General features: G+C 43.4%; 5 protein-coding genes, 1 long non-coding RNA gene and 1 pseudogene across 48 annotated transcripts; 4 read left to right on the top strand and 3 right to left on the bottom strand.

The window, feature by feature from the left end:
- The first annotated feature begins 2,498 nt into the window (after window positions 1–2,498).
- Window positions 2,499–56,007, top strand: TXNDC8 (thioredoxin domain containing 8). 7 transcript variants are annotated; one of them, XM_084978053.1, is made up of 8 exons: window positions 2,499–2,534; window positions 4,976–5,116; window positions 20,319–20,478; window positions 31,876–31,980; window positions 36,066–36,125; window positions 41,439–41,504; window positions 54,463–54,528; window positions 55,847–55,954. In XM_084978053.1, exons 3-8 carry the CDS (start codon window positions 20,476–20,478, stop codon window positions 55,907–55,909), a joined length of 363 nt encoding a protein of 120 aa, XP_084834179.1. In that variant the 5' UTR covers window positions 2,499–2,534; window positions 4,976–5,116; window positions 20,319–20,475; the 3' UTR covers window positions 55,910–55,954. The 7 variants fall into 7 exon arrangements, with proteins under 7 accessions (XP_084834179.1, XP_084834291.1, XP_084834225.1 ...); XM_084978165.1 differs by lacking the exon at window positions 20,319–20,478; NM_001416050.1 differs by lacking the exons at window positions 2,499–2,534; window positions 4,976–5,116; window positions 20,319–20,478 and adding an exon at window positions 27,034–27,143 and having other exon boundaries at window positions 55,847–56,007.
- Window positions 56,008–71,669: 15,662 nt separating this feature from the next.
- On the bottom strand, window positions 71,670–72,310 carry LOC110259655 (ADP-sugar pyrophosphatase pseudogene; annotated as a pseudogene).
- Window positions 72,311–90,472: 18,162 nt separating this feature from the next.
- TXN (thioredoxin) lies at window positions 90,473–103,699 on the top strand. The gene is made up of 5 exons (NM_214313.3): window positions 90,473–90,559; window positions 95,132–95,236; window positions 95,434–95,493; window positions 102,810–102,875; window positions 103,438–103,699. Exons 1-5 carry the CDS (start codon window positions 90,536–90,538, stop codon window positions 103,498–103,500), a joined length of 318 nt encoding a protein of 105 aa, NP_999478.1. The 5' UTR covers window positions 90,473–90,535; the 3' UTR covers window positions 103,501–103,699.
- On the bottom strand, window positions 94,971–149,647 carry LOC110256047 (uncharacterized). Of its 4 annotated transcripts, XR_014825636.1 has the most exons (4): window positions 149,541–149,647; window positions 128,516–128,782; window positions 97,550–97,690; window positions 94,971–95,300 (listed from the first exon to the last, which is right to left on the bottom strand). It is a non-coding gene; the product is annotated as an uncharacterized LOC110256047 (long non-coding RNA). The 4 variants fall into 4 exon arrangements; XR_014825638.1 differs by lacking the exon at window positions 128,516–128,782 and having other exon boundaries at window positions 149,532–149,647; XR_002337260.2 differs by lacking the exon at window positions 128,516–128,782.
- On the top strand, window positions 149,632–156,944 carry C1H9orf152 (chromosome 1 C9orf152 homolog). Its single transcript, XM_003122069.5, has 2 exons — window positions 149,632–149,951; window positions 154,890–156,944. The coding sequence occupies exons 1-2, from the start codon at window positions 149,759–149,761 to the stop codon at window positions 155,414–155,416; spliced, it is 720 nt and encodes a 239-aa protein (XP_003122117.1). The 5' UTR covers window positions 149,632–149,758; the 3' UTR covers window positions 155,417–156,944.
- Window positions 156,945–177,639: 20,695 nt separating this feature from the next.
- PALM2AKAP2 (PALM2 and AKAP2 fusion) lies at window positions 177,640–686,424 on the bottom strand. Of its 27 annotated transcripts, XM_085013412.1 has the most exons (13): window positions 686,343–686,424; window positions 542,879–542,924; window positions 466,978–467,058; window positions 455,606–455,736; window positions 417,299–417,413; window positions 416,063–416,084; window positions 410,575–410,676; window positions 399,643–400,338; window positions 331,797–331,882; window positions 210,850–213,268; window positions 193,569–193,747; window positions 188,212–188,250; window positions 177,665–181,711 (listed from the first exon to the last, which is right to left on the bottom strand). In XM_085013412.1, exons 1-13 carry the CDS (start codon window positions 686,345–686,347, stop codon window positions 181,613–181,615), a joined length of 4,020 nt encoding a protein of 1,339 aa, XP_084869538.1. In that variant the 5' UTR covers window positions 686,348–686,424; the 3' UTR covers window positions 177,665–181,612.
- A 141,798-nt stretch (window positions 686,425–828,222) lies between these two features.
- On the top strand, window positions 828,223–951,015 carry PTPN3 (protein tyrosine phosphatase non-receptor type 3). Of its 8 annotated transcripts, none has more exons than XR_014825168.1 (26): window positions 828,223–828,284; window positions 867,985–868,139; window positions 873,697–873,804; window positions 873,881–873,923; window positions 875,658–875,736; window positions 880,813–880,857; window positions 884,534–884,586; window positions 891,464–891,584; window positions 892,951–893,038; window positions 895,947–896,035; window positions 897,457–897,520; window positions 899,665–899,837; window positions 903,691–903,825; window positions 906,242–906,418; window positions 915,895–916,081; window positions 916,231–916,305; window positions 917,343–917,399; window positions 918,728–918,884; window positions 922,043–922,203; window positions 933,410–933,500; window positions 933,800–933,861; window positions 936,109–936,255; window positions 943,256–943,384; window positions 944,602–944,747; window positions 945,231–946,297; window positions 946,734–948,831. XR_014825168.1 is itself a non-coding variant. In XM_021067339.2 (26 exons), the coding sequence occupies exons 2-26, from the start codon at window positions 868,002–868,004 to the stop codon at window positions 947,482–947,484; spliced, it is 2,739 nt and encodes a 912-aa protein (XP_020922998.2). In that variant the 5' UTR covers window positions 828,223–828,284; window positions 867,985–868,001; the 3' UTR covers window positions 947,485–951,015. The 8 variants fall into 8 exon arrangements, 6 of the variants coding, with proteins under 6 accessions (XP_020922998.2, XP_084848222.1, XP_084848203.1 ...); XR_014825171.1 differs by having other exon boundaries at window positions 945,231–945,931; window positions 946,291–947,628; XM_021067339.2 differs by having other exon boundaries at window positions 945,231–945,366; window positions 947,407–951,015.
- The last annotated feature ends 1,354 nt before the right edge of the window (window positions 951,016–952,369 follow it).

The following is a 952,369-nucleotide window of genomic DNA, read 5'->3' as shown; positions in this document are numbered from 1 at the left end:
TACCACATTTTCTTTATGCATTCATCTGTCAATGGATATTTAGGTTGTTCCATATTTTGACTATTGTAAATAGGCTGCTATGAACATAGGAGTGCATGTATATTTTCAAATTATAATTTTTTCTAGAGTTTATATGTCCAGGAGTAGAATTGCTGGATTATATGGCGACTCTATTTTTTAACTCTATTTTGAGGAACCTCCATAATGTTTTCCATAGTGTTTGTACAAATTTACAGAAGAATGTTATTTTTTTTATGTCTTCAGTACTAAATATATTCACAATGAATTCTTAACATTTCTAAAAAAGAAGGGTATTTGTCCAGCATACGAAAGCATATCTGTGTCTAGCCAACTATAATCAGTTCTATAGTGAACTATTAAATGCTTCTCTATAAATCAGAAACAAAGCAAAAAGGCTATCTAGTTAACCTTGAACTTTATTCTGTGACTTCTAGCCAAAGTAATAAGATATAAACTCTTAAATAAAAGGTATAAAAATGAGAAAATTAAGAGTCACAATTTTCATTCTAGCAGAAGATAGTGGTTTACCTTGTAAGATAAAAACCCAAAGTCAAGAAAAAACTATTAGAAACACTCGGTCTACTAAGCTATATAGTTACAAGATACATACACAAAAATAAAGAGCTTTCCTGCATGTCATTTTTAAATAGAAAATATAATGAAAAAGATTCCATTCACAATATATATACATATATAAATAAGAAGTCATATGGTCTCAAAGAAGAATATTATACAGTTATATCTATAAACATTCATCAAATAATGAAAAGCATGGCATTTTCTGGATAAGAAGACAGTATGTCCTGAAGACATTGATTTTTTTTCCAAAATGAAATTATAATTTCAATCATACTTGATATATTAGATTTTTTTTTTTGGTAGGCAGACATGACCAAATTATTTATTCTAATGTTCATTAAGGAACAAGAAAAGGAAAACGAAAATATTTTAAAGAAAAATAATAAAAAGGATCATCTTTATTAAAACAAAAACATAAAAAGAATTAAAATGGTGCATGTGTGAATCAAGAATCATGAAAGCATCAGTGTGAACTTCTATACCTGTAAGTTGAAATATTTATTTAAAAACTCATAAATCAGGGTTCCCATTGTGGTGCAGTGGAAATGAATCTGACTAGTACCCCGTGAGGATTTGGGTTGGATCCCTGACCTCACTCAGTGGGTCAGGGACCCTGCGTTGAGGTGAGTTATGGTGTAGGTCGCAGACTCAGCTCAGATCCCTCTGCTGCTATTGCTGTGGTGTAGGCTGGCAGCTACAGCTCTGATTAGACCCTAGCCTGGGAACTTCTGTATGTGGTGGGTGTGGCCCTAAGAAGAAAAAAATACTCCTAAATCACCAATAAAACATCAACAGTCAGTGAAATTTTTGTTGTAAAATATTAAATATTTTCTAAAATATTAGAAAATATTGATTGACTGGCATTAGACAATCGGTAAAAATCTGAAACTCTTTTACCTTGTATTCTTACCACATAAAATAAATTTAAGGTAGATTGGGGGTTAAATATTGATATTAAAACCATAAAAACAATTTTTAGAAATTTTCTCAAATTTGTATGCTTAAAAGAAACTTCGAAACCCAGAAGTTACCAATTTGGCAAAGGTTTTGGTGGTGGTGATGGTAGTGGTTGGGTTTGTTTTAATGACAATATGCAGTTCACTATTAGATGAAATTATTTTATTGAACATCTATAGCAAATATAAACTAGGACAACCTTTCTCCAAAACAATCGGCAATTTGTATCAAGAACCTTTAAAATATGCATGCATACATTTTACTTCAATAGTACCTGACTGAGATGCAATCTCATTTTTTAAAAAACTGACCCAGAGGCAAATATTTATGCTTAAAGATAATTACAACAGCATTTTTAATATTAAAAATCAGCAACAATTTATATGGCTAAAAATCCTGAAATTGGTGATGGAATTCATGGTTTATTTATAGAATTAAATATTAGAAAGTCACTAAATATTGCAGTTGTGGTGCTCCATTGGGGCTCATCAGTAATGAACCCAGCTAGTACCAATAAAGACTCAGGTTCAATCTCTGGCCCATTCAGTGGTTTAAGGATCCAGCGTTGCTGTGAGCTGTCATGTAGGTCGCAGTCTTGGCTCAGATCCCGAGTTGCTGTGGCTGTGGCATAAGCTGGCTGCTGCAGCTCTGATTCAACCCCTAGCCTGGGAATTTCTATATGCCATGAGTACAGCCCTAAATTAAAAAAAAAAAAAATTACAGTTAAAAGGAGTTTTAATAACACAAAAAATATCATTATGGTATAATGCTCAGTAGAAAACTGTATAGAAAATGTGTTTATAATGTGCTCTCAATTGCCTAGCATATGCATATGCAATATTCACAGGAAGAGATTTGCCAAACTTTGTTAATAGTTATTTTCCCAAAGGCATGGAACTATGGGTGTTTTTAATCTCATCCAAATTTTTCCTTTATTTCCAGCTTATCTTCAATGAGACTATATTACTTTTGCATTCGTAAGTATGCTTTCATATTCATCTAAAATAATCCAAAATTCATAAAAAATGAATTTAAGTAAAAGCCCAAATTGATGAGTATATCTCCTTTCAGTACCCTAATTGATCCACCATATGCATTGACATGTATAAGTTTAAAGATTGTGCCTCCATATAGTTTTGTTTAAACACTCCTTCTGGAAACTTTAGAGAAGAGTTGATCACTAATTTAATGTAAACACAGAAACTGTTACCAAGAGGAAATATCCATAAATTGTGAGCTACTTGGATACACAGAAGGAAAATATTTGCTGATGATCAGATTAAGGAACTAAATTAATGATTGAAACTCTGTATTTTATACAGTATATCCTGTGCTGTATGCTCCAGTAGATATAAGAAATGGACATGTAACAATACCTCAAATTTAAAAGCCAAGTTACCTCAGAGCTACTTTTTTATGCTGCTTTAACAACCAACATAGCAGCAGCAGTACTTTTTTGTTTGAAGGTATTATAACCGATTACTCAGTATTCCCTCTTAACTCTGACGTTAAAGCAGTGACAGCAACATCCAGCCTTTATTTTTTTTTTCCCCGAATTATCTCATACACCAGCCATTCAAGGTCACCTGGGCCCAAAGTGTAGCATTGGATGGAACCTGAGAGTAATGCGCTCTTTTGAAAATAATAAAAAGCTGAAAGCATGTTATAAGGCCACATATATTCAGCTGGTACAACAGCTACATCTTCCAGCTGCAGTAATCATCAGGCAAAGTCACTTAAAAATATATCATCCTTGGTGAAATGTTTCTGGGCTGTAAAGTTTTGCAAACGCAGCCAAGCTGCTTTGAAGAGACACATAGATCAAGGCCCTTGGGGTGTCTCTAAATGTTATAGTACAGACTGCTGACCCCTCCTCTTTGGAGGAAATGCTGATCACACCCACTCCTCATAGGAGCCCTTCTCTAGTGAGTCTGCTCCACCCACATGAGTCCTGACCTGTCTAATGACACACCTGATCCTCGCCCCTCTGAGTCATTAAGATTCCTCCTTTCATTTTGTCCACTGGATCTTTTACTTTTCCCAGAAGTGTTCAAGTTCTTTTATGCTTCTCTAAGTTAAAGTGTACTAGATCAGCAAAGGTAATAAAGACTAATGGACAAACTGGAAAAACCTGAAAGAATGGATTAAGGTAAGGACCACAAAAAGGTAGCAAAAAACTGCATTTCTCAGTTGTACCAGTCTTCAAAAACACCTGGATCCTTTATTGAGAATCTGTGAAATAGATGTTCAAAGGGGAAATATTTCCAAAGTCTTTTTTGCACACCTTTGTATTCTGCTTTGTGATTTAAAATGTATTTTCTCCTACATTATCTCATAAAGTGGGAGACTTTAAAGTCACATGGCTGCCTGACATTTTGCAGTGGCTGGGTAAATATCCATATCCTTCCAGCTTCTCGGCCCCTCACTAGCCCATCTCAGCTAATTCTGCAAAGCTCCCTCTTTGCACTTAAGAAAACTGAGGCAGAAAACAAAGTGTACAAGATCTAGAAATCACTGCCTACCACCTGAAGTTCAAGGCTAAGGTTCAGAGCAACCAGCCACAGCACAGTTTCTAGAAAACAAATCTTAGCTAGAATATGGCTGGCATTCTCACCTCCCAGTGAGTTTGTAACTATGGTACTTTATTATTACAACCTGTATTTCTGAGGTTTGCAAACAAAAATGTTCCTAATCATAAAGCAGCCTTGGTTTTTGTCAGAGCCCCACCAAATAACTCCAGGCTGTGTTTAAAGGACAGCCCGAAAGGTTCCATAAGTCATAATTGCAACACTGAGAAGATTTCATGACGAATGGCTTACATTTCTCTGAGTATCCACGGACTCATCTCGAGGCCTTTGCATAAATCATCTCCTTTACCCTAGTCACTTTCCTCTACTCCCAGTTAGTGCTCCCCTGACCCCACCATTGTAATCACCACTTGTTTTTGAGTCCTCAGATGCTGTTGACTTTGTTCTAAACCCCTCTGCCTCCACCCCAAGGTCAACTTACATAGAAGTGAGCTCTGCCCTTTCTCATTCCAAGATTCCTTCCAGTCAACAGTGCTAATGAGTAGAACAGATAAATGCACATGGTTATTCGAGCATGGAATGAATATACTCTGGGAGAGTGTGTGTGGGTGTGATAGAGAAATGTTTTAAGATTCAGAAGAAGAAACAACAGGTCAGATTTATCCAGAAGCTGTATCACACACACACACACATTTTAATCCCTATCAAAATAGTTCAGGATCTGGGTCTTAAATCACTGCCCAGCTTGCTACACTGGAATCCCAGAAGCCTGTGAGAAGGGTATCATGGGAATATGCATGTTTTAATAGAGTAGACTCAAATGCCAAGGCATCTCCTACCAAAACAAAAGAGAACAGGCACTGAGCTCTGGTGAATTCCTCACTATACAGGCTGCCAAGATGATCAAACTCATAACCCCAACAAGTGGAACAAGGGAGGCAACAGGAAGGCCCACCCACCCACTCATTTGTATTCTTGGTTTCATGGACATCGTTATATGAATATTCAGCCAGTTCTACAGTAAACTGAAGGTAAAGCAAATCAACCCAAGTCTAGTCACAGTTGTCCTGCCCCTAAGAAGCAGAACCAAGCTTTGTCTTTTCTCTCCTAATTTCACCTTCCGATATATAACACACTTTACTAACTCAACTCCTTTTATGTATACTGCTAAACCTGATGCCTTTCCCCCTCCTGTAGAGTAGACTTGCCTTCTTTTTATCACCCCTGACCAATAGTTGCCCCCCCCACTATGGTTCCAAGGTTAACCCATAACAAATAGTTATCATTTGCCTGCCTCCCTCCCTCCATGAAAACAGAGATGAGGAGTTCCCGTTATGGCGCAGTGGTTAACGAATCCGACTAGGAACCATGAGGTTGCGGGTTCGGTCCCTGCCCTTGCTCAGTGGGTTAACGATCCGGCGTTGCCGTGAGCTGTGGTGTAGGTTGCAGACGCGGCTCGGATCCCGCGTTGCTGTGGCTCTGGTGTAGGCCGGTGGCTACAGCTCAGATTAGACCCCTAGCCTGGGAACCTCCATATGCCGCGGGAGCGGCCCAAGAAATAGCTAAAAAAAAAAAAACAGAGATGATATCTTACCAGTATATCCTTGGTGATGTTTGCCATATAGTAGGTCCTTAATAAATACCAAGGAAAGATTGAAATTGTAAAGACTAGTGGGGAGAAAAAGCTTTCATACAAGATAGCAGAAATGTATTTAGTTGAGTCCTGGAATATAGTATCATAAAAATAATATTGTTTTAAATTTTTATTATAGTTGATTTACAATGTTCTATCAATTTCTGCCGTACAGCAAAGTGACCCCGTTACACATACATACATTATTTTTCTCATACTATCTTCTATCATGTTCTATCACAAGTGGTAGGATATAGTTCCCTGTGCTATACAGAAGGACATTATTGCTTATCCATTCTAAATGTAATTGTTTATATCTACTAATCCCAAAATCCCAGTCCATCACATTCCCTCCCCTCTCGCCCTTGGCAACCACAAGACTGTTTTCCATGTCTGTGAGTCTGTTTCTGTTCTGTAGATAGGTTCATCTGTGCCATACTTTAGATTCCACGTATAGGTGATGTCATATGGTATTTGTCTTTATCTTTCTGACTCAACTCGCTTAGTATAAGACTCTCTAGTTCCATCCATGTTGTTACAAATATCATTATTTTGTTCTTTTTATGGCTGAGTATTATTTCACTGTGTATGTGTATCATATCTTTTTAATCCATTCCTCTGTCAATGGGCATTTAGGTTGTTTTCATGTCTTGGCCGTTGTGAATAGTGCTGCAATGAACATAGGAGTGCATGTATCTTTTTCAGTGAAAGTTTTGTCTGGATATATGCCCAGGGATGGAATTGCTGGATCTTGTGGTAGTTCTATCGTTAGTTTTCTGAGGAACCTCCCTACTGTTTTCCATAGTGGTTGTACCAACTTACATTCCCACCAACAGTGTAGGAGGCTCCCTTTTCTCCACACCCTCTCCAGCATTTGCTATTTGTAGACCTATTAATAATGACCATTCTGACCAGTGCAAGGTGGTACCTCATTGTAGTTTTGATTTGCATTTCTCTGATAATTAATGATGTTGAGTATTTTTTCATGTGCCTATTGGCTATCCATATGTCTTTTTGGAGAAAAGTCTATTATGATTTTTTTAGATAATATATGTTATATTTGTGTACATACATATACATATATATATACACACATACTCATATACATATGCACATATATATATATATATATATGATTTTTCCTCAGAAGCAAACAACTGAATTTCTCAATTCAGTTTTTCAGAATTTGCCTCTCAAAAGTCAGAGATGAAAGAAAACTGGAGTTCCCATTGTGGCTCAATGGGTTAAGAATCCAGATAGTGTCTGTGAGGACGCAGATTTGATCCCTGGCTTCACTGAGTGGGTTAAGAATCCAGCATTGCCATGAGCTATGGTGTAGGTTACAGATGTGGCTTGGATCTCATCTGGCTGCGGCTGTGGTGTAGCCAGCAGCTACAGCTCTGATTCGACCCCTAGCCTAGGAACTTCCATATGCTGCAGGTGCGGCCCCTCCTCCCCCCAGAAAAGACAAAAACAAAACAAAGAAGAAACCTAAAAGATGAAGATAATAATAATTACCTTGATGGCTGGATTACTTCAGAGGGTCAGCATGTAACTACAATTGGTGAACTGATGAGGTTTTGGAAGACATTTGCTAGTGGGAATTTACTTTGATCAAAGAAAAAGAATAAAACAGCATTCAAGAGTTACCTGCCCAGCCTTCTTTTGCAAAGTGAGCATCCTGTTCCTTAGCATCTGTGGGTTCTCACAGCCCCCTCCCCGCTCCTCTAAGGTACATCCCTTAGCTCATGCCATTTTATTTCCATCATTGCTGGGTGTTTGTTTTTCAGTCCACTTTGTGGCTTTACCCTTATAAAGCCATACTCTCCATGTGATCTATAAAAATTTTTCATTTTGTTTTGATTTCCTAGCAACCTAATGTGCTCCTTAGAAAGGTTTTGTGGCTTTGAAAATGTTCCAGAATACAATGAAGAGGGAAAACTACCTCTATTCTGCTCAAAATAAGTGAAAGTTCTTCCATTAAAAGCATGTTTAGTCATCAGGAAAAATTAGACATAAGCTGGAAATTAGGTGAATATTTGGCATTATTGTTAATGTCATTGGTTGGCATAATGGCATTTTGATTATTTTTTGAGGCTTGGTAGTTTAGATAGTCACACCAGAGGATTTACTATATGCATGCTTTGATTTGCTTTCAAATGCTCCTGGAAAAATAGCCAGGGAAAGGATAGTCAATTATAACTAAAACATGAACAGCAGAAGGTTGATTATAGCTGAAGCTGAGTGAGGGAAGCTTAGGAGCTCATTATACTCTCCTGTCTACTTTTGTGTGTGTTTGAAATTTTCAACAATAAAAAAAAATGTGTCTACATCACACTTGGTGGCTGTTATCTGAACCTCGTGTTGGATATTCAGGAGACTTGGAGTAAATGCATTGTGGTTCAATCTGCAAACAGGCAAACGCATGGTAGTTTGGAAACCTATGGTCTGAAACCATAGAACAAAAAGATGTGTCAATTCTTGGGGAAAAAAAATGTAGCTGATTCATTCTCAGGTTCAGCTTTCTTATTAATATGTAAGATGCATTGACTTAATCACTTCATTCTCTGGGTTCCATAGCATTTCATACACATGTCTGTGAAGTCACTTTTTTCTTTTTATCAGAGCTAATTTATGTCTGAATTTCCTAATGGCAAGATATATTTCTTATTTATGGGCCATGATTAAAAGCACAAGCTCTGGAATTCAGCTACCCACATTCAATGCAGGCCCCTTCCTTTATGAGCTACTTGAGTTGGACAAGGTGCCTCACTTTCCTCATCTGCATAATGAAAGTGATAATAAGACCTACTCCAGGAGTTCCCATTGTGGCTCAGTTGTAACAAACCTGACTAGGAACCATGAGGTTGCAGGTTCGATCCCTGGCCTCCCTCAGTGGGTTAAGGATCCAGCGTAGCTGTGAGCTGTGGTATAGGTCGCAGATGCGGCTTAGATCTGGTGTTGCTGTGACTGTGGCATAGGCTGGAAGCCACAGCTCCAATTTGATTTGACTCCTAGCCTGGGAACCTCCAAATGCTGTGGGTGCAACCCTAAAAAGCAAAACAAACAAAAAAAAGTCCTACTCCAGTTGTTAGGAAGATTGAGTATTTAGTCTTGTTTAAGTAGCTCCTTACACAATTTGCCAAGTCAGTCCATTTTTCTCAATCAAGTACATTTACTTGTGAGTTTCATTACTATACTAATAGGCTATCAGTCCACAGGACTGTAATCCAGGCTCTTTTATCTCCTAATCCCCACATTCTGTCTGGGCAGTTGGGCCAGATGAGAAGAAACATCACAATAATATGGAAAGCTGATGGAACTGGAGTTGAAAAGAACTCTTATCCTTGGTCTGTCCTGCTGTGCTATCAATTTGCCAAGACAATCAATTTTCCTATTACCACCCAGCGCCCCTGCTACCAGCCCACCAGCAGTGTCCCTCCCCATTTAGTTCTACCAGCTTGGTGTTCAGGATTCTGACCCAGGTATCCTAATAAGGCCTTAGGATTAACAAACCCTTGACCAGAGTTACCTCACCACATCCCTAGAGAGTGTAATAGTGTTTGGGTAGGAGTTAAAGTTAGACTTAAACACAACATGTTGAGATAAACATGCTTCATTTATCCAAAATATATTTTCTTAACATTTTGAAATAGGAATGTCTCTTACAGTGGCATTGCATGGTACAATTGTAAGTTTAATAGTATATCTTGCCATTGTTGTATCTTAGATTCAATAAGTAATCAAATGAAATCTTCAGCTCCTGGTGTTATATCAATATCATGTCTAACATGTGGAAACTTACAGGCATGGGTGAATTAGTGCCCAAAGCTCTAGAGGTACTTCCTGGTCCTTTGAAAAGCCTTATTGAGTCTCTGTGTTCTCTAAACCCTGCTATTTTTTAAGAAAGAAAGAAAGAAAGAAAGAAAGAAAGAAAGAAAGAAAGAAAGAAAGAAAGAAAGAAAGAAAGAAAGAAAGAAAGAAAGAAAGAAAGAAAGAAAGAAAGAAAGAAAGAAAGAGAGAGAGAAAGAAATAAAGGAAAGAAGGAAGGAAGGAAGGAAGGAAGGAAAAAAAACACATAAATTCTTTGAAACCCTGAACTTTGATTTGAGAAAGCCTCCTTCCTTCCTCAGCATTATTGTTTCTGTTCATATGAGTCATTGTAGAAGGTCTCCCTACATCCTGAATCCCCCACCATTCCAGCCCCCCAACTATCCTGTTGGTTTCCCCTAACAGCTGACCAGAGACTTTGGGGAGAAAAGAGTTAGCTAAATCCACCTTCTTTCCCCTCTAAGATGCCATTTATAATATTCCTTTCACATACTTAGAGTAGCTTCTCCACCCACTGTCAGCCTTGTCATCAAATTCCTGGGTGATTCATATAAGGCTGCACTAAGGGCTCGCTGGTCTGTTTGGCAGTAGTATCTGGGCTACGCCCCTACACCTTAAGTAGCAACACTGAGTCTTCCAATTGCTGATAGGATTGTTTTCCCCTTTGCTTGGTGTGCTGACCTTCAGCATCATATCCCTCTTTCCCAGATAATGTGCCTTTCCTTAAATCAGCTTCTGCGGTATCAGCCATAGCCATTCAGTCCTCTTGACAGCATAATTCTCTGCAATGTTAGTATAACCAGAAGAGATAAGGGCTCTAGTCAAGTTCTTAAGGTCCTGAGGGTCCAGGGACTCTATGTTCAGATTTTTTAAATGGAGCTCAGGGATGAGGGACTCACCCAGGACGACAGCATCCCTGGCCATAGAGTGAGGACTGGAACCATGACCACTGCCATGAGGGAATAGCACCTCCTCCCCCCTTTAGATTTTCTTGGCTGCAGTCTTAAGAAGAGCACGTACTTTGCAGCCCTAGGTAGCTGTCATCCTCTTCAGACTCTTTCTGGATGTAATAAAAGGGCATGAGAATGCACTGAGCATCACTATTATTGCCCAGACTGTAGTGGCTTTATAGGTGCAGTGAAGTGGTTGGAAAATGGAGCTTGACTTACATATGATTTTATTTAAGGTCAAGAGAGAATTAGGAGTTCCCATTGTGGCACAGTAGAAACGAATCCAACTAGTATCCATGAGGATGTGAGTTCAATCCCTGGACTCACTCAGTGGGTTAAGGATCCTGTACTGCTGTGAGCTGTGGTGTAGGTCACAGATGTGGCTTGGAAATGGCATTGGTATGGCTGTGGCATAGGCGGCAGATGTAGCTCCAATTTGACCCCTAGCCTGGGAACGTCCATATGCCTCAAGTGCGATCATAAAAAGCAAGAAGAAAAGAAAAGAAAAGAAAGAAGCAATTGTCCACATCAAAGAGAGGATGGAATGTGGAGAGGGTTAAAACACATCCCACATTGTCCTTGACACCCTCACCTCAACCAGGCACTAGGTCCCTAAACTTTGATCCCTTCAATACTGTCTCCATTCGAGGATCTTCCCTGGCTGGATTCATTCATCATCATTCTTTCATTACAGTAAAATTCTATGATGTGGACTTGGAGATGTATTCTCCTCCCTATGCTATTGAAGAACTTGGCTACGTTCCCTCTTGAGCAAAAACACACAAGCACGCACACACATACACACATGATCCAAAGAAGTTTCTGTCCTCTTTGTCTCAAATAAAGGTGATGAAATAAAAGCTTAACAGACTGGTGATAAGAGATAGAGGGAAAAAGAATCAGGCACTGTCTCTCTTAGCCTAGATATCTGGCCCCCTTGACCTAGAGAACTGTAAGACCTCCCTACCCAGACTTCCATGGTGTCCCCTTTTAGATGTCCCCTAACACGGTGGAGAATGGCCCAGTCCCAACCTTCTCTTCTCTCCTCTCTCAATTCTTTCAGCATTTCTTTGCTCCAGAAGTTCCATCTCCCCTGTCCCCCTTGCCAGACACCACCCCTTCTCCAGAAGTGGGGAAGTCTCAAGACTCTTCATGTGTATCTGAATTTTCACAGTCCCCAGCTTAGCTGTTTTCTCCTCCATCTTTTAAAATTGTTGTGTAAAGCAGGAGGGGAAGCTTTTAGTGGAGCTTTCAGCTGAAGTCTAAGTAGAGGAGGAGGGCATCTGGATGAAAAGTACAGTTTCCTTTGCTTTTGCTTTTTCTCTGCATTGCCCTTGGACTACTTGCAAAGATCAACGCCCTGCTAAATAGCATAGATGCGGAAAAGGTGATAAATCTGATCTTACTCTCTCTGGCCAAAATAAGAGAAACAATTTAGCCTGGTGGCATTAAGCAAAAAAGCCTCCTCTGAGGCCACGCTGGGTCCACCTTCTCTGTTTTCTGGAAGCACGTGAAGTATGAACTCTGCCACAGCTCCTCTAGATTGTAGATGTTTTTTCTACCAAGCATTATGCTCTTATAAAACCTACAGCTCTCTTCTCCCTAATGTATTCTCAGCCATCTCTGGGGGTCCTGAAATTGTCTTACAGTTGTTTTTTTTTTTTTCTAAATCAGTAACACCTGTCATTCTTTATCTCTTGGGCTCTGGTTTGTTGAAATGAGACATTTTTGGAATGTACATGGGAAGTTCCTTCCAGAACTTGCTGCTCTTTTCCTTCCCATCACCAAGTATCCATAGCCCCCGAAGCTGACCTGTGTCCATCACACTGGCTTGTGATAAATTTGCTAAAGAGGAAAAATCCCTTTTCCCACACACCCATTGTTGTAAGAATCTACCATGGGGATTGCCAAATGGCCTTGCTCACATTTCTAACATCTTATGAAGACTGTGTGTGCAATCCAGTTCTCTTGTGACAAAATTCCCCAGCGTAGGCCAGAGGACCATTCTCTGAGATTTTGTTCCCCAAATCTTCCTGTCTCTCTACTCCCAGTTACCCCTAACCTCCTTCCATACCTTCCCTAATTAGTGCAATTCAATGAAGTCATGTGTTTCATTTTGAAACTTTTAATTTGTATAGTTTAAAATTTTTGAAGAGTTCCCTGGTGGTGTTGTGGTTTAAGGATTTGATGTTGTTACAGCTGTGACATGGGTTCAGTCCCTGGCCTGGGAACCTCCACATGCTGTGGGCACAGCCAAAAAAATTTTTTTTGAAAGTGGTAATATAATCTTCTAGGCCTGTTGGCATTGGCTTTACTCTTTGTTTTGGCTTTATCTCTTGGGGGAAGAGGATGGAGGAAAGAAAGGAAGCCATCCAGGGAGAGTGTGAAAAGTGCTGATCAAGCACCAAACTGTTTTCAAGCGACAACAGTGGATGGTTAAGTAAATCTAGCAGCAACAGGAGGCTCTTACATGGTGTTTTGTCCAAGAATTGTTCATATCGGGAAAGCTAGAAATTACAGACCATGTGCCGTTCCTACATCCTGCAGAACATGTAGCTCAGTGCGGTAGAGCTCTCAAATGAGATCATGACATATGTTAAATAAGCATCATTGAAAAGAACGACAGTGGGAAAGGTCTGCAGAGTCACAAGTCATCGAACTGTGTACCTGACCATCCAATAGCTTCTAGGAAAAGGAGCACACATACCTGAAATCTACCTCTTCTATGCCCTGCACATGCTCTTTTTGTCTGCCACATTGCAAGTACAAAAGCATGGTTTGAAACAAAAGAGAGAGACAGAGACAGAGTGGGGCGGGGTGAGGGGGAGGAAGGAAGGAAGGAAGGAGGAAGGAAGGGAAGAAAGAAGGAAAGGGAGGGAGAGAGCGAGGGAAGGGGAGAAGGGAAGAAGGGAGAGAAAGAGAGAGGAGATAACTTAAGTAACTGGATGCTCCAAATCATCTACTTGAGTTATTTTGTTTCAATAGTGAAAGAACATTATCAAAATCCAGAAGAGGATTTTGCCCAAACAGGCCAAAGAGAAACTTCCATAAATTTCCATAAATTTAAGTTCTATGTAACTTCTATGTCAGTCATCTTTATGCCCCGGTACAGGTGCCCAGTGACTGTTTGCTCAGTGTTAAATGAATGGCAATAGCAATTGCATGGATTGTGGAGCAGTTCATAGCTTCCAAGCCAGTTTCCACATAAAATCTCATCTGATCCTCACAACTCAGCAAGGTAGGCAGACCAAGTCATCCTAGCCTCGTTTTATAGATCAGCAGTTCTCAAACTTTTGTAGGTTTGGAGAAATCAGAGGTCATGGTGCCCTCTGAGTAACTAACTAATTAACTAACCAACTAAATAAATAAATATAAATTACAGAGTAACTAACTGTAGATTCTGGGCAGGCAGTATCCAACTGTAAGTCAGGCAAAAGCCATGTGGGCTGTTGGTGGGGTAGGTGATTAGAGCTGGAGCTAGAGTAGGTGGGGGTAAAAGCAGAATGGAACCAGAAGGCAAAAGCAGAGACTTTTCAACAGTGGTGATTTGAAGGCTTTTTAGAGATAAATTCAAGGAACAAGATGAGGAACCTAAACCAAGCAATGCAAGAGGCTCAGAGTAATGGACAGGAAAACATAGAGAAAGGTGGGAGAAGGCTGAATATTTGGACCATAAACAGGGCTGGGGCCCCTTGGTTTCTGCTGGTTTCATGACAGTCAAACAGAGAACAAAATTAGCCAAAACACTGAAACCAAAATGCTGAAGTGAGGTCAGTGTTAGTCAGTTAGTCAGTGATGAGATAGGCTGGTTCTTCCTGGAGGGCTCATTTCTAAGACCGAGATGGAGAATAAGGGAGGGGTGACCCTTTTTTTCCTTCCACATAAGGTGATGATAGGGACCTCCCATATGAAGATCCCCCATAGGAGTTGTCCTACATGGGACGTGGGGAGATGGAGGGAAGCTAAAACCACCCCTAAGTCAGAGCACATGAATGATAATCACAACTGGACTCCCCATCCAAGGACTGATGGGAAACAAAACAAAACCAGGAATGTTTGGATTCCCCTTGGGAGTTATTTTAGAGAAAACTGATGAGGACAGAGTGTCTAATGGGTTAGTTATGGTGAGCCTAGTGGACAGGAGTATCCAGTAGTCCACACAGTAGGAGAAAATGTTCCCATTTTGATCAGTGGTATTACTCTTTCTTCTAGAACAAGGCTCATGACAGTAGCATTTGCTGACTCTTTCTTGTCCCTTATAGACCTAGAGTATATAGAAACTTGACAAATATCTATTGAGCCAATGCCATCATTTCTGTTATATGTATGGAGAAAATATTGCCTTCTGCTCCATTGCCACTCTTGCAAAATTCCTCATTCTCTCAGAGATGAATTTCTGTAGGTCTCAACATGCATCTCTGAATAAGTACCTCTGCCTCCAGCCTGTGTAGCATTAGCATGCTAACCCTTCCTAAAGCATGCCTTTCCCCCATCCCTGTCCTGGCTCAGGAACCCTAATGTTCCTTCTTAATTGCTTATTAGCATCAAACTCCTCTTTTTAAAGTCCCTCCATAATCCAACCCCAGTCTATTTATCCAATCTTAGATTTTTTACACCTCATCTCAAACCTGCCCTACATAAGAGGATTCAGTGTTCAAACATTCAACTTTCATACAACTCACATTTCCGTATGTCATGTACTAACACTCTATTGTCCACCTTGTGCAAAAGATATTTTTTATATAACTTGACCAGCACTGATTTTTTTCCATAGCTCTTTTTTTCTTTTTATTGAAGTACAATTAATTTACAATATTGTGTTAGTTTCAGGGTGCAGCAAAATAACTCTGTTTCTTACATACATATATGCATGTGTGTTTGTATATCTGTGTATATATGCTTTTCATATTCTTTTCCATTATAGGTTATTACACATATCAAAATATAATTTCCCATACTATAGAGTAGGTCCTTGTTGTTTATCTTTTTCATATATAGTAGTATGTATCTGTTAATCCCAAACTCTTAATTTACCCCTCCCCCCTTTTTTCACAGGTAAGAAAAATAGACAAGTAATATTAGCTTTATATTTTAATTAAATATGTAATAAAGAAATATGCGTCCTGGTGCAAGAATAAACACATAAATCACTGGGAGAAAAACAAATGCTTAAATAGGCCCTGTCAGCTAAGACCTCAGTAGGTTGTATAGGGAATATCACAAAGTAATAAAGAAAGATTGACATTCAGTAAATGGAATCAAGGAAAATGTACATATATCCTCATCTTTTCCCTCAACAACAAAATAAATAGTGAAAGTATTAAAGAGTAAAATGTACATGGATACAATGAGGGAGGAATATATGTAATATTTGTTAATGAGTGGAGACATCCTTCTTCCTTCAGGTATTTTAATTGTCCCAGGTTTTTATAATAAATATTTCAATCATTACCAAAAAATTTTATTGTAAACACTAAAATTATTTTTGTTATGAGAAAAAATATGAATATACACTAATAACCACAGAAGGAATTTGTCTCTTCAAATATATAATCAACAGAAAAAGGACAAAAGACATGATCAGTAGATTTGACTAAAAAATTAATTTCTGTACCTAAAAAAACCTTAATTATCAAAAACCTTAAAATATAAAGAGCCTCTCAAAAATAAAAAGTCAGACCTCTTAATAAAAAATTAAATACTAAATAGTTTTACATAAAAAATAGTAATAATTTCAACCACACTAGTAGTCTAAGAAATACAAATTAAAATTATAATGATATAACATCTTTCCTATCAGTTTAACAAAAAATAATTAAAGTCATAGTAACCAATATTAGTGCTGGTGATGGTATGATGAGATGAGCAAGTTTGCAGATGTGCTGGTGTATGTAAATTGGTGCAGGCACTCAAGAAGGAAGTTTGGCATTACACATCAAGATCACTAAAAATAGTACATTCCATACTACCCAAAGCAATCTACAGAGTCAATGCAATCCCTATCAAATTACCCAGGACATTTTTCACAGAACTAGAACAAACAATCCAAAAATTTATATGGAATAGCAAAAGACCCAGAATTTCCAAAGCAATCCTGAGAAACAAAAACCAAGCAGGAGGCATAACTTTCCCAGACTTCAAGAAATATTACAAAGCCACAGTCATCAAAACAGTGTGGTACTAGTATCAAAACAGACAGACAGACCAATGGAACAGAATAGAGAACCCAGAAATAAACCCTGACACCTATGGTCAATTAATCTTTGACAAGGGGGGCAAGAACATAAAATGGGAAGAAGAAAGTCTATTCAGCAAGCATTGCTGGGAAACCTGGACAGCTGCATGCAAAGCAATGAAATTAGAACACACCCTCACACCATGTACAAAAATAAACTCCAAATGGCTGAAAGACTTAAATATAAGACAAGACACCATCAAACTCATCGAAGAGATCATAGGCGAAACACTCTCTGACATCCACCTCATGAATATTTTCTCAGGTCAGTTGCCCAAGGCAACAGAAATAAGAACAAAAATAAACCAATGGGACCTAATCAAACTGAAAAACTTTTGCACAGCAAGGGAAACCAAAAAGAAAACAAAAAGACAACTTACGGAATGGCAGAAAATAGTTTCAAACAATGCAACGGGCAAGGGCTTAATCTCCAGACTATATAAGCAATTTATACGACTCAACAGCAAAGAGCCAGTCAACCAATGGAAAAATGGGCAAAAGACCTGAATAGACTGTCCTCCAAGGAAGATATACAGATGGCCAACAAACACATGAAAAAATGCTCAACATCCCTTATTATAAGAGAAATGCAAATCAAAACTACAACAAGATACCACTTCACACCAGTCAGAATGGCCATCATTAATAAGTCCACAAATAACAAGTGCTGGAGGGGCTGTGGAGAAAAGGGAACCCTCCTGCACTGTTGGTGGGAATGTAACTGGTACAGCCACTATGGAGAACAGTTTGGAGATACCTTAGAAATCTATACATAAAACTTCCATATGACCCCACAATCCCACTCTTGGGCATATATCCGGACAAAACTCTACTTAAAAGAGACATATGCACCCGCATGTTCACTGCAGCACTATTCACAATAGCTAGGACATGGAAACAACCCAAATGTCCATAAACAGATGATTGGATTCGGAAGATGTGGTATATATACACAATGGAATACTACTCAGCCATAAAAAAGAATGACATAACGCCATTTGCAGCACCATAGATGGAACTAGAGACTCTCATACTGAGTGAAATAAGTCAGAAAGACAAAGACAAATACCATATGATATCACTTATAACTGGAATCTAATATAGGGCACAAATGAACCTTTCCACAGAAAAGAAAATCATGGACTTGGAGAATAGACTTGTGGCTGCCTGACGGGAGAGGGAGAGAGTGGGAGGGATCGGGAGCTTGGACTTATCAGACACAACTTAGAATAGATTTACAAGGAGATCCTGCTGAGTAGCATTGAAAACTATGTCTAGATACTCATGTTGCAACAGAACAAAGGGTGGGAAAAAATGTATACATATAAGAGTAACTTGATCACCATACTGTATAGCAGGAAAAAAAATAGTATATTCCTATGAAATTACTCACGGAAAATAAGTTTCCACAATTACTTATTATAAAAACGCTCATTAGTTTTATGTGATATTGTTTTTAATTGTAAGTTTGTAGAGAACATAAGAAAAGTCAATTAAAACATAACACACCCAGATAGAATGGTATGCAACAATTAAAAACTGTGTGATCTGAGTACATTAGTCAATGGGAAAATGCCCCTGGCATCATATTAAGGGAGACAGCAGAATGCAAAATCACATAGTAACAAAAATGGTGATTTAATTACATATGTATGTACATATAACACCAAAATATAAACATGGTAATATTAATACAATCTTGGAGATACCATCCCAGTTAATTATTTTTCTACTTTCCTGCTTTCAGTATTTTGAAATTATTTTATGTAAAAGCGATCAGGAAAATATAATTAACTACAGATTTTTTACAAGAAGCTTTGGAGGCTTTTAGACTGTAAGCCACCTGCAGTCGTGGGAGAGGGCCACCTGGCAAAGAGGTGAAGACTCCAGTGTTCTCTCATAGAAAGAAAACAAAGGGATCTCTCAGTAGGATAGAAGCAAAGATAAGGTTTTAGTCAATATTTTTCCTTGACGATGCCCTGTGCCTCAGTTTATCCAAGGGCACACTGAGGTCCTTTTCTATTCCTACAGAACAAGTTTGCTGATTCAGTTTACATTTTCTAAACTGATTCACATGTAACATCTCCCTCACTCCAAGTGACATGACCTCTGTCCATGTTCTAGCTCTTTCCATGCCTGAAGGAAAATCCAAGGACTTTAAGGATCCAAATCTAAGAAGGCTGGGGTAATGATGTACAGTCTCTTCTTATAATTACCATAGTTTCTACATACCTCCTGGGCATTCACGGCAGCTACAGCCCACAAAAGCCAGAGGCATGAGTTTGCCCCAAGCTGGCAGAAATCACCCTGTGATGATTATAATTACCATAATACTAAATAACTCACTTTCGTGAACACTTTACCCTTGGACGTTTTTGACAATGAAATAACATACAATTGCATTCAATTCTGTGAAGGCACATTGCAGGGGTTGGGTGACACATGAGAATGGCCATTTTTTGTCTTGGTCTTTCAGTGAGTCCTTTGCCTCTTGCCTTTTTCTCCCCACTATCCAGAGATGTGTGCTGTTCATATGACCAGCCATTGTGACTCCTGCCCCATAACCTTGAGCCAATGTCAAGTATCTTCCAAATAATATAACTCCTTCCTGCTTTGTCCCATAGACTAGCCATCAGCCCAGGAACCTAACAGGGATTTGCTTCCTACAAATAAATGGATCCCTGAAGATTACATTCCCATCTCAATGCTGAAACTCCAAGCAAATGTGCTTGTTCATTTATTTATTTTTTGCTTTTTATGGCTGCACTTATGGCATATGTAACTTCCCAGGCTAGGGGCTGAATCAGAGCTGCAGCTGCCAGCCACAGCCACAGCCAGCCACAGCAATGCAGGATCCTTAACCCACTGAGTGAAACCAGGGATCGAATCCTCATCCTCATGGATACTAGTCGAGTTCGTTACCACCGAGCAGAAACGGGAATTCCTGCGCTTGTTTGTTTTGAATTAACATTTTCCCTGGTAAACAACTCACTTCTGAACGTTACCATTGCCCTTGATGTCCAGGGAGAATGAGTGTTGAATTTTTCAGCAATATCAAAAGGCTGATCTTTAGCTGGTATGTGCAGGAATGGCCGGATGAACCGGTTGTTAAATTATTGGAATGTATAGTGGCTAAGAGGTAGCCTCTGCTTCCAGGGCCCACCTTGCTGAGGCTATCCAAGTCCCTTCCCTTGGACACCCTGGATCTCCCCCAATCCAGCAACTGAAAGGGTTAATACCTACAGAGCACCCAGTTGAGCTGATGCACAGCTCTTGTCTGTTTGGATTGGCCCAAGTCACTCAGGGTGCAAGATATTTTAAGTGATACTCTTGCATCATTATGGTGTTGGAGACATGATAGACCAACATGATCATTTGTTATCAAAAACAGAAAAAAGAATTGCCTAGGGGTTCTCCATCTTAAGCACCCAGCAGAATCACCTGGCAGCTAGTGCAAACAGACATCTGGGCCCCACCCTCAGGGATTCTGATTCAGCTGATCCAGGGTGGGTCCTGAGAATCTGCATTTCTCACAATTCCCAGGCATCGCTGATGCTAATACTCTGGGGTCCTCTATTCCACAGACAGCTCCCTGATAGAAATGGATCTCTAGGGCAATGCTTCTCAAAGACCAGTGTGCCTAAGATTCATCTGGGGAGTCTTCTAATACAGAATCTTATTCAGTGCATCTGGGATGGAGGCCCTGAACTTCTGCTTGTCTATCAGCTCCCAGGTGCTGCCATGGTCTGTATGATCTTGAGTACTGAGGTCTTAGAGCAAACTCATACTTCACATCCACACAATGAAAAGTTCCGCTCATAAATCCTCTATCTTCTCTGTACACTATCCTCCTTCTGTCACTTATTATTCTTTGTTGTTGTTTCTGTAGCTTCTTTCTTTTTTTACAGCAATTCCCAGGTGGTGATGCTGATACTGTTAGTCTGTGAACAATAAGACTCTTTAGCAGCTCTGAAATGGAACCACTTCTGACCCAACCTAAACCCAGATTAGGATTTGAAGCCTTTTTTTTTTTTTTTTAATTAGAATCACTCACTTGGTGTCTGGGCTTACTGAGGATTCAGGTGAGAGACAAAGTGATAGGCAAGAAATAGATATATTAAGATAGGTTGCTTGTGAGGAATACAAGCAGGCAGGCAAGAAGGCCCTGCCCTGAGGATAGGTGGGCTATATTTTTATAGTCCAAGGAACATGGGGGAGGAGAAAGACCAACTTCTTCCTCATTCTTCGAGTAGATGTCAGGCTTCCATCATTAGCTCCTCCTTCATATCAGGTAAGAGAGTATTTGATCCTGTGACCAAACTAGGACCATCACAGTGCTCGTTCAAATCAGCAGAAGGGTGTTTAACATCTGCTAAAAGATGTGGAATCATCTCAGGTTTCTGTATAACGAGGGTCTCCTACTTTGGATGTCATCTTTCCCTTAAATTCCTCTCCTTTGTCCTAAGGATCATCATCTTGCTGAACTTGAATGCAGGCCTCCTTTTATCTTTGACTTAGTGACCTGAGGCATATCTCAGTCACTATGGTTTTATAGTTAAGCAAGCCTGCTTCATTCCAGGACATTCTGATAGCTTTCTTGAGTGATCGTAACTTACAGGGATCTTCCAAAATTCCCTACATTCCCCTCTCTATCCATGGTCCCCTACTGGGACTTCTGCGACCACCTGTGTAACTACCTTACTCCATCCCTATCAGCACCAATTCTATACCTTGGCTGAAGAGCACTTTAAAACAGCCCTTCCATCTTTCTCTCTTAACATAGCCTTGGGTTCCTCCTTCTCACCACTCCACTAAAGGCTAAACTGATAGAAAGGGGAAGATATTACTGGAGACTTTGATAAGAGAGAATGAACTGGCTTTTTTCCCCCCTTAGGATAAGGCTAATAATGATCTGAGTTTTGTTTGTTTTTTTCTTTTTAGGGCCACATCTGCAGCATGTGGAAGTTCCCAGGCTAGGGGATGAATTGGAGCTGTAGCTGCCAGCCTATACCACAGCCACAGCAACATGGGATTTGAGCTGCATCTGCGACCTACACCACATCTCACAGCCAGATCCTTTAACCCACTGAGCAGGGTCAAGGATTGAACCCACATCCTCATGGACACTAGTTGGGTTCACTACTGCTGAGTAACAATGGGAACTCCATGATCTGAATTTTATATCAGTTAGTCCTCTATCTGCTCCGGTGGTCCTTCCCACTTTGGTGTGTCTAAGTTCTCAGGTGGATGACAAGTAATGTATGGGAGTGGTTCATCTCTTCATTCTTATTTTTTATTTTTCCTGAATTTTTTTCACTTTGCCCTCTTGTGCTCTTCCTCTCCCTCTTTTCCTCTCACCAGCCTTCTTTTCTCCCTTCTCTCTTTACTTCTTTTCTTCCCACTCTCTGTTTTTTTCTAGTCGGGTTTTCAAGATTTCATATTCCCAAACCACTCTCGGGATTCCATCCCTGGATAAGTTTTTTTTTTTTTTTTAATGCAACCCTGACTCCTCAAAAAGGAACTCCACCCAGACTGTCTGGGAGTTTCATGATTCTAACAATGAGGTCAGAAATGAGTCTAGGAAAATACACGTGGGTGCATGTCCAGGAAACAAAGAAGGCAGTCAAGTGCAAAGGGAAAGGCTGGAGTGCTTTTTTCTAGAAAATACTTGACCAGGAGCTTTTTTTTTTTCCCCAGGACTAGAAATTGGCCCTGCTTACCAACAAAAAAATTTCTCTGCAAAACATTTAAAAAAAAAAAAAGATGTCCATTCTTATGGATTCAGTCATTTCCTGGATTTTAATTGTGCTTAATTCTAGTTGAGAATAAACAGACCTCTGTGATCCATTAGCTTGTACTGGATAAGCTGCTTGGACTGGATAAGCTGCTTTGTGGTGAATTCTGTGGAAAAGTCTACCAGCCCTAGCGCTCAAAGGCAGAAGTCTTGGTCCAGACTTGTGCCACTTCCGGGAACCCAGGGACATGGCAGGTGTTTGTTGGTTTAGTAGCTGTGCCTGAGAGTTAATTCTGTACCATCTCCTTTCCAAATGCAGTGGAGAGAAGTTCAAGAGGAGGTAATTCTATAAGCAGAAGCATGGTATACATAGTAGATGTCTTCTTGGTGCAGAAAAGAGGGAATTCATCCAGGGCTAGGTAGGTTTCCAAGGGACCTGCAGATTATAGCTGACCCTGTGTTCCTTACTATCTGATGGGTGACCCAGACTTAAATCCTATATTAATTGTGGCTAGGATAAGTTGTCTAAGCTTTCTGCACCTTGATAATCTCACCTGTAGCGTGGACACAATCACCTTAACTAACAGGGTATTTGCAAAATAACATAAAAGAAAGCGATGCCAAGAACAGAGCCCACACTTTCAAACAGTGGTTCTCAACTGGGGGCTTGGAAGAGATTCAGTATGTTAGAAATATCTATCTTCCCTTTGAGAATGAAAAAGAAAGAAGGTGAGGTGATGATAGGATCTTCAGTGTATAACCGTGAATAAAAATTCCTGGCTATGATGGTAGAAGCATCAAAATTGGGAATCTTGAACTCAAATGATGATAGAAGCCAGGCAAGTAATATCAATAAGCAGAGCACCCCAAGCACAAAGAAAAAAGAATAAAACAGACAATGGACTGAGACATTAGAAACACTTCAGATACTTACTATTGTAGGTAATTACATAGACAAATAGCCACAGACCCACAACAAAAATGTCATCTTGCAGGAGTTCCATTGTGGCTCAGTGGTAATGAATCTGACAGTATCTATGAGGATGTGGGTTAAGTCCTTGGCCTTGCTCAGTGGGTTAAGTATCTGGAGTTGCTGTGCCCTGTGGTGTAAGTTACAGATGTGTCTCAGAGCCCGTGTTCGACCCCAGCCTGGGAACTTACATATGCCAGATGTTGCCCTAAAAATACGAGAAAAAAAAAAAAAAGGCATCTGGCCACTCTATCTAGAGTTCTCCAAGCAATACAAGATGGCAGGGACAGGGCTCATCTAGAAAGAGCACACCTCCTTCAGAAGGACAGCCACTGCTGTCCTCCTGACAGTTATCATGCAACACAGGGCAAAAGGCCCAGTGTTGCCAGATCTTATGAATCTTTGCAAGATGAGTAAGAGGCTTTGTTTATTCCTAAAATATTCTCACTTATAAATGTTGGCCAATCCCATAGTATGGCCATCATCTTGGGCTGTCAAAGGCTTGGGGACATTAGGTTATAAGCTGTGTTGCCTCTCCTTTTTAGAGTTCTTCCAGCTAGAAGGGAGAACATTGACTTCTGTTTGCTTTCTGTTCTCTGAGAGGTAAGAAAATGAGCTTGGTACTGTATACATGTCACTAGACTTTTTTTTTTTTTTTTGGCCTTTATCTCACCTTTTTCTTGCCTTTATATCCCTAGGAGGTGAGATCTCCTTTTCACAGATGAGGAAATAGAAGCTCAGATAAGCAATCATTTGCTTGAGCACTCGCAATAGTGGCACTCAGGCTTGAAACCAAGTTGTCTAATGCAAGTTTAGTGCCTCATATACTTTGAAGTGGAAAAAATAACATTTGTCTGTGTCTAGAGCTTACTTTCCTTCCACGTTCTCCCTTGATAAGAGGAGGCTCAGAAGAAACTTAGAATGCCGGTTGGTCAATTGTTATTTCAGAGAATTAATGAATATTTTGGGTCTGGACATATTGGAGGCCAGAAATTAGATTCCTCCACCCTTAAGTTAGATTTTGCTTTTATATTGTGTACCTTGTGTGAGGAATTTTTAAACAGTAATGATGTTGAGTCATAGTTCTTGCAGTTTGACCCAAATGGAGAGATTTTTATAATACTGTTTCTAAGTGTTTTCCAGGTAAGTGGCAGAAACTCCAACTTAATTCAATTTCAACTGTAATGAAAATTCCAGATGTAGATTACACTTGCAGCAACATTTCACCCAATGGATCAAGAAGCCAAAAAATCCAGGTTTTATCTCTGTTATCTCACTACCTTCAGAGCCATTGGCCTTAAATAAAGACTGGGTTCCTGTGTGTTTTATATAGCTGCCAGCCAGTGTCTTGTGTACATCCAGATAAAAGAACAAGGAAATTTCAGTAACTGTCACAAGTGCTAGGAATTGCTTTCTCTTGCTTTCTGGTTCTCTTTTATTAACCCTTGGCCTAAAGATAGGATTGTGGGTTAGATTAAAATAATCAGGAGTTCCAATCATGGTGCAAGAGAAATGAATCAGACTAGGAACCATTAGGTTGCAGGGTTAAGCATCCAGTGTTGCCATGAGCTGTGGTGTAGGTTGAACACGCAGCTCTGATCCCATATTGCTGTGGCTGTGGGGTAGGCCAGTAGCTGCAGCTCCAATTCAGCCCTTAGCCTGGGAACCTCCATATGCTGCAGATGTGGTCCTAAAAAAAAAAAAGAAAAGAAAAGGTAATCAGAGTTGAGGTGTTCCCTTTTGGCTCAGCAGGTTAAGGATCCAGCATTGTCACTGCTCTGGTTCAGGTCACTACCGTGGCATAGGTTCAATCCCTGGCCTAGGAACTTCCAAATGCCATGTGCATGGCCAAAAAAAAAAAAAAATCAGGGTCAAACCCTGGATTTAGGGTTAGATTAATCCCATACAAATTGCATAGCTGCTATAAAACAGAGAAGGGATAAATTTGCCCACAGAAAAATCAGTGGGATTTTTCAGTAGAAAGTAGAAGAAACAGGTGCTGGGAAGCAACTGACAAATATCTGCTGTAAAAGACATGACCAGGGAGTTCCCGTCATGGCGCAGTGGTTAACGAATCCGACTAGGAACCATGAGGTTGCAGGTTGGATCCCTGCCCTTGCTAAGTGGGTTAACGATCTGGCGTTGCCATGAGCTGTGGTGTAGGTCACAGACGCGGCTCGGATCCCGTGTTGCTGTGGCTCCATTTCGACCCCTAAACTGGGAACCTCCATATGCTGCGGGAGTGGCCCAAGAAATGGCAAAAAGACAAACAAAAAACAAAAAACAAAAAAAAAACCATGACCAGAGTTCCCACTGTGGCACAGCAGGTTAAGAATCTGGCATTATCACTGTAGTGGTTCAAGTCATTGCTGTGGCACAGATTCAATCCCTGGACTGGGGGAACTTCCACATGCTGCAGGCAAGGCCAAAAAGAAAAAGAAAAAAATCTGATCAAGGCTATACAAGAAATATTCATAGTTCCTCATCTACATAAAAGGCATACAAAAAAGAAAGTTAGATGACTCATTCCTGAGATACCTGAATAGAGGAATGGAAAAACCAGAAAGGAGGATTTTTCTGGTTTTTACTATAGAATTCTACTTCTCACTTTGTGGTGGTTGTTATTTTGCTCTGAAGAAGATTTGAGGAACATTGGTCAGTGCTATATTTGGGGTGTTTTCTGACATTAAATTCTGAAAAATGATGAATCATCATGTACAGGCCTTGGCAAGCTGCTGCTATTTTTGCACATCCCAGCAGCTCAAAATGTTTACATTTTTAAAAGATTGTAAAACCAAACAATATTAATCAAAGACAGTGTGTGGTCCATAAAGCCCCGAATATTATCTGGTTCTTGACAAAAAGTATGCCAACACCTGGTCCGGTCTATAAAAGTGAAGCTTCATTACCTCCTCAGTAATTAGAACAAAACAACAAAGTTTAGGGGAACTCTGATTCATAAAACCAAATTTACAAGAAACATTAGTATGGGAAGAAGGCGTCAGTATTTTTTTTTTTTTTTTCCTTTTAGGACCCCACCTGCGGCATATGGAAGTTCCCAGGCGGCTAGGAGTCAATCAGAGCTGTAGCTGCTGGCCTATGCCACAGCCAGAGCAATGCAAGATCCAAGCCACATCCACCCCCTACACCACAGCTCACAGTAACACCAAATCCCTGACCCACTAAGTGAGACCAGGGATCAAACCTGCATCTTCATGGATACCAGTAGGATTCATTTCTGCTGCGCCACAATGGGAACTCCAACTTTAGTATCTTTGTCAACTACAAAATAATCCCATTGGAATCCTAAATGAAAATAGCTTTCATATATTTAATATCACCATGTTTATTTCTCATTCAGGGGTGGCAGTGGCTGGGAAAGGGAAGGGCACATGAAAATAGGTAGTAGAAGGTTGAAAAGAGACAGACACTTTATTGATTCTGTACACAAGGCTATCAGTTGGCTAGTTCTTGGCTGACCACACACTAACTAGTCATAGCAGAAAAAAATGAAATTAGCTCCGAGTCTGCCAAAATTCCAGGTTCTAGGATGTCATGTTCAATGATGTCATAGAGAAGATACCCTTATATTCCAGCTGGGATCCTATAATTAATGAGACAGCTACTGTGAGCCAACTGAATCAACAAGAAAGTATCATCAGAGATTCCCAGGTGTAAATCATGGTGCAGAATATCAGAGACATGGCAAGTATTCATTTGGCTCCAAGGAATATTTCAAAAGAGATCATCTTGAGGACAGAGTTGATAAACTTTAAGTATTTTTTTTTTGTTTTTGTCTTTGCTATTTCTTTGGGCCGCTCCCATGGCATATGGAGGTTCCCAGTTTAGGGGTTGAATCGGAGCTGTAGCCACTGGCCTACGCCAGAGCCACAGCAACTCGGGATCCGAGCGAGTCTGCAACCTACGCCACAGCTCACGGCAACGCCAGATCGTTAACCCACTGAGCAAGGGCAGGGACTGAACCCTCAACCTCATGGTTCCTAGTCAGATTCGTTAACCACTGCACCATGACGGGAACTCCAACTTTAAGTATTACTTCCTCCATTTACTTTGTAGCAAGGGGAGATTTTTTTTTTTTTTTCTTTTTAATGCTTGCTCTTGGTGTTGGTTCTTTCTAGCTTTTTTTTTTTTTTTTTTCCCGGGCCTCACTCGAAGCATATGAAATTTCCCAGGTTAGGGGGTCACATCAGAGCTCTAGCTGCTGGCCTACACCACAGCCACGGCAATATGGGATCCGAGACTTATCTGTGACACCACAGCTCATGGCAACACTGGATCCTAAACCCACTGAGTGAGGCCAGGGATTGAACCCAAGTCCTCATGGATACTCGTAGGGCTCGTTATAGCTGAGCCACGTAGGGAACTCCCTTGATGTTGTTTCCTCAGGGAAGGCACTCTCTAGAGAGGATCCAAGAGAAAAAAGTGATGCAAAAGAGTTTTGTGCCTTCCTGACTCTCACTTCTGGCTTTGACTCTAGCTAGATCCAGGCTGGCTCCTAATACATCCCATCCAGTACCTGATCCCACGAATTTCACCTTTGTTGTACCTGGAAATTTTATGGAAGTATAATAGTCCATGCATTTCTCTTATCCTGGGAAAGAGACCAGAACTCTCAGATATGCATGGGCCCGGGGCATTAACAATTCCTTAGGTGGTATTTCATAAAGCCACTTTCTATCTATCATCCAGTGATACTTCACAGCAAATCTAATTATGTATATGAGCCAGGGATAACTATTTATAAGGAAGAAAATTCCCTCTAAAAATTAGAGACCTACATTATTTAGGATTAGAGCAGCCATTATCATCCAGACATTCTGATACCAATGTCATTACAGGAGGGCCAGGAGCTAGAAGGTAGGGGGACACATGGGCCAGGGACTTCCCTCCACCAGCACCCTCAGACTTAGACTTTTGACACTTTCCCCAAATTTTCCTATATATAAAGTCACAAATATGATATTGACCAGATTGACAGAAGGCATTACAACCTAACTTTGATAAAATAGCACACACTTGATAATGATTTCGGTAATTCTCTCTTGATTGCTCTCTCTCTCACTCTGTCTCTCTTATTTATTTATTTATTTATTTATTTATTGGGAGGGTCTGGGAATCTCATAGAATGAGTTCCTAACTTTGATAAAATAGCACACACTTGATAATGATTTCGGTAATTCTCTCTTGATTGCTCTCTCTCTCACTCTGTCTCTCTTATTTATTTATTTATTTATTTATTTATTGGGAGGGTCTGGGAATCTCATAGAATGAGTTCCTAACTTTGATAAAATAGCACACACTTGATAATGATTTTGGTAATTCTCTCTTGATTGCTCTCTCTCTCACTCTGTCTCATTTATTTATTTATCTATTTATTTATTTATGGGGGGGTCTGGGAATCTCATAGAATGAGTTGGGGTCTCACTCATCCTCTGAAAAGCCTTCTTCTCCTCAGAGAAGAGACCTATCCTGAGGGTCTATTGTCGTCTGTTTCCTTTTTGTCTTTATTCAAATGTCATATCAATGTCATATCAAGATTACATATCAATTGTAATCTAGCCCCCATTCTTATTTTCTGCTTTACTTTTTTCCTTTTCTCTTTATTAGCAATGATCACTAATTTACTATACATATTACTTTCTAGTCTTACTGTTGGCTTCCCCCTAAATGGAGGCTCCATGAAAGCAGGAGATGGAATGTTTTATCTTTTCATCCACAGCTATATCCTAGAAGTGTGTCCACTGTCTGGTATAGAGCAGGCCTCAGTAGGTACATGTGGGATGCTACGCATACCATGACAATACCCCCCTCAGAGAACTTAGCCAAGTCAAATTTGTGGGACCAACTAGGCCAGTTTACACCTAACACCTACTGGGAAGTGAGGAGTTGTAAAGATGGTATCTACCTTATAACTTCAGAAGCAAGTGAGAAAAGGAGGCTTGGCATGGTCTCTGAGAAGTTAATTACCCCTTTCTTAGAGAAATATTGGTAAAGGAAGACAGTGTCTTCTTTGAGTCATCAGTTTCACCTCTTTATTTCTTTTTATTTTTTTTATTTATTTTTTTGTCTTTTTAGGGCCACACCCATGGCATATGGATGTTCCCAGGCTAGGGGTCAAATCAGAGCTGTAGGGGCCGGCCTACACCACAGCCACAGCAATGTGAGATCTGAGCCATGTCTGCAAACTTCACTACAGTTCATGGCAACACCGGTTCCTTAACCCACTGAGCAAGGATGGAGCCTGCATCTTCATGGATGCTAGTCAGATTTGTTTCTGCTGCTCCATGACAGAAACTCCAGTTTCGCCTCTTTAAAGTAAACCAAATGGCAATGTAATTGTCAAGACTCCCCTGTTATAAAATGTAGGCCACCTTAGAGTTCCCATCATGGCACAGTGGAAACAAATTCAACTAGGAGCCATGTGGTTGCAGGTTCAATCTCTGGCCTCTCTCAGTGGGTTAAGGATCTGGTGCTGTCATGATCGGTGGTGTAGGTCACAAATGCGGCTGGGATCCTGCATTGTTGTGACTGTGGTGTAGGCCGGCATCTGTAACTCCAATTTGACCCCTCACCTGGTAACCATCATATGCCTTAGGTTGGGCCCTAAAAAGCAGAAAAAAAAAGTGTAGCCCATCTATATGGAATAAACCCCATCTGTATTTCCAGTGATAGGCCCTGGATTGACTTAACTCAATTAGCAATCCTTCCTTCCATCTTTTTTTTCTTTTTATGGCCACATCTGAAGCATATGGAAGTTCCCAGACCAGGCATCAACTCAGAGCTGCAGCTTCCAGCCTACACTACAGCCACAGCAAGACCAAATCTGAGCCACATCTGTGACCTATGCCACACAGCTTCCAGCAACGCTGGATCCCTTAAACCACTGAATGAGGCCAAGGATCGAACTGCATCTTCATGGACACTATGTCAGGTTCTTTTTTTTCCTTTTTTTTTTTTTTTTTTTTTTTTTGGTCTTTTTTGGGATGCAGCCGCAGCATATGGAAGTTCCCAGGCTAGGGGTCTAATCAGAGCTGTAGCCACTGGCCTACGCCAGAGCCACAGCAACACCAGATCCGAGCCATGTCTACAACCTACACCACAGCTCACAGCAACGCCGGATCCTTAACCCACTGATCAAGGCCAGGGATCTAACCTGCAAACTCATGGTTCCTAGTCAGATTCGTTTCTGCTGTGCCACAACAGGAACTCCCTATGTCAGGTTCTTAACCCACTGAGCCACAGTGAGAACTCCCCATCCCTCCATCTTAATTAATAGTCCAGAGATGAGCTCATGATGGCATTTGAGCAAGAGAAAGGGAGAGTGATCCTTGTATAAAGAACTCAGGAGATGATTTTGTGTAGTAGTAAAGGAAATGGACTCCAGAGTCATGCTTTCTAAGTTAGTTATCCTAGCCACACCCCTCACCAGCTGATTGACCATGCAAGTTAATAAACATTAGTTTTTTCATCTGTAAAATGGGGATAGTTCTAACAATACCCACTCCATAGGGTGGTTGTAAAGATTAAGGAAGAAAATACCAGGAACAGAGTAAATTAGGTACGATTATTGCAATTCCAGTGAGAAAAGGAAAATACAAATCTTGAATAGAACACTGTATATTAGCAGATTATTCATTCAGCAGCTCCATGAGCACTTACATTTGCCAGTTAGGGGTCATGAAAGCACAGGAGCGAATAGGAATTGAGTTCTATAGGGACTTTTTGGAAAGACAAGCCATACATGAAATAAGTAGCTTAGGACATTATTCATAAGGCCATCAGGTGTAGATACAGTGACCTGAGGTCCCAGGAAGTGATCTACAGAATGATATACAGATCATTTTCTATCAACTAACTAGATGATTGTGAGTCAATAGACAAATCACTTAAGACATTCACCAAGAAGCATTTTTTTATCCTTAAATGTATGGTTTTAAGTATAGCTTTAATAATGGTAAGCCCCCCCCCCACACAAACCAAACCAAACCAAAGAAAGAAATGATTCAAGGTGTTAAATTGGTTCTCCTTTTAAACTTGTCTGTTAATGTATGTTTGGGTCCTTGTTTAAAAAATCAAATATAGATTCCACCTTGAATACCCATTCACCACCAGCCTCCACCCTTCATCTCTCACTGGCCAGTCTCAGTCTGTCCCCAGGGGAGGCCCACCATTACCAACCACCATTACCAACCCATTTGGATGCTAATCTTTTTACACACACACACACACACACACACACACACACACACACACACACACACACACACACACCAGCCCTCAGGAACATTTAGGAAAAGATAGGACTCCTGGAGAACAATAGAGTGGGGCACCCTATATAAGCTGTCATTTTATTCTCTGCAAGACTTTATGAGAGTCAGTGATTGTGCACATTTCCTCATTTATGTTCTCATCTCAGGATGAACTAAAAACCTTTTTGAGAAGTGCCGGAAACAAACTTGTGGTAGTTGAATTTTCAGCAACATGGTGTGGTCCTTGCAAAAGGATTTATCCTCTTTTTCATGTAAGTATCATCAGCATCTATTTCACAGTTTTAGAAGGAATTAAAGTGCCCAAATATTTTTTCCTGTAAGTCATAAAAGTTTGGCCCTTATGAGTCATGATGAAATCATAGTTTTGTTTGGTTTTTCCCATTTGTGCCTACTTCTTCATTTTATTTATTTATAATTTTGGGGTCTTTTTTTGGTCTTTTTTAGGGCTGCACCCACAGCATATGGAGGTTTCAAGGACAGGGGTCCAGTGGAAACTATAGCCGCCAGCCTATGCCAGAGCCACAGCCATGCGGGATCCGAACCATGTCTATGACCTACACCACAGCTCATGGCAATGCCAGATCCTTAACACACTGAGTGAGGCCAGGGATCGAACCAGCATCCTCATGGATGCTAGTCAGGTTCACTAACCACTGAGCCATGACAGGAACTCTGCTTATTTTAAATTTTTTAAATTTTGTTGAAGTATAGTTGATTGACAATGTTTGTTTCACGCATATAGCACAGTGATTCAGAATATATATACACACACATACACACACACACACATATATATATATTCTTTTTCAGATTCTTTTCCCTTGGAAATTGTTAGAAAATACTGAGTACAGTTTCCTGTGTTATATAGCAGGTGCTTGTTGATAATTTATGTACGGTAGTGTGTATGTGTTAATCCCAACCTCCTAATTCATCCCTCCTCAACCTTTCCCCTTTATTAACCATAAATTGTTTTAAAATGACTATACTAACCAAAACAATTTGTAGATTCAATTCAATCCACATCAAATTTCCAATGGCATTTTTCATAGAACTAGAACAAAAAAATTTTTAATTGGTGTGGAAACACAAAAGACCCTGAAGAGCCAAGGCAATCTTGAGAAAGAAAATGGAGCTGGAAGAATCAGGCTTCCTGACTTCACACTGTACTACAAAGCTAATCAAAAGAGTGTAATACTGGCACAAAAACAGGAATATGAAACAACAATGGAACAGGATAGAAATCCCAGAAATGAACCCATGCAACTATGGTCAATTAATGTATGACAAAGGAAGCAAGAATGTACAATGGAAAAAAGATAATTTCTTCAATAAGTAGTGCTGGGAAAAACTAGACAGGCATATGTAAAAAAAATAAAATTAGAACATTCTTTAACACCATATATATAAATGAATTCAAAATGGATTAAAGACCTAAATGTATGATCAGACACTATAAAACCCCCAGAAGAAAACATAGGCAAAACACTCTTGGACATAAATCACAGGAATATCTTTTTAGATTCATCTCCTCGACTAATGGAAATAAAGACAAAAATAAACAAATGGTATCTAATTAAACTTAAAAGCTTTTGCACAGAATCATAATTTTTTGAAGCAGTCCAGGAGTTAGAACTAGAATCTGGAAGATGAAAGACCAGGAAGCTGGTGCCAGGACCTGGATCCCTGAGTGTGGCACCGGCATCTGCCTCCGGTAAAATTACCTTCCAACACCTACAGTCTTGCTTCCTAGAAGGAGTCTCCAAAGATAAAAATAAAGTAGCTCTGTCTCCTCTCTGCCCTCCAAGTCTCACCTGCAAGCATCTAATAGGTGAAACCAATTTGCATCCAGAACTCTAACTGCAAGGAAATCAGAGAAATCTTCCCCTTTTCCCTTTTTTTTTGGTCATTTTTTTTTAGGGCCACACCCACGCATATGGAAGTTTGTTCCCAGGCTAGGGATCAAATTGGAGTTGGAGTTGTGAGCCTACACCACAGCCACAGCAACGTGGGATCTTAGCCCATCTGCAGCCTACACCATAGCTCAGGGCAATGCCGATCCTTAACCCACTGAGCAAAGCCAGGGATCTAACCTGCATCCTCATGGATACTAATCGGGTTTGTTACCACTGAGCCACGACAGGAATTCCTCCCCTTTCCCTTTTCCAGGCTCTGTTGGAAGGTGGAATGAAAAGTAGCTGGCTAAGCCACTATGCCCAGTGGGGAAGAATTCAAGACATTTTCAGATACACAAAAGCTAAATTTAACTACACACAGTGTCTCAGCTAAAAAAATGTATTGAAACAATAAAAAATAAATCATAAGCAAATGTGGGTTTTTTAAAGTGATTTAAATTTTAAGTCTTGAGTGAATTCCGAAGTTCTTTGATCTGGGCCTTGATAACTGAGTGCAGGAGTCAGCGAACTTTTCTGTAAAGGACAAGATAGTATTTTCAAGTCTGCAGACCATATGGTTTCTGTCATATATATTCATCATTGTTGTTGCAGCGCAAAAACAGGCAATGGAAATACACAAATGAATGTGCAAATACTTTCCAATAAAACTTTATTTACAAGACCATGTGGAGAGCTGGATTTGGTCTACGGGGTGTAGTTTGCTGACTCTGCGCTAAGAGGATCACCAGGCATAGAACCCTAAAAAGAGCATCTCTGGAGAAGGAGAGGTTATAAATTTGTTGAGAAATTGCACGGGGCAGTCATAGAATATCAAGTACTCTGTGGGGGCTAACTGACAATGTACACAATGGAAGTGCAAAAAATTTCTCTTGAAAAGAAAGCTGAGCCCAAATGGAGAAAGCCCTTGTGTTATGACTTCATGAATTGCTGTAGAGAGTCAAAATAGAAGAGTAATAAAAAGATTCTGCCATGACAAATTATGGGTTTTAGAAAATGCTTTTGACAGTGTTGTATAAACATGGGTTGGAAAGATGGAGGCAGGTAACCCAAGGTGAACAACAATGATGGGTTTACCAAAACTAAGGCAGTTGTTTGGGGAGGAAAAAGGAAATATCAAATTCAGGAGACTTTTTAGAGTTAAGAGCGACAGAGTAGGTGACCAGATGATTACAGACTGTATGTGCAGAGGGAAGAGTTGTTGTTGAGGGCAGAGGAGGGTCCTGAGTGGATGGAGAGGGATAGTGAGGGAAGGCAATGTTCACAAAGGAACCTAAGCCTAGCAAGGAACCCATAGTTGAGCCATGTCTTCCAGCTACTACTCGATACAAAAATGGTGACTGTCATAACTCTGTCTATTACCTGTCAGACTTGGGAGGCTCTGAAAGCTTCATAAATCAAATCTGACCCTGGAATCAGAGGTCCACATAGGTCAAACCCATTCCCCTGACTCCTACTGGGAACATCCACATATCTTGAGACTTGAAAAGTGCAAGTCAATTTCCCCAAAGTTCATGGGCCACACCATCTTCCTGCCAGGCATGGAGATGCTGCTGACCAAAATCAGCATCTTTTTTTGTCTGAAAAGCACGCTAAAATACCAAAGGTCTTTGTGCTTATTATCCAAGCGTTTTCCGCTCAATTTCCCCATCTTGTTGAGCCACTAAGAAAGAACTCCCACTTGGGTCATGTTCCAGGGACAAACAACCAAAAAGAATCCCTGCAAGAGAACCCTGCACCTAATGTCTGCTAATCAGCCCACGCCATGCTTCTTGGAGCAGCCCCCAGTGACAGCCCCATCTGTAGTTTCCATGCGGACAAGTTCTGGACACTTCGTGTCACCATCAAAGAGAGGTTTCATTTGAAACAGGTCACTGGAAATGCTTGAGATATGATGTTAACACAAAGAAATATGCTATGAAGAGTCTTTAAAGTATGAGCACAACTATCTGAAAAAACAAAACCAACAAACCCAGGAGCTGACATTTACAGGCTTCTGCTGCATCTGCTACACCCACGCCCATTCCCACACCATTGTCACTGCCAGGGTCAAAGATACTTCTGGAACAAATTGGAGCAAGAAAGGGTTGTTTTTCCCTCCTCTCACTTCCCATTTTCCTTGTTTCTGTGGATGCTTCCCATTGGCAGAAACCAACTGGAAGATAGCTGGAAGAGGAGTCTGTAAAATCTAGTTTTGACACGTAGCAAAACTTTAGACTCTGGTTTCTGCCCCTGATATTTGCTTGACTTTGGCAAGATCCAACCTTTGACTTCAGCACTTGAGAGTCTAGGCAATTAATAGAACAATGCCAGAACGATGCTTAGCTCTCAACATTTTTGTCTTGTTTTTACCAAAAGACACCACTAGAATGTGAATTAATAGTAACATGAAGCTAACAGGGAATTTTTATTCTTTTGCTTTGAAGGCAATGTCTCTGCAGTACCGAAACGTAATGTTTGCCAATGTAGATGTGGACAGTGCTCGGGTAAGAATCTTACATCCTTCCTTGTAGATATGTAAAAATCTGGTGTGATGTCATTGAAAATGCTATCTCAGTGAGTCTATAAGCAATTTAAAGTCAAAAAATTTCACAATTTTTTTGTGATGAACTTTAGTAAACTCTCTCATAATGTTCTGACATGTTTCATAATTTTTTTAAGACAGTAAATATGTGGCTCTCCTGCTGCCCCCTCCCTTCCCATACTATGGGAAAATTCACTGATCAAGCCCAACATTCTTCACAGCTTGCTCTGGACTTTGCCCCACAATCCTGCTCAGCAGAGTTGCTCTAGACAGACAATACCAGTTCTTTGGAATCAGGCTCAAGTGTAAAATGGGTTTCACCCCTGTAATAGATTATCAGTAAATTTCTAAAACCTGACTCCATGCATTGCAGACACTTTAACATACTCTGCCTTCCCCTTGCTACAGTTTGTGTTTTTTGTGGGCTTTTTTAAACATCACAGAGAATTCTAGGAAATCCTTGCCTTATATCCTAGAGCTTCTCTTCCTCACCCGACCCCTTTAAAAAGAATCAGTTTCATGTCTTTAATCAAAATGTGCTTATCAATACATGCCATGTGTCTAAAAAAAAATTATTCTTCCTAACATTCATTTATTTATAATGGGGAAAAGTAACAATAACAAGTGTCTTGTGCATACATTGCATTGAACTTGAGCTCTAGAGAAAAACAAATGTCTATTATTCATTCATTCTGCCCTTTAATAGTTTTGTTACATCTTACCATTTAACCTCTATAAATTTCAGTTTCTCCATATGAAAGCAAGGTAATAATAACAGAATATGAAAAGATAACGTACACAAGCTGTATGACATACTACCCAGAACACGATATAAGTTCCATTTTTCCATTTCCTTGAAGTTTCATTAAAATATGAGTGTTTAATTGTCCTTTAAGCTGAATCATATACTATGCATTCAGAATACACAACTAGGGTTATCATCTCTCTGCCTTTCCTACATTCACAAAGTTGTGCAACTGCCATTACAATCAATTTTAGAACGTTTTCTATTTTCGCAACTGCAGAAATAAACACCGTTCCCTTTAGCCATCTCCCCCAGTTCCTTCCACCCACCACTTCAACCCTAGGCAACCACAGGTCTGCATTGTCTGTATATTTGTTTATTCTGGCCATTTCATATAAACAGGATTATAGAATACATGGTCTTTTGTGACTTGCTTCTTTCACTTAACATAAATTTGCAAGATTCATCCATGATATAGCATGTATCTGTACTCCATTCTCTTCCATTGCTGAGTAATATACCACCTTTTGTTTATCCATTCATCCTTTGATGAACACTTGGGTCGTTTGCAACTTTCAGCTATTAGGACTAATACTGGTGTAAATGTTTATGGATCTACTTTCATTTCTCTTGGCTTTCTATCCAGGAGTGGAATTGTTGGGTCATATGGTAACTCTATAGTTAATTTATTGAGGAACTGGCAAATTGCCTTCTAAGCTACTGTCATTCCCACCAGCAATATATGTGGGTTCTGATTTTTCCACACCCTCACCAACATGTATTATTGTTTTCCTTTTTGATTATAGCTCTTTCTCTTTTAAGGTGAAACAAAATACACAATTTTCTAATAGTAATTATTATTGTCATTGCTATGGTCATGAAAATTATAAGTGTGTGTGTGTGTGTGTGTCTGTGTCTCTGTGTCTGAGAGAGAAAGAGTATGGTTAGCAGGGGAGAGATTTGTTTTGATCCTGTGGGTGGATAATTTTCTTTTGACTCTTAAATGAGAGAAAAAATGACATTTGAAGTTAAATTGTAGTAGATTAAAACAATTGGACGTGTTTTCTTGTGTCTTGGCCTCCAAATCTTTTCACAAAGATGGGAAGTGAAGAGGAATAAAGTTTAGAAGAAAGAAATGTGTAGGCCTTACCTAAAAATGCAAGATCTTCTATTACCCATGTTTCAAGTGTGAGTTATCAAGAAATTTTTACTCATTCTTATTCTTTGAAATATTCTCTTTCCGTATTGTGTTCTACTGGGGCCCTTCTGCAATCTTTCACAACTTCTTTGAAATAGAGCTCATTTCATCATATCTGTTCAGCTGTTCGGTTCATTCTGTTTTGGCCTCCATCTCTCAACTGCCTCCTAGAGCTCTTCCATGAGAAAACTCAGGAATACTAGAGACATTTTCTTTTTAAAAAAATGTTTATTATGATTGATTTATAATGTTCTGTCAATTTCTGCTGCACAGAAAAATTGACCCAGTCATATGTATGTATATACATTCTTTTTCTCACATTAACCTCCATCATGTTCCATAACAAGCAATTAGATATATAGTCCCCTGTGCTATGCAGCAGGATCTTATTGACTGTCCACTCCACACACAACAGTTTTCATCCTCTAACCCCAGACTCCCAATCCATCCCATACCCTCCCCCTCCCCCCGGCAAACACAAGTCTGTCCTATAAGTCCATGATCTTTTCTGTTTTGTAGATAAATCATTTGTGCCATATTTTAGACTCCACATATAAGTGATATCATATGGTATCTATCTTTCTCTTTTCTGACTTACTTCACTCAATATGAGAGTCTCTAGTTCCATCCATGTGGCTTTAAATGGCATTATTTTGTACTTTTTATGACTGAGTAGAATTCCCTTGTATATATGTGCCATATCTTCCTAATCCATTCATCTGTCAACAGGAATTTAGGTTGTTTCTATATCTTGGTTATTGTGAATAGTGTTGCAATGAAGATATGTGTGCATGTATCTTTTTCAATGAAAGTTTTGTCTAGATATATGCCCAGGAGTGGGATTTCTAGATCATATGGTAGTTCTATATTTAGTTTTCTGAGGTAGTTCCATACTGTTTTCCATAGTGATTGTACCAATTTTCATTCCTACCAACAGTGTAGGAGAGTTCCCTTTTCTCCACATCCTCTCCAGCATTTGTTATTTGTTGACTCATTAATGATGGCCACTCTAACTGGTGTGAGGTGGCACCTCATTGTAGTTTTGATTTGCATTTCTCTAATAATTAGCGATGTTGAACATTTTTTCATGTGCCTGATAGTCATCTGTATGTCTTCTTTGGAGAAATGTCTATTTAGGTCTACTGCCCATTTTTCAATTGGGTAATTTTTGTTGTTGTTGTTGTTGTTCTTGAGTTGTGTGAGTTTTTTTTTATATTTTGGAGATTAAACCTTTGTCCATTGAGTCATTTGCAAAAATTTTCTCCCATTCTGTGGGTTGTCTTTTTGGTTTTTTTATATGATTTCCTTTGCTGTGCAGAAGCTTTTGAGTTTAATTAGGTCCCAATATTGTGTCTTTATTGTCTTTATTCCAGAGGTGGATCAAATAAGATGTTGCTGTGATCTATGTCAAAGAGCATTCTGCCTATGTTTTCCTCTAGGAGTTTTATAGTATCTGGCCTTACATTTAGGTCTTTAATCCATTTTGAGTTTATTTTTGTGTATGGTATTAGAAAATGTTCTAAATTCATTCTCTTATGTGCAATTGTCCAGTTTTCCTAGAACCATTTATTGAAGAGACTATCTTTCCACCACTGTATGTTCTTGCCTCCTTTGTCATAGATTAATTGACCATAGGTGTTTGGGTTTATTTCTGGGCTTTCTATCCTGTTCCATGGATCAATAGGTGTCAGTACCATACTGTTTTGATGGCTGTAGCTTTGTAGTAGAGTCTAAAGTCAGAGAGTCTGATTCCTCTACTTCCGTTTTTTTCTTTTCAATATTGCTTTGGCTATTCAAGGTCTTTCGTGGTTTCATACAAAGTTTAAAATAGTTTATTTTAGTTCTGTAAAGAATGTCATTGGTAATTTGATAGGGATTGCATTGATCTGTAGATTACCTTAGGTAGTATTGTCATTTTGACTGTATTTATTATTCCAATCCAAGAGCATGGTATATTTTTCCATCTATTTGTGTCTTTTTTTATTTCTTTCATTGGCGTCTTATAGTTTTCAGAGTACAAGTCATTTTTCTCTTTAGGTGGGTTTATTCCTCAGTATTTGCTCTTTTTGGTGTAATGGTAAATGGGATGGTTTCTCTAATTTCTCTTTCTGAACTTTCATTTTTAGTATATAGAAATGCAATTGATTCCTGTGCATTAAATTTGTATCCTGCAACTTTATCAAATTAATTGATCTCTAACAGTTTTCTGATAATTTCTTTAGGATTTTCCTAGGTATAAAATTATGTCATCTGAAAGCAGTGATAGTTTTACTTCTTCTTTTCCAATTTGGATTCCATTTATTTCTTTCTCTTCTCTAATTGCCATGGCTAGGATTTCCAAGACTATGTTGAATAACATTGGTTAAAGAGGACATCCTTCTCTTGTTTCTGATCTGTAGAAGGAAAGAAATCATAAAGACTAGAGCAGAAATTAGTAACAAAGAAAACAATTGAGAAGATCAGTGAAACCAAAAGTTTGTTCTTTGAAAAGATCAACAAAATTGATAAACCATTAGCCAGACTCACCAAGAAAAAAAAAGGAGAGGATTCAAATCAATAAAGTTAGAAATGAAAAAAGAGAAGTTCAACTGACACTGCAGAAATACAAAGGATTATGAAAGACTACTATGAGCAACTGTATGCCAATAAAATGGAAAACTTAGAAGAAATGGATAGATTCTTACAAAGGTACAACCTACCAAGACTGAACCAGGAAGAAATAGAAAATATGAATAGACCAATCACAAGTGCTGAAAATGAAAATGTAATTAAAAACATCCAAAAAACAAAAGTCCTGGACCTGGTGGCTTAACAGCTGAGTTCTACCAAACATTCAGAAAAAGAGTTAACATCTCTTCTTCTGAAGCTTTTCCAGAAAATTGCAGAGGAAGGAACACTCCCAAGCTCATTCTATGAAGCCACTATTACCCTGATACCAAAACTAAACAAAGATACCACAAAAAAAGAAAATTACAAGCCAATATCACTGGTGAACATAGGTGCAAAAATCCTCAAGAAAATATTAGCAAATCACATACAAACACATTAAAAAGATCATACACCATGATCAAGTAGGATTTATCCCAGGGATGCAAGGATTCTTCAATATCCGCAAATTTATTAATGTGATACACAGCATTAGCAGTCATTTTCTATTTTAACATTCCTGGAGTCTTTGAGGATATGTTAGAAAAGTTCCTGGCAGAAGAATCTGGAAAGTATCAGCTGTCCCTGGGGTCTCAAACATAACTCCTGAGGCATCATCAAGTACCATGCCTGCTGGAGAGAGAGAATACCAAAATTTCACCTTCACGCCATTTCTTCTTTTCCAGGAGTTGGCCAGAACTTATCACATCAATGCAATACCCACATTTCAGATGTTCAAGCAAACCCAAAAGGTATGTTTCCATGGTAACTGGCAGACGGAAATAGATCACAGAACCATCAGAGTCTTAGGGGGGGAAAAATGCCTGGGGTATCCTGGATGGATGAAACAACTATATTTATTTTTAATCTTAGCAATGTAGTTCTTGGTTTCTGAACTTTACATATTGGCAAGGGGGTAAAGAAAAAAGTATGAATGAATTATGATAAATCTCCCCATTCAGACAGTTCAAGTTGTCCAAATCCAAACGAAATACTGCAGTTTTATCCCTCTCTGGGGAAGAACCATCAACGAAGAATCTTACAACAAAGGGCATGATGACATTCTTGCACAAACATACGCAAGTTTTTAATGACACTTCAGCCAGTGTTAATCAAAAAGTATCTCCAGGTAATGCAGCCTAGTGGATGAGCACTCAGGTTCTAAATTTCTGTGGTTCAAAAACCAGTTCTTCTACCTCCTAACAGTTGACTTAACCTCTTGGTATCTTAGTTTCCGTATCTGTAAGAACACAGATGAAAACAAGTCTCCCCCGCCCCCACACACAGGGTTGTGAAAATGAAGTGAATTAATATAACTAAAAAATGTAGACCCTTCCTGACACACATGGGTATGTAATGCTGTTATCCCGAAGGTGTTTATGGAATGAAATATCTCAGATACTTGGTATGTGAAGAAATCAGTAATTCTATCAGTAATTCCAATGCTGGGAGCATTGACACTTTTGCCCACCTTATAAAAGGGGATTTTGCAGCCTACTTAAGAGGAACAAACTGTTCATTTCCTTTCATACATGATCCATTCTTAAGAACTTTGGCTAAAGAAATAACTTCATGGAAAAATAAACAGCTAAGTGTAGAGTAATTATAGCACTCTTTCTAACAAATTGTCTTTTATTTAAAGTAGAGTAAGCCACTTTACACCTACTCTATGAAACAGTATGCAATTGAAAAGGATTGTGATAGAAGCAGACTCAGAGATAAAGAGAACAAAGTAGTGGTTACCAATGAGGAGTGGGGAAGGGCAACATAGAGGTGGAGCAGTAGGAGGTACAAACTATTGGGTGTGACATAGGCTCAAAGGTGTATTGTTTGACATGAGGAATATAGCAGTATTTTGTAATAACTGTAAGTGGAAAGTAATCTTTCAAAATTGTATTAAAATTTTTAAAAACATCTTAATGATTGAACTTTAAAAAAATGAATTAAAAATAGGAGTTATGAATAATCTGTGTAAAGTAAAAAAAATTGGATTTAAACTTTGTGAGGATTATGTCTGCAGTATAGAGAATGAGGGCATTTGATATACTAGCTGTGAAATTTTATCTTCAGTTTCTCTTTATTTGTATGTATTTGCTGTAATATAGCTGAAGCAATAGACTTAAATAATTTTTCCAAAAAAAAAAAAAAATAACACTACCCATTCCCTTTCTTGTGTTTGTACTTGAAAGTTGAAACTGGTTATATACATCCTCAACTCCCCCCACCTTATATTGTCACATTCTTTATGTGTCATCTCTTATTATCTCCCCCCTCTCTTCCATCTCAGAGATGATGATGCTTCCTCCTTTGAAGTCAGTTCCAATCATCTCTTGATTGCATCCCTCCCTTCTGCCAGGTTTTTAATCCATCAGTTAACCTTTTTCAAACTTCGTGTATGGATCTTTGTTATGTTTGCCACTCGACTACCCTTCTCCATTCCCTAGTAACAGTTCTCTGATTTTCCTCCAGGAAACTAAGACCTTTCCCCTGCTTAGTCCATGTGCTTCCTCAGGGCTCCATCTCCAGGGCTAGACTAATCAGTGAATTCCATCAGTGAATGGGCCCTTCACTTCAGTCAAGCCAACCCAAGACCAGCCGGAACTAATTTCAGGACTTTGCTTAAGGAGCTTTCTTTTCTTGATTGTATTGCATTTGAATTTGGAAAGATATGTGGCTGAAGCTATTACAGCTAGCTTGCCACCAAAGGGAACCTAAAAATGAAGTCACTAAACAGAGGAAAGCCGTGTCAGGCCAAGAAGCACCAACGGCATGGATTGAACCCTGAGTCTATCCATACCTGATGCCTCAACTACTCCCATACATTCTTCAGTTATGTGAACTTTGGGTTGCTTTTTCTGGCATTTGCAACTAAAACGTTTCTTATGAATATATCTGATGTTCTCTCAGACTATTCTCCTTTATTTCATGGTCTAATTCTTGAAAGAATAGAATATATTTCCTGCTTTCAATTCTCATTTCCCACTCATTCCCTCATCTACTCTCTTGAAAGACACCAGGGCTCTCCCAGCACCTAGTTTAAATAGCCATTTCTTAATCCTGCTATTCCTTGATTACACAAAAACATCTTTAACTAATCAGTGTCTCTCTCCTGGAAACTTCTTCCTCTTTTGGCATCTCTCACTGGTTCCTCCCCAAGTTCTCCTCTAGTTTCTTTGTCTCCTGCTGTTCTCAAATAGAAGCGTTTCCCTAGATTCTTTTTTCCATTCTACCTCTCTCCATTAGTAATTTCATCCCCATTGCTAGTTCTAGATGTAAATACCTTTAACTTAATTTCAGGAGTTACAATTGTGGCTCAGCAGGTTAAGGGCCTGACATTGTCTCTGTCAGGATGCGGGTTCGATCCCTGGCCTCAATCAGTTGAGAATCCAGTGTTGCAGCAAGCTGAAGCATAGGTCGCTGGTGCAACTCTCCCCCTGGCCCAGGAACTTCCACATGCCACAGGTGCAGCCATTAAAACAACAAAAAAAATTGCAATAGCCCTCCTCACCCCCAAGTGCACACCAAAGCTCCGTTCTCTTTCCCAAATAGATTCTTACACAGCTCCCTGTATTTCATGTTATTTAAAATTTGATATCCTTCCCCCTCCATTGCCTATAAAATCAAGACTAGACTCTTGTATTCAAGTCTGACTTTCAAACTTCTCCATAATGTTGGCCCAGTCTACCTTTAAAAGTCCATTTTTGTTTGACTCAGATCTTAACTTCATGTATTTTTCTCATGCTATTCCAAGCACTTGGAATTGTTCATGTATGATTTGAAACCCCAGTGCCTAGGAGAAAGACAATCACACCTCCCCAGATAGAAGATACTCATTTGGGGGTTGATTAATAAGTGGGTGGGCAGATGAATGAATGAATGAGTAAGCAAGTGAATCCTGTTGTCTTTCCCACCACCAGCTTTGCCTCCCATCCTGGTTTTGTCCTCTTATTAATCTGACTCAGAGAAGATTTCTCTCCAGCTCAGAGCAGCTTTCTTTTTTTTTGTTTGTTTTTTTTAGGTCCGCACCCTTGGCATATGGAGGTTCCCAGGCTAGGGGTAGCTGTGGCCTATGCCTATGCAATGCAGGATCCAAGTGCATCTGCGACCTACACCACAGCTCACAGCAACACCATATCTTTAACCCACTGAGCAGGGCCAGGGATCGAACCCACATCCTCATGGATGCTAGTCAGATTCGTTTCTGCTGAGCCACACAGGAACTCCCAGAACAGCTTTCTGATTTCATTTCTGCAGATAATGTTGCTTCATAGCTCAACAATTTCCTCTCTGTTTCATGAAACAAACTTGGGGTTGTCAATTTGATAATGTGCCTAGGCTCTTGAGCAAATCCATAACTAGGCTTTTGAGGAAATCTTGGCCCTGCTTGGTCTTAGTTCTGTATGGAGGTGGAAGAGCCCCCCCCCACCTTGGCAGGAGAGGGACCTCTTATAATCAAGTATTTCTTAACTGGGGTCTACAGGATCCCTTTCGAATTAATGGAACAAAATGAATTAATGGAACAAAATTCCTATATTCTAGGGATCATTAGGGATCTCAAATTTTAATTTTAGGCCAATTAGCCAATGGAAAATAAAATCAGGAGCACCCGCTGTGGCTCAGCGGTAATGAACCCTACTAGTATCTATAAAGATATGGGTACAATCTGTGGCCCTGCTCAGTGGGTTAAGGATTCAGCATTGCCATGAGCTCTGGTGTAGGCCGGTGGCTATAGCTCAGGTTCAACCCCTAGCCTGGGAACTTCCATATGCCTTGGGTACAACCCTAAAAAGACAAAAAAGAAAAAAGAAAAAGGAAAATAAAATCAACTGAATTGATGACTCTCCCTGTTATGCTGACCTGCCTCCCTGTATTCTAATTCCAGAGTCATCTAGCAAGCCTCTGATTACAGTATGGATACCCAGGTCCCAAGAAATTTTCTTGAGAATGGAATTTCTCACTGAATAGTACTAATTTAGCATGCTAGTTATGGAGGTTTAAAAAAAAAAAAAAAAAAAAAAACCTTCAGATGATTTATGTCATAATATCAAATGTCTCCTAAATTTTTTTGTATTTATATATAATCATATCTACAGAAAGTTTCATACCTGGATCAATTTAGATATCATTTGAAAACTTGTGGAAAAGATTTGTAATGCTGGCTCCATTTGACAAAGAATATCAATCTTCTGTGCAAAAGACAAAGGTGCAAAAGAGGAGGGAGGTGATAACAAAGACACAGAATTACAAATCTTTTACCTCTTTTGACTCAACCTCCAGCATATGGTATCTGAGCAGCCCTATAGGGCTTCTGCAAAGACCCCACTTTTTTTTTTTTTTTTTTTTTTACTTTTTAGGGCCACACCTGCGGCATATGGAGGTTCCCAGGCTAGGGGTCTAATTGGAGCTACAGCTGCCTGCCTACGCCACAGCCACAGCAACAGCAACACCAGATCTGAGCCAAATCTGCGACGTACACCACAGCTCGCAGCAATGCTGAATCCTTAACCCACTGAATGAGTGCAGGGATCAAACTGGCAACCTCATGGCTCCTGGTCAGGTTTGTTTCTGCTGCACCACGATGGGAATTCTACAAAGTCCCCACTTCTAACCATTGCCTCGATAGCTGCAGGCAAACCATGACATCTCTGAAATTCCCTCCAGGCTCTGTGTTGTAGTGGTCCACACAGGAAAATCCTTAGAAACAGAGGAAGTTTAAGGTGGCCAGGCAAAAAAGATCCATGCTCGTGAATTCCCTCCTCCCTCAATAGAATTGACAGTGACAATGAACAGTTTTCCTGGAGGTAGAGAAAAATGAAATTCACTTCTTTGAGAACACTTCCAAAAATGTGCTCCTCTCTTTCTTCTGGGATGATGCAACTGAAAATTGACTTCTTGAAGCCATTAAGAACTCTTTATCTAAAAAAAAAAAAAAACCTAGAATCTAGCTTCTATGAAGAACTGTTATAAGAAAGGTCTTTACATTTCTGGTAAAACAGCTGGCAAAGAGCCACTGTCCATTAATGCCTTTTAAAATGTGCATTGTATAAAAAGCCTCTTAATAATTTCTCATGGAACATTAGAGTTTGGAGAATATTCACTTCCCTTCGAAATATGATCTGCTTCCTTGCATTACATCAGAAGACTTAGGGAATCCCTTGGGTTTCTTTATTTCCATTGCTGCCAAAAATCTCAAGATTACCTCTTCTTCTCGAATACATTACCCTCCCTTACCTTCAGCTTCCTGGCATTTCCTAACTGCCATCACCACACTGGATCATCCTTTAACAGTTTTGTTATTTTATCTTGCCCTTGAATCTGGCTTGTTTCCAGTATTTTCAAAATCCATAGAATATAAACAAAATAAAACTTTAAAAAAATTAAAACAAATGAAGTTGCATACCAGTGACCTAAATCATGGTAGATAATGGGCCTTCCCTGGTGCTGGAAGGTTTCATGCAGAGGCTAGATGAACATCTGGCTGGAATGCACTATAAACAATAGCTGGCATTTTTTCCACAACTTTAGGGTAAAGGCCAGCCAAAGCAAATTTCAGGTAATAAGTAAGGTGAGCGTGTTCCTTCCTGCTATATTCTACGGTGTTTTCATCTAGGACATCATAGCATGTTCCAGTAAGATAACTGTGGTTGAAAAGAAGAAGAAGGAAGAGGGGAAGGAAGAGTTAACAAAGAGTGTATCCCTGTGTTGTCTTTCAGATGATACATCAAAAACCTTGGCTGATTTTTGTAACAAGAATATTACACTATATTCTATTATAGGTAGATCATAAATTTGGTTTAGAGACCCCCTTAAAATCCAGCAAAGACCATATTCTCTCCAAAAAAAATACACATATGCATGTAGACTGAAATGTGCGTTTAGTGCTAGGGTACTCAATGACATTCTGAAGCCCATCAGTAGATCCCCCTGGTTAATAACATTGCTTCCAGACCAAAGTCAGTGTTAAGTGTATGAAGTAGAGGAAAGGAAGAGTAACAACAATTTAGCAAGTCTTGGGCAACTGCTTAAAAATAGGCCAAGTATTAAAAGCTGGCTCCATCTTTCATTTTTCAGTATAAGAGTAAAATGTTTTCCCAAAGCACTTAGAAAAGATGAGAACAATGGGATCTGGGTACATAGATGCTAGCGAATGAGTGATTCACAAATGAATAATTCAGAAGAACTGAACTCTCGCATTAAGTGAGAGGAAGCTATTGTCCTTATGTGCGTAAACCGCAGGGTTCCAGATAAGGTCATGGAAGACATTTCCAGCAAGCATTCTCCTTGAAGTAGGTACAGAGAATAAAAGAATTCCAGGTAGCACCTTCATGGGCTAGAAAGAGGACAGGATTGGAAGCAGGGATCACACGCAGTGTCTTCAAGAGTCAGGCAGGGACAACAGGTGAGACAGTGAAAGTGAGGAAGACGGGGGTCCCTGGAGAACCACCCTCCCAAATGCTCATTGTTCAAGTTTATAAAAAATAGTATCTGACCCACCCCTTTAAAGAGTGTCTGTGGCTAGCTTTTGCCAACACTGAACTCAGATGATTATAGGTTGAATTCCAAGTTTGCTTCATGTTAGTGGGGGACCTTAGGAAAGTGCCTTAACCACCTTAAGGCACCATTTCATTCTTTGTGCTGTAGAGATAGTCTCACGTGTCTTTGAATTATGGTCATGAAAATTGTCGATAGTGTAAATAAAATGCCTAGCACTAGACCTGATACACCCTATAAAATGTAGCTATTATTAGAACTCCAGGATCTAGTTGATACACCTATCTCCCTGAAAACGTATAGATAAATAGAAATTTAGAAATAAAGGTTACAAGAGACCTCTGCAACTCTTTGAGTAACTACAATATTCATTTATGCTAAGTCATCTTACCATTCAGAAATTAATTACGCAACATATTCAGCCTTAATGGATTGTGTTAGTTACAGAGGGATTCTGCGTGAGTGGGAAAAGAAGAGAACTTTCATGGGGTCTTCAGGGCTCTGAGGGGTGTAGATTCCCTAAAAGGGGTTACATGTCAGCCTCATAAGTAGCAGATACATTGGCAGAGATTAATTGATTAGATGAGTTAGGAGCTTTGTGACATGAAGGGAAAGTCAGAGAAGTATGACAACTATTTATCACCCTTTTAACAACTTTTAGCACCATTGCTAAAGATAAGGCTCTCAACTTTAGCAACTTAAAGGCAGTAATTACTTGTCACAGGGCAGGGATCTGGGTGAGGCAAGTGAGGCAAGATATTGCACATGTAGTGTAGAAACTTGTCTTTATTTGGATTTTTGAGTTTTGTTTATCATGGGTTTTTTGAATTAAATTTTAATACTTCGAAAGATATTTATTGACGTTCCCACTGTGGTGCAATGGGATTGGCAGTGTCTCTACAGTGCTAGGATGCAGGTTCAATCCCCGGCCTGACACAGCAGGTTAAAGATCTGGCATTGCCACAGCTGTGTGTAGCTCGCAACCGTGGTTTGGATCCGATCCCTGGCCTGGGAACTCCATATGCCTCAGGGCAACCAAAAAAGAAAAAAGGTGTGTGTGTGTGTACACACACATTTATGTAAATGTATATATGAGTTCCCCTGTGGCAGCAGCTTGGGTGGCTGCTGTGGTGCAGGTTCAATCCCTGGTCCAGGAACTTCCACATGCTACGAGCATGGCCAAAAAATATATATTTATTAAGATATTATTTATCTTGATGACTAAGTTTTTAGTGCTCCTTAAATTTTCCACCCTAGTCCCAGCCCTTATTCTTCTGTAAATTTTAGATTATTGAAATATAGGGATGTTTCATTCAGTGATTCACCAGAGGAATTTACAAGGCTCAATAGCATATTTATAACTAAGATCTATTACAGAAAAAATACAGAGTTAAAGGATCAGGGGGAAAAGATATGCATTGTTGGAGCCTAGAAAGGTTTAGCAGAAACTTCTAATGTTCTTCCTCATCCAAGGATACTTAGGAGAGTGTTCCCCCTAGCAATGAACTTGAAGGCCATGTGTAGAGTGTCTCTGCCTAGGGATTTGAGTCTCTGAGTATTTTTATGTGGGGACTGGTCACAGACATATCTGGTTAAAACAACCATTGCTACACAGCCAGCCATGACAATGGAAACTAAGAACCCCAACAATAAAACCAAGTGCATGCCATCATTATTGATATTCGTACAAAGCAATTTGATAAGCCAACATGACATAGTCCACTACTCCAGCTTTATAGAACCCAAGGAACACTTGAAGGACCACATTCCTAGCCACAGAAGGAGGAAGCAACAAGACCTACTGCCTCTTTTCTCACATGGATTCATGTGGAAAATCAGATTGTCACCTTTGTTAAAAGCAGCGGTAATGCTAAATCATGGCAGTAGAAGAACATGTCTTGGACCCATATCAAAAGACTTCCTACCAATCCCTGGAACCTAGACCTTGAGGTGACCCACCTATAGGAGAATCTGGGGCTGCAGAGGAGAAACTTACTTACCCAGGTGGAGAAAATACTGCTGCTTTTCACAGCTATTGAGCCCCCAAAGTGAGGACAGAGGGTGATAACTCTCCAGAGCTATCTGTAGAAGGCAGATGTTAGACTCTCTTCAGATATGCTTTCCCTAAAGGAAAACAGACCTGTCCACTGAGCAAACACTCCCAAAGAGGGAGAGGAGGAGAGGCATGAACTCACGTCTTTGTCTAGGCTCAATTGATAAGCTCACCTTTGAACTTGAGAAGTAAGTGAAGGGATAGAGGAAACAGGTATGTTTTCCCAATAGTGAACAGTTGAGCAGATTGTTAAATGGAAACATGAGAACAAGAGTATAGGCCATTGAAAGGAATGGCTCCAATCCTATTTTTATCCCTGAGAACAAAATTCCATCCCACATTGGCAGTAACAGGCAGGATGACATCTACCCTGGCCAGGATTTAAAATCCCTTGTCCTATTCTCAGTGAGATGAGTTCCCACAACACTAGACTCATGCCTCTTTTTCCCTTTATCAGAAATCCACATTGTTTTGAGTGACTATCTTGTAGCAGCTTCAGTTGATGGCATAGACCAGGGGTGGCCAACTATGACCCCAGGGCCAAGTCGGACCCTCCACCAGATTTTGTAAATAAAATTTTACCTGGAGACAGCAATGCCCATTTGTTTAAACATTGTCTATAGCTACCTTTGCACCACAATAGCTGATTTGATAGGTTTTTTGTACAAGGAAGTTTATTGCCACATTATCATTATCAAAAATGAACTATACTTTTATATTATATAATTGTTATATTTTTATAGAAAAAATTTAAATTTATATAAAATTTGCATATAGTACAGAAAGTTGATTTGAGCCATTTTGATAGAGACCATATGCCTGGCAAGGCCTAAAATAGTTATCAGGTCCCTTACCAAAAAAGTTTGCCAACTCCTAGCATAGAAAGATGAAAAACACTTTAGACATTATTTTTGCCACCAGTGCACTAAGAAACAAATGCACAGGCAGTTTCTAAATCTGCTACAGTAAAATGAAAGTGAATTAGTATGTTACTGAAATCTCACTATTGGAACAAATTGAGAAAAAGGCCAGTATATATCAGGGAAAAATTAGTGAATAGATTGTTTTATATGCTCTTTTCTTGATTTTATGTGCCTTTAAATCCAAACTGTTTGAAATAGACTATTTTGAAGAGGCTGTGTCTTCTTAGTTGGCTTTTGCTCAACTCTCAAAGCCTTAATTGACCAGCTGGCATTTTCAGGGCCTGCTCAGGGTGTTGTGAAAGTCAAAGAGGAAGTGTAAAAACACCTGCAGTTTGAGGCAGGTGGTTCTGGGGAAAGAATGGGTGTAGGTGGAGTCAGAGAAAGAAGCCAAGATAGGATCAAATGGTAATTAACACTGTTCACCTCTCAATAGAAGGTTCTTTTAAAGGTTCCCTTGTTGGCCATATCCTTTTCATGTTATTAATCAGGTTCAATGTCTTAATAAACCCTTCCTAAAGTGAAAGAACATCATACTATTTCAATATTTCTATAGCCATCCCCCCCCAAAGTATCTTGTGTAGGTTGATTGGTTGGGCTTTTTTGTGTTGTTATTTGCTGCTATGGCTTTGAGAACTTTGTTTCTGCTGCTGCTGTTGTTGTTGTTAACTCACTACAGACGTCTGAAAATTGTTGAGCTTTCATACAGCTGGTCCAAACATAACTTCAGTGTTCACTCAACCAAACTGCATATCAACTGGCCAAAGCATTTTAGAATTATCCTGTGAGTACATCACCAGCCAGTCTCCTTAATTTATGTTTTCAGAAGTCACTGTCCCTCTGGCCCCTTTGCATTTTCCCAGTGATAGGACTAGACTCTTTGTAGGTGATTGAATGTTTTTGATTTTACCCAAGTGGTGGATAAATAGGGGGATCCACTTTATTATTCTGTTTTTGTGTATGTTTGAAAATGTCCATGATAAAAGTTTGGAGATTTTTTCCCTGACTGTTGGACTTGGGTGGTTCTGTTATGCCTGTACAACCATCCTGTATCCATCCCACTGGCCTTTGCAAATTGGAGCTTATCATTTTCATTAGCAGTCATTAGCGTAGCAACTATAGATGAAAAGTGCAGGCATTGACAAGAATGAGGTAAACCCACTTCCTCATGCTTCAGAGTGGAGTGTGCCTTTGAGGGGTACAGCTAAATATTCAGGTTAAAATTAGAAAACATTTGCAGCAGAAATTATATGCTAGTGGCCTTGCATATATATATCCCTTCAAAAGAAAGCTACTTATGAAATAACCTCTTATCAGTAAGCTACTCCTCATTCACTAACTACATTCATTAAAATCTTGTACGCAAAGCCTCACATTAGACAGGGAGACAAAAATATAACATTTGCCTTCAGCAAACTGGATAAAGAAAGAATAAAAGAGGTAGCACCTAATCTTTGATACTTACAACACAGTCTTGGACCTCAATCACCAGAAGTCAGCTTAGCTCAACTCATTTCAGCCTAACACCATTAATAGAGCCCCTACTCTGAGTAGGTTGTGGGCAAGATAGTTTTAGTATCTAAAACTAAAACTACAGAGGGAAAAATAGAGTCCCCACCCTTAGTCTAGTAGGGAAGACAGATAATAAGATCAACTCTTTAACAGTGAACTGCACTGGGTACAATGAGAAGACCAAGAAAGACTTTGGGGACGTCTTCATGAGTTGTATCTTAGAGAATAGTTAGGATTAGCAAGCAATTAAATATAGGAAAAAGCAGAGGGTTATAAAATGTCACAGGCATGGGTCAGGAGTTACTTGATAATCACACACCAGTAGTATAAGATTATACAATTATCACCAGACGGGGTGCTTGTCTTGTTTTGTTTACTATATGTCCTGCTCATGGTAGGCACTCATTTAGTATTTATTAAATGAATAAATAGGTCCGACTCTCAAGTGTTGCGAGAGTTCATAGTTTACTGTAGAGAGCAACAGTAGAGGTAGAAAGGACAAAATCAAGGACTCCCTGTAAGAAGCATGGATTTTATGATGATGGAGAAACCCTGAAGAATTTTACAAAGAAGGGGATAGCATGACAGGATTTCTGTTTTTGAGCTTCCAAGGGGGAGAAGAGACCTAATGGGTATGAGACTGGAGAAAGAGAAACAGTGTAAGCTGTTGCTAGAATCCAGGTGGAAGCAGATGGGGTAAAATCTACCGAATTCAGAAACAAATTTAATGTCACCTAAAGCCTCCCGAATGGCCAGCATGAAAAAGACTGGCCATGTCAAGTGCTGTCAGGCATGTGGAACAAACAAAACATTCATCCCCTGCTGGTGGAGTGAACACTGATGTAACGTCGTGTATCTCTTCCTGAAGCTGAATTCAGTAATCCCCCTTTCAGATAAACAATAGAACCCAACCAAAATGTGTGCTCAGATGCCCCCCCAAAGAGGCCCCCACAAGATTGTGGAAAAGAAGGTTCCCAGCAGCACTGGTGGTCATAGCCAAAATGGATAAACTGTGTTATAGTCATGCAATGAGTATGAACAAGCACACTGAAAAATGGCCATGACGCAGATAAATCTCGTAAGCATCACTTTGAATGAAAGAAGCCAAACACAAAAGAATACATACTACGTACAGCAGAATTCCATTCATAAAAGTTCAAAAACAGTCTAAGGTGATTCGAGATGAAAAACCCAGAATAGTGTTTGGCTTTGGGCACAGGGTAATGACTGGGAGTGAGATGCCATAGCTCTATCTACATCTCGATGGGGACGTGATTACATAGGTGGGCTCTTTTTTGTAATAACTCCCCAAAGTGTGCGGAATTTATGTAATGTTCTGAATGTATATGAATAGTTTAAGTGGCCTCAGTTTCCCAGCTCAGGTAACAGGGTGGGTGATGGGTGCCCTGGACTAGGATCAATGTATCTAGAAGGAAGAGAAGTCAAATTCCATGGCAGCCAAGGCTCTTAGGGCACTTGTGGCTTCTGGCTGCCCTTGGTGGGCACAGGCATGCCATAACCCCATGGTCATGAAAATCACCTCTCCCTGGAAATCTCCATTCATGTCCTCGAGGCACCATCCAGCTGCCACTGACCCTTGGGGAAGAGACTTTTGCAGATCCTTTCTGGCACCTTCCTCCCCTGATAGCCAAGGCCCAAGAGAACTATTTATAGAGGAGATGGCTACAAACCAGACAACCCAGATAAATCATGAAATTCTGCACCCACACTTAGGTAAACCTATTCTCAAGAATCAAAAGAGCAATTTGCTGTTATGGAAGTGGATCCCTGAGCACACCGGTAAGTGATATGGGATCAAGACAGAGTCACGAGAGTGGGGTTTACTTTCAAGGAATAGAATGAACCATGATGCCCACGGGTACCATACTGCTACCCAGGGAAGGAGAACCATTAGATGGGGGCACAGTTACTTCTCTGGTGCACACTGAGCACTAAGTTAGTTGTAAAGTAGAAACCCCTGCCCACAAAGTCCTAACACTATTTTTGGGCTGCTGAAACCTCCCTCATTGGAAACTCAAGTCTTCCCTCAATCTCAGCCTCAGTTTACCCACACTCTTCCTTCTCTTCAAATGCTTTATTTGGTTGGTACCAAACTATCATAAACTTCCATGTTTTATCAAATGTAAGATGCTTATTGACAGATGCACCATTATTTTATCTCCCACTGAAAAAAAATGTTTCAAATATACTATCCACTGTGGAATTGCATCTTGATTCAGAGATGTGATTTTGAAAAGAAAACGTGCTTCAGGGAGTTCCCATTGCAGCGCAGCAGAAACAAATCCGACTAGTATCCATGAGGCTGCAGGTTCAATCCCTGGCCTCACTCTGTGGGTTAAGGATCCAGCGTTGCCATGAGCTGTGGCATAGGTCACAGACATGGCATGGATCCAGTGTCGATGCATCTGTGGCGTAGGCTGGCAGCTATAGCTCCAAATTGACCCCTGACCTAGGAACTTGCGTATGCCACTGGTGCAGCCCTAAACAGCAGAGAGAGAGAGAGAGAGAGAGAGGGGAAGGAAGGAAGGAAGGAAGGAAGGAAGGAAGGAAGGAAGGAAGGAAGGAAGAGAGAGAGAGAGAGAGAGAGAAAGAAAAGAAAGAAAGAAAGAAAGAGAAAGAAAGAAAGAAAAAGAGAAAGAAAAGAAAAGAGAAAAAAAGCACTTCTGAGAATCAATTGATTAAGATACTATTACTTGGGCTAAAGTCAAGGCATGGGAAATCACAAGCCATTCAAATTCAGGGGATCATGTATATGAATTAACAAGCCCTCAAGATCAGTATATAATGCTCTGAGAAGTTTCAATGACCGGGTTTCCTCATTTCCAACAACACAATATGTTTTAGATCTTAGTGCGGAAGAATATTATGAAGAATTATATAAATCTGGCAAAACATGAGCAAAACAGTTTTGGAAAGATGACAAATAATTACAATGTAAGAAATTTAATATGTTTAATGTGTATTTATATTTAAAGTATCTTGCAGATGATGGAAATGAGAGGATAAATTGACAAACAGGAACAAAATTCCTCAAAGCTTCTTCATCTTTGCCATATTTGAACCAATAAATATTTCACCTTTGTGTATTTGTGAACAGATTTTTGAATTTTGTGGAGCTGATGTTAAAAAACTGGAAGAAAAGATTCAAGAACTCATGTAAGCTGATCTCCACGGCAAAATACACTTGCAACGTTTTCAAAGACCACAGTGAATGCGTTTGTATTTTTATTTCCAGTAAACATTGTAGGGTTCTATTGATCTCTCTCCTAATGCTTTACAGGTTGAATTCAATATGCAATCTCACTGCAAAAATTGCTGAAAATTCTTGCACTATCAGAGACGATGCCCATTTCCATTCTCTACCTTGGTCTTCCCACTTAGTCTGAGTACATTTATTAGGTAATGACCTTCACAGCAGAGGCTCTGCACAGCTGAGTTATACCAGATCAATGAGAAGGTTTTCTAGAAATTGTGAAAGACAGAATCCATCACAGCCATTAAGAAACAAATAAATGTCTTATTGGCCTGGTGCCCTCCAAATACATATAGGCCTCTTCTCAACTGAGCCATTGTTTGTGACACACAATTCTTTTCTCGTATATCACCTTATAATAGAACAGTGTCATTGGATAAAAGCATGCATGTACAGCTATGCTCACATATATAAATACTTATTATGTGCTAGGCCATGTACCAAGCCCTTTGTATTCAGCACCTCATTTAACCTTTGCAACCCTCCTAAAAGTAGCCATGTTCTAGTAAATGTTAAACTGGCTCGCTGGGAGGAAAAAGTTCCAGTTTGTAGTGATTGCCAATTTCCGTGGTGTAAATACTTGGTAAATTTCAAGCTGCTGACATGACATCACTGAACATGGAGTTGGGACAAAATGTACATAATAATGGGCTCCTGAGAACTGCTTAAGATTTAGTTCCAACACACTACTACCTAACAGTGAAGTACTACTTTTATCCCTATTTTCTTTCAGAAAATAAAATAGACACAGTCTAGTTAAATGAGTTGCCCAAGTTCACCCAACGCTTTGAAATTTCCTTCCTCTTTTCTAAGGGACGTATAGAATTTCTTCTACCTTCAGGTGCACTGTCCCAGCATGTGGTGAGATGTCTCGTTTTCATGTATCTCAGTAGCAAAATATAATGTAATTTCATTTGCCTGCAAATGTCCTCCTTTCCTGGGTCCAGCACTCCTTTCACTAGGGTGCTGCATTCCAAGAAAATAGGGACTCCATCAATGACTAGCCCCTTCATTTAGTCCCAAGTTACATCTTCCTGCTATGTGTTCAGACCTTTCTGCATCCATAGTAACTTTTCATTCCAATGCTGACAGTGTTTTCTTTTAAAAGATCTTTTAAACTGCAGTTAAACTCAACCTGTAGGGCATCACCAACGCTCCTAAATTGATCCAAGTGACCATACGTGAACAGCCCTGGATGAATCTGTGCACACACAGGCACTGACAACCTTGTCAAACCTGCCACCTGGTCCACCACGATAGTGAGATGCCACTCATGGTGAGATGCATCTGGATTTCAAAGATGTTAATATGTGGAAAGAAATATCCACCTAGAGTATGTAGGCTCCTTGATCTCCCAATTAAATGTTAGCTCAATAGCAAAAGATTAAAAAAGAGCAATCTGACACCAAAAAAAAGGCTGTTGTGTGTGTTCTGAATGATAAATGTATCTCTGTCCGTTGGAATGCAAGTATCAGTTAATCACTGTTTGCTTCATAAGGAAAGGACAAACCAAAGGAGGACTCTGGCAGGGAGCGTGGGTACCAGTGCTTTTGACATCTGTTTAGCCTTAAGTCGCTCTTATCCTGACCCATAGGATGTTTAGGCTGAAACACTCCCATAGGGTGAGAGTGTGTTCTCTTACTCATCTCTAAAGCTCTGGTACCCGGCCCAGTGCATAGACCAGAGGAGACTCATGAAACCAAGTGAAACCAACCACATCAGGAAAAGGACATGTGTGGGAAAAATGGTGACATGCAAATAAAATCTGGAGTTTAGCCCACAGTACTTACCAGGGTTGGTGTCTTAGTTTTGACATATACCATGGTCATTTATTAACATCAGGAATCAGGTGAGAAGTATACGGGAACTCTCTTTAGTATCTCCGCAACTTTTTGTGAATCCAAAATTACTCCAAAATTAAAAGTTTGTTAAAAAGAAAAAAAAAAAAAAAAAAGCCTCCCTGACAGGGCTACGGAGGAAGAGAAGCATTAGTGTTGTGAACACGTGACATCCTGTTTGACCTAGATTTGACCTAGGCCAGAAGTTAGGGCATGCTTCCTGATGAAATGACTGTTGACCTGAGGTTTTAAAGATGAGGAAACATTTTATGAAAATTACAGGTCACACAGTTAAACAGACTGGGACTTGGAAATGACAAGAGCAGTTTGCTTCCAAGAAAGTTTTTTTTTTTCCTTTGGTTATGAAAGTCTTCATTATTGCTAGTGATGTCTTAGGCAGATAGAGTATGGGGTCCCCTAAGAAAAAGAACTTTCTGACATTAGAGAAGTCATTTTAGGCCTAAATGATTCTGTCATCTAAGCCTGGTTATAATGCTTGCCCTTGAACAGATCTCAGTAATTAATGATCCTAAGGGAACAAAGGAAGGAAAGGCAGTCAAGAAGCAATAGTTCAGAGATAAAACACAGTTCTAATTCCTCAAGGAATATGTATATCAAGGAATGTACATAACAATTCGATACATGTCTTTGAGTTCTACTAGAACTAAGGCTCCCAACCCAGATAGAGGACAGCCACTACAAGCTGAGACCACATAAGGAATAATGATATTGATTTTTCTGACCCTCCTGACTTCAGTCAACTAAAGCCTGGACTCTGTCAACCTTTGCCCCAATTTCCCATTGAATTCTCTTCTGCTCAAGACCCATCATGAATAGGCAAGTGCCCTTAGCTTAAAACTTTCCCAATTTTGAGGTTCTGGGAGACACTGCTTTGAGAACAATCTCCGGCGTTCTCTTTACTTGCAAGTAAGAAATGCTTCCTTCCTCTGCCCTTCGGCTTGGTTGTGTCTTGGCAGAGAACCCAGTTTTTCAGGTAACAATGCTGCCACTTTCTAACCCAGACCCCTGCCTCAGTGGGGCAGATGGAAGCCTTTATAGAGTAGGGGGACTGTGCCTTGTTTTGATGGAATCTGAGTGTTTGCCTGCCTGCACAAAATCAGGTCTGGTGTTTCTCTTTCCCATTAGGCTGCCCTCACCATCTAAGAAAGGATGGAAGGTTTTATGGCCCCTAATCTTTAAATCTTTGGGCCCAGATGTACCAGGACAGAGGAAAAAGAGTTCCTTTATCCACCAAAGCAAGAGCCCATTGGGCCCTGAACCTGTCACTCTGCCGCATTTCCCAGGCATCCCGTTCTGTGGAGCCCTGGTGATATCTGAGTAAGGCTTAGACAGAGGCTGGGCCAGACAAGATTCCCAGGCCAGAGCTGGTTGCTCTAGAGGAATAGTCAAAGAATGTGGCCAGGGTGCTATGGGCTAGACTGAGAGCCTTGGGCCTAGACCAGGACTGGCACTAGTATAGGGGAGTGAATATGTCCATAACCAGCCTGGGTCCCTGGACTCTTTAATCAGCAGAAATCTATTAGAGGCCAGATGAGAAATTCAGGCAAGGCTTTGTTGGGACTTGTGCTACAGCACTAGAAAGTGAAAACAAGAAACAAGTGCCCTTGCTCACTCTCTGAGTTGGGGGCTTAAATGGGTTGAGAGTAGGGGTGAATTGGTGGGTTGAGAGTAGGGGTGAATTGGTGGGTTGGGCAAGAGGCGTAGCTTAGGTGGTCTGCCCACCCCCTTGGTGGTGCTGTATACATGGCCACACCCATTACTCTGCTTTTGCTCTTGGCACCTCAGAAATGGCAGTTGGTTTGTGGCCTTTTGTGTATTATGGTTCATAAATTCCCCAATTGCACATGCATGCAGTTATTTTTAATCCCTTATAGTTTTTTGTATTCTGTTGCTCCAGGAGACTTTTGTCCAGGTGCAAGCACTCCAGTAAAAGGTCCCAAATCCCAAGTCCCAGCCTATCTCATCCCCATCACCTTGGCTAAGGCCTCCACCCATTCCCCAGGGCACAGGCCACTGTAAAGAAGATGGCTAGCAAATCACTATATGGCTGGTGGCAATGAAAATATGGCGTTCTGCACATGAACTTGGAATGTGTACACATTAGACCAATGAAAATCAGGGACCACCTATAAACACTCAACTCACATAAGTCACTGACCTCTGGAAAGAACATCCTCAAAAATGTCTTTGGAGAAGAGGAGCAGGGTGGAGAGTGAATACCATGCCCAGATGTGCCATGGATGGAATCACCCACTCAGCCTCCAGGGTTTTACATTCTGTAGCGTCTCTCTACATGTTGGAGCAAGAAGGTATTTCATTTTCTTCATTGTTATTTCAGGCCTACCTTCCATGTCAACAGTAAAAGGATACATGTCAGAGTCCCAGAGAATTCCCTGGAAACCGAAGTCGTCTTCATCTTGCTTTGAGCAATCAAGATCTCAACATGATTTCTCTTGCCTACGAGTAGAAGGAGGGTCTGCACTTCGATGGTGGCCTTTCTATTTTGAAAGGAATAGAAAATGAGATCACTTCCTTTTTGGCCATGTTGTCTAATGCTGAATTGTGCATTTTCACCAAGGCAGTATTTATTTATCAAGCACTAACAGTGTTTGCTAACTGAGATAGAACCCATAAAATGCACTATAGTGGGTCAACACTTTCTTTTTTTTTTTTTTTTTTCTTTTTTTTTGCTATTTCTTGGGCCGCTCCCGCGGCATATGGAGGTTCCCAGGCTAGGGGTCGAATCGGAGCTGTAGCCGCCAGCCTACGCCAGAGCCACAGCAACGCGGGATCCGAGCCGCGTCTGCAACCTACACCACAGCTCACGGCAACGCCGGATCGTTAACCCACTGAGCAAGCGCAGGGACCGAACCGGCAACCTCATGGTTCCTAGTCGGATTCGTTAACGACTGCGCCACAATGGGAACTCCAGCACTTTCTTAAAACATAAAATATTGGAGTGCATTTACTGCAGTAATGATAAGTATTATTTCATGAAACACAGGCATATGTATGTTTATACTAGGGTCACAATGTAAAATATATTTCTCACCATGGGTTCTGGCAAGTCATGACTGAAAGCATTGCCATAAGGGTTTTATTTCTGTTAGGGATGATCTCATAGAGGGATTCTCAAAGGGAGGTTCTGGGACCAAGAGCATAACCTGGGAACTTGTTGGAAATGCATATTCTCAGATACCCCCCACCTGCAGTCACCCCAAATCAGAAGTGATGTGGGTTGGGGAAAGTCATGGGAGGAATCCAGATTATTCGGATACACACTTACATTTGAGCACCACTGATAAAGTCCATCAAAAAACTGATTAAAAACATTGGTGAGGCATTAGAACCAAAGAAGAATGGCAAAAACAATTTGGAACTCTTTTTAGCAATAATGAGGCTGGTGAATTTCATATACTATCTCATTTAATCCTTGGTATCAATGGAAGATTAATTCCAGCACCTACTTTGGATACAAAAATCTGTGGATGCTCAAATATATGGTATAGAATCTGTGTATAACCTAGAATCTGTGTATAACATCCTCCTGGATACTCTAAATCATCTCTGATTACTTGTAATACCTAAAACAATATGAGTATCATGTAAATAGGTGTAAGTACAATGTAAATGCAATGTAAATAGTTGCCTCCATGTGGCAAATTCAAGTTTTGTTTTTTGGGACTTTCTGGAATTTTTTTTTAATATTTTCAATCTGCAACTGGTTCCATCTGTGGATGCAGAAGCCAGGAATATGAAGTGCCAGCTATACTGGATTTCTATAAAGCCATTGTTCCCCAAGGTGAGCTTATTCATTCTCCTAAAAACAATGGGGCTTTTCTCCAGAAAACTCCTCCATCAGTGCTGAAAAGCCTGGGTGGGAACTTGCCACCAGGTAGGACTGCAACCTCAGCCAGAATTCCTGAGCCCTGAATTTTCCAAGCTTTAACCATTTTCCTGCCACTTTTATTATCATATACTTCATCTATTGTATATATTCTTGAATAGAATATATCATATACTATTCACTTGTTATATATGAATATTTTTCTTTTAAAACAAATTTTTATCAACACACCTTCATAAAAAATGTTATTGAAGCATAGTTTATTTACAGTGTGTTAGTTTTGAGTGTACAGCAAAGAGATTCAGTTGCATATATATATATACACATTTTAGTCTCTTCCATTATAGGTAATTATAAGATCAAGTATAGTTCCCTGTACTATACAGTAAGTCTTGTTGGTTATCTATTTTATAACATAATAGTGTGTGTGTGTGTGTGTGTATTTTTTTTTTTTTTTTTTTTTAGGGCCACATCTGCGGCATGTGGAGGTTCCTAGGCTAGGGGTCAAATTGGAGCTGTAACCGCCAGCCTCCACCACAGCCACAGCAAAGCGGGATCCAAGCTGCATCTACAACCTACACCACAGCTCATGGCAACCCCAGATCCTGAACCCACTCAGCGAGGTCAGGGATTGAACTCATAACCTCATGGTTACTAGTCGGGTTTGTTATCCACTGAGCCACGATGGGAATTCCAATAGTGTATATGTTTTAATCCCAAACTCCTAATTTATCCCTCCCCCCCTTTCCCGTTTGGTAACCATAAGTTTGTTTTCTATGTCTGTGAGTCTCTTTCTGTTTTGTAAATGAGTTCATTTGTATCATTTTTTTAGATTACACGTATCAACGGTATCATATGGTATTTGTCCTTCTCTGTCCGACTTACTCACTTAGCATGATAATCTCTAGGTTCATCCATGTTACTGCAAATGGCATGATTTCATTTTTTATGGCTGAGTAGTTTTCCATAGTATATATGTACCACATCTACTCTATCTATTCCTCTGTTGATGTCAACATACCTTAAATAGAAGACTAGTACTGTTCTCAGAAGTAAAAGAAGACTTGGTAAGCAAATATATTGAAACAAAATCATTCAGTGACGAAACGTGGGATGTGGCTTGTCAAAGACTCAAAGCCTGAATGCCTCCCCTCCCCTCCCCTCTCCTCTTCTCTTTTCTCTCTCTCTTCCAACAGGATGAATAACTATTAGAGAGGTGTTAAAGATAGAATAGCATCAAATTAAGGCTTTCTTCTTGGAATTCCCTGGTGGCCTAGTGGTTAGGGATCCAGTGTTGCCATGGCTGTGGATCCAGTCTCTGCTATGGTGCAGGTTTGATCCCTGGCCTAGGAACTTCTGCATGCCTTAAGCACAGAAAGAAAAAGACTATATTCTTGGATAATCAGTATTGAAAGAAAATAAAAAAGGAATCAAAAGGGAATATATGGAAACTCTCTGTACCTTCTGCTCAATGTCAAACCTAAAACTCTCAAAAATAAAGCCTATGCATTTTTGTAAGTATACCTCTAAAAATAAAATGAAGAATTTTAATTTGACAAAAAAGAATTAACATTCTCCCTGCACGATTCTCCATGCAAGACTATTTAATGCTGCATTCCCCAAACTACCCCCAAATCATCAGAAATTACTACTTGAAATTACCTCTCATGGTCATATTGGTTCCTGGCTGACATTTTGTAAAAATATAGCTGAAGTCTGATTGTGTGAAAAAAATATTAGAGATGGGATGGTTTCCTATTGATGGCAGAATGAAGTTGTGAATCATTCCTCTTTCTGCCAAAGCTCTTCATGATCTGGCCCTCATGGTCACATTTGCCCTCCTCCCACTGCCCATGGACCCAGGCTTATCTCAAACTCTATACTCTTTCCCACATCTCCAGTTTCCTCCCTACATCTCTGCCTGTCAAATCTTAAGATCACCCAGAAAACCCACCCTTCCTTCAAATTGGCCCACACAATCATGTGAAGCTTCCCTTGGCTGTCCCAGACATGGGGGAGCATTTCTTCTTTCATGTATCTATGAAGCCACGTGTGCACAGCCATTAGAACCAACGTCTTTTGAGGGGTGTAGTGGATTGTGATATCTGCAGTGTACCTAGGGTACCAGATAAAATGCACAGTACCTAGTAAAAATTCAAATTTCAGGTAAACAAAGAATACTTTTTTAGTGTAAGTATGTCCCATGCAATTTTTTTTTGGTTGCGCCCATGGTATGCAAAAGTTCCCGAGACAGAGAACAAACCCAAGCCACAGCAGTGACAATGCTGAATCCTTAACTGGTAGGCCACCAGGGAACTTCTGTCCCATGCAATACTTAACTGGGTGTCCCGCATTTTTTATCTGCTAAATCTGGTAAACCTGCATCTGTCTCCACTAAGACTTAGCTTCCTAAGACAAAGGTTGTGTGTCTTTCCATCCTTGTGCATCCATTACCAAGGACATTATCAAGCACTTATAGAAGGTTGATAACTATTGGATGGAGTAATGGCAGCTTGACTTCTGCCAAGACTCATACAGAAAACTCTAAGATTTCAGCTAAGACCAGGAAGACATTTCTATTGCTACCTAGACATGCAGGGTTGCAAGGGGGAAAGATAACATACTTATCACATTCATAATCTACAAACTAGGAGCAAAGCTGTCTACATTATCCTCTAGCTTGTCTTTAACACATATAATAACAAGTCACAGGCTGCATGGCTTCTATAGACTTTACAAGTCTACAATCAGCTTCCACACAAATCACATTATGAGGGTGAGAACTTGGTCTACTGAGTTCAAAGCCAGGCATGATAAATAGCAGCCACAGCCGAGAGCAAATCTGCTCCAAGTTGGAGCCAGTTCTGTCCCTATTAATCAGGTAGGCAATAAATCACCATGTTTTGCTTCCAAGCCTTCCTGGGAGGGTAGTTTGCAGTGATGGAAGAAATCACAGGTTCTAAAGTCAGATAAACCTGGATTTGCAGTTATGACTCGGCCACAGCCAAGCAGAGACTTCTCTAGGGCTGAGTTTTGTCATCTATAAACCAGGCCATACCTCTAAAAGGTATTTGTGAGTATTAAATGGAGCAATATACATGAACTATTTTGTACGGGACCTGTCTCCAGCAAGTGTTCCAGTGATGATGAGAATAAGAATGATTATGTCTTTATTTCTACTGTTCCAACTAGAATATAATTTCTATGAACAAACAAACTGATTTATTTAAGTTCTTTTGTATCCTCCAACAGTCTCTAGTACCATATACAATAAAGATTTTTCATCCTAAGGACATCCAAAGAGACTGGAGTTTTTCAAATATTCAGTGTTTCAGTGCTTTTCAGAAAGTGACAGTATTTAACCACAGTAGAATAGAGTAGGGCCAAAAATTAACCTTCATAGGTTACTCATGGATTGCACACTCTCTTTCATAAATTCTTTATAGACTAATTTGGGACAGATAAGAAATACTAGAGAAATAGAGAGTCAGGCTCTGCCTTTTTAGAATAGTAAAGAACAGTTTTAAACAACCTAAGTGTTGATCAACAGATGGATGAAAAAAGAAAGTGTGGCAGGCGTATGCACACACACACACACACACACAATGAAATACTACTCAGCTGTAGGAAAAAAAGGCACGAAATAATGCTATTTTCAGCAACATTGATGGACCTAGAGAGTATCATACTAAGTGAAGTAAGTCAAACAAAGAAAAATGTCATATGATATCACTTATATGTGGAATCTAAAATATAACACAAATGAAATATCTATGAAACAGAAACAGATTCACCAACATAGAGAACAGATTTCCAGTTGCTAAACGGAGGGGGAGGGGTGGACTGGGAGTTTGGGGTTAGCAGATGCTAACTAGTACATAGGATGGATAAACAAGGCTATACTATACAGCACAGGGAACTATTCACTATCCTGAGATAAACTATAATGGAAAAGAATAGAAAAAAGATAGTGTATATATGTATAACTGAATTCACTTTGCTGTACAGCAGAAATTAACACAACATGGTAAATCGACTATACCTCAATTTTAAAAAAGAACAGGAGTTCCCGTCGTGGCTCAGCAGAAACGAATCTGATTAGCATCCATGAGGATGCAGGTTCAATCCCCAGCCTTGCTCAGTGGTGTAGTTCGTAGACATGGCTCAAGTCTGGTGTTGTTGCGGCTCTGGTATAGGCCACCAGCTACAGCTCTGATTTGACCCCTGGCCTGGGAACCTCCATATGCCTAAAAAAGACAAAAACAAACAAAGGAACAAACAAAAAACCAATTTTGGGAGTTCCAATTGTGGCTCAGTGGTCACAAACCCGACTAGGATCCACGAGGACATGGGCTCGATCCCTGGCCTCGCTCAGTAGGTTAAGGATCTGGCATTGCTATAAGCTGTGGTGTAGTTTGCAGATGAGGCTTGGATCTGGCATGGCTGTGGGTGTGGCATAGGCCAGCAGCTGCCGCTCTGATTCAGCCCCTAGCCTGGGAACTTCCACATGCCAAAGGAGCTGCCCTAAAAACACACATTCCAAATAAGAACAGTTTTGACATAAAAATTCCTCTTCCCACATTTTCTGCCAAGATGTTCCATTGGATGTGCGCCCTACTCATAGGCCCCCACCATTGGGAACACATCACCATGAGATAGTGTTTGGCCTTCTCACACCCCCATGATGTAGTGTTTGGACTACTCAAGAACAAGTTCAGAATGATTGATAATCTAGTTTGTGCAAATAAATACTCACTATTTAGAAAGTCAGTGTTTGTCTGTTTGGTCGGTTTTTTTTGTCTTTTTAGGGCCCTACCTGAGACATATGGAAGTTCCCAGCCTACGGGTCAAATCGGAGCTGCAGCTGCTGGCCTACATCACAGCCACAGCTACGCCAGATCCGAGCCACATCTGCAACCTACATACATCACAGCTCACGTAAGGCCGGATCCTTAACCTACTGAGCAAGACCAGGGATGGAACCTGCGTCCTCATGGATACTAGTCAGGTTGGTTACCACTAAGCCATGAACAGGAACTCTAGGCCTTCTCCAATATTAATCCTTATTAGTTCCTAGTTTCATTGAACTACAGCTATCATTAAATACGTTTTTCCATATTAAGTCAAGATACCTTGACTTAAACATAGCAAAGTCCTCATTGGCACCTGCATTTTATAACCACGTGACACGCACACACACACACACACCAGCAAATCATCTTGAAACTCTGCGGCTTTGAACAATTTACCTACCATAGGATTTTTTTCACCTGTATGATGAGAAAGTTGAACTTGTGTGGTCTCTAAGTCTCCTTTCAGCTGCATATCCTTAGGATCTTGTGCTGTTTTCTCCAGAGTCCCACCCATGCTAAGTCTTAAGTTTATGAAAGAATGCATTAGTCAATTTTTGTCTGTTTTTTTGTTTGTTTGTTTGTTTGGGCCGTACCCAAGGCATGCAGAAGTTCCCAGGCCAGGGACCAAACCTGAGCCACAACAGTGACAATGCCGGGTCCTTAACCCACTAGGCCACCAGGGAAATCCAAGTTTGTTTGTTTTATTTTTCTCATCATTTTAGCATTAATTTCTAGGTCAGCTTTAATGTGTACCCAAGCTGATCCAGGTTAAAAAAAAGGATTCCCAAGATTGAGATTTAGCTCTTATTCACCAGAAAATCCATTGACAACTTTTTTAACAAGGCTTGGGGATTGTAAGGACCTGACATCTAGAAAATAGTAACTGTTGGTTGTGTCATTGTCTTTCCTGTTGTTATCACTGCAGTGAGGAAAATTCATACATTGGAATTATCCCAACCTTGTCTGTACCCTTGACAGAGCATAGGAATGCTCACCCAGCTGTTCCTTTGTGCAGAGAAAGCCAAAATACAGCAAGGGAGAGGGAGAATTAGCTAAGACTAACAGCTTAGATTGATGAGAACAGAATTAGATTTTTTTCCAACTTTTCTGTTTTCTTTTTCAGTTACCTCATGTGCATAGTTTGCATGAGGAGCTCGTCCTTATTGAATGGTTTAAAGGATTACAGATGCCAACAATAAAAAATTTTTTAAATTAAAGAAAGAAAGAAAAAAAGAAAGGATTACAGATGCCTTAAATTATACCCATAGTTATTCATTTCCTTATGGTAAATGGTAGCCTCTCCTAGTAGTCTTTATTTTTTTTTAATTTTTATTGAAATATAGTTGATTTACGATGTGTTAATTTCAGATCTACAGCGCTATGATTCAGTTATATAATAATATATATATTATTTGTTACATTCTCTTCCATTATAGGTTATTACAAGATATTAAATAATAGTTCCCTGTGCTATATAGTAGGTCCTTGTTGCTTATGTGTTTTATATATAGTACTGTGTATACTTTAACCCCAAACTCCTCATCTCAGTGGTCTTTAAAATGCAGACATACCCAGGTGATAATACATCAACTCCCTAATGTTTTTTAAGTAAGTTCTTTGGGAATAGGGGAGAAAGAAACACCCTGAGAACAGTTCAGAGTTTGAGATCGGGTAGAAGAAGAGTGGTGGTGAAGAGGGTAAGAGAAAAGAATGCTAGGATGGGGTACATGATTCTAGAAAGGTGGGGCAGGGGACAGAGAAGATATACCCACCTAATTTATGGTTTCACCCCTGGGTTACTCCACCCTCCCCCCAAATATTAGGCATCCTTGGAGTCCTTTGGGAGTTAGATCTATCACACAGAGATCAGAAGAGCTCCGTGTCTGTGGCATGTGTGGCCTCTAACAGCGTTTGGTTGCCCAGTCCTTGGGAGCCTTGGAAGAAACAGCCTTAGGACCCTCGATCATAAGTCTAATTTAAGGGTATGCTGAAGACTTGTAGATAACATGGTAACAGGATAATGATTATTCTCCTTGAGAGTAGCTGGTTTTTACTTTGTGGGCCCTATGAACCGTGAGGCTGAGTGGGAATCCTATAGTGGATGCTGTAATGTCCCTCAGATCCCCTACAACAACTGGAGGCCCCCAAACCCCAGTTGTGTGGGTATTGACTGATAATGGCTCCTAGCTGCCTGCCTTGTCCTAAAAATTATCCTCGGTGATGGGAGCCCTTTCCCCTTTGCCCAGGAGGTGGTGAGGCAACCCATAGTCAATGACTAATTTGGGAGTAAAACTATGGTAAGGCTTATGCTTCAGAGCCCTCTTCTTGTAGGTCAACCAGAGGCTAGTCCTGACCTAAGACTTTGCCTGGCTCTGTCCCTTTTCCTCCCCTGCTTCACTCCCTCTCTTACAGGCTTTTGTGAAAGATCACCCTCAATAGATTGTACAAGCCCCCATACCTATCTTAGTCTCTTTCCAGGAACCTGTAGCCTTTACTTCATTGCATTTGTAAGGTTCAATGATAAGGTTATTAGGTATCACCAAGAAAGAAAAAAAATGCTGACAATTAATATGTGACATGCTTCAGTTCTAAGATAGACTCTAATTTCAGTGAACAAAAATGCATCTTTGAATTCATTGAGGGTGGTATAATTAATATGTATGATCTCATTCCATTGCATACATCTCTCTAGGCCACATGTTTACGTATAGGCAAATAAGCTTTGTTTCAACTATCTGTTTATATATAATAATTTATAAATCTAGAGAACTATTGCTGTGGTCTGAATGTCTGTATCTCTAACCCTGAGAAGTAGTGATAGTAGTTTGGGCCTCTGGGGGGGTGATTAGGTTCTGAGGGTGGGACCCTCAAGAAAGGGATTAGTGCATTAATGGAAAATATCCCACAGAGCTTCCTTTTGACAGGTGAGGATATAAGAAGTCTGCAACGGGGAAAAGGTCCCTCAGCTGACCGTGTCTGCATGCTGATCTTGGACTTCCAGCACCCAGCACAGTGAGAAAGAAATTTCTGCTGTTTGTAAGTGACCTAGCTGTGGTATTTTGTTATAGCAGCCCCCAAAGACTGAGACAACCATATCACCATGTCGAAATTTAGGGGTTTTTTACTGTGAATTTTTTATTAGAGTATAGTTAATCTACAGTTTTTTGTCAATTTCTGCTGTGCAGCATAGTGATCCAGTTTTATACACACACACACACACACACACACACACACATACACACACACACACACTGCAGCCACACTCTGGGTTCTTTCTTGTCTGGGAAGGTGCTAATGCCTTTCTCACCACAATGGCTTTTTCACAGGCCATTTCCCCTTTCTGAGACACTCCCCTCATCCTCCTTGCCTACTTACTTTTAGCTCAAGCCTCCTCTGATACCCCAGCTAATAAAAGGACCCTTCATTTCATTTTAATAGCACTGTATAATTCTTCATTGCCACACAGTTACAGCTTTACAGTTATTCCCGTTGTTACGTGATTAAGAGCTATTAAGGCATGTGCCCTGAGTTCTTTCTTACCCCTGGACCTGTCTCCAGTGTATGGGGCACTTGATGAATCAGCTGGTTGGCTAATTGAGCAAATTAGGCTGAATAACCTTCCTCAGTGAACTGCATGCACACTAAGAAGAATGTAGTATGATGGTTAACTGAGTGTTTAGACTCGGGATAAAATCCTGGCTCTGCCACTTGCTAGCTATGGTGTTTGGAGCAAGTGAATTCACATTATTGTGTCTCAGCTTTCTCAGCTGAGAAATTCTGTATCTTATCAAGCCCAATGTGCCCTTTTTATTTGGCTGCACCTGTGGCACACAAAAGTTCCTGAGCTAGGAATCAAACATGTGCCACAGAAGTGATGATGTTGGATCCTTAACCCCTAGGCCAACAGGGAACTCCTAGTCCAAGATACTCTTGATCTTGGACTAAGAAAAGGAAATATAAATCTACCAATTCAACCATGCTTTCTTAAACCTGTGGATTTTTCCATACTAAACCACCCTCTGTTCCATCAATAGGATTAGACGAGCAGCATTTCCCAAAGAAGCACTCCACTACTCATGACTCCCCCAGCTCTATCAGGAAATTTTCTTCCATGCCACTGGCACCCATCCCGCAACACAATCTTACCAGCAGGTGTCAACAGGTTTCAAACAAGAAGCAGGAAAACATTATAAACAACAAATAGAACAACACATGCAGTATCAAAAATGCTTATAACTCAAGTGAAATGCTGAAAACCTGAACATGCATGCCCAGGCATGATATTGTGGGCAATTTATCCATCACCACACTGCCCTGCTGACAGAACTTTGGAGAGACCTTGGCTTCTAAAACACCCCTCAACTTCAGAGAAATTAATACGTGGAAGTAAGTGCATCGGCTATTTATTTATTTATTTCCATTCTATATAGCTTTTAGTTTATGAAAAAACTTGTTTAAAAATCTACATGAGGAGTTTCCATCATGGCTCAGTGGTAAGCCAAACCAACTAGCATCCATGGGGACACAGGTTCCATCCCTGGCCTCACTCAGTGGGTTAGGGATCCGGCATTGCCTTGAGCTGTGGTGTAGGTCGCAGATGCAGCTCAGATCCCCCGTTGCTGTAGGGATCAGCTCTGCATAGGCCAATGGCTCCAATTGGACCCCTAGCCTGGGAACCTCTATATGCCGTGGATGCAGCCCTAAAAAGACAAAAAGACCAAAAAATTTTTTAAAAAATTAAAAAATCTACATGAAACTGGATTCCCATTGTGGCTCAGTGGTAATGAAACTGACTAGTATCCATGAAGATACAGGTTCCATTCCTGGCCTCACTCAGTGGGTTAAGCATCCGGCATTGTTGTGAGCTGTGGTGTAGGCCGCAGACACAGCTTGGATCCTGTGTTGCTGTGGCTGTGGCTTAGGCTGGAAACTAAAGTTCTGATTTGACCTCTAGCCTGGGAACTTCCACATGCTGTGGGTACAGCCCTAAAAACACACACACACAAAAATAAAGTGAAATCTATATAAAACTAAGCAGAATACAAAGTCTTGGTGAAGAAGACCTGGTGGTCTCATTTATAAGGCTATAAGGCCACTATCCTTTGGCCTTATAGTTTCAGAAAGGGCACTTCAGACGGCTCCACGTATGCATGTCTCAGTGCCAGAGCCCAGGACATGACTCCGGTCTCCACTCTCAAATGTTCTTAGCCACTGGAGTGTCAAGTCTGTTCAGCAGGTGGTTCTTTGGTAGAGAAATGACTTCTGCGATTCTATAGCCGCTGGCTTTGGCTTATGTCTTACACTTTCAGCATCATCTCCATTAATAGTTACCATCATAATATGTGTGGTACACTTTGACAAGCCTGGACGCAGATGTTCAATGGGAGAACATTCAGCAACATCAACTTTAAAGCCAGTCTCTTACTCACGCTCCCAAAGATCAGGTGCCTCCAGGCTTTCCTTACCATCCATGACACCTGCAGAGAATCTAGGTAGAAGCCTCCCATTGGTGGTTGGAACTGCTCCACCAGGATAATGTGCTTAGAAGAGTTCTTTGCAGTTCAGCAAAAACTGCCACTGTCCTTTCCCAGTTGAATGAGTCACAATTTCCCAAGCTCCTGTTTTCTCAGCAGAATCCACGTAAGTTTTTTCTCAAGCTTGACCCATTTTTTTCCTTCTGAAATTAATCCTCCAAAATAACAGACTCTTTGGCAGTTTGAGAAGACTCTATTGGTTCTTGGTTTTCCATTTACTTGCTTGCTTGCTTTTTTTTCCTTTCTTTTTTTTTTCCCGATGGCCACACCTTTGGCACATGGAAGTTCCTAAGCTAGGGGTTGAATCAGAGCTGCAGCTGAGGGCTAGGCCACAGTCACAGCAATGCAAGATCTGAGCCACATCTGTGACCTACACCACAACTTGCAGCAACACTGGATCCTTAACCCACTGAGCAAGGCCAGGGATTGAACCTGCATCCTCATAGATACAACATAAGTTCCTTTACCCATTGAGCCATAATGGGAACTCAGGTTTTCCATTCCCAAACTAGTTAGTCTTTACAGACCTCAAGCAAGAAGTTTATGTCCAAGATATGAAGTGAAGGGAAGGGTACACCTTTGGGAAGGGAGACAAAAGAAAAGAAGGCAGCAGTCTCAGGAGATGTGATGCTACTTCTTTTAGATCTCAGGTTGTTGTGAGAATTAAGTGTGTTCAAAAATTCAGAGTGCATGGTTTATTCAACTGCAATCCTGGGCTCACAGCAATGAAATATCTTTATCTCCCAGAAGATATATGGTCACCTCTGCCAGGCAGCCTTTAGCCACAGTGTCCCTCCCTTGGCTATGTCTGGGGACAGGAACTGGGAGAAATTCAGACTTTTTCAACTGTGCACCTGGGGAATTATAGCACCCACTGGAGTGCCAGCACCATGAGGGCCAGGATTTTCATCTGCATACTCACCACCATCATCCCAGGGCCTCAGACATTACTGGGTACCCAGAAGGTACTTAACACGCTTAGTGGAATGAATGGGTGAATAACTCCGTAGATACTTACAAGAGTTAATACTACTGAGATGAGACAATTCACACCATGGAGAAGATATCTCACAGCTGAGTCAAATGTGAAAAAGGCTTTAGTCCTATAGTCTCCCTTTTCGAGAGCAGCTTTTAAAAGATCCCGGTTTTATGGGGCATTTTAATGGAAAGAAATTAATGAGTTAAAGTTATGTAATTAGTTTTACTCAGCTTCCATCATGATTACTTATTGATCCAAGGCCGCTCATGGAGCACCTGGCAGCAGTGAAAGAAAAACAGTAGCAGGTGTTTGGACTTCGTTTGTACTTGCTAACTAATTAGATGAGGATTTTTTTCCCCCTGGAAACCCAAGCAGTTTTTATTTGGCTCCAAAATTGAGAGTCTGACCCCCAGGGGCTTCAGCCAGCTCTGTTTCTCTCTCTTGCTTCTAGACGGGAAGACATTCTAGCATTAAGATGCTTTGCATGTAAACAATGTTATTCATTCGAAGTCGATTTTCTCGTTTAAGTCTCAGCATTCTGATGATGCCAGATTTTACACAGAGAACGGACTGGAGTCAGATTGTCACAGTTTGAATCGCAGTTCTGCACATACTAACTGTATGACCTTGAGCATGTTACTTAATTTTTCTGTGCTCCAGTTTCAAAATCTGTAAAATAGGGATAATGGTGGTATTTACATCACTAGATTACAATGGTTAAACAAACAGTGTCTTAGACACAGTAAGTGCTATATGTCATCCTTTTGTCATAAAAATACTTGAATTTCCAATACTTCAGTTGCTAGTAAAGTTTTTGCTAGTAATCTATTATCTGATATTTTGCACATGTGGTTGACACAGTTATAAACAGGTTTTACGTTTATAAATGTAAGTCCTGGCGATCCCGCTGTGGCATACTGGGTTAAGAATCAAACTGCAGTGGCTTGGGTCACTGAAGGGACATGGGTTTGATCCCTGACTGGGCACAGTGGATTAAAGGATCTGGCATTGCCGCAGCTGCTGCATAGGTTGCCTGTTCTTTTGATTTTTATTTTTTTATTTCTTTGCTTTTTAGGGCCACACCTGTGGCATATGGAAGTTCCCAGGCTAGGGTGTGAATTGGAGCTGCAGCTGCTGGCCTATGCCACAGCCACAGCAATGCAGGAACAGAACTGCATCTGCGACCTACACCACAGTTAATGATAATACCAGATATCCGACCCACTGAGTAAGGCCAGGGGTAAAACCCGCATCTTCTTTGATACTAGTCAGATTAATTTCCACTATGCCGCAATGGGAATTCCTGCTGCATAGACTGCAGCTGCGGCTCAGATTCAATCCCTGGTCCAGGAACTTCCATAGGCCACGGGTGTGACCTTAAAACAAAACCAAACAAAAAAATGTAAGTCCTAAATGAAAGCTTGGTCAGGTTCAAGGATTGCTTAGGTGGAGAGTGTCAGCTAAGGTTTGGGGCAGACTCCAAGAGAAATTTGGGCAGCCACTGGCTACCTTTTGCAAAGCCACTGGAGAGACTCCCAGAGAATCAAGCCCCAGGAAGGACAAGAGCCAGGCATTTCCAGGGGATCTCAGGAGCAAGAACCCATGGAGGGACTAGGAATGACTCTGATGATTTTCCTCCTTGCATCACTCCTCCAGAGAGCTGAGTTCTTCCAAGAGAGTTTGACTGGCCTGAAGTCATCAGCCCACCCTTGGGCCTAGTAGTAGGGGCCAGTGTGGTACCTGGATGGCTGGTCCCAACTGGATTACAGGGCATGGAGGAGAGGGAGTTATTCAAAGGATGAGCAGGGTGTTTTACCCAAGAAATGAGCAGGGTTGCTGGACAGGCCAAAGCAGCAGCTGTCCAGGAAGAAGGAGGGAGGGCAAAGTTTTCTAAAATACTGTTTATGTTTGTCCTGTAGGCCTTTCTAGGAATTTAAATGTGTCTCTCTCCCTGAGAGGCTGGCTCGTCCTCTCGGGGCTTGCAAGAATCTGGCAATAATCATAAACTGCTTCTTTCCCTGGCCTAATGAAGCAGATCTCTAGTTGTTTGTGTTGCATTCATTTAAATACTAATCTTTCCCTCATAGGTTCATAAGAGCAGCGATTCCTAGTTCAATCAAAACACATTATGCTGAACTTTCAAGATTCAACACATGATAAGCTTACAGAAATGGTGGCTCACATATTCATGAATCCTTTTCTCAGTTGGGTTGTTTTTGGCTGTAAGGGCCAGAACATCCAACTCCAAGTTGCTTAAGCAAACAGAAATGTATTGATGCACATAACTGAATGTCCAAATGCAGGAGAGGTGGAGGGGGATGTATTCACCCAAGTGGTTCCAGCCCTTCTCCTCTGCAATTACCATAATGCTTTCTGCCCTGTTTTCTCTCTCTGTTCTTCATCTCAGGCTGGAAGCAAGACAGCTCAGAATTTCCAGGCCTCGCGACAATGCACAACCGTATCTGGAGGAAAATGAGATCATTTCTTCGTGAAGATCTCAGGAATAAGGTAACGTTTCCCTGAATCTTCTAGCAAACCTTCCACTCATGTCCTTGGCCCAGAATGGGTCACATACCTAATCCAGAAACATCCCTGGTAAAATATCATCCACTAACTGGCTTAGACCTGGATTCTTGAACCAGCCAAACAAGCAGAGAGAATTATATGATCATGCCTGGTTTCCAACTCACAGGCCACTGGGCAGCAAAAAAAAGAAGACACATATGGGAGTTTCTGTTGTGGCTTAGTGGCTTAAGAACCCAACACAGTGTCCATGAGGATGCAGGTTCGATCCCTGGCCTCGCTCAGTGGGTTAAGGATCCAGTATTGCCACAAGCTGTGGCTCCAGCGTTGCTGTGGCATAGGCCTGCAGCTGTGGCTTGGATTTGACCCTAGCCAGAAAGCTTCTGTGTGCCAAGGTGCTGCCATAAAATTTTTTTTAATAAATAAAAATAAGGAAAATATGTTGAGAAAATAGGGTAGGCATTTATTTTTTTTTCCTCCACAATATCTGAATTCCAACCACTTCTATGTCTGAGAAATGTAAGATGTAGTAGAAGACAGAGGCCACTTTGCATTAATGATGGAGACACCGTCAGCTTTCTGACTCCCGCTCAGCAAGGTCAGGGACATGTAACTGACACTCCACTGGTCACATATGACTGTCTCAGTCAGGTTCTTTTTTTTTTTTGGCTGCACCCACAGCATGCGAAAGTTCCTGAGCCAAGGATCAAACCCACACAACAACAGTAGCAGTGCCAGATCCTTAACCCTCTGAGCCACCAGTCAGGTTCTTTTTAGAAGCCATGATGCAGAAGAGTCAGGAACCTCCTGGAATATCCATTTGAGTGGCAGGTAGTAGCTGGCTTCCAAGGACATCAGTGGCACCAGCAATGTTACATCAAGTGTAGGGCTGCCAGATTTAGCAAATAAAAACACAAGAGACCCAGTTCAATTCAAATTTCAGATTAAAAAATAAACAATTTTTAGTATAAATATTTTAGTATAACTATGTCTCAAATAATGCACGGGATGTACTTATACTTTTTAAATGATATACTGTTTATTTAAAATTGAACTTTGGTGTCCTACATTGTATCCCACAACCCTAATCCAATGGCATCTGGTTTCCAGGGGCAACCAAGTATTCAGTGGCAATGGCAGAAGGGTCCTCACCAGACTGGTTTGTGCCTTGTTTGGGGTTGTAGTCCAGCCTGCTATCTCCCTCGCTGGCTCCTGCTCAGTTTCCAAGCCCAGTTCGGCATTATTACCAGAAATTCTGTGCAAGTAAATCATACAATGTAAGCTGAGGTTGCCTGCAACTCTGAACCCTGAGCATACAAACCTCAACATCCACTACAAAAATGTGAACCTGCCCTTTCAGCATTGATATCAGTACAAAACACAAAAGGAGGAAAGAACATTTTTTTTTCTCTCTTTTTAGGGCCAACCTGCAGCACACGGAAGTTCCCAGGCTAGTGGTTGAGTCAGAGCCACAGTTGCCAGCCTACAACACAGCCACACCAGATCCAAGCAGCATCTGAGACCTTCACCACAGCTCATGGCAACGCCAGATCCTTAACCCACTGAGTGAGGCCACGGATCAAACCTGCATCCTCATGGATACTAGTCAGGTTCTTATCCCACTGAGCCACAACAGGAACTCCAGGAAAGGAATACTTTTAAAGCATAAGTAGCATGGCACTGCCTTTTGAGGTCTGGGCCTTCTTAGACTAGGGTTCTTTGCAAGCTTCTTTTTGTCAGTGGCTTAAGGAATTTCCCAACAATGCCTCTTACTTCAATTAACCCAAGTGTAACATGGAAACATTTCTGGAAGGTTCGATGACTTAATAATTAGGATTGGAAAATTGTGGCATAAGCAGACAAAGGTCCCTTACTAGGACTTTTCCTTTTCTTTAGTCTGTCTGGACTAATAAACCTAAACTCTTTTCAGGGAGGGAGATATTTTCATATATCATAACTTCACTGCTACTATGTTTTGCAATGTGAATATTATGAACACCTGTAGCATGAAGAATGTAATTAATACCTTGGGGCTCCTAAGTTAAACTGTATTCCTATTAACCTTCTTACATTCCCAGAATAATATATACATATACATGGCCTGAATTCTGTTTGGATGGTGGCTGATGCTAATTTTCCTATTGTCCTTGGGTAGTCCAATGAAGCAATTGAATTACACTAATAGTTAAAGACTGGAAACCCTGCCCTTCTTTCTCCTCTAGATCATGGAAGAAGCATCTTGGTTCTAGATGGTGAAATTTGCTACCCTGCACATATGCCAGGGGATACTGGATCGCTTGAGCTACTGGCTTATTCGGTGATGATAAACATGGTTGGCTGAGGATGAACATAGTATTTATAAGCTGGGCACAGTCTCTTCAGGCTTTTCTAGTTTCGCTCCCTCATAGCTAGGACAGCTGGAATTTGGCTCTGGAAGCCAAATGCAAAGCAAAGATTCTCTTAACCATTGACAATTCTGAACATGAACAGGCTATTAAAACATAGGGTTGGTGGATGTCCCACTGTGATGCAGTGAGTTAAGAATCCTACTGCAGCAGCTTGGGTCTCTGCAGAGATGAGGTTTCAATCCCTAGCTGGGTCCAGTGGGTTAAAGTTTGGCCTTGCTATAGCTCAGATTCAATCCCTGGCCCGGGAACTTCCAGGGAACTTTCGTATGCTGCAGGTATGGCCATAAAATACAAAAACCGAAAAAAAAAAAACAAAAAAAAACCATACGTGTGGTGGATTTTTTTTTTTTTTTTTTTTTTTGTCCTTTATCTCTTTAGGGCCACACCCAGGGCATAGGGAGATTCCCAGGTTAGGAGTTGAATCAGAGCTACACCACACCCACAGCAACAAGGGATCCAAGCTGTGTCTGCACCCTACACCACAGTTCACGGCAACGCCAGATCCTTAACCCACTGAGCGAGGGCAGGGCTCAAACGTGCGTCCTCATGGATGCTAGTCAGGTTCATTAACCTCTGAGCCACAACAGGAACTCTGTGGTGAATTTTTTTTCCCCCACCCGGCAGCCATTCCTTTTTTTCTCACATCCTCTGATTTTTGCAGAGAAAAGTATCGCTCCCACACTATGTGAAATCTAAGAGAGACAGTGAAACCAAAGCCTGCCATTCTACTGAAGAAACTGAGGGGTCCCTTAAGGCTCCTTTTAAAGAGTCCTGCTTCTAACTGTCCCATCCTAGGCCCAGTGGTGGTAGAGCATGTGACCTCAGCCTGGCCAGATACGTGGCCATGTTGACTGGTCCACTTAATCAGAGCCAATAGGACACAGCAAAACCTGGACTGGTGGAGTTCCCGTCGTGGCGCAGTGGTTAACGAATCCGACTAGGAACCATGAGGTTGCGGGTTCGGTCCCTGCCCTTGCTCAGTGGGTTAACGATCCGGCGTTGCCGTGAGCTGTGGTGTAGGTTGCAGACGCGGCTCGGATCCTGCGTTGCTGTGGCTCTGGCGTGGGCTGGTGGCTACAGCTCCGATTGAACCCCTAGCCTGGGAACCTCCATATGCCGCGGGAGCGGCCCAAGAAATAGCAACAACAACAAAAGACAAAAAGACAAAAAAAAAAAAAAAAAAAAAAAACCTGGACTGGGACTCTTGAGAAAAAAACATTTTGGTTTTTTTTTCACTGGATTCAAAGTTGTAGAAAGTTAGGTTTGGAATTAACAGTTTGCAACCCAGCTGTTACCACAGTGAAGAGGCTTGTCTGAAAACAGGGCAAATCAGGGCCTGGAGAACCAAAAGATAAAAGAGAAACTAGGTCCTGGCGACATCACTTGACTTTCATCAAGTCACGACTGAAGTTAGACCTACCCCTGGAATTGCCCTTTTCTAGTCAGTGTGGTTCCTGTCACATGGGACAGAGATCAAGTGATACAACTGGTTTGCCCGCCAACACACACGTGCAAGTGTGAGACTGTCCATAGTGAAGACTAGTCACAGCCAGGCCTCAGACCAAGGGCTTGGACCTCTGGATCGCTGTAGGGCAGAGTCTCACCCAGGGTTTCCTGCTGTAATTTCAGGCAAATCACCTCCCCTGTCTCTGTCTCCACCCCATCAAAGTTAAGTTCCTACTGGTCAAGGAGACTCACGCTGCCATTGTGGGGACAGCAGTATGGAAGGAGCCAATACAAAAAAAGGTACTTGGCTTCAGTATTGTTCTGTTATAATACAATAGTATTGTTTTTTTCTTTCTAAGCAATCTGGGAAATTTTACCAAAAGAAACAATTCTGGAACCATACATTGTGCTTTTCTTTTCCCTCAAGGGCATAGAGGAAATTCCAAAATCAGAGAGTTTGTAAGATCAATTGCCTTTTAATTCAGTTACCTTGCAATTTTTTTGTTTTTGTTTTTTGGGTTTTTTGGTTTTGTTTTGTTTTGTTTTGTTTTTTGCTTCGTATTTAAGTATTTGGTGGTGGTCAGATTACATTTCTGCTAAAAGCCCATGGCTTGTTTTCAGGTGGGAATGGCTGAAAGTTAAATATAGTTGTATCCTGTTTGAGGTCTGTGAATAATTTTGATAAAATGTTCAGAAAATATTATTTCACAAAACCCTGCCCTCAAAGCAGGATTAAATGGAATCGACATACTGGTTTGTTTGGTTTGGAGGCTGGGGATGTGGGGGTGTGGTGGATTATTAAGTTCCAGTTATCAGCCTTCTCTAGAAAAATGAATGACCTTTCTAAATACGTTTCCTGAGAAAAATGACTAAACGTTGAGTAACACTGCAATAAGCCTGTAAACTGCAAAACGGATACATCAAAGGGGAGAAAAAGTTCAGGATCTCTACAATCGTCTGAGAAATGTATTAACATGGAAATTGGTACCATAAAACATGCTATTTTGGGTAGTTCCCAGGAACTTCTGCATCCCGTGGATATAGCTCCCCCCAAAAATGCCATTTTTGCTGTAAGCCAGAGTATTTACTAGCTTCAGCAATCCTGGCATGCATACACACACACACACACACACACACACACACACACACACACGTACATGAATGTTCATTGCAGCATTTTTCTTAAAAGCAAAAATGTAGAAACAACCCAAATGTCCATCAGTTGATGAATGGGCAACAAAACGTGGGATAGTCACAAAGGAATATTATTTGTCCACAAAATGGAATGAAATTATGATACATGTCGCAATATAGATAAATCTTAAAAACATGCTAAGTAAAAGCAGCCAAACAGAAAAAGCCATGTATTATATGAATCCATTTACCTGCTGGGTATATATCTAGGATCTAGAATTACTAGATCATATGGTAACTATATGTTTAATTTGTTAAGGATGGCCAAATTGTTTTGCACAGCAGCTGCACCATTTTGCATTTCCAGCAGCAATGTATCAGCATTCCAATTTCTCCACACCCTCACCAACGTTTGCTGTTGTCTTATTATAGCCATCTTAGTAGATGTAAAGTAATATCTCCTTATGGTTCTGATTTGCATTTCCATAATGAGTAATGATGTTGAACATGCTTTCATGTACTGTTGGCCATTTGTCTACCTGCTTTGGAGAAATGTCTATTCAGATCCTTTGTCAATTTTTTTAAATGAGTTGTCTTTTTACTGTTGAGTTGTAAGAGTTTTTTATGTATTCTAGATACAAGTCCATATCAAATATGTGATTTACCAAGATTTTTTTTCCCAGTATGTGTCTTTTCCCTCTTTCTTTTTTTCTTTTCTTGGGCAGCATGTGCAGCATATGGAAGGGGGTCAAATCGGAGCCCTGTAGCCACCAGTCTATGTCACAGCCACAGCAATGCGGGATCTGAGCCTAGTCTGCGACCTATACCACAGCTCATGGAAATGCCAGATTCTTAACCCACTGAGCACAACTAGGAATTGAACCCGCATCCTCATGGATACTAGTCGGGTTTGTTACTGCTGAGCCACGATGGGAACCCAAATCTTTTCACTTTCTTTTTAATCATTTTTTAATTTTTATTTTATATCGGAGTATAATTGATTTACAATATTGTGTTAATTTTAGGTGTACAGAAAAGTGATTCAGATATACATATATCCATTCTTCCTCAGATTCTTTTCCCGTATAGGTTATTACAGAATATTGAGTAGTGTTCCCTGTGCTATACTGTAGGTCCTTATTGGTTACCTATTTTATAAATAGTAGTGTGTATATCTTAATCTCAAACTCCCTTTTTTTTTTTTTTTTTTTTTTTTGGCTTTTTAGGGCCACATCTGTGGCATGTGGAAGTTCCCAGGCTAGGGGCTGAGTCAGAGCTGTAGCCGCTGGCCTGCACCACAGGCACAGCAATGTGGGATCTGAGCCGTGTGTGTGACCTACACCATAGCTCACTGCAACGCCAGATCCTTAACCCACTGAATGAGGCCAGGGATCGAACCTGCATCCTCATGGATACTAGTCAGATGCATTTCCACTGAGCCACAATGGGAACTCCATCAAACTCCTAATTTACCCCTCCATCTTTTCCCTTTGTTAACCATAAGTTTGTTTTAGAAGTCTGTGAGTCTGTTTCTGTTTTGTGAATAAGTTCTTTTGTATCATTTTTTTAGACTCCACATATAAGAGATATCATGTGATATTTGTCTTTCTTTGTCTGACCTACTTCACTTAGTATGATAATCTCTTGGTCCATTCATGTTGCTGCAAATGACATTATCTCATGCTTTTTATGGCTGAGTAATATTCCATTGTACATGTGTGTGTGTGTGTGTGTGTGTGTGTATACACATACATATATATCCCATCTTCTTTATGTTGTTTTTCTGTTGATGGACATTTAGGTTGCTTCCAGGTCTTGACTATCGTAAATAGTGCTGCAATAAGCATTGGAGTGCAAATATCTTTTCATGCTATGGTTTTCTCTGGATATATGCCCAGGAGTGGGACTGCTGGATCATATGGCAATTCTATTTTTAGTTTTTTGAGGAACTTCCATACTGTTCCCCATAGTGGCTGTACCAATTTACATTCCCAGCAACAGTGTAGGAGGGTTCTCTTTTCTCCACACCCTCTCCAGCATTTGTTATTTGTAGACTTTTTTATGGGCCATTCTGACCAGTGCGAGGTAATAGCTCATTGTAGTTTTGATTTGCTTTTCTCTAATAATTAGTGATGTTGAGAATCTTTTCATGTGCTTTTTGGCCATCTATATGTCTTCCTTAGAGAAGTGTCCATTTAGATCTTCTGCCCATTTTTTTGATTGGGTTGTTTGTTTTGTTTTGTTTTGTTTTTATATCAAGCTGCATGAGATATTTGTGTATTTCTGGAGATTAATTCCATGTTGGTTGTTTTGTTTACAAAGATTTTCTCCCATCTGTGGTTTTTTTCCTTTTGTTTATGATTTCATTTGCTGTGCAAAATCTTTTAAGTTTTATACAGTCTCATTTGTTTGTTTTTGTTTTTATTTTGGTTATTCTAGGACAAAAAGATATTGGTGCATTTTATGTCAAAGAGTGTTTGGCCTATGTTTTCCTTTAAGAGTTTTATAATATCCACACTTACATTTAGATCTTTAATCCATTTTGAGTTTATTTTTGTGGATGGTTTTAGAGAATATTCTAATTTTATTCTTTTACATTTAGCTGTCCAGTTTCCCCAGAACTGCTTATTGAAGAGATTGTCCTTTATCCACTGTATAGCCTTGCCTCCTTTGTCTTAGATTAATTGGCCATAGATGTGTGATTTTATTTCTGGGCTTTCTATCCTGTTCCATTGGGTTATAGTTCTGTTTGTGCCAGTACCATACTGTTTGTTAACAGTAGCTTTGTAGTATAGTCTGAAGTCAGGAAGCCTATTCCTCCTGCTCTGTTTTTCTTTCTCAAGATTGCTTTGGCTATTCAGGGTCTTTTGTATTTCCATACAAATTTTAAATTTTTTCTTTTCACTTCTTGATGGTATGCTTTGGAGCAAAAAAAAAATATTTAATTCTGATGTCCACTTTATCTATTTTTTTATTTGGTTGCTTGTTCTTTTGGTGCCATATCTAAGGAATCATTGCCTAATCCAAGGCCATGGAAATGTATAGCTGTGTTTCCTTCTAAGCATTTAGTAGTTTTAGCTCTTACATTTAAGTCTTTAATGCATCTTCAGTTCATTTTTATAAATGGTGTAAGGTATGGGTCCAACGTCATTCTTGTGCCTGGGGATATCCAGTTGCCCCAGCGCCATTTGTTGTAGATACTATACTTTCCCCACAATGGTCTGGTACCCTTTTTGAAAATCACTGATCATAGATGTGTAGATTTATTTCTAAACTCTCAATTTTATCCTAATGCTTTATATGTCTATCCTTATGCTGATATGACACTGTTTTGGATAACTGCAGTTTTGTGAGAAGTTTTGAAATTAGAAAGCATGAATGCTCCAGCTTTGCTTTTTCCTTTAAAGATTTTTTTAGCTATTCTGTGTTTCCTTCTCATTTCTATATCAATTTCAGGATCAGCGTGTCAACTCTAGACAAAAATAAAATCACCTGAGATTTTGATAGAGATTATACTGAATCTATAGATCAATTGGGAAGTATTGACATCTTAACAATACTGTCTTCCAATCAATGAACATAAGTTGTCTCTTCATTTAACTCTTTAATTTTTTCAATGAGATTTTGCAGTTTTCACTGTACAATTCTCTCACTTATTTTATTAAATTTGTATCCAATTAATTATTTTTTAATTTTATCTGTTGAGCCTATATCCTGCATCCTTGTTATACATGCTGATTCCAGTAGCTTTTCAGATCTTTAGGATTTTCAATATACAATATCATATCATTTGCAAATAGAGATAGTTTCAGTTCTTTCCAACCTGGATGCTTTTTTCTTTTTCTTACCTAATTTCTCTGGCTATAACTGCAGTGCAATATTGACTAGAAGTGATGAGAGCAGACATCCTTGTTTTTTACCTCATTTGAGGGTGTGAAGATTCTTACCCTATCTTTCTCAACCATTTGCTTTCTCAAATTCTCCCCAGGTGGTCCTTTTTAAAGAGGCTATCTGGTTCTATGTACTCGTATATTTTTCCCTTATTGAGTCTTCAGGTCTCTGAATTTAGAGTAAGGAGGGCAGGTCATCCAATTAGATTGTATATGTTTAACATCTTATATCTTATATATATAAGCTATTTTAGCTATAAAAGGAATATCTACTTTTGCATGCATTGTCCTTGAGTTAGCCATACTTAAAACTTATGTGGCCCAAATTAGAGCACTGCCTAAATGTTTCAGTTTAACCCTTCTCTTCTGCTTTGTGTTTCAATGTCTTAAGGACAGCTTCTGTGACCAGAAAGGATCATTCAGATACCACATTTTTTGCTGTTTAAATCAAGTTTATCGGGGGTATAATCTGCACCCATAAGAAATAAAATGTGCCCATCTTTAGTGCATTGTTTCATGAATTACAAAAGTGTATAGATCTAGGAGTTTCCATTGTGGCTCAGCAATAACAAACTCAACTAGTATCTATAAGGACACAAGTTCCATTCCTGGACTCACTCAGTGGGATCTGGGTGTTTGCGTGAACTGTGGTGTAGGTTGCAGATGTGGCTAGGATCTGGCATTGCTGTGTCTGTGGTATAGGCCAGCTGCTACAGCTCTGACTCAACGCCTAGCCTGGGAACTTCCATATGCCACAGGTGCAGCCCTAAAAAGACCAAAATAAATGAATAAATAAATAAATAAATAATCACCAAAAAGTTTCTCTATGCCTTCCTGTAACCCTCTCAGCCCAGCATCATGAAACCACTGACTTGTTTTCTGTCACTATAGATTACTCTAACCCATTGGCACTACAGAACAGTGATTTCTGTTACTATAGATAAATCTTAGAACTTAACATGAACAGATTCTTATAATACATAGTCTTTCATGTCTGGCTTCTTCCATTCAACAGTGTTTTTGAAATTCATGCATATTATTATGTATATAAGTAGTTTGTTGTTGTTGTTGCTGAGAAATATTCCATCGTAAGATATATCACTTCAATTAGCAATATTGGTGGTAGTTTTCACCTGTTGGTGAACATTTGGGTTTAGCTTAGTTCGGGACTATTATGAATAAAGTTGCTGTGAACATTCATAAGCAAGTCTTTGTGCAGATCTGTGTTTTAAGTTCTTTTGTGCAAATATCTAGAAGTGGAATTACTGGACCCTATGTTAAATGCTTAACTATATATATATAGTATATATAGTTTTATATATATATATATATTTAAAGCAAAACAGAACAAACTTATCAAACTGTTTTCCAAAGCAGATGAACAGTTTTACACTCCTATCAGCAATACATCAAAGTTATTTCTGGTTAATCTACAACCTCACCAAGATTCGGTGTTATCACCGAATCTTTTAAATTTCACCAGTCTAGTGGGTGTGAAGTGGTTTGAATCATTGTGGTTTGAATTTCCTTGATGATCATTAATGTCAAGCATCTATCTGTTTGTGTACTTACTAGTCACTCAGATATCTTGAGAAGGGTGTGTTCCAATCACAGCCATGTTTTATGTTTTTGTTTTTTTACCTTGATGATCATTAATGTTGAGCATCTGTTTGTGTACTTACTAGTCACTCAGATATCTTCTTTTGAGAAGGGTGTGTTCCAGTCACAGCCATGTTTATTGGTTTTTTTTACCAGTTATTTAATGCTGTTTTTCAAAGAACAGACACCTCAAATTTTAATGAAGTCAAATCGATTAGGTTTTTCTTTTATAATTAGCAATTTGTGTCCTCCCTAAGAAATATTTGCCCCAAGCTTGCAAAGATTTATCTCCAACGTCTTCTTCCAGAATTTATATAGTAAATTTTGAATTATTTTTTTGTCCAGTGTAAGGTAAGGGTTGGGTTCCCCCAGATTAAGGGATGTAAAGAGCAGTGGTGTGCAGAGTAGGCCACTCACAGGGGTTATTACACTGTTTGAAATTTACATTAAATACTTAGCATTGAAAGTGTGAAATATATTTATATGCATATTAGTTTTTAAAATCTAAACAATTTAACAGTTGAAGTACCCTAATCAGGAGTCCACTCCTGGGGTGTTTAAATCAGCATTTGAAAAACACCCAAATAAGAATTAATGTTCTAGAGGGAGTTTCTGCAAAGTATTCAAATAGCCTACTAGTTAGAGTTTGTAAATTAGCAAAAGGAGTGTTAGATATTTTTCACTGGTGAAATGAGGGATATTTAAGATATGTAAAGGGGAATTTCCATTGTGACTCAGGAGTAACAACTCTGACTAGTATCCATGAGGATGTGGGTTTGATCCCTGGCCTTGTTCAGTGGGTTAAGGATCCGGCGTTGCTGTGAGCTGGCAGCTGTAGTTCCGATTTGACCCCTCGCCTGGGAACTTCCATGTGCCATGGAAAAGGGTTTGCTTTGCTGGCACTTTCTCCACTTTGTGACCAGGGTATAAGAATTTGTGCACACTTGTTGTGACCAGATGACCTCTTTGGGCCTCAGTTTTCTTCTCTGTAAAATGGGAAGAATTCACTCTATCTCCTAGGAGATATTGAGAAAAATGATGCAATATACCCAGCTCTAGGCCTGGCACTGAATGACTATTTCGCACTTGTATTTATTCCCTTTTCTTTGACCATCTTCTTTACCATACATTTTGGGTTCCTAATCTTATATTGCTTACATGTTCTCTGTAGTATTCTCATCTCAGCTCTCTTCCTGGACAAAGTCTTTAAGTTTAGCTAATGCTCACCTCCCTGTGCAGATCCCAGGGCAAAGTTTATGAAATCTTAGTGTACCTAATCGCCTGTGGTGCTGCTTTAAAATGCAGAATCCACCAATCTACCTCCAAAAATTGTGGTTCTGTAAGTCTGCCTGCATGTGGGCCAGGGATCTGCAGTTTCATCAAGTACCTTCAGCTCTGCTGAATGAGGAAGTAGAAGGCCACACTTAGAGAAAGCCATGATCTGAGAAAAGCTTGCTCAGAGCCCTGGAGCTGCATTTTCTTCAAATGCAAACCTGAACAAAGACAGCAAACCTAGTTTTCTAGTTCCCCCAGGGAGCCTCAGACTGAGCTGACCCAGAAACCTAAAGCTAGCTCAACACCCAAGCTACTCATTACTCCTCCTCTTGATGATGTAGAAATACCATTTTTTACCTGTCCAAAATGCATTTCCCTTTTTTCTGGAAAAAACCCTAGATTTTCCTTACTCCTGGTTGAAATAAATGGTTCAAGCAAGGCTGATGCCCTCCCCCACCCCCAGATCAAGTCAGTGAAGGTCAGCCTCCAGGGCACTGACTGTAACCAGGGAGAGGAGTGCTCTTCCTTGGGGATAAAATGATAGGGACCTAAGCCTAGAGGGGCTAGTCAAAGTAGGTGGAGAGTCCACTGAGAATGAACGGATAGTTCTGGAGCTCCTGTGACATCTTAGGCTCCTAGAGTTCCTAGTTGTTTGAGTTGCTAATTCTTTTTGGTTAATTCAGTCTGAGCTGGAATTTCTCTTTGCCACTGAGAGGTCTAATAATACACAGAGCCAAACTCTCAAATGAAAGCCTTTCTATCAACCCTCTCTCAGCTCTTCTCACCCTCTCCTTTCTGCACAAAGGGATCCTCCCTCACTGGGCTGTCCCAAGAATTCCCCTTTACCTCACTTTCCCCAGAAAATGTACCTCCTTGCCACAACTGAAATCCTACAGAGTCGAGTTTCCCAAGTCCCTGTAGACCATCCTCTTTGGGTAGGGCCAAGTCTAGCCCACTTTTTTTTTTTTTTTTTTCACTCTTTGAGGGGGGAAAAAAATCCTCTTCCTTGAGATTCATGTTATTAGGGCTCCCTGTTTATTATGAATTTCCTGACAACTTAATTCACTTAGGCTTGACACCTGTTTTACAGTCTCCCCGTCCACCTCTGCCATCATTCCACAAGGGTGTCACCATTCCATTAATAGTCTGTAATTCATAGTTTATATATCACTTACTGTGTACCAGGCATGATTCTAAGCACTTTGCATATATTTTAGTTCACTTGACCCTTCTAATAGCATGGGGCATTATTATTCCCATTTTATACATGAGGAAATTGAGGCCCAGGAAGTCTATTTAGACTTGAGTTACCCAGCCACTAAGTGGTAGAGTGGGGATGAGGACAGAGAATCTAATTGCAGTGTCTGGACTCTTAATACAAATGGTAGCTTCCCAATTCCCTGTTCCCTATAATCAGAGCATCCCTCATAACCCGCCTCTATATTGGTCCTGGACATTTGGAAGATGCTTGAAGAGATGGCAGCTGAGCGTGGTTTGGATGGCCAATGGAGGTCTGTACCTCTCCTTTCTACAGCTCAATTATTTATCATCTCCCATGTAAAGGTACCAGTAGGCCTAGAAGCTGGGATGTAAGTTGGGCTGAAAACACAGCAGTAGAAAAGCAGATCATAGACTGGGCTCCTGATAACCCATAATGCCTCTTCTCTGTCCTGCTAGTCCTTATTTTCTAAGGGAAGGTTGCTGCATTCAGGCCAACCCATCCTCCTTCTGCCTAGGACTGTCCTTAGAATGTATGCCTTGTCTATACCCTAACCCCTGGCCCTCAACTTTCTAGAAACTTCGTACAATAGGTCCAAAAGAGCAGAGGGAAGGATGCCTAAGACTGAGAGGGGGAAGCCAGGGAGCAGTTTCACCATGGCCGCCAATCACACCTAAATGTAGCTGCAGCCAGAGTGCCCCCACCTGAAAAGTCAGGCTCCACCCTCCTTTTCCCAACATAATCCCACTCCTTTCCAGCCTTCTGGCTGTCATTCCCCTCTCCAGCTCAACAGCTTGCCCACTTCCGGCTGCTGCCCTCCTGGCTTCACCATGCCTGCTTACATACCTTCCACAATCCTCAGTCCTGCCAAAGCCAATCTGTATCAGCACAAATAGCCCATTTTTCTGTTCCAGGCTCTACAGCTGGTAGTAAAAACACACAAGTGTGTGTACCGGTGCCACAATAAAGTCTCCAAGCATGATCCCCACCCCCAACCCCACGACACCAAGCAAGACTAATTAGTACTCACAACAGCTTTAATTATAACTTTTTTTGAGTTTTTACCAGGTGCCAAACACTCCCCCTAACCACTCTACCAGCACTTTATTTAATCCTCAAAACACTACCGCCAGGAGTTAGGAACCATTGTGATTCTCATTTGACAGAAAGGAAAACTGAGGCACCGGAAGGTGGCCTGCTCAGGGTCACAACTGCGTCCCTCTGACCGCACTTACAACCCGCAGGAGCCCAACCAGTCCCCGCCAGTCACTACAGCACTAAACTGCTGTGTCACGCCGAAGCAGCAGGTTCACCAGTGAAAATGAAAGGACTGAAAGGAGGGAAGGAGGGACGACAACCATCGCGGAAAAGTAGGGAAAACGAGGCGGGGGCGCACACGCAGAGAGACTTCCTGGTTATCGTTACTCAGCACTTGTGGGGTTCTCGGAACTGGGGGTGTGACGGTCTGGCGACCCTTTTGAGGAATCCTGAACTGGCCTGGGAGCGTCGGATGATGACCACGCTGGCCCCTACGCAGGTAACCCTGTGATTCTGGAGGTAGCCGTCCGCCTCCTCTCACTGTAGGGTCCCTTGAGGTCGCTCCACGGCCCCCGCGGATCTCCACTTCCAACGCAGGTACAGGTGGGCGGTGCTGAGGGGCGCGGAGGACTCCCTGGAACTCCGCCCAACGCCCGCGCCCCTCCCCGGCTCCGCCCCCGACCGCAGTCCCGCCCCCTCTCCGAGGGCTCCGGGAGGCGGAGCCTACCCCGGCGCCTTGGCGGGAGCAGGATGCCCAAGCGAGCGCGCCCCCGCCACACGCACGCCGCGCGCGCCCGCCCGCCCCGCCCCCACTCCCCCGTTGCTATAAAGGGAAAGCGGGCTGCGCGCTCTCTCTGCTCCGTCCACCGCTTTGGATCCGCTTCCATCTCTTTTACCGTAAGGTCGTTCGTCAGACCCCAGCAGCCAAAATGGTGAAGCAGATTGAGAGCAAGGTATGAGCTCCCGGGGCAGGCCAAGGCGTGACGCCAAGCCCCCGCAGCTGGGGGAGGTGGTGGGCTGGTGGTGGGCAGGCCGGCCCTCCGCATCCCTGGGGGTAGGGGACGCTGCTTCTCGGCCTGGAGCTGCTGGAAGCCCGGGCCTGGGCGCCCCTGAGGCGGTGGAGCACGCCCCAGAGGAAGGGAGGAGTGGGGCAGGGAGCCCTGGAGGGCGGAGCCCGCGTGACCAGTGCGCCCCGGGGCTACAGGCGCGTGGGGAGCGCCCAGGAATCCCCCCACTGCGCCTCCGCCACCTCCCTGCCAGGACATTCTAGTTGGGTGAAGAGGGGAGGGAGTCTGCCCTTGGCCCCCATTTTTACCCGGACACGGGCCGGTTAGGAGATGGAGGGCTCCTTGGAGAAAGCCCGGGCTTGCCCGCCGCCACTCCCTCCCGGGAGAGCGGTGTGATCCACCCGCGCTGGGTGGCGTGCCCTCCCTGGGGAGTGGATCTAGGCCGGAGACCCTCGGCCTTCCCCATCACTGCCTGACTGCAGAGATGATGCGTTCTGCATCCGTGCAGAGGGTGCCGCTCCCAGCAGGAGGCCCCTCCCCACCCCCTTCGCGTGTTACGAGTCAGGCCCTAGGGGCCCAGGTAGCCGCTAGGAAGTGAAGTCCAGGTCGCTCCCTCAGGACTCCTCCTCCTGCGGTTCCGGGCGTGTTTCCGGCAGCGCAGGCTTTGGAATGACTCAGTCCCCAAGGCCGGGCCCAGGGGCCTCCACTGCCCTACCCATCTGTGATTCACCCACGATCGGTGGGTTTCGCTGGAGCCAGGAGTCCCCTGGGAGCGGCCGCGCCCGGCTCTGTGCTCCTGGCATGGTTCTGTCCTTTTAGGACTGCCCAAGACAAAAAGTGTTCCATTTCGAGAGTTACTGCAAACTTAATGCCCTCCTGCTGGGAAAACTCAGCCTAACACCGGGTCTGGTGTACTGTAGCCCCTCAAGAAATGGATGTTAAATGCAGAGTCAGAGAAGTGAGTGTGAGAAAATTGGTGTTGCGCCAACTGTGGCACAAGACCGTTTCCCCTGGATACCCCCTATCTGGGTAAAGCAGAGGAAAGGCCCCGCCTGGAGTGCTTCGACCTGTTAGATGCTGGAGTTGACTTGGAAGTTTCTCTGTTAATAATTCCTTATCTTTTTGTGCCTTTTACAACCAGAAAACGTGAAAATATTGTAGAAATGTGGGAAGCGAGAGATCTATTTCCTAGAAGCAGCCACAAAATAATTGCAATTATTTTTATTTCTGAGATGTGTATTTGTGGTCTAATTTAGCCTGAACACTTTCCATGTAATTAGAAGCTTTTTGTAATCATTTCAGTAACTGAACACATTGTTGGGCATTTAGGCAGTTTTCCATGTTTCTGTGAATGTTTTTGTTTATAACTCTGGGTAATGGAATTCAGGCTGTTTCCTCAGTTTAGGGTCTTGAGTGCAGTGGTTGGGTCAAGTGATGTGAACCTTTTAAGGTTTATTCACACCCTTCTCATTGGTTGAAAAGGGAGATAATTGAGGTATTTGGGGGGGTTGTTTTTGTTTTTTAAACCACATACTTTTATTCAGTATCTACTGAGTAACAAGTAACAATCTATGGGTGTGTTGGAAGTAGTCTTTTGCAGAGTCTGGCCACCTCATCATTAGAACCTGAGAACCCACTAAAGGAATGAGATCTTTGGTCTGTATTAGTTGTCTCAGAATCCATACACTACACCCAGAAAATTGATAGGTTCCTGGCACACACTTTCACTATTTGAGTTGTCATAGTTATGGCCCCCTCCTCCTCTGATCAATGACAAGAGGTACAGGGTGACAGGAAATTCATTACTCAGAGAGCCAAAGGAATCAGTTGATTTTCAGACCCGCAATCCAGAATCAATCAAAAGTTAAGCTAATTTGAATGTTTCTTGTAAATGTTGAGTGCCTGTTAAAGTTGCATCCTGGTGGACAAAGTTGGTGCCATTGGCCATCCATCCAAGACAGCTCTTTTTGGGGTTTGGGTAATTTTGAGCCCCTGGGATTTGTTTCGGATACAGGTGGGATAATGGACTGTAAATGTGAGAAACAATCAACAGTTTTAAGAATGGCTGCTGCCATTTATGCAGCTCCTAACTTCTACACCCAGGCACTTTGCTAAATGCTTTACAAACCACTCTCATGCTTGTTGATTACCTTTGGAATAGGTGTGTTTGGGAAAAGAGATGCTAAACTCTGCTGTTATTTACGCCCCAGATTGGTTGTTTTATTTTCACGATATTTGTCAGTGATGGGCACCTTTATCAATCCGCACTGGTCATTTCTGGAAGCTAGTAATTGTGGTTTGCCACTTACTAGGATAACATTTCTTCAAATTGATAGCTGTTTTAGGCAAACTTAAGTATCTGGAGAATAGAATTTGTCATGGAGTCTTACATATACCTGGCTTGGTGGCTCATGTTCAGTGAAGCCAAAAGTTAACTGCTGAAAGATACTCTAGGTTGAAAGTAACCTTACCAACATTGACTGAAGGCCAACCATGTTGACAAAACCATGCATTCATCTGACCAGACATCATCATTCCTTATTTTCCTGTCTTACTTGTATCTTTCAGTAAAGAATGGCTGGTTTGACACCCCCCCCCAAAAAAAAATCACATTAAGGAAGGCTTTGAAGGAAATTCATCTGGCAAAAATTGATGGTTTGGAAAAATAATTTCTCTACTTCTTACACTCTGTGTGCCCCTCTACCACACCCACACACCTCACCACACCCAAAGGTGTGCTGTGTTTTATGCAGGTTAGTACCTGCATAACTAAAAAGGATACAAAAGTCATGACCTTCTATTCTAGGGAACACCATTTGTGAATTGTTTCCCCCAAAAAAGTAAGGTAGAGATTAGAAATCTAGAGAAGTAACTTCAGAGGAATTCACTTAAGGTTTTTGGGGGCTTTTGGTGTTTTGTTTTGTTTTTAACTGGACCAGATCTGATCTGACTCTCAGCTTTGAAAGGAGGTGGGAGGGGGAGCTAATAAAACCAATGTGACTGGCATTTTATTTTTCCCCTTGAAGAAAACCAAGAATTCAGAGATAGATGTTTGTGTTTTGATTTCTCTTTATGACCTTAGTTTTGGTCAGCACCAGCTGACTAATTGTAGTTAAAATTGAGTCCCTTGTTAACTAGAAGGTTAGGTTGCTAGGGTTACAGTATCAAGACCATTGGTAAATTATTCAGGGAGGTTGGTTCCACCTTCTGCTGGTGGAATTTTATTCAACATGCTTTGCTTACGAAAGTAACTAAAGAAAATTCCCTTCGTGAAGAACTGAAACTCTTTCATTTGGTCAACAGTGAAGGCAGGAATCAACATAGATGAAGAGTAGGATCTCAATTCCAGAAACTCCATTAAAAAGAGTACCAGGACCTGTGTTTGATGTCAAAAATGATTGAGTGTAAGGGGTTTGGAGATTGTTTTACTTGATTTTTTTTTCCTTTTTTCGAACTTTTGGGTGTTCTGCCATACACAGTATTAATCAGAACGTGTTCATTTTTAAAATGTTGCAAAATTCGGTGCCTTTGTGACTTATTCAGTTGAAATGGCCTGGTGGTTAGGATTTGGCCTTCTCAACTCAAGTGTGACCCCTTCTATCAAAGAGCATTTACTCAGTGTCTAATATCTACCCTATACCTAGATTGGATGTGGAAACTTTTTATTTAACTTGTTTTAGAGGCTAATATATTTCTGTTTAGAAGTGTTAGGTCTCATTTGTATTATATTGTATGGCTGTGTTATGTACCATATACTCTCTACCCATCACAGTCAGTCTAGTGTCCCCCTGAGACTCTTTAATTGTATGCTTTAGTTCTTGTTTTAATACACATTTTATTGGAGTATAGTTGACTTAACAATGTTGTTTGTTTCAGGTGTACAGCAAAGTGAATCAGTTCTACATATACATATCTCTCCATCCTCTTTCAGATTCTTTTCCCATGTAGGCTACCTCAGAGTATTGAATAAATTTCCCTGTGCTATACAGAGGTCCTTGTTACTTGTCGATTTTGTGTATAGTAGTGTGTGTGTGCCAGTCCCAACCTCTTAATGTTTCCCTCCCCACACCGCTTCCCCTTTGCCAACCATAAGTTTGGTTTCAAAATCTTTAAGTCTGTCTGTTTTGTGAATAAGTTCTTTGGTATCACTTTTATTAGATGCCACATATCAGTGCGTTCAGACAGTATTTGTCTTTCTCTGACATACTTGATGGGGAGACATTTTTAATGCAAATGTCTTTCCTTTTGTTTGCCAGTTTAGATGTGGATTAACCAATTATTTTATATTTATGAAGACATGAATAGTGATACACTGTATACCTTGTACTTGTTTCATTTTACCAAGTAACATCACACCTTTTTAGGATTTTTTCGAAACAGTTTATTTTCTTTGTTATCACTTTTTAATTAAAAAATAAGCTCTGAAAGCAGGACCTCCAAATTGTGTGTTGTGTCACATTTTATCAAGGCTTTTGGAAATAAATTTAACACATGCTTTTTTCTCCTTTCCCTTCTTAGTACGCTTTTCAGGAAGCCTTGAACAGTGCAGGAGAGAAACTCGTAGTGGTCGATTTCTCAGCCACGTGGTGTGGGCCTTGCAAAATGATCAAGCCTTTCTTCCATGTAAGTATTAACCACCTTCTGCTCTTGTGAAGCTATTTGTGTGGTTGGGTTGGTGGTCACAAAGCTAGGAAAAAGAAGGACAGTTAAAGAAGTATTGATTTGCTGTCGGTGGGTCTTTGGTTTAAAAGTCATAGCATAACAATTTAGGTTTGACACATGCAGCCCATTGAATTTAAATTTTATTTTAAATTTTCCAGTCTCTCTCTGAAAAGTATTCCAATGTCGTGTTCCTTGAAGTAGATGTGGATGACTGTCAGGTACGTGGTTGGACATGTGAAAAAATGCTGAGCTTTTTTTGCATTGTTTTTTTTCTCTGAATTACACATTGCTTGTTCTCATAAGAAAAATACTAGAGCTACAACCCTAGCTAGTTTATTTCAGAACTATGCCAGTTATGAGCTTAATCCTGTATGTCAGGAGCTACGTACATCCCATCCTTAAATGCAATGGTTGAGGCTTCTGTTACCTGTCTTTTATGTGGGCTTTTAGAAAGAGAGGTGACTAGCCTTCTACCTATCATTCTGAGATGCTCAACAAGAGAGCAAGCACCAAGGTGCCTGATAGAGTGCTGAGAGAAGAATTTGGGGGAATTTTCTAAGGTTAATTTAACAAATGCTTGTTTAGCACTTTGTGCCAGACACAGTGTTCTATGTGCCTTACAAGTATGGATTTATTTAATGCTTGGTTCTGTCATCATGCCTGTTTTTCAGGTGAGAAAATACAGAGAAGTTGGGCATGGAGTTACAGTTAGCAAGTAGCCAGGATTTAAATATGTGCAGGCAGGTTCACTTAGCCCCAGCAGGGCGGGAGGGGTTAGGGTATGAAATGGCAACAAAGGTGTTAGACCTGAGTTCCAGTCCTGGCCCTGTGACTTCTATTTTAGGCTCATTCTCCTCTCCCTTAAGCCCTGGGGTCCTTCTGTCTAGGACCTGCTCTTAATACCTGCCCCACCAACCTTGTAAGGTTGCTTATTCACTGAGCAAAGGTCTGTAAAACCAGGTGTGTGGTTTCTAAGCCTGTGATCACCTCCCAATACCAAATTGCTTATTCCCAGCACATTTTTCATCCTTATTGTCTGCTGGTTGACCTCCTAGTCATAAGCATCACATCTTCTCCAGGAATTCTCCTCCTGCTACCTCCTCATAGGCCGAGGTTAATTTCCTTCCTCCATGTCCCCTGGTGTCCTCTGCCCCTCTTTCTCGTGGATTGATGGTTGTGGAATGGGACGATGGTGGCTCTAGACTGCCTTCATTTCCCAGCTCCATCCCTTACTAGCTGTGTGGCCTTGGGAAGGGTAGCCTCTCAGTGAGTGCCTCGGTATGATTCTCCGTAAAGTGACAGTGTTAATCCAGCATCCTAAGGCAGTTGTCAGGGTCACATGAGCTAAGACCTGTGAAGTGCTCAGAGCAGAGCCTGGCGTTTGTTAAGTACACAGTGAGCTTAGCTGCTATGCTAATGATGTCTGTGGCTGTCCTTTAGTTTGTCAGTTTCTTGGGAATCAGGGACCCTGTCTCAATCACCTTTGTTTCTCCTTCACCTAGCACACCTGCCTGGCCTGTAGTAGATGTAGAATGAATAAATCTTTGTGATTGTCAAGGAGTTATTCTTGTGTCCCAGGGTTTTATTTTAAGAGTAGATAGCATGTGTTTCAAACTCTTACTCCTCCTTTTAACCTAACCTAGAGTCTTATTTTTTTCTATCTAGTCACCTTAGCCAGGTGGAGATGGCACCTGGAAGGAATTAGAGAAGCTGGTGCCAACCCTCTGAGATAAAAAATAATGTATCCACTTGCTATCTGGAAGTACTAACCTATGCTAGATGGTGCACAAAGCCCTCTGCCTGCACTGTGTCATTTCACTCAGGTGGTAACCAGGAGAACCAGTTGTGTAAGGACCCCACTGAACAGATAATGGAACTGCAGCACAGGAGGAACAAAGGTGGATTGAGCCATAGTCTCTGGATTTGGCTCCTGTACCATGCTGGGCCCAGGATGGATGCTCTCTGCCTCTATCCAAAACCTTTGGGAAATAGATTCACAGGACAGGCCAAGACATCTAAGTGACAGCTTCTCCTTTAGGTCTGGTTGGCATCCTCTTGGTCACCCTGAAAGTGTCTAGATGTCTGTAGACTGTGAAGTGACCCTCTCACAAGTTGGGGGCCTTTCTCTTTGAGCATAGCCTTTTTCTTCTTTGAATACTTTTAATGACGTGTTACACAACCTAAATAGCCCTTTGCAGCATAAAAAATGGGACTAAATCTGGAACCTTTTGGTCACCCTGTACACATAGCAGCAAGCTCCCAGCTCCTACTCACCTGGACATTCAGCAGACTTATCAGAGCAGGTCATTGAAACAAAAGCATTTCATCCTCAATGAGCTGTTTTTTGGATGACTTGAGAGGATCTTCTGGTTGCTTTGGAACTCTGTAGATTAAGACCATCCCCTCATTTTGGCACTGTAAGAATACAGGCGAGGGATTTAAAAAAAAAAAAAAAAAAAGTACATCAATCTCATTATTTTGAATATTAGGTCATGTCATTAAAATAAATTCAGTCCTAAAAACATCCCTTTTATTTAAAGTTTTTACGTAGATAATTCTTGTCTATGAACTCCAGACCCAGGGTAAAACACTCAGGCCAGAAGAAACTATCTTTTAAATGTGATAGATTTCAATGGACATTTAGGAGGTGTGGACATGAGTGTGGTACACACACAAAACAGTTCTGTATTCATAAAGACTTGTGGATCCTACTCTTGAAAATGATAGACTGAGCTTGTTGCCTTAACACCAGGCTCTACTCCCAACTCTAAAGGGTATGATATTGGAGGTTAAAAGTTAACTTAGACCCCCTTAGTTTTGCAACCTTTTAGAATGCCATGTGTTTCCATTTTGATTAGAACAGCCAGGAGTTCCCATCGTGGCACAGTGGCTAACGAATCCGATAGGAACCATGAGGTTGCGGGTTCGATCCCTGCCCTTGCTCAGTGGGTTAACGATCCGGCGTTGCCATGAGCTGTGGTGTAGGTCACAGACGCGGCTCGGATCCCGCGTTGCTGTGGCTCTGGCGTAGGCCGGTGGCTACAGCTCAGATTGGACCCCCCCTAGCCTGGGAACCTCCATATGCCACGGGAGTGGCCCAAGAAATGGCAAAAAGACCAAAAAAAAAAAGAAAAAAGAACAGGCAGTAAGGTTTTGAAGTTATTTTGGCTATAGAGAGTGCTCAGTTAGAATCCACTGAAAGGAAATGTAATAAGGTAAAACTTAGCCTGTTAGACTTTCTAATAAAAAGCTAATAAAAATGGGAGATTGGGCAAAACCATAAGGATGGAGAACAGGTCAGTAGCTCCCAGGGACTGGGGTGGGGGAGGGTTTGACCACAAAGGAGGAAGTTTGGGGGAGGAAGGAGTTCTGTATCATGATCATGGCTGTGCTTATATGACTATGCACTTGTCAGAACTCACAGAAATTGTATACCCCACCCCCCAAAAGTGAGTTTTACTATGTAATTCTTAAAATTCCAGATTGTTTAAAAGAGGCAGGAAGTAGAGCTGTCGTTAGGGAGTGGCTAGCTTTCTGTTTTTAAAATGAAGGAAGTGATAAACTTAGGATCAAGTATGTGTCTTAATGACACAACACTGTAAATCAATTCTACTAAAAAAAAAAAATGTCTTAAAGCCTCAAAGATAATGGACTTAGAAATTTTTAATTGTGCATACCTTTCAGATCACTGCAGGAACAGGCAAATTGGCCCATAGAACAAGTAATAGAAAACAAGAAAAAAAGGTAAAACATTAACTTAAGGCAATAGAGACCAAGTATTAGTTATAGAACTACTAAATCTGGAGTTCCTATCGTGGCTCAGCAGAAACGAATCTGACTAGTATCTACGAGAACGCAGGTTCAATCCCTTGCCGTGCTCAGGGGGTCAAGGATCCTGCCTTGCTGTGGCATAGGCCAGTGGCTACAGCTCTGATTCGACCCCTAGCCTAGGAACTTCCATATGCCGAGGGTGTGTCCCTAAAAAGACCAAAAAAAAACTACTAAACTTTTACTGGGGTCCATAAAAGATGTTATCAGATGAATATACTGTGTTCCTGAATGTTGACTCATATACTATCAATACTCGCATTTGTCTTAAGTTTACCTCGATCTAATCCAGCATTTTTGGGAAATCTATCATGACATTCTGAAATAATGTGGTCAAGAAAATCCTGGAAAGTTATTTTTAAAAAACTAATTGGAGGAGTTCCCCTTGTGGCGCAGTGGTTAACAAATCCAACTAAGAACCGTGAGGTTGCCCGTTCGATCCCTGGCCTCGTTCAGTGGGTTAAGGATCTGGCGTTGCCAGGAGCTGTGGTGCAGGTCGCAGTCTCAGCTCCGATCCTGTGTTGCTGTGGCGTAGGCCAGCAGCTACAGCTCCAATTAGAGCCCTAGCCTGGGAACCTCCATGTGCCGCAGGTGCAGCCCTAGAAAAAGACAAAAAAAGAAAAAGAAAAAAAAAAAAAAAAACTGGTTGGAAAAGGGAGTCTTTAGGGGATGGAAAAGGACAAGCCCTATAGAGTAGATTAACAGCACCAGTTAAACAAACAATCAGGCATGTAGATTATGGACAGGACTAGAAAGTCCAAAAAAGTAGACTCAAATCTATTTAACCATGTATTTAGTGGTTAACCATTCAGGGTTAAGATGTTGCATCTCTACTTCGTTCTTTATCCCCAAGTATAACCTAGGAGAAAGCCAAACATAATTCTAGAAAATACTGAACATGTAAAATACATTTTGTGCAGCACATTAACTACCCTGTTTCTTATATTCTTAAGAATTTGATTAACTGCTTTTCTTAGTGACCACTCAGGAAATGGGCCTGAACAGTTCACTTGCAGAACTGGAGTCCATTTCTAAATCCATGTAAGCCCATGCTTCCAGTGAATATGGAAGGGCTCGTGGATCTGATTACATGAAAAGTTTTACACTCTGTGTCCAAAATCATGATACACTGATAAATTGACACATTCAAAGGACAAAGTATCGTTATGTGTATCTAGAGCCTTTAAAATGAGTATTTTCTTTTCTCTTAGCAGTGCTTTCGGGGATGGGGATTGAACCAGAGTGTGGAGATGCTTATATATGAAGTTGAAAGTGTTTACATTAGGCAAAAATCAGAGTCTTTTATATATTGGCCAGCAAAGGAGTTAAATGATATATCCATATAGCTTTCAGACTATAAAAAAAGATTGCATACATTTTCATGGGGGAAAAGTCCATCACATGTACACTATAAAACCCATGCTATATACACTGTATGGATTTAGGTGCATAAATAATACATGTTTATAGAAGCAGGTAGAGAGAATGGCTTCCATCTTCCAATTTTTCTGCCTTGAATGTAGATTATACTTACCTGAATAATTAAAAATGACAATGATCTTAAATTCAGCACTTGCATTTTTAGGGTTTTGTTTTTTTGTTTTTTTGCCTTGGGACAAGCCTAAATTTATTCACAAGGATGTGCATAAGCTGCAGACAACCTAAAGCCCCAGTTTTATGATAAGAATCCTGTGTCACCTTTAAAGATCACTTTCACACCCAGAAAGAGGAATTCGTAATGCTTTAACTAAAAATTTACCATATAAAGACTTAGCTGCAATTCTAAGACATAAAACATAGGACCATGATTTTAAAAACACTTTGAGAATCTTTCTCATTGATTGCATTGATGCCACCTCTGAGCATTTATCTTTTTTAGTGACTAATTTTAAGTTAAGCAGTAGTAGCAATGCAAGAATGCTGAGCTCTGGATAGATGGATACATAAGGTATCTGGCATTTCACATCAGTGATTGGACTTTCTCATTTCCATTGACTGGGACCCTCTTTCTGCTCCTAAAACTTTGCTTTTTTCCTCTGGAAGTTGTGATCGGTGTGTAGGTTCTGTTGCAGGTCAGTTGAGCGCCCTGTACGCAGCTGTAACTAGAAGTAGGGTAGAGGGTGGCACACCCTTTACCGACCGCTGCCCTTCCTCTCCTCTGTGGGTATAAAAACAAAACCAACACCCTCCTCCACTGAGGCTTCCGCCGACTGCTTGCATGAGAGATAGTATCCAGCTGGCAGCTTACAAGTGCCAGGAAGAAAGAGAAGGGACTGCAATAAACAGCTGCTCCCCCAGAGCTGGGAGGGGTCAGCTCAGTGTTCCCAAATCCTCAAGTCCAAGAGGTATCTGCAGCCAGGCAAGTAATTCAAAGATTTTTTTTTTTTTAAGCACTTACATAAGCCAATTGACCTATCTGGGCCCAACTGAGTTCCCTGGACGACCAGTTTTGACCTTTTAGCTAAACTAGCCCCTCTACCCTTCCAACTTGTCACCTTCTGATTTCCGGATTCCTCATCCACTGTTTGCCCAGAACCTTGACATGTGCAGCTTATCTTCCTGTCAGCTCACCACCCTGTTGTCCATCCTGGATGCTCACACTGCAAGGGAATTACTGGAGTTGTACATTTGGTGCAATTAAGATGATAGATGGTCTTAGCACAAGTTTTGGGCAATTTCCTTATAACTCTTGCGTTCAGTGAGTGTCAGTGCTTGGAGCCTAGGAGGGAATCATTACGTACTAGCCTTTTTTTATTCCAGCCATTTACTACCCTTGTGCTTTTCCTTGTCCAGCTTTTAAATTAGAAGTAAAGGTTATCTGGTAAGAACTCCTAAACACTAGGGCCTCCCGCCCTTCCTGCCCAAACGTATGCATGCCAATTGACAAAGCCGTGCTTTTCTTCCAGTCTCAGAAGAGGTGAAGCTAGGCTGGTGCGCTCCCATTAATTGGTGGCTCAATCCAAAGCCTGGTGCATTTTTTCCTTTCTGTGCTCCTCACTCCTAAATCCCAAACCAGATGTCGCCACAGTGTGTGTAGCTGAGCTTTCTTTCCTGTGAAAGTTTCCGTGACCTGGTTCTTGGAGTTCTGCCTCCTTGGTTGTTGTCCTTCACAGCTTTTGCTGCTTAGGGCTGTGTGGTTCTTCATTTCTCTCCCAACCCTCTTTGAGTGCCAAACTGACATAGTCAGTCCCCTAATGGACCTCTTCACCTGATACTCTTGTCCAAGCCAAAAACATTTTTCATGGCATTTATTTCCCCCAAAATTAGATATTTGAGAGTGAGGTGCTGCTAAAAAAATAAATAAATAAAAGCAGAAAACTGAGTGTGGAGCTGTCCCTTTAGATTACCATGGCTTTACTTTTGAACAGTTCCTTTGTAAATGAGTAACTTTAGCCTTTATGATCATCTGTGTACCCCACTCCAATAAAACTGGGAATAATTGGATTAAATAACTTGGGTCATTGTACAGTATCTGATGCTAGTATCTCTCAGATGAGAGTATGTATTAGTGAGAATTTTAATTGAGAATGTCACCAGTTTGGCTTTTGCGCTGCCATATTATCATATCAATTTTAATATACTTTTTAAAAAAGGCCTAATGCTGAGTTGTGGGTGCCTAACAAGAAAAAACAATCAGATTTTAGATCAGAACTCAGTGTTAACTCTTGTTCTTAATCCTCTTTTTGTACATTTCTCTTCCCCCCAGGATGTTGCTTCAGAGTGTGAAGTCAAATGCATGCCAACCTTCCAGTTTTTTAAAAAGGGACAGAAGGTAGGTACATCTGCCCTTGAAGGAGAGTGTGGTGTATAAAGGAAGAAACGGAAGCGACTTACCCTTTACATGGGAAAGCACGTACCCACTTCCTCTTTTTAAGAATATTTACATACGGCCTTCATTAAGTGACATCTCCCTGATAACTGATCATTAATAACTGATCTCTGTTAAAGCTAGTCACTAAATACCTGTGATTGTGCTTTGTATCAAAGTGTATTTATCTTTAAGAGATATTTGTGGAGTTCCCGTCATGGCTCAGTGGAAACAAATCTTACTAGCATCTGTGAGGATGCAGGTTTGATCCCTGGCCTCGCTCAGTGGGTTAAATGATCCACTGTTGCCATGAGCTGTGGTGTAGGTCACAGACACAGCTCACATCCCAGACCCCTAGCCTGGGAACCTCCACATGCTACAGATATGGCCCTAAAAATACCAAAAAAAAAAGTGTTTGTGTAAAAAATCTTATGTTTGCTTTTGACTTTTTGAGGCTATTTTTCCCCTTGATAAACAGAATCGGGGTGCAATGCTGTATCTAATGGCAATTCAATATTCTCAACAGGTGGGTGAATTTTCTGGAGCTAACAAGGAAAAACTTGAAGCCACCATTAATGAATTAATCTAATCATGTTTTCTGAAGACATGACCAGCCATTGGCTGTTTAAAACTTGTAATTTTTTATTTACAAAAAGGAAAGATCAAGTATGAAGACTATATACCCAATCACCATCTGATAAGTGATAATAAAATAGTAACTCTACCCTTTTTAAAACCTCCTGGTATCTTTGAATAGTTTTAAATAAATGAAAACTGATCATTTGATATTTTTAGTGTCCTAATTATTTTCATATATTTTTGGTCACTTTTTAGTAACCTTGTAGGACACTGATTCCTTTACAATTTGTAGTATATTTCTAGAAAAATCTTGTTGGGGCAGTACACAGGTGATAGAGCAGTATGTTAAAATTCTGTTATTTTTTGGACCCATATGAACAGAGAAAATGGTTGCCTTTGTTCTAGCAAGCAAATCTGTGCTCTCTGAATGGTCCTATGACCAAAAGTAATACCCACCCATGAAGAATTGTTTTAGTTTGAGACTCCTGTCCCAAAAGTATAGTGAGCTGCCAGTTTTGCTAATGGTAACAGAGTCCTGTTATTGCAATTAGGAATTCTCCATAGGTGGTTCACAGGGGACTTCCAACAAATATTACCATGGGAACTCTGATTCTCAGAGTGTCTATTTCACATTCTTCCTTGTGTTCTAGACACAGCAAAGAGCTGGAAGAATGTTTGAAGAAAGCTTTTAAACTTGTATAATATCATAGAATTTAATCATATGCCCATCAATATCCTTATTTAATCTTGACAATCCTATGAAGTGAGTACCATAATCCCAGTGAGCAAATAGGCAGGGAGGTTAGGAACTTCTTGTCACACTTGTCAGTGGAGGATCTGAGATTTGAACCAAGGGGTCTAGAGCCCAAGTACATATTCTGAACCACTACACTGCCTCTCAGTGGAACAATCCAAATAACTAGTAAAATGATGGGCCCTTACCTGGTTTTCTTTCCACATCTAAAATCAGGATGCTGATAAATTCTCCAAATAATTGAATGTCTATTACATGGCAAGCACTGTGCTAGGCTAGGGAAACAACTGTGTACACCTTTCTCATAGAACCAACATTCTGGAGAGGCAGGCAAAAGAATGTTTAGATTGCAGTACATCCTTTGATGCCAGAAACAAACAAATAGGCACAGTAATCCAGAATTATAGGGAAACCTGCTTGGGAAGGAGTGATTCTGTGAGGTGACTAAGCTAAGATCTGATGATTAAGGGGGAAAAAAAAAAAAAAAGACCAGAAAACAGCCAGGGACTCTTTCCAGCAGAGAAAAGAACATGCAACAAGGTGAAGTCCTGAAAGAACTTGGTACATTATAGACATGAAATAGAGCCAGAGAGTGGCAGCACCCAGTCATCCAAAGCCTTCCTTGTTCTAAGTGCAAAGGGAAGCCATTGAAGGGTAAGCCAGAAGTAATGTGCTTGGATATTAAGAGCTTGTTTTGGCAGCTCTCTGGAAAACGGTTTGGAGAGGGAGGTGAGAAACTGGAAAACAAGTTAGGCTCTGACATTTACCGAGGCCAGAGATGATGACAACTGGAATTGGGGGATGGCAGAGAGGTGGTAGAAAGGGAATAAACTGAGTGTTGACTTTTTAACATCCAAGGAAAGACAATCCAAAGGTTTCTGGAAGTAGCTAGTAGAATTCCTCTTCTAGAGCAGGTACCAGGGTTTTGGTTTGAGCAGCTAGGTAGTTGGGGTGCCATGTAAATGGGGTAAGGATTAGAGGAAGTGGGTCAGGTTCTCTCCGGACATATAAAGACACATGTTGGTGGTGTACATTTAAGATGAATGATGTCATGCAGATGGGTTCTAGTGTAGAATGGAATAGGATGAAAGCCTACAATATAGACGGTTCTTAAGAACAGGGCTGTGTGAGATCACCCAGGAAGAGAATCCAGAGCAAAGAGGGCCCAAGACACCCTGATGAGTGCCCAACATCTAGAGACCAAGGAGAATGGGAACCAACAAAGGAGATGTAAAGGAAGCCAGAGAAGAATGAAAACCAAAAGAGGGTTTTATCCCAAAAGCGAAAAGGACGTTTCAAAAAGGAAGGTATGTCAATTATCAAATGCTGTTATGAGACCAAGATGACAGGAAAACAAAATGGAGGGTGTGACAGAATTCTTATGGAAGGATAGGGATAGAAGCAAGATTAGTGATAACTGAAGAGTTGACCCAAAATCACTTCATACCATCCTAAAGGAAGTATCAATTGTGAAGAAATATGTCCAAAGATGATTGGTACAGAATTACTTACAAAAGAACAAAATTTGATCTCTGTCAATAGAGAAATGATTAAATCCAACATGATAGATCCTTTCTAGGTAATACAGAATAAGGAGCTATTAATACTGAAATAAAATTTCAGTCACTGAGTGAAAAAAGTTACAGAATGTGAACAATTCAGAACAGTACAATTTCATTTGTATTAAACATAAGACATGTTAGGTATCTATAGGTAAATATGTGTGTACATTAGCATAAGAAGATCTTAAAAGAAACATTTTTAACTAGTCACAGCGACTTCTAGTGAGGAGGGTAGGTAGAGATTGATGGTTTTTAGTTTTATTCATATATGTTTGGATTTTTCATAACAAGGTGCTTATGCATTGCTTACCAGTTAAGAATGTTCAAGTAGATAGAATAGAAAGAAAGGGAAGCAGATTCTGTAGAACTCATGCAAAAATTTCTCTGAAGTAGAGCTGAGGAAGGGTTAATGGGCATTTTTTGTGTGAGACAGTGGGTTTTCCAGTATGCTAATGGAAATGATACATAAGTAGGGATGAACTTTATGGGGGAAAGGATACCTGAAAAAGGGAATCCCTTGTGTGGCCAAGAAGGAATGAGATTCAGAGCACACTGGGAGAGACTAGTCCCAGATAAAAGGAAAGTCATGAAGACCTAGATATATAAAGCAACCTTATTTGAGATAAATAAATACAGTGATGCAATAATAGTAGATACCAGACAAATAGAGAGCAGACAAAATACGGCAGCATTAGCCTCTAATGACATATTAGACCAGACAGACCTGACATATGTGTAACATTCCATCCAGCAACAGCATACACATTCCTAAAGGGCACATGGAATATTCTCCAGGATAGACAACATGCTAGGCCACAAAACAAACCTTGGTAAAAATTTAAGACTGAAATATTGAATTTCCCATTGTGGCTCAACAGTAACAAACCCAACTAGTATCCATGAGGATGCAGGTTCCATCCGTGGCCTTGCTCAGTGGATTAAGGATCCAGTGTTGCCTTGAGATCTGGTGCAGGTCATAGATGCAGCTTGGATCCTGCATTGCTATGGTAGTGGTATAGGCCACTGGATACAGCTCAAATTCAACCCCCTAGCCTAGGAACTTCTATATGCTGCAGGTGCAGCCCTAAAAAGACAAAAAACAAAAACAAAACCCTGAACTCCTATCAAGCATCTTTTGACCAAAATGATATGCAACTAATTACTAGAAGAAAACTGGAAAATTCACAAATATCTAGAGATTAAACAACATACATTGACCGCCAATGGAACAGACAAGAAAAAAATACCTTGCAACAAAGGAAAATGGAAATATAACATATAAAATCTTGTGGGATGATGGAAGTCCATAGTGAGAAATGCCCACTTCAAAGAACAAGAAAGGTTTCAAATAACCATATGCCTCAAATAAGGAATACAGTCCAGTGTTAGTAGGGAGAAGAAAATAAAAAGCAGAAATAAAGAGACCAAAAAGACAATAGCAGAAAAAAACCAAGAGCTGGTTCTTTGAAAAGATAAATTGACAAATCTTTATCTAAACACAAAAATCAGTGTAACAACTGATGCCACAGAAATACAAAGGATCACGAGACTGCTATGAATATTATATATAAATTGGACAACCTAGAAAAAATAGATAAATTCCTAGAAATAAAAAACTCTTCCAAGATTGAATCATGGAAATTAATACCAATCCTTCTCAAACGCTCAAAAAAAGTACAAGAGGAGAGAAAATTTTCAAACTAATTTTATGAGTCTAGCATTACCCTGACACTAAAACCAGATAAGGACACCACAAGAAAATTACAGGCCTATATCCCTGATGAACATAGATGCAAAGATCCTCAATGAAATATTGGCAAAACAAGTTCATTGTATCAAAGGACTATACCCCATGATCAAGTGGGATTTATTCCAACAATAGTTGAAGACTTTAACACCTGACTTTAAGACTTTAATATCAATAGACATATTTAAACAGAAAAATCAATAAGGCAACAAAGATCCTAAATGGCACAATAAAACAGATTTAATTGACATTTTCAGGACATTACTCCCCCCCCCAAGAAAACAGAATATACATTCTTTTCAAATGCACATGGGACATTCTTTAGGATTGACAACATACTGGCACACAAAACTAACCTCAACCAATTTAAGAGTACAGAAATTATTTCAATCATCTTCTCTAATCACAATGGAACTAGAAGTCAACCACGGTTGGGGGGGAGGGGAAATGTGAAAAAAACTGACTGCATGGAGACTAAACAACATGCTACTGAAAAACCAATGGGTCAATGAGGAAATGAAAAAGGAAATTAAAAAATACCTTGAGACAAATGACAATGAAAACCATTCAAAATCTATGGGATGCCACAATCATTCAAAATCAATGGGATTCCACAGTTCTTAGAGGGACATTCATAGTGATACAGGTCTTCCTCAAAAAAGAAGAAAAATCTCAAATCAACAAACTAACCTACCACCTAAAAGAATTGGAAAAAGAATAACAAACAAAACCTGAAATCAGCAGAAATCTATTTTTTTCTATTGTTTTTTAATCTGTAATCAATAAAACCAAGAGCTGGTTCTTTGAAAAGTTAAACAAAATTGACAGACCTCTGGCCAGAATCACCAAGAAGAGAGAAGCCAAATAAAATAAGAAATGAAAAAGGAGAAACCTCAATGGTTATTACAGAAATACAAAAAAAAAAAAAAAACACATAAAACTATGAACAATTATACACCAACAAATTTGACACCTAGAAGAAATGGCAAACTTCTAGAAAAATAAAAATACAGCCCATCAATTTAACTGAATCAAAAAGAAGTAGATAATCTGAACAGATCACTAGAAATGAAACTGAACATGCAATTAGGAAAAACAAAAACAAAAACAAAACAACTCCCTACAAATACAAGTCCAGGACTACATGGCTTCACAGGCAAGTTCTACCAAATGTATAAAGAACCTATACCCATCCTTCTTAAACTTTTCCAAAAGATTGAAGAAGGAGCACTCCCAAAGACATTCTATGAAACCACCATCACTGTAATACCAAAACCAAAGATGTTACAAAAAAAGAAAATTATAGGCCAATATCTTCGTGGAATATAGGTGCAAATATTCCCAACAAAACTTTAGCAAACTGAATCCAACAGCACATAAAAAAGATCATACACCAGGACCAAGCAGGATACATCCCAAGTTCACAAGGATGGCTCAATATACTCAAATCAATCAATGTCATACACCACATTAACAAAAGAAAAATTAAAAAACTACATCTCATCTCAATAGATGCAGAAAAATTATTTGACATGATCCAACATCCATTCATGATAAAAACTCTTACCAATGTGGGCATAGAGGGAACATCTCAACAACATAAAAATGATTAATGGCAAACCCACACCCAATATAAAACTCAGAGGCAAAAAGCTGAAAGACTTTCCTCTAAAATATGGAACAAGGAGTTCCTGTTGTGGCGCAGTGGTTAATGAATCCGACTAGGAACCATAAGGTTGCAGGTTCAATCCCTGGCCTTGCTCAGTGGGTTAAGGATCTGGCATTGCCATGAGCTGTGGTGTAGGTTGCAGACATGGCTTGGATCCCACATTGCTGTGGCTCTGATGTAGGCTGCCAGCTACGGCTCCAATTTGACCCCTAGCCTGGGAACCTCCACATGCCCCGGGAGCAGCCCAAGAAATGGCAAAAAATAAAATAAGGCAAAAAATAAAAATAAAAAGACAAAAAAATAAAAATAAAATGTGGAACAAGACAAGTATGCCCACTCTCACCACTTTTATTCAACATAGTATTGGAAGTCCTAGCCACAGCAATCAGACAAACAAAAGAAGTAAAAGGTATCCAAATTGAAAGAGAAATGTGAAATTATTACTCTATGCAGATGACATGATAACTTACACAGAAAACCCTAGGGACTTCACACAAAACTATTCAAACTGATAAATTCAGCAAAATAGCAGGATACAAGATTAACATTCAGAAGTCGGTTGCATTTCTGTATAATAACAATGAAATATTAGAAAAGGAATATTTAAAAAATACCTTTTAAAATCACACCCAAGAAAAATTATATACCTACAGATAAACCTGACCAAGGAGGTGAAAGACTTATACATTGAGAACTATAAAACATTAATCAAGGAAATGAAAGAGGATCCAAAGAAATGCAAAGATATCCCATGCTCCTAACTGGAAAAATTATTAAAATGGCCATACTACTCAAAGCAATTTACAGGTTTAATGCAATCCCTATCAAGTTATCCGTGACATTTTTCCCACAACTAGAATAATCCTGAAATTTATATGGAACCATAAAAGACCCAAAATTGCCAAAGCATTCTGAGGGAGAAAAAAGAAAACAAAAAACAAAGCAGGAGGCATTAACTCTCCCAGACTTTAGACAATATTAGAAAGCTACAATAATTAATAAGACAGTGTGGTACTGGTACAAAACAGACATATGGATCAAGGAACAGAATAGAGAGCCCAGAAATAAACCCAGAATCCTATAGTCAATCAATCTTCAACAAAAGAGGCAAGAATATAAAATGGGAAAAAGTCTCTTCATCAAGTGGTGCAGAGAATACTGGACAGCTCTATGTAGATCAATGAAACTGGAATATGCACACACACCATGCACAAAAATAAACTCAAAATGGCTTAAAGACTTAAACATGACACCATTAAACTCCTAGAAGAGATCATAAGCAAAACATTATCTGACCTAAACTGCACAAATGTTCTTAGGTCAGTTTCCCAAAGCAATAGAATTAAAAATATATAAGCAAATGGGACCTAATCAAACTTAAAAGCTTTGGCACAGCAAAGGAAACCATAAAAAAAGAAATAAATAAGAAAAGACAATCTATGGAATGGGAGAAAATAGTTGCAAATGATGCAGCCAAGAGGGCCTAATCTCCAAAATGAAAAAACAACTCATAGAACTCAATGACAGGAAAAAAAAAATCAAAAAATGGAAAGATGACCTAAACAGACATTTCTCCAAACACATATGGATAACTCATAGGCACATAAAAGGATGCTCAACATCATTAATTATTAGAGAAATGCAAACTTAAACCACAATGAGATACCACCTCACACCAGTCAGAATGGCTATCATTAACAAGTCTACAAATAACAATGCTAGAGAGGGTGTAGAGAAAAGAGGACTCTCCTACACTGTTGGTAGGAATGTAAATTGTAATGACCACTATGGAAAACAGTACAGAGGTACCCCTGAAAATTAAACATAGAATTACCACATGATCCAGCAATCCCACTCTTTGGCATATATCCAGACAAAACTATAAATCAAAAGATACCTGCACTTATGTTCCCAACAGCACTATCCATAATATCCAAGACATAGAAGCAACCAAAATGTCCATTAACAGATGAATGGATTAAGAAGATGTGGTACGTTTATACAATGGAATACTACTCAGCCATAAAAAGATGAAGGAAGGGGATGGAATGGGAGTTTGGAATTAGTAGATGCAAACTATTACATTTAGAATGGATAAGCAATGGGGTCCTACTCTATAGCACAGGGAACTATATCTAGACTCTTGGGGTAGACCATGATGGAGAAATGTAAGAAAGGAAATGTGTGTGTATATATATATGTTTATGTATGACTGGGTCACTTTGCAGTACAGCAGAAATTGGTACAATATTGTAAATCAAGTATACTTTAATAAATAAAAAACCAAAAACATAAAAAAGTGGGATTCCAGGATTGCAAGAATGATTTAATACCTACAAAAATCAATGTGATATACCACATTAACAAAATGAAGATAAAACATATGATCATCAATAAATACAGAAAAAGCATTTAACAATATTCAAGATCCATTTATGATAAAAAAATTCTCCACAAAGTGTAGAGGGAACATACCTCAATATAATAAAGGCTACATAGGACAAAGCCCACTGCTAACATTATACTCTATGGCCAACAGCTGGTCAGGAATAAGACAAGGATGACCCACTCTCACCACTTTTACTCAACATCATACTGGAAGTCTCAGCAAGAATATTTAGGCAAATAAATAAATAGCATCTAAGTTGGAAGGAAAGAAGTAAAACTATCATTATCTGTTTATGACATTATATATAGAAAATCCTAAAGACTCCACTTTAAAAAAACTATTAGAACTTCTGGAGGAGAGTGATGAAGATGGCAGAGGAGTAGGATATGGAACTTATCTCCTCCCACAAATACATCAAAAATACATCTACATGTGAAAAACTCTCACAGAACATCTACTGAACACTGGCAGAAGACCTCAGTCTTCTGAAAGGGCGAGAACATCGCCACATAACTAGATAGTACAAAAGAATAAAGAAAAAAAAATAGAGAAAAGAATCAGGACATGATCTACACCCTGGGAGGGAGCTATAAAAGAGGAAAGGTTCCTGCACACTGGGAAGTCCTCTCACCAGCAGGGAAATCAGCCAGGATGGAGGGGGAGATTTGGGGCCTCTGAAGAGAGCACAACAACCAGTCTGTGGAAGGCAAAACGGAGAAAGATCTGAATAGATGGTTAGTGCTACCACCCTGTGCTCCCCAGTTTGACCGCTGGTGCAAGGCAGGGGCTGGGTGCTGAAGCTTGGGCTTCAGAGGTCCAATCTAGAGATAAGACTGGAGATGGCTGCATGGAGTCAGTCTGAAGGTGCTGCAGTGTGGTGCAGCTGCAACCAAGGTTGTATACAGAAGAACCTGGGCCTGCCAGAGAGGCAAGGAACAATTGTTAGACCGTGGGGGATGTGAGGAAAGGGGCAGGACTGCTGTAGGATCGTCTTTCCCCACGCATGCTCTCTGAAAACAAGACACCACCTACACAAGCTCCAGGGGTGGGCACCAGCCACCATTGCTATTGCAGGCTCCAGAGGTGGGCATAGGTCACTGCCACTGAAAGACTTGCAAGTAGGCACCAATGACTGTTCCCAGCATCCTGTACCCAAGAAGTGTGTATGGGCCACCATATCTGCACACACATATCAAGGAGATAATGGCCAGCACATACTGAGGAAAGAGGTAGAAGGCATCCATACTACAACAGCCCTCACACCAAAAATATTAAACCCACACAAGCTATGCAGGGACACTCCTCCATATAAATAGCTCTCCAAGACTACAGTAGATACTTCTTCAAAATTCACAGAATAAGAGAAATAGAGGTAAATTGAAGAAGCAGAGAGCCCAGTCCTAGGTAAAAGACCAAGAAGATCTCCCTGAAGGCACAATGAAACAAACCTCTTCAGTCCAATAGACACTGAGTTCAAAAGGAGATAATGAAAATACTGACAGAATTAAGAAAGATTTTCAGGAGCTCCCATTGAGGCACAGAAGAAATGAATCTGACTAGTATCCACAAGGATGTGGGTTCACTCTCTGGCCTTGTTCTGTGGGTTGGGGATCCAGCGTTGCCATGAGCTGTGGCGTAGGTCACAAACACGAGTCAGATGCCGTATTGCTGTGGCTATGGCTGTGGCCAGCAGCTGTAGCTCTGATTCGACCCCTAGCCTGGGAACTTCCATATGCCACGGGTGCAGGCCTAAAAATGCAAAAAAAATTAAAATAAAACAAGCTGATTAACAGAAATGCAGACTACTGCAAAAAAAGGAACTAGAAATTATGAGGAGGAGCCAAGAAAAATTGGAAAAATCCATTTGCAGAGATGAAAGCTGAATTAAAGGCAAGAATTGCAAAATGAATAATGCAGAAGAAAGTATAATTGATCTGGAAGACAGAATGGAAATCACCCCATTAGAACAACAGACAAAAACCCAAATTTTAAAAAAAATTTAAGCAATATGAGAGACCCATGAGATAATATAAAGCATGCCAATCTACGCATAATAGGGATCTCAAAAGGAGAAGAAAAAAAGGGGGATTGAAAATGTATTTGCAGAAATTATTGCTGAAAACTTCCTAATCCTAAAGAAGACAGATACCCAGGTACAGGAAGCATAGAGGGTCTCAAATAAGATAAACCCAAAAAGACCTATACCAAGATATATCATAGTAAAAATGGCAAAATTTAAAGATAAGAGATTCTAAAGGCAACCAAAGAAAATTAAAAAGTTATTTATAAGGGAACCCCCATAAGGCTATCAGCTAATTTCTTTACAGAAACTTTGCAGGCCAGAAGGGAGTGGCAAGATGTATTCAAGGTCCTGAAATGGAAAAATCAGCAACCTAAGATTTTCTATGCAGGAATATTATTATTTAGAATAAAAGGAGAGATAAAAAAGGTCTCAAACAAAAACTAAAAATAAATTCATTTGAGTAATAAAAAAAAGATGATGATACACCTACAACTACGGTTTTACTGTATCAAAAATATTTAAACTTTTAAAAGAAAAAAAATAAACCTAACTTACAGGAAATACTGAAAGGTCTTCTATAAATGGAAAAAGTGTCTACCCAATGATCAAGAAATCAATCCAAGAAGATATAACAATTGTAAATATATATGCATCCAACATAGGATCACCTCAATATATAAGGCAGCTGCTAACAACTATAAAGGAAAAATCAACAATAATATAGTAATAGTAGTGTACTTGAACACCTCACTTTCATCAATGGACAGATCATCCAGAAATAAAATCAACAAGAAACACAGCCCTTAAATGATACCTTAGACCAGATAGTCTTAATTGATGTGTATAGACGTTTTCATCTGAAAGCAGCAGAATATACTTTCTTCTCAAGTACACATGGAACATTCTCCAGGATAGATTACAGCTTGGGCCACAAATCAAGCATCAGTAAATTTAATAAAATTGAAATTGTATCAAGCATTTTTTTCAGACCACAATACTATGAGACTAGAAATCAATAACAAGAAAAAAATAAATGGAGGCTAAACAATATGCTACTAAACAACCAGTGGATCACTGAAGAAATCAAAGAGGAAATCAAAGAGAAAAATCAAAAAGTACCTAGGGACAAATGATAATGAAGACACAATGATCCAATCCTATGGGATACAGCAAAAACAATTCTAAGAGGGAAATTTATAGCAATACATTCTCACCTCAGAAAACAAGAAAAATCCCAAATAAACAACCTAACCTTACACCCAAAGCAACTAGAGAAAGAATAAACAAAAGTTAGTAGAAGAAAGAAATTATAAAGGTCAGAATAGAAATAAATAAGGTAGAGACAAAGAAAATAGAAGATCAATGAAACTAAAGGTATTCTTTGAAAAGATAAGCAAAATTGATAAACCATTAGCCAGACTCATCAAGAAAAAAAGGGAGAGGGATCAAATCAATACAATTAGAAATGAAAAAAAGAAATTACAACTGAAAACAAAGAAACACAGAGGATCATAAGAGACTACTATAAGAAACTATATGCCAATAAAATGGACAACCTGGAAGAAATGGATAAATTCTTAGGAAGGGGAGTCCCATCATGGCTCAGTGGTTAACGAATCCAACTAGGAACCAGGAGGTTTCGGGTTCGATCCCTGGCCTTGCTCAGTGGGTTAAGGATCCAGCATTGCCCTGAGCTGTGATGTAGGTTGCAGATGGGGCTTGGATCCTGCGTTGCTGTGGCTGTGGCATAGGCTGGTGGCTACAGCTCCGATTTGACCCCTAGCCTGGGAACCTCCATATGCTGCGGGAGCTGCCCTAGAAAAAAAGACAAAAAAAAAAATTTTTAGGAAGGTAAACTTTTCAAGACTAAATCAGGAAGAAATAGAAAATATGCTTAGACCAATCACAAGTTCTGAAATTGAAACTGTGATTAAAAACTTCCAAAAAACAAAAGTCCAGGACCAGTCAGCTTCACAAGAAAATTCTATCAAACACATAGAGAAGAGTTAACACCTATCCTTCTGACACTCTTCCAAAAATTGTAGAGGAAGAACACTCCCAAGCTCGTTCTATGAGGCCACTATCACCCTGATACCAAAACCAGACAAAGACACCACAAAAGAAGAAAATTAAAGGCCAACATCACTGATGAACATGGACACAAAAATTCTCAACAATACATTAGCAAAATGACCAGTACATTAAACAGATCATACAACATGATCAAGTGGGATTTATCCCAGGGACGCAAAGATTCTTCAATATCCACAAATCAACCAGTGTGATATACCACATCAACAAACTGAATAATAAAAACTATATGATCGTCTCAATAGATGCCAAAAAAAAAAAAAAAGAAAGAAAAGCTTTTGACAAAATTCAAACACCCATTTCTGATTTAAAAAAAAAAAAAAAGACTCCCCCAGAAAGTGGGCAGAGAGAGAACATACCTCAGCATAATGAAGGCCATATATGACAAACCCACAGCTAACATCATTCTCAATGGTGAAAAACTGAAAACATTTCCACTAAGATCAGGTACAAGGCAAGGATATCAAATCTCACCACTATTATTCAACATAGTTTTGGAAGTCCTAGCCATGGTAATCAGAGAGGAAAAAGAAAGAATCCAAACTGGAAAAGAAGTAAACCTGTCATTGGAGACAACATGATACTACATAAAAAATCCTAAACATACCAGAAAACTACTAGAGCTCATCAATGAATTCAGTAAAGTTATAGGATATAAAATTAATGTACTGAAATCTCTCACAGAAAGCTCTCACATTCAAATACACTAAAAACAAAAGATAAGATAAATTAAGGAAACAATCCTGTTTATCATCAAATCAAAAAGAATAAAATAGCTGAGAATAAACCCACAGAAGGAGGAAAAAGACCTGTACTCAGAAAACTGATGCTCATGAAAGAAATCAAAGATGACACAAACAGATAGAAAGATATATCATGTTCTTGGACTGAAAAAAAATCAATATTGTTTAAATGACTGTACTATCCAAGGCAACCTAAAGATTCAGCACAATCCCTATTAAACTTCCAATGCTGTTTTTCACAGAACTAGAAAAAAAAATTTTTATTTGTGTGGAAACACAAAAAAACACCAAATAGCCAAAGCATTTCTGAGAAAGAAAAATGGAGCTGGAAGAATCAGGCTCCCTGGCTTAAGACTATTTTACAAAGTAACAGTCATCAAAACAGTATGATACTGGAACAAAAACAGAAATATAGGTCAGTGGAACAGGGTAGAAAGCCCAGAAATAAACCCAGAAACCTATAGTCAATTAATCTATGACAAAGGAAGCAAATATATATAATGGAGAAAGGATAGTGTCTTTAATAAGTCATGCTGTGAAAACTGGACAGCTACATATGAAAGGATGAGTTTAGAACATTGTCTTCCCAAGGGAGGCAGGAACATCAAATGGGAAAAGGAAAGTCTATTCAGCAAACATTGCTGGGAAACCTGGACAGCTGCATGCAAAGCAATGAAACTAGAACACACCCTCACACCATGCACCAAAATAAACTCCAAATGGCTGAAAGACTTAAATATACGACAGGACACCATCAAACTCCTAGAAGAAAACATAGGCAAAACACTCTCTGACATCAACATCATGAATATTTTCTCAGGGCAGTCTCCCAAAGCAATAGAAATTAGAGCAAAAATAAACCCATGGGACCTCATCAAACTGAAAAGCTTTTGCACAGCAAAGGAAACCAAAAAGAAAACAAAAAGACAACTTACAGAATGGGAGAAAATAGTTTCAAATGATGCAACTGACAAGGGCTTAACCTCTAGAATATACAAGCAACTTATACAACTCAACAGCAAAAAAGCCAATCAATCAATGGAAAAATGGGCAAAAGACCTGAATAGACATTTCTCCAAGGAAGATATACAGATGGCAAACAAACACATGAAAAAATGCTCAACATCGCTGATTATAAGAGAAATGCAAATCAAAACTACCATGAGATACCACCTCACACCAGTCAGAATGGCCATCATTAATAAATCCACAAATAACAAGTGCTGGAGGGGCTGTGGAGAAAAGGGAACCCTCCTGCACTGCTGGTGGGAATGTAAACTGGTACAGCCACTATGGAGAACAGTTTGGAGATACCTTAGAAATCTATACATAGAACTTCCATATGACCCTGCAATCCCACTCTTGGGCATCTATCCGGACAAAGCTCTACTTAAAAGAGACACATGCACCCGCATGTTCATTGCAGCACTATTCACAATAGCCAGGACATGGAAACAATCCAAATGTCCATCGACAGATGATTGGATTCGGAAGATGTGGTATATATACACAATGGAATACTACTCAGCCATAAAAAAGGATGACATAATGCCATTTGCAGCAACATGGATGGAACTAGAGAATCTCATCCTGAGTGAAATGAGCCAGAAAGACAAAGACAAATACCATATGATATCACTTATAACTGGAATCTAATATAGGGCACAAATGAACATCTCCTCAGAAAAGAAAATCATGGACTTGGAGAAGAGACTTGTGGTTGCCTGATGGGAGGGGGAGGGAGTGGGAGGGATCGGGAGCTTGGGCTTATCAGACACAACTTAGAATAGATTTACAAGGAGATCCTGCTGAATAGCATTGAGAACTATGTCTAGATACTCATGTCGCAACAGAAGAAAGGGTGGGGGAAAAAACTGTAACTGCAATGTATACATCTAGGATGACCTGACCCCCTTGCTGTACAGTGGGAAAATAATAAAAAAATAATAAAAAAAAAAGAACATTGTCTTCCACCATCCACAAAAATAAACTCAAAATGGATTAAAGGCCTAAATGTAAGGCCAGATATTATAAAACTCTTAGAGGAAAACATAGGCGGAAAACTCTCATTTTGCAGCATCCTTTTGGATCTATTTCCATCCAGAATCTTTTTGGGTCCACATCCTAGAGTAATGAAAATGAAAACAAAAATAAACAAATGGGACTTAAACTAAAAAGCTTTTGCACAGCAAAGGAAATCATAAATAAAATGAAAAGACAATCCACAGAATGGGAGAATATATTTGCAAATGAAGTGACCAACAAAGGATTAATCTCATACAGCTATGTATAAAAAAAAATCCCAAACAAGCCAAACAAAAAAAATGGGCAGAAGATCTAAACAAATATTTCTCCAAAGAACAGACAGGTGAAAAGAAGACAGATGACAAGATGCTCAACATCACTAATTACTAGAGAATCAACACCACTAATTATCAGAGAAATGAAAATCAAAACTATAATGAGGTATTACCTCACACCGGTCAGAATAGCCACATCAAAAAGTTTACAGGAGCTCCTGTTTGGCGCAGCAGAAATGAAATCAGACTAGTAGCAAAAAGGATGTGGGTTCAATCCCTGGCCTTGCTCAGTGGGTCAGGGATCCAGCATTGACACTAGCTGTGGTGTAGTTTGCAGACACAGCTCAGATACTGCATTGCTGTGGCTGTGGCATGGGCTGGCAGCTACAGCTCTGATTTGACCCCTAGACTGGCAACTTCCATTTGCCGTGGGTATGGCCCTAAAAAGCAAAAAAAAAAAAAAAAGTTTACGAACAATAAATGCTGGAGAGGGTGTGGAGAAAAGGAAATCCTCCTACACTGTTGGTGGGAATGTAAACTGGTACAATGCTACGGAGAACAGTAAAGAGATTCCTCAAAAAACAAACAAAAAACCAACTATAAATAGACCTACTATGTAATCTAGCAACCCTACTCTTGGGCATATATCTGCAGAAAATGATAATATGAACAGATATGTGCATCCCAATGTTCACTGTAGCACTATTTATGATCGCCAAGACATGGAAGCAGTCTAAGTGTCCATCAACAGAAGAATGAATAAAGAAGACGTGGTACATATGTACAATGGAAAAAATAGCCATAAAAAGAATGAAATAATGCCATTTGCAGCAACATGGATGGATCTAGAGATTATCATACTAAACGAAGTCAGAGAAAGAAATATGATATCACATTTATGTGGAATCTAAAAAAGGATAAACAAATTATTTACAAAACAGAAGCAGTCTCACAGATTTTGAAAACAAATTTATGGTTACCAAAGGGAAAATATGAAGAAGAGAGATAAATTATAAGTTTAGTATTAATATATACCTACTACTATCTATAAAATAGTTAATCAACAAGGACCTACTGTATAGCACAGGGAACTCTACTGAATATTCTATAATAACTTACATGGGAAAGAGTCTGAAAAAGAACAGATATACGTATAACTGAATAACTTTGCTGTACACTGAAACTAACACAACATTGTAAATCAAATATACTTCAATAAAAAAGAGAACCCAAATAAAATAAGAAATGAAAAAGGAGAAATATCAACTGATACTACAGAAATACAAAAACTCAGAAAATACTATGATTATATGCCAACAAAATTGACAACCTAAAAGAAACTGACAACTTTCTAGAGACATAAAGCCCCCAATCTGAATCAAGAATACATAATTTGAACAAACTAATCACTAGAAATGAAATTGAATATATAATAATTTTTTAAAAAAACTCCCTGCAAACAGACATCCAGGACTAGATGGCTTCACAGGCAATTTATCAAACATAAAAAGAAAAACTTTTACTGATCATTCTCAAACTCTTCAAAAAGAAAAGGACCTCCTCACCCCCTCCCTGCCAAAGACATTCTATGAAACCACAATCACCCTGATACCAAAACCAGAGATACTATCAAAAAGGAAAATTATAGGCCAGTATCTTTGATGAATATAGGATTAAAAATTCTCAACAAAATATTAACAAACAGAATCCAACAGCACATTAAAAAAGATCTTACATCTGGAGTTCCCGTCGTGGCACAGTGGTTAACGAACCCAACTAGGAACCATGAGGTTGCGGGTTCGATCCCTGACCTTGCTCAGTGAGTTAAGGATCTGGCATTGCCATGAGCTGTGGTGTAGGTCACAGACGCGGCTCAGATCCCGTGTTGCTGTGGCTCTGGCATAGGCCGGTGGCTACAGCTCTGATTCAACCCCTAGCCTGGGAACCTCCATATGCCACGGGAGCAGCCCAAGAAATGGCAAAAAGACTAAAAATATCATACGTCATGACCAAGTTGGAATCATCCCAGGGTCACAAGGGTGGTTCAATATGTACAAATCAATGTGATACACCAACAAAAGAAAAGGCAAGTGTTCCCGTTGTGGTGCAGTGGAAACGAATCCAAGTAGGAAACGAGGTTGTGGGTTTGATCCCTTTCCTCACTCAGTGGGTTAAGAATCCGGCATTGCCGTGAGCTGTGGTGTAAGTTGCAGACGTGGATCAGATCCTGAATTGCTGTGGCTGTGGTGTAGGCCAGCAGCTACAGCTCTGATTAGCCCCTAGTCTGGGAACCTCCATATGCTGTGGGTGTGGTCCTAAAAAGACAAAAAAAAAAAAAAAAAGAAAAAAGAAAAGGCAAAAACCGCATAATCATCTCAATAGATGCAGAAAAATCATTTGACAAAATTGAACATCCATCTATGATTAAAAACTTACCAAAGTGGGTAAACAGAGAAAATCTCTCAACATAATAAAAGCTATTTCTGACACATGCACAGCCAATATAATACTCAATGTTGAAAAGCCTAAAGCCTTCCTACTAAAATATGGAACAAGACAAGAATGCCCACTTTCATCACTTCTATTCAATATAGTATTGGAAATCCTAGCCACTGCAGTCAGACAAGAAAAAAGAAGTAAACATATTCAAATTGGAAGGGAAGAGGCAAAATTGTCATTATATGCAGATGACATGATACTACATATAAAAAACCCTAAAGACTCCATACCAAAATTACTAAAGCTGATAAACAAATTCAGAAAGGTGCAGGATAAAAGATTAACATACAGAAATCAGTGTTGTTAACACTAACAGCAAAATATCAGAAAATTAATGTAAAAAAAAAAGTCTTTTAAAATCACAGCAAAAAAATATTTAGAATAAATCTTACCAAGGAGGTCAAAGATTTATATGCTGAGAACTATAAATTTTAATAAAGGGAGTTCCTATCGTGGCACAGCGGAAACAAATCCGACTAGGAACCATGAGGTTGAAGGTTCGATCCCTGGCCTCGCTCAGTGGGTTAAGGATCCAGCGTTGCCGGGAGCTGTGGTGTAGCTCACAGACATGGCTCAGATCTGTCATTGCTGTGGCTGTGGTGTAGGCCAGCAGCAACAGCTCCAATTATATCCCTAGCCTGGAGACCTCCATATGCCATGGGTGCGGCTCTAAAAGGACAAAACACACACACACACAAAAAAAAAACCCAAAAAACAAAAACCCAAAGTTTAATAAAGGAAATTAAAGATGGTTCAAAGAAATGGAAAGCTATCCCATGCTCTTGGATTGGAAGAATTAATATTGTTAAAATGGCCATATTACCCAATGCAATCTATAGATTTAATGCAACCCCTGTTAAATTACCCATGATATCTTTCACAAAACTAGAACAAATAATCCTAAAATTTATGTGGACCATAAAAGACCCAGAATTGCCAAAGCAATCCTGAGAAGAACAAATCAGGAGGCCTAATCTGATTTCAGACTTTAGATAATACTACAACGTACAGTAATCAAAACAGTGTGGTATTGGCACAAAAACAGATATACATGTCAACAGAACAGAATAGAGAGCCCAGAAATAAACCCACACACCAACAGTCAATTGATCTTTGACAAAAGAGACAAGAAAATACAATGAGAAAAAGACAGTCTCTTCAGCAAATGGTGCTGGGAAAGTTGGATAGCTGTATGTAAATCACTGAAGTTAGTACACCCCCTCACACCAGGCACAAAAATAAACTCAAAATGGCTTAAAGACTTAAACATAATATATGATACCATAAAACTCCTAGAAGAGATCATAGGCAAAAACATTCTCTGACATAAACCCTACCAATCTTTTCTTAGGTCAGTCTCTCAAGGCAATATAAATAAAAACAAAAATAAACAAATGGGACCTAATCAGACTTGAAAGCTTTTGCACAGAAAAGGCAATCATAAACAAAACAAAAAGACAACACCATAATTACAGAAAATATTTGCAAGCAATCCTATCCACAAGGGCTTAATTTCCAAAATATACAAACAACTCATACAATTCAACAACAACAAAAAACAACCCAATTGAAAAACAGGCAGAAGACCTAGACATTTATCTAAAGAAGACATACAGATGGCCAATAGGCACAGGAAAACATGCTCAACATTACTAATTATTAAAGAAATGCAAATCAAAACTATACTGAGGTACCACCTCACACTGGTCAGAATGGTCATCATTAAAATGTCTACAAATAACAAATGCTAGAGAGGGTATGTAGAAAAGGGAGCCCTCCTAGATTGTTGGTATGACTATAAATTGAAAGCGTATGGAGGTTCCTCACAAAAGTAAAAATAGGGAGTTTCTGCCGTGGCTCAGTGGTTAACGAATCTGACTAAGAACCATGAGGTTGCGGGTTTGAGCTCTGGCCTTGCTCAGTGGGTTAATGATCCAGCGTTGCTGTGAGCTGTGGTGTAGGTCGCAGATGCAGCTCAGATTCCGTGTTGTTGTGGCTCTGGCGTAGGCCAGTGGCTACAGCTCTGATTAGACCCCCAGCCTGGGAACCTCCATATGTCATGGGTGTGGCCCTAGAAAAGACAAAAACAAAAAAAACAAAAAACTGAAAATGGAATTATCATATGACTCAGCAATGCCACTCCTGGGCATATATTCAGACAAAACTATAATTCAAAGAGATACATGCACCCCATGTACACGGCAGCACCATTTATAATAACCAAGACATAGAAACAACCTAAATGTCCATCAACAGATGAATAGATTTTTAAACAGAGGTATACACACACAAAAAAATGGAATACTATTCAGCCAAATAATGCCATTTGCAGCAACATGGATGGAACTAGAGATTATCTTACTAAGTCAGTCAGTCAGAAAGAAAAAGACAAATACCTATGATATCACTTATATGTGGAATCTAAAATATGACACAAATTAACTTATCTATGAAACAGAAACAGTTTCACTGACATAGAGAACAGACGTTTGCTTGCCAAGTGGGAGGAATGTGGTGGAGGATCAATTGAGAGTTGGGGTTAGCAGATGCGAACTATTACATATGGAATGGATAAACAAGGACCTACTGTACAGCACAAGGAACTATATTCAATATCCTGAGATAAACCATACTAGAAAAGAAAGAATATACAGCAGAAATTAACACAGCATTGTAACTCTACTACACTTCAATAAGAAATACAACTGTTAAAAGAGATGAACTTGGTAACTCTACAGGATATGAAAACACAGAAATGTACTGCATTTCTGTACACTAACACTAATAAATTATAAAAGAAATTAACAATCCCACTTACAGTTACATCAAATAGAGTGAAATACCTAGAAATAAATTTAACCAAGGAAGCAAAAGATAAGTACGTTGAGAAATATAAGACATCGATGAAAGAAATTAAAGGCACAAATAACTGAAAAGATATTTTGTGCTTATGGGTTGGAATATTGTTCAAATGTCCCTTTTAACACTACCCAAAGCAATCTACAGATTCAATACAATCCCTATCAAAATTCTAATGACATTTTTCACAAAAAAATAGGACAATTCTAAAATTTGCATAGATGTATAAAAAGCCCCCCAACACCAAGAAAATCTTGTAAAGAACAAAGCTGGAGGCATTACACTCCCTGATTTAAACTATATTGCAAAACTATAGTAATCAGAACATCATGGTATTGGCATTAAAAAAAAGATGCATAGATCAGTAGAACACAGCAGAGATCCCAGAAATAAACCTATGCAAAAAAGATGCATGCAGTTTTAAACAGTGTTGTGGTTTTGGAGATAGGAAGATGGAATTTCCATCATATGGTTTCTATTGTTTAAGATGGAAATGGGAGGACAGCAAGTAGGCAATTCTCAGGAAAATATATGAAATAGTAGTCTTCAAAGCAGGGAAGCAGAGCACAGTTTCTGCACAGGGTTGAGTGCCCAATGAGAAGTTTGTTAGAACTTCCAAGCCCTATTCTGTGCACTCCCAGCCACATTCAGCTGCTTCAGTGCAGCCAATCAAAGGTGGAGCATCAGAGTGCAAGCAGGATTGCATCTTAGGCAAGTCCAATAGAGGGAGGATGCAAAGGAGTTGGTAGCATTTTCAAAGGATTGATTATACTGATACAGTATAGAATTAAGACCAGATGAGTAGAGAAGAGAGTCCAGAAAGAAGTGGTAGGTATGGAGGAAAAGTAGTGGATCTGGGGATCAGAGGTCTCAACAAAGTCAAGAAAGACTGGAGTGATTGAGCAAGCAAACTAAAGATGGGAGATGGAAGGCAGAGTGGATTTTTAAGTTATTAGAGATAATGAAGTTTCTAAGGAAGATAAGGGTTAAGGTGACCAGGAGAGGGTAGTGAGTGGGGATAGAGGAAGATGGTCAGAACCCAGTGGATCAAGGATCTGTGACCAGGGGATTAGATGGGTTGCCAAGAACATGGGAATAGGGTTGGAAGGTGTCTTTTGACCTGAACCATCTTCAGTGAAGGATGGAGTTGGAATACAGATAGCAGCAATAAGGAGGGTAAAAACAGCATGAATGAGTTTCAAAGGAGCAGGAGATTTTACAAGAAAAAGTGCTTTGTGTGGGGGTACTGGGAACAAGTGAAAATCTCAAATCACCTCCTGATCTGAGGTGTGTAAGGTGTGAAAGCCTGAGGAGAGAGAACACTTAGGTGGTTTCTATTAAGATGGAGCTGTTTTTTTGTTTTGTTTTGTTTTGTTTTTTTTTTTTTGTCTTTTCTAGGGCCGCCCCTGCGGCATATGGAGGTTCCCAGGCTAGGGATCTAATCAGAGCTGTAGCCGCTGTCCTACACCACCGCTCATGGCGACACCGGACCCTTAACCCACTGAGCAAGGCCAGGGATAGAACCCACAACCTCATCGTTCCTAGTCAGATTCATTAACCACTGAGCCAAGACAGGAACTCATGTTTCAAAAACACACTGAGATGGGTCCTGATCAAGGTTCCAGCAGGGACTCTGAAAGGGACTGGGGGTGTGGGGGGAAGCATGGGGCAGGCGTTGGTCGGATTAGGGGCATGGCTCTCAATTTCAGTAGCACATTGGAATCCACTAGAGAGCTTTAAATAAACAGAATTCTACCCCCAGAGATGTTGTTTTAACTGGTCTTGGGTGTCACCTGGGCACCAGGTGATTGGATATGCAGCCAAGATTGAGAATCACCAGTTGAGGAGATGTACGATACAGCCAGGGGATGAAGCAGACCTGCTGAAGCTCAGATTTCTGACAGTGATTGTGGTCAATGGGTTTCATTCTGATTGTCTGAGCGAGATGGGTAAATATCCAAATTGCTGCAGAAGATCATTAACAGATAATCTTTTAACTTAAGAAACATTTTAGGGGAGAAACACAAATATTTTGATCTTTCTTTCCTCCTACTTACAGAGTTTTAGAGCGCTTTCCTGCCAACCTCTGAAAAAAATTTCATAGTTGTTAAGTTTGGTTGCTTTACTATGGACCAAGCAGTTAAAATAGATGCTTCATAGCTGCAAGTATACATTGTTAACGATTTAAACTATTAAAGCTGTTAGAGTTAATAAAGACCTTACCTTATAAAAAATCTCAGTCATTAGTTGTCACATAAGGTCTTTTCCCCAAAGTGGATAACAAATAAATCTAGAGATAAGGCTAAGTGCTTTACGCTTTTACCAAACTCATGCCATAATGAAAATGAATACAGGATTTACAGTTCCACAGCATAGAGAAAAACTAGGCCATGAAAAGAAGGCAAATGGAGTATTCCATTATGTGGATATACTGTAATTTATATACTGCTCTAGAGTTGCTCATCATCTAGTAGAGGAAAAAGGTCAAAACAGCTAACCATCTGATTTAGGTCATGAAGAGCTATGGAAAAGAAAGAGTTATTATTCTGCTTAGGAATTGAGAAAACCCCTTACAAAGGTGATAGTATGTGACCAAGGCCTAAAGGAAAGAAAAAGGGCAGCCAGAGCATTCCAGAAGTAACCTAAGCTTAGTGGCATGGTGATATCTTTGGAGAAGGGCAAGGAATCCAGCTTGAATTTTAAGCAAAGCAACCAATGAAACCACAAAGGCCGGCTGGGACCTTGAAAGCCTTTGAAAGAATTTGGCTTTAAGGTCTCTGCTTTGCAATGTGTTTTGCTTCACGGTACACACAGCCACCTACACACAAAAACAATATCTGAGCAGCCCACCAGGTTAAAGTGGAAAGGATTTGGGGACATCTATATATGTCTTAGTGAAATACTAATATTTTATTTCAAATCATTGTAATACAAAAACCAAACTATTAGAAAGGATATTAAATACTAAATTATACTTCCACAAAAACCATCCTAGTTTAATGTGAAACTTTAAGCTTGCTTCCATGAACTCTTTAAAGGTTCACTTGTGAAATAAATATGACATATTCAAACATAAATGGAATTATTCTAAATGTATTATTCTGAGATCTGCTCCTTGCACTCAATTTAATGCTTGCTAATGCTATCCATGTTAATATGCATAATTGTAATTCATTTATTTTTCTGACTGTATAGTATTCCACCTTAATTTGTCCACTTCACTCTTATTGAACTAGGGTTAATCACAGTTTTTATTTACAAACAATGCTGCCATGATTGAAGTTCTTCAAGGTAAATGCTTAGAGTGGAATCACTAAATCATAGAGCAGTGCTTCTCAAACATTAGCACATGTATATAGAATCACCTGGAGATCTTGAGATGCTAATTGGTTCAATTAGATCTAAGGCAGGACCTAAGATTCTGTAGTCCTAACAAGCTCACAGGTGATGCCAGTGCTGCTGACCCATGAACCACACCTTGAGCATGAGTTTGCTCAATCTTATTTGATAATGCCAATTTTTCCAGGTACTTCTGGGTAAAAAGAGTTGTTACTCCACATGCTCACCAATGCTTAAGTTTTCTCAAAGTTTTAAATTTGAGTAAATCTGGCTTAGTGGCTGTGCAATCACATTTATTTTGCATCTCAGGGACTCCGAATGATATCTAGCGTTTCAGATATGCTTAATGGCTACTCAGTCTCATGTGAAATACCTGTTCAAGTTTTTCCCCTTTTTCTACTATTCATCCTTTTCTTATTTTTTAGCATTCTTTGCCCATTCTGGATACCAGCCTTTTATTGATTTTATGTTGCAAATATATTTTCAGCTTGTGAACTTCCATTTACTCAAAAACTCTACAAAGTAGGTCACAATTATAATATTGCTGATACCTTGAAGTCTGGTAGATAATTTCAACATTTGGGAACTTTTTTGATAGGTTATGCTACAAACAACAACCCTAATGACGCTTTTGAAAGTTTTCTCTTCATATTATAGCTCATAACCATCAACCAAAAATACCTTAATCACACAAGAAGGTAATACAACTTTATAAACAATGGAACAACCAACATCTGAAACATTATTTGAGAAAACAGCTTTTCCTTCTCTTTCCTTGCACGATATAGTGTTAAGATTTACTGTAATCATGCCAATAAATGTCTAATTTATTTTCATGTCTTCAAACCAAATCTTTCCAAATGGTAATGCAACTTAGAATACACACTCACTGTTGGAGTGTCACCCTGTAGCCATGTAGAGGGTACACCAGCGAATTTCAGGCAAAAGTGTCAAATACACGTGAAGACAGAGATTTGGGGGCTGCCGCGGGCAGCTGGGCCTTTCCCCCAGCCCTGTGCTGCATCGCAACCCTTCCCCAACCAGTGATACCTTGGGGTTGAATTTCTGGAGTGCCTAGGCAGTGTTTCCTTCTGCATCTCCATGGGTACGTCTCTGCAGTCGTCAGTGGTCGACACAGGATGGCGGAGAGGAAGCCAAACTTCATCAGTTCAGGCTACCACCCAAAGAGCTGCAGGAGATGCTACTGGTCCTGAAGCCCACAGTCCCTCGAGCCTCCTCCTTACTGGTGGATTAATGTTGTGTGCCATACCTGTGGTCTGTTTGCCTTCCCTGGGATACAGACTGGGAACCTCTGCTCTAGGAAAGAAGAAAACCCAGAATACTCTAAGTCAGGGTAAAAAAAGACCATGGGAGGCAGCAGATGGGTTAGAATATTCATTCTCGACCCAGCTGCTTAGTTGAATCTACTGGGTTTGCTTTAAAATTATGCTAATAGCTGGATCTCCACCCCCAGAAAGTCTGATTTAATTGCTATAGGTGAAGCTCAGGCATCTGTAAAGTCTTAAACATCTTCCAGGTGATTTGGATGTGCAACTGGTAATGAGGGTTGGTCACATTAGTATGCCCCGGGGTCAGGAAATCAGTGGGGAGTCTGCGCAGTGAGAAAGTGGAGGACTTGGATTGTTCCTATGTGTGGAGTTGAAGAGGAAGTGCTGGTGTAGACCAGTATTTCTGAGAGTGTGATCCTGAGAACTTCTAACAAATGCAAATTCCTGGGCTTCATCTATATAATTAGAAATCCTAGGGGTGGGACCCAGTGAGCTGCATTATAAATAAGCTGGCTCTAGGCAACTCTTAGAACACTGAAGTTTAAGAAGTGATAGATATTTTGGCAGTAGAACCTACAGGATTCTGTCATTACCTACAGATATTATTATAAAGATGAAAAAGCTGGGAGTTCCCTTTGTGGCTCAGTGGAAATGAATCTGACTAGCATCCATGAAGATGCAGGTTCAACCCCTGGCCTTGCTCAGTGGGTTAAGGATCCGGGCATTGCCGTGAGCTGTAATGTGGGTCACAGACGTGGCTCAGATTCTGCGTTGCCATGGCTGTGATGTAGGCTGGCAGCTACAGCTCCAATTGGACCCCCAGCCTGGGAACCTCCATATGCTGCAGGTGTGGCCCTAAAAAGACAAAAAAAAAAAAAAGGATGAAAAAGCTGACTTTAAGAATTAACCAGAGTGTTAAATACCCCCAAAGAAATATGTGCGTCTATCCACCAAAAGACATACATTGCAATGAGTCTCAGTGAAACTCATGAAGAATGTATCTGGCTCCCTTCAGAGAATTACTAAGTCACTGTTCTTGTAAGCATCAGTTCTGTTTCCATGTTTGTTTGTGTTGCCACAAACTAAGAGTTGTGACATTCAGGTCCCTGATGATGTAGGAGATGGATGTTGCTTTAGAGGGCAGAGAGGAACTGGGTGGAATTGGGTGGTAAGAGAAAAAAAATAACATGTATTGACTCTTTTTTTATTGTAGTTGATGTACAATGTTGTATTAGTTTCAGGTGTACTGCAAAGTGATTCAGTTATACACACACACACACACACACACATATATATGCTTTTTCAGATTCTTTTCCATTATAGGTTCTTACAAGGAATTAAATATAAGGCCCCATGCTATACAGTAGGTCTGTGTGGTTTAACTATTTTATATATAGGAGTGCATTTCTGTTATTAACTCATTAATTCTTCTCAACCTTGAAGGAGTTGAGTCTTGCATTACAAGGTATTATCTCTGTAATGCTAGAGAATTCTTCTTGCTTCTCTTTATATTTCAAATCTCAGTTCCTGAGGTACTCACAAAATAGTGTAGTGTTTGCAACAGTTGCACATGGCAACTGAGAAATATTTTATGATATTATGGAATTTATATCGCTCTTGATTTTAGATATAAATATATAAGCCTAGATATAATGTCTGAACTGTGATACTAATGATGATTCTTACCTGGTAAACATGTATATTGCAGATGGACATTGACTTCTAGGATTGAAAAGTTTTATTCTTTATAAAGCTATTTAACAAGATTTATTTTCACAGATTAAATGAAATATTTACCTTCATTGAATAATCTTTATATTTTTCTCCATCACTTTTTGAGGTAATTGTGAATATTTAAAGAGAAAAATAGGAGTTCCCTAGTGAGCTGGTGGTTAAGGATCCAGTGTTGTCACTGCTGTGGCGCAGGTTCAATTCCTGGCCTGGGAACTTCTGCATGCTGTGGGAGGTGGCCAAAAATTTTTTTTCAATAAAGAGAAAAATAATTTTTAAAACAATTCTAATTTTTTGATTTTCTAACATTTAATTTACATTTTAGGTTAAAATATATTCAAATTTTGAATATTTGAAAGCAACTACATGCCATTTTATTTTTTATGCATCATTTTAAAATCATTTAGATCACTGAGATGAATACAAGTCAAGATCATGCTAGAAATAGATAATAATAACAAAAGAGAAAAAACTGAAAGGGATAAATAGAAAATTTCTCAATAAGAAGGCTGCTTATATTTTTAAAAAACTAGCAGCAACAAAGATGAACAGATTTTTATTTAGCATAATCCATGTAAAATTTAGAACTAAAACATTATTATAAAGTATTAATGAAGATTCAATTACTCATAAAAATAATGAAAAATAATGACTGATCCTTATAAAATCCTATATTGAACTTTAAGTTAGATTAAATATTGCAACTTCATATTATTTGAGATATATGTGTGTGTGTGTTCCTTGGTTACTAATTAAAACATTGAGATGGAAAAGAGAATTATTCATGTCAAATGCATGTTTCAGAAGTAACAAAATGTACCTCTGGGCCGCACCTTGCAAGATAAAGAAAATATATTCACGAAACCAGCAAATGTATCAAAAAGGACAAAACCTCTGGAATGCTGCTATGTCACTGTGATGCCAGGTACCAGGTTGGATAATGACAATGGAAAGTGACTCTAACCCTTTTGACAGCATAAACTTATATCTAGCAAAACACAAATGTGCTGTAAATGAATGGTAATGATTTTCCATTAGATAAACAAGGTAGAAAATACAGTATTTCATTAACACCAAGTCTTTCAAACAGAGTGTATTAAGTATGTCTTTTTATTCTGATGTTTTAACATTTGGGGGCTTACTGGCCCTGGAGGGATTGCTCCCTCCAAGGCTGGCCAATGCCTAGAGCTTGTACAGGACGCACCTATGAGCATGCAGGACTTACTGGAGCCCACACAATCCACAGCCTCCTCTATCAGGCTCTCACACTTGGAGCCACTATCCACTTGTCTCCATTACCCCAAAGGCCCCCTGTCGGAGGCATGAATATGCGACGTGACAAAGAATGGAAAGACAAGACTGGTGCCATAAAGTGACTGTAGAGGTCAGTCTATACAAAGTCTTGTGACTCTCTCATGACCCTTGAGGCAAAACGAATGAGAACATCAAAAAAAATGGCATTTTGAAAACAAGATTGCTGAAGCACTGATGTTGCTGAAGGAAAACCTTCAGCTCTGACATTCTTAGGACTGGAGCCTTGGGGGATTTGTGGGAGAGGCCATAGATGTCTTGAAGCAAACAACAAATTATGGCCTGGGAGGGCTAAAACATTTATGATTACTTTATGTGCTTAGGAATGACTGTCCTAGCATATCTTGCTTCCATTGAGTCTGAACTAAAATACTGATGTATCCCCTGCACATACAGGGAAGTAGAAAATAGTAAATAAAAACCATGAGTTGGCTCAGAGGGTTGCTATTGCCTCTTGAAGGCGGTAGCCCCCTGATCCCCACTCTAATTCTGTGTCTCTTTCCTCTTACTTCTGTGGCTCCACTGACTTCAGGACCTGGGTTGACAAGCAGGCCTCGTCAGCCCCCCACTCCCACTGCCACAAAATATCCTATTAAAAATCCATAGTGTGAGTCTCACCATGTGTCACAAGTATGGAAGAGGAAGACTTCCTTGTAATTTCCCAAGCTGTGTCTCCTACCAGCACAACATCTGCTCCTCTAGCATGAAAAATGAATATAGGTGTGTTTCTAAAAGTTGCAATGAAGGGGCCCTGCTACCCAGCTGAACTGAGCCCAGACCTAGGATTCTGAAAATCCAGACCCAAGGCCTGCCATCACTAGGCTGTGATGACAGATACCAGGCACCCAGAGACAGTCCCTTTGCTCCAGAACCCACTGAAATTGCTTAAACTAGCCACCCCTCAGCTGTTTATCCTGCGCCTCCTGTTCCTTCCTGTGGAAACCGCAATGATGCCTCTTGCCCATGTTGCCAAAGTGCCCTTGCACTTTTTGCCTCCTAACCCTGGTGCTTCCCTGCGTGGCCCTTGCATGGCGTGGTGTGTTTCCTCTTCTTGGGAACTCTGAGGAACAAACTGTCTTTTCAACGACAGATATCTGATCTGTTGGCCTCACCATATCTTACTGTAGAAATAATAAAGCCTACATTTTAAAACAGTAAAAACTGGATTTTACAATCAAAGTTCAAAGAATAGCATGCTATTACTCACATTACGTGTTTTACAACCAGCCTCCAGAACTGTTTCTGGTAAATGTTGGTATTTATGATAGTAAACTAGATATTTATTAAAGGGATATGAAGCATCATTTGTGCACAGAAAAATGCACACATGCAATGGCTAGAAATAGAGGGAAAGGTGTGTAAACAGTAAACAAATGACGACATTGAACAAAGTCCCAGCTGACAGAGGACTTGACTCAAAGTTCTTAAAAAAAAAAAAAAAATGAATCAGTGTTAACTAAGCATTTTGTGTCCTGCTTAAGAAATCTTTGTGTAACAGATTGCACAATATCTGCTTAAAACAGGGGCAAGTAGTACACATGAATTTAAAATTTGGTGCTATTGGTGTTGCCACTATGGAAAACAGTATGGAGGTTCCTCAAAAAACTAAAAATAGAGTTGCCACATGATTCAGCAATCCTGGGCATATATCCAGACAAAACTATAATGCAAAAAGATATGTACACCCCAATGTTCATTGTGGCACTATTTACAATAGCCAAGATATGGAAACAACCTAAATGTCCATCGACAGAGGAATGGATAAAGAAGATGTGGTATATATAAACACGATGGAATATTATTCAGCCATTAAAAAGAATGAAATAATGCTACTTGCAGCAACATGGAGGGATATAGAGATTACTATACTAAGCGAAGTAAGTCAGAAAGAGAAAGACAAATATCATGATATCACTAATATGTGGTATCTAAAATACAATACAAACCAACATATCTATGTAACAAAAACAGACTCACAGATAATAGAGAACAGATTTGTGGTTGCCAGGGGTGGGAGTGGTGGAGGAGGGAAGGACTGGGAGTTTGGGATTAGCAGAGGCAATTATATATAGGATGGATAAATAACAAGGTTCTACTGTATAACACAGAGAACTATATCCAATATCTTGTAATAATGGAAAAGAATATGAAAAAGAATAGATACATATAACTGAGTCACTTTGCTATACCGCAGAAATCAACACATTATAAATCAACTATACTTTAAAACATTTTTTTTAAAGTTTGAAAACAAAGTAGAATAAAAAAAAATTTGGTGCTAGAATGGCCAAATAAAAAACAATAAGACAGATGATTATTACCAAAGATGAAGGATTCAAATGGAATTTATAGCTAGAAGAAATGATCATACTTTCAAACAAGAAATTTATATTCAGTTCAATTAGATTGTGGCAGGGACAAATGTCATTTTAACTAACAGTTATTATATGTATTTTGAACTACCAGAAGAAGAAAGTTGAAGTAAATATTTCATTCATTTTATACCTACTGTAAAAAGCTCAGCTATTGACTTCAGTGATGCAAAGACTGAACATTTTCTATAAACTTATTGGCTTTTTTTCTAAGTACCTAAGTCTTTTGATTATTTCTATATTGGATATCTATCTTTTTCTTACTGATCTGTATTTCTTTACATTTTCTAGATATGATTTACTGACTAATATTTGTATATCCATTCTGTAACTTGCATTTTTACTATTTTTTTTTTGTCTTTTGTCTTTTTAGGGCCACACCTTCAGTATATGGAGGTTCCTGGGCTAGGGGTCAAATTGGAACTGTAGCTGCCAGCCTACGCCACAGCCACAGCAACACAGGGTCCGAGACGAATCTGCAACCTACACCACAGCTCACCGCAATGCTGGATCCTTAATCCACTGTGTGAGGCCAGGGATCGAACCTGCAACCTCATGGTTCCTAGTTGGATTCGCTTCCACTGTGTAATGATGGGAACTCTGCATTTTTACTTTTAATGGTATCTCCAATAGGAAATCAAGAATTTCTTAATTTTAATGCAGTCCATTTTATCAACAATATCTTTTATTAGCAGTAATTTTTCCTGTCCCATTTAAACAAACTTTGCCTTCCCCAAGTAAATAAATATTATTTTATGATTTCTTCCAGAAGATTTTTTTTTTTTTACATTTGGACCTATAATTCATTTAGAATTGAGTTTGGGGTATAATGTGAGACAGAGATCAAGATTGATTTTTTCACAGTTCCTGTTGTGGCACAATAGAAATGAATCTGACTAGTGACCACGAGGTTGCAGGTTTGATCACTGGCCTAACTCAGTGGGTTAAGGATCCAGCATTGCCTTGAGCTGTGGTGTAAGTTGTAGACACGGCTCAGATCCCACGTTGCTGTGGCTGAGGGTAGGCTGGCAGCTGTTGCTCTGATTCGACCCCTTGTCTGGGAACTTTCACGTGCTGTGGGTGAGGCCCTAAAAAGCAAAAAAAAAAAAAAAAAAAATTAATTTTTCCCTTAGGCTACCCATTTAATCAAGTACGATTTATTAAAAGAATCATCTCTACCATCCCCACTGCTCTGCAGTGCCTCCTTTGTCATGAACATTTGAAGAGAATTTTAAAGGAATTTTATTTTAAGGGAATTTTCTGTTTTGCTATGTTTGTAGGTAGCTTGAAATCTCTTTAATTTAGGTTTACCTTCTGCTTGAGCCCTTAGGGGAATTCCATAGAGGAACTTTTGGGGGGAATGCAATTGTTGTCGATAAACAGTCAAGGGTTGTCTTCAGGTAGTATGCCAACTAACCTTCCAGGAAAGTACAAATTCTAGTTTCTAGATGGATCAAAAATTTTCTCCAACCTCATCTGCTTCTGCAGATGGCAAGTATGAAGAAGCCAGAGCTGATTCTCTCCCTTACATTTCTGTTTTTAAGCAGAGTCAGTTTCCCTACTACTTTTTTTTTTTTTTTTTTTTTTTTTTTTTTTGTCTTTTTGTCTTTTCTCGGCCCACACCCGTGGCATATGGAGGTTCCCAGGCTAGGGGTCCAATCAGAGCTGTAGCCACTGGCCTACACCACAGCCACAGCAACACCAGATCTGAGCCGTGTCTGTGACCCACACCACAGCTCACGGCAACGCCAGATCCTTAACCCACTGAGCGAGGCCAGGGATCGAACCCACAATTTTATGGTTCCTAGTCGGATTCGTTAATCACTGAGCCAGGAACTCCTCCCTGCTACTTTCATTCTTCCCTGACCATTCAATGGACCTTCCACTCTACTAAAGGAACTGGGCTAAATTTCAGCACACAGAAGCTAAATAGAAGCTCATAAAAGGCTTATTCTTTCATGATTCACCAATGAGGAAGTAGGAAGTCACCCAGACCCATCTCCATCCAGAGTTTCTGCAGCAAAAGAATCAACCCAGGACAAATGGAAAAATAACATTTTTTTTTTTTTTTTTTTTTTTGGCTTTCTTGTGGCATGCCGAAGTTCCTAGGCCAGGGATCAAACTCACACCACAGCAGTAACCCAAGCCACAGCAGAGACACCAGATCTTTAACTGCTAGGGCACTGGGGAACTCCGAAAAATAACTTCTAAAAAGTTGAAGGCCCAGCCCATGTTTAACCTGACTCCAATCCTCAAAAAAGTTTGTGCTCTTGGGATTATTGCCAGATCCACCAAAACACAAAAATAGCCCACTTGAATATCAAAAATCCGAATTAAATGTCAAAAATCAAAAGGAGAATTATGCCAACTTGAGCAGCTCTCACCTGGCCAGTTCCTGTCGGGTGATTTCTGTAAGCCCGGGGCTGTGAACAACGTTTCCTGGGATCCAAAAGACATAGATGCAGCTAAAATCTTTGGACAAAACAAAAGCAGAGAAGGGCGGGGCTTCCTGCGAATGTCCCTGGAGTTTAGTGTACACATCTGGACCCCTGCACAAATGAACATGCTATTCAGATGTCTACAGGGTGGGCAAACAACAGAGGCTGCGACTTGGATAACACAGTCTAAAATAAACAGAGACTCATAGCCTGGGTAACAAGCCAGGGCAAAATTTACAGGTGTGAGTAAAGCCCAGGCTGCAAATCTGTGAAATCAGGTTTGCAATTTCTCTTTGAATGTGTAAGGGGCCAAGAGTCCAGGCAGCAGTGCAGAGGGCTCAGGCCATACCTGTATTAACACGGGGCAGAAAACTCAGGCCTGCACTACATACATTCTTTCATGCCATCCCCCCATCCCACCATAGAAATGCAGTCTGCAAACAGACCTGCCAGGAGTGTGAACCCTAAAAGTTTCTCTAAAACTAGGTAGCTTGACAAATGATCATTTATTTAGTTAGTTATTGTTGGATATATACATATTTTTTATAGCTGTATCCATGGCTTATGAAAGTTCCTGGGCCAGGGATTAAATTTGAGACTCAGCTGCAACCTATGCCATAACTATGGCAACACCCAATCCTTTAACCCACTGACCTTGGCCAAGGATCAAACCTGCACCTTTGCAGCGAACTGAACCCCGCTGCAGTCAGATTCTTTTTTTTTAGGGCCACACTCGAGGCATATGGAAGTTCCCAGGCTAGGGGTCAAATCAGAGCTACAACTGCTGGCCTATACCACAGCCACAGCAACACAGGATCCGAGCCACATCTGCGACCTACACCACAGCTCATGGCAACGCCGGATCCCCAACCCACTGAGTGAAGCCAGGGATAGAACCTGCATCCTCATGGATACTAGTTGGATTTCTGCTGTGCCACAAGGAAAACTCCTGCAGCCAGATTCTTATCCCACAGTGCCACGGAGGGAACGCCTGGATATGTTTATTATCTTTTTATTTCATTTTTAAAAGTTTTTTTGGTGTTGATTTAAAATATTGTGCTAATTTCTGCTGTACAAGGTAATTCAGTTATACATGTACACATATCAATTCTTTTCCAGATTCTTTTCCCATATAAGTTATCACAGAATATTGAGTAGAGTTCCCTGTGCTTTACAGCAGGTCCCCACTGACCAACCATTCCACATACAATAGTGTGCATATGCCAGTCGCAAACCCCCCAATCCACCCATCTACATAGTTCAGTGGTTATTGGCCTCAGCTGCGCCCTAGTAAGTTTTAAAGTTCTGATCCTCAAGCCCTTCCTCCTATGATTTGGATTCAACCTGTGTGGGATGAAGCCCCTGCATAAGTCATTTTTTTAATTTACTCAAGAAATTCTTAATGTGCAGTTAGGGCTGAGAACTCCTGAATTAGCTGAAACATCTTAGGACTGCGGTCATCTGACTATGACTAAAACAGAGAACCATCCCCAAGAATATGGGTCTAAACTGCTGGGGAAGGCTTTTCAATCAAGGATCAGATTCAGAATGAGTTGATCAAGGGAAAACTGAAAGATGACAGAGCAAGAGATCAAACTGTTCCTAGATGTTAACTTATCTTTCAAGCTCGTACAAAGTATTTTTTTTTAATGTGTGATAATTCGCTCAGGGAATTTTATTACATTATTTCAATTAAATAATTGTATGGTGAATTTTAATTCCAGCTATGAAAATCACTGAATGTCATTTTTTTATTGTAATGATTTTTATTTTTTTTCCATTATAGCTGGTTTACAGTGTTCTGTCAACGTTCTACTATACAGCAAGGTGACCCAGTCATACATACATATATACATTCCCTGTTCTCACATTATCATGCTCCATCATAAGTGACTAGATAAATTTTGTATAAAACTGTATAAAATTATAACCTGATTTAAATTCTTTTACCTGTTATTGCTAAAAGGGGGTTTACTAAAATAGACTGTGGGAGAACATCTCATCTCATATCTCCATTTAACTCAGGTTTCAATACCATGGAACGTGGGTCATAAAGTAGTGGAATGAACATGAACTTTGATAGCAAGGTGCCAATTTTGTGCTATTAGCTGTGAGATCTTGGGTAAGTACCTCAACGTCTCTGAGCCCCTAAGACAGACAGAAAAATACTTGTTTCTCAGGAGGTTGCAAAGATGCAAGGGGATGGATAATGAAAGCATCTTTTTTAGGTTAACACTGGAACTACCTGAGTAAAGATGTTCAGGGAAAGTAGGAAAAAGGCAAGTCAGAGCCCCCACCTCGACACTCCTGGGGCTACCGCACCGTCTTCAGTATGGGAGGCAGCCCTGGCTGGTCAATAGTAGGCCTTCTTTGCTTTGATACTCTGCCATCATCAGGGTTCAAATACTTTCCACCTCTTTTCTTTGACTGGGATTCATTGGCTCTGTCTTGATCTGCTTTGAAGGCTGATTAGCTGGGCCTATCACCCTCCTGTATGGGGAGACTTATTTGGTAGAGTTCTTACCCAAGACCACTTCACAGCTGTAGATGGTGCCCAGGGAGGATGGTGAGGTCACACGGCACCAAGCATGCCCAAGGAGGTCCTCTGAAGGAAGTTATGGGTATATGGGGCCAAGGCATCACGAATGACCTTGCTGGATATCCCAGCCAGCAGGAGCTCTTAACAGCTACCAAAACATCCAAAACGCTCAACCCTGAGATAGAACGGATGTGTGTATATGTATAACTGAGACACTTTGTTGTACAGCAGAAATTATTGCAACATTGTAAATCAACTGCACTTCAGGAAAACAAAACAAACCAAACACTCTACCTGAGATTCTCAATTGCTTGTGTGGCTATGACTCAAAGTCCCCTCTAGAGGGCAGGAAACATTAGTTTAAGATGGATTTTTTTTTAAACAGGCGAATAAACTGGATAAATTATAATAATTTTGGAATAATGAATAATCATAGATAACTTTAATTGTGTACATTCTAAGGACAAGAAACTCACCTAAACACTTCATATGCATTATTTATTTATAGTATTCTCTTCACCTAGTTCTTATCGGAAATTGTAATTACACAATTATTTTTTTTTAATTTTTTTTTTATTTTCCCACTGTACAGCAAGGGGATCAAGTTATCCTTACATGTATACATTACAATTACATTTTTTTTCCCACCCTTTGTTCTGTTGCAACATGAGTATCTAGGCAAAGTTCTCAATGCTATTCAGCAGGATCTCCTTGTAAATCTATTCTAGGTTGTGTCTGATAAGCCCAAGCTCCCGATCCCTCCCACTCCCTCCCCCTCCCATCAGGCAGCCACAAGTCTCTTCTCCAAGTCCATGATTTTCTTTTCTGAGGAGATGTTCATTTGTGCTGGATATTAGATTCCAGTTATAAGTGATATCATATGGTATTTGTCTTTGTCTTTCTGGCTCATTTCACTCAGTGTGAGATTCTCTAGTTCCATCCATGTTGCTGCAAATGGCAACATGGTATTTTAATTATCTGGACCAATCTGTGAATTTACACTCAACAAACTTTTATAGTGCAAACTTCATGCCAGGTACTGTCCTAAGGACTTTATATCCTTACAAAGGTGCTCTTATTAGCCCCATTTTACAGGTGGGAAAACTGAGGCACAGAGAGATTAAGAAAGAAGATTTTGCAACTCTTTAGTGGCAAAGCCAGGATTCAAACCAAAATCACTACACTGCCTCTACATTTCACTTAATGATTTTATGTAATCATTACATGAGGTAGTAATTGCGTAAATAACATTGGAGCCCAGGGCATGCTACCCCAAAATATGCCACAATGGGAATTCCTTCATGGCTCAGCAAAAAAAAAGAATATGTATATATACATATATATGTATATGCCACAATGGCATATTATTTTGAATTAAAGTTACTTAAGAAATGGCCAATGCTTACTTCACTCAGTATGAGAGTCTCTAGTTCCATCCATGGCATTATTTTGTTATTTTTTATGGCTGAGTAGTATTCTATTGTGTACATATACCACATCTTCTTGATCCAATTATCTATCAGTGAACATTTGGGTTGATTCCATGTCTTGGCTATTGTGAGTAGTGCTGCAATGAACATGCGGGTGCATGTGTCTTTTTTAAGTAGCATTTTGTCTGGATATATGCCCAAGAATGGGATTGCTGGGTCATATGGTAGTTCTATGTGTTGTTTTCTAAAATACCTCCATACTGTTCTCCATAGTGGTTGTACCAGCTTACATTCACACCAAGAGTGCAGGAGGGTTCCCTTTTCTCCAAACCCCCTCCAGCATTTGTTATTTGTGGACTTATTAATGATGGCCATTCTGACTGGTGTGAGGTGGTATCTCATGGTAGTTTTGATTTGCATTTCTCTAATAATCAGTGATGTTGAATATTGTTTCAAGTGCTTGTTGGCCCTCTGTATATCTTCCTTGGAGAAATGTCTATTCAGGCCCTTTGCCCATCTTTCAGTTTGGACTTGGAGAATAGACTTGTGGTTGCCAAGGGGGAAGGGGAGGGACAGGGAGCTTGGGGTAAATAGATGCAGAATGTTGCCTTCAGGATGGATTAGCAGTGGGATTCTGCTGTGTAGCACTGGGAACTCTGCCTAGTCAATTATGATGGAAGATGTAATGTGAGAAAAAGGAATGTATACATGCATGTGTAACTGGGTCACCATGCTGTGCAGTAGAAAAAATATATATATAAAGAAATAAAATTTAAAAAAAGAAGAAAAAAAGAAAAAAATGGCCAATGCAAGAGGGACACTCTGACTGTCTTTTCTGTCTTCCTGAAAGCAGGAAGTAAATCTCTCATGTGAAAGGTGCAGTCCTTGCATCTGGAGAGAGAAGGACACCCTTGTCACCATATGGGGAATTTGTACCAACAGGCTCATATAATAGAATTTGTTACTGCTTTATATTCCACCCCAAGCCTAAAATCTATTTAGATTCTTCACCAGTCAAGCACCTGAAACCTAAGTTTCTTTGTCCTGTCGATTCCTCACCAAGTGATTGTTTCTTTGTCCAAAAAGTAAAAAATTGCCTGCTTTGGCTACTTCTCAGGTTCCATTCTTATGAGACCTCTCGCTGCACAAATTTCTTTTTCTCTTGTTAATCTTCCTATATCAATTTAATTATTAGTTCAGCCACAAGAACTCAAAAAGGATAGAGGGAAAAATGTCCCCCTCCCTGACAGTAGTGATTCCGATATGTCACAACAAAATACATTTGGGAAAACTTTTATGCATTTTTCACAATGGAGTTTAATCCATTTGAAATAACAGCGTTGGGCAAAGAAGAACAAAGAGATTGGAAGGTATCCTTGTCGGAGTTCCCACTGTGGTGCAGTGGGTTAAAAACCCAACAGCAGCTTCTTGGTTGCTGCAGGGACTCGGGTTCAATCTCTGGCCCAGTGCAGTGGGTTAAAGGATCCAGCACTGTAGCAGCTGCAGCACAGGCTACAGCTTCAGCTCAGATTCAATCTCTGGCCTAGGAATTTCCATATCCTGCAGGTGCAACCATAAGAAAAAAAAAAAAAAAAAGAGAGGTATGCTTAATTTCCCAAATCTTGATTCTAGACAAGGAGTTAGTCATTACATAATGAAAAATTATAAACTATAGCTTCCTTTCCAAACAGTCAAACATGTGAACCAACTAAGCTTCAAAAATTAGCTTGCTGCAGGGCAAAGCTCTTGGTGTATCAACAGAAAAGCCAAAACAGATAACACAATAAAATATTTTAATATCATCAAAATGCAACCTTTTCAGCCAAGGACATTTTGCAATGAAAACAACACGCTACAAGCATATGACTCAGCAATTCTACTCCTAGGTAGAGTACCCAAAAGAACTAAAAAGAGGTATTCAAAGAGAAACCTGTACACCAACATTCATAGAAACACCATTCAAAATTGTGCTATTTACAACAGCCAAAATGTCCATCAACAGATGAATGGATAAGCAAAAGCTGATATAGTCATACAATGGAATATTGTTCAACCATAAAAGGAATGAAGTGCTGATACAGGTTTCAATATAGCCGAAGCTTGAAAACACACTGAGTGAAAGAAGCCAGACACAAAAGGATACATATTGCATGGTTCCATTTATATGAAAAATCCAGGAGAGGAAAATCTGTAGAGACAGAGAGCAGTTAGTGATCAAGACAGACTGGGATCTAGGGGAAGGGAAAGTAATTTCTTAATGGGTATGGAGTTTCTGTTTGGGGTGATGAAATGTTTCATAACTAGACAGAGGTAATAGTTGTACAACATTGTGAATGTACTAAATGCCACTGAATCGTTCATTTTTAAAAAGTTAAAAATGTGAGTTTTATGATATCTGAGTTTTACCCAATAAAAAAAAATACAAATTAGGAATTCCCATTGTGGCTCAGCGGGTTATGAAGCCAACTAGTATCCATGAGGATGTGGGTTTGATCCCTGACATCACTCAGTGGGTTAAGGATCCAGCATTGCCATGACCTGTGGTGTGGGTCGCAGACATGGCTTGGATCTGGCTTTGCTAAGGCTGTGGTGTATGCCAGCAGCAGCAGCTCTGATTCACCCCCTAGCCTGAAAACTTCCATATGCCAAAGGTGCAGCCCTAAAAAAAAAATACAAAGTAAAAAATAAATTTTACCTATATTTCAAGACTATAAAATATTCCATTATATCTGTACCATGATCCCTACCAAGACATCTGCATTCTTTCAGTTAAAATATAACCTAGCATCAAAGCACTATCATTTATTTCAATTGCTCTTTTATTTGCTACAATGACAGCAAAGACCAAAGAACTCTCAGAGGGATATACCTATTCAACTAGATACTGATTTCTTTGAACATTGTAATAATCTACTGTGCCTACCATGTAGTGAATGTGAAAGATGTTCTAGGTGAAGAGAGTCTGAATTATGCAGCATACATTTTAAAAAAAATCTATATTTTGAGTCTTGAAATTGCTTGGTCTTTTGGGAATTAGGATGGGTGGCTAATACTGTGGGTTGCATTTGTCAACATCCATTTCAATTCTCTTTTATCTTATAACATCTGGGACACTTAAAAAAAAAACTACATTTCCCAGACGTTCTTGCAGCTAGGATTCTCTTCACTGAGTATAGGTGCTTTGGGCTCCACTAATCAGATGCACTTCCAAAAATTTTTATGGGGAGAGAGGGATGGGTGGGAGGGACGAATGAAGAGGTGTTGTTTAATGGGTACAGAACTTCTATTCAGAATGATAAAAAGTTCTGAAAATGGAGAGTGGTGATGGTTGTATAATACTGTGAATCTACTCAATGCTACTGAATTGTACACTTAAAATGGTTTGAAGGGTGAACTTCATGTTAGGTATATTTTATCATCATAGAAAAATGTGTATGTACACAGAGTGATTAGCACCTACCTGGCCCATGGTGTTTTGGGCTCAGTAAGTGTTAACTATTGTTTCAATACATCTGGCACACACACTCCTTTTTCAGAGAGGAATCTTTCTAATTATATAAGGCAGAGAACCTTGAACTTAGAAGTTTGTCTGCCCTGGAGCACTCTTCAACATCCTGACTCCTTTCCCATCACACCTGGCTCTCCTACAAACACTGTCTGTCTATGTGGAACCCCAAGTTACAGTCCACTCCATAAGATGAGGCCCCCCCTTCACTGGAACCAGGGAGAAGACCTGCCAGGAAGGCTTCCTATCCTTGGCTATCTTGCCCTTTTGGTCTTTCTAAGGCTACACCACTAAGCTGTAAGGGTGGATAATTTCAGAGTGAATTACTACAGAGAAGAGGAAAAGCTAAACATCAAGGTAGCTTCCACAGAATGGGAGAAAATCTTTGCAAATGATGCAGCTGACCAGGACATAATCTCCAAAAGATACAAACAACTCAAACAACTGAACAACAGGAAAAGAGAAAAAAAAAAGAAAAAATAAAAATGGGCAGAAGACCTAAATACACATTTCTCCAAAGAAGACATACAGATAAGCAATAGGCACATGAAAAGATGCTCAACATCAGGAGTTCCCATCGTGGCTCAGCAGAAATGAATCTGACTAGTACCCATGAGGACACAGGTTCAATCCCTGGTCTAAGTCACTGGGGTAAGAATCTGGTGGTGCTGTAAGCTGTGGTGTAGTTTGCAGATGCAGCTCAGATCTTACGTTGCTGCAGCTGTGGTGTAGGCTGGTGGCTATAGCTCCAATTTGACCCCTAACCTGGGAACCTCCATATGCCATGGGTACTGTTCTAAAAAGCAAAATAAATAAACAAAAATGCAATGAGGTATCACCTCACATCAGTCAGAATGGCCATCATTAACAAGTATACAAATAATAAATGCTAGAGAGGGTGTGGAGAAGAGGGAAACCCCCTTCACTGTTGGTAGGAATGTAAATTGGTACAACCTCTATGGGAAACGGTATGGAAGTTCCTCATAAAACTAAACATAGAACTACCATATGATCCAGCAATCAATTGTTCCATATGATCCAGCAACCCCATAATCTAGCAATCTGGCATATATCCAGACAAACTGTAATTCAAAAAGACACATGCATTCCTATGTTCATTGCAGCACTGTTCACAATAGCCAAGACATGGTAACAATCTAAATGTCCATCAACAGATGAATGAATTAAGAAAACTGGTACATATATATAACGGAATACTACCCAGCCATAAAAAGAATGAAATAATGGCATTTGCAGCAACATGTCTGCAACTAGAGATTTTTATACTAAGTGAAGTCAGAAAGAGAAAGACAAATACCATATGATATCACCGATATGTGAAATCTAAAATACGGCACAAATGAATCTATCTACAAAACAGAAACAAACTCAGACACTGAGAACAGATTTGTGGTTGCCGGGGGGAAGGAGGAGGGAGTGGGATGGACACAGAATTTGGGTATTACATTAGAATGGATAAGCAATGAGATCCTACTGTACAGCACAGGGAACTATATCCAATCTCTTGGGATAGAATATGATGGAAGATAGTATGAGAAAAAGAATGTGTATATGTGTGTGTGTGTGTGTGTGTGTGTGTGTGTGTGTATCTATGCATGATGGGGTCACAATGGTATACAGCAGAAATTGGTACAACACTGTAAATCGACTATAATTTAAAAAAATAAATGAAAAAAATTTAAAGCAAAATCAGAGTATCTTAAGCTTTCCTTGGAGTCTCTAGTGAAAAGGACTCAAAATTTAAGTCCTTCTCCAGGATCCACTCCTGTCTACCACCCACCCCCACATATACCTGGCTCTCTGGGCCTTTGGCTCTCAAACCACCTCCCTACCGGCTCCTTGTTCATGTCTCTGAATGTCTATCTACAAATAACTGGCCTTTGTAGTGCCTCTAGTCTGAGTGATCCTCTCCGGAATGGTATCCTAGTGATGATGACACCCCTGTCACCCCAGCCTTACTGAAGAGCTGAGTCCATTGAACATGGGTGGACTTGAATCCTCTAGGTCTAATTTCCTTTACTGTAAGTTCCCATAATAGCTACAAGGACAGCTGTCCCTATCATTGTGGCCCTTTTAAATTAAACACATGCTTACCTCTCAACACAGACTTTCATTTTCAGGTTCAGTAGAATGTAAACCACATGGAAAAAAAAAAGAAAATATTTCTTCAAATAACATCCCTACTCTGGTTATCTTGAACCCAGAGCAACCTTGAAGTGTATTTCTCACTCCCCCCTGGGGCATCCACCTAAATAATATAGCATGCCCTTTTAGTGGTAACTGTCATGATTTTCCAGGAAGGGTTCCAGCTCAATCTTATTTTTCATTTGTTTCTGAAGACTCTCCAGGATGAGATACTCCTGCCAATTTTTTCTTACACTTTTATTACTGTTATTGCAAATCACGGGGAAAGGAAGTTGATCCAATAAGTTGTATTGTGCAACTGGGCAGTTACCTGGAGGAAAAAAAAATAGCTCGATTCATGCTTTATCTGAAATTCTAACACTAAAATCAATTCCAAATAGATTAAAGGTGTGTTTGTTAAGAGAGAGGAACCATATGAACTAAAAGGAGTTTAAGCTTCTGAAAGGCAGGCAACCAACAGTTGGTAAACCCTCCTAATTCTCATTAGAACACCTACAAAGATGCAACCATAGAAAAAGGTAACTATTCATATTAAAAGATGAAGACTGACAGATGCCAATATATAATCGAAATTGAGTCTAATTATATGGCAGGTGCTGCTGGCCTAGAATGGAGGGGCCCCTCTTGCCTTCAGCTTATGCTGGAGAGACTTCATAATAAAAAGGGATGAAGAAGCTTGGGCTATTTCCTGCCATGTGTCTCTCAACCAGACAGCCAGGGACTCAGAAACGTGGGCAGGTGACTCTCTAGAGCAGTGGGGGAGACTTTAGACCTAGACCAGTCTTTGGAAACCACCCCAGACTATGGGAATTGGAATATTTAGAGGAGGGACCCAAGCACTGATGTTTCTTTAAAAACTCCCAAAGTAGTTTTAGTGTGTAGCCAGACTGAGAACCAGTCTCCTGCATGTATTTCTCAGATGCCATTCACCAGGGCAGGAGGGGTGATTGGGCTATTCTGTCTCCCCCATTTGGGCCACCTGGCTCTTTTGCAACATTTCTTTCCTTCTTTACAGTCTGGGATGCCCTTCTTCACTGGTTCCCCCTATGATTTTGATTTCCCTTTTTCCATTTTCAATATTACCTTCTAATTTCTGCCTGCCCTTTAAATACTGGTCTTGCTAGAGCTTGGTATATTGAAATATCTTCCTAAGTTGGAAATTTCATTCAACTCCAAGACATTCAACTCCAAATATCATTCAGCTCCCACACATGGGCTGAAGACTTTCATTCTTATGAGGTTGGGGTGAATATTTCCACTTCCATAACCATCTTCCAGGAGGGCATACCCTCTCCCCTGATGGAGCCCTATCCAGCCCAAGCCTGGATGTTTGAGGAGGTCTTGAGGAGTTGGGGAAAAGAGAGAAAGACCTTAAAAACAAAAACAAAAATATAATTGCACAGAACTTGTGCTACAGAAGTAGTTTGTAGAAGCACCATCAGCCTAGACCATTCACCCCTCTTTTTATGGCTAGAATATGATGACAGACCAGATGCCAAGAGAAAGAAGTTAGACCCTGGGTCAAGGGCAGAGAAAGAAGAAAGTAGAAGTGCACAGAGGAGACCTCTCTTCTGCTCATCAAAGATGAACTTGAACAAGCTAATGGAAACTGAAAAGGAAAAAGAGTAACTTTGGACCATCTCTCAATTCTTTATATGCGTGACCATCTATTGATAAACCATTTCCAATAATGAATTGTATCATTTTCATAGATGATAACATTTGCATCTCTCTACCAAGTTTCTGACTCCCTTCTGGTGACCCATCAACCATGCTCACCTCAAATATAACATCTAAAACAAATCCATCCTCCTCTCCCTCACCCCAATCTGCTCCACTCTTATGCCACCTCTGTGACTAGAATTACCATTTCCCTACCCAGTGTGGGTTAAATTATGTCCCCACCATGCAAATCTGTATTTTGAAGTCCTAACCACAGTACCTCAGAATGTAACCTTATTTGGAAAAAGGATCATTTGCAGATATAAATAGTTGACTTAAGATGAGGTCACTAGAGTAAGTCGTCATCCAACATGACTAGTGTCTCGATCAAAAGGGGAAGTTTGGGCACAGAGACACACACATGGGGAGACCACCATGTGACAATAAAGGTAGAGGTCAGGTGATGCTTCTACAAGTCAGGGAATGCCAAAGGTTGCCAGCGAGCCACCAGAAGCAAAATGAGAGGCATAGAACAGATACCTTTTCAAATCCCCAGAAGGAACTTAACCTTGCTGACATCTTGATCTTGGACTTGTGGCCTCCAGAATTATAAGACAATGAACTTCTATTGTTTAAGCCAAGCAATCTGTGGTACTTTGTTACAGCAGCACATACCACCGGACGAAGCATACAGCATACATGTGTACGGCATATACCAGCCAACAAAGATTCACCCTCCATCTCTCAAACCACCTCTAACAGCTCAATCCCATCCAGTTACTCTTCAAAATGTCTCTTAAATTCAGCTGCTACTGTTTCCACTGCCTTTGTAGGTATATTGGGTAACTGAGTAATTATGTTAACAGGAGACAGAAAGGAATTTACTTGGCCAGATGGAGCCAGGATAGGTTGAAGCTGGTGTAAGGGAGAAAGGGTTTAGGATTCAAATCTAAGAGGATGTAGAGACGGTGGGGCTGGCAAACCAAGCGGAACAGGAGGGTGCACCTAGCTGTGGGTAAGATAAACACCAATTTGGAAATGTCGAGACTGCAGAGGCTACATCAAATGTCAAAGAGGTGGGGCTGGCTAGAGGCCACGGCTTCCCTGGGTCTGCCCACCCCGCCCCCACCCGGTGACTTTAGGGCTGGGCTTTCTCTTGGATTGCCCCTTAGGGGGTGAGTAGAGGTCTCAGGGGGCACCTTTGCCACTGGGACTCCCTCTGCCCTGGTAGATGTTGGCACACATCCCCAAGACACCAGCTCCTTTTCCAACTGCCAACCAGACAGACAGGTTTACTGACAGGCATCCAGGGTCCAGTCCAAAAGGCATGAGCCAAGCGGGCCCTTGGCATCTCCCCGCACTGGCTCCAGCTTTGCAGGGAAACAGGAGGCTTCACCGTAGCTCTCGGGTTGGATTCTACAGGGTCGGATTCTACACTTGGGATCAAGCAGTGAAGGACTCAGAATAGGACACTCCTTGGATTCCAAAAGGACTTCGAGCTTTTTGTCTTTCTATCCCCAGCTCCTCCCCTCAGCCCGGCCCGTCAAAAGTTCTCACTTTTATTCACTCCCTGCCCCTCCCTCCTCCTGCCCTCCCTTTTCTCCCACCCACTTCATCGGCCACCACTCTTACCTTCTCCCCCCATTCTTCATTCCCTCTTCGCATCCCCTTCCTTCTCTCCGCTCCAGTTTCCCTCCTAGCCACCCTTCCCCTCCGAGTTTTGATTTTTCCTTCTCTTTACCGTCCCTCTCCCCCTCCCTACCTCGTCCTCCTCCCCTCCTTCCTCACTTCCCCTTCCCCCTCCTCCCCCCAGCCCCGCCCATCAGTGTTTGCTTTTCTCCCGGATCCGGATGAAGGGGTTGCCCTGCCCGTGCCCAGCCCTGCCCCACTTCTGGCAGCTGGGGTCTCACTTCATGGCCGAGGGCTCCGGGACCCAGGCCCCCGGCAAAGGGCCCCTGCTCAGTGTCCAGCTCCTGCGAGCCCAGTATGAAGGCCTGAGACGGCAGCAGAAGGCTCAGGCCCACGTGGTGGTGCTCCAGAAAGGTAGGGCTGGGTGGGTGCTGGGGAGGGAAAGAAGGGGAGGAGGGCCTGGCTGTGGGTGGAATGGATGGCTGAGCTGTGGGCAGTGCCAAGGCTCTGCTGACCCTCCTGGTGGGGAAGAGCTGGGAGGCAGGCCCTCCAGAGGCAGAGCCAGAGCAGGGAGGCTGGTTCAGGGCAGCCCTGCTGGGCTCAGGCCCCCTGCCAACTGTGCCAGGGGCCCCCAGGCAGACAGCTGGCAGGCAGCACGCTCTTCCTGGCCTCTGCTCTTAGACTCTAATCTTGCTGAACTGGTCTGCCTGGTGAGCTGGGCTTGGCCACTCTGCAAGGCCAGGTGGGGGGGTGGGAGCTGTGCTTCCTGGCTGGGTCTCACCAAGGAACTGTCAGGAAAGCAGAGAAACTATCCCTGGAGAGTGAAGACAACAGCCCCAGCACAGGCACCAGCCAGAGGAAACACAGGCTCAGGGACCCCAGAGGCACCCAGGATGCCCTCACACCTCAAAGAACAGCCAGGGAGGTTCGATGACACCCAGAAGCCCTTCCCTTCCACCAGGGAAGAAGCCTCTTCCACTTGGCAATTCAGATTTATTCCAGGAAGAAGGTTGGAGCCCAGGGCTCAGCAAGCAATTGTCGCATCTCAGCCCTTCATCCTCCTCTAACCCAGAGAGACAAGAGAGATAGAAAGAACTCCCCCCTGAAGGTCAAGGCTCTACCCTGGGAATTTCTGTGCTTGTTTATACAGTTCAGGACTCATTGAAAAGCCCACCCTGCTCTTGGCCAGGCTGGGAGGGAATCAGGGGCCAGAGGACCACAATGACTAGGACAGGGAGTGTGCTGCCTTGGGCCAAAGACACTCATCTCTCATGCCTTGGGCTGTTTGCCAGCCATTGGGGTCTGTTTGAATTGAACAGACACAGTCAAGTAGTCCCCCATCTCTACAGGGCATAAGCTGCAAGATTCCTAAAGCCCTACCCCATCCTCAAGGGTGTTTATTCATTCTGTCACTCAGCAAGCATTTGTTAAATTAAACCCCTATCAAATGAAAGCAGATTTAACACACTTAGATTCAGACTCACAAACCCATGTGATGGGCATATCCCCAAGACATCTTAAACTCAGCACGCCCCATAGAATTCACCACCCCTGCCCCAGCCTTCCTCCTGGTTCATTCTTCTGCATCCTGTAACTCAGAACTGGCACCTCCATCACCATGTGATGAGTTCCAGCAGGTTAATGCATGGAGGGATGCTCAGGCTCTGCTTCCCCAGGGGAGACTTCTGACCCCCAAGGCTCAGTCGAGATCTTTTAGGGCATTTCTAGCAGTTTGCAAGTCCACCTTCTTGCTCTTACTGTGAGAAGCAGTGCGCTGTCTGATGGCGTGTACCTGTCCTTGGTCTCTGGAGAGAAGGTGAGCCTGAGTGCCAGCTCAGTCATTGACTTGCTCTGTGCAGCTTTGAACAAGTCATGTAAATTACCCCGTGACTCAGTTTCCTCATCTGTCAAGTAGAAATAACCGTAATACCCAAAGTATAGGATTGTATAGGAATTAAATAAATTAATATGTGTCAAGCTCCTCAGGGCTTTCTGTGCTGACTGGCTGAGGACTAGGTCACTATGTCACGGAGGTGGAGGGACATCTAAGCACTTGGACTGGGCGTGAGGAATAAGGTGGTTCTCCAGGGAGAATTCAGAGTAAGATTACAAAAACGTTGGGGGTGGGGGGCAAAAAAGCAATTCTGCCTATACTTTAGCAACAGAGTAGATGGTGGCACCATTCATTGAGCTAGGGGATATAGGAGAAAGAGATTTCTTATAGGGAGAGATGAATTTGTTTGTGAATATGCTGCACCTGAGATAGTTGGCTGTAAAACTTCAAACCAGGCTGGATCTCAGGGGAGAGATTTGGGCTGGAGACATAGATCTGGGGTCACTGACATATAGGTGGTAGCTGAAGCCACCAGCATGGGCAAAGTTGTGGAGGGTCAATTGTGTAATTGATAAGAGGCTGGGATGCCAGTTGGAGTCCTCGAATACTCAAATACTGAGGCACAAGAAGAGAAAGAGAAGTCAGGGAAGATGGACGTCAAAATGGTAACAGATGAATATTAGCCTAAAAAAGGAAGGGAATTCACACATGTTGAATCTTGAACATAGGTGAATCAATCTTGAGGACACTATACTAAGTGAAACAAGCCATTCACAAAAAGACAAATGCCGTAATCTACTTTTAGGAGGGACCTCGCGTAGTCAAATTCGTAGAGATACACAGTAGACTGGGGGTTTGGAATTGGCATATGCACACCGTGGTATATGGAATGACTGGCCAATGGGGACCTGCTGCACAGCACAGGGAACTCTACCCAATAGTCAGTGATAACCTATATGGGAAAAGAATCTGAAGAAAAAAAAAAAAAAAAGGATGTGTGTGTAAGTATAACTGAATCACTTTGTTGTACAGCAGAAATTACCACAACATTGTAAATCAACTCTACTTCAATACAACTTTTTAAAAAATGAAAGAAAAAAAAGAAGAAATGGTAGTTATTAGGGACAGGGGTCGGGGAGGTGGAAAGTTTATGGTTTAACGAGTATAGTGTCAGTCTGGGAAGATGAAAAAGTTCTGGAAATTAGTTGCCCAACAACGTGACTGTCGTAACGCTATTGAACTGGACGCCAAATGATGTATTGGTAAGTTTTATGCTGTGTGTCTTACAAAACAGTTCAGTTTTCTTTTCTTTTTTTTTTTTTTTTGGTCTTTTTGCCATTTCTTTGGGCCGCTCCCGCGGCATATGGAGGTTCCCAGGCTAGGGGTCGAATCGGAGCTGTAGCCACTGGCCTACGCCAGAGCCACAGCAACGCAGGATCCAAGCTGCGTCTGCAACCTACACCACAGCTCACGGCAACGCCGGATCGTTAACCCACTGAGCAAGGGCAGGGACTGAACCCGCAACCTCATGGTTCCTAGTCGGATTCGTTAACCACTGCGCCACGACGGGAACTCCCAGTTCCGTTTTCTTAAGTGGTGGGAGAAAACCAGGAGGTATTAATACCATGAAGCCAAGCAAGTAGATAGAATTTAGAAGACAGAGATCCTCTGTGTCTAGTATGGCAGAGAAACCCAGGAAGACAGAGTGGCTCCCACTAAAACTAGATTTCTGTGTCTCAGGACATTGAGTTGTATCTGGAAGGGCAGGTATCCTGGAAGCTGCTTAATGGAAGGAAGAGCTCTGGAACTAGCTTTCTTCATCTTGTCTTAGCATTATGGGACGGATCTAGGTTCTAGAAATGGAGTGGCAGGTGTTTTGGATTCCCAGTACTAGAGTTCAAGGGCTTCCTTCTGGCTTTATTCCTTCAACACCATCTCTCCACTCTCACCGTATACTCTGTCACTTACAGGGCCTCCTGCAGTGACAAAGGTCAGAATGCTCAAGGGAGCTTCACGGATATTTCAGAGGATTCTATAGGAAAGTGCCTTTCAGTCATTCTGCCAACCCTCGTTGCTATCAAGAGTTGATGAGAAATGATCACATTCCACAAAGTGGTAAAAACATGTCCCTGAGAAAGAAAGGAGGAGTTCCTGCTGTGGCTCTCAGCACATTAAGGACCCAATATAGTCTCTTCAAGGATTCAGGTTCTATCCCTGGCCTCGCTCAGTGGGTTAAGGATCTGGCATTGCCACAAGCTGTGGTGTAGGTCACAGATGAGGCTCAGATCTGACACTGCTGTGGCTGTGATGTAGGCCAGTAGCTGGAGCTCCAATTCAAGACCTAGCCTGGGAACTTGCATATGCCGCAGGTGCAGCTCTAAAAAGAAGAAGAAAAACAGAAATGGGAGACACCTGCCTGCCTCCTTACCCCTGAAGCCAGTTCAGGGAAGCAATAGATGTTGCAAACATGTTCCCAGAACAGTGTCCATGGGACAAAAGGATAAAGACCAGGCCTCCAAGAAGGGCTGCTTCAGAACACAGCTGCCCCCTCCTCTGCCTTGGGTGGGAATCCCATTACTAGAATCCCACGGCACAAGACCCAGTAAGTGAGGAATAACCTCTTCCACTGGCCAATATATGTGAATCCATACCTGGGGGTGAGCACACGGGCGCTTTGCCCCCTGTTATTCTTTCAGCCTGAAATGCAAGTTCCCTCGCTCTTCCTAGGGTCCACTCCCTCACTGCAGTCAAAAACTGAAGTCTAGGAGTCGTGGCTTGGCGGTAACAAACCCAACTAGTATCCATAAGGATGTGGGTTTAATCCCTGGCCCTTCTCATTGGGTTGAGGATCTAGCGTTGTTGGGCGCTGTGGCTTAGGTCGCAGAGGTGGCTTGGATCTGGCATTTCTGTGGCTGTGGCATAGGCCAACAGCAGCAACTCCAATTCAACCCCTAGCCTGGGAACTTCCATATGCCTCGGGTATGGCCCTAAAAAGACAAAAAACAAACAAACAAAAAAACCCTGAAGTCTATTAGTAAATTCTATCTGCTGAATTTTTCCATAGCATTGATTACCACCAGAAACTTTACTATAAATGCATTTGCTTATTCCTGGAACACATCATGAAGGGCTGGATTTTGTCTCTATACAGTAGTGGATTTTTTCACTATAGTATTCCCAGGACCTGGAAGAAATAATGCCTGTCACATTAGAAGTACTTAATAAATATTTGTTGAATGAATGAATAATTGTGCATGAGTGTGTGTGTGTGTGTGTGTGTGCTAGAAAGAAAAAGCTCATGGGGGTGTGAGTGTGTGGGGGTGTGTGAGTTCATATTCAGTTGGGACTATCCCTCTATATACGGATATACACATGTAATGTACTAGGTATCCGGCCTCTGATGTTTTGGGCATGACCTTCCTCCAGATTGAAAGCTCTGAAACAACCACCCCCCCACAACAAAGAGAGCTGCCCCTGTACCTTCCAGGGGTGACCCTGCTGGTGCTTTGTTTTCTCAGGAGGGAACATCCCTGCTCCTGCTGAGTCCGTGGTCAGTGCCGTGTGGATTAACAAGGAGAGGAGGCACTCACTATCCCTGGAAGAGGCAGACTCGGAGCCAGAGGGGATGCTAGAGGAGGCCGACAGAGGCAGTCTCTGGACCTCTGAATCTCCATGGCACACACACCTAGAGATGTACCGCCTGGTCCAAACCTTCCGCCAGGAAACCAGTCATCAAGTAAAGCACAAGGATAAGTTTGTGGGGCCTGAGCAAAGGCTCCCTCAGGAAGGAGACACGGGCTTGTCTGAAGACAGTCAGATGACTCAGCAAGGGATCAGGATGCCAGAGGCAGCCCAGCCTGAAGGTCAGGTGGGTGATACCCAAACAGAGGCAAGGGGATCCAGCTTAAACATTGGCACTCAGCGCCCCCTTTCCATAAAGAACCCACATAGGTCTGGAAAACCAGCTCACTATCCATTTCCCCGGAAGAAAACTCCCAGGATCTCCCAAGCAGCCCGGAATCTGGGCTTATATGGCCCAGCCTGAAGCTTTCTCCTCAAAAATCTCAACCTTGAGGCTGTCTACACCCTCTTCGAAGCATCCCGGGGTCAGAGACACCAGAGCCTCTAGCTGACTGCAGAACTAGATTAAATCAATTGAGTGGGAAATGAACTTAACAGTGCACACATGGTCCTGTCATTAAAAATAAAGAGAGTGGGCCCAGACCAGAGTCGCTCATAGTTTAGGATGAAAAAAGCACTGTCTGATCATAGCAGCCTCATTCTGCTTCTATTAAGAAGACGCTGCTATGGACGTCGGCTCCATCCTTAGAACTAGAGAATTTTGAAACATGAAACAGAGACACTAGCCAATGGATACCTTAGCAGTGCTCTAGAGTCAACAGGCCCGGGCAATCTTGTTTTCAGCATCTTCTGAAGGTTTCTCACATGTTCTGGAGAAGAGTTGTTCTGAGAATTGTCTTTTTCTCGTTGCCACGTCTGGAGGCCAGCTGACTGAGAAGTCACTATGTGCATTGGTAGTGACCACCTCGTTTCAGCTTGAGCCTCCCCAGGTATGGTCACCCTGGGTCAGAACAATGCTACCTACTGCTTTGTGTGTTTAAGGGTTAGTCTCATTGAGATTGCACATTCTCGTCTGATTACAAATTTATTTCCCTCCACCCCATCCTTTCCTCCCTTCTTTCCTTCTCTCTCTCTCTCTCTCTCTCGCTCTCTTTTTTTTTTTTTTTTTTTAAGGGCTGCACCCAAGGCATATGGCGATTCCCTGGCTAGGGGTCGAATTGGAGCTACACCTGCTGGTATACACCATAGCCAAGGCAACACAGGATCCTTAACCCACTGAGCAAGGCCAGGGATCAAACCTGCGTCCTCATGGATGATAGATTCGTTTCTGCTGAGCTGACGGAAATTCCTTCTTTACTTCTATCCTTCCTTCTTTCATGTTTATCTTCTCTCTCCCTCCTTTCTTCAATCCCTCCCTCCCTCTCTCTCCAAATTAAACACTGTCCATCATTGAAGGTATATGGTAATAGCACCCTAAGAGAAGACAGCAAAGAGATGTTCCTGCTTGGAAAGTATGTATTCCTCAAAAATTGCTCCCTTTTCAGCAGGGTTTGAATCACTCAGATTCCTCCTGGTATATTTTAAACCAAAGACAAAGTGAAGCAGGTGTTACTTGGGTGACGGGGAAGAAAGTATCGTAATGTGGCTAATGTTTAACTTGAATAATGATACTTAAACACTTCTAAGGTGCCTTTATCACCTGCCAGATTCTTTCTTGGTAAAGTTTTACCCACATCTTCCCTTTTTGCCCATGGTGATCCAGTCTCACCCACCCATATCTGGAGGTATTAACTAGGAGTGTCATTACCTATCAGAAATATGTATGTGCCTTCTCCTTGGGCCACCCTGAATTTGGGGATTCATGGTGATTCCTTTTATGAATAATTAATAAGAGTCTGTTGTTAATTTTTTATAGTCTAATGAAAAACAAGAAAATTCTCTGAAAAAACTTTGTCCTTTGCTTTTGTTTTAAAGAGAATTCCCACAAGTAACTCCTCTTTCTACAGTGTATTATTCAGGACAGGCTATGTTTTGCCGAGTAACAAACAATCCCCAAATCTCACAACAGAAACTTTTTTTTCCACTCATGAAAATTCTGCTGTGGGTTTGGGCAGATGTCCAGGGCAGCTCTCCTACCAACAATTCAGGCTGCTTCAATACTGGTTTCTCTAATCACTGGAACTGGAAAAGAAAGTGCATTGATTGTCACATACTGACTCTCAAATCACTTTGCTTATGTTGCACTGGCCAAAGTACATAACATGGGTATATCTCCGCTTCAAGGGTATGAGGAAGTGCATTCCTTTCATGTGCCCAGAAAGAAGAAAGGGAAATATTGTTGAGCAGAACTAATGACTAACATGAATAGACAGGAGCCAGGTCATCCTACAATATTAGATTTTATTCTGAATACAGTAAGTAGCCATTGAGAGATTTACACTGAGACTAAAGTTTGACCAGACGACTCTGGTTGTTCTATGGAGATTGGTCATGTTAGAATGTAATGTCAGGGGAAAAAAAATGGCTAGGGCAAGTTCAGTGAGGAAGATGCTGTTAGCTCAAGCAAAAGTGGGAGCAGACGGGGAAAAAAATAGATACATTTGATATATACGTGTATTTTGGAGATGGAGTCAACGGGATTTACCAATGAAAAATTACAAGTTCTATTTGAAGGGTACTGAGTTTGAGATGCTCAGAGACACACAAATGAAGGTATCAAATAGGCAACTGGATACATGAGTCTAGAATTATGGGAAAGATGTAAGAATTGAACTGTCATGAGTATATAGAGGTACTTTTTTTTTTCTTTTTTTTTTTTTTTCTTTTTAGGGCCGCACCCATGGCATATGGAGGTTCCCAGGCTAGGAGTCGAATCGGAGCTGTTGCCAATGACCTACGCCAGAGCCACAGCAACACCAGATCTGAGCCACATCTGCGACCTATACCACAGCTCACGGCAATGCCAGATCCTTAACCCACTGAGCGAGGCCAGGGATCAAACCCACAACCTCGTGGTTCCTAGTTGGATTCGTTTCCACTGTCCCACGGGAACTTCCTTTTTTTTCTTTTCTTTTTACGGCTGCACTCATGGCATATGGAAGTGGAGGTTCCCAGGCTAGGAGCCAAATTGGAGTATACAGAGGTATATACAGAGAAATATATGTATATGTATCTGTATATGTATACAGAGTATATAGAGAAAGCATGGGCTTATCTATGCAGAGTGTAGCCAGGAGAGAGTCCAGAAGGACTCTTGAAAACTCCTAGTTTACTTAGTTGGAAAATCACTAAGGACTTTTCCAATCCTTACTCAGAAGAGGAGAGTAGAGGGAGGAGGAGACACCTGAAGAGGTGTGACCTGGAGAAGAGGACAGCCTAGAGTGAGACGTCTCAGACCTCAGAGACAAGAGACAGTGCAAGACTTCACACAGGTCCCTCCCCTAACTGCAAACCTTCCCCAGCCCCCCATTTTTCTAGAGTCCACAGTCTTCCATTCAGAGTCGCTTTTCCTTGGGCTCCGGTTTAAGAGGCCAAAGTCCAAGAGGCAATGCCTAATATGGGAAAACTTTTCAGCCAAGGGCAGACCAGGTCAGTGTTAGCAAGTTCAAGTCAGAGTCAACTGAGGGCCCCCCAGGCTGGTCTGAGAGGGTCTTTGCCCCAGAGGCATGGCTTTCTCCCAGGATGGGGCCATCCTCCTGCCTGGGGTGGAGCTGAGGATTAAGAGTTCCCTGTGATAGAGCTTGAAGGGAGAGGAGCAAGGGGAAGGATGGATTTGAACCCTTCCTCTCCTTTCTCTCAAGGCTGCTTCTGCCAAACACCCGCACACTGCTCCCAACCCAGAGATGCTTAAACGTGCTGGGGCAAAGGGCTCTGATTATGTCTGGGCTGTCACACTCTCTGCTCTGATTGCGCCTCCTCTGCTGGTCAGGACCAGAGCTAAATATCCTTTCCCACCTTCTCCCCAGTGTTAGCAGATAAGGTTTTCCTAAACTTGAGAAGAGCCAGCTTACCTTGTAAATCCTGTCTTGGGCAGATTACCTTAGGGTCACCCAGCCTTCAGCCCACAGGGAGGGCTCCCCGCAACTCCACCTCCCCCCACCCCCACTCCCCTCACCAGGGGCTGCTGCGAGACAGGCTTCCATCTTCCAGGGCTTGGCGGCTGGTGTATCTGGGCTCCAGTCTCAGCACTGCCACTGGTAGTTGTGACCTGATCTGAGTTACTTAACCCTCAGAGCCACAGATTCCCCAGTTGTAAAATGAGGCCATAAGAGCCCCGGGGGGGGTGGGGGGAAATCCTTCTGAGTAGCTGTCAATTCTAATCCACCCTGCCGGCTAGGGGGCAGGCTCCCCCGTGGAAGCCCAGCCTGATTCCTGAACGTTCCAGGTGCCTTCCATCATTAAAGCTTTCACTCCAGTTGTAAAGACTTGAAACAATTCAAATGTCTATTTCATAGTCAAGTCAGATCCCACCAACCTCCCCACCCCCAAGCAAAGCCTTGATTTTCACCTGTAAGATTGGGGGGGGTGGGGGGCATGGCCTTCTTGCTCACCCGCCCCTCCCCTTTCTATGCACACAGCCTCTTGGCTTTAGAGTAAAGGGACACGGGCACCGAAGACCCTTTGTGTGAATGGCTGTGGTGTAGTTTTGGTCTCTTTTCCCTTGACATCGTTTTCACTGACCTGCAGATTAGGGTCTGCGGGTTTGGGGTGAAAAGGCGGTGGCCCCTAGCGGCTTCTGCTGATGAAAACCACGGCAACAGCTCCCTTAACCTGGGGGTCCCTTGTGAGAATGGTTATGCTAGCCGCTCCCCACCCCCACCAGCCCCCCACAATTGCATTGGAAGTCCACCTCTCCTTCCCCTCTGTTCCAGCCTCATCTACTTCTGCTGGCCCAACTTGAGCCTGTGGACAAGAGTAGGAGTGTAGGGTATTTTCTGCCCTTATGTGTTGTGATCACCCTTACACCCCACCTTCCGGGCTGTCCTATATGGTCACTTTCCCACTGAAGTCTCTCCATCTCACCAGGCAAGACTGCATGCCCAGCAGCCATCCAGTTGGGGAATAATATGTGGCCTGGCCCTTTTCTTGCAGATGTTAGCAACTTAAACAAAACAAAACACATTCCATGGCCTCTCTGCCTCTCACCTTTCTGTGAACAGGGGAAGAGGGAATGGCCGCTACACAAATATTGACGGTCCCATCAAAGACCAACAAAGCAGAATACTGGTTAAAGTGGAAAGCACAGATTTGCATCACTAGTATGCCACTGCAATAGGGAAGTGGACACTTGTGTGTCCAGAGGTGAGTGGGTGATCTCAAGGGAGAAAGGGGGAGTAGGGAGGAGGGCAAGCAGGAGCTCAGAAGTCAGGGAAATGAAAAATTACAGAAAGAAAGGGTAGGGTTGGTCCATATGAACCTGTCTTAGCAGAGTTCAGTTCCTACCCTCCCACAGAGACTAGGAGACAAGGACCCTACCTATCTTCCTGCAGGTGTTGGCTAGAATGAAAAAGTAAATTGTTTTGGCATGGGTGCAATTTCTCAGGCAGGCACTTTAAGGGGGGATGGGTTCACCCTGGGAATGTTGCCTTTGTTAGTGCCCAAGGGCAGTGTCCTGCCAGCCTTAAGTCACTGAAGACAAAGGGTTGTGCCCATTCTGACAAAACGGCATCTGTCTCTCAGCCAGCTCCAGGGTGTGCTTCTCAAATGTTGATGGGCATCAGAGTCACCCAGAGGGCTTGTTAAAACCACTGATGGCTGGTCCTGCCCCCACAGTGTCCCATTCAGCACTTGTGAAGGGGCGGGGCAAGAATGCGCATTTCTAACAGGATCCTAGGGGATGCTGATGCTGATGCTGATGCTGATGCTGATTCTGATGCTGATGCTGATGCTGCTGGCGTGGGGAACACACTTTGGGAACCACAGCTCTCAGGACTACGGCTGGCCTACAGACCTATCCTTTCTTAAAATGTGGGGAGTCCTTTGTGCTTTTCCTTTTCAATTGTGGATTATATACATCATTTGGGGGAAAAGAAGGAAGATTCCATGGGCATCACAACTCTCCTATGATAATCACTATTTGATGGTATCACCCCCACTTTCTCCACCCCCGGCAGGACTAGACTGAGGGGGCTGTGGACCGAGAGAGAAGCTTCTGTCCCCATCCTCCCTGTGTCTCAGCTGGGTAAGAGGACTCTGTTGCTGCTTTTGGGTAGGAAATTAATCCTGCAGTAGAACTCCCCAGGCAGAAGGGAGGGAAATATCAAAATCCCCAGCCATTTTCCAAGTCCAGAACTTCCCAGGCATCTGGATTTCAGGTCTACTCCTGGGGAATACTGCATCCTGCCTGTGGCTCCATCCTGGCTCTCTTATTAAGCCTTCAGGCTCCTTCATAGCCACCTCCAGCCCTCCTGCTGCAACAACAGACACCAACTAAGCCACTGGCTGGGAAAGGGCTTCTGCCATGGTCCCCTGCTCTCCCATCAACTACGGCTCTGTTAGCACCTGTGTATACAGGAAGGCGTCTCCCCCACAGTGGTTGATGGAGGAAGTTGGTGGATATGGTAGGGGGAAGGGCCCTAAGAGGCCAATTCCTACCCTCCTTAGAGAGCTAAAGTCAAGTTCTCCCTCTGAATGTCACACCTACCCACCACCTGCCTCCCAGAAGCATTGCCATGACCACTACCTAATACTTTACGTCCAGTCTCTTTTTTGATCTTATATATTATACGGAAAAACAATTTTTTTTTACTTGGTTTTCTTGCATTTTGAGAGAGGCATTTGAAAGTTTTTTCAGCTTCTGGAAAAATTAGGACTATTCTGTGGTGGTACCTCCAGGCTCAGGTCCTTCCTACAGGGATCCTTCTCCTTTGGGGTGACTGTCCTATTCATTTAAGATCTCTGCAGCCCAACTTGTGAGTGTGGTACCCCAAATTTAAGGCCCATAATCCCGACACGGTTATATACCTTGTTCAAGGTGACACAGCAAATCGCAAAAGGAGACCCAAACTCAGGCAGCCACACTTCAGAACCGTGCTCTAAACACTTAACATCTGTTAAGTTCATTAAACAAGGAGGCCCATTTGACTGAGGTGGCTCTCCTGCCCTGGGTGGCCTTTGGTAGCAAACCAAAACCTACTTTCATAAATGCCTCGAGGTTATGAAATCAAAACCTAAGGACAACCAATCACAAGCAGCCAACTGGGCTTTAAGCTACAGTCAATTTCCTTACTGTGCTTCTGAGTCCTTTCTATATAAAAGTCTCTCCCCAGCTCCTGTTGATGGCGTGTTCCTAACCATTTCTGGTTTGGTGCAGCTCAACTGGAACCATGTTTTGCTCAAATAAACTCTTTTTTTTTTTTTTTTTAAATCTTTTTGCCATTTCTTGGGCCACTCCTGTGGCATATGGAGGTTCCCAGGCTAGGGGTCTAATCGGAGCAGTAGTCACCGGCCTACACCAGAGCCACAGCAACCTGGGATCTGAGCCATGTCTGTGACCTACACCACAGCTCACGGCAACACCGGATCCTTAACCCACTGAATAAGGCCAGGGATCAAACCCACAACCTCATGGTTCCTAGTCGGATTTGTTAACCACTGAGCCATGACAGGAACTTCTCAAACTCTTAAAATGTTTAATGTGCCTTTGTTTATCTTTTACCACCAGTAAGTTAAACCACCTGCTTCTGACTCCGTCCCCTCACTTATTTCTATAGCAGCATAGTCCTCCTCAAGTGCTGATGGTGAAACTGGTACTTTCATCTGGATGCCAGAGAACCATTTGATTTCTTTTTTCTAAATACTGCTTCCTGAAATTAAACTTTCCCCAGCCCTGTGGCATTGGTTATCCCTACTCTGCACAAACATCCTTCTAGGTCACTTCCTTATTGTCAAGAACCAACTCATCTATTCCCAACATTTTCCATCTGACATACATTCCTGAAGATGTTTTACTGGCTGCAATTGTGCTTCTCCTCCAGCTAATGAACAACAGGTTTCCTAGAATCCGTGTTCAAGGGACTGAACTTTTCATTTGAGTTGAATTTCTTGGCCTTATGACTTGTGCCAATTACATTAAGTTTTCCCCTCAACTTCCATCCAGAAAGCTGATATACCCTCTATGTATTAGGAATTTTTTTCTCTCTCCTTTATCTATTCATTGATGAATCCACCCCCTGAATTCCCAAGTCCAGGATAATAACCAAGACTTGGCAGCTATGTGATCTAGCAATCCCACTCCTGGGCATAAATCAGGATAAAACTAGAATTCCAAAGATATATGCCCCTTTATGTTCATAGCAGCACTATTTATAATAGCCAAGACATGGAAACAACCTAAATGTCCATGGACAGATGAAAGGATAAAGAAAATGTGGTATACGTACACAATGGAATATTATTCAGCCAGAAAAAAGAATGAAATCATGCCATTTGTAGCAACATGGATAGACTTAGAGATTATCATGCTAAGTTAAGCCAGAAAGAGAAAAATAAATATCAGATGATATCCCTTATACATGGAATCTAAAATATGACACAAATGAACTTATCTACAAAACAGAAATGGACTCACATGGAAAATAGACTTGTGGTTGCCGGGGTGGGGGCAGGAGAGTGACATTTGGGATTAGCAGATGCAAACTATTATGTATAAGATGAATAGAGAATAGGATCCTACTGAATAGCACAGGGAACTATATTTGATATCCTGTAGTAAACCATAACGGAAAAGAAAAAAATTAATTAAAAAAAGACTCAGCAACATGTCAACTCTCTATAGGAGAAATAGATGCAGGAAAAATCTTGTGGTGGCAAAACTGCATCTCCTACCAACCTGCCTCCAACTGGTTTTAAGGGAGGCCTGAGGGGCCCTCAATATCAATATCAGGTCCAAATCCAGGTTAGCAAGTCTCTGAGAGCTGGCCCTGCACTCCTTCCCAAGAAATGCAGGTGCTCTTGTGTGGGAGGGTCCTGAGTGTCAACCAAAATAATAATAATAAAAATGCAGGTGCCTGAAATGAGTTTACTTGGATTCTTAAGAATTGCTATTGGGGAGACAGATATAAGAAAGAGTCAGGGCTGACAAAGACAAAAAGCCACAGGGTTGTTATAAGTTGCCTGGTGAGAACTGTGATTTGATTCTGACATGAACCAGAAGATATTTGTCCTTAAGGAAATCACAAGTTGTTTTAGGGTAGGGGGTTCTATAAGTGGATGGACTGTCAGGAGTTAGGGTAGGGTACGTTTCTGGCAGGTGTTCTGCATAACTTCATCAGGTCAAAAGGTAAGAGTCCATCCAGGCTGAAACAAGCCCAAGTTGCACTCCCTTAAGGGCCTCCAAGCTCCACTTTAACAAGCTCTCTTGGCAATACTGACCCCATTTTGATGTTCCTTTCCCACAAGAGATCCCTACCCAGCTCCTGCCCCAGCCATGGATTCCTGCACCTGCCAGACTCAGACGCCACCTGCCAGATTATCCAGAGCCTTTCTCTCCTCTTAAAGTATTGCCCACAACACATGTAGTTACACTGGCAACCTGAAGCCTGAGGCTAATTGCCGCCCCCCCAAATCACAGGCTCCTCTCTGCTGCCAGAGAAAGTCAGACAGAGAAAGACGCATGCACCCATATGTTCACAGCAGCAATATTCACAACAGCCAAGACATGGAAGCAACCTAAATGTCCATCAGCAGATGAATGGATGAAGAAGATATGGTACATGTATACAGTGGAATACTACTCAGCCATAAAAAAGAAGGAAATCATGCCATTTGCAGTGACATGGATGAACCTAGAGATTATCATAGTAAGTGAAATAAACTATACAGAGAAAGACAAATATTATATGGTACCACTTATATCTGGAATCTAAAAAACAAAACAAAAGAACTTATTCACAAAACAGAAACAGGCTCAAAGACTTAGGGAAAAAAAAACAAAAAACAAAAACATCTTACATTTGCCAAAGGGGAAAGGAGGGGAGGGATAAATTAGGAGTATGAGATTAACAGATAAACACTGCTATATGTAAAACAGATAAATGACAAGGATTTTCTGTATAGCATGGGGGAGGGGGTGGGAGAAGGACGTTTGGGAGTAACAGATACAAACTCTTATGTGTAGGACGGATACACAACAAGTCCTGCTGTATAGCACAGGGAACTATATTCAGTATCTTGTGATAACCTATAATGGAAAAGAACCTGAAAAAATATGTATAATGGGTCATTTTGGTGTACACTAGAACCTAACACAATATTGTAAATCAATTATACTTCAATTAAAAACAAATTTTTTAAAAGCATAACAAAAAGAAGTTCCTGAAAACCCTCTCTATGGTATTTAGCCAGAAGTGAAGAGGGTGGGCAAAGAGTGTTTTTAAGACACTTAAACAATTTCAGAGTGGTCTGAGGTCGCCAGGGGCCGCCCAGCCCGTCTCCTCTAGGCTAGCTCAGCAGCTCTCAAAGTCTGTTCTGTCGGCCCCCAGCATCAGCATCACCTGGAAACGGGTCAGAAAAGAAAATCCTCTGGCCCCGCCCACACCCTCTGACGCAGGAAGGCTGGGGGTGGGGCCAGCGGTCTGGTTGTGCGAGTCCTCCAGGTGAATCTGACGCAGGCTCAAGCCTGAGACCCAGTGGTCAGGACACAGGTTGCCCCCTGCCTTCATGCCTGATCAGGAAGCATGGGGCACATTGGGTACATTTCCTCTTGCAAGTTTGTTTTAAGTGAAAAAATATTCCATTGTGTCCCAAGCACGCGCACAGAGAGGTGGAGAATGGTTCACTTGTTTTGGAGACACTATGGCATTTTAACAAGTTTCACTTGGCAACTTCTGGCCCCATTTTCCTATTCTGACCTAAAGAAAGGCAGTCCTGTTAGCCTCTGCTGAAGCGGGAAGGGGTGATCCCCCCCCACGCCATGTGCCCCATAGGAAGGGCACAGAGGCCCCACCCCCGAGGTACAGGAGGCCCCAGCTGATGGCTGCAGACCCTGCCCTGTGTTCCCTTGATGAGTCGGGGCTGCTGTGCAGTGATAAGCAAGCAAGCAGTCTGCTAACAGAGCACACCTCCAGACTCTGAACGTCTCCCACAAGCCAGACTCTGTGCTGGGACAAAAGAGACAGGTATAGAGGAAAGTCACGTGCTTCGTTCTTAAGGTACAAAAGTAACATGCCTGAAATGCACTGAACAGGCTCGACTCTTGGGAGATGGTCACACACGACTTTGCTTTTGCCTTCCGCAGCCGCGGATGAAACACACAGCTAGCCTGTGACTTTTCTGGTCTCTCACAGAATTGGAACGCATTCCCGACCCCTCTGAGTCACAAAACAAAATTTCATTGCAGAACTGAAGACATCCTGTCTGGCGTAATTTACAAAAGAAAACAAAAACTTCTCACTTCCTTCAAAGGTAGTAACGCTTCTTCCTCCCAAGTCCCTGCCGCTGGATGTCCACGGTGGGAGAGGGGTGGGAAGCTCGGTGAGCTCTTTGCTCACCTGGGGCTCTAAGCTCCTGTCCCCAAATTCCTTAGAGAGTGTCCCTCCTCTCTAGGGTTGGAAGTGAGTAGGGGCTGGGATGGAGGAAGGTGAGGGAGTTCCTTAACCTTGACTAATAGGGTTGTGAGATGGGCAGAGTAGGAATTAAACACTTTGCCTTTCCTGGTTTGGGAGACTCACCCTCTCAGCCCAGCCTCTTCTTTTGCCCTGGAGGCTGCAGCCACCTGCAGCTCCCGCGCAGGCACAGCTCAACCTCCAGCTTCTTTCTGCTGCCGTCCCTTCTCCAGGCCACCCCTTGGGTATGGGATCCAAGAAAACCACAAGCCATCCCTCTGGAATGAGGGGCCCATCTCTGCTCCAGGGGAAACAGGCACTGGGCTTTGTGCCCACAGTCCAGGAGATGGGGCGGAACTCACACAGCCCCTTTCTTGGCTGTGCTGTTAGGGAAGCGGCCAGCACAACCGGAGGCTGCTGGGGTTCACAGGTGTGCCACATCCCAGTTCCCTGTTTCCATCTTCAGAGAACGTTTCACCTGCCGCTGGAGGGCTCCTTTAAATCCCCTCTTCCCCAGGTTCCCGGGAACAGGCTCCTCCTACTCATCCCTCTTGAGGGGGTGGGCCTCTGAATTCTCCAACAACCCTCTACTAATCCCCAATTTCTAAGGTGGGTGTGGTTAGAAGTGAGTATGAATACAACGGAATACTACTCAGCCATAAAAAGAATGAAATCATGCCCCTTGCAACAACATGGATGGGCCTAGAGACGATCATGCTAAGTGAAGTTAAATCAGAAAGAGAAACAATTACATGATACTGCTTGTATGAGGCAACTAAAAAAAGGCTACAAATGAACTTACTTACAAAACAGAAATAGACCCACAGACATAGGAAACTGAGGTGGGGAGGGATAGATCAGGATTTGGGGATTAACATATACACACTATTATATATAAAATAGATGAACAAGGACCTACTGTGTAGCACAGGGAACTCTACTCAATATTTTGTAATAGCCTAGATGGGAAAATAATCTAAATACATATGGGTGTATATATGTGTGTATGTTATGACTGATACATATGTGTGTATATATATATAACTGAATCACTGTGCTGTACACCTGAAACTAACACATTGTAAATCAACTATATTTCAATCAAAAAAGAAAAAAGTTATGAATGAAGGGAAGCAGATTTACCATATGACCCTGCAATTCCACCCCTAAAGTGTGTGCCCCTAAATAAGTGGAAACAAACTCAAACAGGTGTGTGGACCCGCCCATTCGGAGCAGCCCTGTTCACAAAAGCCCAATGCTGGCAATAGTTCACATGGCTACCAGTGGATGGATGGAGAAACTAAAGGGGATCCGTCCATACAATTCACTATTCATCAGGAAAGAGATGCTGATACACGCGACCGTGTGGATGAACCTTGGAAACATGATGCTAAGCAAGGCTGCCGGGCATAAAACGCCACATATTGTATGGTTCCATTTCTATGAAACGTCCGGAACAGGCAAATCCATAGATCAGAGGTTGCCCAGGGCTGGGGGGCGTGGGGAGCGACTGTTGAACGATGATGGGGACGGTGTTTCTGCTGGGGACGACGGAAATGCTTTGGAACTAGCCAGAGCTGGGGGTTGCGCAGCCTTGCGACTGTACTAAGTGTCCTGACTTACTCACTTTAAAACGGTTCATTGCTTGCTATGTGAATTTCACCTCAATGAATGATTCTTTTTGTGGGTTTGGGTTGGAAATGCTCTAAAATTTGGTTGTGATGATTGTTGTACACCTATAAATGTAATAAAATTCATTAACTAAAAAAAATAAATGCTTCTTTTTAAAAAACTTAAGTATACTTGCCCAGCTACCCCCTCTGGTTCCCTTTTGACCTCTCTGACCACATCCTCTGTCTCATCCCCATGGCTCTGTCTTGGGCACTCACCCCTTTCCACAGCTGCCTTCCTCCACCGATAGCTGGTCCATCCCCCACCCTCGTCACTTCTCTGCACGTGGTTGAGTCTCTGAGGGATATCCAGCCTTGCTCACTCACTGATCAGCCTCCTGGAATTAGATCCATTAGAGTGGAAGTGTATGCTCTAGTCTGAGACTAGAACCATCTCTGCGCTCTTGCCCCCCAGGTTTACTCTTCCTCCACTTTGGATATAGATGCAGGTGGACCTGGGGCTTGAACAGAGACGTTCTAGGGTCTGGCTGGAGTGAGCTTTGTGCTTCTACACTCACTGGCAAGTAAAGAGGATCCCCTGAATTCTTTTTGGTAACGTTTACAAAGACCAGAGAGTTACTCTTTTGAGCCCCTCCTCGTTCCCCATATAATGAGCCTTTACCTTTCCAAGTCCCCAGACTGACTGCCAAGGACCGTGCTTTGGGTGCCATTAAGATTAGGAATATGAAAGTGCATCAAGAAGATGTGTTAATTACACATGAATTACCTTAAGTGTTTTATTGCTGAAGGGCCTCGGAGTTCAGTTTATATACTCAAACAACTCGTGAACCTGCGGTCAAAGAAGATCATTTATCTCTCATTAATGCATTCTAGCATGTCAGCAAGGGTCACTGGCATGCCCCAGACGCTCTGGAGATAAGCATGAGGTCATTCCAGACCAGACGAGATTAACTCAGACTAAACAACATAGCAGTCGCCAGAATCTTCTTCAGGTTAATCTGTATGGTTTACAACCAGAGTCAGAGAAAACAACACAAGGACAAGCAGCTCTGTGACCCTGAGAAGCTCCAGGAAGCCTTCCTCAGCTGCCCTTGCGTGAGAGGCAGGTAACGTACTGAGGGGTGTCTGAACACCGTCACCTTGTTTGTATCCGTGCGTGAGCGTTCTTGTGGCCTCATAGCCCAGGCTAATCGCCCATTAGTCCCCATTAAGCATGCCAACGCTGCTCCTGTGATGGGCAGGATTTGTGGAACGTGGGTATTCACATATTTGGGTGGCACAAGGAGATATGCGTTATCCTTTGTGCTAAAATACAGGGTATCTCACTCCATCCAGAGGACTTTTCAGGACGAGTGAATGATTCTTTCATGTTCATCTGTCCCAATAACTATTCATCCCACAGTTTATGTCTTCCCATATTTACAATTACACAAACTAGATGTGGAGGGTTTTGTGGGGGAGGATGTGAAAACTTGATCAAGTTTTTTTGGTGGGTTGTTTTTGTCTTTCTGCCATTTCTTGGGCCACTCCTGCAGCATATGGAGATTCCCAGGCTAGGAGTCGAATTGGAGCTGTAGCCGCAGGCCTACTCCAGAGCCACAGCAACACGGGACCTGAGCCGTGTCTGCAACCTACACCACAGCTCACGGCAATGCCAGATCCCTAACCCACTGAGCAAGGCCAGGGACCGAACCCGCAACCTCATGGTTCCTAGTCAGATTCATTAACCACTGAGCCATGACGGGAACTCCCTTGATCAAGTTTTAATAGCTTATTCCTTTGGACTTCATCTAAGTTGTTCCCTTGCCAGCACCTGTGTTTGCAGCAGAAGTCCTGGAATCATTGTTAATCTCTAGAAGCCAGTCCTCTGTCTTAATGCAGGGAAGCCACAGATAATGAGGATCCAGGGAACAGACACCCTTGGTTTTTCAGTAAATGTCTTTACTGCATCTGACCATTTCCTAAGGCTGGACCATCCCCACGACAACAGGTCTGATGGTGACAAGAAACAGGATGGAGAAGATTTGACTCTAAAAGACTGCTTAAAACAGACTACTGGGGTTCTTGTTGTGGCTCAGCAGGTTAAGAATTTGATATAATCTCTGTGAGGATGTGGGTTCAATCCCTGGCCTCGCTTAGTGGGTTAAGGATCCGGCGTTGCTGTGAGCTGTGGTGTAGGTTGCAGACGCAGCTCGGATCCCGCGTTGCTGTGGCTCTGGCGTAGGCCGGCAGCTGTAGCTCTGATTTGACCCCTAGCCCGGGAACTTCCATATGCTGCAGGTATGGCCCTAAAAAGACAAAAATAAACTGTCCTCAGACCTTCTCCCCTTGGACTCTAATGTGAGCGAGAAATAAACTCTTATCTTCTTTCAGTCACTGAATTAATGATTGAGTCCCTTTGTTGAAAGTCTGCCTTTACCTGATACAGCAACAGACACCTAGAGGGGGGGTGATTCCATAGTGTGAAGAGGAGAAGTTGAGGAAAACAGATGCTTCAGGTTGGAAAGCTGGAGATTATTTCTATGATTTCCATAACTCAGAGGGCAGACCACTTGCCTATGAGCTCAGGGAAGCATTTGGAAAGAGCCAGAATTTAGGCTGTGTTGGCGTTCAGTGACAGTGGCTGCACATTTTAACAGAGACTGTCTATGCCCCATTCCCATCCCCATACCTTCACTGCTTTAACAGACAAGCCCAATTTTCAGCTGTCATATTACCATCTCCCCCTTGATACTGGCTGGTGCTGGAGAGAGGCTCTACTAAGAGAAAGTAGAGGTGACCCAAACCTGGAGATGTGTTATTGAATCAAGTCTATGAGAAGGAAAGTTTGGGAGTTCAGAGCACAGGCTGCCTGAGCGGGAATCCTCCACCCACTCACTGCTGGTCTTAGGATGCTTAGCAAGGTATTCGAATTCTCTGCGTGTGAGTTTCCCCATTTGTAAAATGGAGATTATACCAACAGTAGGTGCCTCGAAGGAGTGTTGTAAAAACTGAAGGAAATAATCCTTGTAAACTGCTCAGCACAATGCCTGGTGCAGAGCGAGCCCTTAAGAACTATAGGCCATTAGTGGCGGAAGCATGTGGGTGTCTGCTGCCACCTGGTGGCAACCGTCAGTTTTCCACTGAGGTGTAAGTGAAGAGCCGCATTTGCCCTCCATATCGGACTGTGCAAGTGGTGTTTTCATTGCGGTGTTTTTGGAGTAGCTGTTATGTAAGTCCTAACGGTTTCCTGTCTTGTGTGAAGAGTGGGAACCGTCCTCCTGACTCCCCAGGAAGGCTCTTAGCTGAGGAAGCTGCTTTTACTTTAGCGACCACTGCCACCTAGTGGCCACATTTCATACTCGCAAGCAAAGGGGAGCATCTTGAAGTCAAATGGAAAACAGTGAAAATCGCGAGAGGAACCTCACCCTTCCCGATGAGGTGATTGTGTAGCCTTCATGTTTGTCTTGGAAAGTCCATACCTAAATGTCTGCAAGCTCCTAGCATCCTTTGACTCTCCACTGGTGAGTTCTGGAATCTTTCTGGCTTTTACTTCTATTGCTTAGATCTCTCCCTTGCCCAGATTTATACCACAATTGTATGGGTCCTCCAGGGAGAAGGAAAATTAAAAGCATCTAAGACAGTATAGGCGATCACTGGGTGACTCTATTTAGTAAGCATATGTGGAAACATTACTTGACCTTGGAAGAGCTTCGTTCCTACAGTCCCAATGCTAAGGAAAGCTCCTCCAATCCTAGCTGACGCCATTGTAACCAACCTCATTTTAATTTCTTCTTATATACTCAGCTTGACATAGTAGGCACTTGGTATTTGCTGACTGAATGCAGGGCTTTAAAGGAAGGGAATTCTGCCCTTGTGAGGGAGAGGAATAAACAAGTCGTAGGGATGTAATGTACAAATGATAAATGTAATTAACACTGCTATATATGTTAGGTATGTGAGTTAAGGGAGTAAATTCTAAGGGTTTTCATCACAAGGAAAAAATTTTTTCTTTTATTTTGTATCTGTAGGAGATGATGGGTGTTCTATAAACTTTTTGGGATAATTATTGCATGATGTAAAGTCAAATCATTATGCTGTACACCTTAACATTTACCCATGCTGTATGCAATTAAATCTCAATAAAACTGGAAGAAAACAAATGGAATAAAAAGATAAAAGAAGGGAACTCTGAGCGCATCTGTACTAACCATTCACCAAGCCCCTTATTTAATCTTCATAGCAGCTCCGTAAGTCAGAAATAAGATCTAGAGGTTGCAAATGATCAACTGTTCCACTGAAAGACCCAAACATGAGTTTCCTGCTGGATCCCCAAGGTTGAGAAACATCAGAGAGACACACTAAAAGCGAACTTGCTCATAGACACTGGGCTGATGACTCGTGTCTTCAACATGAACTTGGCTGTTTGACATATTTGGTCTTCCCAACATCTCTTCCTCCCCTTCCTCTGTCACAGACCATGGCAACAGGAGTGGGCACATGACCTAGGCAGGGGGGTTTGGGTATCAAAAAGGGCTAATCATAATCAGCAGAAGAAATGGGCAGAATCCTGAATCTCTGACTGCCACCAGCTGTGACTGTTTCATAAAAGCCATTCCCAGACAACGAAGTCTCTTATTAATTTAGGCTCTAGCTCCACACCTCTAGGTCACCTTGTACGTCTTCTAGTTACAGTAGTTTTGTTCTCTACCAGTTATTGAATATTCAGGAATTTTGAGAGCCAGTTGTTTAAATGTTGGCATCTTGAAGTCAGCCCTCCTAGGAATATTTACACCACGGAAACTGGCAAACACTTATCGGGATAAATGGGAGAAATGGCCACAGCTTTATCTGCTAGAAATAATCTTGTCTTTTTGGCCTTCGTCCACTCTGGCTCTCACTCTGTGTGCACCTGCTATAGGTCAGAGCAGCCTCTGGCGCCCCCTTGTGGCTTTTATCCCTCAGTTGGTCCAAAAGGTTTACCTGCTAGGGCTGCTGTCAGCCAGAGGCTAGAGGCTTCCCAGAGGGAGGAGAGTCCGTTTCAGAGAATAAACAACAAAGCCCCTTTGCAAAGCCCCTCCTTCAGTCACCAACACACGGCTCTGTCTCCTGGGACCAATAAGCTGGGCCAGTTCAGCCCCTCAAGGACCTTTACTCATTTCACTTTGATGTTGCCCCCAAGAGCTTTCTGAAGTGGCTCAGGTCATAATGCAAACACCTTCCTCCACCAGCAAATATTCTTAACTCCTGGATACACATTAGAAACACCTAAGGAGCTGCTAAAGCAGACCCATATTTGGACCCTCATTAGATAAAGTGATCAGAATATCTAGGGATGAGGTCCAATAGCTTAAACAACCGCAATGAATGATGCTAATGTATCCTTAGGACTAGGCAACAGCACCAGCCAGTGATGCTCAAGGCTTACTCCATGTTAGAGCCTGCTGGGGTGCTTTTAATTTATGTGACTACCTGGGCTCCAGCCCACACCAATTGAATGCAAACTTTTTTTTTTTTTTTGTCTTTTTTCTATTTCTTTGGGCCACTCCCGCGGCATATGGAGGTTCCCAGGCTAGGGGTCGAATCGGAGCTGTAGCCACTGGCCTACGCCAGAGCCACAGCAACGCGGTATCTGAGCCGTGTCTGCAACCTACACCACAGCTCACGGCAATGCCGGATCTTTTAACCCACTGAGAAAGGGCAGGGATCGAACCCGCAACCTCATGGTTCCTAGTCGGATTCGTTAACCACTGCGCCATGACGGGAATTCCTGAATGCAAACTTTAAAGCTCTCCAGGTGATAGAAGCGGAGTCAGAATTGAGACATGCTATTCTAGACCAGATCAGAATGACCTCTCACTTTGCAGTTCATCTTTCTTTTGTCTTTTTAGGGCCGCACCCATGGCATGTGGAGGTTCCCAAGCTAGGGGTTGAATCGGAGCTGCAGCTGCCAGCTAACACCACAGCCACAGCAATGCCAGATCCGAGCCTCGTCTGCAACCTACACCACAGCTCACGGCAATGCTGGATCCTTAACCCCCTGAGCGAGGACAGGGATCCAACCTACATCCTCATGGATCCTAGTCAGATTCGTTTCCGCTGAGTGCAGTTCATCTTAAATTATGCAACCATGCTATACAAACAAATGTGTGTTACTGAGCCCCGACATTGCTATCAGCCTGCACGATAAGACCTTCTCCCAAGGCTCTAATGAATGCCCCCTGACGTTAAAGCCTGAACCTAGATACTTTCTTCTTAAATCTGCTCAGCCCTGGTCACAGACCCCTCACCTGAGTGTGGATGAAGTTCAGGTCCCGCTTTACCCAAGACCCACAAACTGGTGAGTTGCTGTGCTCAGCAAACATGTGAAAGCCTCCCCCCCCCCCAAAATATTCAAAGACAGCCCAGAATCACAAGTGACTGTCTCAGCAGCTTATAAACCCTGCACTTCCTCAAGTTTTCAAACATAAGTAGAGGGCCCAGCCCCCGTTCATTACTTACCTTCCAGACCAGCAATTCTCAGAGAGGTCCCTTGAACCAGAAGCAGGATCTCCAGGGAACTAGTTAGAAAATTCTTGGGCTGCACCCCAGCCCTTTTGCACCAGAAACTCTGGGTTTAGTGCTAGGTCAGTGTTTAATAACCCACCCCCCCTTCCCTGCCAAGTGGCAAGGATGTATGTTCAAAAGTTTGGCCGTGTGCCTTAGAGGCAAATCACTGTTACCAGCTGAAGACCAGAGCAGAGGCTGAGTGTTGTCTAAATGGGAAGGCAAGGAAAAGCCTTCACTTCTCTGGGAGACCAGCGGGTCCACTCCAGTTGTTCAGAGTCCCATTGCCTCTGGACTTGGAGCAAAATGTCTGGGTAATTCTCCAATCAAGGTTAACTGACACTGAGATGACTATAGCTTGGTGGAATTTTTTTTGTGTGTCTTTTCTAGGGCCGCACCCGCGGCATATGGAGGTTCCCAGGCTAGGGGTCAAATCAGAGCCACAGCCACCAGCCTATGCTAGAGCCACAGCAATGCAGGATCCAAGCCGTGCCTGTGACCTATGCAATAGCTCAAGGCAATGCCAGATCCTCAACCCACTGAGCAAGGCCAGGGATCGAACCCGCAACCTCATGGTTCCTAGTCGGATTCATTAACCACTGCGCCACGACGGGAACTCCTTGGTGGAATTTTTTGTTTGTTTGTTTTAAGTCTGTATCATGCAAACATTTCTCTTCTCTGAGAAAAAGCATCTGAATGCTTGGGTAACATTTAGAAATTGCTGGTGTAGCACCTCTAGATATTTCCTGAGGCCCCATTCTTTGCCTTGATGTCACTGAAAACCTCTTGAACCTTTCAACTCCCCATTTGTTCTCTGTCCCCCGAGCATTCCAGTTCTGGATTTTGAGTGGGTTGTATGCAGGAAGGGCTATAATCACCACACTCTTGTGGGCCAAGGAGCCCATAACTAAAAGGAGCGATGCTCCAAGGTAACCTCACGCATCATGTGTCCTGCAATAGTTTCTTTGCAGCCAATAAAAATGGGGAGATGAACTGGGGGAAGTGGCCACAGGCCTGCTGCTGCTCCCCACAGAGCAAAAGTCCTGCATACCTGCCCTCTGCTCAAGACAGGTTAATGCCTCCCACTGGTGGGTTTTCAGGAAAAGCCTCCCCAGTAAGAACCACCCCCCGCAAACTCTAGTCTGACTACATCAGACTCCGCCACCCACTCCCTTGCATTAAGCAGCCTGAGTGCCCAGCAGCCCCACCCGCCAAATCTTGGTCCTGTGAAGCTAGACTCACCTGACATTGCGTGATGCCCCAGCTGTGAGCAGGGATGGATGGAAAGAGGACCCGGATGCTGAATCCACACCTGGGCACAACTCAGCTGCTGCTGGCTCCAGAGAGGCACCCGGAGGACAGCAAGCCCTCCTGGTTGGCTGCAGAGCTGGTGGCCGCATGTGGGCCTGACTCCTCTAGTTCCTCTCCACTTGAGGCTGTGCGGTCTCCTGGGTTTCCTTTGCCCTGGACTCTTCTGGTTCCTTTGTTCCCCCATCCCCTTGGGTTTTGCCACAGCTTTGTTGTGGTATAATTTACATACCCTAAAATGTACTCATTTCTAAGTGCACAATTCCGTGATTTCCAGCCAAAGCAAAGTTGTGCCACGCTCACCACAATTTAACTTTAGCACATTTTCATCACCCCATTTGCAGTCGCCTCTGGTTCCCTTTTGACAACAGGGGTGCCTGGGCCGTCTTCTCCCACCCTCTCCTGGGAGAACTAATCCCAAAGCAAAGAGCCCAGAGGGAGTTCATTTGAATAAAAAAACTTCTCTGCTGCTGCCACCCAAACCAGGCTTTCGCCCCAAGACTTGAGCCCTGTCACGGCCTTGGCCTTGGTCTACTAGAGCCCTCCTCCTGGAGAGCACAGTGGGAGGAGATGTGGCAAGGTCCCTCCAACCCACATGCATCTTGAGGTCTACTGGACCTTGAATGTGAAGCTGCTGGTGCATTTTCATGGGGAGAGTAGGTACAAGTGAGGCTTGCATCCAAGCCCAGGTTCAAATTCAAGCGCTGATATTTAGGAGCTACGTGGTATCTGTTCCCTGAAACGTGGAATGGGAATCAAAATAGAACACTGCATGGAGTCGTCGTAAGAAATAGATTACATTCAAGGAAATCATGGAAAGTGTCTGTCACATTCTTAGCGTGTTATAAATGTTACCCTTCATTGTTCAAGTTTGATCAAATTTTCAAAGGGATCTGTCACCACCCCATCTTCCCCTCAAAATTCGGAACTCTTGGCACCCAGAGGTTGGCAGATGCCACAGAGAAGCCCATGGATGCTCAGGACAGGAAGATATGGTTGGATATCCTGGGAGGTACAGGGTGGTGAGGTGGGGGGGGGCATTGGAGGAGATGGTATAAGTGGGAGAGATGGAGAAAGAGGCAGCTGGAATGGAGACCCCAGGAAGCAGAGTGGTGGTAAGGAAGAGCAGGAAACAGAAGGTCTGGGCACAATTAGGTCCAGGGGTTAAGACGTGGAATGGACTGGAGTGGCTGGAGACTGGGGGTTGGGGGAGGTGAGGAAGTGGAGGGAAGGCAGGAGGAAACCGGGGAGGAAGCTTCCCAATTCACCTGTGATCTCATATTCTCTGGAAAGTCTGAAGTTCTCTCTTCTGCAGAGAGCCACATACAGGTGCTGGGAATAGAACAAATAATAAAAATTAGGGCTTAAGAGCCACAGGCAAATCTTGGGTTCTACTGTTGGTCTGACTGCTTGCCCCAACCACCTCTTGGACCTTGGAGTCTACCTACCTCATCGAGAAGCACCTGTCTCCTTTCTGTGGGTCCCGTCGGCATTTCCAGGGTCTGGCCAGGGCGATTGGACATAACATGGCAAAAGGGACATTGAGAACATCCTGTCCCAGGGGTGCCCTGCCAGCTAGTACTGCTCTCTTGGTTCCAAAGGTGCAAGAAACAGATGTTGTCACCCTCGGGCTGCTCAGTCTTCCATCCTCCCCGACAGTCAAAACAAGCAGCCATCAGTTACAAAAACACAACACACACCAGGTTTTAATGAGAAAATAATTGTATACTTGCATCGAATGCCTCACAATCACTATAAAACCGAAGCAGGATAATAACATTTAAGTGGTTAACGTACACAGGAGAGCCAGATACAGAGTAGAATTCTCAAACACAGTATTGCTGCTTTTTGCCCCCCTCCTCCAAAAAGGAAAAAAATTTAAAAAGTCCTTTGGGTAAAGAGCAACACAAAATCAAAATTGGCAGCTCACTCACTGAAGGCTTAAAATTCAGGAAATTGGTTCTGTCACTAAAACTGGATATAGTCACCATCTCTAAACACTTAGGCTATTTTTTTTTTTCAATACATAGTTTAATTACATCCATTCTTTAGTTGGAAAAAAATGTTTGATTTGTCTTCAGAGACAAGAGTCAACACTGTTTTAGTGTTTGTTACGCCTTGTGTGTGCGTGTGTGTGTTGTGTACATGTGTGGACATTGATCTATATACTGTTTATATGTCATTTTTCGGGTGGGCAGCATGCATGGGTGTAAAGAGGCGAGGAAATAGCACTGTGTCATCCATGTAGGACACAGCCCAGCCTCCTGCCACTGACAGACCCTGTTTCCATAATTTCTGGATGAGAAAGCCAAGGAATGTCAGCAGTTAATTCCGGAGGAAAGTGTGCATCTATAAACACTGCAGAATCGAATACTTTCAGGAAAGCTTTTTAACATCTACAGAATCTAAACATTTGTTCTAGTTGAGATTAACAAGCTTGCGTGCTATTTGGGGGCAGGGACGAGCATCGGAGGCCAAGTTGGGGACCAGCCTCTTCTTCTCAATGGAGTAGGTAGAGATGACTTTCCTCCAGGATCTGCTGCCTCTTCACAACGTTAAAGGGGTTCATTTGGGGTCCAAGAGCCTAGCACAGTGCTATGTACACAGCCGTGGCCCAATGTTCCTCCAATGACTAAAAAAAAAAGAAAAGAAAAACACAAAATCTCAAGAGCACAGAGAAAACCTGGCCCTTCTTCCAAGGGGATTAATTTACATTTTAACGGGATTATGAGTGAGTGGAGCAAGGACATTGATGACGGTCATCAGAAGGGAACAAGCAAATGATGGAGATGTAGGGGCCACAGTTAAACGGCTTTGGGACTGTGGGAGGGTCACAGAAACGCTGCATTGGGCCCCTATTTGGAGTGTGGACCAAAGGAGCCCCGCTCTGCAACTCTGTGTCATATGCGTGGCTGGGTCAATCAACTGCAGTCAGACACCACTTGGTCCGCCTCTAAAGCGAGTCCAGGAATTGCATGGCCTCCTAAGCTTTCTTTTCAGCTGCCCGTTCTCTTCTCAAACGTAGGTATAAGGTGCATACACGGTTTCCTTCAAAACAGACCAAAAACTCCAGGGACGTCCTGAAGACGGTGTCCTCTTGCAAAAGATGGGTCGTTCCTCTGTTACCAAGTCCATGGTCACTACCAGACCCAGGGGTGATCCAGAAATCTTGAGCCGTGTCTCATTTTCTTATGCAACCCCTAGAACCATTCTGTTCTCCAAGGTATCCTAGCTGCCCCTGGGCCCCGTGGAGCTGCTGCCCCATCTGGTCCCATTCCTATGCCTGCCTTGGGAACGCTGAAGAACCTTCAGGCAAAGCATACTTCCTGGGTGCCCTCTGTTTCACCTGTCAGGACTCCTCATCTAACACTGATCTCACTTTCCTGGGAAGGTGTGTTCCCACGCCAGCCTCCCCCACCTGCAAATGAATTCCCAACAGTGGGGATCGTATTGTTTCGTATCCCCAGTCTCAATAGCATGTTGTGTTGATTTATTCATTCAGAATGTTCGGGAGAATGAACCATTGAAAGACAGCACCAACTACCCATTTGTAGAATTTGACTTCAAACTGTAGGCTCCCTTGGCAGTTTTAAAGGATCCTTGGAAGCTCTCAGACAGTTCCATTTCTTCTTTATGTCCACCACTTCTTGAGGAATAAACTTCCCTGTAAAGTCGACCCTCGTCTAATGAAAGGAGCAAAAATAATGCGCATGATATCTCTGTACAAGGTGGAACTGCTACTTGTCAGGATAACGTATTAGCACTTACAAAATAATATAAAAACAAAAAAGGATTTTAGTAACGTCTGACTTATTGCTTTTTCAAAACCTATAGTTTTAAAACAAACGGGGAAAAAAGAAGAAGGCTGGTCAATTTTGTTTTTTTTTTCCTCTTCTCCAGAACTGAAAATTTTCTCATCCAGAAATTGAGGGTATGCAAGGATTGAATACCCTTATCATATTGCTTTAAATGACAGAAAGAGTAAAACTGGCATCTTCTAGCGTATACTAAGCAGGAATACGAAGCATGAGAATAAATATGGTACTTTTCTAAATGCCAAACTACAAAACTGCCCAAAACTTTGCCATTGTGACTCATGCGAGTTCACATGAGTTAAGTCAACTTAATATTACAAATACTGCATCTGCTTGAAACCTCTATAGCCTTTTCATAAAAAAGAAATTCTCACTCATTCCTGATGCTGGCAAAGAGCTTCAGAGGAAATAAGTGAACATCCTTGTCCCATGATCATTCTGGAATTTTAATCCTCTCTCTCTCTCACACACACACACACACACACATACACACACACACACACACATACATCCTTACTTGTGAGCACACACATGCTTTATGCAAACCCACAAAGGCATGTGTATACTCACAAATACACAGACGCGCACACAGACATACACCGTCTTTAGAATTTGTAGCTCATCCTAAGCCTGCACTTAAATTTCTATTCTATATTTTCCTCTGTATCATCCTGAAAAACACTGGTTGCTCATCAAAAATAATATCTCTTCCTTCCTTTTACTCCCACTCTCCCTCCTTCCCTTCTTCTCTACCTTTCATGAGCTTTCTTTACTGTTTCCTTTCTGATTGATCCAAAATAGTCTATGATTCTTCCTACTCCCTTGAAGGTCCACTTTATATATAAAATATAGTTATAAACACCTTTTTATGTCTTGTCATCTACCTCTCAAAGGCAGAGTTCGCCTTTTTTTTTTTTTCCAATTACCGCCGCTCTAAAAATACCCCTCCCCTCTTGAACCAAGCTGTCCAATGTTACAGGTTTTATACATGGATATATTCCCCCATCCCATCACAAAAATAGTTGTTGCCCGCTAAATATAGTTTTCATAGGAAGAAACAGAATTGTGAAAATGTATTCTCATAAATTGCAGCTCTGTCAATATCATAAGCAGACAAGATCCTAAAGCTAAAAGAATCCATTTGGTTTGGCTTTCTCCGCCTTTCTCAACCTCCTAATGTAGAACAGATTGTGTCTGCAACGTGAAGAAATATTGTCTTCAAAATATGGATTGTGATCCTTAATTGAGCCCAATTAAAAACACTTAAAGAAGAAACATGGAATCATAACTGCCTCTTCTGGGCAAAAATCAAGAGAGAAACATGATTCATTTTATGGCTGCTGGAGTAAATGGAATTAGCCCAACACCTCTGACGCTGTGATGGGTGGGAAACAGGTGTAGGCGTGGGGAAGTCTCTGCCGGGTGGATGGCACCAGCTCGGTGGCTCTCCAAATGGCTCTGTTACCATGGTTGTCCTCATCACCCAGCGAGGCTGGTCTTGGTTCTGCCCATAGCAACCACGTCGATTTGCTTGTAGCTTCTTTGTCCTTTTGGATCAACTGTGGATCAGTTTAAACCCAGGCGATCCTTTGAGGCCCCCTCCCCCCCCAAAAAAAATCCTTTCTCTTTTGACTCCTGGGAGTTCGAATTGATGGGTGGACTTTTTTCTTTCACTTTATTGTTCATCATTGTACACTGCAGCGTCTGGTCTACACAAGGATTGCTGAGTTTGTTTGCACTTTAATAAATATTGTATTAAAATGCTTCGATGTGTTGATTTCTTGGTTTCTTGGGAACCCAAGCACCAAAGAAGCTTCCTGGGGTGGAAAGAAGTTGATTATTCATTGTCCTCTTCTTCTTGGTTGGCATAGATCCCCGCCTCCCAGCGCAAGGCCAAGGCGCTCTTTCTTCGATTAACACGTGTGGCCTCAAGGACCTGAAGAGAGAGGGAAAGAAATTATGCAGAGTTCATGGATGTTAATTATGCACCCAATCCAACTTCTCTATTGCTTTCCTCCTTTCTCTGTCCATCAGCATCTAATGAGAGGGCAAAGCATCTGGTAAGACTGAGAGACAGGAGACTCATGGAAGTAAAGGGTTGGGGGGTGGGAGGTTCTGGGTTTGCATTCATCTCGTAGCCAAAGTTCCCCTGCTCTGTGACCCATCATTTTCATTACAGAGAAATCCAATTTTCTTGAAATGTTCTGCACATTTCTTTGAACTAGACTTGACTCTGCATCAAGTTTCTAGATAACAAAATGCATCTTTACATGCTATAGGTGGGTACAGCTGGTTGGAAACGTTCTGTATCTGCCCTATCCAATAGGGCAGCCACTAGCCACATGGGGCTATTGAGCACTTGGAATATGGCCAGAGTGGCTGAGAAACGAAATCTTTGCTTTCAATTAATTTTCATTTCAATAGCCTCTTGGAACTAATGGCTACCATATCGGACAGTACAGCTATGGATGGTCTTAGTTTCTTCATAAACAAGCAGATCGGAAAATAATTCCAAACAATTGAACCAGTGTGGATTCATTTCACAAGCTTTGTGGACCCACATAAACTGTGAGCACATTTGTATCATAAAAATCTATTTTGCGGGAGTTCCTGTCGTGGCGCAGTGGTTAACGAATCCGACTAGGAACCACGAGGTTGCGGGTTCAGTCCCTGCCCTTGCTCAGTGAGTTAACGATCTGGCGTTGCCGTGAGCTGTGGTGTAGGTTGCAGACGTGGCTCAGATCCTGTGTTGCTGTGGCTCTGGCGTAGGCTGGTGGCAACGGCTCCGATTAGACCCCTAGCCTGAGAATCTCCATATGCCGCGGGAACGGCCCAAGAAATGGCAAAAAGACCAAAAAAAAAAAAAAAAAATCTATTTTGCTATAATTAAACTTGAAAGAAGGATTAAGTAAAAAGAAAAATAGCTTCTCAGGCCAATAAGAAGCCATCTGAATATTTTGATGTAACTTTGGGGCCACAGGTGCTAATAAAGGAAATGAAGGGTGACACATCAGGGACAAATAGGCTTCCCAACATCAGGGTGAGGCCACTCTCCCCTCCTGCTCCTTAGAAGAGTCTGTGGACACCAGAGAAGACTCCTCAGCCAGTCTGCTCCACTTTGAGTTTGATCCAGATAACATCCAGATAAATGACATTTAGGTTGCCAACACAGCAGAAATGGCTCAATTTCATCATGCACCAAAAGCAAACCCATGCATGCCAACCAGTTATTATTGTGGCATTAGCTTAGGATGTGCAGTTTCTGATTTTTAAGTAACGTCTAGAAGAGCCAACACTGGTTGGTTATCCAACCAACAGGCAATGAATGAAGGTTTTGCTTATTCTAAGAACAAGCATTTCGGCAAGGGACAGAGATGCTAGCAACTCCAGAGAAGGAAGGCAATGTGGGTTTTCCAGGTAGTGATGGGAGCCCAGACATAAACAAATGCTGGGCAGATTAAAGGTCTAGGAGGGAGGAGGGGGGCACCTCAACTTGCTTCTCTGCACCCTTGACAAATGAATGGACTTCCCAGAGCTTCAGTGTTTTTCCTCTGAGAAGCCTCCCCCTGTCCATGGCTGGACAGGACATGTAGGTCACAATTCAGTCATGTCTCCTGAAGGAACGCTCGTCAGGAAACACCTAAGCCATGTCCTAAAGTGTCCTGTGTGTGAGCATACCATGATCAGTCAATACCTAAGAAATCAGTGGAAGGAAAAGCACTCTTCCAAGTCCGGTAGAGAAGTCTTCTGGTCAATGCCTGGTAATATGGTACCAGGAGGCAAAGCAGGATGGGAATTGCAAGTCCTGAGCGTTATTTCCAGCTCTGTGCCTGGGACATGTTGCTGTTGCTCATGGCATCTTGCGTCTCAACTTTATTTATCTGTGAAATGGTCCAGCACCTGCCTTATTTTCGCAGGCTTTCTCAGGCAGGCAGTGCAGACTCTGAAGTCCAGATGGGTCTAAGTCGAAATCCGAGTAACTACATGACCTTGAGAAAGTTGGTTACCCTGCGCCTCAGTTTTCTTATATGTAAAACAGGAATAACAAAACCTACAGAACCGAGCTGGCCTGAGGAATAAGTGATGCAGTGTATACGAAGCATTTAGCATAGTTCCCAGGGCACAGCATTTAGTATAGTTCTCGGGCAATGACCACATACTCCTCTCATCATGTGATGGGGCTTTATAAATGATCAAGTGGTCCTCAAACAGAAGGCTCTTTACAAGGAGCTCTGCATTGTGTAAAATGGTCCCATGTTTGCCTAGTGGACGAGAGATACAAACTGAAAGGTTTATTATCTAAGAGCTAAAAATATATCTAAGGTTCTGAAAAAAATAGTCCCCATTCACTTTGGATGTCCTTTGTCTTGTTATTTAGGCCCTATTTTAATTCTCGATCATCCTGAATAAATTTAATTTACTCTGTTCTCCAGGAACCTGTTTCAATCCATCTATTCATCCATCTTACAGATATTGATCGGGTTCCTGCTAAGTGTCGGGAACAGAGCTTCATGTTAAGGATAGAATAGTTCCTTTCCACAGTTCCCGCTGTGGTGCAGTGGGTTAAGAATCCGACTGCAGCGGCTTAGGTGGCTGCAGAGCTGCAGGTTTGATTCCTGGCCCAGCGCCATGGGTTAAAGGATCTGGCATTGCTATAGCTGCAGTGCAGGATTCAGTCCCTGACCTGGGAACATCCATATGCCATGGGTGCAGCCACTAAAAAAAAAAAAAAAAAAAAAGAAAAAGAAAAGAAAAAAAAAAAAAAGAATAGTCTCTTTCCTCCTGGAGCTTAGTCACAAAAGTATAATGGACAGAGAAATGCTATTTATAATTATGGAAACCTTCAGCACCGCTTGGATTCCAGTACCTACTTGTGGCAGCTCAAATAATTCATATATTCCAATAATAAGTCTTCTGTTCTCCTTTCCTTCCCCTGATTTATACGCCACTTAACGTGATCCTGAATTTCTGATGACATCGAAAGCCTCTAGTAAAGGCACAGTCAAGACCATAAGGGGTCAGTGACTTTGCTATAAAATTGTCTTCAGGTCCACAGGGCTTATGACCTAGGACCTGCTCAGGGGTGAAGCCAGCTTGCAACTGGTCTTGTGAAGATTCAGAAGCCAAGCCCTTGGGGACGGTATGTGGATCAGCATGCCTTCCACAATTGATTCAGAGGGTGTGTGTGTGTGTGTGTGTGCGCGCGCGCGCGCGTGCGCATGCGAGTACATGTATGCGTGTGTGTGAATAAAGCGCTAGCAAATCCAGAACTCTTTGTTAGTTTCATTTCTACATATTAACTTTGTTTCCTTCCCTTTCTGGGCAAAAAGGCCCTTGCCTCCAAGGCTCTGATAATAGGAAACACCTACATCACAGGCATCATGAACCAGCTACTGTTTTTCTCCCCTTGACTGTTCTATGGGATTCAAGCAATTACTCGTTTGCATTTCGCATATGAAGGAACTGAAGCACAGGGAGGTTTCAGTAAGGTGACTAATGTCAGTAGGAGGAAAAGCTAACATTTGAACCCAGAACTCTGGGTGCAGAGTCGATGCTCTGGGCCAGCTCGCTCCACCACTGCTCAGTGGCTGGAAGGAGTCTGCAGGAAGAAGCATCTGAAAAGGTAATAAAACTCTCCACAAGGATGGAGAGAGAAAAACATAGGACACACAACATAAAAGAAAGACCCAACTTAATCCGTGTCACAAATCAGGTTTAGGTCTGGTGGAGGAAAAAGATCAATTGTCTTTGAACAACCTCCCAATATTAACTTTTCTCTCCAATGCTTAGGGATTTCCAGTGAATCGCTTAACTTGGAGTAGCAATCAACCTAGATGATTTTATTTGGCGGATGTGAAACAAATGCCAGATATGCTAAATAATATTTATATCCATATTTTATCCCCATCTCTGCAACTGAAGACAGACAGGGCCCGTTCTTGCCTTCCTTGGATGTATTTGACCAGATTTTCATCAATCTTCCATTAATTCAAAGGGGATGTGGGCTTAGGGCCTAATTCTTTTTCTTTTTTTGTCTTCTTTAGAGCTGCAGCCACAGCACATGGAAATTCCCAGGCCAGGGGTCAAATCAGAGCTGCAGCTGCCAGCCTACGCCACAGCCACAGCAATGTGGGATCTAAGCTGCATCTTCAACCTACACCATAGCTCCTGGCAATGCCAGATCCTTAATCCACTGAGCGAGGCCAGGGATCGAACTCGCGTCCTCATGGATACTAGCCCAGTTCATCACCACTGAGCCATGATGGGAACTCCTAGGGCCTAATTCTTAAACTTCCTTTCCTTAAATGAGAACAACAAGACACTGAGGAAAGTCCATAGAATGATACTTTCAATATTCAGTTTACACTTTGTGAAAGAAAACCACTGAAAATCTTCAGTTCACACCTACAGTTAAATATAATTATATTGCTAAAGATGGAGAGGTAAAACATACATTGTGCTATAAGTTAGCACAGCCAATGTGAAGAATAGTTCGCAATAGGTAACGAAGGTGAGGTTGTATAAGCCCTGGAACCAATATTTTTACTCCTGAATATATTCAGAGACTTTCTTCCATGGGGCACACAAAGAGCTATGTACAATAACATTCACTGAATCATTGTTTGTAATGGCAAAGAAGAGATACAACCTACATTTCCATCACTAGAAGGATGAATAAATATATATATATATATTCATTCAATGGAATACTATACAGCAGTTATAATGAGTGAGCTAGAGCCGTAAGTATCAACATGGACATATCCAAAAACAATGCAGACAGAATAAAGAATACAGGATACTACAATATGATCTATTTATAGAAAGTTCTAAAACATGCAAAACCATAAGATATCATTTATGCATATAGACACATGTAGTATAAGGATAAAAACATGCATGGAAACAATCAACACCAAACTCCAGAAGAGTTACTTCTCAAGAGAGAGAGAAAGAAATGGGAGCTGGGAGAAGTAACAAGAGGGCTTGAGTGGTATTTGCAGTTTTAAACTTCTTTTTAAAATATTAAGCAAATATTATAAAATGATGAGAATGAACAAAGAGGAGTTCCTTCTGTGGCACAATGGAACTGGCAGGGTCTCCAGAGTGATAGGACCCAGGTTCCATCCCTGGCCCAGCAAAATGGATTAAAGGATCTGGCATTGCCTTAGCTGCAGCATAGGTCACAATTGCAGCTTGGATCTGATCTTTGGCCCAGGAACTCCATATGCTGTGGGGCAGCCAAAAAAGGGGGAAAAAAATGAACAGAGCCAGCTAGATAGGCTTTACTATTTTACTGTTATATTATTGGCACATTGGAATGCCAGCTTCATGACATCAGAGACATTGTTCTGTTGACTGCTGTATTCTCTGGACCCAGAAAAATGCCTGATGTGTAGTAGATCCTCCATAGATTGTTAAACAGATGAACAAATAAATGATTGTCTACAATTCGGTATATTTGCAGTAACGCTTTTAAAATAAAAATAATACAAAGCTAAGGAAATAAAAACATAAAAACCTTTATGCTTTCTCATAGAATATATATAAATGAGTAAATATACAGGTGGAAAGAATGGGAAAAATAAGAATATTGTGCTTTTTCGTAGCATAGGTTTGTGAAATCTGTGTGAAAGGAAGTTGTAGGGGAAAGGAGGAGGCTTTGGGGGAAATGCAATGCTTAACAAAGCTTCCAAAACAAAAATACAAGTTTAAAGATGGCAGGGAGGAGGAGTTCCCCTCGTGGCGCAGTGGTTAACGAATCCAACCAGGAACCGTGAGGTTGCAGGCTTGATCCCTGGCCTTGCTCAGTGGGTTAAGAATCAGGCATTGCCATGAGCTGTGGTGTAGGTTGCAGACACGGCTCAGATCCCGCGTTGCTGTGGCTCTGGTGTAGGCCGGCGGCTACAGCTCTGATTAGACCCCTAGCCTGGGAACCTCCATATGCCGTGGGAGCGGCCCTAGAAAAGGCAAAAAGACAAAAACAAAACAAAACAAAACAAAAAGATGGCAGACTGGTTGGTTCACAGTTAAAAAACTTATCCTAAAGTGATGGCATAGAGCTCTCTATATTTATATTAAGGTAAAGAAAGGACTGATCAGCTCAGCCCTTTTAAACTGTATTGTTTTCTAATCAGACCAGAAAAGATTTGCTGTCAGTGTCTGAACAAACAAAAAGCCAAACAGCCCATTGGTTGTGCCCTCTAGTCCAAACATCTTCCAGATCCACGAGCAGGACAAGGTCTTCTCCAACCCAGCACAGAGCACAGCAAAGCACAGCCACGTGTATCACTGATGTATGGCCTCCAACATTTCAAGACAATCACCCCATTCAGAAAAGTCAGGGAGAAAAACCCGTCAGGAAATGGCAAACCACAATAGCATGCACCTGGCTCAGGCATGCAGGAAGACCAAGACAAACAAGTGGAAAAGTACCTCGGAAGTCACCTTGCAAGACAGTAACTTAGAGGTGTACTGGCAGAGAGGGAAAAACCAGGGTTAGTACATGGCAGAGACACACTTACAGAACACCCCCCAGCTGGGAACCAGCACCACACCAGGGGTGGCAGACAGGAGGGGAAGTGACATCAGGAGACCAGGACATACCCACGCCAAGACTTGCTTCATCTGATATTAGTTTATTTAAAAGTCTGTATCTTTTGCAGCAAGTAGAAACTCTATTATTCCTTAATACAAATATCAGATAAGCCATACTTTGTTAATTCAAGATTTGTTGCTTCCATGTTCTGTGCTTTGAATTAACAAGACTCTTCTCCTTCAGGCTGTATACAACCAGCTGTCCATCAACAAGATCCTTAACAGCCATTTTGGATTCACAAGAATCTCTAGCCATCTGTAGCCAAACAACTTTTCCTCTTCTTTTTTTTTCTCATTTGTCTTTTTTCTGTGGTTGGTTTCTAGTTTCATGTCATTGTGGTCAGAAAAGATGCTTGAGATAATTTCTATACTCTTAAATTTGTTAAGGTTTGTTTTGTGTCCTAGTATATGGTCAATTCTGGAGAATGTTCCATAGGCACATTCTGGGTTTTTTTATTTTGTTTTTATTTTTGTTTTAACAGCCTTTCTTCTTTCTGTGGGTTTCTCTGATAGTCTTGGAGTCTGTTGTTGCATAAAAGAGGATCCTAACCACAGACAGGGATTGGTCTGAATGCAAGGTTTGTGGAGGCAGATTCTCTGAAGCTGATCTAAGGGTGGTACTGCCTAGGGAGACCAAGCAGCCTCCCCATCACTACCTTGTGGGTCCTGGATAGGTTTCTGAGAGGGGGTGGTTATGTAGGAACTAAAATGATCCTTAAGTTCCTACAGGAAACTAAAAGTCATGTGAGAGAAGCTCAGGAAAATAATGTCCTGGCTGTGGGTAATGAGTTAGAAAGACCAGCTTTGGACAGCCCCTTCCAGAATTGTGGTCATGACCTTGCATTTACACTGCACAGGACAGTAGAGACACTGATTGGTTTTTGGCATAGTGACCATAGCCTGGATGGGGGGGTGGGATCATATGTCTGTGAAACTACAGACTGTTTCTGAAATGTTGCACTTAAAAATTGTAGTTCTATAATGATCAGGCTGACTGGAAGCTGGTAAATTTGGAGCACTTCTCTCCTTTGCACCTCCCCGGGATGTAAGTGAGAACCCAAGAAAGGCCGGGAGGCACAAAGCGTTGCTGATGGTGGCTGAGCTTCCCTGCAGTGTGGGGGCACTGGAGGCAGGCAGGCTTCCTCCACACACCCAGTGAGAGTCTGGCCACAATTCCCGGATGGTGTCCTGGTCTGAAAGGAAATGTGTGCCAGGAATTCTAGGAAAAGCAGTGACTGCTAGCCTCCAGCTTTGACTTAACCAGGAGACTCAAAGAAGCTTTCTCTTATTCCAAGACAGGCAAGGAAGGCTGAAAGCCCTCTCTATAGTTATTTTGGGGGCAAAAGAGAGAAAGAAAGAACATGGAAAAAACCTACCAAGAGTAGATTCTCTGCTAGGAGGGAAGATGGGCTGAATGCCAAGGAGGCTACACTTTGGACTCAGCCCTGCATCCCTTCAATTAAGAAAGGGAAAGCAAATTCACCAACAAGTTCAAGAGCATCACTGACTCAAGAACCCATTGTCTTCTGAGGCTCAGGTCAGGTGGGGGGAAAAAAAGCCAGAAAAGGTATTGTGTAAATACCAAGGCACCAAGAAACCCTATGGGAAACTATAATTAGTCAGTCCGTGGGGCATGGCATGACTGACCAGAGATGGCATCAGGCCCAGATAAGGGGACATTTCCACATAAGATAACATTTCTGGATAAGAGAAAGCCACACAAAGAGCAGGACGGTTGCCTCTGGGTGGGCAGTTTGTGCACTGCACAAAAGTCTCAGGCTGGGGGGATCAAAGTTCGGTGCCCTCCCCCACCCCATCCCCCTCACCAACCTTGTAGCTGGTTCAGGACCACAACCTCACAGGGTTTTGGAAAGAGGTTTTGCTAATTCTCACACAGGCCCTGTACAGGTTGGTAAACAGCCCAGGGTAAGGGGATGGGGTAGGGTTAACAATCCTCCTACCCTAAATTAGCTCCATTAATAAGTGGAGCCTGGCTGAACCTCAAGCACAGAGACACCCATCCATGACTGTGCCACACAGAACAAGACACCAGCCCAGGCAGATGAAGACTGTCGCTATTGAAGGGACATCTTGCTCACAGTCTGAGCTGGGAACAAGGATGGCCGTTTGTGGGTAACTTTCTCAGAAAAGGGACTTTTTCTGGTTCCTTGTCATTGGCTTTGTTGCCAACTACAAAATGAAGCAAAACATCCACAGATGACTTAACCTCATTGATACAGTGACTCCTGGGCAGCTGTTCATAAAGATGTATGATTTAATGTCCCATTTTCTGTCTTTCTCTGAGACCTCACTTTGCTTACAGCAGGAGAGATGCCAGCTCAAGAACACAGAAAAGACCATTCAATCCTGCACAGCTGCTCCCACCCCACCCCTGGCAAAGGTTCCCTGAGCCAGGGGCCTCCCTCCTGTCCTGCATGTAATTTTTTTTAATGAAATAGGAAAATGTAAAGCTCCTAACTGGGGGCTGGACTCCAGAGACCAGGATGGAAGGATGCTATACCCATTTTGATGATGAGGATGAGTTTTTTTCTCAGATCGGTTAGCAAAAGTTACTCATAGAAACTGTAAGCACAGCTTCGTTTGCATTCTCTCTTTCTCTTTCTTCTGTCCTTCATGCTCATTAATATCACTGTACCCTGAGCATCACCGGGCATACCTCCCAACTACCCTATTTTGTTTTAATGTTTGCCTCTCCAAAGAAGGTGGCTTTCCACTCAATTCCGAAAGAGCTTGCTACTTCCTATGGGTGAATGCCTGGTTGGGTCCTGATCATGTGGGAGGGGCTCATAAACACCGCCAAGTGACTTTGTGGATTGGATATTGGCAGGTGGATGTGCCAGGTGATACTGGACCCATAAGGAGTTAAGTGAGGGTCATAGAAGGTGGAGGATCTAAGAAGCCACAGCTTGCCCTGAAGACAGTATAGGTGGATGGAGTCAGGAGAACACAACTACCAGCTTCTGGGCCAGGAAGAGACAATTAAAGAAGGGGTCATGGCCCCAACTAGGAAAAGAGATGAAAGCTTGTACATTCCTACAGGTAAGTGTCAACATACTCCCCAGTGATTGATGGTGACACAACAGAGAGGTCCCTTGAATCAAAAGGACAAAAATCTAATTGAAAAGACTAACAGGTGGCTCTGAAATCAAATCTCACTGATGATCATGATTTTGGTGGGTTTTTGGTGTGTTGTTTTCTAGATGTGGGCCTCTCAAAAGAGGACTGTAGCAGGTTGGGTAGAGTTTGTTCTATTCTAAAGAATTTTCAACAGCAACAAACTTTGTTCTCTTGTAATGTCAACAGACAGTACAAAAGACTTGGCCTTGAATTTGAGGTCTGGGGATATTAATAGCTTGATGAGTTTGTAGGTTTCCTTCTTATCCGAAATGTTGATTTACTTGAGAAAAACAGAGACAGGAGGCAGTCACTTCACTGTGTAAGTGAAGGGCAATCTGTATGTGGAAAGGGTTGACTCCAAGCAGCTTCCTTTATGCAGAGGAGAAGCCCAGCCTAGTTGGCTTTCATCAGGTGGCTGCCTGAACGTCAGAGTTTGTCAGCCTCCGCCTATGAAATGAATAAGAGTGCACTCTTCACTTCTGTGTTTGGTATTTTTCCCCTAACGCCTGCACTTGAACACCAAAGGTGTGTATGAGAGACACAGAGTGTGCCTCAAAAACACTAGGCTGGGTCACATGCAAAGTGGCTCCACTGGTTCTTTCCCATTCACACATCATGGCTAACTTCCACCGAAGCTGCTGATGGATGGTGTGGAATCACCAGCGGGGAAAAAAAGGTAAACTCCCTATTTTAAGCAGAGCTGCAAAGAAGGGCCAGCTACAGTGACTTCATGAGCACACAAGGTCCTACGGGCTTGGAGAAGAAGCTCCTGCAATGGAAAGGTTTGCAGTTGTCATCCAGGGCCAGGCCCATCCTGCTGTACAACACAGGGAACAGCCCAGAAAGGTTCCAACCCAATAGAGGAGCTGGACCAGGGTTCCAAGCAGTTTAGGTATAAACCCAAGGGAGAGGCTAAGAGACACCAAGGAGGTTATCAGGCTGCTATGGGTGTGTCTGCTTTCTTTCTTGACTGCTAAATTTTTTGAAAGCAATGTTCCCTGTCTGGAGACAACTCCAGAAATCCTTTACCTTGGCCAACCAGGATATGAAAGCCAGTGAATCAGCACAAAATTCCTACTGTGAGCCCCGTCATGTTCAAGGTGACCAAATAATTCATCATTCAAACTGGGGCACTCTTAAGAGGGGAAAGAAGATACCATTAATAATTGTACCAGGACAACAGGCATAAACCAGGACTGTCCAGGCTCAGCTGGGAAGTAACCTCAACCAACCCAAGTTATTTGTCTCACTGAGGTAAGGCAGTGGATACCTCAATAAATGCTAAGAGACGGGGACCAGCAGGCCCCGGGGAGGTTGGCACAAACCCCTGAGGCTGACCCCCCGTCTCCTGGCTGTGCAGGCTGTGGGGAACAACGGCTCTTAAGAAACAAACCACAGAGCAGATGACTTCCTTCATGGTCGATAGGAATGTCACGTGCAAAGATCACGTAGCCTATTGAGGGTAGCAGGGTAGCTATGCGGTTTTTAACTGTCATTTTAAAAGGCTCTTTCCTGCCCAACTGTACACTCGGGCTCGGTATCAGCCCAAAACCTACTTCAGTCTTCCAAGCACTGTGTATGTAACATTTCTGATTGCCCAGAGCAGACGCTGAAGAAGCAGCATGGTCATAGTTCTCTAGCGCAATAAAACCTTTACAGAGCAGGTCAGCAACGCTGGACGTCGGCTCCCTGGTGCCTGCAGGTGATTTCAGGGAGCTTAGGTCTTTCTTCCCCTGTGGCCCCTGCCTGGAATCTCTCTACATACCCCACATCTCATGCACGCACCAAGCCAGTGAGCTCAAACTAGACCTTGGCAGCACAAAGATCCACTCTTTGCCTGATCGGCGTCTTTGAGAAACAAGGCCAAACCGTCAACTCAACTCCAGCTGTGTTAAACCACAGGTTTGACACGCGATGCTGGAACCATGATGCTGGCCAGACAGACAGACAGACAGACAGACAGACACACACACACACCCGTGCCTGAACCGGAGTACCGTCCTCCATGCCGACGTTCACCCTTGGACACGTGAAAAAGGAAAGGAGGAGAAACTTACACTACTATCATCCATTCTCTCGCGCCTTTTAGATTTGTGTGTCTCATAGTCTTCCATGAGGGTCTGCATCAGATTCTTGGGCCGCTGCGTTCCGGCAGCTTCTTCGGGGGCTAAGTCAGGCTGCAAGCTGGGACCTTCAGGTGTGGGGGATGGAGGAGGTTTGACTTTCTCTATTTTCCCTGAAACAACACGAAGAGAACACCCTTTCTAAGCTTGTCTGCTCACGACTGCTTTCGGAAAGAAAACTGGCAAAAAAGCAACCTCTGACATAGGGAGCGGTAGCAGAACAACGGTTAAGTGCAAGTCATTTTATTCCAGGGATCAGAGCGCGTAAGGATAATGTCACAAATCCATCCAACACAGACCTCAAGGAAACCGGTTTTAAAGTCAGTTAGACCAAAGGGGGGCTGTCAGGACCTTTGCCAATATACGTCAGACAGAGAGACAGACAGACAGACAGACACTGGCTCTGGTTGTTTTGGGGACATGGATTCTGTCACAGATGAGAGAATGAGACTGTCAGAGGTGGTGGTGCCTTCAAACCTTAAAGACCCTTTTCTTACAGATGTGGAAAACTGAGGTTCTGCCAAGGGAAGGCTGTGCTGGGTCACCAGGAGCCAGCGACGGTACCCAAGTCTCCTGGTTTCCTTCCTGGGCACTTTCTTCTCTAGCAGAGGTCACCAATGGTCAGATAGCCAACCTGGGTTTTTTGTGGGGACAGCACGAGTGGGAAATGGACAGACAGCCTGATCGTCCCAGTGTTCATTCATTCTTGACCTTACCTGCCACGGTCCTGAGAGCATTAGGGTCTGAGATCCCAGATCTGAAGGAAACAAATGCCAACAACAACAGCTTCAATGTTGTAGAAAAGGGTACAGCAGAGTTGGGAAAGGCGAGGCTTTAGCTTTTGAATTTCCTGAGGAATTCTCAGGAGGAGGGGATCCGGTCCACGGTCACAGTGGGGTGGTGACGCCAGGCACGGTCACTAAGTTCACCTGCACCCGTCCCTCCTAGGAAATGCCTGGCCTTGCCTCGTGGCCCACAAAGGAGTGAGTGTTATTGCCAGAGGCCCCGATGCACCTCTGAAAAGCACCTTCAGGTGTAACAGTCATGATTTTTTCCAACTATGCTCCATGCGGGAGACACAGCTAGGGTCTGCGAACAAGGAATATAGAGAAAATGCACACAAAATACATGGGAGCCATTCAAGCACAAACGTTTGGAAGCCACCAAGGGAGGTTAAAGACCCACTTGACCCCCTCCAGACCCAAGATGAAGGCAGCTAGCTCATCTTTCTTCATCTTACTCCCCAAGCTGCCTGATGCAGCCAGAAGCCCAAGGGAAACCTGGGCTCCATGTCTCTGTGTAAGTGGCTATAGGCCTTTACTATAGCTCCTTGGATGGGATTTGGGAGGCTCCCCCCGGAGTTGAAGAAGCCCACGTTTTAACTTTTACTCTTCCATGAACCAGCCATGAGGTTGGCTGTAGGCAATCATGCACTTCAACCTTGGGCTGATAACTTACATACTCCAAGCGTCAAATTCCCTACCTAGAAACTGAGAATCTGGGGAGACATTGTCTTAGAAGCCCATTCTACCTCAAACATTTTGCTCTTCTATCAAATACATTTGGCAAGAAGATCAACCTTTTATTGATTTAAAGGGAAAAAAAAAGTATGTGGCTGGCACATTTGGCAATGGGGTGGGAAGTGGTTTTAACACAGAGGGCATTCCATCTACAGAGCCACCACTAAGTTAGTGACTTAGTGAAACTCATTGCTTTGACCTCAGTTACCCAGATCACTGATAAAAAGTCTTCTGATATTCATAGTAAGGTTATAAATATTTTAAGGACTTCAAATTCTCCCAGATGGTTTCTATTTTTTATTATGGAAATTAAGGAAAGCTATCATGACACCTCTAGATCAACCAACTACATTAAACATTTATCGAGATTTCACCACCCCTGTTCCATTTACCCTGCCTGTCTTCCTCCCACATTTCCACACTGAAATATTTAAAGCAATCCCAGACCTCAGGCAATATTACCTTGAATACTTAGCATGCATCCTCTGAAAATTCTGATGGACTTTTAAAATGAAGCCTTGAGAAAAGACGGCACAGTGGTGAGCACCAAGCTCTAGAGACAAACTGTCTTGGGTTTGAGTCCATTGCTTAGCAGCCAAATACCCTTGGGCAAGTAATTATTTTTTTTTAAGTTTTTACTTTATTTTATTTTTTGTCTTTTTAGGGCCACAACCATGGCATGTGGAGGTTCCCAGGCTAGGGGTCCAGTCAGAGCTGTAGCCACCAGCCTATGCTAGCTACAGCCACAGCAAGGTCAGATCCAAGCCATGTCTGCAACTTACACCGCAGCTCACAGCAATGCCGGATCCTTAACCCACTGAACGAGGCCAGGGATCGAACCCGCGTCCTCATGGATGCTAGTCGGGTTCACTAACCACTGAGCCATGATGGGAACTCCTTTTTAAAGTTTCTCTATCTAAAGTTTCCTCATTTGTAACACTGGTATGTTGATAAGATGTACCTACCTCATACAGTTGGCACAAGAACTAAGTTAATATTTACAAAGGTAATAATAATTAGAATGGCAAGCATCCACGAAGCCTAGTTACTGTGTTTTTGGAACCTCAAAGAGTGATATGTCCATAGAGTAAAAATGAGCAATTTCATAGGAAATTCTGCATAAGAAATCTGCAACTCTCCTAAAACTAGAAATAAATACCAAATTGGAAATGATCACTTTCCAACTGAGGGTTCAGATCATCTTCCACCTGCCATCAAACTTCTAGAAAGCATATTCTATATCCATTGCCTCTGACTTCACCATTTCATACATACCACAGTGGGACCCCTGCCTATAATACTTTGTTTATACTTCTGTGAAAGCCTTTTTTCACATATTGTATCATATTTGTTTCTGGTTAAGCTTTCCTTTGAGATTAAGCTGTAAAGTCATCTGAAGATAGGAACCATTTCAATCGGCCCTGAACCCCCTTATCTCATTTGAATATAAATTCCATTAGAGCAGGACCTTGTCTGTCCTGGTCACTGTGGATCCCAGCACCATCTGTGGTATTTGACACAAGGCAGGAGTTCGTGGCTGTAGAGTGAACCATGGCTGTTTAAAGTCCTTTGTGAACTATACAGAGCACCCACTTATTAAATGCTTGTGGACTGGGACAGAATTCCCAATACAGAATCTGAGGAAAGAGCTTCAATGTCTTCACCAAAGCATAAGAAAGAAAACAATTTTGGTCTATAGAACCACAGATACAATGGCTTTCAAGTAAAAACCAACCCTTTTATATGGCATTTCAATGATAGGCTTCAGGTCATTTCATCCTTACAACAACCCTATGATGTAGTCAGGGTGTATGTCCTGACACCTCTGAACAGTTTAGACCGTGGAGGCTCAGATGCTAACATCAGTCCCAATTACATGAGTTAAATCTGGAACCCAACTTGTGTTGCTTGCTGCTAAATTATATGATTCGGTGTGTGCTGAAAAAGAATTATAAGGAGAGTGAAAAGTTACTATAAGGAAGCCGTCAGCCATTAACCATTAAAGACATTTCCTGCTTATTTCCTAGCATTCCAGCAAAATGACACCCATCCTCAGAGTAGGTTTTACCAGGTATAGCCACTAGGGGTCACATGAGTAACAGGAACCAAAGGCTGGCTTAGCTGGTCTGGAGCTGAGACTTCCAAAGATGTGACTGAGAGTTCTGGGAGAGAACAAGAGGTTTCAGATAGCCAAGCCTACATCAGAGCCTGGGGAGAAGCTGTCACAGGTGCCTGAAGAAAGGAGACACTGTGTCCCATCCCCAGATTTCTGGTCTGCTTGATATCAGGGGAAGTCAGCTTGGCTGGGCTTCTCTGCTGGGCCCTGTGATCTCCATCCTGCCTCCAATATGATTCCAAACATGCACTGGAATCACACAAGCCATCAGAAAGACTGTTCCACACCCATCACTTTCCTAAGAATCCCTAGTTTGCAGCCTAATCGACTGTTTTCTTCTTGATTAGGATGGTGAAAAAAAATTCTTATATTTTTCCCTAGTAGTAGACTCTGCAGACAATACCACTATAGTGGGCCTTGAGGATAAAGACAAGAATGTGATACAAGAAATCTTTGGCACAGGCCTAGGAAGTCTGTCTCATCCTTGTCTATGGCCTTGGAAGCCCCCTTGAAATTCCTTGGCCCCAAGGACACACCCCATTAGACTCGCCCAACAGTGTTGGTTATCTCTGGCATTTGGCATGCCTCTCACCCAGCACTTCCCCAGTACCCCCAGGTTCCATCCCCACCTGCCCATCAAAACGTATTCTTATATATGTCTATTCACCTGATAAATGACGGAATAGCTGATGGTAGCTGAAAGTGGCCTCTGTTTTCAATGATAAACATCCTGCCCTCTACTTTCCCACCTGGGCTGAACACTACAAAACAGCTCTCTTGAAGGACCCCAGTCAGTGTTCCTGGGAAACATCACCAGTAAGGGTCATGCAGACTTCAGGGCAGACCTGTGTTGGCCTTGGCCAAGGGCTGGTACCTGACATTTAAAGAGCAGGTAGTAGGTGCAATGTGAGCTAGCATATACAGCTGGCATAGGAAGCAACAAAACAGAGCTAGATTGGAATTCAGAGTGGAAGGTAGAAAACATTTTCAAGTTCACTTCACACACATGATTGTGTTTAAACTATTCCATCTAGAGTAATTTGAGACTTAAGTATTTCAAAGTGACTTGGGATAAGCAGTCTCACTTGGCAGGGCTGATTTCAATGCTGTGTTTCTAAAATCATGTCCTATTACCTTAGCTTTGTAAGGTAGTCTTCATTGCTGCAAACAGTAAGAAAATCATGGCTTGAGTAAGTCTGAGAAACTCTTGACTGAAGAAAGCTTTAGAGATAAAAAGAGATCTCTTTACCAGAGGACTTCTTCAAAGTTTTAGTGCTAATATAATTGTGAATTTCTAGTCCAGGAATGGATGTGCAGCCTTTCTCAAATTTATTTAACCAAAGAATCTCATTTCATAGAATCCCTATTAATATCCCAAGGAAAACATTTTGAGAAATACCATTCTCTAGTGTATACCAGTTAACCACTAACCACTAACTTGTGGGCACAAGTTCAGCTAATAATTCAGTATGGGCACAAAGCTTAAGCGCAAGAAATTTCATCATTGCTTGTTTGTTTGTTTTACAAATGAGGCAATTTATTAACCCAGCATCATTTGTTCTAATGATTATTTATAGTTGCATATGTGGAAGCCACCAAAAGTATCTGACTACAGGAAAATAGTTACATTAGTTATGGCTTATTCAGATGATGGGAGTATTATTTAGCCATTATAAATCATGTTTCAATCTCTCAAATTTAGAGTGACAGTTACGGCCATGGAAAAATATTCAAAATACATTAAGGAAAAAAACAGGTTACAAAAGCAGAAATAGTGCAGGCTTCAGAGCTGGACTGCCTAGGTTCAAATCCTAGCTTGCTACTTAGTAGCTGTGTGAAGGAAAACAAAAGTATATACATGGTAAAAACTTAATCAGGATAGGATGAATGGTCTTGTGGGCAGAATAATGGCTTCCACAGAGATGTCCAAGCCCTAATCCCCCTGAGAATATGTTACCTTGCATGGCAAAGGGCTTTGCAGATGTGATTAAACTAAGGGCTTTGAGGAAGTTCCAGTTGTGGCTCATTGGTAACGAACCTGAATAGTATCCATGAGGACTCGGGCTCCGTCTCTGTCTGGCCTTGCTCAGTGGGCTAAGGATCTGGCACTGCCATAAGCTGTGATATAGGTCATGGACACAGCTTGGATCCAGTGTTGCTGTGACTGTGGTGTAGGCCAACAGTTGCAGCTCCAAATTGACCTCATTAACCTGGGAACTTCCATAAGCTGTGAGTGCGGCCCTAAAAAGACCCAAACATTAATTAATTAATTAAGGACTTTGAGATGGGAAGACTATCCTAGACTGTCCAGTTGGGTTTGATGTAATCGTAAGGGTCTTCATAAGAGAGACAGAGGATCAGAGAGGGTCAGAGAGACAGAGAAAGATTAGAAGATGCTATCTATGCTCTTGGCTTTGAAGATGGAGGAAGGGGCTACCAGCCAAGGCCTGCAGGCAGCCACTAGAACTGGAAAAGGGAAGGAAACGTATTTTCCCAAGAGCCTATAGAAGGAACACAGCCCTGTCAATATCTTGATTTTAGTCCAGAAAGACACTCCTAGTCTGTCTGAACTTTCCTAACAAAGTATCACAGATTGGGTGGCTTAAACAACAGAAGTTATTTTCTCACAGTTCTGGAGGCTGGAAGTGTGCAGTCAGGGTGCTGGCATGGTCAGGTTCTGGTGAAAGCCTTCTTCCTATCATGCAGAGGGCTACCTTCCAGCGGTGCTCACACATCACAGAGAGAGAGCTCTCTGGTGCCTTTTCTTATAAGGGCCCTAATCCTGCCATGAGTGCCCCACCCTCATGACCCCATCTAACCCTAATTATCTCCCAAAGGCCTCATCTCCAAATACCATCACACTAGGGGCCTAGGCCTTCAACAACATATTGACTTTCACAGGGACACAATTCAGTCCATAGCTGACACATTTCAGATTTCTGGCCTTGAGAACTGTAAGGTAATGCCTTTATGTTGTTTTAAGTCACTTTATTTGTGGTGATTTGTTACAGCCACGATGGGAAACTAATACACACATAGACCCAATGTTATCGTCCATGCAGGAGAAGAACTAGGCAGATAGTGGTTAGGATTACAAGTCACCTTTACTTTTATCTTTATTCTTTATTTTCCAATTTTTTTTCTGCAATAAGCATGGATTTACTTATTTATTTATTATTATGATTTTTTTTTTTATTGTCTTTTCTAAGGCCACACTCACAGCATATGGAGGTTCCCAGGCTAGGGGTCTAATCGGAGCTGTAGTCATTGGCCTATACCACAGCCACAGCAACTTAGAATCTGAGCTGAGTCTGCGACCTACACCACAGCTCACAGCAACGCCAGATCCTTAACCCATTGAGCGAGGCCACGGATCGAACCTGCAACCTCATGGTTCCTAGTTGGGTTCGTTAACCACTATACCACAATGGGAACTCCCATTTAATTACTTTTATTTATTTATTTATTTATTGGCCACCCCATGGCATGTGCAGCTTCCAGGCCAGGGATCAGACCTGAGCTGCAGTTGCAACCTATGCTGCAGTGGCAATGCTGGATCCTTAACCCAGTATGCTGGGCTAAGGATCAAACCTCCATCCTGGTGCTGCAGAGATGCTGCCAATTCTGTCGTGGGATCTCAGGAACTCCACGAATTAATTTTAAATTATAAAACAAACAAAAAAAAAATGTTTTCTAGTATTACTAGCCATGCTAAGAAAAGTAGATAGAGTTAGGCTTTAATCTTCAAGGACTAGGCAGAGCCACAAGCCTTTCTGTCTCACTGGCAGCATGGGACAGGCCCAGGGGAGCTATGGAGCCAACACCTTCTGGGGGCCTCAGAGAAGCACTGGTCACTTTTCTGGGACACTCATAGGCTGTAACACTGCAAGACAGACTGGGGAGCAGAGGAATTTCACTCCAAATTAGTAAATACCGTCTCCCATCATGAGTGGAAGAGAAAACTAGAACACATGAATTTGTGTTTCCTCTTTGTTTATTATAGTTAGGCCACTTTCTGGTCCAGAGAGAGGAAGCCACGTCCTGACTGCACTTCCAGATTTTCCAAGCAAGACGGAGTTCCCTGCACGTCCTCAGTACCCAGCTGCTGCCCACACCCTCATTCTGTAGGAAGAGGACTAACTTCTAAAAAGCCAAGAGGGTGGATTCCCAAAGTTTAGGAAAACTATTTGGTCAAACATTAGGATTTGGGTGATTATGATATTCCGTATGCATGGCGTCTGACGTCTTAAAAATCAAGGATCCTTTGTTTCTACATTTCTCAAAAGACAAGAAAAAGCCATCACCCACTCTTAGCTAAAAAGCAAACTGAACAAAGACGCCCACCAGACAACATGCCTTGGCCCAAGCCTCCTTCAATGATATCCTTTCTTCAGGGAGCCTTGCGGGAAGCTTGCAAACATCTAAAATGACTCTCAGATCACCAGAAAGAAGTGAGCTCAGACTTGCGTTTTGAATTCCATTTCCTCCCTGTACAAGGGAATATCCTGCCTGTGGGAGCCGGAGTCCATGGGCTTGTGTGGTTCCAGCTGTGACCCACACACCAAGAGCTGGTCCCTGGTCCTTTCATCTCCTCCTTTGAAGGCCCCAGGGGTGGGGGAATGCGATGATATGAATCTTTGGATTATAAGCCCAGTTCACAAATGAGAAATATCCTGCCTGGTGAAATGGGTCTGAGAAACTTGCAAAAATTATTACTTTAAGGTAAGGAGGGATATTGAATGGATTGTTGATATTGGACCATTCGTCTGAATGAAACTAGGAAATGAAAACTGGAGAAGGAAAGAGTTTTGCTTCTCTAAGAGAAGCATAGTTTAAGAAGAAAAACTTAATTAAACAATAAGAATGAAAATCACAGTAAGCAGCAATTCCCCCAGCAAGATCTTTGGGTTAAACACATTTCTAGCAATATGGTGGGCTTGACTCTACAAAGATGATCACCCCTCCCAAAGACAGAAAACATTTTCATGGTCATTTCTAATTTTATTGTCACCCAATAGGCTTCATAACAGCCTTTGTTTTTTAGAATCACAGCTGACTATTGTAAGCTAATTCTTGAACTCAAGATTTTGTAAGAGGAAACTTTAATTCTGAGAAAGTAACTATAAAAAAAATCTCAACTAGGGCTAGAAAGCAACTTTATAAAGCATGTTGTGCCATGTATGTCATGTATGTAGCTGCCAAAGAATAACTCATAAGTAACTCTGCTAAGGTTTTCTAGGTCTTAAAACATAACAATAACTGCAATCTCAAAAACAATAACTCTTATTGGAAGCCTTTTGTGCACCAAACATTGACGGTACTAACTTATTGATGAGGTTGGTACTGTTTTATTCCAATTTTACTGATGAGGAAACTGAGGTTTAGGGAGGTGAAGAAAGCTGGTCATACAGCTAACGAGGAGTCGAATCAGGATTGGAACTTAAGATGGGAATCCAGAGAAATGACTGTCGTGTTTCAGCACATAATAATCCTTGACCAGTTTCTTCACAAATGGTATGAATTTATATTTGAACAATGAAAATAAAAGACAGACTGAGAATACCTGTGATGTCAAGATGCATACCACTTTGGGGGAACAGCTTTGATGTTTACGTTCAAGGTCATGAGAAAGGAAGTACCATTGCATAGAACATGAATGTATTCTCTGGTGCTCTAATGGCCTGTCCTGCACACTCTTCCCACCACCGCCCCCACCCTCCACCCCTGAAGGAGTCAGGAGCTTATTCACAGAGAGGAAATGGATCTGAAATCCCAATCTCCCTAGGGAAGCACGCGGCAAGTCACCACGGTTAGTAAGAAACTGTCATATCCTGCCCTAAACTCCAGTAGTCACAGGGGCCTTCCTGCTCCCAGGCCTGGCTTAGATTAGCTCAATTTCTTTCCAGATACAGAGGAGGAATCTTTCAAGAATTAGGTCCTCTGATTCATCTTTTTGTTCTCAGATCAAGACTGCATCTTTCTTTGCATGTGGCTGAGTCAGATTGTTTTGGAAGCAATTCCCCTAACGTGGAGCATGGAGTAGCCAGGCATGAGTAAAGGGTATGGAACAAGGCCACCACATGGTGTGGCCGACACCCTGGGTCTACCAGAAGGCCCAGCACAATCAGCAGTGCTGGCAGAACCTGTCAGAGAAGGGAATGGCCAGAAGTGTAGTTCTTCTCCACAGTTCTCTGACCCAGAAGCCATGACCATGGGCTTGTCACAGAAGGAGACCAGAGTCTATATCGTCTCAAGAGTGAGGCTGATGGATTTAACCAAGGCAGCTGCCCTTTCCAAACCACTGAAGGGAATGTCCAAAAAGAACTTTGAGAAGTCTTGATCTCATTGCACACTTTTGCCCAAAATGCCAAATGCTACTTCAACCTAACCTTTTCTCACCAATTCTTCCCAAATGGTATGCATTTTTTTTTAAATGAATTTATTTCCTGGGTTCAGATAAATAAAAATACATGGAGTTTCTGGTCCAAGGCAAAAGGAATGACTTTAAAGAGCAAAAAGAGAACAGCACAGCATACTCATGGTATTCAATGACCACCAGATAACTAACTTGGCCAGCTTTGGCCCCACCCCACCAAATGTGTTGAGGTCACAGAGTGAATGCTTATCCTGGCTCATTCCGCAAATTAAGAAATGGATTCTTGGAGTTCCCATTGTGGCTCAGTGGGTTAAGAATCTGCTGTTGTCATTGCTATAGTGTAGGTTTGGTCCTTGGCCCAGGAACTGACATGTGCCATGGATGTGGCCCAAAAAAATGGACTTTGAAGTCAAATGAGCCTGAGCTTGAAGCTGGCTCTCCCACTTCCTGGCTGGGTGACCTTGGGAAAATGACCTAATAATGTCTCTGGGGTCTGGTATTAAAAAGGGAATAATACAGGATCTGGATCCCTTAGGCACCATTCCGAAATCTCAGAAAAGCTCTGAAAACGAAGTTTTACCATAACTTATGTAGCAGCACAACCTGACATGAGCTGGAATGAGGCTCTTCTTGGTCTTTATCATCCCGCTTACCAGAACTAATCCTTCCTAGGTTTCACAGCAGAAATTGAATTTGATGCCAGATGCTCTGTCCCAGATCCCACTGGGTGTGTTAAGCAATAGTACATGCATTGCATTGCTTTTCTAAATAATTGTGTATACACTTGACGGCCTTTCTAAAATCAGAAAGATAATCTGGTCTCAAGAGTTTGGATAATTTGGATTCTATTTTAGGGGGCTACTGGGAGGATTAAATGAGGAAATGAGAAATGAGGAAAATGTGTGCGAACTGACTAGAAGAGCACTCAGCTTTAAGGGCTTGGTAAGTCGCAGCTACCAGGACTAGCCTTGTGTCACCAGAGAATGTTCAGGAACACCAAAAGAAAAATAACCATCTGTAGGATATTCCACATTTGGCTCTAGAACCATCACACAACTAGCTGGACCCATAGGAGCTGCACGATTTACACCTACCAGAGTTCTCATTGTGGCTCAGTGGGTTAAGAACCTGACTAGCATCCATGAGGACACGTGTTTGATCCCTGGCCTCGCTCATTGGGTTAAGGATCTGGTGTTGCCATGAGCTGTGGTGTAGGTCATGGATGCGGCCTGGATCTGATGTGGCTGTGGTTGGGATGTAGGCCGGCAGCTACAGCTTCAATTTAACCCCTAGTTTTGGAACTTGCATATGTCACAGGTGTGGCCCTAAAAAGATTTAAAAAAAAAAAAATTGTACCTGGCCACCAGGAAAGGAAAATACTGTACACTACTGAAGGAGAGCCCTCTCTTACCTGGGCCTGGGAGAGAATCCTTCCATTAGTTACCCACAAAAGGTCTTCTACTGTGGAACAGTGAGGGCCTCTCAAGTGACATTTGGCCTCCTCCCGCTTTAGTTTAGCATGGAGTAAAGCCAACAAGCTCTGCAGTGTGAATATTGTGCTGACATAAATATTTTTTTCTCTCTAGGACTTTTTTTTGTGGTATTGGAAGATAATGAAAGGGAAAAAAACAAGACACAATCAATAAGCTTTACAGTAACATAATGATCACTTCATGTGCCATTGGGGCAGGGGGCAGTGCCCATGGCATGCAGAAATTCCTGGGCCAGGGATCAAATCTGCACCACAGCAATGACAGCACTGGATCCTTACTCCACTGAGCCACCAGAGACTCACTTCGCATGCCATCTCAATTCAAACTGACAACAGAAGAAACCTCTTGGAAATCTAATTTTTATAAGATATATAACTACCATATGGTAAAAGACTTGAACAGATACTCTAAGTTATGGGACTCGATATCCACATTTTCTCTCCATAATGTTCCCCTAAGCAAATAGTCTGACTTGGTAGATGAACTCAACACCTGGCATGAAAATGTAAGCCATTTCAACAAACTAAGCTAAGCATCACCTAACAAACTGGGTTTCTCTGGCAGGCCTAGAAATTGGAAGTGAAACCAGGATATCTAATAATAAGACCTAAGCAATGGTGAGAGAATCATCTGCTGACACCCTTCCTATGAAAAGACCTTCTGAAAAGGTCTAAATTGTAACTTTGGTAAAATGTTTGGGTTTTCCTCCCAAACTCACTCCTCGAGGGCATTTTACAGCCTTGCAGTCGAGCTTGTGCACCTGCTGAAGCGCTTCCTTTATCCTCTACTTCTAAGTACCATTAAGAGAAGGCCCGCATTATCAAGAGTAGGGCTTCGCCCAAAACACGCAGCGTTTGTCAAGGGGGTGGTAGGCCTTTAGGCGCACATAGAAAAGAAGCCCAAGGAAGGGACTCATTAAAGTGGGAAGACTTTTAATCCATCAATTCATGGCAGGACAGCTTTCAGGGGTGTGGAGATAACTGTCCCTTTGAACATGCTTGCTGGCCTCCCACTGACCACAAGACAAAGTCTAAAATCTAAAACTTTCCCCATGATTTACACAGCTCTTCGCTGTCTGGCTCCAGATCAACCCTGTTGTTTTGTTTTAAATCTCCTTCTTTAGCCCACCCCAACTTTATTTAAGCACCTCAAACATGCCACATTCTTTTTCTTTTCCTTTGGGGCCTTTGTAGGTCCTCTTCTTTCTGATGGGAACCATCTCCCCCAACACGGAACCCAACTTCTACTCCTTCAGTTCAAAGCTTAAAAGAGAGTTTCCCAAGAAAAGAAGACTTTCCGTGCTCTGTGCTTTCAGGCTCTCCATGCTTCTCTGTTAGAAAATTGGCACGTTTGTTTGATGTTTCTGTCACTGGACTGTAAGTTCCCTGAGGGCAGGGATTGTATCTGCCTTGTTGGTTTCTGTATGAATAGATGCCACACAAACCCTATTTAAGTGGACTGTCTTCCTTTAAAAATCACTTAAGACCCAAGACGATTAAATTTCCAGAAAATTTTTCCTAAAACTCGGTCTTTGAAAATGATCGTATTCTTTTAAAAATAATAACCCCATCATCCATCATCCTGAAAGGCAAGGAAACCAAAAGCAAGAGCAAGTATCTTTTCAACACCTGGGAAATGGTTGGGAAGAATTTCTCTTTTCTTATCACATCCTAGCTCTCAGTGGATTTTACTTGCCTTCAGGTTTTAGGATTCCAGCATGTCACCAGCACCATTTCTACCAGAGGAGATGTTAAAAATTACATTTTTCATCACCTAATATCAAACTGTCAATGTGAGACATGCAACAAACCAGCTGAGTCACCTCTACTGGCATGAAATGTGGAGTAGTACAGTAGGAACGTAGCAATAACTCCATTCACAGAGCCGAAGGTGGAGCCAGCAGTTTTGACCCTGACCACGAATGGTCCCATTTGGCTGCTCAGAGAGATGCGTCCGCCTCTTTCTGATCACGAACTAGGAAGCTGACTGGCCAAGCATGACTCTAAATGTTTCCAGGCATGGATAGAAAAAAAATTGCATTCGGCATTCAATTTCTTTCAGTCCATGTTGTAATTCTGGGAAGCCCTGCCACCCACTTTCAATGTTCTAGAGATAAACAAGAAGAAATGAGGTGCACACAACGTCATTATCATGACTGTACTCCATGTGACAACCAGACCCAAGCAGTGTGCAGACGTATATGAATGAATTACCACCTTACCTTAGGAGAGAAAAATCAGTCCCATGGGGATGGGATATAGGAAAGGAGATGGACATTAGCAGAGGGAAAGTACAGGGGAAATCAGCCCAGGGCTGCTAGGGTGCTGAGGGCAGACAGGACTCTTGGCTTGTTTTCAGCCTGGCAGGGAACCCTGATAGACCACATCAGGTCAGGGAACTAGGGGAAAGTGCTGAAATGTCTTAATTTTTGGTTGTGTGGTAGAAGTAAGGTGGGGGTGGGATGGGATGGAATATGGTAAGGGGTTCGATTAATGGGTGGAATGAAGAAAACTGAAAATAACTACTGTGCATATGCAGTGTATAGGAGGTTCTGCAATGAAGCAACGCAAAGGGGGGCCAGGTAAGTGGAATCAGCTATAACCGACAGGAAGGTCATGGTACCTGTTTGCCACGTGAGCAAGAAGTTTCTGAGATGCCTGCAGAGGCTTCCTCCACTAGGCAGATGGCAGGCTCTTAAGCAGGCCCTTTACAAACACTTACTTGGTGAAGGAGATTGGGCTGAATTCAAGTGGTAGGAAAAATTTTCCTAGGATACAAAATAGAATGCCTAACTAGCATCTCTGTGCCAAGCCAGCCCACAGCAAGAATTTAAAGTGAACTTGACTAATAAGGATCTTTGGGAAAAGCCACTGTTAAGCTTACACAAAAAGCCTCCCCCGAAAGTTTTCTTTGCCTCAAATGCTTAGCTGGCCACTGTACCCATGACCTGAAGGAATTAAAAACCCTATTAAGAAAGTCACCGTACTATTCCTCTTCCTGGTCCCTTCCCCTTCCTGCCTGAACAATTTAATCCAATTAGGTGGGGCTGAACAGGACGGGAAGGTGGGAGGAGCCACAGTGGCCCAGAGTGGTATGCTGGAGCCTGAGCAGGATGGGCAGAGATGGGTGACCCAGAGCAGGATGTTGGAGCCCAAGCTGCGCGAGGAGGGTGTTGGTGAAGGGAGACAGCAGTGGCCACCCAGAAAGTGATGCTGGAGCCCATGTTTGGTGAGGAAAACACCAGACTGGTTCCATAAGGGGGAGAGGATTGATCAAATTATAAACATATTGAGGATGTTGGGAACCAGGTATCTTGTTGTCAAGGAAGAGGTTACAAATATGGAAAGAGAGAAGATGAACCCTGTGGTATTAGATTAGAATTAAAAGTATTAGAGTAAGGAGTTCCCGTCGTGGTGCAGTGGTTAACGAATCCGACTAGGAACCATGAGGTTGCGGGTTTGGTCCCTGCCCTTGCTCAGTGGGTTAACGATCCAGCGTTGCCGTGAGCTGTGGTGTAGGTTGCAGACTCGGCTCGGATCCCGCGTTGCTGTGGCTCTTACATAGGCTGGAGACTACAGCTCTGATTCGACCCCTAGCCTGGGAACATCCATATGCCATGGGAGCAGCCCAAGAAATAGCAAAAAACCAAAAAAAAAAAAAAAAAAAAAAAAAAAAAAGCATTAGAGTGAGTGCATGGTTTTCAAGATAGGTAGGTATGTAGATAGATAGATCAATAGATCAAATCAAAAGAAAGGAAGGAAGGAGGGGAGGAAGGAAGGAAAGAAGAAAGGAGGGAGGGAGGGAGAGGATGGATATGTATTCTCTAATTCAGACCACCAAGAGTGCCTGGGGGCAGCGCCTATCCAATAGCGATGAGCACACCAAGCACCAGATCTTGGTTTCTAAATACCATTCTCTACTAAAAGGAACAAGTGCCTTTTGGAGAAGGGGCTGATTTTAGAGTTAGGAAAGTATGAGACTGGAGCATCTCATGGTACAAGAAAGTAAAGATCTGCCTAAAGAATAATGAGGACATGTCAAAAGGACATGAAGTCAGCTTCAAAGGGCTCCTATGCACTATATCTGAACCATTAAAGCTAAAAATAATAATATAAATGGATTATAACCCGCTAAATATAACAGGAAACCTTCTGTCATGAATAAATGAATGAATAGATTTAAAGTCTGAAAAGGAGTGGGATGAAAATTATATCATGCCAAAGTACCTCCCCACAAAATATTTGTTAATGATAAAAGGAAAAGGTTACTTTCCTGTGCAGAAGCCTGGCAGACACTCCCTCAATCAAGTGATCAAAATTAGTATCACATGAAAGCGTTAACATCTGTCCCTGTAATGGGACAAACTGACACCATGTACTACCCGATTGGATACAGTGAGAAGAATAAACATCAGTTCTGTGGTACTTCTACCAAAGACGTATAAACTGAATATAACCATGTGAAAATAACAGACAAACCTAACTTGACAGACATTCTATAAAACTGGGAGTCGTCTGAGCATCATTTCAGTAATTTAATCTTAAAATACTGGAAAGCGTTAACTTGTGTCATTACAGGTTTGATGGAAGCCAGGTGTCAAGACGGGATTAAGACCTGGGTGGACCAAGTTAAATGCCAGTAATTATATGTTAAGACAACATTTCTTAAATTATCTCTAGCAAAGGAAGAGTTTTTCCACCCAATTCATTGCAGTCCAATACTTTTTTAAAAAAATACAAAAATCCCACATGTGGGTTTGAGGACAACATCAAATTGCTTCAAGAATTTTCAAATGCTTACTCCCAATGTCTGTACTTATCTCAGCATGGACCAGGAATACTCATGAAAACTCTGAGCAGCCCTTCTCTGTTGTGTGATGTATGGATCCCAAGTGCCATCATACCCAAATGAGACATAAAAATTGCTCATCACACCATTATCCATAATAATAGCAACAATAATTATGACTGAAACTAACATCAACCAATTAATCAACACCTATACAAAGTATTGAAGATAGGGACTGTCCAGGCAGTGGGAGGAGATTAGAGGCTTGTCTGTATGTATAATAACTTAGATTCTCCAAAAGGGTCACCAGATACAAACAGATGAGATCATCTTGATTCCAAAGTAACTGCTTAACAGACTTAACAGGGGACTTCACAGAAGACAAACACAGTCTTACAGAAGATGGACAGACAGCTTTTTGGGGGTCAATCTGTAACACCAACTCTTAACTGTCATTGATGGGAAGAGACGCAGCACCCAGAAGGGGGAAGAAGAAGACATCCTCACCTCATTTAGGTTTGATTTAACTGCAGACACTGAGGGTCAAGCTACTGATACCAAAAGACGAGCTGACTCTGGGTCTGTGCCGCACACAGCCTCTCCCTCGGCCAAGAGGCAGCTCCTTCAAATAAAAGAGAATAATTCTCCGTTCTAAACCGAGACCAGAGCAGAAGGACAAGGAAGGGGCTATTACATCCTCCTGGAAACACCATCCAGGCTCAGGATTCTCCAGAGGACACTGACAGTTCTGTTGCGTGTCTAATACTGAAATCTAGGTGCCAGTGTCCCATGTCCTGCCTCCTGCCACACTGATTTCAGCCACACACACACACACAGGAGGCTCCACACAGAACTCTGAAAGCTGAAACCAACGACGCCCATTTCTGCAGCATCTGTCTCCGGTCTGTGGAACTTCACTTACCTGGAGCAGTTTTGTAGCACGGTGTTGGTGTTCGGGAGGGCAGTGATGGGGCATTCTTTGCCCTGGGGCTTGGGGTACTCTGCAAGACTTGCCTCTGCCTCTTCAGCTCCTCTTCCCTTTCCTGGGCGGCTCGGATCTCTTCTTCAATCATGGACAAAGTCCGCTGCTTCCTGGACCTCAGCTTGAAGGGCCCAACCATCACATCGGACTCTTGAGTGGCCAGGAGCGAGGCTGTGCTTCTTAACTCAGCCGCCTCCGAGTACTTGCTGAAGTAGCTCCCTTCCGGCCTGGTCTCTTCCATGTTTATGGGGCCACTGGGCTGCACTGCCGGCAGTGTCTGGGAGGGCCCCCTTTCCCTGAGCGCCCTGTCTTCAGTAGGCAGAATCTTTGGCAATACATCCCTTTTCTCTTGAACAGGAGAGGACACCTGAGGTGGTTCGAACATGCCCTGAGGCTTCTCTGAGCTGGGAGCCCTGGTTCCAGCTTCCTCTGCACTGGCCTGAGGTCCCTGCTGTTCTGCTCTCCTCTTGTTGGTTTCGGACGCAGCTCTGTCCACCTGCTCGGCGATGGCTTGTTGAATGGCATTCTGCACCAGGAGGCCCGCCTGATATTCCAAGGGGTCATCAACTGAAGGTGAGTCTCCCAGGGTGGACGAAGGGGAATAGAAACCATGATCACTGTACAACTTGGAGACGCCTTCCCCTCGGCCCTCGGATGGGTTGTCAGTTTGGGGAGTCTGGGGCAAAGAAAAATCGGCGAGCGAATTTTCCTGAAGGGCACTGGTTGTCTCATTGGAGGCCCCACTGTCACTGATGTTGTCCATGCTGAAGTCATTGGACAGGGTCTCCAGGACCGTGGTATCCTGGGACCTCACCGACAACTCATCCAAACCAGAGTCAAGCTCCTCTTGGGTCAAAGAGACATTGACTGACCTTGAAAACTGATCCAGAATCCCAGGGTCGTCATCCTTGACCACAGTGAGGACGGCCCGGGCACTCGTAAACTCTCCATCCTCGGCCCACAGTTTGGATAAGGGCCCGCGTTTGGAGGCCTCGCTGTATGGCCCTTCCTTCGCCTGAGGAGCAGTGCTGCCCTGGCCGCCTCCTCCTTCTCCAGAGGACTGGCTCTCCGGGGCACAGTGGGCTTTCTGTCCCTTGGCTGCAGAGGACTCTTCAGGAGGTCCCCCCGAAGAAGCCGGTCTGGAGATGGTTAGCGTCTTGTCTGAGTGGATTGACCCCAGAGGCCTATAGAAGGGCTTGATGGAGAAGAGCCTGGGTGTACTCTGGCCCTTGGCAGCTGTTTGCCTGGAATTCTCCATCAGCTGGAACTGTTTACGGGCCGCAGAGAAATCTATCTGCTCCGTGACGATGTCTTCCTTTGGGTTTTCAGTCATGCTGGAAGGTTCTCGAGAGGATGCAGGGGTGGCACAGGGTGGTGGCTGCTGCTGCTGCTGCTGCTGCTGCTGCTGCATCAGCAATTGCTCCTGCTGTGCCCTCCTCTCCTTGCGCTCCTTGTACTTTTTGTGCGACTCCAGATGTTCCTCGTCCAGCTGCTCCTCAATGGTCTTTTCCTGGGGAGGGTTCCACCACTTTGCTGCGATGCCAGGATTCTTTTTCACAGCCTGACTCCGGATGAGCTCTCTCCTCTCCTTTTCCAGCTCCATCATCTCTTCCGAAGGCCGCACTTTTCTGACGCAGTACTGCTCTTTCTCATTCTCGTCGTCCTCGAAGAGCTTGGAGGGCTTCTTGTCCTCATGGAAGGCACGCAGCTCGAACTTAGCTTCCTTCTTCAGCGTGGTGAGGGTGAACTCCCCATCTCGGGAGGAACCCCGTGAGGTGGTGGAGGAGCTGGGGCTCACGGGCATCTGGAGGCTGTCGCCCGGCAGGTCTCTGGGCTGCTCGGGGGGGTGGCCATTGGCCCTTCCACCCTCTGCCATGGTGTCAGAGTTGCTCTGATGGAGCTCAATGTGAGGTGGCGCCTGCCTGCCAGCCACTCTCTCCGTGGGCTCCGGCTGGAGGGCCGTGTGCGCGGGTGGGCTTGAGCTGCCTGCCAAGACGGCTGCTCCAGGCTCCGGGGAGGAAGTGCCGTTGTAAGTTCCGTCCACAGCAGAATCACAGCAGTTGGCCTCCAGCACCTCGTCTAGATATCGGATCTCTCTGGCCACATCGTTATCCAGAGATTCATGGTGATCAGGGAGGAGGCCATTGTGGGGGGGCGAGTAGAAAGGGGAGGGGTGGTCCAAGGAATGCGGAGTGGAGGTGATTCCGGGCACACTCTTACATTCTGTAACAGAGACCTCAATTTCCATGGTTTTGTGATCTGCAGGAAGAGAGTTGGTGGCAGGCTCCAGGGAGTTGGCACTATAGTTCTCTCTCTCGCTTTTCAGCCGGATATCATCCTCAGACAGCTCAGGAGGCTTCTAGAATAAAGAGAAAACAGAAGTCAGGGTTAGAGACCACGTTTCTTATGGATGTGAACCTGAAAACTCAGCTGATAACTGGAAGGAACATTGAAACAATAAGATCTTTTGAATAGAGGTTTCTCTTCTAAAAATCCTTCATATATTCATGCTGTTGTGGTAACAGGCACCTAAAAGTCTTGATTTTACAGATTCCATTTTATTTCCTGAGTGTCCAGAGAACTTTCCATACATGCTAGTCCCATCTTTAAAGTAAATTTGGGAGCTCCTGTTGTGGCTCAGCAGGTTAAGGACCAGACATTGTCTCTGTGAGGATGCGGGTTTGATCCCTGGCCTCACTCAGTGGGTTAAGGATCCGGAGTTGCTGCAAGCTTTGATGTAAGTTGCAAATGGGGCTCAGATCCAGTGTTACTGTTGCTGTGGTATAGGCCCCAGCTGCAGCGCCAACTTGACTCCTGGTCCAGGAACTACCATGTGCCCCAGGTGTGGCCATAAAAGGAAAAGAAAAAAGTAAATTAGGATTTTGGTTATCTGGTGACATTGCTCAAAAAACCGCTCAAGCAGGAAGAGCTCATAGAGCCATTGTACCCAAATTTTTCAAACTATTACATAGCAGATTTTGGCAGAAATGTATGAGAACTATTTGTATGTCCCCAACTATAAAAAGAAGGTCCTTTTGCAGGAACAAATCTTGAAAACATGATTCTCTGCCAGATGTAATGTAATTCGTAGACAGGAAGCTTTGGGGAAATTTTTTCCAAAATAAAATACTGGAAAACAGTAGATCTCATCAATGGCCCATTAAGAGCTCAGCACCCTACTGCCGTGGCCATAATTGACCATGTGTATTATAAACACAACACCAAAGCCACCGACCGACCACACAGTTCTGTTCTCAGGGAGGATATCAAAACAACACTCCTTAATTAAGGAGTGAATGTTGCTTTGAAAAGCTAGTGGATGGTGGCACCTCCCATTTGGTTCCTATAATGCTTTATATGTGATAGCTCTGACTTTGTGATTAAATAAGACAACTACATTTTCTTAATGTTTTTATCTTAGCTTTTTTTTTTTTTTTTTTTTTGCCTTTTCTAGGGCCGCTCCCGCGGCATATGGAGGTTCCCAGGCTAGGGGTCAAATCCAAGCTGTAGCCACTGGCCTACTCCAGAGCCACAGCAACACAGGATCCGAGCCTTGTCTGGAACCTACACCACAGCTCACGGCAATGCCGGATCCTTAACCCACTGAGCAAGGCCAGGGATCGAACCCGCAACCTCATGGTTCCCAGTCAGATTCGTTAACCACTGAGCCACGATGGGAACTCCTATATTTTCTTAATGTTTTTAAATGCCTATGTTTCATCAATAAGCAATTGCATGTCACTTTATGTGACAGCTGAGATTAATTTTCAAACTCTAAGGTGATTTTTTTTTTTCCAGTACCAAAAGATTCTGGTTTCTCTCAGAAAATTGAGAAGTAAATTGTGAGCTTAACTGAGTTCCCCTCAAAGATTTCACTACCACTTTTGCCAACTTTCTTTCAAGTCTCAAGGCTATAGGGTGCCTGGTATTACTGACATAGTCACAATGCAAAATTGCAATCGGGTATAATTTTCATTTATTTAACATTTTTGAAAGCTGAAAGCATAAGATTAAAACACCACCTTAGGGTGACTCTTAGGGGATTAATTTCAATCTTCTTTCAAGGAAAGTGAACAATTATGGATTTGCTTCTAATACCCAGAAAAACCTGAAAGTTCTTCCTAGGTGTTTTGCATTGCTGTCAGAATGTTGAAAAACCTCATGGTCATGCATGAACTGGAAGGTAATCCATGAACTGGGAGTTTTCTTCACTGTGTTTCCCACCTTTCTCTTTATTTATTTATGTATTTAGTTTTGTCTTTTTGAGGGCTGCACCCAAGACATATGGAGGTTCCCAGGCTAGGGGTCGAGTTGGAGCTACAGCTGCCAGCCTACACCACTGCCACAGCAACATGGGATTCAAGCCGCATCTGCAACCTACACCACAGCTCACAGCAAAAACATCAGATTCTTAACCCACTGAGCGAGGCCAGGGATAGAACCTATGTCCTCACGGATGCTAGTCAGATTCGTTTCCGCTACACCGTAACGGGAACTCCCCACCTTTCTCTTTAGACTTGAATGAGTATTCCTTCTGGTCTCGAAGGGCCTTCCAGTCTTGACCTGGTCTTTGTCAAGTCTGGTACTTAATATTCATGTTCTCTAATACCTTGATTTTATTTTGGACCACCATTAATTAGTAGCTCTTTTATCTTTAGAATAAACTAGCAAGGATGTTGCTACTGTCCTTTAAAAAACATTCACCAAACTTGCTTTTGGTAAGGCAATTGTCTGTAACTTCTATGTCATTTAAGAATTACAGGAAATTTGGGAGTTCCCATTGTGGCTCAGTGGTTAACGAACCCACTAGGAACCATGAGGTTGTGGGTTTGATCCCTGGCCTTGTTCAGTGGGTTAAGGATTTGGCATTGCCATGAGCTGTGGAGTAGGTTGCAGACACGGCGTGGATCTGAAGTTGCCGTGGCTGTGGTGTAGGCTACAGATTAGACCCCTAGCCTGGGAACCTCCACATGCCGCAGGAGTGGCCCTAAAAAAAAAAAAAAAAAAAGAGAGAGAGAGAGAGAGAATTACAGGAAATTTGAATGGCTAAAATGTATTGGCTGCCATTCAAACTTCAAGAACACCTAGGCCAAAATTACTCCAGTCCATGAAGAGTTATTAGTGGCTTAATCTGATCAACAAAATGAGACATGGTTCTACTGTGGTGAGACTCAGACTATTCCAGACCCTCACTGCTCCAGCTTCATTTGGCCAATGAGTCACTAATATTCTTCATGGGAAGAAGTTGAATGTTCCTTCTATCTCTCTTTTTTTTTTTTTTTTTTTTTTTTTGTCTTTTTTTTTTTTGCTATTTCTTTGGACCGCTCCCGCGGCATATGGAGGTTCCCAGGCTAGGGGTCGAGTTGGAGCTCGACCACCGGCCTACGCCAGAGCCACAGCAACGCAGGATCCGAGCCGCGTCTGCAACCTACACCACAGCTCACGGCAACGCCGGTTTGTCAACCCACTGAGCAAGGGCAGGGACCGAACCCGCAACCTCATGGTTCCTAGTCGGATTCGTTAACCACTGCGCCACGACGGGAACTCCCCTTCTATCTCTTTGACTTTTGGTGGGGAAGGGGAGGAGGAGGTAGGAAAAGAGTGGGAAGCTGCTGGGGCCGAAATATAGTTCATAATCACAGCTCTACTGAAACATAAAACACTCTGCAGCAGTTGACATGAGAGGAAAGAGGGCACTGTAACATTAAAAGAAGCTAAAAGGCAAATAATTAGTTCTAGGGTTTATTTAACCATTGATTCAGTCATTAAAAATGCAGGAGGCTACTCAGTAGGGCCATGATGAAATTAGCAGCAGCAGTTAAGTTCCAAGAGACAATAGCTTTTTGTAAAAAATTGAATTTCCCTACCTCCTAGGAAGCTGTAAGTCTACACTGGGGTTTACTTTAGTCTGGTCAGGTGAAGCACAAAATGCCTATCATCTATCATTTGTTGCTGATCCCAGAGATGGGAGTCCCTTAGCCTGTCTCCACAGCATCCCCGAGAACCCTTTGTCAGCATCTTCTCTTTCTCCCAGATGCTCCACTGTTCCAATGTTGGATGGTGGAGGAACAGATGCCCTACCAGGTTTTTTCCTAGAACTTGAAGAATCATATCAACATTTTCCAAGGCATGCTTCCTTTCTGAACCAGCAACGACTGTTCCAATTCAAAAGGTGAAATATCTGAGAACAGCATTTGACATACATTGTTGCGATGGCCCCCAAACTACCTTTAGCTTTGAGTCAGGAAGGAGTCTCCCTAGTTCTGTCTTCTGCAATGTGTCCTACAGATTTTAAAAAAGCTAATTACAGGTTAACCGTCAATGTTGGGGGTCCCAGTGTAAACTGGAGATGATTCCTTTCCAACACCCTTAAAAAAATATCTAGACGCTAGAGGGTGTAAACAGGAAAGAAGCTCTCCTTCCTGTTAGTTTCATGGGGCCCCAGCGCTTTTCCACAAATTCAGACAATTCTTCCTGAGACTCAATTCCATCCACTTCGGGGAGCACCAAATCTAAACCCTAATCAGGGTAGAAGCACTGAAAGAATAAACAAGCCTATGTTACTGCTTCCAATCATGCCTTGGAGTTCCTGAGATTTTGTAAAGTTGGGCAACAATTATAACAAAAGAGCAAGTTCCTGAGTTATAGTCTCAGCAAGAAGAATTTACCTTCTAGCAAGATGGCTTGATGTGATCAAAGCTGCCTGCAGCTATATCAGGTGAAGGGAAGTGGGCTGGAAACCCCCGCCATGCGAGAATTTGGCAGGAGTCTGGGTTTGACGTCATTAAATGATGTCATGTTTAAACCAACAAATGCTCATTGCTCCCTTTGAAGAAAGACCAGAATTTTCTCCATGTTTCAGATACTGTGAACCTGATTCCAGACTCAGATAAGATGCACATTCATTAAATAGGTCTTTTCTGAAATAAACGATGTGTGCCCCAGTGGAAAAGGCAGGAAGACCTGAAGGAACCACCAAACTGGGTTTCTGAAGGTCAGAGAAAAAGCAAGCTGCTCTGCGGCAGGCGGGAGATCCTTGGATGACCCCAGCGAACCTGCAAGGTGGAGCCCTAAAGATCTGACCCGAACTACCTGTTGGCCCCCTGGCTTCCCAGAATAGCTAACCACTGGTCAGGATGTCAACTGTTTTCTTTAAAATACTTGGGCAGACATGATATAATACAGTTGTGTGAGTCTGAAATTAGTTTAAATTACATTCCAGGAGCAGACAGCCGGCCGCGTGGAGAATACAGAATCCAGGAGTGGTCAGCCAGGATCTCATCAGCCATCCCATGTTTCTGAGGTGGCTTCCTTCCTCCGGGAGCTCAGCTTTTGCTAACTGGCATAGTTAAGGTGAGGAATAAGTTTTTCCGTCAGTGAATTGGTAGCTTGTCCATTAGCATAGTGATTGCAAAAGATTGCTCAAATCACTGGGGTTCAAATTGTAAATTCAAGTTATTCTCCAGCCTTTTTCATGAATAGGATATACAGGTAGATTGAGCACTTGTGCCAGTACTTCCTTAAGGATGGTACTTGATATCTGAGAACAGTCCTGTTCCCAGCCTTGGACAAAGGACACTGGTTGTGGTTGGTTGGTTGTTTGTTTTTAATTATAAAACTAAATCTGACATGTAACATTATATTTGCTTAAGGTACACAGTATGTTACTTTAATTTTTTTTTTAATGGCCACCACCTACAGCACATGGAAATTCCTGGACTAGGGGTCTACTTGAAGCTGCAGCTGCAAGCCTATGCCACAGCCATGGCAACACCAGATGGGAGCCACATCTGCAAACTGCTATGCAGCTTGTGGCAATGCTGGTTCCTTAACCCACTGAGCAAGGCCAGGGATAGAACCTGCATCCTCAGGGACACTATGTCGGATTCTTAATCCGCCAAGCCACAATGGGAACTCCTACTTTGATAATTCATATATTGTAATATTATTGCTGATACAGCAAAATTTATCTCATTACATAATTATAGTATAATATTATTGCCTATGTTCAATATACTGTACATATATAGATCTCTATGGCTTATTTACTACTTATTACACATTTTTACCCTTAAACACCCCTACAAACACATGCCCTATCCTCTGCTACCAAGCATTTTACCTTTTTTTTCCATAAGTTCAACTTTTTTTAGGTTCCACTTATAAGTGCCAGCAAACACGACTTTTCTGCTGACTTATCTCACTTAGCATAAAGTGCTCAAGCCCCATCTATGTTGTCACAAATGGGAAGATACCCTCCTTTATCAGGGCTGGATAATATTCCATTTGTTTATATATATCACATCTTTTTTCTTTTTCCCACTCAAGAGGATACTGGTTATTTAATTCCCACTCTTCAGTAACCAAGTCCTGCTTTGGTAAAATTGCCACATCTGTCTTCATGCAAGATGGGGGTCAGAGCATACAGAATCTTAGACAGCTATGACTACTTTGAGGTTACAGATGACGGTTTTATACCTAATTTTACAAATGCTTATTTAATAAATGAGCGCCAGAATTTGGTCCATATTCTGCTTTTATTATAACCTGGTAGCCAAACTGTATCTCAAGCTGCTACTATTTACCAAAAAGTGCCCAATAGTTATGCAAAGCATATTAGTATGGGTTAATTTACAACAGCAGTGCCCGGGTCTCCTGTTAAAGTTCCAAGACAAACGTGGAACGCTTCTGAGAATATAATAACTCCTTGTAGCCAAGGTTCATAACAATATTTCTCAAGTCTGTTTTGAGAGTTAAATGAGATAATATATTTTAAAGTACTAGAAGTTCCCGTCGTGGCTCAGTGGTTAACGAATCCGACTAGGAACCATGAGGTTGCGGGTTCGGTTCCTGGCCTTGCTCAGTGGGTTAAGGATCCTGCATTGCCGTGAGCTGTGGTGTAGTTGCAGAGGCAGCTGGGATCCCACATTGCTGTGGCTCTGGCATAGGCCGGCAGCTACAGCTCTGATTAGACCCCTAGCCTGGAACCTCCATATGCCACGGGTGCAGCTCTAGAAAAGACAAAAACAAAAACAAAATTAAATTAAAGTACTATGTAAACTGTAATAAAACACAATGCAAATATTCATTATCTTTAAGCAATTTTATACTGAAGTGTAAATGACCACTATTAAATTCTTTCTGGAGGTAAATTAACATTCTTTGGTGCTGGGAAAGCAAAGAGTAATGGTGAAGTTTTGATTTCGAGACGAAAAGAAATCAACAAAAGGAAAAAGGTCCAGGAAAGACTAAAAGACAGACACTAAAAATGCCTCAAATCTCCTTATCTCTCCCCACTCCAGATTCCTCAGTGTTAATTTTAGTGGAAGCGAAGCATAATTCCAGAGACACATTTGCCACCGCAGCCAACAGAATAACTGTGTAAAATATCTTTAAAAGTCAAATTCTGAAGATGAAATAGAATGAACAGAGGAGGACCACTCAGACCTGGGGCTCTGGTCACTTGGGAAGCAGAGGTGGCATCACACCTTGGTCTGAACAGAGCCCGTGCCGTCCTCGATACTCTACCAGCTGAGTAAATACACGAGTGAACAGACTGTCCTGCAGGCACACTGAGTGTCACGTCCCCGTTTATTGTCTCCGACACAATCTGAGAGCTTCCTGTCTTCACGGCACAGACAGGATCTCAGCTGACACTCTAACAAACAGGACCCTTTGTGAGATGGCAAAGGCAGTTTGTTACTTTGGTTTTCAAACGTTAGAATAAGAGGCTTAGAGAACTCAAGAGAGTTTCCCAGAATTCCCTGACTAGTTAGTCAGTGGCACAGCCAGGACTTGGAGGCCAGTTCTTCCTAATTCTATCCCAGTCCCTCAACAGGTATTCTTGATGCTTAGAAGCTTCCAGAACGACAGGGAAAATCTTAAGAGGGTGGATGGGTGGATGGGTTGAAAGAGCATTTCCTTGGCTTGCTGGCTGATGGTTTGCACAGTGTGTCTCCAGAAGTCACACTCACAATGTGGCTTCAGAAGTCAAGGGCCCCTTCCCCCTCCTTATTCAGAACCAACCAGAGACAGACTCCCTGGAGAGCTAGTTTCAGGGTCCATGTTCTGCTCTTCCTGCAGGACCCTCTGGCTCAAGATGAGGTTGGGGACCTACTGCTCGGTCTGGGGATCTGGTCTCAGAGGTGGGTCCTCTGCTTCCTCCCGTGACATCCCAGGAGTCAAATTATTAAATCCCACAAAAGGCTGCGACACCTCCCCAGCACCAGCATCAGCAGCACAGTTGAGATTCTAGAAGACTTTTTTTTTCTTTTTAAGGCCGCACCTGCAGCATATGGAAGTTCACGGGCTGGTTGTCGAATCAGAGTTATAGCTGCCAGCCTACACCACAGCCATGCCAGATCCAAGCTGTGCCTGTGACCTACACCACAGCTCCCCACAATGCCGAATCCTTAACCCACTGAGCAAGGCCAGGGATGGAACCCCCATCCTCATGAATACTAGTTGGGTTTGTAATCCACTGAGCCACAATGGGAACTCCCTCGAAGCCTTTTTAATAGGCATAGAAAACACGCCAGGGCCCTGACACCTGCTCGGCTGGGGCGATGGATGGCAGGATGCCCTTTCTTCCCGGGGTTCCCTAGGCCTGGGCACATCATGCACAGAAAGATTCGGAGGGAAAGCCATTTTCCTTAGCAGATCTGGCTGGGCTTGGGGTGGGGGGTGCACCAGAAAGCTGTCCTTCGCTACAAGGACAAGCAGAAGCTTGTACTCACTTCATACATCTGCTCTGTTCACAGCTTCAGCTGCCCCCCCCCAACCCCACCCGGCTCTTGACAATATCTGTCACCAACTTCCCAGGCTCCTAGCCTAAATGCACAGTGTGACCCAAATTATTCAAACATCAGGCGCCTGCTCTACAAGCAGATTTCTCAGCTCTGAGTAACCCAGATTACTTCCTCCTAAAGCCACAATAGTTAAAGTAGAAATGTATTTCCCCAGGTAATAGGTGACCTGATCCTTTAATCCAGTTATTTTTAAGTGCCACCCAAAATGCAAACTCGTTCTTGGCCTAGGAACAGGGGCATGGCTATGAAATAAAACTCCCTTGTATCTCTAACACCAGAGGTCGTCTCTGTTTTCCTTTCTTGTCCTCCCTCGCTTTCCTAAATTGAGCTTTTAGTACACAGGTCACAACTGCTGTGTTCCACGGGCCGCGAGTGACTGTCCCTAGGATGCTTCACGCAGGACTCAACTTTCTGGCTGAATTTCCGCCATGAAGACAACAATGGGAGGAGAGGGTAGCACCTGGCTGGGGGATGATGCCCAGACACCTGCAAGATGTTTGCACGGGTCTGCTAAATTTCATCAGCCTTGGAGAGGCAGGATGGAGCTGTGGTCGGGAGGTCTTGGGAAGATGGATTCCTCAGACTGAGGGAACCTGGGGCGCGTGACCACGGGGCACAGAGGCTGAAGAGGTCCAAGCACTTTACTGCAAGGACAGGTGTGTCCTGCGCACATGTAGAGTGACAAGCCCAGGGCCCGGGCCACAGGAGGTCCCCGGGGCTCTGAGTGGGTCCCCAGGCTACAGCAAGAAGCTTATAGCCTTGGAGGGAGAGAGGACCGACTCACAGAAAGATAGCAAAGAGCACAGGAGGACAGAGGGCTACCGCAATGACAGGAAAGAAGTTCCTCGACCTGGTCAAGGTGGCAGATGTTGCAGGCTGAAGAGAGCAGACGGGGGATGCTGGGCGCACCACGTTCCCCAGCAGATGGCCCGCACTTCCTCGGTCACCCAGCCCCAAACTGGAGAAAGCGCTGGGACCCTGAGTGGCCCCTTCCAGCCACCCCTGTGAAGGCACAGAGTGGGAATGTCTCAGGATGGTTTTGTTTCCTCGGTTGGGCTTCAGGCCTCTGGGGCAGGAAGTGGAGGGGAGCGGCCTGGCTGATAACCTGGGCCACAGTCCAGCCCCAGGAACAATTTCCTCTTCCACCCCCATCCCCGCAGAGCTTCTTCCGGACTCTAGAACCAAAGGCTCGGGGCAATCGTGGGAAGCCGGAAGGCTGGCCACTCCCCAAGGAGGCCAGAGATTCCTCCTGGCTAATGGGAGGCAGACCGAAGGCCCCCAGCCCTCTGGGGCTCAGGGATAATGATATGACCCCTCATCAAGGGGACTCACGCTAACAATGACTCTTGGTTTCCCTCCCTGACCTCATGAAGCCATTCCTGATAAATGTGACTCAGTTCGGAAAAAGCCCAGCCTTTCTTTCTGAGAGCTTCCGTGGCATCGGTCAAGCCAGCAATCACCCTCCTACCACTCTCTCTGGCTAAGGCCTCAGGTACAGGCTTGCCAAAGGGATTAAAAACTCTTCTGGAACCCCCTTCCACTGGAAACAAGGCTGCCCTTGTGTCTTGACTCTCTCAGGCTCCCTGGTGAAGAAGGGGTCCATTTGTAGGGTGAGGAAGTCTCCCCAAGACCACAGATCGCCCTATTAATGGCATCCCCTTAACCCTGCTGAAAAGACATGGGCTCAAATAACAGGCTGCACATCTGGAAAACCTTATGGTGGTGTTTGATTAGCGCATTTACAGCTCGGGCACTCAGTGAAAGAATCTGAACAGGGTGTGTGTGAAGGGGGCGGGGGCGGCGGCTGGGGGTGGAGGGACGGGAAGAGGAAGGAAGCTGTTGCCTTTGCTGCAGCCCCTGGTGAAAGGCTTGTTTCTTTCCATCGCTTGGAAATCCATTTCCTACAAAGGGGCCTGAGAACTGCTGGGAGATTTCAGGGTTTCCCCCAGAATGAAGAGAGAAGAGGCCTCATTTCAGCTCCAAGAAAGGCAAGTTTCGCTTCTTTCTCAACACACTGCATTCGGTGCTCTGTCAAGGAGTCCCCAGATGCTCTCCAGCAAAGGCCCTCTTCACTGTGAAACTATTTTACTGGCCGGTCCCCACCTCCAGAATAAACCAAGATCAAGGTCACAGAAGTAGCTGTGGCTCCTGCAGCCTGCAATTTCTAGGGTTACTGGTTCTTTTGAAAGTAAATACAAGCCTGGCTTCAGTTCTTTATAACTTAGCTGTGTCCTTCTTGGTATTAAAATAGTTCGGGATCTTGGATACATGCCTGGCCAACCAGTAACGGCAGAGAGCAAAAGCCAAGCTCCACTGTGGACCCGGCAAAAAATCCACTCCGTGGAGGCAGAGCCAAGAGAAAAGAGAAGACAGTGCCAGAAGTTTTTGGAAATTAACTCTATGTCCACAGATGAGTCTGTACCCATGAACACAGCTGCTGAGCTTCTCTTCCCATGACCCTGGGAAGGCGCACATTTTCCCCCCCCAAAGCCCCAAATCACTACTTCCTGAATGTGGCAAGTTCTAGTACATGGACTTGTAGATTAAATATATATGAGACAATAACAAGAAAACGCATCACCAGAACCTGTAGGTCACAGATGCAGCTCAGATCTGGCATGGCTGTGGCATAGGCCAGCAGCTACAGGTCTGATTAGACAAAGAGAAAGAAAGAGAGAAAGAGAGAAAGAGAGAAAGAGAGAAAGAGAGAAAGAGAGAAAGAGAGAGAGAAAGAAAGAAAGAAAGAAAGAAAGAAAGAAAGAAAGAAAGAAAGAAAGAAAGAAAGAAAGAAAGGAAGGAAGAAAGAAAGAAAGAAAAAGAGAGAGAGAGAAAGAAAGAAAGAAAGAAAGAAAGAAAGAAAGAAAGAAAGAAAGAAAGAAAGAAAGAGGAGGGGAGGGGAGGGGAGGGGAGGGGAAGGGAAGGGAAGGGAAGGGAAAGGAAAGAAAAGGAAAGAAAAGAAAACCCCATCATCAGAACCACTGCATTGCTTGATTCTGTTCTGGAAAAGGATGGATAAACACAAACACACACACACACACACACACACCATCTTCAAAGCATTATCTGCCACAGATGACATGTGCATCTTTGCCTAGGCTGTCCATGTGGCGCAGGTGCAGAGCTTCCGGTCTGCCCTTACAGCATGAAAGCTGGAAGTTTTACAAGATGAGCAAGAAGAGAAATAGGTCTCCTGTCTGAGCTCAGCTCCCCGCTCCCTCTCCACAGCAGGGCACCACAGTCCCCACTCTGAGTCCCTCCTCCACAGAGACTCTGGCATCCCAAGGGAACCCGCTCTTTCCAGATTATAAAGCAAAGGACCGTTAAGCTCGCTCAGCAGACTTGGCTTACCCGGCCCAGAATGCCTGCCTCACATGGGCCCCTGGCAGAATTGCCTCTTTTTCCAGGCAGTTTCCTGCACACTGGCTCAAGCTGGCCAAATTCCTTCTGAGCCTCCTGATGGAAGGCCCTCCCTCTGCTCCCTCAAAGGCCACTCACACAAAGAGGGACTTTAACCCCCTTCAAAGAGGCCGGGCCCCTCCCTCACTGGCCTGAGCCTGGAGGGCAGCAGCCAGCCAGCCAGCCAGAGGCAGCTCTGTCCATTCCCGGCGCCCAGGGCTGCGAGGGGAGGTGGGAGCTTGGTGATGTTGAGATGAACCGGTTAGGGCTGTCTTCTTGGAAAGTCAGAGATGGGCCTTAGGCAGGCAAGGAATAAATATCCCAGTGATGCTGAGGCAGCAAAAAATCCCTGAAGATCCAGTTAAACCGACTTCATCCAATTAAATGGACCTTTTTAGGATAGTTTATAGATGTGCGTGGGTATAAAATAATAAATGCTCACTGTAGAAAATTTGGAAACGTTATTCACCCTCCCTGCACTCAGAGGAAAACAGTTAATGCTTTATTGCATTCCAGCCAGTCTCCATTTCTAGAAATAGGTATTTCATATAGTTGAGGCCGAGGTACGTGCAATTTTGTAGCCAACGTGTTGTTTTTTGTTTTTTGGTTTTTTGGGGTTTTTTGCACTGCACCCATGGCATATGGAAGTTCCCTGGCCAGGGATCGAATCTGAACCACAGCCGCGACCTACACTACAGCCATGGCAACAGCCAGATCCTCAGCCCATTGTGCCACAGTGGGAACTCCTGTAGCCAACTTTTTTCGCTTGACTTTATCTCACAAGCACTTTCTATGACCTTTCATGGTTGTTATCAAACATAATTGCAATGGCTACATTGTGTCCCATGCTGAAGTGGGACCAAAGTTGAAGTCGGGCGAGAGTACTCTAGTTTTAAGGAATGTCTGGGGGAAGTGGCTCCTCTTTCTCAGGGCCATCCAGTACCTTCTGCCACAAAGAAAACAGACTCAGGTGTGTCTTAGGTAGACCTGTGCCTTGAGGGCTACAGACATAGCCCTCATTCTTTCACCTCAGAGTCAGACCCCTAGCACCACAAACTGAGGTTCATGGCATGTTAATGACTGGCTCCCAGCACTGCTCCCGGGTTCCACCCACCTGGTCCCCCAAATTCTGGGTTGAACTGAAAAGTCTGGTGCATAATTTAGGAGTTTTGCTGATTGGAAAGCCAGTCAGAATTCCAGAGCCATACAGAACTCATTTTATCTTCTCTTTTTTTTTTTTTCTTTTTAGGGCCACACCTGCACCATATGGAATTTCCTGGGCTAGGAGTCATATCAGAGCTGCAGCCGCCAGCCTATGCCAGAGCCACAGCAATGCCAGATCCAAGCCACATCTGTGACCTATGCCATATCCTGTGGCGATGCCAGATCCTTAACCTGCTGAGCGAAGTCAGGGTCTGAACCTGCATCTGCACAGACACTATGTTGGGTTCTTAACCCACCGAGCCACAATGGGAACTCCCAGGACTCATTTTCTTCAGTGAAATTTTAGAAAAGACAAAGAGAACTGAGATTTATAGTAAACTGAATAGGAAGAGGAGGCCAAATACCAAGCATGACGTGAGCCCAGCTATTTGGGGTCAACTTGGGACCAGTCTGCTTTGGTAAAGAAGGAGAGCAGCCCAAAGACGGTGACAGGGTTCCCCTGTGGCCTGCAGGCCACCCAGCATCACAGACCCCCTACGACCCTCCTTTAAACACAAGTCTAGGAAAGAATCATCAGAGCGGATAGAACCCACACAGGCTCTTTTGAAAAGAAAGCTACGTGTATACAATACTCTAAAACTATTTACAATGACTAAGTGACTTTTTTTTTTTTTTTTGGTCTTTTTTTTAGGGCCATATCCACAGCATATAGAGGTTCCCAGGCTAGGGGTCAAATCATAGTTGCAGCTGCTGGCCTACACCACAGCCACAGCAACACAGGATCCAAGCCACTTCTGTGATCTATACCACAGCTCACAGCAACGCTGGTCCTTAACCCACTGAGCAAGACCAGGGATCAAACCCACATCCTCATGGATACTAGTTGCGTTTGTTACCGCTGAGCCATGAGCCATGATGGGAACTCCCTAAGTGACATTTTTAATGAGCTGAAATTTCTTTAGAAATATCCAAAAGCTTCTCAGTGACTGACTGGGTGATACCACATCACCAGGGAGCACCATGCTGTTGGAAACTCTGAATTTATGCCACCTTTTGGAATAACTGGAATGTTATGCTGTCAAGTCAAAGGTATTTCAAGATGCTAATACTTAAGGGTCTGAAGCCAAATGAGGAGGGAAAACTCGCATACCCAGAGTGGCATTGCTCTGCTCGAGAATGACAAAGCAGGGCGGGGCCTCCATGAAAAGGTGCCTTTAAGCCAAAAGTGGTTCCCAGGGCTTGCTATATAACCACCTCTGCCCGCCCCTGCCCCCGCCCCCGCACCCACAAGGTTTGTGCCAAACTCTTTTAAAATCTGCCCTATTTGCAAAAGAGGAAACTATATGTGCTCTTAAAGTATCATACAAGTAGTAGGCACTCTTTTGCCTGGAGTCTGAGATGCCACCTGTTTTTTTGTTTTTTTGTGTGTTTTTTTTTTGGCTTTTTAGGGCTGCACTCACAGCTATGGAGATTCCCAAGATAGGGGCTCTAATCAGAGCAACGCAAGATCCAAGCCACGCCTTCAACCTACACCACAGCTCACGGCTCACAGCAATGCTGGATCCTTAACCCACTGAGCCAGCGGTGCCAGGGATCAAACTTGCAACTTCATGGCTCCTAGTCAGATTTGTTTCTGCTGTAGCACAATGAGAACTCCATGAGACACCACCATTTTTTATACATACGCATGCATGCATGCACACACACATAAATACTCTTATGGGTTGAACTGGGTGCCCTCTTTGCACACCCCCAACTTCACAAGTGGAAGTCCTAACACACTGGACCTCAAAAATGTAACCTGATTTGGAGATAAGGTCTTTACAGAGGTGACTAAGCTAAGTGAGGTCATTCGGCTGGGCCCTAATCCTCTGTGACTAGTGTCTTTATAAAAAGACGAGATGGAGAGACAGACACACCTAGAAGGAACATGATGAGGCCGAGAGAGAGAAGACAGGGGTCCATCAGCCAAGGAGAGGGGCTGGAAGGACCCTTCCCTGCAGCCCTCGGAAGGAGCCAACGGCCCGACACCTTGGCTCGGCACTTCCTATCTCCAAACTGTGCAACCATAAACTTCTGCTGCTTAAGCTGCCCAAGAGGGGGCTGGTGTTGCTGTGGTTCTGGCAGAGGCCAGCAGTGGAAGCTCTGATACGACTCCTAGCCGGGGAAAACCAGTACATACACTCACACACACGTGCACACACCCATACACCTCTCCCTCTGGCTGCAAAAATACAGTGGAATTTGGAAAATCACTCTGTGGCAGAGTCACAGTGAGATGGCTTCAGAAAAATGGTTTATCCTCAGAAGTAGAGGGAGGAATTAAACCTGCAAGGTAGATGGAGGCTGCCTGGAGCAGGGCCAGTGGCGGGGAGGGGGGTCACCCCGGATGGAGCAGAGTAGAAGCCCCCATCGCAGACCTCCCTGCTCATCATCCACCCTCCTCCCTCTTGGCTCAGGCTCTGAGCCTGGAGTGGTTTTTCCGAGTTATAGAAACCACTGTGTACTGCCAGTTTAATTCTCCTGGTGTTTAGCCTGATCTGTTTTCATCTCTGAGGGTGGTGCCTTGCTCTGGGGCGAAGGAAGCCGTTTTCAACATGGACCTGGTTGGCTGGGAAGCAAAAGGGCAATTTGTGAAGACCTAACAGCTGGGGTCAGAAGGTCATCGGTGCTACTAGGATCATCACTCGGGCTGCCCCCCTGGGGACCAGTCTCGGTCATACACCCTCGCATACCTTCTTGGCTCGCCCCTCTCAGCAGCTGCAAGGTGGGTTTGCACTCCTTCCACCAAGGGGCAGGCCCTAGCCTCAGAAGCCACGCCCTCCCCAGGGTCACACATCTGGTCAGGACAGAGGTCTGGCTGGGCTCCATCAATCCCACCCACGGGAGGCGAAGTGGGTAGTTGAGGAGGCAATAGACCCAGGAAGAATGCAAAGGCTCAAAAGGGAAACATTAAAAAGCAAATGCCAGGCAGCAGCAGACTATGTTGGAAACCAGGTGCCCACTTCTCTGAAACTCTGGGAAAGCCAGGCTTCTTGTCTGGGTCTCAATTTTCTGGTCTATGACATAAGAGCCAAACTAAGCGAACTCCCCTCCCCAAATGCACCTCCTTTGTGCTCCTAACCTAGCATGAACCTCAGGCAGAGGTGAAGCCCAGGCTTCTGAGTCTGGTAAGGAGGTGGGCAGGGTGGCGAGGAAGCCAGCTAGCAGATGCGGGCAGCAGCAGCTTCCTTTGAAGCTGCTTAAGACCTTTGCCAAGAGAGATTTCAAGGGTTCCAGGAAGGAGCTCAGCTCCGTCTTAGACATTCCCCTTGTCAGAACTTTATCTCTTTCGTTGAAGGAGTTTATTCTGCTAAATGGAGCCATCCCATTTATGCACCTTTCATGTGATAGAATGTTCCAAAATGGATTTGCTGAGGTCAGGAGGAACAAGATGCAAACCGGCAATGTGGAGGGGCTGGTTTCAAAAATGGTCCTATCCTTTAACACTACATTGTAAATCAAATGTACTTCGATAAAAATACCACATATATGTATTTTTAAATGCTCATACGCAACCTGCTGCCTGGAATTGTAGGGTGGGGGTGGGGTGGGGTGGGGGTCAGCACCGGGAAAGCTCCCTCTCCCTGCTTCTGGAGGTAATAGGAAGAGAGAGGGTTGTGGCTTTTCACATTGCTCTGAGACCTAAAGCTTCCTTGGCACCTCCAGATGACCTATCAAAGAGAGCATGCTTTTTCTTTGTTTGTTTGTTTTGGTTTTGGGTTTTGTTTTGTTTTTTTTTTTTTTTTTTTTTTTTTGGCCATGCCTACAGCATGCAGAAGTTCCCAGGGCAGAAATTGAACCTCAACCACAAGGAAAATCCCAGATGACTTTTCTAAATGGCCATGACTACCTCCTCCTTGCCAGCTACCCTCTCCCCCCACTACCTTTCATTTTTTAAATTTATTTATTTATTTAGAGTTTTTTTAGGGCTGTACCCATGGCATGCGGAGGTTCCCAGGCTAGGGGTCTAATGGGAGCTGTAGCTGCCAGCCTACGCCAGAGCCACAGCAATGAAGGATCCAAGCAGCATCTGCAACCTACACCATGGCTCAGGGCAACACCAGATCCTTAACCCACTGAGTGAGGCCAGGGATCGAACCTACAACCTCATGGTTCCTAGTCAGATTTGTTTCTGCTGTGCCACAATGGGAACTCCCATTTTTTATTTATTTATTTACTTACTTATTTATTTTGTCTTTTTAGGGCTGCACCTGCAGCACATGGAAGTTCCCAGGCTAGGGGGCAAATTGGAGCAGAGATCCAAGCTGCATTTGCAACCTATACCACAGCTCATGGCAACGCCAGATCCTTAATCCACTGAGCAAGGCCAGGGATCGAACCTGCATTCTCATGGATATTAGTGGGGCTTGTTGCCATGACGGGAACTCTTCCCCATCACATTTCAGATAAATCCCTCTGCCAAGTCCCATCTCCAAAAGACTCCACATCTCAGCATGGAGCTAGGTCTTTTAAGCAATTTGCACTTAGATGGGAATTTGATGGGAATATTTAAAATTAAAAATAGGAGCTTGTTTACTCGAAGGAATCTCTAATTGGGATAAAGTGTGGGAAATTGACATACTCAGCCCTTAATTTACTGAGGGAAAGGGATGAAAACAGAACAGAATGGTGACTTCCTTTAAAAGGCTGCAGGAATCTAGACTCAGTAGCACCTTCCTGGTTTTCAGGACCCTGAAAGCAATAGAGCAGGGAGGTGGGAAGAAAACGTGAGGATGCATGGACCTCCCAGCTATGTCACACACATGATCACATTTATTCCTGCAAGAAACATTAGTCTACAGAAAAAGAAATCATTGACCAACTTCCAAGTCCTTCTCCTTCCCATTGCACCCTGCAGTCTCCCAGTGCAGCTTCTGACTGCCTCCAATACTGCTCGAAAAGAAGACTTTAGAAGGGAGCAGAATCTGGAAACGTAATATACCTTCTTTGGTCCAGATGAAGCTAGTTGTGACCTTGTAAGGGAAAGGGGCTGAAAAGTCTAGCTGGCTAATGCAGGGCCCTGATGCAGTGCCTGGGAAACACACCCCTTTTCTGCCCTAAGTCTGGGGTGGGTCCCTACATCAAGGATCTTAGACTCAAAAGCCCCCTCTGCTTGCTACCTCAGACACTATACTCTCATCTTTCCAGGAATATTGGTGCCATTGTGGTGCACCATGGAGGGCAAGGCTTTAGGAGAAATGCATGGATTGCAATCTTGTCTAGAAGAGTAAAAACCTGCGTGCAATGAAAATGTGTAGTCGTAAAAATCAGCATCTGAAAACTACAGTTTGCTTAACTGACGGAATGCTATGCAAGCTTTAGAAAGGATTATTTTCAAAACCGCATGGCAACCTGGAATGAGGCTATATTTAGTATATAGTATATAAATGGGTACAGAGTTCAGAGAAAGAATGGGCTTTGGCATTTGCAGCAACTTGGATGGACCTAGAGATGATCGTACTAAGTGAAGTAAGTCAGAAAGAGAAAGACAAACACCATGACATCACTTATATGTGGAATCTAAAATATAACACAAATGAACTTATCCCCAAAACAGAAACCGACTCAGACATAGAGAACAGACATGTGGTTGCCGGCGGGGGGCCGGCGGGGGAAGGAAGTATTGGGAGTCTGGAATTAGCAAATGCAAACTGTTAGATATAGGATGGATGAACAACAAGGTCCTACTGTATAGAACAGGGAACTATATTCAATATCCTATGATGAGCCCTAATGGAAAAGATTTTAAAAAGAATGTATAAAAGTATCATACTAAGTGAAGTTAGACAGTGAAGGACAAATATCACAGGATGTCTCTTATACATGGATACAAATGAACTTATTTGCAGAACAGAAACAAACCCACAGACTTTGAAAACAAATTTATGGTTACCAAAGGGGAAAGGTTGTGGGGAGAATGGACTGGGGATTAGTGATTGTCAGATGCACACATATATTATTATGTGTGTGTATATATATATATAGCATACATAGACTCTCCCCAAAGAATAAAGGTGAAACTGTTAACAATAGTTTTTCTCTGGAATGGGGTGGACTGGACATCTGAGGTGGTAAATTTCTATTTACTCTCTTTCTTTCGCATTTCCAACCATGTGCCTATATTAACTTGTGAAAAAAATATTAAGTACATAAAAATATAAATAGTGGGACGGTTAGGTAGGTATGAACTAAAAGGAAATATGGTAATTTGATGGGAAATTAAATGTGTCTGATGGCAGAAGGAAAAGCTGAAATAGAACCTAGAATCTTTACTTAAGGTTTGTATTACTGAGCATGTGTTACTTTTACAATAAGAAAAGTAACCATTGAACGTCATCATGCATCAATAAACGTTACAAATTTGAGTTTAAATAACACATACACTTAAAAAAAGACCATCCTGGCTACTTGTTATATATTGCCACACCTCTCAGTCTCCAATTTTCATCTCCAACTTTCATTTCCATGGTGAATAGGGAAGCCTTTACCCAACCGTGATGGACAACTGGGTTTCCAACACGACTTTCCCCTGAGGAAGTAGTACTTTCTTGCTGTCATATATCATACTTGTAGGAGCCGCCGCTTACTCACTCCGTATAACTGTGGGACAATACAATCTTCCCCTTTCATCTAAGACATGTAATTGACTCACTGTTATAGATGGACATTTTCCTTCCACAAGATGCCTATTCCCAGAAAAGTTGTGAAACACTCTGTGAGTAGCCAAATTCCTCTTTGGGAGTCAAATGTCACAGAATGTCATGAACGATGTTCACAGACAGGATATGTCATAGGAAAACCCCATTAAAAAGTTTTCCAAGGTCTGATTAGTCAGGCAGAGAACACGAACTGGAGGCTGACTTGATTTATCACTCTAAACGAGCCATGTGTCGCCCTCCATTCCATTTCATTCTGCAGTGGAGTCAACCTAATAGCCTCCCCATCCACCTAGCAGACAGACAGATGGACGCACACAAACACAAGCAAAGACTTATTGCATTTGAAACAATTTTTTGTTCTGGTAAAGTAGGTCAATGCTTTGAGGCAAGGTTTTAAAATAATATTTTGCATTTGCTAAATCTAGTCTTCCATAAGCCAAAAATACCACACTTCTTATTAATGTTTAAAGTGAGTGCTGGGAAAGTGGGGACAAATGATAATTCTATGAGGCAATCTTGAACCTTGGACCCAAGTGTCATTTCTTTTCTTTTCTTTTTTTTTTTTTTTTTTTTTTTTTGTCTTTTCAGGGCTGTACCCACAGCATTTGGAAGTTCCCAGACTAGGAGTTGAATTGGAGCTGCAGCTGCCGGCCTGCACCACAGCCACAGCAATGCTGGATCCTTAACCCACTGAGCAAGGCCAGGGATTGAACCTGCACCCTCATGGATACTAGTTAGGTTTCTTACCACTGTGCCACCACAGGAACTCCCCCGAGTGCCATTTCTGCCCTGGAACCCCCTCCCTTCTGACAGCCAGTTCCCAGCCCTCAAGATGGGCCTAACAATTGAGTTCCTGAAGAGAACTTGGCACACAGCCGGGTCCTCTTACAGAGTCACCCACCAAGCTCTTCTCTGCTCAAAGGCAAGAAGTGTTCTAGAGAAAGGATTTACTTCCCCAAGATGACACTCAACAATCCTGGAGAGGAAAGGAAAAGCCAACAATCAAAGGTACACTTCGCTTGAAATACTGGTGAGCTCTGAGAAAACTCAACACAATGGTCTGCCACTAACCAACAGAAAAAGGTCTGCTCCTGTTGAAGCAGTACCTATGGATTGCAAGGGAACCGATGGAAAGCTCTAGAAGGTTTAGAGCAGGTCTCATCATCATGGATATCAGTGTCACTATGAACTGCTGCTTACTCTGAAAACTCAGGAAGGGCCTTTTCTTCTCTTTTTCTTTTTCGGCCACCCCCACGGCATGTGGAAGTTCCCAGGCCAGGGAGAGAATCCAAGCCACAGCTATGAACTACACTGCAGCTGCTCCAATACAGCATCCTTAACCCAATATGCCACAGCGACAACTCCAAATGGCCTTAAGTTTCTTCAAAAGCACAAAGTCCTGTGTGAAGGTGGATTATAACTGATCCAATGCACTTCAACTTGCTCAGGCAGGAAGAGAGGCCCCCAGGGAAGTTCAGGGGGTCAGTCTGAAAGCCCTGTTCTGCCAGGACTAAGTACCAATTCTAGAACAGGACATGTACTGGGGACAGTGACTTGATGAGGGGCAGAGCATGGCAGGCAGCCAAAGAGCCAGAGTGAAAGGTTCACGCCAGGCCCACCCAGATCTTCCAACCCACTTCATGCAGCAAACCGAAGCCACTGACCACACAGGATTCCAAGCCTGGTACCAGAGCTGCCTTTGTGGTTAAGACCAAGAGAAACTTGCCCTTGACACTGAGGATCTGTCCCGGGAACTGATTCTACCCCAATCCCGTGCTTTAGCCAGAAATAGGGGGAGCACGTGAAATCACTTCCCTTTTGCCCACAGCTCTGTGCTTTGCCCATCTTGCCTGGGGCCCACTCTGCTGGACCACATTCTGGGAAAAGTTTGGGCAACCTGGTTCTGAGGGTAGCTGAAGGCCAGGCATTTGCTTCTGTCCACTGCTTCTAGGGCACTCAGCGGCAGGAAGGAACACCCATGGGAGAAGGAAAGCATGGAATTTCTCCATCCAGCAAGGTGATGCATGATAAACAATGGCCAGCAGTAAGACAGGGAGCAGGGGGCATCATAGAGGGGGGGTGGCTTTGCACAAAGAAATGAGCTCCTTCTCTTTGCTTAATCCCGAGGAGCCTGACGGCCACTTCAGGTCTTGTTGCTGAGGAATCTCTCTGCTAGGCCATGGAAACCCAGGAGCAAGAACTGCGGTTGAAAGCTAACACTTTATACTAATTATAGGAACAGAGTCAAGTCTGAGAACCACCATCAACAAAAAAAAAAGGCGGGGGGGAAGGTGTGTCATTTGCACAGCCTCTGCTTCACCCTGTTTACCCTCCAGATGCCCCCTCTGATGCAGTGGCCCACTGCTCACCAGTTTGCTGCCATGGTTTTCAGACCCTTATTTTATTCTCCATGTATTTATATGTGGTGAGGTGATCCAATGGGAAGAACACGAGTCTAGAGAAAAGAAGGACAGGGTTTGACTCCTCTGGTGTCACAGACTGACTGTGTGATGCACTTTCTCCTCGCTGAGACTCAGCTTATTCATCTGTTAAAGGGGTATGACAACTACTGCCATGGGTTGAATAGTCTTCTCTTCATAATGCACATCTACAGGGAAGGAACCTCAGAATAGGACCTTATCTGGAAATCGGGTCTTTGGAGATGAAATTGCTGAAGACAATTGGGGTGGGCCCTCAGCCCAGTGACAGGTGTGGTGTCCTGATGAGAAGAAGGGACACACAGATTACACAAAGGAGAACTCCATGTGGATTCAGGGACAGAAATTGAAGTGATTCATCTAGAAGCCAAGACGTGCCGAGAATTGCTGGCAATGCCAGAAGCGAGGAGGCGGCATGAAACAGATTGTGCCTCACCTCCTCCACAAGGAATCGACCCTGTCACCCCTTGTCTTAGACTTCCGGCCTCTTGAAATGGGAGAGAATAAATTTCTATTATTTTAAATAATATTAATATTATTTAATTAATATTCATTAATATTAAATATATTATTATTTAAATATTAATAATACGACCATTACATTTATGGTCATTTGTGACAGTGGCAATGAGAAGCAAACATGACTCCCTTCTAAGGCTGTTACGAAGATTCCCTAAGGACAGCATGTGAAAGTGGCTGGCCTCCTGGCCGGGGCTGGGGTGACCCTCAACACAAGGCAGGTCCCTTGTGCTCTCTCCCCCGGCAACAGGCCAATAGCAGGGTTTCAGGCCTTGTCAGAGGTTGGTGGCCACATGGCCTTTGAGCTTTTAGAACTCATGGACAGGAGTTCCCATTGTGGCTCAGCAGTAATGAACCCGACTAGTACCCACGAGAACCCGGGTTCGATCCCTGGCCTTGTTCAGTGCGTTAAGGATCCGGTGCGACCATGAGCTGTGGTGTAGGCCAGCAGCTGCCACTCTGATTCAACCCCTAGCCTGGGAACTCCCATATGCCACATATGTGGCCCTAAAAAGCAAAACCAACCAACCAACCAAACAATAACTCATGGACAAAAGAGAGAGCAAAGCGGTGCGTGTAGAATCAGGGCATCCCCAGAGAGCACAGCTGCAGGCAGGACATGCATGGATACTGTCAACCAACAAAGCCACTTTGCAAAGACAGAAGCTGCAGCATCTTGAAGCTGACAGTGCATGTGTACTTGTCAAGATGGGGAAAGTAGGCGGGGGCCCAGAGACCTGAGGTTCAAGATCGTATGATCATAACCTTATATTGAGTGTTTATGATATGCCAAGAATTCAACTAAGCAATGTGAAGGCACAATCACACTTATGCCTCAAAACCCACCCAGGAAGTTCTTGTTGTGGCTCAGTGGGTTAAGAACCCAACTAGTATCCATGAGAATGTGGGTTCATTCCCTGGCCTCACTCAGTGGGTTAAGGACCCTGAGTTGCCACAAGCTATGATGTAGTTGCAGATATGACTCAGATCTGGTGTTGCTGCAGCTGTGGCTGTAGGCCGGCAACTGCAGCTCCAATCTGACCCCTAGTCTGGGAATTTCCATATGCCGCAGGTGCAGCTCTAAAAAGAAAAAGAAAAAAAAAAATTCACCCAGGAGGCCAGGACTCTTGAAAGCTCCATGGTATGACTCAGGAAACTGAGACTCAGAGATGTTTAAATGACCTGCCCCAAGACATCCAGCCATGAGTGGTGAAGCTGCCCATCTCAGAGCCTTTTACTACCATGTTGCCTCTTGCAGATACGGCAGCAGAAGCTGGAACAGTCTGACTAACAAGATTAGCCCCAAGAGTCTTTGTCTGCCTTATCACATACTCTAAATGGATCCTCAAACTCTTCCCTTGAGCTGTTACTGTGTGCCGGTTTCCTTTACAGGCAACAGAACTGATATGGGTGATAATTGTCCCAATGATGAATGGACATTACAATGTCTAGGCATTTCATTCTGCCTTTTACCTACATTATCTCAACAGATACACGTAGCAATACCCTGAAGGAGGGTATGATCCCTATTTTGCCGATGGAGGTTCAGAGCTTAAATAACTTGCCCAAGGACACAAAGCGAGTGAGCCACAGAGTGGAGATAGAAGCCCTGGCTTGTCCGCCTCTCCTAAGCCCACTCTAAAGAAGCAAATATTGACATGCTTTTTGTTTCCCCAAGTCACAGGATGAGGATGTAGCTCGGCTCGTTAAATCTCAAGCTTCACATTGGGTTCTTAGGTATGTCTCAGATGTCATCTTAAAAACTGTGCCTACCATCTGGTTCTACTTCAGACGCCTGGATGTCTCCTCTCAAGGCCCAAGGTGAGTGCCTTTCTCTTCAGCTGAGTGGTTGGAATTTTCTAGATAATGTCTGGCCACTCCCAAGAAGGTCTGTTTGTCTGGCACACAGTTTGGACCACAATAGCAGGGATCTGAGAACAGCCGGCCCATTCCGGATGTGGACCCCTCCCCAAGCAAGCGGGGGCCGAAGGTGGAGATCCAAGGACAGGAAATAACAGGGGCTGGGCTTTGTGGGGGGCGGGTACCAATGCTGCAGAAACACAATTAACAAACATCACAAGCTGTGTGTGCGACGCTGGAAGGCTGTTGGAACAAAAAAGTTGCCTGGAGCCAAGATGTTGCTTTGTTGTACTCTACAAACACTCAGCCTCCCATTTTCCCCCTTAGTTTTGCTGAGCACATCTTATGCAAAGTGCAAAAACGTAATGCCAAGCCACGCTCCCTGCGCTGGTGTGATTTCATGCGGAACCTCAGAATCAGTGCAGATGGTTAAAACTCCTATGGCTCGGAGTTCCCATTGTGGCTCAGCGGATTAAGAACCTGACTAGTCTCTGTGAGGATGCGGGTTCGATCCCTGGCCTTGCTCAGTGGATGGAGGATCTGGCATTGCCACAAGCTGCAGCATAGGTCACAGATGTGGTCCAGATCCCACCTGGCTGTGGCTGTGGCGTAGGCCAGCAGCTGCAGTTCCACTTTGACCCCTAGCCTGGGAGCTTCCATATGCCACATGTGCAGCCTTAAAAAAAAAAAAGCAAAACTCCTGTATCTCATCTTGGCAGGGCACATGGCCATTAAGGGGATGGGAAAGGGAGAGGGTACAGGGCTCTGCCTGCAAAAACTGCAGTGGTTCCAGGGCATCTGTTAGCTCCCCACCAATGTCACTGTGCAATGCCAAATGCCTAAGTGAGCTTGTTTTTCTTTCAGCAACGTGATAGAGCCTGTTATGAAAAGTGTTCTTTAAAAGCACTTGATTTCACTCTCCAGTTCGTGTTTAACAAATCATGTTTTAGGCTAATTAATTTCAGAGTTGGGATATCAACACAAAAGAATTTCCTGAGAGAATACAAGATGTTTAAAACATTGAGCCCAATTAGAGTCACATATCCAGCTCGCCTTCCTCTTTACAAGCCTGGCTCCATCATGGCAAAATTTAAGCATTCAGGAACATAAATGCACCACAACAACCACTTCTGGGATCAGAGCCCCTAGAGGCAAAGAAAGTCAGGCGTATGATGCAGAAAGATGCCCCCAGTTTACCTGAACCCTGGCCACACCAGGGAAAGTTCAAGATCAAAGATGCCACTGTGGGAGTTCCCTGGTGGCCTAGTGGGTTAAGAACCTGGTGTGGCCACTGCTGTAACTCAAATGGCTCCCTGGCCTGGGAACTTCCATGTGCTATGGGTGTGCCCCCCCCAAAAAAAAAGTGTCGGGGGGTGCCACTGTGGTTTGCTCTGGCTCTTCCTTCCCCCACCAAACCTTGATACAATCAGGCTTACAATAAATGTCACTTGGACTATTTTCTAATAGAAACTCATGTATCTGGAATTCACACACTGCTACCCTTTTCAAACCTGACCTCTTTCCAAAGTCTATCCCCTCACTGGTGCCTCCACTCTGGCCCTTCCCTCCCTCCCTCCCTCAGCTTTCTGCAAAGCCCAGACCCAACCTGCTTCCCACTCTACCCCAAGCCTCCAGGTATGAGAAATAGCCCAGCAGAATGAACGACCTGGTTACACCTCCACATCCTTCTAGAGGACTTTACCTAGTTATCGTTGGAGCTCCTGGAACTCCTGGAGGGCAGGGTTCCCACCCACCTGAGTTGCAAAGCTCACCATCGATCATTACCAGTCAAGGTCTACTATCTCTGCTCTCAGAGGCTTTTGTGTCCCTTGGAGGGTTTTAATGATCTCGGCCTAAAACAGGACATCTCATTCTCCAAGGTTTCAGTTGTTATAACAAGTCACCCCACTGTTGAAATTTTCCCTCCAAATTACAGCCGTATTTATTGCAAACCCTAAGTAGTATTGAAAAGTTATAGTTTTGGGCTCCCAGGAAAAATAAACTCCACAGTGGAATTCCCATCATGGCTCAGCGGAAACGAATCTGACTAGCATCCATGAGGATGCAGGTTCAATCCCTGGCCTTGCTCTGTGGGTTAATGATCCAGCGTTGCCGTGAGCTGTGGTGTAGGTTGCAGACGCGGTTCAGATCTAGCATTGCTGTGGCTGTGGTGTAGGCCAACGGCCACAGCTCTGACTGGCCCCTAGCCTGGGAACCTCCATATGTCATGGGTGTGACCTTAAAAGAACAAATAAACAAATAAATAAATTCCACAGTAAAAATTTCTCCTGGCATTACAAACTCCAAGAAATCTGTCAGTGCTTTAGTTCTCAAAAAAGAAAAAAAAAAAAAAAAATTGAGGGCATAACTTTTACACACTTTTTTTTTTACTGTGGTAAAATGTATATAACATAAAAGTTGCCATTTTTACCATTTTAAGTGTACAAGCAGTGATGGTTAATTGCATACAATGTTGTGTAACTGTTAACCACTATCCAGTTCTAAAATGTTTTTATCACCCCAAATAGAAACTCTGTACCCATCAAGCACTGGGGGGTATAATTTTTGAAACGTTCTGTGAGGCTAATGAAGCTGGAAGCAGAATGCTGGAAGACAGATTCCATCTTTGCAGCCAAAAAGGGGGCGGGGAGACTAGAAGAAAATAAAATAATTATTGATTATATTGGGATACTGGAGTGACTATTTACTCTCTAAATGTTTGGTAATTAATTTTTGAGAGCCTCTTTTTGGTCTCATAAGCATGCTAGAAAACTAAAGGCACAATGAAAAAATAACAATGAATTGCTTAATTTTTAAACTGACGTTGTTTCTGAAAAGTTGTATGTAAATTAGGAGTTTGTCAGCATGTGAAAATACGGGGTACAGGGGAAGCCTTATTTTGACTTGCAAATGCCAAGCACACAGTTACAGATTTGCTTCATCTGCATTATGCAAAAATCCCCAATATTGCTCATACCATCATAACAATAGATGGTTCTGCTTCTATTTCATAAAAATCCAAAACAACAACAACAAAGCCCCAGCAATTTAATAGTATCAGGACCAATTCTTGAAGGAATTAAAACGGTAGCTTGCTTGGAAAGAAAATTGTGGTCACCACTATCCCAGATGATCAAAGATCCCAGTTTCTAGAGTGACTTTAAAAACAAACCAAATAACTAGAATACTTTTGCACCTGTCTTATATAGGTGGAGATTAAGCCTTGGCGTAAGAATCCATCCCAGGGAGATAATGTCAATCAGTGGTTAACAACTCAAAGATAATCCCTTCTTTGAACAGTCTGTTTTCAGAGGAACCTTCCTGTTGGGTTAATTGATGACTGATCTTCCATTAGAAGCACATCAAAGCATTGTTTGGGAACAGAGCAAAGCAGATGGGAGGGAGGGGGGCTCTTTAACCCTCAGGGCTAATGGCTGGAATTGAAGATTTCCTAATGGAGATAGCAGTTTTTGGTTTAATGAACCAGCCAGCTGTTTGAGAACTGAATGGCCATCAATTTCTGGGCTGTTGATGGATGTCCAGGAGCGCACGTGCTCGAGCACACACACAAAGCAACACAAGCCTTTGTCCTCCCAACCTGTCAAATCCACCCCTGGCTGGCCCACATTCCCCTCTTCCCTAGCCTATCTTGCTGCACCTGTGACCAGTATAGCGGTCCTCTGCCCACCTGTGCCAGGATAGAAACAGCACCGCGCACCCATCACTTCTCTCAGTAACACCCTCCTTCAGCGCATGCCCACCAAAGGACCCTTTTCTTTTTCCCACCAAAGAGAGGTCGAAGCCTTTCACATCCTCCCCCCACCCCAGCAATGATGCAAGGAGGAGTCTTAAGTCAGTTAGACATATACTCTCTCCCACTTCAGCCAGTACCTCACTTCACACTCCCAGAAGCTTCTCTCTTGGGTTTAGAATCTTTCTCCTGCCAGCCCTCTCTGGACTCAGCTCTCAGGACTTAGTTACAAATTCTCATCACCCGGGGATCAGAGTTGTGACCTTACCGGGACCTGGTGTGATTCCACCTGACTCTCCATCCCAGAATAACCTAACCTGATGGGCCTGAGGTTTTCCTCTTTAAAAAATCTAAACCATGTTTGCCAAAGATGCACACTCGTCAATGCAAAAATATGCAATGGAGCCACTTGAGAATTTCTACAATCAGTAAGGCTGTCAGTGACAAGTAATAATTGTGTATTTATATTGTGCCTAATAAGGGTAGGGAGTTTGGATCCAAAAGAAAAAATCTGAAGAGGAAAATAAGAGCTTTAGACTAGAGAGGGATATATCAAAACAAAATAACCTGGACTGCTTTGCTTCATCGAGCAGAGGTCTTTCATTCTGCAAAAAGCTTTGGAATGAAACCACACAGACTATTGTGCAAAATTAATTAACTAGCTTGCAAATCTAAAAGGATCCTTCTAATAAAGTTAGTTCCTTGTGGATTTGCCTGATAAATTTTATGTCCACCCACTTCTTTAAAAAAAAAAAGACCAACTCCCCTACAGTAATGAACCATGAAACATAGCAATACTTATGCATTTCATTAGCTCCAGCATCAATGAACTGGTCAGCATCAGTGAACAGCAAGATACAATGAACAGGGTTAGGGGTTTTTAAAACATATTAATTTGTAGTCACAGAATGTCCCTTATTAAAAATCAACTCCTAATTACTTTTTAATACAGTATGTGCAGCCAAGTGACCAGAGTCCTTGAAAACAACTATCACCTAATGTCAATGACAAAACCTTCCCCAAAACTGTAGAACAAGAAGCAGCTGCTGTCAAGTGCATTGAACTTAATTCCCAGCTGGGAGCTACAAAGCAACCAAATTTTAAGTAGCAACAATATTAACATTTAGATGCTGTAATGGAACCACTAGCAGAGACTATGGCTAAGGCTGAGGCACAGGAGCACAATGCAAGCAATGACAACACAAATTCATTCTGCGAGGCGTTTTCAGGTATAAGTAACCCAACTGCAAGCCAGTCTCGAAGACCCAGGATATGTATGTATTTACGTCTCTGATTTATTAACCTTCAAGGAAAAACTCTTAAGAAAACTAAACCATTTTAAAAGGTATACAAACCCCTGCATGAATTTAGCAGCTAGTCTAGAAGGAAGGGGTGCCAGCCTTGCACCTTGCACCCTCTTTCTCTCTCCTTCTGTAAGACGTGGGTGCTGTGTAGGGTGACACAGTATATCATCTAAGAGATAATATCACTGACCTGGGCAAGGGGATTAATCCACTAAGTTCTCAGTTCGGGGGTTGAGTCATAGAGAGAAAGGGCCCCGAGGCTCCCGGGACCCATACTACACACCTGCCACCATTTTGCACTTTGGATGATACTAGGAAGATACTATCTTTGAAGATCCCAATAGCAGCCTTAGGAACTATTGGAACTACCATCATTCTGTTTCACAGATATAAATACACAAAGATGCATCATTCCAAGGTGCAGAACATTCTAGCATATTACTACTGAGCAGAAGAATAGGGTTTAGAAACGGGTTTCATTCCACACCTGGGAGCCTTGGCAGCTCTCTATCTTGATTCTGCCTTCTTGGAATTCCTAAGCTGAGTCCACTCCACTCATCCCAAGTATTCAGGTCTAAGGCATTTCCAGGCCAATGGAGCTGATAAATTAAGGCCTTACATCAACTGTGGAAACCAGCCTTCAGAACCTGATAAAACGAGGCCTCAGAAGAGTCGATGCTTATTTTTCAAGTCACTGGAACACAAGCAGATTAATTGTTAACTGTTTTTACCAGGAGTATTTACCAGGAGCGCAGAAATTAAAGATTCAAGAACTGCACTTGGGAGCCCTTCAAGTAAGGGACCTTCTGTGCTCTAGGAGGAATCTCAAGCATGACCAGATCTGGACTTGTTTCAATTTAAATCTCAATTTGTTTGGGGCTAAACATCTGAAACCCAAACAAAAATGTGGACAGAATCCAGTTTGAAACTGAAATGAACTTAAGATATAAGACTTTGCTCTAAAAAAAAAAAGCAAATTAAAAAAAATTTAATAAAATCAGAACTCTTGTAAATTTCCTAGGCTGCATTTCTATTACAAGCAAGGAGAAAAAAGGAGAACTGTGACCATGTGACCAAGTAATGGATAGACACACAGTAATATGGGAGCTTCTTGAACCTAATTCAATAGGTTCCATGGTTTGGTGATGGAGACCCTTGACTAGTCCTCCAAGATGATATGACTAGGGCTCCATCAGATGTTCAAAGGATCATGACATAGGTCAGAAAGGAGAGAGGACCTGATGGATCCAAGGTCACGAGGCCAAAATAGAAATCTGAGCAAGAAAGAAAGTAATAAAAATTTAAAAATTGATCTTTTGCCCAAAAGGCAAATCATTTCTCTCCATTCAAAGGGGCTCTGGGAACAAAGGCCTGGCTCTAACCCTAGAGGTTCCTGTGCCTCTACTGACAGCAGAACAAATCTCAAAGACAAACCTGTTAGGATAACTTGTGTATGACACATGGATTCATCAGGGACATTTGCCCTCAAGATAAAAATTCAAGAAAAAGTAGAAAAATCAGCCAGAGGGAAAACCGTAGAACAGTTTCTCTGCAACAGCCATATTCCAGGTTCGAATTGCAAAGCAGAATCTGCACAAGGTGAAAGATCGATGTTTTATTAAAGGCTGTATCTTTGGGGGAGTTCCCATTTCGGTGCAGCAGAAATGAATCTGACTAGCATCCATGAGGATGAGGGTTCAATCCCTGGCCTCACTCAGTGAGTTAAGGATCTAGCATGGCTGTGAGCTGTGGTGTAGGTTGCAGAAGACACAGCTTAGATCCTGAGTTGCTGTGGCTGTGGTGTAGGCCGGCAGCTGCAGCTCCGATTTCGACCCCTAGCCTGGGAACATTCATATGCCTCAAGTGCAGCCCTAAAAAAAAAAAAAAAAAAAAAAAAAAAAAAAAAAAAAAAAAAAAAAGCTGCATCTTTGGAATTGCCTCCTTCTCCCCTCTAAGAGCCTTCCATAGGCTATTTCATCTAGGAATGCTCTAGAAGTCTGGAAACTTGAAGTAAGAAGTGGCAGGCTCTCCTTTTATTTTCTTTTCCATTATGGTTTATTACAGGATATTGAATGTAGTTCACTGTGCTATATACAGTAGGAACATGATTTTTCTATCTACTTTATATGTAATAGTTTGCATCTACTAACCCCAAACTCCTAATTTACCCTTCCCCATCTCCCCTCCTCCTTGGCAACCACAAACCTGTTCTCTATGCCTGTGAGTCTGTTTCTGTTTTGTAGATAAGTTCATTTGTGTTTTTTTTTTTTTGGTCTTTTTAGGGCCGCACCCTTGGCATATGGAGGTTCCCAGGCTAGGGGTCTAATTGGAGCTACAGCTTCTGGCCTATGCACCACAGCAATGCCAGATCCAAGCCACGTCTGCAACCTATACCACAGCTCACAGTAACGCCAGATCCTTAACCCACTAAGCAAGACCAGGGATGGAACCCACAACCTCATGGTTCCTAGCTGGATTTGTTTCCACTGCACCACAACAGGAACTCCTGTGTCATATTTTAAATTTCACATATAAGTGATGTCATATGGTATTTGTCTTTCTCTGCCTGACTTACTTCACTTAGTCGGATACTCTCTGGGTCCATCCGTGTTGCTGAGAACGGTAGGACTTCATTCTTTTTTATGGCTGAAGTGCTTCTTTTCCATTTAACACCCCCAGTAAGACATGGGAGCTGTTCACCTGCCAAGTGTCCCCCGGGTTGCCAGTTGCCCTGAGCAGGAGACCAGGATCCTGTGCTGGGCTTAGCTCTATCCATTCATTTGCTCTGGCAGATGGGTACCTTCTGGGTCTCAGGCACTGGGACACAGGGGGCGAACCAGGCATGGAGCTGTCATCTGGGAATTTATGAGAGTGGGAAAACAAGATGTTTTTCTATCACGGATACATGTGAAGCTGCATCCATGAAGAGGGCTTGGGACAAAAGGCACTGGATGCTCTGACAACCTCTAACAGGGGAATATGAGCAGGTCAGGGGAGGCTTCTGCAAAGAAGCAATAATTGAGTTGCCATCTGAAAGACGAAGAGTTAACTAAGCCATGGAGGTGGGTGGTGGTGGACAGAAGCCTGTTCCAGGCTGGTGAGAATGGCCCTGGGTGGGGGCCAGAGAAGCAAGGACAAGAAATGGCTAATAGTTTGGGTGGCTGGTGAAGGGTAGCAGAACTGCCACCCCAAAGTACGCCCCTTTCGCATAGGATTATCTTGAGCTGCACACAATTGCGAAGCAGCAGTGCAAGAAAAGCTCTTGGCCTTCCCCTCATTTGTCTAGAGGCAGGACATACATTTGCGTAAGTGTCCCCTATTCCTCTGTCCACCAGGAAGGGCAGAAGTTAATCACTAGAGACAACTCTAGACTCTCATCAGTCCAGAGATGGCACCAGGAGGCTACCTAACAATCCTGCCTAAAACTAGCCTTTATCTATCATCAGTCTCCCCATATATTTGTCTTCCCACAACTGGCCAACCCTAGAAGCTCCAGGTCCTTTTCTTTGGTCTCACCACTCCTCAACAAAATTATCATTCCTGGCTAAGATGCTACAGAAAGTCAGGTTCTAACCCCCACTTTGAGTTACTCATCACTATGTACTCCCATGTGTATGTGTCCATGATACATGCATTAAAAACTTGTTGGCTGGGAGTTCCCATTGTGGCTCGGTGGTAACAAACCTGACTGGTATGCATGAGGATGCGGGTTCCATCCCTGGCCTGGATCAGTGGGTTAAAGGATCCCACTGTGGCTGTGATGTAGGCCAGCAGCTGCAGTTCTGACTTGACCCCCTAGCCTAGGAATTTCAATATGCCTCAGGTGCAGCCCTAAAAAAAAAAAAAAAAATGAAAGAAAAAGAAGAGAAAATAAAATAAAATAAAAAACTTGTGTGCTTGTCTCTTGTTATTCTGTCTTTGGTCAGTCTCATTTGCAAGGCCCTAGCCAAGGAACTTGAGTTTAGTAGAGGACAAAGGCCTTTTACCCCCTTTCCCTACAAGGGGATGGAGTAAGGGATTCATGGAAAAGAAGATGCCTGGAGAGGTGGATTGGCCAGACCGTGTAGGATTTCGGTCTTAATTTTGGGTGCCATTGAAAGGATAAAAGCATGAGGGTAAGAGTGCGGAATGACATCCCACTTACATAGCCAGTCTTGGTTTCTTGGTCCTGAGAGTGGCCTGCTGGTCTGGTTAACCCCCAACAAGGCCAGGAGTCTGGTCAGTGGAAAGGAATCCCAGCAGGGGCCTGACTATCCCAGGCCTCCTAGAGGCAGTGGTTCAAGGACTTCAGGATTCCAATTCCGTGGTCCCATAAAACCAATGAGTTTGAAGCCAGGCTTGAAATAATGTGTTTACTGTTGAATGTCTGATTTTTTTTTTTTCCCTTAATCTTTCTGATCCAGCCCTGGAGATAACACAAACAAAAAAATATGTGATGCCAATGAACTCCGGATGGCAAATTTACTCTGTTGGATCAAGTTAAGACTGTAATTCATAATCATAAATCTCTGATTATTTCCAAACACATTGCACCTTTCCAACAGTTCAGTAAACGCTGTCTGGATTACGGACGTCAGCCTGATTCCTTTAGGCACTATCCTGCTAATAAGAATATTCTGACTTTTAGATGGTGCTGCATTAGCAGGTGAGGCTGAAAGGGCTGATACGAAGCAAAGTGCACTACAAAGGGAGAGAGAGTGTGGGGTTCCGCACCAAACAAAAGTCGTGATGAGTTCCCGTTGTGGCTCAGCAGCAACGAACCCAACTAGCATTCATGAGGATGTGAGTTCAATTCCTGGCCTCGCTCAGTGGGTTAAGGATCCGGCGTTGCTGTGAGCTGTGATGTACGTCACAGATATGGCTCAGATCCCGTGTTGCTGTGGCTGTGGCTGTGGCGTAGGCCAGCAGCTGCAGCTCTGGTTTGACTCCTAGCCTGACAACTTCCATATGCCACATGTGCAGCCCTAAAATTAAAAACAAAAATTGTCTTGGATGCTGGTTCTGCACATGCTTGCTGGAGCACATGCCACTGGACCTTTCTGACCCTCAGATCCCTTTTCTGAAAATGGGAGTGCTATTGTGTCAAAGGAGATCCTGTATGTAACATGCCCAGGGGGTGCCAGGCACACAGGGACCATCACTGTGGCAGGAGGGGTGTGGCAGTAGGAGTCACCTGGAGAAGACAGCCACAGCTCTCTGTGGGTCAGCAACCCACCGGGCTGACTAGTAAGCAGCTCATCCATTACATCCCAAAGGAAAGGGGATCATGGAAGGAAAATATTTCATACAGAGGATTTCCCAGCTTAGCCTCAGCCTAAACCCCTTTACTCTCATCTTAAAAGCACGCAAGCAGCTGCAGAGGATTTCAGGCAGGCCCACAGAAGCCAGCTGTGGTCTCGCTCCAGGAGGCAGTGGGAATGATAGCGGCAGCTGCCCGTGGTTTCATGTGGAGAGAGGCTGCCTCCGTTCACATCCCAAAGTGCCCAAGTGCAAGTGTGGCTGCCTGGGTCTGCCTTGCCCTGACCCATGACCTTGAGACACACAGACAGATTTTCCTACCCTCGATTAATGTTTCAGGCAGATCCAGAAGGTGACAGTGAGACAGGATTTGCTCCAGCAGATGTTCGGGACACAGTGAGAGGGGAAGGGGACTCCATTGCTGGACACAGCATCTTGGCCCTTGGGGAGCTTAGAGAGTGGGGTGTGCAGGACCGTGAACTCACTGGAAAGTCTCCCAGGGGCAACTCAGCATCCTGCATACTGTGTGCCTGTCTTTCCTTTTGTTTTTTTTTAAAGATCTTTGCTTGCTTGCTTGCTTGATTGTCTTTTTGTCTTTTCTAGGGCCGCACCCGCAGCATAAGGAGGTTCCCAAGCTAGGGGTCTAATGGGAGCTGTTGCTGCTGGCCTATGCCACAGCCACAGTAACGCCAGATCTGAGCCGGGTCTGCAACCTACACCACAGCTCACGGCAATGCGGGATCCTTAACCCACTGAGCGAGGCCAGGAATCGAACCCACAACCTCATCGTTCCTACTCGGATTTATTAACCACTGAGCCATGACAGGAATTCCTAAAGATCTCTGCTTTAGCATGGTTTGATCCCTACTTTGATAGAAAACTGAAAAGGGGAAAAGACCCACTGGGAAGCCACCCAGTCGCACTGGGGACCTCAGCTGCATGATGGTGGCTTGTTAGCTCTCAAAAGCTTCCCCCACTGGTCTTCGTGGCCTTCCTCCCCATTTCTTCTCTCCTAGATTTCTAGAAAAGTCACCTCCCCAGAAGCCACACTTGGCTCACTCAGGGGAGGCCTTCAGCCTCGTGGAGAATCCTCACACCAGAATCTCCAAGTCACCTGAAGGAATCTGCTCCTTTTCGAGGCTGAAGAGGGCTTGGGCCAGCCTCACATGTTCTGGTCACATGTCCAGTATAAGAACACTGCAGTGTAAGAATATTCCTTGTAGTCATTCAGAAGGATTTCTGAAAAGGTTCCTTGAAACAAATCCTTAAAACCATCCCCTCTTCTGCAAGTGTGCCTGGGTGGCCTGCAAGAGGACAGGGAGCAATGCAGGGTGTCAGCCTATCAGGGGCTAGGTGACAGGGTCCTCTTGCTGTCTTTGGTACCAGGAGCTTTATATGTGGGACACAGTCAAAGAGTGAAAATTAAGCCACCCATTTCCAATGGCCTTTCTCAGGTCCCCCATTCCTGCCTATGGCAACACAGGTCTTTGGTGGAATAGCCCTATTATCTGAACCCAAACCCAAATGAGCCCATTTTTTATTAAAGGATTTTGCAGGATCTTATGATAAGCTGCATCCATTTCCTCCATGTGACCGAGAAGAGACTAGATCCAGAGGCAAAAGCAGAAGCAAGCAGACAGTGACCAGCTTCTCTCTAGGAGGGCAGGGGGCTGCTGCAGAGCCTCGTTTACCACTGTCTCATCTTCCCAAAAGAGCAGCAAGGCAATCTCTGCCTCTCTCTGGGCCCAATCATATGGGGCCGGCTCTTTTATTTTTTTTGTTTTTTGTCTTTTCTAAGGCCACACCCGAGGCATAGGGAGGTTCCCAGGCTAGGGGTCAAATCGGAGCTGTAGCCACTGGCCTATGCCACAGCCACAGCCACGAGGGATCTGAGCCACTTCTGCAACCTACACCACAGCTCACGGCAATGCTGGATCCTTAACCCACCGAGCAAGGCCAGGGATCGAACCTGCAACCTCATGGTTCCTGGTCAGATTCATTAACCACTGAGCCACGGGAACTCCATAGAGCCTGTTCTTTTAAACTTCAGCTTGAGTCAAGGTCAGATGTCTAGCCCTTGGAAAGTCAGGCCCGAGGTTGCTGGCTGAAGGGAAACCCAGTTTTCAGTGCCTTTCTTGATAAAATGCTTAAGTTTTTTTTTTTTTTAAGTGTAGTATGCTATGCATGTGGTTTGGAGGGGGATTTTACCATCCGCTCCCCCTCCACTCTTTTCCTCTGGCTCTCGGCTTTCAGGGCTAAATTATATGCCTCAGAGGCTAGTCTTGGGGGGCGGCGGGGAAACAAGAGAAGGGAGAGGGGAAGGCAAAAGGTTTTTACAACGGGTTTTGCTCCTATGACAAGAAAAGGGAATTCAATGAAAAGCCCTCTCCATCCCCAAAGTGCAAAATTACTATCATTACCAGCTGCCAAGTCAAAGCTGTTTCAGGGCAGACCTCATTTAACTGGGCATCTCGAAGATACAGGCCTATTTTACCATTTTTCATTTTTCCGATTTTGTTTTCTCCAGACTCCCGAACTGATTCATGCAAAGTAAATGACATTTCATAATAGACTCAGGGACAATGCCATCCCCGGGGGGCAAACCTATTCATTAAAAGAGGGGTGAGGTAATGAGCCCATCTGCTAGGAAAAGCTTCGTGCTCTCTGAGCCCTGAAGGAAGAAGAGCTTCAAGCCCATCCTGGCAAAATGTAGGGGCTGAAAGCTGGTCCCTTCTTAGGTTTCCTTCCTAAAGATAGTTGCTCAGGACACTCAGAAAAACATCCCATTCCTAACTGCTTGGAAACCTGAGCCATTTTTTCCTAATCGTAATTTCACTAGTTCCGGGGGAAGTGGCTTTTCTCTTATCCTGAAAACCAGATGTCAGGAGAAGGAAGAAATCCCAGAACAAAGCAGATGGCAGAAGAAGCAGGAGGCTGATGGGAGCCGAAGGCTGCAGGGCAGCTCTGGATCAAAAATGGTTTCTATTACTATATAAGGGATTCTACGGGAAAAGGAAAAAAAAAAAAGCCATTTTATTTCTAAAACACTCTTCTCTTCTTATGCATTCTGGATCTTTAGACTTAGCTGGGCAATCTCAAGAACGAGTCAAGTTTGCTTCACCATGGGGATAAAATGTGTCAGTTTTTGGTAGTGGTGGTAAGTGGGGGTGATTTTTAAATGCTGTCCCTGGCTTGCAATAGGAAACTATATAATTCTTTTTTTCTTTCTTTTTCTTTCTTTCCCTTTTTCTTTTTTTCTCCCTTCCCTCCATTCCTCTCTCCCAATTCTTTTATTCTTTCTTTCTTTTTTTCTTTCTTTTTTTCCTTCCTTCCTTCCTCCCTCCCTTCCTTTCCTTTTCTCCATCTTGCTGCTTCTTCCTTTTTTTTTTAAAAAAAAAGGAAGGTCTAATTCTTAAATGTCAAAAATTGGTTAGCGAAAGCAATAGTTCACTGAGAAACCTAACTGAACAACCTGCATTCTATCTCCAGAGCTGGGGTGCGAAGAATGTTGGCACAGTGTGTATTCACATAGGTGTTTATAATACATTTGCTGAAGTCTTGGAAAGCACAGAGGTATGTAGCAGGTGTGGGGAACCACTGGGAAGAACTGGCAAAGGCAGAAGGTCAAAGGTCACACTACTCTTTCTTAACTGAAGGTCTGGTTCTGCACCAGGACAGAAACTCAGCTTCCAATCTGCACATCGATCTTCATTTCATCCCTGATGGTTTGCAAAGAGCTTGGCTTGTGTGCTGGGAACCTGAGTTCTAGAACCATCTCTGTCACTCACTCACTTTCAGTGAGTCACTTACCCGCTTAGTTTTAAAAGGCAGTGCCTGCTACCTAATAGGTACAAAATTAATTGTCTTTTTAGGACAGTTTCTTTGAGATACAATTCCCAGAACATAAGCTTCACTCTTCTAACGTTTCCAATTCAGGGGTTTTTAGTAATTTCATGGATGGGAACAACCATCACTTCTACTCATTTTTTGATGAATGAATGAATCAGAAGATTAAAGGTCGCATGGCCTTAAGTGTCGGCTGTATTCTGAGTACATTTTGCAAAATAATTTACCAAATCCCCACACCAAATCTATGGAACTGGTCTCATTATTAACCTCACTTTATAGTAAAGTCATCTGAGATGTGTACCCAGGCGGTCAACACTGCAGAGGAAACATTCTTAGCCAGTTTGAAAATTCTGTGTTTCTATTAAAAGAGTCTGACATAGTGAGGTTCCTTGTTTATTACATCATTTATGTTATAAATAAAAATATCAACAGCCTTCCTTTTCATTTTCTGACAAATCTGCCATCCTAAACAAAATATATATATATATATATCTTTTCCAGGCAGGATCAGGAAAATGGCTAGACTGTAAACTCATTGATATAAGGATGCATCTGAGTCATTTTGGGGTCCCTAGCAGCTGGCACTTAGTGGAATTTCAATAAATGACCAACAGGTAGGTAAGGAACATTACCTGCCATGCATTATACATGGACCACCAACAAGTCCCCATTTAGGCTAGCTAGAAGGAAGAGCCAGGTGCCTATAGCTGGCTTAATAACCACATCCAAATCACATCAGCCATCACCAACCCATGCCAGAGGCCTTTGGGACCTGAAATTGGCATTAATGCTATAGGCAGTATTTTTTTGTTTGAGTAGTAAGAATGAATCAGTTTGGGGAAACCAAGGAGAAACACATCACCCCTCATATGCAGAAGGAATTGCATGAAATGGCCCAGCCCTCTCCACTCTAATGGAAAATGTGATTTGAGCATGTAATTTCAGACATCACAGGCTCATTGACTTGGGGGCTTGTTTGAGTAATGCTGTACATTTAAGCTGGCTGCAGGAGGTTGAGGGGAGATTCAGAGATGTGCCAGTTCAATGCCATGCCCAGCCCGTGGTGGTCCTACCCCAGAAGCTCAATTCTTCTTTCTTCTAAGACTCTAACAGCCATGCCTTTGCCACTGCTATGGCTGATGGTTGCGATTCAGCCTTAGAAAAGAAACAAAAGTCCTGATGCCAGTAAATAGCACAAAATGGGGAGAGGGCAATAGAAGGGAAGAATTACATGAATAAACTTTCATGCTTAAGAAAAGGTTTTCTTCCCCCTGCACCACTTGTTTTGAGAAGCTCCCCCAAGAACAAAAGGTTATTCTTGTGCTTGAAGGCAGGCCATATGGGATCCGCTTTCAGAGCTCAGGGTCCATTTGAAATCCCTGGGTTAAAAGAAAACTCAGCAGGAAGCCTGGGGTGGCTGAAGGGAGGGCTGGCTCCTTTCTGTTTCCAAGGCATGCCACCAACCCAAACACAAGCAGCTCTAGTTAAAAGCAGGCCTCCCTCCAGGATTCTCCCTGATGGAACTCACAGCTAGGAAGATTGTGCAAAGAGACTGCCAGCATCCTCTCTGTCTGCAGTATTTAATAACTAGGCTTCCATCCTGCATCATCTATTTGGGATGCCCCACTTAGACAAGGTCCCCCAGGTACACCATTTTCAGAGTTCTCCATGAAGATGTCCTGAGGCTTTCGGACAGCCCCTAGACGTAAGTACCATGAACAGGGGATCTGCTGCCTTACACCGATGCTTGGAAAAAAAGAAAAAAGCTTAGCAGCCCGAACACTGAAGATTCGCTACGTCTATTCTCAGAATTTGTACTTTCTGATTCCTCTTCTTTGCCACCAAATTTTGCCAATCCAGATCCCCATCCATATGGTTGGGAAAAGCATAATGGTCAAAAGTCATAATCACTGGCAGAAATCTTGGCCAGAGACAGCTAAAGGATGTGGCCAGACAAGATATAAAATTGGACGGTGACCTAGGTTGCCCAGAAGAATCGAAAGCAAAGACCCAAATAGAGATTTGTACACTTACATTCACAGCAGTACTAGTCACTACAGCCAGAAGACAGAAAAAACCCAAATGCCCATCAATGGGTGAATGGCTAAAGAAAATGTGGTACACACACATACACACTCTCACCCACACAGGAATATTATTCAGCCATGAAAAGTTACGAAATTTCAACACATGCTCCAATATGGCAAATTTGAAAACATGGTGCTACATGAAAGGAGCCAGACAGAAAAGGATAAACATTGTTTGATTCTATTTGGGATGAAGAAAAAGGTTTGGCAATAGATGGTGATGGTTGCATAACATTGTGAGTGTACTTAATACTGCTGACTTTTGCACTTACAAGTGGTTTAAAATGATGCAATTTTATCTTATGTCTTTTACCACAATTTTTCAAAAAAAAATTAGTTAAGACTCTCAGAAGCTGAGATTCTGGTTTTGCCATCTTTGAATCTCCAACACCTAGGGTATTCCAGCTCAGAGGGGCGGCTTCACAGAAGTCTGCCAAACTGAGCCCCTGTACAGTAGAAAGGTTGTAAAGTTAATCCTGTATCTGTTTACAGGGCACCTCCCCTACCAGGCATCTGATGCCTCGGGATCCACACCACAATTGAGTTTTCATTTCCAGAATGCACAAAATGATCTCATTTGCTGAAGTAAATATTCATCCAGCTCTATTTCTCCAAAGCTTTATGTTCATACAGATTGTATACAGAATCACATAGATTTTATTTCTCTTGCTACAAGGGCTGAGTGTTGGCACTGAAACCTAAGTCATGACTAGTAATATTAAAATGGCTCCAGACACACATCTATTTCTCCCAAGAAGAGACAGCTCTCTCTTGATAAGATTTCAAAGCCATTACTATTTTATAGAAAATGAACAGATTTAGAAATGGTCTTTGGAGTAATTTCCTCCAAGACCCTCAACTGAAGCATAAGGATTAAATTTATTCAACAAATATTCGCTGAGCATCTAATCTCTGCTAGGTGCCCACCATTCAAGGATATGGTGTTTAGTGGATTTTCTCAGACTCTAAATCTGTGCAAATCAATTCAATCTGAACGGCTTGTTCATTTCTAAATCATCCCTAAATGGAAGACATACTACTTAAACAAAAAGTTCTGCTCACCAATTCCAACGTGTCCGTGTAGGTTGGGAGATGGGGTGGTTATCCTACCTGCCCAACACACCCCACGCCCAACAAGCAATTCTCAGACACAAGCAGGCTGTCTTGCAATTCAACTCAATTCTGACACTATCTACCTGGAGTTAGCATCAGATCCCACAGGTTAAGGGCTCAATCCTACAAGACTGCCCCTCCCCCACTTCAGATGCCCGTTGCAAGCCTAAGTTGTTGTTTGTGCTTCTGCCTAACCAGCTACAGATCCAAGGTTCACACACACACCCCCTCCTTGGGCTCAACTAACTTGCTAAAGTGACTCACAGAACTCAGGAAACCTGTTTACTGTTTACTCACTAGATTACTGGTTTAATTTTAAAAAGGGCATAACTCAGAAAGAGGTGGATGGAAGAGATGCACAGGGCAGGGTATGGAAGAGGGCATGGCGCTTCCACCCCTTCTCTGATTGAGCTCTTCACCCAAAACTCCGTGTTCACCAACCAAGAAACTGAACACTTTTGGGTTTTTTAATGGAGGCTTTATTACATCTATATGTGTTGTCTTGATTTGTCTGCCCCCCTGATTCCCCTTAAAGAACTCTTCCTTCTGCCACTACCTCCTTTGGCCCCATGGTCCAGGGAAGCTGACATCCCTTCAACTCCAAGAGGGAGTATGTGACCCAAGCCTGACCAATCAGAACACTGTGCCTTCCTCCCACGCTCTCCCTCTGGAGCCATGATGGACAAGAGAACCATTCCAAGCCAATGAATTCTGAGATGTTGGCTGGAATTGAAAGGAGTTGAGAAAAGAGGATAAAAGACTGGAGTGGCTATCAGTCATCTTGAAACCACAAGGAAAAGGGTCTACAGTAATAGAAGCAACAAAGGAAAACCCAGCTAAATGGGGAAAGAGGAACACCAATGATGTCATCTGAACCCCTGGATTTTGCGTGCCTAAAGCCCATCCCTGTAACTTTCAATGGTCTGAGCTTTTAATCCTCTTCATAAGCCAGTTGGACTTACACCAGCCTTTGCTTATGGCAGCGTTTCCTGTCCCTTAAAACCACACAGAACTAAATATATATAAAAAAAAAAACCTAAGCAGCAAAAACATTAACTTTTTGCATCTTTAGTGTATTACTTTTACTAGTTACAATTTACGTTTGTACATTTTTAGCACAATAATTTCTTCAGTTATTTTTTAATATATTGTACAATAAATTATGCCATTCTTTTTTTCTTTCTTTTTTTTGGATGCACCCTCAGCATGTGGAAGTTCCCAGGCCAGGGAATGAACCCCCGCCACAGAAGCCACCCTAGTGACAGCACTGGATCCTTAAGCCACTGTGCCACAAAGAACTCCCACTGTGCCATTCTAATCTACGAATTGTAAAAGGAGAAAGCAACTAATCAGATTGTGTAATTTTCCTATTTATAACACTTTGAGAAAAGAAACAGCGAATGAGACCTTGCTTCTAACATCTCACTCAACCTTGCATGGAAAGTGTCAGACACCACTGCCATTATCTGTTACAAAATGGTTTGGCTCCATCTTCGGAAATAAGAGTAAACTCTATACCCAAACACGCTAATAGAAATTCTAAACAAAATATATGTGTGGATAATTGGAGCTGTTCTGCACCTTGACTGTGATGATGGGTCTGCAACTCTATGCATTTGGCCAAACTTACAGAGCTATGCAGCAAAAGGGAAGTCTTTTCGTTTGTAAATAAAAAGTGAATAAATCTTAATGCATATATATAACATTAAACGATCTGGGATCAGAAAAGCCGCAAAGATCACCCGCATTAGTTTATCCATCAGCACACACAGAAAGAGTTCTGAAAGTCATTTTTGAGTTAAGCAGATGTTCTATTGATTACAGACATTCCTTGATCTTTGTGACCTTGAAAGAGTTGAAGCATATAACTCCAAGCTTCCTTTCTCTACTTCACTCTCCCTATAGACAAGATATAAACAGGACTGTGCAGTATCTCCCTCCACTGTTTGACCTGAACTAGGAGAAGCACACAAACATAAAAGCTGTCCCCCAGCATGCAGGGTACAGAATGCCTGGCCAGAAGTGGGTCTGAAAAGGACTTCCCATAATAGTTTTCAAATCCTAAGAAGGATAGTCTTCAGCTCTACTCCCTTGCCAACAGGTTCAATGTCAGTGGCAAATAATTTGATCAGATTTGAAAGCAGAGCCTGTATAACTTTCATGCAGTGGCGGTTTACAAGCTGTATGCTAAGATTTCCTGCAGTGCATCAACAATCATTACTAACTAGTTAAGAAATAATTATAGCATTAAATCACCAGGTAAAAATCCCAGAGAACATTCCTACTTAAGCTTTGCCGCCCTGAGAAGAAAAGTGCTATATAAATGGAAGGTCCTAAGGTATTACAGTAATTACTAGAGAAAGAGAAATAATTTACAACGAAATTGGAACCTGAAACCGAAGAGCATTGCTGCAGCCTTAGAGCTGCTCTGCTTTAGCAGACTTCAAAAAAAAAGAAAAAGAAAAAAAGAAAAAAGAGAAAAAGTCCTCCAGAGAAGCACACCATTAGCTGCTTAGAATCTCCAGTGCCTGAAACAGGAGGGGTACATTTTTTTGTTTCTGGACGATGCTAGTGCCTTGAGTTCAGAAAGGCAATTTCCCTGAAGTATGACAGGAAATGTACCTTGATGAGTGTGAGGCACTAAAGGTGTAAGTTGCCCCCACGTCACGCAGCAGAACGTGAGAGTAAAATCCAGCCACGCAGGAGACCTACCTTAAAGAAAGAGAAGAGCATCCAGGTAGCAATCATGACCTGACTTGCCTGCAGTTACAGCCTGTGCTTGGGAACCAGCTGCTCCTAAAGCTTCGCCAGGGTTTCCCTGTCCTTGGTAGGACGTCTGACGTAAGGACACAAACAGGTCACAGCGTTTCAGGTGAAGCGGCCCGGAGCTGGCATCCTGGGCGCAAGCGAACCTGGCGGCCGCCTCCCCAGGAAGTTCACAGCCTGCAACGTGAACCGGCCCAACTTCTCCAGTTCAAAGCTGCAGTTTGGAACCACGTTGTCGCTTTCAAGGGCAAATGAAACAGGAGTCGAGTGTATGTATTTGGACACAGCTACTAATTATCAGATTACATTCGATCAGATTAATTATGATTCAACAAATGCTAGCTGGGAGCTGAAATCAAAGGTAATAGGAGAAGGGAGCCCTGAGGAGTTGGTGGGCAGTTTGCGTTTTGTTTGGTTTTCAGTTCTGGTGACTTACTTTGTAATACAAACACCAGAAAGTGACCTCCAAGACGTTCTCCCTCCTGCAAAGCCACCAGCTCTCCAAATGAGAGTCACTGGACACTGTGTTTACAGTAAAGACAAGTAACTATTGGTTCAGACAAAGGCACCTTTACAAAGAGAGGAAGAAAACCTGTTTAGCAAAGAGGCAGGCGCAAAAAGGGACGAGCCCGTCGTGAAAAGTGATACGACATGAAGTTCAGACACAGATGCTCCTGTTGATGGAACAGAATATAATTCTAGCCTTTTAAGACAAAGCCTTTTAAGAATCAAAATCCTACTTTTATGGAGAACTGTTATTAAGGAGGATTAAAAAAAAAAAAAAAACCAAAACACCACCATCCTGTTTTTAAGAGTTTGGGGGGAAAGACCTGGGAAATTATATTCTTGGCTTCTGTTAGAATAGCTGGCTCCCTCCTTTTAAGGCCAAGAGGCAGCACCATGACCTCACCCACTGGCCACTGGAGTCAACCAGTATTTCTCAGAGTCGGGACTTGCTGGATCCTTGCCTTATTTGTCAATGGAGGTTTTTTTTCCTCAACTGGTTTTTACATGCCTTATATGATCTCCAGAGATCATTTTCATTCTACTTCTAAAAATTTTATCAGACAAATCTAATCTTAACTTCAGCCACAGCAAGTGAAATGAGAGGAGGCAGTTCTTTGAACTATATGTACATACAGGTGCTCTTCTGCAACTAACCTCATTTCCCTTTCTCTCCTGTTTAATCCTAATCGGTGCCTTCTCTCTCCCTGCTCATGGCACTGACCACAATCGCCCCTTCAACACCAATCCATTCCTGCCCCATGGCCTTTGCTCTTGCTGTCCCTCGCCACCGCCTCCCCCCACCCCCAGTATTCTTTCTGTAGGTCGGCTTGGCCTAATGTAATGTTTCTGTGATGATGGAAATGAAATGATCTATATCTGCAGTGTCCAACATGGTGGCCACTAGCCATATGCTGGCTATTGACAACTTGAAATGCAGCCAGTGTGATAAAGGAACTGATTTTTAAATATCGTTTAATTACATGCAAATTTAAACAGCTCCATATGGTCAGTGGCAACCAGATAAGACAGCAGCAGCTACAGCTCTTCCTCTGAGCAGCTTCTTTTCATGATTCAGACCTCAGCACATGGAGGTTCCACTGTGGGGCAACGTGATCAATGGCGTCTCTGCAGCAGGAGGGACGCGGGTTCAATCCTCGGCAGCCGCTTTGCTGCAGCTGCTGCTGTAGGGTAGGCCACAGCTCTGGCTCAGATTCAGTCCCTGGCCTGGGAACTCCATATGTGGAGCAGGGCAGCCAAAAAAGGAACAGACCTCAGCACATATGCTGAGGGGCCCTCTCCTGATTGCCACATCTAAGTAGCCTCATCATCTCACACCCCCCTTTCTTCTCTTCTCAGCACTCATCACTCCTCTTGAAATGACTAGGCCTATTTGCTTTGTATTGTTTGCATCCCTTCTTTATTTTTTGTAATATTATTATTATTTTTTTTAATGGCTGCACCTGAGGCTAAGGATCCAATTGGAGCTACAGCTGCCAGCCTACGCCACAGCCACGGCAACCCCAGATCCAAACTGCATCCGAAACCTACACCACAGCTCATGGCAATGCCGGATCCTTAACCCACTGAGCAAGGCTAGGGATCGAACCCGCAACTTCATGGTTCTTAGTCGGATTCATTTCCACTCTGCCACGACGGGAACGCCACATCCCTCCTTTACAATGTAAGGTCCCCAAGGATAGAAATCCTGTCTCTCTACTCCACTGCTGTCTCCCCAGTACTACCCAGAACAGTGTCTGGCACAGAGAAGACACTGTAAATATTCGTTTGAGTCAACCCATGAATGAGTCAATTCACCTGGCCCAGGTGCTTCCTTGCTGGAAAGAAGAAAGAAGGAAATCCACTCATCTTGGCGAGTGAACTGTGAATTGCTTATATCAGAACTTTGACTCATGGAACCATGTTCCACAGCTCATCCAAACATCCAGCTCTGCATTCAAATGGTAAGGGGGTAAAAGAGCCTCTAACCAGGATCACACGGTTGGAGACCTTGGGATCCTCCAAGAACAGACAGGATGTTCCTCTCACATCGGGGAAGAGCTACCTGTGAAGAAATGACTACAACTCTGAGGACCCACAAGATTAACGCCAGCCGTTGTGGGAGTGAGCTGTGTCAGGGGCTGGGCACAGGGCCATGACCAAGACAGACGAGATCCTCCACCCTCTGGGTGCTCACCTCCTCCGGAAGAGAGGAACACATCAATAGAACGAAGACGATGAACTAGCTCTGAGCCTCTGCAACGGGGGCTTGTACCAGTGCTATGAGAACCCGAAAGGAGATACCTCACTCAGCCTGGGGTAGTCAGGGAAGGCTTCCTGGAGGAAGGGCTGATAGATCTAACCCTTGAAGGGGGATAGAGTTAGGACATGGTGGTGTGGGTTGGGGGCTAGAAGTGACAAGGAGTTAGGGAATGGCTATTCCAGGCAGGAAGAATAGCAAGAGCAACGATACAGAGGCATGAAATGGCAAACTATTCAGATAACGGCAAGTACTGTGGTTTTCCGGGTGCATAAAGAGTGAGGTCTGGAGTGGCATAAAATAAGGCTAGAAAAAAGGCTGGAGGGTGAAATCACAGATCACATAGGCCTTGAATGCCAAGGATTAGGGGTTGTATTCTTAGAGCAATGGGCAAGGGGCTTTAAGAAAGATGAAATGACTATTTGCTCTTTAATGAGCTTCATGATCCCAGAGTAGGCATTGGTGGTGAAGGAACTGGAAAGGGACATAACACTTGAGACAAACATGCCATGTAGGGCAGGGATGGAAAATACCGCCCCTGTGTCCAGAAGCCTGACGGTGTCAACTGGGCCAAAAGTGATACTGCTGCCAAGACAGGCTGATGCGGTCACATCCTTTGGACTGACTCTGCAGTCTAATGAATGTGCCTATACACACACACACGAGCCCCTGGTACAGCAGAAATAATCTGCCACAGCAAGAAACACCGTCTTAGAAGGTCAAGCAATGGTGGCCACGTCACTGGCAGATTTTCGAGGAAGTGCCTCTAAATGGAGCTGGTCACGTGTGCTTGCTTCAGAGGCAAATCCATCCATTTAGATGAACATGGAGCCTACTGTGTGTGTTAGATGCTCTTACAAACATCATCTCCTATGGTAATCACAATAATAAACCCATCTCTTAACAAGATTAAAGATCCCTTATACTGCCCACACAGCTACAGATTGTTTTCCTTTGTGATATGTTAAAATATTTTTAATCATTATTAGATAAAAATGCACAGAGCATGCACATGGTTGTTAAAGATCAAATGGCAGGAGAAGGGTTAAACTATTAAAAAAAAAAGATGTCCCACGGCCTCCATTCCCTTAGTCTTATACCACTTCACCTCTTCGTAGTGACTTCTTATGTTATTTGCCAAGTTTTTCTCTAGAAGGTGTTTATGTTATGTTGCTCCTTATTTATCAGTTTTGAACATTACCCACTGACTGCTCCTGTGCGTGTTCTCCCGACATTTTTATTTACTTCACAAATTTTGGCTAATTCTTCTTCAGTCTTCACATTGTTAAGATCATGTCAATTTTGTACGCTGCTGACCTAAGAAGGACAGTATATTTTCTAGTGTAATTTCATGGTTTTTTTTTTTCTCTAGAGTTAATAAGTACCTCATTTTCCCCAATTCTTAGTTTTCTGTACACATTACTAACTCTTCAGTGTATATTACTAACAATGCCAGAAGGTCTGTAAAAAGCCTCCCAAGCGCATTGTCTAAGTAGTTGAGTTGATCAGAAAGTTTATCATCTGTTCTTTGGGTTCCACAGCCCTTCGTCTCCCTGCTCCTGTCTTCCCTGATTGATCACTAAACTTCACTTTGCAGGATCCCTTGTTTTCTGCAAACAATCTGTCTTTTCTGTTTGCTCCCTCGTTTTGCTGGAGCATGTCCTCTAGCACCTTTCTTCTTCCTTTTCCCACATTCACCTTTATTTTAATTACTATGTTATGAAGGTTATACAGGTACATGATGTAAAGGGCCTGATAGTTCTTTTTTTAAAGAGGTTTTTGTTGTTGTTGTTTTGTGTGTGTGTGCCATGCCTGCAGCATGCAGAAGTTCCCTGGCCGGGGGCCAAACCCACACCACAGCAGTGACAACAGATCTTTAACCACAAGGCCACCAGGGAGCTCCTAAAGTGCCTAAGGGTTCTATGGATTTTATAAAACACAACCTCTTAGCTCCATTCCCTCCCTCCACTTCTTCCCAAGAAGTACTTTAACCTCTTTTAGATGATTTTTATAACAAGTTTCTATTGCTTCTTTGTGATTCCTCACTTGTTGGCACTATTTACTGACTTCTCAATACAGAAAATGAGGATTTCATGATTTTTTCCTCTCTGTGCCCTCACCACACAAGCACACCTTTCCCATGTCCCTATCCTCCCAATATAATTATACTGCCACTTTTCAAGATCAATATTCTTATGACTACATGACACTCCTTGTGGTAAACTATGATGACTTTACGAATATGTTTTCTGCAAAGTTGATGATAATCCTTTTCCCCTTTTACTTAGTATTTTACTTATTTCTCACTAATGCAAGCCCCAGGTTTTAACCATATCTTTAAATCTCTTCTCAAGATACTGAGCTCCAATATCCTATTAATTCCACCTTAGGAAAGAAATCACCTCCTGAGCCTTCTGACACACTTTGGAAGCACAGCTGTCATGCTGGGATTTCCCGCTGTCAGCTCCTTAGAAACTTCGTGGGCCTCTTTCATGTGGGATCTCCTATTTCCTATATTCCCTGAAGTCTTCCTCTTTCCTGATTTTCACCCTTATTTCAGTGGACCACCTCCTCCTGTTGCTTCCTAAAGAAATTGCATGTCTGAAAATGTCATTATTCTATCCTCAGAATTGATTAAGGGTTTGGCTGGATAGAAGTTCCAGCTTTAAATTCATTTGCCTCCAGACTATAGAAGGCATTGCTCCACTGCTTCCTCACCACCAGAGTTGAGGCTGAAACATCAAGACCCATTTGGATTGATTTTTTTCACCCCCTGAAACTTATAGGATCTTCTCTCTGCTATCAATGAAATTTTTACATTCAACTTTGGAAAATGGAAGGCAGACACATAAGAAGTTAAAAAACAAAAACAAAAACCTGTTGTGGTTCAGCAGGTTAGTTGAGAACCTGATGTAGTCTCCATGAAGATGCGGGTTGGATCCCTAGCCTCGCTCAGTGGGTTAGGGACCCTTCATTGCCATGAGCTGCAGTGTAGGTTGCAGACCCAGCTCAGATCTGGCTGTGGCGTCGGCCAGCAGCTGCAGCTCCGATTGGACCCCTAGCCTGGGAACTTCCATATGCTGCAGGTGCAATCTAAAAGACAAAACAAAAAAAAACAAAAAAAAAAACTTCACAGACCTGAACAAACAGGATCCTAAGCTGTCAATGGGGTAGGCTAAGAGCCAACCAATTCATAGAAAAGACAGCAAAAGACTCAGGAATGTTTAGACATTCTCAAAACAGATCGGTCCTCCTTATTTTAACCATCCATCTCCTTCAACTTGGTGCCAAAAATTTTATGCCTATTGTCTCCTTTCCTGTTATCCCCGAGCTTGCAGATGTATGCCTTTACAATAACTCCCTGAAGTGAAAGAAGCCAACCACAAAAGGACAAATACCCAGGAACCCACTTCTCGGAGGAACCTGGAGTAGACGAATCCAGAAAGCGTCCAGAGACAGAAAGGCAACGGTGGCTGACAGGGGCTGGAGGGAGGGAGGAATTGGGGACTGGTAGTTAATGGGTACAGAGTTTCACTTTGAAAAGGTGAAAATGTTCCGGAGAAGGCTGGGAGTGATGGTTGCACAACGATGGGAACATACTACTAAACCGAATACTTTAAAATGGTTAAAATGGTCAATGTCATGTTACACATGCTTTACCACCATAAAACAAAATCAAAAGAAAACCTAAGTTTCATGAGGTTTGGTTTGGTTGGGATAAAAGTAGATGTGTGTGTGTTCTATCCATTCTCTTTATGCAACAGTCTCTCTTTTTTTTTTTTTGGCTGTCCCATGGGACACACAAGAGGTTCCTGGGCCAGGAATCAGATCAGAGCCACAGTTGCTACCAACACCACAGCTGCGGCAACACCAGATCCCAACCCACTGTGCCGGGCCAAGGATCAAACCTGCATCCCAGTGCTCCAGAGACGCCGCTGATCCCGCTGTGCCACAGCAGGAACTCCATGCAAAAGTCTTTTACAGAGAAGGTTTTTTTTTTTTTTTTCCTTTAATTCCATTCTTTAGGTGAGATCAGTAGCTTAAAACCTTACAATAATAAGAATCATTCCAAGGGCTACAGACCTAAAACCATATGTTCTTTCTATAGGTTGTACTTTATGGGTGATTCCAAGGGTAAGTTTCATTTATCACACCACCTTTAGAGGCTGACCCTCCCATGTGAAGATGTTACCTTGGGCTGGATTAACAAAAATGCAAGACTAAGAGCCAGAGAAGTGACATTCCAGACTAGAACACAGGTCCCTTTCTTGATTCCACACATTAAGAAGGTTGAGGTTGGTGGTGAAGGGCTTTGACTATCAAATGAAATCCATATAGAGGAACGGAGACCTAATGAGGAAGGCTGGGGGTGAGTTGGAGGTATGGTGTGAGCAGGAAAACATTCCTTTAAATCTCTAATACCTAAATTGCCCAGACTCAGTGAAACCCCCAACAAGGAAGTACAAGAAGAGAAGCCAGTGTGAGATTCCAATTTGTATAAGGGAGAATTTTCTGTCACCCGGGCACTGTCCAAATATGGACTGGACTGCTACTAAAAAATGAAGATCTAGCTGTCGGCAGAAAGGCCACCTGGGAAGATGATGCTGGGGCTGGACTAGCTGATTTATGTTTTGCATTTTAGGGCCGCACTTGCAGCATATGGAAGTTCCCAGGCTAGGGGTCCAATCAGATGTGCAGCTGCCGGTCTACACCACAGCCACAGCCACAGCCACACAGGATCCAAGCTGCGTCTGTGACCTCCACAGCAGCTCACGGCAATGCCAGATCTTTAACCCACTGAACGAGGCCCAGATCAAACCTACATCCTCATGGATACTATTTGGGTTTGTTACTGCTGAGCCACAATAGAAACTCCCTGGACTAGCTGATCTTTAAGAGCCTTTTGGTCTTAAGACTGTCTGTAAAAAAGTTCTGTCCACAGCACATAAGCCCAAACAGTAAATAAAATGCTGTGTCCTGCCAAGCCGGATAGTAAATGTGGTATCCTCTATTTTAAGAACATAATCCGCTAAGAAAAATAGGTCCCTAAGAAAAGGAATATCTGATTGTAGGCAGCATACAAACTGCAATTCTGGTCCACCCCTGCCTTTCCAAAATTTCTCTTTTTAACAGTGTGAATTCCAAAACACAAACAACAGGAAATCTCAATGAAATACTCTGGTACTAGCTGTGAGTTTTTCCCTGATAAAAGTATCATTGAATTCATTCCTTTTTTTTTTTTTTTTTTTTTTTTTTTTTTGATTTTTATGTTCTCACCTGCAGCATATGGCAGTTCCCTGGCTAGGGATCAAATCGGAACTGCAGCTGCCTACACCACAGCCACAGCAACGCGGGATCCAAGCCACATCAATGACTAGGCCGAAGCTTGCAGCAACACTGCATCTTTAACCCATGAGCTAGGCCAGGGATCAAACCCATGATCTCCTGGATACTAGTCAGGTTCATTACTGCTGAGCCGCGATGGGAACTCCCAGAAACGTAGATTTTCTAGAAAGCTTTGGAAAATTAAGCAAACAGAATGTCAGAAGAATCACCTTCTCTTGTTAAAAGGTGCATAGTCTTTCTGCAACACTCCAGAGCAATTTCCACATGCTACCAAATTGAAGCAGCACATCTTTTTACTTACTGCATTCACTTTAAATATGTACCTTTCATAGCATCTTTGGAAAGAAACAAAACACTTTAACACAAACCAGATTCTTGAAGAATGTCTGTTCATAGGTTCCCTGAGTTCAAACACTTTAAATATTCAGCTTATGCAATTCTTTCTAAATTACCCATGGGCACAGCTTTTAAGATAGAGGGATCAGAAAAACACCCGGGGATGATGCTGTTCTAAGCACAGGCTACCTACATCTAATCATAAACTATGTGTGCTTAGCAGACAGGCTGCACTGTGCTCCCTGTCTCTTGCTCTATCTGACATCACATCTCTAAGTTGTTGAGGTTTTTTGTTTTTGTTTTTGCCTGCAGAAGTTCCTGGGCCAGGGATCGAACTCAAGCTGCAGCAGCGACCTGAGGCACAGAAGTAACAACACCAGATCCTTAACCTGCCGAGCCACCAGGGAACTCCCCACACCTCTACAGTTTTGATTATCTAGAATTGTCAGTCTCTAGAACTGTCAGTCTTCTTGGTAACTTCCATTGACTCTTCTCCTAAAAACATGGAGATGAAAAGTGACGGAATGTATGGCTTCTTCTCCCCCAAAGTTACCTTGCCTGCCAGTTTGCCAAGGACTACCACTGGTCCCCCTCCTGGGATGCAGCCTTCAAATTCCCTTCTGGGATTCAGCAGGAAAACAGTAGTAAGAAATTACATGTTTATATCTCTGGGGCTGCCTCGTGCAGTGCCTTGTACTGCCTAATGGTATGGTCATGAAACTGAATGAAGAGAGGGAGAACAAAGGTACTTTTTTTTTTTTTTTTTTTTTTTGGTCTTTTTTTATGCACCTGTGGCATATGGAAGTTCCCAGGCCAGGGACTGAATCAGAGCTGCAGCCACTGGCCTGCAGCAACACCAGATGCAAGCTGCATCTGCGACCTACCCCACAGCTCAATGCTGTATCCTTAACCCACTGAATGAAGCCAGAGATCGAACCTACGTCATGGATACTAGTCGGGTTTGTTACTGCTGAACCACAACGGGAACTCCCAAAGGTACTTTTAAGATAGGGAACCTCACCCTTCCGTTCCAAGTTTCTGTCTCTCCCGGTCAGCAACAAGGACAGAAAGACAGATGCTTGGTGTGATGCTCTGCATCCCCTGAAGACAATGATGCTGATCTGTTCATTGACCAAATCAGTGATTCTTCCCCCCAAGCCTCTTCCATACATTTCCTTGTGGGAAAAAAACCCAGAGAGGCTGAAGATGAACCTAACATCTCAGCTTGCAGATTAAAATGCGCTGCATGTATTCATTCCCCGCTGTACACCAGGAAAGGTAGATTTGTTCCTTTCAGAGGAAATATTGACCACAGCCAGGGAGATTCTGAGGGACTTCATCAAATTCTACAAATGGGAAATAAGAATTCTTGGCAGGCTGATAGAGAATAATCAGTGAAGGCAACAAAGTACGGATGTGAAGAGAAAACATCTTTCTTCGGCCAAAGTTGAACTGCCCAGGGCAATATTTCAAATTAACTACAAACATGTCCCCACATCGTCCCCACATCAGCTGTCATCGGGGGTTGCTATCACAGGATGCGCTCATGGACAAAATACAACTAAATGTATTTTGGCCTGAGGGTCAAGAGGCCACCACTGTCTTTTCCCACGCCACTAGAAATCCTGAATCGAAGCCCCACACACAGCCACAGGCTGGTGCTTATCTAGGTTACAAAGGGTAGTTGTTTACTTTTCAAAGAACAAGTGTGTCCTCAGCTCTTATGTTTAAAATTATTTGAGTCAACAGTAGTCTGAGAGTGCAAATGAGATTTCTAAGTAAAATAAAAGCTGTCTACATCCCCAAAGAGACTTTTTATTAAAAATTACCCTCAATGCAAAAGAATGAAAATCAAATAGCTGATAGAAAACAAACACTAATAAGACTATCTGGAAAAAAAAAAAAAAAAAAAAAAAAAAAAAAAACGTGTTTTTCATATCCATTTGGGGATAAGAGCTCTTTTTCCAATCTGTTTTTCATGTCATTTCGGAACCACATGTTCCGGAAACAAAACAAAATTTCAAAGTCTTAAGTGCTAAATAAATCAGTAATTTTTTTAAATATAGGAACATATAACTTAGAAAAAGTCTCCATGGGAAAATACCAACTGATAGAAGAAATTCTCAAGCATTTAACAAGCAGTGATAAGACCCTACTAAGTGCCAGGCCTAAGCTACTGGAAGAAGGGTTCAAAGGAAGGTTCTTATGTGGCCAACATAAAAAACTGCAAAAGAGAAGTGCACTGATTATCCAAAGAAGGGTTGATTAAGACAGCCCACCCATGCAGGAGCCAAATCTGGTTGCAACCACATCTAGTAAATACGGTTTTACTGGACCATGGCCACACCCATTCATTTACATATATTGTCTAAGAGGATTTTTCATGTTCCAACTTCAGAGCAAAGTAATTGCAACACAGACCATACAGCAGGCAAAACCTAAAATATGTACTGTCTGTTCTTTACAGAAAACGCTTGCTGATGCCTGGTGTATACCAAGACATCTCCATGGGAAAACCCTGGGGTTCATTCAACATTTGCCCACATAGCTTTGGGCTTCCAGGAACAGAGTTATGCAACAGACAGTGGATCTCAGGAACAGGTGCTTTGACCTGTGAGTGAGAACAGAAATGAATGCCTTGCCTTGCCAAGTCTCGATGATACAGCCTTGGCAGCTCACAGCTCCTCTCTGAGCCTAGAGTTCCCCATCTGTCAAACGGAAGAACGAACACCTGCCTCACCAGCCTCCCAAGATGTGAAAGTGATTTTGCCCCCGCAAGGCACAACCTCAAAGTGGATGAATGGACTGTTACAATGATCATGACAGTTAACACTGAATCGGGGCTCTGAATGCGCTCAGCATCAGGCCAGGAGTTTTTTCTGTGTTATCTCAGCTGGTCTCCACAACTATCATATTAGATGGGTACCACTATGATCCGCCTTTTACACATACAGGAACCCAGGCTCAGAGAGGTAAAAGGACTTGCTCATTGTCACTCAGTAAGTGATAAGCTGAGACTCAAACCCAAGTATCTGTCTCCATAACTTACGCTCTTAAGGACCAAGACGTGGATGCCCAAAACTCTGACTCACGGAGCGCTCTCCACCAATCTACCCACTTCACTCAACAAAGACCTCTTAGCATCGTTTCTGAGACAAGTGCTGGGTGTAGACCTGGCACTGGGGTGGCATGGTCTGTGTGATGGCCTCACTCCTGTGCGAAATGTTAAGAATTGCCCATAAAATAAACATTAAAGCCCTATCTACACAGGTAGTGAAAGGGAACCCCAAGTAAAGATACAGTAACCTTATCTTGACAGGGGCCAAGATCAATTTCAAATTAATAAACAACCCAGAAGCACTGGCTCACCTATATAACTCAGAGGCAGCTCTGGTGACCCTACCTCCTCTACACTTTTAAACATGATGTATGTGTAATTTGTGACCTGGCATTTTTACTTAACACAGCACATCTAACAAAACTATTAGAGAAAACTTTAAAAAACAGTAACTACATAAAATATATTCAGATAGGACTTTATTTTCTATTCCCAGGTTTGAAAAATGGAGGTTCATTTGGCAACCCGTGAGATTTTATTATTGCCATTTGCACCCTTCTGAAAAGCAGTTTGGAAATATGTCTCAAGAGTCTTCAAACCCATGCCAATTTACCCGGGATCTGCACTTCCTAGATTCTATTAGATGAACATAATCAGGGATGTAATTCGAAAAGATACATGCATCCTGATGCTTATTGCAGCAGTATTTTCAATAGCCAAGACATGGAAGCAACCTAAGTGTTCATAGACAGAAGAATGGATAAAGATGCAGTCAGACAAATGAAGATGTGGTTCATAGAGAGGTGGTACATACACACAGTGGAATATTACTCATCCATGAAAAGAATGAAATAATGCCATGTGCAGCCACATGGATGGACCTAGAGATTATCCTACTAAGTGAAGTAAGTCAGATAGAGAAAGCCAAATATATTATGATATCAAATATATTATGTGTGGAGTCTTTAAAAAATGATACAAATGAATTTATTTACAAAACAGAAACAGACTCACAGACTTGGAAGACAAACTTACGGTTACCAAAGGGGAAACGTCGTGGGGAAGAGGGATAAATTAGCAGGTTGGGATTGACATGTACACACAACTACACATAAAATAGATAAGTAACAAAGACCTCTAACAGCACAGGGAACTCTATTCAATATTCTGCGATAACCTATTTGGGAAAAGAATCTGAAAAAGAATGGATATATGTACATATGTATGTGAATCACTTTGCTATACACTTGAAACTTATACAACATTGTAAATCAACTATATTCCGAAATAAAAATAAAAGTTAAATTAAAAAAAAGGAAATAATCAGGAATGCTTTCAAAAGCATAAGGCTGTTCACTACAGTATTATTTATAAAGGCCAACATCTGGAAGCCCCCATCTGCCCAGCTTAAACCGTTACCTGAATAAATTTCAATGGAATATTTTGTAGCTTTTATGACCATGTGTAGAAAACAGACTACTCTACATGGAGGGACATTGCCTCTTTGCTTCACAAATGTCAATGTCAAGAAAAGGGCTGAGGGAGTCCCCACTGAGGCTCAGTGGAAAAGAATCCGACTAGTATCCCTGAGGATGCAGGTTTGATCCCTGGCCTCGATCAGTGGGTCAGGGATCCAGCATTGCTGTGAGCTGTAGTATAGGTCACAGATCCAGCTCAGATCCTGCCTTGCTGTGGCTGCAGCTGTGGCATAGGCAGCCAGCTGTAGCTCCAATTCAGCCCTACTTCCTGTAAGTAGCCTAGGAATTTCACATGACAGGTGCAGCCCACCCCCCCCCCCCCGCCGCCCAAAAGAAAGAAAAGGGCTGAAGATAATAAATACAATGAAAGAAGCATGTTCTGCTAGAAATCCTTAAAGTAGATACAGATGCCTTAACGAAAAGCCTATATCTTTATGCATTTTTTAAAGAACTGTATCTCATTTTAAGCACTGAGGAAATATTAAAATAAAAAATATTTTGTCATGAATTACATCATCATCACTGACCAGCCCTGAAGAAGGATCAGGTGGTAAAGAAGAGCCAACCTAAAAACCTAACATCATCAGTGATGCTGGATCCAAGGAAGATGTGTCAAGAGATGTTGCTGGAGAGGATGTGGAGAAAAGGGAACCCTCCTTCATTGTTGGTGGAAATATAAATTGGTGCAACCACTATGGTAAACAGTATGAAGATTCCTCAGAAAACTTAATATAGAACTACCATATGATCCAGCAATCCCACGCATGGGCATATACCCGGAAAAAACTTTCATCACAAAAGATACTTGCACCCGTTATATTCATCGAAGTACTATTCAGAATAGCCAAGATATGGAAACAACCTAAATGTCCATTGACAGATGAATGGATTAAGAAGATATGGTACATATATGAAATGGAATGCTATTCAGCCTGAAAGGGGACAAAATAATTCCATTTGGAGCGACATGGACGGAACCAGAGACTCTCATACTAAGTGAAGAAAGTCAGAAAGAAAAGGACAGACACCACATGACATATTTATATGTGGAGTCTAAAATACAGCACAAATGACCCAACTACAAAACAGAAACAGATCATGGGCAAGGAGGGCAGACTCGGGTTTGCCAGGGAGTGGGGCGGGAGGGTGGGGGCACTGATGGAGAGTTTGGGGTTGGTAGATACAGACTGTTGCATTTAGAATGGATGGGGAATGCGGTGCTGCTGTACAGCACAGGGAACTGTATCCAGTCTCTTGGGTAAGAACCTGATGGAAAATGGAAAAAAAAAAAAAAAAATGGGTGACTGGGTCACTTTACTGCCCAGCGGGAAATGGAAGGAATGTTGAAAATCAACTATACTTTAATTTTTAAAAATTAGGGGCAAAAAAAGAGACCATGTCATCACAATGGTCCATCCATCACTGTATGTGGGTCAAAGATACTTCCAGGTGCAAAACGGCTTAATTACATTGCTTACCGTGATTAGTTTTGTTTTGCTTTTTTTAATTTCTGAAATATCTTTGATTTTTGTTCTTGTCTAGAAATAAGAGGAGTTGAGAAACTTAGAACACTTTTAGAAACTTTACAGTTTAATATTGTCCATGTTAGCTAGAAGTAATGACATTAAAAAAAACCATAATTTAAGTTACTGAAAGGTGATAACTTTAAGAAGAAATAAATTCAACTATAGACTAATTAATGTTTCAAATACATGTTAGAAAATATATTTTAAAAAGAGAGAAAAGGCTGAAAAACTTTTCTAGATGAAAAGAAGCTAAAGAAACATGACATCTAAATGATCCTGAATTGGATCCTGGTTTTAGGGTTAAAAAATATTGCTGTAGGAGTTCCCGTCGTGGCTCAGGGGTTAACGAATGCGACTAGGAACCATGAGGTTGCGGGTTCGATCCCTGGCCTTGCTCAGTGGGTTAAGGATCCGGCATTGCTGTGAGCTGTGGTGTGGGCTGCAGACAAGGCTCGAATCCCGCGTTGCTGTGGCTCTGGCGTAGGATGGCAGCTACAGCTCCGATTAGACCCCTAGCCTGGGAACCTCCATATGCCGCGGGTGCAGCCCTAGAAAAGGCAAAATGACAAAAAAAATATATATATATATTGCTGTAAAGGGTGTTCTGGAGGAAACTGGCAATCTATGAAAATGTTGTTTATATTAGATATTAGTACTGTATGTCAAATTTCTTGAACTGTAAAACCTTATTATGAGTATGTAAAATAAAAGGGCACGATGACTGCAACTTATTTTTAAATGGATCAGGAAAAAGGAATTAAAATATATAAATATACCTAATACACACATTATATACATATGTACATATATAAATTCACATATACATGAATATGAAGCAAGAGAAAGCAACTATGATAAAATGAACAATTGGTAAAAGCAACATAAAAATTCTTTGTACTACTTCTGCAATTCTTTTATAAATTTAAAATTATGTTAAAATGAAGAGCTTAAAAAGATACCTGAAATTTTGTTAATGGGAAAATGCTTATGCTACAGTGAATAAAAACATTAGGATACAAGACTACTTTCTTGGTATTTAATATTTTGAATTTATAGTAAAAACTATATTCAACATGACATCTCAAGAATGGGGACAGTTTAAAGAACATACATTAGAAAGAAATAAGCCTAAATGTTACCAGGGGCATGTGGTTTCTGAGTGGGGAAATTCTATTTGAACTTTATGTTCTTTGTATTGTTTTTCATATTTTTCGTGCATATACGCTTTTTATATTAAGTGTTTTCCTGAGTATTTTCCTAAGAAAAGTGAAATATTCTATGTAAATTATGCACTTAGATGAATCGCATACACCTCTGATTCACTCTTCAAACACTTTTATGTACTAGCTTAATACTTCTTGTAAGAGGAATTTGAAGATAAGGCATCTAGGCCCTAAATAGATTAAATCCTGTTTACAGCAGCAATATCATGTCAGTAAATTTCACAACATAGTTGAAATTACTTTCCACTCAAATCTCAGAAGAGCAGGTACAGATTGTAGGATCAGTGCATGAAAATGCTGGCACTCCAAGCTTCAGCAAGAATTTTCTCAAGAAAATTCTGATGACAAACATAATTGTCCGCATATTAAAAGAGAATATCCTTCTAATTCACCTCTTAAAAGAATGTCTTTTACCTTTTAAGACTTTGTTAGAATGTGTGTGCATATAATTTTCTTCTAAACCACTGGAGTCAATAGCAAGCATAAAAGTTCATTATTCCTAATAATTCAGCATAAATTTCCTAAAAAATAAAACCATCTTTTAACTTAGCCACTGTTCAGCCCCCAAATCATGCACTTAACATTGACAGAATCCCACCATCTAGACTTCAGACCCCACTCAAATTTCAACAGTTATCCCAATGATGTTAACAATTAAATGATCCAATCCAGGGAGTTCCCTTTGTGGTTCAGCGGAAACAATCTGATTAGCATCCATAAGGACAAAAGATCGATCCCTGGCCTCACTCAGTGGGTTAAGGATCTGGCATTGCCGCACACTGTGGTGTAGGTCTCAGACATGGTTCGGATCCTGCATTGCTGTGGCTGTGGTTTAGGCTGACAGCTACAGCTCTGATCTGACCCTAAGCCTGGGAACCTCCATATGCCAAGGGTGTGGCCCTAAAAAAAACCAAAAAAAAAAAAAAAAAAAAAGATCCAATCCAGGGCTGCATGTGTCATTTAGTTCTCATCCCCTCATATCTCTTTAGTCTCCTTCAATTTGGGGCACTTTCTTGGTCTTTCAAGACTCTGACACTTTAAAAAAAACTACAGATCAGTTATTTTGCTGAATGCTCTTCAATTTGGGGCTATCTGATATTTTCTCATGGTTAGATTCAAGTTCTGAATTTTTGCAGAGGTATCACAGAAGCAATGCCGAAGTGTTTTTCTCTTGCACATCTCATCAGCTGGTGCTCAGTGGCAGTTTGTCCAATTACTGTTGGTGTTAGCTTTGAATCTGTGACTAGGGTGGTGTCCACCAAGCTCCCACTGTAAACTTACTCTGTTTCCTCTGCAATTAATCTGCACTTTGTGGAGAGATGCATGAAGCTATATAAACATCCTGATGGAACAATAAAGCAGTGAACCATTTATGGCAAGGTGCAATCAATTCAGCCTTCAGAACAAAAACACATCTTCATATTTGCTAGTTACATTTAAGAAATAAACTTTGGCTAAAAAAAAAAAAAAATCAGAACCTGCACAAAGAAAAGCCCTTGGGGGTGAATTTTCCATACAGAAGTGATGATGTTTAGATGTGAACTTGATTTCCCTGGAGAAACTAAGAAAACTTTTTTTTTTTCCTTTTTACGGCCACACCTGCCACATGTGGAAGTTCCTAGGTTAGGGGTCAGATTGAACCTGCAGCAGCAGGTCTGTGCCACAGTCACAGCAACACCGGATGCAAACTGCATCTGTGGCCTACACCACAGCTTGTGGCAACACAGGATCCTTAACCCACTGAGACAAGGGATTGAACCTGCATCCTCACACAGACTATGTCAGGTTCTTAACCCACTGAGCCACAATGAGAACTCCTGAAAACTTAGTATTATTTGCCCTTTAGTTAAATCCTTGGAGCTGGCACCTAAAATACATTCTTGACTCATCTGAACTTTCTTGTTGGTTCTTTTAACAAAAGTCTTTTAACTGTGATAAAACGAGCAAGGCTAATAACCAAGACATGAGTCTGGGGCTCACAAAGTCGGTCCTTGTACAACATCCTAGAAAAGCTGTGTCAGTCACAGCAATTCTCAGCCCAGGTCATGAGGCTTGTTCCAAATGTCCCAGGTGAGAAGGTTTCCAGGAACTCCCACGGGAGAACAACCGGTGGTCTTGTTACTCAAACATTTTCCTCCCAAAGCTTTGTGCTTATCCAAAAACACAAGACCTGCGATGACACATTCCTGTTCAGAAAAGAGAACCCATCATTAAGATGGACTGGCAGATAGAAGCTTTGGGGCTTTGCCCAAAAGGCTCATTTTGTGCTTGACAAGTTATGATGTGGGTCTTACAAGAGCAACACAGAATCACTTGTAATTTTCCTTTCTGTACCTGGCGAGCACAGTGGTAGCCACCTTTCCTAAGGTGATACTCAACAGTTTGGATTTGTGGCTGTGTGAATTAATTCCTGGGCCTAAAAATTAACAGTGATGCATTTTTGCTCTCCCTCGTTGCCTCAGACTTCCATCTTCTAAGAATATATCCTCTTTAGAGAATCACAGCAGAGGTGATATGCCAAGTTAAGCAAGGAAGGAAGGAATAAAAAGCCAGTTAGGTGAGACCAAGAAATGGGCTCCTTTGGGGTGTGGACCAAGGTGGAATTGGGGCAGAGTTCAAGAGAGAGAAAAGTGAGTTGAGCAGCCCCCAGTGGGAGAGCAGGGTCCAGAGAAAAGAGTTAATTCATCAGAGAATAGTCTACGAGCTGGCTGCTCTCCAAGGTGGGTTATGTGCAGAGGCCGGCTGCTTTCAAAGGGCAAGAATCACATGCGTAGATTATGTCTCCTTGTGGTCCATATACGTCTAGAGCATTTATGCTACATAACCACTGCTCCCCTAAACAAGACATGACTCCGCACCGAAGGCCAACTGTGTCCTAAAAATCTCTCTCCACCAAAGTCTTCCCCATCCGCATCCCCTTCTCCTCCTTCAAACCCTTCCTCCCATTCTCAGACCATACAGGACCCAGGACAAGTCTTTTCTCCCAGATCCACCTTCTCTTGTTCTTCCTTTTCCCCAAATGACACCATAGGCAAATTCTATCACCTACATGATTCTAGAAAGTTCTAAGTTGAGCAGCAGGCAATTTGGGGAGACTTCAGGGACTGCCCCGTTCTATCTGGCCACCTGCCACGCAAGCTGTGGAGCTGGTGCAGGGTGAACCCACCATCCCAAACCATCCCAGGACAGCTGTGGGGTATCTTGAGAGACTTCTTGGGCCCTCATAGTCCCCTCTCAGCCCTCTTCTATCCTTCACACAAGGGCAGAAAGCACTGTGTCCCCATGAGCCCTGCTTTGGTGTTGGCAGCCTGGTCCATGGCTGGACATCCCATCCTGTTTCTCTTCCGTGCCACCCTGGCTGATGGGTTACTGTTTACGAGAAGTAAGAATTCACTTGGTGAATTCCCAGAGCATAAGCGAAGTGCCAGATCTTGAAAGGCTGCCGTGGAATCCTGCCCTCACAGAGGAGAAAAAGACAAAAGCAGGAAGGATGGGAAGGGAGCCAAGGAGGGGGTCGCATAAAAGGTCAGGGAAGAATAAACGTGCCTCTTCTTTGTTGTCCCCACCACCCCTGCCCTCAGAGGTGCTCACTGAACTCGGATCCTTGCAGCCACCTCCAAATCCATTCTCTAGGGGCCACTTGGGACATCTAACTAAACAATAAAACTTTTTTTAAAAGTTTGGATGTTGGAATTCCCTTGTGGCACAGCAGGTTAAGGATCCTGCATTGTCACTGCAGCAGCTTGGGTTGCTGCTGTAGCACAGGTTCAATCCCTGGCCCAGGCATTTCTGCACGCCAGAAAAAAAAAAGTTTGAATGTTATTATCTCAGATCAATCTGGTTTCTTAATAAGGCATCTAAATGCAAAGACTCTAATCCTTTCATACTTCAATATATTACTGATAGTCACTGCCGCACTGGAGGTGATGAAATATATTCATTTATGCAAAATTTTCCCATTTTCTCTCCTTCCTGTTTTTATCTAGATTGCAAGGCTACTAAGAGGCCTAGTGATAAGGCTATGCAGACAAGTAAAACAGATGACACACATCTGCGGTTTTAATGAAACAAGATCAATCTTTTGGAAATGTATGCAGAGTGATATATAGTTCTCCCAGGCACATGAAGTTGTTACATGACTCAAGTTTTACATAAATGTCAGCTTCCTTTTTCTTAATCGTTCAAAAGACAACACACAAAAAAAGTAGAAAATTAGGTTGAATCCTATGGAAAATGATGAAGACCTAAGATTTTCTCACTTTTCTCTTCTGCTTCTCTCTCCCCTACCTCCCCTACTCTGCCCATGTCAACAGTTTGTTTTATAATAACATGTGGTTAAGTTTCTTTTACCAACAGGCTTAAGCAACACAGTTCCCTGGATGTACTGTTACATGGGTTCAGAGAAAATTTCTAAAAAGAAAAAATTGGAAAATCCAATAGAATGAGTTAACAATATGAACTAATGGGAATCACACTTCAGTATTTCCCTAACATTGTCTGCACTATCTATAAATATATAATGCCAAGAAAAAAAAATCACAAACAACCAAATATTTTACTTTCAGAATGATCCTTTAGATCTTGTCTTTTTATACACAAGTCATACAAAGCCTAAGGCAACACATTTGGTTCAGAATATGGTGATGTCCAGAACACGGGTGTTCCCCAAAATCATACCCAAGTTCTCATCACCCACTAATACTGCTTGAGTCTAAGTGAATTCTAGAGTTTCAACCAAAATTTATCCAATAAGAAACTATAATAGTACTAAAAATCCTGAAAGTTTACCCATTTTCTATGCATCTGTGACACCAGGCAGTTACTACACAGAAAAGTTTCTCACTTAAAAATAACTGATCTTCAGTGAAAAAAAACCAGAGGGAGGGGTTACAGAGGACTCATGCCCAGGACCAGTGAAAGAGTTAACTAAGCCATGAACTATTGAAGATGGCAATAGCGGGAACAGGCTCTGAAGGGCCAAGGAGGAGGGCAGGGGTGGATGCTCAAAAAACAAGGCTTTCCCAAGTCAGAGAGCACCCGTAGAATTTAAGCAAATGCAACGCCATCTTCATCTTCCTCATTTCCTTGAGAAAACAGACATTTGGGACCACACTATAATATCCACAAAAGTTATATTTTTTCCCCTATTACAACCCAAAGAGTTACTATATACTGAGGACTGATCAGAGTCTTTTACATCGTAGGTTAAACTATGTGACATTCCCAATACTTGACCATTTTTATCTATAAAAAATGGCAATTTCAGATGGATTCTACCCAACTCATTAGCTCTCATTTCTGATTCTAACCTGGCAAGATGGGAGTTATTATTCCTATTGTAGATGAAGAAAAAGACATAAGGAAGAAGAGTCATGTACCCCAAGGTTACAGAGGCACCAAGAAGCACTGTGACCCCATCCTGGGTTTCTTGGACCCAAAGCCAAGGGTCAGGAGCCTTCCTTTTAACAGCACAACCTGGAGTCACCTGGGTTAGTTTGAGTTGCTAAACATGTTATTTAATAGAATACAGAGCTGAAATAATCATATTTAGTCATTAGGTTTTGAAATATATTTTATACCACTAGCCAGTTTATGTAGCACCTTGACCAGGGCACTTAATGGCACTTGTCTTATGATCTGTAAAAATGAGAGGAATGAACTAGAGGATGGATCGGGTCTTTTTTTTTAATTTTCTTAAATTTGGATAATAATCACAAATATAATAAATGCTTAGTTTTTTTTAAATGATTTATTTAAACAATTATCATCATTCTTTGGAGGCTGTCCAACCAATGCAGAAAAGTTGGAAGTTTCTAGACTGTCCCTTCTCCTCTAATTTTGGTGCTCTGTATCCATCTGGAATTTTTACAAGATCCAAGTGTGAGACCCTAAGCCATTCACTTAGCTCTTCTGAGACTCGGTTTCTTGGTGTGCAAAATGGAAATGGGTGAGGTCAGCTCAGCCTCCTCTCAGGGGAAGATGAATCTATTAAAGCGGGTGAAAGTTTCCGCAATAAGTTGTGTACAAGGTTTTAGCAGGGCTTTGCTGGGAGTCATGATCACATGCCTGGAATGTGCCAGGATCCCCATCAGGTGGGAGGGCCTGCCAACCCTTTTCCTCCCCAGGGCCTCCCCAGTTATGACCAAGCAGCTTCCCCCCTGGTGAGTCAGGACAAACGAGGTTGGGCATCCTTGGTCTAGTTAGATGACATCAGAAAAATGGAAATCGCCACCAGATGATGATTCAACTGGAATAAAAATTCTTATAAAGCCATCTCTGAATCATGTTCGCATCACTCCTGATAAATCAGACCAGGTGGTACTGGTGAGGGTAAGGACCACTGGGGGTCACTACACTGCAGCTGCATCGCTGCTTTACCTGTCTCCCCAAAGACACAGGTTCTATGAAGCCAGTAGACTATTTGGAAGCTGTCATTTCCTTAGTGCCTCCCAGTCATCTTAAGGCTGTAGAATTAAGTCAGTTAGAAAACGCACACATCAGAGTTCCCTTCGTGGCTCAGTGGTTAATGAACCTGACTGACATCCATGAGGATGTGGGTTTGATTCCTGGCCTCGCTCAGTGGGTAAAGGATCCAGTGTTGCGGTGGGCTCTGGTGTAGGCCAAAGATGCAGCTCAGATCCCGCATTGCTGTGGCTATGGTGAAGGCTGGCAGCAATAGCTCCAATTAGACCCCTAGCCTGGGAACCTCCATATGCCCTAAAAAGGCAAAAGACCAAAAAAAAGGAGAAAATGCACATTTCATTTAATCTTAGAGCCAACAAAAACCCACCCACAAGATCTTCTGGTAACTTATAACCCAAGAAAGAACACAGCGGATGAAAACAAGTGAAGGTTCTGTGGCATCAAAAATAAGGAAGAATGGAGAAGAGTTTCCATGGACCACATTAATAAGCTACAAGAAAGATGGGCAGTGGACTTCTGCCAAGAATGCACCTGTCTCATGATCAAAGGATAGTTTTCCTCTATTCCTGGGACAAACAAATGTCTTGAAGTCAACTAAGAGGCCAACACGAATAATAATGGATAGCTGTAGTTTTCAAAACACTTTCACATGGCAGCTTACTTGATCCTAAAAGGTCAAGGGAGGGAAATTTACATTTATTAAAAACTACATTACTGAAAACATGCCGGCCACTTTGGATTGGCTACTGCACTTAATCCTTGACTGCAGCCACTAATCATGGGTATTATTAGCCCCGTTTTGCAGTTTACAAAACGAACTTGACCGGATTGCTCTGAACTCCCCACGCCCACAGTGGGGCTCTTCCGCTACAGCCTCGCCCTCTTAGAGACTGTAACCTTTGATCTGATGAGTCTGTGGATTAGTCTGTGACTTTAGAAAAGGTAACATTTTAGAAGTTAGATCAAGCTGACACTGGAAAAATGTCAACTTCTGCCCTACACTCTGGTCTCACTTCCGAACTGGGAGATCCCTTTTTGATGGACGGCCCTTCACTCTGCCAACCACGGGCTCATTATTTCTGGAAGCCAGAAGTGAGGCCACCAAGAAAGGAGTTAGTCTCACCCACTGGAGAACCACCCCCTAGAGCCACCACTGAAACACAGGTTCCCATATCACTTCATGATTGGGGTGTTATGTTAACAGGCCCACAATATCCTATATATATATAGATAGGCTACTATATATTATATAATATATAATATTGTGTATATATATATGGGCTATTATATATTATATATGGGCTGTTATATATTACATAATGTATAATATATATATGGGCTATTATATATTACATAATGTATAATATATATATGGGCTATTATATATTATATATGGGCTATTATGTAATATGTAATATATATTATGTATGTGGGCTATTATATATTATATAATATTATATATAATATATATGGGCTATTATATATTATGTATTACATATTATATATATATAGGGAATATATATATCAGTAACTACACCATCACCCAAACCCCTTTTGTTCATGCCACTTAGCCACGCCCTTTTAAAGGTGGTAGGACAGAAGTCTGATCAGGAAAACAGGAAAGGAACAAAATGAGCCAAATAAAATCTACTGGAGACTTTGTCCTATTTAACCAACTTGTCATGAAGGTTTATTTGAGTGAAATATACGGGCCCAAAGGATTACACATTCCATGAAATTCTATCTGCCCCAACTTGGGCTGATACTCCAAATTATGGTATTACAGGGAGATAAAAAAAGTTGAGAACATAAACAAATACGATTCTAAACTCAATGTGGGAAACTCTCATTTGCTAAAACCTCCCTTGCTAAAAGGCACCAAAGTATTTCAACTCCCGCTGCCTTACCATTCTCAAGAGATTTTTGGTAAAAAGTCTGAGAATTTAGAGAAAATAAATCTCCAAGCTGGGTTTTTGCTTGTAACGACAAATAGACAGAGACATCTAAAGGCAGCACAGCCTTCCTTTACTTACTCCAGCAGACTGACCAGTGGCCAACACAAATTCTTGATCAGAAAAGCTGATGGAAAGACAACACCAGGATAACGTGGAAGGTATAAAAAGAACTCCAGAGTGGAAGGAGCCTGGGTAGAATTAACCTCAGCAAAGCTCCCCAGGCTGCAAACTGAAGGACAAACTATTCAGCCTTAGCCAGCATTGAGGGTGAAGCCTTCATAAATACTAACAAACAAAAATGCAAAGTGGAATGACAAGGAAAGTTGAGACCTTGAGATTTTTTTCTCTCTCACAATATTAGCTTACAGCTTAGCAAGAACGAGGGTGGAGGAGGAAATTCCTGTGTTCGCACCCACTCCCCTCAAATACCTTCTTTTTTTTTTAGAAAGAAATCTATTGTTGAGGCAAGGGGAGACCAGATGTGTTTTTTTTGTTTTTTTGTTTTTTTTTTTCTCCTAGGTAATAATGGATTCAATTGCCTTGAAGTCAATTTACTGACCCCTGGGTAGGAAATCCCAAGTGGACAAACAGGAATTGAGTGAGTAAGTGTCACAGCCAGATGACGTGTCTTAGACCTACATTCTAGAATACCTGAGGCACCCTTGAATAGAAAAATATTTCATTCAGCAAAACCATCCATTTTAACTTTAAACATTTTTTTTATTTTTTTTTATTTTTGTATTTTTAGGGCTGCACCTGCCCTAAAAAAATGAAAGCTCCCAGGCGAGGGGTTGAATCGGAGGTGCAGCTGCCAGCCTATGCCACAGCCACAGCAATGCCAGACAGATCTGAGCCACATCTGTGACCTACTCATCTGTGACTACTCACTCCTTAACCCAGGGAGCCAGCCCAGGGATCGTTTCCCCTGAGCCACAATGGGAACTCCTAAAAGTTTTCTTGATTCTTACTGGAAAAGAAAGAGTATTTCGATATCTGAGATTAAAATAATCTCAATATGAAATCTTGAGTTGAAGGAACAGCCACGAGAGCACTATCTCCTTGGGCAATGTCATCAGACCTTCAGTATCAAGAGATGGAACCAGCCTTCCTCTCTCTAACGAGCCCAGAGTTCGAGAAAGCCAACTCCCTCGCCAGTTAGATGAAGGTTAGCTACTAACAGTCATCCCCTTCCTCATTCTGCATCTTCCCAGAGATAAGAAAGCCAGGCCATGTCCACTTTTATTATCAATTATCTGATAACAACAGCTTATTCTTGCTGAGTATCTCCAAAGTCGATTACTACACTTGCTAAAACTACCCTCATCTTTTTTTTTTTTCCCCCAGCTTTTTAGGTCTGTACTTGCAGCACATGAAGTTTGAGGCTAGGGGTCGAATCAGAGCTACAGTTGCCAGTCTACACCACAGCCACAGCAACGCCAGATCCTTAACCCATTGAGCGGGGCCAGGCATTGAACCCTCAACCACATGGATACTAGTCAGGTTCGTTTCCACTAAGCCCCAACCGGAACTCCTAAAACGACCATAACCTTAAAGAGAGCTGAAGAGGAAAGACAGAATAGACACCACAAAGTCTTGCCAAGTCGTGGCAAGTGCAGAAACCAACGTTTAGAATCATATTAAGAGAACAAAAACAATATATTAAAAATAACTAAATGGGCTGACATGTAGTGGGTAATACATTGCTTCCTCTCTGTGTTAGCCTTGAATGCTAACCACGTGCCAGGTTCTCAAACTCTATGTCAATGTCTTCTCCTATAATCCCCCCAATAATTCTACAGGTAAAGTACTATTATCCCCATTTTACAGGCGAGAAACCCAAAGCTTAGAAAGCTTCCATAATTCACCCAAAGGGACAAAGCTGAGATCGGGGCTCTGGCTACCTACCTCTGGCATCCACACCATATACTCTAAGCCACGCGTTCTGCAAATCTACATCCACTTCTGACGCTCCTGGACGATGTCTCATTTCATACAACTTTGACAATGTGATTTACTTTTTCCTGTATGTGAACTTTGGCACTTGCTAGAAAAGTGAACTTGAAAGTAGGGACTGGGGAAATATTTGATCTCCTGGGGATCTCGCAGGTGGATCACAACCTTCAACAACAGGGGCGAGACAAAAGGGAGAAGGAGCCCAGGTGTCCACTGATGGATGAACGGATAAACAAGATGTGACATGGGCTGGTCTGGAATATAATTCACCACCATTAAAAAGGACGGAAATTCAAACACCTGCTATGACATGAAGGAAACCTCGAGGACGTTATGCTAAGTGAAATAGACAGTCGCAAAGGAGAAATAGTGTAGAATTCCACTTAGACGAGTTACCCAGAGAAGTCAAACTGAGAGAGGCAGAAAGAAGACAGGGGTTACCAGGGGCTAGAAGGGGAGGGGTCCATGGGGAGTTGGTGTTTAATGGGTAAAGGGTTTCCATTTTACAAGATGGCAAAGTTCTGTGCTTGTAGGGGGTGACGGTCCCACCCATCCAATGTGCGACAATATGAATGTACTTAATATCGCTGAAAATGGTTAGGAGGGTCAATTTCACGTTATGTGTAGTTTACCACAATTAAAATGAAAAAAAAAAAAAAAGAAAAGGGCAGGATTTCCCTTTGTGACTCAGTGGTTAACGAACCTGACTAGGATGCATGAGGATGTGGGTTCCATTGCTAGCCTCACTTAGTGGGTTAAAGATCCGGTGTTGCCATGAGCTGTGGTGCGGGTCACAGAGATGGCTCGGATCCCAAATTGCTGTGGCTGTGGTGTAGGCCGGCTGCTAGACTAGACTCAAACCCTAGCCTGGGAACTTTCATATGCCACAGGTGCAGCTCTTTTAAAAAAAAATAATAATAATAAGCCAACAAGGAGAAGGGCTAGGAGTGCCCATCACAGAAATGCTCCAGCATGCTTGTCAGGGCCGGCAGGCAGAGGGACCCTGCTGTCATAGGTGTCAGGGAGTGGGCCTTCCACCTGGAAGTCACCCTGCTGGGGTGACCTGGAAGCTCGGGGGCAGAGAATAGCCATCCAGGGCGGCCCCCACTGTGTTTGCACAGCTTTGAAACCCATGGCTCACTCTCAGAACGTGCCCTTTCTTTTGTCTTTTGCTTTGTTTTTTCTTTAGGGTAGCACCCACAGCATATGAGATTCTTAGGCTAGGGGTCGAATCAGAGCTATAGCTGCTGGCCTACACCACAGCCACAGCAACACCAGATCTGAGCCACATCTGCGACCTATACCGCAGCTCATGGCAACACCAGATCCTTAACCCACTGAGCAAGGCCAAGGATCGAACCCTCAACCTCACGGTTCCTAGTTAGATTCGTTTCTGCTGCGCCATGACAGGAACTCTGACGTGCCCTTTCTGATAGCTGCGGAAGTGCATGGAAACTGTACACCCCAAGAAAGTGTGTCTTTGAGACCTTGGCAGGAAGCTTTTCCTGCTTCAGAGGCTACCCCTGCGGAGGACCCAGTGCCCCGATGCCAAAGACACGTCCAGGCATCCATCATTTCCCCCATCATGGAGCCACTGGGGGAAAAATAAAGGGGGTGAGGTAGTTTCCACCTTGGACATGGGACAAGCATGAATTAACTTACAGAGGAAACAATATTGAGAATTGGGACAACTTGGGATTCCTCTGATGACAGAGGTGCGATAATGATGGAGTAGCCCTCAACCTAGGGCCAGTGAGCGGCCAGGCAGCAGGAAAACACAATCCACTCACATCCTGCTCTTCCAATCAGTCCTGTGGCTTCCAGTGAGGACACCATTAACCACGAGGGCCCATCCCGCTGAGGGCTCTTCAGGGGAATGGACCGTGTAGACCCTCAAACACTCTCGGAGCCAGTTCACTACTGGGTGTTCAGGACTCACGTCTTCAAGACCAAGGCTGCACTCAGGTCAGATAAGACCCAGCCTTTCCCTCAAAGGAAGTGAGCACACCCATCCCTGGAGGATTCAAGTCTACAGTTGTCCTTTGACTTTCAAAAGATAGTTTTGTAGAGTTCCCGTCATGGCACAGTGGAAACGAATCCGACTAGGAACCATGAGGTTGCAGGTTTGATCCCTGGCCTCGCTCAGTGGGTTAAGGATCCGGCATTGCCGTGAGCTGTGGTGTAGATTGCAGACATGGCTCGGATCTGGTGTTGCTGTGGCTGTGGTGTAGGCCGGCAGCTGTAGCTCTGATTAGACCCCTAGCCTGGGAACATCCACATGCCACGAGTATGGGCCTCAAAAGACAAAAAAGAAAAAGAAAAAAGAAAGAAAAAGTTTTGCATGTTTTTTTTTTTTTTTGATGGTGACATTTATTTTGTATTTCCATCATGTGGATTTATCTTTTGACTTTTTTTTTGTTTTAATGGCCACACATATGGTAGCTCCCCAGGCCAGGGGTTGAACTGGAGCTGTAGCAACACCACAGCATCGCCAGATCTGAGCCGCATCTGTGACCTATGCCCCAGCTTGCGGCAAGGTCAGATCCTTAATCCACTGAGCAAGCAAGGGATCCAACTCGCATCCTCACAGAGACAATGTCGGGTCCTTCACCTGCTGAACCGCAATGGGAATGCTTTTTGACTATTTTTAATAAAAGTCAAAGTTAGTACAAATGAAGCAAAATTTCTATGTTGGTGATTATGTGTTATTGTGGTAAAGTAGACAAACATAAAATTTACCATTTTAACCATTTTTTGGGTACAGTTCAGAGGCATTAAGTGCATTCACACTGTTATGTGTGAATGCACTTAATATGCATTATAATGCACTTAATATGCATTATAATGCACATCATACCACTCACCCAAACAACTTTTTTCAGTTTGCAAAACTGAAACTATAGCCATTTAACATTAAGTCCTCATTCCTCCCAACCCCTAGCCCTGGCAACCATCACACTACTCCATGATTTTTTTTTCTTTTTACGGGCCACACCTGCAGCATACAGCAGTTCCACAGCTTGCTGCATCCTTAACCCATTGAATGAGGCCAGGGATCGAACCCACATCCTCAGAAACAATGTTGGGTCCTTCACCCCTGAGCCACAATGGGAACTCCCATGAATATTTTTGAAATCGTAGTAAATGTCTTCTCCTTTGACTTGTCTTCTCCTTGGGCAGGCAGCCAGGAGAAAGCTTGCTTCAGAGATCTGGTGTTAAGAAGTCAAAGTTCTTCCTGGCTTTTGTAAAAATCTAAACCATTGACAAGATTATACAAGGCGTTCCAGAAGCATCCTTCCTCCCTCCACCTCTAGGTGTTTTGCTCTGCTCCCTGGAAACTCCTGTAAGAGCTGGCAAGACTTCAGAGAGGAGAGACTGCAGGTTCCAAGTTCCCAGACTTGCCAAGGATTCCTGGGCTCCATCCCATGCCCGCATGGACCAGCCAAGAGCTTCACACTTGCCCACGTGGAAATGGTCAAAAGCAATGTAGGAGTTCCATCATGGTACAATGGAAACGAATCTGACTATTATCTATGAGGATGCAGGTTTGATCCCTGGCCTCACTCAGTGGGTCAAGGAACCAGCGTTGCCATGAGCTGTGATGTAGGTCACAGACAAAGCTCAGATCCTGCATTGCTGTGGCTGTGGTGTAGGCCGGCAGCAACAGCTCTGATTCAACCCCTAGTCTGGGAACCTCCATATGCCATGGGTGTGGCCCTAAAAAAAAGCAAAAAAAAAAAAAAAAGCGCTGTAGACATGTGACCAGAAATCACAATTAAAACCAGTGCAGACAGGGGCCTGGATGGTCCCTTCCTCAGAACCTAGCACTGTCTAAAACCTCAGGTCTTGAATGCAATCACAAGGCAGGTGTTTTCCAAAAATAACTGAGATAGAATTTTCCTTTAGCTGGACAGGTTGAAGGCTCGGAGACAAAATTAAGTTAATTTATGTAAGTTATAAAATAAGGGATTTTTCCTTTTTTTTGTTTTTGTTTTGTTTTTTTTGGCAAGCTTTTGCTTATGGACAGAGATTCATACCTTCAACACAGCAGGAGAAGAGGGCAAGCTTAGTTTGTCTTAGGTACTAAGAAGGCAGAATAAGGACGGTAATGATTAAGAGACTATAAAAGCCAGACTATAAAGATTCAAATCCTGGCTGTGCAACTATAGATATGTGCTATAGTCCTAAACCACTGTGCCTCAGTTTCTTCATCTGTACCCAAAATTTATAATAATGGTATCTTCCCAACAGGATATTATGAGGGTTAAAGATGGTGATACATATATGGCACTTAGAAGAAGGCCTGACTTTTCAATAAATATTCATTGTCAGAGGCAGCTTAAATCCACTTGAATCTCAGAGTATCTGCTCTTACAAAAGAAGCTTCATCCCAATTTGTGGATGAAAATGGGCCCATGTTAAACGTTCAAGGTTTTATTCCATTGCACATGCATTGGGTTATGCCTTCCTCTGTCCATATAAACTCTGCCCTCAGTTTGGAGCCACTCTTCTTAAAGCCCCTGTAATTGTTACTTTGTATATGTTCAAGGATTTGCGGTATTCAATTGTGTAATGATTCCTACTGGCGTTTTTTCCAGGCCAATTTTGAAAGACATAATTTATGGCAAAAAGAGTTTCGTGGATCTTGCAAAAGATGGCATATATTATCAGCCCAAGCGCGCCCTTGAGGAGCCCATGAGATGTGACAATACACTTACAGGTGTGGGCTGGAGACAGGAGGGGTACCTCAGGGGACAAAGGCCTGTGCGGTTTTCTTCCTCCCATTTATACTTCATACACCTTTTTTTTGGACTTTTTAGGGCTGTACCCGCAGCATATGGAAGTTCTCAGGCTAGGGGTCTAATCGGAGCTACAGCTGCCGGCCTACACCACAGCCACAGCAACACCAGATCTGGGCCGTGTCTGCAACCTACACCACAGTTCATGGCAACACCAGATCCTTAACCCACCGAGGAGGCCAGGGATGGAACCCGCAACCTCATGGTTCCTAGTCGGACTCGTTTCCACTGCACCGCAACAGGAATTCCTATACGTCTTTATGACTGGTATTAAGGACATAATGGTTTCATACTGATTTTCCAATTATGTTCTCAAAACAATTACTAGGAATCGATTACCAGGTGTCAAATCTCCCCTTTTTTGGTGACATAACTGATAATCCTCCAGAACAATTGATCTCATGTTCTCGGATTTCCACCATTCCCCATAACTTCCCATTTCCCAAAGTAAAGCCCTCAGGAGCGGAGCAGTTGGTCTGCTGGAAAAACACAGGCTTCCTCGCCCTGGGAAGAGTCATTCCACTCTGGCCAGAAGCCCAGCACTCCAGCTTCGCCTGTCCCGGCCTCCGGGTCCAAATGCTGGAGCTGGATGTTCTGCACAGCCTGCCAGTCACTCCCAACCACCCCCCTTCTCATGTGCAAGGGATCGTGGAAGTTATAAAAAGAAGGTACACGGAAGTTGCAAAGAGGTCTTCTTCTCCTTGCAGGGCCTCAGTGAAAAATCCCGTTTGGTTCCAAAACTTGTTGAGAACGATGTACTTCATGGATAATGTTCATGAACAAGTACAAGAAAATGGTTGTTATAACACCAAGAGGGAAAGAAAGCTGGAAAACACACTAGCACCCAGGAAGACCTCTGCTTTCAAATTCTAGAGCTCAAGGAAAAGCAAGTTTAATTAGAGTCAAACAAGAAAATAGGCAGAGACATTTGTCGCCATTCTGAAGGAGACACTCCCAGCTGGAGATGAATGACAGGGATTCTTTGTTGGATAGAATTCCAATTCAAAACTCCCCCCGCCCCAAGATATATTGGGGAGTTCCTATCACGTAGCTCAGGATAATGAAACCAGCTAGTATCCATGAGGATGTGGGTTCGATCCCTGGCCTCGCTTAGTGGGTTAAGGATCTGGCGTTGCCCTGAGCTGAGGCGTAGGCTGGCAGCTGCAGCTCTGCTCAACTTCCAGCCTGGGAACTGCGATAGGCCAAGGGTGCAGTCCTGAAAAGAGACATATTGGGCATGCTGGTTGCACTTCCCAGCGGTGATTCAGGTGGATTTTCAGCTCACAAATGGAAGGTGGAAAGAAAAGGAGGGAGGGAGGCAGAGGGGATGGAGGGCAGACCTGGGCCAGAAAAGAGAGAGGGATTGGAAGAGGGAGAGGGAGGAAGGGAGAAGGATGGGGGGGGGTGGCGAGGTTCTGTAATTAGAGATGCTGAGTGAAAAAAGGGGAAGATGAGTAGATCCCAGGGGCAGGAGGCAAGGTGGCAGGAAGGAGGCTCTGACTCCCTTTATCCGTCTTGCATTTATTCCCTTTCCTCCTCCAGCCTCCAGGTGGCACAGTGGGCCCAACACAGCTTGCTTGGGGGCTCACATGACAAAGGCTAGGGCAAGTTTGGGGAGTAAAACAGAGAAACAAAAGGTGTGGTTGCCAGGCAAGACTGGGGGTGGGGTGGGAAAGTGATCCTCAGTGGGGGCCACTCAGTACAAGGTCAGAAATATTTCCACAGTGTCCTGGGTACCCGAGCCACTCTCGAAACCCTACGGGAACTCTATCATGCTGCAGTTCCACTCTTTCACTCTTTCCAAGTCCCAGTAAAAGGAATCCCCCTTGCATCACAAGACGTAATCAGTACCTCGTTTAAGTGATGCTTGCTAGAGAACCGCATGTATTTGAAGCTCAGAAACACACGTACAGGATATGCATTCTAGATGTGGACAACTAGATGGGGGTTTCTCAACACCAGCACCGTGGAGCCTTGGGGCAGGATAATTCTTTGTTGCAGGGGTGGGACTTCCCATGCATTTTACGATGTTTAGCTGCATCCTGCTAGATTGTAGCTGCATGGGTCCCAGCTCCCAAGTCAGCCTGCAGGTTGCAGTCCTGAGGCTAAACTAGTTTTCTGGGTGGTAACCAGACCTTCCTCCTCCAAGTCCAGAATAGCAGAGCTTCTCACACCCTAAAGTACCTACAAATCCCCTCCCCCTCCCGGGGGATTTTGTTACAAATGCACATTCCATTCAGCAGGTCTGGGATGGGGCTCAGGATTCACAAGTTTCGACAAGCCCCAGAGCGATGCTAACTAATACTTGCAGGTCCCCAGACGGCACTCAGAGCAGGAGGGAGCTGGGGAGGAAAACTGGCTGACCTTGAAGAGCTGTGGGATAATTGGCTGGTTACATAACAACCTCCCAGTGCCTCAGCATCCTCATTTGAAAAATGGTGGTGATTGCATGGATTAAGCAAGACAAGGAAGATAAAGCAACCAGTTTGGCATCTGGCACTCAGAGGATGTGAATTCCCTCCCCCTTTCCTCGTAGCTCCTCCCAGCACCCTGCCTAGGAACCTCAAGAGCAAGGAAACCCTGGGGGTTACAGGGAATTCCCTAGAAGAAAAAACTCAGTTCCATTCTGAGCGGTGGTTGGAGTGGGAGGGATTTCCTCCCTTTTCTCTTCTCATCTTATCCTCTGTCTCTCGCTCCCTATGCTGGTTACACCACAACATCTGTCATCCTTTGGAGGCTGTGAATTGTTTTGGTAATGAAGCATATGATGAAAAGAATATTTAAAAACAATGTACACATTGTGATTTCATGCAAAAGCAATGCCTCCCACTCTCTGGGCCCATCTCAGGGCTGCATTTAACACAGATCTAAGCTTTTCTCAAAAGGAAAAAGGATCTCAAATGAGAATAATTGCAAGAGCTATGGACCAGATCTCAATTTCCAAAACAGTTTATAGATATTCCTTCCCAAATGCATCAATTCTACTCATCTGGAATTGTGTGTCCGGGGAGAATCGCTGCGATCCTTTGCAAGGAGCAAATGTTCTAATGTGAAATACTAATTTGCTAAACTAAATATAGCCCTGGGGTCACACAGCACATGGCACATGGATCTTGACAATAACACACATAACAGAGAGAGCTTTTGAATTCAGGGTTGTGAAGTACTTGGTTTTTCTAGAATATTAACTAAGATGTATTTCGTGGGGAAAATCACTCCTTCAACCCCCTACATGGAAAGAACTAAACAATGGTGTCTTTCTCCATCTGTAGGCTGTATAGGAAAAAAAAAAAAAAAAAGTATGGAGACACCGCTCAAAATAAAGTATGTTTCTGCATTATTCCACTGTGCAAATGACATCATGAGAATCAAAGCCCAGATAGTCAGCTGCACTGAGAGAGGGGCTGAAAGCCAGTTGGTTAACTGCCCACAGGAAGTAGTTTGGCCCCTGTACTTCCCACCTTCACCCAGGTGTGGGGCTCAGGCGCTGCACTGAAGGCCAGCGGATAAGGCTGGGTGGGAAAACGGTCAGGTAGGCGTCCCTCTCCGCCCCCAACTGGGGTTTGGGGCTTTCCAGTCTGCAGGTCTCTGCTTAGGAGGCACCAGCTCCATCCTAGCCCCAGCCCCCCGGGGGGACACCCTGGGAAAAGTCATAGGCATGGGCACCCAAGGAACCTCTCTCTCTTTACAGAACTTGGAGCAGAACAGGTGCCAGCGCCCTACACACCCACTCCTATTAACAAAAGATGAAAGCCCAGGAAGAACTGGCAAAATCCTCCTCTAAACCTCACCAACCCAGGGCCTTCTCAGGCTCACAGAGAACCAGTTGAGCCCCTTTTGACAGCCCCAGAAAAACTGCTCTCCCCACACTCTTTCTCCTTGCCCAGCAATAATCCTTTGCAAGCCTTCCTCGCTAAGGCAGGTGCAAACACCAAGATACATCCTTCCATAGTTCAAAGAGAGGTTAACAGTTCTGGACCAGCTTGACTCAATTGCTCACCAATCCTATACAGCAGATAGGAGCTTAGGCGCCCCCCAGGGCAGAGGGCTCCTAGAGAATCCACAGACCCGGTGACGAAGCCCCGGGACTGCCAGCATCACTGGTGTTGGCATCCACAAACAGAACCAGTTTCAAAGGCGCTATCCAGGTGCCTCCCACTTGAGGGGTGCTAACATCTGGACACTGTCTGTCCCTCTGTGGACACTGGGGCCATTGGCTCCTGTGTCTAGACATGCTGCCCAAGTAAACAGGCAAATTCCTAATGTCAAGGGGACTTTCCTCCAGCAGACTGTGACTAAAAAGGAAACTGCACAAGGGCATCACAAACTGGCTTGGGTGCCACAGTGTTCTGCTTTTTAAATCGTGTTGTTTGTGAATCCCCGACAGCTTATTTTTTTGTTTTTAATGGCCTTAACCCATGGCGGATGGAAGTTCCAGGGCAAATTGGAGCTGCAGTTGCCAGCCTATGCCACCACCACAGCAACACCAGATCCAAGCCACATGTGCCCTATGCTGTAGCTTGTGCCAACGCCAGATCCTTAATCCACAGAGCGAGGCCAGGGATCAAACCCGCATCCTCACAGAGATAACGGTCAGGTCCTTAACCCACTGAGCCACAAGGGAAATTCCCCTAACGGCTTTTTCTAACAGACTTACTTCCTTAAATGTAGAGTCTCAGCCTAGTCCAGCCTCCTGCCAGCCCCCCGCCCCCCCAACCAGTCTGGCTGGCACCAGGTACGTGGTAGAAAGGCTTGGACCAAGAGTGGAGGTTACCTCTCCTATGTGTTTGTTTAAGAGAATCATGGGGACACTTTACAATTAACTCACAATAATGTTTCCTGTGTGTCCACCTCACCCTGGTGCTGCATAAGCATCCATGCAAGGAGCCAACGCTCCTGTCAATCCATGAAAAGTTAAATAACATGATTAAAAAAACAGAATTCACTAGGTTACTCAAGCTCTTCTAGAACCCTTTTTTTATGTTAACCCTCATGGCAAATCTTTACTTCATATATTCGTCCACATTCCTGTCTTAAGACCCAGTCAATTCATACGAGCTGGCAAAGAATCTTGCAATAGGTCCTAAAGTCTCCTTCAGTGACACCCAGGATCAGGGTCCTGAAAACCTGAGTCCGTATTTCCAGAGAGAAGCAATTTCCTTTTTTTTAAATCTAAGTATAATTGATTCACCCTGTTTTTTAATTTGTGCCACACAGCAGAGTGATGGATTCAGCTATACATAAATATACACATTCTTTTTTAAAAAAAATATTCTTTTTGGAGTTCCCATCGTGGCTCAGTGGTTAATGAACCTAACTACTATCTCCGAGGATGCGCGATCCCTGGCCTTGCTCAGTGGGTTAAGGCTCGGGCATTGCCACTGAGCTGAGATGAGGTCTCAGATGCTGTGCTATGGCTGTGGCATAGGCAGGCAGCTACAGCTCTGATTTGACCCCTAGCCTGGGCTCGGGTACGGCCTTAAAATGACCAACAAATAAATAAATAAATAAAATATTCTTTTCCATGATGGTTTTTCAGAGAATATTGCATATAGTTCCCTGTGCTATAACACAGCAGGACGGACCTTATTGTTTATCCATTGTATATATAATATCTTTCACCTGCTAATCCCAACCTCCCATTCCATCCATCTCCAACTCCCTCCTCCTTGTTAACCACAAATCTGTTCCCAATGTCCATGAGTCTGTTTCCTGAATAAGTTCACTTGTGACACTTTTTTTTTTTTTTTTTTTTGGATGGCCCCACAGCATGTGGAAGTTCTCAGCATTTGGAAGTTCAATCCAGGGATCGAACACACACCACAGCAGCAAAGCAAGCCACGGAAGGGACAACACCAGATCCTTTACCAGCTGTGCCACAAGAGAACTCTTGAGTCATATTTTAGATTCTATATATAAGTGATATCATATGGTATTTGTCTTTCTCTTTCTGACTGACTTCACTTAGTATAATAATCTCTAATTATATCCATGTTGCTGCTAATGGCATCATTCCATTCTTTTTTATGGCTGAGTACTATTCCATTGCATGGATAAATATATTCACACCATGTCTTCTTTCTCCATTCATCTGCTGATGGACATTTCAGTTGTTTCCTTACCTTGGCTACTATGAATAGTGCTGAGAAGTAATTTCTGACCCACTCAAAGCATCACGAGGGAGCAAGTAAAGAAAAGAAAAAGCCTTAATACAATACAGCAAGTGCTCTGGAGGGAAGAAGGATGAGAAGGATGCCAGTCAGATTCCCCAAGTTAAAAGGAGGGGGCTGTGGGGTGGGCGTGGAGGTCAGACCTGGAGAACCTCCATGCCCAAAGCTTCTGGATCTGATCAGTGTAAAGGATGAACAATTGATCTGCTACGCAATTGCTGGAATTTTTTAAATTAACTTTAAAAACTGGAGCTCCCATTGTGGCTCAGCAGGTTAAGAACCCAACATAGATGCAGGTTTGATTCCTGGCCTCGCTCAGTGGGTTAAGGATCAGGCATTGCTGCAAACATAGGTTATAGATTCGGCTCAGATCCCGTGTTGCTGTGTCTGCAGCAGAGCAGCTGCAGCTCCGATTCCACCCCTAGCCTAGGAACTTCCATACGCCGCAGGTGCAGCCATAAAAAGAAAAATAAAATAAATAAAACAGAATAAAATAAAAACTGTTTACGTATTTGCAGGTGCCATAAAGATGAAAGACGACTTTGGTTAATTTAAGGAAACATTTAAATAAGTTTGGGAGGAACACGCAGGCAAGGTGCTTCCATATACAACTAATTTAACCCACGTTTTACAATAGGCACGTTTTGGTATCCTCTTCTTTATAGATGAGGGAAGTGAGACTCGGTTTATACCACATACTCTAGATCTTACAGAAAACCTGGCCAAGGCACTAATGAGTTTAGGCCCTATTACAGCTTTGGATAACTGGGGTTTTATCGTATCTGCATATTTGGCTCTGCTCACCCATCTGCTCCAATCAAGCACCAAACCAACCACAAAGTCCCTGCCCAGACCTAAGAAAAAGGGGGCTCAAAGGGCAGTGACATCGCCACCAAGTTCCACAGCTCTCACCCCTTCCCTGGCACCACGACTCCCCAACTTGGACATGAATCCCCCGAGACAAACAAATAAGCCCAACTCCTTACACCCACTTGCGGGAAGTTGCATCATTTCATCCCCATCCCCATTCTCTGCCCGAATGAGGCCACCTGCAGCATTCTACCTCCATGCGGTCATTCTGAGACTCCCACCAAGATGGGAACAAATGTCAGTTCCAGGTCCCTTGATCCTCCTCAAATCTGTCCCCCTCATGGCCTGGTAGCATTGGTGCTCCTGGATTTGAAGGAGAATTACCCGATGGGTCCTCAGATGCCCTCAATCCTTCCACCCATACTGTCTGTCCTCTTCCACGTCTCTGCAGTCTCCGAATTCACTTTGAAAGAAAGAAAAAAAGAAAAACCCTTGTGGAACCCTAGAGAAAGTGCACCCTCTTTTACTATAGGAAGAAGGAAAGGTCTGGATTAACTCATTTTTCTGGCACTCAACTTTCAGAGACTGGGGCAAAGAAAAGAAATGACATTTGTATTGGGATTTTGGTGTTCTCAAAAGCCAACCTCCAGAGTCTGTCCTGGATTGGGTTCTACAATTACACGTCTACACTCTTACCAATCATAATGCTAACTATGCTAACATCACACTGAGACTCCAAAATCCTCAGCTGTCAGTGGAAGGACAACAGTATAGTCACCAGAGGAAATTCACTAAGGCAAGAAGCGGTCAAGGCAAGGCAATCATTTGTGACATCCGAGAGACATCTTCATCAACAACAGGGGAAACAATTTTTAAGACTTTGGTGTAACCTTCCGTTACTATATTAGAGCATCCCGTTCCGTAAGTATCCTAATTAATGGAGTCCTACTTAAATCACACAAGCAAACTCTTTCTTTTGAGCAAAATACAGGTTTGCCTCCCTACCCGAAAGACCATGCCTATGAAACCTTTGGCAAAGGAAATGGCACAAAGCAAAGCTATTCCCCTACTTCCTCTTATAACCGGCACTTTGCTTTTACAAAAGACCTCCGTTAGCATGGTAATGGCTTTTTCATAAAAGCCTTTTAACCAAAAGAATATAGGTCTTTCATAAACGCTAGTGAAACAGTGAAATATAGGTCTCTCATAAAAGCTAAGGGGCAGTAATGTGAATTTTCAGAAAGTGGGGAGGGGGGGACCTATAGTGGATTTTCCTGATGAAATAGAGACATTTCAACTTTTCTATAATAATACATTCCTGGAAAATGTATTTGAAGGGCATAAGTCCAAAACTTAACAGTAGTCTTATACATTCTTAGAAGGTGATTCTCTAACAAAGGCCTCCCTCTCTCCCTCTCTCTCCTTCTCCTTCCCTCCTCTCCTCTCTCTCTCCCTCCCTCACTCTCTCCCTCCATCCCTGTCTGTCTCCCATGACTTGCATGGAAATACTGCCTCCCCTCAGACTCAAGCTACCCAAAATTCTTCTGGATGAGGCCGGTGCTAGTGCAGGGCACCGAACCCTAAGCTTTTTTAGTGTCACAGAAAATCTGCCTCTGGATATCAAGCTAAAAAAAAAAAAAAAAAAAAAGATACAATTTTCTAGGAAACTTATAAAAACTGTTGAACCCAATAAGTATATCAATCAATTATTTGAAATTTCCTAAGGTTTGCACAGGACCTGTGACCAATAATCAAAGCAAGTGGTGATGTGGTGACTGCCACGTTTCTTGACATCAAAGGACAGCCATTCCAGGGGCTGTTTCAAAAGAGATCATGCCAATGTTGAGAAATGTACAAAAATAAAAATGGAACTGACATCATTCCCTTTGTTTTCAGAAGTCAATTTTCAGCGTGCTCCTGTTTTAATCATTAAAATCCCTCAACACGACCTCTATCCAACTTCAATTTCATCTTTATTTGAAACATTTGTCATTACTGTGATAAGTAAGACTTATAAGTGATGACAACCCTGATAGAAATCTGGGACATGGGTGCTTTAAAAGTCCACCAAATCTATAAAGACAGTAGAATCTAGAAAATAATTATACTAATTAATTAGAAAGTCTGGGGTGTTAGCACTTTTTAAAAGTAACATTGAAAATGTAATTTCTATGTTAAAATACCAAAACGTTTAGAAATCAAATAACCAGTGGGTCATTTTCCCCTCACTTGATAACTAAGACAACCTGCTTCACTTTATTAGCCAGAAATCCTGAGGTTAGTGAGTCAGAAGGAGCCACTTATGAAAGTGAAATAAATTCTGACAACACTACCCTGAACTCTGCAGGCAGGAAGCTGTCCAACTGTCATGCCAGAACTATGAGATAATGGGTATTTCAAAATGTTTGTCCCATCTCAAAGCCCAGCCATCCGTCTCACACTAGCATCTCAGCATCCCAGAGATGTCTCTCTCCATTGCCAGAGAAACATCTCGATACTTAACTGAACACTCTGTTAGCTAAGGGATCTGGAGACCTAAGTAGTAGTACTTTCATTTTTCCTGGCTCATGACTAATTTTATTGGTGAAGCTCAGAATGACTGCAGGGCCCACGATGTGCCCACTCAAAGGAGAAGATGCCCTTTAAGCAAAGAGCCTATGGCAAAACTGAGGAGAGAGCTGGATGGGTAACTGTTTAGAAGATGCTCAAGGGCAAGTTTTAATTCTTAAAAGGCTTTATTTAAAGAAACCTAGTAAACTCCTTACTAAATATGCCTCATTTCTAGACATGCCACTCTGAAATTTTATTGATCAAAGTGAAGGAGGCTGCCAGAAGGAGGAGAGTGTTTAGTTAAATTGGGACCATTTCCAGGAAGAAAAGTGTGATGCTTAAATGACCTCTCTTCAGTTAGAACAAAGCCAAGGAAACAAATCGGGGGGGGGGGGGGGATGACAAAGGTGAGTGATGGGTTTGTACTAATTTCTGCCCCTGATAAGATGGAAGGGAGCTTCCTCTGAGAAGCTGTTTGCAGACTCAGAGATATACTATAGAGAGATCTATAGGAGAGACAGAGACACAGGGCGGGGGGAGGAGACAGGGAAGTCTTTTCGAAGACAAATACTTTGGTGGGAGGGTTGGAGGTTCGCCCAAATTAATGGTGCAGCACTTAACTGCTACAGGGAAGAGTGCAAATTTGGCAACGTCTGACCACACAGCCCATCGAAGCCAAACCACTATTGACCCACGCGGGAAACTGGCATTACTGGGTTTAACATCTCTGTAAACGAGTCACTTTCCTCCCAGGCGCCCTCTTTTTGCGGCCTGAGGAGAGATCCCCAAGGCTGGCCATCTCGCATCCATGCACGGAAGCTCAGAAACCAGGTAGCGGGTTCCGCTCCCGTGGGTCCAGCTCCCGCGGGTCCAGCCCGCGGCCTGCCGCCTCCCTCCCCACCACCCACAGCCGCTTTGCCTTCTGCCCTCACCCGCCACCAGCACCACGGCTCCCCCGTCCGTTCCGCCTCCCTCCGCGGACTACCAGGCTGCCGGCTCTCCTGAACTTAATTCAGGCCCCTGTTCTTCACTATGTTTCTCTAGAACTGCTCCGGGCCGCCAGTATCTCCTAGCTCCTATCCCGGGAGGTGCGCCGCCTCGGCGATTACAGAACAGTTTGCCCAGCGCTCACCCACCTCGATCCGCCCCTTCGGCTCTTCACAGTGTCCCCACAAAGGGGCCAAAGAGACAAACCCTCAGGCTTTATCCGGGATAAAACACCAGATCCTAAGAAGTGGGGTCTCAGCCTGAGGCCAAACTTCCAGGCTCAGCTTGGATCCGGATCCCCCTCCTTCCGCGCACAGAACGGCTGCTCCCTCCTTCCTCAGCATCCCCCACCTCCATCCCGATCCCGTTCGGAAGGAGCTCGGGCTGGTCAGGGCAGGGACCCAGCCCTTCTCGGTCCCAATCTCCATGCAGAAGCTCTAGACTTCCAAAAAACGGCCGCAGCGCTGCCACCTAAGGAGTCAAGACCCACGCCTTCACCTCGAACTGGAATGGGTGGCTCCATCCACCGCGGCTCCCGGGTCTGGAAAGGCGGCTACAGCCCTTTGATTTTCTCTGCTTTTCCTCAACAGCCCGGCTCTGTGAGTGTGTGTTGCGGGGGGCGGGGGGAGGAGGGTAATATGCCTAAGTTTATTTTTTAAAGTATATATAAGTGAACAAATACTGATTAAAGGAGCCAAAAGCTGGCCCTCCCCCAAACCTAGGAATTCAAAGCCACATGGCCACATGGCCATAGCCCTTTCCAGCCAGGCCACCCCCTCGCACACGCTCCACTAAGCAAGGGACATAAAAGCCCTTTAAAGTCCACGGTGCTTCCAAGGGCTTCCCAGATCACCAATCCCTCCTGGGCCACCCTTTCCTAGTGTGCGAGGCCCCAACACCAAGAGAGCGCCCCGAGGACTTGGTGTCCGGAGCTGCCCGCGCCCCAGCTTGGACACCCACCTCTGAGCGCCGGATCCCGGGGGCACAGTCCTCGGGCTCTGCTCCAGCGCGGTGCGGCCGCTGCCTCCTCGCTGGGGCGTCCGGGAGACTCCACGCAAAGGCGTTCGGCAGCCCCTGGCTGGGGCGAGCGCATCTGCGGAGAGCTGCTGCCGCGGGGCGTGCTGGAGTGAGCCGAGCGCCGCCCGCCGGCTCCCGGAGCCCGCCCCGTCCCCGCCCCCTTCCCGGCGCCTGGGGCCCCGGTCCGCCCCTCGCCTTTCACATCCCCTCCCCAACCACCCACACCTCTGTCTGGCTTTGGCGGAATCTGTGCACAAACCTAGAAACCAAGAAATGAGTGAATGAATAGACTGGAGGAATGGAGGGATGGGCACGTGCAGCCGAGCGTTTCCTAACTGGGGAGAAGGCTCTGTGGCTGGGTGTATGAACGCGCGTTAGCACACGGGTGGGCGTGTCGGCTTGTGTGCAGGGGATCGTGTGTGTTGGTGTATACATACGTGCATATGAGTGTACAGGAAAGTGTGTGGGTGCGTGTGAGCCCGCACATCGCCACAACTGCTGAGTTCCCATACGAGGGGTCGAGCTCCTCGTCTCTTACCCAGCACCACGACTATGTCCGGGTAAGCGGAACCGCTGGGAGCGGTTGGGAGGTGCGTTTCTGCGACCCGGAGGGCGGTTCAGTGTTTTGGACCTCGCCCTGATGGGGTCCAGAGACTAAGGTGTGGACAGGGAGGTTTCCCAGTTCGTTGACTGGCCAGAGCTGTCATGATGCCCTCCCTAATGTGGCAGCCGGTGGCCTGGTGTCGGGGCGTGCGTGTTAACAAAGCCAGCGATGGGGAAGGAGGCAGCTGTTACACCTCGTGGGGCTCAGTCGAGGGGGTGGCCAGCCACCCCCCACTCCGGAGACGTCTGAAATTTCAGCATGTAATCCCCTCCTCCTCATGAATATTTAAATAATGTTAATGACCCTTTGAAAACGGACCATCTAGAAATCCTGAGAGAGGACACACACACAGAAACACCCTGCCCAGAAAACAGGATTTTAAAAAGCAAGGCGTTCTCTACAGAGGAAATAGAATATAAATACAGCATAAAGTCGGATGTCTCCAACTGTCCACTAGGCATGACCGGTGTTTCCATTTTCCCGGTGATTCTCTCTCTCCAGCTCTGAAAGTCAGAGCCCCTTACTCTCCTTCCAATTTCCGACCTGTGGCCTGCTTTTATCTGAACCAGTGGCCCAAACACGGGGTTCCTCTTCTGAGAGTCAAAGTCTCCTGCCAGGGTTTGGTTCTTTTTTTCCTCATCCACAATGGTCCTTGATTCCCCATACAAGAAATTATAACATGGGGAACTGCCCAGGAAGCCTGTCCAGCTAACGACCTTAAAAATAGCAGCCTCCCAAGAAAAGGCTTATTTCCCATCTGGAGGTTTATTCACACCTTTACTCTAGGGAGGTGGGGGCAGGGGATAAGGGCTACAATGGAGACAACAGCTGTTCTCTTTAGGGTTCCTGCAAGTCTATAGGCTTCTTTTTCTCAGCGTTTAGGAACTGGTTCACCAGCCTTTTTGCATGTTTGTCTCTTACACTACTGAATTTCAATAGAATTTACTGACCAGTGGCCCTAGATTACAGAGTTTCGGCCTCCATCAATTTCCTTCCTCCCTTCCCCCCCTTTCCCTTCTTTCTTTTGCTCCTCATGTCACTGGCTTAAGGAGTTAAATATGTGGGTGCCCCACATAGTGACCTATTTTTAACATTTACTATCAGGTGAAAACTCACATTGAAATGAACACGTTTGCAGACATTTATTTATATGGACCATAGGCCCCTGAAGGAAAGATTCCAAGATGACAGCAGAGGTGAGATTTTTATAAACAGTATTAGGGCAAGTGCATCATCACTCTGTCTTCCTATGTTCCTAAATTAGAATGTATCATTTATGAATCAAGTTTGTTTCATTGTTAGAAAGAGTGCAGACTTCATATGGGCTTTATTCTGAAGTCTTTGCTAAAGCAATGTCAATGTTAATATTAATTTAATATTATTTTAATTATATTTAAATATAATAAATATAGTATTATATTTATTATCTTTAAATATCAATTACTTCTTTGTTAATATTAATTGTAAAGTTCTGGCATATCCTACAGAAAACTACTGAGAATATTAATTTAGGAAAAATATATGTTCAATAGATATTAATTTGCAAGAACATTTCCTTCTCTTTCCTCTTATATTAAAGAGGAAGCCATGATTACCTTATGCTTTTTTAATATAAAAGACTTGGTACATACCAGGGCCCAGAAATATTTGTTTAATTTGTTCCATGCAGTCAAGGCAAGGGTATGAACATCTGCCTGTGAAAGTAAAAACTCCTTTAAATTAACACTTTCTCATTTAGTTCCCCCCTAGGCTGGTGGTCCTCAATTAAGGGTGATTGGAACCCCACCCCCATTACGGGGGGGGGGGGGGCATTTTGGCAAAGTCTGAAGACACTTTTGATTGTCTTCATGGGCATGGGAGTGCTACTGGAATCTGATGGATAGAGGCCAGGGCTGTTGCTAGATATCCGGAAGAGCACCAGTACAGCACCCCAACAGCAAAGGATGACTGCTTCCAAATGTCAAGAGTGCCGAGGTTGAGATATCTTGCCCTGGACCAAAGCTGGGACTAAGGACCACAGATATCAGAACCATGTCTGTGTTTATTAGACATGCATATTCCTGAGCTCCACCTGTCCCTATTCAGTCTGAATCTCTGCAGGGCAGGACCGGGGAAACTCTATTTTAACAGCTCCTAGGTGATTCTTAAGAATCACTGAGAAACACTGGAGATGGGAAAGGCTGGTTTCATTACCCAGGACATGCTATGGGTTCATCACATTGTATGTGTCTTAACATGATAATGTGAAAATGTTAAATGCTTCTTACACCGCTTAGGACACAAAACCTTCTATGGAAAAATTGCTTGGCAGGAGAGGAGATCAGGATTTTTTTTTCCCTATGGCCAAAGTGGACATTTTTGCTTATGGTGTCTCTGCCTTCCTGCCTGCCCACTTTATTTTTATTTTTTATTTTTATTTTATTTTATTTATTTATTATCTTTTTAGGGCTGCACCCTTGGCAAATGGAGGTTCCCAGGCTAGGGGTTGCATCAGAGCTACAGCTGCCAGCTGCCAGCCTACGCCACAGCCACAGCAATGCTGGATCTGATCCACATCTGTGACCTATACCACAGCTCATGGCAATGGTGGATCCTTAACCCACTGAGTGAGGCCAGGAATCAAACCTGAATCCTCATGGATACTAGTTGGGTTTACTAACTGCTGAGCCATGATGGGAACTCCCTGCCCACTTTAAATGGTGCTCTTGAGCAAGAGTGGCCACCAGGGGACCCAAGAAATAGAGAGACACCAAAAGCAAAGGTTGGATTTCTGGGAAAGGAGTCAACCTAGACACAGATTGACAGAGCCTCTTCTTTCTTCCCAAGCTTAGAGAAGAATAGAAGCTGGAAAAAAAAAAAAGACCCACGAGTGACACAGAGAGCTGATCTGAAAACCCAAAGAAGGGGCCATGACTGGTCCATCATAAAAAAAGAATTTGCCATTTCCTCCTCCTTCTAGCAAAGAGAAAGACCAACCAGCATCAGGTGAGTACAATCATTAAGTACTAAGTTTGTCCCACAGAAATTTTTTCTCTGCTAGGAGAAAAAAAAAAAAGAGTAGAATAAGATGGAAAAGCAAACAAAATCAACACCAGAAAAGGCTGGCTCACATCAATAGCCCTAGATCTGGGGAGTGGTGGCCCGAGGGCTTTCTCACCAAGAACCACCATAAGAACACTGGAAAGTTAAGAACAATCCCAGTCCCAAGGGCATTTCCATGGAACCAGATGAACTAAAAAAATCTAAGAGAAGAAACAAGTGGGGGAAATATTTGCAACATATAGAACAATGGGCTACTATCTGTAATACGTAAAGAGTTCTTACAAATCAATATAAAAATAGAAGAAAACTACTGTCTAATTGAAAAAACAAACCAGTCATTTAGAGGTAAATAAGAACAACCACCCATGACATTTAAGAAAAGATGTACAAACTCTTTGTCATTAAAAAATGAAAGTGAAAATACTGGAATAATGTATTTCACCTATGATATCAGGAATACATAAAATACAAATATCTATTACTGATGAGAATAATGAAAGTTAAATATTGTACACTGTTGAAGGGAATATAAACTATTAATAAATTGGTAAATTTGTTAGACAATTGATTATATCTCTCAAAAATTAAAAAAAAAAAAAGTTTATATGGTGTTCCCGTCATGGCTCAGCAGAAACAAATCTGACTAGTATCCGTGAGGTTCAATCCCTGGCCTCGTTGAGTGAGTTAAAGATCCAGCATTGCCGTGAGCTGTGGTGTAGGTCACAAATGCAGCCAGGATCTGGCATTGCTGTGGCTGTGGTGTAGGCCAGCAGCTATAGCTCCAATTTGATGCCTAGCCTGGAAATCTCCATAAGTCCTGGGTGCAGCCCTAAAAAGATTAAAAAAAAAAAAAAGTTTATATACTTGAACTTGCAATTCACTGCTAGGATTCAGAAGCTTATAAATTCTATGAATCAGAAGAAAACTGAAGTGGTAGGGAGGAGTCAGTGAATGAGAAATTCTTGATCACAGAAAAGGCCAAAATAAAGACTATTTAATATAAACTTTTATTAAAGTTGTTTGCTGTGTAATATTGTGACATGAGCACTTCTGGTAACCCCCAGACCTCTGATAATAGCATTTGTTTGGAGAACCAAAGGCAAGGGCTTAGTTATAGTTTGGTAGAGATTGGTTGTCAGGCAAAAAGGATATGTGATTAAGAATTCAGACACGAAGTTCCCAAGAACCTAATCCAACTAGGAACCATGAGGTTGCAGGTTCGATCCCTGGCCTCGCTCAGTGGGCTAAGGATTCGGCATTGCTGTGACTGTGGTGTAGGTCACAGACGTGGCTCAGATCTGGCATTGCTGTGGTTGCGGCATAGGCTGGCGGCTACAGCTCCGAGTAGACCCCTAGCCTGGGAACCTCCATATGCCATGGGTGTGTGGCCCTAAAAAGACAAAAAAAACAAACAAACAAAAAAAAAGAATTCAGACAAAATGGGAAATCAGAACAAAAAGTGACCAGGAGAACTAACTCCATCCCACTTGAGTTAACCACTTGACATAAAAATCCATAAAAATAGTGAGATGGACACTGGAACTATCTCTAACACCTTGTGGGTAAGGGTGCAAATAATTTTAATTTTAATATAAAAGAAACAATTTTCCCCTGCGGGCTGTAGGACCTGCGATGGCCAGCCAACAAACTCCTAGGATTGACACAGATCTTCGGCTTATTTTCTCATTCAGATAGTGGTTTTATGCTATCGTCTAGATGTTGTATGTTTATGGATTTCCCCCTTAAGACATTTCTCCACTGACCTCTGATTCTTATAAAAGGGCAAAAACATCATCTGTAGATAATGTAAGCAATTTTGCTTATATTCCTTGGCTTTTCCATAGAAGAGATGATCTATCTATCCATAGACTGTTTTAACAATCAGTGTTCTGAATGAACAACATATAAGACAATCTATGGACAATTTGTTTTTTTTTTTTTCTTTTTTTTTTTTTTTTCTTTTTGCCATTTCTTGGGCAGCTCCCACGGCATATGGAGGTTCCCAGGCTAGGGGTCTAATCGGAGCTGTAGCCACCAGCCTACACCAGAGCCACAGCAATGCAGGATCCGAACCTCGTCTGTGACCTACACCACAGCTCACGGCAATGCCGGATCGTTAACCCACTGAGCAAGGGCAGGGACCGAACCTGCAACCTCATGGTTCCTAGTCGGATTAGTTAACCACTGTGCCACGACGGGAACTCCAGACAATTTGTTTTGACTTATAGTTGTTTCATCAAAGTAAAAACACCCTTCTCGAGATGTGGTACATATATACAATGGAATACTACTCAGCCATAAAAAAGAACAAAACAATGCTTTTTGCAGCAACATAGATGCAACCAGACATTCTTATACTACGTGAAGTCAGAAAGAGAAAGACAGATACCATGTGATACCACTTATATGTGGAATCTAAAATAAGGCATAGATGAATCTATCTACAAAACAGAAACAGTCTCACAGACATAGAGAACAGACTTGTGGTTGCCGGGGGGTGGGATGGGGAGTGGGAGGTGGAAAGGGGATAGACTGGGAGTTTGGGGGTTAATAGATGCAAACTATTACATTTAGAATGGATAAGCAATGAGGTTGTACCGTATAGCATAGGAAACTGTATCCTGTCTCTTGGGATAGAACGTGGTGGAAGATAATATAAGAAAGGGAATGTATATCTATATGAATGACTACGTCACTTTGCTATACAGCAGAAATTGGCACAACACTGTAAATCAACTATACTTTAAATTTTAAAAAGTATAAAAAAGATGTAATCTAAAAGATAAAACAGAGATCCTGCTATATAGCACAGAGAATTATATCTAATCACTTGTGATGGAACATGATGGAAGATAATATGAAAAAAAGAATGTATATAAATGTATAACTGGGTCACTTTGTTATAAGCAGAAATTGACAGAACATTGTAAATCAACTGTAACAGATAAAAGATAAAATAAATCTAAAGGATAAAAATTAAAAAAAAAAAACAACACCTCAAAACCATCTCTTTTCCAGGGTCAGGCCCAGTTACTGAGTGAGGGTCAGCTCTTAAGCCCTTGCATATTAGTGTTTCCCATGCTAGCCCACATTGAGAGCAGCTGGAAACCAGAAAAAAAAAAAAAAAAGCAAACAAACAAAAAAGCCCTGGGCAAATTTCCCTAGAAGATCTGGAACTGGAACTCAGGAATCCGTATTTGTCTAAGCTTTTCACATGATTCTGGGACACAGCCTGGTTTGGGATCCACTTGCAATGGACACAGTTCTCCTCAGACAAGGGAAGGAGAAAGGAAGCAAACGCAGAGGCAGGGACAGCTGTCACATGACAACACTTGGCTCTCGGACCCTGTTTACTCCCGCTCCTGGCCTAGTTTACCATGGCCAGCCTTCCTTCATTTCCTCTCCAGGGTCTCCGGCTTCCTGTGCCCCAGGAAATTCTTTTCCAGACTATTCCACATTTATTTCCTTTCTCTGCATCCTCTCGCTTGGCCTCTCCTTTGCCAAACCTTCTAACACAAGGAAATGGTGACCTGATGACATTCACCCCAACATTTGAGACTTTCTTCCAGAAGACTTTTAAAAACACTCCAAAAGAAACATTCCAAAACTCAAGCAACTTGGGCCCATGTAATTGCATTCATTTTGTCTCACATTATAGCTGGACTGTGCATCTTCTCCACATAGACAAAGTGACATTGTGTGTTCAGATGGCTCCTCATGATAGACATGTAAATGGTACCATTATAAAGAGCAAGGTAGGAGTTCCCATCGTGGCTCAGTGGTTAACGAATCCAATTAGGAACCATGAGGTTGTGGGTTCGATCCCTGGCCTCACTCAGTGGGTTAAGGATCTGGCGTGGCCCTGAGCTGTGGTGCAGGTTGAAGACACGGCTCAGATCTGGTGTTGCTGTGGGTGTGGTGTAGGCCTGCAGGCTACAGCTCTGGTTGGACCCCTAGCCTGGGAACCTCCATATGTCACAGGTATGGCCCTAGAAAAGACAAAAAAAAAAATAAAAAATAAAAAAAATATATAAAGAGCAATGCATACAGTGCTCCCAACTAAAAGCACCAATGACATGCAGCAACCTGAAAGCTCTGTATTGGAAAGGATGGAGGAAAAAGCCTATTTGTGGAGGGGAAATGCAGGCTGGGGAAGGGACAGAGAGCTTGGAAGACAGTGTCCCCTGTGAGGGAAGGGAGACGAAACAGGTGGGGACCACTATGGGCCTCATGTCCTCTTTCCAGAGGCCTCCAAGCCTTAGGTGTTCATGACAAGAACGCACTCATGTATTTGGTGATTAACAATGAAGCCCAGGGGCCCACATTCTATGTTTTTTGGCTGGGAATTATGTCATTTCACAACTGAAGCATTTAAAAAATCTAGCTTAACACTCCAGAGTTCATGCCCTCATGGAGACACAGCATAAAATAAGGTATTCTTCAAGCTTGGTGCTACAAACCCAGAATCTGCCAAGTATCCTGGAAGGTCCACAGCAGGTTCACAGATGGGACAATGGAAACGGTGCCCCCAGAGTAAAGGGCGGCTTCTGCTGAGTAAACCCAGGGTGCTGGCTTCTCATTACCCAGCTGTGCCTCAAATACACACCTACCTTTCTTTCCCAGGGTACTTAGTTCCTTTCCAATTTTAGGTAAGATAAGAATGATTTTTTAGGAGTTCCCGTTGTGGCTCAGCAGCACATGGGAACATGAGTTCGATCCCTGGCCTCGCTCAGTGGGTTAAGGATTCAGTGTTGCCTTGAGCTGTGGTGTAGGTTGCAGACTCAGCTCAGATCCCTCGTTGCGGTAGCTGTGGTGTAGGCCAGCGGCTACAACTCCAATTGAAGCCCTAGCCTGGGAACCTCCATATGCTGCAGGTACGGCCCTAAAAAGACATTAAAAAAAAAAAAAAAAAAAAAAAAAAAAGAATGAGTTTTTTAGTTTTTCAAAAATGGGACTGTTGCATTTTCCCAGTCATGGTCAAGTGTTTTTCTCAGAACTCCTAAGTACAGGCTGTTAATTTATGGAAAGAACCATCAGGATTTTCAGTTCCGTTTGGGGGAAAAAAAGACAAAACTTGACATTTTCAATTCTAGTAAGTCTGATTATCTCAGAGGGGTGGTCTTTGCAGTAGACTCTGACTAACTGGGCAAGTGTTTTAACATGCAGAACAACCCAGTGAGAAATCAGATTTTCTTCTTTTTTTTTTTTTTTTTTGTCTTTTTTTTTTGCTATTTCTTGGGCCGCTCCCGCGGCATATGGAGGTTTCCAGGCTAGGGGTCGAATTGGAGCTGTAGCTGCCAGCCTATGCCAGAGCCACAGCAACGCAGGATCCGAGCCACGTCTGCAACCTACACCACAGCTCACGGCAACACCGGATCGCTAACCCACTGAGCAAGGCCAGGGATCAAACCCGCAACCTCATGGTTCCTAGTCGGATTCGTTAACCACTGCGCCACGACGGGAACTCCCTAGATTTTCTTCTTTCTCTGGTATTAAACCTATGCAATTACTCACCCGGTAATGCTATGAAGTACGATGAGTTCATAATGCTCTGAAGTACCCAGGTAATGCTATGGGTACGATGGGCAATGCTGTGAAGGCGGACTATCTACACAGAGTGAGTTGATTACTTACCTAAGTCACCACAAAGATTATAAAATGTTAAGACCACTTAGATATGGAGAGTAATAATAAATTCTTCTACAGCATATTAAAAGCCTTGGTTGAGAGGGGACCACGGCCCATGTGAAATCACTTCAGAAACCAGAGTAGTTTATGATAAAGTAGCTAAAGCACACCTGCCCACGGTACCTTTGCAGAGCCTCCAATTCCTGAAATAAAGGCCCTTGTCTTCTCCCCTGATTGGTCTCCTCTCTCTCACTCTTCTTCTTCCTCCCTCCCTCCCTCCTTTTCCTGCCTTTCTTTCCTATATTTCTCCCTCCTTTCTTTCCTCTTCCTTTTTTTTTCCTTTTTTCTTTTTGTCTTTTTGGGGCCACACCAGCAGCATATGGAAGTTCCCAGGCTAGGGGTCAAATAGGAGCTACAGCTGCCAGCCACAGCCATGGCCACGCAGGATCCGGCTCATGGCAACGCCAGATCCTTAACCCGCTGAGCGAGGCTGGAGATCAAACCCACATCTTGGTGGATACTAGTTGGATTCATTTCCACTGCGCTGCAATGGGAATGCCCCTCTTTCCTTTTTTTTTTTTTTTTTTTTTGGCTTTTCGCTATTTCTAGGGCCGCTCCCGCTGCATATGGAGGTTCCCAGGCTAGGGGTCGAATCGGAGCTGCAGCCACCTGCCTACGCCAGAGCCACAGCAACACAGGATCCGAGCTGCGTCTGCAGCCTACACCACAGCTCACGGCAACGCTGGATCCTTAACTCACCGAGCAAGGCCAGGGACCAAACCCGCAACCTCATGGTTCCTAGTCGGATTCGTTAACCACTGAGCCACGATGGGAACTCCTCCTTTTCTTCTTTTTGGACCACAGCCTAGCTAATTTTCAGAGCAGACACTTCAAACTCCGATACATTCTGAAGGCAGACAGATGACATAAATGAGTAAAGCTGCCAGGTATCAGAAGCAGTGTGTGATTCCCGTGAAGGGCTGCTAAGTCATTTATAGACTGGCTGAGATAAGACCGGCCAGCACAGAGAGGCAACGGGGTATTTAGAGGGACGGCTGCCACCACCTGCTCCTGTTTTAGATCAGGCATGTTCCGAACTTGCTTAGGATGGGTGAAGATGTATCGAAACGGCAGAGATAGGAATGGGAACCAGGAGGAATATGATATTCCCCGAGGTGTGTTCCTCATTTCACAGACAGCCAAGTGTCAGTGACATCCAGGGTCTCCGGAGCCAGAGATCAGGGTTCAAATCCTGGCCTGTCGCTTATTAGCTGTGTGAATTGGGGAAGGGTGCTCAGCCCTTCTATCCCTCTGAAGCTTCCTCTGGAAAAGGCAGATCAGGAGACCACCTACCATCTGTGATCGTTGTGAGTGGAAAATTGAGATGATCCTTGTAAAGCTGTAAGCCCAGGGCCAGCGACAATGGCCGTTGTCATCAGTGAAGGCAACTGAATCCTTGATGGGAGGTAGGACTTACACAGACTCACCAGCCACAATGGGGTCAAGGTTAGGACTCAAACCTAGGCCTGCTCACTCCTGGTTCAGGGCTAATGTCTTTGCTGTAACCTTATTTTCCTTGGCATTTTTATTATTTCTAAAGAAAACATTAAATAACAACAATTATGTGGCATGGTGAAAAGAAGCTCTGGTTAATCTGGTTTTAAGGCCAGAGTCATATCTATGGCCCACCTCCAGCAGCCTTGGCAATAAGGCCAAACAAGTGCAAAAGCTGCACTTACCATCAGTATAGGCAGGATGGCTGTGCCATCGACATGGTTACGTGTCCACCATCTCTAGCATAATAGCCTAGAAATGTTTTCCTCTCAGCCTTTTGCCTGGGGTTTTGCTTTGAGTTCTGTTAAAACCTCCAGTTCATTCTCAATAATCTGGCATATTTGCAAACAGGAGATGTTTCCGTGGACCTGACTACCTGAAAGGGGAAGTGAAGGCTTGACATTGACACAGATGTGGTGCTGTGGTTTGTGGTCACTCTCTGAAGGGGGTCCCTATCAGGGACTATCCAGAGGGCCTACTTCCTACAAGAGTGGGGAACCATCCTACCCCCAGGGCAGGGAGAAATGAGCCCCAACTGCCTGCCCCCCTCTTCTTCTAACCTTATGCTTCCATTTTGTCTGGGTTGGGACGACTCAACTGGCTCAGGATCCACCAGCTCTTTCATGCCTTCTACTCAACGCTCTGCTCTTTCCCTGGAAGGCCCTTCTCACCAGTCATGGCTATTGGACTCCTTCCCTTCGAGCCTGCCCCCAAGGCTGCTGTTCCCCGGGGCTCCATCCACCATCTTCTTCCCTTACTCCTATTATCCTGACCAATGCCTCCCACAGAGACTCTCTATCCAGCGCAGCCTAGAGTCTTACCCAGGACTCAGCATCTTCCCTTGAGCACCCCTCAAACACACATGCTCCAACTCAACTCCTTACCAGCCTCCTCCCACTCATCTTCCCTGTATGTCGTGACTCAAGGGTCACCTCTGCCCTCTTCCTCACTGTGGTCAAGTGACTGAGATCCCTCTTACTGTCCCTATCGCTTCTGCCCAGGCCACTCCTTCCTCCTTTCCTACCTGGACTATTCGGTGGTCTCTTAACAGAGCTCTCTGCCCTTGGCCTCTCCCTCATTGCCCACCTTTCACAATTCACCTGAGTTAGCTTCCCAAACAGGTCTCCAATGGCTCCTCTTGCCAAGATGGAAATTCCTTATCATTCAATCACTCATCCACTCAACAGATATTTAATAAGCTTCTCCCAGGGGTGAGGCCCCATTGTCAGTGCTGGGCATGTGGCAGTGAACAAAATCAAATGCCTTCTCTCTCTCATCCTCGAGCCCCTGGGTCTGGAGGTGGGTTGGGTGTTCTCCCTGCTTGTTACCGCTTCCTCCAGACTACGGTCCTCCTTTCTCAATAAAAGCCCCCTTCCTCATTGCCTGAAGATTTTAGCATCTGTCACTCTCTCCAACAATATTCTGTCCAGCAACATTCCAGTTATAAGTCTTAATGATTATGACATCCATGTGGATAAGTGTCCCAATACCTCTTAGATTTTAAATTTTGTTGTAACTATTATTGTTCTCTGATTTCAGTCATCCACTCCCATAGTCCCATCCTAGACCTTGTTATTACCAACAACTGTGCCCTTTAATCTCAGTTTCAAACGTCCTCTTCGCTAACCACCACTATTTCTGCTGCTATGCCAATGCCAATAATTCTCCAACTCCATGACCAAGGCCAATCCGATGATTCTATTAGGCATCGTTGTTCCTCATCCTTCCTGATCCCATTCTCTCTTTATGTCGCTTAGATCCCACACTCCATCCCCTTGTGTACACTCTCAACTCCTTGTCTCTCTCCCTTGGTTATAGTCACCCTGTAATCAGTGACCCTGGCTCCATCCAACACTTCATCCATTCCACATCTGCACTCACATACTGACATGATTAGAGAAAAACACACAACCATCTGGCGAGTCTCGCTTTAAATGACCACTCACTTTAAGTGGTGCCTGGAAATGCTATTCACATTTCCCCAGTCTGTTCATTCACTTGGGATGACTTTGGACACCTTCTCCTTTCCCCTTATGGGCTCCTTGTCCCATGCCACTCTCTTCTGATGACCTGGCCTCCCATCTCACTGAGTAAGTAGGAGCAATGAGATGACCTTCCCTCTTGTGACGCTGAGCACCTGTCCCTGACCCTGGCTAAGGCCATCTCCTGCATTTGCCCTGGAGCCCGTCCCTTCTCACCTCTTCCAGGACATGGCTCCAGCCAAGGGTATCCTCTCCTGCAACACAGATTTTCTCTTGCCTCATCAAATCTGCTGTAATTTCTCCCACTTTAAAAAACTTCTCTTGGAGTTCCCGTCGTGGCACAGTGGTTAACGAATCCGACTAGGAACCATGAGGTTGCGGGTTCGGTCCCTGCCCTTGCTCAGTGGGTTAACGATCCGGCGTTGCCGTGAGCAGTGGTGTAGGTTGCAGACGCAGCTCGGATCCCGCGTTGCTGTGGCTCTGGCGTAGGCCGGTGGCTACAGCTCCGATTCAACCCCTAGCCTGGGAACCTCCATATGCCGCGGGAGCGGCCCAAGAAATAGCAACAACAACAACAACAAAAGACAAAAAGACAAAAAAAAAAAAAAAAAAAAAAAAAAACTTCTCTTAACCCGGCAGCCTTCTGCAGCTACCCCCTCAACTTTCTTTCTCCCTTAGAGTAAATAGACCTAAAAGATATTGCTTCCATTTCCTGCCCCCATGATCCCATTCTTTTGTCCCCATCACCCCACGGACAGAGCATCAGAGTCATCATGACCTCCTGCTGAGCTGCCAAACCCAATGATCATTTCTCAGAACTCATCTTACTCAACCTTTCTGCAGGATTTGACAAAGACGGTCAGACACTTTTTTTTTTCCTTTTTAGGGCTGCACCTGGGCATATGGAAGTTCCCAGGCTAGGGGGCCAATCAGTGCTGCAGCTGCCAGGCTGTACCACAGCCACAGCAATGCCAGATCCAAGCCACATCTGTGACCTACACCACAGTTCACAGCAATGCTGAATCCTTAACCCCCTGAGCAAGGCCAGGGAGCGAACCCGCATCCTCACGGCTACTAGTCAGGTTCCTAACCTGCTGAGTTACAATGGGACCTCCGTCAGTCACTCCTTTTTGAGATACTTCTTCCATTTGGCTTCCCAAATACCCTTCTCTCTTGGTTCTTCTCAGAGCTCACTAGCCATTCCTTCTTGGTTTCCTTTTCTTCCTTGTCTTCCAAATCTTTTATTTAGGCTAATCCAGGGCTTGGGTCTTGTCTCCTTCTTTTCTTCTTTCCCTCTGTGGTCCCATCCCATCTTGTGGCTTTGTACTGATGAATCCCAAATTTCTATCTCAGCCTGCCCTCTCCCCGGAACTTCAGACTCACATATGACCTCTCCACTTGGGTGGCTAGAACTTAACAAGCACCCAGCAAATTCCTAATTTCCTCCTCAATCTGCTCCTCCCATAGTCTTGCCCACTTTATCAAAGACAGAGTCCATCCTTCTAGTCATAGCCATGTCACTCCCATCTGACAACATTCCAATTTACTTTCCTCCAAATCACTTTATCACCTTGATATACTTGCTTGTTTTTGTTTTTGTGTCTTGTCTATCTCTCCTTATTAAAAAGTAATCTGCATGCGTACAGGAGTATAGTCTTCTTTGTTAATTTCCAAATGCCTACAGTTTGGTATGAAGTAGGCTCTAAGGAAGATTTGTTGAATAAATGAAAGAACCCCCCCTACACACACACACACACCCAAAGGCAAATGCCAGATAATACAAAATAAGATAATAGGAAAGAAAATCAAAGGCCAATTGAGGTAAACAACAAGGTCCTACTCTATAGTGCAGGGAACTCTATTAAATACCCTGTGATAAGCCATTAAGGGAAAAGAATATGAAAAAGAATGTATGTAAGAATATGAAAAAGAACATACACACATGTTTAACTGAATTTGTGAACTGAGCACAAATTAACACAACACTGTAAATCTATACTCCAATAAAAAAAGTTTTAAAAGCTCAATGGAATTAATCCACGAGCTATTAGAAATATATTATTATCAGGAGGTGGTAATTGTTAAAAAAAAAAAAAAAAGCAGGGGGAAGACATGGATATTGATGGCAGTGGGGAGTGGATATTATTTTATGTAATACAGTTGAGAAGAGGCACTTTAATGGGGTGATAGTTGAACAGAGAACTGGGAAAAGGGAGTGGGCCATGTGATACTGAAGGGAAAAGCATTCTAGCATAGGGAACAGCAGATTTGGAGACTATGACCAGGAGCTTCCAGGAGGCCTTTACAGGTGAGGACAGGTAGATGAGGGAGGGTGGCATAAATGAGCTCTGAAGGGAAGCAGGCCATGGAGTTCCCATCATGACTCTGGTTAACGAATCCAACTGGAAACCATGAGGTTGCAGGTTCGATCCCTGGCCTTGTTCAGTGGGTTAAGGATCCGGCATTGCCGTGAGCTGTGGTGTAGATTGCAGATGCGGCTTGGATCCCGAGTTGCTGTGGCTCTGGCGTAGGCTGGCAGCTACAGCTCCGATTCGACCCCTAGCCTGGGAACCTCCATATGGCACAGGAGTGGCCCAAGAAATCGCAAAAAAAAAAAAAAAAAAAAAAAAAAAAAAAGAAGGGAAGCAGGCCAGGCCAGATCATGAGGACCCTGTAAGCCTTCATAAGTACTTTGGGTTATTTTTTTCCTGAATGAGATGTGAACCCAATCATTTATTCTATTTTCCTCTTTTTTTGGCTGCAGTGTGCAGTGGCTTGATGTGGGATCTCAGTTCCCAGACCAGGAATTGAACTCGGGCCACAGCGGTGAAAGCACATTGAATCCTAACCACTAGACCACCAGAGAACTCCTGTAATCATTTATTTTAAACAGATAAATAGCTTGATTTAAGTTATTTAAAGATCACTGTAGCAGCTGCTGTATGAGGGCTGTGCTATGGGAGGGTGGGGGGTTGGGGGGGAGAGGGAGGGGAGGGGGAAGGAGTGGTCAGGAAACCACTTAGAAGCTATTGTAGTAATCTGGGCAAGAGGTGACAATGGCTTTAACTAGGATGGTCAGGGTGCAGTGGGGATAGTAATGGTGGGATTAGATTCCAGACATAACTGGAGGAAACAGATGCACCAGGCACATGGCACAAAGCATGGCACTCAGAGGGCCTTTGACACCTATTTATCAGATGCAGGCCCATATACGTCTCATTCTCATTACAATAAAATGTTCTTTTTAAGTTAAAAAAAAAATCCCCATTTGATCATTTTTCTAAGAAATCTCTTTTCAACAAAATACCACCTCACCAAAAACAAAGCTTTTAAAAGTACACTGGGTAAAGTCATTCTTGAAGTTTAGGTTGGAAAAAAAAAATCTGCACTTTGAAAACACTAAACAAACTAGATTTTCCCATAAGACAACTTCCAAGAAGAATTTAGTGTTTCATATGAAAGGATCACACTGACCCTTAAAATTCTAACATTTATCATGGGTGAGTTCAGTTGGCCTTTCTTTTTTCTCTTCTATTATCTGTGGCATTCTTCTCCCTTTAACTCCTTAATTACAAAAACAGCTCTTTTCAGACACGTCACTTGCACAAAGAATGTGTGGCTGGAAAGTTATTGATTCCTCTCCTGAGGAAAGCAGACTCCGTGGCCTTTTCTCTGCTATGGAGCTGAACTCCAAGTGAATGGCTGGTTGTGAAGTTAACTGGCTCAGCATCTCAGCAAGAAAAGGAAGAGCACATATAGGTCACAGGCAAGAGGTGGTCCAGAATCGGGGATGGGAGGACGTGCTCTGGGGGCCAGATCCTCATCCCTAAGTCTGGGTGGGATCTTCCACAGGTTACTTTACCTCCCAGTGCCTCAGTTTCCCAGCCTTTTAAATGGGGATAATTATATAGTGTCTGTATCATGGCTTTGTGATGAGCACTGGTTGAGTCAATGCTTATAGAGGCCAAAGAACATACCATTTAGATTCTCAGTAGAAGGCAGCTATTTGTTATTATTGATCTGTGCTGGTCTGTTGCTCTGAAACTTCCCTGTAGTCAGTCCAAAGAGTCAGAGAGTCTTAGATCAGAAGAATTTTTGACTAATTTTTTTCTCTTAGGGAATTATAGCTATTTTCCTGCCATTAAATTTTTAAAAATTGGGAGTTCCCGTCGTGGCGCAGTGGTTAACGAATCCGACTAGGAACCATGAGGTTGCGGGTTCGATCCCTGCCCTTGCTCAGTGGGTTAACGATCCGGCGTTGCCGTGAGCTGTGGTGGAGGTTGCAGACGCGGCTCGGATCCCGAGTTGCTGTGGCTCTGGCGTAGGCCGGTGGCTACAGCTCCAATTCAACCCCTAGCCTGGGAACCTCCATATGCCGCGGGAGCGGCCCAAGAAATAGCAACAACAACAACAACAAAAGACAAAAAAAAAAAATTTTTTTAAATTGAAGTATAATTGATTTACAATGATTCAGATATATAGCAAAGTGATTCCTGTATATATACAGTTCAGATTCTTTCCCATTACATGTTATTATAAGATATTGAATATAGTTCCCTGTGCTATTATACACTAGGTTATTGCTGTTTATTTTATACAGATATTTTATATATTTTATATCAATTTTATCTATTTTATATAGATTATATCTGTTAATCTCAAATCCCCAATTTATTCCTCCCCACCCTTTCCCTTTTGGTAACAAGTTTGTTTTCTATGCCTGTGAATTTACTTTGTTTTATAAATAAGTTTGTATCTTTTTTTTAGATTCCACATATAAGTGATAGCATAGGATATTTGTCTTTGTCTGTCCTGTCATTAAATTTTAATTAAAATATGGAGTTTCCATCATGGTGCAGCAGAAACGAATCCGACTAGGAACCATGAGGTTGCAGGTTCGATCCCTGGCCTTGCTCAGTGGGTCAAGGATCTGGCATTGCTGTGAGTTGTGGTGTAGGCTGGCAGCTGTAGCTCCAGTTAGATTCCTAGCCTGGGAACCTCCATATGCTATGGGTGCGGCCCTAAAAATAATAATAATAATAATTAAAATAACTTCTCATTTATAAAAGAAATACTCCTTCGTACAAAAAGCAATAACTGTAGGCTCTGGAATGTTATAGACCTAGGACTGAATCCTGGCTCCACTCTTCAGATTTTGTGACTTTGGAAAAGTCACCTTTTCAAAGCAAATAAACAAAATAAGGGTCCCTATTTCATGGTGCAGCTGTGGGTGTTCAATGAAATAGCACAGTCTCTGACCCTTAGTGAATGCTGGGAAAAAGACAGGGAGCGAGTGGAGAGGGAAGGAAAGAAAGAAGGAAAGGAAGAAGGAAAAAGGGAAGAAGAGAAAAAGAGAAGGAAGAAGAGTGAGAGAGGAGAAGAAAATAGGAAGAGTGGGTCAAAGACTATTAAGGATAAGAAAGTTAGGGAGTTCTCACGAATCCGACTAGGAACCATGAGGTTGCGGGTTCGGTCCCTGCCCTTGCTCAGTGGGTTAACGATGTGGCGTTGCCGTGAGCTGTGGTGTAGATTGCAGACTCGGCTCGGATCCCGCGTTGCTGTGGCTCTGGCGTAGGCCGGTGGCTGCAGCTCCGATTGGACCCCTAGCCTGGGAACCTCCATATGCCGCGGGAGCGACCCAAAGAAATAGCAAATAGACAAAAAAAAAAAAAAGTTAGATAAAACCCATATGGAGGAAATAGGTTTATTTTAATAAACTGTCAATTACTATGAAAAATGCTTAGAAACAGGATGCATATTTTTATCTGAAAAAGAAAAAGATTCTTTGCCTCTTTTGCAATGCCGTTTCTCTTAAGAGGGATTTTCCTATGTCACGCAGGGGATAAACTTAATATAAACTTGGAAATTTTCTTCATATTTGGGTTCCGTTAATATTTTCTTTGCAGAAACCAACACATTAAGGATAATAAAAATAATAATTCTTTGTGGATGAATGTTTGTCTATTTCTCAACTTAAATAAGCTTTTATTTTCAAAAATCCAAAGGATTTATTGCCCTTAAGTTGAAAAATCACCCACAGAATTTGAACTTGTTTAAATATGGTATACCACATATAAAAGCATGCAACACAACATTCAATCATGTTTTGTTTTTTTTTTAACCTAAAAGTTAGGAAATGGTATATAACATAGAAATACAGCTATCTTAGGCAAAACTAAAAGAAGAAACTGCCCAAGCTCATGCATGGAAGGTATAGTGAGCGCCTAATAAATATTTCAGGACATCTGTAGGCTAAATTATCTCCAGATTCAAAGAAAGGTCTATTTATTCACTGTAAGCCCAGCTATCCTTATTTATTGAAGAGCCATCAGTTTTTATCATATTCATGAATCACTGCAGCAGAATGATAATGAAAAATGTAATCAGAATGTTGATAGGATGGAAACCCAAGGGCAAGCCTGAAAAACAGCCAAATCTCTGGGATGAAAATCTAATCTTCTCCCACCAGGCAAACTACACTTTTGAATTTGTAGAACAAATGCAAACACAACTGCATAAAAGCTCCCTTATTGATCAGGGGCCGTGAGACCTACTTTATCTGTTTGCATAAGAGCCATCACCACTTTGTTCTACGGGGGAAGCACAGTTGTTAAGAACAAGGGCTGCCTGGTTCAGTCTGGGCTCGGAGCCTTGGCTGTGTGCCCTTGGACAAGATACCTCGTGTCTCTGTTCCTTTTCTTCCCGTGTAAATTGAAGATACTCATAGTACCCCATCCATAGGGTGTGGTCAGAATTAAATGATAGGATACCCTAAGCAGGCAAAGCCTGACACACGGCAAATTCTCAGTTTAGGCTAGCTATTATTCTCATTACTTGTTTTTTCAAAAACTGAAATTCACTAGAAAATTTATCATAAGAGAGATCAAAACGCACAGTCTGAGAATATGAGACTGATCCATTATCCTACCTGCTAGCCCAGATCCCTTTGGGAGAAGGTATGGGGATGGTAAGCTGCTGGTACCTTTTTCTTTTCAGAAATACACATGATAACATTGAGCCAAAATAAATACATCTCCACTGGCTCATTTCTGAAGAAGCAATTGTTGCAGCAGTGGTGAGCTCAAATGACACCCAAACAGCCCAACTCCTGGTGTATAAATCTCTTAGCATTGAACAGCCTGTTTTCCTAGCCAATGAAGCAATCACCTCGTCTGAGCATCATTTTCTTTTTTAAACGTCACTAACACGTGTGTCAGATTTTCTCCATGTTAACTAGTATTTTTCACTGCAGCAAAAAAAAGCAAGGAGGAAGGTTGTTGGAGGATGGGAAGAAGAAAGATACAGAAAAGGCAGGCAATTGATAATTTACTGAGTGGAACACTAGGTGCTCCCTTAAACAATCTTTTACTTTTTTTTGTATTTTATTCTAGGGCTGCTCCAGCAGCATATGGAAGGTCCCAGGCTAGGGGTCGGATAAGAGCTGCACCGGCTGGCCTACGCCACAGCCACAGCAACTCAAGATCCGAGCTGCATCTGCAACCTACACCATAGCTCATGGTGACGCAGGATGCTTAGCCCACTGAGCGAGGCCAGGGATCGACCCTGTGAACTCATGGATACTAGCTGGGTTCATTACCACTGAGCCATGACAGGAATTCCTCACTTAAACAATCTTAAGTGCTTACATAACGAAGCAAGATCTTTTTGCCCATGAATCCAACAGACAGTTCCTGAGAATCATGCTAAAGATGTACGTGATACTGGACGTGTTCGAGAAGAGCAAAGCCTATTGTAAACGGCCACAGGAATAATTTGTTTTTCAAGAATCACTTGGGGCCATTCCAAACCTCCCCAGATGTTAATGATAATTTATTCATAAATTAACTGGACAGGCAACATCTCACCACTAACCAGTCGGCAACCTTCCCAAAGCACCAAAGACTTTTGGTTTCTGCCAGTGGGTTCTGCTTTTGGGCTGCTTGCCTTTGTGCTATGGGAAGTCACAGATTTGGGGAACTGCAAATGAGCCCTGCTTCAAAGCTAAATTAGATTGGGGCAGATCATTCATCAGAAGACAGGCTTATCTGCCAAAGGGCTCTTGTCATCCAGGACAGAGACTATTCCAGAGCTTTGCATCATCAGTTGCTCCCACCCTTGGAACGCTAGAAATGTACATTGGAGGAAATGCACCAGTGTACTCAGGAAATACTTGTGAATGCGTCAGAACTTTTACTGGGAATATCCAGGCCAGTGTCATCTATTTCAGGAGGTGACCACCCAGAGAGAGGAGAAATTTACCAAGCAATAGAGCTGGTAAAAGCACAAGAATATTTCATCAACATTTTAAAACGGGACAATGAAGCTATTGGCAGAAAATGAAACCAGTGATAGCTCAGCTAAAATGACAATCCCTAGAATCGGCTTCAGAAAAATCATAATATGCCCAGATTGAGGAAAAGCTTTTTTTTTTTTTAAGAGAAACCCACCATTCGGAAACAGAGTTTCCCATAGTTTCATTTCATAGAGAAACTAAAGAGGTACAGATCTTAGCATGGGTCATGCTTGGAAGCCTTTATTTCTAGACACACATACACAACATGTGTATCAGGAGAGACCCATTGATAGGTTATCAATATATTGTGTAAACTGAACCCACCTATCTGTCTGATTTAAAGTTTAATATAATAAGCTTAATATAATATATTGTCATGCTGAAATGAATAGTCATAGTAAAATAAAAACAGAAACAAAACAAAAAATCCCAAACCACAGTAATCAAATGCATTAAGCTTTTCCTTTTACCTCCTTTATAATACCCCTCCTGCCTACAGCTGCCAAACTTAGCAAATTAAAATGCAGGACAGCTAGCAAAATCTAAATTTGAATAACCAATAAACAATTTCTTAATAGGTCCCATGCAGTATTTGGAACAGACCACTACTAAAAAAATTTACTCGTTGCTTATCTAAAAAGCAAACCAAACTGGGTGTCCAGTATTTTTATCTGGCAAAACTACTTCTGCCTCCTCATTGGAGCTCCTCTGCTTGGGCTTATAGTAAAGTGAATTTACATTCATCAGTACCCAAACAGAGAGGTTTTAAAGTGTCTCTTCACCAGTTCCAGTGCTCACTTTGCAATCTCAGACAAGTTATTTCACTTTCCTGAGCGACAGTCACCACATCTGCAAAAGAGGATTAATTAGGAGTTCCTCCTTTGCAGGGTAATTTTTTTTTTTTTTTTTTTTTTGTAATTGCTTTTTAGGGCTGCACCTGTGGTACATGGAGGTTTCCAGGTTAGGGGTTGAATTGGAGCCACAGCCATAGCCACACCAGATCCAAGCCATGACTGCAACCCACACCACAGCTCATGGTAATGCTGAGCAAGGCCAGGGATCGAACCTGCAACCTCATGGTTACTAGTTGGATTCATTTCTACTGCGTCACAACGGGAACTCCTACAGGGTCATTCATGCAAGTCTATGAAATGGTACATGTCAGGTCCTAGCACTGTACTCAGCTCATAGCCAATGCTTGAACAATATTACCTATGATTGTTAGGAGGAGAGCAAGATGCATAAGTCAACCAGCAGAGAAGCAGGTACCTGAGATCTTTCATTTGCTGGAATATTCCTTATATATATGTGTATAATGAGAGCTATCAATTGTGACTTCACTTATTTGACCTTCATTTTATCTGACAAATAGAGGGGGTGACACGCAGGACTAATTATAACCAATAGGGGTGCACCATATGACAGTATACACCAGGGCCTTTCACATCCAGTTCCTGGTAGTCATGGAAAAAATGCGTATTTAATAAAGAAAATCAAGACAGTGATTCTCGAAGAGAGGTATGGCAAACATTTAGCCATTTAGTTAGTCCTGGTGTGTCTCCCATCCCCCACTGCCAATCCTCTTAGAGATCCACCACGCCAAACAGTTTCAAGGATTTTAAAAAAGTGCAATAAAATACTTCCTTTGGCGAGGAAGCAAATTTAGAACAGTCTTTGTAGGTACCCAATGTAGAAAGGACTTCTGGTCCCAAATGTGTCTTTTTGTCCAGTGTTCTGCGCAAACAATCCTCGGTGTGTCGTCATCCGCAGACACAAAGGACCACTGGTCAGCACTGCTGGCAACGGGAGGCCCCAGCAGAGTGGCTTTTTTAAAAGCCACTTCCAAAGCAATCTGTAACCTGTGGCCTCTATTCACCACCGGAAGAGTCTAAATGCTTTTCCCCTTTTGTAACTGAGAACATCTGCCCTTCCAGGAGAACAATTCCCCTGCCAGCAGTAAGTTTTACATACAGAGAAGAAACATCCTCTTTTTATGTGGCTTTCCCATGTCCTTAGTTAGGAAATGTGCCCCTTTCAAATGATTTAACAGCCAGAACCTCCAACTTGCCTAACTGCTACCCATCCTGTTGCCTAAGCACAACTGAAAAATATCGTATATGTGGTTAAATCAATTACATAAGGAGGCCATTAGACAGCAGTGGCTCTACTGCCATGGAGACGCCCCCCACCCCCCACCCCCCAGCAAACCAAAGTTTAATCTTTTAAATGCCTAAGGTCACAAAATCAAAATGCTAAAGACAACCAATCACGAATGGCCAATGAGGCTTTAAGTTATCGCCAATTGAACAATTTCTTTTCATTGTTTCCATCTTTTCTGTATAAAAGTCTCTCCACAGCTCCTGTGGGACGAGCACTCCTAACCCCTTCCGCTGGTGCCACCCAATTTGAATGGGGTTTTGCTCAAATACATTCTTTAAAAAAAAAAGTTTGGGGTGCAGAGATCGAATCCAAGCCAAAGCAGTGACAATGCCTGGTGCTTAACCCACTGGGCAAACAGGGAACTCCTCAAATACACTTTTAAATGATTAATATGCTTCAGTTCTTTTTTTCTTTTTTTACGGCCACACTTGCAACATATGGAAGTTCCCAGGTTAGGGGTTGAATGGGAGCTGCAGCTGCCAGCCTATATGACAGCCACAGCAACCCCAGATCGCCACATCTGTGACCTATGCCGCAGCTTGCAGCAATCCTTAACCTGCTGAGCGAGGCCGGAGATCGAGTCCAAATCCTCACAGAGACTTCGTGAGGTTCTTAACCCACCGAGCCACAACGGGAAGTCCCGTTTTATCTTTTAGCAATGTAACTAAGTACAAGGTTTCCTTCTGAGAAAAAAAGAATCCAAAGTATGTACTAGAATTTTCTGTGCTCCTTTTTGCAAATACTTAGTTTTTATCTCTGTATATACAACAAGAGAGTAAGGTAAAGATGACATTTGGGATTTAACTGGTGTATTTAAGATGGCAGCCAAATCCCATTATTTTGGCCCAAGAGATATTTCTTTTAATATAGATTGGCATATTTTTAACATGGATTGATATAGTTGTGTACAGTCATCAAATAAACAGAGTTCAGGACAACAATGCGGACCCAAACAGATGCACTGGGTCTCTAGTGAAGACCCAGTTGAATAAAGGCGATGCTGAGTATCTTTTCATTGCCTTATTGGCCATTGGCCTGAAGCGAATGTTTTAATGGCTTTGCTCCCTTTATTTGCTGCAGGGTGGGTTCTGTTGTTAAATTCTCCACCACACAGAGGTGAAAGAAACATGGATGAACCTCAAGAAAGAAGCCGACATAAAAGACCATAAAAGACCGGACGTTGTATGATTCCATTTACATGAAATACACAGAACAGGCAAATCTGTAGAGAAAGAACTCGCTTAGGACTGGAGGTGAAATGAAGCCTGATAGGACATAAGAAGGATCTTAGGGGAGTGATGAAAATATTACAAAACTGGATTATGGTGCTGGTTGGGAAATTTACTAGAAATTATTGTATACTTAAATGTGTGAACTTTATGGCATGTAAATTATGTACTTCAGTTAAGATTTTTTTTTAAAAAAAGGAATGCTGAAAAAATGAACTGTGACTCAGAGGTTCTAACAGGTAAAAAAAACAAATGAAACACTGAGGAAAGTAGCATAAGAACAGACAACTAGGAATTCCTGTTGTGCCTCAATGGGTAAGGATCGGACTTGTCTCTGTGAGAATGAATGTTTGATCCCCGATCCCTGGCCTCGCTCAGTGGGTTAAGGATCCAGGGTTGCTGCAAGCTGTGGCATAGGCCTCAGCTACAGCTCTAATTCAACCCCTAGCCTGGTAACTTCCATGTGCTATAGGTACAGCCATAAAAAGGAAAAAAAAGATAACCAACAAGAACCTACTGTATATAGCACAGGGAACTATACACAATATCTTGCGGGTTTTTTTTTTTTTTTTTTTTTTTGCTTCTTTTTAGGGCTGCACCCACAGCACATGGAAGTTCCCAGACTAGGGGTTGAATGGAAGCTACAGCTGCCAGCCTACGCCAAGCCACAGCAACATGGGATCCAAGCTGCGACTGTGACCTGCACCACAGCTCATGGCAATGCTGTATCCTTAACCCACTGAGCAGGGCCAGGAGTTGAACTCGCATCCTCATGGATACTAGTTAGACTCCTTTCCGCTGCACTACAAGGGGAACTCCCACAATATCTTGTAACAACCTATAATGGAAAAGAACCTGAAAAAGAAAAATATATATATATACAAACATACATATATAACTGAATCACTGTGCTGTACACCTGAAACTAACACAATATTGTAAATCAACCACAGTTAAATATCAAAGGAAGGAAGGGAGGGAAGGAAGGAAAAGAAAGAGAGAGAAAGAAAGAAGAAAGAGGGAGGGGAAGGGAAGGGAGGGGAAAAGGAAGAAAAGGAGAGGAGGGAGGGAGGGAGAGAGGGAGGGAGGAAAAAAGTAGCATAAGAGAGAGAAGCAGAGAGGGAGGCCTAAAAGACCGGCCCTGGGGTGAGAACTCAGGGAGGAGGTTTGAGGAAGGCCAGGCAACCCGCCCTTCTTAACTGCAGTCTAGATGAAAACTGGCCTTCATTCATTCATCATATATTTGTTCATGAAGCAAACATTGACAATTGCTCAAGGCACGCTGTCCACTCGATTAGGTGCTGGGACGCATGTCCCCATGGAAGTGACATTCCCACAGGGGAGACCAGATCTTGTGCAAGGATGTCGATGGTTATTCTTATTATTCTTATTTTTATTATTACAGTATAGCTGATTAACAATGCTGTGCCAGTTTGATGGTTATTGCTGTGCCTGGCTCTGCAGGACAAGCAAGAACACCACTGGTCAGAAAGTGCTAATATTTGAGCCAAAGGCGTGCATAGAAAGTGGGACCAGCGTGGATGGGACAAAAGGGGAGGAAGAGGAAGGAAGCCTTGAATAAAAGCCATAGGGTGCGCAAACTTCCGGTTATAAGAGAACTCAGTTCTAGGGGTGGGGGAGGGGTGGAATAGGTGAAGGGGATTAAGAGGTACAAACTACCAGTCATAAAATAAATGTCACAGGGATGTAATGTACAGCACAGGGATTATTGTTCATGCGTTATAATAATTTTGTATCCTGTGTAATGTATTAAAAAACTGAATCATTATATTGTACACCTGAAATTACATAATGTCATTAAGTCAACTACACTTCAATAAATAAAAAAATAACTTTTCAAAAGACAAGTTATGGGATATCATATACAGCATGATGACTATAATTAATAATACTCATATTATATGTATATTCAAAAGGTGCTGAGAGAGTAGATCTTAAAAATTCTCATCCCGGAGTTCCCGTCGTGGCACAGTGGTTAACGAATCCGACTAGGAACCATAAGGTTGCGGGTTTGATCCCTGGCCTTGCTCAGTGGGTTGACATCCGGCGTTGCGTGGGCTGTGGTGTAGGTCACAGATGCGGCTTGGATCCCGCGTTGCTGTAGCTCTGGCGTAGGCTGGCAGCTACAGCTCCAATTAGACCCCTAGCCTGGGGACCTCCATATACCTCGAGAGCGGCCCAAGAAATGGCAAAAAGACAAAAAAAAAAAAAAAAAAAAATTCTCATCCCAAGGGGAAAAAATTGTAACTAGGTGAGGTAATGGGTGTTAACTAAATTTACTGTGGTGATCCTTTTGCAATATATACATGTATCAACTCTTTATATTGCACACCTTAAACTTATATAATGTTAGATGTCAATTATATCTCAATAAAACTTTTTAAACATTAAAAAAAAAAAAAGCTATGGGGTTTTGAGTTCCCACTGTGGCTCAGTGGGTTAAAAACCTGACTGCAGCAGCTCGGGTCACTGCAGAGGCGAGGGTTTGATACCCTGCCCAGAGCATTGGGTTAAATGATTCAGTGTTGCCACCGCTGTGGCTCTGATTCAATCCCTGGCCCAGGGAACTTCCACATGCTACAGATGCGGCCATTATAGGGTTTTAAAGGGCACAGTTTCAATGCAACTGGAAAGCTGGCAGGTTTAATCAGAAGGACATTATCAGAGTGATCTTTTTTTTTTTTTTGGTCTTTTTGTCTTTTTTTTTTTGCTTTTTAGGGCCACACCCGTGGCACATGGAGGTTCTCAGGCTAGCCATCTAATCAGAGCTACAGCTGCCAACCCACACCACAGTCACAGCAATGCAGGATCTGAGCTGCGTCTGCGATCTACACCACAGCTCAGGGCAACACTGGATCCCTGACCCACTGAGTGAAGCCAGGGATCAAACCCGCGTCCTCATGGTTCCTAGTCGGATTCCGTTTCTGCTTTGCCACTCCAGGAACTCCATTGTCTTTATTTTTTAATTGAGGTATAGTTGATTTACAATGTTGTGTTAGTTTCAGGTGTATAGCAAAGTGATTTGGTTATACGTATAGAAAGCTATCCTTTTTCAGATCCTTTATAGGTTATTACAAGATATTGAATATAGTTCCCTGTGCTACCAGCAGGCCTTTGTTGGTTATCTATTTTATATATAGTAGTATGTATCTGCTAATCCCAAACTCCTAATTTACCCCCTTTCATAATCATAAATTTGTTTTTTATGTCTATGAGTCTATTTCTGTTTGTACATAAGTTCACTTGTATCATATTTTAGATTCCACATATAAGTGATATCTTATGGTATTTGTCTTTGTCTGACTTACTGCACTTAGTTTGATAATCTCTAGGTCCATTCATGTTGCTGCAAATGGCATTGCTTCATTCCTTTTTATGGTTGAGTAATATTCCATTCTAAATATATACCACATCTTCTTTATCCATTTATCTGTTGATGGACACTAGATTGCTTCCATATCTTGGCTATTGTAAATATTGCTGCTATGAACATAGGGATGCATGCATTTTTTCAAAGTAGAGTTTTATCTGGATGTGCCTAGGAGTGGATTACTGGACCATATGGTAACTCTATTTTCAGTTTTTTGAGGAACCTCCATGATGCTGTCCACAATACCTATACCAATTTACATTCCCACCAACAGTATAGGAGGGTTCCCTTTTCTCCATAACCTCTTCAGCATTTGTTATTTGTAGTTTTTTTTTTATTTTCCCACTGTACAGCAAAGGGATCAAGTTATCCTTACATGTATACATTACATTTTTTCCCCCACCCTTTATTCTGTTGCAACATGAGTATCTAGACATAATTCTCAATGTGTAGATTTTTTTAATGATGGCCATTCTGACTGGTGGCACCTCATTGTCATTTTGACTTGCATTTCTCTAGTAATTGGCAGTAATGAGCATATTTTCATTACAAAGTGATTTAAAATTGCTGAGCTGTCACACATGACACCCCTACCTACATTAGCATATTTAAAGGACGTTTTTAATATAAACGTTCTCAGTGCAACATTTCTCAGGATGACAGAAATTTATGAATGAATTCACTCATCTGAGTCACGTATATTTTTAGAAGCATGACTTTGTCATTTCAAAATAAGACATGCTATTAAAAGGCTACATATAGTAGACAAAACAACATTCAGACTATTATAACATCCTCCAAAAATGTGTGCCTTTTTCAGAAAGAAAACTTCTAAGCACAAAGATAAATACATCTATCACAAGAAGAGTCATATGGAGGAAACCCATCTATTTCAGTGGTTTCTGCTGATGTTTGCCTTGGGAAATGTCAAGGTATCAAGTTTTATTGTAATTTATGTTTTAAGAGAATATTTTGTTTTCCCAGGGCAAAAAGCAGGAAGAACTGCTATTACAAGGATATATGAGGCAGCTATTAGAAACAGGAATAGCTGTCGATACATGAATATATGATGATGAATTTGTAATTAATGAACATCAGGCACTTATAGACCCAGAAAAAAATAATACTTTAAGAGAGACGCCAGAGTAGGATGGATACATAAAGCAGTGTGGGGTGGGAAAGAGCATGATATCAAAGGAAAAGCAGTTATCATTGGGAATCCAACAGGAAAAGATCTACATAGAAGCATTTGCCTAAATGACGTCCACCTACAGGTTTCACAAATCTTTCATTGAGAAGAGACTGGCATCATTAATAGAGGAACTTCAAAAAAAAAAAAAAAAAAAAAAAAAGGAGTTCCCGTCGTGGCGCAGTGGTTAACGAATCCGACTAGGAACCATGAGGTTGCGGGTTCGGTCCTTGCCCTTGCTCAGTGGGTTAACGATCCGGCGTTGCCGTGAGCTGTGGTGTAGGTTGCAGACGCGGCTCAGATCCCGCGTTGCTGTGGCTCTGGCGTAGGCCGGTGGCTACAGCTCCGATTGGACCTCTAGCCTGGGAACCTCCATATGCCCCGGGAGCAGCCCAAAGAAATAGCAAAAAGACAAAAAAAAAAAAAAAAAAAAATAGAGGAACTTCATGATATTTGTAGGAAGTTATTGGAGTACTAAATATATTTGTATTTTGCTTAACTTTTAAAAGTATATAACGTTCTTTCTTCTCAGTGGGTTCAGTTCTTATGAACTAAAAATCCTCTGTTCTTATAAAACATTCCCAGGGATTCATTAAAAGACGACACAAAGAGAGGTTGAGAATGACATCCAAACTGGATAGACCCTGGAGTTCCCTGGTGGCCTAGCAATCAAGGATGTGGCATTGTCACTGCTATGGCTCAGGTCACTGCTGTAGCTCAGATTAAGATCCCTGGCTTGGGAACTTCCATGTACTGTGGGCGCAGTCAAAAAAAAAAAAAAGAATAGGCCCAAATAAAACCTAGTCAAGATCCTGGTACCAAGAAGAAGCACACCATTTAAATAATAATCTTACAAAATGGGACGTGGACAGACTTGTTTCTATCAGGATAAGCCATTTGCTTTTATATAAAACTAACTCTGTAGCTGGCTTAGCAACGCATCTTAGAAAAGAATTCCTAAAATGATGACAGATTCCAAAATAGCACACCTTAATCCATCAAGTTTTACTATGAGCATTCACCCCTCTCTATCCAATGTGGTCAAAGATTTCTCAAACATCTCAGTCTGTGCACTAATAGCCAGTGAAATACCAATATATCATTGCAATATATATTATGGTCTTACAAATTCTGCCAAACATAATTACAAGCAAACTTTTACCACTGAATAATTATTATTTATATTAGTTGACTTTTTTTTTTAACCAAACTGCTTTTCTGTCTTTCAATAAATTTCACCTGTGGTAACTTTGCTTTCTCCAACATTTTAAATATAGATATATAGGTTCAGACATCACATTACAAGGAAAATTTGAATAAATTTATCTGGTATATTCTTTTTTTTTTTTCAGGGCCGCACCCATGGCATATGGAGGTTCCCAGACTAGGAACTGAATCAGAGCTGTAGCCCCTGGCCTACACCACAGCCACAGCAATGCCAGATCCATGCCATATCTGTGACCTACACCACAGCTCAGGGCAACACCCAATCCTTAACGCACTGAGCGAGGCCAGGGATTGAACCTGCATCCTCACGGATGCTAGTCAGATTCGTTTCCACTGAGCTGTGATGGGAACTCCATCATCTGGTATATTCTTTTGTATAATCTTTATTAAAACATCTAGGAATGAAATCTCTAGCGACACCTCAATACAAATATTTTTTGTTTTTCAAAGAAAAAATCATAAGTGGCATCTATTGAAATTCTAATTATTCAAGCAAAAATGTTAGAAAGCCCTCTCACTGCCCCCCTCCCAAGCCTCTGTTAATTGACACGTAAACAGAACTTCAAGAGAGAAGGATGGTTCCTCCGTGTCTATTCCAGTAATAGAAGGGAAGTGGTTGAGTCTGGTATATTTTGCTACAGATTCCTTAATCTAGGCAATGGTTACAAATTCATGCATTTAATTTGAACAGTGATAATGAGGTTGATTTCCAGATGACTCATTTTGTAAACCTTTGGCCATTAGCGCTCCAGCTGGAGTGGGCCATGTGCTGCCTTCCCGCTGACATCAGTGGAAATCTTGAGTCAAGATCAAAGCTACTATATGTCTCTTTGACCTTTCTTCAGAATGCACAGTGGGGCCCAGTTTCCCAGCTCAGAATTTTCAGATTCACCTCGCCATCCCCACGGGGTTACCACTTGCAGACAATCTACGTGCCGATATTCAATGAAGACCCTACAACCCGTCCATTGGAAATCAAAACTCTTGGATTCTAGTTCTCAGGTGGTCACCAAATCTGGATGGTGCATTTCAGACAATTCTTATTCTGGTTGACTCACTAGGGCTTCAGTGAACAGAGAGAGATACCCAGCAGGGGGAGGCGCAGTGCTCATCTAGCCCCCTCCCCCAGAAGCCTGGCCTAGGCTCATTTTCCTCTAGAGATGCACTTCGAGATTTGCACTGGAGAAAGGATGCCTTACCTTGATAGTCATGTCTGCGCTGGATGTTTCTGTGGCTTCGAAGACTATGTCGTCTCCTGTTAACAGCGTACTCTCCCACTGGACTCCTAGGCAAAAAGAAAAAAAGAAAAAACATTGCCATTTAATCCAAGTGCATTCAGCTTGCTTGGATACATGCCTGATTGTTCTGCAGATTCCAATCCTGTGTGCCTTGTTAAGGGAACTGATGATTTTCCAGTGTTTACCTTCCTGGCAGTTACCTGGTCAGTCAGCACCTCTTGTTTTCATCCAGTCTCCAAGTCTGGGGTCACTGTCTAAATCCTATGTGTTACAGATGGTACTACGCTTAGTTCAGAGTGGAGTAGGTGGAATGAACTCCTTCAGAATTCAGGCCTCATACTAAGGTCTACTTTGGGGCTTACAGGCACTCCCGTAACACAGAAAACATGCACCTCTGAATCTAATTCAATACATGTGACTTCCGATTAGTCACTGTCCTAGAGGCCACACACTTTTTGGAAATAACTGAGAGTTTATAGTCACTTAAAAAAAAAAAATCTATATAGGGAGTTCCCCTAGTGGCTCAGCAGTAACGAATCCAACTAGTATTCTTGAGGATATAGGTTTGATCTCTAGCCTTGCTCAGTGGGTTAAGGATCCGGGGTTGTGGTGAGCTTCGGTGTAGGTCGTAGACGCAGCTCAGATCCCACATTGCTGTGGCTCTGGTGTAGGCCGGCAGCTGGAATTCCGATTCATCCCCTAGCCTGGGAACTTCCACATGCTGAGGGTGTGGCCCTAAAAAGCCAAAAAAACAAAAACATAAAAATCTATATAGGCTGCTCTTGCTTTCCGAGATGCACAACATTCTGCCAATAGACTGTGTATCCTTCTAAATAAATTTACTGTGGCTCACTCCTGAATTTTTCCTGATTGAAGCTAAGGATGCTCACTTGGGGCCCATCCCAGTGAATTCCCCAAGACCTGGGCTGTGATCATCCCTGCACTCCCCCTTCCTCCCACAACACCCTGGGCTCAATTATATTTCAATTTGTTTGTTTGGTTTTTGGCTCAGTCCGGGGCATATGGAAGTTCCTGGGCCAGGGATCAAACCTGAGCCATAGCAGCAACCCAAGACACTGCAGTGACAATGCTGGATCCTTAACCTACACCACCACAAGGGAATTCCTACATCTCAATTTTTTAAAAAATGGTACTTGCAAGCTACCTTGAGAACAGTTATAATAGTGAATGGGGGTCACATCCATTTCCTAATGCACCTAAATACATTTTAAAGAACAAGTGAAATGAAAATGTTTCTTAAAATCCTATAAATAAATATTTTAAAAAATAAAATAAAATCTATATATGCTTTCTACCCAAGTCTTAATACATGTTAGTTCTTTTTTTCTTATACTGTCAGAGAGTCCCCAAGAGTGGACATCTGACAAGATACAAGATTTTGTTCTCTCCAATCTCAAAAAAATAAAAATCAGGGGCTGGTGTTCAGAAATACCCATGAACACAATATAGTAAAACTACACTAATTTAGATGCAATTATTGTATGTCAATGAAGGTGGAATGGTCTATAATAGTGAAAAGTTTGAAGTAATGACAAGTATATATACATTTTTTTCCTTTAAGGGGCACACATGGAGCATATGAATGTTCCCAGGCTAGGGGTTAAATTGGAGCTGCAGTTTCTGGCCTACACCACAGCCACACCAATGCAGGATCTGAGCCACAGCTGTGACCTACACCACAGCTCACGGCAATGCGGGATCCTTAACCCACTGAGCAAGGCCAGGGATCAAACCCATATCCTCATGGATACTAGTTGGATTCATTACCGCTGAGCCACGATGGGAACTCTGACAAGTATATTTTTTAAAACAATATTGCAAGTAAAGCTATCTTCTGAAAAGCTAAGAAAGTGATAGAGTTTCTCAGGGTCCATTTTAATAAGCAGATACAAATGCTATCATTGGTAAAACAATTACACACTGGGATATAAGTACTAGAGCCTGAAGCATTGAAAAAGATTGTTTTCTTAAATAGGCTGAAACTATCTCTGTAATATTAATTTACGTTATTGATTTCCTTGCATAATTTTTCCAAAGGATAACTCAAGGCCAATGTTCATGCCAGACCTGTGTGAATCACCCACATTCCATATTTCAACTGTCTAGCAGCACTGCGTTAAATCGGGATTGGCACACTTTTTCTGTTGGCCGTGCAAGTACATATTTTAGGCTCTGCAGTCATGCCACTTCTGTCGCAGCTTCTTAAGCTGCCATTTTAGAAACAAAGCAGTCACAGACAACAAATAAACAAGGGGGCATGGCTGGATTCCAATAAAACTTTATTTACAAAAACAGGTACTGGGCCAGATTTGGCTCCTTCGACATGCTTTACCAGCTTCTGTGTTTAATCAAGAAACCAGAGACATGTCCAGGAAAGACTGTGATAACTCCTGCAGTTTTCCAAGGATCAGCCACTCAAATCAGGTGGTGAAACTAGAACAGTTGTTTGCAATTATGTGACATTTTGAATAAACTAATATGAGATTAAATTTTAATATATTAGCATTGGTTGTGTTGCTTTACTTCATATTCAGAATCCTTGAGAGCCTCATTTCGCAGGAAATATGCCCAGTGGATTACTCAAGATCCATGGGCTATAATTTATTGCAAAGTGCAAATAGCTATATCTTGCTGGGTTAGAGAAATTGGGTCAGAGAAGTTTGGTGGCTTGCCCTACAATTTCCTCTCAAGAAAGTTGTGGGTTTTGCCTTTAATTCGTGTTTTTGGGAAAGAGATCTTTGCTCCCACATGAGTAGATTATTTCTCTGACACAAATTGCGTTTAACTAAAGCCCCTCCTGGTTTAAGACACTGTTAGTGCTTGTTGGATCTGGCTGGCAGAGAGATATAGATGCTGGGCGTGATGGACAAATACGATAGTAGAATTATAATAATTCTTTGATTATTATTAAATATAATAATAATTCTCTTATTATTAAATTATTTGAATTATTAAATATAATCATTATTATCTTATTATTCAATTATTTGAACTATTGCTCAGGAAATATTCTGTCCCCATCTCTCCCACTGTGGGAGAAGTTTTCTTCCCTGTCCTACTTTGGCCAGTAGAATGACCGTGGATATCATGCAAGTAAAGGTCTGAAATGGGCTTTCGTGGTGATACTTGCCCTCTTGCACTACTGCTATAGCATGAGAAGGACATACCCCAGTTGACCTGCAAGGAAATGAGAGTCCTGGGGAGCAGACTTGGACCCAACCTGCATCTTGGAGCTAAACCAGGTCTAGATCAACGCAACTGCATATGCTTGACAATAAAAGCGATTGAGTCTGGGGATGATGTGCCAACCAGCATTACTGCCACAATACCTAGTAGACACAGTCTATAACCCAAATTAGAGATGAACATCCTTTGGGATACTTTTATCTCCAACTATGCAAATATAATTCCCTTTGTTACATAAAGTTCATTTATAAATAGTAATTCCTATCTCTCCCTTACATTATCCCACTTTGGAAAGAATCTTTTCTCTACTATAAATCATTCTTTTCGTAAGCAAGACTATCTTTATTAAAGGATATATGGCCATAAAAAAGAGTTATGAGACATAAATTTATATGTTTTCTCAGAATTTTAGTCTGCAATCAAGAAACCACTTCAAATTAGATGGCCTATCATTCCATGGCAAGTGTGAGAGAAAACTGACCTACCCTTTCAATTTTTAAATGTTATTAATCCCGGTAATAAGTTGTGAGGACAGAAATGTTGTTTTAATAGCTAGAGGCAAAGTTCCTTCTGGCTAAAAAGCGTTTTGGGGAACAAGGCAATTCTACAAACCATTTGAGTATGAAAAGATGAGTCCCACATCATGGAAGAAAAAAAAAAGGAAGAGGTTTCATTTAGAAGAAGGAGATAAGTTGGAAGAAGTTGGGACATGCAAAGTTCCTTCTGGCTAAAAAGCGTTTTGGGGAACAAGGCAATTCTACAAACAATTTGAGTATGAAAAGATGAGTCCCACATCATGGAAGAAAAAAAAAAAGGAAGAGGTTTCATTTAGAAGAAGGAGATAAGTTGGAAGAAGTTGGGACATGAGTTGGCAGTAAGAGATTCCCAGATGGTGATAAATAGGACTTTTGAGAACATCGATGTTTATTTATTTATTTATTTTGCTTTTTAGGGCCACACCTGCAGCATATGGAGGTTCCCAGTCTAGCCATCTAATTAATTGGAGCTACAGTTACCAGCTTACACCACAGCCACAGCAATGCAACATCCAAGCCATGTCTGCGACCTACACCTCAGCTCACGGCAACACTGGATCCTTAACCCACTGAGCGAGGCCAGGGATGGAACCCAGAATCTCATGGTTCCTTGTCAGATTCGTTTCTGCTGAGCCATGATGGGAACGCCTGAGAACAGTGATGTTTAAAAATCAATTTTAATTTATTCATCATGCTGTATCAAGGTGTTATTCTCCCCTCACTCTCATACCTCCAATGGAGATCTGTTTTATACCATTGTCTTCTGGTGTTATTTGGTGGAAAGTAATGAGGTCCCACATTTGGACCTCAGGGTAGAGAGAAGAGAACAGCCATTTGTGCATGGGAGCATCCTCAAAAGTGGAGCCTGGGAAGGACGTAATGATAAGACTCTTGGAGAGGGTACCAGACATACCTAATATACATGATAGGGCTACAGGTCAATTTTCTTTGAAAACAAATGTGCCAGAGATCCTTTCATCTTGAGGACTTGGAGATGTAAGATGACTAACACATATTTATTCGATGATGCTTAGACATGTGGATAAGCCAGTTCCACCTACAGACGGCCAATAGGCACATGAAAAGATGCTCAACATTGCTAATTATTAGAGAAATACAAATCAAAACTACAATGAGGTACCACCTCACCAGTCAGAATGGCCATCATTAAAAAGTCTAAAGTAACAAAAGCTAGAGATGGTGTGGAGAAAAGGGAACACTCCTCCCTGTTGGTGGGAAGGCAAATTGGTGCAGCCACGATGGAAGACAGTATGGAGGTTCATCAAAAAACTGAAAATAGGGTAGGTATATGATCTAGTATTCCCACTCCTGGGCATATTTCCCAAGAAAACTCTACTTCTAAAAGATACATGCACCCCAATGTTCACAGCAACACTATTTACAATAGCCAAGACATGGAAATAACCTAAATGTACATCAACGGATGAATGGATAAAAAGATGTGATACATGTAAACAATAGAATATTATTCAGCCATCAAAAAGCACGAAATAATGCCATTTGCAGCAACATCAATGGACCTAGAGATTATCGCACTAAGTCAGAAGGAGAAAGATAAATACCATATGATATTACTTTTAAGAGGAATCTAAAACAAGACACAGATGAACTGGTTTATAAAAAAACAGAAACAGACTTACAGACATAATAAACACACTTAGGGTTACCAAAGGGGAAATGGGGTGAAGGAAGGATAAATAAGGCATTTGGGATTAGCAGATACAAACTACTCTATATAAAATAAACAACAAGGTCTTACTGTATAAGCATAGGAAACCATATTCAGTATCCTGTAATAAACCATAAAGGAAAAGAATATGAAAAAAGAAAGACTATATATATGTATAACTGAATCACTTGGCTATACACAAGAAGCTAACACAACACTATAAATCAACTATACTTCAATTAAAAAAAAAAAGCCACTTCCATTTCCAAAATGGCAACTTTCCTCCCACCAGCATGTAAGTGCATTATGCCACACTTGGGCAGGGGGTAGCTTAGAATGCTTGAGATTCCTTCAGCTCTAAGATTTTATCAATCACTATCAATATCTGCTTTCACGTCCAAGTTCCTGAGATGAATTTCCCCACAGCTTAGATCCATGATGTATAACTATACACACTTAAACAGTTCTGGTGTAGAATTGCAAAAAAACCAAACATTCCAGAATGATGTATTCCTATTATTAGTTATATAGGAACAATCACCTCTGATTTCAGGAGAAGAACCTATGTAAAGAATTTGACCTAAACTTTTTGATAGTAGTATTTTTATGTATGTGTGTATACACACACATATATATAATATATATACATACACATATGTGTGTTTGTGTATAGGCTATATATATAGTACACATACTATAGTATACTATATGTGTGGGTATAGGCTATATATACTATACATACTATATAGTATACTATATATTATATATGCTATAGTATATATACACTATGTATTTTACATAGAATATGCGATATACATTATTTCATATATTATATTTCTACCTACTGTACTTTCAAATAACTACTTTTCTCTTATATCACTCCTTCTCCCTTTGCTTAAACTCTTACTGTGAGAAGAGAAATCATATTTTATGCTATTCCTACAATCCCTAGCAATACTACTGCTATTTTTATTCCAGTTTTAAAAGACTGGATCAAACCTTCGGGAAGAAATAACTCCTTTCTCCAAAAGAGAAGTTTGCATTTCCCTGTAGTGAGGGAAATTGAGACCTGTCTACTTATAGCCAAGGTATGCTTATAAATACTCCATTAGAGACAGTTTTATAAAGATCTTGCAGGAATAAATCAAGTCAGCCACTATGAATTTGTTGTTATTGCTTCTTTTCACGTACCTCCTCACCTAGCTTCACAGATAAATCCATCCTTTCTTCACCCAAGCGTCCAGGTCCCTGGCACCCACATCCCTGGTCTCTGTTCTAGGGCGCACTCTGCCGATTGGCTTGGTCCCTCTCTCTATTGATTTGTTGCGAAGAACATGTGTGCAGTTGAAAGGATAGTGCCAGCAAAAGGAAGGAGGCTGGGCTCAGACCCAGCTGGCAAAGCCAGGGGCACACACGAGGACCTGCAGGGAGAGAGTTTGGGCTGGGCGTAGGTAGCCACAAGGTCTTGAGCATAGTAACCTGCAGACAAAATGGTCCCATGTGTTTGAACAAAGGCAAGGCAGGACTAGACCGAACAATGAGGAGGGTGAGCAGCTAAGGAGGCTTGGGAAGGAAGCATCCCAGGGAACCCTGGGTGACTTCCTTAGTTCTGACCCTGGCTGGTACTAAAAATAAAAAGAAACAAAGAGCCCACCCAGAGGGAGAGGGTAGCCCTGCCCAGAGGGGGCTGGTTGTACCCAGACCCTCTGGAATCACCATATGTCTTGAGGTGAAAGCAGATTAAGGCAGAGAGAAAGATAAGTCAACTCTGACTCTTCGTTCTAGCCCACCTGTCCACATAGAATATAGACAGATGTCTGGACAAAGTGGGTGGACGTGATGGTCATTAGAGCTGTTCACCATACACTCCCAGTTCCTTCCTCTTCTGGACACACAACAGGACTTCACTTCCCAGCCTCCTTTAGTTGGTGAGGTCATGTGACTAGTTCTGGCTGACTGATGGGTGTGGGTGGCAGTGGTGTGTATCACTTCCAGCTGGAGCATTTAATTGCTGATGCAGGACCCTGCAGTGCACCCTCCCCCTCCATCACGGTGAATGGCAAGTTCCAGACAGAGGTGATTAGGTTAGCTTAAGACCAAGCATGAGGGAAACATAAAGCTCAGACACAGCCAACCCACAATGGCCATGGAAGATGAGGACTAAATCTTTACTATTTTAAGCCATAGGATTGGGCCAGTTTATTACGCTAGCATAAGGTAGCCCGGCCTTAGAAAAGGAAAGAGCCCTTCCAGACCTGCCATCTCTGTCAACCTCCACTTCCCGTTATAGAGGGTTGTTAAGCTAAACCTGTGTTCTATCCTTTGCATAAATTCTACCATTAAAATACGGTCTCTTCAACCAGGTTCTAATGGCTCTTTGTTTCTACTTCTCTGGAGGCCATTCTGATTCGGCAGGGCTCAGTGCTTATCGCACAGGTTGGTGGCATCTCATGAAGAAGTTAGGTTCTAAAGAAAAGAGGCATAAATCTGCATGATCAAAACTTCCCTTGAAAATGCCTTAAATCTCTCTGGTAGTCCAACAGAGCATCATACTTCAGAAAGCCCTACAGAACCACTTTCATTCCAGCTTTGGAGCAAACTGTTTCTCCTGTTAGGTACCAGATTAAGCTTGTACTAAGGATCCTGTTGTTCAAAACACACAGATCTTGAAACTCTAGGATTTCTCCATGTTTGGATATGCTTAGACTATGAGAGAGTGAAGGAGCCGAGACTGACAGCAGGAACAGCAGATCAACAGTCCACCTGTCACCCTCCCCTTGGGGTGTATGATTTACAGGGCTTTTAGCCAAAAGCAATCAAAAGCCTATTTAATAGAGGTTTAAACAACAGAGGATTGACTGGCTCGTATAATAAGTCCCAAGGTAGTTTGGCACTGGAGGTGGTTAATTCAGTGGTTCCATGGCGTCATGGCCTTAGTTTGACCTTTTTGCATTCTTTTGACGTTACCCTGTGGTCCTAGGATGGACACACTAAATATTTCCCTAACTGAATTGGAGTTGGAAGGGGCCCTGGAGCTGCCTAACTTCTTTCTCATCAGGTCAGAAGATTCCTTTACAGTGTCACCTGACGGGTGCCCCTCAGCTTCCACATGGCCATTTCCTGGTCACCCTCCTCACCACCTCACAATGTGGTGCTGCTTGGGCAGCTGGAATGGGCCATCTTTTTTTCTTTTTGTCTTTTTAGGACCACAGGTGCAGCATATGAAAGTTCTCAGGCTAGGGGACAAAGCGGAGCTGCAGCTGCTGGCCTATGTCATAGCCACAGCAATGCAGGATCCGAGCTGTGTCTGTGATCTACACCACAGCTCACAGCAACACCGGATCCTTAACCCACTGAGTGAGGCCAGGGATTGAACCCATGTCCTTATAGACACTAGTCTGGTTCGTTACCACCAAGCCACAATGGAAACTCCTGGAATGGACCATTTTAAGAAGGAAGAACTGAGCCACAGACAGGTTGGGAAGGAAAGATCCCAGTGATACCATATGCAGCCTGGCTGAAGGAAAGAACAGAGGACACAGCAGAGGGACCCTCAATGCCCAGACATGGAATTTTGTTGGCTGGCACCTTGGTGGAGCCTTGTCAGGTGCTTCTAACCTTCTTCCCCATCTTGGTTATTCTCGTCTTCATCACAGCTCTGCCTCAACTCTTATCAGTGCATCAAGGTAGGCACAGCCACAAAACTGTAAAGTTTAGAGCTCAGGCTTTTGTCCGTCAGTGAGGAAACCCATGGTCTGAGATGGAAAGACATGTGTCAAGGCCCACAGAAAGTAGCTGCTAAGGTGGCACTGCCAGAGACATGACTGCCCAATTTCCTAGACCAGGGTTCTTCACGGGGTCCAAATTATAACAACCCCCACTTTAGAGACAACAGACCCACTGTGAAATCATTTTGCTTGATCACAATGACAAGAATGGAGTTAGGGCCTGGGACCCAATGTATCTTAGCTCTTTTCCTCATTCAAGTCTTAGAATTGAGACTTGGCCAGATATTTGGCCTCCTTTTAATTGCCTCTAGCTCTCTTTTGGATTTGAAAAATCTCACTTTGTTCTTGGAGGAGTTCTCAGCACAGGGTCATTAAAACTTAGCGGAACTTCAGAACAATGATTTGCCTCTAAACACTTGGCTTTGGGAAACCCCACCCAAGGGTCAGCTGATGGGACCTGCTTCCTCTGGGCGGGAAGCCCCACCCAGGCACTTGAAGGAGTGGAGCAGGATATAACCTCACCCAGCCCACCCCCAACCCTAACTCTAACCCTAACCATCTTCCAGGTGATAGCTCATCCTTGCCCCTGAGCCCCAGCTTTCTCTTCCTTGGGACAGATGTAAGGGCTGGGCCCTGAGGCTTCTAGGTGCGATGGTGGCAGAGGCATGTTCCCCCTCTCTTGGTTCCTCTCCCTGGGGAGAGCTCACTGGGAAAGAGAAAGGTCCACCATTTGGGCAATGTGTTATTTTTCTCAAACTCACCCTGAGGCCATTGGACCCTCTCCCCCACCTACACCTCCCTGAATAAGGGAAGCTTGTCTGGGTGCCTCTCAGGGGTTCAAGGAGCTCGAAGATGCACAAAGGAAAACCTCAATATCTTGCCAGGTGTGCCCCAGGCCAGCTCCACCTCATTGTTCTCCTACCAGTGTGGCCACAATAATACCAGTCATGACAGCTAAACTCTATGGAGGATGTCCGATGAGTCAAGGGCTTCATGGGGATCATCTAATTCAACCCTCGTACTACAGGTCCATGAGGCAGGTACAGTATCATCCCCACTTTACAGAAGAGAAAACTGAGACTTCAAAAACTTAAAACTGGAGTTACTGTTGTGGCTCGGTAGGTTAAGACATGACATAGTATCCATGGGGATGTGGGATGGATCCCTGGCCTCACTCCCTGGGTTAAGGATCTGGCATTGTCACGAGCTGCGGTGTAAGTCAGTGATGTGGCTCAGACCCCTTCTTGCTGTATCTGTGGCATAGGCCAGCAACTGTAACTTCAATTTGACCCCTAGCCCGGAAACTTCCATATGCTGAGGCTGTAAGAAGAAAGGAAAGAAAGGAAAGAAAGGAAAGGAAGGAAAGGAAGGAAGGAAGGAAGGAAGGAAGGAAAGAGGAAAAAAAGAAAACCCAAAACTTAAAACTGAACTAGAAAGTGATGGAACCAATATTTAATCCAAGCACTCTAACGTCAGAGTCTATCTACTTAACCAGCACACCTGACTATCACCCAAGAGAGCTTACTACCACCCCCAAAGATGAGGATTTCTTTTCGTTTCAGAGATAGGGGAACAGGAAGCTTGAGGACATATTTAAAAAAAAAAAAAAAAAAAGCAGGTTCACAGAGGGGATATTTTCTTCCCAGAGGTTCCCATTCAGGATGGCTTCTGAGCCAATCAAATAAAGGCTTTGTGGTGAGGTCCCTGGAGAGACACAGCACCCAACCCAGGGCAATTCAGCAGACATTTACCAGGGCTTTACAGCGCCTCTTGGTGGCACCTAGGATGGGGGAGGTTCTCCTTTCACACAGGAAGAGTTCCAAGACATGGTCCTATGGGATTTCAAATCTAGTTCTATGGAGGGTGACCTGCGCAGCAGAACTTTGAAAGATGGAAGAGGATGAAGACTATGAAAATACCTAGTGCCTCTGAGGTCCACCTTGGATTTTGACACCCCACAAAAAACCCTGGGACTAACTTGGGGTGATATGAGAGGGAACCACACAGAGGGACGGTGGAAACTTCTAGCACCCTGGACTGGAAAAATGTCTTCAGAGTCCACCTGACTCTCTCCCTGTAAACCTGGGGTAGGAAGGAGGAACCACAACAGTAATAACAGCTATCATTTCTGGAGTGCTTATTATGTGTTCTTCCTCATGCTATATTTAACATACGTGATCTCATGAACAGTTAAAAACCCCACAGGAAGTAGGCACTATGTTTAGCCTCACTTTCTAGAGAGCAAAAAATGAAGCTTAGAGAGGTGAATAAGTTGCCCAAAGTAAGGAGCTGATCTGGGATTGGGATGAAGCTCAAGCCACGCTACGGCTCTTGCTAATCATTTCTGCTAACTAAGGGGCCCATGGTTAGAGGGGCAAGCAGGAGCACCCCTCTTGAGATTGAAACAATATGTGTACACATGTACCTGCCTGCCACATGCATATGCTTTTATGTACACACACACACTCCCATGCAGACATGTGTGTCCATGCTTACGGATGTGTACATAAAAGTATGCACACTTATAGACCCACATTTGCACACATGCATAACCCAAGCACACACCCATGCGTGTACACACACACACACACATACACACAAGTATCTGTCTGTGAAGCTCCAACAGTCTTTCAGCTGCCATTCACTGTTGGCTCTGGAGTATCGGACCTCCTTTTAAGGAGAAAAGAGCCTTTCTCGGTCACAGCATCTGAGAGTGGATGGAAGACTGGGTGTTTCACCTCCTGCTCTACTCCCAAAGAAGCATTTTAAGCACCCTTCTGTCTCTGAAGAGAGAAGCAGGCTCCAAATGCATGAAAATGAGAGCAAAAGAGGATCACAGCAGTGTTGAAAATGAGTTTTACAAGACCCTTGAGACCCAAGCCAATTTTGAAAATGGTTTGTTTTGGCCTACCCAAACCAGTCCTAGGAAATTAGTCTTTTAAGGCAACCGTGCCACTTGCAACAAACTCCAGGGACTGTTCACAAACAGGGTCCCTTCTCAGAGGTTAGAGAATTAACAGCTAAAAACCTGGTTTACTCTCAAGTTAGTTTGCAGATATTACCATCCAGGGGGGCTCCCCACCCCAAGTCCAATTAAACATTCTGTTATAGTCTCTAAAATATCCTAATTATTAGATTTGTCAGCCTGCTCTTACTAGGCTGGAAAGATACTTGATATTTACCCCTAAACATGTGACATAAAATTAAATGAAAACACAAGTCACCATCTTGGATCCAGTTCCTATGCTAGGGAAATGCGATGACCTATTTTTTTTTTTTTTTTTTTTTTTTTTTTTTTGCCTTTTAGAGCTGCACCTGAGGCATATGGAGATTCCCAAGTCGAATCAGAGCTGCATCAGCCAGCCTACACCACAGCCACAGCAACTCAGGATCCAAGCCGTGTCTGCAGCCTACACCACAGCTCACAGCAACACCGGATCCTTACCTGCTGAGTGAGGCCAGGGATCCAACCTACATCCTCATGGATACAGTCAGGTTCGTTAACCTCTGAGCCACAACGGGAACTCCCCATTGGCCTGTTAATGATTAAAACAATGAGTGGTGACAGGGGCCTATTTAGAGCCCTTGAGCTCTTTGGAAGATCAACCACCCAGCTGGTGTGCAGTGACTTTCCCTTTGTTGGCCCTGGAAAGTGTGTCAGCAACAGGAGGAACAGTGGAGAGCATGGCCCTTGAGATGTGAAGAAGCTGAGCTCTGCCAGGCCTTTCCCACCTCCGCCTCCTCTCCAGCCCCACTGCCCATGTACCAGCTCAGGCTTTCAGAGGTCTCCCAACTTAGATCTGTCTTCCCTAGCATTACTACCATTATTGTTCAGAAATGTCATGGTGGTCACATCCCTCCCCTCCTGGGCCTCCTTCCTTACATTTCTGCCCTGTGCCAGGCACTGTGCTTGAGCTGGGGAGAGCCATTTGGAAAGACGCCGTCTGTGCCCTCACGAAGCTGGTCATCTTGGAAAAGATTTTCTCTGGGCAATCCGATTCCAGCACCGGGCCCTTCCCTCATTGTAGGGGCCTTCCCTGGTGAGGCGGCCAGGATGTTGCATTTCCATCCCAAGTTCTGGGCGTTCTGCCAGTGCCTTGGGGTGGGGTAGGGGAGTGTGATGGTGTCAGGTGACCCGTGGGAGCTCACCAAGCCATTCAGAAAACCCAGCCGAATCGAGTAGAAGTATACAGGGGAGAATATTTTGTTTTTAATTCTTGAGAAGTAATTTTTCTTTACTTTATATCATACATAAATATATATAGTTTGTGTTAATTTCTTATTACAGTTGATTTACAGTGTTCTGTCAATTTCTGCTCTACAGCAAAGTGACCCAGTTATGCATACGTATACTTTCTCTTTCTCACACTAGCCTCTGTCATGTTCCATCACAAGTGCCTAGATATAGTTCCCTGTGCTATACAGTAGGATCTCATTGCTTACCCACTCCAAATGCAAGAGTGTGCATCTACTAATCACACTATTTTTAGCAGAACCCTCTGGAAACCTCAGGAAGGTTCTTGGAGTAATCCAGAAGTTACAAATGGTGGTCCTTCTAGTTTGTAGGCATGCTCTGTCTAGTCTCCAAGGCTGTGTTGTTGTTTCAAGCTATTTAGTTGTCAAGATTTAAAAGTCAAGAGATTTACAGAAACATCCAAACAAACATCTAGTTTATCTTGAAGAAAAAAAAAAAATGAGAAGATTTGGCAAAACTAGGCCCCATATCCACTCCTCTGCATGGCAGCAACTGCCAAGACAACCTTTATATACGAGATTTGCCTGCTCTTTATATAGGAGTCTCCACCACACTCTACTGACGTGCCTGTTAGTTGCTATCACTCCCTTAATGGCATCTAAGTTTGCCATCCCAGTGTCCTGCATGAGGAGGCTGAGCAAAGTTGTGAACTAATCCCATTTCAATCTTTTTTTTTGCCATTATAGTTGTTTTACAATGCTGTGTTAGTTTCAGGTGTACAGCAAAGTGATTCAGATATAAATGTAAGTGTACATATCAATATACACACATATATTTCAGATTCTTTTCCATTATAGGTTATTATGAGATATTGACTATAGTTCCCTGTGCTATACAGTGGTCCCTTGAATTCTTTGTTGAAGATGTTTTGAAGTAAATTGAATATTTATTTATTTGCTTACTTATTTATTGTCTTTTGGGGGCACACCCACAGCTTTAAAAATAAATGGCTTCTAGGAATATGTAGTAATACAAATTGTGGTTAAGAAAAGTGTTGCCAGGAGAAAGAGCAGAAACCCAGAGCTAAATCAAAGCTTCTAATATCTTGGGAGTTCCTGTTGTGGTGCAGTGGAAACGAATCTTAACTAGTATCCATGAGGATGCAGGTTGGATCCTTGGCCTCCCTCAATGGATCAGGGATCTGGTGTTGCCGGGAGTTATGGTGTAGGTTGCAGATATGGCTTTGATTCTGCGTTGCTATTGCTGTGGCATGGGCCGGCAGCTGCAGCTCCAATTTGACCCCTAGCCTGGGAACTTCCATATGCCATGGGCATGGCCCTAAAAAAGACCAAAAAAAAAAAAAAAGCTTCTAATGTCTGTATGTGACTGGGATCATAGGATCATAATTAGCACCTCTCCTGGCTTTGACCAGCTAACTTTTTTCTACAAATACTGGTGATGATTTGGTCCCTTCCTTGCCTCACAGATTATCATAGTTCTTAAGCAGAAATTGCTTTAGCCACATGGGAATTCCCGGTTCCCAGTTTTTAGCAGATCTGTAGCCCTGCAGGTGGGGAGTCAGCTAGTCTGTTGTTATGAGCTGAAGGATGTTCCCCTCAAATTCACTATGTTGAAGCCCTAATCCCAAGTTCCTTAGACTGTGACTGTATTTGGAGGTAGGGTCTTTATTTATTTTATTTTTTTGTCTTTTGTCTTTTAAGGGCTGCCCCTGTGGCATATGGAGGTTCCCAGGCTGAAGCCACAGCCACAGCCACACAGGATCCAAGCCAAGTCTTCGACCAACACCACAGCTCATGGCAATGCCAGAGCCTTAACCCACTGAGTGAGGCCAGGGATCGAACCTGCATCCTCATGGATGCTAGTCAGATTCGTTTCCACTGAATCACGACAGGTAGGGTCTTTAAAGAGATGAAATGACAATGAAGCTGTCCAACTGAGCTCTAATTCATCCTGACTGTTGTTCTTCTCAGAAGAGACCTTTGGACTCACAGCGGAACACCAGGGGGGCCTGCACACGGAGGGAGGGCCATGTGAGGACACATGGAGAAAATGGTCACTGCAAGCCAAGCAGAGAGGTCTCAGAAGCAGCTTGATTTTGGACTTAGAGCCTCCAGAACCGTGGAAAAATACACCTATCTATCTATCTATGTATCTATCTATCTATCTATCTTAGTCAGTCTTTTTATGGCTGCATGCATGGCATATGGAAGTTCCCAGGATAGAGGTTCAAATCGGGGCTACAGCTGCCAGCCTATGCCACAGCCACAGCAACCCAGGATCCAAGTTGCATCTGTGACCTACACCACAGCTCACGGCAACATGGGATGCTTAACCCCCTAAGCGAGGCCAGGGATTGAACACACGTCCTCATAGATACTCGTCGGGTTCGTTATCGCTGAGCCGCAACAGGAACTCCGGAACATACATTTGTGTTGTTTAGGCAGTCCTCGCAAATGAATCTACTTAAATAACAGAGGGTCAGGGCAGGAAGCAGGAGAGCCTCTGATTCACAGCCGATGGGTGTGGAACATCAGGCAACTCCCAGAACCGGGTCTGAAGCACGGCTGGGGACCAGAGCCTCCCCTCAGGGTCAGAGAGTGAAGAGGAGCAAGACTAGTGATGAGGGATGGGGAACCAGGAAGCAGTCAGGATGGATTCCAGAGATGCGGCCAAAGCCCTTGGCCAGGGATGTTAAATGCTCTTAACAGGCTGTTTGTGCCTGTGTGTATGTTGCGGGAGGCAGGAGAGGGGAGGGTGGTGGATGGGGTTTGTTTAAAGAGTTTTGAGTCTGAAGTGCTGCTGGGCTGAATGTGCTGAAGGCAGAAGGAAGAGATAGCAATTAATTTTTATATTGTTTTATGACCCTGTGCTGTTTTCCATTCAAGGGTGCCTGTGTAGTTGGAAACAAACAAGCCTCATGTTTCTCAAGTTTAAAAACCCATTTGGGAGTTTGGCTTGATCCACTCACAGAAGTCTGGAAGCAAAAACACAGATACCGTTTGACCAAACTTTTGGGATGCATCCATAACGCTGCATTACGGTATTTATAACCTCAAGTCTCCTTTCTCCAATCATGGGCAAATTTATCTACTGCTTTCTTGGACACAGATGCAAATTTTTAAAGCATCTACAACTCAAAATGACACAGGATCACTCTGGCGATTTAATATGTGATGGGGACAAAATTATTAATGTGAGTTCCTCCTTCCCGCCCCCCCCCCCCAGCTGCTACAAGGAATCCGGTCTTGGCTGGCTCCATTTCTCTTCCTGTCTTGCCCTTAAAGGAGAGATCAGTATTTGCCAGCTCAGAAGCTAGGCATTTATAATTCAGAATTGGGGCAATAACTAGGAAGAGACAAGCTAGAGAGGCAAGAGGAAAAGGGAAGGGAAATCAAAAGAAACGGATGTTAAGCTGCCTAGCTTTTAGACAGAGTAGATCACTAGATTGATAGATTAATCAATCAATCGATCAATAGATAGATATACAGGCAGACGGATGGATGGATGGATGGATAAAATCTAGGCAGCTTAGCATGTTTTTGGTTTTCCCTTCCTTTTTTTTTCCTGCCTTCCCACCATGTCTCTTCCTACTAATTTCCCCCAAATCTATCTGTCTGTCTGTCTGTTGATTGATCAATCAATCAATCAAAAGACACCAGTGGTCTGAGGGAAGGAACAAAGGAATCATACTGGACATTATTGCTTTGTCTTCTCCAACACTGATTCCCTCTTATTATGTAAATAGCACCCCAATTTCCCTTCGTGTGACTCCTGTGGGGCGACCTCCGTTCCTCAGCTTCCTTCCTCAGAGACTAAGCAGAGTCCCTGAGATGAGTTTTGGATAAGCAGGTGACAAAACATGGGGACAGGGTTGGCCCAAAGAGAGCCAGCCCTGGGACTCTCCTGAGAATGCTGAAAAGGAGGACTTTTCCCAATGAGTTTGCTAAACTGCTGAGATTCATCCTGGGACAACTGGTGACCACATGTGAAAAACAGCTTTCCAGAAAACAGAGCCAGTGAAGAGGAATGTAAAACTGAGGAACGGAGTCTAAGTCAAAAGAATGACTCCTGGACTTCATCATTTTTGAGAAAGTCGAAACTTTTTTTGGAAACTACTTTGAATTAGGATTTGGTCATGTATGACTCAAGGAGTGCTGACTAAAACAAAGACTCCAAGAGAAGCAGCGGTGGGGAACAGAAAAAAGGATTGCCACTGATGTTCTTCAAGAATTAAAAGTAAACATTGGATCTTCAAGAATTAAAAGTAAACATTGGATCTCCTTTGAATGATTGGAAGCTGGACTATGTTTCTGTGCATGTGACATTTCACCAAGACCAGACGAAGTGTGGTCCCAGGATTTAGCAGAGCTCTTTCCAACAGGACTTATAGGATTAGGCAATGCCATGGTCGGAAGAAGACACTGGAGAGTCACCTAGTCCTGCTCTCTATAAGCATCTTGAAAGAATCTCTTTAAGCATCTTGAGAAACAACTCATTCTGATTCTATTTGTACACTTCCAGGGATAAAGGACTCACTCCCACAGAGGCAGCTCATTATCGGTTGAATCGTGTTCCCCCAAAAGATATACTGTCATCCTAACCCCCAGGACCTTTGCAGATATAACCAAGTTAAGATGAGGTCATTGGGGTGGGCCCTATTCCAACATGACTGATGCCCTTACAGGAGAGGCAGATGCACAGAGAAGGCCACGTGAAGGCAGAAACAGAGACTCAAGTCATCCAGCCACAAGCCAACAAAAGCCTGGGGCCACCAGAGGCTAGGAGAGGCCAGGAGGGATCTACCTCCCCCCTCCAAAGACTTCAGAGAAAGCAGAGCCTTGACAACACCTTGATCTTGGACTTCTAGCCTCCGACATCATGAGAGGACACATTTCAACCCAGAAAAAAACAGGGTTGTTTTGAAGCCACCCAGTTTGTGGCATTTTGTTATGGCCACTTTGGGAAATGCATACAGCTCATTCCATTTTTAGCAAGTTTCGTATCCAAATGTACTTCTTGATATTGAGCTAAAATTTAACTCCAGGCAACTACTGGCTCCAGCGCAGCCTTCAGAGTCAAACATGTCTATAGTCTCCTCCACAAAACAACCTTCAAGTGTTCCAGGCTGCAGTCACATCCCCACTGAGATATCTGTTCCTTTGTTTCCAGCCATTCATATCCTGGTGTCTCTCAGAGCCTGATATGGGTAAACTCATATTTCAGTGCCTACATGATTCATTGTCAGGGTCTTCATCAAGATGTGAGTTAACAAGGCTCTGGGTTGGACCACAACCCATGACTAGGGGTAGCAGTGGCTACTTCTGAGCACCCTACAAAGTGACACATTTTCATTCATAATTTTATATTAAAAAGATATAAATTAACTTATTTACCAAGCAGAAATAGACTCACAGAAATAGAAAACACACGCATGATTACCAAAGGGGATAGTATTGGGGGAAGGGAGGAGCTAAATTAGGAGTTGGGGATTAATTTACATATGCTACTGTATATAAGATAGGTAAGCAACAAGGACCTTCTGTATAGCACAGGGAACCATGCTCAGTATCTTGTAAGACCCTATAAAGGAAAAGAATCCGAAAAAGAATATACATAATGTATAACTGAATCACTTTGCTGTATCCTTGAAACTAACACAACATGGTAAATTAACTATGCTTCAAAAAATTTTTTTTAAAATCTTGGATTTATTTTCCCAGCCAGAGATACAGGGGTGTCTCTTTTGGAGCCAGGCCCTCCCCTCCCCCCTGCAGTTAGACCTTTAGAGAAGGAAGAATTGCCCTCAGAGAGCCTACAGTCTGGGCCTTAATTTAGAGGAAGTTTCCCCCCCCACACAATAAGATCAAATCCTGCATTCATGAAAAACAAAGAAAATAGCCTCTGAACATATTTTTTTCTTCCAAGAGTATGAGTATTCCTGCAAAATGACAGGATTCTGGGCACATGCTGATCTCACAGTGAACAAAAAGGCAAGGTGTTCTGACAAACGTGCCAGTTTCTGGCAACGTCATTGACTCCGGTTTGCCCTTCCATACTTGGTAGCCTTGGTGAGGCTTCTTGGGTAAAGGGAAGTTGCCTTTGTCCTAATTCACCAACTTTCTTTACTTTTTTTTTTTTTTTTTTTTTGCTATACCTGTGGCATGCAAAAGTTCCTGGGCCAGGATTGAACCCAGGCCACAGCTGAAACCAGAGCCACAGTAGATGCCAGAACGTTAACCCAATGAGCCATGAAAAAACTCCCTTTACTTTTGCTTTAATGGAGGGTTAAAACGGTGGGGGGGCGGGCAGACAAGCATTTTAAAGGTAACTCTTGCAACTCGGACTAAGGAGCTAAAGAGCTGGTTCTGGATTTTCCTTGGGGCCCATTTTGGATTGGGGTCAGTTTAGGATGGCTCATGGAAAGTGCTCTGACAATACCACACGGAAATAAGTGCAGGCCGACACATGGAGGGGCAGCCCTCTGCATCTTCGTATGGGCTTCTTTCAGCCAAACCATTAGGAAACAATGAGGTAAGCAGCAGTGAACAGAAGGAGTCTGTTTCTCCCTAAGTTCTTTCCATCCTGGTATAAGAAGACTTTATGACGTCACCATCTTTTTCCTCCTTTGGTGGATGTTTAGGGAAACCATGCTTAACAGAAGTGGCAGTTCAGCATTTTCATTACAATGGGGCTCTTTGGAGACAGACAAATATGATCTATGCACCCACATGGAGGCAGCCACCTCCAGCAACATGGTGATGCCTCTTGGAACAGGAAAGGATGGACCGAGTTTGGCACAGGGAGAAGCTTGTAGTGTTTCCCTGGGCTGACGTCGATAGAGCAGGGGCAGGACAGAGCTCTCTGTTGACTAACGCATGTCATCCCTGATGGGAGTAGGCACCCCTGCAAAGGGTCCCTTCCTTGAATGTATTGAAAATAACCTCTTTGGAGCAGCAAATTTTAGAGGAGAAGCTGCCATTGTTGTTTTGGTTAGGGTCCTCCACTCTGAAGGCTGTGCCAGTGACAAAGGGGGTAATGATGTGAAAGAAACTTGCCTACCAGCTTGACCACAGGGAGAGGGACTTCTGAGTAGCTGAGGGCAACCAGAGACGAAAAGTGATAAACAGACCGCAACATCCCTCCAGAGGTGGAGAAGATTGATGTATGACCAGCTGCTACTTGTCTTTCCATCATTGTGGGGCAGTATGATGAGACCAACAGACTTGATATTTGGATAAAGGAAGGGTCTGCTACTAGAGAGCCACATGGCACGTCACCAAAGGGGCATTTTTTCCTCCAGACTCATCTGTCCTTCAATCTGAAGCTACCCAGATTCTTTGGGAGTGAATACCTTTCATCCTTTGGTTTTTTCCTTTCTTTTTCCTATTTTTAAACTTTTTTTTTTTTTTTTTTTTTTTTTTTTTTGCTTTTTCTAGGGCCGCTCCCATGGCATATGGAGGCTCCTAGGCTAGGAGTCTAATTGGAGCTATAGCCGCCGGCCTACACCAGAGCCGCAGCAATGCAGGATCCGAGCTGCATCTGTGACCTACACCACAGCTCATGGCAACACCAGATCCTTAACCCACCGAACAAGGCCAGGGATCGAACCCGAAACCTCATGGTTTCCAGTCGGATTTGTTAACCACAGGAATGCCCTATTTTTAAACTTTAATACCCTATAAGGAAAACTTTGCAATAAAGGTTTATGTAGTAGATGTGGTCTCTGACTCAAAAATCATACAGGGATAATGAATGGTGCTAAATGCTCTTGTACAGTTACTATATAAAACTGGTTGCATTGGGGTTTTCAAATTCAATAGATGTGAAATGCTAAAGGAAATGAAAACTGACTGACTCATCCTAAGGAGACTACATGTACCTTGGTTATCCTTAAAGAAACACAAAGCTATTAGATAACTCTTTTTCAGATTCATAATAATAAGTAAAAGTAATAGAAACTTAGCACTGTCAGGGAATGAGCACATTGAGACTTTGCAGGTTGCTGGTGTAAATTGGTATTCTAATCAGACCATTATGTGAGGGAAGTGTAGCAGAAACCATCCTTCCCCTGAAGAACAGAACACATCCGGTCCAGGTGAGCTGCTGTTCACACAGTCCCATGTTTCACTAAATCAGTCATAGAAATCCTATGCTCCTTGCCAGTGACTGGTGTAGGAAAGGCACAGGCCAATAAAGCACTGAATGAACAATGAAACGGAAACCTGATAGGGATCTTTGGGAAATATTTACTTGCTCTTTAAAAAAGACACAGATGAAAGAAACTTCCCTCCCTTCTTCCACTGAACATTTTCAGATAGATGTATGAAGGCTGTGATGCCTAGACTGTGGCAGCCACTTTGTGACCATGAGAATAGCTGATGGATGGCTCTCTCAGGATGGCGGAACAGAAACATGGAAGGAAGCTGAGCCCTTGAGGATGTCACCATGTTGTGAAATTAAATCACTCCAGGCAGCCCCACCACAGGAGTTCTTATGAGCAATTATATCATTTCCTTATTATTTATGCCAATGGAGATGAACTTTTCTGTTACTTGTTGTGAAATCACTCCAGGAAGCTATTAGATTGTTTGTGTTCTTTGACGTAATAATCCATTTTTGGAGAAGATATGCCAAAGTGATGAACAAAAGATTAAAAATTTTTAGCCCAAACTAGAAACTTGCAGAGGCATGTACATGAAAAATGATATTATGAAAAAGAAAAGCAGACCATAAAAGCAGACCTAAATATGCACATGGCTTCTACCAAAGATCAGAAGAAAACCAACTTCATGGTGATAATTTATTGGTAAATGTTCACTAGATTCTGTTTCTAGAAATTATTCCTCCCATCAAAATCTTTCTTTTAAAGTCTCTGAGAAAGGAGATGATCCAGATTCCCAATATGAACTTCTGCATAAAATAAATGGCAGAGAAAGGTCTATTAAGAAGGAGTGGCAGGTGTTTTAGGAAATGCTTCTAGAACAGGTCATTCCACGTCCTGTTCTGGAGTTTCTCTTGATGTGATTACTCATTACAATAATCCAAATGTAAGAAAGATCTTTTCAAAAAATGTCAAACACACAGACTTCAAAGAAGACAAAGGGTAGATTGGAAAGCAGTGAGGAAAGACGACTAAGGAAAAACAGTGCAGGAGACGGGCACCATCTCTTACACAACAGATTTCTGAAAATATGTCATAAGCACAGCCTGAGGCTTGCTTTAATTGGCACAAACACAAGGGAAATAGAAAATCTAAGTCAGAGAGGCTGTCGCACTGAGAAAACTGTCTGCATATTCCTGAACATCAGAGAAAATGTTGAGTAGGAAAAAAACGGACATAAAGGAAACCTATCAAATGCACATCGGATGGACAGGCTCTAGGAATATTTTTGTAGTAGGCAGTTATAGAGCTTTATTTTTGGATGTCTTCGTCTTCTTCTTCTTCTTCTTTTTTTTTTCTTTTGTCTTTTTGCCTTTTCTGGGGCTGCTCCTGTGGCATATGGAGGTCCCTAGGCTAGGGGTCGAATTGGAGCTGTAGCTGCTGGCCTACACCACAGCCACAGCAACTCGGGATCTGAGCCACGTCTGTGACCTACACCACAGCTCACGGCAATGCCAGGTCCTTAACCCACTGAGCAAGGCCAGGGATCGAACCCGCAACCTCATGGTTCCTAGTCAGATTCGTTAACCACAGATTCGTTCGCCACGACGGGAATTCCTTGGACGTCTTCTTTCAAGAGTTCCCACTGAAACTGAGGTCTATTATTCATAGTATTGACAGCTAAATGAAGATAGATCAGAAAATCAAGGCCAAGCAAATCCTTGTCTTCTTGGGAAGTTTGCCGTGAACTGCACCAATTCAGAAACACATTCATTATGTTTCATCGAATGCATTTTCCCCCTCAGCATTCATACAGCTTCCTGTCATTCAACTTTTCCACTCTTGACTCAAGCAACACATTATATCAAGGCTTATTAAATGTTAGCTTTCTTTTGAATTTGAACTGTAGCTTAAGATGCATTGTTTTCAAATCTGGATTTTGGTGTAGGAATCAGATCTATTTTGAATTTGATGAAGTATTACCATTTGAAGCTAGTTTAATGAGGTGAAAGAAATGTCAGGTTAACTAAAAGATGTATATTGGAATTTTTTTTTTAAAGTCAGAACATAAAAGACAATTAAGCATATTTCACATGGAAGAAAAAAGCCTAGACACATTTCACCTCATTAGAGATAGCAAATGTTTAGTGTAGAAATAGTCTGCAGTTGTGCCCTGCTTTCTGAAAAATTAATAAGTATCCAAAATTGCAATGTATTAGTGTTTTTTTAATTCTAAAAGGAGCCATCTTGTATTTATTTATTTATCTAATTATTTATTTGCTTTTTAGGGCTGCACCCAAGGAATATGGAGATTCCCAGGCTAGGGGTTCAACCAGAACTACAGCTGCCGGTCTACACCACAGCCACAGCAACACGGGATCCAAGCCACATCTGCGACTACACCACAGCCCAAGGCAATGCCTTATCCATAACCCACTGAGCGAGGCCAGGGATCGAACTTGCAACCTCATGGTTACTAGTCGGATTCGTTTCCACTGCACCATGATGGGAACTCCCATCTTGTATTGTCTTTATTTACTTATTTATTTATTTTGTCTTTTTGCCTTTTCTAGGGCTGCTCCCTCGGCATATAGAAGTTCCCAGGCTAGGGATCTAATCAGAGCTGTAACCACCGGCCTACGCCAGAGACACAGCAACACAGGATCCAAGCTGCTTCTGCGACCTACACCACAGCTCACGGCAACGCCAGATCCTTAACCCACTGAGCAAGGCCAGGGATCGAATCCGCAACCTCATGGTTCCTAGTCGGATTTGTTAACCACTGTGCCACGATGGGAATTCCTTGTATTGCCTTTAAAAAAAGGCAGTTTCTATGGAAATAGACATTTGATTTGCAATAATTACACATACGAGGAGATTTTCAGGAATAGGTATTACTTAAAAGACTCATTTAAGAGACTGATATACTTCAATATACTGATCTATTTTATATACTCTGCATAGTATTATTAAAAATGCATAAGATTGGGAGTGTTCCTTGTGGCTCAGTGGGCTATGAATCCGACTAGTATTCCTGAGGACATGGGTTCAATCCCTGGCTTTGCTCAGTGGGTTAAGGATCCGGCACTGCCGTGAGCTGTGGTGTAGGTCACAGACGTGACTTGGATCCCAAGCTGCTGTGGCTGTGGTGTAGGCCAGCAGTTGCAGCTCCGGTTCGATCCCTAGCCTGGAAATCTCCATACGGCCCTAAAAAGAAAAAAAAACAAAACAAAAACCATATATATATATATATATATGTATATGGTTATATATATATGGTTATATATATATAAAATTAAGGATCTCAGAGTGAATGGAGAGTTTAGCTCTAAAAAATGGTCAGGACTAATAAGAAGGGTGAAGTCATAGATACATTACATGAATTTTTAGTGTCCCATCAGAACTGTTTCTTCTTAAATGATTCTTCACCCCTTCATATTGACAAAAGACATAAATGAGAGTGATTTAGGAAATAAACTCAAATCTCCTTGATGGCACTAACCACTCTGACTCACAGTTTTACACTGAAATACCTTAAAGAACCTCACAGCCAGGGAGCCGGGCTTTGTATCAAACTGTCAGTGAGGCTCCTGGGAACAGGGGGTGTTTCCTGATTTGGGGTCTCTGACTGTCACACCATAGGGTTTTGATTGGTCCCTAAATGCATTACAGGCACAGGGGATTCCCACAAGAAGGGCTGAACCCACAGTATCTTCTCAGTAAAACGGGCAGAGCTGGAAGCTGGAACAAGTGCATCCACACAATGAAATATTATGCAGCTCTGTGTGTGTGTGTGTGTGTGTGTTTGTGTAAGTTCATGTGTGTTAACATGGAAAACTCTCCAGAATATGTTAAGTAAAAGAAAAAAAGAGGTGCAAAATACTGTATGTAGGATCATACTTTTGGTGTAAGAAAGGGAGAAGAATGGAAAGATATTTTTGAATTTTATTATATTTGCATATAGCAACACATTGACAAAAAAAAATCTACTCAAAGTAGTTCCCTTTTGGAGCTGACAGAGGAAGGAAAAGGAGACATGTATGCAAAATAAGACATCTCAAAATAGATACCTTTCTCTCTCTCTCTCTCTCTCTCTATATATATATATATGTATATATATATATATATATATTTATTTATTTATTTATTTATTTATTTATTTTGCTATTTAGGGCCGCACCCACAGCATATGGAGGTTTCCAGGATAGGAGTCAAATTGGAGCTATAGCTGTCAGCGAATGCCACGGCCACAGCAACGCAGGATCCAAGCCGTGTCTGCGACCTACACCACAGCTCACAGCAATGCTGGATCCTTAACCCACTGAGCAAGGCCAGGGAGCAAATCTGCAACCTCATGGTTACTAGTTGGATTTGTTTCTGCTGTACCACAACTCCTAATATTTTGATTTTGAATCACATGAATATATCAGAGAGTAAAACACAACTCTTTCAATAAGCAACAAACTCAGCAACCCTCTTCCCATACTGCAGTCGGTGGTGATAAATTGTTGAAATATCCTAAGCCTGATTTTCCTGGATGGTAAATTATTTTAAATGCTGTTTTATGCACAGATTACTTTGAGGGCCCCTGAATTAGGCTCAAGAATGTTCTCAGAATCACTTTGCTGTAACCCTGAAACTATGACAGCATTGCAAATCAACTACACTCCAATAAAATCTTTTAAAAAAGAGAATATTCTCAAAATCAAAATGGCCTTTTCCCTACTCACACTGGCTTCGGCATTTTAACAGCCACTTGCTTACGACCTCACAGAATCAACTCTTCATCAGCAATCAATTAAGGCAAAGGACTTTGCCGAAGGGCAGCAACTCAGATGTGAATTTTGGCCACTGAATGTAAAAAACAAATCCAGGCTAGAGCCCTGGAAGCCCCTTCTAAGCTGCATCTATATCATTTGGATCTTATATGTTTTACTTATATTTTGCTATGTTGGTTTCTCCTTCTGCAAGCCTCCTGAAACCATTTGCGGGATACGAGCTTTAAGAAAATAAGGACAGACAGAGTAAGGGAGAGGAGGAGGGAGGGAGAAAAAGGAGAGAAACTATGAATTGAAAGAACACGGAGAGAGCGGGTGAGAAGGCACAGAAATCAGACTTGGGAGAAGAGAAAGAGGAAGGGAAACGGCTTCTATTTTGTGTTCTGTATTTTAAAAAAAACACAACTTGTGTCACCAGGTGTTCAGAGCCATGAACACATTTTTGTCAAAGGAACACATTGAGATTTCCAGGCTGGCCCACCAATGCCTGTTGAACTTGAACGTGGCTAGTCCGAGAGCCAGGGGTTTTATAGAAGAACACCCACTCCCATCAATAGGAAAAGACGCTTTTCTCACCCATTCCTGTGTGCTTGAGGGGTTGCAGGGCAATTCTGACATAGACCTGGCCACTTCCGTGTTGGTGTCTTTCTGCCAGATCTTGCCTCTCCCTCCCCAGGACGAATGGGGTCTGGTTTCAGGAGACTTGAAGACCCTCAAGAGGCTGACAGGTGACCGGCTCTTCCTTGTTTAAAACCGAACCAAATCGGACCAAAACAGAGCAATACAAAAATCCCCCTCTCCATTGCCCTCCCTTGTCTCAGATGTTAGGGAGAAGTTTGCTAGGTTATATTTATGTGTTAATGATTAACTTGTTCAGAAGCACTTCTCTGATTAGAACATCTTTATGGAATGAGCTTTTTTTTGGCTGCCTGCACCACGTTTTTAGCATTCTCAGGCCAGGGATTAGATCTGAGCCACAGTCATGACCAACACCGCCGCTGTGGCATCACTGGATCCTTAACCCACTATGCTGGGCTGGGGATCAAACCTCAGAACATCTTTTTGAAAGCTGTGTGGCTTGTGGGGCCAAGCTAGCGGCTCAGCAGGCTCTGTCCTGTGCTCCTGCTCCCACCTCCCTGGACCAGCTCCTGCCCTTCCAGGCTGCTCTCCACCTACCAGTCCTCTGCCCTCTCCACCTTCAAGCTCATCCCAGCAGCTTAGAGGCAGGTTCAGTGGTCGTTAATAACACCCATTTGCATCCTCCCACGGCATCCTGCCTACACCAGTAAACATTCAATAAATACTTGCCGGTTGACTGGGTTCCAGGCACTTTTACTGCTTTACTTTCAAAGGGGCTTTGAAAAGGAAGCAAAGATTAAGTTCGTGAAAGTCTGGAAGTGAAGCCAGAAGACCCGAGTTGGGGTTGTAGTCTGACCATTCACTGTGAGATACTGCACAAGTCTGCCCTCAGCTTCCTCGTCTGCAAGTAAAGATTTACTAAGCACCTACTCCACGCCAGTCTTTTTTTTTTTCTTTTTCTTTTTTTTTAAATGGCCACACCTGCAGCATATGGACGTCGACCCCCAGGCTAGGGGTCAAATTGAGAGCCACAGCTGCTGGCCTACACCACAGCCACAGCAACACCAAATCCGAGCCAAATCTGTGATCTATGCCACAGCTGTGGCAACACGGGATCCTCAACCCACGGAGCAAGGCCAGGGATCGAACGCGAATCCTCATGGACACTATGTTGGGTTCTTAACCCGCTAAGCCACAACAGGAACTCCCCCTCTTCTATATACTTTATGCATATTGACGTCTTTCCTCTTTATAAAAATGCTACAGGGTGGCATATGATGCTTATACTCCTTCTAGCTCCAGAACTATGTTCTTAAGGACTAGAAGGTTCTGCTTGTCAAGTAAATGAAATAACGCTTAGGAAAGTGCCTTATACATTATAGTAGTGGGTATAGATGCTCCTGAAATGGCAGCGATGAAAACAAGACACAGGCATCAGGAGCAGGTGTAGCAGGATGTGAGCATGCGTGGTGAGGCCTTTCCACTCTTTCAGGAGCATCCAAAGGACACCTGCCTCTTGTCTCTGTCTTTTCAAAAGCAGCCTGCTCCCAGGAGAGGCCTTTGGTTGGTCAGACCTGAAACTGGGTTGACCTCAGGTGAGGGCTATATTCAGCACACAGATCTAAACCATATTCCCTAATCAGCTCCACCCCCAAAAGTTCACTGCGTCTTTTTTTTTTTTTTTTTTTTTTTTTTGTCTTTTTGTCATTTCTTGGGCCGCTCCCGTGGCATATGGAGTTTCCCAGGCTAGGGGTCCAATCGGAGCTGTAGCCGGCAGCCTACACCACAGCCACAGCAACTCGGGATCCAAGCCGTATCTGTGACCTACACCACAGCTCATGGCAACACCGGATCCTTAATCCACTGAGCAAGGCCAGGGATCAAACCCACAACCTCATGGTTCCTAGTCGGATTTGTTAACCACTGAGCCATGACGGGAACTCCTGTGTCTTATTTTTTAATCAATTCTGAATTTAAAGGGGACTTACAAGGTGTTCTTAATTATCATGCCCCAAACGCAGTGATATTACAGGAAACTGGCCAAATAAATGTTGTTCCTACTCCACCCCTTTCCTTTACATTACGAGTAGAGCTGGCACCTGTTAATTACATTTGTGGAGATAGTTCATTTCCTGAACCCCAGCTGTGTCCAAGCACGTGCCAGGCATCGAGGAAACACAGATAACAAAGACCATGACCAGGAGAAAGCTCCTGGGAAGGCAGACACAGAGAACGGCCATGCCAGTGTGGAAAGCCCAAGGATGACGCTGGACAACTTGAAACCTGGTTTACTTTATTTCTGCCAAAGTTGGGGGGGGGGGCGTGATTGACTTCCCCACTGGGACAAGAGAGATGGGTGAGGATGTGTAGCTCCATAGCGCCACACAAAGTTCCTGTAGCTACAACGCCCCTCAGTTTCTTCTTCTGCCTTCATGGCCAGACTCTTAAAATAGGAGACCCAGAGCAGAGGGGCTCATAGAGAAGATCAAAAAGGAAGCAAGGAGCCCAGTGACGCCCGCCTCCTGTCCTCCAGGTCACCACCCACCAGCTCACACTCGGAGAAACGGAGTCCGGTGTGCTCATGGTGACACAGTCAAAGGGCTCAAGAGGACTTGCAAGGATTGGGTTCCTTCTACAAAGGGCTCTGGAAGCACAGCTCAGGATGGCAAGGAGTCCCAGGGAGAATGCCAAGGACGTCAAAAGAAAGGACCAGAAGGGCGGAAAAAGAATCTCTGCTCCAGGATCCAGAGTGGGTGAACAGAAGGCCACTGGGCAGACTAACAGTTCTCCATGAGGGGCCTCTGCCCGGGGGATGCAAGGCGTGGACCCAGAAAGCCTGAGATGGCAGAGGAAGAAAGTCCTTCCGTAGCCTTGTAAGGAGGATGGGGACAAGATGCCTCTTCTCAGGCAGCTTTACAAATAGCTTTGCAAGTGGCTGGCTAAGGGGGGACAAGGTTGGATGTCACCCTAAGGCATTCCAGTTAAATCCCCTGAGTGCAGGCATGTTATCTAACACACAGAGGATGCTCGAAAGTTAGCTGGTGGGTGAAGGAATGAGCGCAGCCAGGAGAGTGCAGGTTTTCTCAACGCATTTGTGACAACCCCGCCCAAGCCCCATGCCTCCTGCTCGGACCCACAGAAATTCCCATCCAACCGCACTGACATCCATGGCATGTCTTAGCCTGCTTTCTAGACTGGGGCTTTCCTGGCTTACCTCTCTCTACCTGCTACAGCCTCCAGCTCAGTTCCCCATACAGAGGAGGTATGCATCCTTCTGTTCACCCACTCACTCACCTGTGGGGTTTTATCTTCCCACCCAGCATCTCCTCCACTGTTCTCTGGGAAATGCACTTTCACTCATTCCAACATCATGGTTTGAGGGAGAATCTAACATCCTCTAAAATACCTGTCCCATCTCATCCCAGATCAGACATAGGTGGACATCCGAAATGGTCCAGAGATGGAGGACTATCCATGCAGCCCACTCAGAACCCTTCCCAGAAGCCAGGGACCTCATCTCCTTGTCTGAGATGGAACTGAAACCAGAACTGGAGAGTCGATGGCAGCCGAGTCCCCACCCCACCCCTGACCCCACCATGTGGTGAGAGCCTGCCTGATAGGAAGCTGCTGACACTCAGAAAGAAGCAGAGGCAGGAGATGCAGGGCAGAGGCCAGGGACATTTGGAGCCTTGGATGGGCACGCCTGCAGCCTAGCTGCACTCTCACCCTTTCTGTGATCAGGCTCTGTGAGTTCAGGAAGTGCCTAACTTTCCCAGACCATCAGTTCAAATTGGATTTTGCCATTTGCCACCCAAGATTCCTGATGAATACTTGGAAGGAATTACTACTTGGTAAAATGTGGCCCCCATGGAGTCCTGAGAACCACTGGGAAACACGTGATGATCATGTGCCTCTTCCCCCACCCCCCCGCCCATGTTGATCATTGGAATCTTTATCTATCCAAGAAGCACATCAGATTTGGAACAGAGGTGGTGAGACATGGGGCTGCCTAATTCTGCAGTAACCCCAGGATGTGGACAGAGCCTTCAAGTCTACATGCACGGAAAGCAATGTTAAGAGTGTGGATAACTAAGCTCAATACAAGCATCCCACAAAAGAAAGGCAACTGGAATAAGAAGAGAGGTTGAAAACGCACCAGTGGGTTGATTCTGATCTATGGACCAAGAAGGAAGAAACATTTTCTCCCAACCGCCTAAGTGTTTGTGTTCCTCAGTGCAGTCTAGGGCAGCAGTGCTATGCTATTGCTGCTTAAAGTCAAGCAGTACAGAGTTCTCAGTCTCTGGTTCCAGGACCAGAAGCAGCAGCATGGCCGGGAACTTAGAAATGCAAATGATTGACTCAGCGCCAGACATGGTCACAAATTAGACTCTCTGGGGGTGGAGCCCAACAATTTATTTTAACAAGCCCTCCAGGTGAGACTCTTATGGACAAGGAAGTTTGAGGAACATGGGCACAGCATTTTGGCTAAGCATGAAGCTCTGGGTGCCAGGTTCTTGGGTTTTGCATGGAGCACAACCTGAACAGGGCCCTGGTGCTGTGCATTGTGGTGCCCCTGGGTTTATGTTGTGGCTCCGCCACTTCACTGTCTAAGCAGCCTCGGGCAAGTTACTCGACCTCTTTGAGCCCCAGACCCTTCATCTGTAAAACAGAAATAAGAGTAAATAGTTCATTTGAGGATTTCAAAAGATAACACTCATCAAGTACTTAGTTCAGTACCTAGCACATAGGAGAAGCACTCCCTAAATGTCAGGTATTATTTTGCTCCAGATTAGGGAAGGGTCTGGGCCTGGGGAAGCCAGAGGGGACCCTTCCAGAGGGTCTCCTCTTCTAAAACATCCCCTCCTGCAGCCTGTATTCATTTTTTTCTGTCCAGCAAACTCCTACTTATCCATCAATACCCTGCTCAAGGTCACCTCCTCTAGGATGGCTTCCGAGAACTCATACTTCCCTCCTCGCAGCCTCCTTCCTCAAAGCCCTCAGACTGCCTGGAGATGACCCCTGGCTCTACCCCTTCCTAGTTGCTCAATTTTGGGAAAGCATTTTCACCTTTCTATGCCTCAGTTTCCTCATCTGAGAAATGGAATGACTAATTGTATCAGGGAGCACAAAAAACTCAGTTCCAATAAAACTTGGAATCATTTCCCCCAAAAAGGTTTCAATAAAACTTTATTTACAAGCATAAGAGGATGGCACATAGCCAGAGTTTGCTCATTTGATTGCATTAAAAGATGATTTGTCTTCAGGACTGAGATATGGGGCATGGGACACAAGGGTTTACTCTGCTCTTTCTTCCCTGGTGGATCCTGAAACTACATCCAGCAACCAGCAAGGTGGAGCTCTTCCTGCTTCCCCATGAATCTCAGTGCAGCAAGAAGGCTGGGGGTGGGGTGGTGTCGGGTTTGGGGGAGGCAATTTCTGCTCCCTGCCCATGGCCTGGGGCTGAGTCAGTCTTCTCTGAATGGGCTCCTGTCTAAACTCCAAAAGAGTCTTTAAAGGGAGTAATAAGTTCAAAGCACATTGCTATCCACCTGCAGTTTTTAGCTCAATTATATATATATATATGTGGGTATATAAAAATTTTACATATTTTTATATATCCACATCCATTCATATGTCTATATAGGCTTGGCTTTGAAATGTTCTAAAAATTTCAAGAATGTATGTGTCCATAACCAAGCTGAAAATAGAGTCACCTCTTTCGAGAACATAAGTGCTCCCTTGGAGTTCCTGTCGTGGCTCAGTGCAAAGATATCTGACTAGTATCCATGGGGACACAGGTTTGATCCCTGGCCTTGCTCAGTGGCTTAAGGATCTGATGTTGCCATGAACTATGGTGTAGGTCACAGACGTGGCTTGGATCCCGCATTGCTGTGGCTGTGGTGTATGCCGGTGGCTACAGCTCGATTTGCCCCCTAGCCTGGGAACCTCCATGTGCCTCAAATGTGGCCCTGAAAAGACAAACACAGAAGTGCTCCCTTTATGATGCCTCCCTCATCCTGAGAAGGACAGTCTGTGGCCAGGCCAGCTTTTGGCTGGGGTTTTGCCTCATTAAGAAGCAGCCTGGTTGGCAGCACACACGCCATCTTTGTTGGAGGGGCCACCGCTTGCTACCTGATAGGTGTGCTTCCAGAGTCAGACCGGGCTCTGAGCCCCATGCTTCTGGACAGAGGCAGCTGGGAGAAGAAAGGGGTTTTTCTTACAATGATGGTACACTTTGCACACCATGGCAGGGGAATTTCTCTCCTTCTCCTTTTAATGACCAGGCCTTGAAAATGGAAGCCGTTTAGGGAAGTGAGAGCCGAGTGTTTGGTTGCTTGGGCCATGTAAGCAACATGTGTCACGGCGCTGATTCAAAGTCAGAGCAAACCTGGGTTTCCCTTTCCCTCTGGGGCCGACATTGAAGTTTCCTGGTCCTCGTGCTTCGTGGTGAGCACGGCTCTGAGTGAGTCCAAGGCAGGACCAAGCCCCAGGAGAGGCTGATAAGGGTTTGGATCAGACACAACCACATCGTCCCGCTATACAGCCACTGCCTTGGCAAGGCCCATAGCAACATGCTGGGCTTGTCTATTGCCCCAGAGCTTCTGGGAGTGCCCTCTGGGGTTTTGTTTGTTTGTTTGTTTGTTTGTTTGTTTTTTGCTTTTTAGGGCTGCACCTGCGGCATATGGAAGTTCCCAGGCTAGGGGTCAGATCAGAGCTACAGCTACCCACCTACACCGCAGCTCACAACAACGCCAGATCCTTAACCCACTGAGCAAGGCCAGGGATCAAACCCAAGTCTTCATGGACACTACTCAGATTCATTTCCACTGCGCCACAATAAGAACTCCCTCGGGTTCTTTTTTTAAAATATTTTTTTAAATTAAAATATCATTGATTTACTATGTCGTGTACCATCTAGAGTTCTGAACTTGAAACTGTCCTTGGCACTCCTCCTGCCAGGCCAGCCCTTCACAAGAGCCATGCCCTCCAGCTCTCAGCTTCCTGACATCAGAGACGTGCCCCCACCCTGGGCTCTCACTGTGCCCTGATCTCCTGGTGGCTGCAGGGACCACCCATGCCTTCCGTCCCACCTGTCTGCCCCTCTTCTCCACTGGACTCCAGACTCCATGGGGGTCTGTTAGCCTCTGTCCTGCACGTCACCATGTTTCCAGTGTCTAGCACCGTGCCTGGCACATAGAGGTACGTAATACATGTTTACTGAGTGACAACACTTTTATGAAAATGAGTTTTCGAGAAGCTTGCCCAGTCCAAGGCTTCCTACACACCCCTGGAACCATCTTCAAGTCAGGAAACCTTGTGCATTGCTGGCTTAGTCCTGGGCAAGTTAGTTAGCCATACCAAGCCTTCATTTTCTATTCTGTAAAATGGGAATAATAATAACTACCTCATAGGACTATTGTGAGATGAAAATTAGCTAGACAGACCATTCTGTTTTGGCACACGGTTATTATTCCCAATTATTTTCTGCCTTCCCAGTAAGAGGATTATATGTCCCAACCCATTACCAAGAGACTTAGCAACGCAGCCCTACATCAGTGATCTACTTCCCTTACCCCACTGATGCAAAGCTTGGTCACATAATCTCTCGTGGCCAATAGAATACAAGCTACACACACCACATCCAAGCATGAACTTTAAGTGGTATCGATGCACTTCCTTTTTCCCTCTGCCGTGAGAATAGCATGTGCTCTATGTAGAGGCTGTTCCATCCTGGGTCCTGGAATGAAGATGCCTGGGGCAGAGCTGTAGCCACCCCACATCCAGTATAAAGCATAAGCAAGAAAGAAACCTTTGTTGGGGTTGCTTGTTACAGAGGCATAATCTAGAGAGGAAGCTGACTGATACACAGTGCCTGGCATAGAGCAGGGGTTTAGGAAACCTTTGTGGGATGGACAAACACATTGGGCTACCTCTACCAGATCGACTGCTCCAGCACTTTGAGTTTGTTTGGGTGTGACATTCAATCACTAGAATACATTCCAGGTGGCATTTTTGTGGCATAAAAGGAAAGCAGATTTAAAAAAAATAGGATGCAAAGCTGACCAGTTCTATGACAGCAAGGCAGTGCCTGCAGCCTAGAAACCTCCACCAGGGTTTTCTTCATGGACTATTCATTCCAACAAGCAGTAGTTGATATTTATTGAGATCTTTTGCTTATGTTTATCACACCATTCTTGGAGAGCGGGGTGCCAAGTGTGGTGTCACACTCTGTAAACATGCTACCTTGTTTAATCCTCACTGTTGTGCTGTGAGATGCAGGCGTGCAAGGAAGGGCTCATGGTGCCTGGGGTGATGTGATGCATGTGAGCCTCCTCTCCCCACCACACCTTGCCAGAATCTGCGAAAATTAGCATCTTTGTGGCACTCCCTAGATGGGCAGCGGTCCTATGTCCCCTCTCAGCTTCCCCTTCCCTCTGCCCCCAGCAGGTGGACGTACCACCATTACCCACATCATACCGATGAGGAAACAGAGGCTTTGAAAAGAGAAAAGGTCATCCAGCCGTGCAGTGACAGACCTGGGAACTAGACACACCTGACTTCAGCGCACTAAGCCCTACACGGGGCCATCTCCTCTGTTCATCCACCAATCATGGTCCCTCTGCCTCCGCTTCCAGATGGAGGAAGCCTCCCCCGATGCTGGCACCATCCATCCGATGGGAGCCCACGGCTGCTCTTACACCATCAGCTTGCTCAGAAAATTCCCAAGACTAAGAAGGAAAGACAAACATAGTATTGGGACACTTGGCACCTACATTTGGCCAAACTGAAGCCTGCTGACCTGACACCTGCAGGTGGCAACCTGCCAACTTCAACCCTGTGAACATTTATTTATGGGCCAGGCCCCGTGTTAAGCACTGATGCCATTCAGAGGGGTCCAAGACGTGGTGCCGCCCTTAAGGATTTCTAAGTTTCCTTAGAAAAGGAGCAGGTGTGCAAACACGTTGCCAGATCATAAGGCCTTCTACAGGAGGAGTCTAGAAAAGAGAAGGACTTGATGCAGAGAGAGCAACTCTGGCTGAATATCAGCAGCAGCTCCCAGGAAGGAGTAGCACCATGGAAGCCTGGCTGGGTAGAACCAGTGACCTTTCAACAGGCAGGCAGGGAAGGGCCTCTGGGCGCCAGAGCAGGCTCAGGGCAGGACAGCACTGCCGGGCAGGAAAGCATGGGGATGGCTCCTTTGCCTAGAAATGCAGGCGGGAACCAGATTCGGAGTCTACTTTCCAAGGCAAGAAGATCTGGTTTTACACGCTGTACACATTTATCTTGAATCTGGTCTTAAAACACCCTGCCCAGGAAGGGTGCCCACCTGAGACCTCAAGGGCTTAAGTCTTTCTTGAATGTGTGGGGCTTTGGAGGCAAAAACCCCAAATGGTCAGAGGCTTAAAAAACATGCTTTGGGCAGGAATCAGTCCAGAGAACAAACAGACCTCCCCTTCCTGTAAACAAGAGTTAAGAATGGGCATGGCACAAAAAGTGTAAATCAACTATACTTTAAGAAAAAAGAGGAGTTCCCATCGTGGCGCAGTGGTTAACGAATCTGACTGGGAACCATGAGGTTGCAGCTTCGGTCCCTGCCCTTGCTCAGTGGGTTAATGATCCGGCGTTGCCGTGAGCTGTGGTATAGGTTGCAGACGTGGCTCGGATCTCACGTTGCTGTGGCTCTGGCGTAGGCTGGTGGCCACAGCTCCAACTAGACCCCTAGCCTGGGAACCTCCATATGCCGCGGGAGCAGCCCAAGAAATAGCAAAAAGACAAAAAAAAAAAAGAATGGGATACATGGGGCTGTCAGAAGCTCAGCGCAGGTTAGAAAACTGATTCAATCGCTGCATGGATATCTACTGAGCACCTGCTATGTGCCAGGCCTGTTCAAGGCATTTGGGAAATGTCAGGGAATGAAAATCTCTGCCCTCCCAAAGTTTTCACTTGAAGGGAACTTTTTTTAATTAAAAAAATATTTCTTTGGCTGTGCTTGAGGCATGTACAAGTTCCCGGGCCAGAGTTTGAATGTGAGCCACAGCAGTGACAACGCCAGATCCTTAACCCACTAGGCCCGCAGAGGACTCCTGAAGGGAACTTAAAAAAAAAATTATTTATTGAGCTACAGTTGATTGACAATTTTGTGTTAGTTTCAAAGTGAAGGCCCTTCCCTGCCTGCCTGTTGAAAGGTCACTGGTTCTACCCAGCCAGGCTTCCATGGCCCTACTCCTTCCTGGGAGCTGCTCCTGATATTCAGCAAAGTGATTCAGATACATGTATGTATGCTTTGTTGGATTCTTTTCCTTTACAGGTTATTATAAGACATTGAATATACTTCCTTGTTCTCTACAGTAGGTCCTTATTGTTTATGAAGGGAACTTTTTAATAACAGCCTTTATTACTATTTGCTAGGCATGACTCTATGTGATCTCCCTCCAGTCTTTTTTTTTTTTTTTTTTTTTTTAGCTTTTTAGGGTCACACCCTTGGCATATAGAAGTTCCCAGGCTAGGGGTCGAATTGGAGCTACCAGAGCAGACCTAAGCCACAGCCACAGCCACATGGGATCCAAGCCACATCTTCAACCTGTGCTGCATGTGGCAGTGCCAAATCCTTAAGCCACTGAATGGGGCCAGGGATCGAACCTGCATGCTCATAGGTACTAGTGGGGTTTGTAATCTGCTGCGCCACAGCAGCAACTCCCCACTCTCCAGTCTTTGCAACCCTATGAAACAGTACTATTATCTGAATTGTACAGATACGTGGCAGAGGCTCAGAGCCGCTAACTCAGCCCAGGTCAAGGCGGTCAGTGGCAGGGCCTGAACACATCAACTGGCAGAGGTGCTGTGCTGCAGAGGCTGGCTCCTGACCCCTACACTGCCTGAATGCCTACAGTGTAAGCAGTTGTAAAAGAAGCTAAATTTTAGTTTCTTGGCTCCCTGGTGAATGGTTGTAGCTTCTTCCAGCTTCTATGGCACCCCTTAAAGAAGCTACACTTGACAAAGCTTCATGTTTTGAGGGCAAGGAGACTCTGTTTCCCCTCCCGAGGGCTCTAAGGCAGCGTTCCTCAAAGCCTGGAGCCACTCATTTGTGCCCTGCCATGGGTGGTTCCCCCCAGTCTGTGAGGAGGACAGTCTGGAAACAGAAAACATTTAAAACTTTTATAGCAATTTGCTGAATCTAATAAGAAAGAAATCAGTACCTATATTCTTGCTGTCCTTTTTTTCCCATTTCATTTTTCTAATAATTATAATTTACAAAAAGCATTATTCTGGGATGAATTGGAAATTTAAAAAGAAGAGAATAAAATCTGATCCATCACATCGGAAAGTTGGAGAAGCATTGTTCTCGGGGAGTTCAAGTGCCTGGGCCTGGGTGGATTGCAGCCCTGAGAACAGAGAGCCCCAATGGCAAGGTCCAGGAAGCACCTGGGTGGTGCTTCCTATGTGTCACTTTCCTTTCCAGGCCTAGCAGGTGCATGGCTTTTGTGCTCTCTTGCTGGGGCAGAGGAGGGATTATGGGAGAAGCTGCTTGTGGTCAGCTGTCCTTCAGATCTTGCCTTTGGAGTGGATAAGCAATGAGATCCTGCTGTACAGCAGAGGGAACTGTATCTAATCACTTGTGATGGAACGTGATGGAGGATAATGTGAGAAAAAGAATATATATATATATATATATATATATATGACTGGGTCACTTTGCTGTACAGCAGAAATTGACAGAACATTGTAAATCAACACTAATACAAAAAATTTAAAAAAGATCTTTTGCAAAAGCAGAAATTCATGAAAGAAATTAAGCTAGATCTGGGCAGGATGGAGGTGGGTACTTTCCTTCAGGAGCTGGAACCAGAGGAGAGGTGGGTTCAGCCGCAGTTGGGGAGGGAAGAAAGACGCAGGAGAGGTTATGGATATTGGGTGCAGGCAGGAAGGCTGGATGCCAAGTCCAAGGGCTCCCAGCCTCTGCCAAGGTTCTCGTCCCTCGGTGTGGCCTGGAAGCCATGCAGACTTTAGTCCCCAAGGGACCATGAGGGCCAGGGTAACAGACAAAAGTGAGGGGCAGGGATGGTGGGCCTACCCCCTGGTAAGCATGGCACCTTCACAGGAGACTGGGTCCAGGGGACTCCCAAGAATGCCTGGGACTGAATACCTGCCAGGCCAGCAGGCCTGCAGCTCAGAGTCGACCAGAATTTGATTTAAAGAAAATAGGTGTTATTTCTTGCCCATGAGTTTTCGGACCCAGCTTTCTACCTGCTACCCTTTGGGAGTGAATTTAGGAGTTGCAATGAGTGAGAAAGATGCTGGAAGATTAGGACGGTGGAGGCGGCGGTGGGGGGAGGTTAGGCAAGAGCAGGCTCGGGGTCCCAGGCATGAGAAAGCAGAAGCTGTGGAGGGAGCCACAAACTGTCCACTTTGGCCCAGACCACAGGGGTGGAGCTGCCCAGCCTTTGCACATGCTGGCCCTACTGCCTGGAATGTTCTTGGCATGGCTACACTTCCAGTTTTTCAGGTGTTAGCTGAGAGGTCCCATCTAGACAAAACTTTTCTGGGAGAAGGGTGTGTGTGTGTGTACATGTGTACACGTGTATGTTAGACCTGTGCACATAGTGTGGTCTGTGTACATGTGTGTGGTGTATGTAGGGGTTGCAGGGAAGAACTGACAGCTCACAGGGCCTTGCAGTCTGCAACCCCACCACTGCTCAGCTGCTTTTATGTCACTATTTTCTCTTAGCCCCTCGTTCCCTAAGGGTCCTTCTGGCTGTGTCCAGCTCCAGAGTTTTGTAGCCAGGACAGGAATTGGGTTGAAGTTCACTCCCTGAAAATCTGGGGCTCCTGTTCTGTCATGAGGAAATCCTGAGATTCTTTTTTTTTTTTTGGTCTTTTTTTTTTTAAGGGCCACTCCCACAGCATACGGAGTTTCAACAGGCTAGAGGTCTAATCAGAGCTATAGATGCCGGCCTACACCACAGCCACAGCCACACAGGATCTGAGCCACAGCTGCGACCTACACCACAGCTCATAGCAGTGCCTGATCACTGACCCCCTGAATGAGGCCAGGGATCAAACCCAAAACCTCATGGTTCCTAGTCAGATTTGTTTCCATTGCACCACAACCGGAACTCTGAAATCCTGAGATTCTCCACGTGAAGACAGAAGGCCGGCCACAGAGAGCCTTTCCTTCTGGGTGTTTGAAAGTGAAACGCAGCTGCCCAGGCAGCCCCAGAATATCACATCTGCATACCCGGCGGGGAGGGCCCTCCCCAGTGCCTCGGCACCGGCCCCGAGTGGCTTCACATGAAGCCCCCAGATTTGGGGGGCGGAGTGGAGCTAGGTGTGAGGGGTAGATGCTGAAGGCCAGATGCAGGATTGGAGGCTCCTCTTTCAGACACCTGTGTTGCCCACTCCAGCCAGGGCACCATCACACCTGCCAGGCTGGCAGAAAGACAAACATCTGTCTTGGCAGGGTCCTGCCCATTTCCTGTTTGCTGATCTGGCTAGAAATCCCCAGAGAAAACCTTTTCCTCAGAGCTTCAGTCCCTTTGGCTCTGCTGAGCCTATAAACAGGAAGTGGACTGAGCTGCTTAGACAGGAGATAGCGTAAGGATCAAAATAGCCACTGTTGATCTTCGTTTTCTCCCGAGAGTCCAGTTTCAGTTTCCATTTAGTGGAAGCCCAGAGGGAGGTTTCCCAGTCAATCCAGGCCCCTAGCCCTGCGGGCACCCAAAGCTGCAGCACAGACCACACCCCTAGGACCACGATTCTCTGAGCACACACAGGAGTCCCTCTCTCCTTGGGAGCTGTGCTCAAACCAGTCCTGGAGTTCACATCATGGCTCAGCAGTAACAAACCTGACTAGTACCCATGAGGATGTGGGGTCAATCCTTGGCCTCATTCAGTGGGTTAAGGATCCCGCATTGCCGTGAGCTGTGGTGTAGGTCGCAGATGCAGCTCAGATCCTGCACTGCTGTGGCTGTGCTATAGGCTGGCAGCTGCAGCTCCAATTTGATCCCTAGCCGGGGAACTTCCATATGCTGCGGGTGCGGCCCTAAGAAGCCAAATAAATAAAAAGAAAAAGGCGATCCAGAATTCGAGACCCCAGAGCTTCGGTCCTAACTCCTTCCGCATTGACTCATTCATTCATTCATTCAATAAATATCTACGGGTCCTCTTTGGGTATCAAGCATAGTGCTGAACCACTGCAGCGAAAAGGGCCAAGTCCCTGCTTTCAGAAAGCTCATCGTCTAGGGCTGGAGATGAGACCCACATGTCCACACGCCCACTGCCTGCTAGGGAAAGAGGCCCACGTGACCACAAAACACCTCAAACCCACAGATTTAAACACAACCGTGTCAGCTTTCCCTGGGACCTCATCCTCAGCTTTCTGGTCTTGCCAGAACTTCCTTAAGCACGTCCCTGTGGGGGTTTTAAGACATGTCTGCAAATCCTTTGTCATTTCTCCCTTCAAGACACAGAGCCTAACTGCCTCTTCTGCATATCGACTAGCTCACTTTTTTTTTTTTTTCCTCTCATTTGGCCACATATGGAGCTCCTGGGCCAAGGACCAGATCCCAGCTGCAGTTGCAACTTACGCCGCAGCTGCAATAACACCGGATTTTTAAGCCGCTGTGCCAGGCCAGGGATCCTACCTGTGTCCTGGCCATGCAGAGATGCCGCCAATCCCTTTTCACCACAATGCAAACCCCTCTATCATATTTTAATGTTTAGACATTCAGTCATTTGGCGCAATCACTCAAAACAGATCTTGGTCACCTGCACCTGTCACAGATCAGTGATGACCACGTGTTTCTTTATCTGATGTGAGATGTGCCTATTCCTTCCCCGGATCTCTTGTTCAACAACAAACAACAATCACTGAATCGGCAGGCACTTTGCTAGGCTCTTTCCTGTACGGGATCTCATTTACCTTTCAGGTCTCCAAAGAAGAGAAACTTTTTACAAGACACAGAAACAAGAGGCTCACAATCAAATGATGTGCATGGGAGCTCCCTGGCCGGTAAACGGTAGAGTTGGGATTGCATCCTGTGTTTTAAATCGAAGACCAGTGTAGCCCTCAGGGACAGAGTTTCTTTTTGTTCAAAAGTACATACTGGGTCACTTATTTTTTTCATTTCTGTTTTGTGGACCCTTTAAGATCTAATCCCTTAGCAACTTTCAGGTCTATAACTACACTTGGATTGTAAACTATATCTATACAAAATATTTAAGTATCATTAATTCTAATCACCTGCTATACTACTTGCTTCTAACAAACAGAAGGTGGCTGAAGTGGAGTTCCTGTTGTGGTTTAGCAGGTTAAGAGCCTGACTAGTATCCATAAGGATGCAGGTTTGATTCCCTGGCCTTGCTCAGTGGCTTAAGGATCTGGCATTGCCGTGGGCTGTGGTATAGGTCACAGACATGGCTGGGATCCCTTGTGGCCGTGGCTGTGGCCGTGACCATCAGCTACAGCTCCAATCGACCCCTAGCATGGGAACCTCTATAGGCCTCAGATGCAGCCATAAAAAGCCAAAAAAAAGAAAAAAAGAAAAGAAAAAAGTAGTCAAAGTGATGCTGGGTGACTTTGGAGGCTAGGCTAGAAAAGGTGACACAGCTCCTGCTTGGCTCTCTCTCGGGACACTTGTTCTTGGAACCCAGCTGCTGGAACCTGAAGAGCACCTTGCCACCTGGAGAAGCCACAGGTAATGTTCTGGCTGACTGACAGCCGCAGCTGAGGTCCCAGGAGACAGCAGCACCAACCACCAGACACAAGAGTCAGGAAGCTCCGCCATGGCTCAAGCCCCTGATACCATCTGATGACCATTCCATGAGAGGTCATGTGCCAGAACTGCACAGCTCCACTGGGAGAGACGATCGTAACAAACAATAGCAATAATAATACATAGCAACAATAATAATAAGAAGAAGAAATAACTTATTTTAGTTTTAAGCTACTAGGTTTGCGTGATTTGTAAAGCAGCAATGGATAACCAGAACGGTACCCTGTCTGGAAGTGTTGATGGACCTTGATTCCTCTACAGCCTTGCTGTTCACAGAGCGGCCCATGAGCCAGCAACATCAGACCTCCTGGGAGCTTGTTAGAAATGCGGCCCCTCGGGCCCCACCCCCTCCCTCCTGAACCCAAACCTGCACTTGAACAAGATGGCCAAATGTTTCCCAAGCATGTGGAAGTTTAAGAAGCCTGGCTCTCCAATATCTTTTTGTTTTTTAAGTATATTGTTTTAAAACGATGTTTTAAAAAATTCAAATACAGCAGATAATGTACAACCCAGATTTAACAGAGGAGAGTAAGCATATATTCTGTACTGAATGTTATATTAATTACTTTATAACGATTAACTCCTTTCGCCTTCATGACAGCCTGGTGAGAGAGAGGCTGCTAGACCATCCATCCCTATGTTATAGATGGGGAAACCAACGCCAGAATGGTTAAGCAATTCACTCAAGTTCATACAACTCAAAAGAAACAGAGCTGGTATCTAAATGCAGGGGGTCTGGCTCCAGGGCGAAGCTATGTTTTTTCTAGACATTGATGGAAACCACAATTTGCCACCACTTCTCTTTCCCTCTGTATCTTAAGTTTATCAAGTCTCCCTTGACATGAGTCTCCAATTCATCCCTTTCTTTCTTTTTTCAGCCATGCCCGCAGCATGAAGAAGTTCCCGAGCCAGGGTTCGAACCCGTGCCATACCAGTAATCCAAGCCACAGCAGTGGATCCTTAAGCCCTAGGCCACCAAGGAAGTTCTTTCCCTTCCATTTTTTTTTTTTTTTTTTGCGTGGCCGTCACCCTGGTTTTTCTAGGACTCCTGCAACGCCAGCTGGCTTTCTGCCTCTCCTGTCACACCTCTCAATCCATTTTATGCTTTGCCCCAGGTGAATCTTTCTACAAACACTGCTCCTGCCATCCTTCCTGCCCAAACATCTTTAGGAACCTCTGTGGCCTGAGAGTTGTTTGCCCTAGTCAGGAGGAGTTCAGGGTATAGGGTTGCCTTCCTAGGAGCTTGGAAGTAGCTGGACAGTTTGCTTTCAGAAGAAAGTGCTGCTTAAGTCCACAGTCTCTGGATCTGAGTCAGCTCAGGTACCATCGGACTCCGTATGATGGGGGCAGATATTTAGGTGGTAGACAGAGGACCAAATTCCCCAGTGTGATAGGAATGAGGGGCTTCCTGGGATGTGAGGATTCAGAACTTAAACCACAAAGTCCCAGGCAAACCAGGGCAAGTTGGCCACCCTAACCTGAAGATCACGGTGGAAAAAAAAATTATTCTTGTATCCGTCTCTTCCTTTCTGGCTTCTATTGGTTTAGACCCCTAACACCCTAGCTGGACGTTCCTCCTGTCAGCAGCCCCCTAACTGGCCTTCCTGCCTCATTGTCTGTCTACAGTTGTTCATTTGGCAAACTGTGACTCTGATCGAAAATCTTTTTTTTTTTTTTTTGTCCTTTTGCCATTTCTTGGGCCACTCCTGCGGCATATGGAGGTTCCCAGGCTGGGGGTTGAATTGGAGCTGTAGCTGCTGGCCTACGCCAGAGCTGCAGCAACGCGGGATCCGAGCCTCATCTGCAACCTACAACACAGCTCATGGCAATGCCAGATCCCTAACCCACTGAGCAAGGCCAGGGATCGAACCCGAAACCTCATGGTTCCTAGTCGGATTTGTTAACCACTGAGCCACAATGGGAACTCCTCTGATCAAACATCTTCAACCGTTTCCCCCATGGACTGCTCAGAGCAACAACCACAGACTCCCTTGCCTACAATGACAGACAGGTCATGTCAATGAGGGACAGAGCTGTGGCATAAGACATTAGGAACCAGTGCAGCCAGGCTCACTCCAAACATTCTGAGCCTGGGAGCAAGTATGCACATGGAGGCCCATATACAATATGTCTCAATACTTAAAAGTTGGAAATCAAGTTCAAAATTATTTTAAAAACTACATTCTCTCCTCCTAAGTTAGCAAACTCATTTCATATTGCTCCTGAAGGTCAAGTTCAAACTGTGTTCTTGGCTTCCTCAGAGCCCCAAGTTGAGACCTGGTGATACTAAGCGAGGTCCTCTGGCTGGTTACCTGTGCCTCTTCTCTTCTCGTTCCTGCCTCTGTCCTGCATCTCCAGGAGCCTTGTAGCCCATGGTGGACACCACCGCCTAAACTTCAAAGCTCTATCCACACACTGAACCCCCAACACAATTTTCTTTCCCTTGGCACACCCCCCAGACTTAGAAGAGAGGCCCATGGATGTCCTGGAAGGGAGCCTGGCCCATTCAGGCAGAGAATTCTGAGTCCTGGCATCTCGAGCACAGGGGTGGGGAACAGGCAGGACCCCATGGCCTGATGATGCCTCACTCCCTGGGAAAGGGTGTGACCAGAGCAAGGCCCCATTGAAGCCCAGGGCCCCGGACAGCAGCTCCCCTGGCTTGGGTTCAAAGTGGTACAGGTCAGGCTCAGAGGAAAGCAGACACCTCATCTAAAGGAGCCTGCTGCCCTCAACTCCTGCTGATTCCTGCCTCCTGGGAGCATCCAGTGTGGCTAGACCTTCTTCTTCAAGAGAAAATAAAATTGTGGAATTTGTTGGTTAAAATTCAAATTCAAGCCAGACCAAAGCAAACACCCTTGCCTAAGTCAATACAATAAAGGCCAAACACAAGACAGCCACAGAACTTTGAACTCCGTTACCACTTCCTGCTTGAGGAACATCCGTCCCTCCACACCACGGCCTCAAGCCACCTCTGCTACTGCCTGTCCTCTGTGGCTTTGGGTTCCTGTGTTCTACCAAGTCAGAGAAGCAGACTGCCCGGGTTTTCCACCTCAGGCCCTTTGATTGACAAGTTCCTTCCAACTGAAATGGCCTTCCAGGTCTCATCCTTGTTTAGTGACAACCACCCTTGTTCTTAAGGGCAACTGCAATCCCAACACCTTCAAGTCACCTGCCCTGATGACTCCTGAAATGCTGGACCAGGACACCAGAGTATGAATCCTGGCTCTGCAATTTTATACAAGTCACAAGTGCTCCGAACTGCCTATGTAAAATGGGGCGACCATTCTATCCACCTGGAAGAGCTACTTCTTGCAAAAGTTAAATAAGATAATACATGTTAAAACATTTAGTACAGTTCAGGGCATTTCATCAGTGCCCGGGAACTGCTAGGAAGAGAGGAAAATGGATTTGTATATCTGGCTTAGGATTTAACCAGGAGCAAGCAAAATTTTTTTTTTTTTTTGTAAAGTACTAGACCATCATTGTTTTAGGCTTGGTGGGCCATATGGCTTCCTTCCCTGGATAATATGCAAACACATGGGCGTAGTTGTCATCGGATAAAAATTTATTTACAAAATTGGCAGTAGGCCAGCTTTGCCCCAAGGGTCAGAATTCCTGACCCCTGCTTCATTCCATTCTTAGAGCTTGTTCTCTGCTTCCAAAAGCTGCAATTACTATTCCTACTAATAGCCAATACTTTAATTCTGCCCATGTTTACCAGGCAGTGTCCAAGACACTTTACAAGTGATTTAATGCCCATCACTATTTTATGTATAGAGAAAAGAGGTACGAATAAGTGGAGGTGAACCTGAGAATCAGAACTCTGAGCCATTGTGCAGTGCAGGTTCAGGCCTGGGGCAGCACCTGCACTGTCTCATGTGAGTTTCTTGATTGATGTTGGATGAACATGATTTTGCAAAGGACTTTAAGCCACCCGTCTCCCACTTGTACCTTGTTAGGACTCAATACAATTACTGACAACACCCAACAGTAAATCTCCTCTGGTGACAACTGTGGGCAGCAGGCAAATGGCACAGGCCAGGAGCCAGCGTCCTCTGTTGAGTCTCTAACTGGCTAATAAGTACTGGGTCTGAGACTATTCTACTTTCTTGCTTTAACGCTTCCTCTTCAGGAGTTCCCATAGTAGCTCAGTGGAAAAAAATTTGACTAGCAATGAGGATGCAGGTTCCATCCCTGGCCTCAATCAGTGGATTAAGGATCTGGTGTTGTTGCTGTGAGCTGTGATGTAGATCACAGACGCAGCTCGGATCCCGTGTTGCTGTGGCTGTGGCTGTGACTGTGGCCATCAGCTACAGCTCCGATTTGACCCCTAGCCTGGGAACTTCCATATGCCACAGGTACGGCTCAAAAAAAAAAAAAAGAATTCTTCCTCTCCATTGAGGGCCCTCAGGAATATGGAACTGAGCATAAATGGCAAATTAAAAAAAAAAAGGAAATGAGGAGTTCCTGTCGTGGCTCAGTGGTAAATGAATCCGACTAGGAACCACGAGGTTGCAGGTTCGACGATCCCTGGCCTTGCTCAGTGGCTTAAGGATCCAGCATTGCTGTGAGCTGTGGTGTAGGTTGCAGATGTGGCTCGGATCCTGCATTGCTGTGGCTGTGGTGTAGGCCAGCGGCTACAGCTCCAATTAGACCCCTAGCCTGGGAACCTCCATGTGCCTCAGGAGCAGCCCCAGAAAAGGCAAAAAGACAACGACAACAACAAAAAAAGGGAAATGATGTGATGGCTGACTCTCCCACAATGCTCTGACTGATGCTTCATATCTGTCACTCTGGGTAAAGGGCTCTTGCTGTGCCCTGAGCACTGGGTCTACATCATGGGGAACTGCCAAAGGATCAATATAAGGAAAGGCCCATCTCAGGGGTGGGGATGGCTGACAAAGCAGAGACACCCATCTGCATGCTGGAGGTAGCATGGCCCAGTGCTTGACCAGCCCCACTGGAAGACTACTGAGAATCAGGCCGGGGAAACATGTGCAAAGTGGGATGGATGGACTCTCTGGTCAGAGAAACCTTCCTAAGTGGCCATTGGTGAAATTTTTTTTTTTTTTTGGTCTTTTTGCCCTTTCTAGGGCCGCTCCAGAGGCACATGGAGGTTCCCACTGAGCGAGGCCAGGGACCGAACCCGAAACCTCATGGTTCCTAGTCGAATTCGTTAACCACTGCACCACGACGGGAACTCCCATTGGTGAATGTTTTGTCCCTGGGCAGTACTGCTCTGTCGGAGAAAGAAGAGCGATTAGCCTTCCACACTTCATCCTGGTTCATGATTTCAGCTCTGACACCATGAAATATTCACCCATACCTTGTGTTTAGTCCCATGCTAGACTTTACTGGAGAAAAGCAAGAAAGAATGGCCTGGTTCCTGGGAGTAGATCTTGGTTATTAGTTCTGAAGAGCTAAAGTCTGTAGTCCTTAGGGTTAAAATCGGTCCTACAACTTGAGATACTATAGCAAGTTTACCACGGGTTTAATGTTCTGTTTGTATATAAGTTTCTGGATGATTTTCATCTGTGTTTCAAAGAACTTACCTACTACCTAAGTGTATACAGTGGGCATGTTGTGCACTACACAACTCTAAGGGCACCATTGACACTATATTCTATGTACATGGAGCCCTCTAGGATTATGCAGTGAGCAACCTGAACAGCCCTGCTGGGAAACTCTAGTCCCATTTCCCATCAGCCAGAACTGGTGTACTTCAGCAACATAATCCTTAGACATCTGGTCACCCTCAGGGTGATTTGGCTGTCTGCTATCTACTTGTCTAGTCACTTCCAAAAAAGTAGTAAGCCCCCACACACTTGTTCAATGAGGCACAGGAAAACTATTTTGTCTATGCTCTGCTGTTAAACTTGCCTAGAACCTGCTGATGGAAATACAAGCTCTCCTCTTGCCAGACAGGAGAAAACCATGGCTCTCAGCACAATATCCGTCCCTTTTTTTTCTGACAAGGAGAGAGAAACAAAAATAGGAGTTCCCTTTTTTTGGCAAGGACTCCTGCCCCATCCTTCCTGTCAAGTCTTGGCATTAAACCTTGATTATGTTTTTAACCCATCGTCTGTAAGTCTGTTTCTCAGGGTGAAATCAACACATTAAGAGAGAAAAGATGCTGATCCAGATCCATTTCTGGAACTAGAAAGTGAGTCTTTCATTATATGAATACAGAAGGCCCAAGTAAAGGCCCCAGCAAAGGAGGACAGCAAGAGTTCAGAAGCCAGGGGAGGGCAGATAAGGAGGGTCTGAGGCAGGTGCAGGGGGCGGAATGAGAGGAAGATCCTCAGCTTGGCTTAACTGGATGACTAAGATGTTCCAATATGTGGGAAGGAAAGCAACTCTTCTAGATATGTCCAAGAGAGCAAGAAGAAAGCTGAATGAATATGGCCAGAGAAGGGTGGGGGTAGGCTCCTTAATTTAAAAAAATGCACATGGGAACTGAAGTTTGGTGGAGAAGGGAGATGGAGGAGATGTGGAAGATGTGGTATATATACACAATGGAATACTACTCAGCCATAAAAAAGAATGACATAATGCCATTTGCAGCAACATGGACGGAACTAGAGAATCTCATACTGAGTGAAATGAGCCAGAAAGACAAAGACAAATACCATATGATATAACTGGAATCTAATATCCAGCACAAATGAACATCTCCTCAGAAAAGAAAATCATGGACTTGTGGCTGCCTGATGGGAGGGGGAGGGAGTGGGAGGGATCGGGAGCTTGGGCTTATCAGACACAACTTAGATTTACAAGGAGATCCTGCTGAGTAGCATTGAGAACTATGTCTAGATACTCATGTTGCAACAGAACAAAGGGTGGGGGAAAAAAAATGTAATGTATACATGTAAGGATAACTTGATCCCCTTGCTGTACAGTGGGAAAATAAAAAACAAAACAAAACAAAAAAACAAATTTTGAATTTCAGAGAGAAGAAAAAAATAAATCTTTTCTTTGAAGATTAATTTTTTTCTTTATCTTGGGCAATTATTAATATTTTCTAAGGACTCAGTTTATTTTGCATAAAATAACCCACTCAAATTTTTCACATATGGCCTGAAGCTCATAGAGACTATGTGACATTCTCCTCATCCTATGTCTTTAAAATCTGCACTCAAGGCATTTCTGGCCTTTATTTAGCTACATAATCATGATCTTTTAGATCTGGAAGCTACTCTGGCCATCAGACCCACTGAATTTGATTTTCTTTTCTTTTCTTTCTTTCTTTCCTTCCTTCTTTCCTTCCTTCCTTCTTTCTTTCTTTTCTTCCTCTTTATTTCTAGGTATAGTTGATTTAAAATGTTGTGCCAGTTTCTGCAGTACGCCAAAGTGACCCAGTCATATAATCATATGCATTCCCCTTCTTATATTATCTTCTGTCATGGTCTATCCCAAGAGATTGGCTATAGTTCCCTGGGCTTTACAGTAAGACATCATGGTTTATCCATTCGAAATGTAATAGTTCACATCTACTAACCCCAAATTCCCAGTGCATCCCACACCCTCCCCCTCCCCCTTGGCAACTACAAGTCTGTTGGAGAAGAGTTGGATCTTGATTCTGGAAGGAAAGAAGAAAGCAGCAATACCTGGTTTTATGAAGTCAGGGGGTGCCTTGGTGGTGACCTGATGAAGGATTCTGCTCTTGCAGCGAAGGATTTCACTACCCAGCTGTGGCTTCAGGAAATACTCTGAGAATTCCCACTTCTCCTTCCAACATTCAGAAAGGGGAATTTTCTGCTAGGAGGTGAGAAGACCCAAAACCCAACTGTCCCCAACCAAGCCTCAGCCGACTAACCACATTCAACTGGGAACTTCCCTGCCTTTTGATCTACTGCTTCTGAAACTCTTTGCATCAATACCAGTTGGCCTGGGCTTAGTTCCCTGTCTGTGGCATGCTGCAGGGCACAAAAGTTAAAAGACACAGAACTGATAAGGAACGGAATTGGTTTATTGATTGCAAGTCCTGTCACATTGGACACTCAGCTATGGGGCACAAGAGGAGGAGCTCGTGTTTTACCCAGAGCAACCACTGTCTGGGAAAGAGAAGCATTGTCCTCCTATTGCTCCAATCCTTGAAGTTCCTTTTTGTATTTTTTATTTTTATTTTTTGCTATTTTAGGGCCACACCCACGGCATATGGAGGTTCCCAGGCTAGGGGTCAAATTGGAGCTGTAGCCGACAGCCTAGACCACAGCCACGCAATGCAGGATCGGTGCCTTGTCCAAGACCTACACCACAGCTCACGGCAACACTGGATCCTTAACTCACTGAGAGAGGCCAGGGATGGAACCCACATCCTCACAGATCCTAGTTGAGTTCATTAACTGCTGAGCCACGAAAGGAACTCCTTGAGGTTCCTTTTTAAAAACACCACCTAGAATAGATGAGCAGTCGTATGTGGCTTCTGCAGTCCCCTCCCAGGAGGCTCTAGGCATGTATTTACCGACCCTCCAGGTCTCTCAGGGTTAAGAAAGAGTGGAGCATGCAGAGGTCAGGCATTAGCCCCTAATAAAGCCAGTCTGTTTATATATTTTATTTATTTATTTATAGAATGAAGGTTACGGCTTTTTATGGTTAAAACAACAGTGTCTGGAAATTCCCAGGCCAGGGAGTGAATCCAAGCTACAGCTGCAACCTATGCCACAGCTTTGGCAAAGCCGGATCCTTTTACTCACTGCCCCCGGGTCAGGGATCAACCCCAAGCCTCCACAGTGACCTGAGCCTCTGCGGTCGAATTCCTAACCCACTGTACCACAGCAGGAACTCCCGATTATGTATTTTATTTAATTAATTAATTTATTTATTTTTTTTGTCTTTTTGCTATTTCTTTGGGCCGCTCCCGCGGCATATGGAGGTTCCCAGGCTAGGGGTCGAATCGGAGCTGTAGCCACCGGCCTATGCCAGAGCCACAGTAACGCGGGATCCGAGCCACGTCTGCAACCTACACCACAGCTCACGGCAACGCCGGATCGTTAACCCACTGAGCAAGGGCAGGGACCGAACCTGCAACCTCATGGTTCCTAGTCGGATTCGTTAACCACTGCGCCACGACGGGAACTCCCCGATTATATATTTTAAAGGAAATTTAAGTTCTTATTTTCAACGATGGTGAACCATAAGTCTTGGTGAGTCAGGAGGCATTTGCCCACTGAATTTCATATCCAGGAAAATGGCCACTGGTTTTGCACTGGGCTTGGAAAGACCCTGGAACAAGGCAGGGATTTGCCCAGGAACTCTTCAGGGCCAGGCCAGGGCCACAGCAGATTGCTTTTGAGTTCGATTTTAAAAGCCAGGGATTTCAGGATATTTTTGGAAAAACACTCCTCAGCCTGCTGTATTTCTTTTTTTAAAAAAAACTATGGAGAAATGACTTTGATGCTGACATCCACCTAGAGTGTCGCTCAGAAGTATCTTAATGGTCATCTAGTAAAATCACTGATTTTATTTTATTTTATTTATTTTTAGGGCTGCACCCGAAGCATACAGAAGTTCCCAAGAGAGGGATCAAATCAGAGTTGCAGCCACCAACCTACATCACAGCCACAGCAACACGGGATTCAAGCCAGGTCTGCAACCTACACCACAGCTCATGGCAACATGGGATCCTTAACCCAATAAGCCAGGCCCGGGATTGAACCTGAATTCTCATGGATACCAGTCAGGCTCATTACCACTGAGCCACAGTGGGAACTCCCCAAATTACTCACTTTAGAATGAGAAAGTTGGGGCCAAGAGAAGCAAAAGGACCTCCTCTAAGTCACACCGTGAATGACCTGCCTGGGACAGAGCCCAGGCCCAGGCCCCCTCACACCCCAAACGCCAATTTTATCATGCCATGTTTTTATTGCTTTTAAAACAGATCCAAGAACTTAGAATTCAGTGGTTTGGTTGATAATGTAAGGTTTTGCTGTACATTTTACAAGCTGAATTGCTCCAACAAATGGGAGAAAGAGACATAAATATTCAGAAACCTATGCTCGATTAAGTCCTCTAGGTTCATCTCATTTTTCTCTTGACTTGATTTCCTTCTCTCTCTCTCTCTCTTTCTTTTTTTTTTTTTTTTTTTTTTTTTTTTTCTTTTTTTGGCTGCATTTTTTCCTACAAGCTTCCTCAAATACTTTTCTTTTGCAGTGGGAGAGAAAGGAAAAGGAAAAGCAGAAAAAAAAAAAAAAAAAAAAAAAAAAAGACTTAAAAACCTTCCTAACAGAAGCCCTACAAGGTAGGGTTTTTGTTTTTGTTTTTGTTTTTAGGGCCCCACTGGCAGCATATGGAAGTTCCCAGGCTAGGGGTCAAATCGGAGCCACAGTTGCCAGCCTACCCCCCCCCCCCCCACCACAACTCGGAATATGAGCTGCATCTTTGACCTTCACCACAGCTCACGGCAACACCGGATCCTTAACCCACTGAGCAGAGCCAAGGATCAAACACATGTCCTCATGGATACTAGTTGGGTTCATTACTGCTGAGCCACAAGGGGAACTCTAAGGTAGATATTATTCTCATTTTATAGAAGAAGAAACTGAGGCTTGGTGAATTGAAATAAATTGCCAAAGATTACTGAGCTGACCAATGACAGACTCAGGACTTGACCTTGGTTCAGACACCAAAGCCTACTTTTTTTTCTTTTTCTTGCTTTGCAGACTTGAGGAAAGGATTTCAGCCTGGATCACTCCTGCCTGCTCTGGGCTCTTCTGTGCTGTGGTTTCTAACTCTAACTGCCCATTAGAATCACTTGGAGCCATTGAATAAATGCCCCCGACCTCACCCATACTGATTAGATCAGTATCTCTGGGGTGAGGCCCTAGTATAATTATATTTTTAAGAAAATGCAAACTATTGCATTTAGAATGGTGAAACAATGAGGTCCTGCTGTAGAGTACAGGGAACTTTTTCCCTTTTGTCTTTTTAGGGCCACATCTGTGACATATGGAAACTCCTAGGCTAGGGGTTGAACCAGAGCTATAGCTGCTGGCCTACACCACAGCCACAGCAACGCGGGATCCAGGGATTGAACCTGCATCCTCATGGTTACTAGTCGAGTTCACTAACACTGAGCCACGCATAATGGGAACTCTTTCCAATCACTTGTGATAGAACATGATGGAAGATAATAGGAGAAAAGAATGTATATATGTATGACTGGGTCACTTTGCTGTACAGCAGAAATGGACAGAACATTGTCAATCAACTATGCCTTAATAATAAAAAGAAAAAAAAAAAGAAAAAGAAAACGTTCCAGATTCGAATGTACACCAAGCAAGAAATGAGAACCAGAGAGAATGTGCTTCCTGGGAGAATTAATGAACTTTCTGAGAAGTACAACTCACCCTACAGGTAGGAGTGCACCACAGGTCAAAAGCAGGCTCATTCGATAGAAAAGAAGAGAGAAGAGAAGAAAGAAGGGACGAGTGAAGAGGGAAAGGAAGGGGATGGGAGAGGAAGGAAAGAGAAGGAAAAGAAATCTTGTGATGTCTCTGAGTGGTTCTGTTTCCATTAAGTTCTGCTTAGTCTCTAGCGCTGAGCCAGTTTGACAGCCTGCATTGACTAAATCCCTGACTCCACAAGACATAACCGAAAGGTCTGCTGAGCACAACTCTCGCTTACTGGAGCTCAGAAGAGATACTGAAGCTGAAGGCGGGAGTGACTTACAGCGGAGGCTGCCATCCGCCTGCATGCTTGTCTATTGCATCACTTTCTTCCTCCATCTGGAAACTCACATCTGATTGTGTAACTTTGCTCAAGTAAGGCAGACGGAGCCCAAATAGATTCGGACTCTACCCGTGAAAAACTGCTTATGCCAGAGACTGCTCTAGCTGGAACAGATGTTACTTTTGTTTGTTTAAATGACGGGCCGATCTTTCCTGGAGAGTTTTAAGTTGGCTGTTGATGTATGCAATTCATTCCTTATGAAAGGAACAGCATGATGGGCACCTGGTGTATCAGAATTTGAAAGCACCCCGACCTGGGTTTGAAGCCCAGTTCTCTGTCTCTAATCTTATTTCCTGTGGCTTTGAGCAATCCAGGTTTGTATTTCTTATCCTAATCGTCAAAATGAGGAGCTGAGCTTTTTAAATGCAATAAAGTTAAGGTAGTGCTTCCAAAATTTTAGGTGTAGATAAGCACAGTATTAAATGTCATGGAGCCACACAGTGAGAGAAGTATTACTGTTTTGATTTTCTTTCATGCCATCTGATTAAAAAGACGGAGGTATACTGTTGACACTTCTCTAACTGGTTAGTCTAAGAATGAAAGAGTTGGTCTCAGGTAACTGTGTGTATTACTAGGAAACTCTGTGCAGCTGGGAATTAATAATGCTGATTTATACTTACAACAGTTACTTTTTCTTTTTACAGCTGCACCTGTGGCATATGGACGCTTCCAGGCTAGGGGTCAAATTGGAGCTGCCCCTGAGGTCTATGCCACAGCCATGGCAGCACTGGATCCAAGCTACATCTTTGACCTATGCTGCATCTTATAGCAATGCTGGACCATTAACGCACTGAGGGAGGCCAGGCATCGAGCCTGCAACCTCAGAGAGACTATGTCAGGTTCTTAACTTGCTGAGCCACAACAGAAACTCCCTCAATAGTTACTTTTATGGCATGTGCTACCTACTTAAGGTAGAGCTATCAAGTTACCTTTTAAGTAAAATAGTTAAAATAGTAAATGATGGTCCACAGGTAATATACACACAGGACAAAAATAATTAAAGTGATACCAAAGTCTAAGTTTAGGAAAAATTGAGTTAAAGTAAGCGACTGAATCTCACATCGGAGACTGAATCTCTGAGTATAGTGAGGATTTAGTTAGCCTTTCAGAGAAAGAAGAAATGACTGAATTGGTCCTTGCCCTCTGTTTTGAAATAAGCTATTGAAGAGCCAGAATTTGATGGGCTATAGCATGGATAATTCACACTGACTGCAGGATTTCTGTCACCTCCAGGTTGTCCTTGGGTTGGCCTGAGAACCCTGGCCTGAAAAGGCTAGGTCTGCTGCTCATATTTTCTATACTCAGTGACTCAGAAATGGGAAAAAACATTGGAACATACAACTAACATCTTAAATTTGATTAGCCTTTAATTAAAATTTTTTAAAAAAGAAAATACCAGATCACATTGATTTTTGATGATAAGTCATAGAAGGAAAAATCCTTATTTCATCAGTTCTTTGAAACATCAAAGTTCTTGCTGAGATAAGGAAGTAAACATTAGAGAATATTACTATTCTGTGACCACGTGACCTCAGGAGCACAATAAGAGGCTAAGGACTAGGAGGGAAGAGAAAAAATCATGCTTAAATTTCAATACATATAGCTTTTGCCTCTTGTTAATTTTCCTAAGAAGGGATATGAAGTCCCAGAACTAGTCAATAGTTGACTACAAAGTCTTTGTTTATTTTTCCAGGAACGCAACTTTCGGCCACAAAACATGATGCCACAAAGTTCTTAAAACATGACATGGTTCATTCAACCTAAGGAGTAGAGAGGAGAATAATCTATATACCGTAAGTTGTTGTAGGAAATGAATTGTTTCTCTCTTGATTTGTCGATGAGCTTAGCAGCCTTGGAATAATCTATCACTGTAAAGTCATGTGGGTTCTTCTGTTAAAAAGCACAAGCATCAAATTCTGATGTTGGTTTTCTGCTTCTGGGCTGTTCAAAATTTTTTTCTTTTTTCTTTTTTTTTTTTTTTTTTTTTTTTGTCTTTTTGCTATTTCTTTGGGCCGCTCCTGCGGCATATGGAGGTTCCCAGTCTAGGGGTCAAATCGGAGCTGTAGCCACCAGCCTATGCCAGAGCCACAGCAACGTGGGATCCGAGCCACGTCTGCAACCTATACCACAGCTCACGGCAACGCTGGATCATTAACCCACTGAGCAAGGGCAGGGACTGAAGCTGCAACCTCATGGTTCCCAGTCAGATTCATTAACCACTGCGCCACGACGGGAACTCCCTGTTCAAAATTTTTGAATGCTTCCATCAAATTCAAACCCAAACCCAGTACAAAGCCTTCTTCTTCCAAAGGAGCTCAAGAGACTTCATCTCTGGCTCTGGCTTTGCCATTGTCTCACTATGAGTAAGTCTCACCTGGGACGCAGCCATAAAATGAGTAGATTATGGTAGATTAGGAGTAAACACTCAAATGCCAACAGGTGCCAGACAGGTCATATAAACAAGGAAGCCGGCCAAGGGGAAAGTAACAGAAAGTGGTGGTGGCGATGTGTGGGTAAGGGAGTATGACTCCTCTAAAGGGGCAGCCATCAGCAGCTCCAGGCACTTGTCAACCAGGAAAACTGGTCCATTGCTGACAGGGCCTCTGAAATGTCAAAGGAAGCTAGAAATCCATCTTTTAAATGACACTTCTCTTATCATTATTGACAGTGAATTTAAAATGATTTGAAAACACAATGCAGGCAAAACTAACATAACCACAGATTAGACTCGGCTGGTTGATAACCATTTTGTGACTTCTGCATTGGAAGATCTCTTTGAGATCTTTTTTTTTTTTTTTTAAATTTTTTTTTTTTAATGGTCACACTCATGGCATATGGAAGTTCCTGGGCCAGGGATTGACTCTGAGCCACAGTTGTGACCTATGCCACAGCTGCAGCAATGCCAGATGCTTTAACCCACTGTCCTGGGCCAGGGATGGAACCTGCACCTCTGCAGCGACCCAAGTCACTGCACACAGATTTTTAACCTGCTGCGCCACAGTGGGAACTCCTCAAGAGATCTTACAGCCTTAACTTCCAAAGAGCAAATCTTGATTTTTTTGTGACGCGCATATAGTGAAGAATTTGACACTGTTTGAGAAAAGCAGAAAAGGAGCTGGGTTGTTAGGGAGACAGTGTGTTCTATTGGGGGCTGCAGAAATGTGATAGATACATCCTAGATCAAGAGGCTCTTGGACGATGCCATAGGGCTCTGTTTCTCTTAGCTCTTATGATGGGCAAAATAATAATAACAATATTAACAACAACAATAATACCATATTTGCTTATTTGGAGATGCACGTGCCATTCCTAGATTTTAAATTCTGTTAAGCCTTTTTATGAATGGGGAAGGAAGAACTGTCAGGAAGAATAACAGGACTCCACAAGAACAGATAAGGGTGACTAGTCCTCTGTTTCTCCTTTGGGAAGGAAGTGATGCAGAGACACCTCCCATCCTCTGGAGGGCAGTGTTATTACAGAGCATTGGCTTGAGTAGATAAAGGTACAAAATAAGAACTGGTGCCATTTTTGTCTTTTTCTCTCTCTTTTTTTGGGGGGGCATAGATGGCTCCATTTTCCAAATATTTCTGTATCATCTCAGCTGTATCCCCACACTGCTTTCGTAACAAGAGCCTTCTGTGTGGAAGACAATAAAGAGAATGGAACTTGAAACTTGTTTCTCAATTCCCACTCCAATTTTTAGCTCTGTTATATTGGACAGCAAGGTACTTACTGTCTCTGTAACTCAATTTCCTCACATATGAAGGAGAATAGTAGTAATGTCTACTTCATAGGGCCAAGGTAAAACTAAAGGAAATCCAGCCTATCCAGGAAGGATTTATTTTAGTTTAGTTTAGTTTAGTTTTATTGTCTTTTGTCTTTTAGGGCTGCACCCACAACATATGGCAGTTCCCAGGCTAGGGGTCTAATTGGAGCTGTCGCTGCTGGCCTACGCCACAGCCACAGCAACGCCAGATCTGAGCCAGGTCTGCGACCTACACCACAGCTCATAGCAATGCCAGATCCTTAACCCACTGAGCAAGGCCAGGGATCGAACCTGCAACCTCATGGTTCCTAGTTGGATTCGTTTCTGCTGTGCCATGATGGGAACTCCAAGAAGTGCCTAGTTTTAAGTTGGCAATATGGAACTATGTCCCCTTGCAAAGTTCTTATTTTCTCATCTAAATTCCTCCTGCTATAATTACAGTTTATCTCTTGCCCTCCCTGATAAGAAATGATTCCCAGAATAGAGCTATGAGATTGAACTATATAGAACTGTCAATATTCAACATTATCAGTGTATTGAATGGAGACTTCGTATGGTTCAATATAATACAAAGGCAGTCACAAACCCAGCAGAGGAAATAGCAGCTTCCCTTTTATACTGGTTCTGGAACACATCTGAACAGCCTATAATCTTTACATTTGGGAAACAGAGACCTTTGTTAGAGGAACACTTTCTCATTAAAGCAAACAAACATTTGTCATCTACTTCCAGCTTACAGAGTGCTTTGTGTAAATATAATGCCCCTTAATACCATAGCAACACTGGCGATAGATGTCAACACACAACTTTACACGTTACTAGTGTGTCATTGTTGGTATGCACAAGAGTTGTAGGACGTATAAAGCTCTTCTACCATGGTTCCAGCCTGCATGCCCACACCCTAAGGAGTATTTCAATGCACAAACAGAATAATGTCAAGAAAGCCCTGCCACTCACTGCATGTGATGAATCAGATAAGACATAGCTCCACAAACACTAGGATCAAGTGTGCAAATCCCCAGGGACCACCCCAGGTCTATTGGTTGAAATGCTTGTTAATTATAGTCCAGCAGTCTGAGTAGTCCAAAAGGTACCATTCAAGTTTCAATCTTTAGTTACCTTCCATGCATAAAGACATTTAAAAAAAATCCTACTATGGAACCCAAACAGACAAGAACTCCTGAACTAATTTCATTTATTTCATATCCTCAAAGAAAACAACTATGACAGCTCTTCAAGTGTCATCATCACACCCGTGTCCTTTGTTCATTCTTTCCGGCAATAATTTTTTAACTTTTCACTGAGTACCTACTATGTGCCAGGCCCTGTTTGAGGCCAGGAGTCAGCAAACTACAAGCCCAAGGGCCAGTTCTGGCCCAGAGTCTGTTTCAGTAAAGAAAGTGTATGGCACGGAGCTACACTCATTCAATTACATGTTGCGCATGGCCGCTTTCTGGCAGAGCTGAGTAGCTGTGGCAGAAATCATGTGACCCACAGAGCCAAAAATATTTATGACCCAGCCATTGACAGGAACAGTTTGCTGACTCGATCTGAGAGAAGGAGGATACAACATTAAAGAAGAGAAACAAAGTCCCCACATGTCTTGAGAGGTTCCTGTTTAGATGGTTGCACTGGATGAGCTCTCACTACTTCAACTAAGGGGCAGATCGAGTTTGACCCACAGGATCACAGTCAATGCCACTGCTGGGGTTTATAAGGAACAAGAAAAGAGATGACAGGTGTGGAGACAGATGTGCAAGAGGGTGTTAGAAGATTGGTTAATGTGGAAACCAGCTGCAAGAGGTGGGCCACAGGGATTCCACCGAAGGGCATCCAAACCCTTGGATAGGTTGGGTACCACGTGTACCAGAATCACCTGGAGACATCAGTTCAACATGCAGGCTCCGGAGCCCCACCAGGAATCTGAATCTGAGTTCCAGAGACGTGGCTGAGCTTCCACATTCTTAGCGGGTGCCCCCAGGGGATTCTGAAGCATGCTTAAATTTGAAAAGCACTGGATTAGTGTTTAGTTTTAGTGAGCATTCCAAGGTGTTCCCCACGAGCTCTGGCCTCAAGTCCACTTGTGGCAGGTGAGAAGGGGAAAGAATCTGGGCACAGACACACAGAGGTAGATGCAGTGAAAAGGCAGTTTATTGTCTATTCATACTGTACAGAGGAACAGAGAGAAGCTACAAGTACAGCCTCGGCTGTCGCTGGCAGTGTTATTTCTGAAGTCGATTTTTGTTTTGTTTTTCATCTGAAGGAGACAGAACAGTCAAAGTACACTTCAGGTTACAAAGTACAGCAGCTAGCCCAGCAAGTCTAATTCAGAGTAAGCACAACAGGCTCCCACCCCACCCCACTCCCACCAACCCCCAAATGGATATATTTACAGAGATGTCACTCATGCCGAGTGAGCTGCTAAAGCTGAACATTCCATCGACAACCTACATTCACTGAAAAGCTGCATCAGACACAACATTTTCTGGAACCCCTGAATGATGTCGACTTAAGTCAGGAGCTGCAAGGAGGAAAGAATATTCCAGAACCCCACCAAGGATAGCTCTCTTTCCACTTGCCAGAATGGGATATCACAGAGTTGGAGTGGGAGCTGCACAAGGTATAGTTCAGATCAGGCATTGCCTGGTAGCCTCTTTGTACATAAAGTCTTGTTGTTGCAAAACCAAGTGACCAGATGCCTCTGACCACCTCTTCTGGAAACTTCGAGGTTCCGAGAATAGCAAGAGGCTAGGGTAAATGGGCTCCCCTGTACCACCCTCAGGCAATCACATAGTTCTTTCATTTCTGGAGTTGTTGCCGTGACACTAAGGTTCACGCCTGCCTGTTAGAAGGATTTTTGATGATCAAGAAATTAAAATGGTATTGTATGCTAGGGTTGTGGGATGGAAATCCTATAAAATTGGATTGTGATGATCATTGTGCAACTATAAATGTAATAAATTCATTGAGTAATAAGAAAATAAATAAAATTTTAAAAAATTTTAAAAAAAGAAATTAAAATGATTTGCATGGGAATCAGAGGGGTTATTTTTCTGGAAATGAAGAGAGAATTTTTGACCTTGTCTTGTTGGAAAAAAGATCCTGGTCTTTTAGGGTGGTAGGAAAAGACCTCATCCTAGGAAAGGATGCTGCCTAGGAGGAGAGTCGAACACGGGAAGAGAGCAGATCTTGAGGCTTGGCCTGCTCTGTCAGACAGAGGAACTGGTTTGGGTGAAGATCTTCATGAACTTGAGTGGGACTGTGATGGGAACTCAAGACATTTGGCATAAAACTGGGGGAAAAATTCAAAAAGTCTGACAATTTGGTATCTCCTTTATGGATGGAAAAGGATAACCCTTTCCAGTCTCTACTTAACTCTGAAAAGAGGATGTAGCCCCATTGATATTTACAAGGCTGATAATACCTGGTAAGTTTTATATTGTTGGTTTCTACATTTATGAATATTGTATATATTAGGTGGATGGCTAATACTAGTTTCTGACTCACCACTTCACTTATATTATTCAAATCCACCATAGTGAGTGATCCCTTAAAATCAAATGTAGCAATTACTCCTTAAATATGTGAAAGGGTTGGAACCTGATAGCTGCTGGCCTTGGCTTTCATTTAAAACAGCTATCTCTTTCCAAAAGATCATTCTATATTATTCAAGGTGTGGCCCAGAGAGCCATCAAGCCATATGATATATTATCTAATGACAGGTATAGAAAGCTTGATTGTACAACCTAGGTCTGCTGAGAAACACTGGATTCCATGCAGTGGTGGTTCTGGGGCAGGTCAAGGGCATGTTCATGCTCCCCAAGGTCTGGGCTAGTGCTATGGAACTCAGCAAAAAGTTGCCTTAATGGAATGGAGAAAGAACTCAGTCGATCAAGGGTGTGTTCAAACTCAGGCTTCATAATGCATATAGATTTCATTATAAAAATATTTTTTTCCTTAAAAAAATACCTAAATGTAAAATATTCCATCTTTACCGCCACTCCTACTCCCATCCATTGTCATGTCACTTGGCTTAGAGTAGAATGAATGGGTGCACCCCTCAGGTCAGGCTCCATTTGAGTCCATCTCTCCCACTTTTGAAGCTATGCCAATTGTGCTTGAAAATAGGCTCCCAGACCTAGGAAGGGGGTCCATGAGTTCGCCTCCCTCAAGGGCAGAAAGACCCCCAGGAGGTCACACGTTCTAGGAGGCACAGCCCAGGCATGTCAGAGTGGGATAGTGCAGGCTTAGCAGGAACACAGGAAATGTTTGGTTGGGAGATGGGCAGAGCCAATGCCCAAGCTCTGCCTACTTTATTCCTTCTGAGCCAGACCTGCAAGGTTATACCTCAGGCTCCTGGGATGAAATTCACAGCTCTAGAGAGGGCTGGGTAGGGGTGGGGAAGAGAATGTTGTGTTTATACAGCTTTGGAATACAACCTGCATTTTTTGAAGGACAGAAAAGAAGAACATAAACAGCGATGCTAAGGCAAACGTTCAAATGGCACATCAGAACACTTTTTTTTTTTTTTTTTTGTCATTCATTAAGTTAACATCACAAGGCAGATACATTCTGTAAACATATATACCATACAGTACATTAATCATAGGGGAAAAAAAAGCCACCCTGTCATTCTTTTCTTTCTGTATTTCTGTTCTTTACTCCAGAAGGACTGCCTGACATCTAGGGGGGATTTTATGGTCTGTGAGATATACCTTTTCTTTTGATAAAAATGCAATGACTTGCAAAAAATAGCCCCAGGCGACTGGTAAGAGGCAAGATGGGGAGAAGATGAACCTGTAGAAACTTAGAAAATAGTCACAAAATATAAAAAAGTCATTCATTTCAGGAAACACTTTGTTTCCCTGCCTAGTAAAAGAGAGCACTGAAAAATTTTTACAAAAGTTAAGGCTGTCCAGATCTTTGATGCAGAAAGTCTGTGGTCCCCAAAATGACATATTTTCACATTGAAAGCAAGTTTTGTTTTGTTTTTTTTTTTTTTGCATGTATGTACTACAGTTCAGACTTTTATATTTTAAACTGGAGTAGGGAGGGGACACAGAGGTCTATTTAAGTCATATAAAAATTAAGGGGTACGGGGTGAGGCTGGTCTAAGGATCCCCAGGGAAATTGCCCTTTGAAACTTTTAGGATGTAATCTTTATTCTAGCCTTTTCTACATTCAAATAATACGTATTTTGGTTTTGGTTAAAATGGGAATTTGCTTAAGGAGGTTGCTGAAGCTATGAAGATATAGACACCTAACAGCACTGTACTCCTCAGGACTTTTCTTGTGCCCTAGAAAATGCAGGGAAGTTTTCCTGATAAGACGAGAAGAGGTTCACACAACAAATGTGAACTGGCAGTAGGAATCCAAGAGGCCACCTTGCTCATTCCCTGGAGCTATTTTGTGATGTATACTCTTACTCCGTCGGACCTGCTGGGTTGTACTATCCAATAGGACGAAAGACACTTTCTGGTTCTATCCTAATCAGCGGAGCCATGTATACCTTGAGTCATAAATTGAGGAGCTTCTAAAAGATTGCATATTCACAAAGTTTCTGAAACTCATCTTTTAGCTATGCCGAGAATTCACGGTTTCAGTAATGAATGTGCATGTTGCCAGGTACAACTGTAAAACTGTTCTCACCTTGGAATGGTTTTCGTTGTAAACAAAGTTACACTGCAGGACATGAGAATATTCCCACAGGGAATGGGCCCTTTGGTGGGTTAAACTCCCCAAGCGAGTCTGGTGATAGACAGAGATGGTTGAGCTTCTAGATTTTAAGTGAGAACAAAAGAAAGTCCTCCGTGCATATTTCATCTATGTTCATCTGTGTTTTGCATGGACAGGGTTAAGTTTTTAGAAAGGAAGGACTGGTTTAGTGCCAGCTGCCATAGTCCCTCCTCTATTGCCATGTTCCCATACTCCCTTCACCTCTTTTGCCACCCATTGGTTTGGTGGCATTAAATAAATGGCCATTGTCAAAGGTGTTCTGTGGTCCCTTGAAATGAAGTTCTGCAGGAAGTGACAAGAAAATAAACTGTTTTCAGACTTGGCCTGAACATTTTATACCAGAGATGAGGTTGTCTCTCTAGGAATTTAGAGAGAGATGTTTTTTCCCCCTTTTATAAAAACTTGACCCTAACCAAAATAAAAGCCTCCTCGCATGTAGAAAAATACACGTTTATCACCAGAAAGCAAAATGGACTGAAGCAGATACACATCATTAACATTTCAGAAAGGAGTCAAATCAAACTCCAGAATCTGAGTTTTCTGAAAGCCTTTGAATAATTTGAAGAAACCATGTTTGGGATTTGGCCAGAAAGGAATACCCTAGCCCCTTATACTCTCCATTACTCGGTATTAAATGACATCACTGGACATTGTCAAGTCACTTTTAGAAGCAACTGATTTTGCTTATATAAGGAACATACCATCATTGTGGATAAAAGAAGCACAAAATAAAACAAGAAAATCCTCTTAGTTTTCTGTCTGGCACTAAAAAAGAAAGTCAAGGGTATACAAGCCATCAAGATTTATCAGAATATGTAAGGTTTAAGTTTATCATGTTAACTCTTAAAGGATCTTTAATTCAAAGCCATTGAGAATCTATTTATAGGCAGATGAAACATCCCCCCTTCCCCTCTTTCTCCTCTTTCCATTTAAAAGGGTTCTGATTACGTGATTTTAAAAGTCCCACGAACCATGAGCTCCAAAATGACCATGGTTTTGCAACTTTATAATTGATTCTCTAATTAGTCTGATGATATAAGTCAATACCCTGTATTTTTAAATGGTGTGATACCACACATGATAACGTTTTTACAGAGAAAACGCCAGTACCAGCCAGGAAAGCAGAATGTTCACAAACACAATTCTGTTTATATTTTCATTATGAAGGGGAGTTCCTTGTCGCCGCAGGTGGGGTTAGAGGTCTTGTCTCATAAAAGTACTGGCTGAGTCTGAATCCCCTGCGATGACAGGAAAACAATGCAAGCTATGCAAATAGATATGCCATATTCAAACACACCTTCGTTTACTGTGGCCACCCGTCATTTTAATAAAAGTAATATATTTTACTTGAAAACCCATTGAAATGATAAGCTTTAGCAGTAAAAGTATAGCGAGAACTCAAATTCATGTAATTTGCTAATCCCTATACTAACTATTGATAAATGAGTTTGCAGATTATCCTTGGTCTTTCAGATTTCACGTGTGGTGTTCTGTAGTGAGAGGTGCAGATCAGTTTCTTGGTGAGAAAATGATTCACTGATGGACGCGAGGTCCTCCCAGGGAATGATCTGTCCTGGAAGATTCTGCTTCTGTTTATCAAACAGCACGCTCAAGGCTAAATTCCATCATTCCACTCACTAACTGTGCTTTTAAAAACTCATGTAGAATAGTTTCAATCCCCAAGTGAGTAAAAAAAAAAAGGATAAACTACAGTAACCTTTTAGATTGTTTCTTTCTAAAGGAATTATTAAAATCAGAGATTGTCCAAAACATGGAAGCTGTTTCCTTTTCTATGTAAATAGGTTTATTGGGCATGTCATTTTCTACAAATGTTTAAATGATGCTTAAATGACCATTTACTGAGGAGCATGAAGCTGAAAGTAGTGAGGTTTATAGGCAGCAGAACCAGTATTATTTCCAGATAATAGAGCAGTTTTATTCAAAAACAGCTGCTTTGGTGAACCTGAGATTTAGGGATCATTCTCTCAGCTGTTCAAAGACAAGGATTCCATGGATGGAATCATCTTAGAAAGTAGAACTTGGCTCGTTATTTTTCCCTCTGAATTTTTAAAAAATTTACTTACTGGTGATAAAATGACTTACTTTGTGCTTGTTAAAGACATAATTTGGGGGGGGAAATTACTTTTGAAAATTAAAAAATATTCTTTTTCCCCTAATTGGAATAAATATAATTTCAAGTCAAGAAATTAAAATAACAAATAGTTAGATTTAGCACTAAGAAAGCTATTTAGGACATATTTAGTTGGTTCTCGAAGAAAATTCTCTCAAGATCATCTTATTTTTCCCTCATTTACTTTCCACAAGAGGTTAAACTTGATATAGTTCATCTTAACATATGTTTTTTGAAACTATGCTCTGTGGAACATGATAATTCTGTAAATTATCTGAAATAATGCTATGGACATTTGGGCAAAAAACTTCAAGATATTTCTGTTTTAAAATCAATGTTACAGCTTTATTTCATTCCTGTATTATTTTACTACATTGCTTCCCTTTGGTTTTATTATATCTGTGGCTGTCTGCTTTAGGGGAATGCTAAGCATTTAAAGAATTGTTCATTGTGTTCTAGATAAAAACATCCTTGATGTTCTGGAATCTCCAGAAGTTGAAGGAACAATGCTTGAAGAAGCTCAGCTATGTGTCACTCAGTCAGTATTTGCTGAACCCATTAAAATACTTAAGGTTGAGAAGATAGGGCTTTCTTAATCTCTCAAACATTTTTTACATTTTAGAGTATAATTTGTGGGGTAGATAAACCTACATGGTGATGATATGGGAAACATTCTCTTTCTTGTGGGGACAGAAAGAAAAGAGTCCAGATGTAAGGCTCTGTAATCAACAGGGCAGGTGAGATGAAGAGTTAACTCAGGTACAGCACCATCCACAGTGGAGCAGAAGCATCACAGCAACCACAGTAGGTCAGAAGAACTGTTTTAGAAATATGGTCACTGCAGAGATACTCCTCAAAATGACCCTTTATTGAAAATAGATTAATGTGATCAGAAAAATCTGTGAAAAAGAAAACTATAAAAATTTACTTTTTTTTTTTTTTTTTTAGAGAATAGAAGCAAGGCTCACGAATTTGCTTAAATTTAGAGATCACGACTGATGCTCAAAACAATGCTTGTTTCATGTCCTTAGAAAGTTAAAAATGGTGCTTCTTATATAAAGGGCCCACCAATTAAGTCATAGAGAGACAGCTGCTAATGGGCAGGTTATGGAATCAGTCCCTACAATTCAGCTGTGACAAGCGCTGGGTTCTTTTCTTTCACATCAACTTCATTTCACTTTTAACAGAAGGAAAGCCATAGATGCACAATACTGTAACCTGGAAGCTTATGTAAGGCAGCAAAAAGCATCACCCTAGATTGGACAGACTAAGTAAGGTCCACTTTTGGCTACACTAGCAACCAGCTAGAGCCCATAGCATTTTGCCACACAAGATATAAAAGCAAAGATCCACAGCAAGGGCGGCAAGTGAGAAATCAGTGACGTGGCGATGTGTGACTACGTGATAGAACACACGACAAAATGAAACCCCGGGTGCCCACGGTTTCAGTTCCATTCAAGTGAATTAAGGCTACTAGATCACTGGCTGATGTGAAGAGTCCATTCCAATTGAGCAGTAAGGAACCGATTCCCTCTTGAAGACACAAGGAAAGGTTTAGAGGAAAAGTGAGTTCTTGGAAAGAATGAAGCACACACATGCATGTTGTCTCTGAGCTGAGGAAACTGGAGAAAAATGAAAGGGAAAAAAATAAGAGGGATCAAAGCAATCCAACTGCAAGGCAAGGCAGGTGTTTGCTTCCAGTTCACAGTATTGCAGTTAGTGGTACAGTGAGGTCTACGTAAGTGGTGGAGAGCACAGAGGCTGCCCAGAAGAAAAGGGAAGAAAGAAGTAGTCACATGACAACACAGCATTGACATCGCTTTTTCTTTTGGGTACCTGGGGCTGGCTCCGTGGCCAGGCTCTCTTCCTTCCCTTCAGGGGATGAGGGCTCTGTGGTGTCTGAGATGAGTCTCCCGGACACCAGCTCGGCTGCATTCCCATCAATAGTGGATACGTCTGTTACTGTCTTCTCCCTCAATGACTTCTCATCATCTTCATCAATGAGGACCAACTCAGCCTTGATGGTTTCATCATAGCCTAGCACCTTCTTAGTCTCCTCTTCATCCTCGATATTTTGGTAGCCCATGAAAATCATGGTGACTGGCTGATCCAAGTTTGCCTCTGGCCCTTCAGTGCTGGGGGCTGGAGCCTGCTGCCCTGGGTTCCCAGAAGAATGATCTTTCCTAGACTTATGGACCATTTCTAACTTGGCTTCTTTGCAGAGCATGTGTTCCTTAGGGTGGCTGAGACTTCCATCTGCAATCACAGTCCTTTCTGACACGTGCCCTCCTCTTAAGCTTGATTGTCCAGCCTTCTGAATAAGCTCTTCTACATCCTTTGAGCTTAATTTATGAACTCCATTTTCTACTATGGTGCTTCCTGAGTGCACCTCATACACTACTTTGGTACCATCATCAAAGACTTTGACTCCTCTCTGATGGACCCCCTCTGGGCCAATGGTGGATGTAGAGAGAATCTTGGTCTCTCCTGTTTGTTTGTCTTTCTCCACATTAATTTCCATGGCGTACACAGCTTGAATGAAAACAAGAGAAAGGAAGTGCATGTTACAACAAAAAAAGCCAGTGAATGGTTAATTGCCAAACAGACAAAAAAAGGTGTTGTGCCCTTTCTGATCTAACTGCCAAGCATCTTGAGTGTTAGAGTGGGTGCACTGCACAGAGGTAGTTATATGTGTTTTTTAACACAGCAGCTAAGTGCACTGGGAAGACACATGTACAGAGTTACCATATATCAATGGAACTCAATGGAATTCATGCTAAGGAAGATGAGCTAAAATAAGGCCACAAGCAACTGTTGAGATCCAGTGTAGCAAATTACAGAGAGGCTGGCGACATGCAAGTTTACCTTGAATGTGAGCATAATTTAGGCTTATAGGCAATTTTAAAGCCCTTGGTCAAGATATAACCTAGCTGCAAAATCTTAAATCTTTTAAAAACTCTTTAACCAAGTGTTCTACCTTTTTTTTTTTTTTTTACATTTTCCTTTCCTGATTAATGGAGATTATGCAAAGCATCTTGCAGGTGGCACATGGCTCTCCTTTACTGTACTATAAAAGAACATACTTGCAAAAGTTGAAAGCCATGAAAGGAGTGAGTCAGATTATATGCTCTGTGAGCTTCAGTCACTTAGCTAGGTTTCTAAGACAAGAATTAGAAAAAGAACAGAATAGAGGTGGCATCATCCCACAACACTGGAATCTGAGGACAATGCTTGCACGAGGCTTCTCCCCCCATCATGTATATATTGCCAAATCCTTGTGATTCTACTCCATACTGTTGTTCTGATCTGTCACCTTTCTGCTCCACTGCCACCAATCTGAGATACTACTTACTTCCTCTCCCCTAGATGATCACAAGAGCATCCTACCTGGTCTTCCCATGTCAGCCTCTCCAATTCTTCCCAAATCCTGCTGTCAGTCTGAGCTCCCTAAGGACCAGCTCCTTCCTATCCTATAGGCTCATGTGACACTCCAGACTCTAAAATCTGCTACCTCAGAGGCTCCCTGCAAGGCACATGTTGTAGAGGGGAGAAAACTAGGCCTCAGACCCATTGAGCCAACTGTCCTCAGGCACCCTTCCCTGAATGACCCATAGATACATCAACCTCTACTGTTTTAAAACTGAATCCACCTTCTCTCAAAACTCCCCCATAAGTCTTGGTATGAAGTAACAGCAGCTCTACTACCTGGACTCTCAAGCAAGAATTCTCAGAATCATAGCTGATATGTCTTTTCTCCCTAATTTTCCATAGTCAAACAACTAATTCTATTTCGGATGTATTTCCTCATGCATGTATCACCTTGCCACAATCCCTATCTTCACTGCCTTAGACCAGGCCCTCTTCTGCTCTCTGCACAAAAGCCTATGTCTGATTTTTAGCCACCACTTCTGTCTTTTCATCACCAAAGGCCAAAAGCAGCTGAGGCCTGATTTTGGATGGTCAGAGGAGGAAGGAATTGTTTTTACATTTTAAAAAATGTTAGGGAAAAAAAGGAAAAAAGGAAAGAAAGAACTTAAGAGAAAAGGAAAGGAAAAGAATATGCCGCAGAGATATTATGTGGTCCACAAAGTCTAAAATATTTACGATCCAGCCATATATAGAAAAAGTCAGCCAAGGCTCCACTTGGCCCACAGAGTTACCTTACTCACAAACCCTCAGTTGGTGCCTCTGTCTGCAGAGGGTAAACACCAAACTCCTGAGTTTGGCATGTAACTCCTTTTGGCATTTGTCTGTGACCTTCCTTTCTTGTCTTGTCTTGCAGCCCCTCTCATTCCACATGCACTCAGGCCATAACCTAAGTTCTCACTATTATGAGGACACCCAATATCCTTTCATGACTGTTTATCCTTGTGCCTGCCTAGCCTCTGCCTAGACTGCCTTTTGTACCTTCTCCACTGGCAGACCACAAGAGTCCTGTGTCACAACTCTACTTGTCATTGCCGTTGAGTCCCTACCTCTTTCTGAAGAGCCCTAAGTTCCTCAACTGTGTTAAGAAGGTCCAAACTATCTTCTCAATCACATGTTCCATTGCTCTTTCCCTCTAGCACAGCCAAAGAACCACATACCATACCTAACATTTCCTGCTTTTGTTAAGATTTCCTTCTCTTTGAAACGTCCTTCTTCCAAGTTTCTGTACCTCCAAATATTACTCATCCATCTATGCCCAGTTTAACTGCCCCCTCTTTTGTGAACCTTCTTTGATTGTCCCATCTCTAAGTCATCTCTCTCTTCTCAAGATGCTCTAAACACTTCTTCTAAACCTCTCTGAAGGCACTTAACACTTTTCACTCAGTAATGTAATTATTTGTAGGAATGTTTTTTATTAGTTCCATAAATTTTTTAAGATCCTTGAAGGCTAGTTTGTTGCCTGACATATTTTTATGATTCCCCTTCCCCATCAACACCTACCTTAGAGCCTTTTGTATAAAAGACACTTGCTATACATACCTGTGAAACAAATGCTACTAATTGAAAAGTCTAATTTGTTGTTTTATCCTAGTCACAAATACTTTATATGACACCAATGACAAGGTACACACAGTGATTAAATTTAAATTGGTTTCAAAAATAGCAATACTATTCTGTCTCTTTGCAAAATAAGATACAATCTGATCATAGTTAATACTTAAATAAAAAGATTTTGAAGCAAAATCCAATGCTGATTTTCATCATGTCTATTTTGAAAGTTCCATTTGCTCAAAACAAAGCTCTTGAGTTTCCTCAGTGATACGGTGGAAGAACAACCAATATTTGCCATAAAGCTACACGGGCTCACAGAATGATGGTATAATCAAGAAAAATATGTCTCTATAGTTCCTTATTTTCCACAAAATGTGTCATCAAAGAAATAGAAGAGGCATTTAAAATGTTGCATGGGCTCCAAAAACCTGTCTTTAAATATTACATTTATATTAAAAGCACAGTTTTGAGTTAAAACATTATATTCTATCACTATTAACACACTCATGGGACATATTCATAAATAAGGAAGGCAAAAAATGATTGTCAGTTGTAGATACAATACCCTAGACATCCAGTAATATGTGAACCAAATGATACACAGACTTTTGATCGATACAGAGTATAGAATAAAACATTTCTATTTTTATATTCATATGTGATAGAATATAAATTATGGACATGGGAATCTTTAGGGATGTCCCTCTCTCTCGGCCCACCAATGAGAATGCTGTCATTGTTGGTCCAATTTTCCTTTCTCCACCATCCTAATCCCCAGCTTCATCTGATCTTTGCCTATTCCTAGAATCAGAGACTAGACAGAAAGGAGGAGAAATTCTTTGCTAGAACGGTTAAGTAAAACCATACCATAAAGAGCTGAGAAAAGGGGAGTTTAATGGTAGGGACAGCAAAAGCTGGAGGGAGATGGATATGGAGGGAATATTCTGTAGTAGTGGATGATGCCTTGGAGAGTTATTCCTGGAAGAAAGAAAAAGGAATATGAGAAGTGCTTCTGTGTGGAGATATGAATTGGATCCCTTTTAACATCCTTGAGAAAAAGTAGGTAAAGAAGAGATTCCCTTTTTGGTTTTTGTCTGTGATTTTAAACTGTATTTTGTTACATGTCTGGGCCTGAACCACATGTGACATGGTTTTATTAGGGTTGCAGATTAATATTTATATTTTCATGTTATACACTGTTCTGGCAATATTTCTAGAATATGAGAGTAGAACATTTAAAACATATTTATAATAAATAAAACCTAGTTATGTTATGCCATAAAATACAACATCCACATGTATTTTTTTTCCTCAGATAAGACATAGGGGCTCAAAGGAACCACAGTTTTTGAGTAGGTTTCTTCAGGTTTGGCTTCACATTCCTCGTGAGACATTCCTGGGTCTCACATGCCTTCACTCTCTTCTCTAGTAAGGTATACAAACACTTTGAGAAAAAGTGAAGCAAACACTTTGAGAAGCTCTGGCTTAACACAAAGGCAATATTTAGACTTCATGGATACACATATGACAATGCTATTAGACATTCAGAAAACTGCACAGGAAGTGTGAATGTTTATCTTAAATGTGTTGTTTGCGAATAAGTATTTATATTTCACCCCAATTCTTAGCTAATAATATCCCAAATGTAAACTAGGGTGGATGTGAACCAGTAGGAAAATAAGACTTACATTTCAAATTCAACATTTTATGGTTTTTTAGGGGTTTTTTGTTTTTGTTTTGTTTTGCCACATCCATGGCATGCAAATGTTCCCAGGCCAGGGATCAAACCTGTGCCACAGCTGTAACCCACGGCAGTGACAAAGCTGAATCCTTAAGCCACTGAGCCAGCAAGGAACTCCTCAACATTTTGTTTTTGATACAGACACACAATTTTTAAAATTCTCCTGCTTTTTACTACTGTCAAGTAGTATATACCAGAGACCTCTCCCTTACATCATCCCCTCAGCTCTAACCACAAAAAACACTCTCTAATATGCCATTTTCCTCCCTCAAACTTCCCCATGCCACAGATACACAATGATGAGGGTTGTAACAGCTTGGCACCTGCTCATCTTACTGAAAAAAAAAAAATGAGGTGGGGTACTGCTTAGGGGAGGAAACTTTCTAGAGATCCCTTGAAAGAGATTTTGAAAGAGCCCCATGGATATAAAGAAAAGCATTTGAGGAAGGACTAGGAGACAGAGGAAAAAAAGAAAGAAGACAGTCTGAGGGGATGACTGGAATCTAGAAGTACGTTGCTATACTGATAGATTCCATTATTGATATCGAAATATTACACACTGATGCCAAAGAAACTGGGGGATACAAAGTGTGTTTGCTCTTCCCGCCAATAATCCAATGAGAAAGCAGAGTAATCTCTCCATTTTGTTAATGACAAATAAGAACCAAAGCGGCTTAGTTTCTACAAAGGGATACAAGTGGATGGGTGCTGAGTTTGGTTTTTTTGGTTCTTCTCCCCAACAGCTCTCTCATCAGTAGAAAAGCTATCTTGAAGAAGCAGAGACCCACTAATGGAGGTTAATAATCTCAGTGTCTAGGTTCTGAAAAGACCCAGGTGTGGGTAAGAGTGAGGGGCCGCTGGGGAAGATACCTGTGCTCATAGGGCCCAGAGAGATGGTCTGAGGAGAGAGAGTCACTGACTCCAGGTCAGACCTCCTGCCCTGGCTCTTTGCACTCTCTTATCCCTGTCACCTTCAGCCTTGGCAAAGAGAGAGCTGGTATAAGGGCTATAAAGAACCCAGGAAAAAAGAAATAAGAGCACCTGACACAAGTAATGGAAGGAGGCCACCATTACAAAAAGAATGGCACGATGCCCTTTCAGAAGCCAAGAGCACACAAAATAGGACTCTGTGCTCCATGAGGATGCAACATTCAATCACCGTTAATTCCTCGACCCTGGCTTCGCCCAGCTCACTTCCTCTGACTCATTGATCCATGGGTGGAGGAATAAGGCTGGGGATCACATGTAAAGAAAAAAAAAGAAAAAAGATGAGCCACACTGTCATCAGTCAATAACATGGGAGGTGTTGTGGGGAGGGAGAAGGTCAGTGAGTCCAAATTCCTATCTCGGTCACATTCCAATTTGAGGCCTCATTTTTCCCATTTGTACAATGAAAGGTATCCATGTGTTTGCTTTTTTAAAATTGAAGTATAGTTGATTTACAATGTTACATTAGTCTCAGGTGTACAGGAAAGTGATCCAGTTATATATGCATATAAATACAAATATAAATATAAATACAGATATGTATATAAAGTATCCAGCTTTAATGGTCCATGGGGCCATGAACAGCCTGTGTGAGTCAGTGATGTGTCAAGCACAAGAGGTCATCAGAAGACAGCCAGACCAGGACCACCACTCAGCAGTAAGATCATCACAATATAATGAGCATCATGTAGGTGCCAGTGTACCTCGCATGTGGAAGAGAAGCAATACATATGCTTGGTTCATTGAATGAACATTTGCAGTCTCACCCCTTTGAACGTATGATGATACATATACATGTATGTTCACCCCCTTCTCTTGGGGGTGGAAATATAAAATTGGCATCACAATGTCAATAACAATGAAAATGAGGACATTCCTTCAGAGTGGATCCCCCCTCTCCTCCCAGAGGGCAATCCCTAACTTCAAGAAACAGTTATCAAGAGTTCCCACTGTGGGTTAAGAATCCAACTGCAGCAACTCAGCACAGGTTCCATCCTCAATCTGGTGCAGTGGGTTAAAGGTTCTGGTGTTGCCACAGCTGTAGTTTGGGTTCAATCCCTGGCCCAGGAACTTCCATGTGCCACAGTTGCAGTCATAAAAAAAAAAAAAAAACAAAAAAAAACCACAGTAATCAAACATTTCTTCAAATCAACTGTTTTCGCAAGACACCTTGATATAAATGAAAATAAGTCAGCAAGGGCACAATGTTGATGGACAAACATAGGCCAAAGCCAATTTCTCATACTGATTTGGCTTTGATCTTTTTGGTCAGGAAGGACAGTTTTCGGTCTGAAACGTGCTGGAAAGAATACTGCCAAGAGGTCATTGAAACGCAGATGAGTAGAGAAGACTGGAAAACAATAAAGCACCTTGAGGTACAAATGCTCTCAGTGCTTTGGGCTGTGAGCTGCAGTTCCCGTGTCGATGAATATGCCTCAAGGATTTTATATACCAAGAAAGGTGCTGGAGAGAGAGACTCAAAAGGTCTGATCTTCAAAAATGAAAAGGGAGGAATTCTCTAAACTACATAGAAACGACTTGACATCGGGGCTGGCTAAGTTCTAGAGTTCATTTTCAAGGAGCAGAAGCAGTTTCAAGGAGCACATGCATCTCATTTTCTGCTTTCTTCAAGGGTTCCAGAGAGATTCAGCAAATGCCAGAGATACAGCATATCTGGATCATCATCAAGTCCCTCACATGCCAATGGACACAACAGAAACACATGCCGTGGGCATTAGGACAACTGCCAGAACTTGTCACTGGTTGAAGGGCCACACCCCATGGATGCCAAGTGAGGATTCCCAATGGCTGGGCCCCTGACTTTGGTTCCCACTGGGTTGTTTTTATCAGTGAAACAATGATAAATAAAGCAAACTTGCTTTTCAGATCTGAAGTGATACTACTTTGAGAGGCAAAGTGAGGGTATCAGGTGCCACGACCATGAGCCATAAAAGCCTGGGCAACAGAGAAGAGAGCTTTCTACTTTCAGAACTGTTAAACCCTTGATTCAAATGAAATCTGACGCAGAAATACAATATGGAAACACAAGCACCTGGGAGCTGCTGGGTTTGAAATGGGAGGCGACATCAGGGTCCTAGGTACCACCTTCCGGAGGCTCCTCAGTGACCCCAGGGGGCCCCAACACTCATGAGGAACTTTAACAAGAAGAAACTGAACAGCCATGTCAAAGCTACGAAGGGCAGACAGGTGCATGGCTCAGCCTTGCTTCTGCCTCTTGAGATGAGACATAAAGGATTTTGCAGGATCTTCTGCACATGAGAGGGTGAAGCAGGATGTGCACAGTGGTGGGGAACAGACCAGACCGCTTACTGCCACTGAAATGATTCTGGAGCAATGACTCCACTGGACAAAGGAAAGGAGGCTGAGCAGTGACACACGTTATACACTTTGGAGGCTTTATCTTAGAGCCTGATGCTGAAAGGCTGTGATGGCATGTGAGTCGCATGGGCTGTGGCATCCAGCTCAGCTCTGCAGGGTGACTTGCTCAGCCCAGAGGGCACAGGGCAGCTCTGAGCCTTACATTTCAGGAAGATGAGCGACAAATCGGGGAGGGTTCAGAGGGGAGGGACAGGTATGGTGGAGGGTGTCAGAGCAACCTCATCATCTTGAGACCTGCCCAAGAGACCAGGGCAGTGGGTATTGAGGGGATGGCAAGTAAAGCCCTGGGAAAAACAGGACATGAGAGTCCCTTTCAAATCCTTACAGGGAAGTCAGAACTTAGGTTTGTTCTGAAGGGTGCCAGGGGTCAGGCTAAGGAACAATGGATGAAAGATGAAGGCAGCAGACTAGCAGTGGCTCCATCAGAGGAAGAACTCCCCACTGTCAGACCAATTATAGACTGAATAGGCCACCTACAGGGAGACTGAACTCCAGTCTCCCAGGGTCCAAGGGGAATGGCTGCTGTCTGAGGCCCTCTTTGCAAAGGGCTCCCACCGCCGGCTTCCATATTTGACTGAGGGGTTGGCATAGAGGCCTTCTGATTCCGAAAAGCAATTATTCTAAGGAAAGGCCCACTTATACAAAATCCAAACCCTCCCAAACTCCAAACCACCGGAATATCTGTCATAATACTGAGTGATGACCAGTGACATTTATTAAATTAAGGGCCCTGAGATTGTTTACATTTCTGAAAGGATATTCCTAAAGCAAGACGGATTCTATCTAGGAGAAAGAATTCCAGGGCAAAGTGCCATTAACTCATATGCTCTCCATGCTCTGCGGAGTCACTGCTAGCCATAACCCATCATTAATCTGGATGCTCTATTGCAAAACCAGCCTGGAAGAAGCAGTTAACCACAGCCAATGCGTATTCTCCCATGACACTACATTTGTATATTTCCATAGTAGATACATGTATGCAAATTAGTTCTTAACTAATAAACCAAAATACATGTCAACTTATTTCTTAGATTTTGATTACATAACACTTTGTTAAAAATGCAGTGGCTACTTGGATCATTATGCTTTTACAGTATCTTCAAAGATGAAGGATGCTAGCTTGTAATAACGTGTGTATTTCTATGCACACAACACTACAATCCCAGGAACCTATTACTCTCCAACTTTACTTTCCTTGACTACCAATCCTTTTCATCTCTCATAAAATTTAACCCCCCACACTGGCCCTACCGCCTCCATGAACTGACCCATTAGTTGGGTCATACTGCCTGTCTTGTGAGGAGCAGAAACATAGAGAAGGGCTGGAAAGCTATTTACCCACAGCTATTGAGAATTACCAACATTCTAGTAACAATAGAAAGATATGTGACTTTTGAATAGCCTATCTCAGAAGTGCACTTTGGAGTATCTGAAAGAATCCACAGCTGAAGTCAATGATTTCTTTGATGCACAAGTGTAAGCTGCAACGTTTGGCTTCTCCTTTTTTCAGGGATATATGGACCTGGCTTGGGTTTGAGCAGACACGATATACAGTTCCCTCTCCGACCCCTCACAACTAAGAACCCTGCAAGTCTCTCTATGAAAGTAATATGCTAAGATGTTTACAGAGACACCCAATAGATATTTAAACTTAGTCAGTGTGTGTGACAATTATGTCAAACTTACTTGCCCTTGTATTTCATTTTTATATTAAAATAAAGAGGCATTATTTGTTTCATAAAATTCAGGTTGGTCTGTATAAAAGATTTCCTCTGCCTTAACAGGTCACGATTTTGTTTCAGAAAAGGTGTCATTATGTGACTTATTTTCAACATAAATTTACCCATCATGTAAAGCAGAATGAGATGTTCATATTCAACTTCATCTACTTTGTCACTAACTGCCCAACCTTGGCAATTCAGTTTTCCTTTTAATCCCTGCTCTAAATGCAATTCTGCACAGAGCAAAAAGATTAGTATAGAGATTTATCATTCATGGCCGCCCAGTTCTGATTTCCAAAGTACCTTCATGCTGAACAGAGCAAAGCATAGCTCTCTATACGCTTTACACTCACAAATGTATTATTTTCTAAAATCATACTTATGCGAAACATGAGCAAGAAACATATGTCCTTTAAATTGCTCCTTTTATTTCCCAGATATACCACAGTGGCTAAGCAATAACTCCAGAAATGGGAAGACTTAGAAATAGATATGTTTCCAATATACAAACAGCTCGATTCCCAAAGGGTTCCAGCAACACACTTGTATGCTTTGAAAATACTTTCCACCCAGCACAGCTCATTTGCTCTTCCACAATTCCAACATAAAAAAAAAATCCATGGAGGCAGTGTACAGGCTAACTTTGAGGATAAGGACAGATATAAAGACCACAAACACGAAAGACAGACTCTTGAAGTAGGAGAGAAAACACTATGATTTTCCCCAATACTCCCTCCCCTTTAGTCCGCAGTCACCCATCACAGCCCAGTAACTGCCCCTCGTGGCCACAGAAAAGTCTACGTCTGAAGCTGAGCTGAGGATGGGGTTTCCACCACCCCATGTAAGGATATCTGGGCCTCCCTCATTAATAAAGTTCAGGGAAACGCAAGCCCCATCATCAGTCCTGGCATCAAAACCAAATAGCTCCCCAGGACTTACCAGCTGCTCTGCTGGTCCCGTCCTGCCCAGGTGATGGTTCTCCTGTTCGTGAACAGAGGGTTGGCAAGTCGGGGAGCTGGGAGGAAATGTAATTTACTGCATCTGGTAGCAGAGAACAGGGAAGACAATTAGGCACAGTGTTGGGAGGCCCAACAGGTTGGCTGCCGAGGCAGCAGCTTGTCTGCCCTACATAATGGACCGCAGAGGCGGCCACTGCATGAGAGGATCAGCATAAACAAAGACCAGCATTTGCCCAGGGACTGGTATTCAGTAGAGTAGCTGAGGTAGGAGGGATCCTGGCCAGAGAGCTCAAGCCCCGGGATGGCTCTATGTATTAAAAGATTGATCAGAAAGCTCTAGATTCCAAGAGTACAATGAGTTTGGGGGATGGGGAAGAGAGATGGACCAATGAGAGCCATTATCAACTTGGTGGCATTGATCAAATATGCAACCTCATACTAGACATGCGCCTTAAACAGACCTGGAAAATAAACTGGGGGCCCTTTCCTTGAACTGCAAATATAGCTTTATGTGCCTGATTCATTCAGAAGACTAATTTCATAGGCATCAAACAAAACTCCAGAATCTATCCACAATTTTAATATCTCTGGCTGATGTTTCAGCTAGGAAATCCTGAGATTTCAAATAACAACACCCAGTGAATTCACCATGAGCTCAGTTGTAGGAAATTAAGCTGCACAAAAGAGGGAGACCAGTGCTGCTTGGGAAAATACCTTGAAAGTCCATTTAGGGAGGTGAGACCCTGGAGGGCTGGCATGCCAATGCATGAGAGGAGAGGAGGAAACCCCTGGGGTGAAACCAGGAGAAGGATCTGTGTGTTCTCCAGGGAGAAATGGAAAGCAAAGGAACATTCTAGAAAGCTGGGCTCTAGGTGATGTGACTTCTTGTGTCACAGTCGCATCCCAGAATCCTGGAATGTCAATCACTTGTCAATGATTACACCTAACTCCTTACTGCCTATTTCCACTGAATATGCCACAATCACCTCAAACTCAACGTGGGCAAAACAGAACTCTCATCTCCGTTCACCCGCTACCTCCCTGTACTGTGTATCTCAGTTCACTGGCACCACAAAGCACTCAGGCTCCTGTGCAGTGCCCTTAACCCCCTGCCTGGGCTCTAGTCTAGCCTCTATCTCCCTCACATCTCTTACATCTGTCCCTTCCTCTGTATCCCCATTGATGCTGCCTTAGTTCTGGCAGGTTTCTTTGTCCTTTTTAAAAATCTCATGCTGGCACTGGATTTTTAAAAATCTCCAGACAGGCACTGGATAGGATTAGGATCAGTTCAGCTTGACACTGAACCAGACCGTCGGTATTTCTGTGAGTCTGAACAATCCAGAATGTACTGATGCTGGACCATCATGTTCTTAGGGCAAAGAACACACTCTATGCGAGCGGATGGCATGGAGTCTCTCTAAGAGAATGGATCTGTCTGCATCAACTCTTGGTGGAGATGGGTCAGGAAGTCAGCAGTAGGCAGGCGGGCCCACAGTTGGAGGGTCTGTCCCCAGGGCCATGTGTGCTGGAGCTTGGGTCCTGAGTCAGGCTGACATGGTTGAAGGCCCTCCCCTGCAAGGAAGGAAGGTGGGCCTTTGAGATGAGGGTGGGCTGGGAGATGGCCATGAAACAGCCTGCAGGAACCTCTGAAGATGTACTTGAATTTGAGACTGGGCCTCTGAGTGTGGCCACAAATTCTACATTGCCCATTATTCTCCATGTTGAACTGCCCTGCTAGGGTTCCTCCAGTCAGGTTACAGACTCTGCGGTCACTGTGGGAGCTGTGGGAAGGGTCTGGGCCCCAAGCCAGCACAAGGCAGGACCAGACAGAGCAGCAGTGTGGGGTGAGCAGGTCCTGTGGGGGTAGGGGAAGAAATTAACAGTGGCCCAGCAAGGAGGGAGCAGCAATGGGAGGGCTAGAGAGACAGAGTAGGGGATAAGAGATGACCAGAGCAGAAATACAGAACTTCCAAATTTCCCTGAAGATTTCTAGGAATCTCTGGAATGGCAATCTTAACAAAGATGACTTCCTGTATGCAAATGAGATGATGGATGCTCAAGTCATGAAGACCAAGTAAGATATGGGTCTGGTACATATAGAATTCCTATATGGTATGTGCTATATAGAGAATTCCTAGATAGCTCTGCATCCTGAAAGTTTTCACAGCTAGAAATAAAAGCCACTCGCAGACAGGGAATCCTGCAGCTGAAAGAGCATGTGATTCTAGTGATTACGTCTCAACCTCCTTCAGGAGACCGCTCCCTGCCAGATGCAAGTAGGTGGTGGAGTTACCTTTGCCCAGCAGTCACTGGTTACAGGCTTGAGGACTACAGCTCTTGGGGGGATAGAGGGCGCAGGGCTGGGGCTCCATAGCTTCTAAGAGACAAGAGGGTCCAAGGAGTGGGGCATAAGGAAGGGGACAGGGCAGCCCCTCAGTCTATCAAGTAGTAAATCCTAGCTTCTGCAGCCAGGAGGGGTCTGATTGACCAACCCAAGGAATAAGCAATAAGACCTCCAAAGCTGCCACAGGGAGAATTTCTTCACATGGCCTCAGGAAACCACTCTCCTCCTGCCAAAATCAGGGCAGTCATGCTTCTTTCCACCATCAAATAAGGTAGGGAACAGTCACTCACAGAGCAGAGAGGTAAGGGTAAGTGCTTCTCATTAGTTCCAGCACTGCTGAAGACTCTACTGTATGAAGAACACACACACCCAAAGCTAGGGAAGTGAAGTTGATGAAAACTCTCCTGAAATCATGACTTCTGGGCAGCTGAAGACACACAGAGATGTCCCAGCAGTTGGTAGGAAGGTATTGATGTGGGAAGGGTTCCAGGCCACCGCAGACAGGGATGGAATGGAAACCTGAGAAAATCAGTCTCCAACAGCAAGGATGAGATGGACCCAGGACAGACATCTTCCTTTGCCCGTTCCAGCAAGGGTTTCACACCAGCTCCACAGTGGAAAAAGAAAAGACGTAGCCCTAGGTAAACGCTACATGACATGTATAGTGACGCAAAACACTGTGCCTATTAGAGGGCAGTAAAAACAACCCACCCGACAGATGGTGACTCCATCGTATAACAAGTGTGTATATGGGGCGGGGAGGAAATGAGGGGGGATCAGAAAGTATGTGGCCAAGAAATTCTACTCAAGACTGGAATATTTTCTCTTGATTGCCAAGGAGACCATGTAATCAAAAACCACTGGTGATCCAGCAAGACAGGACCTTTATTTCCTCTGAAAAGCACAAGGGGACATACACAGGGTACCTGAAATAGGGTCATTTCGCATGCACACACTAGCAGCCATCTCCTTGGCAACTCATTAAACTGCGGATGCTTTTGCTGATGATCTTGGACAGTTATAGAATTTCAGTTGGACCTGGATTCTGTAATCATTGTGTTTTAGAAGTTGAGTATATTTCCTAATTCCTATTTTCCATTATTATTCTGTGATTTTTTTTTAAGTTAGTTCTTAGTATCAACAATTGGTTGATGCAAAGAGGGTTTTGACAACTTTGAAATCAGATAAAATAATCAGGCTTCCCAAAGTCCCTGAACTGGATATGTCTCATGATGCATTTTTACCCTCAGACCACAGAGTGACCTATAAACACTGACCACATTCTTGGAAGGACTTGTTCCCTCTTTCAAACTCTTTTCTTTGCCAATAGATGTGGTGTAATTGAAAGGTCTCCCTAGACTTAGTGAGAACTAGACACGGAAGGATTTATAATCCAGGGTGATGAGTATGGCCTCTGGCCATTTCTTGGGATCCCTGAGACTGTGCATCCTCTTAAGCCTCGGCTTGCCCATCCCGTCAAAAATCAACAGAGGATAGAATCACGAAGGCTGTTTTCTCTGTAGGTTCCCTCCTCAGTCACCATCTGGTGTCTTACATCCATCTGAACTATGTAGATGAACAGATGCAAACACTGGGAAGTATGTAGTCCAGGAGGAAATGAATGTGAGAAGTTCAGGGTCAAAATAAAAGTGTGGAGAGAGTTTATAACATGGCTTCATGGATGCCCATTAACACGTCATAGGCTACGTGAGTCTCTATGTCCCATGTGACCTTCCCTGGAACATGACAAACAGGCTCCATCCCTTCCCTTATCAGAGAGAGGAGTCTAGGAAAGGCTCTGGATTGAGAAAGGAAGAAGTGAAAGCATAAATGGTCGATGTGCACGCTTCCAGTATGTGGCATCTGTGCCTCGATGTCTGACCCTTATTGTGTTACAACACTGCCTCAGGGCAGCCCTAGCATGAGGGGAACCTACTGTCCTTCCCAGGCTGCCACCCCAACTCCCCAAAACAGGCAAGGCTGCCTCCTCAGCCCATGCTCCACCCCCAAAGCACAAGTGCCTTGATTTGGCCACACCAAGGAGAAAGTTCTAGAACTAACATAAACCTTTTTCCTAGAGTTTGTGCTGGCTCGATTCTGACTTGTCTCTGAGCATATGCACTGGGAGCAGGAATTTAATACCTTCCTGAAGATCACCCAGGGAGCCAAAATCCAAATCCTCTGCCTTTTATTTCCTGGGGGAAAAAAGGCTGACCAAACCACAGTTTGTTTGTTGTTTTTGCTGAAGTAAGAATTACCCTATTGCAAGGATCTTTGGTAATCCACAAAAAGGCATTCTCCATCTCTGCATTTTAAACTTTTAAGCACAGATTTCCCAAACACATTGGGAAAACACTAATGCCAGTGCTCTTTCTGCCTTCTGATTGCCTTCCTAGTTTAGAGGTCAGCCTTTTAAGAATCAGGCAAGCAGATGGTATCTGACCCTTCCTGACAAGTTCTGGCATTTTAAGGGCCAGCGTGCAAGTGGGAGTTAAATGTTTTCCATGAGTTTGCAGCTAAAGTTAGAGATGCAAGGTGAAGGCTGAGAAACACACAATCCCAAGTTCATCCCACAGGCCTCCGCGAAGAAGAGAAGAGGGAGGGGCCAGGAAGGGGCGGGAGAGAAGAGGAAGGCCCGCCCCTGCCAGGATGGAGTCAGGAAGCCGAGGCCCGGCTCCCATCTTTCATGTGCTCCCAACCATGCCCCCTACCCTCCTCAGAGGAGGTTCTGCCCAGCCTTGTTTCCCTGGAAGGCTGGAGAAACGGCCGTTTTCTGATTCAGAGTAAAACCAGAGGCCTTAGGAAGGTTTCCTAAACACCAGATAACCAGTTTCTGATGTGTGTCGTAACCTGGAGACCAAACCACCAGTACGAGTGGGCTCATCCCTGCCAGCACGTTTTAAGGAAGAACCAAGCAGTGAACTTTCTTTGGGGATCAAACAGGAAAGAGAAGAAAAGGCGCGGCAGAGAAGACTGGGGGCGTGGCCGGCCTCAGCGCCTGCGCACAGCGCTCCCCTTCTCTCTGACACCCTTAGGAAGCAGCACATCGTGTCTCGCGCTGAACCCACTAAGCTGGCAGATGGAGACATTCAGGTACATGTGGGGAGAAAGCGCTTACACTTACCTCCATCCGTACTGGAGAAGCTCTGTGGAAACAAAAGCAAGACAGAGCGTCACTACACGTGTGGGAAGAGGGCCTCTTGCTCATTTAACCCACCCTTCACCCCCAGAGCCTGACTCTGATGGCCAAACCCAATGCTGTTTCACCTTCTGGGAAATTTGTTTTGGATCTCAAAAAGTAAGGGAAAGGTTTACCCTTCCCACCCTTGACCGAATTTCACCTTATACCGAATTTTTCTACGGAATTTTTTCTTAGGGGTTTATTTCAATTAACCAGCAAAGGCCCTTGGTGGTGTGGGAGAAGTGGTATCAGGAAATCTCCTCTTAATATCAATCTGATTAGATTCCTTTCTATCACTACTGAGTATCTGGGGAAACAGGAGTTATAAAACGGAGGGTGAGGGGGGGTCCTGAGTTATCCAGAGCCTGCGGGCTTTATGAATTCTCTCATTGCTACATAGCACCATCTGTTTTTCCTAGACAGGCATACCTCATTTTATTGCACTTCAATATTGCATTTTTTACAAATGGTAGATTTCTGACAATGCCAAGTCAAGCAGGTCTGTCCTTATTCCAACAGCATTATTTTTAATTAAGGTATTACATTGCTTTTTTTTTTTTTAGACATAATGCTATCACACACTTCATAGACTACAGTCTAGTGTAAACATAATTTTTACATGCACTGGTAAACCAATAAAAATCATGTGACTCACTTTATTGCAGTATTTGCTTAATTTCAGTGGCCTGGAACCAAACCTGCAATATCTCAGAGGTATGCCTGTACAGTGAAATTTCATGGATTGACATTTTGGTTTTGGAATTCATGTCCATTTGATGGGGTTTTACTTCTGGCCTTTAGTGTAAAGGGAAAGACTTCAAGCCACAGGGAGCCTATTTAAATCTGCTTCTTAAGAATTGGCTTTAGAATTCTAGAGTCTAATGGGAGATGCTGTCTCTGGCCTTAGGCATAAAAGGGTTTGGACAGTAGGGAGATGGAGTTGATTTTATGACTTTTCTCTGAGCTTCTGGGCAGGCCAGGTGGTCCTGCATCTGAAGACAGGCCACTCTCAGCTTCAGAGATGGCACTGGTCCTCACTCATCTGCCCTTCATTTCAGAATGTGTGGCTGAGACTTCTCCCCAATACCAACTGGCCTTTTCTCCAACTGGCACCATGTTGCAACAAGCGTGTACTTCCCCATGGGTGTAATTTAGAGAAATCACATTTGTTTTCTTCACCTTCTGAAAGTCCTTGAAGGATTTTTCTGTCTCTTTTAGTTTCTCTAGAATGATTTGCTCTTTGGCAGATATCTGGGATTCTTCACTTTCTAAGGCTTGTATTTCCTGCTCCAGCCTGGAAAACACACAAAACAGAGGACAGGTTACTTTATTGTCCTGCCATCCTTGGGCCAGAGAGCAGCTTCTTCCTGTTGGGTGACTTCCTGGCCGGCTCCGTTTTACATTATGCTGTGGTACCCAGCCAAGGTTTTACTTTACGGAGCATCCTGTGTTTTCAGCTTTGCCACTCAGCAGACATTAGTCAAAGGAAAACAACCCAGAGTTCCTGCCCCAAGTTCACTGCCACCACCTTGCAAGAGGCTTTGATGCCTTCCCCTCAATTCTCTTCAAGTGCACGTCCTTCTTTTTTGCTTTTTAGGGCCGTGCTTGTGGCACATGGATGTTCCTAGCTAGAGGTCAAATCAGAGCTGCAGCTGCTGGCCTATGCCACAGCCACAGCAACGTGGATTCTGAGGTACATCTGTGACCTACACCACAGCTCACGGCAACACCGGATCCTTAATGCTCTGAGCAAGGCCAGGGATCGAACCTGCATCCTCATGGATATTAGTCAGGTTCATTACCTCTGAGCCACAACGGGAACTCCTGCAAGTGCACATTCTTAATCTGGTAGTATATATTCTTACAGAACACAAGCAGACTATCTCAAGGAAAACAGCTTCATATTCTCCTAGCTCAGAATAACTGCTCTTCTGTTAAGTTGGCCAAAGGGTGAAGAGACAGTCTTGCTCAAAGGAAATATGTTGCCAGGAAAGGGCTGGTGGCCAGTACCCTGGGGAGCCTGCTGTCACCTTCCTCAGTGGCCTGACCTCTACTACCAAGAAGAGAGGAGATGAAGGGACTGATACAACTTTCCCTACGCTTCTGGAACTTCCCTCAGTTTTTACGAGCATCCTATATATTTTCAGAAAAGGAAATTTCAAGACAACCAGGAGACTCTGGGAATATTCCAGAATAGCAGCCAAAAAAGGTGATGATTTGGAGGAAGTCTGCGCAGCTATATCCTTTCAGTGAAATTATAGTAATGACCATTTGGCTTTTATTGAGCATTAAATCTGTGCCAAGAACTGAGCTAAGAATCCATGTGGATTATTGTATTACACTTTCCCAATGACCCTATGAGTAGGGAATCCCCATTTTACAGATGAGATCATGAAGGGGTGGTCAGGTTAAGGAACTAGCTTACTGTTGAGGAGCCTTGAAGCAAAGGTTCAAGCCAGGAAATGTGACTCTAGATTTTTCTCTTAATGATTCTGTTAAACTCTTGTCACCTGGGCTCAACAGGACTTCACGAATAGCCAGCCTTGTTTCCCACTGAGTGCCTTGCCATAAATTGGGTGGTGCTATAACGCAGCCATGCCTGTGGGGTTACGAAGGGATGGGTGAATGGTCCCCTGCCTACAGGACTGCAGACTGTTATGCTCTCAGAGCATTTGGGCTGAATTCATTCATCCATTCATTCATCTGAGACTAACACCCAAAATAAAGTGTTCAGAGTGAGATCTTCTGAGGGGTAAGGAGCTCAAAGATACAGGCATGGAGTTACTCAGGGTTGCACTGTGCCCCTCAGAGGCCTTTTCTGTTTCTTCATTTCAAAAAAATGACTTCTGGATGGATGAGGCTTTGCAGCAATCACTCTGGGTTATGAAGACAAACACTGTGTATAACTGCACCCCCCCCGATGAACACAGCTTCAGACATACTGACCATTTCCATCACAGATCTCATCATGACTTAGATGGTCCTACAGCATTTGGCCTCCTAGTTCCTATACAGCCTTCACTCCTACCAATGTGCCTACCTTACTTTATGCTTTAGACAAACAGAGATCATCCTTTTCTGCCCATTTGTGCCCCATGATTCTTTCTTCTCCAAGAAACCCATCTCCAAACCCTAATCATTCTTGAAGTCTTAGTTCACATACCATCTGCCCCATGAAGCTTTCATAGATCCACCACCAGGAAATAAAAAGACCAGTGATCTTATCAAGTCCAGTCAATGTTAGAGCAAAGGTTCTCAACCAAGATGCTTTTATCCCTGAGGACACATTTGGCAATGTCTAGAGATATTGCAGTTGTCCATTGCTCAAGCAGAGTAGAACTGGTGCTACTGGCGTCTAGTGGGTAGCAGTCAGAGATGTTGATAAACATCCTACAAAGCACGGGACAGCTCCTCACAACAATTACTTGCCCTCCACGACAATGACTTGCTTCCCACCCAAAGCCGAAAGTGTTGAGGTTTAGTAACTCTAAACCCTGCATTAGAGAATATATAAATTATTCATTTCCCCTACTAGCATATAAACTCACTATGAGAAAGAGCATAAATGCTCAACATAAGTATGTTGAATGAATGAAAAAAGCTGAACCAAGCTGCAACAAGGCATAGATCAGCCAAGATGAAACCTTCAGGATTTCTGAGACTGGGGTAAATTCTTCAGCAAGCTTTGACTCGAGAGGCTGTGTGTGGGCTGATATGCAAACAGAATCTAGAAGATAGAGGCCAAGCAACGCTGAGATGTATAAAGAGATATAAAGCTCATTTGTTGTTCCGAATGGCCAGCAAGTTTTTGCACACATCTGTGTAAATGACTTTGGGAGGAATCAAGGAAAGGAATATGAGTATGGAATGGCAACAACTCAAATGATCCATAAATGGAACTAATTCAATGGGTAGAGGGGCTCCAGGCTAGAGGTTTCCTGTAGAGATTGGATGATAGTACCAGCCAGGTGAGTTCTGAGCAGATTTCAGAGGAATCTCAAAAAACCAAGTATCTCAGCAGACATTTAGGATGTGGATAGTCTACCACTCTCAAGCAAATTCCCTCCCTTCCCCCTTTACCTCTATTGGAAAAGTATGTACATTCCCAACCCACTGATGTTGGTCTTGGCCACATGACTCTCTTTGGCTTCATGGTGGGTGAGATGTACTTCTGTACCCCTTGCCTTTGTGTTCAACCATGTGACCTGCTTTAGCCAATGGGATGTTAGCAGACATGACATATGCACGCGTGCGCGCACGTGCGCACACACACACACACACACACACAAGCTTGGAATGTGTTTGCCCAATGGGTTTGTCCTCTTGAACCTCTGCTGGCACCAAGAGATGAGCTTCTCTGGTAGCTGCTGTCCCTTCAGCCTGCACTCCAGAAGAACACATGGGGGGTTGTCAGAAGCCTAGAGCCAGAAGCCATGCCCAGTCAGAGCTGCACCTTAAATTAGAGTCACTCAACTAAGCCCAGCCTAGATCCTCGAACCCAGCCTACTCTTCATAGAAGTGTTGGCAAGAATAAATGATTATCGTTTTAAACCACTGAGTTGAGAGTAGTCTGTCATATAGCACTATTATATAAAACACATATATATTTTACATATAAAAAGTAAATACTATTTTATATAATATATATAATTTATATAATATATATGTCCCAATTATATACACACACACATCCCAATAATTCTTGAATCTAAAAGATTTATAAGCTACCCTTTCCTTACTTCCCCCAACCCTCAAAGAAATCTGGAGGGGTCCAGGTCACCCCTTCATGAGGATTAAGATTGAGAAAACAGGAAAATATCAGTGGTAGTTGTCTCTGGGTAAAGGGATGTTGGGTGATTTTCATTATCTTATTTATAATTTGCAATATTTTCCCAATTAAAAAACTCATGTATTCCTTACCTATCAGAATAAAAGCAATACATCACTTTAGAAAAATGCCCCCTTGGACCAAGTGCTGAGAAGGCTGCCCTGCACAGGCTGTGGACTCAAAAAGGAGCCAGGGTCTCAGCTTCTGTGCTGAGCGAGGGGTTAAAATGGGCACACCCCAACCTCAGTTTACACTCAATGCATCCAACACTGACAGAGCCTATTTGCCCAGACTCAGAGTGAGGCACTACAGGGGATTCTAGACTAAAACTGGGTTAAAGAAATGGACTTTAAAAAAAGGCTAACCCTACGTAACTCACTTCTCCTGGTGAAGCAGCCCCAAGTGATTAAGAATTCTCTGTGACCTGATGCCCGTTGCCTGGCCTGGTTGTCTCCACTGCCTGCCCAGGGCCCTATGGGTTTCAAGGCTCTTGGTTATATAGTTCAAGTGCTAAAGATCTGGGTCATGATACTGAGTAACTGAGAAGGAACGGAGAGAGAAAGAGAGAGAGGGAGTGGAAAAAAGTAACAAAACTAGACTTTCATGATAACAACTGAGTTTCATCTAAAGGGAATGAACTTGGGAAACTGAAGGTTTAGAGAAGTCTAAGTGAATCAAAACCCAGTGGCAGATTTCTCTACAAATGCACATGGGTCACTGGACAGCCTGGGTTGCCTTCTTTCCTCGGAAAACCTGAGTCCCAGGGCTGAGGAGCTTCCCAAGAAACCAAGTGTCATGGGGTTAATAAGAGTCACCTCAGCCAGGCTAGAAATACCATTGTTTTGTAGTTTCAAGACCAAAATCAAATGCAGTCTTCCCTGAAGGAGCCAAGGAAGTGTTGCGCTAAAAATAAAGACCAAGCAGGTAGTGTAATTGACACTCAAGGTTAACCAAGGCTCTTCAAGCTAAGACAGGTATGCATAACAGCCTCTGACCGGCTTGCTCAGTTTCTTCCAAGCAAGAAGCAGACTGTAATAGACGGTAAGGAAAGGTGACACACTGCAGCTGTGCAGGTTCAATTTACTGGAGATGAGGTTGCGATCCAGGCCAAATGGTCTTATAAAATCTACCTAACCCCAATAGACCTTCATCATGGGAAAATAAAAAGGACCTATGGCTCTGTGAAGTTCATGGATCATTCTCTCATTTCAAAGTCCATTTATATATCTATCCATCCAACTTAATGCAAGTGCCTTCCTTGTATCAGGCACTGAGCTGAAAATTAGGGACAGAGCACTTAATCAGCCACAGTGTCTGCTCAGGAGAGCTCTTGGTTAAGGAATGAGAACAGCCAGGTAAACACATAAATTGCAATTCAGCCCAAAAAGAACTGGAGGAAAGAACAACAATTTAGAAAAGTGTCAGTTCGGCCAGGGAATGTGGCAGAACTCCAAGTTGCCTGCCCAAAATCCCTTCCCCGTGCTAACAGAATCCTTATTTTGTTGGGGATATGTGTCAAGGTGTCCAGCTTAGAAATTATTCATCCCAGCTTCCTTTGCATAGAAAGGTGGCCACAGGACAGTTCCAGCCAAAGAGAGGTAGGTAAACATTGTTGGGTGGGACTTCTGGGAAAGCTCCTTAAAAGGAAGAGGGTTGACCTAAGCAGCATAGGCCCTTCCTTGGCCTTTCCCTTCTTCCTCTCTGGTACAGGGACCAGGTGCTAGACAGATGTATTAGCTTCCAACTGCTGCTGTAACAAATGACCACACACTTTGTAGATTAAACAATATACTATATTATATTTCTGTGAGTTTGAAGTTTGACATGCATGTCACCAGGCAACAATCAAGGGGTGGTAGAGTTGCGTTGCCTCCCGCAGGCTTTAGAGAAGATTCGTTTCTTTGCTTTTTCCAGGTCTCTGAGGCCACCAATAGTCTGTGCCTCATACCCCACTCCTCCACTGTTAAAGTCAGCAACGCGGCATCTCTGACCATTCTGCCTCAGTCACATCTCCCTCTGACTCTCTTCCACTGCCCCCTCTTCCACTTTTAGGAATCTTTATGATTAGATTGGGCCAACCTAGATAATCCAGGAGATAACTCAGGGTAACCTCTCTATTTTAAAGTTGGCTGTTTGGAGAGCTTAATTCCATCTGTAACTTTAATTCCCCTTTGCCACATAACCTGATATATTCACAGGTTCTGGGGATTAGGACATAGGCATCCTCGGGGGTCCAGTACTCTGCCTACCATCAGGGATGTGATGCAATAGGCAAAGTAGTCATCTTGTGTCCATAGAGGCAAGAGTCTGCTAAGGATGGCTGAGTGTGCAGAAAGAGAGAAACTGTCTGGGTTCTGGCTGGCATCATAGAGTGACTACACCAGCTCTGGAGTGTTTGCTCCAGATTTCTTATTGTGAGTTGAAGCCCCTGTTGTGATCACGTGAGTGCAATTTCCAACAGATACAAAGTGATGAGAAAAACTTGGTGATATGCTAGCCGGGTCTTGGAAGATGCCTTCCCCAGGTGGAAAAGAGAAGAAAACGTGCTAAGCAGAGGACACAGCACAGATCAAGGTGCAGAATATCAAGTATCCCTCCCTCACCCAGGAGCCTGTGGCCTTGGATGGCCTTTGTGTCACTGCATCCTCTACCCTCCAGGGCACATGGCTCAGCAGGGTGCCTCAGAAAAGTCCTCAGTATTCCTGACCCTCATACCCATCACTCATTGTTCTTCTGGGCCTTGGATAGCCCAGAAATACCTGGCCTTCAAGGCCCTGGTGGGGCCCTACCTTTCCTCACCTGCAATGGGAGAAAAAAAGGCTCCAGCAAAGAGAGAAGAAGACATGCAGAGTGAGAGGGACCCTGGGCCATTGCTTCTCTAGCTCCTGCTTCCCATGATCCCCAGCTGCACCCCTGCCCTTCTTACTTACAGAAGCCAATCAATGTTTCTTTTGCATGGGCAGTTGAATCCAATGAGTACAGACTAATATGAACTGGGTTTCCAGTGGTCTTACTGGAAGAAAGCTTTGCCTGTAAACTCACGTCTACTCCCTTTTTCTTTCTCCATCAGTGATGGTGAGAATAATTGCTACAACACTCACAATTCTAACATTGCTTTTGTTAGGCATATATTGCTTGTAGGTGAGGATTACGATGAGGATTTCTGAGTGCTTCCTCTGTGCTGGGTACTGTTCTGTGCACTTTATATGCATCATGAAACTTCATCTTCACAATATCCTATGACATAGGAATTCTTTCACTCCCATTACATAGATGAAGAACTGAGATACAGAGAGCTACTGACTTGCCCCAGGGTCTCAAAGATAATGTGGGGCCAAGATTTGGACCCTGATTTTAGAGAACCTGTAATAGAGAACCAGGACTCCTTGTCACTGCTTTCAACTACCTCACTAGGATCATTTTCTCCTTTTCCTTGCTTCCTCAAGAATGCATAGCATGGGGAGTTCTCGATGTGGCAGAATGGAAACAAATCTGACTAGTAACCATGAGGTTGTGGGTTCGATCCCTGGCCTTGCTCAGTAGGTTGAGGATCCGGCATTGCTGTAGGCTGCAGTGTAGGTCGCAGGCATGGCTCAGATCCTGTGTTGCTGTGGCTGTGCTGTAGGCCGGCAGCTGTAGCCCTGATCAACCCCTAGCCTGGGAACTTCCATATGCCACGGTGTGGCCCTAAAAGAAAAAAAATGCATAGTATGGAGTTCCCGCTGTGGCACAACACAATCTGTGGCATCTCCAAAGCGCCAGGACACAGGTTCAATCCTCAGCCTGGCACAGTGGATTTAAGAACCTGGTGCTGCCACAGCTGCGGCGCAAGTCACAAATGAGACTTGGATCTGATTCCTGGCCTGGGAACTCCATATGCTGAGGGCAGCCAAAAAGAAGGGGGAAAAAAAAAAAAAAGGAATGCATAGTGCATCGCCATGGGTGTTTCACGCTCACAGAACCACAGATCAGGCTGGAAGTGGAAGCCACTTGAACTGATTTCCAGAAACTTGAAGCCCCTGAACTGCTCTTCACCCAGCAGTTATCCTACATTTGCTTGAAATCCCCTGCACATGGGGAACTCACTACCTCCCAAGGCAGCCCTCCCCTCCTCGAACAGTGCTGACCCTCAGAATGCTTGCTCGCGGGTTTAGACATTGTTTGTGTGCCCATAATTTTCACACATGGGCTGAATTCCATCCCTTGGAAGCACAGAGGTCAAGTTTAGCAAACGCCACAACTTGTAGGAGCTGTACTTGGGAAATGGAACTTGTGGCTCAGTGGGGAGCATGGTGACAGGAACAGGGGCCCCATAGTGGGGTGATGGGTGGTGAGAAGAGCAGAAGAGGAGAGGGTGGAGTAACCAGGAAAGGGGGGCTTCTGGGTTTCTTCATGGGCCCAACCCAGCACCCAGTAAAAGTTGAGGTGAGAGGGGCAGTAAAGAAATTGCACAAAATCCTGGGGACCCTAAGTATAGTTCTGGAGGAGCTCTGAGCAGGACTAGTCTATTCCTGGCAATGCCCCTTTACAATGTCCCTCACTATGGGAGGACAATGGCCCAGGTCACACACAGAAACTGTGAACCGGCCAACCACAGCTGCTCAGTTGACATGCGTTAGAGTCTCAGCAAAGCCTCTCAGAATGAAAAGGAGATGCTGACAGACTAGTCGACGGTGCTGAATTCGGACCTGTTCTCTCGCATAGAATGTCCATTTCATAGCTGAGCAGCCAAGCAGTGTATCTGTCTGACCAACCTGCCAAAACAAGCACCTCAGAGAGAGCGTTTGCTTCTCAGAGGAGAGGAAAGCTGTCCACGCTGCTCCTTATGTATCCAGCCCAAGGCAACCTGTCAGAAAGGCTGCTAGCTGTTCACCAATTCCCATCGTCCCCCTCTTTCACAGCACCCTAAGCCCTGAAGGCAAGCTGGGCACACAGAGGAGTGTTCACATTCCTCTCCATCTTTTGTAGCCATGGATAGCATATTCTGGCCAAAGGGATGTAAGGCAAAGTAGCGTAGGGTAGCTTCTAGAACCTTCTTTAGCCTTTTCTTCTTTCAGCCCTCTTTTCACCCCTCTGCCTGAAATGCGCATGTGTGCAGGTGAAGCTCTAACTGCCATCCTGGATTCTGACAAAGACAGGCGAGGGGTAAGCTGGAAGAAGGCTGGGCCCCTGAGGAATTCTCAGCACACAGCCACCAGACAGCTCTTGACTGCCTACCTGTGGATTGTTCCTGGACAGAGAAATAACACATCCTGTTTATTTTATTTATTTATTTTTTCTAGGGCCACACCTGTGGTATATGGAAGTTCCAGGCCAGGAGTTGAATTGGAGCTGCAGCTGCCGTCCTACACCACAGCAACGGCAAATCCTAAGCCCAATGAGCGAGACCAGGGATCAGGGATCGATCCTGCATCCTCATGGATACTAGTCAGGTTCTTAACCCTCTGAGTCACAACAGGAACCTTTAAACGTCTTGTTTAAGCCACTGTTACTGTGGTTCTCTGTTATCTGCAACCACATTTAATCCTAAGTAATGCAAGACATTTACCACATATTATCGAATTTTGAGTGACTGCTCCTTGAACTAAGCTGAGAATATGGGGCCATAGCTAATCACAGCTCAGAGCCTCATTAATGTCTCAGGAGCAACGGAAGGAAAAAAAAAAATAAAGAGCAACTGCACGGTTTGCAATTCATTCCTGCTAATCAACCCTCCCTTATAAAATGGGGCTTGGCTAGATCTGTGCTTCACTCCACTCCGGCCCAAATCCCTGTCCCATCCACATCTCAGCTGGGAAATTCCTACTCTGCACAATAAGCATCCATGTCTTAGCATCTCTGGTGTGCTAGGACTGTGATGTTTGTGGCAGCTTGATGCTCACAGCCCTTGCCAGCTGAATCATGTCAGGAAGAGTCAAGGCTGGACTGTTCATACACTTGAAAGACCTTCCCAACCTTGCAGTACAGTGAGCTAATCAATCATCCCATACATGAGATTCAACAATGATACAGCTGAAACTAACTCAACACTGTAAATCAACTGTACTCCAATAAAAATTTTAAAAAAACCCTCAGCAACATGGAGCTCACCCATGACCCTGGAATTCTGGTTACAGAGTGGGCGCAGAAGACACATTATCTGCGGTCCAGAAGTGAGTGTGGTGAGAGATGCTAAGGTGGGCATTATTAATTTTGCCTGCTCAGGATCCTGCCCCTCCCCTTTGGGGAACAGCATTCAGCTCCTCCACTGGGAAATCATGTCTCTAGAACACCTTGTGGGTTTGGTGAAACTATTGATCAGAGGGGCCCCACATCCCTGGCCAAGAAGTGGAAACACAACTGATTTAGGTCAACTGGACTCTTGTCCAAAAATCTGCATCTTGGAAGGAGTGGCTCTAGAATGGAGAGTATTGGGAGTAGGGGTGGGGATTGGAATCCTTTACAGCAGAATTAAAGACTGCCGCATTAGTTCCTGCTGCCTGGATCCTCAATTCTGCCTGAGAAGTGATTGTCTAATCCCTCCATTTTAAGAATATTTAACTCTATGTATGTATGTATGTGCACATGTATGTATATATCTATCTATTTTTTGATGTTTGAACAAAATAAATATATTACCTATTCTTTTAAAAATTGGAGTAGATTTATAGGGTTGTGTCAATTTCTGCTGTACAGCATATGATCCAGTCATATATATACACACACACACATAGATATACACACATATACATATATTTTAAATTTATCTACCTTTTTTTTTTTTTGCCTTTTGTCTTTTTAGGACTGCACCTGCAGTCCAGTCTAGGGGGTCCGATTGGAGCTATAGCTGCCAGCCTACGCCACAGCCATAGCGATGCAGGATCTGAGCCATGTCTGCTACCTATAACCACAGTTCACGGCAATGCCGGATCCTTAACCCACTGAGCAAGGCCAGGGATCAAACCTTCAACCTCATGGCTACTAATCGGGTTTGTTAGCCACTGAGCCATGACAGGAACTCCTATCTACCTATCTTAATAGCTCTTTCCATATTCCATATTCCATATGTTTCCATATTCCAGGTAGGACCCCAGCACATTACTGGTTTCCTTTCACACAAATAGATGCTACAAACTTCATTTTCCATATTTCAGGAAAACAGTGCATTTGTTTCTATGGAACTCCCCAAATATTTTTCATTTGTGACTCAACTTGCAAGGAAACAGTTTCCTTTTATTTAGATGAGTGTATCTGGAATCACTGCAGATCATTTGGTATTTTATGGTGAAAAAGGTTAATGGCCCTTAAATAAACAGAGGATTTCCACTTCTCCTTGTGAAAGAACAGGGCCTTCCTTGACTGTAAGGTGTCAGTGGAAACTCAAGCCCTTTCTTTTTATTTTTCTACATCATTCCTGAGACAGAAATATGGCAGAGAAGAGAATGGTCCCTTTAAGAATTCCTAAAGTATAGCTCATATCCTTTTCCTTGTTAAAAAGTTGATGGTTCTCCATTACCTCCTTCCTGAATCTGACTGATCTTCCTAGGCTGGAATCTGATTGCACTTAACACCCTCCAGACTCTGCCCTAACCTCTTCTCAGCCTTCCATCTTCTCTGTTCCAGAACGGAGGGCTTGCTGCTCTGTGAAAAAGCCTGAAATGACTGCCGCCACCCCTGCTTCCAACCCCATCTGCTGAAAACACCTCTAATAATCAAAGCCCAAACTGAATTGTTTCCTCAGTTACATTTTCCTTAAATCCCCCCAATCTAATATGTTCATGCTCCCCCAAACACCATACTCTTAGCCTTCGTAGGTAGTCGGTATACCCCAGCTGGTATCAGAGCATTCAAAGTCTATTTACTCTTCTCAAACCTACCTGTACCGTCCCTCTCCTGAGTATAGGCTTATTGAGAAATAGGACAACATTTTACTTTATCACCATACCTTATATTCTTTCCTGTGTATATAGACGTTCAAATAAATATTTGTTGAGTGAATGAAAAGCAAAGCAAAGGAAGAACACACTTTAAAAGGAATCTACAGTGAAACTAACTTGATGGTGTTATTCAAGATTATTTTTAACATCTTGGCTTGGTTTTGCCACTTCCCCCCTCTCCTCAAATATACTAAAATGTGTATATTCATTGAAAAAAATGTACATTGGATTGATTTCTATTTTTACCTTAGTGTATAGCTGGGACATATCAGCACTTTTCACTACTGATGTTGGTACAGGCAAATTTAATCCCAGGTCAATAGGAATGAAAATTTCTCTCTCCATCAGTTTTCCTTAGCCCATGGAAACCAGCCAGTTCTTCTCTTGTGTATTTATTCCATCTGGAATTACATGGCTTTGTACCATCAGAATCTGTACAAGCTGATTTCTGCCACAGAAAATCATTTTTCCCAGCCTCACTGAGCACTGATTTCTTGGGTGTGATTCTTGTTTGAGTCTGTTTCATAGGAAATAAAGAGCTTTGATGACACGAAAGCCGAGATGATCTCCTTTCAAAGCAATACATTTCGCAGCAGCTTAAACCCTTTCTTCCTGAGAAATTTCTCTTTCTACAGGAAGAGAAAAAGTCTCATCCAGCCTTTCGCTTCCAGCCTCTGATTCAGAGACTCTCCGGCCCGTGCTTCTGCCTGTGCACCTGACCTTGTGCAGATTCCCTGGGATGGCACTTTATCAATGCCCCCCCCCCCCCCGCCATCGTAGCTTTAACTTCTCTCCAACATGCCTCCTTCCCTTTGTCCCTTTAGAATACATTCACTCACACCCAAAAGAGATGAACTTCCCTTGACCCCAAGTCCTGTGGCAGTTCCTGCTGAACTGCTCTTCCAGATCTCCTCAATAGCACCTGCCTCTTTTTGCCTCCACTTGCTCACATCCCAACCACCCCGCGACTTATGTCACTCCATCTTGGCACCTGCCCCTCTGTTGTATCTGGTCTTGTTAAAGTCCATGACATCCTAACTGCCATGTCTAATGGATACGATTCCGTGTGAATCTATGATTAACTTCTTCCTTTCATAAATCGCTTCGGACCAACCCTCCTCCCCTTCAGGGGCCATGACACCACATTCTCAACACGGGTCCTCTTCTACATCTTCATTAAATGTTCCCATGGCTCAATGATCTATCCCTGGCTAATCACACCCACCTTCATGTTTTAATTCCCACCTACATGCTGACATCCACCCAACCTGTGTCTTCAGCTTCTCTCCCAAACTCCAGCCTCTATATGCAACTGCAGGTTCAATGTCTCCACCTGGATGGTCCTCAACTTCCTCAAACCCTACATATGCAAGACCAAACTCATCTTCTCCAAAGAGGTGTTCCTCCCTCTTGCCTTCTTTGGTTCACTTGTTGATACTACCACTAACCCATTCTACCTAAGATGGAAACCTGGATGTCACCTTGACCTCTGACTTGTCCCTCCCTGGGAAATATCACACATACATCAGCCACTACGTTCTATCAATTGGCTCCCCAGGTAAATGCTACTTACTAAGAATCTGTTCAGGTATCGTCTCTTTCTGGAAGTCTTCCCTGATCCCTCCCCAGTGCTTGCTTGCTGTCATATCTTATAGATATACTTCCATCACTGATTTTATGCCATTGTATTTTAATCCCTTTTGGTGAATTCGGAGCTCCATCCCCAACTCCCATTGGCAGGTCTCTTGGGGCGAATAGCCATCTCTTCTTTATCTTTGAATATGGCTTCTAGCATCTAACTAGCTTGTGTCTAACAAGGAACTTGGCTCAAGAAAGTTCTCAAGAAATGTTGATTGCATAAATGAAGTTGTTCTCATTGGAAGTAGCCTCAAAACAGGCATGTTGGCTCAACTCCTTTGGTCAAAAATGATTCTTAAAAAAAAAAAATAAAAGCAATGGCAACTCTGGACTTAGTACTAAGAACAATTAAAAAGAAATGTGTCTTATTTGATTTCTCTGAGATAAGATAACACAGAAGGGAGCTTCTGTGTTTTCTAGACCCCAAATGTCTTAAATATATAATTTTACCAGACTCTGTGTGTGTGTGTGTGTGTGTGTGTGTGTGTGTGTGTGTGTGTGTGTTTGTGTGTGAGATATATGGTTTTTATTTACTCTGGGGCTCATCTAAATAAAGCCACAGGTGGAGGACACACAGATGTGCAGAAACTGGGACAGCATGATGAACAGTCTTAGCGTTTACCTCATTCCCCCCTGTGGTTCTCTTTGAGCTCATGCCTTCATGTAGGAAACATATGGGCTTTCATATCGGATTGTAAAAATTGTTTACGTGGCATATTTCTCTTGTCCAAAGCCCTGTTTATTCGCTGTTTGTGCCTAAACCCAGCACTCTGTGATAACCTTCCTGCTGAGTTTGAGTTTCCCATCAGCCTCTGTGTGTGTGTGTGCACATCCACGTGGCTTCAGCCACAGCTTTTATAAGTGCCAACACAGGATCATCAACGCATTTCTGTCTGTTGTACCACATTGGAGGTTACAGTGGAGAGACTGAGAGGGCTTTCGAGATACTTGCGTTGGTATATGAATGAGTCATTCATGGAAAACCATGATTTAGTGTCCAACAGGAGTAGTGGTAAGAACAGCTAACACTGGTTGAGTTACCATGAGCCAGACAACATGCTACATGGTTTATAAGCATTATTCAATTCTCTGCAATCTGCACTGTAACAGCTACTATCATCTGCACTTGGTAGATGGTGGACCAGAGGTGGAGAGAAGTTCAGTAACTTGTGACTGGCCACTAGTGAAGAGTAGAGCTGGGACCTAAACCCATGTCTACCTGCTGCTGGAGCCTAGGATATTTTTTTTCTTTTCTTTAAAAAAAAAATGAAGTATAGCTGGTTTATAATATTGTGTTTGTTTCAGGTATACAGCAAAGCAATTCAGTTATGTATGTGTGTGTGTGTATATATATAATTGTATACATAGGTGTATATATATATAGGTATGTATATGTATATATGTGCATACATTTTGTATGTATTCCATATACATTGTATATATAATGCATTTTTCTACTCTTTTCCATTATAGTTTATTATAAGATATTGCAGAACCTAGGATATTAACTGCTGCCTTGTGCTGCCTCCTTCCAAGAGCAAATGAAATTGTTCCTACACCAAAACTTTCCAGAGTTTCCTCTTTTTGCTGCAGAATTTCCTTTTCCAACATCTTGATCAGGGAGAGATGCTATGGTTGAGGCTTGAGCTGATGGGGAGCCCCTCCCCTCATCTCTGGCCTTGGGTCCGCCTTTCCACAGAATGGAACGTGGCTTGGAAATCAATGCGCTGTGAGGGTGGAAATGGCATCTGTATTGCTCTGACCCCCGCGGTGCTGACAATGCTTTGTACACAGCCAGTGCTCAATCAATGTCTCCTGTAGGCATTTGGTTCTGAAAGGGAACACTGCCACCGCCAGCCACTAACAGCCTGGGCTTCCATGAGCAACCCAACAGGGCACCGAAGGACAAACAGTGCCTCTGGCCTTTGAGCCCTAGAGAGGAGGATGGTCTCCATCTGAAGGCACAGGTGACAGCTCAATTGTGCCTGAGCAGGAAACTCCGAAGGAGGCTGCCCCGGGATGCTGTGGCAGGAGCTGGGAGGTCTGTGAAATCCAAACGGATCTTCCTAAAAGGACTGGTTCTCTCAGGTTTGTTTTTTTTTCTATTTGTGGGTTTGCTTTTTGCTTTTGTCTTTTTAGACATGCACCCGCAGCATATGGAAGTTCCCAGGCTAGGGGTCAAATCAGAGCTACAGCTGCCAGCCTACACCACAGCCACAGCAACAGCAACACAGGATGCGAGCCACATCTACAACCTACAGCACAGCTCACAGCAACGCTGGATCCTTACCCCACTGAGCGAGGCCAGGGATTGAACCCATATCCGCACAGTTATGAGTCAGGTTCATTACCACTGAGCCACAACGGGAACTCCTGGTTTTTTTCTAATCATGTTTTCCATGCTTGACCTGACCAGGTGACAGCTCCTCCACCAAGGAGAAATTTGTCATCTCACTGGGATAATTCCAAAGTTATTCTAAGAGTTCCTGCTCAGAACAAATCAAGCCAATCAGGAAGCACCTCCACTTGGGCTGTGCCTGACTGATTGTTTCCCACTTGGACATTTCCTGCCATTGTTCCCAGGCATGTTCTCAGAGGCACAGCTACAGAGCCCTGCCCCTTCCTCTCCAGAGCTCAGGGCTATACTGGTGCTTTTGGATCATGAGGTATACACCATACTCAGAGATCAGGTATTTGGTTGGGAGGAAAGATAATAAAGGCCGTTCCTGGCCCAGGTGGTTAAAGCAGACAGCAACAGTGTTTGGGTCTCTCTGGGTTACTGAGAGAGGGTGAAATATGCTGGGTCTTTCATGAATTTCTTATTAACCATTTGATAAGCTCTTGAGCTGGTACAGTGATAGTTGCCCAGGCACTACTTTTGAGAATTTCATCTGATAAGGAAGGCAGATGTATAAACAGTGACCAAATAGTGCTCTGGGGAGTTCTAACTGGATGTCCCCAATGCCTTGGGGATGCAAAGAAGAAAGTTGACTAACTCTGTTGAGGAAGTAGGCGGAGCAGGATTCCAGGAGGTTGAGACATTTCAGTAGAACTGGAAGGATGAGAAAAAAATGATCAAGGCAGAGGTGTCTAGAAGGCATTATGGGCCAAGGGGATGGCATGGACAAAGGGGCTCTGAGGCAGAAACGTGCAAGGAGGTTCAAGCACCTGTGTAGCTCAAGTTCACTCAAGCACCTGTGTAGCTCAAGTTCACTCAAGCACCTGTGTAGCTCAAGTTCACTCAAGCACCTGTGTAGCTCAAGTTCACTCATGCAGGGAAGAGAAGGAAGTGGAGGGGAGGGTCCAGGACGTGATGGCTCTTGAACGCCACTGTGAGCAGTTTAGATTGGATCCCAAAGGCAACAGGAAACCATTTGAGCTTCTGGTTTGTCCATCTGTTTTTTCTGTTTGTTTTTGTTTTGCTTTGTCTTTTGTCTTTTGAGGGCCACACCTGCTGCATATGGAGGTTCCTAGGCTAGGGGTCTGATTGGAGCTCTAGCCCCCCAGCCTATGCCACAGGCGCAGCAATGCAGGATCTGAGCTGTGTCCACGACCTACACCACAGCTCACGGCAACGCTGGATCCTTAACCCACTGAGCAAGGCCAGGGATGAACGATTGGGTTCGCTAATCGCTGAACCAGGACGGGAACTCCTTGTTTATCCATCTGTTTTAAAGGAGTGAGCAGATCAGCCGTGTTCCAGAAAGACCACACCCACACCTGCCGCTGGGTGAATGGTAGAGGTGGATATAGGGCAGAGGAGCAGAGTGAAAGCAAAAAAAAAATCAATTAAGGATTTATCCAAGCAGGAAACGAGGTGGCCGTGCAGGGTATGGACTACTATGAGAAGCAAAAGAGTTCCATGGATTGACATTTATACCCTAATAAAACTGAGGACGTCCTAGGTCAACCTCTTTGCACCAGTATGGCCCCACAGGCTGGGCTGCCAAACAAAAATGAGTGACCTTCAATTGCGACACTAACAGCAAACGCAGCTGAGGGAGCCCAGTGGTGTGGAGTTAGCAAGACCCTCGGCTTTCCCTTCTCCCCCAGCACTCTCTCTGCCTGCCGCTGTCCAACGGTTAGAAGTACCGGGGAGCTTCTCTTCTCTGGGCAAGAGGGGCAATACAGCAGCAGCCATCTATGAGCCCTTTGATGGTGTTCGGTAAAGAGCTGGCCAAGATCCGAGTTTGAACCTCGAGACCCTGATTAAAAAACGTTCCAAGGACTGAAACGGTCTCAAACCTATTTCTACCAAGAAAACCAGCCCTCAGCCTGAAATGCTGCATCACCGCCCTCCCGTGGCCTCAGCAGGAAAGAACATGGAGCTAGAGACTAAGGGGTCAGCATGGAGTCTGGGCAGATGCTGAGGCTTCCCCTGGTTCCCTGCAGCGAAGAGACGGAGTCAACACCTAGCACCTGGCACCGTGTCTTCTTTGAGTGTCCTGCATGGGCTGTAGGCACATCGTGGCCCTGCACTATTGGTTTCCCCTTGGCACGTTCAGAGTCTTTCTGCATCTTATTTTTCTATCTTACAGATACAACAGAGACATTTTTCATCTTTGAAATGCCGCGAGAAGGCCTCAGGAGGCCCTTTTCCCGGGGTGCATCTGGTTTTCAGAAGCAGCTACAGCCCCCTGGCTCTAGCTCACGTGTGCCCCCTAGTGGCCTGGAGGCTGCGCAGACTGAGAGAGAATGACCTTGGTGGATGAGCCCCGCCCCTGGCCTGAGCTCTGGGAAACCCAGCTTAGGGCAGCTGAGTGGACCGGTGTCCCACGGAGCCCCTGCAGAAGGTCAGGAAAGTCACACACACCACATTCATTATGCGATTCTGAGACAAAAACTTTCAGAACTACAATAAACTTACACAAATATTTTCTCTGATGAACTTTATCCTGACAGACTTAGCCCTGATTCTGTTTTATGACAGCCAGCTGAGAAGTCCAATGAGAAAGATGTCTATTTTGGGGTTTTCAGATCCCAAAGGAAAACAGAACCTTCCTTCTACCAAGAGTCTGCCAATGAGAACCTCCAGATACAAAATGTTTCACATGTAGAGATCAAAGCCTGGGTCACAAAGCATTATGTAAGCCGAAATAGAGAAGCTCTTAGAAGCAAGACCTGCATCGGGTCCAAAGGAGAAGAATGCCCTTTAAAACGGATCCAGAGGCTTGTGCTTTTAATGGAAGCCTTCTGTCAAAGGGATGATCTGATTTGCCACTTGAAATGGAAACTTTGGGATAAAGAGTACTTTGTGTCCCCAAATAATATATTAAAAAAAAAAAAAAAAAAGCTGCCTCTTCTCAGTGACTTGGCTTGTACAGAACTGGCACAAGCCATCTCTTTATCCAGCTGTGGTCCCACCCCTGGATGTGTCTGTTATTCCTGGATCCGGAGGCTAAGGGAGAATTACCTGTTGAAAGCACAGGAAATCTCACTGCAACACGCAGCTGTAAGAGAGAGCTCAGGGCAGACTAGATTGGGTATTGAAATAGTGCAGGCACTTCAGTGTGGAAGATCTCACACGGGGCACGAATTTGTGTGTGTGTGAATGACTGAAGGATCATAAGCTTCCTAGGCACAGATGAGGGTTCTCGTATTCCCACAAAACCCAAATCATCCCTCAAATATAACAGCAGACGTGTGTGTCATGCTTTACAGCTTACAGAGTCCTTTCACAGCAGTTAGGGATTGTTTTGTTCCTATCTGGGGTTGTTTGTTTTTCCATTACTTTGTTTATTTTTCAATAAAAATTTTTTTTTGGACACCCTATGGAGTTCCCCAACCAGAGATCAGATCCGAGCCGTAGTTGCAACCTATGCCGCAGCTACAGCAACGCTGGATCCTCAACCCACTGTGCCAGGGGTTAAGGCACAGGTATCAAACCTGCGTCCCAGTGCTCCAGAGACATCACCAATCCTCTTACGCAGTAGTGGGAACTCCTATTTATTTATTTTTAAGTTGAAGTATGGTTGGTTTACAATGTTGTGTTAGTTTCAGGGGTATAGCAAAGTGGTTCAGTTATACATATATACATATCTTTTTTTTTTCCAGATTCTTTTCCTTTCTAGGTTATTACAAGATATTGGATATAGTTCCCTGTGCTGTACAGTAAGCCCTTCTTGGTTATCTACTTTATATACAGCAGTGTGTATATGTTAATCCCAAACTCCTAATTTATCCATCCCACCCCATTCCTATGTTATAGATAAGAGAATTGAGATGAAGGAAAAAAAGAGAAATCGGCATCAAAATACCTTTCATGTCAAGATCTGATTTCTTCTAAGTCTCTCCCAATTGTTTCTGTAAGTGAGAGGCAGCAGGATATAGTGCAAAGGAGCCAGGATCAGGAGTTCAATTAGCCTGCCATTTCCTAGAGGAAAATATGAGGAATTGCCTCGATTTTCTAAGTCTTCACTTCCTCGTGTATCAGATGGTTATAAGGATATGGAAGAGCTATTTCTATGCTATGAAGATTAAATGAGTTAATATTTAAACTATCTCAGAGTTATCTCCTGCCATTGAGTAAGCATTATTTAACAGGAATTCTATCTCTTCTGGTGCTTTTTAAAAAACTGAATTCAAAGACCATTTTGTGAGGAGTTCCTGTTGTGGCTCCGCAGTAACAAACCTGACTAGTATCCATGAGGATGCAGGTTCGATTTCTGGTCTTACTCAGTGGGTTAAGGATGTGGTGTTGCGGTAAGCTGTGGTGTAGGTCAGACTCGGCTCAGATCCCACGTGGCTGTGGCTGTGGCTGTGGCTGTGGCTGTGGCTGTGGCTGTGGCTGTGGTGTATGCCAGGAGCTGCAGCTCCTATTGGACCCTAGCCTGGGAACTTCCATATGCTGCAGGTGTGGCCCGAAAAAGCAAACAAAACAAAACAAAATTGTCAGATACTGCATGCACTCCTTTACAAGACAAACCAAAACATATTCAATGGAATAAATTCCAATTCAGCCTCTGAATCATATAGTTCGTGGTTCATAAGATTCAAGAACACCCATAGATGTTATGTTAAAACAGTTTTCCAGAGAATGTAAATAAGCTCATCATCTGAAGGCTGAAAGGAAAATTTAAAAAACTGATTATTGGCCTCAACAATGGTGAATGTTAGCATGTGTGTGTGTGTACATATTTTTAAAAATCCAGAAAATCTAATTCAAATTCTGTGTGAGAGAGGCTTATGTGCGCATGTGGCTCCATCTAGTGGCGAGTAGTGTCCTGTTCCGCCAACGGGGGTAGTATGCTTGGGAATTTACCTAAAGTGTCTGGGAGGAAACCACTGTGCTTTGCATTTGGTATCACGTGGTTATTTGGGACAAGAAAGCTCATCATATCAACATTCGAGTGTCCATCATCCTCAATGCTTTGTTCCCTTGTTCTCAAAGGAACAGTGCACTTGCCGCTAGTGGGTGTGTACAGGAATCTGCAGCCAAACCCTGTGAAGCTAACTTGTTATAGACTCTGTAACAGGGAAAGAAACTGGTTGAGAAGATCTTTAAGGTTTTGGGAGGCAGGGACTGGGAGCATCTGAACCATCTTCATTTCTATAACATCCATGTGATGTAAGACATCATCAGTGGGTTACAGTAAGTCACCCCAAAGGCCGGTGATGAACAACCTAACCAGTGACGTGGTCCAGCAGGGCCAACCTCTGCCAACACCCATGTCCTCTCTACCACTGAAGCTGGTCACTGTGTTGACACAGACCCTAATACCCTCGGCTATCCTCACTTCTGCAAAGCAGCAGCGAGACCCTGCAGGTGTGCAAAGCCCCACCCCCAGCCCTGAGGTTGGCTTGGGGTGTCCCCACCTCTTTGCTTAAGGAGCAGCCCTTTCTCGCATACATCTGGTAATGCAGCCCCTGGAGCCAGTAGCGACATTTGGTTCATGAGGTCAAGCCCAAGATGAAGTTCATGACGTCTGTGAGGTGCCAATTGCAGAGGCCAGGCCACGGTCATCTCAGGAACACCAGCACCCAACCCAAGGACTCGTCAAAAGAGATCCTGGGTCCCTATGGCACTGAATGGGGGCCTGCAGCCCCGCCGCCTGCTCTCCAATGTTCTCCTCTCCTCTCAGCCAGGGAAGGGTTTAGCTGTGTTCCCCCTGGACAGGAAGTTCCTCCCAGAGCCAACAGGTCCACATACATCCTTGGATTTCCAAGTCAACCAGGGACAATGGCAGAGTGCATGTCTGGGGACAGACGAGCAGGCTCTGCAATGAGGCTGTGGCACCTTCTACCCTAAGTGCTAGCTGAGGCATGGCTGAGTAGATCATTAAGTTCACGGATTTGCTCCACCTTTAAGTGAATTGAACAGAATTGGCCCTTATAAAAGAATTCAATGATGACACATCTCACCAGACAGAGGACTATAAGCAGGGCTTCATAAGAGACCCGGGTCCTCTCCTGCTTTAAAAGGAGGCTTTACTTCCACCTTCTCAGGGACCCAGTCAATGTAAAATGAGGGGATGGCTGAATTGACTTCATAATGAAAGAATGTTACTGTTCCAACCACATTCCTCCCTTCAAGTTCTCCCGCTGGCTAGAGAGATACAAGACCCACAGAGGACAAGTTCTGTCCTGTAAGAAGACAAAGACAAAAGGATACGAACCCATTATGTGCTGGGCACAGATTAGCCACCTTATCTGTATTAACTAGGTGAAGCCTCACAAGAACTCAGTGAGATACCCAGTACTGATGCCCGCTTTACAGACAGGTTAAGTAGCTTGCCCAAAGTCCCATGCAATTAATGAGGGGCAGACCTGAAGTTCAAACCAAGGTCAGTTAATGTCAAAGATCATACTCTTTTCCCTGCATCTTGGAATAAGCCCCTGCTCCGCCTTTCAGAAGCAAAGGGAAAGAGGAACCGCTAATTCATGGCAGAACTCCATTCAGGGTCAAGATATTGCTGAGATTGATAATCATAACGAGGAGGGGGAGGAAGAGCAGGAGGGGGAGGGAGAGGGGAGGGAAGGCGGGGGGAGGATGATGCTCTACGTGATGCTTTCTCTGGCTCAAGCATGAAGATCTCGGAATTACTGAGCGATCTGCCCTCTAGCATCCTGGTCCAGCCCAACCCAACCTAAACTAACAGTCTGCGTAGCTGGTTCCCAGTCTACCTTTGACTTGTCTACCTCCCTCTTTCTCTAACTATAGCATTGAATGAGCATCTGAGTTTCACCCCTGGGTTTATTACCGTTCCCCTGCTCTGAAATGTTTAATCATGTTCCACGAGCTTGAGGATCAATTCTAAGTCCCTCAGCTCACGCAAAGCCCTTTAGGATCTGACTCCAACCTGCTATTCTAGTCTTTTCTCCAGAATTGCTTCTATAGTTAGGTCTGTGATCCTCTGGTGTTTAAAGAGATGGCAGATCCTGTGCAGAAGGAACGGCTCACGCTAGCCATGCCTGGACCACTGCTGCTGATAAAGAGAGTGATTCTGTGAGAATAGCAATCAACTGTTTCCCATGCTCACTGTTTCCATGCTCCCCTCCCCACCCCCACCCCCCCAGCTCCAGGCAGGGACAACATGCCAGAGATAGTAACAGCCTCCAAATGGAGTTGGGCCCTCTTCAGCTGTTTACAACAGGTGGCTGAGCTGTGACAAGCCAAATAAGCTTGGTCAGTACAGAGCGTCCATGACAACCAGCAGACCTTGCCAGTTAAGCTTCAATCCAATACGCATGTGGCCAGCATCCTCGCAACTGTATCATCCAGTAAATCAAGACTAGCTCTAGAGCTGGGATCCAACCTGGGGCCTAAAGGGGCCAAGGCCTCACTGAGGCCGAGGAAGGGCCCCCATGGATGATATCCCGGTTTATTTGCTCCATCTCAGTGATAGCCCTTTAGCTCCCATCCCGACATAGCCTTCGTGGTTCATTTTCTCTGAGCCTGGAATTTCCTTCTTATGAATTGAGGCATCTTAAACTTGACTTTGTATCTTTTATTTTTTAGAAGTGGAACCATCACTGCTTTAAAAGCTTCAAGTATTAAAAGTTCAGGGTTGAGGACTTCCTGTTGTGGCTCAGCGGCAACAAACCCAGCTAGTATCCATAAGGATGCGGGTTCGATCCCTGGCCTTACTCAATGGGCTAAGGATCCGGCTTTGCTGTGAGCTGCGGTGTAGGTTGCAGACATGGCTCGGATCCAGTGTTGCTGTGGCTGTGGTGAAGGCCAGCAGCTGTAGCTGTGATTTGACCCCTAGCCTGGGAACTTCCATATGCCATGGGTGCAGCCCTAAAATGCTAAAAACAAACAAACAAACAAAAAAAGTTCTGGGATGGGACCGCAAAGCCCTGTCTGAGGTCAAAGTTAACTTTCTTGGCAGTAAGAAGTACTTCTCAGAAGAAGACCTTCTAACATTAAATGGTAGGACTCATGAGCAACAGAAACATAAGTCCAGAAGGTCCAGGAGATCTCCAATTACCCAAAGTGCAGGGACTTTGAAGAGTGGACTTCCATTGTCATTGAGTGGATCCAGGTCTCTTGAGGGTAGTGACTCTTCCATTTTCATCTCTAACTGAGCTTGGCCTCTATTGTAGCATTTTGATAAATGTTTATTTTTTTAACTCAGTGAATTTTATTATATTTATAGTAGTACAACCATCATCACAACTTCATTTTATAGCATTTCCATCCAAAACTCCGAGCCCATCCCTCCCCCTCCTCCATCCTGTTTCCTTTGGTAATGATAAGTTTTTCAAAGTCTGTAAGTCAGTTTCTATTCTGCAAAGAAGTTCAGTGTATCCTGGTTTTAGATTCCACATATAAATGATAGCATATGATGTTTGCGTCTCACTGTCTGACTAACTTTGCTTGGCATGGTAATTTCTAGGTTTATCCATGGTGCTGCAAATGCTATTATTTCATTCCTTTTTATGGCTGAGTAATATTCCATTGCATATATGTACCACATCTTCTTTATTTACTCCTCTGTTGATGGACATTTAGGTTGCTCCCACGTCTTGGCTATTGTATATAGTGCTGCAATGAACACTGGGTACATGTATCTTTTTGAGTCATGGTTTTCTCTGGATAGATGCCTGGGAGTGGGATTGCTGGATCAAATGTTAATTCCATTTTTAGTTTTCTAAGGAATCTCCATACTGTTTTCCACAGTGGTGGCACCAATTTACATTCCCACCAACAGTGCAATAGCGTTCCCTTTTCTCCACACTCTCTCCAGCATTTACTGTTTGTAGACTTTTTGATGATGGCCATTCTGGCTGGTGTAAGGTGGTACCTCATAATAGTTCTGATTTGCATTTCTCTAATAACTAGCAATGTTGAACATCTTTTCATGTGTTTTTTGGCCACCTGTAGATAAATGTTTGTTGAATGAATGAATACACCTTAGAAAGATTAATCTCAGCCAAATCCCACCAGAGTAGAAGCCCCAATCCCAAGGCCCTCAAGGACCATTCCTTTCTCTGAACTCCTGCTATCTTGAGAACAAGTATGACACCTCCAGCAGCTGTCATATGTATATGCCATCCATCAGATACCTAGACTGTTAGATCCTAAGAGGAGGGGAGAAGACATCAACCTCTTTTGTATAATCCCAACGTCTTGCCCATTGCTATGTGTGACACACCATGACTATCTACTTAATAATCTTGTTCCAAATGGATATTATATCAACCACATCAGGCCAATTAGTTGTGATCATGGCCATTTGCTCATGGCAGTTTTTGTCCACACTTCTATGTAAATGAAAGCCATGCCCAGAAAACAATCTTCTTTAGTTCAGGTCATGATTAAATGTCAATCAAAGGAATGGAGACAAAGGCTCAACATCCAGTAGGAAATGCCTGTCAGAGATAAATCTCACAAGCCTTTATACTTAGAACAACTGTGGGTGTGTCACCTGTGCTACCTTCATTCTGTTCTTCCTCCTTCCAGTAACTGTATAGGAAAGCCCTTGGAGCCAGGCAGTGCGCGAGGCGATGGGAATATAAAAGTGAATACTATACTCTCTTATCCTGTAGGAAGCTGAGGCTGGAGGGATGGAGAGAGGAAAAAACAACAGCTTCATATGTGCTACAATACAGTAAGTTCTAGGCTACAAACACTTCTGGTGGCCATGTATCCAGTGTTCAGGGCTCAGAGAAAGTTGTACCTTAACTAAGGCCTGGAGGATCCATAGGAGGTGGCCAGGTGAAGAGGAGCAGAAGAGTGTTCCCTGCAACAGGAACAGCATGTGCAAAGAACTTGACCCAGCGAGAGCATGGTCTGTGCAGGAAACTGCAGAGAGTGACTTGGGGCGAGGGGGGGGGGTGATTGGAGGCGGAGGAGGAGGCAATTAAGGGAGATAATGTTGGAGAAGTAAGCAGAGGTCCTGTCTTAAATAGGAAGGAGTTCGGACTTTATCTTTCAGTCCAAAGGGCCATGGGGGCAGGTTTTTAAGCTGGAGAGTGGCATAATCAGATCTAAATTTTGGAAGACACTTCTGGTGGCTGGACAGAGTTTGGGTTAGAAGGATACCACCCTAGAGGAAGGAGGACTGTTAAGAGGCTGCTGAAGCAATCCACAGGGAAAGTGATAGCCTGGACTAGGGTCATGGCAGTGGGGGTGGAGAAGAGTGAAAGGATTCTAGAAATGTTTGTGACATAAAGTTAACAAACAAACATAGGGTAGAGAGGGGGAGGTGAATCAAGGACAATGCCCTGGTGTCAGACTTGAGCATGTGGACGCACAGTGGTGCTTTTCAATGACATTCAGAACCAAAGCGAGGGAATTTACTAGAGAAAGTAATGAGTTCAACTTCTGACATGCTGGGGTTTAAGCTTCTGGGTGAGAGCTAAATGGATATGTCCAGGAGAAGCCTGGCTGAATGGACAGCTCTGGAGAGAAAAATCAGGATGAAAGAATGTTTGTGTATCAGAAGCCATGGGAACAAAGGCTATCACTTCGAATATGAAAAGAATAAGGAGCATCAACGTAAGAACCTTAAAGGAACAACATCTCAAGGATGGCCAGAGGAAGAAGAGACAGAATGATGCTGGCATTTCAAGTAAACCAAGGAGGAAGGATGGTTCAAGTAAGAGGGAGCATTCAGGAGTCTCATCTGATACAGAACAGTCAGCTAAGGTGAGGATTAAAAAGTCCCCATCATGCTGAGCCACTGGTGATGTGGCAAGTGCAGGGTCAGAGGGCATGTAGGAGAGTGAACAGAAGGTGAGGGGGTGGAGATGCTGGGCATGGAAGATCGCTCCAGGAAGTGTGGGGCTGAAGGGGAGGAGGGGGAGGGCAGTTAGTGAAGATGGGGTATGGAGTCAGTGGAGTTTGAGGAGGGGGAGAATGTCTTACAGCAAATGGCTCTTCCAAAGTCAGCTATGCATTCATGGGATGTTCACAAGCATCACATTGTTTTTATTAAGACCCCTAACTGGTACCTTCTAGATTGACCTTTCGAAGGTGCAATAATTCAACAAGCAATGGCGAACATGTCCTAATGAAGGAAACAACTGTCAGATCTTATAAATGTGGACATAAACTAGTCCAGGCAAGAGATATTTCCAACATATATCAGAGCAGAAGCATGAATTCAGCACTCTGTGAAATGCTTCAAATGGCTAAAAAAGACAGGACTTTTGAGATCTGTTACCTCACCCATAAAACATTATGGATAGATGCAAACTATTGCATTTAGAATGGATAAGCAACTACTGTATCTCATAGGGAACTATGTCCAGTCTCTTGGGGAAGAACATGATGGAAGAGAGTATGAGAAAAAGAAGATATATATATATATATATATATATATATATATATATATATATATATGTATGTATATATATGTATATGTGTGTATATATATGTGTGTGTATATATATGTGTGTGTGTGTGTGTGTGTGTGTGCATATATATATATATATATATATGAATGACTGGGTCACTTTCCTACACAGCAGAAATTGAAGGAACATTGTAAATCAACTACTTTCAAATAAAAAAATTTAAAAACATTCTGGAGAGAAAATTTTGGAGAATGGGAGTCTGTGTGTATATGCAAAGTTGAAGTAACCTGTATTTGAAGTATTGGGAGTTTGACCTTGATATTGCTATGACCTGGGGCAGGTGTGAAGGGTATAGTTGTTGCTGCAAAGGAAGTAAGGTACCACTGCTTATGTGCTTTTTTTGGTTCAAATTACTGTTATTTTCAAATAAAGGTATACCCAAAATTAATTCTCCTTAGAGAACAGAGACCACCACAAATAGATTTCAAAGGATACTTCAGTAAACTATTTTTTGCCCTATTAAAGTATAAATCCTTCTGATCTGTTAATGTGATTAACCTCATTTAATGCAAATTCCCATACTCCAGTGATTAAAGGATGTTTCATGTGTACAGCAAGTGGGCCCCTCCACACTCCCTGTCTTCCTGAATGAGCTGGTAGCAAACACAGGGGAACTGGGGGGAAAGAACATGAGTACCACAAGGCACAAAGGTCTTTTTGAAAATGGTGATGTACAATCATTCCCACCCCCCCAAAGAAAAAACAACCATATACCTGTACTTACTTATACTGATCAAAGTGAATATGATTTGGAACATAGCTCAGGATTAAATTAAGGTCCCTTCAAATACGTAAATAGTGAAAACTGGTCTGAGGATCATCCCATTTGCTTGAAGCAAACACGGGTTTTGGGTCATGGCAGATAACTAGCAGCTATCTTTGTCAGATGCTATTTTGAGAACTTTACATGTGTTCACTCCTCTCATCCTCTCAACAATCCTCTAAGTATGTACTGTGAGTATTTCCATTTTACAGATGAGGAAACTGAGGCACCATATATGATGTAAGCAGTTCAAGGCCATGAGAGGTGGTGAAGTGAAGATTCGAGTAGAGTGAGAATGCTTGCTCTGGACCTTAAACCATTCATTCCGCCTTCCTCGGAGGATGATGGGTTGGCTTCAGACCTTTCTGCTCACAGGTCAAGTGGCAAATCCACATTTCCTGTTACTAGAATTCTGTGTATAATCTGGAAATCACCTCTAAGGAGTGGCAAAAAAGAACTTGGGACTAATTACTAAGTGAAGCAAAAGATGGCTGGAGAAGATGCCAGGTAGGCCATGTGAAAGCCAGTGGGATCATTCCAAATAGAAGCCCAAGGAGCATCTTAATAATGTTCTTTATCAGCGCTGCATCCGACTCTACCAGACATAGGACATACCTGGAACCTAAGTGTAGCTCTTAGAGATACGAGGTATGAAAGATACATCCTTGAAACAGGAGGATGTCCCTTCTGACTCTCCCCAGTAGTTCTATGGTCTGAGGGTGGCTTCCTCCCTGCCTGGCTCCACGAATACGGTCAAGGCCATGGCAGTGCCGGCCAAAGGAATAGCCACTCAATTGTAGAATCTCCCTCCCCCTTCTTTAGAAATAAGAGGAATGTGCATCACTCTGAAGTGGTGCAAGTGTGGTCCTACCTGAAGGCAGGAGCTGCACACACCGGTTGCCAAGGGTATTTCCAGCTCTCAGATGATTTTCTTAACCATGGAGAGTCTTTCAGATGGTCTCCCAAACCAAATCATCTCTCTGGGCCTCCTGACAAAAATTCCTCGGAGGTCCCCAGGGAGAGAAAATCTTATTCTTATTCCTATTTACAGATTCATCTGGGACATTAACTGATTTTTCTCAAGATCACACACCAAGACATCTGTGTGGTGAATGTTAAAACATCAGTGGCTTAGAGTCCTGTCCTTTTGTTTCACAGAGCAGACCCCAGCACCCTCATATTACCCTGTATGGAAGGCCTGAGATGCCCCCAAGTTCTGCTTGTAAAACAGCTGCTCCTGAGAAAACCATATCATCATCCTGGGCCATTAATTTGGAATTTGTGATTACTCATCAGGGGCCGAGATTTTCTCTTGCATTAGCTATAGGCAAAGATGGAAGCTCTGAGACAGCCTAGGGGACCTGAGTTTCCTTGCAGGAAGATCAATGGCTGGCTGGGGTATTCTGAAAGTCCTGGGGTCTCTCCTGGCCTCAGGTGTGATGGGGTGCTCAGTCTAAAGACTCTGCAAGTATTTCTCTAGATCTAAAGATAAATTGGTGCAAAGAGATGGCAATGACTATCTTTCAACATTTAGGGAAGAACTGTGATCGTGGGAAATACATTCATCTCTCCAGTGTCTGCTCTGCAGCAGTGTGGTCAAGGACTATGGTTTTATCCAACCCATCACAGACCAATGTGACACTCAGCTTATGACATGTGTGACTCACCAAGGGCTGCGGCAACCCAAAAACTACAGTCTGAAAACTAGTCTCAGAGATAGAGCCACTGAGTACCACTTGGTTGTCATGGCAATGCCAAATTGCTACTAACGTTTCCAAACACTCTTCTGGTAGTTTCTGTCCTTATCTTGTTACAGACTGATAACAACTGGTAATAAACAGGTGCCTGACCGGAGACAGTCCATGAACATACTTTAAATAGCACTGGGATTAGCCATTTTTCTGTAGCAAAGCAAGTCCCCTAAGGACCTGAGCAGATCATCACTCTGACAATCTAGATGATTTTTTTTTTTTTTTAGGGCTGCACCAGCAGCATATGGATGTTTCCAGTTTGGAGCTGTAGCTGCTGGCCTACACCACAGCTCCCAGCAACACCAGATCAGATCCCCAAGCCACTGAACTAGGCCAGGGACCGAACCCACATCCTCAAGGATACTAGTCGGGTTCATTAACCGCTGAGCCACAATGGGAACTCCTGATTTTTTAAAAAATAAGTAATTGGAAAGCAGAATGTCCCTTCAAAAAAATAACCTGCTGAGATAACTCCAGCTTCTCACCCGATTTCACCAGGTGTGCCCCACAATTGGCTTGAATTTGTCTAAAATTCATTGATCATGTTGTCCTACTTCTTTTGCCCCCAGAGTTGTTCTTATAACAATTGCAAATATATATGTACCCAACAAAGGAACACCTCAATATATAAGGCAGATGCTGAGCACCATAAAAGGAGAAATCAACGGTAACACGATAATAGCAGAGGACTTTTAACACCCCACTTACATCAACAGACAAATCATCCAGACAGATAATCAATAATGAAACACAGGCCTTAAATGACACATTCTGGATACTTCAAAACCCAATCTACTAACCAATAATGAAGCAACTGAGGGAGCAGGCAAAACCCACGTAAGGCAAGATGCTTGCACAACATCTGGCAGGAGGCTCTTCCATTACTGGCCCTCAGGAAACTCACTCACAATGCAGATAGATGTGTTTGACTGCAATTTCAGAGTGCTTCCTCCCTCACCTGGCCCAGCTTTGTAAGCTGACCCCAATCCAGAAGCATCCAGACTTCAAGGTCTATAAAGAGGGACTTTGCCATGTGGTCCCTGGAGAGTAGAGTGGGGACCAGAGAGCCAGTGGAAATTGGCTTTCATCCCAGGGGAAGATCCTTGTGACAATGAGAGTTGTTCCAGTGTGGACTTGGGTGTTACTTTGTGAGGAAGTGAGTCTCCTGTCACTTTCAGCCTCTGGGGAGAGATTATCTACTGACTTCTACTCACTGGGTTCACGGCAAATTTGAGTATCAGATAAAAGTTGATCCAGATAACACCTCTGTTAGGCATGCTCTAAGATTTCACGGTTTTATGAGCTGTCATAAAAATCGCTGCTTTTGCAAAACAAGCCCAGTATTGGATGCCAGAAAAAAAAAAAGGGCAACCATTACTTTTTACTGCAGAACTGACTTTCATGGCTCAGCGTTTGAGAGACGCCTCCTATTTCAAGCAACTGAAACACTTCATGTCATTCTGCACTGAAAATCATTAATGTTATCTTCATAAATCTTTTTAGGGTTCTGTATTCTGAAGCTACTTGATGGGGTTATTTTTTTTTTATCTTAGTATTAACACTTGTAATTCTGGGCTTTAGAGCAGGGGTTCTCAATTGGGGGCTATTTTGCGTCCCGTAGGAGATACTCAGCCACACTTGAAGACACTTTGATTGTCATTGACTAGAGGTGGAGGGTGGTGCTACTGGCATTTACTTGGTAGAGGCCAGGAAGCTGCTACATATCCTGTAAAGCACAGGACAGCCACCCACAACAAATGATCATCTGGCCCAAAATGTCAATAGTGTTACTCATGGGAACTCTCTCTAAAAGGATAGAGAAAACAATAACAATAGCACTACTCTTACCTCCTGACAGCCTACTGTACTTGGCACTTCACAAATGCACATAATCTCCACATATGACAACAACTCTTCAGAATGGGCATTGCTATCCCCAGCATACGGGTGAGGAAATTCAAGTCCAGAGAGGTTACATGGCTTATCCAGGATCAAACAACCTGTAAATTCAGAACTAGGGCTTGGAATTTAAGGTCAATTAAATTCCAAGGTCCAGGTTCCTAAGCAGTATGCTATGCAGGGAGCCCTTTACTCAACTCTGCATCACTTCCAGCAGAGATTTAAGCTGTCTGTATACAGCCGAGAAAGTGTACTCACAAGCAAAGGGCTTAGTGAGAGAAGGAAAGGAACCAAATCTGAAAAATAGAACCTGTCCTTCCTGAACGAGCCTGAAGGGGGCAGCCTCCCCAGTCATGATGACCACTCACTTTGGATCCAAGCCCAGCACCTGCCAGGTCTCTGCCCATTTGCTTCCTAAAGAGGCATTTATGGGGACTGAGGAGGAAGGAGCATGTTTACCTGTCCATCCACTTAAACCATGAGGTAAACTTTAGTTGATCTCAATGAATATCACAGGTCTCAGAGATTTTTAGCTTTGAATTAGCAACTCTTGGGATTCTGGAGAATATGCTTTGGAGCCAAATGCTGGCTCTTTCACTTCTTAAGGGGGCATTTGGAGCAGCAAATTACTTTATCTCCGAAGCCTCGGTTCTCCCGGCTATAAAATGAGCATCATTATCATCACCATTACTCTGAGGGTACGTGCTGGGGATGAAAGAAGAATATTCAGGAATTTAAGGAGGCCCCAGAGCAAGGTTAGTACCCAGGACAGAGTAAGAGACCAATGAATATTAGATGATCTAGTGCTATCATTATGTCACCATACGGTTTATAGTATATAGAGATTTCTTTCGGAGAACCAAAAAGAATAGGAATGAGATCAGGACTCGCCAAATGTGCTGGAAGGGCACAGATGTGGAAAGCCAATGTGGCATGCTCCATGCCCTGCTGAGAAAGAACAGTGTAGCTGAGTTAAAATTAGCAGGCAAAAAGAACACACTGAATTCTGAGCAAGTGTCCTTGTGATTCCAAGGAACATTGCGGTGGCTGCCTTTTCTAGAAAGGCTATTTGTGGGTGGCTGTCATCTTCTTGGTTGCCAAAATCCCATAAAATAACACACACATGCTTATGCCTGATGTCGCCCGTCTTCTGCTTTGAGCCTCTCAAGAATGTGGAAAATGAAATGAATTCTGGTGTCCATCAGAGACCAACAGAGGCACTCGAAGAACCTTGAGTCGGAAGCAGAGATGAGCCAAACCCCTTGCATCTTGAATTTTCTTTCTAAAAAGCTGCATGGCCCTCTCTGGGTTAGCAACCGAGATGTCAATATTTTATTTAATGAATATTTTGATGTGACATATTTTAGAACTGACGCTGTTCAGATGAATTAGTCACCTCTGGGATGAGTCAGTTACACACAGGGCTTTTGTTTCTAAGAGAACTTAATCTCTTTTCCCGTTTCTGGCCTGTCTCCAAAACTACTTCCTTCTGCAATAGTACATTTCTCTGCACAGGTATATTTGCTCAAAGAGGGCTCCCTAGCCAAATTAGAGCATCCCAGAGTATTGCAGCTGGAAGATCCTGAGAGATGCCTTGCTGAGAAGATGAGGAAACTGAGACCAGAGAGGATGAGAGACTTGCTCAAAGTCACACAGCAAATTACTGGCAGAGCTAGAATCAGCACCTTGGCTTTGCAACAGTTTGTTCTATTTTCATTTACTGCTCTGAGGTCTCTCATCCTCACTGGGGTAATTCCGAGGCAGGGGAGGGGAGAGACAAATTTTCACTGTATTTCTCACCAAAAAAAGTTAAGAGCAAACATTGAAATAAAACCTGGTGAAATTAGAGAATCTTAGAAGGGAAAACCACAAGGTGAGTGATAAGGCTTTTTAATTGGAGAAGACACTACGGAGACAGACTAGTGTGGATCTAATTGCCTAAAATTTCCAAAAGCATCAATGGGAAATCCAGATGTGGTCTTCCAGTGACTCCCAGGGACCCACCACATCCAATGATGGTGTGGACAAATGGTTTATGATGGGCCCAGCCAGAACAATCCTTTGGGTTTTCCCAATATCCCACCCCAATGGGAAATAGAGCACACAGAAGATCAAACATTCAAAATGTTTTAAAAAGAAAAATATCTCATTCAAACTTTGCTTTCAATAATTCCAGCTTTTTTTTTTTTTTGTCCATTTTACTTCTGGTTTCTAGTGAGCCAAGAATATAATCAATGGACAGGGCCATATGGACATTGCCCGTGAAAAGTTGTACAAAGAATCTGACGCTCGATTTATCCATTGTACTGAGTTCTCGTCTTCCTTTCTTGTCACCTTGATGTCATCATTTCAAGGCTACATTGCTCTTAATTTCAGTCAAAAATCTTGAAAAATGGTAGAATTTTCTTGCCTTTGGGAAAATAGCCAGCTGTCTTGACCTGTATCAATTTGAGTCGGATAAACCAAGGCTGTTTCTGATCAAATGAAAGCTTGGCTCCATAGTAGGGCCTAGGGCGAGAGACCTTAGCCCAATGCCAGAGAGACAGCTCTGCTCTCACCTACAGGAATCCCAAAGCAGAGTTTGAGTTTCCTGGAGTCAAAGCACTCAGGCTTCAAATCAGTCTGAAATCAAGGGTCAGGGTTGTCCTTCTTTATCTGTTTACGTGAAATCAATTTTCTTACAAATACTACTTCCTTCTCACTTCCCTTGGGGATTACAGGTATTAAAATGGGATTTCATTTATGATCTATTCTCTTTTCCATTTATAGCAATTGTTCCTGAACTTGACCATGCACAGGAATTACCTGGAGCAGTCTTTGAAATATGTAAATTACTGAACGCTCCACTGCATCCAAATTTCCTGGAATGAGGCCTGGAATTCATATTTTTAAAAAGCTTCTCAAGTGATTCTAATGCCAAATGTAATAGTCTAGTTACATTTCCCTTCCTTCCTTCCTTCTTTCCTCCCTTCCTTTCTTCTTCCCCTATTCCCCTCCTTCCTGTCCTCCCTGTGGGCTGCCCTTAAAATCTAAGCACCACATACAATAGTTTTAAAAGAGAAACAACAGTCTCAATTCCAAACCACCACCAATTTACAAGTAACATTTTGGAAGAAAACATATCTATAAACCTGGAACTTCCTGAGTGGTTCCTGGCAATGGAAAGAATTTTTGAATCAGAATTAGAAAGGTGGTTATATTCTTTCTCTCTGAAGATATCTAGGGAAACAGACATATGTCTCAATGCAAATTCTCATGCTTTAAGTCTTTATCACATTCAGAATGGCCCAGATAAAAGCTAAGGTGTGACTTAAGTCCTACATACACTTGAAATTTTGAGTTAGGCTGCTATCTTGACCTTCTCTTATTCTAAATGAAATGACCCAGCCTTCCCTTAATCTTTCCTTGTAGGCATTCTCCCTGCTCCTTTTTTTTTTTTTTTTTGGCTTTTTAGGGCCACACATGCGACATATGGAAATTCCCAGGCTAGGAGGTCAAATTGAAGCTGCAGCTGCCGGCCCACACCACAGTTACAGCTATGCAGGATCTGAGATGAGTTTTGGATCCTTATGTTTATAATGAGGCTTTACAGCAGTTAAGGTGACTAAAGAGTGTGAGAGAGAGTCCATGCCTGATTTCAGGAAAGTGTCTTAGGTGACTGAGTATCCTTTAGGGGAAGAGAGGGGAGAGTTCCTTTCTTCCCCTGGGACTGGAGCTTAAAGATGCTAAACACTGGGAGTTCCCGTCATGGCGCAGTGGTTAATGAATCCGACTAGGAACCATGAGGTTTCGGGTTCAATCCCTGGCCTAGCTCAGTGGGTTGACGATCCGGCGTTGCCGTGAGCTGTGGTGTAGGTTGCAGACGCAGCTCAGATCCTGCATTGCTGCGGCTCTGGCGTAGGCTGGCAGCTACAGCTCTGATTAGCCCCTAGCCTGGGAACCTCCATATGCCGCAGGAGTGGCCCAGAAATGGCAAAAAAAAAAAAAAGATGCTAAACACTGCAGAGGAGAAGCAAGATGAAGTGAGGTGGAAATTGACATTTAGGGTAGAAAGAAACGCCTCCCTCAGGGGGCCCTAAGGAGCAAATGACGCCCATTAGCAGTCCTGCTTCTACAGAGAAGCAGTTTCAGGGAACACAGCTCATCCCCCAGCAAATGGCCAATGGCTATTTGGCCAATGTCCAGCCAAGCCATGATTATGGCAGAAGAAAACGGCCCATGAATCCAAGCCTAAACACCCTACCCCCACCCCTTTAGGCTGTTATGGTTTCTTTCTTTCTGGCTTGGCAATCTACCATGTAAATGGGCTCTAAGAGATTGCCTGCATGCATTGAGTGAGTTCTTTCTTCTCTTAACTCAAAGGCTAAAAAGAGATCTTCTTTATTTTTCAGAATACAGTCATGCCCACCTGAACCATAAACCAACCTCTAAGTTTTAGATCTCACTCCAGTGATTAATTTACTCAAAACTGAGTCTCGATTTAAGACTCTCTTTCCACGTGTAATGGCTTGTCACAGGAGGAGAGCTACCACCTGTGGGGCCAGAACAACAATATATTTGTATTCAAGCCAAACTGGAACTGCCAGTTTCATTGAAAACCACATTTTCTGATGCCATTTAAGAAAACCAGAAAAGATCATGCAACTAGTTTTATCCTACTTTCCAAATCCTGTCTGCCTTCCGGCTATAATAATACCTACTAGATGAAATGAACATACGTCAGGCTCAGTGAGAAAAATACCCAGGTTTGAAAAAAAAAATTTGAAGTCAAATTTTCTGCCCATCAGTGTGTACAAGTTCTCCCTCCATATCAGATCAGGGCTTGCAATTCTCATCTCTGATTCTCCATCCTGCCTGGAACTCCTTGGCAGCGCAGCACTGCCCCCACTTGAACCTGAACTGCGAGCTTTCCTGTGAACAGACTGTGTCCAGGCCACTTGGTTCCTAGGATTTTGCCAATCTGGATGGGAGACTAATCCCTCGGCCCTCTTCTGCCAGGCAGGGGTCCTTGGATGCACATTGCACCCAGGACCCATCCTTGCATTCAACAAACAGCTATGGAGCATCTGCTTGGTGCCAGACCCATCTGTCATGATTACATAAAAACCAGTAAGAAAGAGATAGGAAAGGAACTGGAGCTTTTAACAATAAAGACAAAGGGATGTCAGATGGGGTCAACTGTGACTGCAGCTGAAAGCCCTGCGGACTTACCACTTTAAGACTTAAAAACAAACCTACGACACCTTTTCTCAGAGCTACCTTTTCTTCTCCAATTTACTGTCAATATTTCAGATAACCCTTGGTTTCCTCATCTTGCCTAAGATGCAGCAAGCAGAGCCACTTCTGAAGAGAGGGAATCCCAGAGGCTCAGGACTCAGAGCTAATTCATCCAGCCCCCTCCCTCTTTCTATCTTCTGAGCTTCAAACAGGAAATCCCTTTCTTTCTTGGGTCCTGGAGGTACTTGTCCTCACAACCTTGAAGTCAGTACTTTCAGGATTAAAATTTCTTTTTCCAATGTCGTGTATGTGAGAGAGAGAGAGAGAGAGTGTGTGTGTAGTTTAGCCTTTCCAGTGTTATACACACACACACATATATTTTAGCCTTTACCCTTTGTATTTTAAGTGTGTGTGTGTGTGTACATGCATGCATGTTTATCTATATGTACGCACACACATCCCATGTATGCTTTTTCCTAGTCACTTTACTCCACAAGCAAAACTTGGCCAGGCTGCTCTGAGAACTATTTAAGAGACATTAGGACCCAAGCAAAGTAGGGACACAGACCTTTGGGGCTTATAATCAGTTTGCATGTCCCTTTGGGGAGGCTACTGGAGTCCCCTATGTACCCTCATTGGCTTCATTCACTTTTGGGTATAAATGACTGGTAGCAAGTTAGCTATTACTCTTCATATATTTTTTCATGGCCACACCCACAGCATATGGAAGTTCTCAGGCCAGGGACTGAACCTGAGCCACAGCTGAGACCTACTCCACAGCTGTGGCAATGCTGGACCCTTTTAACCCACTGTGCCACAGGGGATGGTAACTGTGCCTCCTCAGTGACCTGAGCCTCTGCAGTCAGATTCTTAACCCACTGCACCATCGTAGGAGCTCTATGGATGAAACTCTCCAGGGTGAGATTTCCAGCAGAATTTGGTGGGATAAGGTGGAGGGGGGTGGATTTGGTTCTAAGGCATCGCTTCTCCATCTTCCCCCAACATCCCTCATCTCTGGCTGGGTGTCGTGGGACATGGTGTGGCTATAGTTCCCAAATGGAAACCTGCATTTTTTTGCTTCTGTATGAGCCTAGCCAGACACTGGCCATTGGAAGGTCACTTATCTCCCAGACTGAAATGTTCAGAACCTGCTTGAGGACCACAAAGAAAGCAACTCGCCCTCTGAGCACTGAAACCAGACAATACTACGTTAATTTCTAGAGCTCAGGCACACAGCCCACAGGGGGACCCTCAGTTTCAATTCTAAGACCTTTGGCTACAGTTCTCCCATTTCAAACTGATCAAGTGTAGCAAATTTGAAAACAAACCCACTAATAGCTAACAGCCTGAGCTCATGGAAGAAAAGGACAAAAGCTGCCAGAAGAACTCAAAAAGGGGGCATTCAGCTAAGGGGCAAGCTACCTACCACACCTAGCTGGTCCATGAAGACATCACTGTGCTGTGATGTCTAATACAATACTTAGTACTCGGAGTAACAACTCTGGGTTGTCTGGAAAAGCTGCAGAGGCAACAATGCACATAGTCTGTGTAGGCAACTGATTGTAAAGACCTGGGAAAAAGTGAGGGTGTCAAGAAAGGCCCCCTAGAGGACAGTAGTGGTTACTGCACTGTAAAGCCACAGCCAGGGGCTCTGGGCTGGAGACCACCTACCTCTGAATGTTATCTTCAAGTTGTTTGACTCTGAACTCATCCTCCTCAGACTGCCGCCGCCTGGCTTCCTCCTCTTCGGCAGTTCCAGCGGGTATACCCTGCAGCAGCCATTTTTCCCGAAGCACTTTGGACTGTGAAGCAAACAGAATAGACTAGATGATACCCTTCTGTCCACACCTTCCTCTTCCTCCGCGGTGCCCAGGTTTCAGCTCCGCCCCTCATCAGGGTCCACCTGAATCGCTGCTCACTAACTTGGTCCCCCTACGTGCCTCCTGCCCAAGGCCGGGAGAGCCACCAGAAAGACTGATTTCCACATTTTCTATTATTATAAAATGTGAAAACACAGAGAAACAGACAAAATTGAATGGCAAGTGCCTAAGTAACCTCATCTGGATTTGACGATTATGAACATTTTGCCGTTTTCCCCCCATGGATTTGTTCTTTCCACCAAAGCATTTTTAAGTAAATAATGAACATCATGACATTTCACACATAAATATTTTAGTACAAGTCTCTAAAAAATAAGGATGTTTTTCTACACAACTACAGTTCCATTATAAAATATCTTAAGATCATTTAAGATTCAGTCCATCTTAAAGTGTTCTTTTAAAAAAGATTAATCTATGTCATGCATTTTCTTAAAAACTCTTTAATGACTCTCAACCATCCTCAGCAGTGGTCTTTAAATGGTATTAAGATCATGCACCCCTTCTGTGCCAATGTCCTAATATAATCGTGGAGTAAAATGAGAAGTTTTTGTGTTTTGGGTCAATAGTTGGGAGGGAGAGATGGACTGGTGCTTGGAGAAGGGAGATGAAAACAGCTCAAGAGAAAGGCATGCTGAAACTTCCTAAAATGAAGAGCAAAACACAGAAAGTGCCCTGGGAGAGGATTTCTGATTTGGGTCCCATTGCATGGCCCCTAGATGGAAGATGGCTACTGGGGTGTCTGCAGAGGCTGAACCCTGGGCATCATGGCTGAGTGTCCCTGTGGGCAGGTCGGTGGTCAAGGGAATGGACCACTATGAAGACACATCATCAGTTCTGCCAAAAGAAGTGTGCATGACCAGTTCTTCCCAGCAAGGGCAGGAATAATGGCCATAAAGCCAGTCGACATAGAGCAAGTGCTAGGTTCTCTGGCTCCTTGTCATCTGCTCTATCAGAACTGTGTTTGATCTCATTAGGTAGGGTAAGGAGGTGGAAGAAAGGGAGCTGTCATGATGACTAAGAACTGGGTCATGCATGGTTTTGGACCAATTAAACATTGTAGAAATGTGAGAACGGACTGTCTCTAACATTGTGGACACAACTTCAGACTATTAGAGTTTCCTTTCAAAGGCTCTTAGAAGCAAAAGCTACATTATGCCATAGACTCTCATTTTATATGGGATTAAGGGCTATTTATTATGCACCTATAAAATGAGATACTAATGATTACTAACATTTAGGAATAATAAATTAGAATTTCTTAATGGTTCTGATTCACCATTCTACTGAGAAGTCCAGTAACCATTCAGCACTGTGGAGATACAACTGTTTGTACAGAAGCAAGTTCTGCTGGCTGGAATTCCTGAACTTCTGGAGGGACCTCTGGTTAGCAACGCACCATCCATGTGGTGTCCAGCTATCCATGGTTTTTACTGGGTTCTTGTTCCTTTTTCATGACAAATCATCATTGGTGAGATCTGTTCCATCATTCTTAGAGTACATAGAGAGGCATATTTATAGCACTTGACCTGTAGCTTTCCACTAATTAAAGACAGGACTTTGTTCACATATAAGCAATTCCTAACAGCACTGCTAAAGTGGTTGCAAACAGGAACCACCCCCTCACCTCAATGTGCTTCAACAGTTAGTTACACATCGTTGCTAACATGTTGCCAGTGAACCTGTTGTATATAAATAGCTTGTGACAACTACTAAGGAAAGTGTGAGAAAGTACTTAAAAAACTTACAGGGCATTGTTTAATAATACAAAGCCATGTGCAAAAGCTTAGTGTACAATTTGTGTATATTGGTAGCTCTCTTATGAATTGAATTGTGTTGTCCCCAAATTCATATGTTGAAGTCCCAACCCTCACTACTGCAGAATGTGACTGCATTTAGAAATAGCGTTTTTAAAGAGGTAATTCAGGTAAAATGAGGTCATTGGGATGGGTTGTAATCCAACATGACTGGTGTGTTTATAAAAAGAGGAGATTAGGATGCAGACATGGATGGAAAGAAGATCATGTAAAGACACTCGAGGAAGATGTCCATCTACAAGAGGGCACTGGAAGAAACCAACCTTGCTGACACCTTGATCTTGAACTTCTAGCCTCCAGAATTGTTAGAAAATACATTTCTCTTGTTTAGAATATCCAGTCTGTGCTATTTGTTATAGCAGCCCTAACAAATGACTACATTCTCCAGAGCTTTAATCACAGAGACTTTTTTTATTGGAAAGTAGGAATGGGTGTGGTGAATTGCTTGCTCTTCCTAGGTGAGTTATAAAAGGAAAAAATTCAGAACTGTTCTCAAGTCACTCAAAATTCCCCAGGAAGATCATGCTGGCCTAGGGCAAGAGGGAAGAGTGATTAACAGGCTGGATTCTGGAGCTAGTTAGACCGTCACTAGCTGTGTAACCTTGGACAGGCCCTTAGCCTCACTGAGCCTCAGTTTTCTCATCTATAAAATGGACACAACAACAGTGCTCATCTCAGAGGCGTGTCATGAGGATTTAAGTGAGTTCATAAATTAACAGTGCTGGGTCCATACTTAGTACTATAGGAAAGTTTATTATTGTTGTTCATCCTGTTGTCTGGGTCTCTCCTCTTTGTACCTGAAAAAGAGCAGGTAAAATGCCACCCAAGACTTCCTCCACTTCTCCTGGAAGAATCAAGGTCTTCTGTAGTGGAGAACATTTTCTAGAGCAGTATTGTATTGTGTTGTATTGCATTGTGGCCACGTCCATGGCATGCATAAGTCTCCGGGCCAGGGATTGCACCTGTGCCACAGCAGCAAACTGAGCCAAAGCAGTGACAACGCTGGATCCTTAACTTGCTGAGACACCACTGAACTCCTAAACATTCTTCAGACTGCTCCCAAATTATTTCTTTTTACACCTGTCCCCCCTCTAGACTCTCAGTTCCCCAAAGGCTGGGATCAATCCTTTTTTTTTTTTTTTTTTTTTTTCTTGGCCACAGCCATGGCATATGGAAGTTCCCGGGCCAGGGTTCGAATCCAAGCTGCAGCTGTGACCTATGCTATAGGTGCAGCAATGCAGGATCCTTAACCCACTTCACTGGGCCAGAGATTGAACCCATGTTACCACAGAGACCGCCAGATTCTTAACCTGCTGCACCACTGCAGGAACTCCTCCTCACTCACCTTCGCATCTCATCATCTCACCTGATTCAGTCACAGCCAATGAATGAGTGAGTTGGAAAATTTTCAATTTTCTTTCATTCTAATTACTAGGGAAGAGGGTGTCACCCTTTCAGAGAGCTTTCTGTGCTAAAATATTTGACATTAAACTAGTTCAACCCATAGAAAGTAAAAACCTCATTAGGATTTTGGGAGATAGATGTGCTGGCAACCTTGGACTTGGTGTGTAGACCCTTCTGGAAGGACAGCCATGGACAGGCCCAGTCTTCTGTGCCCAGCAGCAGAAACTCTGCAGGCCAGGGCTGCTCTTGCAAATGTTCTCTCTGCTCTTCTCTACATAGTGTCTCCTGCCACCAAAGGAAGGGTCTAACCCCATCCCCCATTTCTGGCCAGTTTAGCCCCAGCCATCAGTCGGTACCTCTGACAAAAGCAGCCTGGTGACCAAGAACACCAAAAGCACATGTGTACCCAGATCTGTCTCTTCTCTGGATACAGCAGTGATATCACCAAAACATCCCCAACAGCTGAAGCCAAGAAGAAGGGATCTAACAGAACAAGACCGGAGGCCTGGTCTCAGGGAAGTCTGTTTCACAAAGGTGTTTTGTCCTTACAAAAAGAAAAAAAAAAGTATAGTTGATTTTTCACTTGCCCCCAAAGTAATGCTGTTAGCGAAAACCACCAATTCAAATACATTTGCCTCTAAAGGCTTCCTCAACCTACTTCAAATTCCTTCATCTTGCCTGAGAGGCAACTGTGTTCAGGCCTCAGATAAGATCATGCAGGCCTATCAAAACACCCTTTTCCCTCTATTGATCTGGCTCTCATTGGCCACCTGAGGGTCTCAGAATTTAGCGACAAGCAAAGCCCAGCAGAAGTGAAAACTCAAACTGAAAAGTTTTTATTTTTAATACCCTTATTGTCCAAAAAACATACATCCCCCCCCCTCAAAAAAAAGTTTCAAATCTTGCAGGTGCAAAGAACTGTCAAAACTTCACTTTTGTCAAGTGGAGGCAACCGTGAAGACAAGAAGCAGACAGACAGCTGGCAGGGGACACACGGAGGAGCCTTGACAGGGCTCCCGAAAGGCTGAGGGAGAGAGCCCGTGAAGTAAATCTGGTTCTTGCTCTGTGAGGCAGTACAACTTTGGAAAACAAAACTAGCGCAGAGCCTTCAAACGTCAGTCTGCATAGGGATCCCCAGCAGGGCTTCCTAAGACATAGATTCCAGGGCCCCACTCCAGAAATGTTGATACTGTGAGTCTGAGACAGTGCCTGGGGATTTGAATTCTATCATGTTCCCAGGTGATGCTATCACTGGTGCTGCTGGATGGAGGACCACAGTTTGAGTAGTGCTACATGAGGATCTGTGACCATCCAAATGCCTGAAGGATGCATACGCTTTCCCTCTGGCTAGCCAAAAGGAACTACTCATCCTCTCATAAAACTATCTCCCCTCCTGCACCCCCATCACCTGAGCAGCGGGGTCCCCATGCATTCTCTCTATGCCAGGTACTCTGCCAGGTCCTGAAGGCACCACTCGGAAGGACAGGCAAGTCCCCACTCTAAGTCTTCATCCCAACAAATAAGGTTGCGAGATCATGCCTGACTATGATCAGTGCATGACAGGAGGTGGGCAGGATGATGTGACAAAAAGGGATGGAGGAAGGACACTTTAGGTGGGTAAGAGTGGAAAGTGTGAGATGAACAAGTGTCTTGATATTTTTTTCTGCTTATCTGTCATTTTCATGAAGTCATATCTAGAAATATGTTTTACCTTAGAGTTCTGGCTTTGGAGAAATAATTAGCTAAGACTTTCTCATTCTAAGACTCATTATTATTATTATTTTGCCTCTTCTTGTCTTTTCTAGGGCCATACACATGGCATATGGAGGCTGCCAGGCTATGGGTCCAATCGGAGCTGTAGCTACTGGCCTATGCCACAGCCACAGCAACGCAGGATCCGAGCCACGTCTGCGACCTACACCACAGCTCATGGCAGCGCTGGATCCTTAACCCACTGAGCAAGGGCAGGGATTGAACCTTCAACCTCATGGTTCCTACTTAGATTCGTTAACCACTGAGCCATGACGGGAACTCATTCTAAGACCTATTTACCAGTGATTTCTTCTTATACAGTTGTGATTTTACTTTTTACACCATCCAAATGCCTGAAGGATGCATAAGCTTTCCCTCTGGCTAGCCAAAAGGAATTACTCATTCTCTCACAAAACTATCTCCCCTCCTGCACCCCCATCACCTGAGCAGTGGGGTCCCTATCCATTCCCTCTGTGCCAGGCACTTCCCCCCTCCCTGGATCACTTCCCTTCCTTCCCATTGACTCCCAAAAAGATCCTGGTTTAGTTTTGCAGGTTTGTTACATACTTCATTCCACACCGAGGCTGATTCAAGTCCCTGATAGAAAAAACAAAAACAAAAACAAAAACAAAAACAAAAAAACCCAGGTTTTTTAACTTCCACTCAAGCTCTGTTTACAGGTCCAGGGGAGATATGATGCGGAAAAGGATGAGATGTAAAATTCCTTTACAATGGATACCCTTCCTGCCTGGTCAACATTTTATGTTTTTTGTTTGTTCTGTTTTGTTTTGTTTTAGGGCCACCCCCATGGCATATGGACGTTCTCAGGCTAGGGGTTAAATCAGAGCTGCAGCTGCGGGCCTACATCACAGCCACAGCAACACAGGATCTGAGCCGTGACTGTGACTCACACCACAGCTCATGGCAACGCCAGCTCCTTAGCCCCTGAGTGAGGCCAGGAATCAAACCCGCATCCTCATGGATACTAGTCAGGTTCATTTCTGCTGAGCCATGAGAACCCCCCTGTCAGTATTTTAAAAGTTGAACTTGGCCTTTCACACAGACTAGTAACCAAGAAAGGTCTAAAATTGGTTTGAAAGGTTCACAGTCGTGAGAGACACTGCTATGACTTTGCAAGCAAGGCTCCTCATACCCTAGCAAATGACCTTGCTGGATGGACAATAAATATCTCACAGGGTCACAAATCAGTCTTCGCTTTTTTTTTTTTTTTTTCCATTCAGTCTTCTGGAGAGAAAAGGCTCTGGTTTTTAAAATGTAATAACAATGTTCATAACTTGGATTAGAAGAAAACTCCAGTCAGGTTTCCTGCTCATGAATAAATAATTCAAAGGCAGCTTATGTCCTAAAGCTGTGGTATTAGCAATTGGATTCTGACTGTGCTGACTCTGTCATACAAACCTTTCTAAATGTGACAGTCCCAAAGGGATTCATGTGGCAATACGTACTGAGTGGCTACTCTTGCTGGGACAAGTAAAAGAGAGAGAGCTCTGCCAATTCAACCAAGAGGCAAAAGGGAATATTAAATTCAGTCTGCCTGGTATAATACAATAGTTGATTTATGTTTTTAACTCACATGATCACAAGTCACATAATAAAAAGAATAAAAATAAGTAATTGTTTCCATGGAATTAAAAGCCAAGACAATTTTTCAAAAAAAGAATAATGATGGCTCTTGCGTTATGAAATATAATAATATATTAAAAAGCTCGAGGGGTGAAAAAGAATAGTATGGGCACAGCAATGGCAGATTAATGGAATAAAAAGAATCCATGAAGGGAGGACTGGAGCATAAGTGAGAAATATGTATATGATAAAGAAGACATCTAAATCGGTGGGGAAAAGAACAAATTAATCAATAAATCCTGTTGAGACAACTGGCTCACCATCAGTGAAAAGAGAAGTTATTCTTGTCTTATACCTTATAGGAAAATAAGCTCTATATTTTAATCCAAAAAATACCGAAGGGTAAGAATCATGATAGGTAAGGGTTTAAGATGGATCTGTTCCTTCCAAGGACAACATCAAGGTCAGAAACCATAAAGTGAATGAATGTTAGATGTAGTTTCATAAAAATTATGGGTTTGTGTGAGAATTTAAATGAACCCATATACAAAAATCAAAGAGAGACAAAGACTAAAGTATTTTTGGATACTAATGTTAATTTCACTTTACTCAAAGGCTGATGAGACCTATAATAAGTGTTACATATCTTAATCTATAAAAATATATTGAGTTCTACTTGGGTGGTGAGCATATAATTGATATTTTAAAATATATTTTCCTGTACTTTTGAATTTCACTATTGCCAAGATCATACATTCCTTCCTTTTATAATCAGCAAAAAACAATACAGCTCTTAAAATTGCTTACTGGTCTCATAAGTGAACATTTCTTGGCAATTCTTACATCACAAATATTAGATACTCAACATAACTAAGGATCTTGTAAAAAGAAATCTGAGATTAATTTGGCCAGGGCTTCAAAGTATCTGGAGGTTTCCTAATCATGGGTGTAGCAGCTAATATTTCAACATTTCATAGTTTGGTCCTTCATTGCCTTAGAGAATTTGTTTATCATCCATATAAAAAGTAATAATACTCCATTTTGTGCAGTTACTGCGTAGCCGTAAACATTGCAACTAGTGAGTGTATTAATCAAATATTCAAGTAGCAACATGACTGCCTTGCACTCTATTTATTTGCTTTGACAAGAGACCAGTGAATCTAAATAATTCATATCCCATTACATGAGAATAAGTATCCACAGAGTGATAATGAGAATTATATCTTAATAAACGTGAAATCACTATCGAAAGCTTTGCCAGTTAACTTTGCACTGAGAATTTTTTTCCCTTAGAGTGCATCTGGGATTTTGAAAAGGGGTGAACTAAATACTAATTATTGACATATTTCTCTTTTTAAATGATGTATAGTTGATTTACAATGTTGTGTTTCAGGTGTACAGCAAAGTGATTGTGTGTGTGTGTGTGTGTGTGTGTGTGTGTGTGTACACACATGCATATATTCTTTTTCAGATTCTTCTTCCATATAGGTTATTACAAAATATAGTGTATAGTTCCCTGTGCTATAAAGAAGGTCCTATTGGTTATCTATTTTATATATAGTTATATGCTAATTACAAATGCCTAATATATCCATATCCCTCACCCCAACATATTTCTTTTCCTTTTTTTTTGGCCATGCCTGCAGCATGCATAAGTTCCCAGGCCAAGGATCAAACCCAAGCCACAGCAGTAACCCAAGCCATAGCAGTGGCAATGCCAAGTCCTTAGTCTTTAGGCAACCAGGGAGCTCTGACATATTCTTAATGTTACTACAAAGCACTACCAATAATCACTATGGCACATCTCCACGTAGTCCAAACTTTCCAGAGCCCATGAAAATATACTTAGAGTAAAAGAGACTGTGATAACAGTAGTTGACATCTCTCTAGACAAATCATTTCATTGGAAGAAAACAGCATCCTGGAAACAGCATGGTAATGGAGATAGTCCCGGGGTTCAGTAGTCTCTGTGTTCTTGGGCAAATTACCTGATCTCACCAGTTTGTTTCCTCACCTGTAAGATGGGGAGTGGTCATGATTGACAGGATGTATTTAAAATATCAGGCACATGTAGGCACTGAAAAAAATGATGACAATTATTGAAGATGGACAAGGGGATGACATGGCTGCTGTGCTGCCAGGAGGAAGCTGGCTGGGTCTCCACCAAGAGCTCACAGGGGAACTGGAACATCAATGAATTTACTACCATCCAGGGGTGAGACTGCCAAGCTCAAAACTGAATGATCACAGAGCAGATGATTCAAGCTATTCAAGGTCAGTCACCGGTTAACTGCTGTGAAGAACATATTCCCTTCTGGTGCCTGAAGTGTCAGATCTCTCAGCCAGGCACCGCCTTCCTGATATCTAATGACTCAACTGTTTGGAGAAGGATGAACTCAGAACAAAGAGAGGCAGAGTCATGCGGGAAGTTTCACCTGTGCCTCTGAAGACAGATGACTGTCCTCGCCTTACTGCAGACCCCATCTCCCTGGGGCAGAGACACTTGGTACCTCAAAGAGCTGGGATCTCTATTCAGGGTCTCTCTCCAATAAACCACCTTTGAGACCTCTGCGCGTTCCTTTTTTTGTTGATCAAGGCTAGTGGTCCATCCTCGTTCTATTATACAGGTCTTCCCCAGAGAAAGAAAATTACAATGCATTGGTCTCCACCCTGCTAAAATGTCATCATGTCCAATCCTTTTTTCCCCAGGTATAGCAAGGTTACCTTGGTGAAAGTGCCTTAGTCAATCTCACGTAGTGTGTGAGGATTTTACCAGGATAACCATAAAGAACTATCTTGTTTCTAAATGTTTGAGAGAATCTCACTGCTTCCTCAAGCAGTACTCAGTCAGTTCTACTGTTGTTTCTGTTGATTTGATGGATGGATGGATGGATGGATGGATGGATGGATAATAGACAGGTGGAGTAAGAAAAGAATACTGTAACACTGGACTGTATCAGCAATAATTAAGTCCTTGGTTATCTTCTTTGATACCCAGAAAGATGAGACCAAAGAAACTGGATCCTCTGCCAGATGTTTCTTGCCTGACTTTTGACTCGAAGAATGCAAAAGCAAAGAACCACACTGAGCTGAAAGAGAAGAGTCTGTCTAGTCAAAAACAGTCTCTCATTCATTTAGTCTTCTTCGTCAAAAGTTGACCTTTAAGCAAGAATTCGCTGAGGTTTTAGTACATTTTGGTCTCTTATAAGAAGTGAGCTGACTGTCCTCTGAGCCAGAGACCTAGCTCTGTCCAGATTGACCTTGAACAATTCACTGGGTTCTATTAAGTGTGTTTAAGCCCCCTTCTCTTTAGGAATGTGGGAAGGAAAGAGTAGCAGCATGAGAGATAGATGCAAGCTCCTAGAAAGAAAGGTCCCCAAATGGATCTGCATGATGAGCGGACAGAAGCATATCATGCCACCTTTCTTCCTTTTAAACACCTTTTCCAGTGAAAGTTGATGGTGGACTGATAAATATGCAAAGCAGATTTAGGTCATGCTGCTATTTAAAATCTGGAGCTTGCTTGCTCACGATTTCATTCTGAACACTCATTTTAGCACAATCTCCTCTTCTAGAAAAGAATGGGAAATGCAACCCTAAATATGAACCTAAAAAGATTCACATTTTAAGAAAATCTGAATAATCCACACTATCATCACCATGAAAGTCAGTCCCACCTTCCCAATCCACCCTCTGAGCAATGCAGTTCTGTCCATGCAATGTCACAACAACTTGGGTTGAGCAGGCAAAGCTTTTCCTAAAAAAGCCCAGGAGCAGTGAAAAGCAAGCAGCAACTCCCAGCTGGCTACTGGTCACACTATTCTCTGAGCCTGCAGAAAGCAACATTCTGCACAGAGTGGAGTCCTTGTGACAGTGACAGAGCTTGCTCCTGGGCTGCAATCAATTATGATGCTTAAGTGCATTATGTTTTAAAGAAAAATAAATAAGCATATCTATCCCCCCGTCCCTCTCTCTCTCTCTCTCTCTGCAATGGAAACCAACCAGGGCAAATAATTTCAATTCTGTCTTTTGACCAGCTGCTCATTCTAACAGAACACTTTCAAAATTGTTAAAGTACAAATAAAACACATGCATCATCTGAATGCACAGCATTACTCTTTTCTCAGACCATACTGCTCTTACCTCCCTTTCCTCCAAATCAGAAAGACAAGATTAATACTTCTAATTTAATAAAAAGCATTATATTAAATGTATCTTTGGGAACCTCTACCTATACACATACACACATGCACACACACAGCACCTATGCATTGGAGACACAGTCCTGGAACACTGCCTCACCCACCATGTGGAAATTCTCCTCCAATTTCTATATATAACCACTACTGTTCACAGGCACACGCCACCCCGCAAACGCATCCACAGGCACCCCATCGTAGCAAAATGCTTGCAGAAACTGGAATGCTATAACAATGTCTTAAATTTGAGAAATGCACGAGAAAAGCCCAGAGACGGTTTCCTGACTGAATGAAAAAGGGCTGGTTCAGCCCGCGGCAGCGCCTTCACACCAGGGCAGGCTCTGCCCAGCTCTCTGGAGTGTGATCTGCATGCCTAATAATGGACCAGGTTCGTGGGATCAGCCGCTTACCTTAGAATGCTGCAACAGAAGTATCTGCTCGTCAAGCTCTTGGCGCTTGCCTTCTATTTCCGTCTGCCTCTTTCTTTTTTCCTTGAAAATAAAGAGAGAGAGCCTGTAAGTGTGGGTGGGTGTTGGCTCCAGGAATTTGAAGGCAGGAAGACGCAGCAGCAGCAGCCCACATCTGTCGAGACCCTTGCAGAGAGGCTGGGCGCACACGCTGTGTCACCTGCCCCTCCGTGTCTGGGTGTGTTGTGAGCAGCATCATTCTCCTAACATGTCTGCTGTGGGCTCGGTGAGTGGGAGAAATTCTCCTCACTCAGCCAAGCTGCAACAATTTAATCCAGAAGAAAAGGCAGCTTCTACACTCACACACACACACACACACACAGAGTCGTGGTCTGTGCAGTGATAATTTAGAGACAGGGAATAAAAATGTCCCAGTTGGTAAAGACAGAGGTTGTTACAAACTGCAACAATGACAGAATACAACAGTGGGAAATTCTGGGGTTCAATTCCAGAATTGTCAAAATCCCACACACAAAGATTCCAATGCAATTTCAACTTCCGGAGGACAGATCATCCAGTTGGACCTACTGAACAATGCAAATTAGAGGGATGATCTTTGCTTAAGCTAGTTTGGGAAGGAGCATGTCATGGGGGTGGGGGTGGGGGGGCATGTTCACTGCAGTTCTATGAAGTCTGGACTCCATCTTCCTGAGTCCAAGTCTCACCTTTACCATCTGCTACCTGCTTGACCTCTGACAAATTCTTTTATCTCCCTGGATTTAAGTCTTCTCTCACATAAAGAAGAGATAAGAATAGCACCTAAACCATATGACTGGGGCATGGATTAAATGAGATGATATATGCAAAGGACCTAGAACAATGGCCTGGCACATAGTAAATGCTCAATAAACATTATTGGCCACCACACTTACTGTCACATGTTTACTTCTACACAATGTCTAAAAACTGGATTTCAAGGGTTGTATTTCTTTTGTATTCTGAGCATATCTGCTCCATTGGAATGTACCCTTCATACTTTTCTTCTCTATGTATCCCAAATATAGACAATAAACATCATATAAACGTGATCAATTGAAGAGCAGAAAGGCCTGCCCTTACGATAGCTTACTTGTTCAATGTTCTGTTTCCAAAGTGCATAAGGGGATGATTTACCGCGACATTTTCTACTCTGGATTATTTCCCTTTATTCACATATGCAGGGAGAAACTTGGTAGACAAGACATAATGGAATTTCACAAAACAGCAGCCAAATCCTGGAGAAGACAATAATGCACAAATCTGGCTGTTGAGGCTCTGTGTTAAGGGAAGCTTTTATTTCATGCAGTTGCTCTATTTCTGGGGATGTGCGTGTACCACTGCTATTCGAATCACCTTGGTGATCATTTGTTTTATAGCCAACTTCTGCGCCACGCACAGACATTTAAGAAATAGCAGCTTATAATCTCAAACCACTGGGACATATTATCCAAGTCAGGGACATAACCTCCGTGCCAAAATGAGGCCTGGGAATATTTTAGGAATTCACCATTTACCAAAGAACTCCAATCAGTGGTGCATCACTGATGCTCTTAATCCCAGAGGAGGTACGAGCATACACAATGTATAGCAGGAGGTGGGAAAGGTGAGGCCTAGCGAGGAGAGCCCACACGATATTCGGCATCTCAGAGCATCTCAGAGGTACCACATGATAAAGCAAGGACTTCCAGAACCAGCCACTCTCTCTCTACTCTAGGATTTCTCAAGAGTAGGTTTATCGGACTTCATCTTTCATCTGCACCAGCTATTAAGGTATGTAGTTGTGCTACCTTTAAGACCAGAACCAAAAACACAGTGTCATGGGTACCCAATGCTGAAGACTCGGAACTCCCATAAATGTTAACTGAGTGCTATGTGTGCTACAGACTGAATTCTTGTGTCCTCCCCCACAATTATACGTTGGAACCAAGTCCCCAAGCTGATGATGGTATGAGGAGGTGGGCCCTTTGGGAGGAGATTAGGTGATGAGGATGGAGCTCATGAATGGGACCAGTGCTCTTATAGAGAGACCCTAGAGAGCTCTTTCACCCCCTCCACCATATGAGGACGCATCAAGAAGACAGCTGCCTAGGAACCTGAAAGCAAGTCCCTGCTAGACACCAAATCGGTGGGCACCTTGATCTTAAGACTTCCCAGCCTCCAGAGCTGGGAGCAATAAATTTTCTCTTGGTTATAAGCCATCCTGTCTATGGCATTTTGTTAGAGAAGCCTGGATGGATGAAGACAATGCTCTAATGACCTAGCTGGTCCTTTGCAAATCTTTCCTAAGCTTTCCTACCTCTGTGCCTTTGTTCATATGCCCTCACTATGTAAGTTTCCCTCCACTATATTGGGGAACCATGCCTTGAACAGAAGAAATAGCACCAGATGGTACAAGCAGTAACCTTTACATGAGGAGACTCATTAGGTCAGTGTGAACAGATCTGATCATGAAAGACGCAGATTTTAAACTAGTTCTTCGACAAAGTAACTAAGGCAGAAATTGTATAGATACAGATTAATGGGCAGACATCCCAGGTAAAGGGAACCATGTGAGCAAGCGTAGAAATACACAGCATATTCCAGGGATGATGGAGAGGGAATTAAAACTAAGGTACAGGGCTTGCTGTTAGGAATAGGAATCAATGATTCAAAAGACTGGACAGGACCAGACCTTTGACAGTCTTGGATGCCAGGCCAAGAAGCTTGGATTCTTGGAAATAAACCCTGACACCTATGGTCAATTAATCTTTGACAAGGGAGGCAAGAACATCAAATGGGAAAAGGAAAGTCTATTCAGCAAGCATTGCTGGGAAACCTGGACAGCTGCGTGCAAAGCAATGAAACTAGAACACACCCTCACACCATGCACAAAAATAAACTCCAAATGGCTGAAAGACTTAAATATACGACAGGACACCATCAAACTCCTAGAAGAAAACATAGGCAAAACACTCTCTGACATCAACCTCATGAATATTTTCTCAGGTCAGTCTCCCAAAGCAATAGAAATTAGAGCAAAAATAAACCCATGGGACCTCATCAAACTGAAAAGCTTTTGCACAGCAAAGGAAACCCAAAAGAAAACAAAAAGACAACTTACAGAATGGGAGAAAATAGTTTCAAATGATGCAACTGACAAGGGCTTAATCTCTAAAATATATAAGCAACTTATACAACTCAACAGCAAAAAAACCAATCAATCAATGGAAAAATGGGCAAAAGACCTGAATAGACATTTCTCCAAAGAAGACATACAGATGGCCAACAAACACATGAAAAAATGCTCAACATCACTGATTATAAGAGAAATGCAGATCAAAACTACCATGAGATACCACCTCACACCAGTCAGAATGGCCATCATTAATAAATCCACAAATAACAAGTGCTGGAGGGGCTGTGGAGAAAAGGGAACCCTCCTGCACTGTTGGTGGGAATGTAAGCTGGTACAGCCACTATGGAGAACAGTTTGGAGATACCTTAGAAATCTATACATAGAACTTCCATATGACCCTGCAATCCCACTCTTGGGCATCTATCCGGACAAAGCTCTACTTAAAAGAGACACATGCACCCGCATGTTCATTGCAGCACTATTCACAATAGCCAGGACATGGAAACAATCCAAATGTCCATCAACTGATGATTGGATTCGGAAGAGGTGGTATATATACACAATGGAATACTACTCAGCCATAAAAAAGGATGACATCATGCCATTTGCAGCAACATGGATGGAACTAGAGAATCTCATCCTGAGTGAAATGAGCCAGAAAGACAAAGACAAATACCATATGATATCACTTATAACTGGAATCTAATATTCAGCACAAATGAACATCTCCTCAGAAAAGAAAATCATGGACTTGGAGAAGAGACTTGTGGTTGCCTGATGGGAGGGGGAGGGAGTGGGAGGGATGGGGAGCTTGGGCTTATCAGACACAACTTAGAATAGATTTACAAGGAGATCCTGCTGAATAGCATTGAGAACTATGTCTAAATACTCATGTTGCAACAGAAGAAAGAGTGGGGGAAAAACTGTAATTGCAATGTATACATGTAAGGATAACCTGACTCCCTTGCTGTACAGTGGGAAAATAAAAAAAAAAAAAAAAGAAGAAGCTTGGATTCTATTATACAGATGATGTAACATCATTGTAGGGTTCTAAGCAGAGAGTATTAAGGTGAAATTGAATTTTAGGAACATTAATCTAGCACTGGTGTATAGGATGGATTAATAGGAGTTAGGAGGAGTTCCCTCCATGGCACAGTGGATTAAGAATCTAACCACAACAGCTCAGGTCGCTGCGGAGGTATGGGTTTGAACCCCAGCCTGGCACAGTGGGTAAAGGATCTGACATTTCCACAGCTGCAGTGTGGGTTGCAGCCACAGCTTGGATTCAGTTCTTGATCTGAGAACTTCCATGAGTCACACTTGTAGCCATAAAAAATTTAAAATTAAAAAAAGGAGTTGGGATACTAATAAATCTACTTTTTGCTTAAGTTACTTCAAGTGGTGTTTCTGTCACTTGCAACTCAAAGAGTTCTCACAAGTACAGAAGGCTTTTTCTGCTCCTTCCAAACAGAATTCATCACTTCTTCCTTCTTTCTTCCCTTCATGGGCTATGGAACTTTCTACATTAGGACCTTCAGCACTTTAGGACTTTATTCACTTAACTTTGCACTTAACTGTGTACAAATCTCTACCAAACTCTGGGCTCCTTGAGGACAAAGATCCTGGCTTACTCATATCTCCAAAGTCTAGAGTGTTGTACGATGAAGACAGACACTCAGTAAGTATCTCTGAATGAGATACTCTTCTCCTCCCATCATGTTTCTGTTTGTCCAGATCTCTCACTCAAATGCACCGTGAATGTGCCACTCATGATCTCAGTGGCAGTAAAATAGCTCATTGAAAACACATTAGCCGTAAGTCCACCAAACTGGAAGTATCTTTCAGTTGAAGACATCAGGCCACGAAGAATAGAGCCTTATTGCTCTGCATGTGAGAAAAGAGTTGAAAAAGCTCATTCTGGGAAAGAATCGTGGAAGGCTCATTCTGGGGAGAAAGGCTGGGGGAAGTAGAAATTGCAGGGAAAGCATAATGAGCTGACAGTAGCAAGCTATTCAAGGGAAATATGCCCCAAGAGACATTTGGAATGAAGTGATCTCAGTCCATCAGGAAGATTTCCAGATCCCTCCACGAACTGGGAGGCCTAGCAGGCCACTTTGATCATCTTTCTGTAAATTATATCTTTTCCTAGCAAGTATTTTCTGGAAGTATGGCAACATTATGAAATGGCAAACTCTTCATGTAGTAAGGCACTCTCCCCTCACCCAGTCCACCCCTACCCCAAACTGTACAGGACACTCCGTTCAAGGCTGGTTAATAGGTATTATGGGATTAGAAGTAGGTAGGAAGGCCATGTCCACCCCAGGGCGGCTTCAGGAAGAGACCCTGCCAGCTGTGCTGTAAGCCAAGCTTTGGGAAACGCAAGGGGGTAGCTGGGGGGAGGGGTCCCTACTTAGTCTCTGAGATACAGTGCGAGAGGAAAGAGGTTGAGCAGGAAAGGCTGTGAGAGGCAGAGAGATGTTGCTCCCTTCCCCCTGCTGAAGCCCACTCTGACTTGGGCTAAAACCTAGAGCCCCAGGATACAGCAGTGGGAAGGAACTAGAAGGTCTACTCAAGGCAATATTGCTGCTGACATACCCCAGAATTTAGATGAGAGGGATAAAAAAGAAAATATATTAAAATTGAAATGTTGCAACCTCTCCTCTTTCTACTGCTAAATAAATCAAATTCAGTGTTGACTCCTTGTATTGTGAGCTTAAGGCAATGGTGTGTCCTTCCCCATTACACAGGCTTGTAAGTGACTTTGGGCCTGCCAGTTTCTCAGCCTTGGCAATGCAGAACCAGAGATAGAAGTAGTGTGCTGGAAAAGTACACAAACCAGACTATTTTAAGTAGTGTGCCCTTGGAAAGGGAAGAGGGTACTCTAGATATCAGGAAAACTGAAGATGGACAGAAAGGATGACAAAAAAAGAGCTGAAAGGGTTTGGGGCTAGTTTTGCAGTTTAAAAATTTAAAAATAAAGAGACTGACATTGTGGAAAGCAGTAGGGAAGATCTTCAAAATACTGAAAACAGAGTTGCCATATGACCCAGCAATGCTATTCCCGGACATACATCCAGAAAAAAGTATAATTTGAAGAGATATACCCCGATGTTCACAGAAGCACTATTTACAATAGCCAAGACATGGAAACGATTTAAAGTCCATTGACACAGGAATGGATAAAGAAGATGTACTACATACAGACAATGGAATATTATTCAGCCATAAAAAGGATGAAATAATGCCATTTGCAGCAACATGGATGCAACTCGATGTTGTCATACTAAGTCAAGTAAGTCAGAAAAAGATTAATACCATATGATATCACATTATGCAAAACAAGTTTAATATGAAACTAAAATATGACAAAATGAACTTATCTATGAAATAAAAATAGACTCATAAAGAACAGACTTGTGGTTGCCAAGGGGGAGAGGGAAAGGGGGAAGCATGGACTGGGAGTTTGAGATCAGCATATGCAAACTAGTATATATAAGGATGGATAAACAACAAGGTCCTACCTATAGCACAAGGAACTATATTCAATATCCTATAATAAACCATAATGGAAAGAGAAAAAAATACTCTAGTCAAATGGTTGAGGAGATTCTTGGAGATTTACAATGCATACTAATTATTCTGAGGAAAATCTTTACTTAAAAAACATCTCTTTGGGGAGTTCCCGTCGTGGCTCAGTGGTTAATGAACCAAGTAGTATCCATGAGAATGTGGGTTCGATCCCTGGCCTCACTCAGAGGGTTAAGGATCGGTGTTGCTGTGAGCTATGGTATAGGTTGCAGACGTGGCTCGGATCCTGCATTGCTGTGGCTGTGGTGTGGCTGGAGGCTACAGCTCAAATTGGACCCCTAGCCTGGGAACCTCCACCTGTCACAGGTGCAACCCTAAAAAAAGGCAAAAAATAAATAAATAAAAACTGACAACTTGAGTGATCAGGTATAAAACAATTAAGGAGGGGTCCACTTAGCGTAGTCCAACCTCCTGTTCGGCTAACTTGAATGTTGTGTGTGCTCAGCCAGACACATCTCTATTAGAGATCACTTACCTGATCTCAGTGCTATTACATATTAAGACCCTCTCCCTGGCTCTAACCTCAAAGTCACCAACTACGATTTTGATTTCATTCAGGCTTTGAAAGTAGTTACCTAAATAGAATGATAACCCTTGTTAAGCTCCCTGTAATGTCCACCTGCCATAAAATAAATAACCTGGCACTTGGGTTCATAGTCAAGTGTACTGACAGCTAAATTGGTATGTGGTTTTCTGATCTCACAAACTAAGTAATAGAATCTAGAGTCAACATAAAAGTTTTGGTCAAAAGGACAAGTAAACTGGATTTCTTGTAATTACACTGTGCTGCCTTGCCATGTACCCATCAACCTTCCACATCATCATATGAAGTAGGGATTCTACAAGTCTATTCATTCCTCATGGCTTAGTTTTGATCAGCATTTCCACTTAGATAACATCTGTTTTATTCACCTGGTTTCAAGTACAGGCTCTGCCACTAACCCCTAGGTGACTTAGACAAGTCCCTTATTGGTTCTAGGCCTTAGATTTGACATTTAATGTGAGCAAGTTGGACAGGACTCGCTCTACAGTTCCTCCCATCTCTACGACTCCACGATGCTAAGGAGACTAACTTCATGTGCTAGACAACCTACAAAATGCAAGAAAATATTTGCATATGACACGGCTGGCAAGGGGTGAATATCGAAAACATATGAACAGCTCATACAACTCAATATCAATAAATAAAAATGGGCAAAAATTCTAAATAGACATTTCTTCAAAGATGACATAAAGATGGCCAATAGGCTCATGAAAAGATGTTCGAAGTCACTAACTATTAGAGAAATGCAAATCCAAATTACGGTGAGGTACTACCTCGCACGGGCCAAATGATCATCATATAAAAAATCTACATATAATAAATGCTGGAGAGGGTGTGGAGAAAAGGGAACCATCCTATACTGTTGGTGGGGATGTAAACTGGTACAACCACTATGGAAAACAGTATAGAGGTTCCTTAAGAAACTAAAAACAGAGCTACCACATGATCCAGCAATCCCGCTCCTGGGCATCTACCAAGAGAGCAGATACATCTACCTCAATGTTTACAGCAGCACTATTTACAATAGCCAAGACATGGAAACAATCCAAGAGCCCAGAAAGAGATGATTGGCTTAAGAAGACATGGTATCTATATCTACAATGGACTATTACTCAGCCATAAAAAAGAATGAAATATTGCCATTTGCAGCAACATGGATGGATCTAGAGATTATCATACTGAACGAAGTCAGACAGAGAAAGACAAAGATTTTATGATTCACTTATATGTGGAATTTAAATAATAACACAACTCAATCTATATAAAACAGAAGCAGACTCATATAGAAAATTTATAGTTACCAAAGGGGAAATGGAGTAGGGGAGGGATAAACTAAGAATATGGGATTCATAGATACAAAATACTATACATAAAATAGAGAAGCAGCAAGGATTTACTGTATAGCACAGGGAAGTATATTCAGTATCTTATAATCATTTACAATGGAAAATAACCTAAATATATACATATACACAAACACACATATTTATACAAAACTGAATCACCTTCCTGTACATGTGAAACTATCGCAATATTGTAAAGCATCTATACTTCAATAAAATTTAAAAAACAATGATAATAATAATAATGGCAACTAAGTCTATTGACTACTGGCTATGGGCCAGGCATTGGTCTAAGGATTTCCCTTAAGTTTTTCATTTAATCCTCAAGAATATTTTGAGGGGAGCTCCAGCCTTGGCTCAACTGTAATGAACCTGACTAGTATCCATGAGGATTCAAGTTCGATCCCTGGCCTCGCTCAGTGGGTTAAGGATCCAGCACTGCTGTGAGCTATGGCACAGGCTGAGAGCTGCAGCTCTGATTTGACCCCTAGCCTGGGAACCTCCATATGCCACAAGTGTGGCTCTAAAAAGACAAAAAAAAAAAAAAATACTTTGAGGTATGTACCTTTAATATTCTTGATTTTATGAATGAGGATAGTCAAACCCTGGCAAGGATGTCTAAATTTGTTCAAGGTAATGAGCCAAGAAGTAACCAAGCAAAGGGTGAAACTGAGACAGTCTGACTCCAGGACCCTTTATCATGGCAGAGATATGTTTTGGCTGCTAAGATTTGTTTAGCTTTGAGTGAACTCCACCCAAGACACACGAAACATATTATTTCACCACCTTCCTGCTTATGAACCAGAACTTTTCAGAACAAATGAGATGTTGAAAATGCAAAACACTCTGATGTCAAATCCCTCCACTCCTAAAACAGGAGCCCACTTACAAAATCCAAGAGCATTTCCCAATTCCAAACAAAGAGGCTGAGGCTGGGTTGGAACCTTCAGCAATGCCTGGTGAACTAATAAATTTGTTTACTTAACTCTCCATGGGAGACATTTCTGGGGGACTGAAATATCTGATAAAGAGAGAAAATGAAAAATATTTCTCTCCCATTTGGACTTTTCATTGAAGAGGCAGCAGCTAGGAAAATTCTCAGTTGACCATGTTGGGCTCATGAGTGCAGAAAACTCTGAATCCGGGCTTCTGGATATCAGAATCTATCTCCCTCAGGTTAGACGGCAGGAAGAGTAAGGAGCAGAGGCATCCACCAAGTTGAAGGTTCCCTCCTAGGAAGATGCTGCAAGGTCTGTCCAGGGAAGAAACATCTCTGGACAGGAAGCAGGAGTGGACACTGCCTGGACCTTGAAATAAGCAGCTTTCCCATGGGCTTCTTGCAGGTCTCAGAGCAACAGCCCACAGGACAGTGGAGGAGCTGTGGCGAAACTGAACACAGCTGTGCTGGTTGGAAATACAAAACAGTGTGCACAAAACTAGAAAGAGACACAATGCACAGAATCCTGTTGTCAACAAAGGACCACAAACTCCCAGAGATGAGCCTAATTCCAAAAACATACACACCTTTTCTGACTTTGGCCAATCACGTTTTTATTCGTTTCTTTAGATGTCAAAATCAGGTGAATATCTATATCTGTCTCTATATTTATATTGCCCAGATTAAATAGAGCATTTAAAAATATATTAGGAATCAAGAGTTCCTGGTGCGGTGAGGTGGTCTGAGATCCAGCATTGCCTCTGTGGCAGCATGTGTTTGATTCCCAGCCCCGTAAAATGGGATAAGGATCCAGTGTTGCCACAGATGCCCTGTAGGTTGCAGCTAGGTCTCAGATTTGATCCCTGACTGGGGGAGTTCCATGTGCCACAGGTGTGCCCAAAAATAAATGAAATAAAATAAAATGTATGAAAAGTGAAAATGTTGGTTAGAAACTAGCCTTTAAAAAATAAATAGGGGAGTTCCCTTCGTGGCTCAGTGGTTAAGGAACCCGACTAAGATCCAAAAGGATGTAGGTTCGATCCCTGGCCTCACTCTGTGGGTCAAGGATCCGTTGTTGTTGTGAGCTGTGGTGAAGTTCACAGATGTGGCTCGGATCCCACACTTCTGTGGCTCTGGCGTAGGTCTGCAGCTACAGCTCCAATTGGATCCCTAGCCTGGGAACCTCCATATGCCGTGGGTATGGCCCTAAAAAGACAAAGAGCCCTAAATAAATAAATAAATAAATAAATAAATAAATAAATAAATAGGAGTTCCTGTTGTGGCTCAGTGGGTTAAGAACCCAACTAGTATCCATGAGGATGCAGGTTCAATCCCTGGCCTCGCTCAGTGGATTAAAATCCCACTATGCAAACTGCACATCCAGTGTGGCTGTGGTGTAGGCCAGCAGCTACAGCTCTGATTCAACACCTAGCCTGGGAACTTCCACATGCCACAGGAGTGGTCCCAAAAATAAAAAAATAAAAATAAAAAAAAAACATAATAGGAATCTAACTAATAGATGTGCATGGCGAGAAAATACAAATACACAAAGAAACTATATGGAGAGTGGAATCTCCCTTTACCCCACCTCTGTCAATTACATTCCTTTAGGTTTTGTACATATTTTACTATGGAAAAAAAAAATGAATGTACCAACATATTATCCATATGGGTCTTTTTTTTTTTTTTTTTTTTTTTACTTCACCCACAGCACACAGAAGCTCCCAGGCCAGGGATCAAACCTGCACCAGAGCAGCGACCCAAGAAACAGCAGGGACAATGCTGGTTCCTTAACCCACTGAGCCACCAGGGAACTCCCACATGGATCTTTTATTATTTACATGAAATCAATCACACCATAGACTTCCTGCTTTTTGTCTTACTTCTTAATCATATATCTTTGAGATTCTTCTATGATAGCAGAGGTCCCCCTCACTCTTTGTAACTGCTGCATGGTAGTTCACAAGTGTCCTTTAACCTATTTTTCCAGTCTGCTGAGGATAGATTATTTAGGTGGTTCCCAGGGTTTTATATGCTATTATAAACAGGGCTGCAATGCATCTTCCTCTGTATACATCTTAGAGGTACTTTCGTGGCTATGTCTATAAGGTAAATTTCCAGCAGTAGAACTGCTAGATCAAAGGATTTGAGCCCTTAAAATTTTAATAGCGCAAGTTGCCCTCCCTAAAATACTTCTCTGTGTTTGATGTGATGTAAACCTGATTTGAAAATAAAACTCAAGAAACTAATACAAGTTTTGATGGTTTTCCCCCTTATTAGCCATATCCTTGGTGACCCGGGGGATTTTATGTGGAAGAAAATATCTACCACCTTGTTAGTAACTGTAAGCTGTTTTAAAAACATACGAGTGATATGTCCTTATCATAGACTATTACTCTGTTTTCAGGTTAAAAAAAGATAATTTTTTTAATCTCATGAACAGAGGTCTATTATGACTCTAACAGTTTTCTGGAAGGAATAAAATCTGTATCTCTTCCCACACTGTTAATGTTAGAGTTATCCCATAGCCAAGTTGTGCACACTTGTCCATTATGAAAGAGGGTCTATTATTTCTGCTGTTGTTGCTGTCCTCCTTGGTTTAAAAGCACAAAATTTGCCATCCACCAAAATAATGTCTAGATGGACTCAGGCAATGTAAAAACTGAAAACATGAGAAAAGAGAGTGACTCTCTGATTTTAGGATGGGAAAGGACTTTATAGAAAGCTTAGAAAGAAATGACTAAGTTCGACACTGATAAACTTCATTACATAAAACTTAAAACTTTGGTTTTTATGGTACCAACCATATATAATAACTCAAAGGCAAGGGCCAATCTAAGAAAAAATATTTGCAACATATACATCAAAAGGCTAAGACCGCCAGTAAATAAAGAGTTCTTACAAATCAATATGATTTTATAAGGAAATATATAAACACTTTGATACAAAAAAAGGAAAAATATAGGGAAAATTTTCAACATTATTAATAACCAAAGAAATGCAAATTAAGCACTGAGATACCATTTTCCATCTATGAAATGTACTCTTCCCCATGTGTTCTGTGTTGGGGAGGGTGTGAGAAAAAAGACCCTTTCTTTGATTGCTGTCAGAATTATATATAATAATTATAAAAGTATCATTATAAACATATACTTTTCAGAGTTATAAATTGTCTTTCCAGAAGGCTATTTCAAAAGTTTTGATGGACTTTGTGAGAGTTTATCCAGAGAAAATTATCTTCAGTAGGTTCAAAGACTTTTGTAAAGAATATTCAATACAAAGATATATGTCAACATCAAAAAAAAAAAATCAAACAGCAAATAATTGGTCAAATAAGATGGCATCTTATAAACCACCAAACAACTTCCTTTGTCACTTGGAATAAATTCAAAACGAGCCCATCCACGGTCCGCATTTACATCTCACACTGTCCCTCTCTACTCCTCACTTCCCACTCCAGCCACATTGGCCTTAACCTGAGATCTGCCACAGGAGGCAGGGAGGGCAGGCAGGTGGGGTCTATACTAACTCTGGCTCAAAATCAAGGGGTACTTTGCATTCCTTTGTCATTTGCCTCCATATGCGTATCTTTCTGGGGAATGGTCCAGAATTATCATTGCAATCTGAGGTAAGATTCAAGAGTTACAGGTTATTAATACCACGTAAGTGGTGCCTCGAGCTCATTATTTCTGATATCTGGCTTCCAGTCTCATCCAGGTCTTGCCATGCATGAGCCAGCTGGATGCCTCCACACCTTGACCTTAATTCTCCCCACAATGTACAACCCCAGATGACCATTAACATCACCTGAGGAACACTGCAAAAGACCAAGCCCAGGCCCCACCTCCAGAGACTTTGACCTTATTGGTCTGGGCACTAGAGGATGTAAATGCTCCCAGGTAGGTTTAACATTGGCCAAAGTGGAAAATCATTGCTGAGCATGTGGCAATCTCATGGTCCAGGCTGATAAGCAAATTCCTATGCTTAAGCTGATTTGAATTCTTTCTCCATCAGTCTGAAATAAGCTATTTGGTTAAAGTTTGATAGAAGACAGCACTGGCTTGGTCATTTTTCTATTTTTGTAGTTAAATCTTTGCTTCCTTTGCTCTTCAAAGTCTGGGTTTCAGCCACAGGTCGATGGGGTTTTTGACATAGGGCTTTTAGAGTGTGTACTGAGCATGTGGCTTTCCAGGATCAACGCTGCTTTTTTAATGTACTATTTATCATCCTTATCAGCTGATGTCTCTTTTCGCTTCCTCTCCCTTGAGGCCCCTTCTCTTAGGATTAGTTTAGATGACTATTTTGTGCCCCAGGGCCTGAGTGATTAAGCAGGTCAGAGGAATGAGGTGGAAGGTTGGCTATAGAATCACAGAAAACAACCTAAATGCAGGTGAAAATGAATCTGCTTTGATCTAAGGTCAACAAGTTTTGTGCTTTTTTTAAAAAAAATTATTATGGTTGATTTACATTGTTCTGTCAATTTTGCTGCACAGCAAAGTGACCCAGTCATACATATATATACATCCTTTTCCCCATATTCTATCATGTTCTATTGCAAGTGATTGGATAGAGTTCCAGGTGCTACACAGCAGGAAGGTTTTGTGCTTTAAAATGCTACACTAATCGGAAACTAATACAACATTGTAAGTCAATTCTATTCCAATAAAAATAAAATAAAATAAAATAAAATGCTACATTTCAAAATGCAGAATGACCACGGTTAAGAAAAATATCATCCCTGAGAACAGGTTGTGTTCTATGCAGCCTGCACCTATAACACCTCTGAATGCTAAGAAACAGCAATAAATATGGCCTGAGCAGGTTCTCAATCAGCTTTGAATTACAGGCCATAGATACCACATATAGCTCCAAAGCCTCACAGTGTCCCTCTTCAGTCTCCTTTGGTGACTGATGACAGACTGACAACAAGGACAGGGAGTTAGTTCTACTGAGGGTCTGGGAGGCCCATATGGGCCTCTCTGAACTGACTCAGTTTCCCTGGGGCTACCTTACACATTATGAACTAGGGACCCATCCTATCCTCTTCCTCTATTCCAGCACTTTCCAGGATCTCATCAGCATTTATTTCAGGCAAGTTCCTGATCAGGGTAAAGGACCAAAGAACCCATGCTGATCATGGTCTAATTTAACAACAAGCATAGAAAATAATGCAAGAATGGAAAATCACAAACTTGGCAAATAGCATCCCTATTACGACACGCTCCTACATCTCATTTGCTTGTTTGACGTGTGAAAGCCAACCGACTTGGAAAAGGAAAGTGCTATCCAAGAAACAAACAAGATTATATGAAGTGATGCCAAATATTCATTTCCTGACCTACTTTAATAGGGAAGGTATCTATCTGCAAGTCCCCAGCTGGATGCCTTATGTGTAGGCTCATTTTGAAATGTCTGCCTCCCTAAAGAGTTATTAACGCATGCCAGCCTGGAGCCCTGGAAGATTTGACCTTTGGAAGATTCCTACCTTTGAGCAGGGGGCTGAAAGTAAAATAGGTAAAAGTTCCATAGAGCACTGCATTTGTTAGGGAATAAAGAACTTTGTGGAAACCCTTAGATCTCTCTCTCCCTCCCCCCATTTCTCTTCCTCTCCTCTCTTTTACAGAGAGCCCATGGTCTGTCCTATAACCTCTGTCCTCTCTTGTGGGAGTTGGCTAACTTGCTCTATAAGGGCCACATAGCAAATATTTTTGGCTTCATAGCTTCTGTCACAACTACTCAGATCCCACCAGCCTCCCACCTTTTATCTGTAGAAAAGCTTTAGCCTCCTAGACCTTCCCTGAGTTCCAAAAAGAAAAATTTCATCAAAGAAAAAAAAATACAGAAACAAAACAGTCAAGCAAGACAAAATAATAGTAATTTAGCCATGAAACAAAGTCAAGGACTTTTAGTTCCTCCTCAAGGGCTACAGATAATATCTAGAGCCATGTCTGTGAGCTGTCCTGCAGATACTGAAACCCCTACCAGGTGGAAACAGTTCACAGCATGCTGACCACCAGCACAGAGACTGCAGACCAGATAGTACCAAAAGGCTTATGATTGAGATTCTCAAAACATTGCTCTATTACCCCACCACCAATCAATCAGAAGAAGGTACATGAGCTGATCACGCAGCCCAGGACTCACTTGCTCACCTTGCCTTTAAAACCCTTTTCCTGAAAGCCGTGGAGGAGGATGTGGTTTGAGTCTTTTGAACATGACCTGCTCATTCTCCATGCTTAGCCCTGCAGTAAATGCCATACTTTCCTGCACCACAAGCTGGTATCAGTAGATTGGCTTTAATGCTCTCAGGAGAGTAGATCCAGGTTTGGTTTGGTAATACTCAGCTCTTCCCTCATAGCACCAAAGCAGCTACAGACACTACATGAACAAATGGGCTGTGCTCCATCTGGCCAAAGGCTGTACCTTGCAGACACCCAGCTACAAGTATTAAAAACCAACCACCCCATGCTCTGTCACTGACACAAGCTCCTCCTTCTAGGAGGCTGAAGTCTGATCGACAAACTGTGCGTGTGCATTGGAGGTGGTGGTGATGGTGCTGGGTAAGTACATGTGGATAAGTCACAGAGAAAGGAAACATGAGAAAAACACCAAGTCTCATGAGTCTTGAATCAGTGCCCTTGTTCCTAGAAGAGAGAAGGAAACGAGGGAGCACAAAGGAAGAGGAGTCTCACTAGGTGTTCAGTGCACCTGGGATTGTCAGGTGTTATTTTATTCAAGTCTCACACCAAGAAGGTTGCATGACCCCTACTTTGCAGAGGAAGAAACTAATGCTCAGATTGGGAGGGCATCCAGGGCACAGAGGAAGAAGAGGTGGTGCTGGCATTTGCCCCCAGCTCTGTCTGGCTCTGAACCTGTGCTGTGTTTTCCCCAAAGCCAAGGCTTCAGTGCTAAGGGTAGTGGATCTTAGAGCTTTCTGCCTTCTAAGCCTGGCATCCTCCATCACAAAGCTTGGTGACGGCTGGCTGATGGAGGAGACTCGGGCAAGAAAGAACCACAGTGGCCAGAGACATCTCACATGATGCTGAACCCTTACCAAGGTGGCTGCCCCCCCCTTGGGGTCTTATTCAATGACCGTGTGACAGGCAGGACACCGACCTGCCACTTACTTCTCTTCCTCTGGAGGCAAGTCCCTATGATCATGGGCCCTAACCTGGGTGCCCTGAGCTTCTCTCCCACCTGGGGTCCTGCCCCTCCCACCCTGAACCTCTCCTTTGCTACTCAGTTCCACCAGTTTCCACGTAGGACCTCAGAGAGATCTGGCAGCAGGGAGTGGAGAGAGGGGGCCTGCTGTCCCACCTGGACAGCCACTTCTCCCTCCTGCCTCTTGATCATTCTTCAGATTTCAACTCAAAAGTCACCATCCCCATCCACCCAACCTAAACTAACCACACTGTCCCTACATGCAGGCCTCTCTACACATCAATGGATGCCTTGTATTTTCTCCCCCGGTGCTTATCCCAATATGAAATCACCTAGTTTATGTGTTTACTGGTTGTGATCAGTCTCCTCTCTTTAGGACGGGACTTCCTGAGTCTGGAACCTTCCAACTGTCCTGCACTATATCCTTAATGCCTAGCATGGTGTCTGGTGCAAGGGAGCCAACAAATAAATGAGTGAGTGAGTGAACACATATGCACACCCGGTGAGTTCTGTTTCCAGTGAGGATGGTGAGCTCAGCGAGCCCTCAGCACACAGGACTTCTGCATCATCACGGAAAGCAGTTAGAGGAGTGGGTATTCTTCCTCTCCCTGGGACTGTGCAGGAAAAAAAGATGGAGCATGCATGTGCTCTGCTCTTTGGGGGCCTTCTTACACTGACAAGCAGGATGACATTAATACTGTCTAACCCAGAAACACTGAAAAATCTCTGAATCTAGTTAATAGAGCAACTTTTAGCAAGTCAAGCACTTTTTATGGCTGTCCTAGAGCCCTCTGGGGAAGTGACTGCTCTCTCCTAAATTGTGACCTGTCTCTATTCCACCTTAAGCTGCTGCCCAGGAAGTGGCCATTAGCTAAAGGATAATAGAAATATCCTTTTAGCATGGATACCACATGTTAAAACAAAACAACAACAAAAAAAGCAAAAAGACTCACAGATACAGAAAACAAACTGGTGGTTACCAAGGGGAGAAAAAAGGAGAAGCAACAAAGTAGGGGTGTGATATTAACATACAAGCTACTATGTATAAAATAAGATAGCAACAAGGATACACTGTATAGCATAGAGAGTTATACCCATTATCTTATAATAACCCATAATGGAATATAATCTGCAAAAATACCAAATCACTGAGCTCTACACCTGAAACTAACATAACATTGCAAATCAACTAAACATTTCAATTTAAAAAAAAAAAAAGCAAAGACTGTGGCCAGCAGCTGCATGGGCTTGTCTTTTAGATCATGCTCCAAAGGATCCCTTTATTTCCTTTTGGGAGGATCATGGAAGAATAAAGTAGAGGAATCCTGATTGTACCTGCTAAAAAGAGGCAGCTGGAAATGACTTGCCTGCGTACACCTTACACAATGTAAGGTGTAAAGCGGCCATTCTGAATTCTACCCTCCGTCCTCACGACTTACTTCATGAAGCCTTATCAGCATACACACCCCCTTCCTGACATTTGATACCAGGGGACTAGACTCACCCCCAGTCCAGGTTTTTTACTGCACAGTGAGACTAGACAGCAGTAGGGCATGTCACACATGAGTTGGGTGGCTTTCCTCTCGCTGGCACCCATGTAAGGCCCTGCAGCTTGAGTCATGCAGAGACAGCAATGGGTGTGCAGTGAAGCGCTTAGCATGTGCACGATTGTACACAGACACATGTGCAGGCATGTGTGTCTGCAGACACATATGCAAGAGCTTGATGTTTTTCTTTTTAAATACATTTTTTTCTTTTTTTTACAGATGCACCTGCAGCATATGGAAGTTCCTAGGCTAGAGGTTGAATCAGAGCTGCAGCCAGGGCCTAAGCCACAGCCACACCAGATCCAAGCTGTGTCTGCAACCTACACTATAGCTTGTGGCAACACTGGATCCTTAGCTCACTGAGCAAGACCAGGGATCAAATCCACATCATCATGGAGACTAGTTGGGTTCTCAACCCCCTGAGCCACAAGGGGGACTCCCTTTTAAAGTACATTTTTATTTAATAATTTTTAATAATTTTATAACAATGTTGCAAAGATAGTACCGAAAGCCGCCACATAACCCTCACCCACCCAGCCTCCAATAATACTAACACCTCTCACAACCCTGGCGCATCTGTAGAAACTGAGAAGTTAACACTGACGTCGTGTGGTTAACTAAACTTTAGACTCTTTGGATTTCACCCTCCCCCCCTCTCCCACTAATGTCCTTTCTCGGGTCTATAATCCAATCCAGGAGGCCACACTGCATTTAGGGCCTTTCTGTTTGACAATTTAGGATACACCCCCTTAGTTCCCCACCAAATGGGCTTTGGAAATGGAGAAGATGGCTCTCAGACCAATGCAATGCTGGGGTTTCTTACTGTCACCTTTAGTTTACTTTCCTTTAGTAAAATCCCTTCTCTAAGCCTCCGTTGGCTAGTGTGCAAAACAGAGCTAGGAGCAGAATATCCTTCACATGATTGTTGTGAAAATTAAGTAATTCTGGAAAAGTGCTTACTTAGCTGAAGGCCAGGCATACATTACACCCAGTAAATGTTACCCTCCAAGATCCACTCTTAACAGTGACAGGAGCCACCGTAACCCACGTTCAGATCCACCAACAAATGGTCAGGAGCTAGTTGGAGGCGCAGACCTCAAATCTGAAAAATACAGTTTCTGTGTGCAACCCACCAAAGAACTGGGCATGGCTATTGGGATCAGAAACCTGAGGTTTGAGTCCTGGCTGCTGTGTCTTGGCTGTGTCTGGGGGTAGGATGCCAGGGCTGTGACAACTGTGCAGTGGTGACAGAAGAGGGCCACTACTAGGCAGCCAGCTGGTCTTGTTCTGGCTTCTACAAATGTTTGGAGCTCAGCATGAGCAGCTGGGACAGAGCCAGGCCAGAGGTAACACAGCCAGTGAGCCTTAGCTGCTCCTTGTTCCACAAATCAAACCAACCACTTCAGTGTCATCAGCACAGTCCACTTAAGTACCGCACACTCTATTCCAGGGAAGAAGAGGGTGGAAACCAACACTGACCGAGCATGATGTATGCCAGGCACATTTATATTACATCACAGTGGTCTTCAACTTTTTTCCATACACCTTTTAATTTGTTTTCCTTTTTATGGCCACACCCTCAGCATATGGAAGTTCCCAGGCTAGAGGCTGAATGGGAGCTGCAGCTGACAGCCTACGCCACAGACACAACAATGCGGGATCCAAGCTGTGTCCACGACCTACATTGCAGCTTGCGGCAAGACCAGATCCTTAACCCACTGAGCGAGGCCAGGGACTGAACTGGCATCCTCATGGATAATAGTTGGATTCTTAACCTGCTGAGCCACATCAGGAACTCCTTCATCCTTTATCTATAAAATATTTTGCATTTATACCACATGAATACTTACAAATAATAAACATAATCTATACATACCACTGAACCAATGTATACATTATAGAATATGCCAAAACAGGCATTTAAAATGAATAATATATATGAGTTCCTGTCATGGCGCAGCGGAAACAAATCTGACTAGGATCCATGAAGATGAAGGTTCAATTCCTGGCCTCGCTCAGTGGGTTAACAGATCCAGCATTGCCACAAGCTGTAGTGTAGGTCGCAGATGCAGCTTGGATCTAGTGTTGCTGTGGCTGTGGTGTAGGCCAGTGGCTCTACAGCTCCAATTCGAACCCTAGCCTGGGAACCACATATGCCATGGGTGCTGCCCTAAAAAAAAAAAAAGAGTAATCTACAGATGAACTAAGCAATACACTAACTCAATTAAAAATTCATTTAAGTAGAGGTAAATCTTAGTTCACAAAGTCTTCTTGAGAGTTCCCATTGTGGCTCAGCAGGTTAAGGACCCATCGTTGTCTCTGTGAGGATGTGGGTTCAATCTGCAGTGTCACTCAGTGGATTAAGGATCTGGCATCGCTGCAAGCGGTAGCATAGGTCACAAATGTGGCTTAGATATGGTGTTGCTGTAGACCACAGCTGCAGCTCTGATTCGACCCCTATCCTGGGAACTTCCATATGCCACAGGTGTGGCCCTAAAAGGAATAAAAAAAGTCTTCTTGATAATTTTGAACTTCTTGGGCTCAATCCTTAACAGATATGATCAGCCTATCTTTGCTTTTACATCTTACTGGGGCTGATTTAAAAAACTTTTCAAAGAAGAAGTGTCAGCTGTCATTTTGGTTTGGCAGACACTGTTAATATTAGCTTCTAATTCCTGGTTTGTGTGCAAAAACCTTTTTTAGCCACATCTTCGGAGTGGTAGCATTTGTTGAGTTTAAGCAAGATAATGTTCTCTGTGAGTTCATTACCTGCAGAGAGAAATTGCATAAAATAGAACCTGAAGAATGGGGACAGAGCTGCCAACCCCTTGTATTTCTGGAACTTTCTCTCTTCTCTAAGGGCATGCCTGCAACATGCAGCATATTGTGGACAGCGGGGTCAATCCATATATTAAATATTAGCAAAGCTTACTAAGTAAAAAAATGACGAGAAATGCTAAAAATTTCTACCCACACTCCCAAGAATAGCCCTTTATATGCCCTGATAACACAGCCAGTGAGCTTTATTTAGCTTTGGATTCCGGTCTCTGCTCTGAATTGCACAAGAGCCCTATCAAGTAAGTGGATAGCACCATTCCCGCTTTACATGTGAATGGGAACATGAGGCCCAGATAAAATGTGCATGAATGATGTCAACAGGGAGGTGATTTTTTTTTAATTGAAATACAGTTGATTTATAATATTATGTTAGTTTCAGGTATACAGCAAAGTGATTCAGTTATATGTGCAACTGAATACACATATACACACACGCATATATATGATGTATATTCAATATCTTGTCATAACCTATAATGGAAAAGAGGCAATAAACAAAAGAGTTTATGACAAGATATTGAATAGAGGTCCCTGTGCTATAAAGTAGGTCCTTGTTGGTTATCTCTTTTTTTTTTTCCTTTTTGATCTGTATACTGGCTTATTTAAGTGATTACTTTCCAAATATGATTTCTTTCATTCTATATCTTCTTTCTTTTCTTTTCTTTTTTTTTTTTTTTTTTTTGCTTTTTAGGGCCAAACTTGCGGCATATGGAGGTTCCCAGGCTAGGGGTCCAATCAGAGCTACAGCTACTGGTCTACGCCACAGCCACAGCAATGCAGGATCCAAGCTGCGTCTGCAACCTACACCACAGCTCACGGCAATGCCAGATCCTTAACCCTCTGAGTGAGGCTAGGGATCAAACTCACAACCTCATGGTTCCTAGTCGGATTCTTCTCCCCTGCGCCCCAACGGGAACTCCGGTTATCTCTTTTATATACAGTAGTATGCATCAGTTAATCCCAAACTCCCAATTTATCCCTCCTCCTTTTCCCCTTTGGTAACCATTAAGTTCATTTTCTATGAGTCTGTGAGTCTGTTTTTGTTTTATACATAAGTTCATTTTATCTTTTTTTTAGAATCCACATATAAGTGATATCATATGATATTTTTCTTTCTGTCTGACTGACCTAGTATGATCATCTCTAGGTCCATCTGTGTATCCAGCATGTAACTTTATTTAATGATTTTTAATTAATTTTTATGGCCACCCCCATGGCACATCGAAGTTCCCAGGTCGGGGACTAAACCCAAGCTGTCGCTGAGACCTACTGCAGCAATGCTGGATCCTTTTCACTCACAGTGAGATGCTAAAACTTTGGTTGACATAAGGGGTCCTTCTAAGCACTCAACACCGTACCTGGCACATGGTAACGCTCAGTGAACAGAGCTGCTATTTCTGTTTGATTTTCCAGTGTACTATCCTGGGTAGAGCTGTGATACTCCCAGGGCCTGAGCTGGCCCCTCTGCTCTATAAGACCCCCCAGCACCTCACATCACAAAGGATTAGTCTCAGACTCCATATGGCTTTCCATCCCTATAAGGATGCTGATTACAAGTCATATCTTACTTCCTGTGGCAACCCTGCTAAGACTCTCATCTGCATATCCTTGGAAAGAAAACTATTTTCCTTTATGGAAAAAAAATTAAAGGCAGTGAAGGAGCTCAATCCCAATGGATTTCTTCCTATTATGAAATGACTCTTTTCCCCAGATTGATATTATGTTAACTCATTTGTATGTTAAGACATATAAATTGTACACTACAGTTCTAAGCGATGTGGTGTCTTAAGGAAGGAGCAGCGCTACAGACAGACAGGAGAGAGGCCCTCGACCTGAAGCTGCAGCATCCCACCTGGGGGGGCTTAGAAATGCTTATTTTCTCAGATTGTCACAGGTCACAGTGGGGGTGGGGTGGGGAGCATAGTTGGCATTGACTGTTGGGAAAGTAGAGACACTACATTTCCTACGATGTGTAGGGCAGTCTCACATCAATGGTCAATCAATGGATAATGATCTCATCATATATACCAAAAACTTCCCCAATGGGTCATGTTTAGAACATTCCTTGATGGTCAAGGGAGTCTTCAAACTAGGTGAGCCCGCAGACTAGAAGTTGGGAACCTGTGGGTGGGCCTGAGGGGGCCAGGGTGGTCTGGGCAGCTCTGCTCTCACAGGCCTCTGTGAATACCTTCAGGACACGTGGCAGCCCTTTTCTGAAGGGTAGCCCCAGCTGGACAGGGAGCGCCAGGTCTGCACACACCATGCTGAATTCACCTTTGCAAATTCCAGGCCCACTGTGGTGCCCAAAAGTTGATTTTAAAAGGTGAGTTGGTTTGCCTTTAATGAAGCAGGCTGGCTGGACAACAGCTCTGGCATGAGGAAGACATGGGTCCAAAAGAAGGAACCCAAAGGCCTAGAACAGTATATCTCAAAAAGCCATCAACTCACTGCTTGCATCAGAATGCACATTCCCAGGCCCCATGCACCTCTTTAGGGAGGGGGCTCAGGTACAGGAACTCTGCACAAGCGCTCACCATGTGAGAAACACCACAAAATTGTGTCAGGTAATCTGTGACTGGGGAGTGGGTTTTGTTGGGATAAAGGAAGTTTGGGACTTTTGAGAGCTCTTCGTCACTACTGCTGAGGAAGTTTCTGGATCAGACATCTGTATTTGTGAAAGTCTTCTGAGGTGTCTGGGTTTTTCCATGAAGGCATGGAAGTTAAATGAGAAATTCAATTTCTCAGTGTAGTTTTCTTAATTTTAAAATAATGCTTCTTTCAGACTCACATAGAGAAGAGACTTGTGGTTGCCAAGAGGGAGAGAGTCGGGGAGGGAAGGATGGGAGTTTGGGGTTACAGATGCAAACCAGTATATATAGGACGGAGAAGCAGTGAGATCCTACTATACAGCACAAGGAATTATAGTCAATATCCTGTGATAAACCATAATGGAAAAGAATGTAAAAAAGAATATATATATATATATACACACACACATTTACATATAAAACTGAATCACTTTGCTGTACAGCAGAAATTAGCACAACATTGTAAATCAGCTATACTTCAATTTTTTTTTTTTTTGGTGTGTGTGTGTGTCTTTTTGTCTTTTGTTGTTGTTGTTGTTGTTGCTATTTCTTGGGCCGCTCCCGCGGCATATGGAGGTTCCCAGGCTAGGGGTTGAATCGGAGCTGTAGCCACCGGCCTATGCCAGAGCCACAGCAACGCGGGATCCGAGCCGCGTCTGCAACCTACACCACAGCTCACGGCAACGCCGGATCGTTAACCCACTGAGCAAGGGCAGGGACCAAACCCGCAACCTCATGGTTCCTAGTCGGATTTGTTAACCACTGCGCCACGACGGGAACTCCTATACTTCAATTTTAAAAATAGTGGGTAATCCCCACTCATATAATAACTAAAATAAAATAACGTTTCTTTCGAATATGGCAATCAGACGTGGACTATTGTTAGGCAGGAAAGAGGGACTCATATAACCCCAGGGACTGAAGTAAGGAAGTTCCAAAGGGCTAATAACCAACTTCATTGTAGCACCACGCATGAGCCCAGCACTGTGCTGCACAGTGACGTGGATTTACTCATAACACAGCATCCTTAGAAGTGGGCGTGGTGAGCGTCATCCCCGATTCACAGATAGTGAAGCTGAGGCTTAGAAACATTAAGTAACTTGGCCACATTTACACATCCAGTAGGTGACTGGACCAGAAGTCAAACTTAGGCAGTGAGACTTGCCAAAACCCCAGCGGGGACCACGTCCAGCACCTTCCATGCATACTCTCCAGCCCCTCACAAGCATACTCTGCACTCATCCTATGAGGAGGTGGGGTCCTACTTCTACCTATACTGGATCTCTGACACCTGTCCAGCCTTGGCACTTAGTGAGGCTCCCCTGTCTCTGCATTTGGGAGTTGAGGTGAAGTACTACAAGTGGAACAAAATAGAATCTGTCAGTATCCTTCCAAAAGGAAATATTTCCACCCTGGATGGTTGGTTGGCTCCCAGTCTGTGACTTTAGAATTTGTAAGGCTCTACTGCTTGAAAATAATTAGCTTTTTAAGTTTAGCTGACAGCTCAAGTCACCCAAGACAGGGAGTTTCGGATCATTTTCTCTACCAAGACAAAAAAAAAAAGAGGAATTCAGCAATTAAAAAGTTCAAGTTCTATACTGACTTATCAAAGAAATGGACTGATTACATCGAAGACTATAAAGCTCAATATTTTCCAATAATTATCAAGAAATTCTTGGCACATCAATTATAAACAACTGAGAGGGCTTGCCTAATTTTAGCCTTATTCATTCTGCTCCTCTAATTGCACCTGTCACTAATTTTGAGTTCAGTAAGAATCCCATTATCTATGGGCCTGAAAACAACTCCCAGAAGATAACCAAAGCCAGCCAATCTCCCTCAGGGAACTGGCTTTTGGGAATGTTTTTGGTTTTGCTTTGGATTTTGTCTTTTGTCTTTTTAGGGCTGCAGATGCACGCAGTATAGGGAAATTCCCAGGCTAGGGGCTGAATCGGAGCTACAGCTGCCAGCCTATGCCATAGCCACAACAACGCCAGATCTGAGCTTCATCTGCATTTTATACCACAGCACACAGCAATGGCAATGCCAGATTCTTAACCCACTGAGAAGGTCAGGGATCGAACACACATTCTCATGGCTAGTAGTGGGGTTCTTAACCTGTTGAGCCATAACAGGAACTCCACTGGGAATGTTTTTATTGAAATTTTTCGTAAGTCATCCAGCTTCATTGGACATGTATGCACGCAACTGGACAGACCGTAGCCCAAGGATGTCAAGTGGTGGTTTATCTTATTTGTCAAAAATCACCCCAAACTATCATGCACCTTGTACCAGGAGCCATGGGGGATGGGGGCTTAAAGACAAAGGAGGTACACTCTCCAGACCCTGGGTGGAGAGTTCTTATCTGGGAACTCCCTAATACAAGACTAAGTTCAGCCACAGAGAGGCACCCAGGGCTATGGGTAGGAAGTGAGGTGGGAAAGGAGCCCTTACATGGGTGAAAACACATGCTCCATGTGTGTGTGTGTATGTTGACATGTGCATGAACACTCCTTCGCATGTGTGTGTGCTGGGGGAGGAGGTGATTACACTTATTCAAGGGAAAGAAATGACTGCATTGGAAAACCCACTGAACACCTCCCCTCCAATTAAACAGCTCCTAATTCTAATAGCAAGCTTTCTCTCTAAGGCTCCAGGGACCCAAAGACTCATTATCCATTCATTCCCTTGACATGCAACCCCTAAACCTGATGTTCCCCCACAGATCTGGGTGGCACCCAGGAGTCTCCATGAGCCTTCACCCTTTGAAAGTTTTAAGAGTTGCAGTGACAGGTGTACAGACTCTGGGTTGAGACTGGCCTGGGCTCTAGTCTGGACTTTGTCAACACTGAGGTTGTGACCTGCAGGGGTCCTTGAGCTTCAGAAGCATCCTTGTCAAAATGGAGAGTTGTCTCTCCCACCTAGGACTCTCATGTATTAAACACAGCACACAAACATCCAGCAGGCGCTTAAAACCAAGCATCCTCTCCTCTCCCCACCCCCACCTCCCCCAGGCCATTATGTTATTCCAACCCAGGTTTGAAACTATTGGGTGGGACTTTTCCATTCAAATTAAACAAACACAGTCCATTCTCTTCATTAAATGGAACCATTGCTTAGCTGAAACCACTGCTCGTTCTTTCCTTTTCTTTAACAGTTCATTTTTCCTCCGATACAGGAAAGGCAGGCATGAAAAGGCTTTGCTCAATCTCAGCTGGCAGTTGGACCAAGATCAGAATCCTAGGCCTAGAGGTGTTTTGGTGATGAAACATCAGCACCAGCCCTTGATTTGGTGAAGGGACCTGCCTTTCCTTCAGCCCTACACACATACACAATGTGTCCATGAAGCTTGTCAACCGCAAAGTCTATCTGGACCATAAACTGGTTCTCTCCAAGAATCCTACATTCTGTTTCTAGTCTGTGTATAAGGCAAAATTCATCTATAGTCCAAGTCAACCATGAGCATGACTTAAGAGGTCCACAAAGCCCCCAACAGCAGTGTCTCAGGGAGTCCACTGCAGTCACCTCCTCCTCCTACTGTGAGCCAGGTCATCGCCTTTTTCTTTGACCACCAGATAAAGAAGCTGACTTGTGTTTAGGGGCCAAGAAGCATGAAAAATATACTTGCATTTTTAAACAGAAAACTCATAAACAGAGGCTGGTAGAGATTTCAGTAAATACATCAATCTCCTATGTCATACTCACCCAGGGCATAAGCTCACAAAGAATCAATGACAATATTCAAATGGGTCATTATTTTTCCTTCTCTCAATCTCATCTTGCTTCCAATTTTTTATTTTTTTGTTTGCCTAGCATAACTCACTTATGTTAAATGTTTGCATGATCAAATTTTCCATCAAGGTTTATTTTGTATTGACTTTTTTCATAAAAAATTAATGACTGATTGACAGATTGATTTTTTATAAGGGAACAGGTTAACCAAGTAAAATTGGTTATCTCAGTCCAGAGACCTCAATTGAAGTCACTGAAAACTACATAAGCACATTCTAAATGATGCTCTGGCCAGGATAGGGGATATGCACCCTTGATAAAGAAGAAAGAGCAAAGGGAGCAGGGCAGAAGAAAAACTGTGAAATGAATGACTTCTGTGCAGCAAGAAACACTTCATAATTTTTTATCCCAGAATCTTGCAGCAGATGGAGAACTCATAAATCTGTTTTTATTCTCTCTCCACAGTGAGCAGGGCAGTCCCCAGATTCCTTGATTACATTTACTACAAGGACCTACTATGCGCTATACTCTCTGCTCCAGGATGCTGGGGAAACCAAGACAAATAGGTCATTCTCCCAGTCCTCAAAGCACTCCCTAGCTAATCAAGGAAAGCAGGTGAGGAAATAATAAATACAGTAAATCCTATGGATATAACAAGACACACCTGGGGGAGTTCCCGTCGTGGCACAGTGGAAATGAATCTGACTAGTATCCATGAGGATGTGGGTTCAATCCCTCGTCTTGCTCAGTGGGTAAGCCATCTGGCATTGCTATGAGCTGTGGTGTAGGTTGCAGACGTGGCTCAGATCCCCTATTGCTGTGACTGTGGCATAGGCTGGCAGCTGTAGCTCCAATTCAACCCCTAGCCTGGGAACTTCCATATGCCATGGGTGAGGCCATAAAAAACAAAAATAAAACCAACCAACCAAACCAACAAAAAACAAGACACTCTTGGATGAAATACGAAGTATGCAATCTTGGGAGAGGATGGCCATAGGGCTTTATAAAGGAGGTAATACAACAGGGTATATGTTCCCCAGACCAATGGAGAAGTGAGGAAGGCATCCCAGGGAGAGAAGAGAGCCTACACAAAATAAGTAAGTTTAACCTTGTACAATTTTTCTATGTTAAAATTTCTTTACATAAGTAAGCAATATCTCCTCTGTATGCTAATTACTGGCTGTGAACAACAGCTGAGGCAGAAAGCAAACTCCTATGAAATCAACAACTAAAGCATTATAAAACAAATCCTATTTCTCCCTCCTCACTTGATAATTTGAGATAAAAGATTCCATTCACAAAAAAAGCTCTACATTCCATCACCATATCATTGCCTTTTAATAAGACTCTTTCAAGATCCATTTTCTAATTACAATAAATGGAGCCTATTTTAGGTTTGTTTCTGAAGACTTACTCCCCTTCATGACTTAATTCATGTAGTGATATTATTCTTTCCATAGGATAGGACATGAACCCATGAACTCAAAGTCACAAGAACTGCCATGTCTTAAGAAAACCCAAAAGGCAATTTCTCTGTATGAGCTCATCTTTAGTAAATGAATTCCCATTCCAGGAAATAATGGTGAAAGTCAAAAATCTCTGGTGAATGGTACAGCTGCACCAGAAGATAGACTTATACATCTATCATTTTTACATGACAGAGCACGCTTGAAATGAGGTAGCAACTGTGCTGGAGAGCATGCTATCACTCACAGATCATGAACAGATCACTCATTTGGGTTGTCAATAATTCACTGACATTTGATGAGCAGAACTAAGTTGTACAATATTGCTCTGATTCAAGGAGTTTCATGCACGGATTAATCCAGAGGAGATACACATGGCCACTCCATACCTGTCCTAGAAACTCAAAGTATAGGAAGAGAGGGTATTTAGGTCATGTCACATTTGGAAAGCTGGACAGAAGGTGATGAATTGCCTTGTTAGGAGACAGCCTGGTAGGCTGCTATGACAAAACAAGTCAAGAAACAAACCAACCTAGAATCCAAGAAGAACAATGCAAATTTTAGCTCACCATGTTCTAGATAAGTGATCCAATTCAAATCCCCTAAAGTCTCTGGACTTTGTTTTTTAATCTATAAAATGTCAGTGACACTACTGACCTTGTAAGATTGAAGTGAGGGTTAAAGAGATAACAAGTATAAAGTACTCAGCACATGGTTAGGTAGGTACTCAATAAAGGTTGGTTCTACTTCTCTTGCCCTGTATCAAGTAGTCATCCAATTATTTCCCACACCGTTTTGTCTTTCTAAGTCAATAGTATATGATCTTTGAAGGCAGAGACTTTTTTATTTTTGTTTTTAAAGCAATTTTTTCCACACCATGGTACATTGCATAATGCTGAAAACACAGTTGTGGTTCTCCTAGGGCAGCAAGGCTCCAGCCCCAGGGGATGAATCTTCACAACTTTGCTTCCCTTTGCTAGTGACTGGTCTGGGGTAGGCATGCAGATGGGTTGTAGTCAATGAGATGAAGGCAAAGTCTCCTGGGGAGGGGGTGGATCCTCACTGAGCAAATCATCATGAAGTCCAGCAACTCATAATTCTTAAAAGCACTAGAGACAATTCTGATGTCCAGTGAGAGCTGAGAGTAACATCTATTTTTCCTTTTTTTAAAAAAAATTTAAATGAATTTTCTTTATTTGCAATTCTGAGAACTTAATTTTTCTAATACAAACCATTTTAAAGGAAAATGTATTTAAGATACTATAAGAAAAGGATTATTTGCTTTTTTAAAATTGAAGTATAGTTGATTTACAATATTTCAGGTGATCGGCAAAGTGATTCAGTCATACATATATTCTTTTTCATTATAGGAAATTAAAAGATATTGATTGAATATGGTTCCCTAGGCTATACAATAGAACCTTGTCGTTTATCTGTTTTATATACAGTAGTGTATCTGTACTAATAGTGTATCTATTAGTGTACCTGCTAATCCCAAATTCCAAATTTACTCCCCCCCCCATTTTTCCTTTTGGTAACCATAAGTTGGTTTTCTATATTTGTGAATCTATTTCTGTTCTGTAAATAAGTGCATTTATATCATTGTTTAAGAATCCACATATAAGCTGTATCACATTATGTCTTCATCTGACTGACTTCTCTTAGTAGGATAATCTCTAGGTCAATCCATGCTTCTGCAAATGGCATCATTTCATTCTTTTTCATGGCTGAGTAATAGAGAATAACTTTTCCAAACCAATGACCTTCAAGCTTCTTTGATCACTGCCTACTTTGGTCACCCTATGCCCCACCTACACCTTTCCCTTTTGGCAATTCCAACTATCTACATGGATGCTGCATTATAGGAGTTTTGTTACTGAATAGCAGCTAGACCTTCTAGTAGAACTAATTAGAGTCTCTGACGCTTCAGAGTCCATGGTAACATGCCAACTTAAGTTCATAAAGTCTCTTGACAATCCACTTAGTAGGTTACTCTAGCAACCCTCAGTCATGTGTAAAAACTGGTATTTTATGGGACTGTTCATTCATTAAAGAACTTATATTGTGATCTTAGTTCATAACCAATTAGGAGGACTGTATTTTGAGAATTGCTGACCTAGAAAACAATCATGTGTTGAATCAATTACACCCACTTTCTGAGTTCCCATTACGGCTCAGTGGTTAAGGAACCCAACTAGTATCCATGAAGATGCAGGTTTGATACCTGGCCTTGCTCAGTGGGTTAAGGATCCAGCGTTGCTGTGAGCTGTGATGTAGGTCACAGATGAAGCTCAGATCCTGCAGTGCTGTGGCTGTGGCATAGGCCAGCAGCTTCACCTCTGATTAGACCCCTAGCCTGGGAACTTCCACATGCCTCAGGTGCAGACCTAAAAAGTGGATATATATATATATACATATATATATATATATACATCCACTTAATTGAAGATGTGAAAAGCTATATGGCCTCAACTTCAATTATCCCCAATAGCAAGTCTTACCAGATACATCCACCCTCCACTCCCCACCCCATTCACATCCTCAGGCCATCTTTCTCACAGATACTCACATTTTCTTTAGCTTTCTCCTCAGTCCCCCTTTCTTCCAGTTCTTACCCAACTAGTTCAGAGAAATTTCTTTCCCTATCTTCCTTGTGCAAGGTAAAAAATATCTAAATAACGTAAACACAAGTAATTATTACCAAGTCAAAAATGTGCTTTACAGTATAATTATACATAATACCCGTGTCATTATCTTTTAAACTCTTGAAAGACCCAAGAATCCCTTTGAGAATCTTCATGAGATTTCATCTGCCCCCTTCAGTCCCTTAGATTAAATATACTTTGCCTCAATCACCAACATTCATGATAAAAAAGTAAACTTTTTGAAAATTCAACATTGGAGTTCTATTTTATTTCACTGCTAGTCTTAGAAGGCTTCTTTCTTTGCCAAGTTCTCTGGAAATATGTACTAATTTGGGTACATTATATGTTAAAACTAATGACTGTGGACTAGCCTGGGATGGGAACTATTTTTATACTTAAATATTAAGTTGCACATTTTCTCTATATGTTGGCAACTCCTACAGTCATATCGAAACCTTCTTCCCTTACTTAAAAAAGACATCATTAACAGCAATAGTAAGAAAAGAGAAACATAAAACAAGATGCTCAAGAGATATGACCTTACACTTTTTTTTTTTTAGGGCCACACCCATGGCATATGGAGGTTTCCAGGCCAGGGGTTGAATCGGAGCTACAGCTGCTGACCTGCACTACAGCCACAGCAACGCCAGATCCAAGCAGTATCTGCGACCTACACCGCAGCTCATGACAATGCTGGATCCTTAACCCACTGAGTAAGCCCAGGAATTGACCCCGCATCCTCATGGATCCTGGTCAGGTTTGTTAACCACTACACCATGAAGGGAACTCCCAACCATATACTTTTACATAAGTATACATATATATAGAGAGAATATATATACATATATATGTAAAATTACATATATTATACATATGTGTGTACATATATCTATATATTATTTTTTATGGCTGCATTCATGTCATACAGAAGTTCCTGTGCTAGGGATGGAATATGAGCCACAGCTGTGACCTACACTGACCAACGCTGGATCCTGCACCAGGTGGGGGATTGAATCTGTACCTCCACAGTGACTTGAGTTGCTGCAGTTGGATTCTTAACCCACTGCGCCACAGCAGGAACTCCTACCTTATATTTTACAGTAATTGTATAGCAGATGTAGCTGTTAAAGTCTCTTCATAGGCAAAGCTATTTAAATATTCCTAGGTTTTATTATGGCTCAAATATGTATCTATACCTGCTTCTGAATGACACAACAGCTCCATTTAGCAGCAATGAAAACCAACCAGAGGTTGGTAAAAATAGAAGGCCATGTAAAGATCAAAGCAACTGGAAGAGATTTAACAAAAGAGTCCATCTGAAGGGAGTATTTGGGCCCCAAAGATGGAAAGAGCCAAATACGCCATGAAGGCCTCACACAGGGAATGTGCCCTGTCAAAGCAGAACTGCCCCGTTGTCTCAGCTCTTCAAACTCCAGCCAAGACTTTGCAGAAGAGAAGCAATAATAGCAGAGGTCATGGTGATAGTGGCAGGGATGATCAAACAACAGCAGTAGCAACACAGAGCCAAGAACTAGAAGGGGCATCTGATCAATAGACCTGCATGTAGGACACAGGGTTAAAGGTAGATTTCAAATATCTGCTCGCACCCCTTTTCCTACCTCCACCCTGCTAGTCCAATAGGGGGCAGAAGGGACACAGGAGTGAAGGAAGGGAGAAAGAATTCCAGAAACTACAGTGATGGGGCTAAGAGCAACAACCAGCCTCGTTTTCATGAAGAGAAGGTGCATGTCACTTACATCCCCGCCTGTCCTTCTTCAGGTCAGTGGCCATGGGAAATCTTGTGACACAAGCACTAAAAACTATGCTTTGAAGGTGTTAAAGAATGTACAAAGTAGAGCAAAAATTACTTCTTTCCCTTTGTTAAGACCATAACACAAAGACATACATTTGTATATAGCATTGAAAACTCTCATCCTTCCCCCTACACACACACACATAAGTCTTTTAGGAAATAGACTGGCATCTTCATTTTGTAGATAATTTTTTAACTTCCTTTGAATTTCTAATGATGACAGAGAGGGCCAACTCCACAAAACAGCCAGTTCTATGGTCTATGCAGCCTGATGGTAAGAAAGTTCTTTGGGATTTTCAGCCACTGTTACCATTCAGTGGTTTTCCCAGTGGTTGCACCCTCTAGAACCAGATAGATAACACACTTGTTCCTTCTCCAGCATGATGGCCCTTCGTGGCATTGAAAGCTATGTCTGTGACTCCAAATTTAAAATGAAGGTTTGGCCAGGGGAAGGAATTACCCAAGATCTCAGAGTTATTTATCGGTGGGTGCTTGATTGGAATCCATGCATTCTGGCTCAGGCCCAGGGCTGTTCCCAGAACCTCCACAAGAACCCTGTGAGTCCTGAAGTTCAAGTCAGAACCACATGGGTTCAGGGCAGAGTGCATCTGACCATCTCGCCTTAAACATGTAGCGATCATGAAAGGGGTTTTGGTACATGGGCTACACGTAGTCTCTGTGTGTAGACTCACACGTGCTGGATACTTTGGGACATGCCTGTCTTGCTCAAAATGTGTCCCCCTTCTCTAGAAGCTAAATCACTTCCCAAAGCATGACCTCCAGGAGCTACTTTTGAACAATATAACCCTGGTCCCTGGCCACACCTGGTTTGAAGGGAGTCTCTGTGAAGTGGGTGGGCCTGTGACACACAAACTTAAAAACTGTTGGGCAGCCAAATTTGATTGACCACATGCACCAGAAAAACAGGGGAAGTTAGGTGGAGAGAGAAATACTGAACAGGAGAAGGGAGAAAGAGGGAGAAGGGAAGGGAAAGGAAAGAGATGGATAGACAGATGATATACAGATGGATGGATAGATAAGATGGGAAGACAGATAAGACAAATAAAGATTTCAGTGACTTTCTCTTTCTTGGATTTTATGTTCTCCTTTGGCCCAGACACACTTCTGATCCTGTAAGATGCCCCTGCATCCTTAGAATGACCCACTCCTTTTCCCTTGGGTGAGCTCAGTCTACTCTCTATTTCCTAGAACCCCAGGTTCCGACTCATACATTTTTCTTGTCACATGCAGTGATGACTCTGGTATTATTTCACCCTTCCAATCTGACTACTGCACAAGCAGAGAATAAAAAAAGAGAAGGGTACCCATGTCTAGAAGGAAAAACATTCACTTATAAAAAACTATATTTGTGTTTAGAAAGAAATCAACTGCCTTTGGTCCTAAAGTGCCTATTATAGGCAAGGTAATCTGATGCATTTTTTTTTTTTACACAAGAAGATGAGCTTATACAGGTAGCTAAGCGAATGGGCTCCCCACTAAGTAGAGTAATGTCAGGGAGAAGATGAAGATGGTGCAGGTCTTGGACAGGTGGCAATAGTCCTTTGCTAATCAGTGACCACAGGGGAAGCATTAGAATCAATTTGGGGACACACAATACACTACTATTATCTCAAGATATCTTTTCTGTTAGACTGTGAAGTCCTTAATGGCAGGGACCATGCCCTTTTCACCACCATGTCCCCACCTCTCCAGAATGATATATGACACAGAGTAGGTACTTAATCAACACTTCTTGAAAAAATGTATGAATAGATGGATGACCCTAGATGATTCCAAATGAGGTGGACCCCAGCAGCTCGGTGAAAAAGGCTTTGTGGTGGGGAAGGGATCCACTCATGATTCCAGATTATGGGAATGTCTGTTCATTCAGCCATTCCAGGACTATTATTCAGAACCTACTCTGGAGACCCAGACATTAGGTGGCCCCTCCTTGGGGGTGTTCCTGGTCCCTCCCAGCAGCTCCCAAGGTGGCCACCTCCCTGGCCTTGACAGGAGTTGGAAGTGGTATCTGCGTCTGATGCAGCAATGGAAGACACTTTAAAAATGATCTGAGGAGCTCAGCAGTAAAGAATCCAACTAGTATCCATGAGAATGTAGATTCAATCCCTGGCCTTGCTTAGTGGGTTAAAGGATCTGGCATTGCCATGAGCTGTGGTGTAAGTTGCAGACATGGCTCAGATCTAGTGTTGCTGTAGCTGTGGTGGCGGCCAGCCGCTGTAGCTCTGATTTGACCCCTAGCCTGGGAACCTCCATATGCTGTGGGTGCGGCCCTAAAAAGCAAAAACAGACAAACAAAAATGATCTGAAATCAAGGAGGCTGAAATAGACTGACTTCTTAGAATGAAATCAGGAGGCTGTGTTAGAGCTAAGAGTTCCTATGATAGTTAGGAGCCCAGCTGGGACAAACTTGGGGCAGCAACCAGAAGTCCATGAGTCCAGCATGCTGCACTAACTGAAGTGTCCAGGGGATGTCCTTGGCTGCCCCCAGTTAGAATGTGTCAGTTATGAAAACCAGGTCTAAATGCTATTGGTATACGTTGTGCAGAGTGCTGTTCAAAGGAAGAGTCTGAATCCATTTTCTCTAGTCACTCCGAGGATCCCCCTAAAGACGAAAACTGAGAAGAAGTGAGGTTTCCTTTATCCTGGGCCTAAGATCTGCTCACAAGCCAGAATTCAAATGACAAAGCAGTTAGCATCACTGGCATTTTTGTTGAGTCCTTTCCATTGATTGTCTGGGGCTGGTGAGATCTCAAATAAGAAATATTGGAGTAAGGAGTTCTCTTCGTGGCTCAGCAGTTAACAAACCCGACTAGGATTCATGAAGATGCAGGTTTGATCCCTGGCCTCACTCAGTGGGTTAAGGATCCAGCATTGCTGTGAGCTGTGGTGTAGGTTGCAGACATGGCTCGGATCAGGCTTTGTTGTGGCTGTGGTGTAGGCCAGCAGCTATAGTTCGGATTTGACCCTTAGCCTGGGAACTTCCATATGCTGCAGGTATGGCTCTAAAAAGACAAAAAAAGAAAAAGAAAAAAAGAAAAAGAAATATTGGAGAAGACAGTACTTGCTTTTGAGCTCCCGGGAAGCTCTGAGATCACTTCGCCCTTAATGATTTCACCTCTTTGCCCCTTGAGGGCTTGAGCTAACGACAGGCAGAAGAGGGATGGATACTGAGCCCATCACCATGGCAATCATCCATCACAGGGGACTGAGGTGACAACATCCCACTTCGAGAGCACCCCAGACAGACACGCAGGGAGATTTCCTCCCAAGTCCTCCTTTGAAAAAGTCTTTAGATGAAAAAGTCCAACAAGACCGAGGATTCAGGTTACCATCAAAACTTCAACCACACAGTTGAGTTGATCCCCAGATGGTGTAAGATAACTCTTAAAAAGTAGATTCCTGGAATTCCCGTCGTGGCTCAGTAGTTAACGAATCCAACTAGGAACCATGAGGTTGCAGGTTCGATCCCTGGCCTCGCTCAGTGGGTTAAGGATCCGGTGTTGCCATGAGCTATGGTGTATGTTGCAGACGCAGTTTGGATTCTGAGTTGCTGTGGCTCTGGTGTAGGCCAGCAGCTACAGCTCCGATTAGACCCCTAGCCTGGGAACCTCCATATGCCGCAAGTACAGCCCTAGAAAAGACCAAAAAAAAAAAAAAAAAAAAAAAAAGTAGATGCCCAAGAGGTTTAAATTTGACCAACCTGGAGTTTCCATCGTGGTTCAGCAGTTAATGAATCTGACTAGCATCCATGAGGATTCAGGTTCAATCCCTGGCCTTGCTCAATGGGTTAAGAATCCGGGATTGCAGTGAGCTGTGATGTAGGTCAGTGGCATTGCTATGGCTACAGCTCCGGCTCAACCCCTAGCCTAGGAACCTCCATATGCTGTGGGTACATCTGTAAAAAGTGCAAAAAAAAAAAAAAAAAGTGGGACTCTGCGAAGGGTTTTTCTAATGGACAAGTGCCTTCCTAAGTAATTCTTAGTTCTGCTCTCTAACTGGTCAAAAAAAAATTAACTTGTATCCTAAATGGTCATTTCCATGGCAACCAGATGTTCCATGTGCACTACTCAATTTGGTTTCTCTGAAGAGCTGAGAAGAAAAACTGTGCAACAGAGAACATAAAATCTCACATTCAAATACACAATAGGAGAAAAATACACTGTCTAGAAAAACACATGATGTGTCTATTGATGTATCAATAGCCAACTTAAGTTTGAATGATGCTACAGACCTGTCAATGCAGATGTTCATGGGTCCCTAAGCCTTATTTAGAAAGTCTGATGAAGTAAAGTGTCAAAACTATATATGCCTTAGCATTTATGATATTTCTATGAAAAGGGCTATAAATTTAGGAGGTGGTGTATTTGTTCAAAAATTTCCATAGTCGGACCATTTTATTCCCTACAGATACAGAAAATGCTGAGAAATCAATGTTTAGCTAAATGAGTTCTTTCAAGGCAAATACCCTTCTAATCACAACTCAGTTCGAAATAAACAGAACTCCATCAGCCACTCAAGAAGTCTCTCCATGTGTCCTGCCCCAATTTAAATCCCGCTCCCTTCAGGCAAAAATAATCACAACTTTAGTTTCCATGTTATTAATCCTCATAGCCCCTATAGTTATGAGATGCTGTGGTTCAGAGTCATTTTTTCACCATCAAAAGATTGCATATAACGTTAAAATATTCCAAAGGTTTATTTACACCTTTCTATTTTACTGCTACTCACATTTAATAAGTATGTTCACTGGTGTATTTGTTAACATCTTGCCTTATTCCAAAAAAAAAAAGTAAGGCTAAAGAGATGCCATGAAATTGCCTCCACTAGGAGGCGCTACATCCTTTTATGTTCCCAGACACTGGAAAGACCACGTTTCTATGAATGAAGTCACAGATGAACAGGTAGGAAATCCACTGAATGACTTCTTAACCTTGCCACATATCACAAACAAGATTCACTATCTTAAATTCAATACACACAGGTCCTCAGAGGTCCTGGTGCCTGGCAGGCTCAGCAAGACTGAACCTATACAACTACTTTTCCCCTCACAACCCAAATCCCTGATATTAAGGGAGGGGGCCAAGAATATATGTAACAGACAAAAGGGCCCTGTTTCTGAGCATCGGTGAAATACAGCTGGTTTACAGTGGTGCTACCTTCCTCGCTGTAAGTCGAGTCACAAAACAATGAAACTTTCAGTGCTCACGCCTATGATGCTAAGGAATTCTGAGCATCCTTATGGGCTCTGAGGCGACCAACTATTTGCTCTCTGGATTCTATTTTTCAACCCACCTACATTGCACAGCTCATATACTGAGAGGCAAATCTCCACTGCAAATGTACACAAGCCTGTATCATCTACTTTTATCCCAGTGTTTGGTTTTTGTTTTGTTTTTCAGATTAAAAAAAAAAAATCTGAGTCATAGAGCTATGAACTCTTTAATTATAGAGGTTTAAGGTTTTTTAAAAGACTCCGTTTGCTGTTCTTGTGACTCACAGCTATTTACATTTCTCTGGTCCGATAGTTCTCAACATAACAGGTAGGTTCCGATGCCAAGCCTGTGTTAGAAATAGTAGGATATCATGTACATGCAAGGGGTATTCCTAGTTCAACACTGACCTCAAATCAGACCAAAAGGCCAGCAACTGTGCCCATGCCATAAAAGTGCCAGCTGGAATGTTTTCACATTTTAAATGTCCACTGCAGTCTAAATTTTAACCAGAGATTTATAAGATTGGGTTGATTGATTTAAGGAGTTCTGGGATGCATGTCATTTTATATCTATCACTTCTTTGGTCCCTAAGATTGTTTTTTAAAATATGGCATCACGAATTTGGAAAATTCAGTAGAGATGAATAAATCTGGTTGAATAAAGCTGAGAATGAGCTTCCTAGAGCTTTTTTTGTTTTTTTTTTTTTTGGAAGGTATTAGTAGTACCTTCATGCAAACTGGAAGTTATCATTCAGCTTCATATTCAGTGAACAGTAGAGGATAGTTTTAAGAATATTTAGGGGAGTTCCTGTTATGCTACAGCAGAAACAAATCCAACTAGTATCCATGAGGATGCAGGTTCGATCCCTGGCATCGCTCAGTGGGTTAAGGACCCGGCATTGCCATGCACTGTGATGTAGGTCACAGACATAGCTCGGATCTGGTGTTGCTGTGGCTGTGGTGTAGGCTGGCAGCTGTAGCTCTGATTCAACCCCTAGCCTGGGAACTTCCATATGCCACAGGTACAGCCCTAAAAAGAAAAAAAAAGAATATTTAGGGTTAGTAGATGCAAACTATTACATTTAGAACAGATAAGCAATGTGAGCAATGTGGTCCTGCTGTATAGCACAAGGCACTATATCCAATCACTTGTGACCGAACATGATAAAAGATAATATGAGAAGAAGAATGCATATCTATGCACAACTTGGTAACCCTGCTGTACAGCAGAAACTGACAGAACACTGTAAATCAGCTATAATTAAAAACTTTTTAAAATAAAAATTGTTGTAAAAGAATATAGCCTTTTAAACCAGGCTGTATTAGAATCAGAAGTGAGTTTGATACTTTTTTTTTTCACTCCCTAGTGTTGCTTCCAGATCATGACTGTCCTCCTAGAAAGTCTTGCTTGTTTCCTTTTTCCAACCATCCTCATCTCTGTCACCAAGTGATCTTCCGGTTACTTCTTCCCATCTACTGATGACTGCATTCCTTGGCCCACGGTCTCCATGTCAAATCCCACCATCATCCTGGTGACCTCAGTGTTTGTGTGCCTGACTCATCCAGCCGTTATTCCCACAGTTCCCTGACAATCTCATCTCAGATAGCCTTGCTCTTCCCCCTCCTCAACCACCCCTCCCCAGGGCTGACATCTGGCCTCATCACCAAAGAGGAAACCTTAGGTACAAAGGCCCAGATTCCAACCCCAGCTGCTCATCCTTCCCTCTCTCTCCTGGGCTTGTCCTCACCACATGTGCTCTTCTCAAGCTCTCTCATCTCTGACTTTATCTTCTCCCCTCTCATCACAACTTCATCTTCTCCTCTCTCATCACAGCAGGCTCTTCCCCTTCATCTCTGTTCAGCTAAAGCCCCATGAACAATCATGTCCAATCATTGTCTTCCTGTATCCTCAACCTCCTTGCGTCCTCATCCTTTGGCTACATCCATCTGGCAAAATTCCAAAGCAGGGATCAGTGCCCATCCTGAGGTCCCAAGATAAAACCCCCACATAGGGTAACAGACCGTGGTGGAGGACATTCGTAACACTGCCGGAGATTGCCACTACAAATCTACGGTCTTCAACCTCAGGCAGGCTCTCAACAGTGTCCGGGAATCCTTGTACATGCTTTTTGTCAACTCTGTAACTTCAGTAGAAGATGCTTCCTGCCCATGCTTAGCATAAGCAGGAACTCCTTATATTGTTTGGGGTTTTTTTTTTGTATATAAAAGGCTCATCTCAGAGTTCCCGACATGGCTCAGTGGTTAACAAATCCAACTAAGAACCATGGGGTTGTGGGTTCGATCCCTGGCCTTGCTCATTGGGTTAAGGATCTGGCGTTGCCATGAGCTGTGGTGTAGATTGCAGATGCGGCTCGGATCCTCCATTGCTATGGCTCTGGCATAGGTCAGTGGCTGCAGCTCCAATTCGACCCCTAGCCTGGGAACCTCCATATGCCACGGGAGTGGCACTAGAAATGGCAAAAAGACCAAAAAAAAAAAAAAAAAAAAAAAAAAAGGCTCATTCCCAGTGCCTTGAATTCCATCATTTTATCATCTCTCAAAGATCTCGGGCCATCAATTATCCTTCCACTCATCTTTAGCTTTCACCTCTTTCTCTATTTTCAATTAGCTCTTTCATCTCAGAATTTAGATTTATCTTTTTTAAAAAATGGTGTATTTCCCATTGTGGCTTAGTGGGTTATGAATATGACTAGTATCCATGAGGATGCGGGTTCGATCTCTGACCTCACTCAGTGGGTTAAGGATCCCTTGCACACAGTAGGCCATCAATACCCATTCTGCACATCAGTAAATGAGGAGAATGAATCCTTCCAGTCTTGGCAAGCTCACATCTTCCATCTTATCTTTGCATCCGATTGTTACAAAGTTCTTCCAAGAGGGTATCCTTAGATTTAGAATCCTTCCACAATCAGATTCGGACTCATAGAGGGTTTCTAAGCCTGTACTTTGATGTTTCTAGATTTTTTCTCTTGAAAACTCCATCACTGACACCCGTACATCAAGTGTACCTTTAGATACATAGGCATTTACACGTCCACATGTACAGGAGTGAAAAAGCACAATGGGACCACGCAGACCTTAGGAGATGGTAGGAGTATGTACTGTGTGTCTGTTTTCATGTGAAGGATGCTCACCTTCACACCCTGATGTGGAACTGGGCACCTTCTAATGTCATCCTGAGGGACATGCCAAACTCCTCCTATACCTCAGAGTATGAGAGCCAGGGAGTGTCAATCAGTCCAGTCACCATATTTACACAAACCCAAAGGGCAAAGGAGGGGTCAAAGTCAGCCGCAGGGACAGGAGTTCAGGATGTGGGAGTGATAAGGTTGACACAAGAGCAGGTGGGAAACCAGTGAGGACAGTCCTGGGGGAATGTCACAAACCATCTTGTGGTGACCGTGTCTGAACTTTTATCAGTTGGGGCTCAGGGTGTGGTATGTTATATGCTTTGTAGTCCTAACAGAAGGTAAGAAGAGTTTGGCTCTTGGGTCCTCCCAGGAGTCTGGGGGTCCCTTTGAAAGCCCAGGATGCCCTGGTAATAGCTCCCATGTCCCTGGATCACTTGTATTGGCCTCATGCCCAGGTCTCTTCTTCAGGACTAGCCCTCTGGGTCTCCCAGGGCATGGCCCACAAAAAGCCCTCTCCTTCTGTCATTTCTCTTTAAAGCCCTCTCCTTCTGTCATACCTCTTTAAAGAGAGGCAGAAAATGGGGAAAACACTGACCTCAACCATGCGAGGCATTAAAAAGTAGCAGCTTCAGCAACAAGCCAAGCATTTACTAGCTAAAGGAGGAACCAGGCAACCAGAGACTGTTATAGATCCCTGACACCTGGGATCGAAAATCTAGCCATTTTCTTCCATAGATGTGATCTACACATCTCACTGGCTTTGAAATAAAGGAGCCCCTATTCATTAGGGCAAGCTGAGAGATGGGCAACCTTTTGATGCCATGCAGATCTCACAGCTCTGGATAAATCAAGCTTCGGCAGCCACACAGTGGTTTTTCTTTCACTTCCTGTGGGAAAACTTTGGGAGAAATCTAGGTCACTGATAGTCTAGCACTTGATTTACAGCAACAACCGATTGCTAACTTGGCTTTATTGGATCCGCTCTGGAAAATGTTTTCAGCTGCTATGGGCAGTCCTGTTAAATTGTGCAGACCTGCAATCGTTTTTAAAAATCACTCAACCATCAAAGATGTGATTTGGTCTGCTTAATCTGTGCTGACCTTGCTTCATTTTGCAAGGCTAGGGTCTCTATCCCAACCTCCAGCAGAAGCCTTCCAGCTGCGTCTTACATTACACTTTCCCAAGCTCTGCGAATCTCTTATCTCAGACTACTGAGAAAACAGCTATCGCCATTTCCTCATCAGGGATGAAGGGGCTCAAACACGGGAAGGTCTTGTGACAAAGCCATGATGCTGCTGGATTAGCGTCGGGACTCACACCAGGTAGAGTCACTCCACTTCACGACCCTAACACACCCTACACACCTGCCCTAGGCAAGAACAAGGTCAGTGAGGCCAGGAGGAGGATCTGTGGTTTCTCTCTACCCTGTCCTGATTTATCTTAAATATGGACCATGGGGCCATGGATGAACTAAACATGGATTTTGCCGGGATGCTATAAATGGTATGCTGGTATGTAGGCCTTCCATCTGCGCCGGGGGAAGGAAGCAGCCGTTTCTCGTCAGCCCCTCCTTGCTTCCTCGGCACCTGTCCTTCCCAGATTCTGCAGCTGGTCCATGCTTCCACCCTCAGTCTCAGCCCTACTCAGTGCCTGAGCCAGCTCAGACCATGGTGGGAAGGGAGTCTGAAGCTAAGGGGTGTACCCCCAGGTGCCTCCCTTTCTTCTGTATGTGTATTTTGTTTTGGTTTTTTTTGTCTTTTTGTCTTTTTAGGGCTGCACCTGCGACATATGGCGGTTCCCAGGCTAGGGGTCGAATTGGAGCTACAGCTGCCAGCCTACATCACAGCCACAGCAACACAGGGTCCAAGCTGCATCTGTGACCTACACCATAGCTCACGGCAACACTGGATCCTTAACCCACTGAGCAAGGCCAAGGATCAAACCCACGTCCTCATGGATAGTAGTCGGGTTTGTAACTCACTGAGCCACCAAGGGAACTCCTTCCCCTTCTTCTGAGCTACCTGTGTGTTGATGTGATTCCACCACCAAGCCCGGTCCCCACACCCAGTCCTGACAACTCAGGAGAAATGGTTAGAATTCCATATGCTGTCCTTCCTCTGTGCTTCTGTTACACTGCCTACTACTCTCCTCCCTCTCAGACGGGTGTTCCTGTTGCCGGCTGTCCTCAACTCTTCCCAGTTCTCTTTTCCTGAATTGGACAGATCCCGGCTCCAAGGTAGCCAGGGGCCCTCTCTCTATGTGTCTCCATGCCTCTTACCAGATATATCACTGATCACCAGTTCTGTTATGAGACAAAGATTGTTACTGCCTTGGCCAGTGGGGCACCAGCTGCATATGTAAATCCAGCCCTAGACCCTGGACCCCTGGTTCACGTGTGGCTTCCACTCAGATCCCTCCCAGTTGGCCAACAGCATTGAGATTTATCCAGAATGGCTTACATTTTGTTTCTTCCAGATATACTTACTTTTGGGGGGGAGGGGCTGCACCCTCAGCATACAAATGTTCTTTGAGATCCAGCCCACCCCACAGCCACAGCAGTGACCTGAACCATAGCAATGACAATGCTGGATCTTTAACTGCGAGGCCACCAGGGAACTCCCCATATATACTTACTTTAAGAAAAATGCAATACAAACAGCAACACCAGCAGCTAATTATTACAATCATTATTATTCCTAGAAGATGTTTCATATATAAAAACTCACTACAGATTGTTTTAAACATGGTAACTTTCCATCATGCATTGGAAATAAGATGTAATTTATAAAAAGGAATCCAATTTAGAAAACATAATACTCTTTTCGTAATGTTTTGATCCTACCACCCTTTCACTGCCCTTGATCCACCTCACAGCCTCACTTCCCTCTTTGGCCAGCTTGTAGGTTCCACCATCAACAACTATAATCACACTCTTCCAAAAGTCCAATTCAAATGAAATCCAACACTTTGCCTCTTTGCACCTGTACATATTCAGTCAAATATGCAAGAGAAAAACACAGGACCATGGTGTCAGTCTTGCTTTATTTTTTTTAATTTTACTGGGTATGGTTGATTTACAATGTTGTGTTCATTTCTGATGTAAACAAAGTGATTCAGATATATATATATATATGAATACATACATAGTGATTCAGATAGATAGGTAGATATAGATATTCATGCATATATATTTTTTTGTTTTCCATTACGGTTTATCACAGGGTATTGAATATAGTTCCCTGTGCTGTACAGTAGGACAACCTAGTATATCCATCCTATATATACCAGTTTGCTAGTTTTGCTTTCAGTTCATAACCTTAAATCACAGAAAGTCCTTGGAGTTATCCAGAAATCTGTGTTTCCCTAGACTGATTCCTCTCAAACTGTCCGAGAGGATTATATTATACTTCCTATCTCCTCAACTTCCAACACCTCTTCCCCCATCCTCACTGCCATTGGATGACCTTGCTTCCCACTTCATTGAGAAAACAGAAGCACTTAGTCAGGAAGGCTCAGCCACACCTTCCATCACAGGCACCAGTCTTCTCATTGGCCCTGTAGGCTCTGCCATTCATTCCTCTCGTAGGAGGACAACCTGCCATTTGTGCTCTCGACATCCTCACTCCCCAACTCAAGGATGTCCTTCAGGCATTGGCTCTCTCTCTCCTGCCTCATCAAAGGTCCCCAGTCTGTGGGTCATTCTCAACAGAACTCAACATGCTCTAATTATCTCTAAAAGCAGCCTCCTCTGAACCCACATTCCCCTTCATCTACCGCTCCTCTTTTCTTTTTCCCTTTATAACAAAACTCCTTCAAAGAGTCAACACTCTTGCTGTCTCCAGTTCCTCTCACGTCTCTCCCCCAAATCTCCCCCATCCAGTGCTCCCCTCCACCTCTCATCACCAGTCCAGGGCACCAGTAACCTCGACACTGCTACATCCAACAACCAGTCCTTAGACTTCAAATTTCTTGGCATCTCAGCAACCTTTGACAAAGATGATCACTCTTTCTAGAAATATTTGCTTAAATTCCAAGCCATCCCTTCTCTTAGTTTTCGTCCTAATTCACCGGCCATCCTTTCTTAGTTTCATTTGCTGGTTCCTCATCATCTCCTGCAAACTCAGACTCTTGTCCAGTGACTTCCACCCCCTTTGGGATGTCATCCAACCTCCTAGCTTGAGAGACCAAGCCAATGCTGATGATTCCCACATTCATGTCACCAGCCCAGACCTCTCTTCTGAACTGCAGACTCATACACCTAACTACTCCCTCAACATTTCCACTTGCGTGTCAAATAGGCATCTCTAATGTAGCATTTCTAAGACTGAACTCCTATTTGCCCTCCAAAACAGACTGGGAGGGAGCATCCTTGACTTCTCTCACATTCTACTCAGTGAGAAAATCCCTTGAGCTGTCCATCAAAGTGTATCCATCATTCGCTCGGCTACCGTCTTGGTCCAAGTAGGTTTCATCTGTGTCTTGAATTACTGCAGTATCCTCTCAACTGGTCTCCCTGCTTTCTCCCTTGCCTCCCTCACTAACTAGTCTCACCACAGCAGAGAGAGTACGCCTTTAAAAAAAAAAACAAACAAACAAACAAACAAAAAAAACAGTTCACATGGTGTTCCAAACCCTCCAGTGGATCCTCATTTTACCTCAAGGAAAAGCCAAAGTCTATAACCTAGTATCTAAATGCATGTCATCTCTTCCTGGCCACCACCTCTTTGGTAATATCTCCTAGCACTTTCCTTCACCACTCTACTCCTGCCACACTGGCTTTCCTGCTGCTTTTAATTATTATTCTCATCATCGATATTATATAAGTTCCAGGTGTACAGAGTTATACATCAGCACATACCATAAAACAATCACAACCATAAGTCTAGTTTTTACCATCTTTCATCCACTTAACCCTTTACCCACCCATCAATTCCCTTCCCATCTGGTAACTAACCTGATCTTTGTATCTATGTGTTTTTGCTTCTTGAACACACCAAGGATGTTCTCAACTCAGGGACAAGGTCCTCACTGTGGCTTCTGCCAGAGGTGTACTTCCCCCAGCTGCCCACGTGGCTCACTCCTCCATTATATGTCACAGTTCTAACAGCATCTTGTTGGGAAAGGGTTCCTTGACCATCCAATAAAGGCATTCCCGCCTAGTCCCCTAGTCCCCATACTACAAACCAACACAGCACATGCTACTCATTTGCCTATTTGTAAGCTGTTCCTCTTTCTATTTCTATTCATCTAATTGTAAATTGTCTCACCCTTCCCACCCACCACCACCACCACAAATGCAAGCCCCATGAGGTCAGAGACCATGTTGTATTTACTCTGGCATCTTGAGCACCCACAAATGTGTCTGTCTACCACATAGGAGATGCTAAAAAAAAATCTATGCTGCTTGAATCACATAAACTTAGACTCACTTGTTGATAGATCATATCTGACTTTATAGCTTTAAATTGTTCACAGAAAATGAGTTGAATTAATGAAACTTTCCATTTAGTAGGCTCATTTTGCAAATAGATCAAAGGGATGATGGTTTTTATGTTTCTCGTTTTATTATTGAGTAATGACAAGATCATGTCCACACTGTTTTCCCCACGAGGAACATAACACATTTTGTGGGCACACAAAAGGGGATGCCATGGCCTTGAGAAAAATAATTGTCATGTTACCAGGCAGTAAGGCAAAAAAAATGTGTAACTTTGGATGAGGCTGGTTTAGGGGCCAGGCAATGGCTGGCCCCGAACCTAAGACAGGGCTTTCCTACAGCACTAGAGCCTGGAGCCTCGGAGATAAATGGCTCCATGTCAGGCAATCAATCACTCTACCAGCTACACTTCCAGTAACTAACAAGCAACATTGGAGCAAGGCTCACCACACAGCCAACACCCTAGGTGCTTTGGGAAGCAGTTCAGCAAACGTATCCTAACCTTCTGATCATGGAGATGTACAGATGTTAGAGGTCACCTGGTCCACTTCACTTGATCCATAAATTACCTCTTCTGCCCACATACCAACTATCTGTCCAGTCTCTGCATTTTGGGGCAAGCTACTCACCATCCCATGAGGCAGTTCATTCCAAACTGGGCCAGCTCTAAACGCTGAGGAATTTCTCCTTATCTTGTGTTGACAGCTGCCTCCCTGAAACTGATATCCACTGGCCTTGGTTTTGATGCAACTTTCATGACTGGTTGTACATTTGTGCTCCAGCACCAAATTAGATGGTCATAAACAGAGCAGAGCCTTTTAAATCCTGTCACTTGCCAGGTAAGCAATCGAACTGGAATTTTGAAGAAAAAAAAAATCCATTGCCCTTTGATACAGTAATTCGAATTCTGACCACTTTAAGAAACCTGCATTTCTCCACTACAGAGGCTGGAAAAGTTAGCAACTCACCTTCCCAGACTTTTTTTTTTTTTTTTTTTTTTTGAGTGAGGGCAGTCATGTGACCCAGGCTCCCCAAAGAGCACGAGAGCATCAACAGTTCCTTATGCCTTCAATGAGAAGTCCCTTAACCCAAGAGCTCCCTTAATTGTCCCAATTTCTTCTTTGAAACTAAAATACTTCTTAAGCTATTGTTTCTCAGCTTTTCTGGTACTCACGGCCAAATGTACTCCTAACTAATGATTACACAGTCAATTAAAACTGTATTTATGAAAAGTTTATAACAGCATGAGAACACATTCATGCAAATGGTTTTTTGTTGGTTGGTTTTTGTTTTTTGGCTCTACCCACAGCATATGGAAATTCCCAGGTCAGGGACTGAATCCGTAACATGGCAGTTACCCAAGCCATGGCAGTGACACAACCAGGTCCTTTAATCACTAGGCCACCAGGGAACTCCCATGCAAATGGTAAGTGAAAAAGCTCAAAGGGAAATTTAAATGGAGTCTAATTATACCTACATAAAACTGATGTCAAGAAAATCCCACAAATTTGTTAGCTGTTGAGATTATGGACATTTTTTCCCCTGTTAGAAGGTTAAAATATTCAGCCCCCCACAGCAGGTACTTTTAGATGATTTCATTCTCTTCACTTCTTTGCACATTTCACATTTTGTTTGGGGAAATAAAAAGATGTTAATAAAAATAAAAAATCCTTTGTCCTGGAAAATCTTAAGGAAAAAAATCAACCAATTATGATTTGGGGAAAAATCCACAGAAATAAACTCTGCCAAGGCCTCTTGGCACTGTCATCATTAGAATTTTGATTTGTCAGCTAACCAGGAAAATGCGTACTCGAGGTAACGGAAGGCTGGCAGGAAATTGACAAATTAACCTCAACGGCAAAAAAAAAGTCAAATGATCACTGCTTGATTCCATTACTACTGCATAAATAATCATGATTGTTCAAAAATGAGGGAGAAACTACCAAGTTCTATGATTTCACCTCTAGGATGATAGGCTGTTTATGTGGCATCTAAATATTATCTTGGAGGAAGAAGCTAATGAAATGCAGATCCATTCCAATCCAGACTGAGATTCCATTCCAGCTTGGAGTTAATTAACTGAACTCCAATTGCATGTAAGCTGAATTTTAAAATACAATCAAAATATGTAGATGATACTCCTTCTGACCCGCTGTGATGCCAAGCTGATTCTCTTAATTCCTTGATGCCCTGCTCCATCTCATGAAAGACAATGCAAGAGGCTGTAATGCATTCTCTCAGTGATGAGGTGATGCAGACGTAACAACACTCAGCCAGGTGAAGACTTCTGCTTAACTCAGGGTAAAGCAGGAAACTTGGCTGCATCCTTAAGCCCCCTGGGGAAACTATCCAAGCGGCTTTGGCAACAGCGATGCCACAACTCAGTCACCTAATTCAGCTGTCAGAGCTGGGCTGGGAGTTGTCTCTTTCTGGAGCTGCCTGGAAAAGGGTGGGGCTTCAAGGGTGGCCAGACAGTTTTATTATGTGTGAGTCTTTGATTTCCTTTGGACTCTATGGGCCTGGTCTGGGACACTGCCATGGGGCTTCCAAGCTCTAAAGAGTGTGAGTAGGTTATTGGCTTCATTTAGACATCCAGTCATCTCATCTGCTTCTTAACTGTCAAGGTGCACATACCCATCAGATGCAGACACGAACCCCAAGCTGCTATCTGCATCTTCATACAATGTCTGCTAGGGAAGCGCACAGCAGGGTGAGGGCTGGGGGATTAGGCCTGAGGTGCTTCCTCCTTCTTGCTGATATGAAGTTGCCTTCATGTCTTCTGCATTCTTCCCACACAGCTCACAGACACACCTGGCTCCATCGGCACATACAGCAAAGTGTTGAGCAAATGAGGACTTTGGGCTGTGTCTAGTCCTAGAGGTTTGTGAAGGTTTCCAGGTCTCTGATCCCTGCTTGGCCAATCACCAACCAAGTGATGGAGGTGAAGTAAAACCATCTCCAAAGTAGCCTCCTTTCTGGCTGGGATCCAAATGATCTTGAGGCACCCGCCCCCAACCACCCGGACCTTGCATAACAGACACACCAGAAAAAAAAGCTCAACAAGACGAAATCAGCAGGCAGGGAGTGTGGTTTGCCAGCAAGGATTCTGTCTGGGCAATGGGATTTTGATTCCAGTTCTGCCCTAACCTCCCGCCTCTGTTCTGATAAGCAGATTCCAGATGAGTCTTGCCACCTCTCACCAATCACATGCCTGGGGCCTAGAGGCTGCTGGCCTGAGCTGGACTCTTTTCTCTTTCTTTCTTTCTTTCTTTCTTTCTTTTTCTTTCTTTTTTCTTTCTTTCTTTCGTAAAGCACAAAGGCTTTAATTTTATTGAACGTACCCTGCAGTGATGATCTGTATGTGCTACTTTCCAACTGTTCCAACTATTCAACCCTGTTCCAGCTCCATCATCTGGAATCTTGAAGAAATAATGACAGCCTCCACGTTTCTAAGCAGTAAGTCTCTAGCCCTATTTCTCAATGTTCCATTTTTTTTTTATCTTGACCAAGAACTTCCTCCTGGATGGACTGCTATCTCATTCCACCACATGGCTGGGACCTAGATACCCCCTTTACCACCATCCTGGGGATTCTTTTTCTCTTGTCTGAAGTTGCTTTTTTTTTTTTTTTTTTTTTTTTTGGCCATCCTCTGCAACATATGGAAATTCTCAGGCCAGGGATCAAACCTGTATAACAGCAGTGACAACACCAGATCCTTAACCCACTGAGCCACCAGGGAACTCTGAGTATGCTCTTAAGGAGTCCCTCTCTCCTCATTGGGACCTTGAGCTCCAACTGGTGCTATACTTTTAGGACAACAGGCTTGCCAGCTGAGGTGACATTTATCACAGCTGAAGGGGAGAAAACTTCCCCAGAGTTGACCCCATCATCTGGCTTTCATAGCCTGGCCTTGACATCCGCCCAGCCCACTTCACCATCCTGCTGTAATTAATCAGACTGGGCTATTTGAATGGTTTACTGCTACAAATGGCCTGAGTTCTTTAGGTTTGTTCTCCATCTCCCACTCACCACCGCAGACACCCACACATAAGCCAATTGTCTAATCAAGGCTTGGGGTTCTAAAATGTCATTCTTCCCTCCAAGGCAGTTAGAAGCCCCTATTTAAGACTACAGAGTCTCCACTGACTGTAACAGGAAACTGTAATGAATGCTCCATGGATTCCAAGTGTTTAGGAAATAAAAGTTATAAATAGAGCTGTAGAAATCAACAATAATAAACACATCTTCCAGACTTAAAGACTCCATTTTGAGCAAAAACAAAATATAAAACTAAGATGACAGATGGGCTTTATTCCCAGTCCTAATGCTGCACAATAGAGCACAGTAGCTACCTACAGGACTGTGCTGAGAAGGATGCTGAGGCCAGATCTGAGCTGAGCATCCAATAATTCCATAATTAATTAGAGATAGACGGGACCAAAGACAGGCAGCATGCAAGCCATTTATTTGCCAAACCTGCAGTGGTCATTTGCACAGGCTTTGAAGCCAGGTCCAAATTCAACTTCAAACTCAGCTACCTTGTCCTAGGATGATGTTTAACCTCCTTAAGTTAACATTTCCTCACCTATTAATATATTGACAATGCCATACCTCCAACAGAATGCTGATATTCCCATTAAATTTTGGCAAAGCAAAATATGTTGTACATATTCAATGCCTAATAAACAGGAACCCTTCTAATATTAGTTCTTTAGTTCTAAAATCAGTTCTCAAAAGTAAATGTCCTGAAATAGGCTCCTCTGACTCAAAGATTTGTTTACGTTGATTCCCATCTTGTTTTCAAATCAATAAACCTCACACTGGTGTGTAGGAGGCAGGCACTGGGTTGATGATAAATACAGCATTTCTGCTCAGCATCCTCTCCACCAATAGCCCCTCTGCAGTGGCAGGCACTAAAGACTCTGAGTGGCTCCAGACTGAATTCTCGGCTTCCCCTAAAAATAAGCTCACAGACTGAGTCACCCCTTTATTCCCAGGCTCCTCTGAAAGTTGAACAGGATGTCAGTGTCCAGAAATAGCCTCCACATTCCAACTCTAAATTGGCTTCCATCAGCAATAAGGCTCTCAGCTGAAGTTGGTTAAGATGATGCTTCTGGGTTTTAGGAGAAAGAAAAGGATTTTAGGTGACTATAAAAGTTAAAGGTGACCTCTGCACCAAGGTGAACAGACAGGCCACCTCAGAAGCCTCTGGGAAGTTACTAGCTCTGACAATGTTGGGGCTCAGGGAGCAGTTCAGTGCCTCATCTTGCCTCCACTCTAACTCCAGGGCAGTCTAGGATAAACCACGCATCTTCAGTGGCTCTGCCAACCATGGGACCAAATCCTGGCCCCCATACCTGCCACACCTGGCCTTCCGTGACCCAGCAGCCCCTGCCCTTTTGGCCTCATTTCTTGGCCTATTTCAGCTACACCCAACTCCTGGTCAATTCCTGATGCTGCTGCCCAAGCCTTGTGCCTTTGGCCTAGAACTTGAAACAAAGAATAGTTCACCTTGGCCACCTTCACCAGGCCTAGACTACTTTTTGTCCTAGGATGGGAGGGCCTGATGGGCCATGGGGCCAAGAAAGGGAATCGGTGAGTCTATGAGACTTGGGTCATGGGGACCACACTGTGGGGACTCAGAGGAGAGATGGAGGGTGACAGGGCAGGTGTGTGGGAAGTAGTGGGAACATCTGGCCTAGGGATGTGGATGATGTAGCCCTATATGATCTTGGACAGACTGCTTCCCTGAGCTGCTCTTTTCTCTGAAATGAAATACAGAAAATAACCCTCATCTTGCAATTTGATGCCGCAACAAGACAATGGAAGTGAGAGAATTCTGCAAATTCTAAATAGCCACGAATCCACCAGGAATGTTTTGATCATTATCGGTGGTGAGGAAGGGGACTCTTCAGGGTCCTGAACGAAACATGGATGGCCCTGATGGTGGCCGAGTTGACACGCGAGCTCCAGGATTCAGTCTTACATTCTGCCCTCTGTTTTTCACAGGCTTTCAGGGGAGGGGATGTTTAAGCTTTCTTCATTCCATCTTAGTGTGAAATGCTGTTCTGGCCCTTTCCAGATAAAAGGCTATTGATCTGAGACAGAGGATAAGGAGACACTGCAGGTCCTGGCCACTAAAAGGAAGTCGTGAATGTGACAAATGGCAGTGACTTGAGGCATTCATGGCACCTCCTACTTTTGAATCCCTGGGCCATTTCCCTTCGGACACAACTTCTACTTTCATAGCCAGAGGCAGATTAGGGTCTGAATGGCCATCACTGTAAGATACGGATATCATTTGGAAACAAGAAGGGACCCTGCGATGGACTGAACTGTGTCCCTCCATAAAAGATACAGTCCTGACCCTGAGTGCCTCAGAATATGACCCTAGTGAAACACGGTCTTTACAGAAGTTCAAATTATGTCATTAGAATAGGGCCTGGTCCAATATTGTCTGGTGTCCTTAGGAAAAGGGGGAATTTGGACACAGACAGGCACATGTAGAAGACCATGTGAAGAGCCACAAGGTAAAGAAATCCAGCTCTAAGTCAAGGACAGAGACCAAGGGCAGACCCTGCCCTCATGGCCCTCAGATGAAACCCATCCTGCTGACACCTTTAAAACTTTATTATACTTGATTTACAATGTTCTGTCAGTTTCTACTGTACAGCAAAGTGACTCAGTCATATATATATAATATATATATATATATAATATATATATATATATATACACACACATTCTTTTTTGCATATTATCTTCAATCATGTTCTAATACGAGTAATTGGATATGTAGTTCCCTGTGCTATACAACAGGATCTCCCTGCTTATCTATCTCGAATGTAATACTTTGTATCTATTAACCCCAAACTCCCTATCCATCCCACTCTCTCCCACTCCCTCCCACTCCCCCTTGGCAACCACAAGTCTGCTCTCCATTTCTGTGAGTTTGTTTTAGTTCTATAGATAGATGCATCTGTGACATATTTTAGATTCCACATATAAGTGATATCATATGGTATTTGTCTTTCTCTTTCTGACTTATATCACTTAGTATGAGAATCTCTAATTCCATCCATGTTGCTCCCAATGGCATTATTTTGTTCTTTTTTATGGCTGAGTAGTATTCCATGTGTACCATATCTTCTTAATCCATTTCTCCGTCAATGGACATTTAGGGAGAGAGGATTAAGATGGCAGAAATAGAAGGACTGGAGCTCAACTTCTCTCCTAAAAACAACAAAATTCACAACTAAAGGCTGAACATTCTTCACCCAAATGGACCAGAAATCTTAAAAAAGATACCCTACTCCAGAAGAAAAAGAGGAAGCCACATCAAGAGGTAGGAGGGGCAATTTTGCGATATAAACAACCCCATACCTCCCAGGTGGGAAGCCCCACGGACTGAAAACTAACTGGTTCACAGAGACTCACCTACAGGAGTGAGAGTTCTGAACCTGTGCGGGGATCAAACCCTCACGTGCGGGGATCTGGCACTGGGAGAAAGAGCCCCTGGAGCATCTGGCATTGAAGGCCACTGGGGCTTATGCGCAGGAGCTCCATGGGACTGGGGGAAACAGAGACCCCATTCTTAAAAGGTGCACACAGACTTTCACATGCACTGGGTCCCAGGGCAAAACAAAGTCTCCATAGGAATCTGGGTCAAACCTGACTGCAGTTCTTGGAGGACCTCCTGGGAAAACAGGGGGAAATGTGGCTTGTTGTGAGGGATGGGCATTGAAAGCAAAACTCTGGGGAATATTCAGCAGCCATGCCTTTCTCTGGAGGTGGTCATTTTGGGAAAATGTGGCCCTACCCGTCAGTCAGAGCTCAGAGGCCAAACAACAATCCAGGTGGGATCACAGCCCTGCCCCTCAGTAAACAGGCTACCTAAAGACCCCTCAGGCACACAGCTGCCTCTAATCCCATCCAGAGACTAAGCCCAACCCACCAGAGGGATTAGAATCAGCTCCACCTACCAGGGGGCAGGCATCAGCCCCTCCCATCAGGAAGCCTACAGCAAGCCCCCCATACTGACTTCAGCCACAAGGGGGGAGACACCAGAAGTAAGAGAGGCTACAATGCTATTATCTGTCAAAAGGTTTCCACACCAAAACCCTATCAAAATGAAAAGACAGAGAACTATAACCCAGATGAGGGAGAAAGGAAAAACCCCAGAAAAACAGCTAAGTGATGAGGAGATTCTCAGCCTCCAGGAAAAAGACTTTAGATTGTTGATGCTGAAGATGATGCAAGACATTGGAAATAAACTGGAGGCAAAGATGGATAACTTACAGGAAACACTGAGCAAAGAGATACAAGATATAAAACTGAAACAAGAAGAGATGCAAAATACAATAACTGAACTAAAAAATTCACTAGAGGCAGCTAACAGCAGGATACAGGAGGCAGAAGAACAAATAAGCGAGGTGGAGGACAGATTAGTGGAAATTACAGTTGCAGAACAGAAAAGAGAAAAAAGATTGAAAAGAAATGAAGAGAGTCTCAGAGAACTCTGGGGCGATGTTAAACACACCAACATCCGTATTATAGGGGTGCCAGAAGGAGAAGAGAGAAGGGGACAGAAAAAATATTCCAAGAGATAACAGCTGAAAACTTCCCTAATATAGGAAAGGAACCACTCACTCAAATCCAGAAAGCACAACGAGTACCATATAAAATAAACCCAAGGAGGAATACCCTGAGACGCATATTAATCAAACTAACCACAAATAAAGACAAAGAGAAAATCTTGAAAGCAGCTAAGGAAAAGAAACAAATAACATACAAGGGAACACCAATAAGATTATTGGCAGATTTTTCAGCAGAAACTCTGCAGGCCAGAAGGGAGTGGCATGATATACTTAACATGATGAAAGGAAAAAACCTCCAACCAAGATTACTCTGCCCAGAAAGGCTCTCATTCAGATTTGAAGGAGAAATAAAAAACTTCACAGATAAGCAAAAGTTGAGAGAATTCAGCAACACTAAACCAGCCTTACAACAAATACTAAAGGCACTTCTCTAGGCAGAAAAGAAAAGACAGCAACAGGAAACAAAGATGCCACAAATGACAAGGCTCACCAGTAAAGGTAAAGATACAAAAGTAAAAAAGTAAAGGTAAAGATACAGTAAAGATACGAAATCATCCATGCACAATTATACCACCAAAATCAGAAATCATGAGAAGAGGTGGGTACAAATGCAGGACACTGGAGATGAACTTGCAATTAAGAGAACAACAACTTAAAACAATCTCTTATTTCAAAACTTCAGAATAACTGCAAACCAAAAATCTACAATTGATACACAAACAAGGAATCTCTGGAGAATAAATATATCTCATAGTAAATAAGTGCATAATCCACCATGAAGGGGGTCATTTGACATCATTCTTGGAATGCTGAAGTCTTCTTAGATCTGATTCTGATTTCCTCTCCACCAAAGAATTTATGATAATTATAATAATGCAGCTGTACAATTAAATAATACAGTTCTACAATTGTATTATTAATAACCATTTCTCTTCATGGTACAATGTAAGGTCTATAATGTCTTGTTTATCACATCACCTAGAATGGTGTAATGCCTATACTGAAGAATCAATAAGATGTAACAAATGGTGAGGACATATTTATATAGTTACACTGTTTTTTAACCAATTTACGCATTTTATATTTTACTTATTTTCAGAGGGTGTAGTGTATTATTTTTGCTATTCTTACCAGTTAAGTTATTCTTTTTACTATGCTATATAAAATATTTAATGGTATATAAGGCTTTCTTTATAAATTTTAGTTGCATAATATACACAATTTTAATATAATGCTAATTTTTAAAGAAATGTAATAGATAATACTAAATAGTAAGGATGAAAGCCATACAAAATGGGATAAAGTATAGAATAAATTTCCTATTTGTCTCAGCATATTTTCCATTCATTTCTCCAGAGGGAGTCACTTAATCTCTTTCTTAAGATCCATGATATAATAATCTGTGTGTCACTTAATCTCTTTCTTAAGATCCATGATATAATAATCTGTGTAAAATATACATATTTTATTCTGTTAAAAAAATTCAAAAAAAATGGACATTTAGGTTGTTTCCATATCTTGGCTATTGTGAATAGTGCTTTGATGAACATAGGTGTGCACATATCTTTTTGAATGAAAGTTTTGTCTGGATATATGCCCAGGAGTGGGATTGCTGGATCATATGGTAGTTCTATATTTAGTCCATCCTGCTGACACCTTGATCTCTATTTCCAGCCTCCAGAGTGGTGAGACCACATATTTCTATTGTTTAAGGCACCCAGTCTGTGGCACTTTGTGACAACAGCCCTAAGAAATTAATAGAGACTCTTTATAACAATCCAGTGAGAAAAAGAACTTCAGAAACCCCAAAAGTCCAAATTGGGTAGAACACTAATGCGTCCGTTTGGTGAAAAACAAAGGTGCTAATCCCACATAGAACATTTTGGAATGTGCTGACCTTTCTGTCAGAGAAAACTAATTAGAGATAGCCCACTTTTATTTATTTTGAAATTCCTCTGTAGCCATTATGAATCTCCACGCACCTGGCTTAGATGCATGGCCCCTACTCTGGTGGTCCACTGCAAGGTAGGCAATGAGGACCGCAATGGCTTTTGCCCAGCTGTTCATGCCAGATGCATGCAGCGAGGTCACTGTAGGTCAAGAGTCCTACCCCTCACACTGCTCACTGCTGCATCTGGGGTCACAATGGGGGTCCACCCTCTCTCTTCCCCAGGGGATAAGATGTGGAAATCTCCCTCAGCAGACCTTCAGGAATGGGACAAACCAGACTGAAAACTGATTTCCATGCAGAAGGGAGGTATCAAGAGTGGGCTGAGCTCAAACACATTTATGAACCAAAAAATGTTGCCTGCCATCCCAGCAAACAATGATGTTGCTGGCCATCAAGCCATCAGCCACTGCAGATGCCCAGACAGTGTGTGCTGAGGCGAATTCAGGAAGGAAAAAAACAGGATGGTGGCCTTAGATAGTTTAGATGCATATCAAGAGAATAACCTCAATGAGTCTAGACTCTCGCATCTTCCCATACATAAAAAAGCACAAAAATCATTAACTTGCAATGTCTGTTTTCTGTGATTGGCAGTAATCTTTTGTTGTGGGACTACATGCTTTTGTTTTGGTCTTTTTTTTTTCCCCCCCAGCAAAGCCTCCCATATATCCTGGCTCTCCCCTAACCTCTTCTGAACAGTCCCTCAGAGCTATCTGAGAGGCTGCCACCCCAGGCTGTAGTCCACAGTAAGGCCACTAAATAAAACATAATTCTCAGCTTTTAGGTTGTGCAATTTTTTTTGTTTGTTTTGTTTTTTTTGGCCGACACAGTCCAAGCAAAGAGCAGAGAAAAAGAGTAAAAGAGAAAAAGAGTAAAGATGGCAAAATGACCATTTCATCTGAACAAGCCTTCCTTGGGCATTTAGGATGTACCTTCTTCTCTCTCTCCCAAGCTTGGGAACCCCAAGCTGGGGCTGGATGCTTCCCTTCCCTTGTGAACTTGGATAGGAGACCAAACACACAACCCAACTGGGAGGGTTTACACGAAAAGGAGACTGGAGGAGGGAACCTGGAGAAATTTGCTAGGGAAGAGCCTTGAGCAGGTGGCTGGGGTAGCCTCAAGTGAGGGGATGGAGGGAGCTTGAAAGCGGAAGCCTGGTTAAAGAATTCAGGGAGTCCAGGGATGGGCCAGAACTCAGGGCAGTCAGTTCAAGGCTATTTTCACCAATCTCTACCTGAAATGTAGCATCACCTGCAGTTACAGACATAAGCACAAGCCTTGGAAATATCAATATCTATGACTTTGTCACCAGTAGAAATCACAGGTATTTTCATTCCTCATTATGGTTGTCGGAGATAACCCAAAACATCACTTACGTTCATCAATAATTTGAAATTGGAGTATATATTAGCACTGCCACTAGATTTTACTTGATACAATATAAAAGCACAGCTGTTATCTATTGCAATTTTCTAATATTATGCTGCCTGGATTTCCATGTAATCAGTCCTCTTTTTAATCTTGTGTGTTTTATTTTGTGCATTTAAGCATTAGTCTGAGTCCACAAAACTGCGGAGGGGCCCAACTCTGCTTAAAGTCATGGCAGGCTTTGGACCTAGGTGAAATGTACCACGGAAGGCAGCAAAGGGGGCATGTGAAAATGACATTGTCCTTGTCCTCCAGGAGCTTATAATCAAGTGACGGGAGAGAGACAGGAATGCTCCTCTTTGCTCCTTTTCTCTTGCTTCCTGCTTCTAATCCCCATCAAGCTGACTATAGCACCTCCACTAGGCCACATGGTGGATCTAGAAAAGACACCTCTTCCTCAAGACACCTTTCTGGCACATGCTGGAAAACTGCCCTAACACATATACAAAGCCACAGTGATCACATGTGAACAGTGCTCCCAGGGGCAGTGACGACCACAGACAAGGGCCCAACTGATGAATCACTGAAGAGATACTAGGTAAGAAGCCTCCTTACACAGGCAGGGCAGCCCCCCCCCCCCCATCTCCTACGCATAAAAGACAACTCTGGTCTATCATGTTGTTCTTTCCCCTAAACCCACATACAGTCTCAGACATCCTCCTAAGACAGTCAGAGTTGACACAGGAGATGAAAACCATTTGTCTCCCTCTGTGAGAAACTTATATTTTCATGGGAGATTCTGGAAAGTAACAAAGCCTTCAAAGCTTAAAGGCATGAATCCCTAGGGGTGAAAGTTTAAGCTAAAGCAATGAATCTCTAATGCTGAAAGTATGGGAAATACATTTGGTCAGGTATCCCTTATATTATACTACATCAGTGGTTATAAAGGGACGTATTTTGTCCTCCAGGGGACATTTGGAAAGGTCAGGAGACACTTTTTATTGTCATGCCAGGGCATAGGCGATGCTACTAGCAGTTACTGGATAGAGACCAGGGATACTGCTCAACGTCATACAGGACAGCACCCAGAGCAAAGAATTAGCTGGTCCAAATTGTCAATAGTGCCACAGTTGAGGCAACCCTACAGTAACCCCATACTAGACTTCCTTTTCTCCCAGCAGCTGCTCAGAAGTTGTCCAGATAATTTCAGGGTTTGGCACATGTCTGACCAGAAAGACAAAAGCCATCACTGGCAGACAAATGCCATCCACCGTAAGTGTCCACACCACTGCAGGTCCCAGCACGTTCACACAGCCAGCCCAAGTACTGCAGTCACAGCTTTCTAAATCTGATTTCACAATTATGGCTCTGCTATCTTCCCAAACCTTGGGCAATTTGAAAATATTTACTAAGACACCAAAGTCCCTCTGGAAATTTCCAGGCAGACAAGACTCAAAATTGTAGCTGGCCCTTTGGGACAAGAAAAGGATGGGGGCAGAAAGGACACATTGGATGATTCAGGGAGGCCAGAGTGGACTCCACTACCCAAGGCCACCAGCAGCTTTTACCTGCTGGTCACTTCATTTGCAAAATGCAGCCACTGGCCTCTATAGCTTCCATGAGGTAACCGACCCTCAGCAAAAGGCTAATGAATGACAGGGCAGCTGCTCAAAAGCCACTTTCCATTGGCTTCCTGCTCAGACTCAGAGCATGTGGTGGCTGTGGTCTCTGACTCCCCTTCTGACACTTCCCCCTGAAAATCCCCAGGGAGCACAGAATGAGCAATTTCTGGGGAGGAAGAAAATTTCTGGCAATTTCTGGGGAGGAAGAAAAATGATCCGGAGAATCACCAGTGCTTTGCCTCTCCCCTCCCAGCCCCTGGCGATGGGAAAAAAGAAATGGTTTGGAATGTAATCATTTATTTTTTGATGGGCCAACCGTTGCCTCTAAGAGATCAGATTTTTCTGTTTTTTTTTCAAAAGAAAACACGTGGTTGGCTTAGACAGCAGGATGTAACAAGAAAATTTGAGAGTAGCAAAACAACATGGGAGCACTTCAGTAAATGCAAGCCTCTCATCAGAGTCGCCCAGAGTAGAGTAAAAAGGATCAGTAAAGTCTAATACTTTATTGTTCTGAGCCGCCAGCTACCCGACAACAATTACCTCTTCAGCTAAAAGAGTCCTGGAGCCTCCATGGCAAGTGTGACCATGGGAGATAACAGAGTTTAAGAGCAGGAGTCGGCCAAGTTTCTCTACAAAGGGTCAGACAGTAAATAGTTTAGGCTTTGCAGGCCCTATGGTCTCTGGTGCAACTAAACAACTTTGCTGCTATGAAATCAGCACAGACTATGCATAAATGGATGGCAATGGCTGTGTTCTGATAAAACATTATGCGTAAACCCTGAAATCCGAACTTCCTATAATTTCCACATGTCATGAAATATTTTTTTAAACATTTTCCAACCAGTGGCAGATGTAATAACAACGTATTGCTCACAGGCCTTCTGAAAAGAGGTTGCAGACTTGATTGGGTCCACTATCATCTGCGGACCCTTGGTCTAGACAGAAAATTGGAATTTCCACTCATTCTGCATTCTGAAGGTACTAAGGAAAATTGATGTTCCTTCTTGCCTCATTGTGATTCAGAAATCGCACACGTAAAATTGATAAATGAAAAAACAAACAAACAAGAGAAATCAATCCTCCATCAGAGCATTCTCAACCACAATATCCCGGCAGGGACGAGCTGGTTGTGACCACTGCATGACTCGCTGGCAACACACCACAAGGCCTCATCTTGGTCAACACAGGATAAAATGTATGACCTGCTAAAGGCCAGCATTCCAGTGATATTTTCAAAATCACGCAGTATGAACAATCTTCTTGTTTAGTCTTCGCAGTTTCATATCATTCAAAGGTTGGGTCAAGCAAGGGAGCTGGGAAATGCACCGATTTCTGAAATCCAGTTGTCCTCTGCCCTCCAGCACACATTAATCCATTTCTTTTTTTTTTAATTTTTAAAGTATAATTGATTTACTAGTCCATTTCTTTTTTCTTTATTATTATTATTTTTAATAGTCATTTCCCCAAAACATTTTTTTTCTGCTGTACAGCACGGTGACTCCGTTACACATACATGTACACATTCTATTTTCACACATGATCATGCTCCATCATAAGTGACTAGCCCATTTCTTATCCTCCAGAAAGGATATGTCTAGTGGGTTTCTTTAAAATTCAGTAAGTCTGGAAGAGGCCCTATTAGCCTTACAATACATGCCCTATCTTCTTATAAACATATTCCTATTTAAAACCAATGAGTATTTTCCACACTTATGATGGAAGAATGAGACACAGACCTAGAAAAAGTGGCTTCTGAACTCGTTTGTGAATGCAGCATATATGGGAAGGGGATGAGTTTAATGGATAAAATACTGGATGCCCAGTTACATCTGAATTTCAGATAAATAGCACATCATTTTTTAATATAAAAGTCTATCCCATGCAATAACTGGACAGCTTCTATTTTTAGTTGCTAAATATGATAACTGTAGGAGGGGATAGTGCAAAAAGAGATAGGCTGGAGTGGAGGGCATTTATTGGGGAAAAGAAAGAATTTGCTACAGATCCGGCAGGGCCGTTCATTCTGAAAGAGTTACCCACCAAAGACTGGGAACCTCAGTTTCCTGTTCTGGTTAACTGGACCCAGTCCTAAGGAGTTTTCAGAATCCTTAAAGCCAGGATGCAAGGTGGGACCAAGAAGAAATACTTATATTCCAGTGTGTACAGAGCTTAAAAAACAGTGCTTCCTGGGGGAGTTCTGGGGGCTGACGGACTGTTCTGTTTTTTGGGGTTTTTTGTTTTGTTTTGTTTTTCCATGGCTGTACCTGTGGCATACAGAGATTCCCAGACCAGGGACTGAACCCACACCACAGCAGCGATCCAAGCCACAGCCATGACCATGCTGGATCCATAACCTGCTGAGCCAGCAAGGAACTCCTTTTCTATATGCTGAGTGTGCTGGTGTTTACACAAATCTACATGTAACAAGATTCAGAGAAGTGGACATCAAAAGAGTCACTTTTGTTCTGGGTTAATTATTATTTTACAGAGTGATTTCAGTTCTTTGTTCTTACAGAGAGTTCATTGAGCATGGTGGATAAGGAACTGATTTAAGCAGCAGTCCTGACTATACCCCAAGATCATGGTTTTCATGTAATGTCCCCATCCGGGCTCTGGCTTCTGGCAGGCCCTCCACCAATTTGCCCAACTTGCCTAAACATACCTACATCTGACTTGGAGTCAAGCTGTAACACGACCACCCTATCACCTCCACATACCACTGGCTTTGCAATTAAATAAAATACGCTGTGAAAGGCAGAAGTGGGAACCTGGGGGGCCCAGGGTGGGGGTTGGGGGCAGGGCAGGATGGGGAATGAATCCAGCCCACTCTGTGTTAAAAAATCTCACTCTGTTTGGTTTGGCCCACACAGTGTTTCCATGGTTGTGACTCTTTAAATGTCAACAGACTTTCTTCCAAAGCTGGATTTCCAGGTGCTCTTGAAGAAGTGGAAGATCCTGAACTCACATTCACACCAAGCACCCATCAGCTGGAAGTGCCCGCTGCCTGTCCCCGGGGCACCCACCCTCGCCCCTGTCACCATCACCATCCCACATCAACCTGCCACCCCACCGGTGCACAGCAGGGTTTTGTTGTTGTTGTTGTTTGTTTTGGTTTTTTTTTTTTTTTTTGTCTTTTTTTTGCCTTTTCTAGGGCCACACCCATGGCATATAAAGGTTCCCAGGCTAGGGGTCGAATCAGAGTTGTAGCCACCAGCCTACGCCAGAGCCACAGCAACTTGGGATCCGAGCCGCATCTGCAACCTGCACCACCAGATCCTTAACCTGCCGAACAAGGCCAGGGATCGAACCCGCAACCTCATGGTTCCTAGTCGGATTCATTAACCACTGAGCCATGATGGGAACTCCACAGCAGCGTTTTTAACACCCAAGAGCAGGCACTCGGCAGGGGGTTTGGCACAGGGGAAGCTCTCAGGAACCACAAGATCCTTCCTCTCTCCCCTGAAAAGAAAGGTACGGGATGAAGCTGCCATTGTTGGCTTGTTTTCTGAGCCCTGGAGTGCCCTGTCTCCCGCTAGGGGAGATGTTCCCTTCCTGCTAAGCCATTCTACCTCTGGCTTTTCTCTGTGGCTGCAGGCTCAGGGCATATTCTTCAGAGGCACCGGCAGTGACATATCAAGACGGAGAGAGATGAGGATGGGAAAGGGAGAGGGAGGGTAATTGACCAGGGGAAATTACTTTCACCTTCGCCTCCTGGTCTGTGTGTTGTCAGGGCCAGCACTCTCTCTTCATCGTGGCCATCAGATCCAATGCTATTTGGCTATCAATCATTCTCACTGTAGTGTGAATAAGGATGGGGCGTGATCAGGCTGCCAGAGTCTTACTTCTAGTAGTTGGGAGAAAGCGTATATTCTACAGCCAGCCTTCGGGCCTTCTTCTGACCCTTCTCCACAGACCTAGCCCAGCTAGTAATCAATATCCTTTGGCTTTTGGGGCGAGTTTTATTTGATGGACAGCACTAAATTCTGAACACATATGCTCAGACTTCACTATTCAGGAACAAGGCTGCCTACATACCACCTGGAAAGAAAAATGGGCAGTCAGGTGACGGGCTCATCATTACCTATAGTGTGTTTTTGCTTGCCTGATGTCCTTTCATGGTCACTCATGTTGACGTCAGGCTTTCCAGATCTTTTTTTCTTTTTCCTTTTTTTTTTTTTTTTTTTTTTTTTTTTGCTTTTCAGGGCCACACTTGTGGCATGTGGAAGTTCCAGGCTAGGGGTGGAATTGGAGCCACAGCTGCTGGCCTACGCCATGGCCAGAGCAACGCCAGATCTGAGCTGCATCTATGACTGCAGGTTGTGGCAATGCCAGATTCTTAACCACTGAGTAGGGCCAGGGATCAAACCCACGTCCTCATGAATACTAGTCAGATTCATTACTGCTGAGCCGCAGTGGGAACTCCCAGATCCTTTTTTCAATTGAACATTTTTTTCCCCAGCTTTGAGGTTTGATTGACAAAAATTGTATAGATCTACGGTATACAATATGATGTTTTACTGGGAAGTAATGACCGCAATCAAGCTCATTCATACATCTATCACTTCACACAGTTACCATTTGCACGCAATGATGACACACAAGACCTAGCCTTAGCATATATTTCAAGCATATATGATTATGAACATTAGTCATCATGCTATCTCTTAGGTCTCCAGAACTTTTTCAGCTTATAACTGGAAGTTATCTCCTTTGATCAATTACTTCCCCTTCTCCCCCACTTCCCGGCCTCCAGTATCCACCATTCTCCTCTGTTACTACAAGTTCAATGGTATTTTTTTTTTTTTTTAGTTTCCATATATAAATGAGATAATGGGTATTTATCTTTCTATGTATGGCTTTTTCTCACTTAGCATAACACCCTCAAGTTTCCCCATCCATGTCGTCACAAGTGGCTGTATTTCCTTCTTTTTAAAGGCTGAATAATATTCCATTCTATGTGTCCCACATTTTCTTTATCCATTTATCTGGGCAACTATGAATAATGAAGCAATAAACATGGGAGTGCACATATCTCTCCCAAACAGTGATTTTTTTTCTTTTCTTCTTAAAGTTGATTTACGATGGTGTGCCAATTTCTGCTGTACAGCAAAGTGACCCAGTCATACATACATATATATATATATATGCATTTCCTTTCTTATATTATCTTCCATCATGTTCTATCACAAGAGATTAGATACAGTTCCCTGTGCTATACAGCGGGACCTCATTGCTTATCCATTCTAAATATAACAGTTTGCCTCTACTAACCCCAAAATTTCTGTCCATCTCACTCCCTCCCCGCTCCCCCTTGGCAACCACAAGTCTGTTCTCCATGTCTTTGAGTCTGTTTCTATTTTGTAGATAGATTCAGTTGTGTCATACAAGATAGTGACTTAATTTCCTTTGGATATATACCCAGAAGTGGGATGACTAGATCACATGGCAGTTCTATTTTTAATTTCTTCAGGAACCTCTCCACTCTTTTCCACTTTTCTGATCTTCTGTGACTCACCATTGCACAGGGGCAAGGAAATTTTTGAACCATTTTCCAACCGATTAGAGGAGGCAAGTATTACCAACCCAAGCAGACAAGTCAGGCCACAGAAACTCTATTTAAGAATGAACCAGGAGCCCAGAGGGAGCCACTGGATTGATGCCATGCTTCTCGGCCAAGAGGGACCTCTTCCAGGTGCTGGCTCTTCTATCCATCACATGCGGGACATGTGTCTATCACAGTCACCCCAATCCTGAACCCCTGAGTGGTATTTATTGGTCTCAGAATTTCTGGCATTACTGCTCAAACTCAGAGGAAGGGGATCCCCTGCTACCACCAAAGGGGTTAAGTTTTCCAAGCATGTGTTTTTCTCTTAAGAATAGAATAACATTTTTTTTTAAAATAACCCTCAAAGTTTTAAGTTTCAGCCCTGAATTTAAAAATAAAGTGAATCCTCAGATGACTGGTTATAATTTAGAAAAAAGGGGGGGAAAATTCCCACCCACCTAGAATAGTAAGTCAATCAGTATAATTCAGCAAAAAAGTAGTAAGGGCAGGTTTTACAAATGCCTTGGAGACATTTTGCTAGTGCACAGACTGTCTAGAGCTTGGAAGCCGGAGGGGGAGTGAAATAGGCTGCCAGAGGGGAAATGATGAGTAGGGAAGATGAGTTCTGAGGTCTGGCTTGCAGCCTTTGCTTCTCCAGCTAGGGCTTTTATCTTGGGGCCCCGTGCGGTTTTTCGTTCCCCTTCCATTTTAAGCAGGGGAAAGGGGTCAATTTCCCTATTCCTCTCTTCTAGCTAAGCTCAGAGGATGCTATCAAAGCACTGATACCAGAGTCAAAGACTACCCCCAAGTATTTTTAATATATGTTCAAGCATTATGCAAATAGGCTACAGGCTTATCTCTGTCTATATATTATTGAGTAATCGCCTTTCGAGGATTATACTTCAACAGGAGAGTCATGGAAAAGACTGTCATACCAATTAACCAAGAGCACATGTAGCTCCAACATGCACCCCACACACAAACCTCTGCTTCAGCCGGCATTTCCTGCCAGAAATAGGTCTCAGCTGTGCGGTCTTCGCCCAAACCCACAGCGCTCGTGTGCAAACTTTCCTCCACGAAGCACTCGTGCTGGGCGGCCCCCTTCCAACAGTCCCTCCATGTTCTCTGAGATCTCTTCCTGCACAGTGTGGCCTCTGTGCTTTGTGTTTTAAGACAAATACGAGTCTGGGGGAGGCTGAATCCATCTGAATATGAAGGGTTGATTCAAACAATGGATGCTACAATTAGGAGGAGGGAAGCCCTTAGGACAACTTGGCGAGAATAAACTCCTCTTTGATATGCCACTGACAAGCCAGGCTTGTGCACACACAGACTGGCTTAGGAGAGTCACTAACCACCCTTAAGCAAATGAACCTCAGTTGCTGCCCACCCTCACCCAGGCCTCCTACTAGAGTTGCCCAAGTGAGAAGCAGCTGCTTTGAGCATCAGGCCTGAGGGTGGGAGGGGCTGCCGCAAGACCTGATTGGCTGATCTGCTGTGGGACTTCTTCATCCACAGCACTGTGATAGGTTTCATGTGACTTTCTCAAAGGGGCTCCAGCTGTACTGCTGGCTATCTGCTCTACTGCATGACTTCTTGTCTCACTGAGAGGCCCTCTAGGGCCTCCCCAGGTGAATTTTGGAATGGCCAATGCCCATCCCGAGTATTTTTTCCCTTCAAAAAGGGGTCTTCAGGTGACCGACTGACAGAAATTGCACTTGATTTAAATAGATTAAAATAAGTACCCAAGACAAACAAGACCATTTCTTGATCAGCCACTTGATGGAAGATGAACAAAACCACATCATTTTGTGTGTGTGTGTGTGTGTGTGTGTGTCTTTTTAGGGCCACACCTGTGGCATATGGAGGTTCCCAGGCTAGGGGTCTAATCCGAGCTGTTGCTGCCAGCCTACACCACAGCCACAGCAACGCCAGATCTGAGCCACGTCTGCGACCTACATCACAGCTCACAGCAACGCCAGATCCTTAACCAACTGAGCGAGGCCAGGGATCAAACCCGCAACCTCATGGTTCCACATTTCCACTGTGCCATGACGGGAACTCCAACCACCACATCATTTTCAAACTGAGCTAGGTTTAGGCTCTCATGAATTAAGACTGAATTTGGTCTTTTATTCCATTTCACCTCTTTAAAATAGACACACTTCACAAGCTCCTGGGCATGGCACAGTGGGTGTGGGACACGAATACAGACCCCAGCCATCGTCTTCCTTTGCTACTGGCCTTCTACCACTTCACCAGGGCTTCTCCACTTGTATTCTCCAGAACGGCCACTGCAGCTGGGCACAGGAAACCCTGGGAGCTTGTGAGAAATGCAAATGCTCGGGCCCCACCCCTGATCTACTGTATCAAACATTCTGGGAGCAGGGCTCAGCAATTTGTGTTTTGAGGAACACTGCAGGTGATCCTAATCCACCTAAGTCTTGTTTTGTTTTGGCTGCACCTGTGGCATGTGGACGTTCCAGGGTCAGGGATCAAACCTGCGCCACAGCCGCGACCTGAGCCACTGCAATGACAATGCCAGATCCTTAACCCACTGTGCCACAAGAGAACTCCCGAATGCACTAAAATTTGAGAATCACAGTACTACAGCATTTCTGGCCAAAAGTCTATGTCCAGTGGCAGCTGCTGCTATTGTTAGCAGTCCTAAGCCCAGCTGGGTCTCCCTATATTGTCTATGATTTGAGGCTGGTAATAAATCAAAATCATCTCAAACACCGGGGTGACATGTGCGGGCTCAAATCTGCATACCTTGCTCTTAAGAATTCTTCTGTGGTAGCAGGAATTTCCCACATCAGGGTACGGCCTTTTCAATTTCTGTTAATTCTGACAGAGCAATCACCTACCTAGATATGAATACTGAGTTACCAATAATGTCAGCAGTTGCAAGGAGCTCATTTAAGATCAAAATGTACAGTAACCATGTGCTATTTTCTCCATGATCCAAACACATCTTAACACCAAAATCACCAAGGTCTAGTTGAAAACACACCCTGATTTGGTTATATTATGAAAGATTTTGTGGGGGGTGGCGGGAGCTGGTAGTACTACTTCACAGCCTCCTGATGAAACCCAAATAAGTCCATGCAAAAGGAAAGCACACTGTAAAGTTCAAAGCTCTACCTACATCTGGAGGTCACAAAAGGTCGACCTGTTGACTGAAAGGAATTTGGTTGTGTCCACAAATTTTTTAAAGGCTGTTAAACTCGTTGATACTCTTCTCTTTTGAAACGGGAACATTCACAAAGGAAGATTCTTGGCTCCTCTTGCGAATCAGTGGATGTGACAACATAGGAATCACATTCTCATCTGGGATGAATTAACTGTATCTTAACTGAGAAATGGTATCTGCTCTCCAGGTGCTCACAATTTCCCACTCAACCTGTGTCCTTCATTTTTGTCGCATGCTGACTCCTGGATCCTTTGGGGTTTGTAACTCCTGTCCACTATAAATGATCCTTTTCATTGTTATCATTAGTGGCCGCCTGCACTGCAAACCCTCAGGTGTTACTATACTCACTGAAAATTTCCCAGTTTGGCAATTCACCCACTGAGACGAATAGGCTTCATCTTTCGCACTTTGTGTCCATCTTCTGCTTAAAGATGCATGAGTTACGGTTTGTCGATTTTCTGACTATAAACAGAAAACTTTTGTTGAGTGTCTTCTGTACCCTCGCTCTGAGGATTTCCCATGAAATCTCTCAACTAATCTTCACAACAATTCCATGAGGTGGATATGACCATTATTCTGATCTCATAGATGAGGAAGCCAAAGGACAGCCAGGTCACAGGGATACTAAGAGAAAAGCGGGGATGTGAACCAAAGCTTTCAGACACCAGAATCCATGCTTCTTAGTCACCAAACTGTGAAGCAGTGACAGCCCTGGGGACCACTGTCTCTGTGCATCAATGCATTTGCTGTCATTCAATGTCACACCACATGATGAGCAACTCTTACTGCCAAGGAGGCTGATCAACATCCCCAGAAGGAATCAGTGATGAAGCCTGGGTAGTTCAAAGGACAAACAGGAGTGGTCCCCAAAACCCTGGGCAACCCCAAAGAAATAGAGAGGGGCCTCTACTGAGCCTTGCTTTCTTCTAAATATTGACCATTCATAACCCACGGGCCCCCTGCTTGGCTTATTAAATGATGACTGCTCTATTTCATAGGGCACTTGCCAAAGCAACTGCTCTTTGTCCCAAGAGGCTAAAGCCTGAAATACTCAGAGGTACAAATAAATGGTCAGTGAGGTGCATGACCCCTGTGCATGTTTGTGTAAGGCCTGCCTCGGCCCTCACAGACCTGGCAGTGACCCAGAAAAGGCCCAAAGTGGCACCTATCTGCTGGCAAACTCTTCCTCAGCACAAGTGTCTGAGCAGACCATTTTTTTAGGCCTCCACTTGGAGTTTTGGAAGCAAGGTATCATTTATGTAGCAGATAACAAATGAGTGGCTGGGAACTTCAATTTCCCAGCCCTTTCCCCAGCTGCCTGCCAGTAGCAGAGGCTCACAAGGGGCATGTACAGGGCTGCCCCCCCACCCCGAAGAATCAGAGTTTTGTTATTATAGGGCTTGGGTTTGGGTCACCAGACCCTCTGAGGGAATCCCTGACCTGGGAAGCTGGCCTGGGCTGGATCACATACAAATGGCAGTCAGAATTTTTGCCTGGGGCCTGCAGGCCAACTAAGTCTGGATCAAAGTGGGTGGATTGGCCTCCCTTAGCCTTCAGTCCACACTCCAGCTCTGGCACTCAAGGCCTTATTGCTCTAAGGCAAGAAGAGGCAATGAGCGATGAAGCCAAGGAAATGCCAAGAGTGTTTCTTTGCAAGTATGGGGCAGAGCCAGCCTAGGCCACCCACCCACATCTGGGCCTTCTCAGGGCAGAGAATGAAGTCAGGTGGGAGACTTACACCCCTAACTGCACCCTCTGGGGGAGATTTTTAAGGGGGAGAGGGGCCCAAAGTGAAATCTGCCACAGGGCAGATTCCACAGAGGCACATCCACGCCCCACTCCCACCCCCTAAGCTCACGCCTCTCCTCACTACCCCAGTACAGAAGGGTCCTAGGCGAGGCTGCCACCCATAGCCAATCACCCTTCCCCCTCAGCTAGACATGCCAGTAACACAATCGGGGACCAGGAGACACTGGACTTAGCACAACTCTTCCACATCTCACTGAATGAGCCCAAATGCTTTTTGCCAACTTGACTGTAAAGAGGAGATAATGAGACCCACACAGAACAGCTCAGCACTGAGGTAACAGACATAGGATTTTGAACACTGTAAAGTGCTGTGCAAATACCAAAGATTGCTTTTAGTATTGCACAGAGTCTGCGTTCCCACTAAGCGACAACATCCTCTAAAGAGCCAGGCGGGTTGAACGGACATCTCATAACACAGCACAGAGGGACATACTGGAGTTGGACCCTGAGGCCTTGTCACTATGGATGCTGAGGACTTTTGCCCAAAATGACCTGTACAACATTCTGTTAGCTTCACACATACCCAAGGAAGGCTCTCTTCCTCTCAGCTGTGCAGACATAAAAACATCCTCGCCCAAAGCTGGCTTCCACTGAGACACTGGTTTCTTCCCCAAGGCAATGTTACTCATTTGATTAGAACTTCCACTGGGTATTTCCATGCACTGAAATCCAGCTTGGAAGGCTCTCAAAAGGATGTGGCCTCCTGGTTTGTCTCCATCTTTCCTGAAGCGACCAGATCAGTCCGTTTCTCCCTTACCCACTCACATGGAAGCTGCTGGAACCACCTGCACAGCGGGCTGACAGGAAGCGCAGGGGATGCTGTCACCATTTGCGGGGGAGCAGTTGTGGGCAGGAGTCAACAAAGGGGCTCCTGTGCCCTGCAGGGTGGGGTTCCCATCCTGGCCTTGACACTCTCTGATAATGTTGGGCTCTTTATCTATAAAACATGGATAAGACAGAAGTTCCTCCCCCATCAGCTTCTTAGGATTAAATGACATCACTGAAGTTAAAATGCCCTTGAGTCCTATTACTGAGTTTGTGCCTTTTAGCTACTGACTTAACTTCTTCATGTGTTTGGCTTTCCCTTTTTTTATACTAGCCATTCCAAATAAATAATAAACAAACTAACCACAAATAAATAGATACCTTCTGCTGATGGGGAGGTTGCTATGTTATTTTATATCTTGCTTTACCCACTCTTCAAGACTTGCCCCAACATCTCTCTGGGAATGTGTTCCTTAACCTCTTTGGAGGTTCTGTAACCTGGAGAAGGTTGGCTTAGCTGTTCCACGTGTATGCTCATTTGCATAAGTACTCCTGCCACTGTCTAGTAATTGTTTATGTTAGACTATTAAAGTATAAAAAATTTGTAAAAAATGCATGTCACAAGGTTCACTGCTAAATAGAAAATGGTCAATAAATGACAACTGTATCATTCTTCCCAGAATGATTAGTCACATTCATTCTGCCACAGAGGCATTTTGCTATCTTCTAAAACGACAGCTTTGGGAGTGTCCCCACAGACAAAAGGAGCACCTGGGAGTAGAGACACTTGTCGAAGATGGATTTGCTCCTCTTTTGGCAGGAAATAGGATGGCATTCATCTTTTCTCATTGATTAGTCTCTAGAATCAACTGGAAGATTCCACTAAAGCACTCTAGTTTCTGAGTGTTTCACTCTCTTGGGGAAGAAATACCCCACAGATGTGACAAGTAGGTCGCAGGACATCTGTCCTTTCAGAACTCAAGTGTGCAAAGGGTGAAATCTTCTCTCTGATGGCCGAAACTTGGGGACACTTTTTGGTGTTGCCAGTACCTTCCCAGATGTGACACTCTGGGAATGTCAACTGCTGGATGACTGGACAGACAAATCCTCCAGACACAGCTCCACACTCGGTCTGAGCTGCTAGCAGAAGTGACACCTGGCAGAACCCTGGCCTTTGGTCGGAGTTAAAGGAAAGGATAAAGAAGGCTCAGAGTTCCCGTTGTGGCTCAGCGGGTTACAAACCCAACCAGTATCCATGAGGATGCAGGTTCGATCCCTGGCTTAAGGATCTGGCATTGCTGTGGCTGTGGCTGGCAGCTGCAGCTTCAATTGGACCCCTAGCCTGGGAACTTCCATATGCCACAGGTACAGCCCTAAAAAAAAAAAAAAAAAAAAGGAAGAAGGCGGTTGGTCACACTCTGCTTCAGAGACATTGCCTCTCACCCTCATGGGACAAGGCAGCAGTACAGATGGGAACTGGGGGTTCTACCTCAAGACCACTTACTGGCCCCCACATCACCTGCACCACGTCTAAACCTGACAACCAGCCCTGGAGGTAGAACTCAGGAGCCCACCCAACAGATGAAGGGACCAAGCTCCAGACTAAAGAGTCCCCAAGGGTCTGCCGACTAGAATCCCCATTTATCTGCTTGGCCTCTTGGAGAGGAGCCCACGTTGGTGGGGAGGTAAGGAATCATTCTCTTCCTCCTTCACATCTCCAGAGAGGGCTAGGCTCTTGGGGCCAGGCCCCAGGGCTCCTGAGGGTCCCCTGAGAACCCTAGAAAGGTGACCGAGTGAGGCGGGGTTTGCCAAATTTGGAGAATATGCATTAGGCCGAAGCACGGTGTAGAACCATTTACTGATGCGGTCACAAGTCTCCCCACCTCATTCCTTCCTTCCTTCCTTCCTTTCTTTCTCCCCCCGCCCCCGGCACACACACAGTTCATTTGCTCTTGGAAAATCTGCCCTAATAACAATATGTTCACTGAGGACGGAATCGTTCATGAGAATTAGCAACAGCTTCCCAGGTACAGGACAAACACAATTCCACAATGGAACAGGCATGAATATGTGTGTGTATTCTTCTCACATGCACAAGAGGATTCCAAAAGAGGGGCTAGACCTTTCTTAAAAAATCCATTTAGCCCCTGTGGGATTACCCAAGCCCACTTGGAAAAGGTTGGCCCCAGTGTAAGCTGCTACTGGGTCCCCATTCAGAAAGCGCACCCTTTCATTGGGCTCAGCTGTTCTTCAGGCATCCAGTAAAGCTGGCCATGCAAAGGCAGAAACTGTGACAACTGTTGGAAGCCGTCAGCAGCAGCCGATGGAAGCAAATGAATGTTCTCTGGGGCAGGCACTTCATGGACAGCTAAAGCAGCCTATTATTCAGTTTATAGAAAACACCCACCAGCTAGATGGCACCAAGAACTGAATATCTCCATTCTTACCAAGTTCATGACATACCGGCCACGCTGCCTGGCCACTAATTCTAGAAACCAGAAACAACTTCAATAACCCTCAAAATCCACATGTACAGAGTGAAAAGGAAAGAAAAGAAGGGGAAAAAAAACCATAAAAAAACACCAACTTTTCTGAGTTCTGAGCACCAAGTTCAAAGATTGCCCAATAGGCAAAAAAAAAAAAAAAAAAAAAAGTCATAGCATTCACCATTGCCAGCAAACATCTCTCTCACTTCAGCTGTAAAACCTCCAAGACATTTAAGATTTGAAGACTTTGATAAAGAGGGTCTCAGAGCCACAGAGACCACATCAAACGCTTCTTTAAAAAAGAAGAGCCTGTGTGCATTTTCCCAATGAAGAATCCATCCAAAGGATTCTGAAAACACTTCAATATATTTGGCCTCCAAAACATGATACACTATTTCTCCAACAAATTTATATGTGTTTCCAGGGAACTCCTGGATCCCCCAAAATAAAAATAAAGGTACTTAGGTCGAAGAATGCCTGGAGATTCTTCGATGCCAATATGCTAACAGACCTTTCTCTTTTAATTGCTATTATTTCATACAGCAGCAATAATCATTCCCTCATCTGCAAAGGAAATATATAACCCAGCTGTGGCGGCTCCAGTAAAAATACCACATCTGTGGCTCATTGGCAACACTGGCAGGATTGCTCAAATTTGGGCAGCTTTAGAGAGTTCTCTTTTATACCCAAGACGCACAAGGGTAGACTTTTCTGAAAGTGCACATAAACTTTGCTGAAACCCGTTGCTCCACTGCATGCTGGAAATGAGGATGCCATAAGATTAGCCACAGCCATAAAAAGGAGGCTCTCTTGGAATATTATTCCCAGGACCCAGTCGTTCTAAGAAGTCCCCAGACCCCCTCCAGGATGGTGGCTTGCGCCAGCACCCTGGTCAATATCAAACAGAACGGGGAAAATGAACCCTCCCGGTTTCAGGAAGGAGGTTGTACTGTGTGGCTGGCAGGGGAGCTGACTGCTGCTTTTCCACTTAGCAGACCAACAGCTTCCAAAGAGAGGATGGCAGCCACCGTTCTGGTGACCGTTCCCGCCATTCGCCAGTGTCTCAAGTCAAGAGTAATACTGAGCACTGGGTGGTAATATTCCAGGAACCGGCCCCCATGCTTCTGTTTAGTCTTTCCCCAAAGCCCAGTAGCAAGCGTCTTATTTCTAAGCCAGTCTTCCAACATTCAAATCCCCGGCCCAAAGCGCGCCCTGGGGGTTTCCACCTACAGACTGTAAACGAAAAAGCAGCGTAGCTGAGCCTTGACAGACTTTTATCCCCAAAGCACATGTCCTGCGGCTACTGTGCTGGAATGTCGACGGCCCCAAAGCACCCGGGGTCCTTTTGCGTACCAGACAATAGAGCAAGAAAATAAAATGAAAGTGGACTTACTGCTATGGCTTGCAGCCTTTCCTTGTGCAATTCCGCCTCTGCCATCCTGGAGAAGGGCACACGGGGAGGGAAAGAAGAAAGAAAAACAAAACACGCTGTAGTCACCCAAGGAAATTGATGGGCACCCCGGGGTGGGGGGTGGGGGCTCTGCTAGAACCCTGCGGAGAGCCGAGGGGCGGCCAGGGATCCGCTCCGGGGGTGGCGGGCAGAGCTGTGCGCGCGGCTGGCTCCCCCAGCTCAGCCTCTGGCCCCCGTCCGCGCGGCCGCCTGGCTGCGCCCCAGCGCCGCCGCTCCCTGCATCTCCCGGCTGCGGGCCGCGCCAGTCGGAGACGTGGGCCGCGGGCAGCCGCCGGGAGGGCGCGCTCGCCCAGCGCTTGATCTCCGCCCTGACGTCTCCGCGTCTCGCTCCGCCCCTGGGGTGTGAGGGACCCACGGCCGCGGCCCCAGGCGGCTCTAGGCGAGGGGTAGACTCCGGGGCTGTCTTCGCCGGAGGTGGGGCGTCCCCAAGGCGCAGCCGGGCAGCGCGCGTACTAGCGGGTACCAGGGGCGCCGCGAGGGCGCACGCTTGGTGCGCCCAGGTGGACACGTGCTTACTGGGGATGAAGAGACGCCAGCCAAGGCGCCTCTGGAAGAAAGCGGGGTGGGGGGGGGGATGGGCAGCACGCCCCAGCTTCTAGCTTGTGCCAAACGCTTGGGCTCCACATGGAGACATTTCCAATAGGGAAGGGCCGCCTTGCCCACATGCCTTAGATGGCAGGGTCCTCAGACATCATGTTGGCCAAGGGCAAGGCCGAACACAGGCCACACCTCTGTGAGGCCAATGTGGGTTAGAAAGACAGCTGCGAGTTTGCAGTCCTAAGTGCTCGGCTAGGCCAGGCTTGACCATTTATTAGTGAAACCTTGGGCAAGTCACTTAACCACTCTGAGCCTCAGTTTCCTCATCTGAAAAATGGGGTGCTGTCAGTGCTGGATGAGATAACATAGATAAAGGTATTTTGTAAAGGGCAGTCTGTTCCTCACATTATCCTGTGACTTGCTGGGCTGAAACTCTGAGGCTTTTCTGTGTTCAGTCTCTGAAAGGTAGGTGCTGGTCACTAAAATACTTCACCTATTTTCTACTAAAACAAGAGATGGTACTAAAGTGCATCTTTTATGATAGGCCCAGGGCTGGATATGAGAAATGGGTAAGATCCAGTCCAAAAGGAAATGAAAGCTAAAAACAAACAGAATTCCTCTTATCCTCCAGAAGGGTCCTGCCTAGAACTCCCAAATTCATGAGCAAACTTCCTCCATAAAATGAAATAAACATGTGGGGGGTGGGGAGGAACCACTGTGACCTCTTAAATCCTTGATGATTCAATAAATGTGAGACTTAAGAAGGCATGTTAAAAGGTATGCACATCAAATTTCTCCAAATCACCTCCTTCCTGAGCACATTCTTGCAAATTCTACTAAATCACCTTTTCAACGCTCAGGGAGGTTTCACCTGTCATTTGATGAGCAATTACTACTCTGCCTGAAGACTGAAGCAGTCACCAAAACAATTTTACTGATTGATTGTCTTCCCTTTCTTTTCATAACAGGCGTAGGTGGAGCTGTTTGTGTCATAAATCTGAGCCAACACCAGCTTTGACATTCCACTCCAGTATATCCAGAATTTCTACTTTCTGGCTAAGACCCATCAGTTTCTTCAAACGCTTCATTTTCTCTTCACATCCAGCACCAGCTTCAGAAGACAAGCCTGTTGAGGGGTGTTTGCTCACAAGTAAACAGCACAACAATGTGGATGAACTTAGCATTACTGAACTGTACCCTTAAAAGTGATTAAAAGGGCAAATTGCATGCTATGCATATTTTACTACAATAAAATTTTAAAGGCGGGATGGAAGATGAGATGGGATGGGAGATGGGTTTAGGCCCCTCTTGGAAGTGACTGGCTGGAAAGCTTTGAATCTCAAGATAGAAAAATCAGGACTGGGGATACATATCTGGGTATCATCTACGTTATGGTTATACCTCAAGAAATGAGAATGGCCAGGGTGAGAAAACAGAAGAAGAGGAGAAAGCCCAGCAAAGGAGGCTGAGGAAGTGTCACCTGAGGATTAGAAGGAAAATTCAAGAGGGATGTTTCTACAAAAAGCACGATAGGAGGAAAAGGGTTTTCAACAGAGTCAGATGGTTAGGGGAGGTCAAAAAAGATGCAAACTAAGAAGAAGCTTGGGCAGTCAGGAAGCCATGGGTGACTTTGAGAGAGTTGTGTGTGTTTAAAGGTTGAGTATGTAAGCAATTATAGAGAACTGAGAATGAGTGAGGGGTGGGGAAGGAGCATCCTGGAATACAAACCACTCCTTTCAGTGGTTTGCATGTGAAAGATGAAGGTGGTGGGGAAAACAGGAAGGTGGTAGATGGGAAGCAGAGTCAAGTTGAAGGGTCGTTAGACCAGGGGAGACATGAATGTTTCAGGCTGTCAGGGAAGACGAAAGACATAGTCCAAAGGGAACATAAGTATTAGTTTTTAGATTAGATTAGAAGGCATCCAGACAAGCACTGGTGACTAGGTTAACCTTGGAAAGAAAGGAAAATGAAAGATGAAATGGGTAAAGATGAAGACATTTTAGTTGAAGGAGAGAGAAGTTGAGTGTGCATACATCAGAAGCCTAGTTTTCCCAGCTGATGGAAGTGTCATTGGTTGAGGCTGGTGGGGTGGGGGTTAGAGGACTTCAGACAAATAGAAATGGTTTGTAAAGAAACTGTAAGAAATGGAAAAAATTAAGACATGGTTCCCAATCAGTAGTGGTCATCAGAATCTCCTGAGTCACATTTCTCTGAATACATGTACAGAATTAAATATCTATGGAGTGAGGTAGGGGTTAAGGATGGGTTTTGCACCATTGCACTAATTGGGTTTACTAGGAATAGACAGAAGACTTATGACCATTTGTGTGTACTTCCTCAGTGGCTGTTAACAGCCTGAGACCCATGATAAGCAGTGGTTGTGTTTACTCAATGTTGAGTATTGTCAGAGCAGGCATGGCAAAAAGTCAAAGGAGAGGAGAAATTCAGAATGCTGGACTTCTGAATTTGGGGATTTGTCCAGGTGGAAATATAACAGACTCTTCCATATTTCTTTGGCTGCCCAGTGTGTTTGGCCCTTTCCATCTTTGGGGAATTTCCCATATTGTGAGCCATAGAGCAAGTCATAGAAGCTGGGAAATACCAGATACCTGTTTCCCAGGTCCCCAGAAGCTATGATGTGGTGGGCAACCTGGGTTCAGTCAGACATGTGCATTGGATTGGCCAAGGACCTTGAAGACATAGCATCAGAGAAGTCTTTCAGGCTGGTTGCTCATCTTTGGTCCTGCCCCTTGTTCAAGCCTCCTTCTTTAGCTTTTCCAGCTATTCTGCAAGCTCCTTAATACATGCCTTCTCTGTATCAACTAGAATCACTTTCTACTGCTTGTGACTAAGAACCCTAAATGAAACCAGAAGGCACATAAAGGGCAGAGGGAAAACATTTTCTCCTCTTCCACACTTCTCCCCTCATATTTCTAAATGTTAGCATTTTAAAATCACCTAACCCATTACAAACACAGACACTTCTACCCCACATTATTCCCTTTCTTTCATAAACTTTCATTATGTAGCTACTCTATACTAGACATCTGGCTATGGCTTGGTATTTCAAAGAATTCATAGCCTAGTGCTAATATTGGTGACTTTTTGCACTACGCATTTGAAATCTCGAAAGGTCTATTACAATGGTGCATAATATGTGTAACAAATCACTCGTTCTTGCTGGTACATTAAAATATGTTGCATAGGTACTACCCATATTGTTTAATGGGTTTTTCTGATAGATGCTGTATTGCGAGGCATAATATGGCAAGACTACAGAATGCTAGGTTTGCAAATAGACGTTTTGGTAATAAAAATTCAGAATCTCTTTTAGAGCATGAGTCCTTTGGGAACCACAGATGATCACAGGCTATTCCCTTGTGGGGAAAACGGAAGCTCTATAAACTGAGAGGGAATTGACTCACCAAGGCCCATTGAGTGAGTCAAAGTTAAAAGTCTTGTCAAACAGGAGACTTCCTGTCGTGGCTCAGCACTAATGAACCCGACTGGAATCCATGAGGAGGCAGGTTCCATCCCTGGCCTCGCTCAGTGGGTTGAGGATCCAGTGTTGCCATGAGCTGTGGTGTAAGTCGCAGACACGGCTCGGATCCTGTGTGGCTGAGGCTGTGGTGTAGGCCAGCAGCTCCAATTCGACCCCTAGCCTGGGAACTTCCATATGCTGCGAGTGCAACTAAAAAGACACACACACACACACACACATACACACACACACACACACACACACACACACACATACACACACACACACACCTTGCTGAACAGAAGCTAAGAGTGTGAAATTTCATAGTAACATAAAGCTTTCCTTTGACAAAAGTCATTTTAAAAGAAAATGCCAGGACTCCCAAATGTCTGTATTTGTATTAGCTCTCTTTTGCTAGGTTCTTTTAGAATTCATAGTCATTCAAAACATATGTGGTGACTGCACAGAATCAAAAGGAGGGAAACAGTGCTTGGAGCCCTTTTGGCTCCTATGGTTGTGAGTAATTTGGGAAAGTTGATGGGATTTCAAGTATGTGCTGTTTCTCTCGATGGGATTCAAATGACAGATCCATAGAGAGAGTCCCCTGGGGTGCAAGAAAAAGAAATAAACTAGGCTGGATGTCTCTTAAGGTGTAGATTGACTAGGCTCTCTACACAGAAGATTCAAAATGAGCAATTGGAAATCCATCTAGAAAGGAACTGTGGAATTTCCATTTGATGGCTTCCTTTTCTCTTGGCTAGCCTTGGCAGTGTCAGCTGACCAAAGTTGTGAGTTGCTGGAAAAAACTAGGGATCATGAGGAGACTATACAGGAATTAGATCTGCATGGTTTGGGATCATTCTGCATTCACCTCACTGGGATATTCAGATGCAGGTTCTTAATAGTCTTGTTACTGATAAGAATTTTGAAAAATGGGATTGGGAAGTAGGAGAAGGGTGTGACACAGAGAAAAGGCATCAGCTGTAAGGACAAGTTAGAATCCCAGCCCTCAGATTCACCAACTGCACAAACTTGAATTCCTTTAGCTCCATTTCCTCATCTTTAATGGGGGATAAGAACCCTAACCTCATAGCAATATTGTGGGAAATCAGGATAACAGACAGAAAGTGCTTGAGAGTGACCACAGTAAGTGCTCCAGAAATGATAGGTCCTAATTACTCAACCCAATTATTGATTCATTAAAACTGTCATAGAGCAGGAGTTCCCATTGTGGCTCAGTAGGTTAAGGACCTGACATTGTCTTTATGAGAATGAGGATTCGATTCCTGGCCTCTCCCGGGGAGTTAAGGATCCGTTATTGCTGTGACTGTGGTGTAGGCCTCAACTTCATCTCCGATTTGACCTCTACCTCGAGAACTTCCATATGCCACAGGTGCAGCCATAAAAAAAAAAAAAAAAAAAAAAAAAAGAAAGAAAGAAAAAAGAAAAAAATCACAGACCAAATGGAATGACTTGATTTTTATCTACCCTTTTATGAAGGCTATTTTTTTTTAAGAAAATGGCTGAACTATTGACATTCTTAAAGTTCCCCACATTAGTAGGTATTTCTCCTTTTTTCACTTTTAAAAAGGATGATTCTGCTCAGTGTCATTTATGGTCTAGAAATTTCATTACCGGCGTCTTCCTTTAATGATTCATAGACATCTATATAGGAGTCAGTTTAATAAACAAGAAGGGATGAGAATGGAATGCTTTAGAGGACATAGACTGAGTCCTAAGAAAAGATGGAAGGTAAAGCTCAATTGTGGAGTGTTTAGGAAGAGAGCTAGATGCCTACACAGTAAAGGTGCCCCTGGAGTTCCCACTGTGGCTCAGCAGTAATGACCCTGACTAGCATCCATGAGGACACAGGTTCAATCCCTGGCCTCACTCAGTGGGTTAAGAATCCAGCGTTGCCATAAGCTGTGGTGTAGGTCGCAGATGCAGCTCAGATTCTGCATTGCTGCGGCTGTGGTATAGGCCGGCAGCCGTAGCTTCGATTTGACCCCTAGCTTGGGAACTTCCATTTGCTGTGGGCGCAGCCCTAAGAAGACAAAAAAATAAATAAAAAAGGTGCTCCTTGATGGAGCTCGTACAAGGTTTAGATGTGAGTGATCCACAAAGTAGAAAAGTCTTTGGGAAGACCAGTCCAGTTGTCTGACACCAGTAGATATAACTGGGTCATTGGCTTCTCAGAGAGCTTAGAGGCCAGTCTAGTTTGCCCCTTAGTACAATGGCCACGATGTGCTCCGTCAGCTTGGATCCCTTTTTTGCTGTGTGGCCATCAACACTTTCATTGTTAGCCGTGATTTGATAATGCTGTACACATTCTGCAAGTCAGCACTGCAGACAAGAGAGAGATTTCCTGTGGGTTTGGTGGTACAGGGAGAGCAGCCTACCAGTTAAATCCTGTGGGCCCCCTGGCTGGGGAATGAATAATGGAAATGGGAAAGCCTAGCTTCAGTTCCTTCCACCTATGGATGCTAAGCCCTTCCAATGCCCCTTGGAGTGTCCAGAGTCTCAATCCTGCATGCCCACCCATTGCCCACCCTCCACACACTGGCAGAATAGATCCAACTTGTGTTGAGCCCCTTGGAGCCAGTCTCACTGAGAGGTAATAGCCAGCCAGTCTCAAAAATTGCTCCTAATCAAGAACAGTATGGAGGCTCCTTAACGAACTAAAAATAGAGTTACCACATGATCCAGCTCTTGGGCATATATCTGGAAAAGATGAAAACTTTAATTTGAAAAGATATATGCACCCAATGTTCATGGCAGCACTATTTACAATAGCTAAGACTTGGAAGCAACCTAAGTATTTATAGACAGATGAATGTATAAAGAAAATGTGGGGTATGTGTGTGTATATATATGTATATATACATACATATATATATAATGGAATATTACTCAGCCATAAAAAAATAATAAAATAATGTCATTTGCAGCAACATGGATTGACCTAGACAATATTATTCCAAGTGAAGTAAGTCAGAGAAAGGCAAATATCATATCACTTATATGTGGAATCTAAAAAATGATATAAATGAACTTATTTACAAAACAGAAACAGACTCACAGACATAGACTACAAAACTTATGGTTACTAAGGGGAAAGAGGAAGGGAGGAATGAGTTAGGAATTTGGGATTAACAGATACACACTACTATATATACAAATAACAAGGGCCTGCAATATAGCACAGGGAACTGTATTCAATATCTTGTAACAAACTATAATGGAAAAAAATCTGAAAAAGTGTATATATATACACACACACTCACACATACACACACTGTGTGTATATGTATACCTGAATCGCTTTGCTAATAATCTGAAACTAACACAACACTGTAAATCAACTATACTTCAATTAAAAAAGGAATGGGATGTACAGATTGTCACTTCTATTTGAACCCATAAAGATTACTCTCATTCTTGAATGGAATATTACTCAGCCATGAAGAGGAATGAAGATCTGACACCTGCTACAGCATGGATGAATGCTGAGGACATGGTGCTTATTGAGAGAAGACAGTCAAGAAAAATCAAAAATACATTTTCTTGATTCAATTTATATGCAATGTTCACAGCAGACAAATCCATGGACACAGACATAACCTGGTGTTCTCAGGGGAAGAGGAGGGGACATGAGTGACTGATTAGTTGAATGAGGTTTCCTTTGGGGGGATGAAGGTTTGCTGGCACCAGCCAGAGGTGGTGCTTACACAACACTGTGAATGTGATAAATGTCACTGAATTGTTCCCTTACAAACAAAATAATATTTAATAATAACCCCCACACACCTCTATACACAAAATTGCTCCCTACTAAATGGGCCTCATGGAGAGATGGCCTTTCCTTAAAGCATCTCAAGATAGAATGGAAAGAGCACAAGACCAAAATATCAATCCTAGGTCCTAATCCTACCTCTGCCACTTACTGTGTGACCTCAGACAAGTCACTAAATTGCTCTGAGCTGAGGTTTTCTGTTTGTAAACTGGGAGTAGAGATAACTCACTACCCCCACAAGGTTCTTGTAAGGTTGAAAGGAACTCATGAATGAGAAAGTGTTTTGAGAACTATAAATGCTCTCAGAGTGGGAAGGACTACAGTGAAAGGGATGACTTCCAAGTTAGGGACTCAGGGAGGTAAGGACTGGTCAGAGCAAGGGGGCAGGAGGAGGAGTGTGAAGTTTCTATGACTATAAAACATGCTGTAGCAGCCACCAGCTCCGCCCACCAGGAGCAAAGACTCAGCAAATAGGTAAGACAAAAGAGGCTTCCAGGTGTCTGTGGGGTGTCTAAGACAATCAAACCAATACATGAAAATGATCAACATCACTTAGGGCTCTTTTTGACTCCTTAAAGTTTTTCACTCCCTGCTTTATCCAGCCAAACAGTTGCATATTCCGATCTACATAATCAAGAGCTTCACCAAATGCAGATTAACATGCAGGGTCCGAGAATGCTGTGGAAGCAGCAGAGAGAAGCAGGCGAGGAGATGGGAAGGCTTGGATCTTTTCTGCCAACAGCGTGTGTGTCAAACTTAGATTTGAAAGCTATCTGGGCCTTGTTTACATGAATGTGCCCTCCTTTCTGCATTCATTCAGAGCTAAATTTATTCCCCTGGAGGGAAAGGCATGCTTGGGGAGGTGGGGGTGGAAAAAGAGTCGACACAGAGGCGTCTGCTTGACTGGGAGCCAGGAGCACTGATGGGAGGGGGGAATCCCACCCCACACAGGGCAGCCCTCCTCAGGAGGCTCCCAGGATGGAACCTGTGCTGCCTCGACAAAGGAACGTGAGTCCCTTTGAGTGGCTGCACCTATCACTACTGAGGAAGGAATGCAGGAACGAACAAGACTCCGGATCCTGTGTGTTAGAAAAAGCAGCTCCCTGGCTCCCCTGAACCCCCAAGTTTGGCTCAACCCTTGGGGAAACAGACACTCAGACACTCAGCCTCTCACCCAGTCTCTCTAGTGAGCTCTAGTGTCTGTTCCCTGGGGAAAAAGCAGTTGACGGGGCCACTTTCGAGGCACAGTTGAGCTTGCCTGCCTTCTGTGGGGGTATCACTCCCATGGCTTCCTCATCGGGGTCAGCTTTTCTGGGGTGGGGGTGGAGGACACCGGTTGTTGCCTGCTGTGATCTGGGTTGGATTAAGTGCTTGCACCAACATCTGGACGTCAGACTGTTGACGCCTAGGCTGGGACCCAGGTGTCTCCTGCTGGTCTTTTATGATTTGCCCTCTTCCCATTCAGTTCCTCTCTTTTCTCCTCTAGTCCTTATCTTTCATCCTTCCCTAAGCCAAGCCCCTTGTTACGCCATCTTTCGCAAGTGGACAAGCCATGGCGATGGAGTTAGCCTTTTCCATGACCAGAGAGCTCTTGGCTAGAATTGATCTCCCTCTAGATACACAGTCCTTTTCCAGCAGAGGCTCAGTCCCCTTGTTCTGTGGAACATCCCTTTGGGGTGGGGGAGGGGAGGCTCCTAGGATTCTGAGATGGTTCTCCTTTGTTACAGGCTCAGAGGTCACCACAGCATCTTGCTAGAGCTTTACCCTGTTTTTAGCCTCCAGTCCCCTTCACTCCTCCCCAGAGAACTTGACACCTTCTTCATCTGTTTGTCCCACTCCAAATTTGGTGCTTTCTCATACCAAGAGCTATGCCTGGAATGCAGCCTCCCCCTCCCTTTTCTAACGTTCCAAGTCTCCTCTTGTTAACTCCACAGAGTTCCAGAAATCCCACCCCCTCAGGGCATGCATGGTGGTCCCTTTGGGAAGGAAAAGTGGTTATCCCTCCCAATTCCTGACATAGTGTGTGACTTATAAATTATTTGCTTGACCTGTCACTCTTTCAGTTAACTCCAAAAATCGTAAAGCCAGAACCCTGAAGGAGATCTCAAATTTCATCAGCATCTCACAAGCCACCATGATGGTTGTCTGCATGTAATAAAGCTACCTAGGTTGGCAGGAAGCACGGATTGGACAAACCGGTCTTTCAGTCTCAATTCTACCACTAAATGACCTTGAGAAACGTACTTGACTCCTTTATGTTACTGTCTGTAAAATGGGAAAGATATCACTATCCATTTTATAAGATTATTGTGGCAATCAAATGATGTGATATATCCCAAACTCCTGACATACTGAAGGTGGTCAGTGAAAACACTTTTTATCAGTAAGAGCATAATCTTATTTATTCATTGATATCTGTATCACTCTGGATGTGTTTCTGCATAGACATGCCTCTGTTTCTGAGTCATTTGTTTAGCGCAGCACCAAGCGCTATGGACTGCATGTGTGTGCCCCAGCCAAAATTCAAATGTTGAGACCCAAATCTCCAAAGTGATGTAGAGGAGGCCTTTAAGAGGCAATTAGATCGTGAGAATGGAGCCCTCATGATGGGATTATAAAAAGAGACAGTAGAGAGCTTGCTTTTCTCTCTGCCCCAGCATGAGGACACAACAAGCAGCCAGCCATCTACAGACGAGGAAGAGGGCCCTCACTAGGAACCCAATCCATTGGCACCCTGATCTTGGACTTCCCAGTCTTTGGAACTGTAAAAAGAAAATCATTGTTTAAGCTGCCCCATCTATGGCAATTTGTTCTAGCAGCCCAATGTGGCCCTTAGCCTAGACCAGCACTTAACTCATGAATGCTCCTGACTCTTGCTTCTTACTGCGAAAGCTTGCTCTCCAGGGTTTTCTGATACTGTGAAAATCTTTTTGTAACATGTTGGCTTTGCCAAATTCTGCACATATCATGAGAATGAAGGAAGTAAAAGTGCAGCGTTCTTTAGTGTGCTTTATCTAGAACAGTGATTCGAAGCTTCTCAGGAAGGCAGATCACAGAATACTTTTGAGAACCTGGTAAGAACTCCAGACTTCTGGGCAATGCATGTGCCTACCACATTTTGCACACAATTTCTGAGCTTCCAGGAACCCCTAGAATCCTGCCACAGACACTCTTAGAGGACCCATGGACCTCTGGCTTAAAAAGAAAAACAACAACCTAGAATATCAGAGGAGTTGAGAGTGATGAGGGAGAGTGGATTTATGAGCTGGGGAGCTCAAGCTGGTTATCAGTGTAAGAGCACCAGAAATGTGGGTCTTTTCTGCTCAGCTCCGTTGCCACCCCCCACCAACCTGGCCAATGGCTGCCCAAGCTGCCCGCTCTTCACACTGAGAGCCAGTAGTTCCCTCTCGCAGCTGCTGGCAAAGAAAAGGCACAGGGGCCAGTGAAGCCCCTCCCTGGGCATAAGCTACAGTAGACTGTGTTTCTCTCAACCCAAGGCTTCCTCTGACCAATGCCTACCCAGCCTTTTATCCTTCTAGAGTGGCCCTCACTGGTCTCCCGCAGAATGGACCTGTCTTGTATCTGTATACAGTAGGTATCTTATCAATCCATTTTTGCCTCCCAGGATTAGGTTGAAACCGCCTTCTATTCTAGGTAGAAATAATAAAACAAAACAAGATATCAGGACCTTGAGTTTGAACAGAATAACAAAATGGTTTGTCCACATCACCCTCATATCGCGGTAGGTACCATTTTTGAAGAGCCTCCAATATTCCAAATCCACTTTCCAAAGGCCTGTCCCACTTTCCTGCCTCCACCACTGCTGGCTGAAGTCATCTGACTTCCATATTGGAACTTCAGAGAGAATGAAAGCTTGATCCAAAACCATTGGACCCTCCAGCTTCCAAGGAAAACAGACTGCTGCTGAATTAAAGATGCTGTTAGGTTGGTTGGAGCCAAAATAAATGGAGCTGGCTTTTCCTTAATAAGAGGGAAGCAGCCTTTCCAAGGTGGTGACCTAATGAGGCCAGTGACAAATGGGTGTCAGGTTTCAAACCTCAGCATCCTGGAAAGCCAGGCAAATGATACTGTCTTTCAGAATGAACATCAGCAGACTTCAGGGCAGCCTTGAGATTTCACACTTGCCTTCAGAGTAATGAAGTCCTAAATTTGATAATCCTATTATTTAAAAAAGCAGTGTAACAGCCCTAGTCCTAGTCCAGAGAGGAAAAAAAATTTTTTTTTTTTTTGTAAGAATACGACCCATGATGGGAAAAAATGGGCAGAGAGAGATACACTTGGCCATGTTACTCTAATAGGCCTAGTATTGTCCTGAGTTTTAATAAAGCAGAAACAAACTGGATTTAAGTAAAAAGCTGAAAGCTTCCAAATTTCTTTCTATGTTAAATAAAGGTTTGGATTGAATTCTGGAGGGAATAGTTTGAATTTGAGCATGAAGGTTTTATTGATTTATTTTTTTTATCTTTCATAAACACTGACATGATGCTTACTCTATCGCTGGATCCCTTCTAAATGCTTTGCGAACATTACTAGATGTAATCTTCACAACAGCTCTGCGAGGGCAGCACTATTATCATACCTGTTTTACAGATGATGACTCTGAGTCACAGAGCTTCCTGTCACACAGCTTCTCAACAGCAGGTATAATAACATCACGTAACCTGCTCGTGCCGTTGTAAGTGTGGGACTACTTAAATGTTTGGAGGGTTTATCTGAACAAATAACATGCATCTGAAAGAGGTGAACGTGATTTCTTTCCTTTTGAGGTACTTGGAATATCATCCTCTCCAAGGGATAAGACCTCTCAGATAACAACCAGAAAAGGGGGAGTCGGCTAAGCTGACTTCTTCCGTCATTTCTTTCTTTCCTTTCCTTTCCTTTTTTGTTGCACCCATGGCTTGTAAGCATCTCTTTGGGGCTGGAGGAAAGGAGTGGTGGGGGCAAGAATCCAAGGTCAGTTAAGGGGAGGGGACACAGACCCCTTGGCTTCAATCCTCAGCTTACAGAAATCACCATTTCTCTAAGATCAGCTCCCTCAATCAGAAAATGAAATTAATAGTACCTAACCCACATAGGTGTTTTGAAGACAAAAGGAGATAATCCTTATCAAGCCCTGTGCCTGGCAGGTACTAAGAGCTCTTGTAAACGCCGAGTGGCAATATTCTTACAAGAGACGTTGAGTGTCTTGGTAAGAGCAGTGGTGCCAGGATGCTCTGGGTTCAGATACCAGCTCCATACTTATTAGATGGGGGACTCTGGACAAGGCACTTAACGTCCCTCAATTTCATCCTCAGGTAACTGAGGTTAACAACATCTACCTTGTAGGGTACATGGGGAGGTCTGTGTTGGCTTTTATTATTCTGGTAATGCAGATGATAAATAATGCACGCCTTCTAAAAAATGTAATTGGTGTTGACTCCGAATCTTAGGAATCAGAACATAGGAAATGAAAGTCCAAAGGATAAGTTTGCTAGTTAAAAAGGAAAAGTCTTTGTCATCAGATATTTCAGTGACTCACAATTGCACCTAATCAGCATGCAGCAAAAGGATGCTGTAACATTAAATACATGCACACTACGTGAAGATGCTCTCTGCTTTGCTCCAGCCCGATTCCACGATGCTGCGAGTTCCAAGCTGTACACGCCGGCAGCAAGAACCTCTGCCTCCAGCTTAAACCTCAGAGAGGGCTGCTTCGAGGAAATCGTAATGAGTTTGCAGGAAGATGCAGAAGCAGTCTTGGAGGATTAACATCCTCTGCCTGTGAGCCAGCTCTGACTTTCACCTCCCACCCCTTCCCTTGCCTGGTTTGACAGAATCATTACACTGTTACACTAGGGCCATCTTGAGAGCCAGGGACTTTGGCATTTACCGATGATTGACAATCCTTCAAGTCATTTGTGTCCAAACCAGAGGCAATACTCCTATCCTTATTTGGCAGGGTAATTGACTCAGCAGTTTAGACACATACACACACACACACACACATGGCCCTTTTAGGGGCAAAATGATAACCCTGAACTCTGCAACCTGAAGAGCTAAGTGCTAAGTGTGCAGCATTCCCTTAAATGTTTCTGAAAGGACTCTGGGGACTGTAATGAATGTTCCTTTGACATGTGTCTTACTGAGGGAGTCAGAGAGCCCACCTGCCTCTACTCCTAGGGTTTGACTAAGCTAGTGAGGGAGGGAGGGAGCAGTGTGTGGCACTAGGAGGTGTCAGACCTGGGTGGAACCAGGGACCACATGGCCTCTGTCACAATCGGTCCCTGTGTAGACATCAAACCCCCAACTAAGCTGTGGGTGGTGTCTGCTTGGGCTCAGGGTTTGTATTCGAAAGCCTCGCTACTCCTAGTGTGCTCTGTGGACAGCCACATCCCTCTCACTGAAATGCAAGGTTGAAATACAGCTTCTTGCTGGCCTGAAATCTACTGAACAAAATCTGCATTTTTATAAGCTCCCCTGGTGATGTGCAGGCAGATTCAAGTTGAACAAGCACCGATCTAGGGCCTGCTGGGTCTCAACTGTGACAGCACATTAGCCCTGGGATGCTTTAAAGTATTCTTCACCCCTGGGCACCCATTCCAGACCAACTATATCAGGATCGGTCTTCAAATTTCTCAGGTGATTTTATTATGCAGCCAATATGAAGAGCCATTGAGCTAGAATGTCATTGATGGTGATGATGATGATAGCAGTGATTGCAGGTAAACTTACCAAGTGTTTATATACGTCAAACTTTTATTATCACTGTATTAACTCATCACAGCCCTACAAAGAGGCACTACTATTTTCTCCACTTCGGAGATGAAGAATTAAGGAAACATCTAAGGTCATGTAGAGTAGATGGGGCAGAGATGAAATTTATACCTGTAACCTCTTCACAAATTACTGAGCCTGCGCCAGACTGACTTTATCAGAATCTCTGGGGGTGGATCTCCAGGGACTCACCTTACAAACTTATGCACCAGGTAAATCATTTTCATACTAAAGTGTAATACCTGAGAATTATGTTTAACCTGTTCACAAAGGGGCTTCATCAATTTAGGGCTTGGAAAATTGAGAAGAATCAGAGCACTCTGGGAAGCTATGATGAATTTGCTCAGTAGATACTTTGCATACCATGCGTGGGAATGTTTATACACATACCTGTTCATAATTTACACTACACAGATACAAGCCTGGAGTAGTCACACTCCACGCTCTAAACACTGCTTAGATCTTCTAACCACAGATGGTCAGCTTTAGTCTAGGTTCCACAGGATCCTTACTTCAGAGTTTTCCTTTCCCCAGTTATTATCCATCTATCCACCCATTCATTCATCCACAGCCATCCATCCATTCTCCCGGTGATTCATCTATCCATCCACAAATCCATCCATTCACTCATCTGTCTATACATCTGACCATCCACCCACTCATTCATCTATTTATACACCCAAATACTCATCCATCCATCCATCCAGTCATCTATTTATACATCTAACAGTCCATCCATCCATGCAAACATCCATGCATTATTCAACACCTTCCTTTACTCCCCTGGCATTGGGGTAGAGAGCTGAGTAAGGTACAACCCTCAAAGAGTAACAGAAATATAAACAGACCTTTACAGAACAATGAGTAAAGTTTGGGGACAGGGATAAGTCCAAGATGCATTGGGAGTAAAGAGGAGGAAGCCAATGCCTGGTGTCTGAGGGTGTTGCCTGAGGAGGGTCCAGGAAGGCTTCCCAAAGGACAGAAAATGAGAACTGAATTTCAAAGGATGCACAGGCCCTCAGTAGGGAGAATGGTACATAGGGAGAGGGGACAAGCTGTGCAAGGGCCAGAAGACATGAAAGAGTGTGGGGTGCTTGGGACACAAGAAGCCATCGTATTTTGAAAATGTATGTGCAGAATGGAGGACTGTGGGAGATGGTACTGCTAAGATGAGGCAGGAGCCAGGTCACAGCTCCACTCAGCACATCACAGATCCTCCTGCAGGGGATGGGGAGCTACTGAAGTGCATAAGCAGGGAAGTTACTTTTGAAAAATCACTGGAGCTCCTTTTTGAGAATAGATTGTTGTATGAAGGCTGGAGGCAGGGAGACTATTTTCAGAGTCTAAAATAGAGAGAAGAAACTTCTGAATGGAAGAGAATAATTACCACGGCAGTGGGCTGAATAGTCCCCAAAAGATAATTCCAAGTTTTAACCTTTGGTACCTGTTCACATGACCTTATTTGGAAATAGAGTCTTACACAGATGCAGTTAAATTAAGAAGCTTGCTATGAGAGCATCCTGGATTGAGGGCAGGTCCAGTAACTGGTGACTCCAAAAGAGAAAGGAGAAGGGGATTAGAGACACACAGACGCAGAGGGGAAGGCCAATTAAAGACAGAGGCAGAGTTAGACAGCAACAAACCAAGGAATGGGCAAAGGTTCAGGCAGCCACCAGAAAATAGCAGGAAGGCATGGAACCAATTCATCCTCAGCGCCTCCAGACCGAATCAACCCTGCTGGCACCTTAATTCAGACTTCTGACCTCCAGAACTGTGAGAGAATACACAGTTCTGTTGTTTTAAGCTCCCCCACCTCCAGCTGGGTAATTTGTTATGTTAGCCCTTGGAGATTAATACAGCAACTGCTGATATTGACATGCTCTATGCCAGGCACTCTGATGCATTTAGCACTCCCCCCATTTTATAAGATAAGTACCGGTATTGTCATTCCCATCCATTGGATGAAAACACCAAGGCAGCGGAGGGCTTAGTCATTTACCCAGGGTTACAAAACCAGTAGGTGGCAGAGCAGGTTCTTTCTGCCTGCACTTTCAGCTCCTCATGCTAATGTCAGAGAGGTGGAGAGGAAGGAGCAGACTTGAATAGGTGGGGAGAACTACCAGGACCTGGCAATTCACTGGGCATCTGGAGGGTGGGCAGGAAGAACTGAGCCCTCTAGATTTCAGGTGGTGCAGTGCCTCCATCCTCTGGTTTACAGCAGCCTCTATTTTCCATGCCACATCTCCCCACCCAGGATGTCCACCTCTCTCATCCTGCTCTGTACATCTGCTTCTCCAAGAGTCCTCCTTGCCTCTCCCCAAAGATGCCCTCAAAACGGTCCTATTTATTGATTCACCTGACAGTTGACTTGATGCTCCTTTTTTTCTCTCTCTTGGTTCTGACTGTTCTTACATCTTTAGGCTCTACCCTGGCACTCAATCCTCCCATGACCCTAGAGTTCTCATGTTTAGTCTGGTCTCTGTTCTCAGCACCCTTTTATCTTTCCTCCCAGTGTCCCCATCTCCTTATAAAATGAGGAGGTGAAGCATCCAGGCAGAGGGCTGGAAGGAAAACCATGCCTTCAAAGGGAAAAGTATACATACTTCTTCTATACGGTTTGCTTTTAAAAATTTCCATTCTCTGAAGTTCCCGTTGTGGCTCAGTGGTAACAAGCCCGACTAGTATTCATGAGGATGTGGGTTTGATCCCTGGCCTTGCTCAGTGGGTTAGGGATCCAGCATGGCCATAAGATGTGGTGTAGGTCACAGATATGGCTAGGATCAAGTGTTGCTGTGGCTGTGGTGGAGGCCAGCAGCTGTAGCTCTGGTTCGACCCCCTAGCCAGGGAACTTTCATATGCCGCAAGCGTGGTCCTAAAAAGAAAAAAAAAAAAAATCCATTCTCTCAGCTCAAGGCTGGAGTCCAAAACAAAACAAAACAAACAAACAAACAAAAACAACCAAACAAACAAAAACCATGCAAAAATATTTTGCTCCTTTATAATACTTAGGGTTTTTCTGGTCCACAGTGAATGAACTGCATTTGCCTGGGTTGCAATGATAAAACACAGAGTCTACTGTGTTACTGCTGTATAGATGTGTACACTGCTATTTCAAGACACTGACAGCTCCTCCAATTCCCTCTGTGGGTCTAGGATGGCAAATCTGCCAGTGACCATATTGATTGATTGATTTAAAGGTGGGTATGATGGGGGAAAAACTGTAATTGTAATGTATACATGTAAGGATAACCTGACCCCCTTGCTGTACAGTGGGGAAAAAAAAAAAAAAAAAAGGTGGGTATGAGCACCGTTGCCACACATCTAGTCTTAAAATGGACCATTATTATACTCTGAGATGAAATTTCATTGGAAAATCCCAGGATATTAAAAAGACAAATATTTTAAATTTAAAAATGGACTCTTAGACTAACAACCCGGCTGCGACTACACTTACCCTGCCCAAAGATCATTGCCAAAAGAGGAATCATTTTGGAGACATAATTATTTAAAGGGGTAATGAGAAAATCAAAGGCTCAAAAACTTCCCGGAGTTCCCTGAGATACTCTGGCCCCGCCTTGGGGAAGCGCACAGGCTTGTAGGATAGAACGCCAGGTTCTACATCCTTTATCTTTATCCTCAGACATCATTTCCCAACATTCCACGAAATGACATTATCATCACTCCTGACATTTTCATCTGTTTTCAAACATTCAGATTGTTTTCCGAAAAGCAATCATCTTATTTGGGAAGAAATTTTCTATGTACCATACTGGTTTGTCAGCAACTTAAAATACCATAAGATTAGATTTTCCTTTCATTCCAATATTATTTATTTATTCATTCATTCATTTTTATTTTTTGGCCACACCTGCAGCACATAGAAGTTCCTGGGCCAGGGAACGAACTTGAGCCACAGCAGGGACAACACTGAATCCTTTTCTTTTTTTCTTTCTTTTTGTTTGTTTGTTTGTTTTGTGTTTTTAGGGCCCCACCAGTGGCATCTGGAGATTCCTGGGCTAGGGGTCAAATTGGAGCTGTAGCTGCTGGCCTATACCACAGCCACAGCAGTGTGGGATCCAAGCTGTGTCTGATACCTACACCACAGCTGATGGCAATGCCAGATCCTTAACCCACTGAATGAGGCCAGGGATCAAACCCTTGTCCTCATGGATACTAGTTAGATTCTTTATCCCCTGAGTCATGTCGGGAATTCCCCAACACCGGATCCTTAACTGTGCAAAGCCACCACGGAACTCTCACCAATTCTATTTTATTATATAACCTATTTTATATTCAAACATACCTTAGATATTAACTATTTATTAAAATGGTTTCTAAGTAGTTATGTTAATTTCATTTAAGGTTGACTTTCACTCCTCATGGTCTAGCTATAGAACATATTAAGTAATAATTAGTTGACTATTGCCTTTGGAGTGGTCTTTAATGAACATAAACCTTCATTTAAATGACAGGCAAACCAAAAGAGGATAGTTGGAACTCACTCATACTTGCTCAATCCATGTGTTGGGATGACATAACATCACAGGGATTGAGAGATAATTTCCATTTTCCTTTAAGTACAAAAAGGAAACATTAAGATAAGGAAAATGTAACAGCCGAAAAACTCCCACTGAACTAATGGGAAGGAAAATACAGTGCATTTGCATTAGAAGAATCAGAAAGATGGATTCCTTTTTTTGTTTTTTAGGGCTGCATCCACAGCATATAGAAGTTCCCAGGCTAGGGATTGAATTGGAGCTGTAGTTGTCAGCCTACACCACAGCCACAGCAATGCAAGACCTGAGCTGCATCTGTGACCTACACCACAGCTCACTGGTAACACTGGATCCTTAACCCTCTGAGTGAGGCCAGGGATCAAACCCCCATATTCATGGATACTAGTCAGGTTCATTTCTACTGAGCCATAATGGGAACTCCATAGATTCCTCTTTATTGGTTCAGTTAACAGTATTTAATAGGTACCTGCTGTCTAATGGACACAGTGCTAGTTTCTGGGCTGCTAGGGAGTGATTTAGAAAGAAGATCTTCCTTCCAGAGCTTATGGGTCTTCTTGTTAACTCTCCTTTACTAGACTTTGGGGAAGAGGGAGCCTGGCGGAATCCATGAAATAAAGTCTTTCAAATCAGAGCTCAGTTCAGTGCTGATTTTCCACTTACTAGGGTTCTGTTTGGGGACAATCCACTTCAACCATCTAAACCTCAGTGTCCTCATATGCTGAATGGGAATGATGACAATAAGACTGTCATGTGAAGTACAGAAAACAGTAGGCACAGAGAAGGTGCTCCATACAAAGTAACAATTTTTAAACAGTAAAAAATAGTATAATAAAAATTAAACTTGCCTTGTGTTTCTGTCTCTCCCCCTTTCCTTTTCGTTCCTGCTTTGTGACCATTACCTAACCAGTGGTATGACTTTGGTGAGCAGGACTGTTTCACCTAAATTCCACAAAGCAATGAGGAAATTGTTTTCTCTGTTTAACTGCAAGGTAGTTGTTAAAATAGCCAGACACAAAAAGCTCCAGCATGTACGATTTCTTTCACATGACAGTCTGGAAAAGGCAAAACTATAGGGACAGAAATCAGATGAGTGATTGACAGGGACAGAGAATGGAGAGAAGGAATAGAGGACAATGGGGTCCAAGGAAGCAAACACTTTGTGGGGATGGAAGCGTTCTGCATCTTGAATTTGCACATGATACACATCTGTATATATAACACTCATTGAACTGTACACTTGAAAAGGGTGAATTTTACTGTATGTAATTTACAGCTCAATAAGTCTCACGACAAAGAAGAAGAAGGAGGAGGACGGGAAGGGGGAAAGGAAGATGACGACAATGACAGGACAGTGGTTTGGGTTCCTAAAGGTTATCTTTAGGGAAAAAAAAAATCTATGATCAGTATAGGATATTAGCAGTGCTCCTAGGAATACTTTTATACAAAATGAACTATAATAAAGACAGACACTGATAATCCTCTTAAGAGAGGGACAAAGTTCTCCAGGAATTCAGAGGCAAGCAAAATATACATTCAGGAACACCAAGACTTACTTCATGGAAGAGACTGCATTTAAACTGGTTCTGAAGAGTGCAGTTAATCACTGGGGCTTTTTTCCTTCTCTACCAGCTAGGATCAATATCTTAGACTTCAGCCTCTGTTTACAAATTGCTTGCAAATTTTATTACAGGTTGGATTATTCTTCTATTCTAAAAGGTTGTATATTATAATGCATTTGCCAGAGATTAAATGATTAGCATTATCCTACCCATGGAAAAAACAATCATGGTTCTGAGGCAATGTTTTCTGAGTTTGGGGTCTTTAGGAAATTGTTTTTACATGTCTGCTTATAAATGTTCTTCCATTCTGTGAAATGAAGAAAAGTGGACTGTCATTAGAGGAGACAGTGTGGGTAAGGGAAAGAAGTTGGAATGGGGTCCAAAAATCTCGATTCCATAACTCACAAGGGACTCTATAAATCAAGAAGAAAAAGATCAATAATCTAAAAGAAAAAAGGAGGGGACGGAGAGGAACTCTGTAAACAGTTCAAGAGAAAAATACGGTGGCTCTTAAACATAAGAAGAGATTCATTCAATCTCAATATAATTAGTGAAATGGTTATTTTTCTTAACATATGCTTTTATGAATCTGTGAGACGTAAGATCAACAGTGCAGTGAAAATAATGAGCAAAGTAAGTGAATAGACAGTTCACAGAAGAGAAAATACAGAAAGTCTTGAAATACATAAGATCCCTAAACTCACTCATACTAAGAGAAAGGCAAATTAAAACTATTCTCTTTTATACTCATCAGGCAAAAAAAGCTGATCAAGTTTGTTAACATAGTGTTAACCAGGGTGGAAGTAAATTGGCTGCTGCTGGTTCAACCTTTACAGATGTCTGTTAAAAGTACAGCTCATAATGATTTTGACCTAGCAATTCCAACTTCCATGAGTTTTATCCCACAGATCATCCATGGGCAAAATGACATGTACCATGTTATTCACTGTATGTAACGGCAAATGAATGCCCCTCATTGGGTTAAAAGAGGTTTTGTACATCATATAAGAGAATACTGCTCCACTGTAAGAGAGAATAAGAAGCAATTATCCAGATGTGTTAGAAACCGAGACCCTCAGACTCCAGCCCAGACCTCTGGAGTCAGTATCTTCAATATAACAAGATCCCCAGATACTTTTTATGCAAGGAGACTTTTTAGAAGCCCTGATCCAGCTAGTTCTCACTCATGGTCACTCAGGGCTTGATCTCCTTCCAAAAGTCCTCTCTCACTCAGCTTTTATTCTACCTAATCTGCACGGAATGCCTTTCCCTGGTCTACTGTTATCCTGTGTGTTTCCTTCCATATTATTTGCCACATTACAATTTTCTAGACTCTTCTATTGCCCCCACCAGGAGACATTCACGGCTATCTCACAGGACCTAGCATAGAGCCTGATAATACGTAATAGATGCTAAATAAATATCTTTTTGAATAAATAAATGGATGAACCAGGTCAAATAAAAGTGGGAATGGGAAAGTTTGCTTAGAGATCTTTCTTGCCATTTACTTTTTCTGAAACGCTTCTCTTTTCTGCACAAACCGCCAACTGATCAAGAAAAAAACAGGCACCCTTGAGAATAGCTTCTCTCCCCTTCCACCCTCAGGCCAAGAGCTGCAGGCATTTGAACAAATAAGATTTCCGGCTCTTTGCTTGGCGAAGGATGCAGCTCAGAATAAAAATAAAAAGCTTTAGGTTCCGATGACATTTTCGTAGAGCCACAAATTCCCTAGAAATGAGTCTTACTCTAGGAGATGAGTTTCCCGGGCTGACTCAACCTCTTTATTTGGGAGCATCTACTGCTCCCATCGCTGCCAAACTCCAACCTCAGAGAGGAAAAGGGCTCTAGGAAAAGCCCAAGCACGTGGTACATCAGAACGGATTTAGCATCATGTGTGCACGTGACCCCAGGAGTGAAATGAAAGGGTTGCTCTCGCCAAATCACAGCATGGCTGGAGTTCCCTCCAGAGGCCAGAGGCACGATGGCAAAGGAAAGCAAACAAAAGAAACGTTCTTTCTACTTGTGAGTGAAACAAAGATCCCACTGAGAAAACTGAAGTGAGCAGGGGAGCTGTAAAAATCAACAGAAAGGGGGGCTGTCTGTGGAGGAGGCATCTGGTTTCAATGTAAACATCCTTAAAATGTTTCAAGAATGAATGTACATTTGAATAATTTATTATTAAACTGTTTCTTTTTTCCTTACCCGGGGACCTTCAGGGCAGATTCAGCCTTGAAGATAGATATCCTTCCATATGCCCCCCTCAATTGGTGTTCCCACTCCCTTTAGATGTTTTCTGAGTGGAAGAGTGAGAGGAAAACATTTGAAAGCAAACTAAACAGAATTGCCTGGGCAAATCCAGGATTGCCTGGCTGGATGCAGGTATATTTTGAAAGAGGCATGTGAACATAGCCCACTAAGATTGTACACTTTGTGCAGGAAGCCTAAAGTGGGGGTGGGGGTAAGTGCCTCTCCCTGCTCTGGTTTCTGTCGCTGGAAAAGAAATTCCGCCTCTTGAATTGCCTTTGCTCCTTCCAATCATGAATCGAATACATAAGAATACATAAAGTGCTCAAAGATGCTCTAGAAAAGAGGTTGCAAATTAGTGACAGAGATATTTTGTTGGGTCCGCGTTATGTCTCTAGAAGGAATGTCTCAAATTGGCTGCCAGCATTTTTAAAATGTCTGCATGGCAGCAATTGTTTGGATCCAAGAAGAATCCATTTGCTAATGATCTTTAGAAAAGACATCCATCCCAGTTTGCCCCAACCCGATCACTACCTATTACCTGACCCAGGTCACTCACCCAGGCTAGCTGCCTGGTACACACACACACACACCCTAGAGCAGCCCTCAGGAGCAGAAGAAAATGAGTTTTGTCTCCATTGGTTGGCCAGCTTTGGCTATTCTAATTCAGGTACTTTACTTGATTACTTGGTATTGTATGTTTGGTGGGTTTTGTGTGTGTGTGTGTGTGTTTCATATGCTAGCAGAACTTTTTCTTCTTTTTTCTTTTTGTGCTACTTTCTTTCCATGATACTACTGCTGTAGAATTATAGGAATGATACATTTTGTATATTTTCTCTCTTTTTCCTCTTCTTTAATGAGAAACTGAATACACCAGTGTCACGGGCATCTCTGCCAGCCATCTCTGTCTCAGGGAAGACAAATGGTAGACCTTTCCCTGCCATTTCTTGTTTCATGCAGCTCCTTTGGCTTTCTGGCTTTCTGTGCTTAAATATAACCCTGTGGGGATTTACCTACATCTCGACTTCTGGCTTTGTCTTGACCTGTCAGGAGGTCTGGCAGTATTGGCCACACAAATCACTGCCCCTGTTCTCCGGCAGGGTGAAGGAGAAATTTTCTCTCATAGGAGCAATAAAGCTGTGTCTGGGATGCCTACCAGCCTGGAGCTGTTCAGGCTCTAAATGCTAAAGGAATGAAAGCCATGGACTCCAATGTAGCTACTTTTGACATTCGCCTAGGTGTCTGAACATACAAAGAAGGAAACGAGTTGACTGGGAGTTCCTGGGAGCAGGGGACTAGGACTTATTTGCCTCTGAATGACTGTATCCTAGAGGCTGGGTTCAGCCCTGGTGCCTTGTATGGAGTTAGTGCTCAGAAAGTGTCAAATTTAGAAGATGGAGGTCATGGGTTTAATTCTAGACAAGAGCAAAATAGTTTTGCCTCATTCTATAAGATTACCTAGTACCTTAACTTTTATAATGATAATATGTTGTAAAATTGCAACTTCTTAAAACACTCGATTTAGGGTTTGTTTCCAACCTACGAAAATATGTTTGTACTTTCCAAAGCAAGTCACATATAATGGGTCTTAGAAATCATACAGAGCTCATGAGAATCCAGGTAAGGAAACCAGTTCCAAGTAAGAAAAAAAACTTGTCCAAGAGCAGGCCAGGGGCAGTTTGGACAAGAATCGTCTCTTGATTTGTAGTCTAGGGACTGTTTTCCAGGACTCAGGATTTGCCCAAGCCCAGAGTGGTTCTAAGACGGCAGAGTTATGTGAGCAATATCAATAGTCTATTTGAAGACACATGGGGATGCCCCGCTCCCTATTGCAAAAGACCTGGGCTCCTCTGTAGGGCAGCCTGACCTGTCAGGCTGATTCCTGCAAAGGCTTCTGGGTAGCCCAAGGTGGGAGGGGAGGGGCGGGGATGGCAATGCATGAGCTGCCCCTATCACCCCATGCTTAAAGCAGATGGCCCCATTGTCCCAGGGGCCCTCTGGAAGAACACTTCCCATCCCAACCTCACACTGCAATTCCCAGATCCAGAGCATAAATGTGTCACTGTCACTCATGACAAGATACCACACGACAGCCCATGAGACTAAGCATTTAACTAAGGAAACATCACCACTCTGTTTCTAATAAATTGGTATCAATATCACAAAGTATTTCATCAAGGTAGGAAAAAAGTCAAGATAAAATGGGATTGCCATCTTGTAAACCCCCATCCTTGCCTCATTTTTCTTGTTCCTCTTACAGTAGCTCATTAGCTCCAGGGTTTAGTGCCCTATTGGGAACAAGGATGTGGGCAGTTTATGTGCCCCTAGTGCAGAAGGGCAGCTCAGCTAAAGGAAAGAAAGGGAGTTCCCATCATGGTTTAGCAGTAATGAACCTAACTAGGATCCATGAGGATTCAGATTCAATCCCTGGGGTTTGGATCTGGCATTGCTGTGCACTGTGGTATAGGTTGCAGATACAGCTAGGATCCTGTGTTGCTGTGGCTGTGGCCGGGAGCTGTAGCTTCAATTTGACCCGTAGCCTGGGAACTTAAATATGCTGCGGGTGCAGCCCTAAAAAGCAAAAAAAAAAAAAAAAAGGGAAAGAACAGAGGAACTGGGCACATTTGCCATGGCTCATAACCTCTCTTCCCCCTCATCTTCCTGGTCCCTCCATTCAAGTGAAAAAGCACAACCCAACTTCATTCCACATGATGAGTCAAATAAGTGCTCTAAACTTATAAATCAAGAATATAAACAAGAAGATAGTCTTGGGAGTTCCTGTTGTGGCTCAGCAGTAACGAATCCATCTACCATCCATGAGGATGTGGGTTCGATCCCTGGCCTCACTCAGTGGGTTAAGGATCCAGCATTGCCTTGAGCTATTGCATAGGTCACAGGCACGGCTTGGATCCTGCGTTGCTGTGGCTGTGGTGTAGGCTGGCAGCTGTAGCTCTGATTCAATTCCTAGCCTGGGAACTTCCACATGCTGCAGGTGTGGCCCTCAAAAAAAAAAAAAAAAGATGAAGAAGAAAAAGAAAAAGAAGACAGCCGTGTATTGTGTATTGTAATAGCATAAAACTCAGTTAGGACTGGTAAATATTTTGATAAAACTGGTCAAAATAATACTTTTGGTGGCACCATCTTGTGATCTTTAAAATTATGGAGTCATAATCTTTTTTTTTTCCATTTTGTAAAGTTTTATTGAACTATGGTTGAGTTACAATGCTGTGGTCATTTCTGCTGTACAACAAAGGGATTTAGTTATACACGTATACACATCCATTCTCTTTCAGATTCTCCCCACATAGATTATCACAGAATATCAGGTAGAAGTTTCTGTGCTATACAGCAGGTCCCCATTGGCCATTCATTCCATATACCTCAGTGTGCATATGCCAACCCCAAACCCCTAGTCCATCCCTTCACCCCACCCCCCCACACACACCTGCTTTGGTAACCATAAGTTTTTCAAAGTCTGTGAATCTGTTCCTGTTCTGCAAATAAGTTCATTTGTGTCCCTTCATAGGATGTCATCTTTCACTGTCTAACTTCGTTTGGTATAATACTCCCTAGTTCTACCCATATTGCTACAAATAGCATTATTTCATTCTTTTTTATGGCTGAGTAATAGTCCACTGTACATATGCACCACATCTTCTTTATCCAGTCCTCTGTCGATGGACATTTAGGTTGCTAGTCTTCTGGAAATGGGAGGAACCTTACTTTCTGGTTCAATATTTACTGCCCCCACCCACATACACAAGGCAACATTTAGTGAAATCACGTTTGATGATGCCTTTTACTCAGAAAGGCTGCTCTGTGACATACAAGTGACTGGCAGGAAGAACTATTTGAATCTTTGGTTCTTATGATTTTGCATAATTGTGGGTGGGTTTATATCAAAGTCTACATGAAGCCCAAACAATACTACTGAGGCAGTTATGTACAGCATTACTTAGAAATGGAATCAAATGGAATTTCCAGAGTAAAGTATCCATGTAAGAAGACATTTTTAATAAAAGACCCAATACCAGAGACTTTCTAACAGTGTGGTGTTCATCAGTGTGGTGGCTTAACATCAACCAATTGTAGGTCAAGGGCAAAGAAATGAGGCTGGTGAATTTGGCAGCTGGTGACCATTTTTTAGGTGCCTGCAAAATAGAGCTCAACTACTGTGTATTTGTCTAGATACACCATAAACAATGAAAAAAAAAAAAAACCTATGAAAACAATTGGCTTGTAGCAGGAGCAGTGGTAATAATAATTACGGAGCATTCGCATCGGCATTCAAGGCTTCCGTAACACAGCAGTACCTTATGTTTCTAGTGTGACTTCCCACCACCCTCTTACACATGCTTCAGTCCAACCAGACGCGTGCCTGGTCCCTCCTCCATGCTTTTGCTCTTGTTCCTTCTGTCCCCTCTGTCATGCCCACTGCACGTCCCCCAATGTGTCTGTCAAAATCCCCATGGAGCCAGAGTGCCTGGGTTTAAACTCTAGGCTTCCACTAACCAGCTGTGTGACTTTGGACAAGTTTCTTAATCTCTCTGTACCTTTGTTTCCTCATCGGCAAAATCTACGTCATCTGGTTGCTGTGATGATTAAATGAGATCCCAGTATCTGAGACACTTGCAACAGTGCCTGAACCAGACCTATACCATCCTCCATTCAACCTCCAGGGGATATTGCTGGTGCTTTTTATCTACTGGGCTAGAACACTAGACTCTGTGCATGCGAGGTTAGTTCGATATAGCTATAATTATTCACTAATAAGAGCTGATAATTAATAAGTAGACTTGCCTCTGTTAACTCTGACCTAAAGATTGAATTAAACAATTAAATACTAGCCTATGTAAATAAGGTTCTACAGCATAGCACAGGGAACTATATTCAATATCCTGTGAGAAACCATAATGGAAGAATGGAAAAAAGAATAAATATATACATGTAACTAAGTCACTTTGCTGCACAGCAGAAATTAACACAACATTGTAAACCAAAGCTACTTCAATAAAATAAGTTTTAAAATATTAGCATATATGATCAAGCACTGACTCCGTAGCTTGTATTTAGCTCCCTTTCTTCCATTTATTTGGGAGCTTCTTGCGCCCTGTGCTTATTAACTAACTTATGAGGGTGGAGGGGAAGACGTTCTTTTGTGCTTTCTAAACTAGAATTATCTGGTGAAATTTTCTAAGTGGCTCCCACTTCCCTCCAAACCCGCTGGCATTCCCAAATTCAGTATCAGAGAGGGGGCTCAAAGACCAACAGTTCAAGGCAGATAGGACCTCCTGGGACTAAGAGCAGAACGCATTTTTTGCTGTCAACTGCTTCTCGCTGGCTGACACTCTAAGTGGTTGTCATCCCCTGTGCAGAAGGAAAATACCATAAAAGGCAAGGCTCAGGCCAGCCGTTTGGCAGTTTGAAGTGCTCCTCGGGACTGCGAACCCTCTTGGGAAAGACCAGCCGACCCCTGGCAAAAATTCCAGCACACGGCAGGGCAAACTTGTGGAGTAACAAAGCGCGTATTGTTACCTCCTAACGCCAAGCTCCATGGGCTAGTAAAAACACGTAGTATACCTTTTTAATGGGGTGAGGGGAGTTGGCTTCCCTGGAACGTTTTGGATGGAGTCAGAGAACAAATAAACCGTATTCTGGGGTCTGAATTTATGAAGCCCAGCGCCGAGCTGCATGGTCACAGATGGGGCAAGCCAGACCATTGTGTAAATCAAGTGCAGAGGCCAAGGCGCCCTGGCAGCTGCACCTCTGCAAGCTCACGTAGGGAAAAGATGCCTTTGAAACACGTCCCAGGGGGCTTTACGGTCTCTCTGCCACTTTTCCTAAATGTGTTTATTGTTCATAGAATTGATACTTTTCCCCTATTTTTAGTGTTGCTAAAAATATAGAAGCTGAGTGACCTTTTTTTTTTTTCCTCCCCAGTTCTATTTATTTATTTATTTATCTAGGCCATGTCTGCAGTTTGTAAAAGTTCCCAGACCAGGGACTAAACCTATGCCACAGCAGTAACAAGAGCCACAGCACTGACAACACTGGCTCTTTCACCTGCTGAACCACCAGGGAACTCCTGAGTGACATTTTATTTTATTTTATTCTATTTTCTTTTACTTTTAGGGCCACACTCGCGGCATATGGATGTTCTCAGGCTAGGGGTTGAATTGGAGCTGCAGCTGCCAGCCTACACCATAGGCACAGCAACACAGGATCCAAGCTGCATTTGCAACATACACCCCTAACTCAAGGCAACACCAGATCCCCAACCCACTGAGTAAGGCCAGGAATCCGAACCTGCATCCTTATGTATACTGGTCAGATTTGTTTCCACTGTGCCATTATGGGAACTCCCCTGAGTGACTTTTTAGATAACCTGGAGTGTGACTTAGCAAAACAGGAGAGGGAGTGAGGGTCTATTCTGACTGATGCGGTGCCTGTCTATTCCTTCTTGGAGCTAAGTCTGTACATGTCTGCAAATACATAGACACATACACACACACACACACACACACACATACACACATGGCTCCTAGAGTTTACTGCAGAGATCAGGGAAAAGGAAAGAAGGGAGACAGCGTCCACTTCAGCCAACAAATCAAGTTACAGAGGAAGTGAAAACTTTGAGCAATGAGCTCCCTCTCAAATGGAGCCCATAGCTGTCTCTGGCAATAGAGAGGGCTTAAATAATTTGGATCTGCCTTCCTGCCATTTCACGTAAGGTAGTTCCTAAGAGCTAATTGCAGGGCTCTAACAATGAGCAAGATGGAAACTGTGTTCCCTTCTGAGATGGCACTGAAATCCTGAATACGCTGTCGGAAAATTTGCTTGGTGCCTAGGCTTGAACGAAGGGGCTATGCGAGCCCAAAATGATCAGTGTGCTTAAAGGGACTAAAAGGGACACAGACTTAAAGGAACACAAGGGGAGTTCAGGGAGAAGGTGTCTTCATCGCTGACAGTTCTGGAAGAGAGGAACAGAGCAAGAAGTGAACACGGCCAGAACTGTGAGGTCTGATGTTATTTTGAGAACAGGGGGGTAGGGGGTGGTGCTTAAAACATTCCTGGAACCTGCTTAACACAGGGAGCAAAAGACGTTAAGGAGAAAGAGAGCCTTGGTTGTGGGGTGACTTACAACCACTGAACGCGATTGCTTCCTTTTTCTCAAGTGTGGTGTTCAAATAGTCACTCACTGTTCTAGACCCACAAAATATTGAGATCAGAAGATAGTCACGTCTAGCAAGGACCTAGCAGCCAGCTGCCAAGCTTTTCCTTTCAAGATGAAGAAACTGAGTGGAAAATTGCCCCCAGGCCATGAAGTTAGACAACCTCAGCTGAGATTTGCAAGATATTTTGCTTTATCCTTGTGATGCAGAAATACTGTCACTCATTTTGCATGGAGTATGACAACCGTACTCTGAGTTTCAGTACAGAAAATTGTCTCTTGGAACACTTCACAACGTTTTCTGTTCCAGCTATTCTTACTAACTCAAAAATAAACATAATTTTGAGATTGTAAATCCATTCCTGGCTTGCCATATTTAACAATATATCTCTCCTGTCATTTACAGATCTTTTTCCTTTTTCTCTGCATTTCGAGAGATGTTTCTAATTTATCTTCCCTAATAATGGCTCAGTCCTGCACTGCTTCAGTTCAGTTATTTACTGTTTCTAATAAGGATTTTAATACTGCTCGGGAGATTTTCACTTTCAGGCATATTTTTATCCCTTTCTCATTTCCATTTTCATCCCATTCCAATGACTTTGTGATTTTTCTATTTCTATTTTTATTTTTTCCTTTTTATAGCCACACTTGCCGCATATGGAAGTTCCCAGGCTAGGGGTTGAGTTGGAGCTGCAGTTGTTGGCCTAGCCACAGCCATGACATCACTGGATCTGAGCTGCATCTGCACCCTACAGCATAGCTTGTGGCAGTGCTGGATCCTTTATCCACTGAGCGAGGCCAGGGATCAATCCTGCATCCTCACTGACACTGTCAGGTTCTTAACCCTCTGAACCACAGTGGGAACTCCTCTATTTCTATTTTTAAAATATCTATATGGGAGTTCCCCTCGTGGCACAGTGGTTAACGAATCCAAATGGGAACCATGAGGTTGCGGGTTCGATCTCTGGCCTCGCTCAGTGGGTTAAGGATCCGGCGTTGCTGAGAGCTGTGGTGTATGTTGCAGACGTGGCTCGGATCCCGCGTTGCTGTGGCTCTGGTGTTGGCTGGCAGCTGCAGCTCCAATTGGACCCCTAGCCTGGGAACCTCCATATGCCACAGGAGTGGCCCAAGAAATGGCAAAAAGACAAAAAAATAAAAATAAAATAAAATAAAATGTCTATATGGAACATAAACAAGTGAGTACATTCACATACTAAATAAGAAAAAAGAGTGCATTTGGTCATTCATTCATTCAGAATCTATGATATACCAAGCACTGTGCTAGGTTCTAAAGCAAAGTGTGTCCCCAGTTCTCAAAATGTATTAGGAAATACACATCATAAACAACCACAATGCAAGGTAGAAAGCGTTATGGGTCTTAAGAAAGGCTTAAATTTCAAAAGATATGAATGCTGTGTTGTTTTTCTTGGAAAATTTCTTCTGACTCCTACATTAGACAATTTTTAGAGGTCTTATTTTCTTCTGAATGTTTAAGGTGGATGTTCCCTTCCTTGAGGTCTACATCAATTTCATCCCCTGGGTCCAAGTAGTCTTTTATTTATTTTTTTCAGTAATGATAACAACCCGAGCTCTCTCAAGACAGTAACAGCAGCCGTACTTGGCTTAGCTTTTCCACGCCCACTCTTTGCCTGTCTGATGATCTCACGGCTACAGCTGGAGGGCAGAAGGAGGTGCAGCTTCCACCCAAACTTCAGATTCTAATTCAGATCATCTCTCCTGGGGGAGCATCCTACCCTGCCCCCTCCACCCCCGCTGCCTGTTTTTTTTTTTAGATTCTGACTTAGGGTACGTGAGAAACTCCAACTCCAGCCTAGAGAGTGCTTCTGCCCTAAATCCTACTTCCTGGACCCACATAAGTGCCAAATTTATGGGACTACACTTTCCCAGATACAGCTAAACATCACACTTACTTCAAGAGAAGGAGAAAGGTTCCCCTCTGTTTTTTCCATCCTGTTGGTTTGGGGGAAATTGTGGAAGTTCGGTGGGAGAAAGAGAAAGAAGGAAGGGTGAATGGGAAACAGCTTTGTGGGCGCCTTAAAAGGAAACAGCCCCTCGAAAGTAGGAGGAGGGGTACTTGGCTTTCTGGGTTTTTACTTCAATAAAAAAATATTTTTAAATTTCAAAATAAAACTAAACGTTTTTTAAAAATAAAAAATAATTAAAAAGGTAGACTCTGGGATAGGCATAAAAAGACTTCTTCTACTCCTTCCTCCTCTGTTGTTCCCTCAGGGAGGTTACTCCTGGATCTTGGCAACAGGCTGCCTGACCATCATCCTTTTTCAGGGCTGTGGTGAGTGTTCTTTCTTGTTTTTGCATCTTTCTGGGCATTTTAAGAAAGTTAACAGAGCTACAGTGAGGCTGCAATCCAGATGCCAGTTCTCTGCTCTCCACATCTGCTTTTTAATCTTCTCCACCCAAATATGACAAGTAGGAATGAGAACAAAAATAGAAGCTATGTTAACCATGTAAGGGGCTGGTATATGTTTACGTGGTATGGGTCAAAGAAATGTATATAATCCTACACACACATGAGAAATGCCCTATAAATCTGGGACTAACGAACCTAAATGGAAATGATCATAGCTTGGGGGAAGCCATATGGAGCACAGACGAATGAGTACGCCAATGTGCTAAAGGGGGGTGAGGGGGGGCTAACTGTGGCATTTGTTGGAATTCATTCATTCATTCACTGAGCACTTATGATGTGCCAAGCACTGGATGGATAGGAGAAGCTGTGGATATCAATCCAAGCAAATGTTGTCCCTGTTTTCAAAGTCTGTGTGGATGTCTTTTAAGATGCCCACATAAACAACTGGTTTGCAAGATAAAAAGTGTTAATTATCTTCATGGAGCACCAGAAATTCACCAGCAGCTTTCTTCTCACTTGGAGTAAAAACAAACCCCTTCTGCCGAGACAAGTCAATGGGAAAATAAAGCATTTTTAACAAACAGTGCAGAAACTGGATATCTGCATCTCATCCTACCTTACTATATATGCAAAAATTAATTCAAGATGGATCTTGCAACCAAAGCCCAAAGCAAAAACCATAACACTTCTAGAAGGAAATATTTTCATGACTTTGGAGTAGACAAAAATGTCTTACACAGGACACAAAAAAGTAATAATCATGAGAGAAAAAAATGATAAATTTTATCCCTATTACAAGCCCTACCTAGCCAAAGATGTCATTAGAAAATACATATGCAGCCTGAAGACTTTAATAAAATAATATACAGACAGAGAGAGGGATAGATAGATGAGAGATTTGCTAAAGGAATCTTAGAATATATGTTTGAAAACTGCTATAAACAACAGAGAAAGACAAACAATCCAATTTTAAAAGACTAAGCAAAACATTTCCTCAGAAAAAGATATGCAGATGCCAAAAGGCTCATAAAAATGTCCTTGATATCAGCAGTCAGCAGATAAATGCAAATTAAACCACAATTAAGTATATTTCACACTGCCTCTAGGCAGTTCTAATGGCTAGAACAAAAATTAAAAAAAAAAAAAAACACCCACCTGACAATACCAAATACCAGTGATGGCACAACTGGAATTCTTACACACTGCTGGTGTAAGTGTAAAGTGGCACTACCACTTGGGAATATCCTTTGGCAGTTTCACATAAAGTTAAACACATTATCAGCCCATGATCCAGGAGTTCCACTTCTGTGTATGTACCCAAGAGAAATGAAAAACGTACATCCACAAAAAGCCTTGTTCAAGTATAGGCCTAAATTCATACAAACAGAAAACAGATTGGTAGTTGCCAGAGGTGGGGGATGAGGTGAGGAAATGGATCAAAAGGTACCAGAAAAAAAAGAATATTCATGGCAATTTTATTCAAAATAGACAAAAACAAGAAACTTCCACTAAAGGGGACAGTGTTGGGGGGAGGGGGACATAAGTTAGGAGTTTGGGATTAATATACACACTACTGTACATAAAGTAGATAAACAGCAAGGACCTACTGCATAGCACAGGGAACTCTAGTCAATATCTTCTAATAACCTATAATGGAAAAGAATCTGAAACAATTTTGTACATGTTTATGCATGTATAACCAAATTGCTTTGCTCTACATTTGAAACTAACGTAACATTGTAAATGAACAGCACTTCAATTTTAAAAATAGTAAAACAAACAAAAAGAAACATCCTCGGAGTTCCTGTCATGGCTCAGTGGTTAATGAATCCGACTAGGAACCATGAGGTTGCGCGTTCGATCCCTGGCCTTGCTCAGTGGGTTGAGGATCCGGCGTTGCTGTGAACTGTGGTGTAGGTCACAGATGTGGCTTGGATCCCGTGTTGCTGTGGCTGTGGTGTAGGCCGGCAGCTACAGCTCTGATTGGACCCCTAGCCTGGGAACCTCCATATGCCATGGGAAGCGGCCCTAGAAAAGGCAAAAAGAAAAAAAAAAAGGAAAGAAAAAACATCCTAACTGTCCATAAAAACAATGGATAAAGTAATTGTGACACATTAATTTAATGGAATACTCCCCAGCGATGAATTACTAATAAAAGCACGTACATGGATGAAACTCCAAAAATAGTATATTGAGTAAAAGAAAACAGACTCAGAAGCATACATACAGCATAATTCCCTTTTTATAAATTTCATTAACAGTGATAAAAAAAAAAACACTGGTTACCTCTGGGCTGAAGGGAGAATTGACTGGAAAATATGCAAATGAAATTTGAAAACTTGATATCACAGGAAAACTCTCTGAAGTGATGGAAATGTCCTATATTTGGTTTTGCAGTGGCTACCAAAACCCACCAAAACAAATACCTGAGATCTGTACATTTTCTCATATGTAAATTATATCTCAATTTTTAAAACAATTTTTCAAAGGAAAAGTCCTTATAATATTTTATAAGGCCCTTCATGACCTGGACCTGCTCCTTCCCTGATCTCAACTCCTATGACTCTCCACTTCACTGCCTTCACTGCAGCCATGCAGGCCTTTCTGTAGTTTTCTGAAGATACCAAGCAGTCTCCTAACTCAGGGACCATGCCTTGCCATTGCCTCTGTCTGGAAAGTTCTTCTCCCAGATAGCTGCTTGACCTGTTTTTCCACTTCCATCAGGTCTCTGTACAAGTGCCACCTCAACAGAGCAGCCTTAGGTAACCATCCTATGTAAAACGGCAGTCATCGCCGTCACCCGCGCCACACTCTCAACTCTCCCTTACCACTTACTCATCAACAGCTGATATGTAAAGAAAAATATTCATGCCTTTGTTTACTGTCCATCTCTTTCTTCTGGAATGAAAGCTTCTTGATAGCAAGGCTTTGTTTTGCTCACTCTTTCCTAAGCAGTTACTCCAAGTTCCAGCATGTGGTAAATACCCATTGAGTAGTTGATAGACGAATGAATGAATGAATGAATAGAGAGGTGGTGATGGTAGAGGTGATGGCAAAAAATCATATTGGACTGATGTGCTTAATTTTGACTAGACTTCTCTTTCAAACTGTGGGCCAAAGCACCCTCATTTCAAAACACAAATAAGAGGAAGAGCAGATGTGCTTCAGAAAAAATAAACAACCTACTTCAAAGAACTCTACCGTATTTTTAAGGGCCCATGTGGCCAGCTTTGACAAGCCCTGTAAGATGAGAGGTCATGGAACAAGATGACACATGAAACTGTCCTTTGGGCTCACCGTGGGAAGCTCCAGGGGATGACATGCCCCTGGGAGAGACCCATATTCTGCAGCCCTCCCTCGTGGCCCTGCAGAGGGTCCGGCATGGATGCATTCCCAAATTACAACCACTCAGAACCAGAAACATGAAAGTTAGTTTTAAAACTAATACAAACTAGCAAACTATTACATATAGAATGGATAAACAACAAGGTCCTATTACACGGCATAAGGATCTATATTTAACATCCTATAATAAATCACAATGGAAGGGAATGTGAAAGAGAATATATGTATCTATGTATAACTGAATCACTTTGCTGTACACCAGAAACTAATACAACACTGTAAATTCACTATACTTCAATTTAGACTTCGTGGTTTTTTTTTTTAATGACTCCACCTGTGGCATATGGAAGTTCCCAGGCCAGAGATGGAAACTGAGCTGCAGCTGTGACCTATGCTGCAGCTGTGGCAACACTAGCTCCTTTAACCCACTGCACTGATGCAGTGACCTGAGCCGCCGCAGTTGGATTCTTAACCCACAGTGCCACAGTGGGAACTCTGTCAACTATGCTTCAATTTAAAAAAAGTTTTTTTAACTCATACAAGCTAAAAATATGGAAATACTCCCAAGTTTGGGACCACAGAATTGGACTAGTGTCTGGCTCTTGACTCTTAAGACCAAGTCTGTCACTAACTGGTAGTGTGAACATAAGCAATTGCTACAGTCTTGTAGCTTCTGCTCCCTCAACTAGGAAAGAGGGGGTTTGGCCAGAAGAATTCTACAGTCACTTCATAACTCTGAAATCTTTTGAATCTGTGATCTCTATACTAATAAACCAAGGGAGAATTCAACTTTTCATGAGCAAAGCCTTCAGTCATGACATCTAGATTTTTTTTAAATAGGCTTTTTACAGATGAATTTGAGTTTGTTATTTCTTTCTATAACTGATGGCATTCTCTAAAACATGAGGCCTACCTTCCCTCCCTCCATCTTCATTGGAACCCTGGTGTTGGTAAATGTATGCAACAACTTGCATTTCTTTAAATATATTCCAGTGCTCAGCTGTTGTCTAAGCAACAATTCAACTGCTTGAATTAGTGAAATCAGTCTGTCAGCCAAGACTGACGCTTTTTGTGAATCAATGTTTTTTTGCTCCGTTTCTGGCTCTGTTGCTTAGAAGCTACATGAGACAAAACTACTAGGTATAAAATAAATGAGTTACAAGGATGTGATATACAGTTCAGGGACTATAGCCAGTATTTTATAATTGTGTATGGAGTATACTCTGTAAAAATATCAATCTTCCCTGTTGTACATCTGAAATCAATATAACATTGTAAGTTGAATATACTTCAACCTAAAAAACTCCATAATCTGAGACAATCTATGTATCATCTATAAAAGGAGGTCACTTCAGTCTTTCCTTACCCACAAGCTATTTTTAAGGATCAAATGAGGCCAGACATGGGAAAACTTCATAAAAATATTATGTGGCTATGAGGTAATATTATTATAATATTGGACTTTTAAAGCCAGCCTAAAACCAAGTGGAAATGCTAGGAGTTAAGGAAGAATTTTTGAAACTTTGAGTACTTGGAATACAATTTATCAGATGCTCCCCCCCCCCACCCCCACTTATAGTATATGTGCAGAGAACAGGGTTGAGATCGGGGGGAAAAAAAAAACAAAAGATTTTTGATTCAGAGGTCAGAACTCACATCCCAGTTCATGGGTTTAAGAGCTGTGAGGCTTTAGGAGAGTTAATCACTCTGGGTCTGTGTAAAGGTTTGTTTGAGGAGTCTTAACTCTTTGGAGGTAAAATGTAGAACACTTTTTATTGTCTGAGTAACTGTTCTGTGTTGATTCCTCTTTTCTGCTAGATCACAGACACTTTCAAGTATAAATCCATCAGATCCTAACACTTTCTGGATATTCTATTTGTATAAGTGTAATATTTTCAAAGGACATGTTCCAACTGTTCAATGCCAATATGTATTTGTGTGTATATATATGTGTGTATATATATAATATTATATATTATAATATATGTCATGCATGTTTATATAGCAACCTTTTATCCTAAGGCCCTGCTAAATTCACTTATTAGTTTGAGCAGCTTTTTTGTAGGTTTCTTAATTTTCTAAACCAACAACAATCATTCTGTGAAGACAGTTTTATTCTTCTCTTCCTAGCTATATGTCTTTTACTTCTGATCATTCTTGAAAAAATGGCAAACCCATTAGCAAGCCCTTAGGGGTAGCTGTTGTTTCTCCTAGTGTTCCCAGCAGCAGTTGTGCGAAAATGGGGAGGAAGATCCCACCTGACACCTTATACACAGCATCCTTATCTAAAATTAGGAATAGTAATTTGACCTCCTAGGTCAAGACCAGTTAGAAATTTGTGGCCAATGCAATAGGCTGCTTGTGTTAAGTAAATGAATATTAATGAGTATTAATTTTTGGTAATATTGGTGTTAGGAATAATCTCAGTTTAAAGCTCAGCTACATAATGACTGTCTTTGCTTCTTGCCACATGGAAGACACAATCAAGATTTTCCCTGTTGAAATTAGGATATATAGAATGGATAAACAACAAGGTCCTACTGTATAGCACAAGGAAATATATTCACTATCCTGTGATAAACCATAATGGAAAAGAGCATGAAAAAGAATATATATATATATATGTATAATGAGTCACTTTACTGTACAGCAGAAATCAATACAACATTATACATCAACCATACTTCAATAACATTTTTGAAAAAAGATTTGCCATGCTTAGACACCAAGGCCATGTTAGGCAAGTTGGTATCCATCTACCTGGTTTCAGACTTTTTCATTCCAATACCTAAAAGCTGCAAAGATTTTGAGAAAACATATGAAGAATAAAAACTTAAAACTGGATGGAGACTTCCATTTTATGATTAATAATAATGTTTAACCAGGGTTCTTTACTTTGGTTCTTTGAAAGCACAAATTTTGGAACCCAATAGATGCATATAGATTTGCTAAACAATGCAGGGCCAAAATCCACTAATTATAGTGTTACCTAGTTATTTTCTCATTGGATTGTCAATCACTCTTACAATGAGGTCAGTAAATGCACCTAATTAAAATTAGCAAAGTTATATCTTACCCTTGGTCCTGTTTTCCTTCAGCTTTTCATGCTTATGGCCCTGGATTCCTTCTTTTTGTCTGTGGCAGGCCCTTTGGCATGCTTCACTTCAATATACAGAGGGTGCTACTGCTGTTTCTCTCATGTTTCATCTGCTTCTGTCTCTTTTCAGATATGCACTTGGCAGAGTAAGTGACACTTCTCTGCACAATCAAGCCAGACCTCACCCTTGGCCACATGGTCATGGAGTCAGTGAGTTTATTAGGTACTTCCTCCAGGCTTTAAAAGAGACAGTCCTAGCTGTGCTGTCACAGGACCCAGGGATCCACTGGTCACTTCTTTCCAGCTTTGACTGACCACTCAGACTGCCTGGGATGTTGGCTCTGTATGTTGAGCAGACCGACCACTGGTCCTTACATCTTTTCTACCATGTCTCTGTAAGCCACTCCGGTCATATGGTTCCCAGGATCCCTTTGATGTCTTCTGATCCAGAACAGTGATCCCTAACCTTCTTCTGGTTTCCCTTAGGATTTAGGATGAGAAGGAATGCTTTTGGACAAAATCCTCCCCAAGAGATATCTCCCTAGAGATTAAAGAATCTTTTGCTATGTTATCTTGCTAATCAATTTTCAAATGCTTTTTGTTTTTCCCATAATGATGTTAAAGATCAGAATGATTAAGCCTAATATACAAAAGATATGGCTAAACTGGGCAGCCATTCAGTTCTTTAAGGCAATTTAACTCTTTTCTGTGCAACATGGAGTGCACATTCATACCAGTATTTTAGTTGTGGTCGAGGGAAAAGATGCTTTCTCCAGCCTTCAGAAAAGGGCAGTCAAATCTTTTCAGTCATGTAGTGAAAGTAACCATGTGTCACAGCCTTTCATTAAAATTGAAGAAAGGGTAACCCATTTTGCTTGGTCTATTGTTTGGCCATGGTAACTGTTATGTAAGAGCCTCATGACACCCAGACCATTGCTTGAACATGTCTTGCAATATATCAACTCATTCAAGTTAAATTTAAATGATCAGGAGTTCTCATCATGGTGCAGTGGAAATGAATCCGACTAGGAACCATGAGGTTGCAGGTTCGATCCCCGGCCTTGCTCAGTGGGTTAAGGATCCCACGTTGCTGTGAGCTGTGGTATAGGTCGCAGACACGGCTTGGATCTGGCATTGCTGTGGCTGTGGTGTGGGCTGGCAGCAACAGCTCAGATTAGACCTCTAGTCTGGGAACCTCCATATGCTGTGGATGCGGCCTTAAAAAGACCTAAATAAGTCAATAAATAAATTTAAATGATCAATTGCTTTCATTTTCATAGTCACTACAGAATAAAAGAGATTGCTTTTCTACAGTGTTTGGTTATACATATATACATTCACAAATACATGTGGATTTATGACTTTTTTTTTTTTTTTTTTGCATAGGACTAGACCTATTGAACCTATTTTCCACATAGCTAGATGAAGACAAGTAAGAAAATACAGGGAATTTTAATTTTGCTTATGCCTTGAAGAAGTCTGATCCTAGACACTGGGATGGTTGGGGATTTTCCAGACTCTAGAAATCAGTGTGAATTTGGCCCATAGCCCACAAGCAGACAACTTTCTTGCACTAGGAAATGACCTCAGCATAGACTAAAGATAACCACCGTGGGAGAAACGCCTACTTGGTTTTTTTCTTTACATTTGGCCCCATTCCTCAGCATCTGAGATCCAGAAAGATGGCTAATCTTCCAAAGCCTGCTGCACACAAACAGAAGGCTAACCCAAGTCACAGCCCTAAAAGGCAGGGAAAGAATCAGTTTCTGTCCTGCTTCTCTTCTTCTCATTATCAGCATGATGACGAGATGTATGAGGTCCAATACTGATGCTTTGAACAAAATCAACCAGCGTCCCAAGGAAAATCTATTAAGTGATAACTAGCCTCTACACCATCTTTCCCTTTCCCCTAGGATGCTTTCACAAAGCATCTTTAGATAGTAGAGCAAGCATGAAGGGAACAAAGTTCATAATCATGCAACATGGATTTCAGCTTAATAAACTATGACTTCTTGACTCCATAATTAACTTGTTGTGTGACTATAGGCATTTCATTGGGCCTTTCTGTACCCAATTCTACAGTGTTAAAAATGGAACTCATTGGACTCAGGCCTCATAACTCCTTGGAGTACATGATTTGAGTTGGTATTTTTCCCCATGAAGTTGCCTTTAATTGAGGCTCACCAGATACATGAAGCCTTAGAAACACAGCTTCCAACGGTCCTCAGATAACGTGTTCTCCAAGGTGTCCTTCCTTGCAGTATTAGGAGATCACAAAGAATGGTGGGTCCAGTCTCTACTTGGCCTTGTGTTGCTGGAGACCAGGGTCAGCCACAGCCACAAAGGAGCTTCAGGAAAATCCTGTGGATTTAGTGTTCAGGGCATCACCAGGCCCTGTGGGCAGTTTTGCCTGAGTCAAGAGAATAGCAGAGAGAACTGGAGAACAATTCCAACTATGCTTGAAGAACAAGGTTAAGTTCTCATGCGCCACATCTTGACCAAGGTAGTATATGGGAATGGAGTTGCTCTATTATCTCTTCATGCTCTTTGACAAACAGCTTAGCCCATAAGAGAATCTCATACTTGGCAAGCTCTTCTCCACATTGACTGAGATTGGTAAATATGTTTGTCAAAATGGAAGTGAAGGTACCACCTTACACCTGTCAGAATGGCCATCATAGTAAGTCTACAATTAACAAATGCTGAAGAGGATGTGGAGAAAAGGGAACCCTCATACATTTCTGGTGGGAATGTAAATTGATACAACCACTATGGAAAACAATATGGAGGGACCTCAGAAAACTATATATAGAACTATCCTATGACCCAGCAATCCCACTCTTGGGCATATATCCAGAGAAAACTTTCCTTGAAAAAGATACATGCACCTTTGTGTTCACTGCAGCACTATTCACAATAGCCAAGACTTGGAAACACCTAAATATCCATTGACAGATGAATGGATTAAGAAGATGTGGTACACATACACAATGGAATACTACTCAGCCATTAAAAAAAACAAAATAATGCCATTTGCAGCAACGTGGATTGAAATAGAGACTCTCATACTAAATGATGTAAGTCAGAAAGAGAAAGACAAATTCCACATGATATCACTTATATCTGGAATCTAACATACAGCACAAATGAAACTTTCCACAGAAAAGAAATTCATGGACTGAAAGAACAGACTTGTGGTTGCTAAAGGGGAGGGGGAAGGAGTGGGATGGACTGGGAGTTTGGGGTTAATAGATGCAAACTATTGCATTTGGAGTGGGTAAGCAATGAGATCCTGCTGTATAGCAAAGAGAACTATATCTAGTCACTTGTGATGAAACATGATGGAGGATAACGTGAGAAAAAGAATATCTGTGTGTGTGTATATATACATATATATACATATATGTGTGTGTGTGTGTGTGTGTGTGTGTGTGTGTGTGTGTATGACTGGTCAATTTGCTGTACAGTAGAAATTGGCAGAACACTGTAAATGAACTATAATGGAAAAAAATTAAAAAAATTTTTAAAAAGATAGAAAAGGCTTCAGTCTATTTCTCCAGAGATGGGAATGGCTGAGCTCACTGCCATTGTTCAGGGCCTTGTGATGACTCGGTAGATAGGCCATCTTTCCATCTGCTGCAGATACTTTTGGCCACTTTGAAAAATGGGATCCTAGAAATACAAACATTTAGGCTATTGTAGGAAAGCTAGCTTTGTTTTTCTTCCTCTAGGGGTAATCAGTTGGGTCTAACATACCGACATATATTGCCAAAGATGTCAGTGGCAAAGGGTATGAAATTAAAATATGGAAACTGTTTGACAAGAACATCTTGCCTCTACAAACATTCTAAAGAGCTCTTCTTTTGATTCCAACAATTAAAATTCATAGATTAGGCTATCCAATAGAATAGCCTGCAATGAAGGAATTTTTTTTTTTTTGTCTTTTTTGCCATTTCTTGGGCCACTCCCTAGGCATATGGAGGTTCTCAGGCTAGGGGTCTAATCGGAGCTGTAGCCGTCAGCCTATGCCAGAGCCACAGCTCACGGCAAAGCGGGATCCTTAACCCACTGAGCAAGGCCAGGGACTGAACCCGCAACCTCATCGTTCCTAGTTGGATTCGTTAACCACTGCACCACGATGGGAACTCCCGGAAATATTTTATATCTATGCTTTCAAGATGGTAGACACTAGTTCCATGTGGCTATTGAGCATTTGAAATGTGTCAAGTGTGACTGAGGAACTGATTCTTAGTATTATTTAATTGTAACTAACAAATATAAATAGATGTATATGTATAATGGCTATATATTAGCACAATTCAATAAGGTTAAACATTCAATTTGTAATTTATTCTCTTTGTACCAGCTGCAAGATGTCATTCAGAATGCATTATCTGTGGTCATTTAGATTGATTCCCCAAGATGAGGCTGAAAGGAAAAATGACTATATGATTCTTAAAACATTTAAAGCCACTATTTCAAAAGGAGATAATTGAGTAGAAGAGTTACCTTAAATGAAATGAAAACAAAATGGACTTTAGACTCTGCCAAGAAAAAGACAGTTAGTTGTAATTATGGTCTCTCCCTTGGGCTTACATTAAGTCAAGGTTAAATCATCTAGAATTCGTTGAGTTGTTCTTTAATCACACTATTCAAACATGGCTGCATCTCCCCTATGCAATGATGCATTAACCACTGAATGCAAATCTAGGCTACCCAGGATCACCTTCTAGTCTCTTACAAGCCTTTTGTGGCCAAAAGAAATTATGATACTGACTAAGTCAACTTTCTATTTCCTGCAACATCAAAAGCAAAAATCTTTCCTTCACTTGGTTGCACAATTGCTAGCTGTGGTAGCAGTAAAAAAAAAAAAGAATTTCCCTGATGAATTCCAGATTGATCCCCAAATGATTACATTAAATGCCATGATTAAATTTAAAGATAAATTTACATATAGCTAGTTCCCTTCTCTGGGAGATAAAAAGCTATTGTGTTATAAATTGTCAACCCTGGAAAGGCTTCAGCCTGGTTCAATGTCACTCCACAAAGAAGGAAATGGACTAAGTCACCAATTGAAAGCAAAGCAAGGATGAGGGATGAGGGATGAGAAAGAAAGGCACCCTTAATGTGTTTCTGCTCTGTACCATGAGAGGGAATTTACTCAGGTATCACAGTCTCTGTTCCCACCCTGCTGAGCCATTAAACTAGACAAGGGTACTTCACATTCACCATGCAGGATCTACTCACCCTATAGCATTGTTGTTGACCAGTGTACAACTTCCTGAAGGTTCTCTAGGGGAGGAGAGGTGTGAGCTTCTATCACAAACCACACTCTGAACCACCAAACAAATGTTCCATGGCTATTTCTCTTCAACCCAAGCTCCTCCTTCAGCCAAGCCAATGGGAAGAAGAGTGGAAGGCATGTTTCCCCTCAATTCTTTCCTAAGATGCATCCAAACCACTCTATCTGCTAACCACTCTGTCCTTAAGCTCCCTCATCCTCCCTTCCAGTCTTTTATGTCCCTTCCCCTTTCTCAAACACAGCATCAAACAATGCAATCTTTTAAAAACACTTCCATAGCTTCCCAACCCACTTAGGATAAAATTTGAACTCCTTGCCCAAGCCTCTCTCGTCTGGGCCCTGCCCACCCCTCAGCCATCTTCTACTATTCGCCCCTTGACTCACTCCTGGTCAGTTGATCTTTTTGGGGGAATTCTATCAAACACAGCTGCATGGTCCTTATACTTCAGAGACCTCTGCGTGGAACAACCTTTACCCTTGGGTTTTCTATGTCTAGTTCCATTGACGCAGAGAGAAGCCCTCTCTGAGCATTCTCTCTAGAAAGACACCTTGCTACTCCAGGCACTCTCAAACCCCTTTCCTGGCTTTGTTTTTCTCCCCAGCACTCATCATGATGCATGTATTGTTTTTCTTTTTGACTATTTTCTAATTAACTGCCTCCCTTAACTAGAAGGTAAATTTCGTATGATCTGGGTCTTTGCCTACCTCATTCATGCATGTCTCAAATGTTCATTGTTGAATAAATGCATGGACCCAACTTAGCTCGGTTCCTACACTTCCAAAGTACCCACAACCAATCCCCTTGATAAGCAAACAAAAAGTCCTTCAACTACTCTCAGCCACCCACTTTAGATGACAACAATTATAATTAAAATCAAAAAATGTTCCCAAGGGGTTTCTTGTTAATCATGACAGGAATATGTTATTAGGTACCTTGAACCTGGGAGGAAATGATGAGGATCCTGGGGGCCAAGCTGCTCAGGGTCATAGAGCTGAACTTCCTTACTTTTTGCCTCTAAAGCTGATGCTGTTTCTATCTCACCAGCTGACCCTTCCAGTCTTCTAGGGCAATGTACCTGAGAGCTTTGGGGAAAACACAGAATAGGGAACACATGGAAGGATCATTGTTCTTATATGTGATCTGCCATTGATCTGTACATTGCTCTTTGCATAGTTTCCAATGCCACAATAAAGCAGGTCTCTTGAACTTGCTTGAAGAAGACTGGTCTCGTAAGGGGTCTTCTTGTCTCACTGTTCTTTGTGCCCAAGTAGCTCCTACTTGAAGGCACTAAGGTACTAAGTTTGCTGGGCTTCCCAAATCACAGAACTGGCTGGGCACCTGCTCAGGATGTCATTTGTGGCACCATCTACAGGCCCCATCCAGCCCTATAGCTGAAACAAGAATCAAACCCAAGGTGATCTCATTCTTTGGCACCTCAGGTGCCAGATCTATAGGATGTAGATCTTCTCTCTTTTCTCTTCTGACACCCATGTCACACACAAGTATTGTCCCACTCCAAAGCTGTTAACCACAACTTTACTCTCCTCAGACCACATATAGGAGTACAATGTGGTTAAATCTTACATCAAAAATTTTTTCACAGAGTTCCCACTGTGGCTCAGCAGGTTAACAACCCAACATAGTGTCCATAAGGATGCAGGTCTTACTCTCAATCTTTGGCCTCACTCAGTGGGTAAGGATCCAGCATTGCCACAAACTGTGGCATAGGTTGCAGAAGCAGCTTGGATCTGGTGTTGCTGTGGCAGTGGCCTAGGCCTCAGCTGCAGCTCCAGTTCAACCCCCTAGCCCAGGAACTTCCATATGCTGCAGGTGCAGCCATAAAAATAAAATAACATAAAATAAAATAGTAAAGTAAAATAAAATAAAATAAAAATCCTCATAATCGTCAATACTTAATTACCATTAGTAATAAATTAAATGCAATGTAACTTGTCCACAAAGTTACAGGATAATCTTGGTCCACCAAGATACGGGATAATCAGGCAGTCAGATAATGGAGAGATTAAAATACCCTAATTTCCAACTTCAGTTTAATTTAAAATTCAGTTCACCATTCTTTCTATTGAATAAAATAAAGTGATTGTATTCGGGCCACAAATACTTTTTTTCTTTATTTTTAGAAAAGAAAGATAGGACAGATAGGATAAAGGTTAGATTTGCTGAAAATTAAGCTACTCCAAGATGTTTGAGAACTATATCATTTGTTACAGAAAAGAAAGGAAACATGGCCAGTATAAGCCAGTTCATTCATACAGCCTTGGTGATTCCACGATTCATTGGCAGAAAGGCATAGGTGCGACCATTAGCAAAAAAATCAGGAATTAAGACACAATCTTCACTGTAATTATGTTAAAAGAGTTCAGTGTGTGTCAGTAGGTATATGCACATATGCGTTAATTTTAATATACACTCTGGGTGTGGTTAGTTAACATATGCAGTGCTTGATCAGAAATTCATATTCCAGGATGATTGGTTAGCATTTGACGGTACCTAACTGGAAATCATAGGCAAACAGTTCAAGAATAGCTACCTAAATCTGCACCCAGATGTTTGTTAATTAGCATTTGGGACATTACACTTTTTCTCTCCCACTGTTACGCAAGCTACATGGTTGATTAAAAAGACTACAGACACACCTATTCTTGCATAAGTAGGCTATAAAATCTAACTGAGTCCAGCAGACTGACCTTTGGAAATGGCTATGTCCCCATTCTCTTTTGTGAAGCACCCCACAGGGTAGAGAAAAGGGTGAATATTGTTCCTTAAGGACTTTTTGTATGCATATACCAACTCTCTGAAAAGGCGATAAATATTTTTTAAGATATAGTGACTTCAAAAAATTGTCTTAGATTTCTTAAGCCAAATCCAAAGTCTCAGAGGTACACTTTTGGTAAAAGCAAGGCAGTCTACCAAAGACCAATTACAGAAGAATTCCCCATTTTATCAAACACAGAGGTTAGTGTATTTTCCTGACCAATCCTTGATTCATTAGTACTCCTGGTGTTGCAGCCCCAGGCAACATTCCAGAATAAGTCGACATTATGCAACAGCCTTATTAAAACCGCAGGGAGGAACCTGTCAACTTCTAGAAATGGTTCATCACCTTCCAGAGATAATTGGCCTAATATAATGCTTATGCTGTGGCTAAAGTCCAATATCTGGCCAATGACCACAGGAGGACATTTATGAATTGGGGTTTTACTTGCACTTTGACTGTGGAGGATTGTCATTTATTACCTTATGCAAGATTTTACTCATGGGTTTCTGCTATGAATTATTAGATGGTTGAAATTCATGTCTCCATTCCTTTGTGCATGCTGTTCCCTTTGACTATAATTCCTTGTCCCCCATCCCTCCTCCCTTCTTTGACAGAGACCTCCTAGTCAATCTTTGATAGCCAGTTCCAGAAGTCTCCTGTGCAACATGATTTCTGTCTCCTCAAGGTATCCTCTTACCACTTTAGTGCATTTATTCATCCAAGAGATAATTATTGGGTGCCTGCTGTATGTGATCACTGTGATAGACTCCAGGAACTCAGCAGTGAGCAAAACAGGTGGAGTCCATACTCTTTTAATAATTTGAAAGAAAATCAAACTTAACATAATTTAAAATTAAATCATAACATTCTCACCCACAATCTTCCATAATACAAGCTCCTCTTTTTTAGGAAACAAAGGATCCTCTGGGACAGAAGTGCATTTCCTGGTAGCCTAATTGCCTAGAAAGGTTAAAAGGTCCTCCAGTGATGCCAAACTCTAGCTGAGGGACTATCTTCCTTTCTGGGAGAATCTGCCTCCTTGCAATTTTGGCAGACTAGCCAAATGCATGTCCTTTTAACTAATCCTTGGTTTAAGCTGAGGTCTATCATTCTGCATTGATAGCAGAATTATGATCAGTTTCCTCTGCTAAAGGGCTGGCATGGTGGATTTGGTCATAATTATCCCCTCAAGAAGAAATCACCTGTGGAAGAGATCCAGTCTTCAAGATGTCTTTAGCTATACTGGCCTGCTCATGCTTGTGATCACTTGTACTGATGTTTCCAAAGGATTAAGCAGCAGTTTGAATTGTTAGAAAAGTGGATCTCCATTGTAAGTACCCAGTACCAAATTTGGGACATGCTAGGTTGGAGGAGTCTATTGGAGGACCAGGTGGCTACCACAGGTCAGCAGGAATGCACCTAGAGTATTAACGGAACTACTCTCTGGAAGGTTTATCAACCAGCTGCCTATCACCTTTGATGAAAGGACAATTGACTAGCATGAAGTATGTCACAGTAGAAAAATCTTGAAACTAGAGACTAAAAAACCCCAACAGGATTTGAAAAAAAAAAAGTAGCAGACAATAGAAACTAAAATAAGCCCCTTCAGGCCTATCTTACTTCAACATGTTGTTAAAATATCCCAAGACCTTTCTCAGCACATTTATTATTCAAAGGTCAAACAATTCCCTGTGCAAATAACTAAAATATCTACAGGATGTTTCAGGCAAATGCCACATTAAATTATTTCTCCAGTGCAGTTCAAGGCTTAGGTTCTAGAATGAGGAAGGAGGAACAAGTCTACATGTGAACCATCACATCCAGCCAACTCTCAGAGGCCATATCGGCAGTAAGGTAGTTTTTACTGGCCTGACACAGGAAAAATAACTGCATTATTTTTCTATATATTCCTTAATTAAAATTTATCCTTTGGATAAGGTTATGCATATTTGTATTGGTGGCATTAATTAAAGCAAGTCTAGGTGTGGCCAAGATGGCAGAAGAGGAAAAACTTGAGTTCATCTCCTCCTATGGACACATCAAAATCACAAATGTTTACAAAGCAACTATCAAAGAGAATAACCTGAAGCCTAACAGAAAAAATTTTCCACAACTGAAAATATAAAGAAGGCACCACAATGAGACAGGTAGGAGGAGAGTGGAGATGCAGTACAGGAAAGACTCTCACCCCTGGGTAGGCAACTCATAAATAGGAAGATAATCACAATTGCAAATGTTTTCCCCAAGGAGAAAGGGATACAAGCTCCACATTGGACTTTGTAACCTGGGGGTCCTGAATTAGGAAGATGAGCCCCCAGAACATCTGGCTTTGAAGGACAGTAGGCCTTAATACAGAGACCCAGAGGGCAGTAGGAAGAGATTTCATTCTTAAAGTGCACATGCAAAATCCAACACACTCTGAGATCCAGCACAGAGGCAGTAATTTGAAAGGACCCTGGGTCGGACCCATTTGCTGATCTTGGTGAGCCTCCTGGAGAGGCAGGAGGCAACTGGGACTCATCCTGAGGACAAAGATGTAGGCAGCAAACATCTGATTGAGCTTGTTCTACTGTGAGGACACTGCTGCTAGCAAGTGCCATTTTGGAGTTTTCCCTCTAGCCTATTAGTGCTGGTGAGTGTTACTCACCAGCTAGTGGGTTCCAGACTAGGACCCCACTAGCCATGCAGCCAGTCGTATGCAGACCCAGCCCCAACCACAAGTGAGATGGAACCTGCTCTGGGCAACCTGGGCCCCAAAGTCAGTTGCCCCAGCTCTCAGCCCTGCTCACCAGTGGGCCAGCAGCCTCCACATGAGGCAAAGCCTGGCACCCAACCAGGCTGGGGGCCAGTTCTGCCTACTAGCATGCCCACAGGAGTTGGCCATGTCACAACAGAAGAGCCTATGCATCCCACATAAGGGGTACATGTAGATCATATAGATCTGGTGACCAGAGAGGAATATACTGCTGGGCCCCATAAGGCATTTCCTAGATAAAGCTGCTTCTCCAAGATGGAAAGATAACTGACCTACCTAAAACATAGAGATGAAAACAGAGGATTAGGCAAAATGAGGTGACCTAGGAATATGTTCCAAAATGAAGGAGCAAGATAAAGTCCTAGAGGAAGAACTAAGTGAACTGGAGATAAGCAATCTACCTAATAAATACTTCAAGGTAATGATCATAAAGATGCTCAACAAACTTGGAAAAGAATGAATGAACACACTAAAATGTTTAGTGAAAAGTTAGAAGATATAAAGAAAAACCAAATAGAGCTGAAGAATACAATAATTGAAAATTTAAAAATACCCTGGAAGGAATCAACAGTAAATTAGATGATATAGAGGAACTGGAAGACAGAGTAGTGAAAATCACCCAAGCAGAACAGGAAAATTAAAAAATTATTAATGAGGATAGTTTAAGAGACTTCTGAGAAAACATCAATATTAATAGTCACATTATAGGGGTCCCAGAAGTAGAGGGGTTGCAGAGAACATGATTTGAAGAAATAATACCTGAAAACTTCCCTAATTTGGGAAAGGAAACATATATCCAAGTCCAAGAATCACAGAGAGTCCCAAACAAGATGAACTGAAAAAGATCCACACCAAGGCACATTGTAATTAAAATAGAAAAAAAAATAAAGATAAAGAGGGAATCTTAAAACTAGAAAGGAAAAAGCAATTAGTTCTAGACAAAGAAACTCCCATAAGACTATCTACTGGCTTTTCAGCAGAAACTTTGTAAGCTAGAAGGGAGTGGCATGATATATTTAAAGCAATAAAAGGAAAATCCTACAACCAAGAATACTCAACCCAGCAAGGTTAAAATCCAGATTTGAAGTGAGAGAGTATTATAGATAAGCAAAAGCTAAAAGAGTTTAGTACCACTAAACAAGCTTTACAAGAAATGTTAAAGGGACTTCTCTAAGCAGGAAAAAAACACTATTAAAAATATAAAAATCATAAAACAAAAATCTCATTGGTAAAGGCAAATATACAGTAAAGGGAGTAGATCAACTACTTACAATGCTATAGGAAGGTTAAAAGACAAAAGTAGTAAAATCATCTATATCCACAATAAGTGGTTAAGGAAGACACAAAAAAGATGTAAAATATGATGTCAAAAACAGTAAATGTGGTAGGGTAGTAAAAATGCAGGGTTGTTAGAATGTGTTCAAACTTAAGAGATCACCAAGTTAAAATAATCATATATATGCGATTTTGTGTGTGTATCTAATATACACATATTATAACTAATATATATATATATATATATATATATATATATATATTAGGTATATATATTAGATACACACAAAAAGAGAAAGGAATCCAAACATAACACTAAAGATTGTCACCAAATCACAAAGGAAGAGAGAGCAAAAGAAGAAAGGAACAAAAAAGAACTAGAAGAAATAATTCTAAAATTTGTATGAAAACACAAAAGATCCTATATAGCCAAAACAATCTTGAGAAGAACAAAGCTGGAGGTAACATACTCCTTGATTTCAAACTATATTACAAATCTTCAGTATAAAAACTGTATAATAGTAGTACAAAAACAGACACATAGATCAATGGAACAAAACAGAGAGCCCAGAAACAAATCCACCTTATGTAGTCAATTTATTTATGACAAAGGAGGCAAGAATACACAGTGGTGAAAAGGTAACCTCTTAATAAAAGATGTTTAGAAAACTGGAGAGCTATATGCAAAAGAATCAAATTGGACTACTTCCTCACTCTATATACAAAAATAAATGAATTAAAAACTTAAATGTAAGCCTCAAACCCTAAAACTCCTAGAAGAAAATATAGGGAATATACTCTTTGGCATTGGTCTTAGCAATATTTTTTGGATATGTATCCTCAGGCAAGGGAAATAAAAGCAAAAATAAATGGGACTACATTAAACTAAAAAGTTTTTGCAGAAGTTTCTATAATGGCTCAGTGGAAATGAATTTGACTTGTATCTGTGAGGACGCAAGTTTGATCCCTCCGCCTCACTCAGTGGGTTAATGATCCAGCATTGCTGTGAGCTGCAGTGTAGGTTACAGACATGGCTTGGATCCCACATTGCTGTAGCTGTGGCATAGGTCATCAGGTATAGCTTCGATTCGACCCCTAGTCTGGAAACCTCCATATGCCACAGTTACAGCCCTAAAAAGACACACCCGCACAAAAGCTTTTGCAGTTAAAGAAACTATCAGCAAAACAAAAAGCCTACTGAATGGAATAACAATATATTTGATAAGGGGTTAATATCCAAAATATAGAAAGAACTCATACAACTCAACATCAAAAACACCCAACCTGATAAAAAAAAAAAAAAAAAAAAAAAAAGGGCAGAGGACTTGAATAGACACTTTTACAAAGAAGATATGGAGGTGGCCAAGAGACAAATTAAAAAATGCTCAACATCACTACTACCAGAGAAATGCAAATCAAAACCACAATGAGATACCATCTCACATTTGATGAATGGCTATCATCAAAAAGTCTAGAAAGGTTGTTGAGGACAAGACAAGAAATTATTGGTGAGATATGGAGAAAAAAGAACCCTTGTGCACTGTGCATGAGAATGTAAATTTGTGCAGCCACTATGGAAAACAGTATGGAGGTTCTTCAAAACCTGAAAAATAGAATTACCATATGATCCAGCAATTTCACTCCTGGGTATTCCCCCCCCAAAAAAAACCCACTAATTTGAAAATATATATGTACCCCTATGGTCACTGCAGCATTGTTTGCAAAAGCCAAGGTATGAAAACAGCCTAAGTGTTCACTGATAGATGCATGGATAAAAAAGATGTGATATACATGTACAATGGAATATTCCTCAGCCATAAAAAGAATGAAATCTTGCCAACTACAACAATGTGGATGGACCTAACAGGAAATTATGCTAAGTGAAATAAGTCTAACAGAGAAAGACAAGTATCACATGATTTCACTAGTATCTGAAATCTAAAAAAACGAAACAAATGAACAAACATAACAAAACAAAAACATGCTCATAGATACAGAGAACAAACAGGTGGTTACAAGAGGGGAGTGGGTGGGGGGATGAGAGAAATAGGTGAGGGAGATGAAGAAGTACAAACTTACAGTTAAAAAAATAAATGAGCTAGTTCCCATCATGGCGCAGCAGAAACAAATCCAACTAGGAACAATTGTGGGTTCAATCCCTGGCCTTGCTCAGTGGGTTAAGGATCCAGTGTTGCAGTGAGCTGTGATGTAGGTCGCAGATGAGGCTTGGATCTAGTGCTGCGGTGGCTGTGGCGTAGGCCTGTGGCTACAGCTCCAATTAGACCCCTAGTCTGGGAAACTCCACATGCTGCAGATGAGGCCCTAAAAAAGACAAAAGACAGAAAAATAAATAAATAAATAAATAAAACGAGTATGAGTCATGGGATGAAATTACAGCATAGGGAATACAGTTTGTTACTAGACTTACCATGATGACCATTTTATAATGTACACAAACATCAAATGCTTCTATTTGTGCACCTGGAATTCACAGACTTGTAGGTCAATTGTACCTCAAAAAATATTAGTAAAAAAAATTAAAAATTTTAAATTATAAAACCAAATCTATATCAAGTAGGATTCTTAAGAATGCAAGTGAAAGAAAAACTGACACCCAAAACCTTTGCTTGAACCCTCAAAACTTCAAAGTGAAGGGCTAGAACTGGCTCAACATAACTGACTTTAGGGCTCATCTGCTGTCATCAGGACAAGATCTTTTATTTTGGCCATGATCATGGCGTGTGGAAGTTCCCAGGCCAGGGAGCAAACCCGTACCACAGCAGTGACCCAAGCTGCTGCAGTGACAATGGAAGATCCTTAACCCACTGCACCACAAGGGAACTCTCAGGACAAGGTTTTTCTTGGCTTCTTTTGTGTGCTGTGATCATTTTCCATCTGCATGTGGTAGCAAGACAGTTGTAACAACTCTTAACTTTCAAATCTTCTCAACTTTATGCCCCAGATTAATTATGAGCTATTAGGCAAGACAAGTCACTAAACTTCTGTGCCTTTTTCCACATCTGTAAAAAGGGAATGTCAATAAAGTGCTTAACACATAGAAAATGCTTGATGAGTGCTAATGACAGTTAATGCTATTGTTATCATAACACAATTCTCTACTGACAACAATGAGCATCCATTTTCCTAACAGAAAGTTCTAAAAAAATGCTATTAAGCTAAAATCTGCAAGGCTTAATACTCTCTCACCTAGAATATCCTTGCTTCTCAAGGCTTTGGCCTAACATTTCAATCTGATAACAGCAGCTGTGGGAACAGGAGACTCAACAAAGTGAGGTTGACACTGAGTGTGTTTGAACTTCTGACTAAAAAGGGGCTTGACAGTCCTTCACTGGGATGGACCAGGGGGCAGACCTCAAGGACTAATTTTGAAATATGCATTTGAACACTAGAATTTGGAACAGTATTTTAATCATATTCAGGTAGACTGTGTTCCCAGAGCAAGGAATGAGTTGCCAAGCATGACTCTGGGACACCCAAAGAGAACATGCAGATTTAAAACTTCACTTATTTGCAAGTTGCTTCTGAACATTTAAACATTAACTACAGTACAAGAAAAAATATATGACCATTGGGTAATTTGAGAGATTGTAATCTCAGCTTCTCGATTTGCTTTTTACATATAGGCTTTGCCACCAGTAAAATGGGTTACTGCTTGCCAAATCTTGAATAAAGATTCATTCTAGATGGGTCTCCTGCCACCGCTGCTAGATTAGATGCTGTGTGGCACCTTTAGCTTTGAGTAGCCGGCTTCTGATTCCAAGTCTGGGGGTGGGGCAGGTAATTGAGCCTAGGCCACATGTCTGTGTTCTAGCTGCAAGGGAGGCTAGAATAGCAGGAATCTGGCCTCTGCAGAAGGGGACAGACTCATGAGCTAAGGAGTTCCCCAAACAAAAACAGATGTTTATTACACCTGCCTCCTAGGGAAGAGGGCTACTGTGCTACAGGTACCAGGTCTCCTGGGCAATAAAGGGACCTACAGAATTAAAGACCTGGGGCCTAGGGGTGGGCTGGCATATCAGGCACTCTCTACTATCATTGGGGAAATAGAATATGTCAGAGAATTAGGAGGGAAGGAGTAGTTTAGAAAAAAGAAAGTTTTGAGAGAGACAGTGAAGAGTTTTAGAGTAGCTGCCATAATGAGTATAACATTTCTTTTGGCTACTTTTTTATGTGACACCAATAAAGACTTGCATCACTTTTTGAGACTTTTTGGAGTTGTGTGTTGCATAATTGAGATTATTGTACACCTATAGTTTTATATATTCATGCTTATTTATTTACTCCTTAATACAATATAGATATCTTTTCCTTTAAACATGGGAGTTCCCGTTGTGGTGCAGTGGTTAATGAATCCGACTAGGAACCATGAGGTTGCGGGTTTGGTCCCTGCCCTTGCTCAGTGGGTTAACGATCCGGCATTGCCGTGAGCTGTGGTGTAGGTTGCAGACACGGCTCGGATCCTGCGTTGCTGTGGCTCTGGCGTAGGCCAGTGGCTACAGCTCCGATTCGACCCCTAGCCTGGGAACCTCCATATGCCGCGGGAGCAGCCCAAAGAAATAGCAAAAAGACAAAAAAATAAATAAATAAATAAATAAATATGCACACCTCTATGTCACCCTTTTCAATGCCTGTATAATACTGAATTGCACAAATGTACCATACTTTAATCAATCCCCTGATGGCTAGTTTGAGTTTTCAATTTTTTCTTCTACATTGTATTACTATGAGTTGTGTAATTGCTCAGTCACAATCTTAGGTAAACTTCCTAGAAAAAGAATTGCTATATTAGTGGCTAAGCACACCTAATATGTTGATTTATGTTTGAAAATCATTATCAAAGGTAGTAATCATTTCTTTTTTCATCCAGGGCTGAAACTAGGATGAAATGTATAAGGCATTTTGCCCTAGACACAAAGTTTGAGGAGGCATTAAAAAAACTCAGTAATCAAGGCAAATAATATTCAAATGCAATACTTTAAAAATCAGAATCAATGCAAATAGGTCTATGATGAACAAAATATCAAAATTTTAAATAAGGGGAGAATCGGTATTACTGATTTTTCCTTTTATTTTGGGCTCTGATGCAATATTGCTTAGCATAGCATTATTCCCACCATGTTCTTGCCAATGCTAGGCATTTATAAGTCCTTTTACTCTTTGCCATCTTGATAAGAGAAACATGATATCATTTTAATTTCATTTATTTGATTGCTATTAAGATTAAGCATCTTATCATATATTTATTGGCCATTTATATTTTTTCTTCTATGACCCAAACGTGAATCAATTGTCCATGTTGATTCCTTACTTGTTTTATTAAAGTGTTCATATTTTATTGATTTTTAAGAACTCATTATATGTCAAGGATAATAGCCCTTTGTTATTATATACATATATTTTGTAAGTATTTTCCTAGGTTTGCATGTTCTTTTTTGTTTGTTTATTTATTTTGTTTGTTTGTTTCTGCTCTTTAGGGCTGCATCTGCAGCATATGGAAGTTCCCGGGCTAGGAAATACTGCTGCTGGCCTACATCACAGCCACAGCAATTCCAGATCCAAGCTGTATCTGCAACCTATACCACAGTTCATGGCAATGCTGGATCCTTAACCCCCTGAGCGAGGCCAGGGATTGAACCCACATCCTCATGGATACTAATCAGGTTTGTAACCTGCTTAGCCACAAGGGGAACTCCTGTTTTGTTTTATTTTTAATTTATTGCTTTAAATGTTGTATAGTAAAACTTGTCAATATTCTATTTTTTAATTTCCTTGTTTTTACCTGAAGAAAAATCACTTAATTTGATTGAAAATGAAGGTTTGAGTCCTCCTGCTAAATTCTGGAACAAGATAAGGATGCCTACTCTCACCACTTCTATTCAACATGGTATTGGAAGTCCTAGCCAGAGCAATCAGACAAGAAAAAAAAATAAAAGGTATCCAAATTGGAAGGGAAGAGGTAAAATTGTCATAATACGCAGATTGCCCTAAAAACTCCACACAAAAACTACTAAAAGTGATAAACTCAGCAAGCTAGCAAGATACAAGGTTAACATACAAAAATCTGTTGCATTTCTTTACACTAACAATTAAATAGTAGAAAGTAAAAAAAAAAAAACTTTTAAAATCACATTAAAAAATTAAAACAGTTAGGAATAAACCTGACCCAGGAGGTGAAAGACATATAGGCTGTGAACTCTAAAACATTGATAAAGGAAATTGAAGATGATTCAAAGAAATGTAAAAATATCCAATGCTCTTGGATTGGAAGAATTAATATTGTTAAAATGGCTACTACCCAAAGCAATCTGCTGATTTTAATGCAATCTCTATCAAGGTACTCATGACTTTTTTCAAAGAACTAAATAAATAAGCCTAAATTTATATGAAACCACCCAGAATTGCCAAAACAATCCTGAGGAAAAAGAAAGTTGGAGGCATAACCGTCTCAGACTTCAAACAATACTACAAAACTACAATAATCCAAACAGCATTGTATTGGCACCAAAACAGGTGTATGGATCAATAGAACAGTACAGAGAGCCCAGAAATAAATCCACACACATATAGTCAACAGATTTTCAACAAAGGAGGCAAGAATATACAATGGAGAAAAGATAGTCTCTTCAATAAGTAGTGCTGGGAAAATGGATAGTTTCATGTAAAAGAATGAAATTAGAACATTTTCTAACATCATATACAAAAATAAACTCAAAATGGATTAAAGAACTAAATGTAATACCGGATACTATAAAACTCCTAGAGGAAAACATAAGCAGAAAACATAAGCAGAACACTCTTTGATATAAATTGCAGCAACATTTTCTTGGATCCATCTACTAGAGCAATGAAAATAAAAGCAAAAATAAACAAATGGAACCTAATTAAACTTAAAAGCTTTTGTATAGCAAAGGAAAGCATAAAAAAGTTAAAAGACAATTTACAGAATGGGAGAGAACATTTGCAAATGATGCAACCAACAAGGGCTTAATCTTTAAAATATACAAACAACTAATATAACTCAACACAAAAACAAATTTAAAAAAAACCCAACCCAAATGAATAATGGGCAGAAGGCCTAAACAGACATTTCTCCAGAGACAACATACAGATGGCCAGTAGGCACATAAAAAGATGCTCAAATTGTTAATTATTACAGAAATGCAAATCAAAACAACAGTGAGGTGTCACACCAGTCAGAATGGCCATCATTAGTAAGTCTACAAATAATACATGCTGGAGAGGCTGTGGAAAAAAAGGAACCCTCCTACCCTGCTGGTGGGAATACTATGGAGAATGGTGTGGAGGTTCCTTAAAAAACTAAAAGTAGAGCTACCAAATGATGAGCAATCCCATTCCTGGGCATATATCCATACAAAACTACAATTTGAAAAAAAGATACATGTACCACAATGTTCATAGCAGAAATATTTACAATAGTCAAAACATAGAACCAACCTAATGTCCATCAACATATGAATGGATAAAGAAGAGGTGGTACATACACACACACACACACACACACACACACACACACACACACACAAATGGAATATTACTCAGCCATAAAAAGAATGAAATAATGTCATTTGCAACAACAAGGATGGACCCAGAGAATATCATACTAAGTGAAACGTCAAGACAGAGAAAGGCAAATATCATATGATGTCATTTATATGTGGAATCCAAAAAAAAGAGAGATACAAATGAAGTCATATACAAAACAGAAACAGACTCACAGACATAGAATACAACTTACATTACCAAAGGGAAAGGTGGGGAGGAATTAATTAGGATATTGGGATTCCCAGATATATACTACTTTATATAAAATAAACAGCAAGGTCCTACTGTATAGCACAGGGAACTATATGCAATATCTTATCATAACCAATAATGGAAAAGAATCTTAATCACTTTTATGTATGCCAGAAACTAACACAATATTGTAAATCAATTATACTTCAAAAATTTTAAAAAATACTAAGATATCCCTACATATGCACCACAATAGCTGAAATCAAGAATTCTAACATTACAAAATGTTGGTGAGGATGTGGAACAATTGGAATTCTCATACACAGTGTTCAATCCACTTTGAAAACTCCTTGGTTTTATCTCCAATGTATAGACATACACATACTCTATGACCCAACAATTCCACTCTTAGGACTATACCCACAACAGATGTGTATGTGTGTTTGGACAAGAATGATCAGAGCAGAGTTCTTTGGAAAATCATCAAATTGGAAACAACCTAATATGCATCAGTAGTGGAATGTATAAATAAATTGGTTATATCTTTATAATTGAATACTATACAGATATAAATTCAACTACAGACACATAAAAATAAAATAAAAATAAAATAAAATAAAATACAGAGTCATATAGTCTGAATACCACTCACTAGCTTGCATGTAGCATAATCTACACATGCTTTATTATATGTAAAATAGTGATAATTATAGGACCTCTTTCCTAGAGTTTTGTGAGATTTAAATGAGCAACACAAAATGCTCAGAATGTGCCAAGCACAGAGTCAGGAATCAATAAATATTAGCTATCATCAGATCCAAAGCATATATGCATACATGATTCTGTTTCTGGATATTCTATTGTGTTCCATTTTTCTGTGCATTCTTACTCCCGAACATACTGCTTTAATTACCATGGATTTATATAGTGATTTTGATCTGGTTGAGCAAGCTCCCTTCTCATTTTCCTTGGTTTTTCAAGTTTTTCTTGGCTGTCCTCATTCATTCATATTCACAAATGAATTTTAAAAGCTATTTGTCAAGTACCACAAAATCCTACTGGGATTTTAACTGAAACTGTGTTAAATTTATATATTATTTTAGGGAAGCATGACATCTTTACAATATTGAGTCATCCTGTCAGAACATGGTGGTTCTCTTTATTTAGTCAAGGCTTCTTTTTATTCTTCTATTGAGTTTTACAGTTTTCTTAATGTACATCTTGCACATTCTTATTTTACTCGGTATTTTAAATTTTATTGTTTTTATTACTGCTAATGACATGCATGTATAAATAGGTGATGTAAGCACATTTATTTTGTATCCAGACTTCATTTTGAGCCCTTTTATTTAATTTTTCAGGGATTTGTATGCCTAGCCAAAATGAATTTCTTTTTTTTTTTCTTTTTTGCCTTTTAGAGCTGCACTTGAGGCATATGGAAGTTCCCAGGCTAGGGGGTCAAATCAGAGCTGTAGTCGCCAGCCTATACCATAGTCACACAATGCCAGATCTGAGCCATGTCTGTGACTTACACCACAGCTCATGGCAACACTGGATCCTTAACCCACTGAGTGAGGCCAGGGATTGAACCCGCATCCTCATGAATACCAGTCAGGTTCGTTATCATTAAGCCACAATGGGAACTTCCCAAATGAATTTATAGTCATGTTATTCATCTGCCTAAAATTCTTAAATAACCCTTCAGGACAAAGTCCAAATTTCTGTACCTGACATATATTCTTTTTTTTTTCATATATGACAGAAACATATTGTGTGCCTCCCCTCTTCCAGGCACTATGGAGCATGAGCAATCAATAAATAGACAAAACTCCCTGTCATTAAGAAGCTTACATTAAGGAGGACTATGCGCTTGGTTTTCACTCGTGCCCATGGCTCCATCCCCATCTCCTTTGCTTCTTTATAGGCTGTGAATTTTACCTAAACTGAATTAATTCCCCCCAAATGCTTTTTTGTTAGATACCTCTTTATCTTGTTCTTTTTCCACCTGTCACCTGAAAATCCCCTTTCACTTCCTCATGACTCATGTCAAGGTCAATATTCTCTTAGCCACTTTCCCTGATCCCTTGCATAGTTAGGAGGTCTCTCTTCCATGTTCCACTCACCTCAGGGATGACTTTTTCACTTAAACACAATTGTTGGTTTATTGGTCCATGAGTCCCTAGAGGGCAGGAATGGAGTCTTGCTCATCTTTTGGCTACCTGGTGACATGGTATCAAGGTGATGTTCAATAAATATTTGCTGAAAGTATAAATGTATAGAGTTGGTGGGGGGCACAGCATCGTGATGTTCATCAAGGCAAGTGGTCACACAAGGCTCTGGGCACTGCTCTGAGCAGTCACAATTAGACTTAGAGGAGTTCAGGGGAGGAGATCACCAAAGCTGTGTGGGTAGGCAACATTGCCTGCAGAAAATGGACCTTTGGGTGGATATTGAAGGAACTTGAGACTTCTGTCAACTCTTCCCACCCCATGCCATCTCCTCTTCTCCACCAAAGGGCCTATGATCTGTGATAAGACCTCCCACTGATATTTCAGAAAGTGGGTGCAATGGATTTTACTGAGTTTACTGACTAGGCTATGTTTTGTAGGGATGAAGCCTTAGGACAAGGGCTATCCTCAAACCTACAGAGAAGACCCAAACTCCCGCTCTTGCCAGGCTGCTCCTCCTTATGGGGACTGATGCAGTCTATATGTACCTCTATAGTTGTGGGCTTTTGGCATAAAGGAGGCCCATCAAGATTCTTCTCAGGAAATGTGTTGTGCTCTAGAACAGCCTAGTTCATTTAAGCTCAATTTTGGGGTTTGGGTCAAGGTCTGGGTTCATCACCCCAGCCTCACAGTCTAGCATATGGACCAAATTCTTGGTCTCAGTCTCAAGACTGCTTCGTTCCAAACCCTGGTCCCCCCACTTACTAGCTATGCAAGACCTTGGACATTAAGTCAGGTTGACAGTGAGTGACTCCAAAGAGGGAAATCTTTGATGGAGACCAAAAAAATCATTTCAAGAAGATCACTGGATTGTTAACAGCCTGCAAGTCACCTGGTACAGCATGCTTAGTGCTTAAAGGCTTGGGAGACAGACTACTTGGGTTCAAACGCCAGCTTCTCCACTTTTTAGCTGTGTGACCTCAGGCAACTGACTTGACCCCAGTTTTTGAACCTATAAAATAGAGATGCTACGAGTACCTACTACATAGAATTAGTGTGCGGATTAAATGAGTTAATGCATGTTGAGTGCTTGGGCTAGCCTGAGTTTACTGACTAGGCTATGTTTCATAGGGATGAAGCCTTAGGACAAGGGCTATCCTCAAACCTTGCCTGGCAGAGAGTGAGCACTTAAATATTCGTTAGCTATCACTACATTATTATTATTCAAATATCACATTGTACCTGCTACTGTTTTGGTGGACCAAGAGAGGATGCAGACAGAGTTTTGCCATTTTAAGGGCAAAGTCCCATGTGGAAAGCATAAAACGTCTGTACTGGGAAAGGCCTCTGGGATCCAGAATTTATGAAATTAGCACCACTGAAGACCTGGCAAGCAACATCACAGAGAATTGCAGGAAATGACCTTAGCTGGAAAGGGGACTCCTTTTGGGGTCAAGGCAGGTTCTAAAAGGACTACAAACTACAAGGGTACCTTCAGACTTGCTGAGCAACACTTTGTCTGCAGAAGTCCAGTGTTAGACAGGACAGGGATCTCTTTCTGGAGAGAATACAGCCCTTTGCATGCATGTCATCCTAGAGGGCAAGGAAAAAGCAGGCACTGGCCTCTACTTAGGGGGATATGGTACTGGCACTAGTTCTACATTCACTTCCAGGGAGGCAGAACTGTGGCAGGCAGGACTACCTGCTACAGCACAATTTTTGCTGTTTTGCCTCCTTTAAGTCAAGACCCTTGTGGATTGAGTGCAGCTAGAATTGGAACCTGCCAGTTTGACTTTGAAAGGATCACAATGGAACTGTGTATGCGAGAGATGTTTGAACAGACCAATGTGGCAAGAGGAGAGAGCTTCTGCAGGGAAAAATATGGTATTCTAGAAATATGTGTGCAAATGTCATCCAGGGCCAGACTGTAAAGGCCTGAAATGCTAGATGAAGGATTTTATTATTTATTTTAGGGCTGCACCCACAGCATATGGAGTTTCCCAGACTAGGGGTAGAATCGGAGCTACAGGTGCTGACCTACACTACAGCTCACGGCAACACTGGATCCTTAACCCTCTGAGCGAGGCCAGGGATTGAGCCTGCGTCCTCATGGATACCAGTCAAATTCGTTTCTGCTGAGCCATGATGAGAACTCCTAGATGAAGGATTTTAAAATTTAAAGTGTATGTATGTACGTATATGTGTCTGTAAGAGTTCACATGGCTCAAAAATCAAAAGGTATCAATGTATATTATAGTGAAAATGTAGCCCCTTACTTCTATCCCCCAGTCACCCGATTCCCACCTCCAGAGGCAACTGATGCTACTTATGTTGCTCCCAGGGATATTAAATGCATACAGAAGAAAATGTATGTTTAGTGTATGAATGCCTGTGTACCCTTTTCCACAAATATTATTTTTCCCCCATTTTACAGTAGTTTAGAGAGCATTAACATCTGTATATAAGCATTTTCTGGAGTTTCCTGATGGCCTAGCAATTAGGGATCTGATGTAATCACAGCTGTGACACAGGTGGCACAGTTCCTAGCATGGGAACTTTCATGTGCTATGGGCACAGCCAAAAAATAAAAAATAAAAATAAAAAATAAAAGAATTTCCTATTTTATAGTAATCTACTGTATGAATGAATAATAATTCATTTCACCAGTGTCGAATTAATGGACATTTAATTCCTATCATTTAGCTATTACATATAATGCTATGATAAATAACTTCTATAGATAGGTGATTTTGCATGAGTGACTATATTTGTAAGATAATTTCTTAAAAGTGTTAATCACTGGGTCAAACGGTAGATTAATGTTTTGGATTCTAATTTGTATTATGGGCTCACTGAAGAAGACATGTTCAACCAGTATTTAAAGAAACTGACCTATTATATTACTAATCAGATATGACAGATGATGTGAGAGGAAAGAATCAAGGGTTACTCCAAATTCATTAATTAAAAGGATGGGACGGCCAACACTTTGGACATAATGTAGTATTTTCTTACCCAAAAAGACTTTCTCCTTCCCATCTCTAATACCATATAGGCTCTCAACAAGGTCTCCACCAGACAATGGAAAAAGAACAGAGAGGAAGAAAAGTTTCTAGAATGGGAAATTACTTTAAAGAACCAGAGAGATTAAAGATACCAGTGGATTGTGTCATTAAGAAACAGAAAATTCTGGAGCTGGAGTTGGCTTATTAGCTAACAGGGAGCCAAAACATACTGGCCCAGAAATGGAGAAGATCTCTGATCTCCTAATTATCTGAGAAAAATTTTACCAAAAAAAAAAATCTAGGGGAAATGATAAGATGGAAAGATAAAAGGTAGATTTGCCTTCACTTTGTTGGGAGTTGGAAGACCTAGAGTTACAATTTTCTGACAATGAATTAAAATGAAAGAGTTTCCAATGGAAAGTGCTCCCTGCAGGCGTTGTCCTCAGAACCTACCGTCTCAGATTTGAACCATGACCTCTGCTGCTCCCTTGTCATCCAGCAATGACAGTGTGACGGCAGATCAAGGTCTTGCCGATACCTCTGCAGTATGAGCTCAGCCTGCAGATGCCCAGTTCCCTGGTAATGTAAGACAGATGCCAAACCAGCTCAGCTTACTGATTATCTGGGAACTCTTTTATGGGAAGCATACTTTGGCTAAAATCCTGTAATTCAACCATCTAGTTAACCTTTTAAGTGAATGAAAGACAAATACAACAACAGGGCCAAAGCAATATGTCGGTGGTGATGACAGGCAATCCTTTAGGAGGATAAATAATCTTGGCCCAGTAAAAATACAGGCCAATCTACATTCTGCTCCACCTCTTGGGGAGAAGGCTGTAAGGTATTTAGCAGGGGCGGGGAGTTGTGCCACAATAAGACTTAAGACTTCACTCGGTAAGGGACTTGACCTGCTTCGCTTGCTATTGTATCCCCAGTGGTTAGAATCAAGGCACATAGTAGGTGCTCAATAAACACTGACTGAAAGAATGAATGTATTTACTGTGAATGAGTGAAGGAATGAACAAACCCACCATATGTGTGTGTATGCCCTTGCTTATATTCACATATGTCATGACATAACACAAATCATATCTACAAGTGAATATCAATTTGTCTTATGTTCATTTATGAAATAGCATTAAATCACTTTGTAAATAGCTCCAAATGAGCCCTCTACATTTTGATTGCACCTTCTCTTTTTCAACCCCCTAAAGACTAGTGTTCCCCTGAGCCTATGCTTGGCTTCTTCACATTCTCTCAGAGAAGTCCTGTCCATGGCTTCAAGTCTCATCTATATAAGCTAATGACTTCCAACACTCCCTAGCCCCAACTTCCTTCATACCTTCTAGGTCCAGGTATCCACCTAGCATCTCAATATCTGAACTCAGATGTCTCACATGTCTCAGAATCAAGTGTCACCAGCTAAATTTATTATCTTGTCCCTTTCAATTATATTCCTCTACATTCTGGAATTTTTATTTTTTTTATTAAAGTATAGTTGATTGTCAATGTTGTGATAATTTCTGCTATACAATAAAGGGATTCAGTTCTACATATACACACCCATTTTTTTTTTGTCTTTTTAGGGCTGCACAATGCCAGATCCTTAACCCACTGAGTGAGGCCAGGGATCAAACCCACATCCTCATGGATACTAGTCTGGTTCGTCACCACTGAACCATGACAGGAACTCCAACACATCCATTCTTTTTCAGATTCTTTTCCCATATAGATTATCACAGAGTACTAAAATACTCAGGATTAAACCTACCTGTGGAGGCAAAATACCTGTACTCTGAAAACTATAAGATGCTATTGAAAGAAATAGAAGATGATACAAATAGATGGAAACATACACTGTGTTCTTGGATTGGAATTATTTTTTGGCTGCATCCAGGGCATGTAGAAGTTCCCAGGCCAGGGATCAAACCTGAGCCACAGCAGTAACCAGAGCCACAGCAGCAACAATATCAGATCCTTAATCAACTAAGCCACCAGGGAACTCTCATTCTGGAATTTTAAAAATAAGAACTACAGAATAAAAACTAAAGAGTATTATTTTTAGTAACTATCACGTCACTGTCCAACCTAAATTCTGTTTTCTAGTCTAGAACTTCCTAAATGACTGAGTTATAGTTTGATGCCCAAGAGATCAATCTTCTTGGTTCTTGGGGTACCTGGGAAGAGCCTAGGGCAGCTAAGCACGAAGGCCAGGGGACTTAGGCTCGCTTACCCCAGGTTTCTACATGTGGCAGATGATTAAGAGGATTCAGAAGCGCTGAACTTGCCTTCAGTCCTCAAAATCTCCATTCACTCATCAACACCATTGCCAACATTCATATTGGTGCCCTTATCCACAGCAAGATCCTAAATGCCAAGTGAATCGTACTATTCAAAGGCCTTGGTGTTTAGGGAATTCGATTGATTTTACTGTGGAATCTAGAATTTGAGAAAAATCTTAACTATTTCTCTGTCTTAGTCCATTTGGGATGTTATAACAAAAATGCCATAGACTGTGTAGCTTATAAACAGCAGAATTTTTCTTTTTGGCCACGCCTACGGCATGCAGAAATTCCCAGGCCAGGGATGGGACCTATGCCACAGCAGCGACATCACCAAATCCTTAACCACTGGATCACCAGGGATCTCCTAAACAGCAGGATTTTATTTCTCACATCTCTAGAGGCTGGGAAGTCCAAGATCAAGGTGCTGACAGATTCAGTGTCTGGTAAAGGCCTCCTTCCTCATAGACAGCTGTCTTCTCACTATAACCTGGGCAAGGCAGCTTCCTCTGGCTACTTTTATAATCCCATTCATCAGGGATCTGCCTTCATGACTCAGTCACCTTCCAAAGGCCCCATCTCCTCATACAGCCACCATAGGGTTGGGTTTAAACCTCTGACTTTGAGGGGATGCAAACATTCAGACCATAGCACTGATTCATCACCACCTCTCATTTACAGGTGAAGCCATCAGGACTTGAGTTTAAGTTATTTGCCTTAGATGAATCAAGGCAGACTGAGAACTCAGAAGAAGATTCCCAGTCCTATGCTCTCACACCCTTAGCATTAAACCTTGCAACCCACCAGCAAATTTTTTTAACTGTCATGGCTGCACGTGCAGCACATGGAAGTTTCTGGCGTAGGGGTTGAGTTGGAGCCACACCTGAGTCACAGCCATGGCAACATCAGATTGAGCTTCATCTGTGACCTGCACTGAAGCTTGTGGTGACACCAGATCCTTAACCCACTACACAAGGCCAGGGGTCAAACTCACATCCTCACAGAGACTATGTCGGGTACTTAACTGGCTAAGCCACAGTGGGAACTCCCAGCACCTTTTAAAACTGAACTTTTTCATAAACACCCAGTAATTGCCTACTAACCTAAACACTTAAACTAAACATGCTCTGGTCTTTTTAGGCCCATGAACAGAGCTTTATTGTTTTTGTTCCTTGATATCTAATTTCCAGCCTGAATTAAGTAATTTTCAAATGGTTTATTTTTATGGGATGATGAAATTCCAGACTTTAGGTTTGAATTTGGAAAATGAATGTTTTTATTTGACGTCCGGCAGTGTATTTTTCCTCGCCAGAGCAATACACGTCTGCCTCAGTTTTTTTCAACGCTAGCCGTGTGAAAAATCATTTTGAAATAGTTTATTTTACATTTAAGAATGTAAATAGAGATGTGGTCAATACAAAAAGCAAGTGAGAGGAAAAACATTATTTGCAAAGGGACCACACATTGGTACCAAGGACTAGGATGGGGAAGTTCATGTTGGTGGAGTCAGGGAAAGTATGGATCTGAGGGGAGCAATTCTCAACTGAGAAGCACATTTAGAAGTTACACTATCAAGTATTTAGGACCCACACTGTCCAAACCCAGACAGTGATGTTTTCAGCATTTTAATATAAATCAACCTAGTGGAAAACAACACCAGTAAGGAATGTCTCAAAGAGGTTGGTAATCACATTGCAAACATTTTTGTGTGTAATCTTTTTATTTTTTTATTTTTTTTATTTTTAGGGCCACACCTGCTAGCATATGGAAGTTCCCAGGCTAAGGGTCAAATTGGAGCTGTGGCTGCTGGCCTAAGCCACACCACAGCCACAGCCAAACCAGATCCAAGCCACGTCTCTGACCTATCCACAGCTCATGGCAGCGCTGGATCTTTAACCCACTGAGCAAGGCTAGGGATTGATCCTGAATCCTCATGTAGTCAGGTTCATAACCCACTGAGCCACAGTGGGAACTCCTATAAAATCTAACTTAAATACAAAAAGATAAGGTAACAAAGTCTAATAAAGACTCATCTTCAAGTCAAAATGTATCAGTCAGTACAACTAAAGGCAAAGAAGGTTCACGTGTTGGTAGGGCCTCTTTCTTTCCTCATCTTTCCTTTTATCTCCTGTACTTTCTCTCTTTTCATCTCTCACTCACTTCCCCCAAAACTCTCTTCTTTGTCAGCTTTGAGGCACCAAGTGTACTTAGATTTATTTCTATGACTTTGCACAAGGCATTGAATGCAACTGATCAAATGAGACCTTGGACCCAATAGAAACATGGAGCTTTCTGCTGAGGGCTTAGGCTGCTCGACCTGCAAGCTCGCCCCAGCAAAAGCCATTTTAGGACAGGGTCCTGCTGAGTGTGGGAGCCTAGCAAGAGATCACACACAGCTTCCAGAGCCTATTCCCCTCTTTGGAGAATTGTTTCTGCTTTTCAAAGGAAGAACTTTATGGCTTCTAGTGCTATCTTTATATGATGACTCATCTGCCTTTCTGGCCTGTACTTTCCTGTTTCAATCAGCCCCACATCTGCAACTGTTTCTGCTGCTGCTTCAAATGGTGTCTGGTACACAGCCTGTTCTCTACCCCACACACATGTCCTGGCACAAACACAGGCAATTCTGTGGCTGTTCCCCCAGGCTCTCCTAAGCTATTCAGATATTGGCTCTTCCATCTGTCTCCTGGGCTGGGTACCTCCTGGGCCCTGTCCAGCCTGACCACAAAGACAGGACATGAGCTGCCTCAGCTGCACTCCAGAATCACACAGGTTGCCCTGGCAGAGCTCCTCAATGTTGGGAGAAGGCCGGGAGTCCAAAACCTGTTGTCGTCATTAACACCCCTTCTCTTACCACCAGCTTCTTTCACCATCGCCGGCTGTGCTTTCCAGGTCCCCACTGGGTCATGAGTCCCAACTCGTATCTGAACTCCTCCTAACCTGTCTTCAGAAGCAGGCCTTTCTCTTGTGACTGGCCTGCCATATTGGATCTCATTGGGTATTGTTTTTTTGTTTGTATTTTCCTTTTCTATTTTTATTATTTTAAATGATTTTTATTTTTTCATTGTTTTTTTTTCTTTTTTTATTACTCAAATGAATTTATCACATCTGTAGTTGTATAATGATCATAACAATCTGATTTCACAGCATTTCCATCCCACAGCCCAAGCACATCCCCCCACCCCCCAAACTGTCTCCTCCGGACACCGTAAGTTTTTCAATGTCTGTGAGTCAGCATCTGTTCTGCAAAGAAGTTCCGTCTGTCCTTTTTTCAGATTCCACTTGTCAGTGAAAGCATTTGATGTAGGTGTCTCATTGTATGGCTGACTTCACTTAGCATGATAGTTTTTAGGTCTATCCATGTTGCTAAAAATGCCAGTATTCCATTCTTTTTAATGGCTGAGTAATATTCCATTGTGTATATGTACCACCTCTTCTTGATCCACTCCTCTGTCAATGGACATTTAGGTTGTTTCCATGTTTTGGCTATTGCAAATAGTGCTACAATGAACATCGGAGTACATGTGTCTTTGTGAGTCATGCTTTTCTCTGGATAGATGACCAGGAATGGGATTGCTGGATCAAATGGTAGTTCTATTTTTAGTTTTCTGAGGAATCTCCATACTGCTTTCCACAGTGGTTGCACCAATTTACAATCCCACCCACAGTGTACTAGGGTTCCTTTTTCTCCACACCCTCTCCAACACTTATTGTTTGTAGACTTTTGGATGATGTCCATTCTGGCTGGTGTAAGGTGGTACCTCAGAGTGGTTTTGATTTGCATTTCTCTAATAATGAGTGACGCTGAACATCTTTTCATGTGTTTTTTGGCCATCTACATGTCTTCTTTGGAAAAATGTCTGTTTAGATCTTCTGCCCATTTTTTTGATGAGGTTGTTTGTTTTTTTGGTATGGAGCTGCAGAAGTTGTTTATAAATTTTGGAGATTAATCCCTTGTCCATTGGTTCACTTGCAAAGATTTTCTCCCATTCTGTGGGTTGTTTTTTCATTTTGTTTAGGGTTTCCTTTGCTGTGCAGAAACTTTTAAGTTTGATTAGGTCCCATTTGTTTGTTTTTATTGTCAATACTCTAAGAGGTGGATCTGAGATGTTGCTGTCGTTTATATCAGAGAGTGTTTGGCCTGTATTTTCCTCTAAGAGTTTTATAGTGTCTGGTCTTATATCTAGGTCTTTAATCCATTTGGAGTTTATTTTTGTGTATGGTGTTAGGGAGTGTTCTCATTTCATTCTTTTCCCTGTGGCTGTCCAGGTTTTCCAGCACCACTTATTGAACAAGCTGTCCTTTCTCCACTGTATTTTCTTGCCTCCTTTGTCATAGATGAGTTGGCTGTAGATGCGAGGGTTTAATTCTGGACTTTCTATCCTGTTCCACTGATATATATGTCTGTCTTTGTGCCAGTACCATATGGTTTGATGATTGTTGCTTCGTAGTATAGTCTGAAGTGCAGGAGCCTGATTCCTCCAGCTCCATTTTGCTTTTTCAGGATGTCTTTGGCTATTCTGGGTCTTTTGTGCTTCCAAACAAACTTTAAAATATTTTGTTTGAGTTATGTGGAAAATGTCCTTGATAACTTGATAGGGATTGCATTGAATCTGTACATCGCCTTAGGTAATATAGTCATTTTGATAATATTAAATCTTCCAATCCACAAGCATGGTATATCTTTCCATCTGTTTGTGTCATCTTTGATTTCTTTCATCAGCATCTTATAGTTTTCAGAGTACAGGTCTTTTGTCTCTTTAGGTAGGTTTACTCCTAAGTATTTTATTCTTTTGGATGTGATGGTAGAAAGGATTGCTTCCCTAATTTCTTTTTCTGCTCTTTCATTGTTAGTGTATAGAAATGCTGTTGATTTCTGTGCATTAATTTTGTATCCTGCATCTTTGCCAAATTCATGGATGAGTGCTAACAGCTTTCTGGTAAAGTCTTTAGGATTCTCTAGGTATACTATCCTGTCATCTGCAAGTAGGGATAGTTTTACTTCTTCCTTTCCAATTTGGATTCCTTTTATTTCTTTTACCTCTCTGATTGCTGTGGCTAGGACTTCCAAAACTATGTTGAAGAAGAGTGGCAAGAGTGGACATCCTTGTCTTGTTCCTGATCTCAGCGGGAACTCTTCCAGCTTTTCACCATTGAGGATGATGTTCACTGTGGGCTTGTCATATATGGCCTTTATTATGTTGAGGTAGGTTCCTTTTATGCCCACTTTCTGAAGGGTTTTTATTAAAAATGGTTGTTGGATTTTGTCAAAGGCTTTTTCACATCTATTGAGAGGATCATATGGTTTTTCTTCTTCAGTTTGTTAATGTGGTGTATCACACTGATGGATTTGCGGATATTGAAGAACCCTTGCATCCCTGGGATAAATCCCACTTGATCATGATGTACAATCCTTTTAATGTATTGTTGGATGTGGTTTGCTAGCATTTTGTTGAGGATTTTTTCATTGATATTCATCAGTGAAATTTGCCTGTAATTTTCTTTTTTTGTGGTATCTTTGTCTGGTTTTGGTATCGGGGTGATGGTGGCCTCATAGAATGTTTGGGAGTATCCCTTCCTCTGCAATTTTTTGAAATATTTTCAAAAGGAGAGATGTTAGCTCTTCTCTAAATGTTCAATAGAATTCACCTGTGAAGCCATCTGGTCCTGGTCTTTTGTTTGTTGGAAGTTTTTTGTTTGTTTGTTTTTTTGTCTTTTTGCTATTTCTTGGGCCACTCCAGAGGCATATGGAGGTTCCCAGGCTAGGGGTCGAATTGGAGCTGTAGCCACTGGCCTATGCTAGAGCCACAGCAACACAGGATCCAAGCCGCGTCTGCAACCTACACCACAGCTCACGGCAACGCTGGATCGGTAACCCACTGAGCAAGGGCAGGGACCGAACCCGCAACCTCATGGTTCCTAGTCGGATTTGTTAACCACTGCGCCACGACGGGAACTCCTGTTGGAAGTTTTTTAATCACAGTTTCAATTTCAGTTCTTGTGATTGGTCCATTCATCTTTTCTATTTCATCTTGGTTTAGTCTTGGAAGAATGTACTTTTCTAAGAATTTGTCCATTTCTTCTAGGTTTTCCATTTTATTGGCATATAGTTTCATATAGTAGTCTCTTATGATCCTTTGTATTTCTGTGATGTCTGTTGTTACTTCTCCTTTTTCATTTCTAATTTTATTGATTTGAGTCCTCTCTCTTTTTTTGCTTGATAAGTCTGGCTAGGGGTTTATCAATTTTGTTGATCTTTTCAAAGAACCAGCTTTTCATTTCATTGATCTTTTCTATGGTTTTCTTTGTTTCTATTTCATTGATTTCTGCTCTGATCTTTATGATTTCTTTCCTTCTACTAACGTTAGGTCTTGTCTGTTCTTCTCTCTCGAGCTGCTTTAGATGTAAAGTTAGCTTGTTTATTTGGGCTTTTTCTTGTTTCCTGAGGTAGGCTTGTACTGCTATAAACTTTCCCCTTAGAATGGCTTTTGCTGCATCCCATAGGTTTTGGAGTGTCATATCTTCATTGTCATTTGCTAGGTATTTTTTAATTTCCTCTTTGATTTCATCAGTGATCCATTGGTTGTTTAGTACCATGTTGTTTAATCTCCACATGTTTGTGTTTTTTGCAGTTTTTTTCTTGTTGTTGATTTCTAGTCATATAGTGTTGTGGTTGGAAAAGATGCTTGATATGATTTCAATTTTCTTAAAGTTACCAAGGTTGGATTTGCAGCCCAGGATGTGATCAGTCTTAGAGAATGTTCCATGTGCACTTGAGAAGAATGTGTATTCTGGTGCTTTTGGATGGAATGTCCTATAAATATCTATTAGTCCATCTGGTTCAATGCATCATTCAGGGTGTGTGTTTCCTTATTGATTTTCTGTCTGGTTGATCTGTCCATTGCTGTAAGTGAGGTATTAAAGTACCCCACTATTATTATTGTTGATTTCTCCTTTTAAGGTTGTAAGCAGTTGCCTTATATATTGCGTTGAACCTATGTTGGGTGCATAGATGTTTAAAATTGTTATATCATTTTCTTGGATTGATCCTTTGATCATTATGTAATGTCCTTCTTTGTCCCTTAAAATATTCTTCATTTTAAAGTTTATTTTGTCTGATGTGAGTATTGCTACTCCAGCTTTCTTTTGATCCCTGTTTGCATGGACTATTTTCTTCCATCCTCTCACTTTCAATTTGTATGTGTCCCTAGAAGTGAAGTGGGTCTCTTGAAGACAGCATATATATGGGTCTGTTTTTGTATCCATTCAGCCAGTCTATGTCTTTTGGTTGGGGTGTTTAGTCCATTAACATTTAAGGTAATGATTTATATGTATGTTCTTATTGCCATTTTATTAATTAATTGCTTTGGATTTGTTTTTGTTGCTCTTTTTTCTCTCCTTTTTCTCTTGTTATTTTCTGCCTAGAAAAATTCCTTCAGTATTTGTTGTAAGGATGGTTTGGTGTTGCTGAATTCTCTCAGCTTTTGCTTATCTGTGAAGTTTTTTATTTCTCCTTCAAATCTGAATGAGAGCCTTGCTGGGTAGAGTAATCTTGGTTGGAGGTTTTTTCCTTTCATCATGTTGAGTATATCATGCCACTCCCTTCTGGCCTGCAGAGTTTCTGCTGAAAAATCTGCCAATAATGTTATTTGGGTTCCCTTGTATGTTACTTGTTTCTTTTCCTTAGCTGCTTTCAAGATTTTCTCTGTATTTTTGGTTAGTTTGATTAGTATGTGTCTCAGGGTGTTCCTCCTTGGGTTTATTTTGTATGGTACTCATTGTGCTTCCTGGATTTGAGTGAGTGATTCCTTTCCCATGTTAGGGAAGTTTTTAGCTATTATCTCTTGGAATACTTTTTCTGTCCCCTTCTCTCTCTCTTCTCCTTCTGGCACCCCATAATCTGGATGTTGGTGTGTTTAACATCATCCCAGAGTTCTCTGAGACTCTCTTCATTTCTTTTCAATCTTTTTTCTCTTTTCTGTTCTGCATCCGTAATTTCCACTAATCTGTCCTCCACCTCACTTATTCATTCTTCTGCCTCCTGTATTCTGCTGTTAGCTGCTTCTAGTGAATTTTTTAGTTCACTTATTGTATTTTGCATCTCTTCTTGTTTCAGTTTTATATCTTGTATCTCTTTGCTCAGTGTTTCCTATAAGTTATCCATCTTTGCCTCCAGTTTATTTTCAATGTCTTGCATCTTCTTCAGCATCAACAATCTAAATTCTTTTTCCTGGAGGCTGAGAATCTCATCACTTAGCTGATTTTCTGGGGTTTTCCTTTCTCCCTCATCTGAGTTATAGTTCTCTGTCTTTTCATTTTGATAGGTTTTTGGTGTGGAGACCTTTTGACAGATAATAGCGTTGTAGCCTCTCTTACTTCTGGTGTCTGCCCCCCTTGTGGCTGAAGTCAGTATGGGGGGCTTGCTGTAGGCTTCCTGATGGGAGAGGCTGATGCCTGCCCCCTGGTAGGTGGAGCTGATTCTAATTCCTCTAGTGGGTGGGGCTTAGTCTCTGGATGGGATTAGAGGCAGCTTTGTGCCTGAGGGGTCTTAAGGTAGCCTGTTTACTGAGGGGCAGGGCTGTGATCCCACCTGAGTTGTTGTTTGACCTGGGGCTTCTCAGCTCTGACTGAGGGTGGGGCCAGGTTTTCCCAAAATGGCCACCTCCAGAGAAAGGCATGGCTGCTGAATATTCCCAGAGAGCTTTGCCTTCAATGTCCTTCCCTCACAACAAGCCACATTCCTCCCTGTTTTCCCAGGAGGTCCTCCAAGAACTGCAGTCAGGTTTGACCCAGATTCCTATGGAGACTTTGCTTTGCCCTGGGACCCAGTGCATGTGAAAGTCTGTGTGCACCTTTTAAGAATGGGGTCTCTGTTTCCCCCAGTCCCATGGAGCTCCTGCACACAAGCCCCACTGGCCTTCAATGCCAGATGCTCCAGGGGCTCTTTCTCCCAGTGCCAGATTCCCACACATGAGAGTTTGATGTGGGGCTCAGAACTCTCACTCCTGTAGGTGAGTCTCTGTGAACCAGATAGTTTCCAGTCTGTGGGGCTTCCCACCCAGGAGGTATGGGGTTGTTTATATTATGAAATTGCCCCTCCTACCTCTTGATGTGGCTTCCTCTTTTTCTTCTGGAGTAGGGTATCTTTTTTAAGGTTTCTGGTCCATTTGGGTGAAGAATGCTCAGTCTTTAGTTGTGAATTTTGTTGTTTTTAGGAGAGAAGTTGAGCCCCAGTCCTCCTTTTCCACCATCTTAATCCCGTCTCTCCACTGGGTTTTATTACCAGCTCAAACCAAAGGCAAATTTGTCATGTCTCTTGGAACAGGAGATATCAGACAACCAAACATCCCCACAGGAGACCATCCTTCAGTCAAGTCAGCTCTGCCATTCTACTTCCCTATAACTTTATCCTTCTTCCTCTGGCTAGGATACCAGCACACCTGGAGCTGGACCCGTCCCCTTCGGCTAACAGATTTTCTAGATGCACACACATAGAGCTATCAGTCTCATTCTCTACCTTCCACTGACCATTCTTCATGTCCACCTTCCCAAACTGTTTCTGTTGCTCAAAGGGAGGACACCTTTTTTTTTTTTTGGCCATGCCTGAGGCATGCAGAAGTTCGTGGGGCCAGGAGTCGAATTTGTGCCATAGCAGTGAAAATGCAAGACACTAGGGCCACCAGGGAACTCCAAAGAACAATTTTTTTTTTAGGGATGCATCTGAGGCATATGGACTTTCCCATGCTAGGGGTCAAATCAGAACTGTAGCTGCCAGCTTACACCACAGCCACAGCAACTCAGGATCTGAGCCACATCTGCAAGTTACCCCATAGCTCATGACAACACCAGATTCTTAACTCACTGAGTGAGGCCAGTGATCAAACCCAAGTCCTCATGGATACTAGCTGGGTTCTTAACCCACTGAGCCACAACAGGGACTCCAGAGAGAGAACACATTTTGATGAGGTATTACTTCAGCCTTCTTGGGTACCACTAAAAACATGCACTTTCCCCCTTACTCTGACTAAAACCTTCCCCCATGACCTAGTTTTCTCCTTGGAGGGAGGAAGGGTCTTCCCAGCTTCCTGCTACCTACAGTCACCAGACTTAGCAAATAAAAATGCTAGATGCCAGAGTTTCCACAGTGGTGCCATGGGATGGGCTGCATCTTGGGAGCACTGGGACGCAGGTTTGAACCCCAGCCCAACACAATGGGTTAAGTATCCAGCATTGCCACAGCTGCAGTTCAGGGTGCAACTATGACTTGGATCTGATCCCTGGCCCAGGAATTCCATATGCCACCAGGCAGCCAAAAAAGAGGAAAAAAAAAAAGGTAAGATGCCCATTAAATTTGAATTTAAGCTAAATAACAAATCGCTTTTCAGCATAAGTATATCCCAAATATTGTGTTAGACATACTTACACTGAAAAATTATTTGTTGTTTATCTGAAACTCACACGTAAGTGGATATCCTGATTTTACCTGGCAACCTCCATGCCATATTAAAGTGGGGTCCAGACAACAGACAACCAAACTATTCTCTTGGGTCTTGACATGGAATTCATGTGTCCAGGGGGTGGGTGCTGAACAGCTAAGGTGAATCACACACAGTTACACTCTGCTTCATGTGTTTTTAATCCTTGATAATATTATAAACATGGGAAGACATAATAAAGACCTTCTTGGGAGTGATGTGACATAAAGGGGAGAGAATTTTGACAGAGTTATCCCAATAAAAACCTTTACCTCTTTATATTTTCACACAATTCTCCCTTCTAGAATTACATCATGGAACAGTTTGGGCTTATTTAAAATCTTACCTCTGCCTTGGCTGACACAAGAATCGCTCACATCGGAAAATATTCAGACAGTTCAGTGATTTCCCAGCTGCAGATGATAAAGTGTTCTAGCCATTCCACTCAACCTGATAGAAAAGTCCAGCATCCGAAAAAGAAGTAGGAATCACATGGGCACCATAGATGTGGTAATAAACAGAGCAGAGTACATCTGCTTCATAAAGCTGGTGAAAATTGGCATCCTGGGGTCTAATATTCTGAGGAGTGTTGCTGTTGCATAAAAGGGATACACAGTGAGGTCATGCTTGAGGCAATTCTGATCTGAGCAAGTGCAGAGGAGAGGTGGAGGAATATGGCACAAATGATTCTATCTACAAAACAGAAACAGACTCACAGACATGGAGAAGAGACTTGTGGTTGCCACGGGGGAGAGGGGAGGGAGTGGGATGGACTGGGAGTTTGGGGTTAGTAGATGAAATTTACTAAATGTAATTTTTTATTATATTTGTAATGGATAAGCAGTAGGGCCCTACTGTATAACACAGAGACCCATATTCAGTTTCCTGGGATAGACCATGATGGAAGATAATATAAGAAAGAGAATGTATATATATTTATGGGTCACTTTGTTGCACCACAGAAAATGGTGCAACATTGTAAATCAACTACACTTTTACTTTTACAAAATAAGATAAAACAAAGAAGTGGAGGAAGAGCTTACTTTCTAGTTGACTCAGTAGAACCCACATCTGCTACAGAGGGGGGAGGGAGAGCAGTGTACCCCATTCGTCATATGTCCATAGAAAAGAGGGGCCATCCCCTATTTCCCCATAAGGACACAGTATTGAAGGAATATTTGGGATTCCCATCCCCTCCTCATTGCACTGGCTTCTCTGCCTGCCTGTTGCATCTGAACTGGCCTGGGCTCTTCCTCTCTTTTGGACCTGCCAGAACTCAGAGTCTGGGCTCAGCCAGACTCTGCTCCCACCCCTGTGATAACTGTACCTGCATCAGGCACCAGAGTCCACATTTGGGGGAACTGGCTAGGAAATCAGAGCTCCTTCCTCTAAACCAGCATCAAACTTGAATCTTAGCATAACAAATTGTGTATTGTATTTAGCTTCTTATGCCTTTTCTTGATTAATTCAGGATGCAAGTGAGAGCAGAGCCCCCACCCCATCAACTCTTCAAATGCATCCAAAGTAGCTCTCCAAACTCTATAGGCAGCCTCCTACAAGATATGACCAAAGATAGACAGCAATAACCACACTGAGGGTTTAAGCACTCAGAGAGTTTAGTTCCTTATCTGGGGGTAGCATGAGGAAAGTCTTTCTGAAGGCGATCCACTTTTTAACAAACTGATATGGATATTTTGGAGATGGGCTGATGAATGGACATTTCCAAAAAACAAACCTGGCACAGACAAGAGGCAGGTGCCAAGTTGGGTTACACTGAGTGCAATGGATGGAGGCATGGAAGCTGGCTGGGAATGGAGGGCCCCTGTGGGAGAGTGAGTGAGGTTAGGGCTCTGGGAATAGAGAGAGTTAGGAACGGATTGTGGGGGACAATGGCCAGCCCCACTTAGCCTCCATCTTCTGGCACCAAACTTGCCCCCAGGCAGGAAGGAGGAAATGAGAATTCAGCACCAAGCCACTCATGCTAAGCTGCCATTCTGTCTCCTGATACTACTTACTGGACTTCCCTAAGTCCAAACACCTTTTTGACTGGAACCACTTCTGCCCATTCCCAAGTTTTTAGAATCTTATTTGATTCATATCTAGAAAGCAGGCCTATGTCACAGGGTTGATGTAAATAGTATAACTTACATAAATACAATAACCTAACACAGCACCTGCAACCTAGAAGGTATTTAACAAATACCAGTTAATTCTCCTTACACCCAGTTTTGGAAAGATAGTGCACATGAGTGAAACAGCACAGACTTAGTGTGTAATTGACCTTGGTTGCTATCATTATGTGGTTCCCTACGTGGCAGATCCCAAAACAGAGACTTGCATGCAGAAAATTGATTGTGTGCTGCATGGGGATGCAAGAGCTGTGGGGAAGTGAAGGAGAACTGAACTGTGATGCAGCCGAAGCTGCATCCCATGGGTTGTGTGTATGGGGGGCGGGGTTCTAGTGCCTGGATGGCTCTTCTGAAATGTGCTATTTCAAGGCTAGGAGGTAGGGCCTGGATATCTCCTTATCCACCAATCACTAGGTATAGCCTGGCCTCGAGAGGTTTCTGTCTTCAGGTGAGAGCAATTCCCAGAGAGACACTCCCCCAAGAACTGCCAGCTGTGAACACTCCCAGCAGTGGGAGCACATACATAGCCTGGGCACACACCTTAGCATCCTTGTGAATTAATTATCTTTGTTGGATCAGCTAGTGGCAGATCTGCATTCAGGTCCCTGTCCCGACCTGGTGAGATCATGTAACATCCCCATTCTGATCCTTACATCTATTTGGATGGTTGGGAACAGAGACTTGTAGATTCTCAAGCAGAGAAGAAACGGGGGTGGGGGGGTGAAATTGACATTAGTCTATTATTGTGACAGATGTTGGTGGATGATCTTAGAATGGAGGAGACATTAAAGATAAGAAGACCACCCAAGAGGCTGTCAGAGTAGTCCAGGCTTGGGGTGATGGGAACTCTTTGTCCATGCCAATCATTATGTAAATTGAAAAAGCCTGAGATTGCAGAGAGACAAGAGGAGGAGGTGGGGGGGGTGTGAACAGCAGGAGTTACTAATAAAGTGAATGAAGTAAATTGAGGAGGAATAGGAGCACAACAATATCCTCTGCATCTGAGGACCTCAGAGGTTGGCAGTTGGTGGGAACTGGGTAGCAGTACCATTATGGGGAGAAATGTGATTAACTTGGCTTTTGATATGAAATATCCTCCAGAAAAATGGAGATATGGTAGTGAATAAACAGACTGGTGACCTGCCTACCTAATAAGATCTTTTTAAAATAGACTTATTGGAGCAGTTTTAGGCTACAGAAAAGCTGAACAGAGAGTTCAGAGTTTCCATCTACATCTTCACTTACCCACCCCAAGCTCCCTCTATTATTAACATCTTGCATTAATGTGGTGTATTTGTTATAACTGATGAGCCAATACTGATACATCGTTATTAACTAATGTCCATAGCTTACATTAGGGTTCATCTTTTGAGTTATACCTTCTATGGGCTCTGACAAACATATAATGACATATGTCTACCTTTATAATATTATCCAGAATAGTTTCGCTGCCCTAAAAATGCCCTATGCTATTTAAGTGATGGGGCAAGGTCAAATCCAGTACCCCTACCCATCTGTCTAGAGCATGTGGTTTATCATGGGGAATGAGATTTAGTCTTTGTTGCTGTAGGAAGCAGCATTTGGTCCAAACATCATACAAACACTTTTCGACTCAACGGAAGAACTTTCCTTGTGCTATTGTGACCTAGCAATAGAAAGAGGCTGCCCCTGCAAAATGGTGAATACCCCTTTCCCTGTGTGCAGAGACCACCTAGAGGGAAAGCCACAGAAGATTTGTCTCAGCAAATGGGAGGTGAATGTAAGAGTTCTAAGGCCCTCTGGGGCAAGCATTCCATAACTCCAAGCCTCTGTGGCTCCTCTTGTTAACGCACAACTTCCAAAGAAGGTGCTGACTTGTTTGAATGTCAGCAGGGCATTAAATACCACTTGGGGACACCTCAATCTTTCTGCAAACCATATTCATTTTGTAGCCTGTATTAAGGGTCACGTGAAAGATATAAGGCATCAAAACAACTGTTTCCAGATGGACCCGACTAGCTGAATTATTTGCAAACATGTCACTGGAAGGCTGACAAGCTTCTGAAGAACAAGAAAACTTATTCCATAAGTCTACTAACACCACCTTGGATAGAGATAAAATGGCCTCCCTGAAAACAAGTATGCTGAGATGTGATTGAAGCCTCAGCCTGCAGTTTACTGAAAGGCTCTGAGATTAATCTTCTCTTTTGTAGGTGGATATCGGCACTAACTCTGGATAACACATGGTTAATGTTCTAGTTAATCCTTTAGCATATTTATTTAACTACCTTTTAAGCAATGAAATTCTGCCTGAGAATTCCTGATAATGCTGAGATGGAGCATAAAAACGTAGAAGATTCTTATATTACCTTGCTTTATTGGGTGAACAAGCTCATAGTTCCAACGTATATGCATCTGTCAGATCAGAAGGCAGAACTGAGCCCTTTAGAACTGACTTTTTATGTGACTTGCTCACCCACATGCACACACACTTAAGCACATACACACACAAGAACAAGCACATCCATAGAGACAGCTAAGTCACCACTCATTTGGAATAAGTGTTTGTTTTTTTTTTTTTTTCTTTTTGCCTTTTCTGAGGCCGCTCCTAAGGCATATGGAGGTTCCCAGGCTAGGGATCTAATCAGAGCTGTAGCTGCCAGCCAGAGCCACAGCAACGCAGGATCTGAGGCGCATCTGCAACCTACACCACAGCTCATGGCAACGCCTGATCCTTAACCCTCTGAGCAAGGCCAGGGATCGAATCCGCAACCTCATGGTTCTTAGTCGGATTTGTTCATCACTGAGCCACAATGGGAACTCCTGGAATAAGTCTTAATTAATGGGTGGATACATAAAGATAAGAAAAGCCATGATTTTACTATCCCATTCTCTGAAAGAACTATAAGATCCCAGCCATTGGATAGCCTAATACCATCTTATTTAGAGCCCTGATGAATTCAACAGACATGTGATCAGATTTCCTTGGGGATTGACCTGGAAGGTGGGGCTGGGGGGATGACTGGGGGGGCGGGTGTGGTTTGGGGAGCTAGTGTACAATGAGCCCTCTCCTCAGCCCCCTTTTCTGCCACCACAGGTGGAGCATAAGCTTTAGCAAGGCAGCTTTCAAAGGGGCACAGGGTGCAGCCACCCCTTTCTCTTAATTGTCCCTGGACTGAGAGTATCACAATGTTGGACACCTAACCACCTCTATAACTAGGGCACTCAGGACCAACCTTAAGGCTCGCACAATTCCCCAACTCAGACTCACAAACCACCGTCCAATACCACACTGGAATTATTATTCCCCTCTAAAAGCAGAGAATTTGCTTCTCTTTATCCATCAAATAGCTATTAACACAACACTGAAAACAATCAAATGAAAAATGTACAAGTTATGTATATCTTATTACTTGATCTATGGAGACTCTTCAGTAACTCTCATACATGTTTCACAAAGATTCTGTAAACCATTTTATATACCTCTTAGTAGTACATATTAATATTGTATCTCAAGAAACTCTTCTGCTCAGGTTCAGAAGATGCAGAAGGTCCCCATGCTTCAGCATAAACAGGCAGACTCCTGTTTATCTATGGAAAAGCAAATCCATTCTCCTCTATGGGTAACACCACTATCCATCCTTTTTAAAATGAAAACAAAAGCATTCTTCTGTGCCAGGCAAAGGCACTAACATTCAAATAAGGGCATACTGGAATTAAAAAAAAAAAAACTTTCCCATTTGAATTCCTGTTGCAAACCAAATGCAGTTAAAATGCTTGTGTTCATCACGGAAATGGTCTTAAATCAATTGTGCATGTACACAGTATTATATATGAAATAAATATGCAGAGCAGATTTCAAATTATGGCCATGTTAGGAAACAGTATATATATATTATATATACACTGTAGTTCTCACCTCATTCCTTCCCTCTCCTCTCCAGTAGGCACTTTCATTTCATTCTCCTTGCAAGATCCAAGGAGCCAGATACCATTGGCTGCCATTGCAAGAGGCCCCAAACATTCCTGAGCTGAAGCAAAGCTATAGCAGCCTTCTTGCTCCTGTAATACTGATGCCAGCTACCCAAGGTGGGAAGAAGAAAGTAAATAAGTATCTATCGAGGAAAGATGGGGCACCATGCCCTGTATGTTATCATCCAAAGCTGACAGCCATCCAGTGAAGTCAGAAGAATAATAATTCCCAAAAGGTAATCAATCAATGTCCTTTCCCTCCTCATCCCCACATGCAGATGAGAAATGATGTTCAAAGTCCTGTTGTGACAGTGTCAGAATCCCAGGCTTCTATCTGCCTCCAGAATTCATTCTTTTTCCACTGCCATCTGCCAACTCTCTTCAAAGCTTTCTGAAGATTTGGGCTCTGGTACCTCAGTCTCCATCACTGCCTTCATGAATGGTGTGCAGTGTGTATCTGTGCTATGCTCAAAGAAAGTAGGCCGAGGGGTTGGAGGGGGTTCAAAGGAGCCTGCACTCTGCCCAGGAAACCATGTCCCCATCCTGGAGTGTATCTTAGTTTCTGATTGTTGGTGTAAGAAATTACGACAAACTGGATAACTTAAAACAACAGGGATTTATTCTCCCATTGTTCTGGAGGCCAAAACTGAAATGGCAATATCAGCAAGGTTGGGTCCTTCTGGAAGCTCAGAAGGAGAATCCCTGTATTCCCAACCCCTAGCTTCTGGTGGCTCCCAGTAATCCTTGTCCTTGGCTTGTAAATGACTAATTCCAGTCTCTGCCTCCATCACCATATGGTACTCTCTCTGTGTCACCTCTGTGTTTCTCTTCTTATAGACACCTGTCATGGGATTTGGGAACCATCTTGTTAATCCTGGATGATTTCATTTCAAGGTTCTCAATTATATTACAAGGACCCTTATTTGAAATAAAGTCACATCCACAGGTACCAGGGGTAAGGATTTAGATGCATCTTTGTGAAGGCCACTATCAACCCACTTCAGATTGTACCCACCTAGAGGAAGAGCAGCTTTTTCTAAATGTTCTACCCAAAGGGGATATGGTTTTCCATTTCATATAAGGCAGCTATGGGCTAATGGATGCCCTGGTCTCCTCAGTGTGCTCCCTGATTCCTGCTATCCATCCATATAGGATTTTGACCCATTCGTTTTAGTCATGGTTATCAGAGTCTTTAATCCATGGCCAGGTACCTGATAGCCTCCTTTGATCCTACTAGCCCTCTGAGGAGTAGAGTTTGGTGAAGGCTGCACATGGTCAGGGTCAGAAATTAGGTCTTGCCTATAGGATCTTAGGGTGGGAAGATAGGCCTCTTAGGGCACAGGCTCTACTTGACAAGGTTGTGAGGGATAGTAGTGATGGAAAGCTATGGCCTTAACAAAAGGCACTGGCCCAGGTGAGCAAGCAGCAGCATCTAGGAGAGTCACTCAATGGTCTGAAATCTCACATCAGCAAGAATGGAGAGACAGTCATCTTGGGAGGGCCACATGGGCAGCAGGAAGAAGCATAAGGAGAGAAGGCGCAGATATCAGTCATCCAGGGGCTAGGATGGCCCTTCCATGAGAATTGGGCCAGGCACTCTCACAGAATGTTAGATTTGAGGCCCAAAGTTCGGGCCGGAGCCAGCAATAAAAAATCACATTGGGAATTCCTATTGTGGCTCAGTAGAAGTAAACCTGACTAGCATCCATGAGGACACAGATTTGATCCCTGGCCTTGCTCAGTGGGTTGAGGATCTGGTATTGCCATGAGCTGTGGTATAGGTCCCAGACTTGGCTTGGATATGGCATTGTTATGGCTGTGGTGTAGGCCAGACGCTATAGATCTGATTTGACCCCTACCTTGGGAACCTCCATATGCTATGGGTGAGGTCCTAAAAAGCCAAAAAAAAAAAAAAAAGTCACATTATAGTGCCCCAGAATGTGGGCTGTAAACCCTTCAATCCCTCTTGCTAGTGGTCAGGATCTCTCTTGGACCTCCAGAGGCCCCACTAGAGGAAGGAGAGTTGTGCAAGGCTCATTTGACAGGCTCAAGCATCCTCCCCCATTACCCTGGATTTCCAGTCCATCCTTGGCATGTGTACTCCAGTCCTCTGCATTCTCCCACTCAGCCTCCTTGACTTGTATTGGTTCATCCTATCTGTGATAGTGTGATTTCTTTTATATGTATATTTGGTCTTTGTCCAGTTTTTGGCACAGAGCTGCTAAAACTGAAATTCCTTAGAATTTCCTGCGATAAAAGAGGAAAGGTGTCATTTTTTACGTTAATGAGGTGACTTTTGGAAAGCTCTTAGGTCATCTAAAGATGGAGGCTGGTTGCCAGGAAACTCAACCATGAGATTAGAGGATTAGAACTTTCTTTAAGTCCCCCACTGGACACCTCCAGAAAGTGGAGACAAGTTGGAAATTGAGTTCAATTGCCAATAGCCAGTGATTTAATTAATCATCCCCAAGTAATGAAGCCTCCATAAAAACCCAAAAGATGAGGTTCAGAGAGCTTCCAGGTTGGTGAATATGCAGAAATGTGGGGGGAGTGGCTTGTCTGGAAGGGCATTCCATTTCCCCATACCTTGCCCAATGCATCTCTTCCATCTGCCTGTTCCTGAGTTATATCCTCCTATAATAAATTGGTCATCTAGTAAGTAAAACATTCCTCTGAGTTCTGTGGGTTTCTCTAGCAAAGTAATTGAATCCAAAGGGGGGTTATAGGAACCTCAGATTTATAGCCAATTGGATGGAAGTATAGGTAAAAACCTGGACTTGTGACAAGTATCTGAAGTACAAAGAATGGTTCGTGAAACCTCCAATCTATAGACTGTGGGTCAGAAGAACAGGTGATAACTTGAGCTAGAAACAAGCATCTTATAGGACTTAACCTGTGAAATTTGACCTTATCTCCAGACAGATGTTAGAATTGAGTTGAACTCTCAGACACCCTGTTGGTGTCCAAGAATTGCTTGTTGGCGTGGAGGAAACAACACCCCTCCACAGTGGAACTGGGGGCAGAACCACAAACACCATCGTAGACCTGGACTCAAGCAATGGGAAAGGCAAAGGAGAATTTACAGAGTACATGAGTTTCTTTGGAAGATTTCCAGTGCAACTAAAGCAGGAAGCAGGCAGAACCTCATGATGATTTTATTTTGGAACTTTGAGCCACCAGTGTGAGTAAGAATAGACATTCAAAGACTTTCTAAGAATGCTCGTGTGTAGAAAGGCTTGCCTGGATTGATTTCAGAAAGTAAACCTAAATTCCATTCCAGGAATTGTATAGCCTTGCAAATTCTGCAGCTTCTAAATAAAAATCCCTGGGAATCTAATAATAAAGTCTTGGTGGTACACATGTCTTTATAGTGTTTATATTTAGCAAACATTTTCCACTCTGAAGTGATTTCCTGCCAAGAATATCACATTCCGATAGACTCTGTCATATGATGCTTGATGCCTATTTTATTGTTCCCCACATCATCATTGCCACAGAACCTGGGGTTTATAATGAAGGAGTGAATTCAATAGTCTGTCTTTAGTTTGTCTCCAAATTAAAGAGATTTATTGAGGGCCTACTGTGTGCAATAAATTGAGTGAGACTAAATGAAAACAGGGTTTGACTTTTTGGCATGAGATGGGCTTGTTTGGAGTTAGTGAGAGACATGGCCAGGGGAGAAGGAAGCATGGAATGTCACCAATAAATGCCTTTCTAAGGCCTGAGCATCTAGACAATAGGGAGTAGGTATAAATTCTGATACAGAGGTATCAATAATGGTTTTATGAAGAAATCTGGCAGTGATGCCCATAATGATTTAAAGAAGGAAAGAATAGAGGGAGCAAGAGAACGGGGCCTTTTGTTCCATAGATGATGAGGAAGATGTGACAGTAGAAATGGAGAATGGGCCACAAGATCTAAAAGAAAGGACCCTGGGCTCAGCCTGGGTTGGAATCTACAAGTTACTCATTCCAACGAGCTTGTCACCCCATTTACGGAAGAGGGACTCATAGAGTCTATGTCACTCAGTTATGAGAAAGAATAAATGAGATAACGAATGGCACAAAGTAGTCACTGAATAAATGAATGCCCACAGAGTCTGAAGAATGACCCCCAGAGACCCTTTGGGATGAAGTCATCCTGCCCTGCTGAGAGTGTCAAACAGGATTCTAAGTTGAGAGCAGAGAAACTGATCAGGAAAGAGAAGGAATTGGTTGAAAGGGTATTCATCTGCTCATACAGTTGCTAGGATGGTTGGAGAGCCAGGCTTGAAAAACAGGCAGGACTAGAAAATGAAGCAGCATTTGATCACAGCCAAAACAAAGCCAAAAATCAAACCAGTGAGATCACCCCTTGCTGCCATGCACAGCAGGCCATGCCTTTCACAGCTTCCTCTGCCTGGCAATGGACACGAATGCCATCTCTGGAAACCAGACTGGTTGTTGCCATTGCTCTCAACCTCATTCAGGATGGACTCCCCCCATCCCTGCTTTTTTACCTCTCTACTACCTGATGACAATCTGGGGCAGGTTGACTTAAGCCCAGGTTGGGTGCCTCTGACAAGTTTGGTAAGTTCTGGCATTTTCCATTTACAGAATGAGATGCGGCTGATGCATCACAGCCAAGATTCATAAATGGGGGTTTTCCCAATCTTGGAAATAGATTCAAATGCTGGGAAGCCAGAAAAATGATCAATGTCTGTTACTGTCACTGACAGGTAGGGGAAGCCATGTGGAGAAAAGAGGAAAAGGTTATTTATTCTAAAGTATAGAGCCCAAGGCAAGGGAAATTGTGGTTCTATTTTCAAAAGCTGGAGAAAATAAATGAATTTTTTTTACACATAATTGACATATAATTTACATGTCATAAAGTTCACCTATTTAAAGTGTTCAATTTGGAGTTCCCATCGTGGCTCAGCAGAACCGAATTTGACTAGTATCCATAAGGTCGCAGGTTCGATACCTGGCCTCACTCAGTGGGTTAAGGATCTAGCGTTGCCATGAGCTGTGGTGTAGGTCACAGATGCAGTTCAGATCCTGCATTGCTGTGACTGTTGCGTAGGCCAGTGACTACAGCTCCAATTTGACCCCTAGCCTGGGCGCCGCCATATGCTGTGGATGTGGCCCTAAAAATAAATAAATAAATAAAATAAAATCAATAAAGTGTTCAATTCAATAGTTTTTTTAAATTGTATTTGCAGATTGTACAATCATCCCCATAATCTGAATTTAGAATGTTTTCATCACTTCAAAAGGAAACTTCATACCTCATAGTAGTCACTTCCCACCCACCCCGTACTCAGCTCTAGGAACCCAGAGTGACCTTGAGTCTACTCTTCATCTCTCTAGATTTACCTATTCTGAATATTTCATATAAATGGGACTATACAATATGTAGGCTTTTATGGCAAGCCTCATTCACTTAGCATGTTTTTGATGCTCATCCATGGTAACATGTATTAGTGTATTCTTTTTACGGCTGAATCATATTCCATTATAGGGATATCACATTTTGTTGATGAATTCATCAGTTGATGGACATTGGGGTTATTTTTACTTTTTGACTATTATGAATAATGTTGCTGTAAACATTTTTGGACAAGCTTTGTGTGGACATATGTTTTCATTCCTTTGGGGTAGATACCTAGGAATAGAACTGCTGGGTCATGTGGTAACTCTATGTTTAGCATTTTGAGGAACTGCCAAACTATTTTGAAAGTGACTACGCCATTCTACATTCTTACCAGTAATGTATGAGCATTATAATTTCATCACATACTCACCAAATACTTGTTATTATCTGGTATTTCTAATTATAGCCTTCCTGGTGGGATTGAAGCAATAAGCAAATTTGCAAGCTTAATATGTTAACCATGGATATCCAAGAAAACCTATCCTGATGCAGTTAGCCATCATTATCATCATCATCATCACTGAGGAATCAAGTTAGTGAAGTGAAAAAATAATGCGAATTTTTTTTTCTCCAAAATTGCAATAAATCTTTTTTTTAAAAATCTTAATAATGTTTTGGATGGATTTCATAGTTTCCAGACATTTTCTGAAAAATTGCTAAAAATCCAAGTCACTTAAATATTTCAATCTCAAATGGGATTTCAATTTCATCTCCTCCCCACTCGGCCCTCCTCTATACATTTAACCTCTTCCTGGGTAGATCTGAAGTGAGGAGAGAAACATGGTTTATTCCTCTACTTATCCATGCTTTCCCCACTGGGACTGGGGGCAAGGCAGAAAGATTGGCAAATTAGCAAGGTACTGCTGTTGTTCTTGATAATGGACTTGTTTAATCCAATCGCCCTATAGAGTAGGTACTATTATTATCCATATTTCCATTACAGATGATAAACCAGAGGCATGGAGATGTTAAATAACTCAACTAGGTTAAGTAACTCAACTACAGACATATAGTGGAAGAATCAGGATTCATACTCAGGGGGTCTGGCTCCAAAGATCTGTGCTCTTAACCATACATTTGGAAAATGACAAAATATCATCTTAGTTAACTGGGAAGTTCTGCCTCATCATAGTAAGTCATGGGGAAGTACCCAACTCCAATTGTTGTTGGCTACTCTCAGAATGTGGGGCATTTAGCAATGATCTGTAACACTCAGCATATCCTGTGGAAACTCTTGGTGTGAACTGGTACAAAAAAAAAAAGACTGAAGTGTTAAGATATGACACAGGAAGAAGTGGAGAATATAGTGACACATAGCAGTGGATGGTCCAAGGTAGTCCAAGGAAGGACGGTGTTTCAAAAAGTGTGATCAAGAGCATCAAAGTTTGCCTGAAGGCTAAGGGAGATCTCAGAAAATTATGGGAATGAGGAGACTGACCTATCAACAATGACATCCAAGAACACAGGTTTGCTGGTACAATTTGGAAAAGGTGATTAAGCAAATATAGTGAATGATATGTGTAAATTAAAATCAAGTAGCTTAAAGAGAATATACAGAGGGCATTTCATTTACCAAGTAAAGGAGAAATTAGGTTGTTCACTCATTTGAAGGGAGGTTACCCACAATCACTGATGACATTCACAGAGCCTTGTCCTCTTGCTCTAAGAGCTTTCCAGATATTTGCTCTTTAGACTTACATGTGCTCAGAGGTTAAGTTATATTTCTTATCATCTTTGTTTTCAGATGCAGTTAAGAAACTTGACAAAGGTCCTACAACTGGTGAATGTCTAGCTATTGATGCCCACATCTACATTCTCACATATTTTACCATCTTAACTCTCAGCAGGTAGGACTATGGGGCTAAGGAGAGAGGAATAGTTTAAAACAGCCCTTTTGAAAACTACTATGAGGTACCACTCACACCTGTCAGAATGGCCATCATTAACAAATAACAAATGCTGGAGAGGATGTGGAGAAAAGGAAACCCTCATACACGGCTGGCAGGAATGTAAATTGGTACAGCCACTATGGACAACAGTATGGAGGTACCTCAGAAAACTAAATAAGGAACTACAATATGACCCAGCAATCTCACTCTTGGGACTATATCCAGAAAAAACTTTCCTTGAAAAAGATACATGCACCCATATGTTCACTGCAGCACTAGTCACAATAGCCAAGACATGGGAACAACCTAAATATCCATCAACAGATGAATGGATTAAGAAGATGTGGGACATATACACAATGGCATACTACTTAGCCATAAAAAGAAAAAAATAATGCCATTTGCAGCAACGTGGATAGAACTAGAGACTCTCATACTAAGTGATATATGTCAGAAAGACAAATACCATAGGATATCACTTATATCTGGAATCTATGTCACTTATATCTGGAATCTAATATATGGCACAAATGAACATTTCCACAGAAAAGAAATTCATGGACTTGGAGAACAGAGTTGTGGTTTCCATGGGGAGGGGGAGGGAGTGGGATGGACTGGGAGTCTGGGATTAATAGATGCAAACCTTTGCATTTGGAGTGGGTAAGCAATAAGATCCTACTGTATAGCACAGAGAACTATATCTAGTCACTTATGATGGAACATGATGGAGGATAATGTGAGAAAAAGAATATATATATATATATATGAGACTGTCACTTTGCTGTGCAGCAGAAATTAACAGAACACTAAATCAACTATAATTCAAAAGATAAAATAATTTTAAAAATATATAAAATTAAGATATTTTCTCACTTTAAAAAAATCAAAAAATTTAAAAAAAAAGAATAAGGACTTAAAAAAAAAAAAAAAAAAAAGCCCTTTTGGAGACCTGCCAGGAGAAATGCACAGACAACTTGTCAAACACTGGTTAGAGCCAAGTTGAAGAAAATGGCAGCTCATAGGCTGCCAGGTCTTTATAGTTATGTGTTGTCTCAGATTCTTTGGAGCAGACGGACAGGAATGGGGAAGTAGGCTGTGGCAGAGGTGGGTTTGGAGATCATTACAGGTGTGAAGGGAAACCAGTGGGTGAGATACCTGAGATGATGGAAAAGTTAGTCCTAAAACAGTAACCAGAGGCCATCTACTGGATCCTCACCTACTGGATCCCCACTAAGCTCCCTATGGCCTTGGAGGCATCCCTAAAAATGACTTTGGTGCATCCACGCATTGAAAATCTGTGAAAGCATATGTATTTCCCATCAGAAACCCCATTCTGCAGTATCCTCTCTCTGTAAATGTCTCTCCCTGCAGTGAGGTGCCAAGGACTACATTTTTCTACCTTTCCCATTTGATTGACTTGTGTCAATAATTTATACATTGATAAGAATAAAATTCATAGCCATGGCTCATTTGATTTCAATCACTTACATATAGTGCATAGAGAGGTAATTCAGAGCCAGGGGCTGGTTTAGCCATGGCTTTATGGGGTAAAAATTTGAGAAAGTTGAGGGAGTTCCCTTCATGGCTCAGCAGTTAACAAACCCAACTAAGATCCATGAGGATGCACGTTTGATCCCTGGCCTTGCTCAGTGGGTTAAGGATCCAGCGTTAGTGTGGCTATGGTGTAGGCCGGCAGCTGTAGCTCTGATTCAGCTCCCAGCCTGGGAACATCCATATGCCACAGGTGTGCCCTAAAAAGTGGAAAAAAAAAAGTTGAGAAACTTTTAAGTGAATCTGAGAGTTTTGCAGTCATGGTCTAGAACCTGCCACATCTGAGTACCAGCCCTGCTGTCCAACTGATCACTCCTCCCTAAGAAGGACAGCTTCTGTTCTTTCTTTCAGCTCCAGAACACTTGCTTTTTCTGTCCTGTGCTCCATCTCGGGCTCCCAGAGCCACGAAGCCATCTATCTGTTCTCTCAGAGATATTCCCTCACCAATGTCCTAAGGCTGGAAGGCTCCCAAGACACAAAGGCTGGCCAAGGAGATGTTCAGAAGTGGTCGATGTGGACTTCAATGAGCACATCCTTTCCCAGTGGTCTGGACGACTTAAGACTCCTGAACTTTTGGATGATTAGTCAGAGAGAATGGAGACTGTCCACAAAATACTCTAAGTAGAATTTCCCCAGACATGGGTGTATAGGCTCAGAGAAGATGAATCAATTTTTAGGAAATAAAAGAAAATGCATTTTCTGGGAGTTCCCTTCATGGTTCAGTGATTAACAAATCCGACTAGGAACCATGAGGTTGCAGGTTCGATCTCTGGCCTTGCTCAGTGGGTTAAGGATCCGGCATTGCTGTGAGCTGTGGTGTAGGTCGCAGACATGGCTCAGATCTGGTGTTGCTGTGGCCCTGGCATAGGCCAGTAGCAACAGCTCTGATTAGACCCCTAGCCTGGGAACCTCCATATGCTGCGAGTCAAAAGACAAAAGACAAAAAAAAAAGGAAGTTTTCTCGTGTCCAAGAGTTAGAGAGTCAAATTAATGTTCTTCATAGATTAACTAAAATATTTTCAAGTTATAGTTCAGATAAAGACTACTTTTTTAAAACTTCTTCATCTGCCATGGAAGATCTCCATTATCTATCATCCTGACCCCTTATGAATATTCAATTTACACATCGAAGGTTTCTGTTCCCTGAAATACAATCACACTGCACAGTCTTTCACATTAACACCCACCATTCTCCTTTCTTATTTGAATAAATAAGCAAATTATTTCCAGGGATTAATTAGCCATAACATTCAAAAAAAGATTTGTTCAATTCCTATTTTTAATATAGAATGAAGATGCTATTTTGAAAGACGTATATACCTATGAAATTTTTCAAAAAGTTTGCCATTGCAAAGTACCATTTTAAGATATTTTCAGGACGTAATGGAATTATCAGAAAAGTGTATTGCTTGAAACATACCAGGTATGCAATAAAAATGTTTTGAATGGAAGAGACCACTCTGTGATCTAACATACTGAAAACTTAGGTAATAAGAAAAATCCCTCTTTTTAGTTACAACACAAACACACACCTTTTTCTGAAACTGTTCCTGCCAGATGAAGCCTGAAAGATATTTTTGCAATGAGTTACATAATGCTAAATAAGTTCCACTGGGAATACTGACCTGAATACCCACAACATTGCAAAAGTTATAAATATATGTACATTTGAATTTCTAAATGCAACCAAGTTGGAAATGTTTTGAAGAAATGATTCTTTACATTCTATCATCATGCCCAAGGATTTATTTTACAGCCATAAAATATTGTAAATTGTTCTGCTATCTCCAGCTATAACATTTAGACCTCAATCTTATCTCATAAATTTAATATTTAATGCAACATCTTCTTTTAAGTGTTCCCCCTTTCCCATCTATAAAAAGTTGCATTTCAGCCTAAATTGGATGTCCATACTTTGTCCTTGCTACAATTCTAGTCCTATTGTTGACTTACTACATTTTTGCCAACCACGCTCATGTTTTGATTTTCCATTGAAGGGATAATTTTATCAACTGTTAAATTGCACAGGCTGAAAACATAAGATGTCAGAGGTGGACAAAAAGGAAAAGGAAATAATGCATCTGCTTTCTTGGATTTTCTTCCTCCTCCACCTTGAATGAGCCCCAAGTGTGAAAGAAGCATACAGGGAACATTTTCAAATACCTGTCTGAGGAGGATGAGAAGTTTTCAAGTAACTGTTTAGAAACAGCCCCAACTCTCCAATGAAACACTGGAGGTATCATTGTGACTAACAGGTTACATCTTAAAGGAATTTTTGAGAGGTTTGAGTTAGCCGTATTCAGAAGGACATCAGAAATCTTTAAAGGATTTGAATAATCATTTAAAACACATTCATCTGTAAATATCTAGGTTGGATGTAGAATGAATTGTGTGGTATTTACATCTCTTCCTTACCATTTGCTATAATCTTTTTTAAAATTATAGTTGATTTACAGTGTTGTGTCAATTTCTGCTGTACAGCATAGTAAAACCAGTCATACATATATACATTCTTTTTCTCATACTATCTTCCATCCTGTTCTATCCCAAGAGAGTGGATATTGTTCACTGTTCTGTACAATAGGACCTCATTGCTTATCCATTCTAAATGTAACCATTTGCTATGTCGTTTAATGTATTATAAAAGTAATGCCCATTTACAGTTAAAATGGGAAAAGAAAGAGAAAAAAACAAGATGGAAATAAAAATCACTCCTTTTTCCATCACCTAGAAGTCACCACTCACTCTTCTGACTTATTCCTTCTGTCTATGAGCACATCACTAACTTCTTTGAGTTCATACTGTGCTTTCTGGCTTTCTTCATTTAATAATATATCTGAAGTATATTCTCCTATGCTTATCCTTTGAAAATACGAAGTTTAATGGTGGAATAATATCCCACTCTAAAATTTCTTTAATAGATTGAAACATCTAATTTTGGAATAGGTTGTGTGCTACTCTTCACGATTATAAATAGCGCTGCAATAAACATCCTTGTACAAGAATCTTCATTTACATCTCTGATTACTTCCTCAAGATAAAATTCTGCAAAGTGACATCACAGAGTTAAGTGGCATAAACTGGTTTCAGGCTTTTGTTTTATGTAGTCTACTTATCCATCAGATAATGTACAGCATTGGCAGCTGTATGTAGAAGACTTTTCAACCTCATTCTTGCCACATAAGGTGCTGCAGTTAAAACATTTTGCTAGTTTAATGGGTGAAAAAGTTATCGTGTTGATTTAATGTGCTCATTCTTTTAAGAACTGTTTATGGTTTTCACCCATTTTTCTATTGAGCTATTTATCTGTTATTAATTTTTAAGAGCAAGCCACCCATTTCCTGTCATACCTGACATAATCAAGCTGTCATCTTTAGCCTTTCGATTTTTTGCTGTGCCATTTCTAGTGCACAGAGTTTTAAAGTTTTGTATAGTCCAATAATATAAGCATAGGCATATATTATATATATATATATTTTTTTTTTTTAGTTTATACACACAGACACACACATTGTTTCTCCATTTCCTTTTTATACATGAAAAGAACATTTGCTTATGGTCTGACTCTCATTTTCTTACTATCTTGCCTCAGAGTAAGTCTAATCTCTATGGCGCCAACTACTATACCCATCATTGTGCACCCCGACATTTAGCCCAGAGACCAGCCTGTAATAAGTATTTATTGAATGTTTACTGAATGAATAGAAGAACACAGACCATGCAGACAAGATGTATTCACACCAGCCTTCCTGCCCCGTGTTTTGTGAGTGGATATTACAAATGTGACAGGAGTGAGAGGTTGGGGGGGCGGGGGGTGGGGGGGCGAAGCCCTTTGAAAGAACACTTTGCCTGCCTCCAAAAGCAGCACCCAAGGAGTTGAAGGATAAAAGCCAATTTTGTGCTTGTTATACATCCTGGTTTGAGGGATGGACAGGGAGAGAAGCATGAGATATCTTCTATTATGCTTCAGCTGCAAAAAGTTTTATATATATATATATATATATATATAGCTATGACCTCTGTTTTATGAGGCAGAGATGATGTGTGGTCTCAAGTTTCAGGACTATGCATTGTCATCACTTTCTGCATTTAAGCCCTAAGTCCAGTATGTTTGCTCTTTAATATAATGTACAATTCACAGCAAACATGTGTGTATAATTTGTAACCAAAGGCCACATATAACTAATAATGGTGGGATGTTTACGTGGTCATAAGCATGAAGGAAACAGGAAATCCGTCATAATTAATGCAGTAAAATGAATGGTAATTAAGCTCAAGTTCAGAAAAAGCACATTCATTTGTACGAAAATGCTTGGCAATTTGTGATAATTTGGAAAGGACCGGCTAGAGGTTACCATGGCGTTACCTATAAGAAAAGTGTTTACCAAGTCAATTGACAAAATTGCAAAGAGAATCCTTAAGATACAGACAATTAGATAATTTTCAAGCATTCTCCAATTCTCCAAAGACTTCAAAAACATATGTTTCCTTTCAGAGTGCTAATTTTTTAAAATGTAATCACTTCCTGAGGGCAAGAGAAAAGACTTCTGATAAGAAACATTCTCCCGAACCTAAGATATTTTGTAGTGCTAATGGCTTTTGCCTTAATATTGTTGACATAGTATTATTTAATTAAAAAAGTAGAGGAAAGTATATAGTATATTCTGTCTTCTCTCCCATTTCATGGACCCCATTTGGGCTTTCCTTGGCACCAAGCAAAGGTTGTTATCATTTCTTGGCTTATAGAGATATTCTATGCCTATTCAAACATGTTTGTACATTGCCTATTTTAATATAGATGGTAGTTGTTATACATAGTTATTTGCAACTTGCTGCTCGTACTCTGTTTTGGAGATCATTTCATATCAGTATACAGAGAGGTTTTGCCTCTCTTTCTCCTTCATGTCTAGGTAGTACTCAATTATGTGGAATACTCTAATTTAATTTAACCCATCCCTGTTAATGAATATCTTAGACTGTATTCTCTAGAGGCAGCACCCAAGATAGGGGTGCATGGGCAAGGGATTTCTTGAGAAGTGCTTTCAAAGGAAACCTATACCGAACCTAGGGAGGAAAGATAGGGCTGGGGAAGAAGCTAAGACGTGATGTTAGTCATATCTAACCTCAGAGCCCATGAAGCGCTCTGGAGTGTGGATGGCACCAGGAAAGAGTGGTGAGCTTTTGTCCCACCTTATATTTCAAGCACTGGCTTTGATCTACATCCAAGGGTAAGCACTCAGCCATTTCCAGGTATGAAGTATCCTTGTCAGCTGAGGACAAGTCTCCAAGATTACTGGTCCTCTTAGAATCCTCTTCTCTGGCAGATTTATTTTTCCTTTAACACTTGAGAAACTTTTAGTGCTTCTTTTAGCATCACTTTAAAATTTATAGACTAATTTAAGGAGAATGGGTATCTGCTAATTTTGAGTATTCCTTTCCAAGAATAGGCATTTATTCAATTTAATTTTGCATCCCTTAATCATGTTTTGAAAAATTTTTCATATAGATCTTAAACATTTTTGTTAAGTTCATTACTAGGTATTTTATTTTCCATGTTGATTTTGCAATGGGATTGTTTTACCATTATATTTTCTAGCTGGAAGTAATTTAAGAAGCAATCGTGTGTGATAACACAAAAATTCCTTTTCTTAGAGATTGATTTTTTTCTTCAGAGAAATAGGTACATAACAGAAATTTTCACTTTTTTTTTTTGTTCTAACTAAAGAGGAAAAGCTTTAAAGTATTCACTTGAACACCATGGTCTAAACTACATATAACTTCTAGCATATAAATTCTCTTGGTGTTTGGGGAAAGTTACATGAATGCAGTTTTTTTATTCAATCATTCTTCAGATAAATAATTGAATACCTGCCAAGTATTGGGAGATACTCTAGTTTACAAGGGGAAGGAAGATTCTTTGAAGAAGTGATATTTGCTCTGAAAACTTGAGTAATATGAAGGTATCAAATATCTCAAGACAGAGCATCCAGGCAGAGGATACACCTTGTGCAAAGGCTGTAAATCACAAAAAGGATTGGTTATCTGAGGACAGAAAGGCCACTGCTGCTGGAGTTAGTGAAGGACAGAAGGGTGAAATGATACTTGCTGGGGTCAGAGACACAGGTGGGGCTGATTACAAAGGCTCTTCTAGGCACACTGTTAGTTTCCTACCCAACCCCCAACCCTCCTTCCTCCATTCTGACAGAGTTGCAGGTGTGTACACCAGCTCCAGCTCCAATAAAGCATCCTAATCTCAGTGAATATACACATGGCATTGACCTGGTATCAGCCATTGGTCCCAGATGCTTACATGTCTCATACCAGAGTGACAAGTTTTCTCTCTCCTGCCAACTGAAGACAGAAGCAGGTCCAGCCATCACCATAGGCCAGCAGCCATCGCCTGATAAGAAAGCAAATCCACTTGAAAATAAAGCCAACCCTGAGGGAGACAGAGCCCAGAGACAGAAAGAACCTGGATCTTAGAAGCCATCCTTGGGCTATCATTTGTACCAAGCCTGATCCACCTCTGGGCTTCCAGATTTATGACACAATGCACTTTCTTATCACTTAAAGCTATGTTGGTCAACACTTTATTTACTTGCAGCCAAAAGCATCCAAGCATATACACTAGGGTAAGGAATTTGGATTTCATCTACATATAATGGAAAGTCATGAGATCACTTTAAGGATATGTTGTGATCTTACCTAGATTTTTAAAAATAGTCATTCTAGTTGCTTTGTAATAAATGGATTAGAGATGAACAAGAGTGCAAGAAAGGAGGTTAGTGACACAAACAGGAGTTTGGGCGAACTAGTGTGGTAGCTATAGAGACTGGGAGAAGTACACAGAATCAGGATATATATTTTCTCCATGCTTCATCAAGGGGCACTGCTAGTGTTTATTACAGCAGTGTAGGATACCATACAAGGGATTCTGGCCAAGTCACATAAGCCTCAATTTCCATCCCCAAAAAAGAGGATGATGCCCTACACACCACACCATTAAGAATTATACAAGCTAAAGGAAAAATAAACCTATACCAAAGCATACCAAAATTATCTAAAAGGGTTAAAGAAATATGCAAAAATTGGTGACCTTCAGTACGGAGTTATTCAGTTCTTAGTTACACCTTGACATAAACTGAGGGTCAATTTGGAAGTTAATGTGTATCTGTGTCTTTTTTTTTCTTTTTCTTTTTTTTGGCCACACCCACAACATATGGAAGTTCCCAGGCCAGGGACAGAATCCAAGCTGTGGCTGCAGCCTACACCACAGCTGTGGCAACTCAGGATCCTTAACCTGCTGCACCAGTGCCACAGCTTGAACTTCTGTTTCTTTCCTTTCTCTTTCCCTTTCTCTTTTCCTTTCTCTTTTTCTCTCTTTCTCTTTTTCTCTCTTTCTCTCTCTCTCTCTCTCTCTCTCTCTCTCTCCCTTTCTTTCTTTCTTTCTTTCTTTCTTTCTTTCTTTCTTTCTTTCTTTCTTTCTTTCTTTCTTTCTTTTCTTTCTTTTCTTTCTTTCCAACACACACCTAAGGCATATGGAAGTTCCCTTGGCTAGGGGTCAAACTGGAACTGCATCTGAGACCCCATACCACAGCTTGCAGCAACACTGGTCCCTTAACCCACTTAGTGAGGCCAGGGATCAAACTCACATCCTCACAGTGACAGTATTAAGTTCTTAACCTGCAGAGCCACTAGGGGAACTCCCTGTTTTTGTTTCTTTGTTCAACAACTTTTACAGGTTTTTGACTCATTTGGATCTAATATTAGACACTATTTAAAATGTTACAATATACCTTACTTTTTATTAGTGTAGCAAAAATCAGCCATACTATTTTCCCCTGGGCACTTTTTTCCTATTTTATTTTTAAAACATGTCTAAGAAATGGAGACTAAGTCTATGACACATGTCTCTAGAAATATTGGCTTGGTCTCCCAATTTAAAAAAACCTGGCACATTTTTTATACCATTCACTATAAGTAAAAGCTCTTCCTTGTGTTGTTTCCCATATTACTCTATTCCTGCCTGAAGACTGAAGTTCACAGAAAAACTGGTTTCCAAAGAGGGAAACTATCTTTATGAGCTAAATAACAAGGCGAAAATATAGTACAAATATAACCAAGAGTCGGATCCAATTTTACCTTGAATGCCATGAAACTATGAGGATTAAAGAGAGGAAATAAAGGAATGATAGTGAAGGAAAACAAATGAATTGGGGTTGAAATAACTAGTCACTCTCCACAGTTACCTTGATATTTCAGATTTCAACAAGAGGCTTTGTATTTGGCTGTAATCAAAATAACTTTATAGATTTAATTTCAGGAGCATTAAGAAGTCCAATCCACTTACTCCTGGATAAAAACAGGAATGGCACTGGGAAGAGAAAAAGAGAATATTCAGGGGAAAAAGAAAAGTTTAATCATAGTTGTATATAGAGAGAAGTTATAGATAAGTTTCTTGTCTTGAGAATTAAAAATTACTTTTGAGGCATGTATGTGTGGCTAAAATTGAACTTGTGAATTTTAGATTAATAAAAAGGGGGTGGGTGAGGTGACTCACAAAAAGCAGTACATCTTCAAAGAATGAGGGAGACAGTAGCCAAGCTGAATTTGGGTAAAGAAGAGGAAGAAAATTTGATGTTATGACAAAATTATTCAAGTTTTAAAAATTGAAGAGTGGGAGTTCCCGTCATGGCACAGCATAAACAAATCCAACTAGGAACCATGAGGTTGTGGGTTCAATCCCGGGCCTCGCTCAGTGGGTTAAGGATCTGGCATTGCCATAAGCTGTGGTGTAGGTCACAGATGAGGCTCGGATCTGGTGTTGCTGTGGTTGTGGTGTAGGCTGGCACTTGTAGCTCTGATTAGACCCCTAGCCTGGGAACCTCCATATGCCACAGGTGTGGCCCTGAAAAGACAGAAAGACATAAAAAAAAGAAAGAAAAAATTGAGAATGGGAGTTGCTATCGTGGTACAGAGATAACGAATCCGACTAGGAACCATGAGGTTGTGGGTTTCATCCCTGACCTCGCTCAGTGGGTTAAGGATCTGGCATTGCTGTGGGCTGTGGTGTAGGTCACAGACTCAGCTCAAATCTGATGTTTCTGTGGCACAGGCCAGCATCTGTAGCTCCGATTGGACCCCTAGCCTGGGAACCTCCATATACTGCAAATTCAGCCTTAAAAAGCAAAAAAGAAAAAAGAAAAAAAAGGAGAAAGAAATAAAAGGGAAAAAAGAAAAAATCAGACAATATATATGAAACAAGTTTTCATATATTGGACAACAGTCAGTACAAGACCGTGTTCTTTTAAGGAAGGATAACAAAATAAAGACTGTAAGTCCTACTGCTGTATCAACTAACTGACTGGAGGCAGAACCCAAACAGAGCCTGGAGGTCTCACTGAGTTGAGGGGTCTCAGAGATCTGGAAGGTATGTAGAATTTGCTGAGTAGAGTGCCATAGAAAAGGGGGCTACGGAGACCATGAACACAAAAGATCTGCAAAGGGGTCACCTTGACTCTTTGGCCAAGTGCTGATCTGGCTATCCTAACAGAAAACTACTCCAAGCCAAGAAAAGAGCCACCAGAAAATAATAGGAAGAATAATCCCTGGTGATCACACAAGGCTATAAATAGCTTGTTCCCACCAGATAAAGAAGAAAATCTTTGTAATATATGGGGCTTTGAGGTAGAATACTCAGAATATTCAGAAAGGTTATTGCCTGAGCTGTGGGACCAAATTAGCTCTAGACAAAATGTTGTTCCAGACACACTCTTAAAAATCTTAAAATCAAGCCTTCAAATAAGGCTTATTCCACATAACTTAACTGTCAAAACTATTTAAAGGAATACAACAAAATCCAGGAACCAACAACGACAGAATTTGTAATGTTTAGCATCCAGTTAAAAATAACTAGGTATACTAAGATGCAAGAATATATCACCATAACCAGAAGAAAAATCAACCAGAAATGTCAGATTAAGCACTTAGCAGACAAGAAAGTTAAAAGAGTTATTATGAAAATGTCTCATAGTTTTCAAAAAAGTAGAGGAAAATTTAACAATGATGAAAAGAAAAATGGATAATATAAAAAGACCCAAATGGAATTTCTAGAGGTTAAAAAATACAATGTTTAAAGTGAAAAAATTCACTGTATGGGTTGAAGAGTAGACTAGACGCTCAAGAGGCAGGGGGCGAGGCGGGGGTAAAGAATAGTAATAGCTTCAATGTATGGCAATAAAAGCTATCCAAAATAAAGCCCAAAAAGAAAAAGCCTAGGAAAAAAATTAACAGACCCTCATCAATATGTAAAATAACAGACATGCAATTGGAATCCCAAAAAAGAAGAAGCGTATGGGAAGAAAATTCATTTTAAAAATAAAGACCAAATTCTTGATGAAAACTCTAATCCTACAGATTCACAAAGCTCAATGAACCCAAAGAAGAATAAACATTCAAAAAAATTTACATTCCCACCAACAGTGTAGGAGGGTTCCCCTTTCTCCATACCCTCTCCAGCATTTATTATTTGCAGACTTATTAATGATGGCCATTCTGACCAGTGTGAGATGGAACTTCACTGCAGTTTTTACTTTCATTCTCTAATAATGGTGTTGAGCATTTTTTTCATGTGCTTACCATCAATCCATATGTCTTCTTTGGAGAAATGTCTATTTAGGTCTTCTGCCCATTTTTCAACTGGGTTGTTTGTATTTTTGCTGTTGAGTTGTATGAGTTGTTTGTGTATTTTCAAAATTAAGCCCTTGTCAGTTGCACTGTTTGCAACTATTTTGTCCCATTCACAGGCTGTCTTTTCATTTTGTTTACAGTTTCCTTTGCTGTGCAAAAGCTTGTAAGTTTGATTAGGTCCCATTTGTTCATTTGGTTTTTATTTCTCTTGCCTTGGGAGACTGACCTAAGAAAACATTTGTACCATATGATCCACCAATCCCACTTCTGGGCATATACCCAAACAAAACTATAATTCAAAAAGATACATGCATCCTCTATGTTCATTGCAGCACTATTCACAATAGTCAAGACACAGAAACAACCTAAATGTCCATCTAGAGAGGAATGGATTAAGACGTGGTATATATATACAATGGAACATTACTCAGCCATAAAAACAACAAAATAATGCCATCTGCAGCAACATGGATGCAATCTGAGTCTCTCATACTAAGCAAAGTAAGTCATAAAGAGAAAGACAAATGCCATATTATATCATTTATATGTGGAATCTAAAATATGGCTGTGGTGCCGTGGGATTGGTGGCATCTCTCAAGCACTGGGACACAGTGGGTTAAGGATCCAGCACTGCTGCAGTTACAGGGTAGGTTGCAACTACGGCTCAGATCTGATCCCTGGGTCAGGAACTCCATATACAGGATGGCAAAAAAAATTTTAAATAAAATAAAATATGGCACAAATTAATATATCTACAAAATAGAAACAAACTCACAGATATAGAGAACAGACTTGTGGTTGCCAAGGGAGAGAGGGGAGGGAGTGGAATGGACAGGGAGTTTGGGGTTAGTAGATACAAACTATTACATTTAGAATGGATAAGCAATGAGGTCCCACAACATAGCACAGGGAACTATATCCAATCTCTTGGGATAGACCATGATAGAAGATAATATAAGAAAATGAATATGTGTGTGTGTGTGTATGACTGAGTCACTTTGAAGTACAGCAGAAATTGGCACAACATTGTCAATCAATTATACTTTAATTTTAAAAAAAGACTATATTTAAAAAAATACAGGCGTTCCCATTGTGGATCAGTGGTTAATGAATCTAACTAGGAACCATGAGGTTGCGAGTTCAATTCCTGGCCTTGTTCAGTGGGTTAAGGATCCGGCATTGCTATGAGCTGTGGTGTAGGTCACAGAAGCTGCTCGGATCTGGCATTTCTGTGGCTCTGGCATAGGCTGGCAGCTACAACTCCAAGTAGACCCCTAGCCTAGGAACCTCCATATGCCTTTGGTGCAGCTCTAGAAAAGACAAAAAGACAAAAAAAAAAAAAAAATACCACCAGACCAGGCCATGTCATAAAAAAGTTGCTGAAAACCAGTAAGACATAAGAAAAAAATCTTAAAAGCAGCCAATGAAAGAAGATAGATTACATGCAGAGGATCAAAGATGTAACTGACATACAGCAGAAGCTATGAAGGGAGAAGGTAAAATAATTCAATCTTTAAAGTAATGAAAGGAGGGAGTTCCCATCATGGCGCAGTGGTTAACGAATCCAGCTAGGAACCATGAGGTTGCGGGTTTGATCCCTGGCCTTGCTCAGTGGGTTAAGGATCTGGTGTTGCCATGAGCTGTGGTATAGGTCACAGATGTGGCTTGGATTTGGCATTGCTGTGGCTGTAGTGAAGGCCAAAAGCTACAGCTCGGATTTGACCTCTAGTCTGAGAACTTCCATATGTCACGGATGCAGCCTTAAAAAGACAAAAACAAAAAACAAAAAAACAGTTTTTTGTTTGTTTGCTTGTTTTTTGTCTTTTTTGCCTTTTCTGGGGCCTCACCCGTGGCACCTGGAGGTTCCCAGGCTAGGGGTCTAATCGGAGCTGTAGCCACTGGCCTACGCCAGAGCCACAGCAACGCAGGATCCGAGCCACGTCTGCGACCCACAGCACAGCTCCCAGCAACACTGGATCCCTAACCCACTGATCAAGGCCAGGGATCTAACCCACAACCTCATGGTTCCTAGTCAGATTCGTTAACCACTGTGCCACGACGGGAACTCCAAAAAAAAAAAGTATTGAAAGCAAAAAAAGATCAATCTGAAATTCTTCATTGTTGGGCATATTTTTCAAAAATGAAGGTGAAACACTTTTCAAAAAGTGAAAGCAAAGTGAATTCATTGTCAGCAGATCTGCTCTGTAAGAAATACTAAATAGTTCATTAGATGGAAAGAAAATTCATTAGATGGATAGTTGAATCTATAGACAGCAATGAAAAACAACAAAAATGGAAAACGTGGATAAATATGCATTTTTTCTCATTTTAATAATCTCTTTAAAAATAGTTGACTAGAGAAAAATAATAACAGTGTATTATAGGGTTTACATCACAAGAGAAAAATGAAAGATAACAATAGTGCAAAAAATGAGGAGGGGAAAATTATAGTATAGTATGCCAAAGTGTTATATTATTTGTGAAGTGATATATATTATTTAAAAGTAGAATGTGATAAGTTAAAAATATATTTGCAAACACCAGGGTGACTACCCACATAAAAATTAAAGCAGGGGAGTTCCCGTCATGGCGCAGTGGTTAACGAATCTGACTAGGAACCATGAGGTTGCAGGTTCGGTCCCTGCCCTTGCTCAGTGGGTTAACGATCCGGTGTTGCCGTTGCCGTGAGCTGTGGTGTAGGTTGCTGATGCGGCTCAGATCCTGCGTTGCTGTGGCTCTGGCGTAGGCTGGTGGCTACAGCTCCGATTAGACCCCTAGCCTGGGAACCTCCATATGCCGTGGGAGCAGCCCAAGAAATAGCAAAAAAAAAAGACAAAAAAAAAAAATTAAAGCAAATGCATAACCAATACAGAAAATAAAATGTAATAATAAAAATATCATTTAATCCAAAAGAGGGCAGGAAAAATGGAAAAAATAAAGAAAAATATATAGATAAAATAGAAAACAATTGTCAAGATAGTAGATTTATATAAAACCATATGGTTAACTACATTAAACACTAACAATCTAAATACCCCAATTAAAAGGCAGAGACAGTCTCATTATTTTAAAAGAAAAGAAAAAAAATTTGTACTGTTTAACCAAAAAAAGTAGTTTAAATATAAAGACACAGGTTAAAAGTAGAATAATGGAAAAGATGTAATTTTAAAACACTAAAAACTAGAATGGTTATATTAATATCAGAAAAGAACCCTTTTTTTTTTTTTTTTTTTTGTCTTTTGTTGTTGTTGTTGCTATTTCTTGGGCCGCTCCCACGGCATATGGAGGTTCCCAGGCCAGGGGTTGAATCGGAGCTGTAGCCACCAGCCTACGCCAGAGCCACAGCAACGCGGGATCCGAGCCGCGTCTGCAACCTACACCACAGCTTACGGCAACGCCAGATCGTTAACCCACTGAGCAAGGGCAGGGACCGAACCTGCAACCTCATGGTTCCTAGTCAGATTCGTTAACCACTGTGCCACGACGGGAACTCCAGAAAAGTACACTTTACAACAAGGACTACTATAAGGGAGAAAGGGGGATATTTTACAAGGACAAAAGGGTGAATTCAAGAAAAGAACACAATACTAAATGTGTATAACAAATAATGGAGCTTCCTAATACAGGAACCCAAAATTTACAGAAATAAAAGGAGAAATAGATAGATTCACAGTTATTTTGGTGACTGTAAAATACTCCCCTCTCAAAAGTTTATAGAATCGCTAAATAAGAGCAACAAGGAATCAAAACTGCTATGAAGTACCATATCACACCAGTCATAATGGCCATCATTAACAAATAACAAATGCTGGGGAGGATGTGGAGAAAAGGAAAACCTCATACACTGCTGGCAGGAATGTAAATTGGTACAGCCACTATGGACAACAGTATGGAGGTACCTCAGAAAACTAAATAAGGAACTACAATATGACCCAGCAATCTCACTCTTGGGACTATATCCAGAAAAAACTTTCCTTGAAAAAGATACATGCACCCATATGTTCACTGCAGCACTAGTCACAATAGCCAAGACATGGGAACAACCTAAATATCCATCAACAGATGAATGGATTAAGAAGATGTGGGACATATACACAATGGCATACTACTTAGCCATAAAAAGAAAAAAATAATGCCATTTGCAGCAACGTGGATAGAACTAGAGACTCTCATACTAAGTGATGTAAGTCAGAAAGAGAAAGACAAATACCATATGGTATCATTTATATCTGGAATCTAATATATGGCACAAATGAACATTTCCACAGAAAAGAAACTCATGGACTTTGAGAACAGAGTTGTGGTTGCCATGGGGGAGGAGGAGGGAGTGGGATAGACTGAGAGTCTGGGGTTAATAGATGCAAACCTTTGCATTTGGAGTGGATAAGAAATGAGATCCTGGGGTTCCCTTCGTGGCGCAGTGGTTAACGAATCCGACTAGGAACCATGAGGTTGCAGGTTCGGTCCCTGCCCTTGCTCAGTGGGTTAACGATCCGGTGTTGCCATTGCCGTAAGCTGTGGTGTAGGTTGCAGACGCGGCTCGGATCCCGCGTTGCTGTGGCTCTGGCGTAGGCTGGTGGCTACAGCTCCAATTCAACCCCTAGCCTGGGAACCTCCATATGCGGCGGGAGCGGCCCAAGAAATAGCAACAACAACAACAACAACAACACAAAAAAAAAAGACAAAAAGACAAAAAAAAAGAAATGAGATCCTGCTGTATCACAAGAGAAAAATGAACTGTATCTAGTCACTTATAATGGAACATGAGAGAGGATAATGTGAAAAAAATGTATATATGTGTGTGACTGGGTCACTTTGCTGTGCAGTAGAAATTGACAGAATACTGTAAACCAACTATAATGTAAAAAAATCATTTTAAAAGAGAAAAAAAAAAGAGCAATAAGTATACAGAATACCTGAACGTACAATTAATTACTTTGACTTAAATGTTTATAGAACATACTACCCAATAGTGACTTCTATAGGTTGTTTGTATTCCCCCAAAATTCATATTTTAAAATCCTAACCACTGAAGTGATGGTATTAAGAGGTGTGTCCTTTGGGAGATGGTTAGGTCATGAGAGCAGAGTCCTCATGAACGGAGTCAGTGACTTTATAAAAGAGGCCTGAGAAAGCACCCTCGTCCCTTCCACTATGTGAGGACACAGCAAGAAGTCGGATGTCTGCAACCTAGAGGAGGGCCTTTACCAGACCCAACCACCTGATCTTGAACTTCCAGTCCCCAGAAGGGTGAGAAATAAGTTCCTCTTGTTTACAAGCCATGCAGTCTGTGGTATTTTCTTATAATAAAACTGAACTAACTTAAGATATATATCCTTTTCAAATGCGCATGAAACATTCACCAAAGATGCTATATTCTAATCCATAAAACATGTCTTAATAAATTTATTAAGACTACAGTTTCAGAAAAGGTGGCTGTCTGCCAGCCGAGGAGAGAGGCCTTGGAGGAAATTGGCCTTGATCTTGAACTTCCAGCCTCCAGAATGTGAGAAAATAAACATGTTATTTAGCCCCCCCCAATAAAGACTGCAATTTCACCATAAGGAAATTAAATCACAAGTCATTATTAGAAGAGTGCCTTTTTTTGTTAATTACTCAATGAATTTTATTACAATGATCATCACAACCCGATTTTATAGAATTACCATTCCAATCCCCCAGCCCATTGCCCACCCCGCAACCTGTCTCATTTGGAAACCGTAAGTTTTTCAAAGCCTGTGAATCAGTATCTGTTCACAAAGAAGTTCATTGTGTCCTTTTTTTAGATTCCACATGCAAGTGAAAGTGTAAGTTGTTGGTGTCTCACTGTCTAACTTCAGTTAGCACTATAATTTCTAGGTTCATCCATGGTGCTGAAATGATGTTATTTCTTTCCTTTTAATGCCTGAGTAATATTCCATTGTGTATAGGTACCACTTCTTTATCCACTCCTCTGTCAATGGACATTTAGGTTGTCTCCATGTCTTGGCTATTGCAAATAGTGCTGCAATGAACACCGGAGTACATGTATCTTTTTGAGTCATGGTTTCTCTGAATAGATGCCCAGGAGTGGGATTGCTGGATCAAATGGTAATTCCATTTTTAGTTTTCTAAGGAATCTCCAAACTGTTTTCCACAGTGGTTGCACCAATTTACATTCCTATCAACAGTGCAGCAGGATTCCCTTTTCTCCACAACCTCTCCTACACTTATTTTTTGTAGATTTTTTTGATGATGGCCACTCTGGCCAGTGTAAGGTAGTACCTCATAGTGGTTTTGATTTGCATTTATCTAATAATTAGTGATGTTGAACATTTTTCATGTGTTTTTTGGCCATCTGTCTGTCTTCTCTGGAGAATTGTCTGTTTAAATCTTCTGCCCATTTTTTGATGGGGTTGTTTTTTTGGTATTGAGCTGCAGGTCTTTATAAATTTTGGAGATTAATTCCTTGTCAGTCGCTTCATTTGCAAATATTTTCTCCCATTCTGTGGGTTGTCTTTTTTTTTTTTTTTTTTTTTTGTCTTTTTGCCATTTCTTGGGCCACTCCCACGGCATATGGAGGTTCCCAGGCTAGGGGTCTAATCGGAGCTGTAGCCACCAGCCTACGCCAGAGCCACAGCAACGCAAGATTTGAGCCGCGTCTGCAACCTACACCACAGCTCACAGCAGCGCCGGATCGTTAACCCACTGAGCAAGGGCAGGGATCGAACCCGCAACCTCATGGTTCCTAGTCGGATTCGTTAACCACTGCACCACGACAGGAACTCCAGGGTTGTCTTTTTGTTTTGTATAGTGTTTCTTTGCTGTGCAGAAACTTTTAAGTCCCATTTGTTTAATTCTGTTCTTACTGTCATTACTCTAGGAAGTGAATCTGAGAAGATATTGCTGTGGCTTATGTCAGAGAGTGTTCGGCCTGTTTTTCTCTAAGAGTTTTACAGTGTCTGGTCTTATATTTATGCCTTTAATCCATTTTGAGTTTATGTTTGTGTATGGTGTTAGGAGGTGTTCTAATTTCATTCTTTTATATGTGGTTGTCCAGTTTTCCCAGCACCACTTATTAAGGAACTGTCTTTTCTCCATTGTGTATTATTGCCTCCTTTGTCATAGATTAGTTGACTGTAGGTGTGTGGGTTTAATTCTGGGCTTTCTATTCTGTTCCACTGATCTACATTCCTGTCTTTGTGCCAGTACCATATGGTTTTGATGACTGTAGCTTTGTAGTATAGTCTGAAGTGCAGGAGCCTGATTCCTTCAGCTCCATTTTGCTTTCTCAGGATGGCTTTGGCTATTCTGAGTCTTTTGTGCTTCCAAACAAACTTTATTTTGTTCTAGTTCTGTGAAAAATGTCCTTGGTAATTTGATAGGGATTGCACTGAATCTGTAGATTGCCTTGGGTAGGATAGTCATTTTTGATAATATTGATTCTTCCAATCCAAGAGCATGGTATGTCTTTCCATCTGTTTGTGTCATCTTTGATTTCTTTCATCAGCATCTTATAGTTTTCAGAGTACAGGTCTTTTGTCTCTTTAGGTAGGTTTATTCCTAAGTATTTTATTCTTTTTGATGTGATGGTAAATGGGATTGTTTCCCTAATTTCTCTTTGATATTTTGTTGTTAGTATATAGAAATGCCATCAATTACTGTGTATTAATTTTGTATCCTGCAACTTTGTCAAATTCATTAATGAGCTCTAGGAGTTTTCTAGTAGTGTCTTTAGGATTTTCTAGGTATAGTATCATGTCATCTTCAAATAGTGATAGTTTTACTTCTTCCTTTCCAATTTAGTTTCCTTTTATTTCTTTTTCTTCTCTGATTTCTGTGGCTAGGACTTCCAAAACTATGTTGAATAGTAGTGGTGAGAGAGGATATCCTTTTCTTGTTCCTGATCTCAGTGGGAATTCTTTCAGCTTTTAACCATTGAGAATGACGTTAGCTGTGGGTTTGTCATATATGGCCTTTATTACATTGAGGTAGGTTCCTTCTATGCCCACTTTCTGAAGGGTTTTTATTAGAAATGGGTGTTGGATTTTGTCAAAGGTTTTTCTGCATCTATTGAAAGGATCACATGGTTTTTATTCTTCAGTTTGTTAATGTGGTGTATCACACTGATTGATTTGTGGATATTGAAGAACACTTGCATCCCTGAGATATTTGAAGAGTATCTTTAAAAATCTCCAAATACTTGGAAATTAAGCAATGTATTTCTAAATAACCCATGAGGCAAAAAAAAAAAAAAAAGGGAATCATAAAGGAATTCAGAAAATATTTAAAACTGAATGAAAACAAAAACATAACATATCAAAATTAGTAAGAGGTAGGAGTTCCCATCATGGCACAGTGGTTAACGAATCTGACTAGGAACCATGAGGTTGCAAGTTCGATCCACGGCCTTGCTCAGTGGGTTAAGGACCAGGCATTGCTGTGAGCTGTGGTGTAGGTCACAGATGTGGCTAGGATCCTGCATTTCTGTGCCTCTGGTGTGTGCCGGTGGCTACGGCTCTGATTAGCCCCCTAGCCTGGGAACCTCCATATGCCGTGGGAAGCGGCCCTAGAAAAGGCAAAAAGACAAAAAAAAATTAGTAAGAGGTAGCTAAAGCAGTGGTTAGAGGGAATTGATAGCACAAAATTAGAGAAGATAAGTTGAAAATCAATGTTCTAAGTTTCTACCTTAAAGGACTAGAAAAAAGTAATTAAATCTAAAATAAGCATAGAGGAAATAATAAAGATCAGAAGTCAGTGAAATTAAAAAACAGGAAAACAATAAAGCAAATTAATGATAGCTCTTTGAAAAAGTCAGTAAAATTGATAAAACACTTGAGAGACTGATCTGAAAAAAAGAGTAGACACAGATTACCAAGATGAGTAATGAAAAGGGGAAATTTTCCTACTGTATAGCACAGGGAACCATATCCAATCTCTTAGGATAGAACATGCCAGAAGATAATAAGAGAAAAAATATATATATATGACTGGGTCACTTTTGCTATACAGCAGAAATTGACACAACATTGTAAATCAACTATACTTTAATTAAAAAAAAAAACAGATTCCCAAAAGGACCTACTGTATAGCATAGGGAACTATACTCAGTATTTTGTAAAAATTTATAAGGTAAAATAATCAAAGAAAGAATACACCCACACACACAGTGTGCGTGTGTGTGTGTGTGTGTCTGAATTACCGTGCTGTACACCTGACATTGTAAATCAACCATACTTTCAATAAAAAAAAGAAAATATGACTGAGAGATATAAAAAAAAGAAAAGGGGGAAATTTCTCAGAGATCCTAGAGACATTAAAATAATAGGAAATATTTAGAAAACTTAACGGCAATAAATTTGACAAGTTAGATTAAACAGGTAAATTATATGAAAGACACAAAACATCAAAGCTCACTCAAGGAAAAAAAATAACTAACCTGTATAGCCCTATAGCTATTAAGTAATTTGAATTCATAATTGAAAACATTCCCATAAAAAATATACCGGGCCCAGATGGCTTCTCTGGGTAAATTCTACTAAACATTTAAGGGAATATAAAGCCACTTCTACATAAATCTCCCAGAAAATACAAAGAGAACACTTTCAAGCAAATTTTATTAGGCCAGCATTACTCTGTTAACAAAATGATCCTAAGACATTGTTTTTTAGAAGAAAATCACAGATCAACATCCTTTGTGCACAGGGATGTGAAACCCTTTTTAAAATGTTCATTATGTCCATCACCATCACTAATTATTAGAGAAATGCGAATCAAAACTACCATGAGATACCACCTCACACCAGTCAGAATGGCCATGATTAATAAGTCCACAAATAACAAATGCTGGAAAGGGTGTGGAGAAAAGGGATCCCTCCTTCAATATTGATGGGAATGTAAGCTGGTGTAACCACTATGGAGAACAGTATTGAGGTACCTTAGAAAACTATACAGAGAACTACCATATGACCCAGCAATCCCTCTCTTGGGCATATATCTGGACAAAACTTTCCTTGAAAAGACACACGCACCTCATATTCATTGCAGCACTATTCACAATAGCCAAGACATGGAAACAACCCAAATGTCCATCGACAGATGATTGAATTAGGAAGATGTGGTATATATACATAATGGAATACTACTCAGCCATAAAAAAGAACAAAATAATGCCATTTGCAGCAACATGGATGAAACTAGACTCTCACCCTAAGTGAAGTAAGTCAGAAAGAGAAAGACAAATACCATATGATATCACTTATATCTGGAATCTAATATAAGGCACAAATGAACCTTTCCACAGAAAAGAAAATCATGGACTTGAAGAATAGACTTGTGATTGCCAAGGGGGAAGGGGAGGGAGTGGGATGTATTGGGAGCTTTGGATTAATAGGTGCAAACTATTGCCTTTGGAATGGATAGGCAATGAGATCCTGCTGTGTAGCACTAGGAACTCTGTCTAGTCATTTATGATGGAGCCTGACAATGTGAGAAAAAAGAATGTATACATGTATGTGTAACTGGGTCACCATGCTGTACAGTAGAAAAAAAATAATAATGTATTGGGGAAATAAAATATATATATATATATATGTATATATATATATATATATATTTAAAAATGTATGATTATATAGAACAGACTTGTGGTTGCCAAGGAGAGGGGGTAGGCAGAAGGATGGACTGGGATGTTGGGTTTAGTAGGTGCAAATTATTTCATTTAGAATAGACAGAAAGTTCCCCTGTACAGCACAGGGAACTATATCCAATCTCCTGGGTTAGAACATGATGGAAAGTAATATAAAAAAGAATGAATATATATGTATAACTGAGCCACTTTGCAGGAATTGGCACAACGTAAATCAACAGTACTTCAATAAAAAAAATTTTTAATGTTTATTATAGGGTTAGAACATGATAGGAGATAGTATGGTGGAAAAAAAAGCAATTGGAACTAAAACAAAAAGGAATGTAAAAAAGCAATTGCAACTAAAAAAAAGAAAAATGGGCAAAAGATAAGAACAATTTATAAGAAATATAAGGGATTCTCAAGCAAATGAAAACATTCTCTATTATCCATAATAAGAGAAGTTCAAATTAAAACTATGCTGAGATACCATTTTCCTCTATCATACTGGCAAAATTTAAAGGAACTTGAAAAAAATTAAAATGTTTAGCAAATTAAATCACCAACTATAGAAAAAGGATAATATATCATGATCAAATGGGGTTCATCTCATTGGGTTCAAATAGAGAGAAGGGCAAAGTTTAATATTTTTAAAATAATTAATATAATTTATCATATTAACATACTCTAAAAAAATATGATAATCCCAACAGATGCAGAAAAATCATTTGACAAAATTCAATACCCATTAATTAAACTAATTCTCAGTAAACTGAAAGTTGAAGGACATTCTACAATATATTAAAGGGCATCTACCAAAAAACCTATAGCTATATCATACCTAATGGTGAAAAACTGAATGCTTTCTCCTAAGAACAAGGGAAAGATACCTGCTCTCACCACTGTCATCAATAGTTTACTGAAAGTTTGGTAATGATGCAAAGTGGAAAGTAAAGGACACAGATAGGAAAAGAAGAATTAAAACTATCGTTTTCAAAGATGCCGTAAATGTTTATGTAGAAAAATCAGTGGAATTTGAAAAAAAGACCTTAAAACTCTATGAGAACTAAAAATGAATTTAGCAAGCTCTCAAAGTCAAAATACAAAAATCAATTGTACATCCATATACATCATAGTAACTATATATGTATATAAACAATTAGAGATAGAAAGAGAATACCATTTAAAAACTATGAAATGCTGATTTTTGCACAACTTCATGGATACACTAAAAGCCATTGAGTGATACACTTTAAAGGGGTAAATTTTATATAAATTTTAATCTCAATTTTAAAAATCTATGAAATACAGACAGATATATCTAACAATGCATGCAAAACCTGCCCACTGGGGAAAAAAATAAAAAGTATTGCTGAGAGGATTTAAAGTATACTGAAATAAATGGAGAGCTATACCAACTTTGAGGATTAGAAGACTCAATATTGCTAAGATAGCAGTTCTGCCCTGGAAATGCCATTTCTTGGGCTGTGTGAGACTCAAGTGTAAGGTAGAAAGACTTATTGCAGTGTGAAAGGTTTCTTTCGACATTTTAAAGAGTGTTAGGAGAGGGGGGCAGGGGACTCAATTAATTTCCCTTAGTTCCAAAAGACTGAGTGAAAAGCAAAGGATGAATATTGCAGAGAGAGGAAAGTCAGTTCAGATACAAGAGCTTTCTAAAGGCCAGCAGTGTCTCCAAAGAGCACGTGTGTCTTAGGATTTCAGAACTCCGCATTCTTAAGCCTCTTCAAATAGAAATCAGAAGACCAGAATTTAGAATGCTAGGGAGAAAATGCCTGAATTTTGTGGGAGATTATACCAATTCCTTGCTAAGTAACTTTTTTTCAGAGACCCTCTCCCAGGATCCATGAGACTCTGTTGCAAATAAATATAGGTAATTATTCAAGGAAGAAAGAAAATCAAAGGAGAAGGAGAGGGATTTTTCTATTCCACTATTCATTCAGATACTGATTAAATCTCATTTCCCCTCACTACCTCAGCTTCAGCCCTGACAGTTTATAGTTAGCTGCAGAACATATGATGCTCTGTCTGTGCGTGTGTGTAAAAGTCAAAGTAATACACCATTGAGGAGTTCCCGTCATGGCTCAGGGGTTAATGAACCCGACTAGAATCCATGAGGACACAGGTTTGATCCCTGGCCTTGCTCAGTGGGTTAAGGATCCAGTATGGCCATAAGCTGTGGTGTCGGTCAGAGATGTGGCTCGGATCCTGCTGTGGCTGTGGCGTAGGCTGGCAGCTACAGCTCTGATTCAACTTCTAGCCTGGGAACCTCCATATGCCATGAGTGTGGCCCTAAAAAAAAAAAAAAAAAAAAAGCCAAAAAAAACGTAATACAACATTCATGCCTCTCAGAAATCCAAGTGCTTTGGAGGAGAACATTTATAGATTTTACACCATGGTTATATTTGAACCTTCTCTGATTTTATGCCAATAGCAAATTCTTCCAACTACCCCTTCAACAGTCCCCCTTTCAAGATTTTCCAGGCTCCTCCTGAAGGCACTTAAAAGCCACTTTTATAGCTTTTGTTCTGAAACATACACATTCATCCTTCATTCTGAGAAGTGGCCAGTGTTCTCAAGCTGAAGTCGGAAGAAATATCTCAGACAGAGAGAGATGCTGTTGCAGAACATATAACACCTAAAACTGAGACATAAAACTAAGATCTTGTTTTTATCTTGTGATTGCACAGAACATCATCATAACCTGGTAACCAGGTCCCGTGGGAGGGGTACCCATGAAGGAAGAGGGTCTTTATAATTTACGTATTTATAAGTTGTATTTGTTAAGCAAATGTGTACTTAGCTATTTAGAACATTTAATCCCAAATCTCCGTGTATCTTATTTAACTTTATCTTTGAATCTAGTTTGGGGGAGAAAAACCCTACATTTATATAGGAGGACAACAGCAATGGCGTATCTACTACAAACTGAGAACATGATGTGTTCTTGCTGATTATGCAGTATTAAGCTGTTAATGGCTAAAGGAAAATAGACCATTTCAAAATTATGAAGTTTTAAAGCCAACTAGATTATCTGAGATTAAGAGACATAAATTAAGAGCAGAGATCAGATGGGCCTTTGCAGAAATATATGACAGAGAAAAAAGAGAGTTTCAATGTCCTTTTGAAGCCAGCGTGCAGAAAAGATTTGTTCTTCTAAATTCATAATTACTAAGATATAATTTTTCCATAGTAGATTTCTTTCAAGATCTTTTGTCAAATACTACATGTTTTGAACATATATGTTTCCAGACTGTGAATGAAATTAAAGGTATCTTAGACACAAACCAGGGCAAGATAAGGGCTGGTGAGTAATGGGCTGGTATGGAGAATAGTCTTGCAAGGACAAGAATGGGACTGCTACAATGACCAGGGGAATGGCCACTCCATGGCTAAGCACAGGCTCAGCCCTAATGGATTAAGAAAACAGAAAGATGGTTCCATTCATGTGGAAGAAGCTCTATTTCCATCATACTCCTGGCCTCGCTCCATCTCTTACTCACTCACTCTTCCCTTGGGAGTCAGGCAGCTGAGCAGCAAATTTGGCGGTGGGAATTTGACATGCATTGTCCTTCCTCTTTCAGAAGTGGGCCAGGCCATAGGGAGCCTGTGGCTTACCAAGCTTCTCTGGGGACAGGCTTTGTCCCCCAGCAGGATCCAGGGGGCCCTGAGACTGGAAGGTTAAGTCTGACCACGCATGGATTTAGCTATCTCATGGAAGTCACATGAAGCTATGGATTCCACTTTAGCTTTGTCTAGTACCATGAAGAAGATATTTTTGCCTTTCATCTATTCATGCTTTCATCTCACTTCTCAATTTGTTCAGAACTCAAGGAAGTCACTGAAGTGCTATTTATTGTGCCCTCTTAAAGACATATATCATGCCTATCACATATTGTGACCTCAAAAAAGACTTTGAGGAAGGTATAATCTCTGTTCATCTTACAGATGAAAAATTGAGGACCAGACTAACGAAGGGACCCACAGTCAACCACTACACTTGTTGAGCAAGTTTTATCACCATTAGCCCTCTGATGGGAATGCAATTCTGCACACTCCTCAGCCACCCCAAGGAAGGGACAGAACTGAGGGCTCTCAGAGGTAGCAACTGCAGTCTCAAACTCATATAACCAAGGATTACAGAAGGATATGTTTGGCTTCGCAAGGGCTATCTTGGAATTTGCCTCTTCTTGAGCATTTCAATCTTTTGTGTGTTATCTGTCTTCTCTACAGTGCCTAACTTCTCAGCAGCCTGTTGAGTTGGGCCATTATCTACTTTGTAGAAGCAAACATTGATTTGCCTTTCATTTGATCCATACGTATTTATTAATATCTACGCTGGGTCCTTTTGGAGGTTTGGAGGGAAAATGTGTTCCATGCCTCTCTCCTGGCTTCCGGTGGCTAGTGGCAGTCGTTGGCATGTTCCTTGTTCCTTGTAGCTGCATATCTGCAAGCTCTGTCTCCTTGGCATGACCTTCTCCCCTCTGTGTCTCAAATATCCTGCTTTTCTCTTCTAAGGATGCCCAACATTGCATATGGGCTCCACCCAACATCCTAAATCCAGGTTGATCTTGTCTTGTGATCTTTAACTTCATTACATCTGCAAAGACCCTGTTTCCAAAGAAGTTCATATTCATAGAATCTAAGTGTTAAGACATGGATGTATCTTGGGGGGGGGACATTATTCAACCTGTTATAAGAAGAAGTTTCAGAAATAAAGGCAAGAAATCAGAGAAGAAGGAAGGATACTTCATGAATGATGGAACTTCTCCATTTAGTGCAAAATATACAATGGTACTTGTTAAGAAGGCTCTGGGTACCTGCCAGAAAAAAATGTTCTCATACAGCATAAGGTAGTCCAAACAATCCAAAGATCAAGTGCCCTAAAAGCTTTCCACACGAGGTAACAGCCTTGAGTGGAACAAAGGGATTAATTGCCCTGGGTCCTAGCCAAGGTATATGCTCTTATGGAGCCAAAGACCTTAGACAAATCTCTCTCTCTCTGGGTCTAGAAGTCTCCATTTATAAAGTAAAGGAATTGAACTATAATACTTTTAATTGCCATCTACACAAATACGCCATTATCCTATACATTCAAAGGCCACAGATGTACTTAAACAGATGATTATATGAAAAACATGTTTTTGATAGAACATACAACTGTTTATATAGTGAACTGTGTACAAAGCAATATTTTTCCAAGAGTGAGCAAAGCGACATGATCCAGAAACATTAAAACAGCACATATTCTGAGAAATGGTTCCATTTATACCATTCTGATAGCTAACATGCTGATCATTAGAATTTACAAATTATGTTTTGAGCGACTTAAACTGGCAGCCTCCACTATAAATCAGGATGCTTCTCATTAGGATAAACAAGAGGCATGGCACGGATGATGGCTCCCTAATTGCCTTAACTAGTCCAAGAGCATCAAGTTGGATCAAATTACTGTGTATTATTAATCCTCTTAAATTTTTGATTTGGGAAAATTACTATGAACCACTATGATGATGCTTAACCAGAGTCTGAGAGCAAAGCAGTGCTTCAAATTAGATTGTTAGATTGGTCACAGATTGCATTTAGATGCTTCTGCTCCTGTCAGGAATTCTGAGTCACCTGAATTCTTTGAACAATACTTCCGCTGGGGAGGAGGAGGGGAGTATTGATTAAACTCAGTCTCAAAAACTCAAGATTCATTAGGGTGCTCTGAGAGGCTCCTCTAAAATTACTATCATCTAGTGACTTGAATGAAGCATACCGTTGGTATGTAGATTGAAGGCAGTAGCGGGTTTGTTTATTTGTTTGTTTGTTTTTATGCCACGCCCAGAGCATGAGGAAGTTCCCAAGCCAGGGACTGAATCCAAGCTGCAGCTGCGACCTATACTACAGCTGAGGCAACATGGAATCCTTTAACCCACTGTACTGGGCTGGGGATAGAACCCTTACCTCCACAGAGACCTGAACTGCTGCAATTGGACTCTTAAACTATGGTGCCATGGTGGGAACTCTAATAGAAGTATTTTTGAATTATGTATACAATAAGTCTAAAACACTTAGCTTTGAAATTTAAATCTCAACCTACCTCTTCAGCCTTCTCTTTTGCTGCTGCCCTACCCTTCTTCTCTTCTCAAGCTTTTGTTCCTCTGAAAAATTCACTATTCCCAGGAAAAACAACTCCAATGCCCTTTTTCATGCTGACCCCTTAGTCTGCCTTTGTTTATCTTGTCCCATAATTAGGCCTATATGTAACTTCCCCCCTGCTGGATCATAAGCTAGCTGCAGGCAGGAACCATTGTCTGTTTCATCCCTATATCACCCCAGTGCCATTGCGCTTAGCACAGTGCCCGCCATGGCTTACAACATAAACTATCAACGACACTGGAATTGCATTGTTGAGTGTGGATGGTGTAGACTTGCAAGCTTATTGTGAGTATTAAATGACGTTGTATTCCTAACATTCAATAAGTAATAAATGATAGACTTCTGCTAGAAATGAGTAAGGACTCTCTTTTTCCTATCATAGGATATTACAAATTAAGTGGATGATATTTTGAAGTTTTGATTTAATTCAGACATTATATTATATCATGTGAATTTTTTCATTTAACATTTACTAGGGAAGTTGGTATGCCCTCAAAGAGTTCATAGTCCCCTGGAGGAAGAAGAGAGTAGATTCATGAATGCAAACTATGTTTTCGTTAGTTTTTTAACCAACAGATATTTGTTGGAGACAACATATGCCAAAAGCCGTTCTACCCATCAGACTAAAGCACATTTATTGTTCATTGTTTGAATTGTACTTAACGTTCATGTAACTGTGCAATGAAAAAGAAAGCTTTCCATTTTTTTAATACTTTTCTTCGGCTTTCATTATTGACCAAATCTAGGGTCCTTCACCCTAGATTTGGTATGGGGGGAAAATCACATATTTATCTTAATCTCTAAGTGAAATTTAGGGTTTGTTCTAGTTATGAATGTAGGTCACGAACCACAGTAGGATACGTAGTACCTATGACTTTGTCTCTAATAGAAATCACAGGTATTTTCATGTTATATTACAACTGCTGCAGAGATGTTGAAATAACCAATATACTCGTCACAACTTTGAAATTAATTGTAGTTATTTGATCTTTCGTTGGGCTTGATATTTAATGCATGAATAAAAAGTACATGCCTCATTAGATCACAAATCTTTAAAACTATTTTAATGGCTGTGTTTCAGGATAAGCATTTTTTAAATTTTATAATCTTACACATTTTATAGGATTTTTTTTTTTTTTTAGGAATCCATAACCTTCATCAAATTGATAAAAAGATCTGTGGTACCGAAAAAAAGGTTTAAGGATCTTGATCTGTGCCCTGACAGTAGTTATTTTTAGCACATATCTGAGATCCTTCTCCGAGGTAATGACCAAAGGCAGGGCTGAGCTTTGGGGCATAACTGCACGTGGACTATTCTGCTGTGGAACAATGATGAGAGCAGGTGTGAAAGCAAGGTCTGTGCCCACCCCCCCATGTGACTGTCCTGCCCTGATCACCACATGAGAGAAAGTGGGACCATCCACAAATGAGTCTGGCCCTGTCTGTGTGTTACTTGGCTTCAATAACAGAGAATAGGGTTTAAACATCAGCTGCACCATTTGAATCAAAACCAAACCATACCCATTGCAGGCAGGAAGAAACTGTCTCAGCAGACCCAGGTGTGGCTGGAAACACCTGGGCATCTTGGTGGACCATAAGGCAAATGTGAGTCATCAATGAAAATTGGCTAGTTCCCAGAATAAATGTCAAGAAAATATAACATCAGCATGTCAGAGTTGAAAAAAAAAAATCTCTCTTCTGGAATGAATCTAGAGAGGTGGGATTACCATTCCACTTTAAGATGAACAATTCAGAATGAACAAGGTGACTTTACCAATTCCCACAAATAGTAAATGAAGCAGCCTGTCAAGCATAATTAGAGTGACTCCACAGCACAATACTCCCATCTCGGGTAACAATATTTCTCATTACAAAGATCATCTCCTTGCCCAAAAATAATGAAACACTCTAACCATCAACTAGAGGAGTTTCTTAACCCTTGGAGGGTGTGCGTTTTTAAAATGTGGGTCCAGGAGTTCCTGTTGTGGCTCAGCAGTAACGAACCCGACTAGTATCCATGAGAATGCGGGTTTGATCCCTGGCCCCATCCTGTGAGTTAAGGATTTGGTGTTACCATGAGCTGTGGTGTAGGTCACAGAAGTTGGCTCGGATCTCAGGTTGCTGTGGCTGTGGTGTAGTCCGGCGGCTGCCCCCCTGTTTCCACCCCTAGCCTGGGAACTTCCATATGGCACAGGTGTGGCCCCAAGAAGCAAGAAATAAATAAATAAACAATATGTGGGTCCAATTGTAATGGAGAACGCTTACCTCTGAGTTCACACACGCAGAGACTAGGCTAAACCTGATGACCATTGACTTTAGAATTCTATGCTTTGAGATTGCTTTTTATTTTATGTTTTTTCTTTTTGTCTTTTTAGGGCAGCACCCATAGCATATGGCGGTTCCCAGGCTAGGAGTCAAATCAGAGCTGTAGCCACCGGCCTATACCACAGCCAAGGCAATGCAGGATCCAAGCCTCATCTGCGACCTACACCACAGCTCATGGCAACGCCGGATCCTTAACCCGCTGAGAGAGGCCAGGGATCGAACCCATGTCCTTGTGGGTGCTAGTCGGGTTCGTTAACCACTGAGCCATGACGGGAACTGAGATTGCTTTCTGTCTCCTAATGCGGTATGAAAAAGCCAAATACAATTAGTCTAGACCATACTCAAGTGGCCCTGGAAGGCTGGAAGTTCAATTACTTTCCCAAGATCATATAATAAGTCAGATTTTTCGAAAGCAAAACTAGGTGATAGAGACCCAAGGTGTACGTGGGTTCCTCTCCCAGGACAGAAGTGGTAATTTACTTCCACCTGGTGAAGGACAAGGTCTGCATCCATGAAAGAGCAGAGGTCGAGGGCACCTGGCTGGTGAAGGAAACAGACCCCAGCTCTTCACATGACTTCTTGTTCTACACACGGTTTCCATTCTCATACCACTGGTCTCCTAGTGTGTGTCTTTGCACTTTTCACTTTTCTTTCTTTTTTTTTTTTTTTTTTTTTAGGGCTGCACCCACAGCATAGAGAGTTCCCAGGCTAGGGGTCCGGTTGGAGCTGTAGCCTCCGGCCTGCACCAGAGCCACAGGAACGTGGGATCTGAGCTGAGTCTGCAACCTACAGCACAGCTTGGGGCAACGCCAGATCCTTAACTCACTGAGCAAGGCCAGGGATTGAAACCGCACCCTCATGGACGCTAGTAGAGTTCGTTAACCACTGAGCCATGACAGGAATGCCTCTTTTCACTTCTGAAACAGCTTTAATCTGGTACATCTTCAGGATGAAATTAGTGCTGTCAACAGGATGCCATCCACAGCCACAGCCTGGCGATGTGTAATCTGAAACACTCACGGGAAGAAGCCCCAACAGAAAACGGATGGAGTTCCAGACGCATGGAGGCCCTGCATCCAGTAACACAGACACAGCTCTTGGAGGGCTTTTTGGTGTCTAGAGATTTCTAAAATGATGCTCCAGAGGTGAGGAGGGGCTTCTGTAATCAGATCTACCAGGGTAGATCTAAACATGAATCTGCCTTTGCCATATCGCATTTATCAGAATTCCCACCCGAAAAGCTTTGCACATTGGATCTTATGCTTAAATAAAATATTTCAAAGCAAACATATTATGGCTTGCTGAAAAAACGATATTAATTTCCAGCCACCTATGAATTAGCATCCATTAGACTCATCAAGCCAAATCATCAGCTATATAATTAAATTTAGTTTTACTTCTGGCTGGGGGGGTGGGGAACAGACTACTATAACATTTGGGTCAACAGTGATTTCCTCTTCCCAGAACTTTAATTTCCTCTCTGTCTATACCTTGTCTCTGCTGGACACTAGAAAGGCCTGAGATTATCTCTGCTAGACAAATATGTGCCCTGAGAAATGGGATCTATTTGAAAATCGTAATGATTATAAATGAAACCCAACCTTATCGGCTCCCAGTACCAAGTGCTTTGCTTCTTTTAGGTTGAGTGTAGAGCATGGTAAACAACAAAGATAGGAAACTAAAACAGATTTTTTTTTTCATCCATTCTGAAATGAGATGCAGGTCATGTTTATTTCAGGGTTTTTAAGGGGTGTGAAAACTTAGGATGAAACACTGTACAGAAGTCATGCGAGGAACTATTGCAGAGTACGTAATAGAACCCATGAACGAAGTTAGAATCTTTTAAGTATTTAGCACCAATAAAAGGCCTCTCACTGATACTTCATGGTATAAAAGGCAATGCATAGAGTTGTTCTGTCATCCACTTTCAGTGAGGGTCGCTGTAAGGAGATTCCTATGAACTTCTTGGGGGTTCGTGGTGGGAACACAGAGCATCCTTGAGAGAAATATCTCTCGGGCCTTGGACCTAAGAAAAACTGTTTTCTCCTTAGTAACTACTTTATTTTCAATTGAGGCATTTTGAATCTTGTAACCAGTTGTTTTCTCTTTGTTCTGGCCACTGGCAGCCTAGAGCCAAATATGCAGCCCACCTTCAGCAATGGAATAGAACAATGTGACAGGCATTTACTCTGTTCTAATCTGGCTCAGCCTTAATCTATATTCCTAAACCAAATTCTCCTTTTGTCTTGATTATAACACCTATTTCTTTTTATCCAGTTGTAATATTAAAATAGAAAATAGGGGGTTCCCATCATGGCTCAGTGGTTAACAAACCCAACTAGGATCCATGAGGACGTGGGTTCAATTCCTGGCCTCACTCAAGCTCTGGCACTGCCATGAGCTGTGGTGTAGGTCACAGACATGGCTCAGGTCCCGTGTGGCTGTGGCTATGACGTAAGCTGGCTCTGATTCGACCCTTAGCCTGGGAACCTCCACATGCCAAGGGTGCAAGTCCTCAAAAGACAAAAATAAATTAAATAAAATAAAATAGAAAATAAATATTTCTTAAATCACCTCAAACCTTTTCTTTTTATTAGAGTATAGTTGATTTACAGTGCTGTGGCAATTGCTGCTGTACAGCAAAGTGACCCAGTCATACATATACATACATTCTTTTTCTCATATTATTTTCCATCATGTTCTAATCCAAGAGATTGGATGTAGTTCCCTGTGCTCTACAGCAGGATCTCATTGCTGATCTATGCTAAATATAATAGTTTGCATCTACTTTTTAATGAAATTGTTTTACTAGGTTGTTCTGTTGATGTTTTCCATGTTAATGACTACCCGCTGTACTTCAGAGGCTTGAGGTGGGAGAGCCCTTTAAATTAAAATGAAGCACAAAGCCAACATCATCTTTGTACGACAAGAATTCTATGGTCAGGTCAAATATTATGTTGAAGCCCTGTCTGATCCCAATAGCAGCATAATTTCACTTAAGAACTAAAGGATCCCCAAAAATTGATGATTTGGGTCCTGGGAACCATAGAATAAATAATTTGCCAATCAATTCACCTGTTCTAGGTCCACCACCAAGTGTTCTCTCCAATATTGATCTCAGTTGCTCCCTTAAGGATATAAATGTATTCAGATCTTTCTCATGCACAGAAGAGCCCTTCTTTGATCTGACATAACCTTCTAGCTACTATCCACTATCTTTACTTTCACAGTCAAATTTCTAGAAAGGCCTTTGTGATCTTCACTTTGACCCTCGCAATCATTCAGCCCATGGGAATGTCACTTCTATCCCCATAATTCCTCTGAAATTTCTTAGCCAAAGATAACCAATGGATAACCAGTCATCAATGCCAGCAATCAGGTCTCAGCATTAACCTTCCCTGATACCTACATTCAGTTTACATACTTATTAGTTACCTAATTTGAAACCTTTTGACACTGTAAACTATTTCCTTTTTTTTGAAGCACTTTGCTTCCTCAGATTCTGAGATACCACTCTTTCCAGGACATCTTTCCCTCTCTCCTCTGTGTCTCCCTTGCTTATCCTTTTGCCTTTACCTGCATTTAAAATGCTAGTGTGCCTTGAAGATTTATCCAGGGCCCTTTTCTCATCTTTCATCTGTATCCTTGACTCCAACTACTATATGTTTTCAAAGCCCATATCATTTCTGGCTTGCACACCAATCCCATGGCCAAGTTTATACTAGCTATTCCCTTGGATCTATTTGAAAAGTCTTAATGATTATAATTAGAAGTAAAGGTACTTAATGATCATGATAAAACACCACAGGAGCCTCAAACTCAGCATGTATAAAACTGAACACATCATCTGTCATCTAAATCTGCTCTTGCCTCCTGTATTCTCCGTCTTAAGGAAGATATCAACATTCACCCAATTATCTCTTCCTTGTCTTGCAATAGTTTTCTCATTAGCTAACTCCAAGACTACAGAGGATGAACAATAATCCTCTCTGTTTCCTTCCCTGTCTGATCCCAATAGCAGCAATATCTTTTCTTGGCATAGCAATCACTGAACATATGCCTTGAAATGAACATAGATAAAGTTGCCTGACTTTCTGAATATACAGTCAATTGGGAAGAGAATGAGGGAGGGAGAAACACTCTCTCAACCTTCTTTTAGGGGATGTGAGGCTACTCTGTTGCCAGAGGCAAAACATGGGTAAGGACACTAAATACAGTCCTCGTCCCTGTTCCATGGACTTCATAAATAGCAGAAAGTCCTTCCAGAGGGTGACAACAGGTCATTTGTTTCAACTTGGGGTGTTGAAATTTTTTTCTCTTTTTTAGTATTTTTTGGATATTTTAGTAAGAAGATTTGCAGAGCAGACTGCCTTGGGAGATGATAGGCAGATGCCACTTAATGAGGGAATTTGCTATCATCATTTTTAAATTTCTCTATAGGCAATTTTTATAGATTATGTGACCCAGAGTCAGAAAGGGAAAAATAGTCAATTGAAACAGACCCACAGAAGACCCAGATACTGGAACTAGAAGATAAGGACTTTAAAATAACTACAATAAATATATCAAAAAGTATACAGGAAATTATAGATATGGCAGGTGAAAAGATAAGAAAATTCACAGATAAATGGAAATTCACAAAGAACCCCCCCAAAAAAAAGAAAATCCTGAAAGTGAAAAATAAAATATCTAAAATTAAAAATTCATTGGATGTGATTAACAGCAAATTGGACAATGCAGAAAAAAACTGAACGTGAAGATGAATCAAGAGATGCTACCAGAATGGAAGCATGACACAAAAGAAAAAGATTTAGAAAACTATGTGCATTGCCTCAATGACTTATGGGACAATACCAAGCACTCCAATATATGAATGACTGCAGTCCTAGAAAAAGAGGATAAAGAATGGGGTGGGAAAAGTAATATATCCTGACTGTCCAAAATCCTGGAGGATAAATATAAAGAAAATTACATTTAGGCATATCATAGTCCACCTGAGAAATATCTGAATGACAAAAAAAGAAATAATAGTGTCACATTGGATAATAACCTAAAGTATAAAATAAATACCCATGGGTTCATGCTGATATGTGTAAATGACTGAATAAATAAATAAGTGGTAGGGAAAGGCTAAGTCTTCCTACAGAAGAATTCCAAATAAATTACCCAGATACCCCCGCCTCAGGGAGGTATAAACTCCCCAAACTTTGGAAAAGGGAGAAAAGTAACTTCACAAAGACTAAACTCAGCAAACACTCCCTTGGCCAGGTGACCAAGGTTAACATGACCAGTGATGCGTCACCCTAATTTTGTGTGCCCCCAAGATGATGTGACAAGACTGGTACTTCACCTCTGTGGTCTTTCTCCAAAAAGCCATAACCCTGCTCTAATCATGAGAAAAAACATCCAACAAACCCAAATCAAGGGAAAGTCTACAGAATAGGTGACTAGTACCCCTTGAAATAGTGATGATAATCAAGGGGTAAAATTATAAAGGGTACAAAGGGGGCGTCAATCACATCTGAAATATTATATTAAAATATTAAAGCAAAAAAAAAAACAGTCCTGATAAAAAAAATTTAAAAATAAAAATAAAATAAAAAGTCTGAGAAACCATCATAGACCAGAGGAAGCTAAGGGGGGTATGATGAATAAAATAATGTCATAGCCTAAAGAGGAACTTGGCATAGGAAGGGGACATTAAGGTAGTTCCCTTTGTGGCTCAGCAGTTAATGAACCCAACTAGGATCTATGAGGATGTGGGTTTGATCCCTGGCCCTGCTCAGTGGGTTAAGGATCCGATGTTGCTGTGAGCTGTGGTGTAGGTCACAGATGCGGTTCACATCCCGCATTGCTGTGGCTGTGGTTAGGCCAGCAGCTGTAGCTCCGATCCAACCCCTAGCCTTGGAATTCCATATGCCACAGGTGCGGCCCTAAAAAGCAAAAAAAAAAGGGGGGGGGACATTAAGGAAAAATTAGTGAAATCTTTATCAAGTGTGGAGTATAGATAATAATAACATACTATTGTTGGTTCTTTAGTTGTGACAAATGTACAACATAAGAAACTAGGTGAAGAATACATGAACTCCAAAGTCTTTGAAACTTTTATACTATAACTATTTTAAAATAAAAAATTCCTTTAAGTTTGAAAAGGGCAAAAACATGAGCAGGGTCTGAATGACTTGTGGGATAGCATCAAACACTCCACTATGTGAATAATTGGTGTTATTCTACAAATCAAAAGCAGGACAACCTGAGTTTTGAGAGTATCAAGATAGGCCCCCAGCTGTTGCTGCTCACACAGCACCTGCATCTTAGTGCCACCTAGAATGGCAGGGTCTAAAGATTTGGCTTAAGACATGATGAGAGACAAGGGTATGCTTTGGAAAAGGCACACGGTTCCATTAGGTTCCAGAGTGACATCGCCAAGATGGCAGCGTGGGAGCCCTGAGCCTCTGCCTCCCAACAAAGATCAACAATTAAACAATTTTCCATAAACAAAAAAAGCTCTGGGAGAACTCAGGAGTCTACTTAAGAAACTCCAATAACACCGTGGAACAAAAATTACACACAAAAAAAGGGAAGGAAGAGCAGCCTCATTTTGTCTGCAGAGTCCTATCCCCTAGGCTGCCACTGCTTAGCATTAAGGGAACTTCCCAGATTGTCAGAGTCCCCCTTACTGAGAAATAGAAATCAGGATGAATGACCTGCATAAAGGACCCATTTGGGTTTCACCCCATCTGGACACCAGCAAACCTGAGACCTACAGAGGCAGCTAGAGAGGAAGAAAAGCAGGGGCTGGCAGTATCAGCCAGGCCATGAGAGTGAGTGCAGTTCCCAGGTCCTACTCTACAGGTGACCCCAGCAGCTTTTCCTTGCCAAGGAAATCAACAGCACCAAGGATTCCCTAGAGATTTCACCTAAGTGTTTCTGCATCATGGAGTCCCTCCTCACTCCCCCTCCTGCCTCTCCTCCCCAGTGCCCCCCTACCCCTGCCAAACCCCAGGATGTGCATAGACAACCCCAGCCTCTGTGGAGTGCAAGATGCCAGTCTATACCTGCCAAGGATGACCAATCTCCTGGAGCATCCATAGTTGGGCAGTGGGTGTCAAGTAAGGGCCAAAGCTTTTCCATCGGCCTGAAGATTTTGGTCTTAGAAATCCTTTAATCATTCCCAGGATAAGATGGATGAGGGAAAGGGGAAAATATCAAAATAAGACACAGAGGAGTTCCCATCATGGCTCAGTGGTTAACAAATCCGACTAGGAACCATAAGGTTGCGAGTTCGATCCCTGGCCTTGCTCAGTGGGTTAAGGATCCGGCGTTGCCATGAGCCGTGGTGTTGGTTGCAGACGCAGCTCGGATCCCATGTTGCTGTGGCTCTGGCATAGGCCGGTGGCTACAGCTCTGATTCGACCCCTAGGCTGAGAACCTCCATATGCTGCAGGAACAGCCTAAGAAAAGGGAAAAAAGACCAAAAAAGACACAGATACACATATCTGAAGTGTGGCATTTTAGAATGAGGCCTGAAAAAGAGAATTGAATACACACACTGTTTTCCATGGCATGACACTCCTATTCTTCTTGCACTGAAGCCACAGGCACACCACACTGATGTAATAAAAGGTTTCTAATTTCAAGACCTGGAGTGAAACTAACAGGAAGGCACATTGTGCAGCTGACAGGGGCAAGGAGAAGACAAATCAAGAGCCGTTAAGAACAGTGCTTTAATTCACACAAATGTAATTAGGTTTGGAGGGCCATCATTTTATTAAGCAATCAAGAATCCATAACTAAGCTTTGTTCTGTATAGTGTAACTCTCAAATACATATTGACTGTGGAATATTTAGCTCCCACGATCAGGAAAGAGTTTGGGGGATAATTTTCATTTCACATAAATGAAAACACAACATAATAACATGTTTGAATTATTCCTTATGAACGAGGTCATTCTTCCCTGGGTTTTAATAGAAAGGATCCCTAAGTTTGCCAATCTGGTTTAGAAAACATAACACCACAAGCTTCTTGGTCTGAACATATTGTATTCATATTCATATTAGTATCATATTTATAGAATAATAACTTGACATTCACACCAAGATTGTAGTGATTTGCAGACACTGGAGGTAATTAGATTCACTAGTTATTTTTCAATATTAAAAAGCTGCCCAAGAAAATTATTTTTAGATTTTAAATTACTTATGACCTCAAAACCTTTCAAATTCATATTTTTAAAAATAAGAATAGGAGTTCCCGTTGTGGCACAGCGGAAACGAATCCGACTAGGAACCATAAGGTTGCGGGTTTGATCCCTGGCCTCGCTCAGTGGGTTAAGGATGTGGCATTGCCGTGAGCTGTGGTGTAGGTTGCAGATGCGGCTCAGATCATGCATTGCTGTGGCTGTGGCAAAGCTGGCAGCTACAGCTCCAATTCAGTCCCTAGCCTAGGAATCTACATATGCCACAGGTGTGGCCCTAGAAAGACAAAAAGCCAAATAAAGAAATAAATAAATAGTAAGAATATATTTATTTACCCTCACAAACACTTTTCTCACAACCCCCTATCCTGCCCTAAATTTCCAAAAAACTAAAGACAGTTCACATGGAACTGCTAAGTGGTGCCAACCTAATGAAGAGCCCAGTTTTGCTCTGTAAACTGGCCTGTTTTACAGACTGCTAAACTCCAGTTTATGGGAGCAATCCCCTACCAGGAGGGTGTTTTGCAGGGAGGAAGTAAAAAATGATGAGACCCTCACTTCTTGCATTATATACATCCCTACACTGTTTTGCACTGTGAACATTGCTACTCAAAGTGTGGTCTCAACCAAGAGCATCAGTATCATCTCCAAGGAAGCTTGTTGGGAATGTACACGCTCTAATCCCACCCAGACCTACAGAATCTGGATCTGCCTTTAAGAAATGAGCCTTTATTTAGAAAGCTTCATTCATGGCTCAGCAGAAATTAATCTGACTAGTATCCATGAGGAGGCAGGTTCGATCCTTGGCTTTGCTCAGTGGGTTAAGGATCCGGCATTCCCATGAGCTGTGGTGTAGGCCAGCGGCTACAGCTCTAATTCACCCCTAGCCTGGGAACCTCCAAATACCATCGGTGTGGCTCTCAAAAGACCAAAAAAAGAAAGAAAAAAGAAATGAGCCTTTATTGTGGGTGTCGTCAACTTTAAATGCTGGGCACCTCTGTCTCAGAAGATAGGGAAAGCATTGGAGGGATGGAGAACTTTCCAACTGTTTCTGAAACAACTTCTTCAGTGCTTCCCTGTAGGACTCATGTCTAGAGTTTAACAGATCTTAAGGCTTTTCAAAAGCTAGAGACTTTGGACATAATTTCAACAAAGATGGCTGAAACAAATCAAGTATCCAAAAAGCTTTAGCAGTGCCCAGCAAATCTTCACATGTTTTTGCCCATTGGTCTGTTGTGTTTTGTTTTGTTTGCTGTTCTCCGTTGTTTTGTTTTGCTTTGCCTGGTTAGTGATCCCACTTTGCACGGTCTTCTGAAAAACGGAGTTTCTGATTCCTCAAGGGGGCAGACGTTCACCACAATATTGGAGCATGAATGGTTCTGGAGGGAGCCTTAGCCATTGCTCATTAGTGTGAACAAAAATATTTGAAGATTATCAGTTATTCAATCTTGTTTTAATATTGGAATTGGATCAGTTAAATTTTTTTTTTTTTGGAAAATGACTTAAGCAGTTGTAAGGTGACTTGTCCAGACATTAAAAGGAAAGGGTTTTTTATGCTAAATTTATCTCAGGGGCTGAGAATCAGGCTTGGATTTTGGCTTCACGTAGGATCCCTGAACTCCTAACATTCATTTAGGATCTTGGCCCCTTGCTCTGTGTGTCAATATCTCATCAAACATTCCCCTAGGATAATATTTGCACACTTTTTTGTAACTACTTGGCCAAATATACTTGTTCCTCATAGATGGGGGCCTCCACAAAGGTAGAAACCGTCATACTCATGCCTCACACATAGTAGGTACTTAAGAATTATGAATTGAACAAATAAATAAATGAACATAATTGACAAGAAACTGAAAGTAAAACAGCCTAAACAACTTACTTTCCCAGTATGAAATGCTTATAAAAAACAGACTCCTATCTTTATTTTAGAGCCCATTCATTCAGAATTTATGAAATACACTTTTTGAAGGAATACAAAAATACAATACCTTTTAAAATTGCACCCCAAAAAAATCAAATAAACCTGACCAAGGATATGAAAGACTTATATACTGAGAACTATAAAACATAATCAAAGAAATTAAAGAGGATTCAAAGAAACTGAAAGATATTCCATGCTCCTGGGTTGGAAAAATTAATATTGTGAAAATGGCCATACTACTGAAAGCAATCTACAGATTCAATGCAATCCCTATCAAGTTACCCATGAGATTTTTCACAGAACTAGAACAAACCATCCAAAAATTTATATGGAACCACCAAAGACCCAGAATTGCCAAAGCAATCCTGAGGAACAAAAACCAAGCAGGAGGCATAACTCTCCCAGATTTCAGACAATATTACAAAGCCACAGTCATCAAGACAGTGTGGTAATAGTACAAAAACAGACAGACAGACCAATGGAACAGAATAGAGAACCCAGAAATAACGCAGACACCCATAGTCAATTAATCTTTGACAAAGGAGACAAGAACATAAAATGTGAAAAAGACAGTCTTTTCAGCAAGTGATGCTGGGAAAACTGGACAGCCACATGTAAATCATTGAAACTGAAACACACCCTCACACCATGCACAAAAATAAACTCAAAATGGCTTAAAGACTTAAACATTTAAGACAAGACACCCAAACTGCTAGAAGAGAACATAGGCAAAACATTCTCTGATATCAACCCTACAAATGTTTTCTCAGGTTAGTCTCCCAAAGCAACAGAAAAAAAGGCAAAAATAAACCAATGGGACCTAATCAAACTGAAAAGCTTTGCACAGCAAAGGAAACCAAAAAGAAAACAAAAAGACAATTCACAGAATGGGGGAAAATAGTTTCAAATGATGCAACTGACAAGGGCTTAATCTCTAAAATATACAAACAACTTATACAACTCAACAGCAAAAAAGCCAATCACCCAATGGAAAAATGGGCAAAAGACCTGAACAGACATTTCTCCAAAGAAAAGATACAGATGGCCAACTAGCACATGAAAAAATGCTCAACATCACTGATTATTAGAGAAATGAGAATCAAAACTACCATGAGGTACCACCTCACACCAGTCAGAATGGCCATCATTAGTAAGTCCACAAATATCAAATGCTGGAAAGGGTGTGGAGAAAAGGGAACCCTCCTGTACTATTGGTGGGAATGTAAATTGGTAGAGCCACTATGGAAACAGTATGGAGCTACCTTAGAAAACTACACATAGAACTACCGTATGACCCAGCAATCCCATTCCTGGGCATATATCCGGACAAAACTTTCCTTGAAAAAGACACATGCACCCACATGTTCACTGCAGCACTATTCACAATAGCCAAGACTTGGAAACAACCTAAATGTCCATTGAGAGATGATTGAATTAAGACGATGTGGTGTATATATACACAGTGGAATAATACTCAGCCATAAAAAAGAACAAAATAATGCCATTTGCAGCAACATGGATGGAACTAGAAACTCTCATACTAAGTGAAGTAAGTAAGAAAAACAAATACCATATGATATCACTTACATCTGGAATCTAATATATGGCACAAATGAACCTTTCCACAGAAGAGAAAATCATGGACATGGAGAACCAGATTTGTGGTTGCCGAGGGGGAGGGGGAGGATTTGGGATGGACTGAGAATTTGGGGTTAATAGATGCAAACTATCGCCTTTGGAATGGATAAGCAATGAGATCCTGCTCTATAGCACTGGGAACTATATCTAGTCACTTATGATAGAGCATGATAATGTGAGAAAAAAGAATGTATACATGTATGTGTGACTAGGTCACCTTGCTGTATGGTAGAAAATTGACAGAACACTGTGAACCAGCTATAATGGAAAAAAATGAAAATCATTATTTAAAAAAGAAATATAACTTTTGATTAGACTGTATTTTATGCACTTGTAGCATCTGTGAAGAAGAGCTAACAAGATGGGACAGATTTTATTGATCTGACAGCAATTTGGCAAGCATCCATTTATATACTATTGGTAAGCTAAATTATCACTTATGTTTAAACAGCAGATCAAATACTATGAAGTTCTACGTACATACAGAGAATTTTGACTAGTAAGGTTCCATCCTATAATGAGAAGAGATAACATTTCATTTCTTTAAATAAAATAAAATTCTAATTAAGCCTCTCCATAACTGAGATTGGTCTGCCCTCTGAGGAGTCAATTTGGAGAATTTTTATTATAAGTAATAAGAAGAATGACACTTTCAGTGGGAAGCAAACCAACACTTTGGTACCTTGAAGAATTGAAGCTTCTCCTTCTTAAGTTCATGAGTAAGCTCATAACAACTGTCAATACCTGTTTCATATTTTGGAGCCTTGAGCTCCAATGACCAGAATATGTGGACAAACAAAAGTTGTCAAGTTCCATCCTGGTGATGTGACATGTTTTTCTGTAAGACTTCAAACACTCCTATCCTTTATGAGTAAGGATCCCAGCTAGATACAGATGGCACATTCAGACTGGATAACTGAGGCGAGCTTAATAAAGGCACTTCTTTACAAAGTCATGATCAGAGTAAAGAAAAACCAACAGGGATGGTGAAGTACCAGAGGTTAACAGTGTGGGAAGACTGGCCATCACCCCACTTCTTCCAGAAGGAGAAAGGGGAAAGGAGTGATTCTCAAAATTACAGCTGTAGGACAAGGCTGCAGGCAGGGGCTGTGGTTTTCAGAGAAGGAAAGCAGCCTCTGCCCATCCACATCCCTGCAAGAAAGGAAACTATGGAATAAATATGCCAATCTCCCTCTCCTTTCACCTTTTGGTCTCCTGCTGGTGCCTCCCATTAATCCAACTCAACAAGAAGCCAAAGGGCAAGAGAAAATAGTTGATGCAGACCACAGAGACTGCCCTCCTAGGGCACAAAGCAGTGGAGGAAGGGTGGAGGGTGGATTTGATGGGTGAGATGGAGAATATCCCATGAATACCCTTTCTAAAACTCTTCCACTGTGAAGTATTTATAACATCATTCATGGGTTTATTTCGCAATACATATTCCTAGGAATTGGTTGAGAAAAGATATGTATAACAACACATTTTCCAATGAAAATGACATGTGATGGTTCCTAATATTGCTTTCATAGGAATGCAAGATTCACTGATTATTTCACTCAAAGATATGGTAAAGGCAATTGTTTTATCTCCTTGAAACCTTGAAATGAACCAAAAGAAAAATTAGGAGTTCCCGTTGTGGCTCAGTGGTTAACAAATCTGACTAGGAACCATGAGGTTGCAGGTCCAATCCCTGGCCTTGTTCCGTGGGTTTAAGGATCCGGCATTGCCATGAGCTGCGGTGTACGTCGCAGATTTGACTCGGATTCCACATTGCTGTGGCTCTGGTGTAGGCCGGTAGCTATAGCTCTGATTAGACCCCTAGCCTGGGAACCTCCATATGCTATGGGAATGGCCCAAGAAATGGCAAAAAGACCAAAAAAAAAAAAAGAAAAATTAGAAAGCAATGTCAAAATTACAAACAACCCAGTCAAAAAGTGGGCAGGAGGAGTTCCTGTTGTGGCTCAGTGGGTTAAGAACCCAACTAGGGAGTTCCTCTCATGGCTCAGTTGAAACAAATTTGACCAGCATTCATGAGGATGCAGGTTCAATCCCTGTCCTCACTCAGTGGGTTAAGGATCTGGTGTTGCCATGAGCTATGGTGTAGGTCACAGATGCGGCTTGGATCCTGCATTGCTGTGGCTATGGTGTAGGTCAGCAGCTACAGCTCTTATTTGACCTCTAGCCTGGGAAAATCCATATGCAGAGTGTGCACCCTAAAAAAAAAAAAAAAAAAGGCATAAATAAATAAATAAATAAATAGAACCCGACTAGTATCCATGAGCTAGTATCCATGAGGGTGCAGGTTCATTTCCTGGCCTCGTTCAGTGGGTTAAGAATCCAGTGTTGCTGTGAGTTGCAGTATAAGTCACAGACATGGCTCAGATCCCATGTTGCTGTGGTGTGGCTGGCAGCTGCAGCTCCTGTTCAACCCCTAGCCTTGGAACTTCCATATGCCACAGGTGTGTGTGTGTGTGTGGCCCTAAAAAAAAAAAAAAGAAAAAAAAGCAGGCAGAAAATCTAAATAGACATTTCTCCAAAGAAGACATACATATGGCCAAAAAGCACATGAAAAGATGTTCAACATCACTAATTATTAGAGAAATACAAATCAAAACTGCTATGAGGTACCACCTTACACCAGTCAGAGTAGCCATCATTAAAAATCTACAAACAATAAATGCTAGAGAGGGTGTGGAGAAAAGGGAACCCTCTTACACTGTCGGTGGGAATGTACACTGCAACCACTGTGGAAAACAATATGGAGGTTCCTAAAAAAACCTTAAAATAGAACTACCATATGATCCAGCAATCACACTTCTGGGCATAATTGAAAACCGTAATTCAAAAAATACATGCACCCCAATGTTCATTACAGCACTATGTATAATATCCAAGACATGGAAGCAACCTACATGTCCATCAACAAAGGAACAGATAAAGAAGATGTGGTACATATTTACAATGGAATACTACTCAGCCGTAGAAAGGAAATAATGCCATTTGCAGCAACATGGATGAACCTAGAGATTATCATATTAAGTGAAGTAAGTCAGACAGTGAAAGACAAACATCATATGATATCATTTATGTGTGGTATCTAAAATAAGGACCAAAATTTGCAGAACAGAAACAGTCTCACAAACTTTGAAAACAAACCTGTGGTTACCAAAGGGGACTGGAGGGGAGGGATGGACTGGGGGTTTGGGATTGGGATGTGCACACTGAGGTATATGGAATGATTGGGCAATGGGGACCCGCTTATAGTACAGAGAACTCTATCCAATATTCTGTGATAATCTATATGGAAGAAGAATCTGAAAGAGAATGGATGTGGGTACACGTGTAACTGAATCACTTTGTTGTACAGAAGAAATTGTCACAACGTTGTAAATCAACTCTACTTCAATAAAACTTTATGAAAACATAAAAGATTTTTAAAATTAGAAAGGAAAACGTATCTACTATGAACCTGCAAAGAGCTAAGATGCTCAAATCTCAGACTCCAAGAATTATCTGCCAAAAAGAGTAAAACTTTTATTAAATTAATGGACAACCCTAAATAGTGATCTATACGTCTACACATCTCAATCAATTTTCAAATTTCTATGTAAGGAAGGAGAGCACTCAGAGCGGCCCAGGGCTGGAAGGGTGGGGTGTGGCGTGAGCAAGTCCTGGGGGACATGGGGAGCATCTGTGTGGAGGGGCTGGTCCACACCAGACTGGTACAGAAAGTCACATCGAACCCCCTATCTTCATCATCTGTGAAAGCCTGAAACATAGAAGATTTAGTCTGGAGGTGAGAAATGTTGGAAAAGAGAAGGAAAATAATGATTCCCTTTGTAGAAGACTTTTGGGGGATGTTAAACAGAGTTAGCCACGTAGTGAGTGACAAATAAGCACCAAGTAGCTGTCTGTCCTCGAACCCCAATACACACACACACAAACACACACACACACATGCACACGCACAAGCAGTGAGCTGGGATACGTGAGTCTGGGATGTCTGAATGATCTGCTCACTCCCTCACAACGAGACATTTTTAGAACAGAAGATAGTGTAGGGTTGTAAGGAATTTTGATGAGACAAAATATCAAATCTAAAGTCACTGTCTTCCCCAAACACCACCCCTCTCCTTCCCACTTACTCTTGGCAAACAGTAGTTTCGGCTACAATAACCTCCATTTGGAAGTGAGTAGTAAATGCAAAGTCGTCAACATGCATGGGTTCTATATACTCAACTATTATTTTTTAAAAAGAGAGGAAAGATTTATAAGCAAAAGACAGATAAATGTATTTCAGGAAGATGACACAAGAAATAAAAATTTTCAGATAAGTGCTTCTCCATATATTCAAAGAAGCTAAAGAAAATACAAATTCTTTAAAAAAAAAACAAGTGCAAGAGTTCCTGTCGTGGCTCAGTGGAAATGAATGTGACTAGCATCCATGAGGATACAGGTTCCATCCCTGGCCTTGCTCAGTGGGTTAAGGATCCAGCGTTGCTGTGAGCTGTGGTGTGGTCACAGACATGGCTCAGATCCCGCACTGCTGTGGATTTGGTGTAGACCAGCAGCTGCAGCTCAGATTCGACTCCTAGCCTGGGAACCTCCAAATGCTGTGGGTGTGAACCTAAAAACACAAAGACGGGAAAAAAAAAAAAAAGAACTGTCACAAAAGAGTTGCTAAACTTTGATGTTTAAAAATAATTCTATCAGGAGTTCCCGTCGTGGCTGAGTGGTTAACGAATCCGACTAGGAACCATGAGGTTGCGGGTTCGATTCCTGGCCTTGCTCAGTGGGTTAAGGATCTGGCGTTGCCATGAGCTGTGGTGTGGGTTGCAGACACGGCTCGGATCCCCAGGTTGCTATGGCTGTGGTGTAGGCTAGCGGCTACAGCTCCGATTGGACCCCTAGCCTGGGAACCTCCATATGTTGCAGGAAGCGGCCCTAGAAAAGGCAAAAAGAAAAAAAAATAGTAATATTAACAATAATAATAATAATTCTATCAGTAAGGCAAAAAAAAAAAAAAAAAAAAAAAAAGCCAGCGGAATTAGTCAGGCTAGCCTAAGACTTTCCTAGAGCAACAATCAATGCCAGAACACAATGGAACAATGTCTTATAGAATTATGAGGGGAAGGGGAACATGATTCTATAATTTCATATAAATTCAATTTATTCATAAAAGCAACAGAAAGGCATTCAAAATAAATACCCATGGGCCCCATTGGAAAACAAAAACTTCCAACTAAACACCAAATCAATACAAAATGCTCAGGAAAGAGGATGCCATTGGCGAAAGGGCTGGTGGTGATTTGGACTCAGCTCAGGTGCAAGATGAAAACTAAGCGCATAGAGCATGGCTCTGCCTCAAGACCTTTGCAACGGCTCTGCTTTGGCAAAGGGTCACTCTTTTACTTTGTTCAAGTCTCTATGCAAACTCACCAATTCAGAAACCTGTTTCCAGACTACTCTGCCAAAAGTAACCTGCCCTCATCACCATCCAGTCTCCTACTGAATTTTACTTTTAACATTTATCACTTCCTGACATTAGCATATAACACATACGCCTACATATAAATACACACATATAGAGAGAGTCTCCACTACTAAATAGAACCTGTTTCAGTTTTGTCACTGCTGTAATCTCAGCACTTAGAACAGCACCGAGTACATAGAGGGTACCTGATTGAATGACCTGTTAAGAATTATGTTTACAGTTCAAAACCACCAACATTAAAAGCTTGGAAAATGTAAAACTCACAATGTAACTGCAACAAATGGTAAATGGAAGGCTAAGTGATGGTCTCTCATTTCCCCAGCAGTCAGAGTTAAAGAATCAATGAGGTCTAAACTGGGCAAACTTGAACAATTTAAAGAGTTCCCACACTATGCTCGCTTCGCTTTTTGGCTCCCAGACCCTTCCAGAAAAGTGTCTGGCAAAGCCTATAGGTGTGGTCTCACATCAATAACTGCATTAGTACTGTTCATGCCCACACATTGATCTCCCACTCAGTCCAACAAGGAGGGCAGCCAAGTTCAATCACTTAGGACCCTCTTTGCTTGTTATCTAGATTTTTTTTCTGATTTTAACTAAGATGCTCTTGTTTTATTAAAATCAATCATTCTCATAAATAAATGATTGTGTTTTTATCTTCACTCAGTGTCATTTTAAATTAGTGACCTTGGCTTATTCAAAATGATCCAGTATTGGTACACAACAAACTTTCTGGCTTCTAAAATTAATTATCCCCATTCACAGCATTCTTTCCCCCCGCCCCCCCTCCCCACGGCCACACATGCGGCATATGGAAGTTCCTGGGTTAGGGGTCAAATCAGGGCTGCAGCTGAGGACTATGCCACAGCCACGGCAATACTGGATCCAAGCCACATCTGCAGCCTAAACCACAGCTTCTGGCAATGCCAGATCCTTAACCCACTGAGTGAGGCCAGGGATCAAACACACATCCTCATGGATACTAGTCAGGTTCTTAACCTGCTGAGCCACAGTGGGAACTCCTGTGCCACTCATTTTGAATACCTTCAGAAGGAAAAGTGCAGAAAGCGGTCTGGTGGCTCCACTGCACTTAGCCATCTCTGGACCATCCTCACTTCACTGTCAAAACTCCAGCCACACGGCCCTTCTTCCAGTTCTGCCAGCTGGCCAAGTTCTCTGCTGCCTCAGGGCCTTAGCACATGCTGCTTTCTCAGCCCAAAGTGCTTCCTCCCTCTAATCCTCACCTAGCCAAGTCCTACTTATCCTTTAGCTCTCACATTAGATCTCAATTTCTCAGAGGGACTTTGCTGACCACGGCCCCCAACCTAATCTATATCCCCTTCCTGTCATTTTCTCTGTTTTTCCCTCCATGGCATTTATTGCACTTTGTACTTATAGATTCATTGTGTGTGCTGGTTTAACATCTATCCCTTCATTAGACTACAAACTCCAAATGATGAGAAACATGACTGTTTTGCTGAGCAGTGCTAACCTCCACAAGTCCTCACTGGTTAAACGAAAAAAATAAAGGAAGGGAATTTTATTCTACCTTTTAATTTTTTTCACAAGCATAACTTGGACACAGTAAGTAAGAAGAATTGAGTCCCTATTTCACTCTCATTTAAAGGATGCTGTCCTATCTAGCATGAGATTTAGGAAAGGTTGAGATGGAGAGGGAGGAGGGGCTATGGCATATGGGAAATTTCAGGGCAGGATGGAAAAATGTGGTATTCTGAAAGGGGATGTAAAGAGTTAAAAAGCAAATTATATTAAGTAAAGGAAGTAGGGCAGAGAAGAGATAGACTCTTGGAAATTCAGGAGGTTAACTGGAAGATGAGGAGAGCTTTGGAATGTCACACAGGGATGGGAAAGCCAGGGCCAGGTGGATCAGGGGAGGAGGAGGCTGGTTGAGACACCAATAAGGATCCTGTGGAGGGAGTTCCCGTCTTGGCTCAGTGGTTAACGAATCCAACTAGGAACCATGAGGTTGCGAGTTCAATCCATGGCCTTGCTCAGTGGGTTAATGATCCGGCGTTGCCGTGAGCTGTGGTGTAAGTTGCAGACGCGGCTCGGATCCCTCATTGCTGTGGCTCTGGCGTAGGCCAGTGGCTACAGCTCCGATTTGACCCCTAGCCTGGGAACGTCCATATGCTGTGGAGCAGCCCAAGAAAATGGCAAAAAGATGAAAAAAAAAAAAAAAAGATCCTGTGGAGGCAGAGGAAGGATGTGATGGGAAAGGCCTTCGATCCCAAGGAGTTCCAGGTGGGTGGCAGGCGCACCTGGAACAAAAGCTTAGGAAGGGATGGAGAGGAAAGGGGGGAAGGTCTCTGAGGAAGAAACTTACAAATCCTGTATGCTGTTATTGAACATAGTTGTGGAACTCTCACATTCTAAGATACATTACACATTAGAGAATTAACATTAATGTAAGACTGTAAAGATGAAAATTACTGCCCCAGCAAACAACCAAGGTATCCTTTAATCTCACACAGTGGAATGACCAGACTTACATTCAATCTCTTATAAAAGACTGTCTCCATGTCAAGAAAACAGCAATGAAGAATAGGAATGCAGTGGGCCAGGGGCAAGCTGTGCAGTTGCTGTTCTATATCCCCAAGCCTGCTGTGTCTTCTGGTTGACTCTCTGCATCTGCAACAGTATCTAAAGAATCGTGCTATTCTTGGAGTTTCTGTTGTGGCTTGGTGGTTAACAAACCTGACTAGCATCTATGAGGACTCGAGTTCAATCCCTGGCCTCGCTCCGTGGGTTAAGGATCTGGCATTGCCACAAGCTGTGGTGTAGGTCACAGAAGCAGCTCGGATCCCGCGTTGCTTTGGCTGTGGTGTAGGCTGGCAGCTACAGCTGCGATTGGACCCCTAGCCTGGGAACCTCTATATGCCAAGGATGCAGCCCTAAAAAGCCAAAAAAAAAAAAAAAAAAAAAAAAAAAAAAAAAAAAAGAATAGTGCTATTCTCAGTTGCCCTTGGAGCACTATGCTTCTTTATCAATTGTCTGCAAAAAGGAGCTTGGTCCCAACTTGAATCCCCATAAAATGTCAATGGAAAATGCTAGAGACCATGGTAATAATAATAGGTAACAGAAACTATTTATAGGTAAGTGAGTTTACTTTGTGCAGCTTTCTGTTCTAAAAACCTTGTATGTATCAATTTGTTTTGTCTTCATAAAAGGCCCTGGAGCTCAGGGGCTAGAGCACTGGTCTTGCAATCTTCACAAATATCACACGAAGGAGTTGTTACTATTACTATTTCTGTTTCCAGAAATGAGTCCCAAAGGGGCTGACGTCATGCAGCAAAGTGTAAAAGGACTCAAACCCAGCAAACTGACTCCAGAGCCTTAATCATTAGCCCTTTAAATTTGGGTATACCTTACAATTTACAGAGCACTTTAGAAGAGATAAAATATTATCCTCCCAACACTTCAAAGTCAGTAAGGAACATCTCTGTCTCCACTGTATGATGGGAAAACTGAGGCTTAGAGACATCAAAATTACTGGGGTAGGAAATCAACAACACTAGGACCAGCCAAGGTGGAGGTTGAAATCTACAACTCGTCATTGCCAAAATGCCACACCATCTCTCACTTCTGCTTCAGCAGCCTTGATGGTGAGGATTAAATTGCATGTACACAATCAGATATGCGGGGGGGGGTGGGGCAGGAAAGCTGCATCTAGGGTTTATTGGGTTTGGCATGAAAGTCCTGATACCTGAAAACAGGACATTATCTCCAGGCTGAACTATGATTTCATACAGCTTCAATGTCAGGGAGTATCCGTGGGAAGAGAGCAGGAGGAGGAGATGATGACCAAGTGACCAGGTATCTAATAGCTGGCTCCCAAAATGACCCTTTCTTGGAGCCTGTCGCCTGTCAGAGTGGCTCTGCTGCAGCAGCAGCCTGGGAGAGTGACCAAAAAGCATCGGAGGGATGCAAAGACAGAGAAGAACCCCAGTCCGAACCCACATCGGAGCCCTTTATTGTGTCGTTTTCTGGTTAACGCCCCTCTTGCCTTCATGCCCTCTCCTGCCCACCCCTCCTACTCGGTACCCACGATGCCAAACGTTGTAATTCAACCTGGGCTGCTGGTCCTAAGATTCTATCTCCTTTCTCAATTACCCCAGAAACAAATCAGTTATTTGGGGGAGGGGATCCTCATGGTTTCTGGTAGCCAGGGCATTGCAGCTCTGGCTCATGTTACCCACTAACTCATCATCTTTCCATTACACGACTTCACACCGAGCCACATTTGGTTCTGATCCGCAGTGACCACCTCCCCCGCGCTTAAAAAAAAAAAAAAAAAAAAAAAAAACTGCAGTCCAATAATGCTGACATGGTTACGAATCGGAAGTAATGGCTATTGCGGCCAACTCCCTGAGTGGCGGAAGCTTGAGGCAGGGACAGGGAAGCCTAGAACATGCCTCCCTCCTTAGGAACACCGTTCCCCCGCCGAGGCCCTGCTGGCCAAGGGGCAGCGGCCAAAACCACGCATCCCGGGGTTCCTAGCCCTTAGCTCCTGCTGCAGCGGCTGCTGCTATAGAAACGCTAGGCTTACACGCCGGGCTGAAATTAAACACCCTTCCGGGACCAGGACCCGAGCCGGATTCTCCTGCTGCCTTGGTCGCCATGGCAACGTAGGAAGGGGAAAGCTGGCAAGCCGCGCGCGCTGTGCGGGGATACTCACTCCATCGCGGTGCTCCGGGCTGCCAGGCGCACTGCTGCGGGGCTCACCGGCGCTGTTCGCCTCTGCCGGGGCCGGGCGCTCTGGCCGCGCCGCGCGCGAGGTGGAGCCGGGAGCGTCTCTCCTCCCAGCCCGCACCCCCTCCTCCCCTTGAGGGTTGAAAGTGAACGCTCAGGCTCTCTCAGCTCCCAGCCTGCGAATAAAACGGGAAGCAATTGGATAATGTTGTTCGCTGGGCGCTAGACAAGCCACTCCACTTAAGTGTTTGGGGAGGGAGAGCGCAGGCAGCTGCGCGCGGGGCTGTGTGGCCACCCGCGCGAAGGGCCCTGGCGCCCGAGGCGCCAGGTGCGCCGGCGGCTCCCCTGGGAAGGGCGCTGCTTCTCTGAGACGCCGGGGGCTGTCAGGAGGGGGAGATGCGCGGCTGCGGCGGGTGGCACAGCCCAGAGGGCGCAGGGAAAATTGAGTCATTGGCAAGGTTGCAGCTCTTGCGGCTTGGAAGTTGCAGGCGAAAGACGCGTCTGGCCTCTGCAAGTATCAAGTGCTGCCCCCAATAGGTTGGGCACAGTTTCGGAAACGCCATTGTGCCAGCTCAGCGGGTATCTGTCTGAGTTTCCGAGGGAAAAGTCCACCTGCGCTGTGGCGCGTTAATGCGGTGCTCCATCACTGCCGACCTCACGCCCTTCTTTATCACTCTACATTTGGCGCATCCCCGCCTGCCAGAAAGATACTGCCCAGCGTTACTTTCCCTAGTTGGTTCTCTGAAAACAATAGCTATACGGAAGATGTTTTCCCAATTTACCACGGCCCCACCTCACAGTTACAAGCCTCCCCAGGGCATACATTCCCTCCCTACACTCCCTTTGAGAATCCTCTCCTCCTCAAGTTTTCCCGAGTGGGAATCAGGCTCCCATCCAGGTGCCCCGCACCTGCTGCAGGGAAGCATCGATGAGGCAAGCTTCAGGCTTTCACTGTATCTTTCTGCCTGGCTCCTCTGTGAGTAGGTTTCTGCTAGGAGCTTAGGATGCAACCCTATGCATTGCCATCACAGTCCCTGTCCTGATGGAGCTCACTGGCTAACGTAGAAGGACAAAGCATAGAGAAAGAAAAAAACTAAACAAACATAACAGCACAGGCTGAAGATATTGCTCTAAGAATTAAGTAGTAAAATGAATGTTTTAAAATTAATTTGTGATGCTGGCACAACTCTTGAATTTACTAACTCTTAAATTGTACATCCTGGGGGAATTTTCTGGTGTTTGAATTAAATCTTATTACAGCAGTTTGAAAAAAAAATACTTTGATGGAGAATCAAAGGCAAGTGGACCAGTGAAGGGAAGGTGTTCAAGAAAGGGCCCTCTGAAGGGGCTGGCTTTAGGAGGGGGGAGGACTGGGACACATAAGCGGGCATAAGCCACAGGAGGAAGGGCATTCTAACTGGCCATCAGCTTGTTTGGTGACTCTAGATGGGAAAGAGCTCTACCCATTCGAGGGACTAAAAGGAGACCAATGCCAAGTGTTCTGCGTAGATTCACTCCCTTTCCCTCTGGAAAGTAAGCCACAAAGTAAAACCCAGTGACGATTCACAGATGTTCCGTGGAAAGATATTCTAGATCTTCTCCAGGTTTCCATTCAGAGAATCCAGTGTGAATTTGGAGATCATAAAACCCTCCCTCAACCCATGTCCCTTTGCAGCTATCATCCTACCTCTACTCTCCCCCTTCACAACCAAGCCTCCTGCAGGAAGTGTACATACTCACCGTCTCTACAGCCTTACCTCCTATTTACTCCCGGCAGCCCACAGAATTAAGCTCAGCTATGAGTAATCAAGAGGCTTAACTAGGAAACAGATTTGTTTTTCTACCTGTTGAGAGGTCAGAGTCCCCGAGCAGTTTAGGAGCTCTTAAAGAGCTAAGAGTCTCAGCCTCCCCCAAAATGTTGTTCTTTTACTTGTGGTCTCTCTTCCTAAAGTCATTTCATGATCCAGGTTAGAAGCTCAGGTTCCTGCCATCGTGTCTGCATTCCAACCAGCACAAAGGTGAAAGAAGCAAAGCAGAAGAGGCAAAGAAAGGATGTAAGCTACCTAGCTACCTTTTTTTTTTTTTTTTTTTTTTGTCTTTTTAGAGCCATACCTGCAGAACCTGGGGGTACCCACAGCATATGGAGGTTCCCAGGCTAGGGGTCAAATCAGACCTGAGCTGCTGGCCTATGGTACAGCCACAGCAATGCCAGATCTGAACCATATCTGGGACCTACAGCACAGTCACAACAACGCTGGATTCTTAACCCACTGAACGAGGCCCGGGATCAAACCTGTGTCCTCATGGATTCTAGTCAGATTTATTTCTGCTAAGCCATGACGGACTACCTTTTAAGGAAGACTCCCAGAAGTTGCCTCAGTACACTTTCACTTATATCTCTTTGGCCAAAATTCAGTTTCCAGGGAGACTAGGCAAAGCAGGCATCAGTCTGCATAGTCATGAGCATAGCTAAAAATTGGGAGCCTCCATTCCCATGAAAGAAAGGGGAAATGGACATTGGGGGTCAACCAGCAGTCATTGCCATACTCTTCCGTCCTTAGCATTCTAGCTTCTGCCTCCTACACACTACTGACACTGCTCCCCATAGAGTCACCAATGCCAACAGCAATGGACATCTATCAGTCCTCTTCTTGTGTGACTTATGAGAAGCATCTGACATTTTGACCACTCGTTTTTGTATTTTTTTTTTCTACTTTAGGCTGGGTTTGTTGAGGCAAAAGTTACATTCAGCAGTATTCATTGTTTTTAGGTGTGCTGTTCGGTCTGTTCAGATAAGTTATATAGTCATGTAATCATCCTCATAGTCACAATACAGAACATAATCATCACCCTGAGCAGTTCCAGTCCCTTGATTGCATCCCCTCCTCTCACCTCCAGCCCCTGCCAACTACTGACTTGATTTCTGTCCCTAATCATTTTGGTTTTTTCCAGAATATTATATAAGTGGAATCTAATAGTATTTGGCTTTTCGTGCTTATCTTCTTTCCCTTAACAAATGCTTTGGGGAGTTCTCCTTGTTGTTGTGTACATTGGTAGTTCCTTTTCTTTCTTTCTTTTTTTTTTTTTTTTTTTTTTGGTCTTTTTGCTATTTCTTGGGCCACTCCTGGGGCATATGGAGGTCCCCAGGCTAGGGGTCAAATTAGAACGTAGCCACCAGCCTACGCCACAGTCACAGCAACTCGGGGATCCCAGCCGCATTTGCAACCTACACCACAGCTCGCGGCAACTCCAGATCCTTAACCCACTGAGCAATGCCAGGGATCGAACCCGCAACCTCATGGTTCCTAGTCGGATTTGTTAACCACTGAGCCAGGACAGGAACTCCGGTAGTTCCTTTTCATTGCTGAACAGTACCACCATGCAGCTGTGCTACTTTTGTATCCATTCACCAGTTGATAGATATTTAGATTGTTTCCAGTTTGTATCTAATACTAATAAAACGGCTATATACATTTATCTACACTTCTTTGTGTGAACAGATGTTTTCATTTCCTTGGGGTCAATACTAGGGTCACTCTTTCCATTCTGAAACACTATCTTCTGTGATGCCTCACTGCCTCAACTCTAGCTACCCTATATCTGCTACTTGCCTCTTCAACGTTATTCTGCTGGGCCCAACTCAACTCTCTTTACTTCTCACTGTACATACCCTTCCTGTGCCATTTCATCTACTTCTGTGGCTTTAGTTAACCACTTACATGGTTCCCAATTCCAAAAACTAAACCTCCAGCCCACGTCACTCTCCTAAATTTCAAAATTGAATATCCAAAAGCCATCATGACATCTTCACCAACAACTCAAACCTAGCAAGTCCAAAATTCACTCATGATTTTGACCTGTAAAGCTCCTCTTGATAACCTGCTTACCTATCCTAACAGCTGAGAGGGAAGTGTCCTTACAGAAACCTGGGCATTGTCTGTGATTCCTAAAGATCTTGACTTGCCACACCCAATCAATCAACAAGATCGATCCAGACTATCTCCTGCAGAGCCACAGAGCCCATTCACTTCTCTCTCTCTTCACTGCTATTGATAAAACAGACTCCCTCCTGGCCTCCTGCCCTCTAGTCCCATCTTGTTCTGACCCATTCAAATGAACAGCCAGAACAACCTTCCAAGAATGCAAATGTAACCACATCATCCCCTTGCCTAAAACCTTTCAATGGGCATCTCTTAATTTTAAGATAAAGGTTAAATTGAATTTTAGGTGCATCCTAAGTTTTTTGAAGCTAGTAGATTAATTACAGTTACAATTTTAAAATGCAATAGAAAAAACAAGAATTCACTTCAAAGGGCTGGCTTATATATTAAGAGTCATAAATACATCATTTGCTATATTTAACTTTAGGGGGGAAAATGACAGGTATAGGAGTCAAACAGGCTTTGGTTAAGATCCAGTTTGGCTGTTACATTTAGAAGGGATGGGCAATGGGGTCCTGCTGTATATCACAGGAAACTATGTCCAATCTCTTGGATAGAACATGATGGGGATGAAATGAGAAAAAGAATGGATGTGTGTGTGTGTGTATATACATATATATGTGTGTGTGTGTGTATTCATATACATATGTGAATATATGACTGGGTCACTTTGCTGTACAGCAGAAATTGGCAAAACAGTGTAAATCGATTATAATTTTAAAAAATGATTCCAGGAGTTCTCGTCGTGGCTCGGAAGAAACGAATCTGACTAGCCTCCATGAGGATGCGGGTTCAATCCCTGGCCTTGCTCAGTGGGTCAAGGATCCAGCATTGCTGTGGCTGTGGCGGCATAAGCCAGTGGCTGCAGCTCCGATTCAACCTCTAGCCTGGGAACATCTATTTGCCTCAGGTGTGGCCCTAAAAAGTAAAAAATAAAAGAATAAAAAAGATTCCAGTTTGGTGGTTTACTAGCTTTGTGATTTTGGACCTATCACTTAGTTATTCTCAGGTTTCCTTGTCTATAAAATGAGGATGGCAATACTTATCCTTAAAGGCTAGTTTGAAAATTAGATGTATTATGTATAAATTGCCTAGCACCATGCCTGGTACTTAGTAGATACTCAATAAACAGTAGCTATAATAAGCTATCATCATTCTTACATTGTAACTTTGCTATAAAATCTCAAACATTTTAGCAGCCATTTGTATTTTCATAGTATTCCTTCAAAGAGGTGAAGCCAATACAGACATAGGAGCTGATCAATTTGTTTATTCTCATGGATTAAATGAGAATGTTACACTAGATGGTATACTTATTTATTCATTAAAGTTATATATGTTATATATGATCAATTTGTTTATTCTCATGGATTAAGTGAGAATGTTACACTAGATGGTATACTTATTTATTCACTAAAATTTTTAAATTAAAATTATATATGTTACGGCAGCACTACAAAATAGCAGGTATGGCTATGTGGATCCACTGATACACATTTTCCCATAGTTTATTCATTTAAGCTGAGCTCACCAGGTACTGTTAACACAACAAATACGCATTAACTGACTTAGAAGTCAGTAACTTAACAACCCCGCCTACCTGAAACTTAGTCTAGAACTAAATGGGTAGAAAACAAACAAAACAATAATATCATAATGTCCAGGCCATATGCACCTATTCTCAACCTACTTTCAACCTTCAGATCATAATCTTGCCGAATATCTGATGAAATGGAGGCTTCTTCCAGAAAAAATGAACAGGTCACCCCATATTTTGCTTTTCATATGAGGGGGACTGTGGACCCTTGAGGCCAATCCATTGTCTATGGACCCCAGACTAATTTTTTTGTTTTTCTTTGCAGATTCTTAACCCACTGAGCAAGGTCAGGGATTGAACCCGCACCCTCATGGATACTAGTCAGGTTCTTAACCCACTGAGCCACAACAGGAGCTCTACTTAGGCTAAGTTCTAGTTGTCTAGAGTTTGCAACTTGCTTGCATATACTTTTTTTCATATTTATCCTACAATTATCCTGTGAGAGTTATTATTACCACCACTTTTCAGATGAAGAAACTAAAGCTTAGAGTATTAAACTTAACTCAGGTTATGTGTTAGTAAGAGTCAAATTCATCAAGAGAACCAAAGCCTTCAGCCTCTTGGCCTAAAAGCAGAATGATGAGCTCTGAGAGAACACCTAACAGGAGATTTTAGTATAGGTATAATGCATAAGCTTTAGAACAGGAATCCTTAAACTGGAGACCAGAGTGGGTTTCAGGAATCCACCTGAGATTATAGGCAGAATTATGAGTTGGAGGGTGTGTGAGGTCTACAGAATGGGGGTCCATACCTTACATTGGGATCTTAGCATTCCATAATTCAAAACAAACTCTTTTTTTTTTTTTTGGCTTTTTGCCATTTCTTGGGCCACTCCTTCGGCATATGGAGGTTCCCAGGCTAGGGGCTGAATCAGAGCTGTAGCTGCTGGCCTACACCACAGCCACAGCAACATGGGATCCGAGCCGCATCTGTGACCTACACCACAGCTCACGGCAACGCCAGATCCTTAACCCACTGAGCAAGGCCAGGGATCAAACCCGCAACCTCATGGTTCCTAGTCGGATTCGTTAACCACTGAGCCACACCGGGAACTCCAAACAAACTCTTATAATGACTGCTTTAGATGTAATTCTAAGCACATTTGGTTAAATGGTTTTCTGGTTCAGCAAAAACAGAGACACACAATTTGGAGAGGTTGGAGGGAACAGGAAATGTAATCTTTCAGTATGGGAGCAAGCAACCTTCCATATCACAGTAGCGCCTGAGAACATCATAGGATAATCATGTTTAGCACTTTGTGTTAAAAACTAAATAGGGCTTTCAAATCTTGCCACAAGTATTAGGGCTTTAATGTTTATATCTTTTCTAGGCTAAAATTCAGTTACTTGGAAAGTCTATTCAATGTTCGTGTTCACACTCCTTCCATGTCAGTGCCAGACAAAGGGAGACATTACCATCATTTTAAATCTAGCCAGGGAGGAAGAAAATAAAAATAAGCACAATCACTTTGTCAAGCTCAAGGCACCATTCTAATACCTCCACAAACCCAAAGCAAACTGTTAGATTAATAATTAAAAGATAAAAACAGCAGTCTTTTAATTTACTTAGCGTTACTGGATTTCAACATTACTCCTAGAAGTACTACATCCTGTGGAACTCTATGTACTTTTAAAAAACATGCTATAACAAAGACAATTCTACCCTTTTACTTCCATGTAAATAATGCTACAGTTAGAGATATGTAAGAAAGAAAACTATCTCTAATAGAAACTGGGTACTTGCTCATGTAGAGCTATGCATGTGTGTTGTGGGGATAAAACTAATGCACTGAATTGCACTGATCTGCGTCCCCCCACCCCCGGTTCATAGAGCTGGAATTAATATCACGGAGTCCCCGTTAGCCCTCATATTTCACCCTTCTTCCACCATTAAGTTTCTCTGAAGATATGTCACCTCAAAGAGCTTCTTGTAATTCCATTGATGCTGCTGGGTAAAATTGGCCTGTAGATTGTGAGAGGAAGGATGGGATGTCAAGAAAATGCAAAGAGCTCTTTTCTTTGGTTAAACATGGGCAACGCTTATCTCTCTTTTTCACAGTCATTCTATCGACATATATATGAGACATATATATGAGACATATATATGACATATACGTGTGTGAGTCTGCTCAGACAAGACCCAATAGCCCTGACTTCTGACTCATGGGTAACTCTTGCAATTAGTCTACTGATAACGGAAATCTGGAGGTTACCTAGTACAACAGCCAACACAAACTTTTATAACTGACCTGGGATCATCCTCCTTGTTGAAATACTTTTATTGTTTTCTTTGAGCTCAAAACACTGAAAAGGCCTATTTGTTTTTTGTTTTTAGAATCCTCTCACCCACCCACAAGATGACGTATGTGTTCAGAACAGCCCATGATTATGCGTGTACAGATGTAGCGAGAACACTTATTTCACCACTGCCAAGTCTGACCTACGACAGAAGATGAACAATGACTTCTCAGAGATAACCCAGTGACACCATGGGCTCATTGGGGGGACTTTGCCAAGGGAAAGCTGCCCCTTAACCACACATGGGAGAGAGACCAGTCCAGTGTCACCGAGACACACTGCACATTGGTTAAACTGAGAGCCAGAAGAACTAGATGCTGTTCAATTGCTACAAGGCTATTAATACTTAATTTGGGATAATCTTATCAGGTCTCCTATGCAGTGTGAAGCTGGAGAAGCTTGTTGGTTACCTGGTGGTATGTTTAAAGGTAGGCTTGTATGTATCTCCATCAAATACTTTCACCTCCTGATACAAATATTGTGTCAACATCAAAAGTAATACTCAGAGTTCCCATCACGGCTCAGTGGTAACGAATCCGACTAGGATCCATGAGGATGCGGCTTCAACCCCTGGCCTCTCTCAGTGGGTTAAGGATCCAGCGTTACTGTGTCTGTGGTGCAGGCTGGAAGCTGCAGCTCTGATTCAACACCTAGTCTGGGAATTTCCATACGCCACAGGTAGCGTAGAAGAAAAAAATAAGGTAGCACTCCCAAGGATGGACCTCATTAGAGATCCTCAAGAATTCTTAGACCTCAAGAATTTTTTGGAATATTTCTTGAGAGTACCATTGGACAGCTGGAAACCATTTCTCTTTTGAGAGTTGGAAACGGGTTTATTCTTAAAGTAGAATGTTCTTTTGCTCTAGGAAAAATGTGAGGCAAACATTTACATATGCAAATGTAATCAAGTACTCATTTGAATGTAAGTCCCATGGGGAGAGGGATTTATTTTTCTATTTTGTTCACTCATATGTCCCCTAGAATAGTGCCTAGTGCATAGTAGGCTCTTAAAGAAATACTTGTTGAGGGAAATAATGAAAAAAATTCCTCCTGAGCAAGACCTCAAGAAGTTGCATTTTCTTGGATGTATCTTTTGTCAGATCCAAGCCTTTACATTTGATGGTTCCCATAGAAATGTATCTTTCTCTAAGTATGCACATACTGCCCTATGCCTGTATAGGATTGTTTGGTAATCTAAGGAATCAGGAGCCTGACACAAACACACACACACTGGGAAGGTGGCTACCTGAAAATCAAATGTTTTCTTTCAGGGAGTATCTTACCTAGTCTCTAGATTAACATATAACCAAAAATACAGTTGAAGAAGCAGTTGTGTCACTTGTTTTCCCCTGAGTCCTCTGATGCTGTACTTACACAACTCTCCATAATGGGGTATTATAGCAAAGAAAAATCCATTGGTTCCTCAAATATTGTTTCTCCTCTCCTGACCTCTCTGCATAGCTCTCTGGGGAGCAGCTTACTCTGTTTCATAGGTCACATGACAAAATACAAGGTGGTCGCAGTCTAAAGGGCAATCAGCTTCTTGCTTGTTACAGTCAGAATCTCCTCTTGAATGCTCTGGCTCAGCTGGTCTTATCACCTTTCCCCGAGTCATGTGTGCATCTGTCTTCTCTTCCTTTGATGCTGGAGAAAAAAGTTTAAAGGAACTAGATAATGCTCTAGTAGCAACTTGGTCTAGATTGTCAGTGCTTTCCCTATGGTATCAATATCAGTAAACCTAGACCTTGGAAATATGTGTGGGACCAAGCACTATGGTTTGTGTCTGTCAGGGGTCCATAGGGCAAAACTACATCTCTGTAGGTAGCATAAGGTTTCCAGGGAAGGGAGGAGATAATCCCACCCTCAGTCAGTCACCCTGGGAATAGGTTATCCTTGGGATAGGAAATCTGAACTGCAGAGTGTGGTGTTAACAGGGTTAAAGGAAAGATGGTGTCAGATACTGTGGTAGGAACTGGGACTACAGTGATGCATGAGACGCAGTGCCTGTCCTTCAAGATTTAACAGAGGAAAGACACATGTATAATCAAAATTGAGATATAATGTTATAAGTGTGATTACAAAAGTGAGGCTGAGTAGAGAAATGGGAAAATCTTGCTGGAGAAGTTGACAACTGGGCCATGTCTTTAAAGAGGAATAACATTTAACCAGAAGTGTGCGTGTGTGTGTGTACGTGTATGTGTATCTCACAGAATGTCAGTGTGTCTGTGGATCCACGGAGCTGAGAATAAGCAGTGAGATTTTCCAGAAAGAGAGATCAGTAAAATCAAAAACAAGGAAACAAGAATCAGCAGGGTGATGTCTACATATTTCTGGTATTTGTTGGAGTCTGAGGCGAAGAGAAGGACCACAGTATCACTTAACTCCAGAGGCTCCATTTACATCCAACACAGTAAAATGGTACCCCCTGGAGTTGTACAATGCAATGGTCCTGAAGAAAATGGTTAAAGATGAGGCTGGAAAAGGTCACTGGAGGACCTTGCCTGCAGAAGCTTAACTAAAGGACAGGATGATGTTGGCATACGCAACACCCAGTCTTACCTCCAAATCACAAGCAGAGCATCGTAATTGAAGACACTCAGGGTCTCTCTTAGTTTATGATTCTGTTTCCTTAAAGTGGGGGACATACAAAGAACCAATAGAATCATTTTTCATGATTGACATGGCTGATTTCATCTGTAATCATAATTTATGTTCTATCACATATCAAATATTTTGTATTTTCTCCCCCCCAGGATATTGAGTTTTATATTGTGATGTAGAGGGGGTGTCCTCTGCAGGTTGCTACCTCCCACTCAGTCTTATGCTCTTGCTTCCATGTAATGCTGGCAAGGTACCAGCAGTCCACGACAGTGTAGGTGGTATCTTTAAGGATGGAAAGCTACTGAGAAGCCTGCTGCCACAGTTTAGACAAAAGATGATAAGGTCTTAAATTAGGGCAGCCACTGTTGGCATGGACAGGAAAGAAAGTCAAGAAACATGCCAGGAGACTGAATGTGTGGGCAAGAGAAAGGCATCAAGCCTGGTTCTCACGGCTCAAATGACTCAGTGAAAGGTGATAAGACCAGCTGAGCCAGAGCATTTAAGAGGAGCCTCCAGGTGCCACCAGGGGATTCTGACCTCAATAAGCAAGAAGCTGATTGCCCTCTAAACTGAGACCCCCTCATATTTTGTTGTGTGACCTATAAAACACACTAAGCTGCTCCCCAGAGAGCTATGCAGAGAGGTCAGGAGAGGAGAAGCAATATTTGAGGAACCAATGGAGTTTACTTTTCTATAATACCCCATTCTGGAGAGCTGTGAAAGTACAGTGTCAGAGGACTCACAAAAACCAGAGACACAACTGCTTCTTCAACTGTATTTTTGGTTATATATTAATCTAGAGAATTAAGTAAAATACTCCCCAAAAGAAATCCTTAGATTTTCAGGTAGCAAACTTTTCATCATTAGAAAGATGAGTAAGTTGGCCAGGCACCCTCCTAGCTTCCAACTGCTATGTCCCCCCATTACACCTCCATTCTCAGATACAATTTAGTTTTGCTGTTTTGTGTGTTTATTTGTTTGTTTTAGAGCTGCATGTGTGGCATATGGAAGTTCCCAAGCCCGGGGTCGAATCAAAGCTGCAGCTGCCAGCCACAGCCACTCAGGATCGTGTCTGCAACCTACACCACAGCTCACGGCAACACCAGATCCTTAACCCAATGAGCGAGGCCAGGGCTCAAACACACATCCTCATGGTTACTAGTTGGGTTCGTTACTACGGAGCCACAATTGGAACTCCTCGACGGTCTATTTTTAAAGGAAAGGTGAGTAATAGCCTTGTTTCACTTTCTCAGATTTCCACACATCATGTTCTTCCATAGCCAGTTTTCCCCTCCATCCCTACAACATTACCTCGTCATGAAAACAGCAGCGGGGTACTCTTGGGTTGAAGTCCAAATCTTGGGAACAAGATGGCAGTGGTGCCTCCACACTCTTCTGGTTATTTCTCTCCCAGACGCACTGGATACGAGCAGTCCCTGGGGGGCAGAGATTTAGGGAGCAGAAGCTGAGGAATATACAGAGTGAGGGTGGTTTCTCTTCTTACTTCCCAGACCTACTACTCTTGGTCCTGGAACTCCCAGACTGTTTGGGGAGAATGGAAGTACACCCTGGCATCTTTCCAATGAGCAAGAGAGGATGTTTCCATTTACATCTCCAATGTTTGTTTGCTCCATGAGGCTGATACAGATGCCAACCTGGACAGTGAATGCCAGTCAGCAACAAGGTCCACGTCCAGGTCAGGCTGAGGTTTGTGGCCCTCAGGGAGTAAGTGAATCATTAAGCATTTTGAAATAGGGTAACTATGATTGTTTTTAGAGTCCTCCTCACTCTTTTTCTGTCCTCTGTGCCATTTTATCTAAGATGTTAGCCAAGGATGGCTTTAGGTGAGGTTTTCAAATTCACCACACACAGACCAGGCATGTTTTGTTTTGTTTTGTTTATCTTTTTAGGGCCGCACCTGCGGCATATGGAAGTTCCCAGGCTAGGGGTTGGATCGGAACTACAGCTGCCAGCCTACACCACAGCTATAGCAATGAGAGATCAGAGCCATGTCTGGCAACACTGGATCCTTAAACCACTGATCAAGGCCAGGGATCAAACCCACATCTTCATGGATACTAATTGGGTTCGTTACCATTGAGCCACCAGGGGAACTCCAGGCATGTATTTTAAATGAGTAAAGAGGACTGGGTAGAGGGACAGTGGGGAACGGTGGGGACTGTGACCAACCATGGGGACTACACATCATCCAGAAGTACTAACCTCTACTCAGCCCCAGCCAACTACCACTATGTAGGAATATAAGTCTGGTGTGTCTAGACCTTCAGAATTTTCTCAAAGAAAAGAAGAAAAAATTTTATTTTTGTATAAATCTCACCGCAAGAAAATGGTGAGTGACTACTAAGAGTTTTTTAAGAACCCTCTGGATCAGAGGCCTTGTTTGGTCATTACAACCTCCAGTCAAAGGGATCAGCTGTGATGGGTTGGAATTTCACAAACCGCATGGATGTTTCATAGGTTTCCTGCACAGTCACGAAATTGGCTGCATGACTATCTAGTAAGGGATGGGCAGCAAAGGGCGCCTCTGGACCTCTTTAAAAGGTGTCGGGTGTTAGGAATGGGGAGAGGTCAGGGCACACACCAGTTTTCCTGAGGGACTCTGGGTTTTGGGACTAGTCAGAACAAGCCACTTAATGGACCGTAAGCAGAGGAGTGACAGGAGGGGACGGACTGAGGGTACTTCTCACCAAACTTCAGTCCCAGAACTCCCCCCTCTACCAGCCACCCACTTCCACCAAGATGACTGGCTGGAAGCCCACTTTTTTTTTTTAATTTTATTTTTACTAGAGTATAGCTAATTTATAGTGTTGTGTCAATTTCTGCTGTACAGCATAGTGATCCAGTCTTACACATATGTACATTCTTTCTCTCCTGCTGTCTTCCATCATGTTCTACCCCAAGAGACTGGATAGAGTTCCCTGTGCTATGCAGGAGGACCTTAATGCTTATCCATCCTAAATATATTAATTTGCATCTACCAACCCCAAACTCCCCATCCATCCCACTTCCTGAAGCTCTCGGACCCACTTGTTCCCCAGGCCCCCTGCCTTGACTCTTGGTTCTAAGTCATGTTACAGATAACTTTTCTCTTTAACTTGAGCTGCAGCCTTCTGTGCCAGCATCTTAAGCAACTTAGAGATGAGATTGAGCTAAGTGTGTTTGTCTTCAACAATACAAATAACTTCCTCCCTTTTAGTTTTCCATATTCATAAGCATCATTTTCACAGAGCTCCAAAACCAAAACATTAGAAAGTGTTTCCTTAAAACAAAAATAGTGAGTAGGGGAGACGCTGGATCTTAAAAGTGAAATGGATCTCGAGAACCCCGGAACCTCTTTCAGCCTCACAATCCTCCCACAGAGATTCCTATTTCCATGAAGGACACTTAGGGACCAAAAATATTTTAAAGTTCCTTTCGTCATTCAATAAATCTCTGATGCTCAGATTTCAGACACTGTGACCGGTCTTGGGGAAAATATTTGGGTTGTCTTTCAAATAATACCAAATTATAAAGGAATATTAAAGTTCCAGTCTAAAGAAGCAGATGGACCAGATCAAACATAACATTGTATAAATCATAGAATTCTCCCATCCAAATAAAGTGGTAACAACCAATGCTTTTTTACAGTACTTCTGGGCTTGGACTTCTGTGCTACAAGGCAAAATTGTTCCAGGATATGCTTTGCTCCTGCACCATGCACCTTTCAATTTTTTTGTGAACACAAAAGAGCATGTGCACCACGGAAGCTGAGTCAAGAACCAAAGCAAGTGGGGGCTGCCAAGTCTTAGCAGGGGTGAGGGGAGGACTCGGACTTGGGGACAATCTGAGATTGGAACCAGCAAACCTGAGGGGTAAGGTGAGAACACCAAGAAAAACACATAATCTCACGAGTGGCTGGATCCAAATACAAGGAAGTGAAGACTGTTGTAGGAAGAGAAAGGCAAGTTCAGAGGTCCTCCTGGAAGCACTTCACGAGGTGAGAGCACAAAAGGAGCACAGGTGGGGATAGTGTTACTATTATTGGAATTAAGTGTAAAGAGCAAGCTCTTCCGAAAATTTGACTTTAACTCACCCACAGCCCATTCTGCTTTGCCAGAATCCTGCAGCCCAAATGGACAATGGTTACTTGTTGGCATATCAGATATTGGGGATGTTTTCTTAGTTTGGACTTTAATCTTAATAAATGTGATTTTCTTCAGTTGTTAAAGTGACTCTAGTAAGTCATTATCATTTTTCTTTTATTTTTATACCTTATCAAAATCTCAACCAATAAGGAGATGTGGCCTATACATTCAGTGGAACATTACTCAGCCATAAAAATGAATGAAAATGTCATTTGTGGCAACACGGATGGACATGGAGATTATCGCTCTAAGGGAAGTCAGACAAAGACAGATATCATATGCTATCACTTACATGCAGAATCTAAAAAGTAATACAAATGAATCTACTTGCAAAACAGAAAGGGACTCACAAACACAGAAAACAAACTTAAGGTTACCAAAGCAGAAAGGGGTGGGGGATTTATTAGGGGTACTTGATTATCAGATACACAACACTGTGTATAAAGCAGAGAAGCAACAAGGATTTACTGTATAACACAAGGAACAATATTCAACATCTTGTAATAAGCTATAATGGAAAATAGTCTGAAAAAATTATATGTACATATGTATACACATATGACACATATACATATGTACACACCTATATATGAATCACTTCAAATGAAAATAATTTGAAAAAGTTGTATGTACATATGTATATACAGATGTAAACATATGTATACACACATACACATATGTACATACATATACATATGTACACACCTGTATATGAATCACTTTGCTGTACACTTGAAACTAACACAATATTATAAATCAACTATACTTCAAAAAAAATCTCAACCAACCCTGAAGACATATCCACTGTTGGCAGAGATGCTAACATTCAAGCCTAGTAAGTGGCTATCTGAAGAGAATGAGCTATGAGTAACTGTACATATAACAAAATATTTTAAAGTTATAGTGTATCAGAACAAGATACATTTTGGTAGTTTTTAATATATGAGGCATTATCAATTATCAACCACATTAGGATTATACCATCAGGGTCGAATTCTAATCAGATCAAAAATGAAGATGGTGGCACAGATGGAAGATCGATCACCTACAAGAAGACTGAACTAATAAATAGATACACAACGATAATAGGAACCAGGGTTCTCAGAGTCAGAGAAGGAAATAATAGGTAAAGAAATGGGAAAAAATGGAATAAAATCTGTAGTGTTGCTTTGGAATCAGAGGCATTGGTACTAACTAATGGCTTTCAATTTATATATAGATATATAGAGAAATAAATATACATAGAGATTTGTGCATGTGTAATATAAATATGCAAACATTTATTCCCTACCTCTGCCCACAAAGAGAGGACCTGGGAGCAGTGACACTAGTGAGAACAACTAGTTTCTAGATATATCACTCTCCACTCAAAGGGACCAGTGCTCCTTGCAGAAATGTCCTGTTCCAGAACTGGGACTGGAAAAGTACAAGATAAGCGAGAAGCAACTTATGCCAGAAAGCAAAGAAGTGCCCAAAGAATATTGGCACATATCAAAATGACATAGGACATATCAAAACGACATAGGCACCAACCTGAACTGATTTGATCTCAGGGGCCAAGCTGGGGGCAATAGAAATAATGATAGAAACAGATTAGAACCCACTGAGTAAAATAGAAATTCCTGAGTCAATAGTGATGGAAGGGAGGGAGGGAAGGAAAGAGAGAAGAAATCAGCTTAGTTGAATGATAAATGGGCTACTGAGAAGAGAACTTTATAGAGGAGAAGCCAGAAAGATACTACCATAACCAAGTGGTCAAAGTAAGCTTCACCAATAATGGGACAAACTGATACCATTCTCCACCTGATAGGATGCTGTGGGAGGAACAGGTGTCACTTCTGTGATATTCCTGCCAAAGATGTATAACCTGTGCTAGTCAGGAGGACCCATGAGACCAATTCAGACTGAGGTACACTCTATAAAATAAGTGACCTGTTATCTTCCAAGGTGTCAGGGTCATGAAAGTCAAGGAAAGTATGAGGAACTGTTCCAGACAAAAGAGACATGACAAGAGTTCCCGTCATGGCACAGTGGTTAACAAATCCAACTAGGAACCGTGGGGTTGTGGGTTCGATCCCTGGCCCTGCTCAGTGGATTAAGTATCCAGCGTTGCCATGAGCTGTGGTGTGGGTTGCAGACGCAGCTCAGATCCTGTGTTGCTGTGGCTCTGGCGTAGGCCGGTGGCTGCGGCTCCAATTAGACTCCTAGCCTTGGAACCTCCACATGCCACGGGTTTGGCCCTAAAAAGGACAAAGAGACAAAAAAAAAAAAAATTTATAGTCATTCTGACTCAATATTTTTAAAGTTATTTTCTATACTTTTATATTATGATATGCTAAAATCTCCAACATGGGTTTTTGTTGGTTTGTTTATTTGTTTTTAGGGTCACACACAAAGAGACAAAAAAAAAAAAAAAAAAAAAAAAAGTCACTTGCTTCTCATGCTCTGGATAGGGAAAATGCTGATTAGCTGGCCGCCAACAAAAAGGCCTGTCAGGGTATTTTGCCCATGGGCAGCCACATGGGTCATCAAAGCAAGCAATTTCAATTATCTGCTTGTTCTCCAGAAGACCTGGGGGGTTAATGGGGTTAACTTGGACACATACAAAACAGGCAGTCTCTGTATTAAGTCCTGCAGTGTGTATCCTTTGCCAGCATCTCCAAGTCTGAGTCTGCATCATTTCCTTATTCAAATTGTTCACTGATAATCAAAAAGGTAAATTAAAAGAAGGTCAATTCAGGTATCAATGAAATTGGGGTGGGGGGAAGCATCTCTACTGTTGTAGGTGCAGGAAGTCTTCTTTGGGCTTGCTTTCCCCATCAAGACTCTGCCTCACCACCCACCACCTTGCCTGGGCTCCATGGTAAGCAATCATGCCATCCTGTGGTCTTTCTTCTCTATGGTGTGCCTTTCCTGGGGACTGTTAAGGTGACCAACTCACTCTGGGTTTCCTGGGACTTTCCAGTTTTAGAACCGAAAGTCCTGCATCCGGAGAAGCCCCTCAGTCCCAGGCACAGTGGCACAGGTGGTTACCCCAGTACTTTCCTCTTGAATTGTAAGAATTAGATCCACACTGCAAGGTAGTAAGATCCAAGAACTTTGAGGAGGTTTCTGGAAGCATCTTGCATTTTCTATCAAATTTTTCCAATAGTTTCTCTCTCTCTTTTTTTTTTTTTTTTTTTGAATTGTGGTAAAACATACATAAAACATACCATCTTAATCATTCTCAAGTGTATGGTTCTGTGGCATTAAGTACATTCACATTGCTATGCAACCATCGCCACTCTCCATCTCCAGAAGTTTTTATTCTCCCCAACTGAAACTCTGTACCCATTAAACACTAACTCACCTTTTCCTCCCCACGCCTTGGCAACCACCATCCTAGTCTCTATAAACTCAGCCACTCTAGGTACCTCATATAAGTGGAATCATATATTTGTCCTTTTGTGCTCTTGTAATTTCTTAAGTTAGAAGTTGAATTTTACTGATTTTCAAATATAATAGCTAAAATAACCAGCTGTTGACAGAGAGCTACTAGCAGATGACATCAATATGCAACTTTTTAAAAAATTACCAAGGACTTGGGACCTGAAAGCTGGAATTTCCTTGTGCTTATTACATACTGTAATAGTCCTTTTATTTAGGGCCGCACCTATGGCATATGGGAAGTTCCCAGGCTAGGGGTCAAATCAGAGCTGCAGCTGCTGGCCTACACCACAGCCACAGCAATGCCAGATCTGAGCTGCAATCTGTGAGCTACACCACGCTCACAACAACATCAGATCCTTAACCTACTGAGCGAGGCCAGGGATCCAACCTGCCTTGGATACTAGTCGGGTTCATTACCACTGAGCCACGATGGGAACTCCTATAATAGTCTATTTTTAAATGTTTTTACCAACAAATACAGGTTCACTGTTAACAGGTAGAATACTACAAAGCTATAAAAAATTAAGTTAATTATTTCCCACATCAATTCCATCTCTAATTCCCCAAAGAGGAAAAAAAATTAATATTAACAGGGTAGAGTCTATCTTCACCTCTTTTTCTCATAAAAATATTATATCACAAAATTATATTAAAATATAGATGGATATTTCATTATACATTATATAATATTCATCTTGTATCTTGTTCTTTTCTTATTAGTAGATCATAGACTTCCCCCTCTGAGTCTTTGTAATTCTAAACTTCTGTTGTTTTCCTCAGAGAGAATAACAGCAGTGGCTACTGAGGGTGTGATTTAGAGGCATAAATATAGATGAGACATTGTCTGATGTCCAAAGCTGCCTTTATTTGTCTAGCTGTGAAAGTCTGCTGACTTTCATTCATAAAGCATAGGTGACTCTGTTCTTGAATCAAAGAAAAGAAAGGAAATGAATGAATGCTCCTTTGGAGGAATAGACAAATGACCAAATTAAGTAGCCAGTTGGTTTAATTAGAGTTTTCAGTTTTCCCTCATCCAATAAGCATTGTAACTATTCCACCTTTGGTCAAAAATAACAAGTAGCTGGTATTGTGTTTGTGATTACAGATCTGAAATCATTGAAGGGAAAATACATAGTAGTTTCATTCCCTAAATTTTTCTTCTCATGGTTTACATGTGATCTATTTTGTTAAAGTCTCACCAATTTTTTTGTTTGTTTTTTTTGGTTTGTTTGTTTTTTAGGGCCGCATATGCTGCATATGAAAGCAAGATCCCAGGATGGTTGCATCGGAGCTGCAGCTGCTGGACTACACCACAGGTGGGATTCGAGCTATATCTGTGACCTACACTGCGGCCTGCAGCAACACTTTATCCTTAATCCACTGAGCAATGCCAGGGATCAAACTTGCGTCCTCATGGATGCTAGGTGAGTTCTTAACCCATTGAGCCACAATGGAAACTGCAGTCTTGCCATTTCTAAAGGGTGCTTTTTAGACCTTCAGCCTCTGAAATATGAGGAATGCTAAGTGCAAATGCAGATTCCTAGGCCGTGTTTTGACCTCCCCTGGATCAAAATATCTGCAGATAGAATTTGCATTAAACAATTTTTTGCAGATGATTCTAACATATACTAACTTATTTGAAAACTACCCTTAGGCCTCACCACAGGCTCAGAGATTTGCTAATCTTGTCTTTTAAAAGACTCTAATCATCGGAGTTCTCATCATGGCTCAGTGGTTAGGGAACCCGACTAGCATCCATGAGGACATGGGTTCAATCCCTGGCCTTGCTCAGTGGGTTAAGGATCTTGCATTGCCATGAGCTGTGGTGTAGGTCCCAGACTCAGCTCAGATCCTGAGTTGCTGTGGTTGTGGTATAGGCCAGTGGCTACAGCTCTGATTGGACCCTTAGCCTGGGAACCTCCATGGGTCGCTAGTGCAGCTCTAAAAAGACAAAAAGACAAAAAATGAATAAATAAATGACTCTAATCATCTTCTCTAGACCTGAGATTCCTAGCATCCCCCAGCCCCATCTCCTCCCCTTTTCTGTCCACCACCCCTAGCATGTTATGAAAAGAGGAAGCTAGTGCACTTTTGGGTCCAACTCAACACAGGCAGCTCTGGATAGCCCCTGAGTCTCCAGAAGAACATGCAGAAAGAGCTGCTGATTTGATTGGACCTAAGAATTGCCCTGGACTCTATATATTCAGACACAGGAAATAGTGGTTCTGAGTCTGCTGGTGCCCTAACAAAAGCAGTAGAAATAAAAGAGACCACAGCCTCAGCTGGCAACTTTCTATCTCTAGGATAGGCTAGAGCAGCATGCCCACAGCTTGGTGGATGCTGAAAAGAAATGACAAGAGGAGTTCCCATTGTGGCTCAGTGGTTAACAAATCCAATGAGGAAATGTGAGGTTGCAGGTTTGACCCCTGGCCACACTCAGTGGGTTAAGGATCCGGCATTGACGTGAGCTGTGGTGGAGGTCGAAGACGTGGCTCGCATCCCGCATTGCTGTGGCTCTGGCACAGGCTGGCGGCTACAGCTCTGACTAAACCCCTAGGCTGGGACACTCCATATGCCATGGGTGCAGCCCTAGAGAAGACAAACAGACAAAAAATAAAATAAAAGAAATAAATAAAAAGAAATGACAAGAGAACCAAGAGGATTAATAAAGGCAGAGACTTGGTCTTTTGCATTTTGTCACCCTCAATGCCAACAGCCAATGGCTGTTTTTTTTTTTTTTTTTTGGTCTTTTTAGGGCTGCACCCACACAGCATATGGAGGTTCCCAGGCTAGGGATCAAATCAGAGCTACAGCTGCCGGCCTTCACACTGCATCCAAGTTGTGTCTGTGACCTACACCACAGCTCACGGCAATGCCAGACCCTTAACCCACTGAGCAAGGCCAAGGATTGAACCTGCATCCTCATGGATACTAGTCAGACTCGTTTCTGCTGAGCCACGACAGGAACTCCAACAGCTGTTCTTGAATGAGTAAAGGTCAATGTGGGAATAAGTGACTGGATGAATTTGTTTCTTACTTTTTGGTGACCGAAAACTACAGTGGCAACAGCAAACAGTTTTATGATCCCTGAGATTATTGCCCACTTGAAAAAGACACATAATGCACTGCATTAGTCATCAGTCAGAGTGTTATTTGTAACTTCCAGTAATGTCTGCAAGGAACACGGTGGGATTCAACAGGTTTTAAAACTCCAGAGGGTAAAGCATGGAATTCCCTGAAAATGCTTTGTCATGAAGACACTGTTAGGAAACAGCGCTAGAGCTGTGTGGGGCTCTGACTTGGGGCCTCACAAATGTAAAAGAGAAATAGTAAAACAGCGAAAAGCCAAGGTCAGAAAGCTGCCCTGAGCAGAGACAAGACTGCCCACCTGCTAAGTTCTAGGCTATTCCGCCCAACCTCAAGGACTCTGAGCTCTTTTCAGGTTCTAATTTGACCAGACACTTCCCTCACTTGGTTATGATAAAAGGAAGAATGAAAGAAGATAGATTCTTTGGAGAGAATAGAAAATAACACTTCATGGGGGAAAAAAAGAGAAAATTAGCAGGAATAAAGACATAAATTTGCCACCAAGACATCATAGTTTCTTCAAAGATACAATTTGCCTGCTGAACCTATCTATCCTCAAATATTTTTGAAACTCAGGAACATGCAACACATTCTTTATATATATATATTTTTTTGTCTTTTTAGGGCCCCACCCATGGGATATGCAAGTTCCCAGGCTAAGGGTTGAATTGGAGCTGTAGCCACCAGCCTACACCAGAGTCACAGCAACACTGGATCCAAGTCTCATCTGAGATCTACACCACAGCTCATGGCAACGCCAGATCCTTAGCCCACTGAGCAAGGCCAGGGATCAAACCTGCATCCTCATGGATGCTAGTCGGGTTCGTTAACTGCTCAGCCACAACAGTAACTCCAACACATTCTTTATCAAATGATATTGCTATGATTCCCTCAAACAGGAACCCTGTCCTGGTGGTGGGCTGACTCTCAGATAGCTCCCAATGTTCTCCACTCCTGGTATTCACCCTCTTGTGTAATCTCCTCCCCTTAGAGTGGGACGGCTAATAGGACACAGCAGAGGTGATGGAGTGTCACCTCCATGATTATTTTATCATCTCTGTCTTGCTAGATTTTCCATATTGCTTTCTCAGCATGCATATTTTAATGAAAAAAAAAAAGTGTTGGAGAGGTCCACGTGGCAAAGAACTAGAGCAATCTTCCAGCCTATAGCTAGGAAGGATCTGCAACCCTCACTCACACAGTTCTCTGGGAGTTGACTTTTGCCAACAACCTGAATGAGCTTAGCAGAGGATCCTACCCAGTTGAGCCTCAAACGAGACCACAACCTCAGCTGGCAACTTTATTTCCAACTTGTGAGGAATGCTCAAACAGAGGAATCAGCTAAGCTGGGCCAATTCTTAACCATCAAAACTGTGAGTGATTAAATGTGTATCATTTTAAGCCACTAGATTTGGGGTAATTTGTTACACAGCAATAGATAACTATGCAATGCTGACCTAAGCTATTGAGGAAAAGAGTGTCTGGTTTTCACAGTTGTGAACAATTACTCTTGCTGCCCTTCCTTGCCCTTAGTGGAGTCCATGAACTAAGACACACTTTTCTAAGCTGCCTGTCTCCAGCACATATATGGCAACTCTGCAGCCACAGAGGGGGCCCTGAGAGGTGCCAAATGGGGAAATCATTTAGTCCATGAAAAGATATTTACTGATTTGTTAAAATAGCAACTGGTATTGTTTTGTGTTCTAAAGAGCCTTTTAAATTTTAGAGAAGAGGATGATAAATTGAGTGCTGTGTCCACATTTTCAGTCAAAGGCTTTAGCTGTAAGTAATTCCACATGCTGCAACCATCAGCAGTATGCAAGGAGTCTGCCATATGAAAAAAACCTTCATTTGCCTGAAGCCAGGATTTATATTTTCTTTAAAATGAGATTCACATAAACACACACACACACACACACACACACAGAGGATTGTTTTTGTGGGAGGATGGATTAATTGAACTCACTTTTCAATTGCATCAGCTTCTTTTTTAATGTAGTGATGAATGAATTCAATTAGATGAAAAACATATTTGTGGTTGATATATAAGGAGAATTATTTCTTCCCACATATTTCATAATGAGCAATGACTAAAGGCACTTCCTTTCTTTGCTGTCTCTCCAGGTTACACTTGTAGGCAGTTCTCAGACCAGAAGACTATAGATGATTCTTAATATGGCATTGGCATAAAGGAAAAGAAAAATCCTCTTGGGACACTGGTCAAGAGACAACAAGGTGGAGTTCCCGTCGTGGCGCAGTGGTTAACGAATCCGACTAGGAACCATGAGGTTGTGGGTTCGGTTCCTGCCCTTGCTCAGGGGGTTAACGATCCGGCGTTGCCGTGAGCTGTGGTGTAGGTTGCAGACACGGCTCGGATCCTGAGTTGCTGTGGCTCTGGCGTAGGCCGGAGTCTACAGCTCCGATTAGACCCCTAGCCTGGGAACCTCCATATGCTGCGGGAGCGGCCCAAGAAATAGCAACAACAACAACAAAAGACAAAAAGACAAAAGACAAAAAAAAAAAAAAAAAAAAAAAGAGACAACAAGGTTCTTTATTCTCTTTCTACCCCTCAGGCCTCCCTAGATTCAGCTGACTAATGGAGAAGACCTAAGTCACCCAGGACTTCTCTTTGTTAGATTTGTATATACCTTCACTGCAAACTTTGGAAGTCTATAAGGCTGTCTTTACCTCTGGCAACAACTGCAAGTTAGAGGGCCCTCAAGATCACCCTCAAGTTTGATCATTTGCTAGAAGGACTCACAAAACCCACTGAAAGCTGCTATACTCACAGTTATGGTTTATTACAGCAAAGGGACACAGATTAAAAGCAGCTAAGGGAAGAGTTACATAGCAAAGGGGCCAGGAGAGTTCCAAGCATGGGACCTCTAGCTCTCTTCTCCTAGTGGCTTTAGGAGTGTTCATTTCTCATGTGACAATACTCATGAGCTATTGCCAACCATACAAGTTTACCTGACCCTTGATTGTGTGGGGCTCAATCACATAGACGTGATTAACTGCCCATGTGGTCAACCTTAGTCTCCAGAGGTCAAGTTCATACCTCATAATCCAAGGATCCCTACTGTAACTCACACTGCTAGACTATCTGGCATGGCCAAAGGTGCCCAGGTAAACAAATCAGGCAGAACATTCCAAGGTCTTAGAGGTTAACTCCCAGAAGCCAAGGATAAAAGCAAAACCTCTTTGAGGGCAAGTGTAATTCTTTACTGCACACCATACCAAAGCCTATCCAGACTTTCCTATTCCACTTGGCAGAACTCTGCAGCAGCTCTCCCAATTTATACCTCCCCTACTCTCTTGCATCCTTGAGAAAAGCACCAACAACCATAATCCATGCCAACACCAATTCTCACCTAAAATATTGCAACCTAATATCTCCTTGTCTCCAGCCTTGCCACCTCAGAGGCTAGCATCCACATAGTATAAAATTCAAGCTATTCCTCCTCTATTTAAACTCAACCTTCCCATCCCCCCAAGGCATCTTTTCACATTTAGAATAAAAATCAATATTCCTTTTCCTGGCTTGAAGAGCCCTAAATGGCCACATTGACCTTCTCTCATTCATCTCATATATTTCTACCTCGTATGTCCACTTTGCTCTGCCCGCTCTAGTCTTTTTTTCTCTTGTTCCAAGCTCATTCCTACCCTGGGGCCTTTGCACTGCCTACTTTCTCAGCATTGAACCTATGCCCTTAAACTCCTCCAAGATTATCCTTCTTATTATTCAGATCTCAGCTTAAATGGCACTTTGTGGTGTCATCTCCCCTCTAATCCAAAATAGTCTCCCAGACACCCTCAAACTCATGACCCTTTCACAATGACATTCAACACACTTAGCAACAGCTAATATTTTTCTGGTTTGCTTGCTGGTTTGTCTACTCCTGGCCTCCTATCCATAAAAATCTCAGCTCCATGTAAGCAGGGACCAGTCTGATACCTGCTCTTAGAAGAGAATCAAACACATAGTAGGTGCTCAATAAATATTTGCTTGGCAAGTGAATGTATGCCCTTTTCTTGAAAGGCAACGGTAAACATGGGTTAATTCATTCACCTATTGAATCAACAAGTATTTGCTGAGCACTTTCTATACAAAAGGTCAGACATAGGTGAGTAGAGGCAAAGCACACCCTCAAGAGCTTAAAGGAGCCTAACAGCAGGATCACAGAACAGAATGGACAGTGCTCATTTTTGCACCTTCCTTAGCATCTAGCATAGTCTTGGGGTCTCATTAAAGAGTGAAGGGATGGAGTTCCTGCTGTGGCTTAGCAGTAACAAACCGGACTAATATCCATGAGGACATGGGTTCGATCCCTGGCCTCGCTTGGTGGGTTAAGTGTCCTGCGTTACTGTGGCTGTGGTATAGACCAGCAGCTACAGCTCCAATTCAACCCCTAACCTGCGAACTTCCTTTAAGTTCCCTAAAATTTGCCCTAAAAAAGACCAAAAAAAAAAAAGTGAAAGGACAAAAGAGGACTCTGCTAAAATGGTATGGAAAGTCAGAGGGAGAAAAGAGTTCTTAAAAATGAAAGGATCAGGGAAGACTTCACATAGGAATTGCATTGATGGGGAACAGGAGGCTCGGTGTTCTAAGTAGAGGGAGGAGTACAAATAAAGGCACAGAGATAGGAAAGGACACCTCTGGGGAAGACTAAGTAGTTCCATTTGGAAGAAGAAGAGTGCCCATGAAGGAGAGTTCTAGGAGAGAACGCAGGGAAGCTTGACTGGGATCAGAATTTACATAAGTCCCTATAATTACAACTCTAGATTATGTGGAGCCACTGAAAAATTTTGCAAAAGGACTTACCATGACCGAAACTGTGTTTTAAAAGGTCTGAAATCAGGCAGGATCAGCTTCATCAAGTATGCAAGCTCCTCCATTACCCAGGACCCCAAGCATAGAAAGGCCCCAGACTTGGTGCTGTTGTTTTGAAAGCTTGAGTAATTTTTTTTTTTAATCTTTTTTAGGGCTGCACCCACGGCATATAGGAGGTTCCCAGGCTAGGGGTCAAATCAGAGCCACCGGCCTACACCATAGCAACACAGGATCCAAGCCGCATCTGTGACCTACACCATAGCTCATGGCAATGTCCAATCCTTAACCCACTGAGCGAGGCCAGGGCTCAAACTTGCAACCTCATGGTTATAAGCCAGGTTTATTAACCACTGAGCCATGATGGGAATGTCAAAGCTTCAGTAATTTTGCATAAGGGCCCTGCATTTTCATCTTGCCCCAGAACTTTCAAATTATGTGGTTGGTCCTGGGCTCAGCAGAGAGTGGTTAGGAATGATAAAAATGAGGGAGAGTCAGGAGGCGAGGAGACCAGGAAAGAAACAACAATTCAAAGAAAAGCTAATGATGGCATGAGGTGGGGGAGCCTTCCTAATCTTAGTCAATACTTTAAGTATTTAAGGGTAATAAGGAAAGCCTTGAGTCATAGACCCAAGGATATTCTTTGAATCCCTCATCTCCAAACTACACAGAATGATTCTTAATTAAATACTTAAGTCAGGAGGAAGTTAAAATTTATAGGAAGCCATAGGAAGTTTTTAAGCAGAGATATTATATAAGATTCATTTAACAAATATTTATTGAACCTCTGCTATGTGCCAGGCATGGTGGTAGAATTAGAAACCTACTGGTTGCCAAAGATTGATGTTCCCTAGTAAGGCCTCACTGCCCAAAAGGCATAGAAGCCAATACTATGGCACTGGCATTTGAAAAAAGAAAGAGCTTTTTTGCAAGGTCACCTGGCAAGCACACAGGAGACAGGGCTCAAATCTCTCTCCCTGATCCAGGGTTCGGGGTGACATTTAAAGCATTAGGAGAATTTCAAACTTAGAGGCTGATTGGCTAGTCTTGAACCAGTCCATAAATGGTAATCAAGCGATTCATGATGCTGGAAGTTGGATTTTCCTCATTGAAGGACCTCTCATTCTGTAAATGGCTCCAGTGGCAACATTTCTATCCTTTGAGTTCCTTAGACGGGAGATTCCTGGTTCCAGGATCACCCTGGCGGCTGGCAGTCTCGTCTTGCACATGCGCAGTGATGTCTCTGTAAAAGAATTCCAGGTTCATTTAATCAGCAACCTGTTCTAAGGAAGAAAAATCGTTTGAGGAGTTCCCATCGTGGCTCAGTGGTTAACAAATCCGACTAGGAACCATGAGGTTGCGGGTTCGATCCCTGGCCTTGTTCAGTGGGTGAAGGATCCGGCATTGCCATGAGCTGTGGTGTGGGTTGCAGATGTGGGTTCGGATCCCGCGTTGCTGTGGCTGTGGCGTAAGGCTGGTGGCTACAGCTCTGATTAGACCCCTAGCCTGGGAACCCCCATATGTCGTGGGAGCAGCCCAAGAAAATGGCAAAAAGACAAAAAAAAAAAGAAAGAAAGAAAGAAAAATCGTTTGAGCTGGTCAGTGTTTTACATGCTGTTTTATTAACAGTCTTTTCCATAAATACCGCCATGGCGGAAAGAGTTTTGTATACAGGTATTATTCAGTTATGGTTGCCACATAATTTGATCACTGTATAAAGTCACAAACTGAAAGAGAATGTCATGGTTTAGGGCAAGCAGGCAGTGGAAGGGAAAGGCAGAGGGAATGGGAGAGTATTTCGATGCTCTTAAGAAGGGTTTGAGGACAGGTCAGAAAGAACCTGGGATGAGAAGCAAAGATTGGCTCTGAAATGAACTTAAACTTCCTGTCAAGCAATGCACCATTTTGAAATGCAGTGCTATGCAAGCAACCTCAATGTCCACTGACAGCAGAATGAATTAATAAGATGTGGTGCATATATACAATGGAATATTTCTTGGCCATAAAAAAGAATGAATCAATGCCATTTGCAGTAACATGGATGGACCTAGAGGTTATCATACTAACTGAAGTTAGAGAAAGACATCATCTGATATCACGTATATGTGGATTCTTTTTTTAAAAAGATACAAATGAACTTATTTGCAGAACAGAAATAGACTCGCCAACTTTGAAAAACTTATGGTTACCAAATGAGACAAGCAGGTGGGGGAGGGGTTGGGGGTGTAGGATTGGCATATGCACACTGTGCCATGTGGAATGACTGGCCAGTGGAGACCTGCTGTATAGCACAGGGAACTCTACCCAATATTCTGTGGTAATCTATATGGGAAGAGAATCTGAAAAAGAATGGCTGTGGGTATAGGTATAACTGAATCACTTGGTTGTACAGCCAAAATTATCACAAGAGTGTAAATCAACTCTTCTTCGATAAAACTTTTTTAAAAAAATAAAATGGGAGTTCCCGTTGTGGCACAGTGGTTAACGAATCTGACTAGGAACCATGAGGTTGCGGGTTCGATCCCTGCCCTTGCTCAGTGGGTTAAGGATCCGGCATTGCCGTGAGCTGTGGTGTGGGTCGAAGATGTAGCTCAGATCCTGCGTTGCTGTGGCTCTGGCGTAGGCCAGGAGCTACAGCTCCGATTCGACCCCTAGCCTGGAAACCTCCATATGCCACGGGAGCGGCTCAAGAAAAGGCAAAAAGACAAAAAATAAATAAATAAATAAAATGAAAAACATGCAGTGCCAGCGTCTAGGATTTTAAAATCAGATCAACAAATCTCTAAGAACACAGTAACGAGGGATGAGTCAGTAATCCTTCTTTAAATACATGAATAACCTAGAAATGTTTACCTTTTCATAATAAATAGGACATGGTGAGGAGTCTCCCCCCAAAAAAAAAATCATCATCATCATCATCTCCAACTCTGCGGTTTGGAGAGAAAAATACCTTAGTAGTTGCTGGTGAGGCATGCGGTGACAAGCCCTAGCTTTGCTCCAGAATGCACAGTTCTGCTCTCCCTAAGATAACACACAATATGCACACACATGAAGAGCAAGCTAGAGGCAGTTCCCCAGGTGGAGGTGGTAGCGTGTGGGGCCTCAAAAATACTTTGCCAGAAAAAAAAAAAGAAGAAGAAGGAGTTTCCATCATGGCTCAGCAGTAACGAACCCAACTAGTATCCATGAGGATGCGGGTTGGATCTCTGGCCTCCCTCAGTGGGTTAAGGATCTGTTGTTGCCGTGAGCTGTGGTGTAGATCACAGATGCGGCTCAGATCTGGTGTGGATGTGGCTGTGCCTGTGGGGTCGACCAGCAGCTGCAGCTCTGATTCGACCCCTAGCCTGGGAACCTCTATATGCTGCAGGTGTGGTTCTAAAAAGATTAAAAAAAAGAACGCTGTGCTGAATCACGAGGAGGGCAGAATGCCTGGTACACAGACCCACCTGTTTTCCAACCAGCATTCATGTGGCCCCTGGACAGAAGATACTCTCTCCTGAAGCAAAACTTTGAAGCATGAAAGCAGATCCATATTTGGCATATCGCTATTGGCTTTTAAATCACAGGGTAAAAATAGCCATGACACTCCGTGAAATATTATTCACATTCTGGGTAAAAATGACATCAGGGTGAAAAGGAACACATTCAGACGGAGAGGCTATGCTAACACCACGCGGAGAGTGGAGCAGGGGTATGTGATGGGGAGTATCGGGTCATGGAAAGGGCACAGGAGGATTTGAAACCAGAAAACCAGGAAGCAGTTCTATCTCCCCCGTTTAGCAGCTAAGTTACCTTGGCTAAGATTCCTATTAAAGCTCAGGTTCTCGATCAATGAGGATAATAATACCTCCCATTGAGCACTGCTCTGAAAGTAAAACAAGGTCATGTGTGCGCAGAGGCGCTTTGTAAATTATGAAGGGCTGGCACAGGTGGTAATTGTTTATCTTTGGGCAGGACCAAGAGTTACAGAGTCCTTCTTAAATAGCTAAAAGCTGCCTTCTCTAGCTCTCTAGAGTATCCGCAATGCTCTTAGTTTAGGTTTTGATAGTCAGTTGACATGTGTTAAATATTTGAGTAATAGGAAAGGAGGGAGGAGGGAGGAGTAGGGAGGGAGGAGGAAGGAGTAGGGAGGGAGGAGGAAGGAAGGAGGGAGGGAAGAGGGAGGGAGGAGGGAGGGAAGAGGGAGGGAGGAGGGAGGAAGGAGGGAGGGAGGAGGGAGGAAGGAAGGAAGAAGGAAGGAAAGAGGAGGGGAGGGGAAGGGAAGGGATGGGAGGATAGAAAAAAAGAAGGAATCCTCATTTTGCCCATTGGGATCATACAGATTTAGTTTAATTCTTCTCCCAGATAAATGTTTATTTACTTAAAACGGGTTTCCTACTTTATTCTAGAAAGGATATAAAGGATCTTACAAGGAAAATTAAAATACGATAAAAGAGCACACATTTAAAATGGCACAGGAAAAAAAGATTACAGGGAAAGGGATGGGAGTGAGCTTTGGTGGGGGGGGGGTCCTCAGCCAGGCTTTAGGAAACCACCTCCTGGTTGCCTAAGCTTTGCGGCCCCCAACACAAGAAAAGAAACATGACCACACATACAGTTCCCAACATCCACAAGGCAAGAAACAGTCCCGAAGTACTGATCTTCTTAGTGGTGAAGATAAGCATTTTCCCAAGAGGACTCTCTAGACTCACGACACGACACCCTCAGCATCGCTCTTCAACCGATGGAAGGAAAAGCTTCCTTGAGATGAGGCCGTGAGGATCCCTAGATGGGCTAAAGGTATCAAACCAAGAAGCAACTCAGTACAGCTAACTCTGCACGCTGTCAGGACAGGCAGCCTCCCTTCCTGGGTCTCTGTTCTACTTGGGTTCAAGGTTATATGATAGACTATCTAGAGAAAGGAATAATCAGGATTGTCCTTCAAGCAATGATCCCCAATATCATTCAAGTCCCCACAAATGCTTAACTCTGCCAAAAGGTATGTAAAACAAATTTTTTTTGGTTTTTGTTTTTTGGGGCTTTGTGTGTGTGTTGTGTGTTTGTGATTTTTAGGGCTGTACCCATGGCATGTAAAGCTCCCAGGCTAGGGGTCGAATAGGAGCTGCAGCTGCCAGCCACAGCCACAGCCACAGCCATACCAGATCCAGCCAAGCTGCATCTGAAACCTACGCTGCAACTCCTGGCAACACCAGATCCTTAGCCCACTGAGTGAGGCCAGGGATCAAACCTGCGTCTTCATGGATACTAGTATGGTTCTTAACTCACAGAGCCACAATGGGAATTCCAGCAAATAATGTTTACATGATCTTAAGCAAATATTATGTGACTGAGAACTCTTTTTTTTTTCCCCCACACCAGCAGCATGTGGGATTTTCCAGGCCAGGGATCGAACCCATGCCGCAGTTGTGGCCTATGCCACAGCTGCCGCAAAGCCGGATCCTTAAGCTGCTGCATAACAGGGGAACTTCCAAGACTGAGAACTCTTGGTGCGACCTGGAAGGAAAAAATGAAATTTGTGAAGACAAATCTCAGCTTGCCTGTCAAAGATAAAATCAAAACCACAGGCTAGAGTTTCCTGTCATGTGAGAGGGACCATTTGACAGAAGTCCGTCTGAGGCTACCAGAGTCAAGGGCACCCATTCCGCCTCTATTTCTGCCAGCGTTTCAGTCACAGGATAAAAACAAAGATAAAAGGCCTAAAGCCAGAAGTATGCAGAGGTGAATGCCCTGAAATGCAAATTATTCACAAGCATGTGACATAATGAAGTATTTTCCCAGAAAAGCCAGTGCATTGATTCCTTACCTTCCCAGGAGAGGAGTCACACAGAAGAGCCCCCCTGCCCCCGGGGGTGTACCAGGCTGGCCTGAGGCACCCACGTCTGCCTGCCATGGTTTGCACACTGCATGGATGGCTAGCCCTCCCCTGCCCTTTGGCTCCTTGTCTTACATCAGGGCAAGCTTTGTGGGCCGAGGCAAGGCATTTTCATAATTTCTTGATGGGAAGTAACACTAAGCTTGTAAAATGTCAGATGGGCCGTCATGCAATGGGGTCATGGGAGAGATGGCCAAACAACAAGCCTCAAAACTCATCCCTAAACCGAGTTCCCTTTGTGGCTCAATGGTTAACGAACCTGACTAGGATCCATAAGGATGCAAGTTCGAACCCCAGCCTCGTTCACAGTGGGTTAAGGATCCGGTGTTGCTGTGAGCTGTGGTGTAGGCCGGCAGCTGTAGCTCCGATTCAACCCCCTAGCCTGGGGTGGCTGGGGGGAATGGGGACTCATCCCTAGAGAGAGGCATCAGATCAGGAAACTGGCAGGGAGAAGGACTAAGAGCACCAACTCTCAGGAAAGACCCCGTGGGAAAAAAGAATGAGAGTCAAAACAACTGCGGATAATTTACTGTGCACGTTTCCATGGTCGACATTGAGGAAACCCCCTCCCTGTGCATGACCTCAATTAAAGCCAAAATTAACTCTGCGAAGTAGAGAGGCTGATTCTCTCCACTTCACAGAGGATGCAGTTGAGGATGAGAGAAGTTAAAGAACCCTTTCAGAGGCTGGGGGAGGGGTGCAGGAAGGCAGAGATACTGACAACGCTGTGACTTTCCTCCCAGCAGCATGACGTCCCTTAGCGGACCACGGCAGATGTCACTAGCAGAGGACTTGTAAGGAGACCCCTTCAGAGAGCTGACAACATTCACTTCTCCAAGTAAATTGGATTTAGATACTGTAGATACTGGGGTGCTTTGGATCTTTTCTTTTCATGTGATGCACTATTAATAAGGATAATAGCACCCCCAAGAAGGCAAAAACTGGTTCTAGGGATTTGTAGTGGGTTGAATAATGTCCATCAAAATTCATGTCCACCCAGAACCTCAGAATATGTCCTTATTAGAAGGAGGGTCTTTGCAGATGTATTTTAGATGAGGCATAAGATGAGATCATTCTGGACTCAGAATTAGGGTGGACTCTAGTCCAATGAGAGTGCCCTTATAAGAGACAGAAGAAGAGGACAGACACAGGATGGGAGGCCATGCGAAGACCGAGGCAGAGCTTGGAGTTGTGCAGGCACCAGTCCAGGAACTCTTGGGACCACCAGAGCTGAAGCAGAAAGGAAGGCTCCTCTAAAGTCTCAGGAGGGGAGTTTCCATCATGGCACAGTGGTTAACGAATACGTCTAGGAACCATGAGGTTGCAGGTTTGCTCCCTGGCCTCATTCAGTGGGTCAGGGATACAGCACTGCCATGAGCTGTGGTGTAGATCACAGATGTAGCTCAGATCTGGCACTGCTGTGGCTGTGGTGTAGGCCAGCAGCAACAATGCCACTTAGACTCCTAGCCTGGGAACCTCCATATGCCACAAGTGGGGCCCTAGAAAGAATGAAAAAAAAAGACAAAAAAATAAAGTCTCAGGAGGAACACAGCCCTGTCAACATTTTCATTCTGGATTCTAGTCTCCAGATTCATAAAAGGATAAATCTGTGTCATGTCATCAAGTTACTTTGTTATAGCAGTCCTACGAAATTATTATCAGGGTGAAAAAAACTTACTCTTTTCATATATAAAACAAATGCACAGACACACACACATAACATACACTTACAGAGTAAGTGTATAAATGTACATAAACATAATTAAAGTTTCCTGGGAGGAGGAGATGAAAAAAATGCCTGAAAGCCTCCTCATTGGGTTATAATGAAAGGTTGAGAAACACTAGGCTGAGAGATGGTTGGGAAATGGAGAATCTTTTAGTCAGAGGTTACTTCTTATTGCTCTTAAAAGTGTCCTTCCCATTCTTGGCATTTTACACTAAATAGTCCCCATTGTTTCCGCTTCCATTCTGGTCCAGGCGCCATTATTACAATTTCCAGGAAAGTTATTCTGGTATCTCTCTGCAGTAGGATTTGTCCCCAGCTAAGGCGGAACAACCACCTATAATTTTCAGTTGTATTTCCTCTTCTAAGACATTCTCTTGCTGTCACAGGAGTTATAGGCAGGGCCCTGGTGTTTCTGGATGCTACATTTTTTTTTTCTAGAATTTCCAGGTTTACTTCGATGTCTATAGGAAGCATAAAGGTGGTTGGTAATTTCTCTAGTAGATTTGCTTTTTTCCTGAGATTTCTAGTATAGCTAAAAAGATATTGTAGATAGTTGCTCTTTTTTTTTTTTTTTTTTTTTTTTTTTGTCTTTTTGCCATTTCTAGGGCCACACGCACGGCATATGGAGGTTCCCAGGCTAGGGGTCCAATCGGAGCTGTAGCCGCTAGCCTACGCCAGAGCCACAGCGACTCGGGATCCGAGCCCCGTCTGCAACCTACACCACAGCTCACGGCAATGCCAGACCCTTAACCCACTGAGCAAGGCCAGGGATTGAACCTGCAACCTCATGGTTCCTAGTCGGATTCATTAGCCACTGCGCCACGACAGGAACTCCCATAGACAGTTGTTCTTTAAACTGACCTTCAATGAAAGCCATGGAATTAGCTCATAGACCTATAGAGACTATTCAGTCAGCTGCCTGTTGCATCCTGATATGGGTCTTAGAGATGCAGAGAATCTGGAGATGGTCCGCGTAGCTCCAGCCTTGCCTGGGATACTGACAGAAACTATTGGCCATTGATGCAAAGTGGAGGTCTCCAGGACCTTCCCTAAAGATAAGTAACCCTGAGTAGTTAATGTGCATAATTTAAGTCTCCACATTTCTTGAGAGTGATGCACAATGAAAGTGATGATGTGGGCTGGTAGATTTTGAGAGCAGGCATTACCCACCTGCTTGTACTGCAGAAGGAATCTTATCATGGCTGCCCTGGAATGTTTCATTTTGAACAGAATAGCCTCTAGGTGGCAGGATGTTAATTATGCCTTGCTGTCTCCCCCCCACCTCCCCCGCAGCTGAATACAATAGGACAAGGCTACTGAGGTAGGATGTGTTTAGAGACATGAGGCAGGTTTTGCAGTCCTTTATGCCTCACACTGGGGACAGGCTTGGGGATGTGCCATAGTGATTGGGAAGTGGGGAGCTCTTCAAGAAAAAAACTTAGGGAGTCCCTATTATGGCTCAGCAGTAGTCAACCCAAGTAGTATCCAAGAGGATGTGGCTCATTCATTGGGTTAAGAGCCAATGTTGCCATGAGCTGTGGTGTAGGTCCCAGACACGGCTCAGATCTGTCGTTGCTGTGACTATGGTGTAGGCCAGCAGCTGCAGCTCCGATTTAACCCCTGGCCTGGGAACTTCCATAGGCCTTGGGTGCAGCCCTGAAAAGCAAAAAAGACTTGGTATGCTGTAGCATTTCTCTTCCCTCCCCACTGGGAAATAGGAAGGAAGTGGGAAGTTGTTTTCACCAAAAGCCGCAGGTTACAAGTGTCAGTGAATTTGATACTCTGGCAATTGGAAGTCACTCTGGAGCTGACTCATATCTGAAGTTGTCAAAATGTGAGAGGCTGGGAGTTCCCATTGTGGCTTAGCAATAATGAACCTGATTAGTGTCTATGAGGATGCAGGTTTGATCCCTGGTCTCACTCAGTGGGTTAAGGATACAGCATTGCTGTGGCTGTGGCGTAGGCCAGCAGCTGCAGCTCCCATTCAACCCCTAGCCTGGGAACTTCCATGTGCCACAGGTGCAGCCATAAAAAACAAACAAACAAAAAAAAGAAAGGCTAGTTGACCAGAGGGGCCATTGGTGATGGAGTTAAGAGGGCTGCATTGTAAGTGGGCTGCACTTGAAGAGTGTAGGGGACAAAGCTGCCCATATATGTCCCAGTGAAACGGACAGTAATAATGGCCTCAACCTAGCCAGAACCCAGACTGGGACTTGAGCCCACGGTTAAAATGAGAATCACTCACCCTGTGTCTGGACTCACTGAGGTTCAGGTTCTTCATGTCTCTACACAGAAGGAATTCAGTGAGAGACAAAGTGATAGGCAAGAAATAGATTTATTAAGGTAGGACGCTTGTGAGAGATGCAAGCGGGAAGGCATGGAAGCTCTGCCCAGAGGATCCCTGTGGGCTAGTTTTATCATCCAAGGGGAGTGGGGGTTGGAAAAGCCCGCCTCTCCCTTTCTGGCAGTAGCAGCTCTTTCTAGGTATCTGGTAAGGTGTGTATTCAAAGCCGCAGAAGGGTGGTCCTCAAACTCTTGCCCCTGGTCTGAATATGCATGACCTGAGGCAATTCTCAAGGCTCCACTAATGGAGCAAGGCTTCCTTGTGCTGATGGTTTTCTTGAGCAATTTATGAACTTACAGTGATCTCCCAATGTCCCCTAAGTTTCCCTCTTTCAATATGGTCCTTTATGGGGACTTCTACAACTACCTGAGCCTACTCCATCCCTACTCCAGGTGTTAGATATGAATCCCTCAAAAGGGAAGACAGCTCAAGTCATCTGGAGGGACAAGGTGATCCCACCAGAAGAGGTGTGGAAGGAGCCACCAAAGGTCAGGGACTGTCCCAGGAAAGTGTCATACAAAGTAACCAAAATAGGAGGGCCCCAAGAAGGATATCTCTGAGGAATCCAAGAGAAAGCCCTGTAAAGGAGGAATTGGCCTTTGTTACTGGCCCCTCCCAGAGGGCACCAATGTGTAGAGGACAATTCTAATCTACATTATCATCCACATTGTAAATCAAACAGGCATGTTCTGCTTCTCCCTCTTCCTCTCTTTCTAGCCCTAACTCCAGAGAAGCCAAAGCAACAGAGGAGACAGAGTCAAAGAGTGAGGAACAGTAAAATATTCAACCACACCCCCTTACCCACTGCTCATCTCCACCTGACAAGGGTCCCACGCTGTGGGAGAGAAGAGGCTTTAAATTGGATGAAATATTGAAGTTTGGACTGGACTTACTAATGCCTAGAAAAAATGCATTAATACCTAAGAGTAATTGGAAAAGCTAGGGGAACTGCCTAGACTTTCATCCAGAGGCAGGGAAAGACAAGTCCACAGAGAAGTTTAGAGAAAAAGTAAAGTCCTGCTTATTTAGTAATCTGGTCACTTGATGCCTTTTGGAAAAAAATTGCATCTAAAAGGTTTATCAAGTTAAGCTAGCCTGAAAAATATATAAAATATATCATCAAATACTAAATAAATTAACCTCATTTAGTTACATACGCAATATTATCCACCACCTGCCTCAATAATTTTAGAACAGTGGAATTTTTGTAAATAAAAATGTTATTTATATTTGACTTCATCATCATTGATGCACATTATAAGGGTAGAGAGACTATCGATTACTCTGAGAAATCCTAAGCAAGCTCAGTATGCAAATACATTGGACATGTCCACCACTACTGATGCTTTGTTTCTTAATCTCAGGGGGAATAGAGGCCTTGGGTGACTTACATCTAAGTACTGTCTCCTGGAGATACCCAAGTGTACTTGGAAAGGGCTGCTATTCTCCTTTCTGCCCCTAAAATTATTTTCATAGTCGTTTTTCTCCTCCTCTTACCTGGGAGGATTATGCCCACCTTCTGAGGCTCTGATTTTCTCTCTACCTACAACATTCTGGTCTTAGGAGCAGGTGAGTCTCAGGAACTCTAAAAAAGCACAGGGTGCATTGGACAATAATATACACACATTTTGGTCATGGGTGAAATTTCTCATTTGGCTGTATACTCTCTTTCTTTCCCTTTCAATTATTATAATTTAATTTTCTTGCTTTATTACATTGGACAGAACTCCAGAATAATATTGAATGAAGATGGCAGTAGCAATTATAGGGAAACTTGCAACATTTTAGTTTAGTTTTTTTTTTTTAACTACTGCATACTCTAGCCATTTCATTTTCAACTGGCCAAAGAGTGTTTTATCCTGATTCCATCCTCAAGTAGCTCTTTGCAATTTACAGTATCCCAACACCTCACTAGGGAATATTTGTGCCTTGGAGTCCAAATTCTCTATGTTGTAAATGGATTTACAGTACTTTGGTCATCCAAGACTCTCAGGTTCATTGTCTTGGCCAAACCAAAAAAATAGCTTCCCCTCCACAACCTCGCTACCAGGTTTTTATGAAAACAGGCTTCACCAAATTCTGCCACATGTACAGATACCAACTAAACAAACTTTAACAATAAGTAGGCACAAAATGGATCATATAAACCTCTTTTGGCTTTTAGGTGCTCTGGCTACAGCTTGCATGGAACATTAAACAGAGGCAGATGCCACAATATTCCAGAGGCAGGATTCTGTCACCCGAACTGTCCACAAAAAACCACCAGAATCATCCCAATCTGCAGCTCTGAACTACTGAACTACTTAAGGACCAAACCTCAAGTGCTGTCCCCAAGAAAATAGGGTACAAAACTTGCTAGGGTGGCAACTCTCTCTAAGCCAATCCACATATCTGGACAGCCTTTAATTTCATTAAGAGCAGTCTATTTCTGGAGTTCCTGCTGTGATGCAGTGAGTTAAGGATCCAACCACAGGCGTTCAGGTGCAGGTTTGATCCCCAGCCTGGCACAGTGGGTTAAAGGATCCAGTGTTGCCACAGCTCTGGCGTCGTTGAAGCTGTGGGTTGGAGTCAGTCCCTGGGCCAGGAGCTTCCATATGCCATGGGTGAGGCCATTAAAAAAAAAAAGAAGAAGAAGAAGCCTATTTCTAACATCTGTTATGCAGATTAGTAAGACATAAATTTCATCCATGAAATTTCTGACATTCATTATGTTAATTAATAAAGTCTCCGGTGGTGATTGAGATATAGACAACTTAAATGCTGATAGCTGCTGCCTTTAGGGTATATCCTTACTGATTAAATGCTAGCTAATCACCCTTGCAGTGTAAATTGTTGATTACGGCAACTGATAGCAACTAGACAGCAGTTCAGACTCACTCACACACACACACACATTCTCACACACACATACCCACCCACATCTATGTTGAAAAAATTTAAAGCAAATTACAAGTATTATAACAATATACAAATAGGAAAGAACCCCTGCCTAAAAGTAACTCTTTTGGTATTGCTATCATTGCCATTCACAACATTCAGTAGAAAACATTTAAATAATATAGAAATAACAAAATGTGTTGATTTTATTCTTAGAAAATTCTACCTTTTCATTTTTTAATTTGGGAAACAAAAAGTTAACATTGGGAGTTCCCTGGTGGCCTAATGCTTAAGGACTCAGCATTGTCACTGCTGTGGCTCAGGTCACTGCTGTGGCTCAGTTCCATCCCTGGCCTGGGCACTTCCGCATGCCACAGGTACGGCCAAAAACAAAATGTTAAGTTAAATCAACCACAATGCTACATAGAATCTAATGTTAAGTTCTAGCTTTTTCTACATACTCACACACATAGACACATACTTATTTTACAAAATTGGATGATCTTGAATATACACAATGCACATTTTCATTTGTCATTAAATATTTTTTCAAAAATTTGAATTCAGATCACTACTTATTATTGTGTCATGTAGCTACACCATAATTTGGTAAACTAATCCCATATAATTTGTGATTGGTTCGATCCCTGGCCTTGCTCAGTGGGTTAAGGATCCGGTGTTGCTGCGAGCTGTAGAGTAGTTCACAGATGCAGCTCGGATCTGGCATTGCTGTGGCTGTGGTGTAGGCTGGCAGCTACAGCTCCGATTCGACCCCTAGCCTGGGAACCTCCATATGCCCTGGGTGCAGCCCTAAAAAGGACAAAAGACAAAAAAAAAAAAAAAAAAAAAAAACACTGTGGCATTCCCATTATGGCTCAGTGGTAGTGAACCCAACAAGTATCCATAAGGATGCGGGTATGGTCCCTAACGTCACTCAGTGGATTAAGGAGCCAGCGCTGCCGTGAGCTGCCATGTAGGTCACAGACACGGCTGTGGTGTAGGCCAGCAGCCACAGCTCCGATTTGACTCCCTTCTGGGAACCTCCGTGTGCTGTGGGTGTGGCCCTAAAAAGACCAAAAAATAAAACAAAACAAAACAAATTTGTAGCTACCACTCAGCAGGACACAGTTGCCACACTTACAATGGGAAATTTAAGCGGAGTTTAAGAAAGGTGCTATTTAGAAGTCAAGGTGAGGATTAAGGAAAAGCAATCATGGCCAGTGCCTTGAAATGCTAGGGAGCTGTTGCCTCATGGAGAATGAGCACATGCCAGAAACTAAAGAGAATATATGGAGAGGCTTCCAGACAGGAAATGCAGCCTGCAGTAGGGGATGAGGCCCATCCACAATGACCTGGCAGAGAAGGAGCTGCTGGAATAAACCACCACCTCACTCTGAGACTCCTGCCTGTACCTCCCATTGGTGAAACCCAATCAGAAGCCAGAGGACAAGGAAGCCCATTGATGGAGGCAGCCTCCTGGCACGGAGCAGGGTAACAAACGGAGAGTGAGTCGGGAGGGGCAAGTGTGCCACAACCATGAGAAATATTTGCCATTTTCATGCAAAAGGCCACCAACATTTTTATATTTAAAGAAAGAAAGATAAGTACATGGTAAGTAACTTCAGCATTAAGAAACACAATGGGGGAGTTCCCGTCGTGGCGCAGTGGTTAACGAATCCGACTAGGAACCATGAGGTTGCGGTTCGGTCCCTGCCCTTGCTCAGTGGGTTAACGATCCGGCGTTGCCGTGAGCTGTGGTGTAGGTTGCAGATGCGGCTCGGATCCCGCGTTGCTGTGGCTCTGGCATAGGCTGGTGGCTACAGCTCAGATTCGACCCCTAGCCTGGGAACCTCCATGTGCCGTGGGAGCGGCCCAAGAAATAGCAACAACAACAACAACAACAACAACAAAAAAAGACAAAAGACAAAAAAAAAAAAAAAGAAACACAATGGGGGAGTTCCCATCGTGGCGCAGCAGAAACAAATCTGACTAGGAACCATGAGGTTGGGGGTTCAATCCCTGGCCTCGCTCAGTGGTTAAGAATCCGACGTTGCCATGACCTGTGGTGTAGGTAGCAGACACGGCTCAGATCCCACATTGCTGTGGCTGTGGCGTAGGCCAGCGGCTACAGCTCCCATTCGACCCCTAGCCTAGGAACTTCCATATGCCGCAGGTGCAGCCCTAAAAAGACAAAAAGAAAGAAAAAGAAAGGAAGGAAGGAAGGAAGGAAGGAAGGAAGGAAGGAAGGAAGGATGGAAGAAACACAATGGGTAGGCACAATAAGCGGGGAGAAGTGAGTTATCTTCAGGATAGTCTTAAAGGACCCAGCTGCCTGATCTTCCAATGAAGAAAGCTACCACTGAATTCTGATGCAGGACTGAGCAGGCTGAATCCCTGAGGGCCTGGCAGGCAGGAGGTACTAATGTTTGGTAGAATTTCTCATTTGTCTGGGTGGATCGATGAGGTGAAAGTCTGCTTCAAGAAATCCCATAATATCGGTTCCCATGGTTCTAACCCTCACTACCTGCCAAGCCCTGCGTTAAGACCCTTACATGCATTATCTCATTTAACACTCACAACAAGACCGGAACTGCTTTATAAAGGAATAAACAGTGAAAATGTGATAAACAAAGATTGAAACACCTGGGACATGTCTGTCAAGAATTAAAGGAACAGGAGTTTCTGTCGTGGTTCAGAGGAAACGAATCTGACTAGTAGCCATGAGGATGCAAGTTTAATCCCTGTCCTCGCTCAGTGGGTCAAGGATCTGGCCTTGCCATGAGCTGTGGTGTAGGTCACCGATGAGGCTCAGATATGACATTGCTGTGGCTGTGGCATAGGCCAGCACCTGTAGTTCCAATTCAACCCCTAGCCTAGGAACCTCATATGCCCCAGGTGTAGCCCTAAAAAAAAATTTCTTTAAGCAAAAAATAATAATAATAATATAATAAAATAACAAACTAAAGGGGACATGTGGAGTGGGGAATGGATTGGGGGTTTGGGATTGGCCAACAGGGACCAGCTATATAACACAGAGAACTCTACCCAATATTCTGTGGTAATCTTTGTGGGAAAAGAATCTGAAAGAGAATGGATGTGTGGACATGTATAACTGAATCCCTTGGTTGTACAGCAGAAATGACCACAACATTGTAAATCAACTCTACTTCAATAAAACTTAAAAAAAATAAAAATAAAATCACAACGATAATAATAAGCATTTGTCATTTTTAGAGGTTGCTAGGATAACAACTCACTATTCCAAAAACTGATAAAAGTCAAGAATTGAGCGTTCATTCTGATTGTCCTGTATCTCAGGGTTACCAAATAGTTGATAAGTAAGGTGTCTTTATAGAAGAATTCTAGATAATATGTGCAGAAGAAATGATAGAATTTCAACCACCGCTTTACAACTTCTAAAGAAAGACAACAATCATTGGTGAATATTAAATCATTGAGTTGACGGGAAATCTTTTTAATGGATGGATCAGACTATAACTTTTGAACCTACTGATTATCTTATCATCACTAAAAAATGGGGAAAACTGAACATTGCATGAATCCGTGTGAAGCCTAGGAAGTATAGAGCAAAAGCTATGACTTACTCTGCCCACATAATTGAACCTGAGTCCAATCGAGTCACTAGACATAACTTCAGCTCTATAGAAGCATGGGAGACAGAAGGATAGAAAAACAAGTTAAACACCCCAAGAAGCAACAGGTCCAGAAGGGCGGAAATTCTGCAGGAGAAATGACCACATGTCTTCCACAAATGAATGGTTTGACAAAGGGGATAGAAAGGAACTGCTGTAGCTTCAAAGAGATTTAAGAGATGAACTGCTGTTAATTTTTTCCAATTTACAGCCTTTTGAAACCATTACCTTCCCTATAATTTTTTTTTTTTTTTAAGGGATGCACCCACGGCATATGGAACTTCCCAAGCTAGGTGTTGAATCAGAGCTGTAGCTGCCGGCCTATGCCACAGTCACAGCAATGCAGGATCTGCGTGGCATGTGCAAGCTATACCATAGCTCATGGCAATGCCGGATCCTTAACCCACTGAGTGAGGCCAGGGATCGAACCTGAATTCTTATGGATACTAGTTGGGTTCTGAAAATTCTTTTTCAAGGTGACCTAGCCCATCTCAAGGACCAGCCTGTAGCTACAAGTACCTTCCACAAGCTGGAGTGAGAAACACAAGCTTTACCAAGGATTTTGTTGATGTGCTGGAGGGACGATTTCACAGTGGGCTAGTCTCAATCCTACACATGCCTCTCCCCAACATCATTTCCCTCAACTGCTCTCTGTTCCATCTGCAGATTCTTCTGGAATCCCAGAATGCCAAAGGTTATCTTTCTAAAGAACACTTTGCTTTCAGCAAACAGAAGAATGTTCAAACACAACCATTCAATGGGAAAGTTATAAATCCCACGTAATTTTTCCTATCACACAAGCTAATGCCTCCAATTCCTTAGATTGTTATACAAGCAGCATATTTTCCTTTCCTTTCATTTCCTAGACAAACATCCGAACTTATTCCAGTTTAGTTACATCTGTCATCATGTGTGGAGCTCAGGACCACACGTAAAATCCTGATCTAAGGAGTTCCTGTCATGGCACAGTGGAAATGAATCCGACTAGGAACCATGAGGTTGCAGGTTCAATCTCTGGCCTCACTGAGTGGGTTAAGGATCCGGCGTTGCCATGAGCTGTTGTGTAGGTCGAAGTCGAGGCTAGGATCCCTTGTTGCTGTGGCTCTGGTGTAGGCCAGCAGCTACAGCTCCGATTGGACCCCTAGCCTGGGAACCTCCTCATGCCAGGTTCAGCCCTAAAAAGACAAAAAGCAAAAAAATAAATAAACAAACAATAAAAAAAAAATCCTGATCCGAGCCGAAAAAAGCAATCTATGTCATTCTAATAAGCTTACCCATGTAGCCTAGGATTCCAAAACCTTTTATAGGGATCACTTCTCACCAGTTATTTATATAGAGATTCCTGGCAACAGGAATTCTTTTCACACATGCTTCTGTTAAAGCCCATCTTTCCTACGCTTGTGGCACTGTTTTCAGACACAGGGGTTGAAGTCTACAATTTCCCCCTACTGCATAGAACTTTAACAGAATAGTCTATCAAGGTCATTTTTTTCCATTCATCAACATTCCTGAGGAGTTCTATTATTTCTAATAATTTCATTAGAGGTTAGAATTTAATTTCTAGAACTTAATTTCAAAGTGAGAAATAATGAAACGTATTGATTTTATTCTTACAAAATTCTACCTTTTCATTTTTTTAATTAGAGAAACATAAAAAGTTACCATGAGGCATTCCCTGGTGGTCTAGTGGGTAAAGACGGGATTGTCACTGCTGTGGCTCAGGGAACTGCTGTGGCTTTGGTTTGATACCTGGCCCAGGAACTCCCTCATGCCATAGACACAACCAAAAAAAAAAAAAAAAAATTTAACATTAAGTTGAATTAACCACAATGCTACATAGAATCTAATGTTAGCTTCTAGCCTTTTTCTACATGTTCACACACATAGACACACACCCATTTTACAAAATTGGATGATCTTGAATATCACAGCATGAACATTTTCATTTGTCATTAAATATTTTTTCAAAATCTTGAATTCAGGTGGCTACCTATTATGGTGTCATACAGCCATAATTTGGTAAACTAATCCACTATAATTTTTTATTATTTTTCCAAAGCTTACATCATGTTCCTAGTCTGAGATTTCTATAAACCACCATTTTTCTGTCCTGAAATCAGACAATCTGAGCAAGGGGTACAGTGACAAATTACTTAGGAAAGTCACATGTAAGGAGGGACCATATACATGGTACATACTCCAGATTTAAGGATTGAATTTCATAAAAATTGTTCTGGCAGAAGACCATAAAGTGTCCTATCCTTTAAAAATCATATTATGATAATTTTCCAGCAGATGGAAGCAAAGTTTCTTGAGGAAGAGGTGCCTTTTGCTAAATCACACTGGCCCAAGTTTCCGTATGTGTCAGTGGTAGCTATGCTGAAGATTGTGTTAACTTGTGGTATAGACTGAACATTGAAACATAATCCCTGGAGTCCCCATCGTGGCTCACCGGAAATGAATCTGACTAGCATCCATGAGGATGCAGATTCGATCCCTGGCCTTGCTCAGTGGGTTAAGAATCTGGCATTGCCGTGAGCTGTGGTGTAGGTTGCAGACAAGGCTCAGATCTGGCATTGCAGTGGCTGCGGCGTAGGCCATCAGCCACAGCTCTGATTCAACCTCTAGCCTGAGAACCTCCATATGCCAAGGGTGTGGCCCTAAAAAGACCAAAAAAAACAAACAAAAAAAAGAAAGAAAGAAAGAAAGAAAGAAAGAAAGAAAGAAAGAAAGAAAGAAAGAAAGAAAGAAAGAAAAAGAAACCTAATCCCCAATGTAAGTGTATTTGGAGGCAAGGCATTTGGGAGGTGATTAGGTCATGAGCATACAGCCCTCATGAATGGGATTAATGCCCTTATAAAAGAGTCCCCAGACAGTTCTTTGTCCCCTTCTGCCATGAGAGGACACAGTGAAAACAGCCATCCTTGAACTAGGAAGAGGGTCTTCACCAGACACTGAATTTGCTGACACTTTGATCTTAGATTCCCAGCCCCCAGAACTGTGAGAAATAATTTTTGGTTGTTGTTTTATAAGTCCCCCAGCATATGGTATCTTGTTATAATATCCCAAACGGATGAAAACAACTCACCTCCTATCTGCTGAACAATGCCAGATTTCTACAATTTCTCACAGATCACTGACAAAGCATCATAGAGTTCTAGCTCATTTAATCTCTGGAATATAGTTCACCAGGACCGGGTTCTCACCATCTCCTTACCAATCTTTTTACACACTCTTTGCTCTGCGCTTTCCAGGTGGAAGATCATATCCTCCAAGAGGATGGAGGAGCAGGTTGGAATTGCCCTGCCTTCTTTGTCAGCAGCCCTGAGGCTGTGACCATACTGAGGCCGAATAATAATTCAGGCAGTTAGTGTAGGAACATGGGCTTCGTTGTATTCTTTGATATGGTCCTTGATTAACATCCTTGACCTGAGAGTTCCAGGGAGTAACATCTCACAGGCCTTGTTTACCATAGGGAATATATCTGATTTAAGTCCAGGGGGATGTTAATCTCTAACCCACGCCTCAACTGATAGAAAAGGAACAGGAGGAATGACGAATCCCAGTTTAAGGAAGAGAAGAACAAAGGAACCATAAGACTTACAGGATATTTCCATCTCTAAGACCTCTATTGGACAAGGACTGATATAGGTAAACCAGGCAAGGCCAATGGGAAAAAGAATGGATATCTGGAGCTCACTTTGGTACTCCCATCTTTAGGAGATAAAACCCCTATAGAACAATAGAGAGGGGGCCTCTTCCTCCCCCTCCCAGTATCTGTGCTAGGAGCTATTTGCTTTCCTATAATAAAGACTGTTTGCTTGTTTGCTGCCTATGTGTGTTCACGAAGTTCATTCTTCAGCTCCGTGAACAAGAACACAGATTCCCATAACACCTTTCTGGCAACAATGCTCATTTTATGCAGCCTGGGGTCTCCTCCTCCCAAGCTGTCCCTACTCTCCTCCCAAGGGTGGTCCAGTATTGTCTGTCCCTTGTCCTGGGCTTCCTCTCTGATCCCATGTCACTGATAATTGCCATTGATTTAGCTTCTGTTCTCATACCTGCCTCCCTGCTACTTGTTCTCATCAACTTAATGTGATTATCAAGTTCTTCCTCTTTTTTTGGGAGGGGGGGAGAATCAAAGCTCTCCCTTACTGGGTCCATTTTCTTTTCCCCTCCATCACCTAAGTATAAATTTTCTCTGAGTCATTTTCCTGTTCTGAATGATGACGTGCTGTTCAGTCCATCAGGAATGTGCCCAGCAGGCCTGTGACTTGCCCCTGGAAGCCACCTTCCTCCTGTGGCTATGAAAGCTTCCCCTGGAGTTCCCGTCGTGGCGCAGTGGTTAACGAATCCGACTAGGAACCATGAGGTTGCAGTTCGGTCCCTGCCCTTGCTCAGTGGGTGAACGATCCGGCGTTGCCGTGAGCTGTGGTGTAGGTTGCAGACTCGGCTCGGATCCTGCATTGCTGTGCCTCTGGCGTAGGCCGGTGGCTACAGCTCCGATTAGACCCCTAGCCTGGGAACCTCCATATGCCGCGAGAGCGGCCCAAGAAATAGCAACAAAACAAAACAAAACAAAAAAAAAAAGACAAAAAGACCAAAAAAAAAAAAAGAAAAAGAAAAAAAAGAAAGCTTCCCCAGAGGCAAAGATGTCACTACCCTGGATAGACAGCATGAGCTGAAAAGCCCATCATTCCTCTCTTTTCACTCTAAAGTTCTCATTGATTTTTTTCCACAGAGACAATAAAGCCTTTCAACCATAAGGTCATCGATGCCTTTCCTTTTATTTTTTAAAGTCACCTTCAATTTGTCACTTCCTGGAGAAATGTTTTCCTTCAAGGACCCTCTTTCTAGTTGTGCTGTTTGTATTTCCCACGTGTCCCCCTCTGGCAGGAAAGCCATTGTTTGTCATTAACATTCATTTCACAGCACCTCCTCAAGCCTAAGAGTGGTCAAATCATTGAGGATGGAAGACCCCAATTGTAAGATTTTTGTCCTAGGAAACTGACACCTTTTCATTCATGCATGCATGCATTTGCTCCACAGGTATGGATTGAGGATCTCCTATATGGCAAACAATGAGATGAAGAAACTCACTGTCTCCATCATTAGAAACCAAAAGTCATATTTCACATATACCTGGAGCCCTGGGTGACTCCGTTTTATAAGTGGAATTGTCATAAAGTAAACCATAAACCACAGTTTGATAAACAAGAATAATTTAAAACAATTCGAATCATTACCAGTAGCCGGCAGAAGACCACCTTCTTCATCCCCAGCCAAACATCCTAACATTTCCTTAGCACGTCTCTCTCACTCTCATCCTCCCAGAACTCTTCCTGGGCACTTAGGTCACCATGACAAACAAATTCACCTGTTGCAGAATGGGCTCCCCACTTCAACTACAAGCACATAAAAATCCAGGACAAAACGCACGAGTTCTCCACCGAATAAGGAGCTTTTACATACACAGAGGAACTGGAAAGCAAGAAGGAAAATCCACAGATATGATGATGGGGAGATATGCACAGCTCAACTCAGGGACAAAAACTAGAGCCAAGAAGATTGGGCCTGGACTCTAGTGGTCGGGAGGCTCAGGGACAAATGGCAAAGCCTCACATTCTTGCAAAAAGAGAAGATAGGCCATCATCAAAAAGTCTAGAGTTGCTGTGGCTGTGGCGTTGGCTGGTAGCTACAGTTCCAATTTGACCCCTACCCTGAAAACCTCCATATACCACAGGTGCGGCCCTAAAAAGACAATAAAAAGTCTACAAATAAATGCTGGAGAGAGTGAGGAAAGGGAACTCTCTTACACTTTTGGTAGGAATGTAAATTGGTACAACCACTATGGAAAACAATATGAAGTTTCTTCAAAAAACTAAAAATAGAACTACCATATGATCCAACAATCCCGCTCCAAAGAAAACCACAATCTGAAAAGCTATATGCACCCCAATGTTCATTGGAGCACTATTCACAATAGTCAAGCAACCCAAATATTCACCCACAGAGGAATGGATAAAGAAGATGTGGTGCATCTATGCAATGGAATACGACTCAGCCATAAAAAAGAATGAAATAATGCCATTCGCAACAACATGGGTGGACCTGGAGATTATCATACTAAGTGAAGTTAGTCAGACAGTGAAAGACAAATATCATATGATGTCACTTACATGTGAAATCTGAAAAAAAGGGGAGGTGAGGGATGGTGGGGGAGGGATAGACTGGGAGTTTGGGATTGGCATATGCACACTGAGGTATATAGAATGATTGGCCAACGGGAACCTGCTGTATGGCATAGGGAACTTTACCCAATATTCTGTGATAATCTCTGTGGGGAAAGAATCTGAAAGAAAATGCATATGTGTACATGTTTAACTGAATCATTTTGCTGTGGAGCAGAAATGATCATAGCATTGTAAGTCAACTATACTTCAAAAAAGCTTTTAAAAATGGGAGAAAAAAAACAGAGAGAAGATAGACTGGGACCCCACATGCCAGGTGGGAGCTGAGAACAGCTGCCTGGGGCATCAGATGAAGGCTGTTAACACCACACACTGACCTGGGAGCCATCTCTGCCATGATGCTGGGCTGTTTCCAATCCCATTCGTCCTCTTCCTGCCCCTCTGTCTGGACCCACATACATACCTAAGGCATCAAAGTGGACCTTGAGGGCTCTGGCCACATCCAGCTTCCCTTCCTACACTCCACCCACCAAAACCAGGCTCTGGACCGTGAATGTTGCCCACGGTGTTAAAAGAAAAAAGAAAGAAAAGAACAAACGTAGTTTCTGTCTCCTGACGGGACCTTGACCACTAACGCATCAGCGACACCATTAAAATGACAGTTCACCCAACATTTCAGTTTTATGCTAGTGTGAAACAATATGCTTTGGGTAGAAACTAGACCTAGAATTTTGGATTTTGATCTTCTCTCAAGCTAGCGACATGCAATACAATCCTCCCTCGTGATGCTGAACTGTGACAGCCACAGCTTCCTTCAGCCACGTGATCACAAAGAGAAACATCTGATATACTTACAACCAGTCTGTACACATAAGACCCTTCTTTTTTTCCACTCTCAGTATAGTATTCAATAGATGGCAGGAGATAGTCAACACTTTATTATAAAATAGTCTTTGTGTTAGGGGATTTTGCCCAGCTGGGGGCTAGTGCAAGTTTAAGGAGGGCTAGGCTAAGCTATCATGTTCCATCGGTCAAGGGGTATTACATTCATTTTTGACTTAATGACAGTTTCAGCTTATGATGGGTTTATCAGGATGTAAACCCCATTGTAGAAAGCCCTCTATAAGGAGCCCTAAGCATCCCCTTTGAGTGAGGTCCTGTTGCTGATTCTAGGGGGTGAAGCAGGGTAAATGAACATCAAGCCTCGTATTCGATATGGACTGGATTTCTCAAAACAGACTGAAATCTGAAAGTCTGGATAACCTCCACATTCTTGGGTCACCTTGCCACGTAACTGAAACATAAAGATTATCTAAATCAAGGGTAAGGAATGGTTGTTAACCCTGAGAAAATCTTTCAGAGTAGATTTCCAGCTCCCCCAAAACACATGAGTGTTAGGTTTGGCAAGGGAAGAATGCGCAAGGCCAAGTTAGTAAAGAAAAAGAGATTTATTGAGGCATTAGAGGGGCATGGGCTGAGCTCAAGATGGTGCCAGCCCTGCCTGTGAGGAAGTGCTAGGCTTATAATGGATCTGTGGCGGGAATCTGTGGCTGGAGTTCATGTCAGACAGGGGAGTGGCAAGAATGATGAAGAAGGAGGAGGGGAAGATCAAGGGAGGGGTAGGGGGTCGAGTCCCAGGACAGAGGGCAGTTAATCCTTGTAGGGGGTTAATCTATGCAGGCAGTTGTTTTCCGCAGGCCATTGTTTCTTGCTGCCCAACTTGAGCACCCACATTCCAGGAGAGGGTGTCTGCAGCAGGTCTCCAAGATGAACAGCCACATTTGTGGTGGGGGCTGGGGGGGGGGGGTGCTCTCCATCCTTCTGGGAACCTATCAATGAGTTCCTGTTGGGTGGCTTCTTGAATTGCAATTTTGGCTTTGCCAGTCCAGCTTACTGCTTCTGCTCAATACATTTCAAAATAGGCCTGTCTCTTCTGGAAGCTTCTTCATAGTTAACAGAAGAAACGTAATGGAAGTTTCTGCTCTGAGAACACAAGTGACTAGACATATTTGGCCTTATGACTTTCTGGCCAAATGCTGACATTTACAAGCAGCCACAAAGCAACTGGCACCATTAAGTCTGTATGTCAGAAGGGCTCAAGAAATAGTTTGTGCTTTGTGCCAGGAAAAGCTTACACCTTGTATATCATCTCTTTTGAGATGAGCTGCTACGTGAGTGAGGCAGGTCCACAACGGATCCAGCACTTTCATTTTGGAACCAAGCTCGTGCCCTATGGGGCTCCTATACCCACAAGCCTTTCCGAGTCCTCCATGTCCTCTTTTTTGGGAATAAGCTTCAGCCTCCATGACCTTCCCTGAGTCCTAAAGGGCAGTTGCTAATCAGGGAAGGGAGGGGATGCAGAGACCAGGGAGGAGCCGTCAAGAGACAATAGTGCATCTTTGGGGCAGTGTCCTGGTTCCTCCTCAAGGAATATACATAACAATATCTTTGAGCCTTTCTGCAGAACTGAAAACCCCAACAAATGGAAGAACTAGTACTTGATGAAGCATTCTTCATTTGGGGAAGAAGGAGGACCACCAGCACCAGTCCTGGGGCCACTAAACACCAGGTTTGAGAGACAAGGCAAGCTTGCCTCTACCTTGATCCTTACCTGCAGCCCTATTTTCTACTCCCCAAACTATTAAACCACTTCCTAATCCCTTCCAAGGGGGTCACAGTCTTCAAAGCATTAGCCTGCTCTGCCCTCCTTTGCCTGGCAAAGCAATAAAGCTATCATTTTCTCCTTCAACCAAAACCCTGTCTCTGTGTTTCTATTCAACAACAGTGGACAAAGCCTGAGTTTAGGCAACAATTTCAGCCCACCTTATCCCTATGGTCACAGGACTTCCCAGCCACAGCTCCAGGCCCCACCATGAACACATCACTAAGCTGTCGCCTGTGTGCTGGCACTGGCCTTGGGGTAGGCTTCGGGCTGAGCCAGCCCAGCACACATGTGCTTTGTAGAGTAAACCTAAACTGAAAATGAGACCACAGACAATGCCTGGCATATAGTGAGGAGGAGTCCTTCTCTTGAATCACCCCCAGAAGTACGACGCCAGGCAGTGTGGTGACGACACCAGCTGCTCCTGGAGAGTTGGCAGCTCCAGCAACCTTAGGAGGCTGATCCCTTGCCGTGAAAGTCACTGTGGGCACCCACAGTGACAGCAGGAGTGAGGAACCACTGTATGAAGTCTCACCAGAAAAAGGACCAGGCCACTCCCCTCATGGCAGGAGAGAAGCTCATGAGCAAAAGCTTAGAGGTGGCAAAAAGACTGTCCATGAAAGAACTCACCTGAGACACACTCAGGAGCAACCAGAGTTTTCAGCAGCCTCCAGCTAAAGACCAAAGTATCAGATGTATGGGACACAAGATGGGACTGAGTGAGGCTTTCTCCTCTGGGGCAGGTATGCCAGGTCCCAGTGTTCCGTCAGCTGCTCAGCAGCCCTGCGCCGCAGCATATCAGCTCTAGCGACAGCCCTGCGGCTGTAGTATACCAGCTCCAGCAGCTCTGTGGCTGCAGTGTATCAGCTCTTTTACCCAGCAAGAAGCCAAGCGAGCACTCGGAGATTTGGAGAAATAAGGTTTATTACGCCAGCGGGCTCAGACGAGATCACTCTCTGGAGTCTGAGCCCCGAAGAAGGGTTTCACAAGGCTTCTATGGGCTACCTCTTCTGGGTCCGTGCTTGGCTGGTCGGACCGGAGTGAGGTCAGGCAAGGCAGTAAATGCGGAAACAAGTTTATAGAAGCAGATGTGGGCGGGGATGGTTAGGGGCAGTTGGCTGGACTTTGCTTAGTCATCAGGGCCAGGGTCTCTCCTTTCTACCTTTTTATTAGGACATTTTCTCCTACTCCAAAGATGAAGTGGAAAACTCTAAGCCCAAAGAGAAGACTATGGGAGGAAAAATAAGAGAGGGGGTGGTTGGGAATGAGGTCTGATTGCTGTCGTCAGCCTCTGTCTGCCAGTGTCGAAACTCAGAGACAGTTTTGGGTAAAGGAGTGAAAGATTGCTTTATTGCTTTGCCAAGCAAAGGGGGCCACAGCAGACTTAAAGACTGTGACCCTTTTGGAAGGGATCTGGAGGTGGTTTTATAGTTTGGGGAATGGAATAAGGATGGGGTGGAGGCAAGCTTTCATTGTCTTTCAGAGCTGGCCCCAGGACTGATTCTGGTGGTCCCTCCTTCTTCCTGGAATGAAGAATGCTTCATCAAGTACTAGTTCTTCCATTTGTTGGGGGTTTTGGTTCTACAGAAAGGCTCAAAGATATTGTTATGTATATTCCCTAAGGAGGAACCAGGACCCTGTCCCAAGGCTGAACTGCTCCTCCCTGGTCTCTGCATCCCCTGCCTTCCCTGCTTAGCAGCTGCCCTTTAGAACTCAAGGAGGCTGAGGCTTATTTCCTAAAAAGAAGAAACGGAGGACACAGAAAGGCTTGTGTGCCAAGCAGCCCCACAGGGCACTAGCTCAGTTACACGATCATCATAGGAAGCTGTGCCAAGTGCCTTGTTCAAGCAAAAATGATACAACATAGAATCATAAGTCTCTCTTCCTGCCATACCTCTGCAGCACTCCCCATCTTCCAGCTTTGGAACTGACTTGAACTCTCAGAGGACGACAACTGATCAGATCTCCATAAGAGGGAAACACTTCAATCTGGGGAATGCTGGCAAGGCAAGGGTTTCTGATAGGCACCCGGCAGATCACCAAGAAGAGAGGAGAATTCTCAGCAGAAAATTCAGCCTAAGAGAACTTTGAAGCTGATTCCCCAGGTTCACAACCCACTCACCCTCTCCCCAGGGCCCCCAGCATCAGAGAGAACCGCCAAGAGAGCCCTTTGCAAGGTACATGGGTCACTCCCCTTTCAAACCCTAGGTGTCTTCTATTCAGTAGTCACATTCCTTTTTTTTTCCCCTGGGCCATCCCTATGGCATACCAAAGTTCCTGGGCCAGACGTGGCCACAAGGACAACGCCAGATCCTTAACCCACTAACCACCAGGGAACTCCCAGAAGTCAGTCATTCTCTTGCTGAAAAATTGGATAAACCAAGGTTTTGCTGATATCATGTTCAAAATCAATCAGTGTTTATTCCAGTAAATCCTGAGGGGAAAGCCAAGATGTCGTCAGAGCCCAAACCACCCCTGCCTGCTATGAGAACATACAGAGGTGCAGGAAAGCCAGCCCTGCTTGGAAATCTCAGTAATTATTATGAGAATGTCTTGGATGCCAGGAGGCTGGGAAGACAGCTTAATTAAGTGCAACCTCTGGCAGTTCTGATTGGGAAATTGAGGACACGGTAACCCGGTGCCATTCAGGCAACAGCCTGTTCCTTTTGTTCAGACACAGGGAGGGTCTCTTCTTTTGCCTACCACAAACAGGAGAGCTGTAATTACGCAATGTCAAACTGCAGCTGGGCATGCTATTTTGGATTTTATTTTTTCCAGAGAGTTTTACAACCCAAAAGATGGAGCACCTCCCCCCACTTGAATGGTGGCTATATTTAAGGTACTAGAGGCCCGGTAACACTCTGCAGTCCTCATTCCACTTCTCCCAGTGCAGAGAGGGTCAGTAAGCCAACATCTAGCAGTTTACACAGCGTGCAGCTTTGGAAGCCCGGTGTGTGTTAGTTTCCCAGGGCTTTCATAGCAAGAGTACCACAACCCCAGTGGCTTCACCAACAAAAACGTATTGCCTCACAGCTCTGGAGGCAAGAAGTCCAAGATCAAGGTATCAGCAAAATTGGTTTCTTCTTCTTCTTCCTCTTCCTCTTCCTCCTCTTCTTCTCTGTCTTTTTAGGGCTGCAGCTGCAGCAGATGGAGGTTCCCAGGCTAGGAGTTGAATCAGAGCTGCAGCCACCAGCCTATGCCACAGCCACAGCAATACAGGATCCGAGCCTCATCTACAACCTACACCACAGTTCACAGCAATACCAGATCTTTAACCCACTGAGTGGGGCCAGGGATCGAACCTGCATCTTCATGGATACTAGACAGGTTCTTAACACACTGAGCCACAAGGGGAACACACAGCTTTGAGGGCTTTGAGAGAGACACTTTTCTATTCTTCTCACCTGGATCCTGGGGGTTTGCTGGAAATCTCTGATGTTCTGTGGCTTATAGACGCATTATCCTGATCTGTGCCTTCTTCACATGGTTTTCCCCCTGTGTGTGTGTCCACCTCTGTGTCCAAACCCCCCTTTTTATAAGGACACAGTCATGTGGGACTAAGACCCACTCTAGTAACCTCATCCCAACTTGATTATCCGCAAAAACACTCATTCCAAATAAAGTCACATTCATAGGTACTGGTTATTTGGACTTAAACATTTTTTGGGAGGGAACACAATTCAACCCATAATACCTGGGTTCCAGTGAAAGCTTATGTGGATGCCCCCTGTGGGGGGAAAAAAGACAAAGTGAGGCCAAAGTAGAGCTTCTCTGATTGACATGAGCTTGCAGAGTCTCCACCAAGCCTCTTGGCCCTGCCCCCTCCCCACAGGCTGTTCGAGGTCTCTGCAGAGTCCAGCTTAACCTTCCCTAATTTTAGGACAACTCCATGGAGAGAAAGGGGACCTGGATTTATTTTTCCTTTTTTTTTTTTTCAAATGAGCATGTGTCAAAGATTTATTTAAGTCATTAATAAGAGAACCAGTAAGGCATTACAACCAGATCAAAGGCGCATATGAAGAGCACATATATCCTAGCAATCCGGAAGGCTGAAATGAATTTATAAATAAATGCAAAACCAGGCAATATCCACAGCACAGTAACCATAACGGAGGGCACTTCCACTGGACAAAATTCATTTGCATTTCTATGGGCAAGAATTATTTGCAGCACAATCAGTTTTCCCCAAAAAGGACAGAGTTACAAAACAGCTCCAAGGCAATCAAAGGTAGTGATAACAGGAAGAGAGTACTAGGCAAGACACCCAGTAGTCTTTGGGACCCATTTCAAAGTCATTCACAATTTTTCCTGGTGGAATATACACGTCCGAGGTGTGAGGACCATGTGCTTACATATCACCAATCATCTAAGGCATCTACATCCATGGTGGGGGGCAGAGGGGCACTGCTGGGGGTGGAGGTGTCCTCCCTCAGGCCTCAGGACTATTAGGGTGCCCCACCCCATCCACCTCACCCACTGCTGCCCGTCAAGGGAAGCAGGGAAATGGGAATTCAGTGTTTACCGACTCCTCCTGGACTCAGCCCCAAGCTGGCCCCTCCTATCCTCTGCTCCCACTGCCAAGTTCATCCCTTCCTCTGCCCCTGGCCCCTCGGCCCTCCCTCCCCTCCTCCAGCACACACTTCAGTGGTCAACCCACCCCTAGCCAGGCATCCCACTGGGACCACTCTCTTACACCAGAAGTCCTCTATCTCAAGATCAGCCATGTCTGTCCTCTATCATATGCTTCCAACCACTTTGAGCTTTCAAGCTGAAAGTCTGAGACCAGAGAGCTGAATTTTTCTAATTCACTCAGTGGTTCAGTGACCTCAGCGACATCTTTTTTCCTAGCCTTCAATTTCCATCATCTGGACCTCAGCATCACTATGCATATAAATAAGTATAGCAAGTGCTGTGGTCTTCCATCCAGCTCCCCGCTGGGACCCAGGACTGGGACACTCATCTCACCAGCTTGTGATGCAGCCCCTCCTTGGAAACTGCCTTGTGCCAAAGGGACCTGCCTCGCCTGCCAGGATGACCACTCCCAGCACATCACAACTGGTCCAGCTGGGCCACAGACTCTCAGCCCTCTTGCCTCAGTATGGAACATCCCTGAAGGGCCACCTCAGTTTCAGTGCTCCCCATGGGATCAGCTTGAGTCTCTGTGGCAACTACCCCCTGGTTCAAGTCATGCTGCCCAGTCCTGCGTCTTTTACTCCCTAACCTGTGCGCTCCCAAGGGCACTATCCAATAAATTTCTTACGCCAAAGCCTTAAGGTCTTAGAGTCTGTTTCCTTGGAACATGCTCCTGCAACAATGAGGTAATGCCTGGCATCACATAGGGGCTCAAATATGCCACCAGCAAGTCATAGGACTGCCACCAAGTCACATCTCTCTGGCCTCCATCAGAAAATTAAGACATTCCTGCAATGAGAGTGTCAACCCAAATATTGCTCTGTTTGAACACCAACATTCTAACTGTTACTTCCTGAGATCACACAGTAAAGGGATGGATATGATCTTGGGACACAGACATGAACCCCACCACTGCCTGGGCTTCACGTACATGCAATTCCACACTGATGCAGTTACGAGGGAAAAGGTAAGCCAGCCATGGTAAACTGGCTGACACGGGGAGTGGTGGGCAGTGCTGGTGGTAGAAGGGACCTCCCAGAGCAAGGGAAGCTCACCTGAGGTTGTTTTCCTGTCACATCCTGCCAGCCTCCTGAAACTGATATCCTTGGGAAAGCTGACATCGTACAGAGTTACATTCTCACATAGGCTGGCATCCTCCGTCCTCCATGGCCGGGCCCTCTGCAGCCCAGATAAGGGCTGGAGTCCAGCCATAGGGCAGCAGCCACACTGGGGGTGGAGTTTCAGTCACTTTGGGGGTCACTGCCTCTTGCTCAGCAATTCCCAGGAACAGAAATACACGGCAGAGCCCTCGGTCCCTTGACTGGGGGCAAGGATGATGCTGAAATTCACATTTTTCATTCCTGCTTGAGATTGAAAGGGATCTCAGGAATCACACAGCCCCAAACACTGGTAGAACTGAATCCCACGCATTACACACACACACACACCCCACAGGCAACATCAACAACTCTTAGCCGCATCTGTCATTTTGACATGAGAGCCTGGGAAAAAAAAAAAAAAAAAAAAGAGGGAACTGGGAAAGGAGGGAGGTGGGAGGAAGGAAGATGAAATATAAGATAATTGGGAGGAAAGGATAAGACTTTGGAGCTATAAGCTACAGATGTTGTGACTTGTTGCCCTGCTCCTAAATAACATTAGTTCTGGTAATCTAGGTTTGAGATAGGCACCTCACAGAAAATAGTTCTTTTTTTTAAAAGTTGAAAATGAAGGGGTGAAAAAAAAGAATAAAATGACTTTGTGAGAAAAATGCATTGCTCTTTTGGGAAATATTCCTGTGCTGCCTTTCACAGATCTTCCAAATGTTGGCTCATTTTATTTATTTATTTAGCTTTATGGCAGCACCTACGGCATATGGAATTTTGATATGCCAGGGATCGAATCTGAGCCACAGCTGCGACTTACACCACAGCTGCAGCAACACCAGATCCTTTAACCCGCAGCACCATGCCAAGGATTGAACCCGAACTCATGCCTCTGCAGTAACCTGAGCCACTGCCATTGGATTCTTAATCCACTGCACCAGAGTGGGAACAACTTTGGCTTGTTTTATTATACTGTATCAAAAAAATCCTGCGTGTTAATATGACTATCAGCCTCAGCAGAAAACTTTTTAAGTGTTGAGAAACTGTCCAGCTCATGGTGGCAGAAACAAGTCTTCCAAATTCTCATTTTTGCTTGAAAATTTGTATTTTCAGCGTAGGTAACAAACACTGTCAGTTGTTTTCTTCAAAGTGGCAGGATCGTTTTGTTCCTGTTGAGGAAAATACCTGCCAAATACTCTAGTTGGAATAACCACTGTTCATCTGTCAGTCATTCCGGCAAATAAAAATGGTGTTCCGTGAGAAACAAGCGACTGATTGAGCTCTCAGCTCAAACACACAAGTTTTTTTACTCAAGACAACCATCATCTCTCAAATGCAGCAAAGGTACTTCCCATATGTTGCGAGACATGTTTCTACAATATTTTCTTAGCCTCTTCCTACTTTATGTTATCCCATCTTCCTGCTTGAAAAACAGTCACGGTGCTGGTAAATGACTTAAGCTTAAGAACAAAGACCTAAAGGCATAAGCTATTCCTCGGGTCAGCTGAATGAGGACATAACACGCTGGTCTAGGCGCGCTGGACCTGTGCAGATTGGCATGCCGTTTGCACAAGCATGATACGTCCTCTAAGGAATAAGGAACCTCATGGCCAAGTGGTTTATGAGCGGTCATTAGCAGAATATGCATTAGCAAAGAGAACCGAGGTGCAAACTTAGGCACGTTGTCGTTTGTGTTTGCGGAAGCACAGTGAGGATTCTCTGAAATGCTGTGCATAGATAGCTAATGCAAATGCTAATGATTGTTATGTGCCTAAAGGTCAGAGTAAAAGATTAACCTTCTACCAGCTAAGTGACTTTTAAAATAATAAAAGAACTTATGAAATAATAAACAAACCCTATATCCTCCACCCATAGCCGCCTCCTCACTTGAAATAATCCTAAAGAGCACAATGAAAGCAGTGTGGTTTCTTGAGGTGGGGCTCTTGGTCCCTGAGACCTTGAGTCCCCCGGTTCCCACCTTTACTTAAGATAAATGTCTCTGTGTCTTGTTTTATGTTAACTTTTTCTTTAAGTTTCACAGCACCCGTTCTTCAGCCCCATCCTGCTGAGCTGGTCTCCGCACCCGTACATGCCAGCACTCAGAATAGTTTTAAAATGAACGCAAAGGCCAAGATTTAATCAAATTAATAATTCTCACCATTTCCTTCAATCATTCTCTTTTTTTTCTTTTTTCTTGCCTTTTAGGGCTGTGCTCATGCCATATGGAGGTTCCCAGGCTAAGGGTATAATCAGAGCTAGAGCTGCTGACTTACACCACAGCCACAGCAATGAGGCCAGAGATTGAACACACAACCTCATGGTTCCTAGTCAGATTTGTTTCTGCTGCACCACAACAGGAACTCCACCTTCGACCATCCTTAAGTGAAACTGGAAGGTTTGTTTTTTCACTCCTATGCTCGGCAGCAGCATATACAATGATGACTCCCTGATTCCCAGTAAGGGATGGCTTTACACACCACTGGTTTTACACCATCAGTGCAAATGTCAACACCATGAAATAGGCAAATAACATCTTCATGCTGCTATGAAAATAGTTTTGAATCCAAAGAACCCCCAAGGGGGTCATGGGGATTTTATGGATCCTCAGACTGCACTTTGAACAACTGTTATAGACAAAGCTGAAGTCCTCCTATGTGTCCATTAATCTCGGTTCCCACAGCACATCCACCACGGTGCAGCTGCCAAAGTAACCACCATTCTAGGATTGGTATTCCATCCTTAATACACAGTTTTACCAATGACAATATCCATTGGAAATCTATAGATTGTTTATTATTTTTACATGTATGTAAATATGCTGTGCATGTCATTTTGCAACATGCTCTTTTCTTACAACAATGTTTTTATTTTATTTTATTTTATTTCATTTTTGGTCTTTTTAGGGCCGCACCCACGGCATCTGGAAGTTACCAGGCTAGGGGTCCAATCGGAGCTGCAGCTGCCAGTCTACACCACAGCTACAACTGTACTGCGGTGTCTGAGCCATGACAGCAACTTACACTCCAGCTAACTGCAACCCTGGATCCTTAACCCACTGAGTGAGGCCAGGGACAAAACCCGCATCCTAATGGATACTGTTTAGGTTCTTAACCTGATGAGCCACAACACTCCAAGCCCACTCTTTTAACTGTCTAGTAGTCCAAGAAATGTATGACTGTTTCATTTATCCATTCTGCTATTCAAAGCTTTTTTTCTCTCTTTCTTTTGAAAATATTAGTCTTACTTTGTGTTACATTTGTAAGCAGAACTTTCGAACCACATTATGAAATGTTCCACATGTAGAGACGGCTGTAAAGAGCATGCATGTGATGTAAAGAATAACATGTGAACAGAGCCCCAAGGACAAGGGTGCACTTATGCCCCTGAAAGAGCCTCAGATTTGGAGGGGCTGGTGCAGACGGCCAGGGTGAGTGGGTCTGGTTTCTCACTCACGAGTCTGGCAGGGCTTCAGGTACCCCAGGAAGACATGAAAAGACATCATTCTCAAAGGCTAAGATGAAACTTGCTCTTTTACTCACAGACACGACCCCCCCCCCTTTCTGGAACTGATGGATACACAAAGTTTCCTTGTTCCCCTAATGCGGGGGTTAGGTAGGAAAGGCAGGTCATTTTTCTGTTCACTCTCAGCCCAAGAAAGCACAGCGATTTTTTTTTTTAATGCTTTTCACATTTCTAAGGTCCCCAGGTTGTTCTGCAACGAACAAGTGATTGCTTCTTCGACAGTTCTAAGGACGTTCAGTATTTTTATTTTTTAAAAGGAGTTACTATGTAGTAGGTGTTTTTGAATTTCTTTTTCAGGCAGTTTGAAAAAAAAGAGAGGAGGTTCTGAAGTTGGAGTTGAGGTTCAGAGGAACAACCTAGACTCTGGGATGATCAGAGATGAGCGTGACTTGCAGTGGTTCGACTTTGTAGTCGTGTGACATTGAGCAGGTCATACAGAGCCTCTGAACTTCAGTCTCTGCATGTGTCAAGGGGTGCCTTCCTCACACCCTCCCTGGGATTATCACACCAGACACTGCAGCCAGAGTGCCCAGCACATAACCAGCCACAGCCATGAGGATGTGGAGCAAAGTGAACACTCACACACTGCTGGTGGGAATATAAAGTGGTGTGGCCACTATGGAGAACAGCCAAGAGATTCCTCAGGAGTTCCCATCGTGGTGCAGTGGAAATGAATCTGGCTGGGAACCATGAGGTTGCAGGTTCGATCCCTGGCCTCGCTCAGTGGATTAAGGATCTGGCATTGCCATAAGCTGTGGTGTAGGTTGCAGACGGCTCAGATCTGGTGTTGCTCTCTGTTATGTAGGCCAGCAGCTGTAGCTCTGATTGGACCCCTAGCTGAGAGAGAGAGAGAGAGATTCCTCAGAAAACTAAGAATAGAACTTCGATAGCATCCAGCTATTTCACTTCAGGGTATTTAACTAGAGAATATGAAAACACTACTTCAAAAACATAAGTGTTCCTGCTGTGGCGCAGTGGGTTCATGATCTGTCTTGTCTCTATGTTGGTGCTGAGTGTTTGACCCCCAGCTCAGTGCAGTGAGTTAAGGATCTGGTGCTGCCATAGCTGTTGTGTAGGTCGCAGCTGTGGCTCAGAGTCAATCCCTGGCCTGGGAAATTTCCTATGGAAAATCCATATAAATTCCATACAGATATAGATAGATATGTACATACATACACACACTAGAATAGTACTCATCCATAAAAGAAATATGAACTCCTGCCATTTGCAACAAAGTCACTGTGACTCAACAAGCCCTTGGCCACCCCACTAGAGGAGAAGGGTAACAGAGTAGCCAGAGACAGGAGCCTTGGAAAGAGGCCATGCAAGAGAGGGGCACTGGTGTTTAAAATCCATTAACTTTGTGGCAACTCTCTCATTTGTGAAAGTGCTTTTCCCCTGCCTTACTATAGGGTTTTAACTTCAGGCCAAGACCACCAGGGAAACCAGGCAAGTTTTATTATCCCAGATCTACCGCTGAGAGTCCAAAGGGCTGGATCATGATACAGGGTCACACAGTTCATGACAAAGAACTATAGTTAATGAGAAAGAAGCCAGTTCAGCAATCTTTTCACAATAGTACCCAGAAGCCCATTCATGGCTTTAAAAAATTAAGGGCATCTCATGTAGACACATTTAAGAATTTGATGATATCCCCTTCAATTAATTCATTATCACTAGAGCATGATAAATCGATAAGAAGGATTGATGAATATATGGAAAAAACTGCTGGTGGGAATGTGAAACGGTGCAGTGACTATGAAAGACAGTCCAGAAGTCCCTCAAAAAGCTAAACACAGAGTTAACATGTAATCCAGCAATTCCACTCCCTGGTATTAAAAGAATGGAAAACTTATGTCAACAAGATAAAGTGTACCTAAATGTTCAGAGCTACATTATTCATAATTGCTAAAAAGTGGGGAAAAAATGTCTGTCAACCAATGAATGGATAAACAAAATGCAATACATCCATACAATGGAATATTATTCAGACCTAAAAATGAATAAAGGACCAATATATGCTTTAGCGCAGATGAACTTTGAAAACATTATGCCAGTGGAAAAAGCCAGACCCAAAAGGCCACGTATTGTTTGATTCCATTCACATGAAATGCCTGGAATAGGCGAAACTCATAGAGATGGAAATAGAAGGTAAGTTAGTGCTTTTCAGGTGTTGGGGAAGGAAAAATGAGGACACGCTGGTGATGGGCACGGTCTTCTCTCGGGGGTGACCAAAATATTCCGGGAGTAGGTAGTGATGATGGTTGTACAATCTTATGTTTATGCCAGTGAACTACGTGCTTTAGAAGGGTGAATAGTATAGCATACGAATCATATCTCAATTTCTTTAAATGGGTATGGCAAATGAAGAATCATAGATTACTGCTCTAAACCCCAATAGAAAATTCCCAGGAAGCAACACAGCACATAGCAGAGTGACCTTTGGAAAAAGATGGAGGATGATAAAATTCTTTGCTTCCAATTATGACTTCCAGACTTTGGCATTTTATTTAATTTTCTCTTAGCATCGATATTCTTACCTATAAAATGAGGGCAATATTACCTATTTCATGAAGTGGTTGTGAGGATTAAGTGAAATCATTTATCTGAGGCAGGTGGTACAATACTATACATTTAATAGGTAGCAATAAATAACTGCTACTATCATTATTACTTTTATTATTACTATCATCATTATTTTCACATCTTTCAGACCTTTCATATATAATCATTTATTAGTGCTATTCTTACTTGACACTTCTAAACAGGTATCTTTTCCAGTTTCTATGAGCATAATCTCGGTGAATTCTTCAAATGAAGTGGCTTAAAGGAAAGTCTATTTTTAGTATACAGAGATATCTACTGTGCCTGTTCCATGAAATAAATAATAATTAGCAAAATAGCTGCTGAAGGGAACACACATGAATTCATTCACTGCAAGTATAAATAGCACTAGAAATGTTTGCCCATTGCGCCCTCTTGTGGGATTTCAGGAGAATTACCTTTACTCTACAGAGTAGGAACAAAACTGGCCTATGCCACAGCCACAGCAAGGCCAGATCCAAGCCGCCTCTGCAAACTATGCTGCTACTTGCAGCAACGCTGGATCCTTAACCCACTGAGTGAGGCCAGGGGTCCAACCCGCATCCTCTTGGATACTAGTTGGGTGTTAACCTGCTGAGCCACATTGGGAACTGCAAGAGTAGGAACATTTGAGCTTTGCAATTCAAAGTGTGGACCTCTGCTCAGCAGCATGGGCATCACGTAAAACCTTATTAGAAATTTACATCTCAGATTCCGCTTCCAAATCAAAATCTGCATTTTAACACTCTCCCTGGGTGATCTGCATGCATGTTGAGTTTGAGAAATGCTGGCATAGAGCATATAGTAAACATTTATTTTCTTTATTCAGAAAACATTTATTGAGTGTTTTATTGTTGAGTGTTAAGTGCTGTACCAGGAACTGGAAATACTAAGGAAACTATAATTCCTTCCATAAAGAAATTTGGGATTAAAATCCTATAATCGTTGTACACCTTAAAAAGTTGAATTTTATGGTATGTGAATTATATCTCAATTAAAAGAAATAAACAAAAGGAGTATGACAAGTCAAGAATCATAGAAAACTGCTCTAAAATACAATAGAAAAATTCCAGGGAGTTCCCGTTTTGGTGTAGGAGAAACAAACCCGACTAGTATCCATGAGGATGCAGGTTTGATCCCTGGCCTCACGCAGTGGGTCAAGGATCTGGCATTGCCATGAGCTGTGGTGTAGCTACAGACACAGCTCTGATCCTGCATTGCTGTGGCTATGGTGTAGGCCGGCAGCTATAGCTCCAATTTGACCCCTAGCCTGGGAACTTCCATATGCTTCAGGTGCAGCCCTAAAAAGCAAAATGAAAAAGAAAAATTCCAAGGAAGGAGTACAGGACAGAAGAGGGTGGACTTTGGAGCAAATGGACCATATTCAAATTCTACCCTTCCAATGAACACGGTCACCTAATCATGTACAGACTCATGGTACACAGAGAAGAGAACAAACTCTGATGGGAAGAACTAAAGGAAACTTTAAGGAGGAGGTGGCATTGGAGATGGACCTCAATAACTATGAATTCACCAGGTAGAGAAAGGTAGGCAGAATATTCCTTTCTGAAGGAATGGCAAGAGCAAAGGCACACACGTTCAAAGGCAGGTAATGGATGAGAAGAAGGTCAAGTCCTTTGGTATGCCTTTGGCAAATGGAGTGTTGGTAAAAAGACAGTTACCTCAGGGGGATTGGACCATGGGAAATTCTTACTTTCTAAGGTTTTAATTCCTCTACATTTAAAATTTTAACAATGTAACAGGACAAGAATAAGTGAAGTCCAAGATTAATTGTCTAGGCAGAAATCAATGAAATGGAATATAGTAACCCCCCAAAAAATTACCTACACTAAAGGCACATTCCCTGAAAAAAATCAACAAACTTGACAAACGCTCAGCCAGATGGATCAAGTCCAAGAGAAAAAAAAAAAAACACAATTATCAATATCAGAAATGATAAGGGGGACATTGCTACTAAGTTTACAGTAATTACAGGGACAATAAAAGAATACTGGGAAAAGATTTTTGCCAGTAAACTCAACAACTTAGATGAAATAGACAAGCATTTTGAAAGATACAAATGAACAAAACTGACTCAAGAAGAAATAGAAAATCTGAGTATCCAAATATCTGTTACAGAAAATTAATTTTTTTTTTTTGTCTTTTTGTCTTTTTTCCTTTTCTAGGGCTACTCCCACAGTACATGGAGATTCCCAGGCTAGGAGTCTAATCAGAGCCGTAGCCACCGGCCTATGCCAGAGCTGCAGCAATGCAGGATCCAAGCCACATCTGCAGCCTACACAACAGCTCACAGCAACACCGGATCCTCAACCCACGGAGAAAGGCCAGGGATCAAACCCACAACCTCATGGTTCCTAGTTGCATTCGATAACCACTGCACCACAACGGGAACTCCAAAGAAAATTAATTTTAATTTAAAACTTTCTGACACTGTGAAATTGGATCATTATGATCATTATACAACTACAGATGTGATAAATTCATTTGAGTAATTAAAAAAAAAATAATAAAAAGCAAACCTTCTGAAAAAGCCTTCTTACTCAAATCTGGAACAAGACAGGGATGCCCACTCTTACCACTGCTCTTCAACATAGTTTTGGAAGTCCTGGCCACAGCAATTAGACAAACAAAAGAAATAAAAGGCATCCAAATAGGAAGAGAAGAGATAAAACTGTCACTGTACGCAGATGACATGATACTATACATAGAAAACCCTAAGGACTCAACACGAAAACTACTTGAACTGATTAATAAATTCAGCAAAGTAGCAGGATATAAGATTAACATTCAGAAATCAGTTGCATTTCTGTAAACCAACAATGAAATATTAGAAAAGGAATACAAAATACAATATCTTTTAAAATTGCACCTCACAAAATCAAATACCTCGGAATGCACCTGACCAAGGAGGTAAAGGACTTATATGCTGAGAACTATAAAACTTTAATCAAAGAAATCAAAGAAGATGTAAAGAAATGGAAAGATATTCCATGTTCATGGATTGGAAAAATCAATATTGTAAAAAAGGCCATACTACCCAAAGCAATCTACAGAGTCAATGCAATCTCTATCAAATTACCCAGGACATTTTTCACAGAACTGCAACAAACAATCCAGAAATTTATAGGGAACCACAAAGGACCCAGAATCACCAAAGCAATCCTGAGAAACAAAAACAAAGCAGGAGGCATAACTCTCCCAGACTTCAAAAAATATTACAAAGCCACAATCATCAAAACAGTGTGGTACTGGGATCAAAACAGACAGACTGACAAATGGAACAGAAGAGAGAACCCAGAAATAAACCCTGACACCTATGGTCAATTAATCTTTGACAAGGGAGGCAAGAGCATAATATGGGAAAAAGAAAGTCTCTTCAGCAAGCATTGCTGGGAAACCTGGACAGCTGCATGCAAAGCAATGAAATTAGAACACACCCTCACACCATGCACAAAAATAAACTCAACATGGCTGAAAGACTTAAATATACGACAGGACACCATCAAACTCCTAGAAGAAAACATAGGCAAAACACTCTCTGACATCAACCTCATGAATATTTTCTCAGTTCAGTCACCCAAGGCAATAGAAATAAGAGCAAAAATAAACCCATCGGACCTAATCAAACTGACCAGCTTTTGCACAGCAAAGGAAACCCAAAAGAAAACAACAAGACAACTTACAGAATGGGAGAAAATAGTTTCAAACAATGCAACGGACAAGGGCTTAATCTCTAGAATATACAAGCAACTTATACAACTCAACAGCAAGAAAGCTAATCACCCAATGGAAAAATGGGCAAAAGACCTGAATAGACTGTTCTCCAAGGAAGATATACACATGGCCAACAAGCACATGAAGAAATGCTCAAGGAGTTCCCATCATGGCGCAGTGGTTAACGAATCCGACTAGGAACCATGAGGTTGCGGGTTCGATCCCTGCCCTTGCTCAGTGGGTTAACGATCCGGCGTTGCTGTGAGCTGTGGTGTAGGTTGCAGACACGGCTCGAATCTTGCGTTGCTGTGGCTCTGGCGTAGGCCGGTGGCTACAGCTCCAATTGGACCCCTAGCCTGGGAACCTCCATATGCCAAGGGAGCGGCCCAAGAAATGGCAAAAAGACAAAAAAAAAAAAAAGAAAAGAAAAGAAAAGAAATGCTCAACATCACTGATTATAAGAGAACTGAAAATCAAAACTACCACGAGATACCACCTCACATCAGTCAGAGCGGCCCTCATTAATAAGCCCACAAATAACAAGTGCTGGAGGAGTTGTGGAGAAAAGGGAACCCTCCTGCACTGTTGGTGGGAATGTAAACTGGTACAGCCACTATGGACAACAGTTGGGAGATACCTTAGAAATCTATACATAGAACTACCGTATGACACCACAATCTCACTCTTGGGCATCTATCCGGACAAAACTCTACTTAAAAGAGACACATGCACCTGCATGCTCATTGCAGCACTATTCAAAATAGCCAGGACATGGAAACAACCCAAATGTCCATCAACAGATGATTGGATTAGGAAGATGTAGTGTATATACACAATGGAATACTACTCAGCCATTAAAAAAAAAAAACAAAATAATGCCATTTGCAGCAACATGGATGGAACTAGAGAATCTCACACTGAGTGAAATGAGTCAGAAAGACAAAGACAAATACCATATGATATCACTTATAACTGGAATCTAATATCCAGCACAAATGAACATTTCCACAGAAAAGAAAATCATGGACTTGGAGAATATACCTGTGGCTGCCCAGGGGGAGAGGGAGAGAGTGGGAGGGCTCAGGAGCTTGGGGTTATCGGATACAACTTGGAATAGATTTGCAAGGAGATCCTGCTGAGTAGCATCGAGAACTATGTCTAGATACTTATATTGCAACAGAACAAAGGGTGGGGGAAAAAATGTATACATGTAAGAATAACTTTGTCCCCATGCCATACAGTGGGGAAAAAAATTAAAATAATAAAGTAGAAAAGTAAAATAAAATATTTTGAAATAAAAATATTTTAAAATAAAAATTAAAAAATAAATAAATAAAATAAAACCCTCTGACAAAGAAACCTCCAGATGCAGATTGCATCGCTGATCAATTCTATCAAGCATTTAAGGAAGAAATAATACCAATTCTACACAAACTCTTCCAGAAACTGGAGGAAGAGAGAACACTTCCCAAGTCATTCTGTGAGACCAACATCACCTTGATACCTAAACAAGGCAGACACATCACAAAGACATGAAAAACCAAGACCAATATCCTTCATAATATGAATGAAAAAATTGAAACAAAATTTTACCAGATCAAGTCAGGCAATGTATCAAATGGATAATATGTCACGGACCAAGTGTTTGAATATTGAAGATTCGAAATTCAATGCTGCATCTCACCATATGAACAAATCAAAGAAGAAAACCCATATGATTTGCTCAATAGACACACAAAAAAATCATTTGACAAAACTTAACACCCATGTCTTATAAAGTTAAATACACATGTACCACAGCCTCAGCAATTCCACTCCTGAGTGTTACCCAAGAGAAATTAAAACATGCATCTACTCAAAGACTAGTATGTGAATACCCATACCAATTATACTCATAGTAATCAAAAACTAGAAACCATCCAATTTTCCATTAACAGGGGAATAGATAAACAAACTGAAGTGTATCCATACAATTGAAAACTACTCAGCTGTAATAAAAATGACCTGTGACAACATAGATGGACTTGGGGGGTATTACGCTAAGTGAAACAAGTCAGATAGAGAAAGATAAATACTGTATGATATTACTTATATGTGGAATCTTAAAATATAACAAACCAGTGAATATAACAAAAAAAGAAACAGACTCACAGATACAGAGAACAAACTAGTGGCTACCAGTGGGGAAAGAGGAGAGGGGTGCAAAATAGGGGTAGAGGATGAAGAGGTACAAACTACTATGTACAAAATAAGATAAGCACAACATTATAAATCAACTGTCTTTCAGTAAAACTTAAAAATAAATAAGCTACAAGGACATACCATACAATATGGGGAATATAGCCAATATTTTACAATAATTCTAAATGGAATATAATCATTAAAAATTATATATGTTGTATAGCTTTAACTTATATAATACTGTATATCAACAATACCTCAATAAAAAAATGACCTATGTTATATGCAATGGCACAGATGAATCTCAGCATCCTCGTGCTGAGTGAAAGAAGCCAGACATAAAAGACTACATACTGCATGATTTCATTTACGTGAAACTATTAAAAAGACAAATCTATCAAGACAAAAGCAGATCAGTGAATGCCTAGGGCCAAGGATGGAAAACCAACTGATAAAGGGCACAGGGAACATTTTCGGATGATGAAATATTCCCTATATGGATCATGATATTGATTATACAGGTGTATAAATATATCAATAGTCACCAAATGCTCACACAAAATGGGTTCATTTTAATATGTAAATTGTCCCTTAATAAAATTGATTTTTCACAAGTGCACATCCATGGGGTTTTCAACAGAAAAAAGAACTTGGCTTGGCGGGTCTTACAGTTGCTGGATATGAGTTTGGGCTGGACCATGGAATGTTCTGGCATCATGGGTGAGGATCCTGTCTGCTGGAACTCTGGTGACAGTTTGAATCCTAACGGTCATACCAGCACAGTGGACACAGACAGTGCCGCAGATATTGCCAGTTCAGTGAAAATTTGGAAGTCTCCAAGCATCAGGGGGCTCTGATTTACACTTTTGTACTTGGGTCCCTCACAGTAGTTGCCAGAGAAATAAGATCTGCCCAGCGACGAAGACAAGGGGATCGAGTCTCCAGCCACTTTTCCAGGAACCCCCTGGTGCTGAGGCTGGTCCATAAGTGAAGAGGGATGGAAGGAGAAACATCCAGAGGTAAGGAGACCATAGAACATAGCTTTTTTTTTTTTTTTTTGGCTTTTTAGGGCTGCACCTGCAGCATATGGAAGTTCCCAGTCTAGGGTTGAAACAGTACAGCTGCCAGCCTACACCACAGCCACAGCAATGCACGGGATCTCAGCGACGTCAGATCCATTAATGCACTGAGCAAGGCCAGGGATCAAACCCGCATCTTCATGGATATTAGTCAGATTCATTACCGCTGAGCCACAGTGAGAACTCCCAAGGAGAACATAGATTTGAGATCTGAGAGTCCGGTCTGGTGACCCAAAACTAGCGAGGCAGGATGGCTACAAGAAAGAGTAACGAGGCACAAGAAAGGATAGTATCTTCCAGTGGTCCAAGGAAGTCAGGCTCTACGTGTCTCAATCTCTCCCTTCACAGATCTCCCCCCCACCCCCAAAAGCTGCCTGTGCCAAATGCCAGCCCCTGGCTCACACCTCTTGCCCTGATCACTCAATTCAGACAGAGAAGTGCTGCTTCATTGAACGGGGTTCTTTCCTGTATTTTCCCTTTTCCAACTCTTGACAGCCACCTGTGGTCACTGGGGTTCAAAGGCTGGCCTTAGAGCCAATTTCACTCCCTCCTTCTACTGAGAAGGTAAGTGGAACCCTGAGAGGTGACCTTCAAGTTATGAATTGGACAACGTTCAATCTAGTCAGACCTGAGTTCAAATCTCTTAAGGTCTTTGAGTCTCCTTGGCCTTCACTATGGGACAGTGACTCCATACATCATGGGGCTGTCCCAAGAATAATACAAGACAATGTGCAGACATCACCTGCAGGGTCTCTAGCATATAACCGGCCACCAACAATGGTCTGGAGTCAGGAGGAGTGTTGTATCAGCCCGGAAAGAGGGCAGCCCTGGTCACGATGCTGCCTTCCCTGGCCTTTGCTCCTGAATAAATAGATTTCAATGTTCATTCTTGTCTCTTACAGCCCCACTCATGTCTCCTTTCTTTTCTCTTTCCTTCTTGGATCTAAGTGGAGGAATATGTGTACACACGATGAGAGTTTTCCAACCCAGCTAATACCCTTTTCCAGCCATATAACTGACAGTGGTAGTGGCCCCAGGAGCAGTAACAACAGTATACCAGCAGTAATACCTTCCCGCCAACACTGGCAGGCTTTGCCCTCCTGAGAAGTAGCAAAAGGCAAGGTATACAACAGGGCAGCAGATGGCCACAGTTGCCAGCGACCTAAGCCCATGCACAGAAGCCACTGGAGGAGGGACTGCCACCCTCTCCCAAACCAACGTGTTCTTCCTGCCCTGGCACAGCAAGCAGGATACACTAGGGGCTGGAGTTTGTTTTTAAAGGTCTTGGCCTGGAGTTCCCATCGTGGCTCAGTGGTTAATGAATCCAACTAGGAACCATGAGGTTGCAGGTTCGATCCCTGGTCTTGCTCAGTGGATTAAGGATCCAGCGTTGCCCTGAGCTGTGGTGTAGGTTGCAGAAGCAGCTCGGATCCCACGTTGCTGTGGCTCTGGTGTAGGCCGGTGACTACAGCTCTGATTTGACCTCTAGCCTGGGAACCTCCATGTGCCATGGGAGCAGCCCAAGAAATGGCAAAAAGACCAAAAATAAATAAATGAATAAAAGTCTCGGCCTTTCCTGGAAGAGAAACTATAGACAGGTACATGCACAAGAGGTTTTCACATTCCAGGCCCAAGAGCTCACCCTGTGCCCATGGAGTGCCAGCAAATGGCCCCTGGCACCCCCTTCCAACGCCACCAATCCCTTCCTTCAGGGGACTCAGGAGACACAGGTGCTCAACCTCTGATGGCTATTTACTTCACCTGAAGAAGCTTTACTCGTCATGATGTCATCAGCATCAAGAGGCAACTCAAGACCCAGGCAACCAGAAGGGATGCTCAGTTTCATCTGTCCTTGGCCATGACCCCGGGGTCACATTCCACGCATGTCCCTGGCTCACTTCACTTCTGAGAGCATGAGAAAACCAAAACTTCACAGCCATCTACCCAAGTACCTTTCATGTACTTACTACCCAAACCTTAAAAATGTCTGTATTCTGAGACTGCAGATTCGCCTTATGATACGACTCCCCAAATAATGTCAATCATGACTAACACTTACCAAGCACTTACACTAACTCAGGAACTGTGCTGAGTGTTTAAAATGCATGCTTTCCCTTCAGCCCGTGACGTTCTGTGAGGTAGTTGCCGTTATTTATCCCCACTTCACAAATAAGGAAACTGAGGCTCTTAGACTTTAAGGGGTTTTTTTAAATTTATTTTAGGGCCACACCCACGGGACATGGAGCTTCCCAGGCTAGGGGTCAAATGGGAGCTGTAGCTGCTGGCCTATGCCGCCACAGCCACAGTGATGCCAGATTCGAGCCACGTCCGTGACCTACACCACAGCTTGTGGCAATGCCGGATCCTTAACCCCCTGAGTGAGGCCAGGGATCAGATCCACATCCTCGTGGATACTAGTCAGGGTCATTTCCGCTGAGCCACAAAGGGAACTCTGACTTTGAGTCTTACGGTGAAGGAATTTGAACTCAGATCTGTCTGTTCTAATTGTTACTCCCGCCACCACCTCGTCATCACTGATTATAATGTATAAGAGAACCTTTTCTTAGCCTCTATGCTGTGGGCACAACATTTTGGCAACTGAGACATATGCTCTTCTGTTAACACCCACTCAGACAAGTGACCTTCTCTGTCCAAGAGGGTCTCAAAGAACAGCTTAACCTGGAAGTAAGTTGCTGCCAGAGAGAAGAGGGAACTGGTTTTCACTTAAATCACACTGCAATTTTTTATCTATCGTTGGTATCCTGATATGTGATGGCAATGATCCTGTTTGCCAGGGGTGGCAACTGGCTGGGCTTTGATCTTTTCTTTTCTTTTTTCTTTTGTCTTTTTAGGATTGCTCAGCACATGGAGGTTCCCAGGCTAGGGACTGAATCAGAGCTACAGCTGCCGATCTACACCACAGCCACAGCCACTCAGGATCCGAGCTGTGTCTGTGACCTTCACTGCTGCTCAGAGCAACACCGGATCCTTAACTCACTGAGCAAGGCCAGGGATCGAACCCGCATCCTCATGGACACTAGTTGGGTTTGTTTCTCCTATGCCACAACAGGATCTCCCAGGCTTTTATTTTAGTGGCTTCACCTGGGCTCCATGCCCAGCAGAGTCGTGCTAAGGATCTGGTGAAGCAGAGAGAGGCTCTCAGGGTCTCTTGCCTCAACTTTCCTGACTGTGTTCTGCTTCCCCTGTTCCTGTGCAAATCTTAGGGGCTTCACGGGGATCCCCGTGTGTGCACATGGAATGTGGCATTCAGCGCTTTCCTGAGCAGAGGCTGCACCCACTCTCCGGGCTATCAGCGCCCCTCCATGAGGCTGGATTTGGTGGGAGCAGGGAGTGGGTAGCGGAGGAGCAGCAAGGTAATGAGGTACTCCCTTATGCAGAACTGCATGTCCCAGCGATTGCTGTAGGGTCAATATGTAAGCGCTGAGAAAGTCCAAGGAAAAGGGGGTGGGAGCGAGGGCAGTGGGAAAGGCTTCTGGGCAGAGACCCTTCAACCAAGGGGCAGGAGTTGGGTAAGGAGGACATCTCTGGCAGAGAACAGATGAAAAGTCATACTGGACGAGGACCAGAGGGAAGAGGCTGGAGGCATGAGATGTAGCTGAGGACCTCTTGGGAGCCTGGGCTGGAGAGCCGAGTGGCTGGAGTGGGAAGGAACATGCCTGTGCCATGAGCAAAGCAGCTTCCCAGGAAAGTCAAACTCACAAGTTGTGCTGGACAAAGGGGACAGGGAGAGGCTTGGAAGCCAGAGTCCAATTAGGAGGTCCAGGCTGTCACCCATTCCAACATGTGGGTTTTTCCCCCACACCAAGAAATTCTCCATCACCCACTGGGTGGCCTACAACTGGCACGATGTCCCCAGAGGTAGCACAGGATCTCACACGTCAAGAGCTCCGTCCTATGAGACTGACTCCCCTCTTCCCCACTTCAGACACCAACCACAGGTCCAGGCTATGACCTGTGCTTATGACTGACCAGCTATAGATGGGAGCTTCCCACAAAACCTCTCCCTGGATTTGATTAATTTGCTGGAGTGGCTCGCAGAACTCAGAGAAATACTTTACTTACTAGGGAACTGGTTTGTTATCAAAGGAGACAACTCAGGAACAGCCAGATGGAAAGAGACACATCCAGCGAGGCATGGGAGAAGGGCTCAGAGCCTCATGCCCTCTCTTGGCACAGTGCTATCCCCAAATTTCCAGCCTAGAAGCTTTCTTTTTTTTTTTTTTTTGTCTTTTTTGCCTTTTCTGGAGCCGCTCCCACAGCATATGGAGGTTCCCAGGCTAGGGGTCTAATCAGAGCCTATGCCACAGCCACAGCAATGCAGGATCCAAACCCCATCTGCAACCCACATCACAGCTCACAGCCATGCCAGATCAGATCCTTAACCCACTGAGCAAGGCCAGGGATCGAACCTGCAACCTCATGGTTCCTAGTCAGATTGTTAACGTCTGAGCCATGACGGGAACTCCAGCGCAGAAGCTTTCTAAACCCCATCCTTTTGGGGCTTTGTGGAGGCTTATTACGTAGGCATTGTTGATTGCATCCTTGGCATTGGCCATGGAGGTCCCAGCAGTGAGACTAAAAGTTCTGACCCTCTAATCTCATGGTGGGCATCCAGCTCCCATCCTTTGAAGCTTTCCAAACATCACCTCATTAATGTAACAGAAGGCACTTTTATTGCTCTCACCGCTTAGGAAAGTCCAAGGGTTTGGGGAGCTCTGTGCCAGAACAAGGGATAGGGAAGAAGGCCAAGGATATATTTCCTATTATAAATCACTATCCTATTATAAATCATCATGTCACTCGGTCTTCAACAGGATCCGACACAGCTCCCAGACCTTGGGGACACACTCATAGTCACCTGCAGACAAGGGGTGGAGCTCACTTGTGGAATTTAAGAAAACAATTTGCTGTGAAATCTTGTCCCCACCCTGAGACTTTACTTGATAAGCTGGGCTGGAAGTTTGCTTCTAGGTTCACAGCAACAGATAGGAAAAGGAGACTTGACCTTGCCCTCTTCTGGCTTTTGGCTTCTCTGTACCTATTTCCTTTCTAGACTAGTACCGTCACCGACAACTCTGGGTGGCTTCAGACCAATGGCAAGTTGCCAAGGACTGACTTTTTCTTCCAGTTCTGCAGAAGACACTACAAGCTTGGGAAGCAGGGACGTTTCCCCAACCTGTCACCTCTCTCTTTTCTCAAGTTGAGACTCAGTGGACACGGATTCTAACACCACTCCATGCCTGTTGCCCCCTGGGGTCTCATTAGAATCCGTCAAAGTCTTGAGCAGCACAGGACTTGGCCCTGGGGACAATTTTCAGAGAAAAGCCCACCCAGAGGGGAGCATCCTAAGTTTGTCACCTTCCAGGAAAGCCCCCTCCTAGGACCCTCTTCACCCCCCACCCCCGGGGAATCCTCAAGGGTCAGAGACACAGAAGTCCATTAACTTAGTTCTTTCCAAGCCTGTTTCTCAGAAAGCATCCCCTCCCTGCTTGCCTGCATCACCAGGGGCTTCCCACATTATTAGTTCCCAGCAGTACCACCTCGACCAAAAGGTCTGGATTCCCAGGACTGTGACAGGATAATCTGAACATGTTTGTCTAGCATTTCTGTATCTGAACAGGCCTCTGGGACTAGGAGCCAGTCTCTACAGGGCACTTCCACCTGTGGGCATGCTTCTTTCTCCTCACTTCCCCCGGGGTGACATTCTTCAACACCCCCAGCAAGGCTGAGAGGTTGGTACCAGCAGCCCCAGCTCAGGTAAAAGGAAACAGAAGCACAGACAGGTTAAGCTGCTTCTCCAAGTTCACAGGACTGGGAGGTGAGGGAGGGACACAAGATGCTCTGTCTGACTCTGGAGCCCAAACTCCTGGCCCTCATGCTCGGACGCTGGGCTGGTCAATGGAGGTCCGCTAGCCATTACAATGGCTACTTATGTTTACATTTTTGTTTTGTTTTTTTGTTGTTGTTTTAATATTTACAGTTCCCAGGCCAGGAGTCAAATCAGAGCCACAGCTGCAGGCCTAAGCCACAGCCGTGGCAGCATCAGATCCAAGCCACGTCTGAGACTCATGCCACAGCTTGCAGTAACACAGGATCCTTAACCCATGAAGCCAGCCCAGGGATTGACCTCACATCCTCAGAGAGACATCAGGTCCTTAAACTGCTGAGCCACAATGGGAACTCCTGTTTAAGTTTGAATTAATGAAAATCAGGGAAAGTTAAAAATCCACTTCCTCAGTCTTCATAGTCACAGGCCAAGGGCTCACTAGCCATGCCTGCCTAGTGGCTGTCACATCAGAGAGTGAGACTATGGGACCTTTCTGCCTTGCAGCAAGTTCTGCTAGATGTCTGGTGCTTTTTACTTACATATCTGGGCAAAGTCACTGCCCTGCTCACAGCCCCCACTGCTACCCCAGCCCTTCACCAAAATACCCCCAAATGCCTCTCTAGGGCTGTGTGGCTCTGACTTGTCTTTCTTTTCTTATTGCCAGTTCTGTCCAGTCTCCAGAAGGGTGGCAGGAACCCTGGCCACCGAGATACAAGGGAAGAACTAGATCTGAGGGCTGAGACTGTGCAGCAAGGGCTTCCCTGCACACGTGGTGGCAGTGGCGGTGGCAGTCCAATAGGAGAGTGACAGTGAGTGCGTCCCCAGCCATGGCCCAGGTGAGGGGTGGGCTCCCTTAGCCTCAACCTGGACATTGCCGCTGTTTCCCAGGAAGCAGTGTGCCCTCATGACCGCAAAAGTGTGTTCCAGTCAATCATCTTTGGAAACGTGGCCCTTACTAGCTTCTGGAAGTTTTAAGGCCAAGGAAGATTGCTTTTTCCTAAAGCCCTGGATTCCTCTTGGCTCCTCTACACTCAGAGCTTGCATCTGGAAAGGAAACCTCATCCTCTGCTCAACGACCACGTGGGTTTTTTTAGAAATAAACTTTACTGAAGGAATGCGCCCAGCAGGCGGTCTGCTGGCTCCCCACCAGCAGCATTTCAGCTGAGCCTCCTCTGCCTTTAGAACCACACTCCCCAAGGATACCCAGTTCCTCCTCGTTGTCAGTCTCTTGCTCTCAGCATCCACCATGGAGTCTGAACCCTGCGCTTCCCCCGTCTCTGCCTCGGCAGCCTCGCTTCCCTTTCGCATCCCATCCATCTGGTCCACACACCTCCTGGCACCATTTTTCTTTCCTGCTGGTTGTGAGTCCTGCTCCGCTGCCTCTTCTGGGCACCCCCTACTCCAGCAGCGTGAGGAGAGGGCAGGAGGCTCTGCCTTCTGATGGCATGCCAGCTGACTCTTGATAAAGTAGGAGTCGAAATGCCCAAGTTGTTGCTAAGCCAGGAGGGAGCATGCATCCCAAGCCCAAGTTACAGTGACCAACAGGCAAGGGTATATTCGTCTCCCTTTTGGGAGCAGAGAAACCGATTGGGTCCTTTTCTCTATGTCTGCTCCTCCATATCAGACTCAGTGTCAGACAGGAGGTTTTCAATGAATACATCCTCCCTCCAGTAAACCCCTCAGGCAAGACCTCACTCCATGTGACCCTAGCCCCTCTCTCACAAACTGGGAGTTGGCACTTGTTTTGGCATTCGGGTTTGCAAGTAGTAGGCATTAAGGACACTTTTCCTGCCTGATGGCACACAGAAAGCAGACAAAGCTCACAGGATGAGGACAAACACCATGCAAAAAAAAAAAAAAGTTGGACTGGTAAAAAAAGTCTTTGCAAAATGTTTGCTGATAAGCCCCCATCAGCCTCTATTCATAACTATGCTATTACTATAAAAACACCCCATACAAACTGATCTGAAAAATTTCAAGGGCAACTTTGAAAAATGGGCAGAATTGATGAAAAGGCAATTCTCACACAAATACATAGACATACATACAATGCAACTGCTCTGTCTCAAATAGAATATATTCCATTTCACTGATAGCCAGAAAAACAGAATTTAAGCAACTGTGAGAAAACAGTTCTCACCCATTAGAGTGGAAAAAAATGTTTTTTGAAAAAAGGGTGATCCTTCCCAGGGCTGGCAGGATGCTTTATCAAAGACTATGAGGGGTCTGGAATGTTTTCCCACTTGTACTTTTTTTTTTTTTTTTTTTTTTTTTTTTTTACTTTATATATGTGGATATTGTAGAAGCACGAGCATTTGGGTCAGGGAAAAGAGTTCTTTATTGGTACAATCAGATCAATAAAGTGCCGTGTCAGACCCTGACACCTAGACCCATAGGTAATGCTGTAAGGGCTGATAAAAATTCTCTTGTTGAGTGACAGTTTTCATCCCAAGGACAAGGGGTTGGAAAAAGATTTCCTCCATTTGTATACAGGAAAGTGGTGGGAAAAGGAAGGAGGAAAACCCTTGGGAGAAGGGATGGGAAGGATCCTGGATTCTCACTCTAACCTTGTGGAAAAAAAGAAACATCTCTCCAAGCCCCATGTCTCAGGCTGTTACAACCAAGAGCTGATGCCAAAGTTTGGGCTTCCTCCTTTTTGAAATGTAAACCCTGGAGAGAGAGTGGTACCATATTCCTGATATTTTGGAAGCTTAACCTAGGGATCTCACCTGGGTTAAACTCATTTGTCCCATTTGGGAAGGGAAGAGAAATTTCATTACCTTTGGATGAGAAGAATGGCCACAGATCTAATTCTCACAGTGTTTGAAAAACAAAACGTGCCCAGGAGAAGAGAAGACAGACATTCTCTGTCTTTGTACTGAGTATGTTTCTCTGACTCAGGAGCACCAAGAAAGCCAGGGGCAATTTATTGCCCCACTCAAGGTGGGAGAGACAAAAGGGCATCCTTTGCTGATAAAAGCATGTATCGCTACAGCTTTGAAGGAAGTAACCTAGCAAATTGGTGCTGACCACGCAGTGTAAATACTCCAGATATCCCACTTTATATTGTGAGCCATATGGGAAGTCCAGAAACCCCACTTTATAAAATGTAAAAAATAGAAAGGAAACATGAGATCAAAAGAATATACATATAAATATGCAAATCTTAGGACTGGTAGAAATGGCAACAATCAGAAAACAATCAAAATTCCTATCCATAAGAAATGTTGTATAAATTGCTGAAAGGGTTATACCAGGAAGGATATTGTGGGGTTTTTTTTTTAACATTTTTCCTATACCTTTGCCTAGAAGATACTTACATAAATGGTAAGTATCTTAAGTATATACTTACATGTAAGTGAGAAAGGCGGAATGGACGAGTTATGTATCCATCCTGTAAAATGATGAAAAAACATGTCATATAAGTACATGATTATATGAGCATGGAGAGAGACATGAGAAGAGAGACTTTTAACACTAATTACCTTTGGGAGGATGGAGATGGGAAAGGAAAGTAACATTTAAATGCAGTCCAGTGCAGCCATATATATATATGCCTACCTCAATATCCATGGAAAATTTAAGATATAAAATTCTCTTTGTGATATTACTGTAGGTATATACAAATTGAATCAACCCCTGGACAAGGACTAGAACAGGATATCAGCAGTCTGGGGATTCAGATTTTATTTATTCACTCAACAAACATATTGAATGCCTACTCTATACCAGGCACTGCTCTCATACCTGGAGCGAAGGTATTAGACAGACTCTTTGAACTCATGCAGTTGACTCTCTAGTGGGGGAGACAATGACTTTGGCCAAAAATAAATGTGCCAGAAAATGACAGGTGGTAATAAGTGCTATGATGAAAAATTAAACCGGAGAAGGGCCAGGGTGATAGTATTGCTCTTTTAAACAGGGTGGTCAGGAACAGCCTCTCTCTTCCCTAAGAAGGGACCTGAAAAAAGTAGGGGAAACAATCACACACTTTCTCCTCCCCGGGTCAAGCATCACCAGGCTCTCAGCCCTGGCTTTCACGGTTTATCTCTGGACCCTCTCTCAAAGGGCTCCGGTTAGCAGAGCCTGAAACCAAACACAGCCCTCTTCTGTGTGGATTAACTAGCACAGAGGCTATGAGTACAGACCTCGGCTTTGCCCCAGCAACATACACCACGTTGTATGGAGAATGAACCTGTTCTGGAGGCAGGCAGATGTCAGAGTGTGAAGTCTGGGATCCGGAGGCACGCGTGGTAGATGCAATACCTGGCTCTCCTGCTTCCTAGCTGCATGACCTTGAGCAAGTTATTTAGCCTCTCTGGACCTTTGCAACAAAATGGGGAGATAATAATCCTACCTCCTCCCCTAGACATGACTAATTTTAAAGACTTAAACCATGCCTGTACCTAATATGAGCTAAAAAGAAATAGCTCTTACTGTTGTTATTACTATCACGACTTAGTATTGCTACCGCTCATATCTTAAGGGCTGGCCCTGTTGCAGTGTGGACTCACGTTGGACTTGCAGCGTTTGCAGGCCTGGTTGAAATTTACAGGCTGTTGCCCCTCTTCTCTTAGAACTTACTTCCCATTGGTAAGGGAGGAAGGGAGAAAGAGGAGCAGACAGGAAGGAGGCGCTACTGCTTTGAATCCTGCAGCCCCCATAGGCCTCTCGGAGGAGGTAACATTTGAGCTGAACAAAGAAGGCAGGCATGATATTTTCACTATTAAGGAAATGAGCTTGTATGAAGAGATATGCACTCAACTGACAATGATTTTGGACTCAACTCCACCAAATCAAGGCAACACAAAAATTCTTTTACACTTGGAATATTTGTCATCTAACAAATAAAGTAATTTGTATTAATGTTCTCTGTTCATCTTTTATCAAAAGACATCAGATAGAAATTATTTTTGTATGTCATTGAAATATGCAATCTCATTGCAACACTGGTTCATGATTAGCGATCCTTGTATCTTTCTTTAATGAGTCAGGTTTTTCACACAGAACATCTCTGAAATTTTGGTAAAAATCCGATCCCCAGAAAAATGATTCCCTGTTTATTACTTTAGTCACCCATTATCATTTTAAAACAAGCAAAGTTATGAGAAATTATTGCTTAGATTTTTTTAGAGGAATAACATGGTTTGGAGAATTCCCAAGAATTCCAAAAACCCTGCCCTTTTTTTTTCTTCTGAAATCCCTAAGGCAAAGATCTACCAGGAATTTGGAAACATTACTTTCGAATGGGAGAAGACAGACAATAACATATGGGAAAAAAATATGAATACTTAAAATATCAGGTGTGTTAACTGCTAGGAAGAAAAATAAAGCAGGATAAGAGATTAGAGGGAGATGAGGGCTGCTGTTTTAAATAGAATGGTTGGCGATGAGGAAAACTGATAAAAACAAAGCATGGGAAATCTGAGGAAGCCTTCCAGCAATCACAAAGGAGGGAATGGTGGACCATGGACCCACGCAGGAAGTCCTGAGGAGCTTGTGTGTGAAAGCTCAGTGTTGGGGAGTTTTCAAGGAGGGGAGGAAAGTGCACTCCAGGCACCAGGTAGTACCTGTGTGGAGGGAGGAAAACGGGACCAGCCCAAGCGCACCTAGAAGTGACGAGGAGCTGGGCGTGGCTGTAGCACAGGAGAGTGGCAGGTTGCTCCTACAAGGAAGAGGAACTGGCCCAGGTGCAGGATGCTTTGCATACCATGCCTGGGAGTTTAGCTTACAGGAAACCAAGATTATATCCTGGATTCCATCTGGTTAATTTTGCAGAAGAAGATGCTCTCTCAACATGGCTGATGGACTGAAACCTTCCTCCCCGAAATCCCAACCAGGATTGTAGCCCAGGCCACAGCAGAACACGCTCTAATCTTCTTGCCTTTGCCTTCACACCCAGGAATCACCTTTTTCTTCCTGGCAGCATTGCCAGAGATCCCAGTTGCCTATCCCAGTATCCATTTCCTGCCTCTCACATAGTGACGGACCTCTTGGCTTTAACAGAGCACCAAGTGCTTGGAATAAAAACCCTACTTGCCAGCCTCATTCCTAACTAGAGCTTAGTTCCAACCATGAGATGTAAATGGACGTGTTGTGGGAAATTTCTGGAAATCTTAAGAGACTGCTGAAATGTACCTCCACCTCTTCCTTCCTTTACCCTCTCCTGCTTTCTATAGAGAGAATGACAGTGTGACAGTGGGAACCTGGGACCAACAAGATGGTGGTGACAAAAGAAAGAGCAAATTTTAGTCCCTGGTGACTGTGGAACTGTCACTCCACGCTTGACCTCTTACTTCTGCCCTTGGCTTAAATGATAGTCTATTATATTTAGGTTACTGTCATTTTGAATTTTCTGTCCCTCAAAGCCCAAGTCCTAGGTGGGAAAAGGACATGCAGTTTTTTTGCATTTATTTTGTAAACATCTTTATCTTCCCAGGTCACTGACTTTGAAAAGGAAGGGTTCGTTTCAGTGAACTGAAAGTTTAGAGGAGGACAGAGGCCTTCCCCGAAGCAGGTGTGCCAGATGCATACTGATGAGGCATTCCAGCCATAGCCTCCCACATTCTCAGTGCAACTGGTTGTCTCTTTTGCTATATTTTACTGATTGCAAAAACAGCTGCCTTACCTGCCTTTGGGAGAAAACATTTAAGCAGGATTGGCTGGAGAATCCTGGTTATCCTTTCATCCATTCATTATTTCTGGAGCACCTATACGCCTGGCACTGTGATTGCTATTTTCAGAACAAGGAAACCCAGGGCTCTGCTGTGTCCAGTGCAGATCAGACCACTTGAGGAGCAGTGTGTTCCTTGGGATTCCACGGTGGGAAGAGGGTCGCATTGTGAGCAGGATATTAACAAACGAGCACATCCAGGGAAACTTAGGATGGCAAATGTCTGGGCCACACCCAAATCTCAAGCCTCAAAAACATAAGGCATACGACTTGTGGTTGCCACATGGGGGTGGGAGTGGGTGGGATGGACAGGGAGTTTGGGGTTGGTGGATGCAAACTATTACATTTAGAATGGATAAGTAATGGGGTCCTGCTGTACAGCACAGGGAACTATGTCCAATCTCTTGGGTTAGAACATGATGGAATATAGTAGGAAAAAAAAGAATGTATATATGTATATATATACATACATGCATATGACTGGGTCACTTTGCTGTACAGCAGAAATTGAAGGACCATTGTAAATCAACTATACTGTAATTAAAATTTTTAAAAAAAAACATAAGACATAAAGATAAGGGGAATTCAGTGTGGCAGACATCCTATTTTGGTCTAACCAAAATCCCTTGCCTCCTTATTCTGGTAACTATTTCCCCTGCATTGTAAAGGACCTGCTCCTTCCTATTCCTTGTGATTCTAGAGGAGTTTCAACTACAGTACTCTGACCTCCAGCCACAGGGACAGACATTAAAGCCCTACCCTAGGGTTTTTGTCTTTTCCCCCTAAAGTTGAAGGATAGGTTGGCAGAGATGATGGTACTTAGATCCCCAGGCATCTGGAAGAAGTTGAAATAACAGAACAAAACACAAATAAGGAGTTCCCATCGTGGGTCAGTGGTTAACGAATCTGACTGGGAACCAGGTTCAATCCCTGGCCTTGCTCAGTGGGTTAAGGATCCGGCGTTGCCATGACCTGTGGTGTAGGTTGCAGACGTAGCTCAGATCCTGCGTTGCTGTGGCTGTGGCATCACCAGTGGCTACAGCTCCAATTAGACCCCTATCCTGGGAACGTCCATATGCCACAGGTGCAGCCCTAAAAAGACAAAACACACACACACACACACATACACACAAATAAAAGACAAGCTGAGAAATGGAGAGATGGAATGCCTGATCCAGATAACTGTGGGGAAAGCTCTATCCTCAGCTTTCTACAGGAATCATCATCCTTTTTTATTTACCTGGTTTGAACTGAGTTTTCCATCACTTGTAACAGAGTCTTGAATAGTGTAGGCCATGATTTCATACGTGTAAGTTTACCCTGTGAAAGAGGGATTAGTCACCTGTATTGGTTCACAAAATCAAAACTGGACCCAAGGGCAGAAGTTTCAGGGAGGCAGACTTGTGATCAGGACAAGGGGTTCTTTCTACCAACTAGAATGTTATTAGTATAATCTGAGAATAAAATGATTGGCCCATTGGTCTGAAGGCAGGGGCAGAAAGAGGTGACTTTGAATTTCCTCTACGGCTCAATAAGTGTACTGTCCCAGAGGGGAAGGCACTAATCTTCTATTCTGTATTCTACTGGAAACACTTGATTACTTTGTCCCTGGAGAAAATAGAGAAGAGGAAAACCTGGATTTGAAAGGGGAACTTGGAGTTCACTATTGTATCCACCCATCCAACCATCCATCCTCCCAACTATCCATCTATCTGTCCATTCAGTAAACATCCACTGTCTTTTACCCTGTGCTGAACTTGTGCTAAGTGCTGTGTCTATAAACACAGAAGGACTTGGGCCTCATTTGTAACCTGAAGGAATACAGAGGTCTTCAGAGGGAGGCAGAAAGATAATCAAAACAATACTGCAAATGGTTAGAGATGATAGAACACATGTGTGTGGCTCACCCCATGGCACTGTGAAGGAGGCAGTAGGGAGAGTGAGGATGGGGGTGTGTTGCAGTGAGTCTAGAGCAGAGGAGACACCTGAGCTAGACAGGAAGGAGGTGCTGGCCAAGGGTGGGGTGGGGACACTAGGGTGGGGAATTAGGCCAAAGAGCACCAAGGTGTGGCCCATTGGCCTTTAGAGCAGGGCAAGAGGTAGGGACTGCAAAAACTTAGGGTAAGACTGAGGTCAGGGGTTCAAGGGAACCCTGTGTAACTAGATGAGAGGTCAGGTCCACTGAAGGACTGGAATAAGGGAAGAAATATGACATGAATTTAAGTTCTTTAATTGTGCTAACAGGAGGATAGAAGATTAATTTGAAGAGAACATGTTTTAAAGATTACAATCAAATACATCTGTTTTTCATCGGCTATGTCTAATGTTTTAACGTCATGGTGAATTCCAAAGAGTTCAAAGCTTTGGAGTCAAAGGATCTCAACTAAGGTCCATGCTCTGTCACTCCCTGGCTATGAGATGGCAAGCAGACCATTTATATGAGCCCCAGTTTTCTTGTCTGTAAAGTGGAGATAATAACCCACTGTATGAGGTTGTTATGAGGTTTGAATGAAATTGTGTGAAAGTACCTTGTAAGGTTCAGATAGCCACATTAATGCACAGATTTATTCTTGTTTTGTCATGAAGGACATTTTCGTCATGGTATTATTATAAGATAAAATTTATAATAATATTTAATATCTAGGAAGTATAGCATGAATTTAAAGATAACTAGGGGGGGGGCTTGAGGTGACAAGATGGGCTAGATGGAGAGGGCTGAGTCTTATAGTTCAAGTAGACCCAGATGACAGGAGATCACTGGTTTATTGGAAAGGGTAAGACACAGAAGCCCAAAGCAGAAGATCAATAAAAGTGAGAAGGCAAGAGGCAGGAAATAAGCACCACGAGCCAAAGTCCAAACTAAGTGTAAGGTCTCAGAGCCCATATAGGCAGCAGAAAGAGGTGGTCAGCAGAGATCCATGCGGAAACCACTTGGATCTGAGCCACTGGGACAGGTGGAATGAGATGGGTGTAGCTGGTAATAAAGAGGCCCTTCTACAAAAACCTGGTTTTGTTCATTCAATAAAAATATATATTTAGTACCAATTGCATTTTAGGGTCTAGGAATACACAGTTAAATAAGGTAAGGAGCTTACAATCCAATGAGGAAGACAGGCATACACCAAGTAATTATAATACAATCTGACAAGAGAAACAACATAGGAAACAGAGTATTCTTGGAACAGCAGAAGGAGCAGCTAATCCAGGCTAAGTTGTGTCAGGGACAATTCTGGAGGAGGTGATGACTGAGTGGAGTCTTAAAGGGTAAACTGGAGTTAACCGGGTGAACCAGATACACTGGGAGGGTGAGGGCATTCTGGGCAGCAGGAATGGCAAGAGCAACAGCAGGGAAATGCGAGGCAGGAAGTCTAAGTTGCTGCCACAAATCAGGGATGAGAGTCAGGGAGGGGTGGCTGCAGGTGATAGGAGGGGAGGCTGGAGTGGTTAAAAAAGTTTCCTGGGCCAGCCTAGGAGAGCTGAGACTTCATCCTGAAGGCCATGGGGAGCCATGGAAACCTTAAAAGGTGAGAGTGATGGGACTAGAAGAGCATTATGAGAACTAAGTTGCTATGACAGAGATAGACAAAGCAAGGGACTTGGGCCCAGAGATATGTAAGGGGCCCTGAAGATACAGAGGAACAATGGAGGAAGCTGCATTAGGCAGGGCTCTCCAGAAAAACAGTATATATGTTTATATGTATGAATGTGTGTATGTGTGTATACATGTGTACATATATGTGTATGTATATATATATGTGTGTGTGTATAAAACTTTATACGTATATACTCACACATATATACTGTTTCTCTGCATATATACAATACATATGAAGTATGTACACATATATACATATATATACAGTATATATGCAGGATATATATATATGCAGTATATATATAAACATATTAAATATATATTTAAATATATTTAAAATGACATACTGTGAAACCTGGGAACCAGGAGAACCAATGATGTAAGTTTTGGTTTGAATTTGAGTCCAAAGGCAGGAGAAAACAGATGTCCCAGTTCAAAGAGTCAGACAGAGAGAGAAAATTCTCCCTTATTCCACATTTTTGTTCCATTCAGGCCTTCAGCGGATTAGATGATGCCCACCACTTTGGACATTATTCAGCCCAAACAGGCTGCTTTATTCAGCCTACTGATTTAAATGCTAATCTCATCCAAAAACATCTTTGTAGACACACACAGAATAATGTTTAACTAGATATCTGGGCACCATGTGGCTCAATTATATTGACACATAAAAGAAACTGTCACAGAAGCCCTACCAGAATCAAGGTCACACAGTAGAGCAGCTTCAGCTGCTTGATGCACTTGGGTGCTGTACCCCTGAGCTGAAACTTGGAGTGAGACCAAGTGGGAAGAGGACCACAGTCTGGAGAGGAAGTGAGAAGGAGATCAGAGTGAGCAAAAGCACTATTAGAAATTAGGACTAAGGTATAAATCTATATTAATTGACAAATAGAGATGTCCATTCAACATTGTCAAGTGAAAAGGCATTAAAAGGCAGTATTTCATTTGGAGCAGATAAGCAATAAGATCTTGCTGTGTAGCACAGGGAACTGTATCTAATCACTTGTGATGGAACACCATGGAGGCTAATGTGAGAAAAAGAATGTGTGTATATATACATAACTGGGTCACTTTGCTGTACAGCAGAAATTGACAGAACATTATAAATCAACTACAATAAAAAATGTTTTTAAAAATACAGTATTTCACAACATGTGTAAAATGATTTCATTTAAAAACGTGCTGTGTGTATGTGTATGTGGCAGATGTACACACACCTAGAAGCAAGTCTTTAAATGTAAACACAATACGTTAACTGCAGATTTTCTCTGGGTGTTGGAATTCCAGGTGACTTTTAATTTCTTCCTTATATCTTTCTGGATTAAATTTTTTATTTTCAAAATGGGCATGCATTACCTTTATAGTCAGAGAAAATCAATAAAGCTATTTCTTATCTTGAAAAAAACAACATTAAAAAATCCAAATGAGAAGTTCCCTTTGTGGCTCAGCAGAAACAAACCCAATTAGTGTTCATGAGGTTGCGGGTTCAATCCCTGGCCCTACTCAGTGGGTTAAGAATCTGGTGTTGCCATGAGCTGTGGTGTAGGTCACAGACGTGGCTTGGATCCCACATTGCTGTGGCTGTGGTGTAGGCTGGCAGATCCGATTTGACCCCTAGCCTGGGAATTTCCATACGCTACAGGTGTGTCCCTAAAAAGAAAAATAAAAAATACAAATGAGAAACGAACCAAGCCACTCTCTTCTTCCACTCTTGGATGGTTCATCATTGACCAAGCTCATTGGCACAGCCTTCAGGGTCTTTCATGGCTACTATCATGAAAACATTGGCTACTGACCACTATTCTAACTGAATTACCGCCTCACCTTGCACTGTCCCCTCAGATCACTGAGCTGGCAGCACATCGCTGAACATAATGTGCTGTTTGTCTCTGGGAGTCTCTAGCTCTCACCCTCCCTTTCTTTCCCTGCTAATTCTCCTCCTCTCTTCTTGATGAATGATTGATTACTCTCTACAATACTTAGTCCAGGCAACTATCTTCCCAGTTACCATTTCTTGATCTCCTTGGTCTGAGTTTGGTGCCCCTACTTCAGCCTTTCATTTATGCCAATATCACAGCACCTCCATACTGAATTGTGGTTGCCTGTGGGATGTGAGTGTGGGTGTGTCTATCTCCACTCTGGATTATATGTCTCCTTTGTCTCTCTCCAGGGTTCTGATCCACAGCTGGTCTCAAAAACTTTGGGTTAACTAAATGGAGTTTTTGAGCCATCTATCAGAACTAGGATCCAGGTTGTGTTTTTATCATGTTGGGTAACAGTGGACCAGTGAAGATTTAGAAAGGGAAGATGTTAATACTCTAATTCACATAGTGGTTCTCCTCTCTTCTCATTCTTCTCCTGCTTTGTACCTGCTTTCCTTTCCTCTTCCTTCTCCCATCCCTACACGTACCTTCTTCCTTTTCTTCCTGGAGAAGTGTTTCTCAAATTTTGGTGCACAAAAGAACTACCTAGGGATCCTGATAAATGCAGATTCTCAGGTTCTGCCCACAGTTCTAATTTCTTAGGTCAGGAGTGGGGCTCAAGATTAGGCATCTTAATAACTACCAGATAATTCTTATCCCAATTTTAAAAACATTGCTTAAAAGATGTAGAATTCTTCATTTTCCTTGTTTACAAACATTAACTGAGGGATATGCGAATGTTATCTGCAATGGTCTCCATTTCCAAGTCATATTTTCTGATCCTGCAAACGCAAATACATATTATTGATCCAGATCTCACCCAAGTTCTGGGACTGAGAGCATCTTTCTGTGTGGTTTGACATAACATACTGTGATTAAGTAACATCTCCCCAAGCTGTCGGTGCACCTGACTCACAAGTGTGCTCACTTTGTCTCATTACTTCTATAACAACAATAATTATCACCATCATCAGAGCCATAATAATTGCCATTTATTAGGTCCCAACTAAGTGCCAGACACCGTGCAAAATACTTTACTAGCATTATCTCATTTAATATTCAGAGCAATTCTGTGAAGCAGATTCTATCACTATCCCTATTATAGGGATGAGGAAGCTGAGATTAGGAAGGTTATTCACAAGATTGCAAACTTGGAAGTGGCGGAGTCATCCGAACCCAGACAGATTCAACTGCGAATCCCATGGTTTTTCCACTACAGCTTCTAATTTATTATCCTATCAAAGAATTCCTATGATAATAACAACAGCAATTCTAATCATATATTGTTATTCCATGCATCAAAATTAATTCCAGAAGGAGTAAAGATTTAAAAGTAAAAAGAAGAAACATTAAAGGAATTACAGGAACTTCTGGTGTCAGTCAAGATGGATAAAGCCTGCAACAGCCTTCCTCTCTCTAATTACAACTAAAAGCTATGAACAAGATACAAAGAGCAACTACCCGAGGAATCTAAAAAGCAAATAGAAGAGACAGATAGAGAAGGAGAGTGAAAACTTGGAGCAGCAACCTATCCATGAATGAGCTCCCCAGGTTTGATCTGAAGACAAGTCCCAGTCATAGAAATGAGTAGTGGTAGTGCAGGCGCTGAACCTGCAATAGAAACTCTTTTTCTCTGACCAGAATAACTGGTAGACTAAACTCTTGTCATCCCAAAAGTATGTGAGAATTCCTGTTTTCTTTTTCTCTTTTTTCCCTTGCTTCTTTGCCCTGAGTGTGGGTCCTAGTCACGGGGCTATGGTATAGCTACGAAGATACAGAAGGTAAATCCCTAAGTAAAACCTTGTCTTTATGAGTAGAGGATCATGAAAGACTCCTCAATGAGCTGGATCACAGAGAGGAATCGTGGAGGGAAAAGAGCCAGAAAAGGGAATTTTCTATGTATAAACCTACACAAGGCTAAGGATTAACTCTGATCTGTGCATGCAGAGGACAGATACAAAGCAGTGTAGAAAAGTCTTTGAGGACTGAATTATGATTTAAACTGCCACCCAAGTCTCAGATTAACCCCTGAGTAGCACAAACATGGCACCAATCCAAAACACCATAGCAACAGCTTGAAAACTAACATTGTAACAATCGCCCACAGGAAGGGATATAGAACTTGCAATCTGAACTTAATAAGGTCTGCTGAAAATAAATATGAACATTTTTCAGAGGATTTTAAGAGGCCCCAGAGTCTCGTGACATAATTTTTTAAATATCCAGAATACAATTCAAAATTATTTAGTATAGACAAAAGAAAATGTGTCTAATTTTCAAGGAAAAGGACACAAAAAAAGAAAGAAACCAACTCCTAGATGATCCAAGTGTTGGAATTATTAAGCAAAGATGTTAAAGCAATTAATATAACCATGGTCCATAAGATATAGGAAAACAGTCTTGAATGAAAAGATAAAACATCCTCAGCAGAGAAACAGAAACTATTTTTTAAAAGAAATTTTGGGGACTTCCCCTTGTGGCTCACAATATAAGTACTCTGCATTGCTTCTGCAGTGGCTGTGGCTCGACCCCTGGCTCGGGAACTTCCATATGCCACAGATGTGGCCACTTGTTAAAAAAAAAAAAAAGATGGAGTTCCCGTCGTGGCGCAGTGGTTAACGAATCTGACTAGGAACCATGAGGTTGCGGGTTCGGTCCCTGCCCTTGCTCAGTGGGTTAACGGTCCGGCGTTGCTGTGAGCTGTGGTGCAGGTTGCAGATGCGGCTCAGATCCCACATTGCTGTGGCTCTGGCATAGGCCGGTGGCTACAGCTCCGATTCGACCCCTAGCCTGGGAACCTCCATATTCCGCAGGAGCGGCCCAAAGTAATAGCAAAAAGAAAAAAAAAAAGGAAAAGGAAGGAAGGAAGGAAGGAAGGAAGGAAGGAAGGAAGGAAGAAAGGAAGAAAGAAAGAAAGAAAGAAAGAAAGAAAGAAAGAAAGAAAGAAAGAAAGAAAGAAAGAAAGAAAGAAAGAAAGAAATTTTGGAAGTTTCCTTTTGGCACATTAGGTTAAGTATCCAGCATTGCTGAAGCTGTGGTGCAGGTCTTGAACCCTGGCCTGGAAACTTCCATGTGTGGCGAGTACGGCAAAAAAAAAAACGAACTTTTTTTAAATGAAAAATAAAAAGATAAAATTTTAAATTGAAATATATATAATCTGAAATAAAAGATTTAATAGAGGGACTCAATAACAGAATGGAAATGATAGAAGTAAGTGTCAGTGAACTGGAAGGCAGATGTATAGAAATTATCCAATTTGAATAACATTGAATAACAGGGGAACTAAAGATTAGAAAACAATGTACAGAGTGGTGGAGATCTGTGGGACAATATCAAAATCTTTAACAATCATGTCATTGGAGTCCCAGAAGAAGAATAAATATTGGTGCAAAAAATTTTTTGAAGAAATAATGGCAAAAATCTCCCAAATTTGGTGAAAGACATAAATTTACTCCAAACAAGATAAAGTCAAAGAAAATTATGCCCAGACACATCATAATAGAACTGCTAAATACTAAGAAAAAATATTAAAAAATCTTGAGTCTTGAGAAAAAAGAACACTTTTTTTAGAGGAAAGATAATTCAAATGACTACTGACTTCTCATGATAAACCATGGAGTCCAGAAGACAGCTAGACATCATTAAAGTGCTCAAAGAAAAAGCGTCAGAATTCCTGCTGTGACACAAATGGGTTAAGGATCTGGTGTTGCTGCAGCTGTGGCTCAGATTAGATCCCTGGTCTGGGAACTTCCATATGCCATGGGTGTGGCCAAAAAAAGTGTCCAGAATTCCATTTTCAGTGAAAATATCTTACAGGAATGAAAGCAAATAGAGACATTCTCAAATGGAGGAAATCTAAGAGAATTTGTAACCCAAAGACAAGTCCTGAAATACATGCTAAAGGAAACTCTTTAGGCCAAAGGAAAATGATACCAGAGGGAAACTTGGAATTTCAAAAATGAAAGTAAAGCAACATAAACGGTAAAGATCTGGGTAAATGGATACTAATTTTCATCTCTTTAGCTCTTTAAAAAATGTATGACTGTTTAAAGCAATAATTACAGAATTATCTAATGGGGTTTTCAATGTATATACATGTAATAAACATGATACCTGTAACATGAAGGAATAAAAGTAAAGGAATCAATGATTAAACATTTCTACTTTTCACTTGAAATAGTAAAATATTAATGCTAGGTAGACTATAAAATTTTAGGCATGTTTGCAGTGATCTTAGAAAAAAAATTTATTTATTTATTTATTATTCATCCATTCATTTAAATACCAAGAGATATAGCCAAAAATCGAACTGATATATTAAAATGGAATAATATATATCTGATATATATTATTCAGATATATCTAAATAATCTGAAAGAAGGCAGGGAAGGAAGAACAAAGGAACAAAAATATTGGGAGAAACAACAGAAAGTTAATAATTAAGTGGTAGGCCCATATGAATAATTACATTAAATGTAAATGGTCTAAGCACACCAGTTAAAATACAGAGGTTGTCAGATCGGATTTTTTTGAAAGAACCAAACATACACTGTCTACAGGAAACCCACTTTATTTTTTTTAATTATCTATTTTTTATTAAAGTACATTGATTTACAAGGTTGTGCCAATTTCTGCTGTACAGCAAAGTGACCCAGTCGTGTGTGTGTGTGTGTGTGTGTGTGTGTGTGTGTGTGTGTACACATACATGCATACATTCATACATACATATATACATTTTCTTATATTATTTTCCATCATGGTCTATCCCAAGAGACTGGCTATGGTTCCCTGTGCTATGGTTCCCTGTCCTGTAGCAGGACCCCATTTCCCATTCATTCTAAATGTAATAGTTTGCATCTATGAACTCCAAACTCCCAGCCCATCCCACTCCCTCCCCCCCGGCAATCACAAGTCTATTCTCTATGTCTGAGTGTCTGTTTCTGTTTTATAGATAGTTTCATTTGTGCCATATTTTGGATTCCACATATAAGTGATACAATATGGTATTTGTCTTTTTCTTTCTGATTTATTTCCCTTAGTATGATAATCTCTAGTTGCATCCATGTTGTTGCAAACAGCATTATCCCATTCCTTTATATAGCTGAGTAGTATTCCATTGCATGTATGCACCACCTCTTCTTAATCCCAATGGATATTTTGGTTGTTTCCATGCCTTGGTTATTGTGAATAGTCCAGCTATAAACATACAGGTGCATGTATCTTTTTGAATTATAGTTTTGTCCGGATATATGCCCAAGAGTGGGATTGCTGGTTCATACAGTAGTTGTATATTTTGTTTTCTGAGGAACCTCCATACTGTTTTCCATAGTGCTTATAATAATTTACATTCCCACCAACAGTGTATGAGGGGGAAAAAAAACCCACTTTAAATATAGAGACACAGACATTAAAAGTAAAAGAATGAGAAAAGCTATACCGATCAAAAAAAGCTAACATGGCTATATTAATATCAGAAAGAATAGACATCAGAATAAGAAATATTACCAGGTATAAAGAGGAGCATTACATCATAATGAAAAGGTCACCTGACCACCTCACAAAAAAGACATCACAACCCTAAGAATGTATGCACTTAAAACAGATCTTTTTTTAAAATGAAGAAAAAAAAATTAAGACTGAAGGAGAAATAGATAAATCCAGTCATATTATAATAAGCCTGAACAACGCTCTCAACCAACTTAATGTAATTGACATTTGTAGACCCAACGACAGCAGAATATACATTCTTTTTCAGTTCCTATGGAACATTCGCCAAGATAGATGATATCTTGGGCCATACAATAAAACTTAACAAATTGTTTAAAAAAAATTGAAATTACACAGATTGCAAATGATATTCTACTCTCTTACCACCATAATTAGTATTCATTTAGAAAAAATATGGAAATTTTTCTTATGAATGTCATGGGAGTTGGGGGTTGGGGTATTACATCGGCTATTCACTTTCTGCTATGTATTTACAAGGCCCGTATGCTATTATGTAATCAGGAAATAGTAGTGGGTTTTTCCGTCCTCAATGTTTGACATGTTTTTCTTCAGCAGTAACCCAGCTCTCTCAGGTTTCCCCATGGCTGACACTTTGGAACCCATGTGATTCCAGTACTGTATTACACAAGGCCTGCAGCGCCCCCACTTCTCAACGCTGCTCCTGGTTCTTGCCCCACTTCTGGCAGCAGAAGTCCATCACCATCTCCATATCAAGATGTCAATACATCATAGTTTTCATGTTAGGCCTGGTGTCTTCCTTCCATTAACAGACTCTCCATTACTTCTTTTGTGGGGTGAGGGGACAATCTTTGTCATCTTAATTTTCCTCTCAATTGAATAATGGAGAAACCAAGAATTTACTCTACTCATGCGTAGGAAGAACACTGGACTTACTGTCAAAGATGCAGAATTTAAATCATAGCTCTGTCACCTACCAGCTGTGGGACCCAAGGCTGTTTATTTTATTCTCCAGGCTCCAGTTTCCCCAGCTATAAAATTGTTTGACAGGGGCCAAAAAAAATAGGTTTACAAATAGTCATCCTTCACCTTCTCCATCCGCTAAGGAAAATCCTGTCTTTGCTTCCTTGGGCTCTTCCTCTGCCTCTTCCATCAAACCCCCACCTCCACCCCCAGCATGCTAAGAATGGTTCTGTCTTGACCAGGGTTTTTTCCAAATCTATATTACGCAGATAAAGGAGTGTTTGGATTTGTATTTAAAGAACAGATTGGTATTGGACTTGAAGAAGGAGAGGATGAAGAAAAGGAGAAAAAGAGAGGAAAGTAAAACGAAATGGTTGAAAAAAATTTTTCAAAAGACTATGCTAGCTCAGTTTAAAAGATTTTTGGATGGGTGTTTGGACTGGGAAAAGGCAAAGCTGAGTGTGAGACAGATGAATGAATGATAGATGGTGGATGGATGGATGGATGGATAGATAGGACAAATATAAACAGGAGGGGAAGAGCGAGATGGAGAAACAAGAAGATGAAAGAAGAAGAGGGAATTTGCTCTATGTATTGAACATACTCTCTTTCAGGGCTTTTTTGAGAAACAGAAGTAAAAGTTCAAATTATTTCATGATGCTAGATGAATGTTTCTCAGCCAGCAATGGTACTCAGAAGTTATTTTTACATAACCCTGGCTTTTTTTTTTTTTTTTTTTTGTCTTTTTGCCTTTTCTAGGGCTGCTCCCCCTTCATATGGAGGTTCCCAGGCTAGGGGTCGAATCGGAGCTGTTGCTGCCGCCCTACGCCACAGCCACAGCAACGCGGGATGCGGGATCCGAGCCGCATCTGCAACCTACATCACAGCTCACGGCAATGCCGGATCGGATCCTTAACCCACTGAGCAAGGCCAAGGATTGAACCTGCAACCTCATGGTTACTAGTCAGATTTGTTAATCACTGAGTCACAACGGGAACTCCTACATAACCCTGGCTTTTTATGGCCATAGGAAGATAACCCTATAAGCTCTCACCGAGATGGAGAAAGTCCCATGAGATCATACAAAATTATAATTGTTTCATTATTAAATTCCCTCTGGCTTTCCACTTGTATCTTAGTTCAAATCAGTTACCCAAAGTGGTGAGCACCAAACAGTCTGGAAAAGAGGGACACTGTAGAATTGCAAAGTCTTCACTTGGGTCTTCAAGAAAGGGTCCAAGTGGCATATTAGACATCCTTCCAATCTGCCAATCACCATCTGGCTTAAATAGTGCATACCTCTCTCAGCCTGTATCTCACTTTAGGGCCCACCTCTGTGTCTCTGCCTTTCTCACTAGACTGTGAACACTTTGAGCAGGGGATATAGTATGCTCATCTCTAAATTCCCCATCTGGCAGGGAATCAGAAACATGTTAGGCAAAATAACTAAATTTGGGTTAATATTATTGAGGATTAACAGATTTTTCTTTGTCTCTGTCTGTCTGTCTCTCTCTCTCACACACACACATACACACCCAGACACAGGTATTTGTACCCCATGGCTCTCCTCTCAACGTAGACAGCTAAGACATTTCAACTTAGTGCCTCAAGTAAGGGAGGCCATAACAAAATAGAATAAATGTAGTTAACTCAAAACTTTTGAGCTCCTGGCATAGACAACAGACTTGGATAAATATTTGCTGGGCTAATTCTTCCCCTGCCGCCCCCATCCCACCCCCTGACCGAGAGGAAGTAAAAATCACCTACTTTAGAGGAGAGCATCGGAGGGCAGAGCAAGACACTTAAATGATGCCCCTCCCCCTGACCTCCTTCCTTTGAGCTAAAGGTGGGGTGAGGGGTGATGCACGTGGTCAGGGATATGAGATACAGCCCAGGTTGGTTTGGGGTAGAAGAGACCTTTGCCTCACACCAGGTGAAACCTGAGGGGGTGGAGCAAATAGTTTCCTCTCCCCACCCCCACCCCCACAGTACTGCAGGCAAGAGAAGTTTCAGAGTAAAAATGACGTATGACAAGACTAAACCAAGAGGGCCTGAGATAATCTTATGAAATCCCCCCAAATTCTCAGAGTAGCTCACAAGAGCAACCAAGTGTCCCCCACACTTAGAAGGAGGACACAGAAGCAAGCGAGTGAAAGCCAATAAGGAGTTCTCATTGTGGCAAAGAGGAAATGAATCCAACTAGTATCCATGAGGATGTGGGTTCAATCTCTGGCCCTGTTCAAAACAAAAGCAAAAAAATAAAGTAAAATAAAATAAAATAAAAATCATGAAAGCCCAGCAGTTCTACAGATGCCTCAAGATTGGGATTTTTTTTGGGGGGGAGGGTCTCACCTCAGCACATGGAGGTTCCCAGGCTAGGGGGCCAAATCAGAGCTGTAGCCGCTAGCCTACAACCACAGCCACAGCAATGCAGGATCCAAGCCTCATCTGCAACCTACACCACAGCTCCCAGCAACACCGGATCCTTAACCTACTGAGAAAGGCCAGGGATTGAACCTGCGTCCTCATGGACACTAGTCAGATTCATTTCCACTGAGCCATAATGGGAACTCCAAGATCAGGATTTTTAGTGCAGATTGTATAATCCTTTAGTATTTTAGACCACAGAGACCATATTTTACAACCCAAAATCATTCTGATGAAAGTCATAGGAAAGAATATTTGAATGTTTATAGGACATATTTGAAAAATTTCTAAGGTATCAATAGGCCAAAACTAAGAATAATAAACTCTGGACACAATAAAAGTGATTAAGAAGTGACAATTTGGATAAAGCATTGTGTTATAAAGAGCAAAGAAGAGACTGTCCTGGCAGTTAAAAATAAAGGAAAATGGCTAAGATAAATTTTTTTAAAAATCAGGATTTGAAAAAAAAATCACACAGCATAGTCATTTATGATGGAGCATGATCACGTGAGAAAAAATAATGTATATATGTATGTGTGACTGGGTCACCTTGCTGTACAGTAGAAAATTGACAGGACAGTGTAAACCAGCTATAATGGAAAAAATAAAAAGCATTATAAAATTTAAAAAATAAATAACAAATCATATAGAAATAAATGCTAGTATTCATCAAATGTTGGAAAACCAGATGGGCCGCACCCTCCAACAGCAGTCAGAGTAGGAAGAAGACCCCAGAAGGCCATATTCCTCTACCATCTTTATCTCACACACACACACACACACACACACACACACACACACACACTCATGCAAGCACGCAAGCACATGCATGCACATGCATGCCTACAACTATAGAAAAAAAGGTGGAAGGGAGAATCCCTGAGCTGGCTGAGCAAACCTAGAATTGACAGGTTTCTACCACCAGGAGGAATGAGGGCCCAAGAGAGAATTTAATGAAAGTTACAACAAAATAAACTACTTTTGTTTGACAGATCCGAATTTGGAGGCCTCAAATTCACACTCACTATAAGCGTTTGTTGATTGAATGAATGGATGGTGTTGAGGGGGTAGAAATTCTGCTGCAGTAAGCTCTAGGTAGAGCAGTCTTGGCTGCTCTCTAAGGAAGAAGGAAATTGCTAAAAAGAATATCTGCTTTCCAGTCCTTGTCTGGTGCTGTGATCAGTGGTGCCTTGAATAAGATGCAAGGCTCTTCAGGACTCTGTTTTCTTACCTGTAAAATGGGCATAATAATACATGCCTTACCCTCCTTGCAAAGTTATCATGAGGACAACATGAGATAACATATGTGATGGTACTTTATATAGGTTGTGTGGATCACCCCTATCTTATGATCTGAGAAGCAAGAGAGGTAAATGAACTCAAAGAACAGAGTTCAATGGCACCCCTCTTCTCAACCCACGTGTTTTTCTAGAACTGGCAAGGGACAGCAACTAAGTTTCCCCTGGAGTCACATCAGGGCTAATGGGAGGCTATCAAGGATTATGCTTGCAATAATCAGCAGAGCACACTTCATCAGGAAGAAATTCTCAGGGCACGAAGCAGATTTATCTTCATTGGGAAATACTCTTGTCTACTGTGCAACAACAAATTAAGCCCTGGGTGACTATTCCCGTAAAACACGTCCTGCACTTAGCACTGCTATTATGGGGTGCAGAGACATGGTAAAGAATCAATTAAAGCTCTGACACATCCAATGGAGCTCAAAGACCTGTTTCACAGGTTTCCCCAGAGGAAAATAATCATCTTGCATTATTCTTTGGGAGCTGATCGAGGCAAGATTTCTGAGACAAGTTCTGGGGTTTACGAGGCAGACTTTGGCTTTTCTAAATCATTTTTGAAGTGCTATTTAAAGGATTATTACCCCAGAGCATCATGGTGGAGCAAGAGGGATTAATGTCAAGCGGGCATCCTCTGGAAAACTGTAAGTTTCCTTTTACAAACAAGCATTTAAAGAAATGGTGAAAATATTGCTGAGTTTACGCTTATGCCCATTTTGGAGTGAAAGCAACTGTTAAGCAAGTAAAATCAGAGGGATATTGAAACTGAACTTCCTTTCTATTTTTCTAATAGGGCGCTACCACCAAAAGGGGCAGTCATTGTCCAGAAACTCTTTTCTTTAAAAAAAGCTGTAGAATTCCCAGAAGAGCTTCAAAAACAGGGGCGGGGGGAGAAAAGGGAGAAAAAAGAAAAGAAAGAGGGTTGAGAGTGGAATGTGAATAGTATTTGTGGTTACACTGCTTGAACTGTGTTTCTATGACAACAAACAGCAAGGTCCATGAGAAGAACAATGCGGTTTGGGGGCTTATTCAGACGTCTGCGTAAACCATCTTTGGTCTTAGTGCCTGAGTGACTTTTGTGCCTCAGCCTGAGTAAACGGAAGGGATTTTGAGGTTCAGGCAGTATATTTTCAAAAGGGTTGCCTACCAATGAGCTTCAGTGGAAATAAAAAATTGAACAAGACCAAAGCAAGCCAAAGCGTCAACAAGGATCCCTGTGGAGAGACAGGTTACAACCTGCCCATGCCTTAGGCAGGCCAGGAAGTGGTCTGGGGGGACTCAGCTGCCCCTCCCTGATGTGGAAGCCTGGTTCAAAAGCAAAGAACCATCAAGGAGAGATAACAGGCAGGTGGAGTGCAAGTGTCATGTTTTCAAGAACTTCTGCCAGGAGAAAGAGAAAGAGCGAAGGAAAAGGAAACTCGGAAAGTAAGGACCAGACCAGGCCTGCCCACATTCAGCTGTGGGACAAGGAAGGATGTTTGCAGAGGAAATGTTCTCATAGAGTAGGAATCCGCTCTGTTAGGAGACTACAAATGTTTGACCATTCTGTTCATGAAGTCAACCTGCAGCATCTTTTCTTTTTCAGTATAAAGAAGTGAGGAGGTTGAGGACCCCCTTTTTAACCAAATGGACTCCTCACTATAATTTTTCATCAGGATCTTTTGTTCTTTTCTTGTTGAAGGATCTATTTCAATCCTTAAACCCTCTATGGCTTGGGGGAAAAAAAATCTTTTTTTGCAAAAGAATAGGTACTCAAGTGCATGGATGCTTCCTTGATCTTTCTAGAACAGAGGTCTCTCAGAGGTACTGAATGTGATGGAGAATTTGGGGTCTTGGGGTCTTGCCAAGGTTTGGGGGCTGCAGGGAGAGGGGAAACCCTGCATTCTGATCTGTGCCCTGCTCGGCCCTCTGCCCCCCTCTTCAACTCTCTCCCCTCCAAGGTACACTGGGCTTCCATCTGTGAGTTCAGGTGAATAAAAAGTTTCCAAAAGAAAGAAAGAGAAAGAAAGAGAGAGAGAGAGAGAGAGAAAGAAAGAAAGAAAGAAAGAAAGAAAGAAAGAAAGAAAGAAAGAAAGAAAGAAAGAAGGAAGGAAGGAAGGAAGGAAGGAAGGAAGGAAGGAAGGAAGGAAGGAAGGAAGGAAGGAAAGAGAGAGAGAGAGAGAGAGAGAGGGAGGGAGGGAGGGAGGGAGGGAGGGAGGAAGGAAGGAAGGGAAAGGAAAGGAAAGGAAAGAAGAGAAAGAAAGAAAAGAAAAGAAGAGAAAGAAAGAAACATCCCTAGAATGTTCGACATTTTTATTTGCCAAAAAGGAAATTTAACTTCCCAGAAAATTATCCTGAGTTAGTTAAAGGTAAACCAGCAATGGAAGCCAGGTCTATGAATAACCAATTCTACTGCATTGGTCTTCCTTTCCCTTTGTCCAAAGGAGATAAGAGAGTCTTCACCTCACCCACACCCTGACTCTACTTAGCCCATCACTCATATTCAAGGCCTTACTACATACACCACCTCTTCCTCAAGAATAAAACTACATATAATCCCTCTATAGTCAATCCAATTCCACAAATCTGTACTGAGGACCTTCTCTGTGCAGCCCTGTACCAGGCACTGGAGAGTCACAGATGAATAAGACACAATGCCTACTCTCAGATATGTCTAAAGCCTGTTATAATTAAAGATATTTTATCATTGTACTACAACAGAAATTCCCTTGAGTATATTGTATTACAGAAAAACAAGAGAAAGGAGAAGAAGACAGTTTGGCAATTCTTAAAATCATTAAACTTAGAATTACCACCCAGCAATTCCACTTATAGGTATACACACAAAAGAATTGAAAACAGGCACTCAATCAAATACATACCTATTCACACACTAGTCACAAGAGCCAAAAAGTGGAAATAATCCAAAAGTCCATCAACAGATAAATACATAAATATAGTATATTCATACAACGGAATATTATTCAGACATAGAAAAGCATGCATTCCTTTTTTATTGAAGTATAGTTGATTTACAATGTTAATTTCTGTTGTACAGCAAAATGATTCAGTTATGCATATACATACATTCTCTTTTTAATACTTTTCCATTATGGTTTATCATAGGATATTGAATATAGTTCCCTGGGCCATACAGTAGTACCTTGCTGTTTATCCGTTCTGTAATATAATAGCATACATCTGCTAATCCCAACCTCCCAATTCATTTTTCCCCCAACCCCCTCCCTTGGCAACCACAAGTCTGTTCTCTATGTCTGAGTCTGTTTCTGTTTTTAGATTCACTGTGTCATATTTTAGATTCCACATATAAGTTATATCATATAGTATTTGTCTTTCTCTGTCTGACTTATTTCACTTAATATGATAATCTCTAGTTGCATCCATGTTACTGCAAATGGCATTATTTCATTCTTTTTTATGGCTGAGTAGTATTCCACTGTACACTTGTCCATTCATCTGTTGATGGACATTTAGGTTGTTTCCCTATCTTGGCTATTGTAAATAGTGCTTCTATGAACACAGGGGTTCATGTATCTTTTTTTTCTTTTTTTTTTTTTTTTGCTATTTCTTTGGGCCGCTTCCGTGGCATATGGAGGTTCCCAGGCTAGGGGTTGAATCAGAGCTGTAGCCACTGGCCTACGCCAGAGCCACAGCAACGCGGGATCCGAGCCGCGTCTGCAACCTACACCACAGCTCATGGCAACGCCGGATCATTAACCCACTAAGCAAGGGCAGGGACCGAACCTGCAACCTCATGGTTCCTCGTCGGATTCGTTAACCACTGCGCCACAACGGGAACTCCGATCTTTTTGAATTATAATGTTGTCTCCATATATGCCCAGGAGTGGAATTGCTGGATCACATGTTAGTTTTATTTTTAGTTTTATGAGGAACCTCCATATTGTTTTCCATAGCGGTTGTACCAATTTACATTCTTACCAACAGCGTAGGAGGGTTCCCTTTTCTCTACACCCTCTCTAGCATTTATTGTTTACAGACTTTTGGATGATGGCCATTCTGATGGTGTGACAGTGGTACCTCATTATAGTTTTTATCTGCATTTCTCTAATAATTAGCGATGTTTCATGTGTCTATTGGCTGGGGGTCTTCTTTGGAGAAATATCAATTTAGGTCTCTGCCCACTTTTTGATTAGGTTGGTTTTTTGTTGTTGAGTCATATGAGCTGTTTGTATATTTTGCAGATTAAGAATGGCATGACTTTCTAATACAGTGACTGCCACCATGCAAATCAACCTCGAAAATACTGTATTATACAAAAGAAGCTAGACACAAAGATCATATATTATATGATTCCATAAAATATTCCAGACAATGATTCTAGACATATGAAATTATTCAGAATAGATAATCCCAGAGAGACAGAAACTAGCTTGGTGGTTGCCAGGGACTGGGGGGAGGGCCAACAGGGAGTGACTATTTAACATGTATGTAGTTTCCTCTGGGGGTGCTGACAATTTCTGAAACTTGAGCATGGTGATGGTTGCACATTGTTGGAAATGTACTAAGTGCCACTGACCTGTTTAGTTTAAAAATGGTTAATTTTTTTTTCATGTGAATAAGGGGAGAGCTCTAAAAAAGCTGTGAAAGAGCTAGGAAGCAAGCTTTTAGGATCAACAGAGGGGCAGCTCACACAAGCCTGGGATGTCTTTGGACTGTATCCTGGGAGAAGTGGGATAGCTAATGAGGATTTTTAGGCAGGAGAGTGAGTTGCCCAGGTCTGTGTTTTAAACTGGACATTGTCCCTGGAGGGAGGGCTGGCAGCACAAGGGAGGGTCTGGATCCGTGGGAACTAAACACAGGGAGTCTGCTGGCCCAGTAAGAGATCATAAAGATGTGCCAGGATAGAAAATACCTGCCTGTGTTTCTGTGAAGGAACCATAATTTCATCTTCCACTAAATTTGATCTAAGACAGAATCACTGGGATGAAAAACATTAGCCACAATTCTTTTAAAACCCATTTTTGAAACGGTTCGAGCCTATATTTTTGGACAACCTATCTGCTTTGGCACCCAGCAGAGTTTTCAAAGTAAAATTAACCTGCTTCCCCTTCCTCTGACAATTACTCATAAAGACTTGTCTTTGAGCAAATACCACCCCGAGGAAGAAAACTTGGTTTTGATGACAGCAAACTGTCGTCCAAAAATGGGCTTAGAAAAGGAGCGATGATCCAAAATTAATACTTTTATTGCCTCAGTCTCAATGCTGGCCACTTTAGCATGTCAAGAAACACTTCACGCCATAACACTTTTAAAGCTGCCAAACGGCATTACTTTGTGCAGAGAAAAAAAATGTGCGTGGAGCCAGAACAAAAATCTGATCTGCTCCATACTCACATACAGAATTTATCAAAACAAACTTTGATAAAGTTAGGAGTTCAAAAGATCTACCCTGTGCTCTGTACCTGCCAGTCAGCTTCCCCTTGTCCTTTGTTCTGAGAGAGACCCCAGGACTGAGGGGTTCCCCAGACTCAGAACTTTCAGCTCCAAAACCAGAACATTTGGGTACAGGGCTTTTATCGTCACTGAAACCTCTTCAAAATTCCCTCCTGGAACAGAAACAAACTCAAAAGATTTCGAAATCAAACTTAGGGTTACCAAAAGGGAAACTATGGGGGGGGTTGCAATTGAGGGGATGGCATTAATACATACACACTACGGTATACAAAGTAGACAACTAACTAGGACCTACTGTTTAGCACAGGGAGGTCTACTCAAATGTTCGACAATAACCTCTATGGGGAAAAAGAGTGGATATACGCATATGTATAACTGATTCACTTTGCTGTCAATCTGAAGCTAATACAACATTGTAAATCAACTATTTCCCAATAAGACATTTTTTTAAAAATCCCTCTTGGATGCAAGATCAGTATTATTTGGAAAGTAAGCAAAAACCAGCAGCAGTGAAGAAGAGAGAGGAAAAGTTGGGCCTGATTTGCATCCACACATGTGGAAAGAAATATGTTCACAGAACAAGAATGCATTGGATATGACTTCTGAGACTCTGAAACCCCCGTGCCATGACAAGGATGTGGCTTTCAGGCAGGCTGCAAGGGGGTGTTTTCTCACCTTCCAAACCATCCGCTTCCTAGGGCCCTACCATTGACCAAGCTTGGGACCAAGTGTTGGGATCAAGAGACAAATACTTGTTATGATGTCCCCTGAAGGCACTCATGGGCTAGACTAGGTCAAGTAACAGAAATGGACTGGGTGACAATTGAGTCTCACACAGCGTAATTATTAATTAGAGCTCTCAGCTTCCAAGAGCCAGGCATTTATACACATTATCTGTTAGTCTCACAACTATACCTTCAGGTAGGTATTACCCCCATTTTAAAGATAAAAAATAAAATAAAGACTGAAGCTCAAAGAGGTAGAACTTGTCCAACACCACCCAGCTACAGTGGCAGAGGCAGGCTTTTTTTTTTTCCTCGCTGTTTAGGGCTGCACCTGAGGCATATAAATGTTCCCAGGCTAGGGGTTGAATCAGAGCTACAGCTGCTGGCCTACGCCACAGCCACAGCAATGCCAGATCCAAGCTGCATCTGCAACTTACACCACAGCTCAAGGTAATGCCAGATCCTCAACCCACTGAGCAAAGCCAGGGATCCACCCCACACCGTCATGGATCCTAGTCAGGTTCGTTAACCACTGAGCCACAAAGGAAACTCCTGAGGCAGGCATATTTTGAATGAGGTCCTTTTGATTCCAAAAACACTGCCTATTCTACTCTTCCCAGGTCCCTTTCTCTGTGATCAGGGTTAAGATCAAGGTCATTCATGTCCATTTTTTTCTTTTCTGGGAATTTAGGGTTTATAGATGCAAACTATTGCCTTTGGAGGGGATAAGCAATGAGATCCTGCTGTATAGCACTGGAAACTATATCTAGTCACTTACAATGGAGCACAATAATGTGAGAAAAGAATATACACATGTATGTGTGACTGGGTCTCCTTGCTGTACGGTAGAAAATTGACAGAACACTGTAAACCAGCTATAATGGAAAAATAAAAATCATTATAAAATTTATTTTTTTTCTGCTGTGCAGCATGGGAACCAAACTACACTTATATGTATACATTTTTCCCCTCCCTTTGTTCTGTTGCGATATAAGTATCTAGACATAGTTCTCGATGCTACTCAGCAGGATATCAATGTAAATCCGATAACCCCACGCTCCTGATCCCTCCCACTCCCTCCCTCTCCCCCTGGGCAGCCACAAGTCTATTTCCCAAGTCCATGATTTTCTTTTCTGTGGAAATGTTCATTTGTGCTGGATATTAGATTCCAGGTATAAGGGATGTCATATGGTATTTGTCTTTGTCTTTCTGGCTCATTGCACTCTGTATGAGAGTCTCTAGTTCCATCCATGTTGCTGCAAATGGCATTATGTCATTCTTTTTGTGGCTGAGTTGTATTCCATTGTGTATATACACCACATCTTCCTAATCCAATCATCTGTTGATAGACATTTGGGTTGATTCCATGTCCTGGCTATTGTGAATAGTGCTGCAATGAACATGCAGGTGCATGTGTCTCTTTTAAGTAGAGTTTTGTCCAGATATATGCCCAAGATTGGGATTGCGGGGTCATATGGAAGTTCTGTGTATAGATTTCTAAGGTATCTCCCAACTGTTCTACATAGTGGCTGTACCAGCTTACATTCCCACCAGCAGTCCAGGAGGGTTCCCTTTTCTCCACAACCCCTCCAGCATTTGTTATTTGTGGACTTATGAATGAGGGACATTCTGACTGGTGTGAGGTGGTATCTCATGGTAGTTTTGATATGCATTTCTCTTATAATCAGTGATGTTGAGCATTTCTTCATGTGTTTGTTGGCCATGTGTATATCTTCCTTGGAGAACAGTCTATTCAGGTCTTTTGCCCATTTTTCCATTGGGTGATTAGCTCTTTTGCTGTTGAGTTGTGTAAGTTGCTTGTATATTCTAGAGATTAAGCCCTTGTCCATTGCATTGTTTGAAACTATTTTCTCCCATTCTGTAAGTTGTTTTGTTGTTTTCTTTTTGGTTTCCTTTGCTGTGCAAAAGCTGGTCAGTTTGATTAGGTCCCATGGGTTTATTTTTGCTCTTATTTCTATTGCCTTGGGCGACTGAGCTGAGAAAATATTCATGAGGTTGATGTCAGAGAGTGTTTTGCCTATGTTCTCTTCCAGGAGTTTGATGGTGTCCTGTCATATATTAAGTCTTTCAGCCATGTTGAGTTTATTTTTGTACATGGTGTGAGGGTGTGTTCTAATTTCATTGCTTTGCATGCAGCTGTCCAGGTTTCCCAGCAATGCTTGCTGAAGAGACTTTCTTTTTCCCATATTATGCTCTTGCCTCCCTTGTCAAAGATTAATTGACCATAGGTGTCAGGGTTTATTTCTGGGTTCTCTCTTCTGTTCCATTGGTCGGTCTGTCTGTTTTGATCCCAGTACCACACTGTTTTGATGACTGTGGCTTTGTAGTATTTCTTGAAGTCTGGGAGAGTTATGCCTCCTGCTTGGTTTTTGTTTCTCAGGATTGCTTTGGCAATTCTGGGTCCTTTGTGGTTCCCTATAAATTTTTGGATTGTTTGTTCTAGTTCTGTGAAAAATGTCCTGGGTAATTTGATAGGGATTGCATTGACTCTGTAGATTGCTTTGGGTAGTATGGCCATTTTTACAATATTGATTTTTCTAATCCATGAACATGGAATATCTTTCCATTTCTTTACATCTTCTTTTTTCTTTTTTTTTTTTTTTTTTTTTTTGTCTTTTTGCCATTTCTTGCGCCGCTCCCTTGGCATATGGAGGTTCCCAGGCTAGGGGTCTAATCAGAGCTGTAGCCTCCGGCCTATGCCAGAGCCACCGCAACGTGGGATCCGAGCCGCATCTGCGACCTACAACACAGCTTACGGCAACGCCAGATTGTTAACCCACTGAGCAAGGGCAGGGATCAAACCTGCAACCTCATGGTTCCTAGTCGGATTCGTTAACCACTGCACCACAACGGGAACTCCTACATCTTCTTTAATTTCTTTGATTAAAGTAAAAATCATTATAAAATTTTTTAAAAATACACTTTAAGAATTAAAAAAAAAAGATCAAGATCATTCAGAACTGACTCCAGCTTGTCTTGGCCTTTCATCAGAGAGCAGCTGTATCTACATTCTGGATTGATAGCAATATTGCTAGGTTTTAAACATTCATGCTCATGACAAAGGCAGGATGAGTGAAAGCTGGATTTTTATGTTTAACTAGCAGACAGTTGGAAACTGCTAACAGAGCTAGATCAAGATGGCATATGGAGAAGAAAACATCAGGCTTCATGACACTGGATTTGGCAGTGATTTACTTGGATAACACACCAAAGACAAAAGCAACAAAAGAAAAAACAGACAGACTTAACTTTATCACAATGAAAAATGTCTGTGCATTAAAGGACATTATTAACAAAGGCAACCAACAGAATTGGGGAAAATATTTGCAAATTACATATCTGATAAGTCATTGATATCCAGAATACATCAGGAACAATGATTTTTTAAAAACTGTTTCAAAAATGGACAAAGTACTAGAATAGATATTTCTCCAAAGAAGTTACATAAATGGCCAACAAGCACATGAAAAGATGCTCAAAATCAGTAATAATTAAGGAAATGAAAATCAAAACCACAATGGGATACCATCTCACATCCATTAGGATGGCCATAATTAAAAAAAAGAAGAAAGAAAATAACCTGTTGGCAAGAACATGGGAAAACTGGACCCTCTGTGTAATGTTGGTAGGAATGCTAAGTGGAGCAGATGCTGCAGAAAACAGTATGCAAGTTCCTCAAAAAAATAAAAATAGAGTTACCATACGAGCCAGCAATTCCACTTCTGGCTACATAACCTAAAGAAGGAGACGCAGGGGCAAGAAGAGATATTTGTACACCCACATTCATAGCAGGATGATTACAATAGCCAAAAAGTGGAAGCAACCCAAGTGTTCCTTGACGGACAAATGGATAAATAAATGTGGGGAATATATACAAGAGACTATTATTCAGCCTGAAAAAGGAAGGAAATTCTGACACATGCTACAACATGGTTGAAACTTGATGCCATTATTCTAAGTGAAATAAATTGGTCACAAAGAGACAAATAGTAATTCCAAATACTTAGAATAGTCAAATTACAGAGAAAGAAAGTAGATGGTGGTTGCCCAGGGCTGGCAGGGGGAGGAAGGAGGAGTTGGAGTTTAATGGACACAGGGTTTCCGTTTGGGGAAGGTGAAAAATTTCAGGAGATGAGCAGTGGTGATCTTGCATGATAACATGAATGTAGTTAATGCCACTGAACTATATATCTAAAAATGGGGAGTTCCTGTGGTGGCTCAGGGGGTTAAGAAGCCAAAATGGTGTCTGTGAGGATGAGGGTTTGATCCCTGGCCTTGCTCAGTGGGTTAAGGATCTGGCTCAGTGGGTTAAGGATCTGGCACTGCCACAAGCTGCAGTATAGGTTGCAGATGTGACTCGGATCTGGCGTTGCCCTGGATGTGGTGTAGGCCGGCAGCTGCAGCTCCGATTCAACCCCTAGTCCAGGAACTTCCATATGCTGATGGTTTGACCGTAAAAAGAAAAAGGAAAAAATAATAAAATACAATACAAATGGTTAAGATGGTCAATTTCATGCTATGTATATTTAACCACAATTTTTTTAAAAAGAAGGCATACAGAGCACATGTATCTGCTCACCTCAGAATCTATCCAAAATTTCATGTAATGACAGGAAAAAAAAATATATTTTTTAAAAATCCATTAGATGGGGAGTTGTTTAGTGGGTATAGAGTTTCAGTTTTGCAAAATGAAAAGAGTTTTTGAGATGGATCGTGATGAGGATTGCACAACAATGTGAACGTACTTAACTCTTCTGAACTGTACACCTCAAAAGAGCTAAGGTGGTAAATTTTAGGTTATATACATTTTATCACTGTTAAAAATAAAAGCGCACTAGAGCACTGGAAAGCGAGAATAGGTGCTATCGACCCACCAGAAAATTGGCAAATTTGTGAATGACAGAAAGCAGCTGGAATTGGACTAAAGGAGAAACAGGAAGAAAGAAACCTCAGCTTGAAATATTTGCTGTGAAAAGAGGTCGAGGAAGAGAAAGAGTGACTATGCAGGTTACTTGGCAAGGCAGTGCTTCTCAACCCAGCATGGGCATCACAATCAGCTTGGGGGCAGGTTCCAGCATAGATTGTTATCCCAGAGTTTCTGAGTCACTTGGTCTGGAGCCTGAGAATTGGCATTTCTAACAAGTTTCCAGGTGCTGCTGATGCTGCTGTTTCAAAACCCATAACCTGAGAATCACTTTGAGAAGGAAATAGACCTAACAACCCTCCCCACTCTTTCACTTTATCACGAGACAAACAGCAGCATCGCTCCCAGGTGGAAGCACTGAGTGTGATTCTCAGGCCCCAGATTCCTAGAAAACTCAAGGGGTGGAAGAGAAGGAACCTCTTTACTGGAGGACAAGGATCAGCACACAGCCTGTCTCCCCCAAAATGATGGACCATACCTACGGTCATTGTAAGCTTACCAGACATTTCACAACTCATGGAAGAGAAGGCACCCAAGAATTGCCAAATATTTGAGGAAAGCTGGTACTAGAGAAGAAGAGCACCAATGTCAAGAAAGAGAATTAATTCACAAGGAAGGAGAATTAATCAAACTAAAAGATACTATAATAGGTATAACTAACACTCTTAGATAGCCTCCAGAGACACACATTCGCACACACAAGGAAGAAGAGAAGAGGGGAAGAAAAAAAAAGAGGGGGGAAGAGATAAACACAGACGTACACACACAGAGATTTGATTTTCTTAGGCATTATGTGTTGTATACAGAAAACTGTGCTAATATTAATAGCACAGCTCAGAGAATTTTTATATTTGCATATACCTTGAAAACACCATCCAGATGAAAATAAATATCCAGCCCTACAGAAGGCTTCCTTTCCCATCAGTAACCCCCAAAGGTAATCACTATTCTTCCCTTTACCACCACAGATTTGTTTTGCCTGCTTCTGAATCTCATACAAATATTACTCTCTTGCATCTGGATTATCTCACTCAACTCTATGTCTATAAGATTCATCCTCCTCATTGTGTGTAGCAGTTGTTTTCCTTTTTCATTGATATATAGTATTCCATTGTATGAATACACCTATGTTGTATATACATATCACAATTATTTTTCCACTCTATTGCTAATGGGCATTTGGGGTGTTTCTAGTTTGACGCTTATAAATGATATGGCTGAGAGTGTTCTTAACATGTCTTTTGATGAATGTGGGAACTCATTTGTCTTGAATATATACCAAGTGGAATTGTTTGGATATAAGATTCACTTATGTTTAACTTTGGCAAATACTGTCAGTTTTCCAAATAGCTGTACCCACCATCAATGTATGATAATTTCAGTTTCTCTATAACTTGGACAGTCTTCAACTTATTAATACTTTTAACTACATCAAGTGATGAACAGAGAGGATGAAGGATCATGTGGATTTAGTTTACATTAGCCTGATGAATAATGATATTGAGCACTCATCCACATGCTGTTGATATTCCAATTTCCTCCTTTGTGAAGCAGTCATTATAGTCCTTAACTTATTTTTTTTATATCTTTTTCTAATTGATTTCTAAGAGTTCCTTACATATACTGGGTATGAATCCTTTGACAGATATATGTAGAGTTGCTAATATTCTCTACCAGTCTATGGCTCACCTTCTCACTCTCTCAATGGTGCCTCTCGATGAATGGGATTATTCATATTAATCCGGTCCAATTTATCAAGCTTTTCTCTTATGGTTTATACTTTTTGTATCCTATTTTTAAAATTTTTGCTTACCCTAAGATCATAAAGATTTCTGCTATTTTTCTCTTTAGAATCTTAATTATTTTATCTCCCACATTTATACCTATGGCCTATTGTGAATGTTTGTGTTTGGGTCCAATCTCTTTTTCTTTCATTTTTTATGAATATCGAATTGCACCTAGCACCATTAACTGAAAAGTTGATGCTTTCTCCATTGACTTGCAATAGAACATTCATCATAAATTAAATAACCATATATGGGTGGGAGTGTGGCTGAACTCTCTTTCACTGGTCTATTTGTTTATCTATGCATCACAGTCTTAATTTCTGTAGCTTTATAATAAGTTTATATCTTGTAGTGAAAGTCCTCAGCTCTGTTTACCTTCCCCAACATTGCCTAAGCTATTCTAGGTCCTTTGCTTCTACATAAATTTTAGAATAAATTCACCAATATCAACTTTAAAAAAAAAAAAGGTTCTTGAAGTGTTTATTGATCTGCATTAAATCTATAGATCAATTTAAGGGAAATCAATATCCGTATTGTGTCTTCCAATCCATGAACATGGTTTATTTATGCCTCAATTTATTCTTCATTAATTATTTTATGAATTTTATTATCCTAGTCTTTGAAATCTTTTGTTAGATTTATTCCTATGTTGTGTTTTCTGTCATCATAAATGATGTTTTAAATAGTTTATTTTCTAGATGTTTGCTGCTAGTATGTAGAAATACAAATGAGTTGTATATTGACCTTGGATTCAGCTCCCTCACTAAATTTACTTATTTAAAGCTTTCTAGATTAGATTAGATTTTCTTCACATTCAAACATATAATCTGTGACAATTAGTGACTTATTTCTTCCTTTGCAATATCCATACCATTTTAAAAACCAGCTTGCTAAAATTAATTTATGTATCTCAGTATTCTCCAATTTAAAGTATACAGCTTAATGAGTTTTGGCAAATGTATGCAGTCATCTAACCAACGCCACAATCAAGATACAAAATATCTCCACCCCTCAAAGATTCTTCTCAGTGCCCATTTGCACAGAGGATGAGGGAAAAACTGCTAGCTTTTTCCTGGACACTGAGAGAAAAGCTTGAGTTAATTAGCATGGGGTAACAGAGCATGGGACAGCCAGGTTCTCTGGAAGGAGGGTGGGAGGTGAAGCATCTGCATGAAGCTGTTCCTCAATCTTCTTTGCACACAACATCAATAAGAACACTCTCTTAAAATACTACTGCTTTCACTCAACCCCCAGAGTTTCTGGTTTACTTCACCTCTGGTGGAGCTCAGTATTGGGTAGCTTTTAAAACTCCTCCAGGTGATTCTCATGTTGGTCGAGGTTGAGAATTACTGGGCTAAAGGCCGTCATTTTTGCAGGTTGAGGGTAACTTTTTAAAAAATTTTGTATTATGATTGATTTATAATGTTCCGTCAATTTCTGTTGTACAGCAAAGTGGCCCAGCCACACACACACACACACACGTTCTTTTTCTCACATTATCCTCCATCATGTTCCATCACAAGTGATTAGATATATAGTTCCCTTTGCTATACAGCAGGATCTCATTGCCCGTCCACTTCCAATGCAGCAGTTTTCATCTACTAACCCCAGACTCCCAATCCATCCCACTCCCTCACTCCCCTCCCCCTCTGCCCCGGCAAACACGAGTCTGTCCTATATGTCCATGATTTTTTCTGTTTTGTAGATAGATCCTTTGTGCCATATTTTAAGTGATATCATATGGTGTCTTTCTCTTTCTGCCTTATTTCACTCAGTATGAGTCTCTAGTTCCATACATGTTGCTGCAAATAGCATTATTTTGTCCTTTTTTATGGCTGGGTAGTATTCCATGGCATATATGTACCACATTTTCCTAATGCATTCATCTGTCGATGGGCATTTAGGTTGTTTCCCTGTCTTGGCTATGGTGAATAGTGCTGCAATGAACATACGAGTGCTTGTGTCTTTTTCAAGGAAAGTTTTTTATCTGGATATATGCCCAGGAGTGGGATTGCTGGGGTAGCTTTTTTTTAAAAAAAAAAAAATTTAATCTGTATAACAACTGCCACTAAAGGAAATTACATACAATGAAAAATTATACCTAATCCTATTGCCCTTACACAGCAAATATGGTCAATGCTTCGTCCACATGCAGACATATTTTTGCACAACTCTATGCACTGTGGTGATGCAATTTTTCCTTTCCCTTTTTTAGTTACCATTTATCATAAACTTCTTGCTTAAATCCCTACATGGGGGGCACTTTAGGGTAGTGGTTCTGAGGGTTGGCTCTGGAGTTAGACAAATCTGGGTTAAAATCTCAGATTTTTTTACCTACCAACTGTGGTTCTCCAGCAAACCCCATAACATACTTGAACTTTAGAGGCTCTAGCTGTAAGATCGGAATAATGGTACCTACCTTATAGTTTCATTCTGAGGACTGATGTTTGTGAAGATACAGCAGCAAAATACCAGGCAGCACACATCAGGCTTTCAATTAATGGTAGCTGTGAATATCGTCAGCAAAGGAAGGGTTATCCACTGAAAGGAATGACATTCTAGGCCACTCGGTGTAAGCAGTCCAAGAGGCTGGGAGAAGGAAGGGACCTCAGCCACAAGGACTCAGGTGTGCTGGGGGCGTGGCTTACAGAAGGTGGCCATGAGTGCACGTGTGTGTGCAGGGGGGTGTGGGTGGGTGTGTGTGCGTGCGTTAAAGGCCTGTATAGGGTGGAAGTACCACAGTCAAGCATAATTCTGAGGGAGGAAGAATTCATGATGGCCCTGAGGTCACCTGGTTCATTAGCAACATCACGACGGCAACTAGAGCCAATAAAGGGCGGAATGTGTAGGCCAGTTGGGTCAATTCTCTTGTTTTCTTTCCGTGAGGCTGGAAAACCGGGCTGACTCCAGGAACACCTGAGGGTCTTATCCCAGGAAGTCCAGCCCTGAGGACGGGGGGGCGGGCGGGGAAACATGCCCGGGTCAGGTGGAGTGAGAGCATCAGGCCATGTAACTTGACTCTTAAAAATATAATCACACAAATTTATAGAGAGGAGCTATTCCAGGCCCTTTAATGAATTCATTTCATCCTCACAGCAATCCTATGCAGTAGGTATTGTTATTATTCTCATTTTGCAAATGAAGAAACAGAGGCATAGAGGTGTTGAGTGAACTCACCCAGGATCAACGGTGTATAGTGGCGTCAGGAGTTCCCGTTGTGGCACAGCGGAAACGAATCCGACTAGGAACCATAAGGTTGTGGGTTCGATCCCTGACCTCACTCAGGATCCGGTTAAGGATCCGGCGCTGCCCTGAGCTATGGTATAGGTCGCAGACGCGGCTCGGATCTGGAGTTGCTGTGGCTGTGGTGTAGGCCGGCAGCAACACTCCAATTAGACCCCTAGGCTGGGAACCTCCATATGCCACAGGTGCAGCCATGTAAAGACAAAAAAAAGACAAAAAAAAAAAAATGGTAGAGTCAGAATGGGAAACTGAGAGACCACGCACTTCACCACCACTGCACCCCAAGCAGAGGACGTGAGATCTATTAGGTATTTGATAACTAAATGCAAATGGTGTGAAGATATCACATCATAATTTGCTCAATCATTCCCTTTTGATTTAGTATTTTCCACTTGTAGCTGACAAAAACATCTTCACGCATACAGCTTTTCACTTCTGTTGAATTATCGCCTTAGGATTATTTCCCATGATCGGCATCACTTAGTCCAAGGAGATAAACAATGTTATAGTTGTCACTCCATCTTGCAGTGTTTACCAAATAGGCTGCAGCCATTGCCAAGGTCACTAACAGGAGAGGAGTTTACCAATTTCACTTCAAGCAGCATGGGCTCCATAAATCAATAAACATTCAAAATTTCAAAAAAATGTGATAGCTTTTACAAAAGTGGGAAATTTGCAGCATCAGGCTTGCTGATCAGCTGGGCTTCTGGGAGTTTCCCTTTTTTCAAGGCCCCTTCTTCACCTGAAGTTGAACCATCATCCATCATTCTCCGTCAGCCTAGGTCCTGGACTCCAGAACTATCTGGAACTTTGGAAAGTGTGCCACTTGTCTGTAGTATGCATTGAATGCCACCGTATATTGGCTGGGTTTTCTTTTCCACTGTCCCAGTTGGCTTTTCCGCATGAATGGGAATGCACTTTAAGTCAGGTTAGCTTACCTCCCCTCACCCACCCACCCCCACTCCAAGATCCCTAAAACCAGTGCTTCTCAGACTTTATTGTATCTACAAAGCACCTGGAGATCTTGATGAACTGAAGATTCTGATTTTGAAAGCCTGGGGCCAGGTCTGATCTAACAAACCCACAGGTGATGTTAATGCCGCAGGTCCTAAGAACCTCAATGAAATCATTTAAATTCCTTAGATCAAACAACAGATATAGCCCAGGCTGTCCCATCAGAAGTTTCTAATTCCAGCTCTGCCTCGAACAGCCTCCAGGGCCTTGGTCCAGGCAAGCCCTCTCTGAGCCTCAGTTTCCCCATCTGTACAATGGAAGAATGAGACTAGTCACTCTGAGTCCCTTCTATGGTTTTTGTTTCCATCTTGGACATCTTTAGCGCATTCATATTATTGTCACATACTATTTATTCAACAAACAACATTTGAACACAAAAGATGAGCTTGGGCACTTTTCACTGTGCGAAGTGTGTAAGGATGAACAATTGATACATACTCCCTGCTTTTGAGGGAGCTCAACTCTTGTGGGAAAGACAAGCTATTAAGAGCAGGGGAAATACTTGATAGGTGTTCATGTAGGTATAGCTCCGGGTGCCAGGGGAACAAATAGCAAGTGGATCTCACCCAGTTCGATGGGGATCAGAGGACACTTCCCAAAGGGATGACTCATCCCTAAGCTGACCCCTGAAGGATGAGAGGCACCACCCCGGTGGGGTTGGGCAATGGAAACGGACTGTGGTCCAGGCAGAGGGGAAGGCGTGGCAAAGGCCAAGGGCAAGAAAGAGCATGGGGCTTTCCTGAACTTGGTAGAGGTTGATGCAAACAGAGCCTGGAGGAGAAGGAGTAAAAAAGGAGTGGGAGAGATGCCAGGGTCCAGAGGGTTGAGGGCCTTGGGTGCCACGGACGTGGACATTTTCCTAAAAGTGATGGCGAGCCCTTGGAACCCTAAAAGGGATGGAATGGACCTGGATTTTAGGAGATCACTTTTGCTACAGTGTGGAGACTGGACTATAGGGGACAAGATCAAATGTGAGGAAACCAGTAAAAAGGCTTGCAAGATCCAAACAAGAGATGAGAAAAGGCTGGGCTAGGGTGCAGCAGTGAGACCTCGTAGCATTGGATGCATCAAGATGGAGGAGGGAGAATTGGCAGGTCTTGACTGAATGCCAAGAGTGAGGAACTGCAAAAGTATAGAGATCTCAGCAGCTTACAATAACAAATGTTATTTTCTTGGGTGTTCCTGTTGTGGCACGGTGAAACAAATCCGACTAGTATCCATGAGGACATGGGTTTGACCCCTCGCCTCGCTCAGTGCACTGGGGATCTGGTATTGCTGCGAGCAGTGATGTAGGTCTCAGACATGGCTCAGATCCTGCACTGCTGTGGCTGTGGCATAGGCTGGCAGCTGTAGCTCCGATCCGACCCCTAGTCTGGGAACCTCCATACGCCATGGGTGCAGCCCTCAAAAGGAAAATATATATATAATTAATTTCTTGCACATGGTCTGTGGGTCAGCTGGACTCCAGCGAACACATCAGGGCTCAGCTCCAGGCTCTTGGTCAAGCTCGGGTCTGCCCCACATGTCTCCCATTCGGGGACCCAGGCTGAAGGAGCAGCAGCCATCTGTGACCTGTTCTTCTTGGGACAGATGGGAAGATTGCCAGGGAAGGCAAAACTCGGGTGGCTCCTAGCATAGTGCCACTAGATCCTCTACTAGGAACAGCCACACAATCATTCCTTTGTTCAAAGACACACAGACAATCCCAAAGCCAATGAGGTACAGAAGTATACTCGGCTTCAAGATGGAAAGGAAGGGAGAGTCAGCATTTGCTGGGCAATAATACAGTCTGCCACAGGGACTGTGAGAAGCCCAGCCTCCAGAGAGGTAGTGGAGCCTTTCAATGAAGTAAGGAACACACAAAGAAGAACGCGTTGGGGAATAGGGGTGCCAAGAGAAATCGAGCCCGTCTATGTTGAGTGGAGTTTCCGGTAAGATGTTCAAGCCGAGATGTCAAGGAAGCAGCTGGATAAGTGGTCCACAGCCCAGGAGAGAGAGATGGGCTCCAGATATGCATCTGTGAGTCAGTAGCGCAGGGCTGGGCATGAGAAGAGATGACATCATCCAGGGAGAATCTGCAACGTTAGAAACAGGGCAGGACTAGTGCAGACCCTTCGGGAACTTCAAGGAATGTTCTTGGAAGAGAGGCCCATAAAGGAGACTGAGCTATAACCAAACACAGAGCAAAAATAAATTAGTTAATTTAGAAAAATAAAAACAAATCAAGGCCTGGAAGTTGAGAGTCAGAAGAGCCTCGAGAAAGAGGGAGTGGGCGAGTGTGTCAAATACCCATCAAGTCCAGTGGGTCTGGCCACAGGAGATGGACTTTCCTAGAGCTGGACCATCAGAAGCTAGATGCTCAGACACCACATGGAGCGAGCTCTTTGAAAGAAACTCAGCAGCCTGCCTCTACCTCTGGAACAGCGTATACGGAGACATACCCACCCCTCTCTCAAATTAGATTCACATAAGGATTTTATCAAAGTACATTATACATACTGAAAGATGCCCCCCGCCAAAATTTTTTTTTCTCTTTTTAGGGCTGCACCCATAGTATATGGACGTTCCAGGCTAAGGGTCGAATCAGAGCTACAGCTGCCAGCCTACACTATAGCCACAGCAACGCCAGATCCGAGCCGCATCTGCGACCTACACCACAGCTCACAGCAATGCCAGATCCTTAACCTGCTAGGCGAGGCCAGAGATCGAACCTGCGCCTTCATGGATACTAGTCGGGTTTGTTACCACTGAGCCACAAGAGGAACTCCAGAAGATGCCCAGATTTTAAGTGCATATAAGGGTACAGCTCAATGCATTTTTCTCAAGATGAGCACACAGGTATCCCGCAACATAAGAGCTCCCCCAAAGCCCTCCACTTTTCCCCTCCCACACTCCGATTTTGAAAAGATGCCAGTGCAATGTGAGATCAGCTGGGAACCTTGCTGAACCTGAGGCCCACTGGTTCTTAACGCAGAACTTTCCATGTTCCCTGCCCCTCCCCCACGACCTCTCTCCAGCGGGCTCTCTCTTTACTTAATTCATTCCTTTTTCTCTCCATTCATCATCCATTCAGTAAATTTGAGTTGTTGCCTGTGTATCGTATACTCTTTCATGGGGCAGAGAGACAGTAAAGGTGAATAACCCCAGGCCTCGTGCTTAAAGAGACAGACGTGTCAACAGGTAATTACCATACAATGTGATGCTGTAATAACAGAGGTGATACTGTGTGTGGGCGGTGTAAGTACCTGTGCACTCAGGAAAAAACTTGTCAGAAACAAGTGAAATTCTGTGGGCAGGATCAATAGGGCTTCTAAGTCCTCATTGGGGTGGAGCAGGACTGGCTTTTCCTTTGCTTTATGTCATGGTCTTCTCTGGCTACACTTCGCTCACCATTTGTTTCAAACATCAGCGGCCTCTCCTTCTCGACAGTTAACCCAACTTGATAGTGCTCTAACTGGACAGTAGAGGGCGCTAAAAGACTGTGCTTGATACAAACTGCCGTGGCCTTTGCAACCCTTTCCCAAACACCATGCAGTCTCTGGAAGATGAGGAAGGAAATATGGGTGAAGCCAATGAGGGAAAGAGATGTGGCTAGGATCACGCAGCAGAACAAGCCCATTCCACAGGCCCATGCAGTTTATTCTATGATGTTCTAAATTTTCCCAAAATTTGCAATTTGTATAATTTAAGAATGCTTCTAGAAACATCTTTTGGGGATTTTTTGCCATGATGTAGAGGCATATTTCAGTTTATAAACCTCTTACAATACGATTATATAAATGTTTTTTCTTTATTCCTAAATCTGAGGCTGGTGTCATGTTCCCTGGAGAAGTACAATGGTCAGAGCATGTGTGGCCTCTGGAATAAATCTGGGTTTGTTGTGAGTTCTGCCTTCTTACTGGTCTGACCCTGGATGCATTGATTGATTGATTGTCTTTTTAGGGCTGCACTGGCTGCATACGAAGTTCCCAGGCTAGGGGTCAAATCAGAGCTGTAGCTACCAGCCAACACCACAGCCACAGCAACACCAGATTGGAGCCATGTCCAAGACCTACACCACAGATCACGCAACGCCAGATCCTCAACCCACTGAGCAAGGCCAGGGATTGAACTCACGCCCTCATGGATACCATTTGGGTTTGTTACCACTGAGCAAAGATGGGAACTCCCTGGATGCATTTCTTAACCACTTCCAGGCTCTGGATCCTAATCTGCCAAAACGGGCCATGATTACACACAAAACTGTTGTTGGGATTAAGGGAGTTAATGCAAATAAAGTGCTCTGCACGATTCTGGGTGAGGAGCCCTTGCTCCATGGACACAAGCTCTTATTCATAACCTCTTGACTGGGCAGCGTGGGGCAGCCACTCTGTACTGTGCCCCTGTGCGTGAGCAGCCCAGCCATGTATCCTCTAGCCCTCGGCATCAACAGGCTTATTTGGTTTCGAGACCCCCTTCTATCCTGTTTATGGGCTGTGTGATTGTGAGCAAGTCCCTTCACTGCCCTGGGCCACAGTTTCCTCATTCTTCAAATCGCTGATACTATCGCTATGATTATTACTTCTCCTAGTACAGCAAGAATTCCTTTTAGGTCAAGTCAACAAGGATTTTCTGATGCCCTGTTAGGCCCAAGGCCCAGTGCAGGGTCCTGGAGAGAAAGACAAATCAATGAAAGCCATGTACTTGAGGATTAGTAGTCAAGTAAGGGAGACAGGCTGGTGGTCACACAAATGTACCAGAGGCGACGGTGAATAAAGAGAACGAGCACTAGGTAGGGGGTTCCGGGAAGCCTTCCTGAAGGAGGTGAAATCTCAGTTGGCTTTTGAAGGATGAAGAGGAGTTTGCCAGACTCATCTCCCTTTAAAGTCAGTGGAGATAGTTTGTGGAATTAGGCGTCCCAAATTGGGGGGCAGGGGTGGGGGGTGTCTGTTGTACGTACAAGCCAGAGCTTTTCTTTTGTCTTAACTCATGGACCTCAGACCCAATACTCCACCCGGTCACCCTCATTTCTTCTAAGACCCCCTTCTGGGGGTGGCAGGGGATCCTTGGCAGGCTGCTGAATTAAACCTGCTTTAGGAGGGAAAGTGCCCATGAGACTTCCCTGGTGGCCTAGCGATTAAGGATCCAGCCTTGTCACTGCTGTAGCTTGGGTCACCTCTGTGGCTTGGGCTTGATCCCTGGCCTGGGAGTGTCCATGCTGTGGGTGCAGTGGATAGAGAGAAAGAAAGGAAGAAAGGAAGAAAGAAAGAAAGAAAGAAAGAGAAAAAGAAAGAAAGAAAGAAAGAAAGAAAGAAAGAAAGAAAGAAAGAAAGAAAGAAAGAAAGAAAAAGAAAAAGAAGGAAGGAAGGAAAGAAAGAAAAAAGAAAAGAGAGGAATAAAGAAGGGAAGGAAAGAAGGAAGGAGGGAAAAAGAAAAGAAGGAAAGAGCCCCTATCAGGCAGTTTGGAAAAGATGGGAGAGCCCCCCCCCCCCCAGAGCATACAGATCACCTGGAAGCAGAGGCACCCTGACCAGCACCCATCCCCGGGGAATATGGCACATCTTAAGACTAAAGCATCTATCCCTCTGCCTTCCAGCAGAGCAGGTGTGAAGATCCAGCCTCTGTTCCTCCTTTCAGCAGCCACTCACATCTTCGTGATTCTATCTCTTCCTGAATTGTTCTTTTCTCATCCTTTCGCTGCCCACCCAAAGCCCACGTGTCACCACCTCTCCTGGGAAGCCTCTTGTTACCTGCCACTCCTGGCATAGTAGTTTCCCCCTGCCCTTCCAATGTCACCCCCAGTTATGCCACCATCACCCTGCATTCTGGGGCTCTACCTCCCGTTAGGCTGTGAGCTCTCTGCAGGCAGGTCCTGGGCCTGAGTCACTTTCTGTAGCCTCAGTTCCTGGCACAGAGCTGGACTCAGAGGACCTCGCTCGGTAAATGTTTGCTGAATTGAACTGAACTGAACTGAACTGGGCCCAGAATTCCTGCCTCTTTCCAGTCAATGTTTGTGTTTTTGTTTTCCTGCCTTGGCAGGAAGCAGAGAGCACACGCAAAGAGGTAACTGAAGAGCATGTAATGAGAAGATTGTTTCGAGGTCTGGGTGAGGTGAAGGTAAATGATGATGGCGAAGCACCCAGAGGCTAGGTGCTTGGGAAGTTGTTACTGGGCCAGGGCCTGACGGGGTGAAGGAAGGGAGCTGGTGCAGCCCTTGGCCAGAGCTGCAGCCAGCAGGGAGGGGCTGCCCAGCAAGAGCTGCGGAGGCGGCCCCTGCCAAACCACAGCTTGGAAGAGAGAAAAGACTGGGGAAATCAACGCCCACCTTGCTCCTGCCACCCATCTCCTGCTGCTGCCCTCCACTGGTCAAACCCAAGCGGAAGCCAGAGGCCAAAGGAGCCGGGGGGGGGGGGGGGGGGGGGGGGGGGGGAGAAGAGGAGAAGGGGGGTGCGGGCCAAGGAAGGCAGCTTCCCTGGTGCCAGAACAGAGTGAATGAAAGTACGGAGCAGATCTGGATGGGGAAACGGGGAATATCCAGCCCAAGTGGTTTTCCCCCCAGATTTCATCCACGTTGCATCCGCATCAGAACCACTTCAAGAGTTTGTTTCAGAAGCCGATTGCCAGGCTCCAGCCCAGACCTCCTAAATCAAAATCTCTATCTAGGAGGCACGGGAATCTGCAGTTTCAGGAAGTCCCCAGAGTGATTCTAGAAATCACCTGGGGATCTCTGGGAAGTGTGGAATTATGGGAAAGCTGATTTGGTTAATTCAGAACGTGAACCTGCAGAGTCACCACAGGCAGAGGGCCTAATGATGTTGGTTCTCCACCTGTGAGTTCCAAAGGACCAGGGTACCTCATTCATTCATTCATTCATTCATCCAGGATGCCTAGCGTGTGCTAATCTCCCAGGGCCGTGGAGAGTTCTGGCAACACAAAAGTGAATCAGGATGTTTCCCACAGGGACATCCTAGATAAGCTCTTCCCGGCCATGTCGTCATTCTTCTGGGGCTCCAAAAACATGCCTCCCACGTGGGGCTGGCTCCTCAGCATTTCTGCAAACACCAGCTCAAGCACCAGGCCACATAGCAAACCAAACCCATGATTTCAACACCCTCACAAATGCATCTCTCTCCTGAGTCGGGGTGTATAGCTGCCTATGAACCATACGCCTGATGCCCCCACACTGCCCCCTGGTCCACACAGTCCTAAGGGGACTCATCTTCCAGCCCCATCCCCACCCCAAAGTTCCCAACCTCCGTGGGAGGTGCCATCATCCACCCTGTTGTCTAACCTGGGGTCATTCTCGACCCCTTCCCCCACCCCACCCTGCCCCCACTCCCCCACCCCCGTCACCAGGCCTGTCTGTTCAGCCTCCTGACTCTCCCACCCCCTTCCTTCTCTAGGTTTCTGCCAGCCCTTCAGGTCACCTCCATTCCCCGCCTTCATTTACTCAACGATCCAATAAGCTTCCTTATCCCTTCCTAAGGCCTTGTTGCCAGAGGGGTCTTTTAAATATGCAAGATCCAAACATGTCACACCCCCATTTGAAATTTCCAATGCTTCCTTCCCAGGGCCCTCGGGACCCAGACTCCTCACTGTAGCACCCAAGGCTCTTCAGGTGAGGCCAGGCTGAGTTTCTGTCTTATCCCCCCTCCCCCACCCCACCCCACATGCCCTAACGAGCCTCATCATAGATTTTTTTTTTCTTTTTTGCTTTTTAGGGCCGCACCTGTCGCATATGGAGGTTCCCAGACTAGGGGTCTGATCGGAGCTATAGCTTCCACAGCAATCCCAGATCCTTAACCCACTGAGCAAGGCCAGGGATAGAACCCACAACCTCATGGTTCCTAGTCAGATTCCTTTCCACTGCACCACGATGGGAACTCCCCTTCATCACAGATTTTAAATTCATGCACTTGCTCACCTTCTCTCCAGAATGTTCTCCCTCTTCTGTACCTGGTCAAGGCCTCCTTGCTTATCAAAGTCATCGCCTTCTTGCCTCCCAATTGTCTTATCTTCGAAGTCTTCTCTGACCCACCAGACTGGATTAGTCTCTACTCCCTCGGTATCTGGCTCTTATTTCTGAGAGGTTTTATCTCACTGCCTAGAAATAGTCTATTTGTCTCTTCTATTAGTCTGTGGTTTCTCTAAGGACAAGGATCAGTCATGCCTAATTTGCCTTTACTTCCCAGTGTCTGACAGAGCTGATGGAGCACCTTCCAGTCCCCAGGAGTGGATGGATGGGGAGGTAGACAGAGAAGCTGAATTGGTGAGAGTCTCTTGCATAGAAGCAGATCTTCCAAAAGAAGACCTAGGGCTGACTGCTTCATTAAGTCCACAGGTTCTGAGGGGAGTTTCATCTGGTTCCACAAGGCTCTGTGCCAGCAGAACAAGCAAGAACAATCTCTCCTCTCAAGGACCTCAAAAGAGCAGGGGAGACATTGTCTTAATAAGGCTTTTTCACATTGCAAGGAAAAGACATATTCCAGTTTCTGAGATGATGATGAAATGGCCAGATGGCAATACTTCCTGCACTGAAGTTTTCTTGTGAGGAAGTAAGAAAGTATGAGAACCCATCCCCACCCCAGCAATAGCTCAGTCCCTGTAGAATGGTACATCCAAGGCAGGGATGATAAACAGATCTCATGGAGGTTAGAATTAAAGGTCTTTGTATCCGTCAGCTTTAATCCCAATAATGCTGTATAATACATGATCCCCCCAAACTCAGGGTCTTAAAACAACTTTTTTCTTAACAGCTTTTCTTATAGTTTGGTTCTGCTTCACATTTTTCTCATTCTTCTGGACCCAGCAGCCTACCTGAGGCACTCTTTTTGTGGCAGAAGCAGAAGTTCAAGAGGGACCAGCTTAACCACACAAGCCTGCTGCAAGCTTTTTATTGCATCACGTCTGCTAACATCCCATTGGCCAAAGGAAGTCACAGGGCCCAGCACAAAGTTCAGCAGGGAGAAATCCAGTTACCTCTAGTGTAAGGCACTTCAAGGTCATGTGGCAAAGAGCTTGGATGCACAAAGGAGGGAAGAATGGGGACCAATGCAACTACACGCCTTACCACATTCTTCATTTTTCGGGATAGAGGTCATCTTAGAGACAGATATTAATGACTTCATTTTTTGCCTTCTCACATATAAGCTCTATAAAATCAAGGACTTCACTCTATCTCCAGAACCTAGAGTGGTGCATGGCAGACAATTGGTGCTAATCAATAGCTGTTGAATGAATAAATGCCTCTTGCTGCCTCCTCCTTACATTCTCACTTCCCAAGAGGTGTCTGATGAGATACCTTTGCTACATGAAAGATGGTGCAGGATGCAGACTGAGGAGAGTGGACTTTATTCAGTGGATAGGCCACAGGGAGCCATGGTAAGCTTTTGAGCACAGGAGTAACTTGTTCTAACCTAGGCTTTAGCAAGATTAACCTGTTACTAGGTTTTTTGTTCTGCTGCACTTGTGGCATGTGGAAGTTCCCAGGCAAGGGATTGAACCTGCCCCGCAGCAGTAACCAGAGCCACAGCAGTGACAGCGCCAGATCCTTAACCCCCTGCACTACCAGGGAACTCTGCAACCTATGACTAGATTTCAAGAAAAAGCTGACAGCAAGCTGGAGACCAATTGGGAGGCTAATTGTAGGAGCCTTGGTGAGAGATAAGGAGGGCCTGAAATAGAAGGTGGAGTTTGGGAAGAGTGTGAGAATTCTCTTGGGGGTAGAATGAGAGAATGTGTCATTTTCTTAGATGACAAGACAGGGAGGTGTTGGAGCTGAGAGCCCAGGCAATGGGCAGATGGTCAGTGGATAAGAAGCAGGTTTGTAGGGTGGAGTTGATCTATTAGTTCAGGACGTGTTGAGTTGGAAATGCATATAGGACATTCAGCTGGAGGTGTCTATTAGGTGCCAAAAATCCAGAAATGGCCTCCAGAAAAGATTTCTCAGGAAAATCTTTATGTATTCATTTCTATCAAGTATTACATTTACATATAATATCCACGTAGGCAAACTCTTCTAAGCCTGCTGGATACCCCCTCCAGCTAAAGATCAGGCAGGCAACCAATTGTCGGTAAGTTGTTTGGTTTTCATAAGTCTCTACATGGAAGAGAAAAGGGCAAAGGACAGCAGCAGGAAATCAGATTCAGAGAGAGACACATGACCACTGCCAGGCATGAGCACCTTTCTTTCTCTAGAACTTTAAACCCCGCCAAAGACTTTCATACAATCCACAAATATTTCTTAGTCCCCTCTCCATACCAGGCACTGTGCTCAGGGCCAGAAACAAGGGGAAAAGTCCTTAATAGGGAAAAGCCCCTGCCCTTGACAAGGGGAGAAGGGGAGAGACTTCTAGGCACAATGAGGCTCAACCAAGTGATACGGGAGCTTGGATAAATGTTCAGTGGCCTGAAAAACAGGGGCTGGTCGATTCTCTCTGACTACAGGGTGGAAGATCATAACAGACACCAGAGGTTCAGGAAAGGTCCAGGAGGATGGGGACGGACAGTAATAAAGAACAATCCAGAGGTGTAGGTTGCAGACAAGACTCGGATCTGGCGTTGCTGTGGCTGTGGCGTAAGCCAGCAGCTGTATCTCCAATTGGACCCCTAGCCTGGGAACCTCCATATGCCGTGGGTGCACCCCCAAAAAGCAAAAAAAAAAAAGAAGAGGAAGAAGAACATTCCATATATAGAGCATAGGGCTAGTGACAGAGGTGAACCAACAAACTGCATTAGTATTTCAGAAGGGCCATCCCTTGGGGACAGAAGGAAGGGGAGGAGAGGGGCCAGGAGAAGGAGAGACCAAGGCGAAGCAGGACTCAGATCATGCATGGCTTTGAACCCCAGGTGAAGGAATTAGAAATGTAGCCAGGTCCTGCTGTATAGCACAGGGAACTATATCCAATCATTTGTGATAGAACATGATGGAAGATAATATGAGAAAAAGAATGTGTGTGTGTGTGTGTGTGTGTGTGTGTGTGTGTGTGTGTGTGTGTGTGCTGGGTCACTTTGCTGTAGAAATTGATAGAACATTATAAGTCATCTATACTTTAATTAAAAGAAAGTAGGGAGGAAGAAAGAAAGAAAGAAGGAAGGAAGGAAAGCAAGCCAGGATTTCCTGAGCCTAAAAAATGTCTGGCTTTCTTTTTCTTAGGAGAAACAAGACAATTCATAATAAATCTTGATTGATTACCTAAAAATAGATATTTTAATCCCCGCATGACATGTTTATGATCAAAGGCTTACGAATTATGCGCATGGGGTTTTCAGTCTGAAAGTACCATCACACATCCTGCCTCATCCCGTCCTCACGGCATTTGAGAGGCAGGTGTTCCCAACGTCTGATTGACAGATGAGACCATTAGACTTAGAAGGAGTCCCTCACTAACACTTCTCACATTAATCGTGAAAACCTCTTTTCCAGGAGTTCCCGTCATGGCTCAGTGGTTAACGAAACCAACTAGGAACCATGAAGTTTGCGGGTTCGATCCCTGGCCTTGCTCAGTGGGTTAAGGATCCTGCATTGCCGTGAGCTGTGGTGTAGGTTGCAGATGCGGCTCGGATCCCTCACTGCTGTGGCTGTGGCGTAGGCTGGTGGAAAAAAAAAAAGAAATAAAGAAAACCTCTTTTCCAAGAGCCTTCAAGATGAGCGTAGAAGGTCTAACCGAGGAAGTGTGTCTTCTCTGCTCTCAGGAATAAGAAAAGCCTGTATGTCTGCCCAGTGACTTTTAGGGAACTATGTTGGTTGGGCAGATTTTCAAATGTCCTTCAGTCTGTGAACCAGCTGCATTGGATTCACCCAAGAGTTTTTGCTCCCCAGGTGATTCTGATTCACAGTCAGCTAGAAAAGTGGTCATTTGGCCTCTGGGTTGCAAGGATGACTTGGTGGTGAAAATGTTCTCCATAGGCCTCCTGCCTTGACATCACTCGGGTGGCTTCATAACCATGCAGTGTCCTGGACACCACCCAGATCTGCAAAATCAGAGTCTCCAGAGGTGGGACCCTGGAGTTTCTTTTTACGGCTGCACCTGCAGCATATGGAAGTTCCTAGGCTAGGGGCCGAGTGTGAGCTGCAGCTGTCGGCCTGTGTTAAAGCTACGGCAACTCAGGATCTGAACTACATTTACAATCTATGCTGCAACTTGCGGCAGCGCAGGATCCTTAACCCACTGAGTGAGGCCAGAGATCGAACCTGCATCCTTATGGATACTATGTCAGGGTCTTAACCCACTGAGCCATAACAGGCACTCGGGAATTTATATTTTAAACAAGCACCCAAGTTGTTCATTTACATATGGATCTCTCTGAAGGTTTTTTGTTTTTGTTTTTTTGTCTTTTTTTGCCTTTTCTAGGGCCACTTCCTGCGGCATATGGAGGTTCCCAGGCTAGGGGTCCAATCGGAGCTGTAGCCACCAGCCTATACCACAGCCACAGCAACTCGGGATCCAAGCCGTGTCTGCGACCTACCCCACAGCTCACGGCAATGCCAGATCCTTAACCCACTGAGCAAGGCCAGGGATCGAACCCGCAACCTCATGGTTCCTAGTCAGATTTGTTAACCACTGAGCCACAATGGAAACTCCCCTCTGAAGGTCTTACGATGGGATAGACACCATTCCAGGAATGGGGTGTAGGGGTAAAACACACCCACAACAACCCTCCTTTAAAGACGCTCACATTTCGGCTCAGCTCTTTAAAGCTGGTGTTTGACAGCTCCTGCCTCAATGTAACATGTGATTGCTGTAGGTCTACAGGGGCCAATAGGGAAGAAGGAAATCTTGAAGAATCCCCGTTGGGCCCCGATCAAGCCAGAAATAAAAGCAGTTTGGAAATAAAGGGACACAAGGTAGAGACCGTAGCACCAGGAGTTCCCATTGTGGTTGCCTTAGATCTCTTGCTGGAGACAAACCCCTCTCAAGACTTAGTGGTTGAAAACAATGATGACTTTTTTTTTTTTTTAATTTCTTGTGACTCACTGTGTTGGCTGGCTGGTTCTTCTACTGGTCCTCTCTGGGCTCAGCTGAGATGAATCTGGCCTGGGGCCTCTCTCCATAGAGGTCTTTATCCCAGGCTTTTTTTTTTTTTTTTTTTTTTTTTAACCCTTTTAGGGCTGCACTTACAGGCATATGGAAGTTTCAGGCCAGGGGTCGAATTGGCACTGTAGCCACCAGCCTACGCCACAGCCACAGCAATGCCAGATCTGAGCTACATCTGTGACCTATACCACGGCTTACAGCAATGACAGATTCTTAACCCACTGAGCAAGGCCAGGGATTGAACCGCGTCCTCATGGATACTGGTCTGGTTCGTTACCACTGAGCCACGACAGAAACTCCTCATCCCAGGCTTCCTAAAGGTAATGGTGGGCTCAGAGTCCCATGAGGACCAGTCCCTATTAAATATCTATCAGTGACATGTTCGCTACTGTCCCATTAACCAAATCAAGCCACTCTCCCTCGGCCTCAGTGGGGGAGGGATCTACACAGGGTAGGATACCAGGAAGTCACTTTGTGGGGAGGTCATAAGTGCAACATTTGACCACAGTTCTCTTTGACCACAGATCCTGCCTCTTGCTCTCAGGATCTCTAAGTGCGCCTTCTGACTTCTTTCCCTGTGTTGTCCCCTCTAGATTTCTACCTGAAGGAGTCCAGCTGCTCTTGCTAAGTATGTCCATGGCTCATGGGCTTCCCAATTCCCGGGGATTCTAGGACTCAGGAAGGCTGTCAGCAGGGCAGGGGGAAGGGAGATGAGCAGGAGATGATGGGTATCTTAGGCCATAGAGGAGTCATGAAATTCCTGGGGTCCCTGCTGTAGTCACTCTGATAGAAAAATGTCCTTCTAGGTGTTCCCATGGTGGCTCAGTGGTAATGAACCCAAACAGTATCCATGAGGACATGGGTTTGATCCCTGGCCCTGCTCAGTTAAGGATCTGGCTTTGCCGTGAGCTTGGTGCCATGGTGTGGGTCGCAGACGCAGCTTGGATCCCACGTTGCTGTGGTACTGGTATAGGCTGGCAACTGCAGCTCCAATTAGATCCCTAGCCTGGGAACTTTCATGTGCGGTGGGTGCGGCCCTAAAAAGACAAAAGGAGGAAGAAAGAAAGGAAGGAGAGAGGGAGGGAGGGGAGAAAGGAAGAAAGAAAGGAAGAAAGAAAGGAAGGAAGGTAGGTGTCCTCCTATACAATTACCTGGGAGCAAAGTTGAGGTTTTTTTCTTTGCTATTGGTGATGTGGATTTCTAAAAATATTTCCTTCATGTTTTTGAAGTGCAATAGGTAGGCTGTAGAAGCTTTGAAAACTATGAAGAAGAAAATTAAAATCACCAGTTGCTCTAGACTGAATGTTTGCGTCCACCCCACCCCCCCAAAAAATGTATATGTTGAAGCCTAACTCCCAATGTGATGGCATTTGGAGATGGAGCTTTGAGAGGTGATTAGGTAATAAGGCTGGAGCCTCGTGAGGGGCATTAGAGCCTTTAGAATTAAAGAGGCCCCATACAACTCCTCCATGTCAGGCTGTCTGTGAACCCAGAAAATTATCCTCACCTGACAACCAATCTGCCAGCACCTTGATCTTGGACTTCCCAGCCTCCAAAACTGCAGGAAATAAATGTCTATTCTTTAGAACCACCTGGTCTATGGTATTTTATTCAAGCAGGTGGAACAAACTAAGACCTAGCCCTATCATTACCTAGAAATAATTACTCTCAACTTTTTAGTGAACCCTCTTTCAGACTTTTTTATGTGCATAAATGTTTTTCTTTATGAAGCCATGCTGTGAATATACCTTTATGTCTTTATCTAAACTTATCACTAGTATTTTCCCATGTAAAATCATTTCAAGTTATATAATAATCAATAGGACACAACTACTACATATTCATTCTGTCCCTTATTTATATTTTTAACAATTACCAACAGTGCTAAAATAACCTGTTTTTGTTCCTAAGTCTTGATCTGCTTTCGCATTTTTTTTTCTTTGAAAAGATTAGGTCTGTATTTTTTTCCTTCTAAAGCACAGCTTTAAGATTACTTCAGTGCTGCTTAATAAATAACTAAAGAGAGACATTTCCTCCTGAACGGGAAGGATACTTTGCTCCCTTCCATAGGCTAAGACTGGCTTTGCAGAATGGGTCCATTTCCTCCCATAGGACCGTCCAGGTCTGTCCCCATTTCCAGGTGGGGGCACAGAACAGCCAAGCTAGGTTGGGTTTTCAGTGGCTCCACCAAAGCTGGAGACAGAGCTGTACATGTTCCCACGGTCCCCTCGTTATCCAAAGCCTGGAAAACTGATTTCATAACTGGCACATGTTGTGTTTGGGTCAGGAACTCAACAGTCACTACAAAGACTGACCTCAACCCAGGGAACTTGAGAAGCAACTAGATAACACTATTGGGAAATTGTTCCCTCATGTGAACTGGCATTTGAAATATGTATTAGTATTATGCACATTTTCTTATGCCACTGAAGGAAGTGTAATGGAAAATAATACCCTGGCCTTAGGAAGTCAAGTGACTTGGCCCAACTTGAGCATATCAATAAGGCAATCCAATATTAACTGGTTTTCTCTCACATCACACTCTTGCTAGGTTTCTGATTCTCTTTAAGCTCCCAGCATAAGAAGAGATGATTTGAGTTCACAGTTGAGGTAGAAGTCTTGCTCAATTGTATATCATGTATTGAGTGTAAATCTAGTGGAACTGACATGCAGAAGGGGGAGTTCCCACTGTAGTTCAGTGGGTTAAGACCCTGACATAGTCTCCACGAGCATGCAGGTTCAATCCCTGGCCTCGCTCAGTGGGTTAAGGATCTGGCATTACCACAGGTGATGACATAGGTTGCAGATGCAACTTGGATCTGGTGTTGCTGTGGCTGTGCCGTAGGCCAGTAGCTGCAGCTCCAATTAGACCCCTAGCCTGGGAAATTCCATATGCCATAGTGCAGCCGCAAATTAGTGTGTGTGTGTGTGTGTGTGTGTGTGTATATATATATATATATATATGCAGAAGAAGGGGCCCCTGAGTCTGCCTCTACAGTTAGAGAAAGCAGGCTACTCAGACTGGCCAAGATTGAGGAAGAGACGAAGGCCACCTTCAACACATCCGTCCTACAGATGAAATATCATACTGACGAAACTGGGAAGCTTCCCATATTTGAGACTGGGCATGACCCTAGACTGCAGTGAAATTGAAACCATGAGACACTAGGTGGGGTTTAGCCTCCTTCCCCCTCCCCTCTCTAGTCCCTGGTAATTTCTACCTTGCTTTTTACTCACGCTGTTATTCCTGGTCCTGATGTCTGAAGACAGAACTCAGCTCATGGAATTAACACACTCAGCAACTCAGGCTGACAAAGGGTGTGTCCTTGACCTGGAGACCTTCTGTCAGCACATCTAGGTGACTCGCAGGTGTGAAGAGGCAGGGTGATGTCCTACTTCTTTGAATTGTTTCACATAGAAATTGAGAGTACAGAGACACTGAAAAAAAAAAAGATATATACGTGGAGTTCCCGTCGTGGCGCAGTGGTTAACAAATCTGACTAGGAGCCATGAGGTTGCAGGATCGGTCCCTGCCCTTGCTTAGTGGGTTAACCATCTGGCTTGCCATCAGCTGTGGTGTAGGTTGCAGACACAGCTTGGATCCCGCGTTGCTGTGGCTCTGGCGTAGGCCGGTGGCTACAGCTCTGATTAGACCCCTAGCCTGGGAATCTCCATATGCCGAGGGAGCGGCCCAAGAAATAGCAAAAAGACAAAAAAAAAAAAAAAAAGATATATACATATGCGTGACTGATTCACTTTGCCATACACCTGAAACTAACATAACGTTGTAAATGAACTATACTTCAAAAAGAAAAAAGAAAGAAATAAAAAGAAATTGAGAGTGCACAGTGATAGCTAATCAGAGATTAATTATACCTTATCTGGGATACCACTGATCACCTTGTTCTCTTACCTACCTATCTACAGGTATCTGGGTCTCTTTTCTGTCTCTCTATTGGTCAATTAATTATCAAGCTTACAAACAAAATTCTGGAAAGAATTCTGGAAGGACTTTAGATACAATATAGCCCTTCTTGCTCATTGCAGAAAGGTGAGCAACTTTTCAGAAGGGGCTCACAGCCCTTTGCATATCTTGCTCAGAAATTATAGTCGCAGCCCACATGGCATCAGGAAGATCTTTGGTCCCATTCAGGGGCTTTTCCAAGAGCCATCCAAAGGAACATGCATGTTAATAATTAAATGCAAGTCAAAGTGAGGTGACTCCTGGGGTACAGGTGTTAGGAGCTCTTAACCAGTTGAGATAATCCAGGAGGTGGTAGTTGGTGAGATGGACCTGAAAGGATGGGTAGGATTTCAACAGGCAAAGATGGAAGAATGAGTTGTTGCAGGTTGATATGGGTGACTTTCATCCTTCAAGGGGAGATAAAGGGTTTTGTGCTTGAGCTTGGGCTGGCATGACCAAGGCTGGGCAAGGTGGTGTCATTAAAGATCAAACTGAGGGAGTTCCCATTGTGGTTCAGGGGGTTAAGAACCCAATTAGTATCCATGAGGATTCAGGTTCCATCCTTGGCTTCACTCTGTGGGTTAAGGATCTGGCATTGCCATGAGCTGAGGCATAGGTTACAGATGTGGTTTGGATCCCAAGTTGCTGTGGCTGTGGCATAGGCTAGCAGCTGCAGCTCCAATGCAACCCCTACCCTGGGAACTTCCATACACCATGGGGGCAACCCTAAAACAAACAAACAAACAAACAAATCAAGAGAGGCCCATGGGTGAAAAAAATGGAAACAGTAGTGTTTTCTCAGACAATAGCTGGAGAACTGCACCCCGGAAGGGAAGCTTAGGATGAACAAGAGAGGTATCTATATAGGCTTTGGTGGCTATCACAGGAAGTCAGTCCCCAAGCACCACTCAGGCATCTTGGCAGGAAATCGTACAACTCTCATCAACCCAAACCTCCTATGTGAAGACAATATGTCTTAGAAACTCTGCTGTCTCTACCCGAACATAGATTTCTTTAACTTCACAGGTGACTCATGTTTACAGAGGCATTGCTGGACAGTCTGTTTGGACTGTGATGCAGTGACTGTGTGTACCATGGAAAAAATGAGAAAGACATCCTATCAGGACGCCAGGGCGCAGTTGAGGAAATCCTGTGGTGTGTCATCCATGCAACGCTAGAAGGTCACCGGAGCACCGGGCAGCTGAATAGCGTCCCCCATTCTTGAAATGTCACCAGGGGGTGGGAGCACAGTTTTCTCCCAGGCTGGATCGAGTTTCCAGCATCTCAGAGATGAAATGGTCAGCCAAGTTAGAAGAGGTTTCAGGTGACCATCTCTTCGTGGCTGCTGACTCGTTGAAGCTCTTCTTTTTCTGGCCATTTTGTTACCAGCTGTGTCAGGAAAGCATCGCTTTTGATCTTAAGGTCACTGAAATGATTTTTTCTTCTCTTTCATCCTCATCCAAAGCTCTTCTTTTCTGTTCCATCCCTCAGCCACATGCATTTCCAGAAGGCAAAATTCTTGACCCATAGCTGTTTCTTTCAAGCAAGCTATACATTGTTACGACCTGGTCACAGTCACGGCCGCGACTTGTCTTAGCAGCATTTACAGGGAGTCAAAAATGTAAAACAATTAAAAAAAATACTGTGTACACATCCTTGTTTTTTCCCAGAGAGACTGGTTTACTTTGAAATGGGTTGTGTGTCTCACAGTCAATAATTCCGAAGGTACACAAAGCTTTATAGCAAAAAAGTAAACGCCCATCCCTTCTCTGCCCTGCTTGTCCGCTGCCTCTCTGGGAGGTAAAGACCTTCCTTGTTTCAGTTTTGTGTGTACTCTACATACTCCAGCATGTTTATATTAAGGTCTACTCCTCTTAGCAAACATCACCACCACTATGCCTCTCACTCTTACGGCCTCCTCTTCAGTCACGTGGTCAGCTTGTTGCTGGCCCCAGGGGAGCGTGGCCAGATGCATGGAGTCAAAGATCCAAGGTCAAGAGCAGAGAGCCTGAGAGCCCTCTATTAGGGGTCCCTATTGGCTTGTAGGGGATGCCCTCTCTCCACCTCCCCTTCTTACCCCTAGAGATGTGTACCTCCTTTAAGAAGCTGATGCTCTGGTACTTAGTTCCATTTATCTAAGCATCGGTGCTTAGAACCTAGAAGATCATCTCTTGGTAAAAATTTCCCATCCTTTTAGTTTATCCCTCAGACTATGTTCCTTTTTTTTTTTTTTTTCATTTAAAAAGATTTTATTGAATTACACGTGATTTATAATGTTGTGTTAATTTCTGCTGTGTGACAAAGTGATTCAGTTATACATATACACATATCCATTCTTTTTCAGATTCTTTTCCCATATAGGTTATCACAGATTATTGAGTAGAGTTCCCTGTGCTCTACAGCAGGTCCCTACTGACCATCCATTCCATGTACAATGGTGTGCATATGCCAGACCCAAGGTCCCATTCCATCCCTCCCCTACACCTTTCCCCTTTGGTAACCTTATGTTTGTTTTCGAAGCCTGAGAGTCTGTTTCTGCCTTGTTAATAAGTTCATTTGCACAATTATTTTAGATTCCACATATAAGTGATATCATATTATATTTGTCTTTCTCCGTTATTACTCAGGCTATGTTCTTGGTGTGCATACATTGGGGGCTGTGGGACAGGAGTCATAAAATTCCAGTGTACATAAGAGTCTTATAGTTAATTATAAAATGCAGGTTCCTGAGTTCCACAATTAGAGATTCAGAAGATCTTGCCTTGAAGCCAGGAGTCTGCTTTTTCACAAGGATTCCTTCTCTCAAGGTGATTTTGACATGTGTTTCCTGGGTCAAACTTAAAATGTTGCCTTCAAGTAAGTCAGAAAGAGAAAGACAAACACCATATGATATCACTTATATGTGGAATCTAGAATGTGGCACAAATGAACTTATCTACAGAATAGAAACAAACTCAGGGACATACAGAACAGACTTGTGGTTGCCAAGGGGAAGGGGGAGGGAGTAGTGTGGACTGGGAATTGGGGGTTAGTAGATGCAAACTATGGCATTTGGAGTGGATAAACAATGAGGTCCTGCTGTATAGCACAGGGAACTATATCCGATCACTTGTGATAGAGCATGATGGAGGATAATGTGAAAGAAAGAATGTATATTTATGTATACATTCTGGGTCACTTTGCTGTATAGCAGAAATTGATGGAACATTATAAATCAACTACAATAATTTTTTTTTTTTGGCTTTTTAGGACTGCACCCGCAGCATATGGGGGTTCCCAGGCTAGGGGTCAAATGAGAGCTGTAGCTGCCAGCCTATGCCACAGCCACAGCAATGCCAGATCTGAGCCGTATCCGCGACCAACACCACAGCTCACGGCAACGCTGGATCCTTAACCCACTGAGCAAGGCCAGGGATCAAACCTGCAACCTCATGGTTCCTAGTTGGATTCGTTTCCACTGTGCCAAGACGGGAACTTCAAAATTTTTTTAATAAATAAAATAAAATGCTGTGCTCAGTACTGTTTCTGACTCATTTCCCTGGAATCTTCTATTAAGGGAATCCTAGTGTTTCCTTCATCATTGCTGACTTTTTAAAGCCGTGACCTGTGTGTGTGTGTGCGCGCGGACCTGTCTACATTGCCTGGGTGTTTTTCTCTCTCTCCTTCGGTTCTCAGGCATGTGAACCTTCCAGGTGTGGTTGGGAGACTTGACAAACCCATTCTCCCTGGGTTTTGAAAGATGACACCACTCCTTTCAAGGAAGGCCTTTGCTTAAATACCATCAGCCACAGTTCAGGACACCAACTTTCATTCCCTGCATTTCTCACTGTTTCTCTTTGCTTCAGAGCTGGACCTCAAAGTCTCCAGACTAACATTTCCGTTTTAAAATGCAAAGCAAAGCTACGTGGTGGTCCATGGGGCTATAATAGTCCTTCGGGTCCTCTAGCATAGCTGTAGCATGTGCACCAGAAGCGTGTTCTTGAAGGTCTGGAAACCCTCTGAGATAATCGTTGAATGTTATCTTTCCATTTCTGTGATGATAATAAAAATATACGCATAACCTGGATCCTGTGGCTGACTCCCTTACAGTGGAGGGCCACTCCATGAACTTAGTTCCCATATTCAAAGGGACGACCTAAAGGGCCAGCCTTCAGATTTGATGTGTTGATAGGTCACTTTGGATTCTGTCTGGCTCAGACTGAAAGACTGAGTCCTTCCTGGGAGTGACAAGGGGAGGGCCCTCAGTTCTGGCCCCTGCCACCTCTTTGGCTTCATCTCCTGCAGCTTCGCCCCTTGCCCTACCAGCCACCTTCCTCTAGATATGCACCCTTGAGGGCCCTTGAATTGGCTATTCCCTCTGCCCAGAAGATTCTTCCCCCAGATACCTGCATGAATAAGTCCTCCCTCTCCTTCAGGTCTTTGCTTAAGTGATTAAATTTCTCAGTCCTATTTAAAATTGCAACTCCCCACTTACCCCACCTCCATCACTCCCCCCATCACCCTTACCCCTGGTCTCTCAACATAAAATAATACCCACTTGTTTACAATGACTATTGTTCACTGTCAGGCTTGTCCTGTTAGAATGCATGCCCAGAAGAGCAGAAATTGTTGTTCATTTCATTCTTTGATGTCTCCCAAGCACTTAGAGCACAACCTGACACATAGTAGGTGTTTAGTAAATATTTGATGAATAAATGAATGAATCAACAACGGTCACCTCATCCTGTTCTTGTACTCTTGCCCAGTTTGTTCATCAGTTTTACAGACAACACTCCTCTTCGGGCAGTGATCAATTTGCAATGGAAAGACATTTTTCTTTTTTAGAGCTAAAACTTTACACTTAAAAATTTGTGTTTTTCAAAGTGAGACCCTTGAGGTCCAAGAATTCCAAGAACACAAGATAAGGGGTCCCAAGTCAGACTAACACATCTCTACAGGCTCCTGACTTGAACCCCTGACCACTTCCTCTCCCTCCCTCCTGGGCCAGGGACAGACACTCTGTCACCACCTGCCACTGCTGGACAGGCACCGCTGGACAGGCACAGACAGGCCTCTGTGAAAGGAACCTCTCCCGTTTTTGCCCAGTTCCAGAGTAGTCATTTCCTCTCTTTTCCCCTCACTTTCTTTGGCTTGCCAACTTTCAAGTTTGTTTCATTTTTCCCGATAATAAGAGAAACACATTTACCATAAAACAAGATTTAGGGAACTATAAAGATACAGTTGCCCAAAGACTTGAAATGCCCTTCATTTGATTTGTAAAAGATACCTTCTGTATCTTCTTGATTCTCCGTGTATAAATGCCATACTCAGACACAGCCACCATTACTGCATTGGTGCATTTCTCTCTTGTCCTTTTTCTTCATGTATTAAGTTGAAATCTGGGAAGCTGCCAATGTTCAACCATTGTTAACCTACAAAATGGCAATTGTATATGAGATAGGGTAGCCATTCACACAGGGGCCATACTGTGCATATAACTTTACATCATATTCTTATCACTTGTCATTATACAGCATCACTTGCCCATGTATTTACGGATTCTTGGGCCCTTCGTGAGCTTGCATTAACAGCACAAATTATTGATGAGCATTATCTCAGCTGGGAACCCTGCCTTGTAAATCACTGAAAACCGTCCACGTGGTGCCCAGACTTCCTGAGTCTTGATATGTATGACAATCCTCAGTGATTCTTCCAGGAAACTCCTCCTGTTAATACCCGCAGCCAATTGCCTGTGAGCCGTACTTGGCACCAGATTTTCTACTCAAATGGCAGCTTCTGGGAATGTGGCTAATAACTGTATCCAGGTGCTCATCTCATTTCTTTTAACTTGTGTAAATTTGATTCTTACCAGAGATACAGCATGGCTTCCTCTCCAGTGAAATGACCCTCTACGGCTTTTGTGCTGGCTGTTGTTTGTTTAGTGAATTGGGGGCCAAGCAAGGTCTACCAACACGATTAAAAGAGAAGCTAGTTTTTGTTGTTGTTGTTGTTGTTTTCTTAGCTTAGCAGGAGAGCTGCTTTTAGGGCCCTGGCTTTCTCTCTGCAAACCTCATCAGATTATCAGCTCTATACTTTTTCATCACAGCAGAATCCTGAAAGGTCCATTGACTATGTGGTTCCTTTATGTTGTGGTTCTGTCTCCAAAATGATCACCCAGGGACCATAATTTATGTGAGTCCTCATTATCTGAGACTTGATATAGCTCTATTCCTGATTGGGCCTCTATTTGCTCTATATCTGGCTGGGTTCAATCACTTAGACTAAGAAGATCATTTGCATAAGGTTTGGGAGTTTAAGATATAAGATCAACAGTCATTGCTGATAATAACATCATGTCACTCCAGGTGCAACAGCTTAAAAGGATGGACTTTAACTTTTTGGCCCAAGAATGAAACAGTAACGGGAGACCAGAACATGTAAAGGTAATCTGTAGCCTATAAACACATCAAAGTGTAGAGGAGACAAAAAGACACAAAATGAAAGCTGTGATTTCCTTTAAGATCAATAAATGGTAAGCTACTACATAGAGAGGCAATATGATAAAACCTAAAACCCTGGCTTTGCCGTCAGTCCAACTTGCATTCAAATCCTGACCCTGTCTCTTACTGGTTGTGAAAGTCTCCCGGATTGTTTCCTTTTCAGTAAAACTGAGCTAAAAACACCCACTCTGCAGAGTGACAATATGGAGTAAAGATAGAATATGTGTGAAATATTAATCACATGTGAGACTGATAAAAGTAGTTATTATTATTAGACACACAAAACTTTAAGAATTTTTTATTTGATCTTTTAAATGTTTATCACGGTAAACACAACACTGTGACAGTAATAGATAAAAAGATAAAATGACCCCACTATCCCCCAAATCAGACTATTCGCATTTTCCAATGTTTCCATTGCACAGGCTATTTGTGTTTTCAGCTTTTTTCACTTAGCATTGTACTGAAAGTTTCCTCCTGCTGCGACATGGTCTAGTTTAGTGCAAAACAGTTATTATTTCAACAAAAATGCCATAACTGAATTAATTATTCCTTTATATGTGAGCATTTATTCTTTGGGGAATATTCTTTCTTTTCGTTTCTGTTTCTGTTATGGTGATTTGAGCATGATTTTAAAAACTAGGTCTTTTCCTTAGGTGTATAGATATTTTTTACCTCGAAGTTGAGAACACTGTGTGAGCCAATCACTCGACTGTGGGGAAAAAAGGTAGTTTCAGCCTAGTTTCTAGTGGAAAGCAAACTGGGACAACTCCAAGAATTCACATGTTTATTAACCTTGGTTTCCTCATCTCAGCATTTGACAAACTGGTAGGAGATGACGATAACTGAGGTCGGCACTCAAGAAATGAATCTTTAAGTGGACTAAACACGCTCACGTTCTTTCATTCCCAGATCAAAGCAGCTAAGTATTCACTTTATTCGAGGCACAGAGAGGGTAAGGTGCTTAATCCAGATCACACGGCTGGGAGAGGAGGGAGAATGCCTTGGGCGGATTCTGAATTCCCAGCTTTTCCACTGAGCTTTGAAAGAAAACGCCCCCATACCCCACCCTAATTGGAGGGAGGAACCGACCGCGGCAGAGGGTCCCGCTGGGCTCTGCTGGGGGCGGGGCGTCACCCGCTCTGCCAGGAGGCTCCTCCTCCCGGGCGCTCGGGCCCCGCCCGGCTCCGAGCATGCCCAGTGCGCTCCCCGCCGTCCCAATGGTGCTGGGCGGGCGCTGGGGCTCCAGGTTTTGCCCGCCACCCGAGGTCTGGGAAGGGGGCGGGGCCTGTTTCTGAGACGCCTGGCTGGGTCGTTATTCCCCTTCCTAGCGTCCTCTGTGGGGGCGCTACCCAAAGACATGGGACTTGTGGACAACGACCGAAGTGAGGCACCAGGTGCTGCCCGGCTGCCGCCCCAATGACAACGGGCCGACAGGGCCCCCCTGAACCTCGGACATCTGGGTCCGGACAGGATGGTTCCAGCCATGACTCTATCCTTTCATTCACATACTCATTCAACAAATTGGTTTTGAGCACCTACAGTGTGTCAGGTACTGTTGTAGGGGCTGGGACACTGTAGTGAAGGTAGGCAGGGCCCCAGAGCTGAAGTCCCAGAGGTTAATACACAATAATAAGCTCATCAGAGGAAAAGGCAGTTACCAACCTCATCTCCTGCTACTCTGCCCTGCTTGCTGTTGCTTAAGCAGCCCTGCATCTTAGTGTCTGCACTGGCTGATCCCTCTGCCAAGAATGCTCTTCCCAATTTATCAGCGTAGATTAAGGGCACCTACTTAAGGGCCGGATCTGACCACCTCATTGAAAATTGCACTCCTTCTGCTCAAAGTCCCCTTACCTTGCCCGACCCCCCGCTTATAAAACTTATCTTCTACTGTAAGTTTGCTTATTTGCATGTTTATTGTCTGTCCCCTGCCTCTCTTCCGCCAAATTCCAGCAGGGGACAGGATTTTTGTCTATTTGTTCACCACAAGGGAAAAACCAGAGTAGGTGATCAATAATTAATTGTGGAATAAATTGATGGCGATAAACGTGAAGAAAATAAAACAAGGACATGGAGAGTGTCTGGGAGTAGGGGGGCATGTTTAGCAGGGTGGTCAGGGAAAGCTTCTCTGAGAAGGGCATACGTGCAATGAGAAGGTTGCAGCCACGTGAAATACCAGGCAAAGTCGCCCCACACCGAGGAGAAAAGGGGCACGCGAAATATCTGAGGCTAAACAAGTTCTGAGGAGTTCCCGCCTTGGCGCAGTGGTTAACGAATCTGACTAGGAACCATGAGGTTGCGGGTTCGATCCCTGGCCTTGCTCAGTGGGTTAAGGATCCGGCGTTGCTGTGGCTGTGGTGTAGGCTGGTGGCTATAGCTCCGATTAGACCCCTAGCCTGGGAACCTCCATATGCCGCAGAAGCGGCTCAAGAAAAAGGCAAAAGACAAATAAATAAATAAATAAATAAACCAACAAACAAGTTCCGAGTGTTTGATGGACAGAAAGGTGCTCATGGGGCTGCAAGAAGGCAGGGGCACAGATCAGGTGGGGGGCCCATAAGTCTTGGGAAGAAGGTTTAAACCGAGAAGCCTATGAGTGGAACAGGATGGGCACTGCACTGGAAATCAGCAGAACCCCTGCAGGGCAAGACTCCTCCTCATTTCAAAGGTTGTGGAGCATAGACTGCCTGACATTCCTAGGCATAAACTCACTGAGGGCTGGGCACACAGTAGGTGCCCAATAAATGGTTATGGAACGAATGCCGGTGTGCACCCGCGAGGGGACACTGAGCTGCACAGCACTTGGTAGGAGCGGCCCGGTGGCCCTGGGAGACGCGTCCCAGCGCTCTGGCCCCCGGGTGGGGGCGGGGGCGGCCCGCGGGCGGCCCGGGCGCCCGCCCCCAGCCCGGCGCGCGGGCCCGTCGCGGCCAGCCGGGCCGGCGGGAGCCGCCCGCGGGCGGCACTGGGCATGCTCAGACGGCGGCCAGGTCGCGCCGCGAGCGAGCTTCCGCGCCGCCCGCACGCGCGACCTACCTGGGCGCCCCGCGCCCCCGGATGCTGCAGGTACGGGCCGGCGCGACCCCAGCGGGCCGGGGGCAGGGCGCCGGGCGACCTGGGGCCGGGGTCGCGCTGAGCGCCGCCCCACCCCCACCCGTCCCCAGTCGCTCGGCGAACGCGCGGGCGGGCGGGCGGACGCGGCGGCCCCGGGGTTCCCGCACCTTGTCCGGTCGGGGAGGGGACGCCTGGGTCGCGCTCGCCTGGCGCGGCCGGGTCGGGAGGGAAACAGGCCGAGCCGGGTGGGGCTAGGTCCCGGGCGGGCAGGCAGCCGGGACGCGGCGGCGGCGGCGGCGGGGCGTGGGCGTGTGCTCCAACCCGGGCAGGGGCGGGTCGACTCGCTGAGCCGGAGCGGCCGGCGATACCGGAGGGCTCAGCAACGCCGCGACCCCGGCCTCCGGGCGCCGAGGGGGCGCACAGCCCGCGGGGAGCCAGCCAAGCGCGGCGGCCAGACCTTCTCGGCTCCCGGGGCGAATCCGCCTCTCGGCTTTCAAAGATGGCATTTCCTGGGCCTGGCACGAACTCCAGCGCCAATAAATCCTCCCCGTTCCGCGGGTGATATGGAATGATTTATCAGGTACCTGCGGTGAGACAGCTGCAGTGGGGGAGTGTATGTGAGAGGCGCCGAGTCCCCCGGAAATTCCCATTTTCAGCAACCTGAACTTACCAAGAAGTTGCGGTTGCCTTAAAAATTCATGGGAAGTTGAGACAACTTGACACCTGGGTTTTCCGAGATGGTGGAAAGAGCTTGTGACTCGGAAACCAGAGACCTCCGTTCAGGTTGGGCTCACCCTCGGCCAGCTGATGACCTTGGGCGAGTTGTCTAATCTCTCCGATCCTCAGTTTCCTCCCCTGTAAACAGCCAGTATGCCCACCTCACTGGGTTGTTGGGTGAATTAAGTGGGATAAATTATGTGGAGGTGTTTGGCACCGTGCCCGGCACAAAGCAAGCGAGCAGTTGGCGTGATGTGAATTTAATTTGTTTAGAGACCCTCGTGGCTCCCATTTCACCAGGAAATTAGAATTACGAAAGCATCTTCTGGGCCTAGTGGCAGAGTGACAGACCCTGTCTTTGTGCCCAGGAGAACTTCTGAAATCTTTGGAAAAACAATTGAGCTGAATTGTAATCGGAGAGCATCTTCTTTACAAGCAGTTTTATACATTCGGAAACTCCAGAAGTTGGCAGTTCAGCTTTACTTTCAAAAGAGCTGTTTTGCAAGATGATCCATCTTGCAAATGTTTAAGCAGATGATGCTTGAAAGTAAAGCCTAGTTAGGAAGATTTCTGTTCTAAAAGCTCCCAAACCACTTTTGGTGATTCTTTAGATGAGGGTTTCTTAACTTTGGCACTGTTAGCATTTGGAGTTGAGTAATCCTTTGTTGGGGGGGGGTGCTGTTCTATGCTTCTAGGATGTTTAGGAGCATCTTTGGTCTCTATCCAGTAGATTCAAGTAGCAATCCCTCTCCCTTAATTGTGCCAACCAGAAATGCTTCCAGACCTGGCTGGATGTCCCCCCTGCTCCCCTTCTTGGGAGGGAGCAGTTTTCCCTTTCTATCCTTTTAGAACTACCGATTAATAACCACCCTGCTTTCTGTCGTTAGCTTATCTCAGCTGTTTGAGAATTTCATCGTAAGTTTTTGCTGTAATAACCAACCTTTGCAGAGCCTTGTAGAACTGCACAGAGTGCATCCACATGCATCAACTTATTTAATTTTTGCAACCCCTCCATAAGGCTGGCGTTATTCCCATTTTACAGATGAGGAAACAGAGGCTTTGCACAGCCAATTACACAGTATGTGGTGTAGCTGGGATATAACTCATGTCTTCCAGTTCCACAGGCAGGTCTTTTTCTTCTGCATCAGGCTGCCCTTTATGGTATTGAGACTTTCAAAGAGATGGCTTTCCTGATGATTAAATCAAGATGAAAAGTAGATTGGAAGCTGGAAACCTTTCCGACTAGTTGAAAATTAACAACAGTCAGCTATTATCTGACAGAGAGTGGGTCATTCTGGTTAAATATTCTGGTTTATAGTGGGCTCCCATAAATCCCACATGCAGTTAATGGAATACCAATTTGCAGAGAATTAGAGTAGACTACAATGTGCCTAATACCCTGTATTGATCCTTCAGTGTCTCTGGTGATTTGCCCTCTTCGAAAACCAATGCCTATATGCAAATTAGACATTAGCTGGAATGTAAAAGGTCAAGTTACCGAAGGAATCTCAGAGTGGCTGAAGTGGCCGAGGCATTCCGTTCAGCAAGTGTTTATTGAGCTGCTTCTATGCGGCAGATGCAGTGCTGGGTGGGGATGCTGAGTGGGCCAGTGGACTCCAGTGGACCTGGGGTGCCTGGGGCACTTCTCCTCAAGGAGAGGGCAGGTTCTGGCCAGCCTGGACACATGGCAGGCCCTCAGGGACAGCTTGGGGCGGGACAACAAACCTAAGTTAACTAGACTCAAATTCAGGACTCCCCACTGCTTCACCATCCTTTCTTTGAACCCTTCTTTCTGCTTTTATCCTAGGGAAGGTATTCTGGTAGCTTTTAACTTTCCCACTCAAGTGTCAGGAACCAGGTCAGAGACAAATCTTAACCCTAAAAGAAGTTGGGGTTCCAAGCTGGTAATTGGTCTCATGGGATTGAGACCAACTCCTTGAGCTGGAAGGTCCTGCCTGCGTTGTTTAATTTCAGTGTGGGAAAGACGGTGTGGGACTAGGTGCAAGGGGGACAAACTGGGACCTTCTGAACCTCTGGTCCAGTCACGCAAGGGATTCTGTTTTCTGGCCTGGACATAACGTACCAGGGGCTCAGCTTTGGGGATTGGAGGGAGCAGGAAGTCATGGCACCGTACTTGCCCCCCACACTCTCGGGGTTTGTGGCATGTTGGGAAGGGACCAGGGATTTGTGGTCCTTCCGTCTCCTCTTAGGGGAGTGCCTACTGACCACAGTCCCAGCGCTTGCCTCCCTTCCATCCATCAGACAGTGGTCCTGGAAAGCAGGGCCATCCCTCGCAAGGCCATCCCTCTCCATCTCCTTGCAGGGGCTGGAATGCTGAAGGCGCCCCCCTGGCACTGACAAGCTGGGCAGGTGGGGCAGCCAGTTGGTGTAGCTTCCCAAGCCTGGGCTCTTCTTAGCAACTCTAACAGAGACGAGACCCGACCGGGGTCAGTGTCCACTCTGCCCTGGTCTAGGTCCCCGCAGCCGCAGGCTCTGACCTCACCGACGTCTCCTTTCATCTGTCTGAGGGAGAAGGAAGGGAGCGCTTGGTAGGTCCTTGGCTGCAATCTCATCTGGTCATGGGTTCCATGACCCAGAGATCTTGCATCCACGTTGATTCTGGTTCTGTATGCACCTGTGGTAGCCTTCCGCCTCCAGGGGAAGACCAGCTGTGAGCACCAGTTTCACAGCAAATTCAGACCTCTATTGAGCCTGTACTGGGTGGCAGGCCCTGGGGTTACAGAGATGAAAGCTGAAGCTGTCTTGGAAGGATTCATGGCAAAGTTGGGAAGACAGTGACATTCTGACAATTGTGTGTGTGTGTGTGTGTGTGTGTGTGTGTAGGCTTGTGGGCACAAGTGTGCTCTCTCTGTCTGCTAAGTACTTTAAAAGAGGCTAAAGCTAGATGCAAGAGATACCAGTGGAGGCAGCCATACATTCTGATGGGCATCGGAGACGACCATAGGAAGTAGTTGGCACTGAATTCAGCCTTGAAGGTAGAAAAAGATGGATTTTGCTTGGGTGCGGTGGGGGGGGCGCAGTGGGGTGCATGCAGGCAGACAGAATGGCAGATGCAAAGATTCAGAGGAGTGAAGAGACCTCTTATATTCCAGGAGTGGTGACTCTTCCCAGCCTCCTGCCCTTGGCTAATGTGGGACCCACCTCCTGTAGTTAGGGGTACCCCTCCCATCCCTGTACAGGGGCCTGGCCTCACTCAGCCCAGGGGTAAGTGCCCATTCTCCTTATTTTCCGTGCATAGAAGCAATGCCTCTAGGTTGTCTCTGAGGCATGAGCATCTTCTGTGAGGGATTCCTCTGGTTTCAGTTATTAAACACTGATATGGCACTTTCTGGCTGCCAGGCACTGTTCTGAGTGCTTTCCAAATATCACCTCCCTTATTTGATCCTTTTTTTTTTTGCTTTTGCTTTTTAGGGCCGCACTTGCAGCATAGGAGGTTCCCAGGCTAGGGGCTGAATTGGAGCTGTAGCCACCGGCCTGCACCACAACCACAGCAATGCTGAGCCGTGTCTGCGACCTTCACCAGCTCATGGCAACACCAGATCCTTAACCCACTGAGCGAGGCCAGGGATCGAACCCCAAAACCTCATCGTTACTAGTTGGATTCGTTTATGTTGTGGCACAACGGGAACTCCCCTTACTTGACCCTCATAGCAGCCCTCTGGTTGTGCTGCCTCCCCAAGTCCTGGCTGCTGGGCAGGCAGGTGGGGGCAGGGCTCATCTCCCCAGTCTGTGTCCCCCTCTGGGTGATGCTGTAATCACAGGACCTCTTCTCCTGCCTGTGGTTGACATCCACGTGCCGGGAAGCAGCCAAATCTGAGCATCATGATGGAGTGTTCTCTGCCCTGGATTTTTCTCCCTGACCCCATCACCTTCAGGGGGCCAGTAGGGCCCCACTGACTGCGTTTTCTGAACCAAAGATTTGGATCTGTAGTCTGAGAAAGAATGTTTGTGTGGCGTCTTTGTGCAAGAGGAGGCCCGGGAGGTGTTGTTTGGATACTGAGAGAGTGGAATTTTTGAGACGTTTTGATGGTTTATGTGGAAAGTTAGGACAGAGGATTTGAAATTGGGATAGTCCTGGAAAATTCAGGTCCCATGATTTACTGTCAGGATACACAAGCTTTTAGTAATATTTAGGCAATGTGCAGTTTGGAGTGAATTTTCTGTCCTGAGCCTGTTGGGAGTCTCAAAAGGGAATAAACAGTGCCTTCTAGTCCCAGAATCTAGCCAGTGCTCACCAGCCCCAGTGTACAGATGGGAAGAGAAGACTGAGGCTGGGCGGGATTGAGTGACTACTAGGCATGTTGCTGTGTGAGGACAGCCAGGATTTGAACTCGAGCCTGTCTCTAGACAAATATTTGACTGTCATATGAGGATAATAATAGAACCTTTTCCGTTAAATTGACCGTTTCAAAGGAGCTAAGGACTAAAACTCCACTAAGGCAGAACTTGGCCCAGAAAAGGGTCTCCTCCCTTCAGTGGTCTGGCCCTCAAGCCACAGACATGCACTGTGGTTAGCGTTCCGATGCCCAGAGTGACTGTCCCGCTCCCCGGGCAGGGCTCAGGGCTCGCTCACAGGCTAAGGGGATTTTCCAAGGGGACAGGATCCAGGACCAGCGAGGCCCCAGGGCCAGCTGGATGCTGTGTTGATGAAAGGCGCTGGTCTGACTTAAAGAGACGGGTGTGAAAACCTGGCCCCTGCACCTCACTTCTCTCAGGTGATTCTGCCTCGGTCTAGACCCAGATGGCAGCCCGAGCCCAGTCTTACCCCCTTTGCTCCCCTGGAGTTCCCTCCCCCGGTCTGGTTATCAAACCCCTCATACCCGGTGGTTGTCGAAAATTAAGGTGTCCAGAAGCAGAAGAAAAGTCATTCACGTTCTTCACAGAGGCGTTGTGGTTGCCACACGCCTCTCACATGCCAGCCTGTTCCCTACTGCTGCCAAGGGGGTCTTTCAACACCGCTTCCTCTTGCCCTTAAAATAAAAGAAGAAACTAATGTTGGCATCTCCCGCGGGCACCGGTGTGCACGCTTTGATCCCCATACCTTCTCAGCTCTCATCGCACCTGCCCGCGGGGCCAGTGTGAGCCTGAGACCTTCGTCCCCTCCCCGGTTAACCCGTGCTTTGGGCCTTGGCTCTGTGATTGCAGGTGCCTCCGCCCCTCCTGCCTTCCTGCCGCGGGTGAAACCGCCTGCTGTAAACACTCAGGCCACCAGATCGCTCTTCATTTCCAGCACTTTTCACAGTTGCAATCTTGTGCTTAATTAGTGTAATCATTTGTATTAGTACCTGTCTCCTACGATATCCTGTGAGCCCTGTGAAAGCAGGGCCTGTCTGTCTTCCTTTAAAACACACACATACAAACCTTCTTTGAGACTTTTTTTTTTTAACTCTTTATTTTGACCTAATTCAGACTTACAGAAAAATTCTAAGAATAGAACAAAGAACTCCCATGTACCCTCGCCTGGATTCCTCGAGTGTTACCATCTTATCACATTTATTTTATTCTATGTATATATATTTTTCCTGAACCATTTGAGGATCATTTATAGACTCTTCCTTTTCCCTCGGATTACTTCAGTGTATTTCCTGAAACCAAGGATGTTTTCCAGTATAACTATAGCACACTTTGTGAAATTAAGAAATCAGTATTGATACAGTACTGTTCTGTGATCTACAGACCTTCAGGCTTTGCCATTTGTCTTGATAGTGTCCTTTGTAGCAAAGAAAACCCCAGATGCTGTGTTGCATCCGGTTGTCCTGTCTCTTTCGTATCCTTTAAATTAGAACAGTTCCTCAGTCTTTCTTTGTAATGACCTTGACATTTTTGGAGAGTGGAGGCCAGTTATTTGGCAGATTGCTCCTCAGTTTGAGTCTGTTTTAACCCACCATTGTGTCTTCAATGCCACTGAAACATCTAAAGCACTCAGTTAACATTTGTTGAATGACAATGGAAGGAGGTGGGAGGGAAAAAGCCAGCAAGTTATCTAGTTTCCCCATTCCTACTCCTTTCCTTGCTGAAGGATTTTGTTATTTAATTGCTGATGCGCTGTTCATTGCCATTTTTATTTTTACACATTTTATTTTTTAGTTGAAGTATCATTGACATACAATATTATGTCAGTTTCAGGTGAGCTACATAGCGACTTGACATTTGCATACATTATGAGACAGTCACAATAAGTCTAGTGACCGTATGTTCCCACACAGAGTTATTACAGTAGTATGGGCTATATTCCTTAAGCGCTCTGTTACAGCACCCTGGCTAATTTATTTTATAACTGGAAGTTTGTACCTCTTCATTCCTTCACCTATGTCACCCAACCCCCAACCCTCCTCCTCTCCTGCAGCCACCAGTTTGTCGTCTATATCTGTATGTCTGTTTCTGTTTTTTCATTTGTTCATTTGTTTTTTAGAGTCCACATACAAGTGAAGTCATATGGTATTTGTCTTTGTCTGGCCTACCTCACTTAGCGTAATACCCTCCAGATCAGTCCATGTTGCTGCCCATGGCAAGATTTTATTTTTTTATGGCTGAGTAATATTCCGTTGTGGTATGTATGTACATATACACACACCACATCTTCTTTATTCATTTATCTATCCTGCTATTTTTTTTATAACACAGCTTTCCACCCCTCCCCCAAGAGGGGCTTCTTCCAGGGGAACTGAGCCTACTGTCTCTGAAGGAATACAAGCAGACTCTGGGTGATGGCTTGGCAGGGATGCTAGAGAGGAGAGCAGAACATTTGATGAGGGGCAAGACTCAGCCTGACTGTCCCTCCTGACACTGGGCAGCCTTCCCCAACTGTGCCTCTGACCTCACAGGCCTAAGGGCCCAAAAATAGGGTGATTAGAATTTAACTGTTCTGTGATCTACAGACCTTCAGGCTTTGCCTGAACCAGAACGTTTTGAGAAGAAATAGAGAGCTGTTAATAATTGCATCTAATCAAGTAGCTCTACCCAGATGTGACTTTGAGATTGGAGATCAGTGTGGCAATCGGCGTAGGAAACCCGACTAGCACTAGGGATTTTCTACCGGGACAAAGACAATTAACCTCCCTGGCATTGCCTGCTGGGCTTATGTTCAGGACCCCTTTGTGGTCTCCCACCTCCTTGGTGTGCCTCTCCCAGCCGTGCTCCTGCCGCACCAACCTTATTTCAGCCCTCCCCTCGCCTGTTCCTTCCTACCACAGGGACTGCGAGAGCCTGGAGCATACTTCCATGCCCAGGCTGGATGGAGGCGGGACGTGATGTGATCTGTGATAGATGCAGGGAGGGGGGTGGGGGAGCCAGCTGTGCTTTCTACTGACCCAGTTCTAATGGAGTTTAAGAACTAGGGTGTGTTGGAGTTCCTGTCGTGGCACAGCAGAGACGAATCCGACTAGGAACCATGAGGTTGCGGGTTCGATTCCTGGCCCCGCTTAGTGGGTTAAGGATCCGGTGTTGCCGTGAGCTGTGGTGTAGGTGGAAGACACAGCTCGGATCTGGTGTTGCTGTGGCTCTGGCTGGTGGCTACAGCTCCAGTTAGACTCCTAGCCTGGGAACCTCCACATGCCATGGGTGCGGTCCTAGAAAAGACAGAAAGACAAAAAAAAAAAAAAGAGAAAAAAGAACTAGGGTGTGTTGGTGAGGTAGGACAGGAGGCCAGGGTTTTCTTAGACCTTATCTTCTTCCCACCTACCCCCCAGTCCCCACAGTGCCCACACATCCACTTTTCTTTCCTGTGCAGACACCCAGCCATAGTTCTGAGATCAGAACCGAGTTGCCGGCCTTTGGCAGAGGCACAGAAGCAAGCAGCTGGCACTGGGGACCCAGACACAAGAGGATGGGCATTGAATGACTAGAAGGTGTAGACAAGGACTTGGATGCAGAGAGACCAGGCAGGAAACCAGTAGCTAGGGATTCCTGTACCAAGGCCAGTATGGGGCCATTTATTAGCAAGCCTAGATTTGCAGTATTGAGTCGTCAGATGCTCAGTCCCGGGGAGGGGGCAGACCCTGGGGTCTGATTAGTCCAATTCCTTGGCTCATTTAATGCCTGGCAAAAAACCACGAACCCTGCCTTCCTGGGTTAAAAAGTGTAGGCGTCCCTCATTGTGTTGATACTTCGAAGATACTGTGTTTTTTTTTGTTTGTTTGTTTGTTGTTGTTTTTTACAAATTGAAGGATTGTGGCCACCCTGCATCAAGTAAGTCTTTTGGCGCCATTTTACCCACTGCATTTGCTCACTTTGTGTCTGTGTCACCTTTTATTAGTTCTCAAAATCTTTCAAACCTCCACCAGCAAAAGATGAGTCACTGAAGGTTCATATGATGGTTGGCATTTTTTAGCAATAAGGTTTTTAAATTAAGGTGTGTATATTGTTTTTTATGCATAATGCTATTATACACTTAGTAGACTACAGTCTAGTATAAATATAACTTGTATATGCATTGGGAGACCAAACAATGTATGTGACTCGCTTTATTGCAGTATTTGCTTTATTGCCACATTAGAACCAAACCCTCAAGGTCTCTGAGGTATGCCTGTATTATAGGGTGAAAATGTGAAGCTATAGAGGGATTTTTCTGGGACAACTCAGTCCTGCTGACTTCAAGAACGTGATCCGGCACAGTATAATGTTCTTAGAACTCTAGGCATTGGTGGCTGTAATGGAAAAGCCAGTTAGTGAAAGAGTCTCTAGTTAATAGAATGCAGGGTACTAGCACTTACTGAACTTTGGAAAATTTTCTAGTGAACAGTATTATGTTTACTGGTTTAAATCCTCCTTCTCAGCCCCCCAGCACAGCTGTGTAAAAGCATTGAGTCTAAGGTCACCTTTTTCATTACAGAGACATTCACATAGTCTCATCTGTAGGGACCTCAGGATAACTTTTTCTAGCTCCCTCTCTTTACTGATGGGGAAACTGAGGCATGTCCAGGGGACGTAGTCAGAGAGCAGGGACTGGTACCCGCATCATACAGGTTCCAGCCCCCAGATCTTAGGTATGTTTTCTAGATCTCATCTGAGGAAGTTTATTAAATGGACTGTGTGTTCCTCTCATCTGGTGAACATCCTTTGACATTTCTCTGACTGTAAGAATGAGCTATACTGGTGTCGAAGCAGCTATGCATTACTTGCTCTTTTATGTAGAAGTTGCTAGGCTGATTTTTTTTTTCACTTTCATATAAAGGAGATGATATGTACCTTCCATTGAATCTGTATATTCTGTGCTAGAGTTTCTCAAACGTCAGTCCATCAGAATCACCTTTTAGGAGTTCCCATCTTGGCTCAGTGGTTAATGAACTCGACTAGTATCCATGAGGACTCAGGTTTGATCCCTGGCCTCACTCAGTGGGTTAAGGATCCAGTGTGGCTGTGAGCTGTGGTGTAGGTCACAGACGTGGCTTGGATCTGGCGTGGCTGTGGTTGTGGCATAGGCCAGCAGCTGTAGCTCCTATTCGACCCCTAGCCTGGGAATCTCCGTATGCTGAGGGTGAGGCCCTAAAAAGACGAAAGACAAAAAAAAAAAAAAGAATCACATTTTAAAACACAGGCTGCTGGGCCCCACCCCCAGAGTTTCTGATTCAGTGGCTTTGAATCAGACCCAGGTGGGGCTTTGGTATTTGCATTTCTAACAGGCTTTTCCATGATGCTGCTGGTCCAGAGACCAGGGACCTTCCTTTGAGGACCACTGCTCCAGGCTTCGTGATAGTTTCAGATGGTGTGCTTTCTGCTTTGCAGCCACTGGGCCCTCCCTGCTGCCCAAACAGCCCTCTGTCCTCCTTTGTTGCTGCCATGCCAGCCAACCTGACTTTTTTCCATGCTCTCCATGTCTCCTACCTGTCGCCCTCCTCTCCAGGTGACCTCCCCCCCCACACACACACCACCTATAGCCATGAGATGCTGAGGGCCATGTACAGGGAGTCTCCTCCCCCCACCCCCCACCTTCATTTTCTGGCTCCTCTCTTCTTTCTTCCAGTTTGAGAAAATGAGTGTCTCTGGCTGGTTCAGGCTTACCGCTCCAGTTACAGTTGAAGACTGTTGTCCTATCACCTGGGGGAAGAAAAGAAACCTTCTCCAACCCTGGCCTCACTGTTAGGTCACCGCCCCATCACCCCCTTCCTTTCACTGCGAAGCCTGCCGGAGGAATAGTTGACAGTCTCTGAAAAAGATTTGCTCTTACTGCTTTTGACACAGACATACTGTTCAGTTCTAGGAGTTCAGGTTTTCTATACCTATAATGAAAGAAAGACATTTTTAAAAAAAATTTTGGGTGCTCCTGGGCATATGGAGTTCCTGGGCCAGGAATCAGATCTGAGCCGTGGTTGTGACCTGTGCTGCAGCCACAGCGATGCTGGATCCTTTAACCCACTGCGTTAGGCTGGGGATTGAACCTGCATCCTGGTGCTGCAGAGATGGCACCGATCTTGTTGTGCCACAGTGGAAACTCCAAAAGACGTATAAAAATTGTGGTAAAATACATATGACATAAAACTTACCATCCTAACCATTTTTAAGTGTAAGTACAGTTCAGTGGCTTTAAGCACAGTCACATATTTGTGCTACTATTACCACCACAAATCCACAGAACTCTTCATCTTGCAAAAGTGAAACTCTGTCCCTTTTAAGAGAAACTCCGTTTCTCCCCCATCCATGTCCCTGGCAGCCACCCTTCTACTTTCTGTCTCTCTGATTTTAACTACTATAAAGAGACCTTGTAGAAGTAGAATCATGCAGCACTTGTCCTTCTGTGACTGGCTTATTTCACTTAGCATTAATGTTCTCCAGATTGATCCATGTTGTCACATGTGTCAGAAATCCCTAGCTTTTTAAGGCTGAGTAATACTCCAGTGGACTTACATTACCACATTCTGTTATTCATTCACCTGTCAGTGGGCTGCTTCCACCTTTCGGCTTTTGCAAGCAGTGCCGCTGTGAACACACGTGTGCCGAAGGCCGTAATTGTGGTTAAAGGGGCCTTGCAACCTCAGGTGAGATGTTTAGGAATTTATTCATCCTGCAGTCTCAGCTTCATCTGCCGCCTGCATCCCTCAGCCCAGTGTTCCCAGGCTACCCCACCCCTTGAGCAACACTACTCTTGCCGTGGGACCTGGCCAGGGCCACTCACTTGTCAGGACCGGTGGCCAGTTTGCATATCTCAGCGCATTTGATCTCTGTGCTGCAGCTTCTGTGACGCAGCTCTCCTCCTGCCTCTCCGCTCACCCTGGGCATCTGGCCCCCTTTTCCTCTCCTCTTATCCTCCTGCAGGCTTTCCTGGGTGTGCACACCCAATCCCATCCTCGGGGGCGCACAGGTCTATCATCTCTGTGTATATCACATCCCAGCATTTCCCTCAAGGGTCCTCAGCTTCCCCACTTTGCACGCACATGTCCAGAGCAGAGCTCTGCACCTTCCTCCTTAAAAAAGCTCTCTCTGTAAGTGACAGGATCTTCCAGCTTAGAAACCGCAGGGTCTCCTTTCTCTCCCCCGACAGTGACAGCAGCGCTGGACAGATCCCACCCGTCCGTCACACCTCAGCCCCTCCTGCAGCCTGCCCCCTCCTTCCCACCCCGCACTGGGACTGGGTCACTGCACATGCTTCTCCCCTTTGCCTCCACTTTGCTGCTCTCCCTAGCAAGCCCCTCACACCTAGACCTCCCTCACGTTGCTTCCAGAAAGTGTTCCCTGCAGAAGCACTAAGATCACCTCTTCTTTGCCGGTCCCGTGTCACCTGCCTCCATCTGACCTTGTTTTCCCCTCCCCACCCCTCAACCCCCCATGGCCAGCCCTGCAAACCCTAGACTACACCAGGGCTTCCCAAGCTTCAGTGTTAAGATACAGATTCCGATTTAAGGAGTTTGGGGTGGGCCCTGCCTTCCGCGTCTCTAACAAGCTGGGTGGTGTTGAGACTGTGGCCCAGAGATCACAGGTTGAGTAGCTGGACTCCAGTACAGACCTGCATCTCACAGAGTGCTATTCCAGTCTGTAAATGATGGAGGGATTAATTTTGTGTTGCAATTTTAACATTTTCTGTTTTATACAAGGTTAATCTTAAATGTTTTCAGTCGCAGAGCAGATTCCTTGTTACAGTGATTATTTGCTCCTAAAAGACATTTTCGAAGATGAAGGCTTTGGTTTCTTGGGTTAGCATATAGATCCAGGTGCGTGAATGTATCGCAGAGGCGGTGTGAGAACGTCTCCCCATTGAAGGGGTCCATCCTCAGGGTTGGGCTCCGTCTTGTGAGCTCCCCCAGGGTAGAGACGGCCTCTTAGCTCCATCCCCAGGGTGCAGCTGGGCCTCCTTGGGAAGGAGGCAGGTCTCCAACCCTCCTCTTGGAGATGGTGGTGGACACAGCCCATTTGATATGGGCAGACTGGGCTTGGAGGGGGAGCCCCATCATGTTGGGGGAGGGAAAGTTTCGGGCAGCTGGGCCCTTTTTCATGACTCTTGATAAGGCTTTGCTGTGGGGGAGCTGCTTGGGAGAAACCCCCGGTGCTGGTGTCCCTGGCGCTGGGCTTCCTCCTGGAGAGGGGAGGGGAGGGCAGAAGGCAAGCGATGGAGCCCAGCATGCCAGGGGGATCTGACTGCATTTCCCGCTTTGGGAGGGTCTGAGGAGCATGTCTTAAATGGTGAAGGGGCTGGTTTGTGGGTGAGGGAATGGGACGAGGGTCAGGGAGGAGGTGGCTGTTTGGGGCCAGCCCACTCCAAAAGCATCATTGCTCCTGTTGCCCCGAAAGTCTCAGCCCTTTAGTCGGTCACTACAGGGCTTCGCGGTCTGGCCCCTGTACCTCTCCCACTTGTGTGTTACTTGTCCCCATGTTTCTAGGTCCTGGCTAAGTGACTGTCCCCAGCTAAAGTGCAGACATTCCTCCTCCTCCTCGGGAGCTCGCTCTGTGAGGCTGTGGTGCCCACCATCTCTCCCGGCGCAGGGTGTAAGCTGGGGTTGTCTCCAGAAGCCCTCTTACTCCCTGACCTCCCAAAGCCTCCACTCCCTCACTTCCACAGCGGGAATGACAGGTGTCCCCATGTCATAGGGTCAGGTGAAGATTCCACAATGACACGTGCTTCTTCTGGTGGCACATAATTACTCAGAAAGTCTCTGCCTGCCATCTGTCCCTCTCAGTGAGCTTGACAGAAGGACCGTCGTGTGCCACTTGTCCACAGGTGGAGGCCGGGGCTCAGATGGCGAGGGCTGTGACACGCACGTGCTGTCCTGGGCCAGGTGGGGCCGGGGGGGATGTGAAGGTCAGTGGGACTGAGGGGGTGGACGCTCTGGAGGTGGGGTGTCAGCTCGCTGCGTCTATGTTGATGCCAAAAGGTGGCAGCTGGCAACAGCATGAAGAGGAGGAAGCCAAAGGCCTGGGGAGTGGAGTTGAGGCAGAGAGCAGGGCCTCTCACACTTCCGTGCACATATGAGAAGATTCAGGTTCTGGAGGCCTGGGGTCAGGGTGAGCGTCTGCTTTCCTAACCAGCGCCCGTGTTATGCTGATGCCTCGAGGCTGGACACCACACTTTGAGTGGTATTGGTTAGGAATGTGACTCAACGGTGGCGAGGCTCGGGGAGAAGGGGCTGTCGAAGCAAAGTCAGCACAGCTGCCTGGCTTTCTAGCCAGCCCCATGGAGCAAGTGCCGCCGGGGGTCTGGGGTCTGGAGGGTGAGATCGGAGTCAGATTGTGGGTGATGGATGAGGGGCAGTAGGGGCCACTACAGGCTTTGGGATAAGTAGTGTGTGGGTGATTTGATTTTGCTGTTTGATATGCCATCCTTCAAGGTCAATTTTTGCCATTAGAATCCCCTTAAAAGCTATTTCCTTCTGTCCCTGGCTGCACTGTGGTCACACCTGAGACAAGGCCCCCACAGCCTGGGGCACACCTGTCTTCATAGCACTTCCCACACGGAAAGGTGGTTATTTAATTTTTCATGAGTCTCTCTCTGACAAGCCTCTCGGTTCCCCAAGAGCAGGAACCTGAGACGGTTCTTATTCACCTCTGCACCCTTGCACCCGCCATGGAGCCTGGCCACAGCCGGGGCTCATAAACTGCCTGCGGCGCCATAGAGGGGTGAAGGCAGGATGTTCATGCAGAAGGCGTGTGTAAAGCCCTGTGACGGGCAGATCAGGAGAACCAAGCCCTGAGTCGGGTGCCTGGGCGAGTGTCGGTGTGGATGGGAGAAGATGGAGTGAGGAGTCAGCAGAACCTCAAATGAACATGCCAGGAGCATCTTCAGAAGACAGAACCCAGGCTCAGAAAGGATGATCGCCCGGGGTTTGGATTTGGGCAGCACTGTGAGAGTTGGGCTGTGAGTTTTCTGGAGTGGTGGAGGCTTCGACGAGGGGAATGGGCATTTCAGCCAAGAAACCACTGCTTTGATCCAGGATCCCAGAGCAAAACTGCTTTTCTGCACCCCTCAGGAGAGGACAGGTGTCCGGATTTATGCAGATTGGGAATAAGGACATTACTCCCCGTCCATCAGCGTGCCCTATGTACAGCGCTTCACAAGGTAGAGCCGGTAGGTTGGGGCCCATCCTGTGCTAGGGCTTAGAGACCCTCACAGCACTTAGCATGTTGCACCTCAGCTGCAAAGGGCGTGGTGAGGTGAGGGTCTAACTCGCTGAACCTCAGAGGCCCTTGAGGTGGGGGCCTTCAGGTCCCTGTGAGCTGGGTTCAACCTCATTCTCCTGAGGAGGATGTGGAGTCTCAGAGAGGTTCAGTATCTTACCCGGGGTCACACAGCGGGGAAGCGGAAGAAGAGTCAGGCGCCATCGTGGGTCTGTGGGCCAGGAGGGTATCAGGTGGGGCAGCCCAGCTTGGACCAGGATTTCGGGGGGTGGGGCAGCAGGTATGGCAACTGAGTCAGAGCTGTGGCAGGGTGGGGGGCAAGCGGGAGGAAGAGGAGGAGCAGGGTGGGCTGAACGCAGAAAGGGGCCAGGACGTGACCCAGTCGAGGGATGGAGGGTTAAGCAGTTGCAACCTGGGCACCAGTGAGGTATCAGGTAAGAGTATTTTAAGTTCTGTTGATTTTTGGAGTCATTATTGCTCATAGAAAACTTAGGCAATACAGAAAGTTTGAAAGAATAGAAAAATGAACACATTTTCACAGTCTTGTGAATTCCCTTCGTAGTTGTGGTCACAGCATAAGTACAATTTTATAACTAGCCCTTTTTACTTAATATTCTAATAGTTTCCATGTCATTGTGAAGTCTTCATGGAAGTTCTGTGGCTAGTTTATGATTTACTTAACTGGCCCCCTAAGGTTAGAAATCAGCTTTTGGGTTGCAGTTTTCAGTGTTACGTCACTGGAAGGAAGAACCTTGCAAATAAAACTTTCATGTCTGGATATATCCTGACCGTAGGTCCCTAGAAATGGAACTACTGGGTCCAACCACCGCCCGGCATTGTTGGAATGCTATGCTGCTAGGAGTGCTGACACGAGCCTTCTAGAAGTGCAGGCGTAAGCCTTGTGCACACTAGCTGTTCATTCATGTGTGTGTGTATTTCACAAGCACTTATTAGGCACCCATGGGGAGAGACTGCTTTCTACAGCCAGGTCAGCACCGCAGCAGCTGCCGGCCTCCTGGGCTTGGCTGAGATGCGTGGGAGTGTTGACAGCACTCCATGTCCCAGCCCCACCTGCCCAGTCACAGGTGCAGGAGCCCGGGACAGCCTGTGGGCCTCTGGCTGCAGGTTCCAGGCAGCGCTCACCTGGGCGTGTGAAGCTGCCCGCCTCCACCTCTGTAAACGCTTTTCGTGACACGGAAATGCTGAGTGTGGTGCTCCCTACTTTGTCCCTTTCTCCACGCCTTTCGCAGATACTTACCTGGTACCCACGGCCTGCTCGGCACTGTTCCAGGGACCAGGGATACAGCAATTGACAGTGACGTCCCTGCCTTTAAGGAACTTTCACTCCTGTGGGAGGTAGGGACGTGGAAATTGGGAGGAGACAAGCAGTGGACATATTAGGTCCAGCGCTGATGAATGCTGAGGAGAGGAGGGATGGGGAGGGCGCACTGATGGGCTGAATTGTTGAGCAGACCTGTACAGGGAGGGACAGAGCCCGGTGCAGGATGTCTGAGGGAAGGGCATTCTGAGCACAGGGAACAGCAGCTGCGAACACCTGTGGCAGGAACCAGCCTGTAACAAGCAGGTCCAGGGAAGGGGGCCGTGTGGCTGGCTCAGGGTGAGCAGATGACGTGGACAGGGAGGGGGCCCTCATGTAGCAGAATGAGTCAGGATCCAGGGTTCATTTTTCCACTGGCAGGTTTTGGAGCCCAAGGGCCACTCCCACCATTTGAAGCAGTTCAGCCTCCCCTCATGCCTTTCTGACCCTCAAGCGGGTGACCACGCAGGCCTGCGTTTGGTGGGAAAAGGCCTGGAGTGGAAGCCCAGGCTTTGGGAAGTCACTGGCTCCACTGGAGCTTCTGTTTCCTCCTCTGTGCGATGAGAGACTTGAACAAGGCACGTTGAGCTTTCCAGGGCCAGGACCCTTGGCTCTGTCCTTAGTTAAGTGCATTGGTTAACTTTGGATTGTTTTAGTTGAATAGAAGTGGGTAAGGCAGTTGCTCATGCACATTTAGTTCTTAATATGGTCAGCCTCTCCGGTTTGCTTTGTTATAGACAAGAGTCTTTGGACCAGCTGTCAGTGGTCTCACAGTGGTGATGAGAAGTAGGCGGGGGATGGAGGATACTCCTTGGCTGTAGTTTATCCACTTCACTAGCCATTCATCCCACAGTTAATTATGGAGCACCTGCTGGGTACCAGGCACTGGGTCATGATTTTTAAAAGACCCAGACCCCGCCTTTAAGAAGTTCACAGTCTAGAAGTTCCCACTGTGGCACAGTGGGTTAAGGATCCAGCATTGTCACTGCAACAGCTTGGGTCACTGCAGTGGCATAGGTTTGATTCCTGAAAAAAGAAAATTAAGTTCAGTAACTCCTGTCTTGGTGCATTGGAAACAAATCTGACTAGTAACCATGTGGTTGTAGGTTCGATCCCAGGCCTCGCTCAGTGGGTTAAGAATCTGGTGTTGCCGTGACCTGTAGTGTAGGTCACAGACGTGGCCCAGTCCTGCATTGCTGTGGCTGTGGTGTAGGCCAGCAGCTGTAGCTCAGATTCGCCCCCTAGCCTGGGAACCTCCATATGCCACAGGTGCGGCCCTAAAAAGCAAGGATTGATGCCCTAAATACGAGCTAAAGCCATGGAACAAAAGCAAAATAGGTAAATTGGACTTCATCAAAATTAAAATCTTTTGTGCCTCAAAAGACATTATCACAAGCTCCCATTGTGGCTCAGTGATAGCGAGCCCAACTAGTATCCCTGAGGATGTGGGTTTGATCCCTGGCCTCTCTCAGTGGGTTAAGGATCCGACATTGCTATGAGCTGTGGTGTAGTTCACAGACACTCGGATCCTGCATTGCTGTGGCTGTGGTGTAGGCCAGCAGCTGTGGCTCAGACTCCACCTCTAGCCTGGGAGCTTCCATATGCCGCAGGCATGGCCCTATAAAGCAAAAGCAAAAAAAAAAAAAAAAACAGACATTATCAAGAAACAGCCTACAGAGTGGGAGAAAATATTTGCAAATAATATCTGACAAAAGTTTACCGTAACATAGAGAATAAAGAACTCCTGTAACTCAATCCAAATTGAGATAACCCAGTTTAAAAATGGGCAGAGGACTTGAGTAGATGCTTCTCTGCAGACCTACAAATGAACACATGAAAAGATGCTTAACCTCAGTCATTAGGGAAATGCAAATTAAAACCCCAGTGAGATATCACTTGACCCCTTCTAGGATGCCTATGATCAAAAGTATTGATAAGGATGTGGAACCCTTTTACCTTGCTACTGGGAATGTAAAATGCTGCAGCCTCTGTAGCAAAGTTCGGTGGCTCTTCAAAAACAAAACGTAGAGTTACTGTATGACCCAGCAGTCATACTCCTAGGACTCCAAAGAATTGAACATGGGCACAACCAGCCACTTCTACAGAGATGTTCACTGTAGCTCTGTTTACAGTACAGTAGCCAAATGGTAGAAGCAGCCTAAGTGTGAGCAAATGGATGGATAAACAAACTAGGGTCCCACCATACAATGGAATATTATTCAGCCTTGAACAGGAATGAAGCTCTTATACATGCCTCAGCATGGGTGAACCTTAACCATGATGCTCAGTGAACTAAGCCAGTCACAAAAGGACAAATATGGTAGAATTCCACATGTATGAAATACCTAGAATAGGCGAATTCATAGACAGAGTAGATGAGAGGTTGCCGGACGTTAAGGGAGGGACTGGGGTGTTATTGCTTCATGGGTACAGAGTTTCTGTTTGGAGCTGTGGGAAAGTTCAGGAAATAAATAGTGGGGGTGGTTGCAAAACATGGTGAATGTAATGAATGCCGCTGAATTGTGCACCTAAAAATGATTGAAATGGCACATTTTATGTTTAACTGTAATAATAAAAAGACCAGAGCACGTTGTATGATATCTGGGAGGAGAATGACCTTGTCAGGAGCCACTGGGTCCAGGTTCTGTTCTGTGCCAGGTCACTTCAGGCATGGTCCTTGCTGTCTTTTTATTTTGGGGTTTGGGGTTTTGTTTTCTGGTGTGGTTTTTTTGTTTTGTTTTCTTTTCTTTTCTTTTTATAGGCACACCTGCGGCACACAGAAGTTCCCCGGCTAGGAGGTTGAAATCGGAGCTGCAGCCACCTGCCTACGGCACTGCCACAGCAAGATCCCAGCCACATCTGTGGCCTACACCGCAGCTTGCAGCAATGCCGGATCCTTAACCCACTGAGCCAGGCAAGGGATAGAACCTGCATCCTCACTGAGAGAACATCGGGTCCTTAACCCACTGAGCCACAGCGGAAACGCTGGTCCTTGCTGTCTTTAGCTCAGTTCCCTCGTCTGATGTGGGAACCAGATGAGATGACAGGTATAGTGTCCGGTGGATCATGGGAGGTGCTCAGGAGGTGCCTTCGCATTCCCTTTAATCCCACTCTCCCCAGTGTAAAACGATTGTTCTGCCTGGTAGAGAAGACAGCAGTAAGCATGGTGGTTTTGCCCATGTGATCATCCAAGGCTTGTGCCTCTGTTTTACCAGTTCCCTTCGGAGGGTGGTCACTTTGTAGTCTTGCACCTACACAAGTGGTGGTTTTAGGTTTTGTTTTTTGCCCTGTAGCAGGGCTCATCTGGCCTCCAATTCCTGATGTTGGTCCCTGCGCTGGGTCACGTGCACCTTCCCCTGCTCTGGTCTACTGTGGGTTCTTGAGGAGATCTGGGCCCTCCTGATTAGAAGCCATCCCTCCGAGCTCCCAGCCATGGTTATGGTTCCCCTTGGTGGGATATTATAAAACTTTAATGAAAAATGCCAGTGAAGTGTTTGAGATACCTGGACGGGTGTATCATCTTGGGATGATGGGAACAGGTAGGCTGTGTGGTTATATAGACATTATGAGTACGACTTGAAAACCCTCCCAAAGCGAGACTGTGCTGTTGGTTTTATTGGATATCAGGGCATCAGAGCCCCTGCTTCGCAGCAGCTGATCGGCTGAGCTGCCCTTTCCTCCTTCGCCTCCACGGTCAGGTGGCTTCCGGTGGTCAGAGCCGACCCATTTTTCCACGGCCATGGAGGTAGGCTCTGCACTGCCCAAGCACCGCCCACAGCCGTGTGAAAGAAGCTCAAGGTTCAGATGCTGTGAGGCTGTCCTGGCTCCTTCTGGAGACACAGGCCCCTGCCCCCTAGTTTATCATTGTCCCCACCGCACAGCGTGAGATCCTTGGCCTGGAGCTGGCACGTGTGCCCCAGAAGTGAGCAGGCAGGGGTCTGATTGAGCTCAAGTTCATGGAGAAGCCCAGCCTCCTGGGGGTGCATTGTGCACTTGCAGGCACCTTCCCCGTTCTGTGATCCTTGGAGGCAGGTGCCGTGGAAGGAGGACTGGCCCGGGGCTGGCCGGCCGCTCTCAGGATCTCCCTGGAGCGAGAGTTGTTGGTCACAGGGCAGGAGAGGCCCAGGCCAGACCCAGGGACTGGCTCAGGAAGTGAGGTGGCCCCCTCCTGCTCTCCCGCTGGTAATAATTAACCCGCGGTGGCGGCCTGTGGTGTGGTGCCGGCAGGGCCCTTAGACGTCATGTGCACGAACTCCCGCCCACGCCTTTTGTAAAAGCCAGAGGAAGTCACTCTCTGCATTGCCACAAGTCTTAACTTCTCTGAAATCACCCTCTTCACGAAGGGTCCTTCGGATGTACTGTTCCTTTAAAAGAACTCTTCTGAAACACCTGTGAATTGTCATTTTTGAATGGAGGAAATAGGGTAATAAATACCCAGTCATTACTACTCGGGTTTCTAGAGGGACAAAAAGAGTTTTCTGGACCATTTCCTTCCTAAGAGGAAATTTACCAACACATGAGCTCTGGGGAGGGTTGATGAAGATTATCTCAAAGGGCCAGAACACACCTTTTAGTCAGTAAACCGCAGAGACAACAGTGAGTAAGTGGGGCCTTTTCCCTCCAGGGAATCACCTGTAACTCACCTTCCTCCCAGTTGTGTCGGCCAGGGAACTCAGAGCCGGTGTGGTGCCCTGAGCTGAGCTTGGGACCATCTCCCCATTTGGTGGCTGACCGTGTGACTCTGGCAGGGTTCTCTGAGTATAGTCCACCAGCCTATAAAATGCCAGCAGCATTGCTGCCTGCCAGGCCCCAACAGAATGAGGGTAGTCGGGAGTCATGGGCGTGAACGTATTTAGAAAACTCTGAAGCCCTGTAGGACCCCTGGTTGCTCCTCAGGATGGGAAGCCTCAGAATGGAAACGACCCAGGGACCAAGGTGGAGGGGAGTAGGAGGGGGCCATCCTCAGAGGAGCTGGTGGTAAGTGTCTCCTGTGGGCCAGGCCCTCACTGGGGTGAGGGGCAGCAGGATCACTGCTCCTTAGCTGCTTACGGATGAGGAAACAGACCATGAAAATTAATTCGTCCCGGGTCCTATCAGCTTGGGAGTGGCAGAGCAGAGCAGGAACCCAGGTCTGGCTTATTCCTTCAGACCTCTAATTGGCCCTAGCCTGCTATGATACCCTGGGCTGCAGTGTCACTGGTTCAATTGCTGAGTGCTCCTTAGGTCAGAGAATGGATTGTATGTCTGTATTCCTAGCTCCCAGCCTGTGGAAGGCCTCTGTACAAAATAAATAAATGCAACAAAAAGCAGCAAGATATATTATTTTCATTCCATTATTCCTAAATACTGTTTTGATTAGCATTTTGGCACAATTTGTCTTTTTTTTTTTTTTTTTATCCTTAATGTGGCTTCATTAATTTTCTGACAGCTCCCTCCCCTTCCCCACACCCCCCACTGCATCTCAGGGAGTCAAAGCCCAAAGCCTGGGAACTCAAACTGGGCTACATAAGAAGACTTTTTATGTTGTTTTCTAAACCTGCTGGCAACCAGCAGGGTTACCATACCTAAAAGAACCTGAGATGGCCCCTCGGATTAAAACATTGCAGGCAGAGGATTTTAAAGCTGGACGGAGCCTCAGAAGGCTCTAAACTGGGAAATGGAGCTGAAAAGAAGTGGACTAGTAACTTCCCAGGTCACTTGGCTGCTTGGTGGCAAATAGGATGATGCTTTGGGCAGGAGGGGCTGGAGGGTATTTTTCTGTGTTTCCTTGAGATAAAATTATGGCCCGGGCTGCTGGTGGTAAGGATTGGGTTTCTCTGGCCAGGCTGCTGCGGGCTTCAGGCTCCTTGGCAACAACAGAGCTGGCGGGATGGTCCGGTTGTGAGATTCCAGATTCTTGGCTGGGATGTGCTGCGATTAGCACATCTCAAACCTTTCAAAGTGACTTTCGCTGTTTTCTTTTCTGAAGGCTTCTGCTGCTTTGGGCTGTAAAGGGGTGGGGGCTGGAGCCTAAGATGGAAATATCATGGACTGACACCCAATTGGGCGTGTCTGGGCCCCAAGGGCAAATATTAGCACAGTATTTTTGTAAAGTTTATGCAACTTGATTCATGTCCCTGTAGAGTAAATTTATTCCATCCTGTTTTCCAGTCTGTTTGGGGCCCAGTGGAACTATTCAGAGGGAGAATGAGAGGAGATGGGTAGTTAATTTTAGGTAGAAACTGCTCCATGTAAGACAGATTCCATTGTCTGTATTTTGAGCTTTACCTGTTGCTTTTTGTCTGTTCATATTCTTTTATCTTCCATTTCATAGTTTGATGGGACATTTTAGTTTTGTTTTCTTCTTTCCCCAAGGTGAGGTATCCATTTAGGATTATTTCCCATGGGACATCCACTTAAGAAATCCAGTTTTGAATAGTGGGTTTTGGCACTGTTGAAACAGAAGTCAAAATAGAACCTTGGTCCTGGGAGCTGGAAATGCGTCTGTCCTACCTCTTCCAATGCCAGCCTGCCCTCTTCAGCTTGCTCACAAAGGGCCTCATCTGCTTTCTCTGCTTGATTATCTCTAGTGATGGGGAGCTCCCTCACTCCCAAGGCATCCCTTCCATATTTATGTAGGCTTGACTCTTCACAGGCATTTCCTTCTGTTGGTTTGGTTTGGGTTTTTTTTTTTTTTTCATTTTCCCCCTATTGAATCCTTGGAGTCTAACACAGTGTAATGATGGTAGCATTAATAAGTACCACTGATCAGGCCCTGCTAGTGCCAGTCCGTTTGCATACGTATTACCTTCAGTAAAACAGCCTGGAGAGTTCCCGTCATGGTTCAGCAGGAATGAATCTGACTAGCATCCATGAGGACGTAGGTTCCATCCTTGGCCTCGCTCACTGGGTTGGGAATCCGGCGTTGCCTTGAGCTGCTGTGTAGTCCACAGACATAGCTCGGATCCCGTGTTGCTGTGGCTGTGGTGTAGGCCAGCAGCAGCAGCTCTGATGGACCCCTAGCCTGGGAACCTCCATATGCCTCAGGTGTGGCCCTCAAAAGACAACAAAACAAAACAAAACAACAAAAACACTCTGGGAAAACAGAATGTCCCCCTTGTACAGATAAAGAAACTGAGTCTCAGGGAGGGTAAGTGATCTTTGTAAGTTCACACAGCTGATAAGTGGCTTAGCTGGGGTTCCAGTCCACATCTCCCCCTGATTCTATGGATGCTGACCTTCCCACAGCCTCCCACTGCATCCCAGTTCCTCTTTGGTGCGACAGCCTCTTGGATTTTTGAAGAATCTCATCTCCTCCCTGAGATTTCTCTGAGATTTCAGTTATTCCTCAGACACTCCTACTAATGCATCTGTTTCTGTGGGCTTCCTAAAGTGTGCATGTGTTCTCCCCTCCTGGCCTTTGCACACTCAGTTGTGTAAGCGTGTTGTGTAACCACAGGTGTACAGTTTCTGGACTGGTGCTGCCTCCACCCGGCCAGGTTCCCTTTATCCTGCCCGCTTCACTCCTTGCTGTTCATCTGGCACCTCGGCTTCCACCCCTCTTGAAACTTGAAACTCCAGGCACCCCTGCCTCCCCCCTCCCCACCCCACCGGCTGGCCTGGCGCAGAGCCGGTGCCCAGCAAGTGAACATTGAGTGAGTAAATGATGCAGAACTCCTCCGCCCAGGTCATCACCAAGGCCGGAAATCATCCCCAACAGGGTGGAGGGGTCTGTGAGACTACGGTCCTCGTCCTGGGTAAGGAGGTGGCCCAGAGGCTGTCTGGTGGCAGTGCCCACGGGTCCCCTTCCCCAGCCTGGTTTGCTTCAGTCCCTGCATGGCTGGCAGGTGCCCCCCTTTTCTTCCAGAAGGCAGGCTTGTGGCCTCTGAAGTTTCTGGGTGACCAGTCACTGTTCAGACATGCTGGGGGCGGGGAGACCGAGTCGCAGCCTTTCTCATTTCTCTGCAGCCCACGCCACCCATGAGGCACCCACGTGCATGGAAAAATGGCCCTGGGAGCGAGCGACCTGCAGACCGTGTGGTTTAGCACTGCACCATGACAGCCTTTCCTCAAACAGATTTTTAAAAAACTTCTAAAATTCTCACTTACAAAATCTCGTGAAAATGGTGTTAAGGTGTGGGAGTGTGGTCACCAGGGTGGGGTGGGGGAGTCACGTTTGGAAAGGGCAGGAGGGGGCCCCCGCTGGCTTTCTTGACATCGACACACCCGGGATTTGTGCTTTTTCCCTCCGGGATGCTTCACGAAAGAGGGGAAAAAGAAGGCGATGACTTCATTTAATGTCCTCGCAGGTGGAACATGTTTTCTGGTCACTTAGCAGCAAGCGGCCTGTTCCAGGTGGCCGGCCTCTCATCACGGCCCTGGACGCTGGCTCCAGGGACATCAGAGGTTGGTTTCCCTTTATAGCAGCATTACCTCGGTCCCCAAACTGCCTGCAGCTCCCACAGCGTTCTTTGTCTTGCCCTTCAGGGAGCTTAAAACTCCTTCTTGTTGTCCACCCAGTATCAAGTATAACTTTTATTTGGTTAGTTTTGCAAGTGTCATGGTGTCGAGCCTATAAATAAACGAGGCTCCATAATAAGAAAACTATTTGACATTTTGAAGCTGTATGAGAACAAGGGCACTAGTTACAGGTCTCCGTTGGAACACAACCGATCCTACAAATGACTCCACCCTGCTTCCCAGGGCGGGAGGTGGCAGAGAGGAGGGGATGGGGTGGGGTTCCCAGTTGAAGAGCCACTCCCTGAGCAAGTTACAGGATCTGTGGAGTAAAGGATTTGATTGCTCCCACGACGGTACTTCTGGAGTGTGAGGATGAATAATTGTGAGATAATCTGAGTCTTGAGCTGTGGTATTAAGGTGACTTGTGTGAGTATTTTCTCCCATGTGGTGAATAATGAATGTAAAGTCAGTGTTAAAAACTGTGTATGTGCTCACAGAAGCATCTCTCTAAGTAAAAGGTACGAAGTACTCTCACACATGCATACCCAAATTAAAACTAAATCTGTGCACCACTAGTTCCATTGTCAGCTATGATTATTTTATTCATTAACAGGCATAAAGCCTTAAAAGATAGTACTTTAGAATTTTGTGGTGGAGTTCCCGTTGCGGCTCAGTGGTAAGGAACCCAATTAGTATCCATGAGGACGTGGGTTCGATCCCTGGCCTCCATCCATGGGTTAAGGATCCAGGGTTGCGGTAAGCTGCAGTGTAAGTCACTGACGTGGCTCAGATTTGGTGTGGCTGTGGCTGTGGCTGGCTCCATTTCAATCCCTAGCCTGGAAACTTCCATATGCCATGGGTGCTGCCCTTAAAAAAAAAAAAAAAGAAAATGACCATGGGAGTTCCCGTCGTGGCTCAGTGGTTAACGAATCTGACTAGGAACCATGAAGATTCGGGTTTGATCCCTGGCCTCGCTCAGTGGGTTAAGGATCCAGCGTTGCCCTGAGCTGTGGTGTAGGTCACAGACGCGGCTCGGATCCCACGTTGCTGTGGCTGTGGCGTACGCCGGCGGCTACAGCTCCAATTCGACCCCTAGCCTGGGAAAGACCAAAAAAAAAAAAAAAAAAAGACTAAATAAATACATAAAAATTTGGGGGGTATAGGTCCAGGACAAATTAGTTTTACCATTGGATTAACAACATGAAACTGCCTCCCCTAATGAATAAATTTTTCTAATTTAGTAAGTATCCATCAGTGATGATGTTTACATCCTAAGCTCATCTTTGAAATAAGTTAGTATATTTATCTTTGTATTATGATGCAATGTGTATTTTGGAAATTAAAACGAGGTAAACGGGGGGAGAATGCAGTGTTGATAAATTCATGAAAGTGATAGTCGTGAGGAATATTAAATTCCATGTGCCAGTTGTAATATGGTTTTCAGCTGCACCTAATTGAAAATTAATAAAGTGGAGGCTTTTCTAAGATATGGGCATGTCACAGATGAGCTAAAATCGCTAGTTTTTAATGAGTTGGAGTGAGTTTGTTAACATCTGCAAAGCCTAATAAATCAGAATGCATGCATCTCTTTTTCTTTTCTTCCTTATGACAGAATGGGTGGTTGACCCATTCTGTGAAAGAGTGCCCAACAGAAGGCCCTATGGCCCTATGGAGATGATGAATTGTTTATATATTGAATGTTATAAATTAAGAATTGCTGTCTCTAAAAGATGTGAACTAATTCGAACAAGTCAAGACCTCTGGTTACGAAGCAGCACGTAGTAGAGTCCTTTTTGAGCCGCACTTATTTTCTTGTGGCTTCCTTCCTCTGTTATGACTACAGCATTAACTCCAGCACTTACACACAGACTGCAAGGTCTGTTACTTCAGCATTGCCCTAAGAAGCGCTTCTCCAGACTGAGTGATGGGGCAGCCAAGCTCTAGAAACCCTTTTTGGCTCTAGGAAGCAGCTTACAGTATGACAGGAGAACTGACATGGGGTGCCAACCTAACCAAGCCTTTCACGGTAGGCACACAGTCAGAACTGAAAGGGGATAACTGGTTGAGGGTTTTCCACTGCCTTGGTGCTCAGACCCCCTGCATTAGTGTCACATTGGGGTGCTTATGACAAAAGTAGCTTCTACTTGACAGCTAAAGCAAGGCGAGGTCCTGGTTTGAATGCTAGATCGGGAGGAAGGCAGTAAAGAGACAGCATCTGAATAGCTTGCAACATTTTCTTATGGGCAGTATGTGTTTTTCTGAGGTTAAATTTCCTCCGTGTGATCATTGTCCTGTGGCTGTGAAAAGTCCGTGTTCTCAGGAGGTACCTGTTAAAATATTTAGAGGTAAAAGGGCATGATCTCTACCACTTTTGAGTGTTCAGTAAAAAGCATGGGGGAGGGGTGTGCAGGAGAGAGAGAAAGCATATGTGGCAAAATGTTAAGTTGAATCCAGGCCAATAGGGATGTACAGGAATTCTCTTTTTTCTTGGAACTTTTCTAGAAGCTCAAAACATTTTTCGCATTTTATTTATTTATTTATTTATTTATTTATTTATTTTTTGTCTGTTTGCCTTTCCTAGGGCCGCTCCCATAGCATATGGAGCTTCCCAGGCAAGGGGTCTAATCAGAGCTGTAGCCACCGGCCTGCGCCAGAGCCACAGCAATGCGGGATCCGAGCTGCATCTGCAGCCTACACCACAGCTCACGGCAACGCTGGATCCTTAACCCACTGAGCAAGGCCAGGGATCAAACCTGCAACCTCGTGGTTCCTAGTCGAATTCGTTAACCACTGTGCCACGACAGGAACTCCCATTTTTTGCATTTTAAAATGCAGTTTCCTGGGTCCTTACTCAACCAGCATCTTTGGGGGTGGTACCCAAGAATCTGTATTTTATCAAGCTCCCCAGATGATTCTTAAGAACACTGAAGTTTTGTTTAGGTCTCTGGCTAAAAAGAGTCTCCTTTTAATCCCTGTTTCTTTTTTAGCAATTTAGATATTACGTATACGTTCTTCATTTGATCTCATCTTGATCTAGTGCTTGATAAATGATGAATCCCCATCCAGATGTTTGTAAGTTTTATCTTTAGGAGGGAGTACCCCATTTGCTTCAGAGGCACGTAAGGAGCTCTTAGGCCCAGGCTTAGAAGCTGTCCTGTGGGAGGTGCAGCCAAGAACCAGAAAGTGGTTGTTTTCCTATCTGTATGCGGTATAGTTGGGAGTGATGCAAGTGATTATTAAGGCTGCGGTTTGCCCCCCGAAGATTCGGGTAACCCATAATTTAGCAACCCAACTGCTGTGTTTACAGTGGGAAGGGAGAGGAAGCAATATTGGTATTAGCAGCTAAACAAATTAAACATTTATCTTACATACATTCCATGGTATTTGAGAAGCATACAGTTTGAGTCATCCGTCTCACATGGCTGATTGTATGAGTGTTTATTACTTTTCGTCATCTGCTGATCTGTTGGGGCTCATAAATAGCCAAAAAATTAAAAAATTTTTAAATAAAGGAGAATTATCCTAAATTCACTAGGGAAAGGAAGGGAACTGGATGACAGAGAAGGCCTTATATATTCTAGGAGACAGTTTTAAATGAGCTGAACTGTGGTGATAAATGAGAAAGGTCCACGTTTCCCTTGAAGAAGAGGGAAGAAAGTACCAAGTCCTGGTAGGGGGTGAGGTGTGTTTCTCTGGTGGCCACTAGGTGGTGGCATTGGCCTAGGTCAGCCTGAGGATGCTCCAGTTTAAGCCACCTGTGGTTCATTTGTGCCCTTCATTCACAAATTAAGTGTGTGTAAATCAGGACTTCTTGCTTTCTTTTTTCTGACATCTTTGTGCTTTTATTTTATTTTATTTTTTTTTGTCTTTTTATCTTTTTGTCTTTTGTTGTTGTTGTTGTTGCTATTTCTTGGGCCGCTCCCGCGGCATATGGAGGTTCCTAGGCTAGGGGTCGAATCGGAGCTGTAGCCACCGGCCTACGCCAGAGCCACAGCAACGCGGGATCCGAGCCGCGTCTGCAACCTACACCACAGCTCACGGCAATGCCGGATCGTTAACCCACTGAGCAAGGGCAGGGACCGAACCCGCAACCTCATGGTTCCTAGTCGGATTCGTTAACCACTGCGCCACGACAGGAACTCCTCTTTGTGCTTTTAAATTAGAGGTCTGGTTCTTATTTTTAAAAACAAGGGTATGGGAGTTCCTGTCGTGGCTCAGCGGAAACAAATCTGACTAGCATCCATGAGGATGCAGGTTTGATCCCTGGCCTCGCTTGGTGGGTTAAATGATCCAGCGTTGCCATGAGCTGTGGTTTAGGTCATAGATGCGGCTGGATCTGGCGTTGCTGCAGCTGTGGTGTAGGCTGGCAGCTGCAGCTCCGATTCAGTCCCTAGCCTGGGAACCCCCATATGCCTCAGGTACAACCCTAAAAATATTGAAAATATAAAAATAAAAACAAGGGTGTGAAATAATTTCAATCCGTCCTTTAAAAATACTCAGAATTGGGTTGCTTTCTAACTTTTAATGGAGAAGAGTTGCCCCTTTCCCTTCTTCCTGCCTGTGGTTCATTGACTTGTGAAAAACAAATATCCCCAGATCAGCATGTAGACCCTTAGGAAGTAAAGCATCACCTCTTCCCCGTCTTGGGCTCCAGGATAGTTGATAGAAGTCCTGTTACCCAGCCCTGGCCACGAAGGCTATGGTGCCTCAGCTTCTCCAGGGCAATGGGCTTCTGCTTCCAGGTCCATTGACTTTGTAGAGCAGCTAAAGCTACATCACATCTACAACTGCAGGGAACACTAGTGTGTCTGTAAGTGTTTAAAACCAGGATGTTTCTGCAACATCAAGAATCTTCAGTCAGCACCCAATACATTAGAAGCTTAGCATTGTTTTTGCTTTAGGCAAATCATGTTCAGACTGAGATTGTCTTTGCTGATAATTTATTTAACTCAGGTTCACTGCAGGAATTGTAATTTATAATATTTTGCAAGCCAGTAGCATACAGGATAACATCTCTTAATAAGCCAATAAAGAAATAACATACCCCAAACCAATGACACATTCATTGCACTACTGTTTCAGGCAATGGGGAGGTGAAAGAGTCTAGGTTTAGTTGAGACAGATGTTTCTTTTTTTTTTTTTGTCATTTATCTTTTTTATTGTTGTTATGTTTTTTTTTTTCCCACTGTACAGCAAGGGGATCAAGTTATCCTTACATGTATACATTTTTTCCCCCACCCTTTGTTCTGTTGCAATATGAGTATCTAGACAAAGTTCTCAATGCTATTCAGCAGGATCTCCTTGTAAATCTATTCTAAGTTGTGTCTGATAAGCCCAAGCTCCCGATCCCTCCCACTCCCTCCCCCTCCCATCAGGCAGCCACAAGTCTTTTCTCCAAGTCCATGATTTTCTTTTCTGAGGAGATGTTCATTTGTGCTGTATATTAGATTCCAGATATAAGGGATGTCATATGGTATTTGTCTTTGTCTTTCTGACTCATTTCACTCAGTGTGAGATTCTCTAGTTCCATCCATGTTGCTGCAAATGGCATTATGTCATCCTTTTTTATGGCTGAGTACTATTCCATTGTGTATATATACCACATCTTCCTAATCCAGTCATCTGTTGATAGACATTTGGGTTGTTTCCATGTCCTGGCTATTGTGAATAGTGCTGCAACGAACATGCGGGTGCGTGTGTCTCTTTTAAGTAGAGTTTTATCCGGATATATGCCCAAGAGTGGGATTGTGGGGTCATATGGAAGTTCTATGTATAGATTTCTAAGGTATCTCCCAACTGTTGTCCATAGTGGCTGTACCAGCTTACATTCCCACCAACAGTGAAGGAGGGTTCTCTTCTCCACACCCCCTCCAGCACTTGTTATTTGTGGACTTATTAATGATGGCCATTCTGACTAGTGTGAGGTGGTATCTCATGGTAGTTTCGATTTGCATTTCTCTTATAATCAGTGATGTTGAGCATTTTTTCATGTGTTTGCTGGCCATCTGTATATCTTCCTTGGAGAACAGTCTATTCAGGTCTTTTGCCCATTTTTCCATTGGGTGATGAGCTTTTTTGCTGTTGAGTTGTATAAGTTGCTTGTATATTCTAGACATCAAGCCCTTGTCAGTTGCATCATTTGAAACTATTTTCTCCCATTCTGTAAGTTGTTTTCTTTTTGGTTTCCTTTGCCGTGCAAAAACTTGTCAGTTTGATTAGGTCCCATGGGTTTATTTTTGCTCTTATTTCTGTTGCTTTGGGAGACTGGGCTGAGAAAATATTCATGAGGTTGATGTCAGAGAGTGTTTTGCCTATGTTCTTTTCTAGGAGTTTGATGGTGTCCTGTCCTATATTAAGTCTTTCAGCCATGTTGAGTTTATTTTTGTGCATGGTGTGAGGGTGTGTTCTAATTTCATTGCTTTGCATGCAGCTGTCCAGGTTTCCCAGCAATGCTTGCTGAAGAGACTTTCTTTTTCCCATTTTATGTTCTTGCCTCCCTTGTCAAAGATTAATTGACCATAGGTGTCAGTGTTTATTTCTGGGTTCTCTCTTCTGTTCCATTGGTCTGTCTGTCTGTTTTGATCCCAGTACCACACTGTTTTGATGACTGTGGCTTTGTAATATTGCTTGAAGTCTGGGAGAGTTATGCCCCCTGCTTGGTTTTTGTTTCTCAGGATTGCTTTGGTGATTCTAGGTCCTTTGTGGTTCCCTATAAATGTTTGGATTGTTTGTTCTAGTTCTGTGAAAAATGTCCTGGGTAATTTGATAGGGATTGCATTGACTCTGTAGATTGTTTTGGGTAGTATGGCCATTTTTACAATATTGATTTTTCCAATCCATGAACATGGAATATCTTTCCATTTCTTTACATCTTCTTTGATTTCTTTGATTAAAATTTTATAGTTCTCAGCATATAAGTCCTTTACCTCCTTGGTCAGGTGCATTCCGAGGTATTTGATTTTGTGAGGTGCAATTTTAAAAGGTATTGTATTTTTGTATCTTTTTCTAATATTTCATTGCTGGTATACAGAAATGCAACTGACTTCTGAATGTTAATCTTATATCCTGCTACTTTGCTGAATTTATTAATCAGTTCAAGTAGTTTTTGTGTTGAGTCCTTAGGGTTTTCTATGTATAGTATCATGTCATCTGCATACAGTGACAGTTTTATCTCTTCTCTTCCTATATGGATGCCTTTTATTTCTTTTGTTTGTCTAATTGCTGTGGCTAGGACTTCCGAAACTATATTGAAGAGCAGTGGTGAGAGTGGGCATCCCTGTCTTGTTGCAGACTTGAGTGAGAAGGCTTTCAGTTTTTCCCCATTGAGGATTATATTTGCTGTGGGTTTATCATAAATGGCTTTGATTATATTCAGGAATATTCCCTCTATACCCACTTTGGCGAGGGTCTTGATCATGAATGGACGTTGGACTTTGTCAAATGCTTTTTCTGCGTCTATTGAGATGATCATATGATTTTTGACTTTTCTTTTGTTAATGTGGTGTATGACGTTGATTGATTTGCTTATGTTGAACCATCCTTGTGAACCTGGGATGAACCCAACCTGGTCATGGTGTATGATTTTTTTGATATGTTGTTGGATTCGGTTGGCTAAGATTTTGTTGAGTATTTTTGCGTCTATATTCACCACAGATATTGGTTGATAGTTTTCTTTTTTGGTGGTATATTTTTCTGGTTTTGGATTTAGGGTGATGGTGGCATCATAGAATGCCTTTGGGAGTATTCCTTCTTCTTCAACCTTTTGAAAAAGTTTAAGGAGGATTGGCACCAGTTCCTCTTTATATGTTTGTTAGAATTTGCCTATGAAGCCATCTGGTCCTGGACTTTTATTTGTAGGGAGTGTTTTTATGACCTCTTCAATTTCATTTCTAGTGATCAGTCTGTTCAGTTGGTCTGTTTCTTCTTGATTCAGTTTTGGCAGGCTGTAAGATTCTGGAAAATTGTCCATTTCTTCCAGATTGTCAAATTTGTTGGCATATAGTTGTTCATAGTATTCTCTTATGGTTTTTTGTATTTCTGCAGTATCCGTTGTGATTTCTCCTTTTTCATTTATAATTTTGGTTATTTGAGTTCTTTCTCTCCTCTTTTTAGTGAGTCTAGCCAGGGGTTTGTCAATTTTGTTTACCTTTTCAAAGAACCAGCTCTTGGTTTTATTAATTTTCTCTATTGTTTTTTGAATCTCTATTTTATTGATTTCTTCTTTGATCTTTATAATTGCCTTCCTTCTGCTGACTTTAGGTCTTTTTTCTTCTTTTTCTAATTTGTTTAGGTGGAGGGTTAAGTTGTCAGTTTGGGATCTTTCTTTGTTGAGAGAGGCCTGTATCGCTATAAATTTCCCTCTGAGCACTGCTTTCGCAGCATCCCATAGATTTTGAGAGGTTGTGTCTTCATTATCATTTGTTTCAAGGAATTTTTTTTTTTTTTTTTTTTTTTTTTTGTCTTTTTGCCATTTCTTGGGCTGCTCCCGTGGCATATGGAGGTTCCCAGGCTAGGGGTTGAATTGGAGCTGTAGCCGCCAGCCTATGCCAGAGCCACAGCAACAAGGGATCCAAGCCACATCTGAGATCTACACCACAGCTCACGGCAACGCCGGATCGTTAACCCACTGAGCAAGGGCAAGGATCGAACCCGCAACCTCATGGTTCCTATTTGGATTCATTAACCACTGCACCATGACGGGAACTCCCTGTTTCAAGGAATTTTTTAATTTCCTTCTTGATTTCCTCATTGACCCATTGGTTTTTTAGTAGCATGTTGTTTAGCCTCCATGTAGTAGGTTTTTTCTCATTTCTTTTCCCATGGTTGATTTCTAATTTCATGGCATTGTGGTCAGAGAAGATACTTGAGATAATTTCTATGCTCCTAAATTTGTTGAGGTTAGCTTTGTGTCCCAATATGTGGTCGATTCTTGAGAATGTTCGATGTGCATTTGAGAAGAATGTGTATTCTGATTTTTTTGGATGAGGTGTCCTGAAGATATCAATTAAGTCTAACTTTTCTATTGTTTCCTTTAGGATCTCTGTTGCTTTATTGGTTTTCTGTCTAGAGGATCTGAGACAGACATTTCTAAAAGGTGGTTCTTGGTAGATTCTGTCCTTCCAACTAAAAGCTGCTGGTTTGGGTCCTTCGCTAACGGGGCATGTAGTTTCCAGGCGACTGCGCCAGTGTTGGCAGGCAAGGTGCACTGCTCCATAGGTTATTACTCCAGGAACCATTTCAGGGCTGGCGCCACTGCGAGGTTTAACACCACTACCAACCAAGAGTAGCCTGGTCTCGGCAGAAGCAAGTGTCTTAAGACCTTTGGAGAGCTATTTAGATCAGCAAAGCGTACCCTTGCCCAGTCCGAACCCTCTCCAATGGCCAGTCAACCTCTTGGTGTTTAGTCCATCATGGAAGGGCACCATTGCCATTACTGTGGTGTCTGGGGTGTGATGGTCCCTCCACTCCAAGTACGAGAGTTGGATAAGAAAGTCCTAATGTCTAACTTCAAAGCCACAGTCAAAACAGGCTATTCAAAACAAGTTCAAACCACAAACAGCTTTGTCCAAAAACACGCTTTTCAAAGGGTTAGTCAGTACACAATAGGTTGTTAGTGAAATGTTATCTCTTGAGTGCCTGGGACGAGTCACACATCGTGTAGGCACTTAACACATGCTGACCCTGGGGCTCACAGTGTTTGTCCAGCCCCACCCCACACCAAGCGAGATGTCGACTCAGTCTACACTGTTTTGCAAATATAATCTTTGTTAAAAACGATAGTCTCAGTAGAACCTCTATTGTTAATTGTGCAAAACAGTTTCTAAAGCCCCATGATTGATTTTTTTTTTTTTTTTTAATTTTTATCCAAAGAACCAGCTTGGCCTCCATGTTGTAAAATGCACCCGCTGCCGCTGTCGTCATCTGTGGTTGGAGAGGCCAGTGTGTTCCTGGGTAGGTTGTGGCTTTGTTTAGAATTAAGAGGCTTATAAAGGAAGCCATAGAAACCCCGAGTTCCCCAATTGCTGTGGTATACAGGAAACAGGGCTGTTAGTCAGCGTCCATTGTCCTGAGCGGCTTAAGATATAATTTCAAGACAATCGGGAAACACCGCATGGCCCAGTTGTGTGGTTATTCACCACTAGGCTCGCTCTTACCAAGGTTTGCTTTGCGAGTAATAGTGGAGGGAACATTTCTGCAGCCTTCATGAAATACCTTATGATGACATTGTTGGTGGGTCCTGAGCCCTTTATGTAACAATAGGAGGTCAATGCGAGGAGGAAAAAGCAGGTCTCCTCTGTGTCGCTAGGCTACTTGAGTCTCTCAGCAGCTGGCTCCGTGATCATGCCGGGAGATCCGTTAACCCTGGCTTAGGTAGTAAGTCCCACGGGTCACAGGCTGGCATTGGACTCAGGTGAGGGCCCGGCCATGGCTGTGTCAGCCCATGTGACTTTCATTTGGAGGCTCCTATTTGAAACCACTTTTGGTTTCTCTCTGTCCAGCATCATGGTGTGATTTGCTCTCAGTTTTAGCTGCTCTGGGGAGCTGCCCAAGTCTTTCACATGTGTACCCCCAATGAATGGCCTGTCGAACCTATGCACTTGTCCCTCGGTGTCTGCCAGGGGCGTCCCAGGACTGCCCCCGCCTTGGACACCCAAATCTGAGAGTGTTTAAGTGGCTTATATATTGGCGTAGTATTTGCCTGTAACCTACTGTATCCTTAAAATCATCTCTAGATTACTTATCATACCTGATGCAAAGTAAAAGCTACATAAATAGCTCTAAGTAAGACATAAATGCTGTGTAAATAGTTGGCGCTTGTGGCAAATTCAAGTTTGGCGTTCTCCACATTCTGGAATTTCTTTTTTTTCCTGAATATTTTTTGATCCACGGCTGGTTGAATCTGAGGATGCCAAGCTCCTAGATATGGAGAGTTGACCTCTTCTAAGTCTGACCATCAGAAACACACCCTGAGATTCCTTGAAAACATGTCCCTCTAGCCGTCACCAGCCTGGCCCTTCCTTTGAGGACTTCCCAAAAGGAATGTCATTCTGCACCACACCCCAGGATGCTGAATCACCCTCTGTGGGAGGGGCAGGGACAGGCGTATTTTCTGAAAGTTCCCCAGGTACTTCTGATGTGCAGCTCCCACTAAGAACCACCGTTATAATGGTTCTATTGTATCTTTAAAAAAGTCAGTTTATAACCCACCTGAAATTCTGAGACCAGGACTAAACAGTAAATTTGACATTTAAAATTTATCACAGTGAAAGCATTATGGAACACATTTGTTGTCTTTTGATAACTTTTAGTGTCACTCAGAAAATGCCTCCCTGCTTCTGGTGACATTTTCCTTGGAAAGGGCAAGGTGGAGGTGGTGGGGTGGGTGGAATTTTGTAAGTGACAACAAGTTCCCTTCCACTGCTGGTCCCAAGAGTCTTTCTTTTTTTGAAATTAATATTTGAAATTTCCTATCGCCATCTATGGAAGAGTGGAGGTTTTCCTGGAGCTTCTGAAATAGGGTTGGGTCCAAAGTCGCCCTTCTGTCCTGGATGTACCTTCCTTCCAGCGTTCACCTCCTCTGGTTTTGCTCCCCATCCCCCAACTACGCTGTGCTTCTGTGGTTCCTTGCGGCTCAGCCTCTGGTCCGCTTGGTCCTCCTCCTCTCCTGGTGCACGATTTTCAAATCTTGGTCTCTAGCCCCACCCAGACATTTTGGTGCCGCTTTTCTGGTTGTGTGACTGCCCCTGACAATGTGGACCCTGGATCTGCAGCTTCGGTGGGTGTCACCCAGGAGTCTGGGAAATGCAGGTTCTCGGGCCCCACCAAGACCTGCTTGAATCCGAGTCTGCATGTTACCAAGACCCCCAAGCCACGTGTGTGCGCGTCACAGTGTTAGGGCACTGGCCTAGGGGACATCCCCACGCTGCATTCTCATCGAAGCCCCCACTCTCCTCCCATCCTTTTCCCCTGCCTGTTCCCACCAACCCAGCTTTGTCTATCAGGTTGTACTCTTTTTTCCAGACTGAGTCTTGGTTTCCTTTTTCATTTTATTCATCTATTCATTCACGTTTGTTGACTGCCTACCAGAGCGAGGTGTATGCCGTGAGCCACACCAGACCCTCATGAAGCTCAGCTTCCAGTGGCGAAAGCTGATATTAACTACATCATTAATTGTAAATTATGATGAAGCACTGTGGAAGGCCTATAGCACAAATATGTGAGTAGGTAAGGCAGCCCGGAAAGGCTTCCCTGAGGAAGTGATCCTCGTGCTGAGCCCCGAGGCCGCAGAGGAGTTAATCAGGTGAAGGGGAGCAGAAAGACCTTTCCAGGCAGAAGGGCTAGCATGTGCAAAGGCCTGGCTCATCATAGAAAGTTTGCAGAGAATTAACTTTTAAAAGAACATTACATTGCTCTGAAGTCCTTCATCCTTATCTGCTCTTTCACCCAATCGTGTCAGATTTACACCTCTGTGCCTAAGCCGAGGAGCTGGCCTGGACCCTTTCCCCTGCTTCCTGTACCACGTGACCATATGCTTGGTTGCCTACCTCTTTAGTCTGTTAGTCTAATACTTCTCAACTACGTTCACTAGTAAGACCACTTCCCTATTGTTCCCTGAATACACCATGGTTAGATTTTAAACCGCTAATTCCCTCTTGATTTATTATTTATTTATTTGTCTTTTGAAGGCTGCACCTGCGGCATATGGAGGTTCCCAGGCTAGGGGTGGAATCGGATTTGGGTGTCCAAGGCGGGGGCAGTCCTGGGACGCCCCTGGCAGACACCGAGGGACAAGTGCATAGGTTCGACGGGCCATTCATTGGGGGTACACATGTGAAAGACTTGGGCAGCTCCCCAGAGCAGCTAAAACTGAGAGCAAATCGCACCATGATGCTGGACAGAGAGAAACCAAAAGTGGTTTCAAATAGGAGCCTCCAAATGAATCACAGCCACAGCAACGCCAGATCCGAGCCGCCTCTGTGACCTACACCACAGCTCACGGCAATGCTGGATCCTTAACCCACTGAGCAAGGTCAGGGATCGAACCCGCAACCTCATGGTTCCTAGTCGGATTCGTTTCTGATGCGCTACAATGGGAACTCCTCTCTTCATGTATTTTTTAAGTAAACTTTATGGAAATGTCCATATGAAAAAAGAGTACGAATCGTTAAGTGTAGAGCTTGATGAGTTTTCAAAGTGAGTATACCAGTGTTATTAGCACCCCATTCAAGAGATGGATTGTAAGTATCCCAGAAAACCCCATACACCCCCTCAGTTACCGCACCCAGATGTAACCGCTATCCTGTCTTCTACTACCATTGATTAGTTCTGCCTGTTTCTGAACTTTACATAAATGGAATCATGCTATAGGTCCACCTATTGAGTCTGGCTGCTTTTGCAGAAATTTGCATTGTGTGTCACAGTAGTTCATTTATTTCCTTGGCTGCATAGTCATGTATGATGTGACTGCACCACAGTTTATCCGGTCTATTGATGGGCATTTGGGTCTTTTCCAGTTTGGAGCTATTATGAAAATTCTTCTGCCTGCCTTTTAGTGGATAAATGTATACTTTTCTGTTGGGAATATGCCCAGGAGTGGAATTATATCACAAAATATGCATATGTTCAGCTCTAGTAGATAACTGCCAAATGGTTTTCCAGAGTAGTTGCACTAATTTACAGTCTTTCCAGCAGCGCCTGAGAATTCCAGCTGCTCCACACCTTGGCCAACCCTTGGTTTTATCAGATTTCATTGTTAGCCGTTCTGGTGGGTGGGTGTGGTACTGTTGCTTTGAGGTTTTAGTTTGCATTCTTTGACAATGAGTGTTCCCATTTTCTGCATAATTGTTTGGTTGTTTCCTCTTACTGATTTGTAGAAGCTCCTTATATATTCTTTATAGATCTATATTGCAAATATTTCTGTGGGTTGCTTTTTCTTTTCAATAGACTTTTAATGAATCAATGTTCTTAATATAGTCTAATTGATCAGTAAATGTCTTCATATTTTAAATCATTTTTGCATCACATTTTGTTCTGTAAAACCTTAGGGGGTAAATTACGCAAATATAGAAACATAGTAAAACATAAAAAATTAAAAGCCTCAGAAATATAAATTAGAAGATTTAAACCAGAGAGATACACAAATAAGCCGTACAATCCTTATAAACATGTTATAATTGAGCAGTAACTATTGTTTAAAGCCACTTAGAAGTCAGAACTCAAATGGGGAGTTCCCACTGTGGCTCAGTGGTAACAAACCTGACTAGTATCCACGAGGGCTCAGGTTCGATCCCTGGCCTCATTCACTGGGTTAAGGCTCCAGCATTGCCGTGAGCTGTGGTGTAGGTTGTAGACCAGCTCGGGTCTAGCATTGCTGTGGCTGTAGTGTAGGTCATAGACGGACTCAGATCTAGTGTTGCTGTGGCTGTAGTGTAGGCTGGCAGCTACAGCTCTGATTCAACTCCTAGCCTGGGAACCTCCATATGCTGCAGGTGCGGCCCTAAAAAAAAAAAAGACCAAAAAAACCCCTCAAATGGAAACACGGTCTGTTATCTGGCTCTCATTTATCTGCGCTCTTAGGCAGTTTTGTGAGGATCAAGGCAGACGAGTAAGGGATGTGCACTCATGTGGAACCCGTCATTTGCATATCAGAGCTAACAGATGTCTCTTCTGTTGCAGGTTATTCAGCGATAGTTATGACCTCCCGGTTACGTGCGTTGGGTGGAAGAATTAATAACATACGCACCTCAGAATTACCCAAAGAAAAAACTCGATCAGAAGTTGTCTGCAGCATCCGCTTTCTAGATGGCTTGGTACAGACCTTTAAAGTTAATGTAAGTTCTCCACATTTAATTTCTTTCTGAATTTATCTCCCTAAGAAATGTTTTTCAGAGTTCCTTTTATGATTCAGCAGGTTAAGATCCCGACATAGTATCCATGAGGATGCAGGTTGGATCCCTGGCCTTGCTCGGTGGGTTAAGGATCTGGCATTGCCGCAAGCTGTGTAGGTCATAGATGCAGCCTGGATCTGGTGTTGCTGTGGCCGGCAGCTGCAGCTCCAATTCAGCCCCCAGCCTGGGAACCTCCATAAGCTGCAGGGGCAACTGTAAAAAGAAAAGAAAGAAAAATGTTTTTCATCTCTTGGTTTATAAAATGAAGAGAAACAATTTTTTTAAAGAAGCTTGACATCGCAGATCTTATATGTTGAGATTGAACTGGAAATACCCTTAAAAACTTGGCCCACATTCTTGCCTCTACCTGGTGTGTCTTTCCCCCTCTTCTTTGTGACACGAACTGTATGATTCTTAGATGCCACTGCTTTTATGACGTCTTTGACTTCCTGAACTAATTCTCCAGTAATGGGGTCCTGTATGTGTTTACTAGAGCCCCTGTCACATTGCGTTAACAGTAGTTACTCTTATCAGGTTACATGTCACTCTTTCAACTGCGAGCTCCTGGAGAACGGGCATAGTGTCCTTCCCCCTGGGCCTGGCACATAGCAGGTGCTCATTAAATGTGCAGATAGATGTGGGAGTTCCCATCATGGCGCAGTGGTTAACAAACCCAACTAGGATCCATGAGGATGAGGGTTCAATCCCCGGCCTTGCTCAGTGGGTTAAGGATCCCGAGTTGCCATGAGCTGTGGTGTAGGGTCACAGATCCCTAATTGCTGTGGCTCTGGCGTAGGCTGGCCAGCTGCTTCAGCTCCGATTGGACCCCTACCCTGGAGCCCTCCATATGCCACAGCCGTGGCCCTAAAAAGACAAAAGACAAATAAAATAAAAATCTTTTTAGAAAATGTGCAGATGGCAAATGGTGAGTCCTATGTGGAGGACAGTGAGATGGTTAGCTTCCCAGAGGGCCTGGCTTTTCCCACCTCCAATCTGTGGCAGAGGCAAGGCTAAAAACTCGGTCTCCAGTCCGACCTCAGCGGTAAGATGCTTAAATAGTAGCTGTCCCTACTGCCTCACCCCACCCCACTCACCCAGCATTCATGACCTTTGTCCTATTCTTTCAGCCTCTGGCCAGTCCTGGGGGTCACCTCCAACCCCAGACTGGCAGCCAGCCTCTGCCCCAGCCTGGAAAGGCCAGCGTGCAAGGGAAGGTGTCAGAAGAGAGGGTAGGGAGAGCAACTGGGGGATGAGAGAAGGCCACCGGCATTTAAAGGGTAACAAAAGCTGGCCCCTGCTGGGGTCTTCCCTGACCCACGAGTTTGCCTCCCGCTGATCCCAGGTGGCTGCTGTGGACCTGGATGGCTGAGCAGGCAAGAGATGAGGGCATTTGCACAATGTCACTGCACAGCGGGTGCTCTGTAAGATTCCTGAAGTGTCTTCCAGTTGCTGTAAACTCACAGCTTAGTTCCAGCCTGGCTCCCTCGTTAAGATGCATGTCATCTGAAGTTCCCATCGTGGCTCAGTGGAAACAAATCCAACTAGGATCCATGAGGACTCAGGTTCAATCCCTGGCCTCACTCAGTGGGTCAAGGATCTGGCATTGCAGTGAGCTATGGTGTATGGTTGCAGATACCTGTGGCTGTGGTGTAGGCCGGTGACTACAGCTCCAATTAGACCCCAGCCTGGGAACTTCCAAACGCCGTGGGTGTGGCCCTCAAAAGCAAAGCAGTAACAAAAAGATGTACATTATCTGTCTCTTCCTCAGCCATATATCTTCTTCCTGACACGAACGTGAATGTCCATTTAGCAAATGTTTACTAAGTACCTACGACGTGCCAGCCTTTGTTCTGGGTACAAAGAACACAGCGATGCACAAAACAGAGCAAAACCCCTGCCTCTTTAAAGCTTACCTCCTAGAGGGAGGAAAGGGGTGCAGGGTGTCCAGGGGGCATCATGTACTTAGAAGGAAAATCGGGATGCAGAGGATGGAGCGTTCAGGACAGGATGGGGGTGGGTTTGTCATGTGTCATTTTATAGAAGCAATTAGGGAGGACATCATTCATACAGTGACATTTCAGGGGTGACCTGAAGGAGGGAAGGGGAGGGAACCATGTGGTTTCTCTGGAGGAAGTGCCTTCCAGGCAGAGGAAACAGCGGAGCACAGGCCCTGAGGCAGCATCCCCTTCGTGTGGTTGTGGAACAGGCAGGAAGCCAGTGCCTCTAAAGCCGAATGAGGGAGGGGGAGGGTAGCAAGAGATGAGGTCGGAGAGATGGCAGGCGACTTTTTTTTGTTTTTTTTGTTTGTTTGTTTTGTTTTTTTCCTAACAGCTATTTCAAAAGTTGCTTAATATCGTAAAACATTTGCTCGGACACGTGAGCTAGCAAAGACACATGCGTCCATGTGCCTTTTGACAAGACTGTCCCCTATCCCACATCAGGGTGGCCCTGAGGCCAGAGGAATGCACACAGCAGATGGTACAGATAAGGGAGAACCCCGACAGGAATATAACGTTGTGCTTGGTTGTTTTCCTATGTCACAACCAAACAAACCATTTCGGTGCAAACAGCTCATTTTCCCCTCCTTTTTCGTTTAAGCCTGAAGGGAAACGAAAACTTTTTCGGTAATAAAATAGGTGGGTTGTTTTTGCTTATTACTTCTGTAGCTTTTTTCCATTTGGGGGGACAGGGGTTGTACAGAGCCTCATAGGTCATTCCCAGGGCACCGGCTCAGTTCTGAACAGGGCAGAGAGCTTTGGTGGGTTTGGGCAGAGACCTGATGTGATCCGATGCAAGTGTCACTGTGGATGCTCGGTCGCTATTAGACTGGGGAGGAGGGTGGGCGAGGCAACAAGGGCTAAGGGACTGCTAGTCTGCGAGAGAGACGAGGATCACTGAACAGGGTGGTAACGTGGCCAAGAGCAAACCAAGTCTAGAAAGACTTTGAAGGTGGCACCAGTGGGATTTGGGATGTGAATGATGACGGCTCATGGTGACTCCCCAGGTCTTTGGCCGGAGGAGCAGGCAAGATGGAGATGCAGTTTATGGAAATGGGAGAGGCTGAGAGAGGAGCAGGCTTGTGGGCAGGGAGAACCGGTCCTGGTTTGGACACCTTGAGTTTGAGATGCCTGTTGCTCATCCACGTGGAAATGGCACTAGGTGTACAAACGAGGAGCGTAAGGAAAGGGTCTCGGCTGGGGTTCCCCATGGGCGCTGCCAGGCAGAGATGATGTTTCAGGATCACCTGAGAAGTGAAGAGACAGAAGATGCAGACGAGGTTCGGTGTTTGAGGGCTGGGAGGTAGGGAACAAGCAGCACTGTCCTGGGGGCTGAGAGGAGACCAGGAGGGAGTCCCAGGTGAGAGTGGGCTTTAAGGAGGAGGAATGATGAGCCCAGTAAACTGGTGAGGCAGGCACCCCCCGCCCCCCCAAGAAAGCCTCAGTGCAGAGCCTAGCGCTCAGTGGGCATCCTCAGTAATGAATGTCATTGTCACTACGCTGCTGCCTGCCCTGCTGCTCCCCGAGCTTCCAGCAGCCTGGTCAAGGCTGACTTGCACTGAACTCAAATTCGAGGGCCTGGTTGCAGTAGCAAATCTCCTTGCTTTATTTCTGTTCCTGGGGATAGTTCGCACCATCTCGTTCAGATTCTTCAGCCCAGACCGTCTCATGTCCAGGAGCGGGCCTTCTCTGGGAAGCTGGCCCGGGCCTTGGCTGTTTTTAAGCTCAGCCCCCAAAGCAAGCCCATCTTGATGACCTCCTGTAGGGCAGGAGCCCGGCTGTGAAGCCTGTTCTTATTAAAATTGCCCTTTATTATACTGTTCTTCAATCCCCTTGGAGAACTGGGTGAGTGGTGTGGATACAGTGATGGGTGAACTGGGCAGTCCGGAGTCGGGAGATGCCCTGTGGCGGGGACGGATGTGCAGGCTCTGGCCACAAGCGTACCTGAGTCAGGCAGGCAGAGCATTGGTCAGACCATCCACTGGCTGATGACACAGGACACAGAGCCTCCAGGACTGTTTTCTGCTTGTCAGCACAGGGGGCGGTGGTGACAGCAATGGAACATTGCTGCGAAGAAGATCGGAGATCATATATAAAAAGTGTGCCGAATGGTGACTGGCTCCTTGTAGATGCCCAATAGCTTATAGTTACTCATAACATATACTGTGAAACATGATACAAAACCGTACAGATAACAGTTTCAGCAGGGGAGCAGATAGCTCTTTGCATCAAGAATAAATTGTCATTTGCGGAGAGGCTGCCTCATGATTTGGAGTACGAGGCCCAGGTCAGCCTTTCCACCCTGTCCTGATTTCCCCTGGGATGGGAGCTGACCTGGGAAGCGAGGGGAAGTGGGTCCCAGGGCCCTGGGGCAGGAAGGGGCTGTGTTCAGGACAGAGGCGTGTCTCGTGTTCCCACACTGTAGGCCAGATAAGGTGAGACTGCCCGAGAAGTGGCTGCAGAAACGGCTGACAGTTATCTCATCCTCTTCCTCCTGGTCACAGTGACCTGTTTTCAGGTACATTATCTGCTCTCGGGCACTCATCAAAGCCACCTTTGCTGGGTCTCTACATGGTCTGTCTCTGACTCACACTGCCCTGAAGTTAAAATGGTTTGGTTCAAAGGATTCCCCAGAAGCCTGCCTGTTGCATTCGAATTCGGATCCCCCACCCTGTGCCTTTGTGCTTTCTTAGCTCCGGCGCCTGGAGAGAAGACGTGGCTCTCAGCCCCGTCACCTCCCTGACCCAGGTCAGGGGCTGCTGCCCTTTGTCTGGGCTGAGTTGCCCGTTTGTGCCGTGTCCGTGCGTTCTCCAAGCACTCGAGTGTTTCACAGCCCTTGACACACCGTGTTACAGTCGCTGCTTCCCTGGCTGTCCCCATGCCCAGCACCATGCCTGCTGTGTAAACACCAAGCCCTGTTCTGGACGTGACATGTGGTTGAATGTCCTCACCGGCTTCTCACTTTAGGTGACGGGGCCTGGGGATGTAGATAATCCTCCTGAGGTCCCCTGCCAAGTCCCTTTGAGGGCATTTTGAATGGCATCATTCGAGGGTTCTCAGCCATCGTCCTTCATGCTGTTAGTAGAGTTTTCTTCCCTGTGCAACACAAACTGATGTGGGATTAGCATTTTGCTGTGGCTAATCCGTGGGTAGGTCCTGGAGACTTTCCTGTCTTTGGGATATCCGAGTTTTCCAATTGAGACAGTATGACTTGGGAATCTCAGCCACGGGGAAGGAAGAAATCTTAGAAAATTAAATTAATCTCAGTGTCTTAAACCATATTTATGTAGTTTACCTTAGCCCTACTTTCCATATGCACCATGTGGTTTCTTAACTTGAAATTTATTAAGGCATTTCTTACTATGGGGTACGTGTGTGCCTAAAATCTCCCTGCACATTTTAACACCTTCTTGCTCCCGATAAATGACTTTTATGCACCAGTTCTTAATTTGCTTTAAACGTCTACCCACTCAGGTTTTTTTTTTTTTTTTTTTCCTCCCTAGAAACAAGATACTGGTCAGGTTCTCCTGGACATGGCGTACAACTATTTGGGCGTGACCGAAAAGGAATACTTTGGCTTGCAGCACGGCGATGACTCCCTGGACTCTCCCGTGAGTACCCACCCCTGAAGACGTGGTGGGCTTCTGCAAGGTTTGGTTTTATATCTTATGTTTTCTTACCCCACAGAGATGGCTTGAAGCAAGCAAACCCATCAGGAAGCAGCTCAAAGGTGGGTCTGACCTTCTCATTTCAGTTGAACCCTTGGTGTTAGTGTAGCTCGGCCTGTTTCTCTCCTCCACTCCTCAGCGTACCTGCAGCAGCTGGTTCCTGGATTCCAGGTGGTCCAGGAGACGTGAGTAAGCTGGCTTCTCCCGGTCTGACTTCCGAGTTAGCAGAGATGCTTCCAGATCAGCGCCCAAGGGTCCTCACCAGCTGTGGGCAAGGAAGGGAGAGGTGAAAGAAAGCAGCCAGGAGCACAGGAACCTGCGCTTCTTTTTATGGGAATGAATTCACAGACGAGTGAGCACACACAGGCTGGACAGTTGCTGTCATTCATTCGCTCACCCACTCTTTCAGCAAACATGTCCCAGGCTCGGACTCTGGCAGGGCACCTGGCTGAGCTCTGGGAATCAGTTTCAGATCAGATCTGCACCCTGCCCTCAAGGAGCTCCCCACCATGTGGGGGCATGTAGACAGCAGATGAGGCCATTCTGGGGTAGTCCTGAGCCCAGACTAGGATGCTCTGGGTGCACCGAGGAGATCAGGAAAGGCAAGGAGGCCTGCCTGAGACATGGAAATGACAAGTTACAGAGCAGGGGAGGGAAGCCAGAAGGATATCCCAAGGAGGGGGGAGGATGAAACTATCTCCTGATGGATAGGTAGTCAGCCTGCTCCCTGAGTTACAGAGCCTCCCACTCGTACCCAGGTACCTGTGCAGAGGTACATTCATGGGTGCATACATCCCAGTAGAATCTTTGATACAAGGCAGAGATAAAGACACAAGGTACTATTGAGAATAGAGAGTAGAGCCCAGAAAGAGCTAACGTAGAGGAGGCAATCACTGAGGAGAGCAGGGTGGAAAAGGCTCAAGTTTCCGAGAGCAAGAAAGTGCTGGAAAGGGCCAGTGAAGATTCCCTGAGTAAGAGAGAGGAGTGAAATTGACATGAAGAAGAGCATGGGATCTTAGCAACACAATCTGATCTTCCCCATTTGCCATATCCAGCAAAAGAAATGGGCTAATTTTATCTTTATAAGCGAATGGACTCTTGGTATCGTTGCATAAAGCCATTATTGTGTGTATTAGCCATGTAATATTTGCTACTGTATTAATCATTTTTAGAATTCATTTTGCATGAAAAGCATGAAATGTCTTTCAGTATAAAAATGGTTTTGAAATGTGGCAATGCAGAATCAAAAGGCTCCGTGCTGTGCTTCTGGTATTGTCACCACCTGTGTGACCTAAAGCATGTCATTTAACACGTCTCAACGCTGTTGGCGTACTGGTTCAACTGTGCAGCTGACAGGAGCCTGGCCTGCTCCTAGTCATGGCAGTGTTTAAGAAGGTACATGCAAACATTTGGAAAGTGTGAAGTCATTCTGTATGTGAGAGATTATTTCTTTGTGAGTTTTGTGTAATCTGCTGAAGTAAGGATTTTTTAAGTTCCTCGTACAGATAATGGAGTGCCTTGTTGGAACACGTCCCAAAGTTAAACATGTAATAGGAAGTAGATCATACCTCATTCTGTGCTGAGGTTGCAAAAAAATATCATACTTCTTGTGGACTTGGTGATTTCTGAACAGTTAACTAACTTCTGCACTCCTGTTTTGAAATTAGTCGTTTTATTGATGGAAAAAGCCGTGGTCTAGTGAAAAAAACGCGTCACTTATGAAAGAGTAGCCACTTACGTACATTGACTTTTCTTTAAAGGGAAAAAATGTAATTTGTTTTTGAAAAATGTTGTAGGAGGTTTCCCCTGTACCCTGCATTTTCGAGTAAGATTTTTTATACCTGACCCCAACACACTGCAGCAAGAACAAACCAGGTAATCACATTTTTTTTTTTAAGTTTTCTATTTAGTCGGTAAAAATGAGTAACCACTAACAATGTACTCTTTATCACTGTGGCCAAACACTTCATGTGGGTATAACCGCACCAAGAGTTACGATCCCTGTAAAAAGTGGGGGTACACGTATTGACATTTTCATCGGCGTGTTTGTTTTCAGTCTCTGGGCTCCTTCTCTCCCCTCCTGACTGGGTGCTGTTCCCCGCACACTGCCACCCACCACCTCCCCTCCCCTCCCCTCCCCTCCCCTCCACCAGCCTCTCCTGTGTATTGAGCCCCTGTGTTCAGAGTGTGCAGTGATTTCCTGCTCCTGCAGGTGGGGAGTTTGTAAGACAGTCATCTGATGGGCAAATAGCACAGGGTCCCTGAAGGGCTGGAATTAAGCTCGTTAGGAGATCAAGGGGCCTCTGAACCAAGAACTCTCTCTCAGATCCCCAGTTGATAGGAGCTGCAAAGGAGAGCAGCCTGGGCCAGCTTCTCGCCCCGTGAATCAGCGGTGCAGGCAGTCTGTGAACCAGATAAGGGAGAGAGGGCTGCAAGACTTGTTTACCCCTCTGGGCTTGGCTTGGGTCCTGGCTCTGGTGTTTCACTGGCACGTGGGTTTTCTGGGTGGGGACCCGTGTTTGGAATGGAGGGGCGGGCACAGGGAAGTTGTTGCTGTTTGAACACGGATTCAGCAAACTCTCTTCCAGGCCTCTGCTTCCCCTCGCCCAGGCAACGTGTCCAGCCCTTTTATTATTGAAACGTTTATTTTTCCTAGCTCAGGAGGGAAACTCTTCCACCAGACGAAAAAAAAAAAAAAAAAAAAAAGCAGTGAATGTTAGGATTAGTGAATCCCATCCTGTGTTCACTGTGGCCATTGAGGCCATCACCAAGGAGGTGACATTAACTTGGACAGAGCGTGCTGTTTTGTATTTTTTTTCCTTTTTTTTTTTTGTCTTGTCTTGAGCCGCTCCTTCGGCATATGGAGGTCCCCAGGCTAGGGGTCTAATCGGAGCTGTAGCCCCCGGCCTACGCCACAGCCACAGCAACATGGGATCCAAGCCGTGTCTGCAACCTACACAGCTCATGGCAACGCCAGATCCTTTACCCACTGAGCAAGACCAGGGATTGAACCCTCACCCTCATGGTTCCTAGTTGGATTCGTTAACCACTGAGCCACGATGGGAACTCCTTTTTTAAAAAATGGTAATCACATGATGGCATTTTAACTTGAAATCTGTAAAGGCCAAATATTAGTCTGTTACTGTTTTGTCTTCTTTGTACACCTTTTCTCTCTGCGATAGAAGACATTGGAGGTTTGACTTGTGTTTACCATTAAGTTAAATTTTAAGCCCATGTAAGATGTTCCACGTGACCCGTTGGGTAACCACGGGAAGTACACTTGGTGCTTTGAGTTGTCCCCGTAGCAGCTTGTTATGCTGGTGGACTAAGGGGTGGCGTAGGCACGCTCAGCCCTGCAGGTCAGCTCATAAGCCAGCAGAAGCAAAGTGGTGGCGAGAGCTGAGAGAATATGTTTGAAATGACCCTGCTAGGATTTCCCCAGGCTGTTATTACTAAATATCAGGTTCTGTTCAAAGGATGCTCAAAAAATGTTATGACGGATTTAACCAGGGGGCCTTTTTTAAATCACAACCCCACAGTACATGTGTATTTTTGCTTTATAATGCATCACACAGATATACATATATAGATACAAATATATATATAAATTGCTGAAGCATATGTTTCAGAAAACAATAGTAGGTATAAAGCACTCTTTTTTGGGGCTTTTTTTTTTTTTTTTTTTTTTTTTTTTTTTTTTTGGGCCATATTTGCGGCATATGGAAGTTCCCAGGCTAGGGGTCCAATCGGAGCTGTAGCTCCTGGTCTACGCCACAGCCATAGCCAGGCCAGATCCGAGCTGTGTCTTCGACCTACACCACAGCTCACGGCAACACCGGGTCCTTAACCCACTGAATGAGGCCAGAGATGGAACCTGCGTCCTCATGGATGCTAGTCAGATTGGTTTCCGCTGAGCCACAACGGGTATTCCCACGCTTAAGTTTTCTCTTTCTTTCTTTCAAAATGCCAGTTGTGGCTCATTACATTGATTTTACTACCAGGGTTCCCACCCCAGGTGTGAGCTGCACTGTCTGAACCAGTGCTTATCACCCATCGCCCCATCTCCTCCCTGAGATACTAGAGCCGCAGGGGTGTGGCTGCCCAGGGTGCTTAAGGGAGGGGACTGCTGGCACCAACCCAATCCAGGAGCCCCTCTCCAGGGCCCTTTGTGGTTGCTGGACTCCACTTTCATACCCACAGGAAAGAATCTTCCTGCTGAGCCTCCCTGTCATTTGAGGGACCTCTGAGGAAAGGTAGGGAGTTCAGGATAGAGAGAAGACTCAGAGAAATGAAAGCTGCCTTCAGATCTTCAAAGGGCTGTCATAGGAAAAAGGAATTAGATGTGCTTGGTGGTAGAATTACAGCCAGTGGGTGGAGGCAGATTTTTGGCTCAAGACAAATAATAGACTAAATTTTCTTCTTACCTATATGTCCCAGATAAAATTCAGTTTGTTTGTGCCCCTCCTAAAAGACGGGACTGACATCCAACCCCCACCACCATGTCTCCCATTTAAGATGGGTGATATCCCCAGTGTAGAGTCAAGTATAGCTGTCACCTCCCAGGATGTGGGTACCAGGTTTCAGACTTCTCTTAATGCAGCAGGAACCATGCCAACACCCACTCCTGTGGCTGCTACACAGCTGGGGAACAGCCAGGACTGCCGGATCTTCTTAGGCTGGGCCAGGGTTCCACCATTAATTCAAAAGATACTGTTTTGTTTCGTTTTTACTTAAATGAAGCATTTTACCTCTACTCCTGGCGCATAGCATTTTTATTTTTTATTGAGGTAGAGTTGATGTACAGTATTACACATCGTATCTTTTTTAAGCCCCATCTCTGTAGCCTATCCAAAAGTAAGTTCCCCTTTAGAAAAATTTAGCTCTCAGGGGTCGGAGAAGGAGTATAGAGGTGGTGTTTGTTGCTTCCTGTTTACAAAGGATCTAGGCAGGGAGGCATTCACTTTTTTTTTTTTTTTTTCCTGGGATTGAGGTCTTGGATGAGGTACACTGCGGGAAGGATCTTTACTTTTCTGAAGTCAGGCACACCGAGCATCTCTCTAAATGACTTCCTTTGTTCTCACTGCTAACTGCCTCCCTGATTGTGAGCCTCCAGAATGGCTGTTTCTGATAAATTTAGACCATTCTAAACAGATGTCCTGCACGGGCACTCTCAGAAGCAGGCTCCTTCAGGATTCCTAGGGGGTCTCCTAAATTGGGACATCATTCCACTATTCTGATCTCTTTGTGGCTGAGGTCCTGGAGGGTGACTCAGAAACGCTGCTAAGTATATGACAAGAAAGCATTTGATGGGTGGGGGTCTCTCCAGGTTCACGTCCTCCTTTCCAGCCCAAGGGAGACCTACTGATTGGCTGGGCTCACCCCTGAGAGTCCAGATTCACCACTGGATTATCTCTAATTCTCTCCCTTCTCTTCTTTCTCTCAGTAGCATTATGGGAGGAGAGAACACTTAATTCCAGTTGAATGTCAGCTTGGATAAACATAGACACAGACTAGAAAGGACTGATTGCGTTCTCCTAGGTGGAAAAGATGAGATTCCTGTATGGAATAAGCGTGGATCAGCAAAATCAGTGTGTCCCACTGTCTCTCAGTGCTTTCGTGTTCACCGTGTGAAGAGTTGTTGGCAACAATATAGTCAGAGTACTATCAGATCCTAAGCTTTGTAGTCATTAGACCCATAAGAAATTTGTGGCATAGTCAGATTTTTTTTCATGGCATGAGTGCCCGGGTTAAAATAAGACATAGCGTTCCCCACGTAACCTATCTGAACATCTGTGTTCTCATCAGTAAAAAGTGGAGGTCGAGGTACCCACCTCACGGGTATTATGAGGTTGAAATGAGGCGATCAGTTATCAAGTACCACACACAGCCCAGAGCTGTGCACATAGGAGGTTGTGACACCATCTGAAGCAGCCCCATCTCAGACCACCAGCCCCTTGACTTTAACCTTAGAAATTAGAAGGAATATTGAGACCAATTTGTTTAAATTGCCGCAATTACCCCTCTCCTGCCCCCAAGTTGTCCCTCTTCTGTTCCATCTGTATTATGTTTCAAGAGGTTTCCCTTTTGTCATCTTGGCCAGATGCTGGAATGTCTATCCCATGTGAATCCAGGCTTTAAAAAAAAAAGAGTGGGAGCCCGAGGCCAAGTGTCACATGTATGCCGCTTCCCTAAAATATAACCCTCTCCGGGACCCTTCCCAGCCTGCATAATAGCACTGTTGATACCTTCTGATCCCTGCTCCCTGGATGCAGGGTCCTGTGACTTATCAAGAACTTACCAAGTTCTTCCTAGAAATCAAGTCCCAGCTTTTGAGGTGACATTGCTGAGAGCTCATAGACAAGGGCAGAATTCAGCCTGGAGGCCTGGAAGCCTGTAGTCGACTGAAGTGTATGCTTTTGCTTGGGCACGCACGGTTCCTGGGACACAGGGGAAAGCCCAGCTGGGTGTTTGCACCCCAGCCAAGGAGGCGTCTTCATCAGCCCTCCTCCTCTCAGTAACTTCACACAGAGGGAACGTGGGTGTCCAAATGCCGTGTTCAGAACAGCAGCCTGTTGGTGTGCGGGGGCTGCCTATGGGTCCTGATGTTCTCGTTACCCCGTGTTTGATTGGGAAGGTCCAGGGTGGGGGGCGCTCCCCGGTAGTGGCACCAGCCAGCCGGCCGTTAGTGGGCTGAACCTCCCCTGTCCATCCCTGCTCAGTTGTCCTGGAAGCACCTCCCGCCACCTGCCCGTTAAGACTTAGGCGGCCGCAGGAGCCTTTGTTACTGAAGGGGGGCAGCTTTGTAATGTGCAAAACAGCGCCTGAGACTTGAGGCAAAAATAGATTTTTATGTGTTTTGTTTTTCAAATGTGCGGGTCTTGACTCATCAATTTTTTTTTTTTTTTTGCTTATTTTGAGTATTATGAATTAATGAAAACAATTATTCCATAGGCATCTGTATTTCTTACAACTGAAGATGGATATTTGTGAAGGAAGGTAATGAGAATTTTGCATTCTTCTTTTCCTGTCAGTTGCCCCAGACTACGCAAATTCCTCGATTTAATCGAATGAGCATGCATTTCTGGTAACAGTATTAAATGTAAACAAAGAATGGATGTTGAAAGCAGCTTCCTGTGCAACATTATGCTTGGGACATCTGCTTCTAGCTCGGTCTGGATTTAGAGACTCTAAGGGTTCATAAATCATGTTTTGATTTTATTGCAGAAGGCACGGCTATCTTTCTGGTAAAGACCTGAGAGACTTTAAAGGGAGGGCGGGGGAGACCCAGAGCGTAAAACGGGCTTCGTTCAGGAAGGCAAGTCAGACCCAGGCTGGGTCCCCTCCAAGCCCCTTAGTGCCTCAAGGTGACCGGTTTCCTCCAGGGAACGTTGCTGGCAGACAGGAGCATCCACCGGTGGTCCAGCACCTCTGGTGCATCAGGACCGTCTGAGTGGCTGCAGGGTGTCCAAGAGGCTCAGGAAGGGAGGGAACATTCCAAGCCAGGGGTCCCTGAGCCACCTCCTCCAGATCTGGGGTTTTTCCTGACTTATAGGAGACACTGCAGCAAGGTCAGCAGGTGGGAACAGCCCCATCTCACTCCCAACCTCCCGATCCCCTCTTTCCTTCTACCTGGGAGGGTCTTCAGAAGCCACCACTGTGCTTCCATGCAGGAGCTTGCAGTCTGGGTGGGGAAATGATCCCACGAAGCAGTTGGGACCAATGTGGGCAGCGGAGACCACGGCCATCACAGGTTTCAGGAGAAGCACATGCCAGTGGGGGCTGGGAGTGTCTTTGTGCTTTGCTCTGTTGAGCCGGGGTTGACAGAGAAGTGAGGAGTTAAGTCTCCCTGGGCAGTGAGGACACCTGCCCCCCACCCCCCAACAGTCCCGGTCAGAGACCATGTGCTGGGGCCTTGCGGGAGACAAAAGAGGGAGCTCTTCACGTCCAACATAGGCACGTATCCTGGATCCAGCAGGCCGAGGAGTGCTGCTGAAGGTTTTTAAGCAGGAGGGCTTTGACGAGAGCAGCATCTACAAAGATGTCAGATGAACGAGGCCGAGGGGCTTTGGTCTGCATGGAAGGAAAGGCTCAGCCCTTGAGGAAGCCTTTGCCAACCTCCAAGCCAGAGATGCAGAGGCAAAGCAGTGGAGGCAGGAGTGGGAGGGAGGAGGAATGGTTAGAAACGAGAGACACCTTGAGGGAAGGATTGCCAGAACCTGGCAGTTTGTTTAGCAGCCATAGCATGAGAGAGTTTTTGTAATTTGGCTCATCTTCCCATTGAAGGGAGGAACGAGTCTCTTCTCCAGCACAACCCACGGGTCTCTGGGCCTCTGCTTGAACACCCCTGGGAACCAGGTGCCCACCCTTTCCTGAGACAGGAAGTTCTCATATTTCAGGGTGACTCTAGGTTGGAACTGTCCACCCCTGTCCTGGGTCCAGGTTGCCCTCAGTGGCAGTAGGCCTTGTTGTGTCTCTTCTACATGCTGACTTGTTGCCCCACAATATTTTGCAAGCCCCTGTTATGAGGCAGGCACTGATTGTGCTGGTCAAAGGAGGTTCCTTGCCTCCCACCTCACCACCCGCCCCCCGCCGCCCTGGGAGCTTCTAAGTCTAGCTCTCCAGATAATAGAATTTGGTCATCCTGATTTTTTCCTCTCCAAACAATATGCCGCTAGTGTTACGTGAATCAGTAGAAATATATTAAGGGCCACGTCCTGGCTTAGATCCGTGGCATCCTTGTCAGGCCTGCGTGTGGCCCTCACCTCTCTCGGGGTGTGAGTCAGAATGGCATCTGGCCCTTGATGGCCGTGGATCTCTTGACAGACTCGGTCGATCTGGTTAGCGTTGCTCCCGGACCTGGAAGGGCTTGGCTTGTTCATCCTCCCCTTCCTGCTGAGACGGGCGATCTTGTCCCACAGATGGAGACCCTAAGGCCTGGAAAGAAAGAAAGGGATCTGTCTGGTGTTCTTTAGATTATTATTCACCCTGTTCTTTGGAGATGTTGTTCTTTCTGGCTTCTGACTAGGGTTCTTTCTTCCCTCTAGACTGAGTCCCCTCAGCTTCTCTCCTTAGCTGTTCCCCAGACCTCATGCACCTGCTCTTCCTGGAGCAAGGACTCCAGCTTAAGTTTCATTGAAGCCCATCTTGGTGGGAAAGTGAATGCTGGTGTGTGCCCTCCCCACGGTCTGTCTGGGTCTCCAGAGGATTGAAGAGGTGGCGGGGTATCTGTCTTTAGACGTCCTAGCAGGAGCACATAGTTACTTGAAAGATGGGGCCCCCCCAGGGAAGGCTGCCTTCATCTTCATGTGCAGCTTCAGGACCAACACACAGCACAGTGGACCGGAAGGGGAACACTGGTGAGCCAGCCAGATTAGTCAGAGAGGTGGGGGTGACTCATATCTTGGGAACTTCATGGGTTGCCATGGAAACTGCATGTTTTCTCCACGTCCCACAGGGTTGCTGGGAAGAACACTTTTAAAATCTGTGGTCCCGTCCCTCCCTGCCCCCCGCCCACCCCAGCCCAGCGAGCCCTCACTCCTGCTGCTTCTCTTCAGCCTTTTCCCTGTGTGTTCCTCCACCTGGCAGCAATCCCTGCCCCAGATCTGCTGGCCGAGCTCCTAGGCAGACCGTGAAATCCCTGGTTGAATGGAGAGAGGGGAGCAGCCAGATGATTCAGAATATGGTCGAGGCAGAGGTGGTCCAAGCAGGGTGTTTGGGAAGGCGGTGAGCTTAAGAGGAAAGATGGAGCCTTGGGGTCACGTGTTTCCGGGGGGGGCGGCAGGAAAGTAAGAGGTGGACAGACCATTTCCTCCAGAGGGAATGTTTCAGGAGGGTGAATAGATTTAGGAATCTTAAGGCATCGTAACTAATTTAATTAAGTGATATAAAGCTCACCGGAGCTTTAAAATCCAGAATACTTTCCTATGTTTTCCTTCTAAGAGGATGTCACCCTTCTAGAAAGCCGGTAATTAGGAAGCAGAGTCAGCAGAACTCAAGAATTCAGTTAGCCCTAGGGAAGTCTCACCTCTTTACCAGAAAGAGACGAAAGCTGCCTGCCCCCTTGATCTAAGAGTGCACTTTTCTCACTTGACCTCTTAGTGACACGAGCCTGCCCTTTCTTGACCAGCCAGACCCTGGTGAACATTAGACCTGTAGCTTCTGGTATTTGTATTCATAGGTATTATTTTAAATATGGAAACGTTCTCTCTTAATTTCAAAAACTCTTCAAGTTCCCATTGTGTCTCAGCGGAAACGAACCCAACCAGTATCCATGAAGATGCGGGTTTGATCCCAGGCCTTGCTCAGTGGGGTCAGGATCTGGCGTTGCCGTGAGCTGTGGTGTAGGTCGCAGACGTGGCTGGGACCTCGTGTGGCTGTGGCTGTGGCTGTGGCATAGGCCCGCAGCTGTAGCTCTGATTCAACCCCTAGCCCGGGAACTTCCGTATGCTACAGGTCCAGCCCTAAAAGGCAAAAAAAAGAAAAAAATTTTCAAAAACTCTTTAATGTGTTACATTTATCTTTGCCGTTTGAGTTGGTATAAAATTCTTTCTTAGTATCTGTGATATTTTTTAGTGGTTAATCCACAAAAAAGATGCATGTTACCCATGATCGATGTGTGTGTGAGGCTGTTGTGGGTTGTTGCGACTTTCCTAACGTGTTTTTCTCCTGACAGGTTAACCTGCCCTCTTAACTCAGCGGTGGTTCTAGCATCTTACGCAGTACAATGTAAGTCACAAAGGAGCGTTTCACAGATGGACAGCTTGCTCTGACCCGTGTATCAAGAAACTCACCGGCTCCCCCTGTTTGACCAAGTCTCTTCACCCTCTTCCCCAGGACAGGAATCTTGTCGGGCAGTGTGTCTGTTTCTCTGGATAGTTCCTCTTTCATCCTGACTTCCTCTCTTCCGCCCCAGGGATGTTGCCTTAGGCAAAGCAGGATTTTCTCCCAGGGGAGCCCACAAAGCAAAGACACTCATCACATGTTACATTCTCCAGAGGCCTCATCCGCAATTGGATTTGACTCTATAACGAATCCCAGTGGGGGCAGATATTTCTCCCGGTCCCCTCTTATAGACGTGGAAACCAAGACCTAGATAGGTTCAGGAATTTGCTGGAGGTCACTCCCGCTGCTTGTTCCTGCTACTCTAAGATACTGCTGGGATCGTAGGAATTTGTTTTCCATTTCAGTAGAGTGATGGGTTAGAGAGTAGCCTAGAGCCCATAGACACAGAACGGGAGCTGCCTATGTAGTTTCAAGTTTTCTGGTAGCCATATGAAAGTAAAATGGGTCATATTAGTTAACATATTTTATTTCGCTCAGGATATTCAGAATGTGGGGGTAGAGGGTTGTTTGTTTTTGTTGTTTTTTGTTTTTGGCCGTACCCACAGCATGTGGAAATTCCCCAGCCAGGAATCAAGCCCCACCACAGGTCAGTGACCAAACACTGGATCTTTAACCTACCACACCAAAGAGAACTCCCCAAACGTTATTGTAATGTGTGATCCACGTAAAAAATTAAGACAGTTTACATTTTTTTCATACTAAGTCTTTGGAAACCAGCCCAGATCATACACTTCCAGCACATCGCAGTTTGGACTTGGCCTCATGTCAGATGCTCAGTAGCCATATGTGGCTCTGGGCTGCCATGTGGGATGGAACATCCAGGTGGAATTTTTCATCAAGTAGGAATCCACTTATTCAATCAGCAAAACATCGTGGATCAGGAGTTCCCTTATGGCTCAGTTGGTTAAGGATCCGGTATTGTCACTGCAGTAGATTGGGTTGCTGCTGTGGCACAGGTTCCATCCCTAGCACGGGAACCTCCACATGCTTCAGACAAAAAAAAAAAGAAAGAAAGAACAAGAGCAAAAACAAAACAAAAAAGATGATTGAGCTTCTTTTCCATGTAGGGCCTGTGCTAGATGCTGGGTGTGTGCTAGGGAAGGGGCACAGCCAGGTGGAAGATGAACTACCACTTGGTCCTCGGCTGGCTGTGTGGGGCCAGTGCAGTAACCAGCTGGACCTTGTATAGGGCTGTGGGGTAGCTCGAAGGCCCCTCCACCTTCCCATGAGCCCAGGCCACCTGGGCCTGTTCCCCTCTTGGCTGACTGCGTGGTGGGGAGTTTAGAGGGCAGGGCAGACCGGCCTCGGCAGGCGCCGGCTGAGCTGCTCACCCTGCCTTGCTCTCAGAAGAGGCGAAAAGCAAGAGAGGGCTGATGGGGACCCCTGAGGTGGCCTTAGGTCTGCCTCCCCAACCGCAAAGACCAGACATGGGAGAGAACGATACCAGGAAGCAGAAGAGAGGCTGGTAGCCGTGACCGTGCTCACTAGTGAGGCCAGACTTGGTGTCCATCTCCCTGCATAGCCCGGACTTCCTTTCCCCCTGGGAGACGCAGAAGAGGTGGCATGGGGTTGAGCCTGGGCGGTGAAAGTTCCCCTCCCCCAACCACAGCCCTAGAACAGACCCAGCCAGGTCCACATGGGAAACAGCACAGTCACCAGTCAGCCTGTATTCTTATGGTCACTGGACCCAGTGGACTCCATCTCTGCCAGACTGACCAGCTGAGGAGACTGGGTTTGCCCACATCTCAGAGTAGGCTGGGGGCTCACAGCTAGAGCTTAGGGTTTGAAGGGCGGGAAGACCAGGAAGCATGTTGCTTTGGATGCCGTGACACTCATTCATTCATTTATTCTTTTTAGGGCCGCATCCATGGCATATGGAGGTTCCCAGGCTAGGGGTCGAATCGGAGCTATAGCCACTGGCCTACACCACAGCCACAGCAATGCAGGATCCTTAACCCACTGAGCAAAGCCAGGGATTGAACCTACGTCCTCATGGATGCTGTCAGATTCATTTACTGTTGAGCTGCAATGGGAATTCCCAGACTCCGTTTAAATCTGGTGCTCCATCTGCTTCTAATGTGCTGTCACCTCCCTGAATCTCAGCTTTCTCACCTGTAAGATGAAGGCGATGATGGTGATTATGACAGCTTGGAATATGACTACTTGGTTCAAAAATCACCTCTGAAGTTGAAAACTAGATGCTCTCTAGAGCTGGACCATTGCTGGTAACCGAGTGAGTGAGAACACAGGCTAGAGCCAGATCCTCTGGGTCTTCTCCCTTCCACTTAAAGCGTCATGATCTCCAGCCTCTTCAGGCCTCAGCTTCATCAGTCAAGGGGGGAATGATAACAGTATCTACTTCACGAGGTTATAATGAAGATGAAATGCCTGAATATACATAAAGCTCTTAGAATAGTGCCTGGCAAGTAGTATTTAACTCATACTGTATTTTCCTGTCTGCCCAGAAGAAAGCTGTCTACTGACCAGCCTGTTGTAAACAAACTCTTTATAATAGAGCATCAAATAAAAATTCAAAGCTTCAGTAGTCAGCTTACCTTCAGCAAAGAACTGATAGAATGGGGACAGGAGAAAACTATGAGCACCTAAAAAGTCCGGACTAGCTGCCCTGGAAATATTAGCATGACCGTCATGCTAATAACAGTATATGTTCTCAGGCGAGCAGTTTTAAGTTCAAGTTTCTTATTCCTCCACCCTCATTAGATAGATACATACACATATTTTTCCATACTTCTGTGCATACATTTCTATAAGATGAAATTCTTGGATATGAAATTACTGGAGCCAACAGTAAGCCTAAATTTTATCTCATATGCTTTGCCAGATTGTCGCAAAGGGAGGGCTGATATGAAGACAAGCCTCCCAGTGGTCAGCCGATCAGCCAATCAAAAGCACGTTTCCTTACTAGATAAAAAGTAAAGTGACCTGCGGGTACAGAACCTGAAAGAACTTGATGGGAGGAAATTGCTGGTGGCCTGGGAAGGGTCTCTAAAGGTCACAGAATGAAGTTTTTGAAAATACAGACCCTGTCACGTCCTCTGAACCTGTGCCATGCATGGATTCCACAGTAGCCTCGGGTTGCACTGACAGAGTTCAGCTGTTCCCCTCAAGGCGTCTGCAGCCTGGTGGGGGGGCAGGTGCAGAGATGGACCAGCTGATGCTGGCGGTAAGAACAGCACAGAGGATGCACCTTGTTCTCCTGGGGGTGGGGAAAGAGGAGGCAGTGTGGAAAAGCTTCCTAGGGATGACCCCTGAGAAGACCCTGCAAGATCAAGTTGGGGTTGGATGAATAGCAAGTAAAGGGCTTTCCCAGCAGAACAGCTTGGCATGCCATACATCGGAGCACCTGGGATATGCTCTCTTTCCCCCCAAACATAAAATGCTAGCCAGAAGAATGCATGGGTTTCCCAGTTAAGTTTTTATTTCCTTCTCTTTCTCCTATAGTGAGCTTTCACATGTGTTGCTTCCCCATAACACAGGGGACGTTTAGGGCATGTGGTAAGTAGATGAAACATATGGACTGTGATCAGAGTCTCGGCCCCAAGATACCAGCCTGAGCAGCAGTGTGCCCATCGTTCCCTTCCTTGAGTCTCAGTCCCCTTCTCTGTTTAATGGGGACAAAAGCCTAATACCTTTGACTAGGCTGTCAAGAGCATCTAGTGGGATGATGTCCTTGATCACTGATTTCAAGGTCGAAACGGCCCCGTGCTTCACAGATGGTTTCCAAAGACTGTTTAACTTTGTTTCCCCCTACTGGTTAGCCCAGGACATTGCACAGCTGACTAAGCCTGCAAGAGGAACCCATCCTATGGGGAAACTGCATTGGTCATGCGTTAAGTTCAGACATTTGTCAGTGACTTGACAAAAGTGAGAGCCTTGCTTGCTGTTCCTGTGTGCAGAAAGGCACGGGTTGGGACTATTCATTGATGTGCTGGATGACCAAATCAAGATCCAAGAGGCTCTCCATGAGCTGATGAGACCAACGTTGAATAGGACTCTGCCTTGAGGCTCAGGAAAGTCACTGGCAGCATTTGGTTGGCGGCTCTCTGGGGACATGGCCGCTGTCCTTGGCGCACATCCAGCAGCAGCTCCAGGCTGGTGGAATGGTAGGAGCCACAGCTGGGTTGTGGTGTTGACTGCTTAAAAGTGGCTCTGTGATAGGTCCGTTCTCATCTCTGGACCTCAAGTTTCTTCCCCCTTACCGTGTGGGTTTGGATGAGGCGAGTCTCAAGGTTTTCTTGAGCTTTCTTCACCGGGGAAACAGCATCAGGGCATCTAAATTACTTCCCGTAAATTCACTGTCATACACTGTCATACACTTCATGCACAGACTCACGTACGAGCCACACTTGTGCTTACATCACATAGCCTTGACACTCCTGTCCACAGCTTAGCCACACGCATTTGGCTGGCCTTCATGGCCTGTGGTCTACCCTTGACCAAGTCTGCCTGCGTTGCTCACTTGGCTTTCTGCCCTTTTCCCCTTCCAGAATTGAACTTGGCAATAGCCTCTGCACAGGTCACCTCTTGTGTGCCACGCCTCATGCTAGGCCTTCAAGATGAGTCTGACCCACTCCCAGCCCTCAAGGAACAGTGTAAGGAGGACACAGATCCCTTCTGTACAGTGCGAATCTCAGGGAGCAGCACTTGTGTGTGATGGCAGTTGAAGGCGAGCCAGGCCAAGTGGATGTCAAGAAAAATACCCTTGCCTCTGACTTTTCAACTTCAGGACGAAATTCACCTGAGCAGCAGCCACCTCACTCATGTCCTTTCCTTCTGGGATTGGACATAAAGCATCACAGAGGCTTTTCCCAACCCCTGTCCTTGAGACAGAGAAGGAGTTGTTTGATTTAGAAATCTTCTGTGTTGAGTGAATACTCAAACAATCAGGAGTCCTTGGAAAGCTTCCTGGCATTGAAGCCAACTGCAGGAAGAATTTATTAAAACTTTTGGAAAGATCAAGGTTACATTTCAAGAAAAAGATGAAATAGGGTTTTTTTTTTAATTTGTCAAGAAAACAATACTAGATTAAGTGCACACCAGAGCTAGAAATTGTCTGCCTCACTCCAGTTTTTTTACTCAGTGAATTTATTACATTTATAGTTGTACAATGATCATCACAACCCAATTTTACGGCATTTCCATCCCAAACCCCCAGTGCATACCCCCACCCCCCAACCTGTCTCCTTTGGAAACCATAAGTTTTTCAAAGTCTGTGAGTCAGTATCTGTTCTGCAAAGAAGTTCATTGTGTCCTTTTTTAGATTGCACATGTCAGTGATAGCATATGATGTTGGTGTCTCACTGACTGACTGACTTCACTTAGCATAATTTCTAGGTCCATCCATGTTGCTAAAAATGCCATTATTTCATTCCTTTTAGTGGCTAAGTAGTATTCCATTGTGTATATGTACCACATCTTCTTTATCCATTCCTTTGTCCATGGACATTTAGGTTGTTTCCATGTCTTGTCTGTTGTATATGGTGCTGCAGTGAACATTGGAATACATGCGTCTTTTCAAGTCATGGTTTTATCTGGATGGATGCCCAAGAATGGGATTTCTGGATCAAATGGTAGTTCTGTTTTTAGTTTTCTGAGGACTCTCCATACTGTTTTCCACAGTGGTTGCACCAATTTACAGTCCCATCAACAAACAGTGTAATAGGGTTCCTTTTTCTCCACACCCTCTCCAGCACTTACTGTTTGTAGACTTTTTGATGATGGCCATTCTGGCTGGTGTAAGGTGGTACCTCACTCCAGTTTTTATAGCAGATGGAAAAGCAGTCTTGGAGAAGGGTAGCAAGAATCCTTGGGTTCCACAAGCTAGATTCTTGGCTGCCCACCTTGGGTCCTTTTTCTTAGTCTCCTCAGGAATCCAGATACCCAGGTGGTTTGAGTCCTTAGGGTAGCTAGGTACACTTGCACACGTTGGGCACTGCACAATTCTCAGGGATACCTGTCACATCATACACATCAAATGAGTCATGCCTGCAGATGGCAGTCCCAGATGTCAAAAGAGAAGGACCAGGGACCAGCCTGAGAGTCCCTCTGAAAGCCCTCCTCTTCTAATCCTTCTGCCGTTGCAGGTCCCCAGCATGATTTCCCTGACTCCAGACTCTTCAGCCTTGTGCATTCCCATCCCCCCCTACACACACACACACACAGTGGCCTCTGAACACATCCTTGGTTCCCTTTCTCCCATACTTCCCTGAATGTCAGGGAAATAGATGCAGACTGTGGTTGGGTCATGGTGACCTCTCTTCTGCCCATATCCATTTTTTTTTTTTTTTTTTTAGAGCCGGTAGTCCAGTGTTGTAATAACCTTGGAGTACTGTAGAGTGAGCCGGCACAGTACCCGCCATAGGCGCATGGCATTTTTCTGAGTGATTTCTCTTGTTTTTCTGTATCCAGGGGTACGAGCACAAATGCTATGCTGACCATAGAGTATGGAACCAGGTGTGGGATTAGAATAGGACCTAGATTGGAATAGGCCACCCTGTTTCCTCCTGGTGTGCCCTTGGGGAGAGAGGATCCCGCTGGAGCATGCATGACGGTCCTTGATCTCTGGTGAAGCTTCAGGTGACAAAGGTGGACTCTGGAGCTACAAGAAGCTCAGGTTCAGGTGGTGGCCAGAATGTCTCGGGAGAGTTTTTCCTATTAATGTTTTTCTTGTGATGCTGCAGGTGCTGTAAATATAGACCATATTGAAAAAGGTGCTTTCCCCCCAATTCTGTCTTGACAGCTCATTTTGGAGACCATGATTCGTCCATTCATCCTCCAGGCTATCTTTCTGATAGTCAGTTCATACCGGATCAGAACGATGACTTTTTAACAAAGGTGGAGTCGCTGCATGAGCAGCACAGGTGAGAGGAGGGCCAGGTGGCCTACTTTGGGAACTCAGGCTGGGAACTGTCAGATCTCCTATCCTCTTGTGTTTGATGTCGTCTCCTCTTGCTTTTGCTCATGAATCCTCTTTCAAGATGTCGGGGGTTTGTGAACCTTTGAGCTCTTATGATGGCAGATATATTTGGCATCACTAGCCTTTCTGTAAAGCGTGAAATCCGGTGAGAATCCAGGATGATTGACTATGTTCCCTTTCAGGATATCATTGAAATCTGTTAATTCCTGAAGGAAATACCCATTTTAAATGTGACTGCCCTGCAGATTGACTCTAGCAGACAAACCTTTTAACAGGTTCCCGCATTTAATGCAGTGACCATTCCTTCAGGTGCTGTTGAATAGACAGGCAGATGGATGTCCATGCGGAGCTCTCTCTGGGTTCAGTCTGTGAACCCCAAGGCTGCCTTCCATCCAGAAGGAAGCACCAGCCTTCCACAGCTGCCTCGGGCCAAGCCTCCACTCCAACAAATTCTGTCTGTTCTGGCCTCCACTTCCCTTGTCCCCTTTCACTTAAAGCCACAAGGGCTCTGTTCAGTTCATGTCAAATAAGGACCACGCTGCCCGAGAAGGCCCGGTCTCTAAAGGGGCCTCCCATTCTCAGAAAAGCCATAAAAACAAAGGCCCAAGCAGCCAGGGTCCCTTCAAAAAGGCACCGCCAACCCTTTCACCCAGAATTGCTCCCCAGGCAGGAGCCAGCATCCTAAAATAGTAGGGTGACGTCTGGAGTGTGAGGCGGCTGCTAAAAGGATAGAGAAAGGCAGAAAGACCTAAAGAGCACAGACTAATTTAGCCACTGGGAAAAAGTAGGGCAGGAATTCTGAAAGGTGACAGTCTTTATCTCTGGGTATTAAGAACCCATTAAATGGGAGATACTATTTAATGAAAGAGTAAGAAGGCTTGATGAAGTCATATTCAGTGGACAAGAAGAAAATCCTGGTTTAGTAACATTTAGGGTTCAGTTGTTTTGATAAGGCTTTTTTTTTTTTTCTTCCTTGTGCTTTTCTTTTTAGAGCCACACCTGCAGCATATGGAAGTTCCCAGACTAGGGGTCCAATCGGAGCTGCAGCTGCCGGCCTACACCACAGCCAGAGCAAGGCCAGATCCACGCTGCGTCTGCGACCTACCCCGCAGCTCACGGCAACGCCAGGTCCTTAACCCTCTGAGCAAGGCCAGGGATCAAACCTGCATCCTCATGGATACTAGTCCGGTTCTTAATCCACTGAGCCACAGCAGGAACTCCTTATTTATTTATTTTAACAAGGCATTTAATAAATTGGAGTTCGTGTTCTGTTTATTGAGTGAACTCTGCATCTTCTCTCTTCTTCTTAGTGGGCTAAAGCAATCAGAAGCTGAATCTTGCTTTATCAACATAGCACGGACCCTCGACTTCTATGGAGTAGAGCTGCACAGCGGCAGGGTATGTACCTTGGGCACACTGTCATTCAAAAATTATTTCCATTTTAATTCCTGAAAGTCTGAAAGCTTCTTTGAAATTACCTCATTTCCAGTATAATAAAAAAAACACTTTTTTAAAAAGACACTAGAAAGATTTATAAAGTAACATTAAGTTTAGCTAGCTGCTTATCCAATGGGTTTTTTCATGTCTGCCTTTGTACTTGAAGACTTTTTACTTTGTGGAATCAGGGGGGTAGAAACAAGTAATTTTTGTAAGACGAGCTCATGGTTAAAGAAGCGAAAAATGTATAGAAATCCATTTTCCAAGTGACCCATTAATGAGCCAAGGTTTCTACTATTTAACCTCAGTGCTGCTGCTCAAATTGGAGCTAATTATGTACTCAAATATGATAGTTTTTTTATTATGATGGTATGATTATGGAAATCAAATATTTTGAATCAGTCGTAACTTTTTAAATAAAACTGACTAATGTCTGTCATCTACTGAGCAATTTCTCTCTGCCAAATAGAGTAGCTTATTTATTTCCTACTGTAATGGCATGAGGTAAGTGTTGTCATCACCCCCACTTTATAGATGGAGAAACTGAAACTCAGGAACTTGTCAAAGGTTACTCGGCACATAAGTAATGGCCTTTTATGTATTCTACCTATAATCAGCCCACATCATATCCAAAGGAAGCAAATGTTGGTTGAACACCTAGTCCTTACTAGCCATTGGTCCAGGTTCTTTAATGTGAGACCATAATGTCTCACTTAAAGATTATAGCAACCTTGGGAAATCAGTGTTCTAATCATCCCATTTTGCAGGTGGGAAAACTGAGGCTCAGGGTGATGGAGTGAATGACCAAACTTTACATTTATGTAGTATTTTTGCAGTTCATAGAAACACTTCCATTTCTCTTGTCTCACTTCAGTCTATGCCGTGGAGAGCATATGACATAGATAATAAAGTAGGAAACAGATTACAAAAATCAACTTTGTGATTTGCCTGTTAATTTTTATTCCATTTGCAAATACAATTTTGCCCGGTAGAATGCTGTGGAGCCCTTTCTTCGGTGGTGAAATGGGCTTTAAATCTGCCCGAGTTGATCTGTAACTACGAGGCTCCCACGAGGGTCTTGAGGCCAGTTGATCACTTGCGTGCCTGACACCCCCAAGATATCAGAGGGAGCTGGGTTACCCTTGGCTAGGCTGCACCAGCCAAAACCCTCTGAATATCAATAACTTGGTTCACAAAGCTTATTCCTCAGTGGCTCAGAGTCTGCCTGGGTCCCGGTGGCTGTCCAGGGCAGCCCTCCTCTGTACAGTGACTCAGCAGCCTAGGCTGCTCCTATCTTGTGGCTCATCAGCCAGAACTAGTCAAATGGTCTAGCTGCAGGAGCTGCAATGTGTGGAGAGGGGCACGGGGACTTAGTGAACAAGAGCTGTCCATGTGGCCGTGGCTGGCATGCAGACTGGAAGACCACAGAGCCAGGAGGTTTGATCCACGTCACTGGCCCACTCCAAGCATTTTTTTATTTCTTTATTCTGTGCTCGATTTTGATTTTGTTTGCTAATTTTCTGTCCCACTTGTTTAATATTTCCCTCTGTTCTAATCCCAAGTATCATGTTTCAGTGCCTCCCTGGTTTTCACCTTGCACGTGTGGTTTTGCTTTAAGTATGTGCCTTCAGTTGGGTGCCCCATGGTGCTTATTCTCTGGACTTTCCACGGTATCAGCAGGGTTTTCTTTGCCCGGTTCTCCAACTCCCCATATTCATAAACGATTTGTCCCACTACCTCCTGAGAGGTGAAAGGGATGAACCTTTATTATACCTACCACATGCCAAGCCCTGGTCTACCTTCTGTACTTACCTTCTCTAAGTTCAGCCTGATAAAACCTTTAGAGGTGGGTTTGATAATCCTTATTGTACAGAAGGAAAAATTGAAGCTCAGTATCTCAAACCCACACAGCTAGTAAGTGGCAATCCTAAGTAAGGTTCACACTCAGTGCTTACTCTGCCCCTTCTTTAAAATCACGAGTATCTCATTGGGTAAATAGCAATATAGATGACTTAAGAAACTGTTGTCCTATAAAATTCTCATTACTTGGAGTTCCCATTGTGGCTCAGTGAGTTAAGGCCCTGATATTGTCTCTGTGAGATTTTGGGTTCAATCCCTGGCCTCACTCAGTGGGTTAAGGATCCGATATTGCCACAAGCCGTGACACAGGTCATAGATGTGGTTTGGATCCAGCTCCAGTGGTGTAGGCCTCAGCTGCAGCTGCAATTCAACCACTGGCCCAGGAGCTTCGATATGCTGCAGGTATGCACATCGAAGAATACACTAAAAAGAAGAATAAAATTTTCATTACTTGTCCTCTAATGGATTTAAAACAGCTTGTAGTCACTGTATCTTTACTTTTTTTTTATCCTAGCACATAGGCTCTTAGGAAATGTTGACTGGACTGGATGTGCAAGCCATATTTATTTCTTCGTTGGATTTAAGATCAGTAGTTCTGTGCTTCATTTTAATAGTTAAAGGCTTTTCAGTGATGTGAGTTGAGATTTGGTTAAAGCTGTGCAGAGGGGTGAGGATTCTCTGATTTAATATGGGATCTGATACTAATTATTGAAAATGTAATGGCAAATGCTCATTTCCATGATTCTGTGGAATAAACGAGCTTGCCTGTAAGTTTCTAAACCAGTGGAACCCAGGTGTGGCTGTCAGGCAATGTACCTGCACTTAAAAGGATTTGGAGCAAAGTACTTGGATCTTAAGTATTTAAGAGGAGATTTTTGCCTGTTTTCTGTAATATCTTCCCTTTGGAGCTTATACATAGTGCTATTTATAAAAGCGTAGGTGCTTGAGTTCCCAGAGGGCATAAGCATGACAGTAACACACTGTGAATCTGAGATCTTCCTCTTTGCAGGATCTGCACAATTTAGATCTAATGATTGGAATTGCTTCCGCGGGCATCGCTGTGTACCGAAAATATATTTGCACAAGTTTCTATCCTTGGTAAGTGCAAACCAGTTCTAATTACTTTCTGAATCATGCTTTTAAAATATGCTGAACAAAAGTAATGGTACCTCTAATGTTGAGCTTTTATTTCTTAAAAAAGGGACAGAGACTGCCTCCCAAGTTTTTACCTCTGATCTCTACAATTAATCCAGATTCAGTACTTGGGAAAATTCGTTCAGTTTTTATGGGCATCCCCTTCCGGCTCAGTCACCTTCTGGTTTGGGATGTTCTGTGAAATGTGGATAAAATGGCACAAGGCAAGGAGTTCCCATTGCGGCTCAGCAGTTAATGAACCCGACCAGCATCCATGAGGACACGGGTTCAATCCCTGGCCTCTCTCAGTGGGTTAAGGATCCAACATTGCCATGAGCTGTGGTGTAGGTCGCAGACACGACTCAGATCCCACATTGCTGTGGCTCTGGCGTAGGCCGGCGGCTACAGTTCTAATTCGACCCCTAGCCTGGGAACCTCCATATGCCTAGGGAGCGGCCCTAAAAAGACAAAACAAACAAACAAAAACAGACAAACAAGAAAAAGGCAGGAGGCAAGTTTGGAGTTAAGACATCCTTCTTGGGCAGCCCATTAGCCACGATTTAGAGAACTTCCTCTGGGCAGGAGCTGAATTGTCAGTGCAGTTCCTTAGTTATTAATTGAAGGTTCATCAGGTACCCAGTTCTGGTCTAAAAGCTAAGGAGATCCAGCAGACTTAAATCCTTACAAGTCTGAGAAAGGCAGTTCTGAGGGCTTCGTGGTGGAGGACTTCAGAACACAGGCTCAGATCTTGGCTCCAAGCATCCTGGTTGGGTGATCTTGAGCCCTTAGGAATGTCTCCCAGCCTAAGTTTCCTCATCTGAAGTCTAGGTATAATATACGTACATCAGGACTGTTGCAAGCCTTCATAGACGGGCTGTTTGTAAAGCTTTAAGTAGGGGACCTTGTATATAAAAAAATGTTCGGTTAATGGTAGCTATAAATATGTTACTACGCAAACAGTAGAGAGGCTGCTTGGACACAGGGCTATTAAGTTGCGGAAGAGCTGGGGTGTGGACCCAGGTCTGTCTGTCCTGCTGCTGCTCCACACTGCCCTCAGCTGTCTTCCCCAGGTACACACCAGCTCACGCAGAGCTTCAGTGTCACAGAAGCAGCTGACAGCAAAGAGAGGGCATTGCCCATGGTCCTTGTCATTTAAGAGCTGCATCATAATCCAGTGGCCCTTATGCGCTGCTCAGCTTCAGTCAGCTACGTGGTGTTCGGCTGAGGTGATGGGGCCGCAATCCTTTCTGCACTGAGAGCTCTAGAAAGCCGAGAGCCTGCAACCATCAGGATCACAGTCTAGACGACACACATTGAGAGGCGTCCGCTGCAACCCAGCTGATCCCTGATGTGCTTTTTGTGTGCTGTGTTTTATTTTTTTGCAGGGTGAACATTCTAAAAATTTCTTTCAAAAGGAAGAAATTCTTTATACATCAGCGACAAAAACAGGTGAGTTGTACCTGTGCTGTTTTGGTTCTTGTGTTCTTAGGCACTTCGGCTCTTAGTCCTTCCGCAGGTGAAGGGATTTGCCGTACATATAACGGGGAAGAAAGAGCATGGCATAGGGTGGAAAGAAAGTGGATACCAGGTCTGGAGGGCCCAGCAGTTCTCTTTGAAAATCACTCTATTTATCTGGCTGGAGCTGTAACTTGCTTTGGAGTCGGAGACGCTGAGTTCAGATCCTAGCTCTTCCAGTTACCAGCTGGTCGGGTTACTTAATTTCCCCTAGTCCAGGTTATCTTGTTTATAGAAATGCAGCAAGGCCCACCTCTCAGGGAATCGTGAGGATTAGATAGAAGCGCCATGGGTCAGAGCACCTGGCAGAGCCCACCGCAAAGCAGCCATAAAGGTCTGCTATGACCTTTGACGTGTCTAAAATGCAGTGGGGAGTTCCTGTGGTGACTCAGCAGGTTAAGAAACCGCCATAGTGTCTGTGAGGACGCGGGTTGGATCCTGGGCCTTGATCAGTGGGTTGAGGATCTGGAATTACCGCAAGCTGCTGGGTAGGTCGGAGATGCAGCTCGGATCCCACGTTGCTGTGGCTGTGGCGTAGGTCAGCAGCTGCGGCTCTGATTCAGCCCCTAGCCCAGGAACTTCCATGTGCCACAAATGCAGCTTTAAAAAGGAAAAAAAAAAAAAAAATGCACAATGGCCTTGCATATATGTCTCATAGGAGGAGTCCACAGCTCTCCTGATAACTCAGTTTGCTTTTCCACATGGAGAAGCGTGCCTTAGAGGTGATAGAACCCACAGTGTGTAGTGGAGGGGCTGGAATTTGAGCCCATTATGAATCTGAGGTGCCCGCCCTTCCCATGATACCACCCTCTGCCTTGTTATGCCGAATATTTATTGCTTACTGTCACTACATCATCTCCCAGTTTTTTCAAGATAATGTATACTTAAAATGGCTCCGCATCACAGCGAAATCCTAGAAATGAGAACACCAAAGCTCAGAACAAGCTAGGACTGGAGTCTGCATCTCTCAGTCTCCAGATTTAAAGTGCCACAAAAAAGCACAAATAACTTAACACGAGAACAGAAAACCCAAACTCAGGTCGGATGGAGGCAAAGCAAATGAGCAGCACGACTATTGTAAGTGAGCGCCAGATTTAACTCTGCTTTGTGGACAGCAAATAGAGAAATCCAAAGCGTTATAAGATGCTTGCTGTTTGATAGATGAAAGATTATTTCTTCAGGGGAGAGATTTTTGCCCAGAGCTAAATTTTAAAAGGAATGTACCAGACAGCCCTTATCTGGTTGCTCCAAATATATCCGACCTGGAAAGGTAGGCAGATGTGAGACGAAAGCATTCATGAAAGACACACAGCTGCAGATAAAGAGCAGATTCTGGGCATCTCTTTTACCACAGTCACAAAGATGGATAGCAAATCCTGCTCTTGAATATTCTTCTTTTTTGCAGGGAGGGATGTATTATTTTATTTATCACTTAAATTTCACGAACAATGCTGGCCATGCCGTATTGTTCAGATTCTGGAAATGAAGACAAATGGACAGAGAGCTTTAAGGATGCAATGTTAATTAAACACAGCAATAATATACTAACAGAAAATCTCATGGGTGATGTAACTCTACTTTTGTACGCAAATGTAGGGACAAGCCCTGCATTTGGAGGAAAAGCTCAGGACTAAACAGAGAGGTCCTTGGTTCGTTGGTTGCTGACAGAATCTCCCCTTGACTTCAGACTTGAGACAAACCAAGAGGGGTGTCAGTACACAAAAACCACCGACTTCAGGACAAACAGTAACAGGATCAATTGGCAAGAGCCAGTTCATATGGTGGGGCCGGTCTGCTGCAGATCAAGTCCGGGTTCCTTAGATCAGAGCAGGTCTAGACACAGAATGGTTAGTGCATTCTTCTGAAATCTCTTGTTTCCCAAAGAGTTCCTAGGATGCTGTTCTCAAACAGGGTTGAATATTCTCATAACCCTGGTTTGTGGCCCAGGGCATTTTGAAGCCAGTTTTCTGCCGTCTGTTATATCTTAACCTAATTACCACTGATGTGGGCATAAAATGCTCGAGACCTCCGCTCCTGCAATGGTGCAGATGAAATCTCTACTGTGTTTTTCCTCCCAGACTGAATCCAGGGAACATATAGTGGCCTTCAACATGTTAAATTACCGATCGTGCAAAAACTTGTGGAAATCCTGTGTCGAGCACCACACATTCTTTCAGGCAAAGAAGCTACTACCTCAGGAAAAGAATGTTCTGTCTCAGTACTGGACAATGGGCTCTAGGAACCCCAAAAAGTGAGTATGCTGTAGGGGCAGTCGCCACGCTAGCCTGGGATGTCAGCATGTCCCGGTCCCCACTGGAGCGTGGACATCCTCAAGGGAGGGGACGACTTTGCCCACGGTCTCCAGCACTGGGACCAGAGCTGCTGGTGGACCTCAGAACCATGGACAAAAGTCTCCACACACACACAGGTACCTCTCCTAACCCCGTTGCTCACTTCCATGTCCTCACTTCCGAAGCACTCAGAGCTCCCCAGCAGCCAGAACTGCAGCAGCTCCACTATTAGGGAATCACAGGGCCATGACTCAGGGTCATCTTGATGTCACTAAGACAGCCTCTCCTACTGAATGTTACTTCCATAAAATGCTCTGTAATAATGCATGAATGAATGAACAGAAATAAAGATTTTCAGAGTCAAAGGACTTTGGCATGTACTCCATACAGCAGTCACAAGAGAGTAATAATTAAGCTGGCAGTTGTTGGGTGCTTACTTTGCACATGCATATACTTCATTCTAGTTCATTCTTACAGCAATTCCGTGAGTACTGTTATCCGTAGGAATGATATTTTTAAATATTCAATGGCAAGTATGTAGAAGAAATCTACATTTAAAATTTTTAGATTAAAATGTAGTCTCTGGGGAGTTCCGGTTGTAGCACAGCGGCAACAGATCCGACTAGTACCCTTGAGGATGCGGGTTCAATCCCTGGCCTCGCTCAGTGGATCGGGGATCCAGCGTTGCCCTAAGCTGTGGTATAGGTCGCTTGGATCCTGCATGGCTGTGGCTGTGGCGTAGGCTGGCGGCTGCAGTTCTGATTCAGCCCCAAGCCTGGGAAACTTCCATATGGCGCAGGTGCAGCCCTAAAAAGCAAAACAAATAAATAAAGTGTAGTTTCTAAACCAACCATGTAATTTCTATCTTTGTATATGTTTTTATTCTAAAACTGCCTTTTAAATACAAGATGTAGCAGAAATTGCTTACACATTATTGTCTAAATTTTTCGGTTTGAAAAGTTATTTTTGTGATTGTTTTTATTGATGTGGCTGTTACAGACTAAATGATGCCCCTGTCTGACGCATTATCTAATATGTGGGGATTGTATCAGACTGTTGCAGTGCTTTTCCTATTACATTGGTAATCAGTCAGTAGCTTTCTAGATTGAATAGGTAGCAAGTATCTGTTAGGATCCATGATAGTATTTTGGGGGCTAAATGCTCACTCTCACCTTCTGATGAACCAGGAGCAAATATATTTTCCTAGTTTTTAGCTGATAATACTGTCTTTTTTTTTATACACTCAATATCTGTATTTCTAAACACACTGGAAACATAACTTATCAGAATGTAGCATTTCCTTTGGGTGCCAGCTGAGAAGCAGCATAGTAAGCAACTGAAAGCTTGGACTCTTACTGAGAACCTGGCTTTAAATCCCATCTACATCAGTTTTGGTTTTTTTTTGTTTTTTTTTTTTTAGTTTTTTTGATTATAGTTGATTTACAATGTTCTGTCAATTTCTGCTGTACAGCACCATCTACATCAGTTTTAATTTAATTTGCTTCTGCACTTTCTTCATCTATAAAATGCAGCCAACACAGAGGATTTTTTTTTTGGGGGGGGGGGGTTACATTTGTGGCATAAAAAACTACCCCTGTTTTGGGAGTTCCTGTCTTGGCACAGCAGAGCCAGTCCAACTGGGAACCATGAGGTTGCGGGTTTGATCCCTGGCCTCACTTGGTGGGTTGGGAATCCAGCATTGCCATGAGCTGTGGTGTAGCTTGCAGATGCGGCTCGGATCTGTCATTGCTGTGGCTCTCCCTAAATTGGGAACCTCCGTATGCCGTGGGTGCGGCCCTAAAAAGACAAAAAAAACCCAAAAAACAAAAAACAAAAACTACCCCTATTTTGGTGGCATAAAGCAATAACCATTCTATTATGTCTCAAGATTGCGTGGGTCAGGCACTCAAGAAAGGCATGGCCAGATTATTCTTCTGTTCCACCCAGTATGTACAGATTGGGGATTCTCAGTGAGATGCAGTTGGTGGCTGGGTTGATCTGAGGGTCCGGGACCTCTTCTCTCACACACCTGCTGTGTTGATGGAACAGTCAGATGGCTGGGCTCATCTGGGCCCCTCACCCCCCTGTGTGTTCTCAGGGCCTCCATGTGTGGACTCTCACAGGGTATTGGATTCTTATACAGAGGCTCAGGACTGCAAGAGCCTAAGGCAGAAGCGGCCAGTCATCTTAAAGGCTAGGTCTAGACCCAGCACAGCTACTCTCGGTCAAAGCAGTAGCCTGGATTCCAGAGTCAGAGAGTTTGTAGCCAACTTGACTCTGCCGCTGGGGGCGGGGCTGGGGAGGTCACTTGGGACATTGGGGGTGACTCGTGGCCACAGGTCAGCAGTCCTTGACTACCAGTACCAGCTTCAGCATCCTGGCAAATCTCATCCCTCATTATCCCCATTTCATAGATGGAGAAACTGAGGCTTAGGGTATGTGATTTGTCCAAGCCCTAGAGATACAGTTATACATTTGCAAATTGGGCCCCCTGAAAGCTTCCACGTAAAAGAAACTTTTTCAGTATTTTCCATGCTTGCAGGACAATAGAACACTTCTTTTTCCAAAGAGTGACTCTTAATAACCTGTGACGCCTGCATCCTTTGGGGAGCTGCTACATTAAACCTTTGAATCATCCCACTTGCCCCTCTGGTTCCAGTGCTGTGTTCTCGATCAGCAGTCACTTGGTTTCTGATGTAACATTCTTCTGGTGCTGCTGCTGTGAGCATTTTGATCAGGGTGACCGCCTAATTTCCCATTGTGAATTAGTGCCTGGATAGTTTAGAGGGTGTGTCCTGTGTTACCTGTGTTCTTTGACCTTTTTTGTCCTGTTTTTTTGTTGGTTTGCCGGTTTGGGGCTGCAAGGAAATGTGTGGAATGTTTTTAATAAGACGTGAAAACATTGTTTAAAATTTAGAAAGACCAGAACTGAGTTTCTCCGAAACTGGATTCAACCTCCATCCTTTCAAACAGTGCATTCTCTGAAGGGTCAAGATAGCTGAGATTTAAAGGCTCTAGGTAGGAGTTCCCATCGTGGCACAGCGGAAATGAATCCAACTAGGAACCATGAGGTGGCAGGTTCGATCCCTGGCCTCACTCGGTGGGTTAAGGATCCAGCGTTGCCGTGAGCTGTGGTGTATGTAGGTCGAAGATGCAGCTTGGATCCCGTGTTGCTGTGGCTGTAGTGTAGGCCAGCGGCTGCAGCTCCGATTGGACCCCTAGCCCGGGAACCCCCATATGCCTCAGGTGCAGCCCTCAAAAGACAAATGAATAAATAAATAAATGCTCTAGGTAAAAATAAAATTCAGAAGTAACCCCCAAGGTGGCCCATTCAAAGAACATGGCCTGAAACTGTGCTGTCTAAGCATATTTTCTCAGTCTGCTCTTAAAGAGTTCTTGGTGATTTACGGTGCGGGCTTCTGCCAGCCAGGATGACAGGCAACACCGGGAAGGATAGTTAGTGCCTGTACTCATGCCAGTGTGAGTAAAGTGAGAATCCCTTGAAGCCACTTGAGCTGTGTTTCTACGTTAATCCTAAAATTCCTTATCTGATAAGGTTTGGTCATATTCTGAAAGCAGTTTTGTTACTTGCCATAGTAAGGATGCGAAAGGAAAGGATAAGGCAAAGCCAGGACAGAGAGGAATCTCTTCTGACCGGTGGACCCCCGCTCCTGGTAGCCTTGCCTGGGGTCAGCAAGGGTTACCCAGCCATTGGTCAGGGAGGGACCACATGTACACCGTTTCACTTACGCTGTCACTTCTTTCTCGTTGAACATGTCAGTGTAGAAAGTGAACCTGCGTCTGGTTTTTCAGGTCTGTAAATAACCAGTATTGCAAAAAGGTGATTGGAGGGATGGTCTGGAATCCAGCCATGCGGAGATCTTTATCAGTGGAACATTTAGAAACCAAGAGTCTACCTTCTCGGTCTCCTCCCATAACTCCCAACTGGTATGTCTTCCCTTGTTGGTGCTACCCACCGGTCAACGCTTTATCTCTTCTAAAGACAAAAAGCTCGGCTTGGTAAATCCCTGACTCTGGGCGTCCTATGATCAGAGCTTACGTTTCCATGTTTGACTGTTGCAGAGGTTTTAGTTTGTGTGACTTGTACAAGTCTAGCTAAACATTTTCCTTAATGTATAATTCCAGGATGTCCTTTTAAAAAAAAAGTTATTTGGTCTAGATAAATTTGAGCCCCGCAGCCTACTGAAATGACCCTCCTGAAATTATGGGATGCATTAGCATCTTCATGTTTTGAGAGGTCCTGTAATGAAGAAGCGTGTCCATCTCATGTTTCCCATTAATATCACATCACAAACCTTTGGGAAAATGTAGTCAAGGTATGTAATATAACTGCTGTAAATCGTTACCCTTGGCACCACCAGCAAACGCACATAGGAAAGTTGCCTGACCACTTTTCAGATGATAGACTTGGCTTACGAGGAAGAACGTGGCAGTTTGGCAAAGTGGGAGGGGTGCTGGGTTTGTAGCTGGAAGACCCGGACTCAGATCTTGGCTTTTCTGTTCATTAACAAGTTTCTTGACTTCTCTGGTCTGAGTCTTTCCCTGTGTAAAGGGGTGGAATGAAATAATGATGTACAGGTGCTTGTAGGCTATACGAAAAGGACCAAGTAGAGGAATAAGAGTAGTATTTTATTATAATGTTCCTCAAAGACATCAGGCCATTTTTGTAAATGCCTCCGAAACAACCGGGCATCATCTGAAGGGGAACCAAGCCAGAAACATTGCCCCTCCTCCACCCTGAAATAAGAGTATGGCTTTCTGTTCATTTCATGATAGACTGAGTGGACCTGTAAAATCTCTAGGAGCAATCTACCAGGACTAAGGAGTATTCTCAGGAAGGCAGAAAAAGGAGATGCTGTGCAGGGCCACTGGACAAGGAGCCTCCACCAGGGCCAAATACTCAGGGCAGAGAGGATGCTGGTGTTTAGTGCCGGATACCTTAACATGACTGAGAAGATCGGTTTCTTAGTTTCCAAGATTTAGGCACCCCTTGTATATAGTGGTAAATGTATGCCAAAAAATTGCAGTTTAAACTGCCCGGAAGTCTCTAAGGTAGTGATGCCAGGGCCCCAGAGCAGAGGCCAGGACAGCATCCAGGAGAGCAGCAGGATTGGAGTTGCCACACCCCTGGGCTGAAGCTCTTGCTGCTATTTATAGGTCCTCTCCTGCAGGGTCACTGGAGCCTTTCCACTCGACTTGGGACAGAGTGTTATTGATTATCTGGGCCCAAGGGGATTGCACATGGTGGTGGCCCTGACAGTCCCAAGGAGAACTAGCTAACAGAGAAGGGGAAGATGGAAAAACGGAAAATAAAACTTAGAAAGCTCAGGAGTTCCCATTGTGGCTCCGCGGTAACCCACTCAACTAGTATCCATGAGGATGCAGGTTCAATCCCTGGCCTTTCTTAGTGGGTTAAGGATCCAGCATTGCCGTGAGCTGTGGTGTAGGTCACAGATGCTGCTTGGATCCCACATGGCTGTGGCTGTGGCGTAGGCCAGCAGCTGCAGTTCCAATTCAACCCCGAGCCTATAACTTCTGTATACTGTGGGCGCAGCCCTAAAAAGACAAAAAAAAAAAAAAAAACCAGAAAGTTCAGCAGCTTGAGATCACCCACTGCAAGGAGCCAAGGTCCAGGTGGGCCCCTGATGTCACCCTAGGGATCCTGCGAACATCGCATCATTTTTTGAGTCAGTTTCAGGATCCAGGGAGGTACAGCCGAGGCCCAGAGAGGTTGTGTGGCTTGCCTCATGTCACACAGCTATAGCTGCTTTTGAAAGGACAGGGAGGTGCTGCTATGCACATCCGATACTACATTATGGATGTGTTTTTAATAGCAGAACATTTTTTCTTGGGTCAAGTGAAAGTCAGGTGAGAGGATGTATCCGAAATAAGGTTTGAGTTTTGGCAAAAAAAACAAAAAAACAAAAAAAAAAACCCTTACTTTGGCTTCTAAATCCTTTATTTATGCTGTCCAAATGCATAAGAAAAATTGTCTGATGAGGAGTCAGTATGGCCTGTTTATGCCACTGAGAGCTTGAGTCCTCCTGGAAGAGTAACTCTCTCCAAATCAGCAGTCACCATCTTCTCAAAAGGGCAAAAACCCAGTCTCATCTGCCTCTTTGTAAAGCTGAGGGGCTGTACCACAGGGCTAAGACCATCTGGGACCGTGTGGCCTTCGGCGGATTCTGGTGTAGTAAAGGGCCAGCTGGCTCTGAAGTTCCAGCAGCATCAGCGAAGCCATCCTTAGAAAGGTCAGGACACAAAGTTAAATCACTGATGTCTGCTAAAATTCCTAAGTAGAATGTGCTTTTCAGCCTTTGACACTGAACCTTTTCCCCGCCAGGCGCAGTCCTCGGCTCCGGCACGAAATCCGAAAGCCCCGGCACTCCTCTGCCGACAACCTTGCGAATGAAATGACATACATCACAGAAACCGAAGATGTGTTTTACACCTACAAGGGCTCCATGTCCCCTAAAGACAGCGGTTCCGAGGTTTCTCAAAACCGAAGCCCACACCGGGAGTAAGAAACTTATGTTATTCCTCTCTGTCTCTGTCTCTGCTTGTTTGGGCTGTTGAGAAATATGCTCAGTCTCAGTGGGCAGTTAAGAGGGGGCAAGGGGAGTTCCCACTGTGGCGCAGCGGTAACAAACCCAACTATCCATGAAGTATCCATGAAGATGCCGCTTCGATCCCTGGCTTCAGTGGGTTAAGGATCTGGCGTTGCCGTGAGCTGTGGTGTAGGTTGCAGACATGGCTCAGATCTGGCATTGCTGTGGCGATGGCATAGGCTGGCAGCTACAGCTCTCATTTGACCCCTAGCCTGGGAACCTCCATATGCCATGGGTGCAGCCCTAAAAAGACCAAAAAGAGAGGCCACAAGGGCTAGAGCCTGCAGCCAGCTCCCAGGGTGCCTTCTGCCAGACTGAGAGCAGAAATCAGCCTCTCCTTTCCACCACAGGAAGACTGTCTCTGTGCCTGGAATCAGGAGCTGGGTGCTGCTTATTGTTTTTGTTTTTGTATTCATTTTGGACTTTTTTAGTGCTGCACCTGCAGCATATGGAGGTCCCCAGACTAGGGGTCCAGTCAGAGTTGCAGCTGCTGGCCTATACCACAGCACAGCAACACCAGATCTGAGTCATGTCTGTGGCCTACACCATAGCTCACGGCAACACCAGATCCTTAACCCACTGAGCGAGGCCAGGGATCGAACCTGTATCCTCATGGATACTAGTCAGATTTGTTACCGCTGAGCCATGATGGGAACTCCCAGGCACTGCTTTTTGTCAATGACAGTGATCAACTGTCCACATGCTTGTTCGCACTCTTGAATCTTGTCCTCTGCGGTTCAAGAGCAAAGCCTGGTGTAAACTCTCTCCCACTCTGGAGGTTGCAGACCTGTTAACTGAAGCAGGATTTCTCTAGATTGTCAGACCTTGACCACTGCAGGGTTCCCCATCCCTGGAGATGTGCTTATTTTCTTAGATGTCCACAGAAATCCTTCTCAGAACCATAGTATGCCCTCAGGGTTTTTTTCCTCCTTTTGTTCTTAATGAATAGTTAGCATAAAGGAAAAACAGGCTGAGAACATCTCTGATTTTCTTTGTTAAATTTTTGTCAGGACAGTTTGCAGCAAATTCTTTTATGTCCTCACTTTCTTTCTTTCTTTCTTTTTTTTTTTAATGTGACAAACTCTTCCTATTTCAAGGTCAGGAAAAAATATCTCTCCCCTAAAATACTGGCTTGAGTCCTTTTGCTATTCAGTAAGATAATATCTAATCCACTTGTTCCCTTTTTGACTTGATTACCAGGGAGCTTAGAGCTGCATGTTATGCTCAGTTGCATTAGCTTCCCACAGCCCTGGTTTCTGATAGAGCCCCTACTCTTCCTTTCTTGCCTTATTAATGGGTCTTCCCCCCCCCCTCTCGTTTTAATGAATTCACTGTTCTGCCATATCTGCACATTTTAGCATAAGGCATCTCAAATCATTTTTTAAATAGACAAGACATAGATCATAAATTAAATGACATAAAGTATGGAAAGGACCGTCTATTTGGAAGTCAACCACAGTCATTGAGTGTCCATTCTGTTAAGTCCCATACTGTGCCCAAAGGACAGAAATCTATGATGTCTCCCCTAACAGCAAAGGATTAGCAAGAAGGCACTTCAGTTAATCTGTAAATCTTTCCCACTCTAGCCATGAGGCTTAAAGCATTAAACGCATCCTGACTGTCCTCTGGGCATCACAGGTGAACCATTTCTGCATGAGGTTGCTGCCTCTCTGCCATCCCTGACTGCAGCAGCAAACACCGTTTCCAGCTTATCTCCGCTCTTAGCACCTCTGCTTAAGTAATCCTCTGGTCATTATCTCTTTGTGACCTGAGCTTGGATAACATTTTGTTGAAATGATCACTATCTCTTGCTCCAGCTTGCAGCCCTGTCGAGGCGACAGTAGAAGGGTGTGAGTTCCTTTTGTGTGACACGGTGGTTTAGCAGATCTTGGTGTGCCAGGCAGGAACGCAGGCAGGCATGACTTGAGCCCTTTTGCTGTGTCGCTTTGGTGGAAGGGGGAAGACCATTTAGGGAACTGGCCCCAGGCTCAGGGATGCTCAGTCACACCCTCCATGTCAGCTTCTCCTGCTGTGGTTTGCAATGCCTTCGTGGAATTTTGGAGCTTCTGGACCTTCCCTGTGCAGTCCAGTAGCCACCAGCCACATGTGGCTCTTCAGATTGAAATTCTTTAAAATAAAGCTAAGCTCAGTCCCTCACTCACACAAGCCTTATGTCAGGGGGTCAGGAACCACATGTAGGTAGTGGTTGCCATATCGGACAGCGCCAGATCCAGTACGTGTCCAGATGCTGGTAGAGGAGAGATGAATTCCGTCCAGTGGTATGTGGACATCTTAAAGGGCTACACTCATTGCCAAGTCCTGCAGCGCACGTTATACACCCTTGGCTGCTCATTGAAGGGATGGGAAGACGAGTTAGATGAGTCTGTGCCTTCAGAGCCCTCCAGGCCAGCTGGGCCAGCAGCACATTGTCAGCCATCATCGTCGCACTGTAGGCTGTCACTTTGCTGAAAGGAGAAGAGAGTTTGGGGGACCGAGGGTCCTGAGAAGCCTGGTTATATGTCCTATAGCAGATCTTCCTGGTGTGCACCCCCATCAGGGAATTCTAGAGCCCCTAGACCTTCATAGGCCACCACACACACACGGCTCTTTAAATATCAGTTTGTTAAAACCGAATTGAAAATGTACTTCCCCAAGCCCTTTGGGTTTTATGTAATTTCTGGCCCTCCTCACCCCTAAACATTACCCATCAGTTCTTCCTGAAATTCCTCCGTGAGACCTAAAAAAATGTCATCATCCTGGGGCACTTTTTATTTTGCAGCAAAATGTTAAAAGTAGACAATAATGGTGATTCAAAGGCAGCTTCCTTGCCAGGGCTTTGCCAGGTGAGGCAGCCGGAGACGGCTCACGGAGTCAAGTTAGCGGCTGTGCTTTACAAGTGGGGTGAACAGTTGAAAAGGTGCAGCCCCTGTCACCTCCCTTAGGTAGGGGACCCCCTTCCTGCTGGCAGGAAGCCACCTTCTGCTGGGTCTTCAGAGGCTGCTGGCCTCTCTGAGAGTCGGGGCGGTGGAGGCAGTAGGGGGTGCGCCTCCACTGCCCAAGCCAAGAAGGGAAGGTTGGTCTGTACTCGGTGAAAAAACCATGGTAGTTTCTTCAGGGAGTACTGTCCCCACTTGGTATCTGTGGGGGCCTGATTCCAGGACCCTTGAAGATACCAGAGTCCACAGATGCTAAGGTCCCTTATGTAAAATGGCCAAGTACAGTTGGTCCTTTGTATCCAAGGATTTAATTCGATCCTACCTTGGTTGAATCTATAGATACTGAGGGTCGGCTACACTATTTGCACAAATGTTTAAGGAATGTTGGCTGTATTTTATACAGCAAATGAGTGTGTTAAGAGGCAAAAAGGAGTATCCTGTCAGGGAAATCAGATGAATAATGTCGCAGACAGCAAGGCTTTCCTTTGAGAAAGAAGAGTGAAGCATACCATTCTGTACCCATGTACACAAGAGGAGGAAAGAGAGAAAGGAGGAGAAGGAGTAGTTGGTTCCACGTTGGCTCTAAACCCAGCGGCGCAGCTCAGCCTCTCTGAACATCACCCGAGCAGATGAGTCACCGTGGTTTGTTCTGTATTTATAGCAGCACAGCCAAGTTTATGATGATAGTTACGAGGTACCCTTGGCAGTTTGCTTTGTGCCCGAGTCGGCTGCCCTCTTGTCACTCTCTCAGTCATCCTGGGTTCCTTTCCTTGCTTCAGAGCCAAGGCCAAAATCTGCAGAGAGGAAATTTCCAAAAACAAGCAACCCACCACCCAGAAAAATCAGAAGGGGCAGGGTCCCAAAGGAAGCATGACTTTGCAGAGCAGAAGCTGGAGGAAAACAAGCTGTAGGGCGGATGAGGGCTGCGTCTGAAGAACTTCTCCTCCTCGGAGGGAGTGGCGGGGCTTGGTGCCATCGTGATGCCTTTGCTATTTGCTTTCCTCTTTCTTTAGAGCCTGCCTTGTTCCAAGGACACAGGCAGCTGTCGGTGTTTATTTCCAAACTTCTCTACACACGACAGTGTGAATACATGTCATGCTACTGAATGGTACCTTAAACATGGTTACGATGGTAAATTTTACATTATGTATAGTTTACCACTATTTTTTTAAAAAAAATTTAATAGCTTCCGTGCACTGGAAGGAACTTTGGGAATCCCCCTCTTCAACTGCATCACCAGTGTCAGAATTCCCTTAGCCTTGTCACCAGTCCCCCTGCTGGTGGCTAAACTGGCTCCTCGGAGGAGACCAGCAGTGACCAGGTTTCATTACAAGTTTTTGTGTTCATTCTTCCTGCACCTTGCCTGTCCTTCGCTTGGTCTCCGGCCACTTGTCTTGGACACCTAACAAATACCTTAAACCCAGCCTGGCCCGATCTCAACTCATCATCTTCACATCCAGCCTGTGGCTCCTCCTGTGTCCTGGTGAGCACAGCCGCATTTCAGAACCACCCAGTTGGCACCTGTTGGCACTTGAGGCATCCCCGACTCCCCCTCTTCTTCCACCTTCCTTAGCTGCTTTCTCACCTTGTTGATTCTCTCTCCCAAACAAGCTCTTGCAGGGACAGCTGCAGTGGTGTCCTGAGTGTCCTCCTGTCTTTTGTTTTTTGTTTTGTTTTATTTAGGGCTGCACCCGCGGCATATGGAGGGTCCCACGCTGGGGGTTGAATCAGAGCTAGAGCTGCTGGCCTACACCACAGCCATAGCAACACAGGATCCAAGCTGCATCTGTGAACCTACACCACAGCTCACAGCAACGCTGGATCCTTAACCCACTGAGCAAGGCCAGGGATCGAACCCACATCCTCATGGATTCATTAACTGCTGAGGCACGAAGGGAACTCCCTGTCCTCCTGTCTTTGGTCTCTGTTCCTTCCAGACCACCCTTAACAAGAGTAACAGGCTTATCTTTCTGAAATCCATACCCATCATCACTCCCTTGCTTAAAATGCCTTTTCTGTGCTTTTTCAAGGTTTCTTGCCTCTGTCCATGACACTGTTTTGGTTTTTCATTGTTAGAATTTTGCCAAAAATACTTTCTTCTTCCCTTTTGACTACCTGTTTAAACTTCTACTGATTTATCTTTCAAACTCAAGTGTCTCCTCCTCTGTGAAGCCTCTCCTAGCCTCTCACCATACCCCAGACATCTGAGCATCTCCAATACAGCATGATGATGGTACCTGATGACTTTTATACCCTAAACTAGACAGCAAGCTCGTTGAAGGCAGGGAGAGTCCCTTATTCACTTCTCCTCCTCCCAGAACCTGGCACTTGGCGCTTAGTAGATATTCTGTGACAGCTCAACTGGATGGACAGGCAGATGGATAGATGGGCATGTGAAGTAGGATGCAGCCCTCAGATAAAGTACAAACAAGGTCCCAAGTTATCCCAGAGGGTGCGCCTGCCCCGTGACTCCCTGGCAGGTACCCATGTCACAGGAGCACCATTGCACGGTGTCTGTCTCATCTGCACGTGGTCCTCTGTGAGCCGGGCCCCATGGTAGGTGCTGCTGCAGGACATGTGTCCATAAGAAACTCTCATCAGAGATGTCAAGCAAGAATTGACGAAACTTTAGCAAGTGCTCTCTTGCCATTGAGGTATCTTAACGTCTGAGGGGCCGCCCGGGGGCCAGATGGATGACACATGATTCCATTCGTGATGAGACAGAGAGGCAGAAAGCAGCCTTTCTGACCCACATTCCCTCAGCCACCTCCGCAACTTGCTGAGTTAAGTTTTGATCTCAGGCCCTTGGCATTTATGGCAGAGATAAGACCATCACCTGCAGAACGTCTCCTCATCATAAAAACCCATACTACGAAGACACAATCCTTTCATAAGGATCCACGTCACCTGTCTGGCTGCGTGTTAAGTGCACTAGGAGAGGAATAGCCAGAGGACTGGGCTTGAGAAGCTCACAGACTCAAGAGAGAAATGCCACCTGGAATGGCCCCTGTTCTGTCGCCAGCATGACAAGTGCCTCTTCACGGGCTCTCAGTGAGAGCTGTGAAGTCCTCAGGGTCTTGGTAATTTTCTGGGGTGTAAGAACCAGTGGTATGAAAAGCATCACACGGGAAATCCTGCCACTTTAACTTTCCTTAACCTTGCTTTTCTTCAGAGAAATGAGCTGTGCCCTGGCTTATGTTCCCAGTGCCCACCCCCCTTACAGGGATCTGAGGACGTGCATCTGTCTGCCGGTCCGTCAGTCTGTCTCTTTTCCCCCATCCCCTCTCAGGGGCAGACCACTTGCTTCTGTTCCCTCCTTCTCCCCTTTTCTTCACTCTGCACAGTTACCCCCCTCCACCAGGGACCCTGGGGGTGCCCCCCCTCCTCACCCACCAGGCTCTCCCTCAGTCATGCCTCACGTCCCACCCCAAGGGCCCCAAGGCAGGAGGAAGGCCACCTGGTTTGCCATCTTCACTCCCGGCATCCCTGAGCTGTGTCCAGCTGCCACCTTCTCCTTGCTTCTTGTCATTTGATGTCCTCCTCAGCATCTGTCTGTCCATCCTCCACGCTGAGCAGAACGCTACTGCAGCCTACAGGGCACGTCTGGACATGGTTGATCAGCCAAAAAAATATTGTCATGTTTAATAAATTACCATCTAAAAGTAACCTCTCCACCCCTACATAGAATATAGGATTGGGCACATAATGACTGTGAATATGTGATTTTTAGTGCCGTGAGCTGTTTTGGATTGACCGTTACGTTTTATACTAAAAAAGAAAACTAAAACCTTATATGATGTTTAATTACATTATAATGCTGTATCATGTAATTCTAAATTCAGGATTTAGAAATTAAGTAAATATAATGCATACAAAAATATATTGCAGTTTACTGAAAAGTTTGTCCTCTTCTGCTTTGTCACCTTGCTCTTCTGTTTACAGATCTTCACTCTTTCCGTGGCTCCCGTCTCCAGATTCTTCCAAATGTTTGAAGTATGAATGCTATTTGCAGCTTCAGGTTAAAGGCTCAGATCCACCTCTAGTGCTAGAAATAGCATTTCCTAAACCCCTTTGGCTTTATCTTGTTTAGCAACTGCCACGTTTCCCTTTATGCCACTGGGAGGCGCTCTTGTAAACATCAAAACAGCAAAGCTGCTCTTCTTGGGGAGACTTTTTTAAGCTTCGTTTTAGTAAATTAAAGTCTTATTTAGACTAGTATATAGCTTCCATTCCAAAATGTAATGCCTTCTGTAATGTAATGCCCTCTGTAATGCCTTCCCATACATAACACCCCTTGACTGGTAACTTGAAAACCTTAAGGCCAATCTCTTCTCTTGCAAGAAGTGCTCTGTTTCTACACTGGTCTGTCACTGAATGTTTGTATTCAAATGAATGGAGCTTGTGAATCATTCTGTGTGACTATGATATGGGTTTTACATCTAAAGTAAGCTAATTTTGGAGCTCCTTTCATGACGAACCCGACTAGGATCCATGAAGATGCAGGTTTCATCCCTGGCCTCGCTCAGTGGGTTAAGGATCCGACGTTGCCACGAGCTGTGGTGTAGGTCGCAGGCGCAGCTCGGATCCCAAGTTGTTGTGGCTGTGGCTGTGGCGTAGGCTGGCAGCTATAGCTCCAATTCAACCCCTAGCCTGGGAACCTCCATATGCTGCAAGTGTGGCCCTAAAAAGCAAAAAAAAAAAAAAAAAAAAAAAAAAGGTAAGCTAATTTGAACTTACTAAGAGACAGAGGAGCACTGTTTTAATGAACACTCCATGGATAAGGACCTGAAATAAAGGTTTGTCTTTTCTCTGTTTGTTTCACTGAATGTCTTGTCTACTTACCTTTCCTATCACTTAACCTTGAATGAGATGAGAATGTGGAGGAGTCTATGGAACTCAAGGCCAGCCCTTATTCTGTAGGCGGTTTAAGGCATCTTTTGTGAGGCCCGTGGCTCTGGAGGGGGTCCAGCGTGGGTGTGCGTGATGCAGAGAAGCTGCGTGTCCTGTACGGTTAGGTCCTGTGAGGTTAGAAAAAAGGGTCTTAGGAGCAGATGTGGATGGCCTGGAGAGGAGAGGGGTCCTCGGGGACTCATGGTCTTCAGACTTCTGTTTGTCAGGTGAGGGGAAAGCCGTGTGACCTTGGGCAAGTCACTCGGCATCTCTCTCTCTTTTTTTTTTTTTTTTTTTTTTTTTGGCTTTTTAGGGCCACACCCACGGCACATGGAAGGTCCCAGGCTAGGGTTCGAATCAGAGCTATAACCACTGGCCTACGCCACAGCCACAGCAGCACCAGATCTGAGCCGCGTCTGTGACCTACACGGCAACGCCGGATCCTTAACCCACTGAGCGAGGCCAGGGATCAAACCTGCAACCTCATGGTTCCTAGTCAGATTTGTTTCCCCTGCACCACAAGGGGAACTCCCCCACTCGGTGCCTCTTGACCAATTTCTCCATCTGCGAAATGGGAGCTGGACCAGATGACCACAGAGGTCTGTTCAGTTCTAATAGTCCATAATTCTTGAAGACAACACCACCCAGTAGAACTTCCTGCAATGATGGACGTGTTCTCTAACTGCGCTGTTAGGCGTTCTTGTTGTGGTGCAGTGGAAATGAATCTGAGTAGTATCCATGAGGATGCAGCTTCGATCCCTGACCTCACCAGTGGGTCAGGGACCTGGTGTTACTGTGAGCTGTGGTGCAGGTCACACACTGGCTCAGATCTGGTGTGGCTGTGGCTGTGGCTGTGGCTGGCACCTATGGCTCTGCTTTAACCCCTAGCCTGGGAACTTCCATATGCCACAAGGAAAAAGCTTTTAGAGGGCATGGAGCAACATGCATCTAAATGAGTTTCAAAAATTAACCACCAGGGGGTTCCCATCGTGGCACAGTGGAAACGAATCCGACTAGGAACCGTGAGGTTGAGGGTTCAATTCCTGGCCTTGCTTAGTGGGTTAAGGATCTGGCGTTGCCGTGAGCTGTGGTTGTAGGTCACAGACGCGTCTTTGATCTGGCGTTGTTGTGGCTCTGGCGTAGGCCAGCAGCAACAGCTCCAATTAGATCCCTAGCATGGGAACCTCCATATGCCACGGTTGCGGCCCTATGAAAACAAAAGACCAAAAAAAAAAAAAAAAAAAAAATTAAGCACCAGACTAGCTGGGCATGTTTCCCCATGACCCTTCTGAGGCAGCTGAGTTTTCAGCAGTTCCTGGCACTGCCCTGCCCTCCTGCCCCCTTTCCCCCAAACTAACAGTGATGATATTTAGGCCAGATGGGGGCATGAGTAGCCCGTGGACTCTTGGTGTGCCCGAGCCCTGGACTTGACCGTTGCAGTGCTTCTAAGGTTCCAAGGATTGGTGACAGCCATGAGATGCTAGGACCCACAGTCAGAAATGTTTGCCCTGATAAAATAGTCATCCAGTTATTAATACATCCCTTCCTTCCCCACAACGAAGGAGCATATCCGAGAACAACGCAGCACACGGCTGCCTGACCCAGAAGTCATCCAGTTCTGCATCTCCATCTTCCAACGCTCCAGGCTCCTGCTCCCCGGATGGCGTCGATCAGCAGTTCTTAGAGGACTTCCACAGGGTGACTAAAGGCGGCTCCACTGAGGACTCCAGCCAGTACTACTGTGATAAGGTGTGCCAGCCGACCCCGCGGGCTTCCTGTGTGTGTGTGGGGGGGGGTGCCTCACGGGCCAGTGAGTGGTTGTGACTCCAAGAAAGTAGCTTCGAACCACCCACCGGAGAGGGAAATCACCTAATGGATGATTTTCCATCATTTTCCAGAACGACGGTGACGGCTACTTAGTCTTGATCCGCATCACGCCTGATGAAGAGGGGAAATTTGGATTTAATCTAAAGGTACGTTGTGTGTGATTTCAAAGAACGTTTTGTGCTCTGAAGCCCCCTCTAGGCGACGTTCTAACTTCTATCAGAAATGTACCACCCACCTCCTCAGGCTGCGTGAGGAAATCGGCTCAGCCCTCAGAACTGGAGGCTCTTTATGTGGCCACGGCAGCTGCCTCCTATCAACTGCCTGGTCTGTGCTTGGTGTCTGCCGTGTACTTATTAAATCACCTTATTGAATTCTTCTATTAAGCGCAGAAGTTGGTGTGTTTAAGCCTATTTTAAAACCCACTAAGGCTCAGAGAGATGGGACCCCCTCAGCATTGCCAGGAGAGAGCCATGGTTCAAGTCCAGAGCCATCTCCCCCTTCTGTGTCTCTGCAAACTGTGGCCTGTGGACCAAGTCCCATCTGTTTTTATAAATAAAGTTTTATTAGAACACAGCCACACCCATTTACTCACAAATGGTTTATGACTCCCTTGGGACTTGGGTAGCAGAGTTGAGGAGATGTGACAGAGCCCTTTGTCCCTTTGCAGAAAATGTTTACCAGCCCCTCCTGAGAGCACAGTGAGGGCAGGTGGCCTTTGCTGCCCACCCCACAGCTGTCATCACACACTCTTTTCTGATACCGTAGCAGCCCTTCTGGCAACCCGTTCTCAGCAGTCAGAAGCCCTCACAGCTTGACACCTTTCTACAGCTTCTCTCTCCTCCCCTGAAGACTCCCTTTCCAGCAGCACTTAGAAGCTTTGCTCTCGGAGTCCTTCTCCCGGGGATATGTGCAGTTTTTGCAAGGAGCCTTGTTCTTCCAAGTACATCTTTAGTCGGGGGAAGGTGGGGATGGCAGTGGGAAGCTTCTGAGCAGCCTTCTGGCCAGTCCAGTAGACCAGGGGGTCAGAAACCATGTCATTCTGAAAGTCGCCAACCCCTGGGATTAGAATGGGTTAAGGTGAAGATTTGAGCCCTCCCTTGTGTTAGAGATATCTGCCTGTCTTTGTTGCTGTGAACGACCCAAGTGTTTTTTTTTTTTTTCTTTTTAATGTACATATTTACAGGGAGGAGTGGATCAAAAAATGCCTCTTGTGGTATCAAGGATAAACCCAGAGTCACCTGTAAGTAAATGTGTTCCATTATTTCCCAAGTTTGCTTTCCCCTAGATGTAAAAGATTTCCATTTTCTGTGTCCTGCTTCTTTCTTACCCGCAGCAGAGAGTGTGTGTAAGCTCACTCATGTAGATGGGAAGAAAGAATGGCACCCGTGTTTTCCAGCACCTTGCTGCTCAGGGTGGTCCCCGAAGCTGCAGCACTGTCACCTGAGAGCTCATTAGAAATGCAGACTCTCGGGCCCCACCCCCGACCTCCTGGACCAGAATCTGCATTTTTAACAAGATCTCCAGGTGATCAGTGTGCAGGTTAAAATGTAGAAGGCCCCTCAAGAGACGGAAACTGGAGCCTAGAGTTTGCTGTTCTGCTCGCTCTGAGTGGGCTCGTGGGTCATTCAGCCCTTGTGCCCCTTCCTGTGTCTGGGCCTCTAGGCAGCTAAGAGATAATTAGCCTTTTTTTTTTTTTTTTTTTTTTTTTTTGTCTTTTTGCCTTTTCTAGGGCCACTCCTGTGACATATGGAGGTTCCCAGGCTAGGGGTCGAATCAGAGCTGCAGCCGCCGGCCTACGCCAGAGCCACAGCAACGCGGGATCCGAGCCACATCTGCAACCTACACCACAGCTCACGGTAACGCCGGATCCTTAACCCACTGAGCAAGGCCAGGGATTGAACCCGCAGCCTCATGGTTTCTAGTCAGATTCGTTAACCACTGCGCCACGACAGGAACTCCTGATTGGCCTTTTTAAAGCAGTGAGCACCAGAGAGACCCCATGCTTCCTAAGAAGGTACCCGTTTGAAGGTTTTACTCTTAAGTAGCCTTTAAGCTTGTGGTCGACTTTTTCCTAACTGCGTGTGGCCTCTGCGTGTTAAGAAGGCTTTTATTCCCACACGGTTCAGAGCATCACTTCTCTCCATAATGGTTTCTGCCCTTGGGGTTGTGCTTGCAAAGGCTTTCTCCATCACCAGGTAGAAAATTGTCATGTTCAGCCGACAGATCATTTTCTAACAGCACATCTAGAAAACGAAGGATGGAGGCCTCGTTGCCGTTATGACATTACAGTAGTAAGTGCAGACTGGCTACCGTAGAGAAATGACCTCCGTCTTTTTCTTAGCCTTATTCTGCCGTGGTTCATAACTGAGGTCCTTCTTTAAAACCCCACAACCAGCTACCATGTCAACACAGCAGTGGCTGTAAGAATAAAGAAGGGAATGCCTGAGGGAGAGAAGGAGCACTTGGTCACGGTCCCAAGTGTCCGGGCTCAGAAAGCATCGGGTTCATCCCCTGAGGCGTGCGTTATGGTAACGGAAGAAACTCGCCTCTCTCTTTCCCCGCACGCAGGCGGACACCTGCATTCCTAAGCTGAACGAAGGGGATCAAATCGTGCTGATCAACGGCCGGGACATCTCCGAACACACCCATGACCAAGTGGTGATGTTCATCAAAGCCAGCCGGGAGTCACACACGCGGGAGCTGGTCCTGGTGATCCGGAGGAAAGGTAAGGGCCACCCACGGAGAGGCGCCTTAGCGAAGAGGGCCTTCTCCCGCCCCTTCCGAGGTGTTGAGATGTTGAGCTCGTAGCCAACATCGGACAAGCCAGACCTTTCCCATGACAACCTGCTGGCTGACTTTTCACTTGAAAAATGTGGAGACCTGCCCACCCAACACCCTACCCCTCATGGCCAGTGCTCGGCAAGTAGGCAGCACCCACCCCCTTTTATACAGGGCACGAGCCCCGCGTTCCTCCCAGCCGGACTCAGCCCACATCGTGCACCCCGCTTAGCTGCCTGGCCCCGTCTGCCTTTGCATAATCATCCCCATCTCAGCAGATCAGGTTATATTTTATTCATGTGCATTTGGTTTTGTTGGAGAGACAGTAAGCTGAGTAGGGCAGGAGGCTGACTGCCTTGGGGCTGTTCTAACCCTGCCTCCTACTGGGCCCAGGGACCTTGCCCAGTAGGAGTTTCTTGCCCAGTCTGTCTCCGTTTCCACTAAAGTAAAATGAGGATAACACAGTTGCTGCCTCTGGATTCCTGTGAAGATTCAGTAATACTCATACTGAAAAGCAACAAGGACGCTGCCCCGTACTTGGTGGGCATTTGAAGGGCAGCCTCTGTTGAATACTATTACTGTTGTTGTGGTGGTGGTGGTTGTTATAAAGCAGTTAGCCTTGGATCCTCCTGCCCGGCTTCAAATACTGAAGGTAAATGAAGTATGTGGCTCAAGCCCTGGCCCTGCATCCCTGTTGTGGCCTCACTGCCTTCTCTGTTCCCGGTGATGCTCCCAGTGCCAGCTCTCACCCCACCTCCTCCGTGAGGGCCCCACCTGATCTCTCCAAAACCCTTCCCACCTCGTCTCACCCCATCCCCTCCAAACCCAGCTCCATGCTGGGCACACAGTAGGTATCACTCGTGACAGTGGCTGATGTCTCTGCAGCACCAGCAGAGGGCCTACACCATGTCAATTGCTTTACTAATTATCCCATTCAATTCTTAAAATGTTCTCGTAGGTTAGTGTTATTATCTCTAAATGGGAACAGCAGTCACGGAGAGGTTAAGTTGCCCTGCTGCCATGTGTCTGGTGAGGCCCCATGATAATAGGGACGGAAGGAATCCAGCAGTTGGGAGCAGACCTCTCTATCACATGCAGTGCCCTGTGACCCGCTGGCCAAATCTGGGGTTCTTCCCAGGAGCACCCTGGCCAAGCCAGGGAGGGGGCCCACCACCAGCCCATGGCAAGGGGCCAGTGTCTGTAGCAGAAACTAATGGAGCCCCATTCGACCTTACAGAAGAAGAATCAGAACTTGTATCAGGCTTTAATGTATAATACGCTTTGAGGTGAGAAAAACAGATACTTGTAGACTAGTAGAGCCTAAAGGGAAGTGCATAAAAGGTTTCCTGTAACTGTAATGAAAGTAAGTTCTTTTTTTTTTTTTTTTTTTTGTCTTTTTAGGGCCACACCTGCAGCATATGGAAGTTCCCAGGCTAGAGGTCAAATTGGAGCTGAAGCTGCCAGCCTATGCCACAGCCACACCAGATCCAAACCATGTCTGTAACCTACACCATAGCTCACAGAAACGCTGGATCCTTAACCCACTGAGCAAGGCCAGGGATCAAACCCTCATCCTCATGGATGTGAGTCGGGTTTGTTACTCCTGAGCCACGGGATGGGAACTCCAGTGAGTTCATTTTAAAAATAAACATTTAAGTAAAAAATGATTGAAAGAAAAATAAGTAAATAGTAACGGGACGGGGCGGGGGAGCACATATGACAAAACCCACAAAAATAAGTAGAAGAACTGAGCTTCTTTGGTCAGTGAAAAGAATGTGGTCTTTCGGGTCAGCCAGATGTGGACTTAAAACTCTTGCCCTTTGAATCAGTTTCCTCATCTGCAAGATGGGAATAATGACACCTGCTTCAGTACTGTGAGGATTCAGTTCAACTCTGTGGGAAAACCCAAAGTTGTTGCCTCCTTCTTTCCTGTTATCTTGAAGGCAGTAGGGAGCCATTGAAGGCTATTGCGAAAGGGAGTGACTTCTGTTTCTGGGTAGAAAGGGAAAAATTCAGAGATGAGCTCAAAGTCTTCCCTTTAAGAGAGTGGAGAAGGAAGTGACATAGACAGAAAGAAGCATATGAGGCCGGGACGTATTGTGCATGGTGGGGAAGGAAGGGCCCTTGGCCTTTTTTTTTTTTAACCCATATTGAGTCTGCATGAAGGGAGAATTTGTTCCAAAGAGGAAACACAGACTAGAGATGTTTACCTGGGCGGCCTCCCTCCTAACAGTGGCCTGAGTTAGAGACACCACCTGAGCTCTGTGGGACAGTGGCAGTGTGGAGAGAGCACCAGACCCCACACCAGTTTCTGGGAAAATGCCTGTTTTAAAGGAGCAGATAAAAGGGACCCATGGGATTCCCATCGTGGCGCAGCGGAAGCAAGTCCAACTGGGATCCATGAGGTTGCGGGTTTAGTTCATGACCTCGCTCAGTGGGTTAAGGATCTGGCATTGCCATGAGCTGTGGTGTAGGCCAAAGACACGGTTCGGGAAGAACAGGGGTAGAAGAATAACCAGCTCAGAGAGAGTAACAGGAGAAGATCTCTGTTCTTTTTTTTTTTTTTTTGGCTTTTTAGGGCCGCACCCATAGGGCATATGGAAGTTCTCAGGCTAGGGGTTGAATCGGACCCACAGCTGCCGGCCATAGCCACAGCAACTCGGGATCCGAGCCATGTCTGCGACCTGCACCACAGCTCACAGCAACACTGGATCCTTAACCCACTGAGCAGGGCCAGAAATTGAACCCTTATCTTTATGGATACTAGTCACATTTGTTTCTGCTGCACCACAACAGGAACTCTGATCTCTGTTCTTTAAAAACAGTCATTCCCTTTCTCATACCTTTGGCAAAAGCCTCTGAGTACTAAACACCATCATTTAAAACTAACCAGAAAGATTAGTATGTCATTTTGTATAATTAGCACATATTGAATCATTCAACAAGAAGTGTCGTTGGTGAAAATGATTACCATGTGCTTAATCATTTAATAAGATGTTTTAAACCATCTGCATTCAGGTGTCATAAGTGTAATTGGGGGGGAGGAAACCGATCCCCCAGCGCGTGGCTGCACAGGCCCGACACGTTCCTTCTCGTCCACTGCAGCGGTCCACTCATTTGCTGATATCAAATCTGAAGACGAACTGAACCAGCTCTTCCCAGAGGCCATTTTCCCCATGTGTCCGGAGGGTGGGGACACGCTGGAGGGATCCATGGAACAGCTAAAGAAGGGCCTCGAAAGCGGGACGGTGCTGATCCAGTTTGAGGTAAGAGACCTCAGGGCTGACCCCCCAGTGCCTCTGTGGGCTGCCGGCTGCTGCCGGATCATTCAACTCACCAGCTGGCCGTGCTCATCCAGGGACCATGGAGGGGCTCGGGGCCTCAGAGAAGGCGGGGGCTGGCGACCACGGCCCGCCCCTGAACTCTGTCTCACCTGCCTGTTCTAGTAACGATCAGTAGTCATGGAGAAGCATGTCAGAAATCAAGGAGGCGGGACTCTGAGCATATTTTGCTGCCAACGCAAAGGCTCGAAGCACTCAGCAGTCAAAAGTAGTGGAGAGGCAGCGTGGGTGAGGCAGAAGGGCTGATGGAGGAGCCGGGTCCTGACCCCACCAGGCACACTTTGCAATTGCGACCACTTAGTATCCGTATCATCCCATGAGGGCACAGGGGCTCGGCTTCCCAAGTGCCCCAGAGAATCAGAACACAAGCAGAAACCAAGGTCAAGCCCCGTCTCCCTTCCCCAGGAGGGACCTCCAATCACAGCATTGAGACTGTTGACAACAGCACCCAGAGACTTTACAAAACAAGGTAGGACCCGAGGAGACTTGATTTTCGAGTCAGTTTTACTGACCCCTAACAGAATGAAAATAGATTGTGTTTATCGTCTACATTTCTTAAAGGTGGTAGAAAACAGAGTAGTTCAAGCAGTAAAGATAAGAGAAGAAGCATCAAGTAGGCCGATTAAAGAAAATGAATCATGATTAATGACAGCTTACACAGTCTGGATTCATAAATTAGGAAGGAGAGTCTCAGATAGAATGCAAAGGCAGACATCTGCATTGCATCATTAGAAAGCCATGTAAAGGAAAAAAATCAGAAGCAAAGCTAGGAAATTTGTCAAATACATGTGACTGCGTTTTGATTCAGGAATGGATGAGTAATGTGACTATTAAAAAGAAAGATGCAGGGGGTCTTCAGTGATGGAAGGGTTCATTTGTGATGGTATAAGGAATAGAGGGTAAAAATACATTAGTAGAGTAATGTGCGTTAAATAATAGAAAGTAAAACCAACAAGTGAATTCAAGGTGAAAGTAACGGACCCCACCCAAAAAAATCAAGAGGGGGTTTTAAACTTAACAGCTTTCACAGATAATTAGATAAAAAAATAAGTCTGTATCTTGTGGAAATAAAGATACCAGGATAAGAGGGTAGAAATACTAGAATTACTTGGGTAAAATTGATAAATATATACTGAATATCTAGAAAGAGGAATGGCCCTTTTTTCCAGTGGCCTGAAAGAGGCTTCGCATAGGCTTAGGATTTTTTTTTCCTTTATTCTTTTATTTTTTTCACTTAAAAAAATTTTTTATAGGCTTAAGATTTTTAAAAGATGAAAATGGAGAGGGTGCCTTCTCTGGCTTTGCATTGCAGAAAACGTCCACAATTGAAACACACATTTTGAACATTAAAACTCAGTATTTTTTAAGTACTCTCCAAAATAATTGAAACAAGGAACACTGAAAAGCCAGCTACAGAATACATCGGTTTTATTCTTTTTGGTGGGGAGGGGAGGAATTGCAGGGGAACGGCACCGTGGAATCATTCATTCATTCATTGTGTATTAGGTATTTACGATGTGCCAAACACTGGGTCAGGAACCCAGGGAGGGAAGGAGAAGGGTTTCTGGCCCCAAGGAGCTTACAGTCTAGTTTTTCAGATTATATTTGTGAGATGCATCCTGAGTCCTAGAAACAGCTCAGGACCAAGATAGGACAAGATTTCATGACCCAGAATCTATGTTCCGTAGGAACCAGAGGTGAGATGTAGAGAGTGGATGAGCTTGCGTGTGCAGGGAAGGGGTATTCCAGGAGGGCCACAGACTGAAGCAGACTAAGCCCAGCCGGTGTCAGGTAGGGAAACAGGCCCTTCTAGGTGAGCAGCACAGCAAGGGGTCCTGGATGACATCCCCAGGTGCTGGAAGTCCTTCAGCCAAGGGTGAACCAGGTCTCTTTGATCAGATTGTCCACAAGGAGGCGCTGTGGGCTTTTGGTGAGTCTGGTCAGACCTCACCTGGTCTTGAACAGTACTCCAGAAAATCCCCTCCATTTGGGTGGCTCCACTTTCATGATGTATCTCTGGGAAGCCCACTTCAGATGTTCCTTGAACAATGTGCACTGAAATCCATCAGGATGATAAAAAATGCTTAAGAAAGTAGTACCCAAAGAGTTCCTGTTGTGGCTCAGTGGAAACAAACCCAACTAGTATGCATGAGGATGCACATGCGATCCATCCCTGGCCTTGCTCAGTAGGTTGGGGATCCGGCATTGCCTGAGTTGTGGTATAGATTGCAGATGAGGCTGGGATCCCGTGTTGCTGTGGCTGTGGTATAGGCCAGCAGCTACAGCCCTGATTCAGCCCCTAGCCTAGGAACTTCCATATGCTGCAAGTGCAGCCTTAAAAAGTGAAAGAAAGAAAGAAAAAAAGAAAGAAGTACCCACCTAGCCCCCTGTGCTTTTGAGTAGTAGTTCTCAAAAAGGGACACCCTGACCACTGTATGGAACACACCAGAGGAGCCTGTTAAAAGGACCCAGCCCTCAGCTACTGAATCACCTGTGCTGGGACGGGGCCTGGATATTGGCCCTTAACAGGATCTCCAGGAGGTTTTGATGTATTGGCTGATCCAAAGGAGAGAGAGTGAAGATTGTACCAGAACTGTTGTCCCACCACTGTCCCTCCTAAGTCCTGCCTTTTGAGCTTACAGAAGACTTACAGGACCACAGAAAAAACAAGAAATGGAAAACATAGAGTTTTTTAGGGTTAACTTTTGCTCTGTACACACATTTCCTTCATGAAATCTAAACATTTCCTAGAAAGTAAGTAGGAAAACCCTCTTTCTAAATAACATCTTTTGCAGAATTCCAGAATGCAGAACAGATAACAGCAGAGTTGCTCTGTGATGGAGCTGGTGGGATCCACAGAGTCCTCCCGGCCTTTTAGTCTCTCCATACTACAACCCTGGGTCCCTAGACTGTGGAACACAATTGAACAGCCACTGTGTAGGCAGTGGACAGTGTCTGATACAGCTGCTAGAGCAGGGGAATCCTAAAGGAAGAAGGATTAAACTAGAACCTAATACACAGGGAAGCCTTTAGTGAGCATTTACTGTGTGCCCCGCGCTTTATAGTCATCTCACAGGACTCCCAAAGCAGCCTGCGCTTGGTGCTGTCATTGTCGCCTCTGTCTAGTTCAAGGATCAGTCTCGGAGAGGTCGTCTCAGGGTAAATGGCACAACTTGGCTGGAACCCAGGCAGGCTTAACCCAGAGCTTATTCTCTCAACAGCTTTATGTAGTTATACAGGGAACAGCAAAACACAGTTTCCACGTGCGAGTTGTTAGAACAGCACACTGTCGGAGCTAGAAAAGGTCTAAGATGCTGTCCAGCCATATGGAGCCAAGCAGACTTTCAGTCCTGGTTCTACCACTCACTTCCTGTATGCCCTCAGGGGTGTCCCTTAACCTCCCTGGCCTCTACTTCCCCATCTATAAATTGGGTATTTCACGGGCTGGTTGTACAGGTCAGATGAGATAAATACTTAATACATTGTCTGGCGCATGGTCAGAGTACAATAAAAAGTAACAACTCTTATTTATAATTAGAGGCTCTAAGAGCCTAAAGAACCTGCCCAGTCTCCACACAAGGAGTGGAGCCCAGGGCTGACTGACTCCAGAGTCTTGGCTTTTCCGGTTTCCCCACCTGCTCTTCCAGTGCCGTCGGCAGGTGGGCGGCCTGGCTGTTGAGGCTGCGCTCTGGTGGGGGACAGGAAGTGGGGCCAGTTCCTCCAGGTGCCCACGCCACCCGCTCCAGGCACAGAGGGCCTGCCCTGGGGTCGCTGGGCCATGGGCTGGATCCTGATAAGCCGGGTTTTCAGCAAAGTTTGCTCTGAGGCATTTTTTTCATCAGCGGAATTCCCTTCGCTCCCATGGCTTTCAGTAAACAATTATACATGTGTTCCAGAAAGCATTTGGTCCCAGCTGTAATAAAATCACACTTAATAATTAGCATTTCTCTAGCACGTTGGAATCTACCAAGCGTGTTTCACATATGTTGTCTCGGTTGACTCTCACAGCCCATTCTGAGAGACAGATGTGGCCACAGTCCGTAGGCTCATTCCTTTATAGGTAGGGAGACTAGGCTCAGAGGCTAAAGGTCTTGGCCAGTGTCATACAGCTGATGAGAGATAGAGCCAGGATTAGAATCTGTGTTGAAAGTCCATTGTCAGAACTCACCAGGTGTGACCCAGTTCCTCACCCAACCTCCAACTGGAGCCCTTCCCCCCACCCCACCAGGAGCTAAGGCTGTGTGAGCTCCTGGGCGTGAGCGCTTTGCCAGCATTTGCGAGCGGCTCAGACTGCTTAAATACTGTGTTCAGACAACGTAGGGCGTTCCCTCTGTCTCTTGGGTAAAGGAGCCCAGACTTGGGGTTCACACGGCTCCATTACCACCTCCAGGACGCTCTCCTCCTCTATGGAATTTGCTGACTCAGCCCCAAGGCCATTCCTTCCTGAGAGTAACTTGTGGCTCATTTTATGCTTTTTCCCAGAGTGGTGCTTTCCATGTAGGCGAGGGAACAGGTCTGCATTCAGCACAGACGGCCCTGGATAAAGGCTAAGTGAGGATGCTGACTCCTCTGAGAAGCAGCTTCTCAGCAAACAAAGGCCCCTTGTGCCCATCCTCATCCAGTGGCCTTGGAGCCTCTTTGGAGACTCGTGGGATGCAGTTGATAGAAAATGAGAAACATCTATCCTCCTGCCTCGCAGGACTGACGGGTTACAGCAGAGGCTCCACCACAGGTCATGTCAAACTCAGATGCCCACCCCTCCCACCTGGGTATCTTCCTCCTTTACCAAACCCAGAAGCCATCCCTTTTCTCTCTTCTGACCCCTGTTTTTCCTGAATTCACTCCTGTATCATCCATTATAGGAAACATCCATTAGTATCAAAACAAGTGACTTAGTGGCTCCTTTGAGCATTGTAAGAGACAAAGGTAGCTGAAGACCTAATGAGAAGTTTAAATTGACACATGTAGGTGTACCTTCAAGATCAGAATTCTTACCACAATTTTTTTCCATTTTCCAAATATTATTTCTCTTTGAAAAGGAAAACATTATCAAGTATAACACATGGAATACAGGGAGCCAGCTGCAGGCTTTGGGATGGCTATGTGTGGGGCCTTTACATTTCAAGTGCCAGGGACTCACGTGCCACCCCAATAAGTTTATTGTCAAGTGTTTATCTGTGAATGGGACACTGCAAAAGCACTTGAGTATGCCAGCATTGGGATCTGCATCTGGGGCTGTGCATTTCAAGTCCTCAAATTGCCAGCAACAATGTCAGTTCATTTCAGCAAACCTTTACAGGAAGATAGAGACTCGTGAGTTCCCCCCTACCCCCACCCCAAGGCAGTGTCCTTGACTTCTGACTGGGTCAAGTCCAAGGGAGACTGGAAGTCCCCAGTGTAGGCAAGCTGTCCATGAGCAGTGAAAGTGGAGAACAAGCTCTTGGGGCCTTTGTGAAATATGGGTTCCCCTTAGCTTAATTATATGGCTCCATGGGGCCTCTTGTCCTGCTTTATTTAAGTGGTTTGTGCCCTTTGTTCAAGGCAACAGAGGAGTTCCCATCATGGCTCAGTGGAAACAAATCTGCCCAGCATCCATGAGGACACAGGTGCAATCCCTGGCCTCACTCAGTGGATTAAGGATTGATGTTGCTATGAGCTGTGGTGTAGGTCACAGATACAGCCTGGATCCTGTGTTGCTGTGGCTCTGGCAGAGGCCAGCGGTTCCACCTCCGATTCAACCTCTAGCCTGGGAGCCTCCATATGCTGTGGGTGCAGCCCTAAAAAGGCAAAAAAAGACAAAGCAGCAGAGCCTATCATTCCTCCACACCGCACATTTTTGTTGAGCACCTACTATGTGCCAGATACAACTCTGGCCTAGACTTCATGGTGGTGAACGGAACAAACAAGATACTCACCTTCTTGGAGACCACAGTTTATTTAGTGCTTGAAACAGAAAGCACAGTGAATGGCTGTTTTGGAAGTTGTTGCCCTGCAGGAGAGTCTGGGTCATTGCCAAGGGCATGAAAAGGCATGTTTCTCCTATTTGCTCTCCTTATCCATTGTCCCTTCAGCTCCCTCCACTTTTCCCTTTTTTCTTTCCCCTTCTCGGGTTCTCAGCCCTTCAGGAATTCCATTGAGAAATCCCCCTTCACTGGCGATACAGTCGGTGGGGTGCTTGCTTCCCCTTGCTGGGCCTCGCCAGCATCCGCAGGTTGGAGCCAATCGGATGTCTGAGGGCTTTTTCTGGGAGACGTGGGCCAGCAGGCTGAGGAGAGCACAGTCATCTCTGATGCCTTCCCTCTACTATTAGATGATTTTTTTCAAATGAGGAATGTTTAAACTGGAAAAACATACTGTCTTATCCATCCTACCTGTACCGCGCTGGACAATCCAGCTCCCACCGTTCAGTTTCCTGTTTTTGGAGGTGCTAATGATGCTGTAATTTAAATACAGTTGTTCCATAGCAAACCCTCTCAGCTGATCTTATAATTTACCCTTGATTCAGAGCTGCTTAGAACTACACTCTGATAATGATGAGACCAAAGCACTTAAGGACATAAAAATTAAGATTTTAATAAAATGGAGTGTCTTATAACCCTCCATTCCTGGGACCTCTGTCTCCAGCCTCCTGATAGCTCTCATTCTAGGGCAAAATTAAAGGGATCCCAAAGACCGGGAGCTCTGGCCTGCCTCACACACCTTCAGCCAGGGAATGAACAAAGCAAACTGTGTTTTTCCAATGAGTAGTTCTTGAAAGAGCCTTGTCTCAAGTTCTGGCTAGTAGCCTTCCAATCATATCCCCCCAATCCTGATCCTTCCAGAAAGACACACCTGTGTTTCCAACACATCACTGCCCCCCGGGCCACCCTTCTCTGGGCAGAATTTTCACACCCAGCTTGCAAAGCACCTCGCAAGCTCTGGAGACGAGTCAGTGAATTAAAAGAACTTGAAAAACAACTGCTAACGCCTTCAGAAACTTAAGTGTGTGAATAGGACGGAGGAAGGTCAGTGGGGATAGGATTCAATGTTAGCCTTGGCACGGCTGGCAGAAAAATGAGTGTGTTGTCCGTCCTTATACAGCCCGCCCCCCCAAATCTTAGCTTTGTTTACCCAGTGTTTTGTGAAAATATTTTAAAATTTTATATATAGATTTCTTTTGTTGTTCTTTTTCTCACTTCAGTCATTTGGGGAGTTTTCTGTCGAGGCACAGCGGAAACCATGAGGTTGTGGGTTCAATCCCTGGTCCCGATCAGTGGGTTAAGGATCCAGCGTTGCCATGAGCTGTGGTGTAGGTCACAGACATGGCTCGGATCTGGCATGGCTGTGGCTGTGGCATAGGCCGGCAGCAACAGCTCTAATTAGACCCCTAGCCTGGGAACCTCCATATGCAGGGGTGCGGCGCTAAAAAGACAAAAGACCAAAAAAAAAAAAAAAAAATCACATTGCAATAATTCAAGTAATTAAGAAATAACCAAAGTAAAATTAATAGTCTCCTGACCCCCATCTCCTTTCTTTTTTTTTTTTTTTTTTTTTCAAATAGCCTCATGTGGAAATTCCCGGACTAGGGACTGAATTCTGAGCCACAGCTGCTGGGTCCTTTAACCCACTGCACCAGGCTGTGGATTGAACCCAAACCTCCTCAGCAACCTGAGACACTGCAGTCAGATTCCTAACCCACTGCACCACAGCAAGAACTCTTAGACTCCTTCTTGCTGTTATAATTTACAAACAATTTGGTTTGTATCCTTGCATACTTGTGTGCTAAAAAAAATGTTTTGCTGCAGTTAAATTTCTTCAATATGTATCTTTATGCACTTCTGTCAGATAAAGCCCAGAGTGTGCACATTTAAAAATTTTAAGATACTGCCATAGAGCTTTATTTTTTATTTTCTGTTGCTACTTTCCAGTCCTATCAATAGATTATTACTGCTTAGATATAGTCATGTACTCAGGATTAAAGCCTTTCACTAGAGCTGTGCTTTTCTGCTAGACCATCTCAAGTTGATTACATTTACATTTTTGTTATTTGGAAAAGAAAAATGTTTTATCCCAGGTTAGCGTGCTGATTATATTCACTTAATTGGATTTCACATCTATGCAGTTAGTCACTTAGAACCAAAATGTCGTTTAGGGGAATTTGACTGACTCAGATAAGTCTCCTCCTCCCAGAATCAAACAGAACTTCCAATAAATCATGCATTTGTCTCTAGAAGTAGCCCAGAGAGTCTGTTAAAGCTCACAGCTATTTAAGAAGTTGCTCGGTGGCTCCTTGATTGTTAGGAACTGAAATTGTAAAGGTGATTAGTAGTTGAACTTAGGGAGAGATTAAAAATTCTAAACGTTTGGTAACTATATAAGACGTAACATAATAACCAAAAATTTCTATGCTAATTCTTTCCTGATGATTTCTGTACAGTTTGTTTGCTTAATAAAAGAATAAGAGAAAAACAGACTAACAGGCTGGTTTATAAAGCAAGAAATATAATTTGCAAAAATATACAGGGAAAAATATGGTTCTGCCTCCCTATTCAAATTGCAAACGCATTTTAGTTGACCATGTCAGCTGCAATTTGGCAGACTAACCATTCTCATACAAAGTTGCCCTCCAGGAGTTCCTGGCATGGCTCAGCAGAAACAAATCTGAGGATTATTATTATTACTATTATCATCATCATCCATAAGGGTGTGGGTTCGATCCCGGGCCCTGCTCAGTGGTTTAAGGATCCAGCATTGTTGAGAGGCATAATGTAGGTTGCAGATGCAGCTTGGATCTGGCATTGCTGTGGCTGTGATGTAGGCCAACAGCTACAGCTGCGATTCAACCCCTAGCCTGGGAATGTCCATATGCCTCAGGTACAACCATCAAAAGACAACAACAGCAACAAAAAGTTACTTCCAGAGTTGTATGACCATATATGTGTGGATAGATATCAAAGTCCTCAAAAATGCACTTTGATACAATCATTCTGTTCCTGAGTTTATAATAGTAAAAATTTGAAAATAGCTAATCAAGAAGTAGAATAAAAGTTAAGCTACGAAAACCTGTAGATTATTGAGCCGGTAAAAATCATGTGTATAGAGAATATTTCGAGTATTTAAATCACACCAGGAACTAAGCACTATATAATAAGTAGGAAAAACAGCCTTTAAAGTTATGGTGGTATTTCCCAGAATACTACTTGTGAGACATGAGATCCTCCATGGCCAAAATAGCTTGAGAAATGCCTAGCTAATCAGAATTAAGTAAGCTTATGCATTATAGCACTTGCCATCTTAAGGCTTCATAAAACATAAGATGACTTGTTGTATTTCCCAAATTTGTTTGATCTTGAAACTTTTTCTGAGCAATACCTATAAGCATCTTTCAAAATATTAGGGTACCGTAGAACATAACATGGAAAGTGGTAATACATAATTCAATCTCATTTTTTGTTTTTAAAAACTTGGTGTATCTGTGTATTATATGTGTTTATATATAACTACATATGTCTGTATACATGTGTGCATAAAAAAACTGGAGAAAATAAATGAAAAGAGTCATCTCAGGGTAATTTTCTTCTTTATATTAGTCTAAATTTCTCAAGTTTTCTGCAAAAAAAAAAAAAAAATCACTTCCAACACTGAAAAAAAACTTTTTAAATTCTCGTGGAAGTTCCCGTTGTGGTGCAGTGGTTAACGAATCCGATTAGGAACCATGAGGTTGCGGGTTCGGTCCCTGCCCTTGCTCAGTGGGTTAACGATCCGGCGTTGCCGTGAGCTGTGGTGTAGGTTGCAGACTCAACTTGGATCCCGAGTTGCTGTGGCTCTGGCGTAGGCCGGTGGCTACAGCTCCGATTGGACCCCTAGCCTGGGAACCTCCATATGCCGCGGGAGCGGCCCAAGAAATGGCAAAAAGACAAAAAAAAAAAAAAAAAATTCTCGTAAAGTTAACTAAAACCACTGGTGACTAGTATTTCACTCTCTAGTTCAAAGTAGAGAATACTGTTGTGTAGAAAAGAAAACTCAAAAGGGCAGGAGGAAACTTTAAGAGAGGATGGATGTGTCTTAGGGTTTTATGGTGACGATGATTCCATGGGTGTATACTTATTCCCAAACTCATCAAGTCATATGTTAAATATATACCACTTTTTACATGTCAGTCATACCTCAATAAAATGAGGCTTCAAAGACAAAAACTCAAGCATTGGAGTCAGATCTGAGTTCAACCCCTAGTTTGTAATCTTGAGCAAAGCTTTTTTTTTTTTTTTGGTCCTTTTAGGGCCCCACCCACAGCATATGGAGGTTCTCAGGCTAGGGGTCTATCAGAGCTGTTGCTGCCGGCCTACGCCACAGCCACAGCAACGCCGGATCCTTAACCCACTGCGAGAGATCAGGGATTCAGGGATCGAACCCGAAACCTCATGGTTCCTAGTCGGATTCATTTCCGCTGCACCACAAGGGGAACTCCTTGAGCAAAGCATTTAATCTCTGCCTCTTGCATACAAAATAATACTGCTAATACCTCTCACAGAGCTGTTGTCAACATCACATCAGGTACAGTACAGATGTGTCTAATACATGCTTGGAGCTATGCAAAAATGGTTCGAACTGAAATTTTGCTAGTGATTTGCTAGTTTACTATGTATTGGAATAAATGTTTTTACTGTGGAAGAATATTTCTGAAATGATGAATGAAATGCTCTTGTTCTTAGCAGGAAATATGGTTCATTTCATTAAATTGGAGGAAAATGTTTTTAGACTAATGTAAACGATTTGCATTTAATTTTTAGTCAGAATTCTTCTTTTTTTCCCTACTTGCTTTTAGCTCTTGTCAAATAATTGTTATAAAGATGAGGTTTTACTTACCGTGATCCATTATCTGTGACTCATACCTCTTCCTGTGACTTTTATCCCCAAAGATCCTCATGTTAAAAAAAAAAAAAAAAAATTATTGAAGAGTTTAGTCAGTTTCTCATGAGATTGTAGAATTCCTTATTGGGAAGATTCTTCTCTTAATATATAATACATAATCACTTGTAAATGTTAAGATTTTGGTGCTGTGAATGGTAAATTTACTGTTAAAGTATGTTTTCACGCGCTCTTCCTAGCTTTTTTTTGCAAATTTTTTTTAACTTCTCTATTTGTCCTACAGCAACTCTACAGAAAGAAGCCGGGTTTGGCCATCACGTTTGCAAAGCTGCCTCAAAATTTGGACAAAAACCGCTATAAAGACGTACTGCCTTGTGAGTATCCGGTGGTGTCGTGAATGCCTCCTCCCGGAGCCCCGCCCCCCCACCCCCGCACACCCTGAGATAATGTTTCCCTTTTTAAAACAGATTGTCTGGTATTCTGGAACGATTTTCAGTGTGTCTGTAAACACCACCGTCTTTATTGCAGCCATTTCAAACTCTGAACAGTTGGGGAATAGTGTTTATGCTAATGAGGCGCGAGCTGCAGATGGGGCTGGGAACTGCACTCTTGTTTACTTGGTGTGATAAAAATAACACTCGGAATAATCGGTGAATGTCTTTCTCCCCCACAGATGACACTACCCGGGTCTTATTGCAGGGAAACGAAGATTATATTAATGCCAGTTATGTGAACGTAAGTTAGAAATCTGGATCATAGGAAAAAAAGCACATTAATCCTTGTCACAAGCATGGCCAACGGTCTGTGTGGTGCTTTGCAGTCGACGAAGTGCTCTCCCGTTCCCTCCCTCATTTCGGCCCCGCAGCAGCAGCCGTTGAGGGAAGGCAGCGTAGCCTCGTTTTACAGAGGATGAAACTCAGGTTCAGAGAGATTAAATTTGAAAAGTCACAAAGCTAACAGAAGGTGAGGCTAAAACTCGCATTCTGTGTCTCTGACTCCATCATCCACCTGCCTTCTGTCCTCAACTGCTGACATTGAGGTGTTTTGTTGTTTGGGCCAGTGGTATGTTTGTAACCTTCTGTGTTTTTTTTCCCCCCATGTTTATACTGTTACATCCTGCCTAAAAATAAAAGTAAAACCACCTCTGGGCAAATTACCCCAAAACAAAAGGTAAAAAGATTTCACATGTTGTGGGAAAAGCATTCATTTCACTCTGAAAATACATCTTGGGCACCTGAGCCTCTCTGAACCTCAGTTTCTTCATCTAAATCAGGGATCAGTCAGCACCTTTTGCTGTAGAGAGCCAGACAGTAAATACTTTGGTCTTTTCGAGCCACAAGACAAAGTTGAGGTTATTGATTAGGTACTTATATATCCATTTAAAATGCAACCATGTGGAAATATTAAAAAACAAAAACAAAAACAAAAAAACCACTTTTCAGGGAAGTTTGCTGATGGCCCCGTAGTTATGATCTGGTCCTTTCACTGCTGTGGCCTGGGTCCGTCCCTAGTCAAGGACCTGAGAGCCCGTATCAGGTCACTGCACACTCAGCCAAAAAGAAAACAAAACGCCTTCACTTGTAAAGCAGCAGTTGAATCTGGCCTTTAGCCTAAAGTTTATCAATCTCTGATCTGAATAAACAGATGACTTCTCAGGTTCTCAGGTTATAGCATGATATCAAGAACTACCAGTAAGAGTGGGTCTGATTCCACCTATTCCAGAGCATCTGTGGGATTCATTGACCCTCACTTCAACATTCCTGGGTTATTGAAAGCAGAGCATCAGAAACGATGGGGGTGGGTAAGACCATGCAGTTCCGGGGGGGTGGTGGAGAGTGGCTGAGAACAAGGCTGAGGAAGCCATTAACCCAAGCGCCAAGCAAACCATGAACCAGGCACCTCCATTTACCTTCCCCACCGAAGAAGGAGTGAATCACCGTGCCACTCCAAAGCTGAGCCAGGTCTGAGTGTTCTTTCATAGAAAAGGCTTAGTTTAGAAATAAAAGTAGAGAGTTTCCATTGTGGCTCAGTGGTAATGAACTCAACTAGTATCCATAATGATGCTAGTTCAATCCCTGGCCTCACCCAGTGGGTTAAGGATCCTACATTGCCATGAGCTGTGGTGTAGGTTGCAGACATGGCTCAGATCTGGCATCGCTGTGGCTGTGGCGTAGGTAGGTGGCTACACCTCCAGTTCAGCCCCTAACCCGGGAACTTCCATATGCCAAGGGTGCAGCCCTAGGAAAAAAAAAAGACAGAAATAGAAGCGGAGCAGGGTCAGAAAAGGACCCTGAGGATAGTTGAAAGCATTTTAACATTTAGCATAAATCAACTCAGACAGTAACTCTGTGAGCTGGTGTGTTCATTAACTTGACTGTGGTAATCATTTCACAATCATATATCACAATGCATATATCAGACCATCATGTTGTACACCTTAAATATACAGTTATTATTTGTCATTTATACCTAGTAAGGCTGGGGCGGGGGGGAGATCGATCAACTCAGTGGCACAAACATTGGCAGCCCTGCAGAAAGCAAAGTATGACAACAGTTGGTGGTAGAAGCCAATTTGGTTTATGCTTCAAAGAAAATAAATATTTTGATAGAAAACCCTGCGTAGGGAAAGATGTAGGCATGAGGATTGGCATGTGTTGCTGAAAATGCAGATACTCAGTATTGATTATATTTAGGATAGAGCCGTGAAGGTCATTTAAATCTTCTGTCATTTTATAAGTTCACTTCTGATTATCGCCTCCTGGCTATCACAGAGCCTCGTCTTAAATATCTAATGCTAGTATTATTGTCAAATATCTTTGAAGCATTTTTAAATGATTTTTCTTCGATTTTCCTTATTGGCCATAAATTGATAGAGATGTTACTCTGTGGTGGTGACAGTCACCAGCTAGAAGAGTCTAAGACCCAGTTCCCTGTCCTCCTTGTGACAGTAACAGCTTCTGATGCCTTAACATCTCTTGTCAGATGGAAATTCCTGCTGCTCACCTTGTGAATAAGTACATTGCTGCTCAGGGACCCCTGCCACATACCTGTGCGCAATTTTGGCAAGTAGTCTGGGATCAGAAGTTATCACTCATCGTCATGTTGACAACTCTCACGGAGCGAGGGCGGGTAAGTGGCTTGATTTCCAATTCAAACATGTGCGTGTCACATTGAGCTCTGCGGAGTGTGAATTTCAGTGCCGGAAAAGGTCTTCATGAGATGTCCCCCAGTCCAGCCCCTACCTGACCCATAAATCCGTGCAGAGCTACAGATGGACAACTCCAGTGACTGGAAGCTCAGCCCTCTTCCTGCCACTCCCTGGCCTTCCTAAGCTAAGGAATGATCAGACAGCCCCTGCCACTGTTGGCTAGGTCCATTAGAACCAGCTACAAGGCACTTCCCCTTGCCTCACCTGCCTCAGAACCCCTGCCTTAGCTGTGGCCTCATCCACCCAAGACAGGGAGGGCTGGTCCTAAGAAGAGCAGCATGAGGGCCAGGCTCACAGTGACCGTAAAAAGTAGGGGAAGTTACCTCTGTCAGCCTCTGCTTGTGTTGCAGCAAAACCCGATGCAAAAAAAAAAAAAAAAAAAAAGGTAAGGGCTTAATTAGGACAGTGATAAGCACTGTGCAGTGCTCAGGCTGAGGTGCGTTTTCCATAGGAACAGATCACTAGTTATACAGCCGAAGTCAGTGTGCAAGGGACACTGTGTGTCATGAGTTCTCCAACTTCTGTGTGCAGCTGGGTATCTTCATTCGGAAACTTTTATCCAGAAATGCATTCCAAAATCAACCCACCTCCTCTGAGCAGTCGATGTGACACTTCTTCCCAAGCCTCTCCTTGGTAGGTGGTTCAGAATGCCAAACCGATCTGTGCTGAAACTCAGAATACAGGGTTGGAATGGAGAGCCTATTCGACGAGATCAGTCCATCCTCTCACCCCAAATAGCAAAATAAGGATTCCTGCTCATTCTAGAGAGCCCCGTAGATTGCATAGGGCTTTCACATGGGTTGTCCCAGCAGACGGCTCCCACCTTGCCTAAAACACTTCCAGGGTCCATCCACGGCTGTTCAGCTCTGGGTTTTAAAAAACCCCTCCTCACAACGAGCTGAAATCCATATTGCTTTGACGCTCCACCCCAGCTGCTTCTCTCACCTGGAAGACACAGTAATAAGTTCCCCATCTCTTCTACGCCCTTTCAGATAGCTGAAAATAATCTTCGACGTCCATTAAGCTTATGGTCAGCAGGCATTGTCTGGTCTTTGTCTCACTGTTGCTGTCGAGCCATTCTCCCCATTTTGTACTCATGCATTTGACTCCTGAAACCCACATGCAGCACAATGGCAGGGCCGGTTCCTCTTGAGCAAGTTACTTAACCTCTGTGACCTCAGCTTTCCCGGGTATATACCACAGATCATTGTGCCCACCGTGGAGGGTTTGTGAAGACTGAGAAAACACATGCATAGCTTAGAGAGCTGCAGGTTGTAGGCATCGGGGAAACGGGGAAATGTTAGCTGTTGTTTGTGTGCGTGGCCATCATTATCATCATCATTTTCATCCGTGGGAGGATTTCATCAGATCTGACCTTTCCAGTGCTCTCAGGCTCCTTGGGTTTCCTGTCTGTCCTTCTTGTGTTGGCTGTCATTCTCAGCTTCTTGTCACCCACAGTCTTGATGAGAATCATCACCTAAGCCACTGTTTCAAAATGTAAAGGTCAGAATTCCCGTCGTGGCTCAGTGGTTAATGAACCCGACTAGTATCCATGTGGACGCAGGTTCGATCCCTGGCCTTGCTCAGTGGACTAAGGATCCGGCATTGCCATGAGCTGTAGTGTAGGTTGAACATGTGGCTTGGATCCTGCGTTGCTGTGGCTGTGGCATAGGCTGGCAGCTGTAGCTCTGATTCGACCCCTAGCCTGGGAACCTCTATGTGCTATGCGCACAGCCCTAAAAAGACAAAAGACTAAATAAGTAAATCAGTAAGTAAATAAATAATAAATGAATAAATAAATAAAACTGTAAAGGTCCTCCAGGGGCAGTACAGAGCTCCTAGAGATCTGTGCAGCAGAGGTGCTGAGGGCACTCTTTGGGGAACAGTTGTGAATTCTCCCTGCTCTGGTCGCGGCCCGGCCATCTCTCCTCCCTCTTGTCTGCCCGGTTACCATGAGACCTCTTGGAGGCTTTCCTGAAATCCCAAGGCAGCAGGTCCATGGCATCACCTGATCTCCTCGTCTGGAGGTCTCATTTCTGCCTATTTTACGTTTTTGTTTATATTGTATTTTTGTATGTGTGTGTGATTTTCTGATCCTGTTTTGAATAGGCGAGAAAGTTACTGGGACCTTTTTGGAACTTACGGAACCCTGGTTGGCTCACAGTCTCATCCCATCCTCTCCATCCATCTGTTTTTCTGGAGCACCTGCACCCATCTTTTTCTGCGTTGTCCAGGATAAGAGAGCAGATGCTAGGGCCATGCTTCCAGAGCACACATCCCTGCTCCGTCCCTTCCTACCTATGTGTCTTAGGAAAGCTAGGAACCTCTACATAAAATGAAATAATAATGGCATCTGTTGTGGGCTTGTGGGGGAACTGAATGAGTTAATGCAGTAAATACACAGATGTTGGCTAGCAGTAATAGTAGTTTGGGTATCACCTTAGTTATTGCCAGGACTGAACTATATATATATATTTTTTTTTTTTTAACTGCAGTACTATTTATTATTTTTCTTCAAATTGGCTCACCTTTTCTTGCTTTAAAAAAATCTCCTGGAGTTCCCATTGTGGCCTAGGGGGTTAAGAACCTGATTAGTATCCATGAGGATACGAGTTCAATCCCTGGCCTCACTCAGTGGGCTAAGGATCCAGCCTTGCCATGAACTGCAGCGTAGGTCCAGAATGCAGCTTGGATCTTGTGTTGTTGTGGCTGTGATGTAGGCCAGTGGCTATGGCTCTGACTCAGCCCCTAGCCTGGGGACTTTCCTATGCTGCGGGTACAGCCCTAAAAAGAAAAAAAAAAGTCTAAATAAATATTCTTGCCTTCCAGGCTCTGAACTAGAGGCCTACTTGCCCCCACCCCTGCTTGCTCTCTCCTAAAGGAAGTTAAAGTTTTTCCTTGAGGGAGATATGTTAAAGGCAACCCTAGACCCAAATCGAGACACTCTCCATGGCACACGTGGAAAAAACCACTTTCCCACCACGTGGTTCTGTGCCATTTAATACAGGCTCCACCTCCTCCTAACCTACTACCAAACCCCACTCTTTGCAGGACTTCGTTCTGGGCCATTCTGGTATTTTATAGGTGGCAGACCTCAAGTTTATGGCCTTGTCATTTCCAAAATCTCCCCACATGTAACCGTGCTGTGTTTGCCTGCCTGTTTCGTGACTTTTGGGGCCTGGAAGTCTTCTCAGAAACTGTCCACGGAGGGGCCACTCTCCCTGCCCATAAGGTTTTGCAGTGGTGCTGCAGGCCCTTAGAGCCGACGCCTGAACCCAGGGCAGGGGGCGGGGGTGGGGGCAGCCGGGTGCCACCTCCTCGTCTGTGTTGGGCTGCTCCTGGCCCTTCAGAGCTGGCTCTGCCCTTCCCTTGTCTTCCACAGAGAAAAGGGAACACCAGCAGGCGTGGTTAGTGACAGAGGATCGGCCTGTCCCAGTGGCAGCCCCTTCTATCCCTCGTTCTGCCTGCTCCAGTTCTGGAGAAAAGGCCCTTTCTTCCATCGGAGGCCCTGCTCCCTCTGGCTGTTCTTTCATGCCCTGCTCCTCCTCTCAGGTCTCTGTCCTGATGACGTGCCCTCCTCTCTTTGGTTGGAGTCCACTCCAAACCTGAGCTCCTCCAGGTTCTCTACGTGACCCTCTGGGTTTGTTAGTTTTCCAGCTCTGTCTTCCTCATTGAACCCCTTCGGGCTGGTTCTATCGAGTTCTTGCACCAGAGATGCCCGTCTCCCGTGAGTCAGAGCGTTCCCTGCGCAATCTCTAGCCCTGGGAACGTATGCTTCTTTGTTTATCAATGATTGCAAACCTCTTCTCAAATCCAGGCTACGTGTCTCCTCTCTCTCCTGTTACATGCTCAGGTGACCCAAGCCCTTTATCCTGAGGTCCCTTCTCTGGGCCTCGTCGTCACCACCCATGAGTTCCTCCTGATTAGGAGTCAGTCACTGCTGCCAGCAGTTGTGTCCCCTGCTTTTTTGTTGCTGTTCTTTTGCCATTTCTTGGGCCACTCCCATGGCATATGGAGGTTCCCAGGCTAGGGGTCCAATTGGACCTGTAGCCGCAGGCCTACGCCAGAGCCACAGCAACGCGGGATCCAAGCCGCGTCTGCCACCTACACCACAGCTCATGGCAACACTGAGCAAGGCCAGGGATCGAACCCACAACCTCATGGTTCCTAGTCGGATTTGTTAATCATTGAGCCATGACAGGAACTCCCCCTGCTTTTTCTGAGAGCTGACGTTCTTGACGTGTCCTCTGTTGTGCCATAAGCAGAGCAGGCCTCACGCGGACGTAGGGCTGGCGGGGTCCCTGTTGCCACTCTGTGCTGTGTTCACGTGGTCAGTGAGGCGCTCCCACCACAAAATTGCTTTTATTTCTCCCTCTTCATTCCCCCCGAGAACATTTTTCATTGTGTTCTCCCTTCAAGTACGTGGGTTTCCTCCAAGAGGAAACACAGCTAGAGAGGAGTAGCCTTTCCATTGAAAAAGTCGTTCTCCTTCACCTTCCATCAAGGACTTTTTTGGGGGGAGGGGATTATTATGTTTTGCATCTGTATATGCCCCATAAGTAAATTCACTCTCAGAGCCTCAGTTTACTCACATGCAAAACAGAGACAGTGACAGTATCAACCTCCTAAGGTTATTTTGAAGCCCAGATAAAATCACATCCATAAACAGCACCATTTAGGAGTTCCCATTGTGGCTCAGTAGGTTAAGAGCCCAACTGGTATCCATGCAGATGCAGATTCAATCCCTGGCCTTGCTCAGTGCCTTAAGGATCCAGCGTTGCCGTGAGCTGTGGAGTAGGTCACAGGTGTGGCTTGGATCTGGCATTGCTGTGGCTGTGGTGTAGGCCTGCAATTGCAGCACTGATTTGACCCCCTAGCCTGGGACCCTCCATATGCTACAGGTGTGGCCCTAAAAAAAACAAAAGAAGGAAAGAAAGCACCTTTTAGTGCTTGGCATATAATATACTGTTCAAAAGATAATAGGCTTTTGAGTCATCGCGCTTCAGGGCAGCAGCGTTCATGGGGAAATGGAAGCTTAAAGAAGTTAAGTAACTTGCCCAGGATCACACAATGGGTTAGTGGAACTTACTCACCAGGATTGAAACTCAGGAATTCCACTAACTTCTTGCACTCTCCACTGTACGCCCAATTCTTTGAGATCCAAATAGACCTAAAGTCTAAATTTGATCAAGGGGTAAAGAGAATCCAGTTCTGGTCAAAGTCACTGGGAGTCTCTGGAAGTAGAGATCTCTGTGGCTCTGCCCTGCAGGGGCTGGTCACTTCAGCGAGAAGCGTCTCATCAGTTGTCCTGTGGGCCGGACCCTTGGGAGCCTGTAACAGAGAGAGCTACGCCCCCCCACAGATCAGGAGGCAGATGCAGACTCTGCCTCGGGCTCTGTGGATACAGTGATCCTGCATGTTCCAGAGGAGCTGGGAAGTGATCCTGCATGTTCCAGAGGAGCTGGGAAGTGGCCTCTCCATAATATCCATGTTAAAGGTTTACAAGTAAATTCTTAACTCCACTTTTCCAGTGGCATGCTTTAATTTCACATATTCACTGTGACGTTTAAAAATAAGAAAACTCTTTCCAAGTATGTGCATCTTTTGGTTTGGACCCCCCTCAGCAGTAAGTGGATGTAATTTTTACCCAAGCTGATGTAACTACAGGGTTAAAGGGAACATATTTTTTTTGAATGAGTCAGAATTTGACTGATGGGTCTATGATGGGATGGACAGCTTGGCCCTGAACTTTGCTTCGAGGCCAGAGGCAGGAGTGACACTGCTATGGAGCATGATCCAGGATCTGGAAGAGGGAGCAGAAAATGGGTGGAACAGTAGCTCATTCAACCTGCAGGGAGCCACAGCCGCCGTGACCTGGGGCAGGTCACTTAATCCCACTGAGCCCAGGTTTCCTCTCCTGCTGTCTGCTGACTGTCTGCTCTGTATGAGTCATATATGGGGAGGCCTTTGTGGGGCCCGTAGCAACAACAGTAGTCACGGCCACTGTTGACCTGCCCCCCACAGTGAGCCTGGTGCTGCTTACCCATCATCTGTGTGGGAAGCAGGTGCCGCCCTGTCTTTCAGCAGAAGAATGTGAAAATCAGAGAGGTTGGAAGTTCCCTTGTGGCACGGCAGGTTATGGATCCGGCATGGCCACAGCTATGGCCCAGGCTGCAACCATGGTGTGGGTTCAAGCCTTGGCCAGGGCATTTCCACATGTGGTGGGTGTGGCCCAAAAAATAAATAAAATAAAAAAAAATGTTTTAAAAAGGGAAGAAACTCAGAGAGGTTAAGTCGCAGTAGGCTCAAGGTCCCGGGGCTCACAGTGGAGGAGAAAATGATTCTATGTGGCTGTGGATTTCAATCCGGCTCCCAAATGTGTGTTCTTAAGGGCTGTGCCTTGAGGCCTTCCACTTCAAGGGGGTAAGGAGTGGAGGGTGAAGGAGGGGTGAGGCAGAGGGGGTTGTTGAGAGCACAGAAGGGGCTGAGGGACTGGAGTGGGCTTGGTTTGGAGGGGGTGATGGAGGGTGGGGTGCAGAGGTGGCTCCTAAGTCAAGGCCCCATGTCTGAGGCCTCTCGCGAACGTTCTTCTGGCCCTGGGACCCTGGTGATGACAAGGGAAGGTCTGGGTACTCATCCTCCAGCCACAGCTGGTGTGAGAGCTGTGGCCTGGCTCCTGGCAGGCTGCTCCCCACCTCCACTGCCTTCTTCAGAAGAGGCAGGGAGGTTCCTCTGCCCACCCCTCAGGAAACAGGTGCGGGCAGATCAGCCTGGCCCGAGTTTCTTTTCTCCCAGCAGCTCTCGGAGCGTCTGGTGTGAGTGACAGGGCTCAGGCCGAATGGCCAACCCGTCTGTCCAGTACACCACTCATGTGCACCGCCCACGGCCAAGGCTAATTCACACCCACTGGTTCCCTTGCAGACCAAATGCCACCAGTACTGGCCCAACCCTCCCGACGTCATGGAACACGGCAGCTTTCACATCCGGTGTCGGTCGGAGGACTGCACCATCGCTTACGTGTTCCGGGAAATGCTGGTCACCAACACCGAGGTGAGCCGCACCCATGTGGAGAAAGGTCCTGGCCGGGCGGGGTGGGCGAGGGGCTGGTGCTCAGTCAGCGTCCACCGCAGTCCCAGGTAGGGCTCTAGCCCTAGGTCTGTGCTGAGCTTTCGCCTGGAGAGCGTTACTGCCTGGAAAAGGGCCAGCGCCTGTGTTCACGGCCACCCTGTTCACAAGAGCCGACAGGTGGAACCAGTCCAAGTGTCCACTGACAGATAAGTGGAGAAACAGCATACGGTGTATTCACACAATGGCATCCTACTCCCCCTTTACAAAGAAGGAAATTCTGACACATGCTGCAGCCTGGTTGAACCTCGAAGATACTATGCTGAGTGAAAGAAGCCAGACACAAAAGGACAAATGCTGTATGACTCCTCTTGTGTGAGGAACCTGGAGCAGTCAATTCACAGAGACAGAGAGGAGGATGGCGGTTGCCAGGGCTGCAGGGAAGGGGAAAGAAGAGTTAGTGTTTAATGGGCACAGTGTTTCAGCCTGGGAAGATGAAAAGGGCCAGGGAAGAGCGGCGATGGTTGTAAGGCGTGGCCGAGATACTTAATGCCACTGCACTGTGCACTGAGTGATGTCTCAAATGGTAAACTTCTTGTTGAGGATATTTTGCCCATTAAAAAAAAAGATCCAGGAGTTCCCTTTGTGGTTCTGCGGTTAACAAACCTGACTAGGATCCATGAGGATTCAATCCCTGGCCCTGCTCACTGGGTTAAGGATCCGGCATTGCCATCAGCTGTGGTGTAGGTCACAGACGTGGCTCGGATCCTGAGATGCCGTGGCTTGGGGGGTAGGCCAGTAGCTGTAGCTCCAATTCAACTCCTAGCCTGGGAACCTCCATATGCCGTGAGTGCAGCCCTAAAAAGCAAAAATAATTAATTAATTAATTTTTAAAAAGAGCCCATCTGAGGGGGCCCTGATCACGAGTACCGTAGGAGTAAATGGAAGAAACTGCTGTGGGCAGAAGTGGTGGGGAAGCCAGTGGGCAGGAGGTGGCTTAGCGAGCAGGTGTCCGGGAGCGTGGGTGTGGCGGGCAGGAAAGAGCTGGTAGGGGCCGTGGCAGGGCAGTGCTCTGCAGGTGGAAGAAAGTTTGGAGACAGGAGCTACCTGGCTGGAGGGCCAGGCCCAGGCCAGGGTCCTCCTGCCCACCTGCCAGAGGCCATCCAGATAGACTCAGAAAGGCCACTCTGCATCTCCCACAGACTGGAGAAGAGCACACGGTGACGCATCTCCAGTACGTGGCATGGCCTGACCACGGCGTTCCTGATGACTCCTCGGATTTTCTGGAATTTGTAAACTACGTGAGGTCCCTGAGAGTGGATGGCGAGCCCGTGGTCGTTCACTGCAGGTACTGTGGCTCGTTGGCTCTGGGTTTCTGATACACTCTTTGGGAAAGACCTGGAGAACATTGACAGGCATCCAACCCTCCTAACCCTGCAAGCCACACCACACTTTCACAAAGCTCAATTCGCTTTCTTTCTTCACTCTGGCAAAAGATTTGGCATCTTACGAAAGCGCAGACTTCTGAGTGCAGCGCAGAGCTGGAGAACCAGTCCCTCCCTCGCCTTTCCCTCTGTTTCACGTCAACTGACCTTCACAGCAGACGTGAATAAGATGGGGGGGTGGGTGTTTGCACAGAAAGGTGGGTTTCTTCCCATTGGTTTGTAAGCCCCCGGCCTGTTGGAGAGCACCCTGAGCATTTGTTTTGTGTTCTTTGAAGGTCAGGGGACGAAAGCTCTGGCTGAGTAAACATGGGAACTGGTGAGGAGCTGAGCCGGGCTGTGCAGAAATGCTGTCTGAGCAAATCCCGTCTCTGCTCCTCTCCCCTCAGTGCTGGGATAGGTCGCACCGGTGTGTTGGTCACCATGGAAACAGCCATGTGCCTAATTGAGAGGAACCTGCCCGTTTACCCACTGGATATTGTTCGGAAAATGCGAGACCAGCGCGCCATGATGGTGCAGACATCAGTGAGTAGAAATCCAGTAATAAAAATCCTCATAATGGCCGGGCCTTCACGAAGGGCTTTGCAGGTCAAGAAAGCAAGAACCAGGGAACCAAGTCACCTGCCCACAGTCACAGAGCTTGTTAGGGGCTGAGCGGTTCCAATGCCCACCCGCTCTGACCACTACCTCTCGCTGCCCTCCACTTCTGCGGCCTCACAGTTTGTTTCCTGCCAGCCACCTGGCCAGGGAGCACCTGGTTGCACTGTGCGTTGTCGACCCCCTGACCCATCATGTGTTCATCAAAAGTAAGCAAGGTCCCTGGAGGGTTTCACCCCACCTGCTCCTGTGTGCATCACACCTGGGGACCCAGCACTGCAGGTGTCCTCAAGAGGCAAATCTTGTGGTTTCCCCAGAGCTACAAGAGGGGCCGAGGTGTGGTGTGGAAAGTGCATGATTCACACTCACCTGCATGTTGGGCAACCTTTGAATGGTTCTTTAACCTCCCGCTAAGCCGCATCTGCAAAATGAGGACCATCCCATATTCCTCCATTCATCCATTCAACTCTAAGTCTCAGCAGCAGTGGGAGAAGTCCAAGGGGAGTCTCAGAACTCCGGCAGGGCATCAGAAGCTGAATTGGGAACATCAAGGCTTCCGGAAGGCATGGCCTCCAAGGCCACATCCCCTGAGAGATGAGGAGGCCTGAGCCACACAAGGAGTGGAGCTTGCACTCAGCTCTGTATCCTCACAGGCTTGTATACAGAGTTCATAAGATTTCTCTAATGATTGTTTGAAATTCATGCTTACCCAGGAAATCTAGGTAAGAGATGGAAAAAATCAGGTTATGAAGGCTGTTCTCTTCCCTCTTTTGTAGTATGGAGAACCTCATTGCTAGTTAGAAGTTTTTTGTTTGTTTTGCTTTTTAGGGCTGGACCTACAGCGTATGGAAGTTCCCAGGCTAGGGGTCGAATCGGAGCTACAGCTGCCGTCCTACACCATAGCCACAGCCACACAGGATCCAAACCTCATCTGTGACCAACATCACAGCTCATGGCAACGCCGGATCCTTAACCCACTGAGCGAGGCCAGGGGTCAAACCTGCATCCTCATGGATCCTAGTCGGAATCATTAACCACTGAGCCACAAAGGGAACTCCGAGTTAGAAGGTGTTTAAAGTGCCTCTTCTTGACACTTCTTCCTTGCTGGTGTAGATCAGCCCAGCTGCTTTAACTCACCCTGTACCCATCATTAAAGTAAATCTCTTAGGTATTTGGTAACATAAAGAACTGTATCCTGCAGAGCAGCTTTTGGTGGCTCTCCTTTTTTTTTTTTTTTTTTTTTTTTTGTCTTTTGTCTTTTGAGGGCTGCACCCGTGGCATATGGAGGTTCCCAGGCTAGGGGTCTAATGGGAGCTGTTGCTGCCAGCCTATGCCACAGCCACAGCAACGCGGGATCCAAGCCAATTCTGCGACCTACACCACAGCTCACGGCAATGCTGGATCCTTAACCCACTGAGCAAGCCAGAGATTGAACCTGCAACCTCGTGGTTCCTATCGGATTCGTTTCTGCTGCGCCACGACGGGAACTCCTGTTGGCTCTCCTTTTGAAGGCAGAATCCAGACTCCTCACCCCTGAGCAGAGCCCTCCAAAACCAGGTCCCAGCCCACCTGTGCCCCCCTCCACACTACACTCCACCCAGGTGTCCCAGGCCAGACCTCGAGCTCTGACTTCGCTCCTCCGCCTGGGTCATCCTTGTTGGAACCTCCGCACTGGCATGTACACCTCAATGGCCACGTGCAGCAACCCTCCTCCCTAACTCTCCCAGGCTGCCGGCCCTTCCCTCAGCTGTGTTCCATGCCACGTGTCCCCCCAGCCCTCATCACTTGGAATAATGAGTTCGCAAGTGTGTCTTCTCCACCCTGTCCCTGATACAGCCCAGGGCCTGGCCTGGCTTGTGCTGGAGCTCAGGGTGTTGATGAACGAGGTGAAAGAATGGCCCTGTCTGTGGGGTGAGGCAGGGTTTGTGGGGCTGCGGGCCCGTTTGCTGACTTTCTTTTCCTTCCCAGAGCCAGTACAAGTTTGTGTGTGAAGCGATTCTTCGTGTCTATGAAGAAGGCCTAGTCCAAATGCTGGATCCCAGTTAGGACAACTGTGAAGACGTTCATTCCTCTTTCCCAAGGGAAGCTCCTCTGGAAGCAGCAAGAGGCCTTTGCAGGCTGTGGGGAAGAAATGAGCACCTTTGAACCCAGGCACTTTAAATTTCTATAAGCAGAAAAAAGAGAGAAAAAGGTATCGTGTACATAAGAACTGTGTAGATAATGCATGCGGTTAAAGCGTCATTTAGGCCCGCGGCTCCTCCGGAGAGAAAGAAGCAGAAGGGGATCTCAGTTTGGGGCCTGTCCTAATGCCTTCCTCCCTCTGTGTCACCGCGTTCCTGTAAACCATCCTGGGGCAATGGAGAGGGGACTCCAGCAACGCGGTTGACCTCCCACAAGCAAGACGGTGTGGCTGTTTGGCGTTGCTTGGATGCGTTATGTGTATATGCGTAGAGGACAAGGGCTGAGTTCTCCGGGTTATCTGGGCGGAGCTGGAACACTCAGCGGTCACCGGCCCCGATGCCAAGGGAACCCCGTGAATGTGCTCAGCGGCAGGGGGTGGGGCATCAGGCCGAGAAGAGCAGTGCCTTTTCTGCCCTCCCTTCCTTTGTCCCATCTCCCTGCCACTTCACGTATTCGCGTTTCTGAGACTCGAGTCCAGATGCCCTGCTTTCCCCTGCCCTGGCGATCCTCCTCGGGTTCCCAGGCGGTGCCTGAACCGGATGCGCGGCGCAGGTCTCGCGCGAGTGTTCAGTTGAGACTCTGAGAACAAGGACTCCCGGTGGCGTCCCGCACGTCAGTTTGCGGAGCAGGTGCCTCTTGCCTCTGCTTGCCTCCTGCTGTACTCTCAGAACCCAGGAATCATCGACTACTGAATAATACATGGATTGCTGCTACTTCGAGCTTTTTACACTTGAAACATTACGATTTCCTGAGGGGAGATGGGATCTCATCTAAACATTCAGAATCTTTGGCCCTTCTGAGGAAAGATCTAGTCATTGAACCATGGGAAACCCAGCTTCTAGAGGGTGGCCTATGGACATGTGTTGTGTGTGTGTGTGTGTTTTGTGCGTGTGCCCATGGGTAAGTGTTTCTCAGGATCCCTAAGTTGATTCAAATTACAGTTGAGTTTATATAAAGAATGAGTCTCTGTATAGAAGAACAAATGTGTGCATTCACTCTTAGTTACAATGGTCTCCATTTCATTTCAAAGGAGAGGATCAGACTATCTGAATATAAACACAATTTGATGTTAATTTATTCTAAGTACCCCATGATTTTGATTGTCCTAAAGAATTCCGCCTTTGTTAATACTGTGTTAAATTTTTTTAAAAATTTGTGACAGGACTGTAGCAAATTATTATTTAAGGAAAATAAATTGCATAAAAATCCTAATGTGGTATTTTTAAATAGTGGTTTTATGTATCCAGGAGCAGCAGCTAACTAAATACCCAATTTCTTGAACAGGATTTATAGAAAAAGGATGGTTTCACATATAAGTGCACGAAACTGAAGCCATTTTTTGGTATTTAGAAAACTCTGGACCAATTGAGTAGTTTCATGGTTGCAAGAGGGGTAAGGAAGACCTTTTCAGTAGGGGCCACGTTTCTAAAGGTTCTTTGTCTCCAGACCTAGCATAGTTACTGCATTCTTCCTGTCTTTTCCCCACTGATGTTTTATGACTAAGTGGCAGGGGCGGGAGGGAGGTGTTATGCAGGGTCGTAACCCCCACGGTGCAATAGGAGCCACAGAGGCCACAGCCTTGTCAGCATCATGCCAGGCTCGGGAAGTGTAGCAGCAGAGTTTAGAGGGGGATTTGGTTTCTGATCTCCCTCACCATCTAGCCCTGGGTCTAGTCACTTAGGCTTTACGCCCCATTTCCTCATCTGTAAAATAGAAAAAGTAATAATACTGAGGACTTTAGGTTGAAAGATCATGCTATTAAAGTGAATTTTCAACTGGAATCTGCAACTGCTCTGGATGGATTACTTTGAAAAGTTAATTTATCAATGACTGATCCAGAGAGCCAGGAAACAGGAGAGAATCACCTGGGTTTTTGTAAGAGAAAATCACTTTTCTTCTAGAAAGAACCAAGGGGACAAAGCAATAGCACACAAGTACTTCTCAATCTGGACTCCGAAAATTCAATCAGCCAACCACCAAAAAAGAGCGAAGGCTGACATAAATTTAACTGTCATCAAGATACTGAGCGGATCATTGCCATTTGATTTAAAAAGGCATTATCACCTTGTGTGCAAAAAGTTCATGAAGTCTAAATGTGTTTGGAGACTTGTGTTTTATTATTTTTTTAAGAAACACATTATTTAATATGGTTCCAAAAATGCTGCCAGTATCATTATGTCAACTTCTAAAAAAGTTTACCAAAGGTTACGACCAGCCTTTTTTTCTGCCACTGTGCAGGTCAGTGGTTCAGACTCAGCAGATGTTACCAGGAGCAAAACCCATAAAATCCTGGGGAAGAACAAGGCAAGAGAATTATCTAAAGGAACAGAATATGCAAGTAGATACCTTAGATGCTGCTGATTAAATTCTGGAGCTCAAGATTCTTGCTTCACCACCTTATACACTTAACTAATTATACCTAAGAAGCCTCTTTTTTTTTTTTTTTTTTTTGCCTAAAGTGAAGAACCTCATCAAAATCAGGATAAATATTTTTCCTGGGAAATTTGGGTGTGAAATGGAGAAGACACTCCCATCCTCTATTCTGGCACTCTCAGAAGATCTAATTAGACGTGGTGGTGTGCAGACGTAATCAAGATGGAGATCCCTCCTGCACTTGCTGTTTAGACTTTCCAGAAAAAGAGATTCAACTCCGTTTGGTTGGTTGGATCACAAACGTGTGCTGGCCTTTAGTTCCTATCACGGTAATTGATGCTGACTCTTGCTTTGAGATTAGCTTAGATGCTATTACTGCTAAGTAGCCGGTTGATGTTATTTCTTCCTCAGAAGTTATCAGAGAGGCAGAGGCAGCATCCTTGAGGAAAGGCGGTAAGAGGCAGAGCTTGGGTTTAGACTAGACTTACGCAAGGTGTGCCCCCCTCGGCCTCACTTTCAGGTCAAAGGAGGAGGTTGGGCTGGACTAGATGAGCTCACAGGTTCTTTCAGCGCTTACAGTTCTGGGAGTGTATATTCCAGAGCATCAAGATTAATCCTAAACCAAAGCCCCCAGCAAGCTATTGGAGATGTATCGTATTTCTGGGACTTGTCCCCAAGAACTGGTTCCTCAGACCCTGGCGCTGTTGAATGCAAAGGCAAGGGTTGCTGCTCTCTGGTTCTTGCATCCTAAACTAAGAACCATCTCGATAAAGAGGGCAAAGACTCTGACCTCAGCCTGGGGGAGTCTGATGGCCGGGCTGCCCAGTGTCTGTATAATTCATTCACCTTCTGTCTGGAGCAACCAAGGGATTGGTGTTGTCATGTAGTGTTAAAAGGTATTTTAATTGATCAGCAATATTTTGTCTGTAAATTTGGAATGTTTTTCATTCTGACCTGTACTTTCAGTGAGTCTACTGAAAACTGGTTTGATCAATATAAAAACATTCAAGCTATGCAACACTATCATTGTGTGTTGACATTTTTATTCTAATGTCTTAATTTGTGGACATGGTTTCTCATTTTGTTTCCTTTTCTTTTTTAAGTAAATGTTAACCCTCTTGGAAGAGAGTGTTCCTCTGCCCATCTCCACTTCTCTCTGATCAGAAGTATGACCATGGAGAGCCTTGACCTTATGTGGCAAGTTCTAGATCAGAATTAGGTTCAGCATTGTAGCTCAGCGGGTTAAGAATCCAACATGGTATCCATGAAGATGCGGGTTCGATCCCTGGCCTCGCTCAGTGGGTTAAGGATCTGGCATTGCCATGAGTTGTGCAGGTCACAGATGTGGCTCGGATCCTGTGTTGCTGTGGCTATAGTGTAGGCTGGCAGCTGCAGCTCCAATTCACCCCCTAGCCTGGGAACTTCCATATTCCATGGGTGCTGCCCTAAGAAGACAAAACAAACAAAGAATTAGGTTCAGCTGTCATGACAGCAGCATGAGTTTCTTTACCCTCTACCATGCAGTGCTGCCAGGTGACCCCATGATCCATGGGGTCCCAGGTTCCTTCCAACTTGTTGCTCTGCCCTTCCCAGTGTGTGGCGTCTACATTGAGGTTCACGAGGGTGGCTCCACCCATGCGCACTTTCCAGCAGGTGGAATGGAAGAGGGGGGAGGAGAGAAGCAAGACCCCTCCCTTAGGCCATGTCATCTGGATGTTGTCCATCTCCTTGATCCAAACTTACAGGGCCATACCTACTGCAAGGGAGTCTGGGAAAGGTTTTTAGTCCAGGAACCACATGCCGCACTAAAATTCAGGAGTTTTGGTTCTGAGAAACAAGGAGAGAATGGGTGGGAGGGACAATTAGTGGTCTCTGCTATGGCTCACCCTTTGGTGTCACCTATCTTGCCTCATGTAGAGCCCATTCCTCCTCTCCCCAAGGTGGACAGACAGCCCAGATTCCATCTGGTGACAACGTGGAGCACAAGCTAAAATCACGTTTGGGTGGTCTGTGGTCTTCTCCTTCAGCTCTGGGTGGCTTCTTGTGGTCTAATGACCCATAAACTCAAAACAAGCTATCTTCTCCCAACACAAGTCCTTAAACAGTAGTGAGGTAAGAACAGGAAAACAGCCACTGAAAACTCATTCGTAAGAGGAAGGAGCAGGAAACACCACTGCAAGCAGTTTCCAAGCTCTGCTGCAGGAAGAGTGAGGACACCTCTGCTCAGCCAGTGAGTCCCCTGGACAGCCACCTGACAGCCCAGTCCCCCTCTCCGGGAGGGACTCCCTATCTATTGACCTCCATGGTCACATCCAAAGTGGCGGCCTTTTTAGGGACAGCACAGCTTTTGCAGTCTGCTTACTTCTGGGGCAGTTTA

Source organism: Sus scrofa, chromosome 1 (assembly GCF_054392235.1).
Source record: "Sus scrofa isolate SSC_HxYL_T2T_F1_AM1 chromosome 1, Sscrofa_HxYL_maternal_Yorkshire_Landrace_v2.0, whole genome shotgun sequence".
Taxonomy (NCBI): Eukaryota; Metazoa; Chordata; class Mammalia; order Artiodactyla; family Suidae; genus Sus; species Sus scrofa.
This window is presented reverse-complemented; position numbering and strand designations above follow the sequence as displayed.

Excerpts from the sequence above, each read along its gene's own strand:
- C1H9orf152 (XM_003122069.5), top strand. The coding sequence starts at position 149,759 with ATGAAGGGGTTGCCCTGCCCGTGCCCAGCCCTGCCCCACTTCTGGCAG. Across the intron at positions 149,952-154,889 it reads CGTGGTGGTGCTCCAGAAAG|GAGGGAACATCCCTGCTCCT; the intron begins GTAGGGCTGGGT and ends TTGTTTTCTCAG.
- TXN (NM_214313.3), top strand. The coding sequence starts at position 90,536 with ATGGTGAAGCAGATTGAGAGCAAG. Across the intron at positions 90,560-95,131 it reads TGAAGCAGATTGAGAGCAAG|TACGCTTTTCAGGAAGCCTT; the intron begins GTATGAGCTCCC and ends TTCCCTTCTTAG. Across the intron at positions 95,494-102,809 it reads TAGATGTGGATGACTGTCAG|GATGTTGCTTCAGAGTGTGA; the intron begins GTACGTGGTTGG and ends TCTTCCCCCCAG.
- PALM2AKAP2 (XM_085013412.1), bottom strand. Across the intron at positions 417,414-455,605 it reads CTTGAAGATAACATTCAGAG|GCTGGAGCAGGAAATACAAG; the intron begins GTAGGTGGTCTC and ends TGTGTTTTCCAG. Across the intron at positions 181,712-188,211 it reads CTTGCAAGGTGACTTCCGAG|GTCCTTGAGGCCACACGTGT; the intron begins GTACTTTTCCAC and ends CTCTCTCTTCAG.
- PTPN3 (XM_021067339.2), top strand. The coding sequence starts at position 868,002 with ATGACCTCCCGGTTACGTGCGTTGGGTGGAAGAATTAATAACATACGC. Across the intron at positions 875,737-880,812 it reads CTGCAGCAAGAACAAACCAG|GCATCTGTATTTCTTACAAC; the intron begins GTAATCACATTT and ends ATTATTCCATAG. Across the intron at positions 893,039-895,946 it reads TAGAGCTGCACAGCGGCAGG|GATCTGCACAATTTAGATCT; the intron begins GTATGTACCTTG and ends TCCTCTTTGCAG.
- TXNDC8 (NM_001416050.1), top strand. The coding sequence starts at position 27,120 with ATGGTGCAGAATATCAGAGACATG. Across the intron at positions 27,144-31,875 it reads TGCAGAATATCAGAGACATG|GATGAACTAAAAACCTTTTT; the intron begins GCAAGTATTCAT and ends TTCTCATCTCAG. Across the intron at positions 54,529-55,846 it reads GTGGATCCCTGAGCACACCG|ATTTTTGAATTTTGTGGAGC; the intron begins GTAAGTGATATG and ends ATTTGTGAACAG.